Source organism: Phocoena phocoena, chromosome 10, assembly GCF_963924675.1.
Source record: "Phocoena phocoena chromosome 10, mPhoPho1.1, whole genome shotgun sequence".
In the NCBI taxonomy this organism is placed as follows: Eukaryota; Metazoa; Chordata; class Mammalia; order Artiodactyla; family Phocoenidae; genus Phocoena; species Phocoena phocoena.
This window is the reverse complement of record NC_089228.1, coordinates 36,974,304-38,096,223: the sequence shown is the minus strand read 5'-3', so window position 1 is coordinate 38,096,223 and position 1,121,920 is coordinate 36,974,304. Positions and strand designations below refer to the sequence as shown.

General features: G+C 47.0%; 27 protein-coding genes and 1 non-coding gene across 42 annotated transcripts in view; 12 read left to right on the top strand and 16 right to left on the bottom strand.

Moving 5' to 3' along the window:
* The first annotated feature begins 9,268 nt into the window (after positions 1-9,268).
* GNAT1 (G protein subunit alpha transducin 1) lies at positions 9,269-14,251 on the top strand. Its single transcript, XM_065885090.1, has 9 exons — positions 9,269-9,505; positions 10,703-10,745; positions 10,852-10,993; positions 11,099-11,256; positions 11,342-11,470; positions 11,729-11,858; positions 12,152-12,305; positions 12,421-12,612; positions 12,991-14,251. The coding sequence occupies exons 1-8, from the start codon at positions 9,400-9,402 to the stop codon at positions 12,609-12,611; spliced, it is 1,053 nt and encodes a 350-aa protein (XP_065741162.1). The 5' UTR covers positions 9,269-9,399; the 3' UTR covers position 12,612; positions 12,991-14,251.
* A 5,675-nt stretch (positions 14,252-19,926) lies between these two features.
* Positions 19,927-33,728, top strand: SLC38A3 (solute carrier family 38 member 3). The gene is made up of 16 exons (XM_065886418.1): positions 19,927-19,983; positions 27,308-27,462; positions 27,553-27,634; positions 27,808-27,923; positions 28,497-28,570; positions 28,653-28,745; positions 28,825-28,906; positions 30,001-30,083; positions 30,166-30,224; positions 30,394-30,558; positions 30,640-30,719; positions 30,992-31,092; positions 31,321-31,445; positions 31,542-31,686; positions 32,627-32,730; positions 32,819-33,728. Exons 2-16 carry the CDS (start codon positions 27,362-27,364, stop codon positions 32,921-32,923), a joined length of 1,515 nt encoding a protein of 504 aa, XP_065742490.1. The 5' UTR covers positions 19,927-19,983; positions 27,308-27,361; the 3' UTR covers positions 32,924-33,728.
* Positions 33,729-46,453: 12,725 nt separating this feature from the next.
* On the top strand, positions 46,454-66,806 carry GNAI2 (G protein subunit alpha i2). Of its 2 annotated transcripts, XM_065885229.1 has the most exons (9): positions 46,454-46,627; positions 60,702-60,744; positions 61,407-61,548; positions 61,721-61,881; positions 63,611-63,739; positions 64,151-64,280; positions 64,365-64,518; positions 64,890-65,104; positions 65,793-66,806. In XM_065885229.1, exons 1-8 carry the CDS (start codon positions 46,510-46,512, stop codon positions 65,078-65,080), a joined length of 1,068 nt encoding a protein of 355 aa, XP_065741301.1. In that variant the 5' UTR covers positions 46,454-46,509; the 3' UTR covers positions 65,081-65,104; positions 65,793-66,806. The 2 variants fall into 2 exon arrangements, with proteins under 2 accessions (XP_065741301.1, XP_065741302.1); XM_065885230.1 differs by lacking the exons at positions 46,454-46,627; positions 65,793-66,806 and adding an exon at positions 60,328-60,349 and having other exon boundaries at positions 60,699-60,744; positions 64,890-65,080.
* Positions 66,807-76,099: 9,293 nt separating this feature from the next.
* On the top strand, positions 76,100-83,222 carry SEMA3B (semaphorin 3B). 3 transcript variants are annotated; one of them, XM_065884558.1, is made up of 17 exons: positions 76,100-76,208; positions 76,889-77,046; positions 77,206-77,268; positions 77,673-77,792; positions 77,872-77,965; positions 78,169-78,288; positions 79,224-79,369; positions 79,465-79,576; positions 79,679-79,748; positions 79,828-79,972; positions 80,553-80,772; positions 81,033-81,124; positions 81,201-81,242; positions 81,480-81,637; positions 81,734-81,789; positions 81,882-82,021; positions 82,381-83,222. In XM_065884558.1, the coding sequence occupies exons 1-17, from the start codon at positions 76,100-76,102 to the stop codon at positions 82,780-82,782; spliced, it is 2,247 nt and encodes a 748-aa protein (XP_065740630.1). In that variant the 3' UTR covers positions 82,783-83,222. The 3 variants fall into 3 exon arrangements, with proteins under 3 accessions (XP_065740630.1, XP_065740631.1, XP_065740629.1); XM_065884559.1 differs by having other exon boundaries at positions 79,831-79,972; positions 82,381-82,782; XM_065884557.1 differs by having other exon boundaries at positions 79,664-79,748; positions 82,381-82,782.
* A 58,696-nt stretch (positions 83,223-141,918) lies between these two features.
* On the bottom strand, positions 141,919-141,991 carry TRNAR-UCU (transfer RNA arginine (anticodon UCU)). The gene has a single exon. It is a non-coding gene; the product is annotated as a tRNA-Arg (tRNA).
* A 1,088-nt stretch (positions 141,992-143,079) lies between these two features.
* Positions 143,080-143,742, top strand: LSMEM2 (leucine rich single-pass membrane protein 2). The gene is made up of 3 exons (XM_065885911.1): positions 143,080-143,221; positions 143,313-143,498; positions 143,609-143,742. Exons 1-3 carry the CDS (start codon positions 143,080-143,082, stop codon positions 143,740-143,742), a joined length of 462 nt encoding a protein of 153 aa, XP_065741983.1.
* A 945-nt stretch (positions 143,743-144,687) lies between these two features.
* On the bottom strand, positions 144,688-168,630 carry IFRD2 (interferon related developmental regulator 2). Its single transcript, XM_065885109.1, has 12 exons — positions 168,431-168,630; positions 147,050-147,169; positions 146,880-146,964; positions 146,649-146,773; positions 146,406-146,563; positions 146,193-146,243; positions 145,929-146,107; positions 145,737-145,842; positions 145,276-145,413; positions 145,062-145,190; positions 144,887-144,982; positions 144,688-144,768 (listed from the first exon to the last, which is right to left on the bottom strand). The coding sequence occupies exons 1-12, from the start codon at positions 168,486-168,488 to the stop codon at positions 144,688-144,690; spliced, it is 1,326 nt and encodes a 441-aa protein (XP_065741181.1). The 5' UTR covers positions 168,489-168,630.
* A 397-nt stretch (positions 168,631-169,027) lies between these two features.
* HYAL3 (hyaluronidase 3) lies at positions 169,028-174,654 on the bottom strand. Its single transcript, XM_065885491.1, has 4 exons — positions 174,601-174,654; positions 170,130-171,040; positions 169,830-169,919; positions 169,028-169,713 (listed from the first exon to the last, which is right to left on the bottom strand). The coding sequence occupies exons 2-4, from the start codon at positions 171,021-171,023 to the stop codon at positions 169,450-169,452; spliced, it is 1,248 nt and encodes a 415-aa protein (XP_065741563.1). The 5' UTR covers positions 171,024-171,040; positions 174,601-174,654; the 3' UTR covers positions 169,028-169,449.
* NAA80 (N-alpha-acetyltransferase 80, NatH catalytic subunit) lies at positions 171,969-172,863 on the bottom strand. Its single transcript, XM_065886406.1, is given in 2 exon segments — positions 171,969-172,832; positions 172,834-172,863. Coding segments are annotated over 2 exon segments (894 nt in total).
* A 1,020-nt stretch (positions 174,655-175,674) lies between the features above and the next one.
* HYAL1 (hyaluronidase 1) lies at positions 175,675-178,248 on the bottom strand. 2 transcript variants are annotated; one of them, XM_065884987.1, is made up of 4 exons: positions 178,147-178,248; positions 176,747-177,670; positions 176,300-176,389; positions 175,675-176,118 (listed from the first exon to the last, which is right to left on the bottom strand). In XM_065884987.1, the coding sequence occupies exons 1-4, from the start codon at positions 178,165-178,167 to the stop codon at positions 175,807-175,809; spliced, it is 1,347 nt and encodes a 448-aa protein (XP_065741059.1). In that variant the 5' UTR covers positions 178,168-178,248; the 3' UTR covers positions 175,675-175,806. The 2 variants fall into 2 exon arrangements, with proteins under 2 accessions (XP_065741059.1, XP_065741060.1); XM_065884988.1 differs by lacking the exons at positions 176,300-176,389; positions 178,147-178,248 and having other exon boundaries at positions 175,774-176,118; positions 176,747-177,646.
* Positions 178,249-181,332: 3,084 nt separating this feature from the next.
* Positions 181,333-186,254, bottom strand: HYAL2 (hyaluronidase 2). Of its 2 annotated transcripts, none has more exons than XM_065884867.1 (4): positions 186,140-186,254; positions 183,072-184,051; positions 182,489-182,578; positions 181,333-182,060 (listed from the first exon to the last, which is right to left on the bottom strand). In XM_065884867.1, the coding sequence occupies exons 2-4, from the start codon at positions 183,999-184,001 to the stop codon at positions 181,650-181,652; spliced, it is 1,431 nt and encodes a 476-aa protein (XP_065740939.1). In that variant the 5' UTR covers positions 184,002-184,051; positions 186,140-186,254; the 3' UTR covers positions 181,333-181,649. The 2 variants fall into 2 exon arrangements, with proteins under 2 accessions (XP_065740939.1, XP_065740940.1); XM_065884868.1 differs by lacking the exon at positions 186,140-186,254 and adding an exon at positions 184,858-184,972.
* Positions 186,255-188,442: 2,188 nt separating this feature from the next.
* On the bottom strand, positions 188,443-191,316 carry TUSC2 (tumor suppressor 2, mitochondrial calcium regulator). The gene is made up of 3 exons (XM_065886205.1): positions 191,061-191,316; positions 189,831-189,951; positions 188,443-189,660 (listed from the first exon to the last, which is right to left on the bottom strand). Exons 1-3 carry the CDS (start codon positions 191,204-191,206, stop codon positions 189,595-189,597), a joined length of 333 nt encoding a protein of 110 aa, XP_065742277.1. The 5' UTR covers positions 191,207-191,316; the 3' UTR covers positions 188,443-189,594.
* An 855-nt stretch (positions 191,317-192,171) lies between these two features.
* On the bottom strand, positions 192,172-200,949 carry RASSF1 (Ras association domain family member 1). Of its 4 annotated transcripts, none has more exons than XM_065885214.1 (6): positions 200,674-200,949; positions 198,669-198,775; positions 194,521-194,625; positions 194,025-194,322; positions 193,786-193,901; positions 192,172-193,122 (listed from the first exon to the last, which is right to left on the bottom strand). In XM_065885214.1, the coding sequence occupies exons 1-6, from the start codon at positions 200,921-200,923 to the stop codon at positions 192,976-192,978; spliced, it is 1,023 nt and encodes a 340-aa protein (XP_065741286.1). In that variant the 5' UTR covers positions 200,924-200,949; the 3' UTR covers positions 192,172-192,975. The 4 variants fall into 4 exon arrangements, with proteins under 4 accessions (XP_065741286.1, XP_065741287.1, XP_065741284.1 ...); XM_065885212.1 differs by having other exon boundaries at positions 192,976-193,122; positions 198,669-198,787; positions 200,674-200,923; XM_065885213.1 differs by having other exon boundaries at positions 192,976-193,122; positions 194,521-194,639; positions 198,671-198,775; positions 200,674-200,923.
* A 582-nt stretch (positions 200,950-201,531) lies between these two features.
* Positions 201,532-205,563, bottom strand: ZMYND10 (zinc finger MYND-type containing 10). Its single transcript, XM_065885518.1, has 12 exons — positions 205,472-205,563; positions 205,109-205,217; positions 203,804-203,920; positions 203,636-203,689; positions 203,381-203,518; positions 203,215-203,303; positions 203,025-203,125; positions 202,517-202,689; positions 202,145-202,270; positions 201,941-202,062; positions 201,695-201,820; positions 201,532-201,607 (listed from the first exon to the last, which is right to left on the bottom strand). The coding sequence occupies exons 1-12, from the start codon at positions 205,561-205,563 to the stop codon at positions 201,532-201,534; spliced, it is 1,323 nt and encodes a 440-aa protein (XP_065741590.1).
* A 1,327-nt stretch (positions 205,564-206,890) lies between these two features.
* On the bottom strand, positions 206,891-210,233 carry NPRL2 (NPR2 like, GATOR1 complex subunit). The gene is made up of 11 exons (XM_065884576.1): positions 210,031-210,233; positions 209,410-209,501; positions 209,140-209,308; positions 208,863-208,971; positions 208,353-208,489; positions 208,164-208,261; positions 208,008-208,044; positions 207,796-207,889; positions 207,603-207,720; positions 207,195-207,337; positions 206,891-207,108 (listed from the first exon to the last, which is right to left on the bottom strand). Exons 1-11 carry the CDS (start codon positions 210,106-210,108, stop codon positions 207,041-207,043), a joined length of 1,143 nt encoding a protein of 380 aa, XP_065740648.1. The 5' UTR covers positions 210,109-210,233; the 3' UTR covers positions 206,891-207,040.
* Positions 210,231-213,024, top strand: CYB561D2 (cytochrome b561 family member D2). 2 transcript variants are annotated; one of them, XM_065884578.1, is made up of 4 exons: positions 210,231-210,420; positions 210,844-210,992; positions 211,471-211,508; positions 212,203-213,024. In XM_065884578.1, exons 2-4 carry the CDS (start codon positions 210,866-210,868, stop codon positions 212,704-212,706), a joined length of 669 nt encoding a protein of 222 aa, XP_065740650.1. In that variant the 5' UTR covers positions 210,231-210,420; positions 210,844-210,865; the 3' UTR covers positions 212,707-213,024. The 2 variants fall into 2 exon arrangements, with proteins under 2 accessions (XP_065740650.1, XP_065740649.1); XM_065884577.1 differs by having other exon boundaries at positions 210,362-210,992.
* Positions 213,025-213,859: 835 nt separating this feature from the next.
* TMEM115 (transmembrane protein 115) lies at positions 213,860-218,924 on the bottom strand. The gene is made up of 2 exons (XM_065886141.1): positions 217,664-218,924; positions 213,860-214,649 (listed from the first exon to the last, which is right to left on the bottom strand). The coding sequence occupies exons 1-2, from the start codon at positions 218,512-218,514 to the stop codon at positions 214,445-214,447; spliced, it is 1,056 nt and encodes a 351-aa protein (XP_065742213.1). The 5' UTR covers positions 218,515-218,924; the 3' UTR covers positions 213,860-214,444.
* Positions 218,925-223,161: 4,237 nt separating this feature from the next.
* On the bottom strand, positions 223,162-360,152 carry CACNA2D2 (calcium voltage-gated channel auxiliary subunit alpha2delta 2). 4 transcript variants are annotated; one of them, XM_065886053.1, is made up of 39 exons: positions 359,938-360,152; positions 334,513-334,594; positions 292,497-292,613; positions 254,099-254,158; positions 246,291-246,335; positions 242,701-242,842; positions 239,308-239,439; positions 239,057-239,114; positions 238,077-238,127; positions 237,846-237,945; positions 237,585-237,743; positions 237,240-237,347; positions 237,064-237,142; positions 236,422-236,471; positions 236,137-236,226; positions 235,854-235,925; positions 235,574-235,648; positions 234,278-234,352; positions 234,127-234,198; positions 233,965-234,036; positions 233,796-233,857; positions 232,810-232,886; positions 231,599-231,619; positions 228,721-228,781; positions 226,578-226,675; positions 226,267-226,357; positions 226,097-226,159; positions 225,857-225,960; positions 225,471-225,569; positions 225,290-225,378; positions 225,056-225,103; positions 224,747-224,818; positions 224,491-224,643; positions 224,294-224,346; positions 224,119-224,174; positions 223,858-223,984; positions 223,592-223,701; positions 223,422-223,504; positions 223,162-223,302 (listed from the first exon to the last, which is right to left on the bottom strand). In XM_065886053.1, exons 1-39 carry the CDS (start codon positions 360,150-360,152, stop codon positions 223,162-223,164), a joined length of 3,462 nt encoding a protein of 1,153 aa, XP_065742125.1. The 4 variants fall into 4 exon arrangements, with proteins under 4 accessions (XP_065742125.1, XP_065742127.1, XP_065742129.1 ...); XM_065886055.1 differs by lacking the exon at positions 231,599-231,619 and having other exon boundaries at positions 225,056-225,106; XM_065886057.1 differs by lacking the exon at positions 231,599-231,619.
* Positions 360,153-411,923: 51,771 nt separating this feature from the next.
* On the bottom strand, positions 411,924-417,310 carry C10H3orf18 (chromosome 10 C3orf18 homolog). 2 transcript variants are annotated; one of them, XM_065886263.1, is made up of 4 exons: positions 417,077-417,310; positions 413,958-413,983; positions 413,264-413,411; positions 411,924-412,004 (listed from the first exon to the last, which is right to left on the bottom strand). In XM_065886263.1, exons 1-4 carry the CDS (start codon positions 417,308-417,310, stop codon positions 411,924-411,926), a joined length of 489 nt encoding a protein of 162 aa, XP_065742335.1. The 2 variants fall into 2 exon arrangements, with proteins under 2 accessions (XP_065742335.1, XP_065742336.1); XM_065886264.1 differs by having other exon boundaries at positions 417,137-417,310.
* Positions 417,311-422,093: 4,783 nt separating this feature from the next.
* On the top strand, positions 422,094-430,511 carry HEMK1 (HemK methyltransferase family member 1). Its single transcript, XM_065886049.1, has 9 exons — positions 422,094-422,303; positions 422,594-422,685; positions 423,002-423,095; positions 427,353-427,487; positions 427,823-427,887; positions 428,187-428,236; positions 429,173-429,281; positions 430,130-430,225; positions 430,394-430,511. Exons 1-9 carry the CDS (start codon positions 422,094-422,096, stop codon positions 430,509-430,511), a joined length of 969 nt encoding a protein of 322 aa, XP_065742121.1.
* A 23,815-nt stretch (positions 430,512-454,326) lies between these two features.
* CISH (cytokine inducible SH2 containing protein) lies at positions 454,327-459,363 on the bottom strand. The gene is made up of 3 exons (XM_065885524.1): positions 459,161-459,363; positions 456,167-456,387; positions 454,327-455,927 (listed from the first exon to the last, which is right to left on the bottom strand). The coding sequence occupies exons 1-3, from the start codon at positions 459,178-459,180 to the stop codon at positions 455,404-455,406; spliced, it is 765 nt and encodes a 254-aa protein (XP_065741596.1). The 5' UTR covers positions 459,181-459,363; the 3' UTR covers positions 454,327-455,403.
* A 5,863-nt stretch (positions 459,364-465,226) lies between these two features.
* On the top strand, positions 465,227-492,743 carry MAPKAPK3 (MAPK activated protein kinase 3). Of its 2 annotated transcripts, none has more exons than XM_065884873.1 (11): positions 465,227-465,326; positions 465,605-465,881; positions 484,128-484,267; positions 485,437-485,501; positions 485,963-486,042; positions 487,806-487,929; positions 489,130-489,205; positions 489,534-489,658; positions 490,153-490,238; positions 490,510-490,590; positions 491,297-492,743. In XM_065884873.1, the coding sequence occupies exons 2-11, from the start codon at positions 465,657-465,659 to the stop codon at positions 491,447-491,449; spliced, it is 1,155 nt and encodes a 384-aa protein (XP_065740945.1). In that variant the 5' UTR covers positions 465,227-465,326; positions 465,605-465,656; the 3' UTR covers positions 491,450-492,743. The 2 variants fall into 2 exon arrangements, with proteins under 2 accessions (XP_065740945.1, XP_065740944.1); XM_065884872.1 differs by having other exon boundaries at positions 465,244-465,346.
* Positions 492,744-565,516: 72,773 nt separating this feature from the next.
* On the top strand, positions 565,517-943,316 carry DOCK3 (dedicator of cytokinesis 3). Its single transcript, XM_065885910.1, has 53 exons — positions 565,517-565,532; positions 565,747-565,830; positions 603,287-603,327; positions 632,202-632,257; positions 656,625-656,721; positions 732,258-732,406; positions 742,565-742,649; positions 756,171-756,212; positions 756,888-757,042; positions 804,598-804,679; positions 809,724-809,784; positions 811,014-811,161; positions 829,671-829,759; positions 839,637-839,762; positions 850,153-850,277; positions 851,801-851,963; positions 852,484-852,590; positions 853,173-853,344; positions 853,714-853,811; positions 862,014-862,097; positions 863,136-863,236; positions 867,355-867,436; positions 871,872-872,042; positions 875,101-875,293; positions 878,249-878,376; positions 880,764-880,910; positions 882,918-883,016; positions 888,010-888,104; positions 889,788-889,863; positions 890,358-890,458; positions 890,723-890,781; positions 892,823-892,971; positions 904,079-904,164; positions 906,611-906,637; positions 906,763-906,858; positions 908,540-908,600; positions 909,338-909,431; positions 911,704-911,852; positions 918,094-918,180; positions 919,524-919,628; positions 923,709-923,850; positions 924,859-925,025; positions 925,178-925,264; positions 925,744-925,923; positions 926,545-926,628; positions 926,759-926,875; positions 928,570-928,691; positions 929,935-930,073; positions 930,584-930,731; positions 935,978-936,096; positions 937,284-937,371; positions 941,896-941,978; positions 942,807-943,316. Exons 1-53 carry the CDS (start codon positions 565,517-565,519, stop codon positions 943,314-943,316), a joined length of 6,072 nt encoding a protein of 2,023 aa, XP_065741982.1.
* A 3,509-nt stretch (positions 943,317-946,825) lies between these two features.
* MANF (mesencephalic astrocyte derived neurotrophic factor) lies at positions 946,826-950,691 on the top strand. The gene is given in 6 exon segments (XM_065885749.1): positions 946,826-946,863; positions 946,865-946,951; positions 946,953-947,047; positions 947,803-947,930; positions 948,945-949,086; positions 950,507-950,691. Coding segments are annotated over 6 exon segments (675 nt in total).
* A 2,517-nt stretch (positions 950,692-953,208) lies between these two features.
* RBM15B (RNA binding motif protein 15B) lies at positions 953,209-956,370 on the top strand. The gene has a single exon (XM_065885382.1). The coding sequence runs from the start codon at positions 953,333-953,335 to the stop codon at positions 956,018-956,020; it is 2,688 nt and encodes an 895-aa protein (XP_065741454.1). The 5' UTR covers positions 953,209-953,332; the 3' UTR covers positions 956,021-956,370.
* Positions 956,371-960,552: 4,182 nt separating this feature from the next.
* DCAF1 (DDB1 and CUL4 associated factor 1) lies at positions 960,553-1,044,780 on the bottom strand. The gene is made up of 23 exons (XM_065885474.1): positions 1,044,671-1,044,780; positions 1,037,896-1,037,972; positions 1,035,487-1,035,560; positions 1,033,292-1,033,405; positions 1,006,770-1,006,907; positions 1,005,254-1,005,766; positions 1,004,841-1,004,942; positions 1,000,847-1,001,005; positions 999,306-999,485; positions 998,613-998,822; positions 997,266-997,435; positions 993,798-993,922; positions 991,084-992,347; positions 990,300-990,498; positions 989,278-989,360; positions 988,639-988,723; positions 985,748-985,981; positions 985,083-985,176; positions 984,455-984,559; positions 984,161-984,234; positions 983,546-983,647; positions 965,061-965,313; positions 960,553-960,790 (listed from the first exon to the last, which is right to left on the bottom strand). Exons 1-23 carry the CDS (start codon positions 1,044,778-1,044,780, stop codon positions 960,732-960,734), a joined length of 4,524 nt encoding a protein of 1,507 aa, XP_065741546.1. The 3' UTR covers positions 960,553-960,731.
* Positions 1,044,781-1,064,297: 19,517 nt separating this feature from the next.
* On the bottom strand, positions 1,064,298-1,064,980 carry LOC136129941 (mitochondrial import receptor subunit TOM20 homolog). Its single transcript, XM_065886324.1, has one exon. It carries the CDS (start codon positions 1,064,974-1,064,976, stop codon positions 1,064,539-1,064,541), a length of 438 nt encoding a protein of 145 aa, XP_065742396.1. The 5' UTR covers positions 1,064,977-1,064,980; the 3' UTR covers positions 1,064,298-1,064,538.
* A 49,720-nt stretch (positions 1,064,981-1,114,700) lies between these two features.
* The window catches only part of RAD54L2 (RAD54 like 2), a 48,670-nt gene continuing 41,450 nt past the window's right edge, over positions 1,114,701-1,121,920 (top strand). Inside the window, exon 1 of the mRNA XM_065885274.1 lies at positions 1,114,701-1,114,842. Coding sequence (XP_065741346.1) covers positions 1,114,701-1,114,842 — 142 coding nt within the window. The remainder of the gene's footprint in view (positions 1,114,843-1,121,920) is intronic.

The following is a 1,121,920-nucleotide window of genomic DNA, read 5'->3' as shown; positions in this document are numbered from 1 at the left end:
TGTAAATAGCTCTGGGGGGCAGTTGGGTAGGTGGATGGGGGCTCCTGGCAGCCCTCTGCTGTCCAGGCCACACCTGCCCTTGGGTTCCATCTTGCTAATAAACACTGGCTCTGGGACTGGACTTTGGCTTTCTCCTTGGCAAAGGAGGGAGGACGGGGGTTCAGCCCACACCCAGATTCTGTCCCTCCTGCCCCACCCCCCCACCAATGTGGCTTGACCACCAGTTCCCGCACGGTCTCTTTTGCAAGCCCAGTGTCCATTCACTTACTCAGTTGTTTGATCATTCGTTCACTTGCTTTCTCACCTGGCTTTGTGTCTTGCCAGGAACTCAGGACTCAGAATTGGCAAGACAAATCCACAGCCCTTACAGTTCAGCTGCCCCTGCCCTGGGAATCAACAAAATTCCCATTCTTCTGCATCCTTCCAGCCAGATCTCAGCAGAGGGTCCAGCACAAGCAAATGTCCAGAGGCGGGGAAGACCAGGATATGTGGGGAGCTGCTGGAGAGGAGGAAGTGAGGCTGGGGGCCCCAGGCCAAATTTAATGAGTCAAGCTCTGGCAGGGGAAGCCAATAGCTATGGAGGCACACGGATCCAGTGGGGCTTAGGGCCATACCTGGCAGGCAAGGGGAGCCAGGTGGCGATGGGGAGGCAGTGGAATGGTCCCACTTTAAGTAGACCCAATATGTAGAAAGGTTCTTGTTGGTTTAACAAACCTGGGCTCCTGCACCACCCCAACCCCCTGGGCAGTGTGTAGGGGCTGCAGAGACTCCCAGGGCCCACTTACAGCATGGTGGTGGGGTAGAGGATGAATGGGGCCTAAAGGTTGAAAGTGGCACAAATGAATGATCTGTTGCTCCTGGACAGATCTCCCCTCACCCAACAGGGTAGATGTTGAAGCCACCAGCTCACAGAGCCAGTATCCACTTCCCACACGTTTAGGGACAGCCTTTGTGTGTGTGTGTGTGTGTGTGTGTGTGTGTGTGTGTGTGTGTGTGTGTGTGAATTTTTTTATTGAAGTATAGTTGATTTACAATGTGTTCATTTCTGCTGAAGAGCAAAGTGATTCAGTTATACAAATATATATTCTTTTTTTTTAATATTCATTTCCATTATGGTTTATCACAGAATATTGAATATATTTCCCTGTGCTATACAGTAGGACCTTGTTGTTTATCCATTCTGTATATAATAGTTTGCATCTGCTAACCCCGACCTCTCACTCCATCACTTTGCTGCTCCACTCCCCCTTGGCAACCACAAGTCTGTTCTGTATCTGTGAGTCTGTTTCTGTTTCATGGAAGTTCATTTGTGTCATATTTTAGATTCCACATATAAGTGGAATATGTTTCTTTCTGACTTAGTATTATAATCTCTAGTTCCATCCATGTTGCTGCAAATGGCATCATTTTGTTCCTTTTTATGGCTGAGTAGTATTCCAGTGTATATATGTTCCCCATCTTTATCCATTCATCTGTTGATGGACATTTAGGTTATTTCCATGTCTTGGCTATTGTGAATAGTGCTGCTATGAACATAGGGGTGCATGTATCTTTTTGAATTATAGTTTTGTACAGATATATGCCCAGGAATGGGATTGCTGGATCATATGGCAACTCTATTTTCAGTTTTTTGAGGAACCTCCATACTGTTTTCCATAGTGGCTGCACCAACTTGCATTCCCCCCAACAGTGTAGGAGGGTTCCCTTTTCTCCACACCCTCTCCAGCATTTGTTATTTGAGGACTTATTAATGATGGCCATTCGACCAATGTGAGGTGGCACCTCATTGCAGTTTTGATTTTCATTTCTCTAATAATTAGCAATGTTAAGCGTCTTTTCATGTGCCTGTTGGCCATCGGTATGTCTTAGCTGAAGAAATGTCTATTTAGTTCCTCTGCCCATTTTTCAACTGGATTACTGGTTTTTTGTTGTTGTTGTTGAACTGCATAAGCTGTTTGTATATTTTGGAAGTTAAGCCCTTGCTGGTCTCATCGTTTGCAAATATCTTCTCCCATTCTGTAGGTTGTCTTTTTGTTTTGTTTATGGTTTCCTTTGTTGTGCAAAAGCTTTTATTTTTTAATTTTATTTATTTTTTTATACAGCACATTCTTATTAGTTATCTATTCTATACATATTAGTGTATACATATCAATCCCAATCTCCCAATTCATCCCACCACCCCCCGCCACTTTCCCCCTTGGTGTCCATACGTTTGTTCTCTACATCTTGTCTCTATTTCTGCCCTGCATACCAGTTCATCTGTACCATTTTTCTAGGTTCCACATATATGCGTTAATATACGATATTTTTCTCTTTCTGACTTACTTCACTCTGTATGACAGTCTCTAGATCCATCCATGTCTCTACAAATGACCCAATTTCGTTCATTTTTATGGCTGAGTAATATTCCATTGTATATATGTACCACATCTTCTTTATCCATTCATCTGTCGATGGGCATTTAGGTTGCTTCCATGACCTGGCTATTGTAAATAGTGCTGCAATGAACATTGGGGTGCATGTGTCTTTCTGAATTATGGTTTTCTCTGGGTATATGTCCAGTAGTCGGATTGCTGGGTCATATGGTAGTTTTATTTTTAGTTTTTTAAGTAACCTCCATACTGTTCTCCATAGTGGCTGTATCAATTTACATCCCCACCAACAGTGCAAGATGGTTCCCTTTTCTCCACACCCTCTCCAGCATTTGTTGTTTGTAGATTTTCTGATGATACCCATTCTGACTGGTGTGAAGTGATACCTCGTTGTAGTTTTGATTTGCATTTCCCTAATAATTAGTGATGTTGAGCAGCTTTTCATGTGCTTCTTGGCCATCTGTATGTCTTTGGAGAAATGTCTATTTAGGTCTTGTGCCCATTTTTTGATTGGTTTGTTTGTTTTTTTAATATTGAGCTGCATGAGCTGTTTATATATTTTGAAGATTAATCCTTTGTCCGTGATTCATTTGCAAATATGTTCTCCCATTCTGAGGGTTGTCTTTTCATCTTGTTTGTAGTTTCCTTTGCTGTGCAAGAGCTTTTAGGTTTCATTAGGTCCCATTTGTTTATTTTTGTTTGTATTTCCATTACTCTAGGAGGTGGATCAAAAAAAGATCTTGCTGTGATTTATGTCAAAGAGAGTTCTTCCTATGTTTTCCTCTAAGAGTTTTATAGTGTCTGGTCTTACATTTAGGTCTCTAATCCATTTTGAGTTTATTTTTGTGTAGGGTGTTAGGGAGTGTTCTAATTTCATTCTTTTACATGTAGCTGTCCAGTTTTCCCAGCACCGCTTATTGAAGAGACTGTCTTTTCTCCATTGTATATCCTTGCCTCCTTTGTCATAGATTAGTTGACCATAGGTGCGTGGGTTTATTTCTGGGCTTTCTATCCTGTTCCATTGATCTATACTTCTGTTTTTGTGCCAGTACCATATTGTCTTGATTACTGTAGCTTTGTAGTATAGTCTGAAGTCAGGGAGTCTGATTCCTCCAGCTCTGTTTTTTTCCCTCAAGACTGCTTTGGCTATTCGGGGTCTTTTGTGTCTCCATACAAATTTTAAGATTTTTTTGTTCTAGTTCTGTAAAGAATGCCACTGGTAATTTGATAGGGATTGCATTGAATCTGTAGATTGCTTTGGGTAGTATAGTCATTTTCACAATATTGATTCTTCCAATCCAAGAACATGGTATATCTCCCCATCTGTTTGTGTCATCTTTGATTTCTTTCATCAGTGTCTTATAGTTTTCTGAGTACAGGTCTTTTACCTCCTTAGGTAGGTTTATTCCTAGGTATTTTATCCTTTTTGTTGCAACGGTGAATATGATTGTTTCCTTAATTTCTTTCAGATTTTCATCATTAGTGTATAGGAATGCAAGAGTATAGTGTATAGGAATGCATTAATTTTGTATCCTGCAACTTTACCAAATTCATTGATTAGCTCTAGTAGTTTTCTGGTGACATCTTTAGGATTCTCTATGTATAGTATCATGTCACCTGCAAACAGTGACAGTTTTACTTCTTCTTTTCCAATTTGTATTCCTTTTGTTTCTTTTTCTTCTCTGATTGCCATGGCTAGGACTTCCAAAGCTATGTTGAATAATAGTGGTGAGAGTCGATATCCTTGTCTTGTTCCTGATCTTAGAGGAAATGCTTTCAGTTTTTCACCATTGAGAATGATGTTTGCTGTGGGTTTGTCGTATATGGCCTTTATTATGTTGAGGTAGGTTCCCTCTATGCCCACTTTCTGGAGAGTTTTTATCATAAATTGGTGTTGAATTTTGTCAAAAGCTTTTTCTGCATCTATTGAGATGATCATATGGTTTTTCTCCTTCAGTTTGTTAATATGGTGTATCACATTGATTTATTTGTGTATATTGAAGAGTCCTTGCATCCCTGGGATAAATTCCACTTGATCATGGTGTATGATCCTTTTAATGTGTGGCTGGATTCTGTTTGGTAGTATTTTGTTGAGGAGTTTTGCATCTATATTCATCAGTGATATTGGTCTGTAATTTTGTTTTTTTGTAGTATCTTTGTCTGGTAGTACCTTTGTCTGGTTTTGGTATCAGGGTGATGGTGGCCTCATAGAATGAGTTAGGGAGTGTTCCTTCCTCTGCAATTTTTTGGAAGAGTTTGAGAAGGATGGGTGTTAGCTCTTCTCTAAATGTTTCATAGGATTCACCTGTGAAGCCATCTGGTCCTGGACTTTTGTTTGCTGGAAGATTTTTAATCACAGTTTCAATTTCATTACTTGTGACTGGTCTGTTCATATTTTCTATTATTTCCTGGTTCAGTCTTGGAAGGTTATACCTTTCTAAGAATTCATCCATTTCTTCCAGGTTGTTCATTTTATTGGCATAGAGTTGCTTGTAGTAGTCTCTTAGGATGCTTTGTATTTCTGCGGTGTCTGTTGTAACTTCTCCTTTTTCATTCCTAATTTTATTGATTTGAGTCCTCTCCCTCTTTTTCTTGATGAGTCTGGCTAAAGGTTTATCAATTTTGTTTATCTTCTCAAAGAACCAGCTTTTAGTTTTATTGATCTTTGCTATCGTTTTCTTTTTTTAAAAAAATTATTTACTTTTGGCTACTTTGGGTCTTTGTTGCTGTGCGTGGGCTTTCTCTAGCTGTGGTGAGCAGTGTCCACTCTTTTTTTGTTGTGGTGTGTGGGCTTCTCATTGCGGTGGCCTCTCTTTGTTGCAGAACACGGGCTCCAGGCGTGTGGGCTTCAGCAGTTGTGGCATGCGGGCTCAGCATTTGTGGCTCAGGGGCTCCAGAGCACAGGCTCAGCAGCTGTGGCGCATGGGCCCAGTTGCTCCGCAGCATGTGAGATCATCCCAGTCCAGGGCTCGAACCCATGTCCCCTGCGTTGGCAGGCGGATTCTTAACCACTGCGCCACCAGGGAAGTCCCTCTTTGTTTCTATTTCATTTATTTCTGCTCTGATCTTTATGATTTCTTTCCTTCTACTAACTTTGGGTTTTGTTTGTTCTTCTTTCTCTAGTTCCTTTAGGTGTAAGGTTAGATTGTTTATTTGAGATTTTTCTTGTTTCTTGAGGTAGGCTTTTATTGCTATAAACTTCCCCTTAGAACTGCTTTTTCTGCATCCCATAGGTTTTGGATCGTCATGTTTTCATTGTCATTTGTCTTAGGTATCTTTTGATTTCCTCTTTGATTTCTTCAGTGATCTCTTGGTTATTTAGTAACCTATTGTTTAGCCTCCATGTGTTTGTGTTTTTTATGTTTTTTTTTCCCTGTAGTTGATTTCTAATCTCATAGCATTGTGGCTGGAAAAGATGCTTGATATGATTTCAGTTTTCTTAAATTTACTGAGGCTTGATTTGTGGCCCAAGATATGGTCTATCCTGGAGAATGTTCTGTGTGCACTTGAGAAGAAAGTGTAATCTGCTGTTTTGGGATGGAATGTTCTATGAATATGAATTAAATCTATCTGGTCTATTGTGTCATTTAAAGCTTGTGGTTCCTTATTAATTTTTTGTCTGGATGATCTGTCCATTGGTGTAAGTGAGGTGTTAAAGCCCCCCACTATTATTGTGTTACTGTCGATTTCCTCCTTTATAGCTGTTAGCAGTTGCCTTATGTATTGAGGTGCTCCTATGTTGGGTGCATATATATTTATAATTGTTATATTTTCTTGGATTGATCCCTTGATCATTATGTAGTGTCCTTCCTTGTCTCTTGTAACATTCTTTATTTTAAAGTCTCTTTTGTCTGATATGAGTATTGCTACTCCAGCTTTCTTTTGATTTCCATTTGCATGGAATATCTTTTTCCATCCCCTCACTTTCAGTCTGTGTGTGTCCCTAGGTGTGAAGTGGGTCTCTTGTAGACAGCATATATATGGGTCTTGTTTTTGTGTCCATTCAGTGAGCCTATGTCTCTTGGTTGGAGCATTTAATCCATTCACGTTTAAGGTAATTATTGATATGTATGTTCCTATTACCATTTTCTTACTTGTTATGGGTTTGTTTTTGTAGGTCCTTTTCTTCTCTTGTGTTTCCCACTTAGAGAAGTTCCTTTAGCATTTGTTGTAGAACTGGTTTGGTGGTGCTGAATTCTCTTAGCTTTTGCTTGTCTGTAAATCTTTTTTTTTTTTTTTTTTTTTTTGTCTATAAATCTTTTGATTTCTCTGTCGAATCTGAATGAGATCCTTGCCAAGTAGAATAATCTTGGTTGTAGTTTCTTCCCTTTCATCACTTTAAATATATTGTGCCACTCCCTCCCGGCTTGTAGAGTTTCTGCTGAGAAATCAGCTGTTAACCTTATGGGAGTTCCCTTGTATGTTATTTGTTGTTTTTCCCTTGCTGCTTTCAATAATTTTTCTTTGTCTTTAATTTTTATCAGTTTGATTACTATGTGTTTCACCGTGTTTCTCCTTGGGTTTATCCTGCCTGGGACTCTCTGCATTTCCTGGACTTGGGTGGCTCTTTCCTTTCCCATGTTAGGGAAGTTTTCGATTATAATCTCTTCAAATATTTTCTTGGGTCCTTTCTCTCTCTCTTCTCCTTCTGGGACCCCTGTAATGCGAATGTTGTTGCATTTAATGTTGTCCCAGAGGTCTCTTAGGCTGTCTTTGTTTCTTTTCATTCTTTTTTCTTTATTCTGTTCCACAGCAGTGAATTCCACCATTCTGTCTTCCAGGTCACTTATCCGTTCTTCTGCCTCAGTTATTCTGCTATTGATTCCTTCCAGTGTATTTTTCATTTCAGTTATTGTATTGTTCATCTCTGTTTCTTTGTTCTTTAATTCTTCTAGGTGTTTGTTCTTTAATTCTTCTAGGTCTTTGTTAAACATTTCTTGCATCTTCTCGATCTTTGCCTCCATTCTTTTTTCGAGGTCCTGGATCATCTTCACTATCATTATTCTGAATTCTTTTTCTGGAAGGTTGCCTATCTCCACTTCATTTAGTTGTTTTTCTGGGGTTTTATCTTGTTCCTTCATCTGGTACAAAGTCCTCTGCCTTTTCATTTTGTCTATCTTTCTGTGAATGTGGTTTTCCTTCCACAGGCTGCAGAATTGTAGTTCTTCTTCTGCTCTGCAAAAGCTTTTAAGTTTGATTAGGTCACCTTTGTTCATTTTTCCTTTTATTTCTATTCCTTTGGGAGACTGACCTGAGAAAATATTGGTACAATTTATGTCAGAATGTTTTGCCTATGTTCTCTTCTAGGAGTTTTATGGTGTTATGTTTAAGTCTTTAAGCCATTTTGAGTTTATTTTTGTGTATAGTGTAAGGGTGTGTTCTAACTTCATTGATTTACATGCACCTGTCCAGCTTTCCCAACACTAGGGACAGTCTTCAATGCTCAGTATCTGGGGCTCTGGCACCCCGGGTCCGCAAGAGTTGAGTCCTAAGACAGCCAGGTTTCCGGGAAGTTCAGCCAGGAGGGGGCCTTGAGAGCCCAGGATTTGGGTCTTCTGATGGGAGGTGGTAAATCTCCAGAGGCTGGAACTCAACATTACATGCTCAGTTGAACCACTTCCGCTCAGCAGCATATCCTGTCCCATCTAAACCCCCACAGAGACCTCTGACCCCTAAACTGAGGCAGGCGTGCCCTGGAGATACCCCTAGGCAGGTCCCAGATTACCGACAGGGGACAGAAGAAGAGTGAGGCTCATCTGCTCCTCCCCTGGGAACACCAGACCTGCTTCAGGACTCAGTTTTCCCGTCTGATAACAGGCCTGCAAAACATTCCCTGGAAGAGCCTGGCCACCTCCGCAGGTCAGAGTGTTGCACCATGGGTACACGTAGACACAGGTATGTGCAAGTGTGCACACATACAGGCAGACACATGCATAAATGTACATGTACACAGGCAAGTGCACACACATGCACATATACATGCACTTATACATTCATGCGCACACACGCACACACGAACCCAGTTTAGCACAATAAAGTACACATACAAACACATCTGCACATGAAGAGAAATGCACAAAAGCACGTCCATGCACACACGGTACACAGGCAAACAGACACACACATGCATTCACAAAGGCATAAAAATGCATACATAAACACACAAGTATACATAGACAAACGTGTCATGTCATTGCCTTGCTTGGTGCCAGTAAAGTATACATGCACACACCCAGTACACGTAGCAGACCTGCACACCCACCCAAGTCCATTGGAATCATGGAGGCATGTAGAGGCCTTGACCAGGTCAGATCCAGACCTTGGTACAGGGCAAATGCAATGTCCACCTTTCCCTCTTGACTCCCTGCTGAGCATGGAGCCCTGGTTCAGAGTCACGAGCCCTTCTCAACTACGTCCTGCTGTGCGACCCTCTGAGCCTCCATTTCCTCATCAGTAAAATGATGTGGGTACCCATCCGCCAGGGCTGGTGTGAGCTAGGTAAGGAGCAATGCTAAGCCCAGTGCTGGGCAGGGGTCAGGTGCTCCTTGCATGCGTCTCCCTCTGCTCTCTGCTGCCAGGCCTACCCCCCAATGCCCCCACCCTGGAACTTGAGGCCCTCTCCTCCCCTTTCTGAGCCTGGATCCTATGGAACATGTCTCCCTGCTCAGGAGCAGGGCTGGACTACCTCCAGGGTCTCTCTCAGAGGGTTTGGGGAGCAGCGTACAGGGGGTGCAGAGTCAGCAGTTGAGGGATTGGGGCCATGCCAGCCTGATTAGGGCGGCTGGGGGCTGAGCTGGATTCACCTGTCCTTGTCTCTGATTGGCTCTTGGGTACCAACAACCCCCCAAATCCTACTAAGCAGCCCCAACAGGGCCTTCACAGGTCTGTGGACAGCCAGTTGATTGCCAGTTCTGAGGTCAGAAGGGTGTCTGGGGAGGCCAGAGGCTGGCCTGAGCCTGGCTCTGAGGATCCCCTGCATCCAGAAGAGCCAACTGACCACCCTGTTCCTTCACCTCCTGCCGGGACCATGGGGGCTGGGGCCAGCGCTGAGGAGAAGCACTCAAGGGAGCTGGAAAAGAAGCTGAAAGAAGATGCCGAGAAGGATGCTCGAACCGTGAAACTGCTGCTTCTGGGTAAGGGTGTGGGCTGCGGCGAGGCCACTGCTACTAGTCAGAGGCCCAGGGGCAGGCAGGTAGCCCTTCTGTGAAGTAGGTGTGACTTGGGAAACAGAATGAGCCTGAAACCTGGAAGGAAACAGAGTGGGAGCCCTGGCCAAGCCTTGACGAGTGATGCCTTGGCTCCCTAAGGCTGGGTATCCCACAGAACCCCTCTTCAGAGGGCCCAGCCTCAGGCAACCTCCCCTCCCAAGAAGGGTGTACCAATCTCACTTTTGTAGAGATGTGTGTACGAGGCCTAGTTTTGCCCTGGCTGTGCTCCCTCAAACACCAGCCTTTGGCTTGATGGGCCTGCTGGGCAGGGCTCGGAAACCAGGGGCCTCCTTGGGAGCCCCACAACAAGGCTGCTCCCTTGGGAAGGAGAAGGTCACAGTCCTCCTGAGAGTGGGCAGCCTCTAGGACCACCCAGATCCACAGACAATGACCCTCAGTTTCCAGAGCTTTATTGTTGACAGACCTGCAGAACAGTTAAAGAGGGTAGGGGGTACTAAGGCCCAGCCAGGAATAGGTAAAGCCATGTCCTTGGTCCCATGGGTAGTGAAGGGAGATGGGGCTGATCTGGTACCCCAAGGCCACTTCCTCCCCGCAAGGGAAGAAGGAGCTGCTTTGAGAGGGCAGTGCAGGCTCTACCCAGGCTCTCCAGGGTCCAGCCAGACAGCTGGATGTGGGCAGAAGGACCAAGCCAGAGTACCCCAGGGAAGAGAGAGAGGCTAAGCCAGAAATCCCATTAACTGTGCCCAACACCCGCATGAGAACAGGCTCAGAGGGGCTGTTAGCTCTGTCCTCTCCCCCAGCAAAAGGTGCTAATTCCCTCTGAGCCTCTTGGATACACTTCCTCCCACCACAGGTTAAAAGCAGGGGTTGACCTGGCTCAAATAATCCCATGCATGCAGTACCAGAATATTCCACAAGGCGGAGCTCCAGGTTTCTTTATTTTTGTCCTCAGAATAATAAAACTGAAAATACCAGGGTCTTGAAGGCTCCCCAGCACAGTCGAGGTTGTCGATTCCCCTCGTCAGCCCCCTTCTGTCACTCCGGACGTTTACGTTTTGCCGCCAGGGCATCATGACCTGACTTTGGGGGTTGGGGGCAAAACAGGTGTGATAGAGGCGGCAGTGCGGTCAGCGCGTCTCTGAGGTAGGGTTTCCATTCCAGGTGCCGGTGAGTCCGGGAAGAGTACCATTGTCAAGCAGATGAAGTGAGTGCCCCTGCCCTACCCGAGGCCCCTGGGGGTGGGCACACGCACGAGGTCTGTCCTTCCCCACCTACCCAAGAGGCGCTGACCCGGCTCCCCACGGCTGCAGGATCATCCACCAGGATGGGTACTCGCTGGAAGAGTGCCTCGAGTTCATTGCCATCATATATGGCAACACGCTACAGTCCATCTTGGCCATCGTGCGCGCCATGACCACGCTCAATATCCAGTATGGAGACTCTGCGCGCCAGGTGTGCCAAGAGACTAGCTGAACAGGGCTTCTGGAGACTCGAGGTGCGAGGCTGGGCCCAAGTCCATGGTCACCACCAACCACTCCCCTGCCCCCCCCCCCCCAGGACGATGCCAGGAAGCTGATGCACATGGCGGACACCATCGAGGAGGGCACGATGCCTAAGGAGATGTCAGACATCATCCAGCGGCTGTGGAAGGACTCGGGTATCCAGGCCTGTTTCGATCGCGCCTCAGAATACCAGCTCAACGACTCTGCTGGCTAGTGAGAGCACAGGCGGGGCGCGGGGCGGGCAGGGCCCTGCCACGCCCCTCCACCCAACCCTACCCACACCCCGGATCTCCCGCAGCTACCTCTCGGACCTAGAGCGCCTGGTAACCCCGGGCTACGTGCCCACTGAACAGGACGTGCTGCGCTCGCGTGTCAAGACCACTGGTATCATTGAGACGCAGTTCTCCTTCAAGGACCTCAACTTCCGGTACGACCCCGCGCCCTAGCTCTCGCTGTCCGGGGGCCTGCCCTTAAGTTCACTGCCTGAGGCCCTGTCTGATCCCAGAGGCCCCATCCCTACGAGAGACCCTGCCCCTTCTCGGACAACCCGCCCGCAGAAATGCCCGGCCCCTCCGGATGCCACTCCCATCTGGGTACCTCCCAGCCAGCATTAGGAAACCAGGGGATGCCTGTGGGCACGTCCAAGGGACTCGATGCGCCGGCTCAGGTTCCCACGGCCCCGCAGGATGTTCGATGTGGGCGGGCAGCGCTCAGAACGCAAGAAGTGGATCCACTGCTTCGAGGGTGTGACCTGCATCATCTTCATCGCGGCTCTCAGCGCCTACGACATGGTGCTTGTGGAGGACGACGAAGTGGTGAGTGCTCCAGCAGGGCCTGAGCGTTTGAGCCGGGAGGAGGAGAGCGGAAAGCAGAGACCGCGCTGCGGGCGCGGGGAGCATCTGAGAGAGGACATTCGACCCAGAGCCGTCTGAAGGAGGAGATGAGGCAGCCTGCTGCCCTGCTTAGGGGGGCGAACGGGGAGACGGTCTTGGAGCTGTCTGGGCAGGGCGGCCCCGGAGCCCAGAGAGCAGGGGTCTGCCCGCTGGCCGCAGCCAGGTGGGGGCGGCGGCCGCAGTCCCCGGTGCCCGACAGCCTCTGCCCTCCTCAGAACCGCATGCACGAGAGCCTGCACCTATTCAACAGTATCTGCAACCACCGCTACTTCGCCACCACGTCCATCGTGCTCTTCCTCAACAAGAAGGACGTCTTCTCGGAGAAGATAAAAAAGGCGCACCTCAGCATTTGCTTTCCGGACTACAATGGTGAGAACCTCGGCCCGCCGCCAGGCGGCGTCGCAAACCCACGATCTCGGCCTGCGCTCCTCCCGCCGCGGGGAGGATTTGCTACCGGGAGTGAGAGCTCCCCCTTCCTCGCCAGGGCCCAACACATATGAGGACGCGGGCAATTACATCAAGGTGCAATTCCTCGAGCTCAACATGAGACGCGACGTGAAGGAGATCTATTCCCACATGACGTGCGCCACCGACACACAGAACGTCAAGTTTGTCTTCGACGCTGTCACCGACATTATCATCAAGGAGAACCTCAAAGACTGCGGCCTCTTCTGAGGTGGCTCCTCGCGCGCAGGCCGGGATGCTCCCATGTCGTGCCTCTTGGTCTCAATACCCCAAGCCCCATCCCCTGCTCCCCATCCCACCTCTCGACTGCAGGCCCCTCCCCAGCTCTCCAGATCCACTCCACTGCCTGCCCTCTGGCTCCCAACTTCCAGACACTATTGCTTCCAGGCCCCACCCTGACTCCTCAGGCTCCACCCCATGGCCACAGGCCCCTCCCCTGGCTCACAAGCCCCACCCACTCAAGCTCTTTTGACCCCGCCCCAACCCCCAGGTGTCACTGCTTCCAAGCCCACCTCCACCTGTCTCTCAGTCTAAACCCAACTTTTTGGGCGCTTAGGAATGTTGACTCTGTTCCTTTTTCTCTTCACAGGTGCCTGGACTCATGCATTCCTGAGACCCTGTAGCCCTTGCCGCCTTGTAGCCCCAATCCGCATGACCCCTACCAGCCCCCCAGGACTCCTGGGCCCCAGCCTGTGGCCTCACCAGCCACAGATTCAAAACCCTAAGCCCTGTTAACCTTGAGGGACTTACCCTCCCCCATGGCTCCCAGGATTCCCTGGTCTCCCAGAGTCCGGTGCCCCCAGCCACCCCAGCACTGCCCTTCACGGCCTGGCTGCACTGGCCTCCAGGACCCACCACAGCCAGCCCCAGCTAGGAGCAAGCAGTACTTGGGGCAGCTACAGCTCACGGTGACTCAGCAGTACCCCACTGACCAATCTCCTGCTGCTCTCCTGCCCCAGGAGGCCCGTGATTCACCTGGTGGGTCTGGGTTCAGCAAACAGCCCTCCCTCCCAGAGTTTCATGAAGGGCAGGGGGGCAGGAAGGGAACCCTCCTCCAGGCAGGCCTGCTGCTTACCATCAGCCCATTCTAGCCTTACCACCTCCATGTGACAAGTCTGACACCCATCTGCCCAGTGGCCAGTGACTGCCCCACCCGGCAGCTTTAGGGGTCCAAAGTCCAAGCCAGCTCTGGCCTGTGAAACTCATACATAGACGAATTAGTGAGTGGGGGCAAGCCTGGGAGCTCCTGCTGCCAGGAAGAGACTCAAGCTGGACCCTTCCTCACATATCCTAACCCCTTCCCCCACAGGCTCTGCCCCCTCCATGCTTGGACACTGTATTCATGTCCTACTTACTTACACACCCACAGTACTCCAGGCCAGTCTGTTGAGGGAGGGTGCTGTTGACACCAGCTGTGGCCAATGGCTGAACTGTCCTAAGGGGTGGCTGGGAGCAGAGTCCGGCTCCCATCGATCAGCCCCAGGCAGGGGATTTGGGACAGGAAGGAGGCCCAGATTGTGCCCAGAGGGGTCTGCCTCAGGTAGGGTCATAAGCAAACCCAGGTGACCCTCTTGTCCCTGCCAGCAGCTTCTCTCATCCTTCCCATTCAGGGCCCATTCCCTGGTGGGAAAAGCTGAGATCCATGCCTGAACCATCAGTGACAAAGGCATCCGTGTCCCCACACCCCTGCTCCCTACTTCCTCATCAAGCACCAAGTCCTCGCTGATGCCCGTGGGATGGGGCCTGTGCTGTAGTCGAGGGCAAGGAGCATCCGTCTAACAAGGCCAGGGCATAATTTGCACTCCCTTCAGCTAGATACACAGACTCAGCAATAAATCTTTGCATCAGGCCCCAGCTGTCCTTTCTTGGGGGGAGGGGGAGAGTGTTAATGATCATGAGTCATGCAAATTTATTAAGTGCCCAGTGCTGGGCTGGACATGAGTGGGAAGGTGGTCCCTTCCAGGGAGAAGCACCTGACCTAACATGGCAGGGGACACTCTTGGGGGCATGGGATCAATTTGGGGTCTTGAGAGGGGTTGAGAGGGGGAAAGGAGCCATGGGAAATGTTCACAAGGACGATGTTGGATCAAGAGGGGGTTGTGAGGTGGAAGCTCATTCTGGCAGGGACTGTAGTGTGTATAAGGCCCAGGAACATGGGCTGGTGGACCACAGGAGTTCAGTGGAACAGGAGCAGGGAAGGGGAGACGGGGTGGGGAGACTGGGCAGGTGCCAAACGCCAGCCTAAGGGCCTGTGCTTCCTCCAGAAGATGATGGGTCCAGGAAGCCCTTGAAGCTAGAACATAATTGCAGGGCTGGGATTAGGGTGAGGCAAATGAGGCACTCACCTTAGGTATTAAGATTTAAGGTGATGCCAAAAAAATCAGTAATCAAGATAAATATTAATGCAATACTTTCAAAAATCAAAATTACTGCCAAAAAATCCATAATGAACAGAATATCAAAATTTTAAATAAAGACAAGATCCAAGAGAGCCCTGCAGAGCCATATTGGACCCTGAAGCAAAAGGAAAAATGTCCACTCCTATATATGTTTTTATGTATTTTTAAAGGTTAATTTTTTTTTACAGAACATTAAAGTAGTTGAAAAAACATCGAACAAGTTGTAAGTAGGTATATTGAAACCCACAATATTACTTTAAGATTAAATATTTTATTTATACCTAAAACAGAATTTATACTTTTATTTTCTTGGCTTTAATGGAAATAAAATCATCAATGATATTTTCCAAATCTGTTTCTGGAAAAAATAATCATTAAAATTTTTCATAAAAACATGTATATAGGGGCACATATTTTTCCTGGGGGCTGGGCATGGGGGAGGAGAGGAGTGGGGCTGGGAGGGTCCATGAGGAAGAGACTTATGTCATTACCCCGTGAAGCCAGGATCTGCAAGGAGTGGGACTCACTGACAAGGGTCTGGATCTGTGCAGTGACCAAGTGCATGTGATGCCCCCACCAAGCTGGGACTGCACAGGAGTGTTGAGGGGACTGAGTTTTCTGGACCTGTGGCCACTTGGGGGAGAGGTCCAGGAGTCAGACAGATACTTGGGGCTGGGCAGAAGGCAGCATGTGGGTAGCATCCTCAGTGTTCAGGTGGAAGTGGCACTGTGAGCCTGTGCGGGGCTAGAAGGGGAGAGTGAGGGTGCCCAGGCCTGAGCATGGGGTGGAGGGGAGGGATGCTGGATGGGTTAGAGAGCCCAGGACACATGGGCAGCCACAGTGGTGTTGCTTAGAGTCCTGAGGGGAGGATGAGGCTCAGGCCAGTGGTTCAGGACCTCACTGGGTGGTTTTGGGCCTGGCTGAGCTGGGCTGCTCATCCCTGCTAAGGACCCTCTGCCCAATTTACTGGAGTGAGGTGGGGCAGGGGAGAGTAATGGCGGGATTTGTGGGGAGGGGCAAGGCGGAAGACAGAAGGCTTTGAGAAGCTGGCGGTGGCAGGCTTGAGACAGAGGAAGCTGCGGGAGAGGTGGGTTAATGGGGTCTTCCTCATGGCCACCTTGTCTTGGAAGGAAGGTAATGAGCTCCCCAGCCTTCCTAGGCAAGGGACAGAGAGGAGGCCAAACACCATGCAGGGGCTGGACCCCACGCTCCAGGTTCTGACCCTAGGGACTGGGATTCTGAACCAATATTCTTGGATCCCATGGACTGAGGACACTGCCTGGCCTCAAGCTGCCCTGTTCATGGCCAGCAAGTATGGGGGTTGGGGGTCGAGTCTCCTGGCCTGAAGCCTCCTCAGCCCCGCTTACCCCACCTGTGTAATTGCACCCTTACGAGCAGGATCAATGGGTGCCTAATGCCTGATTCACAGTCCAGGGCCAAGGATCAGAGGGAGCTGGCCCAGAGTCGGCACAGTGTCCACACCGTGGTATTGTAGGCAGGGGGCATTTACTGTAGGCACCTCCAGCCTCCACCATCCCTGCCTGACCTCAACCTCAAGGTGCCCCTGGGGGCCTTCCCAGCCTTCGACTCTGGCTCTGGCGGGACTAACCTGGCCCAGCCACGGAACAGAGATTAGACAGGCCTGGCGAACCGTTAATGCTGCTGACGTCAGGGCCCGGTCGGGTGGCTACTGGGTAGGGGCTTGGGCCCTCCCCACAGGCAGTAGCACGGCCCACGTGACCTGGGCACATTAAGCCGCTTCAGTGGCCAGAGAAGCTGGGTGCCAGAGCTCAGGGGAGAGAGGGGGGCCCTCCGGGACTGTGGGGGCAGGCTCCAGCCTAGAGGTCACCAGCTCTGTGGACTCAGGCCAGGGGAGAGTCAGAGAGGTGGGTTTGCCTATGGATGCCCTCTATACTTCCACAACCCCACACCCCTGCTAGTGCCCAGAGAGGAGCCTCCCAGACACCAAGATGGGCAGAATATATTCAGGAGCTATGGGTGTGGGTCCTCAAGCCTGGGGTATGGAGGTGAGAACCACCCTCACCTGTGAGGCCTTGAAAGCTCCAACATGACTCCAGGCCAAGGGTCCCGCCCCTGCACACAGCCCTCCGCCTATCAGTGCCAATCCCACATGCACTCAAGGTTCCCTGTGGCCAAGCTGTTCCTTCCATCCACAGTACCCTCTCTTCCCCACCCTGGCATGTGCCTTTCTTCCCCTTGGCAGAGCCAAGCCCACGGATTGCTTCTCCATCGGGCTTTTCCTGATCCGCACGCTCTAACCTGGCAGGAGCTTTCCTGTCTAGAGGGCCCACACAGAGCGCTTGGAGACACTGAGCCTGGGGCTGTGTGGTGGGGCGGCAAGAGCAGCTGCAGTCAGGGTAGGATGAGCTGGCTCTTCCAGGGGCTCAGGCACGGTTCTCAGAGGCGATCTTTCATTTGGGTGTTGAGGGACAAGTGAGAGTTTGCCAAGGAGGTGGGACAGGATGGGGAACCAGGAGGGCAGAGGCACAGGGAGGTGAAGGCTGGCATGTTCTTGGAACAGCCGGGCAGTGGGGCAGGTGAAGAGGCCAGCTGGGTGTGAGGCAGGTGCTTGCAGGGCGTCCGAGGAATCAGTGGATACAGATGCTAGGCTCTGGGGAGGACTGGGTTGGAGGTGAAGATGGGGCCTCACTGTAAAAGAGGGTCTTGGGACACTGTGTAGATGGTGTGCCAGGGGAGGTGCTGGTGTGGTGAGAGGGGGCTGCCTAGCTGGAGGCTAAAGAGGGAGGAACAGAGCAAAGGGCTGCCGGGACCCTGGGAGGAGAGTCTGAGTGATCCTGGGATCCTAAGTTCTGTCTCATATCTCTGACAGTTTCTTGGGCCTGTGTCTCAGATTCTGGAGATGGGGGAGTGGAGGTAGGGGACTGGGCCGAAGGTTGACATAAAGCTCCCCCTCTTCCACTCCAGGTGGCTGCCCCCAGCACCGCAGCTGTATAGATAGACATTCCCTCCAGCCTCTGGGAGAAGGTGCCTGGTACCTCTCAGAGCCCCATAATGGCTGCCAACTGTCCAGACACCTCAGGCTGGGCTGGGAGATTTGGCAGGCGGTGGGAAAGGCCTCTGAGCTGTGCTCGCCCTGGCTGGGGCCCAGGCCTAGCATCAACAATCGGGCAGCCCCTCCCCCAGCCTGGCCACAAACTGGCCTGGCCCAGGGACCCCACCTCACACCACCCTCAGGGCTCCCACAGCAACCCAGCCCAGCTGGCCCCTGCTCCCTCCAGTCTGGGTTGAGGACCCCAACACCCACATGCTGGGTGACCTTGAAGCCAGGCCTGGCTCCTCAGGAACTGCCAATAGGAGCACCCAGCCCTTTGCAAATGGCTTCTGTGAGCATCCAGGGTGTCTGGAGTTGGGAGGTGGGGGGCAGACCTGAGACCCTGGTCAACACCTCTCCTATCTGACTCTGTCCCACAGGCAGTCCTCAAGCCCCTTCAAAGGGTGAGAATCTTAGGGTCTCTCATGACCAAAGTAAGCTGTGATCTGGGATTACACCAGCCCCAGATCAAGGGGTAGAGCCAGTCCCTTCCTATTTTTCAGCCATCAGCAGGGAGGGAGCTTAGATGGTTTGAGGTTTTCAAGGATTGCCACCATCCCAATGCCTTTCTCTTTAGTCCTCCCATCCCCTGGTACTCCCAGCCAAAGCTGAGTCCCCTTGGCTCACAGCTTCCCCTTAACCCACTGCCTTCAGGCCAGGGGAAAAGCCAGAGCCATTTCCTTGTGACGCAGAGGGAAACTGAGGTACGCTAGGGCTTGGCTGTGGGGGTGCTGTAAGTCGGGCGGAAGGGAATCCTGGAGTCCTGACTCCCAGCCCAGGACAGGGAAGGGGTGAGGCCTGTCCTCTGAGGGCATTCTCCCCAATACCAGGGAGGGGGGCAGACATGACACAGAGACATCCAGCTTGACTAGGAACAGCAGAGGCCATGGATTAATCGGATCAGAGCCAGTGGCTGAGAAGCAAGGGACACAGCTGTTCTGCCAACACCCCCCCCAGCTCACCCCCAAGGTCAAGGCCTCCCCCAGCTCCCTGCTGGTTGTTCCTGGGCTGGTGGGCCTTAACACCCACCACACACCTCTGAGCACTAAGGCCTTGTGTGGGAAGCAGGCAGGGGTGGGATAGGAGCCCTCAGCCAGGTGGGGTCACCCTAAAACCCCTTCCCCTGAGGCACCAAGTCCCAGGCCCCACTTCCCACGGGCAGACACAGCTGTCTCCTACTCTTTATTTTTGTTTTTGTTTTTGTTTGCGATACGCGGGCCTCTCACTGTTGTAGCCTCTCCCGTTGCAGAGCACAGGCTCTAGATGCACAGGCTCAGTGGCCATGGCTCACGGGCCCAGCCGCTCCGCGGCATGTGGGATCTTCCTGGACCGGGGCACAAACCCGTGTCCCCTGCATCGGCAGGCGGACTCTCAACCACTGCGCCACCAGGGAAGCCCCTCTCCTACTCTTTAGAAATAAGGAAATGGGGGCATGGCCAGGGAGATCCAGACAAGGCTCAGCGTGAGCCAAGACTCCAAGACTTGCTTCCCGCACCCCCTGCCCGCCCCCGCCCCGTCCTCACTGCCCCTACCCTTGTCTACCCTCAATCTCTTCTGAGTATCTGGAGTGAAGACAGAATTGATGCAGGGAACCCCTGTCCTCACCCTATCCCACCTCTGCTTGGGAAGGGTGAGGCAGGCAGAAAAGACATCTTGTGCCTAAGTGATGTGAAAGTCCCCCATTCAAGGCATCCTTCGCTGAGATTAAGCATGGCCCTGTTCCCATTCCTCTTAGCTGAAGAGCCCCTTCTGGCTTGAGGGAAGTGAGGGCAGAGCATTTCGGGGCTTAGGGGGCGCTCAGAGACCTCAGAGAGAATCTGCTTTGGACTAAAGCATTCCCCCAACAAGATTCAACTGAGCCCCTCCCGCAGCAGCTGCTCTCCTAAAGTTCCTTAGCGCTCGGGCTGCCCCTTTGCTCCAGGCCAGTGGAGGGCCCCCGCCTCTCCGCAGACCGGCCCCTCCTCCTGCTGGCCGCGGGGGATTGGCGGGCCAGGGGCGGGCCGGGGGCGGGGCCGAGCGCCCTTCATCCCCTGCCGCTGCGCTCAGCCGGGAGCAGAGCGGACGGCACCGGCCCGAGCGGAGCATCGCGCGTCCTCACCCGCGAGGGCAGGTACTGCTGGGGGCGCCGACCCCCCCGTCCAGGGGCACCGAGCGGGCAGAGCCCTACTGTCCGCTTTCGCGTCCAGAGCTGGGCTCTGGGCAGGTCCCCTCGCCCGCCCTGGCTCCGGGCAGGCGCCCCAGCCTCTGGGGAGCCAAAGCCCCGAGCGCTCCAGGCGCAGGTCTGGGGACCCGCCAGCTCCCAGCTTGAGCTAGTGTCCTGGGAGGAGCACCTCGTGGTCTTGGGGCCTCTCGCAGGGCCGGGCGGGATAGCAGGAGGTCGGCGGCACCCAGGGCTGGGGTCACAGGACGCCTTGTTGGGGGCTAGGGTGGCACGCGATGGGTTTCCCGAGGCACGGTCCAAGGGCGCGAGCTCGAGAGGGCCCGGAGGGGGGCCTAAGAGGGCCGGGAGCAGGCCCTGGAGCGCTGCCCCGACGGGCGCCTGACAAGCAAATCGGCCCGCTGGCACGCCGGGCGTCAGGGTATATTTATCCCGCTGCGTTAGGCAGGGGCTTGAGGGCAGATCGGGCCAGGCAGCCTGAGGGGCCGCGTGGCACATGTTGGTCCCAGAGTCCGTGCCATTTGCAGCCAGGCCAGCGGGCACGGCGGGCACAGGGCGAGCGTGGCTCCCTGGATTGAGGGCGGGGCTCGGTCTGAGCTCCTAGAGCTGACAGTGCGTTCAGGGGCGGAGGGAAAGGACCGGGACTAGGTTTGTAGGAGCCCGCCCCCACCCGATTGGCCCCTTCGATTGGCCACAGCGAGTGCGTGCGTTTGTTTACACCCGGGGAGGGGGAGGCCAGGGGCGGGGCCTGTGGGAATCCATCCTTTCCCCCCACAGTGACCTGAGCCCTGAGCCCAGGTGTAGGCTTTGGGACAGGTCTGAGGGAGACTAAGTCAAAGGTCCTTGCACCGTGGGAGCCACCTCGACCCAGGCCCATCCTTCTTTCAGCCTGCCAGTCCTGTCCTTCCTTCCATGACTGCCTTCAGCCACTGTGCTGGACCTGAAAGGGGCCCTTCCTCTTTAGTACACAGTCTGGCATGGGGGCTCACTTCCTTCTGGAAAGGAAGCAAATGCCTCAGAGGTTCTCAGTCTGGAGCATAGCAAGCTGGAGAGATCCAAGGACAGGTCCATTTTGAGAGGGGGAGGTTCTGCACAAACATGGAAGGCTTCCTGCAGGAAGCACCAAAGGTGGGAAAAATCAGGGGTGGATGAGGCCAGGCCTGGCACATCCCTAAGAGGGCTGGAATGCTGGGATCAGTAATGAGAATCTCGGACTCCTTGAGGTTGAGGGCTGGGGGCTGTGTCTCTGGGGAGGGTGGGGGTGTACATCTCAGAACTTTGTTCTGCCTGGGCCCATAGAGCCACTGTCCTCAGTGGCTTCCCAAGCCACCCTTTGTTCTGTACTGGTTCTTTGGGCCCATGTCACAAACACCCCCCCCATCCAGGCTCCAGGTGGCAAGAGCATGAGAGCTGGTTGCTCCTGTCCTAGTGCCTGCTGCCCTAGCAAGTAGCCTTAGAGCCCTGGAAAAGTGGAGAAACTGAGGTGCAACAGGACAAGCTGGGTGGTTCATGGTCTCTGGGTGGGGGCAGGGAAGGTTTTTGAGCTGAACTGAGTGCACCCTGAAAGTCTGGGCTGGGCAGGGTGCAGGCACTTAGTCTGAGGGGGAAAATGTTTTGGGGAAGTGGTTGGCTACAAGAGAGGTACAGTTTTGGCATCTGTGTGCACAGAAAACTGGGGTGGGATGTGCAGTCTATACCATAATAGGATAGGGGCACTGCAGGAGGATGTTCCAGTGCAGACATGGCTGGGGAGCCAGGCGCCGCTTGGAGCAGGTGAAATGGGGTGGAGGCTTGCCAAAGACCTTGAACCCATTCCATTCATTTAATATTTACTGAGTACCTACTGTGTGCCTGTGCACACTCAATCTGGTGGATGGAGGGCTGGACTTTGGATAAGACAGATGCATGGTGGGGGCGCTCTAGAGGACCAGGCAGGGCTTCTGGGGGCCGAAGGGAAGGACCAGCTGCTGGGCAGGAGGGGCTTTCCGGACAGCGGCCTGGGGTGGCTTGGATATGAATTTCCGCTCTGCGGGCCACGTCCTGTACACAGCCTCTCAGCCAGCACGTCTACACACGTGCATGGCTGCTGAGGATGGGGGTCACTTCAACTGACTGTCGTCTCCGTATACCTTTCCTATTGTGTGGGTAGGCAAGCCGTGGGTGCTGGACTAGGGAGCTCTGAGCTTTCCAGCTGGACCTGGCCTGTGGCCCCAGTGGGCTCAGCCCCACCCTCTGGATGTCTGCACCTGGCTAATGGGAGCATAACCTGCCCTTGTAGGAACCTGGAAATGCTGTGGCATCCCTGCAGTGCCCACTGGGCCTGCTGCCCCCTCACCTGGGCCTCTGGCTCCCTCTACTTCTTGCACCTTCTGGGATGCTCTGTCTTGTCTTGCTGTCTCTCTGTCTCTTTCTCCATCTGGCTATCTCTAAATGGTTGGCCATCTCTGTCGATCTGTCTCTCACTTATCTGGTTGTCTGTCTCCCTGTCTGAATGTCTATCCACCCATCCCTCTGTGTATTCTTCTCTATCTGTGTCCCTCTAGATCCGTCTGCATTTCTTTATCTCCCCGTGCCTGTCTCTTGGTCTGGATCAGTATGCATGGACACAGATATCATGTGTGTGTGTTTTCTCTCCCTGTCTCTCTCTTCCCTCCCTCTGACTCTCTCTGCTTCTTCCTGACATTGGATGGCGCCTCTCCTCTGGGCTGACCTTGCCTTCTGCCCCCCCATTGGGGTCTCCAGTGAGTCCTGAGCTGCCCCAGGCCCCCGCTCCAGCTTTCTTTGGGGCCAGAAGTCCGGCTGTCCAAATATTTGGCCGCCTCCAGGGGATTCCGAGTCAGCAGGGAGGAGTTTGGGCTGGCTGGCTCGGGGTCTCCCCTGCCCCTGGGGGGGCCACAGGCACGTGATGTCCTGTCCTTTGCCTCAGCTGAGCCTCAGGCTGCACATCCTTCTCAGCAGGCTGGCAGTGGGCGGGGGAGGGGGGGGGTGCTGCTGGCTCTGGCCCAGTCTTGAGGCAAGAGGTTCCGACTGCAGCTTCCACTGGGGGCAATCTGAGCAAGGAGGGTCCAGGGGTGGGCAGAAGGGGAGGCCTAGGTGTCTGGGGATAGGCCCAATGCTAAGCGTCTGTTAGGTTTAGAAAATGTACCCTGTCACAGGAAAGTCCATCTTCCGGCCCCAGCTGGGGCCCTCAGATCCTCCTAGACACTTCCGGATACCCGGAACACAGAAGCACTGGACCAGAGAGCTAGGGGATGAGGGGCTGGTGTGGCCAACACATCAGTGCTCTGCACCATTTGCCTTCCCCTCCTGCATGCTACCCGCTCAGTACCAGCCATATGTTGGCCACACACTAGCCACTTACTCGGTGTTGTTGGCAATGGGGGAGTAGTGGATGGAAGACTGGATCTGCTGAGGTCAAAATCTGGAGTTGTGGGTCTGGTGGAGGGGCAAGGGGTTTGTTTTAGTATCCTCCCGCGTCCCGAACACCCCGCGCACACACCCTGTCCCTAGACCCCTGACCTCAGCAATCAGCTCCACACCAATCTCTGTGACTCTTGCCTTGAGAACATACAATCCAGATGTGTCTGTTGAATCCAGTTTCCCTGTTAACTGATAGCTTGTCCGAGGAGGGTGTTATCCTTCTGAAACCTGGAGAAGCGGGTGGGCAAAGGGGCTCTAGGGAGGGTCACCTTCTCTCAGCTAATGAGGGGAGTGGTAAGTAAGGACTGGTGAACTAGAACTGGGGGCAGCCCTCATCCGTGGGCCCCCAGGGATGACCACAGTGGACCCTTAAGCCAGGCCAGCCGCCTCTCACCTGAGATCTGAGCTAAGGTGAGGGCTGCCCAGGCACAAGGAGACTGGGGGCCATGGCAGCAAGCTCTGTGGGGTCTGTGCCTCCACCAGCACATGTGGCTACAGAACCGAGGGAAGAAGGACAGTGTGACTGTGTCCCTGTAGTTAGCCTGCTACTGCAGACCCACTCACGTCCCTGAACACTGGGGAGGAAAGCCGGGCTCAGAGCCCTGGTGGCTCCAAGGCCCTGGATGTGGGGACAGAGAGGTTAGCTTCCCATAGCAGGTGACACAAGCAGTGGCCCCACGGTGGCCTGGATTCCTGGATCTCGAAATCTTTAATTAGCCAAACTCAACGCCTGTCGAGGAGGTGTGCCTGACGAATTCTCACCCTGTGATGTTTGCGTGGGCAGGCATTACCTGCTATGCTATCCCCATGGCTTCTGCACCCCCGCCTTATCTCTCCACAGAGCAAACAGGCCCCAGGGCAGTGGCCTGGACCATCGATTTACTGCCTGAACCGATGCTACACCCATGACAGATGCCATTCTGATGATCTGCCCAAGGTCGCAGTGATCTCCCCACCCAAGAGCCTGATCCCTCTCTGGGAGCCTGTGGTCTGCTCTGGGGGCGAAGTCCTCAGGGAGGCTTCTCACTCTGTCCCCACCTTTGGTCAAACCTCACAGAACCCCCAGAAGACAGGAAGACACTGTGGTCCTGAGTGGGGAATACTTTGTCCATGGTCACATGGTGAGGCAGGGCCAGGTCAGGCCTCAGATCCAGAGTGTCCACTCTGGGCTTTTCCCACAGTTGGTCAGAATCTGCTGGCAGCTTTCCTCAGGCAGGGGCTATCCCCTGAGTCTACTCCGATACCCGATGCAAAGGAGCCTGGCAGGCGGCAGGCCTGAGAGACAGGAACTCTCAAAAATGGGCTGCCCAGCCTCAGGAAATGCCTGGAGGTCCACATGTCAGGCCAGTACTAATCTCTACCCTGGCCCCTCAGCCCTTAGCCTTGCCCTAACTGAAGTACAGATTCCTTGACCTTGACTTCAAGGCCCTTTCAGGCTTGTCTATAGCCACGGAACCTTCATTCTATCCTCACAGCCTGCCTTATACCGTACCTCAGGGCCTTTGCCCATGCTGTGCACTCTGCTTGAGATACTCTTTCTTGTTTCCACATCCTGGGGGCTCCTGCTGGAATTTCAGAACTGGCTCCCTCACCTCCTCCTCCAGGAAGCCTTCCTTGATGCCCCTCTCTCTTCTTTTTTGAGTCCCAGCACTATGTGGCTTGGTTAAAAGCCACACTATGTGCTGGGGTTCCCCTGCAGGAGCCATAGGGTGGGGGATGTCTATGTGGGTTTTGTCCCTTCCAGACTGGAAGCCACTTGAAGAGGGGTATTCCATGTCCTCTCTGGGATCTCAGGCCAGCCTGAGACCCATCAGTGACTGGTCGTGAGTAATAGGCAGGACCTGAAGGTCTAGGCCCAGGTCCTGCTTGAGGGGATGGGGAGCCTGGAGCCAGGGCCTCAGGCACTTTGGCCATGACCATGCCATGGGCTGTGGTCTCCCTGGAGGCATTGCCTGGCTACTAGGGAAGAATATTAAGGCAGAGAAGAGTGCTTTGTCCAGGCTGCTGACTCAGCACACTCGGAGGGCCTGTACAAGCCTGCCCCGGGCAGAAGGCCAGGCAAGGGCAACCCCAGCTGAGAGCCAGGGGGCACTCTGGAGTGACTCTGGAGACCAGGTGCTGGTATCCTTGGAGGGGTGCTGTTGGCGAGGCTCAGGGCAGGGGCATGAAGAAGATAGGCTTACCTTAGGGACTCTGGTCCAGGGGAAGAGGGCGTTAGAAGGGATGCTCAAATTGTCATGATCCTATGTGGACAGGCTGGAGGAGAGAAGGGTTCAGATGCCAGCATCAGAGGAAGGAGAGGTAGGTTGAGGGGTCCAAGGGTGCCAGGTATGGGGTACTCAGGACTGAGGTACCTAGGATCTGAACTCTGGCTTGGGGCTGCCTGGGGCCATTGCAGGGAGGTCCTCTGGTCAGTTCTGTGTGGCTGCTGCCTCCAGAACACCAGGGCCTGTGGCCTGAGGCCCGAGTCCTGAGCCTAGCCTCTCCTACCCACCCTAGCCCTGAATGCTGAGTTTGAGACCCCTGGTGCTCCAGCTTCAGGAGCAGACCTGAGACCCTCAGGATCTGGAGTGGGGATGGGGGATTTGGGGCAGGATTCAGGGTTCCCAAGTGGAGGGGCTGCCATGACATCAAGACTAGCCTCTGGCTGACCTGCCTGGCAGTGCTGCCCCCTCCCTGGTCTCCACTCTGGCCTCAGATCTCCTGCTGGCCTATCTGGCCTTCAGGATGTCCTTATAGATCCTGGGGACACTATGCCCAGGTACCTTCTGGGCATGGGCTAGGTGGCTCCCAGCGCCAGTGATGGGAGAGGGGCTAGCGAGTTGTCTGGGCAGCAGGCAGAGTTGGGCCTGGGGAGGAGGGGAGCTGATCCCTTTGGGGTCCAGCAGAGCTATGCCCTGAGCGCAGGGAAGGGAAGACTGATCCAGTGGTCCAGGCCCATCTACAGCTGGCCAAGGTTCTGAGTTCCTGACCTGGGACTCCAGGAAGTGGGGAGTCTCCTCAAAGTGTGGGTACCTAAGGGTGGGGTGTTCCCCAGCAGGGGAGGAGAGACTTGCAAGAGAACATGGCCCTGAGGCCAGAGCTGTGCGGAGGGTGAGGCCTGTGTGGCCCAAAGAACTGGGCCCCAGGGCACCCATTTCCTGGAAGGCCCCTGAGGGCCCTTTGCAGCCAAGCGGGCAGGGTCCAGGTGTCCAGCCACCCAGCACCGCCTTAGGCCTCCTGGCTCCGGGGGGGTAGCCTCTGCGCCTGCCGTTCCCAGCGCCAGCTCTCAGCCCACAGAGGGACCTTTGTTCTGGCTGCCAGCAAAGCCCGCCGGGTGGCTGGGAACAGGGCCCACAGCCCTCGCCCTCTCCCGAGGCCTCCAGCCGTCGGGCAGCGCCATTCTAGGTTGGCTAGGAGGCCCCTGGCACACAGGGCACAGGAAACTGTCTCCCAGTATTAACATCAGGGAGGGGCAATCAGTCCAGGACCCATCCCCAGAGTGGGGTCTGGTGGCCTGGGACTCAGCCTCCTGGGGTCCTGACACCACTGGGCTCTGAACTTAGGTCATCCAACTGAGCTTTACTTCACAGATGGTAAAACTGAGGCCCCAAGGGCTTGCCTGGGTCGGTATGTATATGTGGCAGGGGAGTGCTAGGTACTGGCTGAGGTGTCGCCTCAGAATGTCCTGGAGAACTCAGGTATCTGAGCTCTGCCCCTCAATGGCAGGTTCCAGGGTGGCAGCAGGCAGAGCTGCATGAACATGTATGTCCTCAGTGAACTTCTGGGAGGTGTGCTACAGCTGCACACTTCCTGTGGGAGTCTGGGCTGTGAGCCCAAGGAGCGGGGATAACCAGAGGGACTGCCTGCTCTGTAGACTTCTGACTGCATCAGTGTGAGAGCCAGTGTTCCTGGTGGTGGTCCCTGAGCCATGGAGGCACCTCTGCAGACGGAGATGGTAGAGTTGGTACCCAACGGCAAACACTTGGAGGGGCTACTCCCTGTCGCCACCCCCACGGCTGGCAACCAGAGGTGAGCGAGGGACCCATTCATGGCTTAGGGCAGGGCAGGGTGCAGGGCAAGGGGCTGGAGCTGAGCTGCCTGGCTGGTCTGTGCCTGCAGGGTCGAGGGCCCTGGACGGATCTGTGTTGAGGGTGAAGGCTTCCTACCAAAAAGTCCCAGCAAGGAGCCACACTTCACTGATGTGAGCAGGGGTGGCCGTCAGGGGCTCGGGGGCACCCCTGGGAGCTTGAGGGCAGTAATGAGGTGCTATGGGGCAGCGATGGGAGGCCAAGGGATGGTGCGAGGGAATGTTGATTTACCCTCCACAACTTGCTAACTCATCCCACCCCTCCCGTCTCACTCTGGTGCCTGCAGTTCGAGGGGAAGACATCATTCGGGATGTCAGTGTTCAACCTCAGTAACGCCATCATGGGCAGTGGTATCCTGGGGCTCGCCTACGCCATGGCCAATACGGGCATCATCCTTTTCCTGTGAGTGCCCTCAGCAAACCTTCTAAAGATAGGAGCCCTAAACAGGCCACCAATCCTGACCTCCCAGGACCTGCCAGTTTCCTGTCACAAGACCCAGGCTGCACTGGGTGGGCACTTACACTCAACCCAAACCACAGCTGAAAAAAACAGCCGTGGCCAGACAAGTATACCTTATTTCCCAGTAAACCTGCTGAGATGACAACACGGGGCCAGCCTAACAGGACTGAGTCTGTCCTACTACATTTACACATGATGGATAAACCCCATGGCCAGGCCTTCTGTGGGTACACGTATCCTTACCTCAGAGCTCTGCCCTGCAGCCTAAATGGAAAACATGTTTCTTCCAAGATCTCAAGGGGTGATGGTGCCCTATCTGATCCCCTCTGGGTCATGGCCACCCTGGGTCAGCCCAGGTGATGTTCACCACCCCTGGGGCCTGCTGAGTTTGCATCCACACATGTTGGGGGTCCAGACACCTCGGTCACAGACCCCGCACACCCAGGCATCCCGGAGCTCATTGCCCCCTGCCTGCCAGAGGAGCCCCAGCAACCTCTTTTCGTCCACCTTCCCCAGGTTCCTGTTGACAGCCGTCGCCTTGCTCTCCAGCTACTCCATCCACCTGCTACTCAAGTCCTCAGGGATCGTGGGTGAGCCCCAAACCTGGCCTGTAGCAGGGAGGGGTGGGCTGGGGAGAGCACTCCTGACTGTCCTGATTCCCTGTCCCCACAGGCATCCGTGCCTATGAGCAGCTGGGCTACCGTGCCTTTGGGACCCCAGGAAAGCTGGCGGCAGCCCTGGCCATTGCGCTGCAGAACATCGGAGGTGAGGCTGATGGGCAGGTGATGGACGGTGGACAGGCTGAAGGCTGGCTGGTTTGGCTGACCTGCCTCTCTCCCCCCAGCCATGTCCAGCTACCTGTACATCATCAAGTCCGAGCTGCCCCTTGTCATACAGACCTTCCTGAACCTGGAGGAGCGGACCTCGTGAGCCCCAGGGTGGGGCGGGGCTGGGTGAGGGTGGGAGGCCCTAGTCTAACCCTCTATGTCCACCACTAGCAGAGCCCAGGCTGGGCTAGTGGGAGAGACAAGACAGGGTGGAGGTGGGGCGCAGAGAGCTGCTGGCAGAGCTACCATTCAGTGCACACTTGTTTATGAAGCACCTTGGGGAAGACTCCCAGGAGGGCCATGTGGGGCAGGGGGTAGTCTGAGGCTGAGGAAGCCGGCCCGCCTAGCCGTGGACCCAGCCTGTGAGCAGAGAGCACCTGAGAACCTCAGGCTTAGCGCTAAGCTCCTGCTATTCCTGACCGTGGCTTGGGTGTTAGCCTCCCCACCACCTCGCCCCAACCAAGAAATTAAGCCTACGGTGTCCCAGTTGCCTATCATCAGTTTAGCCAGTTCTCATGGCATAAGCATGTTCTGTGGGTAGGAGCAGAGAAGATAGCCAGGCCCTGCCCTTGACAATACAGCCCCGGCAAGCAGAAAGGCTGCATGGCTGCAAGTAGCTCTGGGAGGAAGGAAACAGCCAGGATTCTGCCGCCAGGCCCTGGGGGCCTTTCCCAAGGAGTTGGCCTTTGGGTTTGCCCTTGAAGGAAGGTCTCATTCCTCATCCCTTTAGCTCCCTGTGTCCACTGTCCATTGAGGGCGTGGGGCAGGATGATGCAGGATGCAGATGCTGGGGGGAACCACAAGGAGCTCAGGTGGTTGGCAAGTCCCTGAGACCCCCACGGAAAATGCCTCAGACCCAGGTCCTTTCATCCCACCCACCCCCCCGGGCCCCTTGGGGCCACTCCATGGGGAGGATGGACCCAGACCTGTGTGTCCTAGGAAAAACAACCACAGTGACTGTAATTGTAATGGTTACCAAGCAGGAGCTGAGTGTATTAGTCCTCACCTTGTCCAGGAGAGTGTTGGGAGTGGGCCCATTTTGCAGATGGGGAAAGGGAGGCTCAGAGCTGTGGACATGTATTCTTCAGAGATCACTCAGTGGCACCACAGGTAACCCCGGCTGGGGGTCAGGCGGCCCCATCACCCGAGGCTGAGTGGACTCTAACATCAGCTCCCCACTCCCGTCCCTGCAGGGACTGGTACATGAATGGAAACTACCTGGTGATCCTGGTCTCTGTCATCGTCATTCTGCCTCTGGCACTGATGCGGCAGCTTGGTGAGTGTGGCAGGGCCAGGGCCTTAGAGGGATGCATGGGAGGGGACCTTTGGTCTCACCACCCCCCTCCCCAACTTTACAGGCTACCTAGGCTACTCCAGTGGCTTCTCTCTCAGCTGCATGGTGTTCTTCCTAATTGCAGTGAGTGACCCCCCCCCGCCACGCTGGCCAAGGGAGGGGGGCAGGTCTTTCTGGGAAGCCTGGGTCAGAAGGCAGCTCCTCCAGTCCTGATCTAGATGTGGCTTCACAGTGACTCCACAGGCAGCCTAGCCTGGCCCTGATACCCTCATCCTTCCCTGCCCCCACCTAGGTCATCTACAAAAAGTTCCACGTGCCCTGCCCGCTGTCCCCCAGTTTAGCCAACGTGACAGGCAACTTCAGCCTCGTGGAGGTCATCAAGGAGGAGGCGGGGCTGCAGGTTGAGACGGAGGCCGCAGCCTTCTGCACCCCGAGCTACTTCACCCTCAACACACAGGTTGCAACAGACCAGGGAGGGGGCAGTGGGCCTGGTGAGAGTGTCAGGGGCTGTTCTGACACAGAATCCCTGTTTTGCCAGACGGCATACACGATCCCCATCATGGCTTTCGCCTTTGTCTGCCACCCTGAGGTGCTGCCCATCTATACAGAGCTCAAGGAGTAGGTATCCGTGGCTGGGAGAGGGGGAGGGGGCTGCCTTGAGTTGGTCAGGGGAGAATGGATATGGTCCTAAAGGGAGGAAAGAGTGACAGGAGCCAAGTCATTTTATCCAAGGTCTCCATGGCTGCCACAAGGGGCGACCGGGGGCAAGAAGGAGGCTCCCTCAGCTACCAGATGGTGAGGGTGTGGTGCCAGAGAGAGACCCCAGGACACATGGGGGTTTCCCAATGTGGCCCAGCTTGGCACCAATCCCCTCCCCTGCTGCCCCATAGCCCCTCCAAGAGGAAGATGCAGCACATCTCCAACCTGTCCATCGCCGTCATGTATGTCATGTACTTCCTGGCCGCCCTCTTCGGCTACCTCACCTTCTACGGTATGGCTGGACCGTGGGGGCAGAGGCAGAGGCCAGGCTGGGGGGCAAGGGGCTGGCCAGTGGCCATGGCACCCTGCATACTATAAGCGTTCATTAGGTCTGTGATGCCTAACTGTGCCCTGCAGCTGTGGAGGTGTGTTGCCACTCCTCAGTGTCAGGGTCAACCCAGGCTCAGAGCCCAACCCCATCCCTGGACCTCCTGCTGACCACCCTCCCTGCCTGCCACAGACAGCGTGGAGTCGGAGCTGCTGCACACCTACAACAAGGTGGACCCGTTTGATGTGCTGATCCTGTGTGTGCGCGTGGCCGTGCTGACGGCAGTCACACTCACAGTGCCAATTGTTCTGTTTCCGGTGAGCCAATGTGCAAGTGGCCAGGTGGCCAGACCACTGGCGGGGTGGGACTGATGGGGCTGACAGATTGACGACTCTCCCCACCCTGCTTCCCAGGTGCGCCGCGCCCTCCAGCAGATGCTGTTTCAGGACTGCGAGTTCAGCTGGTTGCGGCATGTGCTCATTGCTGTTGGCCTGCTCACTTGTATCAACCTGCTGGTCATCTTTGCCCCCAACATCCTGGGCATCTTCGGGGTCATCGGTAAGGGTCTGGCCCTGCTGTGAATGGAGGCAGGGCACTGCCCCAGAGAACTTCCCTTCTGCAGACGCTGGCAGATTCCTAAGCTCGTCCCCTACGTTTAAGTGATGGCTGCTGGCCATGTGCACAGCTTGGCCTCCCATCTGAGATTTGTTCTTAAGGCTCTCCTAATCCATTTTGAGGGCTCAGAGCCACCGAGTCAGTTACCCTTGCTGGGGGTGCTGGAGGATGGAATGGAGCCCAAGGGTCCAGGGGCCTTCACTGAGGATCTCATTGGTTCTTGTCCCCACCTCACATATGAGGAAGTTTAGAGCGATTAAGGGAGAGCCATATAGCTGTTAAGTGGAGAGCCTTGACTGGGCCCCAGGATCATGGGATTATAGGTTTAGGGTTCTGTCCAACTGTCCCAGTTGGGGCTCTGAGTGGGAAGATCAAACAATTCTGAGCCATCTTTGGGGTGACCCAACTCAGGAGACTGACTCCGCAACCCAGCTCTGCAAGGACCAACACACAGACCTGGGGGCTGAGTATCATTGATATCACTGACAGGACTCTTGGTTCTGTATGTCTGAAAGCCGACTCAAAATGAATTATACAGAAAGTAACGTATTGGCTCAATTAATGGAAAAGCCTTCAGGAATAGCTATACCCAGGGGCCCAATATCCTCAAACTTCATCTCTGTCTCTTGGTCTACCTTTTCTCTTTGCCAGCTTCATTCACTGACAGAGTTTTCTGACACCAAAGGCACTAGCCTTCTATCCTGGTAGACAGAGAACAAGGGGAGGGGCTGATGGGCTCTCCAGAATCAGACAGAGCTCTCCAGTGGAGTCTCGAGACGAGACTCCCTCATCAAGGAATGTTTGATCTCATTAAAGGGTCCACCCTGAACCTTAGCCAATAGGTGGACGTGAGCCAGTGGTGGCCATGCCTTATTCTTTGCAGGTGCCACATCTGCCCCATGCCTCATCTTCATCTTCCCTGCCATCTTCTACTTTCGCATCATGCCCACAGAGAAGGAACCTGCAAGATCTACCCCCAAAATCCTGGTGCGAAGGGCCTGGGGGTTGGTGTGCTAGTGTGGGGATGAGGGGGCTGCCCTGACCTCAGACCTGACCCTGACTTCTGACCCCACAGGCCCTTTGTTTTGCTGCCCTTGGCCTCTTGCTGATGACCATGAGCTTGAGCTTCATCATTATTGACTGGATCTCGGGGACCAGTCGGCATGGAGGAAGCCACTAGGATGACCCCCATCCTGTTCTGTCTACTTGTCCTCCTACCCTTGCCCAGACTCTTCAGCCCCTGCTCCCATCCAGTGGCCAGTTGGAGGGGGAAGAGAAAGACGTGGTGAACACTATGGCATTTGGCCCTGCCCCATGTCCTCTCTGTCGAAGTTTTTGTTAGAGCCAGGACCAAGGCCCTCGGGCCACTACCCTGCTGAGCTCCTGGCCTACAGGAGCTTCCTGAACTGGGAGCAAGGTGGGGCTGTACCCCTGCTCCCTTCCTGCTGCCTCAGGTCCCACCCAAGCCCCTTATTCTCTTTGCACAGGTGCATAGACTGAGGCCCAGCAGCTGCCCCCTAAGGTCACATAGCCTGTAGGGGCACAAAGAGCTGAATTAGGCCTGCAGTCATCCCGCCACCTTGCTCCTGGGTCATGGTCTGCACCCTGGGGCTTCATCTCCCTCAGCCTGCTTGCCTTTCCTCCTTCTGTCACCTAGGCCCCTTTCGTGGGCTCAGGCCCTTGGATAATCTGGTCCTCTTTCCCATCCCCTCCACCGGGAGCAGAACCCCCTCACCCTATGCTTGAGGGTGAGGCTGGTGTGGACACCCCAAGGGACCACTTTCCTGGTCTTTCACCAGTCCTGGGGAGGCTGGGACTCCCCCCACCCCAAGCCCAGGCCATAGCTCACATTCCACTGCTGGGAGAAGAAAGAAGCTGAGGCCCAGAACGTGTCTGCCCCTGGGAGCCAGAGACCCCAGGGGCCAATCTGAGGCAGGGATGGAGAGGCTGGCAGCCCCCTTTTATAAATATTATACATAAGACCAGCTGTGCTTTATATTCTTGATCTCCATGGTCCCTGGGTTCCTGGAAAGTGGTGTGGGAGCCGGGACATGGATGGTGATGGAGGCCTGCCCTGCCTTTTTCCCTGGGATAAGGGTGGGGACAGGGTGAGTCCCCAACTCCACCCTGACCCTGCCTCCCAAACCAGCCAGTGGTGTGCTGAGACCCAGCTCTGGGCCTGGGCCAGGCTCAGCACAGACCTGCTTTCTCACGGGGTGAGGTGGGGAGGAATTAATGAGGCCCCAGGAAATGGGACAGAGAGAGGCCTCCGGAAGGAGGCAACGTGAGGTGCATCCCCAGCAGCTTCCAGGGAGGGTCTGAGCTGGGGGCAGCTGAGCCCTGCAGAAGCCCTGCAGAAGGGCCCCCTGCCCTCCCTAGCTGCCATGTCAACCCTCTGCCAATGCCTTAAATCTGGGGACAAAAGTCCAGGGGTCCTGTGCCCTGTCAGGCTAATCTTTTATTAATAGTGAAACCTACTACGAATAAAGGTGGGTTAGTGATTGCCTGTATGTGAGGCCTGAGTTTTGAGTGGGGGAGTCCAAGGCAGGGCAAGAGCCACAAGGATGCAGGGCAGCCCCAGGTGGCCTGGCCCGGGTGGGTCTGGGAAGCTGCCCATTGCCTGAGGCAGGCCTGAATCAGCTGGGACCCAGCAGGACAGAGCTGCCCAGGCCTTGGCATCAAACCCTCATTAGGAGAGACCCTGCACCCGGCTAGGCGGCCAGGGAAAGGGCAGCAGGAAAAATCCAGTTTGAACTGGCAAGGCAGCTGCCGGCTTGAGAAACCCCTGAAGAAAGAACTTCCTCAAGCTGGTGGCTGCTAGGCCCATGGCAGTGCCAGCTGATCAGAGGGGGGCTTCCTGAGTCTGGTTCTCAACAGCCCCAGGCGCCTGACTCCAGCCTGGGGACTCACTCAGGAGCCCTGTGGCCCCAGAAAAGAGCTGGACACTGGCCTAGAGGTGGCCGCAGCCCAGAGTGCCCCTGGCATGCAAGGCTGCCCTCTGGAGGTCTCTGGCGTCTTCCTGGTCAGGTGGGGCCATGGCCCTGCCTGAGACCCTTGGCTCCTGTGGAGCAGGAGGCAATAAAGGGCAGGGTCCATCCTGCTGACAGACCCCGGGGATCTTTTCTCAACCTCCCTCCATCCAAAGAAGGCTGCAGGTCAGAGCAGCAGCAGGACTGCCTGGAATCTCTTAAGACCCCAAGCCTAGCTTCAGGCCTCTCAGACCAGGGGGATGAGCTGAAAGTCGCTCCACCTACCCCTCCCCGCTGCCACACACTTACACACTCACCCACATATACACAGCTGGGGTGGAGGAAGGACCCTGGCCCCTGGAGGCCACCTCCAAGCAAGTTCTCCTCCAGACTGATTGCTGGGCAGCAGGCTCCAGGGGCAAGGGGGCAGGCAATGTGGCCACTACACTATATCGAAAAGTCAAGTGTCCACAAGACTGTTTGAAAATTAGTATCTCTGACTGTCAAGTTCCAGCCATTCCGCCTCCACGAGGATGCGTCTGCAGGCCCTTGGTCATCACTAAGCATTTTTGTATGTTTTGAAGAATTTCCCAGGTCTTTTTTCTTCTGGTTTGCTTTTTAAAATTTGCTCTGAAAAAAAATTTTTAAATCTGAAATGTTAACAAATTAGAGCAGGAATTCCCTGGCGGTCCAGTTGTTAGGACTCTGTGCTCTCACTGTTGAGGGCCCGGGTTCAATTCCTGGTCGGGGAACTAAGATCCCACAAGCCGTGTGGTGCAGCCAAAAAAAAAAAACCCCAAAATTAGAGCAGCACAGAGGTCGTCAATATTTCTTTTCTTATGACTGCTTGTAACAGAAAAATAAGATAATACAGACCAGGAAAAAGGGCCAAAGCATAGGCCTTGGTCTCCCTGACCAGCAGCTGCCCCTGCCTGCACCCTTCTCACCTGTGTGCACATGCACACATTCGCCTATCAACTGAAAAGGAATTCATTGTTCACTCATTTGACAAGTATTTATTAAGATTTCCTATGTGCCAGGTGCTCTTCTAGCACCTGTATGTACAGCAATGAACAAAGTGAAGAGCTCTGCCTTCCTTGGACTTATAGGTGGGGGATTGGATTCAGACCAGAAACATGAGACATAATCAGTAAGTTATATCGTTTGTTAGCAGATGATCAGTAGTATAAGGAGTAAAGGACAATGAAGAATAAGGGTTAGGGGCTGGCTTCCCTGGCGGTCCAGTGGTTAAGACTCCGCGCTCCCAATGCAGGGGACACGAGTTTGATCCCCGGTCGGGGAACTAAGATCCCACATGCCACGTGGTGCAGCCAAATAAAATTAAAAAAGAACAAGGGTTGGGAGGTGGGTCAGGGTGGGCCTCACTGAGGAAGGGATGTTTGATCAGAACTTGGAGAGGGAGAAAGCCATGCAGATGTCTGCAGGGAACATTCCAGCCAAAGGGATCAGCCAGTGCAAAGCCCTGAGGCAGAATGTGCCGGCTTGGGAGAGGAGCAGCCAGGAAGCCATCGAGGCTGATGCTGAGAGAGGTGGGAGAGGGTAGAAGGGGCGATTGGGGGCTAATGAGGGGATGTTGTGGGACCATGCCAGCCACCATAGGACTTTGGATTTTTCTATGGAAAAGGCAAGAGCCAATGCCAGGTCCTGAACAGAGGAGGGGGCAGGATCTGACTCAGTAGCAACTCTAGGTTTTAAATGGATTATTCTGGCTGCTGCATTGAGACTAGACTCTGGGGTGGGAGATGGGGAGCCAAGGGTGACACTGACACAAGGGCTACTACAGTTGTTCCAGACAAACATATCAGGTGTCTCAGCCCAGGTAGTGGCAGAGTTGGGATGAGACGTTGGGCATATCCTGAAGGATTCCCTGATGGCTTGGGTACGTATGAGGGGAAGGGCAGAGACAAGTACAGAGTGACTCCAACTTGCCACTGTATCTGCTGAGGGAGGCGGGGGGAGGAGTAGGCTTGGGAGGGAGATCAATTTTGCCCATGAAAAGTTTAAAACACTGACTGGACATCAAAGTGGAAATGCCATGTTTGCTGCTAGGTGTGTGACTCAAGTTCAGTAGAGTGACCAGTGCTGGAGCTTTGGATCTGGGAGATAAAGAGTGTGGATTGGTACTTAAAGCCAGGCTCCTGGATGTGATGGGGGCAGATGGGTTTGGAAGGAGGAGGGCAGCAGTAGGGACTGAGCCCTGGAACATTCCTCTGTTAGGAGGTAGGAGAGATGAGGTGGAACCAGCAAAAAAGCTGGAGGGAGCAGCCAGGAGGTGGGAGGAAACCCAGGAGAATGTGGGCTCCTGGGAACCAGACAAGCATCAGCTGCTCAAGCAGGTGAGGGTGGAGCACAGACCACTGGGTCCAGCAACGTGTAGGTCACTAAGGACCCTGACTAGGGCTTTTTTTGTGGAGGGAGGGGCAAGCCTGCCTGGAGAGGGTAGAGGAAAGAGAGGTAGAAAAGAAAAGATAAAGTGTAGACAATTTGTGTGAAGTGAGAGGAGCAGGGCCAACAGAGGCGTTTATGGAAGACTGGGAAGAAGCAGCTATTGAGGGTAAGAGATTCGAAGAAGCTGGCAGCGTGGTGGGCTGGAGGCAGGTGAAGGACTTCTGGGCCAGAGCCCTGGAAGTACTGAGCTGGAAGACAGTACACGGAGGTTGGGCAGTCGCATCAGGGAACACGCAGGGTGGCCACAGCCTGGCCTGGCCAGGCCAACTGCTGGTAGCTAGGAACATCATGGGTCCACGATGAAGCCAGGGACATCAAAGAGCATATGCAGGGACCCAGAAGACTCTTCCAGATCTCTGCCTTGACCTCAGTTTAAAGTCATCCAGCAACTAACTTTCAAATGACGTGGAACAGTAATAATAGACTGCAAGCTACTTAGGAAGAAAAAGTAGCCCTGGGAAAAATCGGAAAGAACAAAACTGCTTTCAAAACCATACAAGGCTGCAAACCTGCCCTGCCACGCACAGCGGGACCTGGACAGGATTAGACTTAACCCGCACACCCCACCCCCACCCCCGCCCCAGAAGATCCATAGAAGGCAGCCTCTGCTGCCCCCTGGCGGTCAACGGCCAGAGTCTGGGCGGCGCAGTGACCCACCCAACACGTTACAGGACTTGGTGGTGGGGATGGTCAGCTATGGCTGTGAAGCGGGGCCCTGAGGCTCCAAGGCTGTCCAGGAAGGCGTCCTGGCTGGCGCATGGGAAGAGGGCAGGCAGAAGGCTCCGGGCGGGGCGGGGCGGGATGGTGAGGAACTGCCAGTCCCACACTTGGCCGGGCCCTCAGGGAGCCAGGCCTGGGCCCCCCATGAGCTGCCTGACCTTGGAGGGCTTCCTGGTGCGGAGGAAGGGGCCGAGTCCCAGCCCCACCCTTTACCAAGCGTTCTGGGAGCCCCACCAAGCATCGCCCAGCTCCTCTCCTTATGCTGCCCACATCTACTCTGGGGTCAAGCTCAGCAAGGCACCCGGAGCCCCCACATCGCACCGGCACGCGGCCCCAGGCTCAGCGCAGGCTATGGGCACTGAGCCACCCCAGCTTCAGGAAGCAGGGGAAGTGCCCACCGGGATAGTCAACCAAATCAGTGTTTAATCTCCGCTGTGAATTTGCGGGGTGGAGGCTAGAAAACATCCTGGAACGGAGGCGGCGAAGATGCCAGGACCAGAAGAAGCAGGAAGGCATGTGTCATGGCACGTTCTGAGGATGGGCCGAGAGGGCGGCTAAGGCTGGAGGAAGGCCAGGAGGGATGGGGTCAGAGCAGGGCAAGGGCCATGGGGCGCCACGGACGGCTCTGAGCCAGAGGACACCGAACGGTTACTACCCTATGGAGGGAGGGCCTCTCTGGCCACCGAGTGGGCAGATCGGCGGAGGCGGGGGCCAGGGCTGGAGGCAGAACGAAACGGGAAGGCAGGCCTGGTGGGGGTAATGGCGAGCGGCAGTCGGGAGGAGAGGAGAGGACTGCGGGGAGGTGCGGGCGCTAGGTCCGCCTCGGCTCCGGCGTTGCGCCAAAGACCCGCTAGGAGGCGCCGCTGCCCCGCGAAGCCGTGCCCTGCCTCTAGCACCACCCAAACCCCGCACTCCCGCCTACAGAAGCCCCGGAAGAGGCGGGGCGGCGCACTCAGATGCCGCTTCCGGTTTCATCCAGCAACCTGGATGGCCCGGAGGTGGGGGAGGTAAAGTTGCGGAGGGAGGTCACGGATAGGGAGGGGGGGGCGGGGTGCGAGGGGGCTGCGGTGGGCCGAGGGCAGGCAGTGTTAAGGGGTACTAGGGCAGGGGTGGGAACAGGGTGGCAGGAGGCCGAAAGCTGAGGGACAGGCTCTGGTCTTTGAGGCTCACCCCACATCTGAGCCTCCGGCATTTTCCCTTGTGAAATACAGTCCTGGAGCTCCTGGGAAGCTTGGCGGTGCCCGAGACCTGGGTGCAGGGCAAGGAAGGCTTCCCAGCGATGGAGAAATGGGAAGGGAACTCCAGCAGCGGAGTAGAGAGGTGCACAGAGCTGGGGAAACGACTATAGGGGCCTGGGGAACCCTTTAAACAGATTTTCTTTAAATGTTTGAGCCATGTCTATTGGGAGAAGAGGCCAGGCCTGTGGAGAAGGCTGAAAGGGGACTAGTCAGCCCAAACCTGCTGGAAGGAAACTAGCTCAGTCCAGTTATTTATGCCCTGCCTCCCACATGTCTCCAGCTAGCCTCTCCTAGAGGATGTGGGACAGCCCTGTCCCCACAGGTGTCACTCCATCACCCTCATCTCCTGCACCACATGGTGGTCACCCCGTGCCTCCTTCCCTGCCTTTTCTCTTGTCCACAGGGGCCACGCTCTCCATAGCAGTCAGAGGGAACTTTAAAATAGTAGATCATGTCACCTGCCCTTAAAAACCCTCCAATTTTTAAATTTTTATTTATTTATTTATTTTTTTTAGGCTGCACAGCTTGTGGAATCTTAGTTCCCTGACCAGGGATTGAACCTGGGCCCCAGCAGTGAAAGTTCCAAGTCCTAACCACCGGACTGCCAGGGAATTCCCCCAAACCCTCCAATTGTTTCCATCACATTTGGAATAAAATTTAAACTCTTCCCTGCCCTTGGCCCTGATGATCTGGCCCCTCCTGACTACCCACTGGTGCTGGCCCACAGCTGGGCCTGTGCTGTGACAGACGGTGCTGGCCCAGGGCGTTTCAAAAGCTTTTCTCCAGCAGCCTGAAGCCATCCCCAACCAGGCTTATTCCTCTAACTCTGTCTAGTTGGCTTCAGTGGCAGCATTTGTTCCCTGCAGTACTGCAGAGCAATGTTCCATGCTTCCAGGGCTCAGTGACCAGCATCTCTCCCAGAACAGGTCCCCTTTCTCTTCCCCCTCTGCTCCTGGTCACCATCTACAGGAAGCTCCTGAGCCCTGGTGGCTGGGAATTGGAGGCATCTCATGGGCCGCTTGCTGTTGGATTACCTTCATTAGGGCTGTTTTTGCTCCTTCATTAAATTAAATTCCAGGAAGCTGTGCTAATGAAGGCCCCAACGAGTTGCAGAAGCTACCAGCCCCAGCCTTTGGACAGCATGGCAGGGAAGGCTAGGCAATAAGGTGAGCAGAGGAGTGGCTCCCGGGGTAGGGCTGATTATCATTTCCCAGGCCCTGTAAGGACACTGGGTTACCCAGGGGAGGGGGCCTTTAGAGGCTGCATAGGTAACAGACACAGTGGCAAGTTGGACAAGAGCTTTTCAAGGACATGGAGGTGGGCTCAGCTCAGTCATGGACCCAAAGCCTTGAAGGCTCCCTGGGTCCCCTGCTAAGTCACTGGGCAGTTCTCCCACAGTCATATCAGCAGCACCCTGAGTGCCAGGATCAGTTGGATTTTCAGGGCCAGACATGGGTCACTGGCTTGGAGATGCTATTGTCCACTGCAGGCTCATATGAACTCCTACCTCAGCATCTCTTGGGCACTTGGGAGCCCCCTGCCTTCCCTGTGCCTCACTGATGCCTCGTGGCTGGCCTCCCTCACACCACAGTCCCTCTTGCTCTGGGTGTTCTGGCCAGGCTGGCCTTTCTGTTCCAGGAACACTCAGGCCCTTCCCGCCCCAAGGTCTTTGCACTTGCTGTCGCCTCTGCCTATCGCTCTCTTCTCTTGGCTTGTCACATGGTTGGTCCCTTCTCATCATTCAGAGTTCCCCTCCTTGGACTGTTCCTCCTTTTTTTTTTTTTGCGTTACGTGGGCATCTCACCGTTGTGGCCTCTCCCGTTGCGGAGCACAGGCTCCGGACGCGCAGGCTCAGCGTCCATGGCTCACGGGCCTAGCCGCTCCGCGGCATGTGGGATCTTCCCAGACCAGGGCACGAACCCGTGTCCCCTGCATCAGCAGGCGGACTCTCAACCACTGCGCCACCAGGGAAGCCCCCCTTTAAAAAAAAAAATTATTTATTTTTGGCTGCGTTCGGTCCTCGTTGCTGCGCGCGGACTTTCTCTAGTTGCGGTGAGCCGGGGCTACTCTTTGTTGCGGTGCATGAGCTTCCCATTGCAGTGGCTTCTCTTGTTGCAGAGCACGGGCTCTAGGTGCACGGGCTCAGTAGCCATGGCTCGCGGGCTCTAGAGCACAGGCTCAGTAGTTGTGGCGCATGGGTGTAGTTGCTCCACGGCATGTGGGATCTTCCCGGACCAGGGCTCGAACCCATGTTCCCTGCGTTGGCAGGCGGATTCTTAACCACTGCACCACCAGGGAAGCCCCTGGACTGTTCCTCCTAAATACACCTCCCAGTGGCTCTCGTGTCACCCTGTTGAGTTATTCCAAAACAGTGGAGTTCATTTCCCTGTTTACGTGTTTGGTGTGCTCCTGAAGGGCAGGGTCCCAGCTCCCTTCCTCACCCTAAGGTTCTCGGCACAATGGCACACAGTAGTTTCACAGCAAACAGTAGTTGAACAAAGGACTCCTCTCAGAGCCCCCTGCCCGTGTCAGGTGGAATCCCCTAGCCCCCAGAAACTTGAGCATGGAGTGCTGGGCCCTGAGTTCTCCAGGCCAAAGCCAATTGAAGGAGGTGGATGACTGTGAAAGGGGACCCTGGACCCCAAGGCCTGCCAGGCTTGGGACTGTTTCCCTGGGGGTAAGAGAAGCCTGGGAATTGCAGTTTGGAAGGAAGGGGCAGAGAGGGCAAGGTGGCTGACTCCAATCTCAGAAGTGCTGCTGGGCTCAGAAGCAGGAAAGGGGAAGTGCAGGGGATGTACTAGGAGGTGGAGCCTGGCTCAGGGTTGCAGGGAGGGAGCCAGCTCTGACCACTGAGATCTACAAACAAAAGTTGCTGAGGCCCTATCTGCAAAGCTGTGATTTGGTGGTACAGGGCCTAGCTGGGGACTCCCTGCCATCTGAGAGCCATGGAGATGGAGTGGCCAGGATCCTGGACTTGGCATCCCTGTGGGGTCCTGCCTGTTCTTGGACTCTGGTGGGGGCAAACACACCCACCCCGAAACTGCCTTTGGGGAAGTTCTGGCAGCTTCCCCTTCCTGGAGTCTGTGGGCCGGGGTGTCGCAGCCCACTGAGGGGGTCTCTGTTCCTCACCCTGTTCAGCCTGGTGCACTACAGGAGCTCAGGACAAGCTGGACCTGCTCTGTGGCCTGCGGTGAGCCTCGAAGTTATCCTAGCTGTCCAGGTGAGCCAGTAGCTGCCACTTCTCCATTCCAGCTGGGATGCCATCCTTAGTTCTGCTGAATGTCATTTTACTGTCCTTTACGGTCTAGTTCAGGTGCTGCTGGACCAGCATGCACAGACACAAGTCATGCCTCCTCTGGTGCCCATGAAGCCCTGGCTGGGCAACCATCCTCCGCCCCCAGAACAATGTCTCTTGAAAGGATGAAAGGGCTCCTGGGTTCCCAAGTGTAAAGGAAGCAGCGTGCCTGTGATGTCCCTCGCTGGATGACTGTGGTTGCGTCCTGACCCATTCTGGGTCTCAGTGGCCTCAGCTTCAAAGCCAGGTGTTTCTCTAGCTCTGACTGTTGATTTTCTCCCTAGCCCGTTCCCAAACCCACCCTCCCAGTCCCTGTTCCCACTTCCCTCAGTGATCCTCTCCCTCTAATACTCCCCACGCCACCTCCACCAAGAAGGCTCCCTGACCTTCCCAGGCACCATGAGTTTCTACCCTCTCTGCACAAACAACTATGGTGAATATTTTTATAGTGATGGCAGGATTAGTGTTTTCACCTCTCCCCGCTCCAGGGGGAACCCCTGGAAGGGTGGGTTAAACTTTGTGTGATTCATTCATTTCATTTGACAAATATTTACCTGCCACCCTCAAGGGCTATGCTGTAAGGGGTCTGGAATCAGAGATCTGGGTGGGTGGCAGAGACTCACCACTGGGATAGTGGCATCTGGCTGGGGAGGGGAAGCCCCAGGACAATGGGAGTCAGAGATGCCCAGCTCACAGCCAGGGAATGAAAGATTGGGAGGAGGGAAGTGGGGGAAGGGAATGGGGGATGTGCAAGAGAATGGGGAGAGCAAGGCAAGTCAGATGGCTGGAGTGCTGGTGTGTTGCAAATGGAGGGAGATGAGGTGGGCCTTGGCTGGGGACAGCCCCTAAGGGGCCTGGCAGAAAGAAATTACTGTTATAACAACTCACCCCTACTGAGGGCGTTTTGTGTGCCATGCACATTCTGAACATTTAGCTACATTTCCTCCCTTATCCGTGACCTCAGCCAGTGTAGTGGGTAGCTATTACTGTTAGGTCCATTTTACTGATAAAAAAAACTGAGACATGGGAATTTCCTGGTGGTCCAGTGGTTAAGACTCAGAGCTCCCGGGCTTCCCTGGTGGCTCAGTGATTAAGAATCCACCTGCCAATGCAGGGGACACAGGTTCGATCCCTGGTCTGGGAAGATCCCACATGCCTCGGAGCAACTAAGCCCGTGCGCCACAACTACTGAAGCCCACGCGCCTAGAGCCTGTGCTCTGCAACAAGAGAAGCCATGACAATGAGAAGCCTGCGCACCGCAACGAAGAGTAGCCCCAGCTGGCTGCAACTAGAGAAAGCCCCGCGCGCAGCAACAAAGACCCAACACAGCCAACAATAAAACAAACAAATAAATAATAAATTTATTTTAAAAAAGACTCCAAGCTCCCAATGCAGGGGGCCCGTGTTCGATCCCTGGTCAGGGAACTGGATCCTGCGTGCTGCAACTAAGACCCGGTGCAGCCAAAAAAAAAAAAAAAAAAATTAAAAAAAGACAACAAAAAACTGAGGCACAAGGCGTTTCTGGTACTTGTCCAAAGTAATACGCAGCCGGCAAGTTTGTGGAGTGCTCCTCAGAGTCCCTGCTGTCAATCACCACTGTGCCACCTCTGCCCCTGCACAGTCCAAAGCCGTGTGTGTGGGCTTTATCCTCAGGGTACTGGGGAGCCACAGAAGGTTTGTGTGCAAGAGAGTGATATGGTTTCTTTCAACAGGATCCCCTTGACTGCCACATAGAGGATGGATTGTAGAGAAACAGGAGAGCCAGGGAGGAAGCTGGAGGCCTAGAATAAGGGACAGTGGGGACAGAGAATGGGGATGTATTTGAGGGGGAGTTAAGGAGGGGAAGAAACTGACAGGATGTAGGGGTGGGGAGCCAGGGTCATGGCTCTGGCTGGTGGAAGGTCACAAAGTGGAAAGCCTAGGAACAGGGGTTATTGGGGGTACCCGAAGTGTCTGGGTTTCAGAGCAGCGGTGGACATGGGGCTGGTGATTGGGGGAGAAGTTGGGCCTGTGGGGCTCTGAGCCCCTGGAGTGGGAGGTGTGTGACTGGAGGAGCAAACAGAGACTTCGCAGTAGCCCTGGGGACCCCCATGAAAATGGTGAGGGAGCAGCCAGGAGCACTGGATGCAGGGGTTGCTGGACTCTGTAGGAAGAGCACTTAACTGGAAGCGGGTGGCTAACTGGTGGGAAGGGTACAAATACCACAGGAACTGGCTTGGGGCTGGGGGAAGCCATGCCTCCCAGTGGCCCTGTCCTGCCTCACCTCCATTGACTGGGGTCTGTGTCTACCTACCTCTGGTGAGCCTGGCCTCCAAGGGATGGACAGTTTCTCCCTGTTGCCTGGCAACTGCTAGAGCTGTTGCCTGGCAACTGCTAGAGCTGTTGCCTGTTGCCAGGAGCAGGCTGGGGAGGCCCAAGGAGAGAGGATCAGCTCTCAAGCGAGGGGCGGGGCTGACAGGGGAAGAGGCCCACCTTGGAGCTGGGTTTGTAGTCTTTGTGGACAGGCTGTGTGCACCCATTTTTACAGTGTGTTCTGTGGATTTGAAGCATTTTGGAGGCTGAGCCTATGTATGGATGTATAGAGCATATCTCTGAATGTCTGTGTCCCTGGGTGGGCATTGTGTTTTCAACAGTTGCGCTGAGTGCTCATGGCAGGGCCTGCCTGAGCTTTGGTTCCAGGCAGGAGGGAGCCCTGCGGGAACCATTTGAGGACTTACAGGCCAATGCACCCTCAACAAGAGAGCCATTCAGAGAGGGACACATGGACATTCCAGGGAGAGCAGACTGAGGATTGAGAGTGGAAGATGTGTATCAAGGTGGTAAGGAGGGAGTCTGTGCTAAACAGGGGACTGTGGGTGGCTAAGCATTGATGACCAAGCATTGGTGGCCAGCTCCCTTCCCTGATTTGTGGACCTTCCTTGTCTTTGGACTGGGGCCTCCCCAGCTCATGGCACTAGGGCCACACAGGACACCTTCCTGGGTAACCCTTGTCAGACTTTTTAAATGTCCATCGGAGGTCGGGGCTGTGGCCTTCTCCTGGAGAACAGGATCAGAAAGACTGAAATGTCCCCTTAGAAATGCTGCTGCCTCCACCCCACCTTTGTCTAGCCATGGGGTTGCAGCCACTGTCCAGGGGTGACAGGGCCTAAGATCATGGCCACTTATCTTCCCAGAAGTCAGGTGGCACCTCTCTCCCTCTCTCTCTCTCTCTCTCCCTTGGGTCATGGTTGCTGGGTCCCATGGAGTCCAGGATAACCACCTGCAGGAGGATACCTCCTAGAAGATCAGAGAAGGATGGATAAGTCTTGGATGATTAGAGGAGGCATCCCAGCTGTAGGGAGACAACCTGGGCAAAAGTGTTGAGGTGGCAATAAACCTTTTTCTTAACTGCAACCTAGAGAGAGAAGGGGCCAACCCCGCTTTAAGACTAAGAAAGCAGCAGTCCAGAGAGCCTCCGGGGCTCTGTGGATCCTGAAACAAGTTTATTGGGTTCATTATCAAGTGACGAAGACACGCCTCCTCTGCTCTGCTCGCCCAACTAAGAGGACTGGTTCCTAATCGGCCCCTGAGGTGCACTGGATCTCCATCCTCAGGCTACGAGATCCGCCCGCCCCCGCCGTCGGGCAAAGGAGCTCCAGGCGCCCCGCACCCAATCGGAGTCCGGCCCCGCCTACAGCCCGCCCTGCGCTCAATCCTTCTGGGCTAGGCTCTACCCCTACCGCTATCCCTTGGCGTGGCTCCGCCTCCAGCCCAAGCCGAGCTTGGGCCGCACCTAACTTCGCCTTCGCTCCGCCCTAACTTCGCCTTCGCCAATCACCAGCCCCGAATCTCATATGGCCCCACCTCCGGCCCCGCCCCGTCCCAGACCCGGGCCTGACTCGCTCCGGCCCCACCCCCTGCCCGCCCTGCGGTCGGTGCGCGGCGGCCTAGAAGGCACCGCCCGCAGACGCTCGGAACTGCCGACCTGGGAGCTACTCGTAGAGGGCCGGCGGCGGGAGCAGAGTGGGTCGGGCGGGGCCGAGCTGGGCCGGGGCCGTGTGGGGGCCGGGCAGCGGCCGGGCCGGCGGACGGCGGGATGGGCTGCACCGTGAGCGCCGAGGACAAGGCGGCGGCCGAGCGCTCCAAGATGATCGACAAGAACCTGCGGGAAGACGGAGAGAAGGCGGCGCGGGAGGTGAAGTTGCTGCTGTTGGGTGAGGCCGCACCCTGCGCTGGGACCCCCGATTCCCCGCCCAAATCCCCGACTTTGACCTGAGGACTAGGGCTTCGAACTCTCAGACTTGGCCTGGACCCCCCACCCCTGGACTTGAACCCCCCAAACCCGCCTGGCAGGAACATACAAATAATGGATCAAAACTCTGGCTTGGCCTAGACCTCTGATCCATAGCCCAGACTCTCAGATCACATCCTCAACTCATTCCAGACCCCAAACCCCCAAATCCAGCCACCAGTGCCCCAACACCCGCTGCCCAGAACTCTGCTTCACCATCCACCCTTGCTGACCTCGCAGATCCTCAGAGCCCCTGCCTGTCCTTTCATACTTCCCTAGACTTTACCCAACCCCCCAGAATCCCACTCGGCCCCCACCTTCAGGCACCACCTGTTCCCTCACCTGCTCCCCCTATTCCTATTGGGCATGAGTATCTCCAGGGCCCCTCCCAGGCCCCCAGTCACTCCCTCCTTCTCCCTTTGTGCCCCATCCCTACCCTGGACCCAATATACTCCACCTGTGCACCTTGACCCCAAGGGACCTCTCAAGTGGGATGACTGCTTATGAGCTCTCTCTCCAGCCAGAACCCCCAAACCTTTAGAGACCCCTGCTCCCTGCATCTGGCCCACCAGCTCCCTCTCTGCACACATCTCTCCTCAAACCCTCTGCTCCCCTGCTCTTAAGTCCTCTCCCACACTCTGGCCTTCTCCAGGTTCCCCCACCCCTCCTACACCAGGTGGGCCGGGCTGAGTGGACTGGCCGCAGACCTCTAAGGGGCTGCACTGAGGCTCCACTGGTCATGTTGGGGGAGGGGACCTGGCCTCAAGCTTCCCAGGGAGTTCTGCTGGGTATCTGTTTCCCAGTTTCTAAACCCTGTCTGGGCCAGTGAGGGGGGCATCTGGGAGTAGGAGGGAGTGTAGAGGAGTTTGGGTTGCGTCGCCTCCAAGGCCAGGGAAGATGGTGGCTGCCTGAGGGGTGGGGGGAAGTGGAAGTGGTGAGACAGCCGACATATTGCTGCCCCCGGCGGGCGGGCCAAGGAGATATGCTGATGGGTGCTAGTCTTCCTGCACCCTTTCTGGGCCCAAAGGCCTGGGAAGTGGCCTCCGGGGGTGGGTGGGCCTGTCGGATCTTGAGGCCCTGTGAGTGGTGGACCAGCTGGTTGAGTAGTTGGGGGCCTGCTGGGGGTGGGCATCTGAAGTGGATTTGTGCAGAGGCTGCGGGCCTGGTAGTTGTCCCAGTCCAGCCTCCCCCTGGGAGCAGGTGTGGTGCCCAGTGGTGGCCTGATTTGGGGGGGTTTCAGGCATGGGGGTGAGGGAGGCCCTCGCGGCAGCATTGGAGGCTGGACCTGTATGTGGGGGGGGTGTGGCCCCTCAGCCCTAGAGCTGCGTGGGGTCCCCAGGCTGTGAAAAGCGGGGCTTTTCATGCTGAGCGTATGGCCGAGGGACAGCATGTCTTCCATCCTGGGCCCATCTGTTGACTGTCCCTGGGGGCCTGGCCTCAGGGGCACAGCTCCGGAGGTTTCAAAATGGCATCCGCTCCTCTGCCACTGCGGGGAGGAAGAGAAGGGGCGGGAAGGGGCGGCGGCCCAGCCTCCTGGGCTGTTTTGCGTTGGGCGCTTGCCTCTTCCTGTCTCTGCTGCGAGTGCGGCAGCGGCAGCAGCGAGTGGGTGGCGACGCGGCGGAATGCCCATCGCTGCTGCCCGCTGGGTACTGCTTCCGGTACTGCTGCCTCCCAGTGCCCGGCCAGGGGGTCTCTAGCCAGCCCCTTCCCAGGCCGATTGCAGTTATGGCAGTGCCCGAGAAGATGTGGGACTGGGCCATGGGGCTCCTGGCCTGTTCTGTGTCCTGACCCCATTCCACCAGTCTTTGCTGCTTGGAGCCCGGCTCAGGTTTTAGGACTGGCCACCCCTCCCATGCTGGGCCGGCAGCAACCAGGGGTGCAGGGTTCCCTAGAAATGCTCAGCATTTTCTAGACTGGGGAGTCCATCTCAGCATTCTGCCCTTCTGGCCTTTGCTTTCTCTGTGAAATGGGCTTCCTGGGTTTGGGCCCGAGGAGTGCTGTGCCCAGGATGGGGGGAACAGGGACCTCGTGGAGGTTCCTGTTGGGAGTGGGGAGTGGGGGCTAAGACCCTGCAGAGGATGCACTGTGAGGGGCTGGGAGACCAAACTTTGCCTGAAATTGAGGACTCAATCTGCCAGGACTGCCTGGAGGAGGATCCTGGCTGGCCATCCCTTTCCTATCCAGGTACAAGGAGGTGATGGGAGCCTAGCTGAGGCAGCTTCAGAGAGCTGAGTGCCTGTCCCACGTAGCGGAAAGACCTGTCCAGGCAACGGAACTCAGGCTGGGCAATTGCCAGCCTTGCCTCCCAGCCAGAACCACGCCTGCTGCCCCACCCGCATACTGGCTCCTTCCAGTCCTGGGTTGCCCCGCCAGCAAGCGGACATAGTCACTGTCACTGTCACCGGGGCAAAGGCAGATGTGATACACACTAACTGGTGAGAGGGTTTTTTCCGGCAGCTTGGTAGGGGGAGCAGAGTTGCTGATACCAGCCCTACTTCAGCGATACCCCTGCCTCCACCCAGTTCAACTTGACTGACCAGCTGTCCCCAGGTAGAATTTGGGGCCTCAGGCTGGGCACTTAGGGGAAAGTAAACCAGAGTGTGTGTGTTTAGAGAGTGACTTTGATTTGTTTGGGCTTGTGTGGGCAGTCTACAGAGAAGGGAGAGACAGTGCCCATCGCTGGCCCCAGGAAGGCTTCAGGGTATAAATACAGCAGTTCTCTCTTGCCCCTGAGACTTTGTATCTGTTCCCTTCTCTTGGTGTACTTTTCTGCCGTTTCACTCCTACTTGATCGTTCTTCAAGACTCTGCTCAGGGATCGCCTCCCAGGATCCTTCTTTGACAGACCCCCTTCTCCAAGGTTCCTCTGCCCCCCGCCCCCACCCCCCCAGCGCTACCCCCATCAGAATGTGGTATTTGTCCAGGTCACAGCTGCCCTCCCTTGTGACAGGGGCAGGGCTGCGTCCTGTTCATTTCTGAGCCTTCTGTGCCAGCTTACAGCATGATACCTATTGGGTGCTTCTTGCCTGTTTGTTGAATGAAAGCAGTGCTACTGGTGTGAACTTGGTCTTGGGGATGGGTAGATGGAGGAGCAAGATGGTGGTCACTGAGCCGTCGCCTGCCATATCATGGGCAGGTGGCAAGGGCTCAGTGTAGGGCCAATGACCAGGACTGGGGGGTTGGGAGACTGAGGGAAAAGTTCTTCAGGCTGTTTCCTCCTGGTCTCAGCAGGCTATGCTGGCACCTCAGAGACAGCCCTTATCCCACTCCATGCAGATCTCTTGCTGACGAGTGTGCAGCCTGTCACAGGGCACAGCACACAGTAGGGACTCCAACTGTTCATATGGGAGACTGGCTTTACATTCTTCCTTTCAGCTCAGGCTCTTTGGGGACTGTTGCAGGCCCGCTGTCTCTACCACTCCAGTAGAGCCTGTCCAGCTTTTAGGGCTGGAGCTGCCCCATAGTCGTGTGGCTCAGACCAGAGTAATGCTGCAGGAGTTCTTGGCCTGGCCAGTGCGGAGCCTGCACATACAGGGGCTCAATTAGGTTTATCAAATGAAAAGGAAGGGAGTTTTGTGACCTTTGTCCTGTCTGTGTCTCTCACAAGGGGCGTGGCACACTGTAGGTGCCTATTCAGTGTGTATGGAAAGAGTGAAACTATTGCGAACATCCGTGAACAGGGATAAATAATTCTGGGGCTGCTGCTTGGGGCTTGGTGTAGCCGGAGTTAGTGGGAAGGGCTAGCCCAGGATCCTGGCTGGCTAGGTAATGGGTAGGGTCTAATGATGCCTATGAATGCAGGGGCGTTGCTTCCTGGAGAAGGGGTCCTCTGGGTGGCCTTGAAAAATTAGCAACATTTGCCAGGGTCAGGCACTGGGGGCAGAGGGACCAACTTGGTTCCCAAGCCTTTGGGTGGGTGTTTCCTGGCCTGTGGGGAGGAGGGCTCACCCTCCTTAGACTGGCTCTTGGGGTCACACAGACCTAGGTTCAAATCCCAGCTCCACCTAGTGTACTGGCTGAGAAACCCGGTGACAGGTGAAATCCTAGTAGGTGACCGGCTCTCCATCCATAACCTGGGACGCAGTGCCTGCCTACAGCCACAGGTGTTGTGGGGACAGTACACCAAAGTCTGGGGGTGTGAAAACAGGTGGGGGACCCTCTGCTGACTCCTGCAGAGCTGAGAGTTTGGTGGGGAGGGAGCTCCCCAGCTTGGAGGCTGCCTGGCTACAGTATGGAGCCCCTGGGAACCCCCTCCCTTTCCCTTAGGCAGCTGCTCACAGCAAGCGGGAGACTGAGGCTTGCAGACATTGGGTGCCATCTGGAGTAACACACTGTCCTGGGGACCTTAGGCCCAACCTCTGGGGACTGAGCCACCTTCCTGGGGGTCTAGGGTTGGGGGTGTGTCAGGGCCCTGGGTACCACGTGGGCTGGTACCCAGGCCAGCCTCCAGCCTCCCTATTCTCCCCATGGCCTTCACCATCCCACCATCCCGCTATCCCGCCTTCAGGCTGGATTCATTAGCACTTGAATGGGGGCGGGGCAGCTTGGGCCTCAGAGTCTCTTCTTCCCACCCCTCCCCCAGGCTAAGCCAGGCTTTGTCTTCCTGAGTCCTTGGTGCAGTGCTGGGGCTCCCAAGTGAGGGAGTGAGTAGGGGTCTAAGCCATTTCTGACCCCCTCTGCCTAGGTCCTGCTCAGGCCCCCTGGGCTCAGCCCCTGCCCATGACTCCAATGTCGGTGCAGCCAACATGAAAAGTTGTACCTCTAGGATAGGAGTGAAACTGGGTCCTTCAAGTGATACCCCTGAGCTGGGAGACTGGGTGAATAAGGGCGGTTTTGCAAAGGAAGTGACACTGGAGCTCAGCTGAGGGTATCCCAGGAGGGTTGGGGGTTGTAGAACCCCAGACAGAGGTCAGAGCGGGTGGTAAGGACAGAGGGAATGCCTGCCACTGGCCAGAGGTGGAAGTCAAGCCAGTTGGGGAGTTCAGGCTTCCATGCCAGGTCCTGAGGCAGCGTTAAGCCACCCACTGTGCTTGACTTGGAGCCTAGGCTGCCAGATGGGGACTGGCATGGTCAAGGACCTCTTTGGGTTGGCCCAGGGTTGGCCCTGGGCTGGCCTGAGCTGCAGGGTCACTGGGTAACATCATCGATACCCAGGCCTGCAAACGTTGCCCAGTTGCCCAGTAAGTGACAGCAGGTAGCTGGGGGTGGGGCCTGATGGGATCCCAGTGAGGTCCCTAGGCTCCAGCAGAGCAGGGGCTGGCGCTTGGGACAGCTTGGGCCAGAGGCAGGCACACTGGTCCTGTACACCCTGCCCTCGATCTAAGTCCCTAGATGTGTCTCTCTCGGTCTCTATCACTAGAAGCCACCCATTCTTTTGGCAGGAACAGGATGGAGGAAGCTTTGTCCACATAAGCCCTTAGCCTCTGAGGGACCAGGGCCTTGCCTCACCACATCCCCAGCAGAGGACGAGACAGTCCGACCCAGAGCCTAAGTGCTGTCTCCCCAGCAGGATGGGGGCAGGGTGCAGGCCAGCTTCTGTCTCACCTTCCCAGTATCTCAGGGCAGGAGTCCTAACCTAAAAGTTCAGTGGGGGAAAGGAGTTAACAGGCTCTGGCCAGGCCACAGCTGATGGGCCTGCCTAAGAATGCCCTGGGGAGGGCAAGGACTAGGCCCTTTGATGGTGGCCCTACTACCTGCTGCTCTCAGGCAGCCCCTCCCTCAGCCACAGGTGCAGGGTGGGGCCCCCTCTGCCCAGCCCCACCCAGCCTCTCTAGCCTGTAGCTCTTGTTCTTTCTAAACCCCAAACACTCCACCCTCACCCCGATGCTGCTTTTGGGGCTATGGTCATCTTGGTGGTTGGAGGAATAATCTCCCTGGAATAACCACACATTCCCTAAACTGGGCTGGACCTTCAGTGTTGGCCTTCTGGGTACACTTCCAAGGCTTGACAGTAAATGCCAGGCCAGTTTGAACCAAAGCCTAGAGATGGGATCATATAAGGCTTGTTGAGAAGGTGTCCTTATGGCTCGGAGCATTCCGGGGTGCCATGGTTGCTACAGCCTCAGAATATCCAGAGGGGGTGTTGATGGCAGCACCTACTGTGCCCCGGGCTGGAGGAGGGGCAGTGAAGTCTGCATGGCAGGGCTGGGCCTCTCAGGGAAGTGGTGTCCACACCAGAGGAAAAGGAGGAAGCAGCTGGAGGAGGAGGAGCCCAAAAGGGGAAGAGGCTAGAGAGCCGCTCACACTCTGCACTGGGGTGGGGAGTGTGAGCCAGCTCAACTGGGGGATTTAGAAGGTGAGCCCCACCTGTGTAGGCTCATCTGCATATGCCTGTGGGCGATCCTACTGGTAGTCACTGGGTTGGAGTCAATCTAGACAGCCCTGTCCCTTGTCCTGTCCCAGCAACCACTGGGCCCAAGATCTCAGAGAAGGTGGCGCCTCTGAGAAGGATTCCAGGCCCCTCCTTTGACCACAGGAAGTGGTGGCTGGGAGAGGGACGCCGGCAGAGGGGCTAGCAGGAAAGCAGAGGGCTGCTTCTATGTTCCCGAGCAGCCATTGCCCTCCAAAGCCGGAAGGCCGGCTGCAGGCCCAGATGAATACCCGGAAATGGAGCAGCAGCCCCGGAATTAGCTCACTCTGGGTTTCCCCTGCCTGGGGGTAGACAGAGGGCCCTTGATCCAGCGTAAGGATTCCCCCCACCCCACTACTCACTGGGCCTGGGGGTGCCTTCACTGGGCCTCAGTTTCCCCTCTGGTGATAACAGCAGCTGCCTCTGATTGATGACTGTCGTGTAGGGCTGGTCTCATCGTATTTAACCCTGCGAGGCTGGGACTGACATTACATCCATTTCACTGATGCAGAAACGGAGGGTCCGGGACATCATGTGACTTACCCAATAAGTGGAGACACCAAAATGCGACCCAGGTAGTGACCCTGAGCACCTGCCCCCAACTATTGTCACCCCTCAGGAGCCTGTGCCCAGTTGGCAAGAACTGCTCAGTCAGGATGACAGGCAGATGCTCTGGGTGCTCATGAGTTCTGCATATGCCTGGGGGGCCTCAATTCTTCTTTTAGGAGATTGAAAGGGGACCATCTGCCCAGGAGGATGGGACCCAAGACTCTGTGCGTGAATCTTTTTCCTGCTTAAAGCCAGAAATCTGCTGTGTGGCCATGGGGTGACCTCGTCCTAATACATCTGGTCCACGTCCCCTCACGGGAATACTTAGGTCACCGTCAGGCAGCTTAGCGCTTCGCTCTTCCCCTAACATTACGCTTGTGCTTCCCACAGCACCCAGGCTTGGACTGAGACCAGGCCTGAGGAAAGCTCAGAGGCTGTCAGAGTCCAGCATGGGGGCCCCTGAACCTGGTCTGAAGACTGGGAGTTGTCCAGATGAGGAGCAGGGAAGAGTGTTTCAGCAGAGGGTCCCCACTAAGAGCAAAGCCCGTGTACAGTACTGTGTGGAGACTGATATGTCTGTGGTGTGGGCTGGCTACAGCATGAGACGTGGTGAGGCCAGTCCTCATGCTACTTCGCCTCCAAAATCCAAGTTTTCTTGCCTTGCCTTCCCCCACGGAGGTTCCCAGGGTTTTGCTCTGGGTTGTCAGGCCAGGCCCTAGGGAACTGAGGAGCCTAAAAGCCTTAGGAGAGCTAGAGCAGAAGCAGCAGAAGCATCAAGGCGTCGGTGGGCCATGAGGCCACACACAAAGCTGAGAACATGCATCCTCATGGCCAGTCAAGACTTCGGGACCCAGAGCACCCACTCCCCCGTCTTCCTCACTGTGTGACCTCAGGCTGTCCTCTCCTCTCTTTGTGCCCAGTGCTGGGACCTGTGATGTCTTGATTCTCAGCACGGTCCATGGCTTGTGAGCACATAGGCAAACTGCCCGCTTGGGCTGGACAGTTTGGGGTGGGTGTGAGGACCCAAGGGAGGCTGCCCAGGGCAGGCATTGGGCTTGGCACACTCCCCTGAGGGGTACATTTCATAGATGGGGACACTGAGGCCCAGGCATGGGCATCTCACCCAGGGTCTACCACAGTGAATCAGGAAGAAAGGTAGGGGTTATTCAGAGTCTTTGAAAACAGCAAAGCGATTTCTTAAACGAAGAAGCCTCAAGAAGAGGGGTGTGCCAATGGCCTGGCTCCTTGTATGACCTGGGCCCTGTCCAGCACCGCCTGGCTCCTGTGGAGGGTGAGACCTGTAGCCTGAGTGGCCAACAGTGCACAGGTCTCAGGGCCTCCTCTCCTCCAGGGTGGTCTTCCTTACGTGGTGCCTCAGTTTCCCTGTGTACAGTGGGCAGGGACCCACTGAGGGAGACACAGCCCTGCCCTGGAAAGCCCTCTCCATGTCTGGCAGAACCCGAGGCCTATTTCCCTTGCACAGAGAGCTCTGACTTGGCAGTAGCAGGCCAGGCCCTGGTTGTTGGTGCTTCCCTGATGGGCATCATGAAGCCGCGGAAGCCGCTGGAGGCTTCCCAAGTGGCAGAGACTGGAGGGAGGGAGGTTCCGGGTTTGTTGGGGCACCTGGAGGAAGCCAAGGCCACGCACGTGGGTGGGGGTGTCACAGGCTCCATCCAAGACCCACTGCCCGGCCCCTCACAGTGCCAGACCCCAGCTGAGCCACCTTGGAGGGAGTGAGGGGGCCAAAGAGCAGCACCTGGAGGAAGGAAGAGACACCAGGGGCGGGGCTTGGAGGGCCTTTGTCTGGCGGGGCCCTCTGCCCCTCCCTGCCGTCTCCATTGTTCCCTGGCGTGCCGCGTCTCTGCAGCCGAGGGCTTCCCAGGCTCGGGAGGGGGCCGTGGCTGCGGCACCTCCCCCAGCTGCCCCTAGCCGCGGCTGCTTTCCAGAAACCAACGCTCCTCTGCGCCGCCCAACCCCCACCTCCTCCACCGGGCCTCTGGCTGACGGGCTCCCCCTGGTGGTGGCAGGACGGGACCCTAAGGCTGCAGGGGAGGGGCGGGAGCTATGGGGCCCCAGAACCGCAGGCTGCGCTGGAGACGTGGCACCTTCCCGGGATGACCGTGGGAGGTGGTGCCAGGGCTGTCTTCGGGGTGGACTTCCCAGGGCTCACCCCTACCTCCCTCCAGTGGCCCCCCAGGGTAGGCCAGGGGAGGGGATTGGGAGGGGGGCGGTGGGGGCTAGGGGGCAGGCCCGTGCTGTGGGTTTTGAGCTGGGCTGCTGCCCGTCTACCCTGTGGTCCCAGCCACTGCCGCTTCTGAGAATCTCTGCCCTCAGGCCTGCCACGTCAGTTGGCTGCTCTCCCAAGCCCCACATGTTCCAGGGGAGCCCACCAGCACAAAAGCCTCTGCGGGGAGGCCTGTTACCCAGCCTGCCCAGCCTTCTGGGTGAGCAGAGCCAGTGAGCAGTGTCTGCCGTGAGGCTGCTGGGCGGGAAGGAGTACCCCGCTGTGGAGAAGTGCCGGGTTGTGAAGGGAAGTGACAACTAAGAGCAAAAAGCCAGCAAAGGAGTGAGTGGCTCTAACTCTGGTCCCAGGTTACACAAGTCCCGCCAGGGAACCACCACTGCTGAGTCAGCCTCTTCGCCACTGGGTTATTGCCCTGTGCTGTGCTTTGTCTGAAAGCCTCAGAAACTCGCCTTCAAAATGAGATGGTCACAGCAGGCCCCTCTGCAGGCTGCGGTTGCAGTGACCTATGCAGCGTGGTCACTGTGGGTTGCAGGAAATGAGAGGTTTGGGGAAATCTGTCATCTTCCAAAGGGTAAAAGAAATAGTGATAATAACTTTGATCTGAATTCTCACCGTGTGCCGGGCACTCACCCGTCTCCTCGGACGAGATAATGGTGGTATCCTGTTTCACAGATGAGGTGTCAGAGGAAGGGCAGGATAGGACTGCAGCTCTTGGAGATCTCAGGGAGAATCGGGGTGGACACCAGGGCTCTGGCAGGTCTGGACCTCCCTCTGGGAGAGGATCTGAAAGTGAGAGATGGGCCTGCTGGCCACTCGAGGCTTCACAGCTTCTGCAGAAGGGAAAGTGGGGCCAGAGAGGAAAGCGGCATGTCAGGGCCTCCCTGCAGTACAAAGCCTTGTCTGGGAGGTAGAGGGTTCAAGATAGACGACAGCAGAGACCTGATGTTGGGGCTTGGGATCAGCATCAAGCCATTGGACCAGTGGCCCTGTCTCTGCTGCAGAGGCCCTGCTGGCCTTGTTCAGGCAGGTGGAGCCGTTGTTTCTCCCTTCCCCCATCTGTTCCCTCCTCCGTTGGGGCCCAGCGCTCCCAGAGTGGAAGCAGATGTTCTAATGCAGAGCAGCCGCTGTCGCCCAGCACATCTCGGCAATTACTGCCTGCCTGCTGGGGGCCCAGCAGCTGCGCCCCAGGGCAAGGGCTGCAGAGGTTTCTTCCTGGTGGGAAGAGGTATGGCCCAGTGGGAACACTGAGGGCACCCCAGGGATCCTCTGTGGGTCCCTCTGGTCTCAGCTGGAGAAGGAACGCCTGGTGGGCCAGCTGTGGGTAGGAGACTCCTGGCACCTTCTACTGGCTGAGTTCCCCCCACCTAGCACCTTTGCAGCAATCCGGATCCAGCTAGTGAAGCCCCCTTCTCTGAAGGGAAGGTGCAGGGCTGGGTGGGGAGAACTGGGTGCCCAGGATTAGCAAGGTACAAGCAAACTCCACTCCAGGTACCAGCCTATCTAACAGGGGAACATCATCAGGCCCCGATGGAAAAGGAGTTCCTGGGACATCTAGCTTGTGGGCTGCCCGAGAACCAGGGTGTCCACCGGGATATCATGCTGTGGCCCCACCCACCTCTGTCCCTTGATCTGCTGTAGCTGCTCCTGGGCCATGCCTCTGATTCTGTCCTGGTGTTCTCCCCTGCTTCCTGCTTGGCTGCCAGCATCACACCCTTGTCCTGCCACTTAACTCCTTCCCTCTTGAGTCGCAGCTGCTGGAAGGACAACGGGACAGCTTTGAGTCCAGGGATGAGGGCTCCATGACCTTGGTTTGTCCACCTGTCAAATGGGAGTTGTTCTGCAATGACCCCTGTGGGGGGCAGAGAATGTCCTCCAGACTCTTCAAAGGGAGAGGAAGGGAGATTGAGGCTCGAAGGGGACAGGGAAGGGAACCTCAGTGTCTGCCAGGTCTGCAGCAGCTAGGAAAATCAGATGCAAAGCAAGTTTGTGCTGTCATCCCCATCTCTGGGCAGAGGTCATGGAGTGGCCCACACCCTTTACCAAGAGAGTAATCAAAGGGCCAGACAAGGAGACTGGTGCCTCAGGTGGACGGTGGTCCCAAAGTCACCCTCACCTGTGGTCCCCTACGCCCTGGAGATCTACCCGCTCTGAGTCTCAGTTCGCCTGGCTGGGGACGGCATGATCGATCTGACCCATCACTTTGTATCCTTGGCCTCCACTCTTGCACTGGCTGAGATCTGTGGCGCTCCTGGGTCTTCCTTTGCTCCAGGATGTGCTCCCTCCCTCCTGCTCTGTGGGAGCAAGTGACTAGGTGGGAAGGACAGCCAGGCAGTCACCTGGCCCTCGTGGTTAGCCAGTCCAGTGCTGTCCTCCCTGCCCCATGGATATTCTGGGCCCTGGGGAAAGGGCCTCAGTGATTAGGCATCACCATCAGGCCTTCCCAGGCCCTCTCCCCATGTCCCCACTCTGCAGGTGGGAAGTGTTGGTGTGAGGGGTCCTAGCTGTTCCCCTGCCATGCACAGCCCAAGGGAAAGGGAGGGATGCTGCCACTGACCAGAGCCCACACCCAGGGGAATGCACTGGGACTGGGGCCTCTAGTGCCCAGGGGTCGGACCGATAGAGGGGCTTGTGCCCCAGCCTGCCCAGAGCCTGCCCATTTGTGCCACCCCCAGTGCTCCCCTATCCTGGGAAGCAGGCCTGGGACAGTCAAGCCCAGTGATTCCAGGCAGCTGGTGGCGTTTGAGAGGCCTTCTCAGGGAGGCCTCTGGGTTGTGGACATGCCCAGGCTCACAGCTGTGAAGGCCGCAGCTGCACCTCAGTTTCCTCCTGGTCAATGTGGATCTGGGGTGGGAGGTAGGGGGGATGCAGGCAGGGGCCTCAGCAGGGTCTGCTGCTTCTCCGAGGGCACTGCAGAGACTCAGACCTGTGTCTGCCTGGGAAGTAAACCCAGTGGCAGGGACTGTGTGGCCCAGCCACAGTACCAGGCATGCAACACTGCAGGGTGAGCCACCTGCAGAGGGGCTATAACTGTGTGACAGCAGCCTCTCTCAGTTTCCTTTTATAAAAAATTTTTTTTAATTTTTAAATTTTATTTTTTGGCCACGCCCTGCGGCTTGCAGGATCTTAGTTCTCCGACCGGGGATCGAACCCGTGCCCCCTGCATTGGAAGCACAGAGTCTTAACCACTGGCCTGCCAGGGAAGTCCCTCAGTTTCCTCATTTGCGAGGTGGGGTTGAGAGTAGAGCTACCCCCGGGGCTTGTTGTGAGGTTACTTAGTGGGTGTGATAGGCATAGAATAGCATCTGACACGTAGGGGGCACTAGTCACAGCTCGGCCGTGATCATCACTGCTGATGTTATTGCTGCTCGTGGTAGTTTGTGTGTCAGCCCCTTCATCCTCTGAGGTTGTCTTAACCAACCCTGAGGGATATGGGGGCTAGAGTCCTCAAGTGTGACTTCCCCACAGACCGTACCACACACCCTGCTGAGCTGCTCAGAGGGACAGACCCACCACAGTGATCAGGAGGCTTGGGACACACGTAGGTGGGGCATGGGGCAGGTGTGCCCAGCAAAGAGAACTGCACGGGCAAAGGCCTGGAGTTGGCAAGAGGAGATGCCTGGAGGTGACGGGGCAGAGCAAACAGTCTGGGCAAAGGCTGGGAGGGAAAGCCAGGCCAAGCTGAGGTGCGCTCTACTTGGAGCTCAGGACAGGGAGCAAGTGGCAAAGGGAAGAGGTGGGACCCTGCCTCCACCCCTCCATCCCCCAGCCAGGAGTTGAGTGGTCTCACACTTCCCTGCAGACTCCCTGAGGAATGCAGATTTCTGGCCTGCACCCCTCAAGATCTGGCTCTGTGTCTGGGACGGGGCCTGGAAATCTGCTTTTAAAAAGACAAACAAACAAAAAACACACCCTCCCAAGGCATCGTCCTGCAGCATCTGAGCCACATTTTGAGAAGGGCTGGGCAGGCCACGCATCATCGTCATTCATGTCTCCCTGACTTTCTGGATCCTGGCAACGTGATCTTGGGCCAAGACTTTAATTTTCTGAGCCTCAGTGTCCTTGTCTGTAAAATGGGAGAAACAGTACCTATCTCTGGGGCTGCTATGACAGTCACAAGAGAGAGAGCCAGCAAATCCCTCAGCAATGGCCAAAGAGAAATACAGGATGGGGCTCTGCCAGGGAAGCATCTCGAGTCAGTACAGGTACGGGTGTGTGTGTGTGTGTGTGTGTGTGTGTGTGTGTGTGTGTGTGTGTGTGTGTGTGTGTGTGTGTGTGTGTGTGTGTGTGTGTGTGTGTGTGTGACACTGCATGTTTCCCAGAGCAGACATGGGCCCAGTGAGCAGGGCCATGTCTGGCAGGCAGGGGTATGACGCCATGCCCGGATCCAGGCCCCTTGGCAGCTGCGGCTCAGAGTGGAGGGAGAGAGGGCTGCTGCCCCGCTGGAGTGAGCAGGGCTCCCCTGCTAGCTGTGCCTAGGTACCATGTTGGGGAGCACTAGCTGCAGAGTGGCAAGCCTGCATGTGTGAGGATGACGGGGTGACTCCTGAGCCTCAAGTCACCAGCCGAAGCCCCTGAACTCAACCAGGGAAGTGGGGAGCCATGGTGGGCAATGGACCTTGTGGGAAGCGAGGGCCTGGAGTGAGTCCACCATGGGATCCAGGTGGCCGAGGTTGCCTTCACCCCTGTGGCCTTGCCAGCTGCACCCCTGGTAGCTCTGCTGCCCACCAGGCCTGACTGCCTCCATCTCACTGTGCAATTGATGGGGAGGGTGAGTTCTGCCTCTAGGCCGTGTGGCTGGCTTACCTCTGTAGCCCCACTGGGCCTGCTCCCTGACCAACTGTACCCTTTGTTCCAGGTGCTGGGGAGTCAGGGAAGAGCACCATTGTCAAGCAGATGAAGTAAGTGCTGTGTGCCGGAGGCAGCCTCCAAACCTTGATTTCCCCTCTTCTTCCTCTGGGCCTGTACTGGGTCCAGTATACCCAGCCCAAGTATAGGCCCAGCCGTGTTAGCCAGGTCCAGGACCTTCCCAGAGGCAGCATCCATCCTCAGGTCCGAGTGGTTTAGAGGCAGTTTCCCCCTTTCTTTTTTTTTTAAAATTTATTATATTATATTTATTATATATATAAAATATTATATTTTATTTTTGGCTGCATTGGGTCTCCGTTGCTGCACACGGGCTTTCTCTAGTTGCGGCGAGTGGGGGCCACTCTTCATTGCAGCGCACGGGCTACTCATTGCGGTGGCTTCTCTTGTTGCTGAGCACAGGCTCTAGGTGACGCAGGCTTCAGTAGTTGCGGCACGCAGGCTTCAGTAGTTGTGGCACGCGGGCTCAGTAGTTGTGGCGCACGGGCTTAGTTGCTCCGCGGCATGTGGGATCTTCCCGGACCAGGGCTCGAACTCGTGTCCCCTGCATTGGCAGGCAGATTCTTAACCACTGCGCCACCAGGGAAGTCCAGTTTCCTCCTTTCTGAAGTAGGTCTCTCCAGGCCCCAGCAGCCCCAGGCAGCCATGTGAGGTCCCTGTGCCCTGTACACTCTAACCCCTGACTCCTGGCTGCCAGGATCATCCATGAGGATGGCTACTCAGAGGAGGAATGCCGGCAGTACCGGGCAGTCGTCTATAGCAACACCATCCAGTCCATCATGGCCATTGTTAAAGCCATGGGCAATCTGCAGATTGACTTTGCTGACCCCTCCCGCGCGGTACGTGGACTCCCCAGCCCTGCCTCCCTCCCATAAGGCTTCAGGGCAAGTCTTGTCCTGGGGAAGCTGAGAACACCCCAATCTGGGCCTCATTCCGGAGGCCTCCCTGCCTCTGACAGGTGGGGTGGGGGTGTGCTCCTGCAACTGGCTGACCACTCACTGCTGTGCCCAGGACGACGCCAGGCAGCTGTTTGCACTGTCGTGCACGGCTGAGGAACAGGGCGTGCTCCCTGAGGATCTGTCCGGTGTCATCCGGAGGCTCTGGGCTGACCATGGTGTGCAGGCCTGCTTTGGCCGCTCGCGGGAGTACCAGCTCAACGACTCTGCCGCCTAGTGAGTACTCCAAGGGGCTGGGCTGGGGGTGCAGTGTGGGGAGACCTGGACTATAGCCTGAACCAGAGGACCTGAGCACCCTTAAAAAGATACTGCCAGCCTCTGTTCATGAAGCTGCTGACTGTCAGCCAAGGTCTTGGTGATCTTGGGTTTGGCCTGGTGTAGGGCTGTGGAGGGACATCCAAACAGATGGTGCCACCCAGATAGGCTGCTGGCCCTGTACTCTCATCTCTCCTCTCCTACCTCTGCTTAAGCCAGTCCCTCTGTCTGAACAGCTTTCCCAGTCCCACCGCCCATGCCATCCTGAGCCCACCCAGAGAGGGGCTGGACCTCTGTGAAGGTGGGTGGGAGGCCGGTCTTGCCTGGCCGTGGCACCTGAGCCCTGCCCCAGTCACGGACAGCCGCCCCACTCTCCCTGCCGGGGCCTGAATGCACTTGTGAGTGCACGCCTCCCACAGGAGCTGCAGAGTCACAGCCAAACACTGCGGGGGCGGGGGTGCTCCCCAGAGGTCACAGGCTCAGTGCCAGCAGAGCTTTTGGGTCCTGGAGGCAAGGAGGGGTGGGTCCTATCAACCACTGCCATCTCAGTGCCCAGGATACTCAAGGAGGGCAGTGTAGGGCCACCTTCCAGCTACTTCCCACTCCTCCATCATCCTCATCCCTGTTCTTCATTCCCCAGACATTAAGTTCCCGCCTTGTGCCCAGCACTGTTCTGGGTGTGGGGATTCAGCAGTGCACATGGGCCCTGCCCTCCCAGGCAGGTTTATGCCATGACAAGATCACCCAGAGGTGGGGAGCAGATTGGAAAACTCCAGGGACCAGGCATACTGCAGCCCCTCCTCACAGCAATCCTCCAAGGCTGCTGTGGGGCAGTGGGTCCCTGGGGTGAGGGGAAAAACTAGTGGGGAACCCACCATGAGGCCTCTGGGCTGGAGGCTCTCAGTAGGGGGCAGGGTACAGTTTGCAGGTCACAGCACATGCGTCATGGTTCCCCATAGCCCTTCCTGTTTTTCTGTTCTGTCTCTGCGTCTCTGAGGTCATTTCCCTCTGGCCTAGCTGCTGGTGGGAGCCAAGGGCTCGCCCCAGCAGCCCTGCCCCAAGAGCAAGACACTGGTACTGGGCAGTGGCTGGGAGGCCTGGACCCAACCCACAGGACACAGCAAGGATATTGAGGCAGGCAGCAGAGCTGGTCTCAGGGCTTGGCCGGGGCAGCTTGGATACTAATTAGGAGAGCTGGTAATGAGGAGCCCCTGGGACCCCCGCCAAGCGAGTGTTCATGCCTTCCCCCTGAGGAGCCCAAATTTTACTGGGCAAAGAGCCCACTGGGCCTGGCAGGCCCCAACCTGTCCAGCCCTGCATCGAAGGACATGCCAGGCTGCTCTGTGGCGGGTGCCATAATTACGCCGATTAGCATCCTGAATCTCTCACTGAAGGACTAATTTCCCCCCTCCCACTGCCCTCACCTGTAGTTCCACCACCCTGGATCTTGTCTGACGCAGGCCTGCCTCAGACCTGGGTGCTGGGGCTTGGCTGGCTAGCCACAGAACTGCCCCTCCTCCCAGGCCCATTCCACAGGCAGGAGGCAGGGGTGCTAGTGCAGGTTTCCTCATCTGAGCAGTGAATGCAGTCCAGGCAAGGGTTAAAGAGGCAAGGGCTATGCCTGGGAAATGAGGGGATGGGAGGGAACGGGGCCCGGTGGCCCCCACTGATGCCCCACTCCCCATCCCAGCTACCTGAACGACCTGGAGCGCATTGCACAGAGTGACTACATCCCCACGCAGCAGGATGTGCTGCGGACTCGCGTGAAGACCACGGGCATCGTGGAGACGCACTTCACCTTCAAAGACCTACACTTCAAGTGAGCGAGAGTGTGGGCAGGGTAATGGGGCAGGAGCTGCCAGCCTTGCGGGTGACAGGGAAGAGATCCTCACTCCAGGGCCTGCCGATGGCTGTTGGGAACAAGGGCTGGTCCAGGATCCGCAGCCCCCCTCTGAAGTTTCTTAAGGCTTTGTGGTTGCCAGTAGCTCACAGCCTCTGCTGACCCTGCCCCATGTGGAGGCAGCCTACCCTGCTGACCAGCCTGACCCTGCTGGGCCACACGTGCCCTGGCTTAGAACCCCAGGGGTAAGGTGGGCCAGCATGGATGATTCCGTGGAGGCGGCCGCCATATTCTGAGCAGGCCTCTGTCCTCAGTCGGTCAACCTGTGAAATGGGGCAGGGACCTTCTCCCAGAACTCCCTTCTCTGGAGCTAAGGTGCTGTGTTTGCAGGATGTTTGATGTGGGTGGTCAGCGGTCTGAACGGAAGAAGTGGATCCACTGCTTTGAGGGCGTCACAGCCATCATCTTCTGCGTAGCTCTAAGCGCCTACGACCTGGTGCTAGCTGAGGACGAGGAGATGGTGAGAGGCCTGGAGGCCACTGGGGGAGGGTGGGGGCAGTGGTGGGGGCGGGGGCTGGTGCTGAAGGCGCTGTCCTGCCCCCAGAACCGCATGCATGAGAGCATGAAGCTGTTTGACAGTATCTGCAACAACAAGTGGTTCACGGACACATCCATCATCCTCTTCCTCAACAAGAAGGACCTGTTCGAGGAGAAGATCACACACAGCCCCCTGACCATCTGCTTCCCTGAGTATACAGGTGTGGGGTCTGGGCCTCTGGGGAGGAGCTGGTGGTGACCAGGTGGCCCACGGGCGCCCCCCGCTGGACAGAAGGGTAACTGTGGGACACACGCAAGGGCTGGTGCCTCACAGGCTTATATATCGATACTTGTGTCTGTACACCCCAAGGCCCTTCTTAACACACTCAGGCATGTACTCTGTACATCACTGAGCATCCTCCTTCACACAATCAGGTGCCCCTCTTTGCACACTCAGACGTGCCTGTGCCCTCTCACAAGTGTCACACGTTATATGCTTGTCAGTTCACACGCATAGAACCTCGCTGTACCTGTGGGACAGGCCTGCCTGCCGCACATGCAGCACGAGTCCTCACCATTTTGTCTCCCACAGGGGCCAACAAGTACGATGAGGCAGCCAGCTACATCCAGAGCAAGTTCGAGGACCTGAACAAGCGCAAGGACACCAAGGAGATATACACGCACTTCACGTGCGCCACTGACACCAAGAACGTGCAGTTTGTGTTCGATGCTGTCACCGATGTCATCATCAAGAACAACCTGAAGGACTGCGGCCTCTTCTGAGGGGCAGCGGGGCCTGGCAGGATGGTGAGCCAGAGGGGGCCGGGCAGGGAGGAACAAAGTCGGGCCACTGAGCCCAGAGAAGGGACACGGTTGGGGCTGGGGAAGGTCCAGGTGGGGGTGGTGAACTTGGAAACCCGCTAGGAGACCAGAGGGCAAGGGGAGGGAGGCACAAGGTGCTGAATCCGGAGGGCGATGGAGTGCAGGGCACTGAGGAGGTGGCACAGGTAAGCCTGGGCTCCGTTCTGCCCATTGGTCCAGACAGCAGAAATGCCTGGTTGTGTCCTGGGACAGAACTAGAGGGCTGTCCCGATTTTCCTTGGAGAAAACTCACTTTCTCACCCACCAGGCCATTGGCCTAGCCTGAAGGATCTAGATGACAGAGGGGGCCCAGCTGCCTCAGCTGCCCACCACTCAGTATGACCAGCTCTGCACTCATCCCTGCTGTCTTCCCCTCTGACCTACCTGAGGGCCCTGGTCTGAGGCTGGCCCCACCAGCCCTGGGAGAGGTGGGGAGGATTCTGCCAGTGCTACAGACTCCCCTCCCCCACGTAACCCAGCAACACACACTGGCTTCTGGGCGGCCACTGTGTCCCTGGTAACGAGTGGGTGGGGAAAAAGGAGAAGGGTCATTGTCTAGGGAGGCGGGAGGAGAGACACACACTGGCTACCTCCCTCCCTCCCGACCCATGCCCTGACTGTCCCCCACCTCCAGGGCCACCGCCGACTCTGCTCCCCCCAGCCCCTGAGGAAGATGGGGGCAAGAGGACCACGCTCCCCGCCTGTCCCCCTGGCCGCTTTTCCCCTTCTCTCCTCTCTCTGTTCTTGGCTCCCCCTCTCCCCTCCCTCAGCTCCAGAGACTTGGGGGAAGGGTTGCCACAGGCCTCCCTGTTTGAAGCCTGCCCTTATCCCAGGTGCAGGGAATGGCCACCGTACCCCCTCCTGGCATCTGTTCTGGTTTTAACTGTTGTCTTGTTCTGTGATGGGGGAGGAGAGCACATGCTGAGTCTCCCAAGGCCTGTGTTTGGAGGGGCATCCACTTCTCCATCCTGGGACCCCTGGCTTCGCCCAGCATCAGCCCCTGACCCAACCCAAGTCCAAATGTTTACAGGGAGCCTCCTGCCCCCACCAACCCCCTCCCCCTAAGCCACTCGGAGGCCCCAAAGGAAAAAGCACAAGAAGCGTGAGACGCCACCATTCCTGGAGACCACAGTCCACCGGCTCATTCTCGTAGCTTTTTTTTTTTTAAAAAAAAAAAAGAAAGGCAAAGGGAAAAAAAAAGAGAGAGAAAACTGCAAACCTAGAAAACGTTTTAGAAGAAAAACTATTTAAAACTGTCAGGTTCTGACCAGCACCCACCCAACCCCCTTCCCATGATTCCGTGCCTTGAGTGTGTCTGCGTGTTTACACCCATCCCTCTGCTGGTTGCCCCCTGTGCGGGCGGCGCCCCTGCCCTGCCCTCTACGGAACTGGGTTTCAAGGGCTGTTCCAGACAACTGCCAACGTCACTGAGGGCCCCGCCCCAGCGGCCCTGGGCCCTGGCTCCATTAACCTAAATGTAGCTCCTTAGCGCTAACCTAGGAACCGCCGCTGCCTGCTGAGGGGCCATGCCCCTCATGCCCTCACCCCAGGCCCGGGTCCTTCAGTGTTGAACACTTCCTTGCTTTTTTTCACATGTTTTATGGAATTGTTCACCTGGTTTGAAATAATAAAATGTAGAAAGAAAAAATACCAAGAACTGCTCGGCATTCTTCTCTCCAGGAGGCAGAGACCCAGGCTAAGATGTGCCAAGGTGATGGTAGTCTGGACCTGGATCCTCACTTGTGGCAGGGCCCTGGGCACTCAGCTCGCAGGTCGTACTCAGGCCCAGTACTCACCACTTTAGTTTTCCCCCTTGGACTAGTCATCTTACATGTTGGGGCCTCTATGTCTCCCCCTCTTCCCTCAGCACCTCTGCAGTCTTGGGTCTGGGGCAGCCTTCTGGAACAGTGGGGCAGATTTCTTAAGGAGCTCTTCTCCTGAGGGATTCTTCCACATGGGGAGCAGGAGGAGTGTCCAATGAGTCTAGTGCAGAAGGAAATGGGACTTCTGACCTCCCAGGCCCAGGGCCCAGGGACAGTGTGCGTTGCTGAGGCCACACAGCCAGGTGGGCTGCAGCCCCCTGCACACCCTCCCTTCTTCCTGGGTCCTTTGCCAGGGCTCTGAGACATTGCCCAGAGCCCTGCCCAGAACTGAAGTCCCTTGGGCTTGACTAAACAGAAAGTTGAGGACAGCAGGGGCCTTGAGACATGTTCAGAAAGGTCTCTGACCAAGAGGTCCCCCTCCAAACCTGAGGAGGGTAGGGACAGGCAGGTGGCTACACTTCAGTGTGATTGTAGCCACCGGCAGGGCAGCTGGATAGCTGCAGGGCTATGGCTACATTGGGCTCTCAGTGCAGAGCCTTCCATGAGGCTATGGGAAATGCTCGTGCATTGCTGGAGGAGGGAGCAGCAGATGACAGGGCCGGGGTGCCTGTGGGGTGAGCCCCTAACTCCAGGCAAGGCACCTGGACATAGGGGTCTGCAGCCCTCTGAGCCTGTGGGAAGGGCTCGGTAAAAGGCCCTCCTCTGTTGGGCGGGGCTCCCAGGCGAGCTCTTCCGCCTTCGGCCGCCAGAGGGCGCAGCAGCCCGTGCTGGGCCCCGCCGGGCCGGTCGCGGAGGCTGACGTCATCGGGTCCTGCGGAGGCCGCCGGGCACAAAGGCAGCTTTGTAGGGCGGCGGCGGCTCCGCGCCCTCGGCGGGACAAAGCGGCCTGGGCCGGGGTCGGCGCCGCGGAGGCGGAGAGGGCGGGGCGAGTGGGAGGGTAGGGCCGGGGACCTGGGACCCCGCCTCCGCACACCTGCCAGTCTCCCCTCGGCCTCGGGGTCCCGAGTCCTGGCGAGAGATGAGAGGCTGTGTCCGCCCCCTCGGAAGGAGTTCAACGGCCCCCACCCCCCGTCCCCGCCCCAGTCCCTCGGGCCTTTCCTGCTACCCCTGCCACTGAGGGCTGAGGATCGCCGACTGACAAGGAGAACAGAATCCCACGTCCAAGCCAGGATCCCTTCCTGCCCTCAGCGGTCAGCCCTGGATCCCGCTGACCCCCAGATGTGCGGGCGGGGTGGGAGCTCTGGTGCCCTGATATCCGCCCAGCAGGAAGCGGGAGACAGAGATGATTCCTTCCTTCCGTCCTGAGGGAGAACCCTGCACAGAAGGACCATTGAGGAGCTGGCATTGTCTGCCTGATGAACCCAGCGTCTCCCTCCCTGAGTGGGCCACGCAGGATTCTGGCCAGGATCCCCTTGTACCCGGCTTGGCAGTGGGTCTGGGTGGGTTCCTGGCAAGCAGTACTTCCCTGGGTGCAGACAGCTAGGCCCCCACCTGCCCTTGGCCTTCCTACCCCTGCTCTGATTTTGAGAGCATAAGGCTTCATTGTCCCAGCACTGGTCGGGGCGGCCTCTCAATTCATCCTTGTCTTTCTTGGTTGGGAAATTCCCAGCCATGGGGGGTGGTAGGCAGGGGGGTGCATCCCAGGTGTCCTGCACCCCAACAGGAGGGACTCCATGAAGGTGACTCCTGGGGATCCCCCCCATTGCCTAGAACTGTTCAGGGCTGTACCTCAGCCATCTCGCATCCCTGGGTGAGGAGGGCCAGAGATTCAGTGCTCCTTGGCTGTGTGTCCCCCAGCGTTCTCCCAGCCTAAGAAAGCCCATCTTCCTGACCCCACCCATGGGTAGCTGCTTCTATGAGGCTCAGGATCCTTAGGCAGAGCCAGGCAAAGGACACAGGCTCCTGCTCCCAGACCAAGCTGTGGATCCCAGTTTGAGGTAGGCTGTCTCCAGCCAATGGGGACCACCACAAGGCTGATCCATCTCCCAGAGGGCCCACCCCACTCCAAATAGTTGCTCAGGCTACTGATGTGGTAGCAGCCTGGCTATTTTTAACCCATTTGGGAGGGTGGGGTGGGTGGGGAAACGGCTGGGAAGAGAGAAAGAGACAAGCTCTGAGAGAGAGTTCTGAAGAGGGAAGGATGTAGGGAGACCCTGTGGGGAGAAGCCAGCCCTGGCCTGCAGCCACTTTCCAGCTCCCCTGGGCCAGACCTCCCACCCCCAGCAGGTCGGTGGAGGCCCAGGTGCCAGGTGCAGAAAGCGGAGGGGGCCCCATTAGGACTGGATCCTCTGAGGCTGTAGGAGATTCCAAGACCTAGAATAACTCCTTACCATGTTTCGGGGCAGCCCCATAGCTCCTCCTGAGGTCAGGAAATCCTCCCACTCCCCTCAGAGCCCCTCAGGATCATACCCCCACCCCCACCCCAGAATGCCAAGCCAGCCATGAAGGCTGGAGAATACAAGTCCTGACTCCAGCCACCTGGCCTGTGGCATGGCCAGCCAGGTCCTACTTGCCCTGGGAGTCAGGGACGGGACTGCAGCGTCTCTTGGCTGAGTTCTGGGTCCAGGCCCACTCCCAAACCACTGACCCCAATCCTTGGGTCTGTTGCCCTAAAAGAGATCCTAGGGGACCTCATCCCTGCCGTGAGGCTGTGCATTACCCCAAGTCTGTCCCCCGCCGCCTTTTTAAAAAATTTATTTATTTTTGGCTGCGTTGGGTTTTAGTTGCTGTGTGCAGGCTTCTTCTCATTGCGGTGGCTTCTCTTGTTGCGGAGCATGGGCTCTAGGCACGTGGGCTTCCGTAGTTGTGGTGCGCGGGCTGTAGAGTGCAGGCTCAGTAGCTGTGGCTCACGGGCTTAGTTGTTCTGTGGCATGTGGGATCTTCCCGGACCAGGGCTCAAACCTGTGTCCCCTGCATTTGCAGGCGGATTCTTAACCACTGCACCACCAGGGAAGCCCCCCGCCAAGTCCCCCTTGAACCCCCAAAGCGGAAGCCAGCTCCCAGCACACCCCCAAGGAGAGCCTCAAGCCAGCTGAGGTCTGCGTGCAGCTGTGTGACCCCAAGTATGTCCATGCCTGCCAGCCAATCAGCTCCTCAGTTAACCACACAGCAACGGGCACTGGTATCCTAGGGGGCAGGGGTCAAGGCCATGGATCTCTTTCTTTTCCCTGCTTTGGTTTCCACCCTTACAGGAGACTTGACCTCACAGGTGATCTTATTTAGGAGAAAAATCGGTTTGACATTCTTTGGCATTTACTCTGTTTTCTGACCTCATTGTGGGTGGAGGGAGTCAAGGCCTGAGTGACTGAATCCTGAAGGGGGCTGAAGTCTCTCTTCTCCATCAACCCCCCCATCCTCACCCAGGTTCAGCAGGCCCAGGAAGGTGGCTGGGCTTCCTGCGGGCACTGTATCTCTCGCTTCCCTGTGCCTGGGGCCCCCAAGGGATGGGATGGTGGTTGCTGGGGAACCCAGAGCCCTGAAGAGAGGCTTGGACCTGGTGTTATAAGCACCTGGGGCTTCACAGAGAAAAGTGGGTAGTGGGTGATGAGGAAAAGTCCAGCAGGTGGCAAAAGGGCAGAGGGCACAGCCCAAGCTAAGTCCTAGCAAAGGAACAGCTGCCACCTCCCAGAGATGGGGTAGCTGGAGCGCTGGCAGGGTTAGCCAGGGCCGAGCCAGGGAGGCGTGTGTGAATGCCTGGCTAAGAGCCTGGGATGTCCGCGGGCTTCAGCAAGTCCTCTGAGTGAGGAGGTGGGGAGGCAGGGTACTGCAGAAGGGAGGCACTGGGAGGAGAACTGGCAGAAGGACCACGGGGCCTCCCAGGCTGGGTACCTGGGGAAGGGGTCAGGCTTCAAGCTGCAGGGAAAGGAGCTGGGACCTTGTTCTATCTTAAAGGAGACATAAGTCCTCCCTGAGTTGGGGGCTCTCTGGAGGGAGGAGGGTGTGGGCATGGGCACTGCTGGGGGTGGGTTGGAGATCTGTGGAGTAAGAAGACTGAGGAATCCCCAGCGGCTGGGGAGAGAAGGAGGTTCAGGTGGAGGGTCAGGTTGTTGTGCTGGGGGCTGGGCTTGTGGCGGGGTGGGGAGGGGGAGGGAAGGGGGCAGAAGGGGAGTCAAGCCTGAGAAAGGGCCCCATGAAGCTGGGCTGGAAGGGGCAGCAGTGACTCCCTCGAGGCCCCCAGGCCTGCATGCCACAGGATGCCCAGCGCTGAGATGACAACTGGAGTGCACACCTGTGTACCCCACAGTGTGCCAGACCTGCCTGGCCCACCATTTACAACGGCAGGGCAAGTGAGGAGAGTGATCTGAGAGGTTCAGTCTCCCCCTAGGGACACACAGCTGGTGAGCAGCAGAGTCAGGATTCAACCCCACCCCTCTCTGGCTACTGGGGAGTGGATTTTTGGGGCGGGCTCCGGTCTGCCCTCCCAGAGCATCCTGAGCCCCCAACCAGTACTCCTGAGAGTCTCTCCCCCTGACTAGTAAGGGAATGTAGCATTTATGTTAATGTATGTTAATGAGTACAGGGTGCCTCCGGAGTCTACTTTGCCGCATTCCTGGCAACTCCTCCCCCCTCCCCCAGGCAATGGAGAAGGAGAGGAGAGGGAGGCCCCACCCCCAGGCCCCTCTTCCCCCCACCCCCCACCCCCGTTGGGCAACGAAGAAAACAGAAGTGAGTGAAGAGCTGTGATGTGGCTGGTGGGGGGGGCTCCCCCATCGCGGAGGGGCTGACCTCAGCCAGGGAGGAATGTGCAGGAGGCGGAGGGCTGGGGCGGAGCGGGTGGGGGTAGGGCGCCAGCTAGAGGCCCAGGGTTCCGGGCGGCCCCTCCCTCAGTCCCTCCACCTCAGCTCTGACTTGGCCCTCAGAAGGGAACAGGCAAGGAAGGAGGGGAGGAGCTCATCTTTCCAAAAAGGTGGGCTGGGGGTCCTTGGGGAGCCTGGAAACCAGGTGGGGGGTGGATGAGGGAAATGCCTGAAAGACCCTTCCTGGGAGATCCCCTGGAGTGGGTAGCAGATTGTCAGGGAAGTTAGGCCTCAGTTAGGCTTTCCAGGGCCCACTTTCCACCGCTTCCCTCCCCCCATGCCTAAGTCCTCAGGGTAGCACGTCCTAGTACCCACGTGACCGGAAGAGGGAAAGGTCGAGACTTTGGAGCCACCAGCCCTGATGGCTAAAGCAGGTGTGAGTGGGGAGCCAAGGCCCAACCCAGCCAAGGCTGGGCACTGGGAGTGTTGGCTGTAGCGTTCCTCAAATGGATGTCTCACCCCAGCCCAGTCGCACCACCCAGAGTCCAGGCAGGGTGCAAGGGGCAGGCCCAGCTGCCGATGAGGGCTGGGGAGCCAGGTGCTGGGACTTGGCACAATCCACTTATTTCCAGAAGGAAAAACCAAGGCCTTGGCAGGCTGTGCCACTGATAGGCAGCACCAGAGACCCAAGCTGCCTCCCCTGGTTTGTTCCGTTCTGTCGAGACCCAGGCCCAGGCTGCATGATTCCAGAATCCTTGGGGACTTCCAGAGGCCAGTGTGACCCACAGCCAGTGACCCTGCCCCTAGGGGGCTGCCTCCATAAGTTTCCTACCCAGGGTCTGCATACACTGGGACCTGGGGCTGAGGAGCAGAAAGGAGACCTTGTGGGGATGGGGACAACTTGAGCTCCCACTCCTGGGGATCTCCCTTCCTGCTCCAGGGAGGGGGACACATCTGGAAGTGGGAAGGCAATGCCAAGGGCTCAGGTGAGCCAGGAACAGCCCAGTCCCTTCGGCTGGGGATTGAGTCCCAGGGTGTTGGACAGATGGTGGGGGGTCCTGGTCCCATTTTCCAGTATGGACACTGGATTGGGGGTGGGGATGAAACAGAGGCTGGGACCTGGGCCTGAAGAACTAAAAGCAGTGGGGGCAAGTAGGGGGTACCGTGCAGTTGGGTAGGGACCTCAAAGGCACTTGCTGATCTTGGCTGCTTGGGTGGAAAATTGTAAACAGCCAAAGAATTTTGTTTGCTTGCATGAGGCCAGGGGACGCTGCCCAGGTCCAAGGCAAAAGAGCCTGGGAGGAGGGAGAGGCCACATCCTGGAAGCCCAGGAGCTCAGGCAGGGTTATGTCACCCCCACTCCCCCTCCTGAAGGCCCCTGGTCCTCCCACTAACCCCCACCCTTCACCTGCCCACCAGCCAGCCAGGCTGGGCCAGAAACACCAGGCCTGAGGTTCAGCAAAGAGGGGCATGGCCCCACCCTGGATGGACACAGACACTTCTGCTCCAGGGACTCGGCAGGAGATGGGCAGCAGAACCACGCACACTTGAAGTGCCCACATGGCCTCCCTCACAGACCCCTGAGGAGCTGCTGATAGCCTCGGGGAGGATGCAGCAGGATGCATTTTGGGGGGATTGAGGGGTGGAAGCCCACCCTCAAGCCCTGGTGTGTTCACCCAGGTGGACCTGAGGGCCCCCCTTGACCATTGTCAACATTCAACCCTTCCAAGGAAGTAGCCCTGGCAGTACGAACAGGGTGTGTCCACCAGACTCACCTTTAGGCCAAGACCCCAGACCCTTCCCAACTGAGGCGCTGAGGTGTAGGAGCCCCATCCTATCCTTGAAGCCCCCTTGGGTACCTCACTCTGTGTTTGGTGGGGCAGTTCCTCCCACCTTCAACCTTGGAAGAAAGACTGAAGTCATGGAGATGGCATAGAATGCCCCTCACCTCCCAGCAGAGACATGGGACCACCAGTCATGACGGGGCTCTGGATGGTCCCACACCCTGCAGTGCAGAAGTGAGACTTGCCGCCTGCCTCCCTGCCCTGCCTGCCCCTCTGGCCCTCTTCTCCCGCCCCAGACTGGCTGTCATCAAAGCCACTGCCAGCCAGGTGGCAGAAGTACTAAGTGGCCCAAGCCCTAAGGAAGGACTGGGGCAGGGTCTTGGGGGCCCATCAAACCTCCACTTGAGAACCCCCGCTCCAACCTCTGACCCTGACCGGCCCTTCCCAGCTGGCTCCTGGGGACTGAGGTGGCAGCTGAGCCCCTCATTACCCACCTCCAGCTCCCAGCTATGGAGGGACAAGTGAAGAAACGAGTCCCTGGGGGTGCCCCATCTGACCAATCCCTCTGCCAGAGCTGCCTGGGGCTAGGGGGTCTCTATTGCCTCTTCCTTATTTGCCTTGACTGCCGGCCTCAGTTCCAGGACCGCTGCGTGGGGCATCCTGTTGCTCTGAAGCCCTACGGGGGGGAGGGGTCGGCCCTACACGCCCCTCCCTTGTGCCCGCTCCGCTCTGGACACCAACTCCAGCCGGTCCGGCTGCCTGCCCAGTCACCCGATCCGCCCCGTAAACTTGACGGCGGGGCGCGGCTGGCTTGGTGGGGGCGGGGGCTTCTCCTTAAAGGAGCCGTCAGAGGGTGCCCTAGGGCCCCTCGGCTTCTCCCCTTCTGCAGGGTGAGAAGGGGCCAGGGTGAGGAGCCGCTGATGCCGGAGCTCTCGGTGGAGTGTGGGAAGGCAACCTGGTGTTTTGTGACGTCGCAGGCCTCTCGGGCCCAGAAGAGGCAGCGGCAAGTGTCAGTGGAAGGAAGGAGGGAGGTGGGAGTCCTAGGGTGGGAGGGGTCTGGAAGCGGCAGAGCTAGGCGGGGGTTTGGGGAGAGCAGTCAGGAACGTGCCCCGGCAGCTGTGCCCCTTGCTTGAATGCACCCCAGGACCTAGCCCCACGCCAGGGCTACTGTGCCCGGCACCTGCCCAGCCAACTTCTGGGAAGGAGGGTGGGCATTGCAGCCAGAGCCTGACCCCATCTGAGAGGTCCAGGGAAGGGCTCTGGCTCAGAGAAGTGGAGGGTCTCAAAGATGGGGAAACCCTGAGGGCGAAGACGGGATGGAGAGGCTCAGGGAGACTCTGGAGGCTGGAGAGGGAAGGGCAGCTCACCCGAGCTGGGGGTGAGAATCTGCTTTAGGCCCTTGGCTCTCCCCACTTGATTCCTCTTGGGTCTGAAGTCTGAGCTCACAGAATTTCTGTGTGTGACCAGCCCCTCCCACCCTCTGGGGTGGGGAGAGAGAGGTCAAGCAAAAAGCTGGGGCTGCTGGATCCAAGTGGGAGCAGCTCCCAAATCAGAAACTGAGGCGTCTGCCCAGCCCTGCGTCTCCCAGTTGCACTTATCCCTCTGAGAAGTGGGTTTCTGGAGTGTCTCAGAGTTGAAGGCAGTGATTGACGCTGTGATTATAATATTTGCTCACCTGCATGTCCAGAGAGACTCATACACTTGTGCACAAACACATACACACATGTGCAACACAAACACGTATGTACTTACAAAGTGTACACCCCCCAGACATGTACACACTGTGTAGACATGCATACAATGCCGTGTGTGCACACATGCATGGCACACCTACATGTGTAATACAACACACATGCCACATGGTTTTACACAGATATGTACACATATGCCTGCATACACACCACACACACACATACTCACTACAGAATACAGATACACAAAGGGATCCTTAGAAGCACATTCACACTCACAGACGCCCACACCATTGGCTCCAGCTCCAAATGTGCTTCTGTTCCTCTGTGGGCCCGTGGGTGCACAGCTACCTCCAGAGGCCTGACCCCCCTCCTGTTACCGTCACACCCATGACTGTCTTGTTTTGCTCATTGCACTTGGCACCACTGCAATGACTGCACCAATCTGAGTCCTTGTTGGTATTCTGCCCCCTCCTGCAGGAGGACCTTGTCTGTGTGCCCCACTGCCCCCAGCCCCAGTCCCAGGCTGGCATGACGTAGGCATGCAGAGTTTGTGAATTAATGCCTGTGGGTGTGTGTACATGAGGGCGGGTTACTGGGGAGGGTGACGTGGTGGGGCAGGCGCCTGCCAGTATGGGGTTGACCCCGATGGTGTGCCCAGCGTGGGTGTGTCTGTGATTGTGGCCAGGCAGGGCACCCTCCAAGGGAGAGGAGGACTTGCAAGTGGAATGCGACCCCCCAGCCTCTTTCCCTAGGGGCTGTAATCTGATCCCTGGGGACTCCCCCCAGCCTCCCTCCCTAGCTCTCGCTGCAGCTCCTTCTCTTCCAGATCCCGGGGCAGAGTCCAGGGTGGCTCAAGGCTCCTCCACACACGCCCGCTGAACCCTGAGCTCCCTGAGCTGCAGGGATGGGGCGGGCTGAGGCCGCCGCCATGATCCCAGGCCTGGCTCTGCTCTGGGTGGCAGTGCTGGGGGGTGCTGCCCCCAGCACGCCACGCCTTCGCCTCTCCTTCCAAGGTAGGTGCACCTGGCGGGCGGGAGGGCCTACCTCAGGGTGGGCAGGAAAGGGGCCCAGTGTGGGTAGGGGGTGTTGTGTTTGCTGTTGCACTGTGTGTGTGCCACCGGCTGGGTTGGATTGGGGGCACCCTCAGGCCATCTCCAATTAACCCTTTCCTGGCCTCAGTCCCCAAGCTCTCTGCCCACATTCTCCTCATGCTTTCCCAGGAAGCATGGCAACAGATCCTGCCTCTGTTCCATCCCCTGCTCCCAGGGAAGTTGAGGTGTGGGAACTGTTAGAGCCCCCTTCCCATACCCCCTACACAGGGTGGTTACTAGGTAGTGGTATCATACTGAACCTAGGCTGGTGGCAGAGAACCCTCAGCCTGACTTTGGGGTTGGGGTTCTGGCTGTCCCGACATGCAGGCCTACCCCAGAACCCTTGCCTCCCCGCGCACTCGCCTGGAGACACTACTTGTCTGAGGTTGCCCTAGAAGCTCCACCTGCTTCCCCCATGGGGGCAAGGGTGGGCTGCTCTGCCCACCCTGGAAGCTCTGACCCTGGGTGGGCCTGTCCCCCTGAGTGTAAACTCACACGCGTGTAAATTCACATGTGTGTGGGCCAGGTCACATGTACAACCTTGGCCTGGAAGAAGCTTCTAGCATGACTGGCGAATCCTCAGTGGTGTCCCCACCCCACAGAGCTCCAGGCCCAGCACGGTCTCCGGACCTTCAGGCTGGAGAGGACCTGCTGCTACGAAGCTTTGCTGCTGGATGAGGAGCGTGGGCGCCTGTTTGTGGGCGCTGAGAACCATGTGGCCTCCCTCAGCCTGGACAACATTAACAAGCGGGCCAAGAAGGTGCCAGGGACCCCCAGCCTCAGCACCGCCCCGGGAAAGAGCCCCGGGACCCCACTCCAGGCTTCCTGGAGGATGGGCCCCCTGAGTGGACGACACCCTCAGCATAGAGAACATCCTGAGTCCCTGACCTGTGTTCTCCCTCCCCCACCCTCCCCATAGCTGGCCTGGCCGGCCCCTGTGGAATGGCGAGAGGAGTGCAACTGGGCAGGGAAGGACATTGGCGTGAGTGTTGGCTGCCTGGGTGGGAGTGGGGAGGGTCAGCCCCTCACTCTAGAGATGGGCAGTGCTAAAACAGAAGCCTGCCTGTTCTGGCTATGATGGGGGCAGGAGGGTTGAGGTGGCTGAAGTCCAGAGGTAGTGAGTCAGGGTGGGGGCTATGTGATTCTTCTTGGAGGCCTCTGCGTCATGGGGGGCAATGCAGGCACACTTCCCAATGAACCCATTCTGGTGAGAGGTGAGCCGGGCTGGTCACCAAGGGCACCTGAGCCCCTAGAGCCCATGTTAGTACTTGCCTGGGCTAATGCAGAAAAGAAGGGGTGGGAGTGCCACTGGTGAGCTGGGAGCCCTTAAGGCCACCTCCCTGGGGGAGGCCTCATTGTTCCTGCCCCTGCCCACGTGCGCGCTAGACTGAGTGCATGAACTTCGTGAAGTTGCTGCATGCCTACAACCGCACCCACTTGCTGGCCTGTGGCACAGGGGCCTTCCACCCAACTTGTGCATTTGTGGAGGTGGGCCAGCGGCTGGAGGTAAGGCTAGGTCTGGTCAGGGAGGGAGGTTGGGAGGGTAAGAAAGGGCCTACAGTAACAACTCCCCCCTGCCTCCCAGGAGCCCATGCTCCGGCTGGACCTTCGAAGGCTAGAGGATGGCAAGGGCAAGAGTCCTTATGACCCCAGGCATCGGGCTGCCTCCGTGCTGGTGGGTGAGTCCAAAGGCTGGGGCCCCAAGAGAGCTCCTGGAACCCCTCAGAGACTCTAGCATCTCACAAAGTCCCAAGACCCTCCCTAGAGCCCTAGGGATCCCCCATAGCCTCACTGACTCCCCAAGAGCCCCCAGAGCTCCATAGTGCCCCCAACCCACCACAAGAGCCTTTGGTTTCACTAAGCAGCCTTGCCGTGTCTACAGGGGAAGAGTTGTACTCGGGAGTAGCCGCAGACCTCATGGGCCGGGACTTTACCATCTTCCGCAGCTTGGGTCATCGTCCAAGTCTCCGAACGGAACCACACGATTCCCGCTGGCTCAACGGTGAAAGACTGTTGGGACTGTTGGGAGGGGGACCTCATCTCCAACAGAGCAGGTGCTGAGTAAGGCCCATAAAGGGAGTGAGCAGTGAGTGCTCACCAGGTAGCTACCCTGGGTCAAGCCCTGCACTAGGCACTGGGTCACAGGGTGGACAAGATAGGTATGGCCCGTGCCCTCTTTGAGTTCACAGACCTCAGATCTAATACACAATAAGATCAGTTCCAATGGCCAGGAGATATAATGAGAGAATGGAGAGGAAGGGAAAAGGAGACTAGGCAGCGGTGGTGGTGGTGGGAGGGTTGGGGAAAGGAAGCTACCCTGCTGAGAAAAGGTATGCGCTAATGCCCAAAACACAGCAGGATTGCGGGAAGAGCATAAGAGCATTCCAAGCAGAGGGAATAATTAGTGCAAAGACCCTGGGGGCAGGAACAAGCCAAGGAACAGACTCATGAAGGGAGCAATGATAAGGGGTCTGGACTGTCAGCACAGGGTAGGGCCAGGGTAGATTATTCTAAGAGTGATGAGACCCAGCAGAGTATTTGAAGCAGGAGTGGGGGCATCTACTTCCTGCTAGAGAGGAAGATTCATGAGTGAAGGTAAAACCAGGTACCCCATATCCCTCTTTTCTTGGCCCACTGGCATAGAGAACTGCCAGGGGAGAGGCGAGAGGCCCACCACTGGCCAGGGTCTGCCTGCCTGTGGGCCCAGATAGCCATGATCTCTGCTGCCCTCTCGTGGCTTCTGCTTGACTCGCAGGCCCTCTTTCTTTCGATTGTGTCCTCGGGGAGCATCATCTGAACTTGGTCCCAGAGGCTGGGTGGTCAGCTGCTGCCCTGAGGGCTTCTGCCGGCACGAAAGAAAGGGGAGGCAGTGCCTGGGCCTCCTAGCAGGGGGCAGGGCCAGGACCTTGCTGACCCCACGCCTCCTGCTGTGGTCAGAGCCCAAGTTCGTCAAGGTCTTTTGGATCCCGGAGAGTGAGAACCCGGACGACGACAAGATCTACTTCTTCTTCCGTGAGTCGGCAGTGGAGGCCACGCCGGCCCTGGGACGCCTGTCTGTGTCCCGCGTTGGCCAGATCTGCAGGGTGAGGAGTCCCTGGGCCACATTCGGTGATCCTGCCACCGCCCCTTTGCCTGTCTGTTGGGGCCTCGCCCTCATCCCCTCCTACTGACCCCGCAGAATGACGTGGGTGGCCAGCGCAGCCTGGTCAACAAGTGGACTACGTTCCTGAAGGCGCGGCTGGTGTGCTCAGTGCCCGGTGCTGAGGGCGATACGAACTTTGACCAGCTCCGTAAGTGCCAATAATGGAGGATGGGGTGTGGGGAGGGGGCGCAGGGGCGCAGACCCTGAGCCTGGCTGTGCACCCTCCCCCAACTTGGTCCCTTCCCTGCAGAGGACGTGTTCCTGCTGTCCTCGCGGGATCGCTGGACCCCGCTGCTCTATGCTGTCTTCTCCACGACCAGGTGAGGTGTGGGAGGTAGTGGGGCAAGGCTGGCTGGGCCCCACTTGAGCGCCTTACTCCACTTACATCTTCACCTGCAGCAGCATCTTCCAGGGCTCCGCAGTGTGCGTGTACAGCATGAATGATGTGCGCCGCGCTTTCCTGGGACCCTTTGCACACAAGGAGGGGCCCGTGCACCAGTGGGTGTCCTACCAGGGCCGTGTCCCCTACCCCCGACCTGGCATGGTGCGTAGCCCAGGGACTCCCACCACAACCCACTTAAAGCTTCAGGGGTGGAGAACTTGGCCTGGGGTTTTCTTGGTGAATGTTGTGTCTTCTTTTATTTATTTATTTATTTTATGGTACGCGGGCCTCTCACTGTTGTGGCCTCTCCCGTTGCGGAGCACAGGCTTCGGACGCGCAGGCTCAGCAGCCATTGCTCACGGGCCCAGCCGCTCTGCGGCATGTGGGATTTTCCCGGAGCAGGGCCCGAACCCGTGTCCCCTGCATCGGCAGGCGGACGCTCAACCACTGCACCACCAGGGAAGCTCCGTGTCTTCTTTTTTTTTATGGGTGGGAAAACATCATCTTCATTAGACAGGGCTCCTCAGGGGAAGGCCATGTTTCCCCCTCAGACCCCCAAAGGCAAAGCTGGAGCTCCTCTCTCAGATTCCCAGGGCAGGACTCTGTCCAACACCCGCCCCCTGTGCGTGCGCACGCACACACACACTCACACATGCTCCAGGTTCCGGGAGGTGTCCTGTGGAGGGCTGCCCACCAGGCCTTCATATCCACATCCTTGTCATGCCTCCTTCCCACCCCCCAGTGCCCCAGCAAGACCTTTGGCACCTTCAGTTCCACCAAGGACTTTCCTGATGATGTCATCCAGTTTGCCCGGAACCACCCCCTCATGTACAATTCGGTCCTGCCCATGGGGGGGCGCCCCCTCTTCCAACAAGTGGGTGCCGGGTACACCTTCACCCAGATCACTGCGGACCGTGTAGCAGCCGTTGACGGATACTACGACGTCCTCTTCATTGGCACAGGTCAGGGTCCTGCCATGACCACCCACAAGACCCAGCCCAGGCTCTTTGGCCTGTTAGTGGAAGCTCCCCCTGTTCAGTCCCATCTCCATATTTTTCCGGGGGCTGTGCCCCCATCTCCTTCTGGATGCTTCTCTGATTGCTCCAACCCACATTCTTCACCATCCCAACCATGCGGAGGGTGGAGGCCTCAGAGGTGAGGAGACCCCTGGCCCTGGCTGTCAGGGAACACAAGGAGTCACTCAGCTTTCTCATCCCTGCAGATGCTGGCACCGTGCTGAAGGTGATCTCCGTCCCCAAGGGTGGCTGGCCTAATGCTGAGGGGCTGCTCCTGGAGGAGCTGCACATGTTTGAGGTGAGGCCTAGCCCCCATTGCCTGGGGTACCCCCACCCCACGGAGCCCTGATCCCAGCACCCCTCCTCCCTCTCAGGACTCAGCTGCTGTCACCAGCATGCAAATCTCCTCCAAGAGGGTAAGTAACCAGAAGGCTTGCGGGCGGAATGGACCCAGCCTGTTCCCAGGTGCCCCCACCCCCATTCTTCTCTTGGTAATTACAAGCCCCGGTTTCGAGTACAGGCTCTGCCTTCACTAGACTGTGGGACCTGAGACCTCAGTGTTCCCTTTTGTCAAATGGGGGAAGGGATCCCTGACCTATGGGAGGCAGGCACGGGGCCACCCTCGGTCAGCCTGGAGCCCCTTGTACCCCTAGCACCAACTGTACGTAGCCTCTCGGAGCGGGGTGGCCCAGATCCCGTTGCACCGCTGCGCTGCCCACGGCCGCGCCTGTGCCGAATGCTGTTTGGCACGTGACCCTTACTGCGCCTGGGATGGGGCCGCGTGCACGCGCTTCCAGCCCAGTGCCAAGAGGTGGGTAGGATCAGGGGCGGGCTGCCTGGAGGGAGTCTTTATCTGCCCCTGGCTAAAAGAAGGGCTCACAGAGGCTCTAATGTCCCCTCTCCCCAGGAGGTTCCGACGGCAGGATGTAAGGAACGGCGACCCCAGCACACTGTGCACTGGGGGTGAGTGTCCCAGCTGCTCTCAACCCCCAACCCTTAAAGACTGCCCCACCCTGCCCTGCCTTGTCTGAATCTGACATTCCCTTTGCCCCTAGACTCATCCCATCCTGCGCTGCTGGAGCGGAAGGTGTTCGGTGTGGAGGGAGGTAGCGCCTTCCTGGAGTGTGAGCCCCGCTCGCTGCAGGCGCGCGTGGAGTGGACCTTCCAGCGCGCGGGGGAGGCGGCCTACACTCAGGTGAGCCTCCCCCCACTCCCTTCCCAACCAGGCCCTTGTTCCGCCTCCTACGTCCAGGAAGTGCGCGCCCTGATTAATGAGGCCCTTGACCTGCTCCGCACATCTAGATGCGATCCAGCTCCGCCCAGTGAGTCTCCGCCCAACCAGACCCCTAACGCCCAGTTTGGCCCCTTGCCTGCACTCCGCATCCTGGTGAGGCCCCATTCCTCTAACTAGGCTCCTGACGCCCGCGCCCCAGCCCAGTCCGAAGGAAGCCCCGCCCTTTCTCCGCCCACTGGAGGGGTCTCTGACGCGCCCCCACGTTCAGGCGAGCCCCGCCCTGTTCCCTAACGTCAGCCTCACGCTGATTCGGCCTGCAGGTGCCAGCAGAGGAGCGAGCCGAACGCACGATGCGGGGCCTGCTGCTTCGCTGGTTGCGGCGTGGGGACTCAGGCGTGTACCTGTGCGCAGCCGTGGAGCAGGGCTTTTCGCAGCCAATGCGTCGCCTGGCGCTGCACGTGCTGAGTGCTGCGCAGGCTGAAAGGCTGGCCCGGACCGAGGATGCTGCGCCCGTTGCGCCGCCGGGCCCCAAGCTCTGGTACCGGGACTTCCTGCAGCTGGTGGAGCCGGGCGGCGGTGGTACGAACTCCCTGCGAATGTGTCGTCCGCAGCCCGCGCCGCGCCCACCGCCTCCCGAGTCGCGGAGGAAGGGCCGCAACCGGAGGACACACGCCCCAGAACTGCGTGCTGAGCGGGGGCCGCGCAGCGCAGCGCACTGGTGACTCGGCCGTCCCCACACTGGGGACTGGGGTGGTGGCAGCAGCAGGGAGAGGGGGCGGTCAGACCCTGGGAAGCAGCTAGGGCCCCGGCACACAGCGGTTCCTGGTGGAGGGAAGACACCGACCCGACCGGCCCTGGCCAACAGGCAGCCATGCCGGCTTATTTATTAACAGAGAATAATCCTTGAATGCAACCCCGATAGGGGCGGCCCAGGCTGCGCACAGGGTCCAGCTGGTCAGGAGGAGGCAGAGAAGCAGGGTCCCCGAGCAACGACCTGGGTGGGGGAGGTGCCCAGAATGCCCACCCTGGGGGAAGGGCCACCTCTTTGGGCAGTAAGCAGAAAGCTGTGAACAGGCTGGGGAGGGGGGTGGCGGGGGGCAGGCCGACTGTACTAATGCAATAAACATGTTATCAGCTGAAGCTGGAACGGCCCCATCAGACAGCCGCTGGTCTTAGTGTTACTGACCCAGGTTCTTGGACTCTTTAATCAATAGAAGTTGGTAAGAGGCCAGAGAAATTCGGGCAAGGCTTTATTGGGGCTCATGCTGCAGAACAAGGGAGTGAAAATAAGAAACAGGTGCCCAACGAGCAACAGGTGCCCTTGCTTGCTTGCTGGGGGAACAAGGGTTTGGGGGAGGGTGGTTCCGAGCTGGTTCCTTAAATGGAGTGAGAGTAGGGGCATATCCATGGGTCAGGCCAGAGGGGTGGCTTAGGTGGTCTGCCCACCCTCTTGGTGGTGTCGTGGGCAGGAATCCTGAGTATTCCCCTGCTTTTGCTCCCAACACCTCAGAAGTGGCAGTTGGGTTTTTGTTTTTTTTGCGTCTTGCTCATAATTTGCCCCAGTTGCAGGTGTGTGTGGTTATTTTTACTCCCTTACAGTTTCTTGTATTCTGTTGCTCCAGGAGATGTTTGTGTAAGCACTGCAGCAAAGGGTCCCAGGTCCCAGCCTGTCTCATTCCCCCCTGAGGGATTCTACACCCTTTATTTTTAAGGATTAAGGGACCGGAGGTCTTCTTCTTCTGAAATGCCTTCCCGCTGGACAGGGGCTGCAGATCCTAACCTACCCTATAGGTATAGAAGTCCCTTGCTGACTGTTTTAGGGACCTGGGTTACCCTTGGCTGGAGTGGGTTGAAATCCTTGAGCCATCATGAGCCTTCCTTGAAACTGTTGAAGCCTAGAAAACACAAAATTAACCAAAAGCTTAAACAGACAAGGACCAAAAAGGAGAAGAACAATAATAGCTACAAGAGAGCCTAGAAAGGGAAGGAATCAGGTTAACTTTGGGAGGGCTTCCCTAACTGCTGACCAGACGACGGAGGCGATATCACCCCTGCCAAAATTGTGAAGCCATTCTGCTTGGGTGTATATTTCTTTACTATTAACTTCTGTCTGTCCTGTGACACTGATTTAGGTGCAGCAGGAAGTAATAGTTATCCCACAGATTCTGCCTTGTTCTGTCAGAAGGTAATCAAGAGCTAGATGATTATCAAGAGCTGCATTAACCAAAGTAACGAGAGGTCTTAAGTCCTGTTAAGGCTTGCCCTGTCTGTTTTATCACATAACCAAGCTGTCTGGTGAGATTTCTCAGTGTTGCTTCATGATAAGGGAAGCCTCCCCATGGAGCTGCCAGTCCTATGGCCAGCCCTGCCCCTGCTAAGATCATTCCCAGTGCTCTCCGGGTTTGGTGGTGAGCGAGAGTGGTCCTGTTATAGATCACAATCCCTCTTAGCCCTGTAGTCCCCAGAGTGTACTCGCCTATGAAATGGACATTATCAGTGCAGTTATAGGCCATACCTTGGTTGGAAATGGACAGGGTCTGGCCATAATTTTCTAACATATGATGGTTTGGATGTCTACAGAGGAAAACAAACCCTTCATGGGTGCAGGCCGGAATGTCTGTCTCACCGTGGTTAAGATTTGATAGTCCATGAAGGACATAGCTGTTGCTACTACCTGTTCAACTAGGGGAGGACTGCAAACTGTTGTTGGTAATTTGGATCATATGATGTTATAAGAATCTCTCTCTCTCTTTTATTTTTTTTTGGCTGTGTGGGATCTCAGTTCCCCAACCAGATACTGAACCCGGGCCACAGCAGTGAAAGCCTGGAATCCTAACCACTAGGCCACCAGAGAACTCCTGCAAAGCTCTTGTTAATGCAGTTAGCTCAGCACTGTGGGCCAATGTCTGTGGTGGCAAGGCCTTGGTTTCTATGACTTCATCTAGACCAACTATGGCATACCCTGCCTTCCGAGTTCCCATCTCTATAACACTGCTCCCGTCAGTAAACCATTTGACCTCAGGGCTGTCAAGAGGTTCATCTGGAAGATCAGACCTGCTGGAGTAAGTTTGTTCTATGATCTCTATACAGTGATGCAGTAAATCTCTACTCTCGACAACTGGAAGTAGGGTTGCCGGGTTCAGGGTTTGGCACACCTGTATGTCAGGGGTGTCCATGAGGAGAGCCTGATATCTTGTCAGTCTTGCTCCAGTCAACCAGTGATGTCCTTTGACGTCCAGCACAGATTGTACTTGACGAGGGGTTAATACATCTATAAGTGTTGTCCCAGGTTGAGCTTGGAAGCCTCATTAACTAAGAGGCCTGTGGCTGATATTGCCCGCAGGTAGCTGGGCCATCCCAGGGTTATTGAGTCCAGATGTTTTGAAAGTAAGCCACTGGTCTCTGATCTGGTCCCACATCTGATGCCAGCTTTTGGGTCAGGACTCCTAGCGCTATCCCTGACTTCTCATGAGCATATACAGTAAAGGGCTTGTCCAAATTTGGAAGTCCCAGTGCTAGTGTTCTGTTTAACTCAGCCTTTAGAGTCTCAAAGTCCCATTGGTGGTCTCTATTCTGGTGAAGGAGTTCCTTTTCTTTTCCCTTTAGAGCCTTATAGGAACTTCCCTGGTGGTCCAGTGGTTAAGACTCTGTGCTTCCACTGCAGGGGGTATGGGTTCTATCCCTTAGTTAGGGAACTAAGATCCCACATGCCCTGCGGTGAGGCCAAGGAACACACACACACACACACACACACACACACACACACACCCCAAAAACAAAAACAATTATCTAGAGCCCTATATAGGGGTTTGGCTCTAACGCCATAATTTGGAATTCAGATATGACAGAACCCAGCCATCCTGAGAAAGCCTCGGAGTTGCCTCTTTGTGGTTGGAGATGGTAATGCACTAATTGCTATTCTTCAGTCTATGCCCAGGGCTCGTGCCTCTGGGGTTAAAACAAATCCTAAACACTGAAACTGTTGCTGTGAGATGTGAGCCAAGTTTGGGGAGACTTTATATCCCCTTTTTACCAGAAGATTTGGGACCTTAACAGTATTTTGATCTGAATCTTGTTTTGTCTCACTGCTTACTAATAAATCATCAATATATTGTGGCAGAGTTCCCTTTTCAAGGCTTAGTTCTCAGTTCCCATGCCAACCCATTTCCAGAAAGAGGGGTGCTATCCCCAAAACCCTGTGGAAGCACTGTCCAAGTATATTGGGTAACCTCCAGGGTGTCAGGGTCCCTCCATTTAAAGGCAAAAAAGGTATTGAGAGTCTGGATGTAGGCGAATATAGAAAAATGCACCTTTGAGGTCCACAACAGAAATATCGAGTGCTCCCTGGCACTTGAGTGAGGAGGGTGAATGGGTTTGGTACCACTGGGTGAATAGGGATGATTGCCTCGTTTACTGCTCGTAAGTCTTACATAAGCCAATATTCCCCATTAGGCTTCTGAACAGGGAGAACTGGGGTGTTGCAAGGGGACTGGTAGGGCCTAATGAGTCCATGTTTTAGGAATTTGGTGAGCAGTGGTTGGATCCCCCTCAGGGCTTTAGGCTGTAAAGAATATTGTCTCTTCCAGGGGTATTTTTCCCCAGGCCTTAATCTTATTTTTATCAGGGGAGAATGTTTTGTCTTTCCTAACACCGAGGCATCCCACACTACAGGATTTACCTGTTGTCTAATTTTGGGGGGAATGTTTTGAGGAGTATTTTGATGAGTAGCAGATGGGTCATCTGGAGCTACTAATAGATGCATTTTCTGTTTGAATTTTTTACCTTCTTGGACTTCACCCTGTTCTAAGAATGTACTAGCTCCTCCTCTTCTGAGGAGGAGGATAGGGCATTCTGGCATATACAAAAAGCCTTGAGTAATAATAATGGGCCTGATTCGGTAGGCAAAGGGAGATGTAAGTCGCCTTACCTTTGGCTGTCCATCAACTTCTGTCGCGTTACAGTCAGGGTTGCAGAGGGGACCAGCCAGCCAAGGCAGAACAGAGTAGGTGGCTCCAGTGTCTACAGGAAATTCAGTTTTTCCTACTGGCCACATCGGGGGTGACCCAAGGCTCCGCTGGAGTAATGAGAATGGATCTAGTGAGATCTGGAGCCAGGCAGGCGCTTGGGTCAGTCGGTATGTGGGAATCTCTTATCTGAGAGCTTTGCAAGGAACTGGGGTGGGTTGGGGGTGTTTTTTTGGTGTCCCACAGGAGGGCGCTAGGACATCCCCCCTTCCAGTGCTCCTCCTTCAGACAAAAGACACACTGGTTTTAGTCCAGGTGGCTTCTCGGCTGTTTGTCTGGTCTTCTCAGCCGTCTAGGGTCCCCTCAAGGTGGCGGGTAAATCAGAGTAGCCAAAAGCTGCGTTTTCTTGATTAGCTTCCCATCCTGATAGGCCTCCCGTATTAAGTCTTGGTTGTTATAGACCTTGAAGGCCTCCTCTACCAAGGTTGACAACGGGATTTGGGACCCAGCCTCAAGCTTTTGAATGTTCTCTTGCTATCAGGAACAGACTGGGTGATCAAATGCATGGCCAGTAGTGATGTCCCTTCTACAGACTCAGGGTCTGTATTGATGTACTTCCTGAATACCTCTGAAACCCAGCTCAGGAACACTGCTTTTACCTTTTTTCTGTGTAACATTTTTTTTTAAATTTTTTTTTTCTTTTTACTTACAGTGTTGTGTTAGTTTCAGGTGTACAGAGAAGTGTGATTGGGTAATACATAAACATATATTCATTCTTTTGCAGATTCTTTTGTCATATAGGTTATTACCGAATATTGAGTAGAGTTCCCTGTGCTATACAGTAGTAGGTCCTTGTTGATATCTATTTTATATACAGTAGTATGTTCATGGTTTTCCTGTTGTTTTATTTTTTCGCACCGTGGGTATCTTAGTTCCCCAGCCAGGGATGGAACCTGTGCCCACCGCAATGGGAGCGTGGAGTCTTAACCACTGGACTGCCAGGGAAGTTCCAGTAGTGTGCGTACGTTAATCCCAACTCCTAATTTATCCCTTCCCTCCACATTTACACCCCACCCCAGGGAATCGCAAGTCTGCATTCGGACTGTGAGTCTGTTTCTGTTTTGCAAATAAGTTTATTTGTATCACTTTAAAAAATTAGATTCCACGTGTGAGTGATGTTATATGATGTTTGTCTTTCTCCTTCTGACTTATTTCACTTAGAATGTTAATCTCTAGGTCCATCCAAGTTGGTGCAAATGCATTATTTCATTCTTTTATATGCCTGAATAATTTTCCATTGTATCTATGCACCAATCTTTTTTGTTTTTTCTTTGCCCACTAGGCTTGTGGGATCTTAGTTCCTGACCAGGGATTGAACCTGTGCCCTTGGTAGTGAGAGCGTGGACTCCTAACCACTGGACAGCCAGGGAATTCCCACGTACCACACCTTCTTTATGCATTCGTCTGTCGATGGATCTGTGTAACTTCCTGGACTTTATAATTTACAGTTTTCACTATATACCTTTTCAGTCCTTCTGATAAACAAATAATATAATGTTTCATCTTAGCCTGGCCTACACGATCCTCATAGTCCCAGTGTGGGTGTGATCTGGGATTGTGTTACCACTCACTTGATAACTTTGGTGGTGTAGATTGGTGGCCAGTAGGCCATCTGTGTGTTTTTTGGCCATTTTCAGTACATGCTCCTTTTCATCCGGGGGCAACAGTGGGCCAGAATAACTATGATGTCCTGCCAGGTCAGGGAGAATGTTAATCCCAGCCTGATAAATTTGTCCCTAAGCTTTTCAGGGTTCTCTGAGAACCTGCCAAATCTCTCCTTACAGGTTTCTAGGTCCCCCAGTGAGAAGGGAACATGCACTCTAGTAATTCCTCTGTTTTCCTGGAGTGGGTAAAAGCCTGGTGGGGCAAAAGTGCGGGCTAAATTTGAACCTGATCAGAGCCCCATTGGGGAAAGCCCCGGGGGTACTGATTTTGAGGTTTCTGATTTGACAGGGTAAGATGTGGGGCCTGGGGCTGAAGGAGATGGTAAAGGGGAAGAAATGGGGGACTGAAAATGAGGCTTCTTCAGCATCTTTTCATGTTTGTTTGTTTTTGCTTTTTCCTTCTTTTCCAATAGTGTGAGTGCAGTCTACCTGTTGAAATTGTCTTCTGACATATCCGGCCTGTTTTGAATTCTTTTCAATTACCTAACCCAGGACATTTCTTGAGCACAGGCTACTGGGCGGTTGAAAGAGGAGATCCGTGAGAAGGTCTGGCTTCACACCTTTAGGGGGAAACCTGGAAATAGAGACTAAACACACACAACAAGAATCCCTCAGACCTTAATCTTGATAAAGTTTTATAAAGTCCTGTACATATGGGACTTTCCCCATTTTGGGGACCGTTTACAAAACAGGTCCAGTAGTAAAATGGTGTTAAAGATAAGGGATTCATTCTCTGACCACTTCTGATGGTCATCCAAAGCATTTAGGGGCCAGGCTGTGTTGCAAGAAAACATCAGCTTATTCCTTTTCTTTTCTTTAATTAAAAAAAATTTTATACTGGAGTATAGTTGATTTATAATGTGTTAGTTTCAGTTGTACATCTAAATGATTCAGTTATGTATATATAAGTATCCATTCTTTTTCAGATTCTTTTGGCATATAAGTGATTAATTACAGAATATTGAGTAGAGTTCCTTGTGCTGTATATTAGTAGGTCCCTGTAGATTATTTTTTTTAACAATGGAAGACACTTTATTATTATTTTTAAAAAATATCTTTAAATTTATTTATTTATTTATTTTTGGCTGTGTTGGGTCTTCGTTTCTGTCTGAGGGCTTTCTCTAGTTGCGGCGAGTGGGGGCCACTCTTCGTTGCGGTGCGCGGGCCTCTCACTGTCGCGGCCTCTCTTGTTGCGGAGCACAAGCTCCAGACCTGCAGGCTCAGTAGTTGTGGCTCACGGGCCTCGATGCTCCGTGGCATGGGGGATCTTCCCAGACCAGAGCTCGAACCCGTGTCCCCTGCATTGGCAGGCAGATTCTCAACCACTGCACCACCAGGGAATCCCTATTATTGTTTTGAAACATCTCTCAAATTTCAACTCTGGGTAGAAATCAAACGCATAGATTATCTATTTTATAAACAGTTGTGTTTATACTTAAATCGCAAACTCCTAATTTATCCCTCACCTGCATGTTTCTTCCTGACCCAACCCCAGCAAGCACAAGTTGGCGTTCTTCTTTTTTTAAAATTAATTAATTATTTATTTTGTGGCTGCATTGGGTCCTAGTTATGGCTCGGGGGCTTAGTGGCCCCTCGGATATGGGATCTTACATCCCCATCCAGGGATCAAAACAACGTCCCCTGCATTGGAAGGCGGATTCTTAACTACTGGATCACCAGGGAAATTCTACAAGTTGGCTTTCTTGTCTGTGACTCTGTTTGTGTTCTCCAAATAAGTTCACTTGTATCGTGCTGTTTTCTTTTAATCCACACCTAAGTGATATCCTATGATATTTTTCGATCTCTCTGAGTCTGTCACTGTTTTGTGAATCAGTTCATTTGTACCACATTTTAGATTCCACATATGTCATATCCCATGATATTTGTCAGCCTTCTTCAGACTTGATTTCACTTAGTTAGATCGTCTCGAGGTCCTTCCATGTTGCTGCAAATGGCAGTATTTCCATCTTTTTTATGGCTGAGTAGTATTCCATCATAGATATGTACCACATATTCTGTATCCAGTCATCCGTCGGAGAACATATTGCTTGCTTTGGTTTCTCGGTTGTCGTATATAGTGCTGTCATGCACGTTGGGGTGCGTGTAGGTTTTCGAACTATGGTTGTCTCTGGGTGTTTGCCCAGAAGTGGGATTGGGGGATTAGATGGTAGCTCTATGTTTTGTTATTGAAGGAGCCTCCCAACTGTCCTCCCCAGGAGCTGTACCAGTTACATTCCCACCAGCAGTGGACGAGGGTTTGCTTTCTCCATGCCCTCTCTGGAATTTATTATTGGGAGACGTTTTCATGATGGCCATTCTGACTGATGTCGGATGATACCTCGTTGCTGTTTTGATTTGCAGTTCTGAAGTAATTGGTGATCATCAGCATCTTTTCATGTTTGTTTGTTTTTGCTTTTTCCTTCTTTTCAAATAGTGTGAGTGCAGTCTACCTGTTGAAATTGTCTTCTGACATATCCGGCCTGTTTTGAATTCTTTTCAATTACCTAACCCAGGACATTTCTTGAGCGCAGGTGTTACTTCTTAAAGCCGTGCAGGCCTTGTGAATCCTAGCGCCCTGAAGCACCTGTTTCCAAGTTGTTGTTACAGGAATCATCCACAAGGCGGCGGGCTTCTCCGTGTCCATCTCTGGTCCCTCTGGCAAGCAGAGCCTGAGCGAAAGAAAGTGGTGTTCCTGGGTTGCACCTTGGAGGGGCACGTGCCAGAACCAACACTCAAGGGCTTTTGTCTCCTTCCTTTCTGCCTGTGACCCTCACCCCCAGATGAGTCGCAACCCTTGTCAAAGTGCCACACTGAGGGACGGTGCTGAGGGTCCTCTAGTTGGTACAACACAGAGGCAGGAGGCTGGAGGTGGGAACCCCAACGCCAGGAGATGTGGAGACAAGGTGACGTTTCAAAGCTCTTGCAGCCCAGAGGATCCACCCTCCTTTGGGTGCACTAGGCTTGGTTGAGCTATAGGAGGGCCTGCCTGGATCTGGAGATTGTGGTCCCATTTCGAGTGGACCAGACACTGCAGGTCCCCGGGGGGGCTCATTTGCTGGCACATCCTCCCCAGTCCCCTGAGCCCCACGACAGGCAACCTGGAGACCCAGCCCGCTGAGCCTCCAGGGATGTGACACCAGCGCAGGTCCCCGAGCCTGTGGAAAATCGAGTACACTTCCTTTATTTTCTCTCCTTCTTTTTCTTTAACTGCATTTTTCTTTCATTTTCAAGCTCCTTGAGGGACCATGTCGTGCCCCTTGCAGGCGTACAGCCTTGAGATTTAGTCGTACATATGCATATGTCTGTTCTTTTAAAAATCCTTTTCCTATATAGGCTGTGACAAAGTGTTGAACAGAGTCCCCTGTGTTGTAGAGTAGGTCCTTCTGGAGTATGTATTGTATTTATGTTCATGTATACATGGTAAAGCAAACCGCCTAATGTATCCCTCTCCCCAATCTTTCCCCTTTGGTAAGCATAAGTTTGTTTTCTACGTCTCTGAGTCTGTCGGTGTTTTGTGAATCAGCTGATTTGTATCAATTTTTAGATTCCGTATGTAAGTCATATCCCATGATATTTATCGACGTCCAACTGATTTACTTCACTTGGAGCATCTCGAGGTCCTTCAGTGTTGCTGCACATGGCAGTATTTCCTTCTTTTTCATGGCTGAGTAGTATTCCATCGTAGATATGTCCCGCATCTTCTGTATCCAGTCATCTGTTGGTGGACATTTTGCTTGCTTTGGTGTCTCGGTTGTCGTATATAGTGCTGTCATGCACGTTGGGGTGCGTGTAGGTTTTCGAACTATGGTTGTCTCTGGGTGTTTGCCCAGAAGTGGGATTGGGGGATCAGATGGTACTCTATGTTTTGTTATTGAAGGAGCCTCCCAACTGTCCTCCCCAGGAGCTGTACCAGTTACATTCCCCCCAGCACTGGAGGAGGGTTTGCTTTCTCCTTTCTCTCTCTGGAATGTATTGTTGGGAGACGTTTTCATGATGGCCATTCTGACTGGTGTCGCATGATACCTCGTTGCTGTTTTGATTTGCAGTTCTGAAGTAATTGGTGATCTTCAGCATCTTTTCATGTTTGTTCGTTTTTGCTTTTTCCTTCTTTTCCAACAGTGTGAGTGCAGTGTACCTCTTGAAATTGTCTTCTGACAAATCCGGCCTGTTTTGAATTCTTTTCAATTACCTATCCTAGGACATATCTTGAGCGCAGGTGTTATTTTTTAAAGGCGTGCAGGCCTTGTGAATCCTAGTGCCCCGAAGCACCTGTTTCCAAGTTGTTGTTACAGGAATCATCCACAAGGCGGCGGGCTTCTCCGTGTCCATCTCTGGTCCCTCTGGCAAGCAGAGCCTGAGCGAAAGAAAGTGGTGTTCCTGGGTTGCACCTTGGAGGGGCACGTGCCAGAACCAACACTCAAGGGCTCTTGTCTCCTTCCTTTCTGCCTGTGACCCTCACCCCCAGACGAGTGGCAACCCTTGTCAAAGTGCCACACTGAGGGACGGTGCTGAGGGTCCTCTAGTTGGTACAGCACAGAGGCAGGAGGCTGGAGGTGGGAACCCCAACCCCAGGAGATGTGGAGACAAGGTGACGTTTCAAAGCTCTTGCAGCCCAGAGGATCCACCCTCCTTTGGGTGCACTAGGCTTGGTTGAGCTATAGGAGGGCCTGCCTGGATCTGGAGATTGTGGTCCCATTTCGAGTGGACCAGACACTGCAGGTCCCCGGGGGGGCTCATTTGCTGGCACATCCTCCCCAGTCCCCTGAGCCCCACGACAGGCAACCTGGAGACCCAGCCCGCTGGGCCTCCAGGGATGTGACACCAGCGCAGGTCCCCGAGCCTGTGGAAAATCGAGTACACGTCCTTTATTTTCTCTCCTTCTTTTTCTTTAACTGCATTTTTCTTTCATTTTCAAGCTACTTGAGGGACCATGTCGTGCCCCTTGCAGGCGTACAGCCTTGAGATTTAGTCGTACATATGCATATGTCTGTTCTTTTAAAAATCCTTTTCCTATATAGGCTGTGACAAAGTGTTGAACAGAGTCCCCTGTGTTGTAGAGTAGGTCCTTCTGGAGTATGTATTGTATTTATGTTCATGTATACATGGTAAAGCAAACCTCCTAATGTATCCCTCTCCCCAATCTTTCCCCTTTGGTAAGCATAAGTTTGTTTTCTATGTCTCTGAGTCTGTCGGTGTTTTGTGAATCAGCTGATTTGTATCAATTTTTAGATTCCGTATGTAAGTCATATCCCATGATATTTATCGACGTCCATCTGATTTACTTCACTTGGAGCATCTCGAGGTCCTTCAGTGTTGCTGCACATGGCAGTATTTCCTTCTTTTTCATGGCTGAGTAGTATTCCATCGTAGATATGTCCCGCATCTTCTGTATCCAGTCATCTGTCGGTGGACATTTTGCTTGCTTTGGTGTCTCGGTTGTCGTATATAGTGCTGTCATGCACGTTGGGGTGCGTGTAGGTTTTCGAACTATGGTTGTCTCTGGGTGTTTGCCCAGAAGTGGGATTGGGGGATCAGATGGTAGCTCTATGTTTTGTTATTGAAGGAGCCTCCCAACTGTCCTCCCCAGGAGCTGTACCAGTTACATTCCCCCCAGCACTGGAGGAGGGTTTGCTTTCTCCTTTCTGTCTCTGGAATGTATTGTTGGGAGACGTTTTCATGATGGCCATTCTGACTGGTGTCGCATGATACCTCGTTGCTGTTTTTTGTTTTTTGTTTTTTTTTTTAATTAATTTATTTTTGGCTGTGTTGGGTCTTCGTTTCTGTGTGAGGGCTTTCTCTAGTTGCGGTGAGCGGGAGCCACTCTTCATCACGGTGCGTGGGCCTCTCGCTATCGCGGCCTCTCTTGTTGCGGAGCACAGGCTCCAGACGCGCAGGCTCAGTAGTTGTGGCTCACGGGCCCACTTGCTCCGCGGCATGTGGGATCCTCCCAGACCAGGGCTCGAACCCGTGTCCCCTACATTGGCAGGCAGACTCTCAACCACTGCGCCACCAGGGAAGCCCTCGTTGCTGTTTTGATTTGCAGTTCTGAAGTAATTGGTGATCTTCAGCATCTTTTCATGTTTGTTCGTTTTTGCTTTTTCCTTCTTTTCCAACAGTGTGAGTGCAGTGTACCTCTTGAAATTGTCTTCTGACAAATCCGGCCTGTTTTGAATTCTTTTCAATTACCTATCCTAGGACATATCTTGAGCGCAGGTGTTATTTTTTAAAGGCGTGCAGGCCTTGTGAAGCCTAGTGCCCCGAAGCACCTGTTTCCAAGTTGTTGTTACAGGAATCATCCACAAGGCGGCGGGCTTCTCCGTGTCCATCTCTGGTCCCTCTGGCAAGCAGAGCCTGAGCGAAAGAAAGTGGTGTTCCTGGGTTGCACCTTGGAGGGGCACGTGCCAGAACCAACACTCAAGGGCTCTTGTCTCCTTCCTTTCTGCCTGTGACCCTCACCCCCAGACGAGTGGCAACCCTTGTCAAAGTGCCACACTGAGGGACGGTGCTGAGGGTCCTCTAGTTGGTACAGCACAGAGGCAGGAGGCTGGAGGTGGGAACCCCAACCCCAGGAGATGTGGAGACAAGGTGACGTTTCAAAGCTCTTGCAGCCCAGAGGATCCACCCTCCTTTGGGTGCACTAGGCTTGGTTGAGCTATAGGAGGGCCTGCCTGGATCTGGAGATTGTGGTCCCATTTCGAGTGGACCAGACACTGCAGGTCCCCGGGGGGGCTCATTTGCTGGCACATCCTCCCCAGTCCCCTGAGCCCCACGACAGGCAACCTGGAGACCCAGCCCGCTGGGCCTCCAGGGATGTGACACCAGCGCAGGTCCCCGAGCCTGTGGAAAATCGAGTACACGTCCTTTATTTTCTCTCCTTCTTTTTCTTTAACTGCATTTTTCTTTCATTTTCAAGCTACTTGAGGGACCATGTCGTGCCCCTTGCAGGCGTACAGCCTTGAGATTTAGTCGTACATATGCATATGTCTGTTCTTTTAAAAATCCTTTTCCTATATAGGCTGTGACAAAGTGTTGAACAGAGTCCCCTGTGTTGTAGAGTAGGTCCTTCTGGAGTATGTATTGTATTTATGTTCATGTATACATGGTAAAGCAAACCTCCTAATGTATCCCTCTCCCCAATCTTTCCCCTTTGGTAAGCATAAGTTTGTTTTCTACGTCTCTGAGTCTGTCGGTGTTTTGTGAATCAGCTGATTTGTATCAATTTTTAGAATCCGTATGTAAGTCATATCCCATGATATTTATCGACGTCCATCTGATTTACTTCACTTGGAGCATCTCGAGGTCCTTCAGTGTTGCTGCACATGGCAGTATTTCCTTCTTTTTCATGGCTGAGTAGTATTCCATCGTAGATATGTCCCGCATCTTCTGTATCCAGTCATCTGTCGGTGGACATTTTGCTTGCTTTGGTGTCTCGGTTGTCGTATATAGTGCTGTCATGCACGTTGGGGTGCGTGTAGGTTTTCGAACTATAGTTGTCTCTGGGTGTTTGCCCAGAAGTGGGATTGGGGGATCAGATGGTAGCTCTATGTTTTGTTATTGAAGGAGCCTCCCAACTGTCCTCCCCAGGAGCTGTACCAGTTACATTCCCCCCAGCACTGGAGGAGGGTTTGCTTTCTCCTTTCTCTCTCTGGAATGTATTGTTGGGAGACGTTTTCATGATGGCCATTCTGACTGGTGTCGCATGATACCTCGTTGCTGTTTTGATTTGCAGTTCTGAAGTAATTGGTGATCTTCAGCATCTTTTCATGTTTGTTCGTTTTTGCTTTTTCCTTCTTTTCCAACAGTGTGAGTGCAGTGTACCTCTTGAAATTGTCTTCTGACAAATCCGGCCTGTTTTGAATTCTTTTCAATTACCTATCCTAGGACATATCTTGAGCGCAGGTGTTATTTTTTAAAGGCGTGCAGGCCTTGTGAAGCCTAGTGCCCCGAAGCACCTGTTTCCAAGTTGTTGTTACAGGAATCATCCACAAGGCGGCGGGCTTCTCCGTGTCCATCTCTGGTCCCTCTGGCAAGCAGAGCCTGAGCGAAAGAAAGTGGTGTTCCTGGGTTGCACCTTGGAGGGGCACGTGCCAGAACCAACACTCAAGGGCTCTTGTCTCCTTCCTTTCTGCCTGTGACCCTCACCCCCAGACGAGTGGCAACCCTTGTCAAAGTGCCACACTGAGGGACGGTGCTGAGGGTCCTCTAGTTGGTACAGCACAGAGGCAGGAGGCTGGAGGTGGGAACCCCAACCCCAGGAGATGTGGAGACAAGGTGACGTTTCAAAGCTCTTGCAGCCCAGAGGATCCACCCTCCTTTGGGTGCACTAGGCTTGGTTGAGCTATAGGAGGGCCTGCCTGGATCTGGAGATTGTGGTCCCATTTCGAGTGGACCAGACACTGCAGGTCCCCGGGGGGGCTCATTTGCTGGCACATCCTCCCCAGTCCCCTGAGCCCCACGACAGGCAACCTGGAGACCCAGCCCGCTGGGCCTCCAGGGATGTGACACCAGCGCAGGTCCCCGAGCCTGTGGAAAATCGAGTACACGTCCTTTATTTTCTCTCCTTCTTTTTCTTTAACTGCATTTTTCTTTCATTTTCAAGCTACTTGAGGGACCATGTCGTGCCCCTTGCAGGCGTACAGCCTTGAGATTTAGTCGTACATATGCATATGTCTGTTCTTTTAAAAATCCTTTTCCTATATAGGCTGTGACAAAGTGTTGAACAGAGTCCCCTGTGTTGTAGAGTAGGTCCTTCTGGAGTATGTATTGTATTTATGTTCATGTATACATGGTAAAGCAAACCTCCTAATGTATCCCTCTCCCCAATCTTTCCCCTTTGGTAAGCATAAGTTTGTTTTCTACGTCTCTGAGTCTGTCGGTGTTTTGTGAATCAGCTGATTTGTATCAATTTTTAGAATCCGTATGTAAGTCATATCCCATGATATTTATCGACGTCCATCTGATTTACTTCACTTGGAGCATCTCGAGGTCCTTCAGTGTTGCTGCACATGGCAGTATTTCCTTCTTTTTCATGGCTGAGTAGTATTCCATCGTAGATATGTCCCGCATCTTCTGTATCCAGTCATCTGTCGGTGGACATTTTGCTTGCTTTGGTGTCTCGGTTGTCGTATATAGTGCTGTCATGCACGTTGGGGTGCGTGTAGGTTTTCGAACTATAGTTGTCTCTGGGTGTTTGCCCAGAAGTGGGATTGGGGGATCAGATGGTAGCTCTATGTTTTGTTATTGAAGGAGCCTCCCAACTGTCCTCCCCAGGAGCTGTACCAGTTACATTCCCCCCAGCACTGGAGGAGGGTTTGCTTTCTCCTTTCTCTCTCTGGAATGTATTGTTGGGAGACGTTTTCATGATGGCCATTCTGACTGGTGTCGCATGATACCTCGTTGCTGTTTTGATTTGCAGTTCTGAAGTAATTGGTGATCTTCAGCATCTTTTCATGTTTGCTCGTTTTTGCTTTTTCCTTCTTTTCCAACAGTGTGAGTGCAGTGTACCTCTTGAAATTGTCTTCTGACAAATCCGGCCTGTTTTGAATTCTTTTCAATTACCTATCCTAGGACATATCTTGAGCGCAGGTGTTATTTTTTAAAGGCGTGCAGGCCTTGTGAAGCCTAGTGCCCCGAAGCACCTGTTTCCAAGTTGTTGTTACAGGAATCATCCACAAGGCGGCGGGCTTCTCCGTGTCCATCTCTGGTCCCTCTGGCAAGCAGAGCCTGAGCGAAAGAAAGTGGTGTTCCTGGGTTGCACCTTGGAGGGGCACGTGCCAGAACCAACACTCAAGGGCTCTTGTCTCCTTCCTTTCTGCCTGTGACCCTCACCCCCAGACGAGTGGTAACCCTTGTCAAAGTGCCACACTGAGGGACGGTGCTGAGGGTCCTCTAGTTGGTACAGCACAGAGGCAGGAGGCTGGAGGTGGGAACCCCAACCCCAGGAGATGTGGAGACAAGGTGACGTTTCAAAGCTCTTGCAGCCCAGAGGATCCACCCTCCTTTGGGTGCACTAGGCTTGGTTGAGCTATAGGAGGGCCTGCCTGGATCTGGAGATTGTGGTCCCATTTCGAGTGGACCAGACACTGCAGGTCCCCGGGGGGGCTCATTTGCTGGCACATCCTCCCCAGTCCCCTGAGCCCCACGACAGGCAACCTGGAGACCCAGCCCGCTGGGCCTCCAGGGATGTGACACCAGCGCAGGTCCCCGAGCCTGTGGAAAATCGAGTACACGTCCTTTATTTTCTCTCCTTCTTTTTCTTTAACTGCATTTTTCTTTCATTTTCAAGCTACTTGAGGGACCATGTCGTGCCCCTTGCAGGCGTACAGCCTTGAGATTTAGTCGTACATATGCATATGTCTGTTCTTTTAAAAATCCTTTTCCTATATAGGCTGTGACAAAGTGTTGAACAGAGTCCCCTGTGTTGTAGAGTAGGTCCTTCTGGAGTATGTATTGTATTTATGTTCATGTATACATGGTAAAGCAAACCTCCTAATGTATCCCTCTCCCCAATCTTTCCCCTTTGGTAAGCATAAGTTTGTTTTCTACGTCTCTGAGTCTGTCGGTGTTTTGTGAATCAGCTGATTTGTATCAATTTTTAGAATCCGTATGTAAGTCATATCCCATGATATTTATCGACGTCCATCTGATTTACTTCACTTGGAGCATCTCGAGGTCCTTCAGTGTTGCTGCACATGGCAGTATTTCCTTCTTTTTCATGGCTGAGTAGTATTCCATCGTAGATATGTCCCGCATCTTCTGTATCCAGTCATCTGTCGGTGGACATTTTGCTTGCTTTGGTGTCTCGGTTGTCGTATATAGTGCTGTCATGCACGTTGGGGTGCGTGTAGGTTTTGGAACTATAGTTGTCTCTGGGTGTTTGCCCAGAAGTGGGATTGGGGGATCAGATGGTAGCTCTATGTTTTGTTATTGAAGGAGCCTCCCAACTGTCCTCCCCAGGAGCTGTACCAGTTACATTCCCCCCAGCACTGGAGGAGGGTTTGCTTTCTCCTTTCTCTCTCTGGAATGTATTGTTGGGAGACGTTTTCATGATGGCCATTCTGACTGGTGTCGCATGATACCTCGTTGCTGTTTTGATTTGCAGTTCTGAAGTAATTGGTGATCTTCAGCATCTTTTCATGTTTGCTCGTTTTTGCTTTTTCCTTCTTTTCCAACAGTGTGAGTGCAGTGTACCTCTTGAAATTGTCTTCTGACAAATCCGGCCTGTTTTGAATTCTTTTCAATTACCTATCCTAGGACATATCTTGAGCGCAGGTGTTATTTTTTAAAGGCGTGCAGGCCTTGTGAAGCCTAGTGCCCCGAAGCACCTGTTTCCAAGTTGTTGTTACAGGAATCATCCACAAGGCGGCGGGCTTCTCCGTGTCCATCTCTGGTCCCTCTGGCAAGCAGAGCCTGAGCGAAAGAAAGTGGTGTTCCTGGGTTGCACCTTGGAGGGGCACGTGCCAGAACCAACACTCAAGGGCTCTTGTCTCCTTCCTTTCTGCCTGTGACCCTCACCCCCAGACGAGTGGCAACCCTTGTCAAAGTGCCACACTGAGGGACGGTGCTGAGGGTCCTCTAGTTGGTACAGCACAGAGGCAGGAGGCTGGAGGTGGGAACCCCAACCCCAGGAGATGTGGAGACAAGGTGACGTTTCAAAGCTCTTGCAGCCCAGAGGATCCACCCTCCTTTGGGTGCACTAGGCTTGGTTGAGCTATAGGAGGGCCTGCCTGGATCTGGAGATTGTGGTCCCATTTCGAGTGGACCAGACACTGCAGGTCCCCGGGGGGGCTCATTTGCTGGCACATCCTCCCCAGTCCCCTGAGCCCCACGACAGGCAACCTGGAGACCCAGCCCGCTGGGCCTCCAGGGATGTGACACCAGCGCAGGTCCCCGAGCCTGTGGAAAATCGAGTACACGTCCTTTATTTTCTCTCCTTCTTTTTCTTTAACTGCATTTTTCTTTCATTTTCAAGCTACTTGAGGGACCATGTCGTGCCCCTTGCAGGCGTACAGCCTTGAGATTTAGTCGTACATATGCATATGTCTGTTCTTTTAAAAATCCTTTTCCTATATAGGCTGTGACAAAGTGTTGAACAGAGTCCCCTGTGTTGTAGAGTAGGTCCTTCTGGAGTATGTATTGTATTTATGTTCATGTATACATGGTAAAGCAAACCTCCTAATGTATCCCTCTCCCCAATCTTTCCCCTTTGGTAAGCATAAGTTTGTTTTCTACGTCTCTGAGTCTGTCGGTGTTTTGTGAATCAGCTGATTTGTATCAATTTTTAGAATCCGTATGTAAGTCATATCCCATGATATTTATCGACGTCCATCTGATTTACTTCACTTGGAGCATCTCGAGGTCCTTCAGTGTTGCTGCACATGGCAGTATTTCCTTCTTTTTCATGGCTGAGTAGTATTCCATCGTAGATATGTCCCGCATCTTCTGTATCCAGTCATCTGTCGGTGGACATTTTGCTTGCTTTGGTGTCTCGGTTGTCGTATATAGTGCTGTCATGCACGTTGGGGTGCGTGTAGGTTTTCGAACTATAGTTGTCTCTGGGTGTTTGCCCAGAAGTGGGATTGGGGGATCAGATGGTAGCTCTATGTTTTGTTATTGAAGGAGCCTCCCAACTGTCCTCCCCAGGAGCTGTACCAGTTACATTCCCCCCAGCACTGGAGGAGGGTTTGCTTTCTCCTTTCTCTCTCTGGAATGTATTGTTGGGAGACGTTTTCATGATGGCCATTCTGACTGGTGTCGCATGATACCTCGTTGCTGTTTTGATTTGCAGTTCTGAAGTAATTGGTGATCTTCAGCATCTTTTCATGTTTGTTCGTTTTTGCTTTTTCCTTCTTTTCCAACAGTGTGAGTGCAGTGTACCTCTTGAAATTGTCTTCTGACAAATCCGGCCTGTTTTGAATTCTTTTCAATTACCTATCCTAGGACATATCTTGAGCGCAGGTGTTATTTTTTAAAGGCGTGCAGGCCTTGTGAAGCCTAGTGCCCCGAAGCACCTGTTTCCAAGTTGTTGTTACAGGAATCATCCACAAGGCGGCGGGCTTCTCCGTGTCCATCTCTGGTCCCTCTGGCAAGCAGAGCCTGAGCGAAAGAAAGTGGTGTTCCTGGGTTGCACCTTGGAGGGGCACGTGCCAGAACCAACACTCAAGGGCTCTTGTCTCCTTCCTTTCTGCCTGTGACCCTCACCCCCAGACGAGTGGCAACCCTTGTCAAAGTGCCACACTGAGGGACGGTGCTGAGGGTCCTCTAGTTGGTACAGCACAGAGGCAGGAGGCTGGAGGTGGGAACCCCAACCCCAGGAGATGTGGAGACAAGGTGACGTTTCAAAGCTCTTGCAGCCCAGAGGATCCACCCTCCTTTGGGTGCACTAGGCTTGGTTGAGCTATAGGAGGGCCTGCCTGGATCTGGAGATTGTGGTCCCATTTCGAGTGGACCAGACACTGCAGGTCCCCGGGGGGGCTCATTTGCTGGCACATCCTCCCCAGTCCCCTGAGCCCCACGACAGGCAACCTGGAGACCCAGCCCGCTGGGCCTCCAGGGATGTGACACCAGCGCAGGTCCCCGAGCCTGTGGAAAATCGAGTACACGTCCTTTATTTTCTCTCCTTCTTTTTCTTTAACTGCATTTTTCTTTCATTTTCAAGCTACTTGAGGGACCATGTCGTGCCCCTTGCAGGCGTACAGCCTTGAGATTTAGTCGTACATATGCATATGTCTGTTCTTTTAAAAATCCTTTTCCTATATAGGCTGTGACAAAGTGTTGAACAGAGTCCCCTGTGTTGTAGAGTAGGTCCTTCTGGAGTATGTATTGTATTTATGTTCATGTATACATGGTAAAGCAAACCTCCTAATGTATCCCTCTCCCCAATCTTTCCCCTTTGGTAAGCATAAGTTTGTTTTCTACGTCTCTGAGTCTGTCGGTGTTTTGTGAATCAGCTGATTTGTATCAATTTTTAGAATCCGTATGTAAGTCATATCCCATGATATTTATCGACGTCCATCTGATTTACTTCACTTGGAGCATCTCGAGGTCCTTCAGTGTTGCTGCACATGGCAGTATTTCCTTCTTTTTCATGGCTGAGTAGTATTCCATCGTAGATATGTCCCGCATCTTCTGTATCCAGTCATCTGTCGGTGGACATTTTGCTTGCTTTGGTGTCTCGGTTGTCGTATATAGTGCTGTCATGCACGTTGGGGTGCGTGTAGGTTTTGGAACTATAGTTGTCTCTGGGTGTTTGCCCAGAAGTGGGATTGGGGGATCAGATGGTAGCTCTATGTTTTGTTATTGAAGGAGCCTCCCAACTGTCCTCCCCAGGAGCTGTACCAGTTACATTCCCCCCAGCACTGGAGGAGGGTTTGCTTTCTCCTTTCTCTCTCTGGAATGTATTGTTGGGAGACGTTTTCATGATGGCCATTCTGACTGGTGTCGCATGATACCTCGTTGCTGTTTTGATTTGCAGTTCTGAAGTAATTGGTGATCTTCAGCATCTTTTCATGTTTGCTCGTTTTTGCTTTTTCCTTCTTTTCCAACAGTGTGAGTGCAGTGTACCTCTTGAAATTGTCTTCTGACAAATCCGGCCTGTTTTGAATTCTTTTCAATTACCTATCCTAGGACATATCTTGAGCGCAGGTGTTATTTTTTAAAGGCGTGCAGGCCTTGTGAAGCCTAGTGCCCCGAAGCACCTGTTTCCAAGTTGTTGTTACAGGAATCATCCACAAGGCGGCGGGCTTCTCCGTGTCCATCTCTGGTCCCTCTGGCAAGCAGAGCCTGAGCGAAAGAAAGTGGTGTTCCTGGGTTGCACCTTGGAGGGGCACGTGCCAGAACCAACACTCAAGGGCTCTTGTCTCCTTCCTTTCTGCCTGTGACCCTCACCCCCAGACGAGTGGCAACCCTTGTCAAAGTGCCACACTGAGGGACGGTGCTGAGGGTCCTCTAGTTGGTACAGCACAGAGGCAGGAGGCTGGAGGTGGGAACCCCAACCCCAGGAGATGTGGAGACAAGGTGACGTTTCAAAGCTCTTGCAGCCCAGAGGATCCACCCTCCTTTGGGTGCACTAGGCTTGGTTGAGCTATAGGAGGGCCTGCCTGGATCTGGAGATTGTGGTCCCATTTCGAGTGGACCAGACACTGCAGGTCCCCGGGGGGGCTCATTTGCTGGCACATCCTCCCCAGTCCCCTGAGCCCCACGACAGGCAACCTGGAGACCCAGCCCGCTGGGCCTCCAGGGATGTGACACCAGCGCAGGTCCCCGAGCCTGTGGAAAATCGAGTACACGTCCTTTATTTTCTCTCCTTCTTTTTCTTTAACTGCATTTTTCTTTCATTTTCAAGCTACTTGAGGGACCATGTCGTGCCCCTTGCAGGCGTACAGCCTTGAGATTTAGTCGTACATATGCATATGTCTGTTCTTTTAAAAATCCTTTTCCTATATAGGCTGTGACAAAGTGTTGAACAGAGTCCCCTGTGTTGTAGAGTAGGTCCTTCTGGAGTATGTATTGTATTTATGTTCATGTATACATGGTAAAGCAAACCTCCTAATGTATCCCTCTCCCCAATCTTTCCCCTTTGGTAAGCATAAGTTTGTTTTCTACGTCTCTGAGTCTGTCGGTGTTTTGTGAATCAGCTGATTTGTATCAATTTTTAGAATCCGTATGTAAGTCATATCCCATGATATTTATCGACGTCCATCTGATTTACTTCACTTGGAGCATCTCGAGGTCCTTCAGTGTTGCTGCACATGGCAGTATTTCCTTCTTTTTCATGGCTGAGTAGTATTCCATCGTAGATATGTCCCGCATCTTCTGTATCCAGTCATCTGTCGGTGGACATTTTGCTTGCTTTGGTGTCTCGGTTGTCGTATATAGTGCTGTCATGCACGTTGGGGTGCGTGTAGGTTTTGGAACTATAGTTGTCTCTGGGTGTTTGCCCAGAAGTGGGATTGGGGGATCAGATGGTAGCTCTATGTTTTGTTATTGAAGGAGCCTCCCAACTGTCCTCCCCAGGAGCTGTACCAGTTACATTCCCCCCAGCACTGGAGGAGGGTTTGCTTTCTCCTTTCTCTCTCTGGAATGTATTGTTGGGAGACGTTTTCATGATGGCCATTCTGACTGGTGTCGCATGATACCTCGTTGCTGTTTTGATTTGCAGTTCTGAAGTAATTGGTGATCTTCAGCATCTTTTCATGTTTGCTCGTTTTTGCTTTTTCCTTCTTTTCCAACAGTGTGAGTGCAGTGTACCTCTTGAAATTGTCTTCTGACAAATCCGGCCTGTTTTGAATTCTTTTCAATTACCTATCCTAGGACATATCTTGAGCGCAGGTGTTATTTTTTAAAGGCGTGCAGGCCTTGTGAAGCCTAGTGCCCCGAAGCACCTGTTTCCAAGTTGTTGTTACAGGAATCATCCACAAGGCGGCGGGCTTCTCCGTGTCCATCTCTGGTCCCTCTGGCAAGCAGAGCCTGAGCGAAAGAAAGTGGTGTTCCTGGGTTGCACCTTGGAGGGGCACGTGCCAGAACCAACACTCAAGGGCTCTTGTCTCCTTCCTTTCTGCCTGTGACCCTCACCCCCAGACGAGTGGCAACCCTTGTCAAAGTGCCACACTGAGGGACGGTGCTGAGGGTCCTCTAGTTGGTACAGCACAGAGGCAGGAGGCTGGAGGTGGGAACCCCAACCCCAGGAGATGTGGAGACAAGGTGACGTTTCAAAGCTCTTGCAGCCCAGAGGATCCACCCTCCTTTGGGTGCACTAGGCTTGGTTGAGCTATAGGAGGGCCTGCCTGGATCTGGAGATTGTGGTCCCATTTCGAGTGGACCAGACACTGCAGGTCCCCGGGGGGGCTCATTTGCTGGCACATCCTCCCCAGTCCCCTGAGCCCCACGACAGGCAACCTGGAGACCCAGCCCGCTGGGCCTCCAGGGATGTGACACCAGCGCAGGTCCCCGAGCCTGTGGAAAATCGAGTACACGTCCTTTATTTTCTCTCCTTCTTTTTCTTTAACTGCATTTTTCTTTCATTTTCAAGCTACTTGAGGGACCATGTCGTGCCCCTTGCAGGCGTACAGCCTTGAGATTTAGTCGTACATATGCATATGTCTGTTCTTTTAAAAATCCTTTTCCTATATAGGCTGTGACAAAGTGTTGAACAGAGTCCCCTGTGTTGTAGAGTAGGTCCTTCTGGAGTATGTATTGTATTTATGTTCATGTATACATGGTAAAGCAAACCTCCTAATGTATCCCTCTCCCCAATCTTTCCCCTTTGGTAAGCATAAGTTTGTTTTCTACGTCTCTGAGTCTGTCGGTGTTTTGTGAATCAGCTGATTTGTATCAATTTTTAGAATCCGTATGTAAGTCATATCCCATGATATTTATCGACGTCCATCTGATTTACTTCACTTGGAGCATCTCGAGGTCCTTCAGTGTTGCTGCACATGGCAGTATTTCCTTCTTTTTCATGGCTGAGTAGTATTCCATCGTAGATATGTCCCGCATCTTCTGTATCCAGTCATCTGTCGGTGGACATTTTGCTTGCTTTGGTGTCTCGGTTGTCGTATATAGTGCTGTCATGCACGTTGGGGTGCGTGTAGGTTTTGGAACTATAGTTGTCTCTGGGTGTTTGCCCAGAAGTGGGATTGGGGGATCAGATGGTAGCTCTATGTTTTGTTATTGAAGGAGCCTCCCAACTGTCCTCCCCAGGAGCTGTACCAGTTACATTCCCCCCAGCACTGGAGGAGGGTTTGCTTTCTCCTTTCTCTCTCTGGAATGTATTGTTGGGAGACGTTTTCATGATGGCCATTCTGACTGGTGTCGCATGATACCTCGTTGCTGTTTTGATTTGCAGTTCTGAAGTAATTGGTGATCTTCAGCATCTTTTCATGTTTGCTCGTTTTTGCTTTTTCCTTCTTTTCCAACAGTGTGAGTGCAGTGTACCTCTTGAAATTGTCTTCTGACAAATCCGGCCTGTTTTGAATTCTTTTCAATTACCTATCCTAGGACATATCTTGAGCGCAGGTGTTATTTTTTAAAGGCGTGCAGGCCTTGTGAAGCCTAGTGCCCCGAAGCACCTGTTTCCAAGTTGTTGTTACAGGAATCATCCACAAGGCGGCGGGCTTCTCCGTGTCCATCTCTGGTCCCTCTGGCAAGCAGAGCCTGAGCGAAAGAAAGTGGTGTTCCTGGGTTGCACCTTGGAGGGGCACGTGCCAGAACCAACACTCAAGGGCTCTTGTCTCCTTCCTTTCTGCCTGTGACCCTCACCCCCAGACGAGTGGCAACCCTTGTCAAAGTGCCACACTGAGGGACGGTGCTGAGGGTCCTCTAGTTGGTACAGCACAGAGGCAGGAGGCTGGAGGTGGGAACCCCAACCCCAGGAGATGTGGAGACAAGGTGACGTTTCAAAGCTCTTGCAGCCCAGAGGATCCACCCTCCTTTGGGTGCACTAGGCTTGGTTGAGCTATAGGAGGGCCTGCCTGGATCTGGAGATTGTGGTCCCATTTCGAGTGGACCAGACACTGCAGGTCCCCGGGGGGGCTCATTTGCTGGCACATCCTCCCCAGTCCCCTGAGCCCCACGACAGGCAACCTGGAGACCCAGCCCGCTGGGCCTCCAGGGATGTGACACCAGCGCAGGTCCCCGAGCCTGTGGAAAATCGAGTACACGTCCTTTATTTTCTCTCCTTCTTTTTCTTTAACTGCATTTTTCTTTCATTTTCAAGCTACTTGAGGGACCATGTCGTGCCCCTTGCAGGCGTACAGCCTTGAGATTTAGTCGTACATATGCATATGTCTGTTCTTTTAAAAATCCTTTTCCTATATAGGCTGTGACAAAGTGTTGAACAGAGTCCCCTGTGTTGTAGAGTAGGTCCTTCTGGAGTATGTATTGTATTTATGTTCATGTATACATGGTAAAGCAAACCTCCTAATGTATCCCTCTCCCCAATCTTTCCCCTTTGGTAAGCATAAGTTTGTTTTCTACGTCTCTGAGTCTGTCGGTGTTTTGTGAATCAGCTGATTTGTATCAATTTTTAGAATCCGTATGTAAGTCATATCCCATGATATTTATCGACGTCCATCTGATTTACTTCACTTGGAGCATCTCGAGGTCCTTCAGTGTTGCTGCACATGGCAGTATTTCCTTCTTTTTCATGGCTGAGTAGTATTCCATCGTAGATATGTCCCGCATCTTCTGTATCCAGTCATCTGTCGGTGGACATTTTGCTTGCTTTGGTGTCTCGGTTGTCGTATATAGTGCTGTCATGCACGTTGGGGTGCGTGTAGGTTTTGGAACTATAGTTGTCTCTGGGTGTTTGCCCAGAAGTGGGATTGGGGGATCAGATGGTAGCTCTATGTTTTGTTATTGAAGGAGCCTCCCAACTGTCCTCCCCAGGAGCTGTACCAGTTACATTCCCCCCAGCACTGGAGGAGGGTTTGCTTTCTCCTTTCTCTCTCTGGAATGTATTGTTGGGAGACGTTTTCATGATGGCCATTCTGACTGGTGTCGCATGATACCTCGTTGCTGTTTTGATTTGCAGTTCTGAAGTAATTGGTGATCTTCAGCATCTTTTCATGTTTGCTCGTTTTTGCTTTTTCCTTCTTTTCCAACAGTGTGAGTGCAGTGTACCTCTTGAAATTGTCTTCTGACAAATCCGGCCTGTTTTGAATTCTTTTCAATTACCTATCCTAGGACATATCTTGAGCGCAGGTGTTATTTTTTAAAGGCGTGCAGGCCTTGTGAAGCCTAGTGCCCCGAAGCACCTGTTTCCAAGTTGTTGTTACAGGAATCATCCACAAGGCGGCGGGCTTCTCCGTGTCCATCTCTGGTCCCTCTGGCAAGCAGAGCCTGAGCGAAAGAAAGTGGTGTTCCTGGGTTGCACCTTGGAGGGGCACGTGCCAGAACCAACACTCAAGGGCTCTTGTCTCCTTCCTTTCTGCCTGTGACCCTCACCCCCAGACGAGTGGCAACCCTTGTCAAAGTGCCACACTGAGGGACGGTGCTGAGGGTCCTCTAGTTGGTACAGCACAGAGGCAGGAGGCTGGAGGTGGGAACCCCAACCCCAGGAGATGTGGAGACAAGGTGACGTTTCAAAGCTCTTGCAGCCCAGAGGATCCACCCTCCTTTGGGTGCACTAGGCTTGGTTGAGCTATAGGAGGGCCTGCCTGGATCTGGAGATTGTGGTCCCATTTCGAGTGGACCAGACACTGCAGGTCCCCGGGGGGGCTCATTTGCTGGCACATCCTCCCCAGTCCCCTGAGCCCCACGACAGGCAACCTGGAGACCCAGCCCGCTGGGCCTCCAGGGATGTGACACCAGCGCAGGTCCCCGAGCCTGTGGAAAATCGAGTACACGTCCTTTATTTTCTCTCCTTCTTTTTCTTTAACTGCATTTTTCTTTCATTTTCAAGCTACTTGAGGGACCATGTCGTGCCCCTTGCAGGCGTACAGCCTTGAGATTTAGTCGTACATATGCATATGTCTGTTCTTTTAAAAATCCTTTTCCTATATAGGCTGTGACAAAGTGTTGAACAGAGTCCCCTGTGTTGTAGAGTAGGTCCTTCTGGAGTATGTATTGTATTTATGTTCATGTATACATGGTAAAGCAAACCTCCTAATGTATCCCTCTCCCCAATCTTTCCCCTTTGGTAAGCATAAGTTTGTTTTCTACGTCTCTGAGTCTGTCGGTGTTTTGTGAATCAGCTGATTTGTATCAATTTTTAGAATCCGTATGTAAGTCATATCCCATGATATTTATCGACGTCCATCTGATTTACTTCACTTGGAGCATCTCGAGGTCCTTCAGTGTTGCTGCACATGGCAGTATTTCCTTCTTTTTCATGGCTGAGTAGTATTCCATCGTAGATATGTCCCGCATCTTCTGTATCCAGTCATCTGTCGGTGGACATTTTGCTTGCTTTGGTGTCTCGGTTGTCGTATATAGTGCTGTCATGCACGTTGGGGTGCGTGTAGGTTTTGGAACTATAGTTGTCTCTGGGTGTTTGCCCAGAAGTGGGATTGGGGGATCAGATGGTAGCTCTATGTTTTGTTATTGAAGGAGCCTCCCAACTGTCCTCCCCAGGAGCTGTACCAGTTACATTCCCCCCAGCACTGGAGGAGGGTTTGCTTTCTCCTTTCTCTCTCTGGAATGTATTGTTGGGAGACGTTTTCATGATGGCCATTCTGACTGGTGTCGCATGATACCTCGTTGCTGTTTTGATTTGCAGTTCTGAAGTAATTGGTGATCTTCAGCATCTTTTCATGTTTGCTCGTTTTTGCTTTTTCCTTCTTTTCCAACAGTGTGAGTGCAGTGTACCTCTTGAAATTGTCTTCTGACAAATCCGGCCTGTTTTGAATTCTTTTCAATTACCTATCCTAGGACATATCTTGAGCGCAGGTGTTATTTTTTAAAGGCGTGCAGGCCTTGTGAAGCCTAGTGCCCCGAAGCACCTGTTTCCAAGTTGTTGTTACAGGAATCATCCACAAGGCGGCGGGCTTCTCCGTGTCCATCTCTGGTCCCTCTGGCAAGCAGAGCCTGAGCGAAAGAAAGTGGTGTTCCTGGGTTGCACCTTGGAGGGGCACGTGCCAGAACCAACACTCAAGGGCTCTTGTCTCCTTCCTTTCTGCCTGTGACCCTCACCCCCAGACGAGTGGCAACCCTTGTCAAAGTGCCACACTGAGGGACGGTGCTGAGGGTCCTCTAGTTGGTACAGCACAGAGGCAGGAGGCTGGAGGTGGGAACCCCAACCCCAGGAGATGTGGAGACAAGGTGACGTTTCAAAGCTCTTGCAGGCCAGAGGATCCACCCTCCTTTGGGTGCACTAGGCTTGGTTGAGCTATAGGAGGGCCTGCCTGGATCTGGAGATTGTGGTCCCATTTCGAGTGGACCAGACACTGCAGGTCCCCGGGGGGGCTCATTTGCTGGCACATCCTCCCCAGTCCCCTGAGCCCCACGACAGGCAACCTGGAGACCCAGCCCGCTGGGCCTCCAGGGATGTGACACCAGCGCAGGTCCCCGAGCCTGTGGAAAATCGAGTACACGTCCTTTATTTTCTCTCCTTCTTTTTCTTTAACTGCATTTTTCTTTCATTTTCAAGCTACTTGAGGGACCATGTCGTGCCCCTTGCAGGCGTACAGCCTTGAGATTTAGTCGTACATATGCATATGTCTGTTCTTTTAAAAATCCTTTTCCTATATAGGCTGTGACAAAGTGTTGAACAGAGTCCCCTGTGTTGTAGAGTAGGTCCTTCTGGAGTATGTATTGTATTTATGTTCATGTATACATGGTAAAGCAAACCTCCTAATGTATCCCTCTCCCCAATCTTTCCCCTTTGATAAGCATAAGTTTGTTTTCTACGTCTCTGAGTCTGTCGGTGTTTTGTGAATCAGCTGATTTGTATCAATTTTTAGAATCCGTATGTAAGTCATATCCCATGATATTTATCGACGTCCATCTGATTTACTTCACTTGGAGCATCTCGAGGTCCTTCAGTGTTGCTGCACATGGCAGTATTTCCTTCTTTTTCATGGCTGAGTAGTATTCCATCGTAGATATGTCCCGCATCTTCTGTATCCAGTCATCTGTCGGTGGACATTTTGCTTGCTTTGGTGTCTCGGTTGTCGTATATAGTGCTGTCATGCACGTTGGGGTGCGTGTAGGTTTTGGAACTATAGTTGTCTCTGGGTGTTTGCCCAGAAGTGGGATTGGGGGATCAGATGGTAGCTCTATGTTTTGTTATTGAAGGAGCCTCCCAACTGTCCTCCCCAGGAGCTGTACCAGTTACATTCCCCCCAGCACTGGAGGAGGGTTTGCTTTCTCCTTTCTCTCTCTGGAATGTATTGTTGGGAGACGTTTTCATGATGGCCATTCTGACTGGTGTCGCATGATACCTCGTTGCTGTTTTGATTTGCAGTTCTGAAGTAATTGGTGATCTTCAGCATCTTTTCATGTTTGCTCGTTTTTGCTTTTTCCTTCTTTTCCAACAGTGTGAGTGCAGTGTACCTCTTGAAATTGTCTTCTGACAAATCCGGCCTGTTTTGAATTCTTTTCAATTACCTATCCTAGGACATATCTTGAGCGCAGGTGTTATTTTTTAAAGGCGTGCAGGCCTTGTGAAGCCTAGTGCCCCGAAGCACCTGTTTCCAAGTTGTTGTTACAGGAATCATCCACAAGGCGGCGGGCTTCTCCGTGTCCATCTCTGGTCCCTCTGGCAAGCAGAGCCTGAGCGAAAGAAAGTGGTGTTCCTGGGTTGCACCTTGGAGGGGCACGTGCCAGAACCAACACTCAAGGGCTCTTGTCTCCTTCCTTTCTGCCTGTGACCCTCACCCCCAGACGAGTGGCAACCCTTGTCAAAGTGCCACACTGAGGGACGGTGCTGAGGGTCCTCTAGTTGGTACAGCACAGAGGCAGGAGGCTGGAGGTGGGAACCCCAACCCCAGGAGATGTGGAGACAAGGTGACGTTTCAAAGCTCTTGCAGGCCAGAGGATCCACCCTCCTTTGGGTGCACTAGGCTTGGTTGAGCTATAGGAGGGCCTGCCTGGATCTGGAGATTGTGGTCCCATTTCGAGTGGACCAGACACTGCAGGTCCCCGGGGGGGCTCATTTGCTGGCACATCCTCCCCAGTCCCCTGAGCCCCACGACAGGCAACCTGGAGACCCAGCCCGCTGGGCCTCCAGGGATGTGACACCAGCGCAGGTCCCCGAGCCTGTGGAAAATCGAGTACACGTCCTTTATTTTCTCTCCTTCTTTTTCTTTAACTGCATTTTTCTTTCATTTTCAAGCTACTTGAGGGACCATGTCGTGCCCCTTGCAGGCGTACAGCCTTGAGATTTAGTCGTACATATGCATATGTCTGTTCTTTTAAAAATCCTTTTCCTATATAGGCTGTGACAAAGTGTTGAACAGAGTCCCCTGTGTTGTAGAGTAGGTCCTTCTGGAGTATGTATTGTATTTATGTTCATGTATACATGGTAAAGCAAACCTCCTAATGTATCCCTCTCCCCAATCTTTCCCCTTTGATAAGCATAAGTTTGTTTTCTACGTCTCTGAGTCTGTCGGTGTTTTGTGAATCAGCTGATTTGTATCAATTTTTAGAATCCGTATGTAAGTCATATCCCATGATATTTATCGACGTCCATCTGATTTACTTCACTTGGAGCATCTCGAGGTCCTTCAGTGTTGCTGCACATGGCAGTATTTCCTTCTTTTTCATGGCTGAGTAGTATTCCATCGTAGATATGTCCCGCATCTTCTGTATCCAGTCATCTGTCGGTGGACATTTTGCTTGCTTTGGTGTCTCGGTTGTCGTATATAGTGCTGTCATGCACGTTGGGGTGCGTGTAGGTTTTGGAACTATAGTTGTCTCTGGGTGTTTGCCCAGAAGTGGGATTGGGGGATCAGATGGTAGCTCTATGTTTTGTTATTGAAGGAGCCTCCCAACTGTCCTCCCCAGGAGCTGTACCAGTTACATTCCCCCCAGCACTGGAGGAGGGTTTGCTTTCTCCTTTCTCTCTCTGGAATGTATTGTTGGGAGACGTTTTCATGATGGCCATTCTGACTGGTGTCGCATGATACCTCGTTGCTGTTTTGATTTGCAGTTCTGAAGTAATTGGTGATCTTCAGCATCTTTTCATGTTTGCTCGTTTTTGCTTTTTCCTTCTTTTCCAACAGTGTGAGTGCAGTGTACCTCTTGAAATTGTCTTCTGACAAATCCGGCCTGTTTTGAATTCTTTTCAATTACCTATCCTAGGACATATCTTGAGCGCAGGTGTTATTTTTTAAAGGCGTGCAGGCCTTGTGAAGCCTAGTGCCCCGAAGCACCTGTTTCCAAGTTGTTGTTACAGGAATCATCCACAAGGCGGCGGGCTTCTCCGTGTCCATCTCTGGTCCCTCTGGCAAGCAGAGCCTGAGCGAAAGAAAGTGGTGTTCCTGGGTTGCACCTTGGAGGGGCACGTGCCAGAACCAACACTCAAGGGCTCTTGTCTCCTTCCTTTCTGCCTGTGACCCTCACCCCCAGACGAGTGGCAACCCTTGTCAAAGTGCCACACTGAGGGACGGTGCTGAGGGTCCTCTAGTTGGTACAGCACAGAGGCAGGAGGCTGGAGGTGGGAACCCCAACCCCAGGAGATGTGGAGACAAGGTGACGTTTCAAAGCTCTTGCAGCCCAGAGGATCCACCCTCCTTTGGGTGCACTAGGCTTGGTTGAGCTATAGGAGGGCCTGCCTGGATCTGGAGATTGTGGTCCCATTTCGAGTGGACCAGACACTGCAGGTCCCCGGGGGGGCTCATTTGCTGGCACATCCTCCCCAGTCCCCTGAGCCCCACGACAGGCAACCTGGAGACCCAGCCCGCTGGGCCTCCAGGGATGTGACACCAGCGCAGGTCCCCGAGCCTGTGGAAAATCGAGTACACGTCCTTTATTTTCTCTCCTTCTTTTTCTTTAACTGCATTTTTCTTTCATTTTCAAGCTACTTGAGGGACCATGTCGTGCCCCTTGCAGGCGTACAGCCTTGAGATTTAGTCGTACATATGCATATGTCTGTTCTTTTAAAAATCCTTTTCCTATATAGGCTGTGACAAAGTGTTGAACAGAGTCCCCTGTGTTGTAGAGTAGGTCCTTCTGGAGTATGTATTGTATTTATGTTCATGTATACATGGTAAAGCAAACCTCCTAATGTATCCCTCTCCCCAATCTTTCCCCTTTGATAAGCATAAGTTTGTTTTCTACGTCTCTGAGTCTGTCGGTGTTTTGTGAATCAGCTGATTTGTATCAATTTTTAGAATCCGTATGTAAGTCATATCCCATGATATTTATCGACGTCCATCTGATTTACTTCACTTGGAGCATCTCGAGGTCCTTCAGTGTTGCTGCACATGGCAGTATTTCCTTCTTTTTCATGGCTGAGTAGTATTCCATCGTAGATATGTCCCGCATCTTCTGTATCCAGTCATCTGTCGGTGGACATTTTGCTTGCTTTGGTGTCTCGGTTGTCGTATATAGTGCTGTCATGCACGTTGGGGTGCGTGTAGGTTTTCGAACTATGGTTGTCTCTGGGTGTTTGCCCAGAAGTGGGATTGGGGGATCAGATGGTAGCTCTATGTTTTGTTATTGAAGGAGCCTCCCAACTGTCCTCCCCAGGAGCTGTACCAGTTACATTCCCCCCAGCACTGGAGGAGGGTTTGCTTTCTCCTTTCTCTCTCTGGAATGTATTGTTGGGAGACGTTTTCATGATGGCCATTCTGACTGGTGTCGCATGATACCTCGTTGCTGTTTTGATTTGCAGTTCTGAAGTAATTGGTGATCTTCAGCATCTTTTCATGTTTGTTCGTTTTTGCTTTTTCCTTCTTTTCCAACAGTGTGAGTGCAGTGTACCTCTTGAAATTGTCTTCTGACAAATCCGGCCTGTTTTGAATTCTTTTCAATTACCTATCCTAGGACATATCTTGAGCGCAGGTGTTATTTTTTAAAGGCGTGCAGGCCTTGTGAAGCCTAGTGCCCCGAAGCACCTGTTTCCAAGTTGTTGTTACAGGAATCATCCACAAGGCGGCGGGCTTCTCCGTGTCCATCTCTGGTCCCTCTGGCAAGCAGAGCCTGAGCGAAAGAAAGTGGTGTTCCTGGGTTGCACCTTGGAGGGGCACGTGCCAGAACCAACACTCAAGGGCTCTTGTCTCCTTCCTTTCTGCCTGTGACCCTCACCCCCAGACGAGTGGCAACCCTTGTCAAAGTGCCACACTGAGGGACGGTGCTGAGGGTCCTCTAGTTGGTACAGCACAGAGGCAGGAGGCTGGAGGTGGGAACCCCAACCCCAGGAGATGTGGAGACAAGGTGACGTTTCAAAGCTCTTGCAGGCCAGAGGATCCACCCTCCTTTGGGTGCACTAGGCTTGGTTGAGCTATAGGAGGGCCTGCCTGGATCTGGAGATTGTGGTCCCATTTCGAGTGGACCAGACACTGCAGGTCCCCGGGGGGGCTCATTTGCTGGCACATCCTCCCCAGTCCCCTGAGCCCCACGACAGGCAACCTGGAGACCCAGCCCGCTGGGCCTCCAGGGATGTGACACCAGCGCAGGTCCCCGAGCCTGTGGAAAATCGAGTACACGTCCTTTATTTTCTCTCCTTCTTTTTCTTTAACTGCATTTTTCTTTCATTTTCAAGCTACTTGAGGGACCATGTCGTGCCCCTTGCAGGCGTACAGCCTTGAGATTTAGTCGTACATATGCATATGTCTGTTCTTTTAAAAATCCTTTTCCTATATAGGCTGTGACAAAGTGTTGAACAGAGTCCCCTGTGTTGTAGAGTAGGTCCTTCTGGAGTATGTATTGTATTTATGTTCATGTATACATGGTAAAGCAAACCTCCTAATGTATCCCTCTCCCCAATCTTTCCCCTTTGGTAAGCATAAGTTTGTTTTCTACGTCTCTGAGTCTGTCGGTGTTTTGTGAATCAGCTGATTTGTATCAATTTTTAGAATCCGTATGTAAGTCATATCCCATGATATTTATCGACGTCCATCTGATTTACTTCACTTGGAGCATCTCGAGGTCCTTCAGTGTTGCTGCACATGGCAGTATTTCCTTCTTTTTCATGGCTGAGTAGTATTCCATCGTAGATATGTCCCGCATCTTCTGTATCCAGTCATCTGTCGGTGGACATTTTGCTTGCTTTGGTGTCTCGGTTGTCGTATATAGTGCTGTCATGCACGTTGGGGTGCGTGTAGGTTTTGGAACTATAGTTGTCTCTGGGTGTTTGCCCAGAAGTGGGATTGGGGGATCAGATGGTAGCTCTATGTTTTGTTATTGAAGGAGCCTCCCAACTGTCCTCCCCAGGAGCTGTACCAGTTACATTCCCCCCAGCACTGGAGGAGGGTTTGCTTTCTCCTTTCTCTCTCTGGAATGTATTGTTGGGAGACGTTTTCATGATGGCCATTCTGACTGGTGTCGCATGATACCTCGTTGCTGTTTTGATTTGCAGTTCTGAAGTAATTGGTGATCTTCAGCATCTTTTCATGTTTGCTCGTTTTTGCTTTTTCCTTCTTTTCCAACAGTGTGAGTGCAGTGTACCTCTTGAAATTGTCTTCTGACAAATCCGGCCTGTTTTGAATTCTTTTCAATTACCTATCCTAGGACATATCTTGAGCGCAGGTGTTATTTTTTAAAGGCGTGCAGGCCTTGTGAAGCCTAGTGCCCCGAAGCACCTGTTTCCAAGTTGTTGTTACAGGAATCATCCACAAGGCGGCGGGCTTCTCCGTGTCCATCTCTGGTCCCTCTGGCAAGCAGAGCCTGAGCGAAAGAAAGTGGTGTTCCTGGGTTGCACCTTGGAGGGGCACGTGCCAGAACCAACACTCAAGGGCTCTTGTCTCCTTCCTTTCTGCCTGTGACCCTCACCCCCAGACGAGTGGCAACCCTTGTCAAAGTGCCACACTGAGGGACGGTGCTGAGGGTCCTCTAGTTGGTACAGCACAGAGGCAGGAGGCTGGAGGTGGGAACCCCAACCCCAGGAGATGTGGAGACAAGGTGACGTTTCAAAGCTCTTGCAGGCCAGAGGATCCACCCTCCTTTGGGTGCACTAGGCTTGGTTGAGCTATAGGAGGGCCTGCCTGGATCTGGAGATTGTGGTCCCATTTCGAGTGGACCAGACACTGCAGGTCCCCGGGGGGGCTCATTTGCTGGCACATCCTCCCCAGTCCCCTGAGCCCCACGACAGGCAACCTGGAGACCCAGCCCGCTGGGCCTCCAGGGATGTGACACCAGCGCAGGTCCCCGAGCCTGTGGAAAATCGAGTACACGTCCTTTATTTTCTCTCCTTCTTTTTCTTTAACTGCATTTTTCTTTCATTTTCAAGCTACTTGAGGGACCATGTCGTGCCCCTTGCAGGCGTACAGCCTTGAGATTTAGTCGTACATATGCATATGTCTGTTCTTTTAAAAATCCTTTTCCTATATAGGCTGTGACAAAGTGTTGAACAGAGTCCCCTGTGTTGTAGAGTAGGTCCTTCTGGAGTATGTATTGTATTTATGTTCATGTATACATGGTAAAGCAAACCTCCTAATGTATCCCTCTCCCCAATCTTTCCCCTTTGGTAAGCATAAGTTTGTTTTCTACGTCTCTGAGTCTGTCGGTGTTTTGTGAATCAGCTGATTTGTATCAATTTTTAGAATCCGTATGTAAGTCATATCCCATGATATTTATCGACGTCCATCTGATTTACTTCACTTGGAGCATCTCGAGGTCCTTCAGTGTTGCTGCACATGGCAGTATTTCCTTCTTTTTCATGGCTGAGTAGTATTCCATCGTAGATATGTCCCGCATCTTCTGTATCCAGTCATCTGTCGGTGGACATTTTGCTTGCTTTGGTGTCTCGGTTGTCGTATATAGTGCTGTCATGCACGTTGGGGTGCGTGTAGGTTTTGGAACTATAGTTGTCTCTGGGTGTTTGCCCAGAAGTGGGATTGGGGGATCAGATGGTAGCTCTATGTTTTGTTATTGAAGGAGCCTCCCAACTGTCCTCCCCAGGAGCTGTACCAGTTACATTCCCCCCAGCACTGGAGGAGGGTTTGCTTTCTCCTTTCTCTCTCTGGAATGTATTGTTGGGAGACGTTTTCATGATGGCCATTCTGACTGGTGTCGCATGATACCTCGTTGCTGTTTTGATTTGCAGTTCTGAAGTAATTGGTGATCTTCAGCATCTTTTCATGTTTGCTCGTTTTTGCTTTTTCCTTCTTTTCCAACAGTGTGAGTGCAGTGTACCTCTTGAAATTGTCTTCTGACAAATCCGGCCTGTTTTGAATTCTTTTCAATTACCTATCCTAGGACATATCTTGAGCGCAGGTGTTATTTTTTAAAGGCGTGCAGGCCTTGTGAAGCCTAGTGCCCCGAAGCACCTGTTTCCAAGTTGTTGTTACAGGAATCATCCACAAGGCGGCGGGCTTCTCCGTGTCCATCTCTGGTCCCTCTGGCAAGCAGAGCCTGAGCGAAAGAAAGTGGTGTTCCTGGGTTGCACCTTGGAGGGGCACGTGCCAGAACCAACACTCAAGGGCTCTTGTCTCCTTCCTTTCTGCCTGTGACCCTCACCCCCAGACGAGTGGCAACCCTTGTCAAAGTGCCACACTGAGGGACGGTGCTGAGGGTCCTCTAGTTGGTACAACACAGAGGCAGGAGGCTGGAGGTGGGAACCCCAACCCCAGGAGATGTGGAGACAAGGTGACGTTTCAAAGCTCTTGCAGGCCAGAGGATCCACCCTCCTTTGGGTGCACTAGGCTTGGTTGAGCTATAGGAGGGCCTGCCTGGATCTGGAGATTGTGGTCCCATTTCGAGTGGACCAGACACTGCAGGTCCCCGGGGGGGCTCATTTGCTGGCACATCCTCCCCAGTCCCCTGAGCCCCACGACAGGCAACCTGGAGACCCAGCCCGCTGGGCCTCCAGGGATGTGACACCAGCGCAGGTCCCCGAGCCTGTGGAAAATCGAGTACACGTCCTTTATTTTCTCTCCTTCTTTTTCTTTAACTGCATTTTTCTTTCATTTTCAAGCTACTTGAGGGACCATGTCGTGCCCCTTGCAGGCGTACAGCCTTGAGATTTAGTCGTACATATGCATATGTCTGTTCTTTTAAAAATCCTTTTCCTATATAGGCTGTGACAAAGTGTTGAACAGAGTCCCCTGTGTTGTAGAGTAGGTCCTTCTGGAGTATGTATTGTATTTATGTTCATGTATACATGGTAAAGCAAACCTCCTAATGTATCCCTCTCCCCAATCTTTCCCCTTTGGTAAGCATAAGTTTGTTTTCTACGTCTCTGAGTCTGTCGGTGTTTTGTGAATCAGCTGATTTGTATCAATTTTTAGAATCCGTATGTAAGTCATATCCCATGATATTTATCGACGTCCATCTGATTTACTTCACTTGGAGCATCTCGAGGTCCTTCAGTGTTGCTGCACATGGCAGTATTTCCTTCTTTTTCATGGCTGAGTAGTATTCCATCGTAGATATGTCCCGCATCTTCTGTATCCAGTCATCTGTTGGTGGACATTTTGCTTGCTTTGGTGTCTCGGTTGTCGTATATAGTGCTGTCATGCACGTTGGGGTGCGTGTAGGTTTTCGAACTATAGTTGTCTCTGGGTGTTTGCCCAGAAGTGGGATTGGGGGATCAGATGGTAGCTCTATGTTTTGTTATTGAAGGAGCCTCCCAACTGTCCTCCCCAGGAGCTGTACCAGTTACATTCCCCCCAGCACTGGAGGAGGGTTTGCTTTCTCCTTTCTCTCTCTGGAATGTATTGTTGGGAGACGTTTTCATGATGGCCATTCTGACTGGTGTCGCATGATACCTCGTTGCTGTTTTGATTTGCAGTTCTGAAGTAATTGGTGATCTTCAGCATCTTTTCATGTTTGTTCGTTTTTGCTTTTTCCTTCTTTTCCAACAGTGTGAGTGCAGTGTACCTCTTGAAATTGTCTTCTGACAAATCCGGCCTGTTTTGAATTCTTTTCAATTACCTATCCTAGGACATATCTTGAGCGCAGGTGTTATTTTTTAAAGGCGTGCAGGCCTTGTGAAGCCTAGTGCCCCGAAGCACCTGTTTCCAAGTTGTTGTTACAGGAATCATCCACAAGGCGGCGGGCTTCTCCGTGTCCATCTCTGGTCCCTCTGGCAAGCAGAGCCTGAGCGAAAGAAAGTGGTGTTCCTGGGTTGCACCTTGGAGGGGCACGTGCCAGAACCAACACTCAAGGGCTCTTGTCTCCTTCCTTTCTGCCTGTGACCCTCACCCCCAGACGAGTGGCAACCCTTGTCAAAGTGCCACACTGAGGGACGGTGCTGAGGGTCCTCTAGTTGGTACAGCACAGAGGCAGGAGGCTGGAGGTGGGAACCCCAACCCCAGGAGATGTGGAGACAAGGTGACGTTTCAAAGCTCTTGCAGGCCAGAGGATCCACCCTCCTTTGGGTGCACTAGGCTTGGTTGAGCTATAGGAGGGCCTGCCTGGATCTGGAGATTGTGGTCCCATTTCGAGTGGACCAGACACTGCAGGTCCCCGGGGGGGCTCATTTGCTGGCACATCCTCCCCAGTCCCCTGAGCCCCACGACAGGCAACCTGGAGACCCAGCCCGCTGGGCCTCCAGGGATGTGACACCAGCGCAGGTCCCCGAGCCTGTGGAAAATCGAGTACACGTCCTTTATTTTCTCTCCTTCTTTTTCTTTAACTGCATTTTTCTTTCATTTTCAAGCTACTTGAGGGACCATGTCGTGCCCCTTGCAGGCGTACAGCCTTGAGATTTAGTCGTACATATGCATATGTCTGTTCTTTTAAAAATCCTTTTCCTATATAGGCTGTGACAAAGTGTTGAACAGAGTCCCCTGTGTTGTAGAGTAGGTCCTTCTGGAGTATGTATTGTATTTATGTTCATGTATACATGGTAAAGCAAACCTCCTAATGTATCCCTCTCCCCAATCTTTCCCCTTTGGTAAGCATAAGTTTGTTTTCTACGTCTCTGAGTCTGTCGGTGTTTTGTGAATCAGCTGATTTGTATCAATTTTTAGAATCCGTATGTAAGTCATATCCCATGATATTTATCGACGTCCATCTGATTTACTTCACTTGGAGCATCTCGAGGTCCTTCAGTGTTGCTGCACATGGCAGTATTTCCTTCTTTTTCATGGCTGAGTAGTATTCCATCGTAGATATGTCCCGCATCTTCTGTATCCAGTCATCTGTCGGTGGACATTTTGCTTGCTTTGGTGTCTCGGTTGTCGTATATAGTGCTGTCATGCACGTTGGGGTGCGTGTAGGTTTTCGAACTATAGTTGTCTCTGGGTGTTTGCCCAGAAGTGGGATTGGGGGATCAGATGGTAGCTCTATGTTTTGTTATTGAAGGAGCCTCCCAACTGTCCTCCCCAGGAGCTGTACCAGTTACATTCCCCCCAGCACTGGAGGAGGGTTTGCTTTCTCCTTTCTCTCTCTGGAATGTATTGTTGGGAGACGTTTTCATGATGGCCATTCTGACTGGTGTCGCATGATACCTCGTTGCTGTTTTGATTTGCAGTTCTGAAGTAATTGGTGATCTTCAGCATCTTTTCATGTTTGTTCGTTTTTGCTTTTTCCTTCTTTTCCAACAGTGTGAGTGCAGTGTACCTCTTGAAATTGTCTTCTGACAAATCCGGCCTGTTTTGAATTCTTTTCAATTACCTATCCTAGGACATATCTTGAGCGCAGGTGTTATTTTTTAAAGGCGTGCAGGCCTTGTGAAGCCTAGTGCCCCGAAGCACCTGTTTCCAAGTTGTTGTTACAGGAATCATCCACAAGGCGGCGGGCTTCTCCGTGTCCATCTCTGGTCCCTCTGGCAAGCAGAGCCTGAGCGAAAGAAAGTGGTGTTCCTGGGTTGCACCTTGGAGGGGCACGTGCCAGAACCAACACTCAAGGGCTCTTGTCTCCTTCCTTTCTGCCTGTGACCCTCACCCCCAGACGAGTGGCAACCCTTGTCAAAGTGCCACACTGAGGGACGGTGCTGAGGGTCCTCTAGTTGGTACAGCACAGAGGCAGGAGGCTGGAGGTGGGAACCCCAACCCCAGGAGATGTGGAGACAAGGTGACGTTTCAAAGCTCTTGCAGCCCAGAGGATCCACCCTCCTTTGGGTGCACTAGGCTTGGTTGAGCTATAGGAGGGCCTGCCTGGATCTGGAGATTGTGGTCCCATTTCGAGTGGACCAGACACTGCAGGTCCCCGGGGGGGCTCATTTGCTGGCACATCCTCCCCAGTCCCCTGAGCCCCACGACAGGCAACCTGGAGACCCAGCCCGCTGGGCCTCCAGGGATGTGACACCAGCGCAGGTCCCCGAGCCTGTGGAAAATCGAGTACACGTCCTTTATTTTCTCTCCTTCTTTTTCTTTAACTGCATTTTTCTTTCATTTTCAAGCTACTTGAGGGACCATGTCGTGCCCCTTGCAGGCGTACAGCCTTGAGATTTAGTCGTACATATGCATATGTCTGTTCTTTTAAAAATCCTTTTCCTATATAGGCTGTGACAAAGTGTTGAACAGAGTCCCCTGTGTTGTAGAGTAGGTCCTTCTGGAGTATGTATTGTATTTATGTTCATGTATACATGGTAAAGCAAACCTCCTAATGTATCCCTCTCCCCAATCTTTCCCCTTTGGTAAGCATCAGTTTGTTTTCTACGTCTCTGAGTCTGTCGGTGTTTTGTGAATCAGCTGATTTGTATCAATTTTTAGAATCCGTATGTAAGTCATATCCCATGATATTTATCGACGTCCATCTGATTTACTTCACTTGGAGCATCTCGAGGTCCTTCAGTGTTGCTGCACATGGCAGTATTTCCTTCTTTTTCATGGCTGAGTAGTATTCCATCGTAGATATGTCCCGCATCTTCTGTATCCAGTCATCTGTCGGTGGACATTTTGCTTGCTTTGGTGTCTCGGTTGTCGTGTATAGTGCTGTCATGCACGTTGGGGTGCGTGTAGGTTTTCGAACTATGGTTGTCTCTGGGTGTTTGCCCAGAAGTGGGATTGGGGGATCAGATGGTAGCTCTATGTTTTGTTATTGAAGGAGCCTCCCAACTGTCCTCCCCAGGAGCTGTACCAGTTACATTCCCCCCAGCACTGGAGGAGGGTTTGCTTTCTCCTTTCTCTCTCTGGAATGTATTGTTGGGAGACGTTTTCATGATGGCCATTCTGACTGGTGTCGCATGATACCTCGTTGCTGTTTTGATTTGCAGTTCTGAAGTAATTGGTGATCTTCAGCATCTTTTCATGTTTGCTCGTTTTTGCTTTTTCCTTCTTTTCCAACAGTGTGAGTGCAGTGTACCTCTTGGAATTGTCTTCTGACAAATCCGGCCTGTTTTGAATTCTTTTCAATTACCTATCCTAGGACATATCTTGAGCGCAGGTGTTATTTTTTAAAGGCGTGCAGGCCTTGTGAATCCTAGTGCCCCGAAGCACCTGTTTCCAAGTTGTTGTTACAGGAATCATCCACAAGGCGGCGGGCTTCTCCGTGTCCATCTCTGGTCCCTCTGGCAAGCAGAGCCTGAGCGAAAGAAAGTGGTGTTCCTGGGTTGCACCTTGGAGGGGCACGTGCCAGAACCAACACTCAAGGGCTCTTGTCTCCTTCCTTTCTGCCTGTGACCCTCACCCCCAGACGAGTGGCAACCCTTGTCAAAGTGCCACACTGAGGGACGGTGCTGAGGGTCCTCTAGTTGGTACAGCACAGAGGCAGGAGGCTGGAGGTGGGAACCCCAACCCCAGGAGATGTGGAGACAAGGTGACGTTTCAAAGCTCTTGCAGCCCAGAGGATCCACCCTCCTTTGGGTGCACTAGGCTTGGTTGAGCTATAGGAGGGCCTGCCTGGATCTGGAGATTGTGGTCCCATTTCGAGTGGACCAGACACTGCAGGTCCCCGGGGGGGCTCATTTGCTGGCACATCCTCCCCAGTCCCCTGAGCCCCACGACAGGCAACCTGGAGACCCAGCCCGCTGGGCCTCCAGGGATGTGACACCAGCGCAGGTCCCCGAGCCTGTGGAAAATCGAGTACACGTCCTTTATTTTCTCTCCTTCTTTTTCTTTAACTGCATTTTTCTTTCATTTTCAAGCTACTTGAGGGACCATGTCGTGCCCCTTGCAGGCGTACAGCCTTGAGATTTAGTCGTACATATGCATATGTCTGTTCTTTTAAAAATCCTTTTCCTATATAGGCTGTGACAAAGTGTTGAACAGAGTCCCCTGTGTTGTAGAGTAGGTCCTTCTGGAGTATGTATTGTATTTATGTTCATGTATACATGGTAAAGCAAACCTCCTAATGTATCCCTCTCCCCAATCTTTCCCCTTTGGTAAGCATCAGTTTGTTTTCTACGTCTCTGAGTCTGTCGGTGTTTTGTGAATCAGCTGATTTGTATCAATTTTTAGAATCCGTATGTAAGTCATATCCCATGATATTTATCGACGTCCATCTGATTTACTTCACTTGGAGCATCTCGAGGTCCTTCAGTGTTGCTGCACATGGCAGTATTTCCTTCTTTTTCATGGCTGAGTAGTATTCCATCGTAGATATGTCCCGCATCTTCTGTATCCAGTCATCTGTCGGTGGACATTTTGCTTGCTTTGGTGTCTCGGTTGTCGTGTATAGTGCTGTCATGCACGTTGGGGTGCGTGTAGGTTTTCGAACTATGGTTGTCTCTGGGTGTTTGCCCAGAAGTGGGATTGGGGGATCAGATGGTAGCTCTATGTTTTGTTATTGAAGGAGCCTCCCAACTGTCCTCCCCAGGAGCTGTACCAGTTACATTCCCCCCAGCACTGGAGGAGGGTTTGCTTTCTCCTTTCTCTCTCTGGAATGTATTGTTGGGAGACGTTTTCATGATGGCCATTCTGACTGGTGTCGCATGATACCTCGTTGCTGTTTTGATTTGCAGTTCTGAAGTAATTGGTGATCTTCAGCATCTTTTCATGTTTGTTCGTGTTTGTTTTTTCCTTCTTTTCCAACAGTGTGAGTGCAGTGTACCTCTTGGAATTGTCTTCTGACAAATCCGGCCTGTTTTGAATTCTTTTCAATTACCTATCCTAGGACATATCTTGAGCGCAGGTGTTATTTTTTAAAGGCGTGCAGGCCTTGTGAATCCTAGTGCCCCGAAGCACCTGTTTCCAAGTTGTTGTTACAGGAATCATCCACAAGGCGGCGGGCTTCTCCGTGTCCATCTCTGGTCCCTCTGGCAAGCAGAGCCTGAGCGAAAGAAAGTGGTGTTCCTGGGTTGCACCTTGGAGGGGCACGTGCCAGAACCAACACTCAAGGGCTCTTGTCTCCTTCCTTTCTGCCTGTGACCATCACCCCCAGACGAGTGGCAACCCTTGTCAAAGTGCCACACTGAGGGACGGTGCTGAGGGTCCTCTAGTTGGTACAACACAGAGGCAGGAGGCTGGAGGTGGGAACCCCAACCCCAGGAGATGTGGAGACAAGGTGACGTTTCAAAGCTCTTGCAGGCCAGAGGATCCACCCTCCTTTGGGTGCACTAGGCTTGGTTGAGCTATAGGAGGGCCTGCCTGGATCTGGAGATTGTGGTCCCATTTCGAGTGGACCAGACACTGCAGGTCCCCGGGGGGGCTCATTTGCTGGCACATCCTCCCCAGTCCCCTGAGCCCCACGACAGGCAACCTGGAGACCCAGTCCGCTGAGCCTCCAGGGATGTGACACCAGCCCAGGTCCCCGAGCCTGTGGAAAATCGAGTACACGTCCTTTATTTTCTCTCCTTCTTTTTCTTTAACTGCATTTTTCTTTCATTTTCAAGCTACTTGAGGGACCATGTTGTGCCCCTTGCAGGCGTACAGCCTTGAGATTTAGTCGTACATATGCATATGTCTGTTCTTTTAAAAATCCTTTTCCTATATAGGCTGTGACAAAGTGTTGAACAGAGTCCCCTGTGTTGTAGAGTAGGTCCTTCTGGAGTATGTATTGTATTTATGTTCATGTATACATGGTAAAGCAAACCTCCTAATGTATCCCTCTCCCCAATCTTTCCCCTTTGGTAAGCATCAGTTTGTTTTCTACGTCTCTGAGTCTGTCGGTGTTTTGTGAATCAGCTGATTTGTATCAATTTTTAGAATCCGTATGTAAGTCATATCCCATGATATTTATCGACGTCCATCTGATTTACTTCACTTGGAGCATCTCGAGGTCCTTCAGTGTTGCTGCACATGGCAGTATTTCCTTCTTTTTCATGGCTGAGTAGTATTCCATCGTAGATATGTCCCGCATCTTCTGTATCCAGTCATCTGTCGGTGGACATTTTGCTTGCTTTGGTGTCTCGGTTGTCGTGTATAGTGCTGTCATGCACGTTGGGGTGCGTGTAGGTTTTCGAACTATGGTTGTCTCTGGGTGTTTGCCCAGAAGTGGGATTGGGGGATCAGATGGTAGCTCTATGTTTTGTTATTGAAGGAGCCTCCCAACTGTCCTCCCCAGGAGCTGTACCAGTTACATTCCCCCCAGCACTGGAGGAGGGTTTGCTTTCTCCTTTCTCTCTCTGGAATGTATTGTTGGGAGACGTTTTCATGATGGCCATTCTGACTGGTGTCGCATGATACCTCGTTGCTGTTTTGATTTGCAGTTCTGAAGTAATTGGTGATCTTCAGCATCTTTTCATGTTTGTTCGTGTTTGTTTTTTCCTTCTTTTCCAACAGTGTGAGTGCAGTGTACCTCTTGGAATTGTCTTCTGACAAATCCGGCCTGTTTTGAATTCTTTTCAATTACCTATCCTAGGACATATCTTGAGCGCAGGTGTTATTTTTTAAAGGCGTGCAGGCCTTGTGAATCCTAGTGCCCCGAAGCACCTGTTTCCAAGTTGTTGTTACAGGAATCATCCACAAGGCGGCGGGCTTCTCCGTGTCCATCTCTGGTCCCTCTGGCAAGCAGAGCCTGAGCGAAAGAAAGTGGTGTTCCTGGGTTGCACCTTGGAGGGGCACGTGCCAGAACCAACACTCAAGGGCTCTTGTCTCCTTCCTTTCTGCCTGTGACCCTCACCCCCAGACGAGTGGCAACCCTTGTCAAAGTGCCACACTGAGGGACGGTGCTGAGGGTCCTCTAGTTGGTACAACACAGAGGCAGGAGGCTGGAGGTGGGAACCCCAACACCAGGAGATGTGGAGACAAGGTGACGTTTCAAAGCTCTTGCAGGCCAGAGGATCCACCCTCCTTTGGGTGCACTAGGCTTGGTTGAGCTATAGGAGGGCCTGCCTGGATCTGGAGATTGTGGTCCCATTTCGAGTGGACCAGACACTGCAGGTCCCCGGGGGGGCTCATTTGCTGGCACATCCTCCCCAGTCCCCTGAGCCCCACGACAGGCAACCTGGAGACCCAGTCCGCTGAGCCTCCAGGGATGTGACACCAGCCCAGGTCCCCGAGCCTGTGGAAAATCGAGTACACGTCCTTTATTTTCTCTCCTTCTTTTTCTTTAACTGCATTTTTCTTTCATTTTCAAGCTACTTGAGGGACCATGTTGTGCCCCTTGCAGGCGTACAGCCTTGAGATTTAGTCGTACATATGCATATGTCTGTTCTTTTAAAAATCCTTTTCCTATATAGGCTGTGACAAAGTGTTGAACAGAGTCCCCTGTGTTGTAGAGTAGGTCCTTCTGGAGTATGTATTGTATTTATGTTCATGTATACATGGTAAAGCAAACCTCCTAATGTATCCCTCTCCCCAATCTTTCCCCTTTGGTAAGCATAAGTTTGTTTTCTACGTCTCTGAGTCTGTCGGTGTTTTGTGAATCAGCTGATTTGTATCAATTTTTAGAATCCGTATGTAAGTCATATCCCATGATATTTATCGACGTCCATCTGATTTACTTCACTTGGAGCATCTCGAGGTCCTTCAGTGTTGCTGCACATGGCAGTATTTCCTTCTTTTTCATGGCTGAGTAGTATTCCATCGTAGATATGTCCCGCATCTTCTGTATCCAGTCATCTGTCGGTGGACATTTTGCTTGCTTTGGTGTCTCGGTTGTCGTGTATAGTGCTGTCATGCACGTTGGGGTGCGTGTAGGTTTTCGAACTATGGTTGTCTCTGGGTGTTTGCCCAGAAGTGGGATTGGGGGATCAGATGGTAGCTCTATGTTTTGTTATTGAAGGAGCCTCCCAACTGTCCTCCCCAGGAGCTGTACCAGTTACATTCCCCCCAGCACTGGAGGAGGGTTTGCTTTCTCCTTTCTCTCTCTGGAATGTATTGTTGGGAGACGTTTTCATGATGGCCATTCTGACTGGTGTCGCATGATACCTCGTTGCTGTTTTGATTTGCAGTTCTGAAGTAATTGGTGATCTTCAGCATCTTTTCATGTTTGTTCGTGTTTGTTTTTTCCTTCTTTTCCAACAGTGTGAGTGCAGTGTACCTCTTGGAATTGTCTTCTGACAAATCCGGCCTGTTTTGAATTCTTTTCAATTACCTATCCTAGGACATATCTTGAGCGCAGGTGTTATTTTTTAAAGGCGTGCAGGCCTTGTGAATCCTAGTGCCCCGAAGCACCTGTTTCCAAGTTGTTGTTACAGGAATCATCCACAAGGCGGCGGGCTTCTCCGTGTCCATCTCTGGTCCCTCTGGCAAGCAGAGCCTGAGCGAAAGAAAGTGGTGTTCCTGGGTTGCACCTTGGAGGGGCACGTGCCAGAACCAACATTGAAGGGCTCTTGTCTCCTTCCTTTCTGCCTGTGACCCTCACCCCCAGACGAGTGGCAACCCTTGTCAAAGTGCCACACTGAGGGACGGTGCTGAGGGTCCTCTAGTTGGTACAACACAGAGGCAGGAGGCTGGAGGTGGGAACGCCAACACCAGGAGATGTGGAGACAAGGCGACGTTTCAAAGCTCTTGCAGCCCAGAGGATCCACCCTCCTTTGGGTGCACTAGGCTTGGTTGAGCTATAGGAGGGCCTGCCTGGATCTGGAGATTGTGGTCCCATTTCGAGTGGACCAGACACTGCAGGTCCCCGGGGGGGCTCATTTGCTGGCACATCCTCCCCAGTCCCCTGAGCCCCACGACAGGCAACCTGGAGACCCAGCCCGCTGAGCCTCCAGGGATGTGACACCAGCCCAGGTCCCCGAGCCTGTGGAAAATCGAGTACACGTCCTTTATTTTCTCTCCTTCTTTTTCTTTAACTGCATTTTTCTTTCATTTTCAAGCTACTTGAGGGACCATGTTGTGCCCCTTGCAGGCGTACAGCCTTGAGATTTAGTCGTACATATGCATATGTCTGTTCTTTTAAAAATCCTTTTCCTATATAGGCTGTGACAAAGTGTTGAACAGAGTCCCCTGTGTTGTAGAGTAGGTCCTTCTGGAGTATGTATTGTATTTATGTTCATGTATACATGGTAAAGCAAACCTCCTAATGTATCCCTCTCCCCAATCTTTCCCCTTTGGTAAGCTTAAGTTTGTTTTCTACGTCTCTGAGTCTGTCGGTGTTTTGTGAATCAGCTGATTTGTATCAATTTTTAGAATCCGTATGTAAGTCATATCCCATGATATTTATCGACGTCCATCTGATTTACTTCACTTGGAGCATCTCGAGGTCCTTCAGTGTTGCTGCACATGGCAGTATTTCCTTCTTTTTCATGGCTGAGTAGTATTCCATCGTAGATATGTCCCACATCTTCTGTATCCAGTCATCTGTCGGTGGACATTTTGCTTGCTTTGGTGTCTCGGTTGTCGTATATAGTGCTGTCATGCACGTTGGGGTGCGTGTAGGTTTTCGAACTATGGTTGTCTCTGGGTGTTTGCCCAGAAGTGGGATTGGGGGATCAGATGGTAGCTCTATGTTTTGTTATTGAAGGAGCCTCCCAACTGTCCTCCCCAGGAGCTGTACCAGTTACATTCCCCCCAGCACTGGAGGAGGGTTTGCTTTCTCCTTTCTCTCTCTGGAATGTATTGTTGGGAGATGTTTTCATGATGGCCATTCTGACTGGTGTCGCATGATACCTCGTTGCTGTTTTGATTTGCAGTTCTGAAGTAATTGGTGATCTTCAGCATCTTTTCATGTTTGTTTGTTTTTGCTTTTTCCTTCTTTTCCAACAGTGTGAGTGCAGTGTACCTCTTGAAATTGTCTTCTGACAAATTCGGCCTGTTTTGAATTCTTTTCAATTACCTATCCTAGGATATATCTTTTTTTTTTTTTTTGGTGGTACGCGGGCCTCTCACTGTTGTGGCCTCTCCCGTTGCGGAGCACAGGCTCCGGACGCGCAGGCTCAGCGGCCATGGCTCATGGGCCCAGCCGCTCCGCGGCATGTGGGATCCTCCCGGACCGGGGCACAAACCCGTGTCCCCTGCATCGGCAGGCGGACTCTCAACCACTGCGCCACCAGGGAAGCCCTCCTAGGACATATCTTGAGCGCAGGTGTTATTTTTTAAAGGCGTGCAGGCCTTGTGAATCCTAGTGCCCCGAAGCACCTGTTTCCAAGTTGTTGTTACAGGAATCATCCACAAGGCGGCGGGCTTCTCCGTGTCCATCTCTGGTCCCTCTGGCAAGCAGAGCCTGAGCGAAAGAAAGTGGTGTTCCTGGGTTGCACCTTGGAGGGGCACGTGCCAGAACCAACACTCAAGGGCTCTTGTCTCCTTCCTTTCTGCCTGTGACCCTCACCCCCAGACGAGTGGCAACCCTTGTCAAAGTGCCACACTGAGGGACGGTGCTGAGGGTCCTCTAGTTGGTACAACACAGAGGCAGGAGGCTGGAGGTGGGAACGCCAACACCAGGAGATGTGGAGACAAGGCGACGTTTCAAAGCTCTTGCAGCCCAGAGGATCCACCCTCCTTTGGGTGCACTAGGGTTGGTTGAGCTATAGGAGGGCCTGCCTGGATCTAGAGATTGTGGTCCCATTTCGAGTGGACCAGACACTGCAGGTCCCCGGGGGGGCTCATTTGCTGGCACATCCTCCCCAGTCCCCTGAGCCCCACGACAGGCAACCTGGAGACCCAGCCCGCTGAGCCTCCAGGGATGTGACACCAGCCCAGGTCCCCGAGCCTGTGGAAAATCGAGTACACATCCTTTATTTTCTCTCCTTCTTTTTCTTTAACTGCATTTTTCTTTCATTTTCAAGCTACTTGAGGGACCATGTTGTGCCCCTTGCAGGCGTACAGCCTTGAGATTTAGTCGTACATATGCATATGTCTGTTCTTTTAAAAATCCTTTTCCTATATAGGCTGTGACAAAGTGTTGAACAGGGTCCCCTGTGTTGTAGAGTAGGTCCTTCTCGAGTATGTATTGTATTTATATTCATGTATACATGGTAAAGCAAACCTCCTAATGTATCCCTCTCCCCAATCTTTCCCCTTTGGTAAGCATAAGTTTGTTTTCTACGTCTCTGAGTCTGTCGGTGTTTTGTGAGTGAACTGATTTGTATCAATGTTTAGATTCCATATGTAAGTCATATCCCATGATATTTATCGACGCCCATGTGATATACTTCACTTAGAGCATCTCGAGGTCCTTCAGTGTTGCTGCCCATTGCCGTATTTCCTTCTTTTTCATGGCTGAGTAGTATTCCATCGTAGATATGTACCGCATCTTCTGTATCCAGTCATCTGTCGGTGGACATTTTGCTTGCCGTGGTGTCTCGGTTGTCGTATATAGTGCTGTCATGCACGTTGGGGTGCATGTAGGTTTTCGAACTATGGTTTTTTGGGTGTTTTTGCAGTATTGTCTTGGGGTATCAGATGGTAGCTTTCTTTTTCCTTCTTGCAGGAGACTCCAAACTGTTCTCCCCAGTTGTTGTACCAATTTATAGTCCCTCTAGTAATGAAGCAGGCTTGCGTTGTCTCCATGCCATGTCCAGCATTTAGTGTTTTGAGACTTTTTGCTGATGGCCTTCCTTACTGGTTGAGGTCTTACATCGTAATTTCGATTTGTATTTCTCTAATAATTGGTGATGTTGAGCATTTTTTCATGTGTTTTTTGCCATCTGTTTATTTTCTTTGGAGAATCGTCTAGTTAATTCTTCAGCTTATTTTTTGTTTTGTTGTTTAAATATAGAGCTTACTGAGCTGTTTCTGTATTTTGGAGGTGAATCTCTTGTGGGTTGCTTCATTTGGACATGTTGATACTTTCTAGCATTTTGACGGTTTTGTTTATGGTTTATTCTGTGCTGAACCATTGAGTTTGAATTATGTCCCATTTTTGTTTGTTGTTACTTTCATTTCTTAAGACGTGGACCCAAAAACTATTTTTGCTATTTATGTCAAACAGTTTTGTGCTTATGTTTTCCTTTATGTGTTTTAGAGTATTTGAACTTATACTTAGGTCTTTAATTCATTTTGATTTCTTTTTTATGTATGGTGTTAGAGAATGTTGTGATTGCATTCTTTTACATGTAGCTTTCTACCACCATCACTGAAGAGACTGTCCCTTTCCACTTTATATTCCTGCCTTCTTGTTGTAGTTTAAGTAACCGTATTGGGGTGGGTTTATTTCTGGGGTTTCTATACTGTTCCATCGATCTATATTTTTGTTTTTGTGCCATACCATCCTGTTTTGATTACTCTAGCTTTGTAGTGTAATCTGAACTTAGGGAGTCTGATTCCTCCAGGTCCCGTTTTTCTTTCTCAGGATTGCTTTGGCTATTTTGTCTTTTGTTTGGGACCCAGCCTCAAGCCTTTGCAATTTTCTCCTGTTATATAAGGAGCAGAGTTGGTGATAAAATGCATGGTAAATAGTGATTTCCCTTCTGCAAACTCAGGGTCTGCACTGGTTTCCTTCCTGAAGGACTCTGTCTTCCAGCTCAGGAAGAGTGCTGGGTTTTTCTCTTGTTTTTGTGTAACTTCTTGGACTTCATGATTTACAGGTTTCACCGTATATATACCTTTTCATTCCTTCTGATACACAAGTAACATGTTTCATCATAGCCTGGCCTACATGATCCTCATAGTCCCAGTGTGGCTCATGATCTTGCATTGTGTTACCACTCACTTGACAAATTTGGTGGTGCAGATTGGTGGCCAGTAGGCCATCTGTGTGTTTTTTGTCCTTTTTCAGTATACACTCCATGTCGTTCAGGGTACAGCAGTGGGCCAGAATAACTATGATATCCTACCAGGTCAGGGAGAATGTTAATCCCAGCCTGATTAATTTGTCCCTAAGCTTTTCAGGGTTTCCTGAGAACCTGCCAAATCGCTGCTTACAGGTTTCTAGGTCCCCCAGTGAGATGGGAACACGCACTCTAGTAATTCCTCTGTTTTCCTGGAGCGGGTAAAAGCCTGGTGGGGCAAAAGTGCGGGCTAAATTTGAACCTGATCAGAGCCCCATTGGGGAAAGCCCCGGGGGTACTGATTTTGAGGTTTCTGATTTGACAGGGTAAGGTGTGGGGCCTGGGGCTGAAGGAGATGGTAAAGGGGAAGAAATGGGGGACTGAAAATGAGGCTCGATGTGCTGTCGGCTACTGGGCGGTTGAAAGAGGGGATCCGTGAGAAGGTCTGGCTTCACACCTTTAGGGGGAAACCTGGAAATAAAGACTAAACACACATGAAAAGAATCCCTCAGACCTTAATCTTGATAAAGTTTTATAAAGACCTGTACATATGGGACTTTCCCCATTTTGGGGACCGTTTACAAAACAGGTCCAGTAGTAAAATGGTGTTAAAGATAAGGGATTCATTCTCTGACCACTTCTGATGCTCATGCAAAGCATTTTGGGGCCAGCCTGTGTTCCAAGAAAAAAATCAGCTTATTCCTGTTTTTTTCCTTAATTTTAAAGTATTTTATACTGGACTATAGTTGATTTATAATGTTGTGTTAGTTTCAGTTGTAGAGCTAAGTGATTCAGTTATGTATATATAAGTATCCATTCTTTTTCAGATTCTTTTGCCATATAAGTGATTAATTACAGAATATTGAGTAGAGTTCCTTGTGCTATATATTAGTAGGTCCCTGTAGATTTTTTTAACAATGGAAGACACTTTATTATTATTATTTTTAATATCTTTAAATTTATTTATTTATTTATTTTTGGCTGTGTTGGGTCTTCGTTTCTGTGTGAGGGCTTTCTCTAGTTGCGGCGAGCGGGGACCGCTCTTCATCGCGTTGCGCGGGCCTCTCACTGTCGCGGCCTCTCTTGTTGCGGAGCACAAGCTCCAGACCTGCAGGCTCAGTAGTTGTGGCTCACGGGCCTAGCTGCTCCGCGGCATGTGGGATCTTCCCAGACCAGGGCTCGAGCCCGTGTCCCCTGCATTGGCAGGCAGATTCTCAACCACTGCGCCACCAGGGAAGTCCTATTATTTTTTTAAATCATCTCTCAACATTTCAACTCTGGGTAGAAATCAAACCCATAGATTATTTTATAAAAAGTTGTGTGTATACTTAAATCCCGAACTCCTAATTTATCCCTCACCTGCATGTTTCTTCCTGACCCATCCCCAGCAAGCACAAGTTGGCTTTCTTCTTTTTTTAAATTTATTAAATATTTATTATATGGCTGCGTTGGGTGTAGTTGTGGCTCGGGGGCTTAGTGGCCCCTCGGGTGTGGGATCTTAGATCCCCGTCCAGGGATCAAAACAACGTCCCCTGCATTGGAAGGCAGATTCTTAACTACTGGATCACCAGGGAAATCCCACAAGTTGGCTTTCTCGTCTGTGACTCTGTTTGTGTTCTCCAAATAAGTTCATTTGTATCGTGCTGTTTTCTTTTAATCCACACCTAAGTGATATCCTATGATATTTGTCGATCTCTGTGAGTCTGTCACTGTTTTGTGAATCAGTTCATTTGTACCACATTTTAGATTCCACATATGTCATATCCCATGATATTTGTCAGCCTCCTTCCGACTTGATTTCACTTAGATCGTCTCGAGGTCCTTCCATGTTGCTGCAAATGGCAGTATTTCCTTCTTTTGTATGGCTGAGTAGTATTCCATCGTAGATATGTACCACATCTTCTGTATCCAGTCATCTGTCAGGGGACTATTGCTTGCTTTGGTGTCTCGGTTGTCATATATAGTGCTGTCATGCACGTTGGGGTGCGTGTAGGTTTTTGAACTATGGTTTTCTTGGGTGTTTGCCCAGAAGTGGAATTGGGGGATCAGATGGTAGCTTTCTTTTTCCTTCTTGCAGGAAACTCCAAACTGTTCTCCCCAGTTGTTTTACCAATTTATAGTCCCTCCAGTAGTGAAGCAGGGTTGCGTTGTCTCCACGCCGTGTCCAGCATTTAGTGTTTTGAGACTTTTGCTGATGGCCTTTCTTACTGGTTGAGGTCTTACCTCATAATTTTGATTTGTATTTCTCTAATAATTGGTGATGTTGAGCATTTTTTCATGTGTTTTTTGCCATCTGTATATTTTCTTTGGAGAATTGTCTAGTTAATTCTTCAGCTTATTTTTTGTTTTGTTGTTTACATATAGAGCTTCCTGAGCTGTTTCTGTATTTTGGAGGTGAATCCCTTGTGGGTTGCTTCATTTGGACATGTTGGTACTTTCCAGCATTTTGACGGTTTTTTTTTTTTTTATGGTTTATTCTGTGCTGAACCATTGAATTATGTCCCGCTTATGTTTGTTTTTACTTTCATTTCTGAAGACGTGGATCTAAAAACTATTTTTGCTTTTTATGTCTAACAGTGTTGTGCTTATATTTTCCTTTAAGTGTTTTAGAGTATTTGAACTTACACTTATGTCTTTAATTCATTTTGATTTCATTTTTATGTTTGGTGTGAGAGAACGTTGTAGTTGCATTCTTTTACGTGTAGCTTTCTACCACTATCCTTGAAGAGACTGCCTTTTTCCATTTTATATTCTAGCCTCCTTGTCGTAGTTTAAGTAACCGTATTTTGGTGGGTTTATTTCTGGGGTTTCTGTACTGTTTCATTGATCTTTATTTTTGTTTTTGTGCCATACCATCCTGTTTTGATTACTATATCTTTGTAGCATAATCTGAAGTTAGGAAGTCTGATTCCTCCAGCTCCCGTTTTTCCTTCTCAGGATTGCTTTTGCTATTTGGTGTCTTTTGTTTTGGACCCTGCCTCAAGCCTTTGCAATTTTCTCCTGCTATCAGGAGCAGAGTGGGTGGTATAATGCATGGTAAATAATGATTTCCCTTCTGCTAACTCAGGGTCTACATTGGTTTACTTCCTGAAGGACTCTGTCTTCCAGCCCAGGAAGAGTGCTGGGTTTTTGTTTTTTTGGGTTTTTTATTTTATTTTATTTTTTATTTTTTTTTATCTTGTTTTTGTGTAACTTCTTGGACTTCATGATTTACAGGTTTCACCATATACCTTTTCATTCCTTCTGATACACAAGTAACATGTTTCATCATAGCCTGGCCTACATGATCCTCATAGTCCCAGTGTGGCTCATGATCTTGCATTGTGTTACCACTCACTTGACAAATTTGGTGGTGTGGATTGGTGGTCAGTAGGCCATCTGTGTGTTTTTTGTCCTTTTTCAGTATACACTCCATGTCGTTCAGGGTACAGCAGTGGGCCAGAATAACTATGATATCCTACCAGGTCAGGGAGAATGTTAATTCCAGCCTGATAAATTTGTCCCTAAGCTTTTCAGGATTCTCTGAGAACCTGCCAAATCGCTCCTTACAGATTTCTAGGTCCCGCAGTGAGAAGGGGACATGCTGCACTTAGTAATTCTCCATTCTCATCAGTTTCTTCCCAGAGGTGGTAAAAGCCTGGTGGGGCAAGAGTGGGGGCTACCTTTGAGCCTGATTGGAGCCCCACTGGGGAAAGCACCGGGGTTCTGATTTTGTGGTTTCTGATTTGATGGGGTAAGGTGGGGGTGCGGGGCTGAAGACGGTGAAGGGGCAGAAACGGGAGACGGAAAAGGTGGCTCAGTGTGCTGATGGCTAGTGGTGTTGAAAGGGGTCTGGATCTAAACCTTCTTGGAGAGACACAGAAATAGAGGCTAAACACACACGACAGGAATCCCTCAGACCAGAGTCTTGACAGAGTTTTATAATGGCCTGTGCTTATGGGACTTCCCCCATTTTGGGGACTGTTTAAAAAGCAGGTCCAGTTGTAAAATGGTGTTAAAGTTAAGGGATTCATTCTGTGGCCACTTTGCCGGGTCACCCAAGGCATATTGGGGTCATTCTGTGTTGAAAGAGAAAATCAGCTTATTCTTTTTTAAACTGCCTCATTTAAATCATACCCAGTTGTTAAGAATGCAACCCCGAGGATAGTCTTTGAGGATTCCCTGGGTGTTTTTCATGTTTACATATAAATTTGGGGCTAAAACTGGAGATCAGGGGCCAGATGGAGCTGAGGCCTTGCGTAACAACCAAGGGGGTCAAGAATTTCCTCCCCAGAGTTCGTGACACAAAGAAGGAGTCCCCAGGATGAAAGGAACAGGAGTGTAGGTGTAAGAATCAAGGGAGTGGTAAAGGGAGGAGGGATAGGAAAGACAGAGAGAGAGAGATTGCCGTTTCAGCCTGTCCCCAGCAGGTGTTTGTTTAGGCATCAGTCTGCGCACTTTCAGAAAGGGCCAGTGAAGGAGGGAGCACACTGCCCACTGGGGTGATTAATCCTGGGAAACAACCATTTGTACGTCTCTGTGGGATTGTGATCCACAGGTGGGACTTCGGTGCACGCGTACAATTTATACATCATACGTAGGACTCTAACCCACAGGTAGGATTTGCAGCCACAGGTTTTCATAGAAATCTGCCTTGGCCCTTTCCTGATGGGATTTCTCTTGGCGGCAGGAAAATAAAGGTGAGGATATTGTGATGATTGTACTTGCAAAAACTATAGGATATGAGAGTTGAACCTCTATCATTCTCAGAAATCTCCTGTCCGGGAGAGCCTGCTGGACCAAGACCTGCACTGCTTGAGGCGAGCCTCTCCCACCTCTGTTTGTCATCCATCAAGGTGAGTCGTTGTTGGCCAGAGGGAGCATGGTCTCACAAGCTGAGAGGAGCGGTGCTGTAGCTGCCCGACGTCCACTCTGTTGGAACAAGAGGACAGAGAAAGGGGAAGTAGAGAGCTATCAGGAGAGGGAAAGGGAAAACCACGAGGGAAAAAGGACAAAGGGGAGGGGAAAGCGTTGCCTGAATGATGGTACTGAGACTCTCAGGGGCCAGGAAGGCAGACTTACCAAACGTGGTTATGCTGAAACAAGAGGTTCAGGCGGCAGCTTGTCACCTACGGGGAAAGTGCGTTTGTTGGTTCCAGAGGTGCCTGGATTCTCTCCCAGGGAGGGGGCAAACGGCCCCATAGGTGTCCGGTGGAGTTGCCACCACGTACGTTACCGACCCAGATTCTTGGACTCTTCAGTGAACAGAAATTGATGAGGCCAGACGAGAAATTCAGGCAAGGCTTTATTGGGACTCATGCTGCAGCACAAGGGAGCAAAAAGAACAGGTTGCCTTGCTTGCTCCCTGAAGCGGGGCTGGGGGGTGAGTTGGTCCTTTAAATGGGGTGAGGGTAGGGTCAGATCCATGGTTCAGGCGGTAGGGGTGGCTTAGGTGGTCTGCCCACCCTCTTGGTGGTGTCGTGGGCAGGAATCGTGAGTAGTGCACTCCTTTTGCTCCCAGCAGTTCAGAAGTGGCAGTTGGGTTTTTGGTCTTTTTGTATATTGTTCATAATCTGCCCCATTTGCAGGTGCATAGTTATTTTTAGTCCCTTATGGTTTCTTTGTATTCTTTTGCTCAGGAGATGTTTGTCCAGGTGTAAGCACTGCACCAAAGGGTGCCAGGTCCCACCCTGTCTCACTAGTTGTTGCTGTGTGGCCTTGGACACCTCCTGGAAGTCTCAAAACCTATTTATTTTAAGGATGCTGTGGTGAGGATTAAAGGTGGTTTCCATGTGACTGAGTGGATTCTGTAGGGCCTTTGGGGATACTGACATGCATAGTACACTTAACCCTTGAACACCAGCTTGAGCTGTACAGGATCCACTTACATGTGATTTTTTTCAATAAATAGTACTACAGTACTACTGGATCCCTGGTTTGTTGAATCTGCAGATACGGAACCATGGTTACAGAGGGTGGGTGAACTGTAAAGTTGTATGTGGATTTTCCATTGCACAGAGGTTTGGGATCCCTAACCCCTATAGTTATTCAAGGGTCAACTGTATATTCTGGATGATATAATTTCCGGGCTAAATGCTATGAAAAAAATAAAATTGGGTGATGTAGAAAAGAATGTGAGCAGAAGGCCTCACCAAGGGGGTGACATTTGAGCTAAATGAAAAGAAGTCAGCCATGGGAACATCTAGTGAAGAACATTCCAGGTGGGAACAGCCAGTGCAAAGGCCCTGAGGTGGAAACAAGCTTGAGTTTGAGGAATATCAAGAAGGATACAGCAGAGTGATGGATTTCAGATGTTTAAGAAGTAGAGCCTAATGTCTTGCTTTGGCCCATTTGGGAAGGAGGGGCACAGGGGTTCAACAGCAGAGGGTGGGTCCTAAGCTGGACCACTCCCTCTCTTTAAGGGCAGGTGGTGCTATGCATCCTCACGTGAACTTGTGTGACCTGTATTCTCTTATGGAGAGAGGAAGGAGGATCAAAACTTTGCATTGGCCTAAGTGCTTCAGACACGTGCTTATATTTTCATTCTCATGTGCACTGTGCCAGGTAGGAACCATTGTTATTCCTGCTTTACAGATGAGAAAACTGAGGTCTGAAAGGGAGCATTCCTTTACCCAAAGTTGTAAACTTAGTAATAGAAGTATCAACCTTCAACCTATGTTCCTTCACTGACCAGCATGGGTACCTGCAGGTATTGGGGGTGTCTCTGTCCCCTTTGGGGACTCTCAGAGCCCTCAGGGCACTGGGCTCCAGTTGTCCATCACTCCTCATTCGTGATGCCAGCAGATCAGTGGTGGGTGCTTGTCCCACATTTGCTAGATGAACCCGCTGTGGGTAGGAGTCTTCAAGGGGTGGAGATGCACAGGGCTCCCTTGCATGGGCTTGCCATGTGGGACATCACTGGAGGTGAGCCTGAGGAGGCTTGTCTGGATGAAGACACCAAGGCCCTGCAGACATGAGTAGCAGGGTTCCCAGGGTACCTGCACTACTGGAGGTGTGCTGTTGCCTGGGCTCCATCACCAGGTAGATCGTCTAGGCTGGTCCATGTGGGTCACTCTGCTCCTTCCCATGGCTGGGAGGTGCCCCCTCTAAATATAGCCCAGTGTGCTGAGCTCACGCCTATTTTCAGCCCAGGTTGGGAGGCAGCCAGGCTTTCCCCAGGCTCTCAGAGGAGCCACTGCTGCGTCTATCTGGTCCTAGTACTAGGCACTCTTATCGACCCCCTGCCTGCCCAACACCCACCATGCCGGAGGAGGCCCAAGAAGGTAGGAAATGACTGTGAGGGAGGGTAAGGCCCCAATGCTGTGACCCTGTGGACCGTGGAGAAACCTGGCCCCTTTCCTACTGACCTCACTTGAGTAGTCATCAGTCACCGTGTCCTAGGTCAAGTAAAAGGACTGGCCCCCTATGTGTGAAGGAAGGGCCTACCATGCCCCGAATGCCTCCTCACCTCATACCTGTACAGGGAGGGGTTGGGGGCAAGGGAGGGTCAACTACGGGCTGTGCCCAAGTGGGTGTGGGATGGGCAGGCTGGCCAGTTAAGCTCTTCCTTCAGGGAGGGCACTGGGATTGGGGGCAGGCAGTGCTTTTGCAAAGCATTTGGGCACATGACCCAGGGACTGGGAGTGGATAGGTTTGTTGCCTCCAGTGTGGGCCTGTGTGGCCCCAACTGGCTAAAGGTTGGGGTCTCTTGGCCTGGCCGGACTGACTTCTAGTTAAAGACTTTGGTGGCCACTTTCCTAATTGACTCACAGCATGCCAGATGTATGGAGGCTCAGAGGGGCCAGAGCAGGGACCTGGTAAGCTTCAGGTACAGTGCTGGCCAGGATGCAGGACCAGCTGCACCAAGGCTCCAGCTTGGCCCATGGCCCAACTGGTCAACTCCCCCCATCACATTTTTGACATTTTATACTGAATGGGAGGGGCCTGGCCCTGGGTGTGGGAGTGTTTGCTTCCTTTTGAGGTCTTTTTTTTTTTTTTTGAATATTTATTTATTTATTTTTGGCTGCATTGGCTCTTCGTTGCTGTGCGTGGGCTTTCTCTAGTTGCAGCGAGTGGGGGCTACTCTTCGTTGCGGAGCACGGGCTTCTCATTGCGGTGGCTTCTCTTGTTGCGGAGCAGGGGCTGTAAGCGCCCGGGCTTCAGTAGTTGTGGCTCACAGGCTTTAGAGCGCAGGCTCAGTAGTTGTGGCGCACGGGCTTAGCTGCTCCGCGGCATGTGGGATCTTCCCAGACTAGGGCTCGAACGCATGTCCCCTGCATTGGCAAGTGGATTCTTAACCACTGAGCCACCAGGGAAGTCCCCTTTTGAGGTTTTAAGGATGGCATTTACTATGTGTTCTTCCTGGAACAGAAAAAACCCAAGATCAATTTAAAAGTGTGGGAAAAACACAGCCAAGTGCACAGAATTTAATGTGAACCCCAATCCACCACCACCCGGACATAACAACAAACAGCACTGGTTTTTGTTTTACACATTTTTGAGCATGTCAAAGGTCAGTTTCAAGCAAATCATGAAGGTTAAGGTACTATTCTGAAAGTGTTAGACCCAGAGAGCCCAATCAGCCTTGAGTCTATCAGGAGGTACCCCGCCAATGCCCCTGAATTTGTTATCTAGCTTCCAGCTAGGCATCTGGAGATCTTAAGGGGCCAAGATTTTTTTTTTTTAATTTTGCTGCATCGGGTCTTAGTTGCGGCATGCAGGATAAAGTTCCCTGACCAGGGATCGAACCCAGGCCCCCTGCATTAGAAGTGCAGAGTCTTAGCCACTGGACCACCAGGGAAGTCCCAAAGGGGCCAGGATTTTAAGGGGAGGGGTGGAAAGCACCACCAGAAGAAAATATAATTTTTAGAAATCACAAAATAAATACTTCACTGGGTCCACCAAAAATAAGTAATTAAAATCACAAGCATGGTACACAGCCCCAGTGACTAAATGGGCAGAGGCTGTGAACTAGGAAGCCACACAGATATTGGTGAGGCTTCCCAAGCAAAGACCCCCAACTGGTCAAGAAAGGCCTTTTCTCATCTCCCAACTTAGCAAATATATATGTGCACACTTATGTACATAAATTTTTTTCTATGGAGATGCCTGTTGGTGGCGGTATTGTACTCTTTTGGAGGCTGTGGACAACTACTCCAGAGGACAATGTGATGATAGGTTAAAAGAAAAAGTCCCTGCTGTTTGACCCAGTAATTCTGCTTCTGAGAATCCATCCTTAATAACTATTGGGAAATTGGGGGAAAGCCTTTATACTCAATGATGCGTGTCCTTTTCTAGGGGTTATTAATTTAGGAAGGGGATTGGAAACAACCTAAGTGCCCAGGCAGCCTCGAAGAGATACCTGAGGGGAGACCTCAAAGGCAAGTGGAACAGTTTGCTAACAAAGACGGGTCTCCTCTCATGATGTTGAGTGAGAACAGCAGGGTTCACAGCAGAATCACACTTAGTATGTAAAAGGAGGCAGAGCTGAGGCCAGGAGCAAAAGGCAAAAAGCTGGCTAGAATAGGGCTGCTTCTGCTGGGGACTGGGAGAAGGCCCCAGGCACAGGGTCTGCAGGGAAAACTGATAGCAGAAGCAGGAATGAACTTCATGGGCTGTGGGTTGAGTTCTCCAAGGCTGATAAATTCTCTAGAAACAAGCAAGCAGAGAGGAATGCCTGAAAGTCCCTGAGGTGCTTGGAAGGAAACAAATGTAAGTCAAGCAGCACCTTCTGCTACTGTGGGTGAAACAGGTGTATGCGGTTTTCACATTGTCTTGCTTCCAAATCACGGGTCACTCCTGAGTTGGTTTTAGGGGATCAGGAGCCAAATGCCCCTGCTACCTCTTCTGAGCCCCTGCTGCCACTCGACGCCATCTAGAAGGGAGGGCATGACCTGCTGGCTGAATCAGCCCCACGCTGCCCCTGCAGACACCGTGGCACCGACAAGGAGCAGGGCACCACTGGCTCCTAATCACGTGCAGGAGGTTCGCCTACACCGGGTGGAGTCCATCAGCGATCTACACAGTGGAGGTGAAAGGGTGCAGGGGGGTGGGACCCATGGACTGGGAGAAGGGAGGAAAGCAGGTGCACCTGCCGCCCTCCTGATCCGTTTGCCCTGCAGGTTCACTGTGGCCCTACCTGGCCGAGGAGGCGCAGCCATGGGATGAGCTGTTGGGCATCCTGCATCCACCGATGTGCGCCCAGACCGGCTGCGGCCCCGTGCACAGCCGCGGCAGCTTCCTGCTGCTGCTTGCACTGCTGGTACTCACCTGCCTGGCGTTGGCTGTCCTGGCCGTCTACCTGAGTGGTAAGGAGGGTGCAGGAAGCCAGTGGAATGGAGAGACCGAGGCAGTGAAGGGCTGGGAGGGCCGGGTGTTGTGGGGTTGCATGTGGTCTGATAATCCCCCCCTGTCTTAGTGCTGCAGAGCGAATCCCTACGCGTTCTGGCACACACACTGCAAACGCAGGAGGAAATGCTGCTCAAACTCCGGCTCGCCAGCCTCAGCCAGCTGCGGAGGCTCAACTCGAGTGAGGCCCGAGCACCCAGTTGAGATGCCACTTGGGCCTGGGGCCTGGGGGTATGTGTAGGGGGGCATAAAGTGGCCGCTGGTAGCTTTCCCTTCTCCCACTACTGCTCCACACTACTTCCTTAGTGAGGTTTTCGTATAAGAGCCTGATCTGACCCCGCAGCTGTCTGCTTTTCTTGCCTTCTCAAGCTAGGGCCTAGCCAAGCCTTCTGGTGCCAGAGCCCCAACTTGGTGTGGCCCAAGGTCAGAGGAAGCGACACCAGCCTCCTGGCTCCTCTTGGGGCCTGTCAGCACCCTCTGGTCTCCTCCAGATAGCAGGTTCAGGAGTCTAAAAATAGCTGCCTACCAAACGCTGCTGGGCCTCCCAGTGGGGGTCCAGCCTGTGCTCTCGAAAGAAAGACAGGCTGGGCTCTGAGTAGGGGGAGGAGGGCCCCTGGGGAGAGATTATTTTGGAGAGCAAAGGTGAGATGGAGATAGGGAGGCCCAGCTGGGCCCAAGCCTGGGTTGGTGGATAGGGAGGGCAGGCAGAAACACCCAGAAGCCAGGGCCACAGAAGACTGCACATTGTTTAATTATCTCTAAAATCTTTAATTATCTCTAAAATCTTTAAAACTCAGCATATAAATCCACTCCAGGTAGCCTCACCGCCCCCACGTTGTAGTGGCAGTTGTCCAGATTATCACCTCCCCCCCGAAAGTGGGTCATCCCAGGGGAGCAAGGCCTGAGAAAGGGACAGCCCTCTTCTGCCTGCCCCACAGCCCTGAGACAGGGCAGGAAGTGGCCACAGGGCCGGCACAGGGGCAAAGCGTGAAGGTCCCAAGTGGCCTGGCCTCCAGCCACCCCCCCCATGTCTGTTTTTGTCATTAAAAAAATAAAGCGACAATGCCTGGCAGGGACCAGGTGTTGCACTGTCTTCTGTTAAAAATACAGGCAAGGATGTGGACAGTCTCCTCTTCAGCTGGTCCTGCCTCACAGGATGTCTGCCCGCTTGTCCCGCACGCGGCTGCGCGCCTTGGTCCTGGCTTTGAAGGCAGCAGCGTTGTACAGGTGCTGGGGTGGGACAAATAGTGAGGGTCTAGTGAGCTGGGAGGAGGCAGCCCCAGGGCTTCTCCTCCAGCCCGTGCAGAGCTCCAGGCCACAGGAATGGAGAGAAGACAAAGGGGCAAACCTTCTCAAAACGTGAGATTTTGCAGGCCTTCAGGGCAGTGGCATCCAGCACCAGCACAGGGCCCAGACCAAAGATGTCACGGAGTAGCTCGTTGTTCTGGTGGCAAAGAAGGCAGTGAGCTCAGGCCAGTCTGAAACAGCCAAGCGGGGTACCCCTTCCCCGTCCGCCTCCCCACCTGGAGGTGGTGGTGCATGCCGGAACCCAGCGCGTCCTTGAAGGCAGCATAGACCCGGCGCCGAGCCCAGCTGTCCACATAGAGCACCTCGAGCCCGAAGCGGACTGTCTCCTCCTCACACTCGCCACCCTGCAGGGTAGAGGGGCTGTGACTGGGCTTGGCGGCTATGCCTAGGGGTGCACCCTCACTAGGACGCATCCCTTCTCACACGTACCTCGACAGAGTGCAGCACGGCCCGGAAGGTAGAGCGTTGGCGCCGGCGGTCAGCCTTGGCCCGATACTTGTTGCTGTCAGTGGCCAGAGTGCGCAGCGCGCTGCAGAGGGCCTCCATGTCCTTGTAAACAAAATCCTCCTGCAGTGGGAGGACGTAGGAGCAGAAGCCTGAGCTCTGTTGGCTTTTAACGCAGTGGGGTCACCCAAACCCTTTCACCAAGAAAGTCATTTTCTTCTCTGCCTGACCCTCCCCTGCATCCCTTCTTGGCCCCTGCCTGCGCCAGACACCTCCACTAAGGGGCCCCATCAGAGCACTTGGCCTCTGAGTCTGTGTTGGGGCTACTTCCCCTCCATAATGACCTAAGGCTACCTTGTTTTCTGTGGCATCCCAGCCTGAGATGGGCAGGTGGTGTCAGGAGGCACCCTCCCCTGCGCCCCCCCACCCCCCGCCATCTCTCACACCTCAAGGTCCCGGGTGAGCTCAAAGAGCAATGCGATGGTCTCGCCAGCAGCCATCCGCAGGTTCACACTTTCACTGGACAAGAGCTGGGGCAGCCGGGGCAGCTGCCTGGGGAAGGGGCAGGCTGAGCCATGTGTGTGGGCTGGGGGCCTTTCACCCTTCTCCTCCCACTCACAGTGGGCAGTCACCCCTACCTGTCCAGGATGCGGCTGATATGGGCACTGGGGCAGATGGTGAGTAGCAAGGCCCAGGCCTGCAGGGCAGCACAGAGCAAGCCCTGAAGGCTGACAGGGACCACTGGGGCTGTGGAGCCACCCACACCACAGGACCGGCTGAAAATGCCTTCCAAGCAGGTGAGGCAGGAAACCAGGTCCTAGGGGCACAAGGAGGCAGGGGAGTGGCTCAGGGGCAGAGCTAGGGCCTATGTGCTCTATTGCCTGTGCCTGAAGGCCACTTACCTGTACATCGGTGGCAGCCACGTAGCAGCCCAGGCCAAGAGCAGAAGCGCACTGCTGGGAGGAGGGCAAAGCCAGGCCGTGGTCAGAGGGTGAGCCTGGGTTCCCAGCCACGGGGCTCACCCTTGGAGCAGGGGAGCCTGGAGGCAGGTGGAACCCGTGTCTCTGCTTAGGGATTAGGTGAAGGAAGGGTGTCACAGGGCAAGGAACACTCACGTGGAGCCGGGCAGCAGGGCTAGCTGTGCTGTCACTGAGCACAGAGACCAGCAGGGGCTGCAGGCTGTGGAATAACTCCTCACCCTTGGGTCCAGGACCCAGCTGAATGCACAGCAGGCTTAGCACAGCAGCGGCAAGGGCCTGTTCCTCGCCCTTCCCTGCAGGGATGCCTTCCAGTCAGTCAATGCAGCAAGGGCCAGTACCCAGCCAGTGCAGGCCCCCAGGTGCGCCCCCAGGCCCAACCTTTCTTGAGGCACTTTTCCAAGGCATCAGCCAGTGTGAGGCGGCGCTCCAGCAAGAAGTCGGGGAGTAGGTGCGCTGCTAGGGCCAGACGCAGGTTCTCAAGAGCACCCTGCCGGGTCTTGGCACTGGGGGAGGAAGAAAGGGGTTTTGTGGGCCAATCCTACCTGGGTCACATTTAGCATGGGCTAAGCAGGGACACAGGGGAAGGGATTGGTTGGAAATCATGGGTACCTCTTGTCTGTGAGGCAGTCCACATATTCCTTCAACTTCTCCTCAAGGTCTTCCTGCTGACCCTGCTCATCCACGGCATCCCCCCCTGCAAGGCCAGCTCGTCATCCCCGCTTCTTGCCCTAGCCCACGGAGCCCCACTGAGTCCCTGCCATATTCCTACCCACTCTCACCAAAGCTTTCCTCTGCTGCGGTGCTAAGAAGGCTGGGACATTCACTGGTGGTGCTGCGGGCCTCACTGGCTGCCTCATCCTCACTGGAACCTGAGTCAGCTTGGGTACTGCTCCGGGCACCTGGGGAGGGTGGAATGGGGCACATGGTCTGCCTTCATTGATGAGCGATGGCTGGGGTTACCTCACCCGGCCTCATGACCCCACAAGACAGAATGCTGCCCTTCTCAAGGCTGAAGTGGGAAGCACAGAGGCTGGTGCCGGGGACTCTGAACCAGGAAGCAAGAGAAAGGGAAAGAAGTCTATCTGCTGGGGAGAGTCACACGCCAGGCCCAACCTAGGATATCCTGGCAGGCTTGGTGAGCAGATCCTCCCTGAGACTAGAGCTTGCTTTAAGAAGGAGACTTAGAGGTAGGCAGAGGTGGAAGGGGCTGCACAGGCCAAGGCCTGTGGCTCAGCCTGCAGTGGGGCATATCCAGGCGCATCCTGGGGGAGCTCAACCACCAGCCCAGATTACTCCCCAAAAGGGCCAGGGCAAGGGTCAGGGAAGTCTGACAGAACCGGGGTTCAAATCCCAGCTCTACATCTTAATAGGGGTGTAACCAGGTCAAGTGCCTACTCTTCAAAGCCTCAGTTTCTCCGTTGCAAAAGAGATGAGAAGCACCTCTTCTGGGCAAGGTTAAGTGAAGACAATGACTAGACAAGTGACTAGTTACGCTCTTCCGTGGGCCAACAAGCTCATCAGGTCACCCATCAGCACTGGGGGCAGAGGCCCAGCTCCTAGTGGATGTAGGTGAGTGCACCAGGTCTCAAGCATACTGTCTCCTGAGCCCCATTTGGTCCACTCCAGGCCTTCAGCCCTGGGTGGATGAACACACAGGCTCCTCCTGACCCTGGGAAGTGCAGAAAGCTGAGCGGCTCCTGACTTCATGAGCCCTTGAAAACAGGTGAACACAGGGGGCTGTGAGGGTCAGCAGAGCTGGAACACTTATGTGTAAGGGCAGCTGCTGCAGCAGGAGCCCCAGGCAGGTTCTGGTCACCAGGCTGGCCCTACTTCCAGGAACTAGGTACATACTCCCTGTGCCTGCCGGACAAAAGTCCATCACACACTGCTCACCCTAGCTGACCAAAGCAGCCCAGCCTTCCCTCATTTGTTTCACCATGCCATGGTCCCTCCAGATATCAGGCCCTCGCCCAGCGTGTTGCCACTAAGTAGTGCTCTCCTCTTCACCTTCTCAAGACTCACCCAGAAGCCCCTCCCCTGAGGCTTCCTTGGTTCCCGTCTGGGACTGACACCACTCCGTGAACTCGTCCCCCAGCACTAGGCCTTCTGGAGTATTGCTACTTTCTTCAATGTCCCCTTGTAACCAAGCAGGACCCTATGGGGTCTTCCTGGGACAGACCCCTCCACCATATCCTCTGTTGTAGTTCATCTCTTAAGTTCCTAGATAATAGTATCAGATGCACATTTCCTGAGTTGTTTTAAAGGTGCCAAAACCACCACCAAATGGAAGAAGTTAACTACGTGATGACCATGAGCACGTAGCCTCTACACCTACTAGCGCCTAAGGATTGATAATGTAAACACCATGACACTGCCCTGTTACCTCACCATCAACCAGTCAGAGAACTGTGCACGAGCTGATCACATTTGCTGGGACCCCTCTCCCTCACCTCGCCTTTAAAAATGCTTTATAGGGACTTCCCTGGTGGCGCAGTGGTTAAGAATCCACCTGCCAATGCAGGGGACACGGGTTCGAGCCCTGGTCAGGGAAGATCCCACATGCCGCGGAGCACCTAATCCCGTGTGACACAACTACTGAAGGCCACGCGCCCTAGAGCCCGTGCTCTGCAACAAGAGAAGCCACCACAATGAGAAGACCCCGCTCGCCGCAACTAGAGAAAGCCAGCGCGCAGTAACAAAGACCCAATGCAGCCAAAAAGAAAAAAAAAAGTGCTTTACAGAAACCCTTCAGGGAGTTCAGGGTTTTTGAGCACCAGCCACGGCTTCTCCTTTTATTGGCGCCTTACAGTAAACATTACACTTTACTTCACCATAACCCAGTGTCACTGATAGGGACAGAGTAAAAGGACAAAGCAAGTAATTAAGTAGTTAATCCCAGTAAGGGATTATAAGAAAAAAGTATGGGAGACCCCTGTAAGTTAATGATCACTCAAGAAAGCAGGTTTGCTTAACCACAAACCCATGCAACAGAAGCATGAGACATGCTCCAAAACAACACAACAATGGTGGAATGTGACCCATATCCTGCCCAGTGAGCTCCATAAATTAATGATTCCCAGGACACACTCCTCTGCATGCACTAAAAACAAAAATATAAGCAAAGGTTGACATTATACTAAAACTTGAAATGAATTATCGTATTGTATTATACATTACTGCCTTTTTGCTCATTTCCATTGCACCATGACAGTCCTGCTTTGACCATGTAATGACAAAAAAACTCCTCACCTGGAGGAGGAGCTGATGATGGAAGCCTGATGTCTACTCAAGGATGAGGAAGCAGGTGGTCTTCTCCCCCTCCCCACTCTCCCTTTGATTATAAAACTGTAGCCCACTAACTTGTACCCAATTAATTTGGCTATATTTGGTAAAAATGGTTATTTTAAAGAAAAAATTTTTATTTCACGCCTACAAAAAATTATGTTTTAATAAATATTAAATTTTAGTTTTGCTAATTGAGGTCAGTATCTACTGTCTAAAACTCACTTTTCAAGACAGGATTAAGATGGCAGAGGAGTAGGACGGGGAGCTCACCCTCTCCTACAAAGACATTAAAAATACACCTACAAGTGGAATGATTCACACACACCTACTGAATGCCGGAGGAACACCTCAGACTTCCGAAAGGGCAAGAAAACCTCCACGTAACCGGGAAGGACAAAAGGAAAAAGGGAATTCCCTGGCGGTCCAGTGGTTAGGACCCCACGTTTCCTCTGCGGGGGTCACAGATGCCATCCCTGGTCAAAGAACTAAGATTCCGAAGCAGTGAGACTCGGCTTAAAAAAAAAAAAAAAAGGTGGGGCGGGGTGGGGAAGGAATCTAGACACTAGGAACCTAGTGCCCCAGGGAAGGAGCAGTGAAGGTAAACATATTCCAGCACCCTGGGAAGCCTGATCACTGACAGGGACCTTAGCCTAGACAAAGGGGAAGGTCCAGACCCTAAGAAGACAGTGCAGCAACGTGTGTGCAATGGCAAATGGAGGGTAATCTGCACGTAAGGTAGGCACCTCCACCTAGTGCAGCACCCTGTGCACCAGAGCCTGAGACGCTCCTCTGTTGGTGGGGGTGGGGTGCTGAATATCAGGCTCCAGAAGTCAGACCAGGGTTGGCTGTGTGGAGACACCTGAAGAGGCTGGACTGTGGCAAATGAGGGTGTACTCCTAAGAAGCCTAGGTCCGGACTTCCCTGGTGGTGCAGTGGTTAAGAATCCTCCTGCCAATGCAGGGGACACAGGTTTGAGCCCTGGTCCAGGAAGATCCCACATGCCACAGAGCAACTAAGCCCACGCGCCACAACTACTGAGCCCGCGTGCCACTGAAGCCCACACACTTAGAGCCTGTGCTCTGCAACAAGAGAAGCCACCGCAATGAAAAGCCTGCGCACCACAACAAAGAGTAGCTCCCGCTCGCTGCAACTAGAGAAAGCCTGCACATAGCAACGAAGACCCAACGTAGCCAAAAAACAAAAAAAACAACAACAAAAAAAAAAACGCAGCAGCAGCCTAGGTTCACCAGAGAGGGAAGGCACAATTACTTGGGGGGGCGGGGGGGATATGGGAAGAGGGGTGGGAAAAATTAGGGGGCTGGGGTTAACATTTACACATTAATATATAAAATGGATAATCAACAAGGACCTGCTGTAGAGCACAGGGAACTCTACTCAGACCCTGTATCTGATAAAAGGAACTTTCCTGGTGGTCCAGAAATTAAGACTCCACGCTCCCAACACAGGAGGGCCGGGGTTCGACCCCTAGTCAGGGAACTAGATCCTGCATGCCACAACTAAGACCCGGTGCAGCCAAATAAATAAATATCAAAAAAAAAATCTGAAAAAGAGCAGATATATGTAAATGTGCAACAGAATGACATTGCTGTACACCTAAAACAAACACAATATGGTAAATCAACTATATGCCAAAATAAAAGAAAAATTCAATTAAAGAAAAGGAAAGAAAAAGAAAAGGAAAGAAGGAAGGAAGAAAGAGAGAAAGAAATCCCTACTCTATTCCCCTCAGGCCTCAGGGACCTAGGCTGGAGTCACATCCATGGAGCTTAAGCAGGTTGGGTCCAAAGGCAGGACCGCTGTGGGCATGAGCGAGCTGGGGAGGATGTGCCAGCAGATGAGCCCTCTTGGACCTGGAGTGCCTGGTCCCTTCTGGATGAGACAAAATCTCCAGATCAAGGCGGGCCCTCCTACAGCTAAACCAAATATAGTGCACCCAAAGGATGGTGGACCCTCTGGGCTAGAAGAGCTTTGAAAAGTCACCTGGGGGCTTCCCTGGTGGCGCAGTGGTTGAGAATCCGCCTGCTAGTGCAGGGGACACGGGTTCGATCCCTGATCTGGGAAGATCCCACATGCCGCGGAGCAACTAAGCCCGTGCGCCACAACTACTGAAGCCCGTGCGCCTAGAGCCTGTGCTCTACCACGAGAGAAGCCACCACAATGAGAAGCCCACGCACTGCAACGAAGAACAGCCCCCGCTCGCCACAACTAGAGAAAGCCTGCGCACAGCAACGAAGACCCAACACAGCCAAAAACAAATAAATAAAATTAAAAATTTTTTTAAAAAAGAAAAGTCACCTGGGCTGCACAGCTCCTGGAGGTGGAGTTCCCACCTCCATCCTCCTTCCATAGAGTCCCCCACCAAAGTACACTCAATACCCTCAGCATCGTGGTTTTACAGGGGTTGCAATTTGTCTGGAGGGTGAAGGGTAAGAGGGAAGAAGTAAGGAGACACAAGCCCTTGGGTGTTTTTTCTGGCACATTCTACTCTCAGTTACAACCCAGGAACAGGACTTTCTTTAACTAAGGCCCTGGTTGCCCTAAGACCCAAAGTTGGGCATGCATAACCCTGCCACCATGTGGCAGTTAAGAGTAACAACAGGGCTTCCCTGGTGGTGCAGTGGTTGAGAGTCCGCCTGCCGATGCAGGGGACACGGGTTCGTGCCCCGGTCTGGGAAGATCCCACATGCCGCAGAGCGGCTGGGCCCGTGAGCCATGGCCGCTCTGCAACGGGAGGGGCCACAACAGTAAGGCCCGCAAACCGCTAAAAAAAAAGAGTAACAACAACTCTAAAACCAGTGCTTCTGGATACTTAATATTCACAAGGCCTGTGGGGCTGTAAATAAATGATACCTGCCCTAGAGAAATGTCCGGGAGTAGGTAATCAAAACAGAATTCAAAACAGGGCTGACTTTCAAAACCCAATTTTAAGAGGTACATTTTACTCTGTTTAAAAAAAAAAAAAAGCACACAAAAACATACTCAGCATCGCTAATTATTAGAGAAATGCAAATCAAAACTACAAGGAGGTATCATCTCACACCAGTCAGAATGGCCATCCTCAAAAAGTCTACAAACAGTAAATGCTGGACAGGGTGTGAAGAAAAAGGAACCCTCCTACACTGTTGGGGGGAATGTAAAAGGGCACAGCCAGTATGGAGAGCAGCAGCGAAGTTCCTCAACAAACGAAAAATGAGCAATCATATGATCCGGCAATCCCACTTCTGGGCGAATATCCAGAAAAACACCATAGTTCCAAATGGCTCACGCACCCCTACGTGCACTGCAACAGTATATACAATAACCAAGACAAGGAAGCAACCAAAATGTCCATCGATAAATGAATGGATAAAGAAGATGTGGTAAATATATACAATGTAATATTGGCCACAAAAAAGGACAAAATAATGCTATTTGCAGCAATAAGAAGGACCTAAAGATGATCACAGTAAGTCAAAGAACCAAAAACATCTTATGATATCACTTATGTGTGGAATCTAAAAATTGATACAAATGAACTAATTTACAAAACAGACTCATAGATTTAGAAAAGAAACTTATGGGTAATTCCCCATGAGTCCAGTGGTTAGGGCTCTGAGCTTTCCTTTTTTTTTTTGCAGTACGCGGGCCTCTCACTGTTGTGGCCTCTCCCGTTGCGGAGCACAGGCTCTGGACACGCAGGCTCAGCGGCCATTGATCACGGGCCTAGCCGCTCCGCGGCATGTGGGATCTTCCCGGACCAGGGCACGAACCCGTGTCCCCTGCATCGGCAGGCAGACGCTCAACCACTGCACCACCAGGGAAGCCCAGGGCTCTGAGCTTTTACTGTCAAGGTCCGGGTTCTATCCGTGGTCACCGAACTAAGATCCCAGAAGCTGCGCGGCATGGCCAAAAAAAACAAGAAAAGAAAAGGAAAGAAAATCATGGTTACCAAAGGGGATAGAGGGCAAGGAGGGATAAATTTGTAGGTTGGGATTAACATGTACACACGAATGTATATAAAACAGACAATCGACAAGGACCTATTGTAGAGCACAGGGAACTCTACTCAACACTCTTTCATAACCTTTATAAGAAAAGAATTCAAAAAAGAATATATATAACATTCTCTTTTTTGTACATGTGAAACTAACAAACACTGTAAACTATACTCCAATAAAAATTTAAAGAAAAAAAATAACAGGAAAAAAATTGTAAAAAACATAAACATGTGGAGGTTAAACAATATTTTACTAAACAACCAGTGGATCACTGAAGAAATCAAAGAGGAATTCAAAAAATACCTAGAGATTTCTGGTGACAATGCTATGAGATTGGAAATCACAAGAAAAAAACTGTAAAAAACAAATACATGCAGGCTAAACAGTGCGCTACTAAATAACCAAGAGATCACTGAAGAAATCAAAGAAGAATAAAAAAATACATAGAAACAAGTAACAATGAAAACAGGACGACCCAAAACCTATGGGACACATTAAAAGCAGTTCTAAGAGGGAAGTTTACAGCAATTCAATCTCACCTCAAGAAATAAGAAAAATCGCAAATAAACAATCTAACCCTACACTTAAAACATCTAGAGAAAGAAGAACAAAGAAAACCCAAAGTCAGCAGAAGGAAAGAAATAAAAGATCAGGGCAGGGGATTAGGGAAGATGGCGGAAGAGTAAGTCGCGGAGATCAACTTCCTCGCCACAGATACACCAGAAATACATCTACACGTGGAACAACTCCTACATAACACCTACTGAACGCTGGCAGAAGACCTCAGACCTCCCAAAAGGCAAGAAAGTCCCCCGTACCTGGGTAGGGCAAAAGAAAAAAGAATAAACAGAGACAAAAGGATAGGGACGGGACCTGCACCAGTGGGAGAGAGTCGTGAAGGAGGAAAGGTTTCCACACACTAGAAGCCCCTTCGCGGGCGGAGACTGCGGGTGGCGGAGGGGGGAAGCTTCGGAACCGCAGAGGAGAGCACATTAACAGGGGTGCAGAGGGAAAAGCAGAGAGATTCCCGCACAGAGGATCGCTGCTAACCAGCACTCACCAGCCCAAGAGGCTGGTCTGCTCACCCGCTGGGGCGGGCGCAGCTGGGAGGTGAGGCTCGGGCTTGGGCTTCGGTCTGGAGTACAGGGAGAGGACTGGGGTTGGCGGTACGAACACAGCCTGCAGGGGGTTAGTGCACCACGGCTAGCTGGGAGGGAGTACGGAAAAGTCTGGACCTGCCGAAGAGGCAAGAGACTTATTCATCCCTCTTCGTTTCCTGTTGCGCGAGGAGAGGGGATTAAGAGCGCTGCTTAAAGGAATTCCAGAGACGGGCGCGAGCCTCGGCTAAAAGCGCATCCCCCAGAGACGGGCATGAAACGCTAACGCTGCTGCTGCCGCCACCAAGAACCCTGTGTGCAAGCACAGGTCACTATCCACACCCCACTTTCGGGAAGCCTGTGCAGCCCGCCACTGCCAGGGTCCCGGGATCCAGGGACAACTTCCCCGGGAGAACACATGGCGCGCCTCAGGCGGGTGCAATGTCACGCCGGCCTCTGCCACCGCAGGCTCACCCCGCACTCCGTTCCCCTCCCTACCCCCCAGCCTGAGTGAGCCAGAGCCCCCGAAGCAGCTGCTCCTTTAACCCCGTCCTGTCTGAGCGAAGAACAGACGCCCTCCTGCGACACACAGAGGCGGGGCCAAATCCAAAGCTGAGCTCCTGGGAGCTGTGAGAACAAAGAGAAAGGGAAATCTCTCCCAGCAGCCTCAGAAGCAGCGGATTAAAGCTCCACAATCAACTTGATGTGGTGGACTTTGAGAGCAAGATTTATGATTTTTTCCCCTTTTAGTCTTTTTGTGAGTATGTATGTATATGCTTCTGTGTGAGATTTTGTCTGTATAGCTTTGCTACCACCATTTGTCCTAGGGTTCCATCCGTCCGTCTTTTGTTTGTTTTAATTTTTTTCTTAATAATTATTTAATAACTTTATATTTTATCTTACTTTATTTTACTTCATCTTTTTTTCCTTCCTTCCCTCCTTCCTTCCTCCCTCCCTCCCCTTTCCTTCCTTCCTTCCTTCCTGCTTTCTTTCTTTTCTTTCTTTCTTTCTACTTTTTCTCCCTTTTATTCTGAGCCATATGGATGAAAGGTTCTTGGTGCTGCAGCCAGGAGTCAGTGCTGTGCCTCTGAGGTGGGAGAGCCAACTTCAGGACACTGGTGCACAAGAGACCTCCCAGCTCCACATAATATCAAACAGCGAAAATCTCCCAGAGATCTCCATCTCAACACCAGCACCCAGCTTCACTCAACGACCAGCAAGCTACAGTGCTGGATACCCTATGCCAAACAACTAGCAAGACAGGAACACAACCCCACCCATTAGCTGAGAGGCTGCATAAAATCATAATAAGTCCACAGACACCCCAAAACACACCACCAGACGTGGACCTGCCCACCAGAAAGACAAGATCCAGCCTCATCCACCAGAACACAGGCACTAGTCCCCTCCATCATGAAGCCTACACAACCCACTGAACCAACCTTAGCCACTGGGGACAGACACCAAGAACAGCGGGAACGACGAACCTGCAGCCTACAAAGAGGAGACCCAGAACACAGTAAGATAAGCAAAATGAGAAGACAGAAAAACACACAGCAGATGAAGGAGCAAGATAAAAACCCACCAGATGTAACAAATGAGGAGGAAATAGGCAGTCTACCGGAAAAAGAATTCAGAATAATGATAGTAAAGATGATCCAAAATCTTGGAAATAGAATAGACAAAATGCAAGAAACATTTAACAAGGACCTAGAAGAACTAAAGATGAAACAAACAATGATGAACAACACAATAAATGAAATTAAAAACACTCTAGATGGGATCAATAGCAGAATAACTAAGGCAGAAGAACGGATAAGTGACCTGGAAGATAAAATAGTGGAAATAACTACTGCAGAGCAGAATAAAGAAAAAAGAATGAAAAGAACTGAGGACAGTCTCAGAGACCTCTGGGACAACATTAAACGTACCAACATTCGAATTATAGGGGTTCCAGAAGAAGAAGAGAAAAAGAAAAGGACTAAGAAAATATTTGAAGAGATTATAGTTGAAAACTTCCCTAATATGGGAAAGGAAATAGTTAATCAGTCCAGGAAGCACAAAGAGTCCCATACAGGATAAATCCAAGGAGAAATACGCCAAGACACATATTAATCAAAGTGTCAAAAATTAAATACAAAGAAAACATATTAAAAGCAGTAAGGGAAAAACAACAAATAACACACAAAGGAATCCCCATAAGGTTAACAGCTGATCTTTCAACAGAAACTCTGCAAGCCAGAAGGGACTGGCAGGACATATTTAAAGTGATAAAGGAGAAAAACCTGCAACCATGATTACTCTACCCAGCAAGGATCTCATTCAGATTTGATGGAGAAATTAAAACCTCTACAGACAAGCAAAAGCTGAGAGAGTTCAGCACCACCAAACCAGCTTTACAACAAATGCTAAAGGAACTTCTCTAGGCAAGAAATATAAGAGAAGGTAAAGACCTACAATAACGAACAATTAAGAAAACAATTAAGAAACAATTAAGAAAATGGGAATAGGAACATACATATCGATAATTACCTTAACTGTAAATGGACTAAATGCTCCCACCAAAAGACAGAGAGTGGCTGAATGGATACAAAAACAAGACCCATATATATGCGGTCTACAAGAGACCCATTTCAGACCTAGAGACACATACAGACTGAAAGTAAAGGGATGGAAAAAGATACTCCATACAAATGGAAACCAAAAGAAAGCTGGAGTAGCAATTCTCATATCAGACAAAACAGACTTTAAAATAAAGACTATTAGAAGACACAAAGAAGGACACTACATAATGATCAAGGGATCGATCCAAGAAGAAGATATAACAATTGTAAATATTTATGCACCCAACATAGAAGCACCTCAATACATAAGGCAAATACTAACAGCCATAAAAGGGGAAATCGACAGTAACACATTCATAGTAGGGGACTTTAACAGCCCACCTTCACCAATGGACAGATCATCCAAAATGAAAATAAATAAGGAAACACAAGCTTTAAATGATACATTAAAAGAGATGGACTTAATTGATATTTATAGGACATTCCATCCAAAAACGACAGAATACACATTTTTCTCTCCAGGATAGATCATATCTTGGGTCATAAGTCAAGCCTTGGTAAATTTAAGAAAATTGAAATTGTTTCAAGTATCTTTTCCGACCACAATGCTATGAGACTAGATATCAATTACAGGAAAAGATCTGTAAAATATACAAACACGTGGAGGCTAAACAATACACTACCTAATAACGAAGTGATCACTGAAGAAGTCAAACAGGAAATTTAAAAATACCTAGAAACAAATGACAATGGAGACACGACGACCCAAAACCTATGGGATGCAGCAAAAGCAGTTCTAAGAGGGAAGTTTATAGCAATACAATCCTACCTTAAGAAGCAGGAAACATCTCGAATAAACAACCTAACCTTGCACCTAAAGCAATTAGAGAAAGAAGAACAAAAAATCCCCAAAGTTAGCAGAAGGAAAGAAAACATAAAAATCAGATCAGAAATAAATGAAAAAGAAATGAAGGAAACAATAGCAAAGATCAATAAAACTAAAAGCTGGTTCTTTGAGAAGATAAACAAAATTGATAAACCACTAGCCAGACTCATCAAGAAAAAAAGGGAGAAGACTCAAATCAATATAATTAGAAATGAAAAAGGAGAAGTAACAACTGACACTGCAGAGATACAAAAGATCATGAGAGATTACTACAAGCAACTCTATGCCAATAAAATGGACAACCTGGAAGAAATGGACAAATTCTTAGAAGTGCACAACCTGCCAAGGCTGAATCAGGAAGAAATAGAAAATATGAACAGACCAATCACAAGCACTGAAATTGAAACTGCGATTAAGAATCTTCCAAAAAACAAAAGCCCAGGACCAGATGGCTTCACAGGCGAATTCTATCAAATATTCAGAGAAGAGATAACACCTATCTTCTCAAACTCTTCCAAAATATAGCAGAGGGAGGAAGACTCCCAAACTCATTCTACGAGGCCACCATCACCTTGATACCAAAACCAGACAAGGATGTCACAAAGAAAGAAAACTACAGGCCAATATCACTGATGAACATGGATGCAAAAATCCTCAACAAAATACTAGCAAACAGAATCCAACAGCACAATAAAAGGATCATACACCATGATCAAGTGGGGTTTATTCCAGGAATGCAAGGATTCTTCAATATACACAAATCAATCAATGTGATAAACCATATTAACAAATTGAAGGAGAAAAACCATATGATCATCTCAATAGATGCAGAGAAAGCTTTCGACAAAATTCAACACCCATTTATGATAAAAACCCTGCAGAAAGTAGGCATAGAGGGAACTTTCCTCAACATAATAAAGGCCATATATGACAAACCCACAGCCAACATCGTCCTCAATGGTGAAAAACTGAAAGCATTTCCACTAAGATCAGGAACAAGACAAGGTTGCCCACTCTCACCACTCTTATTCAACATAGTTTTGGAAGTTTTAGCCACAGCAATCAGAGAAGAGAAGGAAATAAAAGGAATCCATATCAGAAAAGAAGAAGTAAAGCTGTCACTCTTTGCAGATGACATGATACTATACATAGAGAATCCTAAAGATGCTACCAGAAAACGACTAGAGCTAATCAATGAATTTGGTAAAGTAGCAGGATACAAATTAATGCACAGAAATCTCTGGCATTCCTATACACTAATGATGAAAAATCTGAAAGTGAAATCAAGAAAACACTCCCATTTACCAGTGCAACAAAAAGGATAAAATATCTAGGAATAAACCTACCTAAGGAGACAAAAGACCTGTATGCAGAAAACTATAAGCCACTGATGAAAGAAATTAAAGAGGATACAAATAGATGGAGAGATATATGATGTTCTTGGATTGGAAGCATCAACATTGTGAAAATGACTCTACTACCCAAAGCAATCTACAGATTCAATGCAATCCCTATCAAACTGCCACTGGCATTTTTCACAGAACTAGAACAAAAAATTTCACAATTTGTATGGAAACACAAAAGACCCCGAATAGCCAAAGCCATCTTGAGAACGAAAAATGGAGCTGGAGGAATGAGGCTCCCTGACTTCAGACTATACTACAAAGCTACAGTAATCAAGACAGTATGGTACTGGCACAAAAACAGAAAGATACATCAATGGAACAGGATAGAAAGTCCAGAGATAAACCCACACACATATGGTCACCTTGTCTTTGATAAAGGAGGCAGGAATGTACAGTGGAGAAAGGACAGCCTCTTCAATAAGTGGTGCTGGGAAAACTGGACAGGTACATGTAAAAGTATGAGATTAGAGCACTCCCTAACACCATACACAAAAATAAGCTCAAAATGGATTAAAGACCTAAATGTAAGGCCAGAAACTATCAAACTCTTAGAGGAAAACATAGGCAGAACACTCTATGACATAAATCACAGCAAGATCCTTTTTGACCCACTGCCTAGAGAAATGGAAATAAAAACAAAAATAAACAAATGGGACCTAATGAAACTTCAAAGCTTTTGCACAGCAAAGGAAACCATAAACAAGACCAAAAAGACAACCCTCAGAATGGGAGAAAACATTTGCAAATGAAGCAACTGACAAAGGATTAATCTCCAAAATTTATAAGCGGCTCATACAGCTCAATAACAAACAACCCAATCCAAAAATGGGCAGAAGACCTAAACAGACATTTCTCCAAAGAAGATATACAGACTGCCAACAAACACATGAAAGAATGCTCAACATCATTAATCATTAGAGAAATGCAAATCAAAACTACAATGAGATATCATCTCACACCAGTCAGAACGGCCATCATCAAAAAATCTAGAAAGAATAGATGCTGGAGAGGGTGTGGAGAAAAGGGAACACTCTTGCACTGCTGGTGGGAATGTGAATTGGTACAGCCACTATGGAGAACAGTATGGAGGTTCCTTAAAAAACTACAAATAGAACTACCATATGACCCAGCAATCCCACTACTGGGCATATACCCTGAGAAAACCATAATTCAAAAAGAGTCATGTACCAAAATGTTCACTGCAGCTCTATTTACAATAGCCAGGAGATGGAAGCAACCTAAGTGTCCATCATTGGATGAATGGATAAAGAAGATGTGGCACATATATACAATGGAATATTACTCAGCCATAAAAAGAAACTAAATTGAGCTATTTGTAACAAGGTGGATAGACCTAGAGTCTGTCATACAGAGTGAAGTAAGTCAGAAAGAGAAATACAAATACCGTATGCTAACACATATATATGGAATTTAAGAAAAAAATGTCATGAAGAACCTTCGGGTAAGACAGGAATAAAGACACAGACCTACTAGACAATGGACTTGATAATGGGGAGGCGGAAGGGTAAGCTGTGACAAAGCGAGAGAGAGGCATGGACATATATATACTACCAAATGTAAGGTAGATAGCTAGTGGGAAGCAGCCGCATAGCACAGGGAGATCAGCTTGGTGCTTTGTGACCGCCTGGAGGGGTGGGATAGGGAGGGTGGGAGGGAGGGAGACGCAAGAGGGAAGAGATATGGGAACATATGTATATGTATAACTGGTTCACTTTGTTATAAAGCAGAAACCAACACACCATTGTAAAGCAATTATACTCCAATGAAGGTGTAAAAAAAAAAGATCAGGGCAGAAATAAATGAAATAGAAACGAAGAAAACAATAGCAAAGATCAATAAAACTAAAAGCTGGTTCTTTCAGAAGATAAACAAAATTGATAAACCTTTAGCCAGACTCACCAAGAAAAAAAGGGAGAGGACGTAAACCAATAAAATTAGAAATGAAAAGGGAGACATCACAACTGACACCGCAGAAATACAAAGAATTACAAGAGACTACTACAAACAACTATATGCCAATAAAATGGACAACCATGAAGGGACAAATTCTTGTAAAGGTTCAATATTCTAAGACTGAACCAGGAAGAGTTAGAAATATAAACACACTTATCACAAGTAATGAAATTGAAAACATAATTAAAAATCTTCCAACAAACAAAAGTCCAGGACCAGATGGCTTCACAGGTGAATCCTATGAAACATTTAGAGAAGAGCTAACACCCATCCTTCTCAAACTCTTCCAAAAAATTGCGGAGGAAGGAACACTCCCAAACTCATTCTATGAGGCCACCGTCACCCTGATACCAAAACCAGACAAAGATACTACAAAAAAAGAAAATTACAGACCAGTATCACTGATGAATATAGATGCAAAAATCCTCAACAAAATACTAGCAAACAGAATCCAACAACACACTCAAAGGATCATATACCATGATCAAGTGGGATTTATCCCAGGGATGCAAGGATTCTTCAATATACGCAAATCAATCAATGTGATACACCACATTAACAAATTGAAGAATAAAAACCATATGATCATCTCAATACATGCAGAAAAAGCTTTTGACAAAATTCAATACCGGTTTATGATAAAAACTCTCCAGAAAGTGGGCATACAGGGCACCTACTGTATAATACAGAGAACTCTACTCAATATTCTGTGATAACCTATCTGAGAAAAGAATCTGAAAAAGAATGAATATATGTATATGTATAACTAAATCACTTTGCTGTACACCTGAAACACAACATCGTAAATCAACTATACTCCAGTATAAAATTTTGTAACGTAAAACAAACTCCCAAAAAACTCTCACTTTTCAAATAGCTCTTTGTTGCTATGTTATATTACTGTAAAGATTAATTAAGTTATTAAAAAGATATTCTAAGCTTGTTTCTAAAGCTGATCACTGTAATCTATCCTTGGATGAAAATTAGATGCCCATAATGTATAACCAGGGGATTATACATACAAGGGAAAAAAAATCATTTAGAGCTTCTCTGGTGGCGCAGTGGTTAAGAATCCACCTGCCAATGCAGGGGACACGGGTTCAAGTCCTGGTCTGGGAAGATCCCACATGCCGCAGAGCAACTAAGCCCGTATGCCACAACTACTGAGCCTGCGCTCTACAGCCTGCGAGCCACAACTACTGAAGCCCGTGCACCTAGAGCCTGTGCCCCGCAACAAGAGAAGCCACCGCAATGGAAGTCTGCACACCAAAGTGAAGAGTAGCCCCCGCTTTCTGCAACCAGAGAAAAGCCTGCGCGCAACAACGAAGACCCAACGCTGGCAAAAATAAAATAAATAAATTTGTTAAAAAAAATCATTTAAAAGAATGTGTCCAACCCAGATAAAAGGCCTCTTATCAGGTATTCTTAAGTACATCAGGCACAAAGAAACTGAAGGGAATCAACTTCCAAGAATTAAGGTACTTTTACCCTAGTTACTAGAAGTGCCCAACGGAGGACTTCCTGAGCACTGATGTCAGTCTTCCCCTCCTCCCAAGGGTCTGACCCTTTATTTCCAGTTTGCAGCAACACGGTTCACCACTGGGGACACCTTCTGTACTACTCCTTTGTGGCAATTTCTCTGGCATTAACACCTCGTTGGGAGACTACTTTAGAAGAGATAACATCTAGGGACTTCCCTGGTGGTCCAGTGGTTGGGACTCCGTGCTCCCAATGCAGGGCGCCCGGGTTCGATCCTTGGTCAGGAAACTAGATCCCACATGCCGCAACTAAAGATCCCGAATGCAGCAATGAAGATCCCACGTGCAGCAACAAAGACCTGATGCAGCCAAATGAGTAAATAAATATTAAAAAAAAAAGAGGAGATAACATCTAAAGTTGTAAATCTTGATTAAATTGCACCGTGGGTGGATTTTGACAGGGAAACGAAACTTTTAGATAGCTAACCATTGCTCCAGTGGAAGCTGCTGTGTCCTTGGAAATGGCTGCTCCAACAAGGGCTATCTTACAGGCGGGAGCCATTCCTCCAGCGGAGACTATTATCCCAGGGAAAAATGCACCCAAGGGTAAGGAGAGACCTCCGATATATTCAGGAGCTCCTCTGTACTCCGAGTTACCCAAGGGGCCCATTTTCAGTCCAGCTAGCACCCGCAGAGGCATAAGTTACTAACCAACTGCCTCTAGGGTTCTGCCTCTAAAAGAAATTTATAATAAAAATCAAGAAACAATAAGAGGGCTTCCCTGGTGGCGCAGTGGTTGAGAATCCGCCTGCCAATGCAGGGGACACGTGTTCGAGCCCTGGTCCGGGAAGATCCCACATGCCACGGAGTGACTAAGCCTGTGCGCCACAGCTACTGAGCCTGCGCTCTAGAGCCCGCGAGCCACAACTACTGAGACTGCATGCCACAACTACTGAAGCCTGTGAGCCTAGAGCCCGTGCTCTGCAAGAGAAGCCACCTCAATAAGAAGCCCGCACACTGCAACGAAAGGGTAGCCCCCGCTCGCTACAACTAGAGAAAGCCCACATGCAGCAACAAAAATCCAATGCAGCCAAAAATAAATAAATTAAAATAAATAAATTTTTTAAAAAAAGAAACAATACGAGTTCATGTGCTTTTTTTCAATGTCCGATTTAAGTCTCGCAGAAGTTGGAAAGTTTTGCTGAAGATTCTAAGCTTTCCACAAAGTTTATTTGGTTAATGATCTCACCAGGGGGGATTTACAAATCTTATCCAACTGCTGCACCCCAGAGAAAGAACAGCATATAATACTGGCAGCCTGAGACCAACAGGGCCACACAGTGTACCGCTTGCAGAACAAAGCTGTCCCCGAGGCAGACCCACAGTGGAATTACTAAATAAATTCTATTCATAGGGATAGATGGGACCATATGATTAATTGTTTAATAAAGGCTATAAAATTTTTTTCAGTAAAACCTGTCAATTACAAAGAAGTAAAAAAAGTCCAACAGGAATTAAATGAAAATCTGACAGTATTTCAAGAAAGGTTAATAGAAACTTTTAAAAAGTATATGAATGTGGATCCCTCCTCTCGGTAGGGACAGGCCCTTTTGGCTATGCATTTCATAGCCCAGTCTGCCCCAGACATCAGGCACAAAATTCAAAAAGCAATGGCCGGACTTCCCTGATGGCACAGTGATTAAGAATCCATCTGCCAATGCAGGGGACATGGGTTTGATCTCTGGTCCGGGAAGATCCCACACGCCGCGGAGCAACTAAAGCTCCTGCGCCATGACTACTGAGCCTGCGCTCTAGAGCACACGAGCTACAACTACTGAAGCCCGCACACCACAACTACTGAAGCCCGTGCACCTAAAGCCCGTGCTCTGCAGCAAGAGAAGCCACTGAAATGAGAAGCGTGTGCACCACAATGAAGAGTAGCCCCCGCTCTCTACAACTAGCGAAAGCCCGCGTGCAGCAACAAAGACCCAACGCAGCCAAACAAACATACATTTTTAAAATAAATAAATAAATAAATATGTGGTAAAAAGCAATGGCCGGTCCTCAGACACCTATAAGCGACTTGCTCCAATTGGCTTATTCAGTTTTCAATAATAGGAATATAACCTAAAAGATTAAATGTACCCAAAGAAACATACAAAAGGCCCAAATGATGGCAGTAACTTGATCCTCTGAAAAACCACTAAAGGGGAGGCTGGGCTTTCTGGGCCAATCTGGCCATGGTAAACCACAGGGCCCGTGGGTACCGAGACAGTGTACCCTACATGGACAAGGGGGCACTGAAGGAAAGACTGTCATCAATGTACCCTTTGCAAATAGCCAGGGCACTGGCAGAGGGAATGCCCCAGATGCCAGAAAGCGACAGGGATCCCTCGGCCTTTGATGGTTTTACAATCGAAAGACTGAGGGGGGCCCAAGGCCAAAAGGGGATCCACCTAGAGATACCATCTACATAACTACTGTCAAGCCTCAAACTTCAGGTGGTAATTGACGTGGTGAGCCACTTGATAAAATTTCTCATAAACACCAGTGCAACCCTTTCAGTCTTAACCCAAGACTGAAAGCCTTAACAACCATAGGAAATATGTAATGGGAGTGTCAAGAAAGAGACAGGGGCACACCTCCCTGGGACCCCTTTTGTGCAACATCAATGGCTGGTCGTTTTTACATTCCTTTTTGTTTGTGCCTGATTGTCCTCTCTCTTTAATGGAAGGGACTTATAACTAGATTAGGGGACACTTTGTTTCTCGAGGGACAAGGAAGCCACCCTTATCACTAAATGATATTAACCAAAAAAAAAGAAAAACAGAGTAAATCTATAACTAAAATAAAAGTCTCGGGCTTCCCTGGTGGCACAGTGGTTGAGAGTCCGCCTGCCAATGCAAGGAACATGGGTTCGTGCCCCGGTCCGGGAAGATCCCACATGCTGCAGAGCTGCTGGGCCCGTGAGCCATGGCCACTGTGCGCGTCCAGAGCCTGTGCTCTGCAATGGGAGAGGCCACAACAGTGAGAGGCCCGCGTACCGCCAAAAAAAAAAAAAAAAGTCTCAATAAACCCCTAAGTATAAAACATTAAGGTTCCGGGCCTAGCCAAAAGCAAACAGATTGAGGCCTCAAGTAACTGCCTTCCAGATTTGTAAAATGTTTTGAAAAAATGGTTTGGGTCTCCAAGACAGTGGCTACAATCTCTTTTAATAACTCTTCTAATGCTTATTGCTGTACTTCTTTCTTTTTTTCTTAAATAAACTTATTTATTTTATTTATGTATTTAGTTTTTTGGCTGCGTTGGATCTTTGTTGCTGCACGCGGGCTTTCTCTAGTTGCAGAGAGTGGGGGCTACTCTTCATTGTGGTGCACAGGCTTCTCACTGTGGTGGCTTCTCTTGTTGCGGAGCACGGGCTCTAGGCGTGTGGGCTTCAGTAGTTGTGGCTCATGGTCTCTAGAGCGCAGGCTCAGTAGTTGTGGTGCACGGGCTTAGTTGCTCCTTGGCATGTGGGATCTTCCCAGACCAGGGATTGAACCTGTGATCCCTGCCTTGGCAGGCGGATTCTTAACCACTGCACCACCAAGGAAGTCCCTGCTGTATTTCTTTCAATTTGTATCTTTTATAAACTCATCCACTGATGCTTAACGTCCACAAGGGCTAAAAGAATAATGTTAATGGGCTTCCCATTAACATTAACATCTTCGCGAGGCGCCCCGCCCTGGTGGCGCAGTGGTTGGGAGTCCGCCTGCCGATGCAGAGGACATGGGTTCATGCCCCGGTCCAGGAGGATCCCACATGTCACGGAGAGGCTGGGCCCATGAGCCATGGCCACTGAGCCTGCGCCTCTGGAGCCTGTGCTCCACAATGGGAGAGGCCACAGCAGTGAGAGGCCCGAGTACCGCACAAAAAAAAAAAAGAAAGAATAATGCTAACAGGAGGGGCATTGGCTTCTGGTTCTTCTAACAGAGAAGGGACAGTCAGCCAGGTGTTTTACTTCTTCCCCAGGCAGGCCTACATTCCATCTCAGCAGAAAGTAGTTAATGATAGGTTGTCACCCATTACCCCCCTTTAAGCATAAAGGGTAAACACCTGGAGCGGGGAATGATACGGACAGAGTAAAAGGACAAAGTAGGTGATTAAATAGTTAATCCCAGTAAGTGGTTATAAGTAAAGAAAACAGTATGGGAGACCCCTGAAAGTTAATGATCACTCAAGAAAGCAGGTTCGCTTAACCACAAAACCATGCAACAGAAGCATGAGACATGCCACAAAACAACAAAACAATGGTGGAATGAGACCCACATCCTGCCCAGTGAGCTCAGGTTAATGATTCCTAGGACACACGTGCACTAAAAACAAACATATAAGGAAAGGGTGACATTATACTAAAACTTGAAATGATTTATCATATGTTAGTGTATGTTACCGCCTTTTTGCTCATTTCCATTGCACCATGACAGTCCTGGTTTGACCATGTAGGAACAAGAAAACTCCCCACCCGACTTGGAAAAGGAACTGATGATGGAAGCTTGATGTCTCCTCAATAATGAGGAAGAAGGTGGTCTTCTCACCCTCCCCATTCTTCCTTTGATTATAAAACTATAGCTCACCATGTTCTCCAGATGGCACCCTCTCACCCACCCCCTTGTAAGCCTCTCAAGTGTCCTACTCTAATAAGTCACTTCTTATCTATCACTCTGCCTCTCCCTGAATTCTTTCTGCTCTAACGAACGGGAGCTACTCGGACCACGCACACCCCACCCCCAATGCACTTCTGCGGTTTCATCAGTAGATTGGCTTTACTGCTCTGGGGCAAGCAGACCCACGTTTGGTTCAGTTACACCCTCACCCAAGCCCCACCGAAGTGGCGGCCAGGTCTGAGCTGTGCCTAAGAAGCACCCCATCCCTACAGAGTAAACACATGTGTTTACTGCACCAGGACATGCTCCTCTGGTCGACCTGATAAGCGACTCTCTGGACTGCCTCCGGCTCCAGGGCGCTCATCAACCTTCTAGGTCCAGGCAGTCAAGGCCCAAATTTTGCAGTTTCCCAATCATCCCCTCTCTCAGTTCTCCGGGATAGCCCAGGCCTCCGGCCAACTTCCTAGTTCAGTCCAGGCAAGGATCAGGGCTTGGGGAGGGGCTGGCTTCCTGCTCCGTCTGGCCTGTTTGTCCATCACAACAGACAACTTAGGAAGAGAGGCAATGAGGAAACCAACCAAGGCCGGGATGTGCGGACCAGGTGCGGGCGGGGAGCGAAGGCTCGGGGCAAGCGGTCGGCGCACTCAAGTTAGGCGCACACGTGGCCGCAGACTCCTTGGGCATGTGCAGGTCACGGGGAGAGTTGCGGGTGGCACCAGACTGGTCGAGGCTGGAGTCTCTACCCCAGGACTCTTAAGGACACCGACGGGAACCCACACAGGGCCCCAGCTCAACGTTCCTCAGTTGCCCAGAGCCCCCCACTTACCTCCTCCGCTGCGCTTGCCGCCTCTGCGGGGCGCGCTGCCTTTTCGGGCGCGGGGCATGCCGGGAATCGGGCGCGGCGGGGCGCGGGGTCAGGGACCCGGCGGGCGGGGGCTCCAGACCAGCGAGTCGCCGGCCAATGCGCTGAGTTGAGACTTGGGCAGACGACGGGAGCCACACGCCGCGCGCGCCACCATCTTCGCGAGGCGCCCCGCCCTGCCGAACGTGTCGAAGCGCCCCGCCCTGCTAGATGGGTGGCCGGGAAGGCGAGTTCCTGGTCTCTCGGTTCATGGAACCTCTCCATGAGGCCGAAACTACTATTCCCAAGGTGCTGCGCGCGGATTACCCCCCCGCTGGGCGCAGAGCACCTTGGGAATTGTAGTCAGCTCCCGGGACCCACAAGCCCACGACGCTCTAGCTGAACTATGCACCCACAATGCCTTGCGGCGTTCCCACCCCCCTCGCCCAACACGTGTAGTCGTTAACTCTGTAGTTCCCCACGACGCAGGACCGGCAACTCTGGGTACTTGCAGCGGGACGCTCGCGACAGGAAGAGGGTGGGTTTGGTAGAATTGGGGAACAGCCAAACCTCAGGCAGTGAAAGAAAAAGTAACTTTATGATGAAAGCAGATTACAGACAACAGCTTAGCACTTAAAGATCTTAGCCAAGATCTCCTCGGGGGCCCACCTGCCCCTGGACGGGTCTCCTGTGACCTCTCCATGGACGCAGTGAAGTGTAGAACAGAGCCCTGGGCTGGCAACCTGAACCTTCTGGAACACCGACTCTTCCTGGGGCTGCTTTCTTGTCAGGAGGGATGAGGTGATCTCAGAGGGCCTCTAGTTTTAAAACAGTATGTTTTTTTCTGGCCTCTTCCACTCCCCAGGGATCGCATGGGAAGTGGGGTGTGTGCATGGGAGAATTGACTGTAAGCTAAATAGAACAGGAGTGGGACAAAGTCCTCCCTCCAGGACTGGAAAGATGGCAGCAGGAACATGAAGGTCAGAGGCAGGTGACTCCTGGCTTTATGTTGCTTCTTCAGGCCTGGGCTCCTGGCAGGTCGGGCCAGCCCAGCCCCAGTAACAACGGCAGCTGAAGGACTCCCAATCTCCAGGGCTGCCATCTGGCTCCAGGTGCAGAAAGACTTCCAGTTGTCCTGGGTCTTGCCAAGCACATCGGCCATGGCCATGGCACCGCTGGTGACTGCAGGCCATGGCTGCCCTGGTCACGTTGATCACATAAGGGCCCAGGGTGCTCACTAGGTAGTCATGGAGATGCCAGCACTCCTCCTGAGGAGAGGGAAGGGATGCATCAATGCTTCTGCTCCATGGCCCTGACATGGTCTTTCCCCATCTCTGGGACCCCAGCATGGGCTGTGTGGCAGGCTGGAGGGGGCAATGATCACCTCAGAACTGGAGAAGCTCAGGTCCCCCCAGAGCACCACGCCGGCTGCCCCCAGTGCAGCGCTCACACCAATGGTCTGCACAAGTTCATCCTGGAGGCAGAGAGCTGCTAAGCCAGGGCTGGGCTGGCCAGCTCCATCTGGCCCAACCTCCACCTTCAAGAACTTTCATGGCTCACTGCCATGATCCGATTCCACCCCTAGAGGAGGGCCCCTTGGCCCTGAGCCTCTGAGTGGCTTCTCAGGCCCTCAGAGAATGTCATGCCTCCCCAGTCAGACCCCTAGACTTCAGTTTTCACTCACCTGGGACAGGAACCTCCCAGAGCTCCGGTGTGTGAGGCGGGCATAGGCCAGGACAGGCAGGGGATGTGGGTGCCCAGCGAGGGCCACACGGAAGGCCTCCTCCAGGCGGTATCGGACAAATGCGTGGTGGTGAGCAGGTGGTAACCTGGGTGGGAGGTATATGCTGGGGAAGAGGGCGCTGGAGGCGGCCCAGAGCCAATGCAGTTGGGTGTTGCGGGCAAGGGTGGCTGCATGGCAGTGGCCCGTGTAATTGGAAGCTGTACCATGCCAGCCATTGCCACAGGCCGGGAAGCGATAGAAGCCCCAGAGCCCATGGGGCTGCAGTGCCCGGCCTAGCCGCAGTGTGTCCTCCATCAGTGCACGGGCTGCCTGTTCAAAGCCGATACGGGCCTTGTAGAGCTGCTCCTGGGGGTCCAGGTTGGGGAATACCCGCCGTGCCCAAGCCCAGGAGGCTGTCTGGTAGACCTGGCGGCGGCCCCAGTTCCCAGACCAGAGTGGACACCATTCCTCCCAGTCCAGTACTGCCAGGCCAGTGAAGCCAGGTTGCAGGCTGTGGCGGATCTGATAGGCAGCCCGTGCCAGGTGGCGGTCAAGGGGCACAGCCTGGGGGATGCCCCCGTTGTGAGCTGTGCCCCTCGGCCCAAGGTAGGGATAGAAGCCGAGCTGGTTCTTGTAGAAGATGGTGACATTCTGGCCGTGGAAACGCTGGCCACGGTTGGCTGCAATGCCCAGGGCCTCTAGTGGCAGGTGCACGCCAAAGCGGGCCTTACAGTGTGCTGAGGGCACATTCCACAGCACCAAGAAGGGGCGTTCAGGGGCTTGCAGCAGGGTCTGGCCACATCCCAAGCACAGGGCCACCCCTAGCACCAGGGCCAGGCCTAGCTGCATGGTCATGCCCCAGGGATGGAAACCTGCAGGAGAGAGGGGGTGTGAGCTTAGACTCCATGGCCATGGCCACACCTTCCACACAGCAGAGAAAGCTGGGAAAACTCCTCCAGCTCCTCCTCACAAGAAAGGGAGGTGCATAAAGCCTGGTTCCCAAGGGGTCTCATAGGCCTCTCAGAGCAGCCACAACCCAAGCTGGCTTGGGCAGCTCCCCTTCTGTATTGTCAATCTCTGCCATGGCACCACCGTGCCCTCTGACACCTCCCCCACCTACAGCTTTCACAAGTCCCCTTCTTTCCTCTGCCCATTTTGTTTCCTGCCCCAAGAACACTCAGCCCCCACCTTGCCTGGCTTAATTTCTACTCAGCACTCAGGTCTCTGCTATGACATCACCTGCCCTGGGAGGTCTACCAGATCTCCAAGTGGAGTGAGGAAACTTGAGCTCCCACTGTCCCAGCATGGATCCTGCCACAGTATGCCTGCCCTGTCCCTTGGGCTGAGACCCTATCTGTCTAGTTCCCCACTGCCTGTGCCCAATCCAGGGCCTGTAACACAGCAGGTGCCCAGTGAATGGTGATGAGTGAATGTCTCCTTGTCCCCTGGGCCTGGCAGAGTGAGAGAGGTAAAAGGCAGGTGTCCCTCCACCCATGGCCCTAAGGCCGAGGTGGATCTGAGGGCCCCTGCAGGGACAGAGGACCTAAGACAAGGCTGGGAGATGAGGGTGGGGGTCAACAAATACACTGTCACAACCACACCCAACAGAAGCCTTTATTCAGCCACACTGAGAGCTCTGAGCCACAGTCATGGTGCCATCTCCACTGGCATTCAGGAAACATGCCTAGGCTGAAGCTGCCCTCGGGGGATAGAAGCTGAGGGATGGCCAGTGGGCTGAGGCTGGTACTGTCCTGGGCAGTCAACTGACCCAGAAAGACAGCATCTTGCCCTGGGTAGCCCTCAGATGTCTTTCTCCATCCAGAATATGGGGCGTCTTCTCAGGTCTTGGTATTGAGTCTCCAGCAGGCTTTGTGGAGGGGGCCCTCCTGGAGGTGGGGGTAGGGTGGTCAAGGGCTCAGGCAGGGGTGGGGGTGGCGGCACTGATGACCCCTTGGGGGCTCTTGGGGCAGCTTGGGCAGTCAGGCTAGGGGCCCTGCAGGGTGGCCGGGGAAAGGAGGCCCTGGGGAAGGCACTGAGCAGGGTGGCAGGCAGCCACCGACTGGTGAAGACCAGGCCCTGCACAGGCTCACCCAGCTGGTAGCCCAGGTGGGCGTAAAAGTGCAGCTGGTCATGGGTGGTGAGGTGTAGCCGGCGGAAGCCCCGGGCCTGAGCAAAGGCTTCAAGGCCCTCCATGAGGCAGCGGCCAAAGCCACGGCCCCTCAAGGCTCGGGCCACCACCACCGTCTCCACTAGGAGGCTCTGGGGCCGGTCCAGCACCCGTGACAGGCGGGCATGGCCCACCACAATGGGGTCTGCCTCTGGCGTGGGACGGGGGCTCAGCAGCATCAAGCAGAGGGGGAAGGCATCTGAGGACTGGCCCAAGGAGTGCAGGCGGGAGGCGCGGCTGCGGGGCCACTGCTCATTGATGAGGTCGGCACAGGCATCCAGGAGCTCAGGTCGGCAGTGCACAGGCTCCAGGGTCAGCTCAGCCAGGTTGGGGGCTGGGGTCTCCTCTGGCTGGCGTGCGGGATCCAGGGTCAGCTCAGTTGAGCCAGGACTGAGGGTCATCTCTGGATGGCATGCAGAACCCAGGGTCAACTCAGCTAGCCTGGGGCTCAGGGTCAGATCTGGCTGGTGTGTAGGATCCAGGATCAGCTTGGCCAGGTTGGATCTCAGGGTCACCTCTGGCTGGCATGCAGGATCCAGAGTCAGTTAGGCTGGAGTGGTACTCAGGATCAGCACCACCTGGTGTATAGGGTCTAGGGTAGGAGTCAGCTTGGCTGGGCCAGGGCTCAGAGTCAGCTCTTGCCTACATGTGAGATCCAGGCTCAGCTGCCAGGCTGGGAGCCAAGGTCATCTCCTGCTGGGTTCCAGGTGGCTCAGTGCCAGGCTGGGGGTTAAGGCCACAGTCTCCAGGCAGTGGTATCTCCTGAGACCAGAAGGGTGCTCCTCCTGTGGACAACAGCCATGCTGGGCTGTGCCAGAAGGGAGGATGGGGCTGGGGCAGGGAGTGGCTGACAGAGTGCTAAGGAGGGCCACGCATCCTGGAACTGGTGTGCTGCACCTTGTCCCCATACTCACCTGATGGCACAGGTGACCTGGAGGATCCCATCCCCTATACCTGAGGGACCTGACTCAGGTGGAGAGCAGAGGTGATGGATCCTGGGTGCTCTGCCTTACACTGGATGGAGGCTGAGGGCTAAAGGCTAGGGCAGAAATCAAGACTCCAGGCCCCAGCCTTCTCTGACTACCGCTTTGTCCTCCCCAGGAGAGTAGATCCAGCCCTACACCATTGCATCTGGCTGGCCATCAGACAGAGCATACAAACTAGACACCACAACCCCCTGCTTAAACGCTGTATTCCCTTCGGAGGGAACACAGCTTCCCTAGGAACTCCCCTGTCCCACCCTTCTCCCTACTCCAGGTCCCAGCCTTTTTGACCACCTGGGCCATGCCTGCCACCTAACCGATATTGGGGTGCCATTCACCCACCCATCAGGCTCAAATTTCCCCTCCCTGGACTGCCTTCCCTACCAGGGGCACAGAGTCCCTGGCTCCCTCCCCAACACTGCCCAGCTCAGGACACTTTGACTGGGCATGGACCCAACTGCCCCTCAGAAAGGGCCCGGCTCACACAGCAATGTGGCTCCTGCAGGCCTGGCTCCCCACTGGCCTGTTTCGTAGCCACCCTAGCTAGATAAGAACCACAGCTTCCTTCCTACATCCACAGGGGTGTCCAACGGCTACCAGGTTGGGGGCTCAGACCTCCTGACCCCGAACTGCATTGTATGCCCATCCTACCACAGGCTCTGCTGGCAGAAGGGTCAATGCTGGGGGATTTCTAGCGATAGGTGGCCGCTGGGCCCCACCCTTCTACTCACCTGTTCCAGAGAGAATGCCCTGGCTCCCCTTCCCCACCTCTGCAGGAAGGCCCCGTGAGCTTGAGGCCAATTCCACACTGACCAGTAACAGGTAGCCCCCTCCCCTCATACCACATCCCACTCAGAGGGCTATAAGCCCCTCACCTGCATCAGCCACCTCCGCAGCAGCTGCACCCCTGGACCAGGAGAGAGGAAACCCCAGGATCCGCCCCTGAGCCTGGAGCCTCAGACTTCCCCCTCAGGCTTAACCCTTTCTGTGCCGATCCCACCCACTGTGGGTGGGGCTCCCGGGTCCACAGAGAGAGGCGACAGTCTCTCCTGCCTCGGTTTCCCCCTTCCTCCCACTGGGTGACAAACCGTGGAGTTTGGGGGTGGGGGCTTCGGGAGCTTGACTCTGGGCGGCTCGGCATGCTCTGGGAGGGAACGACAGACGCAAAGAGGGCGTGCGGGGGCAGCTTAGTCACTTGAGAACTGTACACGCGGAGCAGACGGGGAGAGCGGGGGACAATGAGGACGAATACGCCGCGCATGGGGAGAGGGGCAGTACTGACATGCTGACGCCTGGCTCCGGGACGCTCCGTGTCCTCGCTCCACACGGATCTGTATCTCGCTGTCTCTGGCTCGGACTCCTCCGGCCCCCGGCGCTCGCACCCTAGCGGAGAGGCGGACGCACTGCAGCCGTCACGGCCCGCGGCACACCACCAGGTCCCGGGTCTTCGGGGCGGCCAGCCCCCGGCTCCGGCGCCTCGCGTCATAATACAGACCCGACGCAGACTGGATCTCTGCCCTGGCTCTACCTCTGCCCCTCCCGCCCTTGCTTATCCAGGCCCAGCTCCCAGTGAGCGCGAACCGAGCGCCAGCTCCATTACGGGTGGGCTGGGCTTCCATCTCGCCCCGCCTCGCCCCGCCCCAGACTCAGATAGGTCTCCCCCCAGTTAACTTTGTTTCGGCTCACGTCAGCCTCCTGCCCAGCGTGGAAACGGTCAGGTGGAGCTTCCTCCCGAAATTTGGGCCCAACCCTGAGAAGCAGCCGCCCTCGGACAGACATCAAATCAGAGCAAGAGAAAAGAATTTTCCTGTGCCCTCTGGATCCCAGCGCCTGCACGTTTTAGGTGCTCAATAAACAGCTCTTGAAGTTAGAATCATGTCTGCTTTATTTGTGAGGCTGTTACCTCTGAACGGATTCAGGCTGCTGTACAGGGCTGATTACCGTCGACATATAGTAGGAGCCAAAGGGCTCCATCGCTATAGAGGTAGAGGTAGAGGGTAGAGATTCAAACCCAGATTCACCTGGGTTTGAATCTCAGCTGCTCTATTTTCTGTCTGCAACCTTGGGTAAAGTGCTTACCCTCCTTCCTTCCTCCCTCCCTCCCTTTCTTTCTTTCAGCATGCGGGATCTTAGTTCCCTGACCAGGGATCGAACCCCCGCCCCCTGCAGTAGAAGCATGGAGTCTTAACCACTGGACCGCCAGGGAAGTCCAGAGCATCAGTTCTTGTGATTGCTGCAGTTTAAAGACTGGCTCAATGTCTCTGGAGGAAATATTTTTAACTCTGCTGGGTGGGTGCCCAAGGCTCTAACTCCTTATGCAACTGTAAGCAGTTGGTCTGTAAGCAGGTGTGAATGGGCTAGCATATGCTCATGACAGTGCCTGAGTGTACTTCTGACTGTGACCATGACTCATGTGACTGTGCCTGTACTTGAGAAAGCTGTAGCCAGGTCCAGATTGCATTAGGTACTCAATGTGTGCATGTGCCAATCACCACATGCCCCACTGCTCACACCATGTTCCCGTCCACCCACAGTAGCAGCGACATTTGAACTCCACAGCCAACCGATCCTTGAGTGAGAGGGCACCTTGGAGGGTCAGAGGCCCAGCACCAGGCGTGGACTCGATGGAGAAACTGGTGGGGCTGAGGATGAGGCGGGCCTCGGGGTGACTGGGGCGCCGAGCACAACGGCCATGGCCAGAGCACAGGACTTGACTGCACAGAAGAGCCCCACTGGTCACATTCAGGATGAAGGGCCCCAGTGTCGTGTCAACATACTCCTTGATGGCCTGGCAGGATTCCTAGGTGGGAGGGGGAGCGTCAGGACACCACGGCCATGCACGGGTCCACCTAGGGCATTGAGGCACTCACCTGCTGGTCAACCAGGACTGCAGGGGTAAAGGGTGGGCCAGGGTCTCCCCAGTCAGCCTGGAAGCCCCACTCCTGCCGCCACCCTCACCCCCATCCTGGGCTTGAGCTCACCTTGGTTCTTGTGTTCTCCCAGCTCACCCAGAGCACCACTCCTGCTGCCCCCTGGGCTGCACTCTCCCCCAGGCTGTGCTCCAGCTCCTCCTGGGGAAAGGACAGCATAGCTCTGTGGGGCCTCCCTCCGTCCCCACAGCAGCCTGCTGTAACACGATTGCATGGGACAAATAATTCATAGCCTGCTCTAGCTGTGGTGGCCAGAGGCAAGCCTGCCCTTACTCTAGCCTGTGAGTGCCATGCAGGCAGGGATGATTTCTTTCTAAAGAATGCTGAATTGTCCGTGCCTAGCACAGAACTTGGCACACAGTAGGTACTCAAAGAATGTGAGAGGGAATGGATGAAAGTGTCCCAAGGCTAAAGTGCCCCAGGGCTATGTGGCCTCACTTACTGGACTAATGCCTGACAATGTAGGTTACAAGGTGGGCCGGGTCACAGGAGACTCACCAGGGGCAGAAAGCGGTTAGTCATGTCGTAGAAGATCTGGACGTAGGGCAGCACTGGCAGATCAGGGTACCCTGCACCCACGGCCAAACGGAATGCCTCACCCACACGGTGCTGCACAAACATCCGTGCCTTCTTCGTGCCCTCCAGTGCTGCGGGCAGGTAGATGCTGGGGTAGAGGGCACGGCTCTGGCCCCACAGCCACCCCAGCTGGTCATTCTCAGCACGGATGCCTGGTGGGCACTGGCCAGTGTAGTTTGGATTTTTAAAGTCATAGTTATAGCAATCAGGGAAGCCATAGAAGCCCCAGAGGCCACGAGGCTGCAGTGCTTGTCCCAGCCTGAGGGTACCTGCCATCCAGGCCCGCGCAGCCCCCTCGAACTGGTCCTGAGCTGCTGCCTCCACCCAAGGAGCTGGCCAGTCAGGGTGCTGCCCCTGTACCAGTGCCCGTGAGCGCTGCCGGTAAATGTCCTTGGTGTCCCAGTTGAAGGCCCAGCGTGGGCGCCATGCCTCCCAGTCAATAACTGCCAGCCCTGAGAAGTTGGATGCAGGCATGGCAGCCAGGATGTCCTGGAACGCGCGGGCCAGGTGGACAGCCAGGCTGGCATTCTGGGGCAGGCCACCGAATACGGGTTCCCCAGCAGGTGTGTAGTAAGGGTAGGTGCCCAGCTGGGAGCTGTAGAAAATGGTCATGTCAGGGCCGCGGAAGGTCTGCCCCGGGTTGGCCACCACATCAAAGACACTGACATCCACGTCCACGCCATGCCTCTCTAGACACCACTGGGTGTTTGCATTCCAGATGGTGGCGAAGGGCCGGTTGGGTACCAGGGGGTCCCTGGAGCCTTTGGCCATGCCGAGCAAGTTCAGGAAGAGGGTGCAGATGGGAAGCAGGTGGGCTGCCATGGCACAGGGCAGGTGTAGAGAAACCTGGCCAGGAGAAGCAGAGCTGAAAGCAGGCCTTGAACTCCCTGACCCCTACTGAGGGCAGGCAGGCCAAGTCCCTTATTAATCCACCTCTGTTCTGGCTTCAAGTAAATATTGACCTGCAGGGTTCGGGGAAGTCAGAGGACAAAGGAGAGGCATTGAGGGGAACATGGCCACTAGAGGGCACATCCGAGTTGCCTCTTGGGCCGACCTCTGCCCTCTGTCTCCCACAGGTCTTGTCCTGGCTTGCCCGCCCCCTTTCCCCAAGGGCCACAGAAGCCATGACATCTGTCTTGAGAAGAGTGGCTGAGAGCCAGGCCCTCAGCCCCCAGGCTGGCTGACTGACGGAGGCGGGGGCTTCCCTGTCTCTTCCCCCAGGAATCCTGGCCACCCATGCAGGAGGGCATGCTCAGTGACGCAGGAAAGGTCAGCCCAGCCCTCCTGTACACCCGCCAATCTGCCCACTTGTCCCTGCTGACCTCAGGGCTGAAAGGCCTCATTCTCCAAACTTCCTGACCTCAGGGTGAGGGCCTATGCAGGGCTCAGCAAGATTCTGTTCCTTAACTCTGGCCTCAGCTGCACCGAGACTCTTGGAGGAAGAAGCCGCTGCTAGAAACCCTGAGCTTTTGTAGGGGTCACCCCACCCAGTCTGGGGGCGGGCTGAGGGGCGGGCCCTGGATTAGAGGGCTGGGCCAGACAGCAGAGCCACCTCTGCACTCCTAGCAAAGTGCCCTTGGTAGGAGGTGGGGCTAGGCCGGAAGTGGCCCCTCCCACTCTGTCAGCACTGGGGCTGGACTTTGTGGCTTTACTTGGGATGGTGTGGGGATGGAGGCAGTGCATGGGGGCCATCTGGGCGGCAGATCCGACTGGGTGTGATACTGGAGTCTGGGTGCCTTCCCCACGTGCCTGCATTATGACATCTATGGGCCCTAGGCACTTCCACCTTTGTGGACCCATTCCTCAAAAAAATATTTTAAGGGAATGGTTAGGACTCTATGCTTCCACTGCAGGGGACACGGGTTCGATCCCTGGTCGGGGAACTAAGATCCCACATGCTGCGCGGCCAAAAAAATACATATTTTTTAAAAAATATATTTAACGACTATACTGGCATAAGTACAGATATAATCCAGACTGAATTCATTATTTCATATTCATTATTCCTGTATTTTTTCTTCTGATTAAAAAAGATTAAAATTAAAACATTTTTGTGGGCCCGTATAAGTATTGTGGCCCTGTGCCTACAGTGCCTAGTGGATAAATCATCCCCCCTTTAGGGACCTGTGTCTGAAAGGAACTGTGTTCCTCAAGTCAGGGCTGCGTTGTCACCCTTTGCATATGTGCTGGATCAGTGACTGTGTCTGTGTAAAGCTCCAGTTAGTGGACATTTGGGACTCTCCACAAACTCCAGTAGTACGTATGTGCAAGTGTGGGACCCAGTGCCTGGGACTTGGTGTGTGTGAGACCCTGTTTTATGACCATGAGACCCCATGTTTGTGTGACCACGGGTATGAGCATGAGTGTATCAGTGAAGACGCGCTTGTTCATTCCTTCGTGATTTTGCTTGTTTGCTGATTCAGACGCTAGCAACTGAGACCTGCTAGGTGCTCAGGCCCAGGCTTGCCTGCCAGAGTGGGGTGAAGGAAACATCATGTTCCTGGCCCAGGTGAAAGCACTGAACAGCCCAGTCTGAACCTGAGCTCATAGCCAGGTCACAGCTGCGTGGGTCAGGTCACAGGTATGTCTGGATAACCTGTGTGTTGACAGGTTACAGATGTGGGCAGGGGAGCTAACAGGTATGCATGGGTCACATCTGTGTAGGGGAGGTCACAGCTGTGTGGGGGGGGTCACAGTTGGGTAGGGGAAGTCACAGGTGTTGGGGAGATAGGTCACAGCTCCTCCTTCCTTGCCCTCCCTCTGCTGGCTCCATCATCTTTTGGCCTTATTGATCGACACCTGAATCTACTCTCCAGCCGGCCTCTCCCCACCTTGGTCACAAGCAGCCAGGACCCCTCCCTTACCCCCACCATGTGATTTGACATCTCCCTCCCAGTGCTACCACCCTCTCTATTCTCTGCCATCAGCAGCCAGAGGGATGAAGGATCACTTTACAACCTGAATCAATATCGATTTGGTGAGGATTGCTTCTCCAGGCTCTAACCACACAATCCCCTTGCCTGTATGCCTCTGGGGAGCACTCTCCACTGTCCAACATCTGACTTGGCCTTGGCAACCAAAGTGCATCTCCCTTTATGCCGTCATACCCCTGAGGATGGCAGTCTTTGCTGGTGTGTTTCATGGGTGCATCCCCAGCACCCAGCCCAGCCCTGGCACATGTGTGTGTTCACTGAACAGGTAAGATAGTCACTATCATCAGACAAAATCAGGCCTGGTGCCACTCTAGGGCCACCTGCAGCATAACCCTCTGTCACACCCAAGCCTCAAACTCTGTCTCCATTTGTGTTCTGTCTTCCTCCAGCCTTTGCCCATGCTTTGTTCCCAGCATCAAGTTTCCCCCCCACCTTTCAAAACTCAGTGTAGGGACTCTCAATGTAGGGACTTCCCTGGCAGTCCAGGAGTTAGGAAACCGTGCTTCCACTGCAGGGGGCAGTGGTTCGATCCCTGGTCGGGGAACTAAGATCCCATGTGCCGTGCATGGTGCGCCCCCCCACACCCAAAAAAAAAAAACCCAACCCAACCTCAATGTAGAAAGCACTTCCTTGAGGCTACTTCCCGAGTCCTTGTGGCTGGGGTGCCCTCCTCACTGATCGACAGTTTCTTGAGTACATCTCGAGCCGGTATTATCTGAGGGCAGGGGATCAGTCATCACTGATAGGGACAGGAGGAATCCAGGTGTGGGTCCAACGGCTGAGGGGAGGGGCAGGGCCCCACCCAGAATAACTCACTTCAGAAGCAGAGGAAGTGAAGCAGGTCAGAGCTGGTATGACAGCTCTGGCTGCTACTTCTCTCCCCTGGGACAGCTGGGGACAAGCTATGCTCTCCCATGGCCATTACAGGGCTGACTGTTGAGGATGCCTCCCCCTCACCCCATCATGCATCTCTGCAGTGGGACAGGGACTGGACCTCATGATTCAGATCCCAATGCCCTGCTTGCCTCCCCCTGACCATACCCAGTGGAGGACTCTGAGCTAGATGGGGAGAAGTGCGTGTGGCTGAAGTCCACTGTCCTTGGGACTGGGGAGTGGAGGAGCCGCCCTTGCCTGTGAGAACAGCAGGGAGGAGTGATCTGGCTACCTGCCCAGCCAGGGAAGATCAAACATCCGCTTTCCCCTTTCTCCTTGGGTGGGCAAGGCGAGGCGACTGGCACCAGCCCAGCTGGGGATACAGTACCAAGTAGGAGAAGCACAATGAGCCCCATCCCTCACAGAAGGTTGTACCCAACTGCTTTCCAATCAATATAGATAAAGCAAGGTCCTTGGTGTTGGGGTGGACTGTGAGTCCCTCCACTCCCAGTGGCCCCTGCCCTAGCAGGACAGCTAGAGTGGGAAGCTCTGGCCTGCAGATCCCAGTGGATGAATTTTACAGATGAGAAGTCGCCAGCAGAGAGTCTCAGAGAGACAGAACTGAGCTCAAACCTTATATGGAAGACCCTGAAATCTCTCTCACATGCCCTGGCCCAGGCACAGACAGTCCAAGCAAAGAAGCAGTTGTTTCATATTTAATTTACAAAAGAGACCCCAAAATAATAATAATAAACTATTCACGGGCAGGGGAGTAGGGTCAGGTCCTCCCCGGCCCAGCTGTGCCCCTCTTCCTCTCTGGCAGGGAGAGAAGGGGCCTCCCACGGGACTGTCCCTCCCCCTTAGAACAGGGGGTGGGAGCTGGTACGGACACCCTACTGGGCATCCCAGGGGGTTCTGCCCCTTCAGACTCTGGTTTGTCCACCCCTTGTGGGCTCCTACATGCCTAGCAGAGCCCTTGTGGCAGAGGCCAGCTTGCCTGACAGCTGTGTGAGAGACCCTTACAAAGTCCAGGTGAGGGCCAGGGCGGCCACAGCCAGCAGGCTGGTGAGGTGGGACCCAGACCAGGCCCCACTGGCACCCCCAGCTGCCCGCCTGCGGTCCCACTGGCATTGCTCGCCGCCCCAGCCTAAGTAGCACTGGCAGCGAAAGTGCGTCTGCAGGTGGTTGCGGTCGGCCCAACTGAGTTCCCCCTCTGGTCGCAGCTGTGGCTCACCAGGTGCGTGGCTAGGCACTAGGCGGAAGCTGCTGGCACTGAGGTGCAGGAAGGTATTAGCACTGGGGTCACGGCGCACACAGCGCCCGTGGCCATGGCACTGGGCCCAGCTGCAATACTGGGCAGCCCAGGACACATTGACGACGTAGGGTACCAGCAACCGGGTCAGGTAATCCTTGAGGTATTGGCAGGTCTCCTGGGGGCAGAGGTCAGGGATCAGGGTCAGCTGTCTCAGCCCACAGGCCCAGATGGAAACTCTGTTTACACTGTGGTGACTGTACCTTCTTTTAACAATGCACACACACACACACACACACACACGCACGCACGCACGCACGCACGCATGCCTGAGCCCTCACTGTTCCTATTCCTTCTAAGAAGGGGGTGGGGGCAGGGACTGGAACCCAGCAGGGCAGATGGGGCAGAGTGGAACTCAACAGCTGGTCAGGACAGCAAATCCCCCTTCCTGGGAGAAGGGGAGGGACTGTGTCTTCTCTGTTGGGACTGGGGCTCCTTGGGTGGGGGACAGATGAGGGGACCACTTTGAGGTTTGCAGCCAAAAGCACAGACATTCTGCCTGTCCCTGCAGACTCAGCTCCAGTAGGCTGGGTGGGTCTTACTTACCATGCTGGTGGTGTACCCCGCATCACCCCAGAGGATGACACCAGCTGCACCCAGGGCTGCACTCTCGCCAATGGTGGAGATGAGATCCATCTACGTGGGGAGGAGATGGTCACTGGGGAATACTGAGACCACAGGGTGAGAAGGACAGACAGTGTGGGCAGGCCCTAGCCTGTTCAGACCTGCTAACCTCCCTGCAGCCCAGTCCTCTCCTTCTCACCCCTAGGCAGCAGCTGTTTCACTTTCTCCTTAAATGTTTAAGCCATTTCCACCCCCACTTCTGGCCTCCCATTCCCAAGCCAAGGGCCCACTTGAGCCTAGTATGTACCTATCAGGATGGACCGCAAAGTCAGAATACTAGGCCCAAGTCCCTGCTCTACCTGGATTTGCTGGGAAGTTCTGGGTAAATTTCTCAGCATCTCTGGCCCTCAATTTTTGTATCCACAAAATGGAGATAACAATGCCACCCTTTCATAGGGTTACAGAGATAATGAGGTGAGGAGATGTAGAGTAGCCAGTAAGCTTGGGGGCAGGAGGCCTGCAGTGGTTTCCCAAGGACGAAGGCAGGGCCCTGGGAGGCACATACCTCACTAAGCCCTGTGAGTCCGCGGCTATAGGTGGGCCTCGTGAAGACGTAGACCGGGAGTGCATGGTTGGCATGGTGGGTGTGAGCCACGCGAAGGGCCTCCTGAACACGGAAGCTGACAAAGTTGCGGCCATGTGTGGAGGAAGCGAGTGTCTCTTCCAGGTATACAGAGGGGAAGAGGGCCGTGCTCTCGGCCCACAGCCAGGCCAGCTGGTCATTTCGGGAGACCTCAACATCAGGGCAGCGGCCTGTATAGGTCTCCCAGTTCTGCACATAATCATGGTTGTAACAGTCGGGGAAGAGGTAGAAGCCCCACAGGTGCCGAGGCCGAAATGCCTTGACAAATCGCAGTGTCTCCAGCATGAACTGGCGTGCAGCAAACTCAAACTCATACTGCGCCTGCTTCACTATGCGGTCTGGTGGCCAGTCAGGGTGGCGACTGGCCACCAACTGGCGTGATAATCGGCGGTACACGTCCTTGTCCTGCCAGTTGCGTACCCACACTGGCCGCCAGTCCTCCCAGTCGATGACTGCCAGCCCTGCAGGCTCCTGTGTACGAATGTAGCGTTCCACATGTCCCTTTAGCATCTCCAGGTGTACCCAGAGGCTGCCATTCTGTGGCACACCACCATGCACAGACCTCGCCACCGAATCGAAGTGTGGATACATGCCCAGCCGGTCACGGTAGAAGATGGTGATGTTCTGGTTCACGAAACCCTCATTAGGTGAGGCCTGCACATCAAAGGCCTTCATGTCCTTTGGGTCCAGTGGCACCTTGTGGCGTGGGCCACAGTCTTGTGTGGGCACATCCCATGCTACCACAAAGGGCCGGCCTGTGAAGATGGGTGGTGCTGTGGGCTTCAGCTCCGTGGCCCATGCCACCGCCAACAACAGGGCCAGTGTGACGGCAGGGCCCAGGCCTGCCCACATGCTGGGGGCTGCAGGAAGACAGTGTCACCTGCCTGGCACTAGCTCAGGAACTGGGGGAAAGGTGGGAGACAGCAAATCAGTCTATAGAATCCTGGAGGTGTCCACCCCAAACCCATCCATACTCCCAAAGCCCATGCTGTGTAGGGCACCGTGCCCAGGGTTGTTCAGACCCTGTTATTGGCTATAACAGGTCTGAGAGACCACAGACCACTGAGGCGCAGGAACTCACTGCCAGGGCTCCTTCCTGGAGCAGGTAGCCTACGGCTGGGCAGGAACTTGTTAGGTCTGTGACCCCTCTGAGAACTGGACGAATTGAGCTATAGACTCACTGCCCAGACTCATACATGGCTGAATACCACCCAGGACAAGGTTTCTGAGAGCCCCAAACCGAGGCCCACTCTACCCTGTGAAGTACTCTTGGTCCTGAGAAACCATAGCATTTGGGTGAGGCAAGGCACAGCTGATGAAGCAGCTAGGAAGCTGTAACAGCCCCAGAGCTGGTATCTTTTTTTGCACCCGCCCAGCATCAGAGCGAGGCTAATAGACTTTGTCTCAGCGAAGACACTCTCCCAAGCTTGGTGGAGGCCCCGCGGGGACAAAGGGGTGGTGGATCTCCCACGGTGGCGCTGGCAGACCGGCATTTCCCTCTACAGCTACCAGAAATGATCGCGCCCGCGGGCCAAGCGGTCTGGGGTAAAGCCCACTCCACCTGGCCTTTGTCCGGGACCCCGCCCCCGCCCCGCACGTGGGGGCTGAACCCGGCCCAGAGTTGGGGGGGTGGTCCTGGGCCGCCTCCCTGGGAGCTCAGAACAGAGCCCGCGGAGAGAGCCGCCAGGCTCGCACTGCCCTCCCTCACCTCGCGCAGGGAGCCGCCGGGACCTGCGCCATGGCCATCGCCATCCCCGCCCCAGCCCGGCCCGCTCCGGCCGCTCCACCAGGCACTGCCCCGGTTCGGCGCCTCTACTGGCTCCGCCCCCCCAGCCCGCGGGCCCTTTAAGAATTCAGCGCGGAGGCGGGCCCTGCGCAGGATTTGCGGCGGGGTCGAAAAGGTGTGCCTGACTTTCGGGTAGCCAGTGCTGCGTTTTGGGCTCCAAGGTCCCCAGATCCTCTGCCGAGGAATGTGACCATAAATCTGGAACCGTGAGACCCCTCCAAATGGGGCTTTCTTGTGGAGTCTCAGCCGTGAGGGCCAGTCAGCCCCAAATTCCCCCCCGCAGCCTGCGGCCGGTGGTACAGTCCTCGCTGCTCCGCGACGCGGCCAGCCGCTTAAAGGGACAGCATAAAGGACGGGGGTCGGGGAGGGAATAAAGGAGGTGGCGTTCCGTCACCCGGCCAGAAGGAGGTGCTGTGGGACCCCGAGGCCTTGGCCGGGGGTAGTAGTGAATCTGGCTCAGCATCCCTGAGCGTAGTCTCCAGTCCTGGGGCCCCTTTGTATGGAAAGGGGGACGGTGACCAGAGCCGACCTCTGGTCTCGCAGGACAGTAATGTGCCGCCCCCTACGGATCAGGGCTCCCTTCCCCCGACCCTGGTCTGAAGGGAATCCCCGCCCCCTGCCAGACTTGGGGAGGGGGCCTAGCACCCGCGTCTTAGCTCTTCCAGGACTGCGTGGAGGCAGTGGTTGTCCGGGCAACACGAGCTGTGGGTCGCAGCTAGGCCCGCCCGGCTGGGGCCAGTAAGCCCAGCGGGCCCTGGGGATAGGGCGTCCCCCTGCCCCCGACCTGCATCAGGCACAGGCCAATCCCTGGGCTCCCATCGCCTCCTGTCCAGTCTCTGGGGGGCCTGTGGGAGCCCCCAAGGCTTCCTTTCAACTCTGAGGAAGCTGCCACCCTTGCAGAAGTTCCTGGACAGATGGCAGAGAAAGCCGGCCCGGCCAGAGGGTTTCCCCTGGGCCTCTGCCCAATATCCTAAGTCCTTTGGTCCTGTAAGCCCCTCCCTCTGGGGAGCAGGCTTGGAGCTGGAATGGGGGGAGTATTCCTTGCCTCTTCCTAGATCCTCTCCCCCGGGATCCTCAGCTCCCCAAAGGGCTCGGGTCTGTATGGCCAGCCCATTCCCCGCCCGCGCGACTGGGAGGAGAGGCAGGGAGCGCTGCTGCGAGCGCATGTACCAGGGTGCAGACCAGTCGTCTGCCCTGGGCTCACCTGTGTGGGAGTCCGTCGGCCCAGTAGGTCGGCGGCCTCCCTCCTTCCCGGGGTAAGTCTCCAGACAAGCTACTCGCACCAGCTGCTGCCCTCCGGGCAGCCCGCCGGCAGCTTGATAAACCCCATCCCTCCCACCCGCTCCCGCCTCCCGCCCCGGCCCTTTCTCCTCACTTCCTGCTGCCCCTCAGAGAGGAAAGGGCCAGGAACATGCGCGGGGGAGGGGACCGCCTTGACCGTTTCCCTCCGGCGTGCCCTGCAGGCTGGCTGCCCGCCCCACCCTTCCCCTGAGTAGGCCCTGGCCCAGCAAACTGCACCAGGTGACAGGAAGGCTGGGGGACCTGGTTCAGGTGCCAGCCTCCCCCATGCTGGCAGCTTCCTTAACACTGAAAGCTTTTCTCCCCAACCTGCCCTTAAGGTTGAGAACCATCCTCAAATCCAGCAGCTTGTGAGTGGAGAGGCCCTGGTGGTGGCGTTTTGGGGAGTCAAACTACTTGGGGGATGTTTGGCAGATGATCCCCCAAAGCAGGTGGTGAAGAAGAGAACCAGCCCTGGGGTGGGGGTGTTGGGGGAACTTACAGGAGCTGAGTCAATTTTTTTCCACTGAGAGCGGAAGCATCCCAAGTGTGACAGAGTGGACAATGTGTTGATGTGGGTGACTGCTGGGGGGATGGGCAGGGCCTGGGAGGGTTCTGCAGGGTGCTCTCCTGCCAGAGGATGTTCCTGGGTGGATTTCACTAAGATGCTGCAGAGTAAGGGGCTCCTTACCACATGGGTGAGGAAAGGGGTGTATTCCTGTGGGAAGGAGGTGCCCATAACGCGGCTAGCTCCCAGGAGGGCTACAGCAGGGTCCCAGCAGACCCCTCCAGAGGTACAAATCTGCACACCCTCAAATCACCCTGAGCCTACCCGCCCCCCGACCCTACCAGCCCACCTCCTTCATGCCCAGGCCCTCTCTCCTAACAGAAGGCTGTGTAAGACTGGGGGACTGGGGGAGATGGGAACATATCCTAGAGTCTACCCTGATGACCAAGGAGTCCAGGACATGGCATGGGAGGGTGGTGTCCCTGGACCACTGTGCTGGCTCCACAAGGGACACAGGCCTTAAAAGCTCCAAGGCTGGGGGCCCCTGGGGAAACAAAGGCCAGACCAGACTGTCCCAGGGCAGGGACACTTCCTCAGGAAGGAAGGAAGTGAGCACAGCCCAGTAGGAGGGAGTGGGGAAGCACAGCCCAGTAGGAGGGAGTGGGGAAGCACAGCCCAGTAGGAGGGAGTGGGGAAGCACAGCCATGACCCCCATTGTTTCCAGCTTTGGGGTCAGCTAGGGCAGGCCCACCACAGGGAGTTCCCCCACACTGGGACAGTGGTGATGGGCTGCCACCCAGCATGGCAGAACCCTGGCCTTGGGGCAGTCAGTGGGAGGGACAGTGGAGGACGACGATAGGGCCTTATGCCTGGCATCTTATTGGGGAAACGGGAAGGTGCCCAAAAAAAACTGCAAGTCTAGGCTGCAGAGGGTGATCCTGCTTCACACTTGACAAGTTTAAACCTCCAAAAGACAGGTAGGCCAACTTCCCAGACCCAGCAGCCTGTGTCCTTGAACTCCCTCCTCCCTTGCTGGGAGATGGGCTGATGGCCAAGGGCTAGGCCTAGTAGAGAACCAGCCTCATAGCAGGACCTGAGAAGTGTAGGCCAAATGTCCACAGGGAGCAGACTGCAGGTGAGAAGACAGGGCAGAAAGGACCAGAGGAAGTATTGGGTAGCTGAGCTTTACCTGCTAGAACAGAAGCCCCAAGCCTACTCTCCTGGTAGTGCAAGTAGGTTTGGGCTGCAGAGCCTTGCAGTAGGTCAAGGGCAGTGGTACCCACTTGGCTGCTGTCCACCTAAGGCTGGGCCTTGGAGGTCCATGGGGCTCAGGCTGTGACCTCACGTGGCATCAGCTGGCACAGCTGGGGGCAGGACAACTGTTCCAGACCTATGTGTGGTCACACTCTCACCTCAGGTCAGGCAGATGGGGCCAATCCCTAGTGAGGTACTCCAGGGCCTTCCAATTCCAGGGGTCCCCGCTTATTGAACACAATACACAAGTACGAATGGCTCTCCATCCTGAGGGGGTCTGCAATGAGGTCTGTGTGAATACACTGCCACCTGCTGATTGTAGCTGGAATGGCCGCAGGCTAGGCTCATGCTCACTCTGGGCCTCGCTGGAGATGTGGGCAACAAGAGTCCCCCACCCAGGCCCACCTACTATGCCCAGGTGGTGGTCTAGATACTGGGTATCAAGCCTCAGAGATGTCATTCTTGTATGCAGGGTCTACAAATAATTTTATTGAACAAATAACACAACAGCCTTCCTAGATTGAGGGCTACCCTCCCCAAGCCATTTCTCACACGCTTAAAGAACAGAGTTTGCACAGTAAGGAATTAAAAAAAAAAAAAGTCATTTTTATGTAGAAATCAGACTCTGCCCCAACATCGTGGACTAGACTATTTACAAGCTTTCACATTTTAAGTATTCCTTTATGATTGTTCTCTCCTTTCTGTCCCTACCCAGGGCTCCAGTACTTTTCTCTTACTGATCCTGAAGGGATGGGTATACTGTAGGGGAATGGGTGGTGGGCTCCTCAGAGCTACTGGCACCAGCCCTAGGGTGCTGTCCCTTATCACAGGGTGGTGGATGTGTAAGGGCAAGGGGGATTAGACATAGTAGGTGGGATGTGACAACACCCCATAGGCACAGGCATCCAGAGCCCTTCCTGATCCCCATCCTATGCCCTCTCAGTTGGGGTAGGGGTCAGCAACTAGTTGCAGTGGGGAGGGATCAGCCCAGCCCGGGGTAGAGGGAGAAACCTCCCACACCTATTAACAGCCAGCAAACTGTCCATCCATCTGGGGGTGGGAACAGATGGGCAGGTAGGCAGGAAGAATCAGGCTTGTTCTGCCCCCAGCTTCTGTCCAACACAGGAGGAATCGAGGTAGCAAACGGCTGAAATGCTCCAACGAGAGGGTAAAGGAAGTGAGGGAAAGGAAGTTCCCACTTGTGTACAGCTCCCACAGCCCTGGGGCTGGAAAAAGGCAGACCTTACTTGTAAAGTGCTGTAGCCTCCAGCAGGGCTGGGCCCTAGGCAAGCTTGGAAGAATGCAGGCCAGGCAAGGGCACAGGAACCAGGCATTCCTGAACAGCATATGCCCTGCCATGCTCCTTGTAGGGATTGCTGGGAAAGGTGGACTGGTAACTCCGCCATCAGCCCTTGCCAGCCACCAGCCACCTCTTGTCCACATACAAACCAACACCCAACCAGCATTGTAGGACTGCCCTGCTCACAGTTGAAGGTTCCGGGCCAGTGGAGTTTATTCACGGTTGTGGCCCCAGCCTAGGTTCCTCAGTGGAAGCCACACCTTGAGCCTGGGGGTTTCTTGCTGGGGCAGGGGGTGTTTATGCCTGCCACCCCCCAGGCTCACACCTCATAGAGGATCACAGGGAAATCCACGTGGATGCGGGGGGGATCCAGCTTCACGATGCCCTGCCATGGAAACAGAGGCTAGTGAGGGCCAGCTCAGGGCCCCTACTCCAGGAAGCCTTCCTGTTCCTCCCAGCTCCTCCCCCAAGAGCCCCCACCACAAGAGCAGACGCCATCTGGGTCTACCTCCACACAATCAACATAGGCTCTATGACCACTGCCCAGCCCCTCACCTGAGGAATCAGGTTCTTATGTACCCGCCTCAGCTTGGCCCGCTTCTGCCCGTTCTTGGTGACGATTGTCTCCTCATAGAACTCGTGAGCCAGATCCCCATCCTCGTCATAGAACATGGAGCTGTGCAGAGGGAGAGGGGAACAGGCTGGGCTGGAGCCCCAACCTAGTCATGGCAAATGCCACAGATCACAGGTAAGTATGCCCTCCCCCAAATGGGGAGGAACAACCTTGGTGGGAGGAAGGGAGGTTAGTATGCCTGGAGAATCCCTTGCTTAGTATCTGGGGTATACTAGAAGGAAGTGGGGAGTGGGGTGGTGGCCAGTGCTACTCTGTCAGATTATGAGAAGAGAGGCCATACCAAAAAATCACTGGTTTGTTCAGCGAGAGTAGCCGTTCCATCAGGCCCTTGCCTTCACCCAGGGCTTCTAGAGTGGGCAGGATGGTGGCCTGGGCATGTTGGTCTCACTCCAGAAGACACTGCTGGCCCAGGGCCAAAGCCTGAGATAGCAGATGCCTGAGCTAGGAGGGAGCCTAAAGGGAAAAAGCCTGCATCCTCCCCCATCCAGGTGGCTGATGCAGCCAAACTGCCACTGTTGGGGTCCCCCTAGTATCTACAGCCAAATCTCCAGCATCACCTGAGTGTCACTCCCCAGGGTCCATCACAGCCAGGCCAATCTAGTACTCCTGTCTGGGCCGCTTAGGGGAGGGGGGAGGTCAGTGCTCCAGATCTGGGAAACATACCTGGGTGAGGGTCTTTTTCCCCAGGCCCCATCCCCAACGCTGGGGACCAGTCCTGCTTTCCCGGCCACTACCCAGAGAGGTCCAACCCCACCACTGTGGGGAACGGAAACAGACAAAACAGAGGGTCATTCTCCCCGAGAGAGAACTGGAGGTGAGGGAGGATAGGAGCCTTCAGCTTGCAGGCTAGGATGGATGGGATGAAAGGAAGAGGTTCTGAAGTCTCAGGGAGGCCCTATCTTAGCTTCACCGTGAGGAGGGCCTGCCCAGGGACAAGCCTCAGGCCCACTCTTCTCCTCGGGAGACCTTCAGAGCAGCCAGGCCGCCAGGAACCGACTGCTCGGCTTTCCCCACCCCTTGTTCCTCTGGGAGCCTGAAATATGGGAACCGTCCTGACTCGGGTGTAGGGGGTACAGCGGCGGGAGCGCCCCATGACGCGGGGCACCCAGCCGCCCGTCTGTCCTCCCGGGGGCGGAACCCCACGCCCTTACCCGCGGCGCGTGAATACGAAGGGGGGCACGACTCGGCCTCGCGGTCGCACCAAAGCTTGCTCAGCGACAGCCGCCTCCGGGCCGCCGCCCCCCGCCGCCGAGGCGAAGGGCCACAGGCCCCGAGCTTTGGAGCCGCTGGCGCCCATGTCAGGGCCGCCGGCGCATGGCGGGCCCCGCGGCAGCTTCGCTCTCACAGGACCGTCCGCGCCGCCATGCCCCGCCTAGGCCTCCGCTCGCAGGTGCCGCCGCCGCCGCCTTCCGCAGGCTCCGCTGTCTCCACGGAAACCTCACTTCCGCTTCCGAACACTGCGTATGCTCCTGCCTCTGATTGGCTGCTTCTCTCGTCGGTCCGCGGGGCTGGGCTAATAGCTGCCCTCAGATGCTAGGTATCCCAGCATGCACTGCGAGACGCCAGGTCCCAGCAGGCCACGCCCTCTCCAGCTGGGGCAGCTCAGTCTGGAAAGCGGTGGCTGTGTCCTCCACCTGGTTTCTTCAGCTTGTACTGCGGCTCCGAAGTCCCCGACCCCCAGAGGTCAGGCTCAGCGAGCCTGCCCAACCAAAGCAGCACTTTAGGGCCTGACCCTAGGCCAGTTTGGGCAGTGCCCGTCTGCCCTCATTCTATACCCACACCGTTTTTACGATCCCCACTGTGGCACGTGGCAAAGAAACTGAACCTAAGGAAAATTAAGGAATTGGCTTAATGTAGCTGTATATCTACATTCAGGGCTGAAGAACTTCAAATTCAGAATTCTTTCCAGATCCACCAGAAGCCATGCTTCATGAAGGCAAGAGTTAACATATCTGTACCTTCGGTGCCATGAGCAGTGTCTGATCCACAGTAGTTATCTCAATATTTGGTGAAGCGCCTTCCACAGCTTGGAGCGTGTGGTTTCCCTAAGCTCTGGCTGCAGCCGATGTTCTTTCCCCCACCATGACCTGAGCCCCGGGGTTTGAGTGATGACTCAGTATATATCCATACACCACATCCTTCACAAATTTGTCCCATAGTCCCACTTGAAAAGGTGCTCTGAGCCTGTCCATCAACCTCGGCAGCCACTGGCATGAGGGGCAACTGCAGATGAGGGCCCATAATAAAGAATCCAAAAGCAGGAGAATTCTTAAATCTTTATTTAGCCAATTCTCTCAGACCCCAGGCCCTGATGACTGTCACCCCCACCCCTTCCCCCACAGGAGGCATTCAACTGAGGCCACAAAATATTACATACATTCGCACACATCATCAAAAATACCCAAGGGAAAGACCCTGGCTTTGACTGGCAAACAAGGCACAGACCTGGGACAGTGCCCACACTCACACAGACCCTGGCACAGGGACATCCTCCTTGGAGGAGGCAGAGGCACTGTTGTTGCACCATGAGCCAGCACTCCCTGACCCCAGGGTGTGTGAGGAGTCAGAGGGTGCTGTAGAGGGAACCCTAGACTCTTTCTTGATGCCTGTCTTACCTTAAATACCCACCCTCGGTTCTGACAGGACTGTCCTGAGACCCCATCCAAGACCCGAAACACACAACCTTTCACCATAGGTGAGGGCCCTCATCCCTGCAAACATGACCCTATTCTGTTCGTAGGGTCTCCAAGATTCTCATATCTGAGACACAAATTAAGGAGACTTCTGTCTCCTCTACCCCTGCTGCAAGCCTGGAGCAGCTTCCCAGGGCAACCCTGGCCCACCATGACCCAGTACACAAAGGGCAGAAGGATGTAGAGCCATGCTCTGCTACACCCACTGGTGGACACAGGGGGCCAGCTCCTTCGCTGTTCTCTGGGCTCATTCCCCCAGCAAGAGAGGGCCTCCATGCACACTCATTCCTCGGGCCACGTGGCCCTTTGCACACTCACACGGCACGCCCTTGGCGCTGCCTACTCTCCTCCTTCCACCCAGGGGTACGAGAGGTCACCCCAGGGGGCAGGCATGCAGGGCTTCCTGGATCTTCTGGCGGCAATACGAGTACTTCTGCAGGATCTGGCGGAGATGTTCCTCTTCCTCCCGCTGCAGGATGCGTAGGAAGTTGTGTAGCTCAGGCATGCTGAAAGCATCCCACTGTAGGGGGAGAAGGGAGACACAGGCTACAGCAGGCCACTGCCAAACCAGCAGGCTCTCCCCAAAGAACACCAGTGCATCACGATCACACAACTAGGATGGGGCTTTCTAATGTCAGGTTCTTGCCTGAATGGTCTGTGTTAGGATTCCCAACAACAATCCATATAGAAGATGGGCCCCACAAAGTAGGGCAGTCACCTCGTGGACAGGCAACCAAACCAAACATTCCCTAGTTACTTTTGAACAGGTCATGCCCACTCTCTCTGAGTTTGATCTCACTCTGCAGATGCACTACCTTGGAGCTGTACAGCTTCCAGGTAAAAGGTTCTAATGCCTGAAGCGGGTGCCTGCATGTTGTCCCGTGCCCATCTGTGTGGCTTTGACCTGGCCTGAGATCAGAATGCCATCAGATGGACTCCTGCATCTCCTGAGGACTTTCCACAATAGGAAAGAGCAGTGCGCCAAGACAGTTCTTCCTGGCTTCTTGGGACAAGCCCTAGACCTTGGCATGAGTTTCCTGGAAGCCTTCACTTTAGCTATAAGGCTCATGTACTCCTGGAGAGGCTTTGCAGGGTTTGTCTGCAGCCCTATTCCTCTTTCAAGCCTGCAACCCCCCAGTCCTGCCCAGTCACAACCAAGAAACTAAGGAGGGCTGTTACTCACGTTCACCTCCCCAGAGTCATTCTCCTTCAGGACAAAGCTTAGGGCCTTCTCACTGGGCCCTGCAAGGAGCCGTAGCCGTAGGGGCTGCTCATCATCTGACAGCTTCCGGAGGTACACTGAGAGCCAGGCAGGGGGAAGGGAGTGTTTGATTAGAGGCAGGCCCAGCCCCCTCAGCTCCTACGTGCACAGGCACATGCATATATACCCTCACACATGGTGGGGTGGGGTGGGAAGCCCACCTTGGCCATGGCGCTCAGCCCGCTCAAAAAGTGCAAACTTGCGGGGGTCATCCACCACCAAGAACTTGCGCAGCAGGGCCTCGATGACCTCGCGTGCCCGTGTGCGTGACAAGACATGCAGGTGCTTGACAGCATCCTTGGGCAGGTAGAAGGAGGTGCGGCGTTTCACAGCTGTACCCCGCCCTGGGCCCCGCCGGGCATCCTGCAAGGAGGGTGGCTTCTTGCTGGCGGGAACTGAGACAGGGCGCACCAGCTTCAGTTGAACCTTGATGAAGCCCGTGTAGGAGCCATCCTTGTTCTAAAGAGGAGAAACCAAACCATGACTAGATGCCAGATGAGATGGAACAGATTTGGGCACTACCAGTCCACTTGGGGCTAGGCTGGGTGTGAATAAATCACTGCTAGGGTCTACCCAAGAATACCTCAGCTGTGACCCTTTGGGCATCAGGCACACAGTTGGGTTCCTGTCTCTCTCCAAAACAGGCTGTCAACTCACCAGGCTCATGAACAAGTTGCTGTTGATCTGGCCATTGTACTCCTTGATCTTCTGCTCAATCTCAGCCTGAGAAAGGTCAGGTGTCTCCCACTCCACGGGCTCATCCTGAAAGATGGGCAAGCATGGACATAGGATCCTTATGAAACCCATTCCTCTGCAATGCATGTCACGGGCAAGGAGGTAAGCCCTGGGTGGACCACTCTGAAAAATGGCCTGTGGGAAGCCTTTGGAAACTGACAACAAAGTTTGAGGCCTGATGAGAAGAACCCATCACTGCCCTTGGTTCTGCATGCTATGGATGGAGACAGCCAAGGCAGAATCATTTGGCTTCTCTGCCACCTGCCTGGAGCCTCCTCAGCACTGGGTGAGGCCCTAAGAATACCTTAAAACCAAGGCAACGAAAAACACAAGGCTAGGAGCCAGGAAAAGATCGGGGACTCTGAAAAGGAACAGCTTGATCCCAGCACCCTAGTTGGATGGGGTCAGGGTGTACCCTGGAGAAGACAGTCCACTTTGCCACTCTGCCCTGGCCATGGCCCACTGCAGGGTGAGAGGTATGGGGAATGGTACACACCAGGAGCTCAGCCACCAGTGGGCAGGAGGAGAAGGGCAACATCTACAACCTTAACCTCCTTGGTGAGGGACTTGGGCCAGCCCTTCATGTCTCAGACATAGTGAGGAATCCACTATGACATGCCATTTGATCTTGACCCAATCTGCACAAAAGGCAGCTTCAGGCCAGGCTCCTATCTGCCAGAGGTTGGCATGGGCAGCCTCCTGGTAAAGCCTGTCCCACAACTTCCAAACAGGGAGGCTTATGTACCTCCTCTCTGCTGTCTAGAGGTTTAGCCCAAAGGTGTTAGCTTTACCACTCAGCCCTTCCTCTGTTCCTCCAGGGACTGGATTCTTGTCTGAAGGGTGGAGTATGGGCCAGGGCTTCTGCCAAACTCCCTTGGTCCCATTGCATCACCCTTACCTCCTGTTGACGTCAGATAGGCCCTAGTAGGAATGAGAGTGTCACAGACACAGCTGAGATCATCACTGACCAATGCCTTGTCCCAGGGGAGTTCCCATCAGAGGGTCTCCTGCAGAATAAGCTTAACCTTGTGCTCAGCTCTGAGCCCAGGACAGCCAGGCTTCTTCCTGACTACTGCCTTGGAGCCCCCTAAGCTTAAACCATCTCAAGGGGACAACAGGAAGGACAGGTGAGGGGGTAGGGTAGGGTAGAGTCCACAGCCTTTTAGCAGTATGCTCTTTACCTAGAACCTGCTGCTGTTCAGTGGCCAGCAAGTACATGGCACTGAGGACTGAGACTGGGGGAGGGGTGGGAACTGCACCCTATTTGCTTCCCCAAGTTTCCAAAAGTCTCCTAGATGGAAAAGAGCATTGAGAAGTGAAAACTCTAGGAACTTCCCTGGTGGTCCAGTGGTTAAGACCCCACGCTCCCAATGCAGGGGGCTCAAGTTCCATCCCCGGTCAGGGAACTAGATCCTGCATGCCGCAACTAAAAGATCCCGCATGCTGCAACGGAGATCCTGCGTGCCACAACTAAGACCTGGAGCAACCAAATAAATAAACAAATAAATATTGAAAACAAAAAAACTCTAGCAGAAACCTTGTTGGAGACAGTGGGAAACCCTGTAGGACTAGTAAGAACAAATGGTCTGGACCCTGGAAAACAAGGGATCTGGGAGGTAAAATAAGGGCTGGAGGTTGGGAATAAAGGGTGGATGTGTTTGTTCAGGCCCAAGGAGAGGGCCTGAGACAGGAAGAAGTACCCCAGTGGGAAGGAGTGTCAGGATGGAAGGGGTGCTAGGGGCAGGAGGAAAGCTGAGCAGACTAGTGCCAGGGCAAAAAGGAAGAGAATTCTACTTACAGAACAGGGTGATCAAAGAGATGGCACTAACTCATTCCCCTTCCTTGTGATGGCTCTGAGCTCTAGCCTGGGTCCTTCCTCTTCCCTTCCTGGGTTATCCAGGAGCCCTGAGCTGGGATGCAGTGACCTCAGTTCCAGCTCCTTCCCTTCTCCAGGTGAACCTCTCTCAGTATCTTTATTCATAAAACAAGGGACTTGGACTGGAGGTACTGCACTGTCCTCCCAGGATTCTAGAGGAGGAAGAGTATCTTTTTCCATTTTCCGAAGCTGACTGCTGGAGGAGGATTCCAACAGCTGTCCCAGAGGGATACCATGGAATTTCCCTTCTGTGACACTATAGCCACCCACCTTCTACTCTGCCACTGTCCATAGTGACTGATGGTTTTATTTTACATACAACTTGGGACTCCCCAGCCTCCTTTTCAATTGGTTAGTGTCTTGTGGTTTTCTCACCTTTCCACAATGGAAGATGGCTCAGGCCTGAGTGACACACGGACAGTCCCAGGGATCCACACTCAAACCTTGCACCCAAACTCTGGGCTCAGCTTTCCAGGTATAGAATTTTCCCCTAAAGAGTTATCCACAACTCCCTTTTCTTGACTCATGTAAGGAATTCTGCCCCACTGCTGCCAGGTATACTGAACTTTACTTCATGGTCCCCATCTCTCTTTCCCGATGCCCTGGCCAGGGTGCTCTTCTGAGGTGTACCATCTCCGAAACAGTGATCTGAGCCTGGCGGCCACACTCATGGCACACATCACAGAGGTCTCTGATGATGGGGACACCTGGGAGACTCCGAGAGGCACAGCTGCTCCAGCACTGCAATTTATAGTCCTGGATTAGTAACCCCTATCTCTCTTGACCCCTCTCAGGGCATTTTACAATCTAGCCTTCCCCACCTCTTGTGGATAAAGTGCTCCTGGATGCTTACAGTCCAGAACAAGGCTTCCTTCCCATCCATTCCCAGATCCCCTTTCTCCAGGTCCGCTCTAACTTTACTATATATGCTGCCCAAGCGAGCACTCCTGGTCCACTTTAGAGGAGGGGAGGCTCAGAATCTTCCACAGTCCAGTAGCTGGTGACAGGCCAGGACCGGCAAGAGATGGGGACCAAGCTGCCTACATCCAGGAGTGCAAACGGAGGGACCTGGACCTTCCCTTGCCTCTCTCTTAAACACCCTTCTCAATTCCCGGCGAGGACTCCTCCCCCTCCACTTCCTCCTGGTCCCCCAGAGAGGGGGTGGGAGCGCCCGCACGCGGAAATAGAGGTGTTAGTCTAGACTGCGCAGTCAGCCTTAGTAATCGGTGGATAATGCCTGTCCCTGGTCTACCCCATGCCACTTAGCTGCTTCCCCTGGTTCAACCGGTCTGTGACAGAAACAGCAAGGTCTCAGCTCTCAGTACCGACGCGCTGAAAGCCCAACACACGGTCCCGAGGGCTGGCCCACGCTCACGGCAGGCAACTCGACCCAAGGGCTGCCCACAAACTCTCGACCAGGCAACTTACTGGGGAGGAGCGGGGTCCCAGCGACCGCCCCCAGCCCGCTTCCCGCAACCCGCGGCCCCCACCTGATCCCGGCGCGGCCTGCGCGCCAGTGAGGTACGCGCTGTGAAGTACTGCTCGAGCTCTGAGTCCGAGTCCTCCTGGCTGCAGTAACCACTGCTTGTCGTGCTACTCCAGGTCATCTCGAAAGAGGGAGTCCCCGCGTCCGCCTCGCCCATCGCCGCGCCCGCCGGTTCCAGTGCGCCCGTAGCCTCCCACCACCGCCCCAGGCGCGTGTGCGCGTGCGCCGGAACCAGTGTCCGCGCCGCAACCGTTAACACTGAAACGTAGACAGCGCGGATCTAGCTCTCATCTCGTTGGAGGACGAATGTCGAAGGGCGGGGCCACACGCGCCTCGCCTCCAGGAATGATCTCATCGCTCTGGCAGCTCAGCTCAGCTCCGCCTCGCAGGCCCCACCTCCCACAGGAAACTAGTTGGAACTTGTGCGCATGTGCACCAGCGTGGCCTCAAGACCGGATGCGGCTGTGGGAAGGTGCGGAAATTGTGCTTGCTCGGAGCCTCGGTGGCTCCGGGCGGTAAGGGCCGAGTCAGCACCACCGGCACCCCTTCGAGCCCGCGGGCAGAATTAGCTACTCTCTGCCGCCGGGAAGTCGGCTATCAGAACGTTCATTGCGCGTAGCGCCAGGCGGCCCTAGGGAACGCCGGCAGTGTGGCCCGCTCGTCAGCGCATACCTGCCTTGCCTGTAAGCTCCCCGGTCCCGCGCTCACCACATTCGTGTCCCGCTCCAGCGCCGGTTCCCAGCCCAGGTCTCGGGGTCCGCAGCAGTCTAGGCAGACGAGCGCGCGGCAACGGTAGTGGCAGGTGAACTTGCAATCTGCAGAGAGGGCTGGCCGTGAGGCAGAGGAACCCCAGCACCAGCTCGGAGAAGCGTCCCGAGGGCAGAAGCGAAGCCTCGGGGTGAAGGCCGTTGCTCGCGGTGTTCTGCATGATCGGCCTTTTTTCAGGCCCCGTTACCGCCCACTGCTACGCAGATCTTAGAGTTGGTCCCCCGGCGTCTTGAAACTGGCGGGAAGGCCTCAGGCGGTTAGGGATCCAGGCCTGCTCAACAGTTGCATTTCTAGAGCCTAGGGCAGAACTTCCCCCTTCCTCATTATCAGCGTCCCTCCCTCCGCCCATTTACTTGAAGGGAAAAAATTAAAAACTTTTAACCCAGTGGCCCCCCTCTAGTTGTCATTTGTTTCTACTCCCCTCACACCAAAAACTTACCAACACTGGTCTACAAACACTCTTAATTCCTCGCCTTCACCCTCTACCCATTCCGGTCAGGCTTGCCCCTCCCTCCAGGAAACTCCTGCGTACCGCCGAATCCGGCGGTCCCGTCTCCGTCTTCACCTCCTCAGCATCGTCTGATGCTAGCTCCCGGGGGCCCCCATTACCCCGGTTTTCCTCCCACCCCCCTGCAGCTCCTGCTCAGCTCCTTTAGTTCTGTTTCAACTTCTAGATCTAATGGTGGTGTGTCCGAGGCTCAGTTCTGATCGCTTCCCTTCTCTGTGTACGCTGACCTACCCCAGATCCAAGGCTTCCATCACTGACCTCCCCACTGAGATCAAATCCTATGTGTCACTATCTTCATTTGGATGTCTACTAAACATTTCAACCCAACATGCCCAGAATTTAACTCACTTTCCTACCCCTTTTAATTCTTCACTTTTCCTCATCCTTACCCTTGCCAGTGTTCCTCAGCTCACCAAAAGTCGCTACCATTCTCCCAGTTGAGGCAAAACAAAACAAAACCACCCCAACTCATCCTTGATTCCGCTCTTGTTTCTGCCTCTGACACACACCCAAATTGTCCTGTTTTTCATTTCCATGGCCACTTTATTTCTCCTTGGGAACACTGCTGTATCCGAGCCCTTGTTCATGCTTTGTGTTCTGTCACAACTCCCGTGCTCCTCCCAGCTGAATAAAGGACAAACTCCTGTACTAGATGAGAGGGTCTCCAGGCACACACAGGCTTGGGACACCTTCCCTAAGTTCCTAAATGGGCCAGAGCAGTGATTCTCAACCCAGGCTGCACATTAGAAGGATCTGTTTTTAAAAATTGCTGGTACACTCCCAGTGATTGAATCAGCAGGTCCGTGGTAGGGTCCAAGCATTGGAGGGCTGTAAAAGCATTCCAAGTGATTCTAGCTGGTATATAGCCAGTGGGAGAGCAACCTCTGCTTGCTGGTGATTCCTGGGAGGGCAGAAGCACCAGCTAGTGTGTGGCTGTGTTTCATGTTTTAGCACCTGGTTGACTGAACTTGCAATAGGTATCTGCTAAATACTCAAAACTCCTGCTTGCAGGGGGCCCACCCAAGGTTCTGACTTTTTCCAGGCCTTCTCCCATAGGTGAGTAAATTCCCTTCACGGCAAGGATTCTGCAGCAGGACTTGGCGAGTGAATCTTTGGGAAGGGGCGGGTGTGGGAATATGAACTCAGAGACTGGTAGGCACAATGCCTTTCTCAAGAAGGGCCAAGGCACCCTTTAAAATTGAAAGCAGCACCTTGTTATTCACAGGCAACAGCCTCTGCCTATGTCCCAGACACAGGTGGAGCTTGGCAAGGTTATAAACCATCGGCCCGCACTCTCTTATGCTATGGGGTAGAGGTAACGGACCTCGTCCGTGGGAACCGAACCCGCCAACCCCCTCCGTCCCAACGGCCCTCAGCGACGGTGCTGCCCCTTGGCCACCCGTTTGTCTCCCGCCAGCGCACAGGGCCGCTACTCACGTGCGCACTGCAGGCCCTTGCGCACGACGCCCCAGATGAAGTCGCCACAGAGGTCGCACCATGTGTGCGTAGTGGGCCCCGCGGGCTGGAAGCGGTGGCCGCGGCCTGGGACCAGCTGCCTTGCGGCGTTGCGCGCTGTGCCCGGCGCAATGCGCAGTGCGTTGGCACGCTCGAGCCGGGTGCGGCCCGGGGCGGCGCACCGCGCGGGTGCCAGGTCCCGCAGCTCAATGAGCTCAGGCTCAGCGGACATGGCCCTGTCGGGCCGGGAGTCCCGCCGGCTCTGGGCTCAAGCGAGCGCGGGGCGGGCGGGGCAGCGGGGCGGGCCCCGATGCGGTGCCGCCCCCGGGATTCAGGCAGAGCGGCGGGAGAGCGGAGGAGAGAGGCGCAATGGAAACCTGGGCGCCCGGGCTGTGTCGGCCCGCAGGCGGAGTGGGGCGGCGGGCTCAGCGAGGGGCTGCTCTCGCGGAGTCCCCGCCCTCCGTTTCCTATCCTCCCTTCATCTAGCGAGCAATTCCCCTCCCCCTAACAACCACGACGACCTCAAAGGGCCACGCGGAAACAGGCGTGTTTCTGGAAGCTAGCTTTACTGTACTGGAGGAAGAGGGTCCTCACATCCGATCCTTGCCCCCGGCCCAGGCTTCCTGCCCCAGCTTGCTGAGGCTGCACCCTAAGCCTACCCGCCGGATGGAGCAGGAAGTGGCGAGTGCTTTGCTGGGGGAGATGGGTCAGCAGCTCTTCCCGTCTGCTATCCTCACCACCTGGGAGGCTGGGGCGCTTGCAGAGGCCGGACTGAGATCCAGAGGTTCAGGGGCATGGGGTTGTATGGCATGGGTGCTCAGCCCTCAGCAGCTGCAGCCTTCACTTGGCTCTGTCACCCTGGGCTGCCGGGACACAAGCCTTTCTATGCTTCTCCCAGTGCTTGACTTGGCACTCCCTGCAGGCAAATGGGCCAGTGAGGATGCCGTGCTATGAGAGGTATGGCAGTGGGACTCAGGGGTCCAAGGTCCTAGGATACCCTCACCTGCTGCAATACCACTCATTCTGGCATCGTGAGCAGCGCTTGGAGGCCTCTGCATTGCAGTAGGCACAGCGGGGCTGCTCTGGAGCCACTGCCTCTAGCACGTCCAGTCTGTAGGTCTCCGCCCACCTGGGAAAAGGGTCAGGAGGACTTGGCTGGACCTGGTGGGTGGGTGGACGGGAGCAGCCCTACCCACATCCATGTCTTCTGCCTCCCTTCTACCCTTTCTGCCAGCTCAGCAGGCCTCACCTTCGTGCCTGCAGCCTCAGTTCCTGCTCCGAGGGGCTGAATACATGCTGCAGCTGATGCTTGGCAATAGCCTGCCACTTGCCTCTGTTCTCTCGCTCTAGCCGCTCCCAGATTTCTGGGATCTGGGGAAGAGAAGTGGAGAGTGGCAGGGAGGAGCTGGTAAAGTGGGCAGTGGTCCTGAACAACTAACTTCCTAGTGCCCACCTGTTCCAACACCAGGTCCTTCTTAGGGGGCTGGGCTTCGGTCAAGGCCAGGTGGGCCAGGAAACCCTGCAGGTCTGCCAGGTTGGGCAGCTGGTCGAGCAGTGTGTCTGTGAGGAAGGCCCGAAGCTGCAAGGGTGTCCAGGGGAGGCCAGTGTGAAGCGGTGCTGGTCAGAGGGTTGAGGAACAAAGAGGGCCTGAACTGGGCTGAGCTGAGGGTGCCAGTGGGACCAATGTCCTACTAGCTGCTGTGTCACCTGAGGCCCAAGGTGTGGAGACAGGGCTGGGGCTGAGGTGAGTGGGCAAAAATAAACATCAAGGGAGGCATGGGGCAGTGCTGGGGCGGTGGTGACTGGTGTGGGAGGAGTTTCCTACCTTGAGTAGCTGTCCTTTGGCAAAGCTTGTGAGGCAGTAGCGGGCCCGGGCGTCAGGGCTTAGCAGCAGATTGTACAGGGCGATCCATACCTGTCCATCCAACTTGCTCAGCTTTTGCTGCTCTGAGGGGGACACTGTCTGCCAACGGCCGCTCTCAAATTGCTGCAGCTTGCCTGGGGAGAGGAACCAGCATACCGTGTGCAGGCGTTGCATGCTCTGTGAGTGAGCCAGCTGTGCAGGCTAGGGACTGACCACTGTCTGGGCACAGGATGTGCCCATGCTGGGGTGCTGCTCACTTCAGAGCAGGGTGAGTCCTCAGTGGTAGACACATAGGCCCTGCCTGCTGCAGAGTCCAGGTCTAGGCCCACTTTGGGTGAGGCATCCTGGTATTCTCTGTGGTCAAGGGGGCAAAGTTTTCTGCCTGTGTGCAAGCTGCCCACCCCATCAATCCTGGAGGATGTCCTGGAAGCAGTGAACTGGGGCTTAGGCAGGTGGAGGAGGACCTTACCGCCTTCCTGCCGGCTCCAGGGACTGTGCTCCAGCAGTTCCACCAGGAGACAGGGCAGATTGTGGGTGCTGAGCATGCGGCTCAAGGTGCTCAGGGAAAGGCTAGGGACGTGGATGGAGAGGTAAGCTGAGGCTACAGGCCCAGACTACCAGCCCTCCACTGCAGGCCCCAGCTTAGCAGGACAGCCCACCTGTCCACACAGTCTGTGATGTAGCGCAGCACTGAGAGGGCCTTCAGTGCGATCTCAAATTCCATCAGCTCTGCCTGCTTCTGCAGCTCCTGGGGTGGGGCACGTGGTGTTCAAGCTAGGGGAGCCTGGGTCTAGCCCTTGCCAACCCCTGGAAACCTCAGCCCACCTGCATGGGGGTGCCATACTGGGACTCCTCCTCCTCAGGGGGGCCACCATGGCCACTCTGGGCGACCAACAGAGTCAGTTTGCGGTGGCAGTAGTCCACCAGGTCCAAGATGGTGTCCTCTGCTGACTCACACACCTCCTGAGGGGCAGGTGGAGGGGAAACATTCTGCCTCTGATGCCCTTGCCAAACAGACACAACTCCCCTTGCTGCCAGACCCCGGCCTAGGCTAGCCAATGGGCAGGGCTGGTGCCTCACCTTGTGGAAGAATACTGTCTCCAGGAGGTTGATGATGGAGGCCTCATGGTGTAACTGTCAGATAAAGAGGAGGACAGGGCTGCTGAGAGAGGGATAGGGGCTACCAGCTACTCTCTCTAGTCCAGGGCCCTTTGAATGGGTGGGAAGGGGTATGAACCGATGGCTCACCACCATGTAAATGGGAAAAGTGTTTGGGGGCTTGAAGTCTTCCAGACTGCACAGCACAGGGAACACCTTCTGCTTCCACATCTCCACTGCAATCAGCTCCACCACCAGCGTCGGGATCTTTGAAGGGGAGGGGAAGGACAGGGATGATGAGGTGGGCCTACTTAGGCTGGCAACCCTCCCATACTCTGGCTCAGCCCAGCCCAGCCCTCCTCAAACTCCCCTGGGCTCCAGACTCTCCTCTGCTCCATGAATTCCTTCCTGATCTCGCTCCTGGGCCTTAGACCTTCATTTCCAGCTGTACCCGACATCTCTCTGTGGGGGCATTCCCCAGGCTTCCTATTACTGGCCCTTACCTTGTCCCCAGGCTGCCATGCTCCCCCTGCACCTGAGCCCTTGTCAGGTCCTCCCCCATTCAAGTGTACCCCTCAGGCCAGCCTCCTGCTCATTCCCTCTCTCGTCCCTGTTCTTTCACTCATTTTTTTTTTTTTTTTGCGGTATGCAGGCCTCTCACTGTTGTGGCCTCTCCCGTTGCGGAGCACAGGCTCCGGACGCACAGGCTCCGGACGCACAGGCTCAGCGGCCATGGCTCACGGGCCATGGCTCACGGGCCATGGCTCACGGGCCATGGCTCACGGGCCATGGCTCACGGGCCTAGCCGCTCCGCGGCATGTGGGATCTTCCCGAACCGGGGCACGAACCCGTGTTCCCTGCATCGGCAGGCGGACGCTCAACCACTGCGCCACCAGGGAAGCCCTTGGCCTTGCTCTTATTCAAGGCCCTTCACAGTGCCCTATTCCTACCTCATACCCCAGTAGGGGGCTCCACCTTTTCCTTGCAGAGGAATCTTTCTGTCAAGAGATATTTCAGGTCATCTACTGGTGCCACCTCCTGGCTCACATTCCAGTTAAGCCAATCCCTGGTTTCTAACTCCCTCTCTCTCATGTTGGGAAGGTTGCCTTCTTCTATGCCAAAGTCCCACCCCACTTTAGTGGGTGCCCCCCTCTAGCCCGACAGTCTATTCAGGAATGCCTTTAGAACTTGGGCCCTCCCCCTACAGCCTAGGCTGTTCAAGGGTCCAGGATTATCTCCCTAATCAACTCACATCCTACACCCCACCTGGCAGGCCAGGGCCCTGTCCCATAGGGCTGCAAAATCAAATATGTAACACACTTTTCCTTTTCCTTTGGGGAGGACAGGGGTGCCAGCCAGAGGGAAGTGCAGGCACCCAGGGTGTTCCTGAGGGCTAGACTGGTGGGGATGGGGGGTGGTGAGAAGACAGGAACCCTGCCTGTGACTCCAACCTACCTTCCCATGGGTGACCAGCAGCTCCTGGATGGGCTCGCCCTGGCTGGCCGTGGCATCAAGGATAGCCTGCATGTTCAGCTTCTCGAGGTTCTCGTGCTGCTGGTTCCACCTGCCCAGACAGGGTGTGTGCATGTGGGTGCACATGTGTGCAGTAGGAGTGGGTGTGGGGGCTGGGTCCTACTGAAGCCTAACCGGGGTCCAAGGTGGCTCAGGACCATATAACCCTGTCTCGGAGAGCTTTACCTCCCCACCGAGGGGCCCCTCCACGCTGGGCAACCCCTCCCCCCAATGTCAGGCCCACACTCCTCCACTCAAGGACTCTGACCCCATGACTCCACCTGACCCCGGATCCAGCTGCCTCACCCTCCGGAGCCCATCTCGCGCAGCTGGAAGCTGCGCAGTCCCCGCACTAGCACGTCAGCCTCCCCGGGCAGCAGCAACTCCAGGTCGCCCATGTCGGCGCAAGGGACAGGAAGCGGGAAGGTGGGGTTCGGCTGACCGCGAGCAGCGGCCTGCGCTGAGATGTGGATGCTGACACGCTTGGGGACCACGGTCTCCTGCGGGGCCGAAGTCTGGGGCCCTACGGTTGTAGAGCGGTTGCGGAGCGTGAGTCCTCGCCGCCATGGAAACGGTTAGCTCAACGCCTGCGCATTGCGGCCTGGGTCCCGCCCCTGCTGGCGGCCCGCGCTGGGTCCCGTCACGCCAGCGTCTGCCTGCTTGCCAGGCTACGGGTAGCAACCCTCCTTAGATTCCTGGAGCTTTCTCCCTCACAACTGGCTGCAGCTCACGGGTCTCCCTGAGTTACAAACTCTTGCGTTCTAGCTTCCTCCTCGGATGGACGTCAAGTCGGCCCGCCCCCCACCAGCTCTCCCTGTAGCTGCTCCCTCTCCGCCCACACGGATGCTCCTCTCCGTGGCCTCCTCGCTCCAGTATTCCTCGCGCGCAGCTCCACCTTGTTGGCTCTACACCCGAAATACTGCGCAGGGCTCACAGCTTCTCTCCATCCTAGGCCAGGCTGCCATCACCTCTCATGAGGTAACTACTGTGGTCTTTTTACTGGACCCATTTCCACCCTTGACCTTCCTGAGTAGCCAGGAGTCTTTTTTTTTTTTTTTGGCCATGCCGCGTGGCATGTAGGATATTAGCTCCCCGACCAGGGATTGAACCTCGGCCCTCGGCAGTGAGAGCCCTAAGTCCTAACCATTGGACTGCCAGAGAATTCCCACCAGGAGTCTTTTAAAGGTGTATATGAGACATTACTTCCTCACATGAGTGTGAATCTGGCTGCCTCTGGTCCTCAAAATACTATGTCCAAAGCAGCTTACCAGCAACTCTGCAGAATCAGGCTCTTGTCCCCTCTCCTACCTCGGGACTTCATTTCTTCCCCCTCTCCCCCTTGTCTTCTACAATATGTTCCAGCCCCATGGGCTTCCCTTGGCTTCCTCATACATCCTAAAGTGGCTTTTGCTTCAGGGCTTTTGCGCCTGTTACCTCTGTCTGGAATACTCTTCCTCCTTCAGAGTTCAATTTAAGTCAGTTCAGATAGGCCTTCCTTGAGAATCTGATGCAGAGCAGCCTCAGCTCCCATCCCAACTCACTTTTCATCTCAGCTTCCCCATTGATTCTTTCTGGCTATTTATTTCAGTTTATAATTAGCAGGCACTTTTACATGCCCATTGTTGGTTCTGGCCACCAGATGGTGCTCCAGGGCGTCGGACCATGGCTATTTCTTTCACTGCAAGTTCTCTCTGGTGGCTGACTCAGAGGCAGTATTCAATAAAGGTAGGTTGAAATGGATGACTTTATTTATAGAAATGAGGGTTAACTTTGAGACAGTATGGACTAGTTTGTAGGTCTAGTCTTCATGCACCAGGCAGGGCTTAGGAGGAGAGAATAGCCATAGCTGTGTGCCTGGTCCAGCCCCCACCAGCCTCACTTCCAGCAGATGATGATGTTGGGGTCATTTTCCAGCCGTTCATCCAGCTCTTGGTAGCTCATGCCTGGGTGGTGTGGTGGAGGTGAGGTCAGAAGCCTTGCCCTGGCCACCCTGCCCTGACCCCACCTCAGTGGTCCTGCCTGCCTCTACCTGTCTTGCAGCAGATCTCATCGTAACTGTGGCAACCTGTGTAAAGCCTGGCAGGGTGGCTCCGCTCCTCCTGAGACACCCGCACGGGATACTTCTGTAGTCGCCTGATGAGGTTCTTCATAAGCCCGAACTGGATCAGCTTCCTGGGGTGAGGGTTGAGGAAGAAAGGGGTGATGCTCTGGCCAGGCCTCCTTCTAGCCAGGCCAGTCTCCCCTCCAGTTTTGTTTCAGTGACCAGACTGGACTTCAAACCCATCACCTCCAGGAAGCCTTCCTGGAGTAGCAGTGCCACATGATTCTGCTCATCAGGAATCTCCTGCTTTCTCTCTGACCCAGGGCTCAGGAGAGACACAGAGAGTGTACCTGCCCTCAGGCAAACCTTCCATGCCCCAGGGGATCCCCCTCTGACCGTTCATCAACGTGCTGCAGCTGTTGGGGGTGGCGGCCAATGAGATCTCTCACAGTAGTGCCAGGGCTCAGGCTGCAGTACAGCTGGAACACATCCCGGAGACTGGCCCTCTTGTGCCCTGTAGGCATCAGGGATCAGCTCTCCAGGTGGCCCTGCCCTCCCTGAGATGGCCTCCCCCAGAGCCTGCTAATACCTTGCTTGGTCACGTAGGATAGACACGCCTCCTGCAGGGACTTGTCATCTACTAGGTCCTGGACCTTGGGCGTTGGGCAGTACACATTGGAGTACTGGAGGGTAGCAGGAGGCACAGGGGCCTGAGTGAGGGGCTTGGAAGTCTGACACAGCCCCAATTGGGCTCAGCCACATGATCCATTCTCCATTTAATCAGACCCCAGACACACCTACCTGGAGGATGGACACCAGTGTCACAACGCCGTAGTACCTGGGGGAGATAGCTGTGCTCAGCTTCTGAGGGCCATGCCTTCCCAGCTCCCACACTCAAGGCCCCTGGGCTCTTCCTGACTGGCGACCCTGTCCTGAGTGTCACTGTTCCCCACTCACAGCAGGTTCTGGATGGCGATGCGCACTAGGTTGAGCTCCACGTCTGCCTCGGCTGAGATCTTCTGGACGTGGCGGAAACCATCAATGTAGGGCAGGATCTGGGCAGGGAAGAGCAGGGTCAGTAGGGGTGGGATAAGGCCAGGGCTGTGGCCAGCCGCAGGTCATGATAGCCAGGGAGGGCTAGCATACCTGTTGTGTGGTGAGGTCCCACTGTGAGTTGAAGAAATCCTCCTTGTCTTTGGTAAAGACAGGCACATCATACTCCTGGGCCACAGGAGGGTCAGGCCGCTGCTCAATCACCTTCAAGTGGATGGTGTTAGACTCATCTGCAGGGAACCCCACCCATATCCTCAGTGCCATCTATTCCAAGAGGCCATCAATTACCATCCAGTCCTCCCAGCCACCCTTGAGGCAGGCAGGTGACTCTGGGTAGGGCCATCTTCCCCTTTTATGGAGCAACAGACTGAGGTCCATACAGCGGAAGGAACACGCCCAAGGAGCAGAGCTAGAGAGCTCTACTGGCCTCCCCCTCTCCAGCCCCATCACGCACTGGGCCCTGGACATCATCAGCTCAGCTCATGGCTATTTCCTGGCCACCAATTTGTTCACGAGTCTTGTCCTTGACTGGGCTCACCTTCCCCTGACACTTTCCCATCCCTCCTTGACCCCTCTGCTGTCCTTACAGAGGCTGGGCCATACCGATGGGCAGAGTGCACCGGCCTGAGGCATTTAGCTCCTCCAGCAAGATGGTCATGATGGGCACCAACTTCTGTTTGCTCTCCTCCGTGGACACGAAGCTGCTCTCTAGCTGGATGGAGCATGGACAGCATGGTGGGCACACCCCAGGACCCTTGGCTGGCATCCTACTCTGGAAGGTTCCCGGGTCTGGAGGGCTTTGGAGACATGCGAACACCTTCCCTAACTCTGCCTGCCCATCCACCCAAGCCCATCCACCCAAGCCCATCGTGTTGCATACCTCCAGTGTGGTCAGGTAGCCAGCCAGCTTTTTGACGATGGGCTCAAGGGCACAAGTCTTGGCCTGGGCATCACACACGAAGCCTAGGTTGAAGAGCAGGGCATTGCGGCTGTACTTCTTGTGCTCGATGCACACGGGGCAGCCAATCAGTTTCTTCTCCATGGCTGTGCTGGACGAGGGGAACAGATGGGAACAGAGTCAGGCTCCTCTCACACCCAAGTCTTTCCACTCCTCCTGGGAACCCTCCCAACCCCCCAGCTAGGGCCTCACACAGTGATGAGCTTATTCTGCAGCTCTGGCTTAGTGATGATGTACACCTGGACGGTGTCAAACAGCTCCCGGGAGATGAAGTCCTCGGGGACCTGTGGAAGGGAGTGACAAGAATCCCCTTAGTGGACCTTATAACTAGGTGGAATACACAGGGTGAGCCCCAAGACCTAATCCCTCTTTTCCAGGGTTTCTCCTCTCTCCCATCCACCCAGGCCCACTCTTTTGTGTTTCCAAACACACATTATGTTCTCACCTACCTCCTGGCTTTTGCATACGCTGTTCCCTCCACCTGGCACACTCCTGCCTCACCTAAATTCCGATGCATCCAGGGATACTAGTGGATCACCACTCACACCTCTCGTAGAACCTGGCACCTCCCCTGGGCCCCCACAGCCCGATTTCCCACAATCACTGCCTATGTGAATGTTTGTTTGCCTTGCCACACCGGGAGCCTGGGACTGGGTCTGAATATACTTTTGGTTCACGATTTTCCGCGAATGAAGGGGTGGCGTGCCTGCGTGCAGCACGGGGCACTGGGTTCCACCGCTTCCAGGCATCTGGCTGAACTCCCCCGAGCGTCCCTCTACCTTGCCTCCCATGCCCCGCGAGCCCGGATGGCACCTGATAGGTGATCTTGGGTCCCAGCGTGGGGTGGAACTCGCTGAAGAATATGCATTCGATGCGGCAGCTACTGCCCATGGAGCTAGTGGGGCCGGGGTCCGTAGCTGGCGCCACTGTCCCTGGGAGCACCTGTCAGAAACAGCTCGGAGGTTTGGGCTGCCTGGTCAAGCACGCCTGCGCACTGAACACCCGTGAGGCCATCTGCTCAACTGCGCCTGTGCAGCACGACTCAGCCGTGTGGCTGCGGGGGACTGTCCCAGGAAGTCCCGGATGGACAGGCGTCGCACCCGGAAGTTAAGAGGCTCCGCGACGGAGCGGCAAGGCGAGCGGCAGAGCCCCGAGTAACCCACTTTCTCGGGAGGGAACCACCTCGTCAGGTCGGCGCTGCGGGTGAGGCAGGCGAATCCCTAGCGTGTAGGGGAAGCATGCCAGCGGCAAGTGGGGAGGCTGTGCGCAAAGGGACTCAGGCCGTAATTTCGACGCAACTGGGAACTACAACTCCCGTAGTGCTTCACGCCCTTCCAGCAGGCGCTCCCGCCCGGCGACGGCGTGGTGCACGCTGGGATTTGTAGTCTATTACACGGCCTTACCTATCTTACCTGGAAGGTGGGCCAGTGATCAGTGCCAATTCAGATGCGGGTACACGCTGACAGGCCACCAGTCCTCGACTATTCCTGGTGCCTGCCTTGGTACTGTCCGTTCCTACCTTAACTTTTTGGAAGAGAGTGGCATTCCTGCCCCACAACCCTTGCTCCAGTGAAAGGAGTGGACAGCGGGCACCAGAGACCCTTGCTTACTCTGCTATGCTTTCAGGCTACAGCCGACCTGGTTGACCATGGCCCTTTCTGTGGAGACCGAGTCGCACATATACCGAGCTCTGCGCACTGCATCTGGGGCTGCTGCTCACGTTGTGGCCCTGGGCTTCACCATCTTTGTGGCTGTACTTTCCAGGCCTGGCTCCAGTAAGTAGAATTCATAATTGGCTTTTGGGAAGGAAAGTGTCACTTTTCCTGGGGAGCAGGGGCAATAGTAAGCCTTGGATCTGACTCCTGGGAAAGGCCTGGTTGGCTGAGGGACATGCTATGCTGGAGGAATAAGTGGGGTGGAATAGATGAGAGTTGGGGCTCTGCCAGCTTGGCCAGGTCCCATAGAGTACCTGGCTTCTCTTGTCTTGGTGCTCCACTTAGCTGCCTCTTGCAAAGTGGCAGGGGGAAGGGGAAGGAGGGAGGACTGCCAGAGGAGTGGCAAAGCATGGCTTCTGATCCAGGGAGGGTCAAGGAAGAGATGATAGGTATGGGGTCAGTTTGTTGCAGCAAGAAGGCTTGCATTTTGGCAGCACCTCCTTGGGCGATGAGCTACTCATACTCCTCAGTCTGTGGGGATTGGCGTGGCTGGGTTCTTCTTGCTTCAGCTTCACGAGGCTTCCTCTTCTCATTCCAGGTCTCTTCTCCTGGCACCCTGTGCTTATGTCTTTGGCTGTAAGTAGTGGGCCTGGCCAGCTCTTAGGGATGGGAGGGAGCATAGCTATGGGTGGTGGTCTTAGCGCCCTCTAAATGTTAATGAACACTTAATATCTGTTTGGAGTAATGGGATGTGGGGTTAGATGCACTGTATGCTCCAACTCCTGCCTATAGTTTATATCCCACGCTTGAACTAGAGTATTCGAGATGCAGGGCAAATGGGTTTGTCTAAGCACAAAATGAGGCTTCGTCCACCTCCAGGCAGGAGGCTTAGAATATGCATTTGGGTATACCTGTGTCCCTTTTCACCTTAATTTATAGTGATGCACCTAATTTTCCTGAAACAGTGCACCCATGTGGCCAACTCTTGCCAAGAAATTGTATCCAGTCCTGTGTCAGAAAAACAAAGCTTGTGAATCATTTATAACTGCCACATCTCAAACCTTGTGTTTGCTGGGTAGCACAGCAGAGATGACATTTCAGAATGGCACCTAGAAGCAGTGTGGAGAGGTACCTCTTGCTGGTTACTCAGAGCAGATGTTCTGTCCCAGATGGAGTTCTCCACTCTTGTGCCACCAAATAGATACTCGTTAGTGGGGAGAGAATGAAGCGGAATCTGCCCACACTAGCTGGCAGCTTAGGTTATATCTAAAGCTTTCTTCCCTTCTGCTGGGCAGCACTCTCATTTAGTGTCCCATCCCTGTCTCCCCAGTTCTCTTTCCTGATGACCGAGGCACTGCTGGTGTTCTCTCCTGAGAGTTCGCTGCTGCGCTCCCTCTCGCGGAAGGGCCGAGCACGCTGCCACTGGGTTCTGCAGCTGCTAGCCCTGCTGTGTGCACTGCTGGGCCTGGGCCTTGTCATCCTTCACAAGGAACAGCTTGGCAAAGCCCACCTGGCCACGTGGCATGGGCGGGCAGGGCTGCTAGCTGTGCTGTGGGCAGGGCTGCAGTGCTCAGGTGGGGTGGGGCTGCTCTACCCCAAATTGCTGCCTCGATGGCCCCTGGCCAAGCTCAAGCTGTACCATGCCACTTCTGGGTTGGTGGGCTACCTTCTGGGTAGTGCCAGCCTCTTGTTGGGCATGTACTCACTCTGGTTCACTGCCACAGTCACTGGTGGGGTCTGGTACCTGGCTGTGCTATGCCCTGTCGTTACCAGCTTGGTCATTATGAACCAGGTGAGCAACGCCTACCTGTACCGCAAGAGGATCCAGCCATGAGCTCTTCCCAGAACCAGGGGAAGCCTGGATTTGCCCCTCAGTGTGGTAGCCGGGGCTGAGACCTCCTGGACTCTCTCAGTTGACTTGGTCACGGGACACCTCAGGCACTGGTGCGGTCACGGGTAGCTGGAGTCCTTTGTGTGACACTATTACTTGCTCCTCATGCTGGAGTACCTCTCCTTTCCTTCTTTCTCTGCCATCCCAGAGGAGTTTATGGATCATGTGTCTGGATGAAGTTGGGTTTCAAGACTGCCCCCTGCCCACAGCAACTCAACTTGTGCTGGTATGTCCAGAAATGAGATAAAAAAGTAAAATAAAATTTTAAAAGAGACTGAAGGGACTTTCCCGGTGGTCTGGTGGTTAAGACTCCGCACTTCCAATGCAGGGGGCGTGGGTTTGATCCCACGTGCCGTGAGGCGCAGCCAAATATATATATATATATATATATATATAAAGACTGAAAAGACTGGATGGGAGGAACAGTCCAAAGCTGGGGATAGTTCTTGCTAATGCCATCAGTATGAAAAAATGGGCAGCTGGGCAAGATGGGGACCTGTCCCTGGCTGCTCACTGAGGGGCTAAAGCTCTCTTGGCACACTAGCCCCCCGGATCTGGCTAAGCACCCCATGCCACCCAGGGCCCTAGCAGGCCCGAGGGCTATAGCTGTGAATGGTGCGGCTGTGTGTATTTCAGTCTCCCAGCTGCTCACTATATTGGAGTTTCTAGACTGTGGTGGTCAAATCTGGGCAATGACAGGATGGGAGCTGGGGATGGGCTGCCTCCCTAGGTGTCAGGCCCTGACCACTCTGTCTTGGAGGTGAGCCATGGATAAGAACAACTCCTTATGATAGAGAGGCGCTTAATTATCAGGTCCTCCAGGCAGGGCCTCCTTCACCAGGTAGTGCAGGGAGGCAGAAAGTAAGTAAGAGCCTGAGGTGACAGCTGTGGGAAGACTGCTTGACAGTGGGCATGTGGTGGTGAGGCAAGGGGGAGTGTGATGGGGGGAAGGGGATAAGGGCAATGGGCTTTTTATCCAGCTGGAGTAGCTTTGGTGACCAAGCCCTTGAACTTAGAGTTAAGTCCCTGTCTAACTGCAGTTGAGCATGATGAGGGGGCTGCACAAGGTGGTCTAACAGAGCCCAGGAGCCATACCTCAAAGAACTGCTTTATTGATACTGCGAGGCTGGGCTTGGCTGCCCACTCAAGTGGTCCTGTAGAAAATACCTGGGAGCTGTGACTGTTCTGGCCCAGAAGCAGCTATGGCCACAGCAGAGGGAATCAGAAATCTTGACATGAATGTAGTCTCTTTGTGGGCGGGCAGGGATGTACAGCCCTGCACTGGCTCCTGCACTGGCTGGACCCCCAGAATGTTTTTGGCAAATCCTTGCCTTGGCTCAGGGCTCTCGGCAACCAGTATCAGGTGTGAGGGTTGGCTTAGGAGCCATGGCACCAGTGCCCCTGCAGCCACTTGCCTGAGGCTGCCTGCTGAGGTACAGTCTTACCTCAGATGGCCTGGGCTGGCTGTGCTTCAGAGGCCCCATGCCTGGCATAGTGGTTGTCTGGAGTTGGAACCAGGTAGCAAGAATCCTGGGTAGTGTTGGCGAGAAATAGCAGAAGTCTGTGGCAACCCCCAGCAGGCCTTCTTCCCTCTCCTCAGAGCAGTCAGTGCCCTGGAGTAGCTGAGGGTGTGTCAAGGGGGGCTTGGGAGAAGAGGTGCTACACTCAAGGTGGTCTAGAGTTACAGCTTCGGGGGAGCTGGCTCAAAGGTGATCAGGCTGGATTCTGGGACAGGCCCCTTCCCTGGGAGCGTGGGGCCCTTGTCTGACGGCAGAGGGCTATCCACCTTGGCCCCAGCCTCCTCTTCATCGTCTTCCATGCTGGGCCAGACGGACTGGTCCTCCACTCGCTTCAACCGCTCGTTGAGGGCCTTCAGAGCCAGTTGCCTGGGACCAGGGGAAAGATGACAGGTCACTCGGGATCTGAACTTGGCTCATGCCCTGCACTCTTTCCCCCAGGAAACTGACATGCCGTACTGCTCACACTCCTCTCTCAGAACCCTATGGGTTCTCCTTCCCCATACAGGACCCAGGGCTCCACAGGGATTGGATTAGGGCACACTCTGCCATCAGAACGAGGACCCAAAGGCTGTAGGGCCTTCCTTCCATAGCTGGGGCACCTCCAGGCTGAGAAGGCCAGCTGGGTGCCTGCCAGTCTGCCCACAGGCCAGCCCCAGGAATGGTTCTGAGGATGGTGCCTAAGGTTGGGCAAAGCTGGTGTCCCTGGGCAGACAGGTGGAAGGGCAAGTCCCTGGACATGTGAGTTTCTGCTGGGCACTGGCATCACATTCAAGGCATTACTTCTCCCCCTCTCCTTGTTAGGAGTATTTTGAGCCTCCTGGCAAGGGTCTGTGGGGAAGTTTGGAACTCAAGCACCTGCCTTGGCTCTCAGCCTGGGAAGCAGGGCCAACCTGGGTCAGCTCACCCCTCCTAACTGACTCTAATATTCTCCTTCCGAGAAGGATCTCCAAACCCACCAGGACCTGTGTTAGAGCAGGAACACACAGCGTCCTAGCAGGAGGAGAGGAAGGAGAAACAATCCATGTGGGTAGGGCACAGGCCAGAGCCTACTGGTTTCACTGGGCAGACCCCTGGAGACCCCACTCTGCGGGGAGGTGGGAAAGTTCGCTAGAAGAAAGTATATACGTGCACTTGGGACCCTGCCCACCAGGAGTTGGGATGCCCATGCTGCCAGGTAACACTTCTACTAGTGGTCACTGTGGATCCCTGATGCCTCCAAGTCTGTGCCACCAGCATGGGGGACCTGTATAGCCTTCCATGTTCCAGCAGAAAACCAAAATCTCCACCATGCCAGGGAACATGACAAGAGGGACAACAACAACATAGGCACAGAAAGCCCCAGCACACTTCCACCCTGTCCTCCAGCCTGGCACCATGGCAACTTGGCACAGACAGGATGCTGCGACCCAGGCTCCCATTCTGGAGACTGCCTTGTCAATTCTGTTTAAAGCCTGCCAAGGTAGAGAGATGGTGGCATGCTAATCACTCCCTCACAAGGGTCAAAGGTAGGAACCCCTGCCTCCCACTTTCACTAGCTCTTTGGGTCAGGGAATGGCACGCAGCAAGATGTCAAACTGGTTGGTGGAGTAACCCCCATCCCCAAGCAAGGTAACAACCACAAGACTATGCCAAGAACCCACTTCCTGACACCCCCCACCCCAGTCTGCCTCCACCTGTCCATTTTCTTGGGGCTGCGTAGAGGTTTTTTGAATGTTCAGCCAACCCTAACAATCCAAGATCTCCACTGGGGGAGGGGCCACCACTGTGGCCTGGGATCACCTGAACAGCTCCGAGGACAGCTCAGTTTCTACCAGGCCCAGCCCTCCTGACCGCATCGCTTCCACTGGATAAGGTTAATAGAGACCTCGGTCTTTAGGATTCATCAGCCACAGAGACACAAACTGTAGAGCCCACAATTAAGCTCTGCAGCATGCTGTGTGTACTTTTTAACACCTGCCACCTTGGACCATAGTAATCTGTGGCCTTCCCCAGCTGGAAACTCCTTCAAGAAAGGGGTGTGGCCCACAGCCCCAGTGGAGAGTAAGCACAGGGACAACTCCAGCTGAATTCATAAAGCTGCCTGCTAAGAACTCATTTCACAGGTGAGCAAAAGCAGAAGGCTTTGACAAATGCAGACAGTATGAACAGAGCCTGCTCTAAATTTCACTACTCAAGTAACTGCATCAAAGAAAACACTCAAAAATAATGTTGAGGGGGCTTCTGGTGGCGCAGTGGTTACGAATCCGCCTGCCAATGCAGGGGACACGGGTTCGATCCCTGGCCAGGGAGGATCCCACATGCTGTGGAGCAACTAAGCCCGTGCGCCACAACTACTGAGCCTGTGCTCTAGAGCCCACGAGCCACAACTACTGAAGCCCATGCGCCTAGAGCCTGTGCTCTGCAACAAGAGAAGCCCGCGCACTGCAATGAAGAGTAGCCACCGCTCACCGCAGCTACAGAAAGCCCGCGCGAAGCGATGAAGACCCGACGCAGCCAAAAATAATAAATAAAATTAAAAAAAAAAAAAAAAGAATAATGTTGGAAACAGAGCTGTGACCACTCTGGTAAGTCCACAGACCTGGGAGAGACAGAAAGAGATGGATTAAAAAAGATCTGTCCTGCCCTGGCCAAGGTGCATTCAGTGAATAATTCAGTTGGGATTCCTGATGGTGCAGATGGCTTGGTTTACAGATAATGAAAAGGTTGTCTCCACTTCCTGGTGTGGTCATCAGGCTCCCGCGGTGGGTCATGTGGCTGTCCCCTGGGTTTGGTGACACATGCCTGCCAGAGTAGGCGGGGGTGGTGGGGGTGAGGGGGTGTGTCTAAGTCTAGTTATACCCCAGGCTTCCCTCTCAATAAATAAGCGGCAGAGAAGCACAACATCTGAATTAAGGCTCAGGAAGAGGGTGTAGTCCAGCGTTTGGAAACTAGGGTGGCCCAGACCATCTCTTAAGGATCCCATGTTTCCTTCTCTGTCCCTCTCTCACAGGGGAAGAAGGACCAGCAGGTTGTTTCTGGCTCCCACAGGACCAGTGTCTAGGGTTTGGAGATTCTGAGACAAGGCCAGGGTTACGTGTAACTGGCTCTCCATTTGCCCTTCACACAGCTCAAAAGGAAGCAGGGCATTTCTTGAAACTTAAGCGGCCTGAGTGGTGAGAAAGGCCACTTTTACTCCCTAATTTTGGAAAGCACCTCCTGCAGCCCAGACACTTAAATGCTGAGCTCCAGGCCACAAGCTGGCTTTTCTCTCTTTCTGAATCCGCCCCGACATCTGACTGTAGGCTGCCAGCCTACATACAGCAAGCACCTCAACAGATGGAATGTGACTTGATTAATAATACTATCCTAGCTCGACAAGGTTTTGGAAGATTCCACAGTACCTTCTCCGCTCTGCGTCTTGAGGGTCTGTGCCTGGGAGGCTGATGGTGATGGAGGATGGGGCACCCACATCATAGCGCTTCACTGTCTTCTGGCATATCTTTACCTTCACCAGGAGGCCATGCACCAAGTTCGCCAACAGCCCCACCACAGGCTGCAGGATCTCAGGGAAGAAGGTGGCAAAGGCAAAGTGGTCGGCCATGTCGCCTCGGCCTCGGCTATGGCGCTGGTAGAAGCGAAGATACACCCAACTGGAGATCAGCCCAAAGCCATAGGAGGCCAGCGCTGGGCTCTGGAGCAGTGTGGCCAGCCGCAGCAGCAGCAGCAGCCCCAAGAGCAGCATGGGCACCACACTGACACGCACCTGAGGCACTCGCAGGACCACACAGTCCCCCATGGTTTGCTTGAGTGCCACCAGGACACCACCTAGGAAGCCCAGGGCGCCGTGGATGCGGACAGTGAAAAGGTACACCAAGTTGAAGGAAGCCATGTAGGTGAGGAGGTAGGCGAAGGCCCCCAGTAGCCCCACAGACACGTTCACCACTGAGAAGAAGATGAGCAGCTCCAAGGCCCCCCAGAGGGGCTCCAGCAAACGTCCAGCCACCACCACTGTGGCCAGGCTGATGGCCACATCCCACACATGCTGTTCCATCAGCCCATGGGTGGCCAGGGTCCAGATCCAGAAGTTGGGTGGAAAGAGGTAGCCTGGGGTGACCGCCAGGCAGCCCGTGTCCACGGCGAAGGACAGCAGGTAGAGAAATAGTACCGCAGCGCACAGAGCCTTCACCACCACGCTGGCGCTGGACAGGATGGCCCCCAAGTGTTGGCGGGCGCCCGGTAGGGCGCGCTGCATCTTCCTGGCGGGCGTCGGCCTTAGGAAAGGGTTTAGTGGGCTAGGGGCCTCCCCGGGGCCTCGTCCCAGTCCGGCCCCGACGGGAGGCCCGGGTCCGACCTAGTCACTGGCCTATGGCCCCGGTGAAAGCTCCACTTCCGGTCGGGTCGACTCCGGTCCCAAAGGGCAGAGCCGGGCCTGGTCGCGGGGCCGGGGCCTAGGCCCCTCGCCGGGGATCTGAGGGAAGACCCTGGGCAGTTTAGGCACGCCTAACTGCCTGCTCTGTGTGGCCACCGCGCCGACCGGAATGGCGGTGATCTCAGGGCTCGATCTTCTCCATCCACTCTGGGGCCCTACGGTCGACGCGGGACTGGAGGCTGGTTCTGGGTCGGAGTCCAAGTCTGGTCAGCTCCGCCTCGGCCTCGGCTTCGACCGTACCTCCTCCCTTCTCAGGCGCCGACAAACAGCGGCGCTGCGCCTGCGCGCCCGGAGAGGCTGCAGGAGGCCCTCTGAACGTCGGCCTTGCGGTTCCGCGGCATGCTGGGACATGGAGTCCTCGGCCGGAGCCGGGACCGGCGGATATCAGGGTTCTGGGTAGAACAACAAGTCCCAGGAGGCTGTGCGCCGGAAGAGGAGGGTGTGCTTGGGAGTTGTAGTTCTCAGGACCGTTTCCGTCGGTTCTCCAGAGGTGGCGGAGGGTGAACGGGCATCGCTAACCTCTGGAGAGCAGCGGGTACCAGCGGCAGCACAGTTGCAGGCCACGCGCGTGCTGAATTTCCCGGAAGGATTGGCTCAGTGTGTGCCTGTTTATCTGAGTGGGTGTGTCCTAGTGGGCAGGTGTGCAGGTAGGAATGTTGGATGGTCCAGGGGGCGCGAACTCCTGGAACTTCCGCGGTCTGGTGTGTGCCTGATCCAGGTTGGAATTCTTGCTCTGCGTTTTGGCGGCTGTGTGACAATGGCCAAATTCCCGAACTTTGTTGAAACCCAGTTTCATGGACAGTAAAATGGGGATGATGACAGGACCTACCGTGAGGATCTAAGGGGACTGGCGTGTATAATGCCAGTCCACCCTGGGTGCTCAGTGAGTGTGTTGCCCAGGCTGCCCTTGTTACAAATGAGGTGGAGCCCATACCGGAACTCAGATCTCCAGCCCCCAAAGGGGTGAGACTGGACTTCTCTTAGTGACTCTCTTCCTCACCACAGTCAATCGCTGATCCTGATGAAGAGAGAGGTCTCTCCACAAACTTAGGTCAGGCTGGCCTTGGGTCTCCACCTCACTGCAACGGTGGCTTCAGGTAGGTTGTGTCCTGTGCAAAACTGATTTTTGTTTTTTGTATATTATTTTTTTAATATGCATATAATTAAAATAAATGTATGACAAAGTACATTTATAAAGTGCAGAATCCCTTCCTTTCTGCCACTGATCTCAGTACAACTGCCGACGTGTGCACAGCCTTCCAGATCACAAAAGGTGTTGCTTTCCTTTACCTTTGGGCTCTGGGTTCCTGCTGCATGCCACCTCAGGGTAGGGTTGCCAGACATAGCAAATCAAAATACAGGGCGCTCAATTAGCATTTCAGTTAAACAATGAATAATTTTTTCAGTATAAGCATGTCTTCAATTTTTAGCATAGTTATGTCTCATGCAATGTTGGGAACATACTGAAGAATATTCATTGATTATCTGAAATTCCAAATTTGATTGGATGTTCTGTATTTTACATGGCAGGTCTACCCCAGGACCTCTGGGGCTGTTGCGGAGCATGGGAGCTGCCTCAGGGGTTGCTAGTTAGGCTTTGCTCTGTGGCCAACCCTTGCAGAGGGTGAGGAAAGGTGTCTTCACTAAGACCTGGAATGCCCTCTTTTATTTATTTAGCGTCCAAGGTCCCCAAGCCACAGGCCACCTCATTTCCAAAACCTTTGCTGGTTTCTTGCATCTGGGAGAAAGGATTTCTCCTAAGTCTCAATTTGCTCATCTGCGGTATGGAGATAAACTAATATCCAACTCTAATGTGTGGTGAGTACTCAGCACAGGGTGAGTACATAGTGTGGAGTGTGTACTGTAAGAGAGCAAGTGTCAGTAGTACTGGGAAATCTCTGCACTGGTGGTTATAAGTCTTTCCCGTTGAAAAGAAACTCGAAGGTCACACAGAATAGGATTGACTATTAAGAGAGTTGGGATTAAAATGAACAAGGGTGTAGGGCTTGCCAGAGGGAGGCCCGAGATTTGCTGAAATGGACTCAGAGCTGTGTTCCAGCGTGAGCAGCAGTGGCCACTGACAGCACCAGGCCTCCTCTGGGCTGGGAAGGAGCAACCATCATGCTTGTGGGTGGGCCAGACCTTGGCCTCCTCTGGACAGCAGCACTGGCCCTCAAGCACGAAGTCATGGACTTGGGCCAGGTATTCACTCTTTGCTCCACCTGGAGGACCTGCGTAGGCCCTGGTAGTCTGATCCTATTGGCTAGAAGCCTGCATCTCATCTCCATCTTCTTTCCTCCACAGTCTTGGCCTTGAGCCTCTGGGAGACTTTTTTTTTTTTAAAGACAGTTTTTCCTGGAGGCTTTTGAGAAGATTATACAAGACAAAGGATGTCAAGGATCTAGCACTTAGGAGGCCTGGGAAGCGTCATGCCCTCCACCCACCAGAGACCTGGATTGCTATGGCCTTCACTCCCAATTAAGTGGTAAGTGGGGCTCTGAGGTCATGGCCACCTGTCTTCAAGCCACCCAGTCCTCACTCCAGGGCAGAGACAGTGTATGGGAACCATTTGAAGTGAAAATATGAACATTATTTAATAACTGATCTTTTGTAATAAACCATTTGAAAATATTTTACAAGGAATCACACACACAATATTTTACAAAGTTTCTTGACTTTTTTGTCGCTGTTGTTTTTCTGACTTGTCTGTACAAAATAGAACAACCAAAAAAAAAGGGCAGATAAAAGGAAATGGCCCCCCAGTCCCCCACAGATCCCCCAAGCCCGAGGTGAGGGGACAGCCAGGTCGGGTGGGTGATGAGAAGGATCAGACCCAGCTGGGGGTTTGACAACTATCTGATGGGGATTGCTTTGTCTGCTTTTCTGTTTTTTAAACTTAAAATATATATTAATTTATCTGTATATGTTTCTTTCTTTATTTTTATATTCTCCATTGAGCACCTGACTACACTACAGTTACACACACGCCCCTGCAAGACATGGCTGGCATCTAGGCTGGGTGTACAGCATGGGTGCCCACCCTGGCACCAGCAGTGGGCATGGACCACACACACACACTGAGCGACAAGCAACGTGACATTAATTAACGGAGCCATTAATTAATGTATCACCCTCCCCCCCTCCTCCCAGTCCATCTGAGCCCTATGGCCATATCCCCCTGCCCTCAGTCCCCCAATGGCCCCCAGGCTGGGATGCCTTTGCAAGAAATGACCAGAATGAATGGTGTGAAGAGATGTTCCTAGGCCCAGCCTGTGTATGTGCACAGAGTGTGTATATGTATGTGCAAGTGTGTGTTCAGCAGGGAGGAGCAGTTTGGCCAGGGAGTGTGTGAGTGGGAAAGAGACAGGCCTGAGTGTATAAGGGGCAGATTGGGGGTGGGATGACCCAGCTAGGAGTAATCAAGTCACCCCCGCTAAGGCAAAGGGTGATGCCTGGTGAGAGTTCCTCTGCTGAGGGGTGCAGGCAGTGGCATGTGGTCCCACTGGGGGCCTGACACTAGTGAGAAATGGTTACAGTGAGCACCTGGCAGGGTCAGGGGCAATAAGGGGACACTGGCGGCTAGGTCAGGACAGAGGGGTCTTCACCCTTTGCCCCAGAATTTGGCACTGTTTGACATTCAGCTTTAGAGATGGGGGACCAGCTGGGTTACAGGTCACATAAGAGGCGGATGGTGAGCAGGAGATGGAGTGTGCACATGCCAACCTCCTACCAACCCCTCACCCCGTATAAGGCTTTGTGAGCCCCCACCCTCACCCCACCCCAGGGTGTGTGTGTCTGTGCACATCTGTTTGTGTGTGTGCCCTCCTGGGTATGTCGGAGTCCAGTTTCTGCCCTCAGGGCTCCAGATGTGTATGGGGTTGAGTCTTAGCCGGTGTCACTGTCACTGTCCTGCCACCTGCCGGGCTTGGGGAGGGACAGGTGGCTGTAGGCCTGAGAGAGGCAGGAGCTCATTGGGGGCTGCCCCAGGACCTCTCTCCTGCCAGGACTTAAGCTGGGATGCACAGGCCTCAAACTGCCCATCTCAATTTCCTCCATTATTCCCAGATTTAGCCCTGGGTGTAGCAGAAGGGCCAGGTTAGAGGAGTCCAGCTGGGGCAAGACCTAGGTCTTCCACACAAAGGGAGCCTCGGGGCAGGGCGGGCAGTGGAGGTCTGGTTTGGCACCAGTACTGTGGCCTCCCTGGCCCAGCCCTCCGGGGTGGGTGAGTCCAGTGGGAATGAGGGGTCTGGGGACACTCTGACAGTTCAGCAGCCAGACATGGCTTGGGGGCCAAAGACCTGCGGCGCCTTCCTTCGGGACCGCCCCCCCCCCGCCACTCCAAGGCGCAGATTCTCGGGGCCAGACGCACTCAGGTCCTTCAGTGAGGGAGGGGGGCGAGGCTCTAAGGTGGGAAGTGTGGGGCGAGGGAGCAGGGGAGCGGCGGGGAGGCCTGGTGGGGGGAGGGGGCACTCAGAGGCGGCGAGAAGGGTGGGCGTGGACTTGAGGCTGCGGCCGGGGAGGCAGGCTCAGGAGGAGCAGCAGCTGCAGGGACACCAAGACGCCCAACGACGGTGGGAAAGAGGCTCCGCGGCCGCAGTCTGAGGTATCTTCCTGTGGAAAGAGACAAGGAGCAGCCGGTCTGCCCGGGCTGGGCGGGCAGGGGGTGCGCAGGGCCGCACTAGCCCTGGGGCAGGGGAGCTGCAGGTCAAGGCCGCCGCCCCCCTCCTCACCGTGGCGTTGTAGTCGAAGCAGATGTGTGGGCCTCTCCGGTATCGGGGTCTCTGCACCAGTTCACACTGCTCCGGGCCGTCCGCTGGGCATGGGTGGGGAGTCAAGGGGGCGGCGGCACAGAGGGAACGCGCTGGGCGGGCGGGGCCGGGGAGCAACGCGGGAAGGATACAGTGTGTCTCCTTCTGCAGCAGCCGGCCGGCCTCACACTGGCTGCACAGCGGCTTCTCTGCCACCACGAAGAGAAGGTTGGTGTGGGTGAGTCTCTGCGCGTGGAAGAGCCTGGAGGCAGCACAGAAAGGCGGGGCGCTGAGGTTCGCCCCACCCCGCCGCCCCTCCCCTCCCCTCCCTTCCCCGCTGCAGCCCCGGCCCGGCCCGGCCCGGCCCCGGCCCGGCCCCGGCCCGGCCCCGCCCCTCTGGCCAGCTGCGCGCGCGCACCTGGAGCAGTTTCCGCAGTCGATGATGGCGTTGTAGGAGGCGTTCACCGAACCGAAGTAGTACTGGGTCTGTTTCATGACGCAGCTGCTCTCGTGCACCTCGGGGTTCCCCTCGGCCTCCGCGGGGTCTGCGAGGGTCCAGAGCCCCTCAGCTGCACCCCTACACCCTGAGCCTCGCTCAGCCGTAAGCCCTGCCCTCCCTTTGGAGTAGGTCTCAGATTGGGGAGGGGCTTTGAGGAGGGACCTCCAAAGCCCTACCTACCTGCCTGGAACCAGCTGTGGTAGATGAGACCATAGAGAAGTTGCTGGAACAAAGACCTGCAGGGCATGGGTCACCGAGTGGGAGTGGTCAGCAGAGGCCAGTACCGTGCCCCATTTCTTTCCAGCCCTCCTGCCCAGGGAGCACCCTCCCGCTCCCATTTCCCCTGGGGACTCACCAGGCCGCAGCAGAGGTCCACCAGGCTAGGTTAAGGAAGTCTGCAATGGTGGGCTGCAGTGGAGAGAGTGGCATGGGCTGCCACTGCTGCCCCTGGACCTGGTTCACCCCCAGCTTTCTCGTTAGAGGTAGGGGGGTCATCTGTGGGCAGGTCTCCCAGTCCCCCCCATATGCAGGCCAGGCATTGCTGGGGCTCACCACAAAGATGCCCCGGGGTGCGGCACCCAGGTTGCCCGGGGGCAGGGGGGCACAGGCTGCCTGATAGTCGTAGGACTCCTTGCGGGTGTAGAAGGAGTTATTGTAGAGTGCCAGCATCAGGTTGGCATCCACCTCACTGAAGAATCTGCCCACCTGGGGATGCCGGGAGGCAGTGGTAGTCACAGGGCTGGCAGTGCCATATCCCCAGAAGGCTCAAACCCGGACCCTCTCCTTCCACCCTCTTCCTGACCCTCACCTGGTCCCACTGATGGTTCTGGTTTGACAGCACCAGGAATCCCCCATCATCAATGAGAACACAGAGCAGGTCCTGAGAGGTGGGAAAGGGGGAGGAAGATGGGGAGGGGCTCCAGCCCAGCCTTTCCTCCACAGACCCTGGCAGTCCAGTAGCTGAGTGGAGGGGGCACCATTCCCCCAGTTCTGGTAAAGCTGTGAAGTCAGGGTGGGATGTTGAGACCCACTGGCTAAGGGATGGGATGGGCTAGGAGCTGCATTTGGGACTCAGGTGTCCAGGAGTGGGGTAAGCTAGGGTTCAGGGCACACGCACCTCGTTGTTAACCTCGCAGTCCATCTCACAGTGGCTGTTGGGGCCGCACTGCTGGGCAGAGAGCAAGGACCGTAAGTGCCCACCAGTTTTCCTCCTCCCATCACCCTTTATACATCGGGGACCCTGCCTCCCCAGAGGCACCAGAGCCACTCTGAGTGGGAGGACTGGTAGGGGTTCCTGGGGACTTCAGAATGGGTGCTTCTGGGCTTACTGCCCTCATCCCTGACCAGATACCTTCTGAGGCTGGTCCTGGTGGGTACGGTTGCTGGCTAGCACCTTGAACTTCTCAGCCCAGGCCTCTAGGTCCAGCTTAACGCCTACCACTGTGGGGGAGAGCAAGGGGCCATCAATGCCCACCTACCTGGGCAGCACACTGCCCATTTTCTCTTTCCATACCTCCGCCCTGGGTATTCACCTGCTGGCCTCAGTGTGCGTCCACCTAGGCTGAGCTCCACAGCCGTGCTGACGAGGATGCCCACCGTATCATTCTCCAGCTCCAGCGGCCTTAACCGGGCTGGGGGTGGGTGAGGTGGGGTGGTCAGGAGTAGGGGCTGGCAGCCACATGACCACTCTGTGCTGGGCCCTGTGAGCCCAGGAACCCAAGGCAAGGCTGACCTCAGCCTAAGCACCGGGCACCCAGCATAGCATTTGGCACAGCCTAGCCCTCTCTTTATCTGCCCCATCTCAGCCAGCCAGCCTCGAATTTGAGAGGGACCTCAAAGAGCAGAGCCTCGCCCTGGCTGAACAGACAGAGAAGCCTCAGCTTCCCACCTGCTGCTGTGCGCCTGGGAGGACACTCACCATCCTGTTGTGGGGGCTTGAAGACATAGCCATGGTTATCCAGGCTGCGGCGGTAGAAGCTGGCATTGAAGGGCTCAGGGGTCTCTGTCCAGTCCTCAGCTGCCCTGGTCACACAAGAGGTTGGTGGAGGGCTGGCTGGTGGGGGCAGTGGTCTCAGCAGATGCAAGAAGGCCTCTGGGCAGCGGGACAGGCGGGGTCCCAGCAGGGGCAGGGTGTCGGATAGTGGGGCAGGTCACTTACTTGTTGGGGAATACGCGAGTGATGCCACCATCAGTGGCGGCGAACACGGCCAGAAGGCTGTACCTGGGGGCAGCAGGGAGGTGAGGTCACAGACCTACTTTCTGCAGGGCACGGTCAGCGCCTCTGGGCCCATCCCAGCCTCCTGCCCCCACAGGCTGGGTGGTGCCTACGTGTTGAGATCCTGGTCCCGCCACACGCGCTCCACCAGCTGCTGTGTGATGCCCGTGTCCAAGATCAGGTTGTGCAGAAGGAAGTTGTTGCCTGGAACAGGAGGGTTGGGGTGGAGGGAGGATCTTCTTGTGAATCCCTGCCCACTCTCCCCACTACCCCCAAGGCTCCGAACCTTCCCCATGACCTGGCCCAGGACCTGCCCTTGGTTTGGGCCTCCATGTTTCCACACCTGCCCAGTCTCTGGGTTCCTCTGGGCTGCCCCCTTGCCGTCTGGCACTGCCCAGACCCCGCTGCCCCACCAGTCACTCACACTGCTTGGAGTCTGGAGTCACTTTCTCCATGAGCTCAATGAAGTTCTTCAGGAACTCAGTGTTGTTGTCTGAGGCATTCAGTTCCTTGCAATACTCTCTGGGGGTGGGGAGGGGCAAGAAGAGTGGGCTTGGGGGGATGCACAGGGCAATAGGGTTGAGGCTTCCCAACAGGCCTGCCTGGCCATTCGCTGAGAAGCCCAGGCCTCCGGGAGGGGCATGTGTATTCTTACAGGCTGCAGTGACTATACGCCCAGCAGGTAACCAGGTCTGGACAGGGGCAGAACTGACATGCTTAAGTGCAAGAAGCAGAGAATGAGGGTCTGCTTCCTCCACCCAAGCAGGTTCTCCCTTCTGGACATGGCCCTGCAGAGCCTCCCACCTCTCCTGTGTAGCTGGAGCTAGACGGTGCACCTGGGAGGCCCCAGGAAATGCCTCATGGCTGGCTCATCCAACTGTGTGCCATAGCGTTCCGTGGGCACAGTGGGTGGAGTCCTGACACTGGCTTAGTTGGTCTGAGACCTCATCCTGCTGCTTCCTGGCTGTGTACCTTTGGGCAACTCACTCAAGATCCCTGAGCCTTAGTGTTTTTCATCATACCACAGAGGGTGTCACCAAGTCAGTGGGAACACGTGGCTCCTTGGATTGGCTGTTCCCTCTGCCCAGAGTGCTCTTCCCCCAGAGATGGACAGGCCAAATCCCTCACCTCCTCAAGGTCCTCTCTGGGCTCAGAATGTGGGTCCAGAGAACGTAGGGGCTGAAGGGAGCAGGGAGATCTGCTTGGGGTTCTGCTCCCCAGGAAGTCTCGGCAAGCAGTCCTTCTACCCTGGTACATGGAGCTATCTTTCCTGCCTAATCCCTCATCCATACCCCTGCCACCAGAGACCTCCTCACTGGCCTGCATGGCAGCAACTTTGTGGGAAATTTTTAAATGCTCTTCTTCCCGAGGCTGTGCTAGGGCCCAAAGCTTGATGAGGGCACCTGGGACTGAATCTCAGTCCCCACTTGCTCCCAGGGCCTTTGTGCAGTACACAGCCTGCACTTCTGTATGGGGGAGAACACACCTGATACACTTAGAGTGACACCCATACAGCTGAACCTGGGATACAAGTCACCTGCAGTCCCTCCCCCTCACATAGTATGTACATTTACACTCACCCAACACATATTTATTGAGCTCTCCTGTGCCAAAGATACAGAGGTGACAAAAACAAACATGGTCCCTGCCCTCAGAGCTCCCTCAGGGTCCTGTGGGCCACACAGGCCTTTCCATACATTCCCACAGTCACCAATGCACACGGCCACCCTACATTTACACTTGGACTCTTACAAATGTACATGATGACTCACAAATACAAACACACATCTACAGAGAGTCACAGCGAACTTTGTGGGTGCATGCACGCACGTGCACACACATGGAGGTTAGGAGTGTCCAGAGCCCCCGTGTGGTACCTGAGAGTGCCCATGGATCTCTGTCAGTTGTACCCACCTGCCCTCATGCAAAGCCCAGGCCACAGGGCTGCTGGCCTCCTCAGATGTGGGCCAACAGACAGAGGGTGTGCACACGAGGGTGCATGCCAAGGATGGTCCAGGCCCAGGCCTGTGCTGGGCCCTGATCCCTTACTTTCCAGAGAGCTCTTCATAGTCCCCATCCCCTCATCCTCCTCCCGTCCTCAGTGAGCCACCACACCTAGATGGGGCACTGCCGACAGGGGCTCTGGCTGGCTCGGTCACCACACCCACACAAACACTGACTGACACAGGACAAGGACAGGTGTGGGGTGGGGGTGGGGTGGGGAGGGCACCACAAACCAGAGCAGCAGCTGCCCAGTGAGGGGCGTGCTGCGGACAGCCGGCGCAGGGCAGAAAGGGCTCCTCCCTGGTGGCCTGGGAGGGCAGGGAAGGTCAACAGAGAGTCCAGAGCCCTCCCGTCCGAGGCCTGGTGGGAGCTGAAGCTATGGGCACTGGTGCCTGGTGTGCCTACATGGCCCAGGTATGCACACGGCCACACATACAGGGCTGTGCATGGCAGGGTGACACTGCACAGGACACAGACACATAGCTCCAGGCAGCAGTGCAGGAGGTGGGCCCAGGGAGGTCGGGTTGGGGGAGGACACCTCAGCAAGGCCACACGCAAGCTACCTGGGAGCAATGAAAACATGTCCTTCAGACTCAAAGCTGCTGGGGAGCAGGAACTCAAAATCTGCAACAGAAACGGGGGGTTATCCGGCGGGGGCTGGGGAGGCCGGAGGCCAGGGGTTCAGAGCTGACGGGGCTGGAGGGACAGGGAAGAGGGTGGCTTGAGGGAGGGAGACACCAGCAAAGAGGAAACCCGCCACTTCCATGTTCAAGTTCGAGCCAGAGAGAAGGGGCGGGCGGGGAGGGCCTGTGGAGACTACAGCATCGCAGGAGGAGGGCAGTTATAGCCAATATGTTGCCCAGGCCTGGTCCTCTGTCGGCAGTGAGTCCCTTGGCGTGGCTGTATATGCTTCCATACGGCTGTATAGCACATATACACGGACATACACACACACATATATATACACACACTGCTATATATATGCATGGTCTGGGGGAGGCACCAGTCTCGCTCTTATCACATCCATAATGGAAAAAACCGCATGCTGAGCTTCCTTCCTCCAAAGAGACTCTGAGGAATGGAACTGGCTTTTGGCTGCGGAGTTTTATCTCTCTTTGCTGTAGCTGTTTGCATTTTGGTAGGTCTTGCTTTTATTCTGTGTCAGGCATCAACATGGCCAAACCGAGGGGGTTCCTCATGGGCACAGACAGTCCAACCAGAGACAGTGTGGGCAGCTGGGGGTGGGCTGCAGTGCATTGTGGGGGTCCAGTGGTCTTCCCTGGGGTAGGAGGCTGGGTGAGGGGAGATCCCTGAATGTTCCCACACTGTGAGAGGAGAGTCCGGGAGCTGGGAGGGCACAGAAGCGCTGCTCAAACATTAACACCCTCTTGGGCCGGGGGCATGAGGGCAGGTTCTGGTCTATCCAGAAGGCCTGTGTCTGATCTATCCTTCCGAGGACCTGTCTGGGCTCAGAGCAGCAAGGGAGAAGCTGGGGGCTCCAGAGAAGGCATGGGGTGCTGTTGAGGGATCCACCGACTGGGCCTGTACGTGTGTGAGAGTGAGCACATATGTATGAGCGTGTATGTGCATGTGAGAGCACGTGTGTGTATGCATGAGTGTGTAAGCATGTGTGCATGTGTGCAAAGGTCCCTGTGTGGGTCTGTGAGTGAATCTGGGGATGTGGCTACTAGGGCTCCTCTGGGGCCTCTCCCTGCCCAGCTGGGCTGGCCACCTTGCTGGTCTGAGTCTGGGAGGTGTCCCTCTGTTCTCTTACTCTGGGCAATGCACCTCCCTATCCTTTCACCCAGATTCCAACCTCTTTTTTTTTGTTTTTTTTTTGCCACGCGGCATGTGGGGTCTTAGTTCCCCGACCAGGGTTCGAACCCACGCCCCCCCTTCATTGGAAGCCTGGCATCTTAACCACTGGACTGCCAGGGAAGTCCCAGTGCTTTATTTTTGCAGAAGAGGGGTCTTCCCTGTTCCAAAATACTCCCACAGTGCACTGCAAGATTCTGGGGAGGGGGACTTTGGGTGCCTGGAGGAGCTGGGCAGTCACTGGTTGGACTGTTGCTTTCTGATAGGACTGTGAGGCAGGGTTTGGACACAAGCCAACAGGGAAGGGTTGGGGTGGGGAGAGGAAGAAGAGGAGAAAGAAAAAGAGGTGGGGGGAGAGGAAGGGAGACTATGCTATGGTTGTCATTGTTATCAGGGCCCTGCATTTCTGGGGTCACTGGGAGGGATGTAGGAGGGGGAGACAAGACAACTCAAGCTAGTGGGAGTAGGGCACGTCCTCCACCTCCACCCAGGCCAGTGGGGGCAGCTGGATCCCCTTTGCTGGACTAGGCTGGACAGGGCCACTAGGGCTTCTTAGGGAGGCCCTACTTCCCCATGCGGACTGGGGACAGGACATCTCCCCATGGCTCTCCATGGCCCATCTGCCTCGGTGTTCCGTGGGGGGGCCTCTCTGTACACCAGCGGCAGAGACCCTTGTGTGCTGTCCTCTCTCACTCTTGTTCTTTGCCAGGGCCTGTGAGTTCACTGCCTACCTTTTCCCGAAGTCTCTGGCTTAAGTACCTCTGAGTGCCAGAATCTTCTTCACCCCCAGCCTGATTCCCTCTAAGCTCCTTTGCTGGCCCTTGGGGTCCAGAAAGATCCCCTTCTGTTCCCAGCCAGGCCCAGGGGCCCTGAGTCTGCCTTTATTTCCCAGGGGAACACCTTCCATACCTGACCACTCTTCCCAGGAGCAGCCAGCACCCCAGGGCAGGGCTGGGCCAGTGGGCCTTTACAAAGTCACCAGGAGTAGCAGGGGTGGCAGGGGACAGGGGTTTCAGCACCTAGGCCAGCGTTGGGTCTGCCTTGCTCTCCTGGTGGCCCGGCTGCTGCCCTATCCTGCCCCTGGGCCCCAGGGTCAGGTTGTGGGGCTTCCAAAGCCTTCTGTCTCCCCTTGGGAGGGCCGCCAGCTTGTGGAGAGAAACTGGAGAGATCTGAGAAGGGAGAATATCCCTGAGGAAGCCTCACATAAGCCCCTTTGAGGACTGATCTACCCCCTACATCTCAGGCCCCTTGCCCTAGTGGGTGGGAGGTGGTAGAGAGGCATCTAGCCCTGTCCCCACTGTTGAGTTGTCTTGGAGGGACAGAGAAGGTGGGGTGGGGGGCAGAGGCCTGCCCAGAGGGAGCCAGGAGGATGAGGAGAGGGCCTGAGCTCTCAGAACACGCCAGAGACCACCCTGCAGGCAGGGCCGGGGGAAAGGGCTGCTGGCTCTAATAGAGGTTTAGGGATCAGAGGAAAGGCAAGAACTAGAGGAGCCCAGGGGATGCTGGGGGGGGAGCCCTGGAGAGCAGGGGTTTGGCTGGTCCTGGGCAGGGAGGGGGGCAAGCAGGGGCGTGAGGGCAGGGGGTGGGATGGGGAGAGGAGGGTGCACTGGTTCTGAATATACTTGCCCTTCAGTTTGCTGATTGGCACTGGGACAGTCCACCAAGAGAGAAAGCGAGGAAAACAAAAACAACACAAACACAAAAACAAACGAAAAGGGGGAGGGGAAGGGGAGGGGCACAAACAATATTTTATTCAATGGCTGTTTGAATGAAAATATTGTGTCTCATCATCATACCGAAAGGAAACTTCTTGCAAAAAACGACATGAGAGAGAAAGAGAGAGCGAGAAAACTCAAAGGAGATGAGCCCCAGTCAGCCAGGCAGGTGGGGGGCGCCCGGTGGGGCCGGAGCCCCAGCCTCCCTCCCAGTGACCTCGGGCGGTGGGCAGGCGGGGCCACGGGCTCCAGAGGCCTCTGGGGGAGGCCCAAGGTGAGCAGGACATGCAGGGATGAGCCACAGGCAGAGGAGCAGGAGAGGGAGGGAAGGAAGGAGGAAGGGCAAGAGACAGGGAGGGTGGGGGAGGCAGGGATGAAGGCCCGAGGAAGGGAGCAAAGGAGGGGAAGGGGTAGGAGAGAAGATGGAGGGAGGAGAGTGTGAAAGGAGAAGAGAGGGGGAGAGACTGAATGGGGAGTGGGAGGGAGGGGATGTGGGAGAGAGAAATGGAGGGAGTGAGCAGAAGGAAGAGGGAGGGAGAGAAGGTGCGGGTGCAGGGAGGGGAAAGGAGGAGGCAGGAGGGCGAGAGGGAGCGGGAGGGAAGGAGGAAGGGCAAAGGGAGAGAGTGAGGGAGCAGGAAGGCGATGGAGGCAGAAGGTGAGAGAAGAGGTGAGGAGGAAAATAAGGGAGGATGAGCGAGGGGGGACAGAAGAGGGGGCAGGGTGGAGAGAGACCTGGGGGTGGTGCCACAGCGGGAGAGCGCTGCGCAGGGAGCAGGGGGCAGGAGGGATGAGAGGAGGGGGTGTCTTCCAAGAACTCAGCCCCCAGGCGTGTGTGGGGGAGGCAGGCTAAGGAGGGAAGACACGGAGGAGGAGAAACCAAAAACAGAACCTCAATGGAAACCATGAGAGAATGGTCTGGAACCAAATCTGAGAAAAGGCAAGCATGCAGAGTTCCACAGACTTTCCGATGGCTGGTGTCCCAGCCTGCGGGCGCCTGGGGGGCGGGCAGATTGGGCAGGAGGGGCCGCCTGGCCGCAAGCGGCTGGCTATGCTGCCTGGGGCCAGCCAGGGTGCGGGGCAAAGGCGGGGGTGCAGGGCGCAGGCAGGGGCCGGGCCACTTACACTTGACCTGCAGGATCTGGTCACTGAGGTTGGCTTGGAGGTAGAAGGTGCTGTAGGGCGGGAGCACTAGCCCTAGGCTGGGGAGGAGGGGATGGGAGGAGCACAGGTCACTGCTGGAGAGAGGCGGGCCCCATTGGCACCCTCCTCCCCACGGCTTTGGAGCTGGGTGAGAGGCCCAGGCTGTGGCATCCCCTCCCCCGACCACCAGGGACACCTCTCCCTGGTTAGCTGTGAGAGATTCAGGGCCTAGGGGCCTGGGCCCTCCACTTCCCAAACTCTCCTGGAGGCCTCAGAACTCCCAGCCCAAAGCAATTCCCCATCCCACCCCTCGCCCCAGCGGCCTCCCCCAGCACACCACCTGCCCAGCCAGTCTCCTCCAACTGGCCAGCAGCAGACTCACAGGGGCAGAATACTGTCAGTGAGCTAGGCTGTGGGGATGGGGGTGGGGGTGTTGCCATGAGAGCGGGGTCCTTAGTCCCCAGAGACTCAGGCCATGTGAGAGCCAGCTAAAAGCAGGGCTGGCACTATCACAGTGAGGGGCAGTCATGGGCTGGTGCTGGAGTGTGAAGGAGACCAGCTCTGGGGGCACGCAGAAGACAGTCAGTACACTCTCTGAGGCTGCGACAACTGCTGAGAGCAGGCCAGTGAACGTGCTGAGGATGACATCCTGCATGCACACATCCAGGGATACAATCCAAGGCGGGAGGGATGTAGAGAGGGTGGTGGGGAATGGGGAGGCATCAGATGCACTGTCATGTCTCCACTGTGCGCTCCCAGGAGATGCTGCTTGTTCATGAAGGGCCAGCGAGGGACCCTTGGGACTGAGCACCCAGGAGTGAGAAGTAAGCAGCCCTGGCTGCTGGGGCCCCACTGGGATCGTGGTCACAGCCACTGAGAACTGGCACACGGGGGTGGGGGACGGAGGGGCAGCTAGGGCTCTGGGGCTGCCCTGCCCCTCCCTGCCTGCCCAGCCTGGCTCCACTCACCTGTAGTTGGTGCTCCTTATAGGCACCCAGGTGTAGTTCCGCATCACCTCGTCTATGTACCTCTGGGAGAAGAGGCTGGGTCAGGTGCTTGGGGTAGCAGGCTGGGGTGGAGTGGGGGGTAGGAGGGTGTCCACCCTGACCTTCTGTCCCCCTTCTGTCCCCTTCTCACCTCATCCAAGGACTTGACCAGCGTTCTGATCTGTTTGTGGCCCTTGTTGCCATCGATCATGCTCCGACGGATCTGGAAGGGTCAGAGACGTGAAGGGTGGGGCCCCTACCCTTCTCTGCTCTGGATGCCCGCCCCCATCCCTCCTCCTCTTCTTCTCCTTACCTCCTCCTTGTTCTCATCCTCCAGCTCTGCATCCAGGAAGTCCAGGGTCACAGGCTCCCGGAAGTTGGTGGTCTAGGGGAGGCAGGGCAGGAAGTCAGGACCTTCTCTCACAGGGTTTACCCCCCATCTGCAGGCCACCCATCTGGCTCACCTGGGGCTTGAGGCTGGGGTGCAGCAACACGTAGCCATTCAGGTCAATGGCAAACACGTAGCCGTTGGCTCCAAGCTGGGGGTATAGGTAGAGGGGCTTAGGGCCTGGAGGGTTGGGCGGGGATTTCCTGGGCTCCAGAGCTCTTTCTCATCCTGCCTCCCACGCTGCTGGGGGGTGCCATCTGCCTTCCTGGGTCAGGGACCCCAACATGCCGCTCGGCCCCAAGCCTACCTCTCAAGCCAAGTCCAGCAGGCTGGTGCCCCTCATGCACTAGCCCTGGCCCATGCTGGCCAGCTCTGTGGGACCTTAATGTGATTTGGCCTTCTCAGCCCCTCCCCCGGGTTCTCATGGCGCTATCAGTCAGCGGAACCTCTCCACCTCCGCTGGCCCCACAAGGCTGCTGTTGCCCTCCCCTCCTCTCCCCACTACGGCCTCTTCTTGGTCCCCATCTTGGTGGACCGCAGGGGGACGAGTGTACCCTTGGACTACCTGGGGTGTCCCTTCCAAGTGTAAGGGAAAGAAAAGCAGGACTCTGGACTCACCCCATACCTCTCTGAGGCAGTTTTCTCACTGCAGATGGAGGCCAAAGACTTGGGGCCTTCATGTGGCTCAGGTTTAAGCATGCTGACACACATCTCCCAACCTTTTCACAACCAAGTCCCAAACTCTTTGCCATAGGCCCTGGGTCAGCCACACTGATCTGGCCCCTTCCCTGGCTTATGATTCTGTTTTTCACCTTCAGGCCTTTGCCCAGAGAGTTCCCTTTGCCTCCAAGGTACGCCTTCACCTCCTTTCTACCCAGGACACTCCTGCCTATGTGACGGACCAGGGGTCGACAAACTAGGGCCCATGGACCACATCTGACCCGCTGCTGGTTACTGTACTGCTGTGAGATAAGAATGGTTTTTACATTTTTAAATGATTGAAAAAGAGGGATTTCTATTTCATGACTTGTGAAAATTATTCGAAATCCAAATTTTAGTATCTACAAACAAAATTGTATTGGAACATAGCCATGCCCATTTATTTATGTTTTGTCTCTGGCTGTTTCCTCAATGCAGTAGAATTGAGTATGAGTATTTAGGCTGGCAGAGACTAAAATATTTATAATCTGGCCCTTTACAGAAGTTTGCTGATCCCAGTTCTAGGCCCAAGATCACCTCCTCTGGAAGCCTTCCCTGACCGCCTGAACTCAGAGAACTCCACAGAGGTGTGGGAATCCCCATCAGCCTCTGCTGAGCCTGGATTGTGTCCACAGGAGAGGCGGAACAGGGAGATGGGCAGGTAGACACTCACCGTGTAGTTGGGAGTCAGCCTCTTGATGTCATTCAAAGCCACGTCAATGCCCATCACGCCCAGGATCAGCTGGTTCTGGGAGCAGAGGCAGGGGGTCTGCAACAGGCTCAATTCCATGGGGGGAGCCACCGTGCCCAACTGCCCATGCCCATGGCCTCAAGCTGCTGCCCCTGTCCAGTTGAGAGGCCTGCCTATCCGCGCTCCATCCCAGACCTGTTTTGGGCATGCACAGCTCTCGAGACCCAGGCATGACTAGCCCTTCCCCAGTGGGGAACCTCACCTTCTTTTCCCCAGGGCCATCCTGCGTCAGGTTGAAAACAGGGAGGGTCCCTGTCACCACCAACCCCAGCCCCTGAAGGGAGAGGAGGAGGATGGGTCAGACTCCTGTGGCCAGCCATGCCCCCACCCTGAGTGTTCAGAGCAGGGGTGTGGGGACAGGCCACCTCTCTTTCTCCTCTGTTTGGTTTACCACCATAAGGGGGGCCCTCATGGGACCTGACCCTGTGGGCACATCCTGGGGGGAAGGTCACCAGCCCCACCCCTTCCTTGCCCCGAGGCCTTACCAGTGCATCCTCGTACACGTTGGTCCATTGAACCTGCTTGGCCTCCTTGCCCGCCAGCACCATGGGCCTGCCCAATACATCTAGATATTCCTGGGGAGGTGGTGGGGGCAGGGGTGGGGCGTCATGAGTCTGCCCCTCCCACTGTATCTTCCCTGTCCTGCCTCCCCATATGTCAATTAGCCACCAGGGGGCGCTCTCATCACACAGCAGCCCATGGTTCCCACGACCCCGCGAAGCAAAGACAAGGGGCTGGGAGGAGGGGGAGGGGCGCCCCCACAGTCTCACCTGCGTGTTGATGCGAATGGCACCGATGGAAGGGATCTCAAAATAGTAACCTGTGAGGGAAGGGGAGGCAGAGGTGGGCCTGGGTGCTGCTTGGGATCCATGGCACAGGAGGCCCTGTACCCTGGGGTGTGTCTGCAGCCCTGACTGGTCTCTTAGGTTCCCTCTCTTTTCGGTGTCATTTTCTCTGAACTCATGTTCCTTTAGTGCTCCCTGCCATTACCCTGTGAATGGGACCAATGACATGGAAGGGGCTGTGAGTGTAGGGGTTTAAGGAAGCAGAACTGGGATGAAAGGAGGAGCCTGAGGCCTGAAGTCCCTCATTCTAGGATGGCAGTGACATTCAGAGTCCACCTGGAGGCCAGGCCCAATTGCATGGAGCGTTGGATTGACCAGAAAACAGATGCAGGAGCAGACAAGCTAGGGACAGATGAACAATGGACAGTCAGATAGGTGGAAAGAGGCTGAGTCAGATGGACAAGTTAGCCACATAGAGAGATGACCAGTCACATATACAGAAAGACAGACACTGGATGAACAAGCAGCTGGAAAGCTGGACATATGAAGGACACGTGGACAACCAACCCAATGGATTGGCAGAACACGGCAGGCAGGCCCTGTGGCAGTGACACCCGGACAAGGTACCTTTGTTGGTGCAGGCCATCCACTGCAGGGGTGTGACGTCGTAGTTGTGCTGCCCCACGGAGAAAGTAAACACGCGCACCTGTTTGGGGCTTGAGGTTACTGCCGTGGCCGCCAGAGGACAGCCCTCCCCTGTACTGGGCCAGGTCAGGGCAGCCCCCACCTGGGCTGAGCCTCACCGTCCGGTTGGGCCAATTGTACTTCTCAAAGACGTCCTGTACGCGGTCCTCACCACCGTCCGTGAACATCATGATCATCTTATTGCAGTTGGCACGAGTGATGTTGGACTGGGCAGGAGTAGGTGTGGGGTCAGGCAGCTTTCAGCCCCTCCCTGGTCCACAGGTGGGTCTCCTTCCCCAGAATGGGCCTGGCCCTCTGGCTCCCGTACCCCACAGTTGACAGTGCTATCTGCCCAACCTGCCTGTTGGGTACTAACAAGGTCATCTATCTTGATTTCCCTGGTGTCACCAAGCCTGGGCCCTTGCCTGTCCCTGGCCACCCGTTCGCCCACCCAGGGGGCTCACATTCTGCAGCTGATCGAAGGCATACTCAAAGCCGGCCTTGTAGCCTGTGGTGCCCTTGGCCACCATGCCCTGCACAGCTTCCTTGAACACCTTCTTGTTACGCACGTTGGCCTGAACCAGGTGTGTGAAGCATGACACAGGCTGTGCCTTTTCATTGAACTGCAGGGACAGTGAGAGTGGTGAGTGGCCTCAGGCTGGCCTGGGCATGCAGGGGTTGCATGGGGCAGGAGGGAGTGCCCGCCTACTGCCCTTGCCACTCACGGAGGCAACGTTCACATAGTCATCATCGGAGAGTGTGTCCAGCATCTCACAGACAGATGTCTTCATCAGCTTCAGGGTCAACCCGCTCACGCTGCCACTCCTGGGGGGTGGGTCACGGAGGCGTCTGCTCGGCCTCAGGTGTTCTCCTGCTGCTTCCCCATCATGTTCCCCAGCAGCATATTCTAGTCCCTAGCCCCGCCCCCACCCCACCCGCCAGCATCGCTCACTCACACATCCACGATGATGACCATGTCCTTGGGCGACGAGGCCCCCTGGATATACCTGCCCAGGAGAAGCCTCAGTTAGGGCCAGCCTCACTGAGACCTTGTGGGTTCTTCCTTCCTTCACCCACATACTGATTCAACATGTTTCTTTAATTTTTTTTTTTTTTCGGTACGTGGGCCTCTCACTGCTGTGGCCTCTCCCATTGCGGAGCACAGGCTCTGGACGCGCAGGCCCAGCGGCCATGGCTCACGGGCCCAGCCGCTCCACGGCATGTGGGATCTTCCCGGACCAGGGCACGAACCCGTGTCCCCTGCGTCGGCAGGCGGACTCTCAACCACTGCGCCATCAAGGAAGCCCAATTCAACATGTTTCTATTGAGCATCCATGGCATGGGTCAGACAGGGTTCTAGGCACTGAGGACACCGCATTTAATAAAGCAGACAGTCCTTGCCCATGGCATGAGTGACCTGGTCCCCCAACATGTGAACAGCCCCAAGGAGGGGTGAGCAGGTGATCCAGAGAGGCTAGGAGGCCTGTTCCATGGCCTCAGTGGCTTGTCATTTCCCCTGGCCCAGGCTGAGGCACCAAGGGCAGAGTCATAGCTGCGTATGGGATTGAACAGGTGGCAGAGGAGGAGGCCAGGGAGTACTGCAGGAGAGGCAGAGCAGAGGGTAGGGGTGTCTAGGGCTCAGATGGGTACAGCAGGGGCCGGCCAAACCCACGGAGGACATACCCACCCTCAGGAACCCCCACTAGCCCAATCCCTCAGTCCCGAGGGGGTGGAGTGCCGGGCAGTGGACAGGGGGCAGAGGCAGCTGGGAGGCCTGCCTGGGTGATGGGATCCATTTTCCAGTGGCAACGATGTGTGAAATGAAAATTGGATAGAGCTGGCTGCGCCCTGCTTGGAGGCCTGGTTATCGGGATGGAGGGGAGCAGGCGGGAGAGCTGAGGGGGTGTCCCTGCCCAGCCCCTCCTTGCTTGCTCACCAGGGTCTCCTTCGGACATCGTACAGGTCGATTTTCTTGGGGGCTCGCCATGGGGTGGCTGTGGGAGGAGAGGAGGTGACTGGGGACAGGCAGGGAAGGGCATGGGGCTGGTAGCAGGCCTTGCAGCAGTGGCCAGGCCACCCCGCAACCAGCAAGATGACCGTCCCGCCCTACGCACCCCAGGATGAGGGGGCAGGGAGATGGAGGAGGGTGGGGTGCTGAGTGGACTGGGGAGATGGGCTAGTGCTCACCTGGATAATAGCGAGTGACTCCCGTGGCACTGCCGAAGACCTGCCACAGGAGTGTGGGGTCCCGCCTGCGGTTCTCAATGAATACATTCTCCAGGGCCTCCGTCCAGTTGAGCTCATTGAGGATGACGGTGGCTAGGGGGGAAGCAGGGGGCTGGGGTGGGAAGCGCTTCGGCTGTTCCCGCGCTGAAGCTCATCACAGCGACACCCATGCATGTGCCTCTCACTTAGAAAGCCTCACCTGCTCTCTGCCTACCCAGGTCTCCCTCACTTCCCAGGGCTCAGCTGGGGCTGCACCAGCTCCTCCAGGAAGACATCCTTGTTCTCATCCCAAGAAACAGCTCAGCCTGCCCTTCGGCCAGGCTCCACATGATCAGGCAGGGCAGCTGTGGCCTGTGGCCCCTGCGGAGGGGCCACCCAGGTGGCAGGGAGCTATGAGCTGGGATGCCCATCCAGCCTGCTGCCTGGAGCTTGCGGCTGGTCCCCTGGGAGCTCACCCACTCAGCATGCACTCCGGGCTGCAGCCACAAGAAAGCAATTAAGGGCTCAATGACGGTGCTGGAATTATTCAGCTATTAAGGTACCTGATAAGCTGGAAGCCACTCAGCTCCATGATTAATCAACTGGGGCCAGGAGCAGGCAGGGGTGGGGGCGGGGGCTCTCGGAGGGACACGGGCTGTGCAATGATCCTGCTGCAACACTGGCACGTGCACTTCCACACACACACACACACACACACACACACACACACACACACACACACAGCCTGCGCTTGTATACTGCATGCAGGTATACAACAGGTGTACCTACATCTAACCTCTGTGTTTCCAGCCGGATGTGTCATCCCCTCACCCCCAAACCTACCTGCCCAGCAGCCTCACTGCTGCCATGGGCACAGGGTCACACATGCTCATACCTACACACCACTCTGCCCTTACAGGAGGACACCAACGGGTCCTGCTTTCACAACCCCCCACCACAAGTTACCCCACCCTCCCCCTCCCTCAACCTCTGTGGCTGCACAGGTGTGACGCCCTGGCCAGACCTAGCCCCCCACACACAGAGCAAGGCTTCTCTCAGATGGATGGACTCCATCCATCCGGCAACCCGGGCAGAGACTTGGGATGGCTTAAGCAGTACGCAGCCCCCCAACTCAGGACAGCCCTAAACCTGCCCAATGTGTGTGTGTGGCACATGCTCTCACATGTGCAGTGCACCTGTCTCTGCGTGTGGGAAACTCAGAAAAAACAGCAGGAGTTGGATACCTGCTACTGCCAGGCCTCTGTATCGCACCCCCTCCCCTGGGGGCTACTTCTTCCTCCAACTTCTCCCACCTCCTTTCTTTCCGGGTGGAGCCCTGACACCATCACCTCTCCCTGAAGATCCACTCCCCAAACGGGAACCAGAGCACGTCTTCCAAAGGCTCTGCTCTTCTTTTCAGAGAAGAAACCCTTAGAACAGATGAAGAGCTGTGATTTATTTTTTACTTTATTTTATTTTTTGCCTGCGCCGCCTGGCATGCAGGAGCTTAATTCCCCGACCAGGGATCGAACCCGTGCCCGCTGCAGTGGAAGCGCAGAGTCCTAACCACTGGACCGCCAGGGAATTCCCAGAGCTGTGATTTAAAGATACGAATGCTCCAGGCTCGGCCCACAGCCTAGGGGGTGACAATATATTCTGGGGCATTCTTCCCTCTGCTCTCTCTCTCCAGACTGGGGGGCCTCTGCTGTCTTGTCTGCTGCCTAGTCCTCCCCCTCTGCTCTCACTCCCTTCTCTCTGGCCCTGCAGCTTCCCTTAACTGACCATAATGTGAAAACAAAACACATTTCTAGCATTGGCTGTGCCTACTGAACAGTATGTTATGGTCCCATTCCTAATTTAGAAACTTAGTGAGTTGTACAATTTCTATTTTTCTCTTTAAGGAAAAAATAAAGTCAGGCTCTCAAATGTTTCACACAGTACTGTCTGCCGTGGGAGAGTCTGCCTGGCAGGTCCCACCCCTCACTGGACTTCAGTTTCCCCAACTGCACATGAGAGGCTTAGAGCAGACAGACCATTCTGGGAGCCCCTCTAGCTGCTGCTGGCAGAGGGGTGTCCCTGACTCAGGTCAAGGGCCGAGAGGAGACCTGGCTGGGCTGTCCCTTCAGGTAGCCATGACCACATGCACGCTCACGCATACACTGTGAGACACGCTTGTGCACACACTACAGCCCCCCACCTGGAAAGGGTGTGCTGCTCAGCCCTGTGACCACACACACACACTCATGTGCCCACACCCTCAGATCACACTGAGCTTGGAAATGGGGACCATGCCCCTCTCAGGCAGGCGATTACAGATTTAATTAAAAGTGACACAGTAAATAAAAAACATATAAAATGTAATTTGTGTGGGTAGCGAGGGGTGACTGGGGAGGGCGGTGTGGTTCCTGTTTTAATTAGCGTGCCTGCCTGTGATAGTGCCCCTCGACTGGCTTGGGCAGGTGGCCTGTGGGTGGCCCTTGTAGGGTGTGGGGGGCATCCACCCTCACTCCTGCCTGAGGCTGCCCAGAAGGCCCAGGAGGGGCCTCCCTGAGAACCCTGGAGGATTCCCTGCTTTCTGAAGTCCACGCAGAAGTTCTGGGACCTTTGCTTCAGGAACCTCCACCCAGTGGGCCCCTTGGATTCTGAGGCTACCCTGTAGGTGCCCATAGAATTGTGTCAGAACCAAGAGACTCCGGGGCCTTAAATCCTGCAGCTAGGGTTCCCCATTCACTGTTTGACTCTTGGCCTCTTCTCCCTACACCTCCCAAGTTCTTCAGGAAGTTCATCCTCATGTCTGACTCAAATCCTTCTAGCTGTAGTGACCTGGTTTCCCCATTGTGCAAAGCTATACTGTCCCTGGAGCTTGGCATCTCAACCACCCTCTACTCAATACCCCTGACCTCCATCTCCACCTCCCCCTGCTCGCCAGGGAGAAGGAGGGAGGTGTTACAGGGTTGGTGTCTGTGAATGAGAAGTTGCTCCCTGTCCTGTGCCCATCTGATGTGGTAGGTCCTCAACCCTTCCTGCATGGGGCCAGGGAATGGGAGAGGGTAGGGAGGAGCTGCTCTGGGGACAGGTGGGGACTTGGCCCAGCACGTGGGGGAAGAGTTGTGTGCATGCATTTGTGTGAGCCCGTACATGCATAGGGGTGAGAGGCTCGGTGTTTTGTGTCTTGCTGAGAGTTAGCGTGAGGCTGTGCCTGAGAGTGGCTCGATGCCTGCATGTGGGCAGATCTGAGAGGTGAGCATGTGTGACCCTGGGTGTAGGTAGGGGGCTGAAGGTGGATGGGCACCTGGGACCTGGCAGTGCCCAGGCAGTGGGCCTTGCCCCCATGGTGGGTGGGAAGGGCTGCTCCCGATCACTCTGCACACTCACAGCCTTTGTAGATGTCCGTGGGGATCTGCACAGCCGTGTATGAATAGTTGACCTTGTTCTTGAAGTTTGAGTCCTCAACGAAGTCCAGCCGTAGGGTGCTGGCCTTGGACCCCCTTTCCACATCCTCACTCTCAGGGTCGTCCTGTGGAAAGGGACCCCCAACCATGGCAGTGTCAGGGCTGGGAAATGGTGGAGTGGGGTTGGATAGAACTGCAGGCAGGGGGGCCAGAATCTAGGAGATAGGGGCATCTCAGAATCAGAGACTACTGCAGAGACAGAGAGATGGAGAGACACAGGGACAGAGAGACATGGGGTATGGACCCCTTGCCTGGAAAGCCCGTGACACCCACCTGCCCCACCCACCATCCCCACATTTGCTAAACCCAAATTCCAGAGCCGAGACCAAACCAAGCCCTTCCTCACATCCTTGAAAACCAATTATCAGCGAAGGAGGCAAATCTTGGAGCTAGAGAGGAGTGGGCTGCAGACACCCTGCTCATAAGGACTTGCTCTGTGTCATCACAAGGCGGCCTCAGCACCCCGTCACAGGAGCTTTGCAACATACAGCCCACAACTTGGTCCCATCTATCCCCTGCATGGAGTTCCTCTGGCACCAAGGAGAGGGCCCTAGCCCCGTCTGGGGGAGGGGCACCACCCCCTGCAGCAGGGTGGCTCTAGGGGCTGAGTTGGAGAGCGGGGAGTCCGTGGGAGAGCTGGGCTCGGGTCGGGGCTAGCACTGAGACCTGGTAACATCCAGAAGGAGGGTCTGTGGTGCCTGCTAGCAGAAGGACTATAAAGGCCCCCACTGACTTTCTAAAATGAGTTGCAGCCGTCTGACAGGTGCCAATTACAGCATCGCTCGGCCAGGCAGGCTGGGCATGCGCCGTGCGCCCCTGCCCACCACCACAGGCTGGCAGGAGTGGGTCTGCGACTATAGTGTTGATGCCGCAGCCGAGGTGGGGGGTGGGCAGGCATGGGTGCAGGTGTGCAAGGGGGAAGGGAAGATGGAGGTAGAAAGTGAAGGGGAAGATAAAGAAAAGCCGGATGGGGAGGCAAGGAGAGATGGAGAGCCACGCGAGGTAGGCGCAGAGCTGGGGGTCTTTGTGCCCTGGGAGGAGGGAGCATAAGCAGCTGAACCAGCCACATGTTCCCTCACTGCCCCTCAACGCCCCTGTGACCACCTTCAGCACCAGGCTCAGCTCATTTCCTCTCCCCAGTGGATCTCACGTGACGGCCGACCCCACTGCTCACTGGGTCCTGGTCACACCCCTCATGTTCCTGCCGCCAGGCTGTCTGTCTGGGGAAAGGGTGATCGTGCCTCCCCACCCAGCCAGCTGTGCTGTCACTACCCAGGGAGTGCTCTGGGTGCACCCTCAGGCCTGGGGAATGAATTACTGCCTGGATGGTGGGTGCAGCTGGCTGGAGGGCCTGCAGCAAACACCCTTTTCATCTATCTCTTCAAGATTGGATTTTGTAACAGCAAAATCCAAGCCATCTACTGCCCTGCCATTGCCCCTCACCCAGTGTGCCACCGCTCTGCCCACCTTGGCACACCCTAGCCTCCTAGAAGCTCCTGGATGCTGGGTAAAGCTGGGGCAGGCAGCTGCTGAGCATGGAGGCCAGAGCAGGGAGCCGGCCGCCCCTGAGGTGTGAGCCACTCACGTTCTGCTGGGAGGAGGGGGACGTGCGGAAGAAGAAAGCCCCCGAAATGTCAGCGGCAGATGAAGGGCGCTGGAAAATTTAATCTCCCAACTTTCCCAACTAATGTGACATTTGGATTCTGTTCTGATAAGCTATCAGCTGGCGAACTTTTTCCTTCCTTCTTTCCCTCCCTACCCCCACCTTCTGGCTGGTAATTTAAAAGTAAATGGTCTAGAAAGATCTCTAACTGTACCTCTGGCAAAGATTAAAAAAACAAAACAATGTTAACAGGCAGGAGAGTTGGGGAATGTGTGCGTGCTGATATTTATACCGGGGCTGGGAGGGCTGGGATTTCGGCCTAACCGACCCTGGCCCAGCCCCACCCGGGGTGAATCTCCCTCCCTGTGCTGTCCCTAGCCCCCCCAGCAGATGTCCAAGGGGCTGGGGGCAGGGAGTCAGTGATTTAGAGCCAGGGGTTGGGGGCTGCTGGGAGCAGGGAGTCCAGGGAGGGGGCCGGGCACCAGACTGGCCAAGGAGACCCCTCAGTGTCACCCCGACGCCCAGGGGCTTTGTACGGTGGGCAACTGCAGTCTCCTGGTTTATATTTAATGCACTGATTGCTAAAATTACAGCCCGCTGCTGAGGGGGGTAAGGAATTAGATTCAGGGTCTAATTAAAGGTTTGTTCTTCATTTGAATTTCAGATTCCAGCTTTAATTTTAGCAACTTCTCTGGGAGCCACGGAGGCTCAGCCAAGGGGGAAGCACACCTGCTTTAGCCCACCCACCCCTCCTTCTCTGCGGCCCTGCCTGCCTGCCCTCCTGAAGGCTCACCAAGGCCAGCCTGGTACCACAGACCCTCTGCAGGAATCCCTTCCTGCCTGCCCACCTCTTGGTGCCACTGGATACCTTGTGCTCGCTCCAGGCAACCCCCCAGGCCAATAGGCCCAGGAGTGGGAGTCTAGCTGTTGGGTCTTCTGCACCAGTCAGCCCAGGTGGGGCCCCAGAGACTGAGTTGTGACACCTCTGTTTACAGAGGAAATAACCAGGTTCAACTACTTTTGCCTCAAAAGCAGGCAGATGAATTTGGGCCTTGACAGGTTCACCAAAACAATCTGTTCCATGTGCCCTGCACCCTCAGACACTCTTGTCTCCTCTGTAGACCCCCTCACACCCCAAATGGTCACACTTTCACGTGAGTCCTCTGGTGACAGGGACCTCTCTCTGTCACAGGGCCACCCAAGCAGACGTGAACCAGTCAGTGAGGCAGAAGAGCAGTGTAGCTCTGGGTTCTCCGGTCAGTCCCAGCACCACCACTTCCGGGGTGGTGACCCCTGATGAGTCAGAGCCCTCTCCTTCATCTGAAGAACAGGCACAGGGACTGGGCTGCCTCTACAGCTTGGGTGAGACTGACTTAGCCCAGGGCCAACACTGATCATGGGGCCAGGCTGTGGGGTGGTCAGCACGCGGAAGCCACTTTCCCCTCACCACAGGGAAGGGTACCTGCACTCACCTGAAACACACCTGCATCCCGGCCCCACCTGCCTACCTCCAGGAAGCCCTCCCCACTTGCTCCCTCTCTCCCCTACTCTCACAGCACTCAGCATCCCTCTGTCCTCCCGATGCTGGTACCTGAACTGACCTAGGGGAAGAGGTCCAAGAGCCTCACCACCCTGCCCTGGGATGGGGCTGGGCCCGCCCCACACTGTACCGTGAAGCTGTGCCCCTTGGTGCCACAGAGACACAGCCCTGGAGGGGTCAGGGCCTCTAGGGAATTGTGGGAGGTGTAGGGCAGGGACCTGTGCAGCCACAACTCTGCAAGGCCAAGCTCAGAATGCTGAAGAGTGCTGAATTCTAACACTCATTTTACAGCTGAGGCCATGAGGTCCCAGAGAGGGGGGTGTGGCTCTGGCAGCTCCCCATCCCTGCCAGCATGGGTGGGGGCACTTACCAGCTCAGCGTCGGCCTTGGCGTCATAGTACACTATGTCTTCCTCCTGGTGGGGAAGAGATGCCTCATCACTCATGGTCTCCTGAGGTGCGGCCAGGACCCCCAGCTCTAAGGCCTGGAATGGCCCCCTCAGATTCCTCTGGGGCAGAGACCGTCCCCTTACCCATCCAGAGCTGCCATCCAGGGAGGGCTGGATGAGTCAGGCTGGATGCCCCACCCACACCCCAGCCAGACCGTCCTCAGGAGCTCTCACAGGCACCAGGAGGATGTGGTACCACCGATCGGTACCCCTGGGGCTCCCTGACTCTAGGATCAGGGTCTCTGCACTGAAGCCCTGCTGGGAGGTAGGGTTAGAGCCAGCCTATCTGCAGAGACTCTGGCTGAGGCAGTACCAAGGGAGAATTGAGGAAGATGGAAAAATAGAGCCGAGTCTGGGAAAGAGTGAAATAATGACTCGACACCGCATCTTCCAATTTCTTCTATTAAAAAGCCTGCTCATTACGAGCATGTACTTATTAATTATCTGTGATTTGTTGTGAAATGCAAGGGGGTTTACACAACAGGAGCAGGAGAAAACAAAGCCCGGCCCCTGTGCCTGCCTCCCAGCCCTTGCCTGCCTTTGCTAGCACCGCGTGTCCTGGCCTCGCCCGCCTGCCCGCCGCCTGGGTTCTCAGCCATCTGCACATCATAATCACCGGCTACCCCAGGGACCCGTAACACAAATGGGCTAATTTCATGTTTAATGATCTTTAATCAGAACTGAGCATGGCTGACAGCGGCTGCCAGAAGGTAAATCTGGTGCCATCAGGTGCCACCCGCTCAGGAGGGGCCACCCCACCCCTGCCTTGATAGGCCCTAAGGCCAGGACACAAGATAGGGCCACTGTCCGAGTCACCCTCCCCTGGTGCTCCTCAGCCCTGTTTTGTACAGCAAAAACCTGCAGCATGGCCCCGGAAGTCCCTTGTTCACTGGGAGCCTGTTTCTTTGTGGTCTGCAAATGGGGGTGATGACCAAGTGTGCTCCCAAGGGTCTGGCTGTAAAACAGCAAGCACAGAGCCAGCACTTACTCCACGGTGGGCCTCCCCTTGCCTGGGCCTGGCTGGGCCCCATGTACTGTGTGATCGCAGGGCTGCACTGTTCCCTCTCTGAGCTCAGGCTCCTCATGGAGGGAGGGACTTAGCCTTGGTGATTGTCCAGGTGCTGGGTCTGAGGCCACGGTTTGAGGTGGTCGGTACCGGGGCTAGTTGTGGGGAACAGTCATGGGTTCTCTCCCACCAGAGGTCTGGGGGGTGTAGGCCACTGGCTGGACCTATAGGTATTGTCCAAGCATTCTGGAACACTGACTACAGGCCTGGCGCTATGCTTGGGCAAGACCACACCTGATGACTGAAAGTTTCAGTCCTGTGAGGTATCTGCTGTGTCCAGCTAGGCCTCACACGCACTGCGGTACAGGGTTCTCCCAACAGCCCTATGACCCCGTTATACAGATGAGGAAGCTAAGGCAGGGATAAAAAAGGCATTGCACCCCGGCTCCATTCTGCCTTCTCGACTCATCTCCAACCCCTCCCACACCTGCCCAACCACCAGTCCAGAGAGACTGGAGCTCAGGTGGGCCCGGGGTGGGGGTGAGGGCCGGGGCCCAGGCTCCAGGGTGCTCAGCCTTTCCCTGGGCCCAGCTCTGACCCAAGCGCGTAATGAAAGCTGACATTACATCAAACACAATAAGGAGTTTCGGTTGATGAAGATCATTCCTGAACACACAAACCTATTAAACCGAGGGGAAAAAATATCAATTCAACACAGTCGCTGGTGAAAAGAAAATGTGATTTGTTATCTAAAAGGGGGTTATAAACACGGCTCTGATGCTCTTTCCCTCTGTAATGAAAATAGGCAGGCACAGTGGGAGGACTGCAGATTAGAACATAGGGCTTCACTCACCAACTTTTTAGGCAAATCTGCAAGGGTGGGAAAGGGCATGGGTGATGGGTAGGGGTCGGTGGCTCTAGGCCTCCAGAGTGACCTTCACAGTGACCCTCCTCTGGGCTCTCCTCACAGACCATGCCTGGGTCCTGCCTGACCTGGGCTGTCCCTGGGACACCTGGCATTCACTTGGGCCACCTGTCCAGCTACTCCAATGGCTCCCTTTGTCTCTTTGTCCTGCTGTTTCATGGACTCAGTGGAGGATGAGATGTTGGTGGCATCAGTGACACAGGGGGAATGTATCACACAGAAGGATTCTAGCCGCCCCCCCCCCCACCCCCCGCTTCAGACTGCAGGTGAGGCTCAGGAATCTGTATGCAGTCTTGGTGCCCCAGGGACTCGGATACACGTGGGCAGGACTCCTCCCTACCCCTCCCATCTTGAGAGGGCCCATGTCCCTTCCTTGGTAGAGAGTGGCATTAGCTATGGATGGTGGCAGGCATGGTGACATGTGTGAAAATACATTGTAAACCCAGCTGTGGTCACTATGTTTGATATGATGTGGAGCTGGGGACGGGGCAGGATGGGACCGTTAGGGTCTGGTAGGAGGGTCCCTGGAAAGGCCTCTGTGTCTACTTTGGGCTGCAGGTGCCCCAGTGTCCACCACTAGTGCCCTGTCTCTGGGACACAACAAAGAGGTGGTACCACCTAGCGATTATGTGCAGGGGACTTGGCAAAGGGTCCTGGCCTCAAATCCTGACCTGAACATGTGAGCTCTGGGATCCTGAGCAGTGAGTGAAGACTGAGGCTGAAGCCTCACAAGTCCCTGTGGCCCCTTGAGGCCTCCTGGAGGTCACCTCCATCTCACCAATGAGGCAAGGGTGCCTGTTAAACCCTTCAGCCTCAGTAAGGCTTTACCTCAGGGTTTTGATTTTCCACTTGTAAAATCAGAATGATGATGCTAGGAGGACAGGGAGTGAGGCCTCTCCAGGGGTTCGGGCCAACCCAACCCATGAGTGGCCCCCTTAAGCTTGTAACTTCACAGGCCCGGGAGGGGCCTGAATGTAGAAGAAACCCTCTGGTTGGGGTGAAACGTGTGTCCTTAACGTCCAGGGTACACACCTCTGACACCCCCTCCATTACGTGGTATTTTAGGGGCCATTTTGCACAAACTGGGCAGGGAGTGGGGGGAATCACCCACATGCCTCCCCCCAAAGTGGATTTCTGTGCATATATGACACATGAGGAGTGGGGCTAGGGGGCCCACACGGCCCTTGTATAGATGACACACACTCTCCTTAGCTGGAGCTGAGCCCAAGAGACAGCATGAGGGATGCTGGCAGGTGGGCGGCAGGGTGAGGAAGTGAGAGTGGGGTGAGCATGGGGAATAGCAATTGGCATCTACGTTTGGTGCCATGGAAGGCGGCTGCTGTGGCTTGGTCAGACCTGACTGCTGCTTGCTCACCAGGCCCCTGTGCAGGACCCAGGCAGCTACCCGGCTGCACCAGTGAGGACGCTTGGCCTTCCTGCCCTGCCTCATTGCCAGCTCAGCTCAGCCAAGAGGACTGTTTTCTGAGAGAGCCGTCTGTCGCCGGCTTGGCAGAGAGGCAGGCAGCAGGCCCTGTGGCTGGGGCAGACCTCAGGCCGGGGAGCCACCTGTCCTGTCCAGCCGGCTCCTTGGCCTGGCCCAGCCTTCGCAGCCTTCTCTTTAGGTTCCCAGGCAGAGCTATGTCTCCCATTAGACTCCCAGGGCAGGGCTTTGTCTCCTGCAGGCCCTAGGGCTGGCACTGAGGCCCTGGAACCAATGGCCTCTCCTGCCTCCCCGACCCATGCCCTGGCCCAGGTCCTCCTTGGTGGCCATCTAGATAGCAGATAATGCTGGCACAATGAGGTGCTGGCACCAGGCACAGTGTCCGGCAGGCGGGCCATCTTCATCCACCCTAAGTGTTATGGGCACCAAAGCACCTGCTGCCTGTCTACAGCGGCCATGGGAGGTGCTGCCTGCTAACAAGGGCCGTGGTGTCCAAGGGCTGCAGCCAGGGCTGTGGCTACAGGTTCGCTACCCTTGCCATGGCAAGGAGTGTGGGGTCATGACCTGGGAGTAGGGAGAGGAGCATGGCTTCACATCCAGATATTTTCCCCTCACTCTCTTGTCCCTCTTGACCTTGCAGACTCCAGGATCCCCCAAGTCCCTGGGCTGGTGTCAATGGTATGATTGTGTGTGTGTGTGTGTGTGTATGTTTGTACACCATTGCCCGTTTCTCAGAGGTCTGCATGCAAACCTACTGTGTGCTATTGACACAGGCAGGGCCACACCCTACTGATCATGTAGTGGATTCCAGTCTGGCCCCGTGGGTCAAGGGTTTCCTCTGTGCCCAGAACTGCTGACTGACATCCTCCCCACCTCAGAGATAAGAAGACTGAGGCCCTGGTCGCTCTGTCCACAGGGCACCTGGCTGGGCACATGGACAGGTGATGGGCAGCACTGAGTCAGGCTCAACTGCTTCTGGCCAAGAGAAGCCAGATGGAGCAGACAGATGAGCCCACTGGGCCACTGGCCTGGGGGAGCATGCACTGGGAACCATCTGTGATGGGGGCGCCAAAGGCGGGTGCTGTGGGCAGTGGGGGCTAATCCTAGAGTTGTGGCCAGAAAGAGGAGCTCTAGGGAGTTAACTGGAGTGGGAGGTGTTGCCCTTCTGAAGGAGGTAAGGGTATTCCTAAGAAGGCCTGGCTTGTGTAAAGGGCCTGAGCTTGTCACTGGGTGTGTTCCTGAATGCTGGGAAGGAACATGACTCCTTATCTGTCACCTCCTGAACGTTGTTGGCAAGGACATAGTTTCAAGGGTGGGTGGTACGCCTTCAAGGGACAAAACACCATCCTTTCTGCAGCCTGAAGTCCCCATATCCCCCCTGGCATGGACAGTCTGCACCCTGGCAGCTCTCCCTGGCAGCCCAGGCAGGGCTGGCTGGCAAGTCAGCTAATGGGCCCATCATTAGCACTGATGCCTTTTAGCCCGGCTGCTGGGCAGCTCAGCACTCCTGGGGAAGAGAAGGGCCCTGACCTTGCAGCTGGAAAGGAGGGGGCGCCTACAGCTCCACTCTGCCCAAGATACCTGTGGGACAGACAAACAGGCAGACTAATGGACTGGTGGGGGTGGGCAACGAGCATCAGGCAAACAAGGCTGGGCCCAGCTGGCCCTGTGGTCACACCCATAGCTGGGGACATCTCAGGTCAAGCCAGGGGATGGGGCCAGCAGAGCCCTCTCCTGCCTTAGGACAGAAGCACCCAGAGCCTATGGGCTGGTGTGGCCAGAGATGCACCCATAACATCACCAACTTGCACCTACATGGCCTGATGTGTGGACCGACCCTTTCACACATCACACCTGAGCTGACAGATAGCCCCCGACACCAGCTGGTCGTTTGCCAAATGGGGAAACTGAAGCCCAGAGAGGGGTGAGCCCTTGCTGGGTCCCGCAGGGACTGTGACCCAGTGTGCAGGGAGTGGGTCCTCAAGTAGCACCGTCTCAGCATCTCCTGGACACCCTGAGACCTGGGCCTTCCTTCCCGGTAGGCCCCCATGGTGCCCACTCGGCCTGCGATAAGCCGTTTCTGTCTTGGAGTAGCTGAAAATCAGGGGTCAGGGGTCCAGTAGGATGATCCTTGGAAATCTTGGGTTTTCTGCAGAGTCAGGGAGAAAAAACAGGTTTGGGGCCGAGGCAGCCTCTTCGTCTTCCTGTTTGGGGCCTACACTGGGAGGGAGAGAAAGCCAGGCCGAGGGCTTTCATTCCCTTATTTCCTGATTCCTTCATTCCCTCTCCTGTACCTGCTCTGTGTGTCTGTCCTGGGTGGGGAGGGGAGGAAGCAGATACATCAGAAACAAAAGAAGGGACAGAGCGGGAGCCAAGGGTTCTGGATTCCCAGAAGGTGGAGGGGCTGATGGGCTGGGGAGCAGGAGCAGCCTCACTGGGAAGAGGCAAGACAAGCTGGGCTTCAAAAGGAGGAACGGGGGCTTCCCTGGTGGTGCAGTGGTTGGGAGTCCGCCTGCTGATGCAGGGGACACGGGTTCGTGCCCCGGTCCGGGAAGATCCCACATGCCGCAGAGCGGCTGGGCCCGTGAGCCATGGCCGCTGAGCCTGCGCATCCGTGAGAGGCCCACGTACCGTAAAAAAAAAAAACAAAAAAAAAAAACGGAGGAACGGAAGGCATTCTGGGTGGAGAGATCAAGAATGGGCCTGGAGTGAGGTGTGAGGTGTGGCTGGAGCACAGGAGGAGGGGAGGGAGGAGGCAGGTTGACGAGGGAGGCAGGGACGGCCAGATCCTGGGGCCTTGAGCGCAGGCTCAGGCTGGGAATTGCAGGGAGTTGCCAGGGTGAGGTTATTTGCAGGTGGGGGCACATCCAAGTGGCCAGGGAGTGCAAATGGAGGCTACTGTGTGTATTTCTGATCAAGACGCTGAGGAGGCACGGTGGCCCAGGGATGGGTTTGTAGTGCTGGAATGCGGAGTGAGAAAAAGCCCAGCCCCCAGCTCCCAGGGAGGGAGGATCGGTCCAGGGAGTCGTTAGTTCATTAATGTGTTCACTGTAAACAATCATCTGTTACCCACAACTCCATGTGAGCTCCCTGAGGGCAGCACCAAGCACCCACCAGGCAGCAAAGGAAGAGTGCTATGGTGTGCGCTCAGGGTGGCCTGGAGGGATGGGGACTGGGGAGAAGGAACAGGTTTAGGGGGCCTGCATCATAGGCATGCACCCCCTGGCACCTGACGGCACAGCTGTGAGACTCTGCCCCCAACAGGTGACCTCAGGTAGGTCTAACCACTCTGTGCCTCAGGGTTCTCATCAGTTAAGTAGGAATAATAATCCCTCCTGCCTCCTAGAGGTGCCAGACTCAGAGCTGGAGTGAGTCAAGGCCTCCCCAATCCCCCTTATTGGCCCCTGGGTGCCAGGGGGCAGCTCTTGGTGCCTCTCCCTGCATTTAGCACAGAGACCACTGGGAGGCGTGGCCCACATGCCTGAGCAGGTGTGGAGGACACAGCGAGCCCTGCCAACTGGTCTGGTCCCCGAGGGTTCCGTCATCCTTGGCATCGGGGGTTTCCTGAGTCTGGGAGGAACGCTGCCTCAGTCTCTCTTCTGGTTTACTGTTATCCTTTGACAGGAAAGGTGCAGGTGTGTCCAGTCTTGCCCAAATCAAACACAAGCTGCCTGAATATGTGAGCCACCTGGGTGTGAGGCTGGGGATCAATGAGGCTTTCCTTCCCTCCCCCACATTCTGGGCCCTTCTGTCCTCAAAAAGAGTCCTGCTCCCAGCTTCTCACGCCGCCACTTGCTCCGCGCCTGAGCCCCTTCTGAGCTTTGCTGGCGGAAGGAGAGGATTTAGTGGCTGTGACAGCCTGGTCCCCGATCCCAGCCTGGCAGCCTTCTGGAAGACAGGCTGCTGCTCGGGGAAGTCTGGGAAGGGGATAGGGTCCCTTTCCCCCAGCATCTCTTCCAGGTCAGTGTATTAAAGTCTGGGAAGTCCTGGAGTCAAGAGGCCTCTCTGCCCCAGGGGCTGTCCAAGGAGTCTGTGCAACTCCTTAACCACCAAGGGGATGCCAACTTTGGGGAGCATCATTTCAGAGCAGCCTATGTGCTCATGGGGGACTCCATAGCTCCTCTGGGAGCTGGGAGTGGAATGAGAGGTTCATATCTGCACCCTGTGTCCCAGCACCAAGGGGAGCCTCAAATGTTTGCTGAACATTGGGCACAGGTTCCCGGCTCCACCCCACAGAGCCCTTGGTGCCCTTCCAGTGGGTCTGGGCAGCCTCTCTCTCCCTCTTCCCCTGCATGCACATCCACCCTTGCTGCGGGTGGGCAGGTCCTAGGGGCTGGGGAGGGCACTGCAGTTCTTACCTTGATGTTGTCCTGCCAGCGGTGGGCTTTCTGGAAGTTCTCTGCAGCGTCAGCCAATCTCTGAGGGACAGAGCACAGGGAGGTCAGAGACTGAGGAAGGTCTGTGCCCAGCCCAAAGCCTTCTCCATCCCCAGCAGTCCCTGGGGCCAGACTGGCTCAGGGACTCCCTGGACATCGTGCCAGACTCTCAGAGATTCCTTGATCCCAGACATTCTCCAGCTTGCTCTGTGGGCCCTTCCCCCACCCACATCGGGCTCCCACAGGAAAGGTGAAGCCTGCACAGACCTGAGTGGCATCTCCATGGGACTCCCTGGACTTCAGCTCAGCCACATTTCCTGCCCACAGGAAGGCAGGGGGACCCCTGAGGCATATTAAGACCCAGGCCCTGGAGCCAAGCCCACTGACACTCTCTACTAGCTACAAACCAGTGTCACCCCAGTGTCAAGAGGAAGGCCTTCCCCAGCCAAAGATGAAATGCCACAAGTGACAGAGTGCCTCACTGATGCACCTTTGCCCCCAGCTTGCTCAGGGCCCAGAAGGAGGTGCCCACAGCCCACCTCTGCCCACCCAGGCCTGTCCTCACTGTCCCTGTCCTGGCTTCCTGAGCCCCCTCCCAGCAGGGCTCTCTAAGCCTTCTGTCCGCACAAGCCTGGTCCATCCTTTGGTGCTGGTTCCTGTGGCCTCCTCCACGGAGGCCCCTGTGCCTGTGAGCACAGCTGTGTCTGTCCATCCCACACCTTGTTACCCAATACACCTAGTGCCAGACTGTGCTGATGTGTGGAGATATGGCAGAGTCAGCCCTGCCCTCCCACAGTTCAGAGGAGAAAACAGACATAACCAGGCAGAATAACTAGGGCAGGACTAGCTGAGGTGCTTTGGGAAGCTCAGCATTGAGGGAACTTGGGAGGTCAGGGAAGGCTTCCTGGAGGAGGTGCTGGAAACTCACTACCCTTTGAGCCTGAATCCTGACCCAGAGATTCTTACTTTGTGCCTCCGTAGATCCTGTCTCTTTAGGAAGTCTTTTTTGAAAATTAATTAATTAATATTTATTTTTGGCTGCGTTGGGTCTTCATTGCTGCGTGCGGGCTTTCTCTAGTTGCAGCAAGCGGGGGCTACTCTTTGTTGCGGTGCACGGGCTCCTCATGGCGGTGGCTTCTCTTGTTGTGGAGCACGGGCTGTAGGCACGCAGGCTTCAGTAGTTGTGGCACGCAGGCTCAGTAGTTGTGGCTTGTGGGCTCTAGAGCACAGGCTCAGTAGTTGTGGTGCATGGGCTTAGTTGCTCTGCAGAATGTGGGATCTTCCCGGACCAGGGCTCAAACCTTTGTCCCCTGCATTGGCAGGCGGATTCTTAACCACTGCGCCACCACGGAAGTCCCCCTTTAGGAAGTTTTGAGGCTCCTGAGGACAGGACTGAGCCTGACCCTCTAGGGCCTCCTGCAGAGCTGAGTGCAGTGAAGTCCTGTTCATCATAATGATGACTGTCACCCTGAACTGATCATCTACTGCATCCAAGCCCTCCCCCAGGCCAGGGACACATCACGTGTACCTGTCACCATTCACAATGTGCTTGACGTGTCCTCCTCAGATGAGGGTACCCGGCACAGGGGTGGTGAGCAGCCTGCCTAAGGTCACAGAGGGGCTCTGGGTTGGGCTGGGGCCCTCACCACCAAATTTGCCTTGCCCAGCCCATGACCAAGGTCCGAAGGTATGCTCCACAGGGCCCACCATGCCTGGGGAGGAAAAGAGTAGCTCTTGGTGTGGAAGGGGCTCTGGTCCCCAACTCCCCGCCCTATTTGACCCCATGAGTGGAGCAGTAGGGTCCTGCCTTCTGGCCTCCAGCCCCCACTCAGAGGGCCCTGCCCCCTTGGTATTCAAGACAAACACTCCCATCCATCAGTCCAGGCCTGATGGCTTGTGGGCCCAAGAGGGGAAATTCTAAAATAAAGCCTGGCAGCTGCCCATCGGGGGAAATGGGAGACCAGCTTTTCCTCCCTTCTAGCGTGGAACAGTGTGGTGGGGGCCTGGTGGGACTCCCTGTAGAGCCGCAGCCTCCACTCGCTGGGCAGGATGCCACCTCTGGCTGTTAGAAGGGCTGTGCAGAGCTATCCCTACTCCCGCTGGGCCTGGCTCCCCCTGCTCCTCAGGGCAAAAGCACTGAATGCTGGGAAGGCTATGAGGCTGGGGGACCTGGGGGCAGGGTGGGAAAGTCAAACTCCCTCACTTCACATTGCTGAGACCCTCCTGCCACCCCCACCCGTCTTTTTTGCAGGTTTTGTCCTCTGCCCACTTGTTACTGCAGTGACTGCTTGGGTGGGCCCTACCCCAATAATCCAGCTTCAGGAACCATAGGCCTCTCTTCTCCCAGATGGCTCTCAGGTCTTGCCTCCAATCCTGGCCCCTCCTGAGCTCCTGGATACCTTTCTGGGGTAACCCTTAGGCCCACCAGAGCTTGCAACACCCCCTCTTAGAATGAGCCCCTCCACCCTGTGACCACTGCCCCTACATCCCACCCTTAGTGTTCTTCACACCACCTTACTTATCATCCCCAGCCCAGGCTCCTGCGTCCTCTCTTGCTCTTCGTCATCCTTCTCCACACAGCAGCTGCAGCCTTCAAAATGTGGATCCTGGGGCTTTCTTAAGGCCCCAGGAGCCCCCCTGTGCCCAACTCCTGCCCCTCCCTTTCCATCCTGGGTCCTCCTCTCAGCCTAAACCACAAACACCCCCACCCGAGCCCGACCCCCTGATGGGTCCTGATTCACAAGTTGGCAGTGCCCTTCCGCAGAGGACATTACTGTGTGATACACACGGTTAACAACACTTGTCACTCCTGTTAATGGAGCACTGACCATGCGAGCTCGGCACCAGGCCTGGAATGGAGTGTGGGAGCCCAGGGAACATCCCCCAGGGTCTGCATCTTGAGGGGTGAGTCTCAGGCAGTCACTGCATACCCCTTTTCCTTGCCCAGTGGCCCAACACCTTCCCAGGGATCCAGACCCTTCTCAGAGTGGGCCTGGAGCTATTGCCACTTCATGGACGATGAGGCTGGGACACATGTGGGAACAACCGGATCAGGTCCCTTGCCACAGAAAAGCCACACGGTTGATAGGGTTGCAAACAGACACTAGTTGAAGTCTCCAAACTGGGCCATGGCCTTGAGGACCTGTACTCTCCAGCCCCTACCTCCCCCGCTGGCCAGCAGATGCCAGCTCCTTCACCCTTCAGGACTTAGGTCTGACGCTGGGATTCACAGGCCTCAGGAACATGGGGGCTGATGGCCCCTCAGGCTCGCTAGCCTAGTGGCCAAGGTGAGGGAGACCAGGGAGGGAGGGCCCCAGCCTCCAGCCTCCTTGAACTCATGGAGTCCCATGGGCTCAAAGGCCCGGGTCAGCCCGCTGACTCGTGAATAACGGAGTTGCAATAGCCACAGCGAAAGGATTACTTTTAATCCTCAGTAATGATCAAGCCATTATTATTTTTTCGGTGTTACAGATCAATCAGTCCGTCCCCAGGCACCGGACGTGTGGAAACTGCTAAATCCACAGGCCTGGTGGTGCGGGAGGAAGGGTTGAGGCAGCTGAACGGGGGCGGGGTGGATGGGGCAGGCTGTGGCTGCACGCGGTCCCTCAGGCCTGAGGGTGAGAGGGAAGAGGACGGGAATACACATGGCACGCACGAGGGGCCCCAGGTGGGGATCAGAGCTTGGACCCTGGAGCCTTGGGTTCAGACCCCAGCTTCCCCCTCCAGCTCTCAATTTCCTGCCTATAAATTAGAAGTAGTAACCTTACCCACGCAGAGGGTAGTTAGGTTCTTGGCAGCCCCCTTGCTCCAACTGCCAGTAGCTGTCCATAAAGCCCAGTGCCCTGGTGTTTCACTTGCTGGCTCTAAGCACACAAGCCTTTTGCCCACCTCTGGGCCTTCCTGGCATCCACTCTTTCTGCTTGGGATGTGCTCCCCATCATCTCAGTCAGTGCTATCAGACTGTCACCTCTTCTGGAAGCCTCCTATTGCCCTTGTCCTGTCCATGAGCTCCCCTCCCCTCTGCCAGGCACTCAGACTTGTGCTCCTGTCTTCACAGAGCCCACAACAGTCAGGCCTTCTCGGGGCTGGCTGGGAGACTGCTCAGAGCCCTGCCTCTGCCTCTGCCCTGCCCCGAGGTTCATCCTCCTTGCACTTCCCTCCCACCTCCCCCAAGTCCTCCTGATGGCCTGGGGGAGACAGGATGGGGAAGGACACTGAGATCCAGAAGTAAAGGGAGAACCTACAAAGACTCCTAGCAGGGCAGAGGCAGCAGTGGGAACATGGCTCACTTCATCTCAGGGCTCCTGCCTGTCTGGGGGAGATGTGCTCTGTTCCCATCCCTGACTCTGAATACCTGTTCCCTGGGACCAGCTCCCTGCTCGGGCTCTGGGCTCTGCTCTCAGAGCCACCTGCAGTCTCTGGCTCTCCCGCTACCAGGCCCCTGCGCATTCCACTCCCTCCTTGTGCACTCCTGCCCAGACTCCTCCAGCCTGTTTCATTCCCTCACCCTTGAGGCGTTAGCTTAGACCCCATTCTCCTCCTAACCACTTCCTGACCCATGGCAGGCTCCCATCTCTCCCCATCATGGAACTTAGAGAACCCTCTGCTTTTCCCCTTGAGCTGAGCTTGGTGGGCACTGTATCTGGCAGCTATCAAGTTTACAGTAACTTGGCCCCTGGCACGTAGTAGGTACACAATGAACATCTGATAAATCAAAGTCAGAATGTCTCTGAACCTGGGTAAAGGCTTGAGTCTGGACCTGCCTGGTCAGCTGTGTGACCCTAGGTGTGTGGTTTAACCTCTCTGAGACTTTTTCTTCATCACATCCTGGAGGGTGAGGGCTGCCTATGAAGGTGATGCTACGAAGTTGCTGATGGTGGCTTGCCTGGCCTGCGATGTCTCCATCATGGCCAAGGCGTTGGAGGGGACTATGGTGGGACTGCTGAGCAGGGCTGCTCACGGCTAAGTCAATTACGATAACAGCGGGCATTTCAGAGGCAATTATCAGAGAGTTTCACTTAACAATCAATTTCCCTCAGCGGAAACTGTTCTTACGGGAAAGGGCAAGAAAGAAGAGGACTGGGCTGTGGACAAAGCTCCCCTGGGGGAGCAGCCCCCTCTACAGACACCTTTGAATTTCACTAAGTTCAAAGTCTCTCAATTGCTCTGGAGCTGAGATAGACCATGACCTAAGATAAGGGACCTGAGGCCATGGTGGCTGCCCCTCAGAGGCCAACACCTGGAGGATAAGGGCCCCCCCCCGGAGGAGCGGGGCTTGGGCCTGGTGGGTTGGAGCCCTCAGGCTTCTCCACTCCATCCTCTTTGAGGTCCCACTCCTCCCCCCAGGTTGGTGACCCCACTTCTCCTTGGCCTCCTCCCTTCATCCCCCTCACCTGGAGGCCCCCCCACCCCCACCCAGTGCTGGCCTAGCCTGAAAGGGTCTGGGGAGTAACTACCCATCAAACAGGATTTGTTCTGTGCAGCCCAGAGGGAAAGACTGAATGAGTTTTTTGGTCTTAGTTGGTTATAGCTACTTTCTCTTCCAAGAGGTTATGAGAGGCTTAGGATGAAAGGCCCTGAACCCAAGAGGCACAGGATATTGAGGTATGTGCCAATGGGGGCTGAGCCTGGCAGAAGCTGTGATGGGCGCTCTGAGGTAGAGGTTGGGGGCAGCAAGCCCAGAGTAAAGTCCTAGCACCAAGTAGGTGCCCCAAGAACACCGCCAGAGGGTTGCAAAGAAGGATGATACCAGACACTGCCTGTGTAATTACCCTGAGCTGACTGGTGCAGTTAATCCAGCGGCAGGTGGAAGACTGTACCTCTTCCTCACCCTCCCTACCCCACCCCTAGCAAGACACCTAAGAGGTGGCTTTTTTTTTTTTTTTTTTTTTTTTGCGGTACGTGGGCCTCTCACTGCTGTGGCCTCTCCCTCTGCGGAGCACAGGCTCCGGACGCGCAGGCTCAGCGGCCATGGCTCACGGGCCCAGCCGCTCCGCGGCATGTGGGATCTTCCCGGACCGGGGCATGAACCCGTGTCCCCTGCGTCGGCAGGCGGACTCTCAACCACTGTGCCACCAGGGAAGCCCGAGAGGTGGATTCTTTTGTTCCCCGTTCTGTAAGGGGACTGAGCATTAGTGCCACTGCCCCAGGCCCCTGGTGAGGAAGTGGTGGAGGGGGCATCAGTAGGCCTACCAGCAGTGTTGGATGCCGAATGTTCCAGGGAAGGATCAGGTCTGGCCAGGTGGGGCGTGGCTGGTTGGGCTCAGGTGTTCCCTTACCTGCTTCCCAGAGTGGTTCCTTTGCCCTTTCCCCAGGAGAGGGGATCAGTAACTGGACTCTCAGATGCTGCTCTGAGCCAATCCCCCCCATCCTTGGTGTCACTGGACCCAGTCCCTGGGAAGGGGTAAGCACCAGGGTGCCCAGAAGCCCCTGCCCAGCACAGCACTGCCACCACTGCCACCCTGCTTCCCTCCCCACCTGTGGGCCCTGTATTAACTCTGTATTGTGTACTGATAGATACTAAATGCAGATTTCCAATTTTCAGAGCAGTTATGGTCTAATGAGTAAATAATATACATATTTCAAACTGTCTAAAAAACATATCTGCATAATCAAAATATCTGCATAATAATGAAGCAAGATGCAGTTCAGCAAGGAAGGCACTGGAGCCCCAGGGCTGACAATAGGGCAAGACGCACAGGCAAGTGAGGAGTCCTGGCCCTGTGGGTCCATTCTTCCTGCCACCTCAGCCTGAATGGGTGTTTGTCTGTCTGTCTACTGCCTTCTTCAAGCAGGTTCACCCATGGTCAGGGACCAGGAGAATCCTAACTTGGCCCTGTTCTTGCACAACTTGTGCCTGGGGAAGGTACACGTGTGGGCAGACAGTGCCTGCTATGTGAGCGATGGGTATCCTGATGCCTCTGACTGCTCAGAGCTTTATGGGCACAACCTCACTCACCACAACCTTCTGAAGGCGGTCCTGTCCTGATCCCCATTTTGCTGGGTTCTGAGGGGTGAAGAGAAGTGCACCAGTGTGGGCAGAGCAGGCTGACAGGACCCATGACTTATGTATGGCAGGTGATGAAGAGGTTGGTGGCTTTGCCTTCCGGTCAAATGTGCTGCCGACAGTGGCACCTCCTGGGCAGCACCAGCACTCAGCCTTCTGGTGAGCCCTCCCACCTTCTCCACCCCTTCTCTCCAAAGTCCCTTCTTTCACCCGCTTCCTGCATCCATCCACACCGGACACACCTGGCTCCTGTCCCACAACACATCTGACCCACGCTTTCTGTATTAACCGTGCTTCCAGCTTAAAGATGAAACAACCACCGGAACAGATGAAAAACAAACAAACAAACACCCAAAACCCGGACCAAAATTCTAGCAACCGAAACTGCAGGGAAAACAACAAACACTCCTAGCTGCAAAGGGCGCCTGGTGGAGGGGGGAGCCATCACGTGAGGCCCACGCTGTTGTTAGCAGCGACAGGCTCCCTGACCTTTTCCCTCACCAGCCACACGTGTTCTCCACGAGTTGATAAAAAAGTTAGTAAAATGGAATTTTTTCTTAAAAAAAAAAAAAGGTCAGAATACATGTAACAGGGAAAAACTCATTCGAGTTGTTCCCCTCTGGAAGGGGCACCCATCTCTCCAGCCCCGGGCCTGGGCTTGCTCACTCCCTGTGGGCACCCTGGCCTTGGTTATCGATTCCTGTGCCCCCTCTGTCCCTGCCTGCAAGGGGCAGCCTGTGTTTTAATTTCCCAGGAAAAATATGAAGAAGTGAGGGGTGGCTTGTGATGAAGATGGAGATGCAGCTGGGGAACCTGGTGTCCAGAGGCTTGAATTTCAGACCAGACAGGATCATTCTGCTCAACCAAGGGCAGCTGCTAGCTTATATTTTGCCATGGGAGGACTTTTAAAAAATCCACTCTGTCCTATTACTGGTATGTGACCCCAAAGTGGACATTTTCACATCAGGAAAAGGAAAGCCATGTGCTCTGAGATGCTCCTTCCCGGGAAGGAAAGGAGGTGAAGCCACACTCAGGTGATGACAGAAATTCCACTGGCTTCAATGGACACTTTAGCTTTCAACAGGAACCATGGTCAATACAAAAACGTGTCTACAGGGCAAGGGGTGAGGAAAGGGGCTCTGGAGGCTGGGCAGGACATTTGCTGGGGCCAGCCTGAATTTACAGAGCAGTTCTCAGGAGCCACAGATGAAGTCCTCTCTCAGGAGATTTCAACTCTGGCATCAGGCTGCTTCAGGAGGGGATGCATGTGGCCATGCACGGCCTCATGCTGAGGGCAGTAGGACAGGCCCGGCTCTTGGGGCCCTGCCCTGCCAGGTCACTGCTGCTGCTCCTAGGTCCCCCACTGGGCACCTTTGAGAGGTTCCTTGATGAGAGATAAGCCAGTAAGTCCACGTACCGCATCAGGTCTGTGTTTGGGCTGTGGCCCCGGAGCCCTGCCATATGGAAGCACCTTGGCCTTGAGGAGCCCGAGCCAAGGGCTGGGCCATGTGGACTCCAAGGCTGCTGGGACTCCTTCCAAGGCACTGCCCTGCTCAGCACAGTCCCTCAGGGTCAGAAGCCGCCAATCCAGCGGGCACCTCCTCAGTTCCCAGCATGAAACCTGCACATCTCCACAGTGAACCAGTCCCTGGTGAACCAGGTGAAATTTCTCATAAATTTGACAGTTTTTTCAGTCTTCCTCCCTCTTTGGTGTAATTCACCAAAGTTTCTTTCCTTTTCACCCTTTTAAAAAACACACAGAGAGCATCACGTGAAGGTATCAGGCCCAGGGCTGTTGGCCACTCTTGAGGTAGAGGAGCAGGCAACACGTCATTTGTCTAAGTGTACCACGGAACACGTCCTTTCCCCTCATCAGGCCACGTTCTAGAGACACCCATGTGTGGGCATGGGTGTGTGTGTGCCTGTGTGTGACAATGCCCCTGCCACTTGGGAGGCCCGAGCTCCTAGGGCTTGGTGACTGGCCCAGCATGTACTTCGGGAAACATTAACCTCTTCTCTCTGGACCTCAGCTTCTCAAGTCCATAATAGGCACCAGAAGCCCACCCGGCCCTCCCAGGGCTGTGGAGATGTGAATAAGGTATGGACAGAAGACAGGATGTAGACTCACCCACGAAATTGGAGATACAGTCCCAGGGAGTGGGTTGCCCCTTCCCTCCCCTCAGCTTCACCCCAGGGGCCTACTGACTGCTCCCCTTAACCTCAGCTTTTCTCTTGGGCCTTCTGACCTTGGCTTGACCTCTTCCCCTCTGAAGCTCATGCCAATTGACTGTCACTCGCCTCAGCACCACCTTTGTCCACTGTCCCCCAGCACCCTGGCCTGGCCTTCAGCCCAGCCCTGCCCTGCCCCAGGAAGAGACCAAGGTCCCATTTCAGTGTCCTACTCAACCAACCCCATCCAAGCCGGGCTGTCCCTTCCCTAAGGTCATCCCTTAGAAGCTGCTCCCCTCCAAAGCCCCCTATTCCTGTGCCTCCTTTCTCCCTTCCAGACCAGACCTCTCCAGAACACCCCCCTCCCCTGCTCCAACCCAACTTCAGACTCCCACCCAAGCTGCTTGGCATGAGCTCATCTGCCCCAGGCCCTCACACCTTCAGGCCTCCCACACAGACCCCTGTGTCCCCAACCAGTGCTTCCTAGATGCCCTGACCACTCTTCCCTTTCCTGTTGCCATCCTTTACAGGGCCCTGTGTGGCCTGGTCCCACCAAACTCGTCACCCGCACCATGCTGACCTTGAACTCTGCCCACCTGCCATGCTGAGGTTCCCTATACTTATTTGTGCTGTGCCCTAAACCTGGACTGCCCTTCCTGCCCCCTCCCCTGGCAGCTCCACCTCATCCGTTAGGAGTCAGTGCCCATCTACCTCTTCCAGGACGCCTGGTGCCCTTGCCAGGCTGGGTTTCCAGAATCCCCTGTGGTGTCTCCATCACTGTTGCATCTGACTCCCTCCCAGATGCGGTCTCTAGAGGGCAGGGACTTGATTCTTGGATTGGTGTGGACGCAGAGCTGGGCACAGGCTTCTACCATGGCCAGTGGGGTGGGGGTGGGGGCGTGGATCAGGAGGTGCCCTTAGGGACCTGCCGTCTTGGAGGCCCTGGATTTCCCTGGGATGGAGACTCACAGACCAGGCCAGAAGCAGCACTGACAGAGCACAGGGATCCAAGGTGGTGCAGAGATAAAAGTGAGGGCAGGGTGAGGCTGAGTCTAAGTATGGGTCACACTGGGCACACCATGTTGAGGGGCCAAGGGGTTGCCTCAGGGGTCTGAAATGCTGACGTCTGCTCTCTGGGACTCCGACTCCACTCTGGACCTCATGAAAATGTTATCTACCAGTCCCACCCAGCTGCTGCCAAGTCAGTGATGAGGTGGTATTGAAGCAGAAGCCATAGGGGCCCTGTTGGAGTAAGAGGCTAGGGGGTGATGGACATGGGCCCCTCATCTGGCCAGATCAGCCAGGAGTTGGGTCCCTGGGGAGTTCAGCACCCCCTGCCTGGGCCCCAGACGAGTGCGTTCTCCTGATGTGCTCCAACATCGTCCTCCAGGAAGCCTTCTCGGATGCCTCTATGCCCCACCATGGGAGGGTGGTAGTTCCAGTGAGAAGGCTTTGATGTGACCTTCCTTCTTTTCTGTCAACAAATGTTTATTAAGCACCTACTGTGTGCCTGGCCTGTGTTAGGCATGAGTAGGTCCGTGAGCGGTACAGACACGGCCCTGCTCTCATGTGATATACCATCAGTAGGGTCTTCCCTATCTTCCCACTACAATTCAGTCTCACTGTCCTGAGCACTGTCCTGAGCACAATTCAGTCTCACTGTCCTGAGCCTCTACCTGATAGAGGCTTCTGCAGGAAGAGCTGCCTGGGGTGGCGACTTCACTGGCAGAATTTAAGGGTGCTAGGAGGCCTTCCTGCTATGAAATGTATTTCCACCTGAGAGCCTGAGTGCCCCCCACCAACTAGAACAGCAGAGCCTGAGCCCCTGCCTGTGAGGATAGCAGAGCCCAAGCCCTTGCCCAGCTGCCATGCTCCCTTCCCTTGATGTTATTTTTATACTTTTCCCTAAAACACAGCCTGAGCGGGCCCTTCTCGACTCTATTAACATTAGGAATCTAATCAGTAATCAGGCAGCTCATAATTTTCTGATTAGCTCTGATTAGGCCCAACCTCGGGGGGAGAGGCAGTGGGACAGTGAGGAGGGAGGCGGGCCCAGAGGGGCACGGGGATGTGCCTGAGGGGGCACTGGCAGGGCTGGAGGTGGAGGGCAGAGGGAAAGAGCCCCTGGTCCCACTGTCATTTGTCCTGGGGGAGGGTATGGGGTGAAGCCTTGGGTTGCACTGGGTCAGAGAGGTTGCAGGGGCCAGAGAGCAAGGGCAGCAGGGAAGGGGCCCCAGGCTCATCTTGCAGCAGGGACCCCAGGGCAGTTGGGCCGGGATTTTCAGGGGCCTAGCTTGATGATCATCACCTTCAATGTGGAGACAATGAGGCTGGGGCCCCTACTGCACAGTGGGGGAGCCAATGCCTGGAGGGACTGCCCAGGTCCGATGGTGCCAGTTAGGGGCAGAGCCTGGACCTGTACTGAGGCATCCCAAGCCAGGGCCAGGCCTCCCTTTTGCCTGAGGCCTGTTTGTCACCTTCGCAGCACATACCCAGATGGAACCATGGTGCTGGCCAAACCAGACCCATGGTCATCCCTTGCTGACCATGAAGTCCCTCATCCACTGGACTTTCCCACAGGCCCAGATTTCTTGGCGCCACACCCTGGAGCTCTGCCAGGTCAGGGTCAGAGTGGCCTTGCCCCTGGCCCTGGTCTGGATCACAGGTCACCACCTGTTGTTGAATGCAACAATCCAGATGACCTCTGATGAAATGCACGAGCCCATCGGAGGAGGTGTGTACAGCTAATGCCATGCAAATTGGCACGGAGGCAATCAGCCTGACTCTAAAAGCTGCCCTACGGGCTGCAGGCTGGCTCATTGTCTTTTCTGTCAATTTGCATCTCATTACCCAGAAGGCTGTGCTCACTGGAGGTTAACAGAAAAGGAGAATCAAGCAAGCCCCACTGCGTCCTGCCTCCAGCTAGGGCACAGCCCACACGTGGGACAGGGCTGCCTGGTGGACTCTCCCACGAGAGATACTCCACTGGAAGCCTTGACAGCCCTGTAACCCCATCACCACCACCACCGTTACCTCTGCCCCCACCAGAGTGTTTTTCTCAGCACTACCATCACCGTTACCTCCATCATCACCACTGATCCCCACTTAACCACCATCAACATTCCCATGACTACCGCCAACATTCCTCATCACCACTGCCAACATTATTCCATTATCACCACCACTGCGACCCCTATCACTATTGCCAACATTATTTTTATCACCCTGGCACCACTCCCATCATCATTGCCAAAGTTATTCCCATCACCATTACCATTGTCATCCCCAGTGGGACTCCCATCACCAATCAGCAGTGTTACTCCCATCACCGTCACCACCATCACCAGTAGCTCCACCATCGCTACCTTCATCCCCATCATCACAGTCACCAACACCATTACTGTCACTTCTACTACCATCACCATCTACCACTGACTCCACTATCAACATCACCTCCACCACCACCACAACCATCACTAGTATGGCCATCACTCCACTGTGGTACCTCCGCTAGCATCTCACATCTCCTTGTGATCACCACCACCACCACCTGCCCCATCACCTCTGCACCCCTGAGGAAAGTCTGATGAATGGGCAGAGACTACTCACTCTTTACCTTTCTCTGCCCATCACCCTCCAGCATCATTGGAAGGCTAGGGAACCTGTAAACAAATGATTCAGTGATCACAGACCTCATAAATCAACCAACCAAATCTGGCCTGGACGCTGGTGCTTGTAACTGGGTGTCTCAGAAAGGAAGCCCTCACGGCCAGGGGGTGGGATGGGGGTGCACGCCCTCTCTGGCAGAGCCCCTGGGAGGTGGGGCTTACTTTACTCCCCTGATCAGGGGCCACAGTGCCCCATGGGGCGGAGCCAGGAGCTTTGTGTGTGACATGGGCGACTGATGCTAGTCCCCCTCTGAACCTTGACTACTTTGTCTCTAAAATGAAGCTTCTAATAGTCCTGACCTTACAAGGCTGTGCGAGGATGAAGGCAAACAATAAGAGAACGTTGAGTATCTAGGACCCACTCAAAACGTCACATAAAACCTGTGGGAGAGGAGTGTGGTTAGATCAAACTGGGAGGGCTTCCTGGAAGAGGGAACAGCAGGCCAAATTTGAAGGCCAAGGCCAGACAGAGAAGAGGAGGAAGGGGATTCCAAATGGGAGCCTCAGCTGCGCACAGCTGTGCGGAGAGGAGGGCGGTCTCGGCCAGGGAAGCTGATGCAGGCCTTTGCTCCTCCTGAGCCTCCTTCCGTCCAAGGGTGTTCGTGGTCTCAGTGTGGCTGAGCCTCTTCCACAGGACATGGTGATACACACCTTGCTTCACACATATGGTCCATTTAAGCCCTATGAAGTCCAGTCATCATTCTCATTACACCAACAAGGACACCAAGGCTGAGAGATAAAGCCAAACCAAGAGGAAGTAGGGGCTCCCCCACAGAGGTCACCCGGAAGAGTGGGAATTAGAGCCACATCTTTCCACTCGGGCTGCCGTTCTGCTAGGTGTGGACGCCTGAGACTCCAGCCCATCGCTGCCCACCACCTTTGGTGGTAGCAGCATGGGCACCACCTGGGACACAAGGCTGGGCACTGGTTGGCCCGGGGGCGATGCTGGGGGCCTGGGCAGAGGCGACAGGCAGACAAAGGCCTGGAGGCGGAGGGTGGGGTGGGCACAGCCTGGCTGCCAGGTGGAAACGTCCAGGGTAAAAGCTGCTCTGAATACTGGCTGCATCCCGCTGCTCCAATCAGCCTCGACACTCAGTTATTACGAGGAGTAAAGGCGGCCGGAGGGACAGCTGGAGCCTTGGCGACAACATTTAAGGCGTTTGTCAGAGCCGTGGGACACGGGCTGCCAGGCGCTAATGGCTTCTGCTCGCTGCTGCCAAGTGAGAGGAGGGCGGGCAGGTGAAGGCGGCCTTGCTCCTGCCCAGGTCCTGTGCCCAGCCCACACTGCGCGGCTGCTCCACAACAGGTAGGGCCCACCTGGGCCTTACAGATGCCTAGCAATGGCCACACAGCCACGGTGCCAGCTGGGGAGCGTGGGGCAGCAGCCATGTAGCACGTGCCTGCCTATTTGGGGCATCTCTGCCTCCACACCCGTATTCAGGCTGCAGCCCCTCTCCCCTGGGACAAGGGTCTGGGAGTCTGTACTCTACCATGCCACCTCCCAGGAAGGAAGCCCTGAATCCCAGCTGGCTAAGGCCACCTCAGCCCCTTATCTTTTCAGCCCTTTGGGTTGGACTTTGTGTGGGAGAGATCCTTCTAGTGATGGACCCACAGTGGACTCAGATCTATCCTGATTGGGTGATTTCAGCTCTCCAGCCCTCGGTTTTCCTCCTTGTGAAATGGGAAAATGGCACCATCCAGCATCACTGCATCAGTGAGAAAACAGGAGAATGCTGAGGGCTGGCCACATGGAGCCCGGTGGCACTTGGGCTTATTAGGAAGGGCCAGTAAGAGAGTCAGATGTCACCAGGAAAGGGGGAGTGTGGACCTGGGGCTGCCTGAAGAAGGGAGTAGCTCCTGGAGGGAGGCCAGAGCAAACTGCAGGGAAGGGCCAGGAGTTTTCCAGGGAGGAGAAACCCATGGCCAGGTGATCAGGTGGGGCTTTGAGTGTTCCTGAAATATAAATGGTTGGCAGGGAATTCCTGCACCTGGAAATGCACTTGTAGGACCTGTGCTTCACATGGACCTGTTGTCATGGCCACACCACTGAGCACTCACCGTGCCCCAGCACTGTTCATGAACCCCTACAAAGCAGGTCCCATTCCAAGCCCATTTTGCAGATGAGGAAACTGAGGCTCAGAGGGGGTTACTCAGTTTGTCTGTAGTCATGGCTCTATGAGGGCAGGGTGGGGGCTTGTCGCTGGGACTGTGTAACTAAACCTCCCTCCCCCACTCATCGATTCACCCACGAGACATCCTCAGCCCTCTCTGAGACCCTGAACCCCCTCTGAGGAGGAAGTGAGCCTTTGGCTGGCTGTGGATCACAGAGCATGGGATGGGGGCACACTGTGGGGCTGGGTGAGGGACCCAGGGGACAGGAGGACACCTGGGTGGGCCTGAGCTCATCCTCAGCTTCACGGCATGACCTTGCACTTGTCATACTGGGTGGCCTTGGAGTTCTTGCCCCTTTCCCAGGGCACAGGCTGAGGCTGGAGAAGATAGGAGGGGTGCCTGAAGAAGGTGGGGAGTGTGTGTCCTTGAGGTCACTCAGTGAGCTCTGGCCCCCAGCAGCCCTCTTCCACCTGTGGTCAGCCTCTGGCATGGCTGCCGAGCACAGCCTGTGACCCTCAGGGCATCAGGGCAGGAGTGCTGCTGTGGGTTTATGTTCATCATTGTTGAGCTTAGTGATCCTCTGGGGGCAGCTGTGCTTGGCTCTGCCTAGATCTGAGGCTGTTGCCTGAGCTAAGGGCCTGGAGAGGGAGAAGGCCAGGGCCAGTCCATCCCCCAGAGGAGCAGACTCTGAGTCCTGGGCTGGCTGGATTGGCCCCAGGGCCATCCTTTCATGCCCATCAGGGCAGGACCTCCACGAGCCATCCTCATCCCACTTCACAGGTGGGATCAAAGCTCAGCAAGAGGTGGGACTCCCCTAGGGTGGGGGTGAGCAGTGAGGCTAAGTGTAGAACTTGCTCATCATCCTCGGGTCTGTTTCCCTTCCCTGAATGCAGAGCCAGGCACTCTCTGGGGCTGGGGGGCTCTTTGTGTCCTAGTGCCAGCCCAGCCTCACCAAGGTATTCAAGGCCTCCAGGCCACCTGATTCCCAGACTCCTGCTGGCCCACTCTCGGGTCCTGGCCATGGGGGCTTTCCCTCCCCAGCATTTTGGAGCCTGATGTCATTCCCCTGCCCTGCCCCCACCCCAGAGCCTCCTAGTACTCTCCTACAGGAAAGCGGGGGGCAAGTGGGACTCCTGTGACTGAGGACTCTTGGGCCTCCACTGAGAGAGGTCTGCCAAGCAGGAGGACTGTAGGGGAGAAGAGGCTTCAGTAGCTGATGGGAGAAGAGGCCTCTTCCATTCAACTTTGTGGTCAACAGCTTTGTAATACTGGGGGTGGAGGGCTTGGAATTAGGGAAGGAGGACTGTGTGCATTTGCACTTGAATGTACACACACGAGTACCTGCATGAGAGCATGTGAACACAAGTGCAGACATAAAAGATTTTAAAAATCCCATGTGTGTGAATACATGTGCATATGAGCATGGGAACACGTATGTATATGCATGCATGCATGCAAACGTGTTCAGGCCCATTTGCACATGGTAGGTGGTTCCTCACCTTCATGTCCTGAGCTCACCTCCTAAGGCACAGGTGGGGCAGGGCTGCTTCCTGCTGTGGCTGGGCGTGAGGTAGCTCACTGGGCCCATGGCTCCTGGACCCACAGGGCCTACTGCCTGCCATGCATGCCTGGCCAAACAGGCCCTCTGCTTCATTTTGCCACCTGCCTCATTCACACCTAGTGATCTGTTCCTCAAATATGCCCTCAATTTGTCCATTAGTTTACCTTCCTCCCATCCCCTTTTGTGTTATCTTACCCCAACTAACGCCACAGTATGGAATAAACAAAAAGGAGATGCCCAGGGCCCCTCTTCTTTCTTCTTTCAGCAACCATGTTCATGGCCTGTGCCTGCGCCAGAGACACAGGCTGAATGAGACTCGGCCTCATTCTCACAGAGTTCACAGTGGAGGGAGGGGCTTCCACTTGTCTCCATGCTCACCCTGCCCCCACCCCGCACTCAAGGTACAGCCAATACTAGGCTAGACACATACTCGGAGCAAGGAAATCCTGTGCACCAGTCCCACACCAACTGCCGGCCAGGTGCTCTTGTGACTACAGTTATCACTTTTGGGGGCCTACAGTCCACTTGTGACCAACACAACCATGGGGGGTGAGGCTGGTGCTACTGGTCCATTTTCCAGAAGAAGGAGGCTCAGAACAATGTGGTTGAGTACTCCATGGCCACAGAACTGGCAGGAGGTGGGACCAGGACACACACCTAGGTCTATTCAGATGCTGAGCCCAGGCCTAAAGCAATGCAGCCTGTGTGGGCCACACCTGTGCGACCAGTGATCCCAGCACTGTCAGCAGCTCCTGCCTGTAATCCCTGGCAAGGAACAGATGGGGATCTGAGGCCTGGGGAGGAGGGACATGCTCAGGACTGGAGCCCAGGTGCCAGCTCCCAGACCCTGCTCCTAGTAAAGGTGGGAGGAGCTGAGGGGCACATCGTGAAAGTCTCCCCCAAACACCAATCCACGGGAAGCAAGACTTGGCTTCTGTGGGGAGTTGATCTAAATGTCTCATCTCTTGTGGTTAGAACACAAAGCACTGGGTCTCCCTTTTTCCTTTGGCTATCAGGAGGCTCAACTAGACCAAGCACCTGGTCCTGAGGTTGTTTATCTTGGCTCTTTTGTCTCATCCTTATTATTCGTATTCTATGTTTTAAAAACCCTGTGCTTTGGTGAAGAGCTGCTCAATAATTTGCCAAATGAAGTGGGAAATAAACTAAATTAAACTGTGCTCCTCACCCCACCCATTCTCTACTCTTCCGGGAAGCAGCTAGACCCATGGGAAGGAAAACTGTCCAGGGGTCAGGAGGCCTCAGGGCTCTGTGGGGTGTCACACTCTCCCCAGTTTGTTCCCCCCTTCCTGGACCCATGTCTTCACCTCCCGCACCCCACAAGCCAAGGAGAGTGAGTGGCTCTTTGAGGCTAGACCGCCTGACGGGGGGCGGCAGGTCCCTGCTCTGAGCCACTGCCCTGCCAACGGGCAGGCCGGCATCTGGCTGGCAGGCACAGCCGTCTCCCTGGCAAATGAGATGCTTCTTACTGAGATAACGAATCGCTCCATTTAGATCCAAATTAACCTCCCCCAATTACCCCTTTTCTATCACATTTCACCAGATAGAAATCCCCTTCTGCCGGCAGACTGGGCGCTGCCCCTCCTCTCTCCCAAAGCCACAGCCAGGCCACATTCAGCAGCTCCAGAAGGGCTGGCAGTTGCATGGTCCTTCCATGGCCACATTTTTCTTTTCTTCCTTTCGTTTTTTGGGGGGTGGGGCGAGCGGGGAGGAATGGGAAGTTTCATGCAGCTGCCACTCTGAGGAGTGGGAATTTTTATTTTATTTTTTTAGCTCATTCTTTGAAATAAGGATGCAGTATGGGATCAATTTTTGATGACAGTGAAGTAAAAGGGGAAAATGGTAGCAATTTTCTCTTCTGAACATGCCCTATTTAATGGAAGGATGTCACAGTGGAGTTTTATCCAGAGGAGAGAGAGGGCCTGGTTCCCAGGGACACATGGTCAATCAGAGATGCATGGCAGGATCTCAGGCTGGGTGTGGCTGGGCACGCCCTCCCCCGCCCCACCCCATTAGGGTGGCTGCCAGGGTTCAGGACTTAAGGTGGGGAGAGACTGAGGCCACAGGCCTCCCTGTCATCTTCTGGGGCCCAGCTACAGTGACCATCTGCCCTGACCCAGCACCAGGGTGGCCCCTCCCTGCCTTGTGCTCTGCTGGTCTTGGCCTACATCACAATTCTAGAGCTGGGACCCCAGGGAATCCAGTGTTAATCAGGGTTATAAAATCCTGCCCAGCTGCTGCTGCTGCCTTCGTGTTAACCTAGGGAGCTGAGCTTCAGTTAGCCTGGAACTGGGGGTGGGTGGAGAATAGGGGTGGAAGCAGAGAGGGGGAGGGTGTCGGACACCCAAGGATGGGGAGAATAAAGCTGAGCTGGCTAGGACTGGGGGCAGTCAGGGCACCCAGCCTCTTGTCTTGGGCTCAGGAAGGGGTAAGGGAGGGGGCAGAGGTGGGGGCTTTCTCACTGGGGGTGCTTCTCAGGGGATACTGCAGGAGGAATTGTCCCCTCCCAGCGTCAGAGGTGAACTGGAGGCAGACACGGGCTGTGTGGAGTCAGGAGGCCTTCAGAACCAGTCCAGCAGGAATCTTGGGTCCCCTGCTGGGTGTCAAGGGACCTGCCCCTGCTCCCCTGCTCTAAGTTGCCCCAGGTGTGAGGTTAATACCCCTGGGCTAGATGGACTGGGAGGCCAGGGGCCTGGTTGCCAGGGCCACATCTCCAGAGACCAGGAAACCCACCCCCAGAGTCCATTCACCACAGACCCCGTGAAACCCAGGGCACCCCGACAGTGGCTGAGCAGCACCCTGACCAGCCTTAGCCCACCCCTCCTGAGGTCCAGTCCCCTTGGCCACCTGTCTTCCAAGGCCTCCCTCTCCTTGCAGTGCAGGGACCAGGGTCAGAATGAATTTGAGCTGTACCTCGAAGGCCTGAGCAGCTCGGCCACAGACGTCTCATTCATAGATACATGCAGTCACGCCAGGCGGCTCGTGACCCACAAGCACAGCACACAGTCACGCCAAACCCCTACGTGACCACACAGAGCCCACGGTTGTAGGCCCACGCAGCCACACGCCTGCGCAATCAGGGCCCCTGCCCAGGTGCGGTCCTTACAATCAACAACTTCGGCTTCACACAGTGAGAAGAGCACCGGCCTCTCTGGAGCCTTTTCCCGCTCACCACCCATGACCCACAAGCAATCCAGGGCTCCCAAAGTGACCTTACAAAGTCCTTACTGTGAGGCCAAAGCAGTTCTGGCAAGAACAGACCCTGCTGCCTCCTCCAGGTACTCCACGAAGCAGAAACCAAAGGGCAGGGCAGCCCCTGCCCACAAATGTCTGCAGGTCCCGGGAGGGGAGTGGGTAGATGGCGGGCTGGGCCTAGCATCCCAGTGCCCGTCTGTTGACAGATGCCACCCAAAGCCGCACCTGCCACCTCCCTCCCCTCCTCGGCTGTGGCCCGGCCTCTGAAATAATTAGCAATTCTGCTCGACAAAACGCTGGCCCAATGGGATAATAAACTCCAACATCTGTCAGAATAGCGAGCTCCTATGGAATTGCCAAGAGAAACATTTTTCTCCTCATTCAATTCACATTTAAATCGAAAACAACCCCTCCAACTTTGCGCCAGGCTGGCGGCGTGGGGCTCCAGGAGCCCACAAGCTGTTCCGAGCCTGCAAAAAGGATCGGACGAGTGGCGATCACTCACTCAAATTAACAAATCATTTTATTTAGAAATGAAGAGAATTTATAAGTGACGGATGGCTTGGGAGCCCTGAGGAGGAACGGAAGCCAGCCATCAGCCCTGCTGCTGTGCCGGGGGGCAGCCCCATGTCACCACCCCTACCGCTCCCCCCCCAGGCAGAAAGTCCCCCAGAGAGATTCGGTCACGCGAGCCAGCACTCCCCATCTTCACAACCACCCAGTGTGGTAGGCAAGCCAGGAGTTACGCTGCCATTCTGTGGTGGGAACTGAGGCTCAATGAAATGCCCAAGGTCCCCAGTTGCCCCTGCCAGCCGGAGAAGGACACAGACCCCACTCTGAGGGCACTTAGCCCAAAGCAACCTCCTGGGCCTGCAATTCTACCACTAGGCTGCAGCTGTTGCACAGGGAGCACTGAGTCCTGTGTGAGTCCAGGGCTGGTTCTGGCTATGGACAATCCTTGCTTTATCCAATACAACTACACTCTTGAAAAGGAGCCATGGAGACTTGAGTTCCGGGCCTAGGGCCTCCGATTCACTGTTTATACCATGAAGGATATAGACTTGGACTGCCAAGGGCCTTTCCAGCTATGAGGGCCTCTGAGGAACTGGTACCAAGCACTGATAAATGAAGAAAAAAAAAAAGGCTGACAAATAAGCCCCAGTTCTGGCCAGACCCCTCCTTGGGGGTCCCACAATGCCCATATGTCTTCCATCATACTCCTCCGATGCCTGTGTATCCCCATCAGGGCCTGCGTGCCCTCATCAAGGACTTCACTGCTCTGTCTATAATTTCCCAGCAGACTGTTCTTTCTCTGAGGCAGGGACAATGCTGTTTTTTTCCATCCCAGTGGCCCTAGTACCCAGCTCTTGGTAATTATTTGGTGAATAAATAAACGAATGAATGAATGTCTAGCTGCACAGCCACTCAAAGGCATGAGACAGGGGCTCGATAATGCCTGGTTATCATGACACTCTCTCACCTCCATGCTTTTGCACCTGATGCTCCCTCTGCCTGGAATGCCGTTCTCCTCCTCCTCTGCCTGGACAATTGTCTCCTGCCTCTTAATGCCCGGCTCAGTTGCACTCTGTGCTGGGCCTCTTCCTGTGTAGCCTCTCACAGCCATGGTTACCGTAGGGCAGGAGCCAGTCTGGTTTACAAGGCTGGCCATCCTGGGCCAGGTTCTCTTGAGGTCACAGTGGGGTCTGATTCCTCCTGTGTCCCCCCTGGGGCCAGAGCTGGGTCTGTGGGGGCTGAGGGCACACAGCCTACCTCTGAGAGCTTCTCAGATTGAGCAGCTCGACAGGAGCTGCTGAAACAAACCCAGAAATACCCCTGGAGGGTAGAGGGGAGTGGGGAGGGGTAAGAAGACAGGAGGCAGGGCCAGAGGGACAGACAGGAGAGGAGAGAGTCCCGGGACGGCGGCGGGGGACAAAGTGCTGCAGCTGGTGATAGAGGCCTGGCTGAGACCTTTATTTCTCCTGTAGGCCGGCCACCTCTGTGCGTGAGGCCCAGAGGGAAAAAGTTTCTCCTCCCCATGATGTTATGACCATGAGCTCAGAGGCTCCATTGTGGGGAGACCCTGGATACACCTGCTGATTTGGCATTCCTCACCATGGGCCTCAGGGAGCCCCTTTCGAGGGGAGAGCAGACAAGAATGGGGGTGCACTGCAAACCCCAACCCTCTGTCCTGGACCCTATGGGTGCTGCAGGGGAGTATGGGGGAGACACTGCACAAGCAGTAGGACCATGTCAGACTTAGATGGGATCTTGGGAGACCTGGGTCCAAGGTGTAGCTGGTGAGTCTAGGGCAAGTCCCTCTTCCCTTCTATGCCTCAATTTCCCCATCTGTAAAATAAGATATTCATCCTGGGCCTGCCTGCCTGTTGGTGCAGTGGTGCGGGGACTGGAGAGAGAAATGAGATGGCTGTGACGGGGCTGCGTACCAGGAGTGACAAGGGCTTTCTAGGCAGGAATGTGTATGTGCGTGTGTGTCTACCCGCTACACACAGATAGATATCACATGTGGGCAAGCATGGGCCAAGACACAACACTTGTACATGTATTACCTGCACGAGTGTGTGCACGTCTAACTGTAGGCACTCACGTCAGGGCCTGGGCCTTGAGTGTGCTCCTGTGGTTGTAGACTGGGAGATGGGACACGGGCACATGGTTTTATACACACACACACATTTGTGGGTGCCTGAAGCACACCCACACAAGTACCTACAAGTGAGATGGGCCATGTTGGTGCAGTAGAAACCCCGAGTTGGTAGAGCTCTCTACTCCCTTCCTATCCCAGCTCTTCCGACTCTTCCAGCACACACCACACATGTCTCTTACACCCCCATGCACACAGACTCTGCCCCAGAGAGTCCCGGCATCACCCCACTGGCCATACACATGGGCGTGCATATCTATCCAGTACCATCTCTGATGTGCACATGGGGCATGTTCCAGCCAGACACAACCCTCCATGAGCAGACACATATTCCACTTGTCTTTTGGCCTTGGGTGGGTCCCCCCATCATTGCTGTGAACTCCAAAGGGCACTTGGAGTTCTTTTTTGCCGACACCAGCAGTTTCTCAGGGTGGCCTGTGGCTGGGCAACCCAGGAAGATGCAGCACTGCCTGCCGTGCCCACCCTGCTTGTCTCACCATCTGCACAGAGGTCCTGCTGGGCACAGGCTGGTGTCTGCAGAGCTTGGGGGATGCTCCTGCCCACTCAGGCTCCCAGCAGGGGCACGGGAGAGCCCACTGATGCTCAGGAAGCTGTGTCCCTGGCGGGGAGATGGGGCTCCACCCTGAGCCAGGAGGAAGGGCTGTCTCCTTCTCACTGCCTTCACTCCTGTTCACGCTCCAGGTCTGCATTTGTGGAGGGGGGCAGGGGTGCTGACACATGCCCCTGGCCTCCATGCTGTGATGGTCCTCTGACACCCCATTACACATCCTCACATTACTTGTCTACCCTCTGCCTTACATCTGGACCACAAGGTCTCAGAAGGCAGGACCAGGTTTGCCTCTGTCACTGTGAAGTTCCCAGCAGCCAGCACAGGGCCTGGCGTAAAGTAGACACAGGTGTGTACTTGGGGAATGAATGCATGAGTGGAGCCTGGCATGACAGGTTCAGGGAGCATTGAGATGTGTTTTGATGGGAGGAAAAGCCCTCCATCCCTATCTGTATCAGCTTTGGAACTGAATGGGTCCTGTGGAGAAGCAAGGCAGGAGGAGACGGCAGTGAGAGGCAGGACCATACTTCTGCTCCTATTAGCCGGAAGAGGCTATACCACCCCTCTCATCCCCCTGGCCCGTGGGGGATGCACAGGCTCCTCCCCTAAGGTCACCCCTACTCTGCCATCCTAGAGCCACAGAGCATCTGTAGGGGAAGTGGGCACTGCCTGGGGGCTGGGTCAGGCCACAACACAGGCACTGGCACACAGCAGGTGCTCAACATATGCTGTAAAGTGAGTAATACCTGTCTTACTCTAGAGGCTGCCAGGGCTTCCGGTGCCTGGGGTCTAGATCCCTGTGCCTGGGGTTCGAGGCCTCCCATTGCCATTTCTACTTTCCTGGCCCTGCACTGCCCCCACCTGCAACCAGTCCCTGCTCAGAGCCCCTTCCTGCCTTTGCTTATGTTGTATCCCCATCTGGCCTGCCCATCCCTTCTCCCAGCCAATTCCCCAAATCCTGCCATGGCCCCACCCACCACTGTGGGGATGTCTCCCTGAGTGTTCCCAGGGTCAGTTGGTGTGGCCTCCAGGTCTGTGAAGCAGGACACATGCAGGGAGTGTCAGGAGGGTGCTGAGGGCAGCCCAGGAGGCGAGTGTCCTAGCCCCTCAATGCCCTCATCGCAGCCCCTTCTCTGGGGCATCTTGATGACCCCATGAAGGCCAGTGGTGTCCCCTGCCGCTGCTGCAGGCTGGAGTGGGAGAATGAGGTGAGAGGGTGTGGGGTGGGCCCCATGGAGGCGCAGGCCCTGCTAGCGATGTCCCTGCTCCTCCCCTGGCTCAGGCCTGGTTGGAGTCCCTTGGCCTTTGGGGGCTAGGTGGGAGCCTGGCCTCTGGAGGTGGGAGAGGTACAACCTGCTGTGGCAGCATCTCAGGATGGGACGTGGGGGTGTGCCTGGAGGAGGCAGTGAGTTTATGGGAGGCTTTCTGGGCTGGGCCTGGAAGCCCTAAGATGGAGGCCCTCACCTGCAAACAAGTTGGGAGGTGACAGGAACATGGGGAGTTGGGGATTCAGTGTCTCCTGGGCAAGGGAGGACTTACGGACAAGGAGGTCTAAAAGTTCTCTAGAGGTGGAGCCAAGGAAAGGGTTCAGCAAGAGGGATCATGGTCTGACACAAGGAAGAACTTCCAGATATTTAGAGGGCTCCAACTCTGAGATGGGAACCTGAGGACATGGTGGCATCTCCCTCCAGAATCAGGGCGAGGCTAATGGGCTGATGCCTGGGGCACGGGGGACATGCCAGCCCGTCTCCAGCCCCCTAATTAGAGAAGCTGTTCTGGTTCCCTGACATCAGGGATCTGTGTCCTCAGCATCCCTCAGGCCCTGATCTTGTGAATCAGGACCTAAACTTGTACCCCTGAACTGAACTGGGAATTTGACATATGAAGCACCTGTCACCCAGTTGGTGACCCTGAGGCCCATGACACAACCCAGGGCTGCAGCTCACCTGATGAGTAACCCTGTGGGACACTTCCCCGGCCTGCGACCAACAGAGCTCACAGCACTCTCACAGGAAAACAGGGGTGCCTTCTACTTACTGCAATTGGGCATGTGCTGTCGTAGTCTTGAGTAATTCTGTGGGATGTGGTAGGAGTGCACAAAGGGCCCTTGGAAGCTGGTGCCATTCCTCAAATCTGGCTGTGGCACCCAGGGTTGGAGCCCTCAGAAATGCCTCCCTTGGCAGAGCTGGGAAGCCAGGGAGGGTGACACAGGGCAGGGGGCAGCCAGTGGCCTCCTCTGGGCCAGGCCTTGGTTCTCCTGGGTCCCCCATGGAGACCCAGGAAGGCCTGGCTTCCACTGCTTGCCCTCTGCCCCCTTCCCCCATCTCTCCTTCTAAGAGGAAAATCACAGGGAAGCAAACCTTGGGGGGAGAAAGGAGAATGTTTTTAATTAAAAGTTTAAGAGAATTCACAACCCGAGGGAGGCAAAGCAAGAGAAGGCAGGGAGACAGTGGGGGTCGGGCACAAGGGAAAGTAGGCCACACCAACTGAGGGCTCTGAGCCCAATCCTTCCAGCCACCCAGAGTCTACCGCTGCAGCAGGTTCTGAGCCACTGAGAGCTCTCAGTGCAGATGAGGCCTCGGAAACCTCTGGTTTTCCATCTGGGAATGGGTGGGGGAGGTGGGGGCAGCGGGCTTAGCAGAGATGGCTCCCTCTGTGCTGCTCCCTCTGCTTGGCCCTACCTCTGGGGCCAGGGAGGGAGGATGTTCTGCTCCCAGGGATGAGGTTGAGGCCTGGTACCCCACCGGTACCTCCCTGGCTGGAGCTGTCATGCTGGGTCAGGGACAAGGCCTGGGCCACATGTGACCCACTGGGGGTCTCCACACGTGCCCTGTCCACAGTCCACTGTTCCGACAGCCCCCATCTCACAGCTGGACCAGATCCTGTCTGGGGTGGGTGAGTGGGAGTGTGTGGGGGCTTGGGGTAACCCACCCTCTGTGTAACCTTGTCTAATGGGGGACAGTGGGCAGATAGGTAATAACGAAAGATCACTGGGGTTCTTATTAACCAAGTGTTTACTGCACACCTGGGGCTCAGTCCGTCCATGTATGGCCACGTGTGCCAAGCAGAGGCCATGTGGCATCCTGCCTCGTTCCTGCCTACTCACCTCCAGCCTGCCTGCCATATTACATGTCCACCATGGGCAAAGCCACTTAGTAGCTCATTAGTCTGAGCCCAGCTTGGGCCTCAGCAGTCCCTGGGTGTGAGCAGGAGTGCACAGGTGCCCTCAGGGCAGGGCTTGGTCAGGTCTGCATCATCCTTTCCTCCTGACACAGGAAGGGCTCTGCCCACTGACCTCCATCTGCTCACCAGGCTCTGGGTCTGGGATGTGTGTTGAGGGGTCCTTGTGCATGTATCGGTGCACGTGGGGGGCCCTGTGTGCAGGGAGGGGGCAGGGCCAGAGCTGACCCATGAGGTGTCCCCATGCCTAGACATCTTCCCCGTCCCTGTCCACTCCTACCGTTTACTGGGAGAAGGAAAAAGCAAGGGGAAAATATGACAGATGCAATATTTTGCAAAATGAGCTAATTACACAGCAGTCACCCAGGGAGATGAGATTAGCAGAAGAATATTTGATAAAAGGAGGCCTAGGTATGCACATGGGTGGTGGGGAAAGGCCCGTGTCATCATTGGGAGATTGTGGAGCTCTCTCTATCTCTCTCTCTCTCTCTCTCTCTCTCACACACACACACACACACACACACACACACGCTCACACTCATGTGCTCCTCCACTACTACCCTCTCCCCAACAAGCTTGTATCTTTGGGTTGGGGCTTGCACTTGCGGTGGGGGTCCTGCAGGTGAACATTGGAGACTCAGAGGGTCTCAGCCCTGCTCCCCTACCCCAACCTAATCCAGCAGCCATAATGGACTCTGCGTGTTCTTCCATCCCCACCCTCAGGGCCCCTTCACGCTGTTCCCTTTCTCAGAATGCTCTTCCCTGCCCTCTGAGAGGCAAATTTCTCCATCCCCCCAGCCTCAGCCTCAGTGTCACTTCTCTGTGCTTCCAGGTAACTGGGATGCTTTTCCATGAAATCCCAAAGTGAGGTCAAGGGACGGGGTTCTTCCCTGTGGACCAAGCCCCCTCCCTGTAACAGCGATAACCCCATGGCACGCACATGTTTATGAGCTGGCCAACTCTCACCTCAGACGATCATCTCAGCAATCCCGCCGGCTGGACTCTTATCACCCCATTTTTTTTATTTGGCGGTACGCGGGCCTCTCACCGTTGTGGCCTCTCCCCCTGCGGAGCACAGGCTCCGGACGCGCAGGCTCAGCGGCCATGGCTCACGGGCCCAGCCGCTCCGCGGCATGTGGGATCTTCCCGGACCGGGGCATGAACCCGTTTCCCCTGCATCGGCAGGCGGACTCTCAACCACTGCACCACCAGGGAAGCCCGACCCCCATTTTATAGTTAAGGAAATTGAGACTCAGAGAAGGGAAATCACCAGCAAAGGCTGTGCAGCTGATGCATCAGTGCTGTAGCTGAGACCTCACTCAGCTCTTCTGCCTCTTGATCCAGCTGCATGGTTCATGCCCAGAGACCTCTCGTCTCCTGGGTGAGTCACCCTCAAAGGCTCATTTCTGGAAAACCTACTGATGAAGTGGGTGGGGGTCTCATTCAGAAGTAAGGTTTAAAGGTTCAGCTCTGCCATGTGGCCAACTGACCAGGCCCCCAGGTGGTGGGACAGCCTTGGTTGAAGGGTGGGAACCCGAGTTCTCCCCAGGCTCAGGGCAAGTCGCTCCCCCTCTCTGACCTCTGTTCCCCTGTCTGTCTCTGACAGGCACCCCTCAGTACCAGCCACCAGCTAAAGGCTGCTCATCTCTGCCCTCCCCGGAACTGTGGCTCCCCACCTTCCCACGCCTGCACAGTTCACACATGGATGTCAGCTTGCCTGGCTCAGGCCCCCTGAGTCCTCTCCTGGAGTTCTGATCCCCTGCCTGGACCCTGTCTCACTGCCTGTCCATCCATCTGTCCATCTGCCAGACTGTTCAGGCCTCCTCTCCTCTGACATTTCTGGATCTGATAACTGGGAACCCAGGGAGGAGAGGGCTGGTGCTGGGACTGGGGAGGTCAAAGGGATTCTCCATAGGGGGTGGAGAAGCCCCAAACTTAGCCTTCAATGGCTTGAAGGCTGACTCTGCCAGGAAGTCCTCCTGAGCCATGCCAAGGGGAGACTGTGCTGGCCCATCCTAAGTCCCGTTCCCTGCCTGGGGCTGCCTTTGCTGCTTCCAAACACCTGCCCAGCCCAGGCCTGGCAGTCCTGGGGGTGAATGGGAGCTGCCCACTCACCCACCCACCCCAACCGGCCAGGAAGGGGCTGGAGCCTAGGCACCCGGGCAGCTGGTGGATGGGGCCTCGTAACCTTGGCTCTCTTGATAACAAGGCTCCAGCTGGTGTTGACACAGCAAACATGCTGCAACTCCCATTCGCCGAGGCATAGAGTGGGCAAACACAGGACGGCTGGAACAAAGGGCCTGGCAACCGTGACCAGCCTCTCAAACAAGGGCCCCAAGGCCTGTGCCAGGAGGCAGGAAGCATCAAGCAGCCTGGACATTGTGGCCCACAGAGGTAGGAGCTGGGGACGGGCCCTTGATGAGGCGATCAGAGAGGGGAGGATTGGCACGAGGTCCTACAGTCGAGGCTTGGCCCACATGTGGGGCGGAGCTGAAGGAGCACAGGTCAGTCTTGTCCGTTGGGGCCTAACCCACATCATACCCCCATGAGCGTCCCTTGCTCAGTTGGTGTCACCAAGGCCTGGGCATAAACTCTGATGACAGATCTGTGAGGCTATGTTTGTTGTTCTACTGTACAGGCAGGAAAACTGAGGCTCAGAGAATGTGAGCTGCCAAGGGCTCGGTGCCACTCAAGTGTAGCGTGGGGGCCACAGCACCGCAGAGGGTGAGGCCCCTAATTCTTGGCCACCTCTTGGTCACATGTATTATGTGCCATGTTGCACCTTTCTGAGGGGGACTCTTGGCCAGAGGTCCTTTTGGGGGTGGTGTAAGGTCAGGACTGTGCAGGTTGTGGTCACTAGGTGAGGTCTCAGCTAGACTCCAAGGAACGACACCTGCGCTGGTCACAGCCCATTCCCACCTCTGCCTCAAGGCCCACCTCACGGTGCATCTGTGCACACACTCTGCAGAGCCGGGCCAGCAGCAAGGCCCTCTGCCAGCACATGCATGCAGGCGCCCGAACATGCCAACATGCACACACTCTCGCTACCTCTGGCCTTTTTGCTTTGTTGTGCTTTCTGCCTTGGACCTTCTTCCTTACTCTCCTCTGCCTGGCTGTGTCTCCAGTAACCCTCCCCTCCCCCCAAAGTCCCCTAGGCCTGGTCAATATCCACGGGCTCACCACCCCGGCTCCATATATTGTGGCATGGGTCACATCACTGTCACCTTGAGCAAACTGTATTCCTCAAGAGAGGCGCCCTGCAGGTACACTGTCCTTGTACCTAGTAACCTAGGATGGCACTTGTACACAGCAGGTGCTCGGCACTCAGTAAACAGAGGCTGAAGGAAGCAAAAGACACCTGAGGCACTGGTGTCCCATGACATGATGAGCCAAGGTCGACCTTGGGGGCCCCTGCCCAGGGTCACCATGGTACTGGGGGCTGGTCCAGCCTTCAGGTGTGGGCTTAGAGAAGAGAGCTGAGGGATCCATGAGGGGCTTGAGGGCCTTCTCAGCACCCCAGAGCCCCCCACCCTGGGGCTAGGTCCAAGGCACTGTGCTCTCCCCACCAGCACCCCCATGACTCTCTTCTTCTGCCACAGCAGAGGCACTGCTCACTGTGTATTTTAAGCCACAGAAAATGGGCTGAGAGAGGTGACTGGCTGCTCCCAGGACTGCCTGTATAGCGAAGGGGCCAGGCTTGCAGATACAGTGACCACCTCAGAACTCAGGCAATGAGCCCTGCCCCCTGCCTTTGTCACCTTCCCATCCTCTCTCCCCACCAGTGGAAACAGTTATGCACAGGCTGCACCTTCCTGGCTCCCTTCCCAGCCCACAACCCTTATCTCAGCAGATTCAGCCTGAGTCACTTCTGCTCCCTCTCACTGTTAGGCCAGGGCTTAGTGCCTTCCTTCTTCCCTTTCTCCAGCTTTGGAAATCCCGGGCATCCCCCACCCCAACCTTCCAAGGCTCAGCTCAAACGCCACCTCCTCCGGGCTGTCTTCTTAGACTTGCCCCTCCCATGTCAGCTGTTCTGCACACTGACCTCGTAGCTTGTTGTCTGTCTCCTCGAAGTCTAAGATCCTGGAGGGCCACTGGCTTACCCTGCCTTAGATGCACACTACCTCCCCCAGTCCTTGTACACAAGGATTTCAGAACAAAGGGCCAGACGCTATTAAAACTCAATTAAATTTCTCACTTCTCTGATCCTGAATTAGACTGGCTTGTCCCTGTGGCACCTGCAGGCCCTTTACTCTGCTTCCTAGCATCTGCCCCCCATTGCCAGCTAGGACTCCCAGGGAGGTGGACAGAAGCAGGAGAGGATCCTCCCTCAGTGCAGGCCTCTGGGGAGTGGAGTCCAGTGAATCACCCTTGGTCCCAGGGTTCATTTTCTCCATTTGGCCAAACCCACCCCCCACGCCCTAGATTCCCCCTCCTGTGGTGGGCAGGGTATAGGGGTATGAAAAAGGGAACTCACGGCAGTGATTCCCAGCCTGCATTTGTAGCCCTCTCCATCCCAGCCACCCTCACCAGCTGTTCCCCAGGGTCCTCCAGTCGAGGTCCTGCCCTTAGGCCCTTGCTAGTGCTCTGCCCTCTGCCTGGCAGACCCCCACCTTTTCCCTTCCCAACCCTGGGCTTCTTCCTCTTTGCCCCAGCCAGCATGGTTCTGCTTTCTCCCAATCCCTGGGAGCTCTGGGAAGGGTGGGCACACAGGCTCAGGAGCCAGGGGAGCAGGGGGAAACGTGACCTTGTCTCGGCCAGGCAATGGCTGGGCTGGCATTGTCTCTGAGCCTCTGTTTCCTCATCTGTAAAACAGGAATTCTGCCCCACAGTGAGTGGAGAAAGGCACCACGCCTAGGGTCAGGCTGGGAGCAGAGAAGGTTTGCTTAACGACTGAGTGAGCAAGTGAATGACAGGGAGACTAACTGCTGCTCCCAGGGGATGCACATGGCATCATGAGCAGGGTCATCGGGCAGGAGAGGCTCAGACAGCCCCCCTTGGGGTGAGACTTGGGCCTGGGGTGCCTCAGCCACGCATCCCACAGCTGGTGGGCGCTGTCGGTCAGGGTAAGCAAGATGCCTGATGTGGCTGCAGTCAGCCTTTCCCCCTGGCCTTCAGTCATGGGGGAGAACTGAGCAGCAGGGTGGGTGGGTGGGTGTAAGGCTGATCCACCAGGCTCTGTGGGCCTCAGGGACATCACACTCCAGGCCCCTAGACCCTTCGTTCAGCTATAGTGGATGTGAGGAATGACCACAGCTCTTCTGACCCCTCCTGAGGCCCCTGCACCTTGGAGGAGGAGCCAGGAGAGGGGCCTGCTCCACAGGGGCAATCCCGAGACCAGGGAAGTCCAGCCCCAAACCCACAGCTCAGCCCTTCCTGACCCCCACTAGCTCGGGCAGGTGGGCAAAGAGGAGGGAATGACATATCTTCCCTGAGGATCCTCGGCCACTCCCTAGCCGCGCTCCTCCTGCATTGTCTTCCTCGTTGTTCCAGGGAGGCCAGCTCCCTGTCCTGCCAGCTCAGCCGGGGGGATTTCGAGGGGTCTCTGGGTTCTCAGCCACCTGGCAGGGATGCAGGAAGGGGAGGCCGTCCCACATGCACGTCCACCAGCTGCTGGGAGTAGCATCTTTACTCAAAGCTCATGATGAGCCCCAGGACCCTGGGGTGTATGGCGAGTGGACCCAGGCAGGCAGGCTCCTCCAAGGGGCTCCCTCTGACCCCGATTCCTCAGTGGTCGCTCTCAGGCAGGGGTGCCCAAGGGCTCCCACACAATCAGCACTCAGTGGATGCCCATTCACTAATTCAACACTCCCCCATCCCTGGGGGCCCCAGCTGGCTCCTCTGGGTGGCAGTGGCACCTTGCCAGGATGCGGAGACGCTGTTTGGGTGAGGGGAGAATAATCAGCCGTAAACGCTGCAATCAGGGAGAAAAGGCTGCTCAGGCCCTCAGCGCCCACGCGCACGCCTAATTGGCTCCACGTGTCTGCAGCTCCTTTCAAGAGCAGGAAAGTGGAAGGGTCAAGATCTCTTAATGTTCGTAATGGAGAGGGGGCAGAAGCCACCGCCAGCCCCACATAAACACCTTTTAATTGCCCAGAGAAGGGTGGGTGGAGGCAGCCAATGCTAGAGAATTCCCTGCCTGTCTGTCCACCATTAGTGTGCCGTTTAGAGCTTCCCTGGTCTGGAGTCACACCCCAGAGGCTGACCTCCAGACAGAGCCTGGAGCCACAGCCCTGGCATCTGTTCTACAAATGTTCATGAGGCTCCTCCTCTGGGCCAGGCCTTGGCAGCAGGTGATACCCCTGGCCATGTCTTCCCAGGGCCGATCTACTTGTCCAACCCCCATCAACGAATGCATCCGTGGACTCAGCTTTGAACTTGCCTCCAGCTGCCCCTAATGCTGAACTTTTCCCCCAAATCCTTGATGCCTCCTCCAGGCAGCCCCAAGCTTGCTATTACCCCCTTGAACTGAAGGGATCTTCCTCCTGCTAAGCCTGCTCTATTCTGTCTGTACCTCTCTGAGGTCCCCAATGTCCCCCTGCTTATGGGGCTTCTATTTAATATGGCTGCATCTCTCTGTCCCATTAGACCTGTGGTTCTCAACCAAAGGGCACTGTGCCCCCAGGGGACATCTGGCAACATGTGGAGACATTTTTGGTTCTTATGACTGAGGGAGTGGTGTACTACTGGCATCTAGCAGGTAGAGGGCAAGGATGCTGCTTAACATCCTACAATGCAGAGGGCAGCCCCCCACAACAAAGAATTATCCTGCTTAAAATGTCAATAGTTCCAACACCAAGAAATACTGCATTAGGCGAAGGCTGAGAAAGGAAGCAGCGAGTAAGTGGGAGCTAGGCAGAACGTTCTCCCTCCTGACTGGGGTGGGGTGGGGTGGGGGGCTCTGTCCCACAGCCCTGGCCCCTTGGCTCTCTCCCTCGCTCATTCCTCCTGCTCCTCTAACACCCAGCCCAGAGCCCAGTTCCTGAACGGACCCGGCCACTGCCAACAATGCATCAGTTTAATTGGGTTAAGTGGCCATTAGCGGCAAAAGCAGGGTGGCTGTGTGCAGAAGGGTTTTTAATTTTACTCTTTAAATGATGCTTGCTCCCCAGAGAGGCCACTGATGGTGGGAACGCTGCCCACTGGAGCCCCCAGAACCAGAGCCACAGACGTACCTCCCCCTGTCCCATCCATTTGGGCAACATGGGGGTGGGCTGAGAGGGCTGCTCAGTGTCTTGTCTCCACTGCCCAAGGAAGATGCTGCAGGGGTAAAAGGACTTGCCCAAGGTCACTAGGTCATCCCAGAGCAAGCCCCTGCCAGAGAGGACCTATCTTCTCTTCCTTTGGCCCTGTCCCCCTGTGGATAGCAAGTGCCATGTGGCCACTAGCGGTAGCACGGAGGAGGGAAGTGTCGAGGGGCAGTATCTGGGGTTTGGAGCCCAAGTGCCTGGATCTGTAGTCTGGTTTTGCTGTGAGACCTGGGGCCAGTGGTGTAACCTTGCTGGGGCTGTTTCCTCACATATAAAATGGGGATGAGAGTTGTGTTGTAGGGAGGATTTGCAGAGTTCTGAAGTGTTCTGGCTCATCTTAGGCTGCACACTTGGTAGGCACTCAGAAAGAGGCCAGTAATTGTGGGAAGGAATTATTTCTGCCATTTTAGGGGAAATGTCCTGAGCTCTGAATCTACACTGAATCATCTGCGGAGCACTGAAAAATATTGAAGCCCAGCCCCACCCCTACAGAATCTGCTATACTTGGTCTGGGGTGGGGCCTGGGCATCACGATTTAAAAGCCCTGCAGGCGACTCCAATGTGCCAACAGGGTTAAAAACACTGCATGGACATAGAGAACAGACTTGAGGACACAGTGGGGGAAAGGGGAAGCTGGGACGAAGTGAGAGAGTAGCATTGACATATATACACTACCAAATGTAAAATGGACGGCTAGTGGGAAGCTGCTGCATAGCACAGGGAGATGAGCTCAATGCTTTGCGACAACCTAGAGGGGTGAGGCTCAAGAGGGAGGGGATATGGGGATATATGTATACATATAGCTGATTCACAACACTGTAAAGCAATTATACTCCAATAAAGATATAAAAAACAAAACAAAAACACTGCATGAAGGCAAAGGTGCAAAGGCATGGCATCTGGAAGGGTCTTGGCCCCTGGGACAGTGAGAAGTAGCTGAGGTGGAGCATGAGAAACATGGGCATGGTGGGGAGGGCAGAGCTCAGGGGCCAAGGGCTCTGGGTCCTGGATCTTAGCCAGGACTCTTCACTGCCTCTGGCTTATTTGAGGTTGGAGGTGAAAGGGTGTCCCTGAGTTCAGGCTTCTAGCTGCCACACTGATGTCCCTTAAGAACCTGCTCTGGCCTGGCTGCTCTGGCCCTGGGCTTCCCATTCTCCAGGAACCAAGCCCACTGAGCCACACTGCCCTTGGCCTTGTACCCTGAGAGCAGGCTGGAATGCCCCACACTGGGGTCACTCCTCACCTCCTCCTCCTATGGCCTCTCCCCTGAGCCACACAGCAGGGGTGCCAGGAATGGTGCTAAAGGTGGCACAACCTTCAGAGACACTGTTTTCACTGTGGCCTTTATAAATGATGACTCCTGGAGCTGTGAAACCAGAAGTACTGGGCAGGGACAGTCTCCTGTCCCCATTTTACAGAGGGAGAAACTAAGGCCTGGGATGGGATGTGACTGAGAGCTCCATGAAGATAGGAACAAGGCCTGTCCTTTCCCACTGCATCCCCAGCACCAGCCTGGCACACAGTAGGCCTTTAGTGAATGTTGAAGAATGGATGGAGGAAGGAATACAACCAAGAGATGACTTTTCCGAGAAAGGGGCTCTGAGAGAGGCCCCAGCTAGGAGGACAGGAGAGTCCTGATTTGGGCCCAGCTCTGCCTCCAATGTGCTATAAGAACTTAGGCACCTCCTGGGACGTCCCTGTTGGCGCAGTGGTTAAGAATCTGCCTGCCTATGCAGGGGACATGGGTTCGAGCCCTGGTCCGGGAAGATCCCACGTGCTGCGGAGCAACTAAGCCCGTGAGCCACAACTACTGAGCCTGAGCTCTAGAGCCTGTGAGCCACAACTACTGAACCCGCGTGCCACAACTACTGAAGCCCACGTGCCTAGAGCCCATGCTCCGCAACAAGAGAAGCCACTGCAATGAGAAGCCCGCGCACCACAAACAAGAGTAGCTCCCGCTCGTCGCAACTAGAGAAAGCCCGTGCGCAGCAACAAAGACCCAATGCAGCCAAAAATAAATAAATAATTAAAAAAAAAGAACTTAGGCACCTCCCTACCCCTCCTGGGACTCAAGACCCTAACAGAGCAGGCCTGGCTCAGAGGACCCATCTGCCTGGATAGCAGAAGTTCCTAGCAGGTTCCCTCCATATCTCCTAAGCTGAGACCCCAGCAGGTTTCCTGGACTTGGGGATGATGGTTGCCTGTGTTGCAAAGTCCCTGACCTGGCCTGCTCTGCCTGATTCTTGGCCTGGAAAAACACTCTGTGTAGCTTGGAGAAACTTGTTACAAACATCTGATTATCCCTGATAAGATGAGACAATGAACTTCCGTCCTGCGCTGCTCAGTTCCCTCCTTGCAAGCCCCACATTAAAATTCCAGACCAGAGCAAGGGGATTTAAGTTGGATTACTGGATGGGGTCTAGGGAGAGAGGGATACTGGAGTGTGGAGGGGTCCAGACCCCCAACATTCCTCCCTCCATATGTACTCAGGCTGCAAACAAATATGGGAAAGGAGAAAAGAGCCAGAACTTGATTAAAAGCAAATTTAAAACATAATTAAGACCAAAGCTCATCTTGAACAATTAGGACCAAGGCAGGAAAAGGACAGTCCTCTCCTTCGCCTAGGGATATGGACAGGAGCATCTTTTGGGCCCGGAGCTGGGGGGACTGCAGTAGGGAAGTTCACTGGCCAGGAGAGTGCTGGGCTCCATGCACACCTCCGGACTAACGTGGGCAGTCAAGGGCCTGGCTCAGGGTCAGAGTGACCTGGGTTAAAATCCTGGCTCTGCCATATCCTGGCCTAATGCATGGCATGTCCGAGTCTCAGTGTCTCTCTCAGGGGGCTGCTGTGAGAATGACGTGTGACAGACTCAGCACACGCTGAGTACCTAATCAGTGAGTGCCTTTTCCTATCATTCCTCCCTTGAGAACCAACTGTGTACCAGGCCACGGGTGCCTGGGCTGCAGACTCAGTGGGAAGGAGGCAGACATCTGCACTGCCTCACCGGGCAGAGTCTGCCATGTGGGGTATAGGGAGAGAGTTCAGGTCGGGACCCCGGGCTTTGGGTTCTCCCACCCTCAAGCTGTCAGGGTTGCCTGTTCCTTGAGGAGTGGGGAAAGAAGGTTGGGGAACGACTCCAGCCCTGTGATGCTCAGAGGGGATGGGCAGGGGCTGGGCCCTGGGCTCCATATGGAGAGGGCAGGTCGGGCATCTGTCATTGCCACCACTCAGCATCCCCTGGCAAGGCAACTCGTCCTGAAGCTGGGGTGGGAGGCAGGCCTAAAGGCGTGAAGGGTGCCCCTTCCCAAATCTATCAGACGGTTTCGACACAAGTTCAGGGCTGGTGGCCTGTACTTTGTGCTCTGGGCTGGGGAGCGCAGCAAAGCAAGGAAGTAGTGGGCAAATAGGGGGTCTGGAATGAAGCGGGGAGAGAGAGACTAAGAGACAGAGAACAAGAGAAATGAGGGGAGAATGTCCAGGTGGTGCCCAGTTCTAGGAAAGGCAAGAAGGTGGGACATGGCGTGCTGGCTACGTGAGGCAAGCAGATGGTTCCTACAACCAGGGGGGCATTGTTGGACCCCCACAGGGACGGCCGGCCCAGCTGAAGGCTTGGCTTTGCCTCCTCCCCATGACAGTTCACTCCCCCAACTGTCCCTACCTGTGACTAGGAGATCCCCAAGGTCAGGCTGGGCCCAGCTCTGGGTCCTCCGGCTCCACACTGGGTGGGAGGCCTTCAGGGCCCACCTCCTCTGGTCCCAGGAGGCCAGCCTTTCCCTAGTCCATGATCCCAGGTCACACAGGGGCAGGCAGGGGATCTCAGGGGGACAGTAGGGCCCAGTTCCTAGAGAAGGGGGTCACAGTTCCCTCCCTGGGCCTGGATGTGGTGGGGGTTTGGCTGCTCTGACTTGACCCTGCCAGGCCTCTGGCCCAAGCCTGGGCATGGCATGTGAGGCCCTGCTCGTTTAAAAAAAAAAATAACTTTACTGAGATACCGTAATATTCACCCACATAGAGTATACAATTCAGTGTTTTTTTTTTAGTGTATTCAGAGTTGTGCAACCATCACCACAATCTAATTTTAGAATATCTTCATCACCCCCAAAAGAAATCCTGTACCCGTTAGCAGACACTCCCTATCCCCTCCCTTCCAGCCCTAGGCAGCTACTAATGTACTTTCCATTTCTATGGATTTGCCTATTGTGGACATTTCACAGAAATGGGATCACACAATAGGTGGTCTTTTGTGACGAGCTTCTTTCCCTTAGTGTAATGTTTTCACGTTCATCCATGTTGTCATGTGTATCAGTACTTCATTCCTTTTAAATGGACTCATCTCTCTGACACAGGCTTGGGCAACAGCAGTTATGCCTCTGATCTGAGGGAAGCTTGAATCCCCCTCCTTTCCTTACTGCACAACTTGCCCAGGGCACCTTACATCTCCAGAAGCCCTTTCCCACCTGCTCTCCCTGGGGTGGGTTGAGTACCGGGGTCTGTGGGATTCAGAGACCTGGTCAGGGTGGACCAGCAGGTCCTGTAATCTCACAGGACCATGGTGCCTTGGAGCTCACAGGCACACTCAGTATAGATGGGCAGACTAAGGCCCAGAAGGAGGTGGAGAAATCGTGGGCAGAATTGGAGCTCCAGCTCCCAGCATCATGTGGCCTTAGCCTCCTCTGCAAGGCATTCAGGGCCCTCCACACTCCGTCCGCCTCAGCCTGCAGCCCACCTTCCCGACAGAAGGGAGAGGTGGGGCCTGCCATCATACCCACACAGGGCCCCCGAGGCCCCAGGTCACCACTCACACAGCCTACTCCAGATGAAACTATCCTGCTCCTGCCGCAGCTGCCCACAGTCCACGTGGCACATTCTGCCAGTGATGGCCCAGCCTGAATTCAGAGGGCCAGGAGGGCTGTGTGTTCATGGTGGGTGGGGACATTGCCCTCACAGCGCAGGCCACTCTGCCTGGTCTTCTCTCAACCTCAACAACCGCACCTACCTTCAGGGCCTGCACCTTCCTGTCCAGCAGGCTCTCAATGTCCCCCGCCACCTTCTCCACCAACTTCTGAGGCTCATTCTCCTGCACCTCAAACAGATTCCTGTTGTCTTTGTAGATCTGGAAAGAAGAAGAAGCCTGGGGTGAGGCCAGGGTGGTCCCACATTCCCATGTCATGGTGCCCGTATACCCTCTCTGCATAGCTCACCACAGAAAGTCCTCACCCCCACCTCAACCCTGGCTTTGGCCACTGAGAGAGAACAGGGAGGTCTGGGGTTAGGCCCAGTGCTCAGATAGACTTGGAAGAAGCGCAAGGCCATGAGCTCCACAACTTGCACTGGTTGTGTGTGTTTGGTGGGACAAGGTTGTCGCCACCTTCTCTGGGGCTCAGGGTTCCTCCTCCAGGGGCCATAAGCAGCACCTCCCTGACCAGCTCAGGGTGGCTAAGAGCAGCAGAGTGGGGAGGGTGGGCTGGATGGGAGGCAGGGTGTCCGGAGGAGATGGAGCCAACAGACACACATTGTACACCACATACCAACAAGAAGATGCTCTCACACCCACGTGTGTACACAAACCCACACGCTCACACATGCATCACACACACAGCCACCTCTCCACACAGGCTCAGGAATCCATGCCCCCTTTCGCTGGTGCTCCCTCAGGGCATTTGCGGAAACTACTGCAGGAGCTCTGGGTGCCCCTAGGGGCTCCTCTGTCATTCTGGGCACAGAATATGGGGGCAGGGACCAGGGAGGAAGAGGCATATGGGGGGAATGAACCTGCCCCCTCCTTCTTCCTTGGGGGGGCGGTGGGGTCAGCCTGTGCACACATGCACTTGGGGGTGTAAATCTGACAGTCTGCATCTGCACGTGTGAATGTGTGTGTTATGGCTCAACGCACATCCATCTGTGTGCACGAGCCTGAGTATTGGGGTGGGTGGGGTTAGGGCCACTAGATAAAGCCTGGGGGCTGTATGGGAATTGTAGAAGCAGGTTTCCGTGGGCGTCTTTGTTCATGGCTGGGGTCTTGGGCGTGCGCACGTGCATGTGTGTGTGCACGTGCATGCGTGTGTGTATATGTGTGTGTATGCATTGCACACCCCTGCATGTGCCTCTGAGCCTGAATGAGTCCATGTGTCCATCCAGGTTACCCCAGGAAGTCTGTGCTGCATGCTGGCTCCTTCACCAGAGGTCACAGGCTGGTCGCCACAACTGAGCTGCTGCCACCAGACTTTGCCATCAGGCTGTGCAGAAGTGGAGGGATGTGCAGAGACACAAAGAAGAGGTGACAAGGAGGAGATAAGGAGGTGGGAGAGGCCGCTGATGAGAGACAGACAGGCAGGGGAGATAAGGTCGGTAGAGTGACAGCCAGATGAGGGGAGATAAAGGCCTCTGGCATCTGACAGAGGGAGGAGGTGGGGGACCAGGTGCCTCCAGAGCCCTTGCTCTGCTGCCCACCCAGCGCCTGGCAGTGCAAGGGTTAAAGCACCGCTCAAAGCTGGCTCAGGCAATCTCCTCCTCCCACCGCCCCCCATCCCTCCGGCATCTCTTTTCTTTTTGTCCTTCTCTTGGAACAAAATAATTTGTGGTGAAGTCGCTCCTTCCCACAGAAAAGCAGCGATTACAGGGCGAGTCACAGGCCTGGCTAAACGGACAGGGAAGATGGAGGCCCCAAGTGGGCACCAGGCCAGGCTGTTCCCTGGGCCCCCCAGGGCCTGCCTCAGGACAGAGGCCCCCGGACGGAAGACAGCGATGGAGGCTGAGGCCAAGGAGGGGTCAGACCCTGGGGATCACTGAGAAATGCAGGGAGCCTGGTGCCTGGTGCCCACAGTTGGGGAAACCGAGGTTCAGAAATAGGAGAGGACAGGTCAAGGCCACACGACTGTGAGTGGAAAAACCAGTCACCCATCCTCCCTGACACCTTCTTCCCAGGTTTCAAGACATTAAAAATACACCCTTTCCCAATCTTGGACCATTGCCCCTGGGTGTGTTGAGGCCTCGTCTCAGCCACATCGGCTGAAACCTCGGCTGAGCACACCGCGGCCCACTGGCGTCAGCAGGGGGCGCAGCCACCTGGCTTCTCAGGGCAGGGGATAAAGTTTCCATAACTGACTCCCCTGTCAAGGTCATTCCCAGGTGCCCCAATCAGGGCTGTCCATAGTGGCGGCAGCCCGAGTATTGGAAGCTGGGACCATGCAGCCTCCTGACAACTCTCCTTAGGGAACCTGGGGGTCCCTCCCCTTTGGGTCCAGGATGCCCACTGCAACCTGGCATGGTGAGTGAACCAGGGCTCAGGGGCTGCAGAGGGAGTGGGTTTCCAGGTGGCAGGGTCACACCCGAGGACCCTGACAGTTGATGCAAGGGCTTGGAAGCAGGGACCCTGCTAAAAAATACCCCATCTCTGAACCTCAGTGTCCGATCTATTAAATGAGAGAATGGCAGTCCTCGCCTCACAGGCGGACCAAGGACCAAAAGATTCACGCCACGAGGAGCCTATACTGTTGTCACACTGCTATTGTTTAGGATCACCAGAATTCTGCAGAAGGAATCACAGTCCCCTCCCTGCCTCCACTCTCTCCTGGCTAGATCTGCACACTTAGGATCCAAAGTCATCGGCTCCCATTCCTGGGCAGGCAGCCTTGGTCTCCCTGGGTCTGTCTCCCTCCAGCCCCACCCAGGGCCTCCTTGGACAGCACCCCCTCCATCAGCTATCTTGTCTTTGTCCCCAGCACCTTGGCCTCGGCCCTGGTGGTGATAACAGGGGAGCCTAGACACAGGGACACCATGGATAGTGTACAGCCATGGCCAGCTCCCTTCCATCTCTCCCCAGGCACCAGGCCTGTGTGCAGTGGACCCTCAGCCAATGCATATGCCCAATTCCATGTTCAGGAGCAGAGCTCTGGAGCCAGTGTGACCTAGGTCTGACTCCACCACTTTTGCCTGCAGGTGTGCTGTCCCTTGGAGCCTGGGGCTGCATCTGCCATGCTTTCTTCCTGGGTCTACCCAATGACCCACCATAACATCCTTCTGCTGGGCCCTGGTGCCAGCATTCGAGGCCTCTCCAGCTCACTGACCTGGCACTTGCATGCAAGCCTCTGGGTCCCTAGCCCATGCTGATTCCCACTGCTGCACCTTTGCTTACGCTGTGCCTACTTCCCCTCCGCCTTTCCCCGCTTATCTAAATCCTCCCTAGAGTGAGGGTAGGGAAATGGGCTAGAAGAAGCTTCTGGTGAGATGAGGGCAGAATTCCAGAACTGCAGAGGCTGGTTGAGCTACTAGCCAAGCCTGTCCCCCAATCCCACATGAGCCCTTGAGATGCAACAGCCCTCGATCCTTCCATGCCAGGTGCCTCACCCCTCTCAACATCCCCCCTGACCTGCTCCAGTTGTCCCTGTCCCCTGGGGTGGGGCCCTGAACTGAACCCTGTGTCCCAGAGATCCAAATGACACAGCCCAGCAGATGGTCCCACCCTGGGGGATAGGTCATCTCTCCACTGATGTGGTCCGGGGAGGTGCTTTCCACCTGCAGGTCCAGGAAGAAGCCCAGGAGAGCCCAGGGCAGCTCCAGGGCATAGCCAGGGCTGGTTCCCCTCAACCCCAGCCTCTAGCCTTGGTCCCTGGGGTCAGCTCGGAAGCAACAGGAAGGCCAGGGTGCACCGGGGGCAGGACCTCAACAACCACAGCAGGACTGCATGCCCGCCGGTGTCCTCGGCCCAGAGAGGCAATTGGAAAAACCCAATGGCCCCCACAGCAGCGCAGCCTGCGTGGCCCCTGGCTCTGCACAGGCAGCCGGACCAAGGAGAGAAACGGGGGCCCGCAGGTCTACAGGTTGTGACAGCTCCATGGCGGCCATGAGAGAGGAGATGGGGAATGGTAGTGGCACAGGGTAGCAGACTAGGGGACAGGCTGGCTGGAGCCAGGTGGACACGTGGGGTAGGGCAGGAGACACAGCGACAGAGGGGCTGAGGAACAGGGAGAGCAGCGGCAGCTGAGGCCCCGAGGGATAGATAATTCAGGAGGCCGTTTGCAGCTCCTCGTTCCCAGGAGTTCCTGGCTCCCCCATCCTGTACCGTATACCTATGGCCAGTGCTTGCCCGGGCATCCTCCTCCCCTTGAAGGCACCCCCTACCAGTTATCAAGACCTGTCCTTCCATGTCTCTCATCTCCCCCCCACCCACTTCCTGTAACGCCCCCCCCCCCCCCCCCCCCCCCCCCCCCCCCGCCGCAGTGTTGGCCCCGATCCCAACCCTCTCTCAGCTCTAGTAATTCTTTTGTTAGGCAGCATGTCTGGCCAACCTGCCTTTTGGCCTCGGAATTTCCAGGGCCTGTGGGGGCCAAGGCCTCGTCAGGGGCCCCAGGCCCTCTGCCTAGCCTCCTGCTTCCAGAGCTGTTCCTACATAAGGGGGAGGTGAGCATGGAGGACACTTGGAAGAACAGTTACCTTGGACAGGAAGCTTGGACGCTTGATGCTTGCAGGGGCAGATGGAGCCAGCCTCATCCTCACAGCTCTAAACAGTTCTGACTGGGAGGGGAATAAGGTCTGAGGCACCTGAACATAGAGACAGCCACCAGAGGAGACAAAAGACCCCAGAACCAGTGACCTGGACAGGCCCCCATCAGACTGTTGAGGCATTTTGCTAAGTCCCAGAAGGTCAGCAGCAGTGGGTCCTGGACCTAAGCCAGCACCTAACCTGCCCAGGGAGAGGAGGAAGGTGGGAGAAATGGAGACGAAAAGGAGGGCAAGGACAGCAAGGGAGAGGAGGGGGAAGGAGGGAAGAGGGACTGTGGAGGCTGCAGATACAGCCCTGTTTGCCAAGTGATGGCTCTAGCCACCCAAGGGCAGGTGCTTCACAAACTTGACCTCGCTGACGTACAACCCCTGAGGAAGGACCATTCTGATCACACCCGTTTAGCAGACGGGACACTGAGGGCCAGAGAGGATATGTTACACGGCAGAGCTCAGATAAGAATAGTCTGTCTTATCCAAAGTGTTTGCTTTAGGTCACACTCTGTGCAGTTCTCTTCCCTGCATTTTGTCCCCAAACTTGAAGGTGAGGCACAGGGTATCAGCTGGGAATTTGGGGGGCCTGAAAGGGGCCTGGGGGACCCAGAGTGATGCTGAAAGCCTGAGGCCTGTGGAAGGCAGGAGGGCCATTCTGGAGGGGAGGAGGGGGAGGACCAGCAGAACCAGCCTGATCAACTAACCAACCACCCAACCCTGGGAGTAAAAACAGGCACGCGTGTGAGGCTCCTCTCTGCAGCGAAGGTGAATGGGCCCTAATCTCTGGAAAATTAAATCAGAAAGAAAATGGAACGAGAAAGATTTGATGCAGGCTGGGCCCTGCTGCCACCTGTCTCCTCAAAGGCCCAAGCTCAGCTGGGGGTTCATCTGGGTGCTTCAGCATCCTGCCCCCTTCCCCTGCCCAGGGTGCTGAGCAGGGTACAGGAAGGGTGGGGGGAGCTGAACCCCATGATATGACTTTCCTGGGGGATTTGCTCTTCTCCAGCCCCCTTTAGCCATGTCTCAGTGCCTGGTCCCTGGTATTGAAAGCAGCAGCTGGTAGGAGTTTTAACTGCCCAGCCCTCATGTCAACAGGTCCCTAGAGATGGTGGGCTGGCCTCCCTAGGCCGGCCTGCATGGGCAAGCACTGGAGTGGCCACAGGATCTGGCGTTGGAGACAAGGGCCAGCTGCTAAAAGGGGTACACTTGTGCCAGGGATCAGGGGAGCCTTAAGTGGATGGATAGGGGGCTCATGGTGGCCCAGAGATCCTGAGCTGGGCCAAGAGGGAGGTGAAGGAATGGAGGGACTGGTAGTGACAAGCTCAGGGACCCCAGTCAGTCAGGGCAATGCTGGCCCCTGCCCTCCCGCCAGGCTGCTGCCCCTGTCTCCTGCCTTCGTGGGGGATATCAAGGGTATTGACATAGCTGCTAATAATCACCCTCGAAGACCATAGGGTGGATGGAGTAGCCTGGTACCTGCAGACCCTCCCACTGAGAGCACTCAGGTCAGATCCAGGACAGGCTGCACATCCTGGATGCTCCCCACACCCAACCAACCTTGAGCCCCACAGCCCAGTTCCTTTGGGGCCACTCACAGCAGGTGCACGAAAACCCTGACCCCGCTGCTCTAGGGACACACCAGGCCCTGGACTGTGTGTGTGGCAGAAAGTTCCCTGGGGCAGGGGTTGTGGCCCTTCTCTGGCCCACCTGGTGTGGGGCTTACAGTAGGACAAGGGCAAGGGGTCCCCAGAGCCCTCAGAGCACACAGTTGGCACACAGGCAGTGGGTTATGGGCCACTCGGCTGCATGCTTCATCAGCTGCTGACAATCACCAGCTGCCACGTTAGGGTCCCACGTGGCCATGCCACCCTGCCACCATCCTGTGGTGGGTTGGCTCCACAGTTAGCTGTATGTGGTGTCACGTCACAAGCAGGGTTTGTATATTGTTATGCTGGTTGTCACATTATTAATGACTAACCTTCATATTGAATAGGGATTTCCTAGAATGAACACTTTGTTTAGAGAGGGTCACAGATGCCTACCCAGGCCATTACAATGTGGTCCATGATGGGCTGTGACACAGGACCCAAAGGCAGTGTTGACCTGGCTTTCAGGAGCAGATAAGGATGTGGCCCTCCTGGGTTGGTGGCCCATCTCCTCCCCACCCCCACCCCACGTCCTTACATCCCCACTGGGGCACTCATGTTCATGCCACAGGATCTTGTTGGGGTCTCTTGAGGCTGGGGAAGCAGAGATGGACCAGACCTTGTCCCTGCCCTCCTGGGACTCACCACCAGAGGGGACAGATGTCTATTTGGACTGCTAATGGCAGAGGGGTGGCAGTGGGGAGAGGTGTGCAGGAGACATGTGGGAGTGAGACTGGCCTGCTTGGGGAGGGCGGGGGCTGGGAGTGTGAAGGAAAAGACTGAGATGGCTTTTCAGGGGAGAGGCCATCTGAGCAGAGTTTGAAAGGCTGGGCAGGAGTTTGCCAGACATGGGGGTGACTGGGGTATAAGGGACTCTAGGCAGGAGTAATGGCAGGTGCCTTTGGGCTGGGGGGAGGGAATGGACTGCTCAGTGGCAGGAGCACAGGGGCTTGTGGGGGGCAGAAGGGAAGCTGCGGGGACAGGTTCTGAAAGGAAGGGAGGTAGATACCCAGGCAGCTGGGGGTGGAGTGGGGGGTGGTCCTCAGGGACGGAGTGGGTGTAGCCTAGATCACAAAGTGGGAAGGCCCTGGTGGCTCTATGGCCACTTGGCCCCTAAGAGGAAGCTGCTAGGAGTTTTCACCAGCAGATTCCCTTTGAAAAACTCACAGGGGCACAAAGCCCCCACCTCCACCCCCAGCAACGCCTCCCTGTTTTTAAAGTTAAAGTTTAGTTGACTGTCATCCATTACCGCAATTAGTACATTATATCTAATTATGCAATTAGTGTAAAAAGTGCACTTGCTGCTGAGAATGGGAAATCACGCAGCCTCGTTACACTGTAAAATCCATGTCATAAAAAGGCTCAATCCCTTGTTTTTCAAAAGACACACAACCCAGTACAAAACAATAAACCAAATCCTCCCAGTTGAGCTAGGGCCAGTCTGTGCCAACCTCTCTGCACTTGCCCCCATGCAGACCCCCCACCTCTGCAAGGCCCTGTCCCACGCTGGCCCTGGGGCAAGGTAATGACCCACCACAAGGGAGCGCTGATGCGTGGCCCACTCCTAGGCGTGGTCAGTTTGCTCCTCTGAAACAGATGTGAATTTCTAAACTGACTTTAAAACCGTGGCAATCCTGATTATCCACCTGTTATTCCAGACCTGATTGGAACGTGGCCTCTAGTATTAAGGCTTGTATATATTAGGTGAGAGTGTCCTGGCCTCTACCCAGCTCCGAGAGTGAGAGGCAAGGTTCCTGAGGGCAGTACTCTGAGGTTCCTGATGGTGCCTGTGGGGAGAGAGGCATATTCCAGCTCAGAGGAAACTGGAGGAACTTTCTCACACTCGAGGTTCTCAAACTCTTAAGAGCATAGTCTGGATAGATAGTGAGCCCCCCATCACAGGAAATATGCAAGCCCACCTGTCAGAGATGCTGAGAAGGGATTCACTCACGGTCACCCTGCACAGTAGCTGGACTCTAGGCTGCCATCATCAAATAACAGCATTCCCATGGCTGTGTGCCTACATGAAGCTTGCAGTCTGTGATTCTATCTTCCCCAGGTTCTGGCTCCCTTGGTGGTCAAGGGACTATTTGGGGACAGGTGGGAGGGGAGAAAGGAATCTGACAGGGGTGTCTCCCTCCCACACGGGTGACAATGCCAGATGGCCAAGTCCACGGGAGCTGGGGACGGGGCACACTCTTGTGTACTTCAAAAGCAAATGCTTCACAGTCAGGTCTCTATCACCCACCACCCAGCTCCAAGGTCAGAAGTTAAAGCTCGAGCACGGGCTGCTTAGTGCCTACCTAAGAAGCCCCCTCTCTGAGCCCCTTCTTTCAAGTTCCCAACCCTCCTTGAACCCAAGGTGCTTGACCCAGGCCTGGTGGTGGGGTGGTGCAGTGTCACGAAGACTCCTTCCCAGTCAAAAGTCTGCCCTGACCTCATGGGGAAGGTGCATGCAGCTCCTGCAGCTGCCACTGCCAAGCTCAGACAAGGCATTCCCAGAGCAGAGAAACTGAGATGTGGAGCCCCCAGCATCCCGGGGCCCATGGGGCACTCGGAGCCCTGCAACAGCTCCCACCTGCAATGTGCGCACCATCAGTCCTGGGTGTACTGAGGTGTCGGTGCTGTGTACACCCCAGTGGGAAGCACTTTCTGAGAAGGAAGCCAGATTTTGGGGAGGGACAGGGGCATGGACCCCACTAGAGGGATACCTGTTGCCTACACTCAACAGGGTCCCTGGACAGTCCCGGCCTTCACGCCTTTGTCTACTCGGGTAATCCTGGACAGCAGGGGAACTGTGTCATGGCCCGGCCAGGTGGACCTGCCATGGAGACTCTCAGGGCCCCCTGTCCTCTTGATTTAGTCCAGGATAGCATGAGAATTGGGGAGGGGGTGAGCCCAAAGTGAATCAAACTACAGGCGAGATCCGGGGGCCCCTGCTTGCTCCCCCTCCCTGATCTGGGAGCCGCCGGCTGTTGAGGCAGCTGGGAGGGAAGCTGTGCCCAGCATGCCAGCTGGCACGGGGGAGTGTGAGTAAACATACCCGCACTTTCCCCACTCACACAAGTCGCTGGGTGTCGCCGGCTGGTGTGGGCGCCCATGTTTACGGGAAACAGATTGTTTGTGCCTGTGTCTGGGCCCCCTCACCGCCCACCCTGGCTCGGCTCCCTCCTGCTGCCTCCCCACCCAGTGGCCCTGCCTTCCTTCCCTCAGGACTCCTCAGCTTCTCAACGGCAGAAGGACGAGGATGGTGATGACAGGCACCCCCAGGCCCATGTGGTCAGACAGGGCTCAGTGCATAACCCACTGAGTCATCCTCATAACAATCCTAAAAGGCAGGTACAATCGCTGCCCTCACTTTACAGCTGAAGAAAGCAAGGCTCTGGCAGGCGGGGAAAATGGCTGGAGACTGTAGGCAGTGAATGGAGGAGTTGTGACACTGGGCTCCTCAGACCCTTGTCATCAGTTCCAGGCTCCAGGGTCCCTCAGTCTCACGCCCCTCCAGACAAGCCCAGTCTGCCTTTTACCTGGGTCACTACCTTGAGCAGCCTTGGCCCAGCGTGGTCTTAGACACAGACCCTGCCCGCTCCCTGACACGACAGCTCCAGGAGCGAGTCCAAGGCCTGGGCACTGGCCTGCCATCTGGCCTCTTCAACCCCTTCACCTCTGAGTCTCTGTCTTCGGCTCTGTAAGGCCTGGTCTCTCCACTCTCAGGAGCGAGTGCTGGCAGGGTGGGGTGAGGGCTCTGGGAGCCAGGGTGGACAGAGGCTCCAGCAGACCCCCGGTGGGCCAACGAGGCCTCCTACTCATTTCACAGAGCCAGCTGTTATCAAGATCTCAGTTAAGATGACTGTCCTTCAGCCCAGAGCTGGCAGAAATTTACCCCCATAAACACCCTCATGATATGGATTTGAGGCTGCGCCTGAGGCACTGTTCCAAAGGCCAGGGAGCGAAGGACAAAGTCGGCTTCCTCTGCCCGCGTCACCTCCATTCCACCCCTCCTAGCACTGATAGCCCAGCGTGGGCAACCCTCTTCAGGGGCTGGGGTAGGGCTCTCAGGGACTCCACAGTGGCCAGAAACCAACCTTTCCTCAAGAGTCCCCAGGGAGGTTTCCTGGGTGGGGGGGCCTCATCAGATTTTTCTTCATCCATCTCCCTCCCTTAGCTGTGACAAGGGCACCAGGAGGGTGCCCTTCTTATCTCACAGATGAGGAAACTGAAATACCACAAAGGTCCAAATCTGTCCAAAGGGGAGACCTTCCCACCCCTGAGTCTCCTGCACTCACAGCTGAGAACTGGCTAAAAAGCCATGGGTCTGAATCCCCACCCTGCTCTTTACCAGCCATGTGGCATGGCCCGAGCTTTCACCCTCAGTGTCCACACAGCCCTGAGCTGCCTCAGCCAGGCTTTGTGGGGTGCTCCTCAAAGATGAAAGGTCAAATGCAAGGTGCTGCTGGCTTCTCATGGGGCCTCCTTCCAGGGCTGCTGCCGAGGCCTTGAGAGCGTTCCCTGCCCCACACTGTTCTGCAGGGCCTCACTTTCCAGGCCTCATAGGCTGGAAGTCTGCCCTTTGCTGCTGAGATTTGCTGCTGAAGATGTCGCCAAATAATGACAGCACCAATCACAATGAGAGGTCCTCGGGTTGGCTGCTCTCGTGAAAATACCGGATCTTGGCATGTCAGGTACACAGGATAAAGGCAGAGATGGAGGTAAGCCTGGGAGCAGCTGCAGCCTCCCATGGTACCAAGGGCCCCTTTTGGGGCAGAGTCATCCCAGGGCCCTACCCGCTACCCATGTGCTCATTATAGTTCCAGGTACATGTGCCTGACCTCACACAGCAGCTCACGCATCAACCTCACGACATTCATACCCAGTGCCCAGGAAGTCGCCTGCAGATCCTGTCCATGCTTCACACTTAGGATGCCAGAAAAAGCACCACAGCCCAGACGGCCCTATCCACTGTCACTGGATGCCCAGCAGCCCCAGGCCTGGGTGAGTCTCTGTGGGTTTCCATCTGCACCTCAGAAGGTGGTCTGCAGCCATCTGAAATGTTTTAAGCAGTGAGATTTTTCTGGCCCCAGATGGTTGGGGCTACTTGAAGGTCGTGGCCCTCAATCTTCCTGTTGGGACGTTGCACTGGAGAAGCTCCTAACAGCATGAGGGCTCAGGGGCTTGCTGGGGGGAAGGGTATGGCCTGACTGACAGTGGCCTCTGGATCAGCATCCCCAGGAGGGTTGGGCTCCCTCCTCTGGTCACAATGCCCGAGTGTCAGGTGCTGACAGGCAGTGGGGACCAGAACCTCACTGGTGGTGAGTGTCCAAGCGAGTGTACGAAGGAGCACACCCACACCTGGGCTATCTTGCTCACTTCCTCTGTCGGCATCTCCCAGGTCTGTCTTAGTCCTTCTGCTAGTTTTTCTTTTATATTTCTCCTACTTCCAATTTATAGGCTTTTCTTGAATTTTGTGTAACCTTGTTAAGTGCCCTTAAATCTTCTGCAGGATAAGTTGGAGGCAAAAATAAACAAACAAACAGGATGAAGACACTGAGGCCCTGCACATGCTGAAGATACACTGGGGACACGTCAGGGACATGCATGCACTGAGGACACACGCATGCTGGGGACACACACCCAGAGGGAACCCACTCTCTCCCGTCATTCACAGGCTCTCCTGAGCCCTCATAGGAGAGTTGGAAAACTCCAGGGCAGTGACCACACAGGGTTTCCTAGAGCTGGGAGGCTAGCGATCCCCACACCCCCTCCCAGCTGGGGCTCCTGGGCAGGCCCTGGTCCCTCTCTGCACCTCAGTGTCCCCTCACCTCACTGTGGGGAAAGAGTGACAATCCTTGGCATCCCCAGCTCCAGGTTCGCTCTCCATGAATGCAAGAACCTCAGCAGCCAACATTTATCTTCACCGTGACCGTGCTCAATGTTCGCCATGCAAATGAACTGTGCAAACAGGACCCAGTGCTTGGCCACGCCAGTGAACACCGCGAGGGTCCTTGGTCTGAACAGCCATGAACTTCAAAGTCAGCGTGCTGTGCTCAGGGGAGGCAGAAACACTGCGCCTGGGCTCACACTCCAGGTGGGCCACCTCCTCACTGCCCAGCTTTAGGGGTTGCTTGATGGGGTGATGACTGCCACAGGAATAGCTGCCAACAGCAATGGGGCCCAAGTGAGCTTCTGTGCTAGACGTACACAGTATCAAACCCTTATAGTCCCCAGTCATCATCCCCATTTCACAGACGAGGCAACCGAGGCAGACAGTAATTGGTGGAGCTGGGATTCGGTGACACAGACTAACCACATACTTGAACACAGACCTTGTTCCAGACCTCCGTGCCCACCTCTCAGAAGCTTGTCTGCATTCCATGGGATCCTGTGACCTTCCTCAGCCCCAATGCTGCCCCAGGCCCCCTCCTCTGGGAAGTGGCTCTGACTGCCCCCTTAGTAATGTCTGTGGGGCCGCGTGCCCCCAGGGCTATGAAACTCAGTGGGGGTCAGTTGAGTCTGGTGTTTGCAAACCTCATCCTGCCTTGAATGTCCCTGAACAGCTCACCTCTCAAAGACATCGGCCCAGGCCGATGGGTATCCTGTACCCATCAGGATACAGATGGGTAAACTGAGGCCCAAGATGGAGGGGTAAGCAGCAGGGCAGGGCCAGGAAGTCCCAGGCTCCAGCCACTGGCACTTCCTCTGTGCTCGGGAGGTCAGGGAAGACTTGCCAGAAGGGGGCTGTGAATGGATGGGCCGAGAGAGTGAACAACAGCAAAGGTGATCGTCCAGGCACAAGGGCCTGTGAAGAAAGCTACCTGGGGTGGGGAGGTCCAGTGGCAGGGCAGAGGCAGCTCCGACCCCAACCCCTCACCAGGGCCTTGGGGGACGGTCTGCTGGCGTGAACTCTCTGAGAACCCGTGGAGTCATCTGGTGGGCTGGGGGCAGAAGGCCTGGGTCCCTGCACATGGAACGACCTTGTCCCCTCTGCCCCCCACTTTCCCCAGGCCTAGGCGCCTCAGGTCTTAGCGGCAAAGATGCTCTGGGCTCCCGCGTCCTCTGCTCAGCAACCTCCAGCAGGAGGGAGTGATGCCTGAGCTTCCAGCTCTGTCGAGGGCTCCCTGAGCAAGAAGGCAGTGAGGGCAACGATGCCAGGAGGACAAGAGCAGAACAAACTGCACCAATTATGTAAGGTGGCCCTACTTCCTCCTTAGCAGGGAGAGAACTGGAAAACTATGTTCCTCCTACCCCACTCCTACCTATGCCACTGCACCTGCTGGGAGATCCCTTACAGGGGGCCTACTGAGAGGTTCCCCCCAAGTAGGATCTCTGAGCCCAGGTCATCTGAGGTACTGGGGAAGGATCTTGGGGATGGACTCCAGTTGGCCCTCTTCCTGTGGCCTGCAGGGTAGGATCAGGGCAAGAGGCCTGGGTCAGCCCTGTTCAATCATTGTTCCTTGAAGGTGTCTGAGCGTACCCTAGCCCCTCTGGTTTTCTTGCCTGTACACTAGGGTAGGCAGCCTCCTTGCCTGCTTGCCCAGAACTCCCCTGCCCCAGACACCATGGAGCCCTGGGGAACTCTGAGCCTCTCTAGAATGCAGCTATGGTCCCTGCCCTACCACACCCCCACTGGAACATGGCTGAGCTCTGCTCTTTCTGGTGCCTCGTAGGGGTCCAAGCAGGAAGGCCCTTCCTTCAGACCCAGAACCAGGCTAAGATGTCAGACCAGCCAGTTCCTCATGGCTACAGGACTGCCCCTGCCATATACACAATCTAGCCTCCAACCTGACCCCAGGGCCTGTACCCCTCTGAGTCACTGTCTCTTCCCCGCATCCTAGGGCCTCTGGGGAGCACTGGAGATGCCTCAGGCCAAGCCCCCAACGTGGTGTCCTGCCTCTCGGCCCCTGCCTGGCACAGGCATTCCCAGGATAGGCCCCTTTGCCAGCTGGGCCTGGGTATACTCTGCCCTGGAGGGCTGGCCTGCAAAACTGGCTGGGAACCCCCTCCTATATGGTCCCATGCTTTGCTGGGCTGCCAACACGCTGTGAAGACCTGGCTATCAGACTCTTTGAGTTTATAGAGCTAGCAGTTTAGGGCTGCTAAACTGCAAATTTATCTCCTGCCATAAATCCAGGTGATGCCAGTGTATGTGCCTGAGTGTGTGTCCATGTGTATTTTGGGAGGCATCACGTGTAGTTTACGGTGGGGTGTGTGTACACAAGTGTTCACCAGCCTGCACATGGGAAGGATGATAGTGTTGCTGTGTGTGTGCAATGCATGCACAAACACGTGTCCTGGTGTGTGTCCAGGCACACGTGCGTGTGGGCGGAAAGCTCGCTATGAATGAGGTGGGATGCATCCTTCCCTGAGTGCAGCCCTGAGTCCCCTGCATCCCTCTGCTCAAGTGCAGCACACAGTAGGCCTCAGGAACATCTATGTGCATGTGACAGGCCCGGGATGTCCTTGAGCAGACCCAGTCCCCTACCCATCTTACCATCGTCTCAGAGGGACTGGAGCCCAGCACTGGTCACACATTCAGACTCAGGCCAGGCATACTGGGCTGGTGCCTCCTGCCAGCCACTGACCCCACAGACACAGAGACCCCTCTTGACGACGATGCCAGGCTGCATTAGAGCTCCGGGGCACACATTCCCTTCTGTGTGCGTGGGGAGGGATGATGGAACCAGCAGACAAGGCGGTCCTTCCTGCCCACCCCCACCCACAGACAAGAGGATGCTGAAGCACCACGAAAACAGTTGATCTCCTTACTGATAGTGGGTGAGAAAAAATTATCTTTCTCTGAACACTAAAAATAAAGCCCAGTTTTCCTGAAAGCAGGGCCCTTCTCAGCTCATGGCTTAGAGAGGCTTTGTCACTAACTCCAAACGTAGATTTGTTGGAGAAGCCAAGAGCCACTAAAACCCTCAGCTGCCTCACCCAGGGGCTCAGCCTTGGGGCAAAATGGTGCCCCCAAACCCGTGCCACAATACAAACCGGAACTGGGCTGTGCAGTGAGTCCAGATGATGTTGTCCGAGGCAGGCAGAAGGAGGGCAACAGGAACCGGGTCCATATGCTACTTGTGCCCAGCTAATGGGCTGACAAATTAGCAGGTCTCCCCTCTAAAAGGTGATGAATGAGCAGCAGGAGAGCTGGGGCACGGGCCACCTCCCCACAGCACTCCTCAGGCTCAGCTCTGACTTGGCATCTATGGGGTGCCCAGCCCAGTGCCGAGATTTCCCCAGGGGTGGGGGCTGGGGGTGACTGTGGGTATGGGCAGGGGGAGGGCAGAAAGGGCATAAAAGGGCAGCCCCAGCCTTGGAAGACATCCCCAAACAAACCCAGGCGGGAAGCCTGAATTCCCTAATCACCTGGGCTGCTATCACGCTGTCCGAAGGGTGCCACTGAGGAGGGAGGTCGAAGCATCGCCCTCCTGACTCCTCCTTAAGACCATCACCACCACACACACAACAGCCTGAACGCCTTACAGAAAGAAGTGGCCGGGCTCGGGGGAGGCCTGTGGCGTGGGAGCCTGGGCCCTAAGGACTGACCAGGACGGGGAGGGACCTGATGCTGGGTTTCGGGGGCCACCCATGGAGGGGGGCTCTTTCTCCCACACAGCTACAGGACTGTAGCTGCCTAAGCTCACAAGGGCCATGGAGGAGACCCGTAGGCCAAGTGAGAAGCCAAGTCGAGGAGAGGTCCAGGAGCCTGACTCAAAGCAAAGGGCAGCCTCCAGTTAGTGAGTGAGTCCCCCCTCACAGAGGGGGTCAACAGAAGTTGGCCCCCAGGTCTCAGAAAGTCCTGTTTGGTGAGGGGTTGGACCAAATGGTCTTAAGCGTCCTTTCTGACCTGAAAGCCTGATATCCTCAATTTATCCCCAAATCATTATATAGTTCCCCTCCTCCATGTACTCGGGACATTTCAAATGGGGCAGGATTTCTGCATACTGACAGAGGATTGGCCTGGCTCCCTTCGAGAGCTGTCTGGCCAGGTGAGGCAGGCCCTGACCCAGGTCCTCTGAGGACTCCCTGTTCAAATGGCCCCAAGCCCCCTGCTTGCACTGCCACCCCATATCCCCCCAGCCTGCCCCCACCCCGTGTAAATAGAACCTGCGCGCTTTCTCCCAGAGGCCGCTAATTCCTTGCCAGAACTGCTCGGACGTGAAATTGGAGTGAGACAATGTGTGTTTAAGGAAATGAATCTCGCATCTTAAGAGGCTCCGGGAGCCCGCCCTGCACCCCCATCACCCCGCCCACCCACCCAGAGCCAGGGAAGGAGCACTTGGCATGAGGGAAGAGAAAAGCGGAGGTGACATTCAGTGCCAAATTAGCAGCCGCCACAGCCAAATATTGTACTTGCCTCCAATCTTCTTTTATTTTTCAAAAGAAAAGACTTTTACAAAGTGAAAGAGGCTGTTGGAACACTAAGGCTGATGATCGTTTTAAAAGGCATGCCCGCCACGCGCATGCCCATCCCAGACGTTCCCTTCCTCTCTGCTTGCCATCTCCTCCCTGCCCTCAGCCACAACTCCAAGGCGCCTGCCCCCACAGTCAGGCCCCAACACACCAGCCACATAGCTGACATCATGGGTGTTCTTGGCTAACGTGACCCAGGGTCTCTGGCCCTGGGCCAGCCCTGGACATGGGAAGGTCCTCTGAGCCATCTCCCAACCTGCATGGCACCCCTGCAAGTGAGGAGTCATTTTTGGTGGGCCCAGAGCCACCTGGCCTACAGAGGCCTCAAGAGAAGTGACCAGCTCATGGCCTCTGCAAGGTCTTCTCGTCCATCGCCTGCTGGCCCTTAGTACCCCCGCCAGCCATGGACAGCCACGCTGCCTCTGCTAGTCCCCATCATTGCTTTTATCCCCCTCTGTTAGATGCCTAATGGCACCTACTCTCTGGTCACTTTGTTGAACAAATAATACCTGTCATCCTGGAGTCCAGCCCCCAGAACCCAGGCTGCCTCCATGTGCCACTAATTTATTGACTCACTGAATAGGCTGAGCAGACAGCCTCTGCTTGTCCCTTCAGAGGAAACAGTATTTTCACCCCTGAGCCCCTGACCAAGTGCCGGGTTGATCTCACTCATTGCCAGGAGCCAGTCAAACTTGATGAGGTTTTATCAACAGTGAAGACTTAGCCCACGTTTCCCATTTCTCCAAACCTGGGCGGCCCTAGGCCTTGGTTTCCTTGTCAAGGGAGAAGGCGGGGAGCCTGGTGGCTCCAGGGGTTGGAGGTCCCTGAGCCCTGAGCCCCCACTTGGATGGTGACTGGCCCTGGCCCTGCCACACGTGTGTAGTCTTGGTGCTCTCACCGATCTGAGCCACCCGCAGATTCCATCCCTGAAGTCCCAGGAGGTGGGGGCCTGGCAACGCCCCGTTTACAGAAGGGGCACTGGGCTCAGAGAGCTCTTGGGACTTGCCCAAGGTCTCAGCTGGTAAGAGGCACAACCAGAACCAGGATCCGAGGTGTGAGGCACTACAACGTGGACGCTGTGGTGTGCCGCCCAGACCCTCCCATCGGGACGAGGCCCTCACTCCCCCAGCAGCCAAGACGCTGCCTGCTGACGGCCCTCAGCTGAGTCCCCGCCCAGGCTATGGCCTGAGCAGAAGGGAGTTGCCTCAACCGCGCTCTGCCTGACACACAGGTAAAGTGGAGGAGTACAAAGGTCCACCTCAATCAGGGATGATTCTGAGGGGTGAGGCCACTCCAGTGCTCAATGTGGAATTGGCTGAGGCCTCTGTTATGGCTTCATCACAGCCAAACTTCTGCTGCCCAATCCTGCCTGCTTTATCCCTCACAGGTGTGGTCCCTAAGAGTACTCCACCAACCAACACCTGCACACAAACCTCCTTCTCAGAGTCTGATTTCAGGGACCCGACCTTGCTACAGCTGGTGCTGGGAGTGGTCCCAGGAAGCCGATTCTTTTTTTTTTTTTTTTTTTTTGCGGTACGTGGGCCTCTCACTGTTGTGGCCTCTCCCGCTGTGGAGCACAGGCTCCGGACGCGCAGGCTCAGCAGCCATGGCTCACGGGCCCAGCTGCTCCGCGGCATGTGGGATCTTCCAGGGCTGGGGCACGAACCCGTGTCCCCTACATCGGCAGGCGGACTCTCAACCACCGCGCCACCAGGGAAGCCCAAGACAATTCTTAAGTGGGAGCCGTCCTAATGGCACTGAGGGCCTCACCACAGTGGTCGGTGGCGTGCTGACAATCCTGGCGTGTGATAAAGGTACAACTGATCAAACGTTCACACATCGTAAACTGAAATGGGATACCTGTGGATGGGTGCAATATTTCAGGTTTTGAGAATTTCAGGGAAGTGTAATTATAAAGACTATGGAAGAGGATGGCTGTTGCTGAGGGCTATCAGTGCTTTGGAAAGAGACAATGAAAGGCTGAGTGTGATTAATCACGAATCTAAGGTGAAGTGTGAAAGTTAGAAGCCCCCTTGGCAGGATATAAAAAGACTCATCTCTTGCAGCCAGAGGCAGCAAAAGCTGAGGGTCAGGCACAGGACTTAATTAGAAGAGTGGCAAAGATTCAGAGGGAGTTACAGCCTCAATCTCAGCAGGTTGGCTACCCAAGGTCAGGACCCTGATTGGGAAGGAATGGGTCCCTGAGTTGTCAGGTGGGGGCATCAGGGTCACTGCACTTGAGAACATTGAAACCTGCCTTAAACTCTCTGAGCCTAAAAAAAAAAAAAAAAAAAAAAAAACAAAACTCTCTGAGCCTACAGAAGTGGCTGCTCCTCCTTGTTAAAGGCTAAGACCCCCCCTTGCTTAAAGATGAAGAGGCCTCCATGTTACAAAACAACGCACTCCCCTCCTTCCCACCCACCAGACCAAAAACTAGGATCAAATCACAACATAACCAACCCACCAACCCCAGGAAGCGCTGGGCCTGCTAAGGAAGAAAAAAGGACTATGTCCTGAAGGTACTGTAGTATCTAGCCAACAGCAGGACTGGATCCTGAGGTTGCTGGATCAAGGACAGTAGAAGATAAAGTTGGATATGGGAGAGGTAATTGGTATGAGAGCACTTTCTCATGATACAGAATCTAACACCCCAGAAAGGACCCGAAGAGATGTTGGAAACCTGAAAAAAGCAATGGACCACACTAAGAGAAGTTGAAATGCCAGAACTCCCATAGCAAAGTTGAGAAAGGGATCAAAGGTTTAGACAAGTGGACGTACCAGAGTAGTTCTACCACAAAAGGCCAGAAAACCTCTCATGACTATGTTCCATGGAAGGGCCCAGAGGACACTGTTTACCAAAGTGAGAAGGACTGTGCTGGTGAGAAGGGCACAAGCATCAGAGAGGAAAACATGCTACTGGCCTGTCACTTTAGGCTCCTCAGGACAAGAGAGCAGCAGTCATGGAACAATAATTGATTCTCATTATCAAGAGATGCTGGGACAGGGAAAAACATGTTGGACACCCAGGTGACTCACTGGGGCATCTCTTGGTACTCCCCTGTCTAGTTTTAATGAAGGATGAACAAGGGCATAAGCCATGGCCCGAGAAGGGCATGATGGGCAGGAGCTCAGACCCACCAGGGATGAGGGCCTGGGTCAGGTGAAGGGAATCTAGGATGGGTGGTAAAGGAAGGAGAGGATGCATACCAATTGTGGCCTCTGTGTTGGAGACCATAGCTCATCCTACTATTCTTCCTCTTGCAAGTTTCCCAGGAAAAGGGAACAACCGGAATTCTAGAGCAAGTGAGCTCCCACATGGACAAAATTTACTCTATGAAGCTCGGGGTCCAGGTGACTCAAGAGGTGGGCTGTTGTGGGTACTGCTGAACGTCCCCCTTCAGGATTAGTACTTATTCTCCAATTGCCAGATGCCGATGGCCCACAGCTGAGCCTATCTGGGACTCTCCCCTGACTAAAGGGAGACACCCCCATGCATGGTTATGCCCCCTCCCCAGGAGCAGCCTGCTCCAGTGACCAGGTAGTGCAGGGTACAAAAGCCAGAACCCCTGGCCTCAACCTAGGACAGCTCTAAGGAGCCATCCCAGCCCCAGAGCTCTCCACAGGGCTCGCTGAGACCTCCACTCAGCTGCATTGTGGTCAGCTTCTTTCCCTGTCCAGGCCTGCTCCACACAGCCCCTTAAAAGTGTTTCTCAGAGCAGCGCCTCCTCCCAAAATAAACCTCCTGTGCGCAGACCCTAGCGTCTCAGAGCCTGTTTCCCACGAACATGACCTAAGACGTGCTGTCTGCCTCCACCATTGCCAAACCTTTGGCCAGGCTACAGAGGCTCAAGAAAGCCCTGCCATGGTGGCTGCTAGACCTCTAGTCTCCCCCGCTCCACCCACTGCCGGCCTGCCTTCACATCCCCTAACCTCTGCATTCAGGCCCCACCCCCTTCAGGTGGGGGCGGCCCTGAATGCGGAGGTTAGGGGATGTGAAGGGCCTACGATTATTAGGCCCTTTTAAAGGTGAAGAAACCAAAGCTTTAGAGGGGAACTAGCTCGTCCAAGGACCTAGAGGTGGGAAGGGGCTGATCAGAGTTTGAACCCCAATCTATCCCAATCTCCTCGGCCACCATCCTGGTGGCTTCTGTATTTTCTGGCAGAGTGAGAGGGGCAGCAAACATGCTCTGGGCGCTTGGAGGATACAGCTCACCTTGGCCTGGAGAGATGGAAACAGACTTCACGGAGGAGTTCTGGCAGGCAGATGTGCAAGGAAAGGCTTTGCAGGAAGAGGGAACAGTGAGGGAAAAGGCTGGGAGGCAGGCCTAATGGCAGGTAAGGAGCCCTGGTTTGGGAGGATAGGTCAGGAAAGGGAGGTGTGATCTGTGTGAAGGTCGTGGTAGACACAGACCAGGCGCGGGTCCTGCATCTGTTTTGCCCTGCCCCCGCCTCGCTGTGTTCCACCTCCCCCCACCCAGGTTCTGATGCCTGCTCTGAATGGCCAATGAGGCCATCTGATTGGCTCATCAAGGGCAAATAATAGCTTTTGCTGAATTCAGCTGCAGCCAATCAGAGGCAATCAAGCACACAAGAGGCCTGATGGGCCACACGGGCGGGTGCCCCAACAGGCACCAGAGCTGGCCCCTCAGTCAGGTTCCAGAAGCTCCCCTCCTTGTGTGGGAGCACTCGAGTGGGGATCGGAGAACCAGGAGGCCTCAGTAAGAGAAGGGGAAGGGACCCAGCTGGGCTCCATGGCATTTACTTGGCACCTGCTGTGTACCCAGAGCTCTGGAGAAGCTGTGCACTGATGTGGGAGACCCAGGCAGAAACTACACTCACACCAGCACACGCTCTGCAGAGCATCCAGCTCACGGGCCCCAGGAGAGGGCCTCCTAGGAGAAGCTTTTCTGAACCCCAAAACAGCCTCCCAGCATTTGTCCTTCAGCTGCCCCCACTCCCAGCCCCCGCCCTCCGAGGTGTCTCTGTGCCGAGCGAGTTCTTGCCTCTTCCCTGAGGAGAGCCGAACATCCAATCAGACCCTGGGAAAGCAATTTTTCAATCTCCAACTGCAAACACTAATACCGCTGAAGCTAATTTTACAGATTTCCACTCCGAGGCCTCGCCTTTGTCCCAGAATCCCTTAGCCCAGGAGATTAGTAGTTTAGAGACTGGAAAAAATAAGGTATTTTAAAATTCAGCATAAAACTCTCTCTTAGACTCAGTGAGCTAAAAAAGAAAAAAAATTTTTTTGATTGGAAAAGAGCCTGTTAGTGAGGGAGGAGCCAGGTCCAGTCCCTGCCCTCCTGGGTGGCTGAAGGAGAGGTGCTATTCCAGCCCCCAGATGCCTACAGCCGCTGCAACAGGCTCAAACCTGCAGCCTAGGGAGGGGCAGAGAAAGGGGAAGAGTCAGGTGCCCATCCTCCTTGCTGGGAAGCCATGGGCCCTCTTCTCAAGCCTCTGGGATGTGTGTACCCCTTGAAGCCACCCAGGATTTCTCTGATCCCAATCTCAAAGCCTGCTGAGCTGTAGTGAAAAGCGTCGGCCCCTCGGATAGAACAGGCCACAGGCACACTGTCTACTTTGCCAGTGAGGTTGATTCCATTCCAAAGCAGACTCCCTCTGGGCCCGGTTTTCCCATGGAACCAAATGACCAAAGTCTCTGGCCATGTGGCCCACCTAGCTCCATGCAGCCCAGCACTGCACCCTCTCTGCACACGCACATCCCAGGCCACACTCGCTTGGACACTCGCCCTGGTACAGATAGGCGTGGGATGCGTTTGGTGGACCTCATTCCACGAGCACCTCTCTATGGCATCTCTCACAGATGGATAGCGTAATCACTCCGGCTCTCTGGGGGCCACAAGCTCAGAAACATCCTAATGAAAAATAAATGTATTTACAGGGAGACATCCAAACTGCCAGGACGAGTCAAAGTACAATGCCTGCGACCAGCACGGGGACTTTTATTTCTTCCCCCTCCACGCTTCAGAGCTGCTCCTGCGGCGTAGAGAGATAAATATTTTAAATAGCGACACTTTGGCGATGCACAGTTATGCAAGACAAGGAATAATTAGAAAATAAATTACTTTTTTTAAACACAGCGTTACAAACATCGGGCGCATCAGATTACTGGTCTCCACAGTCTGGGGCCGTGCAGCTCTGGAGGCCAGCGCAGCAAGGACCTTGGGGAGCAACAGCGCACCAACCTGTCCCCACAACCCCCAGACAGTGATGTCCCCTCCCGCCTGCTTGGGGAGGCTCCCAGAATGGAGTTGAAGACCACACTTGGCAGCTTCCAGAAAATCTCGGCGAAGGAAAGGCTTCCTCCGGCGTCTCACCAGCAGTGGCGCAGACTAAAAATAGTTTAATCTCCTTGAAAGCAAAAGGAGCAATCAGCAAAACAGACACTCGGGCCCGCATGCTCCCCCCACCAATCCTCACCACACTCTGCCCCCATCTATCCATGCCTGTCACCAGTGCCAAGCATCCTCAACTTCTGACTGACCCCTGGGCAGCATCCTACGACCCTGCCCAGGAAGGCGGGTCTCACCCATCATCCAGGTGACCTTATGTCTGTAGTCCCGACCGAGTTACACACATGGTATGTGTCCTTTAAACCTCACGATGCCACAGGAGGGAGGCAGGACAAGGAATGTTATCCCTGCTTTACAGATGAGGAAACTGAGGCACAGTGATGTGGAATCATTTGCCAAAGGCTAGAAATGATGAAGAAGGACTAGCCTGGGCTGTGCGCTGATGGAGGGGGCTCAGCTTCTGCAGAAAGGAAGCTGGTGGCTTTTAATTAGCACTTAACTTGAATCTCTGTGGTTGGCTCCCAGGAAACAAAAGCTGCCCAGGGCAAGAAGGGGCAAAGTTGGTAGGGTGGGGAATGGGAGAGGCTCACACATTCAGGGGATGGGACTAGCTCCTGGAAAGGCTGAGTGAGTCTGTTAAACAGATGTGTCTTGCCCACTGCAGCCAGGATGACATTGTTATTTCACCATTTTCACCCATTGGCCTGGGATGGGGTGAATACCTGTGTTCTGGCCTCAGCTCTGCCACCACCCTGCTGTGTGTTTGAGGGCCTGTCCGTGCCCTCTCTGGGCCTCTATTTCCCCCAGCGATTGGCTAAGATGATCTGAGGGACTGAGGACCTGCCAGGAACCCTGATGCGCTCCCAGGCTTGCCCCCTATACTCTGCCCCTCCTCACTCAGTCCTTTGTCCACCTGCTGTGCCTACCTGCCCCAAACCAGAAACATGGACAGTGTCCTGTCCCCCTACCTGGTTTTACATGAGAAAACTAAAAAACAGGCAGGGGAAGTCACGTGCCCAAGATCACCCCACAGAGGTCAGAGGAGGCACAGCCAAGACCAGGACTTGGTCTCTGATCCAGTCCCATGCCCTTCACGACATTCTTTGTAGCCTCCCCAAGAATGCTGCAGTCTCAGAGTTCTGAAGGCCTTCTGTGCCCTTTCCCCATCCTTCACAGAAAGAAGCCAGGACATAAAGCAATAAATTGGGCTCTGGCAGGTGGTCCAGCTCACCCAATCTCCCAAAATGCCAGCAGGGAAGTTGGGACTGAGGCCTCCTTTCCTGCTAAATATCCTTCCTGGTAACCAGCGGCTGCCTGCAAAAAGTTACTCTATAACCTTCCTCGGAGCTTTTCAAAAATAGCCTGTGGGCCCACTTCTAGAAGGCACTGCACTGCCCAGCCTTTCCTGGCCCCCCAGTCCATCCCTTGACCCCTGGTACTCTGGTCCAGTCCTTGCCTCCTGCTCCAGACTTTGGGCCCCAGTCTCGTCCCCGGCCTCTAGCCCCAGTCCAGCCTCTTGCTCCTGCAGCTCCATGTCCCTGTGTTGCTGCCTCAACATACAAGGGGTTTGGTTTTGTTACCTGCAGCTACTTCACATCCTTTTTTATCTCAACGTGACCCTGAAGGCAGAGACAACTCTCCCTCTTTCACAGATGAGGAAACTGAGGCCCAGGTTACCTGATTTGTGAGGGGGTTTCTTTTGGTCTGATTGCTCCCAAACCCTGCCAGGGGCCCATTCCCCCAGCCTTGGGAGAAGGAGCTCAATTTCAGTGGGTTGAAGTGAGGACTGAGGAAGGCGTCCCAGGCAGATGTAACAATGAGGGCAAGAGCATGGCCCTGGGGAGGCTCAGAGACCTGGGACTGAGCTGAAGAGAGGACCCCGACTCACTCAGAACAGGCTGAGCTGTGTCTTTGGGAGCCACCCCAAAGGGATGTGCCCTCAGCCACCAGCCAGATTCAGGGTACTACTCCACCCTGGTCATGGGTGGCCTAGGTAACCCCACTTGCTGGTACCTACCGCCCAGGTAACCCCATCTGAGTGCAAAGACGGTGCTGTTGGGGGGCCACCCAGGGAATGGCTGGCATGTTGTCAACCAAGTCAGAACTTTATCAGCCAAGCTCTTCCCCACTGCTGACTGTGTCAGCCAGCCCAGCTGGGGCTTCCTACCATACAGATAGGGGAACTGAGGCTCAGGATGAAGGGCACCTGATTACAGGGAGAGACCCAGGCTACTCAAGTTCCTTGTGACGTTGGTTGAGTCCCCTGCCTCTCTAATCCCCCTCCTCCCTAATCCCCCCTCCTCTGTTCCCAGAGGCTCCCTGCTGCTAACCCCAAGCCAAGCCCTGGGCTTGACACACTCCCAGACACAGGGCAGCAGTTCTCAAACTGTGTTCTCTGGAGCCCTAGGCAGTAGGCAGGGGGCCCCTGGGCTTGTGTGGAGGGTCACAGGTAGTGAGAGGGAGGTCAGGAGGCCGGCCCTGGCTTGCCACCTCCCTCAGCCAGAGAACCTCCCGTTCATCTATTCGCTGGCCGGGGCCCTACATGTATTTTGGCGAACAAATAGTAAGGGCTCAGTTGCTACAAGGGAGTGAAAGCAGTGGTGCCAGGTGGATTAAATTTTCATTCTTTCTCAAAACTCCCTGAAACAAAACTAAAGGGCTATTCAAAATGGTAAAAACCTATGGGCCAAAGAACATGTGGAGGAGGCACCAGGAACATTTTGGAAGCTAGAAGCAGATGGACCATGGGTGACTGACTCAGCAGGCTGTGGAAGGCTTACCTCTGCTGGAAGTAGGTTAATGTTGGGGAACTCCTTATTTGTAATGAGGTGGATGGATCTAGAGTCTGTCATACAGAGTGAAGTAAGTCAGAAGGAGAAAAACAACTACCGTATGCTAACGTACATGTATGGAATCTAAAAAAAACGGTACTGATGAACCTAGTGGCAGGGCAAGAATAAGACACAGACGTAGAGAATGGACTTGAGGACATGGTGGGGGGGTGGGGAGGGGAAGCTGGGATGAAGTGAGAGAGTAGCACTGACATATTTACACTACCAAATGTGAAATGGATGGCTAGTGGGAAGCTGCTGCATAGCACAGGGAGATCAGCTCGGTGCTTTGTGACCATCTAGAGGGTTGGGATAGGGAAGGTGGGAGGGAGGCTCAAAAGGGAGAGGATATGGGGATATATGTATACATACAGCTGATTCACTTTGTTGTACAGCAGAAACTAATACAACATTGTAAAGCAATTATACTCCAATGAAGAGATTTAAAAAAATGTTGGGGAACTCCAAAGACACAGCCCTGAAACCCCAAATAGGAGACTGAGAGAAACTTCTCTGGGGAACCTGCAGCCAAGGAGGGCAATATGGCCAGAGTACCCACGATAAACCCCAAGGTTCCCCCCACCATGCCTAGAGTCCCACCTCCACCTCAGTGCTCTGTACTTTGGTGGCGTTTTGACTTGAGGTCCAGAGGGTTGTTAATCCCACTCCTCAGCTCCTATCACATTATCTTCTCTGTCTGCTTAAATACGAGCAGACCATTTGGAAGCCCAAACACTGGGGGGAGACAGGCCCAAAGAAGTCAGAGACCAAAAGAAACAAACAAAAACCTGAAGGAACCTGGGCTACGTGGGGAGATGGAAGTGTAAAAAAAATGCTATTAAATTGTGTATACAAGGGTTGAAGAAATAAATATATTGCAGATAATGAGAACTGGATTTCTCACTGTTGGAGAAAGCAGTCACCAGAAAGGAATGGAGGAAGACATCAATGAACCCTTTTGTGCTGGAGTGGAGTCCAAGGTTTCAGTATAGACTCATTGTTGTAAATGTATATACAGATAGACAGATAAAGATGTGATTATAGGTATGTGTGTATACATGGGCTATACATACACATATTTCCTAGTTCTCCTTGTGAGAGAGTCTAGAAGCACTGACATCCCACTAGCAGTGAGCACACTCAGCACCCAGATCTTGATTTCTAAATACCATTCACCAATAAATGGAACCAGAACTCCTTGAGAAGTGGCTGATTCCAGGGAAAATACAAGATGAGCTGAAGATCTTGTGGCAACAAAAAGTAAGGAAGTGATCAAATAAGGACAGGGGCATGTCAAAAGGGCACAGGAGCCAAACTAGAAGAACTCCCAATGCCAAAGCTAGAATAATTTGGGCAAGAAAATTATAATATTGAATTACCACCCATAGAATAAGTATTCATGAGTCCAAACTGACATAAATAAATAATCAAATAAATAAATAAACAAGGGAGAAGGGACAGTTCTTCCTTACAGAAGAATGCCAATTAATAAATGTAGAAGAATGAGAGAAATAGAAAAGTACCATGAGACCACTGCAGTAATAATTACTGCAGGCAAGATCTACCAGTGGATGCTAAAATTAATGGGCAAAGGTTTGAGAGAAATGGGATATTTGCATAGTCTCAAAGTTTCCCCCAAGAAATGTACTGATTACAAAGGGAAAAGGAGAACCAAGCAGATACCAGCTTAACCAAATAATCAAAGTTAACATCACCAATAATAAGATATACTGACATTATGTTTTCCCCGATATGATGCACTGAGAAAGACACATTATTTTCTATGGTGTACTTCCTAAAAATGCATAACCTCAGTCAAATCATAGGAAAACATTAGACAAACACAAATTGAGGGACAGTAAACAAAATAACTGACCAGGACTTTTTAAAAAGTATCAAGGTCATGAAAGACAAGGAAAGAAATAGAAACTGCCAGAGACTGGAGGAGATTAAGGACACATGACAACTAAAAGCAATGTGGGATTCTGGATTGGATCATGGTTTAAAAAAAGGAGGCTAGTGCAAAAACTGGTGAAATCCAAATCCAGTTTTCACTTTGGTTAGTATTAATGTACCAATGTTAATTTCTTCATTGATATTTGTACTGTGGTTATGCAAGATGATAACTTTAAAGGAAACTGGGTGAAGGGTTAGGGAATTTCTGTACTATTTCGGCAACCTCTCTGTAAATCTAAAATTATTTCAAGACAAAAAGTTTTTTTAAGCTATCATCCTCACAGAGCTGACAGAATCAATGGCATCAATGAAATATGAGCAAGACGTTATTTTTTAAAAGGACCAAGAAGAGATCCTGAAAATTAAAAATATGGTAACAAAATGTAAAACACTACAGAAAGGTTGGAAGATAAAATTGAGAAATCTGATAAAAAGACACACAGTTGGAAAACTGGAGAGAAAACAGAAAAAAAGAAAAGGATCTGAGTTAAAGGTTCTAGAAGGAGGACAGAGAAAAGGGAAGGGAGGAAATAGTCAAAGAAATCATTCAAGAAAACTCCCCAGAACTGAAGGACACAAGAATCTAGTTTGCAAATGTCCACTAAAGGAATGATAATAAACCCCACCAAGGTATATCAGGGTGGAATTTCTGAACACTTGGCACAGGGAAAAAATTTGCAAGTTTCTAGAGATAAAAATCAGGTCACACAATGGATTGGGAATCCGAACCATACTGGACCTTTGCATAGCAACTCAGGAAGCTGGAAGGAATGGAGTGCTGCCTTAGAAATTCTGAGGCAAATGGTTTCCACCCTGGACTTCCACACCCACCTAAAATCTCTGCCAGGTGTGGGGGAGAGGGTGGGCTTTCTGAGACATGAAAGTCCCTGAAGTCTGGCTCCCATGTACCTTTGCTCAGGATGCTAACTGAAAATGTTCTCTACGCACCAAGGGAGAAAATCAGACACCAAGGAAGAGGAGTCTACAGTATGCAGAAAAAGGGACTCCAACTCAGAAGAGAGGTGAAGGAAATTCCTGGCACATGTCCGAGCCACAGGCTCTGTTCACAGGCACAAGTCAGGAGGCTCCAGACAAGACTTCTCTGGGCGGTGACCCAGAACACCAGATATACGTGCATGTATGAGAAGAGGTCAGATAGAAGGGCAGGGAGTTTGGGGCAGAATTAGTAAAGGTTCACAGAAAACTAAGCAAACAAACAAATACCAGACAGTTGTTACCTGCAGGAAAAAAATGTAAAAATTGTACCCCAAAGTGTGCATTACGAGTCACAGTTCTGAACAGCATTTGCCCCATCAGTACAATGTTAACACTGAGTCCTGACCTGCCATATCACAATATGACACTGGGGTGGTGGGTGGTGGTGGAGGAGAGCTATGTCCTCCACTCCCCAGTGGATGTCCATGGATAATGCCTAAAACTGAACAATCATGAAGTAGCGACATAAGTATGTCATTTAGAGGTATGGAGCTCTGAGATTAGAAAGCGACAGCCTCTGGGGAGTTGGAGGTGGAGAGGAGGGGGTTGCTGTGCTCCTAACACAACACGCCTGGTAAAACTATGACTTTTCACCATGTATGAGTGTGATGCTGATTTACAAACCCTGACTTTAAAAATCCATCTAGAAACGTAAGAAAAAGGAAAAAAAAATAAGAAAGGAAGAAAAGAATTGGTGAGGGGGAGAAGGATGGGAGGGGGGAAGAGAGAGGGGAGAATAATGAAGACAGAGGAGTCAGGGACAGGAGACTGACTGCTTTGACTCCAGCCTCTGGCCTGCAGACGGGCAGCAGCTGACATTATGCTCTGTTGACAGCACTGTCATCACCTCTGTTAACTTTTACCACAAATGAAGACAGTTCAGTGCTTCAATTCCCTCATCAGCGGAGTACACAAACCAGGGTCTTTAGACTAAAACACCAATTCGGCATTGATGACACCTCGTCCCCACTCCTCCATTTCCCCAAAGTTGGCAGCAATCAGAAAGCAAGTTGAGGGCCAGCAAACCACAAGGGTCTGGGAGAGAATGCCAATCATCCTGGGGACAGTGGGGGACTGTGCTGGGTAGGGAGGAAGAAGCTCCGAGTCTTCCACAACGTCTGTGAGGCCATGGAAGCACTCACTCCCTTTGCATCAACCTCTGCTGAAGCCTGTGCCAGGGTCATGTGGTCCATCTCATACAGAGCCACAGACAGCCATGCCTGGGGAGGGGTGGAGAGAGAAACTACTACCTGAGAAGTGGGCTGGGTGGGCTACCAATGTCTTTGCCAACCTCACACCCTCCCTGGAATCCCAAATTTTCCAGGAAACACACAAATCTGTGATTCCTTCCAGTGGCCCCCTTGCACTGAACAAACATCCCTCCCCAGGGGCCCCTCAGTCCCAGGGAGGGGGATGACAAGTGTGAAGTCTGCACCCACCAGCCTCATGCAATGTACAAGCTCAGATGAGAGTCCAGCTCAGTCTGGAAGAATCCCAGAGTGTTTGGCTCTCTCGGTGGGCGGGGGCCCCCAACAGATCTTGTGTCTCAAAACGGAAGGTGGAAAGCCAGGTGAGTACCCAGGAGAGCCCTGTGCATCACTGAGGTCTTGCCCAGGTCCAGGAACCGTCATGCCACTACATGCCTCATTGAGATCTCAGACCCTTGGGGACCCAAGAACTCGCTGGCGCCCTAGCGTGTGGTGCTGCTCCAAAATTCACCCTTTTGTATCCCGAGTTCACTGGGCGCTCACTGCAGAAGGAGCCCCAGGTTCTCCAGGAGGCGAGGGGTGGTTCACCCAGTCCCACAGATCGACGTAACATTTCCAGCTCTGCCAAGGGTTTCTGAGGAGGCTCTGTGGGCAAATATGCTGCTGCTGAAACTTGTGCGGGTGGGAGAAGCACGCCTCCCTGGGCAGCAGAGGGGCACGTGTCCTACCCCGGGAGCCCATCGGAGGAGGGAGGCAAAGGTCCAATCTGACGTCCCTGTCCAGTGAGGGAGCCCACCCAGCCTTCAGTCTGCTGTGGGGTGCAGCCACCACCCTCACCAAGCTGTGCTCTGGGGCGGAGACAGTGCAAGCCCCAGGGGGCCTAGCTTAAGCTGGGAGGCTGCCAGACCCTCCCTGACACGGATCAGTGAGTTTTCAGGGCCAGTCTCCTGCCTTTCCCCAGAAGGCTCCAGACCTCCGTTCCCCTTGAGCAGCTCCTCCAACACTTAGCAACAGAGACAATTTACATAATGCATCGAGTGTGAGAGCAGTAATGGCTGGGGAAGCAAGGTGCCAGTTAGTGGCTCCTGGGGAGGGAAAATACCTGCTCCCACATCACCACTTCCTCCCTCATGGAACAGGGCCCTGAGGCTGCCGGGAAGTAGGTGCCTTGAAGTGCTCAGCTGCTGCCAAGAGGGGCCAGGAAGGGCCATGCCAGCCTCGGAAACAGAGCAACCTCAGGACAGAGATGCAAGAGGGAGAAAATTTCGAAAGCACCTGAGTTCTGAACATAACTCCACCCAGCCGTGCTCCCGGAGCCCGCACTCCCGCAGGGCTGGGCCCTGCATCCGCAGCCTTCCGGGAGGAGGAGGCGCAGGCGCTCCAGCAGGCGGTAGGCTGTAGCCAGGAGGCCAGGGAGCCAGGCTGCAGCTGCCCAGGAGGCGGTCACGTTCAAACACAAAGGCGGCGAGGGAAGGGAGAAAATACATAAAAATTACAGGCACAGTAACTGCTTTTTATATAAATGTTCTTATAAAAAGTTTTCCCCAGTGTGAAAGTCCCTTTTTAAAAAGAATAAATTCACGGCACACCAATTTATTCCATGTCTGTAATGGAGCATAAGGAAGGCTCCTCTGTCAACACCTGATCAGGAGGCAACTGGCCGCTACCTGACCCGGCTTCCAGGTCTCCTGCACGACAAGGCAAACAGCAGTAGGCCCCTGGGGTCTGCGAGGGGCAGCAGGAGCGGGTGGCAGGCCTGCCTGCCAAGAGTCAGCATCAAGTGAGACTCTGGGCCTCAGGGCCAAGCCCGACAAACCCCATCGGTGCCCCAGGAGCTGTGCTCGAATGGAAGATTCAGAAAAGAGGCAGCTACAATCATGCTGATGGGGAGGCACACGGGGCTATGGGAGCTGGGGAGCATGGGGCTCTCCCTTTCTAGGGACAGGAGAGAGAAAGCAGTCAGCAGGCTGTGGGGTGGGAGGGATGAGGCCCCTGTGCCTGCCTGCAAGGCCTGTGGAGGAAGCTGGCTGGTGACAAGGCACCTGGGGGTTGCAGGTAGGAGTGGCCTGTCCTGAGCTGTAGGAAGCTCCCCGTGGACTCTAGCTCAGCTCTAAGCCTACAGGCACCCATACTCTTCCCCCTACCCCGATGAAGGCAGCACTTCAGTGGACCCCAGCCCAGGGCAGAAAGGGCTGCTCCCCCTCACCAGGAGGCCCAGAACCTGGAAATGAGGCTCCTGCCCAGTGCCCCTTACCAGCCACAGCTCTCTCATCTGTGCAACGGGGACAAAGTGTGGGCGGCCTCACCACTGACTGGGGGCACTGAGGACGGACAGCTTGCACAAAGCTGTGCTCTCCACAGGGGTCACTTGGTCCAGCAGCCCAGGGCACGGATACACAGGGGTGTGAGGACACAGATCCACAAGCAACTGGCATCTTGCCCCCCTGCAGGGCTGCTGAGCGCAGTGTCAGGCAAAGCGACTTGGGGGGATGTGCACTGTGCATGGGGACATGGCACGTGCACGCGCGCGCGCGCGCGCATGTGTGTGTGTGTGTGTGTGTGTGTGTGAGCTCCTCACCCACAACTGAGATTTCTCAGCTTCACTAATTAATCGGTTAAGTAGTTCTCGCCTGCTCGGGTGACAGAGCTCGCAGCACCTGCCTCTCTGCAGTCCCACCCTGGCCTGTAAGCGTGCCTGCTCACACCTGCACACAGAGCATGCAGAACTCTGCACTCACCACATACACACGCACGTATATGCTTGCCTGGTCACACATCCCACAAAGCACACATGCATGTGGGATCACACATTCTCACACACACACATAAACATACGTGCCTGGTCATGCCCCTACATGCAGCATTTCGTGCAGGCGCAGCCACTCCCTTCCACAGACACACAAACCTCACCTGCTCACGCTCCCGCTGGCAGCACATGCACACACACGGGTTCACGTGTTCTCGTCTACATGTGCACATACATTCCCACACGCAGCATCACACTTCTCTCGTCTCTCTTCCACACCTGACCAGCCACATCCCACCTCACAAGGCCTCTGCAGGTCAGAGACTGTATCTCCCAGTGAGTCACGGGACCAAGAATCACCAGGGGCTACTTGCCTTCTAGGTCTGACTGCCTGTGTTCAGGTGGACTCCTGTGAGGCCCGGGCATGAGGAGCCTGCCCTTCTGGTCATGGTCTCCCTACCCCATATGATGGGAAGACTGAATTGGGCCCACCAGAGGTCCCTGGCATCTCCTGCCTCCTATGTGTACCTGAAGGATGCAAAAGCAGAAGGGAGGGGAGCATGGGACACCACTGGCCTCAGCCCCTGCACTCTCCATTCCCTCACAAAGAGCAGTCAGGGACCCTCAATGTGGGCCAAGCCTGGCAGACCCTATGCAAGTTTACTTCTCTCAGGGCATCTGGCACTGAAGCTCCACCTTTTTGGTGCACTGGGCCTCAGTTCCCCTAGGTGGTCTGGATGGTTGCCACTGTTCTGTGGGGCGGGTTAGACCCCCAATCCCTCCCTTCTCAGTCCTCAGATGCCTGCCCCTTTGCTAATCCATCCACTGAAGAGTTACTAGCTGAGCACCTACTCCATGCCAAACCTTGTGGACCACATATCACATATATATATGTTTGTACACTGCAGGCATGTATGCATATGTGCACCCTGTGTGTGTGCACAGCCTGTTTCTCCACCCAGACTACACATCCTCTCAGGTGGGGGCCCAGCCCCTGCCTCTGCATCCTGAGGCTAGGGCGAAAAAGTCCTAGGGTCAGTCACTTGGTTCCCTGATTCTTGGGAACCCGAGGATGGATGGGGAGGGGGCCTGATGAGTCTGCCCAGGATCTACCCCCTGTCCTCATCCCCCCTAACCCCCACCTCCAGCCAGCCAGCTTCCAGCACTGAGAGAGAGGTATAGGAAAGATGGGGAGTTTGGGGCTCTGTAACCTTCTCCAAACACCAGATCTGCACTCACAAGGAGAGGGGAGCCATGCTCAGAGAAGGTGGAGGGAGGCCAGGCTGAGCCTCCATGTCCTGCCTGGTCATGGTAAATGCTGCTCATGTTGCCCCTGGGGCCAGCTGTGGTTTGTCAGAACCAATTACTTCTCTGCCTCTGCCAAATGCTTGGGGCCCCACGGATCTCAGGCAAGTGTCCCCGTGGCTGCCACTGATCCAGCCATGGATGGGGGTGGAGGAGGGCGGAGGAATGCAGATGGGGTCAGCCATCCCCGGGGGCCCAGCATGGAAACCCATTTGGTCCTCTACTCCATCCCCCATCTCCCACCCTTGATTATCCAGTTGAGCCTCCGGCTCTGGACATGCAGCTCCATCACTCTCCAGAGGTGGATGCAGAGGCCAGGGGAGAAGGGAGTACACTCTGGCCTCTCCTCAACAATCTGCAAGCACTTGGTCCCCATCAGAGCTGACCCCCAGCTGTTCTGCTGCAAGGTCAGCCTCCCTGGGGACCCCAGAAGAGAGCCAAGGTGTTTATCAGAACCCTTGCCGTGGGAGGTGGGCCTTGCCTTAGGAAAGTTGGACAAACAGCCCAGATTCCCAAGACGGAAGGATTGAGGGGCATCCACTTCATGGGAGGGGCCTGCAGCAAAGCCACCGGTTCTCAACCAAAACTTCCAGAAAGAGCAGCGCTGTCTGCTGGTACGGTTCTGATCATGCCTCTGAGATCGTCTCTTTCTTAAACTGAGGGACCTCAGTCCGAGAGCTGCCACCCTCAAGAACCCAGAGCTTGGTGGCTTCCTACCACCCCTACTCCAAGGCCAGCCCAGCCCGGTGCCCTTCTCTGAGTCCACAGGGCCTGGGAGACAAGCTGCCGACTGGGTGGCTGATTTGAGAAACAGACTCACAGGCCTCTTCTGGGTGCAGATGCCCTTCCCTTCACCCCCACCTGCTTCCTCCCCAGGGGGTGCCTCTGCAGCTGGTTCCCTTCCGTGGCCCATAGGCCCTGTTTCTTCAAGCTCTTGTGGCCTTTGTGTCTCTCCCAGTAAGGTCCCCCGAAGATGTCACGGTCAGAAGGTGCTACAGATTGAATGTTCATGTCTCCCCCCCAAATTCATATGTTGAAACCCAATCCCCATTGTGATAGCATTTAGAGGTGGGCCCCTTGGGAGGTGATTAGGTCATAAGGGTAGAGCCCTTGTAAATGGGATTAGTGCCTTATAAAGGAGACCCAGAGAGATCCTTCACCCCTTCCACCAAGAGTGGACACAGTGAGAAGACAGCTGCCAGGAAGTGGGCTTTCACCAAACACCAAATCTGTTGATGCCTGGATCTTGAACTTCCCAGCCTCTAGAAACATGAGAAATTTCTGTTGTGTGTAAGTCACCCAGTTTATGGTATTCTGTTATAGCAGCCCAAACAGGACTAACAACAGGGCAGGGAAGAGGAAACCAATTTCCAAACTCCTGGGCTTCAGCAAGCAAAGGTGACACTTTGGGCACCTGAACTTTCTAAAACTATAACTAACTCCTGGAAGGGCAGGCAACTGATAGTGGAGGGGGTCACAAAAGCACCCCCACATTTGCAGGGCTCTGTCTGCAGCCCTTCCTTGCCCCTGCTCCCTTGAGGACAGGGGCTCGGATCCCCATGTCACAGATGGGGGAACCAAGGCTCAGAGAGGCAGGACAACATGTGCCAGGTCCCACGGTACGGGGAGGCCCAGCTCTGCCATTGCTCCGCACTTCAGTCTTTCCTCTACCACCCACCATTCAGTGTGGCCCATGGCACAGGCTCCAGGTTCAAATTCTAGTTCTGCCACCTACCAGCTGTAGCAGCTCAGAAGACAGCTCTTCTCTCCTGCCCTGAGCCATTCTCTATCCTCTGGGAGATGACCTCAGATGTGGCCCCACGGTGACCTCTTGGCACAAGATGGAAGCTGCTGGCCCCTCTCCCGTGCCTGTATCACCAGGTGTGGGTCTGCTGATCCCACGCAGAGATGCCTCTCCCATAGACCTGTTCCCTCCGCACCGACAACCTCCACAGGAACCTGGGCAACAGCTCTTTGCTGAGGCTGTCCCAGAACCCTGAAGCCTCCTAGCAGGGCTCCCTGCCCCTGTCTTCCCCTGCAAGACTCCAGGAGCAAGGGGCTCTGAGTTAGCCAGAGATGCGACCACCCAGGCATGCCCCTCTGGGGACCTTCCTGTCACTGTATCCTCCACCTGCTGTGAGGCTGTTCTGACCTAACACCCTCACACTCTGGGGAGGAGGAGGAGAGGCCTTGGGAGGGGCAGGGGCTGAGAAGGGCACAACTGCTGGCTCAGCTTAGCAGCCCCAGAGGAGCCATCAGCTTGGGGGTGGCTCCAGGCAGCTGGTGCCCATGGAAGGCATGGCTAACATGAGCCAGGGCCCCTGGGCCAGGTGTCTTGGGGCAGCCCTCCCCCAACATTGACCTCCCCGTGCCCCCTCTCTGGTGCGGGACGTGTAGAAGAGGTGTAGGAGACCAAAGCCAGTCAGTTGGCCGTCAGGCAGGAGCTCCTGCCACAGATGAACTGGCTTTTGAAAAGCTTCTCAAAAATGGAATTTTCTCCTTCAGGCAACAATGGAGTATGTGCGGGGAGGGGCAAGCAGGAGGGCAACAACCACCCTCCATCTCCCCGCACAGGGCTCGGGAGAGAGCATTCCCAGAACTTACAGTGGGGAGGTGGTGCCAGAAGAGGCCACCCCCAGGGCAGGACATGGGAAGGAAAGAGGTGAGGAGCAGGCTGGGCTAGGGGGACAAAGAGGGGTCCAGGAAGGGCTTCCGCCAGGCTCCAATGGCTCTGCCTCAGTATATCCGATTACGCTCACGTGGCAGCCTCACCACGTTTCAGACGCCCTCCCAGGAGCCCCCCCTCAGTCCCATGCATCCCTGCTGGGTGCTGAGCAAGAGGACCATATGGAAGGAATGATAAGACAATTAACTTTCCATTAAAGAACAATATATGTGGGTTTTTAGAGAGGCGAGCGGCAGCAATCTCTACCCAGCGGCACACTTCACACCCGCGCCCCACCCACCCCCTCCTCACGCACCCCACACCCCAATCATCTACACTAGGAGAGAGCAGGGTGCTGCTGGGCCTCAGCGGGAGGTGGCTGGAGGAGGGGGGTGCTGCACCAGGAGCAGAGCCCCTAGGATGATGGTTTGGAGGTTCCAGTAACCCTGGGGAGGGAGTGTGATGGGCCTGGGTGGGTCTCCCTCACCACCACTCTCCGGACTGAGCACATTAGCTGGGACAACCGTGCATGTCCTGCGTGAGTGCAGGTCCACCTGGCCAAGGTGGACTGACTCTTGGGACACATGTGAACCACAGTGCTTTGATAGAAGGACCAACTATAGGTCTGGGGGTCACAACAACTTGAACTCCCATTCTGGCCCTCTCAGGGCTGCTTCTGTCCCCTGGCACCTTCCCCCACCCCAGCTTCCTTCATCCTCTTCTGCTGCCCCTCTAGCGTTCTGAGCTTCCCTGGCACTCCTGGACATTGCTGATCCCACCTGAGATGCCCAGAGAGGACCCCTTACCCCGAAGGGGGGCCAAACACAGCTCTGGCCAGCACCCCCTGAGCCAGTGTGTGACAGAGCATGTGTTTCAGGAACTGGCGGTACCAGCGGGGTGTGGGAGTGGAGGAACGGGGAGAAGGCTGTTTTTCTTTATTTATGTGGTTGCACCGGGTCTTAGTTATGGAAGGCAAGCTCCTTAGTTGTGGCATGTGAACTCTTAGTTGTGGCATGCATGTGGGATCTAGTTACCTCACCAGGGATTGAACCTGGGCCCCCTGCACGGGGAGCGTGAAGTCTTATCCACTGCACCACCAGGGAAGTCCTGGGAGAAGCCTGTTTCAAGGGTACCTGCGGAGGGCCCTGTTCCTGCCTCCCTGAGCCCCTCAGGAAAGGGGTCCTCAATGTGGCCAGATTTTGGTCCTTGCCTGGAGCCAGCTCCAGATGTGGCACTCTGCAAATATTAATTACACATTCCCAGGGAGCACTGAGCAGACACGGTGTGGGCATGGCCAGGGGCAGACAAGATGGGCTAGGACTATAGTGCCGTCACTGGTTCAAAAATCCCATTTCTGGCTACCCACAGAAGTGGGGACACATGAACAGCATTTGTCTGATTCACCATGACTGTCCAGAGAAGCACAGCCGTGGGCAGGGGAGCCGGAGACTTGGGGTCAGGGATCTCTGAGTCCTGGGGTCTCGCTCTCTGTGGATGCAGCTCAGCAGTCCAGGGCAGGGACCGCCCCAGGCCTGCACCTCTGCCTTGATAGTTCTCACCAACCCCACCACTACCCAGGGCTAGCAAGTCAGGGCTCCAGGATGGGACTGGTGGGTAAAGACAGTCAACCACACCTTGGTTTCCCCACGAGTGACTAGCAGCATACAGCCGGGCTAAGGCCGTCACGGGGGCGGAAGCAGCCAGGGACGTAGGCAGGGCTCTGAGCCACTTCTGCCCTGAGACACGTGTGGGGGTTGATGTGGACTGAGAAATGCTCCCACAGGTCCAGACCTGGATTGAGCTTTCCCAGAGGACGGCCTGTAGTCCACAGACGTGACCATCCCACGTCTCTGCTCCCATACCAGCTCTAGCCAGACAGACTTTCCTCACCCCCGACCCCCACCCCAGACAGAGGATCTTCTCACTTCCTTCTGTAGAGACCCTCCACGGAAGGTGTCTCACCCAAATCAGGAATCCGTCCCAGGGCTGGTGCACCTGATGAGCCACTGGTTCTTCCTCCTGTCTGACTATAATTTGTCCTGCTTTGCTTTCCCACCAGGTCCCCAGAGTTGTTCCCTTTCTACCCTGGACACCCAGTCAGAAGGGAATAGGTCCCTGGCTGTACCCATCAGAGTGACCTGGGCTTCAGAGTGGGGAGACAGGCTGTCTGCACATGGTCCCCCGTGCACCCCCAGGCACCTGATGAATTATTCATCCTGATCAACCTCATTATGTGAATGAGCTCAGAGCCCAAGCATATGCTCTCTGCTGTCCCCCGAAAGGATGACAATATGGTGCTGATGGGCGAGGGTAGGAAAGGGGTTTAGGAGACCTTCTAGGGGCCCTGGAGGGGGCAGACTGCAGTAGAGCCCATACTTCTATGGCCTGTTCACGGCAGGAGTAAGCCAGGGCTGGCAGGGCTGGGTTTACCCGGTGGGGCACGGCTCAGGAGCACCAGGCCATAGTGGGCGCTCCTACTCTGTGCTGGCCCTGGGGTTAGATGAGGAAATGTGACAGGGTCTTTGCAGACAGCCCCCACACTCCACCAAGGTGTGCCATGGTGTCCAGCCTGTAAATGGGCCACAGTCTGCACCCATCCACACCCCCATGGGGTTGTGGTGAGGTCGGGAGGAGGAAAGTGCCAAGACAAGGAAAATGCTCCTAAATGCCACCGTCTGCAGTTTCTGAACTCTTGCAGCTGCCAGCTCTATGGCACCCAGCTTCCGGGGGTCGGGCTGCCTCTAGGACTGGGGCTGGTGGAGAGGGCAGCCATGTTGGGAAAGAAAGCCAAGGATCACCCCAGTGGCAAGGTGTTTGGGGGCCCATCGAGGAAGCATGGAGAGGGCCGGCCCTAATGGGAACTGAGGCCATAAGCTCGGCAGAGGTGGTACCAGGGTCCACGGAGCATCGCATCTGGGTCAGGGCTTTGATGCATGCGTCCTCCTGACTCTCAGAGCCTGGCTCTCAGGGCATGGGCTGGCCACATGGGCCCTCTCATATGCACTTGAAGGAGAGCTCTGGTGGCTTTGTCAGGGGTGCCAGGGGGTGTGGGGAAGAGGGGCCGGTTGGCTCCCTCCTGCTCTCACAGGGTTGCCCTTTTCCTCTAGAACTCTTCACCTGCTCCCCGGCTGCCCACCTCACAGGGGTGTCCTGTGCCAAGAAGCAGCCCCAGAGCTGTCAGTGGGAAACAAGAGGCTAAGGAAGCAGGTGAGAAAAACTGGAGCAGGACAGAGAGCCACTGGAGAGCTGGCAGCCGTCGACAGGCAGAGGGATGCCAGAAGGAGCCCAGAACACCAGGTCAGCACTTCTCTGCCTGGCCATAGCCACACCAAACCTGGCCCAGCTCCCCTCTTTCTCAGGCTCATCCTGCCCACCCCAAGAGGGAAGGCCTAGCGAGAGGAGAAGCAGCGCCCTGGGACAGGAGTCAGGAGCCCTGTGTTCAAGCCCCAGTTCTGCTGTGCCTGGCTGCGTGACTTTGGTAACCACTGGGAAGGTGGGAGTGGGGAAAGATGTGCTCATTGGTGAAAGTGTCTGGAATCACTCAACTCCCATCAGAAAGGAAGGAAGGGAACAACATATCCTGGGAATGAAAATGATCAATGAGGGAAATTCAGATTTGATTTCTAGAAGTGTATCTGTGTCAGCCTGTCCCCTGCCATTCTCACCACCTCATCCTCCAGCCAGACCTCCCAGCCACGCCATGGACCAAGAATGAGGATCAGAGAGGGTCTAGGACTTGCCCAGGAGCACACAGTGGGTATGCTGAGCTGGATTCCATCTCTGGTCCGCACCATCCAGGAAGCTATGGTTCAGACAGACCTGAGTCTCAGGCATGAAATGTGTACGTTATTTTCCCACTGGCAAACTTTTAGGGTCTGAGTGCCCACGACTATAAAATAAGCAGTATCCTTGAGCTGAGGATTGAAAGTACAGAAGATTCTTGACTGGAAGTGCATGGTTAACTCCTTATGTGGGGTGCATCTTATGTCCCAATATGAAGCTTGGAGAGGCACATTACACACATTCCAGGGAACTCTCATTTCTTCATTAACCTACACAGCTGCACTCTTGGCAGTGCCCACTTAGAACCTAGTAAGTGCTGGGTGCTATTCCTGAGCATAAATTGACTTCTGTTCCGGAACAGCTTTTCCTACAGTGCCTTCTCTGGAAAGCTCTGCCGGCCTCCAAGTGTGGCTGAGTCATTGAAAGTTCACAGGAAGAGAGTACAATGGGGGTTACTGCAATTCAAGCCCAGTAACCAGGGAAGGGACATTCAGAGAGGCTGGGCCACTGGGGGTGGGCGGAAGGACCCCCAGCAAGTTGATGGCTCAGACCCCCACCCGGACTCCCCCTCCTAGCTATGTTACCACCACATTAGCCACCCCTGATCAGCCCCATCCTGTGCCAGAGGTCCTACATCCACAGCCAATGTCAACACATTCACTGCCACCCCCATTTCCTGGGTACCTGCTACAAGCTAAGCATGGGGAAAGGCCCGAGGACACCACCTCATAGCAGCTGCCCCACAGATGTACCTCTGCTGACCTGGCCCTGACCAAGAGAGACACAGGAACACAGTGGCATATCTAATCGCCAAGCCGGGGGCCTGGACCCCCAATAATAACTCCACTTACTCTGCTGTGCCCAAGCCCACCATCAGTACGAGATCCCCATTAACCCCCTGTTCAGTTCAGGTTGCACTTTCCGGCCCAAGCCTCCAGTAAGAGCTCCTTAAAGTCCAGCACGTACCTGGGAGCCCCACCCCAAGCACTCCAAGAGCTCAGCTCTCCAAGCCTCTGCGTTTCCACGTAAAGAGCGACAGCTCAGGAGCCTGTGGCCCGACAGCGACACATTTTGCAGCATTCTGGGGGTGACGGATGGCCTGCTCTTCACATCACTATTTCAAATATTAACATAATCTCCCAGGATGAATGTGGTCGCTCGCGCCTAATCAATCACCCCTCCCACCCCCGACACCTCATCTCACCAAGCACTCGCTTGCCACTTGTCTCGTGCTGCAGCTCCTTGAGCAGGCAGCACTGACTGCTCTCCGGGGCTGTTCGGCCTGGCCACCCCACTCATTGCGAGGACAGTCTCTCTGGCTTCCGTGCACAACTACACCCACGGGACCCTCCAGGACCTGGACTCCACTCCGTATACTGCCTCAAAAACAGATCTCACCCTCCTGAAAAGCCCAACACCTACCCATCAGAGCCGACTAAGTACCACTTCAACATTGTGACCTGGGGAAGAGCAGGCCAAGACCCGAAGGAGTCACTGTGTCTCTAGCTGTTTCGCCACCTGCCCCCATGAGTCCACAGTGTCCCATCACGCTGGGTCCTCAACTGCACCAAGCTTTCCTCACTCCTTATTGCTGAAGCCCTTCCCCCACTTCCAGCTGGAACAGGGTCCCTAAAGGGAAAGCCAGTGGCACCAGGCTTACCTCACGGAGCTGCTGCACACCCCCAAAGATCCGCATCACGCCATCGATCTCCTGCTCCAGGCGCCGGGCCCAGTGCTGCATCCTGTGTGCAGAGAGGAGAGGAGTGTCAGGAGGACCCGCCTGGGGCTGGAACAGCCCCGCCCCAGCTACCGAGAGGTGACACGCAGCAGCCGCCCCTTCAGAACCCAATTTTCACTAGAAGAGAAACAGAGGCTGGGAACCAGAGCGTGCCTCTGATTCCCTTTGAAGTCTGGACCCGGTGGCCCAGGCTCTCCTCACGTACTGTCGGACAGCCAGGGAGGGGAGCAGATTATAGTTCAAATGCACTGAGGGAGTCCAGCGTCTCCAAGAAGCCTGCAGGGAGACTATTTTTCACCGTGAAGAGGCAGCCCTTGATGCTGCTGCTCTGAACATGGGGACTCAGGATACCAGGGAGGAGGGGACGGGAGTGAGCCTGGTGTCTGCTGGATCTCTGAGCCTTCTGCCCCAAGGCTGGGTGGCACCTAGGTAAGGCCCCTGCCCCTCTGGGCCTCATTTAAACAGTGGACATGGAGAGCTTCCTGCTCAGACGGCCCTCGCCTTTCCAGTACCCTAGTAAACAGAGGCTCATCACTAGATGCCCCACGTGAACTGTCTACCCACAGGTCCAGTTCAGACTATCCCACACCTTTCTGGGGGCCTGGCAAGCCCCATGAGCCCTTCACCAGAGCCACCAGCCTGAGCAGGTCTCCCTTGCACTGGTGCCACGCTGAGCTCGCTTTAACCTATCTGGGTCTCACTATCCTCCTCCAGGAAGTGGGGATAATTTGGGGCCACCTTGTAGGGTCTGAGAAGAACACATGGGAACTGGAGGGTCAAGGGTGCTGCACAGGGATCTCTGTGAGGGGACAGGATGGACAGGTGGTCACAAGGTCCTGCATTCTCAGCCCACGCTCATGAACAGGGATGGTGTCTGGGGAGAGGGCTGGCTTGGGTTCTAACCTGTGATCCCACTTTAGGCAGTGCCAGATCAGGTGAGCAAGATCACACCAGCGCTTGCCAGGGCCTGCTGGCCAGAGACACTCTCCACACTGCCAAAAGCACTTTCTGCTGTGACCAAAGCCCCTGCCCTAATGCATCTGAAAGGCATCTCAACTTCCTCTTCCCACCAGACACAGAACAAAGCCTTCCCCGGGAGGGCTCATAGTAGAACTACCACACAGACTGAAATATGCTCACAGGTTAATAAGCACATCCCGTGAGGCCAGGTAAGGGTGGGTGAAGCCAGCCCCCAGCTTCTGGAAGGGTACCCCAGGAGCCATGGGATCCGGGAGATTGAGTCTGGCCCCAACTCCTGCTCTGGGCCTGCTACCTTCCCCACCACCCCTACTGCCACTCGGGGCCAGGACTCTTATAGCTCCCTGGGTCAGAAAAGCTAAAGTCTTTACCCCAGCCCCCTGCCCCATATCCTTGTGGCTGGGGGCTGGGCCCTTGCCATTGTGTGTGCCCGCATCGGTTGGCATGGGAACTCAGATCATGAAGCGGGCGGATCACTAATTGCAATTTGCCAAGCTGAATGTCAGGACCGTGATAGAAAAAAAAAGTCAACATCAAAAGAAAGAGGTATTGGGTTTCCCTGGTGGTGCAGTGGTTAAAAACCCGCCTGCCAACGCAGGGGACACTGGTCCAAGCCCTGGTCCGGGAAGATCCCACAGGCCGTGCAGCAACTAAGCCCATGTGCCATAACTACTGAGCCTGAGCTCTAGAGCCAGTGAGCCACAACTACTGAGCCTGCGAGCCACAACTACTGAAGCCCACATGCCTAGAGCCAGTGCTCCGAAACAAGAGAAGCCACCGCAGTGGGAAGCCCGTGCACCACAACGAAGAGCAGCCCCTGCTCGCCGCAACTAGAGAAAGCCCGTGTGCAGCAACGAAGACCCAACGCAGCCAAAAATAAATAAATAAATAAAATCTAGTTTTTTATAAAAGAGAAAGAGGTATCAGCTTCAGCTTGTTGCTGGCTGAGACACAGCCTGATGCCCACCTCTGCTCCCCACTGCAGGGGAAAAGCTAACCCCAAGCCCAGGTGGAGGCCGGGCTGCAGGCCAGGCTATGAAGAGTGATCAGGCCTCAACCACCAGGGGAGGTTTTTTGCTGGGGGAGGGCAAAGCCCAGCAGAGAATGGAGAGCCTGCTTGTCCCCTGGCTCCAGGTCACCAGGAGCTGATGGTTTGGCCCTGGCTGAGCCATAAGCACCTGACAGTGTGTCAGGTGGCTGTTTTATGCTCCTGAGACAGAGCCTGGGACGCTGCTATGGGCCACAGGGACTGGCCTACCCCTGACACATCAGAACAGGCACACCCTCCTGGGGTCTAGAGGTGGCTCTAGCCCTTGGTCTGATGGGTAGACCCCAGGCCCCAGCTGCAATGCCCACCATCACGATGCCAGGGAAAACAAGTTATTCTGATCATTCACCTAAACCAAACCCAACTAGGAAGGCAATATGTGTCCAAGAGTTTAAAAGAACGTGATAGATCATTCATTTCATCATCACAGAGACATGAATTTGTGGGTTCCAGAGTTTGGCTGGTGTCCCAGTGCTGGTTCCAAGGGGTGACACATGGGACCCAGGAGGCCAGGAGTCAACTATGCACCTGCAGTGTTCTTGCCCAGAGGCAGGAGAAACCACCCACCAAGCCCGTACTAACCCTGGCCAGGCACAGTCATACTCACACCAACAGAAGGGCATGGGGGCTTTGAAAGGATGGGGGATGCATCAGGATTCATGGCGCCACTGGGTCAAAGGCAAACTGACCAAATCCTGCCTGGGGTCCCATCAATATGGACCCAGGTGCCTGCATCTCCCATTGCTCCCTGGCCAGACAGTGTGGCCCATAGGTCACCCCCCCAACAGGGTAGATCCCCCTGCTGGCTCCCCACATCCCTGTGATTTTCCATGCGATTCATTGAGATGACACTGCTTATCTCCAAGTGTCTCTAAGTGCCAAATTAGCAAGACAGTGAGGAGAGAGAGTGTCTGGGAGGAGGCACGTGCAGCCGGGGACTGCAGCCCGCATGATGTCTGGTGTGGCCATGACAGCCTCACACCATTATGTCCTCCAATGTGCCCAGACCTAGTGGGGTGCAGGCACTGAGCCCCCATTTCACAAACAAGAAAACTGAGGCCCCTGGCAAGGACAGGTGCGGAGCCATGTTCTACAGAGAGAAGCCAGACCTGTCTTCCTGGCTCCATCAGCTCCATGACCCCACCCTCCTAGGACAATGCAGCCTCTGGGAAGCCTAAGGGAGAGGCTGCCTCTGTCAGCTGTGTGACCTCGGAGAGTTCTTGCCCCTCGGAACCTCAGCTTTCCGGTCTATAAACAGGGAAGATAATGACTGGCTGAATACCTTTCAGGGCCAAATCCACACGGAACCTTGATGGGCAGTATTATTATTGGGCAGTCCCCTGAGGGCTAGAAGCTCATCAAATACAGCCCTTCCTCGCTTCCCAGTGCTCAGAAAATCTTCCCTGAATGCCTGCTGGGGGGAGAGAGCACAGAGGGAGGGAACTGTAGAAAGGGTTTCCCTAATGGCTCCCTGTAACCCCCTGCTCCCCAGGCTGAGAGAGGCCGGGAGCAGGCACAGGGCAAAGATGTGTGTGTCCCAGGGCTAGAGGGTTGAGGGCAGCCCAGCAGGAAGATGACACCAGCTGCTGTGGGACTCCAGGTCTTTTAGTCTCCAGGGCATGTTTCAGAACCAAGAGGAGTATGTGAGGGAAGAGGAGGTGTCATCATTAGGCAAGGGAGCAAAATCATCCATATGTGGGGCGAGGAGCTGGAGCTGAGGACCCCCTTTAGCAGACAGAACTATCAAGACTCCCACTAGAAGGCTGGGGAGGCCCCAGGTCAAGCTACAAGAGCAGTGAAGGCCTCCAGCTCTGAGGCCAGATACACAGCCCCCCCCCCCCCAGACAGGGAGGAAGAGGTAGGGGAGATGGGAGAGGGGAGGAAGGGAGGGGAAGGGAGGGGAGGAGAGGGGAGGGGAGGGGAGGGGAGGGAAGAGAAGAGGGAAAGAGCCTGTATACAGATGCAACAGCATAGTTTAAACTGTTGCCAGTTGTTAATTTTATACGTGAAGTTGTTGATCAGAATGTGATTTAGTTGTACAGTATAATCCAGGCTTTTGGAATAAATTATGCAGAAAACTCATCTATAATTAAATCAAAAAAACAGAGACAGGTGACACTGCACGTTCACCCTCAGAGGGCAAGGGTAGGTGTGGGCGGCTGGACCCTGCAGAGGGACGAGAGGGAAAGGGGAGGGCTTTGTTCAAGAGCAGACAGGGGAAGGCCCAGGAGAGGCTAAGGCCCAGTAGGGGCGAGGATCTCTGGACCCCCACCTACCTCTGCAGGCCTTCTCACCACTCCCAAGGAGGCGTTTTCCTTGCCATCAAAGCCTTGCTACAGACGTCCTCTGCCAGGCAGACTGCCTTGATAAACCCCATTCCACTGGGGGCCTAAGAGCAGTCCGCAGCTCTCCCCTCAGCTCAATCAAGGCAGTCATCGTAGAGGGGGAGATGCCAAGGGTAGAACAACAAGTGAGGTGGGAGGAGTGGAGGGCAGGGCAGGGCTAGGCTAGGGCAGGTGAAGGGTGCAGGGGAGCAGTCACAGGGGAGGCCACTTGCTGCCAAGGGTACTATGAGCCAAACTTGGCAATGGTGGGGGCCCACGGGTCTCCTGCTTCCCTTGTGACGGACTGGCCAATTATTCTTTCAGCTCTGGGGGAGGCAACGATTTAAAATAAAATGCTATTTAATTATTCTGATCATATTTCAGCTGGCCTGCCACCTCCCACGTTGGTGCCTTAGCAGTCTTCTGAAGGGGAAAGAAAGATAGGGCAGGAGGCAGGGGTAAGAGAAAGACGGAGAGACAGGGAGACATAGACATGAAGAGAGCCCAAGAGAGCTGGTCTAGAGGGCCTGGGTGTCAGGTTCACCCCGTCTCAGGGGATTACCGGTGGATGGGCAAGAGGGTCACTCCCCATTCCAGCCTGGAGAGGCCACGCAAAGCTCAGAGAGCAGTCGTGGCCCCTGCTGAAGCGGGGCTTGGGACATGGCCAACCCCTCCCCAGGCCACAGTCCTGCTGCAAACAGCAGGAAGCTCAAGGCTGCACCCCAGGATCGTGGTACCTCCAGAGCCACCTCCCCTGAGGAGTCCTCCCCGACCACTCTGTGGATATCCCTCTCTACCTAGACTGAGTGCCCAAATTCAGCCCTGGCTCCTCCGTGACCTTAGACCAGATGTGCCCTCTTAGGCCTCAGTTTTCCCATCTGGAAAATGGAGATAAAGCTCACCACTTGTCTTACCTCCCAGGACCCCAAACAGAAGCAGGTGGAAACCACTGCCTCATGGAAGGGATGACTGCCCCACACACTCATGCACACACAGACCCATCTGAGCGGCGGGGCCGCTCTCCCCTCAATCCTGTCCCCTTCCTCAGACCTGCAGCTCATTAAGCGTGGGATGGCTGTACCTCCTCCTTGGACTGGGGCCTCTAGGAGGGCTGCAGCACTCCCTACACTACCTAAGAGACCCCGACACAGGGGAGACTCCTTGGGAAAGGTAGGGCCTCCGATGACCAGAGCATCCTTCCTGCTTGTCCGCTCAGGAGAGAAGACTCTTGGCCTCAACATCTTTCAGGACTCAAAGCCCAGGGTAGGGCCCCCAACCTTGATTTGATCACAGCCTCCCAAGAAGAGAGGGCAAGTCTAGCCAAGGTCATTCACTCTGCAGAGGCCAAGTGGGCCAAGCCACTCCCGACCCCTGAGATCAGAGCGCCTAGAGGCACGGAGACCAGTCAGCACTGACCTGGCACTGCACAAACCACAGTGGGGTGGGGGATGCACAGAGGCCTGGGGAGAGGGGAGCATGCTGGCTCAGCCAATTCACGTGGAATAAGGCTCCCCAGTTAGCCATCCACCACTTTACAAGCAGGGAAACTGAGATGCAGGACTCAAAGGGACAGGCTCACCGTCAGTGGATTTGTGATTCTGCTTAAGGGGCTCCTAGTGTAACATGGGGCCCCCAGGAGCATCGTCTCCACCCCACCCCCACCCAACCCATGCACACAAGGACGAAGGTAGCCCACTTATCACAAGGGATCCTCAGAGATCCCCTGGTGCTGGGGAGGGACTGGTGCTGCTGAAGCTCAAATTAGTCCAAATCCATCGGCCTCGACTATGTGTGTCTTGGGACCCTGCCCAAATACTGCTCGTTAATGAGGTTATTAATTATGGGGCTGTCCCTTCCCTTTCTTTGTCGAGGGCGGGGGTGGGGGGAACCCTTCCCTTCCAGTGGGCTCTTGGCTGGGAGGCAGCAAGCCTGTGCCTCCCCGCTTAGACTAACAGTGAACAGTCATCCACTTTAATTAGGGCGCCAGGTCCAGCCCAGTATTTACTCCCAGTAGCCTGATGGGGGGAGGGAACAAGGCCTGGAACAAGGGAGCAGCTCAGGGCTGGGGAGCTGGGCAGTCCATTTGGCCCAGAGAGGGATGGAGAGTGTCCCAGGCTCACACAGCAAAAGGCCACAGCACTCTGCCTCACTCCCCACCATCAGTGCAGGACTGAGGGCCCACAGGGGCACCAGCAGTCAGGGAAGCACACAAGGACTGGGGCAAGCCAGGGACATGCAAGCTGAGAAGGGGAAGGAGGTTTCCCAGGGGAGATGAGGAGGATAGCAAGGACGGCCCACCTGAGCCTGATTTCTGTTTCTGCCATGGTTAGCTGTGTGACCTTGGTAACATCCTTTCCCCTGTTTGGGCCTCAGGTAACTCATCTAGAAAGTGAACTGCAGCAACACAGTACTGTGTCAAGACTGCCACACCCAGAGCCACAAGGTTCCTGAGCAGTCCCTCAGCAGGACCCTCCTCACCAGGCCTGGTCTGGGGTTTCCAGCAGCAGGAGAAGCCCATAAGGGGCACTGCTCCAGCTTCCACGGGAATGAGTTCTGCCCAGCAGTCCCAGGAGAACCAGGAGAGGGGCTAGAGAAGCACCAGGGAGCCGGGGAGACAAAGGAGATGTGCAGCAGGAAGGAAAACACCGTTCTGCAGGAGAGCAGGGGACTGACTGTGGCCCAGATCCAGGCTGGAGGGCTTGGCCAGGGTGGGGATGGGCCCTGGGGCCGAATCTCCTCCAGCCCCTGCCATGTACCAGGTCCTGCTCTGTGGTCCACACCCAGCTCTGTGGTTTGGACTCTCCAGGTCTCAGTTTCCCTCTCTGCTCAAGGAGGGCTGGCCTGGGGCCTCCACAGGCCATGCGGGGATTTGTTTCCCAAGGGGTCTGACTGGGGCCTTCCTGCCTGCCTCACTGGGTCTGCACCAGTGAGGCCAGGGCTCTCAGTGCACTGCCTTAATTATCTTCACAGCAGTCAGATCATCCCCAGTCCTCAGAGGGAAAACTGAGGCACACAGCAATTGAGTGATGTGCCCAAGGTCACACAGCTAATGAACACCAGTCAGGATGATACACACCTCTCTTCAGACAACAGTCTTGAATGCCCAGCTGCGGCATGGCATGTCCACTTGGATGCCTAACGGGTCTCTCAAACTGAATGTGTCCTAAACCCAGACACTGACCTCCCTCTGGATCCCCTCCTCCCTTTTCTCTGCACCCCCTGCCTCCCCTGGCTCAGCTGATGTCAGCTCCTTGGTTCAGGCCCGAAGCCTCAGGGTGACCTGCAACCTGCTTTCTCTCGCACCCACATCCAATCTCTCAGCAAGTCCTGTTGGCTCCACCTTCACAGTCTGCCCACTGCCCTCCACCTCCCTGGCCCCCAGCCTGGCCTGGGCCGCCATCATCTCTCTCCAGGACAAGTGCAGTCACCAGTTCACTGGTCTTCAGCTTCTGTCCTTGCACCCCCTCCCCCGGGCTGTTTACCTCCACACGCAGCCAGAGCCCCCTGTTAGAACAGTGTCCCTCCTCTCTCAACACCAGGCCACAGCTCCATGACACTAGAAGAAAGACAAAGCCCGTCCAGGGGCCATACTCTCAGTGGCCTCCTTGACCTCGCTCCTCAGGCCACACTGGCCTCCTCGTTGTGGCTTGAATACACTCCTGCACTCCCTGCACAGCCTTTGTACATGCTGTTCCCTATGCCTGGATCAGTCTCTCCTCAGAAGTCCTCAGGGCTCCCCTCTCACCTCCTTCAGTGAAGTCCACCTTGCCCCCCATTTTAAGTTGTACCCTCCCAGCAGCAACTGATCTCAGGTGCCCTCCTGGGGTTACCGCCCTCCTGGGCTGTGAGCCCTGAGGGAGGAGGCTCCTGCTCTCCAGCCTGGAGGAACAGGCACTTGGCTGAGCAAGCGCACCTCCCCAGAGGGGCCTGATCTCCCCGCCGTCCTGCCCAGCCTGCATGCTGCCGGCCACAGGAGCAGGCAGGTGGGTGTGCAGTGGCAGCCTGTGGAGGGGCTAGAAGTGCAGTGGCTGCCCCAGGGACAGCCACTTTCCCCGGCTCCTCTCCGTATGAATTATTAAAGCTCATTTATGATGGGCCTGCCCAGGCCTGTGGCTTCCGTGCATAATTCATGGCTCTCCCAGGAGGGCCGGGTGCTGGAGCAGCCACTTCTTCCCGGAAGCAAGGAAAGTGCAGGCACGGAATGGCCCAGACCCAGGCTGTCCTCCCCCCATCCCTTTCACCCTGTCCCGATCTCAGATAGCCCAGTACCTCTACCCACCCTGCCCCATCTGGGATTCTGGACACTGGGATTCTGGTTCAGTGCAGACTCACCCACTCCCCTCTCTGTGCCTCGGTTTTCCATCTGTGGACTGACGGAGTTGGTGGTTTTCAAACTGCAGGGAGAGCAGAATCATCTACCTCCACTCCCCAGGGGGCCGAGGACCATGGGTTCCCAAGGTACCAACACCCAGGTGTCATTGTTTGTGAATTTTCCAGCAATCTAGACCTGGGACTTAGCAATGAGCAAGAGGAGCTCAGGAACTAGTTAAGGCATCCCCAGAGAAAAGCAGAAAGTCCAGGCCAGGGACACAGGGTATGGAACAGTCAGTCACTCTGCCCAGGATCCACCATCTGCTCCCCAGGCATGGAACCACCTGCCTCAGTCACTGACACAGATCATGAACATTTGGGGTCTGCAGAGCCTCCTTCTCTCCCCAGCATGTTCCCCAGGTAGTCAGGTACAATGCAAAAGTAACCCATGCCTAGGCCCATTTAACAAACTTGTAAACTGAGGTTCAGTGAGGCTGGCTCTTGGAGGCAGGGGTAGATATGTTGACACAGCCCCTGTGCCCAGCCAGGTGCTGTGATGGGAGAGCCACACCCAAGCCTGGTCTCAGGAGGTGCACAGCAGGGTTGAGGCACCTGTGGAGGTCACCTGGAGAGTCAAGGAGGAACCCAGGGGTCCCAGCTGCCTGTTCTTGCCCCATGCCAGTAACTGAAACCTGATTGGAGGTGGCAAGATAGGCCCTGTCCATGTGTCACCAACCACTCCAGCCAGATTCTATGATTCACACATCCCCACCTCCCCTCCTGTACATCCTCCCCACTCCCCAGCATGAGTCAAATCCTCTCTGAGCCACAAATAGCCGTCCTCCATGTGCGTCCTCGACATGGCCTCCTGCTGTGAGGAGGACAGAAACCTCTCTAGGGATCCTCTATTTCTCCTCAGGGTAGAGATCCCCCAGGGAAGTTGGCAGTGTCCCAGAGGACACACTGGGTGCAGAGGAGAGGTGAAGCAAAGACCAGAAAAGAACTCAATCCATCAGGGCAAGCTTTGTTCTCTGGCCTTGTCCCCCCCTACCTGGCCAAGTCACCTCTGCCAGAAAGTCTTCCAGGATTTCTCTCCACCCCTTCCCCCAAACCCACAGTCCTTACTCCACTTTACCAACCCTTGCCTTAGGTTGGAGCTGCAGTCCGGTCCCATCATCAAGCTTCCTGCAAAACTTAGCTTGCAGGATGGCAAAGAAGAGTCTTCTGGAAATGCTTGGGGATAGATTTCCCTGAATATCCTCCCATCACCAGACTGGTACCTGCCCCGTCCAACCCCCTCTGCAGTGGGAGAGAGGCTGGAGGGCAGGGCAGGGAAAGGGCTTCTAACTTCAGCAGGTAGCAGAGCACCAAGGAAAGGAACAGATGATTCAGAGTACCCGTTGTATGCTGGGTGCTGTGTGTGTGAGGCCACTGAAGTCACACAGCACCCTTGGCTAGGTGCTAACTGATTCAGGCCCACTTCGTGGGTGAAGACGGAGGCCTAGGCGGTTAAGCAATGCACTCAAGGCCACACAGCCAGTTTGTGCTCAACCAGAATTTGAACCCAGCAAAGGATGGCTCCAGAGCCCAGGCTCTGTCCCCTAGGCAATTAGGCTTCCTTAATCCCAAAGAGGACTTCAATGGCCAAGATTCAGGAAATAGGGTGCAGGTAAGGGCCACCCCTCATTTATGACCTTTTCCACCTTTGCGAAGGGATCTACTCCAAATCAGGGCCCTCACTGCCTCCCCACGCAAGCCAAAGCTGGGTGCAGTCAGAGTCCTTCCTTTTACCCCACCAGAGCTACCCTGCTGTAGGAATGTTGTCTCAGCAGTGCAGAGCCCAAGCTCCCTCAAACCCCTCCCATGACGGGGGGTGGGGTGGGGAGGGAGATGCCCACTTCCTCTGGGATTTGCTCCTCACTAGTTAGCTCCGGGCTTCTCAGCGCAAGCCAAGCTGCATGTAAATCAAATGTGAGTACTCAGACCACCTTGACTCTCCATGCTCTATGGTGAATCCTTTAGCAATGCAAATCCCCTCTGTGAGCTGCAATGAGGAGGGGCCTTCAGGTGCCACCCCAGCGGCCCCACCCCTTCTGAGAAGTCCCAGGTTGGTGGCCAGAACAAAAGGAGCCACTGCCTGGTGAGCCTGTGTTGTCCTGAGAGATGGCTTGACGAGTAGCAGGTTGGCCAAACCCAGTAGGGCTATCACAGACAAAATACTCTGCAGATGTTGCCAACCTTCTATACATTCCCTACTAGCTCCCTCACTCCCCATTCATTCATTCATTCATTCATTCATATAGTTACTGAGCCAGGCTCCAAACTAGGCACCGTGTCTCCAAGGGACACAGTGGTGAGCAGGGCAGATGCAAGCCTGCCCTCGGAAGCTTGGAATTCAATCAGAGCAGACAGCTGATCTGATCCAGACTAAGTGGAGGGAGGAGGAGTCCGGCGAGCCTTGCGGGGGTGGGATGCACGGCAAGGGGCCTGACCCAGCCTAGGGGTCTGGCCAGGTAAAGGTGGCACTGCAGAGCAGCAGGGCAGTTCAGACAGAGGGTACAGCACGTGCAAGGAAGGCTCAGCAGTGAGCTCTGCGCATGGTGATGCCCTATGAACACCCTCAGACTGACTATGGGCATAAGCAGGCTGCTCCCACACTGAGGCCTGCAGCGCTCCATCCTCAAGGACATGGTGAGCGCCTCCATGTGACCGATGGTGAAGGACAGTGAGCTTCTGAAATTGGGGAGATGAGGAGAGCGGGCGCAGTCAGTGGCTGGTAAACTAAGGGTTCAAAGAGCAGGGCTCTCTGCTCAGTCCTCGGCACCCAGCCTGGGAAGGCACAGCTCCACCTGGCCCTCTCCAGAGGCAAACATCTAGCTCTGACAAATCTCCACTTGGATGCCCTAGTCTGCATCTCAAATTCAATGTGTCCAGTACCTGATGATCCCCTGGACTGACTCTTCCCCATCCTCCTCCAGCTTACCTGGTGAAAACTCTGTCCTTTCAGATGCTCAAGCCAAACCCCTGGGGTCTCCTGAGACCCCTTTCCCTTTCTCACACCCAGACCATCAGCAGGTCTCACCACCATCACGGTCATCACCCTGGTGCTCCTCTGTTCACACCTCTCCCCGGGGGCCCCCACTTCAAAGTCATGCTAATTTTTTTTTTGTTTTTTTTTTTTTTTTTTTGCGGGTAGGCGGGCCTCTCACTGTTGTGGTCTCTCCCGTTGCGGAGCACAGGCTCCGGACGCGCAGGCTCGGCAGTCATGGCTCATGCACAGGCCCAGCCGTTCCGCGGCATGTGGGATCTTCCCGGACCGGGGCACAAACCCGTGTCCCCTGCATCGGCAGGCGGACTCTCAACCACTGCGCCACCAGGGAAGCCCCAAAGTCATGCTGATTTAATGGCCCAGGCTGTCCTGGTCCCTGCTGCCCTCTGCCCTCCTCTCCTCCCACTCTCCCCTTTTTCTCCTGCTCTAACCACATCTCACCTCAGGGCCTTTGTGTTGGCTGTTCCTCTGCTTGGAACACTCTTCTCCCGGATACCCATGTGGCTCCCACTCTCCCCTCCTTGCAGGTTTTGCTCAAATGTTTTAGTGAGGCTCACTCTGACCTGCCTCCTCTAGTTAAATCCTCCCCCAAATTCATCCTGTCCCTTCTCCATGGCATTTGTCACCTTCCAACATAACATATCCTCTGTCTATATCACCTCCCCAGACTGTTGTCTGCCTGTCCCGTCAGTGCCTGGCACAATGCAGACGCTCATGAGTGTGGAGAGAATGAATGAATGGCAGGTTGTGGTGAGTGTCCGTGGAGGGAACAAATGTGCCCACAGTGGGGGAGGCACTGACTGGAAGAGGATGAACTGAGTGGGAGCCTCAGGTAGGACCAAATCCATGGGCTGTCCCATAGCCATGCGTCCCCCTCGCACTGACCTGCGGGCCACCCTTGCCCTGGCATTTGATTTGTTCTACGTTCACAATCATAAAATACAGGAAATATGATCCCATTTTAGAGTCCTTTTTTTTTTTAACTTTTATTTAATTTTATTTATTTATGTTTGGCTGCATTGGGTCTTTGTTGCTGTGTGCGGGGGCTACTCTTCATTGCAGTGCATGGGCTTCTCATTGCGGTGGCTTCTCTTGTTGTGGAGCAGGGGCTCTAGGAGTGCAGGCTTCAGTAGTTGTGGCACGTGGACTCAGTAGTTGTGGCTTATGGGCCCTAGAGCGCAGGCTCAGTAGTTGTGGCGCACGGGCTTAGCTGCTCCGCAGCATGTGGGATCTTCCCAGACCAGGGATCGAACCCGTGTCCCCTGCATTGGCAGGCGGATTCTTAACCACTGTGCCACCAGGGAAGCCCTATGATCCCATTGTAAAGGTTAGAAAACTGAGGGACAAAATGACTCATGGTCACATATGGGGCTCCAGCTCCTCCCCTCCTCAACCCCCGCACCCTGGACCATGCTTTCTAGCAAGCAGCAGGCGGACGGCGCAGTGAGGCCACCAAAGCCCACGGCTCTGGGTCCCTCTAGACGGCCCCGTGATGTCCCCACCCTTCTCCATTTTAGAGTCATGGCCTCCTCCATACGCCACCGGTCTGGAAACCACCTGTGAAATATATTTCCCGCAGCGCTGGCTCGGGAACCATGTAAATCACTCGGCTTAATGTCCTCTGGGATTGTTCCCCGCCACCCCTCCCCAGCCACTCGGTGCCGGTGAATGTGGGGCTGCAGGGCATCAGGCAGGTGGGGCCCCAGTCATGCGCTGTGGGCAGCCCAAGGCACCCCAGGTGCTAGGAGGCACTGTGCAGGGGTGCAGCGGCCTCAGGGAGCACGGCAGCAGGAGAGGGATGGGGCCTGACTGGAGCTTCGGGAACTGGGGCTGGATCCATGTAGGCAAGCCTCTCCCCCACCCCACCCCTGCCCCTTATCCTTGTCCCCCTGTCAGCGGCTTACTCTCAGAGGAAGATGGGTCCTGATGCTCTCCCCGGGCCCCCACAGCCCTGACCAGGGGAGGCCCAAGGCCTTAGGAATAGCTGGAGACCCTGAGAGGGCCTGTCAGAATTCAGTCTGGAGTAGGGGCTGTGTCTCATCACCACTTGGATGCTGCCTAGAGCACCAGTCATGTGTGGTTATTATTTATTTGGCCTCACTTCCATTTCTTCCTTGCTGACGATCTCTCCCACGGACTGTGAGCTCCCCGAGAGCAGCCCTGGCACACAGCTAAGGTTTGGAGAGGAGACTCAGGCGGGGCAGGGGCCGTCAGGAGGCGGGTCCTGAAACATGGGAGGGCCATGGAGAAATCAGCAGTGTGGATGAGGCATACGCAAGTGTCAACACAGAGGGGCAGTTGGGAAGGAGTAGGGCAGCTGGCTGAGGAAGCCTGGCGATCTCCCTGGAACAGGCTGCAGACTCTGGCCACTGGCCACATGTACAGTGAACAGCTGCCCCCCAACAGGTACAATGGCCAGAATACTCCCCAGAACCAGTACACTGGTCCCCATCCCCTTTCTCTGGAAGCCTCAGTTCTCCTTGCTGGCAGAGCAGCGCAGGGGGAGGGGTCCTATGTTTACCTTCCTATCCTCTATGGCCTTGGCTTTCCACCTTGGCTCACCTGAGTGGCTCTGGAAATATCCTGATGCCCAGGCCCTGCCCCACAAAATTAAATAACATAGCCCATGGGGCCCTGGACCCCACCTTCATCTCTCTCCCCCGAGCAGCCCTTGGAGGCAGCCTCTTGGCTGGGGCATCCCTTGTAAGAGAGCCGCAGGAAGGTGTGTGGGGTGGCCTTTGTTCTGTCGCACCAGCAAAGCCAGGGCCATGTGGGACCCTGTCCCAGAACGTGTAAAAGCTGTTCCAGCTTTCAGAGACGTAACCAGCTTGGCCTGTAGACACCTGTGCTGACTCTCTGTTCAGCAAACATTTTTTGAGCACTTGGTGTGCGCCAGCCTAGAGCTGAAGCCAAGGACAGGTGGTCGTGACCCCTGCCCACCCTCCAGGCACACAGTCTGGAAGGGGAGGCAGCAGGTCTACTGCAACACAAGAATAGGAGTGACTTCAGGGGGCCTAGGAAGCCCCTGTCCCACATAGGGAAGTCAGGGGAGGCTTCAGGGAACAGTGACTCCCAGTCAAGCACTAGGGGACAGGCAGAGGTCAGCCAGACCATAGGCAGGGTCCTGCTTGGGACTGGCAGGGCCCTTTGCAGCCCACCCAACCTCTCCCCTGCTTACTCAACTCTCAGTTCATAATAGGTGCTTGTTAAGCCCCCATGGAAGGAGATGGCTGCTGCCCCCGTGCTGCCGGTCCTGAGGGCAGAGATCCCCTCCTGTGCCCACCACCATGCTGATCAGAAGCAGCCCCCTTGGCCATGGTCTCCATAGCACCAGCTTACAGGGCAGGACAGAGATGGCAGCTATGCAGATGGGGTGGCAGGGGAGCATCGTCATCAGCTGCAGAAGAATCTATCACTCTAGAGGGTCCTGGGTATGATGAAGACACTGAGGCTGGAGGAGGAGAGCAGGTAGCTTGCCCAGACTCCCACAGTAAGCTGGAGACGGGCCAGGGCTAGGGTGGAGTAGTAAGAAATTGAGACAAGAAGGGTAGAGGGACAGATGTGATGGAAGAATATAGGAGGGTTGGGTACCCTGAGGGTCCTGTGGTCAGGGGCCTCTCTGGAGGAGGTGAGCTGCAGAAGGCCTATGTACAGCAGTGGCTGAATGCTCAAACCCAAGCACTGGGGTGTGAAACCACTCACCATCTGTGTGATTTCAGCATCACTTAGCCCTGCTGAACCTCAATTTTTCTTATCTGTGAAATGGGAATAAAAATGGACTGATCTCATTGGACTGCATATGTGAAATATAGCACCCGAGGCTCAGATCACAGTGATTGATGATGTAGTTAAAATTACTTCCTTTACAAATGTTTCCTTGAACATGGACACTCTCCCTTTCCTTCCCCTCCCACCTTCTTCCTCTTGTCAGGCCTCTTGTCTGACCCTGAAGCACATCCTGCCTCCCCATTCTCCATCACTCCCCCTCTTCTTGCTAACAAAATCCAAGTCTGCAAGAATCTCTCCCACCTCCAGTCCCAAGGTGACCCCATCCTTAGCTCAAGGGTAAATCCTCATTAGCCTGAGCCAATCACAATGCACCTTCCTGATTGCCAGTGATTGGTTTAGAGTAGACATGTGACCCAGTGCTAGCCAATGAGGTGTGAGGGGAAATTGGCTAGGGGCTTCTGGGTGAGGTTTTCTAGCCTCCTTTTAAGAGGAACCCAGAGGAAACATCTCCTCTTTTACTCCTAATGTCTGGTACATATGATGCCTGGAGCTGTGGCAGCCATCTTGTTGCCATGAAGGATGTCCGTCAAGGACAGACAGCCACACCAAAAGTAAGGCCAGCCAGGCAGAGTGCAGGTGAAGTCTTGGTCCTCAATGACAGCCTATACGTACCCACCTCTGAGCTCCCTGCCAGAGGGCCTAACCATGATGAAAAAAATTAATGTGCTGGGATTTCCAAGGAGTGCACAGAAGCAGCCTCTTTTCCTTGCAGCCATTCCTTGGACTCAGTTTTTGAAGGATTAGTAGTCAGCTCAATGCCTACTCCTGGAAAGGCCTCTACGAACTGGGCACAGAGCTGGGGGAGAGGCACAGGGTGCTAGGAGAGGTCCACAAGGGGTAGGGAGCCAGAGGAGGGCAATGATCTAGAGGGCTTCTTGGCCCAGTAGAAGGCTGGTTGAGCAGGCCAGCCTGGTATAGGGACACAGCCAGAAGGTGGAGAGGCCAGAGCTCCTACCAGGACTTGCAAGTGGCTTGGCCTGGCTGGAGTCTAGTCACAGAGCTAGTGGCCAGAGACCAGAGCCAGCCCAGGAGGGCCCTCAAATGCTAGGTGAGAAGTGGGGCTCTGCCCATGGCAGGCTTCTGGGGTGCAAGGTCATAGCTTGCCCTCAATGAGAGATACTGCAGCATGCCTGGCAGGTCCGGGAAAGGAAGGGAAGACGCCTAGGTTCTCACCATGCCCACCTTAGCCTCAGCTCACAGGGAGAAAGGAGAAATGTCCGTCTGTGAGAGCCCTCAGTGCAGAGGCCTGTTCTGCCAGCTCATTTCTCTTTTCTAATAAATGAAGTTGTGGGGGCAGGGCTGAGGTGGGTTGTTTTGTTGTTTGTTTGTTGGAACCGGCAGCAGCACCAGGCCTGACCTTTAAGGCTTCAAATGTAGCATTTCAGGCAGCGCCAGAGGGAGGAGAACATAGGCTGAGCAGGGAAGTTATCAAGGCTAAATGCCACGTCAGCCGTGTCAGGCTGGAAACTCGCAGCAGAGCAGGGGCCTCTACCCATCTGAGGAACATTCCAACCCATTCGTGCCCACCTGGCGACAAAGCTGTCCTTTCCATGGGTACCCTGAAAGCCTCACTGACTCTAAAACGGCAAAGGGCACCAAGGTCTGCCCCAAAGAAACACCAGAAGCTGGGGGCCCACACCACAGGCACCTTGCTCTGCAGGGTTTGCCAAAAGAGGCCTCAAATCACTCCTGCATCTCATGGCAAGAATGTTTTTATTTAAGATAATCAGTTGTACATCATAGTGCAAAGATGGCTGAACGGGGAGCATCCTTTGAGCAGCCTGTACTGAGCCCTGGGTGGGGGACTGGGCCCTGCCCGCAGAATGTATGTAGCCAGCAGAAATGTGGGGCCTGAAGGCTCCTTCCTACCACTCAGACATCAATTTCCCTGTCTGTACAACGGAGGTATCTAGGTCCCCAGGGGCTTCTGTGGCTGGGATATTCCTTCCCAAATCAGGGACCCAGGCAAGGCCCATTATTGCCCAAGGAGATGGTCGCACTCAGGCTCCCTGCCCCCATAGGGACCCTCACAAGCCCTGTAGGTGCCCAAGCCCTTTGCAGAAGTCCCCTCCCGAGATACCTAGGATGCTGGGCCATCCTAACACTGACAACACACAGGCCCTGAGAATGCCGGGAAAGCTCTCAGACATCAGAACCCATCAGCTCAGGGCCCACAGAGCCAAGGGCCAGCACCCAGCACAGGGCACTCAGACAGCCTTGTTTATGAAGACCCAGTAGGCAAAAATTCATCCTTGAAAGGAAGAGCTTTGCTGGAGGCATCCCAAATAGAGGAACATGAGGGCATCATCAAGCTGAAGCTTTTATACCCAAATTATGCCTGCAGCTGACTGTACAAATGTCTTGCTAGGAGCAAGAACCCCAAACCTACAGCAGATGCTTCAAGGGATGCCAGTCTCCCACCCTTGAGTGTGCAAGTGAGAAGCACACACTCCAAGAGAGAAAAACTGCCAGGCCAAGGTCACACAGCAAGGGTTTCCAGATTCCACATCGGAAGGGCTGTTAGCAAAGATGCTTTGTTTCACAAAGGACTCACCAAGCTTCGCAGAGTCCCAAGTCCTCCGGCACATCTAAATACCATTCTATTTGCAAAAATTTGAATTACAAGGATGCAGCCTCTGTGTGTTTCCCTTGCAGACAGTCATCGAGCCAGTTGGTAGATGATCAAACTTCCCAGCTCAGCCTTAACTCAGGCTGTTCTTGACATAAAAGTTTGTGAAACACTGGTCCTAACAAACAGGTGGCTTTATTTCCCACTGCCAACATTTGCCCAGCTGAGCCCTGGCATTAACTTCAAAGGGGGGCTCAGAAGGTGAGCACTGGGAGTGCATTCTGGGTGCAGAGATAAACCGTACATATGCCCACACATACATATGCACACCCACGCACAAGCACACACCCACATTTGCATTCATAGGCACACACACATGCACGTACCAACACCTGTGTATACACATGCGCAGGCATGTACACACAACCTGCACATATACACGAAGCACACTCACACACACGGGCACACACATTTACATGCACTCACATAAGCACATCTTCATATACAAATGGACACTCACAAGTGTGCACACAACGTGAACATATCCAACACATGTGCACAAACACATATAAGAGCACAGACATATAGACACTTCCACACACAAGCTTACATGTGCACACAGGCCAAGGCAAGGACCAAGCACAGGAGGAAGGACCCAGAAACCACAATGGAGCCTCAGGTTCCTGTAGGGCCTGGCTGGGTGGCAGGCGCTATGGGCAATGGGACAGGTGCCTGGCACTCAGAGTACGGGCCCAGCTGGACTGAGAACCCTCACAGATCCAGTAAGAATCCACACGCCCTTGTCATGCATCCCTCATGACCTTTCACACCCCAACCCAACGAGGCAGTGTGATCAAGGGAACCCTGTTTTACAGATGAGGCCCCAAGACCCAGAGAGGCTGAGGAAGTTCCCAAGGTCACACAGCTGGTGAGAGGTGTGGCAGAGTCTCAGTGTGTGTCAACAGGGGACTCATTCAGAAAGATTTGTCCAGCAGGGAAGGAAGGCACCAAGGCGGGAACAAGGGGCCCAGGGTCTAAGGGGAGGGGGAAAGAGGGGCAGAGGGGGTGACTTCTCCCCCTTTTTACCCACTCCTTTCCCCTTTGTTTAATGAGTCACTTCCAAGGTAGGGAGAGATGCTTAATAATCAGCAGGAAAGACTTCCCGTGCCCCTCCCTCTCTGCTAAACAATTAGGCTGATCAGAGCTCAAAGTGGGTCACTCTGAGAAGCAGCTTTGAGACACCCAAGGTGTGGCCAGAGGCCAGTATGGAAGGTGCAGGCTCCTCACACTGGGGGAGATGGGGCTCAGCTGGGCTAGGGTCAGGTCTCACCCCACAGCTAGAGCAAAGTGTGGAGAGGAGCAGGAAGACCTTGGACCTGTCTTCTTAGGCGACTGCAATGTCAGAGTCACAAGGTAATGGAAGAGAGGAAACTGAGGCCCAGAGAGTAGAGGAGACTGTCCAAGGTCACCACCATGCAAGCTACCAGCTGAAAGGACTGGGTTGGGACTGCCTCTGACAGAGGCCCTCCAGAACCAGGTCAACCCAAGGTGGGGACCCTCAGATCCCCCATGTGAAGATTTCCCACCATGTAATCCCAGCTAGACAGGGTTTTCTGCTCTGTAAGGCCAGATCCCTCACAGTCTCAGTCATCAGAACCAGCAGTGGCCAGGGGTCGACCAGCCCCAGAAGGAGGGGGCCCAGGTGAGGTGGGAGGGGAACTAGGTGGTCCGTGAGCAGGACCAGGGCCAGGGACACCAAACCAACGGCCTGAGTCCCACAGTGGCAGGGCAGGGCTTGGCTGAGTGCTGCCCCAGCTCCTGCCTATGTGGACCTAAGTGACAGCATCCCTGAGTCCCTTGCAAGCCCCCCATGGGCATATCAATCCGCATGGTCACTTGTACCACCAACTCCCCCGCAACTCTTAGCCACAGGCAGCTCAGAAGGCTCTTCAGGTTATACAGGACAAGAGAGGAAGTGAAAGGAAAAAAAGCAAAAACCACACATACACCTCTCTCTGGGAATACGAATATTGATTCTGTAGCTTCTTGTTTAGACAGTAGGCACCAGGAAAAAAAAAAACAACCTGACACTAAAAGAAGCTCCCCAGTTGGTTGAAGGGATGCAGCCAGGGGTGGGAAAGCCCCCCACACTTGCCTTTAGAGCACCCTAGGCCTTGATCTCCCTCCCCAGGCCTGAGGCCCCTGAGCCCTCACATAAGGACAGAGGTCACCTGTTCCCAAGGCAGATATTGAATCTGGAAGCCAGCGAGGTTGGAACTGGATGGGGGGAGGAAAATGAGACTACCCCCCACCCAGAGACAGCACCACCCTCCAAGGCAGGGCACACGCCACATGCCAGCCTGCTTTGACTCCCAAACCCCCAGCTGCCCCCGAATAGTTTCCTAGCAAATAGAACCCTGGTTCCCCAGCCCCCCAGACCCCTCTTGTCCACACAACATGAAAACCCCAGCACCTATAAGGTCCAAGCCCTCTGAAATCCCCTCGGGCTTGAAAAACCTGCCACGGGACTAGAGCACCCGGCCTCAGGTTTCCATGAACAGCCTCCAGCCCCATGCCCCTGGCCTCTCTCTCTGGAATCCTACTGGAATCTGGAGGGGGAGATGGCGTCTCAGAGTCTCAAGATGAAGTCCCTCTTGCCCACCCCTGCACGGCAGGCATGCCTGGCACATGACTCGAAGCCTCTGAAAGGGGGAAAACCTGGACTGGGGAGCTCCATGATCGCCTGTGTACACGTGGGAGGGGGTGGAGGTAGGTACAGGGCCTATGAGCACCGGGCTGGCAGGGTGGCCATGGGCCAAGAAAGGCCTCCTCAGGGTTGCCTGAGACCCAGAAGAAGACAAAGGGACAGAGCAGGAAAGGTTACAGTTGGGAGCCTAGGCGTCCCTCACATGTCTTAAGCCTCTTCATTTTCTTCCAAACACCCAGGCTTTGAGTCCCTACCCCAACTTCTTGGTCCCCTGCCCAGATGTGCCCAGCCCCCTGGCAGGACAGCTAAGTGTCTGACAGATTAGTCCTCTCCCTGCCCTGCCCCTGGTAGCTGTGGGGCTTTGGGCAGGTCCCTTCATCTTTCTGAGTCTCAGTCTCCCCATCTGTGGGATGGGCATGACCATGGGGTCTGAGGACGTAATGTGGACAAGGGGCCTGGCCTGAGCTCAGTGAGGGGAGGCCACCATTAGCCTGGTGACATCCCCCACCATAATCAAGCTGGACTTCAGGGAATGGGGGAGGGAGGAGGCCCAGTGCTCGTCCTCACGGAGCTGATATCCCTGCAGGTGGGTACAGCCTGAGCTAGTGGCACAACCCAGAGGCCTCTGGAAGGTGTGGGTATGAGACACTGAAGGAAGGATCTAAACCCCTGAGAAAAGCACGCAGTGATGAGGGGACAGCATAAGCAAAGCAGAGGGATAGGAAGGCGCTCAGTCCATGGGAGGAATATGAAAAGATTGGTGGATGGGGGCCCATCAGGCTGTAGCATCAGGGGTTGTTAATGCTATCAATAGCTACCATGACTCCCACCCATGGAACCCTCCCTGCTCACCTGAGGTGACACCCTCTCCCACTAATTCTCACCACCAGCCTCTTAAGCAGATTCTATTATCTTATTTGGGGAAACAGAGGCAAGGTCATCCCAATGGGGAGGGTCAGCTCTGGAGACCAAAGCTTGAGCCTGCAGGGTCCACACCTGACACCCACCATGTCCCCAAACTGCCTCCTCCCAGGAGCTGGCAGGGACAACCTGCACACTGGCATAGGGGAGAAGGAGGCACCGAGGGCAGAAGTGCTCACTCCACTTGTGAGTCAGTCTCTCCTCGGAGACACCAGTGTGACAAAGAATCTGAGGGAGACTCACCCGCACACTATGAGGGGGCTCGTCTTAAAACAGGCTACTCCCTTCTCAGGGGCTAGCTTGACATAGTTGGCCCAGTAAAGGTGGGTCCTGCAGGGGGAAAGCAGACAAGGGTCCCCCAGCGCCCATCCTCAACGCTAGGAGGGATGTGAGCCAGTTGTAGCAGCAGCCAGCCGTAAAGCCTCAGCCCCCTTCTCCTTCCTGCAAAAGCTGTTGGCAGGTTGTTGGGGAAATGGGGGACCCAGATGCGTGATGTTGCCTCCCTCTAATACGGAGAGCTACAGGGAGGTGAAGACGTGGGCTTGGAGGCCCAGACAGACACACGTCACCCACCATTAACCATAGCTATAGTGACGCATGCCCTGTCGTGGACACTCAGGAAAAGGCGCACGTACTCTGGCTGTCATTAATCTGCTGGGGGCCCAGACCCCTCGGGCTCCTTTCTGCTCCCCACCCACCCACCTACCCACTCCCAGAGGAAGGGAGGTACTGGCCAGCACCATCACTGGGGAAGAGTGGGGCTAAGAGGGTGCAGCCACCCAGGCACCTCAGCAGGACCCCACAGAGGGGACAGAGAAACCCAGGAATGCTGGCGAACAGGGGACAGAGGTCCAATAGAGATGACAGAAGAGGTGGGCAGGGCAGAGTGGACACAGAGAGATGAGACGGATGGGCAAGGAAGTGGGGGGAGGGGGATGGGAGAAGAGATGAGAGACCAAAGAAGGGGGCAGGGAGGGGGAAGGCGACTGACAGAATTGGAAAAGGCGGCTGACAGAAAAGGAAAAGGCACAAGGAGAGGCAAAGCAGTGAGGGCTGCCCCTCAGCCAGCAGCAAACAGGAAACAGGAGGAAGCAGGTAAAACAGAGAGTGTGTGCTCTGACTCCATCTCCCCCTACCTCACCCCAGACACATGAGTGCACATATGCACACACATGCACCTGTGCACATGTGGCCTTCCCTTGTTTGAAAACCTGATCCAGGTCCAGGTGGGGTGAGAGGGCACCCCCCCAAACCAAAGGTCTGTCCTCCCTCCATCAGTAACTCCTCTGCCCTCCTCCATCCACCTGGAGGAGGTGGCAAAGGGTCTGCTTTGCCTGGTGGGCAGACAGCCATGTTGCCGAAGCGATTACAGAAATAACGGCCACCGGACCCTAAACCTACACTTGCTTAAAACCCAGCAGCTTGCAAAGCCGGGCCCTGTCGCACTGCCAGACACTAAGGAGGAAATGACTTTCCCATCAAGGGCCCTCTCCACTGAGGGGTCGTCACCCTAGTGCCGTGAAGCTGAGGGTCCCACTGCCCACCTCAGAAAGCCACCTGTACCTGTATCAAAGTCCCTTCCTAGCCTGGCCATGCTAACCCAGGAGAGTTCAGGGAGGCCACTGGCCCCGAACAGCCCCAGGGCAGAAGCCTCAGCCTTTCATGTCAGCTCAACAAAAGTCCCAACTCCAACTAAGCATGGTCATGCAGGGGAACGTGGGGGAGGGACCCCCACTCAATTCCTCCCCCTTCCTGCCTCCAAGGATCAATGGACGTTTGCATCCGCGGGACCAGGGCAGCTGAAGGGCGCTGGCTGTCACCGCCAGCCCTGCGTGTTGTCACACCATTAGTCACCTCCCCCTGGACCCTCGGAGCTGTACAGCCCCTACCCCACCCCCACTCTCATTCTCTAATTATGGTTTTCAAGATGTGTCCCAAACCCTGAAATTAGTTCCAACTATATCGACAAGCGAAGAGCGTCCAGCTGAAAATGTGCCACTGCCATCACACCCGCCTCCCCATCTTCTGGCTGGGGACAGAGGGACAGGTGTCCTCTCTGGTCAGGGTATCACAAATGTAACATGCAGGCTCGGCAGCCATCTGACCCACCGCAGGTTACAAGGAGAGGGAGCAAGGTGGGAAGAGGTGAAAAGAGACGTCTACTTAAACCTTCACTCAAGGAGCTACGAAACGGCAAGGGGAAAAAATAACTGTGTCTTGACTTTGAGGAAAAAAGAACAACAAAAAAATAATGCTTTTGCTCTTTTTAAACACTGTGGCTTAAGTCCATTTTCATCACAGCAAATGAAAGACAACAATGCACCCACAAGCCTTGAACTTCCATAGGATTCTCTTCCCCCTGGGCACACCCCACATACACACACGAAAAATCCAGACAGCTGACAGAGGACACGTCCGTGTAGCACCTGTAATTTGCCTACTGATCACCCGCCTGAGCACAGCCAGGCTGTTTGAGGAGAGAGATGACAAGACGGAGAGAGACTCAGGCAGTGCCTTTCCTGAGTTTGATTTTTCCTCATCTGGGAGAACCTACAAGCTGGAGTAGGCAGAACCAGGGGCCCCTACCCTTGGGCAGAACTGGTCTAATGACGCAGAGCCAGCCTTTCCCTTTCCATGAGGACAGACCCTTCCTCTTGGCCACTAGCAGCCCGGCTACTCATTTCCCAAAACCCCTGTGTGGTCACTGGTGCAGGAGTCCAGGGACAGGTGGCTCCTCAGAGCGAGAGACAAATAACAGACAGCAAGGTGGTCACCGTGCCCCAAAGCCACAGGGGTGTCTGGGAACTGACATAAGGCTGGGTCATGGTGCCCATAGAAACAGCTGCTGTCCTAAAGGCCACATGCACTGAACACCCATTTGCAGCCCCAGATGCATCTGGCCAAGCTCACCCAGAGGAGGAAGCCCGAGTTTCCAGGCTCCTGGGGAGGGAGAGAAGGCTCAGAAGGACCACGGAGAACCAGCAGAAGCTGGCAGGGCCAAGAGATGCTATTACCCTGTTGGCAGGGGCAGGCGGGGGTCCTCCCTGCCATTCACCTTCTGCCTCCACCCCGGCACCTTCACCTCCCAATTGGGCTCTCCAGGCGACCCTTCCCCCAGGTTTAGTGGCGGGGGCAAGAACAGGGGACACTCACCTCTTCTGTGGCACTGGCCAAACAGTAAGGTGCTCGCATCCTCTGCATCCAGCCCTCCCCCTCAAAGGAAAAGGCCAATGAAAACAAGTGTGGAGGTGCCCCCCACCTCTGGATCTAAAGCTTCTACCCGGGAGGAGACATGAGGCAGTCGCTGGGCTCTGACTCCGCCGGGCAGGGGTCGTTGGCCGCCCCCTCACCCAACCCCAGGTTTCCCCTCTCAACCCGACAGCGGCAAGGAAATCAGCTGGCAAGCTCGGACCCCCCAGAGATCTCGCTCTGTGCCGTTTGGGGGATGGGAGGGAGAAGGGGCACCGCGGGGAAGTTTCGCGACGCAGCCAGAAGCGCCGGGACCCCGGCTGCCCGCCCTCTGGGCTTGGGGCCGCCGCCCCCGGTCGCGGCGGGCGGCGGGACCCAGCGCCCCGGCCCGGGCGCGGGCTGGGGGACGGAGGGGGGGCTCCGGGCTCGGCTGGGGTCCCGCGGCCGGCCGAGGCCACTTACGTGTGCTGCTGAGGAAAGCTGTAGGCAGAGGCGCCGGGGGCGGCGAGCAGCGGGAGCAGCAGCAGCGGCGGCAGTAGCAGCGACAGCGGGCGCGGGGGCCGAGCCGCCGGCCGCCGGGCGCTGAGGCCGGGCCGCGAGCCGCGGCCGGGCCAGCTGAGCGCGGTCCGCGCCGGGCCGGGCAGAGAGGCGCCGCAGGTCCGAGCCGGCACCGCCATGTTTCCATTCAAGATGCGGCGCCGCGGGGAGGGGTGGGGGCGGCGGCGGCGGCGGGGTGGGGGGGCGCGGGCGGCAGGCGGCAATCGCCTCTCCTCCTCCGCCGCCTTCTTCGCGCGGGGCCTCCGGGGCTGCCCGAGCCGCAGCACCTCTGCGGGCTTCGTGATGCTATCTCTCCGCCGCGCTAGCTCGAAGCGCTCTGAGCGCCGGGTCCCGGACCAGCGCTCAAATAGCGGCCGCCGCCAACCTGCCGGCGCCGCCCTCCCCGCTCCCTCCCTCCTCCCCACTTCCCCGGCCGGTCCGCCCCCGCGCGCCCCCGCCGCGGCCACGCGCCCGCCGCGGCCTGCGCGCCCCTCGCGCCTCCCTGAGCCGGCCCTGCTGGCCCGCGTGGCCGAACCGAGCCTGGGCACGCGCGTCTTGAGCCCCAGCCAAGTCCGAATTTCCAATGTGCGCCCTGCCCCACGCCTCAGACTGCGAAGAGTCCCCGGCAGGCGCATATTGACCCTGCCGGAGGCTCGACCTTCAACAGGCTTAAGGCCTGGAGTCACAGGTTTAATGGTAGAATGGCAGGCTTCAGCAGAGACCACTGTAGAGGGCAATGGAGCTGAACTCATACCCCCAGGGGCTCCAGCTACTTTCAAGAGTCCTCTCTGGGGGAACTTGGGTCCCAAGGCTCTGACAGAAAGAAAAAGCCTGGGTGGGAACAGGTCCAGTTGCACAGTTGTGAGGGGCTGGGAATGGATGCAGCGCTCTGCAACCACTCATTTCACTTCCCTGGGCTAAGCGGGCACTGTGTGCAGACCAGCTCCAGCCCCCGAGGCTTGCACAGCCTCTATTTAAACTCCTCCAGTGCCAGTAAGCTCACCCCTGCACAATCCAATCCCTTCTGTCCTGGAGGCTCCTGGCTCTCCCTTGCTGCCGGGAGAAGGCTGGGCTGGTGTCAGTTCTGACTCTGCGGCTTGTGGGCCTCTCAGAGTCTCAGTCTCCTCCCTTGTGAATGCTTGTGTGGGTGCCCACTCCCATCTCCAGGATAAAGTGAGAATGGAAGTGAGTTGCTTGGTAAATTGAAACACTCATGGTTGGGGGAGAGTATCCCTGAGATTCCGCTGAAGTTGCCCTGGGGCCCTGCTCTGCCCCTGGCACAGATAAGATGGGAGAATGCTTCCTACCAGCCTGGAACAGAGCAAGACCCTCTAAGCAGTAACTGCCCACAGATTCGGTGCCTAATATGAGTGAGGGCCAGTAACCACCTGAGCAAGAGCCCCCCACATTATGATATCTGGGTGAGTCTCCCATCACCTACTTACAAGTCAGCCTAAAGAGGATTTGCAGTGGAGGGGGAAGAGTGGTAACCCCTGGACTGAGGAGGTCAGAGCTACCCCTCTCACCCAGACAGTGGCAAGGGAATAGGGCTCAGGACAACCTTTACTTGCTCCTTATTCCTGCCTGGGCAGTCCTACCCCTGCCTACCCTCACAAGGCAGGGAGACAGCTTTGGAGTATCCTCCTTCTCTGACCTGAGTGAGTCTTCAGAGGCCAAACTGAGGCTTGCCATAGGTCCCAAACATATTGTTAAATGAAGGCAGTGCCCTGGGCCCCAAACCCCTGATAGGCCTTGGGGGCTGGTGAACAGGAGGGGCATAGTGGACTCTGGAAGGCCAAGCCAGGCCAGTTCTATGGAGGACAAGGCAAGATGCCTGATTGTGCAGATGTCCCCACCCCCACTTCTGGGCAGGGCAGTCCTTCCACCTGGACAGAATGATGGGGGCAGGGTGCGTCACAGAAGAGTCAACAAGCTTGAGCTAACCTAACCAGCCCCCTCCTAGCCCCTCCTACTGACAGTTGTGTCTAGCACCTCTATCTCCCCCATGCCTAGGGAAGGGCTGGCCCATGGTATCCTCACCCATCTGTTTGCTGGATAAATGCCTGTGCTTATGGCCCCAGGGAACCAGCACAAAGGGCATCACCCCTCCTGGGTGCCCTCTGGGGTTAAGTGGGCACCTTCTCAAGGCCAGCAGGGGCTGAGTGAGAAATGTCAGGGGCAGCCTCCCTGCCCTTTGACACCAGGATGGCAGCACTATCCCCAAAGAGTGCCCAGGTCATCAGGTACCTGTACCCAGGCTGGGTACAGCAAGTGGGCATTGGTAGTTGGGCATTTCAGTTCCAGCCTCCACAGATGTGCACCTAATTGAGGCCGCTGGTGCCAAGGGAAAGGCGGGAGATTTTGGTTGACAGGCCGTTAAAGGAAGACAAATAAGGAGGGGAGGTAATTAAGAGTAAACGGGTAGTAAGAGTCTACACACTCCAACTTCAGAGGCTCACAACATCCTCGGTCTCCTGGCTCCTGGCTCCAGCCACAGGTTAAGTTCATGGGAAGAAAAATCAAGACTTCCTAGCGAATAGGGGGACTTCCTGGGCAGGAATATTGACAGGTTTGGCAGCTACCCATCTGGCCAGATGTGCCTGTGCTAGAAGATGTAAGGCAGCAGGGGCAAGTAAAGGTGCAGCCAGCAGAGGGTGGCAGGGGGCCTGGCAGGTGCCAGTTCTGCATGTGGGCTGAGGGGAAGTCAGCTAAGCAAGCCAGAAGAGACTGAGAGGTGTTTATGGAAAACCTACTATGTGCCAAGCAAGTCCTGAGGGACAAGGAAGCCTATCAGGAATGTCCAGGACACCTGGGGCAGCAAGATCCCCACTTCAACCTGCGCACCTTCAGCCTCCGTGCCATCACCCTTTTGCTGCTCTATAAGCCAGTGGGTTGGAGAGCTCCTGGCTTTCTTAGAGTTTTACCGCTGCAGTTCCTTCTGCCTGGAACACACTCTCTCATCTCTACCACTTGAACCCAGAATGTTTATGAACCCATAAATACCACTTATGCCAGGAAGCCTTCCTGGACCTCCCCTCAACTAGATAGGCTTCCCCACTCCAGTCTCTACTCTCCTGCCCCCTCCCCCCTGCCACACACACATGCAGCAGCCTCTGCCTTGGGTTCAGAAAAACACCTGCACCCAAGCTGGGACCCCAAGTCTCCCTTGTCCCTGTCACCACCTCAGGGCCCCACACAGAGCCTGGCCATTGAGAGGGCACAGGAAGTGTTGACATAAGGACTTTTGAGTGGCATCTCCAGGAGCCTGGGGCTATGGTCTGGCCTGGGTGTAAGGAGTGATAGCTTTGGCCTCAGATATTACAGGTTATATCAGCAAATCACTTTGCCTCTCTGAGCCTTTGTTTCTTCATCCATATAATGGGAGATATGGTACCTGCAGGGATGGTCTGAAGACCCAAAACATGTAACACCCTAAGGGCAGGACTTGGTACTCTGCAAGGCCTTAATGAAGGGAAACCACAGAGAGACTCAGGCATCCCCGGGAAGGGGTTATGGTGAGCAAAGAGACTCAGGCTCCAGACTGAGGTCGAGACTCTGTCCTCTGTGCCCCCTCCCAGGCACCGGGGCCCTCAGAGTCCTCAGAACTCCCCTTGGGAGGACTCTGACCTGAACATCTTCCCCAGAGGAGTGAGAGGCCCCTCAGTGCCACCCCTGTGTTCTATACACAGTGATGTGTATGGCACAGAGACCCAGATGCTGGGTTTGCCCCCTCCCCTGAGGCCTTCATTCCACCGTGGCAAGAGAAAACGGGGACAAATAAAAAAGAGAAATTCTCCCCTCAGAAGAGCATTAGGTGTCTGAATGGCTTCCAAATAAATAAAAGTCTCCTCAGAGCCCCCGGCCAGCACTGACAGCAGCTCTAACTCTCCACAAGACGTGTTTTTCTGCCTCCAGGTGGAAGTGAAGAGTGTCAGCGGTGGGCGAAGTCAGGGTCTGAGGCAGCGGCCTTCCATCACCTCCTAACACCCCATCAACACCTCAGCGGAATGGCCACGGCAAATTGCCTCCTCTGATGGCCGCCCCTCCAGGCCCTCAGAGAGCAGAGAGAAACAGGTGCTGGCCTCCCCCACCAAGGCTGGGAAAGAGCTTCCTGGTCAGCTCCTGTCCCTGCGCATTGCTGGGATCCAGTTGTCAATTCTGTGAACCACCCCTCCCTAACTTGCTCATTTTGCAAATGAGGAAACAGAGACAGAGGGCTCTGGCGACTGTGAATGAAACCAGCAAGCCGGGGATGTGTCCCTGAATGAGTTAGCTCTGCTCAATGTGAGGGCAGAGCGAGAGATGTTTCCTGAGAGGGGGCTCTCCAAGCGCAGGTCCACACCTCATGCTATCCACCTTCCCCTCTGCACCTGAAAAGGCAGGAGAGATCAAGGCTAGACCCCAGAAAGTACCTCCTTGAGCAATGGGCTAGGGAAACACCCTGAGGAAAGTCCTCAAAACTTCTGCTTTTCTGCTAAAAGCATCTCTTGGCTTTTGCCCACTAGGCTTTTAGAGGATTAGCCTCTGCTAGGTGGTTGAGGGGAGGACAGGACCTAGCTCCACCATTACTTACTTTAACTGATGGCTGCTGCTCCTGTGAGGGGCAGTTAGCACTTCATTTGTCGAGCCTGGAAGACGGATGAGGCTAGGTGTTCTTCAATTACTGAAAGAAGTTGACGCTGTGGGAAGTGGCAGCAGGGCCACTAGGAGCAGTGCGTGGTGAGAGGCTAGGTGGCCCAGAGGCTGCCCTGCCCCCTTTCATGAGGCCCCTGCTTTCTTGGGGTGATGCCAGCACTCAGGACCCTCCCCCTGAGTTCCTTAGACACCAGACAGGGAGGAGAAGGGAGGCCTTCTGCCAAAAACCAGTCCAGCCTTTCCCATTAGCGCTGGATATGGGTCTTTCTGCTCCCTGAATCAGGGTGCCACTGCAGCCCTTGCTGTTCTCCCTGGGTCAGGGCCTTTGAGATCTCACCTCCAGGGCCTGAGATGAGGTGAGGCAGGGAGCAGGGAGGAAGGAAGCATGGACTCCTCCCCCACTGGTTGGAGTGGTCTGGAGTTGGAAATCCTGAAGGACCCCCTCTTGGCCTGGAAATGTTGTCCCTGAAGCCAGGCCATTAGCCTCAAATACAATCCAAGTGCACTTACGATTCAGCAACTATCCAGGCCCTGGGAGGAGAAGGGTATTTTCCAACCCCCATGAAATCTTCCTTGGCACTGACCCAAGGGGGAATGTGTGAGCCACTAGGATCTGCTGAGGAAGGTCATGCTGGATTGGAGGCTACTTTACTGCCTAGGGGTATGGGGGAGGCTGGGGACACTCAAGACAGATGGGCCTAGACTAGGCAGGCAGCAGGGCTGGGAGCTCCAGCTCCTGAGGCCACATGAAGGGGCAAAGCAGACAGGGCTGGGTGGAAACACACTCCTTCCTCTCCTCTGCCAGCATGAGGTAGTACCAGGTTAGGCAAATGAAGGGAGCATCTGGTCTTGATAGAAGGCACAACCTGTGAGGTATGGCAGGAAACAGGTGCAGGGATGGAAATTAGGGGGACCAGCAGAGCAGAGGTTGTCCTGGGACCGTTGTACCCCGCGTGGGCTAGCTAAGGGAGAGACATCACTGCCCAGAAGGTGTGGGGTGGGGAAAGGGAGGTTGTTTAGGGCACAAGTGCTGCAGGTGACCATGGCTTGCAAGGATTCTGGATCCCTCCCCAACTGGTCTAGGCAGTTGGGAAACAACCCAGATGTTCTGGAGACAGCCAGGCCCCAGAATCTCTTTCAAAGGACAGCAGGAACTCTGTGGACCCCCTCACTCTACTCTATAAATTGACAAATTGAGCCTCAGGGATGCTCTGGGCCGGGCCTAGTGAACAGTGGCACCTCTGAGACCAGAACCCAGACCCCTTGGGTCCTTGCTTAGGGCCGGTTCATGGCACTGTCTTATGGTCAGAGCTGGCCCATATCCCCATCTTGGGTGTCTGTTTTCTACTTGCTGATTAAGGGCCAGTACTGTGGCCAGCAGAGCAAGGCAGGTACCAGGACAGATACAGAGAGCAGAGAGCCCCTCAGTGGCCTAGAAAAAGACCCTGGAGGTCTGGGAATTCTCATGGCAGAGCCAAGCCCTCTTCCTGCAGAGTAAAGCTATCAGAGAGCTTCGCTGGGCTCCAGGCAGGCAGAAAGGGGTGCTTGGGAAGCTGCACCCAGGTAGGCCATTGAGAGTCTGGCGGAGGATGGAGAGGCTTCTGTCTGCTTATGTTCCCACCAGCTGGACGGCCTCTCCCCTATACCTACCGCCACAGCCTCCCTGATCCCAGTCTGGCGGCTCCAGAGCACCATCTTGCTGAGGTCTTAATTTCTAAATGAGTGAGAAGGAGCTTTGGAGAGGCAGAGGCGGATGGAAAGACTCGCTGAGAGAGACAGAGAGAGACCTCGGGGAGGATCAGGATGTGGACTCAGCATTTTGCCACAAGCCACTTAGGTCTTGCCTTCGAATCTAAGCCAGCTGCCGTGGGGTGGCTGGGAGAAGGCCATGGACAGGAAACACTGGTGATGAGTCAGGCGTGGGGCAGGGCTGGGGGATGGTACTTAAACCCGGGGGGCAGTAGGTATGCCAGGCATGCTCAGGCCCCTCGGAAGATAGGGCATTATCAAGTGTTGATGAATGACTAAATGACTATGTAATAATATATCATCTCCATCATGCTGGGGTCTGGGATGGGAGCCATGTGACCCCTGCAAATCCTGCAGATCAGATCCCTGGGAGTGAGATGGACCCTGCCCTCACAACTCCATATAACCTCCTCCCAGGTTCCTGTACGATTCCCTGCCAGCCATAGATCTCTGATGGGACTGAGGATTCCCCACAAGCCCCAGCCACTCAGTGCTCCCCATCCCCATACACACACTGTAGCGATTCTGCTAGACACTGCAGGGCAACTGCTGCCCTTTCAGCCTGGCCTCAGAACCCTGGCCTAGCTGCTCTTATAGAAAGCTGGGCATGTCTGGAATCTCCTCATCCCAGGCTCTGCTGATCCCCTAGCCCTCTAGACGTGCTTGGATCTCACTGAGAGTCTTGCTGCAGCTTCCTGGAAAATAGATCCTGAGAGAGCTCAAACTACCCCCCACCCACTGGAGTGCCCCTACTCCCAACCTCCCCTGGAGACTAAGAACCTTATATTCACTGTACAGAGAAAAAGGACTTACCCTGGTCACTGTGGCTTTCCTGTGATTTCCAAAAGAGAATTCTTGATGTTTCCTCCAGAAAGTGAATGAGAATCATAAGCCCCATCATTATTCCTCCCTCTCCCCCAGCTTCTCCTTCCCCATTACACACCAGACACAGGGCCCGAAGGATGCCTAATTCTTACAGTAGCCTTTCAAGTAGATAGCGTTATCCCCATTGAGTGGATGAGAAAACTGAGGCTCCAGTGGTTCCGAGTGAGTTGTTCCATCTGGCTGGGAAGCAATGGAGATGGGATCTGACTCCCAATCCAGCTCCTCCTTGGTTGAGGCACGAGGAGCATATTGTAATCTTTAAAAAAAAATTTAATAAGTCCATCTTATCTCAATATGCAAAGCTATGCACAAGGCATGCAAATGAGTACTTCCTGTCCACTCCCAGGGTAGCAGTGCAGCCTTTGGGTTTGACCAGCATTTAAAAGGCCTCCTCTCTCTTGCTTGGATGGAAACTCGCTGCTCTGCCTGCCAAACCCAAAGTACCTCTGGGCAGAGCTTTGCAAAAAGCAGTTGGGGATCTGTCCCCACAAAGCCTGTGAGCATGTATCGGATCCCACGGGTAAGGCAAGGACCACCTGCCTCATCCCTTCCCCTTTCCCTCCATGGAGCCCCAGGCCCAGCAGAGATGAACATCTGCACTTTGGGATGCTCAAGGACGGGAACTGCTTGTTGCTGCGGGAATATGGGAAGGCTCTCTAGAGGTAAAGGAGAGGACATTCCAGGTGAAGGGAATACTGGAGAATTAGTAAAAGGTGTGAAGGTAGGATCCGCTCCGGGGAAAGCCAGTGAAGCATTTAAGGTCTGCTCTGTTTCCAGAAGTGAGGCTTCTCCATGATGAAAGAGCCCATTGCACTGGAGCAGGAAGGCCTGGAAGCCGGGAGGCGGGTGGCAGGGCTGGCTACAGGCAGTGGTCACAAATCATGGGAGAAACGTCCCATGAGCACAGGGTGGAAAGGACAATCATCCAGCGCCTTGGCCTGATTCATGTCTGGGAGGCAGCGGACATCCACTGGGCCCAGGTAACCTTGAGTTCATTACCCAATGTCACTGCACCTCACTCACCTTGAAGGTAAAATGGGTTTAATAAGCCCCCTCATCTTCCTCTCAGAGCTGTTGGGAAGCCACCAGGGGCTTGATGCTTTGATGCTGAGTCACAAGCTTGCATAGCAGGACTGCTCCCATGGTGTCCACCAGGTCCATGGAAGGAGGAGGGGCAATAGTGCCACCCCTGCCCCTACATACTCCACCCAGTTGAGGCAATGAGCCAGGCCCAGCACACACCAAGCCGGGGGCAGGACTGGGACTGGAGCACGTTGCAGAGTGACGAGTTAGTGAGGTTGGGGCAATGGGCAGAGGCCTTCCTGCAGCTCCTGAGGTGCACAGGGAGAATGGGGTGGCCTGTGGAGGAATGTGACAGTTAGGGACAGGAGGTGGCTGGCCCAGGTCAGTTTAGAAGCTTATCTTCTCTTGGAGAGGTCCCGGGAAGGATCCTAGGGACAAAACTGATCTGCCCATTAAATGGTTCGGGGGTGGTCCATTGAAGTTTTGGGGGCCTCTTCCAGGACACTGGGTTTCCAACTATATTTTGATGAACAGGAATTCATTTTAAACTAAATTTGATCAGATCCCCCATATGTGACAGATTGAAGTGGGACTGCTCTGATGGAGGATGGCAGGGGTCGGGGGCTCCAGAGGCTCCCAGGACAGAGTTCCAGTGCACACCCCATGCCAGAGCTCGGCATAAGGAGGGACAGGAGCTGGGCACAAGGCTTCAGCTCTAAACAGGGTCTGGACTCGTTTCAACCCTCCTTGGATGACCTTGGGAAGGCCTTTCACAGCCATGGGCCTCAGGCTCCCATCTGCAGAATGGGTACCTCTTAGCACCTTGCCCTCAGTTGTGCTCCTGGGCGGCCCTCCATCATGGAGAGGAGGCTATTTATTCATCCTCCTGAAGCGCTGAGGTTTTGCGAACTCATCTGCCGCCTGGCTCAGCTAATTGGAATCGCTTTCCCCCTTCTCCTCTGCCTCTCAGTAAATTATGCGAATTGCCCCAGTCAGAGTCCTGGGTGATGGACAGCCCTGTCACAGCAGCCTAAGTGTTTAAAGAGCAATTGTTCTAGGGAAGGCTGCCATTCCTCAAGCCTGTGCTGAGCAAGGTGCCACGGGGAGAGCCAGCCTGGCCCTGCCTGGGTGGCAGCCCCTGCTCCACCCCAGCCCAGCCACCACAGCCTGCTCTGCCTAGCCTGCCAGCTACTGGTTTCCAGTATGTTATCCTTGTCATAACAATCAGAGCAGCCGAGAGGTATTGCACTTAAACCCTCAACACACATTTTTATAACCTTTCTGTTTAATAAGAAAGAGACAGCTCCAATTAGCTGGGAATATTCTGCAGAAATGGGATTATTTTAAAAGCTCTGGCAATATTATAAAATAGCTTCAGTAAGTGAACAGCTGTTGCTGGGTCCCACCCGCCATGCGCACTGCACCACCCGCACTCTCTCACCAGGCAGGGGGCCTCTCTCCCCTCCCCAGTCGCCCCAGAGGCCCTGAGAACCCTGCTCTGGCTGGCAGTCACAGACCCCTCTTCTGGCAGCAAGATGTAAGCTGTGAGATGTAGAGCCCGGTGCTCTCTCTTCTGGGCTGGAGGAGAGGAGTAGCTTAGATCTACCTCTATGGTTGGACCATGGCCTTGCTGGAGTCCTGCCTTCCCTGGGAAAGCCTACGTGGGACATCATCTCTAAAGGGCCTCCAGTCCCCCACAGTTGCCCCATGACCTGGACATGTCCCCTGCTATGACAGGACTCCCATCCACTCAGGCTGGGCTCAGGTCTTCCCAGCCTCTCCGTCTCCCCAATCAAGGGGGCAGGGCAGGGTTATCTGGCAGCCCCGGTTCCAGTTACTGTGTGTTTTCTGAGTCCACTCTGCCCAAGACCACACCAGGGCCAGGTAAGCATTTTACCTAAGGGTTCCCTGCTCCTCCTTCTTGGGGCCAATTGCCATCCCCTCTTTGGAGCTTCCTCCACTCTCACCGACAGCCTGCCGTTTTCCTTCTCTCCAGGAGTCTTCTCTCTGTTTCTTTGCCCACCCCAGCTGGAAGTCTTATCAGTAACAGAGTCTAAGCCCCCATAGCTGTGGGCAGGGTCATGGGGGTCCTGTCCTTTCTCTCTCTTCCCATGTCTGTGGCAGAACTCTGTAGAAAGGGCTTCTCAGCTCCCCCTTCCCAAAGCTATGGGGTTATATCATACCACCAGCCTCCACATCGGCAGTCAGCCCCACCTGGGCAGAAGCTTGACACCACCTCTTTCCTGGAGCCAGCCCAGCCTCTGCGAGGAGAGTCTGGGGGTAGGGACTTCAGGGAGGCCCTTGGTCCTCTTTGGCCTGCTGGGCAGAGGGGCAGAGGGCTCTGTGTTCCTGCCCCCTCTGTCTTCTTGCCCCTCAGTGCACAACAGTGATCCCCAGAGTACTAGGTCCCCCTCAAGATTGAGGCTGAACAGCAGATCATATTTGAACACCCTCCAGGGAAGGTTAAACTTGGAAAGGACCTGAGAGTTTGGCCCATGGAGCCTGTCACTGTATGGTTGGGGAAACTGAGTCCAAATGAGAGGAAGATCCAAGGCTATATTCTAAAACAGGATGGGAGGCAGGATCCAGGCTGTCTGCGTCAGCCCTGGAATTTGACCTTTGTGGGCCCCCGCACAGCAGGTAGTGAGATTTGAACCCTCGGCCGGCCGTGGTATGGTGGGCTGGAATGGGCCCTGCCTCAATTGCTCAGGTGACCATAAGCAACTCCCTCCCCTCTCTGTGAGTCAGCAACTCAGTGAGGCCCTGCCTCTGAAGGCAGGACTCCTGGGGCTGAGGGGGGTGAATGCGACACCAGGGCAAGCTGCTGGGCAGAGCTGGGGTAAGAACTGGGTCAATGGGGCTCCTTGGGGTCCCCAGGTGCCCCACTCATCCATCCCTGCCAAGTCCCCTCCAGGCCTGACCAGAGAGCGTGGGGCCTCAAGGTCTCTCAAGGCTCCTGGGAGAGCAGCCTCATGGCCAAGGGAACACCCACATGATGGGCCCCTCCCAGCACCGTGGCCCCAGCCTCGGTGACACCAGGTCTTGGGGTCACTGCCTGGGGAATAGGAACAATTTGGGGGCATCCTTGGGAGGAGACCACAACCCACGAACTGCAGCACAATGCAAATGCACCGTGTGCTAAATGGGGAAAAAATGAATTTTACACCCAGACAAAGTGACTTTTATCATGTTAACGACCATGGTTTGCTCATCATGTCTGCTGCAGTGAAATGGGGACTGTGGATGTTTTTCTTTTAGTTCTGCTTTTAAGTGGAGGCATCTTCCCCCCCTGTAGCAGACAAGCCAAGCCCCTCAGATTAGGATGACAGAAATGCCGATTCAGCAAAAACAAAACGGAGGAATTAAAAACAAAATCTTCATCTGTGCTTTCCAGCAAAAATAGAGCTCAGAATGAGGAGCTGGGGTATGGCATGAGGAGCCCTGGCCTGGAGGTGGGAAAGTGATTCTAGCCCAGCTCACCTCCAAGTCCCTGTGTGACCTGGGACGTACCTCACCCATTCCTGACCTCAGTTTGCCCCGTGGTACCAGGAGAGCTGCTCTGCCCTGGCCCTTGAGCAGATATCCATGTCAAACTCGTCATGCTCAGTCTGGGTCCAGAACTACCTCTTCCATTAGACTGGGACTTGCAGAGGGCAAGACAGGGCAGCGTCATCACTGAGTCCGTGGTTCCCCCAGTGATCAGTATAAGGCCCTGCATGGAAGGGGCACAGATGTTTGCGGATGGAGCCAGGGCTAGTTCCCTGACACCAGCAAGGAGTGTCCAAGTAGACTCCGTGAGCCAAGACCCTAAGAGTTCCCCCCACCAGCCCTGCACCCTGAGCATGTCAATGACACATGACAACTCCATATTGTGTTCATCAAGAGTCAGGAAAACACCATCTGATGCTTTGTACAGCTGCCCAGCCCGGCACCCAGCTCCCATGGAGGAGCCTGTGCTGCGCCCAGTGGGGGAGTGCTCAGCTAAGGCAAATGAAGAGGACTTCGGGGCTGGCATATCTGAGAAACCTCTGCTCTGATACCACGCAGTTCTGCTCTGGAAGGCAAGCCCAGGTCAGGCAGGCAGGGCATTTGATGAGCAGAGATCGGTGGACAATTAGCCAGCCCCAGTGGAGGTAATTAATCAACGTCTGAGGCCTTCTATCTGGGTCTGCTGTGATCACTGCCGTGCCTATGCCCTGGTGGAAGTCAGGGCCTGGGCCAGGCTGACAGGAGTGGTCTCGATTGCTGTCAACATCGCCTTTGCCAGCACAAACACCACCATCACCACTGCCTCCAACAGGTCCGTGTGGCCGTCACCATCACAGTTAACCATCACTCTCAGTCCCCCACAGTAGCATCATCACCCAACCAGGGACGTGCCATCACCAGCTCCGTCCACACTCACCTGTGCTTACTCTTCCCGACTCAAGATGCTTTCCCACTGTCTCCTCATTCCATTCCTCCCAGTCCCAAAAGATACACTGGTGGCTCACTGGTAGGGAGACTGAGGCGTAGAGAGAGGAAGGGCCAGGGTGGTTAAACAAGGGTGAGAATCTGGCCTCCTGGCATACAGCCTACCGTCACTGCCATCCCCCTCCTCCGTTCTCCCAGTACCACCTACTCACGCAGCATATACTTTCTCCCCACATCAGTCAGAATGGATTAAATCTGGCTTCGGTAACAACAACCCTAAAATCTTAGTGGCTTAAAATAATGATTTATTTCTTTTTATTGCTACTTGTTCTTCATAGGTCAGCCAAGGCTGTGCTCTATGTCATCCTCACACTGAGACCAGGCTGACTACAGAGCCAAAGTCTAGAAAACAGTTATGGCAGAGGGAGAGAGGGCCTTGAAAGGTCTCACACCAGCAATGAACTGTTCTGTCATGGAAATGTTGCTTCTGCTTGCCACTTATTGGTGAGAACCAGACCGCAGCCCCACTTGACCACCAGGGGGCAGGAAGGGGCAATTCTACCTTTAGCCTGGAAACAGGGGAACAGGGGCATTTGGCAATTGCCCACAGTGGCTCTCAGATTTCCCCTTCCTTCTCTCCCTGCCTTCTCCTCCCCGCCCCATGCGCCAATGTTCTCCAGCCTCCTGGCCCAGCAGGACTTCAAAGGTTGAGATGAAACTTCCTCCTTCTGCCTGGTATCCTGCTGAGATTCCTGCTCCAGGGAAGGATGACAGTGGGGATGAAGCTGACTGAGCCAGGAGGACCTGGGAGCCTGTCCTGTCCCAGTGGAGCCTTGTGGAAAGGGAGAGAGGGTCTGAGCTGAGCTTTAGGCAGTGACTCTGGCCACAGGTGTGGCGATGGTTGGAATGGGAGAGGCTCAGTCAGAGACCAGATAGTAGAGTCTTGCGAGGATTCAGAAAGAGAGAGGACAGACCAGCTGAGGGTGAGAGCCTCAGTGGAGAGGCCAAGACAGAGGAGAATGGTGAATGAGGTGGCTCTGGGTGATCAGAACCCAGACTGGTTCTGGATGATTGGTTCTGGGGCTGTGAGACTCCTGGTCTGTGTAGGCACTTATATAAGGCACTATTTGGGGCACCCTAGTCCCACACTGGTCCTCCAAACATCTACCCTTGCAGCCTGGCCTCCCAGGGGTTGGGCTGTAGGAGTAGAGATTGGGGGAGTGGGCTAGTTAGGGGCTCTGGAGATCAGGTCTGGAATTCTGGGATCCAGCGCTAGGCTCCAGATTCCCAGTTTGGTGTTCATTTTGCTCCATTCCCATGGGCCAGGGCTAGAGGGGGATGGTGAGGTAATGGGATAAGGAGAGTCTGCATCTAAGCAAGGCCATATCCGATTCTCCCAGTGCTGGGGTGCTGGTGCCAGTGCAAATGTGGCTCTTTCCACATCATCCATCACTGGGCTACAGAAGGCTGGTCATGATCAATAAAACAATTATCCCGTCATTACTGATTGTGAGCCTGGGGCAGGAGCAGCAGCGGAGCGGGGAGCACTTGGGGTCTGGGGGAGCTTCTGATGAGGACAGTCCACGTCTAGCGTGTTGGCCCAGGTTGGGGGGTGCAGGGGATGAGGATTGTGGAGGCTGCCAGGCAGGGCCGCCCAGCAGTTGGGGCAGGGCCCAGAACCTGCAAAGCAGGGGGACTGAGCTCCGTCTGAAGGAGGTGGGAGGCGGGCCAGTCCCCACCAGACTGGGAGAGGAGGTGGCTCTAAGTGGGCTGACTGGCCCCTCTTACCCACTCTCCTCCTTCTGGTGTCTCTCTCTGTGAACAGCCCAAGCTTGGGGAAGGTAGTAACTGTGAGCAATCCCAGCCACAAATTAAGAGCTCTCCCCTGCCTGCCTATCCTACTCCTGCATCTTCAGATCTTCAGCACTCAGCCAATGTCTTGGCTACCCAGGCAGGGCAGTGTCCAAGGCAGTGGGGATGGGCCTGGCTGCTAGGGTGGGAGGAAGGGGAGCAACCACCACTCTGGAACCTGGGTCCCAGCTCCTGAGAGATGCTGGGCTTCTGGCCGTGGAATGAACCTGAGCTCCAAGCCCCTCGGAAGGTGGAGCAGGCCCATGGCCCGCTGACTCGGTGGAGAGGAACCAGGGCTGCACAGCCATGGTCACCTCAGTCCCCCCAGTTCTGTTCCCTGTCCTATTCCCAGCCTCACGGAGGGGAAATCTCTCTCCATCAGAGGGAAGGGATGAAAGGAGAAGTGATTTATTATTCTATTCCATTATGCCTGTTTCCAGAGAAACTAATTATGGTGCATTGTTGTATTAGATACTTTCAGAAAGATTACATTTTCTTACTTTGGCCGATAAAAAAATTAAATCCATCAGTTTTCCTAAACACATTACAGTAAAGACAGACTTGCTCCTTGTAATTATTAATCAGTCGGATTTGGGGATGCAAAGCATTTGACTTAAGCTCAATACAGTCACGAACAATGTCCCAGGACCACATTTGGTATTGAAACAATTTTTCAATTTATTAAAAAGTCATTAATGTGGTTGGGGTGGGGGGTGCAGGGAGCTGGGCTAAGCCACTGAGTCAGGGCTGTGGATCTGGGGGGCGGTGGTTTGCAGAGGGGGCCCTGCGAGCAGGAAGAGACCCCAGGACTGTCTCATTCCTAAGCCCAGCTCTATGAAAGGGGTCTGTTCGGGGTGAAACAGAATGCTGAGAAGTCAGCCCCTGCCCGCACCCCAGCGACCCCATCCTATGCCTGTCTGGCCGTCCAGAGTCTGTCTTTCCAGACCGTGAGCTCCATCGGACAGAGCAGTGGCAGTAAAGGGTCCTTCTGGGAACAGTTTGGCTACTGAGCCTTGAGCCCACTTTCCGGTGGTCCCGCGCCGAGAGCTGAAAGTCCGCGTGACTCCCATAAGGCAGGGAGACAGGCCCCTTCTACCAGCTCAGGCCCTTGGAGCCCCCAACCGGGAACATGTGGCTATTTGGAAGGACACCTGGTGTGGCTGAGTGCCTTGTTCCAGTCACTGACCCTGCTCACTCAATCATTTAATTACTCCTCTGACACTTCCTACTCCCAGGAGGGATTTGCAGGGGTTTAGGAGGCTGGCGAGCTACAAGCTCAGCTTAGCCCGAGTCCTGGCCAGGGTGGGAGCTGAGGGGTGGCAACAGGATCCGGGCTCAAGTCACAGCTCAACCACAGGCAAACTCTTGACCCTGGACAAGTCAGTTAACCCTGCTACGCCTCAGTGTCCACTACCAGAGAAAGGGAGTGCTGCTGCCCGTGTCCTCACACGGGACAAGGGTGGTCACAAGATCTTGTTTGTCCTTCCTGAACTCTGTCATGCCACCCCTCTGACCCTCCGCCCTCAAGGCCAGAGTCCTGGCTCCTCCCTCAGGGGCTACTTCACACATGTTGTTCCCTCTGACTGTAGTACCTACCCCCTTACATGGACCTAACTTCTGGAGAATTCCACTCACCCTTCCTTCTGGCCTCTGCTTTAATGACCTTCCACAAACCTGAATAGGGCCTCTGGGTGATCCCATGGCTCCTGGGCTGCTCCCTCTCATCACGTAGTGCCCAACCAGGATCTCATCTGCCCCCACTAGGCAGGGACCCCAGAAGGGCCAAGTCCTGTCCCTGACATCCATCGGCAGAGCCCAGACCTTGTGCCCTCCCTCCACGCGAGGCCCGCCCTGAGCCAGCCTTGGACCTTGCTGCACTGGGCTGGCCGTTCCTTCCCAGAGCCAGAGGACCAGACAATGCTGGACCCTCTTAGGCTCTCTTGACCCAGTGCTGAGAGACCCTATCCAGCAGCAAGACCTCTCAGCTCTGTGCTGACCTCACCCCAGTGCCCTGCTCTGGATTTGCTGCCAGGGAGGGAACCAGGCAGGGAGGCCAGCCCCACTCTCAGGAAACTCAGGATGAGGCAGGGGTTGGGGCCAGGACTTGCACTGCTCCCAACTCCTGGGTGGCCTTGCTAGCTCTGCCTCTGTGTGCCTCAGCTTTCCCCATATGTATAATGTCCCCCACCCCATTAGCTGAAGAGAGATGGAACTGGGGATCAAATATCCAAATGGAAGGGAAGACTCCAGGATAAGAAGAAAGACCTCGGAGCAGAGCTGGGGTCTGAGCATCAGTATAACTGTGGGTGACTGGTGAGGTCGGGGCTGGGTCTGCTGCACAGGGTTGGGTTCCAGGCCTGTCCTACTCCCTACTGTTATGGGCCACAGGCCACAGAGAAGGAACGCTGGGTGCTGGGCACCCTGCCCCCCTCCCTGCACCTCGCACCTGCAGGCAGGTGGAATTAAGCGTGTTCCGGACACTCCATTTCCCAAGAATTTACGGAGGGCTTTATCTTCCCTCCTTGATCAGTGGTGAGGGAAAGGAGAGGGCACACTGGGCTCCCTCCCTGCCAGAGGGGCAAAGAACAGCAGCCTGGCCACCCTGAAGCTTGGAAAATACTATCTAAATCCCACCTCAGCAAATCCCCCTTTCCCCTATGGGGCCTCGTCAGGGCCCGGCGGGTATGGGGAGGGGATGGCAGCCATTTAAGCTGTCACCAGCTCCATCAGAGGATTTAAGTCACTGACACAGAGTAACAGCGCTGTAGATTACAGGGAGCCACGCGGGCACAGCACAGCAGAGGCGGAGGAGGGGTGGCAGGCGAGTAAGGAGGTAGGGGCTGAGAGAGGCACTGCCCTGGCACCTCAGCTGGGGGGCGCTCTACAGCTGAGGCGGGCTCAGCAGCAGGGAGTCCCTGAGCACCCTGCCTGCCTCTCCACTCAGACCAGACACCGACACACACAAAAGCCCCCACCCCCCTGGGCTACTCCAGGGCCCTCCTCAGCTGGGGACCCATCCTGTGTACCCTCCAGATAATGGCTGGGATCGCAGCTCATGTCTCTCCCAGGTTCCCCGTGGATCTTGGACCCAGAGGCCTCACAGCCACGGGCACCCCTGTGAGTGGGTGGGGGCGGGGGGGCTGGGGGTACCCGGCAGGGAGCCTGCCTGCTCCCTGTCACAGGCGCCCAGCCATTGTCTTTGATTGCACGGTATTAGCCGTAAATTACAGCCTTTGGGAGGCCGCATGTAAAAATAAAATAAAATAAGTGTCAAAAGACAGAGAAAATATTGATTCTTCAGGGAGAAGAAAGGATGCCTTGGTTAAATTAAAACTTTGAGAGGAAGGAGAGTGTGGGAAGGTGGTCCCCAGGACTGGAGAGCAGCCCAGGGTGTGGTGGAGGTTGCCTGGGAGACCATGATTCAGTTTGTCAACAAACTCGCTGGTCCTGAGATCCTGGCCTGTCCAGGCCAATGTGGAGGAGACATAGGCAACATGTGACAGCACTCACTGGGGAGACAATAGACCCTTGAGACTCATCAGGAGGGACCCCAGGCACTGATTCATAGGCAGAATGGCATCTGGGCTCCGGCAGGGGCCTGGTCAGTGTGTAGGAATCCTCCATGGTGCTGAGGCTCATCTACTAAGTGATCCTTCCCTCCGAGCACAGGGAGAATCCCAGGCCCGTCCCCCACACACCCTCTGCCTGGGTCTGAAGACTGTAGGGAGGCCCACATTAGAGCCCAACTTGCCCCACCCATCCAGTTCTCCCTCCACAAACACTCCTCTTCTGGTCTCCCATCACCCTCTCCCACTGAGAAGGACGAGGAGATTTCCCAAGGCTGCCTCAGTAAGGGCAGAAACAATAGAAAAATAGACTGAAGGAGAGACAGAGGCCCTGTCTGGCTGATTGCCCATGTCCACAACGACATTTCTGCAGCAGGCAGTACTTCCTACTGGGGTTTGATACAGATCCCAGACCTATAGCACCTTAAAGCCAAGGCTGGGGGGACACAAGAGCGTGCGGGGTGTCCGGCCCAAGGGGACAGCCAGAAGCCCCTGGAAGCACTGGCTGATAAGGGCAGGAGCAGCAGAAAGTGTCCCCCGCCGCTCATCACAGATTGCCCAGGCCTCCAGGGGGCCCCCCTTGAAGAGATCAGAACAATTCTGAGGCCGCAGCTATTTTTCTAGAGGCTCCTGGACCTCAGGTTGGGGGACTCATTTGTTCCTTCAATGAGCAAAATTCACTAAAAGGACAGCCCACTCGCAGCAACAGCCTTTGGGTCCTTCACTCATCCACAACGGCCTTGGGAGGAGGGAGACTCCAAGCTAGCCCTGCCAAGCTCCCTTTCCTGTTCTGAAGGGGGTCACAGCAGGGGAATCTGTAGGGTACTTGCCATAAGGAACAGAAGAACTGGGAACAACGAGGGCTGGGCATCTGGACAAGGCCTGACCTGGCTCCTGCCAGGGGTAGGGGAGAGGTTCTTGCAGGTGAGACACCTCATCACCAGGGACACCTGCCTGAACCTTTCCTTCTTCCCTCACCTGCAGCCCCTGGCCCCACCCATCTAGCTGCTCCCACTTCCCTAGTCCACTGCCCAGTCCTTCTTGACCTCAAAGTATGGCAGGATGGGACACTGAAGCAGGTTGGCTGAACAGGTCCTGGCATGGCCTGCATCTGACACCTGCTCCCTATCACCTGTTCCCTGCCTGGGAATACCTCCCCTGGTGAAGGTGCCCACCTGACACCAGGCATCTGGAGTGAAAGATGCCTGCCTTCCTGAAGTGGGGAGGGGTGCCGCCTCTGGTGCCAGAAACCCCCTACCCATCTTCCTGCTCATCAGTCCTGAGGCTGGCCATGTTTTGTCCTCCATTGGCACTCAAGGCCAAAGCCTAGCCCGGGCCTCCTCTTGCCACTTAGGCTCCCCAGTCCTGTAGCCCATGTCCTGCCGCCCTGGACGCTCACACTGGATGACAACTCCACGACTCAGGAGGTGCTGGGGAGGTGACCCCTTGAGGGTCCCACCGGGACTGGGCCTGAAAGTGCCCTTCTCAGTGCTTACACCCTCCTCAGCAAGTCCCTCCACCTCTGGTGTCCTTGAACTCGTCCTCCCCTCTCTGCAGCTTGGCCCCCAGGGTGGGCTTTCTCCTCATCCCTCCTTCCTCAGACTCCGTCACCCCAGAGCCTCTTTGAGTACCCTCCTTCTAACCCCGCCCCCCCCACCCCACCCCCTGCCGCTAAACCCCTCCCCTGACCAGCCAGGGCTATGCTGGTTGATTTCACCTTGAAGCTCCCTTATCGCAGTCTCCATCTCCTGCTGGCCTTAGCTGGAGCAAAATTGTTTTCTTTGTGGCTGCCCTGAGCAGTGAGGCCAGAGTGGGTGCAGGGATGGGAATGGGCTATGGTGGGTGGAAATTCAAGTCCTGAGATCCAACGGTCTCCTCTGCTTCCTCTCCCTGCACCCAGACCCTATCCCTGCCCCATCCCCACCCCCAGACCCAGGTACAGGCCTGGCCTACCTTGATTTGTTACTCATGCCCACACTCACTTACACTTCTCACCCTGGGCTGAGCTGACCTAGCAGACCCTTGGGATGCTCCCTCCCCCGTGTGAGCACGCTCCTCCAGCCCCATGGGCTGGGACCCACACAAGCACATGCCCACATTCCTTTGGACCCCCATTTTGTACTTGTGCTCCCCTTTGGGCATGCACACACTCCGCCACAAAAACATGTGCCCACTTACTTGTGCATATGCCTAACACAGAGCTCCAGAAGGTCAGAGCCCAGAGAAGCCCAGCAGTCTTCCACTCCCCTAGGCCAGTCCAGACACCTTGTTGTACACATGGGAAAGCAGAGGTCCAGAGGGGTGGAATGGAAGCAGACATCCTGGGTTGGAGGTGGGGTTGCAAAGTCTCAGGGAGGGGTTAGGGGTCCAGTTGGTTTCCCCTAAGCTTTGAAGAAAGGCCTCTCTGTTGGGCCATTCACCTGGGGACATTCTTTCTCCAGGCTTTTTTTCCTGCCCAGAGCAATCAAGATCTCAGTGCTCTGCCCTGGGGTACTCTAGTCCCCCATGTCTCTCAACTCCTGCCCTCCACTCTCTCCTCTCTAACTCAGCTTTCTCTCAGAGCCACCTCCCCATGAGGAAAATAGTCTCAGGCCCCAGCCATGCTCTGGAGTCCCAGCTCCAGGATCCTGCTGTGTGACCTCAGGCAGGTCACCTCACCTCTCTGAACCTCCATTTCCTCAGCAAATAGGGATGATAAAAAATCTGATCTCACAACCTCATGTGATCTTATGAAACTGAAAGACTCACCTGGAAGGGACTTAGTGCAGGCAACAGGGTCCTGTACCAATATAGTAACAGCAGTGATAAAAACAAAGCTGCTGCCCTTCCCTGCTCACCCTCCCTGGCCTCACCCTCAAGGATTTTTTTCTTCTCTATCAAACTCCTTGCAAGAGTTGCCTGCATCCTAGCCACCACTTCCTCTCCATGCACATATACTCCTAAACATGCATGCCCACCCATTGGAGTGTGCCCCTCAAATCCACACCCCCATCTAGTACTCGCACATGCTCACACACACGCACACACAAATGGTAAGCAGAATATAATTCATTTGTAAAGGAGACTCCAGTCGTGCCATCCATCTTAAGCTAAAATTCAATACTTCCCAGCGCAGCCCACCAGGTCTTGATGAATGGAGAGGACAAAAGGCTCCATCCCACGCACCCCATTCTCTGGAACAGATGCCAGCCACCAGGGGCTGGTGGGATGGAGAGGCAGGGCAGCATCCCAGCCATCCAGAGAGGTGGTTCTAACAGTCTAGCAGCCCAGCTGGGGCCAGAGCAGGAACTACTCCAACTTCAGCCTCCCATCTGTGGCCTCCCAGGGGTTCTCTGATTCTGTTTTTTTTTTCTGGACCCTTTGGAGCCAGTGCAGCCTGACCAGAGGGTTGGCTGAGGCCCTCCCAATTACCTGGATGCCAGCTCCCACCTCCATCCCCAGCACCTCTTCCTCCCTCAGCCACCCACTCTGAAACAAAAGTTCCCCTTCCCTGCTTGCATCCACCTCCTTAGAGCCTGTGGCTACTTCCCAAGTACTCCTGACCTTTGCATATACTATTCCCCCACCCCAAATTACCATTCCTTTTCTTCTTAACCTGGAGAAGTTCTCCACATGATTCAAAGCCCGGTTCAAACGCCCTTCCTCCAGGAAGCCAGAGCCCTGACCCTCCTGGGAACAGCTAACTCCCAGGCAGTCAGGGTGTCAGAGCCATAAGGCAGGACAGGGTGAGGGAGGGTCCACCATGCAAGTCCCTGCAGGCCAAGGAGGGGGCTCAGATGCAACGCAGACAATGGGGGGCCATGGAAGGGATTAAGGGGCAGCAGCATGGCCAATGTGAGGTGCCTGGGTGTGGCTTTAAAAGGACGATGGCTCAACCTTTCCCCACACTAAGCCTGGGTGAGGAGCCCGGCCTTGGCCTCTGCAGTCAGGGTCCTGCTAGCTATGCGAACATTCCTCCTCCGCTGGGGGAGTTTTATGGCCCGCGGTGCTCCCTCCGCAATGGCCTGTGTTGTTTACGAACCCCTCTCCAGCTTGGAAATAGACTGCCTTTTCTGAACGATTTTCTCTTTTCACATTTACTAAACATTGATTTCCCCCCTCCTGCGCCTCTAATAGAGCAGAAACCAATACGTCTTTGTTTGCTTTTCTCGCGCGTTTGGGGCGCGGGAGGCGGCGGCAGGGCCAGGCGGCTGCCCCACGCATGTGCATCCCTCCAGGTGGCACTGCCCACTGCTGGCGCTCTGGCTGCCCCAGCACTGTTGCGCCCCGCCCGCAGGGAGGGTACCAAGTCTGGGACACTGGGTCGGGGCACACCGCAGGCCAACAGAGCCGACCAGGAGCCTGAGTCTCTGAGGCTGCTGTGAGGACTGGTAGCGGGGGTACCAGGAAGGCAACCGGTTCCGGTCGCCTCCCAACTCTGATGCAGTTCCATCAGCAGTGCCTCACCTCCTCCATATCCTCTTGTGAAGTCCAGGTGTTTCTGGTTGAAGGGCCCATTTGTGTCTGGGGCTACACTCAGTAGTGGCCAAGTGGGGATGGGATGTTCATTCCTTCTTCCCTTCATGCATTCAGTCACCAAAGGTATCTGAGCCAGGCCCTGTGCTGAGGGCTTGGCAGGGGGGACAGTGAGCAAGACAGGTGTGGTTCCTTTGTATCCTGGTGCTGCACTGCCCCTCACACCACTGAAGAAGCAAACAGACCAAGGCAGGGAGGAAGGATAACTGGGTGTGAAAAGATCTCAGTCACCTGTGACCGCAGCCCGATTCACACATTCCCCAGGGCAGCTGGCCGTGCAAGCCCTCCCCCCATAGTACGGGGGCCCATCTTTCTGCCAGACAGAGCCCCTGATAGACCAGGATTCACAGGTGACCTTGGCAATTTCTTCCTTTTCCGGGCCTCATTGTCTCAATCTGAAACATGGGTCCAGCACCCGGGTGAGCTAAAACTGCTGGTCAAGGCCCGTGCTGCCCATCCCTACCTTCAGGAGCACCCAGGCTCACCAGCACCCAGTGACCCATCCCAAGACAAGCTGCAAAGCCCTAGGTTCAAATTATACTCTGCCCTTATTAGCTGTGAGATCTTGGGTACTTCTCTTCCCTCTCTGGGGCTATTGATGGTCCCTACGTCATAGGGTTGTTCTGAGCATCAAACGGCTTGAGGAAGCTCAGCTGCTGAAACCCAGTAATGACTCCACTGAGGGAGAGGGTAGAGGGGCTCAGAGAGGGGAAAGTGGGCCTGGGGGAGAGGTCCCAAAGGATGGGGAAAAACAGCCCCTGGCCTCTCTGTCCACTCAGAGTGGACATGTGGTTACATGTCCACCCAGAACTCCTATGAGCTTCACAGCAGCCCTGTGAGGGGCCATTTATAGATGATAAAGGTGGGAGCTCAGAGAAGGGAAGGATCTTGCCAAGTCACACAGCAAGAGAGTGGCAGCCCTAGTACAGGACCCAGTCCTACTAACTGTGTTGGGCGGGTGTGTGTGTGTGTGTGTCTGTAGTCATTGGATGTGTCAAGGGAAAGAGAGGGCACATCCGGCAGGCATACCTGCTGGGAGCAAAGACCTGGAGGCAGGAACATGTGTAACACAAGCTGGGGGAAATGGAGATCAGGCTCAATTTTCAGACTTCCCAGGAACTTGGCTCTTACTTGTTTGTGACCAAGTGAAATGTAGAAGAGGCCTCCACGGAGTTGTGGCTTATGGAGAAGCGAAAACCAGAGGCCTTATGGGCAGACACCAGGGGAAGGAACCAGGCTAGGGCAGATGCAAAGAGAGACTTGGGCAGACGGAGGGGCAAAAAAATCAGACTAGGAGACCCACTGACAGGCTGGCAAGTAGGCAGAGAGATGGGTAGATAGAGGGGATGCACGGATAGATAGGTAGATGATGGCAGATGGATAAACAAATGGACAGACCAGTGAACAGTCAGAGAGCACTGAGCAGGATTCAGCAGAGCCAAGAGGAGGAAAGGCATCCCAGGCAGGAGTACCTGTGTGAACAATGGATCAGAGGTGAGGCTGAGAGTGACCTCTGGGCTTTGGGCAGTGGGGGAGGAGGCTGGTGTCCTACTGTGGTAAATCTCAGAGACCCAGGGCCATGAGGAAAGCAGGGTGGGCTGGCCAGTTGTTGGGAGTTGGGAGAGGAGGTGGTTGCAGCCCTCCCACGACAGGGCAAAGGCAAGTTCTCAGGGGGATCTGGTCATTTATATCCCCCTAGGATCACTGCACTCACAGCCCTCTACACTTGGTGCCCAGTGTATGTCTGGACGATGGACCCAGATCAAAATGCCTTCTCTGCACCAGGCGTCAGGTGTTTGGGTCGGCCTCTGGAGCAAGGCTGTGACCACCTAGGGCCGACTGGGGCAGGTGGTGGGCAAGCTTTGGCCACTCTGAGGAAGCCAACTGCAGCCACAGCACAAGGATAGGGGCCTGGACCAATTAGGAAAGAAAGGGAGGCAGCAATAATTAAAAATTAAAATCCAACAAGACAGCAGTTTAAAAATGGAAGGGGCGAGTAAAAACAATTAGCAGAGATGAGGCAATAGGGCGGGCACGATACAAATGGAGCTGATCACAATGCACTAATGACATCAGAAACCTAATTTTTACAGTGTCAGGGCTTTGTGAGGAAGCACTGGGTCTGCTCCCCTAAACCAGGCCTCCAGCTGTCTGAGGGCCGAGGGACTCCATCTCCCTCCACACAGGTCCCTTTCAGAGAGGCCTGAATGGAGGGGTCAGGAGGCAGAGGGCATGGGCTGGTGGGGAGGCTTGGAAGCAGGGACGCCAAAGGGACAGTGCTGGGAGGCAGAGCTGGGAGGCTGGGAAACCAAGGCATGAGTTCGTGGTGGGGGGCAGCTATTGCCCCCTCAGTTTCCCCACCAACCAGGCAGCAGGGGTGAAGTCACAGTCCTCCGCAGCATCCCGTTGCCACAGAGACCAGGCGACCCTCCTGGCAGAGGGAGGCTGAGTCAGTTTGAGTAATGGTGGAGAATGCTGCCACTGATGGGGAAAAATGCATCTTCATAACAGGGTGAACCTTTTGGAAAATGGAATAAGTAAAATAATTGAGAGAAAGAAAATTGAGTTTTTATTGCTTTTTAAGTGTTTAAGTGGAGGTTTCATTTAGGGAAATTATCGTTGCTTTTATTTTTAGCCACCCGGTGGGGTGGGGTGGGGCCTGGGGGAGTTTGATTCAGGGTGGGGCTTGGGCCTTCCGCCACCTCCCCAACAGGAGCCGCAGGGGCAGCTGCATCTCACAAAAGAGAGAGGAGGCTAAGGCTGAGGTCTCGGTGGAGGGCCGCCTTGCCTCCTGTGTCTCTTGGGTCCTGCCATCAGGCTGACCACTCGCCTCCTCTTTTGTTGGTTCCCTGACTGTGTTGGAACACCCCCTTCACCTGGACAGCTCTTGCCACACACTCTCAAGTGGGCCTGGTGCCTTCCCCTGAGCTCCCTTGCTCCCCTGACTTTCCGGATGCTCCCCTTGTCATTTCTGACCCCTCCTGAGTGGTCCTGTGTCTCCTGTCCCCAGTCCTGTATGACACCACAGTGGAGGAGGAGAAGGGGGCTCAGTGAACCCTTACTGACTGGCTCATCTGCTCCATGGGAGGTGGGGGTTGGGGAGGGACTCGGTCTGTGGACCTGATGCCCGGAAGGTGCTGGTTGAGCCTCTCCAACACCTCCTGCCAAGCCTGGGTGTCTACAATCTCATCCACGCTTCCTATCCCCATTCTCTCCCCTGTCCCAACTCTGCTGGAACCCTTCTATACCCTGAAATGGCTCAGGTGAAGGCCACTAAAGACCCCACTGAGAAGATCACACAGTGGTTGGGGTGGCCTGCCTCTCCAGACCCCACTGCCCCCTACCCTGTGTCCCATGACTGGTCTGGCTGCTACTTGGGGTTCCACCCTGGGTCTAGTCCTGCACTCCCTTTTCCATCTCTGCGATTGGCCTCCCAAGGCTCCAGTCTTCCGAGGATCTCCCCGATGCCCTCCTGAGCCCCAGATGGAAGTCCCTGCTGGCTGGTCTTCACTCTTCGCTGGCTCCACCATCCTCCTTTGCTCAGTTCAATCCCTGATCCATTCTTTCCACAGACCCTCTCATTTCTCTCCAGAACAGCAGCTTCAGCGTTCCCTGGTCTCCTGCCTCCATGCTTGTTTTCTCCGTCCCAACAGCTTCTTTCAATTTCTCAACAGTGTCAAGCTTTTCTCGACCCCATGGCCTTTGCTCATGCTACTCTCTGCTGAGAAATTATTTCCCCTTCACCCGACCTGACCAAGTACAGGGGGCACTCTCACCCTTAAGGTCATGAATTAGGAAGCACAAACCATGATTCATGTTACCTCAGTCACAAAACAGAATTTACTGGCACAAGTAACTGAAAAGTCCAGGTCTATGAGCTTCAGGCATGGCTGGATACAGGTGCTCAAACATTATTACCAGAACACAACCTCTCTATCTTGTACTTCCTTGAGTGTAAACTTCATGCCCAGTCAGGCCCTCTCATGTCCTGCCGCCTCAATGTACCTCATGCCCTGCCCCTAGCCCTAGCATCAAATTCACACGACCATCTCAGAAAATCAGTATGGTCCTGGAGATGAAGGAGGCCAATTGGCCAGGCCTGTGCCAAGACAGAGAGATGGGGGAGGGCACTTGCTTATTCCCAATCCATGGAGAGAGGATGAGGGGGTCAGGGGTTCCCAGGGACAACTGGGAGTGAGCATGTGAGCAGGCCCGGCCTCTGTTGATCTTACACAGTGCCTTAACTTCCCTTTCCTTGATTAATTCCTTGAGGAGTGAGCCTCTTCTTGTCTGGCCCCCTCTAGGCTGTGAACCCAGAGGGGGTACCAGGCTGTCTTGCTCACTATAGGATTCTCAGTGCCCATGAGTGAGGGGGAGCCCCTCATATTACAGATGGGGAAACTGAGGCAGGGACTTGGCCAAGATCACACGTCTACGTTCATGCTAAGGTGCCCTATGCTCTGCTCCTCATCTCCATCACTCCCTCCACCACCCCCTCCTCCCACTGTTCCCACATCTGTCTCCCCCACTTAAAGCGTCCCCATTCCTGCCTGTGGCCTCCAGCTCTTCTTATCTGTCTACTCATCTCTCCAAAACTCCTTCCCTGGTGTCCACACTCTGTTCTTCACCTCCTGCAGCCTGACTCCCTCCAAGGCCCTTGTGGCCCCACTGACTCTGACATGCACACAGCAGCCCCTCATCAGCATACAGCTTGTCAGTGACGGCTCTCTACATCACACACCTGCCTCCCCTCCTGCCCCCTGGCCACACTGTCTCAGGCCCTTTAGACATGTCTTCTTCTAGCTGCCCCTGGACCATGGCTGTCCCCACGGCTTTGTCCCTCACTGCTGGTCTCACACCTCCTCCCCCAGGCCATCCCTGCCTGTGGCCTTATTCCCATCCTGGGTCCTGGTGCATATATTGTACTCCTTGGTCCTGACCTCTGCCTCCCGTCACCCCATGGGACAACTCCATGGGCATCCCTTGAATGCCTGGAGCTCAGGGTCTATCCCCAGACGTGCTGCCCCCACCCACATCCAGTTCATCCCTCTTCCTGGCCCTGAAGCCCCTGCAGAGACCAGGTTACAACATGCTGTCCTGGACAATCCAGCCTCCAGATGGACCTTGGCTCCCTATTGTCCTTAGAACCAGCCCAAGCTCCTCAGTGGGGCCCCAGGCCCTCCCACTCCCACCACGCTGACTTCTCCAACACCACCTACATATCCTTACTCTGGCCCCTCATCCTCACAGATAGACAAGGTGCCATCTCTGGAGGGTGTTCTTATCAGCCCTCTGCCCGTGCCCCTGCCATCCCCCATGCCCAAGCGTCTTCCCTCCCTGGCCTTCTCCTATGCCACTCCTGTCCCTGGTTAATCACTCTTATTCTCCAGCCTTAGCTCAGGGGTCACCAACTGCAGGAAACCTTCTGGGCCCCTCCCCCGAGCCAGACTCCTGAGTCTCCTCCACAGCTGTAGGATGCTGATCCGTGTACACATTGTCTCCTGTAGTACTCTGCCCCCTCAAGGGTAGGCAGTGGATGACTTCTCTTGGTATCTGTTTTGCCAAACCCTGAGCCTGGTGTGCTTAGCACACATCACTGAATGAATGAATGGATGGATGGATGAATGGCGTTCCAGTGATAGGGGCTTTCACACACAAGGCCAGGTCTCCTGTGTGCAAGATGTGGCATGTCAAAAGGAGCCCCTGGGCACCCTTGGCAGAGTCCAGGACCAGCATTGACACTGGAGTAGGATGTGAGGTGTCCTGGAAGCTGGATGCTATGTCTATATCTCGATGGCTGGCCCTGCTCCCCAGGAGAGGACCCCTGGGAAGCTGAGAGGACACAAGTGCGTCCTCCTGTCCACCTTGGCTCTCCTTTCCATCCTTTCCATTCTCTCTGCCACCACCCAGTCCTGGTCTGGGCGCTTTGGTCAGTGACCCGTCGTAGTTCCTTTCCCCTCCCCTTGGCTTCTGCTCTCCTCCCCAGGGTGCATTCCACAGCTGGCTCTGGCAGCCACCCCTCCCTCCCTGCCCTGCCAGCTCCCACACCCTCCCTGCAGCCGCCACAGCCCCCATCTGCCACGGCACTGCCATCCCTCAGCTGGTACAGCTGCTTTCCTCCAAGAAGTTAAGTTGAATTGAGCTTCTGTTTAATGACCTGATGTGTTCATTGCCCACGTGGCACGTTGGCAGAGGTGGCTGTGGTGGTGGGCAGGCAGACACCTGCCTGCCCCCCTGGGAGTGCAGCAGTGCAGGTGTGCTTCCCAGAGAGGCCAGGGCAGCAGGAAAGGAGTGCAGGCACCCACCCACCAGCACACACACACACACACACACACACACACACACACACACACACACACCCCTTGCTGAGTCTCCACATGCATAAGCACATGCACGCAGTCATGTCCCCACACCCACACCAGCTTACAGGGCTTCCAGCTGCAGCCAACAGCTGTTATCACCACCACTCCTGGGCCTGGCATTCAAGGCCACCATGATCAAGCCTCAGCAGACCACTCCAGCCACACCTCCTCAAGGTGTCTCTGGATCCAGGGACAGAGGAGGGGAGGCTCTCCATCTCTGTCCGTTAGTCTCTCTGTGTCTGTAGTGGTGTTTGTCACTCTGAGGGAGCCCTCAGGGCAGACGCTGTACAGGCACATTCTCTCTGAGCCTGAGAAGGGGCGCACTGTCCCCCCTCCCCAACCATGTCCTAGGCAGCACCTGGACTTGGACTTGCCCGGAGCTCATCCTCAGCACTGGAGGAGGTAGAACTCAGAGGAATGAGCCCTCACTGAGCACCTACTCTGTACAGCGCTTTCACACCGCTGTTGCCTCTGGTCCTTGTCACAGTCCTACTCCCTGCCCGTACACCTTCCATTCCTCCTCTCACTGACAAGGAATGAGGTCCTCAGGCAGTGCCCTTCCCAAGTCACACCCAGCCTGCCTAATTCTCTCCAGTGTTTCTTGACTGTTTTGCAGGGTCAAGGATAAATCCTGGTTGTATCTCATCTCTGGGCCAGGCAGGAGCTGGGGGTAGGTGGGAGCATGGGCGTCATTGTCCTTTTCGCCCTCTGCTGGCCTGGGTTCATCTTGCCACATTCAGCTGTGATACTCTGGTCCTGCCTCCTATGATCAAAGTCCGTGTGCCAGGCAACTCCTCAGGTCCTCACATGCCCTGCAGCAGAGGTGTGACTCACGACCCCATTTTACAGATGGGGAAAGTGAGACTTTGAGAGTTTAAGTGACTTGCTTGCGAGGGAGCTCACAGGTAAGAAGGGGCTGAGGCCTGAATTGACCCTGGGTCAGGTCATCAACTGGGCTGGCTGACACCCCACACCTTCGATACAGATGGGAAGACTGCAGCCCTGAGGCCAAGAAAGAAAGATGCATGGTGGCCCTGAGCACTGCAGCTGCGGTACTCAGTGCATGGTGTTCTTTCTGGAACTAGAGGACAAAGCCGAGGATTTCCTGGGGATCGGACTCCAGATTGCAGGGAGCATGTGTCTGCTGCTGGGGTTGGAGTACAGACGCTTCCAGGCGGCAGCTCAGATTAGCATCCGTTTATGTGCTCTTTACTAGGCCCTCCTATCTCCACTGTAAAGCAGCCCCCAGGGGCCTCTCTTTGTAGGGTGTCATTAGCTGTTCCTCCCCTTTGGAGGGAAGTGGCCAAAGGGTTCTTTGTCAAGTGGTCCTTGAAGGTTGACCTTGGATGAGTGAGTACAGAGGCCACTGTCCACAGGCCCCCAACTTCTTTGTTTCCCTAAGAGAGGGCATAGGCAGGGGAGAGGAAGAAGGAGGGAGAGGAAGTGAAGGGGGGGCGATTGGGAGGAGGATAAGGAGGTTGAAGGGGAGGGAGGGGAGGAGAGAGGGAAGGAGGAGGAAGGTGAAGAGAGGAGAGGAAGAGGGAGGGGAGAGGAGGGGAGGGGAGGAGGACATGCCAAGCTGACCCGAAGAGAGGCTGGAGGGAGGGGGAGGCAGGCCGCAGGGGAGTCAGCGATGGCTGCAGTAGACAGATAAGGCTGGGGAGGAAGACGCGCTCCACCGAGGGGAGCACAGGGATTAGGGGCTCCAAGGGCCTGTCCTGGGCCTGTGAGTGGAAATTCAGGAAGAAGGGAAGCTGCCCTAATGAGAAGGGAGGAGAGAGAAGACTGATCCCACTTCAGGGGACCCCTGTGTCCTTTGGGAGCAATGAAAAAGGCCCCACCCCCACTCCACCTCGGCTGGCTGCTCAGTGAACTGTCTAAGGGGGGCCCAGGTCTCTGGCCCAGGCAGGGCAGCACGGAAGATCCCCTGAGCTCAGTGCTCTCCCCCAATCAAAGAAGGCAAGTCATGGCTATGGCCCATCCTCTTCATGCCAACCTGACATGCCCACACCCTGGCAGGCACGCGTGCCAGCCCATGGCCGCAACAAGGACTGTCTCTGTCCTGGTGGGGTTTGGCTACGCTTCACACGTGTGTCCTATACAGCCGTGTCCTCACACACTCATGGCTATGCAGAACTCTGGGGTTCCTATACTCTTCTTGGTGCCTGTGGCCTCTCACCTGGGGTAGGTGAAGGCACGCCTGTACCAGCCGGGCTGGGCCCAGTGCCAAGTGAGGGAAGAGCCTTACATGGCATGCTGTCATTCTCAGGGCTAGATTCTGAGGATACCCTGTTCTCAGCCCCTGAGGCAGGCCCCTTGTGGAGGGCCCTGGGCTCCCAGACCCCAAGCCAGAGGAGCCCAGGCCTGAGGCTCCCTGAGCTCACACTGGTCATGGGGCTGGGCCTGGGAACCAAGTCCCTCCTGGCCAGCGGAACACAGCTCTGTGTGGGTGGGGGTGGGCCTCTGGCCTTGCTTGCTGTGCTGTGCCCAATTCCCAACCCACGTGGGCATGCAGTGGGGCACTCACAGATATCTGGGGTGCATGCATTCTGAGCTGTTAGAAGCTCAGTCTCCCAGGGGCTTGGTGGGAAGGGGTCCCTCTTCTAGGCCCTTTTATTTATTTATTTATTTTGTAACATCTTTATTGGAGTATAATTGCTTAACAATGGTGTGCTAGTTTCTGCTTTATGACAAAGCGAATCAGCTATACATATACATATATGCCCATATCCCCTCCCTCTTGCGTCTCCCTCCCACCCTCCCCATCCCACCCCTCTAGGTTGTCACAAAGCACCGAGCTGATCTCCCCGTGCCATGCAGCTGCTTCCCACTAGCTATCTATTTTACATTTAGTAGTGTATATATTGGCAGTGCTACTCTCTCACTTCGTCCCAGCTTACCCTTCCCCCTCCCTGTGTCCTTAAGTCCATTCTCTATGTCTGCGTCTTTATTCCTGTCCTGCCCCTAGCTTCTTCAGAACTTTTTTTTTTTTTTAAGATTCCATATATATGTGTTAGCATACGGCATTTGTTTTTCCCTTTCTGACTTCCTTCACTCTGTATGACAGACTCTAGGCCCATCCACCTCACTACAAATAACTCAATTTCGTTTCCTTTTATGGCTGAGTAATATTCCATTGTATATATGTGCCACATCTTCTTTATCCATTCATCTGTCGACGGACACTTAGGTTGCTTCTGTGTCTTGGCTATTGTAAATAGAACTGCAATGAACATTGTGGTACATGACTCTTTTTGAATTATGGTTTTCTCAGTAGAAACCATTTCTCAGTATGCCCAGTAGTGGGATTGCTGGGTCGTATGGTAGTTCTATTTTTACTTTTTTAAGGAACTTCCATACTGTTCTCCATAGTGGCTGTATCAATTTACCCACCAACAGTGCAAGAGGGTTCCCTTTTCTCCACACCCTCTCCAGCATTTATTGTCTGTAGATTTTTTGATGATGGCCACTCTGACCAGTGTGAGATGATATCTCATTGTAGTTTTGATTTGCATTTCTCTAATGATTAATGATGTTGAGCATCCTTTCATGTGTTTGTTGGCAATCTGTAGATCTTCTTTGGAGAAATGTCTATTTAGGTCTTCTGCCCATTTTTGGATTGGGTTGTTTGTTTTTTTGATATTGAGCTGCATGAGATGCTTGTATACTTTGGAGATTAATCCTTTGTCAGTTGTTTCACTAGCAAATATTTTCTCCCATTCTGAGGGTTGTCTTTTGGTTTTGTTTATGGTTTCCTTTGCTGTGCAAAAGCTTTGAAGTTTCATTAGGTCCAATTTGTTTATTTTTGTTTTTATTTCCATTTCTCTAGGAGATGGATCAAAAAGGATCTTGCTGTGATTTATGTCATTGAGTGTTCTGCCTATGTTTTCCTCTAAGAGTTTGATAGTGTCTGGCCTTACATTTAGGTCTTTAATCCATTTTGAGTTTATTTTTATGTATGGTGTTAGGGAGTGCTCTAATTTCATTCTTTTACATGTAGCTCTCCAGTTTTCCCAGCACCACTTATTGAAGAGGCTGTCTTTTCTGCACTGTATATTCTTGCCTCCTTTATAAAAAATAAGGCAACCATATGTGCGTGGGTTTATCTCTGGGCTTTCTATCCTGTTACGTTGATCTATATTTCTGTTTTTATGCCAGTACTATACTGTCTTGATTACTGTAGCTTTGTAGTATAGTCTGAAGTCCAGGAGCCTGATCCCTCCAGCTCCATTTTTCTTTCTCAAGATTGCTCTGGCTATTCAGGGTCTTTTGTGTTTCCATACAAATTGTGAAATTTTTGTTCTAGTTCTGTGAAAAATGCCATTGGTATTTTGCTAGAGATTGCATTGAATCTGTAGATTGCTTTGGGTAGTAGAGTCATTTTCACAATGTTGATTTTTCCAGTCCAAGAACATGGTATATCTCTCCATCTGTTTATATCATCTTTAATTTCTTTCATTAGTGTCTTATAATTTTCTGCATACAGGTCTTTTGTCTCCTTAGGTAGGTTTATTCTAGGTATTTTATTCTTTTTGTTGCAGTGGTAAATGGGAGTGTTTCCTTAATTTCTCTTTCAGATTTTTCATCATTAGTGTATAGGAATGCCAGAGATTTCTGTGCATTAATTTTGTATCCTGCTACTTTACCAAATTCATTGATTAGCTCTAGTAGTTTTTCTCATAGCATCTTTAGGATTCTCTATGTATAGTATCATGTCATCTGCAAACAGTGACAACTTACTTCTTCTATTCCGATTTGGATTCCTTTTATTTCTTTTTCTTCTCTGATTGCTGTGGCTAAAACTTCCAAAACTATGTTGAATAAGAATGGTGAGAGTGGGCAACCTTGTCTTGTTCCTGATCTTAGAGGAAATGTTTTCAGTTTTTCACCATCGAGGATGATGTTGGCTGTGGGTTTGTCATATATGGCCTTTATTATGTTGAGGTAAGTTCCCTCTATGCCTATTTTCTGCAGGGTTTTTATCATAAATGGGCGTTGAATTTTGTCAAAAGCTTTTTCTGCATCTAGTGAGATGATCATACGGTTTTCCTCCTGCAATTTGTTAATATGATTTATCACATTGATTGATTTGTGTATATTGAAGAGTCCTTGCATTCCTGGGATAAACCCCACTTGATCATGGTGTATGATCCTTTCAGTGTGCTGTTGGATTTTGTTTGCTAGTATTTTGTAGAGGACTTTTGCATCTATGTTCATCAGTGATATTGGTCTAGGCCCTTTTAGAACTGTGAGGGATCTGCCTAAGGTGGCCTTGTCCCTGGGGGAGTCCATCTGCTCAGACCAAGAGTCAGGGAAGGGCTGCTTAGTGTCAGTCCCACGGGATGGAGATAGTACCTGCTGGTGGAGAGCCTGACTGCTGGGAGCAGCTGATGGAGATAAATGGTCCTGTCCTGGGTGGGGTCAGGGCTGGGTAAGGTGGCCTTGGGTCTGATGGAAGACTCAGGGCTGTCCAGGAAGTCGAGGATGCCTCCTGCAGTGGATCTGTCTGGGCAGCAGGAACCCAGTTGTCCGCAGCCTTCCAAGGTCACCTTCACCAGGGCTGAGAGTTTGGGAGAGGGGAGGGGCTGGCCACACCCTGTTGCATGTGTGGAAGCTGAGGCTCTGCTGAGCCCTCAACTGCCCAGTGGACCAAGCCCCATCCTGGGCAGGAAGTGGGTTTTCCTCAGTGTATTTGTCAAGTAGACCAAGACTCTCCTCACAAAGACCTCAGGGTGAGAGGGCTGGCCTGCTAGAGGCTGGTCCCAGGCCTCAATTTTTCTTCATTCATTCATTCATTCCCATGCCTGCCCCTGGTATCCTTTCCAGACTGCTATAAACTCCTTTCCACCCAGGGAGGCCAGGCCCTCCCCTCTGCCCTGGCATCTCTTTGCCCATGTCACTCTCCTTCTGCTACATTGGCCTACTGGCTGTTTCTTCAGGAAGACTCTGGACCTTTACTTTTGCTGGTGTCTATTTATTTATTTATTTACTTACTTACCTGGAGTAAGTAAATAATTACTTACTTACCTGGAGTAAGTAAATCTGGAACCCTCCTGCCCCAGGTGTCTGCATGGCCAGCAACTCTTGACGTTGCCAGTGCTTCAGGTGCCCTTTCCTCCTTGATTACCCCTCTGAAGCTGTCCCCTGCCATTGTCTATTTCCATTCAATCCTGGTTTGTTTCCTTCAGAGCCTAAACATACTTTGTTTGCTGGTTCATCTGTTTATCATCTGTCTCTCCGAGGCATTGGGAGCCCAAAGGAGAAGGCACCTCACCAAGCCCTCCCCAGGAGCCAGGTGCCAGCTGCTTTCTTTAGTGCTTTCCATGAGTGCTCAAGTCCCCGGGGCTACTCAGGTCAGTGTAAGGCAGGGCCTCTTCACAGGCCAGTAACAAGACTGTTGCTAGAGCAATGGGCTGCCCATTTCTGAGGGTCCCATTTAAAGGATTAAAACTTTGGATCCAGGTTGTCAGAGGGAAAGCAGGTGGCCAGGACCCCAAGGACACTACACACCCAGAAAGCAGGTTCCCTAAGCCCTGCCTGGGCTAGGCCCTGTGGCTGAAGCCTGGAGAGGATGCACATGAAGATTAGCACCACATCTGGGTACCTCTGCCCCCAACGTGATGGAGGTAAATGAGAGAAGTCTGGAGCTGTAGTGGATGACAAGGAGGCTGGTGTAGCCTGAGTGATGCAGAGTTTGGGGAGGGGGACAAGGCAGTGGGAGACGAGATGCTGGGAGAATCTATAATCCCTCTAGGACACCCACTGCCCTCTGTGGAGAGGAGGGAAGATGTGCTCCACAGGTTGCGGTGGTGTGGGGTGAGGGGGGGATGACTTCAGGGCCCATTTCAACCTCAGCCCACAGAGGGGCAGTGTCAGAGCCTTTAATGCCACCCTGGTTCTGAATCCTGGGTGGGGAACCAGCATGGGGCCATGGAACCCCACCCAACAGTCATGACTCCTCTCCCCACCTACTTCACCATCTTCTCTCTCCCTCTACACTCCCAGAGTCCTCAGGCTCCAGGAAGGGTCTTCCTGGTTACTGTCTAGGGATCAGTGGGCCTGGTGTGGGTGTGGCTGTGGGTGTCTCCAGTAGCCAAGTTCCTGAGTACCACCCCAGTCTCTGTTCTACCCAGTTACTACTCCAACAGCTCCTTGGGGAAGTGCTGGGAAAGGAGTCAGGGCCACAAGCCCCTCATTTTTTTGAGATGGAAGGGGATCCTGTGGCTTGGAGAGAATGTGGCCCCATCTTTCCTCAGCTCCTTGGAGGTCTGGGGCCGCTGGATAACCTCAGGGTCTCTTGGAAGGGTAAGTCCATAGCTCCGAAGAGAAAGGATGGAGTGGGGCTGAATATGGCTTCCACTGCTGCCACCTGGTGGCTGAAAGAGGCAAAGCATCTGCTCTTCCAATTCCCAGAAGGAGGTGGAGGGGACACTCATCAGGGTTGGGGGCAGAGGAACAGGTAAGACATGCACCCCCCCACCCGCGCCCTGTCTCCCCCTAGCATCATGGTCAGGAACCTGGGCCTTCACTTGCTTTGGATCAGAGCCTCCCCAGGTGCTATCTGACATGTGCCCACCAGAATATTCCAGAATGTCTTCAAAGCAGATCTAGCGTCAGAGGTGGCCTGTTTGGCCTCCACTGTATTAAGGGAGGACCCAGGGCCTGAATGGCATCCAGGGCCGTGCCTGATGGGTCTTAGTGGCAAAGAAGAGGGGGAGGAGTGGGAGCTGGGAAGGAAGTAGGGAGCAGGGGCAGCAGGGAGATGGGTGCAGCCCAGCCGAGCCTTGCCTGTCCTGTCCTCGCTTTACTCACAAATGCAGCTGGTTCTCTGTTTGCAGGACCTGAAGTGAGTCCCATGAGGCTCTCCAGCACCCTGAAGTGCCCTACTTGTGTTGTAATAAACCCCCTCCCTGCTCCAGAATGGGGGGTGGGGTGGCTTGTTCAGGATCCACAGGCCTCAGCCAGCTGGTCTCAGCAGAGGGTCCTTGGGAAGGAACGGATTTCCCTTCCTGCTACTCCTCACTTCCCCACCACTCTGACTGCATCGAGGTGATGTCAAGGTCACCAAATCTACTGAAGGAATTATGGTGTGGCAGACAAAGTTAAAACTGGATACCAAAAATGACCTTCTTAGAGTCCAAGGGAAAAAAAATCAAATGCATCCCCTCAAATGGACTTTCTTCTCCCTTTTCTCAACCTCCAGGAGGCACGTCCCACCCTGCCATCCTGTCCTCCTGGTCTCTCTCTCTCTACCTGCCACAGAACATGCCATTTCCCCAGTGGTACATTTCCTAAAATCTCCATGATTCAGTTAAGAATAACCTCCAAGAAAAGATGATGTTGAAATCGCTGGATGATAACCTGGGGGAAAAAAATTAACTTGGCTCCCTACCTTACACCTTAAAACAAATACCAGGCACTTCCCTGGTGGTGCAGTGGATAAGAATCCACCTGCCAATGCAGGGGATACAGGTTTGATCCCTGGTCTGGGAGGATCTCACATGCTGCGGAAGAACTAAGCCCATGCAGCACAACTACTGAGCGTGTGCTCTAGAGCCTGCGCACCACAACTACTGAGCTTGAGTGCCGCAACTACTGAAGCCCACGCACCTAGAGCCCGTGCTCCACAACTAGAGAAGCCACTGCAATGAGAAGACTGCGCACCGCAAGGAAGAGAAGCCTCCACTCACCACAACTAGAGAAAGCCTACGCGCAACAACAAAGACCCAAAGCAGCCAAAAAAATAAAATTAAAATTAAAAAAACCAAAAAAACAAATACCAATTCCAGTTGGATCAAAGCTAGAGGGACTAAAGAATGAAGAACAAATTCCTAGAAGAAAACAAGGGGATTTTTGTACAGCTTTTATTTGATATGACCTTTTCTAAGTATAACAAAAAAGCAGAAAAGCCACAAGAGAAAAAGTTGGATACATCTGACCACATAAAAACCAAACATTTCCATGTGGGGAAAAGAAAAATCAAAATTTAAAGACAAACAACAAGCTGATGGAAAAAATTACAAATCATATATATATACAAATATATATATGTATGCAGGTATATATATGGGCCCCTATAAATCTGGAAGGAAAAGACCAACAATCCCAGTGAAAACTGCATGGACAGAAGAGAGGAACGTCTAGTCACACAAAAGGAAATCCAGAAGACTCACCCACTGAAACCATGCTCAACTTCCTTCCTCTGAGAGAAATGCAAATTAATAGGCACAGCTGTGAAAGGTTGATGCACATTTCTGGTAAGCACAAGGGAAAGCAGAAACTTGTAGTCTGTTGCTTGTTAATTTTGTAACCTCCGTGAAAGCAATTTGGCAATATCTATCAAAATTTAAAATGCACAGATCCTTTGGCCTAGCACTGACCACTTCTAGGAATTTATTCTGCAGATAAACTCACACACATGTGAAATTACACCCCAGGGTGTTCACTGTGTGACGTTTCTAAGAGTAATCGATTGGAAACACCCTACCCTGAGTAGCCTAGCTGAGTAAATACGGAGCACCCTCACCATACATTCTATGCAGCTATTAAGACGATGAGGGCAAGGCAGTGTCACATGCAGTGATGTATGAACAAGGTGTATATGTATAGGATGTTAAACTCATGTTTTTTGGTTTTTTTTTTTAAGGCTTGGGATTCTTTTTTTTATTGAAGTATAGTTGATTTACAATATTGTGTTAGTTTCAGGTATACAGCAAAATGATTCAGATATATATATATATGTATTTCAGATTATTTTCCATTATAGGGTATTACAAGATATTGAATATTGTTCCCTGTGTTATACAGTAAATCCTTATTGCTTATCTATTTTATGGATGTAACAATGTTTTTTTAAAAGGAAAAGAGTAAGTGTTCTGGAACCCTGCTAGTACCCTCCAGACCTCTCAGCCCCCATTCCCCGCCGCCCCCACCCCCACCCCTCGTCCCACGAAGTTGAGCTGCGTGGGTGGCATTCGCTTAGCTCTGACCTCTTGGTGTTAGGTCTGGACAATGGGAGCCCAGCAGGAAGTTAGCAGGCAGAAGCAGGAGGTCACGTTTATTCCCATGTCCATGTTTATTCCACTCCCAGTCCATCCTCCTCTTGATTTTTCTGAACAGAGATCTGGTCACATCCCTCCATGTTCAAAACATTCTGTGGCTCACCACTGCCCTCTGGATAGAAGCCAGATTCCCACCACAGACCATGGACCGTGGACCATGAGGCCCCACCATGGCTTTTGAGGGTCTGCTCCTGCCAGCTGTCCATTCTCTATACTTCCAAACCTCTCCCAGGCCCTGGTCTCAGCACAGTTCCCTCTGCCTTCAACACTCCTCCCTGCCCCAGGGGACAGCCTCAAAGGACCTCCTTGTCTTCCCCTGGTTGCTGTGCTCCTGCCCTGAAAGCAGGGAGCACTCTTCCCTGCATCCTACCTGTGCTCCTGGAATGCAGTTTGGCTAAATGGACAGAGGTTCCCCAAGGTTCTTGGCCTCTGAAACTCTTCGGAGTCTGTTCTGCTGCAGGGCCCAACTCTGGTCCTTCCAGATTTGGGGAAGAAGGTGGCCTGCTTGACTCACCTCTGGGAGGCTGGACAAAAGGAGGCCAGAGAGGACCCAGGGGACTGGAGACCAAGGCTCAAGGGAGAGGCCTGGTAGGACAGGCTATTGGTTGGGGCAGGGTAGGAATAGGACTGTGTACAATCAGTAAGAAGCCATGTTTTTAAAAATAACTCTGCTGTCAGCAGTGGTGAAACAATATAATAAATATGAGAAATAAATCTCGTTACCATGTAATGAGCTGCCTTATTAATGTGTTAAACTTGTAAGAAATGCTTAAGTGTATAATTGGCACCTAATGAGGGTGCCAATTAGGAATCATTATACATTTCTTTTAAAAAAATCCTAATTGGCAGGGGGGCATTTCAATCAATGCCACAGAATTAGCTCCGCAGGGACCCCATCCTGGAGGTGCATCTGGAAGCTGTACCTGCAGGGCCACACATTGGTGGCTAGCCCCACTGGAGCTCCCAGCAAGGTCAGGGCCACCTGGGTTCGATGTGCCCCAAACCCACCAGAGACCAGGACCCAGTTTCTCCTGGACCACCAAATCCTGCTACCGATTAAAGCCCATCTGAAATAGTGCCTCGTCAGGAGGTTTCCCTGTTGCTCCAGCAAGATGGGGGGACTTGGTCTGTCTTGAGGCTTCCAGAGGCCAAGGGCTCACTGAGCACAGTGACCATGGCTCTCCTCCAGTGCCTGGCACACAAAACCTCAGCATCCCTCACTCAGCTAAATCTCATCCTGGCCACCTTTACAAGCAGCCCCCATCTGCCTGGCAGGGCCAGGGGGAGGTGGGCAGGCAATGGAACTCAGAGTGGATTCCATCCCTCTTGCCTCCAGGACTCAGCCTCCCTTCCCAGGAAAAGTAAAGCCGAGCAGATCTACATTCCAGGCCAGGCCGGCAGAAGAGAAGTGTCCTGAGCAGCCGGAGCATGATTAATTACCAAATTAATTACCACATTAGTCACTTGGGTAATTGCCAGAGGGCTGGGAGGAGGGCAGGGAAGGGGGTCCACGAGGGGCAAGGCCCAGTCCGGGACAGGGCGGTGGGTAACCCTGGCCCAGGCAGTGGGCAAGAGGGCAGAGACAGAGCACTGGCTGCAGTCTGAGCAGATGGCTTGGGCAGAATGGGAAGCAGTAGGCTGAGAGTCTTGGAAGCCAAACTTGGGGGTTCCAGAGTTCAGGGAAGACTTGCAGGCCTGTGAGTGGAGGATAGAGGGGCCACGGAGGCAGTGGCAGGTGGGGATGGCTGGGAGCTTGGCTGGGGTGGCTGGGAGGTCCAGGAAAAGATGGCCAGGTGGACTGTGTATAAACTTGGAGGGAGGGAGTTAATTGGCCTTGGGGGCTGCAGGCTGGGGGAAAGTGCCAGTTTCTTGCCTGGAAACTAGGAAGGAAGTCGGCATCTCTGAACCCGACAGAGAATGAGATGAGGCAAGGGGCCAGCCCCTCCCCTGCAGCCTGTGGACCCCCAGGCCTCCGGGGCCCTGACCCTGTCTGTGACTCTAGTATTAGGAGTGACTGGGGAAGGGGCCAAGTAGCTTCTGCCACCTGCTGATTTTCAGGAACTATCAGGAAACTGAGGGATCCCGTCCTTCCCAATGGAGAAAAACACAAGGCCACTGAGTGGAGCCAGGTTAGAGGGCTCTCTGGCCCCAGAGCTCAGGCCCTGCCCTATTTTTCTCTCCTGGCCCAGCTGCTTCCACTTACCCCTCCCAGGCCAGATCCCGGAGGCTGGGCTGTGTTTACAGGAGGCCCCAGTTCAGGCCAGGTGTGGAGCAGGAGACTGCCCCTTGACCCTGCACCCACCTGGAAGTGCTTGGTGTCTCTGGGGAACTGCCTTCTTCAGAGAGAAGGAGATGGGGGGACATGAATTGGTGGTTAGTTTCTGAGTTTTACCAAATAAAGTAGAATCTAAGAGGAAAAAACAGTTGCTGGGTAGAGGCAACTTTAGATCTTGGGCTCCTTGGGACAGTTCAGAGGGCAAGACCAGAGTTTGAGCCAGGAGGTACAACCCGAACCAGGTGGACCTGCAACCCCAGGGCGCTGGAAGGCTGAGTCTATATGTGATTCAGAAGTTCCCACTTCTGTGAAGGCCTGTACCCCTTGGACTACCGTTTGGATCTTCAGTGTGTTATTTATTTAACAAATTATTTACTTAGTGTTTCCTATGTGTCAGGCACTGTTCCAGGCCCTCTACAAACATGAACTCTTCTTTTTGTTCAGTTATAATGTGCTTTATTACTTATCACAGATCACGACTTCCTTTGTTAATCATCAAATATGCATTCATGGCATCATTTTCTTCTTTTTTACATAAATTTATTCATTTATTTATTTATTTTTGGCTGCGTTGGGTCTTCGTTGCTGCACGTGGGTTTTTCTCTAGTTGTGGTGAGTGGGGGCTACTCTTCGTTGTGGGGCGTGGGCTTCTCATTGCAGTAGCTTCTCTTGTTGCGGAGCACAGGCTCTAGGCACCCGGGCTTCAGTAGTTGTGGTTCGCAGGCTTTAGAGAGCAGGCTCAGTAGTGGTGGCGCACGGGCTTAGTTGCTCTGCGGCACGTGGGATCTTCCCGGACCAGGGCTCGAACTCATGTCCTCTGCATTGGCAGATGGATTCTCAACCACTGTGCCACCAGGGGAGCCCCATGGCATCATTTTCAAAGGCTTCTGTCCATTCCCAGCACAAAATATTAATCCACCCTCCACTGCTGCCTTTGGTTTATTTCCAAACAGATCTGTGATGTAAACAACTTCATGCTCTGGATTTTTCAGGGTATGGAATCTCAGCTCACCTGAGGACAAGTGGTCATGCCCTGCTCCCAGGTAGTCCTGTGGGTAAAGTGGGCCCTGAGAGGAGAGGGGGCTAAAGGACCTGAGGACTAAGGGTACCTTTGGGTAGATTTCTAAGGGTGACCTCTAACACAACCCTAAATCCACCATGTGGGAACTTCCTGGTGGTCCAGTGGTTAAGACTCTGCACTCCCAATGCAGGGGGCCTGGGTTTGATCTTTGGTAGGGGAACTAGATCCCACATGCGTGCTGCAACTAAGACCCAGCACAGCCTAAATAAATAAATAATAAATAAATATTTAAAAATAAATAAATAAACCCACTGTGTGATTTCCACCAACCCAGCAGCATCTCCCGTAGGCAACAGCAAGGCCGCACCTATTCCAGGAGGAGCTCAGCCCCTAGGAATCAGGCCCAGGGAACCTGCACTTCTGGAAGTTCTTAACCCAAACCTTCACGCTACTCAGTGGTCTCAGGTGTACTCTGACTGATAGCTCTAGCTCAGTGCTACTGGATACGGGTCTGAGAGAGTAACATCTGCACCAACAAAAACTTATTAAAGATGCCATTTCGTGAGCCCCACAGGAGAATCATAACTTAGAGGGGGTCCTGATTCCCCCCAAATTTGTATGCACTTTAAAACTTTGGAAGAAATGTTTGCTGCATGGTTCCCATGCAGTTTCCCATTAGTATTACATGATGAGTATCTAGCAATAACATCACCTGTGCCCTCCCCACAGAGCCTGTCTATTGAACTGGGTGGGAGTATCCGCGTTGTTTTAACTCCAGGTGATTCTAAGTTTAGGCCCGGTTTAAGCACGAGGACTGCTGGGTAGAGTGGTGAGAGTTGCTGCCTGTCTTTGGTCCTTTTGCCTTTGGGGAGGCATCGGTGTCTGCTCTACATGGGATTGGAAGGGGCAGGGCAGTGTGGCCCAATTACTCTATGCTGTAGCAGAGTTTTTGGACATCTGTGTGAGGGGAGAGCATGTGTAGGCAGGAAAGAAAAAGCTCATAGCTTGTTCTCCATGCAGAAGCTCATTGTTCCTGAGTCTCTTTTTCATACAAACATGAACTCTTAATCCTATCAAGTAGGACCTGTTTTATACTTTACAGATGAGGAAACTGAGGCAAGAGGTTCAGGGATTTGCCAGGGGTCACATGGTGGCTGAGCTGGGATTTAGACCAGCTGGTTCCTGCAGCAATGGGCATTCAGGTGAGTCCAGTTGTCCCGGGCGGGTGCTGGGTGGGGGTGTCTCTGGGACACCTGGCACCAGCACCACAGTGGAAGGCAGAGCTGATTTGCCATTAGTTATACCCCTCTTCATAGCTGAAGGAGGGCCTGGGGCCAGTTACACCACCTCTTCTTCAGAGTCAGGCTGCCTGTGGCAGTTTATCATCAGTAATCACTTTGCGGGAGCTGCTTGTTTCCTGCTATCTGCCTTGTTGGAGATGATGTATGCGGATGAGATGGTGCAGCTCCTGCCCTTCCCAGTCATATAGCTTAGCTGCCGAAGGCAGCAAATGCCCCATCTCATGTGTTCACTCATGGGGATGCAGGAGATAAAAGGAGGAGGACTCTCGGTGACATACCCAGGAACCCACCTAAAGTCCAGCCCAGAGCAGGACCTGCCATGGGGGAGACAGGGATGAACCAGACCCATTCAGAGTGTGACCTAGGATTCCCACAGAGCTGGGTTCAAATCCTTTGTGACCGAAGACAAGTCACTTAGTCTTGAAACTCAGCTACAGGTGGGATAGCTAATTGATCTCTTAAGAAATCAGTGGCAAGCAGCCTCCATAATGGGGGGAGGGGAGAGACGGTTTTCGTTTTTCTGTGTGATACCCTGGTGGGCACTCATCTGAGATGGGAGCTAGGATTTGAGGTAAAGATGGGATAGGAATTTACAGTAGAGATCCCAGGGCAGGCACATGTGGCAGTAAGAAAGTTCCAGGAGGGAGTGACCTGTGGATACCATGTACTTGGGCCACGACCACTAAAGGGCATGGCCCCCAGCCTCACCTCTGCCCAACCTCCAGCAGCTGAACCTGTCAGCAGGCCAGCCTGGTCAGGGACAGGAGAAGGTTGGCTTTCTCCCCTGCCTATGGAAGATGCCTGGTGAAGTAGAGGGGGTCCCAGTCCCTGTGCCACCATCAGGGTTTGGCACAGACCTTTCCTGTCTCCAAATGCCCACAAGAGCTGCTCTGCTGAATGGTGAGGCTTTGGGGTTCAGTCTTTATCCCCTGCTGGGAGAAGCTATCTAGATACCAGGACGGGGCCCACAGCTTAGACTTTCCAAAATGGGTGGGGACCATCCATAATAAAAGTTCAAAGAAGTGCACACATTTATTGAAGTCTTTCCATGTGCTTTTTATATATTAACTCATTTAATTCTCATGAGGCAAGAACCACTTACCAATCCTCTGTTCATTGAATAGCCCTGAGCACCTACTAGGTACCAGGCTCCATTCTGGAGGCTCAGGACACAGCCATGAGTAGACATTCTCTGTGACCCAGTCCCAGACTAGACCTGCTCCTGGCAGGGAGGAAGCAAACAGCTTCAGTGCATCAGCCACCCAGACTCCCAGTCTCCTGAAAAAGGGCTCAAGGCCAAGTTTCATCCACAGCACTCCTCAAACTGGCCCCACAAGCCAGGCCTATAATCTGGGCCTACACTGTCATCTGCTGGTCACATTGGGAAGGGCTCCAAACAGAGTACTCTCGCTTTCCTCCACCAAAGGAAACTGGTCCACTTACCCACTGAGGCTTGGGCAGGGGACAACTTGCGTGTGGGAACAGGCCTCCTGGGTCCCTCTGGAGGAGTGGAGGTGAGTGTGGTCTCTCTGGGGGAGTCATCCAGCAGCACCCTTGGCCTGGTGATCCTCACAGAGCAGTCTGACAGATCCACTCCCCTAACAGCACCGGCATGAAGAAAGGGGGTATTCAGTAGAGAGGCAGAGAGGGTGTGGCACATAGGGCTGGCCCAGCACAAGGTAGGCGCCCCACGTTTGTGGGGGTCATCTCCATCGCTAGTGTCATGGCTGTGAGGAAGCCCATCGTCCCTTACACCTTGCCCCTGCCCAGCCCGAAACGTCCATTGTGACCTTGTGTCCAAACCCAGCACAGGGCCCGGCACAATGAAAGACTTGCCCTGCCTCTGGTCAGAAGTGATGTTGCATCTCTTGTCACTTCCTAGAGAGGGGTGAGTTGTTGCTGTCATCATCACTGTTCTGGGTCACAACGCTGCGTAGGACTCTTCTAAGGCCAACCCCTTCTGGGTGCACCTCAGCCCCAGAGTCCAGCAGAGGGTCTGGTGTGGAGGAGTTGGGAATGGTTGAAGAGAATGAAAAAGTGGTGAGAGGAGGGGGCAGCTCTTTCTTCAGAGAACATTCTTACCTTCTTTGGGAGTCTTGGGTGTGAGCTCTGGGGTTAACCCAACTGAGGTAAAATCCAGGCCCTGCCACATGCCGTTACCCTACTGCTCTGTGTATCAGTTTCCCCATGTACAATATGAGGGCACGGGCTTCCCTGGTGGCGCAGTGGTTGAGAGTCCGCCTGCCGATCCAGGGGACGCGGGTTTGTGCCCCCTGTCCGGGAAGATCCCGCATGCCACGGAGCAGCTGGGCCCGTGAGCCATGGCCGCTGAGCCTGCGTGTCCGGAGCCTGTGCTCCACAACGGGAGAGGCCACAGCAGTGAGAGGCCCGCGTACAGCAAAAAAATTAAAAAATTTTAAAAATATGAGGGCACAACTGGTGCCTATACTCTGGGGTTGCTGGGGGATTAAATGGGTTCTGATTTTGCCTGCAAGTGCTGCGGGAGGTTCACACACACACTTCAGGTCTGAGCTGCCCACAGGGATTTACGGCAGGAATCCTGTCCTCCTCCTTCACCTGGGGCTTCAGAGCGTCACCTTATTGACTAGTTATTGAGCCGCTGCTAAGTCCTTTAAGTCTCTCATAATCTGGTGTTCTCAGCCTCCTCTGGGTAAAGAGCATCTGCGTGAGCTCTGCCAGAGAGAGGCCCACACTCCCCTTGCTTGGCCTTCTGGGGCCTCCAGCCTGCTGGCATGGGCGTGAGTGGTGGTGGGACGGAGGTTCAGTGTCTGCCGCCTGGGTCCTGACCAAGAGGGGCCTGAGTAGCAGGGCCAGGACTAGGATGAGGCGAATGAGGCACCCAGGGCACAGATTTGAGGAGACATTCACGTTCAGGTTGGTGCAAGTGTAGTATCAGCGCCTGAGTGGCTCCTGACATTTTGAACCCTGTGCTCCCTTTCACCTCACTCTAGTCCCTGCCCGGCCAGATGAGCCCCCATGTCAGGACCTGCAGTATGAGGGCTGCATTCCATGCCACATGGGGGAAAGGCAGGGGAGGAATCCGAGGATGGGGCCAGAGGTGCACTTGGGGCCACCAAACGGGTGACTGGGCTGACAGTGGGGGACAGGAAGGCCACCTGCAGTGCCTATAGAAGCCAGCAGATGGCAGCACGGGAGCACATTGGAGGCTGGAAGGGAGATTGGGGAGCCAAGTGGGCCGTGCCTCCTGGGTGCCCCATCAGGCCCCAGCATCCTCCTGTTTCTAGGCCTTGTCTGACATTCCTTTCTCAAATGGCATAGAGGAAGAGCCAATCCCCTGCCTTTGAGCCTGATGACCCTAGTCTCTGGGTGCTAGAGGTTTTCTTCTGTGAGATGGGTGACAGTATATCCCCAAGAAGGATACTGGGAATAAAGTGAGATTGTGCCGGGATCGGGCCAATCAAAGGTAGCAGTTACTGGGACCAGATTCTGGCCCTTGAGGTGGCCCAAGGCCCTTTCTGGCCATTGTCCAGCTCTGAATACCTGTGAATGGCAGTGGGGAACACTGACCTGGCCCTCCCTCAGTGAGCCGGTCCACTGTAACTGGCACGTGGCAGAAGCTCAATAAACCACACATTATTATTGTTACTGTTATTATTATTGACACTGTTATTACTGCAGCCCCTTTATCTCTAGCTGCACTCCCAGGAAGTAGACCTGCCTACCCCTCCTAATGCAGGCCTCCAGGCCTCCAGCAGAAGTACAGTAAAGGCTGGGTAGGTGGGAATGGCCAGGGTGAATGTCCCTCCTCTCCTGTTTGACCAGTGGCCAGAGGACAGGAGGCCCATCAACCCCAAGGGCTGGGACATCTACTGTTGTCCCCTCTCTACATTCTCACAGGTCAGATCCCAGAGGTGGCGAGGTAGGAGAAGCTGAGGGGATTGGCTGGGCCTTAGCCTGGATGTCACTGGGAGCACTGGGGAAGCTCAAGCAGGTGGGCACATCCATCCATGTTGCCATCCAGGAAGGTGGGAGCTGGATTAGTGGTGTGAGAGACTGGGAGACTGGGTGCTCCTTGACAGTGATCTGTGGGGCTTTGGCAGCCCCGGGGGGGAGGTGCTGGTACTCAGCGACCATGTATTAGGAGAACAGAGGGGTGCAGACAAGGACATGGCCTCCCATTCTGCACTACATATGTACATCTGGAGGAAATAGGGCTGGGATCCAGGTTGTCACGGAGCCTCAAAGGGAACCTAGTCCTAGCCCTGGCCTTGGAAAGCTGGACTGAATCTATGGCCCTTTCCCCTGAAATACCTAGGCATAGGACGCAGGACATGCCCAGCCTCCTGTCAGGTCAAAGGGAGGTAGGAGCTTGGAGCACCTTGGGCCACGCTTGTAGGTGCAGGCTGTGTTGCTGTCCTCCATATCAAGGCCTGCCTGGGCCACATGAGCTGTGGGCTGTGGGCCCAGGATGTACCAGGTTCAAACCCCAGCCCCAGCTGTACACGGAGCCCTGGGCTACTCTCCCCTGGCTCCTCACTGATGAAACAGGAGTGAGACAGCCCACCTCCCCCAGCCATTGTGGGTACCAGGATCTCTGGCCTTTCAAGAATGTCTTCTGTATGACCACAGATGCCCCTGGCTGCACTTGCTCCCTGTCCTGAGCCCTCAGAGGCCAGGAGGGTGGGGGATGCTCCTGGGGTTCCCTCAGATATTCTCAGCCAAGGCCCCTCACACTGAGGCCTGCTGCAGGGTGCAGCTGGATAGGATAGGGTGGCAGTGTCTGCTCTCAGCCTCTGAACACCCCCAGGCACACTGGATCCTCTTCCTGCCTTCTTTTTCATATGGGTGTAGACTTAGAGTGTGTTTGTGGATACACTTGAAACACACACATACACACACACACACACTCTCTCTCTCTCTCTCTCTCTCTCTCTTTCTCATCCTTTCTTCCTATTTGACATGTGTTTCCTCCCATCTCAAATGGTGATGCAGAGACTGGGTTGGTGCTGGGCCCCCTGTGGGGCTCAGTGATGTCTCTGGAAGGAACCCATTGCAAGGTCAGACTGCTCTACAGGAGTTTCTGTGCTCAACCCCACAGGAACTTTCCTTTACATTCTGAAGGCGTCTCTGGCATCTGCCTGCAGCCAGGCAACAGGATTATTGTATTCACTTTGGCTCGAAGGTGACACTTCACTTGATTAAACAAGATGGCCTCTGAAGGCGGCCCTCCACGTCCACCCTCATACCACCCACTGTAACCGCTGCAGCTTCTGCCCAAAACTCCGGTCGCTACCTGTGAGGAGGGGTTTCATGCATTGATGTGCGTACAGGGCTGGGGGCCAGGGGAGCAGCTCCCAAGGGCCCCCTTGTAACAGTCACCACCAGGAGTAGTAATGGCAGGCAGGCAGCGCCGTCTCACCCCGTCTGCCTGGCTGAGGGCGGCGAGGAGCTTTCTGGTCAGTCCACCAGGCCCATGGTCACATGGAGGACACGTCACCTGGAACATTTTATCCCAATGTTTATTGATCCCACACTCTGTAGAAGACCTGGGAACTTTGGGGGGCATTTGGTAATCCTCCAGGAGTGAGAGAGAGCTAGAAAACAGAAGGTGGGTGGAAGGGAAGAGGGGGTGATGTGAGGGGACAAAGGAGGATGAAGCGGCCCCCGTCACCCAGAGAAAGCTGCCCTGTGTCCATCACCTAGCCAAACCCACCCAACCAGGACAGGGGTCTGGGGCAGGCAGTGGGAGAAAATGGGGACAGGGGTCCTCCTGGAGCCCCCATCCCAGGCTCTGGTCCCTGGGTGCCAACCTTACTCTCCGGACTCCATTTTTAGGGTCTCCCAGACATTGGGTCCTCTGCAGCTCCCACATTCTGGGGCTGAGGGGCTATCCAACAGGATTGAGGTGCACAGCCCACACATCCCGTCTCCCCTCACCCTCAGAAATCCTCTGTCAGTCTGCTGAGGAAAGGAGACCCCTCTCCAAGACCAGGCTTGTCACTGACAGGTCCGGCTGTTTGACCCCAGTGTGGGAGGCCCATGGGGTGCTTGGGGCCCTCACTCTTACCCAAGGCCCTGTCCTGCAACCCCCAGGTCCAGCCCAGCCCTCCACCATGGGACTGGGGCTCACCCTCTCCTCGTTTCCACTTATGCTAGCCTGAAGGCTCAGTTCTTTAGCAGAGGGTCAGGATGTCACTTAAAGTCCTGGTTTATGAGATTTTCAATCCTAAAATTGTGCAGTCCTGGGAAAACTAGGGCATTAGGTCACAACAGTGACCAAACCCTTCTGAACACTGCAGGTGGGTTCCCCACACATAACCCTTGTGGCTTCCCAACACCACCCATCCCCTGCACCCCTGTGCTCTGGGAAAGACCACATTATTTTCTTCTCTTTTGTGTTTCACACCCAGCTCCTATGGGTCCTGAGGCACCGCACCTCCCCCTGGCCCTTGGGGCTCATGCCCCCTCCCTCCTCCTGTCCCATAGGTCCTGTCCACTTGGCCTCTCCAACCAAGGATATGGCAGGCATTGTGACCCCATTCCACAGCTGAGGCACGAGGCCCCAGAGCAGCCTTGAACTCAGGACCAGAGGCAACTCATTGGATAGATCAAGGAAAGCCAGCTGGGCTTCCACCTCATAGCTGATATCCAAGCGGCCATCCCCCCCACAGCCCCTCACTCATCCCACCCCTCCTGGGGTTTCACATCCCCAGTGTCACAGGCTCACACTCTCTTTGTGTAAACGTCTTAATTACATCTTTAATGCTCTCACATGGAGATGCTATGAGTTAAATTACAGTTTCTGTGCATCCTAAATTACCCATAGCCCTCCAGTTGGCTCAAATGCTAACGTATTTATAGCATCTAGAGGAGGAAATAAATCCAGAACCTTCCCCATGAAGTCCTCCTAGGCCCTCACAGCCTGACACCTCGTATTTGCCACCCTCACGTCCCCGCCAACCAGCAGAGGACAGTGATGGCGGCGAGGCTGGGCACAGGGGGGTGTGTCTGTGCCTGCTCAGGTGCACATGTGTGCCCAGCGGAGAAGTGCCCAGCTCTTGGGGTCTGGCTTGACCCAGTGCCTTGCCCAGATGCCCCAGCCTGGCAGAATTCCTGCGGGGCATGGGGTGGGTGGACAATGGGTAGGTGGGTTGTGTAATCAAAACCCAGACTAGGTCTCTTAGGTCTGTTTTCCAAGGGGCTATCCCCACCCTGTTTCAGGCATTCAGAACTTCCCCTGCTACCCTGCAGCTGGTGACCACTGCCCTCTGATCAATAGTCTCTCCCCCAACCCCAGGTCCCCGATAAACACCAAGACAGGGAACTGTTCCAGAAGCAGGTTACCTGGCTTTTAGAGCCCCGTGAAGGGATGTGGTGGGCAGTGGACCCTTGCCTTTGCTTCCCTCTCCCTTCAGTCCCTGAACACTGAAGGTGGAGAAGGTGGCCTACTTAATGTTCCTCTACACACCATGGGGTGGGGGGTGGCTTGGAGGGTGGAGCCAATGCAGGGGTCTCCATCCTGCCCCCTGTGCTGGGACAGGCACATGTCTGCAGGTGGGCACCTTCATACGCATGCAGAAGGCCTTCCAGCAGGTCTGGGCACTGCATCCCTCCACACCTGCTCCCCCACCTCCCTTCCCCCTCAGCTCTCCTCCTAGCTTGGGCCCAGCCAATAGCCGACCACCGCGGAGGGGTGGCTGGAAGACCTCATGGATCCCTGTAATTTGGACTGACCTTGGGTATGAGCAGCCCTCCTGCTGGCATCCTTGCCCACTGGGCAGTTTCAGCTCTATCCCTGAGCCTCTCCCAGTGTACCACCATACCATGTGTCTGTGACCTGGGTGGCTGCCTCTCCCCACCCCAGAGGAGACTCCAGATTCCAAAGATATGTCTCTCCCTGATGGATGGGAACCCCCCTAATCTCCTTCCCTTCCCCGTCCCATCCCACATCTCCCGTCATTTCCTCCACATTAGAGGAGCAGACCCTGATGTGAGGGGTCTGGGAAGGGCACAAGGAAGCCAGCCAGCATAAGGAAGCCTTATGAGGGATGCTCTGCATTCCAGGGCCCTCAGGTCAGGGGATATCAGTGGCCATATGCCCAACCTGGCCAGGGCCTCTTTTAGAGCCTGGAGGGTCAGCAGCTGGGTCCTCAAAATAGCTGAGGCCTTGGCAGGGCAGGTCCTGAGAGGAGGTCCTAATGATCTCGGAGTTGGCAGCTGAGGGCACTGTGGCAGGTGTTTTCATCAGAGGTCCAGGCCTGTCCCGGGGTCCTCACGCGTGGATGGCATTGGCTACATCGGTGAACACCAGCCGGCTGGGCCTCTGCATTGGGCCCTGAGAGGGGAGAGTGGTCTGCAGAGAGACAGTAAGGGGCATCAGGGACCTTGACCAAGGCCACGCACTCTCTGGCCCAGTCCCCTCCACCCTCTGGTGCCCACGTGCGCTTGGCACCAGCTATGTCTTCTGCCTGGAATGCCCTCCCACAAGCTCAGCCAAGAAATACCACCTGGCTCAGATGACTCCTCCCCCCAGCCATCCCCAGCTTGCCCTGCCACCTCAGCCAGTTGCAGCACTTAACCTAGGTCCCAGGGACTGCATTAATTATGCATGTACTGACCTCTCCCAGCAGAGGGTATTCACCTCTGTACCCCCAAGCCCCAAAGCCCGGGCACAAGGGCTGGCACAAGGGAGATGCACAGGAAACAACCGTCAAATACTCAGTAATCCCAAGAGCTGTGCGGACCAAGGTTCTCAGCCCAATTTCCTGAATATCCCAAGGGGGAATGAGTCCTGATCCAGGTGACAAAGAACTGGTAGCAAAACCAGGGGACTCTCAGCCTGGACTCTTCCTGAGCCCAGTCTCTTAATTCTGCTGCTGTGGAGCCAGGTTCCCTAGCAACCTGTACAGTCAAGGCAAGGAGGGATGCAAAGGGGCATCATGGGTCAGGGGGAGACCAGGCCTCTTCATGGTGCTCTGGCCCCTGGGGATTTCAGGGACCGGTGGCAAGTGGCCAGGCAGCCCAGTGACTCTGGCAGGATAACCACACAGGTACCCAGCACTTTGGACATGGGAGGTGAGTCTGGCCAGGGTCTGCACCTGCCTGGGGTCTGCCAGCTACTAGGAACCCACCAATCTACTCAGAGGTGCCACTGCCCCAGAATCTGACGCCAGTCACAACTCACTCAGGACTGGGATCTCAGGAAGCAGAAGAACCCAGGGTCTCAGCCCCCCAACAATCCCTCCCGTGAGTCTTCTGCTTTCCCCCTAGTTTGAGGGGGCATACCTGAGGCAAGAATCAGGATTTTCACTTGCAGATGAGAAAACTGAGGCTCAGAGAGGCCAACGGAGCTTCCAAGGTGACCAGGCTATCAGGACAGAGCCAGGCTGGATCCCAGGGCTGCCCTGGCCTGGCCTTGGGCAGTAAGCCTGTGGGTGGCCGAGGAGCAATTCTACTAGTTTCTAAACAAACCTGACAAAATCCATATACCCGATAGCTGCCACTTGACCACATGGCAGGTGCTAGAAAGCTACATGGGAAAGGAGGGAGGGTGGGGGTGGAAGAGCCACAGACAGGCTGCAGGCTGAGTGGAGGAGCCTGGTCAGTGCCCACCTTGGCCAGCATGGCCTGCACAGCGGTGGCGGCCTGCACGGAGGCAGTGTCCCGCCCGTGCTCTAGCAGCTCCCGCTCCAGTTCATCTTGCTCCTCCGTGGGGTCGAAGTTGTACATGGGCATGAGCTGGTGGCGCAGCTTCTCCAGCCTGGGGGGTGGGGGCAGAGACTGCTGCAGGCAGGGCAGGCCCTTCCGCTCCCACCAGCCCTCCAGGTGCTGCTGCCTGCTGACCAGCTGACACCACCATGTTTAGGGTCCTAAAATTTCCCCTGGGATTCAATGAAAGACATTTTTGCACATACAGTACTAGCTCTACCTCTTGGATGGGTGGCCTGGGAGGGATAGTTACCCACTCCTGGGACCAGATGGGGCCATGGGCCACAGAGCTATCATCCATGAGAGCCATGGGGACTGCCTAAGCCAGGGCCTTGTGCGATCCCCAGCCTCCGAGGGGCCGGGGTGGGGAAAGGGGAGTCAGTAGCCATTAGCTCAGGGCAGCAGGGCAAGGGTGGCTCAGCCCTCCCCAGGGGAAAATGGTTACCCCCAACCCCGAGTGGGCAGAAGAGGCCCTGACTCCCTCACTAGGGAGAGGGACCCTCATGGTGGAGGGATTCTCCTTTCCCACCCACGTCCCCTGGAGTCCAGCCCAGCATTGCCCACGGGCTGGAGCCTTGGGTGGCAGATGGGGAGTTACCTCTTCTTCTTCCTGATGTACAAAACCTGCAAGAGAAGGAGCAGCATCAAATGGCCAGGAAAGGAGGCCCTAATTAATCCAGCAGTCCCTTGGGACAGGGGACATGCTGAGGCTGATGAACGGGAGAACTATAGGTCCCCATGTCCTCAGCGACCCCATCCCAGGGACACATACATCCTATATTTGTGCTTCCATTTGACGTTTATTAGATGCTGACAGTGCCCGAACTCAGAGGTGGGGAGAAGGCCAGCCTGGGAAGACCACACAGGTAAGCCTGGCCTAGGGACGCGTGGGCCCAGCCCTGCCAAAACTGACTGTGGCTCCAGCCACTCAGTGCCTGCCTCGGACTCCTCAGGGCTGAAGTGGTGGTGGCTGAGAGCCCTCCTCTCAGCTGTCCCCAGGACCAAATTTTCTCCCCATGTATGGGCAAAAAGAACAGAGGATAGGCAGTGGGCAGACACTGCAGGGCAGTGACTCGAGGCAAGGCTCTGGGCTGGCTTCCTGGGGTTTCCATGGGAGGCTGATGGCCCTCAGGGGCTGAGGAGGAGGGTCTGAGCCCCTGGACATCAGCCTAGACCACACTCCTGAACCCTGATGCTGGAGGAACCTAGGAAGACCCCTGGGTCCTAACCCCCATCATAATGACTTGAAGATAAAGGCCTAGGCATCCTGAGAAAACATCTGAGACCCAAGAGCTCCTGGCTAGAGCAGAAAGTCCTGGTACAAAGCACTCAGGGGAGGGAGGAAGGGGGTGAGACTTGGGGACCTCTGCAGGACCTGGAGCGGGAACTCCAGGGACCTCTGCCACCATCTCGCTCATCCCTCAACTGGTGTTTTTTGACTACCAGGAGCGTGACTTCTTCTGCTTGGGGGAAAGCCATGTCCCTAGAGTCTGTCCCAAACCCCCTGTGGCTCCTATACTCTTTGTGGCCCATTCACAGCTTGAATCTGGTTTGTTTCCAGCCTGACCCAGAGCTCCTCCTGCTGCTCATTCCTGAGGGACCCCAAAGGCGGAAAGAAACTGCAGTGCCCCTTGCTCCCCCATCCCCTCCAGGAGGTCACATGTTGGCATGCCCCTTGCTCTCTTGTGGGTGGGATGCAACAGGAGCTCCAGGTCTCTGGCATAGCCCCTGCCTGCCCTGAAGCAGCAGCTCCAGCCCCAGCACACTGTACTCCCTCGCCTCTCAGCCCTGCTGCCTGCCCTGTGATACAGAAGGATCTTTAAGAGAGGCTAGAACCAATCTCCACCCCTCGCCCTTGCTGCTCCCTCTGCCCCAACTACTAACACCCTCCCCGCAAATACCTTCCTTTCCAAATCTTCCTTACGCAACTTCACTGTCCAGCTGCAGCCCCACCTCTTCCAGGAAGCCCTCCCCCACTGTTCTTCCTATGTGAGGCACACGGCCTGGCACTGATTTGTTCCTCCTTGCACCCAGCATGGCCTGGCTCAGGGTTGGCATGAGGGGAGAGGAAGTAGTACTTAAGGAACATCTCCAGACCTGACCCCTGCCCAGGAGCTGTTTCCTGCCCTCCACTGCCTTTGCCCCATAACTTCCCTACCTCTCCATTTTTGGTGATAAGGCCATCCACCGCGGCCCTCCGAATATTCCTCCAGAATGAAGAGTAAGGAAGTCTTCCCAAGTTCCCAGGACAAAATCTTTGGCCAAGAGTGACAAAGGCAGTTTCTAGGCCCTGCTCTGCCCCTGAGGTTAGGGTGTCTCAGCCTGCTTAACCACCACATGGGTGCCAAACACCGGTATTCTGCCTCACCCCTGCCCCAGGAGACTGCTCAGGCCCCGGCCTCACTCTGTGTGTTGCATCCTGGCTCTGCCCGCTGGCCAGCAGTTGTTCCCTGGCAGCAATCCGGAGCCTGTGGGGCCCATATGGTGACCCTGTTTTACCAGCAGCTCCAGCCATGAATGGATCATCCAGCCCTATTTGTCACAGCAACATGCTCCTGAGACTAAGGCCAGCCGTCAGAGCCTGTGAGGGGCAGCAGGCAGAATGCCACCATTGCTGGGCCTGCTGGGGGACCTCAGGTACACCTCTCACCCTTCCAGATCTCAGTCCTCGCAATCTCCAATGGGCCCTCGGTGACATTCTGAGTGTCCATGTATCATCTTAAGAGGAGAGTCCATATCTTTTTTTTTTTGTCCACGCTGCACAACTTGAGATCCTAGTTCCCTGACCAGGGATTGAACCTGGGGCCACGGCAGTTAAAGCACTGAGTCCTAACCATTGGACTGCCAGGGAATTCCCAGGGGAGAGTCCATATCTTCAGAGGTAGATACCAGATCTGGAAGCATCATATCCACTCTCAGGGCACACCTGCAGCCCTCACCCCAGCTCACCTCTGCCCTGATGTCTGCCCAACTCTGCCCTTCTCATGACGCTGGGGCCAGGCCTCCACTGTGATGTCTTAGCTCTAATGTTGTCTCCTTAGTTGTCCCTGACCACCCAGCCTAGGAAGTCCCCCTAACTCCCACCCAGTTCCCTAATCCAGTCCCTATGGGCTTCCCTTGGCACCCTTGGTTTTACCTATCTCTCACTCCCTGTAAGAACTGCAGGGCAGGACATTTTCTTCCTAGTCCCTGGGGTCCCGAAGGCTCGGTCCAGGGCAGGTGCCCAGTAAATAATTGCCAAGTGAATGAATGAATGAATGAATGAACATTGCCAGCAGCCTGCCATGCCCAAAGCATCCCATTTGGACTCTACAGCCCACGATCTATCCCAATTGCCTGCTGGCCTCTACTCCTATTGCATCCCCACACTCACTTGCCTCACTGTCCTGCTTGCTGCTCACAGATACCTCCTGTCTGCCCCCAAACGTTTGCCCATCAGGACCCTCCACCTGCAACACCCTCCTCCCCAACTCCTACGTGGCCTTCATGGCCCAACTCAAAATGCCATGTATTCCTCAGAACCTTTTCTGGTTCTTCCAATTGGAGGCAGCTTCTCTGGTCTCTGGACCCCAATAAACAAATCTCTGGGGAAGGAAGGGATTGTACTATCACTAACAGACAATTGTGTTCCGATTAGATCCTCTAAAATCTAAACAGTGATCGCCCTCTGCCAAGTGAGGGCCATCTGGGCCAGCCCCAGCCTGCCCCAGCTCTCACCATGGCCACAGCCAGGCCAATCACTGTGATGATCCCAAAGGACAGAAGCATTGTGCCCACGCCGGCTGTGCCACCAGCCACGTCAGGGATTCTGGTGTCATTAAAGCTGGTGGCTTCTGGGCTGAGTGTGGTGGTCTCAGAAGCTGGCCCATCTGTGGCAGGCTCCAGGTCAGGTTCAGAGGTGGGTGGGTGGCTGCTGATCCAGCTCCTAGCAGATGGGATCCTGGAGTCCATGCTGATGCTGAGGGACTGCTTGTGGTCAGTCAACCTGCTCACTCACTTCTGACATCGGGGTGTCCCAGCCTGTGGCCCCCACTACCCATACAGGGGGCCACGTCTTTGGATAAAGAGAGCTCCCTGCCTCCCTGGGTGTTGGAAAGGAAAAAATAAAAAACATGAGGCTGAGGATGGGACTCTGTGAGGAGATGAAGTCCCCCTAAGTTCTGAAGGCACAGGGGAAATAAAAGTTTGAGGGCAAGGGCAAGTTCAGGGAACATCAGGACATGTGCTTTATATATCTATGGATCCCATGTGGATTTAGGAACATGAAAATGAAGCCCTGCCCCCTCTTTGTGGGTAAGATGATCATAGTGATCATACTTGGAGGATGTGAAAAGTAGTGGGAAGGTTTGAAAGAAAAAGTTCATTCCCCACCCCCAGCCCCTACTCCCCTCACTGCTCACCTTCTTACTTCCTGCCCCCCACATCCCTCACCTCCTGCTTGGAGAAAAAAATACTGCAGCTTTTTCCTTTCCTGGAGGAAAACACTTGCACGAAAGTCAGATAGGCTTGTCTTTGAATCCCGGTTCAGCCACTTAACTGGGTGACCCTAGGCAAGTCACTCCACCTCTCCATGTCTCAGTTTTCCTGAGTCTAAGGTAGGGGTATTAAGAACACCTCCCTCACAGAAAGGGTCATAGGGTCACTGAAATATCAGAATGAACAAGTTCCTAGAAATGACTTAGCTCAGTACAACCCTCATCCACAGCAAGTACCCAATAAATGTTAGATCTTCTCCCTCTGGCCACTCCAGTTGGGAAAGGGGAGCCCCAGAAGCCCCTGGACCCAGCCTGCTGTGTGGTCCAGCTTGTGCTTGGAGTAAGGGCAGGGACATGTGTGGCAAGACCAGAAGACAGGAAGGAGAGAGAGGCCAAAGTCAGGTCCTCTGGTGGGCTTTCTCTGTAGGCTCTTGGGTCATTGAACTCCCTATAGGGGCTGCTAGGGACTAGGAGAAAATCAAGGGGAGCGTATCTTCAGAGGCAGGGATGGAGCTCCCACTCTGAGATGCCTTCTCTTCCCCTTCCCTCCTCCCCTGGGAGCAGAGGGTGGGTGATGTGCCCAGTCTAGGCTGTGACTTTGGCCTTCCCAGGCCAAAAGGCCCTGGGTAAGGCAGGGTGGGAAGGGGTCCTAGCCAAACTGCAGAAGGGAAGGCCGAGGGATAGGAGAGATGCACAGCTCATGGCTGCATACACACCTCTGCGCTAGCTCACGGGTGTATGTGGGATGCCTCCCTGTGCAGGTGTATGGGTGTGTGTGAGGTGTGCACACACCAGTGATGGCCTCTTAGGAAGAAGCAAGGCTGGCACAGAAACATGGGATGGGAGAAGCTCATCGTCCCTCTCTGTCCTCCTCCTCTATCTAGGCTGGGCACGTCAGGAGTCCCAGGTTCTTTCTTGGCTCTGCCGCTGACCCCAGATGTGACCTTGGGCCAGACCCTTAATACTTGCTCTGGGGCTGTGTTTATTCTTCCCTCCAAAGGAGAGAAGGGGCTCTGCTCATCATCGTTCAGGAATGCCTCATGGTCCAAAGAGCAAGAGAAGGAAGCCAGAGAGAAAGGGGTGGGTACCACCACCTCCAAGAACCCGCATACCATTCTCCACCAGGTTCATCAGTCCTCCCTGCCCCAATCCCCAACCCCACCTTCGCGACTCTGTGATTCCTCCATTCTTGCACAGAAGCGGCGACCTCAGCACTTACTTAATCCTCTCAGGGGCGCCGAACTCAGCGGGAGAGGCTAGGGGTGGTGGCGACTGGCAGGAGGCCGGGGCAAGGTGAGGGGGACCCCCAGGCCCCGGGATTGGGGGCGGCGGGTCCGACCCAAGGTCCGCCCTCCCTGGGCGCCCTGGGAGGACCTCCCTGGGCTGGGCCAGCGACGTCACACCGCCCACAGCCGAGAGTGCCTGTTCTGCCAGCCTGGACAGGGACTGGCCGGCCGGGACCCACCTCGGGGGTGGGGCTGAGGCGAGCAGCCTTACGGCTCCGCGACGCTCCAGCTCCTCTCCTCCCTGCCAGCTCCGTGCCCCCGGCCCCGGATTGGCTGTCAGGCCCAGAGCCTGCCCTGCATTGGCCCGCTGGCCTGCCGCTCGGATCTGGCTCTGCCCCCAGCAAGAGGGGGAGCCAGGTCGCAGTTCTTGGGGACCACTCCTCACTGCCCGTGGACTGTGCCAGAGTCGGGAGGGGGACGGTGGGTGGCCAGGCCTTCCTAAGGGCTACAACTCTGGTCTCCGGCTACTCTGGGCTCCATCTCCGCCAGGACAGAGTCGGGCTCCGCAAACGCAGGTGGACACAAATTTGGGGAGATCACTAGACTAGGAGTCCTTGAGTCTGCATTGAACTCCGGTTCGACCCTCCACTAGCTTAGTGACCTAGAGCAAGATGCTTCTCTTCCCTGGGTCTCAGCTTCCTGCTCAGATGGGCTCTGGTGTGAGGGCTCTTGTTAAACGATACCCATCCCAGGCTAGAAATGAGACATCTTCAGAGAAGTTGGGGGGCGGGATGGTATTTTTATTACAGGAGTGGTATTATTGGACACCTGGACCCAAGCAAGCCTACATACACCCCTCCAATCCAGAGCTCGATCATCTCTGGAGAGGAGCCTTCTAATCCTCAGGTTTTTAAAGGAGCTTATGGGGATCACCGGAGTAGCTTGTTACAAATACAGATCCCCGGGTCTGGGATGGAGCCTGGGAAACTGCATGCTTCATAGTAGTTTAGTCAACAGTGATCTAGTTAACAATAGATTAGGGGGCGAGGGCGTGGCATTGGCAGGCCATACTTTGCGAAACACTGCCATGAATTTTATTGGAGCGACTGAGGCCCACAGAGGGGCACATGGACAAAGCCTCACGATGAGTCAGGATTCAAACCCTGGTCTACTACTTCCAGTTTCGAGCTCCCTGCTCGAAAATGGGAGCTAGAGGGTCAAGAGCGGCCCTGGGGTCCAGTTGCCACCTGAACCCCAGGTCCTGGACACTGGGTGCCGCCCCCCAAATTAGTGCCCGCCCCCAACACTGGGATCCGCCCATGTGCCGCTCTACCAGCACACAGCCTACGTTAGACCAGGCCCCTGGGCATCGCGCCCCAACTCTCGAATTCAGAGCCGGCTGGTGACATGCCTCCGTTCGGGCTGGCTACACACCTCCCGGCCGGGTACCCAAACGTCATCTCGGAGCAGTCACCGCAGGCTTATCCCTGCCTCGACCTTCAGGAAGACCGTCCGGTCCAGGCCCCCAGGGAGCAACCCTACTCCCAACCACGCACTTTCCCGCCAGTGGGCCTTTGGACGTAGTGGGCGTGGCGTTCATAGCCCCCACTGGCCGCAGGGGCTTCCGAGGTGGAACACATCGGCTCTAGGAACTCTGGAGCTGGGCGACGGGGTCCGCCCGAGCCCTTCCTCAGTTGCGCCAACCCCGGAAGCAGAGCGTCGGAGGGAGCTTACCGCGGGTCACGCACGTCCGGGAGCCGAGGCTGCGGCAGTTTCTTCAGGCTGGCGGGCGAGTGGGGAAGCTTCTCAGGCAGGTATGCGTAACACCCTCGAGACCTCGAGTTCGTCAGAGCTCTGGCAGAACTTCCTTAAAAAGTCTGTACCCCCGTTGTACAGATGGAGAAACAGGCTTGTGGAGAGGCGACCTCGCGGTGCGAAACTGAGAGGGAAGTTGCGCCTTTGACTTCAGGCCTCGGCTCCTCCCTGGGCGGCGCTCTGGTAGACAGAGCTGCCTCTGGAGTCCAAAGGACTTGTGTCTTGACTGGGACAGTACCTAGCTGGGTGACTTTGGGCAAGTTGCTTCCAGTCTCGGAGTCTCATTTTCCTCTGTTTGTCTCTGAAGAGCGGCACCTAGCAGGTGTTCAGTAAAGGCTAGTTTGAACCCTGGTCTCTGTAAGAGGAAAGGAGGCCACTGGTTTTAAACCTTCAGTTAAATTTGTTTGTGATAACTTGCATATAAAATTAACAGAAATTGTCAATTTTTTACCTGGAAGTTTATGCTGGTGTTTAGGACTATGGGTTAAATTGGGTGGAGGGGTAATTTTCAGCATACAGATCAATGACAGTGCATGCAAAACGTCAAAAGCAAAGCTCCCAAGCAAGGGTAGTCTCCTCCTCCTAGTAATATTAGTCAAGAGCATATAAAATTGAGTTCCTCTATCTGTTGAGCTGGCTCCCAGGCCCTTGATATTCATTGATCGATGCAGTGCTCACCGTGGAGTTTGTGTTATTTTCCCCATTTTATGGACGAGGAAACTGAAACACAGAAATAATGACTTTCCCAAGGTCACACCCTCTGGGTCAGATAGATCTGTCCAATCCCCAAGCCTGGGCCCTGATCCACACCAGCCCATTTATTAGTAGGGACTGAGCTATGGGTTCAGATCACTTGAGCCAAAAACATGAAGAAAATGTCACTGACCAAGACAAGAAAACTCAGATAGGTGGGTGAGGGTCTAAAATGGAGTCAAAGAGGCGACAGAGCAAGAGCATGTCCTCTCTCGGTCCTCAACAGGTCAGAGAGGAGTGGGTCCCACAAGTCTCAGCTACTCTCCTGGTTCTCCTTCCCTATTCTAGGGCAGCCACATCTGAGGACCAGAGTCATGCTGAGGAGCCAGAGCCTGTGACCTTCTCCATCTCTATCCGGCTGAGGCCAGCCACCATCCTCAGCAGCTGACATCACGAGAAAGATTTGGGGACCTTGGGGAAGTACTCAAGGGATCCTTTCCCTGAGATGTGGGACATCGGGGCAGAATGCTGAGGGCCCTCCTGTCTGGCCTGGGGTGGAGGGGAGGCATTTGGGGCTGCACCTTCAGCTCACAGCAACCCCATCTGCCTCCGGCTCGGATGTTGAATGCCACAGAACTGGTCAGCCACTGGACAGTAGTCTTTGAGAAAAGGGGCATCCCTGAGGCCCGGGAATCCAGTGAGTACATCGTGGCTCACGTCCTTGGAGCCAAAACAGTTAAGTGCAGTGTTGTCAAGAGGGCAGGAAATGGGGGGAGGGAGGACTCTGGGGAAGAGACATCCAGGCTTTTCCATTCCACTGAGAGTGCTGAGCTGAGAATGATGGGATTTTTCTGGAGGAATGTCTTAGGCAGATACTTATTCATTCATCCAACAAACTATTACAGTGTGTGCCAGGCACTAGGGGTTCAGGGATCACCAAGGTGGCCAGTGTTGGACCCACTGGCATTGTCTACAAAAGAAACCTGGGTCAGGGGAGCCAGCCACTCACATTCTCTGTGGTGCAGTTTCAGAGCCTGAGGCCAGGACTTTGGACCCAGCCCCTGACCCCTTGGCAGTTACAGTATGTCCAGGAGCTGAGTAGCTACCGATTGCAAAGGTGAGCACCATGGGCCAAACCAGAGGGCTCTGTGTGGGGAGCAGGGTCCAGCTTCCTTCAGCTCCACCAAGTTCATGGTCAGGGAGGAGGAAAGTGTCCAAGGACTAGGGAGGTGTTGGGATGAGAGAGTGATGAGAGAGGGGTCATGGTAGTAAATAGGAAGAAGGGAGGGAAGGAAGGTCTTGGCTAGGAGTTCTGGGGCGTAGGAGACATGACCCTACCCGACACTTTTGGCCACAAGTGGTATCCCAACCCAGACATGGTCTTGTTGGTCCAGGTGCCGGCACTGATGATCACCCTGCTGCCCCCTCTGCAGGATGCCTGTGCAGTACATCCTTGGTGAGTGGGACTTTCAGGGCCTCAGTCTGAAGATGGCACCCCCAGTGTTTATCCCTCGGCCAGAAACAGAGGTAGGTGTGCCATCAGGACTGGGCAGGATGGGAATGAAGGGGGCTCAGGGCACCTGTCTTGTCCCAGAGTTCCACCAGGGGGCGCTGGAGCCCCATGACTGCTGTCCTTTAGAGGCAGCGCCCTTCCTGGCTGGCTGAGTAGGTGGGGCCAAGAGGAAAGAGGTCTCCTGCTCACCTCCTTGACTATCCTCACTTCCCAAGCCACTGCCCCAGCCGCTAGGCTGGCAGTGGCTCAAGATGCCCCAACTAGTGCTGCCCACCAAGTACTCGGCCGGTTCCTGTCATTTCCCTAGGAGCTGTCCCATGGGCCCATAGCCAACCCAACCCATGGGAAACAAGTGCCCTCCTCTTCCTCAGGAGGCATGGGCGAAGTGGAGAGGGCTCCAGCTGGACATCTGGAAGCCTGGTTAAGCTTTGTGACCTTGGGTAGGTCACTGCCCCCTCTGGGCCCAGATGATGAGAGGGTTGGGCCTCCAGACCAGGGAACTGGTTGGGACCTTTTACCTATTACATCCACTATCTAGTCAGGTAATCACCTGTGTTTCTCAAATTACTAGGACTGGGAAGTGTATGGTCCCAGCATGCTGTGTGTAGGTGCGACACCCTAGTCTTGGGAGAAATGCTTTCTATGGCCCTTCTTGGGCTTCCCCATGACCTTGTAGGTGGCAGGGCTGGGAGCCAGAGAGAGCAGAGCAGGTGGAGGGGTATGTGGGTGGGGGCTGGTGGGCAAGCCAGAGCGCACCACGTTCTGAGAAGGGGTGTTTCCAGAAAGGCACACACATTCTTGGGAAATATCAGGCCTCATCCACCTGTCCCAGCCAGGGACCCAGAGCCCCTTCTCACTTTCCCAGCCTCTCTCCCTCAGCCAAGAAGCCCTCTGACCCCACTTGCCCCCTGCATCATGTGGTTGGGAGGCCAGGTCCTTGCCTTAATGCCCAGTGTCAGGGCAGGGACAGTAGGGAGTCTGAGACCTTGCTGAAGTCACAGGGATGTCAAGGCAGGGAGCATGGGGGCAGCACTCAAGACATCCTGTCTCCTGCGTCAGGGCCCCATACCTTACAAGGGGCTGAACCATCTGGGATTGGATGAGCTGGATAGGTGCAGAGACCCAGAGCAGGATATAGCCTGCTACCTGCAGACTTTTGGGAGGCCAACCTGTGGCCCCTCCAAGCATGCGACCTCTGGCCAGGAGGTCACTCACCATCCCCTGAGGCTGCCAAGGGTCAGGGCATGGGAGGGAAGCTACCGCGATGACCTTTGAGTCCCCTCAGAGCTGACCTGGCACCAACCATGTGTTCCAGGGTTCTGAGTGTTGGGTGTGGACTTCCGGCTCCCATGTGAGGGCCCCCCCTTTCCTGGGTGGGTCTGGGCCAGAAGAGCAGCTCTGCTATAAGGGGTGGGGGAGAGGAGGGAGGCTGCGGTTGGGAGGCCAGGTCCTCGCCTCACTGTACAGACGTTTCTCAGAATTTGCCAGGTTGCCCCAATGTGAAGCCGCATTGGGGAGTGCCTTACCAAGAACTTGAGAGGACGTGGCCTGTGGTGGGGAGTGGGGAGAATTAGTGCAAGGGAGGGACCATGGTGCTTGCGTTCTCTCCATCCATTGAAGGGTGGTTTCTGATGATGGGTGCAGAATTCTGAAATGCAAAGTTGTAGGCGGTGTGTGGCCTGACCAGTTGGGTTTTCTCTGGGGATGGGGAGGTGGCTCAGTCCCCGGACTGGCAGTGTGTACAGTGGGAAAACCAAGGCTGGAAGTGTGAGCCATTCTTGCCCAGCTTGGCGAGGTGAGGCTCTGTGAGGTGTGGGAGGCTCAGTGCCTTGTCTGTGATTAGCTTGAGGGAGGCAATGCTGCCTTCTTGGGGCTGCCTCATCAAGAATGTAATCCTAATGAGGGTCCTTATGGCACTCAGGTCCTGCTGAGGCCTTGCGCCAGCCTCTTAAGGGGTGTGGAGTCCTGTTGAGGCAGTGGCTCCAGGCAGAGCCGACAGCTGCCTGCTCTTTGCCTCCTTCCCATGTTCCCCTCTGCTCCGACCCTGCAGTGTTCTTGGATTCTCCCCTTGTTCACCTGGGAAAAGTGCCCTGGGCCTGTAACCAGCTCGATTTTCAGCTTCCCCCAAGGAGCCACCAACTCTAGGCTGAGGAGACTCTTTACTAGGTGAGGAAGAGAGTTTCTGGACTTGCTGGGAGTGGTCTCCATCCCTACCCCGCCCCCGCCAAAACCCGAAGTGGTCCTACAGCCAAGATAATCTTCCCCGGATCTGGAGGGTAAGGGAGAGGCCAAGGGGCACTGGTGGCAGTGGGGGCGCAGTCTCTCATCTTCATGCCCTGACCAGGGTAGCCATTCACACATGTGGTGTGTGTCTCTGATGTCAGGATGTCTCTCTGAGGTGGCTGGCCAGTGTGGTTGACTAAGGGGTCATTCTCCAGCCAGGGTAGGTCTGTCTGTGGTCAGGAAACCAAGAGAAGTTCATGCCCGTGACAAGTTTCAGCTGGCCACTTATTATGTGGACTCGCCACTGTGACCGCAGGCTCCAAGCCACAGCCCTAGACTGCTGGCTCTGTGCTGGTCCCAATGCTGTGGGCGCAGCTTGCTGCCAGCACTCCAGTTCTCCAGTGGTGCCTGGTACAGGGCTGGTGGGAAGGAGTGAGGGGAAGCCCTCTCTGGCTGGAGAGGGTCTGTCTCACTCATAGGCAGTAGCTTGTTTGGTGCAGAAGGGGCTTGGAACTTGGAACTGGCCAAGTTCCACCTGCCTTGGACTTGCTACCCTGGGGACAGGTGAACTTTGCTCCCGGGTTGGGATGAAGGATGAAATACTTTTGGGGACTCAGCACTGAGCAGCTTATGCGGAAAATGAGTCTGAGTGATCTGGAGCCCTCTGCTCTATCGGGGCCTAACTGTTGACACTGGGGCTTGGGGGAAGCTGCGGGTCTGAGGCTCAGGGTAGCTTCCTGTGGCCACTGAGAGCTTGCCCAGCACTTGGGAAGTAGCCAAGAGGCCGCTCTGTGGGCCAAGCCCTGCCCGTGTGGGACATGCCATGACGGGTTAGATTCCTGGTCTTCACATCATGGAGCATTCAGTTTGGTGGGAGAAGCACACCCCATCCTAGACCTTAGGCCCACAGTGAGGAAGGTCATGGTAGAGAGAGCCTGGAGGAAGTAGATCTCTTTCAGATGAAGGAAACACCTACTTCCTGACTCTTCCCCTCGTTCCCTGAGCCAGCCCTGCCTGGAACCCCAGGAATCCTCAGCCTCTAGGGGGGCCTTTCCTACCCTCATCCAAAGGGCGGGTCCCTTTGAGGGACTGCCCTTTCCCTGCTCCATGGCTCCATGCCCTTTCCCTGGTTCCCTGGCTCCATACCTGGCTACTTGGGCCCCCACTCTACTACTGTTTAGAAACATTTTGGCCAATGCACAGCAGCGGCCCTCCACGCTCACCCTATATTGGCTTCCATGCACAGTCTTCAGGTGACAGATGGGTGGGTCAGACTTGAAACTGTTGTTTCTAAAGTGACAGTGTCTGAAAGTGTCCCCCTGCCACCAACACAGGTACAGTGCAGTTAGGCACCTCTTCCCATGCCATGCCCACTTAGCCCATGCCCTGTGTGTGCCACAGCCCCCTTCAGATACGGGGCTCAGGTAGGGCTGTCATCCCCCTGCCCCTCCATGGAGGGAATTTCCTGTCCCTTTGACCTGGGAGCCTCTCTGGGGGGGCTGTGAGGAAGCTGGGGACACACTGGCCCCTGATTCTTGGCCACCATGAGCTGCAGGCCAGGTTCCCAGTGGGGCCTTGACCCCTGGACCTCACTTTCCTCATGAGGGTCTAACAGATTAATACAGGGAGACCTCCGGAAGCAGGGCCAGGCACAGAGGGGTTGGCCAGGGACCATTAAGTATGATTCTTAACATTGCTGTAAGCGCAAAACAAGAGGATGTCTGTAAAAGGATTAGCTGAGGCTTACTGAACACTTACCATGTACCAGGCATGAGATCAGTGCTTCATGAATGTGCTTCTGTTAAATCTCCACCTGCCCCCAATGAGGTGGGTTATTCTCAACTGTGCTCAAGTTTATAGATGGGGAAGCGGAGGCATGGAGAGGCAGTGTGACCTGCCCATGGCCGCAGCTGACAACGAAGTTCAGTCTGGCTTTAACCATCCCCATTCTACATTCACACAGGGGCTAACTATGCTTGGCCCTCTGTGCCAAGACCCACAGGAGTCAGGTCAGCACCAACTCTGATCAGGATCTATCTCCCTTGCAGGAGCTGGTTGAATGGGTGCTGGAGGAGGTGACCCAAGGGCCCCGTGTGGTGGGAGCTCAAGGTGGCCCACTCATCCTGGAGGTGGGCTGTGGATCAGGAGCCATTTCCCTCAGCCTGCTGAGCAAGCTCCCCCAGGTGAGCCCCCTATGCATCCCTCCACCCCACCCTGGGTAGACTGTGACTGGCACTTACTGTCCTTCCTGCTGATCCCTCCCCAACCCACTCTGCTAGAATTACTTGAGAGGAAATGACTGAAAATAGGAGGAAGACAGAGCTGCCCCAGCCCACCATGGTCACAGCCTTTAAGTCCCATCCCCTTCCATCTGGCCAGACCCTGACCGCAGAGGAAGAAAAGCTACTGAGTATTTCCCTCCTCTTCTAGCAGAGGGTTGGAAGAGGGCTCTGGTCCCCAGGCCTGGCCTTTCCAAACACCCTGTCTCCCACGTACCTTTTGTTTGTTCTTGGGGCAGAGCCGAGTCATTGCTGTGGACAAGGGAGAAGCCGCCATCTGCCTGGCCCATGAGAATGCTCAGAGGTAGGGGAGCTTGGGTACAGACGGTCAGGGTAGGGGGAGTCAGACTTTGGGGCCTGCTCTCAACCTCTATCCAGGTATCAAACCCGCCGATGTCCACCCCCAAGAAGGAGGAGGCAGTGGGGGAGGCCTGGCGTAGGTCCCACAGGGTTACAAATGGACAATGGACACCAGGTGTCTTGCTGGTCCAAGAAGGGTTTATTCTCCCGTTCTTTGTAGCCAAGGGTAGGAGTCTGTCCCCACCCCTGCTCCCACCCCCTCTCCCCCTCCCCATGCTCACCTTTACTTTCCTATCTCTCCAGGCTTCGGTTGCAGGACAGGATTCGGATCATCCCCTTCGATGTGACCTTAGGTACTTTCCCCACCCATCTTCCCTGGGTGGGGATCCTGGGTCCAGATGCTGACGGGTGGATGAAGCACTCTGCAGAGATAGAGGGATGGCTTACACACACACACACGCACACACACACACACCCCACACACACCCCTTCCCCACCCCCAATCCTTGTTGAGGACAGGCAAGTCCCTGTTGCCTCCTGGGCTGACCTGACCCATGAAGGGACCAGCCACAGGATCTTTCTTACCTTTCGTATCCCCCATAATTAATGAATTTAACTAGGGCTTGTTTGTTGTCAAGAAGTAAGCAGAAGCTCAAGAGATAGCCTTTGGGACCAAAATACTTGAGTGTCTGCCCGCCCCTGCCTGGCCCAGGCACAGCATGACTTGGCTGCATCCTTTACAGAGTACCCGCAGAGTTCTGGCTCCAGCTCTGGCTGTATCACATGCCCACAGCATCCTTGAGCTTCATGTGCGCCCTCCATGGAGTGTGATACCTGATGCAGGGTGGGGCCAGTAAACAGAGCCACTAGGAATCAACTGACTGAGGCCAGGCTTGCCCTCCATACACTCAGTCCATGTTGGCTATGAGGCAGAGTGTGGCAAGGCCAGCAGGGTGGCAGAGAACAGAGGCGCTTGCTTTGTCAGGCAATCAGAGATGGCTGCCTGAAAGTGGCACTTGATCTGAGTCTTGCTTATTGAGGAGGTTTTTGATAGGAAGAAGAGAAGGCAAGGACACTCCAGGGAGAGAACTGCCACGTCAGAGCATACACACTCCCAGCCAGGCTGCTGGCTGGGGACACTGGGCACTAATCTAGAAGTTTAGTTTATTGGGTCCAGAGATAGGCCTAAGTTGTGGTTTGGGGAGAGGGATTACCCAAGGGACATAGCAGTGCGTGGAGCTTCCACCCTTTACCTCCCATTCTCTGCTGTGTGTTCCCTTTGACCACAGATGGGAGCTGGGCACATCTTCTACCCTGGGGCCCTGTGGACCTGGTCGTCAGCAACCCTCCCTACGTCTTCCACCGGGACATGGAGAAGCTGGCCCCTGAGATCCTCAGGTGTGGGATAGACCAGGGAGGTCAGGCCTGAGAAGGCCTAATGGGATGGGTCTGCCCTGGAGGACCATACTATCGGGAGGGATGGGGAGGCTGGGGGGCTGAACGGGGCAGTGGTGTTGAAAGAGAGGCTCACTCTGGAACCCACAGACCTACTTTGGTTCAGCATCTGCCTTCCCACTTAAGACCACTGAACCTCTCTGAGCCTCAGTTTCCTGCCTCTGAAAGGGGAGTGGTAGAGCTTTGCCGGGCCATGGGGAAGACCCACTAATGACTAAAATATCAGACTACAGTATACAACACATAGAAGGTGGTCAGATGGGTGCATCATTTTCCAGACGACTGAGGCCCAGAGAGGGAAGGGACCTTGTCCAAGATTGTGTGGGGGCTTAGCAGGAAAGCTGGGACTAAGACTCTACTCCAGGCTTTGCACTGAATCATCCTGTTCTCAAACGGTCTGAGAACCAGGGGTAGCCCAGCAGCCTCTGGATGAGGCAATGGTAGTGAGTGTCAGGGTGCTGGCTTCCAAATTCCTGGCTCTCAGGAGTGGTCAGGGCCAGCTCTATGCCTCCCCAAGCCAAGAATAGGAATATCCTTGTTGTGGGGAGACCCTCATGCCCTGGGGGTAGTCAGTCAATGGGATTCGCTGAGCATGCCCAGCACTGCCTGGTAGGGGGCTGCCTGTAGGAGGTAGGGGAATCAGAGCTGCCATCATTCGGGGTCCTCAGACTTTCTTCTCAGCCCAGAGTGTAAGTTCCACAGAGCCTTCTTTGTGGAAGTCCTGGTCAGCTTCTCCATACTTTGCAGATACCCCATCCCAGGCCCTTAGCTCTCACTGTTTTCCCCTTCAGCTATGAAGATCCACTAGCCCTGGACGGTGGGGAGGAGGGCATGGACATCATTACCCACATCCTGGCCCTGGCACCTCGGCTCCTGAAGGACTCTGGGTATGGATGGGGTGTTTCCTGAGTCTGACCTCAACAGCCTCCTCCCCTCCCAGTATGTACTGGGCCTGCCCTGGGTGTCATTCTGCCTCCACCCCTCCCAGCTGGGACAGCCCAGAAATGCAGGTCCAGCCCTGCCCAGCTGAGCTGACCCATTTCTCCCCCACCTAGAAGCATCTTCTTGGAAGTGGACCCAAGACACCCAGAGCTCGTCGGCAGCTGGCTTCAGAGCCAGCCTGACCTGTCCCTCAATCTTGTGGCTGTGCGCAGGGACTTCTGTGGGAGGTGAGACTCTACCCTCCCCCCAGTCCCCACAGCCATGCTGGTCCTTCCACTCAGACTATCACAGCTCTGGCTGTGGGGCAAGCATGCGGTTCCCACCCCCTGCTCATTCCCCAGGGCTCAGGCAGTAACTGGCCCCTTGTCCCTGTCTCCTTAGGCCCCGGTTCCTACATATCAGGAGGTGCGGGCCACAGCATGGTTGCCCTGTGGATGCCTGGCCAGGGCCCCAACCTGCCAGAGTGCCTGGCTGACATTTCTACCTGGAATGCTACTTGGAGGGAGGTGGATGGTGCCTTCCAGAACCCCAGGTGTTTGTGGCATTTCCCATGGCTCTGTGATTCTCCATGCTCTACATTTCTAGGAGACTTGGGAGTAGGCATGAGGGTGGGGGTGTCCTTCCTGGGCCAGCAAAGAGCAAGAGCACCCACAATCCAGCTTAGGAGCTCAGCAGACCGGATTCCCAGTCTGGCCCCATCGTGTCAGTGCAGCCAAGGCAGGTTGCTTTGTCTCTGTGGGTGGAATTGCTCTAGGGATGTTGGGAGATACGGCCAATAAAGTGGCGAGAGACCAGCAAGTGGTGACCTAATGTTTTGATATTGTGATTTGTGGGTCCCCTGACCCCTTGCCCTTAGGCAGTGCTGGGGGTAAGAGCTTCCTTCTGCCTTTGCAGGGCTGGCTGGCAGGCCCCAGCTGGTGGTGTGGGGAGCAGGGCTTGTGTTTACTTTTTATTCCCATAGTTTTGAGCTAAAACATTCCTTCTAAGCCTTGGGGTTTCTGAAAACCCATCTGTCCCTGGTTGGAGCTGGGGAGGGTGAGAAGCTGAGACAGAGTGGGCACCAGGTTTTGACCTCCACCCTAGCTCTGGTCTGCAGGCTGGTGGCTGCCGGGAGGCCCAAAGGCCCTTCTGTCCACAGCGACAGGAAACCTCCAGGTTGGCAGGTGCTGGTGTTAGCCTGCATCAGGGTGGGTCTCAAGGAACATGGCAGACTAAGCTGACTCATTCTGTTGGTCTCCCCTCCCATCCCCCCAACCCAGCACTTTCAGAGGCCTGACCTGGTGATTCAGTGGCCAGAGGCAGTGTGTCTGGTAGACAGCATCCTCTGATGGAGCCACCATGGTAGACAGACATGGAGCCATGGTAGACAGCCTCTGATGGTTCTAGAGCTGTGTCTTGCAGTGGGACCTTGGGCAGCTCCCTTCCCTGTGAGAAGCTGGCTTTTCTGGCTCCAAGGCCAGTGCAAGATGGCAGTCTCATTTTAATCTCAGTCAGTCAGGTAAAGTATGTAGCTGGTATTCAAGGGCCCACTCCCCAGGCAGGGACTCCACAACAGAAGACATGGCCTGCCTGAGGTCCCATGATGGGAGGAGGCCAAATGGAGATAGGAAGTTAGGTCCCTGCCTTGGGAGAGTCTATTGCTGGAGTCATACCTGGCCTGAGCTACTCCCTCGCTGTGGTTGGGGGTTGTATTTGCCTTAGCAGAGGCCACATTGCAGTTCCCAGGTCTACTGTATCCTGCTCCTTGCCCAGACCCAGCTGCAGGGACCTCAAGCTGCCCATGGCTTCCTTTGAGGAGGAGCCAGGGACTCCCAGCCATGGCTGTTCCAAAAGGAACCTGGAAAGGCGGCGTGGGCTTTCAGAGCCCCCGTGTGCTCTCAGATCTTGGCCTGCCTCACCAGTATTGCCCTTCCTCTCCTACCTGTGTCCCTGGGCTCTTGCTCTCTTCGCAGCATCTCAGGGTAGCTGCCTTGACCTAGCAGTCTGTTGCCTCCTTGTCCCACACCTCAACCACTGATGGCTTCCCTGATGGTCTCACCCTCCTGGCTTCAGGCCTTGGCAAGCATGTGGATATGGCTCCCCAAGAGTACATAAATAATAATGGGGAGTGACAGTGTAGGCATAGTTGGGGTCACTGAAGCAGTAGGCACCCTTGGGGACAACTTCCTCCCATGAGGCCTGACTCCCCTGAGAAAGAGGTGCAGGCCAAGTGGACTGGCAGGGCCGGGCTTCAAGCCTGCAGCCACTGGCTTGACTGGGGCTTGGACGTTAAGCTCCAGTGTTGGAGCTACACCAGCCTGGGTGCAGATCCTGGCATCTGCCCCTCACTAGGGTATGTCCTTGGGTAGATGACTTCAACTCTGTCAGCGTTGGCTTTTAAGTCTGAGAAATGGGACCAAGTGCTTTCTTTATCTTAATATGATGATTTTGAAGAGACCATGGGTTGCACCTTTCATGGGGCACTGTGAACGTTTTCACTGCTTGCCTTGGAGGGCAGACATAAGGAGGATGCTGTACCCTCGTGTGTGTCTTGTGGTTGGCACCAACACGAGTCAGGCAGAGACATGGCAGTCTGGAAAAAAGGGAAGGCAGGGATTTCAGTCTTGGGCTCTTGACTTCTCTCTGCCCTCTGGAGATGGAGCTACCAAGAGGCTGGTAGCCTGGCAGCCAGATCTCCCCTCAGTCCCTCCTTTCCCTCTTCACCAGAGCCTGAGTGCCCCAAGGTCCAGGCCAGAGCAGCCTGTGGCTCCAGCCCAGGGAAAGCCAGTCTCACCTGCCCTGTCTCCTCCCTCCTTACTGGGGCTGGAGCAGAGATGAGCTGCCTCCTTTAGCATGTGTCATGGAGCCCAGGAGACAGAACAGCAGGAGGATGTGGGGCTGATGGTGGAGTCCAGGCTCTACAGGCCCTTGAGGTCTTGAGGGATGTGCCTGATGTCCACCCAGCCTCTGTCAGCTGGAGCCCCAAGCGTGGGCAAAGGGTGTAGGAGTCCCTGATGGATGTACTCTGGAAGAGCAATTACATCTCTTCTGACAGTTGAGGAAACTGACACTTTGCCTCAAGTTGTATGCTTTTCCCAGCTGCCCATGGCTCTTTCCATGGGGCCCATCTAGCTGCTTTATTGACATGTACCCTTTCTGTTCTCCCCTAACCCCACCTGGACCCTGGGCCATTAACTTCTCGCAATCCCTGCTCTAAACCCTTGGCTGGCTCCGCATGACCTGAATGTGGTCTCCGTGTCCTGCAGAGTCCAGATCTGAAGAGGTAGGGGAGGATGACTATGGGAAGGGTCTTGGGGAGCCCTCCCAAAGCCTCATCAGTGCTCTGAGTAAGCTTCCATCAGAACAAAGTATTCCACTGCTGACTGGCTTTGAGAACTGCTTTAACTTACGTAGGCCAGCATGTCCCTCCCTGTCCATCTTTGGATTCTTTCTTCCACTGCCCTATACTCCAGCTTCCCTGCAGAGCTATCCATTCCTCAAACTCCCCTCCTTCTCTTTGACCAGGCTGTGCATTCATCAGAAATGCTCTTGCCCACCACTTCTAGTCCAGATAATCCTCTCCTTCAGGCTCCAACACAAATGCTCTCTCCTCTGGACCACCCATCTGACCTCTGGGTTCTCCCCACCAGACCCTAGCCCACTTCTTCCAGTAGCAATGACATTCTGTCTCATGCATTTGGAGGCCTTCCTGTCTCTGTCTTCTCTCTGGGGTCCCATGTGGGTCTAGCATACACTAAGCTCAGTAAATGTCCACCAGTAAGCCAATAGTGTATGCGTTTTCTAGAATGGAGCTGGAATTTCCCATGTGGCTCACATCGTACCTGACAGCAGCTCTCACATATTCTGGTCAGCAGGGAGAAGAAGCTCTGAGGGCTTAGCCTCCCACCCGAGCCAGGCAGCAGTTCAAGTTGAGCCATAGCCGCTTCTTGGGCTACAGTGCACCTGATCTCTGCACAGTGGCCACGCCGAGTACAGGCCGTCCTTTCTGCAGCAGGGGCAGGCGCCAGGTTTCCTGGAGCTCTGGGCCCCGGTCAGCCCCCAGCCAGCCCCCAGCCAGCCCCCAGCCAGCATTGGCCAGAACAGCAGCCTGATCCCCCCCTCATGATCCCCCAGTCCTAGGACAGGCCATCTGGGCAGGGATTGGGACTGGTAAAGCAATCTTCTCCCTCCTGTAGTAGGCAGAATAATGGCCCCAAAGATGCCCATGTCCTAATCCCATAAACCTGTGAATTTGTTACCTTACATGGCAAAAGGAACTTTGCAGATTTAAGGATTTTGAGATGGAAAGATTATCCTGGGTTATTCAGGTGGGCTCAATATAATCACAGGGGTCCTTATGAGAGGGAGGCAGGAGTGTCAGAGAAGGGGATGTGATGGTGGAAGCAGAGGTCAAAGCGATGCCATTGCTGGAGGAAGGACCATGAGCCACGGAATACAGATGGCCTCTAGAAGCTGGAAGAGGCAAGGGAATGGATTCTTCCCTAGAGCCTTAAGAAAGAATGCCAGCTTGCCAATATCTTGATTTTAGCCTCTTAAAACTGATTTTGGATTTCTGACTTCCAGAACTGTAAGATGATACATTTGTGTTGTTTAAAAACACTAAATTTGTGGTCATTTTGTTGTAGCAGCAATAGGATACTGTTACGGATTTTGGTACCCGAAGTGAAGTGCTGCTCTAACAAATACCTAAAAATGGAAGTGGCTTTGGAATTGGAATTTGGAAATAGGCAGAGATTGAAAGATTTTGAGGTGCATGATAGATTGCTTTGAACACTTTTCCTCTGAGCAGTGAGGTGGGTGGGGATGGGGGTGGGAAACCCTTCACAACCTGGAGACCTGAGCTGCCCAGGCTCCCTAGAGCTGACCCTTTCTTGGAGTGAGAGGCTAGAAGACTGCCCAGGGTGGGACCCAGAGAAGCTGGCCCAGGCACTGGGAGCTGTGGGGAATGGAACTGGGATTAGGGGGAGAGAGCAAAGCTGGCCTCCATGGTCTATCTCCAGTGGTATGGGGGCCACCCAGGCCCTCAGAGGGGACCTCAGAGACTGGATCCGAGCCTGGTCCTGACTCCCATGGAGTCACGTGGCTGACCCAGCACCCCTGGAGTGTGTGATAATGAACAGGGTGTGAGGGTGAGCAGGTACTGTGCCTGAAATGAGTGCAGCAGCCCCCGACTCCAAGGTGATCCCTCCATGTAAGCCATGGAGGTTTGGCTCCTTCCAGCCCCCAGGCAGTGCCCAGCTCCTGCTACAAGCCTGTGCTGGGCTGTGTGGCTGGGCTAGAAGTGGGTCATTCCTAGGATTCTCAGCTTCATAATCCCCAGAGCTGAAGTGGCTACCTGGAACCTTCAGCCCTATCCCTGATGTCAGCCATATTAGCCCAACTACAGCCTTGGGTGTGCGGACAGATCTGGGTCTCATTTGAAGCCCTGATGGTAGTTGTGAGGAGAGCAGGGGTTCCTCTTTTCATCCCTCCCTGAGAGAACTGGTTATGCACCCTGCCAAGGAACCTTTAGCATCTTTGGCCTCATAACCAGGAATCCGATGTGTAAGAGCTTCAAATTCTGGGACCACTCCCCTTCCAAGACACTCTTGTCAATCATCCTATAGGGAAACAGTGAGGAAAAGCCAATTTTACAGTTCACAGAGTAGGAGAGGCAAGGGAAGCTTACGTCAGCCTCACTGGGAGCCCTGGACTGAGCTGGCTTCCACCTGGCCTTGTCCATGACTGAGCGGAGAGGTGAGGTGGCTCAGAGCAGCTCTGCCCAGCGGAAGGCAGGCCTTGTCTGGTCGCTCCTTCTCAGAGGCTGGGGTCTCTCTCAGAGACATCGCCTTTCAGAGCGAGGGATGCCACTGTATTGCCCCCTGCTGTGCTGGGTCTATAGCCCTCTCCTGGGGCATGCATCTAGGGGAATGGAGGGGTCAGGCTTCCCAGCCTACTGAGCCCCAGGAGCAGATTATTGGGACTTGAAGCACCCACAAAGATCCTTGTGTGCAAATGAGAACATTAAGTCTCAGCAGGCCAGGGCTGGGGCTCAAACCCAGGTCTCTTCTCTGCCTCCCAGCCTCCAGCCCTTTATCAGCTGCAGACCCCCAACCTGCCTTGCTTTCCAGGTATAGTCTTGTCTGCCATTCCTGGGAGTCAGTGTGAGGCCAAGCTACGTGGGCGAGTAGAGTGAACCCCGAGCTAGAGCTGCTTGGGCCTTGTTTGCCCTCAGACCTTGCAGCTGAGTGAAGTATCTGGGCAGCCCCCTGGGCCTTCCTCCTCCTCCATCTCCTTGCCATCATTTCTTGAGCTCCTGCTGGGCACTAGGCCCCAAGCAGCTGCTTTACATTTATTGGTGTGAATCCTCACACAACCCCACAGACTGGGTTTTTAATCATCTCCATGATGAGGAAACCAAGGTTCAGCAGGGTGCAGTCACGGATCAGGTCTCACCGCTGGATTGGAAGGGAGGGTGAGGCCACCATTGGTGCCCATTTGACTGGTCAGAGACTGAGGTCAGCATAGCTAGGTCCTGGGCTGCCCCCTGCAGAGCTTAGTGCAGCGGTCCACCTGGGCCTGTGGATCCTCAGAGCAGGAACAGGGGTTGCCAGGGTTGTTCCCAGAGGGCTTTCCAGAAGCCCAGTGCCTACCCTGGTGGGCCCTTCTCCTGAGGTGTGTGCAGCATAGGCTCAGGCCTCTGTCTCCCGAGCCCTACTATGTGCTAGGCCCTGGGGAGATGATACCAGTCAGAAGAACTTGTAAAATACGGAGATTGAATGGTGCACCCTGAACCAAGTGCTTCTGGGATTATCTTATTCACTCTCAAGACATCCCGTAAGGCAAAGTCAGTGAACCCTCCCATTTTACAGACGAGGAAACTAAAACTGGGAAAGGCTAAGGAATCTGCTTATATGCTGGCTGAACTGGGATTCCAGTGCAAGCCTAATGACCCAGGGCCTGAGGCCTTGGTCATCACACCTGACTTGAAGAGGGTAGGGTGCAGGACAGGGATAGAGCAGGCCCAGAGTGAGGAAGGACAGTCTGGGCAAAAGCCTGGGTGCCTGGAGGCACGTGGAGAGGACTATGTTGTGGTGAGGTGGTGGTGGGTGCCTTTGGATGAGCTCTGAATGCATTTCTGGGTACCAGAGCCTAATTTAAGGGTCTCAGGGTGAGTTACAGGGTCAGGTAGGCATTGAGGATATTCTCTAGCTGCCAGGAAGAGGGGACTGGGGCAGGAGGCTGCAACTGGGCCAGGATCTAGAGGCTGCTAGGGGCTATAGCAGTGGCATATAGCAACAGGCCTTCTGGAAGAGAACCAACTCACATCCATTGCTGAGGGATTGGATGTAGGGTGGGGGGTGGCCAGGACCACGATAGGGCCCAGGGCTCTGACTGGAACCTGGGGGCCCTGGAGCCACCCTGAACTGGGCACTGGGCTACTAGGGACAGACAGCTTGAGAGAGTGGGGTGCCCTCAGGCCATCCCATAGGCAGTGTCAGGGGCAGTGGACAGGGGTGTCTGGAGATCCAAATGTGACCATGTGGGGACATAACCTAGAGGCAGCCCTTTAGATGGAGTTGTGAAGACCACCCTCCCAGGCCTGAGCTCTGTCAACAACAGTAACTGGGCATCTCCATGTGTAATGGTGCCCCGTGCCACACACACTTTGTCATAAATCCTCTGTCTGCACATGAGGGGAGTCTTCAAGCAACTGAGACTTAACCTGTGCAACATCACACAAGCAGGAAGTAGCCATGCTGGGCTTTGAACCCAGTCCTCTGACATCCCAGCTGGAAGGGGAGTGAGCAGGCCACAGAGGCCAGCTGCAGCCTGGGCCCGGATACCCAGCTGGGGTGCCCCCAGGGCTGACATGGGCTTCCAGGGCAAAGAGGAAAGTGGTGAGTCAAACAGAAAGCACTAGATGTGGAGTGAGCTTCCTCCCCTCCCAGCTGCCCCTGGTGCCAAACTTTCACACCCCACAGCAGAGGAGCGCATGGGGGAGGGGAGGGCAGTGAAAGTGGCTGCTGCTGAAAGGAGGCTCTGATGTACTCCGGATGTGGGGTGGGACTGACAGACACCCAGACTCTGGTTCCCTGCTGACAGGTGGGTGAGGAAAGTGAGTTCCCTCGCAACATAAGGAAGTGTAAAGCCTGCCGTATCAGGCGGGATGTTTCAGGTCCCCAGGCCTGGGAGGTTCTGGGAGAGGGTGCAGGTGGATGTGCCTAAAACCCTTCTTGAAGGCATTCCCACAGCTCAAGAACTGACCAGGGCTCCCCACTCTCTGCTTGCACAGAAATCCTCTGTCTCTTGTCATTCTGCCCAGCCCTCCTGCCCAGAGCCCTAGAGTTTGTTCTTTCAAACCAAGTTTCACGTGGAACTCAACTATGTAGTTTTTAAAAGATAAAAGCATCATTTTAAACATAAATGTATTTTATAAGTTCAAATTCTCAACACTTTCTTAGCATTAAGTCCATCAAGGTGAACAGCGATGAGCACTGACGTTTGAACTGGGGGCTAGGATGGGAGTTGCAGTCTTATGTCAGCCTCAGCGTTCAGTGTCTTTTCAGTGTTTGGTTTTGGTGGCACAGGACCAAATGACCCCACCAAGTGATTCTCACAGATAAGTGGTTACAAATGGTAGCATGTTTCGGAAGGGCCCCTCGCAGTCTCTTTCATTTGCAGGGACAGCAGGAGAAGGCTCATGTCCAGCTCAGCCCAAACCTGGGTCTCTGGACACATGGGTAGGATTCTAACGTATCATAGTTTGGTGTTGTGCCCATTTGAGTGTGTGTGTGCTTTTTAAAACTGGGCTTTTTCCAATAGTTAAAAATATGAACGAAAGAGGGAAAGAGAGGGGGGAAAAAGGAAAGGAGGACGGGAAGGGAGGGCAAGGAGAAAGAAGGAACTCACATGGGGCATCTGAGGATGCCTTCACTCAGGTTCTTGGTGAGGGCAGCCTCTGTCTCTCCTGGGAAGCCCACCCTGACTGCTCCACCCCTACCTGTCCAGGAGGTTCCAGTGCCTCCTCTCATTCAGCATCTGTCTCAGCAAGTGAATCTGGGCCACATACTTCTGAAAAGTCTCAGGAGTCCATGACTCCCTCCTGGCTCTGGTGTGGACTTTCCACTCAGTCCCTGGTTCTGGGGCAGGGAAGAAGGTCCCAAGGAGGGGACAGGGACTAGGGGCTTCCCCAGGCCCTATGTGGGATCTCTAGGGGTGGGAGGACTGGGGAACCCAGTGCCCCTGAGAGCCTGGGGTTTCTGTACCTTCATTTCTGGGAACTTGCTATACTTTAGGAAGAGAGAAATGAGAAGCAAAACTCTAGGGCCCCAGCACCACCAACCCCCCTTCCTGTCTTCCTTCCGCTGAGTCATAGCCAAGAGCCCAGCACCTCTGCCTCCTTTGGGGCCATCTGGGTGGGGTGGAATTCAGAGTTGTGTGAGGACACAGCATCTGGACAAGTCCTCTTTTCCTGCCAATATCTGTGAGGGACCCAGACTTGCTGAGGCCTGAAGCTACCTCCCAAGTTTGGAGAATGGGTGACTGAGGTCCTTAGTGTCCTGTCTCTCCCCCATCCCCAGCCCCACTGTTCACCTGCAAGCACTGAGCACCAACTGTAAGCCAGGTAGGGTGGTTCAGATGGGGCCCTGTCCTTGAGGAGCTCATGGATTTGGACATGGACGACTCATGACTGGCTGGGTCCTTAGGCTTGCTCTGGTCAGCAGTAGGGAGGCAGGCCACATCACACATGCCCATCATAGAGACCTGCACACCCCTACACAGGTACCCATAGATATGTGCATGTGCACAGGTGTGGGACTTGAGCATGTGGGTCCATGTCCATGATCACAGGTGTGTCCACGCAGGGCTTCCATTGGATGGGGGAGCTCCAGGCTCTGGGAACCAGTTCAGGACCTTGTGTGTGTGGGCTCTGTGAGAGGCCCCAGGTTGCTGAGGGCCGAGGCTGCCTTCCATACTTGGAGAAGGGGCGACTGAGGTTCTTATGAGGTATCACCCTGTCTTGGAGGCCCAGCTACTGTCTCTGAGTTATGGGAGCCCATGGGAGCTTGAGTACTGTGCCCCCATTTCATGGAAAGGAAAGCTGAAGCCCAGAGAGGGCCCATGACTTGCCCAGTGTAACACAGCAAGTTAGGGGAGATCTGGGAGGGGAATGGGCCAGACCTGGGCACATGTCCACATCCCTGACCTTTCTGGCCTGGCATTTGGGGCTTGGCAATCCCCGATGACCACACTGCATCAAACTCTGGGTTGATTCTCCCAGAAAACCCACCTAGGGACCAACCACAGGGTTCTCCCAAGCCTTGCCATTCCTAGGAATTTCCCCCACACTACACCTTTAGGCTGTCCTAATTGCCTGGAACGCCCTCTCTCTCTCAATCAATCTCTGTCTATCTCTCTCTGATTCTGCAAATAAAATCCAAACTTCCAAATTCTGTTTAAATGGTTTCTATACCTTCTTTGACCCCCTGGAACTTTCCCCTGCCTCTAGCATCCCTCAGCCTCTGTCCCCCTCACTCCCACCCATTTTGCACCTACCTACTAAACATAAAATTGACCCCTAGAGCCCTAGGCTGGGTGTGAAGGGTCCTTTGAGGCTGAGACAGTGAAAGCCATACTCAGGCCAGCCCAGCCCTCCAGACTTTGCCAGGCACTGGGGTGGGCCCTGGAGCTAGGAGAGGAAACCACACCTCTGCTAGGCCTCACCATCTGCCCCCAACTCTGCTCCTTCCCTGAAGGCCCAGAAGCCTGGAGCACTGTACTCTAGGCAAGATTGATCCCTCGGAGTTTACCATTCCAGCTTTTGTTTATTCCCCCACACCCTGAGTACCCCTCAACTGGGGGCTAGGCCTGTGTTTGGTGGGGTGGAGGGTGGGGGTTGAACAAAGAGTAGAGAAGCTTCAGATTTGTTGGGTGCCGCCCTTTCATTAAATGGCCCTGGACAGAGCTGTCTGCTCCTTTCCAGAGCTCTTCCCTTCCACTTGGTCTCAGGAGGCGGGCAGGGAGTCTGCCTTTGCCCCATGAGGCAGTGAGCCCCATCACTGCCTGGCTATCCCCTCACTCCCCTACACCCCTAACTGGGAGCCTAAGATTAATTGTCAGGCCTACCCTTGGTGCTAGAGTATGAAGGAAAAATTGACAGACACTGCCCATAAGGAGTTCATAGCCTAGTGGAGGACAGAGGCAAGTAAACAGGTCCTTATCCTTGGCCCATGTGGCATGCATTTGATCACTGTGTGCTCGGCACTGTGCCAGGCACTGGCCATGGGCAGTATTCAGATAAGGCCCCCCTTGCATGGGGCATATCCCTTCCCACTTAGGTTTCCACACAGCAGTTACAGTGCTCAGCTTGAGGCTTTCTCTATGGCAAAGGCCAGCTTGGTAGGTGAAATAGGCAGGGAGTTCACCCCCTGGAGCAGCCCTTAGCCAATGAATAGTGGGAGTTGGTGGATACACATCCCAGCTTCCTTACCTCTCGGGTAGGACAACCCTGATGTGTGTTCTACACTATCTCTCAACCGAGGACTGACCTCAGTTGCCCACAGAGAGAGCACACTCATTAACACACCTGCTTCGGCTTCCTTTCCTTCCCTGTCTCACTTCCCCTGTCCTCTATGTCAGGAACTGGGAAGGCTCTGAGATTTCACCCAACTCACAAGCTAACAAGTTGTCATATTCCTGAGGATGTTGGCAGAAGACACAGATTCCTGCTTGAGAAACAAAGGTCAGTTTACTTTCCACAGTAGCAGTAGACAGAGTATCAGCATTTTCTTGTACCACTTCCCTGAACCCCAATTCCTGCAGAGTGACCCAATAAGGGCCAGATGATGCCTGTGCGTGCAGTGGGTTGACAGGAGAGGAACCCTGAGATCAGGGAACCCAAATCTTTTATAATAGACTGTAAACAAACCTGCCCACCCTTTACTCCAGAGGCAGATATTATCTTTATTATACTGGACAATAAATCTGCCTTTTTCCCTGGAGGGAGACGCTATCTCTATCTTCTAAGGCTGTTCACTGGAATAATCACCCTTGAAAGTATTGTTTGGAACAAGGGCAGTCAGTGCCTCTACCAGCAAGTGTACAGAAATGGGAGACAACCAGGAAAAATTGCCTCCCTATCCTCTACTGGTGCTTCTTGACATGACCTCTGAAATGAGCTGTTTGTGTTTGGATCCTTGTCCCTGAGCCTGCCTCTGGGGGAAACCCTCCAAGACTGGGAAGATGACACTAAATGGGCAGTAATGGATTTCTGGTGTGGCTCTCATTTCTCCAGACCTGTCCTGTAAGTAGTACAGAGGAGCCACATGAAGGAAGAAGTTTCCTTACCCAGAATTGATACTGTTGTGACTCTTAGGGAGGTGCTCTAAAAGACTCTTAGGGTGTCATTTTTTCATGTTTAAATATTTAGTCCATCTAGAATTATTGAGATTTCCCTGTGTGAGGTAGACATTGGACTTCATTCTTTTCCCAAATCAATATCAATTATTGGATTGATACTGGATCAATATCATTTATTGGAAATTGTGCCTGGTCTGTCACCACTCTCTTCTAAGCTGCTTGGAGGCTGTTATTTAGAATGTATCACAAGCACACAAATGATCAATTCACAATAAATGGACTAAAGAACACATGGGCATCACCATCACTGGGGATTTGACACTCAGCGGTGGCACAATGTGAGACAAACCCAACACCCACTCGTGATGACACCATTCAGACCCCAGGGAAATGGAGGGAGGCTGTGAACCAGCCTTAGAGTTCACAGGGGATTTGAACACGAATTGGGAAGGTTTCTTTCTATAAAAATATTTAACAGTTAATAAAAATTTCAAAAAGTTGAATAAAATTTTAGTTTAAATCTTTTTGACTTAAATTTTTATATCAGTTCATTATAACTTATAGTTTGTATTTTGCCTTTTAATTTTACTAATTTTGATTATTTAAAAAATAACTTTTTGGAATGTATTTTAAATACCTCCAATTTCTAATATTTTAAATTTAATTCATATTTTTGTGCTCTTTGAATATAATATTTATTTTAGTCTTTTAAATCATTATTGCCAATAGAATAGTAATTATGTGAAAATCTTGACTATAACAACATAATCAATAGTTTTACTGGAATCAAAGCAAGAACAGTGAATGTTACAGAATAAGTATATAATACCTTATGAATTAGGCATGTCTTTATCTTCTTACTCACTTGGTATCAGTGAACACCTGAACATAAGCAATAATTAAATTGAATCATCTTTGATATCTGACTTTCTGATATTTTTATGACTTTCAGACATACAAAAACCACAGATTTACAGATTTTTTATTGTTATGAAAGTTTACTTGCTGAGTAGGAGGATAGCACGTGTTTTATTAGCAGTTTGTAGCTTGACTTATGATTTTAAATATTTAGATTCTGTAGTGTGGGCCTCCGTTTGTCCTTTTGTCCGGAGCACTGCAAATGTCAGGGCCTGTGCTCCAGTGGGAAGAGCAGATGTGTCCATAGTTCTTCCTGTTGCAATAAGGGCCAAAGAAAGAGTGCTTCTGGGGCTCTTGTCTACTTGGGCCTATGGTCAAGGGGGAGCCAGAGGGGTGGATTGGGACCAGGGAGGAGACCCCAAGGAGAAAAATCACCAAACATATTTACTCCTCACCATGATTCTGTAAGGTAAGAAGTCATGACTGGCTCAAGTCATGCAGAGTGCCTGGCTCTGGAGCCACCTATATAGAGCAGGGCACCAGTGTCCTCTGCAAACCCAGTATGTGCCACCTAGCAGCTCTTCCCACTCAGGTCGGGTGGTTCCAGGTCCAGTCCTCCCATGGTATCTTCCCAGTCAAGGCCAGCCTGACCTGGGTGCAGGCGCCAGGGCTGCTAAGTGGTGGAGAATGCAGCACTACACTGCCAGCTGCCTCAGGTAGCCCCAGAGAACCAGCACTCCAAAGCACAAGCGTGATGGTGAACTATGTCCCTAGGGTGCCCCACCATCTTCCTGCAGGGGTCAAAGGGCCTCTCTGTCACAACCCTGCCTCACAGCCCCCGCCTGGGCACTGAGTCTCAGCCCTTCTCAACCCCAGGACTGGCCTCTGGAGGATGGGCTGGGGGCCCCATCTCTGTGCCATGTCGGGGGTGGGTGGGTAGCAGGCTTGGAGCTGTGCTCAGTGAGAGCCAAGGAGTGACCTGAGGGCATGAGGGGAGAGGCAAATCCCTGCCCACACCTCTGTCCAGCCTTAGCCAGGGAGCGTTCTCCATTCTTCTGAGGGCAAACAGGTCCTGAGTGGTTAAAAGACTGCCCCAAGGTCACCCAGCTAGAGAGGGAGGCCCTTACTTCCCCTCTGTGCCTGTCTAGACATGCCCCCCAGCACCCCTTCAAGACCCCTGCTGTCCCCAGGACCCTGTGATGGGAACACTCATGGCTACTCCCTCAAAGTGTGACTAGGTCCCAATCCAGTCCCAGAACCAGGTCACAACCTGCACAGCCGTCCTGGGGGCCCTGCAGCTTCTCCTCTTCATCCTCTAAGTAGGGAAACTGAGTCTCCAACAGGCCAGATGTGTGCTCAAGACTGCACAGCTGGGCACTGGTGCTAGGACCATACCAGGTGGCCTGATCCTGAGGCTGGGACCTGTACCCCAGCTGTGGGGCAGGAATCTGAGGGGAAAGACCCTCTAGGAAAAGACTGGCCTGAAGGAGAGACAGAAGTCCTGGCCAGAGGTTTCCCATTCATCAGCAAGGGACTCAGTGAGCAGGGCCTGCCACTGCTGATCCCACCTTGCTCGCCCTCCTCCTTCCCCTTAGCCTTCGTAGCCCTCACTGCTCACCAGCCTGGGCAGTACAATTGCACCTAACATCCCACTTTCACCTGTGCCCCCTCACCCGCCTATTGCCCCTCCTCCCAGGCATGCACGCCCCGCTTTTTCCCTATTGTTTCTGGTTGTCCACTCTGTCCCTATCCCTGGGCTGGATGCTGGGTACCACAGAGGTTGTGCCAGACCTGAGCCTGTCCTGGCAGAGCCCTTAGAGGGACCCTGCACTCAGTGCTGACAGAGGGGAGTCTAAGGAGGCACCCACAGTCAGGGAGGGCTTCCTGGAGGCAAGGACCCCAGCTGTGGCCTCAGCACCCCCTCCCCCTCACCTAGGTCACTGCCCCTCCTGTGAGCCTCTCTCTGTGGAGTGGCCAGCGGGTTCCAGGAAGCGTCCCCTCGCTCTGCAGTGCCGATTCCAAGAACCGCGGCTCCTGGCAGCACTTGCTCAGGATCCTTTCCTAGAACATAGGCCTCGCCCCACCCAGGCTGCTGGGGTCTCATTGGGCAGCTGGCAAAGGGAATGAAGGAGGGAGTGTCCTGGGCGGGGTCCTCTGTAGAGTCCGGACGCTGGGAGGTGGGCCTAGGCTGTCAGCGTGGAGAGGGTGGCCACACTAGGGTGGGGGGACAGGAGGTCAATGTGTGTGAAGGCACTTTGACTCCCAGTCAGCTAGGGGGCGGGGTAGGCCCAATGAGCTCAGCTCACAGCCTCCCTGCACACACAGGAGGCTCACCCCTTGGACCCAGAACTTGGGCTCAGCTTGCTACACTCCATCCTCGATCCCCCGACCCCCGTCCCAGGGTCCCATCTCATAGGCAAATGGCACAAGCCTTACTCTGGCCTCAGAGCAGGCCTTCATCAGATAACCTCCAGAGGTATAGGCCAGGGGACAGGAGTGGCAGGTTCTGAGCAGTGAAGGGGGGATGGGACAGTTGGTCCTTGGAAGGACATGACACCTGTATTATTAATCTTATAATTTCACCTTGCCTGATTATGATGGAGGAAGTCACCCCATCCAACACCCTCAGCAAGGTGGGTGGGGGTTGGGGGTGACAGGCCCTGATTCATGGGCAAGGACAGGGCCTAACTTCCTTCAAGGTCACTGGGCCTCTCACTCTGGGGCGTGTCCTCCACCCCTGCCACCTCTGAGCTGGCACCAGGCCTGCCCGCCCGTCTGGGACCTGCCAGATCATGTTGAGCAACCAGTTCCTGAGAAGCGTTGAAGGCTGTTTGGTTTAAAATTAACTCCCCGCTACCCCTCCCTGCAGGCCTCCTCTGAGTTCTTGGAAGAGGCGCTCTGCTCTTTCTTCCTGGGAAGAGGCCTCTAGCCACAGCTGCTGCGATTCCAGCAAAAACACCTCACCCAGGGTGGGGGTGGGGGGTGCCCATTCCACACCTTCTCTGCCCTCTAGTTCTCTGCCCTCTGTGAGGCCCAGGGATACTCCTGGAGCCTAGCATGCCCCAGTTCATCCACTGAGACCCAGAGGAGAAAGGGGGTGACTGTCAGGGTGCTAAGAGCAGGTGCTACTGCCCCAAAGCCCACAGCTCCTCATTCAGGCACCTGCTGGCTCTGAAGAGAAAAAGGGCTATAGAGACCCAGTCTGAGCACCTCTGGGGTAGAGAGAGTATGAGCTGATCGCACTGACAGCAAACCCAGGACTTTGGTCTACTTTAAGACATGTATGGCTCAGAGAGATAAAGCAATCTGCCCAGGATCACCCAGCTTTGCCTGCCTAAGCTCAGCCTGCCCACTAGATGCCAGGCTGACAACACTGACCTCGCAAGGATGCCCAGAGGCCAGACCCCGCAGGCACTCACACTGGCATTAGAGCTCTCTTTTTCTCTTAACCACACTCCTCTAACTGCTCCGGAAACCCATCTCCTTCTGGATAAGCCTTCATTTTCTAGTGTTTCCTTGGGCTCCATGTTTCTATGGTTTTGGAGAAAAGGTTTCCTGAGAACCTGCTCTCCTAACAACTCCTCCTACTATGGCCATCTACCCAAAGGAGCTGAGAAATACAAAGGAATGTTGGCCAAGTGGAAAGGTCAACACACACACACACACACATACATTGATGTTGCTCAGAAGTAGGGCTGGTGGGGGTGGGGAGGGGAGATGTGCTTCTTAGGAGAAGGCTGAGAGGCGAGAAGCACTTTTAAAAACAAAGCTTTGGCCCAACCCAAACTATGAGTGAAGTCCTCACCTCTGATGGAGGAGGAGCCCGGCTCTGGTGACAGGAAGGGCCCAGTCTGGCTCATCAGCGCTGGGTGTGGGGAGTACCTGGAACAGGACTGTGCCTGGGGAGCATTTGCTGGGTGCCACTCCCCTTCCAGCCACACCATCAGAGTGTGGATCTCCCTAGTGGGGACTGTGCAGTGAAACAGTCCTAGAGGACTGCCTGGAGGAGTTGTGGCCATCCCAAGTTCTCTCAGCCCTCAGAGGCCACTTCTTGCACTCTGGGCCCTGCCTGCTTCAACCAGGCCTGAGTCATGGAAGCAACTGCCTTTCCATTGAGCATAAAGCTTTGGCCACACAAAAAGGCTCCTCCTGCTTTGGGCCTGCCACATCTCCTGCTTAGAGATGAGCATCAGCTTCTACTCACCCCGTATTCCCCCAAAACTAGGCATAGCCACTCTCCAACCACCCTGTGGCAGGGCACTTCCACTATCTCTGTTAGACAGATGGGGAAACTGGGATTTCCCTGGCAGTCCAGTGGTTAAGACTCTGTGCTTCCAATGCAGGGGACGTGGGTTCGATCCCTGGTCAGGGAACTAAGATACCACATGCCATGCGGAGTGGACAAAAAAAAAAAAAAAAAAAGAGCTCTTGGCTGTTTGCGCTCCAAGGAGGAGCTGTGGAGGAGGCAGCTGCTTGGCTGGGGAAAGAGGGAGCCAGAGCCCACCTCACCTGCAATTCAGCAAAAAAAAGACATGGGGAAACTGAGGCTCCAAGAAGCTAAATCATTCGCTTGAGATCCTACAGTGATTTTGGAGGCTCTGAAATTTGAACTCTGCCTGAGTTCTTTCCACTTGGCTAATTTGCCTCTTCAAAGACATCCCCAGGAGACTTTCATGGGAAGCATGGTGTGTATGTGTGTGAGAGAGAGAAATTTAGTCAAAGAATGGCTGTTTTGAATTTGTTATGGAAAGTATGTTTTCTCCTCCCCAGGCTGAAGAGACCTGGGAAAACTCAGGCTCCAGGGAGATTCCCTAGGATGCAGTGGGTGCCCAACACAGGCATGAATAAATGCAGGAGAAGTTAAGGAAGACTTCTCAGAAAAGGAGCATTTGAGTTGGACTTTGAAGGGTGAGTAAGAGTTTGCCCTGGCACAACTGAGGAAGAGGACATTCCAGGATGAATGATATCCTGGTATGTGGAGGGCCGTTTGGAGGGAAGCAGAATGAAATGGCTTGTTGGCAGTTTGGGAATCCATGTCTTGGAGCCTGGGGTAAGGCACAAGCAAGATATGAGGGGAGCCTGTGAATATCACTAAATGAGGAAGGTAGGACAAGTTTGGGTTTGCAAGCCCCTCACTCTGGAGATGGTGGTAGGGCTGAGGGAGCCAGTGAGGAGGCCATCAGGATGGTCCACTCAGGTTGGTGAGTGATGGTAAGGCTAGATCTGGGCAAGGCAGCCATGGGGAGCAGCAGGAGAGCAGCTTGAGAAGGACCAGGGGCAAGGTAGACAGACGTGGAGATCAACAGGTAGGGGGCACATGTGGGGGTTGTGGAGGCAAGATGGGGGGAGAGTGGAGGCATGTCTAGGGGACAGTGAAGAGTCCAGGTCTGGACAGGGGGAGTCTGGAGGGCCTTGAACCAGGCTGGCCATGTTCCTAGTCAGAAGGCAGCAGACTCAAGTTCAAGAGTTCTAGGGTGAGGGGGACAGGCCCTGACCTGGGATTCAAAGCCCTGGGCTCCAGCCCTGTATGGCCACTTCCTCTCTGGGTGACTGTGGACAAGCTAGCCTGACTCTCTGGGTCTCAGGCTTGCAGCTTTGAAATGGGACAGACCCAGAGGTGCTACCCAGCTCACCTCCCTCACCTGTGACTCACCTCTGAGGGCACAGACCACTGAGGGCGTGGAAAGTAACAGGCCTGAGGGAGACCCATCCTCCAGGTGTGGACAAGGGTAGCAGATGGCCTAGTCTCTACTGGAGCTGCAAGGGAAGTTGCTAGAAGGTTAGGCTGGTCTAGCCTCCACCCCAGCCCATGCAGAGACCAGACAAAGGGTCTATTCACCATGCCTGGAACCCAAGGCCTTGGTTGGCAAATGATGCCTGAAGGTGGAGGGCTGGGCTGGCAGGGCAGCATCAAAGCTAGTGGGGTGAGGGGCTGCTTATAGCTCCAGGGAGTTCCAGCCAGCTCCCCTGTAGCTCCCATGGGGACCTCAGGGGACATCAGTACCTGTCCGGGGACTTCCCTGGTGGTCCAGTGGTAGAGAATTCGCCTTCCAATGCATGGGACCCGGGTTTGATCCCTGGTGGGGGAACTAAGATCCCACGTGCCATGGGGCAACTAAGCCCACATGCCACAACTACTGAGCCTGTGCGCCTCAACTAGAGAGCCCACGTGCCGCAACTACACAGCCCACGCACTCTGGAGCCTGCGCGCCACAACTACACAGCCCACGTGCCCTGGAGGCTGCGCGCCACAACTAGAGAGAAGCCTGTGAGCTGCAACGAAGAGCCCGCGTGCCGCAATGATGATCCCACATACTGCAATTAAGACTCGACGCAGCCTAAAAAAAAAAACCCTGCCCTGCCCACCTCTCAAATGGGATTAAAACAAGGGACAAGGAATAGTTACAGTGACAGCTGCAGCAGCTGCCAGGTTGAACCCTCAGGCTCTCCTCAGTATCAACTTATAAATCCTCCTGGGCCCCCCATGTCCCCTCTGAGAGACGTGCTGTCACTCTCCCCATTTCATAGCTAAGGAATCTTATGAGGTTCAGTGAGGTTGAGGGAAACAGCCCCCCCCCCCCCAAACCAAGTGTACAGCACATAATCCAGACTGGAGGGGAGGTGGGGGTAAAACCAGGGTTGGAGGGAAATGCTAGCCAGGAGTAAACCTCCAGGGACCTCCTGTCTTAAGTATCAGATGTGGGAGCCCCAGCCTGCTGCCCCAGAGTGACCATTGGAATGGCCCCTTGGGTGGTGGCTGTGCAGCCTGCCTAAGCTGGGGAGGGGGCCCATACCCTGCAGTTGGCGGGGAGGACACCTTCACCAGGAGAGGCTGTTGAATTTCTGGCAAAGCTCCAACCTGCTTTATATTAAAACTGGTCTAACAGGTTGGTATGAAAGGGCTGCCCAGGCCTGTGCAGGCTCCACTTCTCCTGAAGAAAGAGGGCCTTTGTGAGGTCCCAGAATCCTCCTGCCTTCTTGATTAGGGCTTATTTTAGGCTCTTGGCTCCTCTGTTTCACTGTGGAGCTGTGCTGGGTGGGAGGGTTCCCATCTGAGAGTGGAGCCAGCCTGGCCATGTCCCCAGACCTGTTCAGACCCATGTTTGCCCTTGATCCAGCAAGATTTGCTCAGTTGGCAGATTAGAAGCTGGGCCCAGGTGCAGAGACCCCGATGGTTCAGGGCGTGTTAGGACATTCGGTGATCACGGGTGAAGCCTCCCAGCAAGACCTCTCATTGACTGACAAGAGAAACCTGAATGGCCTAGTGGCATCTCTGTCCCAGAATTTTTTCAGAGGGGCATCGTGAGTCCGAGGATGGACACCACGTAGGATCAATCTGCAAACCCATTTCCTTGTGGCCTGACAGAATCCTCTAGGGCAGTCCCCAGCCCCCCTCTTCCAAAAAGCCTTCCTGAATTGCCTGGCCTTCTACATGTCCCCAGTGCCTTGTGAGGGCCAAGGCCTTAGCATGCCAGCCCCTGGGAGGCAGAGTAGAGCAGCAGTTTATACAAACGAGGTCTTGAGTCAGGGTTTGAACCCCGGCTCTGCCCCTCACAAGTTGTGTGACCCTGAAAAAGCCACCACCTCTCTCTGAGTCTTACCTCTTCTGCTGTAAATGGGGACCTCTGCTGGTGTGCAAGGCTGCAGTGAGAACTTAATGGGGCACGAACCGCACCCAGGATCACCTTGCCTCCTCTGCTCTCCACCACACCCTACTCCTCCATATCCCATACCTCTCAACCTCCTTCTGGCCTCTGGCCCCCAGGCCCTTGTGGGGCCATCCCCCCCACCCCCAGCTGACAGGTTCACTCCTTAGAACTGAGCACTAGATCATAGCTTGTCCCTGCTAAACACTGAAGGGGCGCTGCACCGCACCAGAGCACAATCCATGTGCACCCTCTGCCCTCTCCACCCTCCCTCTGTCTCCTCAGCCCTCCTGGGCAGCCAGCCATCTTCTGGTCACACCAGGTTTGTTCCTGCCTCAGGGCCATTGCACTGGAGCTCCTTCCACCTGGGATGTCCTTTCTCTAAGTTGTCTGCATAGCCAGTTCCTGCTCTTTGCTCGGGTGTCCAGGCTCAGTGCCACCCTGCTCCAGAGCTTTCCCCGACCCTCTCATTGGCAGCAGTGTCCCCACACCCAAAGCACTTTCTTCCCCGCCTCCTGCTTTGCTTTCATTTCACTCTCAAAACTCATCCTGAGTGCCCATTTGTTTACTTGTTCATCTCTCGCCTACCAGTCCATGAGTCCCACAAGGATGGGGAGTGTGTCCATCTTATTCCCTGCTGTGTCCCCAGGGCCCAAATGGAGTCTGGCCCAGTTTGTGCCCAAAGAGCACGTGTGCTGGTGAAGGACTTAATTGGTAAAGGGTTACCATCAGTTATTGTTTGTATGTTGTGCAGGGTCCTGTGCGCCCTCCAGTCAGCTCCTTTCTTCCTCCTCCGTCAGTGCTGGTAGGTGTGCTCCTTTCACCAGCCCAGAACCACCCAGGGGTGATTGCAGTGACCAGAGGATTTTCAGCATCTGTTAGGCTGGGTCTCTGACTTGGGTCTGGGGCCCGATGACATGCTCTCCACTGATCCTGTTCTAACTAGGCGTCACTCACTCCCTTGGTAGGGAAACATGAAAATAAGATTGAAGCAGATTGGGACTTCCCTGGCGGTCCAGTGGTTAAGACTCCGTGCTTCCAAGGCAGGGGCTGTGAGTTCGATCCCTAGTTGGGGAACTAAGATCCCACGTGCTGCGCGGTGCAGCCAAAAAAAAAAAAAAAAAAGATTGAAGCAGAAAAGTATCAGTGGTCAGAAGTAGCTGTAGGCCCTCCTCAGGCAAGAGCTGGACCTTGGCTTGGGCTGAGGCGACGGGGAATGGGATAGGACCCTTTTGGTCAGGCCAGTGGCTCCAGAGACCTTAGCAGGCAGGAACACGAGGGGACAAAGCCAGCATCCAAGAACAACTCACCTGAAAGCTGCCCCCCTACCCCAGCTGCCCGTCCTCGCCACCTCATGTAGCAGTGCAGGGGCAGGTGGGCAGTCAGGACCCCTCAGGCTTAGCTCTGCTCTGTGCCTCACCTCCTCAGCCAGTCCCTTGCCCCCTCTGGGCCTCAGTTTCCTCATCTGTGAAATATGGGTAATATTTAGACCTACTCCCAGGGTTGTGGTGAGCATTACATGAGGTGCAAAGCCCTTGTCTGTTGCCAGCACCCGGTGGGCACCCTGAGACGTGTCCCCTCTGTGGACAACAAAGGGCTTCCTCCTGCTCCAGCACTTTCTGTCTGGGTCATGGCACCAGGTCGTGAAGAGCCTGCCTTTGGCCCTTCTGTGTCTGCTACCCACCCACTGGGTGACTCAGATCTCGGGGTGGAGCAGACAGAGGGGTCACCTCAGGTATTTTGGGAGTCATCAAGGGGCTGGGATCCAGGCTGAAACAATGAGGAACTGCAGACATCCCTGGCAGGGTCATGGTGACCTGGAGGTGTTTGTTGGGCCCTGCAGCCAGCAATGGAGAAGGCACCAGGCGGGACCCGTGGGCCTGGGCACCACCCCGATAAAGACAGCCCTCACCCACTTCTTGCTCACTCTCACCCAACATCAGCTCCATTCTTTCCCACAACTATCTCCGTGCCCCCAAGGTTCTGTGCTTCCATAGTTCTTGATTTATTTTTTTTGCGATACGCCGGCCTCTCACTGTTGTGGCCTCTCCTGTTGCGGAGCACAGGCTCCGGACGCGCAGGCTCAGCGGCCATGGCTCACGGGCCCAGCCGCTCCGCGGCATGTGGGATCTACCCCGACCGGGGCACGAACCCGCGTCCCCTGCATCGGCAGGCGGACTCTCAACCACTGCACCACCAGGGAAGCCCCATAGTTCTTGATTTTTATCCTTTCCTGCCTCCTCCTCCTCATCAACATTGTCACTCCTCACACCTTCCTGCCTTCAATCTGCCGACATTTGCCTCTTCTAATCTGCAGCTTTTAATTGTCTAAGAGCTAAGAAGATAGAAAGGTTAGAACTGTTTCTAAAATAAGGGTTAAAGGCTATGAATGAGGTTCACAGGAGCATTCCTGTGAGTTACTCAAGTAAAGGTGCGGAAAATTTCAGGACATAGTGGGATTCCAGGCGCTGAAGTGCTCCAAAGGCAGACCATCAGATGATGGAGAGCGTTTTCATTTTAATTGCTTTTTCACCTACTTCTGATATGCAGGACCCTGAGTGAGAGAGTACCCAAACCCCAATCAGCCTAGACCAGAGCCCCATTAGCCCCATCCCAGGCCAGACCCTGCCAGCTTACGGGCCACTATCTACAACTCAACTGTTCCACCCCACTGCACAGAATGACTCTTCCCCAGGCCTCCTTGTGGTCAGGAATATAAGCTTCCAGTCATGCCCTGGTGCCTTTGCATGCCCTGTACCTTCTCCTTGGAATGACTGGCCCTGACTTCTCTGATTGTTGGTCTCCTCATCTCAAAAGACGCTGCCCCCAGGAGTAGTCCACAGTCCCCATCCCCCTAATATTCTCCACTTTCAATCTTTAATTGACATCACTTACACATCTCTCCGACCTGGTGCTCCTCTGCCACCACCCCCCACGTGACACTGGGCAGTGACCCTGCAGGCAATCCAACTGGCCTTCATCTCCTGCATCCCACCCTCCAAGGGGAAAATAGGGAATGAGTGGAGAAAGGCTTCTCGCTATCCCCTCCACTCTTTACTGGGTGCCCTAGCAGGGCCTGCTCTGCCACATAGGTCTCTGGGCCTCTGCTGACCCAGATGTAAAGTGGGGGATAATGATAGTAAGATCAAAGGGGACAAACTGTGTACAACTCAAAAGAGGCCCCACTGAGGGCTCCATAAATGAAAGGTACAATTTTATTGTCATTACAGAAAAATCAGTGAAAAAAAAATGACTACAAAACTGTGGGTTTTTTTTTTTTTTAGAAATAATTATTTTATAAAGTCTTATCAGATATGTATTTTCTTTCCCTCTTTCATGTGCAGGCACCTTCCTGGGCAGGAAGCAGACCCATCAGAGGTGGAGTGGCAGCCCTCAAACTACCATGCCCCTCCCTGACACGGCACCCACACTCATGCAGGGCCTGTGCCCCAGCGAGACCAGCTCTGTGCAGACAGGGCTCTGCCCTGCAAGGGGGTGAGTAGCAGGCTCTGCAAGGCGTTAACACTTTGGCTCTCTTTTCTTGTTTATTCACCCATCCTCCCTCCCAAAACAGGGCTGGAGGCAGAAGAGGGTGGACACTTTCACAGGTGGGTGGGTCAGCGCCAGGACACCCAGGACTGCCTTGGGTCCAGCAACATATCTCAGGAAGAGGCTCTCGGCTGGGAGGATCCAGAGAAGCTGAGGCAGGGCTGGGGTCTCTGGAGCACTCAGGGCTCAGGCAGAGAGGTGGGGTTGGCTCTCCAACCCAAGGAGAATAAATAAATAAATACTATATAACTGTGCCGTCCCCCAGCCTGGCCTGCTCCCGCAGAAGGGGACTGTCAGTGTCAACCTCAGTTCCTCTGGCTGCCATCCCCCCTGAGACAGAGGCTGGCTGAAAGGAGGGGGCCTGCCCCACCCTGTGGACTGAGAAACCAGGGCCGGCCAAGTCTACGCAGTTCAGGAGGCCACAGCAGGTGAGTTGGGGCCTGGGCCCAGCCCACAGGGTGAGACGAGGTCCTGCCAGTCCCCTCTTCTGTCACATGGCCCACCACAATGGAGCCACATGGGAGCTGGGGGCGCTGACCTCCAAGTCGTGTGACACTCCTCCCTACCCCTCACCCCCAGCCTTGTTCCTGCAGACCCTTCCTGGTCCAGCTACCAGATGCATGTGGCACCAGGAGGACTGGAGGAGGGATAGTGGGAGCCCAAGTCCAGCTGGAGCCGGTGTCCCCTCCAGGGTCTGGCTGGTGAGGCTAGGCGGTTGCTTGGCTGGGTCAGAGCTGGAAGGGGTACTGTCGGAGGTAGTCAGCCATGCGCCGGGGTAGTGGCAGGCAGTCCACATCGGCCACCAGACGGTTGATGACGAGGCGGCACAGGTGCTGCAGGCTTCGGGTGCTGCTTTTGCGCACAAAGGGCTGCACCAGTTTTAGGTGTACAGCAGTAGCAGGCAGTGCTGGGTCACCAGGTGCATCTTCCTTAGGGGTAGGCAGGGCTTGGGTGGTTGCAAGGTCAGGACTGTCACTTCGGGTATCTGCAGCACAGGAGGCCACATAGTGCTGCACAAGGCTGACCACATCTGGGAAGGCCAGGATGCGCGGCCTGGACAGGCAGTTGGAGTCCAGGCGGAAGCTGGAGTCGGCGTACTCAATGCGCACGTTGGTGGGGCCACGGGTGGTTTTGACCGACAATGTGAACAGGTAGCTGGGGTGGGTGCTGTCACGTACTAGGAACGTGCCCTCTGGCATCTTCTGCAGGTGTTGCCGGGCCTCACTGGCCGTAATGGAACCCCAGTACCAGCCTAGGCAAGTGGAGAGGGGGCTAAGAGACTGGTCACAGTGGAAATTAGTTGGGTGCACCAACCCAGGGCAAGGCAGGGCTCAGCCTCTCTCTTCACATCTCCCTGGGGAGTGCTGTACCCCTTCTCTCCCATCAGACTCTTCTGGCCAGAGCCATGCCTCTCAAATTAGACACAACAGGCAGAGCTAAACTTTCCCCATCAGACTTCAGGACAAGTCCTGCCTCCCTCCTCAGACTCACCAGATTCCCGAAGGTATGAGAAGGTCTTGGCTATGCACAGGAGATCTTCTTCGGGGTCCAGCACCTTGGGCTCACCCTCTGGCTGGGCTGGGGACTCCTCTGCTGCTTCCTCCAGGAAGGCGCCAGCAGGTAAAGGCTGCATAGCTGGTTCGGGCAGCTCCAGGGACTGGGCCCACAGGGGCCGCTGCCCGATCTGCTCCACAGCCAGCAAAGGACAAGGTCTAGAAAGAGGTGGATGGGCGCTGAGTGGAGGTCCTGTGCTCTCCCCATTTCCAGAGATCCCCTCTGCCCCAGACTGGCTATGTGACCTCTGGCCAGTCTATCTCACTATGAGTCCTAGTTTCCCCTCTGCCCACCCACGGGCTCAATGAGACCAGTACCCCACCTCCCACTTGTCATCACAAAAGGCCCCTTGATTACTTCCCCCACATATGAACCCTCTTCTGAAAGAGACTTCTCCACCCTCCTGCATTTATTAAACAGTAATTACAGTCATCTCTCAGTATCCGCGGGGGATTGGTTCTGGGAGCCCCCGTGGATACGAAAATCTGCGGAGGCTGAAGTCCCTTATATGAATGGCGTAGCCCAGTGAATACTTTGGGCCCTCCATATCCATGGGTTTCGCATCTGCAGATACGAAGGGTCAACTGTAATCTCTCTATTTTGCACCAACCAAATACACTTCATTCTCTATAGGCATCTCTAGCTCACAGTGGCCAGTTGGTGTTCTCACCACACTGACAGGATCCAGTACAAAGAGGCTTCACAGTGGTGCCCTCCTGGCAGTGGTGGGCCAATTAAATGGCACTTGTCCTGGTTGAGCCGAGGGATTGGTCACATGCTACCTCCCCATAGATAGGAGTATCTGTCAGAGGGACCTAGGTCCACACTGGCCAGGGCTTAGGGGCTGGAATAATATCCCCAAACAGGTCAGACACCCATCCTGTTCTCTCCTCCTCCCAGCTGAGGGTATAGGATAGACAGTGGCCTCTAAAGGCACTGACAAGTCCCACCTCCCATAAATATGAGCTCCCACCAAAGGGCAGGGTACTCATCCCACATTCCAGATCCTACCCTGACGAGCCTGCCCTACGAGGCACTATGATCTTATGCAAACACTGTTCTTCACTAGGTGTCAGTTTCCCCTCCTCCTCAATGAGGGGTCCTACTAGCCCAGACACTGAGGGGTTCGGTCACACCATATTTTCAGATGGCTAGAGTTGGGTTGCTGAACTGGCCCCAATCTGAGCAGTAGCTTCCCTTTAGGGGAAGCCCACCCAGCATGGTGATCCTGGGGCTTCCTGGGATTGAGGGGCATGGCTCTGGTTCCCAAGGAAGAGACTGCTGGTCCTCTCCCACTCATCACAAAATAAATCCTCGGGTCTTGGGTCTGGTTCTCCGCTGGCCTCAAGACACCAAATAATGAAACCCTGGGCCCTACACTAAAGGAGACCTCATAACCCAAAGTCATAAAAGCAAAGAATGTTAGGGGGAAGTCAGGGCCTGCCTGTTCCTGAGCTGAGTCTGCCAGGCTAAAGGAAGGAGTAGCGGGGAAGGCACCGCAGGCTGAGATGATGGTATGGGTAAACACTGACAGGTACTGCTTATGAGGCAGGAAGAGGTGGGCAGGAACCGGCAGCAGGAGTCAGGCAGAGGAACCAGATCTGACAGTGTAAGTTATACAGTGTAGGTTGTAGGTGACTCTTAGAAGATTTTAACAAATCAGGGGCCCGTGACCACTCAAGAGAAGGGGCCATAAGACCCTAGCATACCACAGCCTGCTAATACTTTTCCACCCCTACCCTGGCTGTACTACGGGAGCTCTGGAATCCCTGTTGGGGAGCTAGAGGCTGAGTTTCAAGGAACTGGTTGATGGCCTGCCTGCTGGAACCCAGAGCTCAGCTCAGGCCCAGGAGCCTTCTAGGAGTATGGGAGGTGTCATTGTCGTGGCAGTGGCTGTTATGTTCCAGGTGTGGGTGGCCAGTATGTGTGTGTGCCTGCTGTGGAGCCCAGCCTGTGAGTTCTGCCTGGGCACATAAGCCAATGAGGCAAACTCAGCCCTGAGCGGGGATCACTCAGCAAAGCTGACAACCCATACCTACAATTGGGAATCCCTGCACCCTACCTCAGGAGGGCACCAGCTGGTCTGTGGCTGTGTGTGTGTGTGTAGGTCTTAAAAATCTTGCTTTCCCTGCTGTGGAGCACCCATTCACATCTTCTTTCATTCTCCCTGGAACTTTCTGAGCTCCTGTCAGATCAGTTTGGAGAGCATCAGACCCTTGGTTGAAGGGGATCCTGAGGCTCTGGCCAGAAGGAATGTGCCAAGAATGCTCAGCTGAGGCCAAGACTCTGTCTTATCAGTCCCCGTCCCACCCCCACATTTTGGGAAACTTGGAGAAGGGAGGCAGGAGCCAAGGTCCTTCTCACATTGGGATCCCATTTTGGGCTGAGAGGAGGGCTGAGGACATTGTGGGGGTACCTCAGGCAGGACTGGGCCAAACCTAGGCTCTCCCAACAGCTGCTTGTTCAGCAGGTGCCAGCCAGGGGAGAGGCAAGGATCTCAGGCTGGCTTCCCAAGAACAGCCTAATTGCTAGCCGAGGCAGGAGAGTGTATGACAGGACAGAGAAGGGCAGGGGCTGGCCCAAGGTCACAGTAGACTGTTGGGCCGGCAGGCTAGGATAGAGCGCTCCGGGCCCAGACGGCTAGGCAGGTGAGCCACGCCTTGGAGAACGCGCTGCCTGAGGCGTCTACCTTCTCCCACGCTTAGCCCACCCTGTTTCTCTTGTCGCCAGCCAACCCCCAGTTTCCCTACCCACAGTGCCAGTAGAGATGGTGACGATGTTGTCACCCTTCCCTGTTGTCTCTCTCGAGGTCTTTCCGCGCTCGATCATTTCCGACCGGTCAAGCCCTCTTAATGCTCGGCAGCTAGCACGAGGCCAGTACTCTGCCGCGTGCCGGCGCAGAGCTGGGCGGGGGCGGAGAGCCGCGCTTACCCCTGAACGCAGAGGACCATGTCACGGCAGCGGCAGCGGCTGCTCCGGAGCTGGGGCTCGGCCTGACGGCGGCTGCTGGAGGGAGCCAGTGGGCGCGGGTCGCGCTCGCAAGGCAGGCTCCTGGGGCGCACGAGCGGCGGGTCGGGACTGAGAGGTGGCGGCGCGGGCCGGCCGGGAGGGCGCGTGGGGCGGGCCGGGAGGGCGGGGCGAGCAGCCTAATCTTTTGTCCTCTGTGTCCCAGCCCTTCCCGGAAGCGACGTCTTCCTAGAACCGCCGGCTGTGCGGCCGGGCCGGGAGGGGTGCAGGCGAGGGAGTCGGTTCCCTGGTCTGCGATCGAGGGCCGCTAAAGGAAACACCTTTGACAGATTTCCAAGAACTTTCCAGGAAAATGGGGCGGGGCTCCGCGCGCCGACCAATCGCAGCGCAGGAGGTGCAGCCGAATGGTCACGCAGGGCCAATTACAGCGCTTGGACCCGAGGCTGACGTGACCAAGCCGGGTTGAGAGTGACCTAGAGAACATTAGGGAAAGTCCAGGTTGAAGAGGGCTAGGGAGGGGCAGGTGCTCTACCTACCGGAGCCCAGATTTCTTTCGGGCACTCCGCTTCGTTGGGAACAGGCCCCCTTATCTCTCTGTAGAACCGGTGGCAGCACGAGGGCGCGGTCACCGGCCTGTCCGCCCAGCTAGCGGCTCCTCCAAGGCGGTCTGTCTGGTGTGCGGGGGGGGTCCCCTGTGGGCTACACTTGGACCCCTGGACTCTGTTTCCGGGGAGGTGGGTGGCAAAGGGTGTGGTTTGGAGAGGGACATTAGGGGAGGGAAGGGGTACAGAGGGAGTACTCAGATACGCGCAGCTTCACGGGGGTCAAGCCTGCGGCCACCACAGCCAAGAGGATCCAGGCGAGAACGTTTTCACTGAGAGTTGGGGGAGAAGGCACCATCCCAACCTTTGCACCAGGCAGGGCCATCCAGTCTCGGCCCCAGCCTGTCCTCTGGCCGGCCCTCCAATCAGGGAAGAAATGACTACCGACTTGAGGGGCAGGCAGGCCCTCAGCTCACCCCACAGGACAGTTCACATGTGTCTCTGGGTTGGTGGGTTCCCTAAAAATGTGGGAGAGAGACCTGGAGCTCCAAACACCCAGAGATAAACTGAAGATGGGGGGTAACGGTAGAGAGAAGGATCAGTGACACCCCCTCCCGTCTACATGGAGCACTTGATACATTTGATTCTCAACAGCTGGTATTACCCCCATTATGCCGAGCCCCAGGGAACAAAAGTCAGAAGCCCATGCTCCTACCCTTGATCCTCTCCACCTTTTCCCAGTTCACTGGACTCACCAGGGAACATCTTGAAAGACCATAGGGGCTACACACACCTCCTCTAAGCCCTTGGACCAGAAGGAGAGGGAGAGAATTGGAGAAGTGGCAGGGTCCACTCCCCCCTTCCAACTTCCCGGTGTGTACTCCCAGGTTCCCCAGAAAGAAGGTAAACTTCAGATCCCCTAGCAGGGATGACAAACTCCTGGCAGGGTCCAGAAGCCTAAATGGCAGTATCCAGGTTTTCCCAAGGCAGACAGGCCTGAGCTTGCCCTGCCTGGGAGGGGATGGAAGACAGAGGGGGTCCAAAAGCAAAACCCCGTGAAACAGGACAAAATGACAAAATAAACTGGTTAAGATGAGAAATGACTTAAGGAAACCCACTTCTCTGTAAATTTCCTGAAGGGAAGTTGAGCTTCAGTGTCGCCCCACCAGTCCTCCTGAGTAGGCCAGAAGCTGCTTGCATGGGGTGGAGATGGGTGTGGAGACCTCATTACCACTTTGATGGCTGGGGCACCTGGAGAGCCCAGCATGTAGCCCCTGTATAAGGTGCCGTTTCTCCAGTAGGAACTGTCTACTGCTCCACATTACTATGAAGACAAAGGGGCTTCACAGCTGCCAAGCAACAGAGCTGGATTTGAACCTTGGTCCCCCTGGCGACAAATCCCAAGCTCTCTACCCCGAGATTGCCCTTTCCCTCTAACTGTGATTACTTTACTGAATGCTTACTATGTGGCAGATGGTCTCAGCAATTTCCAGCCCCATTTCACTGCCTAACTACTACATATTGTCCCCTCTTTACAGGTGATAAAAATGAGGCATAGAGAGGGTAAAATATACCCTAGATCTCACAGGCCCAACCCCAACCCCAGTTCCTCTCTAGGCTCCTATTATAAGCCAACTCCTAGACATCCTTCAGGATCCAACTTTCAGGTCCTCAGTGAAGCTTCCCTGCCTCCAGGACAGTCAACATCAGGGCACCCCAGGTGTCCCCTTGAAAGCGCCCCCTACAGAAGTCAGTGATTGTGCAGTTCTGTGTGTGAACTAAAGGACCCAAGGGTTTTGCCCTCCAACTGCCCTTTGTAAATTTGACAGCACTATGCACCTCCCCTGAATACTGGGAAGAGTGGTGTGCCTTTGTTTTACCTGAGGTGCCTGCCTCTGGCCATCTAATTGTCACCTCTCCTGCCCTGATTGCTGGGCCCACACTGCCACCCAGTGGCAATTCCTCTCATAGTTTCATGTGCTACATCTCCATAGATTCTTCCTTCCAGAAAAACCCCTCCCGTGCACCCGAGATTCTTGCTGCAGGATCTCTCTGCCCTTCCCCACCCAGAACAGACACAAAATGGGTCAAAATAATATACAGCAGTGCCTTCCTCAAGGTCTGGCTCATTTAGTCTGTAAACTTTCATATGTGCAGCCTCTCCTCTCCCCAAAGAATAGTCCACACGTCTACGTGTGTGTGTGTGTGTGTGTGTGTGTGTGTGTGTTGAGAGAGTGGTTTCAGCTGCCCTACCACCCCACCCAGGCATTCACTGGATTCCTTGGTCACTGTAAGCTGTTCCAAAGTTCTCAGCCCTCATCCCCTTGGACATACAGCTCTCATGGAGAGCTGTGTGGCAGAGTTTGCCACCATGTACCCACCTGCCCTGGCCGAGCCATCCCCAGTACTGAATCCTCCCATCAATTTGCAGGTGGCAGATGCTTGCTGGAACATGAGCAGCGAGGGGAAACCATGCATTCTGACTCCCCTGGGTCAGCTGCAAAACACGTGTCTATGAGGAACCCATGTGGGGAACGTGTGTGTTTGTGTAAGCACTGGCCTTGGTATGGACACTGCAAGAGGAGAGACATTGTCATTCCTTACTTTTTACATTTCTATATGGTTCGAATTTATTATAACAAGCAAGTTTTGCTTATGCAATTAAAATTTTTAATAAAGAGAGACCAGTTTAAAAAATACAGATAGAGTGCGCAGGCCACGTCGGAGCCAAGCCCAGCTGATCAGCCATGATCATGGATGTGCAGCTGGCCATCTTTGCCAACCTGCTTGTCGTTCTCTATCACTACATGGCCATCAACAGTCCCAAGATGTAGGAATGAAAGTGGCGCTTTCTCCACCTCAAGTTTCCAGGACATAGTCTGAGGCAATATGGAGCGTGTGAGGGGCCTTCACCCTTCACTTCGTCCCTTCTACCCATCACAATATACAAAGCAACTACACCTGGATTTGTCCAAACAACTTTTATTTCCTCAAAGTCTTCCTTAACCCTATGGAACAAAAAGCTGCCACTGAATAGGGCCCAGTATAGGGGCTACTTTCTTTTCTACTCCCTCCCTCCAATATAAAAATATAGATTTTTTGTGGTCAAAAAAAATACAAATACAAAAATGTTAGAACAATTGTAATCTAACTCCATTTTTAGAAAATAAGATAGCTCAGGGATCACAGCACGCAGAGATGACCTTGGCTACTACAAGTGGCCAGCCTCCACCCTCAGCTCTCTAGACCCCTGCTTATGAGTGGGGCCTTGCTTGTCCAGAATGAGATCTTGCTCAGCTTTGGGTTCACCTGGCTCAAACCAGTCATCTCCATAGGAGAAGGAGAATCCTTCTCTAGTCTCCAAGCCTTCAAGCAGTGGTAGCTTCTGGATCACAGGGCTTCCTGCAAGGCTCTGAGATCTTGGATCAGATTCTCAGGTGGGGCTCAAGGACAGAGGTCCTGGCTCCAGCTAGGCATAAATGTGTGTGTGTTGTGTGCATGTGTATGCCTGTGTATCTCTGTGTGCATATGTGCACATGTGTAAAGGTGTGATTGCATGTGTGTGAACGTGTGAGAATGTGTACATGTGGATGTGGGAGTGGGGCAGGGAGGCACAGGAGAGGAAGGCATAGTTTGAGGGTGAGAGCTGGGCCCTGGAGTTGTTCTTTGGGGGTTGGGATAGGGGCTGTGCCATGGTAGCTACTGACCTCAGGCAGGTCTCTTGACCTCTCAGGGCTTGTCACTCGTGTGTCTGGTGTAGGCTGCACAGGATTGGTACTGCCTTCCCTCCTCCAGTCCCAGTGCGATCATGGGGTGCCCAGATAGAGCATCTACCCAGTTTCTGGTCCAAAAGAAGAGCTCAGTACGCTTAGTTGAGGCTGTCATCTGGGCTTCTGCTTTACTGAACCTTCCTAGCTTGAAGATCGCCTCAAGGAGAGAGGGAAGAGCCCCTCACACCCTCATCCAGCTCAATGCCTGCACACAGAGGGTGCCTGTTCTCCTGGAGCTTCTGCCCAGTCATCCACGTGCATCCACATGCATGTGTGTGTTGGGGCTTAGGGGCAGGGAGCTCGCTGGGCCCCAATTCCGAAGCCAGAAGATACCTTTGGATACTTAGGTATACAGAGGAGTTACCTACGGGTGGGACAGAGGCTGCGGTTCCTGCAGTCCTGCTAGTGGCCTGTAGATGGCAGCAGAGGCTCGCACAGGGATCTTGCCCCAAATCGCAAGTTCCCTGTCCCAAGTGAGCCACCTCTTTCGGGGCTGTGGGGCGAGAGGGAAGTGCAAGAGTAGTGCAGATTTGTCCAAGGAGACAGCCACACACTCTGCAGCTCTAGACAAGTTGTTTCCTCTAGGGGGTTCTCAGCTTCCTCATCTGTGAAATAAGAGTTAACAGTCTGTGATGGGAAAACCCGTTCGCAATATATAAGGTAATCTAAGATGGGTTCAGAGTAGAGACCTAAATGTGGAAGGGAAAACCACTTAGCTAATAAAGAATATCTGTCACTGTGGTAGGAGGAGGAGACTTTTTAAACATGACACAAAAGCTCTAACCATAAGGTAAAAAGTTGATGGATCTGGGCTTCCCTGGTGGCGCAGTGGTTGAGAGTCTGCCTGCCAAGGCAGGGGACACAGGTTCGAGCCCTGGTCTGGGAAGATCCCACGTGCCACGGAGCAGCTGGGCCCGTGAGCTATAAATACTGAGCTCTGCGCGTCTGGAGCCTGTGCTCCGCAGCAAGAGAGGCCGCGACAGTGAGAGGCCCGCGCACCGCGATGAAGAGTGGCCCCCGCTTGCCACAACTAGAGAAAGCCCTCACACAGAAACGAAGACCCAACACAGCCAAAAATAAATAAATGAATAAATAAATTAAAAAAAAAAAAAAAAGTTGATGGATCTGACCAAAGGGGAATTCAGGATTTCTGGTCTTAGGACGCTGTATTCCAAGGGAATATGAGCAGGAGATGCACAGAAGGGTAGAGATGCCAGTGCTAGAGAGATGCGCAGAGCCACCAGGAGCTAGAGAGACACGAATCACAACAAAATTCTATTTCACTCTTGCGCTGTTGGCAAAAATTAAGACTTTAGATACGCTGGCGGTGGGCCACCACTAAGGAAGTTGCAAGCCTTACAGATTATACTGGAGGGCCTTCTGGCAGCGTGCAGAGAAAACACCCGACTCAAGGGGCTACCTGAGACTCCAAGAAAAACAAGACTTCCTGTGCTGCCACTTCCTTGGTGGCTGGTAAAATTCGCGGCTCGCACAGCCCACGCGGAACCCGGCTGCGCTAGCGCTGGGGTGTCCCCGGAGGCTGGCGGAGCCTAGGAGATTTCTGCACCCTGGAGAAGCCACGCCCCCTATTTCTGCTTCAGCTCTAGGCGGGCCTTGCCCCGCCCCGCCCCGTCCTGCCAGGGCCCGCCTGGCCCTTTAAGGCTGACCAAGCCCAGCCTCAAGCCGGGGACGCGCGGGGGAGGGGAGCAGTCACGTGGGCAGGCGGCGGGGTGACTCTCAGCTCTGGGCGCTCGCGGCTGCGGGCTTCGGCGACCGCCGCCCCTGCCCCTTACCGGCGCTGCAGCCAGGTGCGCTGCCGTCAGGTACGCCCTCGCCAGGTAGGCCCTCCCTGGGCCCCCTCCACCTCCCACTCCCGGGACCTCGCGGCCCTTTCCCCTCTTGACAGGTGGCCGGGCAGGACTCGCCTGTACCCCGCTGCGTGACCACCTCCCCCTGCCGCGGGTCCGTACACTGCGGCAGTTCGTTCCTCATTCCCAGCCCTGTCCCCCACCCGAAGCCCACTCTGGCTCAGGGCCTCCAAGGCTGGGGTGTACTGAAGAAGTCTGAACGGAACTCACTCTGCCTCTCTTTCCCAGGTGGCCCTGGACGCGCCAGGCTGGGGCCTCCTCTGAGCGCCCCGCGGGGGCCATGGATGTCGAGACAGCAGAGGAGCAGGGGGGCCCTGCGCCCCCACCAGGTGCACCCTGCGAACCTTGCTCAGCCGGCACTCCCGCCCTTGTGGGGCGGCGGGAGCCCAAGAAGTACGCAGTGACCGATGACTACCAGTTGTCCAAGCAGGTGCTGGGCTTGGGTGTGAACGGCAAGGTGCTGGAGTGCTTCCACCGGCGCACCGGTCAGAAGTGTGCCCTGAAGGTCAGTGACCCCTCACTGCCGCGTGGGTGACCCGGAGGGCCCAACAGCAAAGACCTGTGGGTACAGGATATGACCAGGGCCCCTGTTAAGCTTCTTATGCTCAGAATTTCATCTTCTTACTCCTCTGTAAGGTTGGACTCCCGGTTCTCTCTGCTTTATAGATGGGGAAACAGGCTTAGCCTTGCTAAACTCCAAGTGTCCCAGGGAGCAAGGGGTCAAGGGGTGGAGTCAGTGTGGGTAGAGCCTGCTGTACCCGGAAGCAGGGAAGGAGGGGCTTCTGGCTCTGGGTTTCAGGCTGGGCCTATGAGTTTGGGCCCAAGGGGGACCCTCACTCAGCTTGGCTGCCCCTTCCATGAGAAACTCTTCTGACTGGAATGGGTGGGAGTTTCTTTCTGCCTGAGGCTGTGTCCTCACGAAAGCTTGGGGTGGGGCTACATTCTCTTGGGTCCCCTGCCTGCCTAGGCTGGAGTGGGAGCCTCCCGGGGCTTGCTGGTGGGCAAGGCTGACGCCCACTGCACCTGTGTCCAGATGAGTCACTAGACCCATGTTGAGAGGGGGCGGCCCTGCTCCAGCTCTGACCCACCCTATTTCCTGGGCAGAGGGCAGCCAGCCATCTAGCCACGTCACACCATATAGGCTCCCTATAGGCCTGGTTAAGACCTCACTGATACATGTGGAGCCCAGGGAGTCCTGGAGGTGGCTGATCTAGCCATGCAGTTCTGGCTTAGGTCATATAGTTCTGGACCCAGGACCCTGGCCCGTACCTAGAAGCTCTTGAATCTGTCATCACTGAGAACTTTACTTAATTGCAGCCTGTAACACTGGCCACCTGGATAGGTAGAGTATGGCAAGGAGAGTGGCTCCTGGAGGTTAGAATACAGCTAAGGATCTCCTCATTTTACAGACATTGTAATTATGAGCCCAAGCCCAGAGTCCTGCAGATGTAGCTCTAATCTTTGGCCTGCATTTGCCAGCTCCATGACCTTGGACTAGGTCTTGGACTCTTGAAATCAGGTTTCTCTGCTCAAGGGTTGATGAGAGTTGATGTGAGCTTGGAATGAGATGATGCATGTAGAGTAATTGGTACAGGGCCTGGTGCAGGCCTGGAGAGGCTACAGGAGTTATTTAGGGCACAGAGTCTGCAAGTATCTGAGCAGGGGACCTGGGCCCAGCTGCCTGTGTCTCTCCCAGTGGCCCTAGGACTGATAGAGGGGGTCATCTCCCCAGGGTGGTCTTGGAGGGGATCATGAGGATGGGTCTGGAAGATGCTTAGGGCAGGGCTGGTGAGGCTGGGTCTCAGGCACAGCTTCTTTGCTTGTGAACCCAGCAGTGGAGTGGGGTTGGGAGGCCCTTTTGGAGCCCCGGGCAGGGGATTCTCTGAGTCCTTCAAGGAAAAGGAGGCTCTTCTGAGGGGAGATGGGGCTAAAGAAGTGAGAAGTGAGAGTCTTCATTCTCTCCCTCAGCACCATCTTAGCCCTTTCACTCCTGCTAGGGTCATGGTACAGTCTGGGTGGGCAAGGGGACGACAGAGGCCTCTTCTTAATACCAAGGTTTTGGCCTTGTGAGCCAGGACTGAGCTCTGACCACCCCCTGTGGTACTCTAGATGCTGTGAGTGAGGCAGGGGTGGAGTGAGAGGCTGGAGTTCATGGGCCCAGGCAGAACTGGCTTTAAGCAGGCCTGGGCCTAGGCCTTTCCCCGTAGGTGCTGTGTCTGACAAGTGACTTGGGGGGACTTCTGTCTGCAACAACTTCCAGAGCACCTCCTCTTGAATCTAGGGCCTCAGTGCTCTCTGTTCTGGACTAGGAATGGGGCAGGCCTAGAACAGATGCCCCTACTGTACCCCTTTAGGCTTCATGGGTGAGCGTGGCTAGGGCTATTGGCTTGGGACCTTCAGGACCTGGTGCTAGGTTAGCCCTCAAAGGGGACATGGATTAGATGTGCCCCCACCCAGCACTTTCCTGTTCTTGCCAAACCCCACCCCCCTCCAGTGACCAAGTCCCCACCCAGCTAGGTAGGGCCTCACCATCTTCCAGGATGGGATGAGCACAACCTCTAGCACATTGTACCTATACTGTGAGTGATGGCTCTAGCCTTGACAAGGTAGGTGGCACCTTTATGCTTATAGCCTCTGCCCCCTGCCCAGGAGGGCCAGGGCCAGGAGACCTCAGCACATGGCCTGGCTTGGGCCCCAGGAGCTCAGCCAGTCCATGAATGGGTCTCAGCCCTCTCTCTGCCTCTGCCTAGCCCTGTGCCTTTCTGCTTCCCTGGACCTACGTCCTAGGTTACCAGGCTGGCCCGTCTTTGTCTTGTGGTCTGGATTTGTCCGGGCCATCTCTGCCATTCTTGGTTTAGGCTAGTGTTGTGGCCTCTTCCATATCTGTCCTCTTGGCCCTGTTGCTTAGGGTGGTAGATGGTGCTTAGCATAAAGCCTGGAACACAGCAGGCACTCATAAAACAGGAAGAGCTGTGGTCGATGGCCCTGTAGCTCTTGCTGTTCTTTGGAGGCCCTAGAGAAGCAGGCTTCTCCTTCCTAGGGGGCTGGGCCACTTCCCCTTTCCCTCAGCCCCTGACTGCTGGCTTGGTCCATCTTGGCCTCACTCATACTCAGGAACTCTCTCCCAAGGCCAGCTTCTGCCACCAGTGCTGTCATTCCACTCTCCATTCGACCCTTAGCACTTCTGCTATCCCTTTGGCAGGAACTAGAGGTCTGCCTGCCAAGTATCTGGGGCAGGGACTGCCTCCTACTGACCTCTTGCTTGTGACCCCTTTCAGGCCTAACTGGTTAATTGACACCCCTTATTTTCACTCCTAACTGGACACAGACACCCCATCACATTAGACACCCAGCCTCTCAAACCTTATCCCGTATATGAAAGTCAGGACCTGGAGTTAGTGGTCAGAAGTCACGTGGCTTGATTGGGATGGGGGTTATAGCAGAGGCCTGAATCCCCTCCTCTCCTGACTTCCTGCCAAGCCGCCTTGTCGTCCTCGGCCTCCTGGCAGGCAGAAGTGACAGTGGTACTTAGATAAATAAAAACAAAGCCTTGAGGAGACTGAGGGGGTCTGCAGTGGGAGTCTTTCCTAGCCCTGCTCTCTGGGCTCTGGGTCCACTGAAAAGTGTTGGAGGCCCCTGGGGCTTCCAGTACCCTCGTCTTCCTGTCTTTGTCAAAGAGTAGAGTGGTAGGGTGCTGGATCCACATGCCCAAGAGATCCCTGCATTGCTCCATGGGTGGGGCTGGCCTGTTGGAGCTGGTGCTGTGGAGCTGGATTTGAGGCTGGGTGGGGCTTCCAGGCAGGCCAGGTACTTTCTCATTTGGAGCTGCTACCCCTTCACCTACCATCTCCAGACCGGTCAGATCAGCCTCTGCAGGACCTCTTGTTTACTGAGTCAACAAATCAGGAAGCATGTGGAGGGCTGGTGGCCTTGTACAACAGAGTTCCCAGTAGTGGTTTTACTGTACCCAAGCATCTCTTCAGGCTGCCCCTCTCCTGAAAGGAAAGAATCTGAGGAATTCAAGCACTACGACACTCAAGTGGAGCCTTCTGAATTGCCAGGAGTGGGCAACTTGCTTTTTAAATGAGGATCCTAAGGAGAGCATCAAACTCTATAAAATGCAGATAGTGAGATTTTGGGGCAGAGGGGGATTGTTTGGATATGCTTCACATCCTGCCCAGCTGGCCTCGCTCACAGCTTTAGAAGCTGTGCTCGTAGCCTACTGTCAGGATCCCCTTTGTTGGGACTTCCAGAGTCTTCTTCCCACCCCCACCCCCCAGGAACTGATGCCATCTCTCCAGCTTCAGGCCTTGGTGGTATGGAGTCTAATATTCTTGTGAATGGCCAATAGTTTTGCAGAGCGTTCTGTCTGGCAGGCCCTGTCCCAGTGTACAGTACATGTTATCTTCCCTAACTCTTTTCATTCCCACTTTATGGATGAAGACACTGATATTCAGAGAGGTAAACGACTTGCCCAAGGTGTATAGCTGGTGAGTGGCAGGGCTGGGATGTGAATCCAGGCAGTTTGATGCCAGAGTCTTAGCACCTAAGTCACCTCATGCCTTGTGCAAATCTATGGGGACATGGGAGGGTCTCTGAGGCTTGGCTCCTGGAAAGATGGTAGCAACGTCCTCCATGACACCACTGGGCCCCACGTGATACTGCTGGTGTTTGTCTGTATCTGCCCAGCTCTCCTCACTATACAGGACTCTATGCCTGTATAGTGGTAGTAACGCAAGGCCAGTGCACAGGGACCATGATGGCTGTGGGACTGCCTCAGAAGGGGTATATGGTTCATCTCAAGCCTTGTGAGTCTCAGACAAGCCCAGCCCAGCGAAGTCCAGGGTGCCACAGGGAGGAAGTCAGGTTGGTGAGTGGGCGAGAGGAAACTGTCAGGGCTGGGCCAGCCAGGGGAGGTTTCCTGGAAGAGATTGCCAGCTTTAATGCAGGCCTCTGGTCTGAGAAGGATATGGATGACAGAGGAGGGCACTGGGTGTATTGTGACAGCATGCCTGGTTTGCACAGTTCAGCACTTGTTGTGGAGTACCACTTCCCCACTCCCAGTCTTGTGTCCTGGTAGGATGTGGCTAATCTCAGCAGGGCTGGTGTCCAGGCCCTGACAAACTCTGCGGAGCCGTGGAGAGACCAAAGGGCCCTGTGGAAAAAGAGGCATTTACGTAGGGTTTAAAGGATGGGGGAAAGTGGTCAACGGTGTCTCTCCCTCTCCATTTGCCCACAACTGAGATTCATACCTCATCCCACCAGAGGCCTCTGTCCGTCTTTGGTGCCCTCCATCACTAGGTGGGCAAAAATCCTCCCTCCTTCTCCCAGAGCTTTCTTTCATAGCATCACTGGGACCCTTGTGGAGTACTATTGCCAGGGGTGCTGTAGGGGCTTCTGGGTCACCTGGGCTGTTGTTCAGTTCAGGGCCTGGTCTCCACGACATTAGAGGTCTGTTCTGTCTCTGCCTGTTCCCCAGGTTTGCACTTGGGGAAGCTGGTTTTCTACTTGGATCCCTCGTCTTCCTCTCCCAGGGCCTCCTTGGGACACCATCATGGGAGGCCCCTGAGAGGGTGCAGCAGGTGGAGCATCTGGCTATACAGCCCCCCAGCCTCCTTTGGTCCCAGCCTGGCAACTGGCTGCCACGTGTCCATAGGTGAAGGCCACCAGGCAAGAGCTGGGGATGGTGGTTATACCTAGGCGAGGGCGCCTTCCCCACACATCTGTGCTGTAAAAGTGTGCACCAGGCCCTACCTGGATAAGTGGGTCTACTGCTCTCAGGGCAGGGAGACCACAGCTCTAGTGGGCTCCCACAGGCTCCCATGTTTTCCCAGGAGAACTTCTGTTCTGCTGCCCTCCCTCCCACCTGTTCGAGGTCTTGTGTGGCTCCACATGAGAGGCTGCCTGGGGTTGAGAGAGGAGCAGGGCTCTGGGCTTGAAGTCCTTTCTGCTACTTTCTCCCCAAGTAACCTTGGAAAAAGGCAGTTTCGGAATTTTTTGCAAAACCATCGTCTTTGTGGTGCCGTTGAACGCAGGGTTTGAATATGTGGTGGGAAGCAGGATTCAGTCTTGGTAGCTAACTATCCCCAGGTTCCTGCTGTGAGACAGCTGGGTCCTGCAGGCACTGTGAGAGGGCAGAGCTCTCCTTTGGGGGGGGCCTGGGTGCATTTTTTGGTGGCACATTATTGGCCTTCATGAGGACTCACTTGGGCTCACCCTGCGCCTGGGGAAGCCAGCTCTTCGCAGGGTTTGAAAGAATGGTGTGAAAGAAACCACCGCCCCCGCTGTCCCCCAGCCCTTTTGGAACTAAGTAGATTAGGACCAGTGTAATTGTGATTAAAATTCTGCTCTGTGGGAACCGTGGGGGTGTGTTTAGGGCTGGAGTACCAGGCAGCAGCCGGCTGTTTGTGGGAACAGGGAGCCTCAGGAGGCCTTTTCAGCGCTGGACAGACCAGAGACACTGAGAAAATTGATTTTGGGTTTATTTGCGGGTTTCGGATTAGGGTTGCCCTTTTCTTTAGACTAGGGCTTTGTCTTTGCTACTTTCTCTTTGTGTTGCTCTCCCTTTTCGGTCTTCTTTGCCTCCTTGTCCCTCTCCTTTCTTCTTTCCCATCTCTGTTTCTCCTGCTGTCACTCAGTCCCTCCCCTCTCGGGCCCTGCCACTCTGTCTTGTGGGTTTCGGGCACGCAGAGGACAGATGGGGGCTGGTCAGGTGCTCGGGACTCATCCTAGTCACCCTGAAAGTCTGCCCCACCTCCTAGGGACAGGGTGGGGTGGGACAGGAAGGAGGAGCACGGCCGCGCCCATGCCGCTCACAGTGTTTCCTTCTGCTCCTGGCCTCGACCAGCTGCTGGCTGCCTTTGCCGCCAGAGCAGTGGAGTCAGCAGCATCTGGACCAAGTCTGTAACCTGAGGCATCCCCCTGTGGAGTGTGGGAGGTCAGCCTTGGCTGTGGCCTCTGCCTGTGGGTCTCCTTTTACGGCTCAATGGTCTGAGCCTTTTGCTTGGGACAATGGTGCAAGACCAGGAGCACTGTGACTCCCAAGGATTCCTGGGCTGAGGTTGGGGAGAGAAGGAGCCAGCTGAAGGAGCCCGCAGAGGGGCTAGGAGGGCTTGAGATGCAAGGTGCAGCCTGTGCAACTGTGTGCTGCTCCGCACTAGCTGGGAGAAGCACCCCAGAGCAGCTGGCTCTTTAGCCTGCACCCTGCACCTGCCCTCACCCCCACCTCAGCAAAACTCACAGTCTGTTTTCAGGAGCATGAAGGATCAGAGCCTTGACCTGCCACATTCATCGCCCCATTCCTCAGGGTTCAGCCTCTGAGGACTCATAGCTTGTTCCCTAGCTGTTTCCCCAACATAAACAAGGCCCCTTCTCAGGATGTGTCAGAAGGACTGGCCAGTGCTCTCCATGCCCTCTGGCAGGCAGCAGCATAGTGGGTGGGGATGGGGATAAGAGCACCCACTTATCCCTTGAATGCTAAACACAAACACAGCAGACTCTAAGAATGGGTTGTGATCACCCCCATGTCATGGAAGCAGAGACTGAGATTCATAAAGGCGAAGTAACCCTGGAACCCTGGCCTGTCTGGCAGCCAGACGGTGCCTCTCAGCCATCCTTCCCTGTGTGCCAGGCTCAGTGGGTATCAGGAGCTGGGCCCCTCTCCCAGGCCAGTCTGCCCCTCTGTAAGGTGAGGGGCTGGGCGCTCTGTTTGACAAGGGCCACCCCTTCTGGCTGTGAAGACCCTTTGGGTGGGCAGTGACTGTGGGCAGTGCCAAGCAAGCAGGCAGGTGGTGGGGCCCCCCTTGCCCGCTGCTGGGGCCGCTCTTGCAAGAGGACAGGCAGCGTGGAGGCTGACTAGAGGGTGCCCCGAGATGCCTCTCCTGAGCCAGCTAGCAATGGTATTGCCAGGGGAACCTGGTCATCTGTGGTGACACCACCAGCAGGGTATGTGTTCTGCTAGGGACAGGAGCTCAGGGGGTTATGACTCAGGTTTGAAGACCCCTCTGCACTGCGCTCTATGGCTGGTTCAATCCTTGAGTCAGCCGAGCCTGTACCAGGGTGTGTCCTTACCCTAAGAAAGGCCTGAGAGAGTGAGGGTGAGTCACTGCAGTCCATTCCCATGGCCGGAGTGTCCCTCAGTGCTGGCTGGCTGCCACCCTGGTCTCCCAGAGGGTGGGGCCTTCCTCCCTCTTCCACTTCCCCTTCCTCACAGCTACGGCTCCAGAGACAAGGAGACTTTCCCAGGAGCCAGCTGGGTGTCAGAGGCCTGGGAGCCTTCTAGCTGAACAGGAGCAAGAGAGAGAAAGGGACCAGGGGCCAAGGTCTGCCAGAAGCTTGGGCAGCCAGTTTCCCTGCCTCCCCTGGGAGGAGCCTGAGTAGGGCGATGGCTGCCGGTGCTCACCCAGGCCTGTGTGGGGAGCTGCGGGGACGTGGATGAAGCCAAGGGAAGCGGGAGAGATGCAGAGCAGATATGATATTGGCTTTGGGAAGAGCAGGTCTGGGGGGTGGAGTCAGAAGGTTCCCAAGGGTCTCTGCACCATGTCTCTGGGGGTGGTGCGGTCCATCCTCCCACCCCGCCCCCCCACTTCTTATTCCTTTGTCATCTTTGTAACGTCTCCTCCAGGGGAAAGAGACCAGCTGTCATTCTTCTGAGAGCTAGAGTGTGTTGGATCCCCTCTCCAGAGCTGACCACAGGCATGGCAAGATGGGTGCCTCAGCAGGGGTCGCCTGGGCATGGCCTCACTCACCCTGGTCGCTGCCTGTCCTCTGTTGCCCTGCGCGGGCTATGCGGGCATCACTGCAGCACAACTGGCCAGTTGGGGGCACAGACTCTGTGGTCAAGGTGGGGTCTCCTCATGAGGAGGGACCATTGAAGAGACATTTTTGAGATTAGAATAAAACACTTACGTTTGCTAAAAATTGTCCAGTCTTATGAGGAAGATGTCTTCTTTTTATACTGTCACAGAAGAAATAGAACCAGGGTAACGTTTCACCAGTTATGTAGCTGATTTTGACAGAAAAATCCTTTTTTCCTCTAAGAAGTTAGACGATAATAGAAGCTAGACCCTCTGAGTATGCACTCAGGGGGCTCGCAAGGCACCTGTGTGGCCTCTCCTCAGCCCCCTGTGGGAAGGCTGTGGGTAGGATGCTGGGATCTGGCACCTGCCTGGGGCAGAGGGAGTTCTGATCCTGCCACTTACACACTGTGTAACCTCCGGGAGGGGGAGAAGGTTGTAGCTCTTTCTGGCCCTCTTTCCCTGCCTGTAAAGCAGGTGCCGATAGTCTCACACATGCCTGCCCCCCTCCCTTCGTTGCCATGGGTGAGGAGAGTGCATATCCATTTCACAGATGAGGAACTGGGGCTCAGGGAGATATTAGGGGACAGGTCCAAGGTCACCACACACTTTGCAGAAGGGGACATTGCCCAAAAGGATGCATGGAGGAGTTGAGGATGTAAAGGTGTTTGCCACCTAGGAGAGTAGGGATGTGCCCTCTCCTCCAGTCTGCCAAAGCTGAGGGCTGGGTTAGTTCCCTGGCTTAGGTCCCTAGCTCTCAGCCTTGCTTCCCATGCCCCAGGGTCCCTCCCCTGAGATTAGCTATGATCTTCCCACCCTGGAGGGTCTGCCCCTCCTCACTGAGCCTTTCATAGCAGCGGTATCCATAGACTTTTAATTCTTGGTCTACCTCTCAGGATCTGAGACCATTTCTGTGACCTGCTGGATTGGAGGGAGTCTGCCTCCCTGGCTCCCAGAGGCTGCACCTGAATTTCCCCAAATTCTGGAGAATAGGGAGGTGAAGAGTGTGAGACCACCTCAGGGCAAGACCCCGGGGAATCCTGAAGCCAAGCAAACCTCAAAGCCCATTTCCACTCAGTGTGCACTTGGCACTGTGCTAATCTGAGCTCTCTGTGTTCTCATTCTGTCCTCGTGGCCACCTGGGAACATGAGTACTGTCACTGTCCCCATTTTCCAGATTGGGCCAGTGAGGCTCAGAGAGGTTGAATGGCCTGCCCGAAGCCGCAGGTGAGTGGAGGATGGAACTGGCCTCTGCATCTGGCATGCAGGTCTGTCTGACCCAGAGCCCTGTGGCCATAGCTGGTCTTTCATAGTGCATGGACCCTGGCCTGCTCCAGCTAGCACTCATGTTCCCACTGGTCCTCTCCTTCCCTGCCTGGGAGCCTAGCTTAACTCCCTCTTTCTGGAAGCATTCTTCCCCTCCCCCACCCCTCCCTATTCCTCCCCAGACCTGGCACTTCTGCCTTTGTTTCCACGTTTTCTGGGGCTGGGAGGAAGCAGACAAACTGAGGCCACCAAAATTTGGCAAATTGAAGGAGTTCTTGTGTTCCTGAGATTTGACAATTTCAAAACGCGTGTTGGCTTTCCTGCTGGCAGAGCTTCCTAGAAAGACGTTGGGCCTAGAGCCCCAGCCACTTCCTCCCCTCCCAGGACTCTGGTGGGAGGTGATTAGGGAGGCTCCCAGCCAGTCAGCCACTTCCTCCTGGTCCCCCCACCCCTGCCCCGGCCATCAGGTACCCCACCCTTGGCCTGGAATGGGAGCAGCTGTTTGGGGGCCCTCCTTCTTCCCGGGGCTGGCCTTCCCCATCTTGCCTGCTCTGCCAGGTTCTGGATCTGGAAAGAAAGGAGAAGGGAAGAGAAGGAGCCAGGCACAGTTCCCTAGGGCCTACATCCTCATCAAGCGTCCTAATTGGCAGCAGCTCGTCCATAGACCCCCAAATCCTTGAGTACGGAGTGCCTGTGGCAGCATTCCTAGCTGCAGCTCCAGGCCTGACCCTCAGGCAGGGCCAGTAAATGTTTGTAGGGGTCAGGAAGACATCTGTAAAATGTGCAGTCCTCCCTGGGCATGAGGGTTGAATCCTGTTGTCCAAAGGACTCCTGGACTCGGAGGTGGCTATGTGTGAACCATGTGACCCAGAGAAGCTATAGAATATCCTTGAGTCTCAGTCTCCTAAGCTGAAAGTGATGGTCAGTAATGCCCTTTTTTTTTTTTTTGCGGTACGCGGGCCTCTCACTGTTGTGGCCTCTCCCGTTGTGGAGCACAGGCTCTGGACGTACAGGCTCAGCAGCCATGGCTCACGGGCCCAGCCGCTCCGCAGCACGTGGGATCTTCCCGGACCGGGGCACGACCCTGTGTCCCCTGCATTGGCAGGCGGACTCTCAACCACTGTGCCACGAGGGAAGCCCCAGTAATGTCCTTTTTGAAGGGCAAGAGCTAACAGGTGTGTAACATGCCTGGCAGATGGCAGCGGCTCTGTGAACATCCACCACCGTTGTAATGACCGCCAAGGGGCAGAGCCTGGTCTAGCCCCAGGGCTGTGGGGCCAAGCTCCACACATGAAAGGAACAAAGCAGCCACCTGCATCGCCCTCACTGCCTAGAAGCCAACAGGTCTGGATCCAAGTTTTGACTCTCACTACCAAGCTATGTGACTTTGAGCAAGTCACTTAACCTCTCAGAGTCACAGGCTCCCCACAGGAAAAGGGTGATGCTGGTTCTCCTCAGGATGTGATGAGTACTGAATGAGGCGATATCTGTGACCAAGGACTGTGGCCAACACAGCACTGGCCAAACACCAGGGAGGGACGGTTGTTATGAAGGGTGTGCTAACCCTGTCTTGACTCCGTCAGTCCTTAGGCGTTCAGCTGGGGCCTGGGCATTTGGGGTCAGTAGATCATGTGAGCCGACCTCCCTGGAACTTAAGCTGCTGAGGAGGAGAAGTAAACAGACAGGGTGAGACGGAGGACAGGATATGGCCAGAACTTAACGAAGCGAGGTATGATCTGGCATGGGGCCAACTAATCCATAGCTGCAAAATTGGTTCCGTTAGCTCTCTTAATGAGCTACGAAAGCTGGGGAAATTAGTGCATGAGAGAATAATGGCACATGTCTGAGGCTCTAATTTGAAACCAGGGCTAAAAAGTTAGATTTGACATGACCAGCAACTCTCCAAATAGCACTGGTGCCCTTGTGGGGAGGGAGAGGGTGAAGTCAGTGACGGGGGGGATGAGTCTGGGTTTATAAGGAAGATACTGAGGCCTTAAAAAGGAAACTTCTGCTTCAAACCCTGAACTTGAGGTCAGTCTCTACCACCCCATCCCGAGGCTATGGCCTCTGCTCTAAGTAGGCAAAGCAGCCAGCAGGGGTCCCACTAGCTGGCCAGGGGCAAGGGTGCAGAGTATTAATAACCACCTGCTGCTAACAGCACAAGGCAGGGTGGTCTCAACAGCTGGCTGTAAAATGAATCCTGCTCTTCCAGCGATGTCTCTCATAAAATTAGAGATATGTTCCCATGGGAAAATAATCCCAAATAATTACAGAACTGGGAGCCAGAAGGGACCTCAGATATGGCTGAGTTGAAAAACTCTTAACAAGGAGGGAGTTTAGTAAATTCAAAGTGCTTTTTCTCATCTATAACCTCCCTCTGTAGAGAATTGGGGTTCTCCACAGTGAAAAAAATGAGTCGCAAACCTAGATTTTCCCATAATATTCTGTTCAGTTCCACTGCCTGAGTGTTTGGCGCTGAGCGTGTGTAACTGTGGTGTAATCGACAGCCCGGAGATGCAGCTCCTGAATGTTCCATCCTGCCCTTGCCTGAGGCTGGGGTGAGACCCCCAGGGTGGGAGAGAAGGTGTTGGGGGACACAGCAGTCCTTCCTGCCTCTCTCCTCTCTATCCTCTGGCATCAAACCAAGCTGGAATCCCAAGAAAGTGGAAATAATGGGACTTTAGTGGCCCACAGAGCAGTGAGAGGAAGTGGATCCCTGGCCTCCATAAGGTTCCCTTTGCTGTAGGGTTAATAATAATGTCTCTTGGGCTGTGGGCTGTCATGAAATCCAGAGTTCATATTTTTTAATTTGCTGCTGCCTCACTGATGGGAGAGATTATAAACCAGCTGTCTTCCCCTGGAAGGAGTGTGTGTTCCGGCACAGGCCACAGCAGTTTGGCCTGGGCTGCAGGTTCATTGGCTGGGAGTGTGGAGGTTGGGATGGAGTGGGAGAGACTGCTTGTCCAGCCCCGGGCCTTGTGTGTGTGTGTGTGTGTGTGTGTGTGTGTGTGTGTGTGTGTGTGTGTGTGTGACAGGTACTGTGAACGCTTTTACTTGAAAAGAGCCCATCCTGGGGTGAGCTGGATGTGGCCGCTGGCTGTGTGGGTGGGCATGTGGGCCTGGGAAGAAGGATGAAGAAGGGTTTGGGGGCTGGTCCCAAGGCTGTGTCTTACAGAGTCACTGCAGACATCCCAGCTCTGTTTGATGCTCTAGGAAGGCAGACAGAGTACTTTTACAGCTCTGGGCAATGTGAGAATGTGAGGTGATGGCTCCTGCAGTGGAGATGGGGCCTCAGTGGGAGAGGAGGTCTGAGCAGAGGGTCTAGGCTTGGTCACCTGCCCAGACAAGGCTGTCACAGGTTGAGTTGTAGCAGCAAGACCCCCAGTCTTTCTTTTTTTTTTCTGCAGTACGCGGGCCTCTCACTGTTGTGGCCTCTCCCCTTGCGGAGCACAGGCTCCGGACGCACAGGCTCAGCAACCATGGCTCACGGGCCCAGCCACTCCGTGGCCTGTGAACCGGGGCATGAACCCGTGTCCCATGCATCGGCAGGCGGACTCTCAACCACTGCGCCACAAGGGAAGCCCAAGACCCCCAGTCTTTCTTGGGCACCTCTCTGTGCCCAGTTCTCTGCTAGGCACTTCAGAGAAATAGAAAATATTGCACAAATAAATGGACAGATGGATGGGCCTTATTCTCTGAAGGGATCAAAATCAACATCACAGAGTCTGTAGACACAAACATACCATGGCCCACACACTGACACACATTCCCCAGCCCCATACCACATACACCCATACACACCCATGCACACACCCCTTATGTGCATGTACTCATGTGTACATTTACCCATGTTTCCATGCACACATACACACACCTACTCACATCCCTGCTCGTGCACACACCCATGCACCTATGCACACATTTATTTCAGAACAAGTTTCCCAAGTCTTGCAAGTAGTAGTTTTGGTCAGTGCCTCTCTGACTTGGGGCCACCCCCTCCTCTCATTTCCCCTCAGGGAGGGGTTGTCTGGATGCTCTCTCAGGAGTCCTGTTCTCCCTGTCCAGCCTTACGTTACTCCATCCTGGTGGCCCCAGGGCAATGACTTCATCCTCCAGAGCCTCTTTTTCCTCACTCTATAAATTGGGGCTGATGGTCCCGCCCTGCTTGCCTCACAGGGTGGCACCAGCATTCCCATGAGATAAGGGAAAAGAGTGTTTTGTAAACTGTAAATTGTTTTCCAAACAGTCAAATGATGCTGTTGTTTTCTCAGCTCCCGAACTCAAGAGTTCCTCCACCTACATGTAAACCCTGTGCTTGGGTGGAAAGGGACACAGCGTGGAGGTAGGGAGGAGGCCTGGCCAGTTCTGAGGCTCCCATTCCACCTGGAGAGCTAGAGGGGCGTGGGCCCCTCTGCTCTCAACCTTTGCTGGGGTCCACTGTCTGGTGGGGTTGGTAAGGGTCTCGGCTGTCTGGCTATGGGCTCTGGGGGTAGGTGAGAGAAGTTGGCAAAAGAGAGTGAGGGGAGAAGGGAGAGGTGGAAACCACGTCATCAAAGACTGAGGCTACAGCATTGTCATTTGATCAAAGAAATATGGTCTCAAATTCGATGCTTGTGTAACTTCAGTGGGGGCCCACAACTCAAGGAGAGCTGGGAGCCCTCACTTAGGAGGAAGCCAGGGTTCCGTCTCACAGGCGTATAAGGGAGCCTGCTGGGCACTAGCTGGAGCTATGGAGCTGTCCAGGAGCCATCACAGACCCTCCAGCTTTGGTGGACCCCTGGGGGGCTCAGGGGATGTAGGATAGGAGTTAGGATGGGGTACAGGTGTGTTGTGTTGTCAGAAGGCCACCCCATCTTCTTTTCTTCCCAGCTGTGGCTGGGGACCAAGACACCGGGTGGCCCCCAGCAGCTTCAGGCATTTGAATATGGGGTCAGTGGAGACCAGAGGCTGCTCCATGGGGACAGTGCTGTGAGAGTGGGACTACTGACCCCACTTTGCAAGGAGTCCCTGACCAGGGGTCCTCCCTGTGGTTCCCATCCCCCCCAGTCTAGCCCAAGCCCTGCATCTTAACACAAAGGAAACAGAGACACAGAGAGGCAAAGGACCAGCCCCAGGTCACACTGAGAATAAGAGTAGAACCTGGGGCTCCTGTCTCTTAGCCCTGTGCTCATTCCCATGCCTGGGAAGATGGGGCTCTTGCTGGGGGACACCTTTCGTGAAGGATAGTGAAGCCTCATATACTTGCATGAATGAAGCCAACTTGTAGCAATGGCCTTGTGGGCTGGAGGAGTCAGGATGGGCTCCTTGGAAGAGGAGGTAAAGTTCACCAGAGAGGGTAGGTTAGGTACAGTGGGGAGGAAGTCTGTCCAGGTTGTCATGTCTTTCATTTGTTGAGCCTTCCTGGGTCCTCAATTTAATCTTGTTCTCTCCTCATGATGGGTTGTGAGGGTTTCTTCCCTTTATCCCCACTTTATAGATTTGTTCATGAAATCTACAGATATTATCTGAGCCAGTGCTCTGTGCCAGTACTGGGACCCAGAGGTGACCAGGCAGACTGGCCCTGCCCTTGGGGGTCCACAGTCTGAGGCCAAAGGCAGCACAATGCCAGCCTGACTGGGGAAACAGCTGCGTAATCTGGGGCTGGTTATTTCACCTCGCTGTGCCTCAGTTCCTCAGCTAAAGAATGGTGGTAATAAAGTCCCTTCCTCCTAATGTTTATCAAGTGCTCAGAACAGAGCCAGGCATACTGAAAGTGTAACATCTATATGTGTGTGTTTGTTTAAAGAGTTATCAAAGGAACAAGTTAATTGTAGGTCGTGAGCAAGCGATGCACAGGAGGGAGGAAAAAAGGGTGATGATGCGGGAGCTTTCTGAGGAGCTGGCAACATTTTCTGTCTTGATGGGGTGTGGGTCACAGGGTGTATGCAACTGTCAAAATTCATTGAACTGGACTCTTGAGATCTGTGTATGTAAAGTGTACCTCAATAAACAAGCATATATAGAAAGAAAGTAAAATAAAGGATGAGGGGAGAATAAGGACCCTCGAGGTCCTCTTTAGATAGGTTGTCAGGGAGGGCTTCTGAGAGGAGGTGTCTTTGGGGGTACTCCTAGGAGAGGAGAAGACTTTGGCAAGGGGGAAGAAAGATGAGAACACTGAGCCTCTAAGAGGTTTGGGGATGCACTCAAGGTCACCCTGAGAGATCAAGAGAGACAGCCCTGGAGATTTCTTGGCAGCTGGCCCTGGGTGGGCCCAGGTGCAGGGCTCTGTAATCTCCCCTTTAGAGAGACCTGGAGGCATTTATTGTGTTTTCTAGGGGCAGTTCTCTCCCCACCCCTGTGCCTGTTCTCAGAGCCTTGGCACTCAGAGAAGGACTATTTTAATCCATGTGGTAAATGGGATCCTAAATATGGACTGAGTAGGGTGGGAGGCATTGAGAGGCTCCAGCTCAGGACAGCTCCACCTGCTTCTCCTCCTCAGCAAAGCACAAGGTGCAGGCTCAGGCCATCCATCGTCCTCTTCCCTTCCCTTTCACACCCCTGTCTCCTTCCAGCCCCATGCCCATCATCCCATCCTTTGTTTGTTCAGGAGCCCAGTGTTTTCTGCCAGACCCCAACCGGGGACTCCCAGGTAATCCCGACCTGTCTGTACCTTCAAGCTGCTTCCAGCCTGGTGGAGGTACAGAGGCAAAAACCACTGAGGGAGGTGCTGGGAGCACTTTCCAGAGGAGGAGACGTCTGAACTGACACCAGAACCTTCCTCAGAAAAAGGGAGTTAGCCCAGTAGAGGAGATGGAGCAAGAGTGCACCTGGCGTAGGCAGAGAGTGAGGCCTATTTGGGATCAGAACATACATCACTCTGACCAGAATCAAGTGCTCTGGGGCCAGGGTAGCAGGAAATGAGCTGAGAGAGGAAGATGAGCTCTGGATGCCAGGAGAGGAGGTGGCCTTTATACAGAGCACTAGGGGGTGGGGATAGGTAGTAAAGGACCAGAGAGAAAGAGGTAGGGCTGAGGACCCCACCGAAAGCATTTCAGCTGTGAGCTTGGGATTTTAGGAGAGAAGGGAGAGGACCCTGATATCGGGGTTGGGTACCAGAAGCAGGGCAGAGTGAGGAGAGGGTCCAGGAGCCTGCCTGGGGGCCCTGGCAGGACATGGTCAGGTGGGCTAGGGAGGAGGTGGCAGGAGGCAGGGAGAAGTGTTAGGAGGCCAAGCAGAGAAGGGGTGCAGAGAGGACAGAGCAGGCAGGGAGGATGGTGCATCTTTGGTCCTGTGGCTAAAGCCTGAGGTGCCCGTGGCTTGAGTCACCTCAGGACACAGTGTGGTGGGGGGAGCTGATGTGGTGAGTGGGGTGACCAAGCCTCACCCACAGTGCTGTTAAGTAAGAAGCCGGTACTTGGGAGCTGTGTGGGCAGAACAGAGGAGGCAAAGGCAGCACGAGCAAGGGATCCATGGTTTCCAGGCTGGGAGTGTCTGCCTGCAGCCGTCTCCATGCACACCCCCATTCTGGACTGGTTAGTGGAGAAGGAACCCCGGAGCTGGTGGAGGGGCTTGCCCAGCTCCTTGCACCCCACACTAGGGTCAAGCTCCAGAGACCAAGGGTCAAGCAGATGCAGGGATTCGTTTCTGCCCCAGTTGATCTTTGCCTAGAGAGCTTGGTCCCAGAGCCTGCCCACACATGCCCTGGCAGAGGGGAAACCATCCTGCAGGAGAAGAAAGCAAGGCCCAGGGTGGCCCAGGGTCCGGCGGGTACTGAGCAAGATGGAGCTGGTCTGAGCCTATCTTGGGTTCCAGCCCTGGTCTTCAGCCCTGTTCAGCCAGGAAGCAAATGTGAGCAGCCTTACTCGGGGGATGGCTTGTCCCTGCTCTCCCCATTCTGGGCCACCTCACCCTGCAGGCTGACGTCTCCACCCCCTGCACCTCCTCTGAGCATGACCACTTCAGGGTCTTGCTCATTTCCGGTGATTGGCTGTAAGGTTGACAGCCACAGCCCAGGGCTGAGTTAACCTGAACAAGGATCATGATGCCCACCCACGTGCTGCCTGCCTTGATGTGATGTATCCTGTGGGGATGACTATTATTACTCCATTTTACAGAGTTGTGGGCTGTGGCTTGGAGCTGTGAATGTTAGCTTGAGGTCACAGTGAGTCATTGGAGGAATTTAGCTCCAAGCCCAGACCTCACCCCGCCAGGCGGTCACTTCCCTCGAGCAGGGTCCTCCTTTCTGCCAACCTCTACCTCTGGTCCACAAACCCTCATGCCATCTCACTGTAAAAATGAGGCTCTGGCGATGTGTGGCTCCTGGCCTGGTGTCTCACAGGTGATGCGTGATTTGACTATGAAGTCCACTCAATTTCCACCTCAATTGCTGTCCCCAAGAAGGGAGGCAGGGACTTCTCTGGCCTCTGAGTCCTTCCAAGCTTTCAGCTACTTTTCAGGGCTTCCTGAGCTACCAGCTAAGCTGCTTGAAGCTGACCCTCAATCAGGTCCAGAGGCTCATTGGACCACCAATCAGGAAAACCTGGATGTGAATCCTCATTTTGCCCTTCATAAGCTGGGGGACCTTAGGCAGGTCACAGGCCTCTCTGAGATTACGTGTCCTTGTCTGCAAAGTGAGGGCAGTGGCACTACTGGGTGGCTTCTGGGAAAGTGGATTTTAGGCCTGACAACCTTCTGTGCCTACCTGCCCTCAGCTCCTGTATGACAGCCCCAAGGCCCGGCAGGAGGTGGACCACCACTGGAAAGCCTCAGGCGGCCCCCACATTGTGCGCATCCTGGATGTGTATGAGAACATGCATCACAGCAAACGCTGTCTCCTCATCGTCATGGAATGGTATGCTGGCCCACCCTGCCTCAGCGCCTCATTAGTACCCCTGTGGCCCCCAGGCTCCCGCCATTCTTTAGGGGCTGTCTCTGTTCTTCAGATAGCATCTCTGGGAGGCCCCCCGCCAGCCTCTGAAGGGTCGCGGACCTGCACAGCTGGCCACAAGGGCCTTCCTGCAAGGGTGGGAAGGAATCCACAGGGGCTCTAATATGGCCTCCCTGGGTATGATTTCCACTCTGTGAGGAGGGGCTGGAAGAGCTGAATGTAGGGGGTGGGGGAGAGATGTGGGGAAGAGTGGGAAGTACACTGTCCCCTCAGCTTTCTCCTTCCCACCTGGATTGGTGCTCCCACGGCCCCACCAGGTGCTGGGTGATCAGGGCCTAGATCCAGGAGCCAGCGGCTTTCTCCACCCTGGGCTTCTCCCATGAGCACTGTCGCTCAACCCTAACCTTCCTCAGACCCTGGGCCCTGTGTCTTGGCCTCCAGCTCCTCCCTGTCTGCCTTTAAAGTTCCCCCTCACCCCACAGTGTAGCAGCTCTTGAGTCAGATTTGGGGTTCAGATCCTGGCTCTGCCACCCACTAGCTGTGTGACCTTGGGCAACTGCTAACCTCTCTGAATCGCTGTAACTCCCATGTAAAATGTGGAGGGAGATCTTGATGTAGCGTTCACCCTGTTCATTCTAAGTGCTCTATGTGTATTGCTGAATCAATCTTCACAACTCTGTGACGTTGGTGCTATAATCCCTGTTTTACAGAAGAGGAAGGTGAGGCACTGAGAGATGAAGGGACCAGCCCAGGATTACACAGCAGTGCACACAAAGGGTTTGCCCAGGGCACAGCACACAGTAGGTGCTCAGAAAACAGTGGCCATGATGATGATAACTGACATATCCTTCCTCACTTGGGGAAACCTGGATGAGGGTGGGGCTGCCAGGTAGGGTCAGTGCCCCTGGGAACACAGGTGCTCCCTGGTTAAGATCCTCCCCTAGTTCTAAGAGTTGAGTTCAACCCACCCAAGCCAACAGCCCACCATGCACCAGGCTCTGCAAGGCACAGGGAGGCTGAAGGTGACCGTTCCCCAGGAGAAGAACAGCAGGGCTGGAGGCCTGAGCCCATGGCTCGGGGTGGGGGCAGGTTGATGCCTGATTCTCCACCTCCCTGCCCACTTTCTCTAATAGCATGGAAGGCGGTGAGTTGTTCAGCAGGATTCAGGAGCGTGGCGACCAAGCTTTCACTGAGAGAGGTGTGTACGTGCAGCTGCACTGGGGATTTGGGCTGAGATGGCTCACACAGAGTTTCTGTGTGATGCTGGGCAAGGCCCTGCTCCTCTCTGTGCCTCAGTTTCCCCAGCTGAATAAGAGAGGGTGGGACAGAGTGTTTATCTCCCAAGGGGTTCTGTGAGTCTGTGACACTTTGCCAGAGATGGGCTCTCCATGGCCTTGGGATGGAGGACTCCATGCCTCTTGGTGCCAACCAACAGTTGAGCTGGGGAGAGGTAGCCCAGGCCCGCTGAAAGAGCCCCAAATGAGATGAGGGCATCCCCAAAGGAAACTAGGGTGACCAGGGTATGGGTATGGGATGGGGGCCCTGGGTGGGAGGAGTGCACCACCTTGTGCTTTCCCAGGAGGGATGATGGGTGGGGCCCCCTAGGCTGCCTGACCCTTGACTGACATCAGTGACCCTCTCCTCTGTCTCTGTCTGCAGAAGCTGCAGAGATCATGCGGGATATTGGCACCGCTATCCAGTTTCTGCACAGCTGGAACGTTGCCCACCGAGATGTCAAGGTGAGGCTCCAGGATCCAGGTTCGGAGACCCGGGAAAAGAGTACCATCCACAACCCTCAATGGTCCCAGCATCCACTAGATGGAGGCCACGTTCCTTGGTTGGCATTCAAGGCCTCTTCCCCCTGGCCAAGACTGCTCTTCTCAGCCTTTTCTCCCATGGTTCCAGCATATTCATTCTGCTCTAGCCAGATGGGTCTCCTTGTTTCCTTCAAACACTGTATAATCCCAATAGCCATAAGAATAATTGAATGCCTACTTCAAGCCAGTAGTCCTGATAAGCATCTCATTGAATCCTCACCCAGCCCTGTGAGATGGGTGCCATTACCCATTTGACAGATGAAACCGAGGCTCAGAGAGAGATTGTCTTGCTCAAGGCTGTGCAGTTGCTGCACTGGGATTCGTGCATTCATTTGTTCATTCAGCAAGGATTTTGTGGTGACAATATGCCAGGCCTCAGGAAGGGGCTGCCTTACAATGTTGGGGCTTCCGTGAAGTAACAGCCACAGTTTCCATAGGTGGAGCCTTCTAATGTCAACATTTTAGGGGAAAGAAGCCATGTGCTGGGCACTGGATGAAGGAGCAGAGGTAATCCCAGTTGCTGGACCTGCTTGCCCTTCCAGTGGATGGGCTTGAGAGATGTTCTCTCCAAACTTCCTATCCAGGGAGGACTGACTCTTACAGGTGATCAAGATCAGATGGATGAAATGCAAACCGAGGCAGCCTTACATACACACATGCACACACTTGCATGTGCCAGCCACCATCAGAGTAGAATCTGCAACTCCTGGGCCCTCAGGCCCACACTTAGAGCATGACACCCCCAGGCTTATTTCCTCCTAAGACTGGGCAGAGGAGACCTGAGGGCCCAGCTGCTGCATCAGGTTCTTCCTCTGGCTGACTACTGCCAACCCATACAGTTATTCTTTGATTTTGGATACACGAGGAGCCGCAACAGTCTCACCTTTGCTTTATTTTGCAAAATAAACCATTGCTTTATTTTGGCCCTGGCTTCCTTTTTTTCTCCCAATCGGAGAAAAGCCTTCTGCGGAGAAGGTTCCTTTGTATAGACCAAAACTGCTTCCCTGTTTTTAATCCCAGTCCAAGGTTGCATCATCTCAAACAGGACCTGAGAAATAGCTTTCACTGGCTCCAAACTGGAACTCCATCTAACACCCATCCTTCTACCCCAGCTCTGCCGCTCCTCTCCATGGGCCTAGGTCCTACACATTCATTAAAAACCAGCTTCAGGGCTGCCTCCTCCATGCAGATTCCCCACTGCCTTCATCCCTCAGACTCTCTGTGCTCTGCAACCAGGAAAGATGGCCTCTGTGCAGCTCCTGGGGTCTTAGCTCCCGGAGCAACCTCAGGGGGGCTGTCCTGCAGGCTCATTCTGGGCTGGGTACAGGCTGTGTGCTTGGCAGCACTGGCTCGCTTGCAGCCCACCTTCCCCCGGAACCCTCATTTTGGCATCTCAAGGCAGCATCACCAACTCAAGCTCAGAATTTCCTGCCCCTGGGCTCTCCGTGGCACTCGGTTATCTGCAGCCTTGGTTGAACAACTGCCTCAGTTTCCCCTCTGTGAGATGAGGTGTCACCTCTCAGCCACATTAGTCTCCTCCATATTTGGCCCATGTTGTTGGTTGCCAAGACCCAGGTCTTTTTAGTGAGATGGACCTGGCTCCTCCTGCATCAATCTGGATGAGGGAAGATTCTGCCCCCACCTGGTGCCTAACTCCAGACTAATGTTTTCTCTTCCTGGCCCAGCCTGAAAACCTGCTCTACACGTCCAAGGAGAAAGATGGGGTACTCAAGCTCACTGACTTTGGCTTTGCCAAGGAGACCACCCAAAATGCCCTGCAGACTCCCTGCTACACTCCCTATTATGTGGGTGAGTCCTCGGGATATGGTTTGTACCTCTTTACCACACCCGCCTCACCCTGCTGTGGTATGGGGCAGCCAGTGGGGTGCAGAAGCCAAAGGGTTAAAGCCCAGTGAGGAGGGAGGGGAGGATTCTGTCTGCGAGGAGGCGGTGACTGGGGGGCCGGAGGTTGCAAAAATATTCTCCCAAACTTCAGCTTCTGCTTTTGAAAATAGATCCAGGAAAATTCTGGCTGTGGCCTGTGAGCTGAATGACATCACAGTGGCTCTAAATATATACGTGATAAAAGGCTGCCATCAGCTTGGGATGGAGCCCAACTGCGGTTGTTTTTCTCTGGTTTTTATCTTCCTGGGAGTCATATTCAGAAAGTGGGCAGGCATTTCCTCCTACATTAGAGGGATGCAGGGTACCAGCCACCTGCCTTGTGGGAGAGGGTCCCTTAGGTGAGGGCATGGATGGGACCCGGGGTTGTACACATACCCACGCTTCCTGGAAAAGCTCCCTGCTCCTCTGTGAGCGGGCAGCCCCCAGATCTGGAGAAGTCCCTGCTGAAAGTGCCCCTTCCCAGAGAGTGGGGTGATGACTCGTTTTACAGAGAGCTCTTCTCCCTCAGGATAAGCCTTCCAAGAGCTGTTTAAGGGGTGGGAAGCCCCCTGAGACAGCTGGAATGGCACTCTGTTTACCAGAACATGTTTTGCAGTATTTTGACTTAGAAATCTTCCGGCCTACCCATCTCATTGAACAGATGGGAAGACCAAGGCCCCATGGGATGGTAGTCAGGCTGACAGTGGAACCCAGAGCCCTGGCCGTGGCCCCTCCTTACCCATGACCTCGGCTGTACATTCAGGTGGCAAGGGACACAGGGCAGCTGGTGGGCTGAGGCCCTCTCACCTACGGTAGGACCCCATCGAACCCCAGACTGCCCTCCTCTCCCTCTCCTCCCACACCAAGACTGAGATGGCCCAAAGTAGCTAGGAGGCTATCATTTCTTACAGCCCAGTCTAAATTGGGATTATTTTATCTGGGAGCTGCTTTTCCTCCCGCAACTTCACACACATGCCGCCTTCCCAGAAGGTGCCAGACACCAATCTGCTCTGCCCCATCCCCCAGCTTGGGCACCTGCTCTCCACCTTGTCCAGGATTTAGGCTCCTGCCTGGGCTTGAGGACCCTTGGGACTGAGGCCCCTCCTGTGCTCTCTGCCCTGGTAGCTCCTGAGGTCCTGGGTCCAGAGAAGTATGACAAGTCATGTGATATGTGGTCCCTGGGCGTCATCATGTACATCCTGTGAGTACCATCCATCTCCTGCAACCCCGTGTACCCTCAGAACCACTTCTGCCCCCGCCATCCTTGGTGAGGGGCTTGAGCAGGTCACTCTTCAAGGAGGCTGCCCTTCCCTTCTGGTCATGGGACACCTCTTCTTCAGGCTCCCTGAAGGCTTCCCCATGCCAAGGGCAGATGGTGGTCCTGGGATGAACACCAGAGTTCTGAGGGCTGGTATTATTGCCTTGGTGTCTGGCTGCCTGTCTCCCCAGTCAGGGTCTTGGGGGAGGAGAATGGGTCCACCCTGGCGCTTCCCCCACACCTGTGCCGAACAACCTCTGCCCTCCCCTAGCCTATGCGGCTTCCCGCCCTTCTACTCCAACACGGGCCAGGCCATCTCCCCGGGGATGAAGAGGAGGATCCGCCTGGGCCAGTATGGCTTCCCCAATCCTGAGTGGTCAGAGGTCTCTGAGGATGGTGAGTGAATCTCTGCCCCATCTTGCTCCACTGGACCCCATAAGCCTTCCTTCTGGGAGAGAACACTTTGGTGTCAAACCGACCTGTATTCAGATCCTAGCTTCCCCAACATCCCAGCTTTGTGGTCCTAGGCAAGTCACCTAACCTTTTTGAACCTCAGTTTCTATATTTGAGCCAAATGGGCTCAAAACCTGCCTCCTCAAAACTTCCTCTAACTCCTGTTCATATTTTCCCTTTGGAGACCACAAACAAGTCTGCCTCATATCAATTATCTATTGCTGCCTAACAAATTACCCCAAACACTTAATGCCTTAAAACAAGGAACGGTTATTAGCTCACTGTTTCTGTGGGTTAGGAATTTGGGAGCGTGTGCAGAGCTGGTGGTGTTTCTGTGGGTTAGGAATTTGGGAGTGTGTGCAGAGCTGGTGGTCTCTGGGAGGGGGGGACTGGCTCTGAGGAACTTCGCAGCCTCACCACTCCCCTCTCATCACTAGCCAAGCAGCTGATCCGCCTCCTGCTGAAGACAGACCCCACAGAGAGGCTGACCATCACACAATTCATGAACCATCCCTGGATCAACGTGAGTGCCACCTCATTCTATGGTGGGCAGGGTGATGAGCTTGAGCAGGGCTGCCAGAAGAGTGACGGCTCCGGAGTCCCTGCCGTGGGCCACAGATGTGTGGTAGTGCCCCACCTATAACCTGCCTTTGCCACCACTCATGTCAGGCTCCTTTACCTCCCTGAGTCCCCGTTTCCCCATCTGAGACTGGAAGAAAGGGGGTGGGGTAGGGCAGCCAGTGTTGTCCCGGGTGCCCGCAGGGTCTGATCCACGGGCCTGGGGCTCCTTCCAGCAATCGATGGTGGTGCCACAGACTCCACTCCACACAGCCCGAGTGCTGCAGGAGGACAAAGACCACTGGGATGAAGTCAAGGTGGGTGGACTCTCCCTCAGCCTCCCTGCAAGTAGCAGGGTTTTGGAAAAAGGGACTCCACGGTGGTGACCACCCAGAACCTGGGTCTTCGGTCCCCTCTCGCCTTATGTCAGTGACTGCAGCCGTGGTCTGACCGTGGCACTTGGAGCACTGGGCTGCGCTACCCCGTTCAGGGTGGTGCTCCTGGCTCACGCCCTCAGTGAAGGGGGGCTTTGGGGTCAAACCGAACAAGCTTTGGCCATAATCCCTCCTATGATTTGCAACATTTGGGAGGGTGGTCAGCCTGCTTTTAGACTTAGGGGAGGCCATATTTGAGCCTATGGGGCAGCAGCTCAGAGCCTGGGGCAACCAGGGCACAGTCTTCAGGCGCTGGTGCCCTGGGTGCACAGCAAGACGGCGTCCCCTGCAGGCCTTGTGGTTCTGAGCAGGTGACATTGGTCCAAGTCCCTGCCCTACTTACCCTTGGTATGGTCCCAGGGAGTCACTATACTTTCTGTGCCTTTTTGGATAAGCTCAGTGTCTACCACAATGGACTAGAGTGAAGCTCATATGAGGCAAAGGGATGGGCCCAGTGCTGGCTACACAGGGGGCTCTCAGGCAGCATAGATGGTCACTGCCATCACTGATATTATTAAGGGGCTACTCAGGCAGGAGGTGATGTCTCTTGAGGTCAGTGTACCTGCCCTCCCCCCACATCTGTCCCCAGGAGGAAATGACCAGTGCCCTGGCAACCATGCGGGTGGACTATGACCAGGTGAAGATCAAGGACCTGCAGACCTCTAACAACCGGCTCCTCAACAAGCGGAGGAAGAAGCAGGCAGGCAGCTCCTCGGCCTCTCAGGGCTGCAACAATCAGTAGCTCATGCGGCTGTGGGGAAGCTGGGCCTCAGCCTGGAGGACACAATGGAGGGGCCTGAGGCCCTGACCCAGAGGGCCCAGGCTCATGGTTTTTAACAAAAGGATTATTTTTATTATGTTTTAATTTGTCACTTGGAACTTCAGGATGGGGGGACGTGGCCCTGATCCTTCAGAATTCCAGCCCAGGTTCAGGCCCTAGACAAGGGCCAAAACCTGGGGGCTAGGGAGCCACCTGCTGCAGCTGCAGTGCCTTTGACCAGAGTGGCCTGAATGAACTGTGACTTTGTCCTGCCCTGGGCATGGCCTTAGACTTCTAGGCCACTGGGAGTTGTGGCTGGGCGTCCCTTCTTCTGTGGAAACAGCTCCCTGGAGGGTGGGCAGATGGGCCTGGCCTTGGGAACGGCATCCGGCCACTGGTTGTCATGGTGACCAGGGACAGAGTTGCGGTCTCTGAATGCTGAGTGAGTGAGCAAGGGAGGGAGAGGGGCAAACGAGGGTCTGCGTGCCTTCTTGGGGAGGCTGCTCTCCCTCACGCTGCATGCCTCTCTCAGGCTCACCCCTCTTTGGTCTCCCTGAGGCTGCAGGGTCAGTCTGCCTGGCTCTCTGGGTGGTCCAGCCCTGTCTTGCTGCAGCCCCATCCCACAGGGTCCTTGGAGTTCTCCTTGCACAGAGTCCATGGGCCCAGCATCCTGTTACTACCCCCCACTCAAAGAGTAGCCTCTCGTCTCACTGCGAGTGGGAGGTATTTTTAACCCTTTTTTTTTACTTTGGAAATGTCACTGTGACAAAAGCTAAAACAGTTACCCTGCCCCTACCTGCTCACCAGATCCCAGGCAGGAAAGCCTTTCCTTAACTGTTCATCCTCTACTCTGTCTTGATTGATGGCAGGGGTTGTCTCTTGGTGCACTTTTGCGAGAGTGGAGAGCTTGGGGCAGGGCCAAGGGCTCCCCGTTAATCAGGGGTCTCTTTCTATCCTCCGGGTCAGACCCGAGGCAGCGGAGGGCTGCTGTGTGACGCTTAGAGGGTCTGGTCCTGGCTTTGGCAGAGTCAGAGCAGAGAGTGCCCCTTCCTTGCTGGTCCAGGGTCACCCAGCCCCACACTGCCCAGGCAGCCTCAGGGTGCTGAACGCCTGATATGGGCCTGGCAAGTGCCTGACCCCCGGCCTGTGGCTGGTTCCTTACGCTTCTCTCATGGGCAGGGAAATCCTAGACCACGTCAAATAGGGTGGTCACACTTTTTGTAAAACACTGCTGGGTTTTACATCCAGATATTAGTAAACAACATTTTGACATTTTCCCCTTGTTTCTGAGTTTCTCTTTGTCTATATGAGTGGACAAAAGTGGCCTAAGGGCATGTTCTCACACCTACTGGTGATTTCACTGCTGCTGGACAGGGTGCCTCAGGCCTGGTAAACATGCCAGACTGACTTCAGGTCCACCCTGGCCTCAGCAGGCATGGGAAGGTCATGGGAGCTAAGGGATGGCAGCTGCCCCGTGCCCCCAGCTCTGTGCTGCCCGGTGCGCTACGTGTGTGACACCCACCCCCGGCTTGGTGTGTGCCAGCGTCTGCCCACAGTGGCCACCCCCAGCTGTGTGCCAGCCTGCTGAAGGGCGGGCAGAGCGCCTGCTGCAGCGCTGAGCTATTTTCAGAAGCTGCCAGATTTCATTTGGCAGCGAGGATGTCGGGGAGGGGAGGGGGCGGGACGCTGGAGACTCTTTTGACTACTCCAGCGACGGAGCACCCTCAGGCCTCAGGGAGCCCTTGCGGGCAGCCTCGAGGGGGACCCTGACTGACATATTCCCCCAGCTGCTGTCCTCTCCATTTCCCAAGAGCTCATCTGACACCTGCAGCACTCCTCCCCCCACCTCCCTTCCCCTCAGGGTGTCAGGGAGGGCGGGAGATGTTAGAAGGCGGGGACAGGCAAGCCACCTGAGCTGAGTGCTGCTTCCTAGCCTGGTGACCTTGGACAAGTCTCCCCGCTTTCCTGCCTTGATTTCCTCACCTGTGTATTGGGGTTGATGATGTCCACTCTGGGGAGACATCTGGGGGATCGGACAGATGATGTGTAAAGTACTTAGTGGGGTGCCTGGTGCATGGCTCGTGTCCAGCACCCGTTTGCCACCACAGCATCCTTAGCTGTCAGGAAGGAGAGAAGTACCTGAAATTGCTCAAGGGAAAAGCAGCCCAGCCCCCAATCTACCTCTGGGACTTTTCACCCAGAAAATCAGGCTTTCTCCACCCATGGGCTCTCACTCCCAAGGACCTGCTCTCCAGCAGCATCATATGGGCTTCCTGGACCTTGGTTCCAGCCCTGGGCTTCATCCTTGAAGGGGTGGCCCACCCTTCTGAAGGACCCCTGAGGTCCCCAAATGAATTCTGGGGGCCTCACAGAGCCTGTGGTTCAGACCAACCCTTGTCATGTACTCTGCCCAGTGAAACGCTAGCCAGCTGCAGAGGCAGGTAAAGTCTGTCTAGTCACAAAGCTGCAGAGGTGCAGACGGACTCCTTCACTTGGCTACTTAGTGCCCACTCCCGGAGACCCTGTGCTGGGTGCAAGGAAGGCAGCAGTGGAAGCTGAGGATAGAGTCTCACCTCGGGGTGTTTACACACATGAGGGAGAAGGACAAAATATCACACAAATACATGTTGAATCATGGACTTGATATTTTCTATGAAGGAAAGACGTGGCTTGCGAAGGAGGTGTCATTGTGCAGTTTAAGCCAAAGAGTTAGTTTATGTCCCAGTGGCTGGGAAGGGTGCCTGGTAGGTTGCAAGGCTGAAGGCAGAATCGCAGGACCAGGGCCTTAGGGACAGAGGGACTCTGTGCGCCCCTCAACTTTGCCTGTCTGTGCTTCTCTCGGGGGCTGGCCTTAATCTTCCTTCTGTACTGCCTTCTCCACATGCAAGACCAGAGCTTCAATAGTCCTAGCAGGGAGGCATCTGCTCAGCTGTCTGCATGCCGTTCCCAGGTTTCTTATTGGCCATACTTAGCCCATTGCTGTTGGTGGGGGCATGCCCCTTCCTATGACTAGGTGGGGAGGGGTGCAGCAGAGGTAATTAGCAGAGGAGAGGAGGGAAGGATTGCCCGTGGATCTCCCATATCTGTGTGGCCACTTCCAAGAGTCCCTGAGGAGGCTGGCCCAGCGACACCTAGCCCAGGGCCTGGCCCCCTGATCTCTGGCATCAGGTACAACTCTCACAAGCCAGGGTTGGGAGGCTGGATGCCTGGCCAGATCACACTCTTTGGGCCTCAATGTGGCTGTCTATGAAATGGGAGCAAATCCTGACAATTAGCTGGTATCAGGTGAGCTAAGAAACCAAGGGGCCACATGTTCACATTGTCCTATTCAGATACATGCATTTGCCCGGGCTTCATGTGGTTTCCCGAGGTGCTTTCAATAAAGAATCCATAAGAAGTGTATTCACATGTGTGTGCGTGCGTGTGTGCGTGTGTGTGTGTGTGTGAGAGAGAGAGAGAGAGAGAGAGAGAGAGAGAGAGACGTTTCTTCCCAGTGATGCTCCCCCTGACCCAGCCGACAGCAGCGTTCTCTGTCTTACAAACCTGGTGCTGGCCGGCTTTCAGCAGCCTGGCTCATTGCTATTCCACACCAGCCCCTCTGCGCCCTCGATTCAGCCCCTCCACTGCAGCGTCGGAATTGAGCCTCCAAATGCAGCTTGCCGCAACCTCTGCAGGGGTCTCGATGCTTCCAGGGCTGCTTGAAACTCTCTCTCTCTCTCTGGCAGGCGTGGGGAGGGGGCACAGGTCCCGGGTAGCTGTCTGTGAACCTGGCTGTCTTGGGCTGAGCCTTTGAATCCCTAGTGGGTTCTTACAGCTGCCCCCAAACCCAGCAGGATAAAATTCTCCCCTTTGTCCCTCTGGACAGCCAGCATGTTCACCCCTTGGAATTGAGGCCAGCAGGCAAGGAAGGATCTGGGAAGCCCACCTCCCATGCTGTGTGTGCAGTGGGGTGGGCTTATTTAGTTTGGAGCCAGGAGATCTCAGCTCTGGTTTACATGAAGCCTTGGGCAAAGCTATTTCACCTTTTGAGGTTCCCTATCAGTAAAATGAGACATTTATTAATCCGGGCCAGATCCTCCCTGCACCCTTGGAAGACATGCTGCCACTAGTTGGTGGATTATGAGAATGCTCTATAGTCTCAGGCAGGTAATGCACTTTGCTGGGCCTCAGTTTTCTTACCTCTTAAATGGGAGTAATTCTCACAAGGGTGGGGCAGGACTGCAGTGGAAGAGGGGAGGGGTGGCCAAGCCACAAAACCTTGGTCACCAATGTAACGCAAGTGTCTGCTACCAGACACTACCAGGACTCTGCCAGTTCTGCCCTCTCTCTGTTTCCCCTGACCAGGAGAAGGCAACCAGTGACTCAAGGGAACCAGTTTCCTGGGATTCAGAGGAGCTGGTCAGGACAGCTTAGTTGGGGTGTGGGGCCACCTGCTGGTCACCTGGTGAGTATTCAGTAGATGCCTACTGTGTGTCAGACCCTGAGGCAGCTGTGGTTCTGCCTAGGTGGAGGGGGAGACCACAACATCATAATGAACAGCTGCCATTTACTGAGTGCCTATTGTATGCCAGGACTATGTGGGGGCTTTACCTGGATCATCTCACTTAGTCCTCACAGTCCCATCTCACAGATGGAGAAACTGAGCCCTCAGACTCTTAGCTGGAGGAGGTCAGAGGAAGGGATGCTACTTTTGGCTGGGGACAATCATAGAGGGCTTCCAAGAGGTGGTGACACGTGAATTTGAAGGGCAAATTTGGATAGACAAAGATTTGGGAAAAGCGCATTCCAGCTGACAGGTATGGGGGAGGCAAGGCGAGGAGGCAGGAATGGGATGTGAAGAATGGAGAACAAGTCTGTTTAACCGGTGAGAGGCAGGAGGTCGCTCATTTCTTCATCCCATCTCCTGTAGGTAGTTAGGGTGAGGACTTTAGGGGTGAGACAGTGGGTACCTGGTGGCAGCTTCTCTCTCTTAGTGCTCCCAGGCCAATCTCATGTGTGGAGGATGCATTCCCTCCTCCCCATATCCACATCTGCCTCCCCTAGAGATACACCCGGCTCTTGATGCTGGTTTGTCAAACTATCTATCAACCTCCTCTTGCTGGTATGGCCTTTTCAGGTGGCTCCAGAGTTGGATCTTTTCACACTGGACTCCCTGGACCCTCAGGATGTGACCTCTGCTTCCAACAAAGCTATTTTGTGTACTGGATTTTCTCCTGAGATTTAATTTGAACAAGAGTTTATGTGCTTTAAAAAAGTTTATGGACCATTGAACTAGACGCTTAACATCTCAAATCGTGCAGTATGATCCCATTTTACAGATGGGAAACCGAGACTCAGCATGACTAAGTACTTGCTGGGGTCCATGGCTGGGCTCTGATATGAAAAAATGGCTTCAAGATTGTCCTTTCTCCCACTGTCCTCAAAGGGTCCAGACTTCATGCGGACAGGCAGAGAAGAGCCACCTGCATGGTCTTATGGGCTGCAACAAGTGCTAATAAGGAGAGCAGAGATGATGGGGTGATCGTGGCTCTCTTAGGCAGGGTTGTTTTCCTCTTTCTGGTGGGGATTTGAGAGAAAGTTGGGACAAAGAGGAGGTGATGGGGATTAGGAGGTATTGGGGAGGCACTGGGGGGCCTGCCTCATCCCCAAATACCTGCCCCTGATGCAGCGGCTGTGTGGATAAAGTAGATTATGCCCCCAGATCCACTCCCAGCCTTCAGTTGTGTTCACATCAAGCCAGAGAGACCAGCAAGCCAATCCACCATCAGACCTGGAAGAGATCCTCTGTGCAGAGCAAGGTAGGCCCTTCAGCTGCCCTCTGGAGTAGCCCCCCAGTGTGGTGAACCTCCCTAGTGCAGTCTCACTTCCAGTTGATGGGACCTCGACTCATGGGCCATGTCTCCCCACCAAAGAAAGGCCCAGTGAGTGAGGGGCTGGGCTACCCAGCTCTGGGTCTGGCCTGCTCCAGTTACACACTGGAGCCCATGTTTTGAGCATCTAGAGTGTGCCAGGATGTCTCATATGTGATCTCCTTCACTTTTCTGTCCTTCCAATAGCTTTCTAAGCAGGGATTATGCCCATCTCACAGATGAAGTCACTGAGGCTTGAGTAGCATGGGGATAAAGTGCCCAGGTTCCTCCATGTGGTGAGTGGCAGGGCAGGGGGTCTGAATCCAGGAGCATGGGGCTCTAAGATCCCCTCCCGAACAGAAATGCTCTCCCTGCCCAAAGAATCCCAGCCCTGCATGACCCTTCCCTGATATTCTATGTCCCTGGCTGCCAGAGGAAGGGCCCTTGGTAGGGGGCTCCCATGCTCTCTGGCCCCCAAACCTGAGTAGGGAGTGCCAGGCACCTCTCAGCATGGTTTAAGGTCAAGGCATTTCCCTGTGGCTGAGATGGAAGTTGAGCTGGGTCACACAGCCTGGGGCCCCTTCCAGCTCTGCTCTGTGACCATGGACAACTCCCTTAACTCCTCTGAGCCCATCTCCTCATTTGAACATGTGGACAGTGACACCTGCCCCCTGGATCATGAGACTGTGAAAGGTAAGGCACGATGCCCTGAAGAGCTCTCAGCATATCACAGGTCCTAGAAAATGTCGCTTCACACAAAAGACTGTAGGGTTTGATGGTGTATGGGGAAGTATTGAGTGGAGGCTGAAAGCCTTCAGAAAGGGGGCTGTCTTCCCGGGAAGAGCTGCAGTCAGGGCCCCTGTCTGAGTGAGCTGCTCACCTGCCCTGGGGACCTCTCTTTCTGAACGTCCCTTTCAGGCCAGGGTCTAGTGGGCTGTGCAGCAGGGCTGGCCAGGGCTGCTGGGGAGACAGTGAGGCAGAGGAGGCAGCCAAGGCAGGTCTGAAGAACTACTCCGCACAGGATCGTGAAGGTATCCAGGGAATGTGGGGCACAGGGCTGGTCACCACGCCAGCCAGATGAGGGGATGGGCTGACCTAGAGTGTCTTCTATGGGCAAGCCTCCCTGGACCATTGGCTGGGGCAACCTAAGCAGACAGAACTTCTTTAATGACAGAGTCCATAGCCAAAGCGGGGTGACAGACACGGACAGGAAGGTCAGGGAAGGTTTCCGAGAAGGGGAATTCAGCTGAGGAAGAATGACCAGAAGAAGTTGCTGTAAGAAGAACAAGAGGAAGGGTATCCCAGATGGAGGGAATAGCAAGTGCAAAGGCCCTGGGGTTGAAAAGACCTTCAAGTATCTGAGGAGCAAAAATGAGTGCAATATGCCTGGAGAGTGCTGCTCCAGCCTCTCTCAGACAGAAGTGAGTATGTGGACTGCCTTATGGGGCCCCAGGAAATTGGGCTTTTTGGAGTGCCTTTCTATATGCTCTGCCACTGACCACCCAGAACAGGGTCCAACCTAGGGCTCAGGGCAGCTTGGCCAGATGTGAATCAACCCTTACGTGGCCCTTGACTCCCCTGATATGGCTTTAATATCTAATCGTTGATGATAAATTGAATTCACTAAACTGTGGATGCAAAGCTTGCTGGAGCTGTTAACATCAGCAAAGCCAGTAGCTGTGTCTATTTCCACACAGAGTAGACGCAATAAAATATAACTCACCTCTGGAGATAGATTCTATAGAGCTAGGGCTCTGCCCTCTGGGCCCAGGAGAGAGGGGATCAATTCCTCTTGGTGAACACCTATAAATGGGGTTCAAGCTTATTGGAATTATGTGAGTGCTCGGATGGGAGATCCTAGGGTGTGGGGTGTGCAGAGATTCTCGGCAATGACTATGTACTATAATATAATCTCAGTCAGCAGGAGACAAGGCCCTCCTCTCTCCAGCACATGAGTCATACAGGCCAGGGGCCTGGGTTGGGAGCACTGCCAAGGGATGAGTGGGTCTGACCTGGAAGGTTTTCTTTCTTCTGTTATTCTGATGGTCAGGTGGGTTTTCTCAGAGAGCTAATTCTGCGGAATAAATCCTGCCCACCTGAAGCCGGGAGGGGTGCCTGGAGTAGGCAAAGATGCAGTAGATGGGAAGAGGTTTGGGAGAAAGACAGGTACCCAGGTTCTGCCCTCCGGAATGAAGGTGGTCAGAGGTCAGCTGATTTGCCCAAGGTCATACAAGGTTAGTATAGTAATGGAGCTGTGAACAAAAGAAAGCTCCCTGGAGATGGCCCTAAATTTGGGAGTAGAGGAGGAGGGCATCAGGACTGGAGGGGCCTAGAAGAGCTTGCGGGTTCCAGCTTCAGGGCTTCTGATGTCTCCTCTTCAGAGTACAATTACCTCGAGGGAAAAGTGGTAACTCTTGGGCCTCTGCACTTTCTCCCCTCTGTGTGTGTGACTTCCTGGACTGGCCAAACCCAGCCCTCCAAGGATGGGAGTGGATCCTGAAGCAGTGAAAATCAACACAGGTGTGGTTCTGACATGGCTTTGAGAGCTGGAATGGATGAATAGATAGAACCTGGGAAGGTCAGAGCTGGAAAGTGCCTTACTGCATTTAACTCCCGTTTTATGAGTAAATAGAGGCTCACAAGCCAGGCTCTCAGCCTGTCTGCCCCCCACATGAAGCCGCTCTGTCTGCTAGCTTCCCTGGCCTCAGAGTTCCCTCTCAGGTCTTCGTGGCTCTCACCTGCTGCAGAGCTGTTTTCCATTTTTGCTTGTTCCTAAATAGGACTTTATCAGTGACTGTGCCTGGGGCCTCCATGGCTCTTAATTAGGCTTCCTTGAGTTTCCTTTGCAGAGGCCTTTGGGTGAGGGGAGTGTTAGTGCTTCCAGTGCATAGAGAGCCTGGAGGCGTGAAGGGTGGGGCTTTCAGGCCCCATCTCTGCCCTGTGCGGGTCTGCTGGAGCCCAGGGGGCTTCGAGTCTGAGACCTCTGGCTCCTGGCTGGCTGCTGCTGTTCCCCCTTCTGCCTGGACTGGGGCTGCCTGAAGGCTGGACACACACAAAGGATTTCCCAGCTGTGCCCTGAGGATGGGGAGGGGCTGCAGCTGTGGAAATGTTGGGAGCCATGGCCCATTTGATCTGGAATCCCCGCTCTCTGGCTGGAGATGTGACTTCTCTCTCTGGCTCCTTCTCTTCTTCTGGGTGAAGACTAGGATGTCGTCACAGAATCAGGGCTGTGGAGGTCATGAGAGGAGAGTCGGGGCTTTGCTTGGTCTTGGGACTCGATGGGACTTCTGGAAGGTCAGAGCCAAGAGGGCACGGCATGGCCCTGGGAGGGGTCTTGTGGCCTCTGTGGGCTGGGGATGCAGGGTGTGGCTGGGGGTGGGCAGAGACGCGGGGTGGGGGTGGGGCATAAGCGCCCTGCCTAGGGTGGGATAATAAATGCCAGGCTGAGTGTGCACACTGCTCTAGAGGCGTCAGGGAGCCATTGGAGACCCTTGGGCTGAAGGGAGGTGACAAGCTGGGAGGTTTGGAGCAGCTTCACCTGGGGGTTGGGAATGATGAAGCAGGAGTGGAGGAACTCATCGGACCCTCTCTCCCAGGTTCAAGTGGCATGGCCTCTGGGCAGGCGCCCCTCTGCAAGGGTGACTGGGACCGTGGCTGGATGCTCAGGGACAGCTCAGGGTGACTCCCATGTAAGTCACCATCAGTTCCTGGATCACACCCACCCTTGTTTAGAGTCTTCTCAACAAGCTCTCCTTGGGACATTCTTAAACGAGTCCCAGGTCAGTTGTCCAGAAAAGCGGAGCAGTTCTCGTGCTGCCAGCCCTGTGGGTTGTCCCTGCCCTGGGATTTCCTGTCCTGTGGAAGGAGGAAGAAAAACTCACATTATTGCCACATGGATGCCAGAAACCTCAGTTCATGTAACTCTGGCAGCACTCCCGAGAGGCAGGCGCTCTTCTACCCATTTTCCAGCTGAGACCTCCCTGATGACCCAGGTCTGTTCAGGATCCACAGCCCATGCTAGTCCCATGACCCCAGAGCTCTTCTGCCCCCAGCCCTGTCAGAACTTCCCTGGGGCTTCTACCTTGAGAACCTGCCTCAGCGTGAATGGCACCTACTTTACTACAGGCTCCCTGAGTGATGCTGCTACACAACTTTGTTTGGGGACCTTGGCCCCAGCTGGCTGCCCCTAGTGGTCTCTCACTGGCAGTGGATGCCAGCCCCATGGGGCTACCATGGCTTCCCCACTGCTCAGGAAGCCCTCAGGATTCTCTCTGTATCTAGAAAAGAGCTCAGAAAAGTAGGCCATATCCTTGGGGTAGAGGGAGAGGAAAGCCTCCCCTACTGCCCTCTCCCCCAAAGTATCTTCCATAGCTTCCACACTTATCTCCATGGATGTCATGGTCCTGGATCTGGCACTGCCTATTCCAGGTTCTGCAGAAAGTTGAAGGTCAGCCCCTCTTTTCCGGTATCAAGAAGGGCTTTTGGTGTCAGGAAACACCTGGAGCTGGAGCTGGCATCTGGCTGCTGTGCATGATCTTGGACAAGTTTCTTCCTCTCTTTGGAATCTCAATTTCCTTGCTGTAAAACGGCCACAGTGATGCTCACAGGGTTCTCAGGAGGACTCAGAGCCTGCTGCTTCTAGAGTTGAGGTACGCCAACTGAGCTGGAGGGAGTGGTGGGCCCTGGACCATTTATAGTGTGAAGAGGGTAGTAGGAGGTGGAGGGGAGGAGGCATTTGATCTGATACAGAGGGTCGGGGCAGCCAGGAGGACAGAGGCTCCTATGCCCTGCCACGGCTTTTGCAGTACAGACATTGAAGGTTGTCTGCCACTTATGCAGAAGAGTTTCTAAGAATCGAAAGTTTAGGGTCCAGGGAGCCAGAAGAAAACAGTGTTGGGAGGCCAGCAGCCAGCCTGGAGGAAGGAGAGTACAGGTGGAGGAGGAAGGAGATGGATTCCTTTTCTCCAGAGGCCACACATGCACTCCTGAACATGTCATCCCTCAGACTTTGGGTATTGGGAAGTCAGTCTCCCACCGGCTGCCTCCAGGACCAGTTGACAGGGATGAGAAAGCTTCAGATTTGGTGAGGGCCAAGGGCCACCTCCCAAGCACAAAACAAACCCTCAGGGTACCACCTGGTCCTAGGCCCAAGGACAGAAAGCCTTCAGCCCCCTGTTCCAGCCTCATCCCCTGGCAGTCTTGGTTCATCTGCCCAAGCACAGATCTATACCTACTCCTGCTTTCCAGGGCTGAGACTCTGAGTCCAGTAGTCAAGGCCTGGCTTGGACCTGATGAATGAATCAGATCAAATACATGCAGTTTTCTCCCAGGCCTGATTTATCCAACCCCTCCAGACCACATCCACATTGCATCTGAGTCCACACCTTGGTTTCCATAAGGAACAGCATTGGGTCTATGATGGGCTTTAAGAACAGACCATAGGTTTGTCAATTGGCCACCATTAGAGTCAAACAAGTAGCTCCCAAAGTTTGATTCTTTGGTATAATATATATAAAGTAAAATCTTAAATGTAAAATTAGATAATTTTAAACTAATGTATATACCCATGTAACCAGGATCCCAGTCAGGATATAGAACATTTCCATCACCTCAGAAAGTCCCCAGTAACCCCCCATCACAGAATGCTGATCTGATTTCTATTATCATAGGTAAGATTTGCCTATTCTAGAAGTTCATATAAATGAAATTATACAGTATGGAAGTAGGTAGCTTTTTTGCATCTGGCTTCTTTTGTTTCATTTGCGATTCATCCATATTTTTGCAGTAACAGCTCTTTCCTTTTTATTGTTCCTTTTTATTGCTGTAGAATATTCTATTTTATGACTATACCACAGGTTGGTGGTTATTTGATTCCAGTTTTTGGCTATTATGAGTAAAGTTGCTATGAACATTCATGTACAAGTTTTTGTGTGGACATTATGCTTTCATTTCTTTTGGGTAAATACTTAAGACAAATGGCTAGTTAATACCTAGTGAAATTTCTGGACATACATTAAGTGTACATTTAACTTTTTGAGAAACTGCCAGATTTCAAAAGTGGTTGTATCATTTTACATTCCCACCAGCAATTTATGAGACTTCCAGTTACTCCATGTCCTCATCAACATTTGGTATTATCAGTCCTTTTTAGCTTAGCTATTCTGATGTATATGTAGTGTTATTTCATCGTAGTTTTAGTTTGCATTTTCCTGATGACTCATGATGTTGGGGACTTTTTCATGTGATTATTGGCCATTGACATATCTGTTCAAGTCTGTACCTTATTTTCAAACATTGGGTTGTTTATCTTTTTTATTATTGACTTGTGGGAGTTCTTTATATATTCTGGATATATATCCATTGACAAAGGATATGAGTTGGGAATATTTTCTCCTACACTATGGCTGACCTACTCATTGTCTTATGACTTTTGATGAGCAGTTTTAAATTTTTTTGAAATTCAATTTATCATTGTTTGCTTTTATGATTAGTGTTTTCTATGTCTTCTTTAAGAAATTTTTACTTATCCCAAAGTTGCAAAGATATTCTTCAATTTTTTTTCCTCTCCTAGAATCTGTATAATTTTAGCTTTTACATTTGGGCCCATGAGCCATCTGTAATTGATTTCTGAATATGGTGAGAGCTCAGGATTGAGATTTATATTTTTCCATGTGGATATCTAGACAGCAGCATTCTTGAAGAAAAATAAATATTTCTTGCTATGGCACTCTTAGAAAAAAACACTTGCTTGTGTATAGTTCTGGACTCTGTTCTCTTTCATTGATTGTCTATATATTTGCCAATACCATACTGTTCTGATTACGTTCAATCCATCAACATGGCATATCTTCCTATTTATTTAGGTCTTCTTTAATTTTTCTTAGCAATATTTTATAGTCTTGCACATCTAACTTTATATTAATTTACATTAATTAATTAATTTACATTAATTTCTACCTAGTATTTTTAGTTTTTGGATTCTGTTGTAAGTAGAATTTAAAAATATTTAATTTCCCAATAGTTTATTACTATTTTATGAATAGTTTACAAAAATACAATTGATTTTTATCTATTAATCTGTATTCTATGACAATGCTAAATTTTCTCATTAGCTCTAGTAGTTTTCTACATTCACAATAATGTTACCTGTGAATAACGAGAGCTTTACTTTTCTCTTTCCAATCTTTATGCCTTTATTTTTCTTGCCTGTGCACTGGCTGGGACTTCTAATACAATGTAGAATAGCAGTGGTGAGAGCAGAGAAAGACAGAGTAAGTAGCTGAGGCTTTGTTTCTTGGAAGGCCATTCTATTGACTGCAGGGATGCCATGCTGTGACTTACACTTAAAAAAAAATTCCTGTGGCTGCCTGGGAAGAATTGTAAGAGCAAAAGGGGAAGCAGGGAGACCAACAAGGAGGCTGCAGAATTCCACGTGAGAGAGAGGGGTGGTTTAACCTGCAATGATGGGAGATCTGGGATGTATTTGGAGTTAGAGCTACAGAATTCACTGTGGAATGGATGTGGGGGAAGGAAAGGAGAACCAAAGATGATGCTAGAGTGTTGCCTTGAGCTGCTGCAGGGATGGAGATGCTGTCTTTTTTTTTTTTTTTTGGTTGCACCGGGTCTTAGTTGCAGCAGGCGGGCTCCTTAGTTGCAGCTCGCCAGCTCCTTAGTTGCGGCACATGGGCTCCTTAGTTGTGGCAGGCATACTCCTTTAGTTGCAGCTCTAGGGCTCCTTAGTTGCGGCTCGCCAGCTCCTTAGTTGCAGCACATGGGCTCCTTAGTTGTGGCATGTGAACTCTTGGTTACGGCATGCATGCGGGATCTAGTTCCCTGACCAGGGATTGAACCCGGGCCCCCTGCATTGAGAGTGTGGTGTCTTAACCACTGTGCCACCAGGGCAGTTCCGGAGATGCTGTCTTTTGAGATGAGGAAATTGAGGGTGAGGGTGAAGCTTTGGCCACTTTCATTTCAGGATATTATTAGACACTCAAGGTCTCAGAAGGGCAGCTGGAATGATGGAACTTGAGGTACAGCTTTTGGGTAACATCATGATTTAGATGGAATCTAAAGCTACAAGACCAGATAAGAGAGGGGAGAATGTGGAGAAGGATGAAAAGGAGACTTAATTCTGGGGTAGAGATTGGGGAGGCATGAAGGAGCCAGGAGAGTAGACTGAGAGGGAACAGTGAGGTAGGAGGAAAACCAAAAGAGTACAGTTTTTTTGAAGTTTCTTGAAGCAAGTGTTCCAAGAAAGGGGTAGTCACTGTATTGGATGCTGCTGAACAGGAAAAATAGGACAAAGACAGAGAAACAACCATGAGACATTCTGTTGCAAACATCCTTGGTGGAACCGCCCTTCGCTTCTTGCCTGGAGGTTTGTGAGAGGAGCATGTTTCTTTCCAATAAATACCAATACGTCATTTAAAAAAAAAAAATCTTTGGTGACCTCAACATAGGCATTGCTGCGGAGTAATAGGGCTGAAAGCACAACAGGAGAGGTGGGAGATGTAGATATGGAAGTAGAGGCAGTGAGCACAGAGAAGGGGAGTGGCAGCCTTTCTCCATGCACCCAGTGAGGAGCCTTGAGGACTCTAGGCATCTGATGAGGGACCAAAGCCCTCACTGGCCACGTGGAAAGAGAAAAGTGGGCCATGTGCTCTGGAAGTTATGGCCTGGGCCAGCCAGGGTAGATGAGTAGATGAGACAGGCTGGGGAGAGTGGAGAGGATGAAGCAGGCACAGGAATCCATGCCCAGTGCTGTCACTGGCTCTCTATCACGAGTTCAGCTTCGAGAAATCCTCCATGTTCATCACCAGAAAGGATGAGCTCCAAGGAGGGTGGGAGGGTAGACTCGAGAGTGCTGCCCAGCTCCATGTCCTGCCTATGTGTATTATTTTCCTGAGAAAGCTGCACTCTTTATACAGGTCAGTTTGTCGTAAAAGCAAGACATATGCACTGAGAAATTGCAGAAAAGAGGGAAAGGTTAACTTCTTGGTATATTTTACTCTGGTTTGTTTCTATATGCAATTGTTCTTACATAATTATAACCATGCTGTGAACAGAGTTTTGGGCCTGATTATTTTTCACTGAATGTTACATAATAGACATTGTCCATGTTGACATATAGCTTTCGTTGTTGTAATTGGTTGCATAAAATTATATGCGCTAATGCCCCATGTTCAATTAGTTCATCCCCTACTGGTGGTCATTTGGGTTACTTCCAATATTTAGAGACAGTATTGCATTGTATATCTATGTGTGTGGAGCTTTCCCTGGATCCATTTTTCACAGAACTAACATTATTGGAGTTTGTGATACCCACTTGCCATATTGCTGGTCGGGGCTTAGCTAGACCCACCCCGCTGAGAAACACTACATGAGGCAGGCTACTCTCATATTCCTAACTGCCTACACCCTGTCATTTAAAATTTTTCTTTTTATTTGTTGGGCCAAAAAAGGGGTCTTTCTTGATGGTTATAGAAGATGCTCATTTTCCTATATGTTCACTTACTGGCTCTATTTCCCCTCACAGGAGGGAGCAGATCCTATCAATGGATCCACGCTTGTACTTTACCAGATGGGCTCTCTGAATGGCTCTCCAGGCCCTGCCAGAGCCATCCCTACCCACTGCAGCAATCCTTAGTGTCTTCCTGGACTGTCCCTCCTCCCCCCACCGCCCCAACCAGTTTTCACAGTTACATTCTTCCTCCTGAGGGTCTCACATAGTTCCTGCTGCCCAGTTTTCACTGCCACTCCCCAGGCCAGACCCACATCCCCACATCAGGATCCATGGAATAATCACAGCAGCTTCTCAGCCTGCTGCACAAATTCTCCTCTAAGCCATCATCAGTTTTGCCCCTGGCCACTTGCCCTGGACCTGGCAGAGCCTTTGGGAAACATGTCTTGACCAACTGACCAATCTTGTCTCTACTGACTGCTAGGAATTCTGTCATCTGCTTCCACCCACCTGCCGCTTCCCCCAAGGAAATCTCAGGCTCTAGTCACACTGGCCTTGTTACTGCTTTCTACATGTCTTTGCTTCTCCTTTGCTCTGTGCCCTGGTAGGTGAAACGTCCATCAAGAGTGCCCCCCTTGGGGCTTCCCTGGTGGCACAGTGGTTGAGAATCTGCCTGCCAATGCAGGGACATGGGTTCAATCCCTGGTCCGGGAAGATCCCACATGCCGCGGAGCAACTAAGCCCGTGTGCTACAACTATGGAGCCTGCACTCTAGAGCTCATGAGCCACAACTACTGAGCCCGCGTGCCGCAACTACTGAAGCCCGCGTGCCTAGAGCCCGTGCTCTGCAACAAGAGAAGCACCGCAATGAGAAGCCCAGGCACCACACGAAGAGTAGCCCACGCTCACTGCAACTAGAGAAAGCCCGCGCGCAGCAACAAAGACCCAACTCAGCCAAAAATAAATAAATAAAATAAGTAAGTTTATAAAAAAAAAAAAGAGTGCCCCCCCCCCCCACCTTTACTCCTGAGCCGTGTTCAGTCAGACTCATCCTCTGTGATCTTGCCTCCTTAGCTGAGCCTTCCTGGATTTTTCTGGTCTACTTGGCCCCCCTGCCTCTGAATGTCTGTAGCATTTATAGTCTACAGGGGCTCTTTCAGAGGGTCCTTAATAAGTAGTCCCTTGTCCCCCACCCAGCTTCTGAAGAACTCGAAAAATAAAAACGCAGATGGAGGCCAAAGTATCACCTTCTTCACTGATGAAAGCTGGGGGGAGGAAGCAGCTTAGTGTGAGGACAAATGGGCCTGTGAACTGAGCCCAGAACTAGGCTGACCTCTTCCCTGTTCCCCAGTCTCACTTGCCCTGGGTGAGTGAGGACTGGGGTATCACAGCCAGTGGGGACCCACACATGGAAGGAAGTGAGAAATCCACCCCTCCCCCACAGTCCATTCCCAGGGAGAAGTGCTAAATCTTGTCTTGAATTATTTTCTAGACACTTTCAGTGGATTTTGTTGCTTCAACTGCATGAGCTCCTCAAGGCTAAGGTATGCATAACTTCTTATCCTTGCGGCGCCTTCAAGTGGGTGAAGAGGACTTGCTTTTAGCAAACCCCTCCTCCTCCCTTTACACACACCCCAGCAAAGTTTGAAATTCATTCTGAGGGCCTCATTTCTCTATCAAAGCTGGCCTGAGTCGATGGAGACCCTATGGGAGTCGGCAGGGATGTAACCACTGTCATTCACTCAGGCCTCGGTCAAGAGGGTAACAGGCCCTTTCCTGAGGGCAGGCTTCCATGGAGGTGCAGGGCATGGAAGTGCAATTACTCTTGGTGGAATGAGTAGAGAGCCAAACAAGTAGTTGGGATGGCTCAGACGTGCTTTGCTTAACTCACAATTGTGCTAAGAGTCTCCTTTGGACGTTTACTGGACTGATTGATGAATGATTGGATTGTCCGAGGTCTGGGGGTTTAATTATTTTCACCTGGGCAGGGGATTCCATGGACATAGGTTACAAACCACGGCTCCACTGGCTACTGCTTTCTAGAAGAATTTGAGCCCTCACACAATTTGGAGCCCACCTGGTGATGCTTGGATTCCAGAGATGTGGGTGCACACACATCACTGCACCATGTAGAGTTAGAAAAAAACTTCTCTAAAAATAACCACCGAGGAATATTTAATTTGATAGCAAAACTGTGACTAATGCATGAAACAGAGAGAGTCTGTGTGACAAGACACAGTACAATAATGGGGAGAGATTCATGTTTGACCTTTAAACCAGTGCACAATCAAACATACCTCAGCCTTGGCAGCTGAGGCTGTAGGGAAACTGGCTATGAGCAGGGGGTATGATGGTCATGGAGGAGAACTGACGGGATATGCGGTTCTCAAGTGTGTTGCATGATGGAAATAGCTCAGGGAAATCAATACCTTTTGGTGTTAAATAGAGAGAAGGGGCTGGGGCTGAGCCAAGTGCTGGCTGGTGAGAGGCGGATGCAGGAGGCCAGCCCAGCTGGATGGAATCAACTCTTACAGGCTGGCTTGGAGAAGAAGTAGGTTCTGCAAATGCAAGGAGACCCAGCGTTTCCGGGAAGCAATCTGAGCTGATGGGGTAGGAGCAAGGTTCCAGTGTTGAGTGAACAATTACCCTCTGGTAGGCTCTGTGTTGAAAGCTTCCCACGGATTATCCTCATAAGCGTCCCTGATATAGAAGCCGTTATTATTCCCACTTGACAGAGGAGGAAACTGGGGTCATCCAGCTGGGAAGTGTCTGGAGCCGGATGTGAACCCAGAACCTTTAAACTCTATTGGCTGTTGCTTGGTCACTTACAACTTGAAAAAGCTCAAGGGCTGGCAGCAGCCTCGAGTGACAGGTTAGGGCTGGGGTTGGGGCAGGCTTAGTGTGGGTTGTGGTTTTGTCAGGGGCCACCTGGTGACAGGGAAAAATTGCCATGGCTCTTGGCATGGCAGGTTTCCGGGTCCGAGTCATTTTCATGATCGTTCCATAATTCATGACTGCATATGATAAATTCTTATCCATCACCTTCAGTGCTAATTGGAGAACAAAATAGTCTCCATCTCTTAGAGTTGTTCATCTTCAGTGGCAACACGGTGAGTATTGGTGCTGCTGCTTCCTGGGTCAGGATCTTGCACGTTCTGAGTACTCATTCAAGGTGTGCTCCCAGGAGAGAGTTCTTTAGAGGGTTTTTGTTTTTGTTTTTGCGTCCTTTTCTAAATGTTCCTCAAGAAAGAGATTAGAAGCGGTCCCTGATCAGATTCAGGGCCAGTTCTTCTTGGAATGTTTGGTGATATTCTTTCCCTAGACCCTCAGCATGGGCAGGGCTGTGGGGGACAAGCAAACTGTTGAGGTTGCCGTTGAAGCTGTGGGGCCCCTCCTAGTCTCTGGGGAGTGGCTCTGTACGAGGTAAGTTACTTTTCCCCTTTGAGCCTGGGAGATGAGAGCTGAGCCTATGCTTAGGTGTGCCACCTTGAGAATTAAGGAAGGATTGGCTCAAAGAGGAGAGGGAAGCCTGGAGTGGTCCTGGGTGGGGAGTGGTTCTGCACATCCTCTGTCGGGTACTCAGAGGATTGGGAATACACAGTGGTGCCTCTGAGCCCAGCACTCAAGGTGGTGGGCCTTTGCCTGGGTTTTTCCCCCAATAAGCCCAGGATTTCCTTGAGGGATCTTACATCTTTCACCTCTGCTTCGGACCCAAGGCCTGGCAATGGTTGGTACCCCAATGTCATGGGACCCAGCAGGGTCCCAAGGCCTGGCCCTGCCTCTCACTCTAGCCACATCTCTCCCCACTCTCCACTTACTTGCTTGCTCATTCATCACATCCTGGTCACACTGGCCTTTCCATTCTTCAGAGACATCGAACTCCTTCCTCACCTGACCTACCTCCCCAAATGCTGCTCCCTCTGCCTAGAGCACATTCTCTCCTACTTTTCTCGACTGATTCGTCTGAATTGTCAGGTTCCAGTTTAAACATGATTTCCTCCAGGAAGTCTTCCCTGACTTATCAAGCCAGGTCAGTTTCCTTGGTGGATGCTCCCTTTGTAAGTGTACTCTTCTGTCCTAGTACTTATGTCTCTAATTAGAGATTCGCTTGTGCGATAATTGGTTCAGTGTTTCTTCCCCCCAACTAGACGGTTAAACTCTGTGATGGGAAAGACTGAACATCTTCTGCTCTGGACCTGTTCCATAATAGGTGCTCAATAAATATTTGGTGGATGAATGATTAAAATTTCCCATACTTCAGGGTGAAACGTATGAGGAGCTGGTGGGAACAAAGTCTGAGTTCCTTTTCTAGCCCCAGCCCCACAGCAGTTCAGAGATGGGGTAGGTGGTGCTACACCAAACAGTCTTTGTTTTGCGCTCAAGAGAAATGGTAAAGGCATTGCAGTTGGTTGTTTTAACTCAAGAGAAATGGTAAAGGCATTGCAGTTGGTTGCTTTTTAAATGTAGAGAAATTACCTCTGTCCTGATTTGCAATATCTGTGCTATTGTGGGCTGTTTTTCTCTTTTGGGCCTATTTGTATTGGAGCAATAATTTCACTCTTTGGCTACACAGAAGTCCAATTAATATTACAAATACGGTCCCATAAAATTCACTTCTTGACATTAGAACATTTTGTTGCTAATTACTCCCCAAGGTTTTAAATTTCAAGTCCTCCTTGGTGACTTAGTGCAGAAATTCAAGAGCACAGTTATTTCCCCACAAAGGGAAAGGTGAACTAAGTGATGCCAAGCTTCCATCAACTTGCTCCTCCTCCTGGGGGTATCTTGTTTTTGATTCTATCTCCTTTTACTTTCCTCGCCAGAAACAAACAACAAACAAACAAAAACCATATTGGAACAAAGATTTATATTTCTGGAAAAAACACTTATTCACTAATGCATTCATTCAAGCAATATTTACCTACTGTGTGTCAGATCCTGTGTGTAAGGCACTGAGGAAGCCAAAAAAAAAAAAGACTGTTTTCAGGTAGCTCACAGTCTTGAGTGGGCAGGAAGAAGGTGCTGAGGAGCCTGTGACATATCCGGAGGTGCTTCCTATGGTGGGGCTCGATAGCTACAGCCCATCCGGAAGTGCCATGTCAGTCTCCAGAGGTTGAAATCAGGGAAGCTTTGGTCACTTCTCGTTGGAAAGACCCTGGCTAACTGCAAGGAATCTGCATTTTAATAATATTTTGAATGGGTTGGTAAAATAGGAACAGATGGTTAAAGTTTGTCTTTTAGGGAAAATAATGAAACATTGCATTGCCTAATCTGTCTCTTTTTCACACTCTTCCCTATCCCCTCCCCACTGCAAAGATATTCAGATGTAACAAAATTTAAAGGAAAATACTAATAATATCTTAGTCACTTAGGTCTCTTCACCTGAAAGGACCCTAACTTTGTCGGCCATCTCTGTGTTAACCTATTCTGTTAACCTTTTATTCCAGTGTTACCTCCTGAGAGAAGGTTTCCTAAAAAGTGTTGGTTTGGGGGAACATAAGAGGTGGCAATGAAGTGAGACTAGCTTGGGTGTCTTTCTGCCATGAAGGAAACCAGCTCTGTAGATGCTTTATTAACCAGAGCAGACCCATTCCTAGATGAACCCAGCAGGGAAGAGCTGGATAACATGTGTTCTGAGCCTCCTATCCACCTGTCCCTGTGCTACAGAAGGGCATAAGCTCTAGATGCGGCACCTCTTGATGAAGAGAAAGCAGAATGTCACTACTATCACCTGCATGTCACCTGGACTTGCCTCAATACCCACTGCATTTCTCTGAAGTTTTTCCATCATTCTGCTTGGACAGAGCACCAGATGAGATCAACTGATGTGAGAGGGAAGTGAGTGCTGTTCTGGCACCATGGCCAAAAGCTCTTGGGAGAATGAGCATCACGTACCACTTGCCTACTGCTTGCTGACTTCAGTCATGAGAGCCCCCATCCTGGATAAACATCATCTTTGTGGCCACACATTGTTTTATGAGCTGAGTCATCAGACTGGCTGACTCCTTAAATGTTGCTGTCTGATTCTCCAGGCAGCAGAAAACGAGGAGAGAAGATATGAAGCGTAGCTCATCGAGCTTTGTAGAGGGCCAGTCTCAATTGCCAAAGGTGATGGGGGAGTCATCATTATGGAGTTTGCTTATGTTAAAAAATGGTTGATTAACTTAAGTTCCATTTAGGAGAAAAAGATGATGCTGTCCACATTTCTTGTATGTTACTACAAAATCTGTTTGGTTACGGGCTAATTTTGATAGCCACCAGTCTTAAACAATATCCTGCTGAAAACTTGATTCCTTCACTCGTTTATTACAATGCAATTTATTATCTGAGGTAATAAGTTCAACCTAAAAGCAATAGTGACATGTTAAGTCAAACAGTTTGCAGACTTCTCTATTTCTTAAATTACTCCACCATGTTTATCTTTTATATAGCTACTCAGCAACATGTCTCAATGAACTTTTAATTAAAGCCAATGTGCCTATATCAAAGAAATTTACCCTGATTAACTCAAGTTTCTGAATTTGGAGATTTGTGACTTCCTGAAGTAAATTTCTCAGTTCTCTTTTCCATCCTATTTCATTATGGTCTCAGAAAGCATACAGGCAGATCATTCACCCAATAGTATATGCTGAATTCCTGTTAGGTGGCAGGCACTATGTTAGTCTCCGTGTGGGGTAAAAATAAGTGAAGAGCGATCTTTACTACTGAAGAAGGAAACAAATGTTTGTCAATGTGCAAGGTGGACATATTTGATCTCTTGGAGGAGGATGGGATGAGTAAGTGCTATAGGAAAAGCCCTCATGGGAAAGCAAAATCCCCTTCAGCTAGAGGCAGTTGGGGAAGCTTTTCTGGGGAAAGCAGCCCTTGGATGGTGAGGAGGATCCATGAGTTTCAAGAGAGGAGAGTATAAGGGCTGAGGGATACTGTATGCAAAGGCCTAGCAAGAGTCAGGGAATAGCATATGCTTGTGTCTGGAGCTAGGATGGCCCTGGGGACTCTGGGAGAGCAGTTTCCTGGAAGTGACAGGGTCAGAAACCAGACCTTAGGAGACTGAGAGCCAAATAAATTGTGTTGAAATGAAGGGGTCTGGGGACTTCCCTGGTGGTCCAGTGGTTAAGAATTCACCTTCTAATGCAGGGGACGTGGGTTCAATCCCTGGTCAGGGAATTAAGATCCCACATGCCTGGGGCAACTAAGCCCATGTGCCGCAATTACTGAGCCTGCGTGCTCTAGAGCCCACACGCCACACCTAGAGAGAAGCCAGTGCGCTGCAACTAGAGAAGCCAGCGTGCCACAACGAAAGATCCCACATGCCTCAACAAAGATCCCGTGTGTTGCAACTGAGACCTAATGCAGCCCAAATAAAAGGAAAAAAAAAAAAAAAGAAAGAAAAAAGAAATAAAGGGGTCTGGAGTGGATAATTCTCCTTTGGAGTCAGATAGAGAAAGGAGGGAGAGAGAGGGAATAGGGGATGAGAGTACCAACGGGGCAGGTGTACCTGGGACCACAGAAAGATCCTGTGGAGCAGAACAGGGTAAAAATGGGGGACAGGGAGCAACAATGGTGCAGGGGGTTCCTGGGGATCCTGAGTGCCACAGGGGTGGTGGTGAGAACACATGGAAGAGTGGGTGGAAAGGAAGGGAGGGCAGGGCACTGAGGGTCCTGATTTTCGGAGGCAAGCTGGAAGTCAGTTCACATGCTGGGAGGGGTGTGTTTGTGTGGGGTGAGGGTAGGTTGAGAGCCTTCTTAGTCGAGTGGACTGAGAGCCTGAGGAAGGGCTCAGAGCAGATGCTGTGGGTATAGGAGAGCAGGTGCATAGTCCTTCTGAAGGCCAGCAACATGTGCTTTGCCCTTTTGCTTCAACTCAAGACAACTTTCTAAATTTAGTGCAAACAGCAAGACTGCAGGAGTCTGGGACTTATCATGCTCTCTCCTTCTCACCTTGGCACCCTTTCTTCTCCCTTTGCCAGTTGGGATTAAAGCCCACCCATCCCTAAGCTGAAGTGTGCAGTCATGGATTGGGATAGTCTTTGTATGGGGAAGCCATCATCTAAGATGGATTCACACAAGGAATAAGAGAGTAAACTTTGGGAAAACTAGTTCTTAGGCTCTGAGATTGTCATCACATATATCAGTCAGTGGAGTGGAACTAGAAGACAAAATAAGAGCTTTTAAAAGCTTGTTCACAGAAGAACGGATAAGTGACCTGGAAGATAAAATAGTGGAAATAACTACTGCAGAGCACAATAAAGAAAAAAGAATGAAAAGAATTGAGGACAGTCTCAGAGACCTCTGGGACAGCATTAAATGCACCAACATTCGAATTATAGGGATCCCAGAAGAAGAAGAGAAAAAGAAAGGGACTGAGAGCATATTTGAAGAGATTATAGTTGAAAACTTCCCTAATCTGGGAAAGGAAATAGTTAATCAAGTCCAGGAAGCATAGAGAGTCCCATACAGGATAAATCCAAGGAGAACACGCCAAGACACATCTTAATCAAAGTATCAAAAATTAAATACAAAGAAAAAATATTAAAAGCAGCAAGGGAAAAACAACAAGTAACACACAAGGGAATCCCCATAATGTTAACAGCTGATCTTTCAGCAGAAACTCTGCAAGCCAGAAGGGAGTACCAGGACATATTTAAAGTGATGAAGGAGAAAAACCTACAATCAAGATTACTCTACCCAGCAAGGATCTCATTCAGATTTGATGGAGAAATTAAAACCTTTACAGACAAGCAAAAGCTAAGAGAATTCAGCACCACCAAACCAGCTTTACAACAAATGCTAAAGGAACTTCTCTAGACAAGAAACACAGAAGGAAAAGACCTACAATAACAAGCCCAAAACAATTAAGAAAATGGTAATAGGAACATACATATCAATAATTACCTTAAATGTAAATGGATTAAATGCTCCCACCAAAAGACATAGACTGGTTGAATGGATACAAAAACAAGACCCATATATATGCTGTCTACAAGAGACCCACTTCAGACCTAGGGACACGTACAGACTGAAAGTGAGGGGGTGGAAAAAGATATTCCATGCAAATGGAAATCAAAAGAAATCTGGAGTAGCAATTCTCATATCAGACAAAACAGACTTTAAAATAAATACTATTACAAGAGACAAAGAAGGACACTACATAATGATCAACAGATCAATCCAAGAAGAAGATACAACAATTGTAAATATTTAGGTACCCAACATAGGAGCACCTCAATACATAAGGCAAATGCTAACAGCCATAAAAGGGGAAATCAACAGCAACACAATCATAGTAGGGGACTTTAACACCCCACTTTCACCAATGAACAGATCATACAAAATGAAAATAAATAAGGAAACAGAAGCTTTAAATGATACATTAAACAAGATGGACTTAATTGATATTTATAGGACATTCCAGCCAAAAACAACAGAATACACATTCTTTTCAAGTGCTCATGGAACATTCTCCAGGATAGATCATATCTTGGGTCACAAATCAAGCCTTGGTAAATTTAAGAAAATTGAAATTGTATCTTTTCCGACCACAATGCTATGAGACTAGATATCAATTACAGGAAAAAAAATCTGTAAAAATTACAAACACATGGAGGCTAAACAATACACTACTTAATAACCAAGAGATCACTGAAGAAATCAAAGAGGAAATCAAAAAGTACCTAGAAACGAATGACAATGAAAACACGATGACCCAAAACCTATGGGATGCAGCAAAAGCAGTTCTAAGAGGGAAGTTTATAGCAATACAATCCTACCTCAAGAAACAAGAAACATCTCAAATAAACAACCTAACCTTATACCTAAAGCAATTAGAGAAAGGAGAACAAAAAAACCCCAAGGTTAGCAGAAGTAAAGAAATCATAAAGATAATATCAGAAATAAATGAAAAAGAAATGAAGGAAACAATAGCAAAGATCAATAAAACTAAAAGCTGGTTCTTTGAGAAGATAAACAGAATTGATAAACCATTAGCCAGACTCATCAAGAAAAAAAGGGAGAAGACTCCAATTAATAGAATTCGAAATGAAAAAGGAGAAGTAACAACTGACACTGCAGAAATACAAAGGTTCATGAGAGATTACAACAAGCAACTCTATGTCAATAAAATGGACAACCTGGAAGAAATGGACAAATTCTTAGAAATGCACAACCTTCTGAGACTGAACCAGGAAGAAATAGAAAATATGAAGAGACCAATCACAAGCACTGAAATTGAAACTGTGATTAAAAATCTTCCAATAGGGCTTCCCTGGTGGTGCAGTGGTTGAGAGTCCGCCTGCCGATGCAGGGGACACGGGTTTGTCCCCCGGTCCGGGAGGATCCCACATGCCCTGGAGCAGCTGGGCCCGTGAGCCACGGCCGCTGGGGCTGCGCATCCGGAGCCTGTGCTCCGCAACGGGAGAGGCCACAACAGTGAGAGGCCCTCGTACCGCTAAAAAAAAAAAAATCCAACAAACAAAAGCCCAGGACCAGATGGCTTCACAGGCAAATTCTATCAAACATTTAGAGAAGAGCTAACACCTATCCTTCTCAAACTATTCCAAAATATAGCAGAGGGAGGATCACTCCCAAACTCATTCTATGAGGCCACCATCACCCTGATACCAAAAACAGACAAAGGTGTCATAGAGAAAGAAAACTACAGGCCAATACCACTGGTGAACATAGATGCAAAAATCCTCAACAAAATACTAGCAAACAGAATCCAACAGCACATTAAAAGGATCATACACCATGATCAAGTGGGGTTTATCCCAGGAATGCAAGGATTCTTAAATATATGCAAATCAATCAATGTAATACACCATATTAACAAATTGAAGGAGAAAACTATATGATCATCTCAATAGAGGCAGAGAAAGCTTTTGACAAAATTCAACACCCATTTATGATAAAAACCCTCCAGAAAGTAGGCGTAGAGGGAACTTTCCTCAACATAATAAAGGCCATATATGACAAACCCACAGCTAACATCGTCTTCAATGGTGAAAACCTGAAACCATTTCCACTAAGATCAGGAACAAGACAAGGTTGCCCACTCTCACCACTATTATTCAACATAGTTTTGGAATTTTTAGCCACAGCAATCAGAGAAGAAAAAGAAATAAAAGGAATCCAAATTGGAAAAGAAGTAAAACTGTCACTGTTTGCAGATGACATGATACTATACATAGAGACTCCTAAAGGTGCCACCAGAAAACTACTAGAGCTAATCAATGAATTTGGTAAAGTAGCAGGATACAAAATTAATGCATAGAAATCTCTAGCATTCTTATACACTAATGATGAAAAATCTGAAAGTGAAATTAAGAAAACACTCCCATTTACCATTTCAACAAAAAGAATAAAATATCTAGGAATAAACCTACCCAAGGAGACAAAAGACCTGTATGGAGAAAATTATAAGACACTGATGAAAGAAATTAAAGATGATACAAACAGATGGAGAGATATACCATGTTCTTGGATTGGAAGAATCAACATTGTGAAAATGATTCTACTACCCAAAGCAATCTACAGATTCAATGCAATCCCTATCAAACTACCACTGGCATTTTTCACAGAACTAGAACAAAAAATTTCACAATTTGTATGGAAACACAAAAGACCCCAAATAGCCAAAGCAATCTTGAGAAAGGAAAACGGAGCTGGAGGAATCAGACTCCCTGACTTCAGACTATACTACAAAGCTACAGTAATCATGACAGTATGGAACTGGCACAAAAACAGAAATATAGATCAATGGAACAGGATAGAAAGCCCAGAGGTAAACCCACGCACATATGGTCACCTTATCTTTGATAAAGGAGGCAAGAATATACAGTGGAGAAAAGACAGCCTCTTCAATAAGTGGTGCTGGGAAAACTGGACAGGTACATGTAAAAGTATGAAATTAGAACACTCCCTAACACCATACACAAAAATAAAATGGATTAAAGACCTAAATGTAAGGCCAGACACTACCAAACTTAGAGGAAAACATAGGCAGAACACTCTATGACATAAATCACAGCCAGATCTTTTTTGACCCACCTCCTAGAGAAATGGAAATAAAAACAAAAATAAACAAATGGGACCTAATGAAACTTCAAAGCTTTTGCACAGCAAAGGAAACCATAAACAAGACCAAAAGACAACCCTCAGAATGGGAGAAAATATTTGCAAATGAAGCAACTGACAAAGGATTAATCTCCAAAATATACAAGCATCTCATGCAGCTAAATATCAAAAAAACCAACAACCCAATCCAAAAATGGGCAGAAGACCTAAATAGACATTTCTCCAAAGAAGACATACTGATGGCCAAAAAGCACATGAAAAGCTGCTCAATATCACTAATTATTAGAGAAATACAAACAAAAACTACATTGAGATATCATCTCACACCAGTCAGAATGGCCATCATCAAAAATCTACAGACAGTAAATGCTGGAGAGGGTGTGGAGAAAAGGGAACACTCTTGCACTGTTGGTGGGAATGTAAATTGATACAGCTACTACGGAGAACAGTTCCTTAAAAAACTAAAAATAGAACTACCATACGACCCAGCAATCCCACTACTGGGCATATACCCTGAGAAAACCATAATTCAAAAAGAGTCATGTACCACAATGTTCATTGCAGCTCTATTTACAATAGTCAGGACATGGAAACAATGTAAGTGTCCATCAACAGATGAATGGATAAAGAAGATGTGGCACATATATACAATGGAATATTACTCAGCCATAAAAAGAAACGAAATTGAGTTATGTGTAGTGAGGTGGATGGACCTAGAGTCTGTCATACAGAGTGAAGTCAGAAAGAGAAAAACAAATACCCTATGCTAACACACACACACACACACATATATATATATATAGAATCTAAGGGGAAAAAAATGATCATGAAGAACCTAGGGGCAAAACGGGAATAAAGACACAGACCTACTAGCGAATGGACTTGAGGATATGGGGAGGGTAAGCTGTGACAAAGTGAGAGAATGGCATGGACATTATACACTACCAAACGTAAAATAGGTAGTGGGAAGCAGCCACATAGCACAGGGTGATCAGCTCGGTGCTTTGTGACCACCTAGAGGGGTGGGATGGGGGGGGTGGAAGCGAGGGAGACGCAAGAGGGAAGAGGTATGGGAACATATGTATATGTATAACTGATTCACTTTGTTATAAAGCAGAAACTCACACACCATTGTAAAGCAGTTATACTCCAATAAAGATGTTAAAAAAATCAATTTCCTTTAAAAAAAAAAGGTTGTCTAGAAGGTCTGTATAACTTGGCATCTCTTGCTGGATAGCTCCTTGGATAAAACTTTGTGGGAATGTGGCTTCATTCCGCGGTAAACATTCCATGGTGGCCATTGGGCAGGGGTCTATCTTCCTGGAATAGTCAGCTACATAAATAAGGATATGTCTTTTATTATGTCCTTGGATCAAAAAATATATATATCTAGCTATTGAGAAACTCAGTCATTTACGGAACATTTTCGAGGGTCAGGATTGGGCAGCCTTCACTGGTGGGAGGAGGAGTCTATAGGTCAGGAGTCTGTGGCAATAATCCAGGTGAACACAATTAGGCCTGGGAGGAGTTACCAATCATAAAGAATATTGTGAATGAAGAATCAACAATATCTGTTGATTACCAAGATATTCTTGTATCAGTCTTGCTTCCTATTCAACAGTGTGTGTCAGGTGCTGGGCTGAGTCCTGATGGACCAGAAAGTTGACTTTAGCCTGGATTTTTCCTTTTGGAGCTGACAGTCTTATAGGAAAAGGCACAAAGGCACACAGCTTGAATCCCAGGCAAAAGAAGGATCCAGTCTGCCAGCTGCAGGATCAGGTAAGGTTTTCTGGAGGTGAGACCTTGAGCTGGGCTTTATAGAGTTGGGGTGTCCAAGACTGATAGTGAGGGATGACACCAGGATTTTGATTTGGTAGTGCTGGTGACAGAATTGTACGGATATGCTGGGATTAGGGCTAGGAACACCATGCAATCCAGATGTAGGTGGAAAGGAGAAGTCCTGCAGTTGCCAGGACTTTCCTGGTCTTTGAGCGGTTGACCTAGGGTCACAAGGTGATATTTGCAGGCCTAAGAGTGAATGGATTCTTAAGGAGGAGAGGAAGGAGAAAAGTTTCGGGACCGAACCGGAAACTCAGGATGGCCTGTAAGGCAGAGACCTAGGAGCAGCAGAGGCGGTGCCCAGGGCAGGTACATCTCCCTCCCGCTCCCTACTCCCACTTCCCCCAACCCAATGAGCAACTTCTTCCTTACTAGGAAGCCTGCAGTGATTGTTCTGGCCCCAAACATTTACTACGCAGGCCAACTCAGCGAAACAAGAAGCAAGGAGGCGCTAGCGGCTTCGGCCTAGGAAGAGTCCCAGAGACCTAAGAGCGAGGGGCACGAGTGTGCCCCATTTGGTTCTCCTGCGGCGACCCCACCCTGCGGGCCCGGGCGCTGCGCAGGGCGGCTCCTGGGGCCTTTCCAGGGATGGGGTCGTGACAGCGCCGTGGATGACACCTGGATGGGTCTTAAAACGGTATCCTTCCCTCCTTTTCCTGCTCTCCCCTCTCCGACCGGCGGATCTCGCGGGGATCTCGGCGTGCCTGGCAGGAGGCACTGGACGCCGAAGCCCAGGGGGTCCGAGGGCCTCCCACCTGCCCAGCCCCGCCTCCTCCAGCACTTGCTGCCGCCCGGGGCCTTGGGCCTAAGAGCCAGTCCTGACCCCAGCGGGGCCATTCAACCGCCTCTCGCTGATTTCCCTCCGCTGCCGCGCGGCGGCGGCGACACGTGGGCTCGCGCGCGGGCTCGGGCGGCGCGAGCCCGGGCAGCGCGAGCCCCCGCGCGCCGGGAAGCGGCGCATGCGCGGGCGTCCTGCGAGCCCGCTGAGGCGAGCCGAATCGCGGCGGCGCCGGGAGCCGAGCAGCGGAGCTGTGAGGAACGAGCGGTGGCGTGAGAACGCCAGGGACTGACAGGTGGCAAACCGTCGCCCGCGCTGATCGGGTTTGCTGGGGCGCCCGCGGAACCTGGCGGTCCGGGCGTGGCGGCGGTCGCATCCCGGACGGCCTGTGAGGGATGCGCCGCCCACTGCCCTGCGCCGCCTGACCGCCCCCGCCTCGCCTAGCGGTGCGCCACAGCCGGGCCCGCGGCCGTCCCCGCCGCGCTGTCGCCCGGCTGCCGCCGCGCCCGCGGGGTCGCGCCCGGCCCGGCCATGTGGACCCCCACGGAGGAAGAGAAATACGGCGTAGGTAGGTGAGGCTCCGGCCTGGCCGCGGCGGGTGTTCGGGGGACGCGCCCTTGCTCTCGGCCTCGTGCCGGCCCCGCCTCAATTCGCGCCCGCGCGCCTCCCGCCGCTGCCCGCAGGCTGCGCGGCCTCGGCGCGGGGTGTGCGCGGGGTGGGGGCGGCGCGGGCGCGAGGCGCGGGGGTGGGAGCGGGTCCCTGGGCGCGGGGAGGGCGGCAGGGGGCGCTGGCAGCGCGGCCTCATCAGGTGCGGCCGGAGGGAGGGGTGGGCAGGGCCCCAGCGGCTCCCCGAGGTTTTTGGTGTGGGGCATAGGGCAGTTTCACCCAAGAAGCCAGATTCTGGGAACCTGTTTTCTCCTTTCTCAAACCTCAATTTTAGTGAGTTTCTGCACCTGAGTTGATGAGTCCGATGACTCTATTTTTGGAGTGGAGCCTTAGAAAGAAAAAAGGGATAAAATACGTTGACATCATTTTCCCAGTTCAGAATTTTGCAGACATTTGACTGGAAATGTTTGATCCGTTTTAGTTTGTTTTGCCTTCAGTATTATAAATACTTATTACTTAAAATAGGAAGTGTTTTTGCACATGTCCCAATGTTTAGTGTATATTACAGTCACGGTTTTGTTAAGAAACAAACGAACCTGTTTTTAGATGAGACCATTATTCCTCTTAGAATCCTCTTTTTATCTGTTACAAGTGTTAAACTCCAGAAGCTAGATAATTTTTATAATACTCAACTTCTTTAAAAGGCATATTCAATAATTTAAGGGATTGAATATTAGTTTTACTTTTATAGTGTTAGTGTTTTGTGGCGATTACATGAGAGAGGAGTTCAGCCACACTGCATTTTTGTAAGTCACCTGTCATTCAGTTAGAAACAGATAGAAAAATGAGTGTACAGGTTTTTTTTCTGCCTAAGTTTTAATAGAAAATTTTAGATGGGGAAATCTGTCTAAACATAGACTTTTGTTTCCCATGTTTACTGCAGCTCAATCAAGGTTTAGTTCACAGTTCACTACAAAATAACTTTTAAACTGTCAGTGGTAACAAACGTTTAGGAATACCATCAGGCAAATTATGTGGAAACTGAATGTATTTAAATTTAAGGACCTGCAGAGAGATCTGTGCTGGTAGAAAATCTTGTTTTGAAAGGTAACTTTCTGAAGTTTTTAATTAGCTATGCTCTAAAGGCATAATGATATAGGCTAGGATGGAAGTGATAAAAGGAGCCCTAGTGCTAGAGTCTCTGTTGAAATGGGATTGGGAAATGATGTGAAGAGCTGGGATTCACCTCTGGGAACATTTTAGCCTTTCTCTTAGAGCATTCCCTAAATACTAAATACATTTTGTGATGTGAAGAGTTGATGGTTTATCTTTTCTGTAACTTGCTCTCAGACCTGCTTAACTAGAATAACAAATAACTGATGTGAAAGTGGTCAACTGTCCAGTGGCACCTAAGTGATAATTTCTTTCCTGCTGGGTCGGAACCTCTGAGTAGTGGAATTGGCAGATTTCTGAGTCCTGGCTTCTCTTTACTGGTGTTGCGGGCAAGTTATTTAACATCATTTTCTTAATGTGTAAATTGGGGATAATATTTACCTACAGGGTTGTGAAAATCAAATGAGAGCATACCAAATGCTTAATAAATGTTAATTTCTTCTTTTCCCCTTAGTACAGTACTTAGACTAATAACAACACTAGGCATTTCCTCAGGTGTGTTGGTTCTGAAATGGAGGCAATGCAGGGTAATCAAGATAGGCATATGTGAATCTCAAAGCACTAGGATTTGGTGTGTGATTTACTCAGGAAGATGGAAGGAAAATTTTGCATTCCTTGGACTGTGAGTTTAGCTTTACAAAAATTTTTTCCTGTGGAGGGGTACAGCATTGGGCACAGGGTAGGACTTAAATGCTTGCTAAATGAGAGAGACAGTTATTCTGAAGACATGAGCAGCTGTGATTTAGTGTAATTTATTTGCCCTTTCTGCCAAACAAAGAAAGTCTCTATCATCTTCTCTCACAGCTTTCTTCTACTATCCCTTCCTCAGCTATGGTCTAAAAGTTCTTGTGTAGATTGTTCACACTCAGAATATGTTTTTTCCATAAGCATTTCAGGGTTACACTCCTAGGCCTTTTCATAAAAGCCAGTTCAGTCTATAAAGAGCCTAAATATTGTACTTACAATGAGAAAAATAGTCAGTTAAAAATGGTATGTTAGCTGCATTGTTTGTTAGCTTGAAAATCTAAACATTGGACTTCTCTGGTGGTGCAGTGGTTAAGAATCCGCCTGCCAATGCAGGGGACACGGGTTCGAGCCCTGGTCTGGGAAGATCCCACATGCCACAGAGCAGCTAAGCCCGTGCGCCACAACTACTGAGCCTGTGCTCTAGAGCCCGTGAGCCACAACTGCTGAGCCCATGTACCACAACTACTGAAGCCTGCACGCCTAGAGCCTGTGTTTCACAACAAGAGAAGCCACTGCAATGAGAAGCCTGTGCACTGCAATGAAGAATAGCCCCCACTCGCTGCAACTAGAGAAAAGCCCACATGCAGCAACGAAGACCCAACACAGCCAAAGATAAAATAAATAAATAAAGAAAATCTAAACATTATCATTATTCCTATGAGAAAATGTTTCAGATTTCAACTTTGATTTTTATGAGCAGCATGGAGCACAGATTTCTATCTCTGCTTGCTAACCCATAATCCTTACAGCAAGGAGGGAAAACATATCTTTTCCCCACCAATTTGTATAAATTGCTTGGATGTTGGTGAGGGAAGGAGTCCCCTGTTGCAGCAGTGCAAAGGAGTTTTTCCCAGTGCAACTGTTCATCTGTATTTGACATTGGTAAGGTTTTTGAGATCATGTAGTAATATCTTAATGCCTTTAAAATTTATGATATAAAAATTCTGTACAGGTTATAACACTTTCAAATTATTTGATTTATTTGCTTAGGACTAGGCAATATCTGAGCTTCCCTTTCCATTGTAATATTCTGTGATTGAGTTTAGAGGAAGGGGAGGAAACTACCCTTTTTTGAAGATCAATGATGGACCAGTCAGTGTGCTGGGGATTCTCACTTATGTTATACCATGTAGATCCCCAGAGCAGTCTTAATGTTATCTTCGTTACCCAGATGATGAAATTGGATCTCAGAGGTTCCCTTAATTTTCTTCTTGGCAATGGGCAATATTTTGCCATATACTTGACTCTCTTACTGTCCTTCTCTAGTATCACAAGGAGCTGTTCTTTACTGAACCCTTTTAGCCTGTGTTCTGACTCCTTATGTCTCTTCTTCTTAGAGAATCTCTGCTTTTCTTTCTGTTGCCATAAATGCTTGGAAAGTCCTTCATCTTACCATTCTTTATTTTACCTTTTCAAGAAGCTTCCTATTCTAGAGTGAATTAGGTGAGAAAAATCCAACCATTTTTGTGAAACATCTGTCTTTTCCCATATTGACTGCACCCAAACTACCAAATATAGAAACTGAAGACCAAGAAAATACTTTTCCCATCCTCTAACAGCAGCAGCAGTAAACACCACCAACAAATGAAACAAGAGTTTGTAAATTAAGTTCCTTGAGTAGAATAGCAGCAGAGATTTGAGTACATGTGTGTTAGTTTGGCATCTTAGCAGTGAAAGCTGCTTCATAATGTCATCTTGTTTTTTCTGCTGTCCTGAGGTAAATTTTGTAATAATTCAGAGCATTTATTGCTTATTCTTTTCTAATCCCCACTTAGCAGACCATGAAAAAATTTCTTCATTACCAACCAGATTACCTTCTATTTTAGTTTTGTAATGTCATATTTATTTTTTTCTAATTTAAAAACAATGCGTATTTTCTGCCTTACTTTTGCCTGATTTCCTTCTGCTTGATTTTCCCCAGATAGGAAAAAAACCCCAAACAACACTTAAAAAAAGCCCTGAATCCTTAAAAGAAATTTAACTTCTAATGATCCTGTGGTGCAGAGGCATGTGAAGGTGGGAAGGGAATAGGTCCATGAAACCACATCTGAAAGAACCAGTGTTCACAAAATTTCACTAAATCTGTAGGTAAATGGGCTACAACTCAGTGAAATAGTGCGAGGGCAGTGGGCTCTTTAGTTACTTGCTCTGTAAGGAAATCCCAGCCTTTGAAGCCTTGGAAAAGGCCCTGTATCTTTATCTCTCAGAGGTAAAGGCATCCACTAGGGGTAGAGAAGATGTCATAAACCCAGGACTTTATTTTGCCCTGAAAAGTGAGGATGTGCTTGATGTTTTATGATCAGGGGTTTAGTGTTTACAGGGAACTTCCACATCATGATTCTGCTTGAGCTTTACACTGTAAAGCTCCTTTTTTTTTTTTTAAACCCATGACAAAGAAACTTTAACTGAAAGAAATTAAGTGACTGATCTAAGATACTTAAGCCAACTAAGTGCTGATTTGAGATTTCAACCTAGGACTTTGGGATTCTATTCTAATCCACAGCTGCTTTCATTACACCATGTTGCCTCTGAAAAGAATTTGTCGGCAGTGTATGTCTCTGGCTCAAAAAATAAGGCCTTTTTAACAGACTTCAAATTTAAATTGGATAGTTATATTTAAGGAATTTTATTTCTATATTAAGCATTTTTATACGACTACATAGTATTTATCGTTCTGCTTCTGAATATATGATTTGCATTGCTGATGAGTACAGATTCAAGGCATGACAATTCATAAGGCAGGTTTTTAACAGCCTTGAGGAGTATGTTGGGTACTATTGCCCTCTTTTAAAGACATTGTTAGTAGGGAAGAAAGAAGTTGATACCAGCAAACATTTATTGAGTGCCTTCTTAAACCGAGATGGCTTTGTTTTGATCTGCCATTCTATAAAGCAAGCAGGAAATAATCAGCAGGAAATGATCAATATTTTAACAGGGAAGTCAATATGCAACAATATTCTATAGACTATTCAAATGTTATAGTTAATTTTATCATGCAGTGTTATGAGAGAATATGCTTTAGAAACATAAAGCTTAATTGTAAACATGACACCATTTTCTATCATTTTTAGACACATTCTGAAGCATGATGTCTCAAAAGAATGGTCATAGAGGTTGGAAGTGCTTTATATTCATACCGTACTTTTACATTGGTGCTGAATTTCAATTTTTAATAGTTTGTATTACGATTTGTTTTGAATTCTTGTGTCTTTATTCTTGAAGATAAGAATGATCTGAATTTATTCCCAATGTGTAAGCATTATTGGATATGCTATATTAGGGCTTTATTCCAATGTTGTACTTTTACCATAATGAACAAACCTGTTTATTATGTTATGCTCTGAAGACTCTTGTATACCCTCTCTTGATAGATTTTGTATAGAAAAGCAAGATTTTTTTCCACATAAAGGTTCTGGGAACTTTAAAATTTTTTTTATAAGTACGTTGCCAAATTATTTTAGCTGCGGCCCAAGTAACTGCAGTTGACTTGCTATATCACACATTAGGATACTCTAGTAAGGATAATTACTATGTTGGGAAATGTCATTCAGAAACTTCCTGTTTTTCTACTTATCTACAATGGAATAAAATCTCAACCTCTTGCTTCCATCTGTTTCTCCCTCTCTCTATAGAACTCATTCATGAGCTCTTGTTGATTGATGAATGAGAACAAAAATTGATGGAAGAATTAATGTATGATAAATGCAGAACTTTTTTTTTGCAGTTCACGGGCCTCTCACTGTTGTGGCCTCTCCCGTTGTGGAGCACAGGCTCCGGACGCGCAGGCCCAGTGGCCATGGCTCACGGGCCTAGCTGCTCTGCGGCATGTGGGACCTTCCTGGACCGGGGCATGAACCTGTGTCCCCTGCATCAGCAGGTGGACTCTCAACCACTGCGCCACCAGGGAAGCGCAAATGCAGAACTTTATATTACAGACTTAGTATCATACTTTGACCTTTCTTCAAATACATCTAGTGACAGTGCCCTCACCACGTTTTGAGACAGCCCATTTTATTGTTAGACAGCTGTGATGAGAACATTCTTCCTTGTTGAATAGACTCCTTGTAATTTCTTATAAGTTTGTGTTCTGTGTTTACATATAAATAACTTCCATCATAGCCCTTCAGTAATTCATAAAATTTTAGTATTGTAAGGGATCTTAGAGATAATATGGTTTAAGGCTCCAGAGCTAAGTAAGACCAGTGGAATAGCTAACATTCATTAAGTGTTTACTGTGTGCCCAGCACTTGCATGTTATGGCTCAAATTTGCTTTTTCAGCTTCATCTGCTGACTTGCTTGTATTTTACACTTTAGCCAAACTGAACTTTCCCCAAGTCCTTCTGTCTGGACTTAATTATACCAGTGCTGCCGTGTGCCAGGACTGTTTGCCATCTATTAAACACTTCTTGTTATTTGCTGCATCATGTCTCTGTTCATATTCTTTCTATGTGGGGTGCCTCCCCCCACCCCATCTTCATCTCTCAGATTCTTTCCTATCTGTTAAGGCTTCTATCATGTATTACTATCTTTGTAAATCTTTTTCTACCTTGACCATACCCCTTTCTTTCTCCAACCAGATAGATTTTATTCTATGATACTTTATATCTTACAGTGGTATATTTATTCTATCCTCTTCCATTAGATTAATGTCCTTCCAACTTTTGACTACGATCTACAATAAGAAATACAATTAAAATTATTATCTCGGGCTTCCCTGGTGGCGCAGTGGTTGAGAGTCCGCCTGCCGATGCAGGGGACACAGGTTCGTGCCCCAGTCCAGGAAGATCCCACATGCCGTGGAGCGGCTGGGCCTGTGAGCCATGGCCCCTGAGCCTGTGCATCCGGAACCTGTGCTCCGCAACGGGAGAGACCACGGCAGTGAGAGGCCCGCGTACCGCAAAAAAAAAAAACAAAACACACAAAAAATTATTAGCTCTTATGTGTGTATGTTTCTATTATACACACACATGAAAAAGTTAAAAGTTTCATGGTATAGTATTTTGTAGAGTGTACTCTGATGTTTCTATTCATTTCTATTTCATCAAAAAATATTGGTGGCAGTGCAATTGATTTTTTGACCCATGGTTAACTCTGATTTAGGCTATAAACTCTTAAAAAGTAGGGATTGTGCCATATTTACAGTTGACCCTTGAACAATGCAGGGGTTGGAGTGCCAACCCCTCACACAGTCAAAAATCTGTGTTCCGCTATTTCTGCCTCAAAAACAAAGGAGATGATAAAATGACTCACCCAAGGGCAGGAAGCTGAAACAGTTTGGATGGAATCAGAACTCAAACCCTAGTTCTTTTGATTCCACATATTGTGATCTCTAATTAAATGCAAACTTTTCCCCACACTTAGTTAATTTAAAGATCTGTAACATGAAAACACAGGTACTGTATACATTTATTGAAAAAAATTGTGTATAAATGGACCTGCCCAGTTCAAACCTGTGTTGTTCAAGGGTCAGCTGTATCTTTGTGTTCTTGACAGACATAACTCAGTACCAGGCATATAGAAGGTTTTATACATGTATTTTAGCATTGAGTTGGACGTTTTTTGTTAATGTGGTATAAAGCCTGATATTCAGAGGTTTTTGAGCTGCCATTTCACACTAATTACTCATACTGGTTTTATAATAGCTAAACTCTAGATTTTACTGCATATTAACTGAAGTAAAGCTAGATCTCTGTCCTGAATGTGTGCTATTGATAATAAACATAAATGTAAAATTTTAGTTTCATTTTAAAAAGATTTTACATTTATTTTCATTACATTTCATTGAGGGGGAGCATATTTGGCTTGCCACTGTTGGTCTTAAATGGGGTTGGGCTCTCAGTATTTGGCTCATTAGTACAACTTGTCAAGTTTTTTTTTTTTTGTGGTACGCAGGCCTCTCACTGTTGTGGCCTCTCCCGTTGTGGAGCACAGGCTCCGGATGCACAGGCTCAGCGGCCATGGCTCATGGGCCCAGCCGCTCCGTGGCATGTGAGATCTTCCCGGACCGGGGCACGAACCCGTGTCCCCTGCATCGGCAGGCGGACACTCAACCACTGCAGCACCAGGGAAGCCCTGTCAAGTCTTTTTTGTAGCTTGAGTTTGTCTTCCCACATATTATCATCTTTTCCTTGAAGTTTCACCTACACAGTTGATAAACCTGTCTTCTGTCGTTTTCCAAGTGGCTGGTAAAAATGTTGAACAGAATAGTTTGAGGGAAGTGTCCAGTTTATAAAGGAGTAGATTTTGTTATGTTGTGTTTTGAATGCAGATTATCAGGATGACTTACTGAATGCTTCATGACAGTGCCAGCTGTGCCACTTTTGTGAACCTGATAGTGTTTGGGGTTAGGATGTGTTCCTGGCCAGACTGTGGTCTATGGCCAAGGAGGAAGGATGCTGCTAAAGTCTGTGTGGCCTTACTTTTAAGTGTGGGGAGTGATAAAGGTATATTAGCATTAAAAAGATCTGAAATCCATTTTCATCTTCATGTATAGGAGGACGGGTGGCACGAAACTTTTCTTGAGTTTTGTTTCTGATGTTTTTTCCACATTCCCTATACTTTAGATATGCTGGACAACTCACCCTTTTCCAGACAAGCCTAAAACCCTCCTACCTTTGTCGCTTTGCTTGGTTGTTATAATATGACAGGAATGCAATGACTACCTTTCTCTGCCTGGGGAATGCCACCTTAAAAAGCTGAAATGTCATCTTCTCTTTGATGCCTTCCCCAGCTCTGCCCAATAATAAGCATTGCTTCTTGCTTCTACAGCAGTTGGTACCAACCTCTAGTATGGCACTTATCCCTTTAGGTCATGCTTAATTGCATGTCTTTGCCTCAGGGGATTGAGCTTCTCCAGGACAAGGAATTTTGTCTTTGTGTTTGTAACCCCAGGACCTAGCACATAGTGAGGGATCAATAAATGCTTAATTAGGAGTCCAACCTAATGAAAGTTTTATTTTGCTTTGTTAATCCTGATAGTATTTTATTTTTTAAAATTTATTTATTTTGGCTTCACTGGGCCTTCGTTGCGGCTCATGGGCTTCTCTAGTTGCAGCACGTGGGTTTAGTTGCAGCATGTGGGATCTTACTTCCCTGACCAGGGATTGAACCTGGGCCCCCTGCGTTGGGATCGCGGAGTCTTAACCACTGGACCACCTGGGAAGTCCCCCTGATAGTATTTTAAAAGGCAGGCTGTAAGTCTAATAATATTTAGTTGTTAGAAATCTGTGACATCATGAATACACTTTTTTTCCCTCAGCATTTCTCTTTCTTGAGTCTGTTAGGAAGGTTTACTGCCTGTGGCTGAGTTGAGATGACTGATTTTGGGTGGGAGCCTTAGGATTCCAGTATGAATCTCACCTAGAGTTTCACAGTTATCACAACAGTGATTCAGGAAATTTGCAGCAGGTAATTGGGATGCCGCTTGAATTTACCCCAACAATACCTCTTTCGTTTGACACCTTTGGGGAAGCCATGTTTTGGATGAGTGACTTTTCCATAGAACTCAAGGTTAAACCTTTAAAAGCACCAAGAAAATATTTTTTTGTTGGACTTTGTTTATAGTAAAAGATAATATGTTCCATTCTTCCCTGTGGTGAATTCAATATGTTGAATACATCTGAGCTTTTTCTGTGTAATATTTCCCCTCTGATTACATAAGATATATATTCATTATAGACATGTAAGTAACTATAGAAAAATACACAAAAAAGAAAATAAGGGTGATATCTTATTTTTGTTACCCAGACATAACCCATCTCAACACACTGGCATATCTTTCCAGTCTTTTTTTCTGATGCAGGCATTTAAAATAAATTTAGGACTATACTGTTTATATTGTCATTCAGTATTTTATTTTATTTTTAAAACTCAAGTAATTTATTTATTGGCCATGCAGCATGTGGGATCTTAGTTCCCTGACCAGGGATCAAAACCACGCCCCTTGCAGTGGAAGCATGGAGTATTAACCACTGGACCACCAGGGAAGTCCCAACAGTCTTTTATTTTAAATCTGCTATACTATGAACATTTTCTTATGTCTGGAATGTCATTGTTTTAATGACTGCTGCTCCATTAGGTACTATATTAGGTACTATAATTTACCTAATCTCCTACTTCTGAGCAGTTGGTCATTAGAAATTAACTATTGCCAGGACAGTGAGGGTACTTGTTTCTCTGTACCCTTGTCAATATAGGGCATTATTTTCTCCACAAATTTGCATCTTCAAAAATTTCAAACTTGATACATGCTTAAGAGGGATAAATTCTCAGGCATTACAAAAATAAAGTATTCTGTACTACCATTTCAACTTCTTGGGCATCATTTGTTTAATTGAACTTTCTGACTATTTGATATCGTTAATGCAAATAAGTGATTATGACTTTGATACAGTGATACTTGTTTGCTTCCTCACTGAAATCCCTGGGAAGATCACTCATTCCAGTTAGTGGTTCTCTTGTTTGTTTGCTCCCTTTCTCATCTGGCTGTGATGCTCTCTGGGAATTTGGTGGTGGTGGTGGTGGTCGGGGAGGGGGGATATGTGAGACTCTTCGACTTGCTATCAGTGACTTGAAATTGTATTTTTGTTTTGTTCTGGTATTCTTTCTATCTCTGTACATTTCTGTTCTCTGTAGCTACTTCCAGTGTCATTCATTTCCTTTTCCTGTTTGCCAGCCACTCTGCTTCTTCCCCCAGCCATACCTTTTCAAGCTAGACCCGAACTGAACTTGTTCAAGGGAAACTGGGGTAATCAACTTTATGAAAAACTAAAGTGGCTCCTTTCCTTTCTATTGGAGTGAAATTCAGTGCCTTTTTGAAAAACTTAGATGTGTTAAAAGAGCTTTCTGACTCATGGCCAGGGCTGGGCTCTGTAGGAATGCCTGGCTTTGGAACAGAGGCAGTGCTCTGGGAGTGATAGAGCCTAATGCAGGTTTGCTCCATGCAGAGCAGTTTCCCCTCTGGGTGGCTGCATGTAGGTATGACGTCTGGTACTGCTGCAGCCATCTTGTTATCATGAAGAAAGCCAGGAAGGGGGAGGGGAATTTGTTTTGCTTTTTGGTATGGGAAAGGGAAGAAACACTTAGGGGTGCTTGGACCATTATGGATGGAGGGAAGGAACTGTTTGAAAAGAAAAACTTTTGATATATTTAAACATACTGAAATATTTAAGCTCTGATAAGACAATGGTGTATGATGGTAGGTAATGAGACTGTGGTTGTCCCACAGAGCACTCATTGTTTTTATTGATTTGCTTTCTCAGAAACCGTAGCAGGTTTCTGTGTTAGTTATGTAGAGTAATGAACTGTTTTAATTGGTTAATTCTTCACCCTGATATTTACAATTTACACAGATTAAGTGTACAATTTAGTGGCATTAAATACATTCAAATTGTTGTATAACTATCACTACTATTTATTTCCAGAGCTCTTTTTATCATCCCAAACAAAAACTCTATACCCCTCCCTGTAGCTCCAGGTAACCTCTATTCTACTTTCTGTCTCTGTGAATTTGATTATTCTAGATACCTCATGTAAATGGAATCATACAATATTTGTCTTTTTATATTCAGCTTATTTTACTTAGCATAACATTTTCAGGGTTCGTGCATGTTGTAGCAGGCATCAAAATTTCATTCCTTTTTATGTCTGAATAATATCCCATTGTGTGAGTATATATCACATTTATTTATACATTCATCTGTTGTTGTACACTTAGGTAGTTTCCACCTTTTGGCTCTTATGAATTAAGCTGCTATGAATATTAGTGTGCAAGTATCTGTTAGAGTCCCTATTTTCGAATCTCTTGGGTGTATACCTAGCATTGGAATTGCTGGATCAAATGGTAATTCATGTTTAACTTTTAGAGAAATCACTTATTTTCCACACCAGTTGTACAATTTTACATTACCACCAACAACTCGTGAGAGTCCCACATCCTCGCCAACACTTCTTATTTTATTTTATTTTTTGGCCACACTGCGTGGCATGTGGGATCTTAGTTCCCTGACCAGGGATCGAACCCATGCCCCCTGCATTGGAAGCATGGAGTCTTAACCACTGGACTGCCAGGGAAGTCCAACACTTCTTAGTTTTTGATAATAGGCATCCTAATGGGTGTGAAGTGGTATCTCACTGTGGTTTTGATTTGAATTTCCCTAGTGATTAGTGATGTTGAGCATCTTTTCATGTGCTTATTGGCTATCTGTATATTTTCGTTGGAGAAATATTCCATTTTATGTATGTACCACATTTTGTTTACCCGTTCTTTGTTGATGGACACTTGGGTTGTTTCTACCTTTTGGTAGATATTGTGAATAATACTATAATGAACATTTGGCATCCAAGTTTCTGTTTGACTCCCTGTTTTAAATCCTTTGGATATATACCTAGGAGTGGAATTGCTTACCATTTGGTAATTCTATGTTTAGTTTTTTGGGGAACCACCACGCTGTTTTCTGTAGTGCCTGCACCATTTTACTTTGCCATCAGCAATGCACGAGGATTCCAGTCTCTTTACATCCTTGCTAATACTTGTGATTTTCTGTCTTTTAAAAAAATGTTTCTATAAATGGCCATCCAAATGGGTGTGAAGTGGTATTTCATTGCGGCCTTTAAAAATTTTTATTTATTTATTTATTTCTATTTGGCTGCATTGGGTCTTTGTTGCTGAACGCTGACTTTCTCTAGTTGCGGTGAGCGGGGACTACTCTTACTTTTGGTGTGCGGACTTCTCATTGCGGTGGCTTCTCTTGTTGCGGAGCACGGGCTCTAGGTGCATGGGCTTCAGTAGCTGTGGCATGTGGGCTCAGTAGTTGTGGCTCACGGGCTCTAGAGCACAGGCTCAGTAGTTGTGGTGCACGGGCCTAGTTGCTCTGTGACATGTGGGATCTTCCTGGACCAGGGCTTGAACCTGTGTCCCCTGCACCGTCAGGTGGATTCCTAACCACTGTGCCACCCGGGAAGTCCCTCATTGTGGTTTTGATTTGCATTTTTCCTAATAATTAGTGATGTTGAGCGTCTTTTCATGTGCTTATTGGCCACTTTTGTGTTGTTTTTGGAGAAATGTCTATTCAAGTACTTTGCCCATTTTAAAATAGATTTTTGTCGCGGTTGTTAGTTTGTAGCTCTTTATATATTCTGGATATTAATTCCTTAACAGATACATGGTTTAGAGATGTTTTCTCCCATTTCATGGTTTGTCTTCTCACTCTGTTATAGTGTCCTTTGATGTACGGAAGTTTTAAATTTTGACACAGTCTAATTTATGTTTTCTTTTGTAATTTGTGCTTTTGATGTCATATTCAAGAAATCATGGTCAAATCCATCATGAGGCTTTCCCCCATGTTTCCTTCTAAGAGTTTTATAGCTTTTACATTTAGACCTTTGATCCATTTTGAGTTAATTTTTGCATATGGCATAAGGTAAGGGTCCAGCTTCATTCTTTTGTATATGGATGTCTAGTTTTCTCAGCATTGTTTGTTGAGAAGTCTGTCTTTCCCATTGAATGGTCTTAGCACCTTGGTTTGAAAATCATTTGGCCATATATTTGATGGTTTTTTGGGGGGCTCTATCTTTATGCTGATATGTCTGTCTTTATGCCAGTACCACAGTTCTCTGTGCCTTTGTAGCACGTTTTGAAATCAGGAAGTGTGAGTACTCCCACTTTGTTCTTCTTTTTCAAGTTTGTTTTGCCTCTTTGGGGTCCCTTGAGATTCCATGTGAATTTTAGGAAGAATTTTTCTATTTCTACAAAAAGTGCCATTGGGATTTTGACAGGAATTGCAATGAATTTGTAGATTGCTTTAGGTAGTATTGTCATATTAACAGTATTAATTCTTCCAGTCAGTGATCACGGATGCTTTACATTTACTTAGGTTGTCTTTATTTACTATTAATATTATTTTTGGCTGCGTTGGGTCTTTGTTGCTGCACATGGGCTTTCTCTGGTTGCAGCAAGCGGGGGCTACTCTTCGTTGCAGTGTGTGGGATTCTCGTTGCGGTGGCTTCTCTTGTGGAGCACGGCTCTGGGTGTGTGGGTTTCAGTAGTTGCAGCATGTGGGCCCTAGAGTGAGTGGGCTTCAGTAGTTGTGGCGCGAGAGCTCAGTAGTTGTGGCTCGCGGGCTCTAGAGCGCAGGCTCAGTAGTTCTGGCACACAGGCTTAGTTGCTCTGCAGCGTGCGGGATCTTCCTGGATTAGGGATCACCCGTGTCCCCTGCATTGGCAGGCGGATTCTTAACTACTGCACCACCAGGAAAGTCCTTGGAATTGTTTTCTTAATTTTGTATTGTTCATTGTTAATGTATTTTTGCATGTTAATTTTATATCGTGCAACTGCTGAGTTCATCTGTTAGCCCTAACATTTTGTTGTTGTTCTTTTTTTTGACTGCATTCTTTAAGGTTTTCTACATATAAGATCATGTCATCTGCAAAGAGAGATCATTTTTATTTCTTCCTTTCATATTTGGATGCCTTTTGTTTCTTTTTCTTGCCCAATTACTACTCTGGCTAAAACTTCTAGCACTATGTTGAAAAGGCAAAAGCAGTCATTTTTGTCTTGTTCCTGATCTTAGAGGAAAAGCTTTCAGTCTTTCACACTGAGTATGATGCTTGCTGTAGATTTTTTATATTTTTTTCTTAACAAGGTTAGTTTTCATTTCACTTAACACAAGCTACTACTTGTTCATGCCCAGACTGTGTGTTTGTTTGTATCTGTAAAAGTATGTATCTGGGCATTTTATCTCTTCTTCTTCTCAGTATTTTTTTTTTGAACTTTATTTATTTATTTGTTATACAGCAGCGTTTTATTAGTTGTCTGTTTTACACGTATTAGTGTATATATGTCAATCGCAATCTCCCATTTCATCCCACCACCACCCCCTGCCCCCCACTTTCCTCCCTTGGTGTCCGTACGTTGGTTCTCTACATCTGTCTCTATTTCTCCCTTGCAAACTGGTTCATCTGTACCATTTTTCTACATTCCACATATATGCATTAATATATGATATTTGTTTTACTCTTTCTGACTTACTTCGATCTGTATGACAGTCTGTAGGTCCGTCCACGTCTCTGAAAATGACCTGATTTCATTCCTTTTTATGGCTGAGTAGTATTCCATTGTATACATGTACCACATCTTCTTTATTCGTTAGTCTGTCAATGGGCATTTAGGTTGCTTCCATGACCTGGTTATTGTAAATAGTGCTGCAGTGAACATTGGGGTGCATGTGTCTTTTTGAATTATGGTTTTCTCAGGGTATGTGCCCAGTAGTGGGATTGCTGGGTCATATGGTAGTTCTATTTTTAGTTTTTTAAGGAACCTCCATACTGTTCTCCATAGTGGCTGTATCAATTTACATTCCCACCAACAATGCAAGAGGGTTCCCTTTTCTCCACACCCTCTCCAGCATTTGTTTGTAGATTTTCTGATGATGCCCAGTCTAACCAGTGTGAGGTGATACCTCATTGTAGTTCTGATTTGCATTTCTCTGATAATCAGTGATGTTGAGCAGCTTTTCATATGCCTCTTGGCCATCTGCATGTCTTCTTTGGAGAAATGTCTCTTTAGGTCTTCTGCCCATTTTTTAATTGTGTTGTTTGTTTTTTTAATATTGAGCTAATGTTTATATATTTTGGAAATTAATCCTTTGTCCTTTGATTCATTTGGAAATATTTTCTCCCATTCTGAGGGTTGTCTTTTCATCTTGTTTATAGTTTCCTTTGCTGTGCAAAAGCTTTTAAGTTTCATTAGGTCCCATTTGTTTATTTTTGTTTTTATTTCCATTACTCTAGGAGGTGGGTCAAAAAAGATCTTGCTGTGATTTATTTCAGAGTGTTCTTCCTATGTTTTCCTCTAAGAGTTTTATAGTATCCGGCCTTACATTTAGGTCTTTAATCCATTTTGAGTTTATTTTTGTGTATGGTGTTAGGGAATGTTCTAATTTCATTCTTTTACGTGTGGCTGTCCAGTTTTCCCAGCACCACTTATTGAAGAGACTGTCTTTTCTCCATTGTATATCGTTGCCTCCTTTGTCATAGATTAGTTGACCATAGGTGCATGGGTCTATTTCTGGGATTTCTATCCTGTTCCATTGATCTGTATTTCTGTTTTTGAGGCAGGACCATATTGTCTTGATTACTGTAGCTTTGTAGTGTAGTTGGAAGTCAGGGAGTCTGACTCTTCCAGCACCGTTTTTTTCCCTCAAGACTGCTTTGGCTATTCGGGGTCTTTTGTGTCTCCATACAAATTTTAAGATTTTTTGTTCTAGTTCTGTAAAAAATCCCATTGGTAATTTGAATCTGTAGATGGCTTTGGGTAGTATAGTCATTTTCACAATATTGATTCTTCCAATCCAAGAACATGGTATGTCTCTCCATCTGTGTTTGTCATCTTTGTTTTCTTTCATCAGTGTCTTATAGTTTCTTGAGTACAGGTCTTTTACCTCCTTAGGTAGGTTTAGTCCAAGGTATTTTATTCTTTTTGTTGCAGTGGTGAATGGGATTGTTTCCTTAATTTCTCTTTCTGATCTTTTGTTGTTAGTGTATAGGCATGCAAGAGATTTCTGTGCGTTAATTTCGTGTCCTGCAACTTTACCAAATTCATTGATTAGCTCTAGTAGTTTTCTGGTGGCATCTTTAGGAATATCTATATGTAGTATAATGTCATCTGCAAACAGTGACAGTTTTATTTCTCCTTTTCCAATTTGTATTTCTTTTATTTCTTTTTCTTCTCTGATTGCCGTGGCTAGGACTTCCAAAACTATATTGAATAATAGTGGTGAGAGTGGACATCCTTGTCTTGTTCCTGATCTTAGAGGAAATGCTTTCAGTTTTTCACCATTGAGAATGATGTTTGCTGTAGGTTTGTTGTATATCGCCTTTATTATGTTGAGGTAGTTTCCCTCTGTGCCCACTTTCTGGAGAGTTTTTATAATAAATCGGTGTTGAATTTTGTCAAAAGCTTTTTCTCCATCTCTTGAGATGATCATATGGTTTTTATTCTTCAGTTTCTTAATATGGTGTATCACATTTGCGTATATTGAAGAATCCTTGCATCCCTGGGATAAATCCCACTTGATCATGGTGTATGATCCTTTTAATGTATTGTTGGATTTCGTTTGCTAGTATTTTGTTGAGGATTTTTGCATCTATATTCATCAGTGATATTGGTCTGTAACTTTCTTTTTTTGTAGTATCTTTGTGTGGTTTCAGTATTGGGGTGATGGTGGCCTTGTAGAATGAGTTTGGGAGTGTTCCTCTGCAATATTTTGGAAGAGTTTGAGAAGGATAGGTGTTAGCTCTTCTCTAAATGTTTGATAGAATTTGCCTGTGAAGCCATCTGGTCCTGGACTTTGTTTGTTGGAAGATTTTAAATCACTGTTTCAATTTCATTATTTGTGATTGATCTGTTCATATTTTTTATTTCTTCCTGGTTCAGTCTTGGAAGGTTGTACCTTTCTAAGAATTTGTCCATTTCTTGCAGGTTGTCCATTTTATTGGCATAGAGTTGCTTGTGGTAGTCTCTTATGATGCTTTTTATTTCTGCGGTGTCCATCATAATGTCTCCTCTTTCATTTCTGATTTTATTGATTTGAGTCCTCTCCCTCTTTTTCTTGATGAGTCTGGCTAAAGGTTTATCAGTTTTGTTAACAAATTGAAACAAATTGTTTCTTTGTTTTATTTCATTTATTTCTGCTTTGATCTTTATGATTTCTTTCCTTCTACTATCTTTGGGTTTTGTTTGTTCTTCTTTCTCTAGTTCCTTTAGGTGTAAGGTTAGATTGTTTATTTGAGATTTTTCTTGTTTCTTGAGGTTGGATTGTATTGCTATAAACTTCTCTCTGAGAACTGTTTTTGCTGCATCCCATAGGTTTTGGATCGTCATGTTTTTGTTGTCATTTGTCTCTAGGTATTTTTTGATTTCCTCGGAGATCTCTTTGTTATTTAGTAACGTACTGTTTAGCCTCCATGTGTTAGTGTTTTTTACGTTTTTTCCACTGTAATTGATTTCTCATCTCACAGTGTTGTGGTCGGAAAAGATGCTTGATATGATTTCAGTTTTCTTAAATTTACTGAGGCTTGATTTGTGACCCAAGATGTGATCTGTCCTGGAGAATGTTCTGTGTGCACTTGAGAGGAAAGTGTAATCTGCTGTTTTTGGATGGAATATCCTATAAATACCAGTTAAATCTATCTGGTCTATTGTATCATTTAAAGCTTGTGTTTCCTTATTAATTTTTTGTCTGGATGATTTGTCCATTGGTGTAAGTGAGGTGTTAAAGTCCCCCACTATTATTGTGTTACTGTCGATTTCCTCTTTTATAGCTGTTAGCATTTGCTTTATGTATTGAGGTGCTTCTATGTTGGGTGCATATATATTTATAATTGTTATATCTTCTTCTTGGATTGATCCCTTGATCATTATGTAGTGTCCTTCCTTGTCTCTTGTAACATTCTTTATTTTAAAGTCTGTTTTCTCTGATACTAGAACTGCTACTCCAGCTTTCTTTTTCATTCTTTTTTTTTGCAAGATTAAATATATACTTATATTCATGATAAGTAAGTACAGAATAACATTTCCAGTTAAAACTTTTTTCTCTTTGTTTCTGATACAATTGTAGTACACAGGTAAACCTTTCCTTCTTATTTCCAGATTTCTGTAAACTTTTTTCCAGAATGTTTCTCCACACTGTAGTACTTGCCTTTAGTGCAGGAATGCAACATGAGTGGTATTTCTCCTGAGGGTCCCAATAGTAAATGTAGCTTAACCAGCAGTGAAATCAGTTCTTACAAACCACCTATGAAAACCATGCATTTGATCTCCATGAAATGTAGGATTGCCAACACTCCATAACAGGAATTCCATGGCTACTTATAAATACAGTTCTTGAAGAAGTATTTGGGCAATTCCTGTAATACCATAGCCTGGCAAACCAAATGTTTAATCCAATGGTTTTATTACCCTCAATTTAACTTCACTCTGTTGAACACCTGATTACTTATGACCATAAGTCAAGAAATAAACAATGGGGCTTCCCTGGTGGCACAGTGGTTGGGAGTCCGCCTGCCAATGTAGGGGACAGGTGTTTGAGCCCTGGTCCGTGGAGCGGCTGGGTGTGTGCACCACAGCTGCTGGGCCTGCGCTCTGGAGCCTGCGAGCCTAGAGCCCGTGCTTAGCAGCGGGAGAGGCCACCGAAATGAGAAGCCCACGCACTGCAACAGAGACCCAACACAGCCAAATAAATAATAAATAAAAATAAAGAAATAAACCATGATGTGGAGTAACCCCAAAGCAATAAAAATGAACACCCTTTGATAAACTAAGCAGAAATAACATTAGTGATGTCATGCAGTTTCTGAGATATCATAGAAAAATTGTTTCTTAATATTGATAGGAAAATTATGTATCAGTGAAAATGCAGGCTTAGAAATATAGTACTGAGAGTTTCAATTTGTGATGTCTTCACTGCTGAGGGAAAGTGGAATTCTTATTACTAAAGAGAGCTGATCTCTTGGGTGTTGCTGATGGCTCCGTAACTGAGCTTAGTGTTTAATGATGTTGTACAAATAAAATGCAGTGGGGGAAATATGAAATTCCAGCTCTCTTTTGATTTCCATTTGCATGGAATATCTTTTTCCATCCCTTCAGTTTCAGTTTGTATGTGTCCCTCGGTCTGAAGTGGGTCTCTTGTAGACGGCATATACATGGATCTTGTTTTTGTATCCATTCAGCAAGCCTGTGTCTTTTGATTGGAGCATTTAATCCATTCACGTTTAAGGTAATTATTGATATGTATGTTCCTATTACCATTTTATTAATTGTTTTGGGTTTGTTTTTGTAGGTCCTTTTCTTCTCTTGTGTTTCCCACTTAGAGAAGTTCCTTTAGCATTTGTTGTAGAGCTGGTTTGGTGGTGCTGAATTCTCTTAACTTTTGCTCTTCTGTAAAGCTTTTGATTTCTGCATCGAATCTGAGTGAGATCCTTGCCGGGGAGAGTAATCTTGGTTGTAGGTTCTTCCCTTTCATCACTTTAAATATATTGTGCCACTCCCTTCTGGCTTGTAGAGTTTCTGCTGAGAAATCAGCTCTTAACTTTATGGGAGTTCCCTTGTATGTTATTTGTTGTTTTTCCCTTATTGCTTTTAATCATTTTTCTTAGCCTTTAATTTTTGTCAGTTTGATTACTGTGTGTCTTGGCATGTTTCTCCTTGGGTTTATCCTGCCTGGGACTCTCTGTGCTTCCTGGACTTGGGTGGTTATTTCCTTTCCCATGTTAGGGATGTTTTCGACTATAATCTCTTCAGATATTTTCTCGGGTCCTTTCTCTCTCTCTTCTCTGTCTGAGACCCCTATAATGCAAATGTTGGTGCATTTAATGTTGTTCCAGAGGTCTCTTAGGCTGTCTTCATTTCTTTTCACTGCTTTTTGTCTATTCTGTTCCGTGGCACTGAATTCCACCATTCTTTCTTCCAGGTTACTTATCCATTCTTCTGCCTCAGTTATTCTGCTATTGATTCCTTCTAGTGTATTTTTCATTTCAGTTATTGTATTGTTCATCTCTGTCTGTTCTTTATTTCTTCTGGGTCTTTGGTAAACATTTCTTGCATCTTCTTGATCTTTGCCTCCATTCTTTTTCCGAGGTCCTGGATCATCTTCACTATCATTATTCTGAATTCTTTTTCTGGAAGGCTGCCCGGCTCCACTTCATTTAGTTGTTTTTCTGGGGTTTTATCTTGTTCCTCATCTGGTACATAGTCCTCTGCCTTCTCATTTTGTCTGTCTTACTGTTAATGTGGTTTTCGTTCCACAGGCTGCCGGATTATAGTTCTTCTTGCTTCTCCTGTCTGCCCTCTGATGGATGAGCGTATCTAAGAGGCTTGTGCAAGCTTCATGATGGGAGGGACTGGTGGTGGATAGAGCTGGGTATTGCTCAGGTGGGCAGAGCTCAGTAAAACTTTAATCTGCTTGTCTGCTGGTGAGTGCAGCTGAGTTCCCTCCTTGTTGGTTGTTTGGCCAGAGGCGATCCAGCACTGGAGGCTACAGGGCTCTTTGGTGGGGCTAATGGCAGACTCCAGGAGGACTCCTACGCCAAGGAGTAGTTCCAAGAACTTCTGCTGCTAGTGTCCTTGTCCCCACTGTGAGCCACAGCCACCCTCCACCTCTGCAGGAGACCCTCCAACACTAGCAGGTAGGTGTTCAGTCTCCTGTGGGGTCACTGCTCTTTCCTGCTGGGTCCTGATGCGCACACTACTTTGTGTGTGTCCTCCAAGAGTGGAGTTTCTGTTTCCCCCAGTCCTGTGGAAGTCCTGCAGTCAAATCCTGTTAGCCTTCAAAGGCTGATTCTCTGGGAATTCCTCCTCCTGTTGCCAGACCCCCAGGTTGGGAAGCCTGATGTGGGCCTCAGAACCTTAATTCCAGTGGGTGGACTTCTGTGTTATAATTGTTCTCCAGTTTGTGACTCACTTACCCAGCAGTTATGGGATTTGATTTTATTGTGATTGCGTCCCTCCTACCATCTCATTGTGGCTTCTCCTTTGTCTTTGGATGTGGGGTATCCTTTTTGGTGAGTTCCAGTGTCTTCTTGTCAATGATTGTTCAGTAGTTAGCTGTGATTCTGGTGCTCTTGCAAGAAGGAGTGAGCGCACGTCCTTCTACTCCACCATCTTGACCTTCTCTCAGTATTCATGCCTCATTTTGCTGGTAGTTCTGTATCTTTTCCAATCTTGATTCATTTTTTTAAAAAGATTTATTTATTTAATTTATCTTTGGCAGTGTCAGGTCTTAGTTGCAGCACTCCGGGTCTTTGTTGTGGCATGCGGGCTTCTCTTCAGTTGCGGCATGTGGGTTTCTCCTCTTTAGTTGTGGGGTGCAGGCTCCAGGGTGTGTGAGCTCTGTAGTTGTGGCACGCGGGTTCCAGAGCGCATGGGCTGTGTAGTTAGTGGCACACAGGCTCTCTAGCTGAGGTGCGTGAGCTCAGCTGTTGTGGCTTCTGGGCTTAGTTGCCCTGCGGCATGTGGGATCTTACTTCCCTGACCAGGGATTGAAGCCGTGTCCTCTGCATTGTAAGGTGGTTTCTTTATCACTAGAGCACCAGGGAAGTCCCTCAGTCATTCATTTTTTACCATATTTGTTAATACCGAAAATCAAGATATATGTAAAAACTTGTTTACATAATTTAAGAGTAATTTAAAATTACACAAGTTAACATGTGGTTATTGTTGGAAAGAATAGGTAGAAATGAATAAAAAGAAAAAAATTTACTTAGCCCAAATCTCACCAACCTGAAATATTTATTTCATGGTTCCCCCCAGACTCCCGTAGTGAAATGAAGCTGATCTGAAAGTTGAACTTAAAGATGTTTTAAAAAATTTTATTGAAGTATAGCTTATTTACAATGTTGTGTTAATTTCTGCTGTACAGCAAAGTGATTCAGTTACACATATATATATATTCTTTTTCATATTCATTTCCATTATGGTTTATTACAGAATATTGAATATAGTTCCATGTGCTATACAGTAGGACATTGTTGTTTATCCGTCCTATATATATATAATAGTTTGCATCTGCTAATCCCAAACTCCCAATCCTTTCCTCCCCCACCCCCTCCCCGTTGGCAACCACAAGTATGTTCTCTATATTTGTGAGTCTGTTTTTTGTTTTGTAGATAGGTTCATTTGTGTTGTATTTTAGATTCCACATATAAGTGATATCATATGGTATTTATCTTTCTCTTTCTGACTTATTTGGCTTGGTATAATAATCTCCAGGTCCATTTATGTTGCTGCATATGGCATTGTTTCATTTTTTTTTTATGACTGATATTCCATTTATATATATAGACAAATATATGTGTGTATATATATATATATATATATATATATATATATACACATTACACACACACATGCACACACACCCCACACAAGGTAGGTTTTTAAAAGTCGGTCTGATCTCCTTGAGTCAGCACATTAGAGTGGTTCTTAAATATACTTTCACTTAGGGTTGTTCTAGCTGGATATTCCCTAATTGTTCACTTCATAGAGAGCATGTAGGTTAAAATAAACTCCAACGTTGGGATAAAGAAACTCATGCAATTGTAGTGGTTGGAGATTGGTGAAAGCATTTCAAACATATTTAAATGAAGATATAAATTGATAGAAGTTGTTAAACAATTCAGCCCTGAAAATACAGAATTTGAAATTGTTTTCAGTTGTAATTAGGAGAGGGAGGATAATGATGGTACTGAGATTACATGTTACAAAGATTGGCAAGACGGTATCAACTATAGTTTGTTGCAGGGACCACAAGATGGAAAAGAAAGTTAAACTTTGTCTCTTGGCAAGAGTGGAGGAGGAAGTTTTTTTGAGGTAATGGAAAACGGTAGTAACATGAAGTTAAAATAGAAGTCTAACTGGAAGGTTAAGGTAATTCATTGGATTCTTTTATTGATTCAGTAGACGTTATAGAAGATCTGGTATGTGTACTAGGCTCTGGGGAACAGTGATGGGAGAAGATACAGGTCTACGTACTTTCAAGACCTTTAATCTAGATGATTGTGAAAATTAGATTTGGGAAGTTGTATTTTATGAATATAGTAGTTGAAACAATGCAAGTAGACAAGAATTTTTCACTAAGAGTTATATATTTATGGAACTTTTTTTTCTTCTTTCTTTTAACATCTTTATTGGAGTATAATTGCTTTACAATGGTGTGTTAGTTTCTGCTGTATAACAAAGTGAATCAGCTATACGTATACATATATCCCCATATCCCCTCCCTCTTGCGTCTCCCTCCCACCCTCCCTATCCTACCCCTCTAGGTGGATACAAAGCACTGAGCTGATCTCCCTGTGCTATGCGGCTCCTTTCCACTAGCCATCTGTTTTAGTGTATATATGTCCTTGCCACTCTTTCGCTTTGTCCCAGCTTCCCCTTCCCCGTGTCCTCAAGTCCATTCTCTACGTCTGTGTTATTTATGGAACTTTAGATCTAGAAGGGACCATAATGTAACACAATGTTCTTGTTTTTCAGATGGGATCATCAAGGTCAGAGACATATGGTAACTTGCTCAGAGTCACACAGTTTGGCTATTTGGGTCTTGAATTCAGATCCTGATTCCCTAAAAAGGCTTTTTTTCTACTATATGATTGAATCTTGGATAAAACCACCAGAAGATAGGAATCAGTCTAGAAATATTTATTGGATGCCTGCTATGTGGAGGATTTAATGGAGAAAACTGGCATACTCCTGTTCTTGAGTATTCTTTCTTTTTTTAATATTGAATTATAGTTGATTTGCAATGTTGTGTTAATTACTGCTGTACAGCAAAGTGATTCACTTATACACATATATACATTCTTTTTTAATATCTTTTCCATTATGGTTTATCATAGGATATTGAATATAGTTCTCTGTGCTATACAGTAGGACTTTGTTGTTTATCCATTCTGTATATAAAAGCTTACATCTGCTAGCCCCAACCTCCCACTCTATCCCTCCCCTAGTCTCCTCTCCCTTGGCAGCCACCGGTCTGTTCTCTGTGTCTGTGATTCTGTTTCTGTTTCATAGATAGGTTCATTTGTGTCATATTTTAGATTCCACGTATAAGTGATACCATATGGTATTTGTCTTTCTCTTTCTGACTTACTTTGCTTAGTGTGATAATCTTTATGTCCCTCCATGTAGCTGCAGATGGCATTATTTCATTCTTTTTTATGGCTGGGTAATATTCCATTGTATATATACACCATACCTTTTTTATCCATTCATCTGTCGATGGACATTTAGGTTGTTTCCATATCTTGGCTATTGTACGAGTGCTGCTTGTATCTTTTTGAATTCTAGTTTTGTCTGGATATATGCCCAGGAATGGGATTGCTGGATCATACAGTAATTCTATTCTTAGTTTTCTGAGGAACCTCGATACTGTTCTCCACAAGGATTCTTTCAATTATAATTAATAGAAGTCCATCTCAAACTGAAGCAGAAAGGAGAATTTATTGGTTCATATAACCAAAAAAGGCATGAATGCATCTGGCCTCAGGAGACTGGGTTCAGGGCCATAAGACATCAGAACATCTGTGTTTCCATTTTACATTTTGGCGTATGCTTATGTGTTGGACTCATTTTTGCAGTCATTAACTTTAAAAAATTTACTGTTTTCATTATTGGGGAACATAGCTCCTGGTCGCTCTAGGGTTACATCTTTACAGTTCATGATGGAATAGGAAAGAGCTAGTTCCTGTTGGGAAGACTTCAGGGAGTGAATGATTTGGCCCAGTCTACTTTACATGCTCACTTGTGGTTGAGGGGGTCTGACTGATAGCCCCACTGAAATCACATAGAGTGGGAAAATTTCTGTAAAAAGTGAGGATTAGGAATGCTGGGCACACAGAACAGTAAGGAGATAAGACTGCCTGATGCACATACACTACATGCACACAAAGCAACAGTTAATGTCAAACATGTGATAGCAGTAGAATGTGCCAGGGACTTCCCTGGTGGCGCAGTGGTTAAGAATCTGTCTGCCAATGCAGGGGACACGGGTTTGAGCCCTGGTCCAGGAAGATCCCACATACCGCGGAGCAACTAAGCGCATGCGCCACAACTACTGAAGCCCGTGTACCTAGAGCCCGTGCTCCGCAGCAAGAGAAGCCACCGCAATGAGAAGCCCGTGCACCGCAACAAAGAGTAGCCCCCGCTTTCTGTAACAAGAGAAAGCCTGCGTGCAGCAACAAAAACCCAACACATCCAAAAATAAATTAAAAAAAAAAAAGGCTTCTCTTAATCTACATGGTTAATTTCCAATTAAAAAAAAAAAAAGTAGAATGTGCCAGATGACTTCACAGACTGGGGGACATAATTTCCAAGATTGAAAAAACTGAGTCTTGATGTGTGGATTGGATTTTTGTCAGTGAAGAGGAAGCATAAGAGGAGATCCAGGCAGTAGGAAACAGTGAGGTATGGACTGGAGACTTGTGCAAGGTGTGTACCGGAGACTTGTTTTGGAGAACTGTGAATAGAACAAATCTCGTGTCATTGGGAGAAGATCAGGAGGATAGGTTTGGCTGAGAGTGTTAAGGGCCTTGAATGTAAGAAGAAGGAATTTGCCTTTTATTCTGTGTGCCGTGGGGGGGGGGGGGCAATGAAACATTTTGATGAAGGGAAAAAGCAATTTCAAGAATGGAAGTGGAGGAGCATAAGAGTGATTTTAGATTCAGAAAAACTAGATAAATGAATAATAGAATTTATTTTCAGAGGAACTAGGCACTACTGTTCCTAACATGGAAAACCTACAAGGACTGTGAACAAACCACTTAACTGCCTTCTATTTGCCTCTTCAGTAAAATAAAATAAATATATTGTACTAATATTTCCTTACATCAGGTTAGAGTTAATATATAAAATTGTTTCAATAGAAAATATTGTGTTGTAATAGGCATTATTGCTTTATAAATGACTTATTAACTTTTTTTTTTTTCGGTACACGGGCCTCTCACTGTTGTGGCCTCTCCTGTTGCGGAGCACAGGCTCTGGACGCGCAGGCTCAGCGGCCATGGCTCATGGGCCCAGCTGCTTCGTGGCATGTGGGATCTTCCCGGACCAGGGCACGAACCCGTCTCCCCTGCATCGGCAGGCAGACTCTCAACCACTGCTCCACCAGGGAAGCCCATGACTTATTAACTTTGATATGTATGAGAGAGTATTTTTCTCTGTGGTATTTGGAGATTATAAGTTGGAAATAGATTGTTGATTGAAGAGATGACCTTTACATTTTATTAGCTCATAAAGTAAATGGAACTAATACCTTGGGTTGCATTTTCTTTTAAATTATTTTAATTAGGTAGATGACAGAAACAAGTTCTGAAACTAAACTTAAGCGCTACGTGTTAATTTTTTCCCCTTCTAGTCATATATATATTTTTAATTACTAAGAATTCTCAAAACTGCCTTTGTAACTGTGATTTTTGACACATGTGCCCTAAATCAGTGCTATAACTGCTGTGTGCACTGCTTGCGCTCCTGGGTCTCAAATTCTTGGAGAGAAAGCTTCACCTCTTCTGTCTGTACCTCGCCCTAATAATTCACTGTCTCTTTGGCCAGGATGGGAGACAGACCCTTGCTGTCCTCTTCCATCTATCCTTCATGCCTCTACTCTTAGATCCCCCATTTGCCATTCTGCAAACCACCTCTTTGAAATCTTTATTCTTCTCCTGACCTCACCAGATATTACATGCCCTCCTCCCCACCTCATGACTGAAACTCGTTTGGGACTCAGTTGGGGTACCTAGTTTATCTCTTACATTAAAGCATATTCACCGCCTTAAAAATTTCTCTTTGCCTGTAGTGTGTTTGAAACACATTTTTAAAAGATAGTTTCTGGGGCTCCCCTGGTGGCGCAGTGGTTGAGAGTCCACCTGCCGATGCAGGGGAGACGGGTTCGTGCCCCGGTCTGGGAAGATCCCACATGCCACAGAGTGGCTGGGCCCGTGAGCCATGGCCACTGAGCCTGCACGTCTGGAGCCTGTGCTCCGCAACGGGAGAGGCCACAACAGTGAGAGGCCTGCAAACCCCCCCCCCAAAAAAAAAGATAGTTTCTAACTTGAAGTGCTCTTTTCTTGAAGTGCAAAAAGATAACCCAATAGTTCTTAATTTACAAGCAGCTGGTTTTCATGTAAAAGAGGAAACTCTGAATTCTGTTCTGATGGCTAGTGTTTGTATTAAAAGATTTAGCAATGGTGGTTTCTTTTATTTCACATATAGGAAAGTAAACTTTAGTGTTGATTCTATGATATTTTTGTATTACTAGAGTTACACTGAAAAGAGTACAACTTTAGAGACATTGTGGAATGCTTATATAGATGCAGTGTGCTTATACATGGTATAGGCAAATACGATGGACTTAATTTTTAAAAAATCCTTACAGCTTTTAAAAACTGTGGAAGTAATACTCAAAGCCTCTTAACTCATTTCCCCAAGTGTATCTCCACTTCTTCCCTCACCCAGCTCAGGTAACTGCTATAAATGATTTGATATTTCTTTCTATGTATTTGTAAATAAGTTATGTACATACTTTTAAAAAGTAACTTGTGGAATAATAATTTCAGACACTTACATAGTACTTTGTACCAGGTACTATTCTAAGCACTTAATATATATTAACTGTAATCTTCACCATAATCCTATGAAGTATATGCTATTATCATCCCCATTTTTAAAGATGAGGAAACTGAGACACAGGAAGGCTGAGTGCCTGCCTTGTCCATTGTCACACAACCAGTAAGTTGTAGAGCCAAGATTCAAACTCAGGCATTTTGGTTTTGGAGTCTGTATCTTCAGCCATTATGTCTACTGGGAAGATGCATAACCTTTCTGTGGCCAGTAAGTCAGAACAAACCTACCTTTGTCCCAGAGCATGGACTTGAGAAACCAAGTCTTGGTTTTGCTTTTTAAACCTTTTAAGTAAAAATTTTATTATGTATCAATTGTCTTTTATAGCTGTCATCTTTAATCTAGTGGTACTTTTTTTTGGGGGTGAGGGGGGCAAGCGTCAAATTCCATTTTGAGAATATAATGAATGTTACAGATCATGTCTGCAGGAAGATTTACGTATGCCAAAATAAAAATTTACCAACCATATCAGAATATTTATGGACTTCTGGAAGCCCATCTTTGGATTCATTTAAGAACCACTACTTAAAACATTTCAGCTTGTCTTTTTTCTCTACATTGTGTATACATTTTATTTTTTTAGCCTGCCCTTAATGTTACTGACTTACTTTCTTTTACAGGATTGTTTCTACTTCTTGTTTTGTCATTTTTCTTTTTTTCTTCTTCATTTAATATGATCACAGATTCATGGATTTTTATTTATTTCATATGATATAAACAGTCATTCTGATTGTAATTCTCAAATTGTCCTAATGCTTTTAAAGTTTTCCTGTGAGGATTTCCTCTGTAGAGACACCTGCTTTCATCTGCTTTGTTCTGATAATTGACAATATTTGGTCTTAGGTCTTAAAGTGTGTGCTATTTTTACTTTTTTGACGTAAAAGTCAGTTATATAAAATTTCCTTGTTTCCTGCAGTTAGTTTTCTTTTATGTTTATTTATCATTGTTTGCATACTATTTTTTTTTCTTTTTTTGTGTTTAAAAAAATCCTTATTTGAGAGATAATTCACATACCATGTAGCTCACCCTTTAAAGTGTACAATTAACTTATTTTTAGTGTATTTATAGAGTTGTGTGTTCATCACCACTACCTTAATTCCAGAACATTTTCATCACTCCAAAAAGAAACCCTGTACCCATCAACAGTCACTCCCCATTCCCTCTCCGTCACCCCAGCAACGTCTAGTCAACTTTTTGTTTAGTGATTTGTCTGTTCTGGGCATTTCAAGTAAATGGAATCATACAATATGTGGCCTTCTGTGTCTGGCTTCTTTCACAGGGCATAATGTTTTCAAGATTCATCCATGTTGTAGCATATGTCAGTACTTCATTCCTTTTTATGGCTGGTAATATCCCATTGTATGGGTATACCACATTTTGTTTATCTCTTTACCAATTGATGGATATTTGAATTCTTTCCACTTTTTGGCTGTTATGAATAATTGTGCCATGAATATTCATGTACAAGTTTTTGTGTGAATGTTTTCAATTCTTTCGGAAATATGCACAGAGTGGAATTGCTGGATCATGTGGTAATTTTTAATTTTTTGAGGAATTGCCATGTTGTTTTCCATAGCACCTGCATCATTTTACATGTCCTCCAGCAGTGCACTAGGGTTCCACTTTCTCCACATCTTTGGCAAAACTTGTTATTTTCTGCCTTTTTAAAAAAAAATTCATTTATTTAATTTATTTTTGGCTGCATTGGATCTTTGTTGCTGCGTGTGGGCCTTCTAGTTGCAGCAAGTGGGGGCTGCTCTTTGTTGCGGTGCACAGGCTTCTCATTGCGGTGGCTTCCCTTGTTCTGAAGCATGGGCTGTAGGCGTGTGGGCTTCAGTAGTTGTGGCACGTGGGCTCAGTAGTTGTGGCTCACGGGCTCTAGAGCATAGGCTCAGTAGCTGTGGCACACAGGCTTAGTGGGATATTCCTGGACCAGGGCTCGAACCTGTGTCCCCTGCATTGGCAGGAGGATTCTTAACCACTGCGCCACCAGGGAAGCCTTTTTCTGCCTTTTTGATGATAGCAATTCTGGTGGGTGTAAGGTGGTATCTCATTGTGGGTTTGATTTGCATTTCCCTAATGGCTAACGATGTTGAGCCTCTTTTCATGTGCTGTTGTTCATTTGTATATATGGTGAAATGTCTATTAAAATCCTTTGCCTATTTTTGAATTGGGTTTTTTATTTTTATTGTTTATTACTTTCTTTATATATTTTTTAATATTTAAAGCCTTTTAAGAGTTGATTTGTAAATATTTTCTGCTGGTCTACAGACTATCTTTTCACTCGCTTAATAGTGTCCCTTGCTGCACAAAAGCTTTTAATTTTGTTGAAATTCAATTAATCTATTTTCTTTTGTTGTTCTTATCCAAGAAACTATTGCCAAATCAGATGTCATGAGTATTTGCCCTATTTTTTTTCTGACAGTCTTATAATTTCAGCTCTTATATTTAGGTCTTTGATCCATTTTGAATTAATTTTGTATATAGTGTAAGGTAAGGATTCAACTTCATTGTCTTGCATGTGGATATTCAGTTTTCCTAGCAGTACTTGCTGAACAGTTTTTTAAAAAAATTTTTAAATTTTATTTATTTTATTTTTAATTTTTTGGCTGCACTGCATGGCATGTGGGATCTCAGTACCCTGACCAGGGATCGAACCCGCGTCCCCTGCATTGGAAGTGCGGAGTCTTAACCACTGGAGCGCCAGGGAAGTCCCTGCTGAACAGTCTTTTCTTTCCCCATTTAATGGCCTTCAAACCTTGTTAAAATCTATTGGCTACATGTGGCAGAATTCATTTCTGGCTCTTAATTATATTCCATTGATCTATATATCCTTATGCCAGTACCACACTATTTTCATTATTGTAGTTTTGAAGTAAGTTTTGAAACTTGAAAGTGTGAGTCATCCAACTTTGTTCTTTTTTAAGATTGCTTTGGGTATTTGGGGCCTCTGGAAATTCCATATGAATTTTAGGATGTGTTTTTCTATTTCTTGGGGATTGTGATAGGGATTCCATTGAAACTGTAGATTACCTTGGGTAGAATTGTCATCTTAACAGTATCAATTCTACCAATCCATGAACATGGGATATCTTTCTACTTACTTAGATCTTTAATTTTTCTCAGCAGTGTTTTGTAGTTTTTAGTCTTGTACCTCTTTGGTTAAATTTATTCCTAAGTATCTTATTATTTTTGGTGCTGTTGTATATGGAATTGTATAGCTGAAGGGTGTTTTATTAAGTTCTCCATCTCTTTTTTTCCCTTGCAGTGTTTTGTTAAAGAAACTGAATCTTTTGTCTCATGGTGTGAATCTTGCTAATCATGTTTCTGTGAATTCATTTAATATGCTCCTTTTTCCTGGTATTTCCTTTAAGTTGGCAGTTAGTTCTATAGGCGTCCCCATATTAAGGTTTGAGTTTTTTTTTTAAATAAATGATTACTTTATAGATGGCATTATGTACTTTGTTCAGTAGTTACATAGTTTCTTGTTTCCTCTTTTTGTGATGTTAGAGCTATTGATGATCATTTCCTATACCCATACATTTATTGGGGGTTGCAAAATGGTGATATTCTACCTTTGCCATCACTTCTTTGTTTATTGTCTAGGATATTTTTTATAAAGAGAAACTTTTCCTTAACTACTTGGATATTCAGAGGTATATAGTTTGTATAGGAAAATCATGATATATGTTCTGTTTTTTTTCCCTGTTTTGCTAATTTTCACAGTAGTGAGTTGATTCCCTTAGCAATCTCTGAAAAGTGACCATAAGCTTTTTTTTGAACCATTGTTATTATTAACTCAGAGATTTAAATATACTGATATACTATTCTTTTAGTGAGTAGTGGGACTCTCCTGGTGTTGAAAGTCCTTTTGACCTGACCATAGTAGTTTTTGATGGCTTTCTTGGTTTTTAGTATGACAGGATATTCTATGCTTATCTTAAGCATTTCCTGTCCTAAACTTGGCATTTTCCCAAGGAGCCCTGGTTCCTTTTAGTGAGAAAGAGTATATTTAGAAATCACAATTTCAATGCTAGAGATTTGTCATTGTTTCTAGTGCCTTGTCAGGAATTGTGCATTGCTACATTGTCTTTACTTAACTTCATAAATCTTACATCTGCATCTTTCCTCCCTTAAAAACAAATTCCTAAGTAATTACTTACTTGCCTTATTCCCCATTACTCACACAACAGTCTTAGAATAGCATTACTATCAGTGTATCAACAATATGATTAGTGAAAGCAGATTAAGATTTTTTTGAAGTTCTTTTTATCCTTAGAATATATTCCATTAGGGATATTTGGTCAAATTACTTTCATTTGACATTACTTGGAATAGTTCCTCTCTTTTTGGTTATACTACTAACTTGGCTGTACATCTAGGTTTATTTAATTCACTTTACTTTCCATTTGTAGGGCTTTTTTTTGTTGTTAATTTATAGCTCAGTTTTGCTATTATAGAGAACAGTATGCTGCAGATCTTGCTGCATATATATTTATTTACTTGGTGGTTATCGAGTATTGATTTCTAGAAGTGGAATTGTGTCAAAGCATGTGAAATCTTAAAATGGACCCATTTCTACCACCTTTTTAAGAAAAAAATCTTACACTTTGTATTCTGGTCATATATGTGCACATCTTTTTTTTTTTTTGCGGTACGCGGGCCTCTCACTGTTGTGGCCTCTCCCGTTGCGGAGCACAGGCTCTGGACACGCAGACTCAGCGGCCATGGCTCATGGTCCCAGGCGCTCCGTGGCATGTGGGATCTTCCCGGACCGGGGCACAAACCCGTGTCCCCTGCATCGGCAGGCGGACTCTCAACCACTGCACCACCAGGGAAGCCCATGTGCATATCTTTATGAGCACTGTTTGGGTATTAATCTTTGACAATCTGATAAAAAAATAAAAATGATACTTTTTAGCAATCTTTGTTACTGTGGTTAATATTTTTTCATGTGTTTTTTGGCCTATTTGTATCTTTTGCCCAGTTTTCTTATGGGCAAAAAAAGTCTATTTTTCTTTTTGATTGTAAAAACTATGTCCTTACTGAATGTAGAACATTTTGATTCTTGCTGGCATTTTTCCATTTTTCTTTCAGAATTTTTAGATATTATATATGGACATCTAAAAAGTTTTACATGTAGTAAAATCCATTATTTGTTCAGAACAAACCAGTTTATAGGTTTGATGCAATCCAGTCAAAATGCCACCAGTACCTTTCACTGAATTTTTTTGTTTTGTTTTGTTTTTTTTGCTCTTTTTTTTTAACATAACAGCTTTATTAAGCTATAATTCACATATCACACAATTCACCTGTTGAGTGTACAATTCAATGTTTTTTAGTATAGTTACAGAGTTTCATATTTTAATCATCTCCAAAGGAAACCCTGTGCCCATTAGTGGCCACTCCCCAGTCCCCTGTTCCCCAGCCCCAGGCAACCCTAATTTACATTCTGTCTCTATGGATTGCTTATTCTGGGCATTTCATATAAATGGAATCATAGCATATGTGGGTTTTTTTTTGCTACTGGCTTCTTCCACTTAATGTTTTCAAACTTCATCCTTGTCGTATCAGTATTCCATTCCTTTTATTGCTGAATAATATTCTGCTGTGTGGATATACTGTATTTTGTTTATCCATTCATCAGTTGATGGGCATTTAGCTTGTTTCCATCTTTTAGCTCTTGTGAATAATGCTGCCATGAATATTTGTGTACAAGTTTCTGCGTGGTCATATGCTTCATTTCTTTTTTTTCATTTTAACATCTTTATTGGAGTATAATTGCTTTGCAATGGTATGTTAGTTTCAGCTTCACAACAAAATGAATCAGTTATATATATACATATGTTCCCATATCTCTTCCTGCTTGCGTCTCCCTCCCTCCCACCCTCCCTATCCCACCCCTCAAGGCGGTCACAAAGCACCGAGCTGATCTCCCTGTGCTATGCGGCTGCTTCCCACTAGCTATCTACCTTACGTTTGGTAGTGTATATATGTCCATGCCTCTCTCTCGCTTTGTCACAGTTTACCCTTCCCCCTCCCCATAGCCTCAAGTCCATTCTCTAGTAAGTCTGTGTCTTTATTCCTGTTTCACCCCTGGTTTTTCATGACATTTTTTTCCCTTAAATTCCATATATATGTGTTAGCATACAGTATTTGTCTCTCTCTTTCTGACTTACTTCGCTCTGTATGACAGACTCTAGGTCTATCCACCTCATTACAAATAGCTCAATTTCATTTCTTTTTATGGCTGAGTAATATTCCATTGTATATATGTGCCACATCTTCTTTATCCATTCATCCAATGATGGACACTTAGGTTGTTTCCATCTCTGGGCCATTGTAAATAGAGCTGCAACGAACATTTTGGTACATGACTCTTTTTGAATTATGGTTTTCTCAGGGTGTATGCCCAGTAGTGGGATTGCTGGGTCATATGGTAGTTCTATTTGTAGTTTTTTAAGGAACCTCCATACTGTTCTCCATAGTGGCTGTATCAATTTACATTCCCACCAACAGTGCAAGAGGGTTCCCTTTTCTCCACACCCTCTCCAGCATTTATTGTTTGTAGATTTTTTGATGATGGCCATTCTGACTGGTGTGAGATGATATCTCATTGTAGTTTTGATTTGCATTTCTCTAATGATTAGTGATGTTGAGCATTCTTTCATGTGTTTGTTGGCAGTCTGTATTTCTTCTTTGGAGAAATGTCTATTTACGTCTTCTGCCCATTTTTGGATTGGGTTGTTTGTTTTTTTGTTATTAAGCTGCATGAGCTGCTTATAAATTTTGGAGATGAATCCTTTGTCAGTTGCTTCATTTGCAAACATTTTCTCCCATTCTGAGGGTTGTCTTTTGGTCTTCTTTATGGTTTCCTTTGCTGCGCAAAAGCTTTTAAGTTTCATTACGTCCCATTTGTTTACTTTTGTTTTTATTTCCATTTCTCTAGGAGGTGGGTCAAAAAGGACCTTGCTGTGATTTATGTCATAGAGTGTCCTGCCTATGTTTTCCTCTAAGAGTTTGATCGTTTCTGGCCTTACATTTAGGTCTTTAATCCATTTTGAGCTTATTTTTGTGTATGGTGTTACGGAGTGATCTAATCTCATACTTTTACATGTAGCTGTCCAGTTTTCCCAGCACCACTTATTGAAGAGGCTGTCCTTTCTCCACTGTACATTCCTGCCTCCTTTATCAAAGATAAGGTGACCATATGTGCGTGGGTTTATCTCTGGGCTTTCTATCCTGTTCCATTGATCTATATTTCTGTTTTTGTGCCAGTATCATACTGTCTTTATTACTGTAGCTTTGTAGTATAGTCTGAAGTCAGGAAGCCTGATTCCTCCAGCTCCGTTTTTCGTTCTCAAGATGGCTTTGGCTATTCGGAGTCTTTTGTGTTTCCATACAAATTGTGAAATTTTTTGTTCTAGTTCTGTGCAAAATGCCATTGGTAATTTGATAGGGATTGCATTGAATCTGTAGATTGCTTTGGGTAGTAGAATCATTTTCACAATGTTGATTCTTCCAATCCAAGAACATGGTATATCTCTCCATCTATTTGTATCATCTTTAATTTCTTTCATCAGTGTCTTATAATTTTCTGCATACAGGTCTTTTGTCTCCTTAGGTAGGTTTATTCCTAGATATTTTATTCTTTTTGTTGCAATGGTAAATGGGAGTGTTTTCTTGATTTCACTTTCAGATTTTTCATCCTTAGTGTATAGGAATGCCAGAGATTTCTGTGCATTAATCTTGTTTCCTGCTACTTTACCAAATTCATTGATTAGCTCTAGTAGTTTTCTGGTAGCACCTTTAGGATTCTCTATGTATAGTATCATGTCATCTGCAAACAGTGACAGCTTTACTTCTTCTTTTCCGATTTGGATTCCTTTTATTTCCTTTTCTTCTCTGATTGCTGTGGCTAAAACTTCCAAAACTATGTTGAATAAGAGTGGTGAGAGTGGGCAACCTTGTCTTGTTCCTGATCTTAGTGGAAATGCTTTCAGTTTTTCACCATTGAGGACGATGTTGGCTGTGGGTTTGTCATATATGGCCTTTATTATGTTGAGGAAAGTTCCCTCTATGCCTACTTTCTGCAGGGTTTTTATCATAAATGGGTGTTGAATTTTGTGAAAAGCTTTCTCTGCATCTATTGAGATGATCATACGGTTTTTCTCCTTCAATTTGTTAATATGGTGTATCACGTTGATTGATTTGCGTATATTGAAGAATCCTTGCATTCCTGGAATAAACCCCACTTGATCATGGTGTATGGTCCGTTTAATGTGCTGTTGGATTCTGTTTGCTAGTATTTTGTTGAGGATTTTTGCATCTATGTTCATCAGCCTTTCACTGAATTTTATAATCATTTTCTCCAGTTTGTCTGTAAGAAGAAACATAGGAGGGCTTCCTTGGTGGTGCAGTGGTTGAGAGTCCACCTGCCAATGCCGGGGACACGGGTTCAAGCCCTGGCACAGGAGGATTCCACATGCCGCGGAGCAGCTAAGCCCAACTGAGCCTGCGCTTTAGAGCTCGCGTGCCACAACTACTGAAGCCCGCACGCCTAAGAGCCCGTGCTCCACAACAAGGGAAGCCACTTCAATGAGAAGCCCATGCACCACAACGAGCAGTAGTCCCCACTCGCCGCAACCAGAGAAAGCCCGAACACAGCAGTGAAGACCCAATGCAGCCAAAAAAAGAAAAAGAAAAAAACAAACATAGGAGCTTAGTCTTAAAAGAGTAATGGGGGGAGGTACTTAACTTTACCATGTGAGGTAATAGCAATTAAAAGTGGGATATTGGGACAAGAATGATTGATACTTGAAACAGAATAATGTTCCAGAAATACATTCTTTTTTTTTTTTTTTTTTGCGGTACGCTGGCCTCTCGCTGTTGTGGCCTCTGCCGTTGCGGAGCACAGACTCCAGACGCGCAGGCTCAGCGGCCATGGCTCATGGGCCCAGCCGCTCCGCGGCATGTGGGATCTTCCCGGACCGGGGCACGATCCCGCGTCCCCAGCATCGGCAGGCGGACTGTCAACCACTGCGCCACCAGGGAAGCCCCAGAAATACATTCTTTATATTTATGAAACTAGTATATGATAAATGAAATATCTATGTAAACAATTAGAAAGAAGAAAACTAATTTAATAGTAAAGAAGGCAGAATAATATGGGTCAATCCTGCAGTACAGTTCTTGTAGTGAGTATGTTTTGTTTGAGTTGGTGGGGGAAATAATTGAGTGGAAAGAGGTAGATATTTTTCTCTGAGCCACACTGATAGAAAGTCAGTTTGGACTATGAGTCTATTACCATGACAACTCATTTTTGAAATCAGAAGAGATTTGATTTTGTAGCATTATATGGGTGGGGTGGTACAACAGTCCAAGATTGTATAGTGGATTTGCTTCAGAATGCATCTTTTGACCCTTCTTTCATTATCTAGCAAAGATTAAGCTTTCCCTCATGAGTGTGTGCATGTGTGTGTGTGTGTGTGTGTGTGTGTGTGTGTGTATAGGTATGTATATAAAGGTAGAAATATTAGAGAAGTATCTATACACTGTAGACTAAATAGGTAAGGTGAACAAGAGGCAAATAAAAATATTCTTATAACCTAGTTGCAACCACTTTTATTTGTATATTCCACAAAAAAATGGAATCATGGTATAAATATTGTTTATAATCTTTTTCTACTTAACACAGTATGAAAGATTTCAAGCTAAATATTTGTAAAAATTTTTAAATTAGTGTATCTGTCTCTGTTAACATGTTTTTCAAACGTCTTCAATCTTACTTTGCCACTGATGAATTCTTAATTACTTGGGGATTAAGATGGCACAAAACTGAAAGAATAATGGTAAAGGGCATAGTTGTTGCTGTTTTGTTTTGTTTTGTTTGGAGAATGGGCTGAGAAGGGGCACCAGTGGGTGTGAGCGATCACTTAGGAGGCCATTGTAGTAGTCCAGGTGAACTTGGATTCAAAAGGTAAAAAAAGGTTACGAAGCTGCAAAGAGCTGCTGTTATTATGTTTGTATTTGTCTGTCGGGGTCTGGGCAGGAAAGAGATTGCACAGTCAAATGGGGTAATCTGAACAGGGTTTAATAAAGGGACTACTTCTGAAGGTGAGGCAGGAGCTAGGGAAACGAATAAGGTGCAGTACCCTGGTGGTTGGTTCCACCACTAGGACTGAAGGGGCAAGTGAGGGAACAGTTACAGAAACTCACAGGAGCTGTGGCCTTCAGCAGAGGGATGCAGCCAGCTCCCAGGGCCCAGCAGGAATAAACATCCCAACCTTATTATCCGCCTGTTCTCCAGCATCTGGCAGTGTTCTCCACCGGATTTACCCAACCAGCCACGGGGCAAAGAGGAGGCTGTTGATGCTGCCCGAGAGGGCAGGCTCTCCGGGGTATAGAGCGAGGTGGAGGAGGGTAGAAAGTGGATCTCAGGGTCAAACAAATCTTGCAACATCATATGGATCATGCATTTTTTCCCTCTCATCTCACAGTCCTTCCCCTGCCACCACCAATGAAATGATAAATTCTTTGTAGGTGGAGATTATTTTCTTTTTAAAAAATTTTTATTTTATATTGGAGTACAGTTGATTAACAATGTTGTGTTAGTTTCAGGTGTACAGCAAAGTGATTCAATTATACATATATATGTATCTATTCTTTTTCTAATTCTTGAAGCTCGCAGTGACCAGTAACTTCTAATGTACCTGACAGACAGAGGAGAATAGAGTGAAACAGTCTATAACTAATAGGTTTATTCTTTGTGATATTCCTGCAAACAGAGTATAGGCCTGAAAGTAGATCCATGATTACAGGGAGAAAGATCTGCTTTCTTTTGAGCCTCTTGCTTTTCTAGCAAATATAATTTTTTTCTTTTCTACTTATACATTAATTTAAAAAATCACTTGAAAGCCAGTCTTGAATGAAGATAGTTATTAAAGTGGAAAGTTTACATATGTTCTCTGAATAGGCATGAAGCACCCAATTTCAAACAAGGAAAGCCGTTGGTAATTTTAATGTTCTTGTCAATTAGTGACAGAGGTTAGGAAGACAGGAGTGATGAATGCTTTGGAGTTTGAAATAATAGCAAGGCCCTCGATAAAGAATTTGTTAGGGAGTACATAGAAGATCTGGTGAAGTTAAATTCCTAAATGCTAATGCAATTCATTGTAGTTTTACTATAAGCCATGGCTCAGAGATTGCATACTTTTGACCTTAGGACACTTGTCTCATTGTTAGTATGTGGGTGCCTGCAAGGATTTGAGAGATGCTGGAACATGATTTTTTCTCCACTGTGATGAAGGGTTCAACCCAGTAAATCCTAGAGAAGACCATTTTTCCCCACTTGGTACTTAAAGGAGGATGCTGTTGAGTATTTGCTGTTTCTTAATATTTTCCAAATCTGTATGGCATTAAATGGTAGAAGTTGGTCTAACTGCTTTGCTATTTGTTTTTGTTCAGAATTTTGTTTTCCATGGGGAATTTACAGCAGAAGATTGAATAATGCTACTACTATTTAGAAATATAGCCAAATACTTTAATAAGAGCATACTAATTACCAATGTCTTAGTCCAGTTCAGACTGCTATAACAAAAATATTATAGACTGGATAGCTTAAATAACAGACATTTATTTCTTGTAGTTCTAGAGGCTGAAAAGTCTGAGATCAGGGTGCTAGGATGGTCAGGTTTGGATAAAGGCCCTTGTCAGGTTTGCAGACTGCCGACTTCTGTGTCCTCACATGGTGAAAGGGGAGGGGATCTCTCTGAGATCTTGATTTGTAAGTGTACTACTCCCATACATGAAGGAACCACTTTGATGACCTAATCACCTCCCACAGGCCCCATTTCCAAATGCCATCATACTGGGAATTACGTTTCAACATAGGAATTTTGGGGGGACACAAGTGTTATCTTTAGTAACCAGTAAGCAAATTTGATATCTTCAGTAGAGATTAAATATATACATACATATGTACACATACAAATAGGCTCATGCTATTCACACACACACACACAATTTTATAGCTTGGGCTTTTTTTTTTTTCTTAAACAATGGAAAGGCTGATATTAGGTAGTATATGTTCATCTGTTTCATCCTTTACATTTTTATGCACATTGTAGAATCAGTTTATTGATTTCCACAAAATGTCTATTGGGATTTTGGTTTAGATTGCATAGAATCTAATGATCAATTTGGGGAAAATCTGTATCTTTATACTGTTGAGTCTTGGAATTCATGAATAGGATGTATGCCTTCATTTATTAGACTTTTACTATATCTAATGCCATATAGTTTTCTGTATAGAGTTCTTCCATATGTCTCTTAGATTTATTTATAGTTACTTGACATTTTTAAAAAAATTAATTAATTAATTAATTAATTTTGGCTGTGTTGGGTCTTTGTTTCTGTGCGTGGGCTTTCTCTAGTTGCAGCGAGCGGGGACCACTCTTCATCACGGCGCGCAGGCCTCTCACTATCACGGCCTCTCTTGTTGTGGAGCACAGGCTCCAGATGTGCAGGCTCAGTAGTTGTGGCTCACGGGCCTAGTTGCTTCGCAGCATGTGGGATCTCCCCAGACCAGGGCTCGAACCCGTGTCCCCTGCATTAGCAGGCAGATTCTTAACCACTGCGCCACCAGTGAAGCCCTACTTGACATTTTTGGTGCTGTTATAAATTGTATATTTCTAAAACATTTCATTTTCTAGTTGTTTGTTCCTGTATAGACTTAAAAAAATTCATATTGTATCTAGTGACCTGGCTACACATTGACATATTTTCTGTGTTGGTTTATGTCTAGGTTCTTCGGGATTTTTTCAGACCTGCAGATAATGATACTATTATTTCTTTGTTTCTAATCATTATACCTTTTATTTCTTTTTCTGCTTTATTTGCACAGGGTGGCCTTTCAGTGTAATGTTGAATAGAAATGGTAGTGGACATGATTTTCTTATTCCTAACCTTAGTGATAAAATGCTGAGTATTTCACTAATATATATGATGTTTGCTATAGATACATTGTACATAACCTTCATCATATTAAGGAAGTTCCCTTCTATTCTTAGATTATTAAGAATTTTAGTCACGAGTAGACGTTGAATTTTATCAAATGCCTCTTCTGCATTTATGGATATGATCATGTGATTTTTTCCCCCTTTATTGATTTTTTTAATATTAAACCAATTGCGCTCTGGAATAAGCCCAAATTGGTCATGGTTATTCTTTTTATATATAGTTGGATTTGATTTACTATTTATTTATTTATTTATTCATTCATTCATTCATGCATGCATGCATGCATGACCACATGGCTTGTGGGATCTTAGCTCCCCGACCAGGGATCAAACTTGGGAATCATGGCAGTGAAAGTGCCGAGTCCTAACCACTGTACCACCAGGGAATTCCCAGTTTGCCTTTTATTTTTTATTTATTTTTAACATTTTTATTCGAGTATAATTGCTTTACAATGGTCTGTTAGTTTCTGCTTTATAACAAAGTGAATCAGTTATACATATACATATATCCCCATATCTCTTCCCTCTTGCGTCTCCCTTCCTTCCACCCTCCCTATCCCACCCTTCTAGCTGGTCACAAAACACCGAGCTGATCTCCCTGTGCTATGCAACTGCTTCCCACTAGCTATCTATTTTACATTTGGTAGTGTATATATGTCCATATACACACTAACACTCTCTCACTTTGTCCCAGCTTACCCTTCCCCCTCCCCGTGTCCTCAAGTCCATTCTCTAGTAGGTCTGCGTCTTTATTCCCATCTTGTCCCTAAGTTCTTCATGATGATTTTTTTTTTTTAGATTCCATATATATGTGTTAGCATATGGTATTTGTTTTTCTCTTTCTGACTTACTTCACTCTGTATGACAGACTCTAGGTCCATCCACCTCACTACAAATAACTCAGTTTTGTTTCCTTTTATGGCTGAGTAATATTCCATCGTATATATGTGTCTCATCTTCTTTATCCATTCATCTGTTGATGGACACTTAGGTTGCTTCCATGTCCTGGCTATTGTAAATAGAGCTGCAATGAACATTGTGGTACATGACTCTTTTTGAATTATGGTTTTCTCAGGGTATATGCCCAGTAGTGGGATTGCTGGGTTGTATGGTAGTTCTATTTTTAGTTTTTTAAGGAACCTCCATACTGTTTTCCATAGTGGCTGTATCAATTTACATTCCCACCACCAGGGTAGGAGGGTTCCCTTTTCTCCACACCCTCTCCAGCATTTATTGTTTGTAGATTTTTTGGTGATGGCCATTCTGACTGGTGTGAGATAATATCTCATTGTAGTTTTGTTTTGCATTTCTCTAATGATTAATGATGTTGAGCATTCTTTCCCGTGTTTGTTGGCAATCTGTCTATCTTCTTTGGAGAAATGTCTATTTAGGTCTTCTGCCCATTTTTGAATTGGGATTTTTTTTTTTTTAAGATTTTCTATCTGTGATCATGAGATAGATTGGCCTGTAACTTTCCTTTCTTATAATGTCTTTGTCAGCTTTTACTTTCATGCTGAGTTAAAAATGAATTCTCTTTTCCCTATTTCCTGGAGGGACTTATTTGTGGTTGGTGTTTCTTCTCCAGATGTTTGGACAAATTCGCTGGTAGAGTAGTCAGGACTTGTTATTTCATTTGTGGGAAAATTTTAATTACAGATTCACTTTTGTTTAATAGATACAGGACTATTCAAGTTTTTAACTGCTCTGTCAGTTTTTGTAAAGTTGATCTTTCTACAAATTTATCCTTCTATTCTAAATTTTCTAATTTTTTGTTATAAAGTTTTATCTAATGTCCTTTTATACATCATTTAATTATTACATTAATGTTTTTATTGGTGATACTGATAATTTATACTTTTTCTCGCTTTTTTTTTTTTTGATCAGTCTTGCTTACGTGTCTATCAGTGTTAGTGTTTTCAAAGAACTAATTTTAGATTATAAGGCTTGATATATGATAGTGTACATCCTTTAAGATTGACAAGCCTTTTCTTGGTTCTTTGTATTATGTAAATTTTAGAATCATTTTATCAGTTTTCTAAAAATAAAAGTATGTGGGATTTTGATGAGTATAGATTTTCTCTGTTGTACATTTGCTTTTTACTTCATTAATTTTTGTTTTATTGTGGGGATTCTGTTTTTCAAAGCATAATCATTTATTTGGTGATCCTTTTAAAAATATCTATTTGTCTGTTTATAGTAGATAATAAGCTTCTAATGATCATTTTTTCTTAATTGATACATACTTGCCCAGAAAGAACAGGCAAAACACAAGATATGCTGAGGGGGAGGGAGAGGGAGACTCTGTTTACAGAGATGTTTTCACATACATGTATGCATGCACACACCTCTAAGTAATAGTGATTTTGCCAAAGTATACCTCAGTGTTCTGAACCATTTAATATTACCTTTCAAAATATAGATTAAGTTGAAAGGGACTTACATATTTGAAAAATGAATTAGAAGGGAGAGTATATACTTAAGAAAATTTAGTGCTAACTTTCATCGACACTGACCCTGTCTCACTATTTTAAAATGCTAATTGACATGTTTATTCTTGTTTTTTAGTGATATGCAGCTTTCGAGGATCTGTCCCTCAAGGATTGGTCTTAGAAATAGGAGAAACAGTCCAGATTCTTGAAAAATGTGAAGGTAAGTGGACCCATAAATTGTAAAACACAAATGGTGATCATTTTTGGCAGTATGATATGCATTTATTTTGTAGTATGAGGTTATAAGCAATCATTTTGAAGCTGTAATTAATCACATTATGATACACTGCTATAAAATCATTCCTGATCTATGTTCAGCATAAAGGATGAGTTATTTTGGCTCTAATCTAATAGTGACAAATAACTATTGTTGGCTGTCAGAAAATGATTTTTTTTTTAATTTTTAAATTTTATTTTTTTATACAGCAGGTTCTTATTAGTCATAAATTTTATACACATCAGTGTATACATGTCAATCAGAACATGATTTTTACATACTATATCAAATGCTTAGTTTTGATTTCCTACAATTGAATAGATAATATTTCGCTACTGATTATCTGCATTTGAATAGAATCGAACTGTAATCAGTTCATTTTTATGTTTCTGTCTGATTGGCTGGACATGATCAGTCGTAATTAAAGCAAGGCAGTAAATGTGCTCAAATGAAGTTTGGCCTGTCTTCTTCTGTGACATATTTGGGTATTTCTGCTATAATACTTATGCATTATTGAAAAATATCACATTCTTCAAAATTATGCACTGAAGTCAGCAAGATATGTGGAAAAAATATAGTTCTGGAGAAATCACCCACAATCAGAGCATGGACAAAAACAAAATTGATACCAAAATTGATAGCAGTTCAGCATGACTAGAAGCCACCTCAAATTATATAACAGAGTAGAAATGTTGCTATGTGGGCATGGAGATAGTACACATGGAAGTTGAACTCTGATCCAGTTACTGTTCAGATGGGTATGGGAGTAAGTGCAACCTACTATGACCCAGGAACCGTTTAAGTTGGGGAGTACACTTTTCTGGAAAGGGAGCTCTAGTGCAGGATGCATTATTTTTTTTTTTGTGGTACGCGGGCCTCTCACTGTTGTGGCCTCTCCCGTTGCGGAGCACAGGCTCCGGACGCGCAGGCTCAGCGGCCATGGCTCACGGGCCCAGCCGCTCTGCGGCATGTGGGATCTTCCCGGACTGGGGCACGAACCTGTGTCCCCTGCTTCGGCAGGCGGACTCTCAACCACTGCGCCACCAGGGAAGCCCCAGGATGCATTTTAATAATTTTAAAGCAGAAGTATAAATAAAAACCCCTTCATGATAAAAAAACTCTTAGCAAAATAAGAATAGAAGGGAGTTTTCCTAATCTGATAAAGGATATCTAAAAGCCTACAGCAAACATCATATTCAGTAGTGAAATACTGAAAGATTTCCAACTGACATCTAGAAATGAGACTATTATAAATTAAGACATTGTGGTTTGGGGGCAAAGACAGAATAATGAAACAGAGGGTCCAGAAATAGACCATCATGTTTATCATCCAGTGATATATTAAAAAGGTGGTATTGCAGTGCATGGGGAAATGATGTCCTTTACAATAAGTGATGCTGGGCTGATTGGAATGAAAAATGGTGGCCTAGTCAATAAATGGTATTGGGTCAATATTGAAACCAATGAATCTTGAACCTGACTTCACAGCATATGCTCCAGATTCAATTCCAGATGGATGGTAGAATGTGAAATGTAAAACAATCATGCACCTTAAAGGAAGCATAGGAAAATACTCTTTTTAACCTAGGGGTAGACAAAGATTTTTTATTGATAAGTTGTACTTTATTAAAACGAAGATATGTTGTTCAAAAGATATCATTAAGGAGAGGGAGAAGACAAGTCACAGAGTGAAAGAGATATTTGATAAAGGACTTGCCTTCACATGGTGTTTGTCTTTCTCTTTCTGACTTATTTTGCTTAATATGATAATCTCTAGGTCCATCCATTTAGCTGCAAATGGCATTATTTCATTCTTTTTTATGACTGAGTAATATTCCATTGTATATGTATACTACATCTTCTTTATCCATTCATCTGTTGGTGGACATTTAGATTGTTTCTATATCTTGGCTATTGTAATTAGTGCTGCTGTGAACATAGGGGTACATGTATCTTTTCGAATTATGGTTTTCTCCGGATACATGCCCAGGAGTGGGATTGCTGGATCATATGGCAACTCTACTTTTAGTTTTTTGAGGAAGCTCCATACTATTCTCCATAGTGGCTGCACCAGTTTACATTCCCACCAACAGTGTAAGAGGATTCCCTTTTCTCCACACCCTCTCCAGCATTTGTCAGACATCTTTTCTGACTTCACTGGTATGAAATTAGGAATTAACTGCAAGAAGAAAACTGAGGGCTTCCCTGGTGGCACAGTGGTTGAGAGTCCGCCTACCGATGCAGGGGACACGGGTTCATGCCCGGTCTGGGAGGATCCCATGTGCCGCGGAGCAGCTGGGCCCGTGAGCGATGGCCGCTGAGCCTGCGCGTCCGGAGCCTGTGCTTTGCAGCAGGAGAGGCCACACAGTGAGAGGCCCGTGTACTGCAAAAAAAAAAAAAAAGAAGAAAACTGAAAGAAAAAAAAAAGCCCACAAACATATGGAAACTAAACAACATGCTACTAAACAATCAATGGGTCATTGAAAAGTCAAAGAGGAAATCAGAAATTACCTGGAGACAAGTGAAAATGGAAACACAGTGATCTAAAATCTGTGGGATGAAGATAAAACAGTTCTAAGAGGGAAGTTCATAGTGATACAAGCCTACTTCATGATACAAGAAAAATCTCAAACAATCAAAATGTACATTTAAAGAAACTAGAAAAAGAAGAACAAGCAAAGCCCACGGTTAGTAGAATAAAGGAAATAAAAGATCAGAGTGGAAATAACTGAAATAGAGACTAAAAAACAATAGAGAAGATCAATGAAACTAAGAGTTAGTTCTTTGAAAATATATACAGAATTGATAAACATTTAGTTAGATTCATCAAGAATAAAGGAGACAGGGCCCAAATAAATAAAATCAAGGATAAAAGAGGAGAAGTTACAACCAACACCATACATACAGAAGATCATAAGCGATTACTATGAACAATTATACACTAATAAAATGGATAACATAGGAGAAATGGATAAATTCCTGGAAACGTACAAATTCCCAAGACTGAATCAGAAAGAAATAGAAAATATGAACAGACTGATTACCAGTAATGAAATTGAATCAGTAATAAAAAACTTCCAACAAGCAAAAGTCCAGGACCAGATGGCTTCACAGGCAAATTCTAGCAAACATGTAAAGAATAGTTAACACTTTCATTTTTCAAACTATTCAGAAACATCAATGAGGAAGGAACACTTCTGAACTCATTCTATGAGGCCAGCACATCCTTATAACAAAACCAGAGACATCACACACACACACAAAATTACAGGCCAGTATCACTGATGAATATAAATGCAAAAATCTACAACAAAATATTATCAAATAAAATTCAACAGTACATTACAAGGATCATACACCATGATCAAGTGGGATTTATCCCAGGGTTGCAAGGATGGTACAATATCTGCAAATCAATCAACAAGATACAGCACATTATCAGATTGAAGAATAAAAATCATATCATTTCAATAGATGCAGAAAATGTATTAGCCAAATTCAGTGTCTGTTTATGACAAAAACTGTCAACAAAGTAGGTATAGATGGAACCTACCTCAACATAATAAAGGCCATGCATATATTAAATCCCACAGGTAACATCATACCCAATGGAGAAAGTCTGAAGGCTTTTGCTGTAAGATCAGGAGTAAGACAAGGATCCTTACTTTCACCACTTTCATTCAACATAGTATTGGAAGTTATTGCCACAGCAGTTAGGCAAAAAAAACAAAAACAAAAAAAGGAATCAGAATTGGAAAGGAAGAAATAAAACTGTCATTGTTTGTAGGTGGCATGATACTATATATAGAAAACCCCAAAGATTTCACAAAAAAACTTATTCAGGGCTTCCCTGGTGGCGCAGTGGTTGAGAGTCCGCCTGCCAACGCAGGGGACACAGGTTTGTGCCCCGGTCCGGAAAGGTACCACATGCCGTGGAGCGCCGGGGCCGTGAGCCATCGCCACTGAGCCTGCACGTCTGGAGCCTGTGCTCCTCAACGGGAGAGGCCACAACAGTGAGAGGCCCGCATACTGCAAAAACAAACAAACAAACCTGTTATTCAGTAAGTGAATTGTTATTCAAAAACTGACTTCAATAGGTGACTTCAGGAAAATTGCAGTATACAAAATTAATGTATAGAGGTCTGTTGCATCTCTCTATTTTAACAATGAACTATCAGAGGAATCAACAAAGTGATCCCATTTATAAATGCATCAAAAAGAGTAAAATACCTAAGAATAAATTTAACCAAGGAGGTGAATGACCTGTACTCTGAAAACTATGACATTGATGAAAGAAAGTGTAGACAAGAAAAACAAATGGAAAGGTGTACTATGTGCATGGATTGGACAAATCAATATCATGAAAATGACCATACTGCCCAAGGCATTCTACAGATTCAGTGCAGTCCCTATCAGAATACCAAAGGCATTTTCACAGAACTAGAACAGATAATCCTAAAATTTGCATGGAACCACAAAAGACCCTGTATAGTCAAAACAATGTTGAGAAGGAAGAACAAAGCTGGAGGTATCATGCTCCCAGGCTTGAAACTGTACTACAAAGGTATAGTAATCCAAACAGTATGGTACTGGCACAAAAACAGACACATAGATCAATGGAACACAGTAAAGAGCCCAGAAATCAACATATACTTACATGGTCAATTAATCTATGACAAAGGAGGCAAGAATATACAGTGGAGACAAGACAACCTGTTCAATAAATAGTGTTTGGAAAACTGGACAGCTACATGCAAAAGAATCAAACTGGACCACTTTCTCATACTGTATACAACCCCCCCTCAAAATCAGTTAAAGACTTAATTGTAAGACATGAAACCATAAAAGTCATAGAAGAAAATGTAGGTAGTATGTTCTTTGACATTGATCTTAGCAGTATTTTTTTGATCTGTCTTCTCAGGCAAGGGAAACAAAAGCAAAAATAAACAAAGGAGACTACATCAAACTGAAAAGTTTTTGCACAGCGAAGGAAACCATCAACAAAACAAAAAGCCTACTGAATGGGAGAATATATTTGCTAATAATAGATAAGGGGTTGATATCCAAAATATATAAAGAACTCTTAATACTCATTGTCAAAAAACCCCAAACAATCCAATTAAAAAGTAGGCAGAGGACCTGAGTAGATATTTTTCCAAAGAAGACATACAGATGGCCAGCATGCACATGAGAAGATGTTCAACATCACTAAACATCAGGGAAATGCAAATTAAAGCCGTAATGATATCACCTCACAATTGTGAGAATGGCTGTTATAAAGAAGACAAGAAACAACTAGTGTTGATAAGGATGTGGAGAAAAGGGAGCTATCGTGCACCATTGATGGGAATGTAAATTAGTGTAGCCACTATGGGAAACAGTATGGAGGTTCCTCAAAAAATTAAAAATACAACTACCATATGATCCAGTAATTCCATTTATGGGTCTTTATCAGAAGAAAATGAAAACAGTGTTTTGAAAAGATATATGTACCCCTATGTTCATTGAAGTACTATTTACACTAGCAAAGATATGGGAGCAATCTAAGTGTCCATTACTCTGGGATATTACTCAGCCATAAAAAAGAATATGATCTTGCCATTTGTGACAGCATGGATGGACCTAGAGTGTATTATGCTAAGTGAATCAAATCAGACAGGAAAAACAAATATGGTATGATGTTACTCATATGTGGAATCTAAAAAACAAAGAAGAAAAGAAACAAAACAAGACAGGAATGGGGCTTCCCTGGTGGCGCAGTGGTTGAGAATCTGCCTGCCAATGCAGGGGATGCGGGTTCGTGCCCCAGTCTGGGAGGATCCCACATGCCACGGAGCGGCTGGGCCCGTGAGCTATGGCCGCTGGGCCTGCGCGTCCGGAGCCTGTGCTCCGCAGCGGGAGAGGCCACAACAGTGAGAGGCCCGCGTACCACAGGGAAGGAAAAAAAAAATACAAAAACAAGACAGGAAAAGACTCATGGATACAGAGAATAAACTGGTTGTTCCCATAGGGGAGGCGGTGGAGGGATGGATGAAATAGGTGAAGGGGATTAAGAGGTACAGATTTCCAGCTATAAAATAAATAAGTCATGGGGATGTAATGTACACATAGGGAATATAGTCAATAATATTGTAGCAACTTTTTATGGTGATGGATAGTAACTTGACTTATTTTGGTGATTATTTGATAATGTATAAACATATGAAATCACTATGTTGTATACCTGAAGCTAATATAATATTGTATGTTAATTATAACTCAATAAAACAAAATAAGACAGTTCAGTAGAAAAATGGGCAAAAGGCTTGGATAGGCTCCTCACAAAACAGATATTCTGATGGTTCATAAACATATGGGAAGGTATTTAGTCTCAGTCATCAGGGAAATGCAAATTAAAACCACAATGAGATATCACCACACGGCACTAGCATGACTAAAATTCAAAACACTGGCAATACCAAGTGCTCGTAAGGAATTGGAACAACTGATACTTCCATACACTGCTGGTGGGAGAGAAAATGGCTTAACTACTTTGGAAAACTCTTTGGCACTATTTACAAAAGTTGACTGTACGGGTACCTTATGATTCAGCATGTCTAGTCATAGGTGTAAATCCAACAGCAAAATACATATGTAAAATGTTAGCAGCAGCTGTATTCATAATTGCTCTGAACTGTAAAAAAACAAACTGCTCATCAGCAGTAGAATGGGCAGATAAATTATGATATATTCAGATAACTGAAAGTGACACAAGAAGGAAAATGAATGAGTTATTGCTACACAAAACAATACAGATGAACATCACAGATAGAATCTTTACAACAGGAGCCAGATGTAAGAGTTCATGCTGTTATGGTTTCAGTGAAAGTACATAAAATACAGAACCAGGTAAAACTAATAGCTGGTGATGTTTGTCAGAGAGTGGTTAGATAACCACTTTTATATCTGGCTTTTAATTTTTTTTAATTTTTATTTATTTTTTTAATATCTGGCTTTTTAAATCAAGAGTGTATCTGTGATATCGTTGTGTGTAGCAGCAATTCATCCATTTTCCTTTATATATCACATTCAATTTGAAGGTGTGTCTGTGTGTGTGTTAGTGACGAGAAGAGACATGAGTGGCTTTGGGATGCTGCTCATATTTTATTTACTGGGTGGTGGGCATATAGGTACATACTCTTTGTAAATTTGTTTAGCTGTAGACTAATGATTTGCATACTTATGGATGTTACATATCAGCAAAAAATTTGCTTAAAAACAGGAGATCCTTGTAAAAATAGATAAAAATGTAGAGATAGGACAACATGGATGAATTAAAAAAATATTATGTTGAACAAAAGAGCCGGATATAAAAGATTACATTCTGATTGATTGTATTTATATGAAAGAACAAGCAACATTACAGATGTATGGTCATGCAAATCAGGATAGTGATTGCCTCTGGGAGAGGATTGTCTGGAAAGAGACATGAGGGAACTTTTCGGGTGATTGAAAAGTTCTATGTCTTAATGAAATATGGGTGTTATATGTTACGTGGGTGTTACATTTGTCAAAGCTCTGATTTGCATCACCAGCCCTGTAGGAGTAGGTATTGGGACCTGTTCTTAGTTTGATGTTCATCTCTGTCCTCAGCAAAGTGTGGGTCCCTGAATCCTGAACTGGCCTTGTCCAAACTCCCCAGGGAATGATGCTTGGTTTTTCTGATAGCGTGGGGGTAGAAGGATGTTTGTCTTACATTGTGGGCAGAATAAAGAAGAACTGCAGTGTTTTGACTATTTTTCTTAAAGAGTTTCAAGTAGTCCTTTTGTTTTCAACCCCATACCACACCTAGACCTTACATTTTCCCCTATTTCCCAGCTTTGTTGAGATATAAATTGATATATAACATTGTATAAATTTAAGGTGTACAGTGTGATGATTCGATATACATACATATTGCGAAATGTTTATTATTGTAAGGTTAGCTAACAAATATTTTACCTCACATAATTACCATTTTGTGGTTATGGTGAAAACATTAAAGCTCTACTCTCACAGCAATTGTTTTTTAAGATTTATTTTTTATTTATTTATTTTTGGCTGCGTCAGGTCTTAGTTGCGGCACGCAGGATCTTCATTGAGGCATGTGGGGTCTTTCGTTGCAGTGCGTGGGCTCTTCATTGCGGGGCGCGGGCTTCTCTCTAGTTGTGGTGTGCAGGTTCTCTCTTCTTCAGTTGTCTCACAGTAATTTTTAAGTATACAATACAGTATATATATATATATATATTTTGCGGTACGCGGGCCTCTCACTGTTGTGGCCTATCCCGTTGCGGAGCACAGGCTCTGGACGTACAGGCTCAGCGGCCATGGCTCACGGGCCCAGCCGCTCCGCGGCATGTGGGATTCTCCCAGACCGGGGCACGAACCGGTGTCCCCTGCATCGGCAGGTGGACTCTCAACCACTGCGCCACCAAGGAAGCCCCATACAATACAGTATTTTAACTGTAGTCACCATGCTGTACATTACATCCCTGAAACTTACTCATCTTATAACTGGAAGCTTGTAACCCCTTGACTAACATCTCCCCATTTCTCCTACTACTCAGCCCCTGGCAACTATTGTACTCTGTGTTCCTGTGAGTTTGGCTTTTTTTTTTTTTTTTTTTTTTTAAAGATTCCACATATAAGTGAGATCGTACAGTGTTTGTCTTTCTCTTTCTGACTTATTTCACTTAGCACAGTGCCCTCAAGATCCATCCATGTTGTCTCAAATGGTAAAATTTCCTTGTTTCAAGTGGCTGAATAATATCCCATTGTGTTTGTGTGAGATATATTTATATCTGTCTCACATTTTCTTTGTTCATTCATCTGTCTATGGACACAGGTTTTTTCCATGTCTTGGCTATTGTGAGTAATGCTGCAACGGACATGGGATATCTTTGAGATAGTGATTTGATCTTCTTTGGATACATACCCAGCGGTGGGATTGCTGGATTGTATGGTGGTTCTAGTTCCTCAGTTTTTTGAGGAACTTCCCTATTGTTTTCCATACTGACTCTACCATTTTACATTCCCATCACCAGTGCACCAGGGTTCCTTCTCCACATCCTTCTCAGCATTTGTTATCTCTTATCTTTTTGATGATAGCCATTCTAACAGGTGTGAGATGATATCTCATTGTGGTTGTGATTTGCATTTCCCTGATGATTAGTGATGTTGTGCACCCTTTTATGTACCTGTTGGCCATTTGTATGTCTTCTTTGGAAAAATGTCTATTCAAGTCCTCTACCTGATTTTTAGTCGGATTGTTTTTTGGTATTTGAATTGTATGAGTTCCGAATATATTTTGGATGTTAACTCTTTCTCAGATAATATGGTTTGCAAATATAATTGACTCTTGAACAACATGGGTTTGAACTGCAAGGGTCCACTTATATGCCAGTTTTTTCAATAGTGCTTACTATAGTATTACACAATCCTTGGATGATTGAATTTGTGGATGTGGAACCACGGATATGGAGGAGCCACAATATGGAGGAACTGCATACGTGGAGGGTTGACTGTAAGTTACATGCACATTTTTGACTGCATGGAGGGTTGGCGCATGCCATGTTAAACCTCTTGATGTTCAAGGGTCAGTTGTATTTTCTCCTACTCCAGATGTTACCTGGACATTTTGTTGATTGTTTCTTTGCTCTGCAGAAGCTTTTTCGTTTGATGTAGTCCCACTTATTAATTTTTGCTTTTCTTGTTTGTGCTTTTGGCACTGTATCCAAAAAATAATTGCTAAGACTAATGTTAGGGTGTATTTTCCCTATTAGGAATTTTATGGTTTCAGGTCTTACTGTTTAAGTCTTTAATCCATATCAAGTTAATTTTTGTGAGTGATTTAAGATAGGGGCCCAATTCTTTTGCATGTGTATATCCAGTTTTTCCAATGCCATTTATTGAAGAGACTGTCCTTTTCCTATTGAGTATTCTTCATTCTGTTGCCAAATATTACTTGACCATATATTCATGGGTTTACTTTTGAACTCTCAGTTATTCTTCTGTTTTTTGTTTTTTTTTGCCTCCAACTTTGCCCTTTCTCAAGAGGTTGTGTTGGCTATTCAGAGTCTTTTGTGGTTCCTTATGAATTTTAGGATTGTTTTTTCTATTTCTGTGAAAAATTTCATTGGAATTTTGATAGAGATTGCATTGAATCTATAGGTAGCTTTGAGTAGTATGTATATTTTATTAATATCAACTATTCCAATCTATTGACACAGAATATTTTTTCATTTATGTATGTTCTTGAATTTCTTTCCTCAGTGTCTTATAGTTTTTGGTGTATAGATCTTTTACTTCCTTGATTAAATTTATTCCTCTTTTTTTGTTTTTGATGCTATTGTAAATGGGATTGCTCCTTTTTTTTTCCTATCTTTAAAAAATTTTTTTAAATTAAAAAAATAAAAAAAGTCTTTTATTGGAGTATAGTTGCTTTACAATGTGTTAGTTTCTGCTGTACAGCCAAGTGAATCAGCTATATGTAGACATACACCCCCTCTTTTTTGGATTTCCTTCCCATTTAGGTCACCACAGAGCATTGAGTAGAATTCCCTGTGTTATATAGTAGGTTCTCATTAGTTATCTATTTTATACTAGTAGTGTATACATGTCAATCCCAAACTCCCACTTCATCCCACTTCCCCCTTCCCCCCTTGGTATCCATACTTTTTTAAAAAAAAAATTAATTATTTATTTATTTTAGGCTGCATTGGGTCTTTGTTGCTGCATGTGGGTTTTCTCTAGTTGTGGCAAGCGGGAGCTACTCTTGTTGCGGTTTGTGGCCTTCTCATTGCGGTGGCTTCTCTTGTTGCGGAGCACGGCCTCTAGGTGTGCGGGCTTCAGCAGTTGTGGCTCGCAGGTTCTAGAGCACAGGCTCAATAGTTGTGGCGCACAGGCTTAGTTGCTCTGTGGCATGTGGGATCTTCATGGACCAGGGTTTGAACCCGTGTCCCCTGCATTGGCAGGCAGGTTGTTAACCATGGCGCCACCAGGGACTTCCCTATTTTTGTTTTTATTTTCATTACTCTAGGAGGTGGATCAAAAAAGATCTTGCTGTGATTTATTTCAAAGTGTATTCTGCCTGTGTTTTCCTCTAAGAGTATTATAGTGTCCAGCCTTACATTTAGGTCTTTAATCCATTTTGAGTTTATTTTTGTGTATGGTGTTAGGGAGTGTTCTAATTTCATTCTTTTACATGTAGCTGTCCAGTTTTCCCAGCACCACTTATTAAAGAGACTGTCTTTTCTCCATTGTATATTCTTGCCTCCTTTGTCATAGATTAGGTGACCATATGTGCGTGGGTTTATCTCTGGCCTTTCTCTCCTGTTCCATTGATCTATATTTCTGTTTCTGTGCCAGTACCATACTGTCTTGATTACTGTAGCTTTGTAGTATAGTCTGAGGTCAGGGAGCCGGATTCCTCCAGCTCCATTTTTCTTTCTCAAGATTGCTTTGTCTATTCGAGGTCTTTTGTGTTTCCACACAAATTGTAATTTTTTTGTTCCAATTCTGTGAAAAATACCATTGGTAATTTGATAGAGATTGCATTGAATTTGTAGATTGCTTTGGGTAGTATAGTCATTTTCAGAATATCGATTCTTCCAATCCAAGAACATGGTATATCTCTCCATCGGCTTGTGTTGTCTTTTATTTCTTTCATCAGTATCTTATAGTTTTCTGAGTACAGGTCTTTTGCCTTCTTAGGTAGGTTTATCCCTAGAATATTTTATTCTTTTTGTTGCAGTGGTAAATGGGATTGTTTCCTTAATTTCTTTTTCTGATCTTTTGCTGTTAGTATATAGGAATGTAAGAGATATCTGCGTATTAATTTTGTATTCTGCAACTTTACGAAATTCATTGATTAGTTCTAGTAGTTTTCTGGTGGCACTTTTAGGATTTTCTATGTCTAGTATCATGACAGCGGCAAACAGTGATAGTTTTAATTCCTCTTTTCCAACTTGGATTCTTTTTATTTCTTCTTCTTCTCTAATTGCCATGGCGAGGACTTCCAAAACTATGTTGAATAATAGTGGTGAGAGTGGACATCCTTGTCTTGTTCCTGATCCCAGTGGAAATGCTTTCAGTTTTTCACCATTGAGAATGATGTTTGCTGTGAGTTTGTCATATATGGCCTTTATTATGTTAAGGAGAGTTCCCTCTATGCCCACTTTCTGTAGAGTTTTTTTAATCATAAATGGGTGTTGAATTTTGATGAAAGCTTTTTCTGCATCTATTGAGATGATCATATGTTTTTTCTCCTTCAGTTTGTTAATATGATTTATCACATTGATTGATTTGCGTATACTGAAGAATCTTTGCATTCCTGGGATAAACCCCACTTGATCATGGTGTATGATTCTTTTAATGTGCTGTTGGATTCTGTTTGCTAGTATTTTGTTGAGGAGTTTTGCATATGTTCATCAGTGATATTGACCTGAAGTTTTCTTTTTTTGTGGCATCTTTGTCTGGTTTTGGTGTCAGGGTGATGGTGGCCTCATAGAATGAGTTTGGGAGCGTTTCTCCCTCTGCTATATTTTGGAAGACTTTGAGAAGGATAGGTGTTAGCTCTTCTCTAAATGTTTGATAGAATTCACCTGTGAAGCCATCTGGTCCTGGGCTTTTGTTTGTTTGTGTTTTTAATCACAGTTTCAATTTCAGTGCTTGTGATTGGTCTGTTTACATTTGCTATCTCTTCCTGGTTCAGTCTCAGAAGGTCGTGCTTTTCTAACAACTTGTCCATTTCTTCCAGGTTGTCCATTTTATTGGCATATAGTTGCTTGTAGTAATCTCTCATGATCCTTTGTATTTCTGCAGTGTCAGTTGTTACTTCTCCTTATTCATTTTGAATTCTATTAATTGGAGTCTTCTCCCTTTTTTTCTTGAAGAATCTGGCTAATGGTTTATCAATTTTATCTTCTCAAAGAACCAGCTTTTAGTTTCAGTGATTTTTGCTATCGTTTCCTTCAATTCTCTTTCATTTATTTCTGATCTGATCTTTATGATTTCTTTCCTTCTGCTAACTTTGGAGTTTTTTTGTTCTTCTCTCTCTAATTGCTTTAGGTGTAAGGTTAGGTTGTTTATTTGAGATGTTTCTTGTTTCTTAAGGTAGGATTGTATTGCTATAAACTTCCCTCTTAGAACTGCTTTTGCTGCATCCCATAGGTTTTGGACCATCGTGTTTTCATTGTCATTTGTTCTAGGTATTTTTTGATTTCCTCTTTGATTTCTTCAGTGATCTCTTGGTTATTAAGTAGTGTATTGTTTAGCCTCCATGTGTTTGTATTTTTTACAGATTTTTTCCTGTAATTGATACCTAGTCTCATAGCGTTGTGGTCAGAAAAGATACTTGATACGATTTAAATTTTCTTAAATTTACCAAGGCTTGATTTGTGACCCAAGATATGATCTATCCTGGAGAATGTTCCATGAGCACTTGAGAAGAAAGTGTAATCTGCTCTTTTGGATGGAATATCCTATAAATATCAATTAAGTCCATATTGTTTAATGTATCATTTAAAGCTTGTGTTTCCTTGTTTATTTTCATTTTGGATGATCTGTCCATTGGTGAAAGTAGGGTGTTACAGTCCCCAAATATTATTGTGTTACTGTTGATTTTCCCTTTTATGGCTGTTAGCATTTGCCTTATGTATTGAGGTGCTCCTATGTTGGGTGCATAAATATTTGTAGTTGTTATATCTTCTTCTTGGATTGATCCCTTGACCATTATGTTCTGTCCTTCTCTGTCTCTTTTAATAGTCTTTATTTTAAAGTCTGTTTTGTCTGATATGAGAATTGCTACTCCAGCTTTCTTTTGATTTCCATTTGCATGGAATATCTTTTTCCATCCCCTCACTTTCAGTCTGTATGTGTCCCTAGGTCTGAAGTGGGTCTCTTGTAGATAGCATATGTATGGGTCTTGTTTTTGTATCCATTCAGCCAGTCTATATCTTTTGGTTGGCGCATTTAATCCAGTTACATTTAAGGTAGTTATTCATATATATGTTCTTATTACCATTTTCTTAATTGTTTTGGGCTTGTTATTGTAAGTCTTTTCCTTCTCTTGTATTTCCTGCCTAGAGAAGTTCCTTTAGCACTTTTTGTAGAGCTGGTTTGGTGGTGCTGAATTCTCTTAGCTTTTGCTTGCCTCTAAAGGTTTCAATTTCTCCGTCGAATCTGAATGAGATCCTTGCTGTGTAGAGTAATCTTGGTTGTAGGTTTTTCCCTTTCATCACTTTAAATATGTCCTGGCACTACCTTCTGGCTTGCAGAGTTTCTGCTGAAAGATCAGCTGTTAACCTTATGGAAATTCCCTCCTCCGTTAATTGTTGCTTTTCCGTTACTGCTTTTAATATTTTTTCTTTGTATTTAATTTTTGATAGTTTGATTGTTATGTGTCTTGGTGTGTTTCTCTGGATTTATCCTGTATGGGACACTCTGTGCTTCCTGGACTTGATTGACCATTTCCTTACCCATATTAGGGAAGTTTTTAAACTATAATCTCTTCAAATATTTTCTCAGTCCCTTTTTTTTTGCTCTTTTTCTTCTGGGACCCCTATAATTCGAATGTTGGTGCATTTTATGTTGTCCCAGAGGTCTCTGAGATTGTCCTCAGTTATTTTCATTCCTTTTTCTTTATTCTGCTCTGTGCTAGTTATTTCCACTTTTTTATCTTCCAGGTCACTTATCTGTTCTTTTTCCTCAGTTATTCTGCTATTGATTTCTTCTAGAGAATTTTTAATTTCATTTATTGTGTTGTTCATCATTGTTTGTTTGCCCTTTAGTTCTTCTAGATCTGTGTTAAATGTTTCTTGTATTTTCTCCATTCTATTTCCAAGATTTTGGATCATCTTTCCTATCATTACTGTGAATTCTTTTTCAGGTAGACTGCCTATTTCCTCTTCATTTGTTTGGTCTGGTGTGCTTTTACCTTGCTTTTTCATCTGCTGTGTGTTTCTCTGTCTTCTCATTTTTCTTAACTTACTGTGTTTGGGGTCTCCATTTCGCAGGCTGCATGTTTGTAGTTCCCGTTGTTTTTGGTGTCTGCTCCCAGTGGGTAAGGTTGGTTCAGTGGGTTTTGTAGGCTTCCTGGTAGAGGGGAATGGTGCCTGTGTCCTGGTGGATGAGGCTAGATCTTGTGTTTCTGGTGGGCAGGACTACGTATGGGTGTGTTTTGGGGTTTCTGTGAACCTATCATGATTTTAGTCAGTCTCTCTGCTAATGGGTGCGTTCGTGTTCCTGTCTTGCTAGTTGTTTGGCATAGGGTGTCCAGCACTGTAGCTTGCTGGTCACTGGGTGGAGCTGGGTCTTAGCGTTGAGATGGAGATCTCCTGGAGAGCTTTCGCCATTTGATATTACATGGGGCCAGGAGGTCTTGGGTGGACCAGTGTCCTGAACTTGGCTCTCCCACCTCAGAGGCTCAGGCCTGACACCCGGCCAGAGCACCAAGACCTTGTCAGCCACATCACTCAGAAGAAGAGGGAGAAAAAGAAAGAGAGAGAGAGGGAGGGATGGAGGGAGGGAAAGAAAGAAAGGAAAAAATAATAGAAAAAATTATTAGAAATAAAAAAATAAAAAAGTAATTTTAAAAAAGAGAGAAAGAAGAGAGCAACCAAACCAAAATACAAATCCACCAAAGATAAAAGTGCTAAAAACTATTCTAAAAAAACCAAACAACAAAACAAAACAAAACCAAAACGGACAGTTGTAACTCTAGGACAAATGACAAAAGCAAAGCTACACAGACAAAATCACACAAAGAAGCGTACACATACACACTCACAAAAAGAGAAAAAGGAAAAAATTATATATATATATAAAATAAAAAAAGAAAGAGAGCAACCAAATCAATAAAGAAATCTACCAATGATAATAAGCTCTAAATACTAAACTAAGGTAAACATAACACCAGAAACAAATTAGATGCAGAAAGCTAGCCCCAAGTCTACTGTTGCTCCCGAAGTCCACCACCTCAATTTTGGGATGGTTTGTTGTCTATTCAGGTATTCCACAGATACAGGGAACATGAAGTTGATTGTGGAGATATAATCTGTTTCTCCTGAGGCTACTGGGAGGAATTCCCCTTTCTCTTTGCTGTTCACACAGCTCCTGGGGTTCAGCTTTGGATTTGGCCTTGCCTCTGTGTGTAGGTCACCTGATGGCGTCTGTTTCCTACCCAGACAGGACAGGATTAATGGAGCGGCCGACTAGGGGGCTCTGGCTCACTGAGGCCTGGGGGAGACAGGGGTATGGAATGCGGGGCAAGCCTCTGGTGGTAGACGTTGCAATAGCCTGAGGCACGCTGTGTGTTCTCCTGGGGAAGTTGTCCTTGGACCACGGGACCCTGGCAGTGGCAGGCTGCACAGGCTCCCAGGAGGGAAGGTGTGGATAGTGACCTGTGCTTGCACACAGGCTTCTTGGTGGCTGTAGCAGCAGCCTTAGCATTTCATGCCTGTCTCTGGGGTCTGCGCTGATAGCTGCAGCTCGCATCCGTCTTTGGAGCTCGTTTAGGCGGTGCTCTGAATCCCCTCTCTTTGTGCACCCTGAAACAGTGGTCTCTTGCCTCTTAGGCAGGTCCAGACTTTTCCCCGGACTCCCTCCCTCCTAGCTGTGGTGCACTAGCCCCCGTCAGGCTGTGTTCACCCAGCCAACCCCAGTCCTCTCCCTGGGGTCTGACCTCTGAAGCCCAAGCCTCAGCTCCCAACCCCCACCTGCCCCTGAAGGTGAACAGATGAGCGTCTCAGGCTGGTGAGTGCTGGTCGGCACCAATCCTCTGTGTGGGAATCTCTCCGCTTTGCCCTCTGCACCCTTGTTGCTGTGCTCTCCTCTGTGGCTCCGAAGATTCTCCCCCACCCACTCCCCGTCCCTGCCAGTGAAGGAGCTTCCTAGTGTGTGGAAACTTTTCCTCCTTCACAGCTCCCTCCCAGAGGTGCAGGTCGTGTCTCTATTCTCTTGTCTTTGTTTTTCCTTTTTTCTTTTGCCCTACCTCGGTATGTGGGAGTTTCTTGCCTTTTGGGAAGTCTGAGTTCTTCTGCCAGTGTTCAGTAGGTGTTCTGTAGGAGTTGTTCCACATGTAGATGCAGTTTTGATGTATTTGTGGGGAGGAAGGTGATCTCCATGTTTCTTTTCTCTGCCATCTTGAAGGCACCCCCTCGTCAACTGATTTTTAAAATTGATTTTTGTGTCTTGCAGCTTCAGTGAATTTATTTCTTAGTTCTAATAGTTTTTTTTTTTTTGTGGAGTCTTTAGGATTTTCTGTATGTAGGATCATATTATCTGCAGGCCTTCTTGAAGTCCTGATACCTTGAATTCCTATGATTTGCTGGGGTTTGTGTTAAGAATTGACTCTTGTTGGCTTCTCTGCTTGTAGATAGGTTTTAGTATTTATCTGTTTGCCTTCAAGCTTCCACATGTTTTAAGTGATTATTGTCTGCTGGTATCTAAATTACCTTTTCCTAGACTGTGTAAGTTTATTAATTAATATACAGTTTTTTTACTTACTGTCATTTTACTGAGGTTTTGGGAGAGAGCCGAGATGAACAATTTTTTTTTTTTTTTTTGCGGTACGCGGGCCTCTCACTGTTGTGGCCTCTCCCGTTGCGGAGCACAGGCTCCGGACGCACAGGCTCAGTGGCCATGGCTCACGGGCCCAGCCGCTCCGTGGCCTGTGGGATCTTCCCACACCGGGGCACGAACCCGTGTCCGCTGCATCAGCAGGCGGACTCTCAACCACTTCGCCACCAGGGAAGCCCCGAGATGAACAATTTTGATTAATCTACTTTTTAATGCTAACCTGAAATTTAAAATTAAATTGAATGCATATTCATTGAGTTTACTAATGGCGAAACTTCTCATTGTGTTCTTTAATTCTTCTTTTCAATTCATTGAGCATCTTTATGGCCTTTACCTTGAACTCTTTATTGGGTAGATTGCTTATCTTTGCTTTGCTTAGTTATTTTTCTGGGGTTTTGTCTTGTTGCTTTGTTTGGAGCATATTTCTCTATTCCCTCATTTTGCCTAATTCTCTGTTTTTATTTCTATGTATTATGTAGGTTGATTACATTTCTTGATCTTGGCAAAATGGTCTTATGTAGGAGTTGTCCTATGGGTCCCAGCAGCACATTCCCCTGTGGTCTTTAGAGTTATATGCTCTAGGGCTGCATGGGCATTTCTGTTGTGGCAGGGCCGACTACTGGGGGCACTCTGGTAGGCAGGCTGATCTCTGGCCTGGTTGGTTGCCAGTCCCTGCCTAGTGCAGAGGCTGCTGGCCTACTGGTGCACCTGGCTGTGTTTCTTGGGGGTCCTGCACTGGTGCTAGTTTGCTGGTGGGTGTTGATGGGTTCTGGGTCATGTGGCTCTGGGGCCTGGGGGTTCCCAGGTCTGGTGCCAGGTTGCTGGTTGGTGGGACTGGGTGCTGGTATGGCTGACTGTAGTGCCTGGGGTGTCCCAGGGCTGGTGCCAGTTGGCTGGTGGGAAGGTAAGCCCCCAATGCTAACAGGCTAGAGGGAGGACTCCAAATTGGTGCTTGCCAGCACCAGTGTTCTTGTATTAGAACAAGCTCCCCAAACAGGGTGCCACCCATGTCTGTGTCCTCATGGGGAAACTCAGTTGCTTCCTTCCTCTCTAGGAGGCTCTCCAAATCAGCAAATGGGTCTGACTCAGGCTCTTTTAAAATTTCTGCCTCTATTCTGGGTCTCAGAGCATGGGAGATTTTGCGTGAGCTTTTTAAGAACAGTGTCTGTTTCCTACAGCCCTCTGGCTCTCCCACATGCAAGTCCTACTGGCCTTCAAAGCCAGACATTTGGGGCTCATCTTTTTGCTGTAGGATCCCTGGGTTGGGGAAGCCTGATGTCGGGTTCGGATCCCTTGCTTCTTGGGGAGAACCTCTGCAGTTGTGATCATCCTTCTATTTGCAGGTTGCCTGCCCAGGAGTATGGGTCTTGACTGTACCACATTTCTGCCCCTCGTATCCATCTTGTTGTGGTTCTTTCTTAATATATTTTGTTGGGAAAATCATTTCTGCTGGTTTCGAGTTGTTCTTTCATTGATAGTTGCTCTGTAAATAGGTGTAATTTTGCTGTGCCTGTGGGAGGAGGTGAGCTCAGGGCCTTCCTGCTCTACCATCTTGGCCACTAATGGGATTGGTTTTCCTTTTCTCATCTTGTTCTGCTTTAATATTTAGACCGAGAATCAGTATCAGCATCAACAAAGGAATGTTAACTTTCTGATACACATATAGAAATGAAACATGTTTCATTACTTCCAAGGTTATTGAAAAATTGTATAATAAATAATTAAAGAGACTCCTAGGTTGGGTACTACTTTTATTAGTCTCTGCTGTACTTTGTTGGATAAATATTCCCTGTCACTTTCTAATGGCATGTAAAAATTTAAGTTTTATGGATAGTAAAAATTTTTCACCTTTCTGATAAGAAGAAAGAATTCTTGTAATTATAAAGACTTCATTTTTATTAACTTTAGGAAATGATTTATGTATGGAAATTGTCACAATTTCAAATCATAGTACTTAGTGTACAGTTTTGTACACTATTTTGTACAATATAGTTCGAAACACTTAACAGCATTACTTTTAAATGCCTTTGGTTGATTTTCCATTATGCTTGCAACTTGATGTTTAGAAGTAAGAGTTTTATAATAAACATTTGCAGGACTTCCCTGGTGATACAGTGGGTAAGACTCTGCATTCCTAATGCATGGGGCCCGGGTTCAATCCCTGGTTGGGAACTAGATCCTGCATGCATGCCGCAACTAAGAGTTTGCATGTTGCAACTAAGAGTACACATGCTGCAGCTAAGAAGTCTGCATGCCACAACTAAGAGCCCACGTGCCACAACTAAGACCCAGTGCAGCCAAAATAAATATAAATAAACAAATAATAAATACATAAACAGAACTTATTAAAAAGTAGTCATTTGCTTTCTACCTACCATATTCTAGGTAATAGTAGTAGATATTGTACATTCGTTACTTCAGCTGATCCTCAGAATAACCATATGAAACATTATTACCTTTATATTTTAGTTGAGGAAGCTGAAGATCAGGAGGTTGAAGGGAACATAGGGGTATGTGGTAGAAAGAAGATTCTGTTTTTCCTGAGTATTAAGCTATTTGGCATTCAATGAGACTCTAGTTTTGGAAAAACCACTGTTTCTTGAGCTCCATTTTAAAGTCTATTGGGTTGTATGGGACAGCTGTTTCTCCTAATAGATTAATAAGTGAATGAATGAACACTTAACAAATGTGTTTTCTGTTTTTGGACTTTGGAGCAATTCACGGTTTTCTGGTCACCAGGAAAGTTTTCATTCGTGGAGTATTATATGAGAGTTTAAGTTAGCAATAGACTGTGGGTCATAGAAAATAAGCATCAGGGTTTGAAGTTTTATATAGACAGGTGTTTGCCTCTCCTGGGTCTTGAAGATGGCCTGTTTTGGGCAAGAGGAGGGTAGTAATTTTTTATTTTTGTAGTTTTGTGTACATATTTGAAACAAGATTTGTTAGGGGTTCAGAATGATGCTGATAATCGTAGTCTCACATAGCCTTTGATGAATGGCCCCAGGCACCTCAAACTGCTGTGTCTCTCCTCTTTGTATTTTCACATCCTACGTATTCACTGCCATTTCATAGTGTACCTTCATCAGGATACATCAGTGGTTTGTGGAGAGAATAATAAAGTGGATCTTGGGAAATCAGGGGTCTATCTCTGTTGTGGAAGGTTTATGACTGAGCATGAGCTTATGATTTCTCAAGTCCCCCTTTTATAAGATATGCAAGATTGGTATTTTTCCATGGAAATTTTAGGTGGATGAAATATACTTAGAGCTTATAGTAGGAAACCACAGTTTATATTTCAAATGAATGTAGCTTGGATGGTGTTTTTCATAATTTTTCCATTACAGTTTATTTGAGTGCTACTACGAGGACTCAAAAAAGAATACGTCTTTGTATCAGATCTTTATCCTTCTTTTGATTTTGTTTAATATTAAATGTGACCATAAATTAACAAACTGTTAAAAAACAAATGTTATATACATCTAGATGAATTTTATCCTTAGAGTAGTAGACACCTTGACAGATTATATAATTATTCTAATAATAGTGAGCTTTTTTCAAAAAGTATTTGGAATACTCTTTAAAGTAAGCTTACAAACTCTCAAAGGATGAAAATTTGTTACCATCTTGAAAAGAATGTTGGGAGCTTTTGGGTTACCTTGGAGTATTGATTATCTGCATTTGGTTTTGCTTGTTGCTGAAACACTACAAAAATGAAAATACAGGGATTTAAAAATGTAGTATACTCTCAGGGACACAGAAAGTTGGCAGGGCGTTGGAAGAGTGGAAACTATGACTTTACAGACCCAAGATATCTGAATCCAAAGCATGTAGTAGGAATATTTGGGAACCACCCTCATTTACACAGCAGATCCTTAAAAGGCATAGGAACTTATAGCACCAGATATCTTTAGAAATGAGGATGAAATTATTTAAGTCTTCTCCCTTACTTCAGCTCATTTGGTGGCTGCTCCTTCTTCATCTGGTAGAAGTTTTGAGGTTTATTACAAAATAAAGGATAAATAGAGCATCTGTGGATTGAGAGACTTCATGCATGTTTTTGTAGGAAATAGGTTCTGTATTAAAAACTGGGTGATTAAGTCACGACATGCCTACAGAATATTGAATATGGAAACTTCTAGCCTTCATCTTCCACTTGGCCTTTGAAATCATGGCAGCCAGACATTTACTTTCCAAACAGGAGATTAGAAGACTTTTGTGAGCTATCTGAACATGGCAAGATGAGAGACCTAAAGATGCTGACTGTGCCAGTTATTGACTTATTATTGCCACTAAGTTCCAAACCTGCCCTTCTTAGCCCTTCCTGTGATGCTGGAGCTGGAAACTCTGAAAACCACATTTCTTCTTTGACAGCGAAATCTGTGTTAGGCTTTGCCAATAAAGGGGCATTATAGGGAGACTGTTAGGCTGGAGGTTGAGGAAGAGAGTTAATTCTTCCTGTTTTTATTTTATCCCACTGACAAACTGCTCTGAAGGCCGTTGGTCCCTGCAGTATTCCTTATGGCAGGCAGTGGTCTTGGTTCTGGTGAATGGCGTCCAGCATTTGTCACTGTGGCCGTGGTTAGCATGTTTTGCCGCAGCACGCTCTTCCTCAGAGATCTGTATCTTAGCCTTTTGGGATCCCTTCTTTAAGTTTCTAAGCTTTATTTCTTTATTTCTTCTCTACAAAAAACAATAGTTTTTTGTAGTTGCTACCTCAGTTATATCCTAGAGTCCTCTTTTACATTTTTAATTACTTACTATCTTTTACCTACTTAATGATTCCTTTTTAAAAAAATCAAAGTATAGTTGATTTACAATGTTGTGTTAGTTTCTGGTGTACAGCAAAGTGATTCAGCCATATATATATGTGTGTGTGTGTTGGTGTGTATATTCTTTTTCATATCTTTTCCATTATAGTTTATTACAATATATTGAGTATAGTTCTTCTTGTTGTTTATCTATTTTATACATAGTAGTTTGTACATGCTAATCCCAAACTCCTAATTTATCCCTCCCCCCCTTCCCTTTTGGTAATCATAAGTTTTGTTTTCTTTGTCTGTGAGTCGGTTTCTGTTTTGTAAATAAGTTCATTTGTATCATATTTTAGATTTCACATATAAGTGATATCATATGATATTTGTCTTTCTCTGTCTGACTTCACTTCGTATGATCATCTCTAGGTCCATCCATGTTGCTGCAAATGGTATTATTTCTTCTTTATGGCCGAGTAGTATTTCTTCTTTATGGCCAAGTAGTATTCCATTGTATATATATATACCATGTCTTCTTTATCCATTCATCTGTCAGTGGACATTTAGGTTGCTTCCATGTCCTGGTTACCTAGTTAATGATTCTTTATATTAAAATTTTTCCTCTTTGAAAGGTTGGTGTGGTTTCTGTTTCCTGACTGGACTCTAGTAGATACCTTGATATCAGAATTTTCACAACAAATGTTAGTCAGATCTCCACACAGTGAATCAGAAGGTCAGCAAACTTCACACATGCATTTAGAGCTTCCAGTTAACTTTTTCTTTTTTGCTGTGCTTGTGGGATCTCAGTTCCCCAACCAGGGATTGAACCTGGGCCACAGCAGTGAAAGCCCAGAATCCTAACAACTAGGCCACCATGGGACTCCCCCAGTTAACTTTTAATTTACTTTCTTTTAAATTGAGCAGACAACCGAGGATACGAGATATTTGAGGATGCCTCTAATATGAAAGATGGCTCCCTTCCTTCCCCCCAAAAAAGAAGAAGAAAAAACACCTTGGGGAAAGAGACTACATAGGGTGGGAAAAACTTAAACCTTATCATTAATACCACTCTGAGACATAAAGGAAGCCATAGCATCCATGAAACAAGAACAGGATACTATAAAAAAAAGGAACATTCAGACAGAAGAGCTCTAGGAAATTAAAAACATGATAGAACATCATGAAACATGAAAAATCTCAGTAGAAGGGTTGAAAGATAAAGTTGAGGAAATTTCCTGGAAAGTAGAGAAAAAATACACATCATAGAAAATTAGAGAAGATCAGAATATTGGAGGTCAGCTTCAAGAGATACATCACCTGGTGGAGATTAAGAAACAGAAGAGAGAAACTGAAGGATAGAAATCAATGATGAAGTAATTCAGGAAAGTATTTCAGAATGGAAGGGTGTGGATTGATAGATTGAAAGTACCTAACACAAATGAATGAAAATAAACCAATATCACTGTGAAATTTCACAATATTTCACAAGATTCAGCAAGCATTCAGAGACAGGAAAGAGCATAGTACATACAGAGGATTAGATTTTAACTATAGAAGCTAGAAGACAGTAGAGCAGTGTCTTCAAAATGTTGACAGAAAGTGATTTCTAATCTAGAATTTTATAACCCAGCCAAAGTATGAATTGAATATGAGAGTATACTAAATATATTTTATGCCATGCAAAGGTCTCAGTTTTCCTTCCATATAATTTTTCTCAAGAAGCCAGTAGGGGATGTGTTCCTTTAAAAGCAGTAAATAAAGCAATAAGAAGGCGTGGGATTCAGGAAACAAGAAAATCCAGCACATGAGAGATTCTTGAAGGTTATTTCCTGGATGAATGTAAAGGGTGATAATCAGGTTGACATATGAGCACCAGATGTAGAAAGTAATCAGAACAAATTAAACCTGTGAGACTTGAGAGAGGGAGAGAAACAGACATATTGAAGGATGTCATCACCATTTGCCTTGCTGCTATTATCCGCCTTTTAAATCCAAGGACAGAATGACCAGTTGAGCTTGCCCTAGAATATTACATGTACTTGACTTGTTTTGACAAGGTTCCTTGTTTTGACAAGGTGCCATACTCTTTTGCCTATATAAACAGAATACTCATTCTATCACTACAAGCCTGTGTGTAGAAGGCAAGGAGAAGTCCAGAGAGTCCGTGTAAAAAAGAACTGGCAGTCTTAGAAAAGCGTTGCATCTGCGTGGGAGATGTAGTAGTGAAGAGCTGTACAGTAAGAGTAGGCACTCTAGAGTTAGCTTCTTTTAATTTGGAGTTTTTCTCTACGTAAATGTAATTTGAAGTCCATAGTATTCTCTGACACTTAGTAATGTTGAAGGCATAGATTAATTGTGGCTTTAATGTTCTTTTTTTAAATTAAAAAAATTTTTTTAAATCTGTATGTCCTTTGGAGGCTATGTGGAGAGATTCAGTGACTTCCATTATTCTGGGGCCAAGTGAAAGTCACCTATGCTTCTACTTTTAACTTTTATACATTCTTATGTTTAAATGTGTGTGTGTGTGTGTGTGTGTGTGTGTGTGTAGTGTGTAAATAGCACATAATAGGGGATTTCTTTTTGTTTAGTCTGAGAATTTGGATTATTTCATTTGCAGTTGATTTAATAATAATTATTATTACTTTTTGCGGTACGCGGGCCTCTCACTGTTGTGGCCTCTCACGTTGCAGAGCACAGGCTCTGGACGCGCAGGCTCAGTGGCCATGGCTCACGGGCCCAGCCGCTCTGCGGCATGTGGGATCCTCCCGGACTGGGGCCCGAACCCGTGTCCCTTGCATCGGCAGGCGGACTCCCAACCACTGCGCCACCAGGGAAGCCCCTGATTTAATTATTGATCTAGCTAGGTTTAAGTCTGTCGTTTTGGTCTTTGTCCATTAATTTGTTTATCTTTTCCTGCCTCAAGTTGACCTAGCAACTTCTGTTTATTTTCCTCTATTAGCTTGTTGGTTTTGAAGTATTTTATGTGTCCCTTGGTGTTACCCTAGAGTTGAAACATAGATCCTTGACTTATTAGAGTCTACCTTGAATTTTTACTTTTACACCTTCCAACAATGCATGAACTTTTACAGTGATTTAATTGCGTTTGCTCCTCTATTACCTTTTGTACCACTATTGTCATATATCTTCTGTCTATATTCATTTGTTTGCCCACATTTTTACCCTTTCCAGTGCTGTTTCTTCTTCTTTTTCATGGTTGCATCTGGGATCACTTTCATTTTACCATAGTACTCTTTTTAGTAATGCTTCTTTAGTGCAGGTTTGCTGCACATTCATTCAGCTTTTGTTTATGTGAATCTGTTTTTTCATTTGTCATCATTTTGAAAGATCTTCTCCCTGGGTGTAGTTTTCGACACCCAGGTGATGAATACTTTCTTTTAGCATTTTAAAGGTTTACTTCATTAACTTTTGATTTCCATCATTTCTGTTGAAAAGTCACTGTATTATTATAGTTCTCCTAAAGGTAATGTGGCTCTGTTCAACTCTTTAGCCTGTCAGCTGCTACTTTCTGCTGGGCTTCTTGGAACATTGCCCTGAATTAGAACTGTAGGAATTAGGCAATCCCAAGAGTGGGGATTGTATCAGGTCGCTCTCAGTGTCAACCCTTTTCTTCTTACCTCAGTGGGACTCTCATTTTTGCTGGAATGTCCTCAGGGAAAATCTCAGCTGAATGAGGAGCTCACTTTGATGTGATTCTCTTTTTTCAAGGATTATAGTGCCTTAGATCTTGTCTATGATAGTTGCTCTCCATTGCTCTTACACAATTGTTTCATGTATTTTGTTCAGCTTTATATTTGTCTAATGCAAAGTGTTTTGCCAGGGCTAGAACCATAAGTTAGTAAATGTATTATATATATATTTGAATTCTAAAAGAGTTTTTAAAATATCTTAATCAATGGCAATATTATTGAAATTTGTTTATGGTCCTCCCGAATGACTACTCTTAAGGGAACAATAACTCATTTGGAAGTAAAAGTTCTTAATTTTTAATGTACATTTATTGCCAATTATTGTCTTTTATACTTCTCATAAATGAAGATTTAAAATAGCATTAAATTATTTTTTATGCAAATAAATACACAAGGTTATTCTTTAACAGTTTTCAATGAAAATAATGGAAAGTGTATTTTGAATGTAGACCTTTTGAGTAATTATGTTCCCCCACTTTGGGGCTGAATTATCTGTAAATTTCTTTTTTCATGTAAATGGTTGGTACTTTCTTTCCTGCCTATTAGTTGTATAATTGGAAAAAGGATAAAGAATTAGATGGGCTGTGCATATTTTTATTGATATACCAAAGAAAAATTAGTATTTTGGTCCTTGATTTTATAGTTGGTTACTTAAATGATCTCTAAAGTGGATCTACATGCAAATTTGCCCTTCATAATGAATGGTGATTTTTTAAAACTATTTTTAATCACAATATGGAATGGAATAGAAATTGTGCTTGTTGTCTACCTGTCTCTACTTCCTGAGCAGCTGTTAGCCCTGGGATGGGAGTGGGGATAGATACATTTGCATTTTTTTCCTTTTGTCAGACAGTGAAGAATATGTTATACCTTCGAAATAAAAAGTTTGAAACTTCTTACTGAAGGATACTTTTTGTTGGACTTCATTTGGTACTTTTGATCTGGCTTGATTGGTTTGCACCCGGAATCTTTGTAAAGGATTGCTGATTATTGACTGTCACAAGGCCTGAATTATATAGAGGCTTCATTCTTTTGGGTTAACACTGCTAACACTGTTCTGTAGCCTCTCTGTCAGTAGCAATTGTACTGGTACTGTTGGCTCTTTTTGATAGTATAGCCTTACTTACATTGGCAAGGACATTTCACAATCTAAATGATGATGCATATTTAACAAAGTGGTATTCAGCAGTGTTTTGGGATTGTAGATATGAAAACGCCTGGCACAGAGCATGGCACAGGGACAGCTGACCACTATTTTTTTTGTCTATATGTTTAAATAATTGTAGCCTTCAGATGAAGGCTTTCATCTATGTATTTACACACAGGATCCAGAATATTTTCCCAAACTGACTTTCTTCTTAATATGTAATTCCTTTCTTACTGATTGCTTTTCTAACCTAATGGGATTACATTTTTTTTAAAAGTTTTTGTTTTTTTTTTTAAAAATCAGGCTTAAACTGACTTTTAAATTTATACACCAAGTGTGTTTATACACCAATTGTGGAAGGTGTAATCAATCCAGAGTTAAGTTGACAAATGTAAACCCTTACATCTGTCTCATTTCATTCACACGTTAAATCGTCACTGAGCACTTACTCAGTGACAGTAAGCACACATACACACTAGTGTGCTACTTTCCTACTTCTTTGACAATCCAGTATTCTCAGTTCTATTTTTTGTACATTAATTACCTTTAAATAGTATATAATGTTTTCTCTGAGTTTTATTATATTTGAGAGTCTAGTGAATCCCTAGCTGTCTTTCTAAAATCTATAATTTGCTTCTTGCTCTTCAGTCTGATATGTTTATATTTTATGTAAAAATCTATTTTCTGTATTTTTCAATCTCCTTTGTGGAATAATTACTTAAATAGAATACACTTTGAATAACTCCTAAAGTGAACCCTCTTGCACTGTTGGTGGGAATGTAAATTGATGCAGCCACTATGGAGAACAGTATGGAGGTTCCTTAAAAAACTAAAAATAGACCTACCATACGACCCAGCAATCCCACTACTGGGAATATACCCCGAGAAAACCATAATTCAAAAAGAGTCATGTACCACAATGTTCATTGCAGCTCTATTTACAATAGCCAGGACATGGAAGTGACCTAAGTGTCCATCAACAGATGAATGGATAAAGAAGATGGGGCACATATATACAATGGAATATTACTCAGCCATAAAAAGAAATGAAATTGAGTTATTTGTATTGAGGTGGGTGGACCTAGAGTCTGTCATACAGAGTGAAGTAAGTCAGAAAGAGAAAAACAAATACCGTATGCTAACACATATATATGGAATCTAAAAAACAAACAGAAAAAGGTCATGAAGAACCTAGGGGCAAGACGGGAATAAAGACGCAGACCTACTAGAGAATGGACTTGAGGACATGGGGAGGGGGAAGGGTAAGCTGGGACAAAGTGAGAGAGTGGCATGGACATATATACACTACCAGATGTAAAATAGATAGCTAGTGGGAAGCAGCTGCATAGCACAGGGAGATCAGCTCAGTGCTTTGTGACCGCCTAGAGGGGTGGGATGGGGGGGTGGGAGGGAGGGAGATGCAAGAGGGAGGAGATATGGGGATATATGTATATGTATAACTGATTCACTTTGTTATAAAGCAGAAACTGACACACCATTGTAAAGCAATTATACTCCAATAAAGATGTTAAAAAAAGAACTAAAGTAAAATCCCTAGTGATTTTAGTATAAAACAGGACTTAATATTGCATCTCAATTAGAAATTTTCATTTACTACCTTAATTTTTAATCACATTTTATAAAATGGCATTTTTAGAGTCTAAATTTCTGACATTTTTAAAGTAGACTTTTTGTATATACATTATTGAGTTTTCTAACTTTACTAGTATGTAATTTAAAAATTTATTTTAGGTAAAATTACCATTTTTAGTAAATTTAACCAATAACATTTAAGTTGATGAAATGAAAATGTGTCACTTTTTCAGTGGTCTTCACAAGTATTGTAATGTCTGGGTGAAAGAAGTTAACACAACATGGGACTGTTTCTATATCAAATGAAGCCAAGATTGGAGGAATACAGACTCCATAAGGAAACATTTTTGTTAGACATCTGTGCCACAGTATCACTACACTACATGCTTTCATGAAGTCCCCAAAATCAAGTCTCATATTTCAGAGTCCAGTTAATATCTTAGAGCTTTTGGTTTTACTGTTGTTTTTCCACTTTAGTTTTCTATTTTGTCATTTTCTATCTTGTGGACTTTCTACAATTTTTTCAAGTGAGATTATATTTGCATTGATGTATTTTTTTATGTGAGAGTACAACCCACATTTAATTTTTTTACTTGGTACTGGTTCTTTTCCTGGCTCTTTTCAGCATAGAACTTTTCTCAGTAGTGACTGTTACTTATTTCTTGTGTTGATAAATTTGATGTTATAAAGAATTTTTGTAAACCTAGCTAACAGGAAACCTAGTTTGGCTTTTCATGAAAAACTGTACACCCAGTAAAAAACTATGTAGACTAAGAAAATAAGCTTATTCTCTTAGGCCAGTCTATGTTTTGGGACACTAAAGAGACATTTTGGTTTATTTTAGCTATCCTATTCCTAATTTACTTTCTACATTTTGTTGATTTTAGTAGAAATCTTACTTTAGGTCAGAAATATAAAGTCCTCCAGTGGATGGATAGCTCTAAATAGCATTTTGTATGAAGGTGAGTTATAAGTAAAAGTCCATTGAGACAGAGCTATGGTTGTAAGCATGAAAGATTCAGTGGCTTTTGAAGAATAAAGGAGTTGTGGCTAAAGTCATATTTGTCATTCAGGTTCTATTAGTGATAATTAATTATGGACAGATTATATGGTGATAAAGTCATTTTGGGCTTCCCTGGTGGCGCAGTGCTGGAGAATCCACCTGCCAATGCAGGGGACACAGGTTCGAGCACTGGTCCGGGAAGATCTCACATGCCGTGGAGCAACTAATAAGCCTGTGCGCCACAACTACTGAGCCTGCGCTCTAGGGTCCGTGAGCCACAACTACTGAGCTCACACGCCTAGAGCCTGTGCTCTGCAACAGGAGAAGCTACTGCAGTGAGAAGCCTGCGCACCGCAACAAAGAGTAGCCCCCGTTCACTGCAACTAGAGAAAGCCCACGCACAGCAACGAAGATCCAACACAGCCAAAAATAAATAAATAAAATAAATAAATTTTAAAAAGTCATTTTTGTTTAATGTTGGAAGAGTTACTTTTCATGTGTTTGGAGGCCCTGCATACTCATTCTCTCCAGTTTTAGGTTCAGTGATTGTACTTTCTGTTGCAGTAGTAAATCTTCTCTGTACGAGTGTCTGTATCAACATTTTGCTGGTGAGAAAGGAGAACACGGGTATTAATTCATGCACTAATTTGAATTTCTGTTAGATAGGTAAGAGTATATCTTTTTTATTTATATCCCTACTTTTTCCAGAAATGATTTAAGAGGGCCATTTAGGAATATATTTTTGGGCCCTTAATGTTTCTTAGAATGAACACCATTTATATTAAGAAACTTCTGACTGCAGGGTTTTTTTTTTTTCCCCCTATAGGCCCAGTCTTCTTTGGGGAGGTTTAGAAATACACTTTACAGTATTATTTAGCAGACATAGAGTTTTAGTGTGTCTTGTTTCTCTGTCATCCCCCGCCCCCCGCCCCCAGTAATTGAGTATGAGACATTGTTCAAGGCACTTTACATATATCAACTTTATCAACACCACTTGCCAGTTAGGTATTATTAGCCCATACATTACAGATTTATTAATTTCTTTCAGTTACCAAATATTTGAGTGCCTAATGCTGATAAAGCACTCTTTCAGCTGGGACTCAGCTGAAAAGGATAAAACAAACTTCTCATTGAGAAGAATAAGGAAGGACAAAACAGGTAGAAGGAGATAGAGTGATAGTGTGCATTGGGGTGGGGTGGGGGGTTATGTTTTCTCTGTATTTATATAGGATAATCATGGAAGGCCTTTCCTGAGAAGATAGCATTTGGGCAGAGAATAGACGGAAGTGAGGAAGCAAAGGAACCAATTCTGTGGTTCTCTAGGAGAAGAGCAGTCCAGGAATATGTGGCATGGAGTATAAAAGTCCTGAGGTATGGGAGCTTGCTTAGTGAGTTGAAGGAATTGCAGGGAAACTGGTATGGCTGTAGTTGCGGGGTTGGTTAGGGAGGAGCAGAGAGCGTGGTGGGAGATGCAATAAGCAGAGGTTGTAGTAAGGACTTTGGATTGATTTTATTTTGGCTGCATTGGGTCTTTGTTGCTTCCGTGGGCTTTCTCTAGTTGCGGCGAGCGGGGACTACTCTTCGTTGCAGTGCATGGGCTTCTCATTGCGGTGGCTTCTCTTGTTGTGGAGCACAGGCTCTAGGCGCGTGGGCTTTAGTAGTTGTGGCATGTGGGCTCAGTAGTTGTGGCTCGTGGGCTGTAGAGCACAGTCTCACTAGTTGTGGCACACAGGGTTAGTTGCTCCGCGTTGCAAAGGTACATTGTCCAGGGTTACTGTAATAGGAAAACAGAAATTTAGAAGATGTGTCATTGTACTAGCTCATTACCATATACTAACACATATATATGGAATTTAAGGAAAAAAAATGTCATGAAGAACCTAGGGGTAAGACAGGAATAAAGACACAGACCTACTAGAGAATGGACTTGAGGATATGGGGAAGGGGAAGGGTAAGCTGTGACGGGGTGAGAGAGTGACATGGACATGTATGCACTACCAAATGTAGAATAAGTAGCTAGCGGGGAGCAGCCGCATAGCACAGGGAGATCAGCTCCGTGCTTTGTGACCACCTGGAGGGGTGGGATAGGGAGGGTGGGAGGGAGGGAGACGCAAGAGGGAAGAGATATGGGAACATATGTATATGTATAACTGATTCACTTTGTTGTAGGGCAGAAACTGACACACCATTGTGAAGCAATTATACTCCAATAAAGATGTAAAAAAAAAACCCAAAAAATATCTTTTTACTGTTGATTCTTAATGATGTTGCAGATATCTGAGTTCTTTGAATCTTTTATCTGAGAAGTTATGAACTTTTTTGTTCTGTATATAAAAGACATTAAAAGAATGAGCTTTTTCTTCTTCCTTCTCTCTCTCCTTTCTTATTCTTTCTTCATCCTCTTCAGTTCTGAATCTCTCATGGAATGATACCATTTGGCAAAATTTGTAGCAGATGTTTGGTTTTAAGAAAAAGTGATGGCTGAAACTCGTTGAGCATAGTTCTCATGACCCTCACAATGGTGGCATTGAATGAAGATGATAATGTGTTTTTTTTTAAATAAATAAATTTATTTATTAGGTGCATTAGGTGTTTGTTGCTGCTCACAGGCTTTCTCTAGTTGTGGCGAGCAGGGGCTACTCTTCATTGCGGTGTGTGGGCTTCTCATTGCGGTGGCTTCTCTTGTTGCAGAGCACAGACTCTAGGCGCGCGGGCTTCAGTAGTTGTGGCTTGCAGGCTCTAGAGTGCAGGCTCAGTAGTTGTGGCTTGCAGGCTCTAGAGTGCAGGCTCAGTAATTGTGGCTCATGGGCTTAGTTGCTCCGCAGCATGTGGGATCTTCCCAGACCAGGGCTCGAACCCGTGTCCCCTGCATTGTCATGCGGATTCTTAACCACTGGGCCACGGGGGAAGTCCCTGGTAATGTGTTTTTGAAGCTACTTGCTATTCATCAGAACTGGTCTAAGTTTCCCTTTCTTTTGTTCCTCTGCCTCCCAACAAGAAGCAAGAGTTTATATTGCAATCTAATATGTATATTTCATTCATAAAGACACAGCTTTTTAAAAATAAATTTATTTATTTTTGGCTGTGTTGGGTGTTCGTTGCCACGTGCAGCCTTTCTCTAGTTGTGGCGAGTGGGGGCTACTCTTTGTTGCAGTGCACAGGCTTCTTATCACGGTTGCTTCTCTTGCTGTGGAGCATGGGCTCTAGGTGCGCCGGCTTCAGTAGTTGCAGCATGCGGGCTCAAGTAGTTGTGGCTTACGGGCTCTAGAGCACAGGCTCAGTAATTGTGGCGCATGGGCTTAGTTGCTCCGCGGCCTGTGGGATCTTCTCGGACCAGGGCTTGAACCCGTGTCCTCTGCATTGGCAGGCAGATTCTCAACCACTGGATCACCAGGGAAGCCCAGGACAGAGCTTTTTGATAAACAATACTGTGAGAGTTTACTTGATGAGAAATGGCCGATTTCTGTAAACATATGTTATGTTATGTGATCAAGTGCTTACCTGAAATCTTGAGATGGTGCTTAATCTGCATCTGATTTTATCCCAGTTATTCTCTCACTGTTGTTTTATAAAAACATAAAAAATTGGAACTTTGTTGTTGCTTCTGTGTGAAATTGTTTCTTAACCCAGGGTTATGAAGATTTACTCCTATATTTTCTTCTAAGAATCTTTGTCTTTTCAAAATATAAATATTTTTAATATCTTCTCTGGTAACTCAGACCACCCCACAGATTTCTAAAAATTCCTCTAGAGTGAGTAATATCCCCAGTTCAATGCTGTTGTATAGGGGATAATATATGGGAGTAGAATTTCAGTGTCATACAATATGCAGACAATATTGCATTGTTTTTGAAAGTGGGGACCATTTATTATCGCTTTCACTAGCAGTATGTGATCGCTCTACATTCTCTTGCCAACACCTGATACTGTTAAAATTTCAAATAAAAATTCTAACCATTGTGGTAGATGTGAAGTATACTATTGTGTGTGTATTTATTTTAGTCAGGTTATTGAGGTATAACCTATATACAGGAAGAGTCATCCTTTTTGGAGTATAGTCATAAGAATTTTGTGAATTTTGGCAAATGCATAATCTTGTAACCATGCCACAATCTAGATATAGAACATTTTCACCACCCCCAAATATAACATCATGCTCCTTGTAGTCAAACTTCCTTCTCTCAACCCTGGCAACCACTGATCTGTCCTTCTAGTTTTGTCTTTTTCAGAGTATCATATAAATGGAATCACACATTATATAGTGTCTGGCTTTTTTCACTTAGCATAATGCATTGGAAAGCCGTTCATGTCATATGTATCTGTAGTGTGTTCTTCCTTAGCAGTATTTCATCATACAGGTTGAAATCACATTTTATTTATCTGTGCAGCAGTTGATGGACATTTGAATTGTTCTGTTTTTGATTGTTATGAATAAAGTTGTTATAAATAATGAGTATAGATTTTAGTGTAGGCTTTTTTTGTATTGGGAAAATACCTAGGTGTGGGATTACATATAGTAAATGTGTTAAAAAAACAAGACTTTATTTTTTAGAGCAGTTTTAGACAAAATTGAGTGGAAAGTACAGAGAGTTCCTGTATACCCCCTGCCTTCACACATGTGCAGCCTCCCCCAATATCAATATCACTCACTAGAATGGGTACACTTGTTACAACTGATGAACCTACATTGACAAATCATTATCGCCCAAAGTCCATAGTTTACATCAGAGTTCACTCTTGGCGTTGTACACACTATTGGTTTAGATAAATATATCATGACATGTAACTGCCACTATAGTATTATACAGGGTAGTTTTACTGCCGTAAAAATTCTCTTCACCTATTTATCCCTCCCTCCCTGCTAACCCTTGGCAACCATTGATCTTCTTACTGTCTCCATGGTTTTGCCTTTTCCAGATTGTCATATAGTTGGAATCATACACTGTGTGGCATTTTCATATTGGCTTTGTTCATTTAGTAATATGCATTTAAATATCTTCCATGTCCTTTTGTGGCTTGATAGCTCATTTTTAAAACATCACTGGATAATATTCCAGTGTCTGGATGTACCACAGTTTTACTTACCTATTTACCTATTGAAGGTCATCTTCGTTTCTTCTAAGTTTAAGCACTTATGAATAAAGCTACTATAAACATCCATGTGCAGGTTTTTGTGTGGACATAAGTGTTCAACTCATTTGAGTAAGTACCAAAGAGTGAGTCTGATGGATCTTGTGGTAAAAGTACATTTAGTTTTGTAAGAAATTGCCAAACTGTCTTCCAAAGTGGCTGTACCATTTTGGATTCCCATCAGCAATGAAAGTTCCTGTTGCTCCACATCCTCATCAGCATTTGGTGTTGTCAGTGTTTTGGATAGTGCTATTCTAGTAGGTGTGCAGTGGTATCTCATTGTTTTAATTTGTAGTTCCTGAATCACATATGATGTTGAGCATCTTTTCATATGCTTATTTGCCAACTGTATATCTTCTTTGGAGAGGTATCTGTTCAGGTCTCTGCCCATTTGTTAATTGAGAACAAACTTGTAGTTACCAGTAGGGAGAGGGGAGCGGGGAAGGGCAATATAGGGGTAGGAGATTAAGAGGTACAAAGTATTAGGTATAAAATAAGGTACAAGGATATATTGTACAACACTGGGAGCATAGGCAATATTTTATAATTATAAATGGAGTATAACCTTAAAAATTTATTCTTATATGGAGTGTGTTTAGAAATCTTTGTCTAGCCACAAGATCACAAAAATGGTCTCTTGTCCTTGTATAAGTTTTACACTTTTAGATATATTTTGAGGTAATTTTGTTTATAGTGCAAGGTATAGGTTGAGGTTCTTTTTTTCTTTTTGTATATGTATGTCTGATTGTTTCAGTACCGTTTGTTGAAAGACTATCAATTCTCCATTGAAGTGCTTTTGTACCTTTGTCAAAAATCAATTGTTCGTTTATGTGTGGGTTAATTTCTGGATTTTACAATCTACTTCATTGATCTCTGTGTCTGTTCTTTAGCCAGTATTACACTCTCAATTATGGTAGGTTTATATTAAGTCTTAAAATCAGGTAGTGTGGGTCATTCAAATTTTTTCTTTCTTCAAAATTGTTTTGACTGTTATAGTAGTCATTTGTCTTTCCTTTTAAATTTTAGAACTTGTTAATACCCTACCAAAAATTTCTCTGGGATTTTGATTGGGATTGAATTGAATCTATAGATCATTTTAGGGATAATTGATATCTTAACAGTGCTAAGTTTTATAATTCGTGAACATGGTAAACCTCTTCATTTATTTAGGTCTTCCTGCATTTCTTCTTTTCCGTCCTCTTCAGGGGCTGTTAGTTTTCTGGTTTTCCCTGTGAATGTGGGACTGGTTTTCAAGTTTAACACAGGGCTGTGGAGAGGGAGATGGGATAGGGCAAGTTAAGAGGGTTCTGACTGAGATTCAGATTTCTTGAATAAATACTCTTTGGAATATTTCAAGTCTTTAGTTTGCTTCTAGAGTTCTAAAAAAGTTGATATTGACAGTGTTTGCCAGTGTTATTATTGATTTTACTGAGGATAGGGTTTTTTTTGGCAGTCCTTACTCTGCCATACCTGCTGATGTCATTCTTTATCCTGTTTAAGATATGGTAAAGTGTCACATTGGTAAGGTTATCACTTACCAAAAATGAAGATATTGAGACTCTCAAGTGTAAATTGAGTTATTCAAATTTATGATCTCATGTGTTGTACTAAACAGAAATAAGGGTATAATTTTATTGTTTGTTATGATTTCAGGGGAGAAAAAGTTGATTGTTTTCCTCATGGCTTTGTTGTGGAACTTAAAGGTTAATACATGGAACAACTCAATTTCAGAACATGGAATTAAGGATAGTAAGCTCTCAGTTAATATTAGCTATCAACAATCTCCTCTTTCTTTTTTCTTCATATTCCTCCTTTAAATATAACTCTTAGCTTCCTCTTCTACTCATTGGAGTTGTTTCCCCTTAAATCCAAGTAGAGAAACTATAGCAACCCTCTGAAAATAATAGATTGGATTTAAGAAAAGTTGGTAAAAAAATTTCCTTTCTCTGAAAATTGTTTTTATTGTGTAATTTTAACTTTCATTGTTATTGCTATTTATGAATGGTGAGAGGGAATAAATGAAGCACTGATGTCAACTTCAGCAACTGGAAAGCCAAGAAATGAGGGTGGTGTAGTTTAGTGCACGGGAGAGTCAGTGAGACCAGGAAATAGAAAGTCTGGGCTGTACTCCCTATCTGCCACCAAAAAAGCTATATGATTTTGGCATTTTCCTAACCCCTAATGGTTTCCTCTGGGAATTTTCAAGGAGTTGCATATATGTCCTCTGAAATCTTTTCTAATTTTTTTTTTTTGTCTTATTCAGTTGAAAGGGATTTTGTACTTTTTGATGAAAATTGGGAATGTTGTATTTATTGTAAGATTATTTCTTTTGGAGTAAACTACGCTTAATAAAGGCATAAAGTGCCTAAAACTTACTAGAAAGTTTTGCATTAATTAATTATCCTAAAAATAACGTCTCTTACAGAAAGTGACAACAATATGATTTTAATATCTTTTGTATGCTTTGTTTTAGGTTGGTATAGAGGAGTTTCAACAAAGAAGCCAAATGTAAAGGTAATGAAAAGTTTATTGTTACCTTTTCTAATGTAGAAAGCAGCCTAAGTATATTTGTTTGATATAAAAACAATTCTTACTTGTCGGTCTTTGAATCTTTTACACTAACCACACTCATTCTTTCCTTTATAGAACTGTATCAGACTCTACTCTGTCTCAGCAGTATTAAAATGACCTTTTAAAAAGGACAGAAAAGTGTGTGTATGGTAATAGATGCAAAACTTATTTTGAAAAAGCCTATTTAGGACATTTAATATTTTTTCCTTAAAACAGTTGACAAAAGTACATTGACTTTTTCATAGGCCTAGTCCTGTATAGTCATGTGATTAGTTAGATGAATTTATTTCTAAAACGGAAAAAACTTTAAAAATAATGTTCAGTTAGCTACATCTCTGTTGATCATAACGTTCTTGTTAAAATATGAATTTAAATAAGACTTTTAAGTGCCAAATGCTTATTTTATGGACTAGATTTATGTGTTTATTCTATTACCAATTAATAGTAATTTGATCAAACAAAATATATTTTAATTGGTAGTTATAATACATGTAGCAACATTTTTTTCCAGTAATCCATTTGCAAAAACTTCTTTCTGCTTTACTTTATATTATCAGTTTTTCTTATATATTTTTTGTAGGCTTAATATTTAGTGTATTATGCTTTTTCTTATGTAGAAAATACCAAAATTACCACATTACTTTTATTAAAAAATAAAAATTTTCAGAGTTGCAATCATCAATTTTGCCAGTAGAATCACTTGTTTCATTAGTTTTTAAGGTAGTGATCATAAGAAGACAATATCTTCATACTTTCATTCCTCATAGCTAGGGCTTCTTATCCTTGGCAATGTTGACATTTTGGGCCAGATAATTCTTTGTTATCTTGTACATTATAAGAAATTTAGCAGCATATATGACCTCCACTCACTAACATCTCCTCTCAAGTTGTGGCAGTGAAAAATGTCTCCAGACATTGCCAAAGGCCCTGGCCCTGGGGGGTGGGAGGTAGGTGGGGTGGTGGTAGTAACATTGACCCAGTTAAGAACCACTGCTCATATGTAATTTTTTACCTTGTGTCTCTAGTTTTAAGACATACTTTCAGGTGTTATTTCCATCTCAGGAAGGCTCATGTGGAAATAACTTCTATTTGTAACCTTGATTTGAAATTGTCAGAAATTTAGAACTTGAATAAATGAGAAATCTTATAAATGATTGGAAAGCTGTAATTTGTGATATTACGTGCTATTTATTTATTTTTATTAATATTTGTGATCTTAGCCACCCCACCACCTTGCTTCAAATACTAGGGTTTGGGGATCAGTGTGGAGACAGTGGTCTTTGAAATTATTTTATTTTTGTCTTTAAAATATCAGTTGATGCACAGTGTGTGGCTTGAAAACCTTGTTAAGTGGGACATGAATGATGATACCCTTACAATATTATCTATTGCTGTGCTGCAAAGCACCCCAAAATATAGTGGACTAAAACTAATCATCATTCTGTATAGGTGACGCCACTTGTGGCTACAGTTATCTGGGGGCTCAGCTGGCTGGAATGTCCAAAAGGGTTTACTCACACGTGTGGTATGTTGGCAGGGATGGCTAGAAGGCTGTCCTCAGCTGGATCACCAAAATAGCTACATGTTGTAACCTCAAGGTCTCTATCTTTCCATGTGGCTTCTCCAGCAGATTAATCAGAGTTCTATTTTAGAGTTAAGGAGAAGTGCTCAGAATCTCATACCTATTTTCCAAATTCTTTTTCCTGCAACAAAGGTGTTTAGAGCCTGTGGGAGAGGCCATTTTGTGATTAATCTTAGCAATGATTTGATAAACTAATCAAAATGAGGGAACCAGATGACACTAATCTAAAGTGTTAGAGGGAATTCCCTGGTGGTCCAGTGGTTACAACTTGGTGCTGTCACTGCGGTGGCCTGGGTTTAAACCCTGGTTGGGTAACTAAGATCCCACAAGCTGAGTGGCGCAGCCAAAAAAGAAAAAGAAAAAAAGAATTCGTGTTAGAGCTCATTTTGTCTGATCAGACTCCTTTAACTTTTTTAGTTTGGGCTAATGTAGTACTTTTGAGGTTGTGTATTTTGGTAATACCAACTCCATCCTAGAATCTTAGATCACTGTAGCATTTATTAGCGACATGTATGTATATACCTCTTGATAGCTAGTATTTATATTCTTAAACTTAAAAAAATTAACAGATGGAAATACAGTATTAACTATATTTCACCCTGTGGCAGTGGTATTTTATGGAACTATGTTGAAAATTCTTTCATGTTTGTAAAAGATAATCATTTAGTGATTTTACACACATAGAATGATTAAAAAATGCATCCCTATATATCTTTTATTTATCTTAATATTATGATCATAATAATTAGAAATTTCAATAGGTTTTTCATAGCTATTAGTGGCTAAAGAAAAATGAAAACGTTTACTAATTAAACTATGTCTTTAGTTATGTACAATTTATACTAATAATAAAACTTGAAATAGCCCAAATAAAATAGTGTCTGAACTAGATAGCATTCAGAAATAATTAGTAAATGGTAAAGCATTTCTTTGTATAAAAAGTTTTACTATAAAATGCCTTTTCAGTTATATATTTTTGTGACCATATATTAAAATTGTACAGTTTAAGAGAAGTATAATATGCAGGTAATATGTAATACTAAATTTTGTGAATTAAAAAGTAGGAGAGGGCTTCCCTGGTGGCGCAGTGGTTGAGAGTCCGCCTGCCGATGCAGGGGACACGGGTTCGTGCCCCGGTCCAGGAAGATCCCACATGCCGCGGAGCGGCTGGGCCCGTGAGCCATGGCCGCTGGGCCTGCGCGTCCGGAGCCTGTGCTCTGCAACGGGAGAGGCCACAACAATGAGAGGCCCGCGTACCGCAAAAAAAAAAAAAAAAAAAGTAGGAGAATAAGATAAAATTAAGGAAAAGGAGAACATATATTTGATGATAATTTTGTGCATTTTATAAAGCATATGCCCAAGAGAAAAGGAATGAAATTCAAGAGAATTTATATTTACTTTCGTTTTGTGGTTTCAGGATCAGTTCTTATACAGGAATTGTCAACTGGATACCTAGAATTCTGCCATATAGGAACAGGACATTATTGAATGTTTTACACAGCAAAAACAGAGGTATAGAGGTATGAAATTGCAAGGCATGTTCAGGGAATGGTCAATAGTCCAAACTGGCTAGGGCATAGTGCCTGGATGAAAGTGAAGGATGGTAAGGCAGGAAAGGTACATCGGATCCATATTTACAGAGTCTTACATACGAAAGACTGTAAGGAATCCTAAGGAATTTGGATTATGTCTCTTTGGCAACAGGGAATCTGTCATGTAACAGAGGCACAGATTCACTCTTGCCATACAGTATAACCATGAAATAGAGTTTATTGGAGAAATAGTAAGCACCTGTTAAAGATACATATTTAAGTACTTATGGGTAATTTCTGAAATTTGCTCTAAAGTATGGCAATGGGTAAGAATATGTACGTGGGTATTAATTAATCAAGATTGGCAAAACATTGATCATTGTTGAAGCTGGGTGGTAGGTTTGTGGAGGTTCAATATACTATTCTCTCTTAATTTTGTATGTAATTTGAAATGAGTGTAACATTACTTATCTTGTAGAATTGTTAGAAATCAATGAGCTTATATGAAGCTCTTAACACAGCGCCTAGTATATGGTAACAGTACAGTAAATATTTGTTTCTGTTGCTATAACAACAACTGCTATGATAGCATAGGACTGGAAATGAGACTTTAAAGACTGCCAGCGTCTTGGAGGACAGAAAAAGAGGTACTAGCACATGGAGTTTGAGAAATGGAGGTCATAGCTGGCTAAGGAAAAGAAAGTTTTTAAATACAGAGTAATTAATGATTTCAAGTACTGCAGAGTAGTCTAGTAGAATAGAATGGGTACTGAGTAGGGGCCATTGTGTTTGACAGAAGGCCATTGGTGATGTTTTAGAGAATCCCATGTAGTCATAGGATGATAGTGGCAGAAAGCCAGAGTCTAGTGGGTTGAGTGATAGAGAGAAGGTAGAGTAATTACCACCGTAGGTTATGGGTGAAAGGAAGGAAGTAGATGTAGATTCTTGGGAATATAAATAAGGCTGTAGTGGTGATTTTGTGAGTGGAGGACTGATGAACATTTCAAATTTGATTTAGGTAAAATTCTGGAAAATGCTAGTAATTTATAATGCCTTAAACCAGTTACATGGTTGCCTGCCAATCTATCCCTGAAGAGAGGGATAGATTACAAAAAGATATGAGGAAACTTTGGGGGGTGATTCAAATGTCATTATTTTAATTGTGCCATGGTTTCACTGGTGTATGTATATGCCAAAGCATCAAATTCTACACTTTAAATATGTGTAGTTTGTGGTACATTATCATTTCAGTCTCTCAACTTACTTTGTAGCTGTGATGGTTCATTTTAATACAGACTTGGTCATTCACCAAGTCATAATGAGACCTAATCTAATGATTTTTTTTTTAATGAAGGAAAGTGCTAATTATCATCAGTAGGAGCTCTCCTAACTGAAAACTTTAAAAAAATTGACATTTTATCATGGTTATTCTGTACTGAAATGTGGGTTTGTGATCTGGAATTTACCTAATAGCTACATTTTAAGTGTTCTCCATTAATGGATCTTATTATTAGTGTGTTTGTGTTGTTGTCAGTGGGGGAGAAGATGGTGGGAGTTGAAGGAAGTGAAGGCTAGGTGATATTTTGTGTCATGCTTATTTGTTGTTGTGTTTGGAGGCCCTCAAGACCCAAAGACTTGAAGATTTGCCCTGGGGACCCAAAGGACTCATTATGTAATTGTACTCACAGCTGTGAATAATTACTGTGGAAGGATACAAATCAAAATAGCAAAGGTGCATGGGGTAAAGTCTGGGGAAACCAGGCACAAGCTTCTAAGAGTCCTTTCTCAGTGGAGTCATACAGGAGAAGCTTAATTCCCCCAGGAGTATTGTGACAACACATATGAAATGTTGCCAACCAGGCAAGCTTGCTTGAGACTCATAGCCAGAGTTTTTATCAGGCACTGGTCCTGTATGCAACCTCTGTGTAGCATGTAACAAAATTCCACATTCCTGGAAGGAAAGCAGGCGTTCAGCAGCATAAACCATGTTGTTTGTAGAGATAGTTGAGGCACAGTGAGTACTTCTTATCAGTTAATGGTGGGAACCCAACCAAAATTAAGTATAAATTTAAGTATCGGACTTTCAATTGGTCCACTTTTTCAGCAACACTTTTTATTTTCAGTCTTTTTAATTTTAGACATTCTAATGGATGAGCTAGTGGTCTCTTGCTTTGCTTTTAATTTTTATTTCCCTAACGACTAAAGAGGTTGAACACCTTTTCAAATGTTTATTGTCCTTTAACCTCTTTTTTTTTTTTCTATGAAGTGTCCATATCTTTCATCCATATTTTATTGGGTTGTTTTCTTATTGAGTTATATGAATACTCTATTCTGAATACAAGTTCTTGTAAATATATTCTTTCACTGTGTGGTTTGCCTTTTCATTTTCTTACTGTTGTGTCCTGAAGAATAGATTTTAATTTTGAGGAAGTCTAATTTGTCATTAAATTTTTTTTTGTTTTTGGTTGGGGCTTATAGTCTATCTTCAGTATCTTTGTCTAACACATTCTCTCAGTTTTGATTAGTTGTATTTTGCAAGAGATTTTTCTATTTCAGTATATTTTTGAATTGTCCTAGATATTCATGCTATTTATTTTTTAATGTCTGTAAGACATTTAGTGATGATCCCTCTTTCATTCTAGGCTTTAGGGAGCTGTGTCCTCTATTTTTCTTGGTCAAATCTATTTAGATTTTTGTTGTTTTGATCCTCTCAACTTAACTTTTGACTTAAAAGGGGTTTTTTTGGTCTGTTTCACAGATTTCTCCTCTTTATTCTATGCATTTTATTTGCTTTGGATTTACTCACCTTTATTTTTCAAAAATATTTTCATTGGGTATACAATTCCCTTTATTTATTTATTTCCATTTTATTTTTAAAATCTTTATTAGAGTATAATTACTTTACAGTGGTGTGTCAGTTTCTGCTTTGTAACAAAGTGAATCAGTTATACATATACATATGTCCCCATATATCTTGCCCCTGCATCTCCCTCCCTCCCACCCTCCATATCCCACCCCTCCAGGTGGTCACAGAGCACCAAGCTGATCTCCCTGTGCTCTGCGGCTGCTTCCCACCAGCTATCTACATTACGTTTGGTAGTGTATATATGTACATGCCACTCTCTCACTTTGTCCCAGCTTACCCTTCCCCCTCCCCATATCCTAAAGTCCATTCTCTAGTAGGTCTGCATCTTTACTCCCGTCTTGCCCCTAGGTTCTTCTGACCATTTTCTTTTTTTTTTCTTAGATTCCATATATATGTGTTAGCATAGGGTATTTGTTTTTCTCTTTCTGACTCACTTCACTCTGTATGACACACTCTAGGTCCATCCACCTCACTACACATAACTCAGTTTCCTTCCTTTTTATGGCTGAGTAATATTCCATCGTATATATGTGCTGCATCTTCTTTATCCATTCATCTGTCAGTGGACACTTAGGTTGCTTCCATGTCCTGACTATTGTAAATAGGGCTGCAATGAACATTTTGTACATGACTCTTTTTGAGTTATGATTTTCTCAGGGTATATGCCCAGTAGTGGGATTGCTGGGTCATATGGTAGTTCTATTTTTAGTTTTTTAAGGAACCTCCATACTGTTCTCCATAGTGGCTGTATCAATTTACATTCCCACCAACAGTGCAAGAGGGTTCCCTTTTCTCCACACCCTCTCCAGCATTTATTGTTTGTAGATTTTTGATGATGGCCATTCTGACTGGTGTGAGATGATACCTCATTGTAGTTTTGAGTTGCATTCCTCTAATATTAGTGATGTTGAGCATTCTTTCATGTGTTTGTTGGCAATCTGTATATCTTCTTTGGAGAAATGTCCATTTACGTCTTCTGCCCATTTTTGGATTGGGTTGTTTGTTTTTTTGATTTTTAGCTGCAGAGTTGCTTGTATGCTTTGGAGATTAATCCTTTGTCAGTTGCTTCATTTGCAAATATTTTCTCCCATTCTGAGGGTTGTCTTTTGGTCTTATTTATGGTTTCCTTTGCTGTGCAAAAGCTTTGAAGTTTCATTAGGTCCCATTTGTTTATTTTTGGTTTTATTTCCATTTCTCTAGGAGGTGGGTCAAAAAGGATCTTGCTGTGATTTATGTCATAGGGTGTTCTGCCTATGTTTTCCTCTAAGAGTTTGATGGTGTCTGGCCTTACATTTAGGTCTTTAATCCATTTTGAGTTTATTTTTGTGTATGGTTTTAGGGAGTGTTCTAATTTCATTCTTTTACATGTAGCTGTCCAGTTTTCCCACCACCATTGAAGAGGCTGTCTTTTCTCCACTGTATATTCTTGCCTCCTTTATCAAAGATAAGGTGACAATATGTGCGTGGGTTTATACAATTCCCTTTAAATATGTCAGTTCATTGTCTTCTGGCTTTATAGTATTTCTAATGAAAAGTCTTTATTAATTCTTATCTTTGTTTCTTGTACTATAGTGTTTTTAAATATTTGTTTTGATTTCTGGATGCTTTTATTATTTATCTTTATCATTGTTTTGGGCAATTTGCTTATGATATGTTTTGGTGTTTTGTGTGTGTATGTGTGTGTTCATCCAAATTTATATCATGGAGTTTCCTATATCTGTGGGTTTGTGGTTTTCATCTAATTTAGAAAAATTTTTAAATGATTTCCTGAAATATTGCTACTTCTCTTTGGTTCTTCAGTTCCACATATGTTACACTGTTTTATAATATTTCAAAGATTTCTACTTCTAATTTAATTTATTTTTCGGTCTTTTCCCCCAGGTCTGTTTGGATAGTTTTAATACTAGGTGTTAAAGTGTGCTACTCTTTCTTTCATGTATCTAATTTGCGATTAAACACCTCAAATGAACGTTTTCATTTAGATGTTCTGTTTTTCAGCTCTGTTATTTCCATTTTGTTCCATTTTGTATACTGATAGCACTTCCCTTATGTTTTCTTTTAAATCTTGGAGAAATTTTAATAGCACTGTAAACTTCTGCTAGTTCCCAATATATATCATTTTTGGTCTCTTGCTATTAACTGCTTTTTCTCCTGGTTATGGTTTAAATTTTTACATATCTGGAAATTGTTTTGTTTTCTAGAATTTTGAAGTTATATTGTTGAATTTCTTGATCTGAATTTTGTCATCTTTTAAAAAAAGTTGAATTCATTTTTGCAGGCACTTAATTTACTTGTAATTCAGCTTGATCCTTAAGGTTTGTTAGAGTGTGCCTATAGTAGCCTTTACTCTAGGGTTGTTTGACCTTACTTTTTTTTTTTTAAAGGATAATCAGCATATATACTTTTTAAAATTAATTAATTAATCAATTAATTTTGTCTGTGTTGGGTCTTTGTTACTGTGTGCGGGCTTTCTCTAGTTGCGGTGAGTGGGCGGCTACTCTTCATTGCAGTGCACGGGCTTCTCATTGTCGTGGCTTCTCTTGTTGCGGAACATGGGCTCTAGGCCTGCAGGCTTCAGTAGTTATGGCACGTGGGCTCAGTAGTTGTGGCTCGTGGGCTCTAGAGCTCAGGCTTAGTAGCTGTGGCACACGGGCTTAGTTGCGCCGCAGCATATGGGATCTTCCCGGGTCAGGGCTTGAACCCGTGTCCCCTGCATTGGCAGGCGGATTCTTAACCACTGCATCACCAGGGAAGCCCCTGTTTGACCTTACTTTTAACATGCAGTGTTACTGGATCTTTATTTGAAGAACCATGTGTTCACTGAGCTCTTTCCATTGTGGTCGATTAGAACTTTAATGTGTACCAGTCTTAGGTATGCTCTAGGAATTGTTCAGCTTATAGCTGTCAATTATTAGTTACTCTTTCCTTGGCCACATAGAGTCTCACTCTCTCTAACTGCAGCTTAGTTTTCAGCTAAATACTCAATGGAATCTCTCTGAAGAATTCTGTACTTCTTTCTCTTCATGATTCCCTTCTGTTTTCTGCCCCACAAAATTCAGCTCTCTCAGCCTTCTCCTACTGGTGTTTGGCTTTTAATCTTAGTGACAGTGGCTTACTCTGTGCTGTCACTCTCTGGTCAATAAAGGCCTCCAGGCAAAAAGTGTTGGAAAATTGTATGACTCATTTAATTTGTTTCTCTTCTCCCAAGATCACATTCCTGTGCTGCTGGTTGTCCAGTGTCTAAAAACATTTGGCATATATTTCAGACTTCTAGTTGTTTTTGATGGAGACAGATCCTGTTGTTGTTATTGTTGAGAAATATTAAGTAAGCATTCTATCATAAAGAATAGAAGAGAGTTTTTATTCGAGCCAAGCTGAGGACCAGCCTGGAGTGCAGCCTCCACCAAAGCACTCCAGAGAAGCACGGTTTTCAGCACAGTTTTATATCTTGTAAGAACAAAGAACTGCATCAAACATGACAGGACTCCATTCCTTCAAGGTTTCAAAAGAGACAGATTAGCTCGTACACAGTGAGTCAGTATGACCTTGGCATCTGGGAGGAAAACCTTATCTTCGAAGCAGTACTAGCATTGGTGTCATAAGAAGGGAGGCATTTATCCCTGTCTTCAAAGTGGACATTCTTTTTACTTCTAGATAATGCATTCTTTTCTTTAATGGTGAAAGCCCATGTGCAATGCATGTTTGACAGACTGTAAGCCAGGCTGTTCTAGTTGACATAAATTTCAGGCCAAATCATGTATAAGCCAGAATGGCTTCCCCATACCCCAATATGCAAAAATTTCTTCCATCATTATACTTTATATTTTTGAGATGATTAAAGATTTATGTGCACTTATAATAAATAATATAAGCAGATCCAGTGTACCCTTTGCCTGGTTTCCTTTATTGATAACATCTTAGAAAACTATAGTACCATATCAAAACTAGGATATCATTAACCAAGAATTCCAAGAATGGAGACCTGGTTGAGGCCAAAAAAAAAAAAAAGTTTATTTGGGGTTTGTTAGGACTGCAGCCCAGGAAGCATAAATCCAAGACAGCACTTGAATTGTATTCCACTGGACTACAAAATGGGGGAAGCTTATAAAGGCAAGACCCACAAGGGTACAGAAATTGTTTGTCAAGAATTAGGATTGGACTGAAAGCAGCAGAGTATGCATTCTTTTCAAGTGCACATGGAACATTCTCCAGGATAGGTCACATGCTAGGCCACAAAACAAGCCTCAGTAAATTTAAGAAAATTGAAATCACATCGAGCATCTTTTCCGACCACAATGCTATGAGACTAGAAATCAACTACAAGAAAAAACTGCAGAAAAACACAAATGCAGGGAGGTTAAACAATATGCTACTAAACAACCAGTGGATCACTGAAGAAATCAAAGAGGAAATAAAAAAAATACATAGAGACAAATGAAAATGAAACAGGATGATCCAGAACCCATGGGCTGCAGCAAAAGCAGTTCTAAGAAGGAAGTTTATAGTGATACAAGCTTACCTTAGGAAATAAGAAAAATCTCAAATAAACAACCTAACCTTGCACCTAAAGCAACCAGAGAAAGAAGAACAAACAAAACCCAGAGTTAATAGAAGGACAGAAATCATAAAGATCAGAGCAGAAATAAATGAAATAGAGACTAAAAAAAACAGTAGAAAACATCAGTGAACTAAAAGCTGGTTCTTTGAAAAGATAAACAAAATAAGTGAACCTTTAGCCAGACTCTCAGGAAAAAAAGGGAGAGGGCCCAAATCGATGAAATCAGAAATGAAAAAGGAGAAGTTACAGCTGACACCACAGAAATACAAAGGATCATAAGAGACTGCTATCAACTACTATATGCCAATAAAATGGACAACCTAGAAGTGGATAAATTCTTAGAAAGATACAATCTCCTAAGACTGAACCAGGAAGAAAAATTTCTATTTCATATTTTCTGATGAACAGACCAGTTACAAGTGATGAAATTGAATCAGTTATTTAAAAACTCCCAATGAACAAAAGTCCAGGACCAGATAGCTTCGCAGGTGAATTCTACCAAACATTTAGAGAAGAGTTAACACCCATCCTTCTGATACTTCAGAAAATTGCAGAGGAATGAGCACTTCCAAACTCATTCTATGAGGTCAGCATCACCCTGATATCAAAACCAGACAAAGATATCATAAAAGAGGAAAATTACAGGCCAGTGTCATTGATGAACATTGATGCAAAAATCCTCAACAAAATATTAGCAAACTGACTCCAACAATGCATTAAGAGGATATACACTATGATCAAGTGTGATTTATCCCAGGGATGCAGGAATTTTTCAGTATCTGCAAGTCAATCAGTGTGATGCACCACATTAACAAATTGAAGAATAAAAACCATATGATCATCTCAGTAGAGGCAGAAAAAGCTTTTGATAAAGTTCAATATCGTTTATGATAGAAACTCTCCATAAAGTGGGCATAGAGGGAATATACCTCAACATAATAAAGGCCATATATGACAGACCCACAGCTAACTTCGTACTTAATGGTGAAAAGCTGAAAGCATTTTCTCTAAGATCAGGAAGAAGACAAAGATGTCCACTCTCACCACTTTTATTCAATGTAGTTTTGGATTCCTAGCCACAGCAGTCAGAGAAGAAAAAGAAATAAAAGGAGTCCAGATTGGAAAGGCAGAAGTAAAACTGTCACTATTTGCCAATGACATGATACTATGCATAGAAAATCCTAAAGATGCCACCAGAAAACTACTAGAGCTCGTCAATGAACTTCGTAAAGTTGCAGGATACAAAATTAATATACAGAAATGTGTTGCATTTCTATACTCTAACAACGAACTATCTATCAGAAAGAGAAATTAAGGAGACAATCCCATTCATCATTGCTTCAAAAAGAATAAAACACCTAGGAATAAACCTACCCAAGGAGGTAAAAGACCCGTGCTCGGAAAGCTGTAAGACACTGATGAAAGAAATTGAAGACGACAGAAACAGATGGAAAGATATATACCATGTTCTTGGATTGGGAGTATTAATATTGTTAAAATGACTATACTACCCAAGGCAGTCTAGAGATTGAGTGCAATCCCTATCAAAATACCAATGGCATTTTTTACAGACCTAGAACCGATAAATTTAAACTTTATATGGAAACACAAAAGACCCTGAATAGCCAAAACAATGTCAAAAAAGAAGAATAGAGCTGGAGGGATCATGGTCCCTGACTTAAGTCTATACTACAAAGCTGCAGTAATCAAAATAATATGGTGCTGGCACAAAAACAGACACATAGATCAGTGGAACAGAGTAGAGAGCCCAGAAGTAAACCCACACACTTACACGGTCAGTTAATCTATGATAAAGAAGGCAAGAGTATACAATGGAGAGAAAACAGTCTCTTCAGTAATTGGTGCAGAGAAAACTGGACAGCTCCATGTAAAAAATGAAATAACGTTCTCTAACATCATATACAAAAATAAACTCAAAATGGATTAAATGTTAGACTGGATACTATTAAAACTCCTAGAGGAAAACATAGGCAGAACACTCTTTGACATACATTGCAGCAATATTTTTTTGGATCTGTCTCCTAAAACAAAGGAAACAAAAACAAAAATAGACAAATGGGAACTAATTAAACTTCAAAGCTTTTGCACAGCAAAGGAAACCATCAACAAAATGAAGATATCTTACTGAATGGCAGAAGATATTTGCAAGTGATATGACTGATAAGGGGTTAATATTTAACATATATAAATAGCTCATACAACTCAACATTAAAAAAGAAGTCCAATTAAAAAATTGGCAGAAGAACTGAATAGACGTTTTTCCAAAGAGGAAATGCAGATGGCCAGCAGGCACAACATCACTAATAATCAGGGAAATGTTGAGTTTGTCAGATGGTTTTTCCTCATTTATTGAGATGATCATATGATTTTATCCTTCATTTTGTTAAACTGGTGTATCCTACTTATTGATTTGCATATGTGGAACTATCATTGCATTTGACTGATAAATCCAACTTAATAACAGTGTATGATTCTTTGAATGTCACATTGAAATTTATTTGTTTATATTTTGTTGAGAATTTTTTTGCATCTATGTTCATCAGAATATTGACCTGTAATTTTCTTTTCTTGTGGTGTCCTTGTCCGGTTTTGATATCAAGGTAATGCTGGCTTTGTAAAATGAGTTGGAATTGTACCCTTTTATTAAGTTATTTTGGATGACTCTGAGAAGAATTGGTATTAATTCTTCTTTAAATCTTTGTAGAACTCACCAGTAAAACCATCTGGTACTGGACTTTTCTTTGTTGAGAGGTTTTAAATTACTGATTCACTCTCCTTATTTGTCATTGATTTGTTCAGATTTTTTCTGTCTTCATGATTCAGTCTTGGTAGGGTGTATATTTCTAGGAATTTATCCATTTCTTCTAGGTCATCCAGTTTGTGGATGTATGATTGTTCATAGTAGTCTCTTACAATCCTTTGTATTTTTGTTGTATCAGTTGTAGTGTCTCCTCTTTTATTTTCAATTTTATTTATTTGATTCTTTTCTTTTTTTCTTTGTCTAGTTAAAGGTTTTTCAATTTTTTCAAAAAGCTAGGTCTTAATTTCTTTGATCTTTTCTGTTGTTTTAAGTTTATTTTATGTTTATTTTTATTATCATTTATTCTCCTCTGATCTTTTTTCCTAGCTTTGGGCTTAATTGGTTCTTTTTTTTTTTATTTCCTTGAGATATAAAGTTAGGTTGTTTTTTGAGGTTTTTCTTTTTTTCTTAATGTAGGCATTTATCACTGTAAACTTTCATCTTAGAAATGCTTTTCATGCATCCCATAAATTTTCATATGTTGTGTTTCCACTTTTACTTGTGTAAAGTTATTTTTTGATTTCTCTTTTTTTCCACATTCTCAAAAATATTTAATGATACAGAAATTCACATTAAGTGAAAAGAGCTGGATAGAAACCATACATACAGTTGGACACCTGTTTTAAAAAACACACACAAACACACGTGCATTTTAGAAAAATACAGCATCACAGCATCAACAGTGATTACATGGTGGTGGACTTCAGGATCGTTTCCTACATGGTTGAACTGGTCACACAATTTTAAAAGCAGTAAGTGGGGTTTACAAAAAACTCCCAGGAGCAGGTGATCGGTGGAAGCCCTGGGACCTACGTCTCTGGAGCCCTGAGCAGGACGGGCAGCAGGAAGAACGATGTTAAGGTAAACCTGCCTGGGGGCTGCTGGGTAAGATGGTTTCAGATGCAAACAGTTAGTTTCTGCTTTGTCCCAATGTGACTGTGAGGAATACAGTCTTGGTCCTGCCTTCTGAATTTACAACCCAACCAGAGACAGGCCACATGATAAGAGTTACTGCTACGCCTGCCATAGACATGTCTGTTGCCCTCCTCATGCATGGACCCTGAGGGAAGTGCTATCTGCCCATCTTAGAGGACACAGGCTGATTTCTCTTTTGATTCCTGCTTTGATACATTGGTTTTTCAGGATGGTGTGGTTTCATTTCTACCTATTTGTTTATATTCCAGTTTTCTTCCTGTTAATTTATTTCTAGTTTCATATTATTGTTGTTAGAAAAGATATAATTTCAGTTTCTTGAGTTTGTTAAGACTTGAGCTTGCTTTGTGTCCTAACATGTTATCTCTCCTGGAGAATATTCCATGTGTGTAGGAGACGAATGCTGCTGTTGAATAGAATGTTCTGTGTATTTCTGATCATTTGGTTTAAAGTATAATTTAAGTCTGATGATTTCTTACTGATTTCCTGGTTTTAAAGTCCATCTGTTGTTGAAAGTGTGTATTGAAATCCCTTACTGTTTTTATATTGTCTATTTCTCCCTTCAGCTCTGTTAGTATTTAATATATTTAGGTGCTCTGTTGTTTGGTGCATATGTATTTACAGTTTTTATATTCTCATGATGAATTAACGCCTTGGTCATTAAATAATCATTCTTTATGCTGTCTGGTTTTTGACTTGAAGTCTATTTTGTGTGATATAGGTATAGCTACCCCTGCTCTCTTTTGATTTACATTTGCATGGAATATCATTTTCTATTTCTTCATTTTGAGCCTATGTTTATTCTTAATGGTGAGTTGAATTTCTTGTAGGCAGCATATAGGTGGGTTATATTTTTAAATTCTTTCAGTGACTGTATGCCTTTTGATTGGTGAAGTTAATTCACTTACTAATGCCATCCTTTTGTGTATTACTGCAGATTTTTCTTTATGGTTACCATGAAGTTTACATAAGATGTCTTACAACAGTCTATTTTATTACACTGATAACATCTTAATGTCAAACTCATATAAAAACTCTTCCCTTTTATTCCTCTTTTCCACATTTTATATTTATGTCACAATCTACATCTTCTTATGTATCTATTGACAAATTGTTGTAGGTATAGTTATTTTAAATTCTTTTGTCTTTTAACCTTTATAGTAAATTGATTAATTTAATTTTATTTTTGGCTGCATTGGGTCTTTGTTGCTGCACAGAGGCTTTTCTCTGGTTGCGGTGAGTGGGGACTACTCTTTGTTGCGGTGCGCAGGCTTCTCACTGTGGTGGCTTCTCTTGTTGTGGAGCACAGGCTCTAGGTACGGGGGCTTCAGTAGTTGTGGCTCGCAGGCTCTAGAGCGCAGGCTCAGTAGTTGTGGCGCATGGGCTTAGTTGCTCCACGGCATGTGGAATCTTCCCGGACCAGAGCTCTAACCTATATCCCCTGCATTCATAGGCGGATTCTTAACCACTGCGCCACCAGGGAAGCCCCCTAGTTAATTGATTAATGTGTTGCCATATTACAGTATTAGAGTATTCTGAATTTAACTATATATTTATCTTTATCACTGTGTTTTGTATTTTCACATGCTTTGGTGTTACTAATTATGTCCTTTCATTTCAGATGAAGAATTCCTTTCATCATTTCTTATAAGGCAGGTTTAGTGGTGATGAACTCTTTCAGTTTTTGTCTTGGAAAGTCATTTCTCCAATCTTGAAAGACATCTTTGCCAGTATTTTTAGTTGGCAATTTTTTGCTTTCAGTACTTTGAATGTATTATTCCACTGTTTCCTTGCCTGGCATATCTGCTGAGTACTACTGATAGCCTTATTGGGTTTACCTGATAAGTTACAAACCTTTTTTTCTCTTGCTGCTTTTGAAATTCTCTTTGTCTTGGATTTGAGTCAGTTTTATTATAATGTGTCTTGGAATTGACCTTTTTGGGTTGAATGTTGTTGGAGACCTAGCTTCATGAACTTGGATGTCCAAATCTCCCAAGATTTGGGAAGTTCTCAGCCCTTATTTCTTTAAATAAGTCCTCTAACCCTTCTCCCTCCGTTATCTTTCTGGAACTGCAATACTACATAGACTCTTTCCCCTTATGGTATTCTGTAATTCATATGGACTTTTTTTGCTCTTTAAAATTTTTTTCTTTTGTTCTCTTCTGACTGGATGACCTCAAGGTTCCTGTGTTCAGTCTCACTAAGTTTTTCTTCTTTTTGATCAAGTCTGCTCTTGACATTCTCTGTTGCAGTTTTCATTAAATTCATTGTAATCTTCAGTTCCAGAATTTTTATTTGGTTCTTTTTTATGATTTCTGTACATCTTTTAAACTTCTTATTTGTGTATTGTTTCCTTGATTTCATTGAATGATCTTTCTGTGTTTTCTTGTAGTTTGTTGAGCTTTCTTTTTTTTTTTTTTTTTAACATCTGTATTGGAGTAGAGTTGCTTTACAATGGTGTGTTAGTTTCTGCTTTATAACAAAGTGAATCAGTTTTACATATACATATGTTCCCATATCTCTTCCCTCTTGCGTCTCCCTCCCTTGTTGAGCTTTCTTAAAACAACTATTTTGACTTTTTTTATTGGACACATCACAGATTCATTTCTTTGGAGTTGGTTACTGGAAAGTTGTTGTGTCCCCTTTTTATCGTATCATGTTTGCTTTATTTTTCATGTTCCTTGTAGTCTTGCTTTGCTGTCTTTCCATTTGAAGAAGCAGTCACCTCCTCCGTTTTTACTGACTGTCTTCGGTAGAGAAGTATCTTCTGTCAGCCCTGCTGGTTATTCTGAGGCTTTCTTAGACCTTTGCTATGTATGCACCTACTCCACACTTCTTGTTCTCTTTTTTGGGGTGGAATTTCTAAGATTGTATGCTTTTTCTCAATCCTGCAAAGTTAGGCTGGTTGCTGCCAGTCTCTTGTTTGCTTCACCTAGGGTGGTGCTGCATGCTTAAGTTTATGTGCTTTCTCCCAATTCTGCAGAATTGAATGGCTTTCTGCATGTGCTTAGTAGCCATGTACAAAGGCTTGCACTCATTACCACCCTTGGTGGTGTGCACAGGGAACTGGCCACAGAGTTAGGGAGTGTGATGGAGTGTGCAGAGCATTGGGGATGCTCATGGGCCAGTTGGGAAGATCTGCAGGTGTGAGGCATCTCCATTGGCTCATGGACAGGCTTCCTGATGGAGTCCATGAAGTAGTTAGTAGGATCCATGTCCCTTTGATGCCCTTTGATTCCTGGTTCTTGGTATGATGAGTGATTTTCAACTGAAGCCTGGACCTTTGGGTATTATGAGACTCTGTATTTTATTTAAACCTTCAATTTTACCTGGCTTTTTGTGACAGTGCTTCTGCAGAGGGAAGAGGGGTTTTACCTCATTACTGCCAAGGGGGTTTGAATCCCATGTTTCCCACTCAGCCTCTATTGACACCAAAGGGTGAAGGCTCCTTGTTTTTCCTTGTGTGGGAATTCCAGCTTCCTACTAGTGTTCCACTGATGATTCACTGGTTGGAAGGCATTGTAGTACTTCCTTACTGCTCCCCATGTGGCCTTCAATGACACCAGGAGGAGGGTGGTGGTCTTGTTATTTCTGTGTGATGGTCTTGTTATTTCTGAGTGATGGTGAAAGTTTCAGCTCTCCCCTTGGCCTCTTCTTATACCAGCACAGCAGGGTGATGTAGGGAATCTCATTAATACTTATTAGGGGTGGAAGTTCAGGTGCCCCCTGAACAGTAGTCTCCACTGCCAGAGTGCTGGTGGCTTATTATTGCCTACTGGCATAGAAGGTCTTGGCTCTCAACTTGGTTTTCTCTGATACTGTACCAGTTTGGGTGCCTCATTACAGCCTGATGAGGGTCAAAGTTCAGTCCCTCCAATTGACCTTGCTTGTGTGGGTGGGAGTTGGGCCATTGCTTTTTTTGGGTGGTATTTGGAAGCAATATAGTGGTTATTATTGAAAAGTTTTTTGTTTTGATAAGTGGATCCTTTCCTGGTTCTTAAACTAGAAAGAACAGGGTTTTTTAGGGTCTTTTTCTGTTTGTGCCTTTTGGTGTTTCCAGGTCTCCAGCTTTTTTAGCTTCAAGTAGTGGATACATAAGGTAAAAGAAAATCTAGAGAGTTCACCACTGTACTATTTCTTGCATCTCAACCCCAGTTGGTTTGCCTTCTTCTCTTCACCTTTCAGAGTCTTCCAGTTTTCAAAAATACTTTTATGTCCATATATATATATATATATATATGACACACATGTTATATATATGATATATGATGTGTATTTTTATGTATATTTTGTGTATCCATATGCATGTTATATATATATATATATATATATATATATATATATATATATATATATATATAATATCCAGAGTTTTACATTGTACTTAGCAGGAGGAATAGTGAAAAATATGTCTTCTTCCATCTTCTTAGAAGTATATGCTAATTCTGTGTGTTTTAAACTTTTTACTATTAATTCTTCCCTTACGGATAACCAGTTGTCATCATTTAGGTTTGGTTATATGTGGTTGTGTGTTTTATCCTATTTTCAATCCCATATTTTCACATATTAGATTTCTCTGTTGGCATAGGTTATAGTTTATTATGAGCCAATATATAAAATACATTACTGGTGGCCTTGATGTCCATGGTAACCACAAAGCAAAAATCTACAGTAGATTCACAAAAGATAAAGTTATGGGAATCAAAGCATACCACAGTGGAAGAATCATCAATTCACAAAGGAAGGCAGCAAGAAAGGAAGAAAGGAATAAGGGAACCATAAAACAGCCAGAAACAATTAATAAGATGGCATTAGTAAGTCTTTACCTATCAGTAATTACTCTAAATGTAAATGGATTGATGTATTAAAAAAAAAACAGGACCCAGCTACATGCTGCCTACAAGAGACTTACTTCAGCTTTAAGGACACATGTAGCTTGAAAGTTTAGGTATGGAAAAAGTTATTTCATGCAAGGGGAAACTAATAGAGAGCCCAGGGAGCTATACTTATATCAGATAAATAGACTTTAAGCCAAAAATTAACTAGAGACAAAGAAAGTCATTACATAATGATAAAGGGGTCAATTTATCAAGAAGTTATAACAGTCTTAAATATATGTTCACCCAAAATGGAGCCCCTAAATATAGTAAGCAAATACTAATAGATTTGAAGGGAGAAATAGATAACAATACAATAATAATAGGAGCCTTGAGCACCCCATTTTCAGCACTGGATAGATCATCCAGACAGAAAATCAACAAGGAAATGTTGGACTTGAACTATATTTTAGACCAAATATAACTAAGAGACATATATAGAATATTCAATCCATCAGCAGCAGAGTACATGTTCTTCTCAATTGTAAATGGAACATTCTTTAGAATAGGTCATATAACAAGGCTTTAGCAAATTTGAGAAGATTGAAATCATACCATGTATCTTTTCTGACCACAGTGGTATGAAACTAGAAATCAGTAACAGCAAGAAAACTGGAAAATTCACAAATATATGAAAATTAACACATTCTGAACAACCAGTGGACCAGAGGAGAGATTAAAAAGAAATCTCGACACAAGTGAAAACAGAAACACAGTATGCCAAAACCTGTGGGATACTGCAAAAGCAGTTTGAAGAGGGAAGTTTATAGTGATAAATGCCTACAGTAAGAAAAAAAAAAAAAAGATGTTAAATAAACAACCTTACTTTACATCTGAAGAAACTAGAAGAAAGAAGAAGAAACTATGCCCAAATTTAGCAGAATCAAGGAAATAACAAAGATCAGGGTGAAAATAAATGAAAAAGAGACCAAAAAACAAGAGAAAAGGTTAATGTAACTAAGAGCTGGTTCTTTTAAAAGATAAACAAAATTGACTGAGGAAAAAAAAGACTCAAAATGAGAAATGAAAGAAGAGACATTGAAAATGATACCACAGAAATACAGAGGATTATAAGAGACTACTATGACAATTGTATGCTAACAAATTGGACCATCTAGAAGAAATGGATAAATTCCTAGAAACTTACAACCTATCCAGAATGAATCACGAGGAAATAGAACATCTGAATAGTCCAATAATCAGTAAGGAGATTGAATCAGTAATAAAAAACCTCCCAATGAAGAAAAGTTCAGGGCCAGATGACTTCACTGGTGAATTCTACTAAACTTTAAAGAAGAATTAACACCAGTCCTTCTCAAACTATTCCAAAAATTGAAGAGGAGGGAACACTTTCAGATTCATTTCATGAGGCTAGCATTACTCTGATACCAAAGCCACATAAGGACAGTGTAGGAAAAGAAAAATACGTGTCATTACTCCTGATGAATATAGATGCAAAAACTCTCAACAAAATATTAGCAGTTTTAATAGCATATGAAAAGGGTCATACACCATGATTAAGTGGGATTAATGCAAGGGATGCAAGGATGTTTCAACATTCACAAATCAGTGAATGTGCTATACTGCATCAATAGAATGAAACATAAAAATCATATGATCATCTCAATATATGCAAAGTTTTTTGACAAAATACATCCTTAAATGAATAAAACTGAAAACAAATTGGGTTTAGAAGGAACACATCTCAATCTAATAAAGGCCATATGTGATAAGCCCACAGCTAATGTCATACTCAGTGGTGAAAGTTGAAAACTTTTCCTCTAAGATGAGGAACAAGACAAGGGTGCCCACTCTCACCACGCCTATTAAACATAGTACTGGAAGTCCTAGCTAGAGCAGTCAGGTAAGAAAAGGAAATAAAAGGCATCAAAATGAGTAAAGAAGTAAAATTTTATTTGTTTGCATATGATATGATATATAGAAAATCCTAAAGATTCCCCCAAGAAACAGAACTAATCAATACATTCAGTAAAATTGCAGGATATAAAATGAACACAGAGAATTTAGTTGTGTTTTTATGCACTATCAATGAAATATCTGAAAAAGAAATAAAGGAAACAATCCCATTCACAGTAGCATCAGAATAATCAAATACTTGGGAATAAGTTTAACCAAGGAGGTGAAAGATCTGTACACTGAAAACTGTAAAATGCATTACTGTAGTCCAGCTGCTGATGGGTTTGTGTGGTATAGATTGAGTTTATTACTGATAGTGGTGTGGGCCAAAGAGTATTTAAAAAATACGCCATCTTCTGCTCACCCGCCGGGGCGGGCGGGTCTGAGAGCTGAGGCTCGGGCTTCGGTCGGAGCGCAGGGAGAGGACTGGGGTTGGCGGCGTGAATACAGCCTGCAGGGGTTAGTGCACCACGGCTAGCCGGGAGGGAGTAGGGAGTATGGGGAAAAGTCTGTACCTGCCGAAGAGGCAAGAGACTTTTTCTTCCCATTTTGTTTCCTGGTGCGCGAGGAGAGGGGATTAAGAGCGCTGCTTAAAGGAGCTCCAGAGACGGGTGCGAGCCGTGGCTAAAAGTGCGGACCCCAGAGACAGGCATGAGACGCTAAGGCTGCTGCTGCCACCACTAAGAAGCCTGTGTGCGAGCACAGGTCACTAGCCACACGCCTCTTCCGGGGAGCCTGTGCAGCCCGCCACTGCCAGGGTCCCGGGATCCAGGGACAACTTCCCCAGGAGAATGCACGGCGTGCCTCAGGCTGGTGCAACGTCACGCCGGCCTTTGCAGCCGCAGGATCGTCCCGCACTCCGTACCCCTCCCTCCTCCCCCCCGCCACCCCTGGCCTGAGTGAGCCAGAGTCCCCGAAGCACCTGCTCCCGTAACCCCGTCCTGTCTGAGCGAAGAACAGACACCCTCCGGCGACCTACATGCAAAGGTGGGGCCAAATCCAAAGCTGAGCCCCGGGAGCTGTGAGAACAAAGAAGAGAAAGGGAAATCTCTCCTAGCAGCCTCAGAAGCAGCAGATTAAAGCTCCACAATCAAGTTGATGTACCCTGCATCTGCGGAATACATGAATAGACAATGAATCATCCCAAATTGAGGAGGTGGACTTTGAGAGCAAGATTTATGATTTTTTCCCCTTTTCCTCTTTTTGTGAGTGTGTATGTGTATGCTTCTGTGTGAGATTTTGTCTGTATAGCTTTGCTTCCACCATTGTCCTAGGGTTCTGTCCATTTTTTTTCTTTAAAAATTTTTTTTTCTTAATAATTATTTTTTATTTTAATAACTTTATTTTATCTTACTTTATTTTATTTTATCTTCTTTCTTCCTTCCCTCTTTCTTTCCTCCCTCCCTCCTTCCCTCCCTCCTTTCTTTCTTTCTTTCTTTTTTTCTTTCTTCTTTTTCTCCCTTTTATTCTGAGCCGTGTGGATGAAGGGCTCTTGATGCTGCAGCGAGGAGTCAGTGCTGTGCCTCTGAGGTGGGAGAGCCAACTTCAGGACACTGGTCCACAAGAGACCTCCCAGCTCCACATAAGATCAAATGGCGAAAATCTCCCAGAGATCTCCATCTCAACACCAGCACCCAGCTTCACTCACCGACCAGCAAGCTACAGTGCTGGACACCCTACGCCAAACAACTAGCAAGACAGGAACACAACCCCACCCATTAGCAGAGAGGCTGCCTAAGATCATAGTAAGTCCACAGACACCCCAAAACACATCACCAGATGTGGACCTGCCCACCAGAAAGACAAGATCCAGCCTTATCCACCAGAAGACAGGCATTAGTCCCCTCCACCAGGAAGCCTACACAATCCACTGAACCAACTTTAGCCACTGGGGACAGACACCAAAAACAATGGGAACTACGAACCTGCAGTCTGCAAAAAGGAGACCCCAAACACAGTAAGATAGGCAAAATGAGAAGACAGAAAAACACACAGCAGATGAAGGAGCAAGATAAAAACCCACCAGACCTAACAAATGAAGAGGAAGTAGGCAGTCTACCTGAAAAAGAATTCGGAATAATGATAATAAAGATGATCCAAAATCTTAGAAATAGAATAGACAAAATGCAAGAAACATTTAACAAGGACCTAGAAGAACTAAAGATGAAACAAGCAATGATGAACAACACAATAAATGAAATTAAAAATACTCTAGATGGGATCAATAGCAGAATAACTGAGGCAGAAGAACGGATAAGTGACCTAGAAGATAAAATAGTGGAAATAACTACTGCAGAGCAGAATAAAGAAAAAAGAATGAAAAGAACTGGGGACAGTCTTAGAGACCTCTGGGACAACATTAAATGCACCAACATTCGAATTATAGGGGTTCCAGAAGAAGAGAAAAAGAAAGGGACTGAGAAAATATTTGAAGAGATTATAGTTGAAAACTCCCCTAATATGGAAAAGGAAATAGTTAATCAAGTCCAGGAAGCACAGAGAGTCCCGTACAGGATAAATCCAAAGAGAAATATGCCGACACATATTAATCAAACTGTCAAAAATTAAATACAAAGAAAACATATTAAAAGCAGCAAGGGAAAAACAATAAATAACACACAAGGGAATCCCCATAAGGTTAACAGCTCATCTTTCAGCAGAAACTCTGCAGGCCAGAAGGGAGTGGCAGGACATATTTAAAGTGATGAAGGAGAAAAACCTGCAACCAAGATTACTCTACCCAGCAATGATCTCATTCAGATTTGATGGAGAAATTAAAACCTTTATGGACAAGCAAAAGCTGAGAGAGTTCAGCACCACCAAATCAGCTTTACAACAAATGCTAAGGGAACTTCTCTAGGCAAGAAACACAAGAGAAGGAAAAGACCTACAATAACGAACCCAAAACAATTAAGAAAATGGGAATAGGAACATACATATCGATAATTACCTTAAATGTAAACGGACTAAATGCTCCCACCAAAAGACACAGATTGGCTGAATGGATACAAAAACAAGACCCATATATATGCTGTCTACAAGAGACCCACTTCAGACCTAGAGACGCGTACAGACTGAAAGTAAGGGGATGGCAAAAGATACTCCATGCAAATGGAAACCAAAAGAAAGCTGGAGTAGCAATTCTCATATCAGACAAAATAGACTTTAAAATAAGGACTATTAAAAGGGACAAAGAAGGACACTACATAATGATCAAGGGATCGATCCAAGAAGAAGATATAACAATTGTAAATATTTATGCACCCAGCATAGGAGCACCTCAATACATAAGGCAAATACTAACAGCCATAAAAGGGGAAATCGACAGTAGCACATTCATAGTAGGGGACTTTAACACCCCACTTTCACCAATGGACAGATCATCCAAAATGAAAATAAATAAGGAAACACAAGCTTTAAATGATACATTAAACAAGATGGACTTAATTGATATTTATAGGACATTCCATCCAAAACCAACAGAATACAAATTTTTCTCAAGTGCTCATGGAACATTCTCCAGGATAGATCATATCTTGGGTCACAAATCAAGCTGTGGTAAATTTAAGAAAATTGATATTATATCAGGTATCTTTTCCGACCACAACACCATGAGACTAGATATCAATTACAGGAAAAGATCTGTAAAAATTACAAACACTTGGAAGCTAAGCAATACAGTACTTAATAACAAAGTGATCACTGAAGAAATCGAAGAGGAAATAAAAAAATACCTAGAAACAAATGACAATGGAGACACAACGACCCAAAACCTATGGGATGCAGCAAAAGCAGTTCTAAGAGGGAAGTTTATAGCATACAATCCTTCCTTAAGAAACAGGAAACATCTCGAATAAACAACCTAACCTTGCACCTAAAGCAATTAGAGAAAGAAGAACAAAAGAACCCCAAAGTTAGCAGAAGGAAAGAAATCATAAAAATCAGATCAGAAATAAATGAAAAAGAAATGAAGGAAATGATAACAAAGATCAATAAAACTAAAAGCTGGTTCTTTGAGAAGATAAGCAAAATTGATAAACCATTAGTCAGACTCATCAAGAAAAAAAGGGAGAAGACTCAAATCAATAGAATTAGAAATGAAAAAGGAGAAGTAACAACTGACACTGCAGAAATACAGAAGATCATGAGAGATTACTACAGTCAACTCTATGCCAATAAAATGGACAACCTGGAAGAAATGGAAAAATTCTTAGAAATGCACAACCTGCCAAGACTGAACCAGGAAGAAATAAAAAAATATGAACAGACCAATCACAAGCACTGAAATTGAAACTGTGATTAAAAATCTTCCAACAAACAAAAGCCCAGGACCAGATGGCTTCACAGGCGAATTCTATCAAACATTTAGAGAAGAGCTAACACCTATCGTTCTCAAACTCTTCCAAAATATAGCAGAGGGAGGAACACTCCCAAACTCGTTCTACGCGGCCACCATCACCCTGATACCAAATCAGACAAGAATGTCAGAAAGAAAGAAAGCTACAGGCCAATGTCACTGTTGAACATAGATGCAAAAATCCTCAACAAAATACTAGCAAACAGAATCCAACAGCACATTAAACGGATCATACACCATGAGCAAGTGGGGTTTATTACAGGAATGCAAGGATTCTTCAGTATATGCAAATCAATCAACGTGATACACCATATTAACAAATTGAAGGAGATAAACCATATGATCATCTCAACAGATGCAGAAAAAGCTTTCGAGAAAATTCAACACCCATTTATGATAAAAACCCTGCAGAAAGTAGGCATAGAGGGAACTTTCCTCAACATAATAAAGGCCATATATGACAAACCCACAGCCACCATCGTCCTTAATGGTGAAAAACTGAAACCATTTCCACTAAGATCAGGAACAAGACAAGGTTGCCCACTCTCACCACTCTTATTCAACATAGTTTTGGAAGTTTTAGCCACAGCAATCAGAGAAGAAAAGGAAATAAAAGGAATCCAAACCAGAAAAGAAGAAGTAAAGCTGTCACTGTTTGCAGATGACATGATACTATACATAGAGAATCCTAAAGATGCAACCAGAAAATTACTAGAGCTAATCAATGAATTTGGTAAAGTAGCAGGATACAAAATTAATGCATAGAAATCTCTAGCATTCTTATACACTAATGATGAAAAATCTGAATGTGAAATTAAGAAAACACTCCCATTTACCATTTCAACAAAAAGAATAAAATATCTTGGAATAAACCTACCTAAGGAGACAAAAGACCTGTATGCAGAAAATTATAAGACACTGATGAAAGAAATTAAAGATGATACAAACAGATGGAGAGATATACCATGTTCTTGGATTGGAAGAATCAACATTGTGAAAATGATTCTACTACCCAAAGCAATCTACAGATTCAATGCAATCCCTATCAAACTACCACTGGCATTTTTCACAGAACTAGAACAAAAAATTTCACAATTTGTATGTAAACACAAAAGACCCCGAATAGCCAAGGCCATCTTGAGAAAGAAAAACGGAGCTGGAGGAATCAGACTCCCTGACTTCAGACTGTACTACAAAGCTACAGTAATCATGACAGTATGGAACTGGCACAAAAACAGAAATATAGATCAATGGAACAGGATAGAAAGCCCAGAGATAAACCCATGCACATATGGTCACCTTATCTTTGATAAAGGAGGTAGGAATGTACAGTGGAGAAAGGACAGCCTCTTCAATAAGTGGTGCTGGGTAAACTGGACAGCTACATGTAAAAGTATGAGATTAGATCACTCCGTAACACCATACACAAAAATAAGCTCAGAATGGATTAAAGACCTAAATGTAAGGCCAGAAACTGTCAAACTCTTAGAGGAAAACATAGGCAGAACACTCTATGACATAAATCACAGCAAGATCCTTTTTGACCCACGTCCTAGAGAAATCGAAATAAAAACAGAAGTAAACAAATGGGACCTAATGAAACTTCAAAGCTTTTGCACAGCAAAGGAAACCATAAAGAAGACCAAAGGACAGCCCTCAGAATGGGAGAAAATGTTTGCGAATGAATCAATGGACAAAGGATTAATCTCCAAAATTTATAAGCAGCTCATTCAGCTCAATAACAAAACAACAAACAACCCAATCCAAAAATGGGCAGAAGACCTAAATAGACATTTCTCCGAAGAAGATATACAGACTGCCAACAAACACATGAAAGAATGCTTAACGTGATTAGTCATTAGAGAAATGCAAATCAAAACTACAATGAGATATCATCTCACACCAGTCAGAATGGCCATCATCAAAAAATCTAGAAACAATAAATGCTGGAGAGTGTATGTAGAAAAGGGAACACTCTTGCACTGCTGGTGGGAATGTGAATTGGTACAGCCACTATGGAGAACAGTATGGAGGTTCCTTAAAAAACTAAAAATAGAACTACCGTATGACCCAGCAATCCCACTACTGGGTATATACCCTGAGAAAACCATAATTCAAAAAGAGTCATGTACCAAAATTTTCATTGTGGCTCTATTTACAATAGCCCGGAGATGGAAACAACCTAAGTGTCCATCATCGGATGAATGGATAAAGAAGATGTGGCACATATATACAATGGAATATTACTCAGCCATAAAAAGAAATGAAATTGAGCTATTTGTAATGAGGTGGATGGACCTGGAGTCTGTCATACAGACTGAAGTAAGTCAGAATGAGAGACAGGTACCCTATGCTAACACATATATATGGAATTTAAGAAAAAAAAATGTCATGAAGAACCTAGGGGTAAGACAGGAATAAAGACACAGACCTACTAGAGAATGGACTTGAGGCTATGGGGAGGGGGAAGGGTAAGCTGTGACGAGGTGAGAGAGTGGCATGGACATATATACACTACCAAGCGTAAGATAGATAGCTAGTGGGAGGCAGCCGCATAGCACAGGGAGATCAGCTTGGTGCTTTGTGACCACCTGGAGGGGTGGGATAGGGAGGATGGGAGGGAGGGAGATGCAAGAGGGAGGAGATATGGGAACGTATGTATATGTATAAGTGATTCACTTTGTTATAAAGTAGAAACTAACACACACAAAAAAAAAAGAAATAGAAAAATAAAAAATAGGCCATCTGTGTTTTATTTCAAGGGAGTTTTATACACCAGGAAAAAGAGTGAAACATTGATTGGAAAACTTATTTGTTTTCTAAAACAATACATTTTTTATCCCTTAGGAACTGAAATCAAATTATGGCAGATACCAAAGTGGAAGCCGTTTGGAAAGAGTAAAAGAAGAAATATTTATAAAAGCTCCCAGATTGATTTATTCTTGTGAATACAAATGTTACCCAGAATGTGAGGATTCTTTCTCTAGCTCAGAGCTGGATAATCTGTAAATTGTTTGTTAGATGATGATGTCGTTTTGTAGATACATGTCAAGCTCTGTACGTTAAGTCTATATCCTAAGAGTGATTTGATGAATATTTCTAAAACTTAAAGAAAATTGATTTTTGGTGGTTGCTTAACATCACAGTTGTTTTTTCCCTGAGGATAGTCTCTGATTGCAAATGACAGTGAAATTCCTGTTGAATATAGTTTGTGCAACTTTGTATTCTTAATATGTAAAGTGGTTGCTACATTAAAAGATGTACTGTGTTGTTGATAGAGTAGTTCCATGCTGAAATCTGGCTGCTATTTTAGTCTATATGAGATGTTAATCACAAATTACTTTTTCTAATGGAAAACCTTTTCTCTTTTACAGGGGATCTTTCCTGCAAATTACATTCATTTGAAAAAAGCAATTGTCAGTAATAGGGGGTGAGTAGTTGGCTTTACTAAATTTATTTATAATTTTTATTGGTTACAGAGGAAGGCTGTTTTCTTTTTGGTTCATAGTATAAAATATATTATTGGCATGTTTTCCTGCAAAAAATATACCTGTTTTATCATATATAATTCTGAGGACATAATTTTATCTTAAAATACTGACAACTTTAACCTCTTTTCCTGTATACTGGAAAGGTAATTTGTTATAAATTTTATAAAACAATTATGCATGCAGCATGTTTTTTAAAAATGATGTACTATTTTGAGAATAGTCCTTGATGAGAGGTTAGGAGTTAGTGATAAATCTGTCATTTTGTTTCTGTATGTGAAAGTGAGGGAGACTTTTAAAATCTTTTCGTTCTGCAAATAGAAATTGAAAAAACTAAGGTTAAAAGGACAGTGTAGAAAACGGGTATGTAGTTTGGTCACAAATTTGTGAAACATAAGCAATTTCTGAATAGAGAGGCGAATTGTAAATATATCAAAATGTTAACATTTATTGTTTTTGCATGTTCAGATTTTGGGTGATTTTAAAAAATTCTTTACTGTTATGTCTTATTTTTAAAAGTAATAGGTATTATTATTAGATTGTGATTTTTTATTTTAAAATTCATCATTTTAAAATATAAAATTTAAGATACTGTCTAACTATGTAGCTTTTGGTACTAGAAATTATGTTTTTGACCAGAGGTTGAGTTAGCATCAGAGTATCCTTCTGGTAAGTTAGGGTTTAGTCAGGAAAAGAGAAACTTATGAGTCACTTTATGAAATAGAATCTAACATAGGGAATTTTAGACACATATTTGAAGAGTGAAAGAAAAAAAGGAGGAAATACTGATATAACCCAGAATAATCACTGCATTAAAGCATTCTATACTCTAATGTCTGGGAATACAAAAGATAATAGGTTGGGGATACTGGAACCCTGGAACTGCTCCATATTTTAGTATATACATCTTAAGAAAAAGTACATTCTCTAACATAATCACAGTATAATTATTACACTCAGGAAATGTAACATTGATATAATAGTACTATAAAATATATAGTCCATATTCAGATGTCTCCCTAATTGTCCCATGAATGTCCTTTCTAGCTGTTTTCGTTTGGTTGGTTTTTTGGGGGTCGGGAGTGTGTGGTCCAGGATCCAATCAAGAATTAAATATTACATTTTATCATTGTCATGTCATAATCTCTTTTAATTTAGAACAGTTCTCCAGCCTTGGTGTTCTTTTTTCTTTTCAAGGCATTGACTTTGTTGAAATGCCCAGGCCAGTTGTTTTGTAAAATGTCCCTCAATTTGTTTTTTTTTTTTTTTTTTAAACATCTTTATTGGGGTATAATTGCTTTACAATGGTGTGTTAGTTTCTGCTTTATAACAAAGTGAATCAGCTATACATATACATATGTTCCCATATGTCTTCCCTCTTGCGTCTCCCTCCCTCCCACTCTCCCCATCCCACCCCTCCAGGCTGTCACAAAGCACCGAGCTAATATCCCTGTGCCTTGCGGCTGCTTCCCCCCAGCTATCTACCTTACTACGTTTGTTAGTGTGTATATGTCCATGACTCTCTCTCACCCTGTCAAAACTCACCCTTCCCCCTCCCCATATCCTCAAGTCCGTTCTCCAGTAGGTCTGCATCTTTATTCCTGTCTTACCCCTAGGTTCTTCATGACATTTTTTTTTCCCTTAAATTCCATATATATGTGTTAGCATACGGTATTTGTCTTTTTCTTTCTGGCTTACTTCACTCTGTATGACAGACTCTAGGTCTATCCATCTCATTACATATAGCTCAATTTCATTTCTTTTTAAGGCTGAGTAATATTCCATTGTGTATATGTGCCACATCTTCTTTATCCATTCATCCGATGATGGGCGCTTAGGTTGTTTCCATCTCCGGGCTATTATAAATAGAGCTGCAATGAACATTTTGGTATATGACTCTTTTTGAATTTTGGTTTTCTCAGGGTATATGCCCAGTAGTGGGATTGCTGGGTCATATGGTAATTCTATTTGTAGTTTTTTAAGGAACCTCCATATTGTTCTCCATAGTGGCTGAACCAATTCACATTCCCACCAGCAGTGCAAGAGTGTCCCCTTTTCTCCACACCCTCTCCAGCATTTATTGTTTCTAGATTTTTTGATGATGGCCATTCTGACTGGTGTGAGATGATATCTCATTGTAGTTTTGATTTGCATTTCTCTAATGACTAATCACGTTAAGCATTCTTTCATGTGTTTGTTGGCAGTCTGTATATCTTCTTTGGAGAAATGTCTATTTAGGTCTTCTGCCCATTTTTGGATTGGGTTGTTTGTTTTTTTGTTATTGAGCTGCATGAGCTGCTTGTAAATTTTGGAGATTAATCCTTTGTTAGTTGCTTCATTTGCAAATGTTTTCTCCCATTCTGAGGGTTGTCTTTTGGTCTTGGTTATGGTTTCCTTTGCTGTGCAAAAGCTTTGAAGTTTCATTAGGTCCCATTTGTTTATTTTTGTTTTTATTTCCATTACTCTAGGAGGTGGGTCAGAAAGGATCTTGCTGTGATTTATGTCATAGAATGTTCTTCCTATGTTTTCCTCTAAGAGTTTGATAGTTTCTGGCCTTACATTTAGGTCTTTAATCCATTTTGAGCTTATTTTTGTGTATGGTGTTAGGGAGTGTTCTAATCTCATACTTTTACATGTACCTGTCCAGTTTTCCCAGCACCATTTATTGAAGAGGCTGTCCTTTCTCCACTGTACATTCCTGCCTCCTTTATCAAAGATAAGGTGTCCATATGTGCATGGGTTTATCTCTGGGCTTTCTATCCTGTTCCACTGATCTATCTTTCTGTTTTTGTGCCAGTACCATACTGTCTTGATTACTGTTGCTTTGTAATATAGTCTGAAGTCAGGGAGCCTGATTCCTCCAGCTCCTTTTTTCGTTCTCAAGATGGCTTTGGCTATTCGGGGTCTTTTGTGTTTCCATACAAATTGTGAAATTTTTTGTTCTAGTTCTGTGAAAAATGCCAGTGGTAGTTTGATAGGGATTGCATTGAATCTGTAGATTGCTTTGGGTAGTAGAGTCATTTTCACAATGTTGATTCTTCCGATCCAAGAACATGGTATATCTCTCCATCTATTTGTATCATCTTTAATTTCTTTCATCAGTGTCTTATAATTTTCTGCATACAGGTCTTTCGTATCCTTAGGTAGGTTTATTCCTAGATATTTTATTCTTTTTGTTGCAATGGTAAATGGGAGTGTTTTCTTGATTTCACTTTCAGATTTTTCATCATTAGTATATAGGAATGCCAGAGATTTCTGTGCATTAATTTTGTATCCTGCTACTTTACCAAATTCATTGATTAGCTCTAGTAGTTTTCTGGTAGCATCTTTAGGATTCTCTATGTATAGTATCATGTCATCTGCAAACAGTGACAGCTTTACTTCTTCTTTTCTGGTTTGGATTCCTTTTATTTCCTTTTCTTCTCTGATTGCTGTGGCTAAAACTTCCAAAACTATGTTGAATAAGAGTGGTGAGAGTGGGCAACCTTGTCTTGTTCCTGATCTTAGTGGAAATGCTTTCAGTTTTTCACCATTGAGGATGATGTTTGCTGTGGGCTTCTCATATATGGCCCTTATTATGTTGAGGAAAGTTCCCTCTATGCCTACTCTCTGGAGGGTTTTTATCATAAATGGGTGTTGAATTTTGTCGAAAGCTTTCTCTGCATCTATTGAGATGATCATATGGTTTTTCTCCTTCAATTTGTTAATATGGTTTATCACATTGATAGATTTGCGTATATTGAAGAATCCTTGCATTCCTGGAATCCTCAATTTGTATTTGTCTGTTTCCTCATGGTTAGATTCAGCTTAAGCATCTTAGATAGCAATACTACATGGGTGGTGGTGTGCATTAAAATGGTCAAATTTCTCCTGGATATCTTCCCAATGCTTGGTTAGATCAGCAGGACTGGGACTTGGGGCTCTACCTTAGCAAATATCAACCAGGAGTTGAGGGCCTCTCAGTCAGAGAACATGCATTGTGTTTCTATCATGTACCTTCTTCATTGCATCCTGCCATACTCGGGAGCATAACTGTGCTCTCAGTGCTTCCTAGGGTATATCATCTGCTTCTTGAAAAACTTGTGCCATTTGTACTGAAGTACTTCTTGTTTTATTTGGTTGACATGGAGTGAAATTGCTTGAATAATCCATCTGTGGGAATGTTTTTACGGGAACTTTAAAAATTTTCATATTTTCACTTATCTTTTAAAGTGTTTCTTGATATCTGGGTTTTCTGATTCTTAAAATGATTCAGGTATTGTTGCTACTTTTTTTTTTTTTTTGAGGTACGTGGGCCTCTCACTGTTGTGGCCTCTCCCGTTGCAGAGCACAGGCTCCGGACATGCAGGCTCAGCGGCCATGGCTCACGGGCCCAGCCACTCTGTGGCATGTGGGATCCTCCCGGACCGGGGCACTAACCCGTGTCCCCTGCATCGGCAGGCGTACTCTCAACCAATGCACCACCAGGGAAGCCCTGTTGCTACTTTTTATACAGTTTCACTGAAAAACTTATACATTTGTAGTAAACTAGAGGATTTTAGGGCTGATAAAAGACATGACCATGAGATAGTAGTAGCACATAATGAGCTTTATTTAGGCAGAGCTCTGACAAGTTGCAAAGGAAATATGTCACAGCAGGAGACCTTTCAGAGACAGCAGTGCAGGGCTACAACCAGAAGGGGGAAAGGGTACTTGAACTCTTTGGGGAGAGGGGTAGCAGAGAGGAGACTCATGTGTCCAGATCATGTCACTCAGTTACAAGATGGGAATTCTCTGTTCAGAGAGCACCGCAGGACAGCAGCAGCTTGGAATCTTTTATAGCCCCAAGGTTTGTCTTATCTATGGCTAGCAGACATTGAGAGCAGTTTCATTAAGTATGTAAAACAGGTAGGCTCTAAATGAAAAGCTAAGGTACTAGTTTTCATAAAGGATAGCAGCTAGAGTAGCTCTGTGAATCTGGATACCAAGACTTAGAGGACAGTCTCTTCAGGATGCTACTCCTGAAGTTTTACACTGTTTTCCATGTTTATGTTGCTCCTCTTGAGATTCACATTATCAGGAGAGTGGCAGAATGTCAGAGGCTGTGTTGTGTGCACCCAGGAGATTTAGTACATTAAATAAATATAATAGATGCAAAAAACCCCCCATTTAATTAAGTCAGCATTCATTTAAAATATGTATTTTTAGCCATAAGGCTATCAGCGGTTTCACAGCAGAAGCCTAACAAGCCAGGAGAGAAGGGGTTCTATATTCATAGTGCTGAAGGAAAAAATACCAGGAATACTTTACCTGGCAAAGTTGTCTTTCAGATGTGAGGGAGAGATAAAGACTTTCGTAGAAAAACGAAAGTTGTGGGGGTTCATAATCATTGGATCTACTAGATCGGCCTTACAAACAATGCTAAAGGGTGTTCTTCAAGCTGAAATCAAAGGATACTAGTTAATAACATGAAACCATATGAAAGTATAAAACACTGGTAAAGGTAGGTATATAGTCAAATTCAGAATACTCTGACACTGTAATGGTGTGTGAAACACTTAACTCTAGTATAAATGTGAAAAGACAGAGGTATTCAAAATAATGATAGCTATAATAATTTGTAATGGATGCACAGTATAAAATGTAAATTGTGATGTCAAAAACATAAAATGTAGTGGGGGTAGTGAAAGTGTAGAGTTTTTATATGCAATTGATGTTAAGTAGTTATCAGCCTAAAATAGACTGTTATAACTGCAAGGTGTTTCATGTAAGCCTCATTGTAACCACAAAGCAAACACCTATAGTAGAAACACAGGAGATAAAGAGAAAAGAATCAAAGCATACCACCAGAGAAATCCATCAAATCACAAAGGAAGTCAACAAGAGAGGAAGAAAGTAACAACAGAAGAGCCAGAAGGTTAGTAAGATGGTTTTAGTAAGTCATTACCTGTCAATAATTACTTTAAATGTATATGGAATAAATTATCCATTCAAATGACATAGGGTGGCTGGTGAATAAAAAACAAGACCCCCTATATGCTGCCTATAAGGGACTCACTACACCTTTAAGGGTAAACATAGGCTCAAAGCGGAGGAATAGAAAAAGATATTCCATGCAAATGGAAGCCAAAAGATGTCAATGACAGCTTTTCTTATATCAGACAAAATAGATTTTAAGTCCAAAACTATAAGGACAAACAAAGAAGGTGAATATGTAGTGATAAAGGGGTTAATTCATCAAGAGCAAAAAACAGTTGTAAATATATGTCACCCAACATCAGAGCACCTAAAGATAGCAAGTATTAACAGAACTGAAGGGAGAAATATACAGCAATTCAATAATATTGGATGTCTTCAGTACTCCACTTTCAACATCAAATTTTATTGTATTGCTGTCCATTTGACATTTAAAGAAATACCAGTCCTTCTCAAACTCTTCCAAAAAGTTGAAGAGGAGGGAACACTCCCAGACTCATTTTATAAGGCCAGTATTGCCCTGATATCAAAGCTAGACAAGAATACTACATGAAAAGAATTATAGGCCATTATCTCTGATGAACATAGATGCAGAGTCCTCAACAAAATCCTGGCAAACCAAATTCAACAGCACATTAAAATCATTCACCATGATCAAGTGGGATCTATCCCTGGGATGCAAGGATGGTTTAACATATGCAAATCAGTAAGTGTGATACATCAAATTCACAGAATGAATGATAGAATCCAATGACTCTCTCAATAGATGCAGAAAAGGCATTTGCAAAATACAACATGCCTTCATATTTAAAACTCTTAACAAATTAGGTATAAAAAGACTATGCTTCACCATAATAAAGGCCACATATAACAAGCCCATAGCTAACTCTCATACTCAATGGTTAGGAATAAGACAAGGGGATGCCACTCTCTCTAGTTCTATTTGACACAGTACTGGAATTCCTAGCTAGCGCCATTGAGAAAGAAAAAATAAAAGACATCCAAATAGGAAAGGAAGAAGTAAAATAGTTTCTCTTTGCATATGGCATGATCTTATATATTGGAAACCTTAAAAACATCAGTTCTCTTATATTTTCCAGGAAATTTTTATATCCCCATTTTCATATTCATATATATATTTATAAATTCATTTATTTTTGGCTGCATTGGGTCTTCGTTGCTGCATGTGGGTATTCTCTAGTTGCAACGAGCAGGGGCTACTCTTCGTTGCAGTACGTGAGCTTCTCATTGTGGTGGCTTCTCTTATTGTGGAGCACGGGTTCTAGGCACATGGGCTTCAGTAGTTGTGGCATGCGGGCTCAGTAGTTGTGGCTTGCAGGCTCTAGAGCATAGGCTCAGTAGTTGTGGCACACGGGCTTAGTTGCTCCATGGCATGTGGGATCTTCCCGGACCAGGGCTCTAACCCATGTCCCCTGCATTGGCAGGCGGATTCTTAACTGCTGCACCACCAGGGAAGTCCCTCCATTTTCATATTTTTTGTCATAAAGTTTTTTAAATTGTATTTCTTAGTATACTTTAAAATCTTCACTGCATTTATGGTTATATCCCTCCTTTTATACTGATATTGTTTTTGTGCTTTTTAAAATTCATTTTCACATCATCAGTCTTTCTGAAGTTTATCTGTTATGATTTTGCAAAGAACCAGCCTTTTCACATGCTGATCCGGACTCTTGTCTCTCATTGTTTTCTGTTTTGTTAATGTATTTATCAATTTTCATAAATAACATTTTCTATTTTTTGTTGTTGATCTCTAGGTTTTTAAATTTTTAAAAAATTTAAAATTTTTGTCGGTTTTTAGGTTGGGCACTTAGTGAATTTATTTTTAGTCTTTTCTAATACAAGAATTGGAGATTATAGAATTACGTCTATATAATGCTTTAGCTATATTACACAAGGTTTTATCCTTAGTATGTCTTTCCAGATTGATGATATCTAGAATATTTTCCCTTCTAGAGAAATGGAGAATAGTTTCATAATGTTTCTCTTTTGCTCTTCTATAACATGTGGATTGTAGTGTAAATGAAACCTCATCATTATACCCTTTAAAAGTAGGTGGTGATGCACATATGGTCACCTTATTTTTGATAAAGGAGGCGAGAATATACAATGGAGAAGACAGTCTCTTCAATAAGTGGTGCTGGGAAAACTGGACAGCTACATGTAAAAGAATGAAATTAGAGCACTCCCTAATACCATACACAAAAATAAACTCAAAATGGATTAAAGACCTAAATGTGAGGCCAGACGCTCTCAAACTCTTAGAGGAAAACATAGGCAGAACACTCTGACATAAATCACAGCAAGATCCTTTTTGACCCACCTCCTAGAGAAATGGAAATAAAAACAAAAGTAAACAAATGGGACGTAATGAAACTTAAAAGCTTCTGCACAGCAAAGGAAACCATAAACAAGACGAAAAGACAACCCTCAGAATTGGAGAAAATATTTGCAAATGAAGCAACCGACAGAGGATTAATCTCCAAAATTTATAAGCAGCTCATGCAGCTCAATATCAAAAAAACAAATAACCCAATCCAAAAATGGGCAGAAGACCTAAATAGACATTTCTCTAAAGAAGATATACAGATTGCCAACAAACACATGAAAGAATGCTCAACATCATTAATCATTAGAGAAATGCAAATCAAAACTACAATGAGATATCATCTCATACTGGTCAGAATGGCCATCATCAAAAAATCTACAAACAATAAATGCTGGAGAGGGTGTGGAGAAAAGGGAACCCTCTTGCATTGTTGGTGGGAATGTAAATTGATACAGCCACTATGGAGAGCAGTGTGGAGGTTCCTTAAAAAACTACAAATAGAACTACCATACGACCCAGCAATCTCACTACTGGGCATATACCCTGAGAAAACCATAATTCAAAAAGAGTCATGTACCACAATGTTCATTGCAGCTCTGTTTACAATAGCCAGGACATGGAAGCAACCTAAGTGTTCATCAACAGATGAATGAATAAAGAAGATGTGGCACATATATACAATGGAATATTACTCAGCCATAAAAAGAAATGAAATTGAGTTATTTGTAGTGAGGTGGACAGACCTGGAGTCTATCATACAGAGTGAAGTAAGTCAGAAAGGGGAAAACAAATACCGTATGCTAACACATATATATGGAATCTAAAAAAAAAATGGTTCTGAAGAACCTAGGGGCAGGACAGGAATAAAGACGCAGATGTAGAGAATGGACTTGCGGGCACGGGGAAGGGTAAGGGTAAGCTGGGACGAAGTGAGAGAGTGACATGGACATATATACACTACCAAATGTAAAATAGGTAGCTACTGGGAAGCAGCCACATAGCACAGGGAGGTCAGCTCAGTGCTTTGTGACCACCTAGAGAGGAGGGATAGGGAGGGTGGGAGAGAGATGCAAGAGGGAGGAGATATGGGGATATATGTATAGCTGATTCACTTTGTTATAAAGCAGGAAGTAACACACCATTGTAAAGCAATTATACTCCAATAAAGATGTTAAAAAAAAGTAAGTGGGGAAAGGAAGAGGGAAGACATCAATGAAGTAAAATTTATAAGTATATATGATACAGTATGGAGTAATATATAGTAGATGTTATAGACATGTTTCTCTACCTGGTTGCAGGTTGCATCAATAACTTCCCATCTTTGCTACCCATTTCATGATCTCTTCTTTTTAACTAGTACCTCAGCTAATGGTATTTGAGCCCTTGGTAGTTCTGTATGTTTCAGGATGCTATAGTCTTCCATTAACTTTTAGCACAGAGCATGGCAGTATTAGGATGTTCCTTGAGGATCCCTTCGGTTGCATCTATACTTTTCCCCACTTCTTTTGTATAGCAGCAAGCCTGTTTCTTCTTGAGGACTAGTACTAATTAATCATGCCAGCCAATACCAAAAGTGCCTTTTTTTTGTTTGCCCAGTGGCAGGAAGAACCTAAACATGAAATGGCTTCATGGTAATCTCAGATTCATTGTAATTGAATAATGTTCTCATCTGGTATATTCATGCTTCATAATAATTCTGTATTAGCAGAGTCTGAGTCCTCAGAGATGGGAAGTTAAAATTTTACAAGTGAGTCATTATGTTTGAGAGTGAGAAGTGCCCCTTCCATCTCTATCTCTTCTTTTTCGAACCATGTATTCTGCCTGTGGGAGAAACATAACTCTATATTGGTTGCTGGTTCAGAGCAGTTATCACAATATGTGGATAGTACCTTTAAAAAGGTGGCATAACAAAGTCTCTTATAGTTCTCTCTGTTGCTTTATACAGTCCAGTGCTCTGGGTGATGAAATAATTAGTAATATCAGTAAATCCTGTGAGTATCAATTCCTTATTCTACTTCTTTTACTTTAAAGTGAGTTCCTACCTCATATTGTAGTTTTAAACATATTAATGTGATGGCAAATCAGATATTCAGTAGTCTATGGAAGGTCCATTGCCAGAAATAAAATAGGCATAGAAAGAAAATTCAAATCCCATCCCTTTCATGATCAGTGGAGTCCACTGTAATGAACTTGCCTATCGGTGTTGGCTAATTAATCCACTTAATGTATGGTACCGTATCAGAGACTCAATGCTACTCAGTTCTTTTTTTTAAAGTTTTATTTATTTATTTAGGCTGTGCTGGATCTTTTAATTGCAGCATGCAGAATCTTTAGTTGCGCCATGCGAACTCTTAGTTGCAGCATGCCTGTGGGATCTAGTTCCTTGACCAGGGATCAAACCTAGGCCCCCTGCATTGGGAGCACGGAGTCTTATCCACTGGACCCCCAGGGAAGTCCCTACTGGCCAGTTCTGATTCAACAGTTATGGTACTGTTACTGAACCAAACTTTGGTCTCCTTGCCCACATGCAGTTAAGCCAGTCTGCTAACTCTGGGTTGTGATTAAGGAAAGTGCACCATTTATTGCAGGGCGCCAAGCAAGGAGTCCAGGTAGCAAGTGCTTAAAAGTCCTGAACTCCCTGAAGGCTTTCAGGGAAAGGTTTTTTGTTTTTTTTTTTCTTTTTTTTTTTTTTTTTTTTTGCGGTACACGGGCCTCTGACTGTTGTGGCGTCTCCTGTTGTGGAGCACAGGCTCTGGATGCGCAGGCTCAGCAGCCATGGCTCACGGGCCCAGCCGCTCCGCGGCGTGTGGGATCTTCCTGGACCGGGGCACAAACCCATGTCCCCTGCATCGGCAGGCGGACTCTCAACCACTGCGCCACCAGGGAAGCCCAATAACTTCTATCTTTTACACCACATTCATCTTGGGATGGCTAGGAAAGGAAACATTGATTTCATGGAACACTGGGGATAGTTGGTATGGGGCATAACGAAAACTGGCTTGCTCTGCAAGACAGCTCATTTGGGTGAGCCAATCTAAAAGTCTTCAAGCAAGGCAAGAACACCGTCATCACAGTAGAGGAGGGTCTTTTTCTGCTGCAAAGGGAGGTTTAGTAGCAGCGAAACTTAGGGTCTTCTGTGTTATCCAGTGTCTCTATCTCTACCATTTTTTCCAAGTCAGTAGCCTGATTTTTATCTTAAAATATATAAAAGGCCATAAATTCAACTGACCTTGTAATTCAGCAATGATCAGGATCAAAAACTAGAGTATGGGTTTTGGCTATTTGAACACTAAAGATGAAAGAGAAGATTGCTCTGAACTCTTACACAGAGCATCAGTAAAGTGAGCATTCAGCTTTTTGAAGCCCTGGTTTCTTGACTAGAGATTATCCTTCCAATTAGATATTACAGAGTATCAAATTGTCTCATCTATCCATTCTATGTCTGCTAGATTTATTTAACTGTTAGTTTAGAATACAGGTAAAGGGAGAAACAGTAGCTCAGCAGTACCCAGAAGGTCTCTTGCTTTTTGATCATGTAGGCCAAGTTATCCTTTTATACTTGTCTTTTTAAAAAAAAATTACCTTTGACATCATTGTTGGTCTGTTTTTTTTTTTTTTTTAGAAATTAGCAAGCTGTTAATTTTTTTATTTTTATTTATTTTTATTTATTTATTTTTTTAAATTTATTTATTTTTGGCTGTGTTGGGTCTTCGTTTCTGTGAGAGGGCTTTCTCTAGTTGCGGCGAGCGGGGGCCACTCTTCATTGCGGTGCGCGGGCCTCTCACTGTTGCGGCCTTCTCTTGTGGAGCACAGGCTCCAGACGCGCAGGCTCAGTAGTTGTGGCGTACGGGCTTAGTTGCTCCGCGGCATGTGGGATCTTCCCAGACCAGGGCTCGAACTTGCATCCCCTGCATTGGCAGGCAGATTCTCAACCACTGCGCCACCAGGGAAGCCCTGTTGGTCTGTTTTTTAAACTTCCCTTAAACTTAGCCTCAGACTTTCCCGCCAGGATGGAGCTGAGAAGATAGTGTTAGACTCTGCTTATAATTTTATGGATTTCTGTTGCATGTGTTCTGGGAACCTTGTTATTACCTTTACGACATATGGTTGGGGATCTGTGGCCTTAAAGTGGATAGATGAGAGAGGGAATAAGAAGGGAATCTATAATGGCATCCACTAAAGAAATATTGGGAGAGTTATTGAGAGTCTGCTGTCAAAGAACAGTGCAAAGGACGTGATCATCTCAAGGACTATGGAAATGAGTTGTGCTTTGTACAGTATTAGACAACTTAGAGAAAGACAAGCTTATGTCCTAAATTGTCACAGCTTGACATGGAATGAAAAGCAGGAACTTTCTATGATTACGCTTTCCTACCTGTGTTACTGCAATGCCTTCTAACTGCTCTCCCCACTTCTATCCATGCCCACCTACAGTTTATTCTCAATATAGCTGCCAGAGTGGTTTTTTAAAAATACAAGTTAGATCATGTTACATCTGTGCTTAAGACCTTCCAGTGGTTCGCATGTCACTCAAAGCAAAAACCTAAGCTCTTACAAAGGCTTACAAGGTTTTATGATGTGGCTTCTTGTCACCCCAGTGACCTCTTCTGCTGTCCCATTTTCTCTGTCACCTTCAGTTACACTGGCTTCCTTGCTTTTATTCAAACATATCAGGTACGTTCCTGCCTTAAGGTTTTTGCTCAGGATGTTTCCTGTGCTTGAATACTGTGCCTGGTTAACTTTGTTACTTTCTTTAGGTCTTTTCTCAAATCTTCTCAGTGAGATACACCCTGACTTCTGTATTTAATTCTGCCTCTTCCCCTCCCCTCACCAACTCAAAACTGGATGCTCCCGTAGGACATCTGCCTCTGGAAACTGAATGTACCTGCCAAGACATTGGTTTCTTTGTAATCTTTGCTGCTTTGGATAATTGGGTTCTTTTTCTTTTTTGCTGCTTTGGGTCTTTGTTGCTCCACCCAGGCTTTCTCTAGTTGTGTCAAGCAGGGGCTACTCTTTGTTGCAGTGTGCGGGCTTCTCATTGCGGTGGCTTCTCTTGTTGTGGAGCACGGGCTCTAGGCGTGTGGGCTTCAGTAGTTATGGCGTGCGGGCTTCAGTAGTTGTGGCTCGCAGGCTCTGGAGCGCAGGCTCAGTAGTTGTGGCATATGGGCTTAGTTGCTCTGCGGCATGTGAGATCTTCCCAGACCAGGGATTGAACCTGTGTCCCCTGCATAGGCAGGCAGATTCGTAACCACGGTACCACCAGGGAAGTCCCTGGTTTTCTTTTCTAAGTCTGGGGTGAATGGACCCCAGGTCATGAGCCTGTACTGTAGTCATAAGGAGGCTGAGAAGTCAAGTATCCATCATTTTCCACTTGTATAGTGGAAGGCAGCTCTGTCTCAATGTTAGGGTTTTTCTCAAACATAGAAGGGGAGTTACAATGCAGGACAACCAAGGAAAAGAAAATCACAATTTTCTCTAACACTGCCATTCTCTTCTTCTGGGATTTCTGTTAGGATTAGGTTGGAGTTCTTCCACCTCATCCCCATATCTCTTAAGTACTCTTTTATACATCTTGCTAGATTTTCTTTTGAGTTCTGTCTGGCCGGTGTCCTTTGTGTTGAGGTTTTTTTCCCCACTGCTAGTATTTTTTGTCATTTAAGTGAGTAACATAAAATTTAGCATTTTAAACATTTTTAAGTGTACAGCTCAGTGGCATTAAGTACATTCACAGTGTTGTACAACCTTCATCAGTATTCAACTCCAGAACTTTTTCCTCGTCCCAAACAGAAACTCTGTACACCTTAAGCAGTAACTCTTCATTCCCCATTTCTCCCAGTCCCTGGTAACCTCTGTTCTACTGTCTGTCTGTATATAAGTGGAATCATTCAATATTTGTCCTTTTGTGTCTATCTTATTTCACTTAGCATAGTGTTTTCAAAGCTCATTCATGTTGTAAAATGTATCGAATTTTCATTCATTTTAAAGATTGAATAGTATTCCATTATATATTTTATATCTATCTATCTATCTATATATCACATTTCATTATTCCATTCAGCCATAGATGGACATTTTGACAATATTTTTCATTTGCAAAATTCCTAGTTGGTTATTTTGCATATCCATTGGCTCTTGTTTTATTTATGTTTGCTTTTTTTAAAAATGGAAGTTACTCATTTCTCTAAGCATTGTAAATATTTTAAAATGTTTATCAGACTTATAAAATCCTGAGAAACATTTTCATTTTATTTTTAAGACTTTGGACATCTTAGAATTTTGGTTTCAGAAGTGGGAGATTTTGTTTTCGCCTTCCTTTTCTCCCCCTGAGCACATCTGTCTAGTACTTGTGTAGTTACCTCTACCTGCTTCCAAGGCCCCAGTGTAGAACCAGGTCCTACAATAGCATTTTAGATCTCCTTCCCCACAGTGACGTTGGACTTTTGGCAGATCCTGACCTTTGGCTGAGGGAAGGAGGGGACTGCTTCAGTCTCCAATCTATTTAGCCCTAGAGGTTTCTAAAAGCCGTGGTTTTATATGTATAGCTGATTCACTTTGTTGTAAAGCAGAAACTAACACACCATTGTAAAGCAATTATACCCCAATAAAGATGTTTAAAAAAAAAAAAAAAAAAAAGCCGTGGTTTTAAGTGAGGTTCAGTAGCAGTTTTTGCTGTGCTTCATGTTGGCCTTCTTTCAGGGAGCTTCAAGTAGTGAATCAGACCTTCATCCTCTTCTCACTTGGAGCACTTTTCATCCCTGTTCTCCCTCTACATCTAAGTTCCTAGATATCACTAGTAGCTTTTGACTCCAGAGTCTAGAAGTGCTATGATTTCACCCTAGTTCACTGCTCTGTTTTTTTCTGTTCTGTTGCTGCTCTATTGAGGTGTTAATTTTATTTTGGAGTTCAGAAATACATTTGGTTTTCTATTTCATATTTTCTCCGCTGGGTATTGGGAGGTTAGGAAATATGTCGAAGCATGAACTTTATGGAGCTATTTGGACAAGAAGTCTTTGTGAAATATATTTTTAAAGTACAATATGAAATCTAACTCATTTTGACATTGTTTATTTTAGATATGCTTTGGCAATTTGTAAGTAATGAAAATTAAAAGATTAAGTAAGAGTGAACAATAGCTGCCATTTATTAAATATCCTGTATACTGGGCTTTGTAATTGACATTTTATACCCATTATATCACACTTGAGAATTCCAGATGAGAAAATGGGATTATTTGTTTACTTCACATGAGGTGGGCAAGGCTTTGAGAGTTAAATACCTTTGCCAACACATGGCAAGGAAGTAGGGAAAGTAGGAATTGAGGCCAAGTTATCTTACCGTAATGATCATGCTCTCTGCTACATTTCTGTGCAATATACATTGAATTAAAGGATCGTCTCTTTTCACTACCAAATTTCATTTCTAACAAACTCTTGTTTTTTTTCACGGTAACAGTAGTGTTTTATTTTTTATAAATTGCATGCACGTCCATAAACCTAATAAATAGGTTTTCTCTATTTTTTTTTATACAATAGGTTCTTATAGTCATCAGTTTTATACACATCAGTGTATACATGTCAATCCCAATCGCCCAATTCATCACACCACCCCCCCACCCACCTGCGGCTTTCTCCCCTTGGTGTCCATACGTTTGTTCTCTACATCTGTGTCTCAATTTCTGCCCTGCAAACCGGTTCATCTGTACCATTTTTCTAGGTTCCACATATATGCGTTAATATACGATATTTGTTTTTCTCTTTCTGACTTACTTCATTCTGTGTGACAGTCTCTGTGTCCATCCACGTCTCTACAAATGACCGAATTGCGTTCCTTTTTATGGCTGAGTAATATCCCATTGTATATATGTACCACATCTTCTATATCCATTCGTCTGTTGATGGGCATTTAGGTTGCTTCCATGACCTGGCTATTGTAAATAGTGCTGCAATGAACATTGGGGTGCATGTGTCTTTTTGAATTCTGGTTTTCTCTGGGTATATGCCCAGTAGTGGGATTGCTGGATCATATGGTAATTCTATTTTTAGTTTTTTAAGGAACCTCCATACTGTTCTCCATAGTGGCTGTATCAGTTTACATTCCCACCAACAGTGGAAGGGAGTTCCCTTTTCTCCACACCCTCTCCAGCATTTGTTGTTTGTAGATTTTTTTTTAATTTATTTATTTATATTTGGCTGTGTTGGGTCTTCGTTTCTGTGCGAGGGTTTTCTCTAGTTGCGGCGAGTGGGGGTCACTCTTCATCGTGGTGTGAGGGCCTCTCACTGTCACGGCCTCTCTTGTTGCGGAGCACAGGCTCCAGACGCACAGGCTCAGTAGTTGTGGCTCACGGGCCTAGTTGCTCCGCGGCATGTGGGATCTTCCCAGACCAGGGATCGAACCCGCGTCCCCCGCATTAGCAGGCAGACTCTCAACCACTGCGCCACCAGGGAAGCCCTGTAGATTTTCTGATGAAGCTCATTGTAACTGGTGTGAGGTGATACCTCATTGTAGTTTTGATTTGCATTTCTCTAATAATTAGTGATGTTGAGCAGCTTTTCATGTGCTTCTTGGCCATCTGTATGTCTTCTTTGGAGAAATGTCTATTTAGGTCTTCTGCCCATTTTTGGATTGGGTTGTTTGTTTTTTTAATATTGAGCTGCATGAGCTGTTTGTATATTTTGGAGATTAATCCTTTGTCCATTGATTCGTTGGCAAATATTTTCTGCCATTCTGAGGGTTGTCTTTTCGTCTTGTTTATGGTTTCCTTTGCTGTGCAAAAGCTTTAAAGTTTCATTAGGTCCCATTTGTTTATTTTTGTTTTTATTTCCGTTACTCTAGGAGGTGGATCAAAAAAGATCTTGCTGTGATTTATGTCAAAGAGTGTTCTGCCTATGTTTTTCTCTAAGAGTTTTATAGTGTCCGGTCTTACATTTAGGTCTCTAATCCATTTTGAGTTTATTTTTGTGTATGGTGTTAGGGAGTGTTCTAATTTCATTCTTTTACATTTAGCTGTCCAGTTTTCCCAGCACCACTTATTGAAGAGACTGTCTTTTCTCCATTGTATATCCTTGCCTCCTTTGTCATAGATTAGTTGACCATAGGTGCGTGGGTTTACCTCTGGGCTTTCTGTCTTGTTCCATTGATCTCTGTTTCTGTTTTTGCACCAGTACTATATTGTCTTGATTATTGTAGCTTTGTAGTATAGTCTGAAGTCAGGGAGTCTGATTCCTCCAGCTCTGGTTTTTTCCCTCAAGACTGCCTTGGCTATTTGGGGTCTTTTGTGTCTCCATACAAATTTTAAGATTTTTTTGTTCTAGTTCCATAAAAAATGCCATTGGTAATTTGATAGGGATTGCATTGAATCTGTAGATTGCTTTGGGTAGTGTAGTCGTTTTCACAATATTGATTCTTCCAATTGAAGAACATGGTGTATCTCTCCATCTGTTGGTATCATCTTTAATTTCTTACATCAGTGTCTTATAGTTTTCTGCATACAGGTCTTTTGTCTCCCTAGGTAGGTTTATTCCTAAGTATTTTATTCTTTTTCTTGCAGTGGTAAATGGGAGTGTTTCCTTAATTTCTCTTTCAGATTTTTCATCATTAGTGTATAGGAATGCAAGAGATTTCTGTGCATTAATTTTGTATCCTGCAGTTTTACCAGATTCATTGATTAGCTCTAGTAGTTTTCTGGTAGCATCTTTAGGATTCTCTATAGTATCATGTCATCTGCAAACAGTGGCAGTTTTACTTCTTCTTTTCCAATTTGTATTCGTTTTATTTCTTTTTCTTTTCTGATTGCCGAGGCTAGGACTTCCAAAACTATGTTGAATGATAGCGGTGAGAGTAGACATCCTTGTCTTGTTCCTGATCTTTGAGGAAATGCTTTCAGTTTTTCACCATTGAGAATGAGACAAACCATTGAGACAAACCATTGGTTTGTCGTATATGACCTTTATTATGCTGAGGTCGTTTCCCTCTATGCCCACTTTCTGGAGAGTTTTTATCATAAATGGGTGTTGAATTTTGTCAAAAGCTTTTTCTGCATCTATTGAGATGATCATATGGTTTTCATTCTTCAATTTGTTAATATGATGTATCACATCGATTGATTTGCATATACTGAAGAATCCTTGCATCCCTGGGATAAATCCCACTTGATCATGGTGTATGATCCTTTTAATGTGTTGTTGGATTCTGTTTGCTAGTATTTTGTTGAGTTTTGCGTCTATATTCATCAGTGATATTGGTCTGTAATTTTCTTTCTTTGCAGTATCTTTGTCTGGTTTTGGTATCAGGGTGATGGTGGCCTCATAGAATGAGTTTGGGAGTGTTCCTTCTTCTGCAATTTTTTGGAAGAGTTTGAGAAGGATGGGTGTTAGCTCTTCTCTAAATGTCTGATAGAATCCACCTGTGAAGCCATCTGGTCCTGGACTTTTGTTTGTTGGAAGATTTTTTTTTTTTTTTTTTGCGGTACGTGGGCTTCTCACTGTTGTGGCCTCTCCCGTTGTGGAGCACAGGCTACGGACACACAGGCTCAGCGGCCATGGCTCACGGGCCTAGCTGCTCCACGGCATGTGGGATCTTCCCGGACCGGGGTACGAACCCGTGTCCCCTGCATCGGCAGACGGACTCTCAACCACTGCACCACCAGGGAAGCCCTGTTGGAAGATTTTTAATCACAGTTTCAATTTCATTACTTGTGATTGGCCTGTTCATATTTTCTATTTCTTCCTGGTTCAGTCTTGGAAGGTTATACTATACCTTTCTAAGAATTTGTCCATTTCTTCCAGGTTGTCCATTTTATTGGCATAGAGTTGCTTGTAGTAGTATCTTAGGATGCTTTGTATTTCTGCGGTGTCTGTTGTAACTTCTCCTTTTTCATTTCTAATTTTATTGATTTGAGTCCTCTCCCTCTTTTTCTTGATGTGTCTGCCTAATGGTTTATCAATGTTGTTTATCTTCTCAAAGAACCACCTTTTAGTTTTATTGATCTTTGCTATTGTTTTCTTCTACTTCATTTATTTCTGCTCTGATTTTTATGATTTCTTTCCTTCTGCTAAGTTTGGGTTTTGTTTGTTCTTCTTTCTCTAGTTCCTTTAGGTGTAAGGTTATATTATTTACTTGAGATTTTTCTTGTTCTTTTTAAAAAATTAATTAATTAATTTTTATATTTGGCTGTGTTGGGTCTTCGTTTCTTTGCGAGGGCTTTCTCTAGTTGCGGCAAGTGGGGGCCACTCTTCATCACGGTGCACGGGCCTCTCACTATCGCGGCCTCTTTTGTTGCAGAGCACAGGCTTCAGATGCGCAGGCTCAGTCGTTGTGGCGCACAGGCCTAGTTGCTCTGCGGCATGTGGGATCTTCCCAGACCAGGGCTCGAACCCGTGTCCCCTGAATTGGCAGGCAGATTCTCAACCACTGTGCCACCAGGGAAGCCCTTTTCTTGTTTCTTGAGGTAGGCTTGTATAGCTATAAACTTCCCTCTTAGAACTGCTTTTGCTGCACCCATAGGTTTTGGATTGTCGTGTTTTCATTGTCATCTGTCTCTAGGTATTTTTTGATTTCCTTTTTGATTTCTTCAGTGATCTCTTAGTTATTTAGTAATGTAGTGTTTAGCCTCCACGTGTTTGTGTTTTTTACGTTTTTTCCCCTGTAGTTCATTTCTAATCTCATAACGTTGTGGTCAGAAAAGATGCTTAATATGATACCAGTTTTGTTAAATTTACTGAGGCTTGATTTGTGACCCAAGATGTGATCTATCCTGGAGAATGTTCCGTGTGCACTTGAGAAGAAAGTGTAATGTGCTGTTTTTGGATGGAATGTCCTATAAATATCAATTAAATCTTTCTGGTCTATTGTGTCATTTAAAGCTTCTGTTTCCTTATTTATTTTCATTTTGGATGATCTGTCCATTGGTGTAAGTGAGGTGTTAAAGTCCCCCACTATTATTGTGTTACTGTCCATTTCCTCTTTTATAGCTGTTAGCAGTTGCCTTATGTATTGAGGTGCTCCTATGTTGGGTGCATATATATTTATAATTGTTATATCTTCTTCTTGGATTGATCCGTTGATCATCATGTAGTGTCCTTCCTTGTCTCTTACAACATTCTTTATTTTAAAGTCTATTTTATCTGTTATGAGTATTGCTACTCCAGCTTTCTTTTGATTTCCATTTGCATGGAATATCTTTTTCCCTCCCCCCACTTTCAGTCTGTATGTGTCCCTAGGTCTTAAATGGGTCTCTGGTAGACAGCATATATATAGGTCTTGTTTTTGTATCCATTCAGCCAACCCGTGTCTTTTGGTTGGAGCATTTAATCCATTCACGTTTAAGGTAATTATTGATATGTATGTTCCTATGACCATTGTGTTAATTGTTTTGGGTTAGTTTTTGTCGGTCCTTTTCTTCTCTTGTGTTTCCCACTTAGAGAAGTTCCTTTAGCATTTGTTGTAGAGCTCGTTTGGTGGTGCTGAATTCTCTTAGCTTTTGCTCTTCTGTAAAGCTTTTGATTTCTCCATCGAATCTGAGTGAGATCCTTGCCAGGTGGAGTAATCTTGGTTGTAGGTTCTTCCCTTTCATCACTTTAAGTATGTCATGTCACTTCCTTCTGGCTTGTAGAGTTTCTGCTGAGAAGTCAACTGTTAACCTTATGGGAGTTCCGTTGTATGTTATTTGTCATTTTTCCCTTATTGCTTTTAATAATTTTTCTTTGTCTTTAATTTTTGCCAATTTGATTAGCATGTGTCTCTGCGTGTTTCTCCTTGGGTTTATCCTGTATGGGACTTACTGCGCTTCCTGGACTGGGTGGCTATTTCCTTTCCCATGTTAGGGAAGTTTTCGACTATAATCTTTTCAAATATTTTCTCGGGTCTTTCTCTCTCTCTTCCACTTCTGGGACGTCTATAATGCGAATGTTGTTGCGTTTAATGTTGTCTCAGAGGTCTCTTAGGCTGTCTTCATTTCCTTTCATTCTGTTTTCTTTTTTCTGTTCTGCAGCAGTGAATTCCACCATTCTGTCTTCCAGGTCACTTATCTGTTCTTCTGCCTCAGTTATTCTGCTATTGATTCCTTCTAGTGTAGTTTTCATTTCAGTTATTGTATTGTTCACCTCTGTTTGTTTGTTCTTTAATTCTTCTAGGTCTTTGTTAAACATTTCTTGCATCTTCTCGATCTTTGCCTCCATCGTTTTTCCGAGGTCCTGGATCATCTTCACTATCATTATTCTGAATTCTTTTTCTGCAAGGTTGTCTATGTCCACTTCATTTTGTTGTATTCTGGGGTTTTATCTTGTTCCTTCATCTGGTGCATAGCCCTCTGCCTTTTCATGTTGTCTATGTTTCTGTTTCTGTGGTTTTCGTTCCACAGGCTGCTGGATTGTAATTCTTCTTGCTTATGCTGTCTGCCCTCTGGTGGATGAGGCTATCTAAGAGGCTTGTGCAGGTTTCCTGATGGGAGGGACTGGTGGTGGGTAGAGCTGGGTGTTGCTCTGGTGGGCAGAGCTCAGTAAAACTTTAATCCGCTTGACTGCTGATGGGTGGGGCTGGGTTCCTTCCCTGTTGGTTGTTTGGCCTGAGACAACCCAGCACTGGAGTGTACCTGGGCTCTTTGGTGGGGCTAATGGCAGACTCTGGGAGGGCTCACACCAAGGAGTACTTCCCAGAACTTCTGCTGCCAGTTATCTTGTCCCCACGGTGAGCCACAGACACCCCCCACCTCTGCAGGAGACCCTCCAACACTAGCAGGTAGGTGTGGTTCAGTCTCCCCTGGATTCACTACTCCTTCCCCTGGGTCTTGATGCGCACACTACTTTGTGTGTGCCCTCCAAGAGTGGAGTCTCTGTTTCCCCTAGTCCTGTTGAAGTCCTGCAATCAAATCCTACTAGCCTTCAAAGTCTGATTCTCTAGGAATTCCTCCTTCCGTTGCCGGACCCCCAGGTTGGGAAGCCTGACGTGGGGCTCAGAACCTTCACTCCAGTGGGTGGACTTCTGTGGTATAAGTGTTCTCCAGTCTGTGAGTCACCCACCCAGCAGTTATGGGATTTGATTTTGCTGTGATTGCGCCCCTCCTACCATCTCACTGTGTCTTCTCCTTTGTCTTTGGATGTGGGGTATCTTTTTTGTCGAGTTCCAGTGTCTTCCTGTTGATGATTGTCCAGCAGCTAATTGTGATTCTGGTGTTCTCACAAGAGGGAATGAGAGCACGTCCTTCTACTCCGCCATCTTGGTTCAGGCCTCTAACAAACTCTTTACTCTGCATGAATCCAGAATTTCTTTGGAAATTTGCTTATTAATTCACTTTATTTGGTTATTTTTCTTAGTGTTCTGACTACATTCTACTTGGTCTGTGGAACAGTGTATTTATAAATAATTTAAGAATTTTCAGGATACTGATTATATATTATAGACTAAGAAAAATACGTCAGTATTAGTATATACTTGGGTTAGTATAAATTGAGGTAAGTCCAAAGTTTTAGAACTTTAAAATAGGAACAATGTAATTTTCCCATAGATCTCAGTGATTAAAGTAGCTGGAGACCCAGTAGGTGAAACTTTCAAGAAATTTTATTCCAGTTTATCCTATACAGCATTTCTGCTTTAATGTTACTAAAACACAACACTCTTACAGCATCTCCCATGTCTCTCTATTTCCACAGTGTCAAGTTTAAATCTCAGCCTTACACTGAAAATTCACCTTATAAATTTGATGAATATGGATAGTGCTCTGGCATCATTCCAAGATGATTTTTTTTTATCTGCTGGAATAAATCACAGAAAATAAAAAAGAAAGCCATATAGCATAATCAAGTAACATATATTCATTGATGCTCCATATTAATACACTGTCACCTTTGAACACAGTGGTGGTTTGTCAGCTGTGTAGAGAAACGATACTTAATGCTAATTTGTGAAATGAGTTTTCCTTTGTTGCTTGCAAGTGGATGATGTTCTCTTTGGCTAACAAGTTGGAGTATAGGTTCCATCCACCTCAGCATATCAGTATATAAAATCTTTGGTCCCAGAAAATATTTCATTAGCTCTCAAAAGTGGCATAGACATTATAAAAATATTATCAAGTCATGCCCTTACTTTGAACAACCTTTCAGTATCATCTCATTCATTCTCAGTGCCCTGTGGTGACCTAAATGGGAAGGAAACCCAAAAAAGAGGGGATATATGTATATGTATAGGTGATTCACTTTGCTGTACAGTGGAAACTAACACGACTTTGTAAAGCAACTATGCTCCAATAAAAATTAATTTAAAAAAAGGTCTGATATCTTTAGTATCATTTGGAAAGGCCCTGTGAGAGCTGGCCTCAGTCATACCAGTCTTCTTTAAGTTCTTAGATATGTGAAATTCTTTACCATCTCAGTGACTTCTTGTATATTGTTTCCTCTGCAGGTGACACCACACCTCTCCCTCCCAACAAACTTTTCTGTCGTGACCTTTTTGCATCTTTTGGGCATTGCCATTTCTTCAGAGAAGACTTCACTGATCTTCTCTTCTTTAGTCGTGTCCCCCAGCTAAAATCTCTGATAGTACAATTTGGTTTCTTTCTTAGATTCATTGCTATCCATATCTGTTGTGATTATTTGTCTAATTCCCTATCCACAGTAAGAGCTCTATGAAGATAGGGACCCTGTCCATTTTTGTTCAGTGATAAATCCTTGGCAATTAGCACAGGGACTGGCACCATAATGGATGTTGCTTACGGTATGGATGTTGCTTAAGGTAGTTGGAGAGAAACCTAGTACCTTTCTGTTTCCAGGATCACAGTTCCTCTACCAGACCCAGAACTCCTCAATGGACAAGTTGAGGAAACTTGTTTACATTAATTCAGTTCACTTATATTATTGCAGTATATTACTGCTAAACAATATGTATTCAATTAGATATACCTCTCTTTATATTTGCATGAATTTAAATTTGATTTACATGTGTTGAAAAGGTCAGTAGACAGTATTCTGGTATTTTATCAAAGATAATGGGACTGTTTGTTGTGGCTCTGGTTTTAGGCAGTATGAAACTGTGGTTCCACTTGAAGATTCTATTGTGACTGAAGTTACAGCAACTCTGCAAGAATGGGCCAGTCTGTGGAAACAACTCTATGTGGTAAGTAGTTTATAACTAGTTTACTAGATCATTAAAGTTAATTGTACCAAGTAAAAAAATTATTGTACTTATGCCAGTTGCAAATTTATAGATTTCTGAATATCGAGTTTTTCAAATGTATGTTCCTAATATTAACTGAAGCATAGTAGACTTGAGTTTTGTCCAGCCTGAAGAGAACACATTACTCATATACCTGTAGTTCTCTCCATCCTGTTCCAGTCAATAGAATGTAAGTTCCATAACACCAAGGATTTTAGCTGTCTTACTCATTGCTGTATCCCCAGAAGCTTTCACAAAACAGGTCTTTATTAAATGAATGAACAAACTTCAGAGTTACATTGTGAACCTAATGGTGGGTAAAGGCCAAGAAGCTGTATCAACACTTTCTTACAGCTAATAAGCTTAAAGGATATGTCATATACGATACTTTTTGCCAAGCCAACAATTACTAGGTTAATAAAACCTCAGTTCATATCCTCTGGAAACTTAGAGAGTAGAGGGTGATAGGACACAAGAAATATAGACTGAAAATAAGTGGCAGGGTTTGGGTTCTTAACAAGATGGAGTAAACACATTCTGTTTTTCTCCTACTAATCACAAAAATCCTGGACAAAACTCATGAAATACCCTACCAGAAAACTCTGAAAGTTAGGGAAAAGAAGGTGGACTGTCTAAGGACCTTGAGACTCAAGGATTGAGTGAGTTCCCTGATTGTCTATTTTTCTTGCCTCCCATATATCTTGGCCTGGGTTGTAGAGAAGACTACAACCTGGAAATGCTAATGAGTGCAGACAAAAAAATAGTGCCAAGGAAAGCCTGTTCTCTCTAGCCAAAGGATGGCCCAGCAAGATAGAAACATCCTAACCTATCCCATCCGTTCTCTAGGAGAACATCACAATAAAATCTATACCCCCTCACACTCAAACAGGCATTACAGCAGCAGTATCCATGACCAGAGCTTTGTCTCACACACACCCTTCCCCCACCTGCAGTAACAAGGAGATGTCCCCCTCCAGTGGAGCCTGTGGGTCAAACTCTGACTTCTCCTCTTCCCTGCTAAGTAATGAGCCAGTCCCCTTCCTCAGCAGAGCCTGTAGGGAGGACTGTCTTCTACCCCACCAGAATTTACAAGGTGGCAACTCTCTTCAGCAGAGCCTGTGGGTGAGACCCTGGCTTTCACAACTATACAGCATTAACAAGATGGTGACCTTACCCTGCAGAGTTTTGAGGCAGAACTCGACTTTCTTCCATGCTCTGAAGTAAGGAAGAAGCATTTCTCCACAGAGGAGCCTGTGGTTGGAGCTTTTGATTTCCACTCCCCTTGCAGTAATAAGGTGGTACCCTCCCCAGCTGAGCCTGTGGGTAGTACATTGACTTTTACAACTCCCCACTCCCCTGCATATTACCCTATTTTCTATGCCTGCTCTGCTGAAATGAGGCAGTGCTTCTCCCCACTCAAGCCCATGCTGAGGATAATGGGGAGTGGAGTTCTGTCGTATAGGTAACATGTAAATAGAGAAAACCGAGGAGTACTGGAGAGACTTTATAAACTAAATTGACATTTGAATCACAGTCCACAAAAGTGAGCCTGTGATCACATTCAGAATCTAAACAGGTTGACCATTCACTAAAATAAAAGATTTAAGTAGGAATTAGAGTGTGATAGTATAGTACTTAAAATGTCCAGCCTACAACCCCAAATTACTTGTCATATGAAAAAATCAGGAAAAACTCAACTCTAACAAGAAAAGGCAATCAACAGAGGCTAGCTTTGAAATGACACAAATGTTGGAATCATCAATAAGGATTTTAAAGCAGCTTTTGTAAAACTGCTCCAGTGAGCAATTATGAATTCTCTTGAAACAAATGAAAACATAAGAAACTGCAGCAAATAAGTAGAAAATATAAAGAATCAAATGAAAATCTTAGAACTGAAAAATACAATAACCAAAATTTAAAAATTACTGGTTAGACTAAATAGCAGAATGGAAAGAACAGAGGAAAGAGTTAGTGAACTTCAAGATGGATCAGTAGAAATTATGTAGTCTGAATAATGGAGAGAAATTGAAAAAGTGAACTTAGAGACCTGTGGGACAATAACAAAAGGTATAACATTTGAGGCATCAGAATACTAGACAGAGAGGACAGGATGTGGAATTTAAAAAATATTTGAAGAAATATTGGCTTAAATCTTACCAAATTTGCAAAAGACATAATTCTACAGATTCAAGAAGCTGAGTGAACTCCCCCAACACAATAAACCTAAAGATATCCATACCCGGACCCATTATAGTTAAACTTTTGAAAATTAAAGCCAAAGAAAAAATCTTGAAAGGGAAACCAAACATTGCTATTAGGGAAAGGGCAATTTGAAACGACAACAGATTTCCTATCAGAAATTGTGGAAAACAGAGGAAGTGCTAAAAAAAAAAACAAAACAACCTGATGTCACCCCAGAATTGTGTATCCAGGAAAAATATACTTAAGGAATGAAAGAGAAATCAACACATTGTCAGATGAAGGAAAGCTAGGAAAATTTGTTGCCAGCAAATTGGTTGTAAAATAATGACTATGAAAGAAGTTCTTCAGACTCAAAGGAAGAGATAATGGAAGGACAGTTGGGATATTAGAAATGGAGAAAGCAATGGAAGGGATAAATAAATCCTCTTCAGTTTAAAAAATTGTCTGATGATACAAAGCAAAAATCACTACATTTACATGGTTCTCAATGTATATAGAGGTTATATTTAAGAAAACTGTATCGAAAGTGGGAAAGGAAAGGGACATAAAGTGTGGCAAGGTATTTGTGTTCCACTCAGGGTAGTAAAATGTTGATACTAGCAGGCTATAGTAAGTTACATACACACACACACACACACACACACACACACACACACACACACACACACACACACTGTAATCTCTAGAGCAGTCATTAAAAATATTTTATGGTAATTCAAAAAGAGTCATGTACCACAGTGTTCATTGCAGCACTATTTATAATAGCCAGGACATGGAAGCAACCTATGTGTCCATTGACAGATGAATGGATAAAGAAGTTGTGGCACATATATACAGTTGAATATTACTCAGCCATAAAAAGAAATGAAATTGAGTTATTTGTAGTGAGGTAGATGGACCTAGAGTCTGTCATACAGAGTGAAGTAAGTCAGAAAGAGAAGAACAAATATCGTATGCTGGCACATATATATGGAATCAAAAAAAAAATGGTTCTGAAGAGCCTTGGGGCAGGACAGGAATAAGGACACAGACATAGAGAATGGACTGGAGGACACAGGGAGAGGGAAGGGTAAGCTGGGACGAAGTGAGAGAGTGACATGGACATATATACACTACCGAATGTAAAATAGATAGCTGGTGGGAAGCAGCTGCATAACACAGGGAGATCAGCTCGGTGCTTTGCAACCACATAGAGGGGTGGGATAAGGAGGGTGGGAGGGAGATGCAAGAAGGAGGGGATATGGGGATATATGTATACATATAGCTGATTCACTTTGTTATACAGCATAAAATAACACAACATTGTAAAGCAATTATACTCCAATAAAGATGTTAAAGAATTATATGGGGATATAATAAAACTATTGTAAATAAATCAAAATGGAGTACTAAAAATGTTCAAGTAACCTATAGGAACATAAGAAAGGGGAAACAGAGGAAGGTAAAATGGAGGGAACAAACAGAAGTACTAAAATGGCAGACTTAAGACCTAACATATGAATAATTAAGAGGTAGGAAATGGTAGAATTGATCAAAAAAGACTGAACTGTGTTTTGTCTATAAGAAACTCACTTCATATGCAATGACACAGGGAGGTTAGGAGATAGAAAAATACATACCGTGCAAACACTAATCAGAAGAAAATTGGAATGGCTGTATTGAAAAGAGATAGTAATATTAAGTATGAATTATCTCTTCCTTAAATAAATGTAAATAAAAATAAATAAACTTACTTTAGTAGAAAAAATTGATGTCAAAATAAAGAAAACTACTAGGAAGAAAGGGACATTTCAAAATGATAAAAAGATCAATTTACCAAGAAGACATAGCAGTCTTAAGTATGCATGCACCAAAAAAACAGAGCTGGGAAATAAATGAAGTAAAACCTTAAAGGACTGAGTGGAGAAAATAGTTGAAGGTAGAGAAATCAGATATTATACTTGGGGATTTATAACCCCTTCGCTTACTAAAGGATATAACTACTAAAAATTATCAAGGATAGGGAAGAACTGAACAGTGCCGTCAACCATCAGGATCGAATGGAAATTTTTAGAACATTCCACCCAGTGAAATCAGAATAAAGATTATTTTCAAGCATACATGGGACATTCACCAAGAGTGACAACATCTTAGGTCATAGAACAGCTGTTAACAAATTTGTAATAATTCATGTCATACAAAGGGTATTCTGACCATAATGGAGACAGCCTAGAAATCGATAACAGAAAGATTACAGAAAAATATCGAAGCACTTAGAAATTAAAGAAGCCACTCCTAAATAATCCATGTATCAGAGAGAAAGTCTCAAGAGAAATAAAAAAGTATATTAAAACTGAATGTAAATGAAAATATAACGTATTAAAATCTGTGGGATGCAGCTAAAGCAGTGCCGAGAGAGACATTTATGGCATTAAGTGCATATAACAGAAAAACGTGTCAAATGCAGCTCCTACTTCACGAATTTAAGTTAGGCAGAGAAAGTCAAAGATAAATATCATATGAATATGATCTCTCTTATATGTGAAACCTTAAAAAAAAAAAAAAGGAAGCGCATAGGTATAGATAACAGAGACAGGTTGGTGGTTGCCAGAAGTGGGGAGTCGGAGAAATGGATGAAGGGGGTCAAAAGGTAACAACATAAAAAGAATCTAAATTTAAGCAAGCAGAATGAAGGAAAAAAAAATAGAAGAAATTAATGAAATTAAAAATAGAAAAACAGTAGAGGAAAAACCAATCACACCAAAAGCCAGTTTTTGAAAATATCAATAAAATTGATAAACATTTAGCAAAATGAGAGAAAATAGTAATTATCAATATATTAGGAGTAAAGAAAAAGATATCACTATAGATACCACAGATATTAAATGGGTAATAAGAGAATACTATAAACAACTTTGTACACATAAATGACAGTTTAGAGGAATAGAACAAATCCTTGAAAACCACATATTACCAAAACTCACCCAAGGCAAAATAGATAATCTGAATATCTGACAGCTATTAAAGTAATTGAATTTATAATGAAAATCCTTCTAAAAAAAGAAATGTCCAGGCACAGATGGTTCTAGTGGTGAATTCTACCAATGATCTAAAGAAGAAAAACCACCCTATCGTATCAATTGATTCAGAAAAAGCATTTGAGAAAATTCAACTTTCATGATAAAAACTCTTAGCAAACTAGGAATATAAGGGGACTTTCTCACCCTGATAAAGGGCATTTATTAAAATGTACAGCAAACATCATACTTAATGATAAAAGTCTTCTTTGGGGAATAAGGTAAGGATGTCTGCTCTCAACAAGCCAATTCAACTTAGTAGTAGAATACTTAACCAATGCAGTAAGGCAAGTAAAGGAAGGAAGACACATGCAGATTAGAATGAAAACATAAAGCTGTTCGTATTCGCAGACGATATGATTGGCTACCTAGCAAATCCCAAGGAATCCACAAACACTAGAGTTTACAGAAGATAGTTCTGAAAATAAGTAAGTTTTCAGTTGCAGGATATCAGGTCAAAATACACGCACAAACTCTCTCTCTCTCCCTCTCTCAATCATATTGCCACATATTGGCAGTGAACAATTGGAAACCAAATTTTAAAACATACACTGTTTATAATTGCTCAAAAATGAAACATTTAGGTATAAATCCAACAAAACATACAATTTCTATATGCTGAAAACCACAAAAATGCTAATGAATAAAAGCAAAGAAGACAATAAATAAAGGGACAGACATGACATGTTCATGGGTTGGAAGACTCAGATATTAAAAATGTCTGTTCTGCCCAGATTGATCTATATATTTAATTATTGAAACAGTCCTAGCAGGATATTTCGTAAATATAGAGAAGGTGATTCTAAAATTTATAAGGGAATACAAAAGAAGAATAAAGTTAGAGGAATCATGTTACCTAATGTTAAAGCTTACTATAGCTACAGTAATCAAGATGGAGTGGTATTGGCAGAGGGATAGACACAGATCATAGATTAAGGGAACAGGATAGAGAGTTCAGATGTAGATTCAGTCAAGTAAGGGCAACTGATTTGTGGCAAAGGTGCAAAAGAAATTAAACAGAGGAAAGATGCTCCTGTCAACAAATGGTTAGGTGGAGTAGTTGGACATTCAGAGGCAAAAACAAAAAACTTGACTTAAACCTCATCTGTTATACATCATAGACCTAAATGTTAAACATAAAACTATAAAAATTTTAGGAGAACATATAGGAGAAAATCTTCATGACCTGCAATTAGGGTGAAGAGTTCTTAAGCATGACACTAAAGGAACAGTCCATAAAAGTAAAGGTTGATAAATTTGACTTCGTCAAAATGAAAAATTTTGCTCTTGAATGACCCTGTTAAAGGATGAAAAGATAAGTCATAGACTGGAAGAAAATATTTTCAAATCACATATCTGTCAAAAAACTTGTATGTAGAATATATAAATAACTTTCTAAACTGAACAGTAATTTCTAACCAGTTAGAAAATGGGCAGATGACTTGAATAGACACTTCATAAAGGAGGATATGTGGAGAGTCAATGAGAACTTGAAAAGATTTTCCATATAATTAGCCATTAGGGTAATTGAAATTAATGCATCTTTTCTCCCATTCTGAGGGCTGTCTTTTTGTTTTGTTCATGGTTTCCCTTGCTGTGTAGAAACTTTGAAGTTTAATTAGATTCCATTTGTTTATTTTTGTTTTTATTTTCATTACTGTAGGAGGTGGATCAAAAAAGATCTTACTGTGGGTTATGTCCAAGAGTGTTCTGCCTATATTTTCCTCTAAGAGTTTTATAGTGTCCAGCCTTACATTTAGGTCTTTAATCCATTTTGAGTTTATTTTTGTGTACAATGTTAGGGAGTGTTCTAGTTTCATTCTTTCACATATAGCTGTCCAGTTTTCCCAGCACCATTTATTTTGAGTGCTTACCTTGTGCCTGTGCTTCACTTTTTACATACATTACCTCATTTTAATTATCACTACAATTACTATTATTCTTATCATATTACTGATTAGAAACTAATCCTTAGAGAGGATAAAGAATGTGCTCAAAGTCATATAAATAGTAAATGTTCAGCCAGACCCCAAATCTAAGTTCATTAGACTCCAGGGCTCTTAATAACTCATTATTTATCTTCTGAATTAAATTCTTTTAATATTGATATATCTCGCATACAATTTATGGTGATTTTAGTAGTTACTTATTATCATCTTCTGAAATGGTGGTTTCATTTATTAGAATGAAGATTATGTGGCAACAGCACCCCCTTCAAAATTGTAAAATAATCGTCCCTTAAACAAAATAGACCTTTGTTTCTTTTTCAAGTAGGCACAGGCAGTCTGGATTTGGTATGGCAGCTCTACCATCATAAAGGACTCAGGCTCATTCTGTTCTCCTGCTCTATCTTTCTCATTATAGTGCTTCAGCTTTGTATCCCCAAATGCCTAGCTCTAGTAGCACATCTGCACACCAGCTGTAGGAAGGAGGAAGAGAAAGAAAAAAGACATGCTCTTTCCTTTAAAGGATAGTTCTTGGAAGCTGCTCAGAACATTTCTTGCCTACTTCCTGTTGGTCAAAACTCAATCACAGGGTAACCTCTAGCTGAAAAAGAGGCTGAGAATTGGTCTTTACTTAAGATGGCCATATACTAGCCCCAAATCAGGCATTCTATGACTGTAGAAAAAGTGGAGAATGAATACTGAGGGACCACTAGCAATCTTTGCCACAGCAACTGTGAAAATTATTTTCCTGTAAAGTTCTGTTGTGTTTTTCTTTTCTGCCAAATTTATTTGTGAAATAGTGGAATAATGCCTTCACCAACACTTTAATATATGTGGAGAAGTGAATTTTAGGTAAAACATGAAAAAGCAATGAAGTTGTTGGTAAGAATCATTAGAATCACCCAAGCTTGCCTTTGATATGTTTTGGTAACTTGACATGCATTTGTGAGGGTAAATATATTGTACCTAAAAGTTAAAATCATACAGATACGATGCCTTCTTTTACAACAGCTCATCTTATTCAGAAATGTTCTGGATAAATTAGAGCTGCTATTTGATGCAGTAGCTTAGAACACTTAACATTTGAAAAAGCTTTTAGGTGTGCTTTAAGGCTTATATATTTGCTTACCAATTTTCCAGAGATATGGAAAAAACTTGAAAGTGAGAGGCTGTAGTGGAAAGAGGACTACTGCAAATCATGATTTTTATACTTTATACCCCAAATTTGAAATTTCCATTACACTTTTTAAATTCACTTTTCGATGAATAGAATGTTGCCTTTCTTTGCCATTTTAACAAACTGCAGTGTTTCTGGTTAATTCTTTTTAATCTGTTGTTAATATCACAAGTGTCAAATGATTGTTCTTATTCTTTTATACAGATAGGAGGTCAGACATGTAGCCAGTTGAATTCAAAACAAATGAACACAAGTCTTTTCCAAATGACTTTCTACAAGAAGAGAATAAAAATCTGTAATGTTACTAAAATCAGAAAGCCAAACATTCTCCCTTTGTTTTCCCTACTTAATTTCAAACCTTATAGTTCTTTTCTTGATCTAACTTTACTAAGAGGCAGTTAATTACCTGGCTGTCCTCTGAGAAGTATACTTAAGAGCCTGAATGAATCTAGGTTAACAATGTCTAAAGTCTAATTTATCTGATTTTGAAAACAAAAGGAAAATAATTTAAATAAAAGACAGTAAACTATGAGAAACAAGTCTCAACATATGTGACTATAAAGATTAATATCTTTCTGTAAATAGAGTGTGTACAAGTCAATAAGAAAACCAGTAAAAACACTGCAGATATTCAGCAAAGGATAAAACAAGCCATTCATAAAGCATTACATTAGGGAGATATTCAGTCTTACAAACAATCAAGGACATGGAAAGTAAATCAATGAAGTAATAAATTCTCCTTCAAATTAACAACTAAGAAAGTGGAAATTATCCTCTGCCATTGAATTTTTGCTGAAATGAATACCTCCATATCCACTTTGCTGGTTGATACCAAGTTTTTGTTGGCACATTTGAAAAATAGTTTAGGAAAAGCCTTCAGATTCTTCAGACCCTAGTAATTCTAATTCTGGGAATTTGTTTTAAGATAAAGTTAAATATGGGAGTGGGTTGAATTGCAGTCTCATAAATATTTCCATTAAAGCATTATTTGCAATAGCAAACATAAGTTTACTTTCCTGAATGTGCCAACTGTAGTCCAAGTAAGACACAGATAAGCTGGTGTTTACATCTAAAGAGCTGTTAGAAAAATTTAAATAGTATGTTACATACTAAAGTGAATTTATGCAAAATTATAAAGTATAACTTCATCTATATTCTGAAAACATATTTGGGGAAAAATGAAAAATATTCACCAGTATATTAAATGGAGATTAATTGAGGGGTTAAGATGTTAGATGTCTTCTTTTTCTAATCTTTGTTTTCAACATCTTGAATTGTGAATGTACATTATTTTGATTGTTAGGAAAAAATAACCTAAAGCTTTCATCAAAACAATAATGATATTGTGAAATAATACTACCAATGTTAAGTGAATAATATGTGTATACAAGAGCTTAAGGTAAGAGATGACACTACCTAATTTTCTATGTTTAACTTTTATCATAGCATCAGCAAGTGTATGTTAAATTCTAGGGAAGGGGCTTTGGACCTAGGCTCAGATCTTGGCTTTTCACCTTCTATGTTAGTCTTCTTGTTAGGTCTTAGCTTTATAATACCCATTTATAGCACAGAGAATTATTTCAAAGGGTTGTAAGAGATTAAATAAAATTGCATATAAAGCTTCAAGCACTCAATCAGTGTTAATTGCATTATTCAGTTTTTGATATGAACTATATATCTCTCCAGATATGCATAACTGATGTCACAATTTGTCACTTAAGAGCTATCTATACATAGAGAAATAAATAGACTCGATGAAATGGACTTCATTTGCATAATGGGGTATTTGGATAAGAGTATATGTATACTTGAGCCAGGGTAGAAAAATCTTCATCTCTCTGAGGCAGTTAAAACCATAATCTCCTCATCCGGTAATCTTATTTTGATGTGAAAAAGATTATCTGAGAACCCGTCATTTGTGGAAAACAATGACATCATTACTCATTCCTGTCAAAAGCAAGACTGCCAAATTTTAAATAGATATTTATGCTACAGTACTTTTTTTTTAAAACCAAAAGCACATTAGAAGTCATATACAGAAGATACCTTTCTCCTTTTGCCAAGATAACAATTGAGGCCAGTAAAGCTAGAAAAGAAACTTACTACCCAGAATTATCCTTATTCTTCATCTCTAGAGTTACTACAGAAATGAGAAAAAGTGAAGTTTCCAACAACTAAGAAATCTTCATCAAAAAACTGTGTAGTTGTTTCTATTTTCCATGATAGGGTTTAACATCCAATTATAGCGTCTATTAAGATGACAGTAAAAACTAAATAGAACAGGCATGTGTACTTGCATTAATCTTGGACTATGAATTTTCCTTCATGTGTGTAACTAAAGGATTTTATAATTGTAGCTAAGTAGGTTTAATCATTTGTTTGTACTATTTTAGGGTAACATTAGAAATTTTGCTTTTTTATTAAAAACTCACCTTTATTTAATTGGATATCTATGATGAAGCTTACCCTGTAGTTTACTTTTTCCTTTGTGATAGAATATAACTTAGTACAGCAATATTTTCATGTTATAGAAAGCTATTAAACATATTTCGACTAGAACGTAGTTACTGAAGATGATATGCTTTATAACAGTTCTACTTTGTATTGCTTTAAGAGTTTAAAAAATTTTTTTCAGGAATCCTAAAAATGAATAATTTCTAGATTTTATTAGAAATAAGGCACAGTTCTCGAAATTCTGCTGAATAGTGTCTTTCTAATCTTTGGAAGATTAAGTCTGTAAATGGAAGGCAACATTTCATATTGAGGCCCCACCTAAAGAACAGAAGATATAAAATTCTTTTTTATGTTTGTCTCAAGAATAGTGATTTGACAAACATTAAGAACATATTTGTTTACGTCATCATATGTTTAGGGTGCGTATAAGAGGAATTCAGCAGAGAGACTGAATGCATAGGCTATGGAGAGAGACTTCCTGAGTTCAAATTCAGATGCCACAACTCGGTAGCTGCGTGATTTTGTGCCTGTTAGCTTCCTCCTAGGAGATGATAATGGTATCTGTTTCCTAGGGTTACCATGTTGTTTAAATGAAATAAAAAACTTAGAACACCTTTTAAGTGCTTGAACGCTTACTTGTTATTTCATTTTTGTTGTTAGTAAGAATGATACTTGCTATTGTAAGCATCTAGTCCTTAACCAAGTTTTCCACTTGCTTTAGTCCTACATTTTTTCAAATATATCCTAGCCCCCATCCCATCTTACTCTTAAAATTTCAGTCTTTAAAACTGGCAAGCTCTTTTTCTTGCTGCATTTAAAAATAATTTTGTATATAACGAAATGATATTTTTAAAGGGTTTTCTCTCAAAATATGTTGTAAATCAGTATTTTAATGACTTAAGGCTTTTTGTTTTCAACTGAGCATAACTTTTAGTGTATTTTATTTTAGCTAGGTTTAGAATCTGAAAGAATATTTTGGCAGGCACCGTGTGGCTATCCAGTAGCTGGATTCCTTTTCTTCCTTGTTAAAAGAGCCAGAACTGTTTAGGTTGGCATTGTGTACAGCTAAAGTATCCATCTTTCCAGACTTCCTTGAAGTTAGGGGACGCCATGTGATGCATTTCTGGCCATAAATTATATGCAAAAGTTTCTTCAAGGGGTTTCTGGATGAGCCATTGTTTTTCTTGTAATAAGTGACTTCCTGTATTGGCATATGGTAGAGTTGTCATCTTACTACCAAGAGATGACGGTTATGTTAAAAAGTACCTTCCAAGGATGGCAGAGCACAAAGATGGAAGGTATTTAAGATATTGCTGATATTGTAGGATCACTGTAGAAGCCGTGAACTGTTTACTTTTGAATTTTTTATGTGAAAAAATAATCCTTGTTTTTGTTAACTCCTTTTATTATATGTGTTAAATGCAGCCAAACACAAACCTCGTTGACTGATGAGATGTCACTGAAAGAATAGTGAATTTACTAATTAAATGATTGATTCCCACTACTTTTAATTTACTGCTTTTATTTTTCTGTAAAATGGGGGCTTGCCTTCACTACTGTCTGTATCCATTGAAATGGAAAAATTGATTTTTGAATTGTTTATATAAAAATGCATATTTTAAAATGTACTTTTTCTTTCAAGTTGAAATTTCAGTCATTTGATCATTTTAATCTTAATACGAGACATATTCTATAGTTTGAAATCTTAATAGACTCCATGAAGACATAATAACTGTAGAAAAGATAACCTTAAGTAGTTGATATCATTTCATTTTATTTTACTGCCTTTTCCAGTCAGCTCAGTTTTCTTTGTGAAGTAAACTTTCATTTCAGTGTGCTTGAAAGTATTTGTTTGCAGGAGAAATGATTTATCACGGTTCTTAGATTACTTTTGTATCATCGTAGGGGAATTGTGTTAATGGAATAAGAACATTGGGATACTAGTATGGGAACAGAATGTTAAAACTGCACTGTTTCTGTCTTACATACACTCACATCCTATTATGAACAGAACTACCCTCCTGACACCCACATGCAAGATATGCTTAGAAACTGTGACGCATGTTTGGCTAGCATTAGGTCAATTTAATGAAATATGTGTAACACCTGTCCACTAAAACTACAAACCATTGTTGAAAGAAATTAAAGAAGACCTAAATAAATGGAGAGATAATCAGTGTATAGTGATCAAGATAGTGTGGTATTGGGGGTGGCGCAGTGGTTGAGAGTCCGCCTGCCGATGCAGGGGACATCGGTTCGTGCCCCAGTCCGGGAAGATCCCACATGCCGCAGAGCAGATGGGCCCATGAGCCATGGCCAAAAAAAAAAAAAAAAGTGTGGTATTGATGAAAGAAAAGACATGTACATCACTGGAACTGAACAAAGACAATTGACCACACAGATATGGTCAGTTTTTTCCATTTATTTATATATTTTAAATAAAGATTATATATAATTTAAGGTGTACAACATGATGATTTGATACACAATATGTATAGTGAAATGAATACTAGAGTCAAGCTAATTAACATGTCACCTTCTCCTCACATAGTTACCATTTTTGTTTGTGTGATGAGTGCCGCCAAAATCTACTCTCTTAAGCATATTTCCAGTAATCAATGTAGTAGTATTAAGTATAGTCATCATGCCTGTGTATTAGTTCTCTAGGCTTATTCATCCTAGATAACTGCAACTTTGTACCCTTTGACCAACATCTCCCCATTTACCCAGCCCCTGATAACTGTTGTTCTACTCTCTGCTTCTGTAAGTTCTACTTTCTTTTTCTTTTTTTTTTTTTTAAGATTCCACATATAAATGAGGTCATACAGTATTTGTCTTTCTCTGTCTGGGGCTTATTTCATTTAGCATAATGCCCTCTGCCTTTATCCACGTTGTTGCAAATGGCAGTATTTCCTTCTTTCTCATGGCTGAATAATATTCCATTATATATATATATATTATATAAGCATTAGTATATATCCATTATATATATATATTATATAAGCATTAGTATATATCCATTATATAATTATATGTATCACATCTTTTTTTATCCATTCATCCATTGGTGGACACTTGGGTGTCACTATTGTGAATAATGCTGCAATGAACAAGGGAGTGCAGCTATCTCTTTAAGGTCCTGATTTCATTTTCTTTGGGTATATACCCATAAGTGGGATTGCTGGATCTTATGGTAGTTCTGTTTTTAGTTTTTTAAGGAATCTGCATGCTGTTTTCCATAATGACTTTACCAATTTGCATTCCCACCAACAGTGTACAAGGGTTCCCTTTTCTCCACATCCTCACCAACATTTGTTATCTTCTGACTTTGATAATAACCATTCTAGTTACATAACATTTGTAAGCCAACAGTTTAGACAACCTAGAAGAAATGGATAAGTTCCTAAAAGCATACACCCTTGCAAGACTGAACCATGAAGAAATAGATCTACAGGGACTTCCTGGTGGCACAGTGGATGAGAATCTGCCTGCCAATGCAGGGGACACAGGTTCGATCCCTGGTCCAAGAAGATTCTCCCTGCCTCGGAGCAACTAAGCCTGTGCTCCACAACTACTGAGCCTACGCTCTAGAGCCTGTGCGCCACAACTACTGGGCCCTCATGCCTGGAGCCCATGCTCTGCAACAAGAGAAGCCACCGCAAGAAGCCCGCGCACTGCAACGAAGAGTAGCCCCGTTCTCCACAACTAGAGAAAGCCCACGTGCAGCAGCAAAGACCCAACACAGCAAAAAATAAATAAAATTTTTTTAAAGAAATAGAACTATAGTTTAATGCATTGAATATCAATGAGGTGTTATATCATTGTTTTGACTCGCATTTCCCTGATGATTAGTGATGTTGAGCACCTTTTCATATATCTGTTGGCCATATTTATGTCTAATTTTGAGAAATGTCTATTCAAGTCTTGCCCATTTTAAAATCAGATTATTTCTTTTCTTACTATGAGTTGAGTTCCTTATATATTTTGGATATTAACCTGTTACTAGATGTATGGTTTGCAGATATTTTCTCCCATTGTGTAGATTGTCTCTTCGTTCTGTTGATTGTTTCCTTTGCTGCAGAAGCTTTTTAGTTTTAGTCCCACGTATCTATTTTTGCTTTTGATGTTGTATATAAAAAAAGCATTACCCAGGCCAGTGTCAACAAGCTTTCCCCCCGTGTTTTCTTCTAATAGTGTTATGGTTTCAGGTCTTAAATTTAAGTCTTTAATCCATTTTAAGTTTATTTTTGTAGATGGAGTGAGATGAGGGTTCAATTCATTCTTTCTAGGTAGAAAAGCAGTTTTCTCAAATGCCATGTTTTTTTAAGAGACTGTATTTTCCCCATTGTGCATTCTTGACACCTTTGTGGAAGACCATAAATCTGTAGACTTATTTCTGGTCATCATAGACACTGGTCTGTATGTCTCTTTTTATGACAGTACCATGCTGTTTTGATTAAGGTTTATAGTATATTTTGAAATCAGATAGTGTGATGCCTACAACTTTGGTGGGGTTATTTTTCCCCCTCTCTCCAGATTGCTCTGACTGTTCACCATCTTTTGTGGTTCCATATGAATTTTAGGATTTTTTTTCTATTTCTGGGAAAAATGAAAAAAGGCCATTAGTATTTTTTAAAAAATAAATTTATTTATTTTTGGCTGTGTTGGGTCTTCATTGCTGTGTGCAGGCTTTCTCTAGTTGCGGCAAGTGGGGGCTACTCTTTAGTTGCGGTGTGCAGGCTTCTGATTGCGGTGGCTTCTCTTGTTGAGAAACACGGGCTCTAGGCACACGGGCTTCAGTAGTTGTGGCACGCGGGCTCAGTAGTTGTGGCTCACGGGCTCTAGAGCGCAGGCTCAGTAGTTGTGCATGGGCTTAGTTGCTCCATGGCAAGTGGGATCTTCCTGGACCAGGGCTTGAACCTGTGTCTCCTGCATTGGCAGGCGGATTCTTAACCACTGTGTCACCAGGGAAGCCCCCCATTAGTATTTTGATAGGAATTGCATTGAATCTGTTGATCTGTTTCTTCATAATTCAGTCTTGGAAGGTTGTATGATTTTAGGAACTTATCCATTTCTTCTAGGTTTTCTAAATTGTTGGCTTACAAATGTTCACTATAGTCTCTTGTGATTCTCTGTTTCTTTGGTATCATTTGTAATGTCTCCTCTTTTCTGGATGCATGGGCACTGACCCAAGTGGACCTTGAGCCTGAGTCTTCCCAGGCCCGTCTGGCACCGGATTTAGCCCAGTGCCTGATTACACATGAATTGGCTTAATCCTGAGCCTGCAGGGACTAGCCTGGTACTGGGGTCCAGTATGAGCAGGCTGGATACCTGAGACCACAGAGTCATGCTTAGTGTCTGGGACTGTGGTGTTGGTGTGTGAGAGCTAGAGTGTTGTTATGATGAGCCTAGGGCCTTAATCAGTGGTGGCAGTCCTGGAGGCTGGGTCCAAGGATACTGGCCCAGTGCTAAGATCTACTGCGGCAGGCCAGGCCTGTGTGCTGGTTTCACTGGACCCTGGGGCCACAGGGTCTGGTCTTTTCTGGTGCTGGAGGGGCCCCCAAGGCTGTAGGGTCTCTTGTGTTGGGGAAGCCCTAGAGCCTTGGCCATGGGAGCTAGTCTGGAGGCTGGTGCCATGGGGGTTGGCTTGGTGCTACAGCAGACCAGGAGCCTGGGTCTGTGTGTGCTGGCTTCGAGGTTGGATCCATGGGGAGGCTGGGACCTGGCTTGGCACAGGGTTGGGCCTGGAATTTAGGTCCGTAGGGGTCAGCTTGGCACAGACTGGGGCCGGAAGCCTGGCTGCATGGGGTAGGCCTAGAGGTCAGGTTGACAGGGGCTGGTGTGGCACAGGGTGGGAACTGGGACTGTGGTCTGTGGTTGCCCACCTGGAGGCTGGATCCATGGAGGCTAGCCTGGCATTTGGTCCATGGGAACTAGCCTGGCACTACAGTGAGCCTGTGGCTGGCGATGGGGCAGGCCAGCATTTGGTTCCATGAGAGCTTGCCTGGGGCTGCAGGGGTTCACTTGGCACTGGCTGGTCTTGTGCTGGTGTCTGCAGTGAAGTAAGGTGCTCACTTCACTCTTCTTTCCCTATGGAGAAAGTGTATCTCTCTGCACTGGGTTGCTGAGGCTTTTAGAAGCAGTGACAGGGATAACATGAAATTGTCTTTTCTGTTCTCTTCAATGTGTCTTTTCTTATTTCTGTGCTACACCCAGGAATCCTTAGCTCTCCTAAAGGTATTTTCATGCATAGAAAGTTGTTCAGATTGAAATTTCTGTGAGAGGACAAGTGCTGGAAAGTCCTATACCACCATCTTGCTGATGTCACCTGTGGTCAATTAATTTTTGACAAAGATGACAAAGCACCTGAGTGGGGAAAAGGAAAGTCTTTTTAACAAATGAGAACAAATGAGTATCCAACTGCAGGAGAAAATGAACATTGACCCTTACTTCATACCATACTCTACACCCAAATATAAAGCTAAAACTCTATCTAACACTTCACAGTGAAAACACAAGGGAAAATCTTAGCAACCCAGAGATAGTGTAGATTTCATAGGACATTAAGAGCACAAATCATAAAAGAAAAACCTGACAATATCAGACTTCATCAAAATTAAAAACTTCTGTTCCTTGGAATGCACTGTCAAGAAAATGAAAAATAAGCAGACTGGGAGAAAATATTCTGTTACATATATCTGACAAGTGAATCACATGCAGAAAGAAGAACTCTTACAATTAATAAGACAACCCAACAAGAAGAGGCAAAGTATTTGAATAGACAATTTACAGATGAAGAAACATGAATGACCAGTAAACAGTGAAAAGATGCTCAACATCATTAGTTACCAGGGAAATACAAATTAAAACTACGGTGTGATACCACTGTGCATCTATTAGAATGGCTAAAATTAAAAAGACTGACAGTATCAAGTGTGGACAAGGAAGCAGAGCAACTGGAACTCTCATACACTGTTGGTGGGAATGTAAAATGGTAGACCCATTTTGGAAAATGGTGTGACAGTTTCTTATGCAGTTAAATATACATCTCCCCGAGATGTTTACATTGACATGGAGATTTTTTTTTTTTGGTGGCTTTATTTGTAACAGCCAATACTGGAAATACCTTAAATATCCATCAGTAGAAGAATAATCAAATTTTTATATGTCCATATAAGTGAATACTAAGCAATAAAAATAAATGAACTCCACTGGTAAATGCATCATTGATGGATCTTAAAAACATGCTGGGGCTTCCCTGGTGGCGCAGTGGTTGAGAGTCTGCCTGCCAATGCAGGGGACACGGGTTCGTGCCCCGGTCCGGGAAGATCCCACATGCCACGGAGCGGCTGGGCCCGTGAGCCATGGCTGCTGACCCTGTGCATCCGGAGCCTGTGCTCCACAACAGGAGAGGCCACAACAGTGAGAGGCCCACGTACAGCAAAAAAAAAACAAAAAAAAAACAAAAAACATGCTGAATAGAAGGAGGTAGACTCAAAAGAGTACGTGTACTATGTGATTTCATTAATAAGTTCTAGAACAGGTAGAATTAATGTGTATTCACAGAAAGCAAATCAGTGGTTGTCTGGGGCTGGAAGTGGAGTTGAGGCTTAAATGCAAACAGATAGGCTAAAAATGCAAAGAAAACTTTGGAGAGTGCAGAAGATATATGTCTTGATTGTTGTAAGAATTACATAGTATATACATTTTGTTAAACTCATTGAATTGTACACTTAGAATAGGTACAGTTTATTATATGTAAACTGAAACGCTCCACTGAAATACTGTATTGTGAGAAATACAATTTCCAAAAAAATAGACGTTTGAGTTGGACACTTTTTCTAATCAGTATCTCTGTTTATTCAGTCAATGCCACCAGTTAGGTACAACTGAATACAGTTCTAGTTAGGGAACCATTTTTTAAAGAATAAATTTGTATGTCATGTTCCAAACATTAAATATTTCTTTTACTGTTAGAAATTTTGAGAGTAATTGTATTTCTACCATGAGGGGATCATGAATTTTCATATTGCCCATCCATAAACCTTTATCTGAGTCAAAAGCAACCTACTTACTTTGATGTCTTTGATTCTGAATGAGCACCCATTTTTCTGTTGTGGTCTTACATTTGTAATTTAGCATACATATCTCACATATACAGCTTAAACAACAGCAACAACAATGGTCCAAGCACCTATGCACCTTAAGGAGTAGAACCAGTTTGGAAATCTTTCAAGACCATTTGATACTCCCCTACAATCACATTCCCTTCTTCTGCACAGTTAATGACTGTTTGGCATTTTGTGTTAAATTCCCCCTGCATTTCTTGATATATATGTATATATATAAAAAATATTTCATATATTATTGTATATAAATATATATATAAATATTTATAGTATAATAAGTATGTCAAACCTAAATTATACACATTTGGGTGTTTATATGGGTAAAATTACTGTGTACATACTACTCTACAACTTCCTTTTTATTCCTCAGTAGTATGTTTTAGACTTATTCATGTTATTGTATTACTAATTGTTCATTTCATGATTATATAGTATTCCATATGATTATACTATATTCATTCCATTGTTTGTTGACATTAAGGTTAATTCCATTTTTTTGCACGTGTTCTGTAGTGACACTGGTCTATAATTTGCCTTTTTCCAGTGGCCTTTATTGGATTTTAGTATGAAGATTATACTAACTTCATAAAATGAGTTAGAGAGTTTTCTTCTCTTTCTGTTTTTTTAAAAGAGTTTGTGTAAGTTTGTCCTTACCTATTCCTTGAATATTTGGTAGAACTCAGTTGTAAACTATCTGTGATTGTGTTTTCTTCATGAGATGATTTTTTATATAACTGATTCCATATCTGTAATGGTTTAGAAATCATTAAGGATTTTTAAAAACAATTTTTATAATTTCTTTGTCTAGGAATTTTTCTATCAAGTTTTTACTAGGAAAGACATAAATTTGCCTTCTGTAGAATCCATAGTTATTTCCCATTTTCATTCCTGGTATTGTTTATTCATGCCATCTTATTCATCTCACTCAGACTTGCCAGAGGTTTGTCTGTTTTAATAACTTGTTCAGGTAATATCTTTTGGTTTTATAGTTTCATTCTCTGTTTAGTTAATTTGTGTTCTTGTTTTTATTTCCTTCTACATTTTTGTGGGTTTATTCAGGTTTACTTATACTTTATTTTATTTTTTATTGCTCATATTCACTTGTTTTAATCCTGATTTTGGCAGGTTTTTTATTTTGAACTGATATTCTTTGGAACTCTAACTGTAGGAGTTTTTTAAAGGGTTAAAACATTTCTCAGAGAGGATTTGCATTTTGTTTTGCCAGGTTCTTGGGGTATTACCTACCTGGAAACACGTTAAAATTTAGATTAAGGTTCCTTAAGCTATACCAGTAGTATGGATTCCTTCCTCATACCCTTGGGAGTGCTCATTTGCAGTTAGTATTCCTTTTTGTTCCTCACCCCATCCACAACCAAAGCTGAGAAGGATACCTAGTCTCAGTATCTCTCTGTGCTTGGTGGGATTTTTTTTTTTTTTACCTAAGAGTACCTGCCTTCTAGAATTCTAGCCTTCTCGGGTTTGACCCCACCTCCCACCTAGCTCTGGCCTAAGATACTTGGCTAAAACCCAAGGATTGGCAGATGCCCACAGGGTAAGTGCTGATGCCATGACAGATTCTCCTTACTGTGATGTTTTAGTAGTTTATGGCCTTACTTTCCTACCCACTCAGCCATATATTAGGTGTTTTGATTTCATTTTAATGTCCATAATTTGTAGGTTTTATTTTATGTGAAGGGATTATCTCTGGTTTGTGATACTTCTATATTTTGTTCCATGCTCTTGAAAGCTTCTGTTTCTTTTTTAAAACAACTCTCTCCAAGGGTCATCTTCCCTTAGTAAAAAATGGCCATCATTTATTGATGTTATACTATGGACTCAACACTGTTTATACATTCCTAACCATTTTATACTGACAGCAGCCTTGTGAGATGGCATTGATATTCTCACTTCATACTCTGGTGAATCACACAGTGAGGAAGTAACCAAGGTGACTTGATAACACACTGCCTCCCTCTTTCTTCCTCTCCCATGGACCAGATTTTGCTGGATAGGATTTGATAGGTGAACAAATCTGAGTTATTCTTTTTGCTCTAAACCTTGTCTCCAACCAAATCCCAGAAAGATTCACCATATTACTACATTGACTAATCATCTTCACCTCTCCATATTTGTCTTCATGTGAGTTAACAAATCAAAAACCAGTATCTTTTTCTCATATGAACTCTTTATGGACTACATAATGGCTTTTCTTTAAACTCATTAAGGGTCAGTATTAGAATTAAATTTATATAAATATCATGATCTGGCAAGCATATGGTCCTGATCTGTGTCAATAGAACAATGGATGTAAAAGATTATTTAGAGATGTATGATTTTGTCTAATTTGCTGTTAGAGTTTTTCTTTCATTCTTATTAGGATCACTAAGACTGTTTTGGGTTGTCAGATAATTCTCTAATGGTTATCCATAATTTTAGCAAGAGTGTTTTTAACTGTTGTCCTGGTGTAAAATAATCTCGAGAGAGAATACTGTTCATGAAAACTATAAGAGAAGATTATACAATACTAAAATAAAGTTGAAAAAAATGATACCTGGGACCTCACTACTGCTATGATGCCATAACACACTTGGGTTTCATTTTACTTACCATTATGAACTGTGGCAGCCATTCATTTTCAATATTCTGTAAAAATGAATTTTCAGTGAGAAGGACATCCTCCTGTTTAAATGTATTTTGGGCTGAGTTATTAGGCTTCTTTCAAACACACTTTCAATAGAAATGTATTTAATATTTCAGGCAGATAGTGACAGATTGGCTGGGAAGCTTGAGTTCTCTCAGAGGCATCCTCAGCAGAGTTGCATGTCCTCTTACATTTGTGTGTGGAGCAATGGGCCAGCAAATTATACCCAAGGACATTCTTTCAATGAGACGTAACCAGCTCTGAAGCTTGCTTTGTAAATCTGAGTTATGAGAGCAGTGTATGTAAAAAGGTTAAGCTATTACAGTACTTTCATAATTTCTGAGAAATGTTGTTTTTACCTAACAGGAACTGAAAGTGATTGTTTCAGATATGAACTGTTCTAAAGCTGTGGATCAAAAACATGCAGGAACATAGCAATGTTTAGAGATGGCTCAAAAGGTATAAATCTTTGTTTCTTCCCCAAAAGACTAAACTAGGGGCTAAGAAATTCTGTTATTATTATTCATAGAAAAGAGTATTTCCAAGAAAGCAGATGTCTGCTTTTCTCAAAATTCTCTCCTACAGAAGGGCACATTTTTTTAGAAACCTGCTTTTAGAAGCTGCATATATTTTCTTGCTTAATACATCTACTTATTAATTTTTCCTTACATGGAGTATTTAATAGTGTTTCCCCAGATGGCCAACTTCTTTTTGCTTCCAGGTCACAACTTCTACCCAGGAGAATCAGCCTCACTGGGTTCCATGACAGGTCCTAATTATCAAGTACAATACCAATTAGTTGCATATAGTAAGTGGTAGGAGTGGAAATTACATGGGCTTTGGCATTATACACCTGGGCTTGAATCTCAGCCCCCCAGGTTTCTAGCTTTGTGGCTTAGTAAAAGTTATTTAAACACTCTTGAGTCTTAGTTTTCTCATCTGTAAAACTGAGACAAGAGCTGGCACATGGGGTTATCATGAAGATAAGCAAAATAAATAATAGTATATAAGGGTCCTTTGTAAAGTATCTGCATGTAGGAGGTGCTAAAGGTTGATCATATTAAGTGATTTTCTTAAAATGTTTGCTAATTGCTTATGAAAGTCTTCTTCCTTAGATGTCACACTTCCTAAAATCATTCTCTGGCCTAACTAGATATTTTTTAAAAGTTGATGCACATTCATTAATTGTTTCTTTGAAACTTGATTACTCTTTCTTTGAGAAAACATTCTTTTGAAATAAACAGAATGAAGCAGTCTGTAGTGTAAAGAAAAATCTAAAATCTAATCTTAAAATCTAATTTTAAAAATTCAGATTTCTTTCTGTTTAGAAAACAGCATTTGATTTCCAGGATGGTCCACAAATGAATCTGGTTAACCTACTAAATTGCCCAAAACCAAAAAAGTGGAGAAGACATTGTATCTACATAAGGTCGTATTCTGAAATTGGATATATCAGAGCTTGTGTCCTTCCTGGTTTCCTAGAGAATCCTAGAAGAGTAGTGTGAATGATCCTATTTCACTTTCCACCCCCAGTTATACAACCATCTACATTAGCACAGTGGCTTGCCAATTGACAGCTCATTTCATAGAAACAGGAAAGTTTCATTCCCTGAATGACTAGAAATTTCTATTTCTTGAATGTCTAAAAACCTCTGGAAAATTCATTACATTGAATGTAAAATGCATGGGGGCATCTCTCAAATAAAGAATGTATTTCTTAAGAAAGACGACAGACATAAATGTGTAAGCAGATGTATGCATACACAAATGGGCTCTTCCCGGAATGTTTTGGGAAGAATGAGAGAGGTTATATGTTAAAGTTCATTTGCCTGTCTTTTTTTTTTTTTAACATCTTTATTGGGGTATAATTGCTTTACAATGGTGTGTTAGTTTCTGCTTTATAACAAAGTGAATCAGTTATACATATACATATATCCCCATATCTCTTCCCTCTTGCGTCTCCCTCCCTCCCACTCTCCCTATCCCACCCTTCCACGCTGTCACAAAGCACCGAGTGCCATGCGGCTGCTTCCCACTAGCTATCTACCTTACTATGTTTGTTAGTGTGTATATGCATTTGACTGTCTTTTTATTCTTTAGGTCTCAGCTCACATTTTACCTCCTCAAAGAGGCTTGCTTTCGTCACCCCATCTAAAGAGCCCTTGTCTTTTCTTCCTTGTATATTTCTTCTTGTTAGCACTTACCACTGTATGTTATTGTTTGTTTGTGTATTTATTACCTGTCTTTACCACTAGGCTTTTTTTTTTTGGCTGCGTTGGATCTTTGTTGCTGCGCTCAGTCTTTCTCTCGTGGCGAGCGGGGGCTACTCTTTGTTGGTGCACAGACTTTTCATTGCGGTGGCTTCTCTTGTTGTGGAGCACAGGCTTTAGGCATGAGGGCTTCAGTAGTTGCAGCATGCGGGCTCAGTAGTTGTGGCACACAGGCTTAGTTGCTCTGTGGCATCTTCCCAGACCAGGGATTGGCAGGTGGGTTCTTAACCACTGCGCCACCAGTGAAGTCTACCACTAGACTTTTAGATGTATCAAGGCAAGGGGCCAGAGTTTCTCTTGTTTAATCTTGATATCTAGCACTTAGCATTGTGTCTTCACATCATCTGGGTTCATTCAGGATAAAGAAACCACATAGTAATTGGAATGGAGAAAGTGTAATATAAAGACTTATTCACTAAAACAGGGAATTGGAATAACAAGGGATTGATGATAAGAAGTAAAGAGATCTCTAAAGAATATAGGAGTAATAGAAGAATCAGCTACAACCCCTGGATTAGAGGATCCAAAGAAGAGGATCCCCTCCAGTGCAGAGATCCAGACTTTGTTGGGGGAGGGCATGGCCATGACTCAGTGGATTGCAGAGAAGTTACTGTGGCTGTTCTGACAGAAATTGTTAGAAATCCACCCTCTTGGAACTTTGTCTTTTAGGACAGGAATTGGCAAGCTATAGCACAGGCTAGACACCTGTTTTTGTCCTTAATCAAGGACATTTATAATCAAAGACTTGGAAGTAGCACAAGGTAACCAGTATTATCACACTCACTTGATGCAATCTGAATCACACACAAAGAAAAATACAATGCAGTGCAATTGTAACAAAAATCAATACATGAGGCCATCATTACTACTTTGAAGTACCTGGACTCCCTAATTTCAGAAGCTTTGTAGCATAGTTTGAAATCAGGGAACATGATACCTCCAGCTTTGTTCTACTTTCTTAAAATTGCTTTGGCTTTTCAAATTCTTTGAGGTTTCATACAAATTTTGTAATAATTTGTCCTAGTTCTTTGAAAAATGCCATTGGAATTTCAGTAGGGATTGCATTGAACTGGTAGATTGCTTTGGGCAGTATGGACATTATAACACAATGTTAATTCTTCCAGTCCATGAGAATATCTTTTCATTTATTTGTATCTTCTTCTGTTTCTTTTATCAGTGTCTTGTAGTTTTCAGTATACAGGTCTTTTACCTCATTGACTAAATTTATTCCTAGGTATTGGAGGGGGCAAAGGGAGATGGTAAAGATGGCAGCTGCTAGCCTTCTCTGTCCTTGGGGAGGATTACAGTCAGTCCCTAGGTGTATACTAAATTAGCAGCCTGACTCTCAGGCTACAGCTTTCAAGATATGCAAGAGGACCTCTTTTAGAGAAAGGCTAGAAGATGGACATTTCTGTTTGTTCCCTCTGTACTGAGCCCTGTGTGTGAGGGGCGGTGATGGGTGGAGGGGAATAGCCACAACAAGTTCTTGCAAGCTCGCTAAGAATTGTTTCTTTGTTTGGTATAGTCTGGTAGGTCTTGTGGACACAAGCCCTGTTGGCTTTCAGAGCTAGGTATTTTGGGGGTCCATCTCTCAGGTAAAAGTCTTAGAAGATGGGGTGCCAGATGTGCGGTCCAAACCTTTCACTCCTCAAGGAGGAATTAAGAGTTGTGAGTTTCCTCTCAGTTTTGTGTCATTGTGCTAGGGGTGAGGTTTATGTGTCCTGGCCTTTCTTACCCATTTCAATGTGGGCTTTTTCTAATTCACTCAATGTGTAGGGGTCACTCATCTAATTTCTGGGTTTCTTTCAGAGGAAATTGTTCTCTGTGTAGCTGTAGATTTGGTGTGTCCATGGAGGTGAGTTCAGGAGCCTCCCATGTTGCCACCTTTTAACAGAACCCATGCACTTTTTTTTTTTTTTGCGGTTCGTGGGCCTCTCAGTGTTGTGGCCTCTCCGGTTGCGGAGCACAGGCTCCAGATGCACAGGCTCAGTGGCCATGGCTTACAGGCCTAGCCGCTCCGTGGCATGTGGGATCTTCCCGGACTGGGGCACGAACCTGTGTCCCCTGCATCGGCAGGCGGACTCTCAACCACTGCACCAACAGGGAGGCCCACCCATGCACTTTTGATCCTGGGTAAAGTATTATGCCAAAGTTTATATGTCTCTGGTCCTTCAGGAGTTTATATTTTATTTTTTTAAATTTTTTTTAGGAGTTTATATTTTAAATGAAGTAGAAGATAGTTGTAAACTTCACAGAGAGATAGTTTAAGCAAATATATTTCTGGCATGAAGTTTTGTTTCACATGCTTGCTTTTTTGCAGGTTGCCTGTGTGTGTTTTGGTGGGTTTTGGTTGATTTGGAAGGAAAAACAGCTCCAATTATTTGTTTTGGTTGCTTCAAAAATCATGTCACTGCTACATGTGAAAGAAAGGTCCTGTAACATTAAATGTGGGTAGATTCAGATGATCTTTATTAGCATATTTGTCTATTGTGCATTTCTTAAGGAAGCTGAGTTGTTATAAATTAATCTTGATATCAATCCTCACTCTACCCCTAAGAGAGCTGGTTAATTTCTGTTTTAGTGGCAAGGGAGCTGACGTGTAGAGAAGTTAAATTACTTGTCCATAGTTATTTGCAGATGTGGAAATAGAATTTTTGAGTTTATAACTCATCATGTAACATAAAGACCAAACTGAACTTTCAAAAAATACATTTTTGCTTTTTGAGTTCTGATAAAAATGCTTTTTGCATTCTAATAAAACACCTAGATTCTAGTCCTGGATAACGTCTAATCCCTGTGACCTATTTCTGAAAAATAACCCCTCTTGTGATGAACAAGCCTCAAACCATTCTTTTACCTGGCTCCTTGAAAGTAAATATTACAACCTTTTTATTTACAGATTAGCAGGTTGAGTTTAGGTTAAAAGCATTTTCAGATTCTTGCCTTCAAATGAATGAAACTAAATTTTTGAATGATCTTTTAAAAAATCATTCTCACTTTTGTGTCCATCTTATGGAATCATCCATTTTCCTTAAGAAGAATTTAAATGTTTAAAGACATTTTTATATGATCAATATTTAGAAAATTTGTTGAGAGTTTAAGAAATATAACTTAGGCTTGCTGATTTTCTTGTGGATAATTATTGAACCACCAATCTGAGTATGTTAGATGAGTAGATCTAAAGAATGAATAGTACCATACAACATATTATGGCTGCCAGTGGCACTTGACATGTCTGTGTATGAAACTCATACCTTCCCATTAGACTTGAGGAAGGTTTTACTGGCTTAATTAGAGATGACATGTCCTGCTAAGTAATTGGTTACATATAGTCACTGATTAAACATGCCAGCTATTGGCTTGATTTCTCTGGTGCTCTAAGTAAATTATAATAAAATTTTAATAGATGACTATTTAATCTATTAATGTTAGAGTGTGCTGTGATAATAGAGAGATAGACTCTGATTTCAAGATATTTTCACTAGGTATGAGTTAAGAAGGACTTTTAAAAAGCTTTTTATATAAATTATCTAATTTAATACCTCTTCCTCTTAGACAGGTGGTATTAACAATACTCTATATAAACAGAAGAAACAACTGCCTTTCAAAGAGGAAGAGTGCCTGACTCACAGTCATTTAGTGGGTTAATGGTAGAGTGAAGTCTTCAGCCTTGCAGACTACATAGACCCTCTGTCACATCATGAGACCAATGCCAGAAGTCAGGCCAAGCTGGTGGTTGGTTTAAGGTAACAGCGGCATGATATGCTTGAGATTTTGAAGCAGAAAGAGGTCATTTCTAATAGGAGAAGAGCAGTGTGGCATTGGGGGAATTCCGGAAGACTCCAAATACATCTTAGCATTAAGATGGGTACTAGAGGATGGATGGAAGGGAGTTCAGCAGGTAGAACTGAGCTGTTCTCCTTGCTTCTGTTTTCAGTGGTTTTTATTAGTTGCCAGAAAGACCAAATGAACAACAGATTTGTGGGCAATGAGCAAAAATGGTACTTATTATCAAGTTGATTGGTAAATACTCAAGTTTGAATGTTCTAGGTTAAATGTTTATAAATAATTGGACAGCATAAAGGTCAAAGTTAATTGTTGATGTTTATTTTTTAAAGCTATTCAACAAATATTCTAAAGCTGAGGTGAGGGAGAATCTTTATTTTCCCGGTGCCCGGCACCCAGTAGGCACTGGTAAATGTATGTTGAATTATTGATAAAAATTTCTAATATCTTTCTTAATTCACACTGTGAGGTTACATCCTTTGATGCTTTTTTGACTGGATTTACCTTCTTTAAAGTTTGAGAACCAGTAGTAATCTGCTTGCTTATGGACCACACTCAGTTCTCACTAATGTCTTGTTTACTCAATGTTGTTGCTGTCTTAAACTTGGAGACTGTTCAGTCTTATTTAGAATGTCTTGGTTTGAAAAGCAGTTGTCATTTGGTTCACACTAGTTCAGAGGACACCTACTATCTGTAACTCAGAAATGTGTAAGAAAAAAAGTACACATCAAAGAAATAATGAAGCCAGGGAAACTAAAATAAACATGTTTTAGAGCAGGTGATGGTAATGTTAAGTTTACAGTACAGTAAAATAAAAAAAAAACTCTAAGAGAGTATGTAGATCAAATAAAGATCTCTTTCAAGTCTTTAACTCAAAGTTAAAGATAAGGGAAAAGAAGTTAAATGACTGAGAAGGAGAGGGTAAGGCAGCAGATACCATGCAGGGTCCATTTCTAAGGAAGATTGTCCACAGCCACTTGTGATCAGGATCAGCTAATTACACAAACTGTGCATGTTACAAAGCAGAGAAACTTGGGGTTAGCATTGTGTGCGAGCACCAGGAGTGAAGTTTGTAATGTGGAAGCTTAGAAATAGATGAAGTAGGAGGATGCTACATGGAACAGTTGGGGAAATTGCTGAGATGTTTCATTATTTAAAGATGAAAGAAAGATTTGCCCCTCTTCTTTTTTTTTTTAATATCTTTATTGGAATAAAATTGCTTTACAGTGTTGTGTTAGTTTCTGCTGATAACAGAGTGAATCAGCTGTATGCATACGTATATCCCTATATCCCCTCCCTCTTGTGTCTCCCTCCCACCCTCCTTATCCCACCCCTCTATTTGGTTGCAAAGCACTGAGCTGATCTCCCTGTGCCATGCAGCTGCTTCCCACTAGCTATCAATTTTACATTTGGTAGTGTATATATCTCAGTGCTACTCTCACTTCATCCCTGCTTACCCTTCCCCCTCCTCATGTCCTCAAGTCCATTCTCTATGTCTGTGTCCTTATTCCTTTCCTGCCCCTAGGTTCATCAGAACCATATTTTTTTTTTTTTTTTTTTTGCGGTACGCAGGCCTCTCACTGCCGCAGCCTCTCCTGTCACGGAGCACAGGCTCCGGACGTGCAGGCCCAGCAGCCATGGCTCACGGGCCCAGCAGCTCCGCGGCATGTGGGGTCTTCCCAGACCGGGGCACGAACCCGTGTCCTCTGCATCGGCAGGCGGACTCTCAACCACTGCGCCACCAGGGAAGCCCCAGAACCATATTTTTTTAAGATTCCATATATATGTGTCAGCATATGGTATTTGTTTTTCTCTTTCTGACTTACTTCACTCTGTATGACACACTCTAGGTCCATCCACCTCACTACAAATAACTCAATTTTGTTTCTTTTTATGGCTGAGTAATATTCCACTGTATATATGTGCTATATCTTCTTTATCCATTCATCTGTTGATGGACACTTAGGTTGCTTCCATGTCCTGGCTATTGTAAATAGTGCTGCAATGAACATTGTGGTACATGACTTTTTTTTTTTCATGACTCTTTTTGAATTATGGTTTTCTCAGGGTATATACCCAGTAATGGGATTGCTGGGTCATATGGTAGTCCTATTTTTAGTTTTTTTAAGGAACCTCCATACTGTTCTCTATAGTGGCTATATCAATTTACATTCCCACCAGCAGTGCAAGAGGGTTCCCTTTTCTCCACACCCTCTCTAGCATTTATTGTTTGTAGATTTTTTGATGATGGCCATTCTGACCGGTGTGAGGTGATACCTCATGGTAGTTTTGAGTTGCGTTTTTCTAATGATTAGAGATGTTGAGCATCTTTTCATGTGTTTGTTGGCAATCTGTATATCCTCTTTGGAGAAATGTCTGTTTAGTTCTTCTGCCCATTTTTGGATTGGGTTGTTTGTTTTTTTGATATTGAACCGCATGAGCTGCTTGTATATTTTGGAGATTAATCCTTTGTCAGTTTCTTCATTTGCAAATATTTTCTCCCATTCTGAGAGTTCTCTTTTCGTCTATTTGTGGTTTCCTTTGCTGTGCAAAAGCTTTTAAGTTTCACTAGGTCCCATTTGTTTATTTTTGTTTTTATTTCCGTTTCTCTAGGTAGGTCAAAAAGGATCTTGCTGTGATTTCTGTCATAAGAGTGTTCTGTCTATGTTTTCCTCTATAGACATAGTGTGTTTGGCCTTACATTTAGGTCTTTAATCCATTTTGAGTTTATTTTTGTTTATGGTGTTAGGAAGTGTTCTAATTTCATTCTTTTACATGTAGATGTCCAGTTTTCCCAGCACCACTTATTGAAGAGACTGTCTTTTCTCCATTGTATATTCTTGCCTCCTTTATCAAAGGTGACGATATGTGCGTGGGTTTATCTCTCAGCTTTCTATCCTATTCCATTGATCTATATTTCTGTTTTTGTGCCAGTACCATACTGTGTTGGTTACTATAGCCTTTGTAGTATAGTCTGAAGTCCGGAAGCCTGATTCCTTCAGCTCTGTTTTTCTTTCTCAAGATTGTTTTGGCTATTCGGGGTCTTTTGTGTTTCCATACAAATTGTGAAATCTTTTGTTCTAGTTCTGTGAAAAATGCCATTGGTAGTTTGATAGGGATTGCATTGAATCTGTAGTTTGCTTTGGGAAGTATAGTCATTTTGACCATGTTGATTCTTCCAATTCAAGAACATAGTATATCTCTCCATCTGTTTGTATCATCTTTAAATTCTTTCATCAGTGTCTTATAGTTTTCTGCATACAGGTCTTTTGTCTCCTTAGGTAGGTTTATTCCTAGGTATTTTATTCTTTTTGTTGAAATGGTAAATGGGAGTGTTTCCTTAATTTCTCTTTCAGATTTTTCATCATTAGTATATAGGAATGCAAGAGATTTCTGTGCATTAATTTTGTATCCTGCTTCTCTCCCCAATTCATTGCTTAGCTCTAGTAGTTTTCTGGTAGCATCTTTAGGATTCTCTGCGTATAGTATCATGTCATCTGCAAACAGTGACAGTTTTACTTCTTCTTTTCCAATTTGGATTCCTTTTATTTCTTTTTCATCTCTCATTGCTGTGGCTAAAACTTCCAAAACTATGTTGAATAATAGCAGTGAGAGTGGGCAACCTTGTCTTATTTCTGATCTTAGAGGAAGTGGTTTCAGTTTTTCACCATTGAGAACGATGTTGGCTGTGGGTTTGTCATATATAGCCTTTATTATGTTGAGGTAGGTTCCCTCTATGCCTGCTTTCTGGAGAGATTTTATCATAAATGTGTGTTGAATTTTGTCAAAAGCTTTTTCTGCATCTATTGAGATGATCATATGGTTTTTCTCCTTCAGTTTATCAATATGGTGTATCACATTGATTGATTTGTGTATATTGAAGAATCCTTGCATTCCTGGAATAAACCCCACTTGATCATGGTGTATGATCCTTTTAATGTGCTGTTGGATTCTGTTTGCTAATATTTTGTTGAGGATTTTTGCATCTGTGTTCATCAGAGATATTGGCCTGTAGTTTTCTTTTTTTGTGACATCTTTGCCTGGTTTTGGTATCAGGGTGATGGTGGCCTCGTAGAATGAGTTTGGGAGTGTTCCTCCCTCTGCTATGTTTTGGAAGAGTTTGAGAAGGATAGGTGTTAGCTCTTCTCTAAATGTTTGATAGAATTTGCCTGTGAAGCCATCTGGTCCTGGGCTTTTGTTTGTTCGAAGATATTTAATCACAGTTTCAATTTCAGTGCTTGTGATTGGTCTGTTTATATTTTCTATTTCTTCCTGATTCAGTCTTGGAAGGTTGTGCTTTTCTATGAATTTTTCCATTTCTTCCAGGTTGTCCATTTTATTGGCACAGAGTTGCTTGTAGTAATCTCTCATGATCCTTTGTATTTCTGCAGTGTCAGCCATTACTTCTCCTTTTTCATTTCTATTTCTGTTGATTCGAGTCTTCTCCCTTTTTTTCTTGATGAGTCTGGCTAACGGTTTATCAGTGTTGTTTATCTTCTCAAAGAACCAGCTTTTAGTTTTATTGATCTTTGCTATTGTGTTTCTTCATTTCTTTTTCATTTATTTCTGATCTGATCTTTATGATTTCTTTCCTTCTGCTAACCTTGGGGTTTTTTTGTTCTTTCTCCACTTGCTTTAGGTGTAAGCTTAGGTTGTTTATTTGAGATTTTTCTTGTTTCTTGAGGTAGGATTGTATTGCTATAAACTTCTCTCTTAGAACTGCTTTTGCTGCATCCCATAGGTTTTGGGTCGTCGTGTTTTCATTGTCATTTGTTTCTAGGTATTTTTTGATTTCCACTTTGATTTCTTCAGTGATCTCTTGGTTATTTAGTAGTGTATTGTTTAACCGCCATGTGTTTGTATTTTTTACAGATTTTTTTTCCTGTAATTGATAGTCTCATAGCATTGTGGTCAGAAAAGATACTTGATACGATTTCAATTTTCTTAAATTTACCAAGGCTTGATTTGTGACCCAAGATATGATCTATCCTGGAGAGTGTTTCATGAGCACTTGAGAAGAAAGTGTATTCTGTTGTTTTTGGATGGAATATTCTATAAATATCAATTAAGTCCATCTTGTTTAATGTGTCATTTAAAACTTGTGTTTCTTTTTTTATATTCATTTTGGGTGATCTGTCCATTGGTGAAAGTGAGGTGTTAAAATCCCCTACTATGATTGTGTTACTGTTGATTTCCCCTTTTATGGCTGTTAACATTTGCCTTATGTATTGAGGGGCCCGTATGTTGGGTGCATAAATATTTGCAATTGTTATATCTTCTTCTTGCATTGATCCCTTGATCATTATGTAGTGTCCTTCTTTGTTTCTTGTAATAGTCTTTATTTTAAAGTCTATTTTGTCTGATATGAGAATTACTACTCCAGCTTTTTTTGGTTTCCATTTGCATGGAATATCTTTTTCCATCCCCTCACTTTCAGTCTGTATGTGTCCCTAGGTCTGAAGTGGGTCGCTTGTAGACAGCATATGTATGGGTCTTGTTTTTGTATCCATTCAGCCAGTCTGTGTCTTCTGGTTGGAGCATTTAATCCATTTACATTTAAGGTAATTATTGATATGTATGTTCCTATTACCATTTTCTTAATTGTTTTGGGTTTGTTTTTGTAGGTCTTTTCCTTCTCTTGTATTTCCTACCTAGAGAAGTTCCTTTAGCATTTGTTGTGAAGCTGGTTTGGTGGTGCTGAATTTTCTTAACTTTTGCTTATCTGTAAAGGTTTTAATTTCTCCATCAAATCTGAATGAGGTCCTTGCTGGGTAGAGTTATCTTGGTTGTAGGTTTTTCCCTTTCATCATTTTAAATGTGTCCTGCCACTCCCTTCTTGCTTTCAGAGTTTCTGCTGAAAAATCAGCTGGTAACCTTATGGGGATTCCCTTGTATGTTATTTTTGCTTTTCCCTTGCTGCTTATAATATTTTTTCTTTGTATTTAATTTTTGATAGTTTGATTAATATGTCTTGGCATGTTTCTCTGTGGGTTTATCCTGTATGGTACTCTCTGTGCTTCCTGGAGTTGATTGACTATTTCCTTTCCCATGTTAGGGAAGTTTTCAACTCTAATCTCTTCAAATATTTTCTCAAACCCTTTCTTTTCCTCTTTTTCTTCTGGGACCTCTATAATTGGAATGTTGGTGCATTTACTGTTGTCCCAGAGGTCTCTGAGACGGTCTTCAATTCTTTTCATTCTTTTTTCTTTATTCTGCTCCCTGGCAGTTATTTCCACCATTTTATCTTCCAGCTCACTTTTCCATTCTTCTGCCTCAGTTATTCTGTTATTGATTCCTTCTAGAGTATTTTTAATTTCAGTAATTGTGTTGTTCATCACTGTTTGTTTGCTCTTTAGTTCTTCTAGATCCATGTTAAATGTTTCTTATATTTTCTCCATTCTGTTTCCAAGATTTTGGATCATCTTTACTGTCATTAGTCCAAATACTTTTTCCAGGAGGTTGCCTAGTTCGTCTTCATTTATTTGGTCTTGTAGGTTTTTACCTTGCTCCATCGTCTGTAACATATTTTTTTAGTGTTTCATTTATACTGTTTGTTTTTGATGGGTAATGCTGTATCCCTGTCTTACTGGTTGTTTGGCCTGAGACGTCCAGCCCTGGAGTTCGCAGGCAGTTAGATACAGCTGGGTGCTGCTGCTGAGATGAGGACCTCCAGAAGGCCTCACTCCAATTGATATTTCCTGGTTTGGACTTTGAGCTTCTACCACAGGAGCTTGGGCCCGACCTCTGGCTCGGAACTAAGATCCTGTAAACTTCGTGGCACGGTAAAAAAAAAAGAAGCAAGAAAGAAAAAAAGGGCAGTACAGTATTAATTAAAAACAAAATAAAATTAGAAAGATAAAAATATATTAGGAAAAATAAAACTATAATTGAAACAACTGCAACAAGGTAAAATAAAACCACAGTAGAAAAAGGGGGGGGGGCGCCAACAAGCCAAAAGGAGAGATCACTAACAAAGTATAAAGCATAAAATAAAATTAGAAAAATAAAAGATTTATTAGGAAAAATTTAAAGGAATCCACAACAGTGAATCAACAAGGTAAAACAGAACCCCAATCTAAAAGAGGAAAAAAAAAAGAAAAAAAAGGGAGGTAGGAAAAAAAAGCCTTTTTTTTGGGCCTAAGTTCCATAGGGCAGGAACTTAAGCAGAGGCGGGGTTTAGAGGTGGGGTGGGACCTAGGCGGGGCGAAGTTCAAGCATGGGGCGGGGCCTCTGCTCAGGGCCTCTGTGGAAGGGGAGAGGCAGCAGGTGGAAAGGAGGGCCTCTGGAGTGTGGGATTCTGGAGTTTGGAGGTAGGGCCCTGAGTGAGGGTGTGTGGGTGGGGTTTAGGCCCAGCTCATTGGAGGCGGTCTCCCAGGGCGGGGCTTGGGCTCTGCGGGGCAGGAGGGAGACTCTGAGGGCAGAGCATTAGGCCCGGAAGCCCAACGGAATTCCTGGTGCCTAAGTGGATAGGGAAAGCACTGGCCCCTGTTCCCTTTCGTTCCTTTGTGCCCCTCCCCAACCGTCTCCCCCAGGGTTTCCCCCATCCGCGCTGGACCCATAACCGTATGTGGGTCTCACTGGGTGTAGGAACTCCTCCCCTCCCCCAGCCACCCCTCAGGTGTGCCCGTCCCGGAGGTCTGGCCTTTACTTTTGCTCCCCCTTCCCTCCCTCCCACTCCCTCAGGACCCGCACGGCTGAGGGAGTCTAGGTGAGCAGAAGATCAGGCCCGGGATCTCAACAGGTTCCTGGGGGCCCAAGTGGGCAGGGGAAATTTGACCATACTCCCTTTTGATCCTCTACCCTCCCAGTGGTTCCCCAATTTCCCCCTTCGGGCATGGGATCCCTTCCCCTCCCTCAGCTGCCCCTCAGGGGTGCCAGGGCCGTCCCGCCTCCACTTCTCCTCCCCCTTCACTCCCCCCATGCCCCACATCCTACCCGGTCAGTGGGGGTTCCTCCCGTCCCCTTAGGTGTCCGTGGTCCCCCACTGGGGCCTAGTAGGTGCCCTAGTTGTGAGGAGACGTGAATTCTGCGTCCTCCTAGTACGCCATCTTGACTCCACCTCAAGATTTGCCCTGCTTGCTGAACTTTGAAACTGTAGGCACGTGTTTGCTAACAGAATGCCAGGGCATTTTGGTTTGGTTTGTTGTTTACACATCATCATTTGTGGTTTCTCATCCACATTTGGATTGTTTGGATCAAGGGGACTGCTTCTTTTGATATAAACAAATATGTTTGTGGTATGAGAGCTATGGAGATAAACTTGGAAGGCATTTACAGTATAGCACTTTTCCAACATGCTTTAAAGGGGACATCAGATACTGCCTTTATTACATTTCCATTGTGTTGCAGTTTCTCCAGTTTGAGAACTCCAAACTCTAAAGCTTCACCAGTCTGTGCTCTGATTTTATTTGCTAATGATGAAGATACTTCTCCTAAGAAGCAGCTTCAGGGCCATTGGGTAATTTTCTAGCTCAACCATGATTTTAAATGTCCTTAGTTGTATCACCCCAGATCTTCACCTGAGATCTTAAAGTACAACTTAGGAATGATCTTCCCCACTTTTTCTTAAATAAAGTTATTATGCTGAAAAGAGTTGGACACAAATGTTCAAAAATGGCACTTGGCTATCTTTAAGTGTAATTCAGTGTTTGAAATTGGCAGCTTAAATCTTCAAGATGAGGGTATAAATGAATCTATGTTGGAATGATTGTGCTCACAGTGTGACCAGGTGGCAGCAGCAGACAGGATATCTTGCCATAGTAACTTCCCAGAGTGCACAGTGGAGGCGACTGTTGTCAAAAGCCCTGCTCATCAAGCGTGTCAGTATCTGCAAGAGGCTGCTCCCCTCTCCTTGAGCCCTTGGGTTTATGTTTCACATTCAGTCTTTATCAGCTTTCTGACTAACGTTATAGGCTTGGCTTTGTTTTGTCTCTTTGCATCAGGTAAGTATAGTTCTTTTCTTGTGTGGTGTAGTATTTTGTTTGTAATATTTTTTCCTTTTCTTAATTTTGCCTGGGATGTCCAGAATCTGATGAATATCTGGAATCTGAGCTTCACATATATAACGATATTGGAAAGAACCTAGATTTTGGGGTTAAATATGCCTGGGTTCAAATCTTATTTAGGCCACTCACGTGCTCAGTGACCTTGATGTAGGTTTATAATTTCTCTGAGTCTCAGTCTCCCCACCTACAAAATAATGAAAACAAAACCTTTTTGATGGAGTTGCTGTGCATATTACATTGTTTATATAAAGCACCCAATACAGTGATTGGCAGTCAGTGGTAGCAGTTGCTGTTATCCTTACTACCCACTGTAAGTGATGACTCTGATGTGTGTGTGCTGTTAGTTTCTCCAGGCCCTTTGAGGATGATGGCACTTGTGTTGCAAATTATTATCATTTCAAATCAGTATTTAGTCATTCCTGGGACTTTCCCTTCACCCACAGCAGAACCTGCCCTGACTGTGATCCTAACGTTTTACTCAGGACAGCTGCTTCTTATTTGCTATGCATCACTTTTTTTTAAGCTGGTTAATTCATCAGCCACTGTTCCATTTGTATTTCAGAATTTGTTAAGTTAACTGACTTTGCAGCATTTTGATGATATATCAAATCTATCTGAACTTCAAATTACCTTTTATAGAAGGTGTTTTTGGGAATTATTTGAGAATAGGAAAAAGTCCATGATTGGAGAGCAACTCCAATTAAAACTAAAATGAGAAACTTTACTACTCATGGACTAGCTGTTAGAAGTTTCTATTGGTTAGCACAGATATTTTAAGAGCCACAGATTGTCAAATCTATACTCCCTGTGTCTTCAGCATAACTCCCTGTATAATTAGATCTTTTATCTTTACCTTGTGAGTCACAGAATGAATTGAGTTTAATTCATTTTGGCTTTTTATGATATGAGATTGAATAAAAATAAGCATTCTGGTATTTAATTTTTGAAATACAGGTTGAATTTTGGTAAAGATTATACCACCACATATTTGGTTGGAATGTTGCAGCTCGAGTGCTTGGCATCCATTTTTCCATTTTATCTTTGCTACATCCTAGAAGTTCGGCAGGGAAGATTGCTTTTTCCCTCTCCCTTTGTTTTATAGGTTAAGAAGCTGAGGATTAGAGAACTGGAGTATCATAACCAAGCTGAAGGAGATAGATTTTGTCTAGTCGAGGAGGCAAAGCAGGACTGGAATTTAGGTTTCTTGCTTTGACTGCAAGTTTTCCATTCTAAGACAGGGGTCCTCAACCCCCAGGCCACAGACCAGTAGCGGTGCATGCGGCCTGTTAGGAACCGGGCAGCACAGAAGAAAGTGAGCAGCAGGCGAGCGGAGCAAAGCTTCATCTGCGGCTCCCCATTGCTCACGTTTCCTCCTGAACCATCCCCACCCCCCGGCCCCCATCCGTGGAAAAATTGTCTCCCACAAAACCAGTCCCTGGTGCCAAAAAGGTTGGGGACTGCTGTTCTAAGAGATTTAGACTCAATTAAATTGAACAAATTCGTAGTACTTGTTAACCATTAATTGTAAAGATTTTAAAATGGAAAAGTTGGTATCTTATATTAATCAATTTTTCATTGTAACATCTGGATAATGCTAATACACAGACAAATTGTAATATTGTCCTGAGCGTTTTTCTTTAATATTTATAAATTTGTTTCAAGTGTTTAAAATTTTAAGAAAATTTCGATACATGGTATTCCAAGTAAATAGCTATTGTTTCAATGTAGAAACAAACAGGAAATATCATTTAGTGAACACTAGGTTTCATTTCCTCTTACTCTGCTAGCCTCCATAATCTAGAATTACCTAGTTGGCATTGCAAATCTTGGACGTCCTTAGGACTGCCTTGCTCTGAAAATTACTCTGCTAATCTGTCAGAATTAGGGACACTTTTCTATTGGGTGCTACTATTATAAAAACAGAATGTCAGCTTCTTTTTGTTTCCTTATTCTGAGCATTTATGTAACAACACATTGTTAAAGTAGAACAATGTATTTCAGGCAAGGATTTTTTTTTTTTTAGACAAATAACATTTCTGTTTACTAAATCTGTGGCTCTCAGGTATTTTAAGGAATGCTTACATGTTGAACACCAGCCAAAGTACCAGAATACACCAGATGGATACTTTCAGGTTTTCATCCAAAAACCTTCTGATATGTGACAGATTGTTTGTATTATTCTTTAAATGTCTTTATTAAATTTTAAGTATTTGTATTAAAACATAAAACTGAGCAGTGCGTTAGAATAATTCTGGTTTTTTATTTGTTCATTGACTTCACTAGGTTAATTTAGAAGGAAGGGTTCCTAAATTACTTAAATTACCTAAAGCCAAATTATCCATTCCATAATTTCCTACCTTTATTCTCTTTTTGTCTGTTTGAAAGCTTATTTGCAATTTAGTAGGGTTTTTTATTTTTGTTTTATGGCCTCTAATTTTTATTTATTTATTTAATTTTAATTTTAATTTTTTTTTTTGTGGTACGCGGGCCTCTCACCATTGTGGCCTCACCCCTTGCGGAGCACAGGCTCCGGACGTGCAGGCTTAGCGGCCATGGCTCATGGACCCAACTGCTCAGTGGCACGTGGGATCCTCCCGGACCGGGGCATGAACCGTGTCCCCTGCATCGGCAAGCGGACTCTCAACCATTGCGCCACCAGGGAAGCCCTGGCCTCTAATTTTAAATTTATTTCTTAAAAATTGAAGTATAGTTGATTTACAATGTGTTAATTTCTGCTGTACAGCAAAGTGATTCAGTTATACATATATATATACATTCTTTTTTATATTCTTTTCCATTATGGTTTATCCCAGGACATTGAATATAGTTCCCTGTGCTATGCAGTAGGACCTTGTTGTCCAACCATAAGAAATAGTTTGCATTTACTAACCCCAAACTCCCAATCCATCCCCCCCACCCCGCCCTTGGCAACCACAAGTCTGTTCTCTATGTCTGTAAGTCTGTTTCTGCTTTGTAGATAGATTCATTTGTGTCATATTTTAGATTCCACATATAAGTGATATCATATGGTATTTGTGTTTCTCTTTCTGACTTACTTCATGTAGTATGATAATCTCTAGTTGCATCCATGTTGCTGCAAATGGCATTATTTTGTTCTTTTTTATGGCTGAGTAGTATTTCATTATATATATGTACTACATGTTCTTTATCCATTCATCTATCAATGAACATTTAAGTTGTTTCCATGTCTTGACTATTGTGAATAGTGCTGTTATGAACATAGGGGTGCATGTATCTTATTGAATTATAGTTTTGTCTGGATATATGCCCAGGTGTGGGAGTGCTGGATCATATAGTAATTCTATTTTTAGTTTTCTGCAGAACCTTCATACTGTTTTCCATAGTGGCTGCACCAACTTACATTCCTACCAATAGTGTAGGAGGGTTCCCTTTTCTCCAGAATTTGTTATTTGTAGACTTTTTGATGTTGGCCATTCTGACCGGTGTGAGGTGGTACCTCGTTGTTTTGATTTGCATTTCTCTAAAAATTAGTGATGTTGAGCATCTTTTCATGTGCTTATTGATGTCCTCTAATTTTTTTCCTGTAGATTTCTCTTCTCTTCTCTTCTCTCTCTCCTGCCCTGCAGGCATCATATGTTTTCACATCTGTAGCAATCCTTCCTTTGATATATCTTGTAACTTCTCCTCTTTCTATCCAGTCCCTCTCCTGTCATCTGGAAATTCATCCTCTTTGATGAGATTTAGTTTGTTTCCTCCTCCAAACTATTCATGTCACTCTTATTTTGTTATTCCTCTACTTATAAGCTCTCCTTGACATAGTTGTCTTCTGTAGGAAGAATAGCTGCACATTCATTTCTTCTGTATATACTGCCTCTGCTCACTCATTTTCACGGTTTCACAAAAATTATGATTCCCAAATTGTGATAAGCCAGATCACTCCACTAAACAGCATCCCCCTATTTCCAGCTGCCTATTGGCTTGTTAGTCGTAGCTGCCCAGATGTACTGGGGGTGGCTCAAGGCCAACATGTTCATTCCAGTCCCTGTGCTCTCTCATCTTTTATGTGTCATCAGGCTCTTGTGAGGATCAACTAGATAATACAGATGTAAGTCCTGGATAATCATTGTTCAGGATGCTCTTATAAAAGGGTGTATGATTAATGGTGGGCAGTGCTTAGCATAACACAAGTTTGAAATTTGTATTCTCATAGATAATCATTCATTCAGTCATTCATTCAACAAATACTGAATGCTTTCAGTATTCAGTACATTACTGTGCATGCCCATATTGCTGCTGGGGATTCAGCATTTAACAGAAGGATAAAGTTCCTGTCCTTTTGCAGCTCACTTTCTAGTGTGGGAAAACAGATAATAAACAAGAAATGTATTTAATATATTCTGAGATACAGGGTATTTCATAGTTCTGATTTCTATCAGAAATTGGAAAGTATCTTTTTAAAAACAGCTCTGTAATTTACATACCTTCAAGTTCATTCATGTTAAATATACAGTTAAATGATTTTTAATAAATTTACAGAGTAGTACAAACATTACCACATCCAGCTTTACACTATTTCCATCACCCCCAAAAGATCTCTTGTATCCATTTGCAGTCAATCCCCGCTTCCACCAAGCCCAGGTGACCATTTATCTGCTTTTTGTCTTTGTAGATTTGCCTTTTCTGGGCATTTCACTTAAGTAGAGTCATATAATGTGTAGTCTTTTGTATCTGTTTTCTTTTATTTAGCATATTGTTTTTGAGGTTTATCCATGTTGTAACATGCATCAGTAGTTCATTCCTTCTTATTGCTGAATTGTATTCCATTCTATGGGCATGCATTTTGTTTATCCTTTCAGTAGTTGGTGAACATCTGAATTGTTCGTATTTTTTGGTTGTTATGAATAATACTGCCGTGAACATTTGTGTACAAGTCTTTTTATAGACACATGTTTTCACTTGGAGTGGGGGTAGATACCTAGGAGGAAAATTTCTGGGTCATAGGGTAAATTAATGTTTAACTTTTTAAGAAACTGCCAAACTGTTTTCCAAAGTGACTGCACCATTTTCCATTACCACCAACAGTGTGTGAGGGCTCCATTTTCTCTATATTTCTGTTAACACTTGTTATTGTTACTGTCTGACTTCTTTATCATAGTTATTCTGGTGGGTAAGAAATAGTATCTTACTGTAGTTTTGACTTGCATTTTCCAAATGACAAATGTTGTTCAGCATCTTTTCAAATGTTTATTGGTCATTCAGGTTTTTTTTGTTTTTGGTAAAATGTCTCTTCAAATTTTTGGTCCAGTTTTTCATTGGGCTGTTTGCCTTCTTGTTGAGTTGTAAAAGTTCCTTATATATTCTGGATATAAGTTCTTTATCAGGTATATGATTTGCAGGTATTTCCCTCCAGTATATGGCTGTTATTTTCATTTTCTTAATATGTCTTTTGAAGTAGAGAAGTTTTTAAAAAATTAATTATTTTTTTTTACAGTAGGTCCTTATAATCGTTTGATCTTTTTTTTCTTTTTCTTTTTTTTTTTTGTGTGTGTGGTACACGGGCCTCTCACCGTTGTGGCCTCTCCTGTTGCGGAGCACAGGCTCCAGACACGCAGGTTCAGCAGCCATGGCTCACGGGCCCAGCCGCCCCGCGGCATGTGGGATCTTCCCAGACCGGGGCACGAACCCGTGTCCCCTGCATCGGCAGGTGGACTCTCAACCATTGCGCCACCAGGGAAGCCCAATCTTTTGATTTTGATGTCCAACTTATCCCTTTTTTATGGCTTTGTGCTTTTGTTGTCATACTTAAGAACTCTTTATCTAACCCAAGGTCACTCTATGTTTTCTCCTAAGAGTTTTATAATTTTAGGCCTTACAGTTAGACCCATGGCCCATTTTGAGTTAATTTTGTGTATGATAAAACTCTAAATTAATCTTTTTGTATATAGTTGTGCAGTTGTTCCAACATCATTTGTTGAAAAGAATATCATTTCCGGGCTTCCCTGGTGGCGCAGTGGTTGAGAATCCGCCTGCCGATGCAGGGGACACGGGTTCGTGCCCCGGTCCGGGAAGATCCCACATGCTGCAGAGTGGCTGGGCCTGTGAGCCATGGCCACTGAGCCTGCACATCTGGAGCCTGTGCTCTAAAATGGGAGAGGCCACAACAGTGAGGGCCTGCGTACCCCCCCCAAAAAAAAATCATTTCCTCCGTTGAATTGCCTTGGTATAATTGCCAAAAATCAATATAACAAACGTATAAGGGAAAACTTTTGGACTTTTAATCCTATTGCATTGATCTGTATTCCTTTCTTTATGCCAATACCACATTGTCTTGATTATTATAGTTTTACAGTAAATTTTACTGTTGGGAAGTTTGAGTCCTTTAACTTTGTTCTTCTTTTCCAAAATTGTTTTGGCTATTCTGGGTCCTTTGCATTTCTATAATTTTATAATTAGTTTGGCAAAGAAATTGGGGAACATGTTACAACTCATGACTTCTTACAATTATAATTGGCACTTTTTTTTCTTTCATAGTGATGTTACTTACGTTGAATCATATCGTATATTCAAGGAAACATGGTAAAATATAATGATATGTGCAAAGGAGAGAAATAAAGCAGTGAGAGAAATAGGAAGTTCTGGAGTTGGTGTTGCATTGCTATTTATAAGACAGTGGTGAAAGAAGGTCTTCCAGAGTAGGTGACTTTTGAAAGAGCGTTGAAGAAGGTGAGGAAATGAATCATGGTGATTTCTGGAAAGTGGTACTGTCAGAGGAAGAACAAGTTCAAAGGCTCTGAATTAGGAACACATTGGGTTTTTTTCCAGGAACAAATACGAGGTCATAGTATGTGTGGCTGTAGGGATTTGACAGGGGAGAGATTTGTAAATGGGCTAAGAACTACTTTAGATTTTAGGTATCTTATTTCTCTGAAGTTTAAATGAAATGACATTCAGTGAATATTTAAGGAGAATATGATTATTTTCTTCCAAAGACAGTGCAGGCATTACATGATATAATTTGTCACTTTATCCACCTTGTTCACTCCTTTGTCTTATTACATCTCTGATCTGTTCACTATGATGTGTATGAAATGGCCCCACAATTGTAATTAATAGAAAGGAACTAGGATCTTTTAAATGTTCTCCCATCCTCATTTCTTATGGGGAAAAAACGCAAGCATAATCTTGCTTAGTCCATAGTATACATCTACTAGAAGTCATTGAAATTATACATCTAACAAGAAGCATGTCCTTGTAACAAAAGACCTAAATGTATATTTTCTGAAAGTTATGGTTTATGGTATATACTTGAGTGAAGTTTCCTCTGCTGATACCTAAAAAGTTGTTATTTAGTTTCCTGATCTTGGTATCAAAGTGACTCTTTCCACTTTTCACATATGCGTGAATCTTGTACTGAGGCATTCTTTTGTGTGAGGTTTTTTTTTCTCACTTCCTAGTTTCCATGCAGACTTAGAATAATATATGCCATGGGTCACAGCTATATTCTTAGAAGGGGAAGAGCAAGAGTAACTGACACTACTTTTCTTTCCCACAGCTCAAATAAATCCATATATGCTATCAATATTTAAACCAAATTATTTTAAAAACTCAGCAGGCTTGCAGGACAATACTATTACTATGCAAGGAGACAGTTAGATCCAGTGAAATCTGTAGCTCAGAGAATGTTGCTAACACCCTGGGTGAGCATGAGCACACTGTTTTCCCCTCCTCCCCCTCCCCCTCATTCTCCTTCTCTTCTTCTAACTATCTCTCTCATAAATATAGGAGATATAAGTGTTCACCTTATGATAATTCATTAAGGCATACATTTGGTTTGTGGGGTTTTCTGTATTTGTGTTTTAGTTAACAGTAAAAATATTTTTAAAAAAGTTCATTAGAACAGCTGAATTTCAGAATGGATATAGCCAAAGAAAAAATTAGGAATCTGCAAGCCAACATCAGGGAAAATCACTCAAAACATACAACAAAAATACAAATGGAAACTATGAGAGAATTGTTAGAAAATACAGAGGACATATTCAAAGGATCCAATATCTGCTTAGTAAGAAATAAAAGTAAAAATAGCTTAAAATAATAGAACAAAATAATTCCTGTGCTGTAAACTTCAGACTGAAAGAGCCCCCTGAATGTCAGACAGAATAACCAAAATTATCTACCTACCTACCTGTATGTATACATATACATACACACATATGTACATATATACATATAAATGTACAGGTCTTAAATATACATGTAAATATAATTACATTAAATAATTTTAATAAGACTTGCTTTTTTTCAATTTTGTGCTCCTCAAATGTCGGAATATTTATAAGCCTTGTTCTTTATTTTTTTATGTATGTATGTATGTATTTATTTTGGCTGCGTTGGGTCTTCGTTGCTGTGTGCAGGCTTTCTCTGGTTGTGGTGAGCGGGGGCTACTCTTCATTGTGGTGCGCAGGCTTCTCGTTGCAGTGGCTTCTCTTGTTGCGGAGCATGGGCTCTAGGCACGCGGGCTTCAGTAGTTGCAGCACGCAGGCTCAGTAATTGTGGCTCTCAGGCTCTAGAACACAGGTTCAGTAGTTGTGGTGCATGGGCTTAGTTGCTCTGTGACATGTGGGATCTTCCCGGACCAGAGCTTGAACCCATGTACCCTGCATTGGCAGGTGGATTCTTAACCACTGCGCCACCAGGGAAGTCCCTAAGCCTTGTTATTTAAAATATCTTAAATGTAAATCTGGTGTTTCCTCAATCACTAAAAATTTTAAACTGAATGAACAGTCAAATGTTATAGGATGCATGTTAATTTTTACTGTTTTGGACATGTGCTCGTAAATTTAGTGAGTATTAAGAGCCCTTATGTATTGTGGACTAATTGAAAATTACTTGGTAATTTTCAACTGTGCCTTCAAAATTGTCCTTTTGAGTAGATTTGTTGAAGAGGAATTTTTGCTTTTCAACAATATTCTTCCACGTATACGCTTACCAGTGTGTCATATGAATCTGATTTTCTTCCCATATTTTCACTAACATTAAATATTTTTTTGTTTTCCATTTAATAGATGAAAAAGGTCTCTGGTGATTTTAACAGGGGCAGTATAGAGATACTTCACTTAGTTCTGATTGTACAACTTATCACGTTCATGGACTTTGAGAGAGCATATTTATTTGTTGAAGTGGTATACATTGTGTTACCATTTAAAATGACAACTCTGCCTATAGTCTATACAACTGTGATAGAAATTATCAAGACAGGCCTCTATCATACCTAAGATAACCATTTTTTCCAAGTATGAATGTATTTTCAGAGCCATTGAGACAGACTATTTTAAATTCATTTAGTAAATCAGGGATGTACTATTCCCATAATATCCCACTGACCTTCCTCCAATATTTTTTGCTTATCTTTTTTTAAATAATTCTTTTTGTCCTGTACCAGTGTAGCATGTTTTTGTTCTCTGTGCAGTCTGTCTTGTGCTTTCCTTTAGTATATCTGTCTATTTTGTCTGTCTACTCCCCCAGTCCCCAAATATTTGGACTGTGAACCCATGATTCACTACTGCCAATAGCATACTTACTTGAAGAGTATTGGTCTGATTCAGTCTCTATCATTTCCAACTAACATTTATTAAGAACCTACTATATCTCAGACCCTCCCTATATCAGGACCTGGGAAAAGAAAGATAAATGGCCTATATAGTCTTTATCATTAAAGAGTTTAAAGAGTGGTAGAAAAGGTAGATGAATAAACTGACGAAAAAAAGCTATGTGAAAACTATGTCCACACAATAAATTGCACATGGTTGTTTATAGCAACTTTATTCATAATTGCCATAACTTGGAAGCAATCAAGATGCCTTTCATTAGGTGAATGGATTAATAAGCTGTGGTAATCCAGACAATGGAATATTATTCAGTGCCAAAAAGAAATGAGGTATTGAACCATGAATCGACATGGAGGAACCTTAAGTGCACATTACTTTGTAAAAGAAGCCAGTCTGAAAAGGCTACATACTGAGTGATTCCAACTATATGACATTCTGGAAAAGGCAAAACTATGGAGACAATAAAATGATAAGTGGTTCTCAGTGGTTATGGGGGAGGGAGAAATGAATAGGCAGGACACAGAGGATTTTAGGACAGTGACAACAGTCTGTATAATACTGGTAGATACCTGTCATTATACATTTGTCCAAACCTGTAGAATGTACAACACCAAGAGTGAACTGTTATGTAAACTGTGAACTCTGGATGATAATGATGTGCAAATGTTGGTTCATCGATTGTAACAAATGTACCACTTTGGTGGACGATTTGATTATCTGAGAGGCTGTGCATGTGTGGGAGCAGAGGGTATATGGGAAATCTCTGCTTTCCTCTGAATTTTGCTGTGAACCTAAAGCTGTTATTTTAAAAAATGGTCTTTATTTTAAAAAAATGCAAGTGTGGAGTAACAATCTAGAATAAAATCCAATTATATTATGTCCATTCATTCCTCCTTATCATAAACCCCTTTAATCCTGTTTGTCTGAGTTTGTCTGTGACATGTATCTCCAAACAACAAACTACATTCAACTGTGAAGATGTTTGGCTATTATAAATGCCATGTCCAATATGCAAATGTAACAGAATCACACACACACACACACACACACACACCACTGTATCCACACTCATTACACAGTGATATGATCTTGGTACAGGCTGTCTTAGGCTGGCTCCCATTCTTACTAGAGTATCTTTTGGAATTTCCAAATAAACCTTATTACAGTTTGCATTGCCTTTCTCAGTGTTTTGAATAATCATATTCTTTTGGATTTTCTCTATTGAAAATCTAGATTTGTTCTTTCTACCTTACATCAGACATGTTTTATAGTTTAAAAGAATAGCATGAAAAATATTTTTGAGAGACATTATGTAGCATAAAAACAATATACATACACATAGAACTCTGTATGTCATCAGTCTAAGCTCAGGCTTTTATCTTACAAGAAAGGGTGTTACAGAAGGATCCTAAAGTTGTTCAAGCATAACACTTTGATTTGTTGAGAAAAGTATCATTTTTAGGAATAGCACACTGCTGTGGTCCTAAGGTACTGGAGCCTGGAAACTCACTACCTTGAAACCTCATAATAACTTTGCCCATTCTCCAGGCAACATTCTGCAATCTCCAGTCCATTTTTATGTCTTGGTGTTTCATCGTTTTCAGCCGTAGAAATTGTAATGTTTTAGCAAAGATTGCTTCTTATCTTTGTGATTACCTCCCATAAGACCACATGATAAGGGTTATGTGCATTTTTAATTACTTTTGTTTCCTTGGTCTCTTTATCAAAATACTGATTTTCTGCTGTTGAACACACATTGGTGGGATTGATCAATTGAATCTGTAACGAGTGTTTCTTTTTACACTGATTAATATTTAGAAATTCTATTGATAAAAATAAAGAATGTATTCTAGGATTTATCATCCCTGATCTTTTAAAATTTAGTTTACTTTAATATATTAATAAAGGTAACTGGTAGTCATATTTTAAAATTGCCATGTATTGATTATTTATCTGATCTGATTTAACCCTTGCAACAGTCTATGAGGAAATACAATTATTTTCATTTTATAGAGGAGGATACTGAGGCACAAAAAGATTAGATAGGCTGTTCAGGTCACCTTTGATCACTAACATACATTATGGTTTACAGCAGTGACTTTGAAATTTTTTGCATGCATCCTACAGTAAGAAATACATTTTATACTGCAACCCAATCCACATATATAAATGCACATACATACATATACATGGACACACCCATAGGCATACTGAAACAAGTATTATTTGATAAAGCAATATTTACTCCATGCAATGTACTCTGTTATGTCTGTTCTGGTATAATTTAAAGCGGTCGCTGATTCCAACCCTCTAAATAGATTTTATGACTTACTAATGGGATGCATCCCACAGTTTGAAGAGTACTAATTTGTTAAGTGCCATTAATTACATTATTTTATTTAATTTTAGTAATAACCTTTTACAGGTAAAAGAAACATGGCTTCAGAGGAAAAGTCTTACTCCAAGGCCACATAGCAAGTATACTGTGAATCCAGCATTTCCAACTCTAAGTCCTGTGTTCTTATTTTTCCTTTCTTTCTCTTACCCCACTATCTCTAGCAAAAGGGAAAATAATTTTAAGTAAACTGTCATATTGTGGCTTTTTTTTTTTTTTTTTTTTTTGCGGTACACGGGCCTCTCACTGTTGTGGCCTCTCCTGTTGCGGAGCACAGGCTCCGGACGTGCAGGCTCAGCGACTATGGCTCATGGGCCCAGCCGCTCCGCGGCATGTGGGATCCTCCCGGACCGGGGCACGAACCTGTGTGCCCTGCATCGGCAGGCGGACTCTCAACCACTGCGCCACCAGGGAAGCCCCGTATTGTGGCTTTTTTGTGCAAGAATAAGCCAGGAAAATGCTTAGAGTCTTGGTTTAAAATTAATTTTCATAACGGTTAAGGTTAAATAGAAGAAATACATTGATTTAAAGCTTGCTGTTGAATTTTCTAAGTAAGTGAACTAAAGTCTTAATGTTTCAAAATTCAGCTTTTTCAAAGTGATTTTTATTATCTTGCTTGTGTAGGAATAACCTCGTTGATTTATAGATTTAACTCTCATATTCAGAACTTAGAAACAAGCAATGAATTTTATCACAGGCTTAATGTTAACTAGAATCTTGTATTTAGGTGAGACATACTATCGTTTTCATACTCATGACCATCAAAGTAATGACATCTACTGACCGTTTATCCATAGATTTTTTTTTCTTGGACATTTTTGTAAGTTGAGATTTTCATTTTATCTAGGTGTAGCCACCAAATATTAGAATCAGAGATATATTTAGATGCAAAACAATAAAACCATACACATTATTATATGAATGTATAATTTAATCTGTATGTTCATGTGATCATATTCAGTGAAGATGAAAGGAAAATGATGATTTAAAGAAAAGTGAGAATGAAAATTAAAAGCAACGTTTATAAATGGAATTAATGTTAGTGTCATCTGGAAGTTTTCTGTTGTATTGCTGTTTACAACTGGTAAGCTCGCTACACATTTTATCCAACACTTGAGCACCCACTGTTTGCAGATAACTTATACATAGTCCCTGGCCTTAGGAAGCCAACACTAGTACTGAACGGACCAGCATGCAACTAATAGTGCTATGAAATAAATGCTGTTTAAAAAGATATGAGGATAGGGCTTCCCTGGTGGCACAGTGGTTGAGAATCTGCCTGCTAATGCAGGGGACACGGGTTTGAGCCCTGGTCTCGGAAGATCCCACATGCTGTGGAGCAACTAGGCCCGTGAGCCACAACTACTGAGCCTGCGCGTCTGGAGCCTGTGCACCACAACAAGAGAGGCCACGTTAGTGAGAGGCCCGCGCACTGCGATGAAGAGTGGCCCCCGCTTGCCACAACTAGAGAAAGCCCTCGCACAGAAATGAAGACGCAACACAGCCATAAATAAATAAATAAATAAATAAATAAGTCAAGCATTTGAAGCCCTTTTAAAAAAAAGAAAAAGAAAAAGATATGAGGATAGTGTCTGGCCTTACATTTAGGTCTTTAATTCATTTTGAGTTTATTTTTGTGTATGGTGTTAGGGAGTGTTCTAATTTCATACTTTTACATGTACCTGTCCAGTTTTCCCAGCACCACTTATTGAAGAGGGTGTCTTTTCTCCGCTGTATATTCTTGCCCCCTTTATCAAACATAAGGTGACCATATGTGCATGGGTTTATCTCTGGGCTTTCTATCCTGTTCCATTGATCTATGTTTCTGTTTTTGTGCCAGTACCATACTGTCTTGATTACTGTAGCTTTGTGGTAATAGTCTGAAGTCAGAGAGCCTGATTCCTCCAGCTCCATTTTTCCTTCTCAAGATTGCTTTGGCTGTTCGGGGTCTTTTGTGTTTCCATTACAAATTGTGAAATTTATTGTTCCAGTTCTGTGAAAAATGCCATTGGTAGTTTGATAGGGATTGCATTGAATCTGTAGATTGCTTTGGGTAGTAGAGTCTTTTTCACAGTGTTGATTCTTCCAACCCAAGAACATGGCATATCTCTCCATCTATTTGTATCATCTTTAATTTCTTTCATCAGTGTCTTATAATTTTCTGCATACAGGTCTTTTGTCTCCTTGGGTAGGTTTATTCCTAGATATTTTATTCTTTTTGTTGAAATGGTAAATGGGAGTGTTTTCTTAATTTCTCTTTCAGATTTTTCATCATTAGTGTATAAGAATGCCAGAGATGTCTGTGCATTAATTTTGTATCCTGCTAATTTACCAGATTCATTGATTAGCTCTAGTAGTTTTCTGGTAGCATCTTTAGGATTCTCTATGTATAGTATCACGTCATCTGCAAACAGTGACAGCTTTACTTCTTCTTTTCTGATTTGTATTCCTTTTATTTCTTTTTCTTCTCTGATTGCTGTGGCTAGAACTTCCAAAACTATGTTGAATAAGAGTGGTGAGAGTGGGCAACCTTGTCGTGTTCCTGATCGTAGTGGAAATGGTTTCAGTTTTTCACCATTGAGGAAAACATAGGCAGAATACTCTATGACATAAATCACAGCAAGATCCTTTTTGACCTACCTCCTAGAGAAATGGAAATAAAAACAAAAATAAACAAATGGGACCTAATGAAACTTCAAAGCTTTTGCACAGCAAAGGAAACCATAAACAAGACCAAAAGACAACCCTCAGAATGGGAGAAAATATTTGCAAATGAAGCAACTGACAAAGGATTAATCTCCAAAATTTACAAGCAGCTCATGCAGCTCAATAACAAAAAAACAAACAACCCAATCCAAAAATGGGCAGAAGACATAAATAGATATTTTGCCAATGAAGATGTACAGATTGCCGACAAACACTTGAAAGAATGCTCAACATCATTAATCATTAGAGAAATGCAAATCAAAACTACAATGAGGTATCATCTCACACTGGTCAGAATGGCCATCATCAAAAATCTAGGAAAAATAAATGCTGGAGAGGGTGTGGAGAAAAGGGAACACTCTTGCACTGTTGATGGGAATGTAAATTGATACAGCCACTATGGAGAGCAGTGTGGAGGTTCCTTAAAAAACTACAAATAGAGCTACCATATGACCCAGCAATCCCACTACTGGGCATATACCCTGAGAAAACCATAATTCAGAAAGAGTCATGTACCAGAATGTTCATTGCAGCTCTATTTACAATAGCCGGGACATGGAAGCAACGTAAGTGTCCATCAACAGATGAATGGGTAAAGAAGATGTGGCACATATATGCAATGGAATATTACTCAGCCGTGGAAAGAATAGAAATTGGGTTATTTGTAATGAGGTGGATGGACCCAGAGTCTGTCATACAGAGTAAAGTAAGTCAGAACGAGAAAAATAAATACCATATGCTAACACATATATATGGAATCTAAGGAAAAAAAAAAGTTCATGAAAATCCAGGGGTAAGACAGGAATAAGGACACAGACATACTAGAGCATGGACTTGAGGATATGGGGAGGGGGAAGGGTAAGCTGTGACAAAGTGAGAGAGTGGCATGGACATATATACACTACCAAATGTAAAACAGATAGCTAGTGGGAAGAAGCCGCATAGCACAGGGAGATCAGCTCGGTGCTTTGTGACCGCCCGCCCGGAGGGGTGGGATAGGGAGGGAGGGAGATGCAAGAGGGGAGAGATATGGGAACATATGTATATGTATAACTGATTAACTTTGTTATAAAGCAGAAATTAACACACCATTGTAAAGCAATTATAATCCAATAAAGGTGTTAGAAAAAGATAAGATATGAGGAAAAGAGTCTGGGAAGGAGAGAGGTGGGGAGGGGGGTACTTAACTGGAGGTGATAAAGAAGAATACTAAAAGGAGCAGAACCTTGAACTATTTCATAAATAATTAGTAGCATTCTGACTAGTGGAGAACATGGGGGTAGTTTTCCAAGCAGAAGGAACATGACATGAGAATGTGAAAAAATACATGGATATTCAGAAGATTGAGTTTTTGTATGGCATAATCCTTGATACATGAAGGGAGAAAAAGGAAGTTCATCATTCTGTTTAGATTTTCTATTTGTCAGGAATAGGCTCTCTCAGTTATTATTTTAAATAGTGGAAGTTCATTACATAGGAACCCAGTAAAATAAAAAATTCTCAGCCCTCAAAAAGATTGGGAGTTTGGGATTCCTTTTGCCTCCAGAGTGGTTCTAGATTGGCTTTAAATATTGGAGTTCCTGAAGGCTCTGACCCATACTCCCTTTTCTTCTCTTCACTCTTCCTAGGTCATACCCACAGCTTCAGTATCTATTTACCAGTGTCTACCAGATCTGTATCTCTGACCTTGACTTCTCTCTGACCTTCAGACTGATATATCCCGCTGCCTACTTGCTACCTCTAAATGTAATAAGCATAGGTGTCTTATAATCTGTCTTATAACTCAAGTGCTTGTTCATTGTTTTGAAATTTTATTGGTGGAGATATTTTAAGGCATAGGATAAAAGAGCCTTCCTCTAGAGAAAAATTTCATTTACTTCTGTAAATTTACTTGGAACCATTTTCAACAAAACTAAAATTGAGGTTTTCTGGACTACATCAGTGATGCACACTGAACATCAAATTTACAGAAAGAAACTGCAGTGGTGGTTACAACCTTTAGGGAAAAGGCTCCCTACTCCATCCCTTTAGTACTAGACCATCTCCTCAGACCCTTGGGGTAACATGATTTACTTCTAATTTCCCTTTATCTGGAGTGTAGCCCTTTGAGGTCCTATTTTAATATGGGAGTATCTCCAATTAGATTCTCCACTTGGGTGAGCTCTCACATCTGTCCCCCGTAGTCCAAAGAGGCTGTCAAACTGTGGTTTTTGCCTAGATTAGCAGTTGCCGTTAGGAAAAAAGCAGATTAGGTCATTTAGCTTTTTTCTCTGGGTTTTTGATTTGTTTGAAAATTTGGCTTAATAATTCCTTACCATATTGTTGGCTCTTTGATGCTTTTCAGAAACTGGGTTTTTGAAATATTTTGTGTAGTACTTTTTAGATATTTTCAGCAAGAAGATTTAAATAACTTGGCCTTGAATAACTGGAAATGGAAATCTTCCTACTTATCATCTCCCTTGGATTGTCTCAAGGCATCTCAAACTTGGCACTTCCAAAATAAGACTCTCCCAGTCTCCTTTGCTCTTCCAGCTTGGTCTTTTCCCAGTGCTTATCAGCTTATTTTTGCACATGAGAAATCCATATGAGTTTATCACTTTGTTCTGTATATTTTTATTATTAAATATTTCTTTAATCTCTCCACCTCCATTGCTTCCATCCTGATCCACCATCTCTCACCGATACAACTATAATAGAATCTACACCTCCATTTTTAGGCTTCTGTATTCTGTTCTTCAAACTATAGCCAAAATGACCTTTTAAAATTGATTTGATCATGCCGTTGCTGTGCTTAAAATCTTTTAATGGCCTCCCATAACTTTCAGAAAAAACACCCATATCTTTATTATTGTTGACCAGGCCCTGTAGGGTCTGATCTGTGCTGCCTCAGCCACAAGGTCTTGGTAGTAGGTCTCTAAAATACATGACCAGAAAAGGCTGTTGGTCCCAGGTTATGAAGTTGCTTTTTATATTTTAAGGCTGTGAGGAGCCAGAAGAATTTTTTTTAAGCAATGAAAGGATATAATTATCTGCTTTTGCAGCCTTGATAGTGGAGTGGAGTGGCAAAGGTGAGGAAGCTGTGAAGATGAGAAATAGTGTGAGCCTGAGCCCGGAGAATGGCAGAGGATGCAGGAGTTGCACACAAAAAAGCTTTTAGAAATAGAATTAGTGAGATAGCAACTAACTGTATGTGGTTGTTAAAGGAAAAGGAGAAATCAAAGAAAACTGTAATAAAATATTTCACATGTAAATTTATCAGGCAGTTACTGTATATTGGACACTGTTATAAAACTTAAGCATATTCTCTTTTATTCCTCACAATCATCTTATGAGATAGGTATTATTTATATCCTCAGTTTTTCAGTAAAGGAAACGCCAACATAGATTACTTACTTTTCCCATTTCGAACAGCCATTGTGTGATTGAGATAAGACTTCAAACCTGGGCAGTGTGATTTCAAACCTGTGCTATTTCTTACTCGAGAAATCCAGTGGGCAGTAGTTGTGTTATCTAAGGTATAAAACATAAGATGGGGGCAGAGTTTGAGGAGCAAGTCTGTATATGTATGAAGATGAGGAAGAAAGTGGGAAAATAGAAGATGAGCATTTCTGAATCCAGGAGGAGATATCCATACCCAAATGGGAATGTGGGTGTGGATTTCCAAAGGGAGACTGGAGTTGGAGAATGAGGTTATGTAGTCATCAGTCAGTGATGTTTAGAGCCATGGAAGGGCCCAAGATTACCCAAGGAGAAAGTGTGACCTTGTATGAGGGTTCATAGGCCTTGTGTGAGGGTTTAATTACATGACATGTAAAGAGCACTTAGCACAGTGCCTGGAGCACTTTAAGTGATCAGTAAGTGTTGTCTATTATAATTATTATTGTGTAACATAAATAGAGAATAAGTTTGAGAATGCAACAAAATTTTTGACATTAAACATATAAAACATGATTTTCTTAAACCAAATTATGATGGTATTAGGTGTGTTGTGAAAGATCAAGCATTCTATAGGAGATAAGTAACTCTGTATTCCTGAAACAGCAAAAAGGGTTTGGATTCTCATTGTTAGTTTTATTTTTTATATAGTGTTTTGCACTGATGTGCAGAACTGTTACTGTCACTTTAAAAAATATTCTCAGTAGGAGAAATATGTTTCTCAGGTGATTGAATTCATTTGGAAAAGTCAGCTGATTTAAATAACTTCTGACATCTGTAATAAAGAATCTAAGCTAGGACTTCCCTGGTGGCACAGTGGTTAAGAATCCGCCTGCCAATGCAGGGAACACAGGTTCCAGCCCTGGTCCGTGAAGATCCCACATACCGCTGAGCAACTAAGCCTGTGTGCCACAACTACTGAGCCTGCACTCTAGAGCCTGTGCTCCGCAACAGGAGAAGCCGCCACAATGAGAAGCCCTTGCATTGCAACAAAGAGTAGCCCCACTCGCCGCAACTAGAGAAAAAGCCTGCGCGCAGCAACAAAGACCCAATGCAGCCAAAAAAAAAGAACCTAAGCTATAATTGTCTGCCAGAGGAGTGACTGCTGTTAGTTTTTGTCTCTTTAAACAGATTCAGGTATGAATTTTTTTTAGCAGTTTAATCAATGCCACCTACAAAGCTTACTTAATATTTAATGAGGAGGCACAATCCTTAGCAATAAGGCTCTGAAATGTTGCTAGTGCACTGAAGTTCTGTTCATCTTTCACATAGCTGAAAAGGTGGAGGCCAGGTTACCAAAGAAACTACCAAAGGGCTAAAGCATGAGATCTGCAGCTAGGGGATGTGGAAGGCATATTTTTAGGACTCAATGAAGCAAATAGGATGGCTAAGCCATTTATAACCATGAAGCAACAGCAGGAAACAAACTGTTAGGTCTGCAGCAAAAAATTTGTCAGCAGCCATCATTTGAACTCTTACTCCTCCAGGGTCTTAGTTTTGCAATTGAGGGAAAGGAATAGGATGGTGTGTGGAGAATGAACTTAAGTATAAAGTTTGGTCCCAGATTTCCAAGTACTTATAGACTTTGGGGAAGGAAAGATTCATAAATGAGGTGATAAAGGACAATAAAAATGATTCCTACTCCCTAATGAGTAGTAAAGACCGTGAGTGCTATGGGTCTTGAATGTTAGAGATTAGAGAGATCAACCAATCTCTCCACCTGCAAGGATCAGTTCAGGAAGGATGTTCAGGAAGAGAAAGTACATTTTAAAAATAGAAAGATTGCAAGAACGTAGGAGCTAATAGGAAGGAAGTGTTCTAACCTAGAGAAGTCGGACAGTCTCATAATGTCATGCATTGGTCCTGTGAATAGGACTAACGTGGTACATACATTTAAGAATTGTTGAATTCCTGTTTGTAAGTCATTATCTTGACTTTTGTGATAGTCATTTCCGTGTTCTTTTGCTCTACAATTTTCTTCCTATGTGAAGACCTTGTGAGCTTTTCATTCATTCATTTATTCCAGAAATATTAATCACTTATTACATGTCATACTTTGTTATAGGTTCTAGAGATGCAGCAGTTAATGAAATAGACATAATACCTGCCTTCATGAACTTTTCAACCTAGTGATAGAACTTACATTTTATGATTAATTTTATTAAAATACCTCTCAGAACCTAGAAGATTTATCGGATAGCATCATATCTATAGATCATTAAAAAAGTTTTTCTCCTATGTCTCATTCTTTTATTCATTTATCAAATATTTATTGTGTACTTAAAGGAACTATGTTAAACCTTAGAATTCAGTGGAGAGCAAAAACTGACAAGAGTCCCAGGCCTTATAAACATGTTGGTAAAGGAATCTGATTTTCTTTCTTGACGACAATTTACAGATTAGGAATGATTCCCCCAACTGTTTCAGCTTAGTTTAGCAGCATCAGATGAATTTGTCATATAAGTGTTAAGCTAAATCTTTATGGTGCTATGGTCTAAATGTTTATGTCCTCTCAAAATTCATAGGTTGAACATCTGATATCTGATGTGATGGTATTAGGAGGCAGGATTTTTGGGAAGTTCTTAGGTCTTGAGGGTAGAGGCCTCATGAATGGAATTAATGCTCTTATAAAAGACACCCCAAAGAGCACCCTAGCCTCTTCCACTATATGAGGACACAACAAGAACTCTGCAGGTTGCACCTGGAAGAGGGTCTTCACCAGAACCTAACCAGGCTGGCACCCTGATCTTGTACTTACAGCCTCCAGAACTGTGAGAAGTAAATTACTATTGTTTGTAAGCCATACAGTTTATGGTATTTTGTTATAGTAGCCCAAATGGTCTAAGACATTATCTTACCATGTAAAAGACACTGGCTTTTTTTTTTTAAGAGGTAGTTAATTTTATTTATTTATTTACTTTTTAAAAAACTGAAGTATAGTTGATTTACAGTGTTTCAGGTGTACACATATTTATTATACATATACCCATATTATTCTTTTTCAGATTCTTTTCCATTATAGGTTATTATAAGATACTGAATGCAGTTTCCTGTGCTATACAGTAGGTCCTTACTGTTTATCTCTTTTATATATAATAGTGTGTATCTGTCAATCCTAAATTCCTAATTTATCCCTACCCTCCCTTTCCCCTTTGGTAACTATAAGTATGTTTTCTATGTCAGTGAGTCTGTTTCTGTTTTGTAAATAAGTTCATTTGTATCATTTTTTTAGATTCCACAAAAAAGTGATATCATATATTTGTCTTTCTCTGTCTGACTTATTTCACTTAGTATGAATAATCTCTAGGTCCATCCATGTTGCTGCAAATGACATTATTTCATTCTTTTTTTTATGGCTGAGTAATATTCCATGATATATATATATATACCACACCTTCTTTCTCTGTTCATCTGTAGATGGACATTTAGGTTGCTTCCATGTCTTGGCTATTGTAGATAGTGCTGCTATGAAGAACATTGGGGTGCACGTATCTTTTTGAGTTAGAGCTTTCACCTTTTCCAGGTATATGTCCAGGAGTGGGATTGCTGGGTCATATGGTAACTCTATTTTTAGTTTTTTAAGGAACCTCCATACTATTTTCCATAGTGGCAAGACATTGACTTTTTATTATTCTTCCTTGTCCTTAACCACTGATGAACTTGCTGAAAGCAACAGTATTGAACCAACTATGTAAGTCAGTCATTTCTGAGACTGAATATTTATAAGGAAGGGAATTGGTCTAGGTAGGTGAAAAATAACTATAAGATTGCTAAAGAGAAGTAGTATTCTTTTTAATGTGGGAAGGAAGAGTAATTCAGCATAGATCTCTTGAACTGTTGTTTCTCTTATCAAACCTGAAGGGAATTAAGAAGTTGGGCATATGTTGATTCATTGTTAATTATAGAGAATAGTGATAACAGGTTTGGGTATTAGTCACTGTTCTCCTAGTCTTTGACAGTAGCTCTTAATGCAGGAAGAAAAGGCTTTTCTTTCTTTCTTTTTTTTTTTTAATAGAATTAAGAGCATTTCCAGTACCATTCCTTTGCATATGGCAGTGCCTTGGATTTGCGCCTTGAAATATTTAGCTTTAGCCAGGTATAATTCCAAAATAGACTTTTGTTTATTCTTCTTTGTATTTGAAAGTGATACTGCTGATGAATTAAACTTAGTTTTGTGGATAATCATAACATGACATGGTTTCTTTAAGATGAATATAGATGGATTCTGTTATTAAAATAAGGACCAATAGTGATAATAATAATTCAAAGCTTATTATCATCTCTTGTACTGCTTCCTACCTAATAGAAATATAATTAAAATGACAACTTCATGACATTTAATATCATTTCATCTTACAAATTCCTGGTCCCTATTATTTCAGACTTTCAACTGAATGGGAACTCTTGATTTTCTGGCCATGACCCTTAAACTATGAATTAAAATTGCCATAAGCTTATCAAATGCTGATCAGACTTGAGGGTCCCATAAAAGATGTATACTGATTATTAAGAGAAAAGGCTTGAACTGGGGAGGAATTCATTACACTCGGCAAGTCAGTGACTAGGAAACGTCAGTAAGAGGCAATTCAGAGGCCATATCTAAGTTAAATGCTAGCTCTGGCCTTGTTACTGAACAAAGTTCGTATGCCCAACACACAGTGAGGCCAAACAAACTGAAATGTTGGTGTTTGGAGCAGAGAAAGGTTTATTGCAGGGCCTTGCGAGGAGATGGGTGGCTGGTACCCAAAAATCCCTGAACTCTCTGAAGGGTTTCAGCAAAGCACTTTTAAAGGCAAGCTGAGGGAGGGGCGTGGTTAGTTGCACACTTCTTGGTGTTGGAATCCTTTGTTCTTGCAGCTGTCCACTTAGTTCATGATGTCCTTGTAAACCTCCAACAAAACAAATGTTATTCTCTGGTTTGCAACTTTTTATCTCTATATGAATGGACCATTAAAGGCCAGAGCCCTGGGACTTCCCCTGTGGTGCAGTGGTTAAGAATCTGCCTGCCAGTGCAGGAGACAACCAGTTCAAGCCGTGGTCTGGGAAGATCCCACATGCCGTGGAGCAACTAAGCCCGTGCACCACAACTACTGAGCCTGCGCTCTAGAGCCCATGCGCCAGAGCTACTGAGCCCACGTGCCACAACTACTGAATTCCATGCGCCTAGAGCCTGTGCTCCGCAACAAGAGAAGCCACCACAATGAGAAGCCAACACATTGCAATGAAGAGCAGCCCCCGCTTGCCGCAACTAGAGAAAGCCAGCGTGCAGCAATGAAGACCCAACACAGCCAAAAAAAATAAAATAAATTTTGAAAAATTAAAAAAATATAAAGGTCAGAGCCCTAAGAATAGGCTATACTGTATATTTCAGGCTATTGGCAACATTATTTGACAAAAGATGCAGAGCCAGCATAACCAAGCACAGGCAACAAAGCACAAAGGTTAAAGTAAAAGAAACAGATCTGATATGGAGTCAGATTTGTTCTTCCCTATTACAACCTTAAAGTCAATAAAAGAAGGTAAAAATGAGGTTATCATCCCTAAGAACTTTTGAACTACGGAAATAAGTTTTCCCTTTGGGAGTTAGTTACAAAGCCAATATATAATTGTTCACAGCATAGTTGTAATTGCCTTAGAAAAGGAATGCAGCATACTGGACTTTTTAGGAACTAGCATGAATTTATCTAAAGGAAAGTGTGTCAGCCAGAAGAGTGATTTGTAAATGATAGAAACATTAAAAAAAGGAGAATCACAGAGTCAGATGTTAGTACTGCCCATCCAGATACTTTATAGGGAAAAGGGAGTCTTCTTTTTTTTGATGTGGACCATTTTTAAAGTGTTTATTGAATTTGTTACAGTATTGCTTCTGCTTTGTGTTTTGCTTTTTGGCTCCAAGGTGTGTGGAATCTTAGCTTCCTGACCAGGGATGGAACGCCACACCCCCTGCATTGGAAGGCAAAGTCTTAACCAATGGACCGCCAGGGAAGTCCTGGAAAAGGGAGTCTTGTTAAGCTGGCCCTACCCTTTGCATCTTGGGGGCACATCCCTCTGGTAAACTGGTGCATATATATAATGGATAAGCAAGGTTCGAGGTTCTAGGCAGGAAAGAACTGGTTTTTCAGCAGTCAGCTATGAAGTAAAGTGGAATTTAAGATTTGAACCAGAAAAAGGTAAAAGCCAGGAACTGCAGCATAAATTACCTATTCAGAATAATCAGAGCCAGTGGAGATTTCATGAAGCCCAGTCTATAGAAGAAGAGGCATTTATACAGCAGAGAGAGATCTGGTTTCATTATGTTATAGAGATGCATGCATCAGACCATCTGACCTTTGAATATCCTTTGATGATTCATATGACATATCCATTTCCCCTTGTTAGAGTTCACTCCCAAGTGTGCAGCCTTCTGATGTTTTGACTCTTTAGATACAGTGTTGGTAAGGCCAGTGCCAACATCAGGCTGTCTTACTATTTTTCACTGTAGAGTGATAACTTGGCATATTGTTTTGTTTATTATATTTTCTTTTGGAACTTAAGGGGCGGTTGAGATATTTTTATACTCCCTGTTTCATGGCACACTATAGTCATAAGTACATTTAAGCCTCCTCTCTTATACCTTATTTTCCCCTTTATTCTCTTGCTGTTGCTCCTAGTTTGCCTCCACCTTCCTGCTGCTAGAAATAGTACTGTGATAAACATCCTATAAATTTCCTCAGGGACCTATGTGAGAGTTTCTCTGGGATATCACTGGGAGTGGGATTGCAGCATTGTAGAGTATATGCCTATTTAACTTCACCAGATTACTCCCCCAAATTGCTGACTGGGCTGTACTTTCATGATTTTTACAATTCTGTTGGATATAAAAGTGGCATCTTATTGTCATCCTTTGCTTTTTTTCCTTTTTTAAGCTAGCAGTATCGGTGACCATTGCTTTATGTATTTCTTTTTAGGATTTACCTTTTTGTTAATTATTATGCATATCACTTGTCTATTTTTCATTTGGGATTTTTCTTTTTCTTGTTGATTTGTAGCAATCCCTTATAATTTATTTATCTTTTTTGGTTGAAGTGTAGTTGATTTATTATATTAGTTTCAGGTGAACAACATAGTGGCTCAGTATATTTATAGATTATACTCCATTCAAAGTTATTATAAAATATTGGTTATATTCCCTGTGTTGTATAATGTATCCTTGTAGCTTATTTATTTAGTACACAGTAGTTTGTACCCCTTAATTCCCTACCGTTATCTTGCCCCTCCCCACTTCCCCCTACCTACTAGTTACCACTCATTTCTTCTCTATATCTGTGAGTCTGTTTCTGTTTTGATATATTCGTGTGTTTATTTTTTTAGATTCCACATATAAGTGATATCATACAGTGTTTGTGTTTCTCTGTCTGACTTATTTTGTGAAGCATAATACCCTCCATGTCCACCCATGTTGTTACAAATGGCAAAATTTCATTTTTTATGGGCAAGTAATATTCCATTGTATATGTACCACATCTTCTTTACCCATTCTTCTGTTGATGGACACTTAGGTTGCTTCCATATCTTGCCTATTGTAAATAATGCTGCTGTGAACATTGGGGTGCATGTATCTTTTTGAATTAGTGTTTTCATTCTCTTTGGGTATATCGCCGGGAGTGGAATTGCTAGGTCGTATGGTAGTTCTATTTTTAGTTTTTTGAGGAAGCTCCATACTGTTTTCCATAGTGGCTGCACCAATTTACATTCCCACCAGTGGTGTACTAGGGTTCCCTTTTCTCCATTCGTTCTCTCCAGCGTTTATCATTTGTAGACTTTTTGATGATGGCCATTCTGACTGGTTGAGGTAGTACTATGCAAAATATATAAACAGCTTATACAAGTCAATAGCAAAAAAAAACAACCCAATTAAAAAATGGACAGAAGGGGCTTCCCTGGTGGCGCAGTGGTTGAGAGTCCGCCTGCCGATGCAGGGGACCCAGGTTCATGACCTGGTCCAGGAAGATCCCACATGCCGCGGAGCGGCTGGGCCCGTGAGCCATGGCCACTTAGCCTGCGCGTCCAGAGCCTGTGCACCACAACGGGAGAGGCCACAACAGTGAGAGGCCCATGTACCGCCAAAAAAAAAATAATAATAATAATGGACAGAAGGCATAAACACATTCTTCCAAAGAAAATATATAGGCACATGAAAAAATGTTCAATAGCATTAATTATTAGAGAAATGCAAATCAAAACCACAATGAGATACCACCTCACACCTGTCAGAATGGCTATCATCAAAAAGGACACAAATAGGGGCTTCCCTGGTGGTGCAGTGGTTAAAAATCCACCTACCAATGCAGGGGATATGGGTTTAAGACCTGGTCTGGAAAGATCCCACATGCCACAGAGCAACTAAGCCCGTGCACCACAACTACTGAGCCTGTGCTCTAGAGCCTGCGAGCCACAACTACTGAGGCTGTGAGCCACAACTACTGAAGCCCGCGTGCCTAGAGCCCATGCTCCACAACAAGAGAAGCCACCGCAATGAGAAGCCTGCGCACTGCAATGAAGAGTAGCCTCCACTCACCGCAACTAGAGAAAGCCCGCGCACAGCAATGAAGACCCAACACAGCCAAAAAAAACAAAAACAAAAACAAAAAACACAAATAAGCATTGGCGAGGATGTTTTTTAAGGAATACATACATAGGTAGTTAAAACATGAAAGAATAAAAGGATACAAATCAAGACCATGGTTACCAGGAGGTTGACAAGGATTGTTATTAGGGATGTGCGCATAGTAAGATTCAAGGGCCAAGGCCAGACGTGGTGCCCTGGCAGGGGTGCCATGATCATAGTTTGGAAGCACATTTAGATGACTTGGTGTTGTTTGGTAGCCTAGTCCAGAGAAGAATGTCTGTTGGAGGGAGGGCAAGGAATGTATTGTGGTAATAACTTTACTCAAGAGAACTTACTAGGTTCCAGGTGCAGTTAACCCCTGTAATAACCCTAGATAGATGCTCCTTTTTTTGTTGTTATTGTTAAAAGGATGAGGTAACCAAAGTTACGCAGAGATTAGTAAATTTGCCTGAGGCACTGCAGTTCACAGAGCTGAGATAGAAAACTAAGCATTCTGACTCTAGAGCCAGTACCCTTATCATTATGCTGTATTGTCTTGATATTAAAAAATTATGAACCCCCCAGAGCAAGGGTCAGTAGTAGGAAGGCAGGAGATTGTCTGGATGAATTTCACAGATTGAATGTTTTTAATGGTGTTCAATATAAATTGTAAGAGTGGGGTGGTGGGGTGAAGTAAATTTGTGTTTTTATTTAAAGTTCCCAGCTGTTTTGTTTATTTCAGTAGGTAAGACTAGAGCAGACAGGGTTAGGATTTGGCACAGCAAAATCCCTTTATGCCCTTGGAATTACGGCCTTGTGTGAAAGTACTGTTCATGAAGCATCTCTAAATAACTTGGATGCAAATGTGCACCTTCTGCCTTTTCCATTCTTTGCTGAAGCTGGGTGACTCATATTCTGAAGGGGCTTGCTTGGCAGGGTAGCTGCTATCATTTCTGCCCTGTATATACTGTCACCAGAGTGTGGAAGCTGTGAATGGACAGATGCTATGCTGCAGTCAAGAGACAAAGCTTTGTCAAGGGCATTTTTCTGCTGTGGAATGTGTTTCATTTTTCATTCACTCTGGGAGTGAGATATATAAATGATCTAGCTTTTGTGTTGATTCAGCAGGGGATCATTGCACTTGTGCAGGTTTGGCTGCTTTCATTTGTTAATATTTAAGGTAATAAACGGCAGTGAAGGCTGAACTGAGACTGCTTAACTTTGTGACCCAGAGAAACACACTTGGTGTAGGGGATGGGGGAGGGGCTTTTATGTTAGGGGTTATTTAATTTCTTTTTTTAAAAAAAATCAAAGAAATATGTATATATGGGTTTTTAAATAATATATTAAAAATAACTAGGCCTTTAATGAAAAATAGTAGTTTTTGGCCCTATCTCTTCCATTCCTGATTTCTGTTCCATACTTATTTTATTCAGTCCTTTTAGCTATTTCTTCTAATATTTCATATTTCTAAATAATATTCTTTTAATGTACATCTTGATTTTTTTTATTTTAGATGTCATTTAATGATTTCTTATTATAGAAAATAATTAAGCTCTGAATGTTCTTCTCCATACACGTATACTCTTTCCCTCTTCCAGTACTTCCAAAATAGTTATATCACCTTTTGTTTTTGGTTAAGTCAATATGCAGTTGCTAGTATGTCTGTGTAATTACTTTTACTTCTGAGCCATATAGTGAATTAAAGTTACATTTCCTTTCTTTCTTGTGTAACTTTGTTTTTTTATATTAATAATGGTTTCTCTTTTCATTTGTTTTGTTTTCTCAGTTTTCCTTCTCCTAGACTTCTGGCAGAAATGAAAATCTTCTTTGAGTATATTCAAATACTTTAAGTATTTTATAAGGTTAATTATTTTTCCCAGTGACATCCTGTATGGAGCCCTCTAACCTCCTGTGTTAGCCAGACAATTTTCTTTGCCCCCTCCCATGTCCCTTTGTCTCCTGGGTTAAACCAGTGTCACCTTAATTCTTGGTTTACTTCCTCATTTGATTAATTACTTTCTCAATAATTTCCTGAGAAAAATGTGTAGGAGAAATTTTTTTGATATTTTGCATACTTGAAATGTCTTTAGACTACCATTACCTTGATAGTTAGTTTAGCTTGATATAAAATTCTTGGTTACAAATAAAGTACAGAAGTTTTAAAGTATTGCTTCATTATTTTCTAGCTTCCAGTGTTGTTATTGAGAAGTCCAATGTCATTCTAGTCTTTTATTGACAAGTTGTTTTCATGAAAGATTTTAGGATGGTCTCTTTGTCCCCAGTGGTCTGCAGTTTTACAGCAATGTGTCTTACATGGGCTTTTTTTGTTTTTTCCTGTTGATTATGCTGGCTCCCCAGTGAGTTCTATCATCCTGAAAACTCATTTCCTTCAGTTCTGGGATATTTATTGTATTACTTCGTTTGCAGTTTCTTCCTCTCTGTTTTCACAGTTTTTTCTTCCTAGAACTCTTTTATTAGAATTGGACATCCTGGAATGATTCACCAGTTTTCTTATATTTTCTCACCCATTTATCCATTGTATTATGTTTTTTGTTTTACTCTGGCAGAATCCCTCAAAGTTCTATTCTATCATTATTACTGAATTTTGTTTTAAATTACAGCTATCTTCTTTCTGCCTTCTGAAAGCTTTTTTGGGCTCTGGATCTCTTTCTCCTGTGTTATATCCTGTTCTTTTTTTTTCAGGGATGTACTATAATGTTTATACTCTCATGAATGTTAATTATTATTTCTTTGGAATCTTCTTTTATTCCTGGAATTGTTTCTGTTTCCTCCAATTTCCATTTTTCTGATTGGTTTAGGTCTCATTCCTTCATGTTGGAAGCTTTATTCATTATATGGTATTCTTTTCCATTCATATTTAAGAATGATGCATTAAAAATTTGACAGAAAGCTCTGTGAATGGGGCTAGTTTTTACCGACTGGCGGATATTACTGTACAGTGATCAGAAGAGAGCCTGGCTTCTCATGGGAGAAGGAGAGCAACTGTCAATATTTCTGGGTCTTTTCCCCTGGCTGAATTTTCCCAGTGAGGAATCCTTCATTCTCCTTCCTAGGAAGGCAAAAGTCTGGCTATCAACTTCGGGAGCTCAGTGTGGGAAGGGCACCAAGGGCATCATTTATTACATAGTCTTTGACTTAATTTCCCTGTTTTAACATCATCAGCTCTGTTTGGTGCCCTGCAGTAGTTTAGACTCTGTTTTAACCTCTGTAGAGAGTAAAACTATCATGTGGAAAAAGCCTGGCAGAATAGAGTAGGGGTGATTATCTGAAGGTCTTAAAGCCTTTTAAAAGACTTTTAACCGGTTCTCCTGTTTCCATTTCCCAAGCTCATGCACCAGACCTACCGCACTGGCACATGCACATATACATCTTCAGAGGTTCTTGGTACCTCCAGAGCCTGAGCCTTTCTGCACATAATGGGCTTCATTCTTATAGATTTCCTTCCTCTCCCCACCCCTCCGATCTCGGAGAGATAGCAGTGAATGGTCCTGAAGAGAGATCTTAGTTCCCTGCCCAGGAATTGAACCTGGGTAGCCTGGATGAAAACCAGGAATCCTAGCCATCAGATCACCAGGGGCTAGAGGCTAGAAGCAAAGTGGCCCTGACTCTTACCCCGTTTGAAAAATGAATTTCTCAAGTAGGCAAAAACTGTAAAAAAAAAAAAAAAAAGGTACAAAGTTTATTATTAGAGACACAGCATAACATGTGGGAGAGCACACAGACAGGCAGTTTGTTTATTTAAGTCAGAAGCAAGGCAGAAATACACACCCGGAGAAAAAGTGTATGGGCGTCCTCTCTAATGAGGAGGAGTGCAGTAAAGAGGTGATTTAAATCACTTATATAGGACAGTTCTTCTGAGTCTTTGTTTACCTTTGGTCGGTTATCTTGTTTCTTTCTTCACACCTGACCGGTCCTAGGACCCTCCCCAACATGTGTGCACAACTTTTTGCTAAGATGGAGTCCACCGCAGAGGTCTGTGGGGGTATGTCCACACTTATTATGGGGTGGCGCTCCCTCCCTTTTTGACACCCAAGGAGCCTTCCTGTGCATGTGCAGACACGGAAGTTTTTCTTGACCTCAGGAGTGGTCATCTTATCTCTTTACTTCAGCAAGCTCAGCTCTTGCCACTAACTTTGTCCTTGGAGTGTCTAGGGAAAACAAAGCTTCAGTTTTACTCCACTTGACAAACACCAGCTGTTCAGCCCAGGGTGAACGGATGTGTATTTCTACCTACTACTAAGCCACCGGGCTTAGTTTTCAGTCTTTTATTTTGGCCCAGTTATCTACTTTCCAGCTTTCAACTTTAACATTTGGAGGAGGGGGTAATTGGGGCTGGTTTCTTATTGGTCTCTGTATCTAAAAAGAGGTATCTAGGGGAGACAGATTAAATGCTGCCTTTAAGTAGAGCTTTGTTCAGTCTTGTGTAGAAGGGCTCTGAGCCTGAGAATGCCTCAGCTGTCCACAGCCCACTGTTAGGTAAGTTCACTGTGTTCAGAATCGTGAATGGGTGCCCTTGACATCAGCAGCTGGAGCTTCCATTTTTCATATCACTGATATTTTACTTACCTTTTAGTTAGCTTTGATCCCTTCTTAGCAAGATCCTTATCTGCTCTAGGGAAAGAATATGATAGGCTTACTTAAACTAAAACTTTTAAGTCTTAACTCTCCTGTAGATATTTGTGTTGTAAAAGAGGATTGAAGCTATAAGTGGTATTATTTTGGTTATTAACAAGTCTGTGAGGGAGGATGTGTTTGGGTTCCTCACTGGAGTGAGGAAGACATGTAGGCCTGTGAGAGGTGGAGGAGTAAATATGTATGTCAAGCAAACTGAGTATATAGACACACCTCCATACTAGTGAGGAGTTTTAAAAGAATTTCCACATTACTTATTTGCATTCTTATTTCTTGAAATTATATGCTTGAAGATCTGTGTGAAATAGGTTAGATTTACATCTCTTGTTTCACAGAAATTTCTCTTTTGAAAATGAGTTTCAAGCCTTGGCCAACTAAGTTGTTGAACAACCTAAAATGAAAGTTTAAATTCTTGGGCTTAAAGATATTTTTGGCAGAAAGTTCATTAAAATTGCAAGTACTGCAGTTTAGATATTTTTTGTATTATACTGGGATGAGTGCTAGAGCTTTGGTATATAATATAAATATTTCAAATAGGGTTAGTTTACTTCACAGTAAGACACTTGATTATTAATAGCAATTAAAGAAATACTGGAGAAGTTTGAATATATCTGGGTTCTTAATGGTTAATCTTTTAGCAAGAAATAAAAGGAGTAAATAAAAGAATGTTCAAAAGTAAAAGGTAAAATGAAGAGAGATCTGGGAATCATCCCTTAACAACTTAAACTTGAGATGCAATGTTTAATTTCCATTAAATTGATTTTGACCCAAAGTTTTTAGTACTATGGCTCTCTTTGATGAAAGCCGTACTTTTTTTTTTTTTTTTTTTTTTTTTTTTTTTGGCGGTACGTGGGTCTCTCACTGTTGTGGCCTCTCCCATTGCGGAGCACAGGCTCCAGACGCGCAGGCCAGCGGCTGTGGCTCACGGGCCCAGCCGCTCTGCGGCATGTGGGATCTTCCCGGACCGGGGCACGAACCCGCATCCCCTGCATCGGCAGGCGGACTCTCAACCACTGCGCCACCAGGGAAGCCCGAAAGCCGTACTTTTGATGTAATTTTCTTTAAATTAGATTTTATAATCTTATATTAGCATACGTTAAACAATCTTTATGCATATATAGTTTCAAAATAAAGTTAGTGTGTTTATGATGGATATTCTACAACTTTACTCATTTACTGACCCAGAGGCATCATTGCAGCACAATCTTTCTTGCAACACTGAGTTACAAGCAGTTTAGTAAAAATAATTTTTAAATCTGGCGTATTTCTGCAGAGCTCCGGAATTCTTTCACAATGATAAGGCAAATTCTATCTGGCTTATGCTGGCAAAGTAGTTTAATTATTCTAAATGTATCATTTCTACTGATTCTTTGGTATACTTTCCAAATTCTGTGACCATTCTTGACAAATATTAGACAAATATTAGAGCTTTTGGAGAGGCTAAATGTGTTGCTAAGATTTCTTTTTCCTCGTCTTAAAAAAAATTTTTTTTAATCTTTTTATTTTTTTTTAGATTTCTGACAGCGTTGGGTCTTTGGTGCATGCGGGCTTTCTCTAGTTGCGGTGAGCGGGGGCTACTCTTCATTGCTGTGTGCGGGCTCCTCATTGTGGTGGCTTCTCTTGTTGTGGTGGACGGGCTCTAGGCACATGGGCTTCAGTAGTTGTGGCGCATGGGCTTAGTTGCTCCACGGCATGTGGGATCTTTCTGGACCAGGGCTTGAACCCGTGTTCCCTGCATTGGCAGGCGGATTCCTAAAGCACTGCGCCACCAGGGAAGCCCAAACTTTTTCATTATTGTATTTGTTATGGTGATCTGTGATCAGTAATCTTTGTTACTACTGTTACTCACTGAAGGCTCAGATGATGGTTAGCATTTTTTTAGCAATAAAATATTTTTCATTGAGGTATATACATTGTTTCTTTAGACATAATGCTATTGCACATTTAATAGACTACAGAATAGTGTAAAGATAACTTTTATATGCACTGGGAAACCAAAAAATTTGTGCAGCTCTCTTTATTGCAGTATTCACTTTATTGTGGTCATCTGGAACCAAACCCGCAATATCTCTTAGGTATCCCTCATATACTGTTATTTTGATCGACTAAGGAGTAGGTTTCTCAGTAGAAAAGGATTTTTCAGCCTGAGTGGGGTATTTAGCTGTCCTGTGGCATCAAGTGCTCTTAGGTAAATTGTGTGCTCTGGAGCCAGTCTCCGATATTGTTCAGGTTGAATGGTGTGTGTTCTCTTCTGCTAACAAACCCAAGAGTACCATGTGGTGTCAGAGCAGTGCTGGTGGAGCCTCTAGGGCTAGGACCTCTGGTCAAAGAGACCATTAGGTTGGTCTGGAAAAAGAAATTAGCACCACATTGATTATAATAGTAGTGCTGCTTTCTGATGGTATCCATTTCATTCTTAGTGCGGGGTTAGTATTCCCAGCTTTATATAATTAGGAACAGTAACTGATTTTCTATTGGAAAAAAATACTGTACAGTTGTTCTGGTTATCTACATAACAAACTACCCCAAAGCTTTGTGGCTTAAAACAACTGTTTAGGGCTTCCCTGGTGGCGCAGTGGTTGAGAGTCCGCCTGCCGATGCAGGGGACACGGGTTCGTGCCCCGGTCGGGGAAGATCCCACATGCCGTGGAGAGGCTGGGCCTGTGAGCCATGGCCATTGAGCCCGTGCATCCGGAGCCTGTGCTCTGCAACGGGAGAGGCCACAGCGGTGAGAGGCCCGTGTACCACAAAAAAAACAAAAAAATCCACTGTTTATTATATTTCATCCTTCTCTGGGTAGTGTGAGCTCAGCCGGGCAGTTCCACATAGGGTTTCTCATTCTGTTGCAGTCAGATATTGGCAGAAGCTGTAGTCTTCTGACAGTGTGGCTCGGCTGGATGTGGCATCTAACATGCATCACTCACACAGCTGGGACTGCTTAATGGAGTGTCTCCTTGTGGCCTCTCCACGTAGTTTGGGCTTTTCACCACAAGCCCACGTAGTTTGGGCTTTTCACAGCTGGATTCTGAGAGGGAACCTCCCAAGAGCATGTATTCTAAGAGACAGGAAGCAGAAGCTGCCAGACTAGTTAAGGGCTATGCCTAGAACTAGCTCAGCTCACTACTGTAATGTTTGATTGGTCAGAGCAGTCTCAGAGCCTGCCCAGGTTTAAGGCTGTAAAGAAGTAGGTTCCAGGGAAGTCCCTGGTGGTCCAGTGGTTAGGACTCTTAAGCTTCACTTTGGTGGCCTGGGTTCAGTCCCTGGTTGGGGAATTAAGATCCCCCTAGCTTCAAGGCAGGGGGAAAAAAAAAAAAAAAAAAGGAAAGAAAGAAAGAAATAGGTTCCAGTTCATACCAGGGGAGTGTCAGATTCACATTTTTGCAGAAGAGCACTTGGGGTGGGAGATATTGTTGTCATGTTTGGAAAATACAATCTGTTAGAAACTCTTGACTAAAAAAAATAAATAATGCCTTGAAAGAGTATATTAGTATATTCTTGCATTGCTATTGTATGTGTGTGTGCATGTTATTACATAGATATTGTATGTATGTGAGTATATGTTATGTGTGTGCATGTATATATGCATACACACATGTATACACATACATATATATGTGATATTTCAGTATCAATAGACTTCATTATATGTAGCTTTAAAAAAGACACAAAACTGCACTTTTAATTAGTGTTCACAAATCTCAAAACCATCTAACAGTTGAACTATCTTTCCCCTGATTTGTGTTACCACTCTCCATGAGACTTTTTAATGTCTTTTCCTCTGTTTTCAAACCTCTAACACCCTCTTCCACTGTACTCACTCTCAGCTGATGACTTTGCTTTTTATTTCCTTGGCAATAAAGCAGCCAGAGGAAAAATTTAGTTCTATCACCAAGTCTCCCAACTATCTGTGTCATTACTCAGTTCTTTGCCCTTCCTCTCTGTGACAATAGAGTATCCTGGTTAAGCGAAACCTCCCCCCCTCCACCTTTTAACCTGGGACCCATCTCTTCTTGACTACTTAAGGATTTAACACCTGCATCATCAAATTTTCCCTTCTACTAGATTATTCTCTTCTGTATACAAATAGCCTAAAATTTTGTTTCATTAAAAAAAAAAAAACCCTCCCTCCATAGCACAACCCTGTTTTGCTACATTTCTCTGCTTCCAGTTACTGAAAGTTCTACAAAAGAGTTGTCTATGCTCTGTCTCCATTCCCTCCTTTCCCATTACTCTTGAACTCACTCCACCCATTCCATCAGTGCTCAGTGATGGCCACCACAGTGCCAAATCCAGTGACCAGTTCTCAGTCTATATTTTATTTAACCTCTCAGTGCATTTAACAAAGTTCTCCTTAAACCCTGTTTTCAGTACTCTCTTGCTGTTCCTCTCACTTCACTGCTTACTTCTCAGTTTCCTTTGCTAGATTCTCCTCACTTTCCTGACCTCTAAATGTTGAAACTCGGTGTCAAACTTAGCATGTCCTAATTGAACCTTGTTTCCCTCTTCCAGACATGCTTCTCAGGTTAGGAAAAAGAATGATCCTTGTTTCCATTCATATCTCACATCTAATCTATCAGGAGATCTTGACAGCTCTAACTACAAAACATGTCAAAATTCCAAACTCTGAAATGTTTACCTTTACCATTCTTACCTTTGTCCAGTCAACCATCATCATGTGGATTGTTGCAATAAATAGTTTCCTGACTGGAACCCCCACGGTCCTCTTTGCCTTTTCATGATTTATTTTCAACAGAGCACTCAGAGTAATGCTTTCAAGAGTTACGTCATATCACATCACTCTTCTATTCCAAATCTCCAGTGGCTTCTCATCTTGCTGGGAGTAAAAGCTAAAGACCTTAACACAATTTACAAAGGCCCTGCCTAATCTGGTCTGTGTTGCCTCTCTGCATCATCACCACTTTCCCCCTTGTTCACTTTGCTCCAGGTGCGCTGACTTCTTTACTCTCTGTGAATATGCCAAGTTCACTTCCACATTGAGGCATTTGCTCTTGCTGTTTCTCATGCCTATAAAATTTCCCCAGTTTTCCTAAATGCTGTCACTTTATTTCATTCAGGTTTCTACTTAAAGTTCCGCTCACAAGGAAGCCTTTCCCTGACCGTTCTACCTGAAGCAGTAACTTCTCCTACTCCTCAGCCAATGCACCGTTGGCCACCCACTGTCTCTATCCTGCTTTAATTTTTCTTCTTAGAATTTTCACCACCATTATGTATTTGTGTATGGTCTATCTCTGCTCTCTAGAATGAAAGCACCATGAGAGTAGGGACTTTTTTTTGTGTGTGTGGTATGCGGACCTCTTACTGTTGTGGCCTCTCCTTTTGCGGAGCACAGGCTCTGGATGTGCAGGCTCAGCAGCCATGGCTCACGGGCCTAGCCGATCCGCGTCATGTGGGATCCTCCTGGACCGGGGCACGAGCCCATGTCCCCTGCATCGGCAGGCGGGCTCTCAACCACTGTGCCACCAGGGAAGCCCAAGAGAGTAGGGACTTTTGATCACAACGAAGTAATAGCACTCAGCAGGTGCTCCATAAGCATTTGTTAATTGAATGAATAAATCAATGCTTGTATATGTATGTAGTGGATTGTTGTGTATGGCTTGATGGGAAAATAATAATCCTAACTTTCTATTTTAAACTTAGACAGGTGGCCCTGATTTATCATAAAGAAATGCATGTGCTGGAAACAAACACTACATTGCCTTTATTGCTTATCTCAAGATCTCAATTTTGCAGATGTAATTTGCTTAGGCTTTGTTGCATTTGAACTGGCAAGAATTTGAGTTCTGCCCATCTGCCAGCATTGTGTACCATCAAGGTGCTTAAGTTTTCTTCATATGTTCATTGAGTGAAGAAAGAACAGCTTGATGTAGTTAGAGTGCATGATTTCTAATGTCTTCTAGTTAAAAATAATTTCTCTTGGGCTTCCCTGGTGGCGCAGTGGTTGAGAGTCCACCTGCCGATGCAGGGGACACGGGTTCGTGCCCCAATCCGGGAGGATCCCACGTGCCGCGAAGCGGCTGGGCCCGTGAGCCCTGGCCAATGAGCCTGCACGACCGGAGTCTGTGCTCCGCAGTGGGAGAGGCCACAACAGTGAGAGGCCCACGTACCACCAAATATAATAATAATAATTTCTCTTTAAGATGGACCTTTAAAAATCTAATGCTCTAGTGCTCCATTAGATGATTTCTAAGTAGTGTGATGTTCCAAACATTTTAATCATAAGCTCAGAGCCACTTAAAAACATTAGCTGATTCTACTGATTTGTAATTTACTTCATAATTATAATTTTATTTACAGTCACTTGAATCCAGCTTATTTTGACAAGTGTCTTTTTAGGGGAAATCCAGATAGAGATTTTACTAAGACTATGGTAAAGATTGATCTGTCTTTAAAAGCATTCTTATAGATTAGTTACATTCCAAGAGTTTTAATTATCATATAAAATTGTGCTTCTCTATAATAAAAACAGAAACCGAAAGATTCCAAAATCAAGATTTCACTTGTGAGCAAATAGAACTTTAGTTCTTAAACCTATATTCTTTAGTAAAGATGCTTATTTTTGTTAAGCATCTACTGTCATGGCATTTACATTTTTTACTTGTTAAAACCACTGTGATGTCCATAATTGTTTCCATTTAACTCTTATAAAGGTGATGCTTTTTTTTGTTTTTTTTTAACATCTTTATTGGAGTATAATTGCTTTACAATGGTGTGTTAGTTTCTTCTTTTTAACAAAGTAAATCAGTTATACATATACATATGTTCCCATATCTCTTCCCTCTTGAGTCTCCCTCCCTCCCACCCTCCCTATCCCACCCCTCTAGGTGGTCACAAACCACCGAGCTATGCCGCTTTTCACTGAACTGAAAAGAGTAGAACTCTATGACACTAGGGACACATACTGTTTTCAAAAGCTAATTAAAGCTAGATGAGGCCTGGAAACCTGGAATGAATCTCACTCCAGAGACTGTAGCTTTATGTTGAAACAGTTCTTTAAAATAGGGCAAGTGATTCTCTCTCTGCCTACCCCAACTTGAGTATCCTTCCTGGAGAAACCAGGGATGTTGCTGGATGGTTGAAATCTTTGTCATACATAGTAGCTTCTGTCAGAGAAAACCACTCTAGGCTCCTGTGTTTCTTTTGGTTCTGATTAAGTTTAGTAACTTACTGGAAAATTAATAGTCCAGGATAGAGTAGAGATAGACAGATGGTACTTTGCATAAGCCAGATCAATTATGTTGTTAGATGTCACTTTATAGAGATTTTTAGACAGTAGGAACTAAGGACTTTGGTTTAAGATTCTTAAATAAGCCTCTCTTTACATTGCCTGTTTTTAGAGGTTCAGAGAAATGAGCACTTTTCATAGTTTAACTATTTCTCTTTTTTTTTTTCATTCCCTTTCCATATCCCTTTTTTATTTCACCCAACACCAAAAATGCCCTTTCAGAAACATAAAGTAGATCTTTTCTACAAGCTACGCCATGTGATGAATGAACTTATTGACCTTCGAAGGCAGCTCCTGTCTGGTCACCTGACTCAGGATCAGGTGCGGGAGGTTAAGCGGCACATCACCGTGCGCCTGGACTGGGGCAATGAGTAAGTATGAATGTCATTTGGGCATCTCTCAGTTTCATTTATGATAACTCAGTCCTCATAGAATTGTACCTGATCAAAGCTTATCTTTAGGGATTAAAGACATTGTTGTATTCTCCACTAAGCTTTGATCATTTTTACAATGAGTAGCCGTTTCTTTCAGTTTATAGCAAAGGACGTTCACTGGTTCTACTCATTGAAACTCTCTCAGCCTCTATTTTCACTTCCAGAAAATTAAATAATTGGACTACATTAGCCTCTGGGGTTTCTTCCATCTCAAATTCCTTGATTCTAAACCTCAGTAATCAGAATACTCTTTTTTTTTTTTTTTTTTTTGCGGTACGCGGGCCTCTCACTGTTGTGGCCTCTCCCGCTGCGGAGCACAGGCTCTGGACGCGCAGGCTAAGTGGCCATGGCTCATGGGCCCAGCCGCTCCGCGGCATGTGGGATCTTCCCGGACCAGGGCACGAACCCATGTCCCCTGCATCGGCAGGCAGACTCTCAACTACTGCACCACCAGGGAAGCCCCAGAATACTCTTTAGTTTCATCTCTTAGTACCTTTGAATTTGGTGTCCTTTACATTTTATAGCCATATAATGAATCCGAATAAGTATATACTACAAATGGGAACTGTCTACATCTGTACATCAGAATATTCTTAACTAATTCATCATTCAGAAATAGTCCTGTATTTATGCAGTGGGTATGACTATTTACTATTGCCATACAAGTAAAATTATAAGACTTTGGCATGGGAAGCTGGAGTAGATAGTACTCAGATTTTATTTCTTCGTAGATTTAATAATTGATATGATTTTCAAATGCTTTTGCCTCATTCTCTTAAAATCGGGTCCATTGAACTTTGAAGTGACGAGGTTGCTTCCTATTTAAGATATACGTTTACCTTAAGTATATTTTAGAACAAGTCTTTAGCTCCTCTCCCCCTCAAGACATCATTGAAATGATAAAAAATAAAAAGTGGGAGGAGTGCAGCAGTAAATGGGATATGTGAACCCATTTCCAGAAGCTGAAAAGTAGATGGAGGATTAGTAACAGAAGAAGAAGCCTGTAATGTATGGAGGAAACTTTAGCTAATGAAGGAGTTGGTCTGCCTTGCAGCTGCTAGAATCATGGGAGAAAGGGAGTGTGCCCTGGAGCTTAACAAAAGGAAGTGCTTAAAAGTATGTAAAGTAATAATTCACTACTTTTGCTACCATGAGTAGCAAACCTGGCAGCCAGGTGTTTCCCTTTCAGATAGACAAATACAAAGACCAATTGCCTAGGCGGAAACTGGGCAACAAAAGTTTGAACTGGGACTTTATTGCAAAGCCCTCCATATTGAGGCATTTAAGGGTTTCAAAGTGTAATGAACAAATCCCTTCCACTTACCAGAAAGAGAAGCTTGCTAGCCACCCACCCATGTACAAAAAACTCTTCACATTTCTAGTGCCTTTTAAATTTGAATGGACAATCAAGTATTACCAAGTATTTGAAGAAATCCTTTCACAGGGAAGAGAGGGAGACCAGGATAAACAAAATACCTGGCCCTAGATAGAGTGAAGATTAGTAAAGAACTTTAAAGATCTCTGAGTATCCTTCAAGAGAATCAAGAAGATTCATTATGCATTATAAAATGCTACGAAAAAGGAATGGAGAGTAGGATTTCAAAAAAGAATTTAGGTGGAGAACAGGAAGATAATTTTATGTCATCTCTAGGAAAATAAAACAAAAAGATGGGAAATGGTTGAGGAAAAAACAACAGTACAGAGATTCAATCTAGGGGATCCAACATCAGACGTTATATTTCCAGGAAAAGAACAAAGGCAATAAAGAGGAAATTCTAAAAAAATGATAGAAGAGAATTTCCTAGAGCCAAAGAGCAGGTGACTTAAGATTGGAAGAGTCCATCAAATACCTAGTATAATGAATGGAGAAGAAAAACCAAAACCTACAGTGAGGCACACTAAGATATTTCAATATTTGGGGCTGAAGAGAAGATCCTAAAAGTTTATCAGACAGAAAAACAGGTCTTCTTACAAAAGAATAAGATTCACACCAGCCTCAAAAGTTTTATCAGTAACACTGGATGCTAGAATATAATGAAGTAATATCTTCAAATTTCTGTTGGGAAATGATTTGCCACCCAGAATTTTATAAACAACCAAACTATATAGTCAAGTGTAAGGGCCAAATAAAGCCCTTTTAAAGTATTCAAGGATGCAGAAGTTAACCTGTCATGGCTCCTTTCTTAAGAAGAGACTTGAGAATATGTTCTTCCAGAAATAGAAGAGTAAATCAGGAAAGAGGAAACACGGGATCTAATAAACAATGAATCCAACCCAGAGCGGTACTGTTCAGTAGAAAAGAAAAAAGAACAACTCTACATTAGTTATTTGTGACACCATCCTATCCTTGTTTGTTTCATTAAATTACAACGTCTCTTGACTGTTAATAGCATTGCTTGGCACACACCACAGACTCCTTGTATGATATAACATGAATTCAGATGTACGATAGATCAGGCAGTGTTCTTTAAATCTAACTTTGGGCAGTAAAAATCTTAGCAAAATGTAGTATGTTAACTTACAGTATAGCTACTGATCCTGTCTCCTCAGCTCCAAACAGTACTATATGGTATCATTGTACTTATTTTTAAAAATCAATAATGGTAGTAATTTGCAAACATAGCATCACTATGTGCCAAGCAAATTGTTACCCTTGAACTGATGACACTAATAGTTGCATAAATCATTATGTTGCAGTTTAACTGCACTATACATACCAGTAAATGAACAAGAGAAATATTTTAGAAATATCAATACCTCTTTATGATAAAAGTTAGAAAACACCAATCAGATTTTGCAGTCAAATCTGAAAACTTAAAGATGATAGCTTGGAAAAAAGTTCAAATTATATTTGAAAAAGGCAAAGAACATTATAAATACCTGTCAGTAAAGTACAGAGCTGTTCCACCTTCATTAATAACTTTTTCTCAACAAAGTATGTATGTGCTTGTGTGTGTGTAGGGAGAGTATTTATATGTTCATTTTGATAAACAATATAAGCCAGAAACATAGTTCCATTTCCCCCCCACCCCACTTTTTTCCCTTCTCCCTCCTTTCTCGAAACCCTGATCCTTCTCTCCTGGTGCTTCTGTATCTTCTTTCCTTCTTTCTCCCTTCCCTTCCACTTCTTTCTTTCCCCATTTCTTCTTCTTTCCATTTTCCCCTTTACTCCCAGTGGAAAATACAGTCACTTAAAAACTTAAATGAGAACTTTGTAGGTCTACTATTACTAAAGGAAAAAGACGTATTGCCTCCCAAACCAATAGGACAATTATCTTTGGTTCTCACTCGAAGTAACCCTTTTAAAAATGTTCCTTCTTAATTTGAAAGAAGGGATGGTGTACTGCAAAAGTAAAGTCATTTCGTATCAATAGGTTAGATATAGGAGACTGCTCCATGCAACAGCTGGGCACTGATAACCGTATCCATTCGTCCCATTGTATGCCCTCATAATTCCACTCTTCTTGTTCCACGACACTTTTATAAATGCCATAAAATATTGATAAGCTTAGCATATGCTGGCATGTTTTGGGTGCACAATCAATATTTTCTGAATGTATTTTTACGTTGTAATTGATGTAATTAAATATTAATCCTATGTAATTTTAAACTTTATGCCTTTTTCTTTAGACTCTTAGACTTTATAGGTCTGCCTTTTCAAAACCTATTTCAGACACTGTTAATAACAGCTATTAATAGTTTATTGAGTACATCTACCTGTATCACTGTGGCAAGTACATGGTCTAACTTATCTGCACTGTTATAATGAAATGCGATTATGCTCTTCCAAGACAAGAGCTCTGTTTTACCTAATGAGGAAACTCATAAAAAGGCTCAGAAGAACCTTTTCCAATGTTGCATAGTGAGTGGTAGAACTGGTGTTTGTACCCAGAACTGATGCCAAAGCACATATAGTTTATGTAGGACCTTACTATCTTTATGATCATTTTTTTTTTTTTTTCTTTGCGGTACGCGGGCCTCTCACTGTTGTGGCCTCTCCCGTCGCGGAGTACAGGCTCCGGACGCGCAGGCTCAGCAGCCATGGCTCACGGGCCCAGCCACTCCGCGGCATGTGGGATCCTCCCGGACCGGGTCACGAACCCGTGTCCCCTGCATCGGCAGGCGGACTCTCAACCACTGCACTACCAGGGAAGCCCCCCTTTATGATCATTTTTAAGTGTGAGTCTTAAAACCAGGAAAATTATTGTCAGTATCTGTAGTCTGTGGATTATTTGATCTTTGTTCTGTTATCTATACCACATGTCTCATAATATATACATCTGCTTTAACACTGAGTTAGAACTTTCAAGGATAAAAACTAAACTGGTACTATACTCTTATATTTAGAGTTTAAGTTAAATGCAGAGCCCTCCACATCTACATAACAACTATTTTAATTTTTTTCCCTGAGATTAGGAATTTTTATTTATTTGGCTGAAAATTTGAGGATTCTGACATTAAATTTATGTGGCTTATACTTGTTGGCCTCTTTGCCTATGTGCACGCTCATTCCATATGTGAAAATTATTAAAATTGTATTACGTAGAAATCAGCATTTATAAATTGTGTTCTAAAATACAGGAAGGGCATAAAACAAGGTTGTATTCAAATTAACTAGCCATTATCTCTGCTCAAGTCTCCTATTCAAAGATTAAGTCAGTTAATTACATCCTCTCCAAGGGAAATTTAAAATAATTTGTCTAGCAATGTAACTTTAATGTGTTAATTTAACATTTTTGACACCTTCCATAAAGATATAGAGAAAAGTTTCTTCTCAGTCTCTGCTATCATCACTACAGTAAATATAGCATAGATGAGTTAAAAGTTGCCTCAGCCCAGGACTGACACAGCCTAATTGATCTTTGCCATAGAAAAATACCTAAGTAAGAAATACTTTACTCTTAGAATAATTTATAGGATTTTTGTATTTCTTCTTTAGGTAGAAAGTACAATTTGATTAAAATGTAAACATTTTATAAGCTTTTGTTGAATTAGAATGATGTTTCTATAGATTTCAAGTATCAAATGAAAAAATTGGTATCTTTTTATTGTGAAGTCTCATCATTTAAGACAAATCACCAATAAATGTATACTTTCTAGTTATTCTTTCTCTCCCTCTCTATCAAATTATTCCCTTCCCTCGCTTCTCTTTTGTACCTTCTCGCAGGTTTTCAAAGATCCTAACCTACCCATGTCCCTTTCTTCCTGCTTAGTTTATGTTCCTTACCAAGGGAATTGCTCTTGGAGGAAGCAATACAAGCAGTAGTTTGAGTTATACTATGCAGAGAATACTGCCACCACCACCACCCCCGCCCCCAACCCCAGCGAGTTTCCTGTGAGTAAATTTTTAGCTAGGACTCAGAAAAGTTTATGGTTCAGTACTTTCTCTTTAAGGACATAGTGATATTTTCCAGCTTCAGGACATCTGAAATTAGTAGAAGCTTCCAATGCCTTCTTAGAGTTCTTCTGGTATAAGGTGTTGTACCCATCAATCAGTTTCTTGCCATACTTAAGTCTGAGATAACTATGTTTAAACTATGCATGTGTCAAAATTCTTCTCTCAGGTTACCATGTTCAAATGATTAACTTACACACACACACACACTCATTCTTTGTGCATCTGTTTTGCTCATCAGCATACCCTGCACTTAGCACAGTGCCTGCACTTGATAGGCACTATATGAATGTATCTAAGGAACAAGGTGGGTTTTTCTTATGCCTGTTGGCTACTCATTCATCAGTCTATGTTTGTTTCCTTCTGGATTGATGTATTGACACAAAATTATTCCTCAAACTATTATGACCAAATTGATTACAATCACTTATAGCCATTAGTATTTAACTTCATGGTTATTAGTAGAAAGGTGGCAGGTATAGTGGAAATATCATGGGTTCAGAGTAAGACAGACCTAGCTTGAGACAAGCTCAACTGTACTCCCTTAATAGGCTACTTAGTAACCTCTCTGGGCTTCAGTTTCCTCAGTTATAAAATGGGTCTAATACTGTGTACTTCCCATAGTGCTTAGAGGGGATATACATAAAATGCCTATTCCAAGTAAATGTTCAGTAAAAGGGAGCTATTATTAGTTATATCTTCTATTTTATTACTATATAAATATACCATGCTTTCATTAGTATAGTTATATCTATATGCTCCCATAGTATAAGTATTAGAAAAGGGCACTACCCACAGAAAATCTTAGTATCTCTAGCCTTTTTCAACTGATTCTGGGGGAGAACTAGATCTTAAATGCCTTAAAACATCCATCATATATAATTAATTAACTTCAAGTTATTTTCTATGTTCTGTGGTTCAGATGAGGAAACCCAGAAGAAAAAGATACAATAGAAAATAGAATAGAATATGGAACATTCAAAAGACATGTAAAATTCAAAGAATTTGATAGAGAGAGATTCACGGTCTTTAGAGTGGTGCACCTAAAAGAATGCAGGAACAGAAATATGTCTTTTATTCACTGCTGTGTCCCTAAGTTCATCATGAGCCTAGCATAGAGTAGGTGCTAATATTTATTGAATTATTAGAATGAATGAATGAGTGATTAGTGACAAGTGGTGAGAGAAGACTATTTTTGTGAAGACTATTCACCTAAGCAGTTGGTAAGACCATTTTAAAAACTCAGCTCTATACTACATCTGTATGTAGTTGTATGCCTCCTGCTTGTTTAGGAGTCTTTTTTCAGACACAATTCTCTTCAATCACAATCCTTGTACTTTAAGTCATATTTTAGCTAATGATGTAACACATAATGATAACAGCAGAAGCAGTTCACAATGCCTGGCAGTGTACTGAGTGCTTTACATGGATTAATCCTTACAATAGCCTGTGACAGTAGAGAAGACAGTATTCTTGGTGGGAGAGCCAAGATACAAACTAGGCAATCTGACATCAGAGCCCCTGCTCCTATCTACTCTGATGCGCTGCCTTCCTTTGTTGTGACGATAAAGAGACTAAGTTGACCATTCCTGCACTTACTGTTCACTGTTCTTAGAATATGCCATAGGAAGAAATAGCCAGGAGCCTCTTTTACAGAGTGAAGTTTTAGTGAACATGTGTTGTTTCTCACTGTGCAGCACCTCTGCCTTCTTCCAATGAGGACAGTCCTTCAATTTAGCTTTTGGAAACTACTCTTCATCCATTGAAGATGATCTTAGTAGAAGGAAATCAGTCTTTGGTTTTATTAGATCACCTGTTAATCATTTTCTTATTTCCTGAGGTAACGAAATCAAGAAACTAAAAGGTACTGTGTTTTAACAACTTCTAGGAGAGGGAAAACACTTTGCTCTTGGGAGAATTAGCATGAGGAATATGAACATTTGCTTGACTCAAAACTGCTCTATTTCCTATATCCAGTACCATTGGTGGTACACGATAGATCCTCAGAGAGTATCTTTGGGGTGAGTGGATGGGTATATGGGTGGATAATTGAATGGACAAGCAAGCTAAGGGTGGCATAGTGCCAAGGTAGAGTTTGCGTAGATGCCATTCTCCAGACAAGCCACATCATTGCGTGTAGTGCACTACTACAGAGCATATACTCTCAACCCTGGCCTTACTGACTTAGATCCATCTGGATTTTTTCTTAAGCTGTTGTACTGAAAACATCTATTTTGATTGGATTATTTGTACAGTCTTCTTTTTGTTAATTAATTGTAATATTTAGACTACCTCATATATTTTGTGACCATCAGTGGTTAAAGAATATGTTTGAAATTTTACCTCTTCATTTTTGTATTTAAAGAATTTTCAACAGCATGACTACAGAAAATTTGTACAATATCTTAAATTGATAAATTGTTTAATTTCACTTTCCTTGTACAAATACTAATACCACTTTTGTGATCTTTCCACTGTTTTTCCACATACATGTAAAAGTATTCTAAATATTTGAGATCAAAACTGCAAAATTATCTTTCAGATGTAAATTGCTTTTTAAGATGAGAGAGGTGGAAAGGATATGCTTCAGCTATATCTTGCTCTCCATGATACTACTGCCTTTACATGCTATAAGTATTAGAAGCCAGAGGCCTGAAATTATTTCAGGGAAATTAAGAATAATTAATAAGAGGTGATTGAATGGAGTACTTCTTTGATGTATGAAGACAGGAAATAAAATCTCTTATAGATTTAAGTGCATTAACATCAGTAATCAGATTTGATGGCATGGTTTTACCATTAAACTGTGAACTATTGTGGTTAAGGACAACAGTGTATTACTGATCTTCTCATCATGCAAAACTACAAGGGGTTTTTTTTCTGTATTTAATACCAAAAAATTATTTCCTCTTTAAAAATGCATATTTCTCTATTATAGAATAATACAAGTTATAGTAATAGGTAATAGAAAAATATGGGGTTTTATCCTTTAATAGAAAAATAGGTTTCTCCTTTTTTTGCCTGCTAAAAAGTACACATCTAAATTTTAATTCTTAATCATAGTAATCATATTAGTCTGTGTGATTAGTGTGTTTGCTTATAGCTTCTTCATGTAGGTTTGATTCCCCATTTTTATTTTATCAGTCTTATTACCATTTAACCTCTTCATATCTTTTCCTATAAAATAGGGTTAAATTGTAAGTAAAATAATTCTGCATTTTGGATGTATACATGGCTTTTTTTTTTTTTTTTTGCGGTATGCAGGCCTCTCACTGTTGTGGCCTCTCCCGTTGCGGAGCACAGGCTCCGGACGTGCAGGCTCAGCAGCCATGGCTCACGGGCCCAGCCACTCCGCAGCATGTGGGATCTGCCCAGACTGGGGCACGAACCCGTGTCCCCTGCATCAGCAGGCAAACTCTCAACCACTGCGCCACCAGGGAAGCCCTACGTGGCTTATTTTAAATAAGTGGGAATTTTATGCACAGAAAGAGCCTAGAGAATTAGTTTTGCTAGCATATTCTAAATGTAGTTCATAATCTAGGTGAAGACAAAAATATATACACTTCTCCTTCCGTCATCTATGGCATACTTTTTGCCAGGTGCAATAATTCATAACACTCGCTTTAGAGTAGGGTGGTCACAGAGCAGCTCTGAAACCCTGATGAGAGTTATAGGCCCTCCCCTCAGAGAAAATGCATATATGAACACATGCACATACTTTTATATGTAGTTACAGGGGTCTACAACTCCTAATTCCACTGACTCCAGAGTCAGAGCTGTTGTTCTAGAGAGTGAGAAAGGGCGTAACATGTATTGAATATAAATTATGTACCATATTTGAACCCAAGAATTCTGCCTGTCCAGAGTTACTTCCACTGTCTCATACTGCCTCCCAATCAACTATTAATCATTATCACTTATTCCTTCATGCCCAAGTTATACCAGATCTTCTAAGTATTGTTTTCTTTATTAATCGTGCTCCCTGGTTAAACTTCCATCTAAAGTGTCTTAAGGTATTGGCTAATGTGTGGTGAGGTCTTTACTATAACCCAGTGTCGGTATTAATTAAATTGAAAATGAGATAAAACTCAACCAAGACATAAGTTTCTTTGAGTTTAATACCTTTAGGAGGTGATTTTTTTTTTTGGCTGTGCCTTGCAGTATCTTAGTTTCCCAGCCAGGGATTGAACCCATGCCCGTGGCAGTAAAAGTGCAGAATCCTAACCAGTGGACCTCCTGGAACTCCCAGGAGGTGATTTTTATGTGTTTGACTTTGAATTACAAATCTACTTGGACACTGAATAATTTTTTTTATCCTAATGAAAGTAATGCATGGCTGAGCCTGTACATACTTGCAGGATGGGGGAAATCGAAAAATAAACACAACTTATTAATGATCTAAGAAAATCCATCCTTAGTGAACTCAAGCAGTCTGTTATAAATGTGATACTGAATGAATCCTTTTTACCGTCACGGGGAACTACTTGATGATGAAAATTGTCACGGTCTTAAAATCCCTAGCCTCATTTATTTACCTGAAGGTGAATACAGTTAGGTTACTGGATAAAGGCATGTCCCTGCAGAGGCAGTGTCTGAACTTCTGTCCATAAGGTCATGGTTGGCATGGGCTCTCAGGCACATCAAGAGAGATGAGTAATTTGAGGACATGGCATGCTGAATGTGGTCTTTCTCTTTACTAGGCATTTGGGCCTGGACCTGGTGCCTCGAAAGGACTTTGAAGTAGTGGATGCGGACCAGATTAGTGTCTCAGATCTCTATAAAATGGTAAGAAATTATTACACAGTGTAGCTTGCTCCTGCACACTTAAGTTTTTCTCTTTTACTATCCCTAATTACATTATGAAACAATATTGCTAAAAGCATTCCTTTGTCTTTGTTTCAATGTATTTAAGGGCTCTTCCTTATCTGGACAGTACCTATCACACTTGCTCTCTAAATGGAATTACTATGTAGGGCTGTTGGGCCTACTGTAATGTCTAGCTGTCATTTCTCAGTTGGTTTTGCTGGTGAACAGAGCTCCTTCAGCCTGCAGCAGTTACTAAAATTTTGTCTGTCTCCACCTCTTAAAAAAAGAAGGTAGTTGAAGCTGAAAAGAGCCAGTTATTAATTAATGTAATGATTAACCCTGGAAATAATGTACCAGCATTTCTTTCTTAAAACTTTTTTTTATTGAACTATAGTTGATTTACAATGTTGTGTTCGTTTCTGGTGTATAGCAAAGTGATTCAGTTGTGTGTGTGTGTGTGTGTGTGTGTGTGTGTGTGTGTGTGTGTGTATTCTTTTTCAGATTCTTTTCCATGAGAGTTTATTACAAGATATTGAATATAGTTCCCTGTGTTGTACAGTAGGGCCTTGTTGTTTATCATTGTACCAGTATTTCTAAGATAAATCCTTAACTGTCTGTTGGTTATTATAAAAGTGTATTGAGTTGACTGATAACCAAGATTACATTTTGCAGGCTGAATAAGAAGAATTAACTAGAAGGTACAGAATTTTAAAGTAAAACAAATAAACATCAGAAACCTTAGGTGACTATTAAGCTTAGACTAAAGGACTGGGTAAAACCTCACTTTGAGGAGTATATATTCAAGGAGTGTATATTGGTGAGAATTACAAGTTTTAGAAAGAATTACAAATTTCTCTTTAAGAAAATGTAATATTTTTAGGAAACACAGAGGATGCAAAGTATGTTGCCTGGTCAAGAACCATAGGAAATTTGCCTAAATAATATACAAATAACATATCAATTGCTTCTGTATATTTGCTTATGTATATTTACAAGTATACAAAAGCATTTGTGTTCAGTTGCCTTAACTATGCTCTGTGTGAAGTGATATGTGTGAGATATAGAAATTAAAGATGGAGACTTACTCCTTCCCTTAAGAATATCACCATCTATGGCGCAGTGGTTAAGAATCTGCCTGCCAGTGCAGGGGACAAGGGTTCGAGCCCTGGTCCGGGAAGATCCCATATGCCGCGGAGCAACTAAGCCTGTGTGCCACAACTACTGAGCCTGCGCTCTAGAGCCCGCCTGCCACAGCTATTGAAGCCCACGTGCCTAGAGCCTGTGTTCCGCAACAAGAGAAGCCACTGCAATGAGAAGCCCGCACACCGCAATGAAGAGTAGCTCCCACTCGCTGCAACCAGAGAAAGCCTGCACACAGCAACGAAGACCCAACGCAGCCAAAAATAAAAATTAAAAAAAAAAATATGGGAACATATGTATATGTATAGCTGATTCACTTTGTTGTAAAGCAGAAACTAACACACCATTGTAAAGCAATTATACCCCAATAAAGATGTTTAAAAAAAAAAAAAAAGAATATCACCATCTAGGGTATTGGTTCCTAACTCTTTCTATATTATGGAGGATCGATAAAATTTCTCCCCAGGACGATATAAGTATGATTTTGCATACAAAATTTTATACTCAATTTTAGGGAATTGATAGTTGCCTCTGAACCCCATGCATGGTCCCCATGTTTAGAAACTACTCTAGTGGGACCAAATAGACCACAAACAAGAAGGTTTATGAGCTGCATGTCATAATTAAGATATACACTGATGCTGTTAGAGGTAGTAGCTGATTTCCTGGGGCTTTGAGCAATCAATGAAAGCCTCCAGAGGCAAGTAATACTTAAGGTGAGTCTTGAGAGATGTGCAGGGCTTCATCAGGAAGACAAGCCATAAGGAAAGACATTCCAAAAATAGCACAGAGCATAGGGAAGTAGTAATTCCAGGAAACTATAAAATATTTGGTAACTTTGGCGTGTAAGTATGTGTTAGCAATTGGGAGATAAGGCCAAGAAGAAGACAAGAGCCAGATCACAAAGAGCTTTGTAATCCCCAAATTAGTAGAACTGCTAGTCTGATAGAACCATGGAGTGACATGATTGGATGTGGGTTTTAAATGCTGAGAGAGTATAAAATGCAGAAGACTGGAATCAGGGAGGAAAGAGACCACGGAAGTGATTCAGGCAAGAAATAATGGCTAGGCAACAATAGGAATGGAGAAAAAATGCAATAGAGAATGTAGATGTTAATAAGTAAAAATGATGAATTTTGATGATCAATTAGATGTGGAAAGTGAAGGAAGAATGACAGTTTGAAGCTAAGAACTCCCCTCAGAATGGTGGCTTGGAGGATGATATTTTTGGTAAGGATTTTGCATTTTATTCTAAGTGTGACAGAAGGCCTGTGAAGGTATTTGAGCAGGGGAATTACATGATTTGGCTTACATTTTAAAAGGATTCCTCCAGCTGATGTGTGCAGAAGGACTGGAGTAGAGCAAGAAGGGAAACAGGGAGCAGTCATTCAAACAAAAGATTTTGATTTCAGTATCTTGAGCTAGATAGGGTTGGAACAGTGGAAGTGGTAAGTTGTTGGATTCTGAATATGTGTTGAAGGATAGATCCAGTCAGAGTTGTTGATAGATTGAATAGGTGTGCGTGTGTACAAAAAAGAGAAAGGTCAGAGAAGAATGACTCCTATGTTTTGACATGCCCAACTTTGACCTGGGTGGAAATGGAATAGGAAACATTGTGGGAGAAGAGAGTAGAGCAGTGGGGATCAATATTTCTGGGTTTTCCTTTCAAGGTTTAAATGTCTTCTAGACCTCCAGACTGAGATGTTGAAAGTCTGGAGTTCAGAAGTGAAGTTAAGATGTAACAATTTTGGAGTCATCAGAGTATATATGGTATTAAAAGCTGTTGGATAAGATGACCACTGCTTTCCACAAACCTCCATACAGTGGAACCCAGTGGTCAGCAGGTCCTACACAGCAATTCCAGACAGTCAAGCATCAACAGCCGTTGGAAGAAACCTCCCACATGAAAGTTAAAGACCAAAAGAAATATTTATGAAAGAAACTTGGAAAAAACTGACAACTCAGTGGAAGAAAATGGTGATTGCTGTCTGCAAAGGGAAATGAGACAGCCAGGAAGCAGAGCGGAGCAATCTAAGAAGCAACCCAAGGAGCTCTAGAAAATTACAAATGAGATAACTGAATAAACTTGGTATAAATACTGAGACATCTAGACATGGCTAGGAACAAGGAAGTAGGGCAGACAGAGGCTGCCAGTATCAGTCATGCATTGGGAGCTACCATGGCTCACAGTGGCCTGCTCTGCTTAGGATCCCAGCAGCCTTTGCTGCTGTGGACCTCAACAGCCCTTGTGGGCACTGCAGAACCCCTCAGCTTTTATTACTGGGGACCTCATAATGGATCTCAGCACACTGCTCCACAGAGGACCCCAGCATATTTCACCACTGAAGAAACCAGTAGCCACCACAGAACCCCTGCAGATTTTGCCATTAAGGTTTTCACCCCACAGGTATCTGCATTCACAGATGCCAGCCACCTGAGTCCCCCACCTCCCTCCGCATCTCTTGACAGAGCACGAGTTATGTAGCAGCCCTGGCCTCTGTGGTTGTGTGCATGTAAGACACCAGTCTAGACCCCTACTGCTGAACCCCACTGCTTTGTGTGTGCTCATGTCTAGCCTCTGCAGCTATGTACCTGCACGCCACCAGCCTGACTCCCAACACAGGCCTCCACTGCCATGCATACAACCATGGCAAGCCCCTGTAGCCACAGGAGTGTATGCCAACAGCCAAGGCCCCCACAGCTGCTTATGGCCTATATCCAGCCTTGACTTGTCACTGGCCTGCAACCCTAGGCTCACCTAAAGGTAGCCCCTGCAGCTGTGCACCTGCACACTGGCCAGCCCAACTCCCATCCCTGCCTCCACTGCCATGCATGTGCTCATGGCTAGCCTCTACAACCTCATGAATATGTGCCAACAGCTAGGGTCCCTGCAGTTGCTTGTCAATCTGCAGTTTGCACCAGCCCTTTCTGCTAGTCCCAGCACTTGCTATTATTTGTGTGTCTGCAGCTTCCGCCTCCCACTATGCAGGTACCTGAAGCTGGACCCTGAAGCCATGTGTGTACACACTTCTGACTCTGCCCACCACTGCTGCCTGCCCTGGTCCCTAGCCACTGGACCTGGAAGATCCACCGAGGACCCCAACATCCCTTGGAGCCACTGTGGACCCTCCACAGCTTTCCCTACGGATCACAGAATTGTTGATATGTGGACCTGTGTGGCCTCAGCCAATGAGACCTGCACCCTGAGCCCAGAGCTACGATATGCCCTAACCTGGGCACCCTGCACCATTAGACCCAGAGTCATAGCATACTCTAGCATCCTCACATCCATAGGTGAAGGTCTTTCCTTACCAAAGTCAGTCCATAAAGTCTTGAAGAGATAACGGCTCTTCAAATGTGCAGACAACTATGAAAGGCTACAGGGATCACAAAAAATCAGGGAAACATGACACCACCAAAGAACACAGTAAATTTTCAGTAACTGACCCTAAAGAAATGGAGATATACAAATTGCCTGACAGAGAATTCAAAGTAGTTATTTTAAAGATGCTCAGAGAGCTACAAGAGAACACCAGTAAACAGTTCAACAAAATCAGGTAAATAATACAAGACCAAAATGAGAAGTTCAACAAAAAGATAGAAAACATAAAAGAGAACCAAATGAATTTTGGAGCTGAAGAATACAATGACTGAACTGAAGAATTCAGTGGAGAGATTCAATATTAGACTGGACCAAGCAGAAGAAAGAATTAGTGAACTTTGGGACTTCCCTGGTGGTGCACTGGTGAAGAATCCGCCTGCCAACGCAGGGGACACGGGTGTGAGCCATGGTCTGGGAAGTTCCCACATACTGCGGAGCAACTAAGCCTGTGTGCCACAACTGCTGAGCCTGTGCTCTAGAGCCCATGAGCCACAACTACTGAGACTGCGTGCCACGACTACTGAAGCCCACGTGCCTAGAGCCTGTGCTCCACAACAGGAGAAGCCACCACAGTGAGAAGCCTGTGTACCACAATGAAGAGCAGCCCCCGCTTGCCACAACTAGAGAAAGCCCGTGTGCAGCAGCAACGAAGACCCAATGCAGCCAAAAAAGATTTTTAAAAACTCATAAAACAAAGAGTCCCTGGAATTCCCTGGCAGTCCAGTGGAGCCAAAAAAAAAAAGAGAGAATTAGTGAACTTAGAGACAGATATATCAGAATTTTCCAGTCAAAGGAGAAAAAAGTAAAAAGAATGAAGAAACCCTATGATATTTAATGATTACCATTAAGAGAATCAATCTATAGATTATTAGAGAACCAGGAAGAGAAGAGAGCAGAAAGGGGCAGAAAGCTTACTTAAAGTAATGCCTGAGAACTTGCCAAATCTGGGGAGAGAGATTTGAACATCAAGTTCATGAAGCTCATAGGTTCCCAAACAATTTGAACCCACAGAGATCTTCTCCACGACATTATAATAAAACTATCAAAAATCAAAGACAGAGAAAAATACCATATGATATCACTTATATGTGGAATCTAAAAAAATGATACAAGTTAACTTATTTACAAAACAAATAGACTGACAGACATAGAAAACAAACTTACGGTTACCAAAGGGGAAAGGGGAGGAGACAAATTAGAAGTTTGGGATTAACAGATACACACTACTATATATAAAAACAAACAAGGGGCTTCCCTGGTGGCTCAGTGGTTGAAAGTCTGCCTGCCGATGCAGGGGATATGGGTTCGTGCCCCGGTCCGGGAAGATCCCACATACTGCGGCGCGGCTGGGCCTGTGAGCCATGGCCCCTGAGCCTGCGTGTCCGGAGCCTGTGCTCTGCAACGGGAGAGGCCACAACAGTGAGAGGCCTGCATACCGCAAAAAACAAACAAACAAACAAAAAAACAAACAAGCAGCAAGGAGACCCAACGCTGCCAAAAATAAAATAAATAAATTAAAAAAAACCAAGAAGATATAAAACACTTAAGTATATAGTCAAATTCAGAATACTCCAATACTATAATATGGCAGTATATTACTCTAGTATAAAGGCGAAAAGAAAGAAAAATTTAAAATAACTATAATTACAGTAATTTGTTAATGGATACACAGTATAAAAAGATGTAAACTGTGATATCAAAAACATAAAGTGGTGGGAAGTGAGTAAAAGTGTAGAGATTTTGTATGGGATTGAAGTTAAGTTGTAATAGCTTTATCAATAAGATGTTTTATGTAAGTCTCACGTAACCAGAAAGCAAAAACCTACAGTAGATACACACAAGATAAAGAGAAGTGAATCAAAACACACTACTATGGAAAATCATCAGTTCACAAAGAAAGACAGCAAGAGAAAAGAAAAGGAACTACAAAATGAGCTAGAAAACAATTTTTAAAATAGCAATAGAAATTTCTTACCTATCTATAATTACTTTACTTAAATGTAAATGGATTAAATTCTCAATCAGAAGACATAGAGCAGCCAAATGGATTTAAAAAAAACAAAGAATATTCTGTTTATTAACAGACTCACTTTAGTGTTGAGGACATGCATAGGCTGAAAGCAAGAAACAGAAAAAGATAATCCATCCAAATGGCAATGAAAAGATGGCAGCAGTAGCTTTTTTTTTTTTTTTTTTTTTTTTGCAGTATTCAGGACTCTCACTGTTGTGGCCTCTCCCGTTGCGGAGCATAGGCTCCGGACGCGCAGGCTCAGCGGCCATGGCTCACGGGCCTAGCCGCTCCGCAGCATATGGGATCTTCCCGGACCGGGGCACAAACCCGTGTCCCCTGCATTGGCAGGCGGACTCTCAACCACTGCACCACCAGGGAAGCCCAGTAGCTATTTTTATACCAGACAAAATAGACTACTTTTTAAAAATAAATTTATTTATTTATTTTTGGCTGTGTTGGGTCTTCATTGCTGTGCACGGGCTTTCTCTAGTTGCAGTGAGTGGGGGCTACTCTTTGTTGTGGTGCATGGGTTTCTCATTGTGGTGGCTTCTCTTTGTTGTGGAGCATGGGCTCTAGGCACGTGGGCTTCAGTAGTTATGGCACGTGGGCTCAGGAGTTGTGGCTCACAGGCTGTAGAGGGCAGGCTCAGTAGTTGTGGCACACGGGCTTAGTTGCTCCGTGGCATGTGGGATCTTCCCGGACCAGGGCTCAAACCTGTGTCCCCAGCATTGGCAGGAATATTCTTAACCCCTGCACCACAAAGGAAGTCCCAAAATAGGCTTTAATTAAAAAACTGTAACAAGAAAGAAAGAGGGTGATTATATAATGATAGAGAGGTCATTCATCAAGAGCATATAACAACTGTAAATATATATGCACCCAACTTCAGAGCACCTGAATCTATAGAGCAAATATTAACAGAACTGAAATGAGAAATACACAAGAATACAACAAAATTAGATTCTTTAGTACCCCACTTTCAACAAGTGATAGATCATTCAGACAGGAAATCAATGAGGACATGTTGGACTTGAACTACACTTAGTACCAAATGGACCTAACAGTCATATTTGGAATATTAAGAATATTCTGTCCAATAGCAGCAGGATACACATTCTTCTCTAGTGCACACGGAATAATCTCCAGGATGGATCACGTTAGGCCACAAAATAAGTCTTAACAAATATAAGAAGATAGAAATCATATGAAATATCTTTTCTGACTACAGTGATTTGAAACTAGAATTCAATAACAGGAAGAAGACTGGAAAATCCAAAAATATGTTGCAGTTAAGCAACACAATCCTGAACGACCAATGAGTCAAAAAAGAAATCAAAAGGGAAATAAAAAAATATGTCCTGAGACAAGCAAAAATGGAAACACAACATGCTAAAACTTAGGGATGCAGTGAAAGCAATTCTAGAAGGAAAGTTTATAGTGATAAATGCCTCCGTTAAGAAAAAAAGATCTCAAATAACCGAACTTTATACTTTGTAGAACCAGGAAAAGAACAAACTATTCCCAAAGTCAGCAGAAGGAAGGAGGTAACAAAGATCAGGACAAAAGTAAATGAAATAAAGAATAGAAAAACAATAGAAAAGATCAATGAAGCTAAGACTAGTTGGCAAATGTTTAGCTAGATTTAGCAAGAAAAGAGAGAACTCAAGTAAATAAAATTATAAATGAAAGAAGAGACAGCTGATAAACAGAAATACAAATGATCATAAGAGACTGCTATGAACAATTATATGCCAACAAATTGGACACCCTAAATAGAAACATACAACCTACCAAGACTAAATTATGAAGAAATAGGAAAACCGAACAGACCAATAACAAGTAAAGAGATTGAATCAGTAATCAAAAACTTCCTAACAAAGAAAAGCCCAGGACCAGATGGCTTCATGGGTGAATTTTATCAAACATTTAAGAAGAATGAATGCCAATCCTTCTGAAACTCTTCCAAAGAAATTGAATAGGAGGAAACACTCTTCAAACTTATTTTACAAGGCCATCATTACCCTGATACCAGAGCCAGATAAGGACACTCCAAGAAAAGAAGGCCAATATCCCAGATGAATGTAGATACAAAAATTCTCAACAAAATGCTAGCAAACCACATTCAACAGCACATTAACAGCACATGATCAAGTGGGATTTATTTCAGGAATGCAAGAATGGTTCAGCATCTGCGAATCAATCAATGTAATGTGCCACATTAACAAAATAAAAGATAAAAATCATATGATCAAAACCTATAATGGAAAAGAATCTGTAAAACATATATATATATATATATATACATATATATGTATATATATGTGTATATATATACATATATATATATAAACTGACTCACTTTGCTATATGCCTGAAAGTAACACAACATTGTGAATCAACTGTAGTTCAATTAAAAAATCATAAGATCATCTCAATAGATGCAGAAAGAGCAATTGACAAAATTTCAACATCCTTTATGATAAAAACTCTCAAGAAAGTGGGCATAGAAGAAGCACACCTCAATATAATGAAGCCATATATGAGAAGCCCACAGCTAACATCATACTCAATAATGAAAGGTTGAAAGCTTTTTCTCTAAGATCAAGAACAAGACAAGGGTGCCCACTCTCACCATTCCTATTCAACATAGTACTGGAGGGACTTCCCTGGTGGTGCAGTGGTTAAGAATCCACCTGCCAATAGGTTTGATCCCTGGTCCGGGAAGATCCCATGTGCTGCGGAGCAACTAAGCCCATGTGCCACAACTACTGAGCCTGCACTCTAGAGCCCGCGAACCACAGCTACTCAGCCTGCGTGCCACAACTACTGAAGCCCACATGCCCTAGAGCACATGCGCTGTAACTACTGAGCCCATGCGCTGCAACTACTGAAGCCTGTGCACCCTAGGGCCCGTGTGCCACAACTACTGAGCCCACATGCTGCAACTACTAAAGTCCACGAGCCTAGAGCCCACGATCTGCAACAAGAGAAGCCACCACAATGAGAAACCCGCACACCGCAATGAAGAGTAGCCCCCGCTTGTCTCAACTGGAGAAAGCCCGCACACAGCAACAAAGACCCAACGCAGCCAGAAAAACCAACACCAACAACAAAAAACAAAAAAACAACCGATAGTACTGGAAGCCCTAGCCAGAACAATAGAGCAGTTAGGCAAGAAGAAGAAAGAAAAGGCATCCAAATGGGAAAGAAAGAAAGAAAGAAACTGTCACTGCTTGCAGATGACATGATCTTATACATATAAAATTTTTGAAGACTCCACCAAAAAACTGTTAGAATAAAAAAATTCAATAAAGTTTCAGGATACAAAATCAACATACATAAATCAGTTACAAAAATCAGAATATCCTCTGAACTATCTGAAAAAAAATAAAGCAAACAATCCTATTTACAATAGCATCAAAAACAATAAAATACTTAGAAATAACTTTTCACTAAGTAAGTGAAAGATCTATATACTGAAAACTATAAGATATTGATGAAATTAAAGAAGACAAAAATAAATGGAAAGATATCCCATGCTCAAGAATTAGAAGAGTTAATATTGTTAAAATATCCATCCTACCCAAAACCATCTATAGATTCAATGCAATCCCTATAAAAATTCCAGTGGTGTTTTCCACAGAAATAGAAAAACCAATCCTAAAATTTGTATGGAACCACAATGGACTCTGAATAGCCAAAGCAATCTTGAGAAAGAAAAAAGCCTGAAAGCATCACACTTCCTGATTTTGAACTATATTATAAATCTATAGTAATTCAAAACAGTGAATGTTGTACTGGCATAAAAACAGACACATAGGGCTTCCCTGGTGGCGCAGTGGTTGAGAGTCCGCCTGCTGATGCAGGGGACATGGGTTTGTGCCCCGATCCAGGAAAATCCCACATGCCGCGGAGCGGCTAGGCCCGTGAGCCATGGCGGCTGAACCTGCGCATCCGGAGCCTGTGCCCCGCAATAGGAGAGGCCACAACAGTGAGAGGCCCGCGTACCGCAATAAAAAACCAAAAACAAAACAAAAAAACAGACACATAGACCAATGGGACAGAATCAAAATCCCAGTAATAAACCCACACATATACAGTCAAGTAATATTTTAACAAGGGAGCCAGTAATTTTCACTGGGGAAGGGATAGTCTCTTCAATAAATGTTAGGAAAACTGGATATGCAAAAGAATGAAACTGTACTCCTGTTTTATGCCACGCACAAATATTAACTCTAAATATATTAAGGACTTAAATGTTAGACCTGAAACCGTAAATCTCCTATAAGGAAACATAAGGGAAAAGCTGCTTGGTGTTGGTGTCGGCAGTGATCTTTTGGATATGACATCAAGAGCACAAGCAACAAAAGCAAAAATCAGCAAGTGGGACTATATCAATCAGAAAAGTTTCTGTACAGCAAAATATACAGTCAACAAAATGAAAATTCAACCTGCAGAATAGGAGAAAATGTTTACAAACCTTATATATGATAAAGAGTTAATATCCAAAATATGTAAGGAACTCTTAAAACTCAGTAGCAAAATATCAATTATTCTGAGTTTTTAAATGAGAGAAAGATGTGACTTTTCCAAAGAAGTCATACATACATGAAAAGGTGTTTGATAATCAGTGATCATCAGGGAAATGCAAATCAAAACCACAATGAGATGCTACCTCACACGTGTTAGATATTACTTCACACCTATTTGCTTATCATTAAATAAATGCTGGCAAGGATATGGAGAAAAGAGAACTCTTATGCACTTTTGGTGGAAATGTACATTTGTACATTCCAAAATGCCAGTTCTGATGTCATTCTCTGGCTACCCATGTGGGGTGCTTTCAGACTAGATTGAAGAGTTCTCCCCCAATTTTTTTTTAATTTATTTTTTTGACTGCATTGGATCTTCTTTGCTGCCTGCAGGCTTTCTCTAGTTGCAGCAAGCAGGGGCTACTCTTCTTTGTGGTGCACGGGCTTCTCATTGTGGTGGCTTCTCTTGTTGCAGAACATGGGCTCTAGGTGCACGGGCTTCAGTAGTTGCAGCATGCTGGCTCAGTAGTTGTGGCTCTCGGGCTCTAGAGCACAGGCTCAGTAGTTGTGGCACACAGGCTTAGTTGCTCTGCAGAATGTGGGATCTTCCTGGACCAGGGATCGAACCCGTGTCCGCTGCATTGCCATGCAGATTCGTAACCACTGCGCCAGCAGGGAGGTCCCAAGTTCTCCCCAAATTTGATGCCTCAGAAGTCTAGAATGATGTCTGTTATTGTCATCCAGGATAATTTACACTGAAATTAGCTGTAAACTCCCATATATAGTTATAATTGAACATTAATGTTTATGATTGGTAGTCATTTTTAAGAGTTAGTCAGTAAATTCACTTGAGAAGAATGCCTTAGTGTAGACCCTAAAAATAAAACAATGGAAAGAGTTGTAGGCCAGTAACCTTTCCAGTGGGATATAGGTCAGTAAACCATAGAAAGCTTGCTTTTTGTTTTTTGAAAGCCTGATTTTTTTAAAGCTTTTTTTTTTGTGTGAACTATTTTATTTATGAAGTTTTCTGTTGTACATAAGCCTTCTATGTGATGATTTCCCCAGCTGGTGGAGACTTGTTTTAATTATATTTAATATGTATCATGGGAACATATATTCCCATGGATGAACATTAATAGTCAATAATAATTAGCCAATATAGCTAATAATGCACATGAATATTTAATAATTAACTAATATAGCTAGTGAGATGCATTTAAATTAATATTTAATTGTACTTCAGTTTTATTTAGGGTTAAATGTATATACTTGTTAAAAGAATGAAACCATTCTATTCAGCAACCAGTTGTCTTAGCCATGTGATGTGGAACAGTTCACCAAATGAGAGCTGTCTCACAACCTGTAGGGGCCAAAAGGAGGCAGGATAGAAACTCTCATTTTCAAGTCTCCTAAGACCAGGGACTTGAAGAATGGTGAACACACCTTTCTTCCTGGCCGGGGTTTACTTCTAAATGTGACTGACTTTTCTTTAATAACTAATTATAAAAATAGAACAGCAATAATAAGAAGAATACTAATTATAGATAACAATGATCAACCACTTACAGTGTGTACTATGCTGAGTTAATCTGCACAAAACCCTATGAGGAACATATGTATATGTATAGCTGATTCACTTTGTTGTAAAGCAGAAACTAACACACCATTGTAAAGCAATTATACCCCAATAAAGATGTTTAAAAAAAAAAAACCCTATGAGGTTCAGCATGAAATGTTATCCTCACTTTACAGATGAGGAAAGTGTGAGTCAAAATTTAAAATTTTGCACTTAGGTCCCTAACTACTATATCTTGCTGCTTCCCATTATGTTATTTGAACCTTGCATTAACCTTGTGAGGAAGACAACAAAAACTTTTATTTCATTTTTATAGTTGAGGGAAAATGTCCCTTGGAGAGAGTAAACAATTTGTCTGGAGTTTCACAACCCATTTGCATGCAGCTGGGATTGGAATCTGCTTCTTCTAACTTTAGCCAGCAGCAAAGGAACAGCATGGAGAGATGTTTGGGAAGGAGCCACTTGTGGTTAAAGGCTATACCTTCTCCAGTGTGGAGAGCCTGAGGAAGCTGTGTCACGCAGTGCAGGATGTGATACATTGTGTGGAGAGGACAGTGGCAAAACAAAAATCCAGTAGCAAGCACCCACCTGTGACTTGGCTGGTACTCTAAGCTAGAAAGGCCTGGGTTTGAATCCAGACTTTGCCACCTTCTTGCTGTGTGGGACCTTCAGCATTTCACTTCCTTACACTAAACCTTAGCTGGCTCTGTCAAATACAAATAACATTTGTCTAACAAGGTTATTAGAATTAAATGAGATCATATATGTAAAATATATATCAGAATGCCTAGCATATAGAAGGTTCCTGATAAAAGTTAGTTTCCTTCCCAATTGATTGAGTTTTTCTTTCTTTCCATAGCATTTATCTAGCCGGCAGAGTGTACAGCAAAGCACATCTCAGGTAAGCAACTTAACCAGGCCTCCCTCTCTTTTCCCTCAGTTCTTTCTTTTACACGATTATAAAATAGGGATGCACCAAGAAATTACTGACTTCTTTTTTTTCTTTTTGATAGTCTTTTATTTTTATTTATTTATTTTTACCACTGACTTCTTGATTGTGACCTAAGGAGCCCTGACCTCCAAGCGGACTTGGCTACTCTCCACTCCTCTGTGCAAATTTACACAAGCACGGTTGAAACAAAGTAGACTGAGAGACTAAAATGAATCAGTCTGAGAAAATAAAAATGGTATTTAGAATGGTAACTATTACTATCTAACAGTATAAACGAAATGCATCAGGGTCATGACAGCATCTCCAAGAAGTGACTTTGAAAATGGTTCTCTGGAGAATTTAGATGTTTGTGACCTGGTGGAGATTTTGAGTTCACTTATAAGTTGGAATTACTGTTCCCATATCTCCTTCACTCTGTTTACTTTTCCCAGCTGCATATTTGCCTACCTCAAATCAAGCATATTGACGCAACATCTGCTACTAGCAAAGAAAACACTTTCAATCTCCCTTTCTCTCCCTTCAGCAGTATGAGAAGAGTTAGTCATTTAGTTTTAATTTTACTTATGATCAATATAATGAATAACTAAAATATTAGCAATCACTGTTTTTTGCCTTCCTCATTAGGTAGATACAATGCGCCCACGACATGGGGAAACCTGTCGGATACCAGTGCCACATCACTTCTTTCTCAGTCTGAAGAGTTTCACCTACAATACCATTGGGGAAGATACCGATGTCTTCTTTTCCTTATATGATATGAGAGAAGGCAAGCAGATCAGGTAAAAGTTATTAGAAGCTCTGGTGAGGTTGAGACTCTGTATTAGAATGGTGTGTCCTAGATCATAGGCATCTCTGGACTTCAGAGAAGATAGATGCACAGAGGAGGCAAAACAAGATAAAGTAACCTCCTCTTATTTAGCTGAGAGTTTTGCTTCAAATCCCAGTGTACCCTGAAGTCACATATGGCCTCTTTTGTCCCTGTGCCTATTTCCACATGGAAGCTCAAACTCAATCTTGGCCATCACCACCTCAGGGAAAGCAAAGGATGCGTCTATTCAATGCCAGAGGAAACACATAGGAGAAACATAGAACAAAGCAAATTCAGCAAAGCGACCCAGCTCTTGAATGCAGGAAGCCCTGGGCTCTGCTTTCCTGCATGTGGGATGGAGAGGGCTCGCAAGGAAATAGGCTAATGTTGTCCTGTTTGAGGGCAGCCCCGGCCCTCATTGTCCGCCTAGCCCCGTAAAAGGAAGAGCATATTCTGGACAAAAGGGAAAGTTGGCCTGACTCTATCATTCCTCTTTGACTTGGATTGGAGGAGAAGCCACAGAAAGGGGCTGACATGCTGTAGACAGTGTGTCTTAACAGAGCAATGAGACCCTTAAGCATGAGCAACTGCAGTAGTGTTTTTCCTCTTGAAAGGTAGGGAGAAATCAAGGAGACATTCTAGGCTTCTCTTCCTCTAGATGTCAGCAAGGCTCTAAAAGGGTGAGAAGACCTTTGTAGCCAACTTGGAATTTTAGGGAGCCCTGACTTTTCCCTGTGATTATCTTCCAGGTGGGGCAGAGAGAAAATAAATCTTGGGATACTTTTATGTTGCATGGGAACTTTCTGTGTTAAGACTGCTTTATGGGTCGTTGTTGTTGTTTTACTTAAGATTTGAAATTTACTTTTCTAATTGCATGCTACATGTGGGAAGATTTTAAATGGAAATTATAACAGAGTACAAAAAGAAAGCAGTTAATTTAAATGTTCCACAATGCCTCTAGTCTTGACTATCCCACCCTGCCCCCCGCCAAATTAAAGCAGTGTGCTTCACTTTGGCATAGGAGTAAAATGATATACTCACTGATGAGGGCATGTGGGTTTTCCTTGTCACCAGTGGCTCACAGTATGTGCTTCTAGGAAAGCTGTGGTGGTGAAGGTAACTACAGCTGCTGCACATAGGTAAGACTATAGGCCAGGGCTGAATGGATGTAGATTCTGACTGCTCTTGTTTTTCTACTAGACCAGAGGTTTGTAAACTTTCTTATTTACATTTGTGTGTGGAAGAGTCCTTTTTCTTCAAGCTAAATTTTATAAGAAAGTTCAATAAATGAAACAGATAAAATAGAACTACTCTGCTGATGAAAGGGGAAATAACAGGAATCTCACAGTGTCCCTACCCCTACCTAGTAAGTACCCTGTGGAACCTCTGAAAGTACATGGGTTACAGTTTGAAAACCAGAGCACACTGTATTGTCATCTCTGAGTGCCAGGGACTATGTCTTCTCTCTCCATGATCCTAGCACCACACACAGTGCCTGTGCCCAGTACATTCTTTATCGGACTTAATGCACAGAGAAGATGCAAGCCCAGTACAGGCACCCCATTGCTCTGGTTTGTAATTCATGCAGGATCATCAGTCCATGCAATTGTTTATCTTTGGACTTATTGTTTATAATTTAGTCTCAAGAAACAATAAAACATTTTAAAAGAAGAAATGTAAAAAAAAATTTTTATAGAGTTGCTGGAAATGATTAGGTCATTTAAAATCCCTATATATTAGAGAACTATACAACCTTCACATAATAAAACTGTAAGATTCTTAGTTGAAAATGTACACTTTCTTTAGTTTTAAGAGTGAACTAACAAGTAGAATTTTAGACATAGGTTTAACCAATAAATGTTCTTTCTTCTTTCCATTAGGATTTGTGTAGTGTGTAAGCCCTTAAAAATTTCAGGTCATTGAGCTGGTATTATCAGATAATTATGCTTTCATTATGATTAATTATCAAATTGATCACATATTACTTTTTTGAAGCAGTTGTCAGAAGTCACAAAAGATTAGGGAGATGTATTACATCAGGTGCACAGAGAATAGATACAGAGCAATCGGTTTAATTGTTTCTTCTCCTCAAGATAACTCCTTGAGTGACTATTTTTCCAGTCAAATATTTGTAGTCTGGCCTCCAATCAAATGGTGCTAGTCTAGTGTTCAGTATTGCCAGGACACACTCAACCTCTGTGCCAAAGAACACATGTGAGCGGGGGAGCAAACTAAAGAGAAGACCAGCTATTTCTCTACTCTAAGTCTTATTGCTGATTCCACAGGCAAACCTAGAAGGGCTAAAGTGAATGACAAATTGCCAACCACATCATGCATTCTGATATATTTTGACTGATGAGTATTAGATGATCTGCTGGAGGGCAGAAGCAGCAGGTGGCAGGGCCTTGGTAGCTCTATTTTTTTGTTTCATTTCATCATTCCAAACAGAATCATAAATACTTAGCCTTGAAATCTAAACCTCTAATTAAGACCTCTCCCCTGAGCTTCAGGTCCTCATTTCCTTTTTTCTGCCAGACATATGCCCTTAGATGTCCTTCAGACATCCATCAACATTTCTAACCTGCATTCATTTTCTATCCTCACACATATACTTCCTCCTTAAATCAAGTGAAAGGCATTTGCTCAGAGATCCATATCAGAAACTTAGGAGTCCTCTTAGTCTCCTCCCTCTCTATCTCCATCCCTTCTCAGTTAATCACTATATCTTATTAACTTTTATCTCCTAATGCCAATCAAATCACTACCCTCACTTTATCCTCACTGTCACCCCAGATCCTTCACATTTCTCCCCAAATGTAGACTCCCTGAATCTGTCTTCCTACCCTGATTTATCTTCCACACCACCACCATACTTCTCTTTTAAAAATACAAACTGTTAATGTCAGCTCCCACTTAGGCTAAAAGCCCTTGTTACTTAGCATGGCAAAAAAGGCCCAGCATGATATAATTCTGCCTGTTTCTCTAACCTTATTTCATGCATCCTATTTTACTCCTGATGACTTATTTGGCTTTTTCTAAACATGCCTTGCTCTTTCATGCCTCTCTACCTTTGTTGGCTTGGTAAACTCCTGTTCATTCTTTACAACTCAACTTTATGAAACCTTCCTCATTCTATTTATGAGTAGAATCAGCCCTGGGGCTTCATTGTGCACATTATGTCACCCTGTACCTAGCTTTATCCCATTACCAGATATTATACTGTAATTATACACATGCATATAGATTTCCCCCACTGGAATGGGAGCTTCCTCGTGTGTTTTTTGTACCATTTTCTCCCCAGTGCTAATCACAGGACTTTGGATATTGGAGCATTAAATAAATAGTTATTGAGTGAATGAATGAATAAATCCATCTATCAAATAAGTACCAGTCAGTCTCCTGTGAATCAAGAAATTTTCATTTAATTGAACAGTTTAGCAAGCATTTGCTGAAGGTTTCTTGTTTGTGGGCCCCTGCAATACCTGCTAGGGATTTAGAGTTAAAAAAAGAAATGTCCCTGCCCCTGAGGAGGTCTGAACAGGGTATTACAGAATTCCTAAAAGATGTGAAACATGTTATTCCCAATTTTAAGTACCAAACAAGCTGAGTGGAAAAGTAAGATGGGCAGATGTCTTACTGACATGTGGCAAGACTTTAAGCACAATAAGAAGTCAGGGAGGTGAATGTAAAATATTTGGCTGATGGGAAGCAGCAGCATAGCACAGGGAGATCGGATCGGTGCTTTGCCATGACCTAAAAGGGTGGGATAGAGAGGATGGGAGGGAGGCTCAAGAGGGAGGGGATATGGGGACATGTGTATGCATATGGCTCATTCGCTTTGTTGTGCAACATTAACACAGTATTGTGAAGCAATTATACTCCAATAAAGATGTATTTTAAAAAAAAAAGTCAAGGAGGGACTTCCCTGGAGGTCCAGTGGTTAAGACTTTGCCTTCCAATGCAGGGGGTGCAGGTTTGATCCCTGGTTGGGGAGCTAAGACCCCACACGCCTCGCAATCAAAAAACCAGAACATAAAACAGAAGCAGCATTGTAACAAACTCAGCAAAGACTTTCAAAATGGTCCACATCAAAAACAAAAAATCTTTTAAAAAAACTTCAGGGAAAAACAAACAAAAAATACAATCTATTAAGATAGAAATTTTATAGAGCTTTTCAAGCTGAAAAAAATGAGAAGTCCTATCCAAATCCTGGCTGTTTTATATATTTTTTCTAATCAGTTACATTTCAGACTTTGCTTCATATTTAGGATTAAATTGTATGGTTTGGGAAAGAAATACAGTCAGCTTTGCAATGATATACTGGGAGAGATGACTTATCCTGTCATGGTGAGCTGGATCAGTTGTCACCAGGGTTTTGAATTCAACATTTGAAGAACTATTTTTTTTAAGAGGAAAAGAAGTCAGGGAAGAAAAGGGTCATTGAGAGACTGAGAAGACCTCAAGGGCTCTTGGAGAAAATGAAAGTAGTTGAAAAACAGTGCCCAGGATCCAGATAAGGTATTAACTCATTTGTTCAACAGATATTTATTAAGCATCTATTGCGTTAGGTGCTAGGGACACTGAGGTGAGCAAGAGAGAGATCTGCTTGTCTTCCTGGAGCTTATCATCTAGTAGAGAAGCTAACTGTTTCTAGTAGAGAGACCATTAGACACATGATCACATGAATAAGCACATAGTTTAAAAATTGTCATAAGTGCTATAAAGGAAAATCATGCAGCGTGCTGTGAAACCTCATGTAGATTGGAGTGCAGGGAAGGGAGCTCTTATGGCATCCAAACTAAGGCTTAAAGTATGAGTAAGAAAAGAAGAGTGGATAACATGATCTAGGCAGAAGAAGGTCTAGATGCAGGGAAAAACTTTGTACATTCAGAAAACTGGGAGGTAGTCATTGCTGGGGGAATATAGTGAGTGAGGGAAGGGAAGGATATCACAAGAGGCAGTCACAAGAAGAGATAGTCAGGGACCAGATTATGCAGGGCCTTACAGTCATAGAAAGATTTTGGATTTTATTGTAAGTTCAAGAAGAGGAGATATTCAAGTATGAAAAGTAGCAAAAGCAAAAGCTTGAGTTAGAAATAATAAAGACATGAATGCATGTGTGCAGGAAATTGGAAGAGGCTATTAGAGCTAGGAAAAAGTTTATGTTGACAGTAAACTCGAAGTCTTGAATCTGTTTCTTACCCTTCTTTGTTCATAGCTCCTTGAACAAAGAAAGAGCTCAGTAAATGGTCAGAAAACAAGTACGAATACAAGATTGAATAGGTTGGAGATAGCCCTGAAAACCCTGTAGACTGATTGAGACTTGATGTATTAGATAAACTGTTCTCAATCCTTGAATGGGGGACTGCCATGTTGAACATGGTGATTTGGGATTATCCCAGTGGCAATATATAGGTTAAACTGGAAAATGGATGAGATGAGTTAGGAGCTGTTGCAGATATGAGTTGATAAGGCCTCAGGATAAGGGGACTAGTACTAAGATTAGAGAAGAAAGGGCATCTTACCATATAAGATGTGGTCCCAGACTCATCACCTCTATAATTTAATTTCCTATCATTTCCCGCCTTGATCACTCTACTTTTCAATGACCTCCTAGCTATGCCCTAAAATCATAACACGTGTTCCTACCTTAGGGCCTTTCTTTGCACATGCTGTCTCCTGGATAGCCTCATGGTGCTTGCATCCTGACCTTCTTCAGGTTTTTCCTCAAATATCACCCTCTCAGGCTTTTCCTGGCCACCCTGTCTAGAACTGAAACCATCATTACTATCATCTCCCACATACACATGCATACTCTCAATCCTTTCCTTGCTTTATATTTCCCAAGCATTTATTACCATCTAGCGTACTAAATAGTTTAATTATTTACCTTTTTTATTGTCTGTGTCTCATCACTGGGCTGCAAGCACCGTGAGAACAGAGGTATTTTTCTCTTTTTTCTTTATTTTTTTAATTGAAGTATAGTTCATTTACAATATTTTTTTAGTTTCGAGTGTACAGCAAAGTGATTCAGTTAAACACACGTATATATTCCTTTTTAGATTCTTTTCCATTATAGGTTATTATAAGATGTTGAGTATAGTTCCCTGTGCTATATAGTGGGTCATTGTTATTTACCTATTTTATATGAGAACAGAAATTTTTTTATTTTATCCACTAGCAAATCCCTTGAACCTAAGAGAATATTAGCATTTGGTAGGTACTGAAGTTACTTATTGAATGAATGAGTAGTCAACTAGGTATAGCAACAAACTTAGTTATTCCTCTTATCTCTTTTCTCTCTCTCTCTTTTTAAAACATGTAACTCAATGTTTTTCTACCTTGGCGGCAAGGAGAGTGGTACTATAATTATTGAATCCAGCCAAGTGAAAGAAATGTAGAGTTCATTTTGGGCTATGTTGAGTTTGAAGTGATAGCTATACAAACCACATGCCATATAGTGGGGGCATCTGGGATGCAGGTAAGGTGTCACAGATGAAGATAAGAATTTTCTTAGGGATAGTTCCTGTGTGCAGAAACAAAGCTATCCAAACCTATTTAAATAGCATGTGAGAAGAGCAGAGGGCAAAACACAGGGAATATTTCAGTCATTAGGAAAACATTTTATGCACCTAACATGCAGCATGCTGTCAGGTAATATAAGAGTTCATTAAAAAAGCAATTTGTTGCATCTGACCCTTGCTACAACCTAAGAAGGGGCACAGTGCCTAGTGAGGAAAAAAAAAGAGTTCATTTAAGATTGGGGAAAAAATGCCAGTAAAGGAGAAAACACAATTGAACAAAGCTGAAGGTATACACTTTTTTATTTTAAAATATATTACAGAGCTACAGTAATTAAAATAGGATGGTACTGGCACAAAAACAGACACGTAGACCTATGGAACAGCACAGAGAGCCCAGAAATAAACCCACACATGTCCAGTCAACTGATCTTTGACAAAGGTGCCAAGAATACACAATGAGGAAAGGATAGTGTCTGCAATAAATGGTGTTGGGAAAGCTGGATATCCATATGCAAAAGAGTGAAATTTTACCCTTACACTGTACACAAAAATCAACTCAAAATAGATTAAAGACTTAATGTGAGACCTGAAACCATAAAACTCCTAGAAGAAAACACAGGAAAAACGTTTATTGACATTGGCCTTGACAATGATTTTTTGGCTACAACACTGAAAGCATAAACAACAAAAGCAAAAATAGACAAGTGAGATTACATCAAACTAAAACACTTCATTCTGAACAGCAAAGGAAACAATCAACAAAATGAAGGCAGCCTATGAAATGGGAGAAAATTTTTGCAAACCAAAATAATATCCAAATCAGATAAGGAGTTAATACCCAAAATATATAGAGAACAAATAAAATTTAATAACATAAAAACAAACAATCCAATTTTATAACTGGCAGGAGAACTAACAGACATTTTTCCAAAGAGGGCATCAAAGTGGCCAAGAGGCACATGAAACAATGCTCAACATCATTAATCCTCAGGGAGAAGCAAATAAAAACCAAAATGAGATAGCATCTCCCACCTGTTAGAATGGCTCAAGGATGTGGTGAAAAGGGAACCCATAAATACTGTTGGTGGAAATGTAAATTAATCCAGCCACTCCTCAAAAATTAAAAATAGATCTACCATATGATCCAGCAATTCCACTTCTGGGTATATACTCAAAGGAAATAAAAGTGGGATTTTTTCAATAAAAGTTAATTTTTAAAAAAGTGGGATTTTGATAAGATATATGCATACCCATGTTTATCACAGCATTATTTACAGTAGTCAAGGTATGGAAACAACCCCAATACCTATCAGTAGATGAATGGATAAAAAGATGTGTTGTATATACACAATGGAATATTATTCAGCCATGAGAAAGGAGAATATCCTGCCATTTTCAACAATAAGGATGAAACTTGAGCACATTATGCTAAGTGAGTTAAGTCAGACAGAGAAAGTATTATATCACTTGTATGTGGAATCTAAAAAAGTCAAACCTGTGAAAAAACAGAGTAAAATGGTGGTTACCAGGAGATGGAGGAGCAGGGGTGGGGGATAAAATTGGTGGTGTTTAAGGGTATGAACTTATAAGAAGTAGTAAATAAGCCATGGGGATTTAAACACAGTATAATTAATAAAGGACAATAATATTGTACCATAATGATATAATATGCTAAATATTTCTTCAGTGGTAATCATATTACAATATATAAATGTATCAAAGTAACACACTGTATACCTTAAGTTTATAAAATGTATCACGTCAAATTTATCTAATTTTTTAAAAAAGATAAATGTTGGGGAGTATGTGGAGAAAAGGAAACTTTTTTTTTTACATCTTTATTGGAGTATAATTGCTTTATAATGGTGTGTTAGTTTCTGCTTTATAACAAAGTGAATCAGCTATACATATACCTATATCCCCATATTTCCTCCTTCTTGAGTCTCCCTCCCACCCTCCCTATCCCACCCCTCTAGGTGGTCACAAAGCACCGAGCTGATCTCCCTGTGCTATGCGGCTGCTTCCCACTAGCTATCTACCTCATGTTTGGTAGTGTATATATGTCCATGCGTACACTGTTGGTAATGTAAACTGATGCAGCCACTATGGAAAACAGTATGGAGGCTCCTCAAAAAAAAAAAAGAAAATAGATGTATCATATGATCCAGCAATCCCACTTCTGGGAATATATCCAAAGGAATTGAAATCAGGATCTCAAAGAGATAGCTGCAGTCCCATGTTCACTGCAGCATTATTTACAACAGCCAAACAAGGAAGCAACCTCAGTGTCTATTGGTGAGTGAACGCATAAATAAAATGTAGCATATACATAAAATGGGATATTGTTTAGCCTTTAAAAAGAGGGAAACTGCCATTTGCAACAAGATGGGTGAACTTTGAGGGTATTGTGCTTCATGAAACAAGCCAGACATAGGACAAATAATACATAATACCACTTATATGAGGAATCTAAAATAGTCAGACTCAAAGGAGGAGAGAGTAAAATGATCGTTGCTGGAGCCTAGGGAGAGGGGAAGATGGGGAGGTATTAGTTAAGGGTAGTACAAACTTTCAGTTATAGCAGGTGAATAAATTCTAGAGATGTACTATATGGCATGGTGCCTACAGTTAGCAATACTGTATTGCACACTTAAAAATTTGCTAAGAGTTTAGATCTTTTGTTAAGTATTCTCATTTCACACTATAAGTAGATGAAGATAATAATAGAATGGGAAGAAACTTTTGGAGATGATGAATATGTTTATGACTTAGACATAACATTGTGGTGATGGGTTCAGAGGTGTATATTTATCTCCAAACTCATCCAGTTGTATACATTAAATATATATAGCTTTTTATTTGTCAATTGTACCTCAATAAAGTGGTTTTAAAAAAAAATGCTGGGAGATGTGAATTTTCCTAGCAAGTGTTCACCTAATATAAATGCAAGACTTACTAAAATGTATATGTATTTTCTGTATCATCACATAACAAGTATGACAAGCATTATGCAGATTTGCCCCACTTATGCTCTGAAACAGAATTTTCTAAGACAATCCATAATAACATTATAGGCAAATAAAATTGTCTTTTTTTGAAGTTAAAAAAAAGAAGAAATTACTCTCCTGTTTGTTTTTTAATGACATTTATCACCTTCTACATTCTACATAGTTTAGTCATTTATTGTGCTTATCACTTTTTATCTGTTTCCTCATTTTGTGTTTCCTGGACAGAGAGGGATGTATTTTGTTCACTAAGGTACTCAAGTGCCTGGAACAGTGCTTGTCACCTAATAAGTGCTCAATAAGTGTTTGTTGAATAAATGAGTGTAACTATCCAGAATGTTGCAAAGAGATAAAAAGGAGATGAAAAATATGAAAGAGAAATTAAGGAACATGGAGGATAGAAAGAGAGAGGGTAATAAACATCTAATTAGAATCACAGACAAAGAGAAAAGAAAAAAAAGGAGAAGATATACACCAGGAGATAATGGCTGATAATTTTTCATCACTGATGAAAGACAAGAAGATACAAATATAAAGCTACTTATTTGCTTTTGCTCTCACAGGATTCCTCTTTGGGAGCAATGTACTCTCTGACTGTTGTCAGAGGCAAGCCAAGGTTGTTAAATAGAACTTGTCCTCATTTCCATCACTTCACTCTATGGTAATGGTAAATTTACAACATCCAAGGTGGGCCAAAATGCTTTACAATTTTTAAAAAAATTTTTTTTCCTTTTTAAAAAATAATTTTTCTGGCTGCTTTGGGTCTTCGTTGCTGCACACGGGCTTTCTCTAGTTGTGGAGAGCAGTGCTTCTCATTGCGGTGGCTTCTCTTGTTGCGGAGCACGGGCCCTAGGCCTGCAGGCTCAGTAGTTGTGGCTCATGGGCTTTAGAGTGCAGGCTTGGTAGTTGTGGCACACAGGCTTAGTTGCTCCGCGGCATGTGGGATCTTCCTGGACCAGGGCTCAAACCCGTGTCCCCTGCATTGGCAGGCAGATTCTTAACCACTGTGCCACCAGAGAAGTCCCCAAAAAGCTTGTATTCTTAACAAATATAGTATAACTTGGGAAAAGACATGAAGCCCACTGATGGTTTATGGTATCTTGATAAAAGAAGGTTTCACCACCAACAGCAACAAAAACACTTTTAAACTATTTGACTTTTGAAAACACTATAGCACATAGATTCAGTTACATTTTGAATGAAAAAAAAAATAACGGTATTCACAGAATAAGTCCTTAGATTCTCTAACCCAATTTAGAGTCACATGTGAATTTAAATACTGTCAAGGACTGCCATTGACAGAGCACCCTTATGGAAGAGTCATGGTATAGCTGTTCCTTTTGCTGCTTCCAAATACTGGCCTTTGTGGGCAGCTGCCCAAACATTGCCTGAGAGTTTGTCAGCAAACAGATGACTTCATGTGCCCCTTAATTTTTTGATTGAAGTATAGTAGATTTACAATGTTTCAGGTGTACAGCAAAGTGATTCAGTTATATATATTTATATATATTCTTTTTTTATAAGATATTGGATGTAGTTCCCTGTGCTGTACTTGTTTTTTTTAAATCTATTTTATATATAGTAGTGTGTATCTGTTAATCCCAAATCCTAATTTATCCCTCCCTTCTCTTGCTCCTTTGGTAACCATAAGTTTGTTTTCCATGTCTGTGAGTCTATTTCTGTTTTGTACATCAGTTCATTTGTATCATTTTTCTAGGTTCCACAAAAAAGTGATACCATATGATATTTGTCTTTCTTTGTCTGACTTAGTTCACTTCATATTATCATCTCTAGGTCCATCCATGTTGCTGCAAATGGCATTGTTTCATTCTTTTTTGTGGCTGAGTAGTATTCCATTGTGTGTGTGTGTGTGTGTGTGTGTGTGTGTGTATATATATATATACACACACACACACCACACCATCTTTATCCATTCATCTGTCAGTGGACATTTAGGTTGCTTCTATGTGCTGCTGTGCCCCTCAATTTTGCTGCACATCTCCTCCACGTTTACACTCTGGTTGTCAACAAACCAGGTCATTGGCAAATTGCTGGCCCCCAAATAAAGAAAAATAAATGAATTATGTTTTCAGTTTAGGATGCTAGAAAAAGAAGAAGTAAACTTAAAGTAGAAGAAGAAAAATAATATAATTATAGAACTTAAAGAAATAAACAGTAGATACAGCAGAAACTAACACAACATTGTAAATCAACTATACTTCAATAAAAATTGAAATAAAAAAGAAACAATAGAAAGGATCAATAAAATAAAAAACTGATTCTCTGAAAAAAGAAACTTTAAAAAAGTAGACACACCAGTAGCAAGAGTAATCAAGAAAAAAGATTAACTAAATACTAAAAATTATATGGAAAACATTTTTAAATTGAGGTAAGATTCACGTAACATAAAATTAACCATTTTAAAGTAAACAGTTGAGTGGCAATTACTATATTCACAATGTTGTTCAACCACCACCTCTGTCTAGATCCAAAACATCATCACCCCAAAAGGAAGCCATGAACCTGATGAACAATTGTTCCTCATTCTCCTCCCCACCCCGCCCCTCTCCCTAGCCCCTGACAGCAGCCAGTCTCATTCCATCACTGTGGATATATCTATTCTGGATATTTCATGTAAATGGAATCATACAATGTGTGACCTTTTACACCTGAATTATTTACTTGTCATAATGTTTTTAAGGTTTACTCATGTTGTAGCATGCATCACTACCTCATTTCTTTATATGGCTGAGTAATACCTCATCTTATGGACATGCCACAATTTGTTTATCCATCCATTCGTTGGTAGACAGTTGTGCTGTTTCTACCTTTTGGCTATAGTGAATAGTGCTACTATGAACATGTATGTATGTATGTGTACTTGTTTGAATGCCTGTCTTCTATTTTTTTAGGTATATATGTAAGAGTGGAGCTGCTGAATTATACAGTAATTCTATGTTTAGCTTTTGAGGAACAGCCAAACTGTTTTCCATAGCAGCTGAACCATTTTACATTCCTGCCAGCAATATATGAGGGTTCCAGTTTATGCACATCCTCATCAGTGCTTGCTATTTTCTGGGCTTTTTCCCCATTGTGGTTTGATTTGCATTTTCATGATGACGAATGACGTGAGCATCTTGTCATGTGTTTGTTGACCATTTGTATATCTTCCTTGGAGAAATGTGTAGTCAAGTTCTTTGCCCATTTTTAATTGGATTATTTGTTTGTCTTTTTGTTGAGTTGTAAAAGTTCTTTATATTTCCTAGATACTAAACCCTTATCAGAGATACGATTTCCAAATATTTTTTTCTTCCTGTAGGTTGTTTTTTTTCTCTTTCTTGGTGATGTTGATGCACAACACTTTTTAATTTTGATGAAGCCTACAGTATCAGTTTTTTCTTTTGTTGCTTGTGCTTTTGGTATCATAGAACACATTTTTAAAATTGTGTATGTATACTATGACCAATCTGATACCAATAAACTTGTGCTCATATGTATAAGAATGTTACTTTTGTAATAGCAAATATTTTAAGGCAGTCTCAGTGTCCATAAGAAGAGAAATGACTAGATAAATAATAGTGTAACCTTTGAAAAAATTGAGGTGAAAAGAAGTGAGAGGGACTGAATTAGGTTTCTATTGTTGCATAACAAATTACAACAAATTTAATGGATTTTAAAATTTCCCATCTTTTAGTTCATAGTTCTGTAGGTTAGAAGGCATTTCTGGGTTCTTTGTTCACGATGTCACAAGGCTGAAGTCAAAGTGTCAACTGGGCTGTGTTTTAATTTAAAAGCTCTAGGGGAGAATTTGCTTCCAAGTTCATTGTTTGTTGTTGGCAGGATTCAGTTTCTTACAGTTGTGGGACTGAGGTTCAGTTTCCTTGCTGGCTGTCAGCTGAGAGCTGCTCTTATCTCCTAAAGGCCACCTGCCTTCCTTGCTATGTAGCCCCCTCCATCTTCAGGTTAGCAATAGTGCAGTGAATCCTTTCCATGCTGTGAATCTCTTACTTCCTTTTCTGCAATTAGCGGGAGAAAATTTGTCACTTTTAAAGGACTCATGGGGTTAGGTCAGGCTCACCCACATAATCTCCCTGTTTTATGGTCAACTGTGCCATATAACATAACCTAGTTATAGGGTCACCATACTTACAGTCCCAGGGATTATACAGCCCTGGGATTATTGGGGGGGAAATTTAGGGGACCATTTTAGAGTTCTACCTACAACAGAGACTATTTCTAAATACATAAACATGTTCTATATATGAACGAAAGTTAACGAGATATTGTTCAGTGAAAACAGCAAGTTTACAACTGTATGTATAGTATTATTTTGTGGGGAAAAACTACATACATCTATATGTGTATAATGTATATATGTATTATAATTATTAATTTTTTAAAAGACTGAAATTTTTTAAAATAATCCTTGAACTGACAGATATTTGATGTTTTGGTAGTAATTCTTTTTTTTAAAGTAGCTGGCAACAATCTTAAGGGAAAGACAGTTATAAAAAAATATAGCAGGGCTTCCCTGGTGGCGCAGTGGTTGAGAGTCCACCTGCCGATGCAGGGGACACAGGTTCGTGCCCCAGTTTGGGAAGATCCCACATGCCGCGGAGCTGCTGGGCCCGTGAGACATGGCCGCTGAGCCTGTGCGTCTGGAGCCTGTGCTCCGCAACGGGAGAGGCCACAGCAGTGAGAGGCCCGCATACCGGGAAAAAAAAAAAAAAAAAAAAATATATATATATATATATATATATATATCAAATATTGGTTTTGCTGTATGAGGAGAAAAATAAGAAAAAAAAATTCTCAGTTATACTTCTCCCCTTCTTCAAGCCTTCTGGCTTGGCAATCCAGAATAAACATCTGCTTGCTTTTGAGTGATAATGGGGTGAGAAAAGGACAAAGCCTATAAATGGCTAGAATTTTAAATGTCCTTTATATTTTTTCCCTAATATCATGAATTCCCTTCTATAAGGAACTCATTGCCTTTGTTAAAAAATATTTTTCTGTTAAGAAAAAGAAAGAAAATATTTTTCTGTATACACATTATGAGTGTTAACTGTTATCTTAATCTATTTAATAATTACCACCTAATTACCTCCTCAAAATCGTATAAAGAATATTCTTTTAGAAAAGAACTTGTGTTTTGATCTTTATTTGCTTCTATATGGATACTGTTATCTTTTATGTGGATTTCCTTTTTCACAGGAGGAGTATTATTGTTTAACTAATTTTCTCTATGCTACTGGTGTGCCTGTTAATATGCCTGATTCTCTCGCTGGCCCTCTACATATTTAGCAGAGTGCTCTAAAGCCTCTGGGTGCTAGTGATTGATTTTATCACTCAACCGGCTTTCCCTAAGGAGTCTTCAGTATGCCAGGTTTTTCTCCTAGGCCTTGGGAATACAAAGTTGCCCTCAGAAACTTAACCTCTCTTGATTATCATGTGAAAGCACTTACGTTAGCCATCTTTTCATGGATTCTGTGCAAAGCAAGCCAAAAGCCTCATTTCTAATTCTCCTGGAGTTTAGTCAGCATTCAAAATACCCTTGCGTAGAATGAACTTTTTCTTGAAAATCAGCTGCCTCTGTAATTGAACTAGAGGGTTCTGCCTGAGAGGCAAGATTTCAACCCAAAAGAGATAATCTGCCTCTGAAAATCTCAGGTACCCCTAGAGAGAAATTTTCTTTTAAAATGATGGCAGAGAACTTTGTTAATTAAATCAAACAATTTTTCTTTTCTCTGCAAAAGAGGTCATGTCTTACAATGCAACTAGAGCTTATTTGTGGGAGCTCAGGCAGCCAGTGAAGGACCTGCACATCACTCTTGTTCCTTCCACTCAGGGCCCCAAAGTTACACAGGTGTGGTCTAACCTGTCTTAACTTTGTTTGGGACATAGACTCCAGCTCATTACCCAACATTCCCCCAAGGATTTTCTGTCACTCCCAGCAGGAATAAGAGAAGCTAATACCCTGACTCTGGTGATTATCAACATCACTTTCTTTTCCTACCCTGCTCTCATTGTCAATATGCATACCTTCCCTGGAAATTACAAAGATTTAGAGAAATTAAAAATTAGCTCACTCTCTCACACAAAGAAAGCCCGGAACCTGTGCCCTATGGATAGAGAAGCCAACGCGTGAATATTTAAGTGAAACCGTTTATAATCTATTGTCTTATAAGTTTTCTCTCATAAGAATATATTTTTCTAATATAACACAAAACTGAAAATATAGACAGAATGAATGCAAATGCAGTTTAAAGCTAAATATATTTCATTTCAGTGCCCAGGCTAACTCAACACGTTTCTACATACATGCCCAAGGTATCATATCTTGCTCTGAAACATTACAGTGAAAATCTGCTTAGAGATAGACAAGTTGAAACTTTCATTTTAGGTATGTACCTTGGCCTGTGGTTAATGTGTCTTTTTTCATCTGAGAATAAGGTCAGAAATTGCTCTTCTGTATGTGCCATCGTTTCATTATGCTCAGAGTCTAAATATCAGGCTGGGGAAATTTTTTAATACAATGTCCTACAGAGTCGGGACAAAAACAGTAAAAGAAGTGGTCAGGCTTCTTTAAGAAATTCTTTGTTTACAAGAAATTTGCTTTCTACTCTGTCTAGACCATGACACACAGTGCAAAGTAGAATAGAATAACTAATGCTACTGACAGAAGTTTGGAAAAATCCTCTGCCTAGAGAGGAATGTGGAAAATTAAGGGGTATCAGAGGTAGAAGTTATAGTGGATTGATATAGTCAGATGTTTATTTTTCACCTATTATATGCTCCCATTGGTATAGGCTCTAGAGACATGGCAGTGAGGAAAACACACAAAAATTCCTGTCCTTGTGAAACTTATATTCTGGTAGGGGGAGTCAATCAATAAATATAACAAAGAGTAAATTGTAGACTGTATGGAGGGATAAATGATATAGAATAGAAAAAGTTAAAGTATGAAGGAGGATTTGCTATTTTGAATAAGGTGTTCAGGGTAGGCCTTACTGAGCAGGTGAACATACCATGGGGCTATCTTCCAGGGGAGAGACCTTTTTTCTACCATCTTCTCATCCTTGGATCTCAAAATGACTTCCAAATTAATGAGGTGGACCAAGGGATGAAATTACAACCAGCCTTCTCACCCCTGGTCACTTAAAGATAAATTAGGAAACTAGATAGGAGGCCTTTGCAGTAATCCAAATGGGAGATGATGATGGCTTGGACTTGGGTTTTTTTTTTTTTTTGAGGTAGAACTGTGCTGGTTTCATTTCTGGTATGGTGGAGTGACCTCCTAACAGGCCAGCCCTCCAACACTTAACTATTGACAGTGGGTAAAATCCAGAAAAACAACCATGTTAGGGTTCTGCTGAATGAACAGAAGCAGCAGATTTTGGAGGGGTAAAAACTTGGAGAAAGGGACCAACACAGGGTGAGTGTCCTGTTTTTGTGGTTTTGGTCAGAGCTGTACTCCCAACATAGCATGGGGTAGGTAAAACTCCAATAGAAGCCTGCCATATTTTTAGCCTGAGGAACCAAGAGATGGAGCTTGGGGCTTGAAGGGAATCCTGGGAAAGATAGAGCAGGAGATGGAGAATCCCAGATGTTATATATCACCTCTGCCCATGTCACTGGCTGATCCCTGAATCACACATATGCATGGCAAACTCAAAGCAGCTAGCAACTAAGACTAAAACAAAACTGAGGGACTTCCCTGGTGGCGCAGTGGATAGGACTGCACACTCTCAATGCAGGGGGGCTAGGTTTGATCCCTGGTCTGGGCACTGGATCCCATGTGCATGCTGCAACTGAGGAGCCTGCCTGCTGCAACTAAAGACAACTAAGACCTGGTGCAACCAAATAAATAAATAAATATTTTTAAAAAGAAAGAAAGAAAAGAAGAGAAAACTGAAGTTTAACCTGCCATCAGTCACAGGAGAAACAGATTACAGATTAAGTCTAACCAAGTTAATGTCCTATTAAAACAAAAATACTAACTGACCCTCTTCAGAAGACTATAAGAGAATCCAGTGTCTCCACAGCATAACAACTACAATGTCCAGAGTACAATCCAAAATTATGGGACATACAAAGAACATGGAAAATATGACCCAGTCTGAGGGGAAAAGACAGTCAACAGAAGCCAACCCTGAGGTAACTCAGATGTTGAAATTATCAGACAAGGATTTTAAAGGAGCTATTATAACATGTTCAGTGAATGAAAAGATAGTAAAAATCTCAACAGAAAAATAGGAAATACTTCTTAATACCAAATGAAATTTTAGAACTGAAAAATACAGCATCTATATTAGGGATATCAGGAATAAAAATATCACCAGATGAGATTAGTTGAACCATGAAATGATAGTAGAGAGAATCTTTGAATTTGAATGTCAATATAAATTATCCAATCTAAAGAAAGAAAAATATTAAAGCCAAACTTAATCAACAAAGCCTTAGGGTTACAGTTTCAAAAGGCCCATATTGGAATTTCAGAAGGAAAAGAGAGAAAGAATGGGGCAGAAAAAAACATTTAAAGAAATGATGGCATGTAACTTCCCAAATTTTGTGAAAGACATAAACTTACATATTCAAGAAGCCTGTCAAACACCAAACAGATTAAATATGACACATCGTAGTCTAACCAGAATTCTTAAAAGTAGCTAGTAAAAAATGACACATTGCATGCATGGGAACAACAGTCAAATGATCATGGGCTTTTTATCAGAAACTGCGGAGTCCAGAACATAATAGGAGAATATCTTTAAACATCTTTAAAGTATTTTAAAGAAGATACTTTGTTCATCTTTAAAGAAGGACAAACACAAAGTTACATATTTAATGGAAAAAATCTTTCAAGAATGAAGACAAAATAAAGACATTTTCAGATAAAGGGAAACTAAGAGAATTTGTCACCAGCAGAACTGCACTTTAAGACTTGCTAACGGAAGTTCTCCAGGCTAAAAAAAGAATCAGAGGGAGGCTCAGGACCTCAGAAATGAATGAAGAACATTGGAAATGGTAAATATATGGATAAATATAAAAGACTGTTTGTCTCTTTATTTAAAAAATACATGACTGTGTAAAATAAAAATACCATTTCCGGGCTTCCCTGGTGGCGCAGTGGTTGAGAGTCCGCCTGCCGATGCAGGGGACACAGGTTCGTGCCCTTGTCCGGGAAGATCCCACATGCTGCGGAGCAGCTAGGCCCGTGAGCCATGGCTGCTGAGCCTGCGCGTCCGGAGCCTGTGCTCCGCAACGGGAGAGGCCACAACAGTGAGAGGCCCGCGTACCGCAAAAAAACAAAACCATTTCCTTTTTTAAAAAATTTTATTTATCTATCTATTTATCTATCTATCTATCTATTTATTTATTTATTTATTTTGACTGCCTTGGGTCTTCGTTGCTGCGCGCGGGCTTTCTCTAGTTGCGGTGATCGGGGGCTACTCTTCGTTGCGGTGCGCGGGCTTCTCATTGTGGTGACTTCTCCTGTTGTGGAGCACAGGCTCTAGGTGCGCGGGCTTCAGTAGTTGGGGCACATGGCCTTAGTTGCTCCGCAGCATGTGGGATCTTCCCAGACCAGGGCTCGAACCCGTGTCCCCTGCATTGGCAGGTGGATTATTAACCACTGAGCTGCCAGGGAAGCCCCCAAAATACCATTTTCTTGAGGGTATTCTAACGTATATACATGTTGTACATATGACAACTATAGCAGAAAGGATGGGGAGAGTGTTAATTTAACCTCTACAGTTGCAAGGTTTCTACATTTTTTGAAAAATGGGAAAATATTAACTTGAAATTGACTGTGAGAAGTTAAGGATGTGTAAAATAATGCAAAGAGATACAGCTAAAAAGTCAGTAGATAAATGGAATTCTAAAATCTACCCAATAACAGAAGATTCCTGAACTGTTTTGGTTCTTTCTTTCCTCACATTCTAAAGTACATGTTCTTAGTGTCTGAGGAGCCAAATCCACACTAAGAGAGTATGATTTCAGGTATCATTCAAAATGGTAATGAGTTGCCTCAGTGGCTAAATTTAATTAGTCTTTCTTAGAAAATTGCTATACAGTAGAGATCAAAATTATCAAGACAGCAGAGAAGGGCTTGCCTGGTGGTGCAGTGGTTGGAAGGATTCATTCCAACCATCCTGATCCAACAGATCATTTAACTGCTTTTGTCTTCTCAAATACAACTACTGCAGATGGCAGTCTGCTAAAAACCAGTAGACAGTGTCTACCAGAGATGTCAGAGGCCAGGTTGGGATATCCACTGATCACCACTAAGGGCTTTAGTAGTGATCAAAATTATTCAGACACCTGTTAAAGACAGGCAGACTTTATTCAGGACCATTGCAATAGGTATAAGGACCACTACAGTACAGCCTGTCAGTAGAGGAGGGAGATTGGGCTCAACTGTGACTACAATAAGAGAAAGTCGGAATTTATAGCCAAAGAGCAGGGTAGGAGTTAGTGGGTTGACAGTTACTAAAAAGAAACATCAGGGGTTGGGGGGATTCTGACTAGACCAACCTAACAGGATTCTTGCTGAAGTCAGGCCAAGGTGATCAGACGTCACTTGAGGGTGATGGGGAGAGTCTGACTGATATTGAGGAGGGTCAGATATTGAAGGTGGAGGATTCTGGCTAAACCAATGTAGCAGGGTTCTTGCTAAAATTAGATAACGCAGAGAAGGACATTGGACTCTAAAAGTTCAGGTGTAGTTGAAAAACTGAGAGGAGACTGACTAGAGTTTGGGCAAGGAGAGAATCTGTCAGCTTCCTTCTCAAAATGTACAGTCTGATTTTGGCCAAAGAATGTCTGACCTAGTATCTGTTGTGTTCCTGATCAAGAGAATCCCTGCCCTCAGAGAAGCACAACTGGTAAATGTGTAAACAAGACAGCTTCAGGTACTACTACAGCTAAGGAGACTGCTTTGTAAGAGGAAATTCCATAGCCCTGAGTATTCTGTGAAGCCTTTTTGAGCCAGGTGATGAACAAAGCTTTGGGAAATAATCTGTCAGGAAGCATTTAAAGGTGTGAGAGTGGAAGTCCCGTGATTCAGTGAACTGACAGTAGGCTAACAGCCCTTTCTTCCAGAGAGGTGCGTAGACTTTTCTGTGCAAGGGGACTTCTACTTTTCAGACACATGTAGTGCCAGCTAGGGCCTGCTCTTTTCTTAGGCTATTGAAGGTTCCCTTCTTCTTGCTGCTCTTGCCAACTCTGATACCAACATAAACTAGCTTCTTTTATCATTCTAAATCTCAGATTTGCAAGTACAACTTAAGATGTTCCAGAATAGTGGATGAAAGAAAATATGAAAAGATTAAAGAAAATACTGGATTGAAGTTTGCTGTTCCTTTCAAAAAGCTTTATTGTTGTTAAAATATATTTAGCTGGGAGAGATTTTAACTAATATGTGTTTCTCTGGAAACCAGATGATTAGAGAAACAACTTAACTGTAAGACCTGTGGCTGCTGTCCTTAGAGTCACAATCCTGATGGATCTCTGAGGCTACGTGCCCTGAGACACAACTTACAGCGATTGGAAGTGTTTCTGTCGGAACTAGAGGCATTTCCTCACAAACTAGGGATTATTTTCTCTGCCTTCACAAAGCAATGTAAAATATCTGCCTGGATTGATATCTGAAGTTATTAGAGATCATCTCAAGACAGACCAAGATTTTAAAAATGAAATCTTTGAATCCTCACATGGAAGTGGAAAAACACTAGGTGCTATATTCTGTCAGCAGATCAGTCAGTGCATCAAGATTGTGTTTTGAAGGATGTGTTATGTGCTGTTTAAAAGCAAACAATTGAGACTCATGAGAGAGAATGGAAAACTGAGCATTGGATGTGTAGGCTTAGTGTCCATGGAGCAAGATGAATGGCTGTTGTTAGGGTAACTAGAAATCAGACACAAAGGAAGAGAAGAAATAGTGGAGAAATAGCACAAATGGGGAACTCTGAGACTGATTTGATCCTTTGCAGTATGTGGGAACAAGGAAAGTCCACACTTGGACTTACTAGACAAAGCTAAATGGTATGAGAGGAAAATGAAAATTTAGAATTTCAAATTCAAAATATAAACAGTTACAAGTTTTAAGAAAATCAGTTCTTTGGTAGAAAACAGTAGAGAATATTTTGTCACAACACTCCTGTATAAACTTACTTTATCTTAATATGGCATCTAAAGATGTGGCTGCTGCTTTCTGAGGGAACACTGCAAGTAGCTTTCCCTCTGAGCACGTTTAGAGCAGAGACTCATGTGGAAATAGATCCTGCTAGTAGTTTACCTTGAACTCAATTATTATTAACACTCCTAGCACCTTCCCCCAAAAGCCATATTACACTTTATATGGACTCTTCAAATCAAAGTTGTAAAACTCTATTAAATGTCTACCTGATTGTTACCCTTCAGTTTTGAACCTAAACACATTAAAAAGTAGGTTTTTCTTTCAAGGGCTTTTAATGGAAAATAGAAATATTTCGGTACCTCAAGACAGAATGGAGAGACACACCTAGCAGATTATTAAATCAGTGATAATGAAGACCCAGGAACTGGAGCCTGGGCTGAGATGTCTATAGAGTGAAGTGGATGAGATGCTCGTTCAGAAGAAGGGAACAGAACAGAGAAGAGAGATTCTAGCATCTGGAAAAATGAAAGCAAAGTTAGTTTATAAGTTTCACAGGAAAACAAGTCTTATAGTCATCCCTTGTTTATTGGACAAAAATATTATGCTCCTTTATTATCCACTTTTTCTAGACTTAGCTCTAATTACTTTTTGGAGTGACTGTTGAGTGTATGTTCAGGCCATTAACCACAGGAGGGAATACAAAAAGAGTGGACAGGTTTAAGGGAACTGGTTTTAGACCAGTAGTTCTTAACATCGGCGGCACATTAGAACTAAAGTTCCCAATGCCCAGGCCACTCCCCACATTAATTAAATCAGGAGTTCTCAAGTGATTCTAATGTGCTGGGAAGGTTAAAAACCAATGCCTGGGACAGCTGAGTTTAAGGAACTATCAGATTTTGGGTAGAGCTACTGTGTGCAGAAGGCAGTAGGAGAGTGTTAGAAATAATTTGTTAGTAATGTACTTACAGTACTGATTTGAAAATTATTTACTTTTTATAGAGTAGATTTGTGGTTATAATTATACCCCTCTTGTTAATTTATTCAACACACATTATATAACTACCATGTGTAAGATATTGTTCCAGGTGCCGGGGAATCAGCACAAAACAAGACAGAAAATCCCTGTCCTCTTGTAGTTTACATTCTAGAGGGAGAAACAGACAATAAATAAATGTATACTATAAAACCAGGAAGATATAAATACTTTGAAGAAATTGAGAGTCACAGAAATGAGACATAGCACTTTTAAAATTAAGGTGCATAAGGAAGATCCCTATAAAGAGATGACACTGACTCCTCAGGTTATTAAATCACAGAACCTCTCAGGCCCCCAGCGATTGACGCCCTGCCCCCCAACAAATCCCCTTCACTTTCTGAGCTCAGAAGACTTCCTCAACCATTGATCTTTTAAAAAACCCATAACACGTTTTTCTTGGGCCCCAAATACTATCACTGGAAGCTTTACATCACTCAAACTCTTAAGCTTCTCAAACATTTATCTTCATACCCCAGTCACTAATCCTCCCAGACCCCAGAGCTGCTCACAACACCCCTTTGACTATAAGTCAGACAGACTCTCCCAGTAATGACACATTCAGACACCACAGGACCCCAAGTAAATCACTTAATCCACACAGAGGGCTGAAGGGAGGCTTTTAGAGGAGAGCATGAAGATAGAAGAGACTGCGATGGGGCACAGTCCTGCAGGGACTGGGGAGGAGGGATGGTAATGCCCGGAATCATAGATAGGTTGCATTAGGCTGTGGTAAATTGGAAGACATTCATATGCAGTGATTTTTATTTTCTTCTGAGGCTTAAGGGGAAAGGTAGAGGTTTGGCTTGGTCTCTGTGTGGAATGAGGGGTAGAAAGAAACAGGAGTAAACACTCCTTGAGGGCATGTGATGTGCCAAGCCCCATGCCACGAGCTTTACATATGTCACTTAATTTAGTCCCTACATCAACTCTGAAGTCAAACAGATTGCTGGTTTCCAGTCCAGGATTCAAGTTCTGGTCTGCTCCCTGCTTCATTTCCATTACACCGTATTGCCACAGGAATTCATGAGAGTATATCCATGGATATTGCAGAATCGCAAGAGATAGAAATCAGAACCTTTCAAGGGGACCTAATGGTCATAGTCATGGATTCCTGCAGCCCAGGGATCTGTATTTGGTGACTGCTCACTGTTCCTTCCAAAAAACAACAGGCAGGTTTCCCTACTAGCAATACTCTGAGATACAGATTCTTGATTCCAGAATGTTATATCACTGGAAGCACAGCAGGAGCCCAAATTTAGGAGAAAAGCTGAGGAAAAACCTTACAGAGATCAAAGTTAAACATTTATCTGCTTCAGAAACCCTGAAATATAAGTTGTTTGACTTAAATAGTTTGCTTTGAATTTTTGCACTGAAATATCTTTTTATTTCCATTCCAAGAAATTTGTGGAATATGTTAAGGCTCATACTGATAAGGCTGAGCACTGTATGAATGGCTTCAGAGGAACAGTTAGCTTAGTTTATCTTCATTGGTTAGTGGCATTTGTGTAGGGTCAGAAGTCAAAAAGTACAGTAATAGAGGAAATGGAGGAATAAGCTTGCCGTCAGCTTCCCACTGCCTGGAAGAGCATCCTAGCCTCTGACATGGTCCTGCATGATTCATGGATGTATGAAGACACAGAAGTAAACCAATGAGAAGAAGCTGAGGACCTTCTGATACTCTTCCCTTGGAAGATTGCATGTGCCCAGAGACACATACATGCCCTCTTTACATCCTTCTTCTGAGGGTCCACAGAGCTTCTAAAACCTGTCTGACCCCAGGCTGAGAACTCTCCTTTAAGTTATAAAAGACCCACTCTGGAAATAGTCCCTTTGCTATTTTGTGACCTATGCCTTGGCATCCACCTCATCCCATCTACCTACTCTCGCTCCACACTCTGCCCCTCCACCAGGGTGTGGTCAGCCATGATCAGTCTGTGGCTTCACCCTCCTGCCCCTGAAGATAATTCAGTCCATCCATGGTCCATCCCCAATACCAGCCCTGCTTGGAATTCTTCAGCCTCAGCCCTGTAAGTCATGAGTACTCAGGATTCCTGGACTTGACCTTTGAGGTCTGTCCTTGCCCTTGTTGTAAGCTCCCTGAACTCACACTCCTGCTAGAGCCTACCTGCCTTACCATGGTTAGTGCTGCCAAATAAGCTAGGCTGCTTAACCCCTCTGTGCTGCCATTTCCTCAACTGAGAAATAGTAGTGTTAGTGTCTACATCATCAAGGTAATAATACGTGTCAAGTCCTTAGATTAGGCCCTGGTAGATAGTAAATCTCAATATTCATAATTATTGTTATGTTGTTATTGCTAATTGTTATTAATAACAATAACATAATTATTGTTATTGTTATTATATGCATTGAAACTTTGCTCTCGAGTCCAAACATCAGTGGTTTGTTGTTTTTCTTTTTTTGCGGTACACGGGCCTCTCACTGTTGTGGCCTCTCCCATTGCGGAGCACAGGCTCCGGACGCGCAGGCTCAGCGGCCATGGCTCACGGGCCCAGCCACTCTGCAGCATGTGGGATCTTCCCGGACCGGGGCACGAACCCGTGTCCCCTGCATCGGCAGGCGGACTCTCAACCACTGCGCCACCAGGGAAGCCCAAACATCAGTGTTTTTGTGTGCTTCCTTCTAAAAGACAGGAAGGGCAAATATAGGTATGTCGCCACTGCAGTGGTTCTTCCCACCACAGAGGCCCGGCTTTTGCTGCGCATCTGGCAGGTAGCCTCCCCTAGGACCTCAAGTGACAGAGTCTCTGTTAGCTTTGTCTAGGTGGCGGGATAGCAGAGAGATTCCATCAAGCTAAAAAGTCATAAGAGCCCTGTGGCAGCAGCAGGCACATTCAGCATACTCATTTATTGCTGTGAAGCCCCTCAGAGCCCTTAAAGCAGGAAAAAGCTGTGTGTATATAAATAGGAACCTTCTTTGGGGAAAACTGCCCCTTTATTATTTTTCATTTTGCCCTCAGCTACCTTGGTATTTTAACTGTATAGTCCTTATAAAGTTATTATAAGTCAGGCCTCTAGAAACTGTAAACTTCTGTGCTTGGTTCTTTGAGGGTTGCAGAGATGTAGGAGGCTGCTTTACAGACAAGGACACTGGACTTAAAGGATGTGTGAAGATCCCCAGGACAACCCCTAGTGGTCGTTCACTAGAAAGACTCATGGGACTCAGCATATAGTTGTACTCATGGCTGAGATTTATTACAGCGAAGTAGTAAGGATACACCAGTGGCTCATAGGAAGAAAGACACAGGTAGAGTCTGAAGGGGTCCACGCCCAGGCTTCCTTATGCTCTCTCCTTCCCATGAGGGGTCACACAGAGCACACATCTCCAGTTAAAATGCAGCGGCATGTGTGTGGTATTTTTGCTCTAGGAGGCCCATTAGAGATTCAGCAACCAACATTTATTGGGGCCTGTCACGTAGGGACCCTCTGCTTAACATGTACAAAATGTCCAGAAGGGAAGCAAGTGTTCAGCATAAACCATATTGTTCACACAAATAGTCTAGGCACAGTGAGCCACCCTTAACTGTTGGGAACACTCTAAGAGCCAATTCCCAGATGCCAGCCAAAGGCTAACCTTGCAAGCAGGACTTTCTAAAGATAGCAGTCTCAGGCCTGCTACATTAACTCTTTTCTGTACAGAAAAGGTGCCACATACGTACACAACCAGCTCTAATGCTACCCTATCAGAGTCACTGCCATAAATGGTTCGAGAAGGAGCAGGTCCCTTCTGACTGATGGGTCATAGAAACCTTTCTGACACTGCACATTTGAGCTGGGCCTCAAAGGTTAGGCAGGGTTTGAGCAGCAGAGAGAAGTGGGGAGATAGGACGCAGTGGGCAAAAACAGAGTACTTTCAGGGAAAGGCAGGCAGGCCCATCTGACCAGAAACAAGGTATGTTGATGGAAGTAGGGGAACCTAGGAAGGCAGAGAGAGGACAGATGCCACAGGGCCTGGACTACTAGGTGGAGGCTTGTGGGCTTTATCTACAGAGATAGAACACCACTGAATGTTTCTCTTTTAAGAAAGGAAATCATATAGTTCAAGCCATGTTTGGAGGAGATGTATCTTGGGGTATAGATATATCTCGGGATAGGCTGAGCTGAAGGTCGGAATCCTAGAGATGGAAGGCTACTGAAGATACCTGGATATATTCCCAAAAGGCCCAGGCTTCAGAAGATGCTCATTTGTTTATGGTCCACCTTAATATATAGGAAATATGTAAAATAAATGGGGAAGGCAAACTCTGACTATGTCTGTGTTGTAGATTACCCTTTAGTACCTTGGCAGGCAGGCCAGAGTTGACTAGGCCTGTCTTGACATGTGCAGTGAATTTGTGCCTACTGCTGCAGTGTTCTAAATGCAGAGAAGAGATTGTATTTACTTAAAAATAATGTACAACCTGTACTGATTAGAGTACTCAGAAACTGCCAAATCCCCAGTTCAAGTCTGCACAAATATCTGGCTGTCTTGTCCCAGCCCTAAGCACAGGTAGAGCAGATCTTTTGTGAAGCTGCAAGTTACGTTATGCACACATCTGGGTCTCAAGGCTGCCCCACTCTCAGCAAAAAGTTAAGAAGGGGCCAAAGGGCAGACCACATGGGACCTGCTCACTGGCAATTCTTTATATGCTATCTGACTTCCTGGATTCTTGTCCCAGATCCCTGGCCATTGACATGTGAGACTGCCTTACTTGGGCCCTATACTCTAGGCTCACAATTTTGGTCCAGCTCATCTGTGTAGACTTCCTCATCTATGCTTTGATTGCTAGGTTTTCAGAAGTCTACTTGCCTATCACGTGCCCATTTCTAAGCCTTAGAGACCAGGAACGCCTGCCCGGAAGAGTACCATTCCTGAACCTGGCCCTCTGAACACCTTTCCTCCAACCCCCAAACCCCACCTGTGTATCCTGACCCTAGTGTTGACAGCATTATAATTTTGTGCTTTGGAACGATGCTGCTGTGCAGTAATACAGAGCTCTTTGTCTCAGTGACCACTCCCTCCCCTGACCCTATAGAGCTGTGCTGTCCAATAGAACTTTCTAGGATGATATAAATGTTCTATATATGGCAGAAGATTATGGTCTGCTTGGTAGCCACTAGCTACATGTGGCTGTTTGGCACTTGAAATGTGGCATGTGTGACTGAGAACTGAGTTACTAATTTTATTAATTTTAATTAAATTTAAATATAGAAACAACATGTGGCTAGTGGCTACCATATTATAATGGCACAGCATAGAACCTGTTGGGAGAAATCTGGTGAACTAGTTGTGCAGGGCCATGGCAGAAAGGGTAGACTTAGTCTGTGTGCACAGGATATCAAGAGGAGGGAAAGACAGGAAGCAAAAGAGGAAAATTAAGGAGAAAGTCCTTTGTAGTTTCAGATCTATCCATTTGTGCACATTTCTAGGTATATAATATTTAGAGACATACTATTTTTAAATTGGTTTATTTTTGATCAATATTAAATCTTACTTTCACTATTTAAATATGTGTCATGAAACACAATTGACTACAGGAACTAGTACAGGCTTAATATTACAACTTACAGACTTAAGTTGAAGTCTTATCTCTGTACCATGTTAGCTATGTTACTCTAATATTGTTTTTTAAATAATATCATCAATTTTTCAATATTAAGGGAAAGTAAGAAAGGTTTTGACATAGTGCAGTAGACACTGTTCCTATATCTTAAACTTTTAAAAAATTAGAATTCTTAAACCCTTCAAAGTTTTAGTACTTAGGAAATCTTTATTTGCTGTTTGTTCCCTGAGATTATTCCTGAGCTTCTCAGTCATACTTTAAAAGCCTAGAAAATATCTAGCAGAATGTCTGACAGATATAAATATTTTGAGTTTTCTAGCTTCTGTTCAGGAAACAATCAAGATTTTTCTATTCTGTGTGTGTTTATTTTGGCTTTTGTAAGCTCTGCTCTTCCCATGAGGACTCCCTCATGACCTATTAAACAGCAAGACTTTGCTTCACCGAGGCACAGAAACAGCAGCAGAAATAGTGACAAGAACAAGTTAATAAGTGTAAATAATATGTATTCTGGTATCCTTAATCAGAGGATTTATGCAGTTACAACAGGCCAGATCTGCAGGGTGTGGGATATTATGCTAAATAGAGAAAAACGTGAGTAAAGGAATGAAATTAAAAAGAACAGTAATGTTCACATCATGAACAAAGAACTGGAAATCACAGAACTAAAGATTATCAATATAAGTGGTGAGTAATGAGGGAGGAGGGAAGCAAGATCAGAAAGATAGAATGAGAGCAGCCAAGATGGCAGCTGCTGTTTTAACATTGCTTTTTTGACCAAAAGGGCTAGCATGGTTACTTTTCTAGAATACTTAAGACTGCTTGACCTTCAGCTGAGCAGTGAAGAAGTGTAGCACTTCTTTAGTCCCGTAGGCATGATTAGCAAATCATAAAGAAGGCAGGGTCAATCCCCCTGCCCCCACCTTCCTCATATGGAGGTACACCTTCCTCAGAAGCATTATGGTTTGATGTTGGAGATGGCAAAGATGAACTGACTCAGCATTGTGCTGTCCTGTCAGTGGAGTCTCAGCCTCACTTCACCCCCATTTATTCATTTACATGCTTTTTATTGTTAGAATTGGAAGCCTGATCCTGGGGTGGGAGCATAAATCATTAGAGTAAAAACAACTGTTTGTAGCTCCCTGCATAACTGATCATTAAGTTACCATTTTGTTCATTTTCATGATACGTACATGATTTCTAAAGACCTTGTAGGGGCTATATAATTATAGCAGTGCTATTGTAATTTTTAGAATATGTGATAACAGATTTAGTCATGTGTCTCTTTTGCTTTAGAGAAAATGGAAAGAATCTGTTTTCTGGGATCATTTGTCATTCAGACAATTTTCTGCTTGTTCCAAATCAGACAAAGTATTCCCCCTCCCCGATCTCTCAGCCTTTTGGGTGGAGAATGTCATGAACCTCAAAGAAACTAGGTGCCACCAGCAGAGCTGGAATGGGGCTTGGCATGGCCTTTCTAATCAGTAGGGTCAGGTGCCCCATGTGGGCGATAGGGATCCTGGGGCTAGCTAGGTTTCATTCACAGACACTCAGCTGTGCATATCTAGGGCAAGATGTGGTTTGCAGCATTTCCCAGATATATTTGCTCAGGGATCCCCTCCTCCCTTCCACCATACACTTTCTTTTCCCAATGCTTATTTCATAAGATGAAATACAGGTAAAGCACGGGCTTTGAAGTCAAACAGCTTCAGATTTGAATTCTAACTGTACCACTCTACCTTTTTATTTCAAGTCAGAATCTTTGACTCTCAGTTTCTTCAGAGGCGAAATAACCGATTAAATGCAATTAGGCAAGAAAAGAAACGCTTTAAACAATGCCTGGTACACAGAAGACACTCATTAAGGGGCCGCTGTTGCTGCTGCTATAGCAAGCTGATGAGTACCAGGGCTCTATCCACCCCCTGCCCCACATCTTCCCCTGAGCTTCAGGCTTGGGCTTCCAGCTAGCTGGTTTTTTGTTCACCTACATGTCCCAGAGACCTCAAATCCAATATGCACTTCTGAACTTTATATCTTCCTCCTTGAATCTTCTCTGGTTGACACTATCACATTCAGTTAACTGTTAAATCTGGTCAGCTTTGTCCCCTAAATACATCTCGCATCCATTCACCTCTCTTCAGTCCCAAAACTGCATCATAGCTTGCTGGGGCTACTCTGCTTTGTCTTTGGAGTATTTTCTATGTTACCAACCTGGCTTCCACACTGCAGCCCTAGTGATCATCCTAAAAACTTATGAGATCAACATTGCTTCTCATAGTTGAATTTTCAGATCTTCTGTAAGGCCCATAATGGGGTTTTCCAAACTTGCTAATCCTAAGAACCAATTCAGACCTTTTTAAAAATACAGATTCTTGGGCCCCCTCCAGGAGTCCTCTCCTCTAGATATTCTGATCCAGAAGATCTGGGATGGGACACAGGAATCTGTACTTTTAATAAGCTGGGAGGTACTCCTGGTGATAGCCAAGCTGGGACAACCCTCACATATAATGCACTCCATGGGTTTGTCCACTCTACATTGCACAACACGCCCCAGCTCTCCAGTGCCCTCTTAACTCATGATCTGAGCTTCTGTACCCTCAAGCTGCCTCATACTTAAGAGGGTCTGTACTTGGCACACACTTCTCCTGGAACCCCCTTCTCTTCATCTCTAACTACCCCTTACCAAATGCTAAAAGTCTAGCAAAATTGCAAGAATTTGTCCCAATGTCTCGTTTAGGCAGCCTACGTTCATCCCAGTGGAGCTTGTCAGCCCATTTCTGTGCAATTAATTATAGCATTTTCACATTGTGTTGTAATTTTTGTTTTATCTGTGTCTCTTTCCCAGTAGACTCAGAACCTTTGAGGATAGGGACCATTTCATTTCTCCATTCCCAGCATCTTGCGTAGTTGCTGGAACATGATAGGTGTTCACAAATGCTTGTTGAAATAATAAAAAAGAGAGAGAAGGGCTAGAAAGAACTCTTTTTTTTTTCTTTAATAAATTTATTTATTTATTTTTGGCTGCATTGGGTCTTCATTGCTGCGCACAGGCTTTCTCTAGTTGCAGCGAGCGGGGGCTACTCTTCGTTGTGGTGCGTGGAGTTCTCATTGCGGTGGCTTCTTCTGTTGCAGAGCACAGGCTCTAGGCACACGGGCTTCAGTAGTTGTGGCGCACGGGCTCAGTAGTTGTGGCGCACGGGCTTAGTTGCTCCGCAACATGTGGGATCTTCCCGGACCAGGGCTTGAACCCATGTCCCCTGCACTGGCAGGCAGATTCTCAACCACTGCGCCACCAGGGAAGTCCAAGAACTCTTGAATTGTAGTAAGAGTCATAAAAATGTTTTTTGGAGCCCTGAAGTGTCTCAGGGACAGGTGGTGGTTAGGAGAGAGGCCTGAGTAGGGAAGATTCCTGCTCCTGTCCCTTCTCCCTGCCTCTGATTCAACCAAAGTAGCTGTATTTTTTTTCTTTTAAGCAAGGAGAACAGGTGTCTTTCTTTTTTTAACATCTTTATTGGAGTATAATTGTTTTATAATGTTGTGTTAGTTTCTGCTGTATAACAAAGTGAATCAGCTATATGTGTATATATATCCCCATATTCCCTCCCTCTTGCATCTCCTTCCCACCCTCCCTATCCCACCCCTCTAAGTGGTCACAAAGCACCGAGCTGATCTCCCTGGCTGATACAGCTGTTTCCACCTAGCTATCTGTTTTACACTTGGTAGTATATATATGTCAGTGCTACTCTCTCACTTCGTCCCAGCTTACGCTTCCCCATCCATGTGTCCTCAAGTCCATTCTCTATGTCTGTGCCTTTATTCCTGTCCTCCCCTAGGTTCATTAGAACCATTTTTTTTTTAGATTCCATATATATATGTGTTAGCATATGGTATTTGTTTTTCTCTTTCTGACTTACTTTACTTTGTATGACAGACTCTAGGTCCATCCACCTCACTACAAATAACTCAATTTCGTTTCTTTTTATGGCTGAGTAATATTCCATTATATACATGTGCCACATCTTCTTTATCCATTCATCTGTTGATGGACACTTAGGTTGCTTCCATGTCCTGGCTATTGTAAACAGTACTGCAGTGAACATTCTGGTACATGACTCTTTTTGAATTATGGTTTTCTCAGGGTATATGCCCAGTAGTGGGATACTGGGTCATATGGTAGTTTCATTTTTAGTTTTTTAAGGAACCTCCATAATGTTCTCCATAGTGGATGTATCAATTTACATTCCCACCAGCAGTGCAAGAGGGTTCCCTTTTCTCCATACCCTCGCCAGCATTTATTGTTTATAGATTTTTTTTAAAATATTTATTTATTTATTTATTTGCCTGTGTTGGTTCTTAGTTGCGGCACGTGGGATCTTCACTGCGGTGTGTGGGGTTTTTGTTTTTTTTGTGGCACGTGGGCTCTCTAGTTGTGGCTCGTGTGCTCAGTAGTTGCAGTGCTTGGGCTTAGTTGCCCCATGGCATGTGGGATCTTAGTTCCCAGACCAAGGATCGAACCCGTGTCCCCTGGATTGGAAGGCGGATTCTTAACCATTGGATCACCAGAGAAGTCCCTGTTTGTAGATTTTTTGCTGATGGCCATTCTGACCGGTGTGAGGTGATACCTCACTGTAGTTGTTTTTTTTGTTTGTTTTTTTGGGTTCTTTTTGCGGTATGCGGGCCTCTCACTGCTGCGGCCTCTCCTGCTGCAGAGTACAGGCTCCGGACGTGCAGGCCCAGCGGCCACGGCTCACGGGCCCAGCCACTCCATGGCATGCGGGATCTTCCCAGACCAGGGCACGAGGCCATGTCCCCTGCGTTGGCAGGCAGACTCCCAACCACTGCGCCACCAGGGAAGCCCTACACTGTAGTTTTGATTTGCATTTCTCTAATGATTAGTGATGTTGAGCATCCTTTCATGTGTTTGTTGGCAATCTGTAGATCTTCTTTGGAGAAATGTCTATTTAGGTCTTCTGCCCACTTTTGGATTGGGTTGTTTGTTTTTTTGATATTGAGCTGCATAAGTTGCTTGTATATTCTGGAGATTAATCCTTTGTCACTTGCTTTGTTGGCAAATATTTTCTCCCATTCTGAGGGTTGTCTTTTCGTCTTCTTTATGGTTTCCTTTGTTGTGCAAAAGCTTTGAAGTTTCATTAGGTCCCATTTGTTTATTTTTGTTTTTATTTCCATTTCTCTAGGAGGTGGGTCAAAAAGGATCTTGCTGTGACTTATGTCATAGTGTTCTGCCTATGTTTTCCTCTATGAGTTTTATAGTGTCTGGCCTTACATTTAGGTCTTAATCCATTTTGAGTTTACTTTTGTGTATGGTGTTAGAGAGTGTTCTAATTTCATTCTTTTACATGTAGCTGTCCAGTTTTCCCAGCACCACTTATCGAAGAGACTGTCTTTTCTGCATTGTATACTCTTGTGTCCTTTATCAAAGATAAGGTGACCATATGTGCATGGGTTTGTCTCTGGGCTTTCTATCCTGTTCCATTGATCCATATTTCTGTTTTTGTGCCAGTACCATACTGTCTTGATTACTGTAGCTTTGTAGTACAGTCTGAAGTAAGGGAGCCTGATACCTCCAGCTCCGTTTTTCATTCTCAAGATTACTTTGGCTATTCGGGGTCTTTTGTGTTTCCATACAAATTGTCCAATTTTTTGTTCTAGTTCTATGAAAAATGCCATTGGTAGTTTGATAGGGATTGTGTTGAATCTGTAGATTGCTGTGGGTAGTATAGTCATTTTCACAATATTCTTCCAATCCAAGAACATGGTATATCTCTCCATCTGTTTGTATTGTCTTTAATTTCTTTCATCAGTGTCTTATAGCTTTCTGCATACAGGTCTTTTGTCTCCTTAGGTAGGTTTATTCCTAGGTGTTTTATTCTTTTTGTTACAGTGGTAAATGGGAGTGTTTCCTTAATTTCTCTTTCAGATTTTTCATCATTAGTATATAGGAATGCCAGAGATTTCTGTGCATTAATTTTGTATCCTGCTACTTTACCAAATTCATTGATTAGCTCTAGTAGTTTTCTGGTAGCGTCTTTAGGATTGTCTGTGTATAGTATCATGTCATCTGCTAACAGTGACAGTTTTACTTCTTCTTTTCCAATTTGGATTCCTTTTATTTCTTTTTCTTTTCTGATTGCTGCAGCTAAAACTTCCAAAACTATGTTGAATAAGAGTGGTGAGAGTGTGCAATCTTGTCTTGTTCCTGATCTTAGGGGAAATGGTTTCAGTTTTTCACGAACAATGTTGGCTGTGGGTTTGTCATATATGGCCTTTATTATGTTGAGCTAGGTTCCCTCTGTGCCTGCTTTCTGGAGGGTTTTTATCACAAATGTGTTTTGAATTTTGTCAATAGCTTTTTCTGCATCTACTGAGATTATCATATGGTTTTTATCCTTCAGTTTGTTAATATGGTGTATCACATTGATTGATTTGAATATATTGAAGAATCCTTGCATTCCTGGGATAAACTCCACTTGATCATGGTGTATGATCCTTTTAATGGTGCTGTTGGATTACGTTTGCTAGTATTTTTTATTTATTTATTTATTTTTAGCTGTGTTGGGTCTTCCATGCTACGTGCAGGACCTCTCTAGTTGTGGCGAGTGGGGACCACTCTTCGTTGAGGTGCACAGGCTTCTCATTGCTGTGGCTTCTCTTGTTGTGGAACACAGGCTGTAGGCACGTGGGCCTCAAATTTGTGGCATGTGGGTTCAGTAGTTGTGGCTCGCGGGCTCTAGAGTGCAGGCTCAGCAGTTGTGGAGCATGGGCTTAGTTGCTCCACAGCATGTGGGATCTTCCTGGACCAGTGCTCAAACCCGTGTCCCCTGCATTGGCAGGCATATTCTTAACCACTGCACCACCAGGGAAGCCCCCTGTTTGCTAGTATTTTGTTGAGGATTTTTGCATCTATGTTCATCAGTGATATTGGCCTATAGTTTTCTTTTTTTGTGAAACCTATGTCAGGTTTTTGTATGAGGGTGTTGGTGGCCTCATAGAATGAATTTGGGAGTGTTCCTCCCTCTGCTGTATTTTGGAAGAGTCTGAGAAGGATAAGTATTAGCTCTTCTTTAAATGTTTGATAGAATTTGCCTGTGAAGCCATCTGGTCCTGGGCTTTTGTTTGTTGGAAGATTTTTAATCACAGTTTAAAATTCAGTGCTTGTGATTGGTCTGTTTATATTTTCTATTTCTTCCTGGTTCAGTCTCAGAAGGTTGTGCTTTTCTAAGAATTAGTCCATTTCTTCCAGGTTGTCCATTTTATTGGCATAGAATTGCTTGTAGTAATCTCTCATGATCCTTTGTGTTTTTGCAGTCAGTCGTTACTTCTTTTTCATTTCTAATTCTGTTGATATGAGTCTTCTCCCTTTTTTTCTTCATGAGTCTGGCTAATGGTTTATCAATGTTGTTTATCTTCTCAAAGAACCAGCTTTTAGTTTTATTGATCTTTGCTATTGTTTCCTTCATTTCTTTTTCATTTATTTCTGATCTGATCTTTATGATTTCTTTCCTTCTGCTAACTTTGGGGTTTATTTGTTCTTCTTTCTCTTATTGCTTTAGGTGTAAGCTTAGGTTGTTTATTTGAGATTTTTCTTGTTTCTTGAGGTAGGATTGTATTGCTATAAACTTCCCTCTTAGAACTGCTTTTGCTACATCCCAGAGGTTTTGGGTCGTCGTGTTTTCATTGTCATTTGTTTCTAAGTATTTTTTGGTTTCCTCTTTGATTTCTTCAGTGATCTCTTGGTTATTTAGTAGTGTATTGTTTAGCCTCCACGTGTTTGTATTTACAGTTTTTTTCTGTAATTGGCATTTAGTCTATAGTGTTGTGGTTGGAAAAGATACTTGATACGATTTAAATTTTCTTAAATTTACCAAGGCTTGATTTGTGACCCAAGATATGATCTATCCTGGAGAATGTTCCATGAGCACTTGAAAAGAAAGTGCATTCTGTTGTTTTTGGTTGGAATGTCCTATATCTATTAATTAAGTCCATCTTGTTTAATGTGTCATTTAGAACTTGTATTTCCTTATTTATCTTCATTTTGGATGATCTGTCCATTGGTGAAAGTGGGGTGTTAAAGTCCCCTACTATTTTGTTACTGTCGATTTCCCCTTTTATGGCTGTTAGCATTTGCCTTATGTATTGAGGTGCTCCTGTGTTGGGTGCATAAAGATTTACAATTGTTATATCTTTCTTGGATTGATCCGTTAATCATTATGTAGTGTCCTTCTTTGTCTCTTATAATAGTCTTTATTTTGAAGTCTATTTTGTCTGATATGAGAATTGCTACTCCAGCTTTCTTTTGATTTCCATTTGCATGGACTGTCTTTTTCCATTCCCTCACTTTCAGTCTGTATGTGTCCCTAGGTCTGAAGTGGGTCTCTTGTAGACAGCATATATACGGGTCTTGTTTTTGTATCCATTCAGCCAGTCTGTGTCTTTTGGTTGGAGCATTTAAGCCATTTACATTTAAGGTAAATATCAATATGTATGTTCCTTTTACTATTTTCTTAATTGTTTTGGGTTTGTTTTTGTAGGTCTTTTCCTTTTTTTGTGTTTCCTGCCTAGAGAAGTTCCTTTAGCATTTGTTGTAGAGTTGATTTGGTAGTGCTGAATTCTCTTAGTTTTTGCTTGTCTGTAAAGGTTTTAATTTCTCCATCAAATCTGAATGAGATCCTTGCTGGGTAGAGTAATCTTGTTTGTAGGTTTTTCCCTTTCATCACTTTAAATATGTCCTGCTACTCCCTTCTGACTTGCAGAGTTTCTGCTGAAAGATCAGCTGTTAACTTTATGGGGATTCCCTTGTATATTATTTATTGCTTTTCCCTTGCTGCTTTTAATATTTTTTCTTTGTATTTAATTTTTGTTAGTTTGATTAATATGTGTCTTGGCGTGTTTCTCCTTGGATTTATCCTATATGGGGCTCTCTGCGCTTCCTGGAGTTGATTGACTATTTCTTTTCCCGTGTTAGGGATGTTTTCAACTATAATCTCTTCAATATTTTATCAGGCCCTTTCTTTGTCTCTTCTTCTGGGACCCCTATAATTGGTGCGTTTAATGTTGTCCCAGAGGTCTCTGAGACTGTCCTCAATTCTTTTCATTCTTTTTTCTTTATTCTGCTCTGTGGTAGTTACTTCCACTATTTTAGGTTCTAGGTCACTTATCCATACCTCTGCCTCAGTCATTCTGCTACTGATTCCTTCTAGAGAATTTTTAATTTCATTTATTGTGTTTTTCATCATTGTTTGTTTGCTCTTTAGTTCTTCTTGGTCCTTGTTAAAAGTTTCTTGTATTTTCTCCATTTTATTTCCAAGATTTTGGATCATCTTTACTATCATTATTCTGAATTCTTTTTCAGGAAGGCTGCCTGTTTCCTCTTCGTTTGTTTAGTCTGGTGGGTTTTTACCTTGCTTCTTCATGTGCTGCATATTTCTCTGTCTTCTCATTTTGTTTAACTTACTGTGTTAGGGGCCTCCTTTTCGCAGGCTGCAGATTTGTAGTTCCCGTTGTTTCTGGTGTCTGCCTCCAGTGGGTGAGGTTGGTTCAGTGGCTTGTGTAGGCTTCCTGGTGGAGGGGACTGGTGCCTCTGTTCTGGGGGGTGGGGCTGGATCTTGTGTTTCTACTGGGCAGGGCCACATCCGGTGGTGCGTTTTGTGATGTCTGTGAGCTTAGTATGATTTTAGGCAGCCTCTCTGCTAATGGGTGGGGTTGTGTTCCTGTCTTGCTAGTTGTTTGGCATGGGACATCCAGCACTGGAGCTTGCTGACCATTGGGTTGAGCTGTGTCTTAGCGTTGAGACAGAGATCTGTGGGAGAGCTCTCACCAATTGATATTACATGGGACCAGGAGGTCTCTGGTGGTCCAGTGTCCTGAACTTGTCTCTCCTACCTCAGGCCTGACACCAGGCTGGAGCACCAGGACCCTGTCAGCCACATGGCTCAGAAGAAAAGGGAGAAAAAAGAAAGAAAAATAAGTAAATAAATAAATAAATAAAATTATTAAAATTAAAAAGAATTTTTTAAAGAGTGCAACCATACCAATAAACACAAATCCACCAGTGATAACAAGCGCTAAAAACTATACTAAGATAAACATAAAACTCAGAAACAAATCAGTCACAGACAGTAAACCCCAAGTCTACAGTTGCTTCCAAAGTCTACTGCCTCAATTTTGGGATGAATCATTTTCTAGTCAGATATTCCACAGATGTAGGGTACATCAAGTTAATTGTGGTAATTTAATCCACTGTTCCTGAGGCTGCATGGAGAAATTTCCGTTTCTCTCCTTTGTTTGCACAAAGTAGCTATATTTTTCAATTTTTCATGTGTTGGTGAATAGTGTAAGGTCTTGTAAAAAAGGGGAAAGTGGATACTAAAAATAAATTTGAAAACCACAGCACTGATTTGCCTTAATGAAACCCCTTTATGCATTTCTACTCTCTGTGATTTAGAATGAAGTGGGAAAACTTGAAGAACTTGGGAAATAAAGCCAAGGATCTAAATTGGAAAATGCATCTGTGAGGAAATTATAATAGAGATTTCCTAATCTGTTGGGTTGTACAGTGTAGTATGGCCTTGGGGCTACTTGCTGTTTTCAAGCACCTGAGGGTGATCATGAGAGAGATGCTAAGTAGTTGGCATGCATCTCCACAGAGGCCCAAATTAGAAACATGAAGATTAAATTGAAAGAGATGGGAGAATTCCTCTGCATTTATGTGAGGCGTGTGCTTATATTTCCAAACCAGAGTCTTCAGGAAATAACCTCCCTAAGGGTTAAAGACTTTGTCTTTGCCTCAGTGCCTGGCATAGACTAGCACCTCATTGTTGGTCACCAAACATTTGCTGTAGGCATGCATGAATTACCATCAGTGGAGAAGTGTATGGAATGCAGTACCACCCAGGAATTAGAACTCTCATAAAAGCAAGTGATCTTAAAATTAAGACTCTATTAGACTTGTCACAGATTCAAATTATGGATTTCATTTGTAAGAACTTGCTCAATAATATGAAATTAATGTAACTTCATATACTGTTCATGCATAGCTCGTCATAAAGACAAGTAAATGTAGAGCAGTTCTCTCATAACGTTGCTTATTGAAGAATAAGAATTTAACCATCTCTTTTTTCTCTTGAAATAATTAGAGTTTTCTTACCCAGAGTTTTAGGAGAAAAACTGACCCGTTGCTCTCATATAGAGGTGTGGATGTTTGTAAAATCTCATAAATAAATTTTTTTCTTTGGCCACAGTTCCTTTCACACTTTTGGGATATATGAAAAGGAGTCATGCCTCTAGTTAGCAAATAGATTCACTCAGCATTTATCAAATTGTATTTGTACAGATTCCATCGCCTTATGCAAAGGCAGGTTGTGGAGTCAAAAGTCACCTGTCCCATTGGTACTTAAACACATAACAACATTTTAAGCCTCTGAGAAGTCCTAGAGGGTAGAAACCTCTCTGTGTTTAATGCAATATTTCCCAGCAATATTGACCACTTCTTTTGCAGAACAGCTGTTGCCAAATTAGGAAACATTGGGTAGATATTTGCCTTCAGATAGTTTGAATGTTAACAGAAAGCAGCATTTATTTCATACCCATTGGTGAAGCCAGCAAAACAGGAAGTAATTCAATTTGTACCTAGAGCCCTTTGAAATGAAACAAACAAACAGACAAAAAAAACCCAGTTATTTTCAGTCTCACAAACTGTGAAGAAAGCCAGGTGATACCGGGAGTGTGAAAGGCTCTAGGAAATGTGAAGCTCAGCTGGGCACTGGGAGAACCACCTTAGGGGCCTCCTTTTACTGCTGAGGAGAAAGAGAAGTTCTTGGGTTCTCATAGAGCCAGCAATACTGTCTACCCTGGAATTTGTTTTATCTACCCTTTTTTCTTTGGATCAGAACTTGGTGTAGCCCCTCCAAATAGCACCCCTTTCTCTAGTTTGGTAACGAGAAGCTCCAAATGGCAGCCTGCTTGGTAGATGTCTGTGCTTGAGAGATTCACTGAGAGAGGTAATGTGAGGGTGAGAGCAGTTGTATGTCTTCCTTCCAAAGAAGAGAACAGAAATAATAATAAATTCTCTTGAAAAGGCATAAACTTCTTAAAATTGTTTTTATTTTCATCTATCAAATTAACAACTAATTTGAGTGGTTATTATATGCATTTATATGTATTAAGATAGATCAACTTCTGTAACAGTTAGACAGAAAAATGCATAACAGCTCAAACACAATAGAAATGTATTTCTTGCTTGAATACTAATACCAGGTGGGTGAATTTGCAGTAACTAGGGTGGGACTCATCCGTACAATCATTCAGGGACTCAGAATAATACTCTGTCAACGCCAGTACATGGCCCCAATGTTGCCTTGGGGGGTCATCTCCACTCTAGGCATCTGAAAGGGGAAAGAGCATGAAGACAAACATGTAACCAGTGTTTAGGGCTAAGCTGAGAAGTGGTATACATCACTTCTATCTGCATTCAGTGTCTAGAGCTCATTATATGGCCACATCCAACTATAGGGGAGGCTGAGAAGTATAGTCTGCCTGCCCAAGAAGAAACAGAGAACATGGATTTTAGTGAGTAGCTGGGAGACTCTGACTGCCACAACATGCTTGATGTTTCTCAGTCTTTATCCACCAAGTTAGGAGGCTGGTTTGTCCTGACCATCTTGTTTGCTCACTGTTGGCTCATCAATGTTTCTGCATAGTATGATGGTGATGCTACCCATCCAGTTTATGGTGACCTTTGTCAGCAGGCTTCCACACACCACACAGCAATTCTTCAGGGAACTTCCACCTCCTTTCATTCAACATGTATTGAGCACCTGTTGTAGGTTAGCCTCTTGGAAGTACTAGAGATACAGCAGTAAACAAACGTCCTTATTAGGGAGCTTATTCTCTCATGTAAGAGAAAGATAATAAAGAAAGAAAATAATTAGTTTGTGCCAAGTGCTGAGAAGGAGAGAGAGGGTATGGGAGGGGAGGGGTATTGCTCTTGCTAATATCATTGTAGTTGGCTTCCCTGGGAAATTGGCATTTGAACGAGCCACTTGGGCTGAAAGAACGGTATTCCAGGCAGAGGTAACAGCATGTGCAAAGGTCCTAAGGCAAGAAGGAGCTTGGCTTGTTCAAGAAACTTGTATCTAGGAGAACAGTGTATATAGAGAATAGCAAGCAAGAAAGGCTCTTGTGAGATGGGGCTCTAAAGATACACTGAATGTTCCACACAAGGCCTTGGAGACCTTAGAGATCTGATTTTTTTTTAACATCTTTATTGGAGTATAATTGCTTTACAATGGTGTGTTAGTTTCTGCTTTATAACAAAGTGAATCAGCTATACGTATACATATATCTCTTCCCTCTTGCGTCTCCCTCCCTCCCACCCTCCCTATCCCACCCCTCTAGGTGGTCACAAAGCACTGAGCTGATCTCCCTGTGCTATGAGGCTGCTTCCCACTAGCTATCGATTTTACATTTAATAGTGTATATATGTCCATGCCACTCTCTCAATTTTTCCCAGCTTATTACCCTTCTCCCTCCCCATGTCCTCAAGTCCATTCTGTAGTAGGTCTGCATCTTTATTCCCGTCTTGCCCCTAGGTTCTTCATAACCATTTTTTTTTTGTTCTTAGATTCCATATATATGTGTTAGCATATGGTATTTTTATTTTATCTGAGAGCAAGAGTAAGCCATGAAAAAGTTTGCTGTTGTTTGATTTTGCAACAACTTTATTAGATACAATTCACACACTATAGAATTCATCCATTCAAAGGGTATAATTCAGTGGCTTTAAGTATACTGGAGTTGTGCAAACTTTACCACAGTCAATTTTAAAACATTTTCATCACCCCCAAGAGAAATTCCATACCCTTTACAAGTCACCTCATTTTCTGCCAAATCCCCAGCCCTAGGCAACCACTAATCTATTTTCTGTTCCTATATATTTGCCTATTCTGGACATTTCATAGAAATGGGGTCATACAATATGTGACCTTTTATGTCTGGCTTCTATCACTCAGCATGATGTTTTTGAAGTTCATCTACATTGTAGTGTATATCAATACATCATTCCTTTTATGGCTAAATAATAACCCTTTGAATCGATATACCTACCATATTTTATTTATCCATTCATTTGTTATTGGATATTTTGGTGGTTTTCATCTTTTGGCTATTATGAAAAATGCTGCTATGAATGTTCATGTACTTTTTTGGGTGGCCATATGTTTTCATTTCTCTTGGATATATACTTAAGGATAGAATTGGTGGGTCATATGTTAAACTATGTTTAACCTTTTGAGGAACCACCAGACTGTTTTCCAAAGTGGCTGTACCATTTTACATTTCCACCAACATTATATGGTGGTTCCAATTTCTCCACCTCCTTGTCTACACTTGTTATTATCTGTCTTTTTGATGAAAGTCATTCTAGTGGAAGTGAAGTAGTGCCCCCATTGTGGTTTTGATTTGCATTTCCCTAATGGCTAATGATGTTGAACACCTTTGCATATCCTTATTGGCCACTTGTTTATCTTCGATGTAGAAATGTCTATTCGTTATTTTATTATTGAGTTGTAAGAATTCTTTATAAATTTTAGCTACAAGTCCCTTATCAGATATATTATTTGAACATATTTTCTTCCATTCAGTGGATTACCTTCCCCTTTCTTTCTTTCTTTTTTTTTTTTTTTGGCGGTACGTGGGCCTCTCACTGTTGTGGCCTCTCCCGTCGCGGAGCACAGGCTCCGGACGTGTAGGCTCAGCGGCCATGGCTCACGGGCCCAGCCGCTCCGCGGCATGTGGGATCTTCCCGGACGAGGGCACGAACCCGTGTCCCCTGCATCGGCAGGAGGACTCTCAACCACTGCGCCACCAGGGAAGCCCCCTTTCCGTTTCTTGATGATGTCCTTTGAAGCACAAAAGTTTCTAATTTTGATGAAGTCCAACTTACCTATTTTTTTCTTTCATTGCTTGTGCTTTTAGTATTCTAGTCCTATCTAAGAAACCATTGCTTTATCCAAGGTCATGAAGATTTATGCTTATGTTTTCTTTAAAGAGTTATATAGTTTTCACTCATACATTTACATCTATAATCCATTTTTAGTTAATTTTTACGTATGGTGTGAAATAGAGATTCAACTTCATTCTTTTGCATGTGGATTTCCAGTTGTCCCAGCATCATTTGTTAAAAATATTATTCTTTCCTTCATTGAATTGTCTTGATACCTTTGTATAAAAAATCACTTTGACCATATGAAAAAGGTTTTAATATGGGAGGTAGTGTAATCTGATTCACATTTTAAAAGGATCAGTCCCTCCGAAGAATGAATTATAGAGAGGCAAAAAGGGAAATAGATCAGCTGGGAAGTTGTTATAATCATCCCAGCTACAGTCCAGTAGTAGCCTAGTCTAGTGGTAAGTAGTGAAAGAGATGGAGAGATTTTTAAAGTTTCAAGATTATACTTTCGAGAGAAAATTGACTCAACTGAATGTCCTTTTTTCCACTTTCCACTTGTCCATGTGACAACCGTCATTTTTACTTTTCCTAGTTACAGTTTCTTTCAGATGGTCTTGAGAATTTTTCCTGATGTTTTTGGATGTCTTTTTTTTCTAAACTTTACCCGTATGTTCTTATTTCCTGTTTCTCTGTTAACCTTCAACTCTCCATTACTAAAACTACAGATTTTTTTGTATCTACATCTGTTGTTTTCTTCTTAACTCTCCTGGATTCTCACAATTCCCTGAGTAGGTGGGAACCTTTTTTTCCTTTACCCATTATTTTTTCTCCACTGTCATCAATCTCTCCCCTTCTGCTAACATCATTTTCCCATTAGATGTAAATGTTCTTAGGTGTGTCCCATCTTTTTCTGAAGTCAGGTTTATTGAACTGCAATTTACATATAGTAAAATTCACCCTTTTGTTTTGTTTTGTTTTGTTTTGTTTTGTTTTTGGTACGTGGGCCTCTCACTGTTGCGGCCTCTCCCGTGGCGGAGCGCAGGCTCCGGACGCGCAGGCTCAGTGGCCATGGCTCACGGGCCCAGCTGCTCCGCAGCATGTGGGATCTTCCTGGACTGGGGCACGAACCCGTGTCCCCTGCATCGGCAGGCAGACTCTAAACCACTGCGCCACCAGGGAAGCCCAAAATTCACCCTTTTTAATGCATAGTTTGATGAGTTTTCACAAACTTATAGTTGTTAAACCACTACCATAGTCAAGAAACAGACATTTCATCACCCCAGAAAATTCCCTTATGTACCTTTGCAGTCAAACCCATACCCTCCTTCCTCAGTCTTGGCAACTTCTGATGTGATTTCTGTTCCTATAATTTTACGTTTCTAGAATGTACTATAAATGGAGACATATAGTATATTGTCTTTTGTGATTGACTTCTTTCACTTAGCATAATGCCTTTGAGATTCATCCATATTGTTATAAATCTTAGTAGTTTGCTTTTTTTATTGTGAAGTAATATTCCATTGTATGGGTATACCATACAATGGTATATCTGTCTGTTCATCTCCTGATGAACATTTGGGTTCTTTACAGTTTCTAGCGATTATGAATAAAGCTGCAATGAACATTCACAATCAGGTCTTTGTGTGGACATATGTTTTCATTTCTTCTGAGTCAATACGTAGGAGTAAAATTGTTGTGTCATATAGTAAGTGCATGTTTGACTTTAAAAGAAACTGTCAGGCTGTTTTCCAAAGTGGCTGTACCATTTCACATTCTCCTCAACAGATTATTAGAGTTCTAGTTGCTCTACATTCTTGCCAATCCTTGGTATATTCAGTCTTTAATTTTAGCCATTCTAGTACTTGTGTAGTGGTATCTCACTGTGCTTTTAATTTACGTTTCTCTAGTTACTAATAATGTTTTCTTGAGGTTATTTTCCATCCCTGTATATTCTTTGGTGAACAGTCTGTTCAGATTTTTTGGTCCATTTTTTGAGTTGTTATTTATTATTACGTCTGAGCTTACTTTATATGTTGTCAATACAGTCCTTTCTTAGGTCAGTGTAAATATTTTCTTCCACTCTATAGCTTGTCTTTTCATTTGCTTATCAGTGTCTTTTGAAGAGAAGATGGTTTTAATTTTATAAAGTCCAATTTATCATTTTGTGATTCATGTTATATGCTTAATAATCTGAGATCACAAAGATTTTTCTACTGTGTGCTAAATATGGAAAAACAAATGTGAACAAGATACACGAAGGTACTTGTCTCATTTTTCTTGTGTGTATTCTTACAGTTTTAGCTCTTATATTTAGGTCTATGATAAATTCAAGTTCATTTCTTTTTTTTTTTTTTTTTTTATGAAATGCGGGCCTCTCACTGTTGTGGCCTCTCCCATTGCGGAGCACAGGCTCCGGACGCGCAGGCTCACGGGCCCAGCCGCTCCGCAGCATGTGGGATCTTCCCGGACCAGGGCATGAACCCGTGTCCCCTGCATCGGCAGGAGGACTCTCAACCACTGCGCCACCAGGGAAGCCCCAAGTTCATTTCTTATAGGCAAGATCAAGGTTTAATTTTTTATATGGATTGTTCACCATTTGTTGAAACTGCTGTGCTCCCTTACTGAATTTTGATACTTTTATTGAAAATTAATTGAATATATGTGGGTTATCCCATCTTTAAACAAAGACCTCCCTCAACTCAACATGCCCATTTAACTAAAAGTTCATCACTTCCACATCTTCACCTCTTCAAAGAGTGGTCTAGACTCACTGTTTCTGCCTCCTTATTTCTTACTCCTCACACTAATCTCTTTCACTATCATTCCACAAAAATGGTTCTTGCCAGAATCACCAATGATATCTGTTTTAACATCCGGTGGACACTGTTGTATTGTTGTCTCATGTGATTCTCAGTGCCCTTGGGCCTCCTTGACCCCTCCCTCCTCTTTCAGACACTTTTTTCCCTTAACTAACATAGCATCCCACCATTCTTCTTATTTTTCTTCTGTTTTTCTATTTGTCCCTACATGTCTACTTGGCTAGTTCTTCTTCTTTTACCTGTTTCTTAATTATCAATGTCCCTCAGGATTCTGACCAAAGCCCCTTTTTCTTCTTGTTCTGTGTATATTCCCTGCTTATTCCCATCTAATCTGCTGGCTGAAGCATCTCAAATTTATATTTGCCAGATTTATAAAAGCCAGATCTTTTCTGAGCTTCATTTCTGCACACTTAACTGCCTAGGAAGTTAAGCTCTAGGAAGGACCATGAGCTCTAGGAAGAAAAGTGCCCTATATATATTGTGTTCACATTTGTGTTCCTATGTTTAGCACAGACAACTTAGTAACTATTTGTTGACTAAATGAACAAATGAATATGTGAACAAACTAAGCAACCTGTGCAGCTGATATTATAACATATCTTATAATTCTAGTACAATATTTTAGTATTGGCCTTTTTACTGATACCTAATATATGTAATGAGTACATGACTCTGGGCACAGGAGAAGCAAATTACTTTTAGAATCACATACTTTGTCTTTGCCATGGCTCAGTTTTCCTGTTACAATTGGTAGAGAACCTTGGGATGAGGAGATGGGAATGAGATCCTAGGCAGGGGCAGGAAGGAGATAAGAGAGAAAGGAGACATTTCTCCAGAATGTTGCAAACACTGTTTCTAAAATTTTTCAGTCCAATAATTTCCTTCAAGAATTAACCTATATTGTTTGATGAATAAAATATCTTAATGGCCCTATTAAATTCTGATTACAGCTTTAATTACAGTACATTATTTCTTTTTTACTTTTCACCCAAACTTTTGTAAGTCCCTGTAACATTTTTTATTGGCTCTAAAATGATTCTCAAATATTGTATAGGAAGATGTAAACTGGGTAATGTAGACTCTTTCGGACCTAGTGTGATGAATATTTTTATGATGATCTGAGTGTTCACATCAAAGAATGTATGTGCTTCTTATGGGCTTACTGTTATGCCCAGAGCTTTGAGGGTATTTGGGAAAAATACAAGACATAATCCTCATTGCTGCCCTCAGGGAGCACACAGCTTTAGGGAGGTAAGAGCCACAACTGGCAAGTAAACAGCAACACCTGTGAAGCAGTTTGTAGTCTCTATTGCATGTTGCTTGGCAAGAAAGATAGTCTCCTGCTACTAGACATGTACTTTTGGCCTTGCCTGTCACTATGGGCTGTCCTGAAAGTGTTTAGGGTTTCTCTATAAATGCCCTTTTTATTTGTTCTCGAGCATGCAGTCCCTTACATTTCTCTGTCTCTCTCTCCTACATTTCAGTGAGCGGTTTCTGGTGAGACTGAACAAGAATGGTGGGCCAAGGAACCCAGAGAAGATAGAACGAATGTGTGCCCTTTTTACAGTATGTGCAAATTCTATTTCCCTTCTCTGCTGTTGACTCTAACTAGGGCCCTGCTATGTGGATATTGTTGCCCTGGAAACAAGCATTTATTCTTATTTCCCCACACACTGGTGAGAATAGAACTTGATTTATGTGTCTATCAGGTTTTAATGAAATATTTAAGAAAATGAAATTAGCTTCAGTTTTTAATTTAATTTATTAAAGAAATATAATCAAGTACCTTTTACTGATGTACATTTTAGAAGCTATTTAATATAATAGACACATAAAATTTGAGGAAAGTCTTTCTTACAATTCTTCTTCAAGGCCACTGGGAATTTCTCTGAAGTGTAAGTATGGTTTCTCTAAAGGCACCCACCAAATTTACAGCTTTGCAGTTTTTTAATGAGTTTATATAAAGAGAGACAAACTAAATAGTCCTCCTCTTTCAAATACCGAACAGAGTCTTTTTGTGCCATGATTCATACTTAAGTTTTTTCTGAATAACCATGCTGTTATTCGTGGTCTCTGAGCTCGTGGACTCATCGGCTCAGAGAAGGCTAGGTAACCTGCTTATTGAAAAGTGCTAAGCCTCACAATACCACATTGCCTTGTGTATTCTTCAAGCTGATTCTGATTTACTAAATCTTTTTTTTACCCAGTTATAAAACTTAACTGCCCAGCTTTATTTATTTCAGTTAATTTATTTGCTGAAGAAGAAAGTAAGACCGTGTCACAATTTTAAACCACTTTTGACTATCATGGATTCTTTGATGTGCTTCAGTGATACTGAGATACATCAAAACCTGTTGAGTGCAGGGAGGTATGATGGTGTCACAGTGCCACTGCCCTCGTTTGTGGTGCATGATTGATAGGTGACAGGTGTCTCAAACCTTATGGTGTGCCTCTTAAACACAAATGGGATTTATCTAGGGCTCTGATATGTGACTTTCTCTGAAAGATAAAATTGGATTTGTTTACCTGACCTTTTTTGTTCATTTACTACAACTTTATCGAAATCTCAAATGATGTTACTGCAGAATCAGAAGCCACTTTTACAGGACTAACTTTTATTGAAATTGCTTCAGGTATGAAGGATTTACAAATCTAGCTAAGCTAACGTGAAGTTTCGTACATCTTTGAGCTCAGCATTCAAAGCTTAGGAGATAATACAGGAAGAAAAAGCAGGAAAAGCAGATCCAGGAAGACGGCTAAGGGAATTGAGATGGTTTAGTCTGGAAAGATCAATGCTCTCTCTTCAACAGGAGAACAAGGGAAAGAGTCCAAATTGAAGGTAATGGGATGTAGGTTAGAATATTGGGGGAGAGCATCTGAAGTGAGACTACCTGAACACTGAGCTGGTTCTCTGGGGCCACCTTCCTGAAACAAGATTAGAATGAGATGAGACACCCATCTGTCTAGAATGTCTCAGTGACCTTAGGAGTCTTTTATAGATCCTCGTGCTCTGATATTGTTTGGTTAAAGCAGCAAAAGAAAGTGTCGATTCCTTGTTCTTTGACACTGTGGGAACAGAGGTGTGTGTGTGTGTGTGTGTGTGTGTGCGCGTGCGTGTGCATGCGTGTGTGCTGTCCTTGAATGTGATGAGTGCAGTCCTTGTCTCTTGAAAAATGAACTTAATTATGATATTTGAATGTAATTATACAGTAAATCAAAATTTCATTTAACAGCATTTTAATTATCTATAGGGGCCCAGAGGCCTAGGCTGTAGCCCCAGCTTTATAAATCAGAGATGCACGTAACACTTATGACGTGCTCTTGTTCTGCCACAATGAGAAGGCACAAGGCTGCTAAAAATACCCACTTTTGTAGTTCCCTTTGCAGTACAGCCCTGGATCTTTTTTTAAAGATCCCCCAAAAAAATGATTTGAGGAATTTTTTTCAAAGCCTAGAAGATTTTTGAACAAGATTGTTCTAGCCAGGATTTTCATGTTTTACTTTAAGTTTATACGAAATGATAATTTTGGTGGAAACTATTTTCTGACTATCTAAGACTTGAGTTCCTCCTGCGGGCCAAAGGAGTTTTCCAGATTGGCATACGTGTTACAGAGTTTTCGAGTAAATGCAAGAAAATGCAGGTACAGCTGTGGTCAGTGCCAGCATGTTAGCTTACCTTAGCATCAAGAACAGGGAACCATACAAATGGAGCAGTTTTGCAGGGTTACTCAAGCTGACTTCAGAGCCACAGTACAGACAGTCACATTATCCATGCACAATCTTGCTCTTGGTAAATCCTGTTTTTTTCTGACTATGTTAGATTTCAGAGCTTCCTGTACAAGAAGAATTTTATCCAAGAAGGAGGTGTTTCATATTTATGTAAATGTCTAATACAGTGAGGATTTTGATGACTTTCATGGTTAACAATGGCTGTGTGGTATGAGCATGAGAGAGCATGTCTGTGTATTTGCTCCTTACTAGATATCCAGTGCCTCACACACAGTGCCTGGCAAATACTAATGATTTGTTACATAAGTAAATGAATACATGTTTATTTTCTATTATAGTTGAGTGATCAGCTCAGAGAATGAACTTGTGTTGTTTTCCCTGCATTAATTGGCATCATATTTTTTACATTTACTTTTTCACATTTCAAAATAGAATTTTAGGTAGTGCTTTCTTGGAATTAAGAATGAATTTAATTATTAGTGCAATAACATCATTTATTAAAATACTGCCTCCTTTTCTACAGCATAAGAATGAATAAATTGGCTGTGTTTTATATTTGTAAATCCTATTATCTCTACAGAAAAAGGGTAGTCCAGGCACAGGAAAGTGAATTGACTTTTCCATGTTTCAGGTGAAATATTAGTAACTGAGTCAAGATGCTGATCCCTGAGTCACTGTCTTTTCTACCCACCAGGTAGTTGGGAACCAGCTTCCTAGTTATGTAGGATTGGAGGGTAAGGTCCAGTGAATAAATCTAAATTCAAACCCTGCTCACCAGATGAATGGTGGGTGAGTCACCTCTCTCCCCACCTTGGTTTCACAGGTCTTGTGACATAACTCTATGGTAACTGTGTTTAACCATGCTCATATCTAATAAGATAGCCTTTACACTGAATTTTGACACTGAAATTATGTGGAACTCACAAATAATAATTTTACTTAAACTATTTTCTGGTACTGATTATTGTCATCTTATTTTTACTGACCTCAAATAAATGCCACAGAATGTTCTGGGTATCATGTATAACATGGTAAGAAAGAGCCCCTATCCAGCCATTTAGAAAATACTATAAATTACATTTTAGGCTTCTTCCTTTCATTCACCTGAACAGAACCAAAGGAGAGATCCCATGCTTTTGTGTACAGCCCATCTGGTTAGTGTTTGATCATCTTTGGTAACTGGCTTGAATTCTGTACGTATATTGGGATTTATAATTATACTGGTTATTTGATAGTTTGGATTAACACAATCTAAGCTATGTAGAAGACCATTTCACTTTGAAATGTGTCAAACATTTACATATCTTTTAGTAATAGACATGTTTCTGTCCCAAAAATTATATAAAAATGGTAATCTGTTTTTTAATTTCTATTTTTTAGTAGTCATCTTAATATTTAGCAAAATGTAGTACTGTTTGGAGGATATCACTTTAAATTAAAGGAATTATTGAAATGGAGTCTAAAATATCATTTTTCAATATCAAAAGACAACTTTCATGCAAAAATATATCTTTGTGATTCCAGAGATAACAATTTATGTTAAATTATTTTGTAACCCATTTCATTGTAAGTATATTTCATTATTCCATCAAGAATTTGGCAAAATATTATAACCATCTAGAATCTAAAAGCTTCAATTTCACCATTACAAATTACTTTTTAATGTCTCCTTTTCTTTCATATGTTCAGGGCCACTCTACAGGGCAGAGCTGGGATTATGGTGAGGCAAGCAAAGCGCAGGATCCTGAGAATGAGACCTTAAATTTTATACCTTAGATGGCTTGCTTGCCTCACCCTAGGCCTAACCCTGCTACAGGGTAAACATAAACATAAAGCAAACATGGGGATTCTAGATCCAAAGCTCATTCAAGATCATGACTACTGCTTGATTGTCCCTTTTCCTGCTTTATTGAAAAGAGATAAGTATCTGGGACAAATCAAAAGATGAAAGATGGGAAGGAAATGGAACTAAGGGACCGTTTCCTAGAAGCAAAAGGGAAATCACAGGAACCTGTCCCATTAAAGATAGAGGTTACTCCTTCAATCATCATTAATTCATAACAGTGGCTGGGAGTGAGCAGCAGTTGATGACCTGGTGAAAGTCTGAAACAATACATATTAAAGGAAGTTTTATTACTTCGAGTATAATGTGTTAAATAAAGTATAAATATATACTCAAACATTTTTTTTCAAAATGTGTTCTACACATAAATAATGTATAAAATTATTTTTATAACTCTAGTTTTAAAAGTGATTCTGGATGAGATTTGTTTACTTAAAGGAAGCCCTTAAAATTTTCCAGATAAAATTATTTTCAGCTTTATACTTCAGCATAAATGATACATATCTAAATTTAGAAATGGGAGATCTAATTATTGAGGTGTCACTAAAACCAAAGTAATCGCTTTTCAAGGGAACATATCTAGTGTATAATAATCATTTGTGGACAGCAGAATAAATGTAAAATTAGTAGAGAGTAAACTTTCAGAATTTCAGTCATTAATGAGCCTTTTGGTGTTTTCCCTTTCTTTTTCTGCATTGGAAATATCTTTTGTTACAGAATGTTTTTATATGATTTTGGAATAAACATGGATAAGTCAGTGTCATGGAGATTTCTAATGTGAGAACTTTCGGAGATAGGTGGTCTAAATAAGAGCTGGAAAAATATTGTCAACAAAATAATCTTCCAAGGGCACATAAGATGTCCAGGCTTTCACTGCAGGAATCTTATAAACACTAAACTGCTATGTGCTTTAATCCCCTTTCCCCACCTATAGCATATGCTAAAAGCAGCAAAAGCAAACCATTATGAGGTTCAAAATGAAATTTTAATTATTTTCTATGTATTCATTGCCTTAATTTATTTTTTCTCTTTTCTTAGGATCTGAGCAGCAAAGATATGAAGAGAGATTTATATATAGTTGCCCATGTGATACGAATAGGTACGGTTCACTTTATCAATTCACATGACTAAGACCACCCCAACTTGGGATATCTACTGTGTATGACCTTTGTCTTCTGCCTAGCTCTTCAGGTTTTAGGATTACTTCAGGTACTTCAGGTTTTAGGATTAGAGTCCAGCTTGTACTGGAGCTGTACCTTAAGCTCAGCTGCTGCAATAGCTGAATTTGATAGAAATGAAAGCATTTTCTGCTTCCTATTTGTTTTTGGACACATACTTTTTATTTCAAGTGGCCTGCTTTTTTACATTCTCTCCATCTTATGTTCTGCCTCTGTACCAGCCCTCTGCCTCAGAGATCTTATAACGGATTGCCAGGGTTGCCAGCTTAACAGGTAGTGAATGGCCTTTGCTGTGTTTTGTATCAAAAAGTATGTATCTATGCTATTTTCCACAAAATTAGAGTTACTGTCATTACTGCACTAGATGGATGGTATCTCACTTCTACCCCACCCAAGATTTTTGCTACCTGTGGTTCATTTGTCCAGTCTTATTTTAAGTTTATGACATAATTTGCGGGCCCATGACTAACCAAGTCGTCTTTCATAGTGGGTTCTGCCATGTCCTGTACAGCAAAAGAGTTGTTTTGCCAACAACAAAACAACTCTTTTGCTGTACTTTTGGGTTTTTGTTTTGCTGTACTTGATAAAGCATTTGTTGAGGTTCCAGTTCTGCATTTGCAAGTCCTCTTGCCACTATAAGCACAGCCTTGGTAGGCAGGAAAATCAAGCTCCCATCTACTTTCTGAGACTCTTCTTGCTCCTACAGTGGTTCAGGAGCAGCTTTGGCTGGAAGAATTTGGTTGGAAGAATAGTACATTGTCCTCGTTATCTCTGTATACATAACTTTTACCTGTCAGCTAAAATACTCAACTAAGAAGTTAAAATATATTAGCACATTGGTTTTTCTAAGAAATTCATGAAACCACTGTTTCATTCACATATGATTAATAAATGGACTGTTGGTGTTGAGGAGGGAAGTAAGGATGATTAATTGAACGTGGTGCAGGGGAAGAGCCCTGGCCAAAGGCCTGTTTGGCATTCCTCTACATAAATAACCTTGCATCCTTGGATGGCTCCCTTCATCTTCAGTCTTCCAGTTTAGAAAATCTCTTAAGATACCTATAGCTCTGGCATCCTTGGATGACAATTCGGTGGTGCTATAGAGGAGCATGGAGTTCTCAGTCTGACTGGTGTTTCTGCTGTGCCCCAGGCCGGATGCTCCTGAATGACTCAAAGAAGGGCCCTGCTCATCTGCACTATCGGCGGCCGTATGGCTGTGCAGTCCTAAGCATCCTGGATGTCCTGCAGTCGCTCACAGAATTAAAGGAAGAGAAGGATTTTGTTCTTAAGGTTTACACGTGAGTAATGGACCTCAGAAATATTAATGATTTGCAACATAAGACATCCCAGCACTGCCCTTGAGAGCAGAAGTTCTCAAGCTTTGCAGGACACAGACTCATCAGGTTATGTAGGATAGGGAATTTTTTGAAAATGCAAAGATTTCCTTCTAAAGGTTTGGGATGGGCCCAGGCAACTGTATTTTTAATACGCTTCCCAGGTGATTCTGAAACAGCTGAACTTGGAATGTTCTATTCTAAAGTAAAAGTCTGGTGATACACAATTCCTCTTCTCTCCAGGACTAGCCAACCTTATTACGTATTTACAGGAAAGCTAATAATCTAATTTCTCCTGTGTTTTGGCTGTAAAAGAGTCATCTGTGTCTAATACTTGCCCACCAGCTGTTGTAACTGAGCTGGCTACTGATGTAAATTGCTTCAAAGAATGATCACAAGTCAGGTTGCCCTGTCTTTGAAGAAAAGCCAGTTTTTCTGAGGAGCTAAGGTTTTACACTTCATTTCTGCCACCACTGATCTATGCCACCAGCCAAGTATGGCATTATTTTTAGTGTTCATCATCCAAGGGCTCTGCCTTACAGAAGCAGTGCATCTCCTCCTGACTCTTGTTAAACAACAGAAAAAACAAAGAAAAGTAACACAGAATCCAGGTGTATCGTCTGTCTTTGCTTGTAGAGACTTAGGCATGAATCATAATGCTGAAAATATGATCAATGGTGAGTTTAGTGAGTTTTTAAAGCAAGTGTATTTCTAACTGTGAGAATTAAAAAAAGAAATCTCTCCCCTTTTGGTTTTAACCCAATATTGTTTTTTCAAATTAAATCTAATGCTGTCAATCACCAGGTTAATATATCTTTACCATAATATTTGTGTGTATTTTTCTAAATTATCTGTTCTATCTGATTCAGGCATGAAGTAAACTTAATTCACAATTATGCTTAATTTGGACCTTTGTATAATCAACCACATTTTATTAATTTCAAAATAAAGGCCCAGGTATCCTTATTACGTATTTTGCCTTAAGCTCTGTTTTGTTCAGAGTTGTGTACTTGATGTGATGAGGATCTTCCTTTGAAATAATAACTTACAAAGGAAATTTTAGCAGGTTTCCTCTTCCTTTCATGCATCAGTCACAGCCTTTCTCCATTTACAAAATCTCTTCAATGATGGGTGATGGTACCTCCTTCTTCTTTTCTTTTTTTAATAAATTTACTTATTTATTTATTTTTATCTTTTTGGCTGCGTTGGGTCTTTGTTGCGGTGTGCGGGCTTCTCATTGTGGTGGCTTCTCTTGTTGCGGAGCACGGGCTCTAGGTTCACAGGCTTCAGTAGTTGTGGCTCGCGGGCTCTAGAGCACAGGCTCAGTAGTTGTGGTGCGCGGGCTCAGTTGCTCCGCGGCATGTGGGATCTTCCTGGACCAGGGCTCGAACTCATGTCCCCTGCATTGGCAGCTGGATTCTTAACCACTGCGCCACCAGGGAAGTCCCGGGACCTGCTTCTTGATACAAGGTCCTTTCCTCCCTTTGAAAAGGACTAAATGTTAATCCAAAATCATCATCATTATCATCTTACTCCACTCTATCCTTTCTAAGGGCATGGAGTTTATAGATAGCACTCCAGAGTTGCATCTCTGCACATATCAGCTGTTCCTTGCTTCAGTGCAAATTCTCATTGTGGATAGGGGCTTGCACAGCATCTCTCTTGAAATCATGCTATCAAGCTTAATTAGCCTAATTGCTTCTAAAACAACAGTTTTCAGTACTAACATGTCACTTTTCAAGAAGTGGGATTCATGTGTAGCTTTTTCTTAGCTCCTTTCTCTGAGCTGTGCCTAATATATCAGTTCTAAAAAGCCAAAGAAAGATATTGTTTTCAACAGAGAAGATAGTTTTTTTTTTAAGTGTTTTGAAGGACTAATAGAGTTAAAATGTAGGACAATTTTTCCACTTGATAGTATTAACAGACTTTCAAAGACACTTCCATGTTTGTGAAGTTGATTTTGTGCACAGTACGGAATTCCTCTAGGGTTAGTGTTTTAAATCCACATCAGCACAGTGAATTCAGCCCTACGGAGAAGTAATATTTTTCAATAAATTTTAGGGGACATGTTTGTTAGGTTTAATTGGAAGCTTAAAGGTTTTACTAATAGCTACTGATAGTGTTTTAACCTTTGCTAGGACAGAATTTTGCAAGGATAAAAAAATCTCTTGTATAGTTTTAATCAGTGAATTAGCAAAATATCTCATTAGTTGTTGACCTTCTCATTGTTTCTTCTGTTATTCAGAGTCAGCCTCAGGCCTCAAGCCCCTGTATGTCTCTTGTCATGACCCCTGCTCTGGCTTTATAGATATTTAATATCATGTGTGTTGGGAAGGCACCACATCCTTTTTTTAAAAATCACAACAAGAAGCTGAGGTGTAAAAACTAGGTCGCTTTTTAGTGAGCCAGAAACCTTAAAAATCACAAACGAATAACCACTATGTGAAGTTCATTCTGATATAGATATCATGTTTGTTCTTGGCCAGAGGGACTGGACTCTCAGGCAGGCACAAGGCTTGCTGAATCTGGAGCCTAGGATGTGAAAGGAGAGGAATGCCAAGGAGCTAAAGCCAGCATTGGGATGGGTGGAGGGTGACCATAAATAGTACATATGACCAAATACAAGATGCCTCTGAATATGTGATGACCACTCTCCAACTTCACATTGAAAAAAGTCCAAACACTTTTAGGCCAACTTTAATGAAATAAATAACTACTTAGAATATTAAATTTATTGTTTTAGTTATATTTTAAATCATATTATATAAAATGTGTATTACACACTATGTACTCAATCACATATTATGTAAAATTGAGAAGTATTGCTTTTTCCCCACTTCCACATTTTATGAGAAGATTTTATTTGAATTCTTTATGTGCAACCATGCCATTAGGTCTTTGTCATCACTATAGCCATATTCTGAGTCATCTGACAGTTTTCCAAGGCACATTATCAGGTTTGGTTTTGATATATCACTCTTTGAATCCTTAATGATGCTTTCAGTGGAGATTTATCTTGAGACCCAATAACATATTTCCTGAATAGTTGGATGCTTGATGTTTTTATGTTTTCATTTGTCATGTAGGCCTATGTATATGACCTTAATGATACAGCCACTTACTACGCTGCTTTTTAGGTGAGTTTTACAGTAGCATCCAGTACTTCAATTTGGAGGTCATATCCAAGGATGATTACTAAATCTGTGTAGTTTTGCTCTTAAAAATTTTTTTAACCAAGATAAAATTTATAAGCATCTAAAGCTTGCATTGGTAATAATGTATCTTATCCAAAGGATAATGTAACGTATCCAAACAGTGCTGTGATGTTAAAAATAAAGGGGTTCAGAGAATGCCCTATAACATGAAAGGCTTTGTGAGGGTGGAAATACAAGGTGGCAGCCTCTTCTGTGAGTGATGCCTGGAAGGGAACCTCTCCTTGTATTTGGAATAGACACAGGCATTTCCTCAGAACACCACCTTTGGGTTCTTTGTTTCATCACTACCTTATCTATGAAACTGCCTTAAGTTGAGGGGATTTGTTTAGGAGCCATTCTTAAATGGAAGCTCATTCTTAAATGAGTAAAGGACCATTGGGTCACTCTCATTTTGGTACAGATTAAAGGAGTCTGATGTCTTTATATGTAATAACTCTAAATGAAAAATTCTGCTTCTCACTTGCAAGTCAGGTAAAGAAATAGCTCATATTTCTCTTTCTCCTAGCCTAGGCCTTCTCAATTTTCAGTGGATCATCATCCACCCAGGACCATTATCTGCTGGGTCCATTATCAGTGTTCAGACATGGCGTTGTTTGAGCATCTGCACCAAATGTCTTTTCAGGCCATACAAGGAAGACTCAAATCCAGTAGGTCTCTGTCCATGGAACTGCTCTACTTTGACTTCTAGTGCCCAGTCTCTCTAGCCTCAGTGTCTAACTGGGTTTTTGTGTGTGTTAGTGCTGCTGCAAAACAGAACACGTTAAATAATGAACCAAAATAAAGAAAGTTAGCTCAGGATGACTCCCTGCTCATGCAGAGGTGAGAGGTTCACAACAGGAGTCTCTAACATGGATTTAGTGTTGGCACATGAGGTCCCAAGTATTCTCTGCCACAGGATTGAAAAAACAAATGTGCTTTCTCTTCCCTTTCTTTTCTGTTCTGCTGCTACTCTAGAAAGAGTGATATGAAAGAACAGTGGCTCTACAAGTATACAAACATAGAGCTGGCTTTGTATAACAACTTTAACTGACTTAAAAGTATGTCAGCAGTATGTATGATCCCAGCTTGGTTTTTAAAAACATAGATGTAATACTTTCACCTATTAGATAGATTAGGTAGATGAGATGATAGAAGCTGTGAGATTTGGAAAAGTCATCCTAATTCCCAGAACTTTAGTTTCCTCATCTAAAAAATTGGGGGTGGGAGGGTGGAATAAGGTAATGTAAGACAGACAGGAAAAAAAAAAGAACCCATTTGAACTAGTGAATCAAACAGGAAAGAGGTGGAAAAATAAATGAGAGGATTGGTGGTTCAGGAAATGAGATATACCCAAATGATAGGTGTATTACATGCCATCTAAAAGGAGTTTCTTGTCTTTTTTTTGCTAGTGACTCTTGTTTATTGGCAAGTTCCACTTTCACATCTAAACTACAAATCCTACATAATTCCATCCATAGTATCTTAATTACTTCATGGTGGCCACATAAAATGTCACCTGTTTTCAATGGTAATATCAGTGTACATTTGTTTAGCGCTCTGTACTCTCTCAGAGCCCTTCTGGCTATATAATCACATTGAAACTTCATAACAAGCCTGTGCACTGAGTGGAACTTCACCATCTTACAGAGGTAGAGGTGGTCAACACCAGTTAAGTAAGTGACTAAGCAAATTAATGACATTTCTTGGAAGAACAGAATAATGGTAGTAATCATACTTCGATTTTAAATTAATTTTTCATTTAACCTATAATGATTCAAAAACAGCACCAATAACAAAAAATGCTAGGGATAGAATCATATCATGGGCTTTATAGAACGTGTTATTTTCTTTTTAAATTTTTTTTAATATTTTTATTTTTATTTTATTTTATTTTATTTTTGGCTGCGTTGGGTCTTTTGTTGCTGCACGCGGGCTTTTCTCTAGTTGCGGCAAGCGGGGGCCACTCCTTGTTGCAGTGTGCAGGCTTCTCACTGTGGTAGCTTCTCTTGTTGCAGAGCATGGGCTCTAGGTGCATGGGCCTCAGTAGTTGCGGCACGCGGGCTCAGTCGTTGTGGCTCACGGGCTCTAGAGTGCAGGCTCCGCGGCATGTGGGATCTTCCCACAGCAGGGCTTGAACCCATGTACCCTGCATTGGCAGGCAGATTCTTAGCCACTGCGCCACCAGGAAAGCCCTAAACTTTTTATTTTAAATTGAAGTATAGCCGATTAACAATGTTGTGATAGTTTCAGGTGCACAGCAGAGCGACTCAGCCATACATATACATGTATCCATTCTCCCCCAAAGTCCCCTCCCATCCAGGCTGCCACATAACATTGAGCAAAGCTCCCTGTGCTATACAGTAGGTCCTTGTTGGTTATCCATTTTAAATATAGCAGTGTGTATATTTAAAACAAACTCTCTAACTATCCCTTGCCCCTATCCTTCCTAGAACGTGTTATTTTTTAAGTGTTTATTCTTCTTTATGGTCAACATTTAGTTTTTATGGCTGTTGGGTTGTCATACCTTTTATTAACCAGTAATAAAGGCACAAATTAGATTTAAAAGCTGTATTAATATTTCTGTTAGTAAAAATTTAGACATTTCTATCCTAAAGGAAACCCTAATATAAATAAATGCAGGATGTATAATCATTCAGCACAAAGATGCATGTAAGAATATATATCATACAGTACAAAAGCTGCTGTAAGAGAGCATTAAAAAATCAGAAAGCCTAGAGCAAAGGACAGAAGAAAGCCCATATCAGTTATGACAATAAATATAATTGAGATGAAAGAAAATCCTATTAGGTAAAAATTCTTAAAATAGAGGCAAAGGGCTTCCCTGGTGGCGCAGTGGTTGAGAGTCTGCCTGCCGATGCAGGGGACACGGGTTCGTGACCCAGTCCGGGAGGATCCCACATGCCACGGAGCGGCTGGGCCCGTGAGCCATGGCTGCTGAGCCTGCGCGTCCGGAGCCTGTGAGAGGCCCACGTACCGCAAAAAAAAAAAAAAAAAAAGAGGCAAAACCCAAAATGAATCTATGTATTAGTGAGAGACTCACAAATATAATGAGAAACAAAAAGATTAATAACAAATAAGCTAAGTATAATAATAAAATACAGACAAAATGAAATGTAATATTAATGATAAAAAATAAATTCTAATGTAAAAAGTATGAAATGAATGTGCTGTGTAAGGAGTATCAGGGATTGACAGAAAAAGAAAACACACACACAATAAAGTTAAATTTGGTTTCCTCTTTCATCCTCCAAGAATACATATCTCACGGGAAGCAAAATGGCTTCTCAGGGTAGGCACACACATAACATGTAATGCATCACTCACTCCCTCAGCCCTAGACTCCCCAGCAGAAGCAACCCTCTACTTTGGACTCTGCAAAGTAGAGGGTGACTACTCTACTACCGTTAAATTAAGGGTTCACACTTCATTCCGGAGATATTTACTCAACAGTTCATGTTCTTCAGTTTAAAGAAACGTTGACCAAACATAGCCTTAACACACTCACCTTCTTAACTGGGGAAAGAAAGCAGAGTGAGAAGCCCAGGTATCCTTGCCAGCATCTCTGCCTCCAGCTCACCAGTGTTCCAGAAAGACCTTTTTTTTCCTTTACAGGGATAAGAAGAGCTGATATACTGATACATGGTGAAATTTATAGTGAAGGTCTAATTGTTGTGACCTTTGAACATAATAATGACTCAAAATTATTATGTCCAATTTATTATAAATATAAACATAAAAGTACAGTAAAATCAAGAGATTTGTTAACATCCCTTTTGACATATAAGAAGACAAAAATTAGGATGGAGATAAATATCTAAATCAGATAAATAAATCTGACTTAAGAGAGAATCTGAATAAGGTTGATGTGACAGAGAATAACAGCATCATTGAGCACTCACCTGGGCTGTTATCTCTTTTTTACATATGAGGGAGACAGGACACAGAGTGGTGAGGCACGTGCCTGAGCAGCCTTGTTAAGAGACCATACTCTTAGCTACTTGCTCTCCTACCTCTGCACAGGGTGGCATAATTTATCATCTAAATCAGTACATGCTGATAGTCAAATGGAGTGCTATTGCTTGCCAGGACAGCAGATGTAACTGGAGTATCCCAGCTCACCAGGCTGTATGATTCTTCCAGTGCTAAAAAAAAAAAAAAAAAAAAAAGATTTGTCCAACAAACAGAATACATCTTTTCCAGGACCCATGGAACATTTTACAAAAATTATTCATAGAAAAAAATTTCATAAATTCCACATGGCACAAGCCACACTCTGATCACAGTGCAGTTAGCATATTAGTCATCCAGAGGGGAAAGACCTTACAATAATTCTGATATCAAAAAAGATAACTTGACAAAGGTCAACCTTCATTCCCAATTATTTAATAATTTTGGCTTAGTAAACTAAGAATAAAAATGCTGTTTGTTGCAGTTTGAGGGGGCTAATGGATATCAGTAGATTGGTTTTGAGATCAGAATGTTAAGTGGGTGTAGATTAAAATGGATGTACCAATGTAGAGTCACATAGGTACATGTGGCATATTTTTTTTAATTTATAGTGTGTATATCTACTATAAATTTATAGTGTGTATATATATATATATATATAGCAGTATGGATAAATGTGACACCTTTATTAGCAACAAAGACAACCCTCAGAATGGGAGAAAATATTTGCAAATGAAGCAACCGACAAGGGATTAATCTCCAAAATATACAAATAGCTCATGCAGCTCAATCAAAAAAACAAATAACCCAGTCAGAAAATGGGCAGATCTAAATAGACATTTCTCCAAAGAAGACATACAGATGGCTAAAAAGCACATGAAAAGATGCTCAACATCAATAATTATTAGAGAAATGCAAATCAAAACTACAATGAGGTGTCACCTCACACTGGTCAGAACGGCCATCATCAAAATATCTACAAACAGTAAATGTTGGAAAGGGTGTGGAGAAAAGGGAACCTTCCTGCACTGTTGGTGGGAGTGTAAATTGGTACAGCCACTATGGAGAGCAATATGGAGGTTCCTTAAAAAACTAAAAATAGAACTACCATATGAACTTGGACTTGTGCAGATAATCCAGGATAATTTTATCTCAAGATCCTCAATTACAACTGCAAAGACACTTTTTCCAAATAAGGAAACATTCACATTTCTAGGGATTAGGATATGGACATATCTTTTTAGGGACCACCATTCAACGCATTCTAACTTTTGATTAACATTAACCCTGAATTAGAAAGACTTTTAAAGTCACAGTCAGTGTGGGGCCTGTTGGTGCAGAGATTGTGTGCTGTCTGCAAACAGGTTGCTCCCAAAAGAGGGAAGAGGCAGATCTGAAATGTTCATGTGTGGGTCCTTCTCCTAGAAGCACTGGCCAAAGAAGTCACTCCTTTTCGCAGGAAAGTGATGGAAGGAGTGGAAGTGTTACTCACATAAGAGTTTTCACCACCTGGAAAGAGGAATAAAAATAAGTATTCTTGCTAAAGCACTATATATATGGGGTTTTTTTGTTTGTTTTTTTTTTTTTTTGCGGTACGCGGGCCCCTGACTGTTGTGGCCTCTCCCATTGCGGAGCACAGGCTCCAGACACACAGGCTCAGCGGCCATGGCTCACGGGCCTAGCCGCTCCACGGTATGTGGGATCTTCCTGGACCGGGGCACGAACCCGTGTCCCCTGCATCAGCAGGCGGACTCTCAACCACTGCGCCACCAGGGAAGCCCCCCTTTAATCCATTTTGAATTTATTTTTGTTTATGGTGTTAGAGAATGTTCTAATTCCATTCTTTTACATGTACCTGTCCAGTTTTCCCAGCACCAGTTACCGGAGAGACCATCTTTTCTCCATTGTATTGGTATATTCTTGCCTCCTTTGTTGAAAACTAATTGACTGTAAGTGTACGGGTTTATTTCTGGGCTCTCTATCCTGTTCCATTGATCTCTATGTCTGTTTTTGTGACAGTAACATACTATTTTGATAAATTCAGCTTTGTAGTATAGTCTGAAATCCTCCAGCTCCGTTCTTCTTAAGATTTTTCTGGCTATCCAGGATCTTTTGTGTTTCCATACAAATTTTAAAATTTTTTGCTCCAGTTCTGTGAAAAATGCCATTGGTAGTTTGGTAGGGATTGCACTGAATCAGTAGATTGCCTTGGGTAGTATAGTCATTTTAACAGTATTCATCCTCCCAATCCAAGAATATGGTATATCTTTCCATCTGTTTGTGTGGTCTTCAATTTTTTTCGTCAGCATCTTACAGTTTTCAGAGGACAGGTCTTTTGCCTCCTTAGGTAGGTTTATTCCTAGGTATTTCATTATTTTTGATGTGATGGTAAATGGGGTTATTTCCTTAATTCTGCTTTCTAATAGTTCATTGCTATTGTATAGAAATGCAGCAGATTTCTGTATATTAATTTTGCATCCAGCAACTTTACCGAATTCATTGATGAGCTCTAGTAGCTTTCTGGTAGCATCTTTAGGATTTTCTATGTATAGTATCATGACACTGGCAAACAGTGACAGTTTTACTTGTTTTCCAATTTGGATTCCTTTTATTTCTTTTTCTTCTCTCATTGCTGTGGCTAGGATTTCCAAAATTATGTTGAATAAAAGTGGCAAGAGTGGATATCTTTGTCTTGTTCCTGATCTTAGAGGGAATACTTTCGGCTTTTCACTGTTGTGTATGATGGTAGTGGGTTTGTAATTTATGACCTTTATTATGTTGAGGTGTGTTCCCTCTATGCCAGCTTCCTGAAGAGTTTTTATCATAAATGATGTTGAATTTCATCAAAAGCTTTTTCTGCATCTATTGAGATGATCATATGGTTTTTATTCTTCAATATGTTAGTATGGTGTATCACATTGATTGATTTGTGGATATTGAAAAATCCTTGCATTTCTAGGATAAATCCCACTTGACCATGGTGTATGATCCTTTTAATATATTGTTGGAGTCAGTTTGCTAGTATTTTGTTGAGGGTTTTGGTGTCTTTGTTCATCAGTGATATTGGCCTGTAATTTTCTTTTTTTATGATATCTTTGTCTGGTTTTCATATCAGGGTGATCGTGGCCTCATAGGATGAATTTGGAAGTGTTGTTTTCTCTGCAGTTTTTTTGGAATAGTTTCAGAAGGATGGGTGTTAACTCTTCTCTAAATTTTTGGTGGAATTTACCTATGAAGCCATCTAGTCCTGGACTTTTGTTTATCGGGAGTTTTTAAATTACTGATTCATTTTCAGTACTGATAATTGGTCTGTTCATATTTTCTATTTCTTCCTAGTTAAGTCTTGGAAGATTGTACCTTCTAAGAATTTGTCCATTTCTTCTAGGTTGTCCATTTTATTGGCATATAATTGCTCATAGTAGTCTCTTATGATCCTTTGTATTTCTGTGGTGCTGGTTGTAACTTCTCCTTTTCCATTTCTGATATCATTGATTTGGGCCCTCTCCCTTTTTTTTCTTGATGACTCTGGCTAAAGGTTTATCCATTTTGTTTATATTTGCCAAGAACCAGCTTTTAGTTTCATCGATCTTTTCTATTTTTTTTTTTTAGTCTCTATTTCATTTATTTTTGCTCTGATTTTATGATTTCTTTCCTTCTACTAACTTTGGGTTTTCTTTGTTCTTTTTTCTCTAGTTGCTTTAGGTGTAGGGTTAGTTTGTTTATTTGAGATTTTTCTTGTTTCCTGAGGTAAGCTTGTATCGCTCTAAACTTCCTTCTTAGAACTGCTTTTGCTGCACCCCATAGGTTTTGGATCATCTTGTTTTCATTTGTGTCTAGGTATTTTTTAATTTCCTCTTCGATTTCTTCAGTGATCCACTGGTTGTTTAGTAGCATATTGTTTAGCCTCCACATGTTTGTGTTTTTTGCAGTTCTTTTCTTGTGGTTGATTTCTAGCCTCATAGCATTGTGGTTGGAAAAGATGCTTGATATGATTTTAGTTTTCTTAAATTTACTGAGGCTTGCCTTGTGGCCCAGCATGTGTTCTGTCCTGGAGAGTGTTCCACATGCACTTGAAAAGAATGTGTATTCTGCTGCTTTTGGATGGAATGCTCTGTAAATATTAATTAAATCCATCTGGTCTAACATGTCATTTAAGGCCTGTGTTTCCTTTTTGATTTTCTGTCTGGATAACGTGTCCATTGATGTAAGTGGGGTATTTTTAAAATAAATTAATTTATTAATTAATTTATTTTGGCTCCATTGGGTCTTTGTTGCTGCTCACGCGGGCTTTCTCTAGTTGCGGCTAGTGGGGGCTACTCTTCGTTGCGGTACGCAGGCTTCTCATTGCGGTGGCTTCTCTAGGCGCATGGGCTTTGGTAGTTGCAGCACGCAGGCTTAGTAGTTGTGGCTCGTGGGCTTTAGAATGCAGCCTCAGTAGTTGTGACGCACAGGCTTAGTTGCTCCACAGCATGTGGAATCTTCCCAGACCAGGGCTCGAACTTGTGTCCCCTGCTTTGGCAGATGAATTCTTAACCACTACACCAACAGGGATGTCCCCTAAGTGGGGTATTAAAGTCTCCTACTATTATTGTGTTACCATTGATTCTTTCTTTTATATTTGTTAATATTTGCCTTATATATTGAGGTGCTCCTATGTTGGGTGCATATATATTTACAGTTGTTATATCTTCTTCTTGGATTGATCCCTTGATCATTATGTAGTGTCTTTCTTTATTTCTTATAACAATCTTTATTTTAAAGTCTATTTTGTCTGATATAAGTATTGCTACTCTGGCTTTCTTTTGATTTCCATTTGCATGGACTGTGTTTTTCCATCCCCTCACTTTCAGTCTGTATGTGTCTCTAGATCTGATATGAGCCTCTTGTAGGCAGCATATATGGGTCCTGTTTTTGTATCCATTCAGCCAGTGTGTGTCTTTTGGTTGGAGCATTTAGCCCATTTACATTTAAAGTAATTATTGATATGTATGTTCCTATTGCCATTTTAATTGTTTTCGATTTGTTTTTATAGGTCTTATTTTCCCTTTTTTCTTTTGCTCTCTTCTCTTGTGATTTGATGACTATCTTTAGTGTTACATTTGGATTCCTTTTTCTTTTTTGTGTGTATATCTGTTATAAATTTTGGTTTGCAATTACGTCAGGTGTTTGTATAGCTGTCTTTGTATATACATGATTGTTGTAAGTTGCTGATCTCTTAATTTCAGATGCATTTTAGATACCTTGCATTTGTACTCTCCTCCTCTCATGATTACTGTTTTTGATATCATATTTTACATCTAATTGTTTTGTGTATCTCTTTAACTGCTTATTGTGGATACAGGTGATTTTATCACTCTTGTGTTTTAACCTCCCTATGAGCTTTGTTTGTGGATATTTTCTACCTTTACTGTATGTTTCCCTTTACCAATGAGCTTTTTCATTCTGTAATTTTCTTGTTTCTAGTTGTGGCCTTTTCTTTTTTACCTGGAGAAGTTCCTTTAACATTTGTTGTAAAGCTGGTTTGGTGGTGCTGAATTCTTTAGCTTTTGCTTGTCTGTAAAGCTTTTGATTTCTCCTTCTAATCTGAGAGCCTTGCTGGGTAGAGTATTCTTGGTTGTAGGTTCTTCTCTTTCATCACTTTAAATATATCATACCATTCCCTTCTAGCCTGCTGAGTTTCTGCTGAAAAATTGGCTGATAGTATTATGGGAGTTCCCTTGTATGTTATTTGTTGCTTTCCCCTAGCTGCTTTTAGTTTTCTCTATCTTTAATTTTTGTCATTTTGATTACAATGTATCTTGTCTATTCCTCTTTGGGTTAATCCTGTGTGGGACTCTGTGCTTCTTGAACTTGGGTGACTGTTTCCTTTCCCAGATGAGGGAGGTTTTCAGCTGTTATCTTTTCAGATATTTTCTTGGGCCCTTTCTCTCTTCTCCTGGGACCCCTTTAATGTGAATATTAGCAGACTTGATGTTGTCCCAGAGGTCTCTTAATCTGTCCTGACTTCTGTTCATTCTTCTTTCGTCTGTTCAGCAGCAGTGATTTCCACTACTCTGTCTTCCCAGCTCACTGATCCATTCTTCTGATTCATTTAGTCTACTGTTGATTCCTTCCAGTGCATTTTTCATTTCAGTTATTGTATTCTTCATCTCTGTTTGGTTGTTCTTTATATTTTCTAACTCTGTTAAAAAATTTCTGACTTCTTTTTCTGTGAATCCATTCTTCTCTCGAGTTCTTTGATTATCTTTACGATCATTACTCTGAACGCCTTGGGTAGATTGCCTGTCTCCACTTCACTTAGTTGTTCTTCTGGGGTTTTATCTTGTTCTTTCATCTGAAACATATTTCTCGTTTTGTCTCAGTTGCTATTTGTATTTTTATGTATGTGGTAGGTTAGTTACTTTTCTTGACCTTGGAGAAGCGGCCCTCTGTAGAAGCATCCTATGCATCCCAGCAGTTCCGCACTCCCGTCACCCAAGCTGTGTGCTCTAAGGGTTCACTCGAAGAGGGCTATGTGGGTCCTTCTGTTGTGGTGGGCTAACTGTGTGGATGGTCTGATAGGCCCCTAGTCTGGTTGGTTGCCAGAACCTGCTTTGTGTGGATGCTACTGGCTGCTGTTTAGCGGGGCCTGGTCATGAGGTGGCTGGTTGTGCAATCCTACATCACCCCCAGGGCTAGTGCTGGCTTACTGGTGGGTGGAGTCAGAGTCCTGAAGACTCTGGGGCTGTTGCCCTCCCACTGGCAGGTGAAGCCAGATCCTGGGGTTAGTGCCAGTCTACTAGCAAGCAGAGCTTGTTCCTGGAGTCTGGCTGCAGCCCAGGGATCCCAGAGCTCATTTCAGGTTGTTTTGTGGGGAGATGTTGGTTCCTGACACAGTTGGGTATGGGTTCTGGCGTGTCCTAAAGGTTGCATTGGCCCGCTAGTGGGCCAGGCCAGGGCCCAGCTGATCCCAGGGTAGGGTCTGCCCTGTATTGAGGGGTCGTAGTTTTCTTGCTTCTGGCGTCTGCCCCCTTGTGGATGAGGTTGGTCTAGAGGCTTGGTCTGGCTTCCTGGTGGGAGGGGCTAGTGCTTGTCCACTGGTGGGTACAGCTCCATCTTGGCCCTCTGGTGGGCTGGGCCATGTCTAGGGGCAAGCCCAGAGGTAGCTATGGGCTCTTTTGTCTTTAGGCTGCCTGTCTGCTGATTGTTGGCACTGTGTCCCCACCCAGTTAGTTGTTTGGCCTAAAGTGTCCCAGCAGTGCTGCCTAGAGGCTGTTGGATAGGGCCAGGTCTTGGAACTAAAGAGCCAAGATGTCAGCCATCAACAGTGTTCCCCAGTATGTTTGCCACCAGTGTCTGTGTCCCCAGGGTGAGCTTCATCCACGCCTCACCTCTCCAGGAGATGCTCCAAAACCAGCAGGAAGGTCTGGCCCAGGCTCCTGTCAAATTATATTTTTTTCCCTATGTGCTGGTGTGCATGAGCTTTTGTGTGGAAAAAAAAAGGGAGCTTTTTTCACTCCCTTTAAGAGTGAAGTCTCTATTTTAAGTAAGCCCCACCGGTCTTCAAAACCAAATGCTCTGGGGGCTCGTCTTGCCAGTGCTGGGCTGGGGAGCCTGACGTGGGGCTCAGAACTCTCATTCCTATGGTAGAACTTCTGCAATATAATTATTCTCCAGTTTGTGGGTCACCCATCTGGAGATATGGGGTTTGATTATGAGTCTTCCCCTTCTTCTGGTCTCGTTGTGGTTCCTTCTTTATGTCTTTGGCTGTAGAAGATCTTTTCTGGTAGGTTCCAGTATTTTTTATCAATGGTTGTTCTGCAAATAGTTGTGATTTTGGTGTGAGAAGAGTGTTTTTATTCTGCCATCTTGGCCACTCTCCAAGAAAGAATTTTAATATGGATTATTTGCACTAAATTAAGTTTTAAGCCATAGTCAAAACTGAATAGTTGCAGTTAGATGAATGTAGACAGAATGGGAATTCTGACTGGTGTCAGGGAGACAAGTACACTGAAGCCTGGTGTGGGAGTAAGGTTTTCAGGGTCACAGAACTCTGCAGCTTCTTTCTCTCTGCCCCTCCACCCTCACCCCTGCCCTGCTTTGGGTCCAGACAGACCTGTGTTTAGACTACAGCTTCACCTCACTCTCCTCATCTGTAAGATGAACATGAGAATACCTATCTTAGTGAAATAAAATATGGGAGAATATCCTGATCGTTACCTACCTATATTAGGCATCATAAAAAAGCAGACTTAAAGGTCTTACAAACAACTCTTTAAAACTTCTTGAATACTTTTTTGGGTTGCCCACCTTGGGTAAAGATGAGAAGAAAGTTGGGTGAATACCCACAGAAATCAAGAAGATAAGGAGGTAGTAGGGAAGAGACAAATGGTAAAGTGTGCTCTAGTACATGAGTGAATAAGAACAGTATTCTGAACACTCTTTACTGAGCAGAATCTGCACACCTGATCTGATGCTTTGGAATGCTTAGTGATCCCATGTAGAAAACCAAAAACCTCTCACCCCTCTGTGTTAAACCTTGAGTAAAATCCCTGGACATGTAGTGGTTGAAGTGCTACTTTATTGCCTGTGCTGGTTACCTCCTCTGAGGAAGGTGTGCCACAGAGGCACACAGACCTGTTTTAGATTACAATCCATTGTGAGTCTTATGATTGAGGGCAAACTATCAACATCAGTAATCATGCTCTAAATACTAATTTGATTGGATACAACATAATCATGCTTCATTATAATCATAACTCATTTGGTTAATAAATGCTTATTACATTTATATTTTTTCCTTACAAAATATCCTAGTGATTGGTTAAAATATGCTAATGATACCACATCCATTTAGTTTCAGATGATTTGAGTAGCTCCCTTGGCATTCTAGAAAGGGAGATAATTGAAAGGCCAGTTAAGAGGTGATTATACTGGTTTGGAAGAGAGGTGGTAATGGCTGAACCAAGGCCATGAAGAGGAGAGGTCAGGTGTGACAGATTTTAAGATAACAAAATCTACAGGACGTTATGACAGCTGGAAGAGTTCTGGTTTAGTGAACTAGTGGGTTCTACTCAGAAGGAGTTTCTAGGAGCAGACGGGCGGGTAGGAAATGATAAGCTGTCTTGTGGCCATACAGGTCAGGAACTTAGGGGTGAGTCTGGGCTGGAGACACTGCTTTGGGTCTTATCTGCTTTTGGTGGTGGTTGAAACCATGGGAGCAGGTGAGATTGCCCAGAAAGCTTATATGGTAGGAAGGAAATGAGCTTCAAATGCAGATCTCTGAATGCCAATGATAGTTAAGGGGCATACAAAGGGAGAGGAGTACAGGGGACAAGTCATCAGGTGTCTGGCATCTGAATTGTATGTGTCGGGTGGAAAAGTACATGTCAGTGAAATAATACACATTGTCACTGTTGATGTGGTTGATAAAGCACCAGCTCACTGGTTCTATACTGCCAAAGAACCGGTGAGTGTTTTATTGGAGAAATACTGAAATTATACCACCCATTGGAGAGAGGGAGTTAATTTTCAAGGCTCTTTTTTTTTTTCCTTTTGGTTTTATTTATTTATTTATTTGGATTCTTTGTGTATGTATTATATATATATATATATATGTATATATATACTTGAGATGTATAGCGTGTTACCTTGATATATTTATATATTGTATTATGATTGCCAGTCAAGCAATATTTATCACATTGCATCATTATAGTACAATATTATTGTCTGTATTCATTATACTGTGCATTAGTCAAGACTCTTATTTTGAAGTGGGGGGGAATACACTATAACAAACTACAGTCAGATTTCTATTAAAGAATGTAACTACTGATTTTGTAAACCTAGAAACTGACAAAAATCTGACAGCAAGACAAGTCTCAGTCCTCACCAGCTGGGCACTTCTCTGATGTATTGACTGATTGGAAGAGCTGAGACAGTGTGCATGTCAGACAGGAAGGGCTAGACGTACTGCTGCCAGCACCTCTCACTTTTGATTTCCAACTGAGTTGCTAATCACAAGTGATCATTTTAAAGAACACTCTCCCCCTTCCTTTCCTTGGAAGGATTTCTGTAAGCAGAAGTTATCCTCACAGCTCTGGACTTTGAGAACCTTATCTTTGACAATTCTTTGTAACATCTCTAAGTGAGGCTTATTTCTACTAAGGAGTCCGAAGAGCTACTGATTAAGAAAAATTTGTCCAGTGGCCAACCTCCTTTATCTCTGAATGGTCTCTATACAAACTCTTTTATTTAGAAACCTGTTGTGCTTCACACTGCTGGATGGCACATGATATAACTCTTGCTGGAGTTTCCTCTTGCTGTGGCTGGACTACACACTTCTAAGTTACCATGGAAAGATCCTGTGTGGTTTCCTTTGTGCATGGACTCTGTTTTCTGGGGTCAGTGGGTTCTCCCTATCCAACAGGGGAAGGGAGGGGCCGAGGCTGTGGAGACTCTGGGTGTCACAAGGAATTTTCAAGAGATGATTCTAATCTCATTTCAGTTGTTTCATCAAGATGTCTACATTAGGATGAGGAATTCCTTCCTAGTCTCTGTTCCTAAACCATACCAAGTGGTTGTATGACTGCAGCTTTCTTGGAATTTTCCTTTAGAGGGGAAGACTCGAAAAATGTCAGAAATTAATAGAGGTGCAGTGTTGTTCCTCCATTCTCTTTTCTCCCAATCCTGAAGTCCCTAGGAAAGAACTTTATCCTTACATATTTAGGCATCCAGCCTTCTCTACTAAGCCCTCCTTCCCCTTGACTACAGAGGATTTCACAGTGAACCAAGCCCACTACTCTCCCAAACTTTTCTTCTTATCGTGGTCTGGCTGAAATACAGCCACAGGCAAATATCAACATTGCCCTGAGCTTAGCAGGATTTTTCTCTGGGGCCATTACAGCAACAGTTGAATGACTGCGTAGAGCAAGTGTGACATGGAAGTTTGTAAACAGCAGTACTTGTTGAAAGGAACTGTTTTTTCCTCTATCAGGAGCTTTCCTCTAGCGCCTAGTTTTAAGGATGTATAAGGAACTAAAAATGAAAAAAACTTGTCATGTGGGAAAGTGTTACTTCAGAGAATAGGATATTTTGCCACTCAAAAATATTTGCAGAGGTTCATTTTAGAGTTTCTACTATTTCCCCAAATATGAATCTTCTGTGTGCCTTACCAGAAAATGAGCCTTGTCTAATTTAGTAAAATATATGTTCATTTCTTTAGGAAAGTGAGTTTGAAGTATCCCTTCAAACTTAGTGTTACACATTGAACATCAGACCAGATGTTTAAAACTGTTGAGAATCATAATGCCTGTCCTTCTGTTGCAGGTGCAACAACGAGAGTGAGTGGTCCCAGATCCACGAGAATATCATCCGCAAGTCCAGCGCCAAGTACTCTGCCCCCAGCGCCAGTCATGGTAACGTGCTTCTTTGGCTAGGAGACTTTGTGTTGCATTTGCAGTTGCTGATCATACACACCTTAGTTGATTTGTGCTGATCAGCTACCAGATGTAAAGTTCAGTCTCCTACAGACATTTGTTCTCCCGTTCAGGCAATTTCTCTTTCTTTTTGTGATAATTTGAGACCTTCCCTAATTACTTTTTTAAAAATTTTTTATTGGAGTATAGTTGATTTACAATGTGTGTTAGTTTCTGCTGTACAGCAAAGTGAATCAGTTATACTTATACATATATCCACTCTTTTTTAGATTCTTTTCCCATATAGGTCATCACAGAGTATTGAGTAGAGTTCCCTGTGTATAGTAGGTCCTTGTTAGTTATCTATTTTATATATAGTAGTGTGTATGCATCAATCCTAATCTCCCAATTTATCCCTCCCCCTCACCCCCCCTAGTAACCATAAGTTTGTTTTCTACATCTGTGACTATTTCTGTTTTGTAAATACATTCATTTGTACCATTTTTTTTTAGATTCCACATGTAAGTGATATCACATGATATTTTTGTCTTTCTCTGTCTGACTTACTTAGTATGATAATCTCTGGGTCCATCCATGTTGCAGCAAAGGGCATTATTTCATTCTTTTTTATGGCTGAGTAATATTCCATTGTATGTATGTACCACATTTTCTTTATCCATTCCTCTGTCGATGGATATTTAGGTTGCTTCCACGTCTTGGCTGTTGTAAACAGTACTGCAGTGAACATTAGAGTGCACCTGTCCTTTTGGATTTTGGTTTTCTCCAGATATATGCCCAGGAGTGGGATTGCTGAACCATATGGTAGTTCTATTTTTAGTTTTTTAAGGAACCTCCATACTGTTCTCCACAACGGCTGTACCAGTTTACATTCCCACCAACAATATAGGAGGGCTTCCTTTTCTCCACACTATCTCTAGTATTTATTTGTAGACTTTTTGATGGTGGCCATTCTGACCAGTATGAAGTGATGATACCTCATTGTAGTTTTGATTTGCATTTCTCTGATAATTAGTGATGTTGAGCATCTTTTCGTGTGTGCTTTTTGGCCATTTCTTCTGACCAAAATACATTTTCTGCTCTTTCCATGGTGAATTCCTTATGATTTGATAAGTAACTTGAGTTCCAGTTTGAATCCAGAGTGAACAAAAGTGTTGCCGGGTTTGTCACATTGTGAAGTCTGTTTTTTGCTGAACAAAGGTTACACACCCAGCCCCCAAAAAAGACACACATAAATGTCACTTTTTCTATTCCTATTCAGTGTTAGCATCACCAAGAAAGCCTGACGCTAATGAGAATCAATGATTAGTCTGCCAGTATCAGTCATTCTGGAACTAAAATAGAAGATCTTTATTTCAAAGCAGCTTTCATCTTAGCTCAACTTCTCCTTTTCTTTTTCCCTCATTTTAAAACTCTGTTTAATTTCTATCTAAATCTTGATTAAGGTTAATTTGATTACTGATTAAGAGAAATTTGTCCAGTGGCCAACCTCCTTTATCTCTGAATGGTCTCTATACAAACTCTTTTATTTAGAAACCTGTTGTGCTTCACAGCACATAGTACAACTGTACATGTTATATCATGTACAGTTGTACATATTAACATTAATTCTAAACTGAATATTGCTTGATTAAATTAGAAGCACTATTTAAAAGCCTATAAGATCTGAATAGACATTTTTCCAAAGAAGATGTACAGATGGCCAGCAGGCACATGAAAAGATGTTCAATAATGTTCAACATTAATCATCAGAGAAATGCAAATTAAAACCACAATGATATATCACCTCAAACCTGTCAGAATGGCTATCATGAAAAAGGACGCAAATAACAAATGTTGGTGAGGCTGTGGAGAAAAGGGAACCCTCACATACCGTTGGTGGGAATGTAAATTGGTGTAGCGACTGTGAAAAACAGTATGGAGGATTCTCAAAAAACTGAAAATAGAACTACCATGTGACCCAACAATTCCACTCCTGGGTATATATCCGAAAAAAAAAACCACTAATTCAAAAAGATGTATACACCCCAGTGTTCATAGCAGCATTATTTACAGTTGCCAAGATATGGAAGCGACCTAAGTGTCCATCAAAAGATGAACGGAGGGCTTCCCTGGTGGCGCAGTGGTTGAGAGTCCGCCTGCCGATGCAGGGGACACAGGTTCGTGACCCAGTCTGGGAAGATCCCACATGCCACGGAGCGGCTGGCCCCGTGAGCCATGGCCGTTGAGCCTGCACATCCGGAGCCTGTGCTCCGCAACGGGAGAGGCCACGACAGTGAGAGGCCCACGTACCGCAAAAAAAAAAAAAAAAAAAAAAAAAATGAACGGATAAAGAAGATGTGGTGTATATATATGTACAATGGAATACTACTCAGCCTTAAAAAAGAATGAAATTTTGCCATTTGCAAAAACATAGATGGAGTTGGAGGATATTATGCTAAGTGACATAAGTTAGAGAAAGACAAATACTGTATGATATCACTTATATGTGGAATCTAAAACGTAAAACAAAGTAGTGAATATAACAAGAAAGAAACAGACTTGCAGATATAGAGAACAAACTGTTGGTTTCCAGTGAGGGGAGGGACATGGGGAGGGGTAGAGGATTAAGAGGTACAAACTATTATGTATAAAATAAATAAGCTGCAAGGATATAACAACACAGAGAATATAGCCAATATTTTATAATAAATATAAATGGAACATAACCTTTAAAAGTTGTGAATCACTGTTGTACAGCTGAAACTTATATAATATTGTACATCAACTATACCTCAATGAAATATATATAATATATAAATAAAAGTAAAAGCCTATGAGCTTTTATATACCCTTGAAGATAGCTATCATAATTTACATAGAACTGTGTTTCTCCAGATAGTTTTTATTGAGTTGGCCAAAAAGTTCGTTTGGTTTTCCGTAAGGTGGCTCTAGTAGCGCTTAGTTGTCTTCAACTTCATTCGAAACAGTTTTGTTAGATTATATTGTGACGGCTGTCATATCAGCGTGCATTTTAAAAAAACTTATCAAAATTGGTGATTTTTGTGTAGCCATTTTAATATCGAAGATGGAAGAAAAACAACATTTTCGGCATATTATGCTTTATTATTTCTAGAAAGGTAAAAATGTAACTGAAACACAAAAAACGATTTGTGCAGTGTATGGAGAAGGTGCTGTGACTGATCGAACGTGTCAAAGGTGATTTGTGTATTTTCATGCTGGAGATTTCTAGCTGGATGATGCTCCATGGTCAGGTAGACCATGTGAAGTTGATAGCGATCAAATCAAGACATTAATTGAGAATACTCAACGTTATACCATGTGGGAGATAGCCGACATACTCAAAATATCCAAATAAAGCGTTGAAAATCATTTGCACCAGCTTGGTTATGTTAATCTCTTTGATGTTTGGGTTCCACATAAGTTAAGCGAAAAAAACCTTCTTGACCATATTTCCGCATGCAATTCTCTACTTAAACGTAACAAAAACATTCTGTTTTTAAAACAAACTGTGACGGGTGATGAAAAGTGAATACTGTACAATAATGTGGAATGGAAGAGATCGTGGGGCAAGCGAAATGAACCACCACCAACCACACCAAAGGCCGGTCTTCATCCAAAGAAGGTGATGTTGTGTACGTGGTGGGATTGGAAGGGAGTCCTCTATTATGAGCTGCTTCTGGAAAACGAAACAATTAATTCCAACAAGTACTGCTCCCAGTTAGACCAACTGAAAGCAGCACTCGATGAAAAGCATCCGGAATTAGTCAACAGAAAACGCATAATCTTCCATCAAGATAACGCAAGACCACATGTTTCTTTGATGACCAGGCAAAAACTGTTACAGCTTGGCTGGGAAGTTCTGATTTATCTGCTATATTCACCAGACATTGCACCTTCAGATTCCCATTTATTTCAGTCTTTACAAAATTCTCTTAATGGAAAAAAATTTCAATTCCCTGGAAGACTGTAAAAGGCACCTGGAACAGTTCTTTGCTCAAAAAGATAAAAAATTTTGGGAAGTTGGAATTATGAAATTGCATGAAAAATGGCAGAAGGTAGTGGAACAAAACGGTGAATATATTCAATAAAGTTCTTGGTAAAAATGAAAAAATGCATGTTTGGGACTTCCCTGGTGGTCCAGTGGCTAGGTCTCTGCTCTTAATTGGGGCGGGGTGCAGGGAGGAGGGTTCGAGCCCTGATCGGGGAACTGGATCCCACATGGCGCACCTGGGAGTTCGCATGACGCAACTGAAGATCCCGCATGCCAAAACTGGAAGACCCCCCCACCCACATGCTGCAACTAAAGATCCACGTGCTGCAACTAAAAGATCCTGCATGCTGCAACTAAAAAATCCCGCATGCCTCAACGAAGGTCCCGTGTGCCACAACTAAGACCTGGTGCAGCCAAATAAATAAATAAATTATTTATATATATATTTTTTTTAAAGGAAAGAAAAGTGGGTCTTTTATTTTTACTTAAAAACCGAAGGAACTTTTTGGCCAACCCAATACCACTAAATTGTTTCATAATCTCTTTTATATAGCCTTCTTTGTTTTAACTTCCATAGACCTGTTGTAAATAAAAAGTTGCCCTTAAATGACAGTGTAAAGCCACTTCAGGGCATGGCAGTTCCCAAAGTTGTTGAAAAGAACTTTTTTTTTATCAGGGTCAACATATTTTGAACTAGGAGGGTCCTCAGAGCAGCTCCAAATCAGAGGTTTCAGAGTTTGAGACTTCTCTAAAACTCTGTAGCATGGGGTTCCTCAGGGCCTTTTCCACTGTTTTTAAGTGCCTGTTACCCCTTATATGTGCCTGGATGCCAAGGAGCTACACGCAGTGTGCTGGAAGGGGAAGGGAGTTCATATTCCTCACCTAAAACTAGGCTAAAGCAGGAGACAAATCTTGTTTTTAAAATACAGAGAAGTTACTACAATTTAGAAAACTGTTCACACCAATATTTATAGTGTTCTTTGCTTTATTTCCTTATTTTATTTATAAAAAGCTACCTTGGCTACAAGTTCTTGGGATATGATGTGATTAAAACATGGAGAGGGGCTTTCCTGGTGAACAGTGGTTAAGAACCCGCCTGCCAATGCAGGGGACACAGGTTCGATTCCTGGTCCAGGAAGATCTCACATGCCACGGAGCAACTAAGTCCATGCGCCACAACTACTGAGCCTGCGCTCTAGAGCCTGCAAACCACAACCGCTGATCCCGAGTGCCACAACTACTGAGGCCCGCACGCCTAGCGCCCATGCACCGCAACGAAGAGTAGCCCCCGCTTGCCACAACTAGAGGAAGCTCATGCACAGCAACAAAGACCCAATGCAGCCAAAATTAAATAAATAAAATTAATTAATTAATTTAAAAAGGGTTGGTTTTTTTTAAAAAAGAAACAACCAAAGAGCAGTTTCCACCATCACTTCACCAGGTTAAAATGCTGAATTTTGTCTCACCTCCCAGAGTGAGCAAGAAACCATGCCATCATCAGTGTCCGTGATTTTTGTCCAGAACTCACAGACACTGGCCACTTAAACAGTGTTAGAAAAGCACCCCATCCTCTGTACTGGGGCAGCATAGACTTCAGAGAGCCTCAGGATGGCCGTAGTGAGAGGAGGTCTTCATGCTGTTGTGGGAAATCCAGGAGGAGAAATAGGCTGCTTTTCTTTGAAGTGTGTGTCTGACTGCTTCTTGGCAAGGCTTAACTTGGAAGCTGGTTGAGATCTTGGAAATCACGTGTTTCAACTCCCTCATTAAATAAATGAAGAAACTGAAGCTCAGTGAAATGATTTAGTGGCTTAACCAGGGAGCCCAGGTTTCCATACCGCAGGCCACTGGCCTTTCCACTCTATTGTCAAAGCTTCTGAGCATGGGTTTTCCACTGCTGGTCTTTGTGTCAGAGAATTTCATAATTGCTCAAAGAATATTTCAGGTCTTTGTTAGTCTCCTTAATTAAAGATACTTCTTTATAAAAAGTTAATTTACTTTACTGTAAACTCTCACCCATCTTTGTTAAACATCATGAACAGTTCATTGCCTTGGCAGTCTGTTTCAGAAGTCATTAGTGCTTTCCTGTCAAGTCAAATCATACAAAAATGCAGAAGGAGTTGCTATATTGGTTTTTTCTTTTTAAGATTTTTTTCGATGTGGACCATTTTTAAAGTCTTTATTGAATTTGTTACAATATTGCTTCTGTTTTATGTTTTGGTTTTTTGTCCGTGAGGCATGTGGGATCTTAGCTCCCCAACCAGGGATTGAACCTGCAGCCCCCGCATTGGAAGGTGGAGTCTTAACCACTGGACCGCCAGGGAAGTCCTACTATATTGGTTTTGAGTGCTGAGAGTAAATGTGTCATCCAGCAGTAAATCTCTTAGGTGCAGCTTTAATATATGTGGCTCTTCATTTTTGTTATTGGCCTCTTAGATATGTAGCCACAAACCCAACTTTTAGCAAATAAAACAGTTGATGCCATGGTTTTCTATGTATTTTGTTTATTTATTTATTTTTATGAATTTATTTATTTTTGGCTGCATTGGGTCTTTGTTGCTGCACGTGGGCTTTCTCTAGTTGTGGTGAGCGGGGGCTACTCTTCATTGTGGTGCATGGACTTGTCATTGTGGTGGCTTCTGTTGTTGCAGAACACAGGCTCTAGGCGTGCGGGCTTCAGTAGTTGTGGCACGCGGGCTTCATTAGTTGTGGTTCATGGGCTCTAGAGTGCAGGCTCAGTAGTTGTGGCGCACAGGCTTAGTTGCTACATGGGATGTGGGATCTTACCGGACCAGGAATAGAACCTGTGTCCCTTGCATTGGCAGGCAGATTCTTAACCACTGAGTCACCAGGGAAGCCCTCTATGTATTTTTATTTTTTTTAACATCTTTTCTATGTATTTTTAAATGGCTATTAAGTACAGCTTTATTTACAAATCTTGGGCTAAGGTTAATTTGCATTATTAATCCTCATCTAGTTCTTCCATAAGGGATACGGATGGCGAAGGGCCAGGGCCAGATTGCTGGCCCTCCAGTATTCCAAATAGGTGTCAGTTGTGTCCAGTAACTTTTTTATGGGGACAGTGTTTAACTTGAGGTTAAAAAGGCAGTTTTCTTGTGTCAGGGATCAGATTAACAGAGAACTTGTATAGACGTATTTACTGTCAAGTTCTTTGGCTTGAGAGCCAGATGATTGGTAGGTAGAATACCCAGAATTGCTAAAGGACTGGTTGTGTACTGGGTAGGTGAGTTGTCGTTTTTCTGAGTTATTCACAGAGGCTCTTCGGTCCTAAGGACCATGCCTTACCATTATTTGGCATGTGCCTCAATCACTCAGGGTTTCAGAACCAGAAAAGTGATCCAGAAGTTCTGGGATTCCAGCCCCTACAAAAGGGAATGGAGTTTTCCTCTATTTTCTTATTTCTTACTTGAAGTATTGTTGATTTACAATTTATATTAGTTTCATGTGCACTATGAATCGCTATTTTCATAGCAATTCAACATTTTTATAGATGATACTCCATTTAAAGTTATTACAAAATAATGGCTGTATTTCCTTGTACTGCACACTATATGTTTATTGCTTATATATTTTACACATAGTAGTTTGTATCTCTTAATCTGAGTGATGGAATTTTTATAGCCTCCATTGGTGGTTTCTTTCATTCTTCATGTCCCTTTTCACTTGCTCTCTTGCATAAACTGAAGCCCTCTTAATTGTCATGTTTGGAAGAGGAGAGCAGCTTCTCAGGATCTTTTTGAGTAGCTTGAAAGCTAGATGTGATTCTCCCAGCATCTTCAGTCTACATCCTCACAGGTTGCACTTCGCATATATAGGCCAATTTGATAGCTCAAAAAATGAGGAGATAAAAGGCAGTCAGTGGGTATTGGAATAAATCCTTGCCAATGCAGAACGGTAAGAGTGCACTCACTGATTTTTTTTTTTTTTTCCTTTGCCCTCCATCCACTATCTCAAATTCTGGAAACTGTTTCATTCTTAGCTATCTGCTCTAGGCTAGGCCATCTCCTAAGTCAGTGGATTTTTGTTCACCCAGAGGATGAGATGTAATGATAGCTGTGTAAAGATACTGCAGATAGGGCTTCCCTGGTGGCACAGTGGTTGAGAGTCCGCCTGCCGATGCAGGGGACACGGGTTCGTGCCCCGATCCGGGAAGATCCCACATGCCGCGGAGCAGCTGGGCCCGTGAGCCATGGCCACTGAGCCTGCGCGTCCAGAGCCTGTGCTCCGCAACGGGAGAGGCCACAGCAGTGAGAGGCCCGCGTACCACAAATAAAAAAAAAAAAAAAAAAAAAAAAGATACTGCAGATAAATAAGCTGAGGTTGTGGGGGAGGGTGAGTACCTCACCAACTGCTGTCTTCTATAGAAATCAAAGGCCTTCAGCCTTTCAGGGTCATAAACTAATTGTAACTGAGTCCATCAAGTGATTAGGCTATAAAAAATTAATTTAGGGTGGCCGAATCTCAAACACTGATTATCTAACCAGAACGCCAACTAGAATATCATATGTCTGCTTTTCAGGGCACTGTGATCCTGGTGTTAATGACACCTGCGACTTCATATGTGTAATCCCAGGGTTTCTTGAGGGAGATGCGCTTAGCTGAAGCAATGAGATCATCCTGAGGTTCTGTCTGGGCGGCAGTAGAACTGTATTTCCTCCACTGACCCAGCAGTGAGAGTACATATTCCTAGTTCCTAGAATACTTTGACCTGCTACATACAGTATCTGTGACTCTCCTGACTTCTCTTTCTCCACTTCTCCATCTCCTCTCCCTTCTCCTTTCCCAGACCGTTCTTATTCTGCATCTCCACTTGTTACTGTTACTGTCTCCATTCAAACCACCACTCTTTTGATTGTCCTGATTATCATAACATCTTCCCTCATTTCTAGATATTCATCTTCTGCTCAACTCCCAAGTTTCCAGATTGACGAGGGTGCTTCCTGCTGACCCATAGATCAGCACCTAAACTCATCCTCCTACCAGCTAATCTCATTCACAGTGTCTCAGAGGCACTCCAAACTCAATCTAGGCTTGACTTCACAGACTCCTAGCCAGTGGCTGCAGTGAGGATCCTTGAGGACAGGGGAGGAGAGTGATTTCCAGGAGACTTTCTTTGTGCAAAACTCCTAAGGTACAAGTAATGAGCAAAAGCCAGATCACTTTAGGGGACATTGCACATTCTCCCAAGTTCTGAATAAAGCCCCTGGGATCATCTGGAGGATCTGAAATTCCTAGAGTCTGAAGCAAGGCTCAGTTAGCCCCACAAAATATTCTTTCCTTTCCTTGCAGTGCATTGGTTCCCTGCAGGAAGAATGTGATGTCTGCTCTGCTGCCCTCTGTACAAGCCATTGCAAGGTTGAACCAGAAAATTGTATCCCGCACTTTGGCATAAAACACAGCATCTCTTAACTTAGTCGTTTCCAAATGGTGGGACACCCTCACACAAGGTCTTCTTTGGTTACACTTGTTTCTAGTCTGCCATTGTTTCTATAGACTTCTCTGGGTTCCTAAACGTACAGTTTATGTGAATCAACCCTCTCATTCAATATTCACTAAGACCCAGTCAGGCCCTGGGCTGGATGCTGGGGAACAAAGAGGAAGGCAACTTAATCTCCCAGACCTCAGTTTATATTTAATAGAATAGTTCTCTGGATTTTTGAGATTATCTTGACTTAGATTCTTTTAGCTTTCTAGCATGTTTCTTCAGAATAATGTATACTTTCTGCATCAAAACTTTTCTCAAGAAAAATGCTGAATTTTGCACATTTTTGCCTCAAAAAATGTGACTCTGTGTTTTCTAGGGTAGAAGTGTGATACTGAGTAAAAACAATGCTTTTGTTTTTGCAGGTCTTATCATTTCTCTGCAGCTTCTTCGTGGAGACATGGAACAGATTAGGAGAGAAAATCCTATGATATTTAATAGGGGATTGGCAATTACAAGAAAATTGGGATTTCCTGACGTCATCATGCCAGGTAGGCAGAACTTCTTGGGGCTGGGGTGGGAGAAGGGTTAGGAGGATTGAGTCCAGTGCTCCCCTTGTGAGCAGGTGGTGAACTATGCTGTGGAGGAGCCCTGCAGCCATTAAAAGCCTCTACAGCCAAAGTCAGGTTGCTGACTGCAGTCTGCAGCCAGTTGCTCCTTTGACTCTTGTTGGCATCTGTTCTTTTCCAGAAGCCCCCACATATGTTCACCAGTGCAGCACAGCAATCCAGCAGATGAGCTTTTTTGTCTCCTATGGAGACCGGATGGTAGGAATCAATACAGAACTTCTCATGGGGATGCATTTTTATACTCTTCTCTTCAATTACATTTCCTAGAGGAGAATCTGCTCATAGGAACATCCTCTTTAAGGAAAATAGTGCCTATAGTGTCAGTGAATTCCAGTTCAGTTCATGTAGGAATAGCAGATATATTTGTATCAGAAAAATGAATCATAATGAAAATACCATAATGTATCAGAAAAATGGGTCAGGCAAATGGTATAAGTTAGGCACTGTGAATAGTACTATCTGGCCAATTTCTCAGAAATTGTCTAACTCCTTTCATCTAATTCCCGCTGGAGAGCCAGGGCAGAAAGTGGGAATGCATTGACTCTCAAGTGTGGTTCCAGCAGGTCAATCTCAGGTTCATGCTTCCTGGCCAGGGGGATGCAGGCCAAGCTAGAGAAGTGGATCCAAACAGGCCATCAGAACCAAGGGGGCTGTAGAGAGTGAGGGAAGGGTAGAGGCATGGCTCCGATGGATGGCAGGTGGTCTGATAACCAGAGAAGATGGGAACAAGGAGAGGGAAAGCAGAACAAGCAAATTGCTGTTTGTCTGGATGAATTATGGGAGGAGTAGTAGCCCTACCTTTTCCAGTGAGTTTTTTTTTTTTAGTGATGTGATTTTATTTTATTTTATTTTTTTAACATCTTTATTGGAGTATAATTGCTTTACAATGGTGTGTTAGTTTCTGCTTTATAACAAAGTGAATCAGCTATCCATATACATATATCCCCATATCTCCTCCCTCCCACCCTCCCTGAGTTTTAATGTTCTGCTAAAAGTTTATTTGCCTTTGTTTAAAAGAGCCAAGCCAGGCTAGACTAAACTGATTGTGACCACTCTAAATATCACCTATTTGGAGTTCTTCATGGTGCTGTAAAATCCTCTTGTTGGAAATATTTGCCAGCACATACCCAGAGGAGAGTATGGCCTGAGTATAGAGAAGGCCTGTGTGATGGATTCCAGCTGCCCTCCAACTTCCCACATTATGCCCAGACTTGTTTTCTGTTGCCTTCGTTCTCTGTCCATAGACACTGTGAATGCAGAGCAAGCTGCTGTGACAGCCTTTGTCTCCTGCTCATGCACACAGGAGGGTCTTTTGTATGGGAGTCCTAGGCCATTTAATCAATTCCTAATCAATTCTGTGTTTATCTTTAAATACTTAGGAGACTTCATGCTTATGAAAGGCCCCCATCTGACTATTGTAGAGGTGATGTCCTCCACAGGATGTTTCTTTCATCCTGTCCTGACACGTTCCTCAGCCCTCGATGACCGTGGTAATCAGGAAAAGAAGAGCCCGGGCATAGTTCCTGGCTTCTTGGCAACATGTCACTGAAGAAATAATTAGTAGTTACCAAAATTGTTCTGGTGATCTTATTTTCATTAGGTATCCGGGCTCATGATGTAGAGTCATATATTCTAAAAAATGTACTTAAAGTTCTTTCTCTCTTTTAAGAACTTGTTTGTCTAAGATTTGGACATTTCCTTCCTCTTAGCCTTCACACAGTCACAGAATCAAAACAAAGTGAGCAGAGACTAAAAAGGAGCAAGCTTCAGTCAAAAATTTTTAAGCAAACTTTAATTTCAGGAGTTGCAGTATCCAAACCTCTTCTATGGAAAGAGATCTTTTTGTGGAGCACTCTGCATCTCTTTGTATCATTGGCACACAGGTTTATAAAGGATTTCTGAGAATGTGAGACATGACCATGGAAATAAGCAGTATCAGTATCATTGGTGAGGCAACCTGAGTTTAAGGGGAGTTTCCCTCCTTTGGGCAGCTAAGGGATCATCGTATGATGTGCCCTATAAGGCAGAGACACTGGCAATCCTGGGATGTCCAAACTGGGGCTGTGAGTGTGCTCTTCGCTGTGTTGTCTGCCCTTGAAGTACTGAGTGCTGGAGCTGAAAGTAAGGATTGATTCACAGGCAGGAAACAGTCCTTTATGCATCTGTCCTCTCCTTTACCTTTCCTCCCCCCTGAGGAAAGAATTTTTTGCATAGATGGCCATTCTCAGGACTGTGCACTAACAACTGACAGCCACCTTAATGCACCCCAAGATATCATCAGAGTAGGTTTGCCATCCTTGGACAAGGGGATAGGGCTAGCCCTGCAGGTCCTGCTGCAGCAGCAGGAAAAGTGTGCAGCAGTGTCTTAAATTGTGGTCAGCCTGTCTTGGGAAACCATGTCTGTGGCAAGAACTCCCTAAGTGAGGTCACCCCTCCACCTGCAGCTGGTCTACTCGTCACCTGGGCTGCAGCAGTCCCACACCTCACGGTCCTGGTGTGACCGAGTTACAAGAAGTTGCGACTTCTTGATACATGGTCATATGGGAAATGAATAAGGAAATAAATTATGTTAGTAACTGTGAGCATTTCAACACTTAAGTCTGAGAAATTAGAGTAACTGGGGAAATTAGAATTATTTGTATACTGTGATTCTTATTTTGAAACTACCAGCATTTGGCAGAAACCACCAGATACTAATCTGGAGAGGTCCTTTTTGTCAGATGGCCCAGATAGGTCCTTGTCAAAGCATATTGACAGAGCTTACAGCTCTGAGTTTCAGCATTTAGACAAGTTATAACCACACCAGTATCTAACATACCACTTCAAAAAAGGTCTTTCTGATGGTCTCCTGCTGCTTTCCATGAGTGTGTACACATACACCATGTGACTGGTGTGAACAGGAGATGTCCTACTCTTTGCCACAGCTGAGGCCCTGACTACACAGCCATCCAGCTGTGCTCATGACCCATGGTGGTGAGTAGGAGGCAAGTCTGCCATTGCTGGTGTTCTGGGAGGTCACAGAGAAGGCACATCAACCGGGAATCATCCAAGATTATAGAAGGATAAACAGATGCGGGAATTTAAACCTTACTTTGAAACTGAGCACTTAAAAGACTTTTGTTGGTTTGTCACCATATTTCTATGGGTGTTTCCTCCTTCCCTCCAAACTCATTTTAGTTGCGTATGAAAGCTAATAACTCTATAGCATACTTTTACTCCTTTCTTAGATTTTTTTTTTTTTTTTTTTTTTGTGGTACGCGGGCCTCTCACCATTGTGGCCTCTCCCGTTGCGGAGCACAGGCTCCAGACGCACAGGCCCAGTGGCCATGGCTCACAGGCCCAGCCGCTCCGCGGCATGTGGGATCCTCCTGGACCGGGGCACGAACCCGTGTCCCCTGCATCGGCAGGCGGACTCTCAACCACTGTGCCACCAGGGAAGCCCTCTTAGATTTTTTTCAAGAAACTGGAGAGGAAATATTGGAGCAGGGCAGGTGTTTCAGTTGAATGAGGTGAATGTTGAAGTTAACATTGTTTTCTGTGACTCATTTGTCAGAATTAGCCAAAATAAAACTTTAAAGAAAACTGTCTGCCAAAAGACTGTAAACTGAAAGGAATGAGTTAAAACCACTTGCTCAAGAATGGTCTGTACCCTTCTCCAAACCACATCTAAGCCAGCAGAGATGTGCCACCAGCTTCTGTGTAGTTCTCTAACTGTTAGCTTTCCTGGAGAGTCTGTTCCCTGGAGTCAGTAGGAATACAGAGCTCTGTCATGCCTCTGTGGGAAATAAATATTTTAACTTGTTTTATAAACCTTGAATTTTTAAGGTTATCATTTACTGTGGACGTTATGGGCCAAGTTTCATGTTAGTTAAATGAGCTTCTCTCTTGTCAGAAGAAATCTGCCCTTTGATTTAGTATGTTCTAGCTGATGGCCAAGTTTTTCCTAAAGCAGTAGTTCTCTAACTTTAGTATGTATCAGAATCACCTGCAGTGCTTGGAAAAACACAGATTGCTAAGCCTAACCCAAGAGTTTCTGAGATAGTAGGATTGGGGTGGGACCTGAAAATTTGTATCCCTCACAGGCTCTCAAGTGACGGTGATGCTGCTGGTTTCGGACCCCCTTTGAGAACTATGCCCTAGAGAGTACTCTGCTTTAGGGATGCTTTGCCCTTCCTTGAGTCAGACCTGGCACAAGCTCGTCTCTGGGTTGCCCTGACCTTGCCCTTTAGAAGGCAGCTATGCTGGCATGGCAGCCCTCTAGGGGGCTCCCTGACTCTTGCCCTTGTGCTCAAAAATACACTCTGTCCTTTGGTTTGACCCCTGATAAAAAGTGCATGCTTCATCACCAACCTGCAAGTGATGTTTTTTTTTCTCTTTTCCTGTTTGTCTTAATTGTTCTTGTTTTTCTCTGTGCTGTCCCCTCATTCTTGCCCCTTTGTTTCTGGTGCAGAGATGAAGATAGTTGGGTGTAAGTTCCTGCTTTTGTGTGTCCTGTCTGCTTTTGCCTGCTTTGTTTCCATCTTCATTTGTTTCACGGCATGTTATGCTGCAATACTGGGGTGGGGTGTCATTTACATTATTAATCCTTCATCAGCCTCACCTTTTGGGATAACTGACAAGACATTGGAGAAGCTACCAGCCCAGCCTAGAGACTGTGTATTACTTAGGGTGTTCATTAAGATCAGAGAAAACTAAGGACTTGTTGGAATGTTTAGAAAATCTTAAAAAGCCCTAGGTGAATAGATACAGGCAAGGATTTTTGTGAGATGGATCAGCTACTCCCATTGAAAAGAAAATGAGTAGTGCTTATCCCAAGCTACAAAGAATCAGAAAGGCAGAAAGATGCTCTTTTCAGCTCTGCAGGACACATCTCATGACTTTTGAAAGAGACGCGACTTTTGAAAGAAAAGCTATTCTCAGCAGAGTGATGAAAGTATTTACCAGAAGTAGATTCATAGGACTGTGGTCAGTCTGAGTGTCAAATGAAGCTTTGGCAGTATCTCTAAGGGAGGGTTTAGGAATAATCACATCTGGTCCCACAACAGGTTGGAAGATCATCACATCCCTGATCCAAGAAAGGAATAATCGTATATAGTGATGTCACACTATGCCCATTCCTGTCATCCTGTTAGAGCAGAGAGCATCACTGACTTTGTAGCAAAAGAAACCAGAAGTGTTGACACTGAAGACATGGTTAGAAGAATAAGGAACCTGTCTTTCCTGGATACTAAAGAAATCCTCCCGAGAGTCTTTTTTTAGTCTCTTCCTCAGAATAAGAATTACTACAACATAAAGCATTGGTCATGTGTCTGAAGGTGTCCATATTAAATGGTAGTTAACATCTTCACATCTCCATGAATGCTGTCAGGAGACTCCTATTCTGCCAAGAGACAGGATTGGCACCATCCCAAGCAGGCTGCTGTGTCTGCTGGGAGAAAGTTCTAGTTTTACATGGTCTTAAGGGAAAGAAGCTATCCACAGAAGCTCTTCCTAATCCTATCTAGAATTAGACAAGGTCTAAATAATGTATTTAATACTGTTATCCTTGAACCTAGAGCCTCCACACATGTGGTGTGAGTAATTTATACAGAAGGAACATGAATGTAATAAAGAATCCAAGCAAGTCTTAGTGCCCAGGGACTTCCCTGGTGGCACAGTGGTTTAGAATCCGCCTGCCAGTGCAGGGGACATGGGTTCGAGCCCTGGTCTGGGAAGATCCCACGTGCCACGGAACAGCTGAGCCCATGCGCCACAGCTACTGAGCCTGTGCTCTAGAGCCTGCGAACCACAACTACTGAAACCCGCGAGCTGCAACTACTGAAGCCCGTGCTTCATGCCACAACAAGAGAAGCCGCCCGCAGTGAGAAGCCTGCACACCACAACGAAGAGTAGTCCCCACTCACCACAACTAAGACACTGCAAACCTGTGTAGGCTGTCCTGGACCATTTCTCCTGGCATAGAATTCTACAGAGGCTGGAACTATGTGGCCCCAAAACTTCAAGTAAGGCTGGAGTGTCTGGCAAGAGACTATCTTGCTAACAGATGCTCTGGTACCTGAGCTGGACCTTGAAGATTCTGACACCTCTACAGAGACTGCTTTCAGAAGAGACCTGCAAACACGTTGTGAGCTGTTTCTCCAAAGTCATGCTAGGATTCAGGTCTTTGGATGATCAGACCTGGCCACTGAAGCATGCACTTTTCTCTTTGCTGGATGCAGCTCTGTCACAGTGCTCCTCAGCCCTCTGAGATTACTGGCAGCTGAAAAGCACTGTTTCCTTCTAAGACCTGTCACTCTCTAAGGACCCCAGAATGTTTCACGCCAATCCCTGACGCAGTAAGATGGCCTCAAGTTCATTACCTTGCTCCTTCCCAGCAGCTGTTTATTGTAGACTTCTAGGAATCTGGATTTTTGATGTGTAGTTGCAGCGTAGTGATGCTGCTCTTGACCCTTGAACACTCCAATTCAGGTATCAGCAAACTATAGCCCACAGGCCAAATCCAGCAGCCTGTTTTTGTACTACCTACCAGCTAAGAATGGTTTTTTACATTTTAAAAGGGTTGTGAAAACAAAGAACATGTGACAGAGACCCATGTGACCTACAAAGCCTAAGATACTATCTGACCTCTTAGAGAAAAAGTTTGCCAACCTCTGCCTACTCTTAAGTCCCTAGTTCTCTGACATGCAGTTATACCAACAGCTGTCACTGGCTGCTGTGTGAAACTGTGAAAGGGACAAAGATTATTTATTCTGAAGCCCTCTTACAAGAACAACCTCATTCATTCATCTTCCCATTCAAGAAACTCTGTTGCATGTCAACTGAGCACTAAGCATTCAGAGATGTAAGGCATTGCTGATGTTGTTAGAGGCTCTGCCAACCTTAGGAAGCAGAGGACACCTAACAAATGGAGTCAGGGCTGCCCTCAACAATATGCACTCCCACTCCCCGTGGAAAAGCCTCCCCCTTCCATACCCGTCCCAGCATTCCTCCATGCTGCCTAAGAGGTGCCCAGTCCCCCACCCTCAGCCAGACTTCACTAGTATCTTCCAAGCAGACCCCCACTTTATAGTCCCCTGATGTTAAACCCTGGAGAGCATCAGAATTACCTGATGATTTTTTTTTAAATACAAGTACACAAGCCCACCCAAGACCCACTAGAATCTCAAAGGGTGAATATTAGAAATCTAATTTTAACAAGCTCCCTAGGTGATTCAAATACAGTCAGCCAGGCAGTGGTCTTCAGACTAACCACAGAAACCACTGTTCAGGACTTCTGTTTCCCATTCTTATGATAAGGTGCCTGTCCTCATCCCTCTCTTGGTAATATTTCTTGGCCATTGGTGCTAAAGTTTACATGAGCCTCCTGGAGACAGTACCTTAACCCAGAGGCATGATTCCACTTGTAGGCTTTGTACTGTAACATACAATAAGGATAGCTGAAGAGCAGGGACCCTGGGAAGCTCTCTGTAAGGCAGGCCTGGGTCATTACATTCTGGTGCTTTTCACATTTGTTTCTTCTAGTTCCTTCAGAATTAGTGGAGAGCTCAATTTAAATGATCCTCCAGAGAGGTTTTTGACAAGAAGGCCCCAGCACCATTAACTATTAAAAAGTGCTGCTTTCAAAACTGAGGCCATAATTTGCAAAATTGCAACCCGTAAGGCAGCCTGATACCTATTCTGACTGAGAACAACCTTGGTCTAGGCAGGTCTGTTCTCTAAATAAAGAGCAAAGATCTGATGAAATCAAGCTGCTTCAGTGTGTAACCCAGAAGGTACAGTTGCTTGTATTTATAAATTTTCTCAGCTAGACAATCACCAAAGCATTCTGTTTAAATAGAAAATTTTAAAAGAATGAAAACTGTAGGAATGTCTAGCTCAGTCCTTCCATTTGAAATTGGCATTTTGGTTTAAAATACCCTGGAGGAGCTGCCCAGAAGCTATGAGCTCACTCTATAAAACCAAAACAGACCAAATTCTGTCATTGTCAATCTCCAAGACAATACCCAATTTAGTATTAGTATTTTATATCATATATTGCTAGGAAAAGTTTGAAATGTTCCATTTAAGGACACACTTATTATAATATGGTTAACTTTTGTGTAGAGCCACAGAAATTTATATGTTTGTACAAGCTAGACTACTATTGCTGGTAGCCAACATCTGCTTTTAAAAGTCACGTGAATTATTTTGAGAATAACTGCCAGAGAGTGCTGACTTATACCACGGTAATTTTAAACAAAGCACCTATTCTTCAGATATTAAAATTCTCTAGACTCTTCACTTTATGCCAAATCGTCCTCGAAATTGAATAATTACTTAAATTCCATAGAAAAGCTAATGTGTAACTAAAAAGCTTTTATCAGGAGAAAGCTCTGAGATGTCTGTTCCAGTTGTTAAAAATTTAAGGTGTAACCAACTCTGATTTATCCCATTATAATGGCAATAACGCATAGTAAAGTTCCCAGTTAATTTTGAATTTTACTTTCAGGGCTGATTTTATTCAGCCTCTGTTCTGACGGTAGCAAACTAATGAATTTGAGTTTTCCTTCTCCTTCTGCTAGTCTTCTCCACCCTACCTACACACCTATTAAAATAGGTGAACTGCTAAGAGGGCCCAAGAAGGGATGTTCAAAAGAGGAAGATTAAAGTGTCAAACTCATCAAACTTCAAAGGAGAGGTTCTATTCAACCCAGGAGGAAAGTCTATATGGACTGCAAGGATGGACACCCTGAAGTCTGTCCCAACTACCCAACAGTTGCATTTGTGTGTGATTTTCAAGAACACATTTTCCTCTTCCCTTCATGGTAGCCTCAAGGCTATTTGTTTGGGGAAATAGCTTTCACACATTAGAGAAAGTTCTCTGCGCTTTCAGAGAATAATTGTTTCTCAGGGACTGCTCTTCCCCACTTGGGTCAAAGTGTTTTGAGAGTATTATGTGACCAAATAACCATGATTGCACTCCTACAGTAGGAAGGCGACCTGAATAATAGAAGGTCTGGTCATGAAGACCCCCAAAGCCCAAGATATATGCCAGTCCTGGTCTATCACTGTTTCATATGTAAGAGACACTCGGACACTTCCACAGTTAGAGAGGTGGACAGTGCAGAAAAGGAGCTGTCAGTCATCATGTATCTGACCAAACCAGAAAGCTCAGTTGCTAACCAAAAACAAAGACTTATGTCATTGTGATTCCAAGTAATGAACAGATTTAGATGTGCCAGCTTTTCTAAAAACTGAAGGAAAAAGTATTTCTGGCTTCTGAATTGGCTTGCTTTGCAAGTTAATTAATTGTTCCGTTAACTTTTAGTTGATTTCTTCAGGCTCCTAACACATATTCACCTTGGCCTTACCTGGTTTCCTTTGTCGTTTCATTCCTTTGAAGATTTTTTTTCCCACAGCCTTTACTATTACTTTTGAAAGTCAAAAGCCCTTCTTTAGTTTGTGTTAAGTAAAATTCGTCATTTTATGGGTTTAGAAGCTTAGAGCAGCCTAAATAAGCTCCTTTTATGCATGAACAGACAATTCCTTCCCCCCTAAAAAAAGGCATTTGAGACTTAGGTCATTTCAGACTTGCAGTTTGAGCTACTGCTGCCCAGCCTCAAGCAGCAGGTATGGGCTAGAGTCAGAGCACGCAGAAGCAACAAGAGCACAACAGACTGTCGCCCCAGTCCTTTGGCACCTGTGCTTTTGGAGAGTCACCTGCTCCCAGAGCACTTGCTACAAAAAAGAGACAAACTGACAGTCCAGTGACCTCTGCCTGACACTCCAGCAGGGAATGGGATTTGGAGGTAAGGCTCCAGAAGGAAGTAGTAGTTTATCCTCTAGTCAGACTCAGAAGGATTGAGGGTTGCAAAAAGAAAACAAAGAAAAAAAAAGAGAAATGATTTTTTTGTTTTTTGTTTTTTTGGGTTTTTTTGAGGGAAAGGAGGAGGGATTAGTAGTTAAGACATAGACATGATTAAAATAAGTGTTATTCCTGTTGATTCTAAAATCTTTCCTCACTGGGGGACTTAGATTACAGCTATTCTCCTGGAGGGAAGAGAGACTGAACAGACACCTGCAATCTGCCTTTTCCCACCCTAGACAAGCTGTGGTGAACACCTTTAAGATTCAGACTTAGAGAGCACATGACTAACCAACCTGAGTACTGCTGCACTGATATTGGTAGAATGTCCATTGTTATTAACCAAGCTTGGAATGCCCTGAGCACCCACCTGAACCCTGGAGGATCCAGATGCTAGCTTTGTCCTCCATGCACATGGGGCAGAGTGGCTTCTGTGGTCATGAAGACATGACATTTCTTTCCCCACAGGTGATATCCGCAATGACCTGTACCTAACCCTGGAGAAGGGGGACTTCGAGAGAGGGGGAAAGAGTGTACAGAAGAATATTGAAGTGACCATGTATGTGCTTTATGCAGATGGAGAAATCTTGAAGGTAAAGTTTGCCAGTCAGTTTGGAATGGAGGCTAATCCAGTAATAATTTTAGTGCTTTTGTGGACTTTGTCCAGAGACCCATCCTCTTCAGGAAGAGCTGAACTCAAATCACCCCATATGCATTCTTCTCTGCCTTAGCCTTTCTTCAAGGAAATTCTACAGTATGCTCTGATAATGACTTGCAGTGTCATACAGCCTTTTTAGAAATTCTTCCTAGTGTCTGACCTGAATCCTTCCTGTTCTAATTTAGACCTATTCCCTCTAGTTCTGTCCTACATGTTACTTTTTCAGCCACCTGTCTAGCATTGAGCTGCCTAGTTTTGGTAACTGTTATTAGGTCCCACGCTGTTTGTTCCTTGAGCTAATGTGGAAAGTTATATTTTCCCTTTAGTAAAGGGTGGAACTTAGGTACCCACTTGCTGTTACCAAGTTATGTGGCAAGGAACAGCAGACTCAGGCCCTAAAAGATGATTTCTAGCCAGTGCAGTACAAGGATCCTCTGTCACTCTTCATTAAAAGAGAAGGCCTGGAGTGCTGTTTTTCTACTGTCATTATGTCAGTTTTTCCCTCAGTCAGTCATGGTCAAGTCCCTGGCAAATAAAAAGGCATTATTTGCATGTCACTTGGTAGAAGGCAAATCACTCTTTTACAAACCTTGCTTCTGTGTGTTGACATCAGCCTTATGAGGTAGGCAGACCAGGAGTGATCGTCCATATTTTACAGAAGGAAAAAGGTAAAGTTAGAGTCATCTCCCAAACCTAGAAAGAAATGGAGGGTAATGTTGAAATGGTGGTAGAAACAATGATTTGTGTGTCATTTTAAAAACCCACCTCAAGGACTAAAGCATGTTCATTGTTTGTATGAATAATGCTGAGGTCAGCAGAGCTGTCAGCTGTTCACACCACCCTGTGTGGACAAGGAGCTGCTCCTGATTGTATTGTCCACAGCTTCCTGGCGGGCCTGGGACTGGGTTTTCACATCAATATTTGGGAACTGGGGTCAAGTTAAATCTGGTCTACCTTGTTTATATCCAAGGACAGTCAGCCATGGGCAACCTAAAATGCCAGTGCAACATTAGGCCAAAGATTAGAAAACAAGCTCCACTTTATTATTATTTAATTAATTATTTAATTTTTTTAATTTAATTTTATTATTTAATTATTTTTCTGATCTGGAAAGTGCCATATACGGTTGACTTCTCCTATGAATTCATTGTTTCCTTTCTTAATGAGGATGAAGAGCCTACCTTAGTGATTCAGATGCACCACTCAGCTTCTCTCATGTTTATTAAGCAATGAGTGTGGTTACCTCTGACCCAAGGAAAACAAGGAGCATTGTGACTGCTTATTTCTTATACCATCTAGACAGTTGTTTCCAAAAGTACTGAATTTAAGTCATCTTATAGATTTGGCCTGATGGGAAAATGAGACCTGCACAAAGGAGAAAATGAAATGTCCTAGTGACATGGAAATCCAAGGGATCCCTCCAGGAAGATGGCACCTTACTTTGCTTCTCTCTTCCAGGATTGCATCAGCTTGGGTTCAGGAGAGCCGAATAGGAGTTCGTACCACTCCTTCGTCCTCTACCACAGTAATAGTCCTCGCTGGGGAGAAATTATCAAATTGCCCATCCCCATTGATCGGTTCCGGGGCTCCCACCTGCGCTTCGAGTTCAGACACTGTTCCAGTGAGTGAGACTTCTCTCCACATTCCTTTGAGGATATGAATATAACTCTTTCCTCTCTGGAACAGAAGTAAGAGAGTTCTTACTATTGGGGGAAGAAAATTAGGAGTTGTGTACTTAGAGATGGGATATCATCAGAGGCTGTCCTTTGGACAGTGATTCAGAAACATGGGATCTGGTATTGCCCTGTTGTAGTGTCTGACCTGGATGCTGGATAATTGCCAGTGTCATTCCTCTTTGGGGGTTTCCTTTGTATGTATTAAACTCCTTCTTAAAGAGCCCCTGGTTTATCAAGGCTAGCAATTTAGTTTCTATTTGAGTCTAGGTTGCCTGTGTACCTTGGGATATGAATGGAAACTCAGTCTAGTACATTTCTCATCATTCTTGCCATCAGGTTGCTACCTAATTAATGAACAAAGTAAGGGACAAAGAAGTAAAGAGCATCGGTGATAAACCAAAAGGGAATTGCTGTTGAAAAGCAAAGTGTGTGGCAAAACAACTAATGCTTGGCTCTGATTTGCAGCAAAGGACAAAGGGGAAAAGAAACTCTTTGGCTTTGCATTCTCACCCCTGATGCGGGATGACGGCACCACCCTCTCAGATGATATCCACGAGCTCTATGTGTACAAGGTACAGAGCCTGGCTGTCTCTCACCCTGCTGAGACCACTCTCACACATGGTTCTCAGTTAGGTGGTTTTCACTGAGCGGGCCAGACGATCCAGGGTAATGCGCTGGTTGAGACAGCAGGACAGCTGTGGGCAGTCTTTTGTCTTCTAAATGAAGTGAGCTTCCTCCCATAAGTAATGCCAGCAGGGCCTTTGTTTTCCACCTCCCACTCCACTAGTCATGGAAATCTATTACCAACCCCTCTGTGCTCTTATGGCCTTGGCTTGTTCATTCGGCGACCTGCTATTTGAGATTGGGGTTCTGTCAGCTGTCACAGCATAGCTGGCACTCAAGGTTGCCTGCATACCAGGTAGAGGCCACGAGCCCCACCATGTTCTCTTTAAAAGGCATGTGAGCCGTTCTGGAGAAAGAAATGAAAAGCACTTTTAAAGTGCTTAGAAAGCACTCTTCTAAGAGGACCTGAGGTCCAAGGTCCAGCCTCAGGAAGATGAGAGTAAACATCAACTCAGAAATTCCCTGGGACCTGATTTTTTACAGGTGGCATGGTTCAAGAAACATTCTGTATTCTCTACTTTTGCCTATAGTGTGATGAGAATAGCACGTTTAACAACCATGCTCTGTACCTGGGCCTGCCCTGCTGCAAAGAGGACTATAACGGCTGCCCTAACATCCCCTCCAGCCTCATCTTCCAACGCAGCACCAAAGAGTCTTTCTTCATTTCCACACAGCTCTCCTCCACCAAACTCACCCAGAATGGTAGGTGATGGTGCCTGCAGCGTGGTGCCCTCCACTGTTCTCACTTGCTGGTCCATGTTGCTGATACATGTTAAAAGAGACAAATTATTGCTTTTTCATGCCACAGTGAGGGAATTCTTTTCATATGAAATTGAAGAAATCATTCGGCAATAGCAGCCTATGAGATTTTCCACGGTTTTAACAGCTCCTGAGTGACATTCAGACTTTACAGATGTGTCTTTAGCCTTTATCTCAGCACTCCAGAGGCTGTTATACTGTTCGTAGCTATTTCTGTCCTCCTAGGTCTCACCTGTCCTTGGCAGGGAGAGTCTGGGCTTTGATTGTCCATGACGTAGCCAGGGTTCACTGTCTTTTGGGCTTGCTTCCTAGTGGACCTCCTTGCTCTGCTGAAATGGAAGGCCTTTCCAGACCGGATCATGGACATCCTAGGGCGGCTGCGGCATGTCAGTGGGGAGGAAATTGTTAAGGTATGGCTTCACACAATTCACACATGCTACCTGAGCAAGAATCTGGGCAGAAGGCCTCACTTCCCCTTGATTTCTGCCAGTAAGCCTCTAAGACCATTTCTCGAGGTATATAATTAGGTGAGTAAAAATAAAGGTATTTTTCTTCCTTAACTTCGTTTTTTTAAGTAGGTATCACATCAGGTTTATTACCTTTTAGAAACTACCTTTAAGTTTTAAGCCCTATTTTCTGCCTTGTTTTTCTTCCTAGAAAGCAAACTGGTAATTAAAGGGCAGTGATAAAAACACCCTCTCAGAAACAATCCCAGTGTGTACTGCTGCCCACATGCCTTTAGGTCTCCTCTCCCTTCCTCTCTCTTCCCTTACTTTGTAAACCTTTACCACAAATCCAGCCTGATGTCTTCTTGGCTCTACTCTCTTGATTATCTACAGGAACTCTGAATACTCTCCATTACCTGTAACTGTTGATTTTGCCCAGTCTCTCACTAGAGTCCGTAATAGGGGACCCTTCCTTACTCCCTTCCTCAATTGCTTTTTCAAGTACTTTTGTGACATTTCCTATCTAATGGCCTGAGCAGGCTGACAGCAACACTACCAGACCCCAGTTGTTTTCCATAGGGCTTCTCCGCAGTGTGTAGAAGCCAGGTGTTTGCCCACCTGACTTTAGCTCAAGAAAACTCCCAGGCACTTCCTGATGGTGGATTCTGCACAATGGACTGAACTCAGCTGAGGAAAATGGAAGTACTTTTGGTGATCAGCAAGGGCAATGGAATGTAGGATAGAGATTAAATGTCAAGAAGGCAACTTGTCTATCAGTGAGCATTCTTGGCTTTATCATTGCAAGTGTCAAATCTATTAGTATTGCACTGTCTGTACTTTCATTTTACAGCTTCCATTGACTCAATAATACACAACATGGTGTCTCCAAACAAGGAATAATTTTAAAGTCTGTGTATGGCTTTGTACTTTTTTGAAGTCTTGTATGAATTTTGTGTTAATCAGTTGATCAGAGTATTATACATTTTTAAAAGAACTCTTTATACAAACAAGCTAATACTAGTTTTTGAAACTTAAGATAAATGCCCTTATACTCAGGGCATTTTTTGCCTTCTAAACATATGAAAAATTTAACCAGTAAAACAGACCAGGTATTAAGAAAAGTCTGTGATCCTTTTAAGGCTGAGTTGTTACATTCCCGACAAAAGAACATCCTACCAGCATTTCTGGTTTTAGCAACAGTATTTGTCTCAAACCAGCCAGAGAGAATTAAAGAGATTATGCTAGCATTTTAATTAATTTTTACTTTTTATTGTAAGATTTCAAACATACCATAAAAAGTTGACAGAATAGAATAAATAACCATACATGTACCTATCCTATCAGTTACCCCTGACTGTCATCAGCCCATGGTCAGTCCTGCCCATAAACTCCTCATCCATGCCTTCTACCTTCTGTTGTTTTGAAATAAGTTGTAAACATTATATCATTAAATTGCATTTTGACCAACAGAATATTAGATTTGATTTTTTAAGACTGGGAGCATCTGTGAGTATTTATTATTCTCTCTCTTGGTTTTTGCATCTTAGAAAGAAAAAGGCATGTGTTCAAAAAACAATGGTGATTCCAGATATTTTACCCTCTTTGACAGCCCTCATCAGCAGCATTCTCCCTTCTCCTGGAATAGTAATTTCTAGACCAAAGAATAGTTTCTATAGTTAAGGCCTAGCTTGCCACAGCCTCATCCAAATGTCCTCTACAGAGTTAGGCCATAGAGGAGAACAAGGGACTATCAAATTTTGGGGGACCCAGGAAAGTAAGCCCTTTTTCTCAAAATGGATTTGGCATCAGAATCAGTTAGATTGGGACTTCCCTGGTGGCGCAGTGATTAAGAATCCACCTGCCAAAGCAGGGGACACAGGTTCAAGCCCTGGTCCAGGAAGATCCCACACGCCACAGAGCAGCTAAGCCCGTGTGGCACAACTACTGAGCCTAAGCTCTAGAGCCCGTGAGCCACAACTACTGAAGCCCACACACCTAGAGCCTCTGCTCCACAACAGGAGAAGCCACTGCAATGAGAAGCCCATGCACCGCAACAAAGAGTACCCCCCCCCCACTCTGAGGCGGGAGTGCGAGCGGGGGCATCAGCGTCGGGCCCAGCGGCTGGAGGCCAGACTCACCACACACACCGGTCTCTTTTGAAAGGGTAAGAAAAAGAAGAAGAAGAGAGAAACTACAGGAATCTACATCAGCCGTGTGGATGAAAGGCTGTTGGTGCTGCAGCCAGGAGTCAGTGCTGTGCCTCTGAGGAGGGAGAGCCAACTTCAGGACACTGGTCCACAAGAGACCTCCCAGCTCCACATAATATCAAACGGCGAATATCTCCCAGAGATCTCCATCTCAACACCAGCACCCAGCTTCACTCAATGACCAGCAAGCTACAGTGCGGGACACCCTATGCCAAACAACTAGCAAGACAGGAACACAACCCCACCCATTAGCAGAGAGGCTGCCTAAAATCATAATAAGTCCACAGACACCCAAAAACACACCACCAGATGTGGACCTGCCCACCAGAAAGACAAGATCCAGCTTCATCCACCAGAACACAGGCACTAGTCCCCTCCACCAGAAAGCCTACACAGCCCACTGAACCAACTTTAGCCACTGGGGACAGACACCAAAAGCAACGGGAACTACAAACCTGCAGCCTGCAAAAAGGAGACCCCAAACACAGTAAGATAAGCAAAGTGAGAAGACAGAAAAACACACAGCAGATGAAGGAGCAAGATAAAAACCCACCAGACCTAACAAATGAAGAGGAAATAGGCAGTCTACCTGAAAAAGAATTCAGAGTAATGATAGTAAAGATGATCCAAAATCTTGGATATAGAATAGACAAAATGCAAGAAACATTTAACAAGGACCTAGAAGAACTAAAGATGAAACAAGCAATGATGAACAACACAATAAATTAAATTAAAAATACTCTAGATGAGATCAATAGCAGAATAACTGAGGCAGAGGAACGGATAAGTGACCTGGAAGATAAAATAGTGGAAATAACTACAGCAGAGCAGAATAAAGAAAAAAGAATGAAAAGAACTGAGTACAGTCTCAGAGACCTCTGGGACAACATCAAATGCACCAACATTCGAATTATAGGGGTTCCAGAAGAAGAAGAGAAAAAGAAAGGGACTGAGAAAATATTTGAAGAGATTATAGTTGAAAACTTCCCTAATATGGGTAAGGAAATAGTTGATCAAGTCCAGGAAGCATAGAGAGTCCCACACAGGATAAATCCAAGGAGAAATATGCCAAGACACATATTAATCACACTGTCAAAAATTAAATACAAAGCAAACATATTAAAAACAGCAAGGGAAAAACAACAAATAACACACAAGGGAATCCCCATAAGATTAACAGCTGATCTTTCAACAGAAACTCTGCAAGCCAGAAGGGACTGGCATGACATATTTAAAGTGATGAAGGAGAAAAACCTTCAGCCAAGATTACTCTCCCCAGCAAGGATCTCATTCAGATTTGATGGAGAAATTAAAACCATTACAGACAAGCAAAAGCTGAGAGAGTTCAGCACCACCAAACCAGCTTTACATCAAATGCTAAAGGGACTTCTCTAGGCAAGAAACACAAGAGAAGGAAAAGACCTACAATAACGAACCCAAAACCATTAAGAAAATGGAAATAGGAACATACATATTGATAGTTACCTTAAATGTAAGTGGACAAAATGCTCCCACCAAAAGACACAGACTGGCTAAATGGATACAAAAACAAGACCCATATATATGCTGTCTACAAGAGACCCACTTCTGACCTAGAGACACATACAGACTGTAAGTAAGGGGATGGAAAAAGATACTCCATACAAATGAAAACCAAAAGAAAGCTGGAGTAGCAATTCTCATATCAGACAAAATAGACTTTAAAATAAAGACTATTAAAAGACACAAAGAAGGACACTACATAATGATCAAGGGATCGATCCAAGAAGAAGAGATAACAATTGTAAATATTTATGCACCCAACATAGGAGCACCTCAGTACATAAGGCAAATACTAACAGCCATAAAAGGGGAAATCGACAGTAACACATTCATAGTAGGAGAGTTTAACACCCCACTTTCGCCAATGGACAGATCATCCAAAATGAAAATAAATAAGGAAACACAAGCTTTAAATGATACATTAAACAAGATGGACTTAATTGATATATATAGGACATTCCATCCAAAAACAACAGAATACACATTTTTCTCAAGTGCTCATGGAACATTCTCCAGGATAGATCATATCTTGGGACACAAATCAAGCCTTGGTAAATTTAAGAAAATTGAAATTGTATCAAGTATCTTTTCCGACCACAACACTATGAGACTAGATATCAATTACAGGAAAAGATCTGTAAAAAATACAAATACATGGAGGCTAAACAATACACTACTTAATAACGAAGTGATCACTGAAGAAACCAAAGAGGAAATCAAAAAATACCTAGAAACAAATGACAGTGGAGACATGATGACCCAAAACCTATGGGATGCAGCAAAAGCAGTTCTAAGAGGGAAGTTAATAGCAATACGATCCTACCTTAAGAAACAGGAAACATCTCGAATAAACAACCTAACCTTGCACCTAAAGCAATTAGAGAAAGAAGAACAAAAGAACCCCAAAGTTAGCAGAAGGAAAGAAATCATAAAGATCAGATCAGAAATAAATGAAAAAGAAATGAAGGAAACGATAGCAAAGATCAATAAAACTAAAAGCTGGTTCATTGAGAAGATAAACAAAATTGATAAACCATTAGCTAGACTCATCAAGAAAAAAAGGGAGAAGACTCAAATCAATAGAATTAGAAATAAAAAAGGAGAAGTAACAACTGACACTGCAGAAATACAAAGGATCATGAGAGATTACTACAAGCAACTCTATGCCAATAAAATTGACAACCTGGAAGAAATGGACTAATTCTTAGAAAAGCACAACCTCCAAGACTGAAACAGGAAGAAATAGAAAATATAAACAGACCAATCACAAACCCTGAAATTTAAACTGTGATTAAAAATCTTCCAACAAACAAAAGCCCAGGACCAGATGGCTTCACAGGCGATTCTATACATAGAGAATCCTAAAGATGCTACCAGAAAACTACTAGAGCTAATCAATGAATTTGGTAAAGTAGCAGGATACAAAATTAATGCACAGAAATCTCTGGCATTCCTATACACTAATGATGAAAAATCTGAAAGTGAAATCAAGAAAATACTCCCATTTACCATTGCAACAAAAAGAATAAAATATCTAGGAATAAACCTACCTAAGGAGACAAAAGACCTGTATGCAGAAAATTATAAGACACTGATGAAAGAAATTAAAGATGATACAAATAGATGGAGAGATATACCATGTTATTGGATTGGAAGAATCAACATTGTGAAAATGACTCTACTACCCAAAGCAATCTACAGATTCAATGCAATCCCTATCAAACTACAACTGGTATTTTTCACAGAACTAGAACAAAAAGTTTCACAATTTGTATGGAACACAAAAGACCCCGAATAGCCAAAGCAATCTTGAGAACGAAAAACGGAGCTGGTGGAATCAGGCTCCCTGACTTCAGACTATACTACAAAGCTACAGTAATCAAGACAGTATAGTACTGGCACAAAAACAGAAAGATAGATCAATGGAACAGGATAGAAAGCCCAGAGATAAACCCACGCACATATGGTCACCTTATCTTTGATAAAGGAGGCAGGAATGTACAGTGGAGAAAGGACAACCTCTTCAATAAGTGGTGCTGGGAAAACTGGACAGGTACATGTAAAAGTATGAGATTAGAACACTCCCTAACACCATACACAAAAATAAGCTCAAAATGGATTAAGGACCTAAATGTAAGGCCAGAAACTGTCAAACTCTTAGAGGAAAACATAGGCAGAACACTCTATGACATAAATCACAGCAAGATCCTTTTTGACCCACCTCCTAGAGAAATGGAAATAAAAACAAAAATAAACAAATGGGACCTAATGAAACTTCAAAGCTTTTGCACAGCAAAGGAAACCATAAACAAGACCAAAAGACAACCCTCAGAATGGGAGAAAATATTTGCAAATGAAGCAACTGACAAAGGATTAATCTCCAAAATTTACAAGCAGCTCATGCAGCTCAATAACAAAAAAACAAACAACCCAATCCAAAAGTGGGCAGAAGACCTAAATAGACATTTCTCCAAAGAAGATATACAGAATGCTAACAAACACATGAAAGAATGCTCAACATCATTAATCATTAGAGAAATGCAAATCAAAACTACAATGAGATATCATCTCGCACCAGTCAGGACGGCCATCATCAAAAAATCTAGAAAGAATAGATGCTGGAGAGGGTGTGGAGAAAAGGGAACACTCTTGCACTGCTGGTGGGAATGTGAATTGGTACAGCCACTATGGAGAACAGTATGGAGGTTCCTTAAAAAACTACAAATAGAACCACCATATGACCCAGCAATCCCACTACTGGGCATATACCCTGAGAAAACCATGATTCAGAAAGAGTCATGTACCAAAATGTTCATTGCAGCTCTATTTACAATAGCCCGGAGATGGAAACAACCTAAGTGTCCATCATCGGATGAGTGGATAAAGAAGATGTGGCACATATATACAATGGAATATTATTCAACCATAAAAAGAAACAAAATTGAGCTATTTGTAATGAGGTGGATAGACCTAGAGTCTGTGATACAGAGTGAAGTAAGTCAGAAAGAGAAAGACAGATACCGTATGCTAACACATATATATGGAATTTAAGAAAAAAAAATGTCATGAGTAGGGGTAAGACAGGAATAAAGACACAGACCTACTAGAGAACGGACTTGAGGATATGGGGAGAGGGAAGGGTAAGCTGTGACAAAGCGAGAGAGAGGCATGGACATATATACACTACCAAACGTAAGGTAGATAGCTAGTGGGAAGCAGCTGCATAGCACAGGGAGATCAGCTCGGTGCTTTGTGACCGCCTGGAGGGGTGGGATAGGGAGGGTGGGAGGGAGGGAGATGCAAGAGGGAAGAGATATGGGAACATATGTATATGTATAACTGATTCACTTTGTTATAAAGCAGAAACTAACACACCATTGTAAAGCAATTTTACTTCAATAAAGATGTAATAATAAATAAATAAATAAGTAAATACTTTAAAAAATAGCTGTGGCACATATATACAATGGAATATTACTCAGCCATAAAAAGAAATGAAATTGAGCTATTTGTAATCAGGTGGATGGACCTAGAGTCTGTCATACAGAGTGAAGTAAGTCAGAAGGGGAAAGACAAATACCGTATGGTAACACATATATATGGAACTTAAGAAAAGAAAAATGTCATGAAGAACCTAGAGGTAAGACAGGAAAGAGACACAGACCTACTAGAGAATGGACTTGAGGATATGGGGAGGGGGAAGGGTAAGCTGTGACAAAGTGAGAGAGTGGCATGGATATATATACACTACCAAATGTAAAATAGATAGCTGGTGGGAAGCAGCCGCATAGCACAGGGAGATCAGCTGGGGGCTTTGTGACCGCCTGGAGGGGTGGGATAGGGAGGGTGGGAGGGAGAGAGACACAAGAGGGAAGAGATATGGGAACATATGTATATGTATCACTTTGTTATAAAGCAGAAACTAACACACCATTGTAGAGCAATTATACTCCAATAAAGAGGAAAAAAAAAAAAGTAGAGTAGCCCCCACTCACTGCAACTAGAGAAAGCCCGCACTCAGCAACGAAGACCCAATGCAGCCGATAAATAAATAATTTATTTTTTAAAAAAAAAGAATCACTTAGATTGTCTTTATTTCAAAATTACTGTTCTACATGGATGTCCTACGTTTTTTAGGTAATTGCTCTTTCCTTATAAGTTTATCACTTACCCAATAGGAAGAGCCCCTTTAAGTCTCTCTTAGGGCCCTTTGGGCTGTAAGCAAACACCCCCAAGTCCACCTAGTTATTTCTTGGCTAGGCGGAGGTGGGATACTAGGTTATTTTTAAGTGGTGGTTTGAGATATTAGGAGATCTTTGACTTTGTTTACTGGGAAATAAATTCATTGGTGTATGGAAGTTTGAACATGTGTCCAAGGTCCAAAGACCTGAGCCCTCTGATTTTTATGCTGTTGCAGTTTCTACAAGACATCTTAGATACGCTGTTTGTGATTTTGGATGATAATACAGAGAAATATGGCCTGTTGGTGTTTCAGTCTTTGGTAAGTCTCACCCTTCCTGATTTTTATTAATTACTCCCGTCACATATTTTTTAAAAATCTAAGGAAAGCAATTTATTATAGTGAGTCAGCACAAGATGTAGATGTTTCCAATAGAAAAGGAACTGAGGAGTGTCACCCAAGGAAGACCAACAATCACCCTACCAGGCAGAGCCCTACAAGATCAAATCTGGACTTCAACTTTGTAGTTTTGATACTCAGTCTCACCACTGTTGCAGGGTTTCCTAGCCCCTGAAATAGTGACATACACCAACAAAAGGCCCAGAGACTAATATAGGAAACAAGACAGCCTGTTTTTCCACTTACAAAAGTAGGATACAACCACCAGGAAAAGCAGAGACTCACTTGTGCTGGTGGAGCATCACACTCTCTCCTTCTATGCAGTGGTTTGGGAGCCAGAGTCTCAGAAGGTTGCTTAGTGTGCAAGGACAGTGATTTGGATGTTCAGTGTGTTTTGTTGAATATATCCAGTCCTACAGGAGGGCTGTATGTTCAAGGAGAACCAGATACTCTGAGTCTACCTGACAGATGAGGAGCAGAGGCAAGAGTTAGAATGGTACTTGCAAAGTTTGCTTCTCTGGCTTTTCTTCTTGTTTCCCTGGCCAGCCAACCCCATTTCCGAAGGGTACAGCCTTTCATAGGCTGGTTTGGCCTAGAGGACAATATTTTTCTCTCTCTCTTTTCCAAGTTTTTTGAGACAACTTAGTGTTTATGCCACCTACACAGGTATTGTTTTGTATTCCCTAGGTCCATGTTGAACCACCTAGCATTCGTGAAGAGAGAAGCTCAAAGTAACACTGGCATTGACAAATGAGTCCCAAGTTTGGAATGGGAGGCCAGGGATGTTAGGAATAGAACAAATATGACAGAAATACAGACACAGAATGGAAATCCTACATTCACTGGGAACACTGGAGAAAACACTAGCAGTTTGCCATTCCTTGAAGAATCAAGAGTTGTTTCCTGCTGGGGATAAGTTTGAGGCCTCCAATTAATTCTTCTACCCTCCATCTCTCCCAGGTATTCATCATCAACCTGCTCCGAGACATCAAATATTTCCATTTCCGACCTGTAATGGACACATACATCCAGAAGCACTTTGCTGGAGCCCTGGCATACAAGTAAGTTGCATTTGGCACCATCATTAGGACTTGTGTTTGACTAGAAAGACGGGCTTTTAAAAAATTCAGTGGCACCAACATTCGTTCAGCTGACCTTTTTTTTTTAAACTTAATTATTTTTTAACCCTGGTAAAATACACATAGCATAAAACGTATCATCTTAACCAATTTTTTTTTATAAGGGTAACCTCTCTTTTTTTCTTTTTTTTTAAAGAATCAATTTTATTTATTTGTTTATTTTTGGTTGCATTGGGTCTTCATTGCTGCACGTAGGCTTTTTGTAGCTGTGGCGAGCGGGGGCTACTCTCTGTGGCGGTGTGCGGCTTCTCATTGCGGTGGCTCCTCTTATTGCGAAGCACAGGCTCTAGGCACACAGGCTCAGTAGTTGTAGCACTCAGACTTAGTTGCTCTGCAGCATGTGGGATCTTCCCAGACCAGGGATTGAACCCATGTCCCCTGCATTGGCAGGCGGATTCTTAACCACTGGGCCACCAGAGAATTCACTTAACCATTTTTAAGTGTACAGCTCAGTGGCATTAAGTATATCTACATTTTTGTACAACCATCACCACCATTCATCTCCAGAACTGTTTTCATCTTGCAAAACTGAAGCTCTGTACCCATTAACCAATAACTTCCCATTCCCCCCACCACCACCAGCCCTCATGTAATCACCATTATACTTTTTGTCTATGGATTTGCTAATCTGGGACCTCATATAAATTGAATCATACAATATTTGTCTCTTTGTGACTGGCTTATTTCACTTACCATAATGTCCTCAGTGCTCATCCATGTCATAGCATGTGTCAGAATTTCCTTCCTTTTATTCTAAATAATGTTCCACTGTATATACCACATTTTGTTTATCCATTCATCTGTTGATGAATACTTGGCTATATTTATCCACCTTTCAGCAATTGTGAATAATGCTACTATGAACATGGGCATAGAAATATCTCTTAGAGACCCTGCTTTCAAGTCTTTTGGGTATATACCCAGAAATGGAATGGGTAGATCATATGATAAACCTATTTTTAATTGTTTTAAGGAACCACCATACTACTATTTTCCACAGCAGCTGCACCATTTTACATTCCCACCAATAATGCACAAGTGTTCCAATATCTCCACATTCTCGCCAATACTTGTTACTTTCTGGTATTTTGTATTTTTTTAATAGTAGCCTTTCTAATGGGTATGAGATGGTAGCTTGTGGTTTTGATTTGCATTTCCCTAATGATTAGTGACGTTGAGCATCTCTTCGTATGCTTATTGACCATTTATATATCTTCTTTGGAGAAAAATCTATAAGTCCTTTGCCTATTTTTGAATCAGGTTGTTTGGTTGTTTGTTGCTGAGCTGCAATTCTGGATATTAACCCATTTTCAGGGATATGATTTGCAAATATTTTCTCCCATTGCCTTTTTAATCTGTTGATTGTGTCTTTTGATGCACAGAAGTCTTCAATTTTGATATAATTTATCTAATTTTTCTTTCATTGCCTATGTTTTGATGTCTTATCCAAGAAATGATTGCTTAATCCAATGACATGAAACTTTTCTCCTATGTTTTTGTATAAGAGTTTTATAGTTTTAGCTCTTACATTTAGGTATTTGATTAATTTTGAATTAATTTTTGTTTATTATGCAACATAAGAGTCCAATTTTATTCTTTTGTGTGTGGATATTTAGTTTTTCCAATACAACTTGTAGAAAAAGAATATCCTTTTCCCATTTAATGATGAAAATCATTTGGCCATATACATGAGGGTTTATTTCTGGGCTGTTTTATTCTATTGATGTATGTATCTGTCTTTATGCCAGTCCCACCCTGTTTTGACTAGTCTTTATAATCAAAGTTAAAGTTACTCTTTGTAGCTTTGTAGGACGTTTGAAATCAGGAAGTGTGCATCCTCTAACTTTGTTCTTCTTTTTCAAGATTGTTTTGGCTGTTTGGGGTCCCTAGAGATTCCATATGAACTTTAGGATGGATTTTTCTATTTCTGCAAAAAATGTCATTGGGATTTTGATAGAGATTGCATTGAATTTGTAGATCACTTTGGGTAGTGTTGACATCTTAACCAAATTAAGTCTCCCAATCCATGAATGTGCATGTCTTTCTGTTTATTATTAACTTCTTTAATTTCTTTCTCCTTTTTTTTCAGCAACATTTTGTTTTCAAAGTATAAGTCTTTCACCCCCTTGGTTAACGTTATTCCTAAGTATTTTATTCTTTTTTGATGCTACTGTAAATGGATTGTTTTCTTTTTTTTTTTTTTTTTTTTTTTTTTTTTTTTTTTAAATGGATTGTTTTCTTAATTTTCTTTTTTGATTGTTCGTTGTTAGTATATAGAAAAGCAAATGATTTATATATGTTGATTTTGTTGCAGTGTTGCTGAATTCATTTATTAGTTCTAACAGGGTTTTTTGTGGATTCTTTAGATTTTTCTATATACAAGATCATGTTAGCTACAAACAAAGATAATCTTATTTCTTCCTTTCCAATTTGGATGCCTTTTTTTTTTTTTTTTTTGGCAGTACGTGGGCCTCTCACCGTTGTGGCCTCTCCCGTTGCAGAGCACAGGCTCCGGACGCACAGGCTCAGCGGCCATGGCTCACGCGCCCAGCCGCTCTGTGGCATGAGGGATCCTCCCGGACCGGGGCATGAACCCGTGTCCCCTGCGTTGGCAGGCGGACTCTCAACCACTGCGCCACCAGGGAGGCCCCAATTTGGATGCCTTTTATTGCTTTTTCTTGCCCAATTGCTCTTTCACTACTAATATGTTGAATAGAAGTGGCAAAAGCAGGCATCCTTGCCTTGTTTCTGATCTTAGAGGAACACATTTCAGTCTTTCACCATTGAGTATGATGTTAGATGTTAGCTTTCCGCTGATGTTTTAAACTAGAGTTTATTACATAGTTGTCATACTTTTCCTTCTAAGAAATGATGGCAGAGCTGCTAAAAATATGTCTTGCTTTTTCAGTGAGAAACATGTGAATAGCTAACTATAGTACTGACAAATAAATATCAAAGAAAAGAAAAAGATAGTCAATAAAAGAGATAATATGAATAATAAACATGGGAAACACTCACAGCTTATCTAAAACCATTAAAGCGATTTTTAAAGTCACCATATTATTCTATGGAATGAGCACAAGTTGTTTATTTATTTATTTATTTATTTATTTGGTTGCACCAGGTCTTAGTTGCAGCAGGCGGGCTCCTTAGTTGCGGCACATAGACTCCTTAGTTGTGGCATGCACGTGGGATCTAGTTCCCTGACCAGGGATCGAACCCAGGCCCTGCATTGGGAGCACGGAGTCTTATCCACTGTGCCACCAGGGTAGTCCCAGCACAAGTTTAGAAAACAAAACCGAAGGGTTCTGAGGCTGTGGAATCACTGGAACTCTGACACTTTGATGTCACTTTGGAGAGCAGGCACTGCGCTGTGTACTTTACATGTGTCATCTCATTAGAATTCACAGTTTGAGATGTACTGTTGTTTCCTCTATATTTTAAATGAAAAGAATGAGGACAGAGGACCCAAATAACTTGCCCAAGGATACAAAGCTAGAAACTGATAGGCCTAAGATGCGAACTGTTATCTGACGAGGGCCTGCACTCTTGCCCTGTGTACTCTTTTGCCATGTAAATGTGAAGGCCTTCTGACCCTGTAATCCCATTCCGCTCAGATGACTTGGTCCTAAGGAAATAAGATCATTGGGATGGCAAGGAGAGGCACACCGGACTATATACCTTTATTTAGAGTCTGTTGTATGTTCGGGAGACTTAGCAGTTTTAAACAAAACAAAACAAAACACACATCCAGTCCCAGACTTCAGGAAAACTTTCTTGTAATCAGAAAAAATGTGTGTCAGGGAAAGTGGGAAAGAATGATTATAATTGCTGATTGAAATGTGGCAACTCTTTTTGGACAGGGAGTGTTGTCTGGTCTTGGATGATCTAAAGATTCCACAGCTGTATTGGATCCATCACTCTATTCTAGCTCATTAGCAGTATATTATTTCCTATATGGCTAATTCAGGACTGCAAATATTTTAGGCTGCATTGCTTTTGGATTAACGTGGGGTTTCTGAAACTGTTCTTTTTCCTAGGGAGCTAATCCGCTGTTTGAAGTGGTACATGGACTGCTCAGCAGAACTGATTCGGCAGGATCACATTCAGGAAGCCATGAGGGTAATATACTGAGCTTGCTGTACAAAAAGGGCCCACCCCTGCAGAACTTTGCAAGTAGCCTCAGTGGAGTAGTGTGCAGGACAAGTGTAGACAGCCAGTACACTGCTCTGCTTTCAGGAATGACTGCCTTGATCCACATAACTGCCTTTTCCTCGCTTTGATTTTGCCCTAAAAGGTCTTTATTCCTCATCATTTTATCTTAAAGCAGGAGGGAGGGATGATGTGCATGTGGCTCTGAGCCATCCTCCCTGCCTGGTTTTTACCAACAATGTCAGTCTTTGCTTCCACTGGCTAAAATATCATATCTCCTTCTAAGCCAGTGTTGGTGGCAACATTGATGAGAAATAAGATCTTCCAATACTTTTCCCTTCTTCAGTAGTTACTAAACATTGTTTTCTATAACTGTTTTAAGAATGCACTGTATGCAGATATGTTGAGAAGAAGATAATCTAAAAACTGTGACCAGGCAGCCCTTTGCCTTGCTGGACAGCTCCACTTTACAGGGGACTGTCCTCATTGTTAGTTAACTATACTTTCTGGTAACTTCTTTTCATGGCTACTGCTTCTACTGTAGAGAACAGCCTATGAGAATGTTGATCCCTCTTTTGCTCAACAGTTCTCCATATAGCTGTTTGAAGAAAACTGTCGTATCCTCTAAGAACTCATTTAAAGCAAGTTCATGCTTGCTTGCTTTCTTTTTTGTCCCTGTCTTTTCTTGTTCTTGAGTTACTCTCATTTTTTGGTTGCTTTTTAACCATGTCTTTCCCATCCTTTCTAGTTAGTAATAAAAGAAGAATGGCAGCAAAGTAGTCCTGCTTTCTCTTTGTCCTCTTTTAATATCCCATCATCTGCTCTAAGTACTTCTGGGCCTATGATTTTGTTATTCTTGTCCACGTGGTAACAGGTAAAACAGATGTTCCCCCAAGCATCATCAGATTAAAGAGGCAAAATCAAATCATAAATCCATATTTTCCCTGCCTCTTCTCTGCACATTCTTTAAAAATCTAAGGCCACAAGTCTCACTTCTGTCTTTCTTCACGCAATACATGTCAGCTGAGCAATCAGCATGTCATGGGTGCTAAGGTGCAAAGAGTAAGACTGACCTCTCCCCTTGAAGAACACATCCCCTGTGTCCTAAGGGGAATCAGGCTCAAACACAAGTGTAGAGCAGGGTTCTGAGTGTAATGTGAGGGCAAGCACTAGGTTCTGTTCTTCTCTGAACCCCAGCACCTGTGAAGTGCCCTGCATAGTATTTGAGGGGATACAAGTTGAGTTAAATACAAAAGATTCTATGTGAGTTCATAAATCAATTGCTTAAGGTTACTGGAGATGCTATCTCAGAAGTTTTCCCCTAAGAGTCATTCATTCAGCCGTTCATTCAGTCAGTATTGCTTGATAACTGCCATATGTCAGACACTGTGTTAACCACTGGGGATTCAGCAGGAGCCCAAGTAGAAAGGCTAGGCCTTCATAGCACTTCCATTCAAGTGGGGAAAAGGCAGATAATAAACATGTCAAACAGATAAATACACAAAGTAATTGAGAAAAGAAAATTGATGATGCTATGAGGGAAATAAACAGGATCTTGGGATGGAATGGCTGGAGAGGAGGGTTTACTTCAGATCAAGAGTTTAGGGAAAGCTTCTCTGACGAGGTGACCTGAGCTGAAATCAGTGTTAAGAACTGGGGAACACACATTTCAGACTGAGGAAACAGAATGTTTAAAAGCCTGGATGGGAAAGAGCTAGAGTTTTCAAGCAACCGTAAAGTGGCTGATGTGACCAAAGCAGAAGCTTTCAAATGTTAGGTTGGATGTGAGGGGTGGCAGAAAGGAAGACCTGAGGGTGGTTCCAGGGGTCTGGCTAGATGAGCTGGGTTGATGGCAGGGTCACCTATGGAGGTACAAAATTCCTGGAGAATATCAGGTTTGGGTGGGGAAAAGGAAGAGTTCCATTGTGGGGGAGCACTTTTCTGGGGGTACTTTCATACTTGTTCTTACCATATCAAATGTATTTGAGTGGCATCTGATACTAATGCATCTAGCCCAGCGGTTTTATCAGGCCATTTCCACTTCTTCATCAAATTTCAGTTTACAAGTCCTCTTGACCAAATGTGTAAGTCTCTATCTGATCCTAATTTCATCCTTATTCACAGAATGCATATGCTTCTGACCTGGCATTTCTTATTCCGGTATCATAATCTGTGGACCAGGAAACCTCCTCTTCTTTATTGCTCTTGATTCAATACATCTTGCTACTTATACATCATCTCTTCCTTTCCCTTTCAGAGTCATGACCTTCCAAAGTTATGCCACTAAAGATGAAAATAAAGAGTCTTTTATTTTCTTACTTGGTTACATTATTCCTGTGTGAATGACTTACGAGGGGGTATCCTTGGTGGGTCTGAGGATGGCTTTTGGCAGGGCGTTCCAAAAAGGCAGCATACTTTTCACTGCTGAGCTGCATCAGGTTCTTACCAGGGAGCCAGGAAAGAGAAAGCACAATGATCTCCTTAGTGACAGAAAGGTTGTAATAACTTTTAGGATCTCTTTTCCCTTCAGGTTCATTAACTTAAGTAGAAAAAGACAGAGAAGCTGCTTCAGCCATAGTTAAGTGTTCCATTGTCTCCACACAGGGTTGGGAACACCTGTAAACTTCAAACAACTTCCATAGGATCCACCTCACCTTTTATCCCACTCTTCTGCTCTCCTCTCTTTACCCAGTTGCATCTGTCACAGGTGGCCAACTTTACCTGGTCCTGGCCATCAGCTGGTGCTGATGGTAAAAATCAAGAGGAGTAGGGAAAGGGGAAGTCAGGTAATGATGGATGACTAGAAGTGAGCTTGTTTTCCTTGCCCTCATCCAGGTTTTCACAGGCTGTCTTCGACAGCCTTGTACTCCTCTGCAAAGTGTTTTATATTTTAGGACTTAATGGAGGAATTGATCTCTCATACCCAGGAAGTGCAAGCGACTTTGCTGTCTGGTTCTGCCTCTCACTCTGAAACTAGTGGATGTTCTAAGCCACTCAGTACATCTCTTGTGGTAGTTGTTTCAAACTGAGAAAAAAAAACACTTTCCTTTTTAAATTTAGCAGAGACTTTCCAGGTTCTTTACAGACCAGGCATTAAATTTCCGGGTTATTTGTAGACCAGGCATTAAAAGGCTACTGAAACAGAGACTGTAGCATTTATGGAAATGAGGCCAAACACTGTAACTTATTCTGCAGAATCCTCTGGTGCAGGCCTTGGAACACACATTTTTCTGAACTAGCCATTTTCCAGTGCCAACCGAGTTCAGTGTGGAGCACATAAACACACACACACACACACACTCACACACACAAAGTTTTGCTTTGCTAAACCTGACAGATGAATAGATCATGAAAGTAGCTTGGGAATTGTTTCCTGTTATATAGTTCAAGTAACTGAGCTCCATATTTCATTCTTGGATAAGTTTCTCCTCAGTTTTCAATGTCTCTGCCTTTCCAGTGTCTGGGAAATCATTAGCCTTTCTTTGATTAGAAAGTATAGTCTTGGATCTTGAATTCTCTTAAAAGAGAATTATTCAGCTCATAAGCATGGGCCAAGCTGCAGGGACTCCTCAGAATCAGATTCTGCTCCCAAAACATGTTATGGGAGCTTTGTCTTCTGTATTGTTCATGAACTATTGATGGCAGGTGTCCTGGTCTGGAAGAGGATGGAAAATGGGTGGGTTAGGTCCACCAGCTCCTGTGCAACTAGGGACAAGTTCTTCAGACTTGACCCCTGGTGAGAAGGCTGGCACCGTGTCCATCTGTTTCTTGAAGATGCAGAAGACTCTTTAAAGGACTCTTCCTTCTTGGAATAAATTTAAGAGAGGTTCTTATATCATTGCCTTTGTAGCCTTTTATTTCCAGACCTGAGAAAAATGAGAGAAATTTAATTTTCTTTTGATTCTATATGGTCTTGAATTCAACTGCTTCCATAACAGTCTGTGGTTATACACTTCCATAGCCGCATGAAATAATTTGATGATTCTCTCAGTACATAGACAGTTGCTGCTCAGTGACCCTTGGAGTTTTGAGAAAAGGTTTAAAAACTTAAAGTGCTTCACTACTAAATATAAAGTAGATTAATACTAACCTGCTATATAGCACAGGGAATTCTACTGAATACTCTGTAATGACCTATACAGGAAAAGAATCTAAAACAGAGTGGATATATGTATGTGTATAACTGATTCACTTTGCTGTACAGCAGAAACTAACACAACATTGTAAATCAACTCTACTCCAATAAAAATTTTTTAAAAATTAAACTACTTGTCTCCATAGTTGGAATTGTCCCCCTCCCAATCTTGGTGTATAATTTTCTGGTACTCCACCCTTCATTCCCTCATATGTTAGTTTCTGGACATCTTTAACACCTCTCTGTCCCTTTTTCCTCCTACACCTCCAGGCCTTGGAGTACCTTTTCAAGTTTATTGTGCAGTCAAGGATCCTCTACTCACGTGCCACCTGTGGGATGGAAGAAGAGCAATTCCGGTCCAGCATCCAAGAACTTTTCCAGTCCATCCGGTTTGTGCTCAGTTTGGACAGCAGAAACTCAGAAACACTCCTTTTCACTCAGGTCTGTGAGCTACAGCAAAGTTTTGCTGCTGGATTCTTGTCTGTCTTAGCAGGTGATTTCTTTGTCCTCTGGCTTCCAGAGTAAAAGAAGCCCTGCCAAGCCCCTACATTTTGGGTAAGGGATGAGTTATAAGGAAATACCTAATAGAATAAAATGCTGCTTTTACTTCAAAGCTAGCTATGCCCCAGCTTCCAAATATAAGACAGCCCAGTGGCTTTATGGTGGAGAAGAAGCACAACTTTGCCCTCTTTAGACCAAATTTATTTAGCTACCATGCTATTAGTTGTTCGTGAACATCTTACTTATAGAGGATATTCAGAATGTATAGAGAATTTTATTTCCTAGCCACTGTATTTTGAAAACCTCAGGTTAGTATTGGTCCATCCTAGCAGTTAAGAATGAAATAGGTTGAAAAACAGCAGAAATAACTAGAAAACTTTGGCTAAGAATTAGGATTAGATTCCATTAGAAATACCAGTGTGGGAAGCAAGTCGCTTCCTTATATTAAAAATGTCTGTCCAGCTAATCAGTCACCTTTTACATGCAACCTTACCCTAGAAGGGATCACGGATATTTTTCATTACCCCAGTCACAAAGGGGTTATTTTTGCTTATAAATAAATGTCAGAATTTTATCTAATGAATTTCACTTCTTTGATTTTTCTGAAGCCAATTATTACATCAAAACCTATGAGCAAAGACCAGACAGCCTTTCTCATGTCCGTTCATTCAGTCACTGCCAGGTCTGTCAGAGCAAATGTATGTTTAAGTACCTCGTTTAAGATTAGAATAGTCTGCTTTTTTTGTTTTCCACTTGCTTCTGTGTTGCCCCTTGATGCCAGTTGCCCATAAGCCCCTTGGCCCAGAGAACAGGTGAGCAACTGGGGGATAGCCTCTATAAAACGGTGGAATACATCAAGGTCACCAGGTATCTCTATAAGAAAGGCTCCTTCCATGGTCTCCCCTCCTGAACACCCCAAGCCAGTCATCTTTCTCCTTCCTTCCTCTCCCCCAGCCTATCTGTTCCTGCCAACCAGGGCCCAGGACACCTACTCCTCCCTCAGCATGTGGAGATGTGAGGAGCTAGCAGAGCAAGCCAGATACACTTTCTGAGAACTCAACAGTGCCCTGTCCTCAATGGCATGTTCCTATCACATCAGGATAAATAGCTTAGATGTAGTCTTATCTTAGACCTGAGTCAGAATCAGACCTGCTTCTTTGGTGCCAGGCTCATGTTTCACAGTTTCAGAACTTTCAGCAAGTATGCTCTTCAGTCAGACTTTATATCTTTGATTCTGACCACTAGGAGATGTTATGGTGCAAGTGTCCTTCTGTTCCGATGCCATAAGTATAGGAAATTTCACCATTTAAGAGAGCAAATCAGCTACTGTTTGTTGTTGATTATGAAATACCTGCTTTTCTGGGAATTTCCTAGCAGTCCAGTGGTTAGGGCTCAGCACTTTCACTGCCGTGGCCCCAGGTTCAATCCCTGGTTGGGGAACTAAGATCCTGCAAGCCACACAGCACAGCCAAAAGGAAAGGGAAAAAAAAAGAAATACCTGCTTTTCCCCCTTTGTCTTTTGTATCTAGTTGCTTATGATGATAGTTTTTGTGCTGGTTCTAATTACTGCAAAATGATCTCCTTGATATCCCAGGGAGTTATAAATCTGCAGATAGAATTCATAAAAGTTCAGTCCTTGGTCCTGGCCTGAACATAGACTGCAGTATGACAGACCCATTTCCCCAGGTCATAAATTTTCACTCACTCTAGGCCAGTGTCTTACTGCCTGTTGAAGCAATCAGGAAAAACAGCTCCCCACCCTGCCCCCCAAACTGTCACTTAGGAAGAGCACACTCTCACCTCGTCTCAAGGTGACACTCCATTTCCCTTTGTAAATCTTGGCTTAATAGTGTAAGAGGACTGAGAAGTACGAAGAGCCTCCTTCATGCTGCTTCCATTTAGACAAGAGAAATGAACAAGAGCCAGCATTTATTGAAGGCCTATTGTGTGCCAGGCAGTCTACTGGAAATTAATTTTATGCACCAAAACTTTTTCCTCATACCAATGCGAGGAGATAAGTAATAGCATCATCCCCATTTTATAGATGAGAAAAGTGAGAATTAGGTAGTAACTCACCCAAGTTTATGTGGCAGATAAGTGGTAACGCTGGGGTTTAAACTCATGTCTGTCCAATTCCAAAACCCATTCTCTTTCTCCTAAACTATTCTGCCTCCCAAAGGCTCAGATTCTCAAGAGAATATTGAGAATCAGTTCTCAAGAGGTTACCATATGGGTCTGCCAGAGCTAAGATCCTAGGAGAGAATTCTCCAAACACACACATACTCCACTTGTCCAGGCCATCTAGGTCTCTGAACTCTATGCCAACATTATCAGCAGTCCTCAAGAGTTCATGGCTGACTAAATCCACACATTCTCCATCCTTTTGGATTTACGCTTGAAACTGCCAGGCATCACACGTGAAGGAACTAATTTACAAAGTCTTTAGATTTCATGGTTTCAAATAAATTACACTATTCTGGGGAAATGGTCCAGTTTTCAGAGCTGGATTGCTAGCTGAAGGACTGTGAATGGAGTTCACCTAGTGCTGCTTGATGGTGCTCAGTTATCTTTGCCTACATTCTTTGAGAGCTTCCTGGCTTGAATTTGGGACTGAAACTGGAAAATCAAGAGCTTGATCGTAGAGACAGACAAAAAATTTAAATCCATTTTATGAGCAAAAACAGCTATAGATGTTAAGCCCTAGAGTTAATTTCTGTATATATTCCCTTTTCTTGCCAGCAAATGCCTTGGCAAGTTCTGAAAGCTTCAAGCGGCCTGAGCCCCAGTAAATTCTCTTGTTTTGGTTACCTTTTTGGTTCTTCCTGCTGCATGCCCTAAGAGTGCTGCAGGGTGGAGTCCAAGGCCAGGGAGGAGCACATTCGAGGCAGGGGTGCTGCAATGACTTCTCAACCTCTCACCACCATGTATCATTGTCTAAGCATGCAAGATAGATGCATACCTAACTCTGAGCTAACCAGACCTTCACTTGCTTCTGCAGGCTGCGCTTCTCAATTCCTTCCCAACGATCTTTGATGAGCTGCTGCAAATGTTCACTGTGCAGGAGGTAGCAGAGTTTGTGAGAGGGACTCTGGGGAGCATGCCCAGCACTGTGCACATTGGGCAGTCAATGGATGTGGTCAAGCTGCAGTCCATTGCCAGAACTGTGGATAGCCGCCTATTTTCTTTCTCAGGTAAATCAAGTTGGGATGAGAGTCACACTCACCTTTCTTCCTTATCAGGGTGTTGGCCAAGTGGGAAGCAAAGGATCAGTTTCATCAGCCATCATGCAAGACACCAGTGGCCCTTCAAATGCAGAGTTTTTGGTAAACTCTGTTAGAGAATGCAGCCAGAACCTAGGCCTACTGCCTTACTCACAGTTTATTCCTAGGGACCCACATGGGGTCGCCTGCCTCCAGGCCCACAAGTCTAGCCGGCTGCCAAGAATGGGGCCTGCCATAGCCCCAGCAGGATGAAAAAGCAGAAGGAAACGAAGGGGAACAAGAGAGAAAGGTCTAGCCCAAGGGGATAGGATAAGTCAAGGAAATAAAAGAGACCCTGAAAGGGGGGCCCTGAGGACCCACTATACTTTCTTGGTTCCTGTCCTCACCAGTCAGATAGATTCCTCTCTCTGAAAGAGCTTCTAAAGATTAGACAAAGTGATGGAGAGGAGCCCTCCACACTCCAAAAGAGGTCAGGACAGCCTAACAAATACCGTCAGCAGGCCAGACTGTCTTTCAGAAGGAACCCCCGGAGTCATACCTGAAACCACATTGAATGTGATCAAGTACTCAATAGTCAGATGTTAAGATCAATGTGAGCCTGATCCTTTAAGCAGAATATCACTATTGTGGAATAAATTTCTAGGGCACAGGAATAAATCTGAAACGCTAGTAAAGCAATTATTATTAGAATTTTTATAATTAGAATTTTTTGGTAGTAAAATTTTTTAAGTTTGACTTTTAAAGTATAAGAACAATAATTTCTCAGCCCAGAGCTACACACATTTGCAGTACTAAATAAATACTCTCTTTAACTTAACTCTACCTGTGTAAAGTATTGCTGATGGTAAAGCTGCCACCAAGAAATTCAGATTTTCTCCACCTGTAACTTTTTATGGTAAACACTTTTCTCTTCATCAGTTCCTGGATTGAAGATAAAATCAATGGTTTGGACATACTTTCATTGAAGCCACTGCATACACTCAAGCTTTGAGCACTGCTTAAAGCAGATGCTTTCTGAATATATGGGAAGGCAGACAGCAGACTGCCCTCATTGACATATGTTATTTCTAATACTTTTGCATGTACTTGCTGCTTCCCATAATCACTTAAGAAAAATTCTTATCTGGCTGGAACTATGTAATTGGATATTGAGATAATAAGCCACGACCAAATTTTCACTTGCATCTCACTTTCATTGAATGCCTGAGTTGAAGCATCTTCCCTGAAGCAGGAAGACTTTTACCAGTGGTGTCATTAACCAACACATATCCTCAGAGCATATCAGTTTGGTTTCTTCATTAGCAGGTTCCAATAAAAAACTACTATTTTGTCTGCAGGCAGCTGTTGGTTGTTACAAATCTTGCTCTGTTGGTATTTTGGTCTACAAAACACAGTATGAACTTCTCTTTTATCCAAGCATCCTTTTAAACATAGAATAGCTGTCATTCCATTTTTTTGAACATATTCTAAGTATTTGACAAGGCAGTCCCCAAAACCTCTTGTATGTCATGTAGTTTGTCTTTTGCTGAAAAAGATTTTCATTCTGAATTTCATCTGGAATACTTAATTATGGTCAAATATGAATAATAAATCCCAAATGCCTTGGCTTGTTTGTGTTACTGGTAGTCTGACTGAATCATGCTGGCCGGGTGTTGTGGTACTTTTATCACACAGTCATTGACTACATTGGAGTGCAAGATACCAGAATCATGTTCACACTTGTGTTTCACCTTCTCACCACACCTGTGAAGTCATAGATGGGGGAAATTAAGCCCACAGGAGGAGTCAACCTGCCTAAAATCTTAGAGTGAATTAATAAAAGAGCTTGATTTAGGATTTAGCCTTCTTGAATTTGGAGTTCTAAATATAGTCACCCCCTGATGAAAATATTATTCAGGTAGCATTGAAGAGAAAAGAAAAGAAAAACATTTTAATGTATGCAGTAGGATTGACAATGAGGTTTAGCTGATTATTGCAGGCTTGTGACAAGATAAAAGTCCTGCTTCTATTCCTTTCATTGCTGTGGATATATGTAGCATCCCACAAGCCTGAGGGGAAAAGGAGGCAGGCCTGATGGCTGACGCAAAGTGCGTAACTTATGGGGGTGCAAGTGCCAGGCCGCCATCCAGGGCATTGTGAAGAGGGGCCATTTATAATCCATACTAAGTCTGCAAGTTCAATCAGTGTAGTTCAGGGCTTCCCTGGTGATGCAGTGGTTAAGAATCCTCCCGCCAATGCAGGGGACACGGGTTCGAGCCCTGGTCTGGGAAGATCCCGCGTGCCGCGGAGCAACTAAGCCTGTGCGCCACAACTACTGAGCCTGCGCTCTAGAACCCACGAACCACAACTGCTGAGCCCACGTGCCACAGCTACTTGAAGCCTGTGTGCCTAGAGCCCATGCTCTGCAACAAGAGAAGCCACCGCAATGAGAAGCCCGTGCACCACAATGAAAAGTAGCCCCTGCTCGTTGCAACTAGAGAAAGCCTGCACACGGCAACGAAGACCCAACACAGCCAAAAATAAATAAATTTATTTATTTTTTTAAAAAATCAGTGTAGTTCATAGAACTGTGTCACTTAAATGGGGTTTTCACTGTAATCTGTGCTTTTAATTTGGAGTCTAGTCAGTAAAGAGATTTCATTTGGAAGCAGTCTCCGAACATTATCCTGAATAACATGCCCTAGATATTTAGGCCTGAAATGAGAAAGAAGGAACAATAGATAGAAGGATAATGCTGTGCAATGTCTTAAAATGTCCAGGAAGTGGGCTGTTAGGCCCACATAAGGGAAGGGGGTGATTTCCAGCTTGGCTCCAGTCTCAGCCCCACCTACTTTGAGACCAGCTGCATCCCACATTGCCACTTGCTTCCAAAGGTAGCTGGTTCTCCTCTGAAGGGCTTCTTCACCTTTGTGTTTTCTCTCTCAGAATCCCGTCGCATCCTGCTTCCTGTGGTTCTCCATCACATTCACCTTCACCTGAGGCAGCAGAAAGAGCTGCTAATCTGCTCAGGGATTCTTGGCAGCATCTTCTCCATCGTCAAGACCAGCTCTCTGGTAGTGGCCCTAGACCCACTCCACTGCCCACCCAAAGCTCTGTCCCTCTCTTGTGTTACTTTAGCCAGAGGCAGACCAACAAAGATCAGTCTGTATACTTCCCAGTCAGAGAAGCTTTCATCAGTGATGGGGGTGCCCAAGTGAATGGAGGCCTCCCTGTGTGTGCCCAGCAGGCTTCTCAACACAGCAGTCTTGCTATGTTAAAAAATTGTACTGCCATAAATACACCCAGAAACATAGTTATCTATAGTACCAAAAAGCCCAATCCTGTGCATGCTCTATTTCTGTCAAAAGGTATTACTTCTGTATTCCTGGGAGTGTTCTAAGGATACTCACGCACAAGCACAGGGAGGCAGGCCCGGACTGAGAGGCAGCTTGCTCATTCAGACTTTTCTGGCAGCTTCCTGGCAGCTTGATTCCACCCATATGGCATTCCTGTACCATGCCAGATGAGAGCAGGGTGTACGAGAGATAAATGTTGTCCACAAGAGTTCTGAGCCTCATGGGATGGTAGAGTTGTACTTTAGGGGTCAGGTTTCAACTACTAGTGCTTTTGCCTATTTTCTTTCTTCTTTATTTTTATTTTTTAGAAGAGATCTGTGGTAGGGAAGGGAGGTAGGAAAGGAGGGAAAACGTATCAGGCATGAATAAGGATAGGAATTTATTTTAATTATATTTATTTTATATATTTATGATAATGGAAGAAATGCATATTTCTTTTAGAAAATTTGGAAACTTATAGGAAAATATAAAGAAACTTAAAACAAGAATGAGTTTTAATTATGCTATCTTATTAAGTTGAGGTAAGGTTTTTGGAGAATAAAATTTCAAGTGCATTTAAAATGAATGCCAGTAGCCAAGTGATAGGAACATACGAGGTTAGGTTATCCAGGAAGATGGAGCAGGAGAGGTGCTGAAAAGATAGAGTGTGCTTGTTTTGAATAGGATACAAGGACTCAATAGGGGGTTCTGGTATCCAGACTTAAAGTACCATCTGGTGGTGGGGGCCCAGCTTGGCAGAGTGACTGTGATGGTTGTAGTGGCCCTTTTGTTTGATCTTGGCTCCAGGCAACGCCTAGCAGCTCTCTTTCCCATCAGGCCTCAGAGAAGCAACATCAGGCACATAAGGTGTACTGGTAACCCAGGGTCAGACTTGGGATGGGAGGCTTACTGCTAAAGGAAAGAGAGAAATTGAAGGGGAAAAGAAAGGGTAGGGGAGGAATGGCAGAGGAATGGGAACAGGTAAAAACCTGAAGATGATCTGGTTGTGTTTGTGGGGCTAGAGAGTCAAGTGCAATTAGTTGCTTACAACTAAAGAGCCATCACAGGTTTTAAGAGTGTTATGATCAGTTCAGCAAATGAGAAAGAAGACTTTGGTCCCAAGAGCTGCTCAAATTTTTCACGTGGAATGGGGCTCAGTGTAACTATATTGAATGGATGGAGGGTGGGTGAAATTTAAGCTCCATGAAAGCAGAGATATTACCTTTCTTGTTCACTTCTGTATACTCAGTTCTCAAACAGTGACTGGCACATGGTAAATACTTACTGAATGGTGGGTTGATGGATGGATGGACATTTGGACCAGTAATAATATAAAGAGACTGGAGAAGAGGCAATGGGAATCTCTTTGTGAGATAATGAAAATCAAGTTATAGGGTTTAAGACTGCATGTGAGAGGTCTATAAAAAGATAGCACAGACTCTGCCTAAATTCAGAACCTGGTGACTGGGAAGCAGCCCTTAGTGAGGAGGCGTGCTCCGTTGTTTTTGTGAGGCTGCCTGAAAAAGATGCACTGAGACCAGAGTCCTTCTGGTGGACCAGGGAACGTGAGCAAGAATGCCAAGGAGCTAGAAGTGGCATATCTGGGCAGCAGTCAGGCCTGGCAAAAATTGAGGTCACTCAAGGAGAAAATGGTTCTCAGAAAGACTGAGATACTTCTGTGTGCATTAGCAATAGTAAAGGTGCTGCCACCACACCCCCTGGTGTGAATTCTTTACGATTTTCTCAAAATGTTAGTCAGCAGTGCTGTGCTTCCTCCTGACTTTCGTAGGAAAATCAAAGAAAACATTTAACTTAGAACCTTCACTTCTGCCCTGTATATTGAAATTAATGTATTTGTCTGAGGTTCAGAACTGTGGGTGTCAGGGTAGTGCTGCGTTAGGGTAAAGCCCCAGCCACCAAACCAGCGCAACAGTGGCAGGTGTGCCTCACCTCCTTTCAGAGCCATTGTTCCAGGTTCCTTGACACTGCATACCAGTGAGGCCAGGAGCTCAGTGTTGAGAATTAAGTCAGAAGACCACTCCTGATGTGGCTGACTTAGTACGTACTGCCAGCTGCACGTCAGCAGGTCTGGCACTAACTGTGTGCTCTCTCGCTGCTCACTCCAGGAGGCAGATGTCATGGAGGAGGTAGAAATGATGGTGGAGAGCCTCTTGGATGTGCTCTTACAGACTCTGCTCACCATCATGAGCAAATCGCACGCTCAGGAGGCGGTAAGAGGGCAGCGGTGCCCGCAGTGCACAGCAGAGATCACTGTTAGTAACTAACATTCAGGTTTTCTTGCTTTTCTAACCTGGGGTTCCTCCACACCAAACCTCATCTCACCATCACACCACCTTCATCTCAGCTTCCCTTCCTGCCTGGTTGTCAGCATGCTGCCCTTTTTCCTTCTCGAGTCATACTCCATCTCCACTCTGAAAGCTCTAGGTTCATACTCACAGGAGTCTACTTAGGGGCAGATCCAGTGATGCTTCCTGTCCTGTTTTCCTGCACACCACCTGCATTGGCCTTTGCATTTGAGCCAAGTCATTTTCTATAATGTGGAATAAAGCAGAGACATAGTAAGAGGATGAAGGTGAAAAATATAGACTATTCCTTTTAGGAGCAGGCTCTTGTAAATGACGTGCATGACAGTTATTTTCTCACAATTTGCTTGTACCTACAAATTAGTCGCTTTTGTCCATAGTGTTTGTATCTAAATGTCTAGCATCAGGAAAAATGTGATGAGGTAGAATTGGACTGGCATTACTGAACAATGATATCCTATGATCGAATTAGAAGAGAAACAGACTGGGAAAGCTTCTCAGGTGTGGCAAAGAGACACCCCCCAGATCCCCCACCCCTATACAGAGTGGACTTCTTAGCCCTGATGTTGGAACATGATAAACAGATTGCTTGGAATCTTCTAGTTGGCAGGTGGAAGACTACAATGATCCCTTTGTAGAAAACCTTCTATGGGAGCAAGCCAAGCTCCAGCATGTTAGGGAGAGCAAAGAGCAGACATGAGTTCTGGAGCATTGGGCTTGGAAGGAATATCTGCTCTCTTAGGAACCCCTATTCAGGACACCCTCACTATAGGTAAAAACATACGCACCCTGCCATGTCCTGGCAGCCCATCCTTCTAACCAGCAATGACACAGTGCTGGCTGTGGGCCAGATTCTGCTTTATGTACTCTGCAAACATTAACTCATTAGCAATACTAAAGAAGTGATCTATTTTATATGGATTTAATGAAGATGATAGCAACAATTTATTGAGCACAGCTTTATGTAGTGAACTGTTTACTTAAATGCTTTATGTACATTAATGCATCTGATCCTCACAACAAATCTATAAATTATGGCTTATGTCCATTTTTTCAGATAAAGCTGAGGTTCGTGTACCTGTATATATTTTAAATACATGTATGTATAATAATTTCATGAGTCTAAAAAGGATCTGAGAGACTAAAAAACTGTTGTCAAATTCCCATGAGTTTAAAAACATTTGAAAACTGCCCAAATGAAGTAATTTTTCCTCCATCCCTTCTAAGGAGCAACCTTGTAAGAGGAAGCCATACTCAGCTGCCCTGTGCCAAAAATTTCCATGAGATGAGTCTTTGGAGTCCTTAAGGTGGGGTTTTCATCCATGTACCCCAGTTAGAACTTGAAGAAATTTTAAAGACTCATTTTTTATCTTTAAATTTTTACTTAAAGCCATTAGCTCATCTTCTCATAAAGTTCAGTTTTGACTCTTCTGCTTTCCAGAGAGTTATGTTGATCTACTATGTTCCATCTGCCTGGTCCAGTAATCACATGTAAGCTCTGGGAGGTCCCCAAGGAGATCCTTGTAGAAGGGCTTCTCCAGCCCAGCAGGATAGGCGGAGTCCAGATTCTGTCCAGAGAAGGCTGAGAGCCCTGTTCCCAGTAGGCCCTCCAGACTTCTCTATGGTACCCTGGCAACATATAATGACAAAGGACTATGAAGCCAAAACTTTCCTAGGAAAAAAGCTAGAATATCTGTCTTACTTGGCAGTACTTCTTTGTTATAGGTTAAGGTTTTTCAATTAGCCCCATGCTGCAGAGGTCTTATTAAAATTCCCAACCCTTCAGGCCCCCCTTAGCTGAAAAGAAAATTCGTTTTCAGGGCCAGAGTTGTCACCTTCCCTTTCATGATCATTGGGGCCATCTCAGACCCTTCCTTCTCTCCTTGCCCTCTGTGGATTGGGGGAACACAGCTCTTGTCATTGGCTTTGCTAAGTGTTTTTTGGGTTGGTCCCCAGGGCGAGTATGTGTCCTGCCTTCTCTCATTGCTCCGCCAGATGTGTGACACCCATTACCAGCACCTCCTGGACAACTTCCAGAGCAAAGATGAGCTCAAGGTAGGCAGAAAAACATTGATCTTTCACCCGGGAAAGGAAGCATGCAGCTAAGACTGCCCAGGAGTCTTTCCCCTGCCAGAGGGTGAGTGCAAGTAGCCAGTGTTGCCAAGGTATAAGATGTACTAGCCTCACTTTACATCTGACTGCATGGCTTCCAGAAGCTGAAAGCCAGCAATATTCCCATAGATCCAGACCCCAGTAACATTGGCAAGTTTTCCCTGACTGATAGCAGCCCTGTGACCATGTGCCTCTATGAGAGGCTACTCTGGGCCACACTGGTTGTCAGCAAACCAGGACTCTTCCCTTTCTTATGAACTCAACAGATGATTTGTAGATTGCTCATGAAACAGGCTTCACAAGACCTATCAATGTTCCAGCTGTCTTTTTGCAGAGAGTGATAATCTGATCTATAATTCATATGGAAATGTGGGGAACTCAGAATAGCCAAATGGTCTTGAAAAAGAAAACAAAATTGGAGGAGTCACACTTCCCAGTTTCAAAACTTACAACAAAATAACAGTAATCAAGATTGGTACTGGCCTAAAGTTAGACAGATAACAGTGGAATTGGATTGAGAGTCCAGAAATAAACCTTTATATTTACAGTCAATTGATATTCAATAATGGTGCCAGGACAGTTTCAATGAGGAAAGAAGAGTCTTTTCAACAAATTGTGCTGGGACAACTTGATACCTACATGCAGAAGAATGAAATTGTACCCCTACTTCACACCATATAAAAAATTAACTCAGAAGGGATCGTAGACCTATTTGTAAAAGCTAAACTGTAAAACTCTTAGAAGGAAACATAGGAGTATATCTTTAAATCCTTGGGTTTAGCTGTGGTTTCTGAGATTTGACACCAAAAGTAGGAACAACAAAAGATAAAATAGGTAAGTTAGACTTTACCAAAATTAAAAACTTGTATATTTCAAAGGACACCATCAAGAAAGTTAAAGACAACCCACAAATAAAAGAAAATATTGGCAAAGCATGAATCTAATAAAGGACTTGTATCTATTATATAAAGAACTCTTACAACTCAACAATAAAAAGACAAATAACCCAATTTAATAATGAGCCAAGGATTTAATAGACATGTCCCCAAAGAATATATGTAAATGGTCAGTAGACAGTTGAAAAGATGTTCAGCATCATTAGTCATTAGGGAAATGCAGATCAAAACCACAGTAAGATACTGCTTCACTTTAATTATATTCACTTCAAAGTGAATATAATTAAAAAGACAAGTATTGGTGTTAATTCTAACTTAAACATTTGGTAGAATTCACCAGTGAAGCCATCTGGTCCTGTGCTTTTCTTTGTGTGAAGCTTTTCAATTATTAATTTGATCTCTTCATTTATGATAGGTCTACTCAAATTTTCTGTTTCTTCTTTAAATGAATTTTAGTAGTTTGTATCTTTCTAAGAATTTGTCCATTTCATCTAGATTATATTATTTGTTGGCATGCATTTGGTCCATAGTAGTCCCTTATAAACCTTTCTAGTTCTGTAACATTAGTAATGATATCCCTTCTTTCATCCCTAATTTTTATTTATTTTTTATTTTTTTATTTTTAATTAATTTATTGGCTGCATTGGGTCTTCATTGCTGCAAGCGGGCTTTTTCTAGTTATGGCAAGCAGGGGCTACTCTTCATTGTGGTGCGCAGGCTTCTCATTGCAGTGGCTTCTCTTTGTTGCAGAGCACGGGCTCTAGGCGCGCAGGCTTCAGTAATTGCAGCATGCGGGCTCAGTAGTTGTGTTTTGCGGGCTCTAGAGTGTAGGTTCAGTAGTTGTGCTGCACAGGCTTAGTTGCTCCGCGGCATGTGGGATCTTCCCGGACCAGAGTTCGAACCCATGTCCCCTGCATTGGCAGGTGGATTCTTAACCACTGCGCCACCAGGGAAGTCCTATCCTTAATTTTAGTAATTTGAGTCTTCTCTCTCCTTTTTTTTCTTGGTCAGACTAGCTAAAATTTGTCAATTTTGTTATCTTTTCAAAGAGCCAGCTTTTGGTTTCATTTTCTCCTCTATTTTCCTCTTCTCTATTTCATTTATTTCTGTTCTAATTTTTATTATTCCCTTCCTTCTGCTTACTTTAGTTTGTTCTTCTTTTTCTAGTTTCTTAAGGTGCAATGTAGGTTATTGATTTGGGATCTTTCTTCTTTTTAATATAGGCACTACAGCTATAATCTTTAGCTTCATCCCTTAAGTTTTGTTTTGTTTTGTTTTTTCATCCCTTAAGTTTTGATTTGATATGTTTTCCCTTTTATTCATGTCAAAGCTGTTCCTATTTCCTTGTGGTTCCTTCTTTGGTGCATTGGTTATTTGGGAGTGTACTGTTTCATTCCACATTTAAAAAAATTTTCCTATATTTCCTTCTTGATTCCTTCTTTCCTTATTGATTTCTAACTCCCTTTCATGATGGTTGGAGAGCATGCTGTGTGTGATTTCAGTTCTTTTAAATTTACTGAGGCTTTCTTTATGGTCTAACATGGTCTACCCTAAAGAAGAGAATGCACATGTTCTTCTGTTTGCATTTGAGAAAAATGTGTGTATTCTGCTATCGTTGGCTGGAGTGTTGTATAGATGTCAGTTAGGTCTAGTTAGTGTATAGTATTGTTCAAGGTTTCTTTTTAAATATTTATTTATTTATTTGGCTACATCAAGTCTTAGTTGTGACACACAGGATCTTAGTTGCAGCATGCAGGATCTTTCATTGTGGCATGCGGACTTCTCTATAGTTGCGATGCACAGGCTCTAGAGCATGTGGGCTCAGTATTTGCAGCACACGGGCTCTCTAGTTGTGGCACGCGGGCTCCAGAGCACACGGGCTCGGTAGTTGCGGTGTGCAGGCTTTCTAGTTGTGGTGCACGGACTCTAGAGCATGCAGGCTTAGTTGCCCTGTGGCATGTGAGATCTTAGTTCCCTGACCAGGGATTGAACTCACATCCCCTGCATTGGAAGGCAGATTCTTAACCACTGGACCACCAGGGAAGTCCCATTCAAGATTTCTTTTTCCTTGATGATCTTCTATTTAGTTGTTCTATACATTATTGAAAATGGTACATTAAAGCCTCCAACTGTCATTGTTGAATTGTCTGTTTTTCCTTTCAGTTTTGTTAGGTTTTGCTTCCTGTATTTTGAGGCTCTCTTTTAAGTGCATTTATGTTTATGTCTTCCATATCAACTGACTCCTTTATCACTATAAAATGTTCTTTTTAATCTCTATTAACAATTTTTGTTAAAGTCTATATTGTTTGATGTTAACATAGCCACACCAGTTTTCTTTTGGGTACTATTTTCATTGTATATATTTGTCTATCCTTTTACATTCAATATATTTGTCTCTTTGAATCTGAAGTATTTATGTATCTTGTAGATAACATACAATTGGATCATGTTCATTTTTTAATCCATTCTTCCTGTCTCTGCCTTTTGATTGGAATGCTTAACCCATTTACATTTGTTGTAATTACCAGTAAGAGGATTTACACCTGCCATTTTGCTATTTGTTTTATATCTGTCTTATGTATGTTTCCATAATTTCCTGTTTCATTTCACATCTTATAATTTCTTTATTGAAAACTGGACAATTTAAATAATGTAGCAAGTCTGGTAATCAGATTCCCTTCCCCCTGCCCACATCCCCAGGGTTTATTGTTGTTTCATTTTTGTTGTTGATATTTGTTTGTTTAGTGACTTTCCTGGACTAATTCTTTAATGTCTGCATTTTTTGTTGTGTGCAGCCCCTGAAGTTTTCATTCAGTTAGCTTAATGATAAGCTAATAACTAGACAGAGATTTCCTTAAACACCTTAAATCAATGAGTCTTCCACTTCACTAAGTGTCTCTGTGTGGGGTTGGGGCTCACCTTCAGTGCTTCAGCAGTTTACATTGCTGCCTTAGCCTTCACTTCTTGCTTGCATAGAGCCTCAAAGTCAGCCAGAGGTGACAGATTAGGCTTCTTAGGTCTTTTCTGGGGATTTGTACAGCCCTGCACACATATGTGGCCTTCTAGATTCCTAGCAATATGTCAGAGCTTTTCAAAGCCCCAAGTGTATGTCTCATTACCCAGATTTTTCTTTTAAGTGTTTTGGCCACTCTCTTGTTTGTCCCAATTGATATGATTGCTTCATGCAGCTGGGATGTTAAATTATTATGGATGATATTTTCAACAGCTGCACTACGGATAAGGCTTTTCTCACTTAGTGAACTCTGAGTCCAGTCAATTAAGCCCTCTGAGTGGGGCTTTCCCAGGTTGCTGCCTAACAGATCAAACAGTAACAATTCTCTTGGGATGGCACTTTTGGGGGAGCTCCAAAACCATTTTGTCCCTTCTAGTGACTGCTAGGGTGCTGGGTTTTACTACTACCATGGTTCTACAGCTGCTTGTTTTCAAGGATACCCTGAAGATAGGGAGAGAGAGGGGATGGGAATGGGGAAAGTTAAAACACAATAAAGCTCACTTTTCCTACTGAGATTCAACCATTTTTCTTAAATAACACTTCTTACTGTTGCAAGCCTTTCATTAACCAGTCTTTGTGACTGTTCTCATTGCTTTCATGGAGGAGCACAGTTTTGGAGGTACTTACTCTGCTATCCCTAAAGTGCTTCTCTTGTCAATGCGTTCTTAATATCCAGGAAAGCAAGTTCTTACAGTCAAGTGCTCAGGGGTCATGCCCCAAAGATTGAGAACGATGGACTCTGGTGGATACCATTTCTGCTGGACCCCCTGTGCTTTGGTCGTTAGGCACTCGGCTGAGTGGGTATAGTGCATCTCTTCTACCCAGTTTGGGACTGGCCTGTGAGAGTGCCCAGACCTCACTCTCATGCAGCCCTCTAAGAGAAAAGCAGCTCACAAAGGGAACCAGAGTATCACCTACCGGTCCCATACATTTTCATGGTCTAGAGGTCTGGAGAGCCCTGTTGAGGAAATGTATGCTGCAGTGGTAGAGGTATGGTGTCTCACATCAGATTTTCCTCTTGGACCAGGAATTTCTGCTGAAGATTTTTTGTGTGTTCCGGAACCTGATGAAGATGAGTGTCTTTCCTCGGGACTGGATGGTGATGAGACTTCTCACAAGCAAGTGAGTGTGGAAGGGCCCTGCACCAGCATCCACAGAACTGTTCCCAGACTAAGGAGAGTGTGTATATGTGTGAGAGAAAAAGCAAGTCAGAAATCAAGGTCAAAGCCATGGGGACAGAGAGGAGAGGGCAAATGTGAAAATGTTTGGAGGCACAATCAGCAGGACTTGGCCATTTACCAAAGTTCATGGAGAAGGAATAGTCAAAGATAGTTTAAAACTGGAATCTAAGTGCCTGGCAGATGATGTAATGGTAAGGATAGAAAAGGAACTTTTAAGAATGAGAATTATAATACCCAGAGAAGGGTTCCTCCTGGAGGAGGGCCTGTTCATTGGCCTCTGTTGCTCTGTAATTTCAGGCAGTATCCCAAGGCCTCCTCTTGATTTGATTTGTGTTGTCTGCCAGACACTGCTTGCCTCCCACAACAAGTGCTAATTACCCACCTGAGACCTGGCTGTGAGGCTCTCTCTGACCACTTCTAATGCTGGCCACAGAATTCACTCTAAGGCCGACCCCAAATTGTCTGCCCCATTCATATTTCTACGCTGTGCTTCTAACTGACAAACCAGACAAGTAATGTGGGTGGTAAGGTGCTTGTGGGAGAAGGCCACTTGGCCTCCACTCTCTAGTCTACTGCCCGCTCCCTCTGATCTGCCTTTCATGTTGACCTTATGCAGTGTGGTGAAATTATTTATGTTAGATATATTACCAAGGTGTCAGCATGGTCTTTCTACTTTGTACCTTTTATAGCACTCTTTTTTCTTTTTTCAAAACTGCAAACATTTTATACAGAACAGAAGAAGGGTTTTAAACAGAGTTGCACAGATATTTCCTTAAATAGTGGATTTTCCATTTGACCCCCTCTTGTTTCTCTTAGCTCTAGTCAGGGCATTTCAGACTCTCCAGCCCGTTCTGCAGGAGCAGCCTCTTCTTTCAAAGCTTTTACTTTTCATATTTGTTTGCTGGTGACTAGTCTCTCTAATGCACTGTTTTTGCCTTGCCCCTCTTCTGCACCAAGGCTTCGGATGTAAGCTCCTTTGCCAGGCATCCAACACCCTCTGTAATCAAACCCTTACCTGCCTGTCCCACCTCACTTTCTCCCTCCCTTGACCTGTGCCCTTAGTTCTAGCAAATCAGCCTCCCATTGCCCCTTAAATGTGCCCAGGTGAAAATTGAAAGTGATATTCTAGATCAAAGGCTGAAATCAAATGACTTATACATGAAAATAATAGTATATGATAAAAGTAGAGGTTTAATAACTATAAACCATTATTATCAAGTAAAATAATAGAATGCTACTCTAAGTCCTCTGGTGGTCATAATATATGTTCATTATCCAAGGTTCCCAAAATACTAGAATCACTCTTTGAACTGGAAGAAACCTTGAAGAACCATTAAACCTCACTCCCCTCCTTTTATAGGCAGGGAAACTGGGGCCCAGAGAGAAGTAGTACCAAGGCCAGGTAATGGCAGAGCTAGGTCTAGAACCAACTGGTGGGGCATTTCTCCAAGATGGGTTTTTTGTGGGGTTTGTGCCATCTCTCTCTCTCCTTTAAAGTCACATCTTACACGAGAGCTAGTTGTACTCAAGAAGTTTGCACACGGGCCATAGACCGTTGATGCTAAGCTATAGGATGCCATCATTAGTCTTTTAACTCTGCCAACACCTTGTTCCCTTACTGCAGTATTATAGTCACTACAGTCCAGTACCTGTCCTCTGCACTGCACAAGAATTTCACAGAGACAGACTTCGACTTTAAGGTAGGAGCTCCTAAAATCCATCACTGTCTTTGTAATAACCCTAGAAAGCCAGAAACCAAGCTCACTGTTTTGTTTTTGTTTTACTTAAAACAACCATTTTATTTTGCTCACAAGTTTGCAGGTCAGGAATTTGAGAAGAATTCAGCTAGGTGTCTGCTAGGTGGCTGGGGGCTTTCTTAATATGTTCATAGTATCAAACAGTTTCCAAGCTTGCTAGTAATTAGAGTATGACCTAGAAGACCCCTGTTGGAGGTGTTGGGAGCCAGACATCCATGAGTTTGTTTTCTAGTCCAGAATCAACACTACTACTGGTTTCAGCGAAGTCAAGAAAGGGGGGGGGCGGGGAAGTCCTGTTTGCAAAGATATTTTTTTAAAAATCAAGGTCTTAACACTGTAAAATGAATTCTGTGCTACATGCATATATTTAGAATCTCTCCTTGCAAGGTTAAGGACTCAGGCTTTCACATATTTCCTCTTTCTCTCTCTCTCTCTAGGTGTGGAATTCTTATTTTAGCCTGGCAGTTCTGTTCATAAATCAGCCAAGCCTTCAGCTAGAAATCATTACTTCCACCAAGAGGAAGAAGATTCTAGATAAGTAAGCCATATGTCTCTTATTCGTCTTCCTACCATGTGCCCAGATGGGGTTATGTTTCCATAAGGGGCTTCTTAAGAAGTCCACATGGTTCTCACTGAGGTAGACTCCCAAGGAGCCAAGTATAAGAATTCAGTTGAGAGCCAAAAAACTTAGTATTTTGGGAAGCTTTAGAAACAGTGCTGAAGTACTGGCCTCCTGGGGTTTGTAGCCCCATCTTCCTGAACCTTCTCCCACTAATAGCTGGTTCCTGTGTTCTATTCCCAGGTATGGGGACATGCGTGTGATGATGGCTTATGAACTGTTCAGCATGTGGCAGAATTTGGGTAGGTCTTTTCTCCATATTTTTCCCTTACACATATTGCATAGCCAAATAAAAAGTGACAAGACTAATTACTTCCCCCAGGTTTTGTGAATGTTAATTCAGACCCAAGAGATCTTTACATATCTTTAACATAACACCTCAGATGGATGGTATAGTGTAGCACATGTGCACAAAGCCCTTGGCAGGGAGAGTTAAGCTGAGAAATAAGACCCCAGTAATACATATGCACAATCCCTTTTTTGAGAACCAAAGTCAAAAGGAAAAAAAGAAGATGAGGCTATAAGACTATAAGATCCTCTGTGCTCTTCATGTCCCAGTCCAGATGATACAGGCTCACAAGCATAGATCTTGGAGATAGTCAGCACATGAGCAAGGGCAGCTATTCATTTTAATAAAGATTGAAACACTTCTTGGGTCTCTGGTATTCAGGCATCCAGACGAGGTTCCTGCTGCCAATTGCATGTAAGAAAGGAATTGCAGCCTCGGTGAGATTGATCTTCATCTCCTTTCTCTACAGCTTCTCTAATATCCACTGGTTTGGATCTCAGATTGTCAGGTTTTGGTAGAATCCTTGGATTGCCCTGGTGACTAGGTGGGCCATCCTCTGATACTGTAGGCTTCTTAGTGGCCTGTCAGGATGATCGAGAAGCTGCTGCTCTTCTTCCTAGTGAAGGCTGCTTTCAACTAAGCTCATGGCTCTGAAGTCTTAGGAATGATAGCCATAAAATCTTATCGTTCTCCATTAACCATCCCAGTCACAGCTCTAGAGGCAGCAGGCAAGGTGCAAGGCATTCCTGCCCACACTAGGGCCTTCCGTCCATGAGTGGGGATGCGTTTCCCCAAACCAGCTTTCTAGCTTCAGTACTTTTACTCCCTGCATCCAGCATGGTCCAGGTATAGATTTTAACCCTGAAGATGACTCTGAAATTCCCAGGAACACATGGGACTAGCAACTGTACCATATACCAAGATTGGAATATGCAGAATCTGCCTCAGAGCTAACAGTTGCTCTTTAAATAGGCTTTTAGCATGGAAGAAATCAAAAAAACATGTCAAACTTGCCTGATAAAGCCATTCCTGCCTCATTGTTTTGGGTGGAAATGACATTTTCTAGTTTTACTTGACCATAACAGTCACTGCACAGGTCCACAGTTTGTCCCCTTAGTCTCTGAAGGACTGAAAGCAGAGCTCTGGAAGATGGTTCACTCGCTTTACCATTACAAAGAAAAGTTCTCCCACAGTCTTCAAGACTGGCCTTGGCTTCTGGGAGCATGCCCCAAATGACAAGCTAATCACAGGGAGAGTCACACCACACACTTCTCACGGAAAGGCCTCATTAAGAAAACTGAGGGATGAGCCAAGCTGGTCTGAATAAATGTAATGCTACCATCAAAAATGCAGTGTGAAGACAAGGGGTGGGGGTTGGAGGGTGCACAGAGAGTCTCTCAGCCAGTCTGTCAGGGTAGGGCTGTGTAGGAGGCTCCTGGTAACTCAGGAGGGGGCCTCTTGGGCACACTTGAGCACAGGCGGTGAAGAGGCCTATGGATTTCAGATCACTAGTGGCTGGACCTGGGACTGAACATCCTTATCACTTAAATGCCCCTGGGCTAGAGGCAGAAACCCCAGGGATAGTGCATTGTGTTTAAGCAGAAATAGATGAATTTTCCTTGCTAAATAAACACTATGAACAGATTATCTGAAACTATTACAGTGTACTCAGAAATCCTATTCTGTCTAGAGTAGTGAACTCTGTTCCTTGACCTCAGAATGATTTTCAGATAGTTTGTAGAACCTCCCAGTAAATTCTTTGGAAAGAATTTGTGCCTGTTGAAAGTTTGTTTTAACTGTACTGGGCCAGTTTAATCCATGAACTCTAAAAAGCCAAGAGAAGCGGGTATCTCAGAAATCTATAGGGGAGAGCTTGCTATGCTCTCAGATGCTTCCAGTGAAGATCAAATCATGTGTTGTGGCCCCACTTGGGAAGCTTCTATGGAAGGAGCAAAGCAAGCATAAACTGACATCTGTTGGGTTTTGCTGTTCAGGTGAACATAAGATCCACTTTATTCCGGGAATGATTGGTCCTTTTCTGGGTGTGACACTGGTCCCACAGCCAGAAGTGCGGAATATCATGATTCCCATCTTTCATGACATGATGGACTGGGAGCAAAGGAAAAATGGCAACTTCAAACAGGTAAGACAACACCTGGCAGTGTTAAGGGTGCTCTCCCCTAGAATGGACCCCTTTTGCCCAGGCACGTGATCCAGATGCCTGGCTATAGTTCCAGCGGAAGTAGGCTGTAACTTGGCCATCTTGAGTCCTGTTCAAGGGTTTCCTTTACTTACTGGCCAGAATTGATTTGTGGATGTTCTTCATGAAGTTAGAGGCCAGAAAAGAATCAGAGGAAAGGAATTGAACATCATGTGAAAGGAACTTTCTGATCAAGGAGAGAATGACAGACTGTAACCTCCCAGCTTCATTCAGGAGGAGGTCCTGGGAGTGTTGTCTCTTCTCTCTGGAGGTTTCCCAGTGTGTGTGGTCTGGGCATTTCTAAGGCTAGAGCCCAGACCAGATGACTTCTCATAGCCTAGAATTTCACAGACTCCTGCACAGAGGGGGGGGTCCATGAGGTGTAAGCCCTTGGTTTCTGACTGACTTCAGGTTGTCCCTCTGTGCAGTTCTTCTGCCACCCCTAAGGTGGAGGAGATGGCCCCTGCCCTTTTATCTAGAGCTCCAGGGAATAGGAACAATAGGTAGAAAACAGTGGTAGAAAAGCCAATTTTAGCTAATAAAAGAAATAATTTGCTAGCAACAAGTTATTTGCTGTAAGCTGGCCTGCTTTCAGAGATGGGGAGTTCCTCTTTGCTGGTGGTTCTCAAGCAGAAGCCCCCTGTAGGCCTCGAGGAGAAATTTCTACTTTGGCTTGGGGACTATAACCAGTTCCCCACTAAGCTCCCTCCCAACCCTGTGATTCTGGGATGAACCAGTGCTCTTAGAGTGAGTGACTGTAACAGTGAGGAACAGACCAGGCAAACAGTAATTTTTAAATTTACAAAGAGTAAAATTCAGTCTTTGGGATTTACAACTCTGTAAATTTTGGTAAACACATAAAGTCATGTAACCACTACCACAGTCAAGATTTTTTTAATTCCTAAAAATTCCATCATGCTGCCCCTTTGTAGTCAAACCCTTCCCTTCCCTTTAACCATGGCAGGTATTGATCTATTCTCCTTCACTATGTGTGCCTTTTCCAGAATGTCATGTAAAGGGAATCATGTAGACTGTAGCCTTTTGAGACTGACTTCTTTCACTTAACATAATGCCTTTGAGAGATTTATCCATTTTGTTAAATGTATCAGTTTTTCTATTGCTGAGTAGTATGCCATTGCAGTTTATTCATTCACCATTTGAAAGACATTTGGGTTATTTACACTTTTTGGTGATTATGAATAAAGCTTCTGAAAAACTTTTCTTTACAGGTTTTGTATGAATATAGACTTTCATTTTTCTTAGGTAAATACCTAGGAGTAAGATTGTTGGATATTGTGGTAAATGTATATTTAACTTTATAAGCTATCAAACTGTTTTCCAAAGTGACTATACCATTTTGAAATCCCCACAGCAGTGTGTGAAAGTTCCAGTTGATCCATATACTCATCAGAATTTGATATTATCTCTTTGTTTATTTTAGCCATTCTAATAGGTGTGTAGTTGTATATCACTGTGGTTTTAATTTTCACTTCCCTAATGACTAATGATGCCGAATGTCTTTTAATGTGCTTATTTGCTATCTTTGTATCTTCTTTGGTGAAGTGATTTTATTCAAAACTTGTGTTCATTTTTAATTGGGCTGTTTGTTTTCTTATTGTTGAGTTTTTAGGGTTCTTTATATATTCTGAACATAAGTCCTTTGTTGACTATATGATTTACCAATATTTTCTCTTAGCTTGTCTTTTCATTTGCTAAACAATGTTTTTCACAGAACAAAAGTTTTTAATTTTTATGCAGTCCAATTGATCATTATTTTTCTTGTATGGATCGTGCTTTTGGGATCATATATGAGAACTCTTTGCCTAACCCAGGACCATAAAATTTTTCTCTTTTGTTTCTTCTAGAAGGTTTATAATTTTACATTTAGATCTATGATCTGTTTTGAGGTAATGTTTGTATAGGTGTGAAGTATGGGTCAAGACTTTTTATTTTTCCTTTTTCCATGTGGATGTCCAGCACCTTTTGTTGAAAAGACTATATTCTTTGTTGAAAATCAATTGACCATAGGCATGTGGTTCTCTTCCTGGACTCACTAGTCTTTCCATTGATCTATATGTCTAATCTGTCACCATACCACGTAGTCTTTATTATGGTAGCTTTATAGTCTTAAAATTAGGTTGTGTGAACCCTCTGACTTTGTTTTTTTTTCAATATTGTATTAGCTATTCCAATTCCTTTTCTTATAAATCTTAGAATCAGCATGTCAGTATCTATAAAAATTCCTGCTTGGATTTTGATTGGGATTGCATTGTAATCTGTAGATCAAATTGGGAAAATTGATATCTTAATAGTACATAATAAATACTTCTAGTCCTTGAAGACAGTATATCTCTCCATTTATTTAGGTGTTCTTTGATTTCTTTCATTAATGTTTTGTAGTTTCAGCATACAGATCTTGCACATGTTGTTAGATTTATATGTAAGTATTTTCTGGGCTTTTTGGTGCTATTATAAATTATTCTGATTTAAAATTTTAAATTTTCAGTTGTTTGTTGCTATTATATAGAAATACAATTGCTTTGTACATTAACATTGTATCCTCCACCCTTGCTAAACTCACTCATTAGTTCTAGAAGCTTTTTTGTAGATTCCTTGTGATTTTATATTTAGATAATCCTATCACCTGTGAAAAGACATAGTTTTATTCCTTCCTTTCTAATCTGTAAGCCTCTTATTTCTTTTTCTTGCCTCATTGCACTGGCTAGGACCTCTGGTCTGATGTTAAATAAGAGTGATAAAAGTAGACATCCTTGTTCTTTTTTTTTTTTTTCCTTGCCTTGTTCTTAATCTTAGGGGAGAGCATTCAGTGTTTCACTGAAGTATGATGCTAGTTCTAGGTTTTTCATAGATGCTCTCTATCTTGAGTAAATAGTATTTAAGATAAGAATCCATTTTTAGAGTGTGAAGCTCTATTGCCTTCAGAACTTCAGGAAATAATAACTTCAAACAGAAAAGAACTGTTGCTTTTCTATGTTGCCCCAACATGTGCCTTCTAATTGTGCAAAATGCACAACTGCCTGATGAGAGAACCTGGTTACCAAGAAGTAGATGACATTGTAGAACTGCACCATGGGTCATCTGAGTCTACTAAAAGAAGAGCTGGGCTATACTTAACCATCACTAACACTGAATAAGGAAGGTTAGCTTTGTGGAAGACTAAGTTGGAGCTCATTTGGCTCACACTTCAAGACTCAGCTGATGGGTAGCATTTTTTCCTGCAATAAGACTGTCATGAATAACTGATATCCAGCAAGCCATGTAAACCTCGTTGTCCCTGGTTAAAAAAATCTTGCTGCTGCTTCCCTTTGCCATTACATATTTTAAAAGAGTAGTCTACTCTTTTCATCCCCACATTTCCACTTCCCACCCTCCTATCAGTTCAGTCTAATGTATATTGTGCACCCACTTTTTTTTTTGTTTGTTTGTTTATTTCAAAAAGTTAAATTTTTTAATTGCTTTGGAAAAAAGGAGAGCAATAGTTAAATGGCATACTTAAAGCTAATTTGCTTACATCTTTAGTGTTTAAGCAAATACAGTTTATAAGCTAATATTATTTCTCACCCTAGACATTTTTATATTTTTGTGTAGTGTTTTACAATTATTGTCCAAACACAAAAATAGAGGTCTAAGCATACTTTTCATAAAGTATAAGACACATTCCTAGCATACTTTGGTCTCAGGAGCACAGTGGAATGAGAAGGAACAGGAATGGATAGCAGATTGCAACCCTAACTGGGTCCCTCAATCTTTTCTTTTTTTTTTTTTTAAACATCTTTATTGGGGTATAATTGCTTTACAATGGTGTGTTAGTTTCTGCTTTACAACAAAGTGAATCAGCTATACATATACATATGTTCCCATATGTCTTCCCTCTTGCGTCTCCCTCCCTCCCACTCTCCCCATCCCACCCTTCCAGGCTGTCACAAAGCACCGAGCTAATATCCCTGTGCCTTGCGGCTGCTTCCCCCCAGCTATCTACCTTACTACGTTTGTTAGTGTGTATATGTCCATGACTCTCTCTCGCCCTGTCAAAACTCACCCTTCCCCCTCCCCATATCCTTAAGTCCGTTCTCCAGTAGGTCTGCGTCTTTATTCCTATCTTACCCCTAGGTTCTTCATGACATTTTTTTCTCTTAAATTCCATATATATGTGTTAGCATACGGTATTTGTCTTTTTCTTTCTGACTTACTTCACTCTGTATGACAGATTCTAGGTCTATCCATCTCATTACAAATAGCTCAATTTCATTTCTTTTTAAGGCAGAGTAATATTCCATTGTGTATATGTGCCACATCTTCTTTATCCATTCATCCGATGATGGGCGCTTAGGTTGTTTCCATGTCCTGGCTATTGTAAATAGAGCTGCAATGAACATTTTGGTACATGACTCTCTTTGAATTTTGGTTTTCTCAGGGTATATGCCAAGTAGTGGGATTGCTGGGTCATATGGTAATTCTATTTGTAGTTTTTTAAGGAACCTCCATACTGTTCTCCACAGTGGCTGAACCAATTCACATTCCCACCAACAGTGCAAGAGTGTCCCCTTTTCTCCACACCCTCTCCAGCATTTATTGTTTCTAGATTTTTTGATGATGGCCATTCTGACTGGTGTGAGATGATATCTCATTGTAGTTTTGATTTGCATTTCTCTAATGATTAATGATGTTGAGCATTCTTTCATGTGTTTGTTGGCATTCTGTATATCTTCTTTGGAGAAATGTCTGTTTAGGTCTTCTGCCCATTTTTGGATGGGGTTGTTTGTTTTTTTGATATTGAGCTGCATGAGCTGCTTGTAAATTTTGGAGATTAATCCTTTGTCAGTTGCTTCATTTGCAAATGTTTTCTCCCATTCTGAGGGTTGTCTTTTGGTCTTGGTTATGGTTTCCTTTGCTGTGCAAAAGCTTTGAAGTTTCATTAGGTCCCATTTGTTTATTTTTGTTTTTATTTCCATTACTCTAGGAGGTGGGTCAGAAAGGATCTTGCTGTGATTTATGTCATAGAGTGTTCTTCCTATGTTTTCTTCTAAGAGTTTGATAGTTTCCGGCCTTACATTTAGGTCTTTAATCCATTTTGAGCTTATTTTTGTGTATGGTGTTAGGGAGTAATCTAATCTCATACTTTTACATGTACCTGTCCAGTTTTCCCAGCACCATTTATTGAAGAGGCTGTCCTTTCTCCACTGTACATTCCTGCCTCCTTTATCAAAGATAAGGTGTCCATATGTGCGTGGGTTTATCTCTGGGCTTTCTATCCTGTTCCACTGATCTATCTTTCTGTTTTTGTGCCAGTACCATACTGTCTTGATTACTGTTGCTTTGTAATATAGTCTGAAGTCAGGGAGCCTTATTCCTCCAGCTCCTTTTTTCGTTCTAAAGATTGCTTTGGCTATTCGGGGTCTTTTGTGTTTCCATACAAATTGCGAAATTTTTTGTTCTAGTTCTGTGAAAAATGCCAGTGGTAGTTTGATAGGGATTGCATTGAATCTGTAGATTGCTTTGGGTAGTAGAGTCATTTTCACAATGTTGATTCTTCCCATCCAAGAACATGGTATATCTCTCCATCTATTTGTATCATCTTTAATTTCTTTCATCAGTGTCTTATAATTTTCTGCATACAGGTCTTTTGTCTCCTTAGGTAGGTTTATTCCTAGATATTTTATTCTTTTTGTTGCAATGGTAAATGGGAGTGTTTTCTTGATTTCACTTTCAGATTTTTCATCATTAGTATATAGGAATGCCAGAGATTTCTGTGCATTAATTTTGTATCCTGCTACTTTACCAAATTCATTGATTAGCTCTAGTCGTTTTCTGGTAGCATCTTTAGGATTCTCTATGTATAGTATCATGTCATCTGCAAACAGTGACAGCTTTACTTCTTCTTTTCCGATTTGGATTCCTTTTATTTCCTTTTCTTCTCTGATTGCTGTGGCTAAAACTTCCAAAACTATGTTGAATAAGAGTGGTGAGAGTGGGCAACCTTGTCTTGTTCCTGATCTTAGTGGAAATGCTTTCAGTTTTTCACCATTGAGGATGATGTTTGCTGTGGGCTTGTCATATATGGCTTTTATTATGTTTAGGAAAGTTCCCTCTATGCCTACTTTCTGGAGGGTTTTTATCATAAATGGGTGTTGAATTTTGTCGAAAGCTTTCTCTGCATCTATTGAGATGATCATATGGTTTTTCTCCTTCAATTTGTTAATATGGTTTATCACATTGATAGATTTGCGTATATTGAAGAATCCTTGCATTCCTGGAATAAACCCCACTTGATCATGGTGTATGATCCTTTTAATGTGCTGTTGGATTCTGTTTGCTGGTATTTTGTTGAGGATTTTTACATCTATGTTCATCAGTGATATTGGCCTGTAGTTTTCTTTCTTTGTGACATCCTTGTCTGGTTTTGGTATCAAGGTGATGGTGGCTTCGTAGAAGGAATTTGGGAGTGTTCCTCCCTCTGCTATATTTTGGAAGAGTTTGAGAAGGATAGTTGTTAGCTCTTCTCTAAACGTTTGATAGAATTCACCTGTGAAGCCATCTGGTCCTGGGCTTTTGTTTGTTGGAAGGTTTTTAATCACAGTTTCAATTTCAGTGCTTGTGATTGGTCTGTTCATATTTTCTATTTCTTCCTGATTCAGTCTTGGCAGGTTGTGCATTTCTAAGAATTTGTCCATTTCTTCCAGATTGTCCATTTTATTGGCATAGAGTTGCTTGTAGTAATCTCTCATGATTTTTTTTATTTCTGCAGTGTCAGTTGTTACTTCTCCTTTTTCATTTCTAATTCTATTGATTTGAGTCTTCTCCCTTTTTTTCTTGATGAGTCTGGCTAGTGGTTTATCTATTTTGTTTATCTTCTCAAAGAACCAGCTTTTAGTTTTATTGATCTTTGCTATTGTTTCCTTCATTTCTTTTTCATTTATTTCTGATCTGATTGTTATGATTTCTTTCCTTCTGCTAGCTTTGGGGTTTTTTTGTTCTTCTTTCTCTAATTGCTTGAGGTGCAAGGTTAGGTTGTTTATTCGAGATGTTTCCTGCTTCTTAAGGTGGGCTTGTATTGCTATAAACTTCCCCCTTAGAACTGCTTTTGCTGCATCCCATAGGTTTTGGGTCGTTGTGTCTCCATTGTCATTTGTTTCTAGGTATTTTTTTATTTCCTCCTTGATTTCTTCAGTGATCACTTCATTATTAAGTAGTGTATTGTTTAGCCTCCATGTGTTTGTATTTTTTACAGATCTTTTCCTGTAATTGATATCTAGTCTCATGGCGTTGTGGTCGGAAAAGATACTTGATACAATTTCAGTTTTCTCAAATTTACCAAGGCTTGATTTGTGACCCAAGATATGATCTATCCTGGAGAATGTTCCATGAGCACTTGAGAAAAATGTGTATTCTGTTGTTTTTGGATGGAGTGTCCTATAAATATCAATTAAGTCCATCTTGTTTAATGTATCATTTAAAGCTTGTGTTTCCTTATTTATTTTCATTTTGGATGATCTGTCCATGGGTGAAAGTGGGGTGTTAAAGTCCCCTACTATGAATGTGTTACTGTTGATCTCCCCTTTTATGGTTGTTAGTATTTGCCTTATGTATTGAGGTGCTCCTATGTTGGGTGCATAAATATTTACAATTGTTATATCTTCTTCTTGGATCGATCCCTTGATCATTATGTAGTGTCCTTCTTTGTCCCTTTTAATAGTCCTTATTTTAAAGTCTATTTTGTCTGATATGAGAATTGCTACTCCAGCTTTCTTTTGGTTTCCATTTGCATGGAATATCTTTTTCCATCCCCTTACTTTCAGTCTGTATGTGTCTCTAGTTCTGAAGTGGGTCTCTTGTAGACAGCATATATAAGGGTCTTGTTTTTGTATCCATTCAGCCAATCTGTGTCTTTTGGTGGGAGCATTTAGTCCATTTACATTTAAGGTAATTATTGATATGTATGTTCCTATTTCCATTTTATATATTGTTTTGGGTTCGCTACTATAGGTCATTTCCTTCTCTTGTGTTTCGTGTCTAGAGAAGTTCCTTTAGCATTTGTTGTAAAGCTGGTTTGGTGGTGTGCACCCACTTTTGTTGACATTGCTCTCTCGAAAAAGTTTTTAATCATTAAAGTCCAATTGACTTTTTGGTCTTGGTTCTAGTTGTGCTTTCCACAGCTTTGGCTCTATTAACTCCTCCCCTACTTCTTACCACCTACTATAAATACTTCTTCTAATTATAAAAACAATACTTATTTAATATAGAAAAACTAAAATGCAAATAAGCTATAGTGAAAAGATTTAACTCATAATTGTACTGTTAGTAACTTGTGGGGGAGAGGGGCTAGGCACGTCTTTTTTTCCCAATGCATAGAGTTTTTTAAGTTAAAAAATGGAATCATTGTGTACATTGGTTTTTTTGGAACCATTGTGTATATTGGTTTTTAATCTCCCTTTTTTAGTAGCACCTTGTCATCACTATCCTTCATGTCAGTTAATGCTTCTCTGCACCACACTGTCAGTTTAGAGGCTACGTGGTATTCCACTGCATAGCTTGGACCACAGTGTATTTAATCAGACTCCTAGGTTTTGTGGGGCTTTTGGTGTTTTTGTTTGTTTATTTGTTTTTTGGCTGTGCCCTGTAGCTTGAGGGATCTTAGTTCCCCAACCAGGGATCGAACTGGGGCCCATAGCAGTGAAAGCACCAAGTCTGCCAACTCCTAACCACTGGACCACCAGGGAATTCCCAGTCTCATAGTTTTAGGAACTTAGGTTCATTCCAAATTTTTGCTGTTAACATTACAAAAAACATATCCATTTTAAGTTACTTTCTTAGGTAAATCTCTCACCTGTAATTGTTGTATCAAAGAGTAAAAACATTTCTTAAGTTTTTACAGCACTATGTCTCTCTAACAACCTCTGTTGTCTGTAGACTACTCAGACCCCAGGCCACTTTCTGTGTGTGCCCCATCTAAGCACTGCCCATGCTGAGCTGTGTTAGCTGTTATCCCTGCCTCCTCTACCAGATGATGAGTTATTGGGGCCAGGACCATTTCTTGTGCTTTTATTTCTTAGAACCCATGCCTGAGACATGGTGGGTTCATGAAGATGAAAATCAAAACCAACATTCATTGAGCACTTCCCAAGAGCTAGGGCACAGTGATGCTGAAGAGGAATGTTAACCACCATTACCATTTCATAAATGCAGAAATTTAGGCATAGATAAATATTTTGTACAGAAGTAGGCAGCTGGTTATGTCACAGGACAAATGTTTGTTGAATGAATAACAAGGTGTCACTTCAGGAATATTGGTTTTATAAAATAAAAGTAACTCCACAGACCTGAAATCATCAGTATTACCAATTACGACATGATATATCTGAAGAACTTAGCATTTGTTTAACTTAGAGACATTGATTTTGCATACATTGATCTTCAGTGTCCCATTTTGGATTTCTCAATTTTTCTTAGTAACTTCTTCCTTTATCAGCACTGCAGGGAGTGAGGAAGTAATGTCCCTGAATCCTTCCATCACCAGTTCCTTTGCCTAATACAGAAGTTCTAACACTTGAATAGGCATCAGAACAACCCGGAGGGCTTATTAAAACACAGACTGCTGCCCCCCAACCCCTGAGTTTTTAATCCAGTGGAGCCTGAGGATTTGTATTTCTAACAAGATTTCTGGTGACTTGATGCTTTTGGCCCAGGGACCCATTTTGAGAACTCCAGGGAACTGCTGCACCCACATTTGCGCTGTTGTACTCTCTGCTGCTCCAGGTCCCTTCCCCAACTTTGCCCTGTTCTGGAAAGCACAACCTGTACCTGCGTGTGTGATGAGAAATCCCAACCTGACTTTACATGACCCCAGCAGGCAAGTCCCTGCTGGTGCCTTTTCTCCACACGGAGAAAGGCAGATGGCCTCGATCCCTAAGGACCTCTGATCTCAGACTTTGTATTCCCTCTGGAAAGTATATTCAAGCAGCTGACTGATTAGGCCAAACATAAATGTACAGCAGTCTCCACCTGGCCATACCAGACCACTATAAAAGGGCCATATTTATTCATCCATTCTCATTTTCTGCTGATAGGGTTTCAGAAACCGTAACTGCCTTTGATGAATTTCCTAATTCAATTATTAATTTAATATTTCACCATCTTAGGACTCTGGCCCTATGTGGAGTGAGAAAATGCTTTTGTTATAGCTCATTATTAAATGCAACCATGCCACTTTTTGTTTATATAAAAATCTATATAAATAATTAAACAATACCACATTTTAAAGGCTAATGAACAGTTTAAAAGATTTTTATCTCACATCACTTACAACTAATTTCTCACCTCAGAGTATATGCATTGAGGCCTGTTAGAGAAGTGGCTTAGCACTGTTGAATGCCTTGCAGATTAGTGAGGTAGGAATGAATGCAGTATTGCTCCTTATGGTTTAAGAATCCAATAACAAGTGCAGGGGGCCCCAGTGACGAGGCAGCGGCAGGGGCGGCAGCTCCAAGGGCTTTAGGTCCTGTGAGGACAAAGAATAGAGCCTTTTATCCTGAAGGGGACTCTCTGAAGGAAACACATCTCCCTCAGCCCAGACTAATGCCAGCCATTAAAGTGAGGACCAGCCTCCCAAAGCAAGCTTTCTTTGTGGCTGGCTGATAGAGGGTAAAGTTCTAACCAAATGTATTTTATACATACCAATTCCTTTGAATGAATATTTTTTAAGAAAGAAAAACACTTGACAAAGTCCTCTTTTGGATTCGAAATACTTCTCTCACCAGAGAGTCCTTGCCTTTTGCCCCTAGGGAAAAGAGTATCTGAGACGCATGTGTAAGTTCCAACTCATTTAAACCACTAGAGTGGGAGCCCTTCCTGATTGGGGAGGCAGGGTGGTTTCTCAGTGCTGTAGATGAGATCCTGCCTTCTCTAGGATTTATTTGGTGCAAGGAAAAAATCGGGAAGCAGTTCCCCACCATCCTCACCTATCACAGGGGCTGGATTTCCCATCCTTCCTCTGAGGTCACTTCGGGTTTACAAAATCTCTGCTTCCCTCTAGGTGGAGGCCGAGCTGATTGACAAGCTGGACAGCATGGTGTCAGAAGGGAAAGGCGATGAGAGCTACAGGGAGCTCTTCGGCCTGCTGTAAGCTGCTTCAGCCCCAAGTACCTCACGTTGGGGGAGGGGGTGAAGTGGGCTAATGAAGGGTAGCGGTGCAACCTGCACTGGGCAGGCTTCAGAGTGTGGGTATCAGGAGAGACCAGGGTTGTTCCTGGTGGTAGCAGTGCTCACCTTCTGTCAACAAGAAAGTGACATCATGACAGCAAGCTCTCTCAGGGATTGCCATAGTTGACTAAAGATGTAGGGACAGGTGATAACTCTGAGCTCCTGGATTTGCTGATAGCAAAAGGATCATCGTATATCTTCATACCATGTACTGTATCTAGTTGGGCAAACAGTTCATGGGGACTCAGTGAGGGCTCAAGGCTGACATTTCGGGGTGGGGGGAGGGAGGAAATTAAATCTCTGCTTTGTAAGATTGTACAATCAGCTTGAAAAACACTGCCATGAATTTTGTGACTTGAACAAATTATACCCCCTTCCAAACCAGTTTCCATTTGTGAAACAGGGTGGTTGTACTGACCGACGTCAAGGGTCCCAGGTCCACCAGTTGTGGCTTCTGTCTTGAGTTGATGGAGGCCAAGAGACCTTACAGGACTAGCCACAGGGCTAAGCCCAAAGGAAGGACTCAGGAGAGCCATGGTCCTCCCAGAGAGATAGTAAAGTTGGGTATTTTATCTTCCTAAAAAACAAAATTTAAAGACATTTACAGCTCTAGAGCCCTCTCCTATCTCACTCATTATCTCTAGCTTTGAGATTTTCTTTATTTTAGTGACATTTTTAAGATAAGCCTGTAATATATTTTCTAATAATACTGTACATTTGCTTAGAACTTTACAGTGTACAAAATTTCTTGACATATCTGATTTAATCCTCACAACACACCTGTGAGGTGGGCAAGGCAGATATTATCCTGAGGAGTAGGGGTGATGACACTGAGCTCAGAGAAGTGGTAGCGTGGCCTCAGTTGCATGGCCAGTAAGAAGCAGCTCTGGGGGGACAGCCCAGATATTCCAGTTTCAAGAGGGGGAAATCTTCCTGCTACACCCTGCCTACTTTGTTCCTTGATGAGTCATGCAATAAAATGTGAATTCATTTGAAATTTAAGTAATTTTAATTTGTGAAAATGAATCCATCCTTTAGTACTTCTCTTTTAGCTGAAGATGTTTCTAATTATGGAAATAAGGAAGAGAAATCTCTTCCTAAGCCACTAACTGATGATTTTACTGTGAAGGAAAAAGCACAAAAATAACTTGCTATTAATAATTACCTGACCAAATAGTGTTACATAAACACTGTTCACGTCTGAGAACTGAAAGCCACTGATAACCAAGGAGCAGCATTTCCCAATCTGTGTTTGGGGAAGATGTTTGTAGGTATGCTGGGGGGAGGTGGGAGTGGATCATGGGCTAATCAGTTTAGAAAAGACTCAGTTAAATAAAATCGAACAGGCCTCTGTATTATAGGACTTCTCAAAGCCTTTAATATTTAGAAAGATGTGAAAACTCTCTAAAAGGAAGGTGTGGTGATCAGCATCTTCCATGCTTTTTTGCTCACAGAACACCTCTCTCTGTCCTCCAGGACAGCAGAGCTCTGTAGAACAGTTTGGGAAATGTGAACACAGTGGCTTTTTCCACGCAGCTCAGAGGTGAAGGACAATGGTCCTACCTTCTCGCTCTAGTAAATGGGTCACATGGAAACCCTCACTTTCCCAGAAGCCTCGGCTCAAGTTAGATGCTGTGTGCAAGGAAGACAGCTGTCATCATTGCAGTGTTAACGGCAGTCAGGCTGTGGGTGTGAGTTCCCAGTGCTGGGTCCCTGGCTGAGGCTTCCACTCTAGGTGATTTTCATGACCTTAGGGAGCTAGGGACAGTGTACAAAAGGATCAGGAGTGAGACCTTGACCTGAGATAATCACTAGAGCAAACAGAAAGAGTCCATCCAGGTCATCATCCCCTAGGAGACAACTGTGAAAAGGCAGAGGATCTCAGAAGCCAGGCTCTTTGGAGAAGTCAGAGGCTACCTGGAGGTGACAGGAGCATGGGCTGGCAAGTGAGAAAAGCACCTGAGCATTTAGCTCTTGGCTCTGGCACATTTTACATGGGAGTATCCCATGACAGTGAAGATGACAGTGTAACTCCTGGACTCACTGTCCTTCACGCTGGGCCCTCAAGACTGGTTGGAATCTTTCCCTTGGTTTACTTGAAAACGTTGGTTAGTATGTTTGCTGAGGATGGTTCTAAGCAGTGATAGAGGCAGCCAGCCAATTGGCAAAGCCAGGTCTATCCCTCAGTGGACTCTTACTCCGCTGCTTCTTCAGAACAGATCTCACAGTGTGTACACCTAAAGGGGCTGGGGCTTTGAAACCGCTCCCTCAGTTCGGAACTTGCACAGGAGAATGGAAGACGTGTTCATTGGTTGCTGGCCAGTTCAGTAATTGCTTTGTCTTTGCTTTCTGCTGCATGGAGTAGAACCCAGCTGTTTGGGCCCTACCCCAGGTAAGACTGCAGTGTGGTAAGTCTGCCGTCTCCAGATCCATCACAGGCCCCACGGGCTCTGGGACCTTACTCTGGTGCCCAAGGAAGGCTCATGCATTGTGCATTGTGTTTGCTTCCACCAATAGCCTGCTGGAGAAAGTTGAACAGGAAACATGGCGCGAGACTGGCATTTCCTTTGTAACCTCGGTCACCCGCCTCATGGAACGCCTTCTTGACTACAGGTATCTTCTCAGGAACCTACCTGACCTCTTCTCTGGTCAGATGCTCTCCCCAGCAGGAGGATCCCCTGCCCTTAAAATTGAGACCTCGTGGCCATGAGAGGTAGGACTGTTCTGGTGTTGTGTGCCATCACCAGTCATTAGGAATCTCCTGATGGCCAAGGAGAAAGAGGAAGAAAGCCTTCTCCCAGGGTAGGCCAGGGCTTCCCGGGCTTACCCCCGATACGTGGGCACGTGTATCCAGGAGGTATCCCAGGGACATGTAGCCTTCTGGCTTTTCATCCAGAAAAGTCAAGGCTCAGAGGAATGGGCACAGCAGAGAGGAAGAGAAAGGCTGTCTCCAGAGCAAGTTAGGTCCTTAGCGCAGACCTTCCTCAGAGCCATGTGGCAGATGGGCAGGAAAATATCACCTGGTACAGAAATGTGACCCAGGAGGACTTTCATTTGGTTTTTCCAGGGAAGGGGGACCCAACTTTTCCATGCCTCCATTCTTTGTGTAAAATCTGTTTATTTCTGTCCCTTGATCCTGGCCATGAGCAGATTAGAGGAGGCAGCCTGTGAGCTCAGAGATCTTTATGATACATTCAGTCTGGGAGTTCATGTGAAATTCATTTTTTCGTGAAAGCCTGCCTTCTTAGTCATATCATGGCTTTTGACTTAGCCTAAAAGTAACAATAATGCTACCATTGCAGCCTTAGTTATTCTGTCAGTAGAGTTCAGGTGATAGCTAAGAGTGCCTTTTGGGAACCTAGAGGAAGGTGATAAGGAATGAGGAGGAATGATAGAGGAAACCCAGACCCAAGCAATAGTTGTCTTCTCTGTGCTACATGTCATGCAGATGCCAAGGGAGAGCATCTGGGACTCCAGCTAGCTGCGTGTACAGGAAGCTTCTTGCTGGATTCACCAGTCTGGTTCTCATTCTCTTTCATCCCCTTGTGCTAGGCCTTTCTCCTCCCCAGAGGAGCTTGGCTTTGACCAGTCCCTGCCCTCCCTTGGCAAGGATTCATTCTCAGTGTTCCTGCTGTTCTGTGTCTGGAAGGCCAGCCATGACCCCTCCTAAACCCAGCCCTACTCAGCATGAATGCAGCTTAGCTCTGGCCGAAGCTACCCCTAAATCAGAAAAAAAGCTCCAAACCAACTGCTCCTAGTTAGAGGGGATTCCAAAGACTAGTGCACAGGAAGAACACTATAGGGAGAAAAGCGAATGAGATTATGTACATGGCAGCCATGTCGTGGTTGCTGTAGCCACAGGGTCCTGAAGGTGGGTCCCTAGAGTAGAGTGTCTTGGCTTCTATGAAACACTGTCCTACAAGATGAAAACTGCCCTTTAAGGAAAGCTCTGTGCCTCCCCTTTTGGAAACTTGAGGACTTAACCTTCTACTTTACTGACATACTCTTTTGTGCTGAAGGCATTGGTAGGTGTTACTTAATGCCCTGATATAGCATCTGGGCTCTACACTCTGCCACCAGAGCAAGGGGTCCAGTTGAACAGAGATCTTTGAACCCTAGGAGTGGGTCCAAAGCTTAGAGGGAGCTCACAGTACAGTCTCATCTGTGGAAGAAGTTTCTGTTGGAGAGCATCCTCATCTGGGGTTTGGACATACTAATGCCTCAGTGACACTGCAGGTCTCTGTGTTGTCCCAGAGGCACCACTTTGTGCATTCATCTGTGCTCTCCCTTCCAGGGATTGCATGAAAGGAGAGGAGACAGAGAATAAGAAGATCGGCTGCACTGTTAACCTGATGGTGAGAGAATATAGGCTCTTCCTCCTCTCTGCCTCGTAGTGTGGCTTCTGTCCTGCCCTGTGATTGGCCTGTCCTTTCTACAATACATGGCTATAAGCCTAAGGGGTTTTTTTGGTTTTTTTGTTTTTTATTTGGTTGCTCTGGGTCTTAGGTGTGGCAGGCGGGCTCCTTAGTTGCAGCAGGCAGGCTCTTTAGTTGCGGCATGTGAACTCTGAGTTGCAGCATGCATGTAGGATCTAGTTCCCTGACAAGGGATCAAACCCGGGTCCCCTGCATTGGGAGCATGGAGTCTTAACCACTGTGCCACCAGGGAAGTTCCAAGCCTAAGGGTTTGAGTCAGGACATCAGCTCTGTTACTGGTAACTTGGAAACTTGCACCTCATCACTCACATTCCTACTTGGGAAAGGAATGAAATGAGCTTCTCTTTGGACAGAGCTCTAGCCTGGCCTCTTGGCAAGGTCCCGCCAACCCTGACATACTCTAATTTCCAGTCTTCCCTGGTATTCTTCCTCTGTCTCATCACTCAGGGCTCCTGCAGATCTGCCAGAGGTTTCACCCCCAGCAGGTGTACCTTCTGGCTGGTCCCTTCTCTTCCTGGTGCTGGCTACCTCCACGGCCTGTCTTCTCCCTCCTGTCCAGCACACCCAGGGTTTTGGCCAGCTGCCTGGAGTTCAGAGATGGCCTCCACAGGCAGCAGCCTCTCCCATCTTCATTTATATTTCCTTCTCTCTTACAGAACTTTTACAAATCTGAGATTAACAAAGAAGAGATGTATATCCGCTATATCCATAAGCTTTGTGACATGCATTTGCAGGCCGAAAACTACACAGGTAAGTGGGAAGGGGAAGCTACACCTCCCCATGAGGACAGACTGGACATACATGCACAGCTGGCAGAGAAAGGCTCTGAGCTGGTGCCTCCCAGATTTTAGCAGAGTGTCAGGACCCATGATGCCCATCACCTCACTCCTTTCCCTCAACTCCTTTGTAACGTGGTGGAGAAAAAGCAGGTGGAACTTCCACTTGTGCCTTGCTGCCCAAAGCTCTTCCACTCTCCTTGCCTCCTATTCACCCGCTCTGAGGCCTCAAGGGTGACCTCCAAATTCTGGTGTGCCAGGTTCAGAGCATCCTGAGCTCACGGTCCCTCTTCATGAGCAGAACTTCCCTGAGGACCTTCACAGCTGGAACTAAGTGAGGCCATAACACAGGAACATCAGCCTAACCCTGGGACTTCCAGAACTTGCTGGCAGACCTGCCTTGCAGTCTGGGCTCCTCCCATGCAAGTACACAACAGCCCCACATTGAGCTCCCAGTGGAGAGTATGGAGAATGTTCACCTTACTTTCTGACAGACCAGACAGGGACCCTTTCATTGTATCTACAATTTAATCCATTACTACGGCCCTTTCTAAAAGAACAAATTTAAAAGCATTTCAACATACCTGTCACACTCTGTTTACTGAGCGCCACTTTGAGTCAGGAAGATATGTGTACCCATGTGTGTCCTGCCTGATTACCTTGTATCATAGTTCCCCCAAAATAGCCACTTCTTCACTGTGGTGACCAGCCATCACATCTTAGCCCTTGAGCCATAGGACTTGAATTTGTATCATAGGCCAGGAAATTCAAGCTATTCTTGTCCACAGCATTACGAGAATTAGATGAATTTGTAGAAACACAGAATCCTCCTTCCTTATTTTATGTTAGATGTTAAAGAGTGTTCTGCATAGATTCCACCTTTCCTGACACAGCTTGGCAAGAATTAAATCTGAAATGACTGGGATGAACCTGCCATTCTCTGCGTCCACTTCCACCCATGATCCCAGCAGCCCTTTGAGAGGGCAGTGAAGTGATAGACTGAAAAGTTCCATGTATCAATAGAGGCATTTACTAAACTCCTGGAGGACTGGGCCATCACTGAAAGGCTATGTCAGGAATTTAGACAGAGAGAGGTTGCTGAGCCTTGCCTCTGGTGGCCTCAGGAGTAACATCTGAAAAGAATATTGGCAGGGAAGAAAAGGATTTCACATGGTTTTCTGAGTTCTAGAGGGAGGCCTTGAGGGCCTCATGGGCTTGTTCCCAGTGAGAAGGGGCTTCACAGCTCCAGTGAGGAGGCACGTATATCCCTGGGCAGGAGGGTCCAGTAGCCAGAGCATAGGCAGAGCGCAAACGTGAGCAGGAGCCTGGAAAGTGGCTGCAGGCAATATACCTGGCTAAAACTGGAAGTGGGTCACTAGATAATTTGAAAAGAGATTCTTCATAGTCATGGGGAGCAGATTTGAATAGGGCCTTGAAGGCCAGGCAGAAGCTAGAACTAATTAACTTGCTAGTAGGAGATGCCCACTAAAACTGAGCAAATAGAACAGGAAAGAGCAGACTGTATCATGGGACTATAAGCCGCTGCTGTAACTCAGTCTTACTGAGTCTTTGGGATTTAGGAAGCTACAGCATTTAGCTGCGGTTGTTTTGTAAACCCTCTCCAACTGTTCCACATGTATGGGAGGTGTCACAGGGCCCCGCCCTGCGCCCAGCATCCATTTTAGCTTCCTCCAGGAATGGAGCCCATCACACAGTTATCACCGTACACACTCCTTCTCTCTGGTCCTTTTAGAAACGGTCAAGATAAGGAGAAAGGGTCATTCCCAGGGCCATGCTGAGCTCAGAAAATGGAGCTGGAGGCATTGAGGCTGGCTTCGGGAGGGCTGAGAAAAGCCTTAGTCAGTGCTTACCCCTCAGAGCCAGTTCTGAAAAGGTTGGAAAAGAAGCTCTAGTCAGTTGAGCCAAAAGGAACCCAAGAACTCTCTCTGACATGTCAGTGTGTCCCAGAGCAAAGCAACCTGTACACAGACCCCTAGGTACCTGAGCCATACTTTATCTAGCACCCAGAGCAGGTGACCAGGCTAAGGGAGGAAGGTGTCTACTAGGATCTTTGGTTCCTTCATGCTGTGTTCACGGGCTATTCACTGGCTGGACAGCCCCTCTATCTCAGCTTTGGTATCCAGCATCCCTGATCTGGGCTGTACATGCCTTGCGCTGGCATGCTGCTTAGCCTGGTCCCTTGGCACCTGGCTGCCCCTGGACCTCCATAGCCCCTGTCCCCACAGAAGCTGCGTTCACTCTGCTCCTCTACTGTGAGCTGCTACAGTGGGAGGAAAGGCCACTGCGGGAATTCCTCCATTACCCATCCCAGACAGAGTGGCAGCGCAAAGAGGGACTGTGCCGCAAGATCATCCACTACTTCAACAAAGGCAAGGTGGGTGTTATTAGGCAAGGCTTTGAGCGTCTCAGCTTCTACTGTACTACGTGGCATCTTAACGCTACAGGGATGGCAGCAGCTGCAGAGGGTACTGTGTGGGGTGGTGAGGGGGTGGAGGCCCATATGTGTGCGTTAGATTTGGAGGCAGCATGACTTTCTCTGGGGAAAAAAAAATAACAGCTTAATTCTGTGGCTTGGAAGCCAATTCCAGATTGGGGATGTAAGAGACAACCCCACATACCAGCTTTGCACATCTGTAAATACTAATGCTCCAACAGCAGGGGCTTTGGGCCCCCTGCTTATATATATTAGATTTACTTAAATTATTGTAGCTTTCTGCTCTGCTATAGAAAATATGAGCTGTAAAAATTAATGGATTCTAACCACAGCCAACGGAGGCCTGTACTGCCTCTTACGGGTACATGTTCTTGTCTTGGATTTCCCTTCCTTACAGCATAGTCTGGGCTCCTCTCATTGGGGTTATTCTCTATTAAACTTGATTCTGTGGAATTAGCAGGCATTGTCAGCATTGGTTCAGACTTCCTTGGGACTTCCCAGCCATTCTGCTCCAATCTCTGGGAGAGGTCCTTGTGGGGCCCTCTGACCCACCTATGGCCCATACACTGGAAAGGCTGCGCTTGTGTAACTTGTTGAAGCTGTTCTCTCATTACTCAGCTTGGAGCATGTTAAAAAGCTGAAACAGGATTGTTCAGGGAACTATAGTGGCTGAACTCCAGACTTGAATGGAAATTGGTTTTTTAAAATAAGCTTTTTTATCATAAAAAAAGAAAGATTTAAACATTAATAACTTCTGCCCATAAATCAGAAAACATTCATCAGTTTTACACAACATGAGAGACTTTTGTTTGTCAAAAACATTCACCCATGTAGGGAACACACTGGTAAGCAGGAACCTTTCCAAAACCTCAGGAGCTCTCATTTCACCTGGCCCAGAAAGGAGACCCATGCTTAGCTGTCAGCCAGCCACACATGACTGAGCCACAGTGCCAGCCCAAAGGCTCCTCTCCTTGCTGGTCCAGAGATGGACAGAGGGCCCCATGCCAGTACACTTTTAGGTCTGTCTTCCTGGCACCCAGCCCACCTGGAGCTGCCACGTACCCATATGCCCAGCGAGCCCTCCCAGCTCTGAGGGAATGGCATAAGCATGGTGTGAGTGTGCATGAGTGTTGTTAGTATATTAGCTTATTTTTCTTTCCATGGGCATAGAGTACAGAGTAGAGTTATGCTTATCTGATTGAGCCCAGCAGTGGGACACGTGAGCATTAATGGTCCCCTTTTCACCCCACACTACAGTAGTGTTAAGAAAGCAGGTTTAAAGGTTAGTATGAACAAGGGAAGGTAATGCAAAACCTGCCTGAGTATTGTGGATAAGCAGGAAGGGGAGAAGGACTGGGAGGCTCTGTAGGCTACCTTGTCAGGGATCTTCCCCTCCTTCTAGCAGCCCTGACTTTGGTGTGAATTGCTGGGGGAGCAGCTTCTGTGCTGAGAACAGACCACTCAGTGAGCCCTTTCATGAGTTCATCCTCAAAGGGGTATTTATCACAACCATTCTCTTGGGCTCATACAGAAGGTCCAACTTTTCTGTTTCTGTACCTTCATACCTGACAGAACCAGTAGATAGGGCTAACCAGTTCTCTTAAAAGCATTCAGGGTTTTTTTGCTAATGGCTCCAGAAAAGCAAAACCTGTCTGATGCAAGAAAAGTGCTCCTGGGCTTCCCTGGTAGCGCAGTGGTTAAGAATCTGCCTGCCAATGCAGGAGACACGGGTTTGAGCCCTGGTCCGGGTAGATCCCACATGCCACGGAGCAACTAAGCCCATGCACCACAACTACTGAAGCCCACGTGCCCTAGAGCCCATGCTCTGCAACAAGAGAAGCCACCGCTATGAGAAGCCCGCGCACCACAACGAAGAGTAGCCCCCGCTCTCCACAACTAGAGAAAAGCTGGTGCGCAACAATGAAGACCCAGCACAGCCAAAGATAAATAAATAAATTTTAAAAAATAGAAGGAAGGGGAGGCGTGAAGATGGGAGCTGGTCCTTCATTTCAGGGAAGAGGGAGCAGACAGTAAGGGAAGCTGGGAGGAGGCCTCTGACCCCTAAAGCATACAGGCCATCAGGACCGAACCAACCCTCCATGTGGGGGTGGGCTTGGACTCTACTGCTGAGGGCTGCTATTGTTCACACTCCTTTGAAGGAATGAGTCTGTTGCTTCTAAAATGTTGTGTGTAGACAGAAGTACAAAGACTGACAGCCTGGAGTCCCAGGCTTTTGCCTTCCTTTCCAGTTTGAGTAAAGTGAGCCAAGTCAGTGCAACTTTTGTGCCATCCCTGTCAGTGGGGGCAACAAGGATGTATAAACACACATCTGCCCAAGCTGGTAGAAGTGATTGGATTTCAGACACTGGTTAGTAGTTGTGTAGTTGGCTTTGCCTCCTGCCAGAAGGAAGGAAACCAAGAGAGAAGATGTAGATGGGATGCATTGTATCTGCAGGACGTTCCCTCCCTGTGTTCCGAGGTAGCTCTCAAAACCCCCAGCATTCCAGCACAACCCTCAAGGCTGACAGAGTGTCCTGGCTCACCCTTGGGGGTTGGAGGGGCAGGCTTGGAGCAGCAGGGCTACAAATTAGGGCAGAGATGCCAGCGAGGCAGATAAGCATTGATCCTAATAGAGTAGAACTGCTTTACTGAGAGCTACCGTCAGCAGACAAAGCGCCTTTAGCCTCACATGGGTTCCTCATCACCTAAATGAGCAGTTCCCCATGGGGCGCTCCTTACAGGCTGGCTAGCAGTCTGCACACAGCTCAGCTGCTTCGCCAGCCCCCTTGGATCTTCCTGCCAGGCAGACCCTCCTGTGGGCCCTTCACTGAAACCTGCCCAAGCAGCACTTGGAGCCAGAGAGAGGACAGACATGTGCCCCCTTAAAAGCTGTGATGTGGGGGTACAAGAGGCTTTCTAGCTCACTGAGGCAGAGGCATTGTATCGGAGCAGGGAGTCAGGGTCTATTTAAAATTCTCTTTGGTTTGTTTCAACATTTTTAATTGGTCCTGCAGTTCAATCCATATGGCGTTAATTTCTTCAAAGGATAAGAAACACAGTCCTGGGCTTCCCTGGTGGTGCAGTGGTTGAGAATCCGCCTGCCAATGCAGAGGACACGGGTTCGAGCCCTGGTCCAGGAAGATCCCACGTGGCGCAGAGCAGCTAAGCCCGTGTGTCACAACTGCTGAGCCTGCGCTCTGCAGCCTGCGAGTCACAACTGCTGAGGCCCACGCGCCTAGAGCCCGTGCTCCGCAACAAGAGAAGCCACTGCAATGAGAAGCCTGCGTACCACAGCGAAGAGTAGCCCCCGCTCACAGCAACTAGAGAAAAAGCCCGTGCACAGCAACGAAGATGCAACGCAGCCAAAAATAATTAATTAATTAATTTTTAAAAAGAAACACAGTCATGAATAAAACATGGAGAGTATTGTCCTTCTCCCTGATGCTATTTCAAATCTGTTTTTTAATATAGTCCTTATTAAACATTCATACTGAAATATTGATGGGTACAATTATAGTATGATATCTGATATTTGCTTCCAAAACTATGGGGAGGAGTAAGTGGATGAGATATTTAATGATACAAGACTGGCCATGAGTTGGTCATTGTTGAGGTTGGGTGATGAGTACCTAGGGGTTCATACTTCCGTGTTTCTATATGTTTAAAATTTTCCTATGATAAAAATTTTAATTAGTACTTAGAAGTTGGGGAGAAGAGCCTGGCTAAAATGTCAAGTAAACCTTTGATTTCCAATCTCGCCAAGAGAGAAAGCACTGTATTAAAAAGAGGAGGAAATGGACAATATTGCCCCTTAGTGAAGGCCACTGTTAGATGAGCCGGCCACCATAATAGGAGCCACACCACGGAAACAGCCCGAGACGTGAGTAGGCAAGGATTATCTGAAGCCTGCTCTAAGATTTGAACATTTCTGTAAAGGAAATTATCAGACCTACTACCAAGCCCTTGGATAGCTACTTCCTACTTAGCTTCCAGACTTGTTTCTAAGCTTAAATGATCTTAGTTTAAAAGTCATTGTTTCCTTCATTAACTCATTAAATAAATCTTTATTGAGTACCTGCTCATGGCTGGCACTGTTCTAGGCTCTGAGGATAAAGGATATAAACAGGATTCCTGCCCTCATGCAGCTTATCATCTAATTGAGACTAATACAACATAAAAGTAAATACTTTTTAGCCCAGAAATAAACCCACACACCTATGGTCAATTAATCTTCAGGCAAGAATATACAGTGGAGAAAAGAGTCTCTTTAGCAATTGGTGCTGGGAAAGCTCGACAGCCGCATGTAAATCAGTGAAGTTAGAAAACTCCCTCACACCATACACAAAAGTAAACTCAAAATGGCTTAAAGGTTTAAATTTAAGACATGACAACTTAAAGCTCCTAGAAGAGAATATAGGCAAAACAATCTCTGACATAAATGGCAGCAATATTTTCTTAGATCAGTCTCCCAAGGCAAAAGAAATAAAAGCAAAAATAAACGGGACCTAATCGAACATACAAGCTTTTGCACAGCAAAGGAAACCATAAACAAAATGAAAAGACAGCCTACGGACTGGGAGAAAGTATTTCAAATGATGCAACCGACAAGGGCTTAATTTCCAAAATATACAAACAGCTCATATAGCTCAATATCAGAAACAAACAAACAACTCAATCAAAAAATGGGCAGAGGGACTTCCCTGATGGTCCGGTGGGTAAGACTCCATGCTCCTAATGCAGGGGGCCCGGGTTCGATCCCTGGTCGGGGAAATAGATCCTGCATGCATGCCGCAACTAAAGATCCCATGTGCTGCCAATAAGACCTGGCACAGCCAAAATTAATTAATTAATTAAGTGTTAAAGAAAAGAAAAAACATTAAAACAAAACCAAAAAACGTGGTTGCACCATTTAAAAAAAAAAGGGCGGAAAACCAAAGTAGACATTTCTCCAAAAGAGACATAAAGATGGCCAACAGGCACATGAAAAGATGCTCAGCATCACTAATTACTAAAGAAATGCAAATCAAAACTACAGTGAGACATCACCTCAAACTAGTCAGAATGGCCAGCATCAAAAAGTCTACAAATAATAAATGCTGGACAGGGTGTGGAGAAAGGGAACCTCCTACACTGTTGGGGGCAATGTAAATTGGTGCAGCCACTATGGAGAGCAGTATGGAGGTTCCTTAAAAAACTAAAAATAGAGTTAGTTTTAGTTACATGTTTCAGCAATCCCACTCCTGGGCATATATCCAGAAAAGACAAAAATTCTAATTCAAAAAGATACATGCACCTAATGTTCATGCCAGCACTATTTACAACAGCCAAGGCATGGAAGCAACCTGTGTTCGTCAACATATGAATGGATAAAGAAGATGGCGAAGGGTGTATGTGTGTATATATATAATGTAATATTACTCAGTCATTAAAAAGAATGAAATACTGCCATTTGCAGCAACATGGATGGACCTAGAGATTATCATACTAAGTGAAGTAAGTCAGACAGAGAAGACAAATATTATATATCCATGTGGAATCTAAAAAAATTATACAAATGAACTTATTTACCAAACAGAAACAGACTCACAAACAGAGAAAACAAACTTATTGCTACCAAAGGGGAAAGGGTGGAGGAGGGATAAAGTAGGAGTTTGGGATTAACAGATACACACTACTATATATAAAATAGATAAACAACAAGGATGTACTGTATAGCACAGGGAACTACATTCAATATCTTGTAATATTGGAATCTGAAAAGAATATATGTGTGTGTGTGTGTGTATATATATATATATATAACTGGATCACTTTTGTGTACCTGAAACTAACACAATATTGTAATTCAACCGCACTTCAATTTGAAAAAGTAAATACTTTTTTTATACAAGATAACTTCAGAGTAATGAAAGAGAATGGTTGGGGTAGTGCCTGTCCTTGACAAGGTAGTTAGGGAAAGGCCTCTTGGAAGTGGAAACATTTGAGTAGAAACCTGAAAACTATGCCTCAAGCCAGAAAACCAGTGCTATGTGTTCTCCACAAATTGGTTTTGAGCATATGTTCTTTGTGACATACGATTTGCAGGAGGCCTTTGGTTGTGCCCTCTGATATGTTTGATGTGGACTTGGGCCATTCCAAGGCTGCCTGAGGTGCTGAAGCCTTTTTCCTATTTCTGATGCAGAGTTGGGAGTTTGGGATCCCACTGTGCAGGGAGCTGGCGTGTCAGTATGAGAGCCTCTACGATTATCAGAGCCTCAGCTGGATTCGGGTGAGCTTTGCCCTTCCCCCACCCCAACCCTGAGTGGAGGTGCTAGCACTTTTCTAAGGGAGCGTTTACTGTGGACCCAGCCCTTGGTTTAGTGCTGTGGACAGTACAGGAGAAGCAAAAGCCAAGGTTCCTGCTCTCAAGATGCTTGCATTATGGCTGGGGAACCAAAACAAACACATGACAAATGATTGTATGATCCAGACCCCGAGGGCCACTGGTGCTCAAGGAAGGGAGAAGCAGCATACACAGGTTAGGATGGGGGTTTCAAGGAGGAGGTGGCAGCTCGACTTCATGAGGAAGCTTTTCCTGAAATGATTTTGTTCAGGTATGCTTCATCTGAAAACATTATAAGCTCTTTCACTGCCTTGGCTTATGGTCAATACTGAGCACCCAAGTAAAGGAAGTTCTTCTTCCCTTCTTTGATGAAAAATATTCAAAATTAAGTGAAATGGACTTTGAAGGTCTCCCAAATTTTTCCTAGTTGCCGGTGCTGGGTATTAAATCGTAACAGTCATTGGCAAAGAGAAGTCAGGAATCTCAGTTCATCCTCCTCCTGCACCCTTTTCAGCATGGCTAGCTCTTCTGTGTTCCCTGATCCTGATCAGGATTTGGGCCTATATAATAGATGTGGTTCTCTAGCAGTAGCTTTTTGACTGGTCTTTGAAGGCTGCTGCCCGCTGGCAGGCTGGCTTGATTGAGTGCATTAGGGCTGTCTTCCCAGTCAGATTTCAGTGAGTTTTTCTGAACCTGAAGCCAGGCCATCCAAGACTAAAAAACTTATCGACCTTGGTAATACCAGACCTCTGGATATTAGTTCAACTTTTAAAGTTTAAAATCTCCTAAATTGGGACCAGTACGAGTGATGCTGGTAACTAAGCCTTCCTCATTCTGTTAGCATCGAGTCAGATGACAAATGAACAAGAGCAATGCAGATGGACTGATGGAAAATGGTGCCACCTATAAGCAACACTAGCTTATACTCAATTGGTATAGTGAGTATCAGTCAAAACCAGGAATTCCTGAGCAAAAAAAGGAAGTCCATGTTAAATGTGTATCCCTGAAAGTACAGGAAGCCTGAGCCTCTGTGGGGCTGAGTCTACTCATTGGGAAGGATACTCCAAGCAGCCTCTCAGGGCTGCTTCACCGTCAGATGACAATGGAGAGCGAAGACTTCCTCTCCATCAGGCAGTTCCCCAGGGAGAGGTTGATCAGGGCTAGGGGCTCACTTTTTATCTAGACTGAGTCACCATGTTCTCTTTCCAAAAGACAGTGTCTACTTAGGCCTGGGAGAACTTGCTTTGGACACCACTAGCAGTCAAGCCAACTGCCTTTCTCGTTCACAGAAAATGGAGGCCAGCTACTATGACAACATCACGGAACAGCAACGCCTGGAGCCTGAGTTCTTTCGGGTCGGCTTCTATGGCAGGAAGTTTCCTTTTTTCCTTCGGGTGAGTCCATTCAGGTAGTCACAAGAACTTCTATCATATTTTACACGTAAGTTATTTATAACCTGTTTTTTTTTTAACCTTTTTCCTATTCTATTGAATACTTCTTTTTGAAGGAATGACCAGCCAACAAAAAGCATTTGGCTTAATTTGACTGGACTGGCTACCAACTTTAGACTGTTTCTCTCTGCAGTACTGTTTTGTAGCTACCTGGAATGTATGAGGGTGGTTTTCTTACCAAATCAACCAAGTTCCTGCAGGAAATGACCAGGGTGTGAGAATGTCCCATAGGTATGTTTAGAAACCTTCCAACTTCTGTTTCCAGTGCCTGGAATTCTCCAGTGTGACTGTTCTCAGCCAGACAGGACCTCAGTACAGCCCTGACCTCAACAGTTGGCAGTACACCAGGGTGGAGAATTATTGATTTGAGAGATTTCAGAGGATAGTCCCCTTGCTCCTGGAGTTTGTGGGAGCTGCCAAACATGGGATTTGGCTGTGGAAAGCTTTTCCTAGGCAGCCAGTTCTCTGGCCCATGATGATTACAGCCATTTTCCTCCACCATTGCTGGAAAGGCTGAGCTGGTATATAAACAGAGTGGAAGGAATGACTGAGCACAGACATACTGACACCAGTTAAACAGTTGCGATTTTTTTTCTCTTTAATCAGCACAACCCAGAGGTTCCAGGAGAAGGCAGCCTGGGCTTGTAGGCTGTAGCCCACACGGATTTGCTGTTCCCAAATGACCTAAACGAAGCTGTGCTGATGAAAGAGCCCTAGGGCTGCAGTTGAGACCTAAGAGTAGCTCCGATTGTCCCCAGTTCCAGTATCATACTAAGGTTCAGTGTCCAGGAAGCAGCTGGGAAAATTCATAGGATTCCCTTGATGTGTTTGGGATCCTATCTTACTGGAGAAATTGCTTTAGCCAGTGAGCAATAAGCTTGGTATCTCATCAAAGGTCAACTGAGCTTAATGGCTCCTTACAAAAAGCCAGTCTGCTAAGCAACAAAGTCCAGGCTGACTACATTTCAGATGTAAGGCAGGTCAACATGCACATTTCTTGGGCAGTAATCATTATAGGCTAAAATGAAAGTGATTTCTGCAGGAACTAGCAATAGTGATAGGGACAGCAAGCACACTCTGCCTGATCATGATCCCCAGAAGGCTCTAAGTCTGTTGCACAGGAGTGTTTATAGTAGCAGAATGTGAATAAGTAGAGGATCTCCTCAGGAGACTGGACCTCCTTCATTCTCTAGGGACCATCCAGTCCAGGCATATCAGAAGTGGCATGTTTGTTGCCCCCATCAGCATAGATCATACAACAGCAGTGGGGGTAAAGGTCAACAGAAGAGAAAGAAGGAAAAAAGAAAGAAGGAATAGTACAAGAATTAGAAACCAAAAGCATCTCTACGAAGCCCTTTGATAAGCTAATGATTATAGCCCTGTAAGTTATTTCTTTCACATTTTATCTTTGCAAATTATGCTTGTCATTTTATTCTCCTTGTTTAGTCCCACAATTTGTATGTCATCAACCAGATTTTACTCCAAAACATCATTATTTTGAGTATTACAAAATCAGGCCCTGATGTTCCCCATTTCTGTCTTTGTCAAGCAGGAGGTCTCCATCACGGTTCCACCTGGCTCCCACCCCTCATGCTCATGTCACAGGGAACATCAGTATCTCAGGGCTCTCAGAGCTTTCTGACAAGTAGGACCTGGCATAGTACCTGCATCTGAGCCATTCATACAGTGTTCTCAAGTGACAGTCTAAATGTTCAAATATGGTTTCAAGGGTGCCAGTAATGGAGGAAAAATAACAAGAGGTGTTAGGAAATATCATCCATCAGTCCATCCTCTTTCCACACTAGGAGCTATGTTTCATGCATACAAATCTGCCTGGCCTGGCTACATGCTGCCTTCCCTTCCCTCAGGTGCTCAGTTCATCTGTGGCAAATGGAATAAGTCCAGTAGAGGTAGCCGTTTGCCTTGTAAATGGCAAGGGCAAAATGGAAAGCAGTGGCAGCCAGATCTGTCTCATGTAGGGATGCTGGGGCTCTCGCCTGAGCAGACTTGAAAGCGGCAACCAGCCTCAAGGTCAATGCTCTGTGCCTTCCTCCTGCTGGGTCTTCCCCAGAACACTAGGCTACTCTTTCACCTTCCCACATAGGCCATCTATTACTGTAGCTCTGTCAGCTTGAGTTCTCTGGACCATCTGCCCGTCTTGCCTCACAAATGTGATTATCTGCTAATCTGCATGGAGACAGGAAAACATCCAGCCCTCCCTCCTTGGGGGAATTTCTGTTTCTCTTCATTTGACTCATGAACAGACACTGGAGAGGATTGTACGTTTGTGAGTGGATATGAAAAGGCAAGTTCGAAACAGTTACCTTCTTTGTCAATTCTCCTTATCAAGCAAGGGACTTAGAAATGTCTCTGTCCTCTGTCTGTTCCACTGGAGAGGCCAGCCTGCTCCTCCTGACCTTGACTTCCCTTCCAGTGTTGCCTTTCCATTCTGATCCATCTGGACATGTGGCCTAGCCTTAGCTGAGTTCTCCCATAGTAAGAGAAGAAGTGAAAAGTGGGCAAAAATCCTATTCCAAAAAGGCTGAGGTCATCCACAGCCTGGCCTGTGATTATCCCTGTACTGGGAAGCGTAGGGCTGGCCCTGTGGAACCTCTCTCTCCCCCTTCCTCTGAAGACATGCCAAGAGGGGCTGCCAGTGCCTGACACCATTTGTCAAAGTGAATCTAGTGAGGCAGCTAGGCAGGCAGACAGATGTCACCAGAGAGCTTCAGAGGAGCCTCCTCCACCCACTCACTCTTGACCAGCTGTGAGGTAGGCAGAGCAGCAGGGTTGAAGGTGCCTTGTCATGCCTTCCGTACACAAAGAGAAAAACTGAGTCCTAACCTGTACCAAATATGATGTAACATGAGGTTTTAAGAAATCTGTAATTGGGGACTTCCCTGGTGGCACAGTAGTTAAAAATCCACCTGCCAATGCGGGGGACACAGGTTCGATCCCTGGTCCAGGAAGATCCCACATGTCATGGAGCAGCTAAGCTCGTGCACCACAACTACTGAGCCTGCACTCTAGAGCCCGCAAGCCACAACTACTGAGCCCACGTGCCACAACTACTGAAGCCTGCGCGCCGAGAGCCCGTGCTCCACAACAAGAGAAGCCACTATGATGAGAAGCCCGTGCACCGCAACAAAGAGTAGCCCCCACTCGCCGCAACTAGAGAAAGCCCACGCGCAGCAATGAAGACCCAACGCAGCCAAAACTAAATAAATTTATTTTTTAAAAAAAAAAGAAAGAGGACTTCCCTGGTGGCGCAGTGGTTGAGGGTCTGCCTGCCGATGCAGGGGACATGGGTTTGTGCCTCCGTCCGGGAAGATTCTACATGCCATGGAGCGGCTGGGCCCGTGAGCCATGGCCGCTGAGCCTGTGCGTCCAGAGCCTGTGCTCCACAACGGGAGAGGCCACAACAGTGAGAGGCCCGCGTACTGCAAAAAAAAAAAAAAAAAAAAAAGTGATCCTACGAAAACACACACCTGATCACCCCCTTTTCTAAATTACTTGGTGGCACCCATAGTGATACTCCTTGGCACACACCTGCAGGCATGTTCAGTCACCCTCCCACCAGTTCTCCACAAGCACCTTCCTGCTTGCTGTGCCTTTTCCTGTCTTGGCTTGTGGCCCTGGTTGTCATTGTACCCACATAGATTGCCCCCCACTCATCTCTACTGCACCAACCCAGGTGGACCTTCCAAGGACTCTTTTCAGGCATGGCTATTTCCAAAATCTCACCCCGCCTCCCCACTTGCATCCCTTCCTGTGTGAGGAGCCCTCCCTCCCTCAAGCTTCCTGCAGCCTTTGCCGTACCTCCCACCCCGGGCTGTCACACCACAGTGCATTTCTCCCTTCTGCTGTCCCTTACCCTTCTTGACCATCATTTCCCTTAAGGCAGAGACTTAGTGCTGTGTCCATGCCTACCACAGGGGTTCCTAGGACACGTCTGTGGGATGAGGATGCAGGGGATGGGTGGCAGCAGGCGAGGCATTGAGTGTGCTCTCCCATTTGTGGCAGAACAAAGAATATGTGTGCCGTGGCCACGACTACGAGAGGCTGGAGGCCTTCCAGCAGAGGATGCTCAGTGAGTTCCCACAGGCTGTCGCCATGCAGCACCCCAACCACCCAGACGACACCATCCTGCAGTGTGATGCCCAGTGTATCTTTTGACACTTAGTAGGGGAAGGAGGGCTGGGATCCTGGGAGGTGAGGCCCACCCAGTCAGCTACCCCTCTGCCATGTCCTTGGCCATACAGGCCAGGTTACCTGTAAGTCCTGAAGCAGAGTGTGTTCTCGTTACTGACTGACACTTAGCAGGGCACTCGTGCTTCACAGAGGGGCCATGGCATGCCCTTAGCCATGGGGGCCTGGTCATCAGCTGAGCTTCAGGGGGACCTTTATCCCTCTGGTTGGCTGCTGCCAGCACCTGAGTTCCCACCCTGCCATATGAAGGGTCTGCCTAGGCAGCCAGCAGCAATCACTGTGGACTCTTGCTGCAGGGATACTCCACTTCTGTGTCCTGCTCTACTCCCACGTGCATCTGTTGTTACCCAGAGCCTTTGCCAGCAGGACGGAGGCACAGCTCTGGGGATGGGGGAGGAGACGGGGGGGTCTGAGGCACTTGGAAGTCTGAATGCAAACATTGGCCTGCCCCTCATTCCCCACACACAGCTTCCTTGAACACCTCATGACGGTTGCCATGACTGTAGCAAGCTTGTTCCAGAGAGAGGAGGGCAGGTAGACTCCCATATGTTATCTTGCCACAGAGATCCCAAAGAGTACTTTGTTAAAATGTTGTTTTGCAGTAAATATAGTTTACCCACAGTGGGCAGACCCAGGCTCTTGCAGCTTTTTCATTTCTGTGGGGTGGGCACCTGCATTCTCCTGACCCCTTTCCCTTCTTTCTTAAAGGGGCACTGGAGAACACCTAGCTGTTGACATCTCACCTTGGCTGAGTGTTCAGGAGACTGACTGCTGGAGCAGGGAGAGGGGCAGATAGGGAGATTCAGTCTGTGATTGGGTCTGATCTGCCTCTTGAAATGCTGCTGCTGCCAGTAGGGAACAGGGCTGTGGTGGTCCTCTCTCCTTTGGGGGGATGACAGGGGTCAGCCACTCAGGTCCATCTCTCTTTCAGTCTCTCTGGGTTTCTCCTTCACTTCCTGCCCAGACTTGCAGATCTATGCAGTGACGCCCATTCCAGATTATGTGGACGTCCTGCAGATGGACAGGGTCCCAGATCGCGTCAAGAGCTTCTACCGCGTCAACAATGTGAGGAAGTTCCGGTACGACAGGCCTTTTCACAAAGGCCCCAAGGACAAGGAGAATGAATTCAAGGTGAACAAATCTAGGGAAGTGGGGGCAGTGCTTATAGCGAGGCCGGGGCAAGCCCCACATTCTCAGGAGCTCATCAGTGTCTCACCCTTCGGGCAGGGAGGGCATGGTAAAAATCACTTAATGGCCTAAACCTACCTGTGCCTTCCCTGCAGAGCCTGTGGATCGAGCGTACCACGCTGACCCTGACCCACAGCTTGCCTGGCATCTCTCGGTGGTTCGAAGTGGAGAGGAGGGAGCTGGTGAGACACATTTCAGATGGGGCTCATTTTCACAGCTGCTTCCTCAGTTCTTGCTTTGGGGGCCTTTCTCTAAGGACTGAAGAGAGAGAAAGAGTGCTTAGGCCGCCAACCTGGCCTAGGCTGCTACAGGCAGTCCTTTGCTGGAGGCTTTGTGCACCTTCGTTCTCTCATTTAATATTCACAACACCCTTAGGCACCAGGTATTTTTTTTTCTCACAATTTATGAATGCAGAAACTATTCTCTGAAGTTCAGGAAGCCAGAGACCTCTGACTTCAGAACTGGTGCTCTTCTCTATTTACTGTACTTCTAAGTGCCTACAGATTAGAAGAGGAAATTAGAAAGGGCTCAGGGAGTCCCAGCTCCACAGGAACAAGGGCAGGGAATCAGAATCACAGGTCACAGATCCCTGCTGTCAGGACTGTGATGAGGGAGGGGTTGACATTGTGCCTGGGATGACACCATTGCTGTGTGCCCCCAGGTGGAGGTGAGCCCCCTGGAGAATGCCATCCAAGTGGTTGAGAATAAGAACCAGGAGCTGCGGGCCCTGATCAGCCAGTATCAGCACAAGCAGGTGCATGGCAACATCAACCTGCTCAGCATGTGCCTGAATGGCGTCATTGACGCCGCTGTCAACGGAGGCATTGCACGCTACCAAGAGGTGAGCTGGGGTCTCAGACTAAACCCTGGCTGGGAAAGCAGTTCTCAGGCGCCTCTCCTTGAGATTCCAGCCTCTGAGGGAAGCCTTCTCAACAAGCCCTCTCCTGGCTGTACCTCAGCTGACCAAGGATGGTCCTGGGATGAAGCTTTAAGCTCCCTGCCACTCCCTGTTTCCATTGTTCCCCCTCTCTGATGGGGCCTTTTCTTCCTTTTTATTCTCTGAACTCTGACAGATGGGTAATCCATCTGATGATGGAAGGATATTAAGTGGCCTCCAAGAGGAGCCTGAGAGCCCAGCCCTTCACGAGAAGTGAGTTGTGGGCTCGCTAAGAGACTAGTCCCCTCACCCTGGCCACCAGCCCTGCCTGCCCTACCCAAGCCAGCAAGGCTCCATGAGGGGCTGAGACCAGCATTCAGGCTTAGATTACTTGGTCACCTTTGGTCCTTCTTAAGACACAAAAAAACACATCTGTGATTGCTGGAGGTTCAAGCAGGCCAAGCTAGAGGTACGTTGGTGTGTGTACCTGCTAGGAGGCAGACCGGCTACCTTTCAGGTGGCACCTTCAGACTCTTAGTAGTAGCCCTGGGAAGAGTCTTCCTGACTTGGCCTTTTCTTTCACAGGCCTTCTTTGATAAAGATTACATCACCAAGCACCCAGGAGATGCTGAGAAGATCACTCAGCTCAAGGAACTCATGCAAGAGCAGGTATGTCTTGCCAGGGTTGGAGGCCAGTGTCTAGGAGGGAAAGGCTAGGCACCACACGATAGCTGGATAGCTGCAGCACCCAAGGTCTGCTCCTTGGCTAACGGAGTAGTGTTGTCTATCACCCTAATAGGTTCATGTTCTTGGAGTCGGGCTGGCAGTTCATGAGAAGTTCGTGCACCCAGAAATGCGCCCTCTGCATAAGAAGCTGATTGATCAGTTCCAGATGATGCGGGCCAGTCTCTACCACGTAAGCTGATCCCTGTCCTGTTCCTGCTGCAGTATCACCAGGTGTCACTTCCTCCAGACCTGTGCAGCAAGCCAAAGGAAGTGGGGTGGGAAGAGGGGCTGGAGAGGCGAACGTGAAGGAAAAGCTGTTCCCACCCCAGGATAGCAGGAGGCAGAGGTGGGTGCTCTAGCCAGGGGAAGGACACCCAGTATCCTCTTATTCACTTCCTCCCTAAGAAGGAGTCATATTCAAGGACAGAGAATGTCCTCGAATGCACTGTGCTGGTGAAGAGAGGTTTTCATATGAGGAGGAAAAGTTTACGGCCCACATGCAGGGATCTCTTTGGAGATATTTTTCATCCCAAGAACCTACAGAGGTAAGGCATAGCCTGAGCCAGTCTTCTCTCCTCCCTCTCCCTCTTTCCCCTCTCTTTCCCTTCCTCTTTAACCCCCTGCCTCCCTTCCCTCCCTCTTCCTCCATCATGTCTGATGACCCAGGCTCACATCTGAGAAAGCCTAGGCTGGGCAGTACTTTTGTACTGGCCTCTCTTAGAAGGGTCAGGCAGGTTCTGGGGCTGGCCCAGGCCCCAGAAAATCTCCCTGACTCTGACCTGCCTCCTAGGTCTCCATGGCAGGGCTTGACCCAAGGACTGATGCGCAGAAGCAGGGCCTGTATTCCGGGGCTAGTTTCCCTCCAGGGGTCTTACAGGGAATGCTGTCTGGCTGAGAGTAGGCTTCAGGTGGTATTGAGCACAAACTTCTGGTCTCTCTGTGTGTGAACTTCCCCATCACAGCAGGTGACCCAGACAAGCTAGAGCCTGGCCACTGGGGGAGCTCTCTAGCATGCAGGCTGTCAGGTCACTGCAGGAGAAGGCACAAAATGCTCACCCACATACCTCAGGGTCTCCAGGGCATACATGGAGGTGTCCTCTCCAGCTGCAGAAGCACATTTCAGCCTTCTGCTTGCTTTGGAAGAAGGGAGTGGAAAACCTCCTGCTTCTTCAGGGCAAGCTCAGAAACATCCCCAGTGCACCTAAGGCCCACAGACTGTGAAGGACTTCAGGAAACCTGGACAGTTGTGCTTTGTTTCCTCAGAGTCACAAATAGGGACTCAAACCAATGTGCTGTCACCCAGGAGGATTTGGGATCAAAAGTTTCTGCCAAGATGTCTACATACTTAATTATGCAAAAATAGAACTGTACTGTTTTCTAATTACTTGCATCAGGATTTTGTGTCCTGTCTCCCCATAGACTGTGTCACAGACAACTTAACCCAGGTCACTGAGAGCTGGGCCATTTAGCAATCCAATAAAACCCAACTCCAGTTCTTATGTAAGAGGTGTCCACTGTCTGACAGATGATAATCAGTTCTTCCTCTTCTGTTTCCCAGCTCTTGTTCTACTTTTTCTATAGTGATAAATGCCTGTTAACACACTCTTGTGAACTCAGACTAACCTCAGCCTACTCCAGATGTGCTCTTAGTGGGTTGACCTAGGCCTCACAGCCTCTTCCCCAGGCTGTGGTGTGGTTAGGAGGGTGCTTTGGTCGTGAAGGGGTCACTGCCCAAAAGAAGCCAGTCGTAGTTCAGGTTCAGCCAACAGTATATGATTTTTTTTTCATTTACATTCCTGCCACCAGCCTGCTTTTCCCTCTCACCTCTTAATTACTTTTTTATTCTTAATTATTTATTATGAAGGGGCATTCGTTTCTCAACAGGAGTTTCCAGGTTTGGACAAGCTAAGTCCTGCATGTTCAGGCACCAGCACCCCACGGGGAAATGTCCTAGCATCCCATAGCCCCATGAGCCCAGAGAACATCAAGATGACCCACCGGCACAGGTATGGCTTTAGGGCTGAGGAGGGTCCCCTCCACAAAGGTAAGTCTGAATGTCAAAGATCAGAGCAAGGAAGTCCAAAATAGTGCTTGTGTGTACGCACGTGCCCTCTTACCCATGTGCACAGCAAACACACAGCTCCTGCTACAGGATCTACACTCTGCATCCAGTAATCCTGGGTGACAGAGGAGTATACATGGTATTGTGGGAACACGGAGGAGGGGGCATTTGGGGTAAGTTTTGAAGGGTAAGTAGAAGTTTGCTGGGCAGAAAAGAGTTGGTGTTAGGAAGGTGATGGAGCAAGATCCGGGCAAACTCACTAACATGTGCAGACACCTCAAGATATGAGCAAGCCAGTCTGCTCAGCACTACAGAGAGAGCCAAGTGGCTGGAATGCAGGATTCCAGGGCATGGAAGAGGGCCAGGACCAGCTCTGGACGGGCTCGGTTCATTCAGGCCTTTGGACTTGATCCCAGGGTGAATGAGGATCACCAGTTGGTTTTAAGGAAGAAGACAACATGGTGATGTGAACATCAAGGCGTCCCTGCTCTGCACTCAGGAGTCCTGGTCACCGGGGCTCCACTGGGGAGACTTCAAGTCTCCAGGGCAGGAAGCCCAGGCCAGGGGATGACCCTGGAGAGGAGCCCTCACTTGGCTTTGTTTTCCAATGTGAGCAGCAAGTCAGCACAGAGGGTACTCAGCAAATAAGAAGGAATGAATGAATGGGGGGCTGCCTAGAACTGATAGAAGAGAACTGTTGGCAAGCCTGTGGCCACAGAGATGGAAGGAGGCCAGCAGATGGTTCACAGCCAATTATTTCGATAGCTTCCCCAAACCAGGAAGATACCCTGACCTAGGAGCAGGTCCCATCCGGGTGTAGGTACTGGCTCAGGTAAACACCCCATAGCAGGGAGGACCTGGGATCCTTGACCTGATTCAGCATATCTCTCATTCCTCCTGTGACACTGGTGATGTCATCAGACTGAGTGGCCATAAACCATTTAACTCTAGGTCAAGGCTATGCCAAGCTACCGTTGGCCCTCCCAGACTAGGGGCCTCTGGTGGGGTTCAGGACTGCTGCAGGCCTCAGATGGGTATGAGCATTGGCTATGGAACCATCCAAACCAGTGATGGCTAAGGCGTGGGGATGGCTGTTTTATACACACCCATGACTCTCCCCCTCACCACCTAGCAAAGTGTCTCAGCTCCAGACCTGACTCCTCCCTATCTCCCACTCTTGTTCACAGCCCCATGAACTTGATGGGGACCGGCCGCCATTCATCATCCTCTCTCTCCTCACACACATCTAGCGAAGCTGGAAACGTGGTGATGTTGGGTGACAGCTCCATGGGCGAGGCTCCTGAGGACCTGTACCATCACATGCAGGTACAAGAACTGTCCAAGGAGAATGGGCCAGGGCACCATACCTAGAGGATTCACCTCTCTGCTGGCCTGAGGACTGGCATCCCTGCCTAGTTCTCTTGTTCCTGAATTCAGAACACCCAGAGCTATAGCAAAACTGCCTTCCCTCCACACCATCCCATGTTGCACTTCCCAGGCCTTCTTTCCCAAGAAGGAAATCTAGCTTCAGTCCTGGCTACTCTTAGAGATCCCATGGGAAAGCTCCTCTGACAGATTGCCTTCCTTCCTGGCATTCCTGATGGCTAAGTCCTGCTTCCTCCATGGGCACCATCACTAGAGTCTACCCAGCAGCCCTGCTCCTTTGGGGTTATAGGTGACCCTTAGTGCTGGCCATCAGCCGGGCCTCCATCAGGGCAAGGGTACAGTATCAGACACTGGGTCTGGGCACCTCATGGCATGAAGAAGCCAACTCTGGGCCAGTCTACAATCCTGGCCATTCAGACCTCTATCCTGCTAATTTTTCTCCCTTTGCAGCTCGCGTATCCCAACCCCAGGTACCAGGGCTCAGTCACCAACGTCTCTGTTCTGTCCTCGTCCCAGGCAAGCCCTTCTTCCTCCAGCCTGAGTTCCACTCACTCAGCACCATCCCAGATGATTACCTCTGCCCCTTCCAGTGCCCGAGGTAAGGATGGCAGGGCGCTGCTTGCAGAAGGGAGAGGAGAGAGCCTCATGGGCCCCACTTGTCCTCCTCTCATCTGTGGCTATGTGTTTGAAAGCGGCCCTGTGACTTAGAGAATGCTCACCTGCGCTTTTAGTACCAAGGACTCGAGGGGTCCTACCTCCAAATCTTTTTCTATGGCTGGCTTCAGACCCTGCTCGGAGCAGTGGTTGCAGCTATGCTGCCACCAAGGTAGCTAGCCATCACATCTCCACCTCAGTAAGAGGACACACAGCCTAGGGGAAAGCTCAGTTCTTTTCCATTGAAGTGTTTGCAAGAATAAAGCTCAAAGTTAAGGCAAAAGTGAGTTTTGTCTTGAATAATCAAACATGATGAAAAAGTATGAAAATTAAATTTGAAGACTAAAATTAACCCTGGAAAATATTATTATAAATGGTAACAACAGCCAAAAAATCTTTGTTCAGTTGGGAAAGTCTTAATCAGGAGAGATGTCTCTGTAAAAAGCTATTAACTTTGCCAATTATTGCTTGATTTCTTGTTCAGTTGAATAAATATTGTTCTGAGCCAGCATCTTTTTCACATTCTGATTCTAGTTCCTGCAGTAAAATTTGATTCTCTGTCCTTTTAGATAGAAGCATTCACAGTGGAATGGAAATTAGCTATGGTGACTAAAATCTAGCACTTCCCAGGGTTGGCTGTGCAGAATAGTAGCAGAAGAGAGTGGTGAGCTTACCAGCTAGTCACTGGCTGTTGCTTCCAGGCTTCAGAGGGGTGGAGTCTCTTTGTTCTTCTCATTATTATGAAGATAAACAGAAATAGCACAAATGTATGACATAGAGGGTCGTTGAGGGAAAAAAAAAAAACTTTTCTTTCATAGCACACAAACCTGAAAGGCCCACAGTAGCAGTGATGGAGAGAGAGATGCAGTGGCCAACTGGGAAAAGCCTCAGCAGACAGCAGAAGGGGGGTAAGGCTGCAACAGGCACAGTTACAGACTTTCACCTGAAGCATCCAGCCCAACCCCTCATTCCCTGTGGAGGAAACAGGTCCAGTGAGAGGGGCTTAAGGCCATCCAACCAGTTTGTGGCCAAGTTGATTTTGGAGTTTGAGTCTTTACACTTGCCAGCCATCAGTCTGATGCCCATTCCACTTCCATAATTGCCTCCCTAACATGGACCAAGGTACTCAAAAAAGGGGAGCCAGCATTTGGAAGCAGGTATTTCTAGTGTTAAAGAAGAAAAATGATCCAACAAATGGGTGCATGTTGAAGATTTGTCAGTATGTGAGGGCTGCAAACATAGAGAAGCAACAGTGATTTGTGCTATGAAGAAGGTACGTCAGAAGATGGTTTGGGGAATAAAAAGGAAGGAAACCCTGATAAGTCAGCCATGACTTCTGTAGTGGAGGTTAGCATTTGCAGTGTCTTAAGGTAATGCTCTTGAATAGAGCTGCAGAAACAGATTTTGTAATCTAATCTGTTGTGTGGGTTTTTTCCTAACCTGAACACTCTCTAAGATATACTCAGCCATATCTAAGTCTGTAGCTGGGTATTCTTGCTGAAGTCAGATCTCTGAACCATGATTATTGATAAAAACAGAGGCAGCAAAGGATGGACATTTTAACTCACTTCACTCTGACATTGCTCAGACACTTCCCCTAGGCAGTGCCTCGTACTCGGTGCCCTGAAGAGGACAAAGATGCCATCAGGGACCTCACAGTCTTTCTGGTACCACGTTTGTCCTTCCAGCTCAAGCTTTTACGAGTGCTCAGTAAGAAGTCTGCGTTGCTCTTACACCCTCAGAGTTGAATAGAGAGAAGTTATGTTCTCTCTGTTTGGAAGTGATCCCTTTTTATTTCAAATGGCTTGGTTATCAATTGCTGCATAATAAACCACCCACCAAAACTTAGCAGCTTAAAACCACAATTTATTATCATCTTGCGTGATTCTGTGGGTTAACAGGGCTCACTGAGCAATTCTCAGTTTGCAGTCTCTCATGAGCTTGCAGTCAGATGTCACTGGGGGCTGGAATCATCTCAAGACTCAACTAGGCTGGACATCCAAGATGGCTCGCTCACGTGGCTGGCAGGTGATAGTACCTGTCAGCCGGGAGCTCAGCTGGGGCTGTCAACCTGAGTTCCTACGTATGACCTCTCTCTGTAGCTTGAGCTTCTCACAGCATGCAACCGATTTTCCCCAGAGCAAGCATTCCAAGACACCCAGGCAAAAGCTGCAAGACTTCTTATTACCCAGCCTTGGAAGTCCCAGAACATCCCTTTTGCCACATTCTGTTGGTTAATCAAGTCACTAAGGCCAACCCAAATACCAGGGTGTGGAATAAGACTGCACCTCATGATGTGAGGAGTGGCATGTGCGTTTTGGGAGGGAAGGCATTGATGGTCACCATCTCTGGAGGTAAGCTATCATGATGGTCAAACTCTAGAATATCATATAGTGAAAGGCTGATAGGAGCTCCCTCCTTTTCTGGAGTAGATATGAAGTATAAAAGTGAACAAAATGGTTAAATAGAACTGGGCCCAAAGCGGGGAATCGTGATAAGAGCAGAGGCTATTAAGAAAGAGCAGGAAGTCACTTCTAGGCTACAACATCCATGCAATCCATGTGTAGGCCCATCTGGAGAAAACCATGGGCCCGGCATGTGTCAGGCCCACATGTGAGAGAAGATACAGACTGTGACCTGGTGTCATACAGGAAGACTGATATTTTTAGATAAATGTGGGAGGTGAAGTAGTAGATGCACTGGGGTCACCGAAGAAACAGAATGGCCCACTCTGGGGTCCACACTGGAGAGTGTTCTGGAGAGTCCTTTGCATTGGAGTCACTTTCCCCACTCCCAGGAGTGGTCATGTCACCAATAGCCTTCCTTGCCTTGCCCATTGACACTCTGCTGTGGTTCTTGTTGCTTTGGAAACCTTCAAGTTGAATGGCCTGCAAGGCATAGTCTAAACTCTTGTACGTCGGCAGCGCCCCCTGGTGGTCAAAAGGCTGAGTGGGGCTAGGAAACATGGAGATTTTGATTGATCCTCCTTGAATAACTCAGTCATGCTGGGACTTAGCCCCCCTGGGGTTTACCAGACTACAACTGAAGTAGTTCAAAAGTCCTGTGACACAAAAGCCCTTGTGGTGTTTAAATGTTTTCATGAAAAGTAGCCATCACTCTCTCCTACAATGGTATTGGCTGCCCAGGGAAGACAACAGTGGGCAGGAAGTAAGATGAAAGAGTTAGAAAATCTAGTGGTAGCACAGAGCACTCTTTTGTTTTCGCACCAGAGAGGCCTCCATAACATGGATACAAATCCTCAGCATAGCCCCTGGGGCCTGCAGGCTGCTGTCCCTCCATCCTAGCCCTGCAACATGTATCAGGATATTGAGTGTGCAGATCTGGGGTTGGCCTGGTGAGCCAGACTGTGAGCTCCGTGAGGTGAGGGACCATGGCCAAGCTGAGCAAGGCGGTACACCATGTTCCAACCACATGCCTGGTGCGGGATGGGTATTAGATATGAGTTTGATGTAACTGAGTTGGTATAAAGGGGCTATGTCTCTGTGCACACCAAGCTGGGGGTACCCCTGTCCAGAGATGTGGCCAGCAGGACCCAGGGAGCATTCAGAGTTTCTTGCTGGAAAGGCACTATAGAAACCAGTGGGATTAGGAGCCCTTTTCCTTTTTTCTTTACACAGCCGTCTTTTTGAGGTTGCCTCAGAGCATAAGTTCTAAAAGAAAATATTGATGTAAGTGAAAAAATCACCAAATAGTAGCAATTCAGGCCTAGTTTTTTAAAAAAGCATACTTTACTCATTCCCTTATCAGTGAAGGATATTTTTAAAACTAGGTCTTAGAGCCAGCCCTGAGGTCCTATAAACAGTATCGCTCAGACCAGCTGTGGAAGAAGTTTACTTAAATAATAATTGCCTTACTTGTTTTTAATATACTGACTTCTTCAACATATTTAAGCCTCATCTCCTTGGACTAAAATGAGTACAAGAGGCATATCTCAAGAACGCCTGGCTGCAGAAGACCTTTTTTAGTTGTACCCTGACAGTGCTTGGACGGCACACTCACAGGAAGGTTCAGAGACCCTGGTTTTCAGGACACACCGCCTCCTGAGCTGCAGGTTCACCTCTCAGATGGAGCCTCACTAAGAAAACACCACAGAGAGGGGTTTCAACCACTTGAATCAGCCAGAGGCTGCCGAGCTGCCAGTGGGCAAGTAGGGGGCACTGGGATCCAGGTGACCCTCCCACTAGTTTGACACGGGCGTGCTGGTGTTTGGCACAATGAGTGATACACGTTTGGAGGGCCTTCTAAATTATATCTTCCCAAGGGAAGCCTGCAAGTTTATTCTCACTACTTCTGTGGAAGGTCCCCTTGAGGACGATTGGTTGATAGGTTCCTGGGCCCATAGCTGTGGCCTGCATCAATGGGGACTAAGCCACACCACATCTGGTCTCCATAACAGCCCCTCAGGCCAGAGGAGGTCTCACAAGAGAAGGGCATGAACCAAGTCAACTCAAGAGCCTGGGTTAAAGACCCACAAGTCCCAGACTAGCTCCATGACTCCCGAGTTCACTGAAAGGCAAGTCTTAGAAACCCTGGAGAGCCCCCTGTGTGCAGGGCCCTGGGCCCCCAGCCAGTCTGGCTGGGTCTGCAGTAGGATGGCCAGGAAGGCAGAGGCCAGGCACTGGAGGCTTGGAATCTGGGAAAAGGTGGCAGGGAGCCATCTGGGAACAGGGCCAGTGGTGTCTGGAGAAGGTAAGTGTGTAGAAACAGTGTGTCAAGTAAGAACTGTGCTGCTGTGTTATCTGAGTGTGTCTGTTTCTGTGTGATGGCTCCATTGCAAGCTGGCCTGGGCCCATTCCTGGGCCCCCTGAGAGAGCTCAGCATCCAGGCCACACCCATCTCCCAAGAGTGCTGGATGCAGAGGGCCTCTAGGGCCCCAGCTCCAGTCCCCAGCTCTCCTCATGATCTGCCTCTGAGCATGGTGAGGGCGCTGTCGGGAGTCTGCATTGCCCCAGGCTGTAGTATGTGTGCCTTGGCTGGGATGCCAGGTGCAGCCCCCGCCACCATCTAACCACCAGGCTCTGCTTCATTCCTCCTGTGCTTGCTGAGTTCATCCTCACCTCAACTGCAAGGGGATACCCACCCTGGTTCCTTGGCCCCAAGGATGCCTGCCCTCTGGGCCCTCCATCTGTGGCTTGTCATCTGTGCGTGATTGTTCTCACTTGGTTACAGGCTCTCCCTCTCTGCCAGATAAGTACCGCCATGCCCGGGAAATGATGTTGCTGCTGCCCACACACCGGGATCGCCCAAGCAGTGCCATGTATCCAGCAGCCATCCTGGAGAACGGACAGGTAATGGAGCCAGCCTACTGTCTGCCCTTTGCTGCAAGTGTGTTGGCCTGGGCTTCCCTCGTTGCACTTGCTAGGCTTTCTGCACTGTCCTTCGTGCCTCCCTCATTCTGCCATAAGACCCTCAGAAGGCTGTTGGGCTCCTAGATGGGAACTGCAGCGAATGTGAGGACCAGCAGTCCAGATGGAGTACAGCTGTGGGTAGAGTGGTGGCAGGGTTGGAACCACCATTGTTTGTGTGGCTCTCTATCCTTCTGGCCAGCCTCCTGGACTCCTCATCTATAAACAGTTTGGCAGAGAAAATTGGTTATTTTCTGTCCCAAGAAGGCAGTGGTGGATGTGGGTCTAGAAAATGGCCTTCTTCCCTGTGTGTGTGAAGGACATCCTCACTGGGGCAAACTCTGCCTCTTTCATCCATCCATCCATCCATCCATCCACCTGAAAGCCCCTCTCTACCCGCTGGGACTACTCTCCACACCATTTGCACAGCTCTCCAAATATCCTATATGGGGCCCTTGAACAAGAAGCTGCAGGGATTAGCTCCTTCCCCTCCTATCCAGTCTTCCCTGCCCTTCTGTCAGGGTCCATGAAAGTCACCTCCAAACAACTGTTACCTAGTCCCAGAGTGCCAGGACTTCCCCAGCAGTACCTCCCTGTGCCTGGTCAGCCCTGCCAGGTGGAAGGAGCAGGTCTGCCTGGCAGCTGCCCATCAGAACAGTAGGTCCTGTCTGTGACTTTGGGCTTGAGTGCTTCCCTTTCCCTACCCTCAGTGCTCACATGGGCCTGTGCATGTGGGGCATCTCCAGGAGACTAAACCTGCCAGTGCTCAGGGGTGAAAGGGGTCCCTAAATCCTTTCTACCAGTGGGTCTCCTTGGCAGGACAGAAGGATACAGTTAGATACCCTCGGGTGCCTGTGTCCTTTTTCTTGGCCAGGTACAGGACAACCTGGAGCCCAGGGAGACACTGGAGGGTGGACCCTCAAACACTGCACATGGCAGGACTCAGAGCCAGATAGCGTGGATAGTTTTCCAGCTGGCCTGATGTTCTCAACACATCTCAAGCATGAGCTGTACCACTGCTTTGATTTTTCCATCTGATCCTGGAATATCCTGGCTCCCGTGGCCCACAACACTGCCCCCAAGGTGTAACTGGTTGTTTTCACTCTTTGATGTTTTTCTCCTTCCCTCAGCTGCCAAACTTCCAGCGGGCCCTGTTCCAGCAAGTGGTTGGAGCCTGCAAACCCTGCAGTGATCCCAATCTGTCTGTGGCTGAAAAAGGTATAATTCCCTTTCCCAGGTGGCCTCCTCCCATGTTTATCCCCATCCTGAGCGTCTGACTCTTGTCCCTGAGCACCAGCTGGCCAAGGCTGAGCCACACTGTAACGCCCAGGCCAGTCTATCTGTCCAGAGTCCTGACCAGTTCCTGTGTTCACTATTTAACCCACGTCTGGCTTGATGCTAAGGTTTGGATCCTGTTTGTTTGTATCTCTCCCTCCCCAGGGCCCACCCTCTGAGAAGCCCCAGCTGCCACCTGCCCTGAGCCCACCTTTATGAAAACTTGGGCTGCCGTATGCAAATGGTGGGCAGCCACTCCCCGGGGCTCCTCCCGACCAGCCCCAGAATTCAGCAGGCCCTGTGGCCCCTTTGGTCCCTCTCAACTTGGGCCCATGGGGACCTCTCCTTGTTGCTCAGAACAGGCCTGTGGCCAAGCATGCACCCAAGAATAATGGGAAGGACAGGCCATGGCAAAGTGAGTTTCCCAGAGACAGTCCTGTCCAAGGGACTTCAGTTCCTCCTATAGCCACTCTGGCCTGCAGCTGCTGTGAGTCCATTTTTTACACATTGCAAGTCCAACAACTATACCATGAGACTAGGCAATACTTAGAACAGAGGCTGTTTATAGATAGTGGAGTTTTACCCTATGTTCTGCTCTAGCAAGCTGAAGGAAGAACCAGACTTGGACCCATATGACCCTGGCCCAAACATGGAGACCTGAGTTCATTTAACATAGAACAGTACCTGTGTGGGGACTATGCTAAGCCTACCTGCCACACAGAACCGGCCCATGTCAGCCCACTCCCTGTAGGTTCCCCTCCCCTCTCCTCCATCTGTTGGAGTTTAGGGCACACTTAGTCCCCAGCAATACAACCTGCTGTCCCATCAGAACATGTCCCTCCAAAGCTGTTGTCATGTCATCATTGCACCTCTTCACCAAGTACTGTCTGCTGTTCTCACTGTCATTGTTCCTCCCTTGCTCATCATGGAGGATATGCCTCTCTGTCCTCTTTAAGGAGACCACACATGGGGTCCGTGACCTCAGTGCCTGGTAGGCATCGGCACCGGGTACTCAACCACAAAGGGCATGGAGATTCTGGCTGAAGATGCCTTCCTAGCCTCAAGGTTGCACATCCCTAAAACATGCGGCTTACCTGGACCCCTGCACCTGTGCCCCAAAACAGAGTGCCCTTTTGGCCTTGAGGGCCAGAATCCACAGTGGCTTCTCTTTACCTGAGTTGTGGAGCAATCACAGATCTAGCCAAAAGCACAGATGGGCTCAGAGCTCAATTGGGTGCTGGTGGCCAGACCAGGACCTTAACGCCAACTGGACCCAGAAGAGCTTCAGGCTTCAGACCAAGCTGCAGCAAGAAGCTGGATATGCCCACCTCCCAGGTGTGGGAAGGAAAGAGGGTTGTCTCAGAACAAAGGCTGAGCCCAGAGCAAGCCCATTTAAGCCACAAAGCCAGTGCTCAGTGTGTAGCAAACTAGACATTTGCCTAGGGGGAACACACAGGCCAGAGTAATAACTCCCTAAGTCTCTACCTGGATCCTCCAGGGCAGGAACTGTGCATACTTGTCACCATTCTCTTGTCATCAGGATCTTGAGTCCCATGAGAATTCCACTTCTCACTTACATGTGTCTCTCTTTGCCAGGCAGTGACTCCCAGACCAAGCAAGCCTGCCCTCGAGGCTGTGGGCTGTGCACAGGGGACCTCAGGCCAGTGGTGGCCCATAACAGAGAGAGAGAGAAATGACCAGGACACAGTGGGGATTGCCCCTCTTCTCCTAGGATAGGTCTGTGCATCTTAGATTTTCCACTAACCCCAACGCACTTGTGCTGTATGGCACGAGTTCACTGGTCTCAGTGGTCACCAACAGCAGGCTACAGGGTGAGCTTGATGATTTCTGGTTCACACAGAGGGGCTCAGGCAGGTACCCTTTGTACACCATTGCAGCCTTGCCAGCTTTCTTCCCTCATAGCATTCCTACCTGCAAGATCCTTTGGGCCCTTGTGGGTAAACTTTTGCAGTCCCACAGTTCTTCCGGGGTCGAGATGTGCCCATGAGATCTTGGGCTGTCAGAGCCCCTTTGGGGAAGCTGCCCAGACCCACCTCCAAGCTTCTTATTCAGTGAGGTTTGGTGGCTTTTTATGGAGATGGAACTTCTCCTTTTCGGGAGAGGCAGGCTTAGTGCTGAGGACCAGGAAGCTCATGCTGCATCTTGAGGAAAGCCTACATGAGAATAGGCCTGTTCAGTTCTTAGGGTGGCTCAGGCTCTGTGAGGAGGCCTTCTGGTGGAATCCACCTGGTGTTCACCAGAGTCAGAATCCTTTCCTCCCTTCAGTGGACAGTTGAGTGTCTGTCTACCCAATCACTGCCACGCCCTCCCTTCTGCCACCAGCCGTCAGCCATCCCATGAGACTGAGCCATGCTCCTCAGAGCTGAAGCTGTTGAGGTCATTGAGTTCTACCCTGTGTTCTGCTGCAAGCCCACAGCAGTTCTTGACCAGTGAGGAGGACTAGGGTGGACATCACCCATCACCTTATCCCTGGACCACACGGGGCCCAACCCCTCCTGGCCACATCCTCCTCAACGGCTAAGCTCTAGCTCCTTCCCTCCCAGAGCCTCTCAGGTCCCATTAGGCCCTGGCATTCCCCACTCAGGACCTGGAGTGGGAAGAACCCAGACCCCAGCCTTGTCAGGCTCACTTTAGCTATGACTGCCTCAGAACAAAGCCAGTGGGTAGGCCGCTTCTCTCTCTAGGAGAGCGCAAAAGGGAATTGGTGCCTGTCTGGCTTTGTCAGAGAAAGGGCATATTTCTTGTCAGTGTTATTTGTTCTCCAGGAGGAGTTGGCCAGTAGCATTCACATGCCCCCTTCCTGCTCCTCGGACCCCAAGGTCCAGCCATTCCTTCTCTCCTCTCCCCTCCTACAAAGTCACTCACCCCAGCTGTGGCTGACGGGCCAGTATTCTGGCACTGGACTTCTTCCTTACCATAGGTGGACACCCTGTGTTTTCCCTTTGTCCAGGGCCCACTCTACCCTGCATCCATAGCATGTGGGTGCCAGGAACTGGGCCTCTCTACATGCCACAAAGCACCCATGGGCTCCACAGCCCTCCCTCCTCTCTGGAAGCAGTGGTCCCTGCTGGACCTGGGCCATGACTCACGGGCTTTAGACTCTCCTCCAGCAGGCACAGTGAATACCAGTCCTTACCTAGAAAACCCCTGTGCCTCCCAAGCCCAGCCAGTGGGCACAGAAGCAACAGGGATGGGCAAAGCTTGTACTTACCACAGGCTCTTTGTGGGGCCAGCTTGGGGGCAGGACCCAGTCCCTGGCCGTGCACCAGCTGTGGACGGAGGCAGTCTCTGCTGCCCGTCCATCCTGCTCCCTGCTTTTCCCATTGGCTATGGGAGATCCCTGAATCCTGACCTTGGTAAGACTCTCCATAGGTGTGCGCTCGCACTCTCTCTCTCTCTCTCTCTCTTTTTTTGCAGTCCCATCAGCCTGTTTGACTCTCCTCTTCTCACCTCTTCTGTTCTCTCTTCTCCTCCTGGCAAGTCCTGGAGGCTGCAGACGCTCACTCCTTGCTGCACTTTCTCTCCGCTTACCGTATCCTGAGTACTCTTCGGACATCAGTTCACTCTGTTGCTATCCTCTTAAGTGGCTTCTGTCCTGACCACGGTCCCCTGTGGGCCACAGTGTCTTGCTTGGCCAGTGTTTTGTGTCTTAGGAGCTGGCGTGCCACTCCCACGTGTGCTGAGTACATAGTATGCACCTGCAGAAGCCATAGGCTGTAGAACAGGCTTCTCTCAGAGGGTGGCTCAAGAAGTAACCTCCCTTCATGCCATCTGTTTTCACCCTTCAGCGGTGCCAGCAGCCCCCAGCAGCTGGAGCCTGGATAGCGGAGCCCGAGAGGCCCAGCCCTTCCTGTCTGCCCACACGGGGTGCATCCTGGCCCCCCCAGTGCCTCCCCGAAGCCTGCTGCATGGTAAGAAGACTTCCAGCGGGTCCCCCAGATAGTCCCCAGTCTCAGATTCTACTCACGGGCAAGGGCAACAGCCCTCCAGGCTGAGAAGATGAGCCGACTCAGCCAAGGAAAAAACATCTCCACCGCAGGAAGGATCCTGCTGGGCTTTGGGGTCAGTGAGGTTTCCAAGCACAGCAGGTGAGCTCAGTGAGGCCTTTCCAACCGTGGAGGCTGAAGACATCAGAACTGACCATGCCAAGCACGATACTCACCAGCCTGTCGTTGCCAAGCAGCAGGCTGAGAGCTGCCACTGTCTGCAGTCTGTTGTTCCATGGGCTCTGATGCACTCGACCTTCTTGACCTCCTGTGTGGCATGGGTGTCTTTACTCCAGCAGCTTGTGTTTTGGAGAACTTCAGTGAAAAGAGAGGTTTTCCTGTGGCCTTCAATGCTGAGGGGTTGCCGGAGACTCACATCTGTCCAGTTGGCCCTGCAAAATATGCTGACGTGCAGCGCAAGAAGGGCCCAGCTGAGGCTCTGGTTCTGTTTCCTTTGCAGGTCATTACTCCCTACACTTTGACGCCTTCCACCACCCCCTGGGTGACACCCCCCCGGCCCTCCCAGCCCGGACCCTGCGCAAGGTAATGCACTAAGGTGACAGCCCCAGCTGAGAGGAGCCATCTCAGCTGCTAGAATCACCCCTGGGACACCTGAGGTCTACCTCTCCTGCTCCTGTCCCTGAGATCCCAGCCTGGCTGAAGCTGGGGGTGGCCGGAGCCACACTTGGGATGCAGATGACCGATGTGTCCTGCAACAAATGTGATGGGGGTAGGGAAGTCAGAGGGTCCTGGAGACGGCAACACATGGTACCCAGAGTATGTGAGCAACGAGCAGTGAGAAGCCAGGGGGTTCCCTGCCAACACCCAACTTATCAACACACCACAGTTCAAGACATAAAGAAACATTCCTGTGGTGGATCCTAGAACACTTTAAACTGGAGTCCACTCAAAGCAAGAAGCATCAGATACCAGACCTTTACGAAAAACTCATTAACTTTTCTGCAAATTGGAAAAGACTGTCACAGATTTTAGCAGCAGAGTGCACTCATCTGGCCCTTGGCCCACTAGGGTTCTTTCTACCCTCGCCAACTGGCCTGATGACCCAGCCCTTCTGTCTGTACCCCAGAGCCACAGCCAGCAGCCTGGGACATGGCTTCAGGGGGCACAACTGCCCTGCAGCCAAGACAGGGCCACTTTTTAGCCACAGAAATGCAGGTGATTCTGGGGCTCCACTGGCTTGGGGGCAGGGAAGAGCTAGGGTGTGACTGATGATGAAACAAGAAACATGCTGTTGATGAGGATTATTTTAAAGTTCATTAATAAGCAGACTCTTGGTCTTCTCTTCCCATGGTGGGCCAGCCAGCCTGTTTGGAAAGAGGGATTCTAACATTTTTACCTTTTCTTTTGCAGTCTCCTCTCCACCCTATCCCAGCCTCCCCCACAAGCCCCCAGTCGGGCCTGGATGGCAGCAACTCTACGCTGTCTGGCAGTGCCAGCAGCGGTGTGTCTTCCCTAAGCGAGAGTAACTTTGGGCACTCCTCGGAGGCCCCTCCTCGAACCGACACCATGGACTCCGTGCCGAGCCAGGCCTGGAATGCTGACGAAGATCTTGAGCCACCCTACCTCCCCGTCCACTACAGCCTCTCTGAGTCCGCTGTTCTGGACTCCATCAAGGCCCAGCCGTGCCGAAGCCACTCAGCCCCGGGATGTGTCATCCCTCAGGACCCCATGGACCCACCTGCGCTGCCACCCAAGCCCTACCACCCCCGCCTGCCAGCCCTGGAGCATGACGAGGGTGTGCTGCTGCGCGAGGAGGCCGAGAGGCCTCGGGGCCTGCATCGCAAGGCCTCGCTGCCTCCTGGGAGCACCAAGGAAGAGCAGGCTCGCATGGCCTGGGAGCACAGCCGAGGGGAACAATGAGCGGTAGGGAGGCAGCTAGGACACCACCCTCAGTGAGCAGCTTGCCCCACCACTCCAGGTCTGAAAAGCAAGTCCCCCCGCAGGGAGCCAGAGAGGCCTGGCACTCAGGAGAGAACCACCCCGAGTCTACATTCTACTGCCGTGAACTCGTGTGTTGCCATGTACAGAGGCCACAGCAGCATGAAGGGTTGTGGCTTCTCTTTTTATTTCATTTTCTACATTCCATTTCTATGGGTTTTCCTTTTTCCTTTGTGGAGTAGATGCTTTCTTCCTCCTGCAGTTCCAGACCATGTGGAGCTATATGGAGATATTGCACAGACAGAATCGATTGCTTTGCAGGGCCCAGGGGGGTAGGAGCCCAGGCCCTCCCTCCAGGAAAGAGATGCACAGAAGAATGGAAATTGCACTAGGGACCTCTTCCTTTGCTGTGTGGACAGAAGAGCTCACGGTTGTATTCAGGGATTGCAAGGACCACATTGACTACGTCACCGGTGGACAAGGGGGCTACAAGCCATTTTGCACAAATGTCTGCTCACTTGCTCCCTCTTCCATCCAGGAGTGTGCAACTGAGAGGCTGGCTAGGCCAACCTGCCAGCTCAGGCATGTGACCTGGCCTAACTGCATGCCCAGGGCATACTGCCAGGCTTCCATGGGCCAGCCCTGCCTCCTACTCTACCTTGGATTTTTCCCTCCATCGTTTTTATTTCTGACCCTTTGCCCCTCTCCACTCTTAATACACCCCGTGCCCTGCAGGAGCCCCCTTGGTGCATGGATCTGCAGTGGTTATCTCCTATCCTCTGGAGCTTGAGTGGGGGTGTAGCGCCAGAGGGACTACCCTCGCCACCTTCCTCCCTAGGGCCCGGGCAGCCACGTGTTGAGAAACAAGCTGATACAGGAGTGAGGCTGGGTGTGGCAGGGGCCGGAAATCCTCAAAGCTTTCAGAAGTGGCCAGAGTGCCTGTCATCAGCTCCTGAATCAGGGATTTTCAGCACTACCTCCAAGCAGTGGGGTTGGCTGCCCAGCCAGGCTTCTAAGGCCTGAGGACTTGTGGTCAGGCTCAGCAAGCTCCTGGGTAAAAAAGGTGGGAGGGATTCTCCTCTTAGAAGCAGAGAGCCACACAGGTTGAATTATCCTCTCTCAGTAGCCAAGTGCAGGGCCTCAGCTCCAGGCCCGTGAGGACCACCACTCAGGGTTCAGGGCGGGCAGGAGGGCAGTTTCTCCAGCCTCCCCAGTCTGTTGGGCAAGAAGGTAGTGGTGTCTTTATAGGAAACTCTTTCAGGTCAGGGCACCGATTTTCCTCTTGGTTTATTATTTGGGGGAATAGGGTGGGGTGGTAATAGTATTTTACCAGGGTGCTTCTAAGTTACTTTTAAAAAGTCTACGAAACATTTATTTGCTTGCATTCACAACTGTGATGGTCCCACGGCTGCCTTCTCCTTGTTGAGCAGGTATGTTCTCCCCTAGTTCCTCTTCTGCTGGCCCATCTGACCTCCATGGTTAGGGTATTTTTCACTTGTAAACAAATGCCAAGTTGTTTAATAGGAATGCCAGCAAGTAACCTATGAGGAAAGATTGGGGGGCCGCATTAGCTTCAGGGCGTCTGGGAGTGTTTATCACCATTGTGGGTCCTTTCTGATACTTCAAGGGTGACTCCAAGCAGAGTGGGTCAGTCCTGGCAGGCCTGGACCATCTGGTGTTCACAAGTGTGACAGGGACTAGCTCTGGATTTCTTAGGTAGGAGAGCATATTTAGGTTTTAGGGCACTTCTGAACCTCAATCCCTGGACAAGGCAGTCCTCACATAAGAACATCTACCTTCTCCACCTGGTGGCATGGGAGGGTAGAGAGTGGAATGTGGGTTCATTTGGCCTTGCTTTATACAGGGTGAGCCCAGTTTGTTTTCCCTCTCCATTTTCCCTAATTCCATGAAAAGGACATAATCCAAATTCCTTTCACTGGAGAATCAGCCAGTCTGAAGGGAAGTGGGAGGCAAGAGATGAGAATCCTCTGAAAAGATTGTGAAATACTGATTTTCATTCTTTCAAGCTTATTTGTAAATACCTATTTGAATGCTGTGTATTTGTACAGGAATTTGAGCAAAAAATGTATAGAGTGTGATGTCCAACTGGTATTCAGCCCTATATAAATGTGTTTTTAACCTCTGGCATTCTGTGCTTATTTAAAATAAGAAAACTTCTAACCATTTCTTTTGTGTATTTATGTTTAAAATAAGAAGTGACTTAAAAATGGTCTTACCTGTACCAGAAAGCAAAGTTAAAGAAAAAAAAATTTGTACTGGTGTCCCAAAAGGTATTTTACTGTATATATTGTGGTAGCATGTTCTAAATCCAACAAGTAATGTGAATTTTAAATGTACATATCTGCCACCTTATTTCCCCCCTTTCCCCACTCCTTTGACTGCTGTGATGTGAATTAAAGATGAATACCTGACACTGACCCGCTGAATTCACTGAATTGGGAGCAGCGCAAGTGCCTCTCTCCAACCCTTGCCGCTGGGCTCCAAGCCCTTTTAGCCCCATAGAAATCTCCTTTCTGCCCTGAGCGCAGAGCCAACCTTTCCCACGTCCTGCCTTCAAAGACAGGGAGCCAAGCCCTGCCCTGGAAATGAGGGCAGCCAAGGGCCCTGAGCGCTCAGTGGGAAGCAGAAGGCGGGGTGCCAGCCACCTCGGCCAGGCTTCCGAGGCTTGTGAGGAAAAGGGGGGCACCTCTTACCAGCGTGCGGGACAAGCCTCCGAACCCCCGACCTCCCCACTCTGAGGCGGGATGCTTCTGATCCCAAAGCCACGCAACCAACCCTGGCCCGGGTGCCTCTCTGAGCTCTGGGAAGGCAGCCCGGAGGAGAGCTGCCTACGGGCGCCCCTCCAGCCCAGAGTCTGTCCACCCCGGCCCGGGTATCCCTGACGGCCCGCGCGAGGCGGGCTCCGTCCACCCGGGGCTCAAGCGGGTGGGTGCCTGAGCTGCTGAGGCAATTCGGACGTGGTCCGCCGGCCTCGCAGGCGCCAGAGCCTCCGCAGGGGCTCCCCGAAGTCTGGTTCCCCCCGCCTACGTGATCCTTTAAAAAAAAGGTAAAAGGGAAAAAAAACCTCTTCGGAGCCTCGCCTGCGGCCCCCCGCCGTCCCTGCCTTGTTGGGTTACGGCTGGCCCCAGAGCCCCTGACCTGCGCCACAATTCGGGGCCTGGGCGGGGAGGTCCGCGGGTTTTTCGGGCTGGCTTGGGGCCCAGAACAGGGAATACGCAAGCCAACTCAGCACGCGCGGTACAGCGCCCAACCCGACTTCAGCCAGCAACACTCCGCCCTAGCCACTGCCGGGTCACCTACCCAAGATGGCGGCCCGAGCCGCTTCCGCCGCCTCCACGGCCGCTTCCTGCCGGCCGCCCTGGTTCAATCAGCGGCCGACAACTGTCTAGGGCCGAGGGCGGGCGACGCCACCAGCCAATGGGGAAGGGCAGCGTGGAGCCGCCCGTCTGGGCTCCGAGGCGCGTGGACCAATGAGGGCATGGTGTGTGGGAGGGCGCGGAGGGCACCCACCAATGGGGAGCCACGGCGCGCGGCCTGGACCTGGAGGAAGCGCGGCTCTGCGGGCGCGGTGTAGTCGGGCGGTGGCGGCGGCGGCGGGTGGAGGAGGATGTGGGCCACGCACGGGCTGGCTGTGGCGCTGGCTCTGAGCGTGCTGCCGGGCAGCCGGGCGCTGCGGCCGGGCGACTGCGAAGGTGCTGCGGGGTTGGGGGTCCGTGCGCTGTGGCCCGCCTGGCGGCGGCGCTGCCGAACCTAACCAAACCACTGAGCGGCCCAGTGGCAGGGGCTGATACGGGCGGGGGCGGCGGGGGCGGCCGGCCCCAGCGGGGTCCGCCAGAGGAAGGGCCGACGCCGGGCCTCTTAGAAAACATTTCCTGGGCCTACAAAACATTGGTCCGACGAGAAGAAGCTGGGACTAGATCGTGCAGAAAACTTGGCCTGAAATTGAGATAACGCTGGAGTTTTGGTTCTTTCCCATCACTGGGCAGAGGCTCCCGGCCAGGGGGCTCCCGGCTCCATGCCGGCCATGGGCACCGCGCCTTGTCTGATGGGGTTGCGAAGCCGCACCTCGGAGTTCGGTGTTGTATTTGGAAATGAGCAGCATTTGGATCGCTGTTTTCTTCGGCCTCCAGTTTGTCCATTTATGAGGTCACAGTGAGTCCATCTCAAGGACACGTGTTCAGTCTCGGCTTAAACTTTATGGAAAAAGCAGGGAGGAGCCGTTTGTGGGTCATTGGGTGATGCTCGTTCCCCGTATGCCCTGGGTGAACCAGGGGGCCCAGCAACCCGGAGCGCGGTTCTGTCTACCTGTGGGCACCTGAGAAAATCGGTGATGGAAAAACTCACCTTTCTCCGTGTCTCCTATTAAAATTGCTGACGGAGTTCCCTCCTGGCGAATTGCGGTGCAACTTGGTGATTGCTGAGCATCTCCCTTCCCTCTCTTTTCCAGTTTGTATTTCTTATCTGGGAAGATTTTACCAGGACCTCAAAGACAGAGATGTCACATTCTCACCAGCCTCTATTGAAAAAGAACTTATAAAGTTCTGCCGTGAAGCAAGAGGCAAAGAGAATCGGTTGGTGAGTAGCTGTCTGACCCTCCCCAAGCTGGCCCTGGCCAGTGTTTGACCCTCTGCTTTACAGGCCTCTCAGTAAAAGGCCCTGCCCACTTGTCTATTCAGGAGGCCAGATGTTCTGTCAGTTAACTAATGTGGGACTGAAGGGCTTTCTGTATTCTGCAGTTGTGATGTTACTCTCTTAGTACTGATTAAGCACCTACTGTGTGCTGGGCACTGGAAATACGAGGGGAGAGCAATGACAGGCAAATGATGCAGTGGGATGGGTGTCATGCAGAAAATGGACCAGGATGGAATGAGTGGGTGCTGATTTAGACAGTAGTTAAGAATTCTTCTGAGGGCTTCCCTGGTGGCGCAGTGGTTGAGTCCGCCTGCCGATGCAGGGGACACGGGTTCGTGCCCCGGTCTGGGAAGATCCCACATGCCGCGGAGCGGCTGGGCCCGTGAGCCACGGCCGCTGAGCCTGCGAGTCCGGAGCCTGTGCTCCGCAATGGGAGAGGCCACAACAGTGAGAGACCCGCGTACCGCAAAAAAAAAAAAAAAAAAAAGAATTTTTCTGAGAAAGGGTCATCATTGTGAAGGGGGAAGAGCATCCCAGGCAGACGGAATAGCCAGTGTGAATGCCCAGAGGCCAGAGTAATCTTGGCATGTGTGAGGGTAGTAGAAGATTACAAAGTGTGCCCAGGGTAGGCCAAGGCTGAATTGAGGACAAGAGCCCTAATGAAACGATGGCTTTTGTAGCTTTAACTTCCCTGGCAGTCTCTGGTTTGTCTGTCTTTCTGTTTAAAGGTTTGAACCGTGGTGACTTTTAAATTCATCTGGTGGCTGTCGTCAGCTCTGGGACCAAGCGTGTATTAAGAGCCTGGGGTTTACACTGACTGTTGACTGCCAGTACAGGCGGGGCATGGGAAAATGAGGCCCTGGCAGAGAAAGAAGATGTTTTCAGATGTCAGTATGCTTTGGAGGAGACAGCTCTCAAGTGGCACCTCCTGAAGGCCATTGTCCTTTCTTGCTGCAGTGCTACTACATTGGGGCCACAGATGATGCAGCCACCAAGATCATCAACGAGGTGTCGAAGCCCCTGGCCCACCACATCCCTGTGGAGAAGATCTGTGAGAAGCTCAAGAAGAAGGACAGCCAGATCTGTGAGCTAAAATACGGTGAGTGTGGCCTTATTTAACTGACACCGAACCCCCTCCTTGCTCAGGCATCAATGAAGTTTACTTTCTAGCTGGGGAAGGCACGTGATAAACGAGAGCCTTCATGAGTGAGTTATACAGCATGGTTGGTGGTGTTAAATGGTGGGGGTGGGGGGCAGTGCACAGACTCACCTTGCATCATGGTGGGTGGAGGTTAGAATAGGCCTCATCGAGGAGGTGACATTTCAGCAAACTTTGAAGGAGGTGGGGGATTAGCCAAGGGCATAACTAATGGAAGAGCATTTCAGGCAGAGGAAACAGGCAGTGCAAAAGCAACCAGTGGCATGACAGAGGGGTGGGCAGATCACAGAGGGCCTTGCAAGTTGGTGAAGATTTGGCTTTTAGTCTGAGGGAAGATAAGAATGTTGGTTTTCGGCCAGAGAAGGGATGTAGTCTGACTTGCCTTTAACAGGCTTGTCCTGGGCTTCCCTGGTGGCGCAGTGGTTGAGAGTCTGCCTGCTGATGCAGGGGACACGGGTTCGTGCCCCGGTCAGGGAAGATCCCACATGCCACGGAGCAGCTAGGCCCGTGAGCCATGGCTGCTGAGCCTGCATGTCTGGAGCCTGTGCTCCGCAGCGGGAGAGGCCCGCGTAGCGCAAAAAAAAAACAAGCTTGTTCTGACTGCAAGCTCTGAAGGTCCAGCGATCTTTATTATTTTAAAAAGAATGGCTGTGTCCCAACAAGAAAGACCAAGATTATGGGCGCACAGCATCTCTTTTGCTGAATAAGTCTCTGGTGGGAAAAACAGTTCAGGTCTTCAGAAAGAGTCAGGGCCAGGAATCATTGTCCTCTTCTGTAAAATTTAAACAGCACCAACATATTTTATTGTGAATTGAGTGTCCAAGGGCTGTGTTCACCCACTTGTGTCAAGGCTAACTGGTCTTCTGAGAGTGATCCTGGTTCAGTCCTGATGACTCAGGGTCTCTCTGTGGGCACAAGTGGTCATGGAAGAGTAAGCTTCTAACTCAAGGGCCCGACCATGGTCTGTGTTGGGCAGTTGAGGCTAGGGGATCTATCTGCTCTGTCACCCTGGAGCTCTTATTCTACAGTGGTGTGGGCTGCACTGTGACTGTTTAAGAGGCACTTGGAGTGGGAGCCACATTCCTCCTATAAGGTTCCTCCTGTAAGGACCACATGGCCTCCATCCCTGTCCCTGGTGACACCTGCATGTCTGTGGTGGACACTGCCAGCATAAGACCCACCTTCCTGGTGAAGGGGCCTGGGCTAGTTCTCCCTCTTGGGGGCAGTGGGCACTGACACACTTGCATGTGTCTCCCTGCGATCAGTAGGGCTGCTTGTTTTAAGGGATGGTTTGGATGTGTGGGACTATTGGGGTCCGCTGTTCTCCCACCTAGCTGGTTATTCTCCCTGCTCTCTCCAGACAAGCAGATCGACCTGAGCACAGTAGACCTGAAGAAGCTTCGAGTTAAAGAGCTAAAGAAGATCCTGGACGACTGGGGAGAGACGTGCAAAGGCTGTGCAGAAAAGTCTGACTACATCCGGAAGATTAATGAACTGATGCCTAAATACGCCCCCAAGGCAGCCAGTTCACGGACTGATTTGTAGTCTACCCGATGCCTGCTGCACCTGAGGGGAAAAACACTTCATCTGTGTCTGTCCCAAACAGCCTTTTTGTAATTTATTTTTTAGGCAGGCTCCTGACAAAGTCAGGCTTGAAGCCTGGAGCTTTCCTGATGATGCTGGGTCCACAGCGCCCCCTTGGGGGGGATTCACTTTGTTCTGTTGCCGATTTACTCTAGGACTTCAAAGTATGTCTGGGATTTTTTTATTAAAGGAAGAAAATTTCTAGCTGTCTTTGAAGAATTAAAGTGAATACTGAAATTGGGTTTTACCCATAATGAAGATTTCACCGGTTTATGCTTTCCAGTTTATAAAGAGTTTTCAGGTATATTCACATTTGTCCCTCAACCACCAGTCAGTGCTGGAGATGCCAGGGGAACTGAGGCACGTGGGGTTGTGCAGGACCGGAGGGTCGCTCAAGGAGAATGTTGGGCTTGATACCCCCAGCCCACAGGGACTATCTTACCCACATGAGAGGGGCTGACATGGGGCTTGGCTGTGAGCAGGACTGAGGTTTAGTGCACTTTTCTGTGACGATGACTTCAATAACTGCATATGTTCAGTACTGTCACATTTCTAAAGATGCTGATGGCCTGGCTACCTCCACCAATCAGTGTCCAGATCTGGCCATCTACTTGCTCATCTGAGTTTGTGGTCTAGTGTCAGTCCTAAGTCTCTGGTGCCTAATTGGGAATTTGCAAGACTGGCAGGAGTTGGTTTGTACAAAGAGCCGATGAGAGGCTGTCTTTTGCCTTTGTTTACCCAAGATAAGCCTAACAGTTGAGGTCCCGAGAGCATGTCCCTGGAGTCTGGTTTTTTAGTTGCTCTCTTTGGGGTTGGTGCTTGGGAAACCCAGTTATCAGCATGAACTGTGACTCAGTGGAGACACCTCTGCTCCTCATGCCCGCAGAGACCACCTGAAGGGAAGGACTAAGAAGCAGTGCTTTCCAAGGAATTGCTCTGACTTTGGGTCACATCATTTGTACAGTTCCTAAATTCAGATTACCTACGTAAAGGGCCCTCTCAGCTTGCTGTGGGGTCCACTAATGCCTGGCAGGAGCAAGCAGGCCCAGGCCCACATTTTTCACCTCTACAGAGCACCATGTCTGAGAGGAAAGTGAGGTCGTCTCTTAGGCCAAGTGTTCCCTGTTTGGAGGAATTAGATGGGCTGTTAAGATCTGACAAGCAAAAAAAAAAAAAGATCTGACAAGCACAAAGTATCCTTAGCCCCCCTGAACGGTGCTGAGACAATCCATGGCTGGAGCCAGAAGTCTTAGGAGATGGAGCTGTTTCAGCCTCGCACCCTAGGTCTCTGTTCTTGTGGCCTTTGTGCCCTCCAGGCCACAGTGTGCAGGGAAGACAGCCCAACTACTACTACTGCCCTAGAGCTGATCCCCAAGATTATCTGTGAAAGGAGGCGTGGAATGTTAACAGGTGTTTCTTCTAAGACTTTCCTCTTGCACCTGCCTTCGCTGTTGCAGGAGCTCCTCCCACAGCGTTCTGGCCATGGGAGGAGGCAAGAGCTGTGGTCCGCTCTTCCCCACTCCACGGTTTCTGTGGCCGAAGTTGGGTCCGGTTCTGCGAAGCCTCCAGCAACTCTCCATGGAGAATGAAAGCTTCCCCAAGGGGCTTGGCTCCTTGTCAGGATTCCCCCTCACCTCACCACCACGGAGGTGGACAGAAGGGCACTGGCCAGGGAGAGGTAAGCGTGGCAAACTGGGTAACCGCCGGGTTTGGTGTTCTCTTCGCCCTTGGCTTCACGGCCCTACCCTTACAGCCCTCTGTGTGCTCTAATGCCCAGAGCAGAGGGTGGGGCCCTGTGGCGCCAAGGAGACTATTCCCACTCTGGAAACCGCAGGTTTGTTTCGGATTTCTGTGCCCAGGGCCCAGACAGGTCACGCCTTCTGCATGCATAGCCATAGTCCTCATGGCCTTTCGGGGCGGGGGAGGGGGGAGCGCCAATGTTGCAAGTGAACCTGAACGCAGGGGATGCTCGGGATATGGGGCATGGGTCCTAGGGAGCGGCGTGTTTCGGTCCTTGGGGTTGTCCATGCTGGACCCCAGTCAGGAGATGCCGTGGCAGGGCACGGGGATCACCCGAGCCTAGTCCTGGAGTTGGGAATACCACGTAAAGAAGCCGCTGGCTCAAGGCCTGGGACCCACGCGCCGACAGAGGCTGCCACAGCCGCTGCCATCAGCGCGGGCCCCGGAGCCGGGAGCCAGAGGCCTACGTCCTGCAGCCTCCTGGGCTGGCTCTTTCGAGGTCTCCAATCACCGTGGAGCCCCGAGCCTCGTCCACGCCGGCCGCGCCGTGGCGCCAGAGCTCACAGCCTGGCCGCGCTCGCCCACTTTGCCCCGGGGTCACGTGGAACGGGGGGAGGGGGCGCAACCCGATGACGCACGCCCGGCGCAGCTCTCGCCCCGCCCACCACGGGGTCACGTGGCACGGCCGGCGCAGCTTGATAACGCGACGCCCAGGCCCTGGGCGCAGCTCCCGCCCCGCCGCCGCGCCGAGTCCTTTTGTCCAAGATGGCGGTGCCGGGGGCGCTGCCTCTTCGGCAGCCGCCGCCGCCGCCGCCGCTGTGAGGGGCCTGCGGGCCGCCCGCCCGCCCGCCGCGCCGGCGCCATGAAGAGGCAGAGCGAGCGAGACTCGAGCCCGAGCGGGCGCGGCTCGTCATCGTCGGCCAAGCGGCCGCGGGAGCGCGAACGGGAGGCGGAGGCGGGCGGGCGGCGGGCGGCGCACAAGGCCTCGGGCGGCGCCAAGCACCCCGTTCCAACGCGGGCCCGCGACAAACCCCGTGGTAGCGGGGGCGGCGGCGGCGGCGGCGGCGGACATCGCGACGGCCGCGGCGCCGGGGACGCGAATCACCGTGCGAGCAGCGGCCGCTCCTCAGGCTCGGGCGCCGGCGGCGGCGGACGCGGTGCCAAGGCCTCGGGAGACCCGAGCGCTTCGGGCACTTCGCCCCGCGCGTCTCCACTACCGCCACCTCCGCCGCCGCCCGGGGCCGAGCCCGCGGGTCCCGGCTCATCAGCAGCGGCACCCGAATACAAGACGCTGCTCATCAGCAGCCTGAGTCCCGCGCTGCCCGCCGAGCACCTCGAGGACCGGCTTTTCCACCAGTTCAAGCGCTTCGGCGAGATCAGTCTGCGCCTGTCGCACACGCCTGAGCTGGGCCGCGTGGCCTACGTGAACTTCCGGCACCCGCAGGACGCGCGCGAGGCCCGCCAGCACGCCCTGGCCCGCCAGCTGCTGCTCTACGACCGTCCGCTCAAGGTGGAGCCCGTGTACCTGCGCGGCGGCGGCGGCGGGAGCAGCCGGCGAAGCAGCAGCAGCAGCGCGGCCGCCTCCACGCCGCCCCCGGGGCCACCCGCGCCCGCCGACCCGCTCGGCTACCTCCCGCTTCACGGCGGCTACCAGTACAAGCAGCGTTCGCTGTCCCCGGTTGCCGCCCCGCCACTGCGGGAGCCCCGCGCCCGCCACGCCGCTGCAGCCTTTGCCCTGGATGCTGCCGCCGCCGCCGCCGCCGTAGGACTATCCCGGGAGCGGGCCCTGGACTACTATGGGCTGTACGACGACCGCGGGCGACCCTATGGCTACCCGGCGGTGTGCGAGGAGGACCTGATGCCTGAGGACGACCAGCGGGCTACGCGCAACCTCTTCATCGGGAACCTGGACCACAGCGTGTCAGAGGTGGAGCTGCGACGGGCTTTCGAGAAGTACGGCATCATTGAGGAGGTGGTCATCAAGAGACCCGCTCGTGGTCAGGGCGGTGCGTATGCCTTCCTCAAATTCCAGAACCTGGACATGGCCCACAGGGCCAAGGTGGCCATGTCGGGTCGGGTGATTGGCCGCAACCCCATTAAGATAGGATATGGCAAGGCCAACCCCACTACTCGCCTCTGGGTGGGTGGCCTGGGACCTAACACCTCACTGGCGGCTCTGGCCCGGGAGTTTGACCGCTTTGGGAGTATTCGGACCATTGATCATGTCAAAGGAGATAGCTTTGCTTACATCCAGTACGAAAGCTTGGACGCAGCCCAGGCCGCCTGTGCTAAAATGAGGGGCTTTCCCTTGGGAGGTCCAGACCGCAGGCTGCGGGTGGATTTTGCCAAAGCAGAGGAGACTCGGTATCCCCAGCAGTACCAGCCCTCACCCCTCCCTGTGCATTACGAGCTGCTCCCAGATGGATACACCCGGCACCGAAACCTGGATGCCGACCTGCGGGTGAGGGATAGGACCCCCCCACACCTCCTTTACTCAGACCGAGACCGGACCTTTTTGGAAGGGGACTGGACCAGCCCCAGTAAAAGCTCTGACCGCCGAAACAGCCTCGAGGGCTACAGCCGCTCAGTGCGCAGCCGGAGTGGTGAGCGCTGGGGAGGAGATGGGGACCGGGGCCTGCCCAAGCCCTGGGAGGACAGGCGGAAGCGCCGGAGCCTTTCCAGTGATCGTGGGAGGACAACCCACTCCCCTTACGAGGAACGGAGCAGGACCAAGGGTGCTGGGCAGCTTGTGGACCGAGGCTCTGACCGCACCCCTGAGCGCAGCCGCAAGGAAAACCATTCCAGTGAAGGGACCAAGGAATCGAGCAGCAACTCCCTCAGCAACAGCAGACACGGGGCTGAGGAGCGGAGCCACCACCACCATCATGAGGCTCCAGACTCTTCCCACGGGAAGAAGACTCGGGAGAGCGAGCGCAATCATCGGACCACTGAGGCTGAGCCCAAGCCTCTTGAAGAGCCAAAACACGAGACCAAAAAGCTCAAGAATCTTTCAGAGTATGCCCAGACACTGCAGCTAGGTTGGAATGGGCTTCTAGTGTTGAAAAACAGCTGCTTCCCGACATCTATGCACATCCTAGAGGGGGACCAGGGGGTTATCAGCAGTCTCCTCAAAGACCACACTTCTGGGAGTAAGCTGACCCAGCTGAAGATTGCCCAGCGCCTTCGACTGGACCAGCCCAAGCTCGATGAGGTCACACGACGTATCAAGCAGGGGAGCCCCAATGGCTACGCAGTGCTCCTAGCCACACAGGCGACCCCCAGTGGGCCTGGCACTGAGGGGATGCCCACGGTGGAGCCAGGCCTACAGAGGCGGCTTCTCAGGAACCTGGTCTCCTACTTGAAACAGAAGCAGGCTGCAGGGGTGATCAGCCTGCCAGTGGGTGGGTCCAAGGGCAGAGACAGCACGGGCATGCTCTATGCCTTCCCTCCCTGCGACTTTTCACAGCAGTACCTCCAGTCAGCACTGAGGACATTGGGAAAGCTAGAGGAAGAACACATGGTGATAGTTATAGTAAGAGACACAGCCTAGCCTGAACCTGTCTTTTCCACAAAAGCAGTTATTTTAAGATCTGACCCCCACCCCTACCCCCCGCCTTCCCCCCCACTCCAAAACTTACCCCCTTGGTTTGAATTCTCTGCTGCTTTATTTTGGTTCATTTGGTAGGGGACCAAAGTCCTCCCCCACCAAACTAAATTCTTAGGTTTTGGGTTTTTTTTTTTTTTTTTTTTATTACAGTGATGAGAAAAATGAGAAGGGACTCCTGTCTTGTTGGTTTCTAGTGTATGAGATGATGTCTGCTGTGTTCTGTATTTTTTTATTTTTTGACTAACTGTATGGAAAGTTGTCAGTAAAGCCTTTGTCAGAGGATGGATTTTTAATCCTGTTCAGAGTCCTGGTTTAATCAAGTTTTTTTTTCTCAAAGGATGGAAGACTTCCCTGCTGCATGCACACAAATGCCCTACGTCATCTTTCCACCACTGGGGTATCTCACAGTCCTCCTGCATTGGTGGGTCTCAGCCCCTCAGCTCTTAGGGCTGAATCAGGACTTAACTCACATTTGTTTTTTATCTTGGCTGAGAGCAGGTGGGTTTCATTTTGGACCCTGCCATGCCAGATTGAGCAGAGCCCATGCACAGGAAGGGGTTGAGCCTAAGTCTAGCCAGCAGCTGTGGTAGTTTTTTGTTTTCTTGCCCTAAACAATGTGTGTGTCCATCAGTTTGAGCTGTAGCTGTTGAACAAAGCACCTAGTCTTCAGGCCTTTTTGAAAGCACGTAGACCTTAGCAGTTGTGTGGTCTTGTAGTCATGGGAGGAGCAGTGCAATATTGGGGTCTTGGTACCATGGATCCGTGAGGCCTCCTTTTCTTGTTCAGCCTCCCTTCTAGCCTTAATGCAGCAGCCCAGGGATACCCAGTTGGAGACAGCTGCCTCGGACTCCAAGAGACAGTGGAGGCCAAATGCTGGAATGGAGAGTGGGAGGCAGCTTTCCTTGGTTAATTCTTGAAACTTTCCCGGTGTTTGTGAATTCTGGCTTTTCCTTTGATTGTTCGGGGCTGATGTGTCAATGGAGTGGGCCTCTGCCCAGTCACTAGAGCTTTGTGAGGGACACTGAATCCCTGGCCTGAAGAGTTTTTGAGGTAGTACAGTGGGTTAGGAAAATGCTCTTGTTAACTGACAACTTTCCCAGATACAAGTAGGCACTTATGCCTAGGCCTCTTGCCCTGATGTTGCAGAGGTGGGGACCACTGGGAGAGAGGTGCTTCTGTGGGGAAATGTCACAGTTGCCGAGGTGTTGGGCAGTGCTAGAGCTCACAGCCATTCAAGCTGAGCTACGGAGGAATGTGGAGGCATCAAGCTGGGAGGGAAAGATGGCTTGAAGTTCTGTGGCCACGCATCTCTACTAAGACAGTATGGCCAGCATTGGCAGATGAAGCCAGCAGTGTCAGGGACCAGGGAGGGAAATCAGTCACACAGCAGTTGTCACCATAGAGCACAGCCCAAACACTATTTTTCAGAATGTCTGTGGCAGTTTAGATGTTTTAAAAGGACCATTGTCAAGGCTGAGGGAGAACAGAAGCTCCAGTAAGGGAAATGAGCCCCCAAATGACCAGGAACTCCGGATTCTGTTGACCGTGCTGTCCTCTCTCTAGGTCTGGTCCACTACCCTGGCTGGCACGAGGCAGCGCAGGTGACAGCTGGGATGTATTGAGAGAGACAGTTCGTGAGATGGAGGCGGGGGCTCAGTGCGGACCTCATGGACAATACATGCCTCTCCACAAGGACAGTGAAAGAGGTGACTTTTTGAGACCTTAGAGATTTAAAATAAACAGGGCAAGGAAGGCGCCTGGGGAAGTACTGCACTAGGCTTCAGCTGGTACTTGTGAGAGAAAATGCATGTTCATAACAAACACAAGAAGTGTTAAATGTGTTTATTTGCCTGTTTGTACTTGAGCTTTGGTCACAACTGCCAGGTGTCTGAGCAAAGCAGTGCGAGGCACAGTAGGCCACAGCTGCACCATTCCAGGCAGTTGGAACCACCAGAAGGAGGAATGGGCCTCATCTTGTTTAGAGCAGATGAGGTAGGGACGAATGCCTGGGTCACAGGCCAGAGCCGCCTTGCTGTATTAAGCCCAAAACTTCTCTGGGCTGTTCCTTCATAGAGTGGGTGCTCAGGACCCAGAATACTACACCTCCTAGTTTTCCCAGACAGAAACCTAGAAAGTCTGGCTGGAGAGGACACTTAAACCCTTGCTTTGTTAACCTGTCTTGAGGGATAGGTGCTTTCTGGCCCCAAATTGAACTACAGAGTTTTCCTGCTGTGTGACCATCCTCCTCTTCCTTGGACCCTCTTCTCAACTCCTTCCTTCCTCTCTTTAAGACAGCAGCTTCTGTAACGTCTCTCAGAAAGGCCTTGGCCAGCACTAGCAAGGGTAGGTCAGGTGGTCAAGCCCCTGGTTGATTTATGATGCTGCCCCCGGAGAGAGAACTATTTAACTGCAGGCAACCTGTGCCTCCACCTGGGGTTCAGGTTCTATCTGAGGTGTGGCTTAAAGGCAAAAGTCAACCTAAGGTGAAATTTGCCTCATTGGCGGTTTGCTACTATTCCGCATGTTTCTTCCTAAGTGACTGAGATCATGAGCCCTGCCTGGCAGATAAAGAGAGCTGATGTTTCCTTAGCCTCTTAGGGCACTTCCCTAAGGGAGTGTTGTCAAGTTGAACAGGAGTGTGCTTTCTTATTGCAGGTCCCCATCTCCACCCAAGAGACCTGTGGGTGTTCCCAAGAGCTGCTGGCAGAGTTCAGGGAGACTGGCTCTGCTCAGTTAATGACTAGAATACAATGCGCTTAGTGCTTCTTGACTTTTAACCTGTTTTCTTCTAATGCACCAGCAGTCAAACTAGTCCACTGGTTAGGTGTTAGCAGTCCATTTAAGCTGAGGCATGAAGCAACCTAAGAGCTGAGACCTCTGCTCTCTAGAGGACCAAGAGGTGCCTGTGTGTGACACAGGACCAACCACTTCAGTGTGTGTGATGAACTGTATGGTGCTCCGAAGCCCAGCAGGGCTTCACCAGCCCCTGGTGAGTTTTAGCCGTCTTGTCTTGCTTATTTACTTCACAAATTTGTCCTCTTAGCGAAGGGAGAAAAGTCTCTTTAGCTATAAATACCTATATGATAGGAACCGGGCAAACTCAAAGGAAGAAAGAGACTAGGGTCTCCTATTTATTGTGGGTAAGAAGGGGGTGGGGTGGGGTGAGTAAAAAGGTAAACGCATCTGGTACATTCCCTGGTGGTAGCACAGTTTAACCATAGGCCAGTTGTAGAGACCTGCAAACCCAGCCTGACCAAGCCCTAGCTGCCCCTAAACTGCCAAAACTGAAGAACTGCCCAGGTCTCCTGTTGTACTCCCTTCAGAAAACAGTAATGACAGTCACCCAACTACAGGGATGACCAAAATGCTTTCACTCCCTAGCTTTGCCAGCTCATTGCTCCACAACCTCCCAGGACCCCTAACGTTCCAGCTCCACCAAATGTACTCTGGAGCTGCCTTCTTGCTTCAGAACCCAGGATAGAGAGAGGCGTGCGGAGTGGACAGTGCCCTGAGCACCTGCCTCTGCCCCCTGCCCAGTCCTCCTCGGGGCGAGCAGCAGACCAGGGTTAGATGCTGTGACTAAGCTGCTTTTCTCCCCAGAGTGCTTTATTTGGGCAGAACGTGTTCTCACCCCGTCCTGGGCTGCCTCTCTTGGAAGGCGTCTTTATTGCCTGGCTAGAGCTACAAGGAAAGGGACAGACCCCACTTTGGTAAAAGAGAACAGGGAAAGGCCATAAACAAAGAAAGACAGACTTGTAGTTTATTTTGTATTTTTTTTAAATAAATACACTTTACATTAAAAGGCCTTTGATTTGTACTTTCCACATTGGGGAGAAAGGGAAGAAAAAAAGATTTTTGAAAAACTGAATCACAAAGAAAAACAGAGGGAGTGAACTTATATCCTAAGTTCCCTCGACTCCACAAAAACCAATATCCACAATGACCTTGCTGCCCCCCCACCCCACCAAACCATGAAGGTGGGTAAGCCTAGGCATTTACTCAGCAAACAAGCAGCACCTCCTCCCCACCTCTGGCACAAAGGAAAACAAATTAACCTGACAGCATATGAGGCAACAAAACAGGTTAAAAAAATCATATATTATATTTATAATAAAATATTCTTAATCCTTATCAATTTAAGAAACCACGGTTTTCCTTTTCATTTAAATACGTATGTAAAAATGCCTCTATTGTTATTTAGACATCATTTTCTTCCATAGAAAATGAACTGCAGGGACAAGAGACCTGGTGGATATAAGTTCATACCCTCAGTTATAAATGCCTTTTTTTTTTCTTTTTAAGTTTTATAAAAAACTATTTCTTGTTCTTTAAGTAAAGAACATTATACAAAGAAAATATATTGTGAAATAACCCCAGAGACGTGTTGGTTTTTTTTCCCCCTTGAGGAAAGATATGTCCATCCTAGGAGAAGGGGGAAGCAGAATAGGGCCTAACCCCTGTTGTCTTTTTTTTGTGTGGTTATTGTTTTTAGAAGGACTCTCAGATTCCAGTGAGACTCTAAATCATAATCCTCTGAATGCAGGGCATGCAGTTCCTTAAAAGAGCCCTGGGAGAAAGGGAAGGGAAGATGTTTTGAATTCATTTGACTCAGTTTCTCGCCTGCCAAGAATCTCTTCCACGTGGTGATGGCTCCTCACTCATTTAGAGATAAAATGATGTCATCTTCCAAATCAGAGTTGTCAGAGCTGTCGGCTGAAAGGTAAGGAAAGGGAGAGACTAGATTACGCACTAGGCTTGTAGGAAGCTTTCAGGGAGAAAGCACCTGCATACACATAAATTTATGCCTGAGCATGGTTAATTACGTTTCCTGAAAAAAGAAAACATGTCAATTAACTCCTTGGAGCTGGCTCTGGAAAATAGACTGTTTGGGCAATGATGGTTACTCCTGGGACCTCTTGCTTGCTTACCTTTCAAAGGACCTGGACATGGTACCCTCTTGCTTCCTAGAGGTTCTTCCTCCTGCCTGAAAGGCCCTAAAGGGACCAGGCAAGCCCCCTCTGAAGCTTTCGCCCATGGTGCTTTGAGTGGCTGCAAAGGGGCAGGGCCGATAGGAGCAGTGAGTGAGCCTGTGTAGTCCTTTGGCCTCTGGAGTCCCTCCGGTGGGCACAGGCCTGCCTGACCCCCCAGGACCACTAAAAAGGCAGGCTGAGCCCAAGCAAGGATGAGACTTCTCTTAAACTCGTCAGCCACTCTCTTCTCAGAAGACCTCATAAAGGCAGAGGTAGTCAGCCTGGGATTCATTCCTCTGAAATTTCTAAATATAATCTGAAGGGAACAAATTCCCAAAAGATACAAGCCAGAGCTTGCAGCAATACGAGAAAAACTGGGCTGGAGGCCAGCAGGGAGTAGCTGTGGCACCCTGGAAGGTGGCACTGTGTCTGACCCTCTGCTTGACCATCTGCCTTCCAGGCAGTGAATAGACCACATGAACACCTCTGGAAGGATCCATTAAGAGGTGAAACTAGGTGGTAACAGAAAGAACCCTCAAAGTGAGGTAGATGCACCTGTCTGGATGACAGAAATCGGAGAGAAACATAGTACCTAGCTCTAGTATTTGCTGAGTGAAGGTAAAGGAAAAATTCTAGTGCCCGTTTTGATCACTCTCAGCTTAGGAAGCTGTGAAACAATTTTAACAAGGTCCCCAGGGAAATAGGCCAGCAGGTCCTGAGCTGGAGCCCTGAAAATGCCCATAGGCCCTGGGGTTCCCATGAGGAGAGGGACAGCCACTGGTTCCAAAGAATCCCTCATCAGCCCTTTCCCACGTACCTGAGAGACTCCACTCGGGGAAAGCTGATGAAGAACTGCATGTTCCCAAACCTTCCATTCACTACAATCTCCTTTAGGAAGAAAACTGAAGTGGATAAAGTAAAACCAAGAAAAGCATGGCCGTGATAAAATGAAGTCCTGAAGGTAAGCAAAAGTGATGGCTGGAAAAACCAGTGTTCCTGGGTCTAACAGGGCACAAGCATGGCTTGACTTTATTGGTGAGGAGTAGGGAAAACAAGGTGGAGATCAAACTAATACCTGACACCGCTAAACCACAAACTAAGCCTCATCAGCTTCCTTGCTGAGAACTCCAGGAGGAAGTGAGCAGGGAAGGGGGTGACTCAGGCACAGCACTGTGTCCAAGGCCCATGGCAGACTGCGGAGAATCCCCTCATGCTCATGCGATCTATGAACCAACACTGCCACACCCACCTGCCTGAGACCTATTCTAACCATCAGCTGTAGAGCTACTAAGAATTAAGAATCTTAACCACTCTGCATCACACCCAAGGACTGTAAATGCAACTGGAGGAGGATAACACAGTCTTCCATAAGCAAATAATTGTCAGGCACAGGGTTTAACAGAGAACTTTCAGGGGTCAGGGGTGGTCAGGTGGCAGGACTCCCTTCTCTACCTTCCTTAGCCTTTTCTCATCCTCCAAATGTTGAAGAGACCCAAACTCAGACCCTGGTGGGGACCTCTCCCTCTGAAAGGCCCTGGAAGCAAAGGCAGTCAGTGTTAGTCCCTACCATGTTTATTTAACCTGTTGCTCTACAACATACAGGCTTTTGGGGTGGGGGGGTCAGAACTGACTGGAAAGAGAAACAAAGACCTCAGAGTCAAGGTGTCTCTCTTCCTAGGGCTGGGGTTCTGTATATGAAATCGATCATTGGATCTCTGGGATCTGGGGCTTATGCAAGGTTACATGGGGGGCATGTGGGTGTGGTTTTCTATAGTTACAACAGCTTTCATCATATCCTAGAAGGGCTCCATAAACCCCGAAAGGTTAACAGCTAATACACCAGATGATTAGTGTAAGGCAAAATATCAGCAAACCAAGGATACGGAGGGTGGTCCTTGTGTCTGCTCTGTTTCGAGCCGCTATCAGTCTCTGTAAAACAGAGAAAGCAACAGAGTACATATGCTGCACATGCCACCACCTCAGTTCTAGAGCCCAAACTGACATGTCCTCAACTTGTCATCTATAATGGCACTTTCACATCATAAATATTCCCACCAAGTTAAAGTAACATTCTCTGATAGAATTAGGGTTTTCCAGATTACCTCTTGGGCTTAAAAAAATGAATTTCCTAGAATAAACAGTAAAACGCTATAAAGGAAGCAGTAATTTTACAGGCCAAATACAAAATTAATTTATATTCAAACTGAGAATGGAAAAATTAGTGATACTCTTAGGTCGGGGGTACCAGCTGCTCCCCTAACCTACCTTATATTATTCATAATTGAAGGGAAACAGAACTTGTGCCCACGTGTCACAGGTGACAAAGAAGTTTAGTAAAACTTTCCTTTTTATTCCCATCAATATTGTCATGTTTCCCTTGCCCCTGAGTCCCTCTTACCCGCCTCTCTGACCATCGCTAGGGACAAAGGAAATCCTCCTTCAATGAATCATCTCAACCTCCAAGTACCAAAAAATGGAAGTTGGCAAACAGCAGATGGGGAGATACAAGGCAATCCCTCCCACCCCACAGAGCTTCCTCAAAATGCAACTTTGGCAAGAGGACTTAGGTAAGAAAGTCAGTCTCCCCTAAGCCAACTGCCTTCAATCTTGAGCTCTAGAAGCATGTATAAGATTTATCCCAAAGAAAATGGATTTAGGTCACTGTGGAACAGGAGAATCTTATATGCTTAAATATATATACTGCCACCCACCCTCTCCTCTCCTACCATATATACACACTCCCTCCCTCCCACTGCCCCCAACACCAAACCCCAATGACTAAAAACCAAGCATCTACTCTGAAGAGGCTTGGAGTTTGCTGAGCTTGGGCCAATACAATAACATTTTCCGTAATGATGTAAATGTTCTACATCTGTGCTGTTCAATATGGTAGCCACATGTGGCTACTGAGCACTTGAAATGTAGACATGAAAATGAGGGACTGAATTTTAAATTTAATTAACATTCTAATGGCCACAGGTGGTTACTGGCTACCATATTAGGCATAATACCTACCTTGGCTGTGAGAATGCTGGCCAGGTTAGCTACATGAAAAATGACTGAATATTACAGTGATTACTCCCCAGTCAGGCAGGGCAGCACTAGGAAGAACCAGCACCACAGCAAGCATGAGTCTGTCAACAGTGACACAGGTCACAGTGATGCTGCCAAATATGTCCTCTTAAAACATGCAGAGTATAGCAGCAGAGCTCGCAGACTCTTAGAACTATTAGGTGATTTACTCAGGGTCCATTAGTATAGGCAGGGGACAACTTGACTTCAGAAACCTGTTCTAATGGGAAGGTACTGGAAAAACTGGAGCTTGTTCTTCAAAACTTGGAATAGGAAAGGGGGGTGGGGGGGAAGGAAGCCAAAGAGAAACATCTGTTCCCTGGCCTTTAAGAGGGATTAAGCAAAAGCAGGCAGGAAGGGGCTGCAACCCACAAGAGGGCTTTTATTTCTTTACAACTTTAGAAAAGAGCAGGTACAGCACCCCCATGAGCAGCTGCATCTGATGATGTCAGCTCTGCCTCTTGGGAGAACTACACTTTTGCCCTCCAGTCTAAGGCTAATCCTCTGAAGCAGGGGTCGACAAACCTACAACCCATGGGCCAAACCAAGACCACCAACTATTTTTGTAAATAAAGTTTATTAGAACACAGCCACATCATTAATTTATGTCTTGTCTCTGGCTGCTCTCACACTACAACAGCAAAGCTGAGTAGCTGCAAAAGAGACCATTCAGCCCACAAAGCCAAAATTATTTACTGTCCAGCCTTTGTAGAAGTCTGCCAACCCCTGTTTTAAAGAGGTAATAGCCATTTGGTTACAGAGTCGTCATGACAGGAGCACTGAGGATAAGAGATGTGAAACTGCTTTTCCTCAAGGGCCCAGGTGGTGACTCTAGTTAATGAGGCGCAGAACCCTGGTGTGGCTTGCCCGCTGGGCTGGCACAGGGAAGGGCCCTTTCCCTAGGTACCCAAGCCCAGCCTCGTGGTCAGCCCTAGACTTACTGTCCCCCAGGATCAGTTCCACTTCCTCATCTGCATCAGAGTCTTCATCTTCTCCATCCTCTCCCTCCTCTAGCAGGTTTGCTAGCTCCTCATCAGAGGGAGAAAAGTCATTGTCGCCATCCTCCCCTGCGTTCTCATTGTTGTCATCCTCCTCCAACTCCGCCTCCAGCAATTGGTCAGTGTCAAGCTCATCTAAATCATCAGTGTCGTCATCATCTTCATCGTCATCTTCTTCCTCCTGTTCTTCCTCTTCCTGGTAAGACAGCATGAGGTCCATTAGGACAAACACAGAGACCCAGCCCATGTGGGCCACATGGGGAGTCTCTCTCCTCCTCAAAGGACAGAGGAGATAACAGTCAGTAGAGAGCATGGTAATCTAGGTTAGCACACACTTCATGGGCCAGCTTGACTCGTCAGTGAAGGCTGAGACAGGCACATACGTGTCCCCCAAGACACTCAAGCACTCCTCAGACAAGGACTACTGGTCACTCCACAAAGGCATTACTGGTCATGCAGCCCTTATCTAAGGAAATGGACAACACACTTCACAGAGGTCTCTGCCATCAACATTCTATGTTTCTAACTAATAATAAACCCCAAAGGGCTCTTCTCTCTATCCTGTATCAACCAAACCAAATGAAATCACTTGAGGCACTGGAACTAAAGCTTCTACCTGGAATCTAAAAAGCAGTGCTTTTATAAAACAGGAAGAACACAGCTGCTGAGTCACCAGCTCCTAAACCCTTCAAATTCTTGTCCTTGATCTTATTTATAACCATGTATGTGGGTCAGCACCTCTGACGGTGCTATCACAAGCATCCAATGATCTGAATGTCCAACAAAATAGACTTACCACTAAAGAGATACTTGCATTTTCTGTTACAAGCCACACACACACCAAAAAAGTATGCTAGAGAAATTGTCCAGCCTTCTGTTCCCTCCAAACTGTTTCCCTTCAAGCAAGAGAGGACACGACGACATCTCTTTGCTTTCCTAAGAACGACAGGTGTTCCCAAGTTAAAGTGACCAACATTCAGTCACTAATCCTTCTGCTCAAACATCAACTGTCAGCACTGCCAGTAGCAAAAGGATTCTAATTCCTGCAGTAATAAAATATAAAATTCATTTAACACACCAGCCTAATAAAAGTCAAGACAAAACAAGCCCTACATTAGTAGAAAAAAATCTTTAAAAACATTTTGGAAGTGCTTTTTAAAAAAAGGGGGGGGTGGATTTCCCCAGTGGAACAGTGGTTAAGAATCTGCCTGCCAATGCAGGGGACACAGGTTCGATCCCTGGTCTGAGAAGATCCCACATGCCACGGAGCAACTCGTGCACCACAACTACTGAGTTTGCAAGCCACAACTACTGAAGCTCGTGTGCCTAGAGCCCATGCTCCGCAACAACAGAAGCCACCACAATGAGAAGCCCGTGCTCACCACAACTAGCAAAAGCCTTGGCGCAGCAACAAAGACCCAACACAGCCAAAAAAAAAAAGTGCTGCCGCGTGCCAATCACTTAAAAACCAAACACTGCTTATCCAGCCACTAGTGTTCATCAGCTGTAAAGTAAACTAGGCTCATATTCATCAGGGTAGCTCTGCTTTATGAACTTTTGATAATTTTGGAACCACCATTTAGAGGCTTTTTGATTTGCTGTTTGACCCACTGATTTAGACTTTCCAACAATTTCTGGCAGCTACGTGGGAATAACTGGCCCCTTTAAATACCCAGTATTACTAATGCCTGTATAAGTATGTGTCCACACCAGGGTTTATGTGTGTGCGTGTGTGTGAACGTACCGCCATGATAACCTGAGACCACTGTTCCACAGCCTGGCCACACATGACCTCCATGTGGACAGCTACTAAGCATCTGCCCACTGGAAAGGAACTGAGAATGCCTGAAGGCAGTAACAATAAACTGACGCACAGACAAGCTTCTGGCCCTACAAATACATCAGCTCATACAAATAACAAGGGAAAAGAGAGAGGAGTCAAAATTCAGGGAAATAATTCAAAGTATTTACCAGATTACAACTTTTGCCTCTTTTTTCCACACGTTTTCAGGGATCTGACCAAAATTAGTTCAAATTAATAAAGTTCCTTCAGTTAAAAAGAAGCACATTAAAAAGAGTATCCAGGGCTTCCCTGGTGGCGCAGTGGTTGAGACTCCGCCTGCCGATGCAGGGGACATGGGTTCGTGCCCCAGTCCAGGAAGATCCTACATGCCGCGGAGCGGCTGGGCCCGTGAGCCATGGCCGCTGAGCCTGCGCGTCGGGAGCCTGTGCTCCGCAACGGGAGAGGTCACAACAGTGAGAGGCCCGCGTACCGCAAAAAAAAAAAAAAAAAAAAAAGTATCCAGGGCCCTGTGTTTCTTAAGCCTCTGTGGAATAGAATAATTACATGAAGATAGTGTTAATTATTTTTATTTTTGATTCTGAAGTTAATTTAGTACACAGTTATTGATATATACACTCATCATTGTTTTCGGAGTATGGGATAGGAGAAAATGCCCAGGCTTTGGGATCCAACAAGCCTGGGTTAGAATCCTGGCTCTGCCAATTACATGCTGTATGAACTTGGGCAATTTACATACATTTTCAATGTCTCAGGATAGAATAACTTTTAAAGGCCCACAGTTGAGTGAGTATGTAAAAGGCTAAACTGTTCAAACAGGCACCTGTTAGCCAGCAAATTTAAGGAAGATTGTTCTTCATTTCTAAAAACATCAAAACTTAGCTGATCCAGGAGAACTAAGAAAAAGCTCCAAAGTCAAGAGCAATCCTAGAAAATAGGTCAACCAGGGTCTAAGGTTTGAACTACAGATACCATTCCAAATTCTTCCAGAAGCCTACTTTTACTTAATCTTGTAGCAGAAGAAATAATTTATATTTATTCATCCCAGAAGGCCATGATGACATATGTGACAACAGGAGAAGGGAAATGAATAGGAAGGGGAGGCCTACCTGAATCTCAAACACATCACTTCATCATTTATACTCTGGATTTAATGACCAGTGGTTTAACATGTATTTTGTTACACATGGATATGGCCATAAACTCACTTTCTAAATTTTAAATCTGAAACGTGGAGCATGAAACAGAACAGAGGCTCACAAGATCTATCCAAAGTGCTGTGGTAGAATCTAATTCTGTGGTTGAACCCAAAAGAGTCTAGGAAGCAATTTTAAGAGCATTCTTACAGGTTTAAGTACCTGGTTAGTAACATGAGGCCCTCTCCTTCATATCTAGAGAATAAAGCTTCCACTAATGAGTGGTCAAAAAAGTGGTCCAAAAAACCAAAAATTATTACTTAATGAAAAAAGCAAATCTTGCTAGAATCCCGATTCAAGTCCAGCAACATTTAGATGTTTTGGATCCAGGAATATTGATTTTTTAAAAAATTCTCTAAGACCTCTCTTTTAGAGCTTAGAAACAGGAATTCAGGGCCACGCTGTTTTAAACTACTAATAAATTCTCCTACAGAAAAAATTCTAAAACTCTTCCCTTCTTGGTTCCATCTTAAGTCAATTTCATGGTTACCCAAAGGCCCAAACCCCTGCAGATAAATCAACCCACTCCTCTCCTGTACAGAGAACAGGTCAACTGGCATAAGCTCCCTCAGCTGCCCTCTGGTCCCTCACCACATCTAAACCTGACTTCAACCATAGTCTGAGGAAGAAGAAAGCCTTCCACTTCCGCTCTGGACCTCAGTCCACCCCTGGTCCTTATTACCATGCTGCACCTTCCTCATGCTCACTCCACTCACAACCACCCTCACACTTGGCTCCACTAGCTTTCTTACCTTCTCTGAAGAAAGTCAGCTTCCCCAAACCTAACAACTTCTCAATCTACACAGGCTTTAAACTCCTTCCATCTATAGACTTTTGGGTAACCTGAACCTTACTCCTGGCCTCCAAGTCCTCAGCCACCACTTGCTCACTCATCCACTCACTCTGTCTTCTATTCCTCTAACACTTGACGGTCCGGCTTCTGCCCACAGCATTCCACAGTGTAGCAGGTAATGGTATGTGCTCTGGAGCCAGGCTGCCTCACGGGATCCAAACTCTGCTGACACTATGTTTACTTAGCCTCATAGGGTTGTTGATAGGATTTAATGGGGGAAAAAATGTGTATACATGTTGTATATAATCTCTTTGGAAAGTGCCTGGCATATACTAAGTGGTCAGATAGTCTGTTGCTCCTATTATAATAACTGGAAGCTTCCTAAAGGAAAATGAAGGCCTGAATGGCCAACCACGGGGCTTCTCTACAATGACTGACACTAACCAATCCTGGCTTCCACACTGGGCTGCTGATCTTTACCTGATCCCTTCCAGATCTCCTAGGCATAAAGGTTCCTACAACTTAAAATTTATTTCTGCCTTTACATTTCCTCTCATTCATAAATCCTGAACTCACATTAGATAACTCTACCCATTTGTACCACAAAAACTTCTAAAACTGAACTGAAAGCACCCCCTAAACCTAGCACCTTTCCCACACTTCTCCCAGTTACCAGATGAAACCTCAAACATCTTTCACTTCTCCCACTTTCACGGCTTCACACCCAGTTAGTTAATGTCACTCACAGACCTGGGGTGCCCAGCACTCCCCTCTCATTCCACTCACCTACTGCATTCTCCCTCCTCCTGTCTACCTCCAGTCTCTCCAACTGTCTATGGTCTTATCCCTTCCCAGATCAAAAAATCCAGGCACTCCATAATGCTGCCCACATTACAGAATTACAACAGAAGCAATGATTACTAAACAACCATTTAATGCCAACTTCTCTAAATCTTAATTTCTTATTAAATGAGAGGATTTAATTATATCACTGGTTCCTACTCAGGTATGGCCATCAGAATGTGTATTTTGGAGCACTGGGAAAGTTCTCCAAAATACACATGCCTAAACCCCACCCAGGGTCCAGGCTGACAGAACCAATCTTTACAAATTAATCTCCAACAGGAGGATTTTGGAAAGGTGCCCCAGGAATTGTGGAGTGCACCTTAATGAAGAACCACTGTACAAGATGACCTCTGGTTCTAAAATTCTACTCTCCTGTAATAATGTACCCTATCCAAAGACTCCCAATGACAGAACCAAAAAGGTGAATACAGGCACCCCTTGTTTTATTGCAATTACACTTTGCAGATACTGCGGGGATTTTTGTTTTTGTTTTACAAATTGAAGGTTTGAAGCAACCCTGCATCGAGCAAATCTGTCAGCACTATTTTCCCAACAGCATTTGCTCACTTCATGTCTCATGTCACATTTTGTAATTCTCAGAATTTCAAACTTTTTCATTATTATTATTATATTTGTTATGGTGATATGTGATCAGTGATCTTTGATGTTATTATTACAACTCCCTGAAGGCTCAGATGATGTTTAGCATTTTTGGCAATAAAGAATATTTTAATTAAGGTATGTACACCTAATAAACTATAGTACAGTGTAAACATAACTTTTATATGCACTGGGAAACCAAAAAAATTCATGTGACTTGCTATATTGCAATATTTGCTTTAATGCAGTAGTATGGAACTGAACCCACAATATCTCCAAGGTATTCCTGCATAGGTATTACCACTGACCTTCCCTCCTCCTATCAAACTGTCTTGCTCTCTAGGACTTAATTTGATTTTCTTTTAACTAGTGCACCATTTGTTTCTAGACCATTCAAAATTCTTCTTGAATACATGTCTATTTTTCAAGAGAAACAGCTTTTAGCTTACACTGCCTTCAAAAATATAACCAATCTCTTCGAAAAACACCAAACCTCTCATCATACTTTAAAAACAGTTAATCTAAAAACTAGTATAGGGCTTCCCTGGTGGCACAGTGGTTGAGAGTCCACCTGCCGATGTAGGGGACACGGGATCGTGCCCCGGTCCAGGAAGATCCCATATGCCGCGGAGCGGCTGGGCCTGTGAGCCATGGCCGCTGAGCCTGTGCGTCCGGAGCCTGTGCTCCGCAACGGGAGAGGCCACAACAGTGAGAGGCCCGCGTACTGCAAAAAAAAAAAAAACAACAACAAAAAAAACTAGTATAGCTTTTTAAAAAATGCAATTAAAACCTGAGCCTACTGTCTTGACATTTCAACGTCATATCTGCAAAATTTAAACTCTTGCTTCTCCTCCTGACACTTGTTCCTGTTGTTAACTATCCTTAAATGCTATAGATTCATTTCAGGGTCATAAACACTTGTGCTTTTCTCTCCTCATCAGCAGAATCTAATTCACATATATTTTAAATTTCTTAGTTGGGAAAAAAAGGCTTTTCAGGAATCACTGACCAAGCTTACAGCAGGTGTGTAATCAGTAAAGACTCTTACCATCCGCTTCTAGGCAGTGGAGAACACACAGGAAGCACAGCACACAGTGTGTCCCAGATTCCAAAGTGGAGTGGAGAAAAGAAAGATTATTCCCTTGTTTTGTTTTTGGTTTTAAAAGAAACTTAAGATTAACTATAATTAGTTGAAATGTACTGGCTTTTCAAAATCTAAGAACAATGATCAATTACTAATCTTTGGTTTTATAATTTTCCTAAAAGTTAACATCAAAGTTGACTGAATTGATTTTTAAAAACAACACATATACCGAAATTCCAATGGATAATGAGTTTTGATAAGTGCCTAGCTTTATCTCTGCTTTCACCAAATGCCTGAAGGCTGGCAGGAATCAAATATTATAGCTGTCAAATACATTGTATTATGTTTTCATTCAACAATACAATGGTACAGTTCATCCCTTCTTGTTAATCTCCAAGCTTATTTAAACAGAAGGGCAAAAGACAAACATTTTTATGTATGTAAATTATATCTCAATAAAGCTTTTTCAATCAATAAAAACCATTTATATAGGCACTTTATGCTAGACCATCTTATCAGATGGCAGCTGACCATTCAGGATTCTGAGTTTATTTTGCTAAGGTAAAAAGGCAAATTCAAAGGTGTTGGTCACAGGTGCCTGCATCCCTGAGCCATGCAAGTCATACCTGGAACATCTGAGAAGACCTGACAGCAGATATCTGGACTAGGACAAAACTCTGACTAGCAAATGACTCAAATGAAAATGAAGTCTCCAGTTTTAAAATCAGGTGAAGCAAACAAAGGAAAGTAAGTTAAAAAAAAAATCAAGCTGATACAGGGAAGAGGTGATGAGGAGAAATCTGATGAAGATAGTAAATACAGGAAAACACCACTGCAAGATACTAAGAGGACATGTGAATCAACAGAATTAAGGTTACAAAGGAAGCCTGCTTAAATAGATACAGTATTATCACACTGAAACATATCTGAATCAAAAACCAAAATGTCAAGGGCTTAGGGGGAAAAAACTTCTCTAACGGATGTCCTTCGAACATGAAATGCACCAGCTGATCCCTAAGGACAGTGGTATCAGTATGTGCCATGCAATGTGGCTTGACCCTAAGAAATCCAGAAACAGTGCTAAGTCACTCACAGTGCACACCTACACAGACACCTACTCCTCTTCCACCTAGAAACCTTTCAGGCCCTTCCACAGACTGAGCCCTAGGGCCACTCGTTAGGGCCCTCTTGAGTCTGTCCCTCTTGGCCTTGGCTGTCTATGCCTCTATTTTTCCTTCCTGAACCAGAGTCAGAAGTCCTAAACACCACCCTACCTCTCTCTAGTATCTTTCTCCCTTAACCTCTCAAAATGAAAGTTAAATAGAACCACAGAAGAATGAACCAGTCTCTTCTCTGACCCAAGCCTCCCTGTAGAGGGTGGAATGAGAAGAGAAGAACACTTAGGGTGTTCCTTTATGGTGGTCTCTTGCTTCCACAGCCAGCCACCCAAGATTCACTTCTCATCCATCACTCCAAATCTGCAAGAAGAATGAGGCCAAACCCAATAATAGCCCCCCAGCATCTAAAATATCTAGCTTCTCTTTTCTTGACCTCCTCCAAGACAGACATCAGGTATCACATGGACCCATGTGACAGCTCCCAGAGAAGACTGTTGCCCACTGCTTTGTAAACTGCAAGCATGTGGGAGAGTAGGAATAATGGTGTTGATAAATAACTTTAAATAAACCCAGTTTTTGCTTCAGATTTACAGTTCAACAAGTAACATCCAAGAAGCTTGAGACAAATCTGATATCTTGTAGTGATCTATAATGAGAGGGGTAGTGATGAATGAACCCATGGAGGACGAGACAGTCTGCAGCCACCTGTACCACTATAATATACCAACAAACAGCTTGACAACATCACCTTCTATACCTACTCAAGGATAAACTACATCTTGATTCACGACAGCTAAAGTGGAAAAGAGTATGCATTAAGGGAAGGTGGTGTCTAAGGAAGCCAAAGGCCACAAGAATAAAAGACCAGACACTATTAAGAAACTGACTCAAAGCAACTACTTGATGTTTGGAGGATCTAATACCACTTGCAAGCTCTGGTATGAAGAAATACTAGCAACACATATGAGTTAAACACTGCTGCATTCAAGAAAACATGAAGATCCATGTCACAAATAAATCAAAGATCTCAAGTATCCATCTGAAGACCTCTCCCTTTTACCCAGATCTCACAACTCACATGAGGTTTAAATACTGTGGGATCCTCTCACCCATGAAACCAAGGAAATCACTGAGGACTCTATAGGCCAAGCAGCCGGAAAGCATTAAAGGAAATACCTTCTATAATAGGGATTTCCTAGCTGTATCTGGTGAAGTGGTTTAAACTCTGGAACCTAACCGTCCTTTATAATAAATATGGTATTTAAAAACCTATGGGGCTTCCCTGGTGGCGCAGTGGTTGAGAGTCCGCCTGCCGATGCAGGGGACACGGGTTCGTGCCCCGGTCTGGGAAGATCCCACATGCCGCGGAGCGGCTGGGCCCGTGAGCCATGGCCGCTGAGCCTGGGCGTCCGGAGCCTGTCCTCCGCAAAGGGAGAGGCCACTACAGTGAGAGGCCCGCGTACCGCAAAAAAAAAAAAAAAAAAAAAAAAAAAACCTATGGTACTGCTTCTGGTTTCTAGGCACATAAGAAGCTAGAAGTTGCCACTCCACCTTAACAAGTAAAAAGCTGAACAACTAAAAAGATCAGTAACTCTTCTTAGATTCGACAGAGAAGTGGGGTGACAGGGCAAACCACTGCCCCCAAATTGGAGAAATACAGAGAATTGCAACTTGCCAGAGCATAAACCCAGAAACACAAACCTCCACAGGAACCAGTACCAAGGCAGGAAAACCTGAACTGTAACTGACCAGTGGCTGGAGACAATTCTGAGCAAAGTCTGAGAGAGAAAAACTTCTGAGGCCAGTCATCAGGGCCCCCACACATTTATGAGTTTTACCTCTGGAACTTGACCTGGTTCTGGTGGTGAATATTGGAGAAAAATCCCCTAGTGCTTCTGGCAGGGGGAAGAGAAAAGGTAACATTTTGAAATACATCACAGCATTCTGTTCTTAACAAGGGCTACCCTAAGGAGAAACTATTTAACCAGAGCTTGAACTGCTGAAGGAAGGGAAATACCCAATTCCAGCCCACTCTAGCCATCTATACCATCAAAAGGAGGTGGAAAAAAATGAGATGTGTGAAGTTCACAGTACAGAGGTACAGACTTGTTAAAAGACTAAGACCTAGTTATAAGACTAAAAAATGCTTCCCCTTCCTCCACATCTTACCACCACATTCTAAAGGCCTACAACAGTTCCTTTTATCCAGCACATCATGTCCAGCTATCAAGAAAAATTACAAGGGACTTCCCTGGTGGCACAGTGGTTAAGAATCCACCTGCCAATGCAGGGGACATGGATTCATCGCTGGTCTGGGAGGATCCCATATGTCACAGAGCAACTAAGCCTGTGTGCCACAATTACTGAGCCTGCACTCTAGAGCCCGTGAGCCACAACTACTAAAGCCCACGCACCTAGAGCCCGTGCTCCGCAACAAGAGAAGCTACCACAGTGAGAAGCCCACACACATGGGCTTCTAGAGAAAGCCCATGCACAGCAACGAAGACCCAAGGCAGCCAAAAAGAAAGGAAGGGAGGAGAGGGGAGGCAAGGCAAGGGGAGGGGAGGGGAGGAAAAATTACAAGACATACTAAAAGGAAAAGAAAAACACAGTTTGAAGAGACAATGTAAGCATCAGAACCAGACTCAGATATGGGAAGGATTAACAGACCAGGAATTTAAAACATCTATGATTAAGATGCTAAGGGCAGGGCTTCCCCGGTGGCGCAGTGGTTGAGAGTCCGCCTGCCGATGCAGGGGACATGGGTTCGTGCCCCAGTCCGGGAAGATCCCACATGCCACGGAGTGGCTGGGCCCATGAGCCATGGCCGCTGAGCCTGTGCGTCCGGAGCCTATGTTCCACAACGGGAGAGGCCACAACAGTGAGAGGCCCGCGTACCACAAAAAAAAAAAAAAAAAAAAAGATGCTAAGCGCTCTCTAATGAATTAAGTAGACAGCATGCAAGAATAGATGGACAACAGAAGCAGAGAGATGGAAGTTCTAAGAACCAAAAAGAAATGCTAGCAATCAAAAAAATACTGTGACAGAAATGAAGAATGCTTTTGATGGGATTTCTTAGTGGATGGACATTGCTAAGGAAAGAATCTCTGAGCATGAGGATATCTCAATAGATACCACCAAAACTAAAAAGCAAAGAGAACAAAGACTGAAAGACACAGAACAGAATATCCAATAACAACTGTGGGATAACTACAAAAGGCATAACATACATGTAGTGGAAATTCTAGAAGCAGAAGAAAAAAAAAGAACAGAAGAGATACTTGAAACAATAATGACTGAAAATGTCCCCCAAATTAATGTCAGATACCAAACCAAAGATCCAGGAAGCTCTGAGAAAACTGAGCAGGATAAATGCCCAAAAAGACCCCACACCTAGTGACATCATTTTTTAAACTACAGAAAATCAAAGATAAAGAATAAATCCTGAAAGAAACCAGAGGGGAAAAACATCTTACCTATAGAGGAACAAAGAAAAAAATTACACCCAATGTGTCCTCCAAAACCAGGAAAGCAAGAAGAGAGTGGAATGGAGTATTAAAAATGTTGAGAGGGCTTCCCTGGTGGCGCAGTGGTTGAGAATCTGCCTGCTAATGCAGGGGACAGGGGTTCGAACACTGGTCTGGGAAGATCCCACATGCTGCGGAGCAACTAGGCCCGTGAGCCACAACTGCTGAGCCTGCACATCTGGAGCCTGTGCTCCGCAACAAGAGAGGCCGCGATAGTGAGAGGCCCGCGCACCACGATGAAGAGTGGCCACCGCTTGCCACAACTAGAGAAAGCCCTCGCACAGAAACGAAGACCCAACAGAGCCAAAAATAAAAATAAATAAATTAAAAAAAAAAAAATTGTTGAGAGACCAAAACCACCAACCTATAATTCCATACCATGTGAAAGTATCCTTCAAAAGTGAAGGAGAGCAACTTCCCTGGTGGTCCAGTGGGTAAGACTCTGCGCTCCCAACGCACGGGGCCTGGGTTTGATCCCTGGTCGGGGAACTAGATTCCGCATGTTGCAACTAAGAGTCCGCATGCCTCAACTAAGAAGTTTGTGTGCCACAACTAAGAAGTCCGCACGCTGCAGAGAAGATCCCACGTGCCACAACTAAGACCTAGCACAGCCTAAATAAATTTTTAAAAAGTGAAGGAAAAATACTTTTTCAGACAAACAAAAACAGAGAATTTGTTGCCAGTAAACCTGTTTTGCAAGAAATGTTAAAAGAGGGCTTCCCTGGTGGCTCAGTGGTTAAGAATCCACCTGCCAATGCAGGGGACACGGGTTCGAGCCCTGGTCTGGGAAGATCCCACATGCCACAGAGCAACTAAGCCCATGCACCACAACTACTGAGCCTATGTGCCACAAGTACTGAAACCCACGTGCTTAGAGCCCGTGCTCTGCAACAAGAAGCCACAACGTTGAGAAGCCCGCGCACCACAATTAAAAGTAGCCCCCACTTGCCACAACTAGAGGAAGCCCGCGTGCAGCAAAGAAGACCCAACACAGCCATAAATAAATAAATATAGATAGATAGAAATGGTAAAAGAAATTCTTCGGAGAGAAGGAAAAAAGTTAGAAACTCTGAATATATTAAGGAAGAGCACTGGATAAGGAATAAGTGAAGGTAGAATAAACATTTTTCTTATTCTTAACTGATCTTTGTTCAAAATAATAGTAGTTTGTTTAAAATAATACTACCAACAATGTATTCAATTATGTTTGCTTTTATATAAGTAAAATGAATGACAGCAATGAAACAAGGGATAGGAGGAAAGAATTAGGACTACAGATTTTGTTATCATAAGTTACTTGCACTATTCATGAAGAGATACAGTGCTATTTGAAAGTGGACTTGGATTACTTGTAAATGTACACTGCAACCTCTAGGGTAACCACTAAAGAAAGTTTAAAAAAAAAGGTATAATATGCTAATAAAGAAGAGAGGGGAATCCTATAAAATACTCAATTAAAACCACAGAAAGGAATTCCCTGGCAGTCCAGTGGTTAGGACTCTGTGCTTTCAGTGCCCTGGGCCAGGGTTCAATACCCGGTTGGGGAACTAAGATCTCGTGAGCTGCACAGCGTGTCCAAACAAACAAACAAAAAAACACAAAACGCAGAAGAAGAATGGAAGACAAAAACAGGAGCAAAGAACAAATAGAAAAAGTAACAAATATGGTAGATGTTAATCCTACTATATCAATAATTACTTTGAATGTCAATGTTCCAAATGCATCAATTAAAAGAGAGACATAATCAGAGTGGATCAATAAATAAGACTCAACTACATGTTGTCTATAAGAAACCCACTTTATATATAGATTAAAACTAAATGGTCATGGGACTTCCCTGGCAGTCCAGTGGTTAAGACTTAACATTCCAACGTAGGGTGTGCGGGTTCGATCCCTGGTCGGGATGCTAAAATCCCACATGCCTCTCGGCCAAAAAACCAAAACATAAAACAGGAGTGATATTCTAACAAATTCAATAAAGACTTTAAAAATGGTCCACATCAAAAAAAAAATCTTAAAAAAAAAAACTAACTGGACAGAGAAATCTATACCATGCTAACATGAATCAAAAGCAAGCCAGGGTAGGGAACTTCCTAGTGGTCCAGTAGTTAGGACTTCACAGTTTCACTGCTGAGGTGCCGGGTTCGATCCCTGGTCGGGGAACTAAGATCCCACAAGGCATGTGGTGCCACCAAAAAACAAAAAGAGAGAAAGAAAGAAAGAAAGCCAGGGTAGCTATATTAATTTCAGACAAAGTATCTCACACCAAGGAAAGTTACTAGACATAAAGAAAGGCATTAGGGCCTCCCTGGTGGCGCAGTGGTTAAGAATCCACCTGCCAATGCGGGAGATACGGGTTTGAGCCCTGGTCCAGGAAGATCCCACATGCTGTGGAGCAACTAAGCCCGTGCGCCACAACTACTGAGCCTGCGCTCTAGAGCCCGTGAGCCACAACTACTGAGCCCACGTGCCACAACTACTGAAGCCCCCACACCTAGAGCCCATGCTCCACAAGAGAAGCCACTGCAGTGAGAAGCCTGCGCACCACAACGAAGGGTAGTCCCCACTCGCTGCAACTAGAGAAAGCCTGCGCGCAGCAATGAAGACCCAACGCACCCAAAAATAATAAATAAATAAACACGAAATGTTAGTTCTTTTAAAAAAGAAAAAAAGGCATTATATGGGAAACAAAATGAAAAGACAAGCTACAGACTAGGAGAAAATATTTGCAAATGATGCGACAAACAAGGGCTTCATTTCCAAAATATACATACAGCTCAATATCAAAAAAACAAACAACCCAATCAAAAAATGGGCAGAAGACCTAAACAGACATCTCTGCAAAGACATACAGATGGCCAACAGGCACATGAAATGATGCTCAACATCACTAATTATTAGAGAAATGAAAATCAAAACTACAATGAGGTATCACCTCACACCAGTCAGAATGGCCATCATCAAAAAGTCTACAAAGAATAAATGCTGGCGAGGATGTAGAGAAAAGGGAACCCTCCTGCACTGTTGGTGCAGCCACTATGGAGAACAGTATGAAGGTTCCTTAAAAAACTAAAAACAGGGACTTCCCTGGTGGTCCAGTGGTAAAGAATCCGCCTTACAATGCAGGGGACGCGGGTTTGATCCCTAGTTGGAGAACTAGGATCCCACATGCCGCGAGACAACTAAGCCTGCACGCCACAACTACTGAGCTCGTGCACCTCAACGAGAGAGCCCACACGCTCTAGAGCCCGTGTGCCACAACTACAGAGCCCATGCACCCTGTAGCCTGCACACCACAACTAGAGAAAACCCGCACACCAACTAGAGAGAAGTCCGCGCACCACAACAAAAGATCCTGTATGCCTCAACGAAGATCCCGTGTGCCACAACGAAGACCCAATGCAGCCAAAAACAAATTAAATACATAAATAAAAAATAAATCTTGGGCTTCCCTGGTGGCGCAGTGGTTGAGAGTCCACCTGCCGATGCAGGGGACACTGGTTCATGCCCTGGTCCACGAAGATCCCACATGCCGCGGAGCGGTGGGGCCTGTGAGCCATGGCCACTGAGCCTGCATGTCCGGAGCCTGTGCTCTGCAACGGGAGAGGCCACAACAGTGAGAGGCCTGCGTACCGCAAAAAAAAAAAAAGAAATCTTAAAAAAAAGAAAAAAACCCTGAAAACAGAGTCACCGTGTGACCCAGCAATCCCACTCCTGGGCATATATCCAGAAAAGATGAAAATTCTAATTCAAAAAGATACATGTGCCGCAATATTCATTCATAGCAGCACTATTTACAACAGCCAAGACATGGAAGCAACGTAAGTATGGCCATCAAAAGATGAATGGATAAAGAAGATGTGGTACACATTTACAATGGAATATTACTGAGCCATAAAAAAGAACAAAATCCCATGTGCAGCAACACAGATGGACCTAGAGATTATCATACTAAGTGAAGTAAGTCAGAAAAAGACAAATATCATGACCTATCATATCACTTACATGTGGAATCTAAAAAAAAGATAAAAATGAACTTATTTACAAAACAGAAACAGACTCACAGACACAGAAAACAAACTTTACAGTTACCAAAGGGGAAAGGGTGGAGGATAAATTAGGAGTTCGGGATTAATATATATACACTACTATATAGAAAACAGATAAACAATAAGGAACTACTGTATAAGCAAAGGGAATTATATTCAATATCTTGTAATAACCTATAATAGAAAAGAATCTGAAAAAGAATATATATATATATATATTAAATATATATATCACTAAATATCAATGAATCACTTTACTGTCCACCTGAAACTAACACAACACTTTAAATCAACTATACTTCAAAAAACCAAAACAAAACTGCAAGACCTAAATTCCTTTCCACTCAAAAAAATCTTAAAACACACATTTTGATTGTTCAACTAAAGGAATAAATGTCTATTAATTTTTTAATTAAATAGTGAGACCACTACATATCTATTAAAATGACCAAAATTTGCAAAACACCAACAGCACCTAATGCAGGTGAGTACATAGAGCAACAGGAACTTTCATTCATTGATGACAAATGCAAAATGGTACAGCCACTCTGGTAGACAGTTTTGCAGTTTCTTATAAAACTAAACATAATTTTACTATATGATCCAACAATAACACTTCTTGGTATTTACACAAAGGAGTTGAAAACTGACGTCCACACAAAAACCTGCACACAGTACACAATATGTTGATTTTTTTTTTTTTGAGGTATTTTTTTGAGTTGATACAGGAGCTTTATTCTGAATTGCCAAAACTTTATTCAGATTACTCCAGAATGTAATTGCCAAAACTATTCAACACTGCAATGAAGATGTCCTTCAGTAGATAAATGAATAAATAAACTGTGGTACACCCAAACAATGGAATAGTATTCAGCATTAAAATGAAATGAGCTACCAAGTCATGAGAAGATATGAAACAAACTTAAATGTATATTACTCAATGAAAGAAGCACATCTGAAAAGGCTACATTCTGTATGATTCCAATTATATGACACTCTGGAAAAGGCAAAACTATAGAGACAGTAAAAAGATCAGTGGTTGTCAGGGGCTGAGGAGAGGGAGGAATGAATCTGTGGAGCACAGTGGATTTTTAGCGCAGTGAAACTACTATGTACAATACTACAACGGTGGATACACTTCACGTTTGTCCAAACCACAGAATGTGTAACACCAAGAATGAACCTTAATGTAAACTATGGACTCTGAGCAATAATGATGTGTCAGTGTAGGTTCATCATTTGTAACAAATGTACCACTGTGCTGTGGGATGTTGATAATGGGGGAGGCTATGCATACAGGGACAGTGCATTTATGGGAAATCTCTGTACCTTCTGCTCAATTTTGCTGTGAACCTAAACCTGCTCTAAAAAATAAAGTCTATCCAAGAAAAAACAAAAACTATTGTACTGAGGATGTCATTTTCAGTAAAGTGCTTTATAAAATAATATCCCCATGGTATCCAACAAGGATCATGACTATCTTCATCTGTGTGTGAGGAGAGAGGGAAGACAGAGCTGGGAAACTGCCCCCTAAGAGGGCATCCCACGAGGGAAGCACTGGCACAGGATGCCTCTGGGTCAAGAAGTAAGCCCTGCAGAAGGCTCTGCTCTGATCCCACAGTGACCACTAACCCCAAATACATACAAGTCTCCTCTCCTCACTCTGCTCAGAAACCCATTTCCTGGGATTATGAATTATCTCTGAGCTCTAATAAAATGCATACTTAGCCAGTTAGAACATTCTACCAGAGACAGTGGCGATCAAGAGAGTATACACAGAGGACTGTAAGGTGAGTCTGTTTTAGCTTGTTGATTCCAGGTGACAGGGTTTACTCAAGGATTCAATTTAGAGGAGAAAGTAGAGGTTCATAACCTATGAAGCCCGATAGCGGAACACATACCTAAATCTCAAACTGGCAAAACAAATCATCCTTGCTTAGTCAGTACTAAGTTCTGTCAGAAAAAAACATGAGTCACTGGCCCACAGTATTAGACTTGCACAAAAAAAATACTTTTAAAATTATCACTTTCAAAAATTTTGCTCTTAAAAATTATTTTAAGTCTTAAGTACAAGCTGCTGGGGAAGAATGCTAACAGAAAGCTATTCCATTAGCCCTAACCATTGAGCATGATTTACCAAAGAATAGGGGAGAGGTGAGGATGAGAGAGCAATGGCAGGGCAAAAAGAAGAAAGTGTGCTTCCTCTTGTCCTATGGTGGCCCCTGCCCTCACTCAGGGCACTTCTGTGCCCTTTAAGAGGATATAGAGCACCAAGACCAAGCAACACCATAGTGGAAGAAAAAACAGAAATGAATCCAAGATCTGGAAAAAAGATATCTTATCTGTTTTATTATCTACAACAAAAATGTAAAAACCTAGTCATTCGTTTTCAACTTTATATTACTCAGCAATAAACATTTCTCAGATTTGTCTAGAGAATTGGGCCAAGAGAATATATGCTTAGAAAAAGAATGTGGTGTGAGCCTAGTAGACAGGAAAGATCTGCTGAAATTCAGAAGTTTAAGAACTCTTCATAACTGACATCAACTGACACACCACACAGACAAGCACCTAGCATAATGTGACCATAAATTAAAATCCCCTATAAAAAACGAAAAGCTGGGGCTTCCCTGGTGGCACAGTGGTTGAGAGTCCGCCTGCCGATGCAGGGGACGCAGGTTCGTGCCCCAGTCCGGGAAGATCCCACATGCCACGGAGCGGCTGGGCCCGTGAGCCATGGCCGCTGAGCCTGTGTGTCCGGAGCCTGTGCTCCGCAACAGGAGAGGCCATAACAGTGAGAGGCCCGCGTACCACCAAAAAAAAAAAAAAGGAAAAGCTAAGATTCTGAGACATGATACCATCTACCCACATTTTATAAATGTTTAATTTCTCAAAAGCATCAATATCTTCTCTTTCCCTGTAAGCTCCATTCTATACTCTGAAAATAGACTATGCCATAAAACTGAGAAAATGCAAACCGGAACTTTATAGAGATTAAGCCATTTCTATGATCCAGCTCAGCAGAGTGACTTTTTGGTTTTGTACTGACATTGAGAAAATGGGGGCCTGCTTATCCTGAAGCCAGACAGGGCACTGGTTCTGAGGATGAGTACAAGGAAATCTCTAAAACAAAATCAGAGATTGCTGACCTGCAAATTAATCTATAAATGGAACTCACAGGACTAACAGATACTGCTTAAAGTCTTGTAATAATAAAAATCTGCTTTCTTCTGATCAGTTTCAGTGATCAAGGACACATGACAGGCCTTCAGAATATGCTAACAGGTAGCAAACACCCCTATAGCAAAAATCTTTAAAAAAGAAAAGAAAAGAAAAACCCTGTAACTAAAAGCAGAAATGCATAATTTCTAATAAAGCATTATTCAGCAGAAAGAAATTTCAAAGACCACTAACCTGGTCCTCCTCTTCATCCTCATCCTCTGCCAGACGCTGCCTGCCTACTTCATACAGCCTGCACACCGTGTCCATGTTCAGAGAATCCATGCTGCCTTGGTTCTGAAATAGAACACCCAGTCCACAAGAAGTTAGTTTTTAGAAGGCCCATATCCACACCTCAGCTATGACTGGCACTCACACACCTTGACCCTGTAACTATCAAAGCTTCCAATACCCAAAATTCTTGAACTGATTCTGAAAATGTTATGTCTAGGACACAGAGAGGGAAAGAAAAACAGGATGAGAAGGCCTGGACAGCAAGGGAGAGACCACCATCCCTGGGAACAACACTGTTCCACGGATGCTCTAGAGAGAGACTGACTCCTCTAAGAAAGGGATGACAGTGTGAGTCCAGGATAATAGGAGATGGGACGCTCCACAATGCTCTATATCAGGATTTTCCTACTTCTCTTATACTGTGTATCTCCCCATCAGATGAGTAGATTATCCTAATCTATCACCAGAAATGCATCATCTTTAGAACACATAACAGACAAAAATGTCTGGAGTATAAGTTGAAAATGATCTTAAATATCAGAATAAAACAGTAGGATTTCTTCTTGCTCCCTTTACCTCGATGACAGCAAGATAGCAGTCTTTGGTGTCTGTACATAGGTCAAAAATGTTCCGTTTCACATCAATGGTCGCTGGAAAACAGAATGTGACAAGACTCAGGACTAGACTACTACCGTGATCTTAAAACCAGCCTTTCTGTTAAAGGAATTCAACGTGACTGTTCATAAATATTTCCCTAACTCCTCTGCTTTTCAAAAGCAGAATAATTATAATTCTCTCAGAAAATGGAAGATCTTAAATAAGGATCACCAAAACAAGGCAAAATCATCAATACCTGACCTTCACACTTACCTATAGGTTTGTAATCAGTTGCATTAAATGTTCGGAAGGATGATCCAAAAGGGCTTTTCATCCTCTCCTCCAGTAAGTCATCTTCATCATCTGCCTGCAACATAGCTAGTTGGGACAGAAAGGGGAAATAGGAAAGGGAAGCAAAATACTATTAGAATCAGAAACATCCCCTATTCACAACTGCAGAAAATATTAATGGACAATCAAGACTTCAGAGTTTCCCTGTAGTAAATTCCTCTCAAAGCATCCTCCTTGCATATCCAAACAATATCCTCAACCTCTCATCTAGCTTCCAACAACTGTTACAGCTGAAAGCGTACAAAAATCACAAGACAAAAAAGGTTTTTCTTGAAGTTCATAATGATACGCATGGTAAATTACTCATGAAATTTCTTTCTATACAAGATTTACTTGTTATCTTCAAAGCCAGTGGCCCTCCACTCTAAATTGACATTATTCTCATCAACAAATTTTGTCACCATTTGTACTATTATTTTATCTTTTATGTTACAACTTTGAAATGTTTTTCAATTCACATTTGACAGATATTTCTAAATAGGAAGTATCAAATTAAGTGAGTGGGGAGAGGAGGGAGAAAGAGAATAATGAAAAGTGAAAAGTTTATTACCTCCATACATCACTGTCCCCGTGTGGTTGAACACCACTCGACACTGATCTAGAGCAGGAACTGTGTGTAAAAGATGGAAAGTACGAAGGTCCCACTAGGAGGGGAAAGGTCAAGGAAAACTATTTTCCCCAAAACTTCTTATTTAACCTCATGAGGGAAATTCTGAAATACCACTTTCTTTTCCCCTCCTTCTAGGTATTAATGCTTTAGAAGTCAACAAGATCAAGATAAAGCAAAAGCATTCAGAATGCATATTACTGAATAATGACCCTGAAAAATCTCCTATGATATCCTCATATACATAAAAACTACATGAGGTCCCTCTCTCCCAATAGTAGCACTTCTTTTTACTCTTATGTGTCATTTCTATAGAGCAAAAGTAAAATCCTTCTGAAGACAGATAAAAGTCAATCTGACACCTGGGGAAGTGGGAGGGAGTAATCTGGTCACTTCCCAATACAAAGAAAACATGCTAGTAAAAGTCATCGATAATTACCAGTATCAATTGAATCCACTACAGATTCAATAATACTTCAAACCAAAGGGAAAAAACCAGGTTATTTACCTGTGTGGATACTTCGACCAGGTATTGGTAGAAAGATAAATAATTTCTGCATTACAAACTAGGTAACAAATGGCAATTAAGACATGGGCATAAAGGATACAATCTCAGTATTAATGATGACCTCCAGCCCATTCGGATGGAAAACGCCACTGATGTTCATGTTGAACTTGTCAAACTTGTGGATGGCCTGTGCAGAGCGGACATCCCAGAGGACGCCATCATTTAAGACAAGATCATCTGTAGGATTAAAGGTGGCACAGTTCCTCTTGTAGTTGTTGGCAAGATCTGGGTTAAACAGAGTCAACAGCTTGTTGCCAGTCTGAATATCATAAATCTTTAGAGAAGAAGGGGTGGGAAGAGAAAAATCAGACCAATCCATCCACTGACGAATTCAAACAGAAGCTGTGTAAAATATCTCTCTCATGCTTTCCAAAGCCCATCAAAATTATAAAAGGCCTAACATTGAAAATAACTGGAAAATAGGAAGACCACACCCATACAAGCAAAGTTTATGTACTTTGGTTCCCATTCAAGGTTTGAAAAGTCTCTTTGCCACAAGTAAGAAAATGAGAAGTGAGACTGCAATAGGGATAAGAAAACCCTCTTCTTCCCCATCCCACTTTCAAGAAACAGAAAATGTTTCTAAGACTGAAACTGAGAAACTCTCCATGTGGACTAACCAACATTACTCATAGAATACTCTGACAGGTTACTTTTTGGAGAAAGGCATCAACGAAATGCCCTTTTCTCCTTAAAATATCCCAATATACTATCCAAAGTCTACAATGTGCAACCCATGCAGAGACCAGATCTTTCCCATCAGCTTACAGACATGCTGTAATATATCCAATCTTTTTAAAAAATCCTCCTTTAATAGAGGAACAAATAGGGAGACACCACAAGGAACAAACAAATCCAGATCGTGGGACAAGACAACTAGCCTGGTCTCTTCAAAAGTCAATGTCATGAAAACTGGAGAAATGGTTCTTGGCTTTAAAACATTAGTGAGACATAACAACCAAATGCAATATGTGAATCTTGGCTGGATCCTGGTTCAAAAAAAAAAAAAAAACAAAAAACAAAAACATTTGAAACCAAACACATCAGGAACAATCAGGAAAACTGAGTATGAGATGGATATTAATTGATATCTGGGAATTACTATAAATTTTCTTATATTTGATAACTGTGATTATGTAATAAAATGTCACTATTGCTAGGATATACATGTTATAAGAGTTAGGGATAAAATGTTTGCAACTTACTTTCTATAATTCAGAAAAACACACATATTTACACAGAAAGAAACTATGGCAAAATACTAAACTGATGAATCTAGGTGGTAGTTATGTGTACTACTATTTCAACTCTTCTATATATTTTAACACTTTCAAATTAAGTTTGGGAGAAACCCTCTCTTCACCACTCCATATCCCCCACCTCAAGCTACTATCCCCTCTTCCCTTTATTTTTCAGCAAAATACTACAAAAGACTTGTCTATACTCAGTGTCTCCACTTCTCTCCTGTTCTCTCGTGAACCCACTCTAATCAGATTTTTCATCCCAGTGCACAGAACTAGCTCCTGACATGGTTAACACTGACCTCCACATGGTTAGTCAAAGGTCACTTCTCAATTCTCATCCTTTTTTTTTTTTTTGGCCATGCCACACAGCTTGCAGAATCTTAGTTCCCTGACCAGTGACTGAACCCCAGCCCTCAGCAGTGAAAGCCCAGAGTCCTAACCAGTAAATCGCCGGGGAATTCCCTCAATTCTCAACTTATGTAACCTATCAGCAGTTTCTGACCCAGGAGATCAATCCTTCTTCAAGAGTCTTCCCTTGCCTTCTAGAGCACATCTTTTTCCTGAGGTCTCCTGCTACCTAACTGGCCACACACTTTGTTCTCCTTCCCAAGTTCCTTCTCACACGGGTAACTTCTAAATACTAGCACATGCTAGGACTCTGTCCTTACACCTCTCTTCTCTAGCCTCCTTAATGATCTCATCCAAGTTCACAGTTCATACTGTCGACAAGTGAACAACTCCCATATTTATATCTCCCACCCCAGACTTTTCTCCTGAACCCCCAATTTGTATATTCAACTGCCCATTCCCTATTTGAGTGTCTAAGAGATCACAAACTCCATGTATCCAAAACCCCAGGGCCCAGCTGCATCACTTCTCATTGCCTCCACCACGCCCACCTAGGCACAGCCCCATTGCGCTCTCACATATTAGCTGGCACAACACCCTCCTAACTGGAAAGCCTCCTCTTGCTTCTCTCACAGAAACCAGACTCACACTTTAGGAATTTTACATCCAGTCATGTGCTTTCTTGCTCACCCTCCAGTGTCTTCATCTCACTCAGAGGAAAAACCAAAGGTCTTAAACAACACATTGCAAGAGGCTACATGCTATGCCCCACCACTGACCTCAGCCTTCTTCCTCCCACATCCCAAGTAAGGGCTTTTCCCTTGCCATCCCCCGTCTTATATCACTTTTCCCCAGACATCTGCATGATGCCCACACTTCCTTCAAGACGCTGCTTAAACATTATCCAATCAGTGACACTGATTTCCTAGATAAAAAGGAAGTCCCCCACACCACCACCAAGCACTTCCTACCTCTCACCCTGCTTTCTTTTCCTTGGCAGCACTTACCATCTGACATACTATATATTTGCTTCTTTATTCACTGTCTCCCCAGTGAGGCTCCATAAAGGCAGGGACTTTATTTCATCTAAAACTTAGTGTTTGAAAATATCTGCTCTGCTAATGAAATAGTTCTCAAATTGTCAGATAAAGTTCTTTTCACATTTTCCCATATAGCTCAGAATTACTTCATTACACTTACAGATTCTATCTGGAAAGAATATCACTGAGTAATTTTTTTTTGTCACCCACAGGACTTAAGTCCTCACACTCAGTCCAGAAGATCTCAGTATAAACAAATAGACAAATCACTTGAAAGAAGTGGATTCTAAAGTACTTACATGGGCAATGTCTCCTTTTGTGCCTATGACTCGATCCTGAGAGTGCTTACTGAACTCAACATAGTGATCTTCTGTGAAGGAATGCCTATGAACAAACAACAGAAGTACTGATATAACTGACCTTTGGGACATAATTATTCAACTGACTGAAAATAAGGTGATCCTCAGCCTCTTGCCTGACTATACTCACCTAAAGATTCTAAGCTCCCAAAGAGGAAAAAATTGTACACATAAGATTAAAAAGAAGATTCCCTCCACCAGTTTGTCCAAGCAGATCCAAAATAATTAATGGAAACTACCTGGTTAAAGAAATGGCTAACTGGGTACACGTGCCTTTGAAATATGCTCCAGCAAAGATAGCAATGTACGCATGTGAACATGAGAAAATACGTAGATGTGCCATTTTGGATTAGTGAAGGGTCTGCTGTGTGATGGGAATGTATATACCTACCTGGTAAGAAAACCCAGCAATTAAGAAAAATAAAATCTTATTAAACATGTACCACAGATGAGGAAGAGAGAAGTCAGCAATATAACTTATAGCATTCCTCTTTTTCCCAAAAGCCTTTAAGTCAAAGAATCAGATGAAGGGGATAAATTGTAAAACAGAGAGACTAGGTTATAAAAGTAGATACATACTTCATATCAAATACTGATTTCATTCCCCAAAGTGCAGACAGAGGCTGGCTCCAAGTAGCAGATGTCAGCAGCAAGGACCCGTCCTAAAAGAAGATGAGAGGCCCAAGGTGGGTAATCATGTGTTTATATAAATGCCATCTTCCATTAGCATTCTAAAATATAAAATATATTGTTGGATTATAAAGAAAACAGAAAAACTTTTAGGAACCAAGAAATGGTCAGAAGCTGCTAGGACTTAAGTAACATGTACCTCCTATGTCCTAAAAAATAACTAAATTTAAGAATATTAAATCCTCCTAAAATATAATAGTTCCAAGGCAGAGGGTGGGGGGATGTGACACTTGGGAAGATGTCAAAGATGGTTCCTCCTTTCTTAATATTTGGCCATATTTCTCCATCTATCTCATCTGAATTATCAGTTAATTGGAAACAGTTGTTAGACTTCCTAGCTAAGGATTCTTAAAGGTTTTTCAAAGAGAAAGCCCAATAAAAGGTCAACCTCCTTTACTTTAAAATCAGGAAAATTATTCTTGTCATCTTAACAGTCTTGACTTTTAGAAACAGCAAAGGCATGAATTTCATCCATAGAATAGTGTTAATAAACTGTGAACTACAACTGGAATCATATGCTTGTTTTCCTAAAAATTCACAGTACTCTGAGATTTCCTTCCAACACAAAAAGAAAACTTTAGTGGTCATAGTTGATAATCTCCATTTCCAAATGAAGCAAATTAAAAATCTATCTATGTTCAGGTCTTAGAACAAGGGTTGGCAAACATAAGCCCAGACAGTAAATACTTCAGGTTTATGCAGGCCATATGATCTGTGTTGCATGCAACCACAGTACTCAACTCTGTCATGGTAGCATAAAAGTACCCATGACAAAACATAAACATACGAGCATGGCTGTATTCCAATAAAACTTTATGTGCAAATACAGGAAACCAGTCAGACCACAAGCCCACAGTTCACCAACCTATCCTAGAACAATGATTGAGAATAATCTAGGAAGGGACCTTTACCCTGGAAGGTTCAAGGTGTGTGATAGCTGAGTTGTGACAGTTATAGCTGGCCTCCTCCTGTCCACTAAACACATTATAGAGCTTCAATTGCCCAGTGCAGGTGCCAAGCATCAGGAACCGCTCTCGTGCTGAGAATGCACAACAGGTGAAGCCACTCTCATCCTCATTGGCTTCCCGGAATACTGAAATAGGACGGAACCTAAGCAAACAAAAGAGAATCAGAGACAAAAGAACAGGCAAGGACTCAGAAAAAGAAAACTCTGTTAGAAGGACAGAAGGAAAAACAAAGCATTTATGTTTCAAATGGGTTCTTCCAAAATATCAGTGACCTTCAGTGGTTCATCTTCATTTTAAAAGAGAGAAAATGACCTTCACTTAAAAATTTTAACAATAACAAAAATTCCCATGTGTAAAACCTGGGATACCATGACCTTCACTTAAGATTTTTAAGGAATAAGAGGAGACAACTTGGACCAGCACAAAAACAAACTTGAGAGCCTAGTTAGGGACAGAGTGTTGCATGGGTTCTAGAAAACATACTTGTTATAGTAAGAACACAGAGTACCTTATCAATATATTGCCAATAATCACACGAGGAACCCATGGTTGACAAAAGGGGGTATAGTCACATTGCTCATGTATTCTCACACAGTGGTAATTCCTGGTATCTCAGGCCAACAGATGGTTTTCTGGACTAATTACTTTAAGCTGGTATTACCCACATACTTTGACTTAAATAGAAAAATCATTCCAATTCCCAGGAAGTGAGGTAACCTCTCCTTACCTGCTAAAGATAAGGTGCCTATCAAAGCATCCGCCATCCACCCCTCCATACTTTGGAAATGATGCCCTGCGGTTTAGCCTTGAGGTAAAGTTTATTGGCGCTTGCCGCCTCTGTTTTGGCTCAGGACATTGGTGAGGAGTAAAGAGAGAGAAAGGTGGGCAGGTGGCAACTGGGTTCTTGCAGCGAGCATGCTGCTCTCTAAGATATTCTGTGATGATACTGTCCAGCGTAGGTGGGGAAGGAAGATGTCTGTCCAACTGCTTTTTTATGGCTGGGCTTTGGCTGTAGGCGCCATGGTCCGACTTCTGCCGCAACACTCTGATTTTCCTGCCATTGCAGGGTGATGGCCTCTCTCTGATAAAACTGATCCTACCAATCAAAGGAGAGTTGCCTGCATAAGACGGGCCAGGCAGAGCTAGTGAACCCTGGGAGGCCCGTGGCTGAGGATGAGCAGTGGGGGCAGAAGGGGCAGAGGCACCCACAGCAGCATGGCTGCCCAGTCGAGTTGCAATGCCATTGGCAATGCGAGGGGTACGGGGAAGAGAAACAGGAGAAGCAGCAGCAGTGACTGGGGTGAAGGCAGAAGAATGGGAGGCAGCAGTCATAGGCAGGTCAGCCTCTTTAGTCAGCACAGTTGCTGTCTCCCCAAGCCCTTTAGAAATGAGATGGTTTCGTATCAGCAGAAGCAGCTCTTTCTCAGGAAAGGAGATCCTTGACTGGGCAACAACATCTGCTTTCTGCAGTCGTGCCAGGGACACATCAGTGCCAATGAGAAGTGGCTTTCCTGACACCCGTTCAATGAGCTCAGCAGCATACTTGCAGAACTTGACATGGTCACTGCGTTTGTCCTGCAGCACAGGCTCTTTCATCAGTTGCTGGATTTGACAGCTGCTGAAAAGGGGCAGTTTGCTGATGATCTGCCGGACAGTGCTACTGCGAGACAGGCCCACCAGGGCCTTGCAGGCCAGGGCCCGGATCTGGTCTGCATCTGTGATGGGCATCTTGATGGAGAGTAAGGACAGAAGCACCTTGATGCCATTGTTGGACTGGACCACATTCCACATCTTGGCCAGAGTGTGCTCACTGCTTTTGGGAGTCTGAGGCAGCTTTCTCCGAGGAGTTCCAGAGATAAATTTGCCAATACTAGAAATTCTGTTATCCGGGCCACACACACAATTGATGATAATCTGAAGTGCTGACTTCTGAATTTCAGCATCATGAATAAAGAACTCACCCTCAGCCACTCCCAAAATAATGCTGATACCTATTGGGGAAAAAATAAACATTTTATATTATTCCTCATAAAACTAATGGCCAACTTCAACGGTTATTCCAGAGTCAGAATTTAGAGTTCTATTCATTTTGTTCCACTTAAAAAAAAACTAGGGCTTCCCTGGTGGCACTGTGGTTGAGAGTCCACCTGCCGATGCAGGGGACGCGGGTTTGTGCCCCGGTCTGAGAAGATCCCACACGCCACGGAGCGGCTGGGCCCATGAGCCACGGCCGCTGAGCCTGCACGTCCGGAGCCTGTGCTCCGCAACAGGAGAGGCCACAACACTGAGAGGCCCGCATACCACAAAAAAAAAAAAAAAAAAAGAAAACTACACTTTTTTTTTAAAAAAGTATAAGGAGGGCTTCCCTGGTGGCGCAGTGGTTGAGAATCTGCCTGCCAATGCAGGGGACACGGGTTCGAGCCCTGGTCTGGGAAGATCCCACATGCCACGGAGCAACTAGGCCCATGAGCCACAATACTGAGCCTGCACGTCTGGAGCCTGTGCTCTGCAACAAGAGAGGCCACGATAGTGAGAGGCCCGCGCACAGCGATGAAGAGTGGCCCCCGCTTGCCGCAACTAGAGAAAGCCCTCGCACAGAAACGAAGACCCAACACAGCCAAAAATAAAGTAATTAATTTTTTTAAAAAAGTATAAGGAATAGTTTGTATAAAATGAAATCAGTTCTATTACAGTGCATCTTTATGACATAATACCTTATATGTTAAATAGGGGAATGACTCAGCATTATGTGGAAGTCACCCAGGGTCATGTACAAACTTTCCTGGGTAAGTAGAGCAAAAACAGTGGGAATAAATAAAAACCTTCAGCAGGAAAGGAAAAAACCCTCAGCCCGGCTGCTATAGTGGCAGCAAGTTAAAAACAAGTGGCTATGCCTTGGGCTTTCTCCCCAGAGTGGTACACCCTAGGGCCCACAGCCAGTCACCCAACTTGCCATGCTCACCTTAGCAGCAGCCCTCATCAGCCCTGCTCTTAATAAAGGGTATTTTCAAACAAAGTATATTTTCCTTTTGTTTGTGTATAATAGCTTCTATCCATTCTGCACTGCTTGGCAATTACTAATTTTGTTAGGGCTCAGATTACAAAGTTGCTAAAGTTTTTTACTGTCTGCCCCAATCTATTTTTCTCATAAATTCTATTTTTAGCACAACACTGCAGAGTACAAGGTTTCCAGGAATGCACATGTACAATTATGTATATGTATACATATGTATAGGAAATGCCTATACCACCCAGAAAACCTGAATTCACTACCATGACTCCCTTATATGAAACTGATGGCATGACTTATAAGACTTACAAGGTACCCTCCTCTACTACCTTCTGTTCTAATACTGTAAAATTAGGTCAGGTAAGTAACAACCAGAATGGCAAAGGAAAACAAAGACCACGTAATAACAAAAATGGCAAGGTACAACCTACCTACAGTGGAGACGGTGGAGCCAGCCTCATCCAGCACATCCACTGATTCTGCCAACTGGAGCTGAATTTTTGGCACAACAGTGAGAATAGCCAAGACATCCAAAGCAAAGCGCACAGTGTCATTCCTGGACAGGAAGAAGAATTAGTCAAAGGGAAACTAGGATACAGCCACAAGAAACAACAACAGCTAAAAGAGAGAGACAATGGATCAGAACTACTACTGATATAGTAGGGACTATGGCTCTGTCCCTCGCCATGGCATCAGGAGAGGGCCTGTAAGTCACCAAAACTTTAATTTCAAAAAACACAGGGATGGAATTTTCACCTATCAGACTGCTAAGGTTAAAAACAAGGGATAATCCCCAATGCTGATGAAGATGTACAGAGACAAAAGCTCTCAAACTTTTGGTGGGAGTAGAAATAAGTATACTCTTTTCAGAAAATAATTTGGAAATATGAAACAAAGTTCTTAAAACGTTCATAACCTTTGGCCCAGGAATTTCACCTCTAGGAATCTGTCCTAAGGAAATAATCAGAAGTATTCAATACAAACAAGTATTTATGCATTAAGATGTCCATTAACACATCATGGACAGCAAAAGAATTAAGAAAACTTACACAGACAAAAGGAATATATGTGTTAAATTATGGTACACTCATGATGAACTACTTTGCAGCTACTGACAATTATTTTCAAAGAACTCTAAAGGACAAATGACAGCTCTATTTACAATAGCCCGGAGATGGAAACAACCTAAGTGTCCATCATCGGATGAATGGATAAAGAAGATGTGGCACATATATACAATGGAATATTACTCAGCCATAAAAAGAAACGAAATTGAGCTATTTGTAATGAGGTGGATGGACCTAGAGTCTGTCATACAGAGTGAAGTAAGTCAGAAAGAGAAAGACAAATACTGTATGCTAACACATATATATGGAATTTTTTTAAAAATGTCATGAAGAACCTAGGGGTAAGACAGGAATAAAGACACAGACCTACTAGGGAATGGACTTGAGGATATGGGGAGGGGGAAGGGTAAGCTGTGACAAAGCGAGAGAGAGGCATGGACATATATACACTACCAAACGTAAGGCAGATAGCTAGTGGGAAGCAGCTGCATAGCACAGGGAGATCAGCTCAGTGCTTTGTGACCGCCTGCAGGGGTGGGATAGGGACGGTGGGGAGGGAGGAGATATGGGAACATATGTATATGTATGACTGATTCACTTTGTTGTAAAGCAGAAACTAACACACCATTGTAAAGCAATTATACTCCAATAAAGATGTAAAAAATAAATAAAGGACAAATGAAAAGGCTCAAAATACAACATTAATGAAATAGAAAACTAAGATATAACATTTTAAGTCTGACAATACCAAGTACTGGCAAGAAGGAATAAAAATGAAAACTCCCATAGACTGCAGTGGGAGAAGAAAATAGTATGAGCATTTTCCAAGCAACTTGGCAACATCCACTATAGATGAAATGAAGACACACTACAACCCAGGTTATACACAACATATCTTCAAGAGAGACTCCAAAAAGAGGTTTGTGGTACCATTCATTTAACAGGAAAAAAAGAAACAAAAGACACTAAATGTTCAACAATAGGAGAATAAACTACAGTACAGAAATACAAGAGTTCAAATATCAACACATAAATCTCAAACACGTAAGGGTGGCTATATACCTGAAACTTATATTAAAAGAGTAAATAAATAAGGGTGAAAAAAGCAAGCTGCAAAAGACGTACACAGAATATTTTATATAACTTTAAAACATACAAAAGAATAATATATTATTGTTTACACACCCACACATATGTATAGCATAAAAAAATGAATGGAGAGAATGCACACCAATTTCAGAAGACTGGTCACTCTCAGGAGGCAGAAAATGGAAAGGAACTGAAACAGAAGCAAATACAGCAACATGCCAACCCTGGGTATGGAGTAGTTGTTGTATTATTCTCTGTATCTTTATGTATTTTGAGATATTTCATCTAAAAGATGAGTTTGATTAAATACTATAATCTCAATTATGTATATTTACATACATTATGGAAAAAAGACTAAAGAAATTAACAGTGGCTAAGAATAATTTTCATTTCTAAGGTTTTATATATGCTAAGCAAAAACAAGTATTTTATTTTTAAAGTTAAGCTTTTAAAGGACATATTTATATTTTCTTATGTAATCAAATATGAATTTACCACTTAAAAAATGTATTTATAACCTTCCTCATTATCTTCTGAGTTTCCATCATCTTTAAAGCAATGTTCTCCAAGTAAATATAACCTACTTTAATACTCTAAAACAGTGGTTCTTGAAGTGTGGTTAGGGGACCTTTGGAGTCTCTGAGCCTCTTTCAAAAGGTGCTGATATAAAAACTATTTTTATAATAACACTAAGATGTTACTTTCCTTCCTCACTCTCATTCTCTCAAGAGTGTATAGTAGAGCTTTCCAGAGGCTTGTCATGTGTGATGTCACAAAAGGTTGAATATAGAAGCAGATATGAGATATTAAATCAGACATTTTAAAAACTTGCTGAAATCACCTGGTTTTATTTTGGAAACTTTTCATAAAAAATGCTAGTAAGTAATGGATTCAGATTATTTTTAAATAAATAAATATTTTTATATTTTCTCAGTTTTAATTTCCAATATGTTATATATCAAGATGTAAAAACAAAAGTTTTTTTGGGTTCTAATAATTTTTAATACAGTAAAGGGATCTTGAGACCAAAAAGTTTGAAAATGGCCACTCCAAAGGTATTCCTCTAGATTTAATTATCCTGGGATTTAGCAAACAAGTTATATGCACCCTAAATAAGCACCTCTTGTCTTTATGGCAGTGAGTGGATAGGGAAAGGAGGTCAAGAACCACTGTTTATAAATTTTGTTACTATCTTCCCTTCAGACTCCATCTTTTCCAAAATATAGTTTTAATTCTTTTTACATCATCCTCAAATAGAACCTACCCAACCTCCTGATTCCATTACCTGTTTTTCCCTGAGCCTTGTCCCGCTTTGCTGTTTTCAACTGAATGGTGAAAATCATAACAAGAGCAAAAAATACAGTTTTATGTGACGGTAAGATAAATATTATATATGGTTGTCAAGCAACAGAGAGATGTTTAAAGTCTAAGTACCAAAGAATACTGGACTCCAGCGTCCAGACAGGATTTCCACCCCACCTCTGCAGCTGTAGCCATGTAGATTATGCAACTTCTCTAAGAGTACAGATAATGAACCTTGCCTATTTTGTAGTATTTATAATCATCATGACCAAGCACTCTATAAATTTAAAATTATATTATCATGCTTAATTATCATGCTTAATCTAGTTTCTCAGATTCAAGTCCAAAATTTCAATTCAACAAATGTTTGTTAAGCATACACTATTGTAAAAACCAACATTAACTTTAGCAAAAAGCAGACTCTTAACTTCATGGTCCCACCTTGCATAATAGGTCTTCCAATTACAAGCAATAGAAATAAGCTGCAACAAGAGTTGGACACAAGAAAGTTTGAGGAAGACTTCAGCTGGCTCCCAATATAGCTGTGCTGGGCCATATTCTATCAAAAACTCCATCATTTCCACAATCTGTTCATGAGTATATGAACATGCCTAAAAGGAGAGATACATATTATTATTATTTTAAATTAATTTATTTATTTTTGGCTGCACTGGGTCTTGTTGCTGCGCGAGGGCTTTCTCTAGTTGCGGTGAGTGGGGGCTACTCTTCGTTGCGGTGCGCAGGTTTCTCATTGCAGTGGCTTCTCTTGTTGCGGAGCATGGGCTCTAGGCTCGTGCACTCAGTAGTTGTGACTTGCAGCCTCAGTAGTTGTGGCACACGGGCTTAGCTGCTCTGCGGCATGTGGGATCTTCCCAGACCAGGGCTCGAACCCGTGTCCCCTGCATTGGCAGGCAGCTTCTTAACCACTGCACCACCAGGGAAGCCCAGAGATACATATTATTAAAGAACTCAATCTGCCTGCTATCTTCTCCAGCACAGCTCAGTGGTCAACAGATTTTAATAATAAAGCTAAGTAATAATAGTTTTCAAATCCAACACTTCTTGTGTCCACAGCCCACATGTGAAACAATGAATATATATAAATGATGTTTAATCTTTTATTTTATTTATAACTAGACTCATAATACATTTTGCCCAAAAAGGTAACAAAATGTTCAAATCATTGGTGCATGTATTTCACAGCTTAAAAAGCACCACGTAAAATAATTGGTTTCTTTTCAATTTGTGATTTTTAAAACACGCAGATACTAATCTTTGTTACAAAACATACTAAGTTCAAAAATGATAGTGAAGTGGAATTATAGATGCACCCTTTCAGAAAAAAAATTCCACACAGAAGAAGGTAGAATATCTAGTACTTTCCATAAAAGAAAGCCCTTTTACAGACATCTCAGTTCATCTTTTAGTTCTAGTATTCCAGAGATAGAAACTTACAACTGGGAGCAAAATAAGTTCTCAATATATCCTTTTTTTGTTTGTTTGTTTGTTTGTTTGTGGGTTTTTCTGGCCACACCGTGTGACTTGCAGGATCTTAGTTCCCCAACCAGAGATCAAACCCAAGCCACTGCAGTGAAAATGTCAAGTCCTACCGCTGGACCACCAGGGAATTCCCTACATCCCTTTTCAAGTATTCTGCCTCCACACAGTGCAAGTATAATCCAACAATGTACATCCCACATGGACTCCACTGATATGAATGTGCATTTCAGGCCCAAGATGCTACAGACAGTGCTAACAACGTTTCCTTTCTAGACAAGGTTCTCTCACCTTGTAAGGGGGTTGAGGATGAACAAGAATGCCACCCTCAGTCCTCTGAAGTGACTGCTTCACTTGTTCCAATTTAATGGCCAGGTGAGCCTCAAAGTACTTGCGCAAGGCCATGCACGTATGTTTCCCAGTTTGGCGGCTAGCAAATATTTCATCATCACTCAGAAGTGCACCCTGATCTTCCAAATTTAGAATCTCCAAAGTACTGATCTATTAAGAAAGAGGCAAAAGAATGGGGCAAAAGAGGAGGAAGAACAAAGAGGAAGAGAAAAGTAAAAGGAGAGGAGAAAGACTTCAATCAACTTTTGTGCTCATGAAGATTGACAAACATCAAAGTACATCTGTCCATACAACATGCTAAGAGTAGCCATATGAAAGCAAAACATTAAACCTATATTGAAAAATTACATAGTTTTCAATCATGCTGAAAGACACAGAGGCACAAAACTTGCTTTTTAGAAGGATCAAGCAATTCCCCCTGTAAGATTACTATATTCAAGGCAAGTCTACAATGGTATAGTCCTCTTAAGAGGAAAAGAAACTTGTAAATGAAGGAGGAAAAAAGACTTCATCCATAAAAATGATAGCAAAATTCCTCCAGTCAGAAGCTTCCTCTCTTCAATGCCACTGAAAGGCAGCCCAGACAAGCAGAACCCCTGCTCCTCACAAAGAGAAGCCACTGAAGAACCTCACCAAGTTCACCAGACGACGAAGACCATCATAGCGGTCAAAGAGTTCCAATACAGCCCGGAAGGAGAAGCAGATTGAGAAAAACATGGTAGCGTGGCAGCATCCTGAAGCATGAGAACATTCCATTAACCACAGTGTGTAGTTCACCACATCAGACAGAACATTGTGGGGATGCATGCAAACCTGCAAAAAATAAAAATAAAACGTAATTTTTAAAAATTTGGGGGAAAGGAACCTTCACAAAAGGGAAGAAAAATTCACAGTGTAGATAGATATCTTTGCAAAATACAATAATCACTCCTGGGCAAGTCATTCTGAGTTTAAAGCTTAAGTTACAAATGAAATTTTGTAACAATCTATTCCAAGCCTGAAAACAACCTAAATTTAAAGAAATATTTAAATTCCACCTAAACATACTGAGTGCTAAATTCTGCAAATATTTATATCCTTTAATGCTCACAATGCTCTGTTACACACATATTAGTATTCCCACCTAACAGGTGAAGAAGTGGCTCACAGACATAAGGGACTTCCCCAGGCTCATAAAAGTGACTGAGCCTTCTGATACTAAAGTCTACAAGTTTAATATCCATTCACTCACTGATTCATTCACACACATTTTGTTGTCTCCTGTAAGTCAGACAATGAATTCTGAAGCATTACCCAGGTTTGTTTGATACATTTTTATCTTAACCACAATTGATTTTGTACATACACACACAGATTAGGTTACTACTCTCAAAAGATTACATATCCTTGCATAATGCTGAATCTTAAGGAGTTAAAAAATTAAAATCAAAATATTACCCTATTAGTAAATATACAAAGATGAATAAAGACACCACCCAAGAAGAATTTACCAACTTCACTCTACCAGAAAAGCCACACCACACAGAATATTAGAAAAATATTCCAGGCATAGAAATGACAAGAGCTTCCCTAATGGTGTCTAAGGACTCATTTCTTTTCAAATGTACAACCCACTTAGACTTTTTTTAAAAATCACTAAATAAAAAGTCTTAGCTGGAAAAACCCAGAAAACCAGCTACCAGAGGGTAGCTGCCATGCTACCATGTTTTTCTCTGGAGCCCTGAGAACAACTGGAATGATTTTACTGTCTCTACCACGAACTATTTGTTAACACAAATACACAAAGCATCATCTGTTGTTTTTATAATAGACTCAAAAATGCAAAATATAACTCCACTGAAGGACATCTGAAAAGAGCCTGAAAATAATTCTAATGCAGTAAAAATGGCAAAAACTAAAAAAAAGTTCTGTGATCCCAATCCATCTTGGGTTTTTTGTTGGATTTTTTTCTTTCAGAGAGTCAGGAAAAAAAGGACTACAAAATTTTACATTTTGGACCTTTTCTAAAGAATTTTACATTTTTGGAATGCTCTGTAAAGATTCATGCTCCTTGCTTCTTTCACTAAAACCTAATCCACCTATTCATTTTTTCTTATCCAAAAGTTTTCCTGTGAATGTACTAGAATATTCCCCACCCTATCCCATTCCCATACATCTGAATGGACTGGACTTACTCTTTCCATGGCATCCTGGTTGTAGGACAGGTAATACAAGCACATGGATACACCAGTTGCAGCCATAGAAGGACGAGGAATTTCCAGTAATTTCTGTACTCCACCATGTGCAACAAATTCTGTGGCAAACTTGTTATGGAGCAGGAGAGATGCTAGGTGCTAAACAAAGAGGACACATATCACCGTGGAAAAATCTAGAACAAATATCTCTTCACAGTTGCTAAACACAAAGACTCCTCTGAAGCAGACAACCACTCCCTCAGAACAGAAGTAAAACCAATACTGCTTAAGGGAAACAAAAAACAAAAACAAAACAAACCAAAAAACTCTAGGATTCCATAATATTCCCTCCTAATACCAAAGGTTTTCATGAGGATGAAAAACAAGAAATGAAGAATATTGCTGTACATAATGACATAATCCTACACCATTTTATTATTACATAGCTTCCCTAAAGGATTTTTGTTACCCTTCCCATTTTAATCCTTTAAACATCATCAGCTCTATGTTTTAGCTTTGGCTCAGTCACTGACTCATCATCTAATAAAATCCAAAACTCTGCTTTCCTTTAAATTGATCCTCAATATATCCCCAAAGAAAAGTCTTCAGTAAATTATCAAAATTTGTAAATTTTTAGAACTAATCAGAATGCACTTTAAATAGACCTTTACTAATGAACTATTTTATTAAGTCTCTATTAGACAGGCCTTTGTTATCAAGTTTTGTTAACTTGCTGTTCAATTCTTACTAGCCTCTCTGGGTGGACCTGATCTTCTGGGCAATTTTAAGGGCAAGGAGTGCGATGCAAGCAGCAGGCTACTCAATGACTTTGAACCCAGGCCAACGTGGATGGGGCCTCAGGAGAACTGGAGCCTCCTGTTTCTGTTGGCCTCCTGTTTCTCATGTCAAGGTGTCTTCTGGGTGGTGATACAGGCAGCAGGTACAGACAAGACAACACAGATTTGTAATTACATGATTTGATACCTGTATAAATTTCACCAAGGTCAATGGCAAAAACAACAAGTATGTACCCTCTTCAGAAGTTCTCTTAACACAGAGACTCAGACTAACCCTTATATATAATTCAAATCCCTTCACTCTTTACTTGGCTGATACACAAACCTCTACCACATTCCCACCAAGTCTTTCCCCAAGAAACTAAACTATGTATGGTTCCCTCCCCAATACTTAGGCCACTGCACGTGCTTTTTCCAATAAAGTCACTACCATAAAGTGGCAGTTCCACTGCCAGATCAGTAGGTAGGGAAACAGAGAACAAACAGGCTCAATCTTTACCAAGAACCTTAATTCTACTTGGCTCAACATAGCCCATAACCTGGCTCACCTCACTCATGTGGGCAAAGATTCTATTTTCTCTCCTTGTATTGTACCTCCATATAAGGTTCTAGTTCTTTTTTTGTTTGTTTGTTTTTGTTTTTTTGCGGTACGCAAGCCTCTCACTGTTGTGGCCTCTCCCATTGCAGAGCACAGGCTCCGGACGCGCAGGCTCAGCGGCCATGGCTCACGGGCCCAGCCACTCCGCGGCATGTGGGATCCTCCCAGATTGAGGCACGAACCCGTGTCCCCTGCATTGGCAGGCTGACTCCCAACCACTGCGCCACCAGGGAAGCCCTCTAGTTCTCAATTTACTATTTTATCCCATTTTGTTTCTATTGATCTATACGATCTTACAGAAAAACCAGAACATTTTGGCCAACCCAATACTAACTTCAACACCTGTTCTTTCTCCTACACAACTGAGACTTCCTTTTGAACAAAACAGTACACATAACTTTCTATACTTTTTATTTCCCTATAAGAAGGATCTCTTGTCTGATTTTTCCCTGTTCATCCTTATTTCATTTTCTTTAATCCCTTATATGAGGCTGCACAGAAAACAGCTGAATAATGACACCCATTACAGTTCCTCATACAAAGACCTACAGAAATAGCAACTGCCCAAGTCCCTTCTTCACTATTTCCTTTTCAGGACAGGATGCTGCATCTGAAAGCAATCCCTTTGGGTCACTGGAGACCACTCTGACCTCCAGCTTCATCTCACTGTTCAAAGTACAATCATGAGTTTACACACTTTATACACACACACACACACACACACTGCATCCCATACATAGGAATACATGTTACTCCAATTTATGTCTGACCTCCTCCAAACTTAAAATTTCTGGGGTCTGAAAGGCAAATTTCCTTATTTCTATTTAATTTCAATATACTCTGGAACTGTGCTGTCCAATGCACTAGTCACTGGCCACATGTGGCTAATTTAATTAAAATTTAGTTAAAAATTCAATGCCTCAGAGGCACTAGCTACATTTTAAGTGCTCACATATGGCTAGTAGCCACTGTTTTGAACAGCACAAAGAACATTTCCATCGTCACAGAAAGTTCTATTGGACAGCATGGCTCTGGAATATCAGGAATGAAATTGTAACTTTGAACAGCCAGTGAGAACATTACCTCTTTTTCAGAGGTCTTGTCTAGAAGCTACTATTTCTCAAGGAGAACAGACCATTCCTTCCTTTGTGCCCCATACTTTTCTCACAACATCTATAGTATCTAAAAGAAATCATAGGCTTACATGCCTGTCTCTCTTAACCAAACAATAAACAGCAGAGACTTAACTTATTTGTCTAATATTGTAAACATCACAGAATAGTACTGTGTTCATTTAGTTACCTGTTGGGTAGAACTATAATAGCCACAAAATTATTCATTCCACTTAACCTCTCTCCCTTCAGATTACCTAAATTATCATGAAAAGGTATGGATTTGGTAGGCTAGACATACCTGCCCTCTTACATTTAGCCCCTTTGCAACCTAGAAAATCATTTACCTTTACTGAATTTGAGTATGCCTCTATTTCTTTACTCATTTTCTGCTTTATATTTTGTCTACTCTAAATAATCTAACATCATACAATATGTATATAGTTAATAACTTAGAAGAAGTGTTGTTGGCTGACAGAATACTTAAAAGGTAGTATGACCTAAGGTACTATACACTTAGTTTCTCTTCCTATCCAGTAACAATAACTGGGCCACTCTCAGGTCTAGATCCACTTTCTCCTTTAACATTCAATCCTCTAGGACTGACCCCTGAATTTCTGTGGAGGCACTTGGTAAGCCTCATTTCTTCTATCTAAAAAAGAAATTTTCATTTGTCACGACTGACACATCTGGCAATAGAAACACCCTGGGGACTTCCCTGGTGGCACAGTGGTTAAGAATCTGCCTGCTGGGACTTCCCTGGTGGCACAGTCATTTAGAATCCGCCTGCCAATGCAGAGGACACAGGTTCGATCCCTATTCCAGCAAGATCCCACATGCCACGGAGCAACTAAGCTCATGAGCCACAACTACTGAGCCCACGTGCCACAACTACTGAAGCCCACATGCCTAGAGCCCATGCTCCACAACAAGAGAAGCCACCACAAGAAGCCCACGTGCTGCAAAGAAGAGTAGTCCCCACTCACTGCAACTAGAGAAAGCCCGCATGCAGCAACGAAGACCCAACACAGCCAAAATATAATTAATTAATGTAAAAACAAAAACAAAAGAATACACCTGCCAATGCAGGGGACACAGGTTCTATTCCTGGTCTGGGAAGATCCTACATGCCACGGAGCAACTAAGCCCATGCACCACAACTACTGAGCATACACTCTAGAGCCCGCGAGCCACAACTTCTGAAGCCTGCACGCCTAGAGCCTGTGCTCTGCAACAAGAGAAGCCACCGCAATGGGAAGCCCGCGCACCGCAACAGAGAATAGCCCGCACTCGCTGCAACTAGAGAAAGCCCGCATGCAGCAACGAAGACCGAATGCAGCCAAAAATAAATAAATAAATAAAATTAATTTATTTTTAAAAAAAGCACCACCCTGAACAATAAAATCCAGAGATGCTACATACCAAAACATATAGGCACATCCATGTCAATAAAATGCTCAGTGACCTAACATTTTTAAGAACTTTACCTTGAGTGCCTCAAATGTAAGTAGGACATCGTTAGTCTGTTTCAAGTCAATATAGAACATCATCAAATCCCGTGATCCAAGTTGCATGAATATGGGAAGTAACTGAAATCAACACCAAAAACAAGTCTTAACATTTGAATTTATTTTCACATATTTCCTATTCCTTTATGAAGATAGAAGATTAAAGAAATGAGGTGCCTCTTCCCCCCGCTTTATGAAGATAAACATACAAACACACTTTGATCGAAAAGGCCTTATCAGGAGTGACCTCCATAAGACTTTACCAGTTTGAGGCAAAGACTTTTCTATATTAGTGTAAAAACACATCAATGTATAAAATGACACCACAAAATATCCCAGAAATAAACACAGTGGTCCCAAAATGTGAACACTACTCTTCCCAATAAGCTTACCTCCTGATATTCTCCTAAAGGGGTCAGATACTGGAGAATAAGTCGCTGCTCGATAGCAGGAGTCATAGGATAAAGGGTATAATTGGTGCCAATCACCCAGGGGGACATTTCTGACCAGCTGCTGTTAGACAGCTCAACAAACATGCGATCTGGATCAGATGATGAGAAACCCAACTTTTGCTTGGCTTTCCTAAAGCTCTCTCTGTCACCCTGTTTTGCTGACTTGTTTTTCCTCAGTCCTCCTTCCTCAGGTTTAGTTGCTGAGTTCACTCTGCTACTGGTCTTGTGGGCTGAATCAAGATGAAAGGAGATCTCCATGTCTCCAGAAGCTTCCTCTTGTTCGCCATCCACTACATCTACAGCCATGTCGCCATAGTCCATATCCACAGCTTCTTCATCCAGAGGCAAAAGGGGTTCAGAGGAGAGCTTTCGTGGGCTAGGACGCTTGCTTTCTTGCCTCAAAGCTACTTCCTGAAGCTGTAGCTCCCTCAGTCTTCGAAGTACTATTGCCACCTATCAACAGATATTGGAATAAAAGGGGTTGTCTCTTCTGCATCTTAATTTAAATGATTCAAATAATTCTTACTTCCACTTAGGGATAATCATGCAATTATTTCAATGCCTGGTAATAGTAAAGATTTGATAAATATGTTGACTTGATTCCTACAGCTTGATGAAATAAATAATGGCTAAAAGTCTCATTCCCCATAAAATTTCCCAGAGAACCCAAACCAGAAGATCTGCACATAAAACACCTAATTCACAACATATCTGGCTGGATCAAACTGGGGTGGACCATCACACCTGAAGAGGCAGACACTAGATATATTCACAATTTTTAAAAAGTGTCTGAAAATCAAACATGAATGTTTCTGAAATTTTTATCTGCCGTAAGTTATATTCTGTTAAATACTGTCATCCACATTATACATAATTACATAATCTAATTTTCAAGTTCACCATTTATGTTTTACCTTTTCCTTTAAGTACTCATTTTTTGGGCCAAGCCTAAACTGTAGTATTATGCTTAGTTTTAAAAAGAGAGAGTGATTAGGTCTGCAATTTATTTTAATCTGCATTAAAAAAAAAAAAAAGAATGGTGGATGGATATAATGAGGGGTGAATGGATGGATGGGTATTCATGAATATAAGTTTAGTAAAATATTCACAATCAATGTAAGTGGTGTGTATACAGGTGTTCACTGTAAAATTATATTTTGCTAAACGTTTGAAATTTTTCATAATCCAGATGTTGGGAAGGGAAAGGGAGTGGTACTATTTATCTGGTACAAAATATCATGATCCTTGACAAGATGAAAAACAGCTATTTTCTAGTAAAAAAAAAAAAGGTCCAATCAAAACTCTTATGAAAAGTAGTCTTGAAATACTGAAATTATAGCTATACTCTAGTACAAGGTAACAAATAAGATCTACCTATTCAAGTTCAGTAGCAAGAAAGAACGAGTGAATACACTCCCATCTTATGCAAAAAAAATCATTCTAACATGGTCCTTACCAGCTGTGAATTTTCATCCCTGTAGTTGGCAGCAATGTCTTGATTTTCCATAGCACCTCCTAACAGACCAGTAGAATATGTCCTCAGTGGCTGATCAGCCTCTCGGGCCCATTTGAAAAGATTCTCAACAATTCCTTCCTATAGTAAGGAAATGAAATAGCACAATTCAGGGGGAAAAAATTCATAATTAAAGATATAAGCAAAGACTTCAGTCTTGTAAAAGAATTTTTTTAATAAAACATTTCAATATTGCTCATAAGATTAAAAAATCCAAGTGAACTCACTGTACAATAGTAGGTGGTTTAGTTAAAATATCTGTGCACTGTGAAACAGAATTCAATTTATCCACTAAAACTCAAGCTAAAGATCAACAATCACATAATGCAATCCTACTTTAGCTGTTAAGACCCAAAAGGTTCCATGACCAAGTGGGGAGCCCTAAAAATTCTATATCTCTCTTTGAAGTTCACAATGCACAATTAACATTATCAGTGCTCTGAGAAGTCCTCCATCAAACAAGTATTTAACTCCACATATCCCACCCTTATTTTTAGTTAGTTTTTACTATGAAATAAAATACATAAACATGTACAGTCCAAAGAAAATGAAAATCACCTCTGTGATTTACCACTGAGTTTAAGAAACAGAAACCTCCCATGTGTCCCCACTCCCTATACCACCCGCCTCCTCCCTCCCCAAAGGGTACCTGCATTACTAAATTTTAATAATTTTCTTATAAGGCTTTTGTTAAACGTTATATGCTTTGAACTGTGTAAATTGTGTGGTGCCATATGTATTTTTCTGCAACTTGTTTCTTTTACACGTTATGTTTTTTACATTCATCTATATGGTTACATGTAATTGTCACAAATAGCACTCAATATAAGACAGGCTTTACACATAACATTTAATCCTCATATCAACCCTATATGATTAGGTAAGTACTATATTTACAGAATAGAAAACTGTCACAATGAGGTTAAGTAACTTACCAAAAGTCACAAAACTAGTAAGTGGCAAAGCTGGGATCTTATCCTAGGCAGTGTACCTCCAAATGCTCTTCATCTCCATATTCTGCTGCTGCTATTCTGTTGGCTTAACTATACTTATTTTTGTGCAAGCATGTCCCTAAAGTAGACACCTAGGAACAGTACTAAGTCACAGGTGTGTTTGCTCAACTTTACTAGAGGAGGCCAAACTATTTTCCAAAATGACAATTCACATTTCCTACAGCAAATAGTTCTTTTTTCCTACATCTTTACCAACACTTGGCCACTATCAGACTTTTAATTTTTTGCAGTCTGGTGGGTATAAAAAATTAACATTTCATTTAACTTGAATTTTCTCATTTACTAATGAAGTTCAGCATTTTTTTTCATGCCTTCCGACCATTCATACTTCCACTTTCTCTGAAATACTCATGTCTTTTACCAGTGTTTCATGATAAGCACAAGTTCTTAATTTTTATATAATCATACTTAGCAATATTTTCTTTTAAACGTTGTGCACTTTATCTTAAGAAACTCTTCCCTAGGGTCATGGTGTCATTCTCCTATATACTTCAAATTTTAAAGTTTTTTTTTTAAAAACTAACACTCTGAAAACGCATTTTGAGAAATTCTATTTTAAAATACTTATTGAGGGGCTTCCCTGGTGGTGCAATGGTTAAGAATCTGCCTGCCAATGCAGAGGACATGGGTTCAATCCCTGGTCCAGGAAGATCCCACATGCTGCGGAGCAACTAAGCCCCTTGCACCACAACTACTAAGGCTGTGCTCTAGAGTCCATGTGCCACAACTACTGAAGCCCGTGCACCTAGAGCCTGTGCTCTGCAACAAGAGAAGCCATGACAATGAGAAGCCCAGGGCTTCCCTGGTGGCGCAGTGGTTGAGAGTCCGCCTGCCGATGCAGGGGACACAGGTTCATGCCCCGGTCCGGGAAGATCCCACATGCCGCGGAGCAGGTGGGCCTGTGAGCCATGGCTGCTGAGCCTGCGCGTCCGGAGCCTGTGCTCCGCAATGGGAGAAGGCCACAACAGTGAGAGGCCCGCGTACCGCAAAACAAAACAAAACAAACAATGAGAAGCCCACGCACAACAACGAAGAGTAGCCCCTGCTCGCAGCAACTAGAGAAAGCCTGCACACAGCAACGAACACCCAGCACAATCCAAAAAAATTAATTTAAAATAATAATAATAAAATACTTATTGATATGAAAATATATGTACCATCAATTTTAAGTCTATCATCCTTCCCTATTTCCAAACAGTATAAGAAACTTAAAATACTAACTGCAATTATTGCCTTCCATCTACATGTTATCAAGAATTTCTGTTTGCCCTTTTGCCCTCCAAAATTGTTTATTTTGGTCAATATTTCTAGGTTTACAGAAGTTCTCTGAAGACATTTTCTACTATTATCTGGCCTCTACTGATGCTGTGGCAAAGCATGCTATGTTAATTTGAAGGAATCTTTTATACTCTAGTTGCTTTTTATTACTATTTTTTGAGTGGTTTTGTTTATTTATTTATTTAGGCTGCGTTAGGTCTTCGTTGCTGCACACGGGCTTTCTCTAGTTGCGGCAAGCTGGGGCTACTCTTCATTTTGTGGCGCATAGGCTTCTCACTGTGGTGGCTTCTCCTGTTGCAGAGCATGGGCTCTAGGCACAGGGGCTTCAGTAGTTTGGCACACGGGTGCAGTAGTGGCTCACAGGCTCTAGAGCGCAGGCTCAGCAGTTGTGGCACACAGGCTCAGTTGCTCCATGGCATGTGGGATCTTCCCGGACCAGGGCTCAAACCCATGGCCCCTGCATTGGCAGGCGGATTCTCGACCACTGTGCCACCAGGGAAGTCCCACTCTAGTTGCTTTTAAAATCTTTTGGTCTTTGGTATTCATTGGGCTTTCTGAATCTGAGTGGTCATGTCTTTCATTTATTTGTAAGATCCTAGTCTCATCCCTCTGAATATTACCTTTCTATTTTCTTTTTCTTTTATATATATGTGTGTGTGTATATATACACACATACACATTTTTTTTTTCTTTTTTGGCTGCACTGCATGCCATGCAGGATCCTAGTTCCCTGACCAGCGGTTGAACCCACACCTCTTGCAGTGGAAGTGCAGAATGTTAACCACTGGACCACCAGGGAAGTGCCTTCTATTCTCTTTTATTGAAATTCCTTTTAGATACATGTTAAATTTTCTAATTCTAGTCTTATTTCTAAGAGCTTCATTAAGGATTATCCTGTCAGATATTCCAGTTTATTAATTCTATCTTTAGCTGTGTCTAAATTTCACTCCACCTCATCTACTAAGTTTTAAAATTCAATAACTGTAATTTTTATTTCCAGTAGTTCCTTTGTTCATTTTCCAAATGGCCATTTTTTTCATAGTCTTAGACTTTTCTTGGAGTTCTGATTCTTTCACATTCATAACTTTTAACTATTTTAACCATTTTTCAGTGTAAAATTCGGTGGGATTCAGTACATTCACAATGTTGTGTAACCATCAACACTATTTCCAGAATTTCATCATCCTAAACAGAAACTCTTTACCAGAACTTTCAATAATGGATAGAACCGAAAAGAAAATCAATAAGGAAACAGAGGAGTTGAACAACACTACAAACCAATTAGATCTAAAAGACATATAGAGAACACTCCGTCCAACAAGAGCAGAATATACATTCTTTTCAAGTACACATGGAACATTTCACAGAAGAGACTACATGTAAGGCCACAAAACAAGTCTTAATAATTTAAAAAGAACTGACCTCTTACAAATAATTTTTTCCAATCACAATGGAATGAAATGAGAAATCAACATCCCAAGAGAAAACTGGAAAATTCATATGTGGAAATCAACAGTCTTAACCAACAAAAGTGTCAAAGAAGAAATCACAGGGAAATTAGAAAATACCTTGAGATGAATGAAAACAAAAACACAACATACCAAAATTTATGGGATACCACAAAAGCAATGCAAAGAGGGAAATTTACAGCTGCAAGCACATAAAATTAAAAAGAAAAAAAGGTCAAATTAATAACCTAACTGTACACTTTAAGGAACAAGAAAGAGCAAATAAAACCCAAAGATAGCAGGAGTAAAAAATAATAATAATAAAGATTAGAATGGAGATAAACAAAATAGCAAATAGAAAAATACAGAAAATTAATGAAACCAAAAGTTGTTGCTTTGAAAAGATCAACAAAATTGACAAACCTTTAGCTAAACTGATCAAGAAAAAAAAAAAAGGAGAGAAAACAAATTACTAGAATCAAAAATGAAAAGGGAAAACGTCCCCAGTGGTGCAGTGGTTAAGAATCCACCTGCCAATGCAGGGGACACAGGTTCAAGCCCTGGTCCAGGAAGATCCCACATGCCGCAGAGCAACTAAGCCCACGCACCACAACTACTGAGCCTGTGCTCTAGAGCCCGTGAGCCACGACTACTGAGCCCATGAGCCACAACTACTGTGCCCACGCGCCCTAGAGCCCGCCCCCCCACAACTACAGAGCCCACGTGCTGCAACTACTGAAGCCCACTGCCTAGAGTCCGTGCTCTGCAACAAGAAAAGCCACCACAATGAGAAGCCCATGTACCACAACAAAGACCCAATGCAGCCAAAAAAATAAATAAATTTTAAATTTTTTTTAAAAAAAGAAAGGGGGGACATTACTACCAATTTTACATGAATAAAAAGGATTATAAGGGAATTCCCCAGTGGTCCAGTGGGTAGGACTCCACACTTTCATGGCCGAGGGCCTAGGTTCAATCCCTGGTCAGGGAACTAAGATCCCACAAGCCACATGTGGCATGACCAAAAACAAAAGTGGGGGGTGGATTACAGGAGAACACTATAAACAACTGTACACCAACAAATTGAGTAACTTAAACGGACAAATTCCTAGAAACACAATCTACCAAAATGGACTAATGAAGAAACAGAATAACTGAACAGACATAACCAGGAAGGAGACTGAATCAGTTGTCAAAACCCTCCCAAAACAGAAAAACCTAGGACCAGATCGCTTAACTGGTAAATTCTACCATTTAAGGAATTAATACCAAGCCTTCTCAAACTCTTCCAAAAAATTAATGAGAAGGAGCACTTCCTAACTCATTCTATGAATCCAGCATTACCCTGATACCAAAGCAAGACACAAAGATAGTACAAGAAAATTACAGATACTCATTATGAATACTGATGCAAAAATTCTCAAAAAATATTTGCAAACTCAATTCAGCAGCATAGTAAGAGGATTACTGTATATACCACGACCAGGTGGATTTACCCAGGTACGTATGGTTCAAAATACAAAAATCAATCTATGTAACACACCACATTAATAGAATCAGTGTGAATTAATTTTTGTGAATTAGTAGAAAACCACATGACCATGTCAACTGAGGCAAAAAGAATTTGACAAAAGTAAAATCCCTTTCATTAAAAAACACTTAATAAACTAGAAATAGAAGGAAACTTCCTCAACATAATAAATGCCAGTCATGAAAAAAATTACAGCTAACACTACACTCAACCGTAAAAGTCTGACAGACTTTCTCCAAAGATTAAAAACAGGACAAGGATGTCTGCTTTCACCACTTGTATTCAACATAGTACTGGCAAGAAAAAGAAATTAAAGGCGTCCGTGTTGGAAAGGAAGAAATAAAATTATCTCTGTTCACAAATGACATGATCTTTTACATAAAAAACTCCACACACACAGACACAGACACAGACACACACACACACAAACACACAAAACAACCTGTTAGAATAAATGAATTCTGCAAAGTTGCAGAATACAAAATCAATACACAGAAATCAGTTGCATTTCTATACACTAGTAATGAAAAATCTGAAAAGGAAACATATCCAGTCATTGTTTAATTGTTGACTCCTAATCATGGAGGATTATTTGCTGGGATACTTTGTAATTTTTTTGTGAGCTCACTTTTTGTGGAAATTGTTTTTTCTGTGAAAATCCCTTGTGGCCCGGATTGTGAAAGCTTCTCCTCCACGGGAGTTCTGTATTTGCTTTTGCCAGACAACCAAAGAATATCACTGGTCCAAAACAATTTTGTTTGTTGTTAATATCTTGACTTTGGGGTTCCCAATCAAAATAGAAATTTCAAACATTTACCCAAATAAGGCCCATGCCCAGAGATTCTCAGGGGAGACTTACATGCCCATGCCCCTGCCCCTCAGAGTGGAGTCAGAGAATGAGAAATCTATCATCTCCCCACAGCATAAAGCAGATATTTTCCTTTTCCATTGTTTCAGTGAAGGTCCTTAGGGAATCCCAGTTTTATATGGAGGTCAGGGTCCCCATTCTAAACTCCTCACCCAAGATTTTGTCCCTGTCCTCAATTACCACTTTACTTTTATAGTTCCATATTTCTGGCACCTAGGGATTTCTCTAAGAGTTTATTATAGTTTACCCAAAATTTGTATTTCTGTGCAACGGGAGAGTTTGTAAGTTATCCTGGTTAGTCATCTTGATAGATCTGGGTCTTGTCCCTTCTGTATTAAAACCATTTCTTTTCTCTCTGATTCTGAAATACCATAGACTCATGGTTTTCTTCGTACCTCATGGGATGCTGTGAGAGTTAAATGATACTATGCAAATCAAATGCTTAGCACAGGCCTGGCACTCAATAAACAGTAGCCATCTACCTAACTGACCACATGGACATTTTCATCATAAAACACCTATTAACATTTTAGGGGAATCTTAACGTTCCAGAGTATAAAATCTTGAAAACGCTGGCTTGAGGGTTACACTTTCTGAGATTTCATTCTCTTCGATTTTATCCCTCTGACCTCCAATAATCTGAAACAACCTCAAAGAAAAAAAAAGTTAAAGCAGTACTCTTAAAGAATTAAGTCCCTAAAGGTCCTGTTCTCACTGGATTAAGAGCATACACTGATAAACGTAAACAGTATGAGAAACCTGGTATGTAAATATAAAAGTACTCCGTTCTATAACACACTTAATATAATGAAGAAACTATACAGCCAAATAATTTTAAATAAAAGTAAAATTTAAAAGAATGATTAAGATGGCAGAGGAGTAGGATATGGAGTTCACCTTCCCCCACAAATACATCTACATGTGGAACAATTCTCACAGAACACCTACTGGATGATGGCAGAAGACCTCAGACTTCAAAAAGGGCTAGAAAATCTCCATGTAACTGGGTAGGAAAAAAAAAAAAAAAGCGCGAAAGGAAACGGGACAGGACCTACATACCTGGGAGAGAACTGTGAAAAAGGAAAGGTTTCCACACACTGGTAAGTCCCCTCACTGGCAGAGAGAACAGCCGGAACGGAGGGGGAGCTCCAGAGCCTCAGGGGAGAGCGCAGCGACTAGTTTGCAGAGGGCAAAGAGGAGAGACACCTGCACAGACAGTCGGTGGTGCTACCTGGCACTCCCCAGCCCAAGATGCTCACTCTTCCACTGAGGGGGTCAGGGGCTGAGTGCTGAGGCTTGTGCTTTGAAGGTGAGAACCGGGAAGAGGACTGGGGCTGGATGCATGGTGACAGCCTGAGGGGGCTAGGGTGTGGTGCGTTATAACCGAGGGATTACGGAAGGAAGCCTGGGCCCCCCAGAGGGGCAAGGCACCATTGATGGGGGGCCCACGAGGAGATGCGTGGGCCCGCCACAGGAGCTTCTTTCTCCACGCCCTCTCTCAGGAGGCAGGGCACCACCTACACAAGCTCCAGGGGTGGGCAATAGCTGCCGCTGCCATCTTGGACTCCAGAGTCAGGCATGGATAGTTGGCCAACGGTCCCAAAACCTGGCACCAACCAATGCCCCCGCTTCCCCGGGAGCACATGCAGCCCACTGGCACCAAGGGTCCCATGAGCGGGCTGCATGCCTGCATACCCCCTAACAAGGGGCTAATGACCAGCACATGCTGAGTAAAGAAACAGCAAGCACCCAAACCAAAAACAGCCCTCAGACCAAAAAAATATTAAACCCACACAAGCTATGCAGGGACGCTCCCATACATAAAAAGCCCTCCAAGACTACTATAGGTATTTATATCTCTTAAACTCACAAAGAGAAATATAAGCAAAATGAAGAAGCTGAGGAACCACTCCCAATTAAAAGACCAAGAGAATTCCCCTGAAGGAACAAACAATGAAACAGACCTCTTCAGTCTAACAGACACCAAGTTCAAAAAGGAGGTAATGAAAATACTGAAGGAACTAAGAAAGGTTTTCGACAGAAATGCAGATTACTGTAAAAAGGAACTAGAAACTATAAGGAGGAGACAAGAAAAATTAGAATCTTCATTTGTTGAGGAGATAGCTAAGCTAAATGCAACAAATAGCAAAATAAATAATGCAGAAGAAAGAATAAGTAATCTGCAAGACAGAATAACAGAAATTACCCAGAGGCTTTCAGAAAGATGGCGGAAGAGTAAGACGCGGAGATCACCTTCCTCCCCACAGATACACCAGAAACACATCTACACATGGAACAACAACTACAGAACACCTACTGAACGCTGGCAGTAGACCTCAGACCTCCCAAAAGGCAAGAAACCCCCCCACGAACCTGGGTAGGGCAAAAGAAAAAAGAATAAACAGAGACAAAAGAATAGGGATGGGACCTGCACCAGTGGGAGGGAGCTGTGAAGGAGAAAAGGTTTCCACACAGTAGGAAGCCCCTTCACGGGTGGAGACTGCGGGTGGTGGAGGGCGAAAGCCTCGGGACCGCAGAGGACAGCACAGCCACAGGGGTGCGGAGGGCAAAGCGGAGAGATTCCCGAACAGAGGATCGGGGCCGGCCGACACTCACCAGCCCGAGAGGCTTCTCTGCTCACCCGCCAGGGCGGGCGCGGCTGGGAGTTGAGGCTCGGGCTTCGGTCAGAGCACGGGAAAGGACTGGGGTTGGTGGCGTGAACACAGCCTGCAGGGGGTTAGTGCACCATGACTAGCTGGGAGGGAGCCCGGGGAAAAGTCTGGACCTGCCGAAGAGGCAAGAGACTTTTTCTTCCCTCTTTGTTTCCTGGTGCGCGAGGAAAGGGGATTAAGAGCGCTGCTTAAAGGAGCTCCAGAGACGAGCGCGAGCCGCGGCTAAAAGCGCCGACCCCAGAGACGGGCATGGGACGCTAAGGCTGCTGCTGCCGCCACCAAGAAGCCTGTGTCACTGTCCACACCCCCCTTCCGGGGAGCCTGTGCAGCCCACCACTGCCAGGGTCCCGGGATCCAGGGTCAACTCCTCCGGGAGAACGCACAGCGCGCCTCGGGCTGGTGCAGCGTCACGCTGGCCTCTGCCACCGCAGGCTCGCCCCGCACTCCGTGCCCCTCCCTCCCCCCCGGCCAGAGTGAGCCAGAGCCCCCGAATCAGCGGCTCCTTTAACCCCGTCCTGTCTGAGCGAAGAACAGACGCCCTCCGGCGACCTACACGCAGAGGCGGGGCCAAATCCAAAGCTGAGCCCCTGGGAGCTGTGAGAACAAAGAAGAGAAAGGGAAATCTCTCCCAGCAGCCTCAGAAACAGCGGATTAAAGCTCCACAATCAACTTGATGTACCCTACATCTGTGGAAGACATGAATAGACAATCAATCATCCCAAATTCAGGAGGTGGACTTTGAGAGCAAGATTTATTATTTTTTCCCCTTTTCCTCTTTCTGTGAGTGTGTATGTGCATGCTTCTGTGTGAGATTTTGTCTGTATAGCTTTGCTTCCACCATTTGTCCTAGGGTTCTATCCGTCCGTTTTATTTTTGTTTTTTTAATTTTTTTCTCTTATTTTTTTATTTTAATAACTTTATTATAGTTTATCTTACTTTATTTTATTTTACTTTATCTTCTTTCTTTTTTTCCTTCCTTCCCTCCTTCCTCCCTCCCTCCTTTCTTCCTTTCCTTCTTTCTTTCTTTCTACTTCTACTACTTCTTTCTTTCTACTTTTTCTCCCTTTTATTCTGAGCCGTGTGGATGAAAGGCTGTTGGTGCAGCAGCCAGGAGTCAGTGCTGTGCCTCTGAGGAGGGAGACCCAACTTCAGGACACTGGTTCACAAGAGACCTCCCAGCTCCACATAATATCAAACGGTGAAAATCTCCCAGAGATCTCCATCTCAACACCAGCACCCAGCTTCACTCAACGACCAGCAAACTACAGTGCTGAAAATCCTATGCCAAACAACTAGCAAGACAGGAACACAACCCCACCCATTAGCAGAGAGGCTGCCTAAAATCATAATAAGTCCACAGACAACCAAAAACACACCACCAGACGTGGACCTGCCCACCAGAAAGACAAGATCCAGCCTCATCCACCAGAACACAGGCACTAGTCCCCTCCCCCAGGAAGCCTACACAACCCACTGAACCAACCTTAGTCACTGGGGACAGACACCAAAAGCAACGGGAACTACGAACCTGCAGCCTGCAAAACAGAGACCCCCAAACACGGTAAGATAAGCAAAATGGGAAGACAGAAAAACTCACAGCAGATGAAGGAGCAAGATAAAAACCCACCAGACCTAACAAATGAAGAGGAAATAGGCAGTCAACCTGAAAAAGAATTCAGAATAATGATAGTAAAGATGATCCAAAATCTTGGAAATAGAAGAGACAAAATGCAAGAAACATTTAACAAGGACCTAGAAGAACTAAACATGAAATAAACAATGATGAACAACACAATAAGTGAAATTAAAAATACTCTAGATGGGATCAATAGCAGAATAACTGAGGCAGAAGAACGGGTAAGTGACCTGGAAGTTAAAATAGTGGAAATAACTACAGCAGAGCAGAATAAAGAAAAAAGAATGAAAAGAACTGAGTACAGTCTCAGAGACCTCTGGGACAACATCAAACGCACCAACATTCGAATTATAGGGGTTCCAGAAGAAGAAGAGAAAAAGAAAGGGACTGAGAAAATATTTGAAGAGATTATAGTTGAAAACTTCCCTAATAAGGGAAAGGAAATAGTTAATCAAGTCCAGGAAGCACAGAGAGTCCCATACAGGATACATCCAAGGAAAAATATGCCCAGACACATATTAATCACATTGTCAAAAATTAAATACAAAGAAAACATATTAAAAGCAGCAAGGGAAAAACAACAAATAACACACAAGGGAATCCCCATAAGATTAACAGCTGATCTTTCAGCAGAAATTCTGCAAGCCAGAAGGGACTGGCAGGACATATTTAAAGTGATGATGGAGAAAAACCTGCAACCAAGATTACTCTCCCCAGCAAGGATCTCATTCAGATTTGATGGAGAAATTAAAACCTTTACAGACAAGCAAAAGCTGAGAGAGTTCAGCACCACCAAACCAGCTTTCCAACAAATGCTAAAGGAACTTCTCTAGGCAAGAAACACAAGAGAAGGAAAAGACCTACAATAACAAACCCAAAACAATTAAGAAAATGGGAATAGGAACATACACATCGATAATTACCTTAAATGTAAGTGGACTAAATGCTCCCACCAAAAAACACAGAGTGGCTGAATGGATACAAAAACAAGACCCATATATTTGCTGTCTACAAGAGACCCACTTCAGATCTAGAGACACATACAGACTGAAAGTAAGGGGATGGAAAAAGATATTTCATGCAAATGGAAACCAAAAGAAAGCTGGAGTAGCAATTCTCATATCAGACAAAATAGACTTTAAAATAAAGACTATTAGAAGAGACAAAGAAGGGCACTACATAATGATCAAGGGATTGATCCAAGAAGAAGATATAACCGTTGTAAATATTTATGCACCCAACATAGGAGCACCTCAATACATAAGGCAAATACTAACAGCCATAAAAGGGGAAATCAACAGTAACACATTCATAGTAGGGGACTTTAACACCCCACTTTCGCCAATGGACAGATCATCCAAAATGAAAATAAATAAGGAAACACAAGCTTTAAATGATACATTAAACAAGATAGACTTTATTGATATTTATAGAACATTTCATCCAAAAACAACACAATACACATTTTTCTCAAGTGCTCATGGAACATTCTCCAGGATAGATCATATCTTGGGACACAAATCAAGCCTCAGTAAATTTAAGAAAATTGAAATTGTATCAAGTATCTTTTCCGACCATAACGCTATAAGACTAGATATCAATTACAGGAAAAGATCTGTAAAAAATACAAACACATGGAGGCTAAACAATACACTACTTAATAACGAAGTGATCACTGAAGAAGTCAAACAGGAAATTAAAAAATACCTAGAAACAAATGACAATGGAGACACAACGACCCAAAATCTATGGGATGCAGCAAAAGCAATTCTAAGAGAGAAGTTTATAGCAATACAATCCTACCTTACGAAACAGGAAACATCTCCAATAAACAACCTAACCTTGCACCTAAAGCAATTAGAGAAAGAAGAACAAAAAAACCCCAAAGTTAGCAGAAGGAAAGAATTCATAAAAATCAGATCAGAAATAAATGAAAAAGAAATGAAGGAAACGATAGCAAAGATCAATAAAAGTAAAAGCTGGTTCTTTGAGAAGATAAACAAAATTGATAAACCATTAGCCAGACTCATCAAGAAAAAAAGGGAGAAGACTCAAATCAATAGAATTAGAAATGAAAAAGGAGAAGTAACAACTGACACTGCAGAATACAAAAGATCATGAGAGTTTATTACAAGCAGCTCTATGCCAATAAGATGGACAACCTGGAAGAAATGGACAAATTCTTAGCAATGCACAACCTGCCAAGATTGAATCAGGAAGAAACAGAAAATATGAACAGACCAATCACAAGCACTGAAATTGAAACTGTGATTAAAAATCTTCCAACAGGGCTTCCCTGGTGGCGCAGTGGTTGAGAGTCCGCCTGCCAATGCAGGGGACACGGGTCCGTGCCCCGGCCTGGGAAGATCCCACATGCCGCGGAGTGGCTGGGCCCGTGAGCCATGGCCGCTGAGCCTGCGCGTCTGGAGCCTGTGCTCTGCAACGGGAGAGGCCACAGCAGTGAGAGGCCCACGTACCGCAAAAAAAAAAAAAAAAAAAAAAAAAAAAAAAAAAACCACACAGACACACACACACAAAAAAACAAACAAGAAAAAAAAACAAAAAACAAAAAAAAATCTTCCAACAAACAAAAGCCCAGGACCAGATGGCTTCACAGGTGAATTCTATCAAACATTTAGAGAAGAGCTAACACCTATCCTTCTCAAACTCTTCCAAAATATAGCAGAGGGAGGAACACTCGCAAACTCATTCTACAAGGCCACCATCACCCTGATACGAAAACCAGACAAGGACGTCAGAAAGAAAGAAAACTACAGGCCAATATCACTGATGAACATAGATGCAAAACTCCTCAACAAAATACTAGCAAACAGAATCCAACAGCACATTAAACGGATCATACACCATGATCAAGTGGGGTTTATTCCAGGAATGCAAGGATTCTTCAATATACGCAAATCAATCAACGTGATACACCATATTAACAAATTGAAGGAGAAAAACGAGATGATCATCTCAATAGATGCAGAAAAAGCTTTTGACAAAATTCAACACCCATTTATGATAAAAACCCTCCAGAAAGTAGGCATAGAGGCAACTTTCCTCAATGTAATAAAGGCCATATATGACAAACCCACAGCCAACATCATCCTCAATGGTGAAAAACTGAAAGCATTTCCACTAAGATCAGGAAGAAGACAAGGTTGCCCACTCTCACCACTCTTATTCAACATAGTTTTGGAAGTTTTAGCCACAGCAATCAGAGAAGAAAAGGAAATAAAAGGAATCAAAATCAGAAAAGAAGAAGTAAAGCTGTCACTGTTTGCAGATGAGATGATACTATACATAGAGAATCCTAAAGATGCTACCAGAAAACTACTAGAGCTAATCAATGAATTCGGTAAAGTAACAAGATACAAAATTAATGCACAGAAATCTCTTGCATTCCTATACACTAATGATGAAAAATCTGAAAGTGAAGTCAAGAAAACACTCCCATTTACCATTGCAACAAAAAGAATAAAATATCTAGGAATAAACCTACCTAAGGAGACAAAAGACCTGTATGCAGAAAATTATAAGACACTGATGAAAGAAATTAAAGATGATACAAACAGATGGAGAGATATACCATGTTCTTGGATTGGAAGAATCAACATTGTGAAAAAATGATTCTACTACCCAAAGCAATCTACAGATAAAATGCAATCCCTATCAAACTACCACTGGTATTTTTCACAGAACTAGAACAAAAAATTTCACAATTTGTATGAAAACACAAAAGACCCCGAATAGCCAAAGCAATCTTGAGAATGAAAAACGGAGCTGGAGGAATCAGGCTCCCTGACTTCTGACTATACTACAAAGCTACAGAAACCAAGACAGTATGGTACTGGCACAAAAACAGAAAGATACATCAATGGAACAGGATAGAAAGCCCAGAGATAAACCCACGCACATATGGTCACCTTATCTTTGATAAGGGAGGCAGGAATGTACAGTGGAGAAAGGACAGCCTCTTCAATAAGTAGTGCTGGGAAAACTGGACAGGTACATATAAAAGTGTGAGATTAGATCACTCCCTAACACCATACACAAAAATAAGCTCAAAATGGATTAAAGACCTAAATGTAAGGCCAGAAACTACCAAAATCTTAGAGGAAAACATAGGCAGAACACTGTATGACGTAAATCACAGCAAGATCCTTTTTGACCCACCTCCTAGAGAAATGGAAATAAAAACAAAAATAAACAAATGGGACATAATGAAACTGCAAAGCTTTTGCACAGCAAAGGAAACCATAAACAAGACCAACAGACAACCCTCAGAATGGGGGAAAATATTTGCAAATGAAGCAACTGACAAAGGATTAATCTCCAAAATTTACAAGCAGCTCATGCAGCTCAATAACAGAAAAACAACCCAATCCAAAAGTGGGCAGAAGACCTAAACAGACATTTCTCCAAAGAAGATATACAGACTGCCAACAAACACATGAAAGAACGCTCAACATCATTAATCATTAGAGAAATGCAAATCAAAACTACAATGAGATATCATCTCACACCAGTCAGAATGGCCATCATCAAAAAATCTAGAAACAATAAATGCTGGAGAGGGTGTGGAGAAAAGGGAACACTCTTGCACTGCTGGTGGGAATGTGAATTGGTACAGCCACTATGGAGAACAGTATGAAGGTTCCTTAAAAAACTACAAATAGAACTACTATATGACCCAGCAATCCCACTACTGGGCATATACCCTGAGAAAACCATAATTCAAAAAGAGTCATGTACCAAAATGTTCATTGCAGCTCTATTTACAATAGCCCGGAGATGGAAACAACCTAAGTGCCCATCATCAGATGAATGGATACAGAAGATGTGGCACATATATACAATAGAATACTACTCAGCCATAAAAAGAAACGAAATTGAGCTATTTGTAATGAGGTGCATAGACCTAGAGTCTGTCATACAGAGTGAAGTAAGTCAGAAAGAGAAAGACAAATACCATATGCGAACACATATATATGGAATTTAAGAAAAAAAAATGTCATGAAGAACCTAGGGGTAAGACAGGAATAAAGGCACAGACCTACTAGAGAACGGACTTGAGGATATGGGAAGGGGGAAGGGTGAGCTGTGACAAAGCGAGAGAGAGGCATGGATATATACACACTACCAAACATAAGGTAGATAGCTAGTGGGAAGCAGCCGCATAGCACAGGGAGATTAGCTCAGTGCTTTGTGACCACCTGGATGGGTGGGATAGGGAGGGTAGGAGAGAGGGAGACGCAAGAGGGAAGAGATATGGGAACATATGTATAACTGATTCACTCTGTTATGAAGCAGAAACTAACACACCATTGTAAAGCAATTATACCCCAATAAAGATGTTAAAAAAAATAATAATAAATTACCCAAACAAAAGAGTAGACAGAAAACCCAATGAGGGATATCCCTGGTGGTCCAGCAGTTAAGACTCCATGCTCCCAATGCAGGGGGTCCGGGTTTGATCCCCGGTCAGGGAACTAGATCCCACACGCCGCAACTAAGAGCTGCATGCTGCAACTAAAATATCCTGCATGCCGCAACTAAAAATCCCATGTGCCGCAACTAAAAAAAAATATCCTGGATGCCGCAACTAAGACCCACATGCTGCAACTAAAAGATCCCACACACCAAAATGAAGATCCCGCACACGGCAAGAAAGATCCCACTTGCCTCAACTAAGACCCAGCGCATCCAAATTAATTAATTAATTAATTTTTAAAAAAGAAAAACAAATGAAAAAAAAAGAAAGCAACGTTAACAGACCTATGGGATAATATAAACGATGCCAAAATACACATAACAGGGATTCCAGAGGGAGAAGAAAGAGAAAAGGGGATTGAAAATGTATCTGAAGAAATTATGGCTGAAAACTTCCCAAATCTAAAGAAGGAAACAGATATCCACATATAGGAAGCACAGAGGGTCCCAATCAAGATGAACCCAGACAGACCTACACTCCAAGATATATGATAATAAAAATGACAAAAGTTAAAGAGAGAATACTAAAGGCAGCAAGAGAAAAACAAAGAGTTAATTACAAGGGAAGGCCCAATAAGGCTATCAGCTGATTTCTCTAAAGAAATGCTGCAAGCCAGAAGGGAGTGGCAAAATATATTCAAAGTCTTGAAAGGGAAAAATCTGCAACCTAGAATACTCTACCCAGCAAAATTATCATTTAGAATAGGAGGAGAAATAATTTCTCTGACAAGGAAAAAATAAAAGAATACAGCAATACTAAATCTATCCTAAAAGAAATATTGAAAGGTTTTCTCTAAAAGAAGCAGGAAGATACAGGGAGATAGCAATTGGAGAGTAAATCACTTAAATTAGCTAGTATACAAATCAAAAAGGAAAAAAAAAACCACCACCTATTTGTGAAAGCGATCATAATTGCAAGGAACAGCAAAAGGATAAAGATGAAGATGTAAAAAAAGGACATCAAAATCATAAAATTTGGGGAAGGACTAAGAAAATGTAGATTTTTTGTTTTTAGAATGTTTTTGGGCCTATATGACTATCAGTCTAAAGCAAGCAGAACTAGGAAGGGGTTAACATACTTGAAAAACAGGGCAACCACAAATCAAAAACATACAATAGAGTCACAAAAACCAAAACCAACACAAGCATAAAATAAAATCATCAACCCCTGAAAAGAAAAAGGAACAAACAAGGAATATAGAAACAGCTGAAAACAAGATTTAAAATGGTAATAAATATATATGTATCAATATTACCTTAAATGTCAATGGACCAAATGCTCCAATCAAAAACAAAGAGTGGCAGACTGGATAAAAAAAACAAGAGCCTACAAGATTCAACCTACAAGAGATCGATCTTAGGGCAAAGGACACACACAGACTGAAAGTGAGGGGATGGAAAAAGGTATTTCATTTCATGCAAACAGAAATGACAAGAAAGCAGGAGCTACAATATTCCTAGCAGACAAAACAGACTTTAAAACAAAGGCCAAGGACTTCCCTGGTGGTCCAATGTGTAAGACTCTGTGCTCCCAATGCAGGGAGCCCAGGTTCGATCCCTGGTCGGGGAAATAGATACCACATGCATGCTGCAACTAAACAGTCCACATGCCGCAACTGAGAGTCCTCATGCCACAACTAAGAGTCCAGTCCGCATGTCACAACCAAGAAGTCCACGTGCTGCAACTAAGATCCCACATGCTGCAACTAACACCCAGTGCCGCCAAAATAAATAAATATTTTAAAAATTAAATAAAGGCCATAAGAAAGATAAAGGACACTATATAACAGTAAAAGGATCAATACGAGAAGATGATTTAACACTTCGTCAACATATGTGCGACTGATACAGGAGCAATCAAATACATAAAACAAATACTAACAGACATAACAGGAGCAATTGATGGGAATACAATAGGAGACTTTTAACACCCCACTCACATCAATGAAGAGATCTTCTAGACAGAAAAATCAATAAGGCAACAGAGATCCTAAATGATACAACACTTAGATTTAATTGATATTTTCAGGATACTACATCAAAAAAAAAAAAAAAACCAGAATACACATTCTTTTCAAGTGCACATGGAACACTCTCTCTAGGACTGACCACATACTAAGGCACAAAACTAACCTCAACAAATTTAATAAGAGTACAGAAATTATTTCAAGCATCTCCTCTGAACACAATGGCATGAAACTAGCAATCAACCATAGGAAAAGAAATGAGAAAAAAATGATTACATGGAGACTAAACAACATGTTACTACAAAGCCAATGGGTCAACAAGGAAATCAAAAAGGAAATTTAAAAAGTACCTTGAGAAAAGCGACAACGAAAACACAATCATACAAAATCCATGAGATGCAGCAAAAGCAGTTCTTAGAGGGAAGTTCATAGTGACACGGGCCTTCCTCAAAAAACCAGAAAAGTCTCAAATAAACAACCTAACCTACCACTTCAAAGAATTAGAAAAAGGACAAACGAAACCCATAGTCAGCAGAAGGAAGAAAACAATAAAGATCAGGGTGGAAATAAATAAAACAGAGGTTTAAAAAACAAAAGAAAGGGAATTCCCTAGTGGTCCAGCGGTTAGGACTCCGCACTTTCACTGCCAAGGGCCCAGGTTCAATCGCTGGTCAGGGAACTAGGATCCCACAAACCACGCAGCATGACCCCCCCCCCCAAAAAAGAAACTGAGAACTGGTTCTTTGAAAGGGTAAACAAAGTTGACAAACCTCTGGCCAGGCTCACCAAGAAGAAAAGAGCGAGAACCCAAATAAAATAAGAAATGAAAAAGGAGAAATCTCAGCTGGTACCATAGAAATACAAAAAAAACATAAAAGAGTACTGTGAACAATTATATGCCAACAAATTTGACAACCTACAAGAAATAGACAACTTTCTACAAACATACAGCCCACCAAAATTGAATCAAGAAGAAACAGATGATCTGAACAGACTGATCACTAGAAGTGAAGTAGAATCTGTAATTTTTAAAACTCCCTACAAACAAAAGTCCAGGACCAGGTGCCTTCACAGGCAAATTCTACCAAACATACAAAGAAGAACTTACACTGATTCTTCTAAAACTGTTCCAAAAGACTGAAGAGGAGGAAACACTCCCAAAGACATTCTATGAAGTCACCATCACCCTGATACCAAAATCAGACAGATACCACCAAAAAAGAAAATTACAGGCCAATATCTTTGATGAATATAGATGCAAAAATTCTCAGCAAAATATTAGCGAAGTGAATCCAACACCACATAAAAAAGATCATACACCACAACCAAGTGGGATTCATCCCAAGTTCACAAGAATGGTTCAACATCTGCAAAGCAATCAATGTAATACACCACATAAACAAAAGAAAAGTAAAAAACCATGTGATTATCTCAATAGATGCAGAAAAAGCATTTGGCAAAATTCAACATCATCCATGATAAAACTTTTACCAAAGTGAGTATAGAGGGAACATACCTCAACATAATAAAAGCCATTTATGACAAACCCAAAGCCAATAAAATACTCAGTGGTGAAAAGCTGAAAGTCTTCCCACTAAAACCTGGAACAAGACAAGGATGCCCACTCTTACCACTTCTATTCAACATAGTATTGGAAGTCCTAGCCACAGCAATCTGACAAGAAAAATAAAAGGTATTCAAATTGGAAGGGAAGAGGTAAAATTGTCACTAAATGCAGAAGACATGATACTATATATAGAAAACCCTAAGGATTCCACACTAAAACTACTAGATCCTATAAAGGAATTCAGAAAAGTAGCAGGATACAAGATTAACATTCAGAAATCAGTTGCATAAATTTCTTGACACTAATGATGAAATATCAGGGGCTTCTCTGGTGGTCCAGTGCTTAAGAATCCACCGTCCAATGCAGGGGACACAGGTGCGATCCCTGGTCGGGGAACTAAGATCCCACATGCCGCGGGGCAACTAAGCCTGTGTGCTGTCAACTACTGAGCCTGCATGCCCTAGAGCCCGTGTACCACAACTACAAAGCCTGCACAGTCTGGAGCCCATGTGCCACAAGTAGAGAGCTTGCTCACCACAACTACTGAGCCCATGCTCTCTAGAGTCCGTGCACCACAATGAAGAGCCCATGCACCGCAATGAAGAGCCCATGCACCGCAATGAAAGATCCTGCATGCCGCAATGAAGATCCGGAGTGCCACAACTAAGACCCGACAGAGCTAAATAAATAAATATTTTTTAAAAACCAATGAAATATCAGAAAGAGAATGTATAAAAACAATACTTTTTAAAATCACACCAAAAAACATAAAATACCTAGGAATAAACCTGACCAAGGAAGTGAAAGACTTATATGCTAAAAACTATAAAACATTACTAAAAGAAATTAAAGAGAATGCAAAGAAATGGAAAGATATCCCATGCTCTTGGATTGGAAGAATTAATATTATTAAAATGGCAATACTACCCAAAGCAATCCACAGATTTAATGCAATCCCTATCAAATTACCCATGACATTTTTTGCAGAACTAGAATAATGCAAAAATTCATATGGAGCCATAAAAAACCCAGAATTGCCAAAGCAATCCTGAGGAAAAAATTCAAAGCAGGAGGCATAACTCTCCCAGGCTTCAGACAATACTACAAAGGTACAGTAATCAAAACAGTGTAGTATCAGTACAAAAACAGACATATGGATCAATGGAACAAAATAGAGAGCCCAAAAATAAACCTACACACCTACATTCAATTAATCGTGGACAAAGGAAGCAAGACTATAAAATGGGAAAAAGACAGTCTCTTCAGCAAGTGGTACTGGGAAAGATGGACAGCCACATGTAAATCAGTGAAGTTAGGACACACACTCACACCATGCACAAAAATACTCAAAATGGCTTAAAGACTTGAACATAAGATGTAACACCATAAACTCCTAGAAGAAAGCACAGGCTAAACATTCTCTGACATAAATCGTACCAATGGTTTCTCAGGTCAGTCTCCCAAGGCAACAGAAATAAAAACAAAAATAAAATGGGACCTAATCAAACTTAAAAGCTTTTGCACAGCGAAGGAAATCATTTAAAAGAAACAAGGGACTTTCCTGGTGGTCCAGTGGCTAAGACTCCACACTCCCAATGCAGGGGGCCCAGGTTCAAACCCTGGTCAGGAAACTAGATCCCACATACTGCAACTAAGAGTTCACATGCCACAACTAAAAGATCCCACATGTTGCAACTGAAGATCCTGTACACAGCAACAAGGATCCCACATGTGGCAAGGAAGATCCCACACGCGGCAACGAAGATCCCGCACATGGCAACTAAGAACCGGCGCAGCGAAATAAATAAATGTTAAAAAAAAAAACAAAAACCTACAGAAGGGGAGAAAATATTTGAAATGATGAGACCAAAACTGCTTAATCTCCAAAATATACAAACAGCTCATACAACTCAACAACAAAAAAACAAACAACCCAATTGAAAAATCAACAGAAGATCTTAATAGACATTTCTCCAAAGAAGACATGCAGATGGCCAGTAGGCACATGAAAAGATGCTCAACATCACTAATTATTAGAGAAATGTAAAACAAAACTAAAATGAAGTACCACCTCACACCAGTCAGAACTGCCATCGTTAAAAAGTCTACAAATAACAGGGACTTCCCTGATGGCATAGTGGTTAAGAATCCGCCTGCCAATGCAGGGGACACGGGTTCAAGCCCTGGTCTAGGAAGATCCCACGTGCCGCAGAGCAACTAAGCCCGTGCACCACAACTACTGAGCCTGCGCTCTAGAGGCTGCATGCCACAACTACTGAAGCCCATGTGCCTAGAGCTCCACAACAAAAGAAGCCTGCGCACTGCAATGAAGAGAAGCCCCTGCTCGCCGCAACTACAGAAAGCCTGCGTGCAGTAATGAAGACTCAACACAGCCATTTATTTATTTATTTATCTTTTTTTTTTTTTTTTTTTTTTTTGTGGTACACGGGCCTCTCACTGTTCTGGCCTCTCCCGTTGCAGAGCACAGCCTCCCAACATGCAGGCTCAGCGGCCATGGCTCACAGGCTCAGCCACTCCGCTGCATGTGGGATCTTCCCAGACCGGGGCACGAACCCATGTCCCCTGCATCGGCAGGCGGACTCTCAACCACGGCACCCCGAGGGAAACACTTTTTTTTTTTTCCTGAAGTCTACAAATAACAAATGCTGGAGTGGGTGTGGAGAAAAGGGCACCCTCCTACAATGTTGGTGGGAATGCAAGGTGGTGCAGCCACTATACTGGAAAATAGTATGGAGGGTCCTCAGAAAAGTAAATATACAGTTACCATATGATCCAGCAATCCCACTCCTGGGCATATACCCAGACAAAACTATCATTCAAAAAGACAGGGGTTTCCCTGGTGGTATAGTGGTTAAGAATCCGCCTGCCAATATAAGGGACACAGGTTTGAGCCCTGCTCCAGGACGATCCCACATGCCGTGGAGCAACTAAGCCCATGAGCCACAACTACTGCGCCTGCACTCTACAGCCCGCGACCCACAACCACTGAGCCCACGTGCCACAACTACCGAAGCCCACGCGCCTAGAGCCCGTGCTCTGCAGCAAGAGAAGCCACCGCAATGAGAAGCCCGCACACCGCAACACAGAGTAGCCCCCACTCGTCGCAACTAGAGAAAGCCCACACGCAGCAACAAAGACCCAACACAGCCAAAAATAAAAAGATACAGGTACCCCTATGTTCATAGCAGCACTATTCACAATAGCCAAAACATGGAAACAACCTAAAGGTCCGTCGACAGATGAATGGATAAAAAAGATGTGGTACATATATATAATGAAATACAATCCAGCCATAAAACAGAACGAAATAATGGCATTTGCAGCAACATGGATACAACCTGAGATTATCATACTAAGTAAAATCAGACAGAGAAAGACAAATACCACGTGATATCACTTATATGTGGAATCTAAAATATGGCACAAATGAGCCTATCTACAAAACAGAAACAGACTCACAGACATAGAGAACAAACTTGTGGTTACCAAGGAGGATGGAGGGAGGCAGAGGGATGGACTGGGAGTGTGGGGTTAGTAGATGCAAACTATTACATTTAGAACAGACGAACAACAAGGTCCTACTGTATAACACAGGGAACTATATCCAGTCTCCTGGGATAAACCATAATGGAAAAGAATATTAAAAAAAAAAGAATGTATATATATATACAAATGAGCCACCTTGCTGTACAGCAGGAATTAACACAGCATTGTAAATCAACTATACTTAAAAAAGAGCAGCAAGCATAAACAAAATAAAACAAAATAAAATTTAAAGCTATTTCAACATCTGTGAAAGTACAATCCAGCAACTTTTTTAAACAGCAGCTAGAATACAGTCAATTTAGTAACTTACAACCAGCTCTTAAAAAGAAATGAAATAGAAACTATAAGGATGCACTGCACAAAGGGTAAACAATGTTCAAGAAAACTCTGATACATATAATGTATGGGTTGCAATGTAAAACAAAATGTACCCAGCTTTTGGAAAAAAGTAAAATGTGTAACTATCGGTTCAGAAAGTTTGAGAAACACTGCTCTAAAGCAGTGAATCTTTTTTTTAAATAAATTTATTTATTTTATTTATTTTTGGCTACACTGGGTCTGCGTTGTTGCACGTGGGTTTTTTCTAGTTGCGGCGAGTGGGGGCTACTCTTCGTTGCAGTGTGCAGGCCTCTCACTGCAGTGGCATCTCTTGTGGCAGAGCACAGGCTCTAGAGCCCAGGCTCAGTAGCTATGGCACACGGGCTTAGCTGCTCCATGGCATGTGGGATCTTCCCAGACCAGGGCTCTAACTAAACCCATGTCCCCTGCACTGGCAGGCGGATTCTTAACCACTGTGCCACCAGGGAAGCCCTAAAGCAATGAGTCTTAACTGTAGCTTTGTGAAACACCAGTTGCCAATCTGTCTAAAAATAATGATTTTGTTTTCTTTTTTTTTTTTTTTTGAGCCGGGGGGGGGTGGGGGGGCCGGGGCCGTCTGCACTGCGCAGAATGCAGAATCTAAGTTCCCTGACCAGGGATCGAACCTGTGCCCCCTGCAGTGGAAGTGTGGAGTCTTAACCACTGGACCGCCAGGGAAGTCCCCAAAAATTATGATTTCTGACTCATTAATTTACACACTATAATTAAATGTTTTTAAAGAAGTAAAACATTGATTCACACCAAAAAATGTGCATAGGATATTTCTGAAAGGTAAAGAACATCATATAATCCAGTGGTAAGGTCTCACAAGGTTAAAGAGGTTTATAATCTACACTCTAGGACATTGGATTCAAGGCAATGTTATTTCCAACCTAATTATGATTATCTTTGAATAATTCACTTCTCTCGACCTAATAAAAATCAGTTATTAAGAAACAAAACTGTTCTAGGGCTTCCCTGGTGGTGCGGTGGTTAAGAATCTGCCTGTCAACGCAGGGAACATGGGTTCAAGCCCTGGTCAAGGAAGATCCCACACGTCGAGGAGCAACTAAGCCCATGAACCACAACTACTGAGCCTACGCTCTAGAGTCCATGAGCCACAACTACTGAAGCCCGCTCGCCTAGAGCCCGTGTTCCACAACAAGAGAAGCCACCACAATGAGAAGCCCACTCACCGCAACAAAGAGTAGCCCCCGCTCGCCTCAACTAGAGAAAGCCCGCGCGCAGCAACAAAGACCCATGCGGCCAAATATAAATAAATTAATTAAATAAATTTATTGAAAATAAATAAAATAAAAATATAAAACTGTTCTTGCAGAAAGCTTTATTATTCAAAATACCCTTTCATGTTTCCAACATCCAGAGGGTATTCACTTCATTCTAAACATACAACAATAAAACTATAAAGAATCAGAGATGATTTTCCTACAATGACAACCAAGAAACTTTTACAAAGCACAGTAAAATCATCTGTAATCTTCTATAAATCTTGCATATAACAAATACACTGCTGTAAGTGCTTCATTTTCACCATGCTTTTCAAAAGAACTCACATTAAAAAAAAAAAAGAATTCACATTAAAACATTTCTGACAGGAGATAGATTTTTTTGGTCTCCCACAGTGGGAGCTAATTAGAGATTTTTAAATCTAGTCTACATAATACTGCAAACTATAGCATTAATAACAATGTTAATCTCTAAAATACATTATGTGGTACAATTCTGTAATAAAATTTTCTTAAAAGTTAAGAAAATCTGTTTCCAGATCTTTCACTTGGCTTATGCATTTAACTATACTGAGACTTCCAGATTTTTTCAGAAGATTAAATTTTTAGTGTCTTTAAAAGCAAAGAAAGCTATATAGCATACACAATTCACACTGCAAATTCTTAACGCTAAGAGACAAAATATCAACATTACTTCTAAAAACACAGCAACTAATTTTTGACAACTGAAATATACACACAGTCACTAACAAATTACCATTCTCTGGTCTTCAAAGCACTTATCCTTACTTGAAATTATCAGTTTGTCTCTGTTCTTCCAAATATATATATAAATGTAAGCTCCTATCTTGCTGACAAAATATTCCCAGCACATAGCATAAAACACAGCCCAGCACAGCCTTCAAACATTAACTAAGTGAATATTAAATACTGTCAAGAATAGGACAGCCTTCCTCAGAACAGAATGTCCTCATCACTGGGGAAGACTACTCATCATTAAGAATAAGAGTCTTAATTACTAGAGAAATGCAAATCAAAATTACAATGAGGTAACCTCACAACAGTCAGAATCACCAACATTAAAAAATCTACAAAGAATAAATGCTGAAGAGGGTGTGGAAAAAAGGGAACCCTCCTACACTGTTGGTGGGAATGTAAATTGGTACAGCCACTATGGAGAACAGTATGGAGGTTTCTTAAAAAAAAAACTAAAAATAGAACTACCATGTGACCCAGCAATCCCAAAATGGGCATACACACAGAAAAAACCATAATTCAAAAAGATACATGCACCCCGATGTTCCCTGCAGCACTATTTACAATTGCCAGGACATGGAAGCAAGCTAAATGTCCACTGACAGAAGAATGGATAAAGAAGATGTGATACATATATGCAATGGAATATTACTCAGCCATAAAAAGGAACGAAATAATGTCATTTGCAGTGACGTGGATGGACCTAGAGACTGTCATACAGAGTGAAGTCATAAAGAGAAAGACAAATATCGTATAGTATCGCTTATATGTGGAATCTACAAAAATGGTATACAGATGAACTTATTAGCAAAGCAGAAATAGAGTCACAGATGTAGAAAACATGATCTTAAGATTTTAAAAAAGACTACAGCACCCAAGCAGCAAGTACTCACTAAAATAGTTATTTAAAACTTTTTCTTATTGTTTGTCTTAATTTATTAAGATTCTATAATATAGATTACTACTATAATAAGAAAAAACTATAACAATTATTTTAACAAAGAAAAACAGATCAGCATTCAACTAAAAAATAAAATGTTGACTTTTCTTTTTAGTAAGTACCTTTTCTTGAAAGACGACAGCAGTTTCTAGCCCTGGCATGATGTCCAGTAGGAGTCTGCAAGCAGCAGTGTTTAAAGGGGGCTCTCGGCTTGTCATCACATATGCATTCACCAGCTGTAAAGAAAAGGAGTACATCTCATCTGAAATTCAACCCAATCAAATTAATAATGACTAATAAATCCTTAATACATTCCCATAGCTTGCCTAAAGGGTATTAAAGAAGACTATACCTAACATTACTAATTAAACCTGTAATTATTAGAAATAGTTATGATCCTGCTGAGCCATGATAATACCATATAATTTCTTCTGCCACTTTAAAGTCAAATCCCCCTAAAACAACTCAGCAACCATAGAAATTCAAGCTCAAGGGGTATCACAAAGAAAACACCCCCATCCTCATATACACTTTTTCAGAAGGATAAAACAGGGCAAGATAAGCCTCCCCTCACCCCTCCCTGATTCTTGACAATAGTTAATGAAAAATTTTGAGTTTTATATTTTATATATATAAATGTATCAATAAAACTTTCCTTTTGGCACTCATCAAATAAATACTGGATCTCTAAGTGGCACTGTGTTCTATTGCTGGGTATACAACAGTGAATAAGACACAGTCCCACCATCAAAGGGTTCATTATCCAAAAGAGGTGACAGTTGGAAAAACAAATATCATAAGTACAGGATGCTACAGAAACCTGTAGGAAGCCTACAACTCTGCAAGGGAATCAGAGAAGGCTTTAGAGAGGAAGGGATTCCAAGTGAGAACATGAAGGACAAGCAGGAAGAGCTAAGGAGGAGTGGGGAAGAGAGGAGGGCCAAAGGTCAGGAACAGAAAAAATGAGAGAACAGAGGCCATGAGATTGGGTTTATAAACCAAAATAAAAAATTTAAAATTTGTCTTGAGAGCAATGGGAAAGCACTAATGGATTTTAAGCAAGAGAATGACATGATCATTTTTTGCATTTGATAGATTTTCGGGATATAAGTAAAGAATGGGTTGGGACAAGATAAGAAGAGAAACCAATTAAGAGGCTATTGCAGTATCGAGAGATGGTGGTAGCTAACCTAAGGTCTGACAACAAGGGCAGAAAGAAGTGGAGGGATTTGTGAAGGTTAAGGGGGAGGGCACAATAAGACCTGTAAGCTCACTGAATAAGAAAGCTTAGAGGAATAAAGGATAACTTCCAGCTGGCTAGGAAAGGACACCATTACTGAGCTAGAGCATAAGAGAAACAGATTGTGGGGCAAACAATGAGACATGCAGAATTCAAGGTGCCTGTGGGAAATATCCATGTGGGAACGTCTAGAAGGCAGCTGGAAGTGATCTGAAGCAGAGAAGAGACACCAGTGATAAATAAAATTGGGAATTAATATAATACAGATAAAAATAATAGCTAATAATTACTGAGCCCTCATGTGCCAGGTTCTGAACTAAGCATTTTTCATGTTTAATTTCATTCAAGGATTACAAGAACATTTTAAGGTAAGAACTATCATCCTTATTTCATAGATTAGGGAAATAAAGCTTTGAGAAAATAAAGCTTGGAGAGGCTTAAGTTGCCTAAAGATCAAAATGTCAATGAAGAGTGGAGCTGCACTTAAACCCAAAACATGGACCCCAAAGCCCATGCTCTCAAGCATCATGCTATTCCACCTCCAAAATCAAACCTAACAGCCACAATTTATTGAATAATTACTATGTTCAGGAGCTGTGAGTAATACATACTTTTTTTTTTTTTTACCCTCATTTACTCCTCAACAGACCAGAGTTAAATAAGGTACTTTCTCTCCCTCCACATGCCCAATGCACACACCCATAGTGTCAGTGCAGAGTCATACGGTACATATCACTCTTACTTTTCTATTCAAGAACCCAAGAGAACTCCTATATTCCCAAACTCAAAATCATCTCACCCCAGAATGAGCACAGATGCCTTGGGAACCCTCACCAATATTCAACTGAACAAAGTACACACCAAAGAGAAAACACCTTGGCCACAACCAGGACTTTGGTAATAAAGAAGTCCATGATTAGTCTATTTCATTGAACCAATACCAAATTTATAAAGCTACCCACTCTATTCCCAACTTTGTCAAGGCCTCAGGAAAAAACAGACTATTTACAAAAAAAACAATAAAGGTACAGTATCTGCTGATGATAATCTCTAGAGAAAAGTAAGAAGCAAACCTACTGCATTCATGAAATCATCATTCTTGAAGAGTATTCTCAGCAAGTGGCCCAGCATACACTCTGGATCAGCTCGACCTACCAAAAGAAGAGGGGAGGAACAAACAAAGGAATGAGTAAGTCATCCCAGTCAAGCTACTCAAACCTCTGGAAAGGCACCTGGGTTGTTTTAAGTACTATTAAAAGGCCAGCAAAAATTAACAGAAACAAAGAAAAGATTCTTTTGATGAATCAGATTTCATAAGGAACATTCTTTAAAATTAAAAATGACAATAAAAAATTTGAGACACTGCTCTCTAACATTCCCGTCTCCCAGCATATTGCCTACACATCAATGCTGAATTAAATAAATGAGCACTAGACCCAGACCAGCATCACTAAGAGTATACAAGGGTCTACAAAAGAATCATAAAGGAGCCTAAAAGAATGAAAACCCATGACTTCCCAAAGAAAGGAAGGAAGCACAGCTTCTTTTGATGAGTGGCCTGGAGAAGATAGGCTCCAAGTCCAATCTCTCAACTATAATGCCAACAGCAGTACAAATGTGTCCTCAAACCTGTAATGAACACTCCAGGTTTGGGGCACAGGGGGAATCCCGCCAAGCAATCACCAATTCTAAAGATAAAATAAACTTGGTCATCTTAACTTCTGAGCTCCTGGGGAAAGAAAGGAGGCCAGGAACCTAGGATTTACTCAACACACAGCCTAAATGTAAAAGAATTACTTAATGGTTGGGAAAATTACTGGTTCGCTTTTAAAAGAGATATCATCAATTTAATTTTCCTCTCAGAGTGGCAAATTTAGTCAAAGGATACAGTTTAGGTTGAAGAAAAGATATAAGCTGCTGATATAAAGTTTTTACCAAGCTGTAATTAATATCCCAAAGTAATTCACAAAAACAGAAGTTAGAGAACGGTACCATAAAAACAAACGTGGACCTCAGATTACTTAACTTTCTCTCTTTATAAAAGATGAAACTGTGGCCCTTATTTTTATTAATAGAAATTACGCCTAATGACAAATATGACTTATCATAAGAGTTAGGAAGGAAAAAAATTGTCTTTAAATTTCTACTGAAAAAAAGGCATTCTTCTCTCCCTTCTTCCTCGTTACCATTTCATCCTTCCCAAGGCAATGTCACTAAGCATGATCATCTCTTGAATTCTTTTCACAATCCCATGAATTAACTTAGTTTCTTTTCACTTTCCTACTATTTCATGCTCTGATTGCCTTACTGAAGATATTAGCTCAATAGCCATTCTCAAAGTCACAAGTGGGGATGTCTAGGACAAGAGCAGCAGGTAACATCACATAAACAACTGGACACTCAATTTGAAATGCTTAGCTTACTTATATTTGGGAATGAAAGTCTAAGAAACAGAAATAAACCCCGGAACATTTGGGTGGATATACAATGTTCTTATTTTTGTAAGTCCCATTCATTCTCACTATCTCTCCACATACAAAATCTCAGACTCTTCTCTCCAAAAACAACTCCTGGTTTTATAAAGAGAAAATTTATATGCAGTGTTGGGCCCACACGACATAAGCTTTGCCTACTGGTAAGCTGCCTTAGAGAGAACATAAAATAGCAGTCTCAAGTCCCATACAGTTCTGTATTATAGCAAATTCCATGCCAAAGCAGGCTGGTTTGTCATGGCTCTAATTAAATTGGCCCAAAAGAAAACCACATTAACATGAGATGGCATATTTTAGCTGTTGGAACACTAAAGTAGACATCAAGAAATCCATTCATTCATTATTCAAGGTTCCAAGCATCAATTTCATAAGTAAAAGCAAGGCACTGAATGCATTCTCAACCACATCTCCCCATTAATAAAAGGATAATTATTGTTGTTAGAAAAATGAAGGCACAGAGGATAACATCTTTTGGTTTAAAAGTCAGAAAGAGAGAACATTTTTCTCTTTTTAAATCTTTGTAATCATATCAACTGAGTCAATAAGGTATATCTATATAATTTAGTTCCTTTAAGTTAGCTTCTAGTAATAGTAATCTTCCATTTAATAGGTAAATATTAAAAGTATTTCCATTTTTCCAGGAATTTATTTTTCCTCTCTGCCCCCACCTTGAGCAATATTTTAACAAATAAATTCTATTTCAATTGAAAAATATTCCTTATATTAAGCAGTTTTTTTTTTTTTTGCAGTACACGGGCCTCTCACTGTTGTGGCCTCTCCCGTTGCGGAACACAGGCTACGGACGCGCAGGCTCAGCGGCCATGGCTCACAGGCCCAGTCGCTCCACGGCATGTGGGATCTTCCCGGACCGGGGCACGAACCCATGTCCCCTGCATCGGCAGGTGGACTCTCAACCACTGTGCCACCAGGGAAGCCCTAAGCAGTTTTCTTTTGTAAGAAAATTAGAGCCAGGCTTAAGAGAACATAGTCTCACCAGGATGTCGATCATCAAATGGGTCTGGATCCCCCTTACGATATTCTTCAGTTTCTTTTTCAATCAATTCAGACATCCTAGCACAAAGAGAAGACAGGGTCAATTCTAGACAAGCATACAAAAAAAAATGTATCACTACCTACAATAGTCAAACAATCAAGGTACAAAATAAAAGCAAAAAATTAGAAAAAGGGTATTTTCCTAACAAACATAAAGACCTAAACAACTATCTCATAAAACAGCTTCCACTCCCAAATTCATTCTTCTCTCCAACTCTCCTGTCTCAAATAATAGCACTATCCCCTCAGAAGCCAAAAACAAGGAGTCACCATTAAAACTGTCCTTTTCTCCCCATTCCCCACAGCAATAATTCCTATAAGCTCTACGTACAAAATATCTCCTGACTTCAATCATTTCCTTAAATTTTGACCACTCCTACCCTTGTCCAGACCACCTTTATCAACTTCTGGACTACCTGCAATAGACTTTTCCCTGGTCTCCTTGTTTCTTGCTTCCATGCTTGACCTGACACAATACACCTCCAACTTTCAATGACCCACCCTCAACTTAAATTAAACCCAAGCACTGCAAGGTTTACAGTAACCTGGCTTTTGTCTGCATCTATGACCACTTCTTGTACTCCTCCACCCCTCCTTTATTAAGCTACAGTCACATGGCCTTCCCTACTCTTCAGAGTCCAAACTCGTAACTGCTTCAGGACCTTTCTAGGTGCTGTTACCTCAGCCTGTAACATTCTTCCACCCACCCAGGTTCCCACCCCTGCCCTAAGCAACCACTCACCTACTTTTTCTCACTAAAGATTAGTTTTGCCTGTTCTACAATTTCATATAAATGAAATCACATATACTCTTTTTTTTTTTAATTTAATTTTATTTATTTATTTACTTTTGGCTGCGTTGGGTCTTCGTTGCTGCGTGCGGGCTTTCTCTAGTTGCAGCGAGCGGGGGCTACTCTTCGTTGTGGTGCGTGGGCTTCTCTTGCTGCGGAGCACGGGCTCTAGGCATGCAGGCTTCAGTAGTTGTGGCTCGTGGGCTCTAGAGCGCAGGCTCAGTAGTTGTGGCGCACGGGCTTAGTTGCTCCACGGCATGTGGGATCTTCCCGGAACAGGGATGGAACCCGTGTCCCCTGCATTGGCAAGCGGATTCTTAACCACTGCACGACCAGGGAAGCTCCACATATACTCTTTTTATGTTTGACTTCTTTCACTCAGCACGTTGAGTCATCCATGTTGTTGCAAGTTATCAACTGTCCTTTTTTATTCACACTTTTTTTTTTGAAATAAGAAAAATCACTTTCTGAGTACCCTAAGGACTGACATTTTAACCTATTATAATGACAAGCAAATAAAAGGCTTTCATGCTCTCCAGTATCTAGGATGCTCTATCCTAACTCAAATTTTCCTGCATGCTTTATTTCCACAAAACCATACTTTCTAGTCTTAAGGGTTAAGCTCCCTGCAAAAATTCTTGCCCACTCTGGTATATTTTTCCCCATGAAGCCTCAAAAGTATTTCTACCTTTTCTACCTTTCCCCCTAAACTCTGAAAACTCTCTTTGCCACAAAGGATGATCACATAAAATGTATTTTAAATTACATATTATAAGATCTACTAGTATCTTCAGTGGAAACTAAGCAATATAGCACAGCAGAAGTTAAAAACATGGATTCTGGAGCCAGATGGCCAGTGTTCAAATCATATCTCTTCCCCTGTTTGTGACTTCGGTCAAGTTATTTAACCTCTCTGCGCCTAATCTGTAAAATGAGGATAACAGTCCCTATCTTACAGTTTCCCTGAAGTAAAAGTTAATATATGTAGTCTGCTTAAAACAGAACTTAAGTCAGAGCTATTTAGGTGGTGTTCCTATGGAAACTGGGAATCAATAACAAATAGAAAACGAATTAATCTAAGGTAGATATTGATGCAATGGGGCAGGAGGGAGCCTTCTGGAGGTAGTACTCAAGTTCTATAATTTGATCTAGGTGATGATTTTGTAAGTAAACAATCCATCCCTCAGTATCCACAGAGAATTGGTTCCAGGACCTCCCAGGGATACTAAAATCCTCTAATGCTCAAGTCCTTTGTATAAAATGGCATAGTACAGTTGGCCCTCCACATCCACAGAATCAAGCAACCGTGGGTGGACTATAAATTATATCTCAATAATATTAAAAAAAAACACAAAACCTGGGTTAAGCTCATACAGCTTGGCGCAATGCCAGTCCTTTTTCACAGAATTAAGTCGAAGTCTTGATTATAATAAATAAAACAACATAAAAAATAAAAAGTCAATCAAGTTATAGAGTTGTACATTTTTCTTAGGAAAATAGCCAAAAGATCATTTTTAAAAATAGTCAGTAAAGGAGCAGGTAGGCCTGAAATTCATTTGCTTTTCATGCAGTACACCCAAACTGAAGCCAGTTTGCAGGGTGAGAGGGATGACAGATGTGAAGATACTTTAGGAAATAGCCAGTGAACTAACAGACCCACAATTTGAAGGATGGTTAAGAGTTTTGCCCCTATCTAAAATAAACTATACTTTGAATTCATCCTACTGTCTTTTAAAGTCCCAGTCTAACCTTAAAGATCTTTTTAAGATCTTGCTCCATATAACTTTATCTTCCATTCCTACCTTATATTCACCCTCCACTCTGGCAGGGCCCATTTCCTCACTGCCACAAAAACATGCCCCAGTTCATTCTCCCCTAGATACATTTTTCAGTCACATTTGAAATTTTCCTAGAAAACCTTGTCTCTGCTTTCAATCAAGGTATATTCTACCAACTTTTAAGTCCCTGTTCCAAGGAACCTTTACCACATCCTACACTGGAAAGCCCACTGGAATTGGAGTTAAAACCCAGTATTTTAACCTTAGCTTTCTACTGCCTGGCTATAGTCTTTTGGGTTTTTTTGTTTTGTTTTTTTGTTTGTTTTGGCCACGCTGGGTCTTTGTTGCTGCGCACAGGCTTTCTCTAGCTGCGGCAAGCAGGGGGGTACTCTTTGTTGTGGTGCGCGGGCTTCTCGTTGCAGTGGCTTCTCTCTTGTTGTGGAGCACGGGCTCTAGGTGCACGGGCTTCAGTAGTTGCAGCACACGGGCCCTAGAGCGCAGGCTCAGTAGTTGTGGTGCATGGGTTTAGTTGCTCCGCAGCATGTGGGATCTTCCCAGACCTGGGATCAAACCCGTGGTCCCTGCATTGCAGGCGGATTCTTAACTACTGCACCACCAGGGAAGTCCTATAGTCTTTTGCAAGCAGCTCAGAGGATGGCGGCTATCTTTTAACAATGTAGCTCTCATACTTTTAGTGACAAATGAAGAAGCTGAGGTTCAGAGAAGTGTCTCCTACAGTTCTGACACACAAAAGGTCCTCAAACATTTGTTGAATGAATAGAAGAAACGGACTCATTCAAATTCTTTCCATTCTCCTAACCCCTAGAATATTTACAAACCACACTGCCAATCTAGCACTTCATTATATGCTATTTTGTACTACTATGCATTTTTTGGAGCCATTAGTTGCCTCCCAGATGGTTATCTCCTTGAAGATAGGGTCCCTCCATTTAGGCTTTGCACTGCTGAATACCATAGCATAATGACAAAGTTCAGTGTCAAATATGATAATTAATATGAAATAATCCTGAAAATAAAGTTTTTTGGTTTTGGGGTTTTTTCTGGCCTCACCACGCAGCTTGCAGGATCTTAGTTCCCTGCCCAGGGATTGAACACAGGCCCCGGCAGTGGAAGCACCGAGTCCTAACCACTGGACCACCAGGGAATTCCCGAAAATAAAGTATTAAAAAATACTTTATATTTTATATCTTTTGAGCAATTAAATGAATCTACCACTAACACTATCATCCCCATTCATGACTCTCCTCTCCTTTCAAAGGTACATCAATCAATAATCCACACACGTTAAATGCACAATACTTAAGATTCTTTAATTCACTGTGGCTGCACTTCAAGTAGGTTGCGATTAATAGTTCTTAATGTCCAATGCCTCTACAAATGAAAATCCACTTTCCACCAGTCAGCAATAATCCTTTCCCTAAAAAAAAACTGTACTTTCACATGTTCCCCATCTATCAAGAGCAATTATGAACAAAGCATTTATCCCTGTTTAAACTGTCATAAGATCACAGTTCTCTTTATCCCTAGAGAATAGATCATTGCATAAACAAAGTTTTTTTTCTCTGCTATGATATTACAGATTAGATGTTAAAGAGCCCCATGTTCCAGAGGCTTCCTGCTCAGAAAAACCATGGGCATCCCAACCCAGCCTTTTTTTTTTTTTTCACTTTCTCTTCTTCCTTAACACATTCATTCAATAAAATTATGTCCCACACAGTTTACTATGTACCAAGCATTGGGCAAGTCAGTGTCTGAGGCAACACAAGGAGACACCAATAAAAATGAGTAGTACCTGACTTCAAAAAAGACTTACAATTTAGTGAGGAGACACATGTAAAAAGATAATTATAATACAAGTGGTAATTAAAATGGGGGAAAGATTTTTTTTAATTGAAGTATAGCTGATTTACAATGTTGTGTTAATTACTGCTGTACAGCAAAGTGATTAAGTTATACATATATATACATACATTCTTTTTTCAAATATTCCTTTCCATTATGGCTTATCATAGGATATTAAATATAATTCTCTGTGCTATACAGTAGGACCTGGTTGTTTATCCATTCTATATATAAAAGCTTACATCTGCTAATCCCAACCTCCCACTCCATCCCTCCCCCAACCCCCTTGGCAACCTCTATGTCCATGATTCCATTTCTGTTTCATAGATAGGTTCATTTGTGTCATATTTCAGATTTCACATATAAGTGATATCATATGGTATTTACAGACATGATTTTTTTTTTTTTTCGGTACGTGAGCCTCTCACTGTTGTGGCCTCTCCCGTTGCGGAGCACAGGCTCCAGACGCACAGCCTCAGCGGCCATGGCTCACGGGCCCAGCTGCTCCGCAGCATGTGGGATCCTCCCAGACCGGGGCACGAACCCATGTCCCCTGCATCGGCAGGCGGACTCTCAACCACTGCGCCACCAGGGACGCCCTAAGACATGATTCTTGAACTGCTTCCTGAAAGGACTAGAGCTTGCCAGGCAGATATACCAAGGAAAGGCATTTCAGGCCAAAGAAACAGCAAGTGTAAAGGCACACAGACACTGGAAAATATGGTTCTATTCCTCTCTGAAGAACAACACTATGAGGCAGAAAAAGGAAGTACAGACTAAATCATAAATGGCCTCATAGGCCACTCTAAATTACATTTCATTCTGAAGGAAAAGGGTGCCAGGGAAGAATTATGAGCTGAGCTATGACAATCAGATTTGTGTATGAAAAAGATAAATCTTTCAGCAAAGGGGATGATATATTAGAAGAGGGTAAACTGTAGACAGAGGGATAAGGCACACTGCCTAATGAGCCAGTCAAGACATGATCAATACCTAATAAAATAAGTGCGAATGGGGAAGAAGAGGAAGCAGAAACCCTCAAGGCTTGGTGACTAAGTTGTGCTAGTAAAGGAATACACTAGGGAGAATGGTTTTCAGTTTTTAGTTTATAACTATTTACACCAAGGCAGGGAGTACAAAAGCACAAACTGTGAATGAAGAGGGAGGTAGGATGAAGATGATAAGCTCTATTTTGAACACAGTATGTTTCAGGTGTCTGTGGAATAACCAGGTAAACATGTGTACACCAATCAGCTGAGAAATGGGTCTGAAATTTTTAAAAAGAGGAGTCTGAAGTGAAAATAGAAATTTGAAAGTTAACATGAGAATAATTTTTTAAATCATGGACAGAGATGAAACTATCTAGGTAGAATACTTAGATTGAAGAGAGAAGAGAACCACAAACAAAACCTTGGCGCTAAAACATTGGCAGGAGAAGAACCTTGGAAAGAGAATGACAACAAAAGGGCCTGAGAGGAAAGGGAAGAAATTTTAACAAGGTTCAAGAAGTAGAGAGATAAAAGACTAGTTCTGACAGGGAAAAAAATGGATTGAGAATTCATGAAGTGAGCCTTCCTTCCTTCCTTTCTTTCCTTCCTTCCTTCCTTCCGTCTTTCTGTCTCTCTCTCTTTCCCTCCCTCTCTCCCTTCCTTCCTTCCTTCCTCTCTCTCACTTTGCTTCATCTGGGTAGCCAGAAATTATTTTGCTCTGAGAAGTGAGAATAAACTAGAGAAAGTGAAAAGAGAAGAAAGAGAATTACTGAAGGCCCATTCTATTCTCCTGAGAAACTATTTAATGGCCTACATTATGCCAATGCTTATGCAGGGTCTGAATGAGTGTTGTAAGGTCAGACCCAATGACCCCATTGATTTTCTGGCAGAGTATCTTTTCCAAGAACAATCCTGAAACGCAGTGAAACTTTAAAGATCTCGTGTCATACACTTTTACAGAGCTGGAGATGAGTTTAACATTGTAATTTGGAAAATTGCTTTAAAAATGCTTTTCTGGTTTTGGGGAAATTTTTTTCTTCCTGCAAACAAATATTTTATTAAGTAGAACCATTAAAAAAACTTCTATGGAAAAAAACCAAAAAGAATTCACAAAGTGAAAATGCTCTATAACATTCTCCAATTTTTCCTTTTTTTTTTTTTGTTTTTGGCCACGCTGTGTGGCTTGCAGGATCTTAGTTCCCCAACCAGGGATTGAACCTGGGCCCACGGCAGTGGACTGCCAGGGAATTCCCAATTTTTCCTTTTTTTAAAAAAAAGAAACTTAATTGTTCATACCTGGTAAGGATAGGTACCATGTCCTGCCCACTGCCATGTTCCTTTTCCCACTGCTCCAGCAGGGTAGTGAGCTCAGCTTTGGAGTCCACATGTACCGCTACTGTAGTCATGACTTGGCCTAAGGAAGCAAAAAAAAAAAAGAAAAACACACACACACAAATGAACACAGGCAAATAAACTTGACATACTTCCTATGAAAAGAAAAGTGAGGAGGGAGGAAAAAAGGGATGCACAAGCAAGGGAAATAACTAAAAGCATGGGAAATTTAACCCTTGGACCCTGTAGATAATTTTATTTGTGGTACAGTGGGAAACCCAGGATTGGGAGCCTGGATACTCATCAAGTCATGACAAGTCTTTTCTTCTCTCTCAACCTCAGTTTGCTAGACTGTCAAATGAGACAGGGTACTGGATCAAAATCATGATTCTTAACCTTTCTAGGATCAGGAATTCCTGAGAATCAGACAAAACCTATGGTTCCTTTCTCCCCTCAGAAACACACATACAGGTATCCCTGCTTTTCAGAGAAGTTCGCTTTATGCCATTTCATTTTTATGAAAGAACTACATTAGTATCTGGTTTCGTTAACCCAAAAAAATCTGAAGAGGACTTCTGCTTTTACGAAAAAAGGCGAAAAGCAAAAACAGCGTTGTGTTTGCTTTGCAGCGCCATTATAAATGCAGTATGCACCCCAAGCAGTGAGAGTGGCCCCGCCAAGCTCCTTCCATGGGAACTACACTCAACAGCAAGCTGCTACAGCTTTGAATTGTGCCTGTGAGCATCTGTGCTTTATCTCAATTTCTGTACATCCGTGAGCAAGATGTGCCCTAAGGTAATTGCCTCTTCAAGTCATTTCAGCTTACGAAAGGTTTCACAGGAACACTCTACAACCTGTACCTATACACCACATGTATAATAATCCCAAGTCTAGATGTCTGAGGTCCAAAACTTTGAGGCTTTTTTTTTTTTTTAAATACAGAATACAGCAAAAACTACTCCCAGAAATATTTTGCTCTTGTAAGTCTTCAGGGAAAGTTCTATGACAGATAAGCAACACATTCCTGTTAATTCTTAACAACAGATCAAGAACTGAAGTGGATATCATTACCAACATGAAAGCTGAGAAAGAATATTATAAACCCATTCGTCCTTCAGCCTTCCTAATCTGTCTCACAGCCAGCTGATCTTCTGGAAGGATAAGAGGCTGGAGAAAGGCATAAAAAGTTGCTGGGTTGAGTGATCAGCCCAGGGGTACAAAAGGACAGGGACGTGAGACAGGCTCTGAAGGAGCCGCATGTGACATCCACACGGAGAAGAGAGGTTTATAAGGAACTCCAAAAGGAATAAATGAGACCCAAACGTTTAGAATGGTTTACAGATCAACTTCTTTGCCAAAGCAGTCTTAGGATCAAAATGTCAAATCCTGCCATGCAAAATGTGTATTTTCACAGAAATAGCAACTGTTCTGTAAAAAGTTTCAGTCCACAAAGGCATTACTAGCTCATCTAGGATTATTGTTCACTCTTCTACCATAAGACCAAAAGAAATAAATTTACCACCAACTCTCGAAATTTTAAACATTTATGTTTTAATCAAGTTGACGCAATTCTAATAGTAGAGTGATTCATGTCACCTGAGCTACCCCTTACTCCAAAGGATATTTCCAAAAGAGAAAAGAAAAAAAAGTTAAAATGCTTTTCTACAAAGAATCCACATTTTCAGTCTTTCTAGCCAAAGATATACTACAGATGTGACCAACTAATATGGATTTCTGACCTTAACTTGAAAGACCTAGGCTGTATTTCTGATTGCAATCTACTAACTATATATGCATTTTTTAAAATAAATTTAATAGGAATAATTATAGATTTGTAAAAAAAAAAAAAAGTTGCAAAGATAGTAGAGAGAATTCCCATATACCCCTAACTCAGTTCAGGTTTCCCTAATGTTACCTTATTTTATAGTGATACGGTGTCAAAATTAAGAAACCAAAAACTGGTACATTATCTTAACTAAACTCCAGACTTGATTCAGATTTCACCAGCTTTTCCATTCATGTCCTTTTTCTGTTCCAATATCTCATCCAGGCTACTACATGACATTTGGTTTTCATGTCTCCCTAGTGTCCTCTGGTCTCTGACAGTTTTTGAGTCTTTCCTCGTTTTTATGACCTTGCCAATCTGGAGGAGTATTAGCCAGGGGGTAGAGAGGGGCAATAATTTAACCAATTTTTTTCAACAGTAAAATTTTATGCTAAGGTAAGAGACCTAGAGACTGGGCAAAGTAGTAATATGTGGTAACAACAAAATTAATCTCTTAAGACACATTCTAAAAGTGCAGGAGAGAGATGGCTTTACTGGTGCATTCTACCAAACATTTAAAGAAGAATTAAGATCAATCCTCAAATTCTTCCAAAAATTGAAGAGGAGGGACACTTCCTAATTTATTACATAAAGCCAGCATTGCCCTGACACCAAAGACAGATAAAAACATCACAAGAAAACTATAGACCAACATCTTTTATGAAAATAGATGCAAAAATCCTTAACAAAATACTAGAAAGATGAATGCAGCAGCATATTAAGAGGATTAGATATCATGACCAAGTGGGATTTAACCCAGGAATACAAGGGTGGTTTGACATATGAAAATCAATTAAAGTGGGCTTCCCTGGTGGCGCAGTGGTTGGGAGTCCACCTGCCGATGCAGGGGACACCAGTTCGTGCCCCGGTCTGAGAGGATCCCACATGCTGCGGAGCGGCTAGGCCCGTGAGCCATGGCCGCTGAGGCTGCACGTCCGGAGCCTGTGCTCCACAATGGGAGAGGCCACAACAGTGAGAGGTCCGCATACCACAAAAAAAAAAAAAACCCAACAGCTAACATTATATGCAATAGTGAAAGACCGAAAGCTTTCCCCCTAAAATCAGAAATAAGACAAAGATGCCTGCTTTCACCACTTAAACACTGTACTGGAGTTCTAGCCAGAGCAATTGGACAAGAAAAATAAAAGCCATCCAAGTTGGAAAGGAAGAAGTAAAATTATCTTTATTCACTCTCAATGAAAGATTAACAAAATGCAAAAGGTGCAGTAATCTTGTTATAGACAAGACAGTGAAGGTACATTACTCAATTCACCATGTTCCAAAGTGAGTTCTTTAGGTGGTATGCAGAATTTATGGCCTGTCTAATAGTAATACAATAGTTACCAATTACTGAATATCTGTATGAGATAGACATTTGGTTTAAGTAATTTATTTACATTATTCTGAATTTTCACAACCACCCTGCCCTTATTTTACAGATGAGGAAAAGGGCTCAGAGAAGTCCCCAAGACCACTCAATTGGTACTTGGTAGAAAAGGGGTTCAAGCATTCAAATCCCAACTCTACCAACATACCTGTGAGATCTTGGTCAAGTTATTTAACTTCTCCAAATCTCAATTTCCTTATCTGTAAAATGGAAATAGTTGTTGCGAGGGTTAAATGATAACACTGTCCATACAATGGAATAATATAAAGCCCTACAAAAAATATGTAGAGGGAATTCCCCGATGGTCCAGTAGTTAGGACTTGGCGCTCTCACTGCTGGGGCCCTGGGTTTGATCCCTGGTAGGGGAGCTAAGATCCCGCAAGCCACGCAGTGCGGTCAAAACAAAGTCTTTATCCTGAAGGATGCCTGCCAAAGTATTTAGGGGTGCTGTGTCTGCAACTTATTTTCAAATGGTTCCACAAAATAAATATATACCACGTCTACCTACTAAGAGAAAGCATGGCAAAATATTAATAACAAGTGTTGAATCTAGATGGATAAATAAGTATTCATTTTCCATTCAATTTCATTTTACATGCAGAATTTATGGCCTAATAGTGATACAATAGTTACCAATTACTGAATATCTGTATGAGATAGACATCTGGTTAAGTAATTTATTTACATTATTCTGAATTTTCATAACCTGGGCTTCCCTGGTGGCACAGTGGTTAAGAATCCACCTGCCAATGCAGGGGACCCAGGTTCAAGCCCTGGTCCGGGAAGCTCCCACAGGCCGCGGAGCAACTAAGCCCATGCACCACAACTACTAAGCCCGAGTGCCACAACTACTGAACCCCGTGTACCTAGAGCCCATGCTCCACAACAAGAGAAGCCACTGCAATGAGAAGCCCATGCACCGCAACAAAGAGTAGCCCCCCCTTGCTGCAACTAGAGAAAGCCCACGTGCAGCAACAAAGACCCAACCCAGCCAAAACTAAATAAAGTAGGAGAAAACTAGTAAGAATTTCCTTTCCTAATTTGGACCAACTCTCAGTACACTGTCAAGTGAGAAAAGCAAAGAACACTCTTTGCTTTTGCGTGTGTGTGTCTGTGTATGTCCCTGGAAGAATATATAAGAAACGGATAATAACTATTACTTTTGTGGCACGTAACTGATCTTCTGAAGGATAAAGGTAGAAGATTTTTGTCACTATATGTTACTATCCTAGGTCTACCATTTTCCACTATTTTGTTACCTTTTGTAACTTCTGAGTTAATCCATAAAACCTGTTCTCTTCTAATACACAATACTATATGGCCTATTTGGCAAAAACTATCCCAAAGCCTAAAAAAAAAGTTCACGCGGGGCTTCCCTGGTGGCGCAGTGGTTGAGAGTCCGCCTGCCGATGCAGGGCACACGGGTTCATGCCCCGGTCCGAGAGGATCCCACATGCCGCGGAGCGACTGGGCCCGTGAGCCATGGCCACTGGGCCTGCGTGTCCGGAAGCCTGTGCTCCGCAGCGGGAGAGGCGCCAGCAGTGAGAGGCCCGCGTACCGCAAAAAAAAAAAAAAAAAAAAAAAAAAAGAAAGAAAAAAACCCACTGGGAAAAAAGCCAAGTTTGGAGCTTCAAGTAAAATTTACCTAATAATTAGTATAACATATTAGATCATGTATAACAATACTCTATTACTGTCCATGACCATGACAGAAACAACACTGGTAACAAATCAACTTCAATCACTCCAAACCAACATGTGGTTCATTCCACCAGATTCCTCCTCAATAAAGTTTAACTACTGTACAGCAGATAACATAGTAAAACACTGTGCTCAGCAACTACTCAAGAAACGTTGATCATAAAAGGATTTCCTTCATAGTTCCCAAATTCTGTATCTATTATTTCCTTTACATCCAAAAATATATCACCACTCGAAAATGGATAAGTGTAATATACAAAACCCAAATCTTGACAGCGTCAAGAAGAATAGCAAATCGATTCCTAAAAAGTCTAATTATGCAAGCTTAAAAAACCTTAGAAGTAAACTGAGACAAGATTACAGGACAACACTGCCAATGAACCCCTCACTCTGTACATTAACAAAGCGTTTAGAACAGGAAGATGCTGTTAATAATTAAAACTTGTAGACTAATTACAAGGCTTCATTGAAAAGACAGTAAGGAAAAACTGAGGCCAACGTGACATAGTCAAGGACAAGTCATCTGGGACTCAAAAAGACCAAAACTACTTCTTCAGCACAAGCAAAAGCCAAGCGCTAACAGTGCAATAAGAGGAAGTGAGACGCAAACCGTCTAGGAAGAGGGAGTTAAGCAAATGCCTGACATCCAGTTAAAAGCGACTGTAACCCCCGGAAACAGGATCCCGGGAAGCTTGGCGGGCACTCCAAGGTTTGGCTCTAAGCTGCAGGACCCGGTCACCTCTCCTTCCACTCCTCCCCTCCATCATGGGGGCGGGGGTGTGTATGTGTGGGAGGAGTGCCCAGAGAGCCCGCCCCCCTCGCCGGACGAAGAGCCGGGCGGGTGCAAGGGGAGGTGGCATGCGGCCGAAGGAGGAGAGAGCCGGCCCAAGTGACTGGAGCTAGAGGCGGAGACACAGTATGGGCAGGGGACCGCCATACGACATGGAAGATGGAGCCACCCACCCCCACCCCCCGGCCCGTACGTAACGAAGACTGGAAGGACTGAGAGGTAAAAGGTGATGAGAGGAATGAGAGGCGCCCCTCCCCAAGACAGGGGTGGGCACACCCTTGCCCCCCAATCCGGGCGGAAGAGTTACTCTTGGAAAGCTTCTTTTGCGGACTATAGGAAGAACGTGGAGGCCCCGCCCCTGAGCCAAGAATCTGGAGGATGAAAAGTACTGTCAGGCCCCGGACCAAGCCTCCCGGGAGGCCCGGCCCGCCCCCTCCCAGCCAGCGGCCCAGGCAGGTGCCGCCCCTCCCCCAGCCCGGCGCCCACTCTCCCGCCCGACCATGCACCCTGTCTCCTCGCGCCCCTGCCACAGAGCCGTCTCCCTCCCTTCCCCACTCACCTTCCCGGGCGGCTCCGCCGCTCTCCGCTGACCCCGCCAGCGGCCACAGCTCACACACGCCGCTTCTGGTCCCGCACTCTCCCCCTCACTCACACACAACGCGACCGCGACTCCGGAGCGGCCCACATATTATGCGTCACTCGTTCGCTACGTACGCTGCGCGCGCGCGCATCACCCGACTTGGCGCGAGGCTTGCTGGCAGGAGGCGGGAGGAGAACGCCAGGGCGAGCGGAGGAATATCTACGAGCCGAAGTCGCGTGGAAAATGAAGTTCCGCCTCTAGGGGCGGAGCCCACCAAGTCTTGATTGGCGTGTGAGCAGTTTTGCCCGCGCGTTGACTTCTGGGGTTTGTAGTTTTTAGTGTAAACGAGAACTGCTACGTACTCATTGGCTGCTCAGGAAGGCGGAAGCGAAAAGCGAGAGACTCGATTCTGCCAGCCCAAAGCTAGAACGGCTGGATACCTTCCCAGTACTTTATTCGGCCCTGTGTGACAGGGAAGAGCCGTTGTTTTATTCTCCCATTGGCCCCGTTATACCTAGAACCTACCAGGATCTAAGAAAATATTTCCCGAAGTGTATGAGAAATCACATCAGTCATTAAGCAGAAGGCTCTGGTCTTCCTGTTCAAGACCTAGCCTGTAGGATCAATAAATATTTATCCTAGGTATTACATGTGAGGCAGAGAAAAGGAAAAACTCAAAAGGACATAGATTAAGGCAGAGCTGACCTCAGAGGTCATCTAATTCCTTTATTTTGCAGTTGGGAAAAGTGAGACCCGGAGAGAGTGACTTGACTCACATCACACAACCAATTAGCAGCAGAACCAGAACGACTCCTGACTGACTTGGGGATCCCTTTTTGGAGACGTGAAAGGTAAACTCCACAGCTAAGCAGAATCTCTCCCTGACAAGATCCTATCGAGCCTTTATCTCTGGGAGTCCTGAGTAAGTTTCTGTGCATTTTTACGGAGTCCTCACAGTCAGCACTTTCACATGGGGAACATGGGACACAGCAAGCCGTCTGCCATGCTCAGGTTCCATAGCTAGATTAAGAAGCTAGCCAGAGCCTGGGTGCTGGGTCTCTTGATTCTGTTCCCCACCAGGCCCCATTCCCCGCTTTCCAGAAAAGAGACTTCCCTCCTCTTAAGTATATAACTTGAAACAGGTGATACTCAGGCACAAAATTCTAGAATGTTGGGTGGCAGTGTGGCAGATGTGCCACCTCTCTGCAACGCTTTCACCTGCCACAACACATAGCTCTCTTCTTTGTGCTTCTGGGACTTTGCCTGTAATGGCCACTACCATTACCTCTGACTTTATATAGCTCTGAGCCAAGTGTTTTAACCACACTTTTTCATATAACGCTCACTACCACCCCACAGGGTAGGTACAGTTTGCCGCCTACACAGATGAGAAATCTGAGCCCAGATTGGTGGCCCAAGGAATGGGGCCCAGGTTCGTGGGTCCACAGGCTGGACTGATAACTTTCCTACATCGGTGCTACAGCAATCCTTCACCTGACTTTCCTGCCATGCCTCCCTGGATCATGAACCCAAAATGCATGAGAATGGAGCACTCAAGGCTTAGATACCCTCCCTTTTTCCATGATCTAGCCAGTGTGGTGGTGACTTCCCCACTGACTGAGGTCCTGAAACGCAGATCCCTGTGGGAACCCAGGTTCCAGCTTGCCTCCCCTTGGCACAGCCTCAGCCTGCCACCAGATGGCACTGCTCCCCTTCAGAAAATCAGCCTGGGGCCCTGGGTAAATGATGGGAATAAGGGGCATGCCAGAGGGCCTTTGGAGAAGCCAGGGCCCAGGAGGCTAGGGAAGCAGAACAGGAGCTATATAAGACCTGTCTAGCAACTGCTTCCTCCATAATCTCTGTTCTATAATGCCTGTGCCCCCCATACCTCTGCCAAAAGCCCCCCCACATACCTGCAGCCGCAGACCTGCAGGCACTTCCAGACTCCCGCTCTGGGAAGGGGAAAAGACTGCACTCAGGTTTTCTGGGCTGCAGACACATTTCAAGCACACTCACTGTCACATTTCGTAGGCCAAGGTAACATGTGCCAGAGACACAAGCATGCCCTCCCATGCACTGGCACCAGTCCTCACAGCCAACACTTTCACATCTAAGTACGTGCAAGTACAAAGCTACAGATAAATCAGGCCCCCACACCCATCTTGACCTGGCACATCACACCTGAATCATTGGATAAAGAGATTCCTTGGCCTCTTTAGAAGAACATTTCTGGACGCTGTCTCCCTCTGCTCTGCGTGTGCCCATCTCCCCTTATGGTATGCCTCAAAAAGCAGCAGCCACCATCCAAAAGGGCAAGAAGTCATGCTTGCAGGGCTGCCCAGTGGCAAAGGGAGAGCAAGAGCAGCACAGCCCTGGTCCCAGCACGAAGGGCTACAGACTTAGGTATGCTCCGACCTGCCCTCATCCCCACACATGCCCATGCACTGGGGTAGGAAAATCAATAGCACCACGTCCTCTGAGCTTCAGGATGCTCCTCCTCTTTCCCCTATCCTCTGTCTCCCCCATCTCCCCCTCTTCCCTTTTCCACCACCCCTTCTTTCCCTTCACTTACTTCCAGGTTCACCGGACCCAGGTGCTCCCATTAGCCCTTCGCCACCCTGGTGCCACCACAACTCCTGTGCCTCCTCCTGTCCCACATCTATTCCCACTCTGTTTGCTGAGCAAGACTGCTACTGCAAGTGTCCGGGAGTCACAGGAGCCACCGAGGAGAGGCTCGGGGCTTCCAGGCTCTGGGGACCCCAACCTGGACAAAAAAGGGAATTCAATCATTCACTTGGTGCCCTCCCCCTTCCTGGGAGCCCCTACAGCCTCCTAGAAAGATGGAACACTACCCCTGTTGCCCAAGAGGTGTGCAAAGCAACCACCCCGTATGACTGCATCCACATCCACCATTCTCATTTCACAGAGTGAGAAACTGAGGCTCCACCTCGTCCAGTGGCCACAGATGCTGCAGTCTCCAGAAGTCAGTACCGTCTCCTGCTCCCACAGGCACAAGTTCATAGAGGGGCCTAAGACTCAGGTGAGAAATGAAGCAGCGACCCCCCAGCCCCACCCCAATTCCCACGTACCAGGATCCCAGCCAGAGTGAGGAGCCCCCAGAAGAGCACCATGCAATATTGAGGACATACTTATATATTTTAAATTATTCTTTATCTGAAATTAAAATTGAACCGGACATTCTATATAATATCTAGCAGCCCCACCTCAGAACCGCTGCTCAGCCACAGACCCCAAGGACTCCCCTTGATGGCCCCCATGGCCTCACTTAAATCACCTGCAAAATAGTTAGAAGTAAATCAGAACAGCTGCCTCCCAGTGGGTCTCATTAAAGATTAGACGGGCCAAGCAGTCAAGGTTGCCTTATCCGAAAGCTGATCTGGGTAACATCAGGCTCAAAGTCCTCCCTTCTCCCCGTTCTCTCTTTAACCCTATCACCGATGGTGACAGATAAGAAAATAGTTTCTTTGCCTCTTTATTGGGAAGAGTTTGCAGAAGGAGACAGGTCAGCAGTTGAGTCTAGCTTTGGAGGTAGACAGACCTGCATCCTAACACTAGTGCTCCCGTAATTGGCCTAATTACTTCACCTCTCGAGCTTCAGTTTCTCCAGCTGGAAAATGGGAATAACACCTCCTTTCTAGCATTGTTATGAGGACTAAGTGGAACCATGCCTGTAAAGTGCTTAGCTTGGGGTCTGGCACACAGGAGGTGCTAGCTAAGTGGTGGCTATTTCTATTGTGATTACTTTTGGTCTGTGGCTGACCCTATTGCTGTTCTTCAGGACTACCTCAGCCCTGGCTGATTTCTCTTTGCCCCCGGTACTACTGCCTGCTGGAAGAGCTCAAGCTTTCCTCATCAAAATGAGAAATGAGCTCCTTACCAGAAAAATCCTGGGGCACATTTTCAGACACATTGGGAAGTAGTGGAGTAACCACTCTTAGGGATCATCTGTCTACTCTCTGTCCCAGCACAGAACTAAAAACTGCGTGGGTCAGAGGGTAGATTTTTTTTTTTAACATCTTTATTGGCGTATAATTTCTTTACAATGGTGTGTTAATTTCTGCTTTATAACAAAGTGAATCAGCCATACATATACATATATCCCCATATCAGAGGGTGGATTTAAGAGGATCTGCTCCTAGGCCTCCTCATGCCTGAAAAGGCCGCCATCAATCAAGGGTGAGGGCAGTCAAGGCCAAGGAACTCCTTAGATGTGAATTCAGACATGTTGCCCTCCCCAAACCAGCCTGTCGACCCTGCCTCCCTGCTGAGATGAAGCCTGCATCTGGAACCCTGCCCAGAGTGCATTCACTGTCTTCCCTGGGGTCCTCTGGCAGGATGGCGATGTCACAATCAAAGTAGAGTCCAGAGAGGATGGCCAGAGATGGTGTCCCCTGGGCCACCCTCACAATGGACCCGCCCAGCACAAACAGGGGCTGGAGCATGAAAAGCTCCAAATTCTGCCCTCCATCTACTCCCAGGACCTGTCAGATCCACGAGCCTGGCTGCCAGTTATCACCCTTGCTGACTCCTGGGGCCCTGCTCTTCCCAGAGGCTATGCTCCAGGTAAGAGTTAGAGGTTGCGGAACAGGTACAGGGGAGGTAAGGAACCTCTTTTGCCTCAGGTTTTTAGAATTGTAAATCCTTCCGGGAAGAAACAACAGTGGAGTCAGCATTGGAGAGAGAAGCCCTTGGATTTTGACAATGCCTGTTTGTAAGCACAAGACTTTTCTACAGGACTCAGGGATCTCTGGCCTGACCCACCTGAAGGTACTCTGGGGACTGCTGGAGTAGACCCTGAGGAAGACTCAGGTCAGATAAAGCTTCCCACCCTATCAGTTCTTTCACTTTGAAAGGCCTGGAGCAGAATGACTTTGATGGAAGGAAGCTGATCTGACCGTCAATTCAGATGTCAGAGATCCACCACCACCACCTGAAGTAATCACCTACTGCCCCACCCCCAAACCTGGCCACGTTGGACCTGGACCCCAAAGAGATATTGCCAGATATAGCCAGGAGTATCCAGTTAGGCCTGGGAGCCGAAGTTATCAAGGGGAGGTGTTTCTAGGTGCAGAGGGTGTCCTGGGCTCTTACTATGAGGCAGTTCCTCTTCATTCCCTCAGAGGTAGGGGTGTCTCTCCATGAAAAGTCACATGATGTTCCTGGGGGGAGCCCCTCTGCCCAGCTCCTGCTTCACCAGGCCCAAACTTGTCACAGGATAGCCTTTTGTGAAGTCACAAAGCTGGCTGCTTCCCACAGGACCAGGGACCGGGACAATCAGGGACTACTGGGCATGACTTGGGGAGATGGAAGGCTTCAGAAGTGGCCTTTGGACTCTGGAGAGGAGTCTTGAAGGGCTTAGGTTGTAGGGCGTGAAGGGATCTGTTGGAGACCTGGGGAAGAAGACAGTTTCTCAGATTCTGGTCATTGCCAGGAGGTGAGAACAGCTGGGGCTTGGGGCTGTGGTCTTTGGCTATGGGTTTGTCCCTCAAGACCCAGGGGGAGGGTGGGAAAGGAGAGCCCTGCCCCAAATGAGTACATATAAAGGTCCTTTTCACTGGTGTTCTGGATGTTCCATGGCAAAAAGAGGTTAAGACCTCTGTCTGAGCTGGGGACCAGATCTTCCCCTCAGCGCAATCCATCCATGATCATCTACTTATTGAATATTCCACCTGCTTCTTGGGCAAGCACATGCGGCCAAATTCTGTTGCATTAATAAGCAGCCCTGATGGCCTTGGGGCACCTTCACCTGTTGGACTGCTCAGAGGAAGAAGGGATAAAAGACTATTAAGGAGAAGAAATCCAAGTCCCCAGCATTCACTCTCTCCGGAGTGTTGAGATTCTCACCACCAGAGGAGCAAACCCAGGGGAGAAAACAGGAGGGAGGAGAAAGCTTCACTACAGAAAGTGTGGAAAGTCATCCACTGTTGTCAAAGGTCACAGTTGGTATGTGGAGGATGAGGAGAGCCACTTGACGGGAGCCCTGTTCTAAAAACCAATGAACAAAACTGTTTTCCGTGAAGTTAAGGATTCCTGTGCCTAGCCCTGTACCTGAATCCCTTGGACTGAGGAGGATGCAGCACACAGTAGAGATGACAGGTCCTGTCCTCAAGGGCCCATAGTCTAGGGACTGAGTGAGCGTGCCCAGCTTCCTCCCTTAAAGAGAAGGCTAATGTCCCAGGAATGTGGCCCAAAGTCCCAGGAAATGGTGGGGCAGCCTAGAATCCAGGGACCCCACCTCCCAGGCCAAGGCCTTACATTTCCCTGAAGGTAAGAACAGACTAGAATCTTGAGGGCTTTTGACAATTGAGCCAAGGCAGCTTCACACTGCCCTTCAGGGTCTGCAAGTCTGGGTCTTGGGGTCACTCATTCTTTTGAGAGTGACTGTTCCTCACGTGGCTCCTCTCTTGGCCATTTTTGTTGCTGCATTCAAGAAGGCCTCCAGAGAGAACCTCCTGCTGTCTGCTCCATAAAGCCAGTGGGTATGCTGTGGGGATAGACCTGGCCTGAGGGGTAAGTGACTAGAGGGTGACTCTGGGTAAGTTTCCCCATCCATCCCTCATAAGTTTACTAGATCCATGGTTTTCAAATTTTGATAGCATTATTTTAGCACAGAATCTTTTTATTTTAATGCAGTGAAATCTTGTACACCTGTTCATTAAGTAGATAAGAGAGCCATGTTGGTAGTTGCAGGACATGGTGTGTCAGAGTCCCTACCAATTCTGAAGAACCCCCTACAGTTCCAATAAACTCAGTTTGAAAACCACATGCCACATGGCTTCCAGAGACTTCCAGGTTTGACCTGCCATGAATTTGTGGCTTCAAAGCCCAGGCTTCATGGAGGATGAGAACAGGCCAAGGAATGCCATGTTTAGTGGCCCCCTCAGAGCACTGCCATGAGTACCTTCCCCCACTACCACTTCCAGTTCCTGGTTCTGACTCAGCTTATTTACAACTGCCAATGCATCCCCAAGCCCACCTCTCACCTGATCTTCTGCTGCCAACTTTGCTTCTCTCTTGCAGACTCTAAAATCAGCATCTAAGCTTCTGTGGCCCGAAGCCCACATAGGAGTCCTAAGTCAGGAGCACATCAGGTACCTTTCTGTAGCTGAGTTCAGTAGGCAGAAAACAGGAGACTCCCTTCCTTCAGGTAGCATTCAGCTTTGCTTGACTCTCTTCTGAGACCCTTGTAGCTTCCAGAATTGTCCTTGTCCTTTTTTTCAATACAGAACATTTTTGGTTTTGTGAGGCTGATAGCCTCACCTAGGAGCCAGAAAAGGCCCAGGGCAGCCTGGGTGGGGGACAAACCCTGTCCTCCCCAGTTCTTTTCCCCTAAGATGCAGAGCAGAGAGGACCCAGGCAAGGTGGGCTCTCCACACCACAAGCCAGGGCAGGCCTGGATTCCAGGGGCTTTTGTTCCAGAGAATCTCTGAGAAGCATCATGGCCTTGGCTACTTTCAGGAGGACAATGAATTCAGGAGAGCAGAGTAATGATGCTGTAGAGCTTGTTACAGAGAAAGGCAGCTACATTGCAGCTGAGAACAGAGGCTGCTCTGCCTTTATGGCAGGGGAGGCATGGCAAAGAGCAGACACTCCCCACCGCCAGGTGAGCCCTGGTGAGGGAATGAACAAGGATCCTTAGTAAGCTGACAGGCTAATGTGAGGTTCCCAGGCTTGGCTGCACATTTGAATCACCTGTGGTGCTCTTCTGACCAACCAGTGCTAGAACCCTGTTCCAGACCAATTAAAGCAGTATCTCTACAGGTGAGGCGCAGCCATCTTTGTTTTCCGAAGCTCCCCAGGTGATTAATTTACAGCCAAGGCAGAGAACCAGTGGCCTAGGAGGAGAGATTAGCATTAAACAGGATGTGGGCATAATGGTCTTCACCATGAGGTGGGGCCTAGAGGCTTGAAATCCTGGAGGCCAAGTAAGCTGGGCCCTGCTGTCACTGGAAGCCATGGGACCCCCTCTTACCCACCTACCAACACAACCACCCACCCGCCACACACAAACTAGAGCATCTATTTTGGGGAAAACAGGACAGAAGTCTCAGGGATCCAGCTCCAGGGAAGGAGAGTGTGCACTCTGGTTTAGAATCTTGACCCTGCCCCTCTCTAGCTGTGTGGCCCTGACAGCCCTTCTGAGTCTCAATCCTCATCTGTAAAATGAGGCAATATTGCCTGTTTTGAGGGTGGTTGCAAGGAAGCACCTGGCTCACTGGAAGAGCTCCAGAGATGGGGCTGTTAGCAGCAGTAGCAGCCCAAACTCAATCTGTCAGCACAGGCAGGGCCCTAGTGATCACCTGTCCAATCCCTTGGTTTTTTACACAAAGACCTCAAAGTCCAGAGGGGAGAAATTTTCACAGGCCATGCAGCCAGCCAGAACCATAATCTCCGTCCACCCAGGCAGCTTTGCATCATAGTGCCCTTCCTGTGTGTGGCTTTAGCTCCCCTCATCCAGCAAAACCCTGAAAATGAGTACTGGGGCTTCTGAAGAAGCAAGCAAAGATTTTAAAATACCTCTAGAATGTCTTATTTGAGATGCCTGGTTGATCCCCTTAGGGCAGAGGGTGTGCTCAGCCTATCTGGCTACTTGGCCCTAATGTGCTGTTTGTCTCCAGTCCCTTTTGACGTTCTTGGTACTTTGGTGCCAACTGTGTGGCCCCCTGGGTATATAAGGACGCCACCCTGCCCCTGGAGCCTGGGCCTGGGGTTAGGAAGGGCAGAGAGGGCAGGGAAGAGGCATGGTTGGTTTTCAATATAAGCCTTTTTTGTACTCTGACTTTGAAGCCAAAGCATTACACTGAGCATGTACTACTTTGATAAAAAATAAAATTGGTATTGAAAAGTAAAACTCTGCATGTCATTATACATTTCTCAAAACCCGTAGAATGTACAAGCACCAAGAGTGAACCCTAACGTAAACTGTGGACTTTGGGTGACAGTGATGTGTCAACGTAGGTTCATTCATTGAGAAAAACGCACCTCTGTGTTGGGGGATGCTGATGGCAGGGAGGCTGTGCAGGTGTCGGGAAAGGGGGTTTTAGGGAACTCTACTTTCCGCTCAATTTTGCTATGAACTTAAAACAGCTCTAAAAGGAGTCTATTTATAAGCAAACATAAATAAATAAAAGTAAGACTGACAAATGCAGAGAATAGTACCCTCCTCGTGGTGTTTGCAAGGATTACATGATCTAATGGACATAAAGGGCTTAGCCTGACCCCGGTGATTGCTCAATATGTGTTGGCTTTTGTGTTTTATTCTAAAGCCATCTCCGTCCCGTGGTTCCCTCTCAGGTGCCACTCATGGGAGGAAGATGGGAGAAACAGGCCTTTCCCATCCTTTATCTCAGGATGCTGAGGCACCAAAGCCTTTGTCACTAGCTCAATCACATGGTTTAACTGGTGATGCAACAGCCAGGCCTCTGGGGACAGTTTCTAACCTCTGTTGGGGCTGAAGTTTACACTCAGTCCAGACTCCTGACAGGTACTGAGCACCTACTTTGTGCAAGGTCCTATGCTCAGCCCTTTGAAGGTTTCCCTTATCAGTCCTATGAGGTAGGCATCATGCTCCATTTTGACAGATAAGTAAACTATGGCTCAGAGAAGTTGACTAGTGCAAGGCTGCTCAGCTCTAAGGACAAAGAGAACAGAGCTGTTTTCTCATCCATTAGGAAAGGAGACACAGGAGGTGAGCATTCAACCAACACACCAGGGACTTCTTGGCCTGTGGCACTCAACCGTGCCCTTCAGCAGCCTCACGAAGATGCCACCTTGGAGAAAAACATCTTCTTCCCAGAGGGGCTGGAGCAGCCCAGTGGCCTCCACCAGGTGTTGGGACACCTGCCCTGAGGAGGGATGAGGAAGCATGCCAGTTCCCCCTCTTAGAGGGCCTGGGTTTGTAGGTGCTGGAGCAGAAAGCCTGATTCCCCCTGGCCTACCACATCCTTTTTAGGCAGCTCATGCCTCCCTTTGTGAAGCCCTTGCCTGCTGCCTCCTCCAGGTGAAGGGCAGATGAGGAGGAGGAACTCTCCTGGAGGTCCAGACCTTCAGTGTGGTAGCTGGGCACAATCTGGGAAGGCCTCCTGCAGGTGGTATGAGAAATAGGCTGCAAAGGAGGTTAAGAGAAATAGATGAAGGGAACCACAGGAAGAACCCAAACTCTGATTTCCCTCGGCCTCCTTAGAACTGCAGATGCACCTCTCCCTCCTGCTGCTCACTCGTTTGCTCATTCCTTCAGTTATTCATTGAGCATCATGTGCTGGGCAGGAAACAGGGTCCTGCCTCATGTTCATAGGCTCTTAGGAGAGACAGCCACACAAAAAGCCTTACAATGTGACAAAGGCTACAATGAACATGTTCTGGGACCCCCAAAGGCTGCTTAAGAGGTTAGAGAATCCAGGACAGTTGACATGTAGCTCTTGAAAGTCCAGACTTATGTTTCTTAACTCCCAAATATGCTTACAAAGCAAATGAATGCTTTTTATAGGAAAAAGATGTTACTTTGATCTTAAACAATGTTGAGTTCCCCAGTGTTGTGTTTGTAAGCCCCACATCCAACTTTGGAACATTTTTTTCTGGATCCTAGTGGATCTTAGCTCTTTTTTTTATTTTAAAATTGTGATAAAGTATACACAACATAAAATTGACCATCTTAACCATTATAAGTGTACAGTTAAGTGGTATTAAATACATTCATAACGTGTAACCATCACCACCATCTGTCTCCATAACCTTAAGTCTTTTCATCTTGCAAAACTGAAACTCTATACCCGTTAAACAATACCTCCCCATTCTCTACTCCCCCCACCTCCTGGCAACCACCATTCTACTTTTCTGTTCTATGAATTTGACTAGATACTTCATAAAGTAGAATCATACAGTGTTTGTCTTTCTGTGACTGGCTTATTTCACTTAGCATAATGTCCTCAAGGTTCATTCATGCTGTAGCATATGTCAGAATTTCCTTCCTTTGTAAAGTTGAATAGTATTCCAGTGTATCTAAATACCATTTTCTGTTTATCTGTCTAGCTGTTGATGGATACTTGGGTTGCTTCCACATTTTATCTATTGTAAATAATGCTGCTATGAACATGGGTGTGTAAATATCTGCTTTTGTTCTTTTGGGTACATACTCAGCAGTGGAACTGCTGAATCATATGATAATTCCATTTTTAATTTTTTGAGCAACTGCTATACTGTGTTCCATAGTAGCAGTACCATTTTACATTCCCACCAACAGTGCACAAGGGTTGCAGTTTCTCCACATCCTTGCCAACATTTCTTATTCTTGTTTATTTCATTGCTAGCATATAGAAATACACAGTTGTGTATTGAGTTTGTATCTAATTTTCTGAATTCATTTATTAGTTCTGACAGTTTTTTGTGTGGAATCTTTAGTGTTTATCACATAAGGTCCTACCATCTGCAAACAGATTATTTTACTTCTTCCTTTCCAATCTGGATGCCTTTAATTTATTTTTCTTGCCGAATTGCTCTGGTTATCAATTTCAGTACTGAAGTGGCAAAAGCAGCCATCATTGACCTGTTTCTGTTGTTAGAAGAAAATCTTTCAGATTTTCACCATTGAGTATGATTTTTGCTGTGGGTTTTTCATTTATGTTTTTTATTATGTTGAAGTAGTTTCCATCTGTTCCTAGTTTGTTGAACATTTTAATCATGAAAAGGTGTTGAATTTTGTCAGATGCCTTTTCTGCATCAATTGAGATGATCATGTGCTTTTCCCCCTTCATTCCATTAATGTGCAGTGTTACATTGATCGATTTTAGAATGATGAAACATCCTTGCATTCCAGGAAGAAATTGCACTCGGTTGTGGTGTGTAATCCTCTCAATATGCTGCTAAATTTATTTTGCTAGTATTTTGTAGAGGATTTTTACATCAGTGTTTATAAGGGATAGTGGTATGCAGTTTTCTTGTAGTGTCTTTATCTGGCTTTTGTATCAGGGCCTCATAGAATGAGTTAGCAGGTGTTCCTGCCTCTTCAATTTTTTGGAAAAGTTTAAGAAGGATTGGTATTAGTTCTTCTTTAAATGTTTGGTAGAATTCACCAGCGAAACCATGAGGTCTAGGGCTTTTCTTTGCTGGAGATTTTTGATGACTGATTCAATCTCCTTACTAGTTATAGGTCTATTCAGATTTTCTATTTCTTCATTATTTAGTCTTGGTAGGTTTTATGTTTCCAAGGAATGTATCCATTTCATCTAGGTTATCCAAGTTGTTGGCATATAATTATTCGTAGTAATCTCTTACAATCCTTTTTATTTCTATAGAATCGGTAGTAATATTCCCACTTTCATTTCTTTTTTCTTTTTTAAGTACCAAAGATCTTTATTCTCAGGTCTGATACTGAATCTGTGGCTTCAGATAATGTCACTATTTTGAGAATTATCTTCATTCTTTGCAAGTCTTCAGCCACAAAGTTACACCTTATTCTCATGACAAGATAAGTGAATCAGGCTGGAAGGGGATTAAGGAGGTACACTGATGATAAAAGCAAAGGGGAACACACACTTTTAGAAGCATATTGTCCCAGTTACCTTGAAAGTTAAATTTCAGATTAATTTACAAAAGTAGTGACAGTACCATGATTTAAGTGAAAATCAACACAAGTTATACCTTAAAAAATAAAAAAAAATCAATTCAGAAATGCTAAGTCAGGCAAGCATGCAAAATTCAAAGTATTAAAAAATACAACCGGTTGCCCAAACAGATATATCCCTCAGAAAAAGGGATATGAAAATGCTAAACAGAACTAAAGGAATTAGAAGCTGAATTAGCAGACCAATTCCCTCATTTTATAAATGAGGGCAGACATTAACTGGCAAAGCTTACTCAGCTAGATTAAGGGTGTATACAGATCTAATTCCTGGTGCTATTTGCAACTACACATATCTAAAATACAAGGAGATAAATATCTGGAACACATTAGGCCCACTGATTTAAACAAAACAGTTCAAAAGTGGGGGTGAAGTTGTTGAAGTTGTTATTATAGCATAGCAGCACATTATACATATGTAAGATATTAAATGGCAAGAAAGAATCTCTTAAGGTTTTAATGCTCAGTTAATACACAATCAAGTTTCCATCCAATTTTCTGATGTAGAGCGAACTGTACTAGCTTAAAAAAAAAAGTACATTCTTCAGTGTTCTTCTACACTTTTTTTGGCCTATCTTTCAAAACTGAGCACTGGGTATTTTTAATGTAAGTAATGTGATGTTTTATATGTACATTTTAATTGCACATTTTAGGAATAAATAAAATCCATATTTCAGTAACTGATAGTGTATTTATAAAATGAAAACCTCTATCAAAATACACTTTTCACTGGGAAAAATAAATAAAACAGACAAATGGATCTACACAAAGTAAAAATTAACTTTGGTAAATTTCAGTGTAGGACAGTCCATAACAAGCTTATTTGCCCTTACTCCCCCAGAGCTGATCATCTTCCAAGTTAAGATTTTAAAAATATTTTTAAATTGAGATTATTATGTTGACATTTGTTTCTCATTCCACATCATCTTCAGCCAAGCTCTGAGCACTTACAATTCTCTGACTAATTGTTGGGAGCTTAGTCAGAAGCCTCTGGAACACTGGTGGTGGAAGAGTTTGCTGCCATACTTGCAGTAACTGCTGTGGCTGTCCACACACAGCAATTGCATTTGTCAAATGGTCCACACTCTTCTCATATTCACCTTGAGCTAGTAACTCTTCACCAAGCTGTATTTCTTCAAGGAAGAATTTCGGAACGGCTCCAGCATCTTTAAGGTCAGGTAACTTGGAAAGTCCAGCTCTCTCTTTGGCACGCTTCTGTTTCTTTCTTCGTTCTCGAAGCCTGTTCTTGAAGTTGGGGTCACTCCGTCTCCTGCGGTCGAAGTAAATGCAGTACCCAATGAAAAGGGCCCTGCACACACCGGCGGAGATGGCGCTGTTCCGGCCGTCCATCTTCTCTCCAACAAGGCTTCTTTTCTTCCCGCAAAGAAGCTGTTGGCTCAGAACCCTCAGAGCAGACTCCCACTTTCATTTCTGATTTTAATAACTAGAATATTTTTTTTTCTTGTTCAGTCTAGCTAAAGTTTTGTCAGTCTTATTGATCTCTCAAAGAACCAACTTTTGGTTTCATTGACTTTCTCTATTTTTCTGTTCTCTATCTTCTAGGTCCTTACCTTGCTGTGGGTCCTTTCCCCAGAAAACTGTCCATACATATCAGAGTCTGCATACACATTCAGTCTTCACAGACCCCCTGAAACCCAAGGATCTCCATTTACAAATTTTGGTGCTGAAGGGCTTAAAATTCCAGTGGTCCCTGAAAGATTAAACTGGGTAAAGAACGAGGCAAGCAAAGGGACCAGCACTGACAACTCATCAGGCACTGAATCAGTGAGAGCCTCTTGAACTTTATTGTGGTAGGTTGGGTTGGGACCTGAGCATCTGCATTTATCAAAAGCTCCCAGGGAGGCCAGGCTGTTTGTTCTGGTCATGGTTTGAGCAATGAGACTCAAACAACCACACCCCCTCTAGCTCTGCTTCTCAGGTAAGTTCCCCTCTCCATAAAAGGCATCCCCAGGTAGGCAGGTGTCAACCTTGACTCCTCCCTTCTCTTAACCCCATTTTCAGTTGCCAAGACCTGAGATGCCATTTCCTAAACATCTCTGACTCCATTTGTCCATTTGTACCCCCCTCTTCAGTTTAGTTCACCAACGTCTCCTGCTTGGACCGTTGTAGAGGTCCTGTTACCCCCAGGTGTGATCCCCAACCTCCACCTGTGGTGCAATTTCAAATGTAAGTTGTCTTAAACTTTTCTTTTTTCCAAAACAAAAACCAAATTTATTCGGCAGACATTTTAATTAAGAAATCCTATAAATTAGGACCACCACAATTTCAGACACTCCAGTGTGAAGTGTATGTCAATAGCTACATCAGGAGAATGAACGAGACATCGAATCTTTTTTAAAAATTAGTTTAACTCCCTTAAAGTTTGGGGGTGGCACCTTATTTAAAGTGCTTTCAAGTTTCATATGGGTAAAGCCAGCGGTTTCTCCTCTTGGAGAGTCACATTTAAGAAAACGGTTTCGGTCACTCACAAAGAGCTGGTGGCAAGAGGAAACTGAGGGGAGAGAACTCATGAAAGCTCAGGCCCAAAGCTCCATGGAGAGCCAGAACAGAGCAGAAAAACAGCCAGGGTCTCATCCATGCAGTGCAGACATGAGAAAGGGTGGAATACAAAAGGCCGGCCAGGAGGACAGAAGAGAGACTCGAGACTGTTTATGCCTGTTTCTGAGAAAGCTCATGGAACAGCCAAGAGTGGCCTCACAGGAAAAGGAGGAGTTCTGGATAGAAGGAAAGCACAGAAAAAAACAAATAACTCTCCTCACACAACCCTCTCCACCTATGTGTCCTCTGGAGACTCCAAGAGGTAGCAAAGTACAGACAGGGCTCTTCTTGAAGCAAGAGAAAGAAAAGACACAGGGGTGAGTTAGCTCTCCCAGGAAGCCCACAGCCTTCCACCTAAGCATGTCTTAAACTTTTAATGTGACTTACAAGAGCCTGTGTGACCCTACCCCTGGTCATATATCTAGCCTTGTTTCTTTGTATCTTACTCACGCAGTTCCTTCCTCTTGGCCTTTACCTATCCTGTTCCCCCTACTCAGAATCCTCTTATCCATCTTTCACCCAACTCCCACTTCTGCTCCTGACCTGACTTGCCTATTCCCTCCCTCCTTTCACCCCAATCTAGGTTGGGAGCCTGCCTGGCCAATCCTGTCTGAATTAGGGCTGTTGTGATGATATCCAAAGCCCCTGAAGCTCCTTTAAGCAAAACAAGGACCTGATTGTAAGGAGAGAAAGGAGGTGGGTATTTTTTGGACTCCACAGCCGGGAACCCTGGTCCTTTCTTCCCTTTCTCCTTTGGGACTCTCAGCCCAGTGCCCTCTGACTGTTTACTTCATAGCTCTCTGCATCTTTGAAACTTGACTCCAAGTTTTGGGGCCATAAAATCCAATTGTAATTAGGTATTCTCCCTGGGCCAATCAGCTACTGCTAGGGAACTGACGCATAGTACAAACATACTCTATGAGCCTCATTCCTGAGTGGGTGGGTGGGCGGTTTTGGAAAGGGGAGTAATGGCTTAGTAGACACCAAAGGTGTCTCCTGCGACCCTTAGGGTATTTACCCTGTGTTTCCCTTTTGCAGTGGTGTAACTGCCTTCTATTGGTCTGCCTCCCCCAGTGGGCACAAGCTCTTAGGACAGAGGTGAAGTTGTATAACTCTGTCTACAGGGCTGAAACAGAATGGCCCAATAAGCATTTGTGGAATGAAGTGCCAAGAAAGCCCAAAGAAAGGACTGGCCTTCAGGTTCATGGAGGCATCACAGAAGAGGTGACGTTTGGGCCAGGCCTTAAGCAGAGTAAGTTTACTAACTGGGAGTAGAGGTTGAGCAAGAGGGAATGGTGGCCCTGAGGCCTGAATTGGTGCAACCACATGTTACTGAGCACCCAGTGATGAACAATACATTGAGTGATGTTATGGGAATAGAGTTAGGCCTAGAAATGTGTAAGAAGTAGCTGAAGAGGAGATTAGACTCCTGGAATGTCGAACAAAATGTTTCCTCCTTTGAACCTCTGCTGATAGTTGGTTCTCACAGGAGTTAAGAGTGTACTATAGGGCTTCCCTGGTGGTGCAGTGGTTAAGAATCCGTCTGCCAATGCAAGGGACACGGGTTCGAACCCTGGTCTGGGAATATCCCACATACCGTGGAGCAACCAGGCCCGTGCGCCACAACTACTGAGCCTGCTCTCTAGAGCCCGTGAGCCACAACTACTGAGCCCACACGCCTAGAGCCTGTGCTCCACAACGAGAGAAGCCACCACAATGTGAAGCCCGCACACCACAATGAAGAGTAGCGCTACCCCACTCGCCACAACTAGAGAAAGCCCACGCGCAGCAACAAAGACCCAATGCAGCCAAAAATTAATTAATTAATTAATTTAAAAAATATATATGGTAATTAAAAAAAAAGACAGTATTATAATTATGTTTGTGTGTCTGTATCCTCCAGGAGCCTCAGGGCCTGTGTGCTTTTCATCTTTCTATAAAAAATCCCCAGGGTTTTGTTTTGTTTTGTTTTGTTTTAATTGAAACTGAATCCCCTCATGGCAAATGGGGGCTGTGGACAACTCTTAATATTCTGTTCAATACATGTTCATGGAACCCACTCCTGTACCAGACTTTGAGGCTACTGAGATGGACCAATCTGGTCCCATCTGGAAGAGTCAAACACAATTCCAATAAGCGTGAGGTAGGTGCTATCACCAAGATAATTGCAAAAGTGCAGCTGAGTCTGGGGAATCCCAGCCGATCTCATGTAGAAGTAAGAGCTAATAATTCCTCTAGAAGGAGATGGTGGAATTGACTTAAAACAGCAAAGATGTTGGCCAAAATTTCTCTGAACTAAATAAACCTGCACATACGTTTAGCACTTTGAAAGTTTGTTTATAGCCATTTTTCTCATTTCTTTCTCACCATTGCAAGCATGTTATTCCCATTTTACAGATGAAGAACCCATCTCAGGGAGGTTAAGTGATTTGTCCAAGGTCATACAGAATGTGAGAGGAGCTGCCTCTGCCTCCCTACCACCAACCCTAAGGAAGAACCCCTCACTGCTTAGAGGAAGTTTCAGCCCCTCCCAGATACTTCCAAGGTCTCTACAGACCTCGGAGTCTGTAAGTGGGGACCATTCTTCCCACCCTATTCAGAAAAATGTGTATTGATCACCTACTACTTGGAAGGCATCATCCCTACTCCCTTGTTGGAACCTACTCTCAGAAAAGCACCAGCGTAACAGTCATTTACCTGTAGATTAGTAAACACTTTGTCTTCTCACTGTGCAACGTGAGTATATATATATATATTCTTAGATCTGTGACTATATATATTCTTAGATCTGTGTTCAAATTCTAACTCCACCAGTTACCAGCTATGAGATCTCATGTAACTCAACCTCTTTGAGCTTTAGTTTCTTTCATTTATTTATTTTTTTAAATCTTTTTTTTTTAATTTATTTGTTTATTTTTGGCTGTGTTGGGTCTTAATTGCTGCACGCCGGCTTTCTCTAGTTCTGGCGAGCAGGAGCTACTCTTCGTTGTGGTGTGCAGGCTTTTTTTTAAAAAATGTATTCATTATTTTTCCTTCGTTGCTGTGTGCGGGCTTTCTCTAGTTGTGGCGAGCGGGGGCTAACTCTTCCATGCGGTGCGCGGGCTTCTCATTGTGGTGGCTTCTCTTGTTGCAGAGCACGGGCTCTAGGCGTGCAGGCTTCAGTAGTTGTGGCACGTGGGCTCAGTAGTTGTGGTGCACAGACTTAGTTGCTCCGAGGCATGTGGGATCTTCCCTTCCCTGGGCCCGAACCCGTGTCCCCTGCATTAGCAGACGGATTCTTAACCACTGCACCACCAGGGAAGTCCTGGTGTGCAGACTTCTCATTGCGGTAGCTTCACTCATTGCAGAGCACGGGCTCTAGGCACGTGGCCTTCAGTAGTTGCGGCACATGGGCTCAGTAGCTGTGTCTAGCAGGCTCTAGAGTGCAGGCTCAGTAGTTGTGGCGCATGGGCTTAGTTGCTCTGCGGCGTGTGGGATCTTCCCGAACCAGGGATCGAACCCGTGTCCCCTGAATTGGCAGGCGGATTCTTAACCACTGCGCCACCAGAGAAGTCCCTAGTTTCTTTTAAATTGAGGTAAAATTCATGTAACAAAAAATTAACCATTTTAAGTGAACTACTAAAAAAGAATGTATGTATATATATATATATATACATATATGTATAACTGAATCCCTTTGCTGTACAGCAGAAATTAACACAACATTGTAGTCAACTATATTTCAATAAAATAAACAACACAGTGGCATTTAGTACATTCACAATGTTATGAAATCACATATCTAATTTCAAAACATTTTCATCACCCCAAAATGAAACCTCATACCCATTAAGTACTTATTCTCCATTGTTCTCCCCCCCACCCCTTTTAGCTCCTGGCAACCACCAATCTGCTGTCTGTCTCTATGGATTTCCCTGTTCTGAATATTTCATATAAATGGAATCATACAATATGTGACCTTTTGTTTCTGGCTTCTTTCGCTTAGCATATTGTTTTCAATATGTTGTAGTATGTATCAGTATTTCTTTCCTTTGTATGGGTAAATACCATTTCACTGTATGGATATAACACATTTTGTTTATCCATTCATCTGTTGATGAACACTTGGGTTTTTTCCACCTTTTGGCTATTGTGAATAATGCTACAATGAACACTGGCATACAAGTATCTGTTTGAGTCCATAGTTTCAATTATTTGGGGTATATACCTAGAAGTGAAATTTCTGGATCATTTTGTAATCCTATGTTTAACTTTTTGAGAAACCATTAGTTTTCCACTGTGGCTGTGCCATTTTACATTCCCGTCAGCAACACACAAGGGTTCCAATTTCCCCATATCCTCACTAACGCTAGTAACTTTCTGGTTTTTTTTTTTTACATTATTATTTTATAATAGCTGTCCTAATGGGTATGAAGTGGTGTATCATTGTGGTTTTGATTTGCATTTTCCAAATGATTAGTGATGTTAAGCATCTTTTTATGTGCTTATTGACCATTTGTATATCTCCTTTGTATATCTTCTTCAAGTTCTTTGCCCATTTTTGAAGTGCCTTGCTTGTTTTTGTTGTTGTTGAATTGTAGGAGTTCTTTATATATTCTGGATATCAATTCCTTATCAGATACATGATTTGCAAATATTACTTCCATTCTGTGGGTTGCCTTTTCACTTTGTTGATAGTGGCTTTTGATGTACAGTGGTGTTTCATGAAGTCAGATTTGTCTATTTTTTCTTTTGTTGTCTGTGCCTTTGGTGTCATATCCAAGAAATCATTGCCAAATCCAAAATCATGAAGCTTTTCCCCTTTGTTTTCTTCTTAGAGTTTTACAGTTTTAGATTTTACATTAGGTCTTTGATCCACTTTGAGTTAATTTTTGTATATAGTGTAAGGAAAGGGTCTAATTTCATTCTTTTGGATGTGGATATCCAGTTTTCCCAGCATCATTTGTTGAAAAGACTGTCCTTTCCCCCACTGAATGATCTTAGTATCCTTATCAAAAATCATTTGACTAGGGCTTCCCTGGGGGCACAGTCATTAAGAATCTGCCTGCCAACGCAGGGAACATGTGTTCGAGCCCTGGTCCAGGAAGATCCCACATGCCATGGAGCAACAAAGCCCATGTGCTACAAGTACTGAGCCTGCACTCTAGAGCCTGTGAGCCACAACTGCTGAGCCCGTGAGCCTAGAGCCCATGCTCCACAACAAGAGAAGCCACTGCAATGAGAAGCCTGCCCACAGCAATGAACAGTAGCCCCTACTCGCCACAGCTAGAGAAAGCCTGCACACAGCAACAAAGACCCAACTCAGCCCTAAATAAATAAATAAATAAATTTATTTTAAAAAATCATTTGACTATATGTGAGAGTTTATTTCTGGACTCTATTCTATTCCATGACTGTCTTTATGCCAGTACCATACTGTTTTGATTACTGTAGTTTTGTGTAGTAAGTTTTTAAATCAGCTTTTTTTTTTTGTTTTTTTTTTCAAGACAGTTTTAGCTATACAGCGTCCCTTGAGATCCCATATGAACTTTGTGATGGATTTTTATATTTCTGCAAAAAATGTTGGGATTTGATAGGGACTGCATTAAATTTGTATATTGCTTTGGGTAGTACTAAAAATCCATGAGCACAGAATGACTTTCTGCTTATTTGTATCTTTAATTTCTTTCAGCAACACTTTAGAGTTTTTTTTTGTGTGTGTGTGTGTACTAGTTTTTTTCTCTCTTTAAGTTTATTACCAAGTATTTTATTCTTTTTGATGCTAGTGTAAATGGAATTGTTTTCTTAATTTCTTTTCATATTGTTCAGTGTTAGTGTATGAATACATAACTGATTTTTGTGTGTGGGTTTTGTATCCTGCAACTTTGCTGAATTCATTTATTAGTTATCACTTTTTTAAATTTTTTGGTGTGGACTCTTTAGAGTTTTCTACATTTAAGATCATGTCATCTGTGAACAGAAATAATTTTATTTCTTTTTCAGTTTGGATGTCTTTCTTTTTCTTGGAGAGAATGGAATTATTCTCTGTAGAAATTTTTAAAAGCATCTGTTTCTATGACATCTGTCTATTGTCTTGGCAAGTGTACATGGTCATTTATCAGGTACTACAGTAAATCTGTGCTGCTTCCCTAGAAGTTGATCAGCAGTATCCTTCACACCCTCCCAGGACCACCCCTGAAATTGATCCCTTCAAGACCATGAAATCTGGGAGCAGAGCTACAGGCTACTTTTCCACTCTCCAGAGCAGTCATCTGGTGGTTCTTACCCAACCTTATGCTGCTCCTGAGCTCTGGTCCTTCTGCTTAGAATTGTCCTTCCCTGAGTCTTCACATGCTTCTCTCTAGCATTCTTGGCATTCAGATTTCAGCTCACAGGTCGCCTCATCAGGGTGGTCTTACCCAATTCTTCCCTCTCTAGACAGCCTCTCTCCCATACAGGTCTCTGGTTTTATGTTCTTTTCAGCACTTATTAGAATTTGAAATTATTTTTTACTATTTGTCTCCCCTATTTAGAAGGTAAGCTACTTTAGGGCAGAGACCTATAATCTCTTGTTCAGTGCTAGATTAGCATCTGAAATACAGTTCGGGGACAACAAACGTCTGAATGAACATCCAGATGGGATGGGTTTTTATTAGTTTCACTTTACAGACCAGAGTACTCCAAGCTCAACTTTAGTATAGTTCTTCACTTCAGTGCATGGTTATAAGAGTGTCCTGTACTCAAACCCCACCCCTTATGTCCCAGCTTCTGTTTTGCCATCTTAAGTGGGGTGATACTTATACATGCCTCATTATGTCGATGTGAGGATCAAATGCATTAATAGCTCTAAAATGCTTACATATATGCTTGGCACGTCTTATTAGTATTCCCCAGCATCCAGCACAGTGCCTGGTACAAGGTAGGTACCCAATAGGTAATTGCTGAATGGAGAATTTTATAATGCAGCAGCTTTGCCAGGTCTTCAATAGATGCTGGGGTGGATTTTTTTTTCAAGCCTCCCAGAGATTATAATCTAGTATAAGAGAAGCTGTGTACAAGGTGAAAGTTAAAAAACATCCCAAGAATAGGATGGCTGGGCTTCCCTGGTGGTGCAGTGGTTATGAATCTGCCTGCCAATGCAGGGGACACAGGTTTGAGCTCTGGTCCGGGAAGATCTCACATGCCATGGAGCAACTAAACCTATGCACCACAACTACTGAGCCTGTGCTCTGGAGTCCGCGAGTCACAACTACTGAGTGTGTGCACTACAACTACTGAAGCCCGCACGGCTAGAGCCTGTGCTCCACAACAAGAGAAGCCACTGCAATGAGAAGCCCCTGCACCGCAAGGAAGAGTAGCCCCTGCTCGTAACAACTAGAGAAAGCCTGCACGCAGCGACAAAGACGCAACACAGCCAAAAATTAAAAAATAAAGAATAGGATGCTGTCAAAGAAAGTAAAACAACTATCTGTCACCTTGGAACCTGGTTCAGAGTGATCATGTTTTTTGACATCCAGAAGTGGGAGTGGGTTGGAAATGTGGCTGGTGGAAGAAGTACTGGGCTGGTTTTCATGGAATGAGGAGGAGGTTAAACAGGTGAAAGGAAGAGGGTGTTTTTCCAGGTGTGGGTTCACAGTGATGAAGAAGGCCGAGCTATAGTTTCTGATTAACAAGTCACTGGTGAGTCTTCTCTAATCCCAGCAGGAAGACCCCAGATTTTTAAACCGCACTTGAAGGCAGAGCCATCAATAGGCAGCTATGCATGTAAATCACTCTAAGGATTCCTCCCTAATATAACCCACTTTCCTACTAGTGAATTGGGGGGTAGCATGATTCCCAAAGGTGATTGTGAGGGCATAACATCATTCAAGTTGTCAGGGAAGCTCCCAGAGGGCAAGGAAGCAGTGATGTCACAGAAGGGCAATGGCATCTTGGGAGGCTTCCATCATCAGGGGAGCCAGCCCTGGCCCTTGTTGCTCAACCTCAGTAACAGAGGAGGCAGGTAAGTGTGGGTGTCTCTGATAGTTGTGTATTGGGTCTTTTAGGAGAGGGGAGGGAGATAAACAATAAGACTGCTCTCTCAAGTTTCTGCCCAGCTTCACTGGTCTCTTTCTCCTCACTTTGGTCATCTTTACGGCTCTCACCTGAACCTACTTCGACACTTGAGACCAAATCTGCTTTATGTGTCACATGGGTAGTCCAAGCTAAGAAGCCAACTGGTGAAAATGTGGAGCAGGGAGGGGTCGGACCTCAGGTGATCTCAGGATTCTGAGAAAAGTGAACCAGCTTTTGAGGCATCCTTTGTCCTTTAAGATCATAGGATGAAGTTCCCTTACTTGAGGGAGCAGAGAGCCTCCAGAGCTTTTGAGCATGCTGCTTTCTATCTATGAACCTGCTGTTTCCAAATGGTTACCGAAATGTCTTTAGCCAGCTGAGCCCTTTCCTTCCAGAGGATAATGTAAATGGAAATCCATGTGTATACGTGTGTGACACAGTGACAAAATTTAATTTAGGTTCAAGTGACTGATATCAGAGCTTTTCTGGAAAGTCTCTTCAGACAAGGGAGAAGGGTATCAAGGTAAAATTTCCTGAGTCTCAAAAGCCAAGGGGCTAAGTGAGAGTGGAAAATCTAAGGACATGTGAAAGCTGTGATACTTTTGGAGCACCTTCTGCAGATCTAAATTCCCATGGATAGTTTGGGAACACACACTTGTATTTGTATAATTTAATTTGTTCCAAAAAATAACTGATATCTAGAGGTGTGAAGGCCCAGAAGAAAAAGGAAGTGGGAAGGAGAAAGGATTTTTAAAAATTCATTAATTAACTTATTTTTGTCTGCATTGGGTCTCCTTTGCTTCCCGCGGGCTTTCTCTAGTTGCGGCGAGCGGGGTAGCGCTACTCTTTGTTGCGGGACGCGGGCTTCTCATTGCGGTAGCTTCTCTTGCTGCGGAGCACGGGCTCTAGTAGTTGTGGCACGCTGGCTCAGTAGTTGTGGCGCACGGGCTTAGTTGCTCCGAGGCATGTGGGATCTTCCCGTAACAGGGATCGAACCCGTGTCCCCTGCATTGGCAGGCGGATTCTTAACCACTGAGCCACCAGGGAAGTCTGAGAAACGATTTTTTTATCCTCTTGATTTTATGAGGAAAACAGAACCCACTTTCAGAATTTTTTCATCATCTCGTCAATGTTCACTTCTTGGGATAAGGAGGAGGAGGAGGAAGGGAACCTGGGGCTGTAGTGAAGAAAGCTGACATAGTTCACTCTTCTCGTTAACTGGAGCCCACATGGCAGTAATTCCCAACTTGAGGGAGGAGAACCTGCATCCTTAACTTCCCCCTGAGTGTCAGTGATCAGGAAAGCCCTTTCTTGTCTCCACTTTTTTTCCAGCTTCAGTTAACAGGAAACCGGACGGGAGGGGGTAAAACCTAGAGTTACATGGTGCGCATCAATTTCAGGGGTCCCTGAGAGCTGCGCCTAACCTCTGTAGGAGGCGATAGCAGTAGTAGCAATCATCATTGGCAGCATCAGCAATGACCGATCCCCAGTGTTGAGCCCCATATCTCCGCACCAGGCACTTCCATCATCTCATCCAATCCTAACAAGCCTCCAGGGTTATCCCCCGGTGAGGAATGAGGAGGAACCGAGGCTCAATTGAAGCACTGACTGGTCAACGTGCCTCTCTGGTGGCTAGCGGGGTGCAAACCCATTCTGTCGGACCCACCACTAAAACCATTCCTAGGTTTCCGGCCTGAGATTTCCGTGCCTCATTCATGCCTGAAAAAAGTTATCTGTAGCATAGACGGCTCTGTAGAGGGAGGAGGAATCGCTGTCCACCCGGCGCGGGGCAACAGCGGCCTCCGCTAGGCTCTCAGCGGAACTTTCCTGTCGGCGGCGCATGTTCCCGTCCGGGCGGCCGGGCGCGCGGGCCGAGAGGGGGACGCTTTCTGGCGCGGACCGCCAGCGGAGGCTGCGAGCGCCGCCGCAGGAGAAGACCGACGCTCAGCCGGAGCCAGCCTGCGGCGCCCGGGCCTGGCCGGCTGCTTCCCTCCACTCCAGACGCCGCTGCCGCAGGCACTGCCAAGGCGGGCGCAGAGGAACGCTCGGCCACTCGGCCCTGCCCGGCCCGGCGTGGCCCGGAGCCGCGGCGCGGGAGGTGAGTGCGGGTGCCGGCCCCCGGCTCCCTGCTCGGGCCGCCGGGACCCGCAACAATGGGGGCGGAGTGGAGACGCGGCCCGGGCCCCTGGCGCTCAGCGGCCTGGGTCAGCAATCGGGTCCCGGCCGCCCAGGCCTTGGGGCGCTGGATCCGACCTAGGGAACTCCAGTGGCCGGAGGCTTGGCGGGGGTCTTCGCCTCCACCCGGGGCCGTGTTGGCTTGGTATTTAGAATTTTTGTAGCCGGGAAAGGGAGTTATAGGGGCACGGAGACTTAACTCTAGAGGCGTGCGCTCTTAGCGCCTGATGCAGACGCCCTGGAGGCTGGCCATAGCGGGTGGATTGGGGAGAGGATGCGTTTGGAATTCTAGGGGCCTTGGTGTGCCTGGTCCCTAAGGCGAATCGAGATGCGTCTCTCCCTGCCCTCCTCCCCACCCCCTCCACGCCCCCAGGTCCGTGAACTTGGCAGACCGGGATCAGACTGGGGAGAAAGAGTATTGAGTATTTAGCTTCTCTGAGGTAATCGGTGATTAGTTCCTGGAAAGGCAGGAGCTCAGCTGGGCACAGGGGAGTTGAGCAAAGGGCTGGATTCTCCAGGGCCCAGCATTCTGGAGTTGAGTGGTTCTCAGGTAGGGAACTTGTCGCAAGAATGTCTCGGTGAGTAGTGTTGGCTACCTTGGAGTTAGGGTGAAGCCGGAGTTGTGAATTGGAGAGTATGGAGTAGGGTTGGTAGGCTGCTGAAGTTGGAGAATTAGCTTTTTGTGGGCCATGGTGGTAGCAGCCTGTGAGATGAACAAGAGGCCTTTGCAGAGTGGGCTTCCTGTTAGAGAATGACCTCTTACTGAGGGGGAGGGGTGACTCAGATCTTAGAATTCCTGTCCCTTGTTAGTGGATGTGGCTGACTGTGTTGGTGGCTGGGCACTGAGGTAGATGGTGCTGGAAGGAGCGTTTGGGGGCTGAATTGAGTTTGTTCCTGAGTAGAAGACAGTGTGGACCATTCCTTCTTACTCCAAGTCAGAATGGTAGCTGTCATGGACAGTGTTTTAAGTAAAGAATTTCTTTGTGGTATTTGGATCCAAAGCTTTCCTCTGTTCATTTATTTTCTCCTTTGTTTTTGAATTGTGACTCATACTTTCTTTTCAGCACTATGGCTGTTGTTTATTTATGATGATAGACAAACTTAGACAGTATAATATATATAAATTCTAGGGACTTTTCAGTCCAATTCTAAATCTAAATTAAGAGCCTCTTTTCACTTATTTATGTGTCATTGTTTAATGTATGCAACTCTAGAGAGGGATGTGAAAACTCTAACAGTTCATGTTGTTAAAAGTTCTTTATATCCCTAAACTTCATTTTCTCCTACTACCGTGAAGTCATTACGTTAAATCTGTTAAATCTTAGTGACCGTCATTTTAACTCTCCCAGGACATCATCTTCACTAGAAGTGTTGTCTGTCTGGTCTGTACACTGTGTCTCATCTGTATCATTGAAAGGCAATGTGCAAATTCCAAATAGCTGAGGCCTGCATCTGTGCACCAGAGCTCTCTCTATGTAGTATTCAGGCAAAAGTTGGTGTGTTGTCTATAGATGAGATATCAAATCTCATATGAAAAAAAAGTATCAGAATCATTGCACTTTCAGAGTTTGTTTAGAGTGTTAGGAGTTGTATTGCCTCATTGGAGTATATTAGAGTATAAATTTTCAGGTGAGATGTGAGGTAATTCTGACTATTTGTAGTTGTACTGATGGTTCTGGGGATTATTTTTCCCCTTAATCTTTAAAAAATCATATATTTCCCTTGCACTGTATTATTTCTGTCTGTCTCTTTCTCTTAAGTTTTCTATCTTAAATAACTCATTCTTTCATAAACCAATATCTATTGAATTATGCCAGGCACTGTGTTGGGCACCTCTACAATGGTGATGTTTTTCATGTTTTAATAGTAATAGTTCATATTTCAGAAGGGGCTATAGGTCTATGAAGGAAGAAGTGATTCAGGCATATCAAGCTTTTAATCAGTAAAACCACTGAATAAAGTTTTTAAAAAGTATTGATTTTGACTAGTGACAATTGATTATCCTCATATATTTCCATGGGAAAAGTTCACAATGGTATGGGGTTGTTTTTGCTTTGTTTTATTTACATACACCTGTTAACTTTAAGTATGCCTGTAGACAAACCACAAGGTAAACATTTTGTTGCTGTGTGTGTCTTGATGAGCTATGATTTACAAATACTGTATATGTGCTTAGGTTCCCCAGGAAGCCATCACACTTTCCTTCCCACTGTGGTTTTGGGAGCATGAAGGCGTTGCTTACTCCCTTTGTCTGGTTCACTGTATGTAGGCTGGGAGTGTCTGCTGATGTCTTGGAGTGCTGTCTCCTAGAACAGGAGGAATAAGATTGAGGTAAGGCTCAGCCTGTTTGAAATTCCTTGCCTCTTAATTATTACTGCATAAATTATATTTGAATGCTTTTTTGCTTTAATTGTTAATCTCCATTCCTATCTAGTTAAATGAAATTCTGTCCTTTGCTCTCTTCTCTATCTCTCTGTATGTATTTTGCCCAAAAATAAATGAAGAGGTTTAAAATCAAGACACTTAGATAATAAATAAATTCTTTGAAGTCTCTTTCATTTTTCCATCTGGAATATTCACTTGATCAAATAAAATGAAAACTGCTTTATTTTGTTGCTTTGAAGGCAAACTGACTGCTGAAAAATGTTTTGACTACCTCTTAGTCAGATGGATAACCTCAGAAACTCTTGGAAAGAAGGCTTAGAGTGTTTGATTTCTTTGGAAAGATTCTGAGGTGTCTAGTACAATGGAAAGAGTATGATCTTTGGGGTCATCCCATCTCTACCTCTTGCTTGCTTTTTGACCTGCGTAAGCTGTTAACCTTTCTGAGCCTTGTTTTTTAATTTAATTTAATTTTTTTCAGTCTGTGAAATGGGGTTAAAATAACCTCTGCAGGTTGTAGTGAGGACTGGAGATGAGGGCCTGGTGCTTAATGGGTGGTCAGTGCTTGCTGTTAGTAGTAGGTTGTGTATATCATTATGTGGGAGTTACTGTTCTTAGTAGTATTAGTAATAGGCGTGTGGCTGGGTGCTATGCATGGGTGAGAGGTTCAGTTTCCTTGTCTGGTGAGGAAGGCAGCCTTCTGTCTACACCTGTTGGCACCCTGGACAGGTGAGAGAATTGTTGAGGTAGTCTTTATCCAGTACTGGTGGCCAGGAGTCAACACTATAAAGTCCAAGGTCATTCCTGGCACTGGTAGGTTTTTTCCTGTTAGTTTCTATGGAGAAGCCAGGAGGTAACTGTTTGGCATGTCCTTGTTTTGGGAACAGTGGGCATCCCCAGTGACAGAGTGCTGGAGTATGCCAGGCAGCATATTCTGTGTGGCCCCTGATCAGAATATTTCTCTAGCTTTCTTCTGTTGGCATCATATACCTGACTTTGGTCTTTTTGCCTGGAAGGCTCCAGATGCTGGAGAGATTTGTCGTCTTTCTCTAATTTGGGCTAGTTTGATAGAATCTAGCACTCTGTTCAGAAATGTTTTTGATGAACAGAAGGTTCACAGGCTTTGTTATAGAATTGTTCAGTTTTATTTTTTCCCTGTGAGAGGGGGAAAAAAAAAGTAGAGAGAAAAATAAGTATGAGCCAGACAGAAATGATTCAAAATAACTGGCCCTAAATCTCTTCCAGTCTTCCTTAGTCAAATTCCCCCTCCATTTGGGGTGGTCTTTAATTTCAGTTAAAAGTAAATAATACTCCCCTGGCCTCAAAATACACGAACATCTAGATCCTGATATATCTCTACTTCAACATCTCACAAAGACCTTTATGACCTGGCCTCTTTGGTATCTTCCTTTCTAGTCCTCTTCTGCCACAATTCCTCTGTCACTTTATTTTTTTATTATTATTTTTTTGTGTGTGTGCGGTACGCGGGCCTCTCACTGTTGTGACCTCTCCCGTTGTGGAGTACAGGCTCCGGACGCGCAGGCTCAGTGGCCATGGCTTACAGGCCCAGCTACTCCATGGCATGTGGGATCTTCCCGGACCGGGGCACGAACCCGTGTCCCCTGCATCGGCAGGTGGACTCTCAACCACTGTGCCACCAGGGAAGCCCTCCTCTGTCACTTTAGGCTCCAGTTATAGTGAGCTCCTTGAATGTCCCAGCATTCTCAGGCTATTTCTCCTACTAATTTTCCTCCCGTTCTAGTGCTTGTTTGACTCTTAGGCTTGAATTTACTAGGAATTCAGGCACCATCACTTAAAACTCTTCCTTGATTCTTCCCAGACTAGGCTGAATGCCTTTCCTTTGTTTGGCACTGCAATCTGTGAAAGCTTCTTTCATAATCACTGTACTCTTAACTTTGGGTATTTTTGTGTGTTTTCTGTGCCTATGTTGTGACCTACGTGAGGGCAGGACCTCGTCTTGTTTAACTCTATATCCCAGTATCTAAACATTTCTGATACAGAAGTAGCTACTCAATAAATGTTTAGTGAAGAAATGAATGACCTCTGCATGTAAAATATCATGAAATCATTCCTTGTGGAGCTGGTGATGTGATCAGAGTTCTGATTTCATGGGTGCCTCAGATCCTGGCTGAAGCAGTGCTTCTGCCTTTGTATTTCCAGGTTGCTAAAAGCAATACATAGTTTTGCTGTGAAAATGTGTTGCTTATTCCATATGTTTATGGTTTTGATGCTGGGGAGCTATTACTTGCTCTCTTTGGGTCTTGGCAAAAGTTTCCCTTGGAAGAGAATGTGACAGTTCTTTATGGGTATTATCTAGATCTTCCACTGGCCATTTACTGCTCTGAGCAATTTGTCCTCGTGTGAAGAACAGTGACTAGTCAGTTTGGGCTACAAGGTCTGTAGACAGCTACTTCCAGCCTGGGTGTAGGTAATGGATTTAACACTAGGATATTGTGACTTTTGTGTGCTGATGGACTTTTTGAAGATCCAGCTGAGGTCAATGTGGCCATATTCAGGATATAAGATCATTTGCCCAAACTTTATTTAGGAATTTGAACTCAGTGATTATGAAATTATCTGTATTAGTCCTTTGTTCAGCCTAATACTGTACTAACACTGAAATTGATATATTAGTTCTTTGTTAGGAAGCTCTGTGTTCTGAGTTATTAACCTAGAAGTAATGGAATTGTGCCAATTCATTTAGTCACCCTCTTGGTTCTTCTTAGTGGTAAAATAACTTGAGAATATACTACCTAAATTACTTTGAATTAATTTTCATGGTTGATCAGACCACATAGGAATCCCACTGTCCAAGTGTAAGAAACTCTATTGAAGCCTACCTAATGCGGTTATTCTTTCATGTAGGTGACAAACATAACAGACTGAAGAAAAGGAAAGCATGAAAAGTAACTGTAGTTAAAGATAAAAATTGACATGAGATAAAAAGGAAAACTGAGACAAAGCATAAGGCACTTTAAATGTGGCAAGCAACTGTTAAATTGAAGAAATTTGTGAGCAGTGTTGAAATCTTGTGAAGAAAATTGTTATATAGGTTAAAAGCAATAAAAACATGGACAATTTCAGCCAGCATAGGCTCATTGAAGGTGCTAGCACCCATTTATGGTTTTATAGCACCATTGATGAAAGTGATATATAGGTAGAATTGAAAAATGTTTGCTTTACTATGATAAGTATACGTATACCTTTCATATGTATGATATTATTGTTTTATAAAACACTTTGATGTACATTTTACTTTACTACATCCTCCCAGCAACACTGTTAGGCAGATATCCCCATTTTATAGATGAAGAAGCAAACACAAAGAGGTGAAGTGGCTTGCTTTCAAGTTCACAAAGACAATAAGAAAAAAAGGTGGGACTTGATGCCAGGTTTTCTAAGTTTAGGGCCTTTTTTTTTTTTTTTTTTTTTTTGCCGTACGCGGGCCTCTCACTGCTGTGGACTCTCCTGTTGCAGAGCACAGGTTCTGTGGCCATGGCTCACGGGCCCAGCCACTCTGCGGCATGTGGGATCTTCCCAGACCAGGGCACAAACCCGTGTCCCCTGCATCGGCAGGCAGACTCTCAACCACTGCGCCACCAGGGAAGCCCTAGGGCCTTTTTTAGCATCCTTATGAGATATTGTTAGGGCTTCAGTTTGGGGGTGACAGTCACTCCTTATTCCAGGCTTCTGGCCAGTAGAGGATACACACAAAGAAGGTAGTGCCACACAGGGAGTAGAGCTTCTGCTCTATTAACAGCAGCCTAGTAACTCTGCAAGAGCTGGGTGTGGGGGGAACCTAGATGGAGCCTCCACCTTCCTCACAGATCCCTTACGGGTTATGAGAAACACCCAAAACCAGGTGGAGAGTTTTTGCCCTTGAAGCCCAGTGACACAAATTGGGATCTTCCTCCTAATGTGATGATGTTTAGAAATTGGAAGAAAAATGGAAATTTGGGAAAGAATCCTTTAAGTGTGATTCTAGATTGAGCTTAAGCTCTTTGTTCTCATTGTGCCATCCACTCTCACTGTCTTCCCCCACCCTATCTCTCTACCTTTCTCTTCTCTACTATTTCACCCACCTCCCACCTTAGTTTGGATTCTGGTTTGCCATGGTCCACAGTTACGTTGCTGCCCTCCCCAGGTCTGAGAACCTGTTTGAACCTTTGCACTCTGCCAGTTGCCAACCCTGAATTCTCTCCCCTGGCTTCTTTCGCTGCCCCTAGGCTGCCCAGTGTTTCTGGGGAGTCAGGAAAATGGGCTGCTTTGGTTGTCAGCAGTTCCCACTGCCTCACTTCAGTTGAGCTGTCTCTGCCCCTCCGGGTGCTCTTGTGCTGCATTCTCAGGGTCCCAGTTCCCACAGCAGCTGCTTGCACGTTTTGCAAGGCTGTTTTTCCCTCAGGCCCTAGACCTGCTCTCTGTCTGCCTCATTCTTGACCTGTGACTTCACTTTAGGGCTTGTGCTCACTAATTTTTTCCTCTTTCCTTTCTATTATGGCACTTTCATTACTCTTGCTTTTGGAAATTCCTTGACTTTTTTCCTGATTATGCAAGTAATATATGAGCACAGTAAAATTCAGGCATTTTTATTTTTTTTTAATTTTATTTATTTTTTTAAAGTTTTTTCAGTTTACCCTTCCCCCTCCCCGGAGGCATTTTTAAATAAGGAAAGGAACCCATAATCCCATGTCTCAATGTTAACCACTATCATGAATTTGGTTTATATATATCCACACTTTTTTCCACTGTGTATGCTGACATGGATGTATTTGTGCTTCTGTATGTGTGTGAGATAAAGTAATTCCTTTTTACAGAAATGGAATAACAGTATATCTACTTTTCTATAATTTGCTTCTGTCTTCATTTAATGCCTTTATTTTGGGCATTTTCCCATGTTTCGGACACACATCTATCTTTTAATAGTTGCGTAGTTAATTTCTATCAATTTTCCTAGTCCCCTGGTGATAGCCATTTGTTTCTTTTTCTCTGCAGTTACAAGCATCCTTGTAAATATATCTTCGTATCTTCTGTACTCCGTATACTTCTTAGGATAAATTCCTACAAGTGGAGTTTCTGTGTCAAAAGTTATGCATGTTTAAAATTTTACTAGATATTATCACATAACTTTTTTTTTTTTTTTTTTGCGGTATGTGGGCTTCTCACTGTTGTGGCCTCTCCTGTTGCGGAGCACAGGCTTCAGGCGCGCAGGCCATGGCTCACAGGCCCAGCCGCTCTGCGGCATGTGGGATATTCCTGGACCAGCCCGTGTCCCCTGCATCGGCAGGCGGACTCTCAACCACCGCGCCACCAGGGAAGCCCTGTCACAAAACTTTTGAAAGATTATATCAATTTATATTTCTCCTCTAACACTGAACATTGTCAATAAATTTAATCTTTGACAATTAAAACCTAGATAACTTTTATTTACATTTCCTTAAATGTAAGTGGTGAGCATCTTTTCATGTTTTTGTTTCATATATAGATTGATCAATTAATTAATTGATTACTCAGTTATCTTCTTTCTAGCATCTTCCTATTCTCCCTCCCTCCCCTTTTTGTTTTTTACCTACATACAAGGTAGAACCATAGTAACTTGACCTCTCATGCCATCCTAGCCCTCTCCTTCCTGTCCCTTTTATCTAAAATGCAGTTTTACTGCCATTTCCTCACTACTTGCTATATCTATATCTCTTAATCCTTTGTGGTCTGGCTTCTGGTCCTGTTTTTCTCCTGAATACTATCTCTGAGTGAATTCCTTGTTGCCCAGACAAAAATGTTTTTCTTGATGTTTGTTCTCCCTTGTTTTGACTAATTCCCCATTCCCTACCATCTTTGCAGGGAGGGAAGCTGCATATGAGTGGACTTTTTATTATGGAAAATTTCAAACATACAACAGCAGGGAGTATAGTATAATGAACCCCATGGACCCATCACTCAATTTCAGTAGTGACCAATATTTCCCCAATTTTTTCTTTCAATTGTCCTTCCCACCTTTTTTTGCTGTTATTGGCATATTTTAAAGCTAAATCTCAGACTTTGTCACTGAGTGTGTGTCTCTAACTACTAAGAGTATTTTTTTTCTTAAACACCATTACCTTGCCATTTTCTACCCTGATAAAAATTAACGTTTCCTTAATAGTGAGGACTTGATATTTAATCCTGTCTCTGATACCTGCTGTTTAACTTGGGCAATTTTTAAACTTGTTTTCTCATCTTGAAATGCAGTGAGATAATGATGATAATGCTGCCTAATAGGGTGGTTGTGAAGTTACCTCATTTATTCCCATATGAAGTGCTTAGCACTGTGCTTTACCTACGTGGGAGCTCAAACATTTTTTGCATTTACTCTGTCTTCATCTATCCATTCATTCAGCAGATATTTATGGAACGCATATCTGTCAGCTGAAGAGGAGACACTGACCTTGGCTTCTAAGATTCTGCACTATCCTGATTCTCTGCCTGCCTCTCAGATGTTTAAAAACCCCTTCCTTTTTCCTCCTGGATGTGGATATAACCCAGGTGTGTTGTTTTTCCTTTTCTATTCCCTCTGTAGTCTGACCCTCAGAAATCTAGCTCTTTCACTCCCATCACTTCAGGCTATCCAAGTGACTCAATTCTATAACCCTGGTTTCTTTACCAAGCAACAAACCCACATTTCATCCTGGCTTTTAGACATGTCTTTCTGGTCATGGGAATGAGTGTAAAGTGCCCTGAACTGAGTCTGCCCACCAGGGCTTCACTCAATCTTGCCACTAACTCCATGGCTTGGGCAGTTCAGTCACCTCTCTTGATCTTGGTGTCCTCAGTCAGAAGGATGGTAGGGCTGGATTAGAGTCTGAAGTCCTGTGCAGCTTTAAAATCCTCTCAGCTGTGAGAAGGTGGTTTCAGAAACGTCTTGCTCAGCATATGTGGGACCACATGCATCATTCTACTCCCCAAACAAGTTTCTGGCCTTTCCCATCTGGCCTCTCTCAGGATATCCAGGCTTCATCCTATGGCTTTTCCCCTTCATTTGTCTTCAACATAGGGCCAGTTATCTTGTGGCTAGTTCTTCAGTTAATCCTGACTCCTAGCTCTTCCAGAAACATACATTTAGCACTTTTCAGCTTTGTGTCTGTATTCACATTGTTTTCTTTGGCTGTCCTATTCACATTGTTTCTCCTGAACCTGTGTTCTTGCCGATTGAATTTCTGACCATCTTTCTAGACTAAGTTCAGGTGACAGCTTCATCCACATTGGAAGTGAGTCCTCCCTCTTCTGACTCTCATGACTGGCAGTGCATCAGTAACATTTCACAGTATGCCTGGTGCTTCAGCTATTTGTGTGTGTTAAGCTTTTCTTCCCTCCTAGTGTAATCTTCTTGAGGATAGGTACCACGTTTACACTGCGTGTAATTTTGCATCCTACAGCATCCAGCACAATTCTTTGTACTAAGAGTTTGCAATAAATACTGATTGAATAAGTGACTGAGCTAAAGTAGACTTTGCTTCAAGTTAAGAACACTTAAGGAAATGCTTTTATTTTATTTATTTTTTATTTTTTTATTTTTTTGCGGTACGTGGGCCTCTCACTGTTGTGGCCTCTCCCGTTGCGGAGCACAGGCTCCAGACGCGCAGGCCCAGCGGCCATGGCTCACGGGTCTAGCCGCTCCTCAGCATGTGAGATCTTCCTGGACCAGGGCACGAACCCGTGTCCCCTGCATCGGCAGGCGGACTCTCAACCACTGCACCCCAGGGAAGCCCTTTATTTATTTTTTAATAAATCTATTTATTTATTTATTTTTGGCTGCATTGGGTCTTCGTTGCTGCACGCAGGCTTTCTCTAGTTGCGGTGAATGGGGGCTACTCTTTGTAGTGCGCGGGCTTCTCGTTGCAGTGGCTTCTTTTGTTGCGGAGCACGGGCTCTAGGCGCGTGGGCTTCAGTAGTTGAGGCACGCAGGCTCTAGAGCGCAGACTAAGTAGTTGTGGCGCAAGGGCTTAGTTGCTCCACGGCATGTGGGGTCTTCCCGGACCAGGGCTCGAACCCATGTCCCCTGCATTGGCAGGTGGATTTTTAACCACTGCGCCACCAGGGAAGCCCAAGGAAATGTTTTTAAACCTAAAAGGCCGAGCTTGTGAAATGGTACTAATTCGGGCACTAATTCCTTGAACTCAAAATTCAAAGAATCCTCTGCTTTCCTGTCCTATCTCAGAGTTGAGAAGATTTTCCAACTCTTTGGGTAATACAGTTTAGCTTCTCCAAAGCATAGCTGGTCATACTACATACTGTCATCATGGAGTAGCTAAAGGTAATCACCAACATTAATTGAAAGCTAACTTACTGTGTGCTAGGCAATATGCTAATTATTTTTTTCACTTAATTAAAAAAGAAATCTTACATATGTACTGTTATTCTTCTCATTTTATAAATAAAGAAATCTAGGTTTAGAGAAATTAAGTAACTTCTTTAGTATTCCTTAGATACAAAGTGGCAGTGCTGGGACTCTGACCCAGGCCATCTCGTCCCAGAGCCTTTATTCTTCACTGGTGTGCTGCTTTCCTGTCCAAAGCATGTTTACTACCAGTTGGCTCTTTTATGTTTATTTTCTAGCACTTATCAAATACCTTGCGTGGATTTTTTCATTTCTCCCCACCAAACCAGCTATCCCTCTACTGTTCTTTCTGATTTTGGTGAAGGGTATGACAGACTTCAAGCCTCAGATTCATATATAATTTTTCCTTTTCCTTCCTGTGACTTTTCCTTGTTAATGCCTTACCCCTTCTCCACTCTTTCTGGTTTCTTTCCTCTTAACCCAGGGCCTCCAGGTATAGTCCTGGATTATGATGGTTGATTTTCCTTCCTTCCTTCTCTCATTTTTGTAGTCCTTCTGAAAGGGTTGTCTATCACCCATTTCTCTCCAGTTAAAAATCCTTCTGCTGTTCCTGTAGCTGGGGTTCCTAAAGCCATTTTTCAAATAGTGCTCCACATAGTTACCAGTGTTCTTTTTTTTAAATTTATTTATTTGGTTGCATCAGGTCTTAGTTGAGGCAGGCGGGCTCCTTAGTTGTGGCATGCATGTGGGATCTAGTTCCCTGACCAGGGATTGAACCCGGGCCCCCTGCATTAGAAGTGTGGAATCTTAACCACTGCGCCACTAGGGAAGTCCCACTGCTGTTCTTTTTAAATTGGGAATTCAGATGATGCCACTTCCCTGCTTGAGATCCTTTAGTGGCTCCCACTGGGGGCACATGGACTGTGGGAAGGATTGCATGGAGACAGATACTGAGGCCACTTCTGAGCTCAGCAGAGAAGGGCTCGATGGCATAATAGTTATGTCTGCCAGAGGTGCAGACAGGAGAGTGGTGCCAAGTGCCACATATTTGCCAATTTTTATATAGGACGAAGTTCAGACTCCTAAACAAAGTCCTCCGGAGACTGCTGGATCAAGATCTGGCCTGTCTACTTCTCACAGTTTCCCCATTTACTCCCCCAGCCTCTATTCCTATGGAACTGTACTTTTGCATATGTCATTACCTCTCTGAGTGACTTCATCAGTCTCTTCTTTTTTTTTTTTCTTTTTGAATTTTATACAGCAGGTTCTTATTAGTTATACATTTTATACGTATTAGTGTATACATGTCAATCCCAGTCTCCCAATTCATCACACCACTGCCCCACCCCACCCCCACCACTTTCCCCCCTTGGTGTCCATACGTTTGTTCTCTACATCTGTGTCTCTATTTCCATCAGTCTCTTTTTAAGGAAAGAAGACATTGTCCTTTGACGTTCAGATCTGATGCCTCCTCTGGGAAGTCTTCACCAGCCTTTCCAGGCAAAATTATTTCCTTCTCTGTCCTGTAGAACCTTTTCCTTCCTCCCTCCCTCCCTTTGAAATATAATTCACATACCATAAATTTCCACCATTTTAAAGTGTTTTAATTCAGTGATTTTTAGTATATTCACAAGGTTATGCAACCATCACCACTATATAATTACAGAACATTTCCTTTCTTTTTTTTTGTTTTTGTTTTTTGATTAATTATTTTATTTATTTATTTTTGGCTGCGTTGGGTCTTCGTTGCTGTGCGGGCTCTCTCTAGTTGCGGCAAGCGGGGGTTACTGTTCGTTGTGTTGTGCGGGCTTCTCATTGTGGTGGCTTCTCTTGTTGTGAGCATGCGCTCTAGGCGCACAGGCTTCAGTAGTTGTGGCACGTGGACTCTAGGGCGCAGGCTCAGAAGCTGTCACCCATGGGCTTAGTTGTTCCTTGGCATGTGGGATCTTCCCAGGCCGGGGTTCGAACACGTGGCCCCTGCGTTGGCAGGCGGATTCTTAATCATTGTGCCTCCAGGCAAGTCCCAAAACATTTCTTTTATGCAAAAAGAAACTTGTACTCATTAAGCGGCCACTCCCTAATTCTTCCTTCCCCCTACCCACAGGTAACCACTAACCTACTTTCTGTTTCAATGGTTTTGCCTATTCTGGGCATTTCAGATAAATGGAATCATATAGTATGTGGCCTTCTGTGACTGGTTTGTTTCACTTAGCATAATGTTTTCAAAGTTTGCCCATGCTGTAGCATGCGTTAGTACTTCCTTCCCTTTTATTGCTCGATAATATTCCACTCTATGGATATGCTACATTCTGTTTATCTAGTCATCAACTTTAGTCATATGTTATACTTACCAGATTGCTCATCTTATGTGTTTATGTATCTGTGTCAGTTGACTGGATGATTCCTGGAGGGCTCCAATCATCACTCTGTGACCAGGGTTCTCTCATCTCTGTATCTTTAGTACCTACCAGTAGTGGTCAATACTAGGTGCTTAATCCGTACTTATTTATTTTATTTTTTAATAAATTTATTTATTTTTGGCTGCATTGGGTTTTTGTTGCCGTGAGCGGCTTTCTCTACTTGTGGCACGTGGGCTTCTCATTGCATAGATTCTCTTGTTGCGGAGCACAGGCTCTAGGCATGAGGGCAACAGTAGTTGTGGCATGCAGGCTCAGTAGTTGTGGCTCGTGGGCTCTAGAGCACAGGCTTAGTAGTTGTGGCACGTGGGCTTAGTTGCTCCATGGCATGTGGGATCTTCACGGACCAGGGCTCGAACCTGTGTCTCCTGCATTGGCAGGTGGATTCTTAACCACTCTGCCACCAGGGAAGTCCCAATCAGTACTTATTGATGAATCATTTTATCTCCCTTTCCAGAAAACCGGACACTTTCTGCTTTTTCAGTGCACCTCAGATCCAAGTCATGACTCCTGTGTGGAATGTCTTCTCCTCCCCCCCTCACTTGTCTAATTCTGCCTTGCTTCAGGGGTTGCCTCAAGGTTTGCCTCCTCCGGGCTTCTCATTGCGGTGGCTTCTCTTGTTGTGAGCACACGCTCTAGGCGCGCAGGCTTCAGTAGTTGTGGCGCGTGGGCTCTAGAGCGCAGGCTCAGTAGTTGTCACCTATGGGCTTAGTTGCTTTATTAAGTGCTTAATGCACTTAATAAAGTGCATTTATTAAGGCACTTAATAAATGTAATCTTACCTATGTCCTTAAGTAGATTGACACTAAGCCTAACAACACTAAGATTCCCTTTTTTCACTCCCAATAAAAAGGTGCTTTAATTTTTTAATGGAATTATAGCTAACATTTTACCTTGCTTAAATTGCAGAAGGAAGAAAAAGAGAGAGTAAGAAATAATGATTGATTGATTGATTTTAATGTTTATTTATTTATTTATTTGGCTGCACCGGGTTGTTTTTGCGGCATGCGGGATCTTCATTGCTGCTTGCGGGATCTTTAGTTGTGGCATGTGGGATCTAGTTCCCTGACCAGGGATCGAACCTGGGCCCCTGCATTGGGAGTGCAGAGTCTTAACCACTGAACCACTGGGGAAGTCCCCAGAAATAATGATTTAAGTAGTGGGGTAATTTATACTCACCATTTTACTCCGTGAGTACCCAAAGGCAGTGGATGCAGTCAGTGTTGTTAGTTAATAAGATTGACAAAACTTATAAATGTAAAGAATTCTTGACCATTGGCAGAACAGAAATTGTTTAGGTGGTGTGGTGATGAGTTGGTAAGTATTCAACAGTGAGGGGATGGGGAGGAAGAATTGAGGGCCAATGAAGAATTGCTGAACTGGTCCAAGCAGCAAGATACGCGAGAGGTTTAATTTCTGAATATTATACCCTTTTGGAAATATTTTTGGTATATATATCTACAGGAATACATACATAAAACTATTCATACTGTATTTATATGTGGACAATAGAAAAGGCTTTTTGAGGGTGACTTTAACTATTGGTGATCTTTTTTTTTTGTTTTTTTTTTTTTTGTGGTACGTGGGCCTCTCACTGTTGTAGCCTCTCCCGTTGCGGAGCACAGGCTCTGGACGTGCACGCTCAGTGGCCCTGGCTCACGGGCCCAGCCGCTCCGCAGCATGTGGGATCTTCCCAGACCAGGGCACAAACCCATGTTCCCTGCATCAGCAGGCGGACTCTCAACGACTGTGCCACCAGGGAAGCCCTGATGATCTTTTTTACGTGCTGCTTTAGGCCCTCATGTGAGCCCTGGCTAAGATGGGGTCCTTGTAATAGATACCCAGTGAACTTTTGTTGGCAGTGTGAGAGCTTGCCCTGTTGGTCACTGGATATGGCTATGGATAAAAGCAGTCACAGCCTGAAAAATATGATGCAGCTCAGGAGGGGGATGAGGTCAAACAGGATTTGTTCACTGATGGTTTGACTTTGTGGAGAGAGAATACATGTATAAAGATACTGATTTTACAGTTATAAAGTCCTATCTATTACTGTAAAACAAAAGAATAAAGAAGAAAGTAATAAGTTTTTTGGTAAAACTATCACTCAGATAAAAATGGTTAACCTTTTGGTGCATTTCTTTCTTGTCTTTTTTTTCCCCTATGCATATATAAATACTTGCACATGTGTAATTCTATTTTTAAAATTGGGATCTAAATATTTATAAGTTTTTTGCACTTTTTATACAACATTATATTGTAAAAATGGTCTTGAAAATCTTCCCCTGAATTGCTCTACTGTATCTATTTTATGTTCTCAGAAAGACTTTTCCTCTAATAGGTCAGAAACCTCTTTGGCAGAGCCATCTGTTTCATATATTAATAGATTTTTTCATGAACCTCACCAGGTCTGTCTTGCAAGCTCTGGTTAGGGCAAATTAGAATTCACTGATTGACCCAATCGGTGCTCTCAGTACAGATTCCTCTATCAGAGACTTGTGACCTGGTCTCATCTGTCAGCTGGGCCCTGTTAGACTTGCCCTTCATCTACTGACTCTGCAGTCGATATTTCAGATTAAACGTTTAAAAAAAAAAAAACATTTTAGTTGTTTAGAGGACGGCTTGTGGTTTTTTTGTTGTTGTTTGTTTTGTTTTTAATCAAACCATGTGCTCTGGCAGCATCTTAAAGAACAATTCCATGTCAAGGGCATTTTGGCAAGTTTTTCTCCTTTGAAGATTCATTTCTGTTAATATTTCATAAGTGAAAGTGGGAAGTAATACCTTGTGACATGTATAATCAGTACATTCCTTATAAGAAATCAAATGTGTGAAACAATAGCATCAATAAATTAGCCTGTTGAAGTGGAAACTCTTTTTCACATTTACTGTGTTTGAATTTTGTCTCCATTGATATTCTTCCTTCCCCAGGTTATATCTCTCCAGCTGCCTAACCTCTCATAAGGAATCTTGAATCTTAAGCTGAATAGAGCATTTAGTTCATACTGCTTACATAAATCTTACCTTTGGCATAGCAGGGAGAATATCTACGTTCCAGATACTTTTCATTTAGTAACTTTGGTGTCTTACACTTGGTAACTTTTGCCTCACCTGACTGCTTCAGAACTGGTACATTCTAAAGCCTTCCTTGGTTCCCTTCTTGAGCTATGGGTTGGCCTTTTGGTGTGGGTTATTCCGGCTCTCTCCATGTCTTTACTTCCCTACTATTTTATCCACTCATTGTTTGTAGACTTGGTTTATCCAGTTTTGTCTGGGAGGAATGCCTGTTTTCTGGGCTTGGGGCCAATTTTTACTTAACTTTTGGGTAAAACTACAGTATCCCAGCTGCTATTTCCAGAGATGAGCTCTCTGAAACCAGTTTTATTTGTTTAGAAACCAGATAGCACATATTATGGTGGAAGATGTTACACACATTTTAGAAATAAAAATAGGCTCTCCCTAAATGGGACATTGGTTGCCTGTATGATAACCAACACACGGATGTGTATTGTACAATTTCAGCTACCAGGACTTCCAGGTGGGCTGGAGCTGTGATAAGGCTATAGTGTTTTCATGAGAGACACTGTAAAATAAGCTTCACATCTACATAGGATTTGTTTGTATTGTGTTAAGTTATTGAGTCCTTATTATGTTACTGTTTTATATGCTGCATGAATACTTGCAGCACCTGAAGTATAGGTGTCATTACCCCAAATGAGGAAAAGGTAAATTTGCTCTGGTTAAATGGCACCATTAACTAGGGTCTCTCTTGACATCTAAGAGTTCCCGCTCCATGATATACTTGTTGCCTCTTCAGCAGTGCTGATAGTAAAAGCTGGGCTATATTGTAACATCTGGCCTCCAGTCTGGGTTGGTGTCTGAGGAGGAAGTGACAGCAGCACCATAGGCCCTGGTTAGGGAAACCTGGAAGAGAAGTGTTATGTGTCTTTTTCACCTGAAGAATAGTAACCCACTAGCCCTGTTTATTTTACCTCCTAAATAGTTCTCAAATCTGGCCTTTCCTCTGGCTTTTTTACTGGCTATTTCCTGTCTTCTCTTATTCCATCTTACAATTTCCTCCAGCAAATATTTCTTCCAGACCATGTTTTGGATACTTACAATGTGCTAAATACTGAGCTGTGTAATTTCACAGTACAATTTACATTTATATTATATTCTTTCACCACCTCATTCTCTTAATAATCCTTGAAGGTAAGGGGTACCTCCACTTTACAGGTGAGGAATCTGTGGCCCAGAGAGACTGACTTGCCTAAGGTCACACTGAAAAAATGAGTTGGGATTTCAGTTTGAAACTGCATATACCTATGCTTTTATATTCTATAACATTCTATGGTGCAGAGTGATCTTTATAAAAGACAGAGCTCGGGCTTCCCTGGTGGTACAGTGGTTGAGAGTCTGCCTGCCGATGCAGGGGACATGGGTTCGTGCCCTGGTCCAGGAAGATCCCACATGCCGCGGAGCGGCTAGGCCTGTGAGCCACAGCCTCTGAGCCTGCGCGTCCGGAGCCTGTGCTCCGCAACGGGAGAGGCCACGACAGTGAGAGGCCCGCGTACCGCAAAAAAAAAAAAAGACAGAGCTTATCATGTTATTTTGATCTTCCTTGTAGGATAATATCCAATCTCCTTAACATATACAGGGTGCTCCGTGATCTTTGCCTTGTTGCTTTTCCAGGTTCATTTTCTACTCTTCCCCCATACTCCCTACTTTACGCTCTAGTAACACAACCTTCTTGGATTTGTTTAATTTCACATTCTGCTCTTTCTTGTCTCTCAATTATTGTTCATAGAGTTCCCTATCTTTGAACTCTTCCCTCCTCTTCTCTATTCACCTCCATTATCTCATCCCCTCTATCCCCTACCCAACTCCCCACCCCCCCACCCACCGTGCCATTACCTAACTCTGTCCAACTCTTTCTTCAAAACTCGCTTTGGGCCTCATTCCTCTTAATGCTTGATCTGACCTGACCTGTGTTTGCTCTTTATCTTTGTGTCCCCAGTAGATGGTAGTTGTTTAAAATGTTTTTGTTAAGCTGAGCAGAAGTTTGGGAGGTATCACTCTCTAGAAAGAGACATTCTAGAGACCACCAAACTTTCTTCATGGTGAGCTGTTTTGTCAATTTTAATAACTTAGAGTAGGTAATGGTCAATTTCTGACATGAGGGATGTAACCTGTTATTAAAAACGTTTTTCTGATTTTAGTACTTGAATGTATTAGAACTATCTTTGTGGAACCATCTTTTTTCTCCCTTTCTTAAAAAAAAAAAATTATTTATTTAGGCTGTGCCGGGTCTTAGTTGTGGCACACGGGATCTTCGTTGCAGCATGTAGCATCTTTTAGTTGCAGCACGCAGGATCTTTTCAATTGTAGCATGCAGGCTCCTAATTGCAGTACTCATGCAGGATCTAGTCCCCTGACCAGGGATCGAACCTAGGCCCCCTGCATTGGGAGCGCAGAGTCTTACCCACTGGACCACCAGGGAAGTCCTCTTTCTCCTGTTTTAAATTGGACTTCTATTGCTGTTCACTATTCTTTGTTGGCTAGTACCCTGGCTAGGAGGCTGAATCCTTAGGTAATGGATTTGGTTTCATATGGTGTATGTGCTTTCCAACTATTGGTTCTCAGTCATCATCTCTTCTGTTCTTTCTCTGAAGCTTTATAGAACAGCCTCATTCAAGATCTCAGAGCCTCTTTATGTGAGGATACAGAGAATATGCATTTTAGTAAAAGAACTTCTTGATTTCTAAGTCATGGTTTTTACACATCACCACTCCCCTGCCCCCTTGTGTTTATCACCAGAGTCAGCAGTTTGAATGTAGAATACCATGACATTTGCTTCGTCACTTCACTGAGAAGCGTTTATTCCTTTTAAACTCTTTTCTGTGTGTAAGCATTCAGTAGTATCTTTAGTGAGTTTTAACTGATTGTTAAGTCTGCATATAATGAAAGTATTGACTTTCCCTGACATTGGAAAAGGCCCAGATATGGGAGGATTAGTTATTAGGTGGCAGAGTATCAGCTTGTCCTCTACAGATCATGATCCCTTTTTCTTTGCTGAAGTTCTGTTCACATAAATCTTTAGACATGCTATGGTTATTTTCAAATCTTCCGTAAAAATCAGTTACTTCCTGTTGTTTAGAGTCAGCTCAGAGGGAGACAACTTTTGGAAAGCAAAATTAAATAATTGATTCAGTTACTGATGGGCTTTTCAGAGTTTGTCCACTGGCTATAGCATCTTTATCCCAGTGTTAATACGTTATATAGATACAAGCCTTCTGAAGTAGTTGAAACTGCTACCAGGACCCGGTAAGAACTCAGGTTCTCACCACAGGTCAGGAGTATCTTCCCCAAAGCAGTGAAGCAATTTGTCTGTCTGCGTTACACAGGAAAACAACAAATGCCCACTGTGGTGTGGGCCCCAGTTAACAGAAAGCAGTAGATTTGGGGTCCTCCTTTATATGTAACTGAAGATATTGATTTGTTGTCTAGGATGCCTAACCAAATATAGAGTAAGGACTTAGAAATAGAGGGATTACCTCAGAAGTATAAGTGGGGCTCTTGGTGTCTGCCCTTTCCTTTAATCCTCTAAAAAAGAGGCTAATTAATTTTATTAGGATTCAGTAAATCATAGATATATATGGCTTCTTGGGTAAACCAGATATAGCCTGTTGAGGAAACTAGGCCAGGTGTGATGTTATAATAGGGAGAAAAAAGAATTTAAAGGGTACAGTCACAGCTTTGTGGGAGCATGTAGTATATGTTATTTGTATGTTTATAATAGGATGCTATTAAGAAACACATGAGGATCATGTGTTTGATTCCTTTTTACAAATCTAAATGAGGGAAGCTTTTTTTTTTAATATTTATTTATTTGGCTGCACCGGATCTTCGTTGTTGGCGTGCAGGATCTTTAGTTGTGGCATGAGGGATCTTTTTAGTTGACGTGTGCAGGATCTAGTTCCCTGACCCGGGATGAAACCCGGGACCCCTGCATTGGGAGTGTGGAGTCTTAACCACAGGACCACCAGGGAAGTCCAGCGGGAAGCTTTATTTCTTCCCATTTTGTTGATGATAATGGAGGGTGTGGGACACCTGAAGGCAGTGTCTAGAGATGAGAACAAAGAGGACTTTTCAGTCCTGTACAGCACAGTCTGATTGCCAGTCTCAGATGCTTTGGGAAGCCTACATAAGTTGCCAGGATTGAGCTTCATGAACATGTATAAAGATTGAGCCTCCTCAGTCTCAGATTCTTTTCTGTTGAGATTCAGACCTTTTGTCTATAGGGTTGCTTAACACCAGTGCCCGTGGGCCCCCCGTCTCTTGTTTTTAAGGAAAGGAGGCTTTTTTTTTTGGCTGCTGTGGGTCTTCATTGCTGCACTTGGGCTTTCTCTAGTTGTGGCGAGCGGGGGCTACTCTTCATTGCAGTGCACAGGCTTCTCATTGCGGTGGCTTCTCGTTGCGGAGCACGGGCTCTAGGCACGTGGGCTTCAGTAGTTGTGGCACGTGGGCTCAGTAGTTGTTGCTCGCAGGCACTAGAGTGCAGGCTCAGTAGTTGTGGTGCACTGGCTTAGTTGCTCCACGGCATGTGAAATCTTCCCGGACCAGGACTCAAACCCGTGTTCCCTGCATTGGCAGGTGGATTCTTAACCACTGTGCCACCAGGGAAGTCCCAAAGAAAGGAGGCTTTGAGGCAGCAGTACCATCAGTTTCCTGCAGCTGACTGGCCTTTCCCAGGAATAGTCCCCTTGTTGAGCCCAGGCTACCGAGCAGAGAATAACCTTATGTCCTTCTGTTGCATTCCTGCAAGGATGTTCTCCCTTCACAGTATAGGTAGATTTTTAGGAATCTGACCCTCTTGGCTCTTGCTTTTGTATGATTAGTCCCTCCTCTGTTTATACTTTTGAATTGTGAGCTCATCTTCAGTAAGGCTTTATCTTGGTGGTCCAGGTTGAGGTATATGCAAGAGATGTTTTACATTTATTTCTAGGCAACTAGGATGTATCACTTGCTTGGGGTCTCGGTTAGTTTTGGTTAATTTCTTGAACCACCTAGGTAAGTATGTATTTCAACCTCAAATTGGTTTGAGGGCAGACTTCTGGTTACAGACTCCCATTGGATGGATACCTTTTTTCTCCCCTCTGACCTAGATTGACACAAGATTTTATGTTGTCTTCTGTGTTGGTGGTTAGATTTTTTCTAGACCACTCTTTCATAAGAGTATAACTCTTCAACGTCCTGGCCTTATGTAGAGGTCGCAGTCCCTTCTTTTTGCTTCTTTGAGCCCAGGGTATTATCTCTTTATGCCCCTGTCCCCCATCCCATCCCCTGCAAGGCTGGCACCCTCCTCTTCTCCTAGGACTGCTGTAGTGTCAGCAGTATTTGTTTGTGTTTTCAGTTTGCCTTTCATCATTGCTCCTTGGGGATTTCTCTTACTATTTTTTGTGAAAGCAGTTGTGCATTTAGAATGGATACTTATATAATTTTATCCATACTTCTAGGTGTTTTTGCAGTGGGAGAATTTGCGGGGTCTCCCCCATTGCCAAGGGGCCAAGCAGGACACTCTTATCCAACTTGTTAGATGTACTTTGTTCATTGTGGTGCTGTCTTGTTGGTTTCCACCAGATAGTTTCTAGAGCTGTTGATCTGAAATCTTAACTCTGGTGCTGTCCTGCCTTCATGACTCTGGTATACCCAGTATTCAAGTACTCACTCTCAGTTGATAATTTCTTTTGCAGATAATTTTATAGGCTTTTGCTACAAAAGTGGAATCAGTGGGGAAGCTATAAGTGGTGCACTTAATCTTGGTTTGTGTTCATTCTGAAATTTGAAATGGAGTGCATTTCATAGTTCTTGATCAAGATAACAGCAGTGCTAACAGCATTTGTAAAATTGCATGGGTTGTGTCTACCTAGAGGGGTGGGATAGGGAGGGTGGGAGGGAGACGCAAGAGGGAAGAGATATGGGGATATATGTATATGTATAGCTGATTCACTTTGCTATAAAGCAGAAACTAGCACACCATTGTAAAGCAATTATACTCCAATAAGGATGTTAAAAAAAAAACTGCATGGGTTCTTTCCATCCTTCTATGTGAGTGGCAGTTTTTAGAAGCCTGTCCAAGTTCGGAATGTATAATTATTTTTAAAATTTCAGTATTTTATTTATTATAAAGAGTAAAATACAGCTTGTATAATACTAATATCAAGTCAAAAATCTTAAGTAGAGGCCTGCCTACTATATCTTATCTACACTGGTGCAAAAATAATGTATGAACTTCATTAAGAGCAGAACTATCTTAAAACAGAGACTTTTGAATGTGAAGAGGCCCACCTGTCAGAATTGTTTGTTATGGAAGGCAATACTTTTGTTTTTAGTTAATGGGAGAGATGATAAGGAGAGTCTGGAAATAGCTGTGTTGTGGGGGTGTTCAGTAGTTTATCTATTAGCATGGCTGAGTGGCATCCTCTAGCCCTGGGTTTATAACACTCTGCAGATGCCACCATTGACTTAGCTGGGCCTTTTGTTCAGCCTTACTCTTATATAACAATGAGTTGCACTCCTTATTCTTGTATGCTGTGGTGAGCAGGAGGGAGGATTAGCTCCTCGTCCTGTCATTTTTCTATTACTCACTCTCCTCTTTTGGGGGCATTTTTATTTTGGCTGCAGTGCTGGGGCAATGTCCACTTGAGAATAGGTCACAAGAATATTTAATGACTACTTGTTGACTGAATGACTAGAAGATTGGAACTTTATTAGCCCTCTTTCCCAAATGCAGGCCTGGAATGTCTGTCCTTGAGATTTGGCAGTTGTCTCTAGGTGTTCTACTTTTATTCTTCACTCTCAGTCAACTAGATGGTTCTTGGATGGTGGTTGCCAGCTGTTTTAGGTTGGCATAGTGAGTGCTGATGAGGCAAAGGTTTGGGGTTTAATTCCAGGGTACAGCCTCACCCTGGTTAAAGAGAAACCATGCTGCCCCAGACTATACTGTTAACTGCACTAGGGTGAATGAGTATCCTTGGGCACCAAGGGCCCATGTAAGAGAGTATAGATGTGTTTAAGGCATAAGTTGATGTAGGGGAGAAAAATGCATCATAAATTTCCTAGTGGGACAATAATGTCATTTTTCATTTTTGTATTAGGGATATAATTTTAAATTATGATTTGATTTGATTTGGCATTTGGTATTTATTCAAATGCTACCGACATCTTTGGTGTCCAAAAATGACTTTTGTTGTTTCTGTTTTGGAGACTTATGGCTTCTTGCTCTACATCTGAGTTTTCTTTCTTGAGGCATATATTTATATCACCCCCACAGTGCCTGGCACAGTGTCTTTATCACAGAAGGTACCTAAGCTTGGCCTGAATAAAATGCTAGCCCTTCTGCCTTTCCCTTTGACCATTCTTTCTCCAAATAACTTTCTTTTTTTATAATTAATTAATTTTTACTTTTGGCTGCGTTGGGTCTTCGTTGCTGTGCGTGGGCTTTCTCTAGTTGCGGTGAGCAGGGGCTACTCTTCATTGTGGTGCACAGGCTTCTCATTGTGGTGGCTTCTCTTGTTGCAGAGCACGGGCTCTAGGGCCTGTGGGCTTCAGTAGTTGTAGCACACGGGCTCAGTAGTTGTGACTCTTGGGCTCTAGAGCGCACGCTTAATAGTTGTGGCACATGGGCCTAGTTGCTCCGTGGCATGTGGGATCTTCCCAGACCAGGGCTTGAACCTGTGTCTCCCGCATTGGCAGGCAGATTCTTAACCACTGCACCACCAGGGAAGCCCATCTCCAAATAACTTTCAGCCACTTTTTTCTTTAAAATATTTCCTCAGGGGCTTCCCTGGTGGCACAGTGGTTGAGAGTCCGCCTGCCAATGCAGGGGACACGGGTTCGTGCCCCAGTCTGGGAAGATCCCATATGCCGTGGAGTGGCTGGGCTCGTGAGCCATGGCCGCTGAGCCTGCGCGTCCAGAGCCTGTGCTCCGCAGCGGGAGAGGCCACAACAGTGAGAGGCCCACGCACTGCAAAAAAAATAAATAAATAAAATAAAATATTTCCTCAAGCTTTTATTTCATCTCAGCCTTTGCCCTTCATCCCCACTATCATGACAATATCTCCTGGCCATAAAACCCCTGTGTGAATTATTTTGGTCTCTTCATTATATCACCTCATTTGGTATATTGAAGTTTGGCTTTGTCTCTGTGGAATAGCATCTTTATCTGAAGAGTGATGGGATGTACCTGACTGGGTATGCACACACACACAGGTCATCTTCCAGTCTTTGACAGATGGCCCTTTTTCCCAAAGGTTAGCATCCGTTATTTTCTGGTTATAGAAATGAGGTTTTCCTGCCGATCCTCTTCTTACTTGCAAAATCTATAGCCTGAGTTTTGTCCAAACTCCATATGCTTTTTCCCCAGAGACATTATAGGAGTATTAATTTGAAAGAAGAAGCCTTTTTTCTACTTTATTTGCTTTAGGTCAGGTGCACACTTTCTTTCCCACTTATCTTTGCTAATATTCAGATGTCTCTGGTTTCTTCAGTTTTTATGTGCAGTGATAGACTAGAGAGAGACTTACAGTGCAACTTTTAAGTTAACTCTGATTGGTTCAGCGGTATGAATCTTAAACTACATATTTTTACAATGTTGGAGAGAGAGAGAGAGGGAGTGTGTGTGTGTGTGTGTGTGTGTGTGTGTGTGTGTGTAAGAGCCTAAGAACTGGGCACAGGTTGAATAACCTTGGCCATAAAGTAACAGTGAAACACATAATCTAGATTGCTTACATAAGTTTCCTTGGAAGACTGTTCTAAACTGGGCCATATCTACACAAAGAGGGAGGGCAAGCCAGTGAGTCCACTTTCTACCTGCCTGTGGCATGCTATTTGTTTATGACATTGATCAGACCTAGAGCCTTCCAGAGGGAACCCAGGTGAGCTTTGCCTCAGAGATGGATCCAGTTCTTGCTGGGCTCAGGGGAAGAAGGAGGGAAGTCTACTCCCTAGCAGGAGGACATACTGCCTGTTCATGGGGATGCTGGGAGGCTTAATTAGCCTTTTTAACCCTAAGTTATTGTGTCTTAAAGGAAAGGAATTTTGTTACTTATTTGTTACTGATTAACTAGGGAGAATAGTTAGCTAGGTAATCTTTCAAATCTGTACTTTGAAATAAGATATTTTTGTACTCGTTAAGTGTTTAAATCTTTGGAGAACCAGAAACAGATGATTTTATTCTAGTCCTTGTTAACTGTCTTTTAGAAGGTTATATTTTTATTTTTACCCCTAAATACTTCATGTATATCCTACAGACATTTCCTTACATAACTGCAGAACAGTTCTCAAAATCAGGAAATAAAATACTGATACAATACTATTATCTAATCCATAGTCCATATTCAGTTGCATCAACTATTGTCTTCAGTACTGGCTTTTATACCTATTTTCTTCCCCAGGTCCAGGACCTAATCCAGGACCTAATCCAGGATCCCACATTGCATTTAGTCTCCTTTAATCTGAAACAGTTCTTAGAGAATTGTTTTACGTATGTGGTAGGATGTGCACAGTTAGTCCTAGGATTATTCCAATTCTCATTCTGATCCTGACTTCCTCATGCATTCTAGAGAAGGGTGATGCCACCTTGAGAGTCAAGGCATTGTGTTTGAATGGAACTCATTAGTGTAATTCAATTCTTCCACATTTTAGTAGCTACTAATAGGTTTGGTTGTCGGAGGGGGTGTGTTGGCCAAGGGAGGGGGGAGGTATCTAATAGACAGGTGATGGTTAGACTCTACGTATTTTATTAATTTTTAATTATTTTTTTCTATACATATTTTAAATTGCTTAGGTCACTGAATGATCCTCCTTGGTTCTGCTAGTTTTTTTCCTAAATTTCATAATCAGTTTTTATTATTCATTGAAAATGTGGAAAGCAGTGTTAGAAACAGATTTGGTTTATCTGTGATTCTTTTCTTCCTTTGTGATTTGAGGAGGTGAACCCATTATGGATTCCCATTTACAAATTTGTGTATCATGTAATTATTAATATAAGTCAACTGGAAATGTGACATTTAGTAGTTTAAAGGTACAGGTTACCTGTTGCATTGAAGTAAATGCCACAATTTATTTTTGCATGTGGGAAGTCAAGAAATAATGGATCTTTAAATTTTCTATTCTTTGCAGATATAAATTTTTCCTGTGATTTGTCACTTGTAAATCCTTGTGGCATTGGGATGTTTTCCAGCATCAATAACCAATTCTCTGATTCTCCGTATACCAACTGTGTGTTCAACAATTTAATTCTGATACTAACTACCCAGAGTTAGTACAGACTCTACAGGTTAAGGACTCAGTCCTGCAAGACTGCCCTGACTTCACATACCAGTCACAAGTCCTTGACTACCCATACTTCTCACTGACAGACTATAAATCAGGGGTTCCTATGAGCCTCTCTTTAGGTTCAAAAATTTGCAAGGATGACTCATAGAACCCAGGAATATACTTATGTTTACTGGTTTATTTTAAAGGATACAACTGAAGAACAGCCAAATGGAAGAGATGCATAGGGCAAGGTATGGGGTGGCAGGGGTTGTTGTGGAGCTTCACTGCCCTTTCCAGGTTCCACCCTCCCAGCATCTCGATGTATTCACTGACCCAGAAGCCCTCTGAATCTCAGTGTTCAGGAGTTTTTATAAAATTTAATCTCCAGTTCCCTGCCCCCATCTTGGAGGCTGGTGGGTAGGACTGAAAGTTCCTGCTAGTCATTTGGTCTTACTGGTGACCAGTTCCATCCTGAGGCTTTCTAGGGACCCCACCCTAAATTACTTCATTAACATAAATTCAGGTCTGGTCAAAAGGGGCTTGGTATGAGTAACAAAAGACACTCCTATCACTCAGAAAATTCCAAGGGTTTTGGGAGCTCTGTGCCAGGAACCGGGGCAAAGACCAGATATATTTTTGTATTGTGCCATAGGCACCTTAAGGGGTCTACACCTGACTAGCATTACCATTCATTTTAGAACTGTGAGAAGTGGAGCCAGAAGAGTTTACCTATGTCGTTAAGGAGCTAAGTGCACAGAGTCCCCATGTCACTGACAAAGCCAAAGTGAGAAACTTGAGTAGCCGTAGAAATACAATTATGTGAATATATATTGCAAAATAGTAGTCATCCATTATTACTTTTATTTATAGTAGATACCAATTTAGGAAAAACCCACAGTATACAGCCTCTATATGATGTAGGTATAATTATTTTAAAAGAAATGATAACTGAAAATCTAAAGTGATCAGCAACAATTCAGAAAGTTAGTGGCTAGTTATAGTATAGAAGGATTCATGTCAGGGTCCCTGCTATAGTCTTATTTTTAAAAGCTCTGATTTGATGAAATGCTACTTGCATAGAGCTTTTTAGGATTGTGTCTCGTGAGTAGGTTGACTAGATACAGCGAAGTCTTTACCAAAGTTCATGCTGAATATTTGCAGGGCTGTGAAGGGTAAACCATCCTCTCTGTGCACAGCTTGTAGTTGTCTGGGTTTGAAGCATCCAGACTGAACTCTGTGGTTTTATGATAGAACTCTTAGGAGAGGGAGGGGTCTCAGAGGGCTAGGGGAAGAGACTGGTGAGGGAAGTGGAGATGGTTGTGGTGGGGGAGTCGGATGGGACACCAAGCATGATTTGGCTTCTCTCCAAGCCTCTTCAGTCTCACCATGTAGTAGATAAACCTGACCTGCTTTTAGGGTGATCTGGACTCAGGGCTGGCTTAGGCTCCAGGAAGCCTAGGGAAAGTGGGCCATCCATGCCCCTGCCAAGTTGGCCCTTATCTCTGAAATCCCTGTTTTAAGAAGTTAGAGCTGTGTGGAAAGAGATACAGGACTCACAAGTTGAATGGTAACATATTTAGCCAGAATTGCTTTTACTCTTGCCTCATCCCCTGTATTTAGAGATCCAGGGATCTTACTTTTTTTTTTTTTAACCACTCTCATATTACACAGATCTGATGTTTTAACATATGTGGTGTATGTGTGTGTGTGAGAGAAAGAGAGAGAGAGAGAGAGAGATTTTTTCAGAGCCCAGATTTCTCTGGGGAGCAGTGGCTATGTCGCACAGGCTTCTCATAGCCAAAGCTGTCATCCCTGCTTTAGCTCCTATCTTCCCAGCTCAATTGTTTATTCTCTCCCTCCCCACCTCCCTCCCTCTCCTTCCCTCTTCTCACCCCTCCCTCTTCTTTTTTTTCAGCTGCCTCCATAGAGAATGAAATGAATCTTTCATTTGCTCCCCTCAGTAGTGGCCTTCAAGGGCTTTACTCCTACTTATTCAAAACTCCTGGGACTGGCCCTCTTGGATGAAGGGCATAAGCCAGGGAAGCTTTACGAGGGGGGCAGTGTACACAAAGAACCTCAGCCCTTGGCTATTTTAAACAGGATGTGGATAGCAGAGATTCAGTGGTAAAAGTGAAAATTTGACTTTGCAAATGTAGTATTAACTTCAGTTATTGAGAAAATTTGCCCTTGATGGTTAATTACATTTATAAAATAACCTGTGTATATCATTTATATATCAGATTAATTTTGTGTTTTTTTATTTGAATATGGTATGGAGTATTTTATGATGTTCATGTAATGTGGTCCTCTGCTCGTTACATTTAAAAAAAAAAAACGCCAATTTTTCTTTCTTTGTGATACCTGAAAATTTGGGGGGAAAGACCATTGATCTTAGAGTTTTGTTGTCTTAGGAGAGCAAGTTCTCAAACTTACTTTTAAAAATTATTGAAGACCCCAAAGAACTTTTGTTTATATTGGTCAATATATGCTGTATTAGAAATTAAAACTGAGAAATAAAAAAATATTAATTCATTTAAAAATAATAAAATAATTATGTTAGCATAAATAACCTTTTAAATGAAAAATAACTATATTTTCCAAAACAAAAAAATTAGAAGGGTATCATTGTTTTACACATTCGAAAATTTGAAAATGTCTGAATAGAGGCAGCTGGATTCTCAGATCTGGTTCTGCATTTAGCCTGTTGTGACTTAACTGTTTTGTTGTTGGCTTACTGTATTGTTAAAGTACATGAAGAATGTAGTTGGAGAAGGGAGGAGTGTTTTAACACCCTTTTCAGATAACTGTGGGTATTCTTTGTTTTATTTATTTTTTATTTTTGGCTGCTTTTGGGTCTTTGTTGCTGCATGCGGGCTTTCTCTAGTTGCAGTGAGCGGGGGCTACTCTTTGTTGCAGTGCATGGGCTTCTCGTTGCGGTGGCTTCTCTTGTTGCGGAGCATGGGCTCTAGGGATGCGGGCTCAGTAGTTGTGGCTCACGGGCTCTAGAGCGCAGGCTCAGTAGTTGTGGCGCATGGGCTTGGCGCATGGGCTTAGTTGCTCTGCAGCATGTGGGATCTTCCCGGACCAGGGCTTGAACCTGTGTCCCCTGCATTGGCAGGCGGATTCTCAACCACTGCGCCACCACGGAAGCCCCACTGTGGGTATTCTTTGGTACTATACCGAAACGCCGAAGAATGGTAGTTTCTTAAAGGTTAATTGTGACAGAGACTTTGAAACCATATCAAGGAACTTTTTGTATTCTGTTACGTTAAAATCCATTGGTCTATCTTGCACTTTGAATGGCTCTTTAACCCATGCATGATTTTGACTTTCTGGCTCCCTTGAAAGGGTCTTGAGGACCCTCAGGACCTGAGGGAACCACCCTTTAAAAACTACTGTCATAGAATCTGGAAGGGGTCTTAAAGATGAACTCAGGCCCATCTTTCTTCTAGGCTGGAGTAAGAGGGGTAATGGAAGTTGTGGGAGAACTGATATGCCCAAGGTAATGCAGCTAGTTTCCCATTGAGCTGTGACTATAATTTAGGTTTCTTGACTGATTCTTTAAACTTGGCTTCAGTACCTCTGCTGTGCTTGGTGCTGGCCTCACTGCATTGCCTTTTGGGAGTTGTTTCCTGTGGCCCTGCTCCTTGGAGTCTTGAATGTTTGTTCACCTTTCCTTCCTTATTTTGTCTTAATTTTCTAATTGCCAAAAGTCTCTTTAGGTTTCTGAATAAAATATTTTGATCTCTTTGTCAGTTTAGCTGTGGCTGCTTGTGTGTATTAAATGTTTTTTTAAGTAACTGAAAGATAGTCAGAAGGCATTTAGGCTACGTGGAAGTTTGAAGTACACATCAGGTCTTTATCTTGCACAAGAAAGGTGTTTTGAAATAACTTTAGAGCTCCACAGTCGATCTCTCACAGCAGATTGGAAGAATCTTGTAGATACCCAGGGAGTCTAATATATATGAACTGAACTCTTTTTCCCCTTTGAATTATGTAAATTCTTTGACTAATGGGTTTCTTTGAAGAGGTGTTGCTTAAAGTTTTGGGCTGAACGTTTTCATGCTCTGAAAACTTTCCTCCCCTTGTAAATTAGCATAAGTGCATGGTTTCGTTTATATTCTTAATGGAAAAAAGGTGTGAGTGGCACTTGCTGTTGAATTGCTTTGAGATCATTTGAGGAAATTTAGTATTACTCAAGGTCACCAAAATTAATGAGGACATGGCAGTTTGGAATGGATTGTTTTTATCAAAGGCAGGATCAGGATGCTGCTGAGGAACACAAAGACATCTCTGAAATTTCACGGGCTGCCCTGCAATGGTGAAGCAGTGTGTGATTGCATTTTTCAGTGTGGACTCTCCAGTCTTGGGCTGCTTTGTGAACAAAGGCTTTGTGTGTGTGTGTGTGTGTGTGTGTGTGTGTGTGTGTGTGTGTGTGTGTGTGTTTAATTTTTTAGTATTAGTTGTTTTATTTGTTTTTTTATACTGCAGGTTCTTATTAGTCATCAATTTTACGCATATCAATGTATACATGTCAATCCCAGTCGCCCAATTCAGCACACCACCATCCCCACCCCACCGCAGTTTCCCCCCCTTGGTGTCCATACGTTTGTTCTCTACATCTGTGTCTCAATTTCTGCCCTGCAAACTGGTTCATCTGTACCATTTTTCTAGGTTCCACATACATGTGTTAATATACAATATTTGTTTTTCTCTTTCTGACTTACTTCACTCTGTATGACAGTCTCTAGGTCCATCCATGTCTCAACAAATGACTCAATTTCATTCCTTTTTTGGCTGAGTAATATTCCATTGTATATATGTACCACATCTTCTTTATCCATTCGTCTGTCGATGGGCATTTAGGTTGCTTCCATGACCTGGCTATTGTAAATAGTGCTGCAATGAACATTGGGGTGCATGTGTCTTTTTGAATTATGGTTTTCTCTGGGTATATGCCCAGTAGTCGGATTGCTGGATCATATAGTAATTCTGTTTTTAGTTTTTTAAGGAACCTCCATACTGTTCTCCATAATTGCTGTATCAATTTACATTCCGACCAACAGTGCAAGAGGGTTCCCTTTTCTCCACACCCTCTCCAGCATTTGTCGTTTGTAGATTTTCTGATGATGCCCTTTTTTTTTTTTTTTTTTGCGGTACGCGGGCCTCTTACTGCTGTGGCCTCTCCCATTGAGGAGCACAGCCTCCGGACGCGCAAGCTCAGCGGCCATGGTTCATGAGCCCAGCCGCTCCGTGGCATGTGGGATCTTCCCAGACCGGGGCACGAACCCATGTCCCCTGCATCGGCAGGCGGACTCTCAACCACTGCGCCACCAGGGAAGCCCCCTCATTGTAGTTTTGATTTGCATTTCTCTAATAATTAGTGATGTTGAGCAGCTTTTCATGTGCTTTTTGGCCATCTGTATGTCTTCTTTGGAGAAATGTCTATTTAGGTCTTCTGCCCATTTTTTGGATTGGGTTGTTTGTTTCTTTAATATTGAGCTGCATGAGCTGTTTATATATTTTGGAGATTAATCCTTTGTCCGTTGATTTGTTTGCAGATATTTCCTCCCATTCTGAGGGTTGTCTTTTCGTCTTGTTTATGGTTTCCTTTGCTGTGCAAAAGCTTTGAAGTTTCATTAGGTCCCATTTGTTTGTTTTTATTTCCATTACTCTAGGAGGTGGATCAAAAAAGATCTTGCTGTGATTTATGTCAAAGAGTGTTCTTCCTATGTTTTCCTCTAAGAGTTTTATAGTGTCCAGTCTCACATTTCGGTCTCGAATCCATTTTGAGTTTATTTTTGTGTATGGTGTTAGGGAGTGTTCTAATTTCATTCTTTTACATGTAGCTCTCCAGTTTTCCCAGCACCACTTGTTGAAGAGCCTGTCTTTTCTCCATTGTATATCTTTGCCTCCTTTGTCGTAGATTAGTTGACCATAGGTTCGTGGGTTTATCTCGGGGCTTTCTATCTTGTTCCATTGATCTCTGTTTCTGTTTTTGTGCCAGTACCATATTGTCTTGATTACTGTAGCTTTGTAGTATAGTCTGAAGTCAGGGAGTCTGATGTAAGGTTAGATTGTTTATTTGAGATTTTTCTTGTTTCTTGAGGTAGACTTGTATAGCTATAAACTTCCCTCTTAGAACTGCTTTTGCTGCATCCCGTAGGTTTTGGATCGATGTGTTTTCATTGTAATTTGTCTCTAGGTATTTTTTGATTTCCTCTTTGATTTCTTCAGTGATCTCTTGGTTATTTAGCAACGTATTATTTAGCCTCCATGTGTTTGTGTTTTTTATGTTTTTTTCCCTGTAATTCATTTCTAATCTCATAGCATTGTGGTCAGAAAAGTTGCTTGATATGATTTCAATTTTCTTAAATTTACTGAGGCTTGATTTGTGACCCAAGATGTGATCTATCCTGGAGGATGTTCTGTGCGCACTTGAGAAGAAAGTGTAATCTGCTGTTTGGGGATGGACTGTCCTATAAATATCAATTAAATCTATCTGGTCTCTTGTGTCATTTAAAGCTTGTATTTCCTTATTTATTGTCATTTTGGATGATCTGTCCATTGGTGTAAGTGAGGTGTTAAAGTCCCACACTATTGTGTTACTGTTGATTTTCTCTTTTATAGCTGTTAGCAGTTGCGTTATGTATTGAGGTGCTCCTATGTTGGGTGCCTATGTATTTATAATTGTTATATATTCTTCTTGGATTGATCCCTTGATTATTATGTAGTGTCCTTCCTTGTCTCTTGTAACATTCTTTATTTTAAAGTCTATTTTATCTGATATGAGTATAGCTACTCCAGCTTTCTTTTGATTTCCATTTGCATGGAATATCTTTTTCCATCCCCTCACTTTCAGTCTGTATGTGTCCCTAGTTCTGAAGTGGGTCTCTTGTAGACAGCATATATATGGGTCTTGTTTTTGTATACATTCAGCAAGCCTGTGTCTTTTGGTTGGAGCATTTAATCCATTCACATTTAAGGTAATTATCGATATGTATGTTCCTATGACCATTTTCTTAATTGTTTTGGGTTTGTTTTTGTAGGTCCTTTTCTTCTCTTGTGTTTCCCACTTAGAGAAGTTCCTTTAGCATTTGTTGTAGAGCTGGTTTGATGGTGCTGAATTCTCTTAGCTTTTGCTTGTCTGTAAAGCTTTTGATTTCTCCATCGAATCTGAATGAGATCCTTGCCGGGTAAAGTAATCTTGGTTGTAGGTTCTTCCCTTTCATCACTTTAAGTATATCATGCCACTCCCTTCTGGCTTGTAGAGTTTCTGCTGAGAAGTCAGCTGTTAACCTTATGGGAGTTCCCTTGTATGTTATTTGTCATTTTTCCCTTGCTGCTTTCAATAATTTTTCTTTGTCTTTAATTTTTGCCTATTTGATTACTATGTGTCTTGGCATGTTTCTCCTTGGGTTTATCCTGTATGGGACTCTCTGCGCTTCCTGGACTTGGGTGGCTATTTCCTTTCCCATGTTAGGGAAGTTTTCGACTCTAATCTCTTCAAATATTTTCTCTGGTTCTTTGTCTCTCTCTTCTCCTTCTGGGACCCCTATAATGCGAATGTTGTTGCGTTTAATGTTGTCCCAGAGGTCTCTGAGGCTGTCTTCATTTCTTTTCATTCTTTTTTCTTTAGTCTGTTCCGCAGGAGTGAATTCCACCATTCTGTCTTCCGGGTCACTTATCCGTTCTTCTGCCTCAGTTATCCTGCTATTGATTCTTCTAGTGTAGTTTTCATTTCAGATATTGTATTGTTCTTCTCTATTTGTTTGTTCTTTAATTCTTCTGGGCCTTTGTTAAACATTTCTTGCATCTTCTCGATCTTTGCCTCCATTCTTTTTCCAAGGTCCTGGATCATCTTCAGTATCATTGTTCTGAATTATTTTTCTGGACGGTTGCCTATCTCCACTTCATTTAGTTGTTTTTCTGAGGTTTTATCTTGTTCCTTCATCTAGTATATAGCCCTTTGCCTTTTCATCTTGTCTGTCTTTCAGTGAATGTGGTTTTTGTTCCACACGCTTCAGGATTGTAGTTCTTCTTGCTTCTGCTCTCTCCCCTCTGGTGTGTGTGTGTGTGTCTTTGTGTGTTTATTTCCTCCTGTGTGTCTCCCTGCCAGGGGTTAGTCTAAGGGCCGTGCCCACATGATTAATTCTGCTGATTCTTGGTCAGGCAACACTTTACGGACAGGTGTCGTCTTTTAATTTAGCAGGGCAGAAGACCCTTTTCCTTCACTCTCAAGGTTGCTTTGAGAGGCTTGACTGGGATTGGCTGTGTGTTTCTTCGTAATTATAGCCTCCTTTTAGCAATCCCAATATATTAAACTGTAGAAATTAACATATTACTTAGGGGTTGAATATTTACCTTTCAGAGTGGTTCTGTTTGGAGTTCCTTTAAATAGCTAGTTCTCCCATTTCATTAAAAAAGAATTTGAGTCCCAGAATTTGCTTTGTAGGAATATAGGTCCTTATTAAGGTGCAGCACACCCATGATCACTCTTCTAGTATCTCTGTGTCTTAGAGGCAGAGCTTCTCTTCACTGGAGGTTGAAGCAGTGTTTCACATGGGATGAGGAGCAAATGGGGAGGTGCATTTTCTTCCTTATCAACTTTTTTCTCATGTCTGTCTATTAGTTCTGCTAAGAGCTAATTTTTTGAATCAGGGCTGCCTTCCCTGTGTTCTGAAAGGCTGTGCCCACATGGAAGTGTCTGTGTGGGTGGGTGGAACCCCTTAGAGACAAAGTTTAATTGACTGTGCTGCTGCCCCCCAAGATCAGCTTTTCCTCTGCCATTTTCCCTTTGTTGCTTTTTTGAAGGTGATCAGTAACAGCAAAACCTGCCCCTTAAGTAGTTCGTATGGTTCTAAAGAGCTGAGAAAAGAATTCATTGTGTCCTCTATGTAAAAAGATTTAGTGGCTTACGGAAGGGAAGGAAAGAGAAAAACCAAATTTGATGGGACTTAAGAAATCCATTACTTTCCAGTTTCTTCTCTGTTATGGGCATCTGATGGCCTGGGTACTATTTTGAAGTTTCCTCTGTTTTTAAAATGTTTTGAGAAGGGAGCTGGATCAATGTCTTTCATAGTGTAATATATGTGGTTGTTGAATGTTTAATTGATGTTTGCTTCTGTCTGTCAGGAGCTTGGGGCTGAGGTTGTTTTGAAGATGTTTGTTAACTGGGGGTTTACAGGCTTTTCATTGTTATTGCTGACCTCTCAGTGATTGTTATTCTTCCATCACCACACAATTTCTTCTCTAAAATGACAGGAATTCAGATTACCTAAAGGTACTTGCTAATTAAAAATTGTTCTCTAAAAGCCACTCCATAATCAGCCAGGCTCACTGTAAGCAAAACACTTATTAAGCCGTCGAGAATGAAACAGGGGGTTTATGCTGATTATGAACATTGACTTCCAAACACAGAGTAGTTGCTGATGAATTTTCATTATACTAATATTTAGAAATAAATTTCACTTCTAAACCTGCTGATATTTAATTGGTTTATTACTTCCTTTCTAAAGCCTAATGAACTAAAGATATAGGTTTCCTTCAGAGACTTGGAATCTGCTTTGTCAGTGAATGGTAGCTCAGCATTAGTTATATATATATATTTTTTACTACTTATTTTATTTTATTTTATTTTTGGCTGCATTGGGTCTTCGTTGCTGCATGCGGGCTTTTTCTCTGGTTGTGGCAAGCGGGGGCTACTCTTCGTTGCAGTACGCGGGCTTCTCATTGCAGTGGCTTCTCTTGTTGCGGAGCACAGGCTCTAGGCGTGGGGGCTTCAGTAGTGTGGCACATGGGCTCAGTAGTTGTGACTCGCAGGCTCTAGAGCACAGGCTCAGTAGTTTTGGTGCACGAGCTTAGTTGCTCCACGGCATGTGGGATCTTCCCGGACCAGGGCTCGAACCCGTGTCCCCTGCATTGGCAGGTGGTCTTAACCACTGCGACACCAGGGAAATCCAGCATTAGTTATATTAATATTTATTTGTGGATCACTTTTCTTCCCTGTACCTTAATGCCGTTTGTAAATGTTTTTGGAAGTGTGTTATTAATGCAAAAATTTGAATTTTATTTCAGCAGCCATGGCTCACAGGCCCAGCCGCTCCGCAGCATGTGGGATCTTCCCAGACCGGGGCACGAACCCGTGTCCCCTGCATTGGCAGGCGGACTCTCAACCACTGCACCACCAGGGAAGCCCTAACTGAGCAGTCTTAAACTTAAATTCCAGTTTTCCAAAATTCTAAAGGATCCAGTTTGCTTTGTTTTGTTTCTGTTTCTGTTCAGAAGAACATAGAAATTCTGTTTCAAATTGTGTCTGGACCATAATAAGAGATTCCAGTTCTGGAATAGTATTTGTGTTGAATAATTAGAGACTTGTGTTTCCTTCTTTTTTTTAATTTTGGGAGATGAGAGGAATTTTAGGATGACCTGATTCTGGATGTGGTTGTCTACAACAGTTTGTTTTATAAAAGATTATTTACCTTGTGCCCTTCTCCCCCACATTTTATTATTAAAAAAAAAAAACAAGTATACCAAAAAATTGAAAGAATTGTTGAATCTTCATGTTAATATTTTGCAGTATTTGCTTTATCACAAAACAGTCCGTCTAACTTTCTTTGTCTTGTTTTTTCTTTCCACTCAAGAAGAAATGACCTTGCTAATATAGTAAAGTGGAGAGAGAAACAGACAGACATGCATAGTGCCTGACACATAGTAAATGTAATAGAGCTGGTTGGCAAGAGAGAGAGCGAATGTGAATGAATGAATAGGACATGCTTCTAGGTTTAGGATACAAAGAAGCAATTCCCAGCTAAATCCCTGCCATTAGGGCCTTACTGTTGGGTCAGGAGGTGAGAAACCAAAGAAGGCAAACACTTTGCCAGGTAGCTCATATGAAGCCTTTGGTGAAGGTCAGCATGGTTAGCATGGCTACTGGAGTTCTGGAGTTCAGAAGAGGGAATATGATCCCAGAAGACTGGGGCAGTTGACAAAGGCTTCTTGGAAGAAATGGAGGTGGAACTGGGCCAAGAGGTAGGGCAGAGCCTGAGAACAGAGATGTGGGCACAGGGGCATTCTGAGCCATGGGGAGCCTGAGGCTACCTATGTATTTGGGAGGAGTGACAGTGTGATAAATAGCCAGTTGCCTGTAAGCGCTTTATTCAGGTGATTGGAGAGTGGACCATCTTCGTTGTAGTGCTCCAAGGCAGGGCCCACTTCTTATTCCCTGAGCACTCCCAGTTACTCCTGCTCCAGGGCTCCGCCTTTGCTGCTCACTCTGCCTGGACTCAGTCCCTCCAGATGTCTGTGTGGCTCCCTCTTCCTTCTGGCCTCTGCTCAGTGAGAACTTCCCTGTTCCCCCTCTATAAAATAACAACTCCTTCTGGCACACACTAGCCACCTAGCACCCTCTAACATTCTTCTTTCTACTGTGTCCCCAAAGCCTAGTACAGTGCCTGTGATTATATATACATGTATATGTATATATAGAGATATAAAGAGTTGGTGCTCAGGGAACAGTTGATGCATGAAGGAACGAACAAATGGGAATTCTGAGGTGTATAGGACATTTGGGCAAGAAATATCTTAAAGGGACCAAAGAAGCAGCTAAGAGAAGCTTGAGCTGGGCAGAGTCACCAAAATATGTCTTAGGGCCAGTGCCCTTCTGGGGAAGGTTGAGATTTGGGTATGGTTAGCCGACCTGCTTAGAAAAGCTCCCATGGAATTCATCCTTGACATTTTCTCTTTGAAAAATTCATGCTCCTAAGTGAAGCCTTTGGTGATTCTGATGCCTCTTGTGCTCCTCCTAGGATCCCTGCAGTGGACCATGAGACGGTAATGTCCACTGAGGACCTCTGGGAGCCATGTCAGACGAATCCGCCTCAGGGAGCGATCCAGACCTGGACCCAGACGTGGAGCTGGAGGATGCGGAAGAGGAGGAGGAGGAGGAGGAGGAGGTGGCAGTGGAGGAGCATGGCAGGGGTGACGAGGAAGACCTGCTGGATGGTGAGTGACTCTAGTGAGTGACAGAGGTTGCCTTATCTTTATTCTAATAGAATTTTTGCTGAGACAACTTGGTGTTGGCAGTTGGATTTCTTAGGTCATCATCCATCATGAGAAGGCAAAGACTGGAACATAGCAACAATGAACTCATATGCTCTTCCCCAGGAAATAATTTGTTGTTCCTCTATATAAGCCTCACTTTAGTGCTGGAAGGACCTTTAGCATTCACCTTGTCTTTGATGATGTGCAGACTTAGGTCTAAAGATTTGAGACTGGAGCATGCTTGTTCAAGTCATGGAGGGAGTCAGTGGCAGAGTTCCTGTGGTGAGACAAAGAGGTGGTCTGGTGGTCACGGACCCATCAGGTGGCCACAGATAGGTGTGAGGATAACCGTGAGTGGTCTGTGAGTTTCCTAAGTTACATTCACAATTCTGCTTCTGTGAAGATGAGCAAGTTATCTGAGGAGAGATTATTAGATGGGTTCACAACTCCAGAAAGCTTATTGCATCTCCTGCAGGGCTGCTCTGCCTCCTAGCCACTTCAAGTGACTATAAATTGCTCCTACTGGGAGAGAACTGCCCCTCTGTAGCTGGTGGACCCCTTCTGGGCTCCTATTTCATTTGCTTGGCTCACCCTTCCTTTGTCCCCAACTTGCTGAAGTGGCATTAGACTTTTCCTTTTCATCATTAGTCTAATGTTAGGTCATCTGGCCAGCCACACAGCTTCTCAATTAATTCTAACCTTTCATGGCATAGGATTTGGTTGTTTGTAAGCTTCCTGTTGACCTAGGAATAAAGTTTTTGTCTTTTTATAACACACCAATATTCAGTTTTATACCTGAACATTGCACTAGATCGTCGTTGCTTGGATCTTCAGGAGCCTAGGAAGATGCATTCCTGCCATTCTCCAGATTCCAGGAGAAGGAGCATCTGTCCTCTTCGTTTGCTGATGTTACTGTCTTCAGTTCTCATTCATCCTAACAGCTGCCATATGGTTCAGGGATCAATTTTCTGCCATTTAAACTGTCTAGAGGTCTCTGCCCCATTTCCAGTTTACCTCTGGCAGGAAATTACCATTTCACTCCCCCACCCCCCACAACAGCATCTTCTGCTATCCACTGCCAGCTTGTTCAGCTGGAGTCTCCCCACAGCTAGTTCTGCAGTTCCCGTCTATAAAGTAGAATGAGTAGAAATAACAGAAGATAGTGATGTGAGGGTATATCATCAGACTGTCTTGCTTGCCTCTCATGGTTCTTTTTTTTAAAAATAAATTTATTTATTTTATTTATTTTTGTCTGCGTTGGGTCTTTGTTGCTGCGTACGGGCTTCCTCTAGTTGTGGCGAGCGGGGGCTACTCTGCGTTGCGGTGCGCGGGCTTCTCATTGCAGTGGCTTTCTTGTTGCGGAGCACAGACTCTAGGCGTGCGGGCTTCAGTAGTTGTGGCATGCAGGCTCTAGAGCACATGCTTAGTAGTTGTGGTGCACCGACTTAGTTGCTCCATGGCATGTGGGAATCTTCCCGGACCAGGGATTGAGCCTGTGTTCCCTGTATTCGCGGGTGGATTCTTAACCACTACGCCACCAGGGAAGTCTGCTACCCTTATTCTTACGGAGTTTGCAAGGAAAAGCCAGATGTCCCACTTCTTTTCCTCTGGTATTTTTTTACTTCATTACCTGTGCTGATTTCTCTGCTGTTTTCCCGGTTCTCCAGTAGGGGACTGTCCCTAGGAAATCACTGTTCTGCTTTCTGCCCTTGATTAGTTTGTCTTCTAGAATTTTTGTATAAATGGAGCCATATAGTATATTCATTCTCTTTCTGGGAGTCTGACTTCTTTCACTCGGCATAATTATTTTAAGATTCATCCATGTGTGGGAATTCCCTGGTGGCGCAGTGGTTAAGAATCCACCTGCCAAAGCAGGGGACACAGGTTCGAGCCCTGGTCCAGGAAGATCCCACATGCCATGGAGCAACTAAGCCTGTGTGCCACAACTACTGAGCCTGTGCTCTAGAGCCCGTACACCACAACTACTGAAGCCTGCGCGCCTAGAGTCTGTGCTCCGCAACAAGAGAAGCCACCACAATGAGAAGCATGCGCACTGCAATGAAGAGTAGCCCCTGCTCGCCACAACTAGAGAAAGCCTGCGAGCAGCAATGAAGACCCAATGAAGCCCAAAATAAATAAATCTATAAAAAAAAAAGATTCATCCACATGTATATATCAATTGTTCATTCGTCTTCATTGCTGAGTAGTATTCTATTGTATAGGTATACCCCAATTTGTTTATCCATTCCCTGGGTTTCTTTCTTTTGGGGGGGGGAGTTCCTTTTTTTCTTTTGTTTTGTTAATACAAATAAAGCCACTATGAACATTCACGTATAAGCCTTTGTATTGACATGTGCTTTTATTTTGCTTGGATAACAGATTCTGTCATCTCTATTGGCTATCCAAGTCATGGGGGACAATGGAATCAGAACTAAGAATAGAACCTGTTTATGTTTTGCTAGAGACCTCCCTTTAGATGAACCATTAACATCCAGCAAATCAGATTATTCATCTATCTGTGAATGCAAGTGACTATTCTCCAGCCCATAGACCACCGTTTATTTACAAGACTATCAGAGTAGACTTGGTCACATTCATTATCTGAAATCAAGGTCTTGTTAGAAAGGTACCTAACAGAGTCTGTTAGGAGTCAAATTTGCATAAAAAGCTATGTAGCCCAGTATTAGTGCCTAAAAGAATGGCAGGTCTCAAAAAGAGCATGGGGCACCAGGAGAACAATACAGTATGTGAGAGTGGCAAGGGAAGGAATGCATTCAGTAATTCAGTAATATTTATCGAGCTTCTGCTCTTCGGCTAGGCATGGTCATGGGCATTGGGAATACAGCAAGGGATAAAAATGCCTCTCCTCATGGGATTTTCATTTTAGTAGGTTGAGACAGATGATAAATAAGTACATAAACAGTATGTCAGAAGGTGTTAAGTGCTATGAAGAAAGGGGAACTGGGTAAGGTATGAATGTGGGATGATGCTTTTTTATGTCGACTGGTCAAGAAGGACTTTACTTGATTAGGTGACTTTTGAGTTGAGCCATGGAGGAAATAAGGGAGCTATCCTGGTGGTTGTCTAGAGAAAGAGCATTCCAGGCAGATAGGATAACACGAGCAAAGATCCAAAGGCAGGAGCTTTCTTGGTGTGTGGAGAAAACAGCAAGGAGCCAGGGTAGCTGAAGCAGAGTGTACCAGGCTGAGGGTGGTAGATAGAAGAGAGGCCGTGGGGTCAGACTGTGTGGGGTCTTATTTTGTGAGGTGGGAGCCATTAGAGGGTTTAAACGGAGGAAAGATCACACTGGCTGATATGTAAGGAACAGGCTGTGAAGGAGCTGAGGGCAAAAGCAGGCAGGTCAATTAGGAGGATACTGCAAAATTCCAGGCATGAGGGATGGTGGCTTGGTGGAGGTGGTAGAAGTAGTTGGATTCTGGATATGTTTTGAAGATGGAGCCAATAGAATTTGTTAATGAAAGAGATATAGATTGTGCCAGAGTAAGAGGGAAGGTAAGGATGGATTCCAAGTTTTTATTGAACAACTTGAAGATGCCATTTTCTAAGCTTAGGAAGATGAGGGGAGAGGTACAGATTGGGGACGGAGAGGAGTTTGGTTTTGAAGACATGTTAAGTTTGACATGTCTTACGCCTCCAAGTTGAGATGTCCAGTTGACTATTAAATTGAAGTTCACGGGAGAACTCTACATTGGAGGTTAAAAAGTGGGATATATCTGTATATGAATGGTACTTAAATCACAGGACAGGATAAGATTATTCCAGGAATAAGAGAAATTAAAGAGAAGTGGTCTGAACAACTAAGCACTTGGCCCCAGAGGCGGGGAAGGAATGAGGATGATCTAGGAAAGAAGATTGAGAAGAAATGGTCACTGAGGTAATAGGAGACCCAAGAGAAAAGTGTTATGGAAGCCAGGTGGGAAAAAAAAATCATTTCAAGGAGGAAGTAATCAACTGTGTTAGTTAAAGGCAACCAATAATCCTGGTAGCATGAGGACTAAGAATTGACCGTTGGATTTAGCAGTGTGGGGGTCCTTGGTGGCCTTGATCAATTTCAGTGCAATGATAGGGACTCAAAGAAGAACAGGTGGAAAACAGGTTTTATCTTTTTAACTTTTTGCCAGTGGGACTGATCAGGTAGGGAGGGAGAAATTGACGGTGCAGGAGAGATTGGGGGCAGTCCACACTGGCTAAAGCCAAGCTGTAACTGTGGTCTGGGAAAGCCTTTGCCTAAGCACTTTAGTGTATGATAGAGAGGGGAACACCCCACAAGACAAGGCAACCATCTTCATCTAAATTTTGTGATCTTGGGCAAGTCCTTGATGAGCCTTTAAGTTCTTTTCCACAAAATGAAAAGTCTGCAACCTGAATTCTGGATCTGTTGTTCTCTTGTTCTGGATGAAGACAGGGAAGAATGGGCATGTTTTCAGGAACAAAAAGGAATCACCAAAACAAAAGGGCTATGAATCAGCCGGGGTGGGGGAAGCAGTTAGACCTGTGACCGAATGCACTAAGACAGGCAAGACAGTGTCAATAGCATTCTATTGCATTTCAGCATTTTGTTCTCAACATAGAGGACAAGCAGCATTCCTTAAATTACAGATTCAAGCCAGATCTTTTTTTTGGCTGTGCCACACAGCATGCGGGATCTTAGTTCCCAGACCAGGGATCAAACCCATGCCCCCTGCAGTGGAAGTGTGGAGTCCCAACCACTGGACTGCAGGAACTCCCTCAAGCCAAATCTTTTTCTTTTTATTCTGTATTTCTCTCTTCCTTCTCCTCTTCCCCAGAAACTTGTGTCCATTTTTCCTGAGACAACTTGAATATCTGTTGTTGGACTGATTTTTCGGAATAGTGTATGTCAGAGTTTAGGGTGACCTCCATGTTAGAAATGAAGTAGTGCTGATTTTGATAATTGTTCCTGTCCTCCTTTTCTGTGTGCTAGGGTTAGGGAAACAAAGGGGCAGAGAGTTTGGGTGTGCTGGGGGCAGAAGATTGTTTTATAAACCTGCATCAGAAGAGCATGTCAGACATTGACCCAGTTGTTCAGAGTGACTTTTTTTTTTAATACATGTGACATTTTATTTTATTTATTTATCTTTTTTGGCTGCATCGGGTCTTAGTTGCGGCACGTGGGATCTTTGTTGCAGCATGCGGGATCTTTCGTTGTGGTACGCGGGCTCTTAATTGCAGTGTGCAGGCCTCTCTCTAGTTGTGGCATGTGCACTCCAGAGCACGTGGGCTCTGTAGTTTGCAGGATGCAGGCTCTTTAGTTGAGGCATGCGGGCTCAGTAGTTGCAGTGCACGGGCTTAGTTGCCCCGTGGCATGTGGGATCTTAGTTCCCCAACCAGGGGTGGAACCTGCGTCCCCTGCATTGGAACGCGGATTTTTAATCACTGGAACACCAGGGAAGTCCCCAGAGTGAATTGTAGGGCCTTTAACATTCCTTCCCAACAATCCAGGGAGTGGGAGTATCTGATTGTGGTTTTAATTCGTATTTCCCTAATTACTTAAGGTGAGCTCTTTTCCACATGTTTATGATCATTTTCACTTTTGTGAAGTGCCTGAACTCATGTTTTTGACCATTTTTCTTTCTTCCACAAATTTCTTATTGATTTATAGGAATTCTGTATATCTGAATGTGAGTCTTTTTAATACACACACACACAGCTTTCCCATTTATATTGCTTGATTTTTCACTCTCTTAGTTGTGTATTTTTTGCAGTTTTATAATCTTTTTTAGATTGTATTTTTGATGATCTGTAGATGTTTTAATTTTAATTAAGTCAAATTTATCATTTTTTTCCCTTTATGTTTAGTGCTTTTTGGGCTTTAAGAAATATTTGTCTACCTCAAGGTCATGAAGATATTCTCCTGTTATCTTCTAGAAGCTTTAATGTTTTACCTTCACATTTAGGTCTAGGATCCATCTGGAATTGATTTTTTTTTTTTTTTGCGGTACAGGGGCCTCTCACTGCTGTGGCCTCTCGCGCTGCGGAGCACAGGCTCCGGATGCGCAGGCTCAGCGGCCGTGGCTCACGGGCCCAGCCGCTTCATGGCATGTGGAATCCTCCCGGACCAGGGCACAAACCCGTGTCCCCTGCATCGGCAGGCGGACTCTCAACAACTGCACCACTAGGGAAGCCCTGGAATTGATTTTTGTGTGGTGTGAGGTAGGGGTCAAGCTTCATCACCCCCCCACCTCCACCAATATGATTATCTAATTGATCCAGTATTCTGCATTACCTTTTTGTTTTACCCTTTGTTGTAAACGAAGGCACAGTACATATGTGGTTCTGTTTCTGAACTCTATTTTCTTCCCTCGTAACTTTCAGCAAAATGGGAGTAGAGGAGAGATTGTGCAGGGTGGTGGCTAAGAGCATGGACTCCGGAGCCAGATCAACCACCTGAGTTCAGATCCTGTCTTTACTGCTTATAGCTTTGTGAAACAAGTTTTTTCATCTGTAAAATGGAAATATATGTAGTATCATCTACTTAATAGGGCTGTTTCGAGGACTGAATGGGTAATATTTGTAACATGAATAAATCTAGCTGAAGGATAACAAGCATTGCTGGTGAGCTGGGCTCCAGTGCTTTTGGGAGCAGAGCTAGTGACTAGAGCAGTTTTGGATGGACTTGGGCGTGACTGGGCATGGGGTAGGGTCCATATCTAGCAGGGCTCATAACAGACCTGTGCTGGGACTACAGCTATTCCCCAATTGCTGTGCCTGCCCTGACTTCGGAGTTACTCAGCAACCCTCCTGAAGAGAAGGTTTTTCAGTATTGTTTTAATCATCTTCTGAAGTCTTCAAATAATCTTTGGTCCAATATAGAATACAGAAGCATAATGTGCCAGGTTTGAATGAAGTTCCCTAAACAGCATACCAAGAGAGACAGCAGCAGCTATTAATTTTCTCTCTGCAGCTATATTGATAGGCACTACAGCTTAGCAGTTGGGCACATACTAAAATAAAAAGGAAGAAACCTAGAGAGGGCTTTCTGGACGCTAACCTTTAAGCA

Bases quoted from the DNA above. Each gene is read 5' to 3' on its own strand.
- GNAT1 (XM_065885090.1), top strand. From the start codon at position 9,400: ATGGGGGCTGGGGCCAGCGCTGAGGAGAAGCACTCAAGGGAGCTGGAA. The intron at 9,506-10,702 runs GTAAGGGTGTGG...TTTCCATTCCAG, and splicing joins CGTGAAACTGCTGCTTCTGG to GTGCCGGTGAGTCCGGGAAG. The intron at 11,859-12,151 runs GTGAGTGCTCCA...TGCCCTCCTCAG, and splicing joins TTGTGGAGGACGACGAAGTG to AACCGCATGCACGAGAGCCT.
- SLC38A3 (XM_065886418.1), top strand. From the start codon at position 27,362: ATGGAGGCACCTCTGCAGACGGAGATGGTAGAGTTGGTACCCAACGGC. The intron at 27,924-28,496 runs GTGAGTGCCCTC...CACCTTCCCCAG, and splicing joins ACGGGCATCATCCTTTTCCT to GTTCCTGTTGACAGCCGTCG. The intron at 30,084-30,165 runs GTGAGTGTGGCA...CCAACTTTACAG, and splicing joins GGCACTGATGCGGCAGCTTG to GCTACCTAGGCTACTCCAGT.
- GNAI2 (XM_065885229.1), top strand. From the start codon at position 46,510: ATGGGCTGCACCGTGAGCGCCGAGGACAAGGCGGCGGCCGAGCGCTCC. The intron at 60,745-61,406 runs GTAAGTGCTGTG...CCTGGCTGCCAG, and splicing joins ACCATTGTCAAGCAGATGAA to GATCATCCATGAGGATGGCT. The intron at 61,882-63,610 runs GTGAGTACTCCA...TCCCCATCCCAG, and splicing joins CTCAACGACTCTGCCGCCTA to CTACCTGAACGACCTGGAGC.
- SEMA3B (XM_065884557.1), top strand. From the start codon at position 76,100: ATGGGGCGGGCTGAGGCCGCCGCCATGATCCCAGGCCTGGCTCTGCTC. The intron at 77,793-77,871 runs GTAAGGCTAGGT...CCTGCCTCCCAG, and splicing joins AGGTGGGCCAGCGGCTGGAG to GAGCCCATGCTCCGGCTGGA. The intron at 78,289-79,223 runs GTGAAAGACTGT...TGCTGTGGTCAG, and splicing joins CGATTCCCGCTGGCTCAACG to AGCCCAAGTTCGTCAAGGTC.
- LSMEM2 (XM_065885911.1), top strand. From the start codon at position 143,080: ATGACCTGCTGGCTGAATCAGCCCCACGCTGCCCCTGCAGACACCGTG. The intron at 143,222-143,312 runs GTGAAAGGGTGC...TTTGCCCTGCAG, and splicing joins CAGCGATCTACACAGTGGAG to GTTCACTGTGGCCCTACCTG. The intron at 143,499-143,608 runs GTAAGGAGGGTG...CCCCTGTCTTAG, and splicing joins CCTGGCCGTCTACCTGAGTG to TGCTGCAGAGCGAATCCCTA.
- IFRD2 (XM_065885109.1), bottom strand. From the start codon at position 168,488: ATGCCCCGCGCCCGAAAAGGCAGCGCGCCCCGCAGAGGCGGCAAGCGC. The intron at 146,965-147,049 runs GTGAGAGTGGGT...CTGGCCTTGCAG, and splicing joins CGCAGCAGAGGAAAGCTTTG to GGGGGGATGCCGTGGATGAG. The intron at 145,191-145,275 runs GTACGTGTGAGA...TCTACCCTGCAG, and splicing joins CCGTGCTGCACTCTGTCGAG to GGTGGCGAGTGTGAGGAGGA.
- HYAL3 (XM_065885491.1), bottom strand. From the start codon at position 171,023: ATGACCATGCAGCTAGGCCTGGCCCTGGTGCTAGGGGTGGCCCTGTGC. The intron at 169,920-170,129 runs GTGAGTGAAAAC...CTCTGCCTCCAG, and splicing joins CTGGGAGGTTCCTGTCCCAG to GATGAACTTGTGCAGACCAT. The intron at 169,714-169,829 runs GTGATCATTGCC...CCCTCTCCTCAG, and splicing joins TGAGCTTCTCCAGTTCTGAG to GAGGAGTGCTGGCATCTCCA.
- HYAL1 (XM_065884987.1), bottom strand. From the start codon at position 178,167: ATGAGGCCTTTCAGCCCTGAG. The intron at 177,671-178,146 runs GTCAGCAGGGAC...TCTCCTGGCCAG, and splicing joins TGAGGCCTTTCAGCCCTGAG to GTTTCTCTACACCTGCCCTG. The intron at 176,390-176,746 runs GTGAGTCTCCTG...TCCTTTCCCCAG, and splicing joins CTAACCGCTTTCTGCCCCTG to GAGGAGCTGGAGCACAGCCT.
- HYAL2 (XM_065884867.1), bottom strand. From the start codon at position 184,001: ATGTGGGCAGGCCTGGGCCCTGCCGTCACACTGGCCCTGTTGTTGGCG. The intron at 182,579-183,071 runs GTATGTGCCTCC...CTCCCCACGTAG, and splicing joins GACTCACAGGGCTTAGTGAG to ATGGATCTCATCTCCACCAT. The intron at 182,061-182,488 runs GTAAGTAAGACC...CTCTGCCCCCAG, and splicing joins CGGGGTACACCACCAGCATG to GAGACCTGCCAATACCTCAA.
- TUSC2 (XM_065886205.1), bottom strand. From the start codon at position 191,206: ATGGGCGCCAGCGGCTCCAAAGCTCGGGGCCTGTGGCCCTTCGCCTCG. The intron at 189,952-191,060 runs GTAAGGGCGTGG...CCCTCTGCACAG, and splicing joins TTCGTATTCACGCGCCGCGG to CTCCATGTTCTATGACGAGG. The intron at 189,661-189,830 runs GTGAGGGGCTGG...TTTCCATGGCAG, and splicing joins ATAAGAACCTGATTCCTCAG to GGCATCGTGAAGCTGGATCC.
- RASSF1 (XM_065885212.1), bottom strand. From the start codon at position 200,923: ATGTCCGCTGAGCCTGAGCTCATTGAGCTGCGGGACCTGGCACCCGCG. The intron at 198,788-200,673 runs GTGAGTAGCGGC...CCTCACGGCCAG, and splicing joins CAAGGGCCTGCAGTGCGCAC to CCCTCTCTGCAGATTGCAAG. The intron at 194,323-194,520 runs GTGAGTTGACAG...TCTCCTCTTTAG, and splicing joins GCAACTTGTTCATGAGCCTG to AACAAGGATGGCTCCTACAC.
- ZMYND10 (XM_065885518.1), bottom strand. From the start codon at position 205,563: ATGGGCGACCTGGAGTTGCTGCTGCCCGGGGAGGCTGACGTGCTAGTG. The intron at 201,821-201,940 runs GTGAGGCCTGCT...CCCTTTTCCCAG, and splicing joins CTGAGGCTGCAGGCACGAAG to GTGGGCGGAGACCTACAGAC. The intron at 201,608-201,694 runs GTGAGGGTATCC...ATTTGCCTGCAG, and splicing joins AATGAGTGGTATTGCAGCAG to GGAGTGCCAAGTCAAGCACT.
- NPRL2 (XM_065884576.1), bottom strand. From the start codon at position 210,108: ATGGGCAGTAGCTGCCGCATCGAATGCATATTCTTCAGCGAGTTCCAC. The intron at 207,890-208,007 runs GTAGGTGTGTCT...GCTACCCTCCAG, and splicing joins CACTGGTGTCCATCCTCCAG to TACTCCAATGTGTACTGCCC. The intron at 207,338-207,602 runs GTCAGAGGGGGA...CCCTCACCCCAG, and splicing joins CTGCAGCACGTTGATGAACG to GAAGCTGATCCAGTTCGGGC.
- CYB561D2 (XM_065884578.1), top strand. From the start codon at position 210,866: ATGGCCCTTTCTGTGGAGACCGAGTCGCACATATACCGAGCTCTGCGC. The intron at 210,993-211,470 runs GTAAGTAGAATT...TTCTCATTCCAG, and splicing joins ACTTTCCAGGCCTGGCTCCA to GTCTCTTCTCCTGGCACCCT. The intron at 211,509-212,202 runs GTAAGTAGTGGG...CTGTCTCCCCAG, and splicing joins CTGTGCTTATGTCTTTGGCT to TTCTCTTTCCTGATGACCGA.
- TMEM115 (XM_065886141.1), bottom strand. From the start codon at position 218,514: ATGCAGCGCGCCCTACCGGGCGCCCGCCAACACTTGGGGGCCATCCTG. The intron at 214,650-217,663 runs GTACTGTGGAAT...CCCTGGTCCCAG, and splicing joins CAAGACGCAGAGCGGAGAAG to GCAACTGGCTCTGAAGGCCC.
- CACNA2D2 (XM_065886053.1), bottom strand. From the start codon at position 360,152: ATGGCGGTGCCGGCTCGGACCTGCGGCGCCTCTCTGCCCGGCCCGGCG. The intron at 254,159-292,496 runs GTAGGTGCGGTT...TCTGTCCCTCAG, and splicing joins GGAAGGTGCAGGCCCTGAAG to AGATTGGCTGACGCTGCAGA. The intron at 235,926-236,136 runs GTAAGGCCTCGG...CTCTCCCTTCAG, and splicing joins ACGTGTACGAGGATGCACTG to GGGCTGGGGTTGGTGGTGAC.
- C10H3orf18 (XM_065886263.1), bottom strand. From the start codon at position 417,310: ATGGACTCCAGGATCCCATCTGCTAGGAGCTGGATCAGCAGCCACCCA. The intron at 413,984-417,076 runs GTGAGAGCTGGG...CTTCTCTTGCAG, and splicing joins TTGGCCTGGCTGTGGCCATG to GTTTTGTACATCAGGAAGAA. The intron at 412,005-413,263 runs GTGGGCACTGAC...GTCTCTCTGCAG, and splicing joins TGCAGGCCATGCTGGCCAAG to ACCACTCTCCCCTCTCAGGG.
- HEMK1 (XM_065886049.1), top strand. From the start codon at position 422,094: ATGCTGAGGGCCCTCCTGTCTGGCCTGGGGTGGAGGGGAGGCATTTGG. The intron at 422,304-422,593 runs GTTAAGTGCAGT...TCTGTGGTGCAG, and splicing joins ACGTCCTTGGAGCCAAAACA to TTTCAGAGCCTGAGGCCAGG. The intron at 423,096-427,352 runs GTAGGTGTGCCA...TCTCCCTTGCAG, and splicing joins TCCCTCGGCCAGAAACAGAG to GAGCTGGTTGAATGGGTGCT.
- CISH (XM_065885524.1), bottom strand. From the start codon at position 459,180: ATGGTCCTCTGCGTTCAGGG. The intron at 456,388-459,160 runs GTAAGCGCGGCT...ACCTCTTTCTAG, and splicing joins ATGGTCCTCTGCGTTCAGGG to ACCTTGTCCTTTGCTGGCTG. The intron at 455,928-456,166 runs GTGAGTCTGAGG...CCACTTGCCTAG, and splicing joins CTCATACCTTCGGGAATCTG to GCTGGTACTGGGGTTCCATT.
- MAPKAPK3 (XM_065884873.1), top strand. From the start codon at position 465,657: ATGGATGTCGAGACAGCAGAGGAGCAGGGGGGCCCTGCGCCCCCACCA. The intron at 489,659-490,152 runs GTGAGTGAATCT...TCTCATCACTAG, and splicing joins GTCAGAGGTCTCTGAGGATG to CCAAGCAGCTGATCCGCCTC. The intron at 490,239-490,509 runs GTGAGTGCCACC...GGCTCCTTCCAG, and splicing joins TGAACCATCCCTGGATCAAC to CAATCGATGGTGGTGCCACA.
- DOCK3 (XM_065885910.1), top strand. The intron at 829,760-839,636 runs GTAACGTGCTTC...TTGTTTTTGCAG, and splicing joins TGCCCCCAGCGCCAGTCATG to GTCTTATCATTTCTCTGCAG. The intron at 888,105-889,787 runs GTGAGTGTGGAA...CCCTTACTGCAG, and splicing joins ATGAGACTTCTCACAAGCAA to TATTATAGTCACTACAGTCC.
- RBM15B (XM_065885382.1), top strand. From the start codon at position 953,333: ATGAAGAGGCAGAGCGAGCGAGACTCGAGCCCGAGCGGGCGCGGCTCG.
- DCAF1 (XM_065885474.1), bottom strand. From the start codon at position 1,044,780: ATGACTACAGTAGCGGTACATGTGGACTCCAAAGCTGAGCTCACTACC. The intron at 998,823-999,305 runs GTGAGGTTCTTC...CTTTCTTAATAG, and splicing joins TTCGTCGTCTGGTGAACTTG to ATCAGTACTTTGGAGATTCT. The intron at 990,499-991,083 runs GTAAGGAGAGGT...TTGTTTGCTTAG, and splicing joins AGGCACCTTATCTTTAGCAG to GTTCCGTCCTATTTCAGTAT.
- LOC136129941 (XM_065886324.1), bottom strand. From the start codon at position 1,064,976: ATGGACGGCCGGAACAGCGCCATCTCCGCCGGTGTGTGCAGGGCCCTT.